The sequence below is a fragment of the Pleurodeles waltl genome, chromosome 11, assembly GCF_031143425.1.
Source record: "Pleurodeles waltl isolate 20211129_DDA chromosome 11, aPleWal1.hap1.20221129, whole genome shotgun sequence".
Taxonomy (NCBI): Eukaryota; Metazoa; Chordata; class Amphibia; order Caudata; family Salamandridae; genus Pleurodeles; species Pleurodeles waltl.
The window spans coordinates 69443495-70596927 of NC_090450.1; the positions used below are offsets into that span (position 1 = coordinate 69443495).

At 43.8% G+C, this 1153433-nt stretch overlaps 1 protein-coding gene across 3 annotated transcripts; it reads right to left on the minus strand.

Moving 5' to 3' along the window:
• Positions 1–34139: 34139 nt before the first annotated feature.
• Positions 34140–781018, minus strand: PEX5L (peroxisomal biogenesis factor 5 like). Of its 3 annotated transcripts, XM_069213089.1 has the most exons (15): positions 780558–781018; positions 413576–413680; positions 343756–343884; positions 290320–290431; positions 229572–229781; positions 216831–216954; positions 181942–182038; positions 103402–103497; positions 73559–73675; positions 65713–65856; positions 61905–61975; positions 52902–53099; positions 48274–48439; positions 45169–45326; positions 34140–36383 (listed from the first exon to the last, which is right to left on the minus strand). In XM_069213089.1, the coding sequence occupies exons 3-15, from the start codon at positions 343762–343764 to the stop codon at positions 36179–36181; spliced, it is 1707 nt and encodes a 568-aa protein (XP_069069190.1). In that variant the 5' UTR covers positions 343765–343884; positions 413576–413680; positions 780558–781018; the 3' UTR covers positions 34140–36178. The 3 variants fall into 3 exon arrangements, with proteins under 3 accessions (XP_069069190.1, XP_069069189.1, XP_069069188.1); XM_069213087.1 differs by lacking the exon at positions 343756–343884 and having other exon boundaries at positions 35362–36383; positions 780558–780980; XM_069213088.1 differs by lacking the exons at positions 343756–343884; positions 413576–413680 and having other exon boundaries at positions 35063–36383; positions 780558–781008.
• Positions 781019–1153433: the final 372415 nt, after the last annotated feature.

A 1153433-nucleotide genomic window follows, 5' to 3' on the forward strand; every position in this document is an offset into this window, starting at 1 on the left:
ATGGAAAACCATGTTTCTAATGACCGTAAGAACCTCAGATAGTCTATTTCCATAGGAAGTCTGAATGGAAGTCTGCACGGATGGCTAGGTATCTACTGCCCATCTTATTTGTCTTAAAACAAGGTAAGTGCATCAGGTTGTTTCTTATTGGGCATAGTCTAGGAATAGTAGGAGATGGTTTGGTATCCAATATGGTCCTTTAGACTAGGTAGAATAAGCTGGGGAGACATGCCTGATCTGCTCTGATGAAGGTGTGCAAGTGTCTGCTTTCTGCACATCTGCCATTCAGAAACACAGGAAGATGTAGTCTGGGATGTGTAAACTAGAAAAGACAATTTTTATATAACGCAGTGTGATAAAAGAAAGCAATGAAGAAGAGGTCTTGAGCGAGTAAGTTCTAAAAATCACGATTTTGCATATTCGAGCCTTAAGTTCCACTGATAACATGGAGTTCTTAAGGACTCCCAGACTTTTGCCTGAGGATGACAGAGTGCATAGTAGTGCAATTACCAATCGAATCATGACGAAATATTGAGTGTCAGATGTTATATCAAATATATAGGCGTACGTAAATCCAAGTTGAAGGATACAATGCGAGTACATTGGTCAAGGGCATTCGCCCAGTGTAATTTGCCTGAAGCCAACATACATTTTTTTAGGTCAACTGTTTATTTTGACATAGTGCCCCTGGGCTCTCCCCCTGGCTGATACTTCCTTTTATCTCCTTTCCCTTGCTTAGTACTCAATGAAGCTGACTGGTCTTCGTGTGAAGTCTCTTAGAGGTTGCAGTTTCACCCCAGTAAGATTCTCTGCAGAACTGATAGTTGGGTACCCTTCACCATCAACCTGTGATGGAGCTGGGTGGTGAGAGATGAGTGGTTGATCACAGTCATCCGTTTTACCTTAACTGACCTACAAATCCTTCAGCACAGCAAAGGGGGGCTGTGCCAACTTTACTAAAAGTTGAATTTGTTTGATTTAAGGTTTAAGGGGGTAACCAATCTCTCTTCCCCCTTTTACTCAGAGTCGTAAGCCGGAATCCTGATCTTCCTCTATATATTAATAATTGATCCTCTTGCATGGCACAGCCTTATCCTTTATCTCTATATGGACTGTCAGAGGCCAGCTTCTCTGCGACAGAGGTTTAGAGTCAAGGGGAAAGCAGGATTCAAGTTGTTAGTCCTTTTCTCATAGGCAGGGAGATTCTGACAGCAGCAGTCTTCTGTTTGACATCTAGAGGTCTTCCCCTATCTGGGAGACTGCAGCCTATTTTATAGTAGCAGTGGTTCAGATAAACTCTGAGATGAGCTAGCTCAAGTTACCGTGCTGTCCCCTTCTGACTTTTCATTACTTCCTCTGTCATGTAGCCAAAACAAATCCAGAAAGCCGTATTCACAAATGGTGCCTGAGAGTCTCAAGCCTTCTTTGTCTCTCCTCATCTGCCTCCTGTAGTGACTACATACACCAGAATATGAAGGCCAGAGGTAGAAACAGGGAAAGGGACATGGGATAAAAGAGAAAACAGATACTTAGGACTCGAACACTCTTCCTCATCAATTCTCTCGTCAAGGAGGTTTGCAGGCTGTAGTGGGTCCCTGCAAGATAAAGAAATACGATATTTCAGATATCTTGAGTATCTTGTCATAAAGGGTATACTTTAGCAATGTCTTTGTATAATCAAATCTCTGTACTTCGATATGAGGGAATTTCTGAAAATTAAACATAAATACAAGTACACTAATACTTCCCTCTATTCTTTGAACAGCTATGCCAAGCTTCATCACACATCTTTTATATGTGGAGGCTGAGTTGATGTTCAGTTGTTGTCCTTCTATACACCTGTAAACTGCAAAGTAAAAAAAAATCATTAACAAATGAGTTTCCAAGCAAGAAAAGCCAACACTCCAAACTTGCTTTTAACAAAGGTGTATTTCATATCCAGCATCGGCTGTTCTGTATCGGCTGACACGTTTCAACCGTTGCGGTCTTATTCTTAGCCCAAATTTTAACAAAAGCCCCATCGCCATTAGAAACTATATTATGCAGTTTAATAAACATAAAGAAAATACTACCCACATTCATCTTACGAAACAAAACATGTTTGTTTTTTCTACATTGTCCAATTTTTAACCAGATCACTGCCCATAATTTCCCAATACTCTCAGGGAGATGGAATCCGAACACATAGTCAGATTAAAGAGCAGACATCCGTGGGGATTGAATCAGTACAAAGCTTTTTGTACATGTGGGCTAAGAAATTGGATAGGCTGAGTTTTGATGAGATTTATCAAAGGATGGTGGCCATTTGAATATGTTTAATGTAATTTGGGTTCTTTCATTTGATGTTTTGGTTTTGTAAATTATCTTTTTGTATTGTTATGCGCACTTCCCTTTAGGAATTGTCTTTGTATTGTTGTATGAGGAAGATTATAATAGCAGAAATATATTTTTTACATGTAGGAATTAACCTTACAACAAGCAGCCACTTGGCAAGATGTAATTCATGTTAAGAGTTTTAAATTATTCTTCTGTATGAATATTGTATAAGTATTGTGAAATTATAGGCGGTGATCTGGATAAATATTGGATAATGTAGAAAAAACAAACATTTTGTTTCATAAGAGGAATGTGGGTAGTATTTTCTTTATGTTTATTAAACCGCATAATATAGTTTCTAATGGCAATAGGGCTTTTGTTAAAATTTGGGCTACGAATAAGTCCACAACGGTTGAAACACGTCAGCTGATACAGAACAGCCGATGATGGACATGAAATAAATCTATGTTAAAAGCAAGTTTGGAGTACCGGCTTTTTTTGCTTGGAAACTCGCAGAAGGTGGTTTTATATATATTAATATATATATATATGTTCGATGGCATGTGTAGCTGCAGATACACATGCTGTGCACATCCCGCCATCTGGTGTTGGGCTCGGAGTGTTACAAGTTGTTTTTCTTCGAAGAAGTCTTTTTTCGAGTCACGAGACAAGGGACTCCTCCTATTTCGACTCCATTGCGCATGGGCATCGACTCCATCTTAGATTGGTTTTTTTCCGCCATCGGGTTCGGACGTGTTCCTTTTCGCTCCTTGTTTCGGGTTGGAAAGTCAGTTAGAATCTCGGAAAAATCGTCGGTATTGTTTGCGTTCGGTATCGGGTTAGTTACAACAGATCGACACCGAATTAAGAAGAGCTCCGGTGACCCTTCGGGGTTTTCTTCCATCCCCGTCGGGGCCTGGTCAGCCCGGCCACGTGTCTCTTCAAGGCTGATGGAACGGACCCCATTCCGCTTCTGTCCAAAATGCCATAACAAGTATCCATATACAGATCAACATCTGGTCTGTAACTTGTGTTTGTCACCAGAACACAAGGAGGATACTTGTGAGGCCTGTCGAGCGTTTCGGTCCAGGAAGACACTCAGGGACCGAAGAGCAAGAAGACTACAAATGGTGTCGGCGCCGACAGGACAAGAGCGTTTCGAGGAGGAGGAAGAAACATTCTCCACCCAGGAGTCGGACTCTGAGGAGATCGATCCTGAGGAAACGCCGAAAACCGTGAGTAATACGTCGAAACCAAGAACTCACGAGAAAAGCGCTAAAGCCCAGTGGACGCCACCGCCAACAGCCCATGGCTTAACCCGAAAAGTAGGTGACCGTTCATCGGCACCGAAAAAGGGCGAGCTGGTGTCGAAGTCATCCGACTCCGGTCGAGATACCGGCACACAGCAATCTTGGGCCCGAGATAGTGGCTCAGAGAAGATTCGGCACCGAGACAGCGGCACCGAAACGGGTCGGCACCGAGAGAGCACGACGCCGAAAGTAAAAAAAGGTTTCGTCGGAGCCGAAAAAAGCAGCCGAAAAGGTTTCGGTACCGAAATATCCGGCCTCGGAACCGAAAACAAGTTCCTACACTGAGGAACAAGGACTGTCCACACAAATGAAGACACATAGATTTGGACAGGAATTACAGGCAATAGAGCCAGATCACACACAAAGACGGCTCTTTATTCAAAAAGATACAGGGAAGATCAGCACTCTTCCTCCAGTCAAAATAAAACGCAAGCTTGCCTTCCAAGACAAAGACAAACAGCCACACGCAAAGGTGGCTAAACAAGTAACACCGCCACCATCCCCACATCACTCTCCGCAACCATCACCGGTAGCCACTCCACCAATGATGCAATCCCCAACTCATACAGGAATGAGTCAAGATGACCCTGACGCATGGGACCTTTATGACGCACCAGTGTCAGATAATAGTCCAGAATGCTATCCAGCTAAACCATCACCACCAGAGGATAGTACAGGCTACGCACAGGTGGTGTCAAGAGCAGCTGCATTTCATAATGTCAGCCTTCATTCAGAGCCCATTGAAGACGACTTTCTTTTTAATACACTGTCGTCCACACACAGCCAATATCAGAGTCTTCCTATGCTACCCGGAATGCTAAAACACTCCAAACAAGTGTTTGAGGAGCCTGTTAAAGGGAGAGCCATTACTCCAAGAGTAGATAAAAAATATAAACCGCCACCAACAGACCCAGTGTACATTACACAACAGCTAACACCAGACTCTGTTGTAGTGGGAGCAGCGCACAAAAGAGCCAACTCTCATACTTCAGGAGATGCACCACCTCCAGATAAAGAAAGTCGAAAATTCGATGCTGCAGGCAAAAGGGTGGCGGCACAGGCAGCAAACCAGTGGCGTATTGCAAATTCGCAAGCTTTGCTAGCCAGATATGATAGGGCCCATTGGGATGAGATGCAACACCTTATTGAACATTTACCCAAGGAGTTCCAAAAAAGAGCGCAGCAAGTAGTAGAAGAAGGACAGGGTATCTCCAATAATCAGATACGGTCAGCAATGGATGCTGCAGACACAGCTGCTAGAACTGTCAACACAGCTGTAACAATAAGGAGAAATGCATGGCTGCGTACATCAGGATTTAAACCAGAGATACAGCAAGCTGAGCTGAATATGCCATTCGACGGACAGCAGTTGTTTGGGCCGGAGGTGGACACTGCGATCGAAAAACTTAAGAAAGACACTGACACGGCCAAAGCCATGGGCGCACTCTACTCCCCACAGAGCAGAGGCACATTTCGAAAGACACAATTTCGAGGGGGGTTTCGAGGGCAAACCACAGAAGCCACAACCTCACAAACAAAGCCCACTTACCAGAGCCAGTATCAGCGGGGAGGTTTTCGGGGACAATATAGAGGGGGACAATTTCAAAGGAAAAGAGGAAAGTTCCAAAGTCCCAAAACTCCTCCAAACAAGCAGTGACTTCAAGGTCACAAATCCCCAACACATAACACCTGTGGGGGGGAGACTAACCAAGTTTTACAAACATTGGGAGGAAATAACAACAGACACTTGGGTCTTAGCAATTATCCAGCATGGTTATTGCATAGAATTTCTCAAATTCCCTCCAAACATCCCACCGAAAACACACAATATGTCAAAACAACATATAGATCTTCTAGGACTAGAAGTTCAGGCATTGCTACAAAAAGAAGCAATAGAGTTAGTACCACAACAACAAATAAACACAGGAGTTTACTCCCTGTACTTTCTGATACCCAAAAAAGACAAGAGTCTGAGACCTATACTAGATCTCAGAACATTAAATACCTACATCAAATCAGATCACTTTCACATGGTTACATTACAAGACATAATCCCACTGCTCAAACAACAAGACTACATGACAACACTAGACCTAAAGGATGCATATTTCCATATACCAATACATCCTTCACACAGAAAGTACCTAAGGTTTGTAGTCCAAGGGATACATTACCAATTCAAAGTGTTGCCATTCAGAATAACAACTGCACCAAGAGTTTTTACAAAATGCCTAGCAGTAGTAGCTGCACATATCAGAAGGCAGCAAATACATGTGTTCCCGTACCTAGACGATTGGTTAATCAAAACCAACACGCTAAGACGGTGTTCACAACACACAAAATATGTCATAGAAATCCTCCACAAACTAGGTTTCTCAATCAATTACACAAAGTCACACCTTCTGCCGTGTCAAACACAGCAATACTTAGGAGCAACAATCAACACAGCAAAAGGGATTGCCACTCCAAGTCCACAAAGAGTTCACACATTTCACAATGTGATACAGACCATGTATCCAAATCAAAAGATACAAGTCAAACTGGTGATGAAACTACTAGGCATGATGTCTTCATGCATAGCCATTGTCCCAAACGCAAGGTTGCACATGCGGCCCTTACAACAGTGCCTAGCATCACAATGGTCACAAGCACAGGGTCAGCTTCTAGATCTGGTGTTGATAGACCGCCAAACATACATCTCGCTTCAATGGTGGAACAGTATAAATTTAAACCAAGGGCGGCCTTTCCAAGACCCAGTGCCACAATACGTAATAACAACAGATGCTTCCATGATAGGGTGGGGAGCACACCTCAATCAACACAGCATCCAAGGACAATGGGACATACAGCAAAAACAGTTTCACATAAATCACTTAGAACTGTTAGCTGTATTTCTAGCGCTCAAAGCATTTCAACCCATAATAAGACACAAACACATTCTTGTCAAAACAGACAACATGACAACAATGTATTACCTAAACAAACAGGGAGGCACACACTTGACACAGTTGTGTCTCCTAACACAGAAAATATGGCATTGGGCGATTCACAACCACATTCGCCTAATAGCACAATTTATTCCAGGAATTCAGAACCAGTTAGCAGACAATCTCTCTCGGGATCACCAGCAGATCCACGAATGGGAGATTCACCCCCAAATACTAAACACTTACTTCCAAATGTGGGGAACACCACAAATAGATCTATTTGCAACAAAAGAAAACTCAAAATGCCAAAACTTCGCATCCAGGTACCCACAAGATCAGTCTCAGGGCAATGCGTTATGGATGAGCTGGTCAGGGATATTTGCTTACGCTTTTCCCCCTCTCCCACTCCTTCCATATCTAGTAAACAAATTGAGTCAAAACAAACTCAAACTCATACTAATAGCACCGACATGGGCAAGACAACCTTGGTACACAACACTACTAGACCTCTCAGTAGTACCTCATGTCAAACTACCAAACAGACCAGATCTGTTAACACAACACAAACAACAGATCAGACATCCAAATCCAGCATCGCTGAATCTAGCAATTTGGCTCCTGAAATCCTAGAATTCGGACACTTAGACCTCACACAAGAATGTTTGGAGGTCATAAGACAAGCTAGGAAATCTACCACTAGACACTGCTATGCAAATAAGTGGAAAAGATTTGTTTATTACTGCCATAATAATCAAATTCAACCCTTACACGCATCTGCCAAAGATATAGTAGGATACTTACTACAATTGCAAAAGTCAAAGCTAGCTTTCTCTTCAATAAAGATACATCTGACCACAATTTCAGCCTACCTGCAAATTACGCACTCAACTTCATTATTTAGGATACCAGTCATAAAAGCATTTATGGAAGGCCTAAAGAGAATTATACCACCACGAACACCACCAGTTCCTTCATGGAACCTCAACATTGTCTTAACACGACTCATGGGTCCACCTTTTGAGCCCATGCACTCTTGTGAAATGCAATATTTAACATGGAAAGTTGCATTTTTGATTGCCATCACATCTCTAAGAAGAGTGAGTGAAATTCAAGCATTTACCATACAAGAACCATTTATTCAAATACACAAGCATAAAGTAGTTCTACGGACAAATCTAAATTTTTTACCAAAAGTGATCTCACGTTCCACTTGAATCAGACGGTAGAATTACCAGTGTTCTTCCCACAGCCAGATTCTGTAGCTGAAAGAGCACTGCATACATTAGACATCAAAAGAGCACTAATGTACTATATTGACAGAACAAAACTAATTCGAAAAACAAAACAACTATTTATTGCTTTCCAAAAACCTCATACAGGGAATCCAATTTCTAAACAAGGCATTGCTAGATGGATAGTTAAGTGTATTCAAACCTGCTATCTTAAAGCAAAGAGAGAGCTGCCTATTACACCAAAGGCACACTCAACCAGAAAAAAAGGTGCTACCATGGCCTTTCTAGGAAATATTCCAATGAACGAAATATGTAAGGCAGCAACATGGTCTACGCCTCATACATTTACCAAACACTACTGTGTAGATGTGCTAACGGCACAACAAGCCACAGTAGGTCAAGCTGTACTACGAACATTGTTTCAAACAACTTCAACTCCTACAGGCTGAACCACCGCTTTTGGGGAGATAACTGCTTACTAGTCTATGCACAGCATGTGTATCTGCAGCGACACATGCCACCGAACGGAAAATGTCACTTACCGAGTGTACATCTGTTCGTGGCATTAGTCGCTGCAGATTCACATGCGTCCACCCGCCTCCCCGGGAGCCTGTAGCCGTTTAGAAGTTGATCTTGAACATTTGTAAATTTGTAAATATATTACTTTAAACTTCATTATGTACATACGTATTCACTCCATTGCATGGGCACTATTACTAGCATACACAACTCCTACCTCACCCTCTGCGGGGAAAACAATCTAAGATGGAGTCGACGCCCAAGCGCAATGGAGTCGAAATAGGAGGAGTACCTCGGTCTCGTGACTCGAAAAAAGACTTCTTCGAAGAAAAACAACTTGTAACACTCCGAGCCCAACACCAGATGGCGGGATGTGCACAGCATGTGAATCTGCAGCGACTAATGCCACAAACAGATGTACACTGGGTAAGTGACATTTTCCATATATATATATATATATATATATATATATATATATATATATATATATATATATATATATATCATCTTAGAAATCATTTACATGACATGCACACTCAAGAGCAACGTTACATATATATGATTATACATGAGATGCAGTTCAGTCATATATATGTATATGTGTAACATTGCTCTCTTGAGAATTGTCTCACAGGAAATCTTGATTAGTATGCACAAAACTTAATATCCGGAATTCAGGGAATAGTAACAAGTCTTAAGATTTCCAAGAAAATTTCATGTAATTAGAAAAATAAAAACTTGCTTTAATCAATACACAATGATTTGGATGCCCTTGTGTAATCTAAATATCCATAGGAAAAATCCTTTAGGAAGCCGGGGGTCTGGTTAACAGAAATCTTATATCTAAGTAGTGAGGTCCTTGTGCAGCAACGTTGTAGTATGACTGCCTAGCAAAGGACACAGAGAAGTTTTGGAACTGCCTCATAGAGATTTCTAACTGGATGAGGGATAACTCATTGGTACTGAAAAAAGGCAAAACTGAGATGGTGTTCTTTGCCCCTGCCTCATCTTGGATCCAAGAATGGTGCCGGGATTAATTTGTCCTTTTACCTACGTCATTTTTCCAGGCTTGGAACTCAGGGATTTGGATAGACTCTGCCCTTCCTTCAGAGTGCATATTCACATCATGTTCAAAACAGCTTTTATGCTCCTGAAGCTTATCAGGAAAATCATTCCTTTCACCCTGTTCTCTGCAAGAGAGTACAAGCCGTGATCTTGTCAAGGATCGATCATTGTAACTCCCTCTTTGTGGGCCTTCAAAGGTATCTCCTGCACAAACTTCAACTGCTCCAGAATGTGGCAGCGCAAATGGGACCGGGGTCTGAAAGGAGCCTCTCCAATATCTAAGGAACTGGGAATTCTTCATTTGCTCCCTGTTTTGAACAGGTGTCAGTTTTGAAACTCTGCCTACATCACAAAATTATTTATAGATATGACCAGAATTCTTATCTAGGCCTTTTACTGAATTGAGTTACCATCACACAGCCTAAGCTCACAACATGCTTATTGGGTGGCCCTCCCCAAATTTCAGAAGGCAAGAATGGGGGTCGCTCTCTGTCAGTTGTGTGGGCAATACCCTAGAATGCGCTCCCTGTCTGGCCGGCCACTTTAACCAGATCCTTAAATCCTTTAGAATAAACTTCAAGGCCATTCTATTTTCCAATTAAATGGTAAATGTCTGATATCCCTACTAGAAGCCAGTCTCTCCCCTTCCTTACTTGAGGTCTGCTTGAATATGGGTTCTTTTAGGTAGCTCTTTGAAGCTCATATACTATTTTCCATTCAGCACCAGGATGCTTCATTTCCACAGTAGCTGGCTGCACTTTTATAAATTATCAAGTCAGTCAATCAAAAGCATGAGGAAATTATCCCCAATTGTTCAAGATGGCTGCTTTCTTTCTGGACACGGAAGAGTTCATGACCAATCAGAATAGTAGCTCATTGCTAGTGTACTGGTGCACAGCTCATCTTTCTACTGCATCCAGCCTATCCATACAAAATGATAGATTTAGGTACATATCTCTGTACTGGTGGTGAATGTTTGACATTGTTCAGCATTCCATCCATCACTTGTTATTTTTGCATTTGTCACCCTAAGTGGGAAGGGAATACCCAGACGTGGGTCTCTTGCTCCCCTTGCCACTGGAGTCAAGCTAGCCTGGCTGATGAAGAGTGATACACTGAAACCGGTCCCAGGATGCTTGTTTCCATTCCACGGAGGCCCTGGGTTGGCAGTGAGAGCTGGATTGTTCCCATGGGGAGCAGGGTCAAAACTGATTTGCATATAGCTGGGTTCAAACTGGAAATGCATGGGTAGCAAATAAAGTGATAGATTTATGCCCAGATCTCTGTACTCGGGTGAATGTTTGACATTGTTCATCATTCCGTCCTTCACTTGTTCTTTTTGCCTCCCAGCACAAGCCCTCCTAAACGATCACCAGCCTTTATGGGATATGGGAGAGGCCCTTTTTGCTGAAAGGCACTCAGGACAAGCAAGTTAAAAATATGGAATCCCATTTGTGAACTACCGTAAGCATGAAGCAGTATCCGACAGGCCCTTCTTGACTTGTCACTGTGGGATCTGAGCATGGAAAACAGACCATTCTCCTCTTCATCTGTGACTGATACCCACTCTGTCCTCTTCCCCTTTCTTTCCCACCAGGGTCCTCATCTTGGCAGCAGAGCTTTCACCATAGCTGCATTTCAGGGATATGGGGAAGGCTACTTACACTCAAGGACAGGGGAGCCAAGGCTTCCTAAACTAGTCAGATTGCTGTGTGCTCATTAAGCAGAACTTAACAGCCTTAAAAAATAAAATTTCTGACTTTGGTACCTAAGGCCTAAGTTGCACAAATATCCTATTTAATACGTATTTTCAACTTTGTCGATTGGAAGCTGCCATGAGCGTATCCCTTTGATTGCGGTTCATAAAAAACAGTAGAAGAATTGGTAGATCCCACGTTTGATCACATAGCGCCTGGGCAATGCAGCAAGCCTCGGGGTACAATTTATGGCAAGCTTATCTAATATTACACAAGACACGCTAGCCCTGCAGGGCGACGGAGCTGACTGCCAGCCTTCTGGTGATATTTTTAAAATTCCACATAAGAGTGGTATAAACCCACTCGACACATTCATCATTTAAGTCACTTGGGCACCTTCTCTGCAGTTTGACTGCGGGCTTGCCTACCTTGAAATCTAAAAAGGTCAATTTGTTTTTCCACTTACACACCGTGCCTTAGGGAGGGGCACGCGCACTGCCAGTTGTTTAGCGCCCCAGGTGCCCAGAGGTCTGTAAGTGACAGCAATCCAGTCCACAAAAACGAAACAAATCAGGGATATTGCAAGAAAATTGCAGACTCCTACAAGCATCCTTTCTGCTTTTCTGTGATAAGGTAAAACTGTTCCTTCCTTTAAGACAATGTTGACAAGTCGGGGACAAAACACAACGTGCTCACATCTTTTATAGTCAAAGGGTCTCAGAAACAAGTACAGTTTTTATTCTGTAGCCTTAGTGAATGCACGGCCGTTTGTCAAAAAGATGAGTTTAATAATTCTTCTAGAAATGCCCTCTTTTGGCGTTTTCTCGATGACTAACTATCACAATGCGTTTTCCTTGTATTCTTGTCTCCTGGGAGAGAGAACACAGTGGTTGGTGGGCAGTGCTTAATTTGAGCCAGTAGTTTCCGGTGGGAGATCCCTGCACTCATTTTTGAGGACTGCACTTATTTTCGTGCATCAGACATATGCAAGAGCAAGAGAGAGGAAACACAACAAAAGGACAGAGGAAGGGAAAGAAGCGAAAACAATCACCATGGGAGAAAACAGGGACCGGCAAGAGTGAAATAAAGGGGGTGGGGGGGGGGGGTGGGGGGAAGGGGGCTGCAGGCTTCTGAGCAGAGCCCTCGGCACCGGCACTCTTTCTTTCACAAATAAAGCACTGCTGGTAGGTTACACCAGAGCGTGTAGAAGGAGAAATACGCCCACAGCCACTTTAATGTTGAAATTGTCCTCTTGTGCAAAACTGCAAAGTTAGCAAGACAGGTTTAGAGAGTAATATGAACCTCCACTGCGGGCTACCATGGGGCGTAGTCACAACCTGCACTTTGTTGGATATTTAGTAATACTACAATAGTACTACTTATGTACCATAAAAGGCTATTCCCAAACCTATATGCAGAGACCGCCCCGCCCCTATTTTTCCTATACGGAGTTCTCATCCCCCATTGAGAAGCCAAAAGGTTTCCAGAGCAGTTGTAAATGTACTCAAGCGCCAGCCTAGAGTATGTCGAGCACCACATATGGCCAACCACTGGAACTGCGAGACCCTTCCAAAGAACACGATGGAGGCAGAGACTTGCAATAAAAGCCCTTAGGAAATAATGTTAAAATTAGCTAACTGATTTTGACTTTAAAAAATATATATATTTCCCTTTTATTTAATGTTAAAAATATAAATCTAATTATTTTAATATACTTTTAATAAATGTTTAAAACGTCAAAATACATTGAACTGAAGGTTTCTGCTCTAAAAAAGTAATGTTAAAATTAATTTTGTATATATATATATTGTTCACCAAAAGGACTCGAATTACCGAGGCTCAAAACGTGGCGGTCCGACCATGGCTTCGAGAAATGCCATAAAAATGCAAAGAAAATCTTGTGATGACAAGAAAGGTCAGGACACTTCCAGTATAATTAAAGCTTTTTACTCCTTACAACGAAATTCCTCCCAACGCGTTTCAGCCGTAGCCTTGTTCACAGATGGGGGAGCTTGGCAGATTAGCATACAAATACCTACACTCAACAAAACTGAAAACAGACAAACACAGCACATATATAGAATATCTTGAATAGCATGGCAGCCATACTAGGCTAGTCTTTTTATACATAATATAACTTACATATTGTATTGAAATTCCTTCTCTTACTATTTGTTTGGCCTATATAGCAATACATTATTAGTATCCTCAAAATATTCAACATAGTATTATTATTAAAATACATATACCAAATAAATATCCTATTTTTTTCTCCGATAGTTATATCTTAAATGCTGTGTTAATATATCCAGTGCACATACTTCATAACCCCAAAAATTAATTAAGCAAAAAACCCTACAGGTGGAAAAATCACTACTAGTACCAACAAAAGCAAATACGTGCAAAAATATATAGAAAGCTAAAAAAAAAAAAAAAAAAAATATATGTTACATAACTGTCATCTTTTACCCAGAAAAACACTAATTAGCCTAGATGACTACACATCTCCTCGCTGGAGTTAAGCCCTCCAGGCGAGAGTGTCATGAACCTGATAATATATTTAGATTCCAAAATCCGTAAGTTTTTTTGTCGATTGCCACCTCTTATACTGCTTTTAACATGATCACATACCAGATAGCTCAATAATTTATCGTTGCCTTGATGTACCTCTTGAAAGTGCCTCGCTACCGGGTAATTGCAATCATTATTACGAATGGCTCTCATATGTGCAAGAACTCTTTTCTTTGCTTTGTGGATAGTACTGCCCACATATATCTTATCACAAGGACATCTTAAACAATACACACAATATTCGGTATTGCAATTGAAAAAACCCGTGATACGATGTTTGTTTTGCCCATCACCCCAACTGACCTCCGTACAGTTGACACTATTTCTACAAGCTTTGCAACGTTGGCAACAGTAAAAACCCTGTACGGGGACCCCAATCTGATTGGTGGTGTCAGAACTCATTATCATATTGTGACTTAGGTCATCACGTATTGACCTACCTCTTCGAAATGTAATAGAAGGAGAATCCAGCAATGCACTTTTCAAATGGGAATCTGTTTGCAAAATATGCCAACTTTTCCTCAAAATTTGTCTTAGTTTGAAAGCTTGATTTGAATAGGTGGTAATGAATCTTATTTGTTGCTGATCGTCCTTTGCTGTATTTGAAGAATACAGCAAGTCCGATCTTTCTTTAGAATCCACCTTATCGGCTGCAGTCCTAATCATTTTATCACTGTACCCTCTTTCCAAGAGTCTTTGGCACATTACATTACACTCTTGTTGATAACTTTCCTTAGTGCTACAAATTCTTTTAGCCCGTAACAATTCCCCATATGGGATACTCCTAATGAGATCAGATGGATGGGCGCTACCTGCATTCAGTAAGCTATTCCCTGCTGTTGTTTTTCTATATAATTTAGTTACCACATGGTCATTGTCAATACTTATTTCTACATCTAAAAATTGAATAGCGGTCTTACTATACTGTGCACTTAACTGTATATTAAACTCATTCAAATTTAACAGCGTTACAAACTCCCTAGCTGATTTTTCATCTCCCTTCCATATCACAAAGATATCATCAATATAGCGGCACCAAAGTACCACCTTGTCTTCAAAATCTTTTTGATCTTGGGATACCTGCTCCTCCCACCATCCCATGAATAAATTCGCATAGCTGGGAGCAAAGCAAGTACCCATTGCTGTCCCTTGTACTTGTTTATATATCGTATTGTCAAACAAGAAAAAGTTGTTAGAGAGACAGTACCAAATCATGTCACAAATCATCTCAGTGTGTTTGAAATATGAGATAGAGCGGGCTCTCATGTAATGTTTCACAGCCTTGAGGCCCAAATCATGTTGAATACTAGTATACAGACTGGTGACATCCATAGTTACTAATAGGAAGTCATTATCCCAATGCAGGCCGTCCATCAATTTCAAGAAATGAGTAGTATCCTTGACATAAGAGGGCAGACATTCCACAAAAGGTCGTAGGAAATAATCAATATATCTTGAAGTATTCTCCAGTAATGAGGACATCGCGGACACAATTGGTCTACCAGGGGGGTTGGCACAGTCTTTATGTAACTTGGGCAATAAATATAAGACAGGTATTTTGGGATGATCACACTTAAGAAAATGATATTCTTCCCATTCAAGTAACCCTGCCTCTCTCCATTCTATCAACATATCATGATATCTCATAATGGACCCTTTAAAATATATATATTGTTAAATAATTCTTAATACATACTGAATAAAATTATTTATTATGTATTTATAACTTAATTTTCATACACTTAAACATTTTTTTCATTTGTTCTTGGTTTAAAAGAAATATAAAATTTATTAACATTAATATTGAACCGTTTAATCATTTGACTAAATTATTTTGTAGTTTAATAACATTTTTTTTACCATTTCCAATCATTTGTAATAGAAAGCTCTGCACCCCGGCGAGGGAGTCCTTTCCTATGTGGGAAAAGCTACTAGTAGTGACTTTATACACGTGTATGTGTCCCACACCTGGTTTCGGAGGGTGGGGAATGTAAGTCTACACTTTGTAGTAACTTTACACTCAGAAATGGTAATTAGCAGAAAGTAGTAAAATTGCTACAAAGTGCAAAAGTAAATTTATATATGAGTACATCTACATGAGTAAGTTTACCTTTGTGAATATGGTCCTACGTATACATTTATTTGTAGATCATACTTAGGCCATTTAACTACATTGTGATTGGCTGTACAGATAGCACTGGTTTAAGAGAGAGGAAATTATTGCAAGAAAAGCAGCACATTAGCTGTTTAAGGAGGCAATTGTGGGCATCTTGAACAAGTGTCATTGTGGACAGAGGGGCCCACATCCTAAACAAACACTGACAATGCCAATAGGTCTGACTTAACTGTGCTGCATCTTGCACTCACACAGGCAAACCTCTCACCCCACATTCACACAGGCAGGCATGACACCCAACACTCACACAGGTACACCTCTCATCCTACATTTACAAAGACACAACTCTCACTGTGCACTTATGGAAACACACTCTTCCTCTTGCACTCATGAAGAAACACCTCTCCCTTTTACTCATGCAAGCACACCTCTCCCACTGCACTCATATGGACACAGCTATTCACATGAGAACATCGCTCACACTGCACTTGCGCAGGCAGACCACTCAACATTCTGCACGTCACTCACACAACTGCCAGTCTGCCTGTGGATGCAGGTTGAGCAGGTGCCTGCATGAGCTAAGGCTGAGGATTGTCAGTGTGACTGCAGGGTGTGTGTGTACCTGTGTGAGTAGTGTGTGAGTCACTAGCACACAACGACCACCCCAGGCCTGTGTCCCCCTTCTAAACAAACACCTCCTACTCCCACAGTCTTATAGCAGCACAAAATATTCCCAGGAAGCGATACTTCCTAGCTCAAGGCCAGGCAGGCAGAGGTCTCTAAATATGGTGGTCAGCCACCATGGTAGAGGAACGTTTGACCCATGCAGCCAGCCAGGACAGCAGCAGCACACTAAACCCCAAATAATCCCATTTGCTTTGGATTTATCCTACCGGGGTTAAACACTACATTAACATTTGCTCTTAGCAAATAACCTAATCTGTTGTTTTAAAAGACTTAGCCAACATCAGAGAGGGTAGAAGCGTGAATAAAAAGAGGGCAGAGGGACAGGGATTTTAAAGACAGAAAAGGCAATGATGTGAAAAACCGAAAGGGACAGAGTAGATTAAAAAATGTGAGAAGAGGCTTGGAAAGTCAGGAAGGACTAGCACCAAAAGCAGTGGTTGGTACGTAGAGTGCACTGAGAGTCTGAAGTAATGGGCTAGGTCAGTGGTTCCCAACCTGTGGTCCAGGGTCGCCTGGGGGTCCGCGAAGCCTCCACAGGAGGTCCGCGACTGCTTGGAAAATTAAATAATATTAACAGATTAGGTCCCCAGCTTTCAGTAATGACTCAGTAGGGGGTCCCCGGATTCCAATAATGATTCAGTGGGGGTCCCCGGGTTCCAGTAATGACAAAGTGGGGGCCCACAGAAGTCAAAAGGTTGGGAACCACTGGGCTAGGTGATGCCCTCCTAGAAAATACTTTGAGTACCAGTTCTCAATGTTTTGGGATAACCATTTTTATGGATTTTATAATGCTTCTACAAATGATAATTTAGTGAATCAATAGCAAAATCTCATGGTGGGAATTTGTGTTTACACAGGGAGGCTGCCATAGTGGTCACCTACACATTGTTGAAACTAACGCAATGCAGCTGTGCTGTGTAAAATATTGTTGCATATATCTCTTTTTTCGGAAATTGAGGACCTCTAAATGAGTAACTGCAGAATAAGTTTTGCTGCCCCGGTGTACAGTAACCATCACCTGCCGCACTGTAATTGTATAATCTTCAAATAAGTTTTAAATTTCTATTTATTGAGAATTTGTATTTATTTTATTTTTCTACTTTGAAAATATTCAATTGCTTTTAAATTGTATATGTTTTATTTGTTGGCCTTTGTGTCTTTATTTAAAAATTTTAATTTGGAAAAAAATATATAATTTTTAAAAATTAAATTTAAAATGTGTTTTATTTTTTGGGTTTTTACGTAATGTGTTTATGAAATATACTCATACTTTTAAGAAATTGGGTCAGTTTGGAGTGCAAGCAGTAAATCTGAACTTCTGCCAAGGGATGTTCGCGCGTTTTACATTTAATGTGTCATGAGCGAATAAGCATGTTTTAATCTGGAAAATAAATGTTGTGGGATTTGAAAAATAGTTAAATGACATTAGAATTCATTATTGTTCGTATTTTCACATGCAAGGGTTTGGTATGTTCAATGTACAATATGGCATACACGGTAGGCTTTGCATACAGTCAATGGGAGATGGGATTATGGGCAATTAAGGCTGTGTAGCTGATTAAAAAGGTACTACTAAATGTAACCTTCTCAAAGGCTTGATGGCCGCAGGCCAGGAGCTGGACATAAATTTCATTCTTAAACCCCCATACTTTACGCTAACCACAAGGCACCAGCAATCTTCTGCCTAACCTTCCCAGGTGTGCATGTGTGAAGGCAAGGGAGAGCTGTGCATGTGTTACTTTATGAATAACAGTGTGCCCCAGTGAATGCAGGCGGAGGGCTGGGTCTCTGCGAAAACATTATGAATGGTCTTTCTTGACTTCAAAGTTAGATGTCTGCTTGTGTGAATGCAGGATGCGTTGTATGCTTCTATGAATACAGGATTAACTGATATACCAGTTTAAGTGTAGGTCAAGTGATCTGCTTGCAGGGTTTGTTGGTGAGAGCTGTGCCTGTGTGAGTACAGGGTTGAATGGTGTTGCTGTGTGAATACAGGTTAGATAGTCTGCATGTATGAGTTTAGAGAGAGAGAGGTGTTTTGTCTGAGTACAGGACGAGTTGTGTGTCTCTGTAAGTGCAGTGTGAATGGTGTTAAGACGTTCAATGATATCATTGATGATGAGTGATGACATCTCAAATTACGTCATTGATGAGATCACTGATCACGCCATCTAACCGACTGATGTTTAAATTATTCTATAAACTTGTACAGCATTTCAGATATGAAAGCGAGCAGTAAATGGTGCAGATTCATTCAAACATGAATTACACTTCAGAAACACAAGCCCCTTAGGTGAACCGAACTCCTACAACCTTTGCCCTTTACTGAACTTTGAGGCTAGCTGACCTCTTGTGGGCAATCAACCAGACACAGGCGTGCAAACCCCTGCTGCACAAGGTAAGCGACTCTTCTTGGAAAACCCACTCCCTACAGATACCCAAGTTCCATTAGGTGTACAGGAACCTTCTATGCACAGTCTTTGTCTTTGCCCTGTAACAAACCCATTGCGGATAGCTGACCTTTGATGGGCAATGAACCAGATGTGAGTAGTACATGAACCCAGCCTGAATTAGAAGAAGGGGGAAGATGGCTGTGTGGTCCTCCCTCCCAGTCCTTTTCGGCCCAAGGGACCACCACCTCCCCCGGGCATGGTCCTGCAAAACGAAGGAAGGGGCCTCATTGCTCCCTCCTGGAGCCATCAACGGCCCTGGGGACCGACAGCCCCAGGACCGGCTCCCTATATCCCGAAGTACCCACTGTCAGAACATAGTTCTTCGTTTCGTGAGAGATCAATGTTGGCTCCCTCTGGAGGTGGGGAACTGGCAGGGACCATGGGGCATTAAGACTCCCACTGTGGTCTCCAACACTTCACACTTGGTACCCTGGGTGGGGCCAAGGCACCCAGGAACAAGTGACTGGGCCCTGGGGGATGGGGTTCCTGGGGCCAAAATAAATCCTGGGGAAGGGGGTCGTATGGGCTCCTGCCCTTGAACCAATTGGTTGGGCCCAAAGGATGGGTGCATGGCTGAATTATCCCTGGGAAGGGAGTGCCATGTGGCCATCCTCTAGGGCCAATTTCAGCCCTGGCGACCACCACCTCTCCAGGGCAGGCCCTCAAAAACAAAGGAGGGGGGCCTCATTGCCTCCTCCTGGAGCTATCAATGGCCCTGGGGACTGCCACACCCAGGGCAAGCTCCCTATGTCCTGAGGTACCCACTGTTGGGACATAGTTACTTGTTGTTGCTTGGCAGGAGCCGTGACAGCAAACAGTAAGTCCACTCCCAGTGGGTGGAGCAGGAAAACTACTCCTGCTGCTGTGAGTGGACTTTTCATCTGCTTTCCTACCTGCAGGCAAGTGAGCAGGAAAACAGATGAAAGAATTGCTCCTGTACGCAGGGAGCAGCATATTTTGCTGATCCCTTCGTGAGAGAGCAATGCTGGCTCCCTCTGAAGGCGGGGAGCTGGCAGGGACTGTGGGGGCCTTAAGGCTTCCCATGCGGTCTACAACACTGCACACTTAGTACCCTGGCTGGGGGGGTACCCAGGAACAAGTGGCTGGGCCCTAGGGGATGGGGTACCTGAGGCCAAAATCATCCTGGAGAGTGGGGCCGCATGGAACCCTCCACTTGAACCAATTGGCTGGCCATATAGGATGGGGTCCCTGGGGCCAAAATCGACATAGGGAGGCGCCATCTGACCCTAATCCAATTGAACTAATTGGCCGGGCCCCAGGGGTTGAGGTCTCTATGGCCAAAATAGCTCTGGGGAGGAGGGGTGATCCTGGCTGGTGGGTACCTGGGGCCTTAACTGGCCCGGGGGGCTGCATGCCGGGTTGCTTGCACATGGGTGGGTGAGTACCCGTTTAGTTTGGCCGAAGGTTGTGCAAGGCATGGGGGTGGGTGCCTGCGGGCAACTCCTGCCATGCACGGCTGAAGGCTGTGTGTTGCATGCGGTTGGGTGCCTATGGGGGATGGGCCCAAGGCTGAAAGCTGTGCATAGTGCAGGTTTGAGTGCCTACAGGGGGTGGGTGGGTGCAGGGCCTGGCCTCAGGCTGGGCCCTGCGGCCAACTCCCGCTGCATAAGCCTTTAGGCTGTGCCTGGCACAGGATTGGGTGTCTACTGGGGGTTGGGCGCAGGATCTGGCTGCAGGCCAGGCCCTGTGGCCAACCTCCCCAGGCATGTCTGAAGACCATGTGTCGCATGGGGTTTGATACCTAAGTGGGGGTTGGGTGCAGGCCCTGCGTCCAACCCTTTCCATGCACTGCCAAAGGCTGTGTACGCTGAGCATAGGATTAACATAAAGTAATAAAACATTACTTAACGTTAAAAAAACATTGAAATTTACTGAAAAAATTGTTACATGGATGGTATAGTTAGGAATTTTTTTTTTAAACTTTAAATTCACTTAAAAAAAAAAAGCTTAGGGGGATGTTATAGTTAGGTTCACATTTTAAGCACACAAAACCATAGAAATGCAACAGTTATAGTTATCTCAAGAAACTATAACTTGTGCCCTAAGTTAAGTATTACTCTCGCCCTTGCCATACACTGCTACTTACTACACATATTACATCAGTATTAACATCTTGTATGACATTCTTCATAATATAACTGCAACATTTGCAATCAAATTAGTGATGTTAAAACTGCATGTCTGGGGCGATAGTCATAGTTACCTTGGGGTATGAGTTATAGTTTGTTGAGATACCTGTAACTATAACTGTTGAATTTCTATTGTTTTATGAGCATAAAATGTGAACCTAGCTGTAACGTCCCTCTAACCTTTGGTTTTTAGTGAATTTGTAAGGTTTTTTTTTTATTTGTGTTTCCCATCTGTAACATCTCTGAAACATTTATTTTTTTAGTGAAAAAAATATATTTTATATATCTCTCTATCTAGATCTCTCTCTCTCTCTCTCTCTATATATATATATATATATATATACACACACACACACACACACACAGATATATATATAATGAATGAACCTCAACCAATGTTATTTTTACATGATGCTAATACTGATGGTATAGGTGCGTAATTATTTTAAATTCCTGTTTAACCCTGTAAAATCTATTTGCATAATTGTTTTACTTAATTTTCAGTGACTCTGGGGAGCCCCAGCAGTCGACATTCATAAATAAATAAATAAAATGAAAACAATAATATTAGGGAACCTTTTTATGCTAAGTTGCGAAGCTATGAGCTGCACAAGCAGCACACAATGTTGGTTACAGCTGCATATTGCTGGAGGGGTTCAATCAACTGCTTGAAAAAATAAATAAAGAAGCCACACGTGCTAGAAAGGTTAATCTTAATAGTGTTGCTTAGGAGGCGTAACACTAAAATGATTTTTTTTTAACACTATGGTGATGAAGTGCTCTTATTTACGATAACACATTTTATGGTCCAATGATTCTCCCCAGCAGGCAACAGTGATGGATGCTAATGCTTACAGCCATCTTTAATATTGGCAGTTCTTATGAGCATCTTGCCATTCCATCATTGTTTAGCTTGTCTGTTTTTCCCATTGTTGGACTTTTTTGCTTATGCAGGGTCATCCCCAATCTTTTTGCCTCCTGCCTCCTATTTTTTTCTGATCTGTTGCTGTTGATTTTTTAACTCTGAGCACTTTACCACTGCTAACCAGTGCTAAAGTGCATATGCTCTCTGTGTAAATTGTATGTGATTGGTTTATCCATGATTGGCATATTTGATTTACTAGTAAGTCCCTAGTAAAGTGCACTAGAGGTGCCAGGGCCTGTAAATCAAATGCTACTAGTGGGCCAGCAGCACTGGCTGTGCCACCCACATAAGTAGCTCTGTAATCATGTCTCAGACCTGCCACTGCAGTGTCTGTGTGTGCAGTTTTAACTGTAAATTCGACTTGGCAAGTGTGCCCACTTTCCAGGCATAAACCTTCCCTTTCTTACATGTCAGACACCCCTAAGGTAGGCCCTAGGTAGCCCCAAGGGCAGGGTGCAGTGTATGGTTAAGGTAGGACATATAGTAATGTGGTTTATATGTCCTAACAGTGAAATATTGCTAAATTCGTTTTTCACTGTTGCAAGGCCTGTCCCTCTCATAGGTTAACATGGGGGCTACCTTTAAATCTGATTAAAGTGTAGATTACCTTTGGGAGTGGATGGACATGAGGAGTTTTGGGTCTCTGAGCTCACAAATTAAAAATACATCTTTTAGTAAAGTTGATTTTAAGATTGTGTGTTTGAAAATGCCACTTTTAGAAAGTGGGCATTTTCTTGCTTATACCATTTCTGTGACTCTGCCTGTTTGTGGATTCCCTGTCTGGGTCAGTTTGACAGTTGGGCTGGTTGCACCTCACACTAGACAGTGACACAAAGGGAGCTGGGGTGTTGCCTGCATATCCTGATGAGCCATCTGTGCTAGGAGGGAAGGGAGGAGTGGTCACTCACACCTGAAAGGGCTGTGCCTGCCCTGACACAATTAAGTCTCCAACCCCCTGGTGAGTGTCTGGGGCCTGGCCTGGGCAAGGCAGAATTTAACATTCAAAAGAGACTTTACTTTGAAGTAGGCCTACTTTAAAGGAGAAATTGGGTATAAGAAGGGCACCCAAAACCACAGACTTTAGAAACACTTCTGGAACCAAGAGGAACCTCTGCCTGGAGAAGAGCTGAATAGCTGAGGAAGAAGAGCTGCCCTGCCTGTGACTGTGCTTTGTGGAGCTATCTTGTAGTTGCTGCTTCTATCAGAGTAAGAGGGCAAAGACTGGACTTTGTGTGCCTTCCATCTTGAGAGGAAATCTCCAAGGGCTTGATCTAGAGCTTGCCTCCTGTTGTTTGAAGTCTCAGGGACAGCAAAGACTTCTCTCTGCCAGCACCTGGAGTCTCTGGAGAGACTCCTACTCTGGCCTGTGGTGCCCATCCAGTTCCTGGGACCCTGAAAGGAGAAGCTGGCAGCCTAAAGACAAGGAAATCCACGGACAGAGCGCTGTGCGGGGAAAACATTGACGCGACTCCGATCTGCGGCTGAAAAAACGACGCACTGCCGGCACCGCAGCTGAGAAACGACGCTCGCAGGAAACGCGACCGAAGAATCGACACACGGAGCAGGAGAAACGACGCGCAGCATCGCTGACGGAGGCTGGGAGATCACAACCTGTGCTGTGGGGTTTTCGTATCATCGTGTGGCTGGATTTCCGACTCACACTCGCCCGTGCAGGGTTATTTTTGACACACATCCGCCCTTGCGGGGTTATTTTTGACGCACACCAGGTACAATTTCACGGTAGCAGCGCTAGTGTGTGTTTAAAACTACTTAAAGACTCTTTTTGCATTTTTATTGATAACTTCACTTGTGTATGGTGGATTTTTGTCGTTTTGGTCTTGTTTTGTTTAAATAAATATTTCCTATTTTCCTAAACCTGTGTTGTGTCATTTTGTAGTGTTTTCATTGAGTTACTGTGTGTGTTGGTACAAATACTTTACACCTAGCGCTCTGAAGTTAAGCCTACTGCTCTGCCAAGCTACCAAGGGGGTAAGCAGGGGTTAGCTGAGGGTGATTCTCTTTTACCCTGACTAGAGTGAGGGTCCTTGCTTGAACAGGGGGTAACCTGACTGTCAACAAAAGACCCCATTTCTAACACCCATTAACACTACTGACTCATAACTTTCTGTGCTTTTTAAGTTCAAGTTAGTCTAATTTTAGCTGTTCAATCTCTGCCACTTATAAAACTATTGCTTCATTAAGGTCTTTATTATTTTGCTGGGCCCTTATGTATTCTGTATCACTTATATTATTCTTGTGAAGGGATCCTTTTGCGCAGAGACACATTTCCTGTTGTACAGTCCATTTAGAAAAGGTCTTTAAAAGACTTGGGGCTCATTTGTATTCAGTATGCTCCCCATTCATATAATTTTCCATCATTCCCTGCAAAAGGGGATGATATTTTCAAACCAGTGGCCATCGATTTGGGGGAAGAGTTTACTTTGTGTGGTCACACATAGTCCCCATTCTTTCTTCTAACTACCTCCCCAGCAGCCCCATGACTTTCAGGGAGATTTTGGTTCATTTTAATTACGTTAACATTACTGCGGCCACTTGACTGCCACTTTCGTGCTTGAGAGATTACTTGTTATTGGTATGTATTGGAATTGTGAGTTTTAAAGGCAGAGTCACAGAAATGGTTTAAGCAAGAAAATGCTTACTTTCTAAAAGTGGCATTTTCAAACACACAATCTTAAAATCAACTTTACTAAAAGATGTATTTTTAAATTGTGATCTCAGAGACCCCCAACTCCACATGTCTATCCGCTCTCAAAGGGAATCTACACTTTAATCATATTTAAAGATAGCCCTCAAGTTAACCTATGAGAGGGACAGGCCGTGCACCAGTGAAAAACGAATTTAGCAGTATTTCACTGTCAGACCATAAAAAATCACATTACTATATGCCCTACCCTAACCATTCATTGCACCCTGCCTTTTGGGCTACCTAGGGCCTACCTTAGGGGTGCCTTACATGTAAGAAAAGGGAAGGTTTAGGCCTGGCAAGAGGGTACACTTGCCAAGTCGAATTTAGAGTTTAAAACTGCACACACAGACATTGCGGTGGCAGGTCTGAGCCATGATTAAAGAGTTACTAATGTGGGTGACACAACCAGTGCTGCAGGCCCACTAGTAGCATTTGATTTACAGGCCCTGGGCACCTCTAGTGCACTGTACTAGGGACTTACGAGTAAATCAAATATGCCAATCATGGATGAACCAATTACATACACATTTTGTATAGGAGCACTTGCACTTTAGCACTGGTTAGCAGTGGTAAAGTGGCCAGAGTAACAAAAACAGCAAAAACAGAGTCCAGCACACATCAACAACCTGGGAAACAGAGGCAAAAAGTTAAGGGAGACCACGCCAAGGATAAAAAGTCTAACAGAGCACATCAGTGACCTCAATGAGGTAGAATGGCGTGGGGGTTCATATGTGACAGCTCATCAAGACATTATAAAACAGCCAAAGCAAACAAACAGATGTTGAGTGCTTTACGGCCAGCTGTTGGTCACTGTATTTGATATGTTTTAAGTAAATGTTCTCAGAGCATGTCTTTTGCACTGATATTTGCTATAAGTTTGAATGACAACTAGTGGATAATATTTTGTTTTTCTGAATTGATTTACAATAAAAATCCTTATAAAGTCCTTTTTCGGAAAAATATTATTTTTTTAAATACAATACTGTTTTTTAAAATAATATAAATCCGTTTTCCTTACATGATTCTCTAGTTTGAAATCTGCGGGTGTGGGTGCATAGAAAAATAATCGCCCCCTAAATGTAAAAATGACTAACGTTAATTGGTTGTCGAGCTCATAATTACCCAAAGGGTATGCTGGAGCTACGCAAAAAATGATCTTCTGCATACCAAAGAAAGTAGTACAAGACCCAAATTATTAAAGAAATAGGTCAGATTTCAATGCTTTGCAAAATGTGAGCAAATCCAGCTCAAGTTGAAGGGTAGAAGGCAATTATTTCCAAAGTCCTGCGGAGTAACTGCGGAGAAAGACTTACCCCACAGGCACGCTCTGCAAAACCTTGGACTTGTCATCAGGCCAACAGATGATGAACGAAGAGTTTTAGCCAAAGTGTACTTTTTGAAAAGATGAATCAGAAATGTATGCACCCTGAGTTCTGAGTACAGAGCTTTGTGAGCCATACAAAGGGCTTTGACTGGCATCTCTTCTTGATAGGAAGCTAGTGAAGCTGTCCAAGAAGGGTAGAATGGGCAGCCGATGACTAGCTCACTTCACCACCAATAAGTTCCCTAAATACGCTCATGAATTAGTTGCCCATCTCTTCTGTGTTAGCTGCCTGGCATCCCGATGCAACAAATAATACAATAAAACTGAGAGGCAACGTCTTACAATCAGTATATCATCAGTACAATACAGTATTTTGTGAAGGGAATTGAAGAAACAATAAAACATTGATATATAGGAGCATCAGTTCGGGACGTCTGGAGCCCTATTGTTTTGAGCTATGGAAGCAATTTATGTTAGTCTTATGTAATTGATTGTAAGATGTTGCCTCTCTGTTTTGTTATACTGTCTAAGAAGGGGGGACACTGCCAAATTTCCTCTTACCAAGAATCAGTCTCACTGCTGCATTCTGTATGAGTTGTATCTTTTAAATCAGATACTCAGGAAGCCCAATGTATAAGTCATTGTGGCAGTCCAGTCTACTTGGCACCAGAGTTTGAACCAACAGTTGGCTGGAATCTTGAGTAATAAGCTAAATGATGTTCCTAAGTTGTATCAAGAGTAGAAAGCAAGTCAACATCAACACATTGATCCGCGGCATATTGATCAACCCATGAATTCAGTAGCATCTCCATCAATAGAGAGAAATGGACTCTTGTTCTTCTTGTTGGTTTTCCTGTACATTTTTCCTCTTCAACTATATTTTACTGGTTTCATTTTCCCTTCCTTCACTAGTCCCTCAGTACACAGGAGATTTGGAAACTGCACCGTGATTGCTTCTTTGCTGTTCAGTTATTGAAACTCATTGGTTTCTCATACAGGGAACCATTCATATAGTTTCCTCTTCTTCCGAAATACTGGTCTTGCACTTTTCTCCTACATGCATCTACCAGGCTCTTTCAGACTTACATATGAGTCAGGATTAATTATTTTCCATTCTTTTCCTGTAAATATTGTTCAGAAAAAAAGAGGCCCAGCCATAGTAGTCACATGGGTGGGTAGACCTGTAGGTGGCTGAGTATGAGCTGTGCTTTGGTGAATTGTGGATTGGTGGTGTTGTAATTGGCTTCATATGAGTGGGTTCTTGGTGGCATGTGACTGTGAGTGAATTGTGTTGCAAATACTTGAAGTCTGTGCTGTCGTCAGTGGATTGAAATAGTGTTTTTTGTGTTGCTGCACATATGTGACATCATAAGTGCCACCTCTTGGGGGTGCTACGAGTGGTTTACAGTGAGTGACATCAAAGGTCTACATGGAGGCAAGAGTAGCTGTTCTTTAGTGATGGTCTGTACATGGCTGTGGTTGGGTGGTGTTGTGGCCAGGTGATCAGTGACTATGGACAAGTAATAGTTCCACCATCTAACAATTCACAAAATTACCCCAAAATGACATTGGATCTTAAACAGCATTGTTGTGAAATCACAACAGTTAGTGCACATGCAAAATTATGAGACAAATAAAATAAATGCCATGATATGGTGTAGGAGTACTACATGTAAAAAACTATTTATTTTCGTAATCATGTTTCAGCATTTAAACCATGCATTCAGCATATTTACATTCAAAGTAGAATTCATGCTTTGGGTTTACATTTTGTGCTTATGCACAGTACTAACTCATGCAATATTTTGTTGAGTGCATACCTGAGGTTATATTTATAGAAAAAGCAACCATTTTACAAACCATTTCCTTTGCCTAGCTAAAAAAAAACCTTTAAAAAATATATAGTTATTGGTCCAAATCTCCATTCGAGTTTTTTTTGGACGTGGAAATACCCTGCATCATGGCTTCCTAGACATTTTTTAGTAATGTGAACTCACTTTTTTCTCAGCAATTCGTGGTCTTGGCCCTCAAGGAGAGAAATTTGCAATGTGCACACATTTAATAACCAACTTTAACATGAAAGACCGAAGAAAACAATGGAATTATTTATAATTGGAAGCAACACCTATGGTACATATTGAATTTACGAACGTAAGTAACGCTGACACACAAATATATTTTTTATTCTGGCAAGTGAAAAAGGGATTTTCAATGGTGAAAACCTCTAATACATCTGCCAATCCAGATCTTGAGCTGGCACTTTTTCGTAAACAACAACGATGGAATATGTGCCTGTTCAGGGTTTTACCTATGGGCAAGACATGTGTTATGTTATGTTATGTTATCATAGCTTATATAGCGCTTAAAACTGCCTGAAGGCCTCGTAGCGCTCGGAGTGAAACGCAGAATCGCAATAGTACACAACAATCCCTAATTCAAGCTCTGAATAGCCAGGTCTTTATGGCTTTCCATGTAAATCTAGAAGTGACCAAAACATCATTAGAATATTGTTTAGGTCTCATGTGAAATAGTGTGCTTGTAAATGAAGGTGCACAGAACTGCAAATTATACCATTCTACAAATGCACAGCCCAGGGTCGTCAGAGATAGCCTAATTTGGTGATCTGAGTTGCTGCCCAGAGATCTGTCTTTAATTTGCAGTACATGGGTTTTAATATATAAGGGTGAAACCAGCCTGTCATCCTTCTGTGGTCAATAAAATTAGTAAAAATGATTGTATTGTCTTGCATAAGCTCAGATGTACAAATCTGTCAAACTTCCGATTGCAGGTCAGCAGGTTTTGTGAATTCACATTTATTTTCGTGGGAAGGCAGTAACATGTGTAATTTTATGTAGTGTACAATTGTTTTCACGGCAGCAAAATACTCATCCCACTGGAAAGTTCTTTCATCTACACTTCCACCAATTTTTAAAGTATTTCCACTTGGTAAACTGATTAAGGGGCCGATTTAAGAGTCCCTTGGCCCATCTAACTGCACATTAGCATACTTTTTTTTTTTGATAATGTGGCGTTAGATGGCTAAAAACACCACAACATATGCGTTACAACATGAATATGCCATGCATAATGTATGGAGAGGGGGTGTTCCCCCGTCTAATAGATTTATTTGCGTCGTTTTTTTCTGGCTCTTTTAACGCTTGCTCAGAGTAGGCGTTAAAGGGAGGCGCACCATTATTCATAATGGGCCTCAATGGGCTTTGCAGGATTAGCGTCAACATTTTGTACCCTAATCCTGCAAAGCTCCAAACTAGCGTCAAAAATGTTGATGCTTGTTCATAACTACAACCTTGGTGCACCATATCATAGATACGATGCACACATGGTGGCGTCGGGGGCAAGAAAAGTGGCGCTGCACCCGGTGCAGTGCCACTTTTCTTAAATCTGGCCCTTAGTTTTTACGCCTCGTGAGGGCATATCGGTACAAATGTACAAAGATATTAGGTCCAAAAATAGACTATCACTCTTGATCACTTATTTTTGTTTTTTTAATGCACACATATATACGTATCCCTTGCAGTGCACAAATATGCACCATTTACTGCACTTTCCTTTGTAGATGTGTAATTGTGGACAGTTTGTAAATTATTAATTTATATGTATGCCTTGATTGGGGGTAGTTTTGTACATTATTAAGCTGCTTGCGGATTTAGGGCGCAGTAAGTGAAATGTTTGAAGTGTCCTTTGAATTATGGAAATTACATCATTTGTGTCTAATGATTTTGAAGGAACCACTTTTGTTTATATGTTTTTAGTTATACAAGCGGCGAGCATGGCAATTACACTTTTGGTTTTAGCTTATTGGATTTGAACTAATTTATTTTCGTGCTCACTATTTAACAGTCATCAGATAGTAAGTAACATGTCTTCCTTGTCTAATAAAAACATGCTTTAAATTTGCGCTTCATAGCATAATTCTGTTTCTAAACACTTTAAAAATAGACGCTATTATTACCAAATTTAATGGAAGACAATTTATCAACCTCTGAAGAATGACAAGCTGAGTTTCTCTGCCTGAATCATGGCAGCTGTGCGGAGGCTGGTGTATACATTAACCTCTGTCACTGCAATTTTCATCGGGTAAATGTTGTCAGGTCAAATGTAACAAAATGTAGCTGGAGGTAAAAGGGCTGGTAATTGCCGAGCATTCAGAGTTTGGTGCTGCAAACAACAAAATCTGCATTTTATTCCCTAAAGTACATAAAAGGTGATAATGATTGCACTTGAAAAAAATTCCAAACTCCTCGGTGTGCGATTTATGCGATAATTACCATATTCCCTATCTGGCCACTTGAATGACAGTATTAATCAACAGGCGATACTCGGAATGGCCACGCGAGGGCAGACTTGATTCTCCGACTTGTTAGCAAGTTTGGGAGTTTGGGACACAGTAGAATGGCGCCGCCTCCTTACTTCTGACTTATAACTGCAATTGACGCAGTGCAAGTACCTGTAATGGTGATCAGTGGGCTACTATAACCAAAGTAGTTTATTGATAAAGCTGTTCTGTGAATTACGATAGACAGTTTTGGGGACTTAGGCTCATATTTATACTTTTTTAGCGCCGCATTTGCACCCCTTTTTAACACAAAATCAGTGCAAACTTAATTGTATTTTGTAAGATTGCTACACTTTTGCGTCAAAAAATGACGCAAATGTGGTGCTAAAAAGTATAACTATGGGCCTTAGGGACTTATCGAAACAAAACTTTCAATGCAGCACCTGAATTTTTTGCAGGCAATTATTACAACGAACGTGGCCCTAAGGCAATAAAGCACTTTACAACAGAACCAGATTATGTTTTCCTCTTTATGCACATGGAGGGTACTTGATTTGACTTGGGCCACAGAATGTTGAGCTGTCAATTATGTTTAAGAGTCTATATTCATTTCAAATGATGTGGTGCCACGCAGCAGTACCAGTATAAGCTGAGTAGGTTGACACAATTACTTATCATGAGGGGAATGTGCTCTGTGGGCTCTACATTGTGTTAGTTTGACAAGGTATTGTGGCACAAGCCTGCTAATAAATGGCATCTAAAGAGCACTTGGTTGCCCTTAAGATCTTTGCTATCTGGGGCGGCTCCTCCTTTAGGGTGGAGGAGCATTGCCCCCCCCGCCAGCAGCAGCTGGCAAACCTTTACAAGAAAACGATACTAAACTGTGGGCCTGATTTATGAAAAGTTAGGACTGCCTTTACGTCATTTTTTGACATAAAAGTGGTGCAAACTTAGAAATTATAATTATATTTTGTAAGTTTGCACCAATTTTGCGTAACAAAATGACCTAAAGGCGGCGCTTACTTTTCATTTATTGGGCCTTGTTTTTATCATCACTTTCTTGTAAAGGGGCGGGCCACGGGGGTGACGAGCAGTGAGGTGGAGTGCACTGCACTCCCCCCCTCAGTGTGCATGTATGTTTGGCCTGCCGACTCGGGCTGGCCATACACACATGCGCAGTGTGTACTCTTAAGCCTGGCATTGTGTTGCCGGGCTGGAGAGAGCAGGCACAGCCTCCCAGTCTGCCTGGGAGTGCCCTGGCTGGGCGCTCCCAATCAAACCTAAAGCTGCTCTGAGGAGTGTCAGGGTTGGCTGCAGGGCAGGCTGGGAGCCTGTGGCTGCCTTCAGCAGAGAAGACGGAGGAGCGGGGGAGGCTGCGTGCAGGTAAGTGTTTTTAAAAAAATGCAATTAATTTAATGTTTATTCCCATCCGCGCGCCACCCCACCACTTCTGCGCGCAGTAGAAATGTTTTAGGGGGAATGCCCGAGGCGCTAAATCAACCAGAGGTAGGAGTAGACAACACCCCTTTCATGGAAGTGATCCAGAGAGCAAGAGTTTGGGGGTTCTCCCATTCCTATCAAAGAGTGATCTTGGGGAACGCTTAGGGTACGTCCATGTCACAAGAGGATCTGCCATTAGTATCACGTCAGGGCTGTGCATGCAGCACTGGATAGTGAGGTCTCGTCATCGCTTTTTATTGGATGATCAAGCACACGACATTCCAGAGGTAGGTCTGATGTGCATGTTTTAGACGGTGCCTTTTCATTGGGAGATGCGATGGAGAGCACAGTACTCTTGTTAGAGTCAGCAACTGTGGTCAGCCTAGCAGTACCAGTGAATACCAAGAGATTATGCTGTGTGAAAATAGCGTGAATGACTTAAATCACAGTTAAGGAAATTATAGTACAATGAGAAGGAGAAGATCCCTCCCAATGCATCAGGGAAGAGCATGAAAAAGGGTTTACGTTATGCACTACCGGGCGTTAATAAACTGAAGCACATAGAAGTAGGCTAAACCTCAAAGTGGCGCTATTTATTGGAACCCTCCTCTCAAAACATGACCCCCAGGATCTCAGGTCCTAGGAGGGTGGAGGCGAGAGAAGAGGTGAGTTGTCAATCTATTTTAAATTAGATAAATTAATAGACTGGCTGCTAGTGGAGAAACAAATACCTGCTAATTGTTGAATGCACTCAGTAATATTAGGCGCTACTAGCCACAAGAAGATAGTTACTGAGAACGACAATTTCCAGATTAGGGGGAGAGGTGGAGGAAATAATTTTAAAAGTAAATATCATGGCATTAAAGGGGACTAGTCTGGATTGGAGGCAGTTTAGGGGTTTAAGAGCAGAGGGAAAACATCAAATTCCGGTTACAATATTTTGTTTTTGCTAATTTGATTGAGTTGTATTGGAAAACAGCTGCTGCTCATGTGTGCCGTCTAGCTGTGGGGGCGCCAGGAGTAATAGAACAAGGGCGCCACCGTGGGGCCAGCTGAGAAAATGCAGCCCTCAGCTTCTGCTCTCACAGCGTAACTCCTCTGGTACATGCTGATAAAAAGAATCTATTAAAATACGAACTGTTGACATGTTTGCTCCAGGTTATAGTAAAAGGGTAAAAACAGTAACTGGTCCATTCCCTCTGAAAGTACAGTTAAATAAGGTAAATTAACAGACAGATTTGCTAATAGCCAGAATCCTCAATGCAGAAGTCCTGCAAATTATATGATGCTAACCTGACCTTGAAGTGGTCCAGGAGATAGGGCTGGATGAGCTCGGAATGGGTGAGCTAAGGAGGAAAACATCAGGAATGTTCTCATCTGTTTATTTTAATTGAAATAAGCCCGTTTGTGCAGCTCTCGTGGGAAGCTCGAGTGACAGACCAGCTCGGATGTAAGCTGTACGCTTCCTGCCCCCGCCCCCGGAAGCGCCTGCCTCACTCATTTCAGCGCTCATGCTGGCCATAATTCACTACGTTGCACCAGAACCTGCCAAAGAAAATCGGGTCTTTTCCAAGCTGGTCCCAAACAGCGAATTAACCAATCTAGCCAAAGTCAGCTGGAAGAGGGCGAGTAAGGAGCCTTGCCAACAAGATGCACAGCCGATCTCGCCAGCCCCGAACCTAGATCGAATCAGTAGCTTTGAATAAAAGTCAGAGAACAGAAAAATGCGAAAATGTTCGAGAAAATCTACAGGCCCGCTTTTTCCTAATGTTCACCCATAGTCGGCCACATCTATCAGAGCTTGCATGCATTCTGAGCTGCTGTAAGCGGCCCTGCACATGTGCTTTAAATGTAATGCACCACTCCGGGAGGTTTCATTTTTGCTTCTTCAGTAAAATATGAATTCTAAACCTCTAAACCTTAAATATATTGTTTTCGACTTGATTTCTTATTAAATGGTGGTTTTTCGTCATGAGAACATTCTTTAACAGCTAGGGCCTGGTTCAAAAAGAGGTGTTGTGACTTACTCCTGCAGTACCCTGGCCTACTCCTGAATTCCAGGAGTAATCCAGAAGTAGGTCAGGAATGCTCGCAGCTGACGCATGCATTTCAGGAGTAAGCCTTGAGTAGATCACTGACAGAATACCAGTAACAAAAATAATGTGTGAACAGAATATCGTGTCAAAAATATTGAGGTCCAACATTTCGAAACGGTAAGCGCAAAGAGGTAAGTATAGAGTTACAATTCTTAACTCCATGTCTACAAACCTACAAGATAGATATATATTGTCAAGGTACATATAGGTGGAATTATATATAGTAAAACTTTAAAAACTTCCCTTCACAGTACTTTTGCCCTTGATATTCTTGACACAATATTTTTCCCATACAATATTATTTTTTCTAATATTTTGTCTAATCACCCCATGAGTACTTCGAGACTAAGTCATGCATCCTTATAGGAAAATGCTTTGAATCAGACTCATGCACCTTACTCACGTTAGGAGTACAGGGCATCTATTCACAGATCTCTCCTAAGTTCTACGTACGTGTAGTAACAGCCTGTCCAGGTGTGCTTTATGGTCTTTGATTTTTGGTACAGTTTTTCCTGCATTGCCATGGAAAAAAACAAAACTATATAGACATGAATCTGAAGGCAACACCACTGTGTCCGTGGAGTAGCAAGGGTGTCACACATCTTAAAACAAGTAGAGACCCCCGACCCCATCGTGCAATGTTGATAGCTTCCAACGACCTTGGGTGCTGCTGCCACTGTACCTGCTGCAGTAAGGACAGCCACTCCTCTGAATTACATGACTCAGGACAACATGGGATCTCTGCATTGACCTTATCATGCATAGAAACAGGAGCCACTTTGAAATGCTCGAGCGTGCTCTCAAGATGGTGTCGTACAGTTGCTGTCTACAAAAAAGTTCTTTGTGACCATTCAAACAAATGTATTCATCTTTCAATTTGTGCCAAGGGATTGATTGGTCCTCTGGTGAAACCCAAAGCTGAGGATGCTGGGTTCTGCTACATCCTTGACGAAGCCAGAGCCTGCAGGCAGTGGGACCCTGGAGCAGTAGCAGAGAGCATGGACAAGTGTTATTTTCCTTAGGAGAACAACAGAGGTACATCTAGCTATTACAAGAGAACCTGTGGCGAGATGTTAGAGCTAGGAGAGAACAACAGGAGTGTTCTCTTCCCCTCTTTCATGTGCAAATCTCAGCTTGAGTAGATTTATGCATGCTTATGGTCAGACATATAATTTATTTGTGAATAGGCCCCAAACGTCCTATTTTAAAGCACTGAGCATGCCTATTTTTAACTGTAATGCAAAACCTTTGTCAAGCCCCCAACATGAAGGGCGAAAGGTGTGCTACCTTTGTTCATACCGGCCACAGGTCCCATGTATGGTAGTTTCGGCAATACCCATAAGGCAAGAGCCCGGCAGAGCAGCAAGTGACCCCCTTCACCATTAATCTTCAAAGTTTGGTCCCATTTTTACAGTGGCTCCTTTACATTTTTTTCATTTTCCTGACATCCTCGTACATTTCAAAATGTTACAAATTAAAGAGGAACATTAATAGAGCTATACAAGTGCTAAAAAAATCGATTTTTTTTTCAAATAACTATCTTGCATTAAAAAAAAAAAACAGCATTCCCTATTTTACCCGTCACAATATGAAAAGCTACCATCTCAGGCCAAGAAGCAATATTTGGTCCATGATGCCAACAAGGCTAAATTCTTCACCCACACATTCCTACCTAAAAAGCATTGCATAAATGAGGGGTTTCTAAAGTGCATATTTACAGTCCCATCAACCATGAGTATATACAGCAGAAAGGCTAGTGCAATTTCCTGCCTTCATATGCAAAAACTAGTGTTTAAAAAGAAAACTTTTTTTTGGACAATGGTAAAGTTCAAGGCATGTCCTTTTTTATAATAAGAGTCCTTGATCATAAATATCTTATAAAGTGACCCTGGAGTATATTTACGTGCATGTGTTGCCTGAGTTCAGATGTTTAAAGAGCGGCTCTGTACGAGTTGGTGTAGAAGGAACGTCAAAGGAAGGTCTGTTCCAATTTTGGAGAGAGTACTTCTTTGCAGTGTGTTCCTTGAGGTGCTACTGAATCTACTGAGTCTTTCTTCTATGTCTCCCATGGGATCGCTGACAATATATCACAATGAATAAACATGCCATGGAATGAACCTTTGGATCACACATCTTTGTCTTGTCGAGTCTAGCTGATGTCCAGTTTTGCCTGAATATTTAGCTTGACCTTCAACGTCATTATTTTGTGCTTTTCGATCAATTAAAAAAAACGTGTCATCCAGAGCAGAGATATCCATTTTTCTGCTATATAATTTAAATTGCTGCGTGTAAAAAAATAGTCCGGCATTTTCAAAGCAATTTTATATTCAGTTTTCTTTTTTCCCCTCAAGGATCCAGGTTGAAGGCTCTTAATAACAGGTCCAAATCCCCCACATTGGCCGCTTGAAAAAGTTCTGGCTGGTCCATCATCGAGAGGGCGATCCTAAGGGCCGCCCATATGTTGCCTGAAATTGCGGGATGTGGGACTTGTTGCTGAATTCTGCTCTTTCTCTGTAAGCTGAGAGCCGTGAGGAAATTGCTTGCAGCCTCCCTGAAAGAAATATAACATAAAACGGTTGATTTAGACCTGGTGCTTTGCCTCATAGAGCCCAGACTACACCAATAGGTTTAGGAAAAATCTTTGGATAGGACATAACTTTTACAAGAAACATAGCAAATTCACAAAATACTGCATCAAAATAGTTAAGTATACAGTGAGGTGCCACCAATAAATCTACTTGAAGTAGTGCTTTTTCAAGAACCAGGTGTCCATTTTAGGTCCATGTCCATGAGCTCCATGTAAATTCATTGCACATAACTTTATGTTACAGGATTATCTTAAAAATGTAACATGGATCCTGCTGACCGACCAGAACTATGTAGGACACCCCTGTTGGCTAAATCGTTTCAGGAGAGGAACCCAGCTTCTTTTATGCAGCAGAGGAAGACTGAAAAACAATGCATTTAGCTCTTCGTAGGGTATGCGAATGGCTTCAAGATTTTCAGTTTTGTCATCCCAATGCCCGGTTAGTGTCTGCAGCTTCTATTAGTAAGTTGGCATAAGCACACAGATGATGTCCTACCATACTTCAATGCTATGGTTATAAATATGTTTGTTTACACTCTAACTCATAATACACAATAATTATTTGCCTTTTTTAAGATGCTACCTCTAGGACATGGTCATTTCAGAGCGCTGTGCAGGTGATAGCTGGTGCAGTAGGCATGTACGAAGGTACTTTAGTTCTGGGCTTGCATTGTTAGGTTTTAAGATCAGTCGGGTAATGTGCCACATGCGGAAGATGGATTTTTACTATTTATTTTGAGACCTTCCCGCAAATACAACATTTATTAAGGCACCCCAGCTCCCCTTTTCACTTAAGCCATTATAGGTCCAGTTTCTTTCCAGTTATCCAGGAGACTTTAGGGCTATCCGTGTCTTTCTTATTGGTTATGTGCTGCGCCCTGGTTGCGTAGAGGGAGATTCGTGCTTCTCGTCCTACCACCTGTGGCAGTGGTGGGGATATCATGTGTTTTCTCAAGATGAAAGTTGTTTGGTGGGTGTAATTCTTTGTTTTGGAAGCCAATTCATTTTCCCATGCTATAGTGGTACTTCAGTTACTTTTAAATTTGATGAAACCTGCTGTATGTACTTTTTTGTTCCAGGAGCCATTGCATTTCCCCTCATTATAATGGCAGTTCAGCTGCCTCTAAACTGGATCCAACCCAGTCCATCATGGTCTCTTCTAGGCCTTCCTGTTCTAGTCAGGTGTTTTATATGAACAGGCTTGCAGCCATGACTTGTCACACATTGTTTTAAAACACTTCTGGTTTGCGCCTGTTAATTACCGGGTTATTTGCTGCTGGGTGCTCGTCTTGTTCCCCTCTTTTGGACTCTTGTTCTGTTTCTAAATAGCAGAAAACCTAGCTCCAGGGCTTAATTTGTGCTTTTTGTTTCCGGTGCTGAGAACCAGCACTTATTTTTGAGAGCCAGCGCTTATTCTTTTGCCTCAAGCATTTACTGCGCGCAAAAGACACATATGGGAAAGACGGGGGAATGGAAAAACAAAAAAGCGTCACAAAGGGTTAAAGCAGAAAGCTGTAAGAGTGAGCTGAAGGGGCACAGAGTGGCTGTAAATGGATTGAAGAGGCCCGATATGGCTTCAGGATTACGCCGCCTCAGAAGTTTCGCGTTCCCACATTTAATTGCAACAACTGCGTTTTTAAGAGGAGGGCTTTGGGCACCAGCATGTTTTTATTTACAAATGAAACACTTCCTAGCTCCAATCCAGCTGCTTCAGACCAGCAGTGAGGAGCTTGGTTAATAGATCACTAGTCCACAGCTCTAGACCAGAACTTAGAAGCCTGAGGCTACAACTACTAATTTAACATTTGTTGCCAATATTTAAAGGCTTGAAGACCGCAATTCTGTTGGGTAATTCCAGTCAGTGCTGACAAGTCTTAAAATTCTGCTGTGCCTCGGTGCATCCCAGTGGTATTTTAATGACCCATCACTCAGACTATGATAACTAGTCCAATGTAATGGCTGTCCAATAGGCTACCACTCAAAAGTTTTGTTTTTGCTTTGAGGCTTTTTTCTTTCTAATGTTTCCAGAAGCTACTTTCTATGTGGAATCCTTACGTAATTCATGTTTCTGCATGGGTTTAAGTAGGTCATTAATTTATACTTATATTTTTATTTAATATATTTTTCTCCAAATATAATTTCAATTTTTCAATACTTATATATTTATATACTTTTTTAAACTATCTGTGTATATAAGTATGTTGTGCATATGTGTCTGTTTAGTATTTTAAGGGGTGAGCCTCCCAAAACACCCTTTTTTATAAATACATTCTTTTGTTTTGGTCGGCTAATTATTTCTTTTTCATTTTTGGGGTGGGGAAAACCCCCTAACTTTTTATGCATGTGTACGTGCACACACACATATGCACAATATATTTGTAATGTGTATACAGTAGTGCCTTAAAATATATGTATTTAGCAAAATATTGCCTTATGCCTATTTCCAAAAATATATATGCATACATTTTCAAATTAATTAGCTTTAAAATGTACCTTACATTGGGTTGGCTGTGTGGCTAACTATGATGTCATCATGCTTCAGGAAACCTGGTCGGAGGGGCTGTCTGTGTGGGATGGGTATGACAGATATGCAATTCCAGCTGTGCAGTCTCTTGGTGGTCGCTCGAAAGGTGGCCTGGTTACCCTAATTCGCCTCTCAAAGATAGTGGATGCCTTTCAAATTAACTGTAACCATCAAGGTATATTGCTGGTATGGGTACTCTTCTCTAATCATTTTAATATATTATTGGTCAACTTTTATAATGCTGTGTGGGATGTGGGGTGCCAAATTGGGGCCTTGTTCTCTGTTCTCCAGGTTATGAAACATAGAATGGAGAAGGTGGGATTGGAATTTCGTGGCATCATCTCTGGTGACTTTAATGCCAAGTTGGGCAGGTTTAGCACTGTGGTTAATCCCTTCATCCGTGACTGCGAGGACTACTCAGCGCATGGTCTGCAGGACTCTAGAGTCAGGGTTCTATTAAAAGAACTCAGGAAGATGGGCCTCTTAAATTTTTATGATATTGAAGCAGTAGGCACCCACCAACTTCCAACCTATGTGGGAAGAGGGTCTGGATCCACCATTGATTACAAATTTGTGTCTCCTCCTATGAGAGACCTGGTGATTGGGGGCAAAGTTTTAGGCGAGTGCTTTAGCGATCATAATCCCCTTATACTGTCCTTTAAACTCCCTGGGGCCTTACGTTTACTAGGACGAGGTAGGCCTGTAGCGGTGGTGACAAAGGACCAGGGTAGGAGGCTTGGGTGGAAGCAAGTTGACTCTCAAAAAGTTGTAGGAAGGGCTGTGGGGGACAACTTACATCTATTTATGGAAATACTCCTGACAGAAGTGCCAAATCCCACGACTGTTATAGATGCAATAACAGTAGTAAATGCAGCAGTCAGAGACTGCCTCTTTTCAGTATGCAGCCACCCTAGTAAACGCAAATATGGCTGGTACGACAAAGCCTGCTCTGATGCAAGGGCAAATTTAAAGATGGCTACCAAGATTCACCCTAGAGATTGGGTTCTCGTAAAAGAAGCTAGAGTAAGGTATAAAAGGGCCCTGAGGGATAGTAAGCTAAAATATAAAGATAAAGCCTGGGAAGAGTTAGAGCGTGCTACAGCTTTGAAGGACCCTGGCCTGTTTTGGAAGGTGGTAAATAGAGGTTCCTTTGAAACAGAAACCTCTGAGGGCCTTGGCTGTAATATCGCCCCGGAGGCCTGGGTAACTCATTTCTGTAGAATATTTGAGGGTACCCCCCTAAGAAATATTCGGGAGAGCGTGTATGATGTGGCTCCTAACCTAGCAATCAGGTTTTCACTACAGGAGGTTATTGATGCGATACAGAGTAACGCACGTAATAAAGCTCTGGGCCCGGACTCGATCCCTATGGACCTGTATAAAGCTAACCCTCAGTTATGGGCACCCATTCTCCTAAATGTCCTCAATGCAGCCGTCACTGTGGGCATTCCTGCCTCTTGGAGACTGGCATGTATAGTCCCAGTGTTTAAAAAGGGTGATCGTAATGATCCTAAGTCTTATCGCCCTATATCACTCCTGGACTCCTCTGCGAAGATTCTGGGACGCATTATCCTAGGCCCCCTGGAGGCCTGGATGATAGGAAATAATATTTTTAGGAGGCTTGGGTGGAAGCAAGTTGACTCTCAAAAAGTTGTAGGAAGGGCTGTGGGGGACAACTTACATCTATTTATGGAAATACTCCTGACAGAAGTGCCAAATCCCACGACTGTTATATATGCAATAACAGTAGTAAATGCAGCAGTCAGAGACTGCCTCTTTTCAGTATGCAGCCACCCTAGTAAACGCAAATGTGGCTGGTACGACAAAGCCTGCTCTGATGCAAGGGCAAATTTAAAGATGGCTACCAAGATTCACCCTAGAGATTGGGTTCTCGTAAAAGAAGCTAGAGTAAGGTATAAAAGGGCCCTGAGGGATAGTAAGCTAAAATATAAAGATAAAGCCTGGGAAGAGTTAGAGCGTGCTACAGCTTTGAAGGACCCTGGCCTGTTTTGGAAGGTGGTAAATAGAGGTTCCTTTGAAACAGAAACCTCTGAGGGCCTTGGCTGTAATATCGCCCCGGAGGCCTGGGTAACTCATTTCTGTAGAATATTTGAGGGTACCCCCCTAAGAAATATTCGGGAGAGCGTGTATGATGTGGCTCCTAACCTAGCAATCAGGTTTTCACTACAGGAGGTTATTGATGCGATACAGAGTAACGCACGTAATAAAGCTCTGGGCCCGGACTCGATCCCTATGGACCTGTATAAAGCTAACCCTCAGTTATGGGCACCCATTCTCCTAAATGTCCTCAATGCAGCCGTCACTGTGGGCATTCCTGCCTCTTGGAGACTGGCATGTATAGTCCCAGTGTTTAAAAAGGGTGATCGTAATGATCCTAAGTCTTATCGCCCTATATCACTCCTGGACTCCTCTGCGAAGATTCTGGGACGCATTATCCTAGGCCCCCTGGAGGCCTGGATGATAGGAAATAATATTTTTAGTCGGGAACAGTATGACTTCAGGGAAGGCCTCGGCACGCAAGAACAAGGTCTCAATTTACTGATGATAATCAGTAAATACACGCAGGCCAGGAAAGGTACCCTTTATCTTGCATTTATGGACCTTAGCTGTGCTTTTGATAAAGTGAACCGGTCTTTATTATGGAAGAGGCTAATTCAGTTAGGGTTGGATCCTAATATTGTAGAGCTTCTCCGATATCTCCATTCAGGGACAGTTGCAAATGTGAGGGTGGGCCCTAATGGGGAATGTTCCGAGGCTTTTAAGCTCTCAAGGGGTGTGCGCCAGGGTTGTGTTTTGGCCCCTACCTTGTTCCTCTGTATACAAATGGACTGTCCGATTTTCTGATGGAACACTGTAGGGATGTCCCCAAGGTGAAGGGTATTGATATCCCTGTGCTGACGTATGCGGATGACGCGGTCCTCATGGCCCGCACGATGAATGTCTCCGAGAATTAGTTAGAGCTTATGTTATCTTTATGTCAGCTCTGGGACTGGAGGTCAATTTTAAGAAATCGCATTTTATGGTTTGTGGTAAACCTATGAGTAGGGTGGGGGAGCTAAGGGTGGAGGATCAAGTTATTAGCAGAGTCCATGAGTTCCCATACTTAGGGATCATTTTTGATGAGAAAGGATCTTGGAAACCCTGTATTGCTAGAAGGATTGTGCTTTTTCATGCTACAGTTGGTGCAACCTTTGCGGCTAGGGTAGGTAGTAAACCTATCAAACCCCTGCTTGAAATCTATAGGCGGAAATGCCTACCTGTCCTCCTGTATGGTTCGGCACTTTGGGGGTTTAGGGATACCCGAGCCCTTATGGTGGACGATAATCGTTTTTGTAGAAGGCTTCTGGGTGTTGGACAAAATATTCCTGGTTTTTGCCTTCACCTGGAACTCGAGCTTGAGTATGTACAGGACACTACCCAGCTGGCTCCCCTTCTGTTATGGATCTCAGTTTAGAGTAACAAACATGCCACTCTTAATAGGGATATTCTAAGGGAGTGTCTAGCCTGCGACAATGTAAAGCATATTCCCTGGCTGTCTCACATAAGGAAGATGGCACATGACCTGGGGCGGCCTGAATTGTTTGACTATCCCGAGGACCTGACTAGCTACGATAAGAAATGGGTTAAGGATAACTTTCTGAGAATCCAGGAGACCAAGAGGGAGGGGGAGGTTCTAGGGAAAAAATCGATCAGGGATTTTATTATGCTAAAGATGTGGGTGGGTCCTGAGCGATATCTTTTAGAAGTTAAGGATGTGAGGGAAAGGTCTCTCATAATCGCTTGGGGATCATTAGAAGTAATTTGTGCTTCCCCTTAGGTCAGTATGGGGAAAAATGTATTAGACCCTGCCCCTGTGATGGGGTGTCCCATCAGACCTTGATCCATTTTACACTGTTTTGTGTCTTTTATGCACCATTTAGAACTCGATTTCTATTACCGCTCCTAAGGCCCAAGGGTTTCGTGCAATACCGTCCTGCTTTTATGTGGCTGCAAATGGCCTCAGATGTATAGGTATGGAAGGGCCTGGGATCATTCCTGAAGGGAGCTACTACTTGGCGCAAAAATTTCGAATTTTTAGAGTGATTTCTTTTATTCTTTTTCTGTTTTTATGAATGAGGTTTTTACTTTTTCTTTTTTTATCTTTATATATATGTATATGTTTTTATGATGGGTGTTTTTTACCATATATGGTTTTTATTGGTATTTTTATAATGTATTGGTGATTATTTGTTGTAATGGATTAATTTTTCTTCAAACCGAATAAAGATTCTTCTTCTTCTACCTTACATTAGTTCATTGTATTATGTCAGTATTATACAAACATTAACTTTGCTTTAATATAAACTTTTCTACTGTTACAATTAGTTAACATTACTTTTCTAACTATCTTCAAAATTAATTTTAAATTAATCACGTTTTTACCATTTTACTATTACATGATTTATTATTAATTTCTGTGCAATTTCAATTATTTATCAATCAAAAACATTTAATTGATTCATCTCTACATATAACTAAACATATCTAAATATGTTGTTTAAACTTTACCTTTTGTATCCTTTGCACATTCAAACATGGTTTTTTTTTCTTGTTAAAATAAATTATTTTGATTGCGCGAGGAAGATGGCTATGGAATTATCCTTTGAATGCTTGGTGCTGCTGCATCACAGAGTTGTGAAGTAATGACGAGGGGGAGCATACCTAAATATATATGTGTATTGGAATATAATATAATATAATATAATATAATATAATATAATATAATATAATATAAATTGAATGTAAAAGACTTCTGATATAAAGGTAAGAAAACTTCCCACGTGATACAATGACTCCTGATGTAATGACGCCAAAGTGCTGGTAGCATGCACCTTTATTTAGAGTTTGACGCATGCTGGCCAGGACTTCATATGCTTATGAACTCACACTAAAGAGGTGAGCAGGACAACCAGCAAATTTTGGCGGATGAGCTCTAACTCTAAATCAGGGCTTAAGTATTTTTAGAGGTATAGCTGATTGGGGCTATGTACTGGACTGTCCAGAGAATGGTTAAACAGGTTAAGTATTAATTACATGTATTAGTCTTTTGGAAGAATTGGTATAGCGTTGCAGATTATTGTGAAAACTTCTCCAGAGTTGTAGAGCTTGGTACGGGAATGGCTAATTCTTTGGGCTGTTTTTTTCCTTTGAGGGATTTCCAGTAATAAGCATATCCTTTCTGAGAATAGTTTGGAGTAGGTGGTGTAAAAGTCCCCTAAATTTGTCCATATCTTTTGGAGGTAAAGGGGAAAATAACACCCTTGTGGGATAAAAAGGGGAAAAAATACAAATGTGAACAATTTGCAGCAGTAAATGTAGGGCAACAATAAAATCTACACTCCTTGAACATTTCCAGGCCGACTTCTGAGGATGGGTGTTAAACCCCAAAAATATAAAAATACACAAATTGCATGGATGTTCCTAATAAGTAGATCTCCAGTTTTCGCTGTTTTTTGGGTCCTAAACTACTGATTATAAAAAAAAGAAATTGAGGGCCATATTTACCAACACAACGCAATGCAGCAAGTCCCCTTGCTGTGCTGCATGAAAGGGCAGGAATACACTGTATTTAACATTGTGCGGCACATTCCTGTCCTTTGCCAGCACTGGCGCACTTTTGTTTGCCTCGTGCCAATGGTGCAAGGGTGCCTGCGTTGTAGGCAGTATTGTTTTTGTGCAGGAAAACAGTGTGTGCTGCGGAAGGAGGAAAAAAGGGGCGAAAACACATATTTCTCCTTGCTATGAGTCTCCTGGGGATGCATTCCAGAGTCTACCACTAATGATAACCCTTGGAATGCGCCAATATTCATGGAGCAGGGTAATGCAAGGCAGTGATTCATGCTGCCTTGCATTACTCCAGATTTAGCAAGTCATGCAGGCAACTCTAAGTGGCCTTGGTGACTTAATAAATCTCACTTAAGTTTTGCATTGCCCTTTCCCCTGTTGCGTGGCGCAAGGGCGACACAAAACCTTAATAAATCTGTCCCTGAATCTGAAGAATGAGTGCAATTCACTACTTTGCTCATCTGCATCCTTAACTGGTACTAAAGTCGAAAAGGGTCTAGAGATGGTGTAAACCACAGAGAGTGGCACACTGTAAACATACACCCAATCTGAAAGCATGCTGCAAGGCTTAATTCTCGTGCTAACTTGACTAATTCCCACCTGTAAGCTCCAAGGTTGACGCAGCTGATCCCTAAATTGTATCTGGAGCGGATGAAGCCGGGCTGTATCTCCAGGGCTCTCGTGTAGGCTTCTACAGCTTCTTCACTCCGATCTCCATTGGCTAAGGTAGCACCAAGGCGATTCCATAAAGAGTAGTCCTGAGTTTAAAATAAAAAAGGTATTTTAATTTAAAAGAAAGCAGGAATTTATTGAGCAATAACCAGAGATGTGTTATCTTGGACCGCGATCTTAGGTCTATTGAAAAGGTTTTGTAATATTTACTTGAAAACATCTATTCACGTACCTCCACTATCCTGGTTCTTATGCCAATGCAAAAGTGCTTACTTCTTTACATCGGTTTCGTTTACTACACCAGGTCATAAATCAACATGCAAGCAGTCATTCCATAGTTTTATTAATCACATATCATTGTTTCCAAAGTTTGCATTCAGTTAAAAAATGTGTAATCTCATTCCCAAGAATTTAGGACCCAGTTCACCAAAGACTAACTCAACACAAGTAGAGTAGATGGAGTCAGCATATAGGACCTAGCCATAAACTCCCAGGCTCATACTTATGCGCATTTGGAACAGGGCAGCGCAGCAGGTCACCTTGCTGAGCTGCTCTGTGTCAAAAGGAAAGGGCAGGAACGTAACGTATTTATGGCACACGGCCCATTCCTGTCTTTTCCCCTAAGCTTGCACCATTTCGGCAGCCTAGCGCCAACACAGGCACCCTTGCACCATGGTGCAAGGGTGCCTGGGTTTCATGCAGGATTGTTTTCGTAAAGAAACAGCACCTTCTGCACAAAACAACCCTGGGAGGCGGTTTCCTCTATCTATGTGTGCTGCAGAATTCAGCACACATAGAAAGAGGAAAAACGGTGAGAAATAAAGATATTTCTCCACGTTGCGCCTTCGGTGGGGGTAAGGTTTCGACACATCCCCATGCTTACCGGGTCTTGTAAATCTTGGGATGCATCAAAATCCATGGGTGTTGCATGGGAACAACCACCACAATGCCCATAGAACAACTCCCTAACACAGAGTAAGGCAACGCAACCATTTGGGCTCCCTTGCCTCACTCCATATCTTTGAGGCCATTCAAAGACCTGCAAAGTGGCATGGCGCGGCCTCACAGATATGATTTAAAGGTTTGTGCTACAGTTGCCTCACAAAAAGTGATGCAAAGGTGGTTCAAGGGGCTCGTAAAGACGCCCTACAGTCTTTGCCAATAGAAAGTGAAGTACACAATGAGCAAACAACACATCCGCTAACAAATGACACAATTTTCACCAAAAGTAATAGGCAACTAAAGCCATTGTTTACTCCAACCCGCAAGAAGAAAGTTAACCCCGCAATCAAGCAATTATCCAACTGGGACAACCATACATAGATACAAAGTCTAAAATGCCGAAGGAACATCTCCTAAAAGCTCTCCCACAACGGGTATTGCAAAGAAACTGTCACAATTCAGAAAAGGCCGGATTTAGAGCTTGGCAGACAGCGACACCAACACTACCATGCTGGAGTGCTCTGACCAGCTGCTCTACGCAGAGTCAGGTGACACATTGTGCTTTTGACAGCAGTGCCCCACTGAATCGCAGGTGGAAATCCTACACCAAGGGTTTGATGGAGTTGGGCCCGTCCCTGTATGTGCATTAGTTCGTCCGCCTTATTTAGAGCAGATGGTCTGATATACGTTTTTTTAGTTTGGTGGTCCTGAAAAAAACAAAAATCAAAATGACTAGAAATGACCTCTGTCACAGACACAGAAATTTCCTAGGATGCCAAGGCCAATATTTTTTTTCTTTTTCAAAAACAAACTCCTGCTTTGAAAAGCAAAGAAGTTTGCTGCGAAGCTCCCTGAAACATGGCATCCGCTCAGCAAACATTCAGTGGTAGTGACACCTCTGAAAACACACCGATCTCCAGGTGACCGGCATGGTGGGTGTAGTCCAGCCAGGGTGCTGGCATTACCTTCACCGTCTCGATGGATGGTGGACAGCCCATCATACTTTAAATGAGACCCAAAGCACCTGCTAACAATACATATTATATTCTGAGCACAGCTAAACCAGAAATTACAGCTAGCACACAGTACAAGGGTAAGAGCTCTCTTGACAGAGGATAGAATATATGCGGGCAAGAACTGTCACTGGAGCTGTCTGCCACATCACGATTAAATTCCAAACTACAGGACTGTGTCCAACTGGGGGCACTCATAGGCTCTAACCAGAAATGCAGATCAGACACCACCAACAACTCACATTCCTATGAAGCCACAAGCCATGACCACAATAATGAGACAGGTGTGTGAATTATGGTACTACGCAACTTGGTCCCTACAGAGATTTTACATAGGAAATTCACCTCTCAGAACCATCTTTCTGGGAACATCATAAGGTACATGACATGCACATTCAAGTCCAACACAGAAGATGTGACAAGCACAGGGAGACTTTAATTACATCAGTGGTTTCACAGTTGGTAAATGGGCACAGATTGCAAACACATTTCTGTCACAAAGCCACAAAGGCAAATGAGAGACTAGCCTTATCATCGATTTGGTAAGCAATCCCAACCTATGCCTTATTGAATACTTAATATGCTTTCTTTATTACTGGCATGGTGTGCCCTTCCAGCATGCTTACAGAGGCTGTAGAAGACTACAAAGACCCATATACTGCAAGTGTATCCTCAGAACTGAGCCTATATCTGTCCCTCCCTCCCTCCCTCCCACACACAGACACACACATGCACACACAGTGCCCCTGTTGCTCTAGAAAGCACATTGAGGTCACTTGGAGGTCACTGAGCAGCAGATGCCTATTAAAATCCTAGGTATATTATGCTACAGAAAAAAATGCTTTTAATTGGCTCATTGGATGAGAGCCACCCACAGCGCACATAAAAGATGATGGTTATTTCATGCAGCCCTGTAAACAACCTTAAAAATATGTCATAGAACATGTTCCACTTTTAGGTTACACAAACCAGTTCATTTGATATTATTTGAAAGGTAGGGGTCAGCATTGACAGCTGGCATGACAATTGGACCTTAACTATCAAGAAGAGTTTTAGAGCCAGGCAGGTTGCTCCTTACCTCAGGCCGGACCGTTAAGGCAGCATTGAAGGCATCCACTGCTCGATCGAACTCCCCGCTGAGATGGAAAAGCACCCCAAGTCCTGTCTGCAAGTCGGGGTCTATCAGCTCACCGTTCTGGTGGGCCGCCTCCAAGTACAGGTCCCTGACCTCCTCGAGGGATGCACTGCAACCAAGAGATATAGCAGTGGTTATTGGGCTATTGAGGAGGAAGCCATGATGTCCTGACAATGTGGACCTGTCCTGTTATGTGGTTCTATACTGTGCGCATTCCCCAATTTCTGGTCTTATTGGCACTTCATGCTACGCAGTGTGGGTCGTTGGTTGTGGATTTGCCCACAGAAAGCCTCCACAACCAGTCCTAGCCCCAGGAAGAGTGTGTAATGTGATTTGGGAGGAGGGAGGTTTACCTACAGCCCCAGAGATTTTATTGGAGTGAATGGATCATGCAACCTAGCAGTTCAACCCATGTGTGAGTAATGTATGTGTTCTGTGTTGTCCTTACATGGTACATCGGAGTGGTTTAAGTCTTACGACCTCCTCCTGACCAGGGTAACCTTAGGTGGCATTGTTTGCTATGGTTCTTTGCAGGGTCTCCAATGAATGGCATAACTATTGCCCTCACATTTTTTTCAATTAAACCTGTATTTTTCAATTTTATCAATTGCAACATAGACGTTATTTGAGTATGATTTTCGTCACATGGTAGGCAAAACATGAGAAAGCGCACACTCAAACATCCATCAATCACTCGTAGCATCAGGTTCCCAATGGGGTGCAGGTCACTGTCCCACACTCGAGACATGTTCCATTCGCTGGGCTTGTGGGAGGTCCACTCCCCCTCTGGGTCAGTGACATCGTCCACAGTGTTATCAGAGCTGCTGCTAGCTTCTGTTGCTATGGTGGCATCAGGGTCTAAAAGTTTATCACATAGGCCTCGCCAGATCATGAGTTCCTCATCTACTTTTTTATTTACTGTCATCTGTCTTACTGAGCTTCAAATATGCCTCCTTTGCTAGTGTCTGCTCCTCTACGTCTCTATGCCAGTGCTCTATCTTAGGAGCCCACTGACCCATCCAAGTGATGGAGGCCAAGCGCCTTGCCAGCCCCAGTGCTAATTGCAGAACTTTATACGTAATTCTGTGATCTTTTGTTCTTTTTGTATTACCCAGCAAGTAGCACTGGGGCCTGTGTTCTATTCTTAGGTGTGTAGCCCATTTTAATTCATCCACCACCTGATTCCAGTAACTCCGCACCGGTCGGCAATCCCAGGCCAAGTGTAGGAAACACACCCATCCAACACCACAATGCGGGCAGTTGTCCGGTCGGGCCGGTGTCATGTGCTGAAGGTCTCTGGGAGTTAAATATAATCTGTGCAGGATATTATAATGCACCAACTTGAAGCGGGCATTTGAAGAGACTGTCCGAGTAAGTTTACAAACATGTACCCAGTCCCCCATTTTCCAGTGGAGTTTTTAGGTCGGCCTCCCAGGCTGCACATGCCCGCGGTTGCCTTCCCTGCATGCTGTAAGTACGCAGCATAGTAATACAGATCCAGTCATGGCATCTCCAGTCTGCCCTCATTATATTGTCTAGTCAGCGTAGCCAGGGCCACCCAACAATACCCTAGTGCTGTGTCTTATTTTTGAAAAATGGTCAATCAGGTTCCCTGACATGGTGGGAATGTAGGGGATATTAATCTTTTTCCCTGCCTGTGACTGCCATACCTTGCATGCAGAGTAAGACTGGCCTGTAGGGCAATCTAGCAGTGCCTGAAGGACTGGCCTGACAGGTCAGTGTCTGGGCCAATTTGTTTTGGCTGTTTGAGTTCCTGTTTTATGGTTTTGTGTGCCTGTTTTTACTCTGCTATTACCACAACAACAGCCTACACAAAGCACAAATGCTTGCAGTCTCCCATACCTTGAAAACTGACATACAGCTTGCCTTTATGAGTTTAAAACTGTCCTGATTTGCACATGTAGGCCATTTTTTAGCTATCTGATTTGATAATGGGGGCCACTTTGGTGCTTGGGTCTATTTTCTGTCCTAGTCCGACCCTCCGTGCATGAAGAAGCAGTTTCAAAACAAATGATGCATATAGAGTCAAAAGGACAGGCCTTTGAAAGCCCTGGAAGCCAACTCTTTTTGTCGACTGGCTTTCCACAAAAGAGTTTCTGACAGTGGGGTCAGCTGAGGCGCCACCATCAGAAACACAAGTGGTGAGTCATTGGGACTGACAGGGTGGCAGAGGGGACACCCGCTTATTGAGTTCCTCCAAAGGTATTTATTTCAGAAAAGACCCTTGAATAATAAAATCACAATTTACCCTCTTACTTTTGATAAACATAAGAAAATTAATAGTAGAGAAAAGGTTGGTTTGAGGGCCACCTCCTATTAGTGTTGTTTAAAGCATGGGGCACTTTCAAGCACAGATGGCCACTTATGGAATGTATTTCTGTGTGCATGTGAGTGTGTGCCTGTGTGTTGGTAGTTCGAATATGTGTGTTCACTGCACAAATGGTGTGAATGTGTGTGGTAATAGCTCTGTGTAAATGAATTTGTGTTTGTAAAAACGTTGTGCAAGTGCGGTGAGTGTGAATAGTGAAAGTATTGGTGGTGGTGTTCTAATGGTGAGTGTGAAACAATCTACTGATACATGTTATGAATGTTGTGTTTCAATGCTTTAATGTCAGTTTTGTGTTTTAGATAGTGCAAGGATGTGGCATGTTAGATGAGATAAGAGGAGAAGCAGGCTTGGTGTTGTCAATGTGCGGTCAGATCTTCAGTTTTTTTATGTTTTTTTGATGTATTGCACTTGTGTGCACAGTGTAGGACAGTCAAGCAGAGGGATGATGCAGGACTTGATTGTTTTGTAGAGTATTCTGCTTCTATTTGCAGCTTCATTTATGGTTTTTGCACAGTACATTTGCTTTGGTTGATTTGATCAATTGTCTGTGTGTTTCACTGTGGGACCTTCAGAAGCTAGATAGTCAAGAATTCTTTCTTCTATTATATTTCCTGTTTCGGGTGGCATGTTTGTTGTTGGCAAGTTCTTTGAAGTGCCTGGATGCTGAAGGTTTCTGTCTGCACTTGCATGTTTTAGATAGTGCATTGTTTTTCTAGAAAAGTGTTTTAGTCATTTAAAAAGGTATTGAAGTTGGACATTGAGCTGACATGGTGAGGGATGAGTTCAAGATTTAAATTGTCAATGGAGAATGACCTGTGGAAGGATCTAAAAGTTTGATGTTCTCTTTTGGGTTAACATTGATTTTTTCATTTGTTGGTTGACGCTGAATAGTGAGATAGCGATGGCAAGGTGCTTAGTCCAGTCCAGTCCAGTCCAGGGGTTATGGGTGGTTTGCACTAGACTCTTGATGATGTTGAGAAGTTGAGGAAGTAGCCTTTGGAGTGGGTTGGTGATTGATGTGTTGACGATGAGGTGGTGACACTTGTAGTCTAATCATGAATACTGATTTTTATATATAAAACAAAAAGAGAAAAAATAATCCTCCAGATTTGGGGAGTAAAAATGTAGGTTCAGTAGAGCCACATTGTTGCAAGATTTTCTAGATAACGACTGGCTATGTAATGTAGAATCACTATGTTAGATTATCTATATGTAAATGATGCTTACTTTGAGCCTGCGGTTGCAGGAGAGGTCCACCGGGAATTATTTCTGGGGACCTACACAGACTTTTCGTTATCAGAGTTTGACATAGAGTAAGTGAGAGAACAACACAGAAGAAGGAGGAAGGGAAAGGTGGAAAAACAGTGACAAAGGGAGAAAGCAGGGGTGAAAAGCAACTCACAAGAGTGAAGTAAAGGGACATGGAGTATAAAATGATAGAAAGAGGCATGATTTGGAATCAAGACTACTCCGCCTTTGTGTTTGCACCCTGACATTTGTCAGCACTGGTTGAGTGGTTCTGAGAAATATATTGGGCATCAGCACTTATTATTTTACAAATTAAACACTTAATGTAAATGTGTCATATATGGATATATTGAAACTCTGAGATGGATATAGCCATCCTAGACATATCGTGGACAGCCCATCTTTAGTAGATAGTGCTTAATGCCTGTGATTCGGATTGGATGCTCCATTATGATGCTTGACAAGGTGTTAACCAATGCCATTGCACGTATCGTATCTACCTGCTAATTAGAAGCTACAATCACACAATATTAAATCTTTAATACCACAATTTCCAGAAATACATTTTAGAAAAAGTCTATGGTTGAAGCATGGTTGTCCTTTTCCCAAGTTAGAGACTTCTTCCGCGTTTTGAGGTAAATGAGTGGAAATTGCTGCACCCGGGATGTACTGGTGTGGCGATTACCACCTATTGCTAATATTGCAGGTCAGAATAACAGATACCATGCGGTATCAGTGTTTTGTGGCACGATTACCACACGTTTTGTATATTTTTCAACCATTTTTTCCCTAGACAATTTTGCAAGGTTGTTCCTCATCAAATTTGTGTGTCTTTGATAACTACCACAAAACTCAAATTGGGATGTCTTGACTACTTGGAATTAAAGATTTGGTGTGTCTTCGTGACAGAGGCAGCATGTGCAATTCTAATTCCCAATATCTACCGTTTGAGACACAGTGGTTCCTAATGTACCTGGCAACTAAACTTTTGGAGATTTTCCTGGTCAGTGCGGGGGATCTGCTTTTGGTCTTCATTAGATGTTTGTATCGTGAGTTTTGTTTTATCCAGTTTTTCAGCGCATCGCAGGCTTCTTGTTGCTGGCCCGTGTTCGTGTAGCTTACAGCCAATGACATCAGGGCTTTTAAGTTGTGCGGCTGTAGCTCAAGGCATCTGAACAGAAGACAAAACACACTTGTTACAGTTATTCAACAACAAGCATTTCCTTTGCAAATTAGAACAATAAAGCACTACTAAAAGAAAGAAAACAAAAAGTCCATGAAGTTGTATTTATTTGTTGATAAATTAAATAAATTCCTTTATCTCCATTCTCAGTGTTCCTCATCTTGGACGTGAGACCTCAACAAAATGGGGAAATTTAGGGGCATATATATACTCTGTTTGTGGCGGATTTGCGTCATTTATTTTGACGCAAGTTCAGAGCAAACTTAACTCCATATTTATACTTTGGCGCTGGACCCGTCCAGCACCAAATTTATGGAGTTTGAGTAATTTTTCGTATGTGAAAACCTACCTTGCGCTGATGATATGCAAGGTAGGCGTTCCCGTGCAAAAAATGACTTTAAGGCATGTGCGCCTTAATTATACTCCCACGTCATTTTGACGCACAGGAGGAGGCGGGCCTTAAAAAACGGCACAGCCTATTTGCGCCGGTTTTTAACGCCTCGATCAGGGCAGGCATTAAGGGACCTGTGAGCTCATTTTCATGGTCTCCGACCATGGAAGCAGTCCACAGGTGCCCTTCCCTGATCCCAGGGACACCCCCCGGCCACCCTCACCCACCCCTGGAGGACACCCATGGATGGGGGGACCAATCCCAGGTAAGTAGAGGTAAGTATATTTATTTATTTTTTTAAAGTGTCATAGGGGGGGTCTAACTTGGGCCCCCCTACATGACACTGTGCCCAATGGCCATGCCCAGGGGACAGGAGTCCCCTGGGCATGGCCATTGGTTAGGGGGGCATGACTCCTGTCTTTGCTAAGACAGGAGTCATTTCAACGGGGGTTATGCGTCAAAAAATGGCGCAAGTCAGGTTAGAGCCATGATTTTTGACTCTAACCTGACTTGCACCATTCTTTGTCGCACAACCCCCATTCTTCCCTACGCCTGCGCTGCCCGGTTAGAGTCATTTATTTCTGACTCTAACCAGGCCGCAGCGCCGGCTAACATAATTCCATAAATAAGGCGCCCGGCTGGCACGTTGGAATGGTGTTAGCTGGCGGTAAACTTTTTGACGCAAACAAGCGCTGGCGCTGGTTTGCGTCAAAAAGTGTAAATATGGGCCTTAGTTTGGTGTGTTCAACTTTGGCAGTGTATGTGTGTGTGTGTGGTGGTGGGGGGGGGGCTTAACTCAGATGGCACCGATGGTGGGGAAAGTATTCACCGGATATATATATACTAACATTTGGACCAACGGACTTGCAAAAAAATATGTTTCATTTGTCAGTATACAGTATACACAAATACACAAATACAGTATACACAAATTCTGAATTTGCCCTGGGATGCAAATGGCAGTGCAAAACTTTGCAGTGCAATCCCTGCAATCTGGACATATTGGTGAAGGATTGCACTAGCACCTGTTCAGATAACGATTCAAACGTTGAATATCTTACGATGATATTGAAGTAAATCTCATCTAATAGGCCACACATTTCTGGTACTGTTGGTAACCTTTCTAAGTTAAACAATTATGAATTGGGAATCTCACACCATTGGACACAACACCTGGGCCCTGATGCAGGTAGCGTGACCCAGATTCATGTTAGACTTACATCTGGGAAAAAGTTAAATTTTATGCATTCATAGCTGACACTTGGTTCACAAAGCATTGAAACATGTATGTACACACTCATGCATTCCCACATCCATGTAGGTTGATTCAGCTGTGAGTGCCGCACTACGTGTGCGGATGTGCAACAAGCTGCACAAATCACGTGGGAGTTGTTGGGATGGGCGACATTTCAACCAATCAAAAAGCAAAAGTGAAATTTCACAAATGTCCTACCCCTATGTAACAAACTGTAGGCAGCATTAGCAAAAGCATAAGAATTCTTAGCAAATTGCATACAAGTACATGAGTAGTTTATGACAGGCGTATTCTGCCTATGTGTAAGCCAGAAATGTCTGTAAAATAACCAAATACTCATGTTTGTAACAATAGGTGTAAAATATGTAGGTAGGAATTTACAAATGTTTAATGAATCATGGTATACATTCTTGATTAAATATTTGCATAAAACAGATGTGGGGCATTCTAGAATATCCCTACAGCTCTGCTGCATATTAACATTCAATAGTGGTTGTATACTCACTGTTATCACCTTAGTAAATATATCAGTGGATGTTTACCTCTTTATGCTAAGAGAATCCAGGTAAAAGTCATTTAACCGGCTGGAGCATCTTGCCTGAGCGTGTACATAGAGTCAAGGTGTGTTGAAAGTCTTTGCTGACTCCGTGAGGAGCTGTACCTACGTTTTGGGGTTTATTTCTTCCCTTAGAGCACAAAACGACATGGCTATTAATCCTAATTAATGAAATTATGAATTTAAAAAAGAAACAGATGGCATTAGTTGCCTCTGATTAGGTAAATGCTTCACAGGTGTTCTAGGAGCGCTACAGAATTAATCAGATTTCGGGTTTAGATTGAAAGTGACATGATGGCGAGCATGCTTATATTTAGAGATATTTATTGAGTAGCAACATGTTAGTCAAGACTTCATGAAACAGCTGAAAACATTAGAGGCTTGATTCACGAATATAAACTTACACGTTTGTGTAAGTTTACTCTTGTCCGGTATTCACAAAACTGCAATTTAATAGTAATTTTACAACAGCGGAAACTCCGCAGTCATGGTAGAGAAAAATGCATGCAAAAATATAAAAAGATAGGTCAATTTCATCACAAATGGGAAAAACATGACCATGATGGCTTTGATAAATGGTGGCCCCCTTGCCAATCATTTTTCTGAGTGTCAGCAGGGGGGGCTCCTCCGCCTTGGCGGAGGAGCGTTGCCCCATCCGCCAGCAGCAGCAGCTGCAAAACCTTTACAGCAAACTCATAGTAAACTATGTTTATTATGGTTTTCTTGTAAAAGGGGAGAGGCCAAGGGGAGTGACAGGGACAGAGGGGGAGTGCACAGCACTTCTATCAGGGCCACCCAAACGCACATGCGCATTAGGCTGTGTTGCCGGGTTGGAGACAGCAATCAGAGCGCCCACCTAGGGCGCTCCGTCCAATCCTAACGCTGCTTTCATTACCCCCAGACCACTCACCCTCAGACCCCCCCTCCATTATTTCTCACCATCTACAAAGCTATTTTTTTCTGCCCTGCGCTATCCATAGCACTCCTCATTCCCTCACTCCCTCTGTGCACCCCCTGCTGTAGCTCATCTTTTAGTGTTAACCTTCGATCCCTACTGCATAGTGGCTCCTCTACCATGTACAGCGCTCCGTTACTTTCCAGCTAGGATTTCTCTACATAAATCCATGCAAACATTTTGCAATCCTTCCCCCAGACCATCATGAACACCACTAAGATCATCCAGTTGAACACCCCAGGGTCCTCCCTCAGCGCTCACAGAGCTGGCCATAAACTTACATCTGCGGAAAATCCACTAGTATTGCAGCTTGGCTCCAGCCTTGAGTTCCGCCTGCTGTAGTAAAGCTTCCCAGACCTTGGTTTTGTGAATTAGGACCTGCCATTCCGCACCTATGATAAACTTATGTGCACATAGAAGTGTGTGACTTAGTCCTACATTGTTTTAAAGGATGGGAATGTTCAAGCACCACTTGAGAATTCCTCCATTGAGTTTTGTACTGGTTTCCTCTGTGCTTCAGAGACATTTTACCAATGAGAATTTACCAACGCCTGACCTTTCTGTAAAGTGAGGTTGGGCAGCGCCCTTACAGTGCCACCTTCTGGTGCCGCCATACTACGGCAAGAGGCCCAGAATTATGTGATCTGAAGCGCTACATCAGGCAAATTTCTGCATTTCTATTTTGCCCTGAGCATGGTAGGAGTGGCTTATAGACCATCTTGGAGTGAAGGGCTGGTTTGACAGGAAAATGTGTGGGACTCTTTTTGGGTATTTGGGACCTGTTAATAGTCTGCTGCACAGGTTTAACAGATGGTTTTGCCACAAAGATTGACCTCTGAGAACAGAAATGCATGCACCTTGCAAAACACCTCAATCAGTCAATCAATCACTTGTAAAGCACGCTACTTACCCGTTAGGGTCTCAAGGCACTGGGGGGGGGGTTGCTACTGCTCGAATAACCAGGTCTTGAGTCGTTTCCTGAAGGTCAAGAGGTCCTGGGTCAGTCGTAGGTCGACGGGGAGGGAGTTCCAGGTTTTGGCGGCGAGGTGTGAAAAGGATCTTCCACCGGCTGTGGTACGATGGATGCGGGGAACGGTGGCAAGGGAGAGGTTGGCGGAGCGAAGTTGGCGGATGGGCATGTGGAAGCTGAGTCGCTCGTTGAGGTAGGCAGGGCCTGAGTTGTGGAGAGCTTTGTGGGCGTGGATGAGGAGTTTGAAGGTGATCTTCTTGTTGACGGGGAGCCAGTGTAGGTCTCTGAGGTGGGCTGAGATGTGTTTGTGTCGTGGGATGTTGAGGATGAGGCGTGCAGAGGCATTCTGAATACGTTGCAGTTTGTTCTGGAGCTTGGCCGTTGTTCCCATGTAGAGGGAGTTGCCATAGTCCAGTCTGCTTCTGACGAGGGTGTGGGTGACCATTCTTCTGGTTTCAATGGGGATCCATCTGAAGGTCTTGAGAAGCGTGCAGAGGGTGTTGAAACAGGAAGATGAGACGGCGTTGACTTGCTGGGTCATGGTGAGCGATGAGTCTAGGATGAAACCAAGGTTGCGTGCGTGGGTGGTGGGAGTTGGTGAGGTTCCTAGGTTGGCCAGCCACTAGGAGTCGTCCCATGTGGAACGGTTAGAGCCGAGGATGAGGACCTCCACTGCGTGTTTTTACAAGTTCAAAGCTGACTGTCCCAATTTGACGAACGTGGGTCCCTTTTCACCTGCCTGATTTGCTCATGAGGGCCGCATGTATTGCGATGCTCGTGTCTATTCTTTGCAAACCTTCTCCATGTTCACGCCCGTCTGCCTCAGTCCCACTGGAACCACATTAACATTTTAACTCCGACACCTGCCATTTGGAATATGAAATATTGCACTTGTTTTCACGGCCTGATCTTTTTCTGTGGGTCTGAAGAACGCTCAGCTTTATCATTTTGAAATATTAAGTTTACATAATTTCCGCCATTAACATAATTACCATTTGATTAGCTAATTCAAACAGGGTTGTTAAGAATTGAATGAATTTAATCACACATCAAATAGTTTTTTTTCAGAATTTTATCAATAAAGGCAGAAAGGCATATCCTTTTAACTGTTTCTGCCTTTGCATCCTCCTGTTAAACATTTGGCTGGCTGGGCCCATAAATGCAAAGTAGCATCTGGAAGCAAGCTGACACCCTGAGCAATACTTGCTGTACTATAAATATTACATTAAGTGCAATGCAGTTCCATTTTGATACCGTGTAATGGTTTAAATATTGACATGCTCTGGCTCAAAACATTTGCTTTGGTGCAGTCAAGAAATATTTTGTCGAGGAATTTATCTGTGGAAAAATGCCAGGGACATACTTTGATGTAATTTAGATACAGAGGGACTGAAACGTTTGCTCCACATGCACCTCTTTATTTGTTGCTGGGCTAGCTGATGTGGTAACAGGATGAGTTTGGATCCCTCATGTTTTATTCCATTTGCAGTTTTCCATGGCAGCATGTACTGTTGCAAAATAGCAAAATAAAAAATAGTTTGCTTTCATTTTCTCAAATCAAAAAAGGGAGAGCAAGCTGAAGAACATACATAAATACTTAAAATTTCGGGGGCAACTAGGATGTAAAATCCCTTGCCATATTTGATAACAGCCTCCCGTATATCTTAGAATAGAAGCTGCTTTTGAGTCATCCGTTACCGACATTGCCTCACTTAAGCCAAGGCTTTTGTTCTGTGTATTTTAATCATTCCCTCACGACTTTAAAGGACAACTGTCATGCTCATGTGATCTCGTGGTGTTAAAAAACGAGTGCAGCATCAACCCTCCACAGTGCCACGGTGTGACTTCCTAAATAATGGTAAATTATGTTTTGAGGATGATAGACAGGTTTAGTGTCCCCATGCTTGTCTACCCAAGCACAGAGTTAGCATTGGGCCTGCTGACCATGCCATCAACAGTTGTAAAACTTACCATGTATTGAAATAATGAGAGAATCATATATGCCACTTCCATTTCATTGCTAGTAGTTAAGACCACATTTTCATAGGAAAAGCATTTGACAAACCTTCTCAAAACTTTACAAAAAAAGGTCCTTCCTGGAAAGTTTTGGGGTGATCCCTCATGTGAAGACCAAGAAAAACGGGTTCTAATACGCATTTTTCGCAAACAATTTTCCAAAGGAAAATTGAGCAGCGATACTGCAGAAAGCTCGATCTTGGTCCAGAAAATCTGCTTTTTGTGATTTGGTGTAAATCCGTTCAGTAGTTTTTATGAAATTAAGATACAAAATATTTGCATATTTCACGCTATAGATCCTTTATGGTGGATCCACGGATCTTGCCTCACTCTGAGTGATTGACTGTGACTAACGCCGATGGATCCAGAGAGCCATGAGGCTGAAGGCAGGATGCTATTGACTGCAGCAATCTAAAGAAATTTTGCACCTGCCATCTTAGGACTTGGGGACTCATTGGCCAAGACATAGAATGTTTTTAACAATACCATAAAAGGGGGCATGGTAGGGGTACCCTTACCCTTGGCTCTCTAGGGATTGGAGGTGCCAGACAGACCCACTTAAGTTCTAACCAATTTTTTTTAAATTGCCATTTCATTGATGAGTGATCCATTGTAGCAGTCACTACAGCCACATTGGAGAATTTTAGTGGATCTGCGGGCCTGGGGCACTGAAAAAAATAATAAATGGGGTTGTGCGCTCCCTACAATGCACAGGGATTGAAGTCTTGCTTTACATTAAAAAAATAGAAATTCACTGATAAAACTGATAAAAACAATGACTACAGTGACATTATAGTTAGGATTTATAATAATATCTAAATTTCATTTTTTTTAAACCTTAGAAACTTTATAAAAAATAATTGGTTCAAAGGATGTTATAGTTAGGTGAAAACGTCAATTAAAATGTGCCATTTTAAACAAACAAGACCAGTGAAATTCACTAGTTTTTGTTATCTCGAGTAACTATCATGCATATCATAAAGTAACTATAGCTTGTACCCTCGCCATGGACTCCTAATTACCTAAAATGTTTGATGACATCATTGATAACATCACAGCAACATCTGAAATTACATTATTAATGATTACACTGACTGTGCATGGTGAGGGCGCAAGTTGTAGACACTTTAGGTTAAGAGTGAGTAGTTATGTAATTTTTGTATTACAAGTACATTCTGAAATCTGAGCTCACCTTTACCATTAAAACATTTTCTAACCACTTATAGGGAAACTGAGAAACCTTTTATAGACCGTGTCCTCACTTAACAGCACATGACCAACATTGGTTTGTCTGCTTGTAACCAATCCTCTCTGTTGAACGGTGACAACTCAGGGTCATTTACGTGTGGTTGTGGTGTCATTATGGGAGGACAACTTGATTTAATTTTGTTAACAGTGGCCCTTTTTTGCATTCTTAAAACCTGAAACAACACAACACAGTATCCTACTAGAAGAATTAAGCATGGTGAAGAAGAGGGATTTCTCATAGTACATTTCAGACGAGATGAGGATAGTATGTTATCTGTAAGTGATGCTTTACGTGGTATAATGGCAGGGTTGAATGTTGGACTAACCTATAGCACGTTCTCTGTCGCTGCATTCCTAGCATTATCCTCACCATAGAAACACAGAAATACTCACACGTTGAATAAGATTTACCGTAATCATCTTACCAAGGCATTGATACAATGGTGATGGTTCCTGCTCTGATGATACCCAAACTCAACAGGCCTTATTTGATGTCATTCCCACACCTCGCCACCTTCACCTTCATACCCCTCCTCCAATGTAAAATTTACTGACTCTCCACAATAGCATTTCCCTGATAACAAAGTACAAATATTTTCTAGGTTCTCCTAAATTTCTCCTGATTTATTATTTTTTCTATCTTATTTTACAAAAATGTCTTCAACATGTGACAGGACCATGCATTTCTAGTTTAGGGATTAAAGAAGCTGAAGTATCCATTCAATCTTCAACGTACAATTTCCATGATGTAAAATTCACACTAAACAGGAGGGAAAAACCTAAAACTCTCTGAATTCTCTCCAGTATTAGCTGTGGCTGTCTACCCCCAAAGTCTAGACTAACCCATAAAGAGCCTGTAGGTAGAGTCGCATTTAAGATGGAAGCTCATGTCTTTTGACATGTCCAAGCCTACCATTAAAGGTTTTGAAGATCTGATTGGTCCACGCATTTTTGCATGACAAAATAAATTCTCATAGGCATTTCCAGGGGTTCACTTAAGAAAAAAAGAGGAACTTTATTGCTCCCTAAATCTTAGTGGTCAGACAGATTTTTCCAAATGCATAGGATATGAAGAGTACATTGACTCGGAACCAAATTATTTGTCTCTGAAAATGCATGTTTGGTATTCAGTGAGGTCTCCAGAAGAATATCTCAGAATGCTTTATGTAGTTTTAATTGAGTTTGGTTATTTTACAAGTGGTTTATTACTACTCCTAGCAATGGCATCATCATTTGTCAGATATGCAGTTTTTAGCAAGACACTGAATTTCAACACAGTAACTGAGTTTACTGAGATAAGAGGATGAAAGCCCAATGCTCCCTAGTGAGAAACACATCTCCATGAAGCACCTCAATGACAAACAATAACAGACTTACTCCATAGGCACTTAGCTTCAATTACCTCTGGAGGGACACAATGGCTGCCTGCTCGTTTTCATTTTCTGCTTGTGTTGTACCAAGATACAGCCAGGCCTGAATAATGATGACAATAATAACAAAAGACATAGAAATGTATTATACTGGTTATTTTTGCAAAGTGTACTTATTTGGACATTGTAATAAAATTGTTGGAAAATAACATCATGAAATCCTATTTCATCTCTCCCTTCCACGAATGTGGGCAATGCCAGGAGAGCATTCTCTGAACTAAGAATGTGAACTAGATAATTTCCAAGAGGCTGGTCCCCAGAGAAGGTTCTAAAAACATCACCTTTAGACTTGTTGGGAAAGACGACTTCTTTCCGGGATTAGAATAAATACATTTTTTCCAGCATGTCCAAGGAATCATTTAGGAGATGATTTATTAGAATCTTGATATACTTAAGTCAAAGTGACTTTTAGGTTTACGTTATCACCTACATGTCAACGAAGTCCTTTGGTTACTTTGTGCTACATGAACACACAAACTAATTGTACTTCTTGGACCTTCTGACAGTGAGAACACTAGCTAGGCTTATTGTGTCTGGCCTTGATGAAGACTATGCTATCACCTTGGTGGTACTAGAAATGGCCCCAAGGAACTGAGTGGCCATTATCTGAGTCGAGCACCGCCTGCAGCGTCACTACGATGATAAAGATAGTCACATCGCCTTTTCACCTCATGATCAGACTACATTTCTGCATCCAGCCTCTTTGTGGTGATGGCAGCAGGACAGTGGTTGACTTCAGTGTGCCTCCCCCCATGTCCCAGTGAAGATTGGACCTTCTCTGTTATGCTGACACTAGGAAGACTTTTCAAGACGCAGTGACACATGATGGTGATATTGATGTTACAGCGGATGTTGGTGGTATCTTACTGCTGAATGTGTTATTCCATAACCTTGACAGATCCACCAGCATTGCCACCAGTACCATCGAGGTGGTAGCGCCATTATCAGTCTGGACACTAGAAAGTAAGTGGTACCCTTTTTACAAACAGAAATTAACATATTTCTAATAGAACTGTCAAAAATGAATGCACAATTTAACTTCAAAACCAATTATTTTCAAGATTGTGGATTACAGAAAAGTACCGAAGACCAGGCGACCTAAAAGCATATAACTTCTGATTTGTGTTTAAAGCAAATAGCTAAATGTTGCCAAACAATAAGGTGATACAATGCTTCAAAAGGAATACATGGGCAGAAGATAAAACTTAAGATTTAAGCATAGGAGACATCCCAAGTGCCACCTCACCAGGAAGATGGAATTTCTTCCAAAGAGTTAATCTTCTCTCTTCTTAGTTCACTGTAGCTCTCTTTTATTGCCAAGGACATTACGCAGGCCTCTGCAGGCCCTAGGGCGCAGGGGACCCAATCCTGCAAGGACCATCAACCTTTCAAGGAGACCCCATTCAGTCCAAGATCAATGAATATCAGTGGGCTATTGAAAACTCAGGGTCCCTCATCACATTTTGCATGTTGACTCCAACATTTTGTGTTACACCATTGGTTATTATAGTACAAGCTCTGCTGTTATTGGTAAAATTCTTTGAGTAGTATGGCTAGATTTCCCATACATTTTACCTCTGTCTTTATCAACACTATTATCCACTGCTTAATGCAGCGTGACATATTTTGCTAAAATATGTTCTAGATTAGTGTGTGCTACAAAATCCAAAATGGTATATCTGAGTCTCACCGAGATTTCTTTCTCAATTAAAACTGCTCTAAAACTATCCATCCTGGCTCTTGCCAGGATTGAAGAAAAGGCTTGCATCTTCCTGGCACATCAGCTTCCCCTATTTACAAAGTTATCTTCACAGTTTTATTGTTGGCAAACTGCTGGGCACACAAGGAGCTCTGCAGCACGTGATTGTAAACCCCTAAGTTATTTTTAAGCACAGCGCCACACTGAGGTCATTACCCAGTGCGGCTGCACCTGCCGCACCGCCCTAAAGCCGGCCATGGCCCGATTATACATAACTGCTCAGATTCACAAAGACGTAGTTTCAAAGACAGGGATTTGCTCTTAAAAGATTATGCCTACATTTGGAGCTGGGAATCCCAAGTCTACTCAAGGACATATACAAAAGTCGTAGATTTACTTGAGTACTCAGAACAGAAGAACTTGAATTCAGGTTTCCTATAAGATGGAAAATTCTGCATTCGTAAACCTGCTGCAAACATAATACCTTAAACGTTATGCAACTTTTTTCCTTCTCAGTGGGGGCTTTTCCCCATGCAACCCCCTCCCGCCCCATTGCCGACTCATGCTAACTCTTGCCTTGATGAACTGCCAGCAATATGTGAGTTCAGGATTATTCATGTTTATTAGCAGATAGTCCTACTAAATAATGCAAACAAACCAATGCATCTTTGTTAGATTTGCGAATAAGGGAAACAGACAATCTAGTGAAGTTTCCTTATGAGCAAATGTATTTTTTTTTTAAATCTGTTTATTAGTTTTTTAACAACGCTCACATTTCGCTGAGTATATCTCCACATTATTGCGACATTTTATCATTACATTTAACATATCAATGTGATTCACTTATTGTGTCAGTGGATCATTCAATGTGTAATCTGCTGACAAATAAAGCAGCGAATTGTAAAAAGAAAAGAGAAAAAGAAAGAAATAAAACAATTAAGAGAAAACCCACTGTGGAACTTAATAACAGATAACGCCATGTATTAGTTGTCTTGTTTGTGTGTGATATCTATTTATATTCAGTATTAGTGGGGAGTGAGCACATGTATTCTAAGCACAAGAAATTCCATTAACCTTGATTGTGTGATTAGGAAGTTATTTGCACAAAGTGAAATTTTGAGCACCTAGGTTTAAATGAGATGCGCATGTTTTGCATGGGGTCCAACGTTTGTTTTAGAATTCAGCAAGTGTTAGCAGATTAAAAAGTCTTTCAGTGCTGACTTGTGGGGTCTTTTATCCCATTGTCCCAGTCTACCGTGCACAATTCTGGCTCCTGAGCCACATGTAAACATGTGAAGCCTAAAACAAAGTAGGTGTTTTTTAAATTATTCTGCACATTTTGAATTGCTAAATAGTGCAGAAATCGCAGAGTTTTGAGTCTGTGAACTGGGGGATATTTCGTTTGTGATTTGGAAATCCCAATAGGGACTGCTGTTTTTATGAGAAATTGATTTGCTGGTAAACGTTTTGAAACAATTGTTTTTTTCTTATTAAAGAATTGCCTTTTGTTTTTCTAACAAATCAATTTAGTGTTGCCGTTTTTCAAGGGAAGTTTGTCGGGAATTAAATAAAGGTGACTCGCAGTTTATGGCCAAGATACTTTTGAGCCAGAATTGACAATTCACTTTAGGCAAATTAAATTCACTCACCACAGCTAGTTTCGCACCTTTTATTGTAAAGCGTCATTTTTGCATTTCTCCCTAACATAAATCAATATATTGCATCCGAATGGTCTGGGGCATTTTTTACTCATTATGCATTAGTTGTATTTGTATGCTTTCAGTATTAGTCATGTGTTGCTTGAATAAGTTCTGAATCTGACTTTAAGAAAGCTGATTTACCTTAATAAGTTCTGAATCTGACATGGATGTTGCATTTCCCTAGTTTTGATAGAAGATTCCTGTTTCATTTCTTTTATTTCACAATCACTGCTTGCTTCATTGTGCAGCCTGCACAATGATTTAGCACCATCAGGGTTTGAAAATCCTATTTGTATGTATCTATATTTCTAAAATATTATCTATCATACATGTATTAAATTTATATTCATCTGAAGTCAATCCTCAGAGAAGGAAACATACCTCAGCGTCACAAGGGTCTTGCAGAATGGCGGCTTCCAAGTACAGCACCGTGACTGGCAAGTCCCCTTCTCTCAGCTTCTTCATCCCTTCAGCAAAAGCCCCAGGACAGTCTCTGAAGGGGTTCTCTATGTGAAATGAGTAGCCCTGAATCACAAAAATAAGGAACAGTTGGATAAGAACTGATTAAAAGTGAACATGACTTACCCTAAACTCCATTGTTGGGTAGATTTGGGTTTTCATCACGTACGTGCCTTTTTAGGGTTGAGCCTGCGAGTGCACAGGCTTGAGCATGCGTCTCGCATGCGAGTCACTCTTAATTCAGTAAAGGGCTTGGAGCCCGCCTGCCGCTTACCATTTGTTGGTGTGCGTGGCAGCCTCGTAATTCGTCAAGGCATGTCTGGAATCATTTCCGTTCCTCTGTGTGGAGCAGGGATCAAGCACTAATTGATTTCAACTTAATTAGTGCCCGTCCGCTGCTTCAGACGTGATCGAGGTACTATTTTGTTCTAACTTCCAGTGCCCCACAAACAGAAGGCTTGTGACCGGCAAAATAGTGCCCAGCAGGACCAATAAAATTGCAAAGTTTTAATTTTTAAAGCTATCCTTATTTTATTAAGTTGTCTTTTCTGAGTTTCTTCTCATGTTTTTTTTTGGTTTTGCTCATGGGCGTTATTGTCAAAAGATTACTTTTAACTTGTTAATATGCGGGACTTATTGCATTGCAAATGCTTGTTTTCTAAAGCAAGCCCACAATGCACATTTCTGAACATTATTATTTAGACCGGGGGTTTCCAAAGTATTGTCAGGAGAGTTGGATCCATGCCAGGCTTTCAGTACATCCATATAATCTATATGTACTAAAAATTTATCTAAATGGAATATTTTAAATAGATGGTGGTTGTCCTGAATTCTTGCAGTGACCTGGCCCTCCTTGACCTTAACTGGTGAAGGAGGGCCAAGCCCATGTTCTAGACCCAAGCTTAGACAAATCTTCATTGTGAGCCACTGCATGTGCTGCATCTACTGTTCTAGTTTCTAGTGTGGTTTCAGCCATCTGTTTTGTGAGCTGAAAGGACAACCATTTGCGAAGATTTACAGAAGTATAGCAGCTAAGCATCAATGTTCCACTAACTCCATACCTCTGGTGGCCTTAGAGCATAGTAAACTTAGATCTTGATTTTTAAAGTTTTTCATGGTTTAAAAAAGAAGGGACAGAGGGGCCTGATTTACAAAGGACATGGTCTTAGCTTAAGAGACCGCAACAACCAGGTGCCCTTTTCCTTGGAGATTTCTATCATAAACAAATGTTTACAGCCAAAATGACTCTTTTTAACCTGACAGGAATCCACAATAGGATCACAATAGAGAATGCATTTACTTGCCACAAGTGTGGCGGAATCAACAGTGGTAAATCCCACTCAAGGCGTGGGCAGTGACCAGTCGAAGCCACACTTCACTCTGGAAGTTTGGGATAACACACAAAAGTACATTTCTGAGCACTCCCTAACTCCGCTCCAACCCCTTTCCACTCTGGAAATGGTCAGTGATTTACTCCAGCCGAGGGCAAAGTAAAGTCCCTTCCAGGATGGGAAGAATAGTGGATCATCCTCGGGTCTGGTAGGGATGCAGTGGAATTGCCTTCTCCAAGAATGAAAATAAGTGCATTTGCTCAGGAAGTTCCCACACCGAACTTCCCTGCTTCCCCTGGTGCTGAGTTCCCTGCTATGAAGAACCCAGCACAGGGAGAATGGAAGCCTAATTTACATTCCCAGAACAATACCTGGAAACCTGAGCTTGGCACAACTTTCCAGATGTAAGTTGCACTTTGTGAATAGGAAAAACATAATAAAGAAGAGACACAAATCACCACCTATAGGTTTGTACATTTATAGTAACAGGCCACATATTTTCTTGCTTAAGACTGTCTGGCAATGATACTAAAGGATATTGAATTACACATTAAGGGGCATATTTATACTCAGTTTGCACCGAATTAGTGTCATTTTTTTTAACTCTAATTCGGTGCAAAACTAACTCCATATTTATACTTTGGTGATATACCCCTCTAGCACCACATTTATGGAGTTAAAGTCATTTTTTGGAAGTAGAGACCTACCTTGCCTTAATGAGATGCAAGGTAGGCGTTCCTGTGCAAAAAATGACTCTATGGCCTTAACGCCATATTTAGGGGCATAGTTATACTCTGCGGCATATTTATACTCTGTTTGCACCAAATTAGCGTAATCTTTTTTACTCTAATTCGGTGCAAATCTAACTCCTTATTTATACTTTTTGCTGCAAAACTGCACTAACTCAGTTTTGCATCAAAAAGTTTAGCACCGGCTTGCACCATTTCTGTGCACCAGCCAGGCACCATATTTATGGAATGGTGCGAGCCGGTGCAAATGGTAGACTAGAGTTAAAAAAAATGACTTTAGTCGGGTGGGGCTGGCAATATAGAAGAAGAGGGTTTAGCACCAAAAAATGGCTTTAGGCAGGTTAGAGTAAAAAAAAATTTCACTAACCAGATTAGCGTCATTTTATGGTGATAACCTACTATGCCACATGACTCCCACCTTAGAAAAGGCAGGAGTCATGCCCACCACCCCAATGGCCAGCACAGAAGACAGGGGTCCCCTGGGCATGGCCATTGCACCCTGTGCCATGTATGGGGGCCCAATGCAGGGCCCCCCATGGCACTTTCAAAAATAAAATGCAATCTTACCTGTACTTACCTGGAATGGGGTCCCCCATCCTCGCAGTCCCTCTAATGTGGGTGGGGGTGCCCCTGGGGCCTGGGGAGGGCAACTGTGGGCTTATTCCATGTTGTTCCACCATGGAAAAAGGCCCACAGGTCCCCTAACGCCTGCCCTGACCCAGGTCTTAAAAAATGGGGCAAAGCAAGCTTTGCCCCATTTTTTGACCCCTCCTCCCTCTCTTGCACCATTTTTGCATGGGAGTATAAATATGGCGTTAAGGCCATAGAGTCATTTTTTGCACGGGAACGCCTTCCTTGCATCTCATTAAGGCAAGGTAGGTTTCCACTTCCAAAAAATGACTTTAACTCCATAAATTTGGCGCTAGACGGGTCTAGCACCAAAGTATAAATATGGAGTTAGTTTTGCACTGAATTAGAGTAAACAAAAAAATGACTCTAATTCAGTGCAAACATAGTATAAATATGCCCCTTAGCGTCAAAAAATGATGCTAATCTGGTCAGAATCATTTATTTTGACTCAAACCTGCCTAACGTACAAAAAATTTAAGCTAGCCTACCCTTTGCACCGGCATGCACCATTCCATAAATATGGTGCCCAGCTGGTGCTAAAAAATGGTGCAAGCCGGTGCAAAACTTTTTGGTGCAAAACTGCATTAGTGCAGTTTTGCACCAAAAAGTATAAATAAGGCCCTAAATGTTCACAAATGGAGGCCCCTAAAATGTGAAAGCTCAAGTTGCCGGCAGGTCCACCAGCCAAATAGGGCCACAAGAAAGCTTGAACAACCCCAGATAAAGCCATGTCCTCTGGCACGTTTATCTGCTCGCAAAGACTATTTAGAATGAAAGATATGTGAAAAGTGACTTTTTGATGTTTAATGAACTATTGGATAATAATAAAATAAATCAAATGACACTTGAAATTGTAGCTTTAATTGTCAGATATCCGTAATCACAGAAAACCTCCCTCCACAACCGGTATTCTTACTGCAACAGAGAATATCAAAACAGTGGAGCGAGGGTTTTGAAACACTGCACCAGGAGATATTGGAAAAGTTTCTTCTGAATTCTTTTCCATGCATCATCCCTCCCTTGGCCCTTCTATTTTTACACATTTCGTGCCAGACAATGACATCCAGCTCTGCTGAGTCTGAGAAATCGGAGGGGGCAGAAGCCAGGAGGACAGAGAAGTAAAGGCAAAGGTTAGTGAGAGAGGGGGTTAATAGAAGAGAGTTAACGATAGAGAAGAAGTAGGGAGACATATAAGATAGGGCAGACAAAAGAAACAAAGAGAAAGGTGGGGTAAAGATTCATAGATGTAGAAAGGGAAGGGTATGTACGGAAAGAGAGATAGAGAGGTAAACAACAGGGTAGGTAAAGACAGTAGATAGAGAGAAAGGTAGAGATAAATAGGTGAAGAGTAGAAATAGTGAAGAGAGGTAGAGAGAGACGATATGAATTAGACAGATGCGAGTTAGCTAAAGAGAGGCAATGTTTATACAGTGGTAGAGAAAGGGTGAGTGACTGGTATGAGCCGAGAGGTGTGACACACAGACATATAAAGACATGGGGCCTGATTCAAAAAGGTAAGTTTACATATGTGATTTATTCCCTGGAACTATGCTTAAATCTACACATTTTTGCTATTCACCATTTCCAAGTGTAGACGTTCACCTAAGTGTAGACTTACATGTCTCTGCCCCCCACACCACCCAGTGCAAGGATGCCATTTAGGGTCATCAGGTGTCACAGCTGTGACCCGTAGCTTGCCCACTGTGACTCCTAGCACTGAATTGGCAAACCCTGGTTTCAGAGGTGGCAAAATCAGTGCGTAGAACATAGAGCTCATTCTTATAGTTGTCAGGGCTCTGCTCTCCTTACTTCCTGCCTATTTTTAGGGGCGAGCGCAAAGCGCTCCGTCACTCTTCTAATCTCTCTTTAGGGGGATATTAACCACGCCCATGTTATGTCAGTCACTTTCATTGGTTCGTGGGCTTGCCTTTTAAAATCCACTTGTTTTCATTTGTGAAAGGTATGCTTACCTCATGCCTTTTCCAGTGTTTAGCCCTCCTCGAGAGCACTGGTTAAGTACTGGAAACATAGGAGGGTCCATGTTTTCCATATGGTTTCTGGACTACTTTTTCTCTTTTTTTCTCAGCACAATCTTACGCGAGTGAATGTGCGTGTGACTGCATAGCTGTGAATGAATGCGTGAGAATGAATCAGAATGAGTGACAATACGTGAGTGAAGTGCGAGTAAGAATGAGTGCAAGTGAACATGAGTGAATGAGTATGAGTGAGTGAATATGAGTGTAAGAAGGTGGTGGCAGCTTCTGAGTCGGTTGTTGGCCCTGGCATACTGACGGTAAATGGTGTGTTATACTGAAGGCAATTCTTAGCATGACAGGCACATGTGACAAAGTACTGGCATGGATATAAAAAAGTTAATTCTTTGCATTATAGACATCTGTGGAAAAATATTGGTACTGACAGAGAAGAAATGATTCTTGACATATTGATGTACAGGGACAATTGTTGGTGCTGGCATACATAGGGAAACTCTTGGCATGGGGGCACCTACAGCAAAATGTTGGTAGCATATTTTAGGTTATTCTTGTCTAAAGGAAGCATAACTGTGTCATCTGAGAGGGGGCAACCAAGACAAAATACTGGTACTGACATACAAAATAATTTTTGACTAAAGGGTAACCCATGATATATAAACAGTATTAATGACAACTGGCATTACTTAATTGTTTATATGTATGGCACGCGTACCACATTTTGAAAAAAATAGGGTCAACTCCTTGATTTGCCCCGTGGAATACTGAATATTTAATGAACAGTCTTTCAGAGTTTTTCTTCATTTTAGCAAATATGTGAACATTGTGCTTTAAAATTTACGGTGGTCCAATTTTTTCAAAACCCCCAAGAAGAGGTTTGACTCACTTGCTTCGCTCATTCACTACTATTCAGAGCAGGTGTTCAAGCCTCAACTTTCGCAGATCATGTCGGTACATTAACATAGGTGGAATCTAAAGCAGACGTTTGTCTGTCCGGTATTGTTATATTACTGATGTAGATGTTACATCACTTCACCAAGGTTAAGGTCACATGAAATCACTTCCTGAGAAGATTTGGGGTCATCTGATGTCACTTTCTATGATGTCATTAAGATCACAGGATGTGTGATATCCTTGGCATTTTGCTGAATTGACTTTTATGGACAAACTATCATTCAATTAATAATATGTTCACAGTGAAAAGGTTCTATTCCAAGTGTTTTCTAGAAGTTATGACCAACACCGAGGGGAAGATTTAAGAAAAGTGGTGCTGCACCTAGTACAGCCACCATGTGTGTGCCGTATTTAAAATGTGGCGAAATGCGATGCAGGGTAGGGGACAATAGCGTCAGAATTTCTGACACTTGATGAACAGTTCAGGGTTAGCGCCAACATTTTGGCTCTAACACGGAACAGTACATAGGGGCCCACTGAAAACAATGGCATGCCCCCTTTTAACGCCGGCTCTGAGCAGGCATTAAAAATGCCGAAACAAGTGACACAAAGAAATCTTCAAGATTTCTTTGTGCCATTTTTTGGCCCCCTAACGGAGGAACACCATCCTTGCATACTTTATGCCTGGCGCAGGCATAATGTGGTGCAAGGGGTTACAAAGTGGCGCAATGCATTCATTGCGCCACTTTGTAAATCTGGCGTTGTGATTTTGGCCTCGTTGGGCCACATTAACATAAAAAAAACCTAAAAAAACGCTAATTTAGCACAAGGAGGCGACAGGGGCTCTTAAATTTGCCCCTAAATCCCTTAGCAAATTTGTTAATCTGTACAATTGCCTGTAACCTAATACCTGTCAACAGTCTTTAACACAGTGTAATAACAATCCTTAAAGGTGTTTAGGTTTTAATAGATGATTTTCTCAATAAATAAATCAATCCTTCTCCCTTTACGTACCTTTCAAATATAAATAGATGAGACCTATGGCATCGGGCATAACTTTCCAAATTAAATCAATAAAGTCTCTAGCCGTTGTCATTGGCCTGTCTTCATAACCCAGTAAGGGCCTGATTTAGAACTCAGTGGACGGGTTACTCCATCACAACAGTGACGAATATCCCATCCGCCAAAATCTAAATCCCATTATATCCAATGGGATTCAGATTTCGGCGGATGGGATATCTGTCACCGTTGTGACCGAGTAACTCGAACGCTAAATTCTAAACCGGGCCCTAGTCCTTACTTTATTGAGCATAAATTGGCAACCATCAGGCATGGAGCCACAAAATCACAGATGTGTGCAAAATGACAGGTAGCAAAACCAGGAACAGTCCTTTTCGGGAGGGCTAATAAGGATTATCACATTGCAAACCTTCAAACCAAGTATTTGTCAACACCAAATTCCTTGCCTCATACGGGCGCGTGTGACATTTCACATAACAAAATACCCGTCTACAGCCTTTAGTGCAATGAGATGACCATTCACCCTTAGGGGTCTATGTGTTTTAATATATGTTTTTCAAATTAAATATGTAAGCCCTTCAGCCTTTGTCATAACTTTTCATAATGCACACATCAGGCCCATAGCCTCGATCTAAGGCTTGTCACCATAATCAGCGCAGGCCTGCTGTACCGACCATGTCTTTTCCCACAAAGCAACAAAGAGCAAAACAAGAAATCTTTTTGAGTGAGACAACACGTTGCCTATCCAAGCAAATGCTCTACTCAGGATAATCAACAGGTGGGCAGTGCCAAAACCACGCTCTCGGTAGTGCTTCTGAACACTATTTTTCTGCTGATCACCTAGGGGCTAAGTTTGACTTAGGCCTCTTAAAGCCAGACCTAAAATCGCTGCACTTTCCGGCAGTTCTCTCTCAGCTTGAGCAAAGGCACAACTCCTCGGGTGTATTGCTGGTGGGTTGTCGGTAACCACAGATGTATTTTAAGAAAGCACAAGTTATACAAAACAGCACTGTTGCAAAACACATAAAAGAGTGCTGACGCACACAAATTTAATGCTACTATAGAAGAAATAAAAAAATAGCGTTCGGAGGATGTCAAGTGCCTGTGCCCGGGACACATATCATTGCTAGTGTCATCCATATTTTTCCATTACCGTGTCTCCTGGCCCACCGGTGATCTGATTTGCTGCTTCTTGACTGTCTGAAATCCAGTTTCTTCTCGCCATCTCTTCCCACTCGGCTTCCATCTTGTCCCAAAACTCTGTGTCTGACTAGAAAAAGAAAACAGTATTTTAGAATGCAGTTTCCCAAAAATCTTTTTTTTCTAAACAAATGTTATATTTTTCTCTTGCCTTCGATATTGCCAAAGGCAAATAGGTCAAAGGTTGAAAAGAAAGTGAAGGTACACAACAGGAGCTCAGTTTTATTCATTCCTCATATGCTGCTTTGTGCACGGTCACTTCAAGCACGATCCACCAGGGCTGGGTGTTATCAAACGCATCTATGCGCTAGCAATCCGGGTCCTATGATTTAAAAGGTGATCAGTCATTCTATGGATGTGCAGAGTGTTATGAGCTGAGTACCAGCGAGATTCCAGCGCTCCAAATGGGCATATTTCCCTATTCACTCGCACACAAATGGCAATAAATAGCATACTATGAGATGAGGGTGTGCATGTATGCTTTATGCCGTGATGTTTTGTCGTGCTAGGTTGAAATAAACAGAGACTGACAATAAATGCCAGGTTACAAAGGGTTAAACATGCATACATTGAGATAAAATCACACTTGACTACCGAAGTATTTTTCCTTTATCAAGCTACTGTAACATGCAGTTTTTTCTCACATAATTTACACTGGACTGCCCTAAAACAGTGGAATTTGATCTTTGCACTGTGGTAATCGTGTCAGGGGTGTTGCTGATAGTTCACTTGCTCCAAATGAGAGATTTTTTTTTTGGGCCAATTTATTTTTAATGAAATAGCAATAGATGTTTGGGAGCTTCTACTATACACATTGCAGAACAATAAAAACCTGTATTTCGCAGAGAACTCTGAAGTACAGAAAATTAGAGTACTGCTGCTACCTTAGACATCAACAGGAGCAAATTTAGTCTTATATTATTTGATCGGTGCTTCAATACATGCTTATAGCGTTTGTTATTTGAACCAGTTTTCTTTTTTTAGGAAATTGCAAAAAATGTGTTTTCTAACTAAGGTTACTATTAAAAACAACACCAAGAACTTCATAACACGAGGCCTCCTAATTCTAACGGGGATAGAAACAGATGTTACCCATCGAATGAATAGATCCACTTTTATTTCAGACCTTTTTACTTTCACAAAGAAATCTCCGTGTGAAAATATGTGGGAAAATGAGGAATTACGTGGAAAATGGGACAAGGGAAACATTTTTTCGCCTGGTAATTCCTCATTTTTAGGGGGACCTTCAGGCTCCTACTGTAAGGGCCCAGATTTTCCTACCTCCTGGTATCAGTAACTTCAAGGGAGGGACAACATCAGGCGTTATCTGGGCCAGTTGGAGTGAACGTCTTTGTTCTTTATAGTGCTTGGCCACCTCCAAATAACTCCACCCCTTCTAAATAAAAATCTGCTTGGTTTTCCAAACATCTTTACCACAGTTTTTGATGTATTTACAGTTAGATAATTGTTCCCCCGATATATGGTGAACTCTTTAAGCTGCCTTTGTAAGCCAATCAGAGTCTAGCACCAGAAGATTGTCTGCATATAGGAGGGCACCTGGATCACATCCTGTTTTTCTTATGATGGAAACCTTTTTGCACATTAGTATCGGGCAAATCAGGTGGAAATGTGGCTAACTATCATGGGTGAAGGCTCAGCCATTGTTTAGGCCACTAGAGGTCTCAATTTCCTTTGCTTTGCTGTCCTGCCATCCACGATTACCGCTGTCCATTCACCAGTCTGCAATATTTATGACAGATATCTGGCCTCCCTAGAAATGCCCAGAGTCTATATCATTTAATTCTTCAACAACTCATTACGACTCAAAGAAGCTGGTGCTGCCTATGAGGCTGAATGCCAACAATTTTAATAATAGACTGACTGAGAAATTTAACAACTTAAAGATCGCACTTCTAGGTCTAGAATTCTTTTCCAAGAATGAAACACTAAAAAGTAGACTAATTTGCAAAGCCGGCTGCACGAGTATTAGCTTTGTATGTGAGGAACTCTCATCCAGGTAAAATATAAATAGAAAACCACATGAGAGATGCTGAGCTTTAGACGTCATTGTGGTTCTGATAACGTCCTTGATAAAAAAATGAAAAAAAAAATGACTGGACCTCAAAGCAGGTTTATTGCCAGGAGCTACTTTGTTGAGTATTTCAAACAACTATCAGGCTAAACTCATGAGTAGCTATCCCCCCCGTGATCAAAGAAATTAACAATCAACATAAAAAATGTAAGTTTGTGAGATTGGTCACTTCGAGGTCCACACAAAGCAGCCACTGATGTGGCAAATTGAAAAGACACTGGCGTTTTTGATGCACATCCTCATTCCTTCCCTCCTTGCACTACATCCGCTTGCAATGCATCTTAAGGATAAAGTAAATAAAATATCTTATTGGTGGATGTTATTTATTAAAAAAGAGATAACAATGACAAATTAAAACAAGCATTGAGAAAGCCAGTAGACCTGGCTTCAATATGATGTGCACACAAACTGTATTATCTCAGTAAAGCAAAGTCTGTAGGCTTTGCCCACACTTGGTTGTTGTAAGAAACTGTGTATGAGTGTGGGAGTACAAAGCACATAAGTGTACATCTGTATGTGAATCAGGCACAATTAAAAAAGCTTGGTGCAGTGAAATAAAACAAACCAAAAACGATTGCTTCTGGTGTACGACGCAAGCATGAAATCAAAAATACCATGTGGGGTATTCAGAGTATTTTTGAAATTTAAAATATTTTAATGAATCAATCAGGTTGGCGCTGAACTCAGATTGTATCTAATCCTCTACATTGGTACCACCCAGGAGCACAGAATAAGCGTTTCTCGAACTATACCCTCTGGGGAAACAGAAAGTAGGGAGACGACAGGAGAAACCGGTGGCACAGTAAGGCTTCACGTGCCAGTAAGGTCTCACAGGAGCATAACCAAGCTGAGAAGTGGAGCCAGCAAGTCAGTGACTTTGGTAAAACAGACAATATGAATGCCAAAGGTAAAGATGAATACAATGTGATGTATTTCTGTACTCCTCTGATGTTTGTGAATGTCTGGTCCCCCCTAGGAGTGTACTCCAGCAGCCACTCTCCTGGTCTCTGCGCTCTTTATTTGGATCTATAGTAGGGATATCTGCTCCATCCACAGTGAGGATTCAGTTTTCCATGCATAGAGTAGATGCCATCCAGAGTTTCCTGACATAGCTAAAATGCAAGTTTCATGCCTGTTAATTAAATTACTTTCTTGTAACAGCTGCTAACTATCCCTCCTTTGGAAAACATAAAAAGGCACCTCCCACTTTTTTCAGACAACTCTTTCTAAAAACCGGGGCATGAGCTAAATTTCCTGAAATCTGCCGGGACTTCTGGTGGAAAACCTGTGCCGGCAAATCCGGGACAACTGGTCACCCTAGACAGAGGGAGTGCTTCACCCACTTGTCCTTAGCTAAGCAACAACAAATATGTTAAGTTTATTATGCAGACATAGATATTATATCTATGAGGACAACAAACAACATTTTGTTTCACTATTCAGATGTCTTTTTGCCATTTCATTTGGGAAGATTCATTTTGATATCTGACAACTGTAGTTGAACTGCTCATTGGTGTCTCCTGACTTTTGATGAATTGATGCACAGTATTTCCTTTAACTCCACTGCACTGAATTCACATAGATTGAATTCGATCGAGTTTTCATAATAGACCATTGAGCTACACATGAATATTATATAATTTCATTTTAAATGTCTGCACTAGCCTTTGTAAAAACAGAAGACAACGCTTCCCCTTTCTGCTGCTGGCGTCTATCTGGTTTATCAAGAATCTGGGCCATCAGACCCGAACAAGAGCTGGCTGAACTGGAGCAGATGCACCAATGTCACCACCCCATGGACCACAGTCTTGGCACGCAGGCCATGTATTGTGAATGACTGGAGCTCAGTCAGTTGCTGTAACACACAGCACATGCTCAGATGTGCAGTGCCTGCAGGGTGGAGCTAGCGGTCCTGCGTAGATCCCATTGTGATAGACTGTCCCACTATGAATACCCTGCAGTGCTCCACTGCCTTTTGGCTATGTTTGTGCAATAACAATACCACATTCATGAAGGGCTGCCTCCTGGCTGGCGTGCAGCCAACATGTCCTGTGGTTCAAGCACATGACAAATGCTGTCAGTTCAGCTTTGCTGATTGCATGACAAATCCTGCACCTCATGGTGATAACGACATGTTCCCCAAATCCATTAGTCTAAGATGAGATGTATAGTGTAATAATGATATCCATAGTCGAAGTGCTCTGTTGTCTTTATTTAAATCCAGGATAAATATCTCATCCACAGGAAAAACAGCCCACAGCTCTCCTCACATCATCTTCCTCCTATTCTCAGTCTTAACCATCTCCCACTAGAATCTCCATCACCACATTCCATGTAACAAGGAGCATTCCATGAAAAGAGATGGATTGGTTACATAAACTGCAGATGGAAATACCACACACCTTTCCCCCAAAGAAAACAAAAGAGAAATAGGAAGTAAACATCATAAACTATATACATTGAACATAAGAATAAACTATCCCTTAAGATGTGATTAAAAAACTATAAAAAAAGATTCAGAAAAAACACATTGAAAAATCAGACATTTTTCCTCTTCGAGATCACAATGCGATTGAGATTCCATATGCGGCCATCATTAACTTTTACAGCATTTCTGAACAATTTCATTACACTAAACGGACCCCAAAATTTGCTTTCGCTCTTACCCAAAACAGGTCTTTTAACCAAAACTTCATCACCAACATTCACTTTCACATCACATACATGTTTCGTTCTGTCAAAGTACTCCTTTCTTTTTTCCACTGAATTTTTCTCACACATCCTATCATACTCTCCATGAGACCAAGAAACAGCTTTATCCTTACCCCCGGTGACCCAACCAGGAACAAGCATAGTATTGGGTTTCCTTCCCCTGAATAACTCAAAAAGAACAGATCCTGTAGTAAAATGTGGAGTAAAGCGATAAGCTATCAAGAATTTTCTCAAGCCTTCCTTCCAACATCTCCCTGCAGCTACCTCCAACTTCACACACTCCTTCACGCACCTATTAAACCTTTCAACAATACCATTCCCTTCAGGATGATACAATGAGCACAATTTGTGCTTTATCCCCAATTTCTTCAGATAACATTCCATTTCCTTGGACACAAATTGTGGACCATTATCAGTTAGGATGGCATTGGGAAAACCCTCTCGAGCAAAAACTTCTTCCAGAAGATTGATTATTCTTTTGGTTTCAACACTATTAACTATACCAATTTTCCACCCATCTGGAAAATTGATCAATCAAAACCAAAATATAACTGCTCCCACCTTTACCATAAATAGGTCCAACAATATCCATAGCCACAACATCCCATGGCCTGTTCGACAAACCCCTGATACTCATTGAAGGTACTCTCGTTTTGTAGATTTTATCGCTATTGCAACAGTCAGGGCAGTCTCTAATTACTCTTTCAATACATAAATCCATCCCAGGCCACCAATAGTTCATACGAATCCTAGCTTTAGTTTTACTTATGCCCTGATGACCACTATGACCAAGTTGAATGATCTTCTCAACTAATGTATTAGGTACCACTAATCTCCCCCCACGAAACAATAGATCATCTGAAACTGACAATTCATCCCTTATCTTCCAGAATGTTTTTAAAATATTAGAACTCCTTAAATCTTCAAAGTCCCATTTGTCTTTGAGGAAATTACATACCCTTTGCAAAATGGAATCATTCGCAACTGCACGTACCCAGTCATCATGGCCAATAATCCCTTCCGTTACACTACACACACTGAAATTGTTTTCCTGGTTATCACACAAGTCTTCCTCTGAAACAGATGCAAGTCTGGACAAGCAGTCAGCTGTATTATTATAAGCTCCAGGAACATAAAACATTTGAAAATTGAAATCTTGAAGATTAACCACCCACCTACTTATCCTGGAAGAAATTTGGTCAAGACCTTTTTTCATGAAAACTTCAATTAAAGGTTTGTGGTCAGTATAAACATGGAAGAGACTTCCCCATACAAAATTTTTGAATTTGTTTATAGCCCCAAAAACACCTAACGCTTCTTTCTCAATTGTAGAATAATTCACTTCAGACCCTTTTAAAGTTCGCGAACAATACACAACAGGTTTCCAATCCTGTCCTTCTCCTTTCTGTAAGAGTACACCCCCTAAACCTCTTGTGCTAGCATCTGTCATGATCACACTCAACTCATTAGGATTGAATGATTTCAAACAACCCCCACTAGACAGTTGATTTTTCGCAATTGTAAACTCGTTTTCACACAAATCATTCCATACATATTCAACGCCCTTTTTGAGTAATCTTTGCATATTTTCAGTTTTTATAGCTAAGTTAGGCAGAAACGTTCCATGAAACTCAACCATACCAAAGAAAGCCTGCAATTCTTCTTTGTTCTTTGGCGAGTGTAGTTTTAAAATACTTTCTATTAAGTCTTGTTTCGGGTACAGACCAGTAGAAGTAATTCTGTGTCCCAAATATTCTATTTCCTCCTTACCAAAATGACATTTACTGAGCTTTAACGTGAGACCATGACTCTTTAGGATACTTAACACTCTCCTAACCCTTTCTTCATGTTCTTCTCTAGTTCGTCCATATACCAGAATGTCATCTTGAAAATATTTCACACCTTTCTCAGAACTAAATAGATCATGCATTAATCGCTGAAACACCGATGCAGCTGATACCAGCCCAAACGGCATCCTTATATATCTAAACGTTCCAAAAGGTGTGATAAACGTAGTGAGATCCCTTGAATCTACATGAAGCATCACTTGATGATAGGCTGAAGCTAAGTCTAACGTACTAAAATACTTGGCACCATGCAAAAGAGTTACCATTTCTGTGATATTAGGAAGTGGAAATAGATCACTCACAACAGCCTTGTTAAGATTCCTTATGTCGACACACAGTCTAACGTCCCCCGAGGGCTTACGTGTGACCACAATGGGAGAAACCCATTCTGAAGCCTCAACAGGTTCAATGATCCCATTCTGACACAAATTATTCAACTCTTTTTCGACATCATCCCTCACAGAAATCGGTATTGGCCGTACCTTACAAGCCACAGGAATTGCACCATCTTTGAGTTTGATGTGATGTACATATTTGGTGAGACACCCTAGAGTGTCACTAAACACATCCCTGAATTCATGCACAAAGTTTGGTATACTTTCCTTATTAACGTCTGTAGATATTTCACACACACCACAAATATTCTTAACAAAGTCTTTTTTGAGCAAAACAGGTGTAGAGTTATTAGGATCTAAGATGACCTCGAGTTCTCTTTGATGAGGCCAGCTTAAGACGCTGTCCCCTTTTACTGGAACATAGATCTTGGCACTAATGGAGCTTGACTTGAAGATAATTTCAGATTCAAAGTATCCCCTTAGCTCTATGGTTTGACCACCATAACCCCCTGAGATTACATCAGGATCTTCCAATTTTATATTGTGACTCAAATACTTATCAAATATCTCATTTGACATCAAGGTTAACCATGCTCCAGAATCAAAGAGAACTTCACACTTAATACCACACATTGTTACAGTGTCTCTCGGATAATTCTTCTTTTTTCCTTGCTCATCAACCATCAATATGCAGTCCTGTATCATTTTGACTGCAGAATCCTTCTGTGACCTACAGCATTTGGCAAAGTGCCCACGTTTTCCGCATACTTTGCAGATAGCATTAATAGCAGGACACTTTTTGAAAGATGCGAAAGGCCCAAAATTTCCACACCGAAAGCACTTGGTATCCTTGAATTTAGGTCTTTGAATTTGTGTTCGTTTTGTGTCATCATTTCCTCCTTCGGCTTCTAATGCATGACTTTCCTGTTTCTCATTTTTAGGAAATATCTTATTAACTGGAGGAAATTTGTTTTTTTCCAATTCCCCCACACATGCTAAGGTATGTTCCACACTTTTGGCAATTGTCACAACTTCTTGAAGAGATGGATCATCCTTACTCCGAAGCTCTTGCCTAATTTTGTCACTTGAGCACTTAAGCATAAATTGATCTCTTATACGTTCTTCAAGCGTTAATCCAAATTTGCATGTAGCCGCCAATTTCCTTAAGGTAGTAATGTACTCTTCAATAGATTCATTTTGGGCTTGTTCCCGCATACCAAAGTGATATCGCTCTAAAATCGTGCTAATCTTAGGAAGATAGTGTAAATCTAGTTTCTTTATACAAAGTTCAAATTCATTTAAATCCGTGCCATTATCTTCCGGCTCAGATAAAGTTTAAAAAATCTCCAGTCCTTCACATCCTAAACAATACATGAGAAGGGAAACTTTCCTTTCATTTGATAATGATGAACCACATACTCTTGTATAGTGCAAAAACGACTTTTTCCATTTTGACCATATAATAGGCGCTTCGCCAGGTACAGTAAAAAAAAACGGAGGAGGAGGTATATTTTGCATTATAGTGGTTTTGTAGAGAGAAAATAAAATAAAATTAATGTTCTTACTTATATATATAATGTTATAGTGATTTCCTTATATACTTCCTTTGAGTTACTATGGAATATTTTGTAGAATATCACACTCATTAGTAAAGTTCAAACATGAAGATCATTTTCTACAGACAGTTCATCTTGTAATGTGTGAAGAAAGCTTCAAGCTGGGCTGAAGCCAGAACAGCACTGGTGAGATCGGTGAGTTATTTTCCTGCTGCTGCGTCGAGTACGTGCTTTAAATATCCAATATCTTGTATTCAGAAATTAACGCGCTCACGGTAAATAACAGTGACACGCGTTAAAACTAAAGAAAGGGGAGCGCGTGGCCTTTAATCTGTTCCTCGAGCCGAAACAACGTGAAATAGAACATGCAGCAAAATAAACACGCAGCGCCTGGGTGCGGAACGCCCAAGCTTACTTCAAATCAGGCAAGAAGTGTGATGGAGCGTGATAGCGCTCGCGGCAGGCATCCAGCATTTCAAATATAAACAAAACACAGAGGAGTTGCACGCGCTTGGCAGAATTAAAGAAAAGTGTTTTCCTTGTTTAAAACACGTAATAGATCCAACCTTAGACTCAAAAGTGCTTTACAACACCATTCAGGTAAAACTTCCCCACAAGAAGTCAGTAGATTAATTGGATCTCATAGTCTCTTAAAGTCTATTTTTTCTCCCTCCTCTTTTCCTTAATATATTTTCTCTTTAGTATAAAGATAGATCCAAAAGATGAGAGAAAAAGAAAAAACTGGAAGAACTCACCAAAAGTAATTTCTGAAAATAGTAAGATAGGATCCAACTGTCAAATCAAAATCCAACGATCCTGCAGCTGTGTTGAGATATCCTATTAAGCACATCATCCCATCCTCGTCGCCAGTGTAATAATGATATCCATAGTCGAAGTGCTCTGTTGTCTTTATTTAAATCCAGGATAAATATCTCATCCACAGGAAAAACAGCCCACAGCTCTCCTCACATCATCTTCCTCCTATTCTCAGTCTTAACCATCTCCCACTAGAATCTCCATCACCACATTCCATGTAACAAGGAGCATTCCATGAAAAGAGATGGATTGGTTACATAAACTGCAGATGGAAATACCACAGATAGCACTTGGTTGGGGCTACCCATGGTATACCCCATCCGTGCCCATCATCTCCTCTCTGACATACCCTGAAACTCTCGGCCTCTGTGTTTTTATTGCATTTTCACTCAGCATTGAAGAATTTCTATTCTGACACAGCCTGTGTACCATCTGCATCCTTTGTCAAGTTGCTCTCTCTCTTTCACTCACTGTCTACCATTTATGTTACCCCACAATTGTTTCTCTTTCCATTTTTGCTATGAGTTCCTCCCCGTTCAATGTCGTAAAGGAACTCTCCAACCCCAGCTCCAACGCCAACGACATCCCGCCATCCCAAGACCTCTGCGACTCCCTAGCCTCCTACTTCCACCTCATGATTGCAGACATCCACAACAGTTTCAGCACCCAGACCCCCCGGCAACCAGCAACACCACAGATTCACTTCTGACCAACCTCCTGCTCTCCTGGACCCTCATCAATGACAACTACACCATCGAAATCATAAACACATCCACTCTGACTCTCCATCCGACCCCTGCCCTCACCACATCCTCATCAAAGCATGCTCCGTCATCGCACCCAAACTACGGAAGATCATCAACAGCTCCTTCGAGTCCGCCACCTTCCCGGAGAGCTGGAAACACGCCGAGATCAACGCCCTCATCAACAAACCCAAGGCGGACCCAAAAGACCTCAAGAACTTCCGGCCTATCTCCCTGCTCCCCTTCCCGGCAAAAGTCATCGAGAAGGCCGTCAACAGACAAATAACCCGCTTTCTAGAGGAGAACTGCACCCTGGACCCTTCCCAATCCAGATTCGGCAGCAACCACAGCACCGAAACCGCCCTCGTCACCACCACCAACGACATCAGAACCATACTGGACAGCGGCAAAACTGCGGCCCTCACCCTCCTGGACCTCTCGCCGCGTTCAACACCGTCTGCCACACCCTACACTCACGCCTCAGCAATGCTGGAATCCGCGACAGAGCCCTGGACTGGGTCACCTCCTTTCTCACCGGCAGAACCCACAGAGACTGCCTCCCCCCATTCTGCTCGGAGGCCACCAAACTCAACTGCGGCGTACTCCAGGGTTCGTCCCTTAGCCCAATCCTCTTCAATGTGTATATGGCTCCGCTCGCCAACATCGCCCAATCCCACAACCTCAACATCATCTTATACGCCGACAACACCCAGTTGATCCTCTCCCTCACCGAGGATTCCGCCAAGACCTACCTCCAAGAAGGTATGAAGGCCGTCACCGAATGAATGAAGAGCAGCTACCTCAAACTCAATTCCGACAAGACGGAAGTCCTCATCTTCAGCTCCACCCCCTCCGCATGGGATGACTCCTGGTGGCCTGCCACTCTCGGAACCGCTCCGACTCCCACCGACCACACATGCAACCTAGGATTCATCTTGGACCACTCACTATCAATGACCCAGCAAGTCAACGCCATCTCCTCCTCCTGCTTCAACACCCTCCGCATGCTCTGAAAGATCTACAAATGGATACCCACCAAAACCAGAAGAACAGTCACCCAAGCCCTTGTAAGCAGCAAGCTGGACTACGGCAATGCCCTCTATGCAGGAACCACGGCCAAACTCCAGAGGAGGCTGCAATGCATCCAGAACGCCTCTGCACGCCTCATTCTGGACATCCCCCGCCACTGCCACATCACAGACCACCTAAAAAACCTGCACTGGCTCCCAGCCAACAAGAAAATCACCTTCAAACTCCTCACCCACGCTCACAAAGCACTGCACAAAACCGAACCAGAATACCTCAACAGACGACTCTCCTTCTACACCCCGACCCGGCATCGCCGCTCTGCCGACCTCACCCTCCCAACCGTCCCACGCATCCGCAGAACTACAACCAGCTGTAGATCATTCTTGCACCTCGCCGCCAAAACGTAGAACACTCTTCCCACCCACCTGCGCCAGACCAAAAACCTCCCTCCCTTCAGGAAACTTCTCAAGACCTGGCTGTTCAAGGAGTAGCAGCACCTCCCCCTGCCTTCTACCCCCTCCCCTCCTCAGCGCCTTGAGACCCTCACGGGTGAGTAGTGCGCTTTACAAATCCATGATTGACTGATTGATTCCGCACCCTTGTCTGTAATCCTTCATGACCTAAATTCCTCCACCTCCCTCTACTTGTTTGTATCTTTTCTGACACGTATACTGACAGATTCCATCGCTTGTTTCTCTAACTTTATGCCACAAATATACTTGAATTTCTATCATTCCATCTATTGTCCATGTTCAACTTCCTTTCACATTGACATGGACAAAAAGAGAGGTGCGTGTTAGGTGAGTACAAAATGCACTACACAAAGATAATTTTGAAAGGCATGCTGGAATTAAGACAACTTTCAGTGACAGCATCTAATAATTTTGGAGTTAAGACAGAATCAACTAAAGCTATGTATAAAAATCAGTCAGGCTTAACTAAGAGGCAATGTGTAAAGTATTTATTCAGGACACATATTTTAATAAAGTGAAAACACAACCCAAGAAAAAACCCCAAAACACCGAAATGACAAAAAAACAAACAAACACTAGAACCAGAGTTATGATTTTTAAAGATTAAGGTTCAAAATAGTGCCTAAAAGATCAAACAGTCAACCACGGACATCTAATCAGGTGACACCGGTTCCAAGTCGAAGGATAAGGACGACCACGATGGAGCACAGTTTGGATACAAAAAGTGGATTGGGCCCGGTCAGCGGGGCAAAACTGCAGGAGGTGTTTGAGGAGGGAGTGTCATATTTGTCTACCATTAGGTCAAAACCATGTTGAAGATTTCTATGTTCGGACTTAGTCACTGAAATGGAAGTCAACAAACTCCAGTGGGACGAAGCAGAGGGCTGTAGCTGAAGACAGTTCCACGAAGTCGGTAACCGTTGGCAAAGGACTCCTGAAATGTACTTGCTACTGCCAAGAAGAATGTAGCAGGACAAGCAGCAAAGGCCATCCTAAAGGTGGTACACCTTGGGCAGATAGGCCAGCAGCTTGGTCCTGGTATCCTCCTGGTTCTCAGAGCACTCTTTGGCCAAAAGTTGTCCTCAATTTTGGAAATTGGCCCTCTACAGCACATTTTGCACCACAGACAAAGATCCAGGACTGGTGATACACCTCTCGGGTGTTCAGGACTCCCTCAGGCTGGGTCCAGGTGTGGGTTCAAGATGGTAAGAGCCTGTTATGCCCCTGTGGCTCTGAACACAAGGCCAGCAAACTAGCCCTTGGAGTCATTTCTGGTAGTCCTGGGTGCAAATGCAGATGCAGAGCTCAACCGTAGGGCTGCCCTCTGAGGGTTCAAGGAAGGCTCTAGGCAGCAACACAGTTCTTCTAGATATATCAGCAATCTGGCAGAGTGCACTGCAGGTCACAGCAGCAGGCAGTCCTCTGAGAGTTATTCTGCAGTTCCAGCAGTAGTGAACTGAAGAGTGGGGCTGAAGGTCCAATTTTTATACCCTGGTGCCCTTCTTCTGGAAGTGAAGAAACGCTTTTAGGAAAGTCCTTTGAAGTGCATGGAATTTCCTGATTCCCATGCATTGGTTCCAAGCTGTTTCATTGACACTACAGGGTCGTTAATCCCTTTGTGTGAAAACAGTGGAAGGCTGTTCAAGTGTAAGTGGGGCTGTGCTCAGCTCTGCTCCCATCCTTCCAGCAGATGGTCATTCAGGCATACATAACCCCTCTATTGTGTGACTGTCTGGGCAGAATCCACTAGGTCTGTCAGTTACACCCAGTCATGTGACCAAGGCCAAGCTACAGACACAAAAGGGCTGACTCTAAGGGCAGGAAAATGCTCACTTTCTAAAAGTACCATTTTCAAAATTGTAATGCAAACTCTGACTTCACAATTAAAAGAGGTTTTATCAATTCAATGTCATAGGTACCGAACATGATTCATCTCTCAATTAGGAATTACAGCTTATTAAATGTAATAAGGAATCCCCAATGTTATCCTATAAGAGGGGTAGGGTTCCCAGTAGTGAAAAACAAAAGTGGGAGATTTTCACAAGGACATGTAAAACTTAAAAGTACATGCCCAACCTTTTAATTACACCTCATCCCTATGGGCTATCTAGGACCTTCGTTAAGGGTGACATATATGTAAGAAAAGAGCTTGGCAAGGGGTTTAAATGCCAAATCGACATGACAATGCAAAACTGCATTCAGGATGCAATGCCAGGCCTTGGATATATTTTATAGGGCTACTTAGGTCTGTGGCATAATAAGTGCTGCAGGCCCACTGGTAGAATTTACTTTTATAGGACCTGGGTTTATGGTATACTACTCTACAAGGGACTTTCAAGTAAACCAATATGCCAATTAGGTATATACCAATCAAACCCTGTTTAGAGGAGTGAGCACAAACACTATAGCACTTGTTAGCGGTGGTAAAGTGCACAGCATCCTAAGGCCCACAAAAGCAAATATTTAGCAAAAATTGGAGGTAAGTAGGCACTGCGGGGGCTGCGGGGGCCTTTGTTACACCACCACTGAAATGAACCACACAAGGAGTACTAAGAGGCCAAAAAACACGAGACCCACCTATCTCCTGCAACAGCTCTAATAACATTTCAGATATTCAATTTAGCAGCAGCCAACCACTGGTTTAGCAAGGACTCAAAGGTCCAACAGGTTTGTTCTATGTGCTTTTGTAGTAGGTGACACTCTGTACCAGGCACTATTTGTGAACAACCAACACTTTCACAGCAAGTCATTTCTGGGGGTATTTACTGAGCATTTTCAAGCTGCTTCTACCGCCCTATGTTTGGACATGAGGGACATGGTAATTAGTGTGTCTTTTTGCCCACTAGTTTCACACTCTGGTCTTAGGATGGGTGGTTTTAAACTGCCTGCACTGCAACGCTCATGCGGTTGTGTTGGACCTGTCAGCCTCAGGGTAGTCCCCCCCCCAACTTTTTGCCTTCTTCCTCCACTTTTTATGACGCAATTCTTACTAGTATTAGAACTCTGGCCACTTCATCACTGTCAAACAGTGCAAACATGCTTATGCTCTCTCCTCTATATACGGTGATATTAGCTCAGTCCTCAGTTGGCATATTTATTTTACCTATAAGTCCCTAGTAAAGTGTACTACATGTGCCCAGGGCCTGCAGACTAAATGGTGCTAATAGGCTTGCAGCAATGATTGTGAGTAGCCCTTTTAAATATGTCCTTGGCCTGCCACTGTAGAGCCTGTGATTGCAATTTAAACTGCCATTTCCACCTGGCAAAATAAACTTTTGCCAGGCCCAAACCTTCCTTTTGAATACATATATGTCACCCCTACGGTAGGGCCTGGGTAGCCTAGGGGGCAGGATGCAATGTATTTTGAAGGGTAGGACATGTACTTTTAGTTTTTCATGTCCTGGTAGTGAAAAATTCTTGCATTTGTTTTTCACGACTATAAGGCCTACCTCTCCCCTAAGCAAACATTGGAGTTGCGTTATTACATTTTATCAGTGTAATTTCCGAAAGGGAATAGATAACTCCTTTTGTATTGCAATTCTGAAAATGCCACTTTTAGAAAGCTGACATTTTCCTGCCTTAGCCATTTGGTGCCTTAAGCCTGTCTGCGGTCACATGACTGGGTGTAGGTGGCAGTTGGGCTTTGTGTATTCCTTCTAGACAGCCACACACATTGGGAGATTAGGTGTGACTTGATGTACCATCACTAGTAGGATCGGAAGGAGGGCTGGACACAGTCTCACTTACACCTAAATAGGCTGTGTCCTGTCTCCACAGAAAAAGCCTAACAGCCCTGCATTGTCATTACAGCCAATTTGAAGAGCAGGAAAGGGAGGCAGAGAATGCCTTGCATTTCAAAGCCACTTTCTAGGAGCTACCCCCACCTTCCAGAGCCAGAGCACCAGGAAATAAAAGATAGACCTCAGACACCACCATTTCAATACACTTCTGACCTGTGGATACTCTGTCAGGAAGGAGTGCTGTGCTGCTGAAGGACTGCTATTCTGCTGGACTTCACTTTGTTGGACCCCTGCTTTGCTGTGCTGACCTACTTCCTGCTGCCTCATGCCTGGGAGAGAAGGACTAGGCCTGCATCTCTTGAACCCAGAACCCAAAGTGTCTCCAAGTGCTAATTGGTTGTCCTCTTGATCTGAAGCCTCATGGACATAAAATGCTTCCAATAACCTTGCAGCTGGATCTGGACTCTGCCATCTGTGAGTCTATCCAGTCAAGTGGTGTCACCCTAGCCCTAGACCCTTGGAAGTGGGCCTAAGGTGCTCTGCCAGCCTGTGGATCTAGTGGAACTGACACATCTTCTCTGCTGTGTGGTGCCAACCTAAGCAGAATTGACGCATATCCGCCACTGCAAGGATTGGACCTGTCGGAAAGACTTGCATTGCCGCAGCAACCCACATTGCCTTTGACCACTGCTGCACGGCCCTTACCCGGCGCAGGCCCTTGGATCTCTCATGGTTGACAGCCTTGATGATGACATCAGACTCCCCATCCCAGCAATGCAGCTCTTCGGAACGGACGCATCAACCCCACTGAGCGTTGCATCTCTAACACCAGACTCTGCATTACAAGCTCCGTCAATCAGGATCTCCAATGTCAATGTAACAGGACCTTGCGCTGCAGCTTCGCCGCATCTCAGAACCGACACATCTCTACAACTGCATTACACATCTTCGATGCGGATCCTTGCAACCCTCGGCAAAGCAGGATGAAAGGTACTTTTGTTCAGTGGGCCTTACTGGGTCCTGTAGCTGGCACATGCTCCATCTTGCGCGGCCTGAGCTTGAGACTTGGTCCCCGTCGGCAGAACCAAATATCCACAATTGCCACTTTACACCTTTTGAAGCTATTTTACAGAAAATCCTTAAAATTTGGTATCTCCGGTTCTACTTAATGGATTTGTGTCGTTTTTGAGCTTGTTTTATTTATTAAAACTAACTCTATCTTTCTAACTCTGTTGTGATATCAATTTCACTGTATTACTGTTTGATGTGTTGCACAAAAACGTTACACTTTGCCTCTAAGTTAAGCCTGACTGCTCTGTGCCGAGCTACCAGAGGGTTGAGTACAGGTCGATTTGGGATTGGTTATACCTTACCCTGACATGGATTGTGGTGGCTGCTTGACCACGGTTCATACTCCAGTCAACCAACAACCAATTTATTACAAGTTGGATCAGTGATGGACAACACATTCTGCAGCGGTGGCTACTTAAGGTGCAAACAATCTTTCCACTTGGGAGTAGTTGACTGTACAGACATAGTATGTGAATCACTAACAGAATGAAGACCAGTCAATTCTACAGTAAACCACGAAACACATCCATGCCTTCCTACTTTTAGCCACAAATAATATATTATTACTGAGCCTTTTTGGCTCTTTAGCAGCATCTGTTTAATTAAGATATGACTGGTTCCACAAGTTAGCGGACAAATCGCAATTATGAGCTTTATGATAACCTGCTGATACTTACCACACCTTGTGGATTTTGGTCAGGATGCACCACAATACGGATGACATTCACCAAAACCTCATAATTGAGGGGCGTTAGGAGCGCAGAGTGGATTGCACTACAGGTAGGATTTTGAACTTTCACTAACAAATGAGGGATTACCGGAATTGTCAGGAGCCTTATTCTTTCCCGGAGTTTCAACCGGAGCTTTTGGTTGCTTTCAGCAGCAGCCAGATTCCTGAAACTTGGAAATGTGTAATTCTGAAGGGACCGGTAATTCCCCTACCCGACCCCACCGAAAACTCGTAATAAGGGGCAAGATGCTTATAGCCCTGGGTGAGCTGGTTTAATAAGTGTTTGGCAACACAGGTTTGGGCTTTTAGCTCCACCCTTATCAGACTACATCACACTAAACACACCTAGTTTCAATCTCCCGACAGCAACGTAGTGACCCCTGAATGTTGATTTTCGGTGAAATAAACAACAAGCAACATGTAGTATTCAAGCTTCGTAATGTATGAATAAAAGAAATCTCAGAAGATTCTGAAAACAGGCACACTCACCTAACAACTTATCAGCACTGCCTGTCGCTCAACCTACATGCCTTGATGATAATAACTGCAAGGGTAACATAGGGCCAGTGCTTAATTTGTAAACAAAAGTGTGCCAGTGCCCAAAGCTCTCCCCTGAAACACGCGGCTGCTGCCTTTAAGTGTGCGAGCTCAGAATACAGAGGCAGTGTAAAGCTGGAGCCATCTCGGGCCTCTTTAATCTATTTGCAAAATACTGACGTACATGGTTTTAACCTCTTAGCTGCTGGGCCTTTCCCCCCTTCCCCAGTGCTGAGCCCTTTTTTGGCTATTTGGGGTAGTTCGTGCTTAGGCCTTCATAACTTTTTGTCCACATAAGCTATCCACGCCAAATTTGCGTCCTTTTTTTCCAACATCCTAGGGATTCTAATGGTACCCAGAGTTTGTGGTTTCCCCTGGAGGAGACCAAGAAAATAGCCAAAATACAGTGAAAATTTCGTTTTTTCCAAAAAAATTGGGAAAAAGGGCTGCCGAAGAAGGCTTGTGTTTTTTTCCCTGAAAATGCCATCAACAAAGGGTTTCTGGTGCTGAAATCACTATCTTCCCACCTTTCAGGAACGGGCAGACTTGAATCAGAAAACCACATTTTTCAACACAAATTTGGCATTTTACTGGGACATACCCCATTTTACTATTTTTGGTGCTTTCAGCCTCCTTCCAGTTAGTGACAGGAATGGGTGTGAAACCAATGCTGGATCCCGGAAGGCTAAACATTTCTGAAAACTAGACAAAATTCTGAATTCAGCAAGGGGTCATTTGTGTAGATCCTACAAGGTTATCCTACAGAAAATAACAGCTGAAATAAAAAAAATATTGAAATTGAGCTGAAAACAACAGCCATTTTTCTTAATGTTTTACTCTGTAACTTTTTCCTGCGATGTCAGATTTCTGAAAGCAATATACCGTTTTGTCTGCTGGACTCTTCTGGTTGTGGGGATATAAAGGGCTTGTAGGTTCATCAAGAACCCTAGGTACCCAGAGCCAATAAATGAGCTGCACCCTGCAGTTGGTTTTCATTCTATACTGGGTATACAGCAATTCATTTGCTGAAATATGAAGAGTGAAAAATAGGTATCAAGAAAACCTTTGCATTTCCAAAATGGGCTCAAGATAAGGTTCTGAGGAGCAGTGGTTATTTGCACTTCTCTGAATTCCGGGGTGCCCATACTAGCATGTGAATTGCAGGGCATTTCTCAAATAGACGTCTTTTTTACACACTCTCTTATATTTGGAAGGAAAAAATGTAGAGAAAGATAAGGGGCAACACTTGTTTTTTTATTCTATGTTCCCCCAAGTCTCCCGATAAAAATTATACCTCACTTGTGTGGGTAGGCCTAGCACCCGCGACAGGAAATGCCTCAAAACACAACGTGGACACATCCCATTTTTTTGACAGAAAACAGAGCTGTTTTTTGCAAAGTGCCTAGCTGTGGATTTTGGCCTTTAGCTCAGCCGGCACCTAGGGAAACCTACCAACCCTATGCATTTTTGAAAACTAGAGACCTAGGGGAATCCACGATGGGGTGACTTGTGGGGCTCTGACCAGGTTCTGTTACCCAGAATCCTTTGCAAACCTCAAAACGTGGCTAAAAAAACAGGTTTTCCTCACATTTCAGTGACAGAAAGTTCTGGAATCTGAGAGGAGCCACAAATTCCCTTCCACCCAGAGTTCCCCCAAGTCTCCCGATAAAAATGATACCTCACTTGTGTGGGTAGGCCTAGCGCCCGCGACAGGAAATGCCCCAAAACACAGCGTGGACACATCCCATTTTTTGACAGAAAACACAGCTGTTTTTTGCAAAGTGCCTGCCTGTACATTTTGGCCTCTAGCTCAGTCGGCACCTAGGGAAACCTACCAAAACTGTGCATTTTTTAAAACTAGAGACCTAGGGGAATTTAAGATGGGGTGACTTGTGGGGCTCTGACCAGGTTCTGTTACCCATAATCCTTTGCAAACCTCAAAAAGTGGCTAAAAAAACAAGTTTTCCTCACATTTCGGTGACAGAAAGTTCTGGAATCTGAGAGGAGCCACAAATTTCCTTCCACCCAGCTTTCCCCCAAGTCTCCCGATAAAAATGATACCTCACTTGTGTGGGTAGGCCTGGTGCCCGCGACAGGAATAGATCACACAACGGTTAATGTTGGTCCTTACATGAGGCAGCTGTTGACCCTGGGGTGATCCATTCCTGACGCAGGCACTAGGTGTAGGTACTCAAGTGGGGTAGTGTTTTTATCAGGACAGGTGAGGAGTCACTGGGTGGTAGGAATGTTGTGGATCCCAGCATATTCCTGTAGTTTGTGTGACAGAAATGCAAGAAAAATAGAGTTTTTATTCAACATTTCAGCTTTGCAAGGTATTCTGGGTAAGAAAACTTTGGGGAATCCACACAAGTCACACCTCTGTGGACTCCCCAGAATGTCTAGTTTCCAGAAATGTTTGGGTTTAGTGTGTTTCTCTATATGGCCGCCGAACCCAGGACCAAAAACACTGGTGCCTGCCTTACAAAACCAGTTTGTTTTGCCATAGATAATTTTGATGTCTCCACAATACGATTTGGGTGGTGGAATTTGGGGCTGAACTAAATTGGGGAGCTCCCAAGAGAGCACTCTCTCTCTCTCTCTGTCTGCTTGCCGCCGCATTCACCTGCTCTCTGGGTTGGGCTAACCCACTATTACCCAGTTGCACAAACAGCTTGCGAAGGGACAGCAGGACTGTCCTCATCACCTCCCTCATAATGTACTGGAAGAGGAGTTATCGAATGGGACTCCTCCGACTGAAAAATCACTCCCAGAGTCTGCGCCATTGTCCTATCCCTCAGATGCTGTCTCAGTATCTGATGTCTCAGTCTCTGATCCTATGTCAGAACTATCCTCTATAACCCGAGTGCCGGCAGCAGTCATCCATCAAGATGCCATCTCTGCTATTGGCTAAACTGTTGCTCTAAAACACTAGCCTACGTAGACAGTCACAAAATCGATGGTGTGTGTGAGATAAGTGCAACAGTAGAGGCCACCTTACCTGCTCTTCTTCCCTCAATCAGCACGTTCTTTCAAGACACTCAAAAAACACCTTGTCACATACCATTCGTCACAGTCTTTAGCACCTCCTGCGCCCAGTCCAACAATCATTATTGGTGCTCCCACTCCCTCCTCCTCGGATTCCCTCATTACCACCCAGCAAAAGTGCCCTTCATCTCTCCATAGCCGCCCTCCACCCCGCACATACATTTCATTGTTATTATAGCGCAGGTAATGGCTGACTTTACTAATGTACCCAGCTATTTACATAAAATACACATTTGCTCTTTGCAGTAGGCATATAAACCTTCTGCGCTTCTTTATGGCACTAAAACTGCCACTAGACAAGTCTGACCCTTTTCCCCCCAGGGAAACCACACACATATTGACAAAAGTGATATATATATGACAGCCAACCACCTGAAACTCAACTCAACCAAAACCGAAATAATCCTCTTTGGCCCACACAAAAACACCTGGGACCCGTCATGGTGGCCCACCACGCTAGGCCCTGTACCCACCCCCGCCAACCACGCACGCAACCTCGGCATCATCCTAGACTCCTCACTCTCGATGACCCAACAAATCAACGCTCTCACCTCCTCATGCTTCAACACACTCCGTATACTGAAAAAAACATTCAAATGGATCCCCACAGAGACCAGAAAAACTGTCACTCACGCACTCATCAGCAGCAGACTTGATTACGGAAACGCCCTCTACGCCGGCACCACTCTAAAACTCAAGCGCAAACTACACGCATCCAGAACTCAGCAGCACGACTCATCCTCGACCTCCCCCGACACGAACACATCTCTCCACACCTCAAATCCCTCCACTGGCTCCCCATTGACAAAAGGATCACCTTCAAGATCCTCATCCTCACACACAAATCACTCCACAACACAGGCCCTGCCTACCTCACCGAGAGTCACCTTCCACACCCCCACACGAAACCTCCGCTCAGCTGACCTCTCTCTCGCCTCTGTCCCCCGCATCAATCACACCACCACCGGGGGCAGATCCTTCTCCTACCTTGCACCCAAAACCTGGAACGCCCTCCCAACCCACCTTCGCAAGACCCAAAACCTACTTCTTTTCAGGAAGGGCCTCAAAACCTGGCTTTTCGAACAGTGAACCTTCCAGCCCCTTTCCCTCCCCCCCCCCACCCCCCAGCGCCTTGAGACCCTCACGGGTGAGTAGCGCGCTTTATAAATCTTTGATTGATTGATTGATATATAGATCTATCTCTATATATATATATCTATCTACATAGATATATCTATAGATATATCCATGTACATAGATATATCTACATAGATATATCTATATATATAGATCAATATATAGATCAATTTTTTTTAGTTGTTGTATGGTTTCCTTGGGGGAAACCCTACAACATCTAAAAAAAATATTGCCCCCACAGGGGGTCGCCATGCCCACGGGCGACCCCCTGTCCTTTTATTTATTTATTTTTTTATTTTAATTTTTGAAAAAAAAAAAATTCCCGGGGGTGGGGTGCGATCGGGGGAGAGGTGGGGCCGGCCCGTTTTCCGAGGGGGCCGACCCCCCCAAGTGAAATCCCTGGCGTCTAGTGGTGTTTCCTTGCACAGCTGCGATCGGGGGCCAGGAAACACTTTCACAAGGCCTCGTAAGAAAGGGGAGACTCTCCCTTTTCTTACGAGGCTGCTTCCTGCTTCGATAGGGAAAACAACTTTGTAACGTCACAAAGGGGCGGGGGGAGACACAGAAGCTTCCGTGTCTCCCGGGGCTAGGAAAAAAAAAATAATAATCCTCGGGTGCGACGCACCCGAGGATTTATTAACACCCTCCCTGGTGTCGGCCACTGGTCGTGACCCGCACCAGGGAGGTAGTGCGGGCGTCGGCCAGTGGCCGTCGCCCGCATTGAAGGGGTTAATCCTCACACCAACGAATGTGTATACACTCACCACCTCCACACAACACTTCCTAAACTTTGTTGTGATATTAAACATGAGTAAAATGTTCAGCATTTTCTGTAAGGTGTAATCATTACAGGACCTGCTAGAAAACCGCAACTTTATTACAAACTGTGTTAAACCCAACCATATGGCCCCACCTGCCTCTCTTTAAATTGAGTGTCTCTGTGATGTTGGTGGCACTAAATGCATGTAGTCCTACCTAGACATGATCATGGCTCTCGTAGAGTCATTCTATCTGGGGTCCCTAATAAAAATGTATTTTTAAGTAGAAGCTCTTAACAACGACAAGTTAACTAATAATTCCTGGACAAAGAAAACTCAAATGGTCTTCTACTGGAGTTGTTAAGCGGGAATCATCTAGAACATCAGGCAACAAAAACAGACTCAGGTATGAAACTGCAAAACTGAGCAAGAGAATTCCAGGTTTTCTCAACCCATAAGAGCTCTAAAACTTCTCTTATTCAGTAAAAGATTTCTGATATTCCCTTATTAATTAAAAGTTTTCTGCTAGTCAGTCATGGGTGGATCGTGGATCTGCTGCACCCCTCTCTGTTCTTTCCCCAGATGGTCAATCAAATGGGTTATACAACATATGTTGGGATTAAATCAGCATATATTTGGTAACCTGGTCCATGTGCCTTGACCACAGCAGGTAAGGGAGCTAATTTAAATTGAAGAGGAACAAGGAAAAAGATGATCCTGGAATGACTCGATATGTCACGTTTGACTTGCTAACCGCCTCTTCAGTTCCAGACACTGTGCAATACTCTCTAGGACAGTCTCAAATCCCACAGTGTTGAAAGTTGCTGAGATATCTGATAATAACAGGACTTACCCTGATCTCAGGCAAATTGTTTTACTTCTCTAACAGATATCAGTTTATGGACCAGACAAACACAAGACTGTCATCCAGGACTTCTTGAGCTGTTTATACATGAGGAGGTCAAGTATTACACTTTGGAGAATGCCTTCCATTTTGGGAAATTCCTATTGAATGGCCCATTCCCTATTTACAAATCTAACCTTATAATTTTATTGTTATTCAATATATTTTTTACATTTATTTATACAAACAGTATTTTGGGATGTATGTGTTTTATTTATAAATGGTTTACTGTATTCTCCCTACTGCTTCAAACACCTTGTGCTTACATTTTAGCTGAACTTTGTGGATATTATGGAAGCCTATTTTATTTTATTTTTTTAAGCATTTGATATGGCATAGACTATGCTGCATTAAAGACAGCAGGAGTATCTCTACATGAGATGATGCACATAGTACTTTATGAAACATGGTGCCCGATTGAGACCGGATTACAAAATTCAAGAATTTTATTATATAAAGGGGTTCACAACCTGTATTACAGTAAATGTAATGCAACATACTATATTGTTTTTCATTACATAGTTACATTTACCATATGCACACATTTCGCAATATATTAAACTAAATATACAGGATTTCCAAAATGTTTCTCCCTGTCCCCAGTCATTTTCAATGTCTATGATCAAACTCCTGCAATTCTCATCCATCTGTGAGACCTTATATTTCTTAATCAATCAATCAATCAATCAATCAATTCAATTTATTAAGCACGCTACTCACCCGGTAGGGTCTCAAGGCGCTTGGGGGGGGGGAGGGGGGTTACTGCTCAAAAAGCCAGGTTTTGAGGTGCTTCCTGAAAGTTAGGAGGTCTTGGGTCTGGCGTAGGTTGGTGGGGAGGGAGTTCCAGGTCTTGGCGGCGAAGTGGGAGAAGGATCTGCCGCCGGAGGTGGTGAGTTGGATGCAGGGGACTGTTGCGAGGGCGAGGTCGGCAGAACGGAGCTGTCGAGTTGGGTTGTGGAAGTTGATTTGTTCGTTGAGGTAGGCCGGTCCGGTGTTGTGTAGAACTTCGTGAGTGTGGATTAGGATTTTGAAGATGATCCTTTTGTTGATTGGCAGCCAATGTAGGGATCTGAGGTTGGCAGAGATGTGTTAGTGGCGAGAGAGGTTGAGGATGAGTCGTGCGGCTGCGTTCTGGATGCGCTGGAGTTTTCTCTGAAGTTTGGCTGTGGTCCCTACATAGAGGGTGTTGCTGTAGTCCAATCTGCTGCTTATGAGGGCGTGGGTGACTGTTCTTGTTTCTAGGGGAATCCATTTGAAAGTCTTGCGTAGCATGCAGAGAGTGTTGAAGCAGGAGGATGATATGGCATTGATTTGCTGAGTCATGGAGAGAGAGGCGTCCAGTATGATGCCGAGGTTGCATGCGTGGGTGGTCGGTTTTGTGGGAGGTCCTAGGATGGTGGGCCACCATGAGTCGTTCCATGCTGTCTTGTTGGGACCGAAGATGATGATCTCATTTTTTTCTGAGTTTAATTTGAGGTGGCTTGCTGTCATCCAGGCACACTCAAATCTTGTTCCTCTTGGATCAGTCTGTAGTGACCTCTTCCTCACAGTTCAGAAGCTATCTCCAGTCCAGGAATGAATGGATGAGTGACAATTTCCTAAATGTGATACAAAAAGACAGATACACTAACGATGAGTGGCACTGAAAGGCTCTGGTACGCTTTGATCTGACCGTTTTTTTGCACCCCACCCTGTTAATATCACCTTTCAAAAAAGTTGAATTGTAGATCAGTTAAAGATATGCCTCTAGTTGTCCAGATTAGTTTGGCACCCTCTGACTATTTTTCCAGGTGAGTCTATTCAAAAAGAACCTTCTATTTATATAACTTGAAATTATCATGGAAATACCCTCATGTAGGTCGCCTGGCAGCATAGATCAACAAGCTACAATCAACCAGGAACTTGCCTATCTGCCTGATGCATGGCTTTAAGAAATGTGATCCTGGTTCTCAAACACAGTGCGAACATCACTAGTTGCCATTTCTGCAGTACACCCAAACTAAGGGGCAGAATTTTAGCCCCTAGTATCTTCCTGAATCACATTAGCATATATATTTTTTTACACGAATGTGACGTTACGAAGGCTCTTTTGCTGTGCCGTATTTACAAAGTGGTCAATGCTCGCATTGTGCCACTTTGCACCCCCTTGCGCAACATTATGGGTGTGCCAGGCATGTATGCAAGGGTGCATTTGAGCGCTAGGAGGCCCGCAAAGATTTCACTGTGTCATTTTTTGCATCATTTTTAACGCCTGCAACACCCATAGAAACCTGTGGGCCACCTTGCACTTTGCTGCACTAGCGTAAACCTTTTTGATGCTAGTGCAGCAAAGCGACACAATAGCGCAAAATAATCCTAACGCTATTCTCCTAATGACCGCCATGGAGTGCCATATTATAAATATCCCATGGTGTCTTTAAGTGGGGCAAGGGCGACGCAAGAAAACTGGCCCATCAGCACTGATGCATCAGTTTCTTGTAAATATGCCCCCAGGTTCTCTGTTTAAAATAAGTGACTCAATCTGTGGCAAAAACTGGCGGGATTCATAGTGATCGTGTACGCTGAATGAGTGTGAGTCTGATTTATCCTGAAGCACAGTTGTCATAAACAACAGCTCCTCGGCAGAAATAGACGCCTTAATCTATTGACAGTACCAAGTGGCCCCCGGACAGAGTCAGTTCAGGCCTAGATTACTAAGAGCTGGCTTTCGGTTGACAAAAGATGGGTCATTTAGTAGAGCACATGTGATCTGTCCTATGTAACAGGTCTGAGTCCTTGTCGGAGGTAAACAATACAGAATTCTAAACAGCAGACAGCTGGGAGGAATAATGAAAGTAGATTAATTATTGTACTAAAGGGCAACACATAAGTTATTAGAAAGGTTTAAAGGTATTACTTTTCGTTCTGAGAATATACACACTCTAGAAATAAAGGGTGTATGCTAATATCTTTACTTGATACTCTTGTTAAAACATTCTTCAGTGGCCTATGTCTATATTATGTTCTTGCATTCAGCAGCCAATCGGGAGTAAAGGAGTCCTCTCAAGTGTTTCCTAATTATATTTCAACACTAGATATATCTAGAACAAATAATAGTGATGCAATCTCGAATAATATTGCACATCAACTTGAGTAAATGAAACACCTGATGCAGAGAGAGGTTTTGAAATCCCCTTCAAAGTGATAGATTTCTCTGATTGGCTTCTTATATAAAACATTCTTTAGAAATCAGCCTGCTGACTTCTAATACGCCATCCCTCTGCCAATTTAATGTGAAGACGTGATTTTCCTATTTATTTGTAACACAATTCCACATAGCTGTTATCACAATTTGAAGTTGATGTGTTCACCCTTTTTAGAAATAAAAACTGAATTAGCTTTAGGCATCTCTCGTAAATTCCCTTTTGTGTAAAATTGAAAGCCTTGATTGTGTCGAGTCGTCTGAGTGTGCTTGAAGTGCTGGAGAGGCATTCATGATGATCAGCTTTGATCAGTTGCTAAGAGTGAGATGGCCTAGTGGGCTGAATCCTGCATCTTTATCAATGTCTGAAACACTTCAAACATCTGATTTAATTATTTACTTGCAGTGTTATACCGCGCAAACCCATCCGGAAAAGGGCACCTGATTAACAAAAACACAGCAACAACAATAAAATAAACCAATAACAAAGTAAACTGATGACAACTCAATATACATGAAAGAAAGGTGTTAGCAGTTAAAAGTGATTTGTAACAGAGATCCAATGAGAGGAAACCGATTTCTGAATGAATAATCATGGAGTCAAGCTGTGTGGCAAACGAATGCAGACCCTGGGGTTATGCACTATATGTGCTCACATGTTAATCAGAAATACCCTTAGCTCTCTCTTGAAAAGGAGAAAGGGGAACACTTGGTGTACATTCCTGGTAGTGGGGCACACACTATGAAAGAGTAAGAGAGGAATGTTTGTTTTTTAAAGCAAGAAGTTTTGAGGCAACCTTTACCACAAAGAGAATATTCCCCATCTGAAATAATCAGAGTAGGGGCACGTATTTTGGGGAGCTAAGGTGTGTGGTTTTGTAGATGAACAAAACTGTATTAAGAATGCATATATCCTCAACTAGGAGACAGTTTCTCAAATGCAATGTAGGAGCAGCAAGGCCATAATGGCAGGTTCTACAGACCTATCTTTCTTCTGTATGTATTGCATATTGTAGGTGACTAGACTGGTTAAGGGAGTCCAGCCGGGATCAAATTTCTATAATTCAACCTTGATAGTACAACTGACTTGAAGTCAAATTCATTGGTGAGATGGTTTAGTTTTTTTATGTAGTGTTTCTAGTATATGAAGAGCATGTCAATAAAGAGAAAGAAAATATCTCAGAGATGCAACCTTCTCTGAAACCAAAGTAATGTCCACAAAGGAGAATAAGTATTTTTGACGTATATGGATAAACAGCTGTCAATATTTTTTGCAGAGAAAGAGTGACTGTAATAGGTCGAAAAATATTAAGTCACTAGGATCAGAGGTTGCCCCATGGGCAATGGTAGTAGGTGAGCCTCGAGTGACTACCTGTGGCTGAGATTAATTCAAGCATTCCATCCATCACTGATTTGTATATTAATTGTGGCACCCTATGTGGTACGGGTATGCCCAGATGTGGGTACACTGTGCCACTGGCGCCAAGTAGTAACTGGCTGATGAGCCCATAACTAGGGCAAATCTGGTCCTGGATTACTTGTGTTCTGGTTCAGAGATTACCTGGCTTGGAAGTTCGGGCTGAAATTGTTCTGATTTGAAATACACATAGCTAAGCAGAGTATGCCTTAGACAGCTGCACTGGTATGTAGTAATCCCAAGTAGCTGAAGTGAGCTCAACCACCCTCCTCAGTTCCACTGCTCACAAAACTATCCTTTAACAAATAAATAAATCCACATGGAGGGAACACAAACATTCATGTATCCATAGGTTATGATTAATTTGGTGTTCCTTTCAAGATCCATTACAAGATGGGAGCCATAGTGTTTGAGCAGGGTCAAGACTGATTTGCACACAGCTGGGTCCAAACTTAGGTTGCATGGTGTGCGAAATAACTATGGATTGGGATAGGGCCCTGAGTGCGTACCAGTGGCTGAGATTACTTTAAACATTTCAACTATCACTGTTTCGTATACTAATTGTGACACCCTAAGTGGGATGTGTATGCCCAGACGTGCGTCCCATGCACACTGTGCCACTTGAACCAAGCTATACCTGGCTGATGGGTCCATAACTAGGGTGAAACTGGTCCTACCAAGCTGGACTGTTCCGTTTGGAGCAGGGTCAAGACTGAGTTGCATTTTCTAGGTCCAAACTGATGTGGCATGGTGTGCAAAATAACAATGGATTGTGTTGCGGTCTGAGTGATTATTAGTGGCATGGATTAATTCAAAAATTCCCTGCTTCATTGTTTTGTATATTAATAGAAAAAATGGCTTTAGTTTTCAGTATGAAGAGATGACAGGACAAAATCAATGCAGGCATGATTGTGTTGAATGGTAAGTATGAGATAGGTTTGGGAGGTGCCTGCAGTTTCCTTTCCAATATGTTGCATTTTTGCCTTAGAGGAATTTAGATGGTGGCATGTGCATTCTTCAGCTGCAATAGAGTGTTTTATTGTCTTAGGGCAGATTCATGCCTGATGGATCTATGAGACAGTTTTTTGGGGGAAAAGATTTGCTTTAATACCCTCTGATTTAAACAAATTAGCTTAATCTGAGTGGAGGTTTTCTTTTTATGTTTTCTAGCTTCCTTTAGGTTAAAGAGATAGAGTGGCACATCAGATGGATATTTTGAGACTTTTCTCTGTGATGTCAATATTTTTTGTACCTTGAAATGACAAATCACCATGACCGATTCTTATTTTGTCAATTTGATTACAAAGGGGGTTTGGTGCATAGATTTAAAGTGATACTGATCTAAATCATTACCTCCTACAGAATATTCAATAGACAATGAAGAGTGTGGTCATGTGGTCCATTGGTAGTTCCATAAATAACATACCATATCTGGGTTGAGAAATTACTTTAGCTCTAAGTGAGGGCGAATCATATTGTAACAAGTGCTCTTAAACCTACAGTAGCTTCACAATGATTGTGTGAGATCCAGACACCACCGCAGTGCACTAAAACACAATGCTTGAAATCACTATAATTAGGTATACATTGCATCTGGAATAGTAATTTTTAACACTGATAAAATCTGGTAAATAAAATGATTGGATGTTTGCAGCATTATTAAGAGACAATACCTCAACTGCCGCCTTTGCTCTTTCAAATTCTTCTTCCAGCGAATGATTCCTGGAAAGATGCGCACTGCCCATTCGGTGTTCTCTGGTCAATCGAGCCTGACAGAAATTAGAACAAATAGAGAAGGTTATGAAATTGAGGACAAGAATGTCTAATTCACTTTGATTCTCAAAAGATCATTTTGCAAATGTGTTTCACAAGGCATAAAGGCTCATTTTAGGGTTCATTGCTAGTGTCCTCTCCCTGCCTCCCCCCTGGAACATTTAATACAATGGGCATTTGTAATACTGGAGAGGGCAATTACTGCTGATCATAGAATATTGGAGAATAACATGGTGAAATCAGTGCTTGCTCACTTTCTGTGACATATTTTACCTGGCCATTTCCAAATGCTCAGATACCAAGCTTCAGACTGATGATGTTTCTGCCCAACTTGTGATCCCTAATAAATTCTGTAAATCTCTCTACCAGTCGGTTGGAAAATCAAGGGCCACTTATATTAGACCCCTTAGTGTCTGAGTAAGGGGTGAATTTCACATTAAAACCTTTCATTAGTTAGTTGGTCATTCTCTCTTGCAGAAAGTTAAATCATTGCTCTGAGTAGTTTGTTCAGTATCTTCAGCTCTGTAGCCTTTGATAAGTCTAGCCATTAGATTCTTGGCGCTTGGCAGGTGATTCAATTGCTCTTCCATCAAGCTGGTGTACAGAGTATTTGGCGTTGTCTTCTTTGAATTGAATTTTCCTGCTGCTGCTTTTTGCCTAATGACGTGAATGGATCTTGAAGCATTCTGTGGCTATAGGAGAATATGTTATGGTACATGCCTTTAAAGGAAATTATGTGTTTGATAAAATGTGACAATGTCCACTGCGTTTGCCTATTTGGCATGAGAAGCAAAACACTAAATATAAAAGAGTTTGCTCTGATGGTCAGGCTAGTAGTCATGGTATTAGTGTCTGGAACAAGCTCCCAAACCCTGCATGGTGAAGAAGATCATTGTTAAATGTCTTTATAAGCATGATATGCAGGAGCACCGAAAGCAAAATAGAAAGCCATACAAGCAGGACATCCTGATTAAATTGGTTTACAAGTATAACTGTAATCCTCAATTCATAAAATTATCAGAATGACATAGAGGAATGTGGTTGTAAATGCACTTCATAGTGTGCACTTTAAAAAAAAAAGTAATTTTATAAAGAACAGTTGCAAATGTATACAATCTGGTATGCTGTGAAATGGCAGACACAGGATAAACAAAGGCCACTCAAAAAGGAATTTACAACAGCATTAGGAGGCAGGAACAGATAAACCTGGAATATGCCCTATGCTCACATCGAAAATGGAGAGCGGGTAGAAATCGGCCAATTACATCAACTCTAAACACAAAGGCAACACTAAAGTAATAATAAAGTAAAAACAAAAACCATGCCACTGAAGGAAACTAACATGTGCGGGTATGCTCTTAGTTAAAGAGTTGCTCAAGTGAAGTTAGCCAGTGGCTGAAGTGTGCGGACCCATTGCTCCATACTGTGTGAAGTGGTGAGTGGAAGCAAAACCTGAACAAAACGACAAAGGACCAGAGGATGAAGAGAGGTGGCTGAAAGCCCCTTGAAGTAAGTATATGCCACGCACAATTTTAGTCAAATCAAAAGCTCTTGGCTAAACATGGTCAAACTAAGCCTATTTCACTTTCATTCCAAAGCAAACTTTGTTATTTTCAGCCGTCCTGATGCAGATGCGGCAAACTTCAATCGAAAAAGGGCTTGTGTTTAGGAGTGTGGCTAATGTTGGGAAAATTGGCTTATTAGCTGTTCGAAGCAGGCGGCAGTGGCATACAAACATCCATTAGTGCAGCATCTGTCTTCATTGCTAATTCATGGTGTGTGGTGTCTGCGGTACAAGCTGGCCCTGCACAAAGGTACATCTCTCTGCTAGCTATTGGCAGGAACACGAAGGCACGCTAATGCAGATGGATGGCATTGTGGATGCTGGTCCGCTGTCTGGGGCATGCGCAGTGCGCTCTACCTGTGGGCCAGATGCTTACTGGCATCAGCCTCCTCACGGCCCCTCTAATGTACTAATTCCGTAGTCATTTTTTGGGAATGAAGAGAAAAGATGCTGCTGGAAGCTGACTAGATGTCAATTCTCTACATTTTTAAACTTCATTAAATCAAATTATTATAATATGTTAAAGTAAACCCTGTTACAGTGAGGTCTGAGCTAAACAAATAGCTCAGGCCTCGGTAGAATAAATAAGATTAACTAAATGAATGGTTTGACAATTAGCTAGAGACAAACTCTTGCATGTCCAGAAGCACTACCCCTGGCAATGCAAATTCGCTGTTCCATCTGCCAGGATCCACCATTTGTATTTACTTATTCGTAAACAATGTTTGTTGAGATAAAATATGTAATTTCTCAATTCTGTTGCAATGTACTTTATGGCAGAGCCATTCGTGGAGGGTGAAATAGTAGAACAATGTAGCTGTGTCTAAAGTGGCTTATTGGAAGTGTATAGAAATTAGAATTAAACTTTTTAGCGTGTTTGCTGATGCCTCCTAGCTTATATTTCTTGGCAGCTGTAAACATGGCTCTTCATGGGAAAGTGAGGCAATTTGTGGTGGGCCTCCATATAATTTCATCTACTTTTCATCTCGATAGGTTAGGGGGTCATTCTAGGCGGTTACCTTAAAGTTCAAGGTCATTGCTAGTGGTGGTTCCAAGACTTATTGAGTTTAGTTATGATCCATATTCATATTTCAATGATGGAAGTACATAGTTCGTCAATGAGTAATGGGTCCCACCTGACGGTTGCCCCATTTACCCCGAAGGACGTAACGAACGCCTATGCAGTTCTTCAGGAATGAGGTACCCCCAACTCTTCAGTGGTGACCAAACCAAAGAATTTCTATGAGATATGTGATATTCAGGAGCTCTTCATCATATTCTTGGGGGGAGGGGGGCATTATTTTGCATTATGCCAGTGCCTGTATACCCACAGTTGTAAACCCAGTTGGTGCTACTGTCTGTCACGGGCTGGGTGGTAATGTTGGCCACTTTATCATGCTGAAGTCCTCAACGCGGTCCACCCCATTACACTGCCTCCAATTAAATCCAATGTGGGATTCTGTTGTGATTGCAGTAAGGAAAAACAACCCAAAGGTAGACCGACATTTGTTGAGACCCACCAGAGAGCATGTGAAGGGAGGCCTCCAACAAACAACATCAAAAGGGCCATCACCCACTCCCTCCACTGAGCCGAGACATTTCCTCTAAGTGACCAGAGGACCATCAGGTGGATGTGGCTGGGGTGGTAAAAACACTGCACCACACACCCTCTACTACTGCCTACAGTGAGCGGGACAGATTTCCTTGTGTAATCTCTTATTGCTTGGGCTTTCATGCTGGGCATTATTATCTTAAGTAGCTAGTGGAAATGTGGCAACATTCCACCCCCGTGGAAAGATCCATTGCTTGTGTCAAAGCGTCCAGAACTTGATTATAACACTGCATGTATTGGCACTGCATGTATTGGCAGGCACAGTGATACCCCCAAAGTTCTGGTGTTGCCATTAAAAGGGGATTGGATTAACTTAAATCCCCTTCTTTCAGTGATCCAGCAGAAGGAAGGACAAGCAGGACAGCAGGAGCAGTGGCACCGGTGCCCAGAACATTGAGCGACTCTCCACACCCCATTTATAGCCGCTTTTTACTCCCACAGCGAATGGCGGGAGAACCATTTCCTTTGTCTGCATCAGGGACCACAGCACCCTTTCTGTGCCAGTGGGCAAACCTTTAAACAATACATTTTCTGGAAGCAGATTTGAAGCACTAGGAACAGATGGGGATTGGAGATACTGCAAGAACAGCTGCCTTTTCTCAATAGCAGGTTTCCCCTTGCTGCTGGCATAACAAAGGATGCTCATAGTGCTTGTATTGTGCCTGTGGTTGCAGGCAGTGGGCACCAGCAATCACACTTTAGGGGTGGGGCTTATTTTCCCTCATCAGGGACCCAGAAGAAGAAGAGAAAGAAATACAGAAAAGGAGAAAGAAGCAAGACAGAGGAAGGAAAATAGCAAAAAGGTAGGAATCGGGGATGAAAACGTATGTGCAGTAATGACATGAAGAGACATAAATGTAAGACTGGTGGAAGAAAGAGGCAAGAGGTAGAATCAAAGCCAAGCAGCATTGGTACTTGGCAACATTGGCTTTTTGCAGGACAAGCAAAGGGTGCCTACAGAAAACTTGGGACCCCTCCACTTCCATTTTTCTTTTAATAAATTAGGCACTGGAATACTGATTTTCCATGGGCCGGAATCACAACTGGTTCTCTAAAGCAAAAGGGGGTAAAAACCAAAAACGTACCATCATAGGAAGGCTGAGGCCCTTGTCTTGATGGCCACCTTATAATGCACTGAGCGGGCGGGACCATCCACAGTTCTGCAACTGCCCGAGAGGAGTTGTGGATCGCCTTTTTACGGTGATGCTATTTCTTCTGCTTTGCGGCACAGGTCACTTGTGGTAAATTGGAATTTTCTGGCCTGGGGTCTGTTTTCAGGCCACAGGATCAATTATTCCATTGCAATGACAAATGCTTACCTGTTGGCAGGTCCATTGGTTTGCACATTTATGGGTTTACCACAGTTGCCACATAATCCAATACACGCAGCAAAGTTTGTTTTCAGATTTCAATCAAATAAAGTTGTTTGTAGCTCAAATAGATGAAAAGTTACTAAAAATTGCCAAACGTAGTGCTCTGCAGTATGTCTATATTCACGCATTTGAATGGTACTAGTGAGCCGTAACTTTTGCCCAAACTTTATTAATGTGTTTTACAATGGCAACATAATACTGGAATAGAATGTGCTGCGTTATGCTGCATAATGTGACTCTTCTTGCCACATAATTTCTTCAACACTGCTTCTGGTCTTGCATTACCACCTAATTCAAGTGACCCTGCTTATGGGCGGTAATGTGCAGCACATGTGTGATTTAATACATAGCACAGGGAAAGGGATGGAAATGTTTATCGACAGAGGATTGTACGACGAAACAACGAATTAAAAAACAACTACTGCCTTAACAACGAGGTCGGAACACCGACCTCGTTGCTACTACTAATGATTTTACCACAAATGCCTTAACAACGATATTTCGTTGTAAAGGCATTCCTGATAAAATCATTAGCAATAGGCACCATTCACCCTACATCCCTTACCCCACCCCCCCAACCCCACCCCAAAACCTAAAACCCCCTGACCCCCCACCCACTCCCCAAAACCAAAAACGCCCCACCCCCCCAACCCCACGCTAAAACCTAAAACCCCCTGACCCCCACCCACTCCCCAAAACCAAAAACGCCCCACCCCCCCAACCCCACACTAAAACCTAAAACCCCCTGACCCCCCACCCACTCCCCAAAACCAAAAACGCCCCACCCCCCCAACCCCACACCAAAACCTAAAACCCCCTGACCCCCCACCTCCCCCCAAAACCTAAACCCACCACTTACCTTCGCCAACTCCCTTCTTTGTACCTTAACCACGCATGTTCGTTGTTCAGAACATACGTAGTTAAGGCACAAAAAAACGGAGTCGTGGTTAAAAAAAGCGTTGTTGCGCTTTCGTTAACCACTACTTTCGGAAAAAAAAAGTAGTAAAAAAGGATGTTTCCCTCGACAGAGTGGCTCTTCCAGAGATAAAGTATGGCATCTGTGCTGTAGTAGAGGATGGAGCAGCCTAGGGTTCACAGTTGTAACTAGGCTGCCCCCTCTATGTGTTCGCACCTACTCAAAATACATCCCGGGTGTAAAAGACGCTTACCCAACTGGTATGCTACATGTCCCCCTGAATAGCCAGAACCAGTACCAAACTCCACTCTGCGATGAAAACCAGCATTTGGAGGGCATCTGGCCTGCCAGCAATGCCACAAGCCCATGCACATGGCAGATTGTGTCCTACACAAATGCCATTAAGACAAGAGTCCAAGAATAGCAGCGTAAGGAGGCTGCTGTGTGCCTGAGAGGAAGACATGCCATGGGCCTTACAGTTCTCTAACACCCTGATAAGATGATGGCTCCAGGACCTGTTCTCTGTGTTTAATTATTTTTTATACCATGCACGTTCTACTTCAGTGTTTCCGCGTGGTTCTATTTCTAGACATCCCCCTCCACACCCCTCCAACTCTTCATCTGAAAAGGAGAGTAAAATTACCCTTCAGGATCTCCAGAGCTTAATTTGTGCAGGTGGTTGCATGGTGCAGGTGGTGGCACCTGTACTTATTTTCCCTAATCAGATATTGACCCAGCGCCAGACCGGGAAAGGCAGAAATGGAGAAAGAGAATCATAGGAAATCAGTGACAACCAGAGAAAAGAACCCGCAAGAGTGGAATTAGAAAAAGGCATGAGGTTCAATAATTAGCACAGAGACCAGGTGTTCCGCAGTCGGAGGGTTTCCAAAGAAAAACATTGCACCTCTTGCACTTTTTATTTATTTATTTACAAATTAAGCACTGAGTTCTACACAAACTACGGTCCCAAACGGCAGTGGAGATTTGGATGAAGTTGAAAAACAAAACACAGAAATAAACTGTTTTAGCCTAAGCCAGCCAGTCAGTACTACTTCGGTCCTCTCTTTTTCTGTTGGTCACAGAAGGTCACACTACAGATGCGCAGTCTAGCCAGACCTAAAAGCGGTCTTCATTTGATTGCTTTGTCGACTGTTATTTATGTTTGCCTGAGAAAGGTGAACACCCTGCCCACAACCAATTCTAAGAGAGAAAAATGATATAGTCGTAACCTACAAAATGAAAAGGGATGTTAACTACATTTAGCCTTTACAGAGACCAAACTCTTAAGTGTATTTTGTAAAAATAAGGAGTCAGCTTTGGATTATTAGTACTTGTCACTTTATAATTGTGATTTGTCTGACAAGCATTTCTTATTTTCAATTCCTAAGACAGCTTAAGACATCCCTCCAAGGTCACCCCTTACACCTCATTCAAATAACTAAGTCTGTAAAGGGGAAGAAGTGTTTATTTATAGATTTTCTGATCCAGCAGAAATTTCAACATCTTCAGTGCACATTTATGCAAGTGGAGGGCCTACCTGTCAGAGGTGTTCTCATGGGAAGAAAAAGGAAATAGGCACTCAGCAGGGAGCTCCTGAAACCAGCAGTGCACAAAGCTAGTGCATGAGATCCCTCCCCAAGTAAATTTACTGGTATTTACATTAATATGTTCAGAACATAGAAATATGTGGGAAAAGGTTATTTCTACAGTCAAACAATATTTTTATTATATTAAAGCTATAAATTACCAATTTGTCAAAATGTATTCATTAAATGAAACAACAATTTGTTCCAGAGGTGTAACAAGTTCATTTTTTTTTTACCGCCCCACTAAGGTTTTGTTTTTTAGAAATGGCTGAGCTATCGAGAGTGGCTTATTCCTACCAGTAATGGAGATTGCCTCCTCATCCCCTTCTCACTCCAGTGTTTTTGAGGTGTGTTCACCTCACCACAGAGACATCCTGCTGGAAAAACCGAATGCTCTCCAGGAAAACTACCCACTTGTAGATGCCCCTTCCCTTCTGTGGAGAAGTCATGATGCAGACGATGCTCCTAAAAAAAAAAACCGGCTTGACTGTCTGTATCACTGTGACTGGTCCCCAGCCTTGAGTGACCCCGGAAGTTTTATGACTAAACATGAAACTAATGATGACTTGACTGTCTGTATCACTGGGACAGGTTCCCAGCCTGAGTGACCCCGGAAGTTTTATGACTAAACATGAAACTAATTATGAAACGAGTGCCATAGACCCTAATTCAAGCAAGTAAAGTGGGCCTGCTATCTCCTGGTTGGTATTAAAAAATAGCTATAGTTGGGGTGCACTGAATTCCGTGTATCCCTGGGCGCGATGCCACTGTACCTGATTATTACGCCCCTAAGTAAAACCTGAGCCTGAATTAAGTTGACCAGCGTTGCTGGGTGTGATTACCTTTCATCATTGTCACGGAGATTCTTAGGTACTAACAGTGCCTGGTCCCTAATTTAGGAACATTGCACAATACCTCTTGCTCCAGTTAGAGATTATCAGCCTTGGGGAAATATATTTTACATAATCTAATTTCACATGGTGGGCAGTGAGTACACATATAGCTAATGTGAATGGCAATTGGGGGTTTGGGCTGAGTGGAAGGGCCCTCGCCTACCCACATCTTTGCATGTACACTACATGGCAAGATTCTGAACCATTCAAAGGAAAGCTTGGCAGGGTAATGTATTGATTTAGAGTGAAAATTGATCAAAACATCAAACAGTACAGTAGACCTCCCCTGCACCTTCGTGGGTTCCTCCACAGCATCGGAGCCTCCATGAGGACAACCTGGGATTGGTACACAAAGACAGTCCACAAACTGGAAATAAGGTGCAAGGAATCCACGAGAAGTCTTGAGAAAACCCAGCAGGTTGTCTTTGAAAGCAAATGATGGAGGCAATTTATTTTTTATCTTGCAGTATGTGGACGTGAATTTCAACTAAATTCTGTGAATTGCAGTTCCACTTACTACTGAAGAACAAGCATTTGCAATGCAACAGGTCTTGCGTTTGCTCATGTTAGAGCTGATCGCGTTGTAAACTCCTAACCCGACTTTTCATCTATCGGCAAAAGTGCTTTTATGTACGTAACCCGAAAAAGTGAAATTAACTGTGTAAAGCGCTGGACTTCTGCCAAGCGAAATCGCGCTAGGAAAATAGAGAAAAAGTAGTCCACGATCCGACAGAAAACAGCGAGCCTCGCATGTTTTCTGTACTTGGTCGCTGCGCTCGAGGAGGGCTAACCACCGGAAAAGGCATGACGTGTGCATGCCTTCCACTAATGAAAGCAAGCAAATTTTACTACTAAAAGAAAAAAGGGAGCACACTGCCTCACACTCAAGCAAAAAGTTAGCCCCAATGCATCATGGTAAATGCATGGTCCAGAGATACACAGCACTTGCTGCACCTACTTAGGTGAAAGACTTTTGATCACTTTTTCAACACAAAACGAAGTAACTGCATTTACCATGATGCATTGGGGCTAACTTTTTGCTGGAGTGTGAGGCAGTGTGCTCCCTTTTTTCTTTTTGTCCAATGACTGCTCCCTTGAGCTAACGAGCTGACGAGCTCTGGTGAGGCACCTGTGCGCCAGTGAGTGGTACATAAACCTGAGAAGACTTTTGGCGGCATTTCAAGCAACCCCACAGACTTGGCTGCTCTCTGCTGATGACGGGCTAAACCTAGAAACACGTGTCCAGAGATACACAGCACTTGCTGCACCTACTTAGGTGAAAGACTTTTGATCACTTTTTCAACACAAAACGAAGTAACTGCATTTACCATGATGCATTGGGGCTAACTTTTTGCTGGAGTGTGAGGCAGTGTGCTCCCTTTTTTCTTTTTGTCCAATGACTGCTCCCTTGAGCTAATGAGCTGACGAGCTCTGGTGAGGCACCTGTGCGCCAGTGAGTGGTACATAAACCTGAGAAGACTTTTGGCGGCATTTCAAGCAACCCCACAGACTTGGCTACTCTCTGCTGTTGACGGGCTAAACCTAGAAACACGTGTCCAGAGATACACAGCACTTGCTGCACCTACTTAGGTGAAAGACTTTTGATCACTTTTTCAACACAAAACGAAGTAACTGCATTTACCATGATGCATTGGGGCTAACTTTTTGCTGGAGTGTGAGGCAGTGTGCTCCCTTTTTTCTTTTTGTCCAATGACTGCTCCCTTGAGCTAACGAGCTGACGAGCTCTGGTGAGGCACCTGTGCGCCAGTGAGTGGTACATAAACCTGAGAAGACTTTTGGCGGCATTTCAAGCAACCCCACAGACTTGGCTGCTCTCTGCTGATGACGGGCTAAACCTAGAAACACGTGTCCAGAGATACACAGCACTTGCTGCACCTACTTAGGTGAAAGACTTTTGATCACTTTTTCAACACAAAACGAAGTAACTGCATTTACCATGATGCATTGGGGCTAACTTTTTGCTGGAGTGTGAGGCAGTGTGCTCCCTTTTTTCTTTTTGTCCAATGACTGCTCCCTTGAGCTAACGAGCTGACGAGCTCTGGTGAGGCACCTGTGCGCCAGTGAGTGGTACATAAACCTGAGAAGACTTTTGGCGGCATTTCAAGCAACCCCACAGACTTGGCTGCTCTCTGCTGATGACGGGCTAAACCTAGAAACACGTGTCCAGAGATACACAGCACTTGCTGCACCTACTTAGGTGAAAGACTTTTGATCACTTTTTCAACACAAAACGAAGTAACTGCATTTACCATGATGCATTGGGGCTAACTTTTTGCTGGAGTGTGAGGCAGTGTGCTCCCTTTTTTCTTTTTGTCCAATGACTGCTCCCTTGAGCTAACGAGCTGACGAGCTCTGGTGAGGCACCTGTGCGCCAGTGAGTGGTACATAAACCTGAGAAGACTTTTGGCGGCATTTCAAGCAACCCCACAGACTTGGCTGCTCTCTGCTGATGACGGGCTAAACCTAGAAACATGTGTCCAGAGATACACAGCACTTGCTGCACCTACTTAGGTGAAAGACTTTTGATCACTTTTTCAACACAAAACGAAGTAACTGCATTTACCATGATGCATTGGGGCTAACATTTTGCTGGAGTGTGAGGCAGTGTGCTCCCTTTTTTCTTTTTGTCCAAATTTTACTACTAGGCAAGCCCACGAACCAATGAAACACACTGACGTGACGTCGACAGGGCTCCGAGCCCTTTTCTAATAACTAAAGCGTCTCGCTGCGATACACAGGCGCGAGCGCATGCAACGCAGTATCAACCCTAAAAAAGGCTCATGCACTGGCAACATACCACTTTGGGCATTTTATGAGTACTTAGTGCGGTTCTCGCTTGTGAAAACGACGCTCAGTAAGAACCACAAAGACAATGCAATGTGTTCAGTTGGTCGCCAGTTTGGGCCATCTCGGGTTTCTTTGGAACCTTGTTTCACCAAGGAGGACCACAATTATTGCCTGAACTGCAAAATCTCCAGGTTTGTTTGCAGCCTACTGAATGTGTTCTTTTTTATAATTAAATTTACCCCAACAGATGAATTTAACAAATAGTGGATTTTACCTGGGTTGCATTCTGAGGGATAGAGTTGCCCGTCCCTAGGTCTGGCTTAGCTTCAGCCTCCCTTTCATCTGTGTACTCACCTCACCTTGAGAGCATCAGTAGAGGCCTCTGCCATAATAACCTGCTATACCTCAAGGGTCCTTAAGTGCCATTGGCCCAATCTTCTTGGGCCAGTATACATTTGAAGAAAGTCAGACGAAAAGATTCTGAAAATACATATTTCCGCTTTGAGAGATTTTGAATACCATCTGTTAATACCATCATGGCATGAAATGATGCAAGCTTCCAAATCCAGGACTTGTATGAAACCTGTCCTAAGTACCAGAGCCTTCTGGTATGTTTCCATTTTAAGTTAGCAAAATATGCTTTTGTGAGAGATTGCAGCTTGAATCCTCCTGCTCAAAGCATAGGTGGTCAGATGTCTCGTTGCTTCAAGTATGCCACCAAGATAAGAGAAGGGAGAATTCATGATGCCATAATATGGTAGTTCTTGCGGAGGGTGCCCTCCTAGGATATCTTGTACCTTTCAATACATTGGATTAAGGGACTACAGTTAAGGGCTGCATGAGGCCCTTGACCTTCAGAGGGTTGATAGTTTCTGTCTATGCAAATGTAGTCATTTGACTGAAGTAGAATGGAGGCCACTGTAATGAATACAAGATTTGTTTTACTCCTCAGGTAACGATGGACAATTCAGCTGTCTGATCAGAGGAGATGAAGGGACAGGGTTCAGCTCGCTCTTGATTGCTGATCACTCTGGCTTTCGGGGTTAGTTCTTGGAGGTTTGGAGTCCACCCACATATGGTGTGGCTTCATTAAGAATCTTGTGGTGCACTGCTTTGATTTTAGTATGTCTGACAATGTTCTGCAAAAGAGACTTTCCTTTAGGTCTGAATAATTTTGATTACTCCTAAAAATTCATTAGAATTAGGACAAGACCAGAAAGACTTTAGAAGCAATATGCAACATCGCAAATGCAGTGATGCTGAGTATAGCTTCCCTATTTAGCCACCAGAAAAGTTAGGAAGATCAGGAGGATGAGGAGTGTGAGATAAAAACCATATACTACAGGAGATAGAGGGAGGTCTTTCTTTATGGAGTTTGCCCAAGGCATTACAGTTCTATATCTAGGCTTATGTTTCATACTGATTATGGGCTGTGACATACATCTGATTCAGGATATCACACTTCTCTTCTTCTAAGACCAGACGTAGAGGAAGAATCTAGGTTTAAACCCACTGAATATCTAGGTCACTCTGTTACGCCGGTCAGCTTACTTACTAATCTGATTTGAGTAGCCAGTACTGACTGCAGTCATTGACCTTCACATTGAGCACGAGAGGTAAAATTATTATTTTTCTGGGTTTTGATTCAGATATGATCCAGGTAAGAACCAGTCATGAACTATTAGTTATTTTACCATTAAGAGCAGGTTGGAAGAATTTGTTTCTAAGGCATCTGCAAAGTAACTAAATATGATGCCCATGCAACACCAATGGCTGGCTGTCAACTTGAGTGAGAGTTATATTTTATTATGAAGTATTTTTGCGTGCTCTGTCATATAGCATGCATGGGATCCAGGAGATGGAAAATAAACAGCAGAAAAAAATCATCCTCAGAGCTCCTGCGGAACAAGCCTGTTAATGGACCACAAAGATTCTCCCTTAAATTTGGATTATGATAAAAGCTTTTTAAATTCCTTGAAGTGAAACGAAACAGAATCCCATGCAATGCGATAATTGAGTCTAGGAAAAATGGAGAATACTTAAGTAGATGTAATAAACAGCCTTCAAAATACAAAGGATATGTAAATCTTGATATATAGAAGCATTCAAAAGGACAGGTAGACAATATTTCCTGCTTTTATTCCAAAGTAATTCAAACTGCATATTTTAAATTACTAACTTTCTACCTTTAGAGGATTATCTTGTATAAAATACAACACTTACACAACATCCAGATATTCTTAGTGGGTCATAATCCCACGATTCTCTGTGGATGGACGTAGGCATGTGACATTTTGGAGACAGTGCATGCATGACTCCTTATTCATAATTCCTACCGTTTCAGAGAGGAAGAAGTCCTGGATTTTTGTGGTAAGAAGGTAAGCAATTTGGGCGATTTGGTTTGATTAGTTGTCAATATGACAAATCCTAAAGTATTGACAAATGACTGTGGTTATTTACATCTGTTTGGGTACATTCCTTGATGCTAGGCACTGCACTTTCACAATATTTTCAAAGGGTACTGAATATAGAACACTGCACTTCCACAATGTTTTCAATGGGTGCGGAATACAGAACTCCCTGATTCGCTCCCTTCATCTGGTCTTCTGGTGTTTTTCTTTATTGAAAAGATATTTATAAAATGAGAATGTATATACACAAGGTAAGTAAAAATGGATTAGTTATCAGTAAAAGGGTGCAAGAATGAACAATGTAGATTTTTTTTTAACACGTGAATCTGAAAACCCGTGGGGTGAAGTTCTCAAGGGCACAGCAAACTCTAAACAGCACTGTTTAAATTCCAAACTGATATTGGCCTACTGTATGTAAAATGCAGGGAATTGTCTAGACATTTCAAATAACACTTGGGACCTCGTTCATAAACTGCATTTTGTCATGTGTAAAGTATGACTACAGTAGTATTACTCACATATTACAAATGTAGTTCACAAACCTGTGGGTAGAGACCTCCACCTCTCCTATCTTTTCTGTGGAGATATCTCCGCCAAAGTGATGGAGATCTCCACACATTTACGTGTATGTTTCATAGTAAATGTTGGCGGGACCAGAAGGAGTGGTTTGAAATGGGGAAAACCTACTACAAAATGGGAGGGGTTTAAGAAATTTAAGAAGGGGTTTAGAGAGGGATGTGCTAATATAACACACACGCACACACAAGAGTAAGACCTTTGCTATTCAGAAACTACATTTTTAAAGTTACTACCACCTTAAAACAGTTAAACCCAGTGTTGGAAAATGGGTTATTGGTAGGGCAGGTAGGTAACTACACCTAGCAACAAGCCACAAACCTCCACATAAGTACAGTTAGGTCTCAGTAAATTAATCCCAGCTCTACCCTTGGTAGCTTGGCATCGAGCGTCAAGGCTTAACTTAGGAGACAAAGTGTAAAGCATTCAAATATCACAAAACAGTAATTAAATAAAACACAGGAAACAGTTTAAAAATCCAAAACCAATTTATAAAAATAGCTTATATTTTTATCTTTAAAATGACACAAAAATGATTAAAATCGGTTCAGGGGAACCGGAGATATGAATTTTTAAAGTATTATTATTTTCTAGCGCTTAGAAACAAAAAGCGCCAATCGGGTCATCTGGTTGCACCAGGACCGGGTCAAAGTCAAACTTTCAGGCCGACCGCGATGGAGCCCTGCTCGGCTACAAGTCGCGGGAGGCCTCGGTTAAAAAGTTACCTTCTGACTTAGTCTCTTTTTTGATGTTTTTCTTCCCCGGGACGAACCTGCCAGTTGAATCCGACCTCCTGGAGCCCTTGTCCGGATACGCGAAGTCGGTTTCCTCGGTGGTGATTTTTACCTTCGGACTTAGTGGTTTTTTCGAGATGAAAATCCTTCGACCGGGGTAAACCTGGATCTTGATCCGACGTCCGTGGAGCCCTTCTCGGATACGATGGCTGGGAGGTCCCGGTCAACTTTTTACCTTCGGACTTAGTCTCTTTTTTGGATGTTTTTCTTTACCGGGACGAACCACGAAGTCAGGCCGGGTCGCGGTTGAGGCAAGCCGGCTAGAATTTCCGCGTCGGGTCGGTCACTTTATGGAGCTTTTTAAAAAAAATTCTCCAATCTTTTCCAAACTTCTGGGGCTTCACCCAGATGTTCTTTTAAGGTTCTTTTGGGGTCCACAGCTCACCCCAAGGGTCCAGAAGTTCTGTGATGGTCCTTGGGAAGTGCGGACTTCAACTCCCAGAATGCACCTGGCGCAAACTCCTTTTTGGCCACTGGACAGTGGTCAGCTGGTCACTTTTTCAGGAGTTGGTGCAGGGGACTCTGGATAGCAATTTTTCACCTGTAGCAAACAGGGAGTCCCTCCTTGAACCAGTTGAAGCCAGGCAAAGTCCTTCTTGTGGTGAAGCCCAAGTGTGCAGCTGGTGCAGTCTTTCTGAGTGCAGGGTCCAGGTGCAGGCCAGGGGTCCAGCAGGGCAGTCCTTCTTCTTCTTTAGTTCCTTTCTTGTTGAATTCTGGAGGGGATCTGAGGCGTGGGTGCAGGTCTGCCAGTTTTATCCTTGCTCCTGGGTGAAAAGCAGGGGGGCCCTGGTTCTCCAATCAGGGACAGGGTCGTCCCCCTGTGATGACCACTTCCTGGGAAGTGTGGCAAAAATCCATCCCAGAAGGCAACAGTCTCTAAAAATCCAAAATGGATGAATCTGATTTTTGGAGGAGAGATCTGGCTGAGCCCACCCACTGGTGTGGCTAAAAATCATAAACACACCCCTCTCCTGCCCTCTCCTAATCTAATCAAGGGGGCACCTAGCTGTCTGGGGTTGCAGGATGTGGGGGTGTTGCTGGGTGCTCCAGATGTCCTTCTCTGCCTTTGAAGACCAGTTTGGCAGCCCTCCCTCTTCCTGCCTCACCATCTGCTGAGGGGAGATTCTCTCCCCCAAGCACATTCCTTTGTGTGAAGCCAGGCCACTTCACACCTCATTAAAGTAGCCTGGCAGAAGCTGCTGCAGGCTGGCCAATCAGAGCACAGCAGCAAAAACAATGCAGAGCTGAAATTGGCAACTTTTTAGGTAAAGTCTAAACTTTTTACCTGAACTGGTTATATTAAATCCAACAACTGGAAGTTGTGGGATTTATTATAACAATCAATTTGATACCAAATTCTTGGTATGTAACATTTAAGGAGACTCTAAAATTTAAAATAAAGTCTGCCCATTCTAGCCTATGAAGGCCATTTACTTCAATGAGGGAAAAACGAATTTGGCTGGTTTTACCTCACCAGGGCTTATAAATCTTTTTTTATAAAGTCCCTGCTTATAGTTACATGGCACCCAGCCCTAGGGGCACATAGGGCACACCTTAGGGGTGACTTATATGTAAAAATAAGGTAGTTTAAGACTTTGGAAGTACCTTTAATTCCAAAGTCGAATTTGCATATAACTTTAATTTAAAAGCAGCCAGCAAGGCAGGCTTGCTTTTAAAATGACACTGGGCACCTCAGCAATGCACCTAGGTGTGCACCACCTATGCTGTGGTCCCTAAACCTACATGCCCTACCATATACTAGGGACTTATAGGTAGGTTAACTTAGCCAATTATAATTAGCCTAATTTGCATATCCATTTTACACAGAGCACTGGCCCTGGGACTGGTAAGCAGTACCCAGGGCACAGCCAAGAGTCAGTAACCACCAGTACCTATCCAGAAAGAGTGGGGGTGATCAGGCAAAAAAAAGGACTTTCCTACACTGCCCTCCCCAGATGAAAGGTGATGGGTACTAACCTACACCCTGGTAGTCATCATCAGCTAAGTGGAAAAACCTGGAAAGGCCATCTGCATTGGCATGAGCAGTCCCAGGTCTGTGCTCCACTGTGAAGTCCATCCCCTGTAGGGAAATGGACCACCTTAACAGTTTTGGGTTCTCCCCCCTCATCTGCATCAACCATCTGAGAGGTCTGTGGTCAGTTTGTACACGGAAGTGAGTGCCAAACAAGTAAGGCCTCAACTTCTTCAGGGACCAAACCACAGCAAAGGCCTCCCTCTCAATGGCACTCCATTTTTTCTCTCTGGGGAGTAGTCGCCTGCTGATGAAGGCAACTGGGTGATCATGGCCCTCTTCATGAACTTGTGCTAACACTGCCCCAATCCCTTCCTCTGAAGCATCTGTTTGCACTACAAACTCCTTGCAATAGTCAGGGGCCAGTAACACTGGTGCTGAACACATAGCCTGTTTTAGGGTGTCAAAAGCTTTCTGACACTCTGGGGTCCAAATGACCTTCTTGGGTTGTTTCTTGGAGGTAAGCTCAGTCAGAGCGGCCACTATGGTCCCAAAATTCTGAACAAACCTCCTGTAATACCCAGTCAGGCCAAGAAAGGCCCTGACCTGAGTCTGGGTTTTTGGAGCCTCCCAATCCAGGATAGTCTGGATCTTGGGCTGGAGAGGTTGTACATGGCCTCCACCAACAAGGTGGCCCAGGTACACAACATAACTTTGCCCTATCTGGCACTTGCTTGCCTTGATAGTCAGGCCTGCTTGAAGCAGGGCCTGAAGCACTTCCTTCAGGTGGACCAGGTGGTCCCTCCAGGTGGAACTAAATACAGCTATATCATCTAGATAAGCTGCACTAAAAGATTCCAACCCAGACAGGACTCTATTCACCAACCGTTGGAAGGTGGCAGGAACATTTTTCATCCCGAAGGGCATCACCTTGAACTGAAAGTGGCCCTCTGGTGTGGAAAATGCTGACCTCTCCTTAGCTCTTGGACTTAAGGCAATCTGCCAATATCCTGAGGTCAGATCAAATGTGCTCAGGAATTCGGCAGCCCCCAACCTGTCAATGAGCTCATCAGCTCTAGGTATGGGGTGAGCATCAGTCCTAGTGACTGCATTTAGACCTCTGTAGTCCACACAGAATCTTAATTCTTTCTTCCCACCTTGGGGATTAGCTTTGGGCACCAGTACCACTGGACTGGACCAAGGACTATCAGAGGGCTCAATTACCTTCAGGTCCAACATCTTAGCCACTTCAGCTTTGATGTTGGCCTTGACCTGGTCAGACAGCCTGTACAGCTTGTTCTTGACAGGCAAGCTGTCACCAGTGTCAACATCATGGACACACCAATTGGTGAGTCCAGGGGTCAGGGAGAACAGACTAGCAAACTGTCCCAAGACTTGCTTACAGTCTTGTTGTTGCTGATCTGTCAATTTGGGAGAGAGTACCACTCCCTCCACTGACCCATCTTTTGCCTTTGAGGACAGGAGGTCTGGCAGAGGTTCACCCTCCTCCTCCTTCCCTTCATCAGTGACCATCAGCATGGTCATGTCTGCCCTGTCCTGGTGGGGTTTCATCCTGTTTACATGTAGGATCCTGTGAGGATTCCTGGGGGTGCCAAGGTCCACCAAGTAGGTGACCTCACCTTTTTTCTCTAGGATTGGATAGGGCCCAGTCCATTTGGCCTGTAGTGCCCTAGGAGCCATGGGCTCCAAAACCCACACCAGCTGTCCTGGGTGATACTCAGGCATGGTAGCCTTTTGATCATGCCAGAGCTTCATGAGCTCCTGACTGGCCTCCAGGTTTCTGCTTGCCTTCTTCATATACTCAGCCATGCGAGACCGCAGGCCTAGTACATAATCCAGCACATTCTCCTTGGATTCCTTGAGAGGCTTTTCCCAAGACTCTCTCACCAAGCACAATGGGCCTCTTACAGGGTGCCCAAACAGTAACTCAAAGGGGCTGAATCCAACCCCCTTCTGTGGCACCTCCCTGTAGGCAAACAGCAGGCATGGGAGGAGGACATCCCATCTCCTCCTGAGTTTGTCAGACAAACCCATGATCATGCCCTTCAGGGTCTTATTGAATCTTTCCACCAGACCATTGGTCTGTGGATGGTAGGGTGTGCTGAACTTATAAGTAACACCACACTCCTCCCACATGGCTTTCAGATAGGCTGACATAAAGTTTGTGCCCCTATCTGAGACCACCTCCTTTGGGAATCCCAATCTGGTGAACACACCAAGTAGGGCCCTAGCCACTGTGGGAGCAGTGACTGTCCGGAGGGGTATTGCCTCAGGGTACCTGGTGGCATGGTCCACTACCACCACAATGTACCTGTTACCTGAAGCAGTTGGTGGGTCTAGGGGACCAACAATGTCAATCCCCACCCTCTCAAAGGGAGTCCCAACCACTGGCAGTGGAATCAAGGGAGCCTTTGGCTTGCCCCCTGTCTTGCCACTGGCTTGACAGGTGACACAGGAGCTGCAAAACTGCCTGACTTTTTCTGACATTTTGGGCCAATAAAAATGGTTGACCAGCCTGCTCCAGGTCTTGGTCTGTCCCAAATGACCAGCTAAGGGGATATCATGGCTTAAGGTAAGGAGGAATTCTCTATACTTTTGGGGGACCACTACTCTCCTAGTAGCCCCTTCTTTAAGGGCCCTTGCCTCAGTGTAGAGAACTCCATCCTCCCAGTAAACCTTGTGGGTACCACTGGTATCCCCTTGTTCTTGCCTGGCAGCAGTCTGCCTCAGGCCCTCAAGAGTGGGACACTCTCTTTGTCCCTGGCACAAATCTTCTCTGGTGGGCCCACCTGCCCCTTGCAGTTCTGCCAAGTCAGGCAGAGTTTGCAGGGAAGGTGTCCCTCCCTCAGAGTTCAGATCCTCCCCCTCAGGGTTGGATTCTTCCTGACCCTCTGTACTTGTTGGGGCTGGCAAGCCAGACCCAGTGCCTTTTCTCTTTTTCTTGGAGGCTTGGCCCATTGTTCCAGGGTCCAAGTGTCCAGCATTCCCCTGTTGTGCCGCCTGTGACCTGGTCACAGCACACACCCATTCAGGGAGGTCCAGCATCTGTGCATGGACCCTTCTTTCCACTTCTGACCACTCAGATGCTTCAAGATCATTCCCCAGTAGACACTCTACTGGGAGGGCAGGAGCTACAGCTACTTTTTTAGGGCCAGTCACACCTCCCCATTCCAGACTCACCATAGCCATGGGATGGAGTTGGGTTCTGGTATCTGCATAAGTCACCTGGTGGAAGACACCAGGTAAGACCTGCTCTGGAGAAACCAGCTTTTCTGCGACCATTGTCACACTGGCTCCTGTATCTCTCAGAGCTTCCACTTCAGTCCCATTGACTTTAGGCCTCTGCCTATACCTCTCCATGATGGGAGGTAAGGTGGCCATAGTTGCAATGTCCACCCCACCCACGGATACTAGGGTGACCTCAGTGTACCCTGATTCCACCCCTGGGCCAACTTCCACCCCCAACCCTACACTAGCAATCCCCTGGGATTGCCCACCAGTGGGGGGCTTCTTGGTGCAGATAGCATCTCCTCTTTTATGTCCTGGCTGATGACAGTCAAAACACTTGCCGGCCTTAGCAAGCTCCTGAAACTTTCCTGTTTTAGCAGGATCATAATTCTTTCCCTGATACCCTTTCCCTTTAAAAGTGAATTGGCTCGGGGTTCCCCCTCCCTGAGAAGTTTTTGGGGACTCTTGTGAGGACTCTTTGGGTTTTTTGTCATCTTTCCCCTGGTTCTTCCCCTGAGAAGAACCATGTCCTCCCTTTTTCTGATCACCCCCTGGGGGTTTCTGGTTAACCCTAGTTCTTAACCAGTCATCTGCTGCCTCCCCCAGCTCTCTGGGGTTGGTCAACCTAGAGTCTACTAGATACTGCCGGAGCCTCTCTTGGACACAATTAGTTAGAAGATGCTCCCTCATAATCAAATTGTACAGCCCCTCAAAGGTACTTACCCTGTTGCCCTGTATCCAGCCCTCCAGTGCTTTTACTGAAATGTCCACAAAGTCCACCCAGGACTGGGTGCTTGTCTTTTGGGTGTCCCTAAACTTAAGCCTATACTGCTCTGGGGTTAGACCAAACTTTTTAGTCAAGCAACTCTTCATACTGGGGTATGAGTCTGCATCCTCCCCACTCATGGTTAGGAGCCTATCCCTCCCAGAGTTGGGAACTAACTCCCAAAGGAGTGAACCCCAGTACTGAGGCTTGACTTTCCTCATCTGGAGGGCCCTCTCAAAGGCCCCCAGCCACTTATCTATGTCATCCCCCTCTACATAGGCAGGAACCACCCCTTTGGGTAATCTGGGGGCAAAACCCCCACCCAGGGACACCTCAGTTTCTTTCTCGCTGCCTCCATCTTTTTTTTCTTTGCTTGCCCACTTTTTCTTTTCTAGGGCCAGCTTCTCTGCTTCCAAAGCTATGTATGCTAGCTGGGCCTCCAGCTCTCTTTCTCTGATGGATGGGTTCTCTCCTCCTGAAAGGACCCCCTTCCCACCACTAGCTTTGGGTATGCCCCTAGTGACTGTATTTACTGAGGACCGTTCCTCCTCTTCCTCACTTAGGCTCGGATGCCTTCCCTCCCCTGAGTGGTTAGAGTTAGCATCTTCCCCTTTTTCTTCCTCCTCTGGAGCTTCCTCTGTCTCTACCTCTTGGGCCTCAGCCCATGCTGTCAGGGATTTAATCAGGATTTCCTTCCTGAGATTAGTGGTTGCAGGCAACCCTCTTTCAATACAGAACCCCCTAAGCTGGACTACTGTCAGTGTAGGTAGGCTAGCCAGATCAAGCTCCATGGTTCCCTAGTTTTGTGTCAACAAAAACTTTTTGCAAAAATTGGAAACAAGAATTTAGAAAAATTACAAAAATTCAATAATTGAAATTAATCCAAATTAAAAATTAAAAACTATTTTTGCACTAGGACAATTTAAAGGATTTTTAATTTGTTTTACTTAAAACTGTAACGTGATATTGAACACAAGTACAGGATCCCGTCGCTGCTTCCAATTATGTTGGAAAATGGGTTATTGGTAGGGCAGGTAGGTACCTACACCTAGCAACAAGCCACAAACCTCCACATAAGTACAGTTAGGTCTCAGTAAATTAATCCCAGCTCTACCCTTGGTAGCTTGGCATCGAGCGTCAAGGCTTAACTTAGGAGACAAAGTGTAAAGCATTCAAATATCACAAAACAGTAATTAAATAAAACACAGGAAACAGTTTAAAAATCCAAAACCAATTTATAAAAATAGCTTATATTTTAACTTTAAAATGACACAAAAACGATTAAAATCGGTTCAGGGGAACCGGAGATATGAATTTTTTAAGTATTATTATTTTCTAGCGCTTAGAAACAAAAAGCGCCAATCGGGTCATCTGGTTGCACCAGGACCGGGGCAAGTCAAACTTTCAGGCCGACCGCGATGGAGCCCTGCTCGGCTACAAGTCGCGGGAGGCCTCGGTTAAAAAGTTACCTTCTGACTTAGTCTCTTTTTTGATGTTTTTCTTCCCCGGGACGAACCTGCCAGTTGAATCCGACCTCCTGGAGCCCTTGTCCGGATACGCGAAGTCGGTTTCCTCGGTGGTGATTTTTACCTTCGGACTTAGTCGTTTTTTCGAGATGAAAATCCTTCGACCGGGGTAAACCTGGATCTTGATCCGACGTCCGTGGAGCCCTTCTCGGATACGATGGCTGGGAGGTCCCGGTCAACTTTTTACCTTCGGACTTAGTCTCTTTTTTGGATGTTTTTCTTTACCGGGACGAACCACGAAGTCAGGCCGGGTCGCGGTTGAGGCAAGCCGGCTAGAATTTCCGCATCGGGTCGGTCACTTTATGGAGCTTTTTTTAAAAAATTCTCCAATCTTTTCCAAACTTCTGGGGCTTCACCCAGATGTTCTTTTAAGGTTCTTTTGGGGTCCACAGCTCACCCCAAGGGTCCAGAAGTTCTGTGATGGTCCTTGGGAAGTACGGACTTCAACTCCCAGAATGCACCTGGCGCAAACTCCTTTTTGGCCACTGGACAGTGGTCATCTGGTCACTTTTTTCAGGAGTTGGTGCAGGGGACTCTGGATAGCAATTTTTCACCTGTAGCAAACAGGGAGTCCCTCCTTGAACCAGTTGAAGCCAGGCAAAGTCCTTCTTGTGGTGAAGCCCAAGTGTGCAGCTGGTGCAGTCTTTCTGAGTGCAGGGTCCAGGTGCAGGCCAGGGGTCCAGCAGGGCAGTCCTTCTTCTTCTTTAGTTCCTTTCTTGTTGAATTCTGGAGGGGATCTGAGGCGTGGGTGCAGGTCTGCCAGTTTTATCCTTGCTCCTGGGTGAAAAGCAGGGGGGCCCTGGTTCTCCAATCAGGGACAGGGTCGTCCCCCTGTGATGACCACTTCCTGGGAAGTGTGGCAAAAATCCATCCCAGAAGGCAACAGTCTCTAAAAATCCAAAATGGATGAATCTGATTTTTGGAGGAGAGATCTGGCTGAGCCCACCCACTGGTGTGGCTAAAAATCATAAACACACCCCTCTCCTGCCCTCTCCTAATCTAATCAAGGGGGCACCTAGCTGTCTGGGGTTGCAGGATGTGGGGGTGTTGCTGGGTGTTCCAGATGTCCTTCTCTGCCTTTGAAGACCAGTTTGGCAGCCCTCCCTCTTCCTGCCTCACCATCTGCTGAGGGGAGATTCTCTCCCCCAAGCACATTCCTTTGTGTGAAGCCAGGCCACTTCACACCTCATTAAAGTAGCCTGGCAGAAGCTGCTGCAGGCTGGCCAATCAGAGCACAGCAGCAAAAACAATGCAGAGCTGAAATTGGCAACTTTTTAGGTAAAGTCTAAACTTTTTACCTGAACTGGTTATATTAAATCCAACAACTGGAAGTTGTGGGATTTATTATAACAATCAATTTGATACCAAATTCTTGGTATGTAACATTTAAGGAGACTTTAAAATTTAAAATAAAGTCTGCCCATTCTAGCCTATGAAGGCCATTTACTTCAATGAGGGAAAAACGAATTTGGCTGTTTTTACCTCACCAGGGCTTATAAATCTATTTTTATAAAGTCCCTGCTTATAGTTACATGGCACCCAGCCCTAGGGGCACATAGGGCACACCTTAGGGGTGACTTATATGTAAAAATAAGGTAGTTTAAGACTTTGGAAGTACCTTTAATTCCAAAGTCGAATTTGCATATAACTTTAATTTAAAAGCAGCCAGCAAGGCAGGCTTGCTTTTAAAATGACACTGGGCACCTCAGCAATGCACCTAGGTGTGCACCACCTATGCTGTGGTCCCTAAACCTACATGCCCTACCATATACTAGGGACTTATAGGTAGGTTAACTTAGCCAATTATAATTAGCCTAATTTGCATATTCATTTTACACAGAGCACTGGCCCTGGGACTGGTAAGCAGTACCCAGGGCACAGCCAAGAGTCAGTAACCACCAGTACCTATCCAGAAAGAGTGGGGGTGATCAGGCAAAAAAAAGGACTTTCCTACACCCAGCTTAAGTGTTCATCCTGCCCAGCTATGGAGTAAGTCCAGCTTCACACATGGGCAATCACTGGTACAGCAGCACATTCCCATAGAAGATAATTGAGGCAGGGAATTCAAATAACACTCCATTGGAACAAATGCTAAATGAATTAAATTAGCTTGGATGGGAAAGCAGTCCTCTGATTCGTTTCCATCCCAATAAAAGCTATAAATTGATTTTGGAGTGCCAGCATTCTCTAGCCAGTGGTTTTAGCTGTCTTGATTGTCCCAATCTCACATGCCACGGGTCAGGGCCAGCTGCTCCCTGTAATGCTCATTCACATGTCAACCAGTCGATTCTGGGAAGGGGTCCAGGGAGATCCCCATTATTAGTTCCAGTGCACCACTAGGGGGGAGTGTATCCTGTATAGAGTGTGTCTGTCTACGGCAAAGGTTGGGAAAGGGATGGAGGAATGGGCACTACACAACCCTCTGCACTTTCTGCACAAGAGAGGTGGCACTGCAACTTCATCACTTCCTCTTGGAGAATGGCGTCAAACCCGTCAATGATGACACCTGTGCTCATTTTAAGTGTGCAACATCTTACCTATAGAGGGTGCATTGAGGTGAATAGGTCTCAGGCACTAGTTGTCCTTAGTTTTGGGTTTCCAGCGATGCAGGGCTCAAGCAAGGGTGATGTCCTCAGTGGGTGCAGTGCTGTTTTTTTGTAGAAATAATGATATAATTCAGGATTACAGTAGATTTCTTGGGCCAGGCTTTCGGCACTCATGTAGAGTGTTGTTCCCTGCACCCCTGGAAAACATATTTGTTACTATTTATTTGTACTAGGATAGTGCATGTTAGTTGTTTTGTAGTTGGATGGATTTAGGGGATGTTAATTAATGGGTATATCCAGGTTAATAACAATGTCAGGTGTACAATTACTGGGTTTGTGGCAGTTTGTAAGATTGTTTGGGGGAGGAAATAAGTACAGTTTTACACCAGTGGTTCCCAACCTGTGGTCCAGGGACCCCTGGGGGTCCACAAAGCCTTCTCAGGAGTTCCGCGACTGCTTAGAAAATTAAAAAATATTAACAGATTAGGTTCCCAGCTTTCAGTAATGACTCATTGGGAGGTCCCGGAATCCAATAATGATTCAGCGGGGGTCCTCGAGTTCCAGTAATGATATAGTGTGGGTCCACAGAAGTCAAAATGTTGGGAACCACTGTTTTACACTATTGGTACACAACAGCGTTCTTGAAGAACATCCCATTTAAAGTTGCTTTAAAAGGTTTTTCATGTTTTTTAACAAAGGGAAATGTGTTGGATTTTTTTACTTCCAACAATTGTTTCATATTTTTCTCTTTTTTCAGTTTACCCATTCTTTTTAATTCTTTTTTCGAGTTTTGGAGATATTGATGAATGTGATATGAAACTTTACATTTTTTTAACCTTTTTTGGCAATATATATTTTTGCAGTTTTGGCAGACATATCATTTGCAATATCTGCTGCCGAAGAAGAATGACTTGTTTGATTGTTTACTGTGAATATGTGTATTTTTTGCTTTTCTAGTGGAATAAGGTTGGTAGCTTTCTTATATAATGTGTTAATCTGTGTGTTTAAGGGTGTATTATTTACTTTGTAATAAAATATGTTTTGCATATGTCTTTCATACTATATGGTAATTTATGTTATATTTTAGATGATTGTGAAAAAACTTGATATTTATGTCTTTCTAATGTGCAACTTTTATATTATATATTATAGTTATGTATGATTGTATGAGCTATATAATGTTATAAACAGTGCATTATTTGTGAAAGGTTTTGCTAGTTGATTTGTTAGTAGTTGATGTAGTAGACAGTTTTGACGCAGCGCATGTATCAGTGTTCTGGATGTAGGAATTGGATTGTTATAGCTTATTGTTGGTTTTTATAGTTTAGGTTATGTTAGGGTGCAGGATAATGAGTCTAAGTAATCTGGAGCTTAGATCTTTTCAAATAGCTGTACTTTTTTATTTAGCATGCAATGCATGTTTTTAGTTTGTTTGGATACTTTAGGTACTTTAGGGCAGGGTAAATGGGTGAGGAATTGATTTCCTTTAAGTTCCAGATAGCCATGTTTTTTTTTAAACTTTCAACTATTTGGGAAAGGGTAGGCTGGTGTCTCCCTAGGATTTGCTGAAAAAGTTGTGCCTCCATTCTGTTACATTATTTGTTTTGGCTTCTTTGTTTAGTGTACTTACTATGTTGTTCCACACCATGATGTGGAAACTGGGTTGATGTTTGTGACCCAAATAGTGCATGAGGCTAACCGAAAGGCCTTCCAAGTAGTCTAGAAAAGGAGCAAATGTGTCTTAAATTTCTTTGTAGCAGGCAGACTCTATTGTTTTTTTGTAGTGTTTAAAAACTACTGTGGGAGGCAAAAACCTGGAGGGAGAAACTTTTTTAACTCAAATGAAAATTTGCTGTTTGTAGCTTATCCCCACTTAGTTTCGGTTTTGTAAGATTCCATAAATAACTTGATTGAAATGAAAGTAACAGCTTGGAATGTGTATTAAATTCAAGTTTTTAATGTGTTATTATCATAGCATATCCAATATATATTATTATTTTTAAATACGCACATTTATTGTGTTTTTGCTATAGTAGTGAAATCAATGCTTGGTAGGGTGAGGCTTGTTCGTCTGAAAGAAAGGGTAAAGGCTAAGGGAATATTGTAATTGTGATACTGTCTGAATATATTGTAGAATTGACTAAGGCAAGTGTTAACACTTAAAATTCCTATGAATTAGCCAAGTTGCTGATTGAGTTAATGTTAATGTTGTATTTGGAGTACTGACAATCATTAATATTTTCTCACTGACTGTTGCTACCACAGAGCATGAACACTTCATTTCCATGGGTACTTGTGATGTTTGAGCAATTAGTTGACCCTGGAGTTTGGTGACTTAGAGCCTCATTACGAGTCTGGTGGTCCAAAAACCCACGGGGAGGAGACCGCCGCAAAACAGGCTGGCTCCTCTCCAGCCCCATTACAATGTTTCCACAGGGCTGACAGGCAGAAACCTCCGAAATCAGAGGTTTCCGTGAGTCAGCCCAGTGGAATTTGTGCAGCGGCATTGGCCTCAGCTCCTCAGGGAGCCGAGGCCAATGCTGTCGCACAGATAGTGTGCATTCCAAGGGTGCTGGTCACGGGGGCCCCATCACTGCCCACAATGTGGTAGTGGGAAGTGCAGGGTCCCCCCTGTGTCCGCCAGCACTGGCTTTCCACCAGCCTTTCCATGGCAGGGTCCCCGCCACGGAAAGGCTGGCAGAAAGTGAAGTCATGATCAGCATAATGGTGCTGCTTTAAGCACCGCCATGATGAGCATGACTTTGTCCGCGGCCTACCGGTCGGGATCTCTGATCATGACGGTTGAGGCCCACTCAAGACCACCAAGGTTGTAATGTGGAGGTCGGGACCACCTGACGTGCAGAGGTCCTACCGTCACCGTAGGTTTGCCAGTCCTTGGACTGCCAAACTCATAATGAGGCCATAGTTTTTTATTATTGTGCTAGCACATCCCGGTGCTGTTGCGACTGCAAGTTTCAGGCTGTGTACTCTGGCAGTTATTTCTATTTCAGATATTGAATGTAGATGGTGGTACTTGCAGATGTTTTCAGTGCCTCATCAATTATGTAGCACGTCCATAGCAACTAGTGGAATAATATTTATTGTACTTTGATATGTTTGTTCAATCCTAATTTTTTCTTTAGAATAGTTGTATTCCATAAAAGTCAATACAAATTTTCTCTTTTGTGGTATTTGTTGGTTCAGATGACGTCGTGAGATCGCTAAATGACATACATTTAAATAAAATAGCCTTATTGGTATAGTCTGATATTTTTGGAGATTTTACCATTCATGATGTTTACGTACTTAGATTAGAAAATATGCTTAACATTCGCTAGTTGTGGATCATAAAAACTTCAGTTTTCCGCAAAGGTTTAAAGATGTCTTCTATTGTTGTATAATCAATCTCATATATATTCAACTGATATGCCTCTTGTCAGAGTAGACCAAATGCATCATAATATAAACATATTAACTATATCTGCTTGCTATGACATTTCTAGAACATTCTATATTTTAATGTTAAACAAATAAATGTGCACTTATTTCAGTTTGATTTGTTGTGCTTCTGTCATGCAGTGATATTCTCCTCTCCTAATTGTCAGGTTTGGCAGTTTGTTATGTTTGACACTAGCTTTGTTTATTTGTGGCATCTTTTATTAATACCCCTCAATAGTGAATTGAGGTTTTCAATTTGGCAGTTGTTGCAGTTTTGAATGTGATTGGTTCAGCAATTATTTTTGATTGTTTTGCCTTTGTTTTTATAGGTAGATATTACTGTTTAAATATTATGGGCCTGATGTAGAGCGCAGCCGACAGGCTACTCCGTCACAACGGTGACGGATATCCCGTCCCCCAAAATCCAAATCCCGTTCTATCCTCTAGGATTTAGATTCTGGCGGACGGGATATCTTTCACCGTTGTGATGGAGTAACCCGTCCACTGAGTTCTAAATCAGGCCCTATGTTTTTAAATTGGCAGTTGTAAATTGGTTACATGCATATTAATTTATTTGGATAATGCATTTTTTTTTTTTATGTTTTCTCAATATTTACAATGTTGATATTGTGTCTCACCCCAATAGGTTTTTTTTGTGTGTGGTTCTCATCCACTGCAGACAGGTAATATAAGGACACACTTTATTTTAAATGCCTAATGAAGTTTACTTGTAAAATACCAGAACTTTGTAAGTTAAAAATAAGCACATTCTGGATTTGATCCCATTAAAGCTTGATTGCATCAAATAGGATTAAATTAGAAAATGGCGCATCAGGTAATGATCAAGAAGTGCTTTTACAAATACGCTTGTGCCATATATTGGATTTCAAGCTGTCAAATGATTTTTTTCAGTGGCTGCTCAGCAACCTCTTGCTGTTTAATTTATTGACTATTTGTACTTTAACTCAACTTTATCACAACGTTTTCCATCTGTTTTGCTGTATGGAAATCTTCTCAGCAGTGAACCTTAGTGTTTATTATGTGCAGAGACCCAGGGAGAGCATGCAGATCAAGAGAGGAGAGAATTAAGTTTGGATGACACAGGGCAGGAAGGTAACACTTATATCAGTTGTTTGTCAGTGGGAATTGAGTTTTTAGGATTGTGTAGATTAGGTAGACGGAAAGCATTTATTGACTGATTTATGATCTTTTGTACAGCTCAATAAATGTTGGACGCAGTGCTTAATTTGAGCTGGTGGTTGCAGGTGGGGTCAATTAGCGCTCATGTTTGGGGACCAGCAGTTATGGTTCCTTATCCAACTTTGACCCAGAGCAAGTGAGAGAGAGAGAGAGAAAAAAAAACAAAAGGGGGAAATAAGAAAGAAGAAAGAGAGAGAGAGACAGAAAAACAACCTGAAAGAGTGAGGGAAAGGGGCTCAAGGAGTCTGATAGTGGATGAAAGACGCTTGAGGTAGAATCAAGACAATGCAGCTTTGGTTCCTGTCACTTAGACATTCTATAGCACCAGCCAAAAGCTTCTAAGCTAGTCTTTGGGCCCCACACTTATTCTTTTACAAATTAAAGACTGGTACTACAGAGCATGCTGAATAAAGTTCATGGGCAGGTAGAGTTTTAACAAGACACGATTTCTACATCTTGTAGTCATTACTAATGTTGATAAACACTGACTATCTCCACTTAATTCCAGGATCACTGAACATTATTTTCCAGTTACACAATTATAACACCTATGTGAAAGGCAAAGCTTTCTTTTTTTATCTTTCAAAAGGCACATTAAAATGCATGTAAACAATTTATCAAATTGTCAAATTACAGGGATGTAATTGACAAAACTAAACTCTATATCACTTTTTAAAAGACAATTAAGCAATGACAGGGCATTGTTTGACTGGGTCTGCACACTTGCACAGAGGTATAATGGCACAGTCTATCAAGAAAGTCAACGATCTATACAACCCAAGCCCCAGACGTCAGCACAGCGACACCTGGTCTTTTTGTTATTTTTTTCATTTATTGCAAGCAGGAACACTCACCTTAGGACAAAATTGTTCAATCTGTTTATCTCATACATATGCCTCCAGTGTCATTTTGAGAAAGGTCTTCTCAGGGTTTAATTCTTTCTCTCACACCTTGAGTGTCTTCTGCAGTAGATAATACACATATTACCAGTAAAATCACTTCCTCTAGTCAAGTGGAGGAGGCATGACTTATTGAATGTTATTGAGCCTTCTCCTTTACACCCCTCAAATTTGAGTGTCTTTTTTCTAAATGGTTCCCTTAATCTGACTTTCAGATCTCCGCATAGATAGGTGATGGTATTGTCAAGAATGTGAGATTACAACTAGCTGCTAACATATGTTATGCTTGCAGTTTGGAAATTCCTTCCTCCAAATTAATAACTGTGGTTTGTTTGCAGCCTTGTAAGTCTTTTATGTGTTTTACATTCCCACATATACATATGATCTACATACTACGACGTTCAAGGAATTATTCATGCTAGGCTTCACTTTGGTGAGTTGGGCTTTTGAACTATAATTTCTAAGGTTTTACATCCCTAATAGTAAATTTATTATGGATTAATGGCCCAATTTAATTCTTGGTGGTAAGGATACTCCGTTACAACAGCGATACTGAATCCTCACCACCAAGAATGCGTCCACCACCGCATTTAGATGCAGATGGAACTTTGGGTTAATCACGGTGGAGGCTACACTGTCTCCATTGTGATTAATCCACTCTGATGACCCTGGGAGCAAGTGCCATCGGAGAAATGAGTAGATTTCCACCACCCACTTTGGTTGGGCAGACATGCTGTCACTTTCTACTGTTCCTTACCTCCAGGTGAAACCTGACGGTAAGGAACAGTAAAAATATTTTCATGCTCCGCCCGCCATGGGAGAAGCCTCCTTTGGTGAGGGGAGCATTACTTTTTTCTTTACAAATAGAAAATACAGTTTCTGGATTATCTTTTTGAGAAGAAAATAATATTACTGATTGTTACAGGGCTGCGTCCTTCCGATGCAACCCTGTAACAATCAGTAAAATGCATTGACAAGATCCACCGTGATTGCGGTTCCTGACAATGCCTTCATAAATGACTGCCTTGTAGGCAGTCGTTTATAAATTTGGCAGGAAGAGTAGTCTCTGCCAGGTGGATGTAAAGTCTTCTGCCAGGCCAATGGTGACTACTATGTCCGCGATTAATTAAACAGAGCCCTAAGTCAGGGCTATGCATGCACACACTCTTCCTTGCATAGTGAGAGATGTGACTTACGTTGGAATCATCCTCAATGGATATCGGCCACTGTTTTCTATTTCCTCTGTGACTGGCATGTTGTTTTCTTGTTTAAAATGGGAAATAAGAATGTGTCTACAAAATGGGATGTTAATAAATCAGAATAATATCTACAATTGCTTGGAAGCAGTTTATCCTCTGCCTGATATCTTTGCTACCTGCAGGTGTTTCCTTATGTCAACTGGCCCTCAGGCAGCAAAAAATGAATGTTTCCTAGTGTGCACTCATCAGTTCGATGTCTCTGGACTGTCCACTGCAATTTGTCCATACTACCTCTCTTGTGCTCTAGCATCAAAACCTTCAGGAATTGCTGCTCGGGAACTAGAAGTAATTCTGTCTCATTTGCAATGTTGCAGGAGACCCAATTAGATATAGTCTTAGGTACTGGGAGGAAGTACTAGTTGTAGGTCTTTGGTGTGCAGTTTTGGCATCCCTATGGTACAAAGGCTTGAAAAGTTAGGAATTAAGTTTGGCTTGCTCAGTGTTTATGAGTTTTGATATCAGTCTTTTCAGCATGTTTATATAGTAAAATAGTTATGATCTCAAGCTATTCTGTGTGGTATAAATGAGTTATTTATAAAGATAGCCCCTGGGAGATGCCTGAAGGTGGACACCAGCTGGGCCCAGGTCAAATCAGGAAAGAGCAGTGCTTAACTTGAGCTGGTGGTTGCCGTTGGGGGGCCTCCAGACTCTCAGTTTTGGGGACTGATACTTATTTCCCCATTTCAGACATTTTCTGAGCGCAAGACAGGGAAAACACACACAAAGTGGAAATTCAGAGGAAGAGAAAGATGGAAAAACGTCACAAAGCGAGAAAGAAGGAACCAATATAGCCTTAGAACCCGCCGTAGCGGGCTCTACCGGCTATTAAAGGCCCGCTCCCGCGTTAAATGCCCGAGCCGAAGGCTATTAGAACATTCTGCCACTCAGGGCAGAATGTTCTATTTAAAAAAACAAATTGCTCACGGAGCCCGAGGGAATTAAAATCCCCTCGGGCTCAGTGAGGCTTTGTTCACAGCTGCTGCTGTGAACAAAGCGAACATTGGAATGTTGGCGCTGCGGGCTTTTACCGGCCAGTAAAAGCCCGCAGCACTCCATTGTTTTCAATGGAGCTGCCAACTTCCAATGTTCTAATAAGAGGGAGATGACAGACAAGAAGTGTCTGGCACTGATTAAAAGACACCTGGGGTGGATTCACGGCTACGCAGCCTTGCTATCTGGTGCTCTATGATTTATTAGCTCCAGCTGCTCGCTTCTGAGCACAGACACTTAAGCCCATATGTATACTTTTTTTGCGCCGCATTTGCGTAATTTTCTGACGCAAAAGCGGCACAACCTTACAAAACATAGGGCCTGATTTATACTTTTTCAGTGCTGCATTGGTATCATTTTTTGATGCAAAAGCGGCGCAAATTAACAAAATTCAATTCTATTTTGTACGTTTGTGCCACTTTATCGTCAAAAAATTATGCAAATGCGGCACTAAAAAAGTATAAATCAGGCCCATAATTCTATTTTCTAAGTTTCCGCTGCTTTTGCACCAAAAAATGGCACAAAGGCGGTGCAAAAAAAGTATAAGTATGGACCATATTCTATTATACATTAAGCACTGGGCTAGAGGTGGCAGGTTGCAGCTAGTCTCTCACTCTCTCTCTGTAGCTGTCTCTATCTATCACCCTATCTCTGTCTTTCGTTTTGCCTTTCTCTCTCTCTCCATCTCTTACTCACTCAACACATCTCCATTCTGTCCATGCCCATTACCTCTCTGTTTATCTATGTCTGTACTGCTCTCCTGTTTCTCTGATTCACTCCATCCCTCTCCATTGTCCTTTCATCACCCCTACCTTGTTTGCTGTTACTGGTTTGGTGGTAATGTAATACATGATCACATCATGTAATGCTCCATCATATTCCATACCAAGAGAATACCAGTATTTGTAATTCAAGAAACAGGGCTCTAAATGTGTACGTATTCTATGGGCATTAATTCGAAATTAATTGAATATTTTCACAAAGAAAAAATAGGCAAGAATTACTGGCAATAGGAGAAAAGCAGATTGTAATTTCATTTTAGTTTTCTTCTTTTTGCACAATAATGTTGAAGTTCATGATTTAGCAAAGGAACTTAAAATGTATGACTGTCAGAGAGGTACCGAATTGGGAAAAGCATATTTCCGTTTGTGCCTAAGCATGCTGACCGCCTTCCTGTGCACAGCCATTCCTAATGTAAAAGCTGGCCCTGGGCCGGTTGGCGGCGGTACTAACCTTTTCTAATGTTTCCAGGAATAACACCGAACAATTCTGCTAAATAACTAATTACCTGGATCCTGAATAATAGGCAGTGAGAAACGGGTCTAATTTCTGCATCTGCACAAAAGCAGAGGGACTCGTTTTCGCCTACAATTAGTGGGAGGTAAGATAAATTTAGCATCTCTTTGCACACAACAAGCGTAAACGTAGCTTGGCCAAGCGTGCATGCCTGGGAGCCACTGCCCTACGGTTACAAAGTAGGCGAAGAGCAAGTCAATGCTTTAAAGAATAGGGGGCATATTTAAGAGCCCCTAGCGCCTCCTTGTGCCACATTAGCCTCATTTTTTTACACTAATGTGGCCCAAATAGGCCAAAATCGCTGCACCATATTTCCAAAGTGGCGCAGTGCATGCATTGCTCCACTTTATAACCCCTTGCACCACATTAGGCCTGCGCCAGGCATAATGTATGCAAGGGTGGGCGTTCCCCCGTTATGGGGGGCCGAAAAAATGGATATCTCTTTGCATCATTTTTATCAGCATTTTTAACGCCTGCTCAGAGCAGGTGTTAAAATGAGGCTCCCATTGTTTTCAATGGGCCTCTGGATGCTTTGCATGATTAGCGTCATACTTTTTTACCCTAATCCTACAAAGCGCCAAACTAGTGTCAAAACGTTTGATGCTAGATCCCTAACTACTGTCATGGTGCATGGTATGTTAGATACGGCGCTCACATGGTGGCGTTTGCGGGGCGCTAAGGGGGCAAGGAAAGTGTCGCTGCACTAGCTGTAGCACCACTTTTCTTAAATCTGCCCCTAGGTCCTTTGCCAGTGCTTCATTTGTATAAAAAAATACAAATATGTAAGTATGGGGGCTAATCATAGCTTCTTAAAAAGTACTGAGCAAAGCTTGAAAAATCTGTTTATCTATGCATCAGGTTATGAAAACTTTATACTGAAGAACATAGGAGCTAGAATACTTAAAGATGCTGTTCATGAGGAACAGATACAAAAATTGGATAAAGGTCTCAAGTGCTGCAATAGTGACTTTTGCACCCAACGTCCTCATGAAGCCCACAACTACATAGCTACAGATCATTGAGGATATAGGTATATCTTCGAATTTCAACCCGCTATTACCCAGAAGATACTTCCAAGTTTTCTGTGGCTCTGTATCAGAATACTGAGCACAAAAATATTGTGCTACAAAAATAGTGTAGCCAGAATATCAACTACCAAAATCTTGTGCAGGAAACTATGCCAACTTACCACTTCCCAAACCTTATAAAGCCCTAGGGCCCCCATCCCCAAGTCCTGTTTTTTAAGGGAAAGGGCCAAATTTTTACAAAAGAAGCACGGGCTCTCACTCTTAATTTATAACCCTCGCTGGGTATGCCGGGCCTGGGGTATGATGCTTTTTATTTTTTGGGGCTGGGAGTGCTTGTGCCCCCCTTCCTGAGCCATTTTTGTCAGAAGGGCATCCCATCCCCCAAGTCCTTAAATATTGTTTAGGGGGAGTGGGCCATGTAACCTCTCTCCCCAGGTGGTTTTTGACCACAGGGACCCCATCCCCTGGGCCCAAGTGGTATTTGGCCCCAGGGACTCCATCTCCTGGGGACCAAAGTCTATTTCATGGGCAGGGGTGCCCTGTGCCTTTAAAAGGCCCTGGGCACCTTATCTCCTAGGGCCATTACCATCAAAATGGAGGAGGTCTGCACAACCCCCTCCCTGAGCCTTCTATGGCCCTGGGGACCTCATCCCCTGGGGCTGGCTCACTAGCTGTGTCCCAGGGAGCCCATACCCGGAACACAGCAGTTTCTGTACCTGCACAGATGCGGGAGTGAAACTTGTGTTTTCTCCTGCTTAGTGGGAGCATTTTTAAACTCCTGCCAAATGGGAGTAAACACAAGTCTGCTGTCAGCTGGTGTAAACTTTTAAAACAAACCTGCCGGCTGAGAACAGAGTTTTGAACTGTTTCCCTTCCTGCACTGATGCGGGCAGGGAAACAGATCAAGATATTGCTCCTGCCTGGACGGAGCATCATAGATAGCTGCAACTGAAGGGGGGGAGCCATGCTGGCTCCAACAGCATGCAGGGAACTGGCTGGGGCTGAGGAGTCCCAAAGAGTGTATGGTGGGTGCTCTAGGTGGGCACTCTGGAAACCCACCTTTAATTGTTGTGGGCCCCGGGGGATGGGTTCCCCGGGGCCAAATACTGCTCAGGGAAGGGAGTCGCATGCCCCCTCTCTTTAAAATACATAGGTCCTGAAGGCTGGGGTCCCCAGGGCCATGATAGGATTAGGGAGGCGGCTGTGCAGCCCCTGTCCCCTTCAAAATAAATAAGGTCTTAGCGGTAAGTGGTCCAGGGCCTAATAAGGCTTGAGGACGGGGACCATTTGTCTGGTTTTCACCCTGGTTTCCACCTCAGACTAGAAGTAGGTTGAAAGCACAAAATTAGGAAAAATGGGACACTCTGTTATAAAATGCCAAAACTGTGGCAAAAATTGTTTTTGGATTCAGTGCTGCGGGTTCCTGATAGCCAGGAAGATGATGACTTTAGCACAAAAAACCTTTCATTAATGTAATTTGTAGGGGAAAAGCCAGCAACTTCTTTGTGGAGAAAATTTAAAATAATTTTTTGCAAAATACCTCAAATGTAGCTATACGTTACCTACTTTCTTATTACCCTCTTGGAGAATTCACAGGATGTTGGAAAAAAGGACAGAAATTTGGTGTGGATAGCTTAGGTTGAAAAAAGTTTTGGAGGCCTACGTGCAAACTAAATCAAATAGGCAAAAAAGGGCTTAGCATTTTATGAGGAAAAGGAAAACCAGTGAAGGAGTTAAGGTAAAAAAGTAAGTGATAACCAAACACTGTTTTGAACAGTTTTTAAGGTTTATTTAAAAAAATATATTTTTATTGAGCATTTTCGATTTTACATCTTACATATTACAGCCATATCATGTGTATCATCACATACAGCTCAGAGAGAATAACAGCCAGGTAATTACGTTGTGCCAAGCAGGCCATTACTGTTGATATGATCATAAGGAAAATGTCCATGTGACTAGCAAAGGATGATTGCATACAGGCAGTTGTGACAGAATTCAGACTAAGATGGCCATACTAAAGCCATAAGGAGATTTAGCTTAGTTCATCAGGGAGGGAGGGAAAGCAAACATATAATGTTTGAACAAGCCTGCAACGCCCCAGTTTGAAAATAAGTGTCTATCCACAATGCAACACTAACTTGAATAGTTAATGTGTTGGGGGGAGGAAGTACACAGTTTGGCGCACTCGATACACTTTGTGAGAGTCGGGTAAAGGGGGAGCTCTCAGCCACCAAAGGATTCAATGCTCCTTAGGAGGGTTCGTCTGTGCTTAACAGCGTAAATTTGGATTCAGCCAAGATAGTGTCCCAGTTGGTCGAGAGAGTCTATTTGCCCAGACCTCGAATATCCTCTCTGTGTAGGGCAACACATTCAACCTGGGCCCATGGACTGTTCCCAGGCAGTGATTGTAGGTGGAATAGGTGGTTTCCACTTATGAGTGATAAGACGTTTGGCTGATAAGAGACCTAAGTCAATGAAACCAGTGGTGACCTTGTTCTTACTGGTCTGGTTTTGCATGCACACCTCAAATGTATGGAGCGAGGCCATTCCTGTGCAATTCGTCAGGTGTGTAGTGACGCCTCACCAGTACTGGTGAAGTGACGGGCAGGCCCAGAGCCTGTATAGGATATCAGCACCAGGCAAGCAACAGCGAGGGCAGGCTTTGTCCTTGTGATGGAAGTAGCGGTTTATCTTGTTACGAGTGAGGTATGCTCTGTGCAGTATATAGTATGGAATAAATGGGCGTTGCGCAGGATGAGGGCAGGGTATTCCAGTTTAACTTCCCATTCCTTATCTGTACAGGGATGGCCCAGCTCGGTCTCTCAGTGATGATGTAAGCGGCTAAGTGGTGTCACTGCACATTTTCATAGAGTATCAGCAAGCCAGCACGTCAAGTGTCATCCCGTAACGTGGAGATATTGGACAGTGCGGAGCATCTGACTTTCCTGCTGCCCGCCCCAGTGCCCTCCCAGCACCCTAATATGAGAGTTCTAAAGTAGGGAGTGGCCAGGAGGAAGTCCGTCCTCCTTAATCAGAATCACAAGGGAAATGAGGGCACCATTACGATATACATCTCTCAGTTTATATAGTCATACCTTGTGCCTAGTGTGCCTCTAAGAGGTCAGCAGGTCTGTGATAGATGTGAATGACCAGCTAGCAAAAAATTACAGGCTGCCATGTCAAGCAAATAGCATTAGGGCAAAAAGCAGGATCAGGTGTAATGTCAGTGAGTGGAAAAATACATTGTTTTGCCCAATTAACCTTGAGTCTTGAACGTTCTGCAAACTTGTTGAGTGTCAGTGCTATGTCGGCTGGGATATTGTGTATAACTCTAAGGTAAAGGAGCAGGTCATCTGAGTACAGTGCAGACCGTTGCGCAGTGAAATCCTCCAGTTCTGCCCTCATGTGCAAAAAGCAAGTGCTAGCAGTTCTATGGCCAGAGAAAAGAGCAATGGGGGCAGTGGGCAAACCTTGGCCAGTGCCTCTGTGAATCAAAATGGGATCATAGATGAGATTACCCATTTTCACCGTGACTACCAGCTGGGTATAAAGAAGTTTAACGAGCTGATTGAATCAAGTCTCCAGACCATTTTGCGGAAGCATCTGGAACAGAAAGGTTCACTCCAATGAATCAAAAGCTTTTTCCTTATCCAGTACGAGGCAGCCCACTCTGGCCAGGAATGTGAGACGTGCTCCAGGATTCGGACAAATCTGCACAAATTGAGGGGACTGCGGGCCGGGACAAACCTGTTCTGATTCGGGTGTACCAATGTTGGGACCAAGGGTGCCAAAGGATCAGCAAGGATCTTAGCAAGTATTTTGTAGTCTGTGTTAAGTAGTGCCGTTGGCCTGTAAGACCCCACTGCAATGGGATCCCTGTCAAGCTTTGGGAGGTAGAGAAGTAGTGCCTCATGGAGCGTGGCCTGCAGGCATGCAGCTAGCAGGGCTTCATCATATAATATCTTCAGGTGAGGGGAACAGTTGTCAAGGTTTAATAAGATGCTGATCCCATTAATGTCTAGAGCAGCGGTTCCCAACCTTTTCACTTCTGTGGACCACCATTTTATCAATACTGGAGCCCGGGGACCCCCACTGAATCATTATTGGAACCGGGTGACCCCCACTGAGTCAATACTGATAGCTGGGACCTAATATTATTACATTTTTTAAGCTGCCGCGGACCCCCTGACGAGGCTTCGCGGACCCCCAGTGGTCCCCGGCCCACAGGTTGGGAAACACTGGTCTAGAGAATCACTACATTTCATAGGCTGCTCAATACCAGTAAATATAAAGCAGAATATCTACTCATTATGGGTTGATTTCACAGATATGTTTCATATTCTGCTTGTTAATCCTACAGATGTTATGCCTATGCGTACCTTGTTGAATACCTTTCTTGTATGAAAAGCTTATAGTAAAATGTTGTATGCGTTGACATATCCATTGGATGATGTGATCAGAGATCTGATCAGTGTTGCCATAAATGATACATTTGAGATATCATCTGTGATGTCATCTATGATTTCACGTAACATGTCATGAATGATGTAATATGTATGATCATAAGCATTGCATGGCGGGAGTGCAAATTACATTTAGCTCAGTAAACTATACCTTGTGAATTTCAGTGTTCTTCGGTATTGTAATGTTAGTCTTTTATGTTGTTCCACTACTTAACACATAATTTATATCTTTTTCAGTGAATTACTTGGGTTTTTAAATGTAAGCTAAAATCCTATTATCACCACAGGAGTCAATCTGCATACATTTACTGATGTGTTCTAGTCTCTTAAATAGCAGTTGTTAACGTGGTTTACATGTATGCAATTGTGAAATACTGTGTTAATTATGAACGTTTAGTTCATTTTGACCTGTTTAATATGTATGATAACACGCACTATTATGATAAAACTTTGTAGATTCATTTATCAACCCTGCAGTGAATAATTATATTTATTGCACTTAAATGATCATTTGTTGCAGTGGCTATCTTTAGCACAACATATCTCTCAATGAGCAAGAAGTGAAAGCATTAGTCATTGTTTTAGTGATTAATTTTTTAAAAGACAGGATTTAGCCTAAAACTAATCAAAACATGCAAGTAGCTGTAACTTTTCTAAAGGTCTTAAGTGATTGATCGTCACAGTGCCCGTCTGTAAAGCAGCAAAAGCTTCAAAAAGGAATCTTTGATAAATTAAGGAAGGGATGAAAGTGCATTGATAGTCACACAATATATAGCATACAATTTACTGTACAGTCTCTAGTATAAGAAGATGTTGTAGTGGATGTATATTTTACAGCAAGTGGAAAATGGGCTACTGGGCACCTTTAGCACAGAGTACCAGAGCTTTAAACACAATAAATATGGAAAAGACCTGACTTGTTTTTCTTGTACCTATAACACCAGTGCATACCTGAGGACAAATTAAGAAAGGAGACGGAAGAGCACAAAATGCAAACTTCAACAAAGTACTTGTCAACAACAGAAATAAACACCTTAGTTGAGATGATGAACTAACCACCCACCATTCAAATGTGTAAAAATGAATACCTACATCATGCACAGTACACTCTGAGGGAAATTTAGTCATACCATGATAACCTGTGGCAGCTTATTTACAACGGCAAGGTTGTTTTTCTGCAGCACTCCTTTGTGTAACCCTACATACCTTTGTGAATTAGCACCAAGACATCTAACACTAGATTTCAATGAGAAGATTCAGGTAATATTTGCATACAATTAGTTCAAAGAGAAAGGACTTTGTTCTTTTTTAGTGATTGTGATTTGGACATGTCGAGCTCAATTGACAAAATGCATGTAAGATCCAAAAAGAGTACGACTGCTTTCTGCACTCAAATGCTTTTGTGAACTGGACCCAAGATCAGGAGAGCAACATCCACACCAGACAACCACCCATTATGTACATGAGTCCTAAATAGATTCAGTGCTTGATGCTCTTTCTTACACAGAAAGCAAGGAAATATACTAAGGATCATGACTTCCTCAACAAACTTAGCGACAGCTAATATTTGTGTCTGGTTTACTGTTGAATAGAATGGGTCTAAGATAGTATATAACGCCTTTGGTTTATATGCACTCCAGAGGAATGTATTTAAAAAACTGCAACTTTTTTGTTCATGTTGCCTTAGGCTACGGCTCTGTTAATTTTGATGCTGTTGCAGATGATCTAAACAGCAGAGAACCCAGTCAAGTGTGCAGTCAATTTCATAATTAAAACACGGTCATCCAGATTTGACAATGTATAAACCACTGAGAACCATATTTTGCCCATAGACAGCATGGATTCAGGTAAACTAAAGCTATGCGTACACCAATTGAAATAAACTGCACAAAAGAATATGCATCTATTTTTTATTTAATCATCCAGATATTCTGAGCCCCATTGTCATCAAAATCTGTGAAGTATAGGTGAATATTCCAGGGTATCTCAAAGATTTTAGAGGACAATACTAATTAATATATAAATCAGCATTAGTCAACTGACTGTGAAATATAGAAGCCAAACTATATTTATTTACTAATTAATTAATTTATTTTTTGTACAAGTTTGTAAAGTGTGATCTTGGCCCAAGGGCAACAGAGAACTTAACAAGGCAGAATCTTTAACAAATATTCTTGGTATTTGAATGGTTGTTACATCAGGCAATAATAACATACAGCTTTGCAGTGTGACAAAAGGAAACTGAGGGATACCCACCAAAACTGGGATGAAAGAACCAATCAATGGAGGGGATGCTGGCCAATGGGAGGGGTTGGAATCTTCAGCAGAAGAGGGAGGTATTATCATCAATGGGTAGTGTGGGTGGGCAGTAAGAAAGGAGATAGTGGAGGTCGTACTGCAGAACAAGAATCACACACATAAAGGAGGGGTTGAGAATGATCTCAAACACAACCAAAGTGGCTTTGATACTTTAGGCTTTTGAGGTCCTTTTTGAAGGTTATCAGACAGGGCATTGTATGAAGTGCTAGTGGAAACAAACCCAGAGTCTGGTAGCCAGTGCTTAGTCTGAAAAAAGAATGAGGACTGGTGCCCAAAGCTTTGGTTGGGACCCTGTGGCCAGCACAATTAAATGCCAGCATGCCGAATTCCAAAGCTGTATAGTCCTAAATCCAAATCATGCCTCTTTCATCTACTACTAGACAAACCATGCCCCTTTATATCCCTCGTGCAGGTCCCTTCTGACACATTTTTAATCTTTTTCTTCCACCTTCTTTCCCCTCTCTATGTTTTCCCCAATCTTACTCTCAGGAAATATCAGAAGAAGATAAATAAGTTTAGGCTTCCAAAAATGAGTGCTGGTGGGCCCTACCGGCAACCACGGCTTAAATTAAGCACTGTTGGTAGCGCTGCCTGGGAAATATTGCTACAGGTAATGTTCTTTTTTTTATTGTAGATGGCTCCTTGAGAATAGATTCAACTTTGTGCAGCCTTTGTGGACTACCGGAGAGCTTCAGTTTCTTAGTTAAGTAGCTAGGGCTAGAAGTGTGAAAGAACTTTTGCACTGCATTAAACTTACGTTTTGTGACCACATTTACTTTTGTGAATAGGCCCTACATGTCTACATAGTGCTTTAAGTTTACAACTGAAATTCAAGCTTTCCTCTCATTTATCCTGATAAGAGGAGTGCGGACTAAATTATCCATTCTCAGAGATCAGAGTTTTAAGGATACAGACTTGCACAGGAATTGAGGTCAGGTAAATGAGATAGATGTTTACATGCTGCATGAGCTATGAACAAGACCATTCAATATACTAGTGGGTTTGAGAGGTTTGTTTGTCATTAATGAAATGGATTTGGACCAACTAACCTACACCTTACTTGAGTGGTCTGGTGAGGAGAGTAATCCTATAATGACAGAGGAATCCAAAAAGGTAATGTAAAACATCAACAGTCCAAACATCGCAATTTTGCCTAAACAGAAATGTAATTGTGCCTTTAGGAACTAGTTTCACACAGCTAGACACCACCAGTACTCAAGTGGGCATAGTCCACGGTATAATTGCTTGTTAGGCACAGTGTCACAGCAGTGGTTGGTATAAAGATGTGGGTTTCTGAAGACCTGTAACATTGAAAAGGGAATCTTGGGACATTCTCAAATATTTACAAATACAGTTATCACATGTCTCAGACAAACTAATGTGCATCTAAATTGAAAACCGTGAGAGTGGCAGTGAGAACAAGGTCCAGATTTAGTAACAAAATACTAGTTGAGATTTACAAAGCCATGCAAGAGTTGACTTGCGACGCCTTGCATGGCTTTGTAATGAACTAGAGCAATGCAGCTTTAATATATGTATTATAGGGCCCAATAAACTAAGTGGCATTCTGCAAAAGTGGCTGCAAATTATGCACCAGTGTGTTGCAACCTGCCTCTAATGTTACAATGTGTCCTGCTTACTAACAGATCATTTCACAAAATCTCCAGTCACAGGGGTCACAGAATTATCCACCTAATGAATGATAATTAGTCAGGTCCCTATTTGTGACTGCCTGTGATTCGCTACAAACACTGGGATGGTGGCCTGCCAAACGTCTCAAATTATTGTATCTGTATCTGCTTTTCTAAAGAAGAAATTATTTTTTTAAGTAGCCTATGACCCCTCCTGCCCCCTCGCCCCCCCCCATGTTAAGCCCTTTTTTGGCTATTTGGGGGAATTCACTCTTAGACCCCAATAACTTTTTGTCCACATAAGGTATCCACGACAAATTTGTGTCCCTTTTTTCCAACAGTCTGGGGATTCGAAAGCTACAGAGGGTTTGTGGCTTCCAGAGAGTCCTGAAAAAATGGATAAAATATAGGTACATTTTAAATTTTTGGGGGAAAATGGCAAAATATCCTGCAGAAGAAAGTGTCACTTTTTTCCCTGCAAATGACATCAACAAAGTGTTTGCTGTGCTAAAATCACCATCTTTCCAGCTTTCAACAACAGGCAGACTTGAATCAGAAAAACACATTTTTGACACTGGATGGGCATCTTACAAGGACGTAGTTCACTTTTCCTATTTTTTGTGCTTTCAACCTTCTTCCAATTAATGGCAGAAATGGGTGTGAAACCAATTGTGGATCCCAGAAAGCTATACATTTCTGAAGAGCAGACAAAATTCTGAAAACTTGCTTGTGTGGGTAGGCCTGATGCACGAGACAGGAAACAGCCCAAAACACAACACGGATACACCAAACTTTTCCACACTCCCGAGGCTATTTTTACAAAAAATCAAATCCCTCTAGTGTAAACAGAAGAGGGATTTGGTGCTCATGTGATGAGGACGGGTTGTTTCCATCCTCAGCATACGAGCGTCAGTGGTCATGATGGAAATATTCTATCATGCGCACCGAAGGGGTTAAGGGAAATGCTGCTGCTTTTTAGAAAAATATATTTTCCATCTGGGAACACAAATATGGAGAAGCAGTCCCCTGGACTACTGCCTGCAACCCCCGAGATTGTATGACAGGATTCATAAAGTTGGAGGTGTCCCACAAGTACACCTTCCAATTTGCTCCTGGGTTAACACCTTCTTTGAATATTGGTGACTGGTGGTTTTCACCTGCAATTGCGGTCACAGCCCCTTGATATACATCACTGTGACGCATCACTAGGAGTTAGGAGGGAACACCCCTTTTGTGTCCACTCTTAATTACAATTTGGAACGGATCACAACCCCATTTTGCGAGTCTCCCAAAATATGTTTAGACATTGTACTTAATTTAACACTTCTGCATTCGCAAACCCTGTGATTTTGCTGAAGTGTTTAGTACATTGATCTCATAGTTTCCTATATGAATTTCCTAAATAGTTAGAATATATGCTCCTATGTGCACACAACGTTGTTATATTGCGTAAATTATGATATTCTTAATGCTTAACCCTATGCTTACTGATTCGAGCCTCAAGTTTTGCAAGTCCTAGTAGGCTTTCTTTAATTTGGATCTTTTAATTAAACATATATTCCACAATACAGAAACACATAACCAACTGCTGACAAAATACACAGGAAGAGGGAGGGAATACACATAGAAAGAAAAATGTTGCTGGGCCCTTTCTTATGTAAGAGATTCTGAAGCATCCGTCTATATTATGCTATCCTATCATGGAGGTACACATATGTTCAAGTTCTTCTTTCTGCTATTCTATCCAGCTGTTCCGATTGATCATCTGAGATTCTGAAAGGTCAGCAAAGAGCACATTTTTTCTCAAAGGTTGTTATGATATTCGATTTATTTGCAGAGATGTTCTCACACTTGTAAGTAAAGGTCAGCGTTTGGACCCAAGACATATCATTCACTTTTATGCTCTCTTTGAGCTAGAATATATCAACCTTTGAAACAAAATATAAAATAAAAGTCCTCATTTTAATTTGAATTCTTCCATAGGCTGACATAGTATTTCAGATTATATAGATTGAGTTTGCACAGTAGAATGAATGATGAATGAATGATTACATTTAAAGCAGACACTACTCCCGAGGTAGCGAGCCTCGGGAAAGCTTGCCACTGCCTTTGACAAATCTAGACACTTCCTTCTTTACGCGCAAGACACCACAGCCAATACACCATCTGACAAAACCTCAAGCTTTTGCAGGAGGAAGCAAGGACTTTTGTTTTAGTTTAAAACGATTACGCCTTTTGAGGTATTTGCCATATATCTCGAATATTGGGATGTACCGATTTTTCAGACCTAAAAAAGGATCATCTTATTCATGATAAAGGTAGTTTTTCTTGCAATAGGAGAAGGTGGTTGGGTTATGAGCATCACAGAACTACCATATTTCTTGACAATAAATGATAAATAATGTAATTAATTAGGGGATTCATCAAATTCTTGCCCTTATGGACCATTCTACAATCTCTATTTTCCAATGAAATTACAATATGATTTGGGTAATTTCTACAAGTTGCTGTTCAAGTGCTGTTCTTCATTTGCATCGGTGGGTACCGTAGTCACATCTGGCACTAATTTCAGGGGTCAGAACTTTTGTTTCCCCTGTGCCACCCCCATATGGCTGCTGCTTGTCCCCCGTGCACTCATTCCCAGGTTCAGGTGTCCATAGTGATGCAGTGATGTGATTGCGGCATGGTCCACTCCTACCATTAGTTAAAGCTTGCGAGTTGTGCCTCTGGCCATACTCTTGTACAGAGTGGCTTTGGCTTTTGCAGTGCTTGTTCAATATGTGCCCAGCATGTCTTCCACCGTTTTCGCACCACTGTTCTCTGCTGATACTACCTGTCCAGCTGCCTCTTAGCTGAGCTGCTGTGTCACTCACAATGAGGCAGGCCCTTCCCCTGGCTCTAGAGGGCTCAAGAGTCATGGGCTGGACCACCAGTTTGTAGGGCTTCTGAAATTGGGTCAATCAGCAGTAAGACAAGTAAGCAAAAGCTCAGGAGTCAGAAGTTAGACCAGATACCAAAAGCTAGGCAGCCAATCAGAGGCAGGCCAGATGGTTATAAGTTCAGCAGAAAGCAGAGCTACAGATGAAGGAGCTAAAGCACTTCAGTAAGAAATTAGAAGACCACAGTGAGAGCTTAAGGATTAAACAACATGAACCAACATTATCTGAAGATGCACCAAACTCATGACCAAGGGTTTATATACCTTCAACATTTTAGAAAGATAGCTCTAACTCGCTAGAACTTTTATTGTGCGCTATGTTTAAGTTGTGAAGTAAAACAAAAGCCTTATTATTTTATCTCTAAATATGTGCTGATTAATAAATAAAAAGGAAAAAATAGAGTGCAATGGTTGCAAAAAGAACTAGTGATAAATCAAGCCTGAACTGACCTGGACTTCATGGACTGTGTGAGGTGACTGACCTTAACTCAGCTGTCAATATTGTGTTTTCAGTAGTCTGCCCTAGCAATATTGTTGACTTGATATTCAGAGGGTACACCAAAGTAAATACATGGATTATGGAACAACTTTAGATATTACAAATCTGGCACTGCAGAAAGTTAACTATCAATAGGGCAGTAGGCATAGTGTCACTCAGCCTCCGTAGAATGAAGAACCACTGCACCCCAATTTTGGATGTATTTTTCTTGCCAACCAGGGAGGAGGATGAGATAGTTCTTTGCTTATATGAGGGCCCATATGAACATAAAACTAATGCTACGGGAAATTCAGACCTGCTGAGACCTAAATGCAAGTTGACACAAATAGTTCTTGTTGCAAAAGAGATATTCTGGACATTTCCTTGTTCCTCTCCTTATGAATCACTACACTCTGGGAGGGCTTTAAACTCTATGGTTCCCACTTACAATCCATTTGAGCCCTTAGCTACCCTGGATGACCTGGATTGATGCTATTATAACATGTCCTCTATTGCAGGTGCAAGGGATATGAAAGTAACATATCATCAGGGCAAATAATTGGTTGGGGTGGAGGGTTTTCAGTTTAAAAACCTAAAATCACTAATATAAATCTGGCTAAGGAGAGGGACTAGAAAAAAAATAGAGAGTGAATTAAGGGTTCATCAGAGATTCCTGCCAAGCCCCCCTTGCTTTTGCCATAAGCTGCCAAGAAATTAACAGTTTTTGTTTGGAGCCTGGCAAGCTAAATTGCGAGTGCTGGGTAAATGTTGTGGATTGTTTTGATGTGTGTATTTTCCAAGACATATTGTCAATTGAACTGGTTCACAGGGTGGGATTTAATAACATTAGTATTGAAGCAATCTGCTCTCCAAAGGGATGGCTAGTGGGGGCCCTTATAGTATGGGTAATGTTAACCTATAGTGCACTATAAAAAGACTAGATGTTAGCTCCAGAGATATCTTGTCAGCTGAATTATTAGATTTGCAGAGGCTAAAGTCAGCACTTGTTCTTAACGTTTATAATAGATTCCCTTCACACAATCAGGAATCACCCAAAATAATGGTTTTGGATGACTTGCTGGACAGATTTAAGGGCCATGGTCTTCTCTTGGTGGCAGAAGACTTTAACACCACTTATGAACCCTCAGAATTGCTGACCATGGCCTCAGAGGAGGAAGATAGGGAGTGAGGGATCCCTGAGTTGGATGGTGCTACCCCGGGCAGAAAAACTAAAGTTGCTTTTCAGACAGCCCTAGTAACACTTAAACATGTGTTGTGAGCCTGTAACGGGCGTTCCAAATCAGACAAACAGCTTAAACACACATTTAATAGGGTTCATTGCCATTCACAAACTGATCACAATTTATACGATTAGATTAGATTCACCATCTTGGAGATATGCGCCTGACATGGTAATTTTTGAAAAATTAGATAGTGATCATAATGCTTTGGCAGTAGATCATGATTTGGATTATTGTCAACCTGACCCTGGAATTACCCCACAACAGTAACAGCATATTCTCTAATTACATCTAATAACAGAAAGAGGAACAAATGGCCTATGATTGAGAGCAGCAAAGATGCCAAGACTAGTTTCTATGGGAATGTGAAAAACGCTCTTATTGAATTAAAGGGCTCCGGGGGTGATAAACAGCAGATTGTAACCATTTATTGTAATTGATTGGGAAATATCAAGCCCTTTTTACAACATAGTAAAGGGCAATGTTTAACGTTCAAATAAAAACTAATGGTACAATGATTCTTGTAAGGTTGCTAGAAGTGAATTGATGGAATCGCTGAAATCTGGGTGCAGCACAGCGGTGGCTTATAAAAGAAAGCTTTATGCAAAAGCTCAAAGTGTGGCTAGGAGGGATTGGGAGGAAATTAAATGGGCAGAATTACTCCAAGTGGCTAAAAATAGGGATGAGAAATTGTTCTGGCATCTTGTGGCAAATTACCTTTTGCAAGTTATCATAAAGCTCCACCACATGAATTATTCAGAAATAAGAAGGGGCCAGAATGGTGAGCTTACTGACCAAGTAAAAGTGGACTGGGTGAGGCAAGTGGGTGTACTAGCTCCTACTCTATTCACCTTGTATATTAATAGGTTTATCGAGTCCTTGATAGATTGTAATGGAGATTGACCTAAGATTGCCGGCAGCCTTGTAGCATTACTTTTGTTTGCAGACTATACCTTATTGGTTTCAAGAACTCCGGTGGGACTTCAGAATCTTTTGAATAGATTCTCTACAGCATGCAAAGATCTAGGGTTATAGATAAACATTAATAAAGCAACGTTTAATGCATTTAATCCCCATAAATCGTTTAATGGCAAGGTAAAGTTCAATGGAGTCCACTTAGAGCAAGTCAAAGAATTTGACTATCTAGGGGTAAGGCTTGCCTGCTCATTAGCTTGGACTTCGCAGCTTACCAAATGTCAGTATTCATTTCAGCTTATTAAGAAGAATGAAAGTGTGCAGGTGTAGACCACTCAGTCCCATCATTGAAATATACCAGGCCAAAGGGGTTAGTGCAGCACTCTACGGAGTGTTATGGGTCATAAACAACGCTGGGGGTCTAGAAAAAGCTGAGAATGTTTTTTTTAGATTAGTTGTGGGCCTGCTCCAGAAGACACCTCAAACCCCTTTGCGTCTGGACCTTGACTTACGTAATATTGCTCATTTTGCAGCATTCTGACCACTGGCATACTGGTAAAAGGAAAAGTCATTGTCCGAAAACTTGGAGCTTAATCATAGAGTTAGCATCCCCTGGATCTGGGTGATTTCTGGACTAATCCACAAAGTATTAACAAAAAATCCATGCTGCTCCTCAAAGAAAGTTATTGGGCCTATACACATAATTCATGGCTGCATAAGGGCAGCATGGTGAATTTGGCAAATAGGTTTCTGGGTTTTAATGACACTTTGCAATATGTTGATTTTATGAGTATGATTGAACTCCCCCCATGCTAAATCCTTGTATCTTAAATTCAGATACCGCATTCTGCTGCTAAATTGTTTCTGTAGTGATTGGAATGGGTCAAATATTTCTCCATTATGTTCACTTTGCCTAGATACACAAGAAACTGAAGAGCATTTCTTATTTTTCTGTCCCTATTATATAGAGATCAAGAGGTCTTGGCTGCTACCAAGCTGCCCAGCACTTGCATCAACACAATTGAGGTTCACCTTGCGAATCCTCCAAACTGATACTAGAGATTGGTTGATTTTTGCTCCATCTAGATATTTGATAAAAGGAGAGTTAGAGGCAGGTTGTGTCTGCCTATACAAGTTACATTTTAATATATTGCTATAACGGATGCACCTAGTGAATGGTGGGTTGTGTGCATAAATTAATTGTTGTAAACTCCACCTTAGTATTTGATGTACTTGTTTAAAGTTATTTATGAAATATACAATCCTATGGCACGGCACCCATCTGATCAAATTTGTTTTATGTATATTGAAGGGAGGCTTAATATTAATATTATGACATGGTTTTTTATTACAGTTTTTATATTTTATTTTATTAATTTTTTACTAGGAATGTATTTTCTATGTGTATATGCTTTTATGTTTTTTTTAAAGCTGAATAAAGAATTTTACTGCTATGACTGAGTTTGACTATGGACGCATGAGAAGGGTTCAATATGTCATAATTCAATGAGGGGCCTGTAAGGTGGTGATAAATCAACCATGGTCTCTTGCCTAACTTATCAAAGGGTTATATCTAGGTGTTAGGTATAACACACAAAAAGGTGATGGGAGGAATGCCTGCAAATAACCTAAACGACTGGCAATTTGGTAGCTCTGGGTAGCATTCAAATGCATAATTTTTGCACATTTGGGAACAGTCCATGCCAAACTGCCTGGTGAGGCTCTCTCCAGTAAGGAACTCACGCAACCCCAAACTGGTTTCTGCCTCATTAGGCCTCATCAGTGAGGTATAGCTTAGATCCTGTGGAACAGCAAACAAGAGGCCAACATATTGGTATATTCTTGGTCACTGAGGGCATCACATCAAACACACCAATCATGATGGGAAAAATGCTGGCAAATAGTCTATATCACTAGTAACCACTCTAACTAACATTTCCACCCATTGTTCTTGCCCACTGTGACATTCTGGACAGAAACCCATCTTATGCAAATCAGTACTGACTCTGATTCTCTTGGGAACACTTCATCCTGACCTGGAGTTCAGGGATGAGCCCCTTCCAGAAGAGAACACAAGCAGGCCCTAGCATGGTTTGAGCCTCATCTGTGATGTACAGTTTGGATCCTGTGGCACAATGAGAAAGGGACCCACGTCTGGTCATCACCCTTCTTCAATTATGGTATTACATCAAAAACCCAAAAGATGATGGGAAGAACTGTTAAAACAGTTTAAACCATTTGCAATAACTCTGGATAGCATTCCAACTGACCTTTTTTCCCTCCACTGTGCCACTCTTGACAGAGGCCTGCGTTATGTAAATTAATACTGACCCCTCTCCTCATGGGAACACTCCATCCCAAAATGCCAGATGAGGCCTTAACCACAAGTGAGTACAAGTATCCCTAGACCAGTGTCAGCCTTGTTAGGCCTCATATGTGAGGTATATCTTGAACCATGTGGCTCAGCAGGCAAGGGACCCTCTTCTGGGGATACACTTGGCAACTTTTGAAATTACATCAAACACAGAAACGGTAACAGAAGGAATACTTGCAGATAGTCTAAACCACTGGCAATAGCTCTACATCCAACCTGCCAATCCATTAATTTTTGCCCACTGTGGCACTCTAGACAAAGTCCCACCTTATGCAGTGAGATATAGCTTGGCTCTAGTGGCACACTGTGCAAGGGACCTACATCTAGGCATACCCATGGCCATTTAGGGTGTTACATCAAACACACCAAAGGATGGTGGAGGAATGCTGGCACATGATCTAAATAATAGATAATTGTTTTGGGTAGCATTCCTCCCATAATTTTTCTCCAGCTATATCACTTTAGACAGAAGCCTGCTTCATGCTCATCAATACAGAACCTGCCTCTCATGGGAACAATCTATCCTGAATTACGAAACAAGGCACCATCCAGAAGGAACCTCAACAAACCCCAGACCACTTTCAGCCTTGTAAGTCCTCAACACAGGGGTATAGCTTGCATCATATGGCATGGCATGCTAGGGACCCACATATGGGCATACACTTGGTTTTCTAGTGCATTACATCAAATATAGAATAAAGTGGACGTACATACTTATACATCATAGGCTTGAAATGGCACTTGTGATCATAATGTTATCATTTAGAAGTGGCGTTATTCCTTGCTACCCAAACAGGGTAGTCTTTTCTATTCACAATACATCAGTAATTAAAAAGAATAATCAGTCTAATTGCATATGTCAAGACCAGTCTTGTGGACTGCTTCTCCCTTTAAAAATCCTAATGTGCATTATCTATTTCATGGACATATTCAACTACAGAATAGGTTTCAATGGAACTAATGTGTTTTAGGGATTCCTGTGAGTTGTGCATTCTCATTGTCAATTACAGAGATAACGAGTAATTGTACTACAATTTTAAAGTCTGGATCAGGAATTTAATATTTTAACATTTCTGAGTAGTTTGAGATAGTATTGAGCACATTTTGCAGATGTATTTATATGGAATTGCAGGTTCAGATTTCTGTCAAGCATTATCCCAAGTTAATTGGCCCAGTCAATGATTTTGGTATGTTGTTAAGGACATTGAGAGATTCTGGCCATTCTTGTAACGATGATAAACTGTGAAGTGGACAGTTAAGGAGGAATTCATCTTTAATGGATTCAGCTTTAAGTGGTTGAATGATGCTGTTAGAAATGGGGTCTTTGGTTGGCAGTCAGGTTACCCCCTGTCCAAGCAAGGTCCCTCACTCTAGTCAGGGCAAAGGAGAAACACACCTGGTTAACCCCCACTCACCTCGTTGGTAGCTTGGTACGAGCAGGCAGGCTTAACTCAGAAGAAATGTGTAAAGTATTTATACCAACACACACAGTAAGACAGTGAAAACACTACAAAATGGACACCATACTAGTTTAGAACAATAGGTATTATTTATCTAAACCAAACAAGACCAAAATGACAAAAAGCCAAGATACACAAGTTAAAATATGAATTTCCAAAAGAATAAGAGTCTTACTTCATGGAAAACAATGGAAACATGATTTTGCTCAAAGCACCTGGTTAGCATAAAAAATAAAGCCGCACGGGTGAGCGTGCATTCGAAAAGGGCAGCGATGCGTTGATTCATTCCTCGCAAGGGAAGCCGTGAGTAGTTTCGTCTCCAGTCAGGTCAGCGATGCATCGTTTTTCTCCCTCGCAAGAAAGCGATGCATCGATTTGCGGACGGGGCACCTCTGATCTGCACAGAGTTTGGTTGATTTTGACGCCCAGGGATGATGTGTGGAAAATACAGTTGCACAGTGTTAAAAAAAACATGCTGCGTGGGGTTTGCATCGTTATCAGCAGCTGCAAGCGGGTGTTGCGCATCGTTTCTCCAGCCGCGATGCGTTGATTTCCCAACCGCGATGCAGGAGGAGCATCAATTTAAGCCGTGAGTATGGCAGCGAGTCGTTTATCAGCCGCGTTGCAGATGGTACATCAAAAATTTCTCTGCACGCCATTTTGTGTGTGGATTTTCAGCTCTTGTCTACCAACTTCACCTTTCAAGTGCCAGGGACTGGATAGGGCACCACTTGGCAGGGCAGGAGTCTCAGCAGAGAGTTACGATGTTTCGCAGAAGAAGTCTTTGATGGCCCTGAGACTTCAAAACAGGAGGCAAGCTCAGTTCAAGCCCTTGGAGATTCTTCACAAGCAGGAATATACCACATAATCCAGTCTTTGTCCCCTTTCACAGGCAGAAGCAGCAACTGCAGGATAGCCCAACAAAGCACAGTCACAGGCAAGGGCAGCATTTCTCCTCAGCTCTTCAGCTCTTTTCCTTAGCAGATGTACCTCTTGGTTCCAGAAGTGATCTGATTTTCAGGGGGATTAGGTCCAATACTTATACCCCTATCTGCTTTTGAACTAGGCACACTTCAAAGGAAAGTCTCTGTTGATCACAAGATCCCACCTTGCCCAGGTAAGGCCCCAGACACATACCAGGGGGTTGGAGACTGCATTGTGAGAGGGCAGGCACAGCCCACTCAGGTGTAAGTGGCCACTCCTCCTTCCACTCTAGCACAGATAGCACATCAGGATATGCAGGCTACACCCCAGCTCCCTTTGTCTCACTGTCTAGAGGGGATTCACAAACAGCCCAACTGTCAAACTGACCCAGACAGGGAATCCACAAACAGACAGAGTTACAGAATGGTTTAAGCAAGAAAATGCCTACTTTCTAAAAGTGGCATTTTCAAACTAACAATTTAAAAACCCACTTCAGTAAGAGATGTATTTTAAAATTGTGAGTTCAGAGACACCAAACTCCGTATTTCTATCTGCTGTCAAAGGGAATCTGCACTTTAAAGTTATTTAAAGGCAGCCCCACATGTTGACCTATGAGCGAGATATGCCTAGTAACAGTGGACTGAATTTAGCAGTATTTCACTGTTAGGACATGTAACACACTTCAGTACTTGTCCCACCTTTAACATACACTGCACCCTGCCCATGGGGTTACCAAGGGCGTTCCGTAGCGGTGTCTTAAATGTATAAAAATTAAAGGTTTAGGCCTACTAATTGGGTACACTTGCCAAGTGGAATTGGCAGGTTAAAACTGCATACACAGACACTGCAGTGGCAGGTCTGAGACATGTTTACAGGGCTACTCATGTGGGTGGCACAACCAGTGCTGCAGGCCCATGAATAGCGTTTGCTTTACAGGCCCTGGGCACCTCTAATGCTCCTTACTAGGGACTTACCAGTAAATCAAATAAACAATCAAGGATAAACCAATCACCAATGCAATTTACACAGAGAGCATATGCACTTTAGCACTGGTTAGCAGTGGTAAAGTGCCCAGAGTCCTAAAGCCAACAAAAACAGGTCAGACAAATTGGGAGGAAGGAGGCAAAACGTTTAGGGATGACCCTGCAAATTGGGCCATTTCCAACAATAGCCATACTTGAACAGCTTTAAGGGTTTGCCAAGGAGTTTGTCTTCTTTTGAGGAAACTCTCAGGTGTTGCTGAGTATTATCAGTATACAGGTGGTAGGAAAGGCTGAATTGATTTGGAACAGACGCTGGATGTTTCATGTACACACTGAAAAGGGGAGAAGATACTACTGCATCTGGTGAGACCCCTTGCAAGATTAGGGCTAAATTAGATAGTGATCTATTTGGTTTGATTTGTTGAGAGTGGTTGTCCAAGTAAGAACAGAGCCAGTTAAGGAATGTTTCACTCATCACCATTCTTTCTTTGAAAGTGTTGAACAGAATATTATGATTTACTGAGTCAAAGGCCACTGATAATTTAAGGAGTACAGAAGGCAAGTGTCTTGGAGAGGAGAATATGGTCCCATTCTGTAGCATTGCTGTTTAAGTGCTACAACCCAATCTAAATCTAGATTGAAAATTGTCTAATAGGCTCTGGTCTTCTACAAACGATTTCAACTGCGATATGACACTGCTTTATAGAATTGCAGGTAGACACGAGAGATTGTTGACAGGGCAGAACTTACTCAGGTTGTCTGGGTCGACATCAGGTTTTCAAACCATGGGGTAATCTGACCTGACCTCTCTTTAGACTGTATGGGACTTCCCATTGGCCCAGTGAAGATATAATCCAGCAATAATTGTGTTTGCATCGGTAGGTGTAGATCTTCATGTTCATACTTTGGCCGTGAGACTTCAAAAACTTAAATGACAATTCTATAGAAACCTCTCCTACTTCAAAGGGGGCACCTTGTATACCACTCATCAGTTTGATTTCTGGACCTTTGAATGCGCTCTCAGAAGACTGCCAGCTGGCGTGGCCTGCTGTATACTTAAGAGGACTGCTTTGCTGCACCTGGGAGGACTGCTGTGCTGCCTGAATCCTCAGAGGTGAGTCCTCTTCCACTACTGAACCCAGGACTACCAGTGTGACTTCAAGGGCAAGATTGCTGGCCTCTCGATCAGGGCCTCAGGGACAGAAAAGGCTCCAACCATCTTGAACATACACCTCTACCCAGCCTGAATGAGTCCTAACCCCTGGATAGAAATTGGGTTTCTGGGTGCCAGGCACCTTGAGCAAACTGGAACTACAATCATAGTCAGGGTAAGTAACAAACACACCCTAAATTAACCTGTGCTCTCCCTCTGGTAGCTTGACACAGAGCAGTGAGGCTTAACTTAAGAAGGAATGTGTAGAGTATTTAGCAGCACTTAAAAGAGTAAAACAGTGAAAACACTACACAAATAGATACCCACCTGATTAGAAAAATAGAACTTAGTTTAATAAATAAAACAAGACCAAGAGAACAAACATCTTATAAGCAGAACTTGGGTTACGGATTTTTAAAGAATAAACTGTAGAAAAGTGCTTAGAAGCAAAAAGTGGAAAACGGGTTATCTGGTTGCACCAGAGTGGGACAAAGTCAAAAGTTGGATGGAGCACGGGCCAAATCCGGGTACCCATTGGACCCGCTAAACCAAAGTACCTTAAATCCTAGTGCAGGAGAGTTGCAATGATTCCGAACCATGCCATTGAGGAGATGCAATGATTTTCCCCACACATTTGATTAAATGTGTCAAGGTTTCCCACACAGCAGTGGCGATGCGTCAGAGACAAAATGCAATTAATTTCTAATGCATGTGCTGGAGGCTTCAACATCGAGGCAATGCGCTGGTTCTGATGAGCACAATGACTGTGATGCAACGATTTGTCGTCGAAGCTGTTACAGATGGGGAAGCAGGAGCCTTGCACTGAAGGAAATGCAGCAGTACTGTTTCTGAAAGTGATCCGCCAGTTTTATCCACGTAATGGAGGAGGTGCGCCAGTTCTGTTCATGCAACGGCAGAGATGCGGCGGTTCTTCTGGAGCAGTACCTTAAGATCCACATCCAAAAGCCCAAGACTGGGGTAGAACCAATTGGCAGGTCAGGCTCACAGCCAGCACAGTCCAGTTGCAGTGTTGGACTGGTTGGAAGTCTATTATGATCATGGGACCTCAGATCAGGAGACCAGTTAGCTGGCCCTTAGAGTCACTCTGGGTTCTGTGATGGGGAAATTCACGTCCAGTCCTTCTCACTCAGGTAAGGAGGGCTGCAGTTCTTCCTGAGCAGCAGTATAGCAGAGCAGCAGTCCTTGATCAGCACAGCAGTCCTTCTTCCTGTCAGGGTAGCCACACTCATCCTGAAGTCTACTGATGTGGTAGGGTCTGAGGTTCATTTCTTAAACCCAGTGGTGCCTCAAAGAAGTCTTTGAAGTGCAAAGAGGTCCTCCCTTACTGCCTTGGCTCCAGACTCACCCTGGGGGGGGGGCGGGTAAGCGACCCTTTGTGTGTGGACAGGACACAGCCAATTCAGGTGAAAGTGTGAGGCTGTGGCCATCTCCTCCCTCCCATCCTGTCAGAATGGCCCATCAGGGCCCATCTAGTCACACCTAAGCTCCCATTGTGTACGGCTGTCTAGAGGGAATACACATAGCCCGATTGATACCCACCTCAGACAAGTGGTCAGAGACAGGCTGCAGGTACACAGGACTAAGAGCAGAAAAATGTCAACATTATAAAAGTGTGATTTTCAAAACTGCAACAATAAATTCGACTATACCATTAAAGAGGATTTATCATTACAATTCCATATGTAGTAAACATAACAGATCTACCTCCACCCAATCAGGACCTGCAGCTTAATATATGTAATAGGGAATCCCCAATGTTATCCTTTGAGAGGGGTGGGCCTCTAAGTAGTGAAAAACACATTTGGGAATTTTTCACTACCAGGACATGTAAAACTAAAAGGCACATGTCCTACCTTTTACGTACATAGTACCCTGCCCGATGGGCTACCTATGGCCTAACTTAGGGGTAACTTGATTAAGGCTTTCCAAAGGTTTTTGAATGCCTCCCTGGCAGGTTTGATGCTTTTGTGCCCAATTTTAGATATCTGTTCTGAGTGTAACATCTTGCCACCAAGTCAGTGCTGAGAAGTGTTGGATAATGGGTTACTGGTAAGGGCAGGTAAGTACCTACACTTAGCAATATGCCACTAACCTCCACTTAGGTCCAGTTATGTCTCAGTAAATTAAACCCAGCAACAACCCTTGGTAGCTTGGCAACGAGCGACAAGGCTTAACTTTGGAGACAAAGCGTAAAGCATTCAAATATCAAAAAATAGTAATTAAATAAAACACAGGAAACAGTTTAAAAATATAAAAATATTTTATAAAAATAGGAAATATATTTAGCTTTAAAATGACACCAAAACGGATAAAATCTGATAAGGGGAACCGGAGATATGAATTTTTAAAGAATTAATGCTTTCTGGCACATAGAAACAAAAAGCGCCAATCGGATCATCTGGTCGCACCTCGACCGGAGCAAAGTCAAAGTTTAAGGCCGACTGCGATGGAGCCCGGCTCGGCTACAGCCCGCAGGAGGCCTCGGTCAAAAGTTTACATTAGGACTTAGTCGTTTTTCTGAAGAATTTCTTTATTGGGATGAACCTGCCAGTCCAATCCGACCTCCTGGAACTCTTCCTCAGATCTGTGTCGCAGGAGCCTTTGGTGGAGATTTTTACCTTCGGACTTAGTTGTTTTTTCGAGGTGAAAATCCTTCGACAGGGACAAAGTTGAATCTGGATCCGACGTCCCTGGAGCACTCTTCGGATACACTGCCTGGGAGGTCCCTGTCAATTTCCTGCGTTCGGACATAGGGCATGATTACAACTTTGGAGGAGGGTGTTAATCCGTCCCAAATGTGCCGGATATCCTGCCCACCGTATTACGAGTTCCATAGGATATAATGGACTCGTAATACGGCGGGTGGTATATCCGTCACATTTGGGACGGATTAACACCCTCCTCCAAAGTTGTAATCAGGCCCTTAGTCACTTTTTTGGAGATTTTCTTCACCGGGACAAACCTGCAAGTCAGGCTGGGTAGCGGTTGAGGCTAGTCCGCTAGAGTTGCGGCAGCAGGTCGGTCTCTCTATGGTTCTTAAGTCAGTGTAGAGAAGCTTAACTCATCCAAAGAAACTAGAAACAAAACCTATCTTCTCCATGACTGCCAAGAGATTCTCCTATTCCCTCATATCAACAGCGTGCTTGATGTCTAAGTATGCCAAGGCATACTCATCTTTCGAGAAAGATAGGGATGTCAGCACATGTGTAGATGACAAAGGTTTTGAGTGGAGCTATTCCATGGGATAAAGCTTGATTGATCCACATAGATCAATGAGCTAATCACCGAGGACATTCTCATTGCCAGGGACTTACTAAGGATTTTCAAATCCAAACTAAGCATTCACTTAGGCTGATATTATGTCAATTGGATTGCATTTTTATCTGCTTTAGGGATCAGAATTATTAAAGTCTTTAAAGGTAGGGTGGAAGCTTTCACAGTCTTTTAGCTTCCTCAAACACACACAATAGTTTTTCTGCTATAAACTCAAGTGAGACCTGATAAAGGTCAACAGGGATACCATCAGTTCATGGCGTTTTCTGTTTTTGCATGGAGAGAGAACTTCTTTGAGCTCTTTGCTAAAGGTGACCTCAAATTGAGCTTGCTGCTCATTTGAGAGCTTTGGCATAGTCATCCTTGATAAATATTCTTGTACATCCCTCCTGGGTACCATATTTGTTTGTTTATAAAATGGGGTCTTTGGTTGGCAGTCAGGTTACCCACTGTCCAAGCAAGGACCCTCACTCTAGTCAGGGTAAAAGAGAATCACCCTCAGCTAACCCCCGCTCACCCCCTTGGTAGCATGGCACGAGCAGGCAGGCTTAGCTTCAGAGTGCTGGGTGTAAAGTATTTGTACCAACACACACAGTAACTTAATGAAAACACTACAAAATGACACAACACATGTTTAGAAAAATAGAAAATATTTATCTAAACAAAACAAGACCAAAACGGCAAAAATCCACAATACACGAGTCCGGTTATCAATTAAATACCAAAAAGAGTCTTCATGTAATTTTGAACACAACGCTAACACTGTTAGCGTGGAAATGTACCTGGGTGTGTCAAAAATAACGCTGTATGAGCGAGTGTGTGTCAAAAAGGGCTTGCGATGCATCGATATCGCTCACGAGTGAGACCGTGCGTCATTTCTCCTTCAGTCAAGTCGGAGTGCGTAGTTTCTTCTCTCCGCAGGAGATCGATGCGTCAATTCGAACCGCACTCTCGGGCCCGGACGTCGCTTTTACATGCCCAGCGATGTTTGCGTCAGAAATCCTGCCGCACGATGATCCCAAAACCACGCAGCACAGGTTGCGATCTCACCAGCCTCCGTCAGCGATGCTGCACATCGTTTCACCTGCCCCGTGCGTCACTCTTTCAGTCATGCTGCAGACGAGCATCGATTTTCAGCCGCAAAGCCGGCAGCGTGAACATTTTTCAGCAGCGGATTGTAGTTGAGTCGATCTTTTCCCCGCACCACGGTCGGTGTGTGGATTTCTCACTCTTGGCCTGCCAGCTTCTCCTTTTAGGGTCCCAGGAACTGGATGGGCACCACTTGGCAGAGTAGGAGTCTCAGCAGAGGCTCCAGGTGCTGGCAGAGAGAAGTCTTTGCTGTCCCTGAGACTTCAAACAACAGGAGGCAAGCTCTAATTCAAGCACTTGGAGAGTTCTTCACAAGAAGAAAGGCACACAAAGTCCAGTCTTTGTCCTCTTGAACAGGCAGAAGCAGCATCTGCAGGAAAGCTCCACAAAGCGCAGTCATAGGCAGGGCAGCTCTTCTTCCTCAGCTCTTCAGTTCTTCTCCAGGCAGAGGTTCCTCTTGGTTTCTATAAGTGTTCTAAAGTCTGTGGTTTTGGGTGCCCTTTTAAACCCATTTTGCCCTTTGAAGTAGGCTTACCTCAAAGAATAGTCGCTCTTGTTTGTGAAATCCTGCCATGACCAGGCCAGGCCCCAGACACACACTCTGGGTTAGAGACTGCATTGTGTGAGGCAGGCACAGCCCTTTCAGGTGTGAGTGACTACTCCTCCACTCCCTCCTAGCATAGATGGCCCACCAGGAAATGCAGACTACACCCCAGCTCCCTTTGTGTCACTGTCTAGTGAGCTGTGTAACACGCCCAACTGTCAAGCTGACCCAGACAGGGAATCCACAAACAGGCAGAGTCACAGAAATGGTTAAAGCAAGAAAATGCTCACTTTCTAAAAGTGGCACTTTCAAACACATTGGGGGTCATTACAACATTGGCGGTAAATGCCGCTTACGGCCGGCAGAAGACTGCCAACACACAGCCGCGGCCACGGAATTCCGCCACAGCTATTATGACCCACAGCTCGGAATCCACCAAAATTTAGATACCCACACAAGTCAGCCACACCAAAGGTCAGTGATAAACTGGCGATAACAAAACCTCCACCGTCACGCCAACAGGAATACGCCCACACTATCACGAATCCACGCGGCGGTCTTTCAACCGCAGTATTCCATTGGTGGTATACACCGCCGTGCTCAAAATACACACACTCTTACAAAACACATCCACATTGGACAAATCGAAAAACCCACACCTGATACACATACACACACCACTCCCACACACTCAATACAATATAAAACACACACCCACATCACCCACAAACCCAAACGACAAAAATTAAGAAAGAACGCCAGAGAGAGACACCACCATCTACAAACTAGCATCCACAGGCACTCAACACCATCACTCACACAACGTCCACGCACCTCACACAACACACCCCTAAATATCATCCCACACATCACAACACACACCACCCCACACATCACCCACACCACCCCATGGCACCGCAAAGACACCCCAGGTTTTCTGAGGAGGAGCTCAGGGTCATGGTGGAGGAAATCATTCGGGTAGAGCCACAGCTATTCGGATCACAGGTGCAACACACCACCATAGCTAGGAAGATGGAGCTATGGAGCAGAATCGTGGACAGGGTCAACGCTGTGGGCCAGCACCCAAGAACACGGGATGACATTAGGAAGAGGTGGAACGACCTACAGGGGAAGGTGCGTTCCGTGGTCTCAAGACACCAGATTGCAGTTCGGAGGACTGGCGGCGGACCCCAACCTCCTCCGCCACAACTAACAACATGGGAGGAGCAAGTCTTGGCTATACTGCATCCTGAGGGCCTCGCAGGAGTAGCCGGAGGAATGGACTCTGGTAATTCAAATCTTAACTACTTCATTCCCCCCCCTACCTGCATGCTATCACATACCTCCACCCTCACCCCATCACTCCAACTCCTTACACATGTCCCACTATAACAAACCACACATCCCAAACCCAAGCCCTGCATGCAACACCCAAGCATGGCCACTGCACATACCCATACACCCCCTAAACCATTATCACACAAGGTCCCACACAAGAATGCAAGCACTGGGGTACAGGGTCACCCACCCATTGCACACCATGGCACATACAGATGCAATAATCATGCCTGCAGGACCCCTACCCAACGTCACCAGACAGGAGGGTCCAGACATGTCCACTCCACCCACAGAAGAGGCCCACAGTGATGACAGCAGATCTGTTCATCTGGATCTAGATGACCAGCCCGGCCCATCTGGGACCTCGGGACAGTCGGTTCCGCTCACACTAGCACATGCCACTACAGAGCTTCCCCCATCTGGAAACACCAGCACAGCACCTACCCAGCGGGCCCATACCTCTGTCCCCAGGACACGTCAAGCAGCAGTGTGTCCACCACTACAGGGAACCCAGGCTAACTCACCACCCCAACAACACCAAGGACCTGGGGGCAGTGGTAGTGAGCACACGGTTCAGGGGACAGAGTCCCAGGAACACAGGGAACTGGGAGGGCTGCTGTGCGACAAGAGGAGGACAGGCCCAGGGAACCCACTCCCCACGTGGCCCTCTCCAACATCATGGGAGCCTACCACCATTCCCAGGAGACGATGGCAACAGTACTGGCCAAGTTTCAGGAGACCCAGCGGCTGCAGGAGGAACAGTATTTGCGGTTCAGGGAGAAACTAAAATCCATCAACACCACCCTGGGTACCATTGTAGGGGTGCTGAAGGAACTCATCAACACCAGGAGGGACACTGTGGCACAACAAGGGGCCCCTGACACTAGCCTGGACGATGAACTGCCCACCACCTCCGCCGGCGCTAGTGGACAGGAGGCACCGCCACAGGACCACAACACCAGCACCCCACCCCCTGCAGATGGAGAACCACCCCGCAAACGGTCCCTGAGATCCAGGACAAAGACAGAGAACAGTGCCAAGGCCCCCGCCAAGAAATGAGACCACCCTGAATGTCATCCTTCTGTCCCACTTTGTCACCCTGTCCATACTCAAACTCCCCTAGCTCCACTCCCTATGCCCCTTTGGACAATGCACCTGTGAGACTAATAGACTGGACTCTGCCATGGACATTCCTCCACCATCACCCTTGACCAATTTACAATCCCCTCCACTATTCTGCACTTAAATAAACACCCTTAAATCACAAAACAATCTGGAGTCAGTCTGTACTTTCGAAAATGTGTATTTTCAATAACTGTGGAAAATGCCATATCCAATGTATTGTCAACATACCTATGTCACACAGCTCTAGTCCATGCAGAAACAAAGCAGATGTCACACAGTGGGACCCACATCTGTGAAATTGAAAGGGAAAGTGACAGATCAGGGTCCATACAATGGGCGAAAGTGACAGACAGATGAGAGGTAGAAGAATTAAATCAGATGTAGGAGGCAGTGTTGTGTTCTTACCCGTGTCTCACTGGAAGTATTGATGAATCACCGTGTTCCTGTTGTCTATGTCCTCTTCTTCTGCTTCCTTGTCTTCACTGTCCACAGGCTCCACTGCTTCCACAACACCTCCTTCTGGACCATCCTCCTGCAGAAAAGGAACCTGTCGTCGCAAAGCCAAGTTGTGAAGCATACAGCAGGCCACGATGATCTGGCACACCTTCTTTGGTGAGTAGAATAGGCAACCACCTGTCATATGGAGGCACCTGAACCTCACCTTCAGGAGGCCGAAGGTCCTTTCTATAATCTTCCTAGTTCGCCCATGGGCCTCATTGTAGCGTTCCTCTACCCTTGTCCTGGGATTCCTCACTGGGGTCAGTAGCTATGACAGGTTGGGGTAGCCAGAGTCACCTGAAAATGTTGACGGACAACTGTTAGACACACACTAACCCTTAGAGACATCCCCAGACACAGACACCTAGGGCCATATGTACAAAAGCTTTTTCCCATAGACACAGAATGGTTAAAATCCTTTGGTACATCTGGCCCATAGTCACACTGTATTGGGTCCATGTCCTCACCTAACAGCCACACACGGTGCCTCTGGAGTTGCCCCATCACATAAGGGATGCTGCTATTCCGCAGAATGTAAGCGTCATGCACTGAGCCAGGAAACTTGGCGTTCACATGGGAGATGTACTGGTCGGCCAAACATACCAGCTGCACATTCATAGAATGGGATCTCTTCCGGTTTCTGCACACCTGTTCACTCCTGCGGCGGGGGGACCAATGCCACATGTGTCCCATCAATGGCACCTATGATGTCGGGGATATGTCCCAGGGCATAGAAGTCACCTTTCACTGTAGGCAAATCCTCCACCTGAGGGAACACGATGTAGCTGCGCATGTGTTTCAGCAGGGCATACAACACTCTGGACAACACGTTGGAGAACATAGGCTGGGACATCCCTGATGCAATGGCCAATGTTGTTTGAAAACACCCACTTGCCAGGAAATGGAGTACTGACAGGACCTGCACTAGAGGGGGGAATTATGTGGGATGGCGGATAGCTGACATCAGGTCTGGCTCCAACAGGGCACACAGTTCCAGGATTGTGGTACGATCAAGTCTGTATGTGACAATTAGATGTTGCTCCTCCATTGTCGACGGGTCCACCAGCGGTCTGTACACCGGAGGATGCCGCCATCTCCTCACCTGCCCCAGCGGACATGCTCTATGGAGGAGAACAGCGAGCAGATAGTCAACCAACACTGAGGTACGTAAACACAACTTTATTCCATAAGTTTTGTAAATCGATATATGCCTGTATTAGTGTTTATGCAAGGCCTAGATATGTGTGACGCAGTCAAAATTAATGCCATGTGGCCCCCTGAAATGGCGGCTGCCTGACCTGTAAGGTGGGTCAAGGGGATATGATGTAACTGCGCTGCCGTTGTACACCGTCGTAGTAGGCAGTCGAAGACCGCGGCGCAATCCTGCATTGGTTAACATTGGACCCTATGGGTTCCAGGAACCAATGACGATGTATGCCGGCGTTGAGGGTACGCACCGCCGCGGACGTCACCGCCATTTTCTCTCTGTTCACTCACTTGATACCTGATCTTCTACAGGAGAGGACCTACACTGCAAGTGCTGCTGTGACCTCAGTCTGGAAGTGACAATGGCTCTTGTGTCTGGGGAAAGGGCCCCTGCCTTCAGCATGGAGGAGTTGGACGAACTAGTGGATGGGGTCCTCCCCCAGTACACGCTACTCTACGGTCCTCCAGACAAATAGGTAAGTACACTGTGAGCATGCCGAATGGGCAATGCCTGTGTGGAGTGGTGTGGATGAAAGATAGGGGGGGGGAGAATGAGGCGTGCATGAAACGACGATGAGTGCATGTGCATCATGGCAAGGGTAGGGATGTGGGCCAATGACTGTGACGGTGCGGACGGTTATATCTTCTCCTTTTCCCCTGTACTATTTGTGTAGGTCAGCGCCCACCAGAAGAAGGATATTTGGCGTGCCATCGGCAAGGAAGTTCGGATCCTGGGGATCCACCATAGACGGAGCACCCACTGCCGTAAAAGATGGGAGGACATTCGCCGCCGGGGCAAGAAGACGGTGGAGGCCCAGCTGGGGGTGGCTTCCCAACGTGGGAGGGGTGCCCGTCGCACCATGACCCCCCTGATGTTCCGGGTCCTGGCGGTGGTGTATCCGGAGTTGGATGGGTGCTTGAGGGCATCACAGCAGCCACAAGGGGGTGAGTACACTCTCATTCTGCTGATTCAGCGCGCATTGTAGGTGTCTGGGTGGGGGAGGTGGGCTGTGGGTTCCCCTAGGCCAGGGCGAGTTTAGTAGGCAAGGTCCCTTCTTAAGGCAGGCCATGTGGCACCCCACCCCACCTGTGTTCAGAGGCAACTACACCTAGTCAGGCTCCTGTGACTTCCATGTGTGTAGCAATCGGGCATAGGCCTTGTACCCCATGTCCCTGTGATTAATTAGGGAACTCAAAGTGCACGGCGTAGTGCAGGGGGCTTCTGTGTCTGTAGTGTCTGCCAACGGTAGCGGTATTGCATGCAATGAACATGTCTTTCTTCTGTCTTCCCCCCCTTTTTGTGGTCTCCCTGTTCTTGTGTGCATTATCATCATCAGGCGGAGGAGCAGTGGCACCGAAGGAGGAGGGAGCTGCATCCCACATGGCCCTGGAAGGCGACACAACGGAGTCAGAAGCCACCAGTGGGACGGAGGGTGAGGGGAGCTCCACGGTGGGGACAGGAGCTGAAACCAGAGACACAGACTCCTCCTCTGATGGGAGCTCCCTTGGGGTGGCGGGCCCCTCTGTGCCCCCGCATCTACAGGTACAGCCGCCACCCACCTACCAGCACTGCCCCCCAGCGGCCCCTCAGCGTGTGCCCCGTGGCCACTCACCCAGGAGGGTGGGCATCTCCTTCGCCCCAGACACCTCAGCCCCTGCCCCTGTCAGCCCTGCTGCCCTCAGTGAGGAGGCCATTGACCTCCTCAGGTCCCTCACTGTTGGCCAGTCTACCATTTTGAATGCCATCCAGGGTGTAGAGAGGCAGTTGCAACAGACGACTGCATACTTGGAGGGCATTCATTCTGGTCAGGCAGCCCAACAGCGAGCTTTTCAGACTCTGGCCTCAGCACTGATGGCAGCCATTGTCCCTGTGTCTAGCCTCCCCCTCCAACTTCCTCCACCCAGACCCAAACACCTGTACCTCAGCCTATCCCAAGCACACCATCAGACCAGCATGCACACACCTCAACACACAAGGGAAGCTCAGGCAAACATAAGCACCACACATCCCACAGGCACTCACGCAAGCATCGTACCCATGCAGACATACCAACATCGACTGCCTCCACTGTGTCCCCCTCCTCCATGTCTCCCTCCTCTCTCCCAGTCTCGTCTCCACTCACACCTGCATGCACTACATCTTCAGCCACTACCTCCATCACCAGCACACTCACCACCACACCCCGCTCACTTGCACTCACCACCCCCACTACCATTCACACATCCCCTGTGTCCTCTCCCAGTGTGTCTGTGAACCCACCCCCCAAGGTACACAAACACAGCCACACAACCACCCAACAGCCATCCACCTCACGACAGCCTCCAGCCCATGCATCTTCACCCAAAGTCAGAAAACATACACCTCCTACAACCACTACCTCTTCCTCCACTCCCAAACCCCCTCCATCTACCCATCCCAGTGTGTCCCAAAAACTTTTCCTGTCCAACCTTGACCTCTTGCCCTCACCTCCCCCACCCCTTCAGTCCCCTAGGGCCCGCCTTTCCAGGTCCCAACCCAGCACCTCAGCCACAACATCTGCGGGAACAGTGGTGCCAGTAGTAACCGGCTTCTGGAGTGCGCCAGGCAGCAGGGTAGCCAGTGTGCCAAGGAGCCAGACCACGGACAGTCCCCCACCTCAAAAGCACAAAAAGTTGGCCACTGCCTGGCAGGAGAGAGGCAAAACATCTACCACAGAAGCCTTTCCCATGAGTACAGTTGGGAGTGGGAAGACAACTGCGCCACCATCCAAGGTGGGGAAGGGGTACAAAAAAACAGGCAAGTCGCCGAACACCTGCACGGCGGACAAGACAAGCACTACTGAACAGGACACCACCGCCACCAGCACCGCTGCCACCAGCACCGCTGCCAAGGACGCCGCTGCCACCAGCACCGCTGAACAGGACACCGCCGCCACCAGCACCGCTGCCAAGGACACCGCCGCCACCAGCACCGCTGAACAGGACACCGCCGTCACCAACCCCGCTGAACAGGACACCGCCGCCACAAGCACCACTGCCAAGGACACCGCCGCCATCAGCACCGCTGCCAAGGACATCGCCGCCACCAGTACCGCTGAACAGGACACCACTGCCACCAGCCCCGCTGAACAGGACAACGCCACCACAAGCACTGCTGCCAAGGACCCCGCCGTCACCTGCCCCGCTGAACAGGACACCGCAGCCACCAGCACCGCAGGCCAATGAGCGCCAAAAGCTCCGATGCTAAGGAGGCTGCCACGAGCAGGATGAAGCACTCTGGGCACCAAGCCCCCTCCAGAACCAATGGAGATTGACATCCACTACCTCAGTCCTTGACAGGATGAAGCACTCAGGGCACCAAGCCCCCTCCAGAACCAGTGGAGAACAGCATCCACTACCCCAGTCCTTGGCAGGATAAAGCACTCTGGGCACCAAGCCCCCTCCAGAACAAGTGGAGATTGACATCCACTACCTATGTCCTTGGCAGGATGAAGCACTCTGGGCACAAAGCCCCCTCCAGAACCAGTGGAGACTGTTATCCACTTGAGAGACTGTGGCTTTGCACTCCCCAGGATGCAGCAGTGGGCAAACCACCCACTGTAAAGATTTGTGAGACTGTGGCTTTGTACTCCCCAGGATGCAGCAGTGGGCAAACCACCCACTGGAGAGACTTGTGAGACTGTGGCTTTGCACTCCTCAGGATACATCAATGGGCATGGAGCCCCCTCGTGGATCTGGCGTCGTGCACTCATCCGGCTGAGGTGCCCCTCCTTCCCTTCCCCCTGAGGTGCCTGTTGTATTTCTATCTGATGCCCCTGCATTGTTCTCTCTGTTTTGGTCGGGTATTGAGTGTGGGCCTCGCCAATGCATTTTGGGCCCAGTGGTCCACGGACTTTAATGGTGGAATACCTTGGACTTGTATTCTTGGTGTATATATTTGTTTATAGTGTAAATATATATATATTTTTGATTACTGTATTTTAATAGATTACAAACGTTCAACTCATTTCCTTTTGTCTTTGCATTCTTCCAGGGGGGTGGGGGGTTGTAAATGTAATGCATCAACATGTACTTGTGTGTGTGTTGTAGTGGGTGAGGGAGGGGGTGGGAGTGTTGCGTGTCACTCTTTTTTCCCTCCCCCCTCCCCTGTGTCGTAGGTGCAGTACTCACTGTGGTCTTCGCCGCCGTCTTTGATGTTCCTGGTAGAGGAGCAGGAAGACAAAGGCTTGGAGTATCTGGAGCTCGGGTTCCATGGCGTCCTGATTCCTCGTGGGGTGTGCAGAGGTGAGCGTTTTCCCTTCCAAGTCCTGTTTCCGCCGTGTTTTTGTTCGCGGTGAATCCACCCCGGAAAAGGTGGCAGATTGGACTGTTGTAATACAGTGGGCGGAACCTTGTCTTCCGCCTTTCTGTTGGTGGTTACCACTTCGGTGTTTGTTTGTACCGCTGTGGCGGTCGGAGTGTTAAAGTGGCTGTCTATGTTGGGGTTTCCGCCACGGTCGTAATTCCAGTTTTTTTTACTGCCGGCCTGTTGTCGGTTTTATCGCCGCTTTAACACCGACCACCAGGGTTGTAAGGACCACCATAATCTTAAAATCAGCTTTATTAAAAGATGTATTTTTAATTTGTGAGCTCAGAGACCCCAAACTCCACATGTCTATCCGCTCCCAAAGTGAATCTACACTTTAATCATATTTAATGGTAGCCCCCATGTTAACCTATGAGAGGGACAGGCCTTGCGACAGTGAAAAACACATTTAGCAGTATTTCACTGTTAGGACATATAGAACACATTACTATATGTCTTACCTTAACCATACACTGCACCCTGCCCTTGGGGCTACCTAGGGCCTACCTTAGGGGTGTCTTACATGTAAAAAATTGAATGTTTAGGCCTGGCAAGTGGGTACACTTGACAAGTCGAATTGGCAGTTTAAAACTGCACACACAGACACTGCAGTGGCAGGTCTGAGACATGACTACAGGGCTACTAATGTGGGTGGCACAACCAAGGCTGCAGGCCCACTAGTCGCATTTGATTTACAGGCCCTAGGCACCTCTAGTGCACTTGACTAGGGACTTACTAGTAAATCAAATATGCCAATCATGGATAAACCAATCAACAATACATATTTTGTATAGGAGCACTTGCACTTTAGCACTGGTTAGCAGTAATAAAGTGCCCAGAGTAACAAAAACAGCAAAAACAGAATCCAGCACACATCAGCAATGTGGGGAACAGAGGCAAAACGTTAAGGGAGACCACACCAAAGATGAAAAGTCTAACACTGCCAAATGTCCGCTGCATGCTTCCTTTATCGTTTGCTGAGAAACAATTCTCATCTCATTTTCCCCTTGCATTCTCTTTTTTTTTTCAACAACTACTCTATCATGCAGCTCAATTTAGCACCATGACCGAACAACTTTTGTTGATACTGGGTACTGGTGTATTTTTCCAGCGCAGTTGTCTTTTAACGTGCCCCATGGCCTTTTAATGTTGAATTAGTAAAGGAAATTTGCTTTTCTTTTCAATGGTAACAATTTCCTCAGTCTACACGTCTCTCTAGACATAAGGGAAAAAACTTACATGGGCAAGCTTAAGAAATGGCCACTTTCCAATGGTCTACTCTTTCTCTTCCAGACACAGATATCTTCTTCTGTATCAAGTACTATCTTTTCTCTCCCATTTCAGGAGGTACGATACATGAGACAAACAGGACGACTTGAACATGACCCTGACCAATTTGTTCTTGTAGGTTGGCAAGAGTTTCCTTCAGCCCTTGAAGCAGCTAACCAGTTCCACGGATATAAGATAAAGCTATTCAGTACTCCTCACACTCCCTTACCATGAAAGCCTTCTTGTCTTGTTTAATTCCACGCAGCTCATTCCGTGACAAAGTCCTCACATCAATTTTTAAAGATGAACTCAGCTGTGATTGGTGAGAACAGTGTTACACAGTTTGTATCACAAAGAAGAGGTATTTTACTGCAAATGTTCTTCTACAGTTCTTTACAGTAAACCAAACAAAAAGGGCAGGCATATGTACACATAATATACCATCGATCTGTTCCCACACCAGCTAGACTGGCCAACCCAAGCCTTGAAGGGATCAAAGAAAGTTCATACACCTTGAAGAAACATATGCTAAGAAAACAAGTCCTTTTGGCAGGGATATGTTGCTCAGGCGATAAAGGCCTTGTTGAAGTCCACTGTAGTTCAACCCTTTGGAGCAAGGCAGTTGGCCAAAATATTACAAGAATTGTTAGGTGTAAGGTGGAATAAATTGGTGTGAGACACAGGGGGTTGTACCAAGGAAAGAGAATTAGCCTTTTCGATAATACTGCTTAAAATTCAGGCATACAATGTGAAAAACTGTAAAGCGTTTATAAAGAGTGTGTAGGTAATCACAATCCCATGTTCCTATCCATTTTGTCATGCATAAGTATCTACCTTTGTGAATTTGCAGTTTGTGTCATTTTCCTAGCAAAGGTTTTAAAAATGTCATGCTGTGCACAAAATGTTTGTTTAATCTCAAGTTATCAGTTATAAATGTAGGTGGCGGGAAATCTCCTTCAAGGTTACATCTCAGACTTGTACAGCTGTTTAGACTTGTGTGCACATTTACACCCAATTTACCACAGAGAAGAATGTAGCAATTTATTAAAAAACGCTTTACATTTTCTTCTAAACGCGGACCTGAGATCTGACCTTCGCACAGCTGCATGAAACATTGGTGTTACTTAATAGTCGACTTAACAGAGTCCAAAGATGGATTTCCTAAGAAGAGCAAGATAGAAGAGACAATTTGTGAGCACTAAATGTTAATAGAAATAGCTGATAAAGTTACTTTATTTGTTAACTAGGCCTACAAGCAGTATAATTATTGCTGCTGCAGTCACTCAGACCAGAAATACACGAAGATCATCCAATGTATTATTTCACCCTCCTCCCTCCCTTCAGATGAAAGCAAATGGTCTCCGTCTTGCAGTATTGTAGTTTTATAATCAACCTCTTCCCTTAGTGCCATGTATACAGTTGACGTATCAAGAGTTCCACTGGGAACACATCCCGGAAACATTAGCTAACCTTGGGATATTTTGCTACCACCACTGGCGGTCTAGGTGAACATGATTAATGCTTTTTCCCAATTCCCTACTGCCACAAGGACTACCCATCAATATCAAAGATGGAAGTCAAAGTGTTCCCAGCTAACCATGGTTCTGAGTATTAGGTCAATGAAGAACACTTGGCCTCATTGAGTTTTCAAGTAGCTAAATTGAGCAGTCAATGCCTAATCCAAAGGAGGTGTCACGAAGGCTGCTAATGTGCACAATATAAATAAGTTATCTTCATTGAAATAATGATGGAGTGTCCCACCAGAAATGAAACCCTCAGATATACAAATGTGTGTTTAGCAAAAACAGTAACCAAACAATCCAAATGGACACCCCTGGTGCCCCATAAATATGTTCAGGATCACTGATTACAAATGCCGTGCAGTTCATAATGCAACAGATACCAGAGGATAGCAATGTCTCCAGCTCTCAGCTCTGTCAGGAAACCCTGTGCCTTTCAGAAAGTCCCCGGGCACATAAGAAGTATAGAGGAGAGGAGAGGTGAAGGTGAAGTGGGAATTAGTCCTGTCCATTTCATTTATAAATAGGCAGCAGAGAACTTACGATCAACTTACTATCATCTTTCATTCTGAAAATGGTGCTAAGGGTCATCTATGGAAACCACTGAAGGCACATGCACAAAAGGTGACTGCAATGAGTTTTCCATCCACAATTCTCCTGATGTTCAGTGATTATTGCAGACGCAATCCATCACATGCTTGCCTCCATTTATGAAAACAGATAATTATAAATGGCACTATTTACATGAGGTCACTCAGGGCTCTCAGAAGGGTGCAGATGGGGTGTGAAGCAGGCATGGCTGGATGGCCCAAGCCCCCTCTCTTTTCAGGGCCCTGCCCTGCCACTGCTGAATGTGGCTTTATGCAAGCCTATGGTCACTGGATTGAATTTATGCAGGAAGACCAGCCTTCTCAGCCCTGGGTGCAGCTACCAAAACCTCAAAAGCTAAAGATTCGACCAAGGACCAGGCCATCATGGTCGAGCAAGGCAGTCCCTCAAGACCACCAGAAGAGGACACCAATATAGAGTCTCCAATTACTTAGGGTACACTAAATGTAACCTTTTGATTACTAGATTTGCAGATTGGTGGACCTTTGGGATTTGCAGCCCAAAAAAAAAGAAAATATGCATGACATCTTCAGGCACAAAGGAAAAAGCTACCCAAAATATTGTGAGGTTTAATTTTTGCAGCATGCTGTAACAGATTGTCTGTCCTCCTTTCTGCCTGTAGAGCCGTGTTGCTCAATGATTATTTAACAGCTGTCGGTGCTATGCAGTCAAGAATTTGCTACTTTTATGAAATAAACGTTGTGTCGTCAGAGTTACCTTTAAAATAAGATCCTTCCTGGGCGAAAGTATATGCTTTGCAGTTCATGGTAAATTAAAATTACCTTTAAAAGCTAATATGAAACAACTGTGATTGCTAAAAATGTCTTCAGGGTTAGTTCACAACAGGAGGCAGAATGTGCCAGCTCACATTATTTTTATTTGCTTTTATCAGACTTGCTCATACAGGTCTCAGGCTAGGATTCTGACAGTGAAAATTGCATTTTGTCTCTAATCAAATTAAATGTTCTGTCTAATGCAAAACGTATTACTTACCATGCTATGTTGCTGCCTGATTATCTGACTAGAAGCTGCATCACAAATGGTGGAAGATTTATTGTCAGCGTTACAGGGCGCCTTATGGTCTAGGTTGCTAAGTGAGGTGTAAACAATTTCACAGGGAATGCACCATCCGGATTGTGTATGAGCTGCTTTCTATTAGTATTACAGAATCACAGGTCAGAGCCATCATGGTGATAGGGTGGGAGGGATTTAGGAGGACAAGTGGTTGGGTTGTTATGCCGCAGGCCCTATTCCCTCTTTCCTTTGGCAAAATCTTCTAAATTCACCCTCATTTATCTCTCCTTTAACTCATCCCAAACCTCATTTTACTACTATGATCTCCCCAACCCCTTTCTACAGACTCTTCCCTTCTCCACCTCTCCTTTACTCATCCCAAACCTCATCTTGCTACTAAGATCTCCAAATTAACACTTCTGGATTCTTTCCTCCTCTATAGCTCCATTATTCTATTCAGTCCAATTAACAGACTCATGGCCTCCGCTCAAATTAAATCATACGTCCCTATATTAATACTAATACTGTACTCATATAGCTTTATATTAGTCCACCACTAATCCTTTTGGGTTCCGGAGTAGCGTACTACTCGCCGTCAGCACTATATAAATACAATTATAATTACAATTTATAGATTTTCCATTATAAGTAAGCCTTCCATCATAATTAATAATGAAGCAGAATAAATGGCCATGCCACTAGATGGTGCCAGATTCCACAGTGTCTCTTTCCATGAACCACATGTTTTTAACACTTAGTAACACTCAGGTGCTGCTTATTGGTGAAAGCATCCAGCGGGGCCTCCCTTAAGCTTTGGCCCCTGGACCCATAGAAACCTCCGACAAGCCTGTCACTCTTGCAAACTATTGTTATGCTCTTAATTTGCCGGTTTTACATTTATTGTACTAAACGGTCAGTTGTATTACCGACTGTTAGACCTGACAGTCTTAGGGTGGTCATCCCCCAACTTTTTGGCTGCCTCCTGACACATTTTTTGCTGGTTTTAGGACTCTGTGCACTTTACCACTGCTAACCGGTGCTAAAGGGCATATGCCCTTTCCCTTAAACATGGTAACATTGGTTCATTCCCAAATGGCATATCTGATTTACTTGTAAGTCCCTAGTAAAGTGCAATGCATTTGCCCGGGGCATGTAAATTAAATGCTACCAGTGGGCCTGCAGCGGTGCTTGTGCCACCCACATAAGTAGCCCCTTAACCATGTCTCATGCCTGTCTCTGCAGTGCCTGTGTGTGCAGTTTCACTGCCACTTCGACTTGTCATTTAAAAGAACTTGCCAAGCCTTAAACTCCCCTTTGTCTACATAGAAGTCACCCCTAAAGTAGGCCCTAGGTAACCCATAGGGCAGGGTGCTATGTAGGTAAAAGGCAGGACATATACCTGTGTGTTGTATATGTCCTTGTAGTGGAAAACTCCTAAATTTGTTTTCCACTCCTGTGAGGGCTGCTCCTTTCATAGGTTAGCATTAAGGGCTACCCTCATATACTGTTTAATTGGGGCATTCTGATCAGAAAGGGGTAACCAGGTCATATTTAGTATGGCCAGAATGGTAATAGAAAATCCTGCCGACTGGTGAGGTTGGATTTTATATTACTATTTTAGAAATGCCACTTTTAGAAAGTGAGCATTTCTCTGCACTTTAAATCCATCTGTGCCTTGCAGCCTGTCTCCAATCAACGTCTGGGCTGGTTGACAGCTTCCTTGTGCATTTCACCCACGCAACCACAAACACAGGACACTCAGTCACACCTGCACTCATCTGCATACTGAATGGCTCTTCCTGGGCTGCCCTCACACAATGGACTGCCAAATCCCCTACTGGGATCCTGGCATGCAGACCTGTACTGAAAAAGGAACTGGTGCACTTCAAAACCACTCTTTGAAGCCTTCTCCACTTCAAAGGCATCTTTGGGTATATAAACAGGGTCTCTGACACTTCTGGACCTGAACCTGCAACCTGTCAAGAGGAACTGCCTGGCTGCCCAAAGAACTCATCTGGCCTGCTTTACTACTGCCCTGCTGTTGCCCTGCTGCCCTCTGACTTTGCTGAGAAGTGCTCTGCAAGGGCTTGGATTGAGTTGGCTTCCTGTTTTCTGAGGTCTCAGGTCCAAAAAGACTTCACCTGTTCAGGAAAATCTTTGTTCCCAGAAAATCGATGCAGAGCCTGCCGGAAACGACGCACAGCCGTTCTTCGACAGAGAAATCACTACACAGCCGGACCAAAGCGACACATCCCGAATTCCCGAGTGAAGACTCGATGTAGACCCTGCCTTGCGAAGGGAAATCAAATGCACAGCCCTACCATATCGGTGCACAGCCAAACCGGAACGACGCAGCTGATCCCCCGAGTGGAAAATCGATGCAGCGCCTGTCGTGGGACAGAAAATTCAATGCCTCGCTCTACCAGATCGACTCATCACCGGTGACTTCTTCCAACATGCCCAGGATTTCCCCGCATCGCCCCTGGGTGCCAAAAAGGTCCCGCATCGCAGTGAGGAACCAGGACTGCGCGCTGAGAAATGACACAAAGCCCTTGCAGCGTGGAAAGAAATGATGCATCGTCTGTGCCGTGACAGAAAATCCGACACACACCTTATTTTTCCACGGATCTCCTCCTTTGCGGTCTCCGTGCATGTTTTTTTTTACACAAACAACTGTTTGTGTAATTAAGAGACAACTGTTGAATTCTAAGATTTAGGCCTCTTTTTGATCTTGCAAAAGTGATACCTCAACTTGTGCTTATTGAATCGTTTTGACATTATTTTAACTAGATAAATATCATATATTTTTCTAAACCTGTATAGTGTATTTTTGTGGTGGTTTCACTGTGTTACTGTATGATTTATTGCACAAATACTTTACACATTGCCTTCTAAGTTCAGCCAGACTGCTCAGTACCAAGCTAACAGAGGTTGGGCACAGGATAATTTGGATTGTGTGTGACTTACCCTGACTACTATTTGGACAAGGTTGTATACCTCTGCCAACTACAGACCCCATTTCTAACACCAACCGATAACTTGAATGAGCTGGTACTGCAACTTTAAATCACAGGACAAAATCTGAGAGTGCAAATGCAATTTGTGATCAACTATCAGTACGGGGTTAACGTTGCTAGGTGTTCCAAATGACACTACAATCTTGTAAAAACACCCTTGTCATTTAAATTTTCTGAAAACCAAAGAACATACTGTAGACATGAGTTGAGTTAGGATTATTTTGAGATATGTTTGTCTGATTCGGAGTACAGTTGTCTTCTCAACTTATGGAGCGTATATTTTAGTAATGCTTTTAGTGACCCAGATGTCAGCGGAAGGTGACAAATTAGGTCTCATATTTGACAGCCAAATGTAGAAAGCTGCACTGACACCTACTTTAAATTTGCTCGTGTTTTCATTTGTTTGTGGTCACAATTGTGCCTTCCTTATTAAACAATATGAAATAAAAACGGTGCTAATGTATATTGTGACTCTAGACTAATTGCTAGTATTAAAACAAATGTTATATTATAATGTTTAATGTGTGATTTATGAGTTTAAAGATATGTGCAAATGAAAAGAATTCACTTTTCTGTTATACCTAATGTGATGCATTAAAGTTTTACAATTTATAATGAAATGTTCTACTTGTTCTGATGGTACATTATTAATGATGAGTTTACAAGTTTGCATATTACGTGAGTTTTATTGACAAGTATTTTAATGCATTCTATATTTTCTGTGTTAGCATAACTTAGGCCTGCAGAGCTCGTATTTTGCAGTCATGTAAAAATGATGAATCATTGTTCTTTATAACATTGACTTTTTCTTTAGGTTCTGTTCTCACTGAAGGTTTTGCAAGTAGCAATAGGTTCTTTGTTCAATTGCATAGAGACTTTTAGTTTAGTGACTTTGGAGAGGAACTCCCAGGCCTGTGGATTTAAGTGAAATAATCTGTTTCAATTAGTATATGGACTCACACGGAGTTGAGACGATCCCATAATAAACCCTGGGAATAAAATGAACTGTTGCAAAGGAATACAATTGTTTCAAGTGCCTGGATTCACACAGAAAGAGGAGATCATCTCAGGCTAGACATGGGAACTAAGGGACTAATGCGGCCTAAAATTTTATTGACATTTTGATTGGATGATGCCTCTTTTGTGTGACATGATGCCAATAAATTGGCAAATCAATTTGATTTATGTGTTTTATATTAGGGATGGACTTTGAAAGTTTAATTCCGTTCTCTCTGCACCTTTCCTGGTGACACTCTTGACTGGCTTTGCTGCAGATCCTGATGCAATGCTGATGAATAAAGTCTGAATGCTGTCCTATGGAAAGGTATATATCTCTGGTGATTGTCATTTCCCTTGACATGTTCTCTTTTCTAGAATAGAATCGATAATGTTGACACTCATTCTCTTTATTTTTTTAGCTAGTATTCTGTAGTCCGAGGTATATTATTTTTCAATTCTTTTTATCTTTTTTTTGCATTTTGGATGTGTGTGTCCCCTCACATGCATTCCCTAATTTGGTTAGTTGTAGGGACAACCTATGTCCAGCCCTAAATTAGCATACTGCTTAATTGAACTTGAAAAATGTTGATACAGTCTCACCTGAGGTATGTTCTGTACCACAGATAATTTAATTAATGGTATGTCTGCTTCTTCTTGAATGCCTATTTGTGTTAATGCTAACTTGTTTGAATTTGTTTCGCTGCTCTGGGCAACTCATGGTGATAATATGTCTTTATAATTTGATTTTGCGTGCTGTCTACGTGACACTAACTTTGTGGTTGTAAAATAAGCTTTGAGCTTTATTCCTGATTGGAGTTTTCCTTCCGTGGCCACATTGGTCATGGTGTCTAAATTGTGTGGGTTGTATTGATGTAAGTTTGTTGATGGTTCACCACACTTCTTTCTGGATCAAAAGGTCCTTTGATCTCAGTGAAGCAAATGACTCCTGCAAAGGATGAAAATGCACTTGCACACCTAAATGTTACACATCAAAAATAGCTTTCATTTACCTTAGATGCAGGCACTAATTCTAACTCTGGGGCCGGTTCAGTTTCAAAGGCACTCTTGCAACTAGTTAGTTCAGACTGCAACTTATTCCCTGAAGACCTGTAAAAAGGGGAATGAGACATTCATTATTTGATGTAGAAAGGCTGAGATTATAATGTGCTTTAAGTACCAATTAATAATTTGACACTTTTATTCCACAGACACTGAAAATACTACAGCCTAAGATATGGATTAGTCAGAGTGACTGCTTCTGGCTTGCTTTTAATCATTGACAATTCTCTTATGAGCAAAGCCTGTTCCCCATTCTATGTGTTCTGTAACAGATGCATAAATCATGTTTAGGTTTTATTGAAAATATAATTTAAGGCCAGATGTATTCAGCAAATGCTCTGATTCAGTGTTTGTGATCTCCCAATCGCATTTAGGAGTCAGAAAAGTTTTTTTCTGAATCCTGCAATGGAACTGTTAATGGATACCGATCTGGTACTTGGAAGGGGCATGTTTTTGGCTTCCCTTCCAAATACAGAATCAGTCTTCTATGTTACCATGTTTTGTGACTGAAATCTAGTTCCAAAACAATTACTGTTACCAAGGCCTCAAAGACAGGTGGCACTCCATCCTCTTGGGACCCCCTTCCCTTTTGTGAATGTAAACAATTATTTGATGAAGAGTATGCAGTGGTCCAGGGCAACACTTAACAAACTTTCAATTTTTTTTTTCTTTATTTAAAATCAAAAACAGACATGGTGCTGTGCTGGGTCCAACAGTCCATCATCCCTGTGACAGCCTACACCCGTAGTGAGTCACAGCTTGCGACCTACCTCATTAATATTCATGAGGTAGTTTGGATTGTCACCCACTGCCATTCAGCGTTGTAAGAACTAAACTATTAGCTTAAAAATCTTTACTGGTCACAAAAATCCGGGTCACAATTTGTGACCAGTATTTTGCAACCAGGTTTTTGTACATCTCACCTTAAGTCTATTTTACTAAATATTCCTTGTGTCATCTCATCTAACTTAGGGCATGATGCATGACATTTCTATTCACAACAAGTGGTGGCAAAGTGTGCCAATGTTTTGCAAATGGAAAGAAATTTTGTGAACCTACCTATGTACTAGTAGGTCAGTTCACAAAATTCAGAATCATGGTGGGACCTAGACTATATTAACTCACCAATATTCAAACGGGAGGTTGCAAATTGTGACTCACTATAATTGGATGCCATCACAAACATGGGGGCCTAATGAGGCCAGCAAACCACCTTGTGTGTGATTACATTTTAAATAAATTTACTTTTTTTTAAATCCAATGCGGAAACGGAGCTGCACTTATAAAGAAACATCTTTAGTTTTTTTGCAAATTGGCAGTGGTTCCATAGAATTTCCCCAACAACCCTTTTTTTTACATGCACAAATGTGAAAGGGTCCCAGGGGACATTCTTGCCAGTTGTGAATGGGTTACCACCTCCTTTGAGATGTCTGTAACTTTTCAATACTTAGCTGGATTTCTGTGCGAAATTTCAATGCTTGTAACTGGATTTTGGTTGCAAAACATTGATACATTACTTAAAAAATTGCTATTTGGGTGCAATGGCCTAAACATATCAGTTTCACCACAGCAATCGGTAATGGGTTTCTTAATCTATTTTATGATTTGGTAACCTGTTACTGAATCGCAAAACGGGTTTAATACATAACACAAAGCTGTTTTGTGATTATGAATCCTGTGATCTCGTGAATCACGTCCTTTGTAAATGCAAAATATCTTGGTACATCAGGCCCTAAAGAAGGATTTTGTACAAATAAATCTGCAGGCTAATTGACAATCATTAGGGAAAGAAAACACGTTTGGCAAGTGTATATTACTGTTCTACGTAACTGTGTATTCATTAGAAATATAAAGTTGAAGAAGCAGTATGTATCATGTACGCAGTAAGGTTTGTGTCACACTATCTATGTACTTGTGAACACTCACGCCTATACTGGTGTCCAGTATCTATCATTTTAGCAGCAGCCTATCCATGGCAACCAATATACTGTGAGCCTAATTCATAAACAATTCCATAAATCAAAACCCATAGTCCTTCATTGCGAGCGGCTTCGTCAGTTGAGATACAGCACATATAGCAATTATAAGTTTCATTATAAATATCTTGAGGTCAATTCTACTGATGTTTATCAGGGGAAAATGCCCTTTACATACCGAAATATGTAGATTTCAATTTGGTAAGCACCAAAATCCACATATTATTTCCCAAAAATTCATGATTGTATGGTAATTATCAAATTAACAAATTCTGACACAGAGAAGTTGTATTTCATGAGGCGCAACAAATATCACATCTATCACTGGGCTGCTCGTAATTTGGACCACAGTATGCAGATTTATGGACATTCTGCTTATGCAGGAGTTTTTCTGTGACAGTCATAGATTTTCAGGAGCACTATTAGAAAGGTTTGTGCATTCCTAATTATATTTATGTGTAGGTAGTGATGAAGCAGAAAATGAAGGTTTTGATTTATTAACGCGTAAACGTAATGTGAAATAATCATGTGTGACTTTAACCGAACTAATAAAGATTGTACGGGGACAAAATGTGCCCTCAGAGTAGTTTGCCAACATTTATAAGCGTGCTTTATATAACGTGGTGTATTAGAATTGCACTAATCCGACATAATCATAAACGTGTGCTACGATTTGCTTGCTTGAAATGTTTTAGCTTAGCATTACTTTAGCGGAGGCTTTGGCCTAGTTGCCAGGTCTCACGGTTTAGATGCTCGTATTTTTCCAATGTGCTATTAAACGTGTATTTTGCTTGAAGCTGTACTTTTCCACAGAAACCGTTCACATGCTTATCTTAAGGTTTCGTGCCAGCCTGGCATATTTTCTCTTTACTCCAAGGTCGATTTGCAGGTGCGGACAATGGAGGCTCTGAAAGTGAGCTAATTGGTAGACAATGTTGCAACTTGCGTACCCATCTCCAAGGATAATGTATGCTTAAGTAAAAGCTTGAGAACTGTCGTTTTTGATTGGACAATTTGAAGCTAACCTATGAACCCTCCAATGGAGACCCTACTGGATTCGAACTGTTGTCTATAAAACCCCGGTGCACGAGGAGAAATTAGGCCATTACCAGCTCGATACCCGCCATTTTGTTGACTTCGTAGCTATTATGGCCCACTTTGCTGCGACGCCATTTTGAGAGACTTGGATGCTTTCTCTAATCGAGAGAAAGAGACTTTAAATGATTCTGGCCCTAGAGACTTTAACTTTGATTTGTCCCTTTGCATGAAGTAATAGTTTTACCTTGCCGCCGTGAGGCAATTGCCCCGTCCACCCCTACCCCTTTGCCCCGTCCCATGCCGATCGAAAAGGTACCCATGCTGACCGAAGAACGGTACCTGTGAGACGAAGACTTCCTTGTATGCTGATCGTAATTGGTAAATATGAAAGGAAATTGTACAATTGCATTGTGTTTCTTTTAGGTAACCAACTGCTGATTTTGATAAGAGCCCTAGTTAGGAGTTTTCTAAATTAATGTTGCTAAATTGTTTTTGCATGAAGTCCCACATGCCGATGCTAATTTGAGGTTAGACGAGGATTCCATATGTTGACGATGCAATTTGAGATCTTGTTATGCTGACTAAATGTATGCGATTAGTTCATTACAGATTATCGTATTAGTGATTTGCATTGCCATTATCGAATGTCTTGTGATTCAAATGCTTCATAGATTGCACCTGTTTCGCCGCTATGGACAGCTATTAATGTTCATTTACGTTTATCATTTGGTGTTGAGACACATTTACATTGTGCTAGCTTTGTTAATATAGGGAAATAAAATTCACTAACTTTGAATAAACTGGTGTGGTTATTCCTGACTGAAAGGTCAGGGTTCGCCGAAATGTATTCTGGATTAATTGTTAAGTGTTATGTTGATCAGGGCATTGCTTATGTTCGTTATTGATTATTGATTTAATGAAATTGATTGATTAAGAGTACAGAGAGTTCCCACTTAGTCAAAAGATTCATCGGCCTAAAGAGCGTCCGAATACAGGTAAAATTACTAGTACGGACCGCTCTATCAGTAGTTATGCATACCTAAGGGTACACAATATACCATTGTGTGTTCGTGAAATTCAGGGGTGTAGATGTCAATGGTGCAGTGGTAACAGGGCCCAGAGGCCTGAGGGGGCACACTGAACCTTGACTGTTGCTGCACTTAATGCCCGCAGTTGCGTCAATTTCCCTGCTTGCACTAGGACCCATGGCACCCTTTCTATGACATTGGTGCAACTGCACTTTTTTCTCCAGTACTGAAATTTCTTAATCCACACTCCAAACAATTCTGGTAGTACTTTATTCTTGTTTTTATCATTCACACCCCGAAATGGATTTACACTTGTCTTTGACAGGAGGCAATCTCTGTTTGTTTCCAGAGTGGTAATGTATTGTTGAGAGTGTCCTAACTGTTAAGGTTACCCACAATAGAACTTCCAACTCTGTGAACACTTCCTTGGATACAACCTGCTGCCTTGCCCTGCTGAAGGATATTGTATTCTAGAAAAAAGACAAATGGCATGATGTGAATAATAGCGGGAAGGGTACTCCATCACAACAACGACAGAGTACCCTTTATACCAACTTGAAGGTCCGCCTGCCTCGTTTAGTGTTGCTGACCTTCAGTGTATAAGCAGCAGGGACCCCCTGCTTTGGGATTTTCTTTTTGAAAAAAAAAAAAACATTACATTTGATATATAGCTCCATCATGTTGATAGAGTCATCCATCAAACTTACAAAGCATTTACAGGAACCCCTGTGGTAGCGGTTTTTGATGATAAAAGTGAAGTCCACATCGGCAGCGGACATCTCTAAATATGATGGGTGGAGCACCCTTGCCATGGGGGGGAGTAAAGTACTCTACCAAGGTAACAGTACTTATTCCGTCTGCCTAAATTTAAATCACTCTCTATGTCCATGTTCCAAGGTAAATCCTCCAGGGCAAAACCTGGTCGGTGTTTATGACCTAGGGTTGATTGCGGTCTGCCTCAAGTCATGCCTAGGTCCCGGTCTAATGAGGCCATTGACTACCGTTGGTGATTCGTTCTTTTGGTGTTATTTTTACTTAAAACTTTAAAAATTCATATCTCTGTTTCAATTATTGAATTTTTATTATTCTGGTGAAAACTCATTAATTAAAATTTACTCTGTTTTCCTAATTTGGCCTGGCATTTTTATTGCTTGGCATTTTGATTTACTACTGTATGGTACTGCATAAATACTTTTCACATTGCCTTAAGTTAAGCCTGTCTGTGTCATAGCTACCAGGGTGTTCAGCTCATGGTAATTTGGTAGCACTGCGGGTTTACCCCGATGAGGGTTGGGATTATTTATTGATTAGGGCCCACCCGAAAATTAATCTAGTATCTTAAACTTTTGAAATAATTATTAAACCAACTCGAGGATGCATTGCTGTGTTTAAAAGGTTTTCCACAACTGCAAGAAACATCAATTCTGTCTTACTGCAAGAACACCCCAGAAGGGATGCGTTTGTCATTCCATGCGCGGCAGGAGGCATTTCGTAGACTTCTGTATAGGACAATGAGCTGTACAAAATAAGGGAAGATAAAATACATTAGCAGAGAAAGACTAAATGAAAAAGGTGGAAGAGGGTAGAATATGTGGTGAAAATGTGGGTGAGAGTAGGACAAACTATCTAACAATTGTCAACACTTACTGTGACTGTACAGTTATAGTCACAAGTGCATTTTTAGACTTTCCTGATTTATTTTTCAGTGTTTATTTGTTTAGTTGTTACCTGGAGATGATGACAAGGTGTGGGCTGCATTCAGTATAACTACTAACTTTAGGATATTTATCACTTGAAAAGGCAGCTCAGAGGATTGTAAACCTGTTCTCCCACAGGAAAATGTAAGCTATCATTGTGTTTACTCAGCGTGTACTTTTTACAAACTCAATAAAACTGAGTTGTGACCACTGGTTACAAAATAATGGGACGCCAAATTAGAAAATCTGTTATAACTAAATGTAAGGAGCTTTCCTATTGGAAGAACAAATGATCAGAGTTATAAACCTATGATTTGTGTGGCTCAAACTTAATGCACATTTAGTGGCAGGTGAGATTAATGCTCTTCCTTCAAAATTCTAATGACTTCTCTTTGAGCTGGCAAAGAAGATCAGCAGAATAATGCTGTGTAGCTGTCAAAGGTTAACATTTTCACACTGCCCACTCTGCATTCCACCTATCCAAGATTATGTTTCGAGAACTGTTGTCGTGGGTAATGATAACATGTGTATGGGTCTCTCGAGGTGCTTCATGGCATGTGCTAAAAATTCTCCACTACTATTTTGGCACTGTGATGAGAGCCTGTAAGAGCCGATAATGTGTGGCAATTGTAAAAATTTACTTAAGAGACACCACCAGGTCTCATTAGTACATTTGTCTTAGCCCAGTGTGACTCAAATAGCAGGTTGAAAAGGTTTTAGTTCTCTGACAATCTACACTAAACCCAGGGGACTAAATTCAGAATTGTCTACTGTGGCAGACCTAAACTCACAAGCAAGGCCTAGTTAGGCAACAGACACAATGACAAGTTTTTTGTGTGAATACTTAAAATCATTACACAATTATGGAACTACAGAATATCATACTGGAGGAAAACACAATATCGTTTAGGATCCTTAAAAAACTGTAATGTCCTGGAATATAGGGGAATCACTAATCCATGGAAGGGGAAACAGATGTTATCCTATCTGACTAGATAGAATGTAGGGGATGCCTTCCTACAGGAGACGCACCTGTCCCCTATAAGCGAACCCCCTTTCCCTAAGACCTGGGGCCCACATCGCTAGTTTTCATGTTACACTTCCTACTCCAGGGGCACATGCATTCCAATACGGAGATATGTCCCCTTCACGTTCCACTCATGCCACTCCGACCCTGATGCCCGATATTTCCTTGTATGGAGCGTTTTGGCAGATCGGCACTTCCTACTATTAAATATCTATGCCCCTAACGTGGACGATCCTGTCTTTTTCCAGGGACTGGCTGCTCATCTGGAACGATTTGAAGCGACTCATCTGACAATAGGGGCCGGTGAATTCAATATGCTATATTGCCTGTAACTAGACTCCACTAGTGTCTAGCCCAGTGATAAGCCCCGGGCTCGAGCCATTCTCCAGAACTTCATCGATACCTATGCACTGCGCGATGCCTGGCAATCCAGACAACCTAACATCTCAGGTGTTATATTTTACTCGGCCCCTCATTTGGTATGGACTAGGTTAGATTGCTGATTCCTTTCGATCAAAGCTTATCTATGGGTCACACACATAACTGTCCCCCCCACCGCCCCCCCCCCCCCCCGGATTCTGTCGGATCATTGTCCTGTTCTTTTCCAGCTGCGGATTCCTTCCGGTTGCAACGAGAGCGCTCCTGGAGGTTTCACTGGGGAGCCCTTCAAGGCTTATATTAGCAGAGAATGCATTTCCAAACACATTGGTATCTTACGGGATATGAGGGCCCAACTCCAGCGTATTGAGTCCAGCTTACGAAATGTTGATGATGCTGCGCTCTGGACAGGGGACCCTCAACTGCATTGCCGCTCTGTATTGCTAACGGAGTTTCGAGACTTTACAGATGGGAAGCTAGCTTATCTGGGTAAAAGTGCCCAGGCTTGTAGGTATCCTAATCATCTCTACGGTTACATCACTGAGCTGAGAGCAGCAGATGGGGAGGGAATCTTAGGCAGCGAGGGTGTCAAGGCGGAACTCTTACAATTCTACAAAGATCTGTATGCCCCTCAGGTGCCAGATGACATGTCTGCGATAGGTGCATATTTTGACGAAGTGGCCATGGTATGGCTCTCAGAGAGTCAGCGTGAGTTCCTCAAGGAACCGATTACGCTTGATGAGGTAATAGTAGCTGTAGATGCCAACGATCGTTCTAAGGCCCCTGGTCTTGATGGCCTGACTGGAGCCCTTTACAAAGCTTTCAAGGCCCAACTTGCCCCTCATGTATTAACGATCTATAATGAATCTCACGCTGCGGTGGGTCGTCATCACACTGCTGCTGAAGCCTGGTAAAGATCCTACGTAATATACCTCCTAGTGTCCCCTCTCCTTGTTGACCTTGATAAAAAAATACTAGCTAAAATACTCACTAGTAGGCTGTCCCTCCTGTTGGAGCAGATCATCACTCCAGCTCAGTCAGGTCTTGTCCCACATCGTTCGACTTCCCTCAACCTCCGCACCACCTTTGCAGTGTTAAATTGGATATCCCCTAACATTCCTGCAGAGGTTGCCCTTTTGGATGCTGAGAAGGCCTTCAACTCCCTGGAGTGGCACTTCCTTAGGGTGGTCCTGGGTCGACTTGGGATTCCTCCAACATTCATATATTTAATCATGTTAATATATACCAACTCCGTGGCTCGTATACGAGTCAATGGATCATTCACAGACAGTTATCTTATAATGCTGGGTACCAGACAGGGCTGCCCCCTGTTCCCCTAAATTTCATTATAGCAGTGGACCCTTTGGTCTGCCATCTACAAGACGTCCATTCCCACAGGGGACTCCAGCTTGCACATGGCTCCCTCTTTCTCTCTTTATATGCAGACGACATCCTATTTGTAATCCCACAGCTAACCTCACCCAATTCAGGCAGGAAATTGCTTGCTATGGCAACCTTTCACGACAACAGATTAACTACTCCAAGTCTAAACTTTTCGCCTTGACAAATGTTACGCAACTAGTTCCGGCAGAATTCCCTTTCCGGTGGGTCATGGGAGACACCAAATATTTAGGCATCTACTTACACAGAGATAGAGACCAAATACAACTTAATTATGGTCCGGCTATGGTCCAACTAGAGACGTAGATGTCACGATGGATAACACTTCCTTTGTCAATGGCGGGACGGGTGGCCATGATAAAAATGGTAGTCTTTCCGTGTTTCCTTTATCTCTTTTTGAATATCCCTATCCTCTTGACGCTTGGATTCTTACGTACATTGTGTGGTCATCTTCTGCGCCTTATCTGGGCTGGGGGTAGACTGCTGGTTTGTTGGGACAACCTGGTGCTTCCGTATGGTACGTGGGGAGGGGGGTTTAGGGGTTTCAGATTTCCACCTTTACTATTTGGTAGCTCAGTGTCAGTACTCCTTCCGTTGGTACTACCCGGATGCTGGTGTTCCATATCTCAAACCTGAGAGGGATCAGCTGGATGGGCTCTCCCATTCTCAAATTCTTCCAAATGGTATTCCACCGGACCCATGTGACATACAAACCGTTTCCACGACGTGCTGGGCGTGGCATCAGCTGCTAAGAACGCTGGGTGGTGGACCCCTCTACTCTTCCACTATTCCCCTTCATACTAATCCCTGGTTTCCTTTCACATGTGAGATACTGGTGCAGTGTACGCTCCATCGCTATAACCTCTCCAGAGTGGGAGATCTATTTCCGGATGGCCAAGTTTTCCACCCTCCTGGGGACCTGAGGGTACAAAGTGTCACCCATATGAACCTTTTCATATTTAAGAGATGACATACTATCCTTTGTTCCCGTACTACCCACATACCCGTTGGCCTGGAGCACTTCCTCCCACTGGTGCATGTAATTTTGGATGTGGAGGGGAATAGTTTAGTTTCCAGGCTGTACCAATTATGTCTCGCTATGAGGCATGACACCACGACCCGAGTGCGGGAGGCATGGGCTGAGGTGCTGGGTTCCCCCAATACTCATAGAATTTGGTCCTACTGCCGTTCATAAATATGAGGTATTTCGACCAATTACCAACATAATTTGCGGCATTTTAAATTTCTCCACTGTTGCTACTTATCCCCTGTGGCTACAGGGAGGTTTGACCCAGACAGGACGGATTATTGTCCCAAGTGCAACCTACCAGGACCTGACTTTACACATTCCTCCTGGACCTGCCTGGTGATTTTTCGCTATTGAAAGGCCGTTTACACACATATCTCCTCCATAATGCATATAAGCCAGAAGCCTAGCCCCCTCCATGCACTTTTGGGGTACACCAGGGACTTCCCTCGGTCAACGCACCGACTGGTGTCTATGGCTTTCCTGTAGGCTGAGCGGGAGGTCGTGCTGCACTGGGGGGTCCCTAGAGCACCGACACCTGCGGACTGGCTTAAGTGCATGACTTTTGTGATAAAGTCAGTAAAGATTACACACTCCACTTCCCAACCCAATGATATATGGCAACCCTTCCAGAATAATCTTACCATTAATGATCAGGATTCTTCAGACTAGAGTGTATCCCGCATTCCTCCCCTACATAATCTAATTTATTTCAATTTACACTTCTATTCCAACTATGGACATGTACGCATACTAGTTACTTTTGCTTTTCATTTTGACATGGTGATGATGAGACGTGGTGGTTCTGGGAACCTTACGAGCTGCGGGGTGTGACGTATACCAATTGATGATTGTTTATTGTATGTTATCATCTAAAAATCAATACAAATAAATTAAAGAAAAAGCCTTAAAAAAGCGATAGCCCGTGCATATTCATAATAAAGTGCTAGCAGCAATAAAATCATTGCAAGATTTTTAAAATAAACGAAATACCATACTAAAGGAAAATACATTGTCATTTAAAATGCTGGTTTAAAAGCGTGTAAATGCTAATGCATGTGCATATTAAAGTGCTGCTGGTAATAAAAATATGTGATGGTGGCGTCTATGAAAGCAACTCAAAGTTGCTGAAGGCATGGTAACATCAAATATACAACTGGAGAATAAGCTCAAAATTATATTCACCAAGTTGTGAGCTGTTACATTCAAATACAAAATACAGAATCTGCAGGGACCCAACTTGCAGGAAAATAAAAATATTTAACGCAAAAATGCAAGCCACTTTGTCACAGCCCCATAGTACGTGCTGGAAGTGGGCGGGTTACAGCCAGGGTGTGGCCTTTCCTAGCCGTTAGCATACAGCGGGCATGCGTTATGAATTTCCCGAACTTGGCCACGTCAGTCACTGATTGCAAAAATAGCCTCTTTGGCCGAGCGGATGCCCTGTTGTAAGAAAATAGGCATAAGTAAGATTTGACGGGTGTGTAACAGCGCCGGGCTCAGAGGAGTATGTGTGTGGGAGATTCCCTTCCTACTGAGTCAGTCGGCAGTGGGTTATAGTTTCAAAGGTTCTCCAAGTTAGACTCAGTTTTTAATTGGAAGCAGCACTAATCTTGCTGATAAAATTTGGCTTAGAGAGCTTTTTCCCACTGCCTGGTGGAGGTGAAGTTTTCTGAGTTGTACAGTTATGGTGCCGTTAGTGACTCGTGTATGGCCTTGGCTAAAAGGGCTCGCATGTCCAATTCTCGTGAGCGGTGGTGCATTTGTTTTTACTGCAGATTTACTATTTGCATAGCTAGTCGTGTTGTGTCTCAGTTCTCCACCGCTAGTTGCAGGTTTTCCTTGGCTGCAGTAAGGTTCTAGACCAGGGGTTGTCAACGCTTGAGAAGATTGTTTAATTAGAGCCTTCATAGTGTTGTGGGCGTGGCCATTGTATGGAAGAAGTATTTTCCCAGGGCTGCTATATTTTCAAGTTTTTGCTGAACAAGGCCGAATTCCACCCTGCTCAATGTATTCTTTATATAAGAGGGGAGGTGGAATAATTCATTATAGGCCGTGGACTGGATCTTTTCTAGTTTGATTGCACGCATACCTGGGAACCTTGCTGGGCGTAGTTAATTGCTGGGAGCAATTCGGCACAAACCACCCTCTGCATAGCACTGGACGTTGGACTGCTGAGGGTTGTATTTAATTTGCACAAGGCTACGGGCCATTCTAGCTTTGCTTTACATTTTTTGAAGGTGCACCAGGTTTTGCATTGTCGGTTTACCAGTTTCGCATAGCCATGGTCCCAGATAGTTATAATGTTGTGCGCTCTCTAGCCTCTGTGGCCCCAGCCATCATCTAGTGGATCTCTTCTTTGGATATTTCCCGAAGATCACTACTTTTGTTTTACTCCCATTAGCCACAAGGTCATTCCTGATGTTGTACATGTTGGGGCATGAGGGCTTTTTGCAGGCTAATTTTTGTGTCATCTGACAGCACAAAGTCATCTGCATAATGCTTAAGTTGGATTCTCCTGTCACCGATTCTTGGAGAGAGTAGGGCAGCACCAAATAAGGCCGAGCCCAAATCCGCAGTGTAGAGGTTGGGTAACAGTGGGGCCGGCACACAGCCCTGTTTCAACCCACAGTCTGTGTAGATATTACCAGTGGCTGTGTTCCCCCCGTGTATTTCACTCATACCCAAGTCCTGGAGTAAAGGACCATAGTAGCTAGCAGCAGTTTAGGACAGATGTTCCACCTCACCAACTTCTGCTGTAAAATGTTCCAGATGACTTAGTTGAAAGTGGCAGAGTAGTTGATGAAACAGGTGAACACAAGGAGAGATGAGTAAGTTACTGCTTGATGGGCAAAGTATGAAAGGACGACAATGTTAGCCAGAGTTCACCCTCCTGCGTGGAACCTGTTTGGTAAAATGGAAGTAAACCCTCCGAGCAGGCCCAGTATGCAAGCTCCTGGAGCAGAATGCTGGCATAGATTTTTCCCTTGATGTCCAGGAAAACTATTAGCCGATGGTTTCTTGGGTCAGTGTTGCAGCTCTTCTTGAAGATGGGCTGAAGAAGGGATCCCCTCCATGACTGCAGGACATCTTCAAGGAGCCTTCATTTGGCACACAGCGATGCCAATGTCGAGGCCCAAAACTGTGTTTCTTCTCTGAATCGTGACCCATGAAAGACATCAGGACCCAGTGCACCATTCTTTGTGATCTTTAAAACTTTATAAATCACGGATTTGCTTGACGATGGATGTTCCCTGCATGATACTTTCATCTCTGCATTGGTTGCTCCCACATCCCTCTTAACAACTGGGTTGGTAGGGGAAGGTTTGTCCTGGCACTCACAATAAAGGGATTTGACATGTGCAATCCATTCCCCTGCTTGGATGGAGTTCCCTGTGCTTCTAACCCTGTGGCATATGACATTGAGGTATTGCCAAAATTGCTGCTGTGTATTCGCGGCTACCAGGTGGAAGATTTTGATCCACTTGGCCTACTGTGCTTTCCTCCTATACTCTCTTTCCAGATGTTTATGTTTTCTGACTGCTGACTTTTGCTGCTTCTTTGAATGTACGGTATTTAATTTCCTGTGCACTCTTAATTGCTGTGTGGTTTTCTTAATCTCCATTACTGGGCCTAGCGTGTGAGTGCTGTTTTGTATTGCTGTATTTAGAGGTTTCCCTTGTAGAAGTGTGCACAGGTAAGAAGACAGCACTGACTAGTATACGTGATTGCTGGCTTTTGGAGCTTGGAAGGCCACCCACTTCAACCTGATTTCCATCTTTCAAACTTCTCTTTGGACACAGATGTCCATTTAATCCTTCGTGTGAGTTTGTAATGTTCCTCACCATTAGTACTTCCTAGCGGGCATAGGCGGTGGTGAGTTCTTGCTGATTCATCTGGTCCGACCAGTAAGGCGGCACGGCTGCTGTCATTTCATTGGATTACCTTGTAGGTGGTGATACATTTGCTTAAGTCCTGACTCAAGAAGATGTAGTCAATGGTGGATTGGTTGTTGAAGGATGGGGGGATATGTAACCCACGGGTTGTTTGTTATAACTATTGCCTGAGCTGATTGGAGGTTACAGAACTGCAGGAAAGTATTAAATCTCTCTGGTTCGCTAGTCCTCTTGAGGCATGCGTCGTCCTCCCCCAAATGATGCATGTTAAAGTCCCCGAATGAGATGATTTCTGAGCCAGGGTGCTGGGTTATTACATTTTCCACGAGACGGATCAGCTGGTGCAATTTATCTGAGGTGCCTGTGCCATGGGTGTTGAAGTAAATGTTGATTATTATTATGGTCAAATGGCCGGCTAGGCCCGTGAGGCCTTTTAAGATGCTTGCTTGAAACATTCCCAAGGCGCTGCTTGGATCCAAGTATGTCAAGTTTACTGAATGTTTGATATAGGTTGAGATTCCGCTTGAATCCCTCCCAAACAGCGGTGCTTTTTTGCAGGCTTATAAAATTCGGTGTTGCTTGATAACAGCGTTGGAGCTAATGCCAATGTCTCCTGTAAACAGATAATATGTGTTTTATGAAGAACTGCAAGCACAGCCTCCCTCCAAAGAATTTCTGTGATTCTGACCACGTTCCACATCACAATAGTAATGGTGTTGATTTGATATGCCGTGCTCTGAACGTTCTTGCTTGTTGTGCTTGGTATAAACTGAGTTCTTTGGGTCGTCAGGCTTGTGCCGACCCAATCCCGGTAGGCAGCATCTTCGTATGAAGGGGCGCACTATTATGGGCGGTCATTACTTGCCGAGCCACTTTCTGGCCGTTTGATCTGCACTGAATGTTAAGGTTCTTGTAACCACTTAGGGCCTTATACCCTTTTGTCCCCTTTAAGAAGCTCTTCTTAGCGCTGGTTTTGGATGGTACCTTTAAGATGTGTGGATATTTTTCTTCGTCTGTTATCTGCGCTTGGAGTCCCAATTCTGCAAACTGGGCTTTTCAACTGTGCACAATTGTGTTGTGTTAGTGTCTCGCCATGTTATAATGGTTGATTCTCTACCAGAGTCCGGGGTGATAAAGTAAAACTGTACCCGGATTATATCCTTGCTGGTTATCGCTGACAATGTTGTAACAGTGTTAAGATGTCTGTTCTGTTAACAATGTCCATATTGCCTCTGGCAGTGTGAATATTGTTTTCTGGGTGAGACCCCCTCCTACAATACTGAGGCTTGATATTAAGGGTGCATCCCATTGGGCCCTTGTTCGAGATGGGCGAGTTGAGGATGCCCCTAGTGGTTCCACATCAACTCGGGGGCCCTAGTGTTCGAATTAATGGAGGAGTTTCTGATCTTTGCACAGATTCCCTTGTACCAGGTGAATTGCAGTTGTATGTCCTCTTTGTGGTGTCTCCGGCATCGCGGTCTCGCCTATTTTCATCTGCCCCCCCCGTATTATCTACTCTACTGATTTTTGATGCAGTAGAGTTTATTTGTTCTGCGACCTGCTTATTTGCAGGAATTGCCAGGGTATACTGTTCAGGTGTGGCCCTGGGGGCATGCTCAAAGGACAGTTCAAGGTTGGCCCAATACCTCCACCCTGCTTTCAGTGAGTTGCCTAAAGGCAGGTAACCCAGCCTTGGGTGGCAGATCTGGACATCCTGGTCATGTGCAGCACCCAGCCTGACCAGCCTTGGGGGTCCGGAAGTTTCCCCGGTAGTCCCTGAGTGGCTGCAAGCAAGGCCCGGGCATCCTGTGGGTAGGTTAGCTAGTTTGTTGATGCATGGGTAGAACTTACAACATCTTCCCCTGGGACAGACTCTCCCTGGGGAAGAGGTAGTCAGTGCTCATCCTGAGCAGTCGCTGAGTGGGTCCGCTTGTTTACTAGCATGATAGCCATGATTGCTTCCTTCGGCTGAGCTAGATGTCATATTCCTGTTTGAAATATTGGAAATAGTGGTAGAACTGGACCAGCAATAATTGGTAGATGAACTGCTTTTATAACATTGTCATTGTCTTTGCGGTACCCCCAAACGGGTAGTCAGTGTAACCATTCTCATTGTTTACCTTTTGTCATGCTTTTTTGTGCAAGCTGGTGGCCACAATCTTGCGGGGACCTGCCATCTCCATGACCTGTTGCCAATAATTTAGGGATTTTGTTTGACAGCTCCTTGTCTTTTGACTTACAGGTCAATCAACTCATTAACATCTGTTTCTGGATGATCAAAATCCATCAGACAATTTTACCCTTCCTCCCCAAGGATCTCAGGACTTCTGTTGTACTGGTTCCAGTTATGTCCAAACTTGACTACTGTAATGCCTTACTGTTGAATGTTAATCAAGGCTCCTTCATAAGCTGCAACTCATTCAGAACACTGAAGCTCGCCTAATGCGAGATCTCCCTAGGATGGCTTCTGCAAGTGAGAGCCTCAGGCACCTGCACTGGCTGCCCTTAGGGAAGCATATTTCCTTTAAAACTCTCACTTATAAGGCTTTACATCCCCAGAGCTCCAGATATTTTTGTTCCACTTTAAGGTGGTATACGCCAGCCACCATTTAAGACCAGCCGGCCTTCACCTGCCTGTGGTTCCCCGCTGCAGGAAATCTAAGTGGGAATACAAGGCTTTTTCCGTTGTGGCTGGCAAGTTGTGGAATAATCTTGCGCTACATATCAGGAAATTAGAAGCCTTCCTGCCATTCCGGAAACAGCTTAAAACCTGGCTTTTTGCCCTGTAATCTGCCGCAGTTTTTGCTGTGTGGCTGTTTTGCACTTTTACTGCATTCTTTTGCTTCTCTCTCTGGCAGCACTTCGATGCTATGGCCGGAATGCACTTTATAAATAAATACAAATACAAATGCTTCTGGCATTTCCTTAGGTGTTTCTTCACTCTCCGAGTGAGGATTCTTTGTTGAAGGGAGATCCCCCACCTTGTCGCTGCCTCGTGCTATGCTGTCTGGGTAGGATACCACTTTGCTGTTTGGTGCTACTTTATTTGCATTGGGGGTTGTGCATGGTTTATCGGCAAGGCTGTGCGGAGCTAATTGAACCAGTGATAGTTCCTTATTGTCTGTTTGTACTGATTTGTGAACTTTTGGACGAGTAACAAAGGCAATGGAGATGGCAAGGTCACAGAAATGCCCAGGACACCACTCCCGCACCTGAGTGCCAGCACAGGCCGGAATGAGCAGGGCCAGGTGAGCCTCTAGGTCCAACCGGGCCGATCCTCAGAGCAGTGAAGGTAACAATAAATATCAAGATGTGGGGATTTTGGCCTCCTTTAAGAAGACGAACAAAGGCACAAACCTTGTGGGAGATGCCGAGCAGCCTAGATCTCAGGCCCTTTCCTCACAGTCTACACAGTCGGCCTCAAGGAAACCCAAGGAAGGAGGGCACTCCAGGTGAAGGAAAATGTCCAGCTCCTGCTCAAAACTAGGAGACCTCGGTGGAACAATCTCAGTCATCAAATCATTAACATTTCTAAAGCGCGCTACTCACCCGTGCGGGTCTCGCTAGTCATGGAGCTATTATCCACTTCACTAGACCTCCACTCATCGCCTCAGATGAGGAAGGATGTAAGCAACGTACCCATGTGTCTCCCAAATCCCTTAGCTTCTCGCAGGGTCCTAACTACTGCGCAAGTCCATTATATGCCCCCGGTGCATGAAGGAGGCAGCACTCCAGGAGGATGTGGTATCCTCGGAAGACCTTGAAGCAAGAGAGGTCAATCAAACACTAGGTTACCCCCAGGTAGGGAACAAATCTGGAATGGAAACGCCACCCTAGTCGGAGACAAACAATTTGCCTTTCTGCCATTTGAACTTTCTGGAGGGTATGCACTGGATACCCTCCTTAGGTCCATCAACACCTTCCTGATGGCAGCCAGAAATGCTCTTGCGTGGCAATCACAAACATTTGAAATAAAGTTGGAAACGCTTCAAGTAATTGCCGTGGACATGGCTAACATGGCCAAGAAAATTGTCATAATTAATGGAGCAAACAAAAGAGCAAAGCAATCCTCAGACTGGCTGTGCCCCAACACTGTGGATGAATCAGCTTTGCTACCATAGTTAGGCAACAGGTGTGCATGTTGGTCGGTGTCTCTTTATGAATGCCCAGCTCCAGCAGTTCAGAGAAAGCCACTTTCCGTCATGTATTGCTTATTTGATTCTCTACACTGCTTATTTTGTTGTTAACATTACATTGGTTGCATTAAGCAGGCAGTGGGTTGGTTAGTTAGCAGGGATGTCTGTTGGATGCAAGGGTAAAATAGTAATTACGGCAATTACTTGAAGCATTGTGTCCCAGCTCTGCTTTCACCATCACCCTGGTTTGTGAAATGATGTTTGTGGCTAAATGCGACCTAATATACTGGTCAACCATGGCTGCCTGTCACCCAGGGAGACGGTATCCTTGTCTCCTCTCAAGGGGGGGCACAATCAAACTGCAAAACTCCCATTCTGTGAAAAGTTTGATCGCTTGGCCAATGTGTATTATTCATGTGCATCTTGCTTGCCATGCCCTGTTACCATGAAAATTGATTTGCTAATGAGAAGAACTGTGGTAGAAAATGAGGTACAATCAAGAGTGCTGCAATTATGTGCCACTGCCTTAATGGATGGTACTGCTAGTATAATGTAAATCCAATTATACTAAATTATAACAGGGTACTGCTGTACATTCCGGGGTGAGTTTACTAACACAGCCTTAGAGCCCGCCATAGCGGGCAATACCGGCCATTAAAGGCACGCTCCAGTGTTAAAGCGGAAGGTGAGGGCCTTTATTAAGGGAGCCGGACTTCAATTGCCGGTATAGCCAAGTTACGATGGGCTATAAGGCTATTAGAACATTCTGCCACTAGAGGGAAAAATGTTCTAATAAATAAAACAAAGTTCTCAAGGAGGTCCATAAGGTCTTTGTTCACAGCTGTTGCTGTAAACAAAGAACATTGGAATGTTGACGCTCCGGGCTTTTACCAGCCAGTAAAAGCCCAGAGCACTCGATTGTCTCCAATGCAGTTCCCAACATTCCAATGTTCTAATTTTACAAGGTTTCTGAAATCTTCGAAGAACTATTAATAAGGAAAAATCGTAACCAAAAGCTGACAATATCAGGCGTGATGTGGGCAGGTGTAGAGGTCTTTCCACAGAGCAGAAGGGTTGTACCTGCAACATTTATTGATCCCTAAATGACATGCCCTCAAAATAGATGTCACAATTAATTTTCACAACAACGTATAGGTTTATCTGGGTGCTCTGTTTATGTCATAGTGAATTGCAAGTTGCTCTATTTCACCTGAAAAGGTCCATTTAGGAAAAATAAAACCAATTCATTGCATAAATTAATCAGTTCACAACTTCATTAATGACAAAAACATACTTGATTCTTGAAAAAAATAATTGATTCTTGAAATAATACATTCATTTTTGGAAGAACAAAAATTATATTTAAAAATCAAACTAATCGATTGCAATAAGTGTTGTGGTACAAGACTATTGTCAGAATATCGCCTGATATATTGTGTCATAGATGTCATCTACCAATGATGCACCAAATGAGGAATTGTAAGGGAATCGGACCGAGGATATGACCAGGAATGAATAATTGCACTGTAATCCAGGAGATTCTCAGTTTTCAATCTGGAGATGCGGCAAATTACGCATGCCTGGAGTTAATAGGATTTCCAGGTATTGTTAACACTGGACTAACACCCCTGAATTTATAGTGACATATGGGACACATTATGGGGGATGGGGGAGTTAAAAGATCAACAAACTAGGAAGAAACATTGGGAAGAGAAATAGTGTAGGAAATACAACACAGATGTAGTCAACGATGCAATGAAAAAAGGAAACTTCCTTGAGAAACTGAAGATGGAGAGGGTGATGAGGGGAATTAGTGAAATATGAGCACAAGTGTAAATCCACTCCCATAGGTGCTGTTAGGTTTGCCAAAGTTATACTCTAAGGGACAGGTTTATTAACCCTTCACACAACGCAGTGTAGCAACGCAGCTTGCTGTGCGGCTTTCTGACAAGGGGAGAGAGCAGGATTGCACCTTATCTACTAAAATATGGCAATCAGGCATCCTTGCGCCATTGCAGGCACCCTAGCACAACAGTGAAAGGATCCCTGTGTTACAAGAAGAATTCTCCTTGTGTGGGAACTGATACCTTCCTGCACAAAAACAATCTTTCGAGGCATTTTCCTCTTTCTATGTGGGTTTCTAGCATTATGTGTTACGGATGTGACACAAAATTGCCGCAACCATGTCGTAAAATGCTAGTGAGGCTGGCCCTAAATTGAAGGAACTTGTGCAGTCCACTGTTTTAGCGAGGGTGCATGGGCCCCACAGCAAGCAGCAAAACTGGCCCCAGGTCAGCAGGTAAGCAGTGAATTACAGCCACAATTTCTGTGCAGAGGGCCACTGAAATATATTTATGGAAACGTCTAATAGATTGCACATTGAAGCAGTGTGTAAGTACAAACAGAAGTACCCCCGTGGAATAGAGTATATGTTAGTTATGTAACAATGATGTACAGAACTTGGGTCACATTGTTGTAAGTGTTCGGAGCTTGTGCAATATTTTTGAATGCGTGTGTAATTACACTGAAAGGGTGTAATGGATGTGATATTTGGGTCCAATATTATCACCAGCTAATTAATGCTCAGAGGATGGAGAATTCTTTTGCTTAAGATATGATTTTTGAGATGTCATATTTTTGGACTAAATCAGTAGAGTTTCGCAAATCAAATTGCAGAGGACCCCTCCTTCCTGGGGGGCCTGTACTACTGCATCATTGATAGCTATTCCAGAATGCTGGGTCAGTGTCTTCAAAACAGCCACTGTTTTTCATGGACTTCATTTTATCATCTGTAAAAACAGAAACAGCTGCAGAAATATGTGAGAACACCTGCAGGGATAAATCACGCAAAGTACAGAAAGTACATATTTTGAAAAATGCTAAAAGCTCTGGCCTGCCATGAGGAATACAGAGTGAAAGCGCTCAACCATATTTTCTCATGAACCGCATCATTTAACAATCTTATTTTGATGATTTGTAAAACACAAGTCAAACCTATCTGCTTCAGTGGTTAGGGATTCTTAATATAAAACAAAAAACATATGAGGACTTCTGCAACCATAATACACGGTACAAATGGTGCCTGGAAAAGAGCGTCCTCATTTCAAAATTACTGGATTATATTTATTTTTTCTATAAATAAGGAAACTAACTTCATCGCTATTAGGGCCCTCTCTGCAGGATCACCGCCAAACTTTTTGCCATCACCCTGCCTGTTTTCTGAACCAGTTTTGGTGGTTTTTAGGACTCTGCACCCTTAAAACTGTTAACTATTGCTAAAGTGCTTGTGCTCACTCCTTTAGACATGGTATTGATGTAGCACAAACTTTAGTATGGTCCCTCATGTCACAATGATGATCTATACATGGCAGGTAATACATTAGGTTAACCAAAGTACTAATAGTTTGACTGTAAAGAGAGCACTGAGAAGTCATACTACAGTCCATTCACTCTAGACTAACTGATCAAAACTCCTGTGGTAAAGAGATTCACTTTCACGTTTGGTGAATTAATCCGTTACTATGATATATTTTAGAGTATAAACTGATAGTCTGCATTAAAACGATATTAGTTTTCTGAAGAAAAGTGTTTTAAATTTGTATACAAAAATGGAGAAGTGTAGTACTGCCTCATATTGACAGAAATGTATTAGCAGAGCTACTTCGTTTTGAATTTATTATAACAATAAATGCCAATGAAAGTTCTTTGATGTTGAATTTATCGTTTGCGTATTAGACATGTTTTATTTGAATGTATTAATGTACTGTTTTAATTCACTTGCATTACCCTAAGTAAGGCCTGTAAGGCCCTGTATTCGTGAATGTGTAGAAAATGTCATTATCTTCTAACTTGAACTTTTCTTCCAGATTTTGTTCTCATGAGAATGCTAGCTTGGTAATACATGTACATTGTTTTACACATAGTTTGCCTGGGAAGTTGTCCTTAAGGAAGGAACATTTAGGACTGTGGACTGACAAAATATACAATTGTTGCAAACCTGGATGGAAGAGTACAGATAGACATTGTTTTCATGACAAACCTGAGAAATCTTGCCCTATAAATGTTAAAATAGCGTTCCCCAACTGGACTTAAAACGGATGCCGATTCTGCATTACCCCTTTCAGAATCCTTTCTGCCATCCTGCACTGCTTGCTAAACCCCTTGGACTCTTGAGAGGTACATTTCTCCGTTCCCTTGTCCTTTTTTTAAATGCCTTACTGAGACTTAGAGATCTTTCCCTTAACCCAAAGAAGAAGACTCTTGATAGAGCTTCTGAAATGCTGACACCTTCCCTTTTTACTTCCCTTTTGCCTGCTCTAGTTAGTGCAAAAAGAACAAGTGATGGACGGAATGCTGAACAATGTCAAACTGGGGGTGAGTGTTTGAAAAGTTTAAACACTCCGTCCATCATTTTATTTTGTGATATTGCTTTATGCTCCTGTTGCCCGAGATTATTTTATCCAAATAGTTTTTTGCCCTTTTCGTTCTTTTTGTCTTTTGCCCGCATGTATTCCGCCCAGCTCATGTTAATCCATGATTGATTAATATTTAGTTTTTCCCTTGCCTAAATTAGCGAAAGCTAGATGGTTTAATTTGCCTCAATGCTTATTAAAACTGAGAGAGATAATTCTACTGATATTCTGTATTGTATTTGTAGAGTGCCTAGTTCACATAAGGTTAGTTCACCTGAATTTATTTAGTCACATTGGTCAACTGTTGGTGATACTGTATTTTTCTAACTTGGTCTTGAGAACTGTCTACATGACACTGAGTTTAAGTTTGTGATAAAACCCCTTAGTTTTTTTCCTGACTGGAGTTTTCCTTGTATGGCCACATTAGTCGTACTGTGAATTGAATTGGTTTGTATTGAAATTTGATGATTTGTTTTCCACACCCTTATGATGGGCCCAAAGATCCATTGACGTTGTCACAAACTGATTCCTGCGCAGGAAGAAATGCACCAGCAGGCCTGGTAGCAGATGGATGTTTTGACCCAGGAGAGGTGGACACATCTAGTAGTAGTTTGAATAGGATTGGTTCCATGCCATTGCCCAGTCCAAATTTTACCCACCCCGAGTTCTGTCTCATGTTTTGTTCCGAAGACTGATGAAGTTTCAGCGTCGTTCCTGCGAGAGACGGATGTGTGAATATTAATAGGGCTTTGCACTTGCATTGCTTTTGGCCTGAAGATTGTGGAAAGGTGTGATGTTGTGAAGTGTTTTGCAGAGTCTTTATACTTGTGTGAATGTCGTGCTTGTTGCTAAAAAAAAATGTCTGCAGTTGTTGCTGTTGTTGTTGACGGATACATAGGGGCCTAAGATCCTGGGATAACGCACAAGGTAAATTTGTTTGCAGTGAGGTGCTTGTCATGAGACGTCACTGACTTGAATGAGTTAGGGTTTAGTTAGTATTAAGTGAATCTTGAGTGCACATGGAGGATTAGTATCAACCGGAGTGAGGGCTGTGTAATTGTGAAAGCTATTGTCAGAAAGTGTATCTCCATACTGCTTTGAAGTGTTTGAGTTCCTATCCTGTAGTATGCAAACAGGTTGTTGGTCTTTGCTTGCAATATTATGCATTAGGTGTGTGTGAGCAATTGGGTGAGAGACAATTGTGAATGCATTGCTGCAAAGAGCAGGTGTAATATCATTGTGTGTTGTGCTGGTATAGTTGGTTGGTGTGAAGCTGTGCTGCTATTGGTGGACAGTGCTGCGTTGTTATTGGTTGAAATCATTGAGAGAAAAGGACTGTCGGATTGAAGTTACTCCCTGATTCAAATGAAAAGTTATTGTGATTTATAGAATTTGACTGAAAATTAAGTTCTTTCAAGTGTTAGAAAGTGCATTGAAAGGAGATGTATTTATTCCAGGTAGAGAGGGTATAGAAACCACGCCCAAAGGAACACTATGTTATTGTGTAGCATCCGAAAAAGGTTTTCATGCATGTGTGTGGATTGTACAGTGGTGCAAGATTACTAAGAAAGAAGGTGCATTAGCATTTTCCCATTATGGGATTTTTAATCTAGGGATTCTAGATAATCTGAGGCGAAGGCTTTACGAGATGAAACTGCTTCAGAAACCTGCACTATTTAAAGGCCTTAACGTTTGGGAACACATAGCAAGACAGAAACTGAAAGCCAAGTACGAAATTAGAGTGCAGAATGCCTTAAAGAGAGTTGCCGAGGCAAGACGGGATAAAGAGCAGAAAGCTTGGAGATCAGACATAAATGAAGGAGCTAGATTGTATCCAGCTATTTTTAGTGAAGATGGAGAAAGCACTAAAGACAAGACTAAGAGAAAGACAGGAAAAGCAGAGCAACAACAGATGATAAAAAGATGGTGACATATTAGAGTGATTCAGATGATGAGTTTATAAACAGGATTTTGTTAACTCGTCCACCTCTGTACCATTCAGTTGAGGTAAGCGCAAGAAGTGATCAGCACAAAATGTAAGCCCAAATGTGCCTACTGCTCCAGTCACACAAACCCCGAATCAGATAGCACCTGGTATGCCTGCTAGTTCAGTGACACAAATTCCTGAAGTAAATCAACCAGTTCAGAGCTTTAACACCGTTCAGCCTGTACCGAGTCCTATTGTGAATTAGATTGTACCAAATTCTAATGTGAACCATATAGTGCAAGCACCTTATGTTAATCCACCTGTGCCAAACTTTATTCCGAATCAACCTGCGCAACTGTTCATTCCAGGTCAGTCAATATCAAATGTTTTGTCAACCCAAACCAGCACTGTCTTAACAGGACAGAGTGTGGGAATGACAATGCCCCAGAATCAGACAAATCATGTTGGTCCAGTTGCGTTAACAGTTCCTGTAACTAAGGTCCAGTTTTTCCATTGTAAGCTTCAGGTAAGTATGGAAGCAATGCACATTCATTAAACGGTTGATGCCAGGAGAGGTTTTAAAAATCCTCCAGTGCAATGCATCGGAGGATTTTTTTTCCCAGGAGACGTGGACGAACTTCTGCATCTCCCCCATCCGTCTGTAACGTGGCACGCTGACGTCACCGTTTTCCACATCGGAGGTTCAGAGGAGCAGGCAAGCTTCCTCTCTCCACTCGGGGGGGAAAAAAAGGCCAAAACGGCTCCTCTTTCCATGCCTTCCTGGCACTGTTTTCTGGCCATGGATCACAGCGCGGCTGCAATCCATGGCCCTGAAATGGCCCTAGGCACCAGGGATCTCGTTTGGGGGTTCGGCCCCAGTGTAAATGGGCCGCCACCCACTCCCGCCCTCCATGGGGGCATTTTTAAAAATATATATATTTTTTTTTTTCTAGAGATAGATTCTCTCTATATAGAAATAAATCTGTCTTTTGTCTAGTGGCAGTTTTGATGCCATAAAGTAGCACAGATGGTTTATATGCCTGCAGCAAAGGATAGATATCTATTTTGCTGAGTGGATTAGTAAAGCCAGGTGTCACCTGCGCTTTAAAACAAATGAAATGTATGTGCGAGGGGGGCTATGGAGAGATGAGTGGCACTTTTGCTGGGTGGTAGTGAGGGAATTAGAGTAGGAGGTCATGGGAGGGGAAGCACCAAAAATGACTGTCTCACTGGGTACTACCAGCACTAAAGCCTGTGATGATGGGTATGAGGTAAGGTGAAGTAATTGTGTGTCTTTTTTGCTTATTTCAGTGTCTTCAGAGAATCTGCTGATTCAGAGAAGAAGCGAAGGAAAGGTGACTTGACATTTACTGTTGCACACATCACACAAACACACACCATGAGCAATTTTGTGACACTATCTGGCTTCTATGTAGGCTAGTGTTTTAGAGGGAAACTTTAGCCATTAGCAGAGATTGCGTCTCGTTGGATGACTGCTGCTGAAGTCGTAACTTGGGTTATGGTGGACAGCTCGGAGACTGCAGATACTGAGACAGCATCTGAGGGAGAGGACAATAGGGCAGAATCTGGGAGTCATTTTTCAGTTGGCGTCCCATCCGATGACACCTCTTCCAGTGATTCTGAGGGAGACGATGAGAACAGTTGTGCTGTCTCTTCTCAAGCACAGTCTGTGCAGCGGGACAACAGTGGGTTAGTTTAATCCAGAGAGCAGGTGCACGTGGTGGCAAGTGCATAGAGAGTGCTCTCCTGGCAGCCCTCCTGATTAGTTCAGCCTCAAATTCAACCTTTTACTTGTGATGCTGGATGTAAAGTTGATACAGCCAACTTTTTGCAAGTCGGCTACGTCCATCTCTTTTTGGATGTTGACTTCCTTCATCAAATTGTGCAGCAAACAAATTTGATTGCAGAACAATTTCTGAGGGAGTCTGAAGGCACTCTAGGGCCCCGTCCTAGGGCACACCAGTGGACTCCCAATTCGCTGACAGAGTTGAAGATATTTTTGGGTTTTACGCTCACAATAGGGCTAATGCAGAAACTCACCTTGCAGTCTTACTAGATGACTGGCACGGTTTGGGTAACCTCCATCTTCGCACTGTACATGAGCAGAGATTTATTTTGTTATTGCAGCACATGCCGCATTTCAATGACAATTCTGCTGCATTGCCCCGGGACCATCCAGACCATGACAAGTTGTTCAAAATTCGGCTTGTTGTGGAACATTTGTCTGCAAGTTGCCAGAGATCTATACTTCTGGAAAGAATATAGAAGTTGATGAGTCTGCTGTTCATACAGTGCATTGCGAGCAAAAGACCTCGCTGTATAATCAAGCTGCACATGCAGTGTGAGAGCTCTTCTGGCTATCTGTACAGCTTGAGAGTGCATACAAGGAAGGGCTCAATCCCAAAAACCCTGTAGGTTGCCCTCCTGCGTTAGGGGACACAGGTAGGATTGTATGGGAACTTGTCCAGCCATTCTTTCACAAAGGTTATACCCTTTATGTGGACAATTTCAATACAGGAATAGAGCTTGTCAATGAGCTCTACAAAGCTGGCACTGTAGCCTGCAGTACAGTTCATTGTAACCGCAAAGGATTGCCGCAGAAGCTTGTTTGCAAGAAGCTCCAGAAACCCCAGAGTACTGTGTTGCATTCCAACAAACTGCTCGCAGTCAAGTTCTTGGATAGGCGTGATGTATACGTGCTCACTACAATTCATAATGAGAGCATTTCCCTATCACGGTGTGGGGTCAGATGGCTGAAGTCCACAAGCCCACCTGTATACTCGATTACATTACAATAAGTACATGGATGGAGTGGACAAGAATGACCAGGTTCTTCAACCATACAATGCGTGTCGTAAAACTTGCACTTGGTACAAGAAACTGTTTACCCACCTGATCGAGATGGCAACATACAATGCTTATGTTGTTTATCATCAGACAACCACAGGAAGGCTCATGACTTTCCTTGACTTCTAGTTGTCTGCAATTGAAAGCCTCACTGCTGTTACAGAAGCAGTAGCCTCCACCTCATATGTCTGGGAGATTGACTGAGGTGGAGCTGCCGTTGGGTAAACCTTTCAGTGGCTGTGCATGGATACTAAACACCCTTGGGCCACTGCTTTGTTAGGCAAGCAGCCACAGAATTTTACTTCATCTATTTCAGGAAATCATGGACTTCCTTATGGCCTGTTTGACACCTATACCCACCGTCAGAATGTGGTAGGTGCCCTGTTCGATTAACATGCTTTATAGTCCCCACATTACGTATACTAGTGGAAAGAGCATAGGCCACATTGTCACGGAGTACCCTGTGTGGCACAATGTTAAAGGCATGACTGAATTTTGAAGTGCTTGGTAGGGAGCTTATGTATGCTACACAAGGGCCACCATGATTGCCAACGAGAACCAGAGTAAGTGTAATAAGTCAAATAAATGTCCTGTCAGACATATTCACCAACATTTCCACTTGTTTGAAAGTGTGAAAACTCAATTTGTAGCTTCACTTTCAAAGCAAAAGTAGAAGTGTTGGTGAATGAGCCCCATAAGATATTTGTTTGAATTTTTACTTTAGAGACCTTAGGATGTATTCACCAGCAAGTCTACCTTAGTTTCAACGGTAGATATGCTCGCTCAGTTTGAGGAATAGACCTCCCAAGGCATACTCGGACATCCCCAACTTGTATCCACAGACTGGAAAGAGTTAGATTTAGCACAGTAAGTGTGCTGATGGAACTTGAAAGACATGTTTTCTTGGGCTTGAAGTAGCTAATGGCGGAAGGTATTAGTATAGGTTCACCTAGCAATTATATAGGATTAGACAGTTCTTTGAGGACAGAAACATGAACAGGTAAGAAAAGCTTATGGTAGGTGTGCTTTCACAGGGATATTGCACAGGTAGAAGGCATATAGTAAAGATAGTACAGATGCACATCATCTACACCTATGGATTCAAACCCATTGGTGCCACCCCAGCATTGAAGGACAACGACACGTATAGGTCAATGTTTGACCTACTTGCCATGTTCATCCTCCATCAGAACTTAGTTGATGTTCAATTTGCTGTATGATAATTGCATTACAGTCACAGCACTGCACATAATATTGTCTGGGACATATGTTATGTTCTCATGGACTACCCTGTGTGCCAAACACTACCCTTTTTCACAGTCTATGGCTTTCTCTTTAGGGAACATCAGAAAAAGTCCCCATCATGTCTGCCTTAGTTTCAAAGGTAGATATGCTCACTCAGTTCGAGGAATAGGCCTCCCATAGCATACTCAAACACTCCCTACTTGCATCCACAAACTGGAAGGAGTTGGGTTTAGCACAGTGAGTGCACTAAAGGCACATGTAAAACATGTCTTCCTGAGTCTCAGTTGGCTGTCATGGGAGTCATTAGTAAAGGTTCCTTACGCATGCCTTCCACTAAATCTCCAGAGAAAAACGTTGCCACACGTGTGGTGGGCAAGTGACTGCGACAGGGAAGTGCCCAAAACAGATTGTGGAGACATCAAAATTACCTACCACAAAACAGCCTGGTTTTGTAAGACAGTCAACTGTGTATTTGGCCTGGGCTCTTCAGCCATATAGGGAAACCTACAAAACCCAGACATTTCTGAAAACTAGACACCCTGGGGCAGTCCATGGAAGTGAGGCATGTTTGGATACCGCAGCGTTTTCTTACCCAGAATACCCTGCAAAGGTGAAACATTGATTGTCCTTCCGAAATGTGCAGGGATCCACAAAACTCCTCCACCCAGTGTTTCCCCACTTGTCCTGATCAAAACACAACCCCACTTGTGTGCCTGTGCCTAGTGCCTGCATCAGGAATGAATCACTCCAGGGTCAACCGTAGCCCTCATGCAATCCTTTTTTTTTGCGGGCACTAGGCTTACCCACACAAGTGAGGTACCATTTTTATCAGGAGACTTGGGGAACACAGAATTGAAGAACAAGTGTAATTGCCAATTGTCTTTTTCTACATTTTTGCCTTCCAAATGTAAGACAGTGTGTAAGAAAGAAGTCATTTTGAGAAATGCCCTGTAATTCGCATGCTAGTATGGAGACCCCGGAATTCAGAGATGTGCAAATAACCACTGTTTATAAACTCCTTATTTTGGGCCCATTTTGGAAATACATAGATTTACTTGGTACTTATTTTTCACTCTTTATATTTTACCAAATGAATTGCTCTATAGCCGATATACAATGAAAACCTATTGCAAGGTGAAGCTCATTTATTTTCTCCGAGTGGCTTGAGTTTTTGATCAAACCCACAAGACCTATATGTACCCGCAACCACAAGGGTCCAGCAAATAAAGCAGTATATTGTTTTGAAAAATCTATCATAGTTGAAAAAGGTTATAGAAGAAAACGTAGTCGAAAAGTGCAGTTTTTTTCAACTCAATTTCAATATTTTTTCATTTCAAGTGTTACTTTCTGTAGGAAAATCTTGAAGGTTAAAGGATCTACATAAATGACCCCTTGCTGAATTCAGAATGTTGTCTACTTTCCAGAACTGTTTGGCTGTCTGGGATTCACCATTGGGTTCCCACCTATTTCTTTCACTAACTGGAAGGAGGATGAAAGCGAAAGCACAAAAAATAGTACAAATGGGGTATGTCCCAGTAAAATGCCAAAGCGGTGTTGCATATTTTGGTTTTCTGATTCAAGTCTGCCTGTTATTGAAAGCTGGGAGGATGGTGAATTGAGCACCACAAATCCTTTGTTGGTGCCATTTGCAGGAAAAAACAGATGCTTTCTTCTGCAGCACTTTTTTCCAATTTTTCCCAAAAAAACACATTTTAGCTGTATTTTGGCAAATTTCTTGGTTTCCTCAAGTAGAGCCCGCAAACTCTATTTACCTTTACAATCCCCAGAATGTTGGAAAAGAAGGCCGCAAATTTGGCGTGTATGGCTTATGTGGACAAAACATTATGGGGGCCTAAGCGCGAACTACCCCAAATTGCCAAAAAAGGGCTGAGCATTGGGTGGGGGAAGGGCCCAGCAGCTAAGGGGTTAAGAACAGAAGTAACACAGAATAATCATGTTAGTTTACAGCACAACAATTGATTGATTGGTTGAATAATTTGAGTCAGATATAACAAACTGTGATGTGAGAACAAAAAAAGACCCCAGAGAGAGCTAGATCACTGAATGACCAAGATTTAAATTGGAATTAAACGAATTTACATTAGGAAGGTTAGACACAGCAATTGGAAACCTACACAGAAGACAAACTGCGGTACATGTGCAAAGGCATTACTCAACGTGCGGGACAGGCTTATGAAAGATTAGCTGAAGTAGCTGAGAAATATGATATGGATTTGGAAAAATCTAAGCCCTCAAAAAGAAGTTACAGGTTGAGGTTTAGTACAAAAGATATCATCAACATGAGGTATCCTGGAATGAAAGTGCACATTAAGGAATTAATTACATGTGTTCAGAAATGGTGAGTTATAGAGAACTGGAAAGGTAGATGCACACAGAAAAGAGATCAGAAGAAAGCAAATCTAGATGTTCGTCTGGTACGAGCAAATCAAGTTGAGGCCAATGTAAAAATGCTGCCCGTGAGAGAAAGTCCAGGGGGAGGTTATGTTCAAGTACCATGGAATAGGAGTGATATTTTGTCATTCACAAATGATTACCCGAGGTTGATAGAGAAACCAGTGGAATGGTACAAGCAGACAGAAAGGTTTGTGAAACTATCAAAGTGCCTGTGGGAGGACTAGAAAATGTGGTTTGACATTGTTGTTCCGAATGATTTGTGGACTGAATGTAAAGTTAATTTTGATTGGCCAGACCGTGAACCCCAGAGAGACCCAGTAACGGTTGCACCATCTGAAAAAGTGATGAAAAGGGATTGCAAGGTAATTGAGTTCTTAAAAAACAAAGTGTCGCCAAAAGACATTGATTATCAAGATGATACAGGAATCGAAGGAGGCAATTCAAGCCTATTATGAGAGATTGCAGCAGGCTTTTAAATGTTTCAGTGGTACTAAAACAATAGAAGCTAAAGATATGGGTCATTTTGTGTTCAGATTTGTGCAAGGCCTGAAGCCAGATATAAGTGAGAGGACTCAGCAGCATCTGATTTGTTGGCAGAACAAACCAATTGATTAAGTCCTGCAGTATGCAAAATACTGCAGTGATGAATTGGTATTGAAGCATGAAGAGTTGAAGGAAAAAGTTATGGTCATGAAGCTAAAAGCTGCACAGAACGCTAGTCAAAGCCCACAGATGATGGTGAAGACTAGTGGTATGCAAGGAGTACAACAGCAAGGAATGAATGCCATAGCCTAGAGGTAAAGGATGATGTGTTCAGGAAGATCAGACAGGTGTTGTTGACGTCCAGGCTTTGAAGAGAACTAATCTGTGTCACGCATGTGGAAATTTGGGCCATTGTGGAAGGGAGTGTCCCCTAATTAATGTGAATAATCAAGTGCAGAATAATGGAGTTGCTCAAGTACCAGGCAATAATCAGGTTCAAATTGAGAGAGTTCAAAGACCCTGAATGCAGAATCTAAATGTGTCCCCAAGGACAGCAGATTCAGAACCTGCAAGCCCCGATGACTCAACAACAAGTGGTTGTTCCCCAAAAGAATCTAAATCAAATTTCAAATGCAAATGTAACTCAGTTGCCATCACAGTTTCCCCAAATGGAACTTAGTGATGAGGAATTTTCAGAAATTCTTCAGGTATATAGTGCAGATGATGAGGATTGCATGCTATTTGCATCCTTAGGAGTATATTAACGTGGTCCCTATGTAAATGCTGATGTAATGGGTCACCATGTTTCATTCCTGCTTGACATTGGGGCTACATGCTCCACTTTCAAGACAGCAGAAGTACTGGATTTGCTCCTTTCAAGAAAAAAGAATTCATGATGTAGGAGCCACTAATAATCAACTGACCAACCCTGTAACAGAATCTGTCCTTGTAAAAATAGGTTCATTTGAAGATGAGCACCAATTTCTGGTCTGTCCTGTAAGCTTGTTTGGATGCAACCTATTATGTAAATTAAATTGTTCTATCAGTTGCACACCCCGAGGAATTGCAAGACAGACAAATGATGACAATGTGCTCTGTGCAATTGTGAAGCAGTACCCGTGTCACATTGTAACCGATGCTGACATATAAAAATGTTCCCGAATATTTAGAGTCCCAGTGACACCTGCAGTTTTGAATGTTTAAATTTTTCAGGAACAGGGATAGGACTCACTAAAGGAGTTGAGACTGCAAAAATAACAGTGAAACCAAATGCAGTGTACCCAAAAACTCCATCATATACCATGACACCCGAGACAAGTGCTGGAATAACACCCCTGATAAACTGTCTGGTTGAACAAGGTATCCTGAAGGAGATAATGGGAAGTCCACATAACTCTCCTATTCGAGGACTGTAGAAGCCCAATGGAAAGTACCGCATAGTCCAGGACCTGAGAAAGAGTACGAGATTGTTGTCCCATGTTATCCCGTGGTACCAAATCCTGCACTGATTTTATTCCAAATTTCATACGAAGCAGAATGGTTCACCGTGATGGTCCTTTGTCAACCATTTTTCTCCATACCATTGCATGAGGAAAGCCAATTCCTCTTCACTTTCAGATTTGGCAGTCGTGTTTTGGCATATTGCTGAGTTCCACAAGGGTATACAGAGAGTTCTTTCATTTTTAACTAGATCTTGAAAAATAATTTGGAGTTACTTATAATGCCCTAGCACTCAATCTTAGTCTATTACAATATTGACCTATTTGTACCAGAAAATACTCAAGAATCATGCAGGAGAGACACAATTGCTCTCTTGAATCATTTAGGAGAAAATAGACATAAATGTTCCCCAGCAAAATTACAGTATTGCAAGAAAGAAGTCCTGTATTTAGGTCACCACATTGAGAAAGGTGTGCAAAGGTGTCACAAAAAAGAGTCTGATCCGGTATCATTGGATGACAACTGTATACATGCCTTCACAGAGGTGGGAGAAAGCCTATGCTGTGCCCCATCCCTGGGAATGCCTGATTATAACAAATGATTTTCTTTATTTTGCTATGAGAATGAAGGATGTGCTCTCTCTCTTTTGACTCAGTTGTATGGAAATGAAAACGAGCCTGTTGCCTATTTTTCTGTCACACTTGATCCTGTGACCTCTGCGCAGCCTGGTTGTTGAAAGGCAGTTGCAGCTTTGAACATCGGTATTGATCAGGACAAAGGGATTATTATGGACCACCCTCTGAAGGTGTTTATACCCCACTCCGGGAAATATTGTTAGCCTGAACAAAAACAAAGTATCTCAACACTGCACGTTTGATCCATTATGAGCAGGTAATTCTCACCATGTTAAATGTCAGCCTTAAGAGCTGTACCATCCTGAATCCTGCTACTCTTTTGCCTAACCCTATTGAAGATGCTAATCAATATATGGATGATACTGAGCATGACAGTCTCAATGTTACTGAATTGTGCACCAAGACCTGCCATTCAAGTGACTATGTCATGTTTGTTGATGGCTCCTGTTTAAGAGATAAAAGTGGTAAGCTGTTAGTTGTGCATTTTGCAGAATCTCAGGTGGGATTGATGCTTCCTGGCTTTGAGAAGTCCTCTCTGCCCAAGTAGCTGAATTAGTTTCTCTTAGTACAGCAGGCTGTGTTTCTGAACAGCTGAAAGTGGCAAGTTTCACTGATAGTCAGTAAGACTTTGCTGTTGTTCATGATTTTGGACAATTGTGGGCCCAGAAATGATTCATGACTTTCTCTGGATTACCTATTCGCAATGGCGACAACATGTATAATTTGTTGAATGCATTACAGTTGCCTGCAAAAATTGCTGTAGTCAACTGTGCTGCTCATAACAAATTGACTGATTATGTAACTTTGGGAAATACGTAGGTAGATGAAGTGGCAAGATATTGTGGCCTAAGCTGCATTAATGGAGAGTGGAACAATAATATAAATGATGAAACAAGTCAAAATTTCCTGTTAACTGCTGTTGTTACATGGGAGGAAGTTTAAAGGTTGCAGAAAAAAGTGACAGAAGAAGACCTGCAAAGCTGGGTCAGAGCAAGATGTGTTAAAATAAATGAGGATGATATTTGGGTTTCAGCTGATGGCAGAGCTGTGCTGCTAAATAGCTTGTTGTCACCCATGGCTAGACACTAACATGGACAGTCGTATGTCGGCCGAAATTCAATGATTAGGACCTTCAGACAGACATTTGATAGCAGAAGCTGACAAATGTTACACGGCAGCAGATGCAAGTAGGGAAATGCACAGTAGTTACACTGAGTCACCTAGGAAGATCAAGAGGACCGTTCAACAGGATGCAGTTGGAGTTTATAGCGTTACCAGTATGTAATGGACTGAGGTATGTTTTGGTCATTTTGTGCATTTTCTCTCGTTGGGTTAAAACTTACCTCGCCAGGAGAAATGACAGGCTGATAGTAGTGTGGCTGGTTTATGGTAAGATGGGGGAGAAACATTAAAAAAATGTATGAATAATATGAGAAAACTCAAAATAATGAACCCGGGCAAACTAATAGAGGGAATAGTTCTTTCTTACACCCATTGATTAAGGAGTGAGATGAGGAATATAGGTGAAGTGATAATGCTCTTGAGAATTTAATGTCAACAAAGCTGGAAGGCGTGCAAGAATTAGGAGTGAGTTCAGTTGTTTTCATTCCTTTACTTAAATTGACAGCCTGTCCTTCTTACATAGTTGGTAGTTTAAAAAAAAATACATTTTGATGTTGAATACATTATAAGGAATACCCTTTGAAGAGGTATGAACCCTCAGAGGAGAATAGTGTCTGCTTTATAGAGTGGTGCAATGAATCTACAAACTCTGATTCCTACTTCATGTCATAATATTAGACCTGGTTTACCATAAAAGTTCTTTTGAGGCTGCATTTGATGATGATTTTCGTTCCAGTGCTCGGTGCCCGTCACTGCCTTTTTCTCCACGGAACTTGACTTCTTCCCATTTCTCGAGCTGCTTCTGGATATGCGCTGAAAAGAGAACATATGATTGAATTAGATTGCTAAAATATGGTTAATATTCAATCAAATATTACTGACGGACCAACAAAGCCCAGTCTAATCAGGATCTTATCTGTCCTGTGTTAAATAAATCATTGAAGAAAATTAAAGACCCCTTTATTGTGACTTACTCAAATAGAGTATTTCAAAGCACATTAGTCGTTACCATTGTTAAATGATCAGAATATATAAGCACACATTTATAGAGGGGTTTGAAGGTCTGTCCCGAAGATCTTCTGGATGAAAATGGTGTCAACTAACACATTATAAATTACTTTAAAATTGTATGGTTCTTATTAGGCCCATTTCATATACATTATCTACACTTGAACATTTGAAGAACTTTAAAAAAACAAACTGTATTATATTTTTATTCAACAAAATACAAACAATGAAGCCAAATAATAAACAACATTAGCATGTGTGGCACTCAGAGTACAAGAAGTCAGAGAGAAAAATGGAACATCTAGAATAAACTAAGGAGAGAAAAAGAAAAAAAAACAATATAGAGGGCCAGGGAAACAGTAGAGACAAGAGATAATAAGAGCTGGGCACAGAACTTCAAGGCATCACAAGTCAAATCAGACGTTTGCCTTCTGCAGAATCAAGTGATTAGCAAGTGTTCAGTTTGCTGTTACACCATCATCAGAACAATCCAGTGTCAAGAGGTGGTCACATAAAAGCTGCCATATATCTTTGGCTCTAGAGATGTCCAGTTGCAGAAAGGAATAAAGTTCAGATGTAGTGTCACAGGCGGACAGATCTTTCAGCCAGGCAGGCACCGAAGGGGGGGTGTCAGCACCCCAGTAGAGCGAGATCTAATGTTTGGCCAGGAGTAGTGCAATGGCTATAAAACATCATAGTCCTAATGGCAGCGCCTTGAGATATCCCAACAAAGCCATTAAGGGATCTGGAGCAAGAGGTTGTTCAAGCATGAGAGACTGAGTAGAATAGATGTCCCCCCAATAAGATGCTATCACACCACAACTCGATGATAAATAGAGAAGTTGGCCTATTCATCCTGGCATTAAGGGCAACAGTGGGATCTGGTAGGATTGAGTTTGGCCAGAACCTGAGGGGTAGTATAGGCCCTATTGAGATGCTTATAATGTAACAATATATGACGGTGGTTACCAGAAAAAATTTAGTCTGCGTGCAACAGTAACACAAAGTTTTTTTTCAGAATAGATACCCGAGTCACGTTCCCAGGCAGCCCTCGCCCTCTCCATGACAGTGGGCCTCAGTTGTAAGGAAGCATCATACAATTTGGAGATGATGTGGCAGCTATCTGGGGAAGAAATCACCAGTGTAAGAGGAGGGAAATCTTTGGGTTCCGCTGGATAGGAAGGCAATGCTGCACAAAATATAATATGTAAGCAATGGAATATGAACCCCTCCATGAGTGTTGAGTGACCACCCTCGGCCATGGTGGAACTGGGTTTAAGTACACCATTTATGAACATATTACCAGTGACCCGCAAACCATCAGTGCGAAGGGAGCGTTGCGTCAGGTGCTCTAGAGTAGGTAGGAGCCATGGGTTATTTATAAGCGGAATATGTGGGGAATTGAGGGTGTCAACACTCAGGTAGCACAGGAGTTTAAACTAGGTGCAACTATTAATTGCAAGAGTCTGTATTATAGTGGAGTTGCGGAAGGCCCTGTGGCAGGATAGTGGACAATGAGAGATGTGGTATTTGTGCTCTTTCAGGTTTTAATAATGGCAGTAGAGCATCCGGGTGGACTCAATGGTAAGCATAATGAGCCTGGGCCATGGGATAATAGAGCTAGAGGTCTGGGACTCCAAAGCCACCTCACTCATATGGAAGTGTAAGGTGTTCCCAGAGGATACAAGGCCGACGCCTAGCCCATATAAGTTGTAGGAGCAGCCCTCAGTGTGTTGAAAAAACTATCAGTTAGGGCAGCAGGAATATTTAAAAACAGATAACAGAAGTGTGGCAGTACAACCATTTTTATGATGGCTATGTGCCCAGTCCCACCCAATGGGAGTATGACCCATCGCTCCACTTGCATCTCAAGCTTGTCATAGTTGCAAAAGTACCTCAGTGCAACCTCTATGGATATAATTGCCCAAGTATTTGGTGGTTTCCGAGCACCATTGTTAATATGTAATCGGAAAAAAATGCCAAACCACTGTACCTCCTGAACAAGAGGGAGTAAATTGATGGAGGGGTCATTCAAAAACAGTAATATATCATCTGCATAAAGGGAGGCTAACAGTGTCCCATAGGGGAATCCAAGGCCCCTCTTAAGATGTCTCTCCTGCAAATGGCCAGCAGTGGGTCCATCGAAATTATAAATAGGAGGGGAGAGAGCGGACAGCCCTGTCGTGTGCCGTGCAATAAAGGAAACGGTTCTGAAATCAAAGGCAGGCCGATGGATCCTTGTACAATACTCGGCTCAGATTACCAAAGCTACTGGACATACCCAATTTTGCTAGAGTGGTGTGAAGGAAGGACTGTTCGAGGGAACCACATGCCTTTTCAGCATCCAGCAGGGTGAATGCTGCTGGGACCGTAGAGGAAACCTGGCTGGTCACAGCAAAAAGAATATGGAGATTAATGGAGGCAGCATTGTGTGGCACAAAGGCATGTTGCATGGGGAGAGTATGCGGACCATTAATAAAGAAAGGCAGGTGGCTAATACTTTGGCCACAATTTTTGTATCATGATTTATGAGCGACAATGGCCTATATAAACTGCATAAATAAAGGGGTTTAGCTGGTTTGAGCAGCACCATGATCATGGCTTGCCGTAGTGTGGGAGGAAGTGTACCTTGTTCGAGAGACTCAGGGCCTCATTACGACTTCGGCATGCAGTGCTGGCAGTATGCTGGCTACCTATTAGGAGTTTTTTTTACTGGGCCAGTCGATTAAAACAGCATTTCCGCCCGCTGGCCCAGCGATAACTAATCACAACCAATGTTGCGGTGCGTTGGATGCAACAGCACTTGTCGCGCATTTCACTGCCCATGTTAAGTTCATGGGCAGTGCAGGGGCCCCCATGCTTGTGGCGCTGCCCTGGCGGAATGCGACTGCTGAGACCACCAGACTTTCGACAGGCGGCAACTGGGGTTCGACCGCTCTGTCTGCGGTGGTTCGACCGCCATCTTAAGTGTTGCAGTCTTGAGACCGCCACACTCGTAATGAGGGCATCAGTGTACACCTCTAACTGATGGGGAACCAGAATCCTTATGTAAGCTTAATAAAAGTCTTCCAAGAACGCATTAAGTTTTTGCGCCACTTAAGGCATCTATGGCCTGCGATATTTCATCACAGTTAATGGAAGGAGCCAGAAATTGTTGATGACCAGACTCAAGCCATACCATGATTATTACAGACAGATAATTGGCCATTGCTGCCTCATCAGTGCCTGAGCCTGATGTGTAACGAGATTTGTGGTAAGCTGTAAAGTCCACTCGGATGGTAGCTTCATTAGTAGTGTTGGTGCTATCAGGGCAATGTAAGCGAGTCACATACGTGGAATGGTATGTATAGCTAGGTTGTGAAACGTGCGGTGGAAGTGTGCAATATTATTAAGTCATAACAACGCACCATGTGACATGTACAAGTGATCAATATGGGTCCACACATTGTGTGGGGCCGAGCAGAAAGTATAATCCTACTTGTGTGGGTTTTTATAAAGCCACACATCTGTTAAGTGGAAAGTGTTAAGAAGTTAATGTGTGCAGGGAGTGCTGCTTAACGACCACAGACGAGCCTGTGGGATTAAGCTCAGGTTGACAGGTGATATTGAAATCGCCTCCCAGCATGATGTAGTCACCTGACATTGGCTAATTTGTACAGACAGAGCAGTGAAAAACTCAGGGGAGTCAGTGTTTGATGCATACATGTTAAGAGGTAGTGCAGTGGTAGTGCAGTCCGGCCTACCAAATCACTCCATACCAACAAGTATTGGCCCTCTGGGTCTGAGCTATTTCCTACCACTCGGAAGGGGACACTACTATGTATTAAAAGACCCCTAAGAGTAGGAGCTGTATTGGGAGAAATAGCGGTGAAAGCTCCTGGAGGAAGCATGAGTACACTCTGGTCTGGGAGACAGGTGTGTCTCCCGAAGTAATGCCAACTGCACCCTGTGATGACTTAGGTAGGTGAGGACCCGCTTCCACTTTCTTGGATTATTCGGGCCTCTGATGTTCCATGTCATGCAAGAGAGTTCAAATATTGAATTTCTATTGGTAGGTGCAGTCATAATGTCAAGGGGGCATCGCAATATGGAGATGGTAGATTAAAGCTCTTGTGTGTCATACACCATAATAAATTAATGGCTTCAGCAAACAAAAAAACAGTATTACCAACATCCTCCCCTCACACTCCAGCAATAACAAATGCTGGAGCACCCAAAATACCCCAGAATAAATCAAGAGAACAAACATAGTAGTATACACCTCAGGGGGTGTGGGGGCGGGGGTGACAATACCCAGAGGAGCAAGGCCCCAGTAAACAGTGAAGGTATAAGCAATAAAGATCACCAAGTGTTAGAAATGGGGTTTTTGGTTGGCAGTCAGGTTACCCTCTGTCCAAGCAAAAGCCCTCACTCTAGTCAGGGTAAGTCACACACTATCCAAGATTATCCTGTGCCCACCCTCTGGTAGCTTGGCACGAGCAGTCAGGCTTAACTTAGAAGGCAATGTGTAAAGTATTTGTGCAATAAATCATACAATACCACCATATAGCACCACAAAAATACACCACACAGTGTTTAGAAAAATATATAATATTTATCAGGATAATTGTAGGTCAAAAAGAATAAAGTTGCAATGGAAAATTGTAGAAATATCACAGGGAAGTGATATAAAGTGTCTTAAGTCTTTAGAATGTAACAAAAAGTCTCTTTCAAGCACAAGTACCTGGTTAGGAGTGGAAAAATCTCCTCGGAGGGCCACAAGAGAAGAGGTGCGTGGAAAAAGGGTGTGTGCGTCGATTTCTCTCCAGCACACACGGACTTGCGTCGTTATTTTCCAAGCGGGGAAGTCGGGCGTCGTTTTCCGGCGCGTGGACAGTCTCTTTCTGTGGATCGCGGGGATTACCAGATGTCCCGGGTCTGGGCGTGGATTCTCCTGCTTGTTCTCCGGCTGTGCGTCGATCTGCGGGGCTGCGCGTCGAATTTACGAACTCACGGCAGGCGTCGCGTCGATTTCTCCTCTAGACTTCAATCTGCGGGGCTGCGCGTTGAAATTACGATCACACGGCAGGCGTCGCGTCGATTTCTCCTCTAGAGGTCGGGCGGCGTTGTCCTTGCGAGGCCGTGCGTCGGATCTTCGATCGTCCCAAGAGCGTCGCGTCGATCAGCGTCGGTGTGCGGCATTTTTCTCGCCGCGAAACAAGCTGTGCGTCGAATTTTTCGGCGCACGGAGCGTCCAAGTAAAAGAGAGAAGTCTTTTTGGTCCTGAGACTTCAGGGAACAGGAGGCAAGCTCTATCCAAGCCCTTGGAGAGCACTTTCACAGCCAGACAAGAGTTCAGCAAGGCAGCAGGGCAACAGCAAGGCAGCAGTCCTTTGTAGAAAGCAGACAGGTGAGTCCTTTGAGCAGCCAGGCAGTTCTTCTTGGAAGGATGTAGTTTCTGGTTCAGGGTTCTTCTCCAGCAAGTGTCTGATGAGGTAGGGCAGAGGCCCTGTTTTATACCCAAATGTGCCTTTGAAGTGGGGGAGACTTCAAAGAGTGGCTAAGAAGTGCACCAGGTCCCCTTTCAGTTTACTCCTGTCTGCCAGGGTCCCAGTAGGGGGTGTGGCAGTCCTTTGTGTGAGAGCAGGCCCTCCACCCTCCCAGCCCAGGAAGACCCATTCAAAATGCAGATGTATGCAAGTGAGGCTGAGTACCCTGTGTTTGGGGTGTGTCTGAGTGAATGCACAAGGAGCTGTCAACCAAGCCCAGCCAGACGTGGATTGTAAGGCACAGAAGGATTTAAGTGCAAAGAAATGCTCACTTTCTAAAAGTGGCATTTCTAGAATAGTAATATTAAATCTGACTTCACCAGTCAGTAGGACTTTGTATTACCATTCTGGCATACTAAATATGACCTCCCTGCTCCTTTCAGATCAGCAGCTGCCACTTCAACAGTGTATGAGGGCAGCCCTAATGTTAGCCTATGAAGGGAGCAGGCCTCTCAGTAGTGTGAAAACGAATTTAGGAGTTTTACACTACCAGGACATATAACTACACAGGTACATGTCCTGCCTTTTACCTACACAGCACCCTGCCCTAGGGGTTACCTAGGGCACACCTTAAGGGTGACTTATATGTAGAAAAAGGGGAGTTCTAGGCTTGGCAAGTACTTTTAAATGCCAAGTCGAGGTGGCAGTGAAACTGCACACACAGGCCTTGCAATGGCAGGCCTGAGACAAGGAAAAAGGGGCTACTTAAGTGGGTGGCACAACCAGTGCTGCAGGCCCACTAGTAGCATTTAATTTACCAGCCCTATGCACATAAGGTGCACCTTACTAGGGACTTATAAGTAAATTAATAGTCCAATCAGGTATGATTCCAGGTTACCATGTTTTAAGGGAGAGAGCATATGCACTTTAGCACTGGTTAGCAGTGGTAAAGTGCGAAGAGTCTATAAACCAGCAAAAACAGTGTCCAAAAAATATGGAGGGAGGCAGGCAAAAAGTTAGGGGTGACTACCCTAAGGCTGTCAGGTCTAACACCAAGCAATTGTATCAATTTGAAAGAAGGCCGGTATGCAGGGGCCAGTTAACCCACTTGGGTTGAGAATAAAGAACGCAATTGAAGTCAACATGATGGAAAGCAATTCATGAGCGTGAGTTACAAAGAATCCGCTATGTCATGTGAGTACCCTGGGAGTTAGATGCCACGTCCGCAGAGGTATCAATGAAGGGACCAGCGTCAGGAGAGGAGCTTACTAAATGGTACGGCATCTACAGGGCTACAGGGGTACTGAAAACATAGTGCCAACCATACAGCTCTTCACGGAGTCTCGCTGAATAAAGCATCCCATATTTGAGCCCTTGCTTTTGGCATAAAAAAAAGTTACGATGGGCCACCTGCACCATTGGAGCGTAGTCTGGAAAGAAGGAAACTGTGGCGCCTTGATATTACAGTGGGCCTTTGTCTCAGGCCAGGCATACTCCTGGCAATGTTTGCGATTATGGAAATATTGGAAATACGAAGGTGGCAGCAGAGTTCTTCTTCTGTATTTTAGACTTTCTTTGTGAATAGGCCCCCAATCTCTGTTAGCCATTATGTTTGGAATATTGTGTCATACAAAGCACTGCTTAACACATTTGTTCTTGTGGGATAACTTCCTCCACTCTACCTTAATACTCCGCTAAGGAGAGTCACACTTCCTACCTATGTTAGCTCACATGGTGTCTTCTGGCTTTTGTCCAGTCGGTATTGTTCAGCCTCTCTGAGTCTGTCTCCAAAGAAGACAGGACAGCCTTATCTGTACTGTATTGTCACTCACCTCATTGAGTCTCAGAAGAGTAGGCCGGTGATCATACAGCAGTATAAGGGAAGCAGTTGGGTAGTTGGGTAGAGTGAAAGTAATTTTCCAGAGAGTTACACAACCAAATGAGGATGAGCTAAAACATTTGTCTCGATTCTAGACAAACTGTAGTTTGTTTTCCATTCCTGTGAATCAGCGTAATGTCTTACATCACCTGTGTCCCCCCCTGAGCCCCATCCATGTTCTTGTTAGTACACAGGCGGTTGTACTCATTCTGATTCTCAGTTCCATAAGTTTCTGCTGCTTAATCTTTGTTCCTCTCAGGACCATGAAAGACTGTCCAACAAAGATCATGCAGCATCCCTTGTTATACAGAACAACTCTGTTCTCCTCAGCCACTATGACGGGAGCCAACCACCTGCCCTATATTGATGCTTTAGCGTGCCCTTCTCATTATCTCTCCTAAAATGCCATCTCATAGATTAAGGATGTTTTGATATTAAAACACAGGACCAGCTTTAAATTTTCACTTGTATTTTACTGTGTGGCACCAAGATACTGTCCTTCCTTAACTTGGAAGTGGGAGTACCAGCACGTCTTGGCAGGGTGTAATCATTTTAATAAGAGTGTATTAGCACTTCATTGCAGAAAACGAAGGTGTGGTATAGTGAGAGCCCAATACACAGTGGTAAACTCACACTGTAGTCTTAAGTTTACTACTTTTGGGTATTCACAAATATAAAGTCAGTTGTAATGTTAAGGGGGTGGTGTCTGCACTCGAACGGAGCTCCACCAGAGCCTCTGCCCCGGACAGTTACTACTTATAACATTACCTTTGTGAATACCCAAAAACTGGTAAACTTAGACTAAAGTCTATCTTTACCTTTGTGAACTGGGTTCTGAGTATCCACAAATCTATATTTCCTCCTTAAGCACTCTGTAAATAAAATGAGCTGGATGACAATTTTGGAGAGTTAATGTAAGTAATTTTATTTTCATCATAAGTAGGATGAGTTTCTCTTAATATCTGGCAGCTGTAAGTGTAAATTATACACCACAAAGTGACCCATATCCTCTGAGTGATGTAGATGACGACCAGTCCTCGTTTGTCAGCTAACAGCACAAAGCATGCTGGGACCGGTGGGCAATCGTTAAAGTGGCAAAACTAAAACTACAAGTCTTGGCCTGCTTCAAGCTGTTGCATGAAAATGTAGGTCTAGAGTGATCACCTCTCCACATGGGGCAAGTTGACAACTCGGTCACCATGCTAAATAAGGAAAAATTGTATTCTTGATTCAATTTTTATAGAAGGATGGTTTATAAACAATCCACGACCACAGAGCTTCCACACTGCAAGATGAATCTGTAGATTACACCAAGATATATCAATATGTGTTTCAAACCTTAGGTTCATTGTCCATCTGAAAAGGTTTATAGTGGGAAACAAGATGTTTACAAACCTCTAAAACAGTTATAATATACAGAACATCAAAATGTGAGTGTACTTAGAATATCGCCACAGTAACAGGTCTGGTGGTTAGCCAACACTGCTATAACTAAAAGTTTCATCATATTTTGGGATTTAGGGAGCTCCATGGAAGACATATTTTGGGGGACCGGTACAGAACAAATTTGAATTTCAGTACCCATTCTCTATTAAATCATTTCCTTATGATACCAAACAAACTAAATTGTATGTGGACCTTTAACAGGGCACACAAAACAGCTGCAATATGTCTAGCCCAGGGCCCCAGCAATCCTTAATATGACACTGGGTAGAGAGACAGTCAGAGGTAGTGAGATAGAGATGTGTAGAAAGACAAATAGAAGAGACAGAAGTTCGAAAGAAAGCTCATTTTCTGAGGGGTACTTTGGAAGGTGGGAACCCTAGGAAACTGCCCACTTTTCCAATGCCTTGAAATGTCCCTAATAACAAACTGTAACTGCCCTAAACACCTGCTTCTGGTCTGAAATGTCATCTGGCCAATTTAGAAAGAACAATGTTTGTTTGTGGATTACTCATGCAGCCTCTCTCCCAAGCATTCCCCATGGATAATCTTCTATTTTCATTTCTCATCCTTCATCCACATCACAGTCTCTATCTAATCCTACCTACTGCACTTTCTCTGATTACGTAAACAAGAACAGTGCAGTAGGCTTTAAAGGTACCTGCGCCAATAAGTAGATTGGAAGTAATGGTTCTCAAATGACTCATTTAGAAGCACACATTCATTCAATTTTAGTAATATATATTACAATGCAAGAACTGCTGTAAGAAGAGCTAACCACTGAATAAGATTTTAATCAACAACAAATATTTATGAAGACAAGTGTGGTGCTCGATCTTCATGACCAGAACACTGAGGGAGAATGCCTGAGTACTTGTGCCAGCCATCAGATGTAATTCATGGCCAGGGTAGGGGAAGGCTCTTTACACAATGCCTGTCAGTCAAAGGAGGGCTATAAAGTCACCCAAATGAAGGAAGAACTCTCAATTGGTCCTCTGGCAGAACACCTGTCACTGTCCAGGGCCAATTGCTTACACTTTAGTAAACAAAAAGGGACACATAAGTACTAATACATTTTCACATACATACAGATAGGCAAAACCCCTTTGATACATACACCCTGCCAAAGGTTCTAAATTTTCAACTAAGCAGTTCTGTGGTTGGTAAATGGAGTACAACAAAGTTGGAGGAGAAAAGGGAAAATAAAGGAAGGGCATAGCGATGGGCATGCAAATGAAAGCACACCCACAAAAGTATAAAACACACTGAATGGGCTCTTGTGATTGTTTACTAGACTCAAATTGTTAAATATTTCATACAAAGTCACATTATTACAACAAGCAGAATTGCTTTATCAAGAATGGGCTTCCTTTTTGTACAAGATATAAATGTGTTTCACTGATGTGAGGGTTCAAATTTAGCTTCCTCCGGGCAAAAAAGAATCTTGATTTTAATGGGGCTTGCTCTTCTTCACAATTAGGTATATCTAAAAATCATTACTTCCTCACATTTTTTCCATTCTCATAATGCTTCATTAATTACCGTTTCTTGAGGCTATATTCCTGACTAATATAAGGTATGGGTATGGTAGCCCACTGTAAGCTGAGTCCCCTACATGTCTTGTTTTGAAACAAATGTTGGTCTTTGTTGTACAAAAAAATAAGCAGATTGTGCCACCGATATCAATCGGTAATCATAATACCCAAGCTTTGAAAGCCTTGGTGACCACCAAAAGGAGACTTCACAACGTGGAAGGTGATCACGAAGGTGGGCATGGACAGTCTTAGCCCACCAAAACATTCTTGGGTGGGCTTGACATTGACTGCTTGCAGGGATTAACACCCATTTTATGCTCTACCAAACTGATGAAACGAATGGACTATCCCCACTTATGTGATGGTTGTAGCATCAAGATTTCAGCCTCAAATTTTCACAATCAGTCTACTCAAGTTGAGGAGCTGAGAACTGAGACTACTACAATTCTACATTTTAAAAAAATCTTAAGCACAAACAACTATGCAGGATATTAAATACATTACAAACAAGCTTGCTTGCTGTAATTCCACAACCTCAGGGACATGCTCCACTAAATGTTTGAAATAATTAATTGATTCAAAATCTTTAGTTTTTAGTACATTTTTGTACATTTTGCAGTACATTTAATGCCTGACATATATTTGTATTCTTTTCTAACTGGACTTCCTAATCCAATGTGGGCATAAGAAATGATGTAGATGAAAGGAGAGATACCTAATTACAAGGCAAATAAATATCAGTGTGTTCATCAAAATTAAGTGATCTCCAAAAGGAGATTTCAAAATCGACTGATGACCGTATGTGAGAGAGTTGCAGGAAGATAGCCTGGAAGACATTAATTCAAAGGTAAAAAAACTGTTTTTGTGCAAAGCTGAAACATGTATATAGACTAAGGGCAACATGAGAAGCAGAGAAATCTAAACAAGATTTAATTTTAATGGTACTATTTTCCAATTGTATGTGAGCCAAATATTATTTCAATTTGTGTTGGAAGTTCAAAATAGAGTTCAGCAGTGGAGATTCTTTCAACATAAAGACAGCATGGTAGAGGAAATTCCACCTGTGGCTGGATTTACTCCCTCCTGTGAGAAATTAGAGGGTTTTTCCTTATCGTCCAATTCCACATCGGCCCAAAAGATCTTAGTCTGAGACAAAGGAATTAGGGCCATTGTATCTCACTGAGTAAAAGCTGTAAGCCAACTCAAGGAAGTGTACATCAATTCATGTATTTAGGCTGAGATCAATGGCAGTAAACTAATACATCACCACCGGAGGGAGCAGGCACTGTAAGTACACATTTAAGTTGGAAATAGTGTTATTATTTCTTACCTCTAAGCTTCTAGACAGTTTAATATTCTATCTTTTGGAGTGGATACCATGCAGTCAAATATTTCTCTGACAATGAGTTGGTACTTTGTTAAGATAACGTATCTAGCCCCACCTTAAGAGTCTTGAATGCAGTACGATAGAAAAGCAGCAGTAAGACATTGACCACTCACCTTTAACAGGTCTTTGCATACACCAGGGACCTTTTCATGACTTTTACAATAAGGTCTTACCCATGTAGTTGAATGTGGCCTGTTGATTAGACGCCCAGTGTAGGTTGGGCAAGACCAAGAAGGTAGATGAAGAAGATGGCTGACCAACCCGCATTTCATTATGTTTAGGCACATGAAAGAGGTTAAATGTTGTGTGAGACAGGGGGTTGCTAAGAAGGGAGACAAAATACTGGGTATGTTTGATAGGTTTTTGTGAACTTCATAACAGAGGTGAGGGAGAGTTAGTAGGGCAGCATGCTCTTTTAGCATTAAGACGTTTGATCGAGACAAATGACACCTTTTTAAATAATGCCTGGGTCCCTTGATTCTGTACACCACATATGAACTGTAGTTCATGAGACAATTTAAGTGAGGATGACATACACTATCAATGTCTAGGACACTTGACAAGTGGTGGTGTGTCACAGTTATATACATGTTTCTACTACATGCAGTTTATAATATAAGTCACAAACATGCTCTTTAGATTGCACAAATAATTCAATGTGTCAAGAAGCCACCAAACAACAACTTGTTAAACACAACTCAAGCCCTTACCCAAATCTAAGGATGACTTTTCTTGAACTCTGGCAGACTTCCCAGTTTTCTCAGCGTCTACTTTGATGAGATCTACGCTGTCGTTTTTTTTCCTAAGAGATGTTCCTTTGGAGCTTTCTCCTCTAGATGGTGTTTCTAACTTCTTCGATTTGTTTTGGGTAAGTATGACAGGTTCGCTTAAATCCAGAAGATCCAGTCCTGGGGAAATGACTGTCAGGGGCAGAAAAAGCCAGAACATTTAAATCAACCAATAAATAAACCACAATAACTTTCAACTTCACACAGGAAAACAGTACCAGTTTCTAGGATAAGCAATAAGTAATTCAGAAAAACATCTGAAATTTACTGTGGACCAATCACTTTTCGGTGGGCAACAGGTCAACATTTTTGGTAAAATAAAAATATTTTGACTCAACCTTTTACGCTTCATTGCCTGCTTAATATCTTTATTCAGTACCCTATCTGCAAAATGAAATAGAAATTTAAGCACAGTACAAGCAACATTTGCTATTTCACAATGCAAGTCACACCCTAGACTGGTCCTGTAATGGACAGACATCCATTTATTAAAACGAATGTGAAAAGAAAAAGTTAGATTGTACATTTGAATCAGAATACTTGTGGAAAGATATGCAAATGTATTCAAACATTAGTAGATAACAATAATTTTGAAGGAAAATCCATAAACTATAGTCTTTATATAATCACATTTGTCAACAGCTACCAATGCTAATTATAAAGTACAATTGTATGGGCAAACTAGCACCACTCTTCCTTGTGTAAATGCTGACTAGAAAGGTGCTAAGGTACATAGTTGGTGGATGAGCCTAAATGCACGCTTCCTCTTTCCCCATTTTTATATATGCGCAAGTATGATTACACTTTCTGAGACAATATTTTTACTGACTACATTTTTGGTTGACCCTTCAAGATATCTGCACACAGTTCACAAAAAGTTCAATTAAACAACTCTGAAGGTTTGGTGCAAATTGGTAAAGGAAAATAAAGCTGTAGGGCTGAGGAATTTCAATAAAAGTGTTTTCCATTCAACTCTCCGCACAAGTCGATTGGGAAGTGAGAAAATGATAACTGCTGAAAACAACTTCACCAAATTGGGTTTGCCCTCACACCTCACTGCAATCTGCTCTCTTTTTGAGGCGTGGCGAAGTTGTGTTCATTATATAAAGTAACCTGAAATGATGTCTGAACAGACTATCTGTTGTGTACAGGTATATTGATGTCAGGACCCGCTCCCACTCTATCTGTGTTATGCCACAGTCAGTCACATGGCTTGTGAGACAGTCGGAATGAGGACCAGAGCGGGCTCACCATCCCTGCCTTAGACCACTATGCAGTTTACAACATTTTTGGGCCCACCACAGAGGTATGTTTAAACTTTATTCTGCCTTTTTGGAACACTGGCAGCCATTTTGGATCTGAGCATGGCCCCACAATAAAAGGGACCGCACCCTGCTTCACTTGGCAGTGTATCTGGGTGTAGCTCCACAATAACAGGAGCCTTTAACCTGCTTCAACTGGCAGTTATTGAGTCTCCATCTAACAAAGCAGCAGCACTCATCAAGAGAAGAGTCATAAGAGCTAAGGCGATTAAGGTAAACCTCGCTTATGGAATAAGATCTTAGTAAAAAACAAAAAACTCAGAAGACAAAGACTTAGTGAGGTTTTCTTAAAGGCCGACAAACACTTTGAACTTCCCTTGAAAAATGTAAAGTACATTGTTTAAGGCAGTGACGGATATTGCATGAGCTGTGAACCTGAGATTTCAATTGTGAAATCTTAGGAAGCCAAAGACTTTATTTGAAAGCAGGAAGGATCTTTTTTTGGGAACCCCGCCCCACCCCCATACTTTGTGCCAATTTACCTTCTGATTTTATCCAAGGCAGCTGCAGCAAGCTAAGGACTGCAAGTGGTTGCATTCTGCTCCTGCGTTTTCAGAGGCCCTGACAACTGATCGCATACCAGAAGCATGACAGCAGCGTAAATCTTTCATTCCCTTCATAACTTTGACACTCTTTACACTCACCAGCATCATCTTCAACACCTTGATATTTGACACAATTGGGACATATTTAACAATCTAAAGCCCAACAACACCTCTCAGTGAACATTATGGTTCTGCTCTGTTAAATGCACTGATGCCCCTTCCTTATTAACTTCATCAAAAAATAGATGATGGATGGATAGCTTGAATTAATCTCAATGAATGAACAAAATATTACACCTTATACCATCGATGAAAGAACCACAGGTTAATTAATTATTTTGTACCTATGCTTAACATTCTCTAGTTGTGAGTATTTGATTGTGCTTCTTTCTGATCTGTCCTCACACCTCTGTGCTTGCAATCATGTCCTGACAGGCAAGCGCACCCAATGCGTGGATGTCTAATGATGCTACACATCACTTTATTCAGTAGCATATTACTTCTTCTTATTTTCACAACAAACATTGAAATTAAAATGCATAACAACATAACAAATTATATATCAAACAACATAACTGAAAGCACAAACAAACAACATAATGCAGTATTGGCAATTTTCTATCAACATAGATAGGTGTCCAACATGAATAGACATATATTTTCCAATATAACCCTATTGTTAAACCTCCTGAGACTCTGCCTGAGCGGGACGGGACCATCGGTAAACTAAAACACATAAAACCTTCAGAGTTATTGGATTAGTCGCAGGTATCAGGCATTAATTGAATACAGTTGCCAGTCAGGGTGTAGAGTCTTGGAGCGATGGTCACCAATATTCCAGCTTAATATCTTTATCTCTGAGTTTTTGGTGATAAAGGTCGGGGAAGCAGAGTGTGTATCAGAGCACTCCAGCATTAACACGCATTCCGTTGTTGCGCGGCACTCAAGCATACCAATTGTGGAGTTGTGCCTACAGAATCCTGCTCCACAGGGGCTATGGCCGCAGCTGTCGTAACATATTCCAGATTCAGTGGACTTGGAGTTGTGAAATGTTTTAGATACAGACAGTGCGCCCCTTCAAATCAAATCAAATCAAATCATAAACATTTATAAAGCGCGCTACTCACCCGTGAGGGTCTCAAGGCGCTAGGGGGATGGGGTTACTGCTGCTCGAAGAGCCAGGTCTTGAGTTGCCTCCGGAATGCGAGGTGGTCCTGGGTGGTCCTGAGGTTGGTGGGGAGGGAATTCCATGTCTTGGCCGCCAGGTAGGAGAAGGATTTCCCACCTGCCGTGGTGCGGCGGATGCGAGGGACGGCGGCGAGTGCGAGGTTGGTGGAGCGAAGTTGACGGGTGGGCGTGTAGAAGCTGAGGCGACGGTTGAGGTATTCAGGTCCCTTGTTGTGGAGGGCTTTGTGTGCGTGGGTGAGGAGCCGAAAGGTGATCCTTTTGTTGACAGGAAGCCAGTGCAGGTGTCTCAGGTGGGCGGAGATGTGGCTGTTGCGGGGTATGTCGAGGACGAGGCGGGCGGAGGCGTTTTGAATTCGCTGCAGACGTTTCTGGAGTTTAGCGGTGGTTCCTGCGTATAGGGTGTTGCCGTAGTCCAGGCGGCTCGTGACGAGGGTGTGGGTCACGGTCTTTCTTGCAGAGAACCTGCGCATAGCTTGCCAGTCAACTTCACCACAGTCTGCTAAGACTGCATATCCATTGCTGCATGCGAGGCCCTGAAATGACTGTGGCCACCGGTGAGGTAGGGAATGGCATCATACTTGTTGTGGCATCTTGTAGAAATGGCCCAAGCATAGCTAAACAATATTAGTCCCATCCAGTATCCCGGTGCCCAACAGCTTGCCCACTCTATATGGATGCCTGAAGTTGATGACGAGGCATACCCCAGGTAAATTATTACAGGAGGGACAAATCCACCCTCCGTTACATTAAAATCTCATGATTATTTGCAGCATTAAAATGCCTGTGCACGGCCAGCCAGTGAACAACCTCATTGTGTACATCTTCCCACGCCTCAAACTGGTTGTGTTTCAGGGGCGGCACACCCGCCAATACCAAAACATAGGGGCAGGCCTCGGAGGGGGGGGGTTAATTTCAAAATCAAGGAGCTGGGGTTAGTGACCATAAGTCTGCCTTCTCTACATGATGTAACCGTGCACTTCTGGCTGCCAGCTGTGGGGGGTGAGGAATTGTCACCAGCAGCCCCCACACTGTTACAGATGTTGGGATCACCTGGTGCATGGTTTATCAAACCGGGCTGTGTAGTGAGCAGGTGATTCAGTGGTCACTTGGTCCTGAGCAAGGTTTACGGTCACACGCCCCTGGAGCTTATTACACAAAACGGATTTGGCTGTATCCATAATGCGGTTTGATCCAGTATTAGATGTAATATGGGACTTAAACTTGGTCACTAAGTGTGTTTCAATTGCGGCATGGCGTTCCTTTAATGGACTTAGCTGCTCTTTAAGGATTGCTGAAAATCTAATAAACATCTCCTCGATGTTAACATTACCTGAACGAGTTGGACTTATCCCCTTTCCAGTTGCAATTCATTTATGTTATTATGCATTTTAATTTCAATGTTTGTTGAGCAAATAAGAAGTAATTTGCTGCTGCATAAAGTGAAGTGTGGCATCATTAGACATTCACACATTTGGATCTGCATGCATGTCAAGTCATAATTACAGGCCTAGAGGTGTGAGGAAAGATCAGAAAGAAGTGCAATCAAATACGCAAGACTACAGAACGTTAAGCACAGGTACAAAATAATTAACTAATCTGTGATGCTTTCATCCATGGTATAAGGGGTAATATTTTGTTTATTCATTATCTGAGGAGCCCATCCCTTAGTTCCTTAATTGGATCACTCCCCATTTGGGATAGACTTGAATTAATCTCAGTCACTGGCAATTGCTCGGGCTACATTCCACTCGTTCAGGTTTTGCCCATCATACTCACTCCAAACAGATCCCCCACCTTGTGCAAATCAGTACTGATTCTGCTCCTCATGGAAGCAGCCCATCTCGAACTGGTGGACCAGTTTCAGTTTATTCGCGCCTCTTCAGGAGGGTGCAGCTTTAATCGTATAGCACTGTGAGCATGGGCATATCTGTCGCACTTAGAGTGCAAACTACAAGAACAAGGTGATGGATGGATGGAATGCTTGAATTCATATCAGCCACTGGGCTCAGCCATGTTCCCTTCTTGCAGCATAAAAAGAGCTTTGCTTTCAGAGAAGATTGACACACAGCATAATGAAGAGTTTTAAATCAAAAGTAACCCTATGCCATTATTTAAAAACTACTTCAGATTTCTTACATTTAATTCGTGAATATTTAATTTCCTGGACACATAGTTTAACTTTTTTAATATTCAACCAGAAGGTCATTAACTTTCTTATAATGATACAGTTTTCACAAATGTCTTTGAATTCTTATAAGAGCTTGATTAAAAAAAATAGCTGTAACTTTGAAATAGTTAAGTAAGAGGCAGAATTGGTATGTTTGAAAATAGTTTGCCAGTTTCACTGAATCTCGTATCTCAGGGTTAAGCAATGGATAGAATACTCCTCAAGGTAAATCTGTACAGCTGTGGAATTCTATCTGAAATATAACTAAATATGCTCTACTAATTTTCACCCATTTTAATACCATCAAAGTGTAGACTCAATTCTCCAGTTTTTAAATTTGAACCAAGGAATGTTAAAGTCCACCAAATCACACGTCAATAGGACAACAGATTTATGTGGACCAAACAATAATCCCTGTGCCCAGGAGAAGCCTTCATTTGTGTTTGTCTATCATCACTAAAATAACCGTCACATATGTATCATAAAAGTGTAACTGGTGTGACTACTATATTTATCAACATGAAACCATTGCAAACCTTATTTTCAAAAGTTTCCATCTCTTTTCATTGTTGTATAATTCAGTCAAATATTTTGATTTTGCAAACACTTTTAGAAAGTGGACTGCCACTTTGTGATGACATATTTTTCATGCACTTAGGCATTCTCGCATTACTAATTGCAAAATGATCTCATGTCGTCTTATCAACAGGAGCTTTACATATTATTGAGATCTGAATAAAGTCTTCGGTTGTAAAAAATAGTCTCTGCCCCAAGGATCGAGCCTGTGTTGTGATTCAACCAGAAAAGTTCCATGATACTTTGGGTGCTTGTCAGCTTTAATGAACATTTCTTAATAAGCTAAAATAATTAACTTGAAAGCACATTTTCAAAATATACCAATTATATCAACCATAATGACAAAATGGTTTACCTACCCTGTGAAGAAACTATGGGCCTAAGTTATGTGTGACACCTTCAGACATTCCTGGCTTGATAGTCCACAAAGCTTTCCCTGCTGGGGCCTGTAGAGCCATCCGGACAATGACAACAAAACTACAAGTTACTGGAACCAAGTATTGGCATGGTACCAGATAATCGCTTTCAGGACCAGGGTGGGACTGGGATAGAAAATAGGCACAGGCACCAAAATAAAAGTGGCCCCATTAGTGAATTAAACAGCTAAAAAAGTGGCCCAGGTTCGCAAATTGGGCACTTAGGAAAGTGTAAACAAATGATGAGTAAGTGTTTTGCAAGCCATGGAAGACTGGATGGGAGTAAGCTTGCTATTGGCATTGGTTGTTTTAATATCAGAGCATTCAATAGCAAAATCCGACCCACCAAGACCATAAAACAGGCCCACAAACAGCCAAAACACCGGCCCACACACTGACCTGTCACACCAGCCCATCAGGCACTGCCTGCAGTCTGACCCTGATCAGGATGTGTGTCACACAAATATTTTGTTTTAAATATCGACACAAAATTTATTTCAGATGATATTGCTGTATAAGGTATTCTGACACACAACCAGGAGGGCTGAGTGAATGCCAGGGAAAGAGACCTGGCTGCCATTCGTCAGTATAGAGTGCAAGAATCTCCTTAAAAGTTAACTACACTTGATTCGACTAGAATTGTGTTAAAATGCATGTAATTTGCTTTTTCACAACTATGAGAAAAGTAGGGAAAATTCCACAAACTTCAGCACAATTATACAAAATGCTATATTTTAGCATGATGACACAGTGAAGACGCATTTCACGAAAAAAAATACAGCGAAAAACACAATTGGAGTAAACAACAAACGCTTGTGTTTTTGTTGGTCATTTAGTTCTCTCACTCCTGCGCTATGAACGGCAGGGAAATTACGCAACTGGCATAATGGCATAATATTGGGAATTCTGCATAACAAGCACAACATCAATCGCACACAATTACGCTGGTGTCATTTAAATTTCACTCAGGGAAAGGTTAGGCCTGAAAATAGCTGCAGTGAACAGCATGGAAGGAAGAGAAGTGGCATGACACAAATTTGTATAGATTTGTATCCAGTTGCAGCTCGCTTCGCTCAAAAGAGCGGGGAGTGGGTACGGCGTGTGGGAGCGTAGTAGGGGGTGGGAGAGGGTCTAGAAATTAATTTTAAAAAAGCAAAACAAAACGTACCTTGCTCCTCTCCGCTCTTCTCCTTTGTCTGGCTGCAGGCACAGGCTCCCAGCCTGCCCTGTGGCCAGTCCTGACGATGCTCAAAGCAGCATCAGGATTGGCTGGGAGCGCCCAGCCAGGGCACTTCCTGGCAGACTGGGAACCTGTGCAGGCTCTCTCCAGTCCAGCAACACAGTGCCGGGCTGGAGTTAGCCTACTGAGCATGTGTGTTTGGCTAGCCCGAGACAGCCGGCCAAACATACTTGTGCACTGAGGGGAGTACACAGTGCACTCTCCTCAGTGCTCGTCATCCCCATAGCCCCGCCCCTTTCACAAAGAAGGGATACTAAACATAGTTTAGTATCTCTTCTTTGTGAAAGTTTTTGCAGCTTCTGCTGCTGGTGGGATGGCGATGCACCTCTGCCCTAACGGAGGAGCTGCCCCTGTTTGTATCACATTTTATTTATTTATTTATTTAACAACCTCTTCAATACACTGGGGAACTTTTTAAAAAAAAGGAAGTTACATGGGGCTACATGTACTAAGAAGCAGTTGTAAAATACTGGTTTCAAACTGTGACTAGTGCTTTTGCAACCAGTATGGTAATTAAATTACTTATTTCTAGTAGGTTGCAATAAGACCTACCTTATAAATATTAACCAGAATTTCAATTTATGGTTTGTACATAACAAAAAGCATTTTTGCAATCGCAAATGGCCCGAATGTGCTAATCGGGCTCTTTGCAAACACAAAAATGCTTCGTACATCTGGCCCAATATTCCTTGTAAATATATCATAGCAAAATGTGGGTAGCTCTTCCTTTATTTTATCTTTGTGGACTTATTATTGTTTTCCCCTATCTGCCTTCAGGCTCAGTAGGCGAAGTGATTTGCTCAGGCACTTGCATGATTTAGGGGGTCATTCTGACCCTGGCGGCCGGTGGCCGCCAGGGCCACCGACCACGGGAGCACCGCCAACAGGCTGGCGGTGCTCCCACGAGCATTCTGACCGCGGCGGTTCAGCCGCGGTCAGAAGCGGCAAGTCGGCGGGCTCCCGCCGACTTACCGCTGCTCGTGGGAATTCTTCATGGCGGCGGAGCGGATTCTGACAGCCCCTACCGCCATCCTGTTCATGGCGGGAAACCCGCCATGAACAGGATGGCGGTAGGGGGTGCCGCGGGGCCCCTGGGGGCCCCTGCCGTGCCCATGCCAATGGCATGGGCACGGCAGGGGCCCCCGTAAGAGGGCCCCACAAAGTATTTCAGTGTCTGCCATGCAGACACTGAAATACGCGACGGGTGCAAACTGCACCCGTCGCACCCCTGCAACTACGCCGGCTCAATTCTGAGCCGGCGTCCTCGTTGCAGGGGCATTTCCTCTGGGCCGGCGGGCGCTCTTTTGGAGAGCGCCCGCCGGCCCAGAGGAAATGTTAGAATGGCCGCCGCGGTCTTGTGACCGCGGTGCGGTCATTTGGCGGCGGAACCTTGGCGGACGGCCTCCGCCGTCCGCCAAGGTTAAAATCAGGCCCTTAATCACCATCCCACACATCATTAAACTAAACGGCCCATCATTACAGTTACGGAAACCTCCTTGTCTGCAGATGTATGTACTAATTGCAGTACTAAATATCTCGGCTTACATCTACCAAGGCATTTGACTTAACTTAACTCTTTGGAGTTTTCTATTATAAAGCGTGACAAAATAATCATGCAATACTTTTTTATATTTTTTGTTGATTTCCGTAGTTTTTTAAAATCATGTTTTCTTTGTAATGCAAACTAACATTAATGTAGTGGATCACGTTCCACCAGTGTGAAGTTAATGCATCTATTGAACATCCTTTGTGTTTGCAGCTAAGACAGATGTGTCACTCAATATAAAAACTCTAAAACTACCAACTAATATTTGTCTCAACTCAGAAAATATTTTTCTGATTGGGTGAATGCTATGTTTATTCTTTTTAAAACCATAATGGTTAAAGGTTGGAATATTTGTTTTGTGGGAAAACTGCTTGTTGTATAATTTATAAGATATTTCTGAAATTCTATCTATTTATTGAATGTGTTATTGACAAACAACAATGCAAGAGTTATTGAATAGACAAGAAGATCCTGAAACTCTTGGTATAACAAAGACAGGAGGTGTATGGCAAAGTTCCCTATCTTTTGCTGACAGTTGATATCAACCCTGCTCCAAGCAGTGATCTCTAGAGAACTGGGGGAGAGTTCAGGTCCTTTGTATACTTCAACCACTGTTGCTGCCAGCCACTCTTTGGAATGCCTCAGAGATCTAGGCTGTATTGCAGACATTTTCCCGTTGAGATGCTGACCGCCTAACAATATCTATTGACCAGTAAGTTTGCCTTGATTGTAGTTCACAAGATATCTCTGATAAAAAGATACATGTTTTGTTTATGTTGTGTTTTATTCTTGGTTTGTGATATATTATTTACTTATCTGTATTTTGGCATGGTTTGTTTTTTTGGATCCCTATTTTTTAATTCTTTTTTTTTTACAGCATACGTTGTCAGGTTTTATAAAAGTATTTGACCATCTTGTTACATTTCTGGAAAGCGATTTGCTCAAAGAACTACAGATATCCAAAAGCAAATAAATTATAAAAACAAAAATTCTAGATTAAGTCAGGATTGCTTCTGAAATATGTAGCGTCCTTCCCAGCCTGGGTACCTGCCAGTGACTACGCCACACTCAGAGCTAAATATTACACATCTTTATTTTTCTGCATATAACTTCTAACTCAAGGTTCTAAAAGAAGATTTAATTGCATTCCGCTCTAACAACTATGTCTCTCTTCTATGGAGCCAAAAGGGTTCCCTCATAAAACTCTCAAGGCACTAAAAAATATGCAGGAGTTTATAAACTATTTTATGAACTAAACTAGTATCCATGAGGCAAGTCAAATGTTGTGATGTTTTGCACTGGTGCATAAATACGATACAATTGAGTTTTGTACCATCTTCCTCCTTGAATCTTAAGAAATAATTTGCAATAGGCCAAAAACATAACATACTGATTTTACACCACTGTTTCTGACTTAGAAACGGTACGAGTAGTTGTGTTCTCCTTTTCAACAAGGAAATAAATAGGAAGAAGTTAGAGACAAGTCCAATGTATGCCATTTACTATTGCCTAAGGACTAACAACAGGGCATTACTTTGGTCCAAGTAATATTATTGGTTATTCATTGATCATTTTTATTTCTTAAAAAAAACATAAATTGGCCAGATATTCTTTTTTTTTTTAAAACGTGTATCAGTATTGAATTTCTTGTTTATGATTGACCAATTGACAATCGTTGGGATTAAGAGAACAGACATACTCATGTTGCATGTGCACATGCAGCAAACACATACATTTTCTCTAAAAAGTACAGATGAACAGAGCTCCGGAGCTCTTATTTTTAAAATTACTTTAATGACACCAAACGCAAGTAGGTACTCAGGGAAGCTGCCAGGTGAAATCACTTCAGAGCAGGGCTTTAAATTGAAACATAATAGTGCTAGGACTCAGTATCCAGAGTGCCTGTTTGCTTCTGAAATGTTCTGCGTCCCTCCCATTAAATATATAGAAGTTGAAGTTCAGATATTCTCTCTTTTGAAAAGTGCAGGTACCCAGTACTGGACAGCACCTGCCCATTTAAAGTACTGCTTCTGGGTGTAAAGCAGAAGCCAAAGTGGCCAATGGGATTTCTGAGCTTCACAATTGTGCCGGGAGTGAAGAGGTGGCCTCAGGGGGATGTGGAAGACAAATACATTTTTGTGTGCCACTTTGAGAAAAGAATCTCAGGCTTGAAATGTGAAAGTAGTTTTTAGACTTTTCCTGAACAACAATTCAAAAGTGATTTTGCTGTCTTTAAACATACACACACACTTACCGGAGGTTTACTTAATTTAAACTTGGATTTCTTCAGCAAGTGAAGGTGAATTAATTCAGATCTGGTTGTGGAATTCCCTCTAGGCAACCAAAGACTAGTGGGACAGATTACGACTAGTCAATTGCGAAGCTGCAGTACTGAATGTCCAGATGTGCCGATGTAGTATGTGGACAGATTGTCCCCACAAAATATCGATAAATGGGGCTAGAAATGTTTGAGAGTTTTGCTTCCAATTACTGTTTCAGCTCGAGAAGGTACTGCAGCGGCTGATGGGGCTTCGTGCCTTGGAGAGGTGGTTCATTAAACTAGAGGATGATGTTGAAATTCCTGATACCTGGCCAGCAGTTACTGGGGTGCTTGTGATTGGCTGATTGTGCAGAAGCAGGTTAGTCATGATGTGGTACTTGTGCAGCTGGATGGGAGTGCACTTGGCAGGGGACCCAAGTGCATAAACACCAGTAAGCCATCAGACACAGTGCAAAAACTCTACCATTCTACCTTAGTGATCTGAGAAGATGGTGGACGATTAATTGTGGGAATCCCATGTCACCAACCAGAGCACAGTGAGTAGTGTTGGTAAAGTAAACTGAAAGGAATAAAATGAAGACCACTGACAGAAGAATAATAGGTAGTATTCATGGAAAGGGCCTTTTTTAATCACAAATATGTAATTCTTAGCTTTTTACATTTTAAAGGCCAGGAAATGGCCTAACTTAGAGTTGGGAGGGCGGGTTAATACATAACAAACATGACGAATATCCTGTCTGCTGTGCTACATAACAGATAAGGGGCTACACATATGAAAGAATTGATTTGCGACTCACAAATTGAGAGTCAGAGCGACTCGCAATTTGCAAGTCGCAAAACCTTATGTTAACAGTGTCAATGACTCTGTTTGAGATTCGCAAGGGTTTCTCAAATGCCCTACCTCATGAATATTCATGAGGTAGGTCGATATTTGTTTCCCCCTTGGGAATGGCCGTCCTCTCAGGGATGGTGGCCTGCTGGAGACAGCAGACCACCATGTCTGTGACTAATTTTCAATAAGGCAGTTTTTCTTTTAAATGCAGCCCGTTTTCCTTAAAGAAAACGAAATGCATTTCAAAAACAAAAAATGAAATGTTTTTGTTTCATTTTTTCAGAGCATTCACAAAGGGGAAGTGGTCCCATGGGGACCTCTTCCCATTTGCGGATGGGTGAGCACCAGTGTGACACTGGTGCTAACTGTGATTGTTTTGCGACCGCATTCGTGGTCACAAAACAATCATACATTTGACTGCGACTCGCAATTAGGAAGAGAACACCCCTTCCCAATAGCGACTCGCAATCCCTTTTTGAGATTCGGTGAATAGTTTACTGAATTGCAAATGGGTTTGAACATACCAAAGTGCACTTTGCACGTTGCAAGCGGACCGATTCGCTGTTTGGGATGTGCAAAATGCTACGTACATGTGGCCCAAAGTACCCTCCTGTCTTATATTATAAGGAAAATGCAAGTCACCAAGGAGTTTCATAACCATGTAGGTAAATGAGCCTGGACGCCAAGTTCTTTTATAAGGTTAAGGTACACTGATGGAACTTGCAATATCCTTATCATGTACACCAGAGAGTACTTCAGGTGTGAAATTCCGAGGTGACTTGCAATACCCTTATCATGTACGCCGAGGTACTATATCCCCTATAGTACACGGTCACCCCATCACCTTTCCCACAAACTACTTCAAACCTTGGTGTGTAGATCTTTCATATGAAAGAGTGAGCATGTTTGTAAACGTGAAGCATAAAATTAGGCCTCCAGTGCAAAATACCTGTTAGATATCCATTGCAAACGGATATTAGAAACAGTTCAATACAAGTGTCTTTTTTTTTTTAACTGCAGTAGTTCGAAATGTATAGAAACATGCAGAAAGATTCTAGTTTTTCTCTATCCAAGGAGTGCAAAAATAAACACATTCTGTATACGTGCCATTGTAAGATATTAAAACAGAGTAGAAGAAAAAAAAGCAGAGTTCCGTTTTCATTACTTTAAACCGCTACTTCAATCATACTCCGTGACCTGACCTGCCTTTCACGTCAGCTGCTGGCTCTGGGCAGCAGGCAGTAGTGGAGTTCTGCAGTCTTTTCTTTGTAATCGGTGTCTGGGTGTGCCACAGGCCACGGATTATAAAGAAATTAGAGTCTGCCATTTACACAGGGATTACAGAATCCCATGTATTATAAGTGCATTATGTCTAATGGCATTGGAATAAGGCGTATGGGATATCCGTAATGTTTGTGATGGAGCAACCCATCTGCCGAATTCTAAATCAAGCCCTAAGTCTCAGTGTGTAAAAAGGCATTCTTTAAAACACAATCAGTGGCTCCCTTTCCTTATATCTGTCTCTCTGTCTGCCTTTTTCCCCCTACATCACCCTCACCTATCTCTGCGCTAGAATTTTGGCAACATTAATAGCATTAAGATTTCCTTGAAAATATGAAAAAGTGCTTAAGGCAAACCACCTTATTCTGCAGCCAATCTTACATAGAATAGATATTAAACAGAAAGTACTGAGGCTTATTTTTTTTTATTTTATATTTTGCAAAATAAAAGCATTTAGAAAATATTCCCTTTCCTTCATTTCACATGGATATGAAACCACTATATAGAGGAAATATTCTATTATCTTCTGTGTGTCACGATGGATATGTGGAGTGATGTGATGTGGTGAACTTATTTTTGCGATGGAATATTTCTATTTGGACAAGAGTCCTAATTTCAAAGCATTTGTGAGCATGTACAGTGGTGGCAATGAAGGTCACGCCTAAAACATGACATGCTAAGTAAACTAAATCACTACAAGTTTGCAAGACATAAGTGTCTGTCCAGTGCAGATTTTAGCCATCGTACTTCAGACATTTTCGTGAGGCCAGGCTCAAAAACGACATTCCAAGAGGACCAAGAGGAAATACAGTAAGTTACGTTTCTGGCACCATCTAATAGAAGGACCCTGTTAACCGCCACTTCAGTAATCAGTGGGGAAAGTTTACTTCAAAATCTATCAATAAACTTGGCTGAATGAGCACATGGCTCCTATAAGGCATGGACATGGGAAATAACGCCCCTTGTGCCCCCTGCCCTTCTGATGGACCTTGTACCCCATGGATTGCATGACCTTTGATGTAGCAGAAATGTTATTATATTTTAAATTGATTATAGGACTTGGTAAATTGCATAAATGTTGTGTTTTGTTCTGCCTCTGTTAGCCTAAGGCCTGATTTAGAGTTTGATGGAGGGTGTTACTCCTTCACAAACTTGATAGATATGCTGTCCGCCTTATTGCGATTCCCTAGTAGGCTATGGAGATCGTAATACGGCAGATGGGACATCTGTCAGATTTGTGACGAAGTGACCCATCTACTAAACTCTAACTCTGGCAATAAGGCCCCGTTTCCTGACTGTGCAAAAAATGTTTAGTCATTCTTGTTAACATGATCATTCTTAAAGTTTTCGTTCCCATGAAAGAATTTTAGTTTGGACATTGACATTCTATTGTTTTACCCATAGTCAGCCTGAGAAAGCAGCCTTGAATATGAAACATGGAGAGCACTACAGAACTGGATGATAACAATGTTTCAAACCCATACAGATGAGCAAAGATGGATGTCGTTCTTACCTTGGTAATGGGAATCTTCATCGCTGTTACATGTGAATGTTAACTGACACCGCTGATTGGAGGATGAAATCTGCAGATCGATGTCATACTGCTAATGGATGAATCAATGATTACTATGAACTGAATTGGACAGCACTTGTTTTTACCGCTCCAGGTTAGCTTGTTAATATTATGTATCACCATTCTTGAATGTTTAGTCTTTCTGATGTTACTTATTTTGAACTACTTTAGGAGCTTCAGACATCTTATTGTAAATCTGTATCTTTACAGTCTTGTTTTGAGATTTATCTACATTACTCTGAGCCTTAACCTGTAAAAACACCTTGGACTATATTCCTGCCTGGAGTTTTCCTTGCAAGGCCAAATGGGTCATCCTGTACATTTTTGATTGTTGATTGACCTGTTAGTGCCTAATATTTCTTCCCCTTATGCTGGTTAAGAAGACCCATTGACCTCATTGAGAGCATTACCAGAAGGTAAAATGCTCATGCACCTTTGTTTATTTATTTTGATTTCAAAGTGAGACGACCAAATTAGTTTATAAGACCAGGACACCCTATGAAGTGTTGTTCAAGTTTAGCCTAGAAAGACAACAAAAGGTGGTCCCGCATTTTTTATTACCTACATGACCATTAAATATGTGGTGGCCAGATGTATGCAAGTGTTTCAGTGACATTTTGTGATAGTAATTTGAGATTGTTGGGGGTGGGCACTATTTTATTACGTGGGATTTAAGGTGTTGTGTGTCCACTATAGTGAGATTAGGATGGGCGTGCCTATTTTTGATCAACTTTAAAGTGGTTTCACAACTTTGGAATTTAATAGGAAAGTAATGCAGATGTCATTTCCGGCGATAACACTTATGTTTACATCACTTCCGTTGATGCCGCTCTCTTTGACGCTATACAACACAGAATTTTAATTTATTTCACACTTGTCCCCTGCTTCCTGGTAATACCATGGATATGTAGAAAAGGCTGCACACTTTCAGATGAAAGGACTATGAATCATAGTTGCTGCTTTCTAGGAATCTTTTATGCCTGTGGTGTCACATTTTTCAAAGAGATGCTGCAGCCCAGTCTTCTTCAATAGACAAACCTGCTGACTGTATCAAACCATGGCTCTTCGCTGGAACACTGTGAAATACACATTTAATATGAATGAGCAACCTCTGCCCTGGATTCCGAGAAGTCATATTTTGTAGGGTTTGCTCCAGTGACTATATCTAAAGATTCAAAGCTAGTGCTCAATAAAGGATGAAAATGTCCCTTAAATTTGAACACACTTAGACGACAGAGAGAACGTAGCAACCTCTGTCTACTACTTCCGCAATACAACATTTGGCTGCATTAAGTTTTATTTTTTTATGAAGAGATGGAAACAACTATGGATTCTTTTCAATATCATGGGTTCCTTAGTAGCATACGTTAAAAGAAGAATCGAAGGGGCATATTTACAAGAAAGTGGCGCATCATAGATTATGTGCTACTTTTCTTGCGCCCCCCTACCGGCCCCTAACAACACCATGGTTGCGCCGTATTTACAATAAGGCACACCATAGCGGTCGTTAGCACAATAGCATCAAAAGTTTTGACGTTATTGTGGTGCTTTGCTACTGTAGGATAAAAAATGTTAACAACAGTGCAGCAAAACACAGGAAGGCCCATTGAATATAATGGGTGGGTCATTTTAACACCTGCTCTGAGCCGGCGTTAAAAATGATGGAAAAAATGGCACAGTAAAATGCAGGCATAATGTGACACAAGGGGTTGCAAAGTGGTGCAATGCAAGCATTGCGCCACTTTGTAAATATGGCCCGGCAGAAAAGCCACCTTAGTGATGCCTCAGCGTAAAAAAAATGGTGCAACGGCGGTGCCAAGGTGTCGCAAGGGGCTTGTAAATATGCCACAAAGTATTTTACAGTCGTGCACGGAGACATCCCAAGAACGTTAAATTGATAAGAACCTAGAACTGTAGACACATTTGCCAAGCACAGCTGTCAATTTACCAAAACGCCAGAGGTAGGGGAAGTGACATCACACGCCATTTAATCTTTACTTTGACACACATATTCACACACTCTCTCCCACATAAACAGTCTCTCACCTGCAAGCACGCATAAAACATACCTTTGCAAGCATTTTTACTTAGATTAGGTGCCAGGCAGTGTCACATTCCAGCTAATTGTACTGCATTTTGTATTACGCTAATAGTGAATAATTGTATTCACTATTTTGCCACCTCTTAGGCTGGAGGTCGCAAAGGCAGTGCCAGGGGTCGCCACGGGCAAGCCAGGGGTCACAAACTACTTCAAATACCTTTTAATTCATAGTAAACAGCACTATCACACTTGATGGTGACTGAGGCAGGAAATGCAAAACATCCTTGGAATGTCTGCAAACTCGGCTGAAATCTCTTATGCCAATTTTAAATGTTCCGATCATATCCTCTCTACGATAAATCCGGAAAGAATCAGGGAAACATGCTAAAACACCACGGCCCAGATTGTCGAAGGGATGTGCGGGTGCACTTGCGCTCAACTTGAGGTCCTTCTTAATGGTAAGTGAATCAACACAATTCTTTGTGTATCTTTGTGTCTCGCGAGCGCCTATGAGAAGTGTTAGTAAATTACTCCTTACCTATACTTGGTACATCCGAAGTAGTGGAGCTCAGTTCAAACCTGTAGTCGCAATAAAATAGAACCTTCATGTGCATTGATGCTGCGTGGCTGAGGGTGTAAAGGAAGGCAGCTCCCAGAATGCAGCTGAGATGTCCATGCCCTGTTTTCTACATATAAATTAGACTTGCTTCTTGAAACTGTGTCTTCACAGTTGTTTCCTCGGTCTGGCTCGGGATGTAATCCGATTTGGATGGTAATTCCCCATTTCTCAGACTGCAATATGGAATAACACTTTATAATTTTTGATTCCTGCGATATTGATATTTCCAGGTGCAGACCTCTGATGTGGTATTCTCGGCCTCTAGGAATGAAAGCCCTAGGGCCGGATTACGAGTTTGTCGTTATCTTCTGGCGTTTACACATAAATTGGAATTACCAGTTGGTATGCCCGATACTTATCAGATGCATTAAATACCTCAGCCATCATTATATTTCAGCAGGTCAAACTTACTGAAATTTAACAGCAGAAAAGCATAGAGTATTTTTTGGTAACACTCAAATTTCTTTGTGTTAAATACCAAAATCTACGTTATTCCCCACCATTTCGTAATAAGTGTTATTTATAGCAGGCAATGAATAATGTGTCCCTTGGTATCTTCATTTATCATTACGATAAATAACATCTAGTTTCGTAATCATGTAGTAAATCTGAAACTTGAAAGATCTCAGGGCAAGCAGTGACGTCATTACTTATCGACTTTGTCAAGTCTTAGGTTGTTTATTAGTTGCTTTTGTCATTGCAGAGTTGTTGGCAGGCCATAGATTGTGAAATTGTGCACCTTAATTACTCGTAGCAAGGCATGACCATGGCGACCTGGGAGAGGATAACATACCACTCCTTAACTATAGCCTATATCCACTTAAATACATATAGCACGTGGATTATGTACTACATAGACGAGAAGGAGCTATTGGCTGCTTTCCACCAGAAAGGTAAGACCCGCAGAACCTGAGTCACTAAAATGTCCCCAAACTTCTCCACCCTCCATTTGTCTGGATGGCTCATTTAAACTTAGGCCGCCAGGTCTCCCGACAATCACAATTGGATCTCCACCCTCCTGCAAGAGATCACTATGCCTTCAATTAATCCAATGATGACGTGGTAACTCTATTGAATCCAGCACTAGAGGGACAAAAAACTTGACTCAACATTCGACTCCACAGTACTTTTCCAACTAATTCAGGAATAGATCAACTAGAATCTTAAACAAAAATGTATAACCAAGCCCTCAATGTTTCACTGCACAAACAGAAAGGCAAGTACCACAGTGATTCAAGGAGACCTTTTATCAGCTTCAAAAGCTGTAGTTCAAAGAAGGAAAAAAATAGAATCAAAATTTAGAATTTTTTTATAGAAACACAGATTTAGTCGTCGACAGAAAGCACTTAAATGTTTAACATAGAACAATGATATATAACAAGAAAAATTATGAATTCCAAAAATCAAGCATCCTAAAATGTGTGCGAATATGTTTTTCAACACAGCAAAAAATAATTTGATCCATTCTCAGACTAGTACCACCCCGCTCACTGAAAATATTTCAAAGCCATTGTTGCCTTTAAAAAATAATCAAAACTAACCGCCAAAAGAGACAAACAAAAACGGTAGCGCTCAGACAAAGCAGCACAGAATTTTCACATTTTGAGTGCTTTGGTAAGGCTGCCGGAGTAACGCCATTGGGGTAGATGTAGTCCTTGTGTCTTTCTTTGTGTTTTTACTGAATTTATATTTGGCAGTAGAATACTGAAATGTAATTACGTTCATACCTTTTAAGAGTTACAGAAACTTTGGATTGTTGAAAGCTCCACTGAAGACAAGGGAGGAGCAAAGAGACAATAATGGCGGGTGCAGACCTTCTGCTGCAACATTCCAATGTTTGTCTTATTGTCTTATTGTTCATCCCTTTTCGATTTAGAACATTCTACCCTCTAACAGTTCTAATAATTTAGAGCCCTTCTCTATCAGGCTATATCAATTGTTAAATGTCTTCACCTTTGTTATAGACTCCTGGCTGTGGCTCAGGCCTATAAATCGTGTTCAGTGTATAGACGTCTTCCATGGGTTACAATGCTAAAGAAAGTTGTATTTTTCACTGAGGTACGTTAGTCATTATACCCTCACAAAAATTGGTATTGATGCTACTGGCCCTGGAAGATGTAGACCAACAGACAGTGTTTCATTTATAATATTTAAATAGGCACCATGCCCGAACTTTCTACCCATATGCTACTGCCTACCACCACTGCTGCCAATCCCCATGGCCTCCAGTGAACTCCCTTGTAAGATGTGTGGTTTGGGAAGCTGAAGAAGGGAGTTTGAATGGCTCCTGAATTTTTAGATCTTGGTTTGGGAACTTGAATCTTATGCCTTACACTGGCACCACAGATTAAACCCATACTCATCTATATACATGTCCTCTACCTCCACTCTCTGATTCATCCCAAACCTCATTCTACTATTATGATATTCCTAAGACTCTTTCTTTCTCTATCCCTCCTTGACTCACCTAAACCTCATTCTACTACTATGATATCCAAAATAACACTTCCTAGACTCCTTCCTCCTGTGTCCTCCTTTGAGTCATCCCAAACCTCATTTTACTACTATGATCTACCTAATAATCCTTTCTAGACTCTTCCCTCCTCTATCCCTCCTTTGACTCATCCCAAACCTCATCTTATTAATATGATCTCCAAAATAAAACTATCTAGACTGCCCTCTATCCCTCTTTCATCCTAGTCAATCAAACTAAGAGTCACATATCCACAGCTTAAATTAGCAACCCGTAGTTCCCTAAAGAAATCCATTACTAATCTTTTAGGGTCCAGAGTAGTGTGCTACTCGCCAAAAAGCACTTCAATGCCTCTTCAAGGGTAGTAGCATTGTATAAATACAATTACAGTTTATTTTTATCAGGGACACCATATTTTCAGTTGTGTTAGCTCAGATAAAATGAACCAATACTATACTCCAAGGATGAACTAGATAAAAGAAGGTGACTCCATGAATGGGAAATGGTGTCCCTGTGGTTAACTGCTGAACTTGATGGACAAGCCAACTGAGCAAAATCATGCACTTGTAATTGAGGCTTTTGTTGTTCGGTTTCTAGCAATATTTGAATCAGTAGCCCTCATATCAAGGAGCAAATCAATGCACTTCAATTAACATACAATCAGACATCCAGCTAAAGCAACACACTCTAGAGAACCATTGGCAAAGTTCTGGCTTAGCCATGGCAGTCTCCACCTTCTCATGTGATAGAGGACATTCTCTGACTCCAGAACCCACAATGCAGTCTCACTGTCTCTCCCAGCAGGGGCACAGAACCCATACATGCATGCCATCCCTCACTTTTAGATCTTTTATGGGAGGCACAGTGGTGGTCCCTGGATATGGCCCCAGAGTTGTAGTACATATGGGTGTATTTGGCCTTGTGACTGTGCAGCCATCCATGCATGCTGAAGGCCTGGTTCCTATTTGTAATCATGTCTTGGAATGCAATGGCCATAGGATACACATGCAAAGCACACAGCCTCTGGGAAATTCTAAGCTTTGACTCTCATCTCTTAAGACACTAATGATCATAATTTGGTTTGGGTGCATCCCTAGTGCAAATTGCACCTCCAGTAAATATGAATTTCCAGGGTCTGGTATGTATTGTGTACGAAATCTGCTGTATTTTCCCATTTTTGACACACGAAATGGGAGATAATGTGTGTTAGAAATTGGGTTTTTGGTTGGCAGTCAGGTTACCCTCTGTCCAAGCAAGAACCCTCACTCTAGTCAGGGTAAGTCACACACAATCCAAAATTATCCTGTGTCCACCCTCTGGTAGCTTGGCACGAGCAGTCAGGCGTAACTTAGAAGGCAATGTGTAAAGTATTTGTGCAATAAATCATACAATAACACCATATAGCACCACAAAAATACACCACACAGTGTTTAGAAAAATATATAATATTTATCTGGATAATTGCAGGTCAAAACGAATAAAGATGCAATGTGAAATTGTAGAGATATCACTGAAAAGTGATATAAGGTGTCTTAAGTCTTTAAAAAGCAAACAAAGTCTCTTTCAAGCACAAAGTACCTGGTTTAAAGTGGAAAATCTCCTCAAAGGGCCGCAGAAGAAGAGATACGTGGAAAAATGGTGTGTGCGTCGATTTCTCCCCTGCACACATGGACTTGCGTCGTTATTTTTCACGCGGGGAAGTCATGCGTCGTTTTCCGGCGCGTGGACAGTCTCTTTCTGTGGGTCGCGGGATTACCAGATGTCCCGGGGTCTGTGCGTGGATTCTCCTGCTTGTTTTCCGTCTGCGCGTTGTTCTGCGGGGCTGTGCGTCGAAGTGTCTCTCTCACGGCAGGCGTCGCGTCGATTTCCCCTCTGGAAGTCGGGCGGCGTTGTCCTTGCGAGTCCGTGCGTCGAAGTTCCGTTCGTCCCAAAGGTGTCGCGTCGATCAGTGTCGGTGTGCGGTGTTTTTCTCGCCGCGGAGCAAGCTGTGCATCAAAATCTTCGGCGCACGAAGAGTCCAAATGAAAAAGAGAAGTCTTTTTGGTCCTGAGACTTCAGGGAACAGGAGGCAAGCTCTATCCAAGCCCTTGGAGAGCACTTTTACAGCCAGACAAGAGTTCAGCAAGGCAGCAGGGCAACAGCAAGGCAGCAGTCCTTTGTAGAAAGCAGTCAGGTGAGTCCTTTAGGCAGCCAGGCAGTTCTTCTTGGCAGGATGCTGGTTCTGGTTCAGGTTTCTTCTCCAGCAAGTGTCTGATGAGGTAGGGCAGAGGCCCTGTTTTATACCCAAATGTGCCTAGATCAGCAGCTACCACTTCAATACTGTATGAGGGCAGCCCCAATGTTAGCCTATGAAGGGAGCAGGCCTCACAGTAGTGCAAAACGAATTTAGGAGTTTTACATTACCAGGACATGTAAACTACACAGGTAGATGTCCTGCCTTTCACCCACACAGCACTCTGCTCTAGGGGTTACCTAGGGCACACATTAGGGGTGATTTATATGTGGAGAAAGGGGAGGTTTAGGCTTGGCAAGTACTTTTACATGTCAAGTTGAGGTGACAGTGAAACTGCACACACAGGCCTTGCAATGGCAGGCCTGAGACAAGGTAAAGGGGCTACTTGAGTGGGTGGCACAACCAGGGCTGCAGGCCCACTAGTAGCATTTAATCTACAGGCCCTAGGCACATATAGTACACATTACTAGGGACTTATAAGTAAATTAAATAGTCCAACCAGGTATGATCCAAGGTTACCATGTTTAAAGGGAGAGAGCATATGCACTTTAGCACTGGTTAGCAGTGATAAAGTGCGCAGAGTCTAAAAGCCAGCAAAAACAGTGTCCAAAAAGTGGAGGGAGGCAGGCAAAAAGTTAGGGGTGACCACCCTAGGGCTGTCAGGTCTAATACTGTGCCAATAGGTTCATATTACATATGGTGAACTGGGTTGCAACAGCCATATGTGCCTGCTTTATGCACCCCTGGTATTAAAGAATGGGCCACATTCGCTTATGCTGCCTCTTCTCTGCACCAAATTGCACCAGCACGCAGGTAGGGTCAGCAATATCCTGAAGGGACATTCCCTCATTTGCACAGTGAGGTGGCCGCACACAAATGAGGGAAACATTGTGCCTCTGGATCCATGCCACATTATGGATATTGGAGTACAGGCAAAGGGACTGTTAGAAGGTGCACCGACTGTGCCACAAAGGCTGGTGCACAGTCACTATGCCCTCTGTGGGAGCATCTCTGGAGGGCAGGAACAAGGGTGCCATGCAAATGCTCACCGAACCCAACTGCATAAGGGTCTTTGTCCCCCTTTCCAAAGCAGGCTGCCAACAATTTGAAAAGCAGACTAGCTGCTTCAGATGGTATGTCTTTCACTAATGAACTGCCACCATGGAAGCACAAATTCATAGCTCCCCTGGGGGCAACACATTGTCAGTAATAGCATCCACTCTCCCTGTTTTTGCCCAGTGCACTTTGTTAAAAATGTACTGCGTTGATAACGGGCAGGGTGCCCACACTATATAATGGATCCTTGGCCCATATTACCATAAGGGAACACTCTACCTGTTTGCGCTCCGAAGCAGCTTAAAACTGGTGCACTGGGATGAAACAGGGAAAGTGCAACCTGTTATGGTGAATGCGATGCCCTCAGGGCAGCCGCAAATTCGCACTGCCTTTGGGGTAGTGTATTCAAGTGTAATACGGAGCGACTGCTTCAAAGCCGCTCCATGTATCAGAGTGAATTCGGCATGCTGCCTGCTCGTTCAAGAGAGGAAAGAGAACCCCTTGCAGGCTAGTGCAATGAGTGACTGCAACCGCCTGCAGGGTGGTTGTTTTGGGTGGTCCATGGGGCCCCCTTCCTCCCCCCAGACGACTGCCTTTAGGAGGAGCACTAAACATTTGACACATTTTTGTGGCGCTCTTTCAGTGCCCCTCCTAAAGGCATGTTTGCCTCTGTCCCCACATCGGTATTACGGCTTTGACGCAGAGGCAAAATATTTCCTTCATTTGCATGTGGCCACACCCCCATGCAAATGATAGACCGCCATCCCAAGATAGCGCTGTCGAAACATGTATGCAGCGCTATCAGTATTACAGAAGGAGACGTACAAGCGTCTGCAGCCCCATCTGTAATACCATTGTGCCCCCGGGGCTAACAAAGCAGGTGCACACGCCCTTTGAGCCCATTGGGCAAAATGTCCAATATGGCCCCTGGTGTGTGCACTTTACACTTGGGTTGGAATAGTGCCTGGGATCGAGTATGGGTCTCAGCCACTTTATAAATAATATCATACACGAAAACGTTCTGTTTATTTAACTCTCTAGTGATAAACCGCGTCATATAGTCATTAATTTGATTAAGCATCATACTGGCACTGTACAAGGATTATGGGCGCTGTTAGACTTTTCATCCTTGGCGTGGTCTCCCTTAACTTTTTGCCTCTGTTCCCCAGGTTGTTGATGTGTGCTGGACTCTGATTTTGCTGTTTTTTTATTACTCTGGGCACTTTACCACTGCTAACCAGTGCTAAAGTGCAAGTGCTCCTGTTTAAAATGTGTACGTAATTGGTTCTCCATGATTGGCATATTTGTTTTGTTTTACTGTTAAGTCCCTAGTAAAGTGCACTAGAGGTGCCCAGGGCCTGTAAATCAAATGGTACTAGTGGGCCTGCAGCACTGGTTGTGACACCCACACAAGTAACCCTGTAATCATGTATCAGACCTGTCACTGCAGTGTCTGTGTGTGTATTGTTACAATGTAAATTTGACTTGGCAAGTGTACCCACTTGCCAGGCCTAAACCTTCCCTTTTCTTACATGTAAGGCACCCCTAAGGTAGGCCCTAGGTAGCCCCAAGGGCAGGGTGCAGTGTATGGATAAGGTAGGACATATAGTAATGTGGTTTATATGTCCTGACAGTGAAATACGGCCAACTTTGTTTTTCATTGTTGCAAGGCCTGTCTCTCTCATAGGATAATATGGGGGCTACCTTTAAATATGATTAAAGTGTAGATTCCCCTAGAGAGTAGATGGACATGTGGAGTTTGGGGTCCCTGAACTCACAATTTAAAAATACATCTTTTAGTAAAGTTGATTTTAAGATTGTGCGTTTGAAAATGCCACTTTTAGAAAGTGAGCATTGTCTTGCTTAAACCATTCTGTGACTCTGCCTGTTTGTGGATTCCCTGTCTGGGTCAGTTTGACAGTTGGGTTGTTTTTCACCTCGCACTAGACAGTGACACAAAGGGAGCTGGGGTGTAACCTGCATTTCCTGATTAGCCATCTCTGCTAGGAGGGAGGGGTGGAGTGGTCACTCTCATCTGAAAGGACTGTGCCTGCCTCTGACAATGCAGACTCCAACCCCCTGGTGTGTGTCTGGGGCCTTCCCTGGGCAAGGCAGGATTTCACAAGTAGGTGTGAGTCCCCTTTGAAGAAAGGTGACTTCAAAGACTAAAATGGGTATAAGAAGGGCACCCAAATCTACAGACTTTAGAAACACTTCTGGAACCAAGAGGAACCTCTGCCTGAAGAAGAGCTGACAGCTGAGGAAGAAGTGCTGCCCTGCCTGTGACTGTGCTTTGTGGAGCTTTCCTGCAGTGCTGCGTCTGCCAGAGTAAGAGGGCAAAGACTGGACTTTGTGTGCCTTCCACCTTGTGAAGAAATCTCCAAGGGCTTGAGTAAGAGCTTGCCTCCTGTTGTTGGAAGTCTCAGGGACAGCAAAGACTTCTCTCTGCCAGCACCTGGAGTCTCTGGAGAGACTCCTGCTCCGACAAGTGGTGCCCTATCCCGTCACTGGGCACTTGAAAGGAAAGCTGGTGGAAATCCAAGGAAATCGACTTCGGACGACTCCGGACCGACGCCGCTGCTGTATCCGGTAACGCCGCCTGCACCCGACGCCGTGACCTTCGCTGGAACGCGACGCTCTTCGCAGGCCCGACACCGCTGCAGCCCCGCTGAAGTCCGCGACTCCGTGGAAGTCGCCGCACCACGTCGTGACCGACGCCGCTCGAAGTGCACGGATTCAACGTTTCGCACAGACACCGCGATCCCGACTTCGCGCATCGGCTTGTTTTCACTCTTCACCAAAGGTACTGTACTTGGGGGTCTACACGACTCCGTGTCCGGTGCCGGCTTGTTGGGAACGACTCCGTCACAACGCCGTGTTAACATCTCATCAAAGCATTTTTGTTTCTAAGCGCTATTTTTGAGTTTAATCTCTAAAAATTCATAACTTGACTTGTGTATGTCGGATTTTTGTCATTTTGGTCTTGTTTTGTTTAGATAAATATTTCCTATTTTTCTAAACTGGTGTTGTGTCATTTTGTAGTGTTTTTCATTAAGTTACTGTGTGTGTTGGTACAAATGCTTTACACCTAGCACTCTGAAGTTAAGCCTACTGCTCTGCCAAGCTACCAAGGGGGTAAGCAGGGGTTAGCTGAGGGTGATTCTCTTTTACCCTGACTAGAGTGAGGGTCCTTGCTTGAACAGGGGGTAACCTGACTGTCAACCAAAGACCCCATTTCTAACAGGCGCCAAAAGAGTGCTCCCTTCCTCACCTACACATGTTCCAGGTTTGTAACTCTCATTTGCGATGAGACACTTTTTGCTGAGCCCTGATGGAGGCGCCACTAGCAAGCTGCCTTACCGCCCTTTAACGACAGGGTGGCCTTGCCAACACAGAAGCCCTCCACAGACACAGAACCTCGATTTTCGGTGGCATTAAACCTCTAAAAAGAACAGCTTAAATATTTTTTTACATTAATATAACTAATTTCATCATTATTATCCAACCCTGGCGCCAAATAAACTAAATTAATCTGCAATAAATTGTTTTAGGTCCCCATTATTTTATTTTTGACACTTGCACGTTTTGACCCTCAACTGGCACATTCTCGCTGATCTGTTTCGCTTGGGCAACCCGAAGTGTTTTCCTGTGCAGTTAAAATAATACTGCTCTACTTATGTTCAATAATAACATAAGCTCTGCTACTTTCCATAGATATCACTTTTTAGGCTCTCCTTGAAGTCTCAAATTTACAAGCGTGATGCCACGGGGAAAGAGGTGGAGTCAGACATCATGACTTTATAAATAACCCAAGCACTTTCACACGTCTCTCCTTGCCTTTATCCACGTCTTACACCTGAGTTAGACGTGCCTCGAAGCCCGCAGCAATGGAAATCACGCATATCAAATGAATGCAGTAATTTTATGTGCTGGGCTACCACTTCAAGGTGGCATTGCAATTAATAATATTGCATGCGAAATTTGTGGGTTTGGTCATGCTACGTTAGACAATGTGAAAAAACACACACATGAACACAAGATATATTATAAACAGTCTTTTAATTTAAAGAATTTCCCTAAAATGTAATTTCCCCTTAAAGTGAGTGGTAATTACCCCTCTTTCAGCTCTGTGATCTACTAGTATTCAGACATGCACATTAAGCAACACGACTCACAACACCCAACATGATTTACACTCCAGTGCAGTCCTGAAAAACAGATGCTATAACAACCGATGTGCATTCACCCAAGGGAGTGACGTAAGACAGTGCAAATCACATATGCTTACCGGGGAAAGACAACATTATTACCTTACTAACCACCTCCCATATGCAGAAGAAAATTGTTATCAGTCCTCATAGAAATGCCCTCAGCTATGCTGGACACAACAACACGCAGGCTGCCACAACACATCTTTGTGCTGCATTAATAACTGTTCTAAAGTAGAATGCCTTGTAGAGGAGAACAATGACCAGTGACCACGAGCCATACTCTAAAGTTGGAGGTTAAGGGTCAGCGGATGTCTACCGTCTTGATTGCTCTGATCCATATGACACACGCTGACATCTTCACCTTGCACCAGTGGACCACAGATTCATTAGTGCCGTTATTGCATTAGCCTTTGTTAGCCAACATCTCAACATAAATACCCAACATCCCTTTCACTGCTGATAAAATTATTAGGAGTTTAACATCTCCATGGAAATGATTAGTTGCAACAATAACCTGCCATGGGCTGTCCTGAAACACTTTTTTCCCAACTTTCTCCCGCTAGTTCATGAATTTAGCATTTGTGAAAACAAAAAAATCATTATATTCCTCCTTGACCTATAGGCAGGCATTGCGGTGAAAAGAACTGTGTTTGCATTTGTTAACTCCACCAATGTGGTGAGCATTATGGATTGCACCTAGCTCTCACTGTTACTTCAAAAGACCTGTGAGCTAAAGTCCAGGAAATGGAAAATGCAATACAGGGCACGTATTTACGCATCAACACACCACCTTCGAAGGACTAGGCCCACCGAGGGTTAGGAGGCAAAATGTAGACCTTGCTCTAAATGGCTTACCAAATTTTGGCCTAGGACATAGTTCTCGTCTAGCCTGCCCAAGTGTCATGTTATCTCTTTATCTACCTCATCATCCTGGGCCCTAAACTCTTAGTATAACAATCTCAACTTTGTTGATGTCTCGGTCCTTCTATTTTGGTTTGATGGCTAGTAGGAAATAATGAGTATTCCTGTAATAAAGTGGCTATGAATCTTCAAACATTTTTACATCAGCCGTGATTGGTGTGGTTGTATGGAGATAGTATTTTATGCATGGAGTCGGCTTAATTTCTAGGTATCGATCAACAATGCAATGTGGTATGTGACAATAGTCTGAATGCATGGCCTGGTGTTACATTCTTTACTACCTGTAAAAACATTTGGTCAAACTATTTTGGAAACATCCTAAAATGTCTGCTCCTCAAGAATTAGATCATCTGCCCATCTGTTGTAAATAATTGGGACTCTTGCAAAACTGCGGTGAGAGCATTTATTATTTCATTTATTGCTAAACAGAAAGCTTCTACCCATGCTGATGTACTAAAAGCTTCAGAGCCCCCTTAGCCTACAAGTAAGTCCTCTTACATGTTATTTAAAGTAGTGAATGCAAACATTCAGCTGAATACTATTGCTACACATAATGTTCGCAGTGTCTTATTACAAGTTAAAATGCTATAGTGGGCAAGATAAAGCCAGTAAGATGTTGGCAAATTATCTAAAATTGAAAAAAGGAATACAGGTTAATAAGCAGCATGTTGGATGAAATCACTAGTTCTGTAATTGTATGTAATAAAGTTTTCTCCAATGTTTTGAATTTTGTTAGAAACTCTTATATTCTGATGATACAAATCATTCTCAACAATCTTTTGATCAATATTTTGATCAATATTTCAAGACATTCCTAACTATGAGGCTAAGGACCTGAGCTTTGCAAAATCGGAGAAGGGCATTTCACTAGAAGAAATTAGGAAGACTCCTTTATCCTTAAAACATTCCAAGCCTCTGGTGGACATTAAAATTGTATCTCAGTTTTTGAACCTCCTCTCTCCTACCTAATAAAGCTTCTTAACTATTTTGCATCTGATTCATTTTGCAAAGATATTGCTTAGTTGGTTTAGAGACATAAATTCCTGCATTATTCAAACCTGAAGAGTGTGCCTTTGTTTAAGGTTGACTAGCATCCAACACTACTGGGATGCTTTCAAATGTTGTACTCAAGTAATGAACTCTAATTTCAAATTAAAGGCAGTTATACTACGGTACTATTCCAGTTACACTTATCATTATACCAGAACTGCCTTAAAATTGAAACATGAGTACATCAGTGCTATCAGGATAACCTTTTTCGAAAAAACAAAATGAGCGATTTACCGGACTACTCAAACTGATAAATAGGCCCTGATGAATCGATTTTCATTGTGAAACACATGTTGCTGATCTGTGCTTTGACAATACATTTATTAGAAATACATTTTTCTTTTTGTCCCTCGCGATTCTTTCTGTGTATGTAATGGAGAATAAGATTTGCAAGTTTTGCAGGCCATTTATTTATAGGAAAAATATGAACTAATCTAAAACATCTAAAGCTGCAAGCATAACACAAACTATATTTTTCATTTATAACAGACATTTATGAACTCGATTAGAAAAAATAAAATAAAGTATGGTAATCACTTACGCTGGTCTACAGAAGGAATTGTATTTGGAGTTCAATGACCTAATAAAGGAATTCAGGCCCTTATTATGAACATGGCAGTCCATTCCGCGCTGCCGGCGGTAAAAACCACCAACAGAGGAGCAGGCTGGAGTGCCAAATAATGAACCAAACGAAAGACAGGCATCCTTAAAACCACCCAACACCAGCAGAGGAGGGCAGACGACGACGGCAGAGTCCGACCACAGGCTGACGGAAAGGCCCAACCTGCCCATCAAATAATGAACCACCACTCCGCCGCAAGTTCCGTGGCGGGAACCACCGCCACGCAAAGCCAGGCGGAAATGAACCAAATATAAGGAAACACTCACTGGAGGCCCACACAACACGCTCAAGCAGACATGGATAGAGAGCTGCAGATCATGCCAGCCCTGCTCCTTGCCATATACCTCCACGACTGAGACCGCCGACGAAGACGACAACGGCAAGTACCGCAGTCTACGAAACAAGGGAGGAAAGGGAACAGTTACATATCCACCCACCCCACCCACCCTGCTACGCCCCCCCAACCCTTCACAGCAGCACAAGTCATACACCCCACAACAAGAGGTACTTACCCAACTCAAGGCTAATCTAACCTGTCCATAGTACATACAAATGCCCCACACCCGTAAACAGTGAAACAAAAGACCAGGGTTTAATAGCGTGCTGCCAAAACACAGGCAACACAGAAATCTTTAATGCGAAGCTCACAGATCCAAACAGTCCAAACAGGGCCAATGGCCAGTCTGTATGGCTACAATTGCCATGGGCCGCAACGGACCCAACCTGACATATGGGCATCCAGGCACCTCACGGAACGGGTCAGGGGGTGGTGGAGGTGGGGATTTCCGAGGGGGGTGGGCCTTGGACTTTCGTTTGGAAGGTGGAGGGGGGTGGGCTTGTCCTTTGAAAGGGGTTGGGGAGTGTTTGGATCGGGTGGAGCCAGATGGACTCGGCTCAGTCCGGGCCTTTTTTTTAACTGGGGAAGGGGCACGGGAATGTGAAGGGCGGACAGGGGTGGGCTGTGATGTGGAAGGAGTGGAAAGGGCAAGGAGGTGAGCACGCTTGGGGACAAGGCGGTTTGGGCCAGTGGGTTGGAAGAGGTCAGCACTGGAGAGGAAAAGTTTCTTCAGAGCAATTGGGGTGGTCCTGGATGAGGGCGTGGGAGTGGAGCAGAGGCAGTGGATGTATGTGGTGTAGGGGTGCGTGTAGTGGGTGCAGGTGACTGGACAATATGCTGTGGTGGATGTCTGATGGGTGGGTGTCTTGGTTTGTTTGTGTGTTTTTGGAGGAGGGGGTGGACACAGTGGGAGAAGACAGACAGCTAGTGTGGATGTATGTTGTGTGGGTGTCTGCAAGTCTGGTGTGTCAACTACAGTAGTTGTGGTGAGGGCAGGTGTGATGCATGGGGTGCATGTATGGATGTCTGCTATTGTGGTGAGTGCAGTAAGAGGAGCAGCAACAGTGAGTGAAGGTGCAGTGCATGAGGGTGTGGATGTAGAGTCGACAGACAGGGAGGCGGAAGAGGTGGGCACACTGGGGTTAGTGGATGTTGTTGTGTGTGCATGTGTCTGTTGGCTGTGTAAATGCTTGTGGTGAGAGGTGTGGTGCTTGTGTTTAGAAGTGTGCTTCTTTCGTGTTGATGTGCTTGACTGCATGTCTGAATGTGTGCCTTGGATGGGTGAAGGGAGTGGGGTGCTGGAAGGAGTAGAGGAGGTTGGAGGGGGGACGGAATGGCCAGGGAAACTGGCTGCCGTCCAAGAGGAGGCCAGAGCCTGAAAAGATCTCTGTAGGGCAGACACGGCACTGTGAATGCCATCCAGATAGGCATTTGTCTACTGCACCTCTGATGCTAGCCCCTGGATGGCAGTGACGATGGTTGTCTGCCCTACAGAGATGGTTCTCAGGGGGTCAATAGCCTACTCTGTGAGGGCAGCAGGGCTGACTGGGGCAGGGGAGGAGGTGCCTGGGGCGAAGGAGACGCCCACCTTTCTGGGTGAGCGGGCATGGGCACCTCTGTGGGCAGCAGAAGGGAGGGCAGTGATGGAATGGGGGGTGGCGGAAGATGTCACGGTAGTGGTGTGGCCATTAGGGTCCGTCACCACCGGGGAGCCCCCATCGGAGGAGGTCTCGGAGTCACTACCTCCTGTGGTAGTTGCCTCCTCCATGGAACTCCCCTCGCCCTCTCACCCGCTGGTCCCCTGGGGGTCCGTTGTCTCTGCCTTCGAGGATCCGTGGACCGCTGTTTCCCCACTTGCCGGTACCTCAGCTCCCTCGCCAGATGTTGATGCTGTACCAAACCAACACAAGAGAACAGGGATGGGGAGACAAAACATGAGAGACACTTGTAAATAGCTGAATGGAGGTACATAGTGGCCAGACATACACCCACCCAGAAGACACCCCCAACAGGCAGCACCGTTCACTATGCCCATGGCCATGCCCCTGACTAATGACCAGAACCCTGCCCTACACCCATCCCCTGGACTACCTAAGGAGGCGACGTGTGGGAGACCTCACAAAGACACCCCTACACCCTTTGGGGACCATAAAGTAGATGGACACCAGTCGAAGTCCCTGCCTCTAAGCATCATGAACCCTAATGCACACCCAAACATTCTTCCAGACTGAAGTTTGTGAAATGAGTACTCACCGCCTAGTGACTGCTGTGCAGCCTTCAAGCGCCCATCCAGGTCTGGGTATGCCACCGCCAGGATCCGTTGCATGAGGGGGTCAGTGCCCGACGGGCACCCCTTCCACGTTGGGAGGACTTCCCCAGCTGGGCTTCACTGATCTAACGCGCCCAGCACCGCAGGTCCTCCCACCTCTTTCTGCAGTGGGTGCTCTGCCGGTTGTAGACCCCCAGGGTCCACACCTCCTTGGTGATGGCATGCCAAAGTGCCCTCTTCTGGTGGGCGCTGACCTACAGGGTGACACAGAAATGGAACATAGAGTTCAGGCACTTGCACGATAGGTACAGCTGGCTATTCGCCCACTATGGGATGGACAGTACTGTCAGACATACTGGACATACGCATGCAGCATGCCATGCACCATGGCCCATACAGGCTCTGAGGTGCACACATATGTCCAATCAACAACATCCATTACACACAAACAGTGCCCCCCAAACCCAGACTCACCTGTACCTCTAGTCGTCCGTACAGTTTTGCGTACAGGGGCAGGACCCCGTCCACTAGCCTCTCCAGTTCCTCCTGTGTAAAGGCTGGTGCCCTTTCCCCTGCAACACGAGGCACATCCATAGCCAGAGGCAGACCACAGCAGTACACACAGTGGAGTACCTGTCGGCACGAGATCAAGGAGTCAAGTGAATAATCCATGAAGAACTTGCATACGTTCCGCGGTGGTGTGCACCGTCACCGCCGGCGGCGATCATGATATGCCAGGATTCCCCATTGGCATCCATGTTAGCCAATGAGGGTGCGAACGGCGGTAAACACTGCCTTACGCTGCGACGTCAACCGCTAGCGGTATGAGGTCACTTACACAACGAAAGGGCATAATTACAGTGGGCAGACATTTTGGCAGGAACTACGCATCTATAAATTAAACCTTTCACAATGCAGGCCCTTCTAGCCACATGAGGCACCTAAGCCTCTGTCCATTCCGTATTCTACCACACCTGAAATACTCTGTTCCCTCTTTGTGATGTACATGTAGATCCATCAGGAAGGAGTTAATGTAGAGTCACTACAATGAACTATGCAGTGCACAAATGATGACAAGTGTGCCTATGTATGTGTCTTCGCCACACCTTTTTGAAACCCCTCGTAGGTACCGACCCTTGTGGCGAGGAAGGGCACCATCGGTGTACAGACCACTTGTGGATATGAGGACCATGGTGGAGCATCAGATCATAATCAATTACCGACCCACATGTGCAACAATTCAGGAACTTTGTGCTTTACTGGATCCTGCACTAACTCTGGGAAATCATAATCAGAATGCCATCCCTACTGAAGTGCAGGTGCTCTCCGCACTCCATTTCCTGGCCACGGGCTCATTTCAAGTGACAGTGGGCATGGGTGCTGGATTTTCACAGCCAATGTTCAGCACGGTACTGACAAGATTTCTGGATGCACTTGTACGACACCTCCAGTCCTATGTGAGGCTTCCCCAAACTGACCTCCCTGCCATCAAGTCTGAATTCTATGCCTTTGCCAACATACCCCATGTTATAGGTGCCATCAATGGCACCCACATACCGATCATCACCCCAAGAGTGAGTAAACAGGTGTACGGAAACAGAAAGAACTTTCACTCCCTGAACATCCAATTGGTATGCACTGCAGACCAGTACTTTTCACATGTGAATGACATGTTCCCAGGTTCAGTCCATGATTACTTTGTGCTGAGGAACAGTAGTGTGCCACAGACTATGGAACAACTACAAGAGGACAGAGGGTGGATCATAGATAAGTGTGCCTGTCACTAACTGACACATAGCAGACAGCCAGGCTGTCTGACTAAGGGGCATAACAATGACGACTCTGTATTGCACTTTTTTCTAGGTGATTCTGGCTATCAAACTTGCATTGGCTCCTGACACCAGTGAGGAATCCCAGGACGGATGCAGAGAGGAATTACAATGAGGTCCATTGACATACTAGGAGGGTGAGAGAGCGAACTATAGGTCTCCTGAAGGCTAGATTTCGTTGTCTACATATCTCTGGGGGTTCCCTGGCCTACGGGCCTGATAAGGTGTGTAGAATAGTGGTGGTCTGCTGCATGCTGCACAACGTGGCAGTGAGACATTCTATCCCCCTCTTGGAGGTGGAGGGTGCTGTATGTCCTGACCAGCTACCTCAGAGAGGGGAGGAGAGTGATGGTGATGATGAGGAAGATGTCAATTCCAGGAACCAACTGATACAACTCTACTTCCAGTAACTGTGTGGGACTTGGGCCTGACATTGGGGTTTGCGACAAATACTGTCAGTGTGCTCAGCCATATAGGTGGGGTTGGTAATGATAGGTGAAACATGTTCCACTTCTGCATGGTACAGATTGAAATTTTATGCATTTACTCATTGCCACCATTTAGGCACACAGGACTCCCTTAATGCACAGATTTGTCAATAAATAATTTTGAGGGGATGGATTTGCTCAGAGTAGGGAATCTTGTTATTAGCTTTGAAGTAGTCTCTTCTTAGTAAGAAAAACAGGCCCGGGTCCTGTGAGTGTTCTAAAACCAGGAAAAAAATATTCTCTTAAAAAATTGGAAATCCACGCTGTTAGACCTGGCATCCTTGGCGTAGTCTCCCCTGCTGTTTTTGCCTTTTCTTCCTCTGTTTTGACTATGTTCTGAACTCTGCTTTTGCTGGTTTTGTTACTCTGGGCACTTTACCACTGCTGTCCAGTGCTGAATTGCAAGTACTCCCTGTGTAAATTGAATATGTAATTGGCTTTTCCATGATTGGCATATTTGGTTTACTAGTAATACCCTAGTAAAGTGCACTAGAGGTGCACAAGGCCTATAAATCAAATGCTACTGATTGTGCCACCCACATAAGTAGCCCCGTAAATATGTCTCAGACCTGCCACTGCAGTGTCTGTGTGTGCAATCTTCCACTGCCAATTTTGATCTGACAAATGTACCCACTTGCCAGGCCCAAACCTTCCCTTTTTATACATGTAAGGCACCCTGTCGCAGGTCGAACAGTATAAAGACCACTGAGACGTATTTTAGGTGACGATAAGTGGTTTATTTTCCTTATGATAGGGGGGGTGGTTTTGGAGTAGTATACACAAAGTCACAAGTTTTATCGTCTTTCTTAGTCACTTGTTCTTCCTTTGTATTGCTTCCCAGGTTCGTGATGGTATATCCTTGTTTCTTGTTTTACAGGTAACCCAGCTGTCGTACTCGCTCATCGGAGTCCAGGATGGTGCCGGAAATAGAAGGGAGAACGCCAAGGTAAGTATTGGGTTTCAGTAATAGGCTTTTCCTATACTCTTACTTTTGGACTGGGAGGTGGTATACACAAAAGGAGGGGGTTGGTGCCAGTGGGGAGGTGGTTCAGGGACTAGTGCGCACACTTCTATTATTAGTGTAGAAATAAGTGACACCGGTGAGTTACTTATAGTGCCCTTCCTTTTACCTCCCTCTCCAACCCTCCTTTATGACCCCTCCCCAGTCCCTTCTCCCCTATTTCCCTTCTTTCTGTCCCAAAAGGACCGTACCTTGTTAAGCCACGACCCTCCAGGGTCGTGGCTGGATTGGTAGTGTTCCTCCTGCTGGTGTCCTGCTTCCAGGTTCAGGAGCTCTTCTCTTCCCTCTCTGTCTGTCAATTCCTCGTCTGCTTCTTTCCTGGTGTCCTTCTCCTCCTCGCGCTGCTCTCTCCTTGGTCTCTCTGCGTCTTGTTTTCTCTCCTCTCGCCTTTCTTTTACCGCGTTGTTCCTCTCCCTCCACTCCCCCGCGTCTCCTGTTTTCACCTTTTTAACCCGGGAAACACACGTCGTTTCCCGGGCAACGGTACCTTGTCGGCCGTGTTCCGGCCGCGTCTCCCCGGCAACGGGAAGACGCGGAAATGACGTATCGGCTTCGGCCGATACGTCAGTTCCCGTGTCCGTAGCCGGGCGATCCCGGCTACACACCCCTAAGGTAGACCCTAGGTAGCACCATGGGCAGGGTGCAGAGTATGTTGAGACATATACTGATGTGTTTTACATGTCCTAACAGTGAAATACTGCTAAATGCGGGGTTCACTGTTGCAAGGCCTGTCTCCCTCATAGGTTAACATGGGGTCTGCCTTTAAATAATTTTTTAGTGCACTTTTCCTTTGGGGGCAGATAGAGTTCTGGAGTTTGGGGTCTCTGAACTCCCAATTTAAAAATACATATTTTGGTAAAGTTGGTTTTTAAATTGTCTGGTTGAAATCCCACTTTTAGAAAGTAGGCATTTTCTTACTAAAGCCATTATGTGACTCTGCCTGCTTATGTATTCCCTGTCTGGGTCAGACTGACAGTTGGGATATTTGTGAATCTCCACTAGACAGTGACACAAAGGGAGCTGGGGTGTAGCCTGAATATCCTGATGAGCCGTATGGGCTAGAGTGGAGGGAGGAGTGGTCGCTTACAGCTGAATGGGCTGTGCCTGCCCTCACACAATGCAGTCTCCAACCCCCTGGTGTGTGTCTGGGGCCAGGCCTGGGCAAGGCGGGATCTTGTGAACAACAGAGACTTTCCTTTGAAGTTTGCCTACTTCAAAGGCCGAATGGGGTATTGTAGTGGACCCAAAACACCATATTTTCAGATTACTTCTGGAACCAAGAGGAACCTCCGTCAAGGCGATGAGCTAAAGAGCTGAGGAGAAGTGCTGCCCCTGCCTTTGACTGTGCTTTGTTGGGCTATCCTGCAGTTGATTCTTCTGCCTGTGAAAGGGGACAAAGACTAGGCTTTGTGGTAAATTCCTGCTTGAGAAGTTTCTCCAAGGGCTTGGACCAAGCTTGCCTCCTGTTTTGAAGTCTCAGGGCCATCAAAGACTTCCTCTGTCAGCACCTGGACTCTCTACTGAGACTCCTGCCCTGGCAAGTGGTGCCCTATCCAGTCCCTGGGCCCTTGGAGGTGAAGCTGCTACAACAAGGACTGAAATCGACGCACAGGAAGTCGTGTGGGAAAGATTTCAGCTGAAATCAACGCACCACCTGTATGGAGGTTGGGAAATAGACGCCTCACCTGCATCACGGCTGGAGAAATGACGCAACACCCACTTGTGGCTGCTGAAAACGACTCAAACCCCATGCAGCTGGGTTTTCCATCACCTTGCAGCCAGATTTCACACACATCAACGCTGGGCATCAAAACCATAGTGAACTCGCTCCGTTTCGAGGTGCCCCATCCAGAAATCAATGCATCACTCTCTTGCTGGAGAGAAAATCAACGCATCGCATACCCTACTGGAGACGAAACAATGCCTGGCCTCACTGGCGAGAAAGGAATCAACGCATCGCTGACTTTTCCGACACATGCTCGCCAGTGCAGCTTTATTTTTTACGCAAACCAGGTACTTTGTGTAACAACAACGTTTCCATTGTTTTCAATATAGTAAGACTATTTTTATTTAAAAAATTCATATGTTGACTTGTGTATGTTGGGTTTTTGTTGTTTTGGTCTTGTTTTATTTAAATATATATTGCCTATATTTCTAAACTGGTGTGGTGTCCGTTTGGTAGTGTTTTCACTGTATTACTGTGTGTGTTGGTATAAATACTTTACACATTACCTTTGAGATAAGCCTGACTGCATGAGGCAAGGTACCAAGGGGTGAGCAGAAGTCGTCTTAGAAGTGTAACTGTCTCATCCTTACTAGAGTGAGTGTCCCTGCTTGGACAGAGTGCACACTGACTGCCAAACAGAGACCCAATTTCTAATACAAGCCAAGGGTAGTTTCCAAGCAGAATTTGTCATCATCTTGCATTTAGGGAGTTAGTATGATTTCATCTTATTTTGGATGAAGTTGTAGAGAATATACCACAACCAGTCTCAGTCTCCAAGCAATTCCTTTAAAATGAAGAATCAGGATAGATTTCTATAAACAGAAAGAAAAAATCGTCTTTAAAGAAATTCACTGAAGCCTAACTATTTCTAATTTCCATGACATTCCAGTTGGCTCAACATAGACTTTTCGAATGTTCAAGCTTGTTTGTCAATGATTAATAGCCTTAAATCTGTTCCCTAAGGGATCCCACACCCAAGTTGGCAGGTGATTAAGAATAATCCGGTGAGATTTATATTTGGACTGGTAAAGTCATATCGCAGGGTAAATGGTGTGTCTGTCGAACAGATAGCTGGAGTAAGGTGACTATGTACTCATACGACTAATGTATTTTATGCTAGATGTTTTTGGCATTTCCTAGTGCAAGCCTGGTAACCTGATACAATATCAGACCAGTTCCCCTGCAAGTTGAACTGGAGTTGAAAGGAAAACTACTTTGATCAAAGCATTTGTGGCTCAGGACTGGTCAGTAGTCTTCAAATATAAGTGGCAGTAAAAAAAAGAGGTCTAAAAGTACAAATAAAACTGGGTGAACGGCTATGCAGAGGGAGTTTTTCATGTGAGCTGTTCTAATTTTACAGAAATAAGAAAATGGGAAAAGCCTTATTTAGGGTAAATAAAATATAAAGCGTTATTGATACCTTTATTTAACTTAAATATGATTTAGGGTTTTATTAAGATGTAATTTGAACTTTTTAGTAGTTGGTCTAAATATTTAAAATTGTTGAAATGTTTTTTATAGTTTTGGAATGGCAATACTAAAGGCACGAGTTCGCTTTTGCAGGTGTTTGGCAGGTGATGTCAAGGTGGTCTTTTTTTGTGTGTAGGTCAGTGGACCTTTGGGTAAAATGATTAACTCACCAGCAAGGGAGTGGAATTCCTAGTGCGAAGTACCTTGCTTTACAGGAAGTCCAGTTTAAGGAAAGCAATGTCTTTTGAGTAGGATTATTACACTCGAAAAATAAATAGTATAATGCGTATGTTTAAGTAGAAGTGTTTGTTGCAGACTGTAAGATATGTGTATGATGAAATAGTGTTATGGTCCTGTAGTAAGGTATGCAAGGGTGATTGAATATACAGTCAATACAAATTTAAGTTAGAAAGACAGAATTTGACATTGTTTGGGAGGGACAGCTTAATATGTTCACATTTCATCAGTGTCCACCAAAAGTATGTGGTAGACATTGAAAAGTATATGGAAGGCTATACACATGAACGCAATCAAACAATATATGTAAGTCAACATTAGAATAACATTCTCTACAACCCAGAACATTGCTTCATTCACACTGACTCACTTGGAATCTTGATTGCATTACGGTGTTGTTTTCTTTTGGCAAGCATTAGCACATATGCATCAATTATTTAAGATAATGCAATACTCAGCAGAAAATCATATACATGAATAATCGATGTTGACCGGGGTTAAATGAAAATTGATTTCTTAATTGTAAGCTCATAAAAAGCCTATTTTTTCATTGATGTTTTTATTGCATTTGAAAAGTATTTAATGTCAAAGTAATATCTTTCCAGGGTTGTGGTCTTCTATCAGGTAATGCATATACATTTGATAGCGTATGATCTTTTTAAACAAAGTTTAATGGAAACAGAATGCAATTACAAAGCTGAATGAGCAAAGATGCAAAACTATGCAGCGTATTCTATTAGCTATTGCTAGTTATGTATGCAACACTGCACTCTTTCCCAAAAGTGTACAGGTGGAAGGGCAAATCAAATGCAGCTATGAGTTAATAGAAGCTAGCATCTAAGTGTAGTAGGTGTTCTGAAATAATGGTAATAATTTATTTTTATACAACTTTTCTTACAGCAATTGTATCTCCATGAATAGCATATGTTACACTGATTGGATCATCATATTTTGATTTTACGTACAGGCACTTTTGAAAATGTGTTTGCAGGTATTTGGCCCAGTGGAAAAATTAGCTATCTAGCTACTGCTGCTGCTGCTGCTGCTGCTGCTGAGGAGGAGGCGGCAGGTACAATGACATGACTAAATGTACTCCTGGAATCATAAAGAGAGCGTCGGGGAATAGCGATGTGCACAGAGGGAAGACTCATATTTACCTCTCTAGAGCTGCCAGATGACACTGCAGTAAAAGGAGTTGCATTGGAAGAAAATACATCATACACATCAGAAATATAGGGGGTTATTCTAACTTTGGAGGAGTGTTAATCCGTCCCAAAAGTGACGGTAAAGTGACGGATATACCACCAGCCGTATTACGAGTTCCATAGGATATAATGGACTCGTAATACGGCTGGTGGTAAATCCGTCACTTTTCCGTCACTTTTGGGATGGATTAACACCTCCTCCAAAGTTAGAATAACCCCCATAGTCTGTCTGGAGAGATAGATGGAAGATAGATGTACTGGAACTGCCCAGGAACAGGCTGTCAATTGTGAACTAAAACTGCACCACAAGGGGATGCTTTCAGGATGCTGATAGACAAGAGCATAGTCTCAGGTTGTTTCTTGAATGACAGGAACAAGAGGCTAGAAGCAGAAATCATTAAGAAGTAAGGCAGTGACAGAGAAAGCTTGTCTTCTCTTTTTTCTCTTTTTAGGTCTCCAGTAAAAAACAAAGCTTGAGTAGTTTTTAACGTCTGTGGGGTGAGGGCAGCCACAGAAGGTGTGATTGTTAGCTAGGATGTTATTTTTAAGGGTCAGCCCACCCTCAAGGGCAGACAAACCCTGCCCCCCACTCTTTTCCGATCTGAAGAGTGTCTGTCAATCTGAGCAAAGGTCAGCCTGGCATACAGGGCCTGATTACAACTTTGGAGGAGGTGTTAATCCGTCCCAAAAGTGACGGTAAAGTGACGGATATACCACCAGCCGTATTACGAGTCCATTAAATCCTATGGAATTCGTAATACGGCTGGTGGTAAATCCGTCACATTTGGGACGTATTAACACCTCCTCCAAAGTTGTAATCAGGCCCACAGTCTTCTTATCCAGGTCAGGCAGCAAGGCACTGTACTTGTGCTAAATGTGCAGGTATGTGGCTGCTTGAGCTGAACTTTGCCAGGCTGACGATGTCACAGCCGACCAAAGGACCACCAAGCATTTTTCCAGGCTGAAGAAGCATGATCTCTTCAGCCCAGAAAAATGTTTGATAGTCCTCCGCCTCATGTTGAGAGTGAGAATAACTGATAGCCTTCAACCTTGGTGCATCAGTTTTAAGCCTTGACGTGCCCAGGGCCAAGTGTGTATCAGAGACGCTGTCTCAATGGCTTCATCCCATTCTGTGATGAGTAAGGGCCATTTGCCTCCTCTCATTCGTTGACCCATAAGAAGGTCATCCATGAGAGAAGGCGGCAGTCCCAATCTTCAGGGACCATCCACCTTAGATCAGCACTGCAGCCTGGTGATTGGTATTTTTTTGTTGGTTCCTGTACTTTTGTTTGTAGGACTGTATGTGCATTTGTTAGGATGTGCTGTGAATGGGTGTGTGTGCATGTGTGCATGAGTAGGTGCTTGTGAAAGATGGGTGAATTCATGCACATGTGTGAATGCATGGGTGTTAGTGTGCATATGCATTTTGGATCGCCCACCCCTCTGCTTGAAATACCAAGCGCTACAGCTGCTTTTGTTGATGTGGGTAGACTTTTATGTGATGCACTGAGACGTAAACTTAATGCAAACCAGAAACTGGAAGCCAGTTGAAATCCCTAATTGTGGGTAAGAGGGCACCAACAGACCAATGAGTATAGTGCTTCTCCCATCAATGGATGATAGGGACATGAGCTGGTTGAGTGGAGCCGAAAATGTGCATTGTGATGAAGGATCTGATAACTGCACATGAGGGACTTTTGGTGCCACAGTGCCTGGGACCTTTTTGATGAGCTATATCATGGAGGAGCGTGAGTTGATATAGAATCCCTGTGACTTAGCACTCATGGTGAGAATGGGGAGAATCATGCCAATGCTTAGCCTTCACATTTACTCTCGTAATAGAATCACTCTTTTCTCGTGTAACAAGTCTGGTTGCCAAAGACCACTATGTATATGGGGTCAGTAAAACAATATCAGATCAATATATGTTGACAACGTATTATATGTCACTTACTCAGCCCTGCATACATTATCCAAACTAGGATAATATGTTTAACAATACAGTCTTAAGTTCAGGTAGGCCTCATTTAAGCTCTTTAAGGTCACTTATGTTTCTGAGGAGTCAGATTCATCCATGCTGGTTATCTGGAATCCAACTGGCCTCATATATTTATGTATGTAAATTAAAAGCACATGGGATGACATTTTCATACATACTCAATTAGTCTCTTTGGAGAATAGAATGTTCAGAAAAAATAATTTTAATATGGTAGTTCTTCTATAATTTCTCCATGAGTTTCAAAGCATTCCATTGGTTTTCCCCAAGATTTGGTTTGCCTTCCTAAAGAATGCACCTGTTAAAGAGAACTGGCAACGAGCAGTGATTGAACCCTATGTCTTTAACACTGACATGGGATCCTGGTGGTGAGAAATTGGGCTATTAGCTGTAAAGGATGTGAGTACTTTACAAGTGATACATTCTTAACCATGTGTCTACTGGGAACCAAGAACTCTGTTGTAGCACTAGACTTTCTCAGGGTGGCAAAGCAGAGGAGCCCAAGCCTAGTTTGGTATGTAGGGGAGGTAGTGTGGGCTAGTGCCCTAGGCTTTAGGCACAGAACAAACAACACCAAATAAATCATTGTCCAGTTTGTTAATATACAGGACTGACTGCTTTGCATTAGTTTATAAATAAGTACAAGTAGACAAACAGAAATACCTAGGGAGACACCCTCCTAACAGTTGACATACTTAGTGAGCATGTAATCCAAAAAACCCACAATAACGGTACCAATAGTAGAAACACAAAAATGGCTGTTGTTATGAAAAGGCAGACCTATGGACTTTGTTGTGGTGCCACGTCATTAACAAAAACAGAAATATGCCCAAGAAAACTATTGGAAAACCATTAGAATCAATATGGATGATATTATCCTAAAATGCTCATCATTAAAGACTGCCATGATGCACTTTTTCAATAAAGCCTTTCAATGACTTACATTGCAATATGTAATGCTTGACTATTACATTTGTGATTTGTCAATAAATTCCTTTCCATGAACTTGATTAAACCATATAACATTCCATTGTCTGTGTCAAAACCACTGTCCATTTAATTTAATGCGTGCAACAGTCTTTTCACCTTTGTTTACCACGCTGTCATTGCAACTTTAGGCCAACCAGCAGGAGTCCTCACATTCCAGAGCCTATCGTCAAACGCCAAGCTCCAGAAGAGCTTCAAAAATAAAGAACATGCACATAGCCCTGGGAGACTTGGGTCGATATTGGGGAAACTTTGGTGGGGACTGCTACATGTTTGGCAGCCCCCCAACACTTCACAAACCTGATGGTGGCTTCCCTACGCTCTCTGGGGCACCACAAGCAACAACAAAAGTAAGGGTGAGCCCTTACTTAGTTATGCAGCTGCTAGTCTTTATAAGGTGATCATTTTGACCTGAGTTTAGACCTTTAAATTACATCCTTTTATTTTCACCAATTGTCCTCAGGCTGCCTCCGTGACTTTATTCTATATGATCTGAGAGCCACTGTCCATCTGTGGAGCACGTGGGTCCTAGAAGACGTTGGGACGCACAGGGAGCCCACTCCCATGCGGACCTACCAGCTACGCACCTAGTCAACACTAATCGTTGCCAATGCCGGGGTCAGTATCTGAATTCTCCTGCCACATCCATGCAGGTGGGCCATGATGGTGGTGTCCACCATGCTCTGCCCTGACATGGGGAGCAGGGGAAGGCACACGGCAGTGCTTCCAGGGTCTAGTCTTCCTGGGAACAAAATTCTGTTGGATTTTGGTGGTGTTCTATTTGTTCTGTCTTCAGACCCTGGGGGAATGGGAGTCCTCGGGGCAATACTAGTAAGGGCGCTGCTGCACCCTGATTTTCCTGGCCTTTCTTTTTCTTGGCTCCTGAAACATCTGGAATGGTTGGGGATTGGGTGGCAATTTCACTTTGCGTGAACCTCAGTGCCCTAGCTCTCTCTAGGGTATCTAGAAATCCCAGATGAGTGATATGTGCTCTGTTTCCTGCCCCACCCCTTCAAAGGGGTGGCAACCTTCACAGGCCCCTTTCTCTGGCCCCGTTCAGTGATTTTCACACTCCTGGTTTGTCACGCTGCAGCCCGCCACAGCCCGAGCGAAACGACCGGCTCGGGGCGCCGCTGGAGCCGCAGTTTATTCACTCAGCCAGGGGGCATGCCGCACCCCTTCTTACTGTTATTCTCTCGCATGAGGCCCCAGATTTGGCCTCGGCGAGTTCAGGGCGTGGCACGCCCTCGACATTAGGAGTGGGCACCCCCCCAAACCCTCACTTACCTGGTGATGCATGTTCTTTCCTTCTTTTTTCTTCTTTCTTCTTTTCTTCTTTCTTTTCTTTTTACACATAGCAGCCATGTTCTTCTTTATCCCAGTATGCCTTTCCTCTACCCTGCATGCATTAGGATCCTTTTCCAAAATGGTGCCTTCCTCTGTATTTTCCTATGGTCTTTCCCAATCCAACATGGTTGTGTTTTTCCTTCCTGTCTGTCACTTCCTGTTTTAGGTTATATAAGGAGTGAGATTCTTGCTCTCCTTGTGCTGCAACACTTCTTTTGACGGTGATCACACTCTGATTGTTTTCCTCCAGCCTTTTTCTTCGCCTGTTCCAGTTTCTTCCAGTACTTGTTTTCTTAGAAGACTTACCTTTTTGTGCTTATTTTCTGTTCCAGGGAGTTCCAGTCATAGAGGTTTTTCCCGTTGTTTTTTTTTTTACCTCTGGGACTCCTTCTGGAGGGCACGGACTGCCTTTTGATGTCCAATTGTCAGCAGCACTGTGGCTACCAGAAAGAGCTGCCCTTATCTTGGTGAAGGCAGAACCTACAAGGATCAAGACCACTCTGCAGTTCCAGATGGCCTGAGTAATAAGCGACAAGTAATCCGTGACATGGTTGGGTAATACACAAGGTGACAAGCATTAACTACCAGTAGTATTTTCTTCAGATGTCTTAGCCTCTAAATTGTAATTTTCTTCTGTGAGCTTGCTCTCACAACTCTCCCTCTGATGAAACTGCCCTCGTGATGTTTTGCTCCTGATGTTGGACCTGTCCTCTGACTGGGCTGTAGTCATGTCTTCATCCAGTGACTTCCTCGGCAGCCCCCCCTGCAGTCCTCCAGCAGAAAAACCTCTCTGCTGCACTCCACCAGCCCCAGGGCTTTGTCCATCTTGCAGCGTCCCTGTCTGTCAGCAGCAGAGCCAGTGACCACCGCCTGATGGAGGTTACCCACCTGCACCACCAGACCATAGACGATTGAGGGAAACCTTCCAAGCACCCTCTAAGGGCATTAGCAGCATTGGCCCTGGGGAAACACTCCTATCCCTGGGGTCCAAAAAGTCCTCAGGTCCATCCTTGCAGTAAAGTCATGTGGTTTCTTCTTCCAGCTGGGCACTCCTCTGGCGCCTCTCTCCCATGACCAAAAATATCTTAACAGTCTCTCCCTTGTGCAGAGGTTTTCAAGGGAGGGTCATCGTTCTAGAAGGTAGGCACCTCAACCACAGGCTTCATACACAACGTTTACGGACATTCAAACATGGTGACGGGAAGCTGTCTTTCGGACAATAACTCCTACCCCTGCCTTCAACTGCCACGACTGCCTGATCCCTTTCCTCCAAAACTTCAATGGGGAAACCCTCCTGTGACTGGCTTTTGCGGTCTGACTGTCCTCCTTTGTTTTGTAGGAGTGACCCTTCTCAGGCCAGGTGCGGTATGAAAGGTAATTAGAACCTGCAGATTCAGTCCCCACCACTTCCTTTCCCAGGAACATTCCCAACCACTGTCGAATTGCTCTATTGTGTGGGGTGGCCTTTGGCCATCTAGCTGGTCAGCAGAGTAACTAACTTGGCCTAGTAGAGGGTCAAAGGCCTGGAATCTAATATTAAGCTCAGCCAGAGACTTCTAATCATTATTAAATTAAGCCTGACCCTTGGCAAAGTCATAGTATAGATGCCATAGCAATATTTGTAGTTGTGATCTTCGCACTTGTTTAATTAATGCAGTGACACCGATGTAGAGACCCATCAATGGAGTGCCTTCGAATGAAGCACGGGTCTGCCATACACATGTTACATGGAGAATTAGGGCACAAGTTCTGGATAGTCTGTTTTTTGGTCTGTCTTACCCTCATCTTCGACTGAACGAAGACTTCTTTATTATTGTGCCTATGCACAGTGTTCAGGTCACATTTGCTAGAAGTACCGTACCTCATTGTCTGTTTCTCTTGGTTTCAGTAGAGAGATCTACCTCACCTATCCTTGGCTCCTGCACCTTCCTTATGTAAGCTGCACGGAGCGTTGGTGGGTCTAGTAATGTGGATGTGGAGTCTAGGATCCACGGAGAAGGTGTTGCCTCTGTTGCACGTTTGGTGGTAGGAGCCATGAGTCTTTCTGAAGATCTCAAAGTCTGCCTTCAATACATATAGTGGTTACCTGTGCAGGTGTCAGTGATGCAGACCTGGGCTTGTGACACCTTCCTGCACAACACAGACTTCTGATGCTGCCATAGTGTGGGATGCCTGGCTACTTTATGCAGAAACAGTTGTGGGATATATCTTGACACAGGTTGCACATGACAGTTGAGGACTGATGTTCTGATATAACTATGTTGTGTAGCATGAAGAAGATTGAAGCACTTGATGTGGATACAATGGATTTCCTGATGCAGTGAGTTTTATCAATTCTGGTGTATTCCACTGCCTCACTAAATTGTGCATTATGCCCTAATGGTATAGAAGCACTATTGTGTTTTCTCTAGTCCTTAGTGCTTTGGATATGGCAGAGAGCCATCACTGTGTCTTCAAGGTAGGTGTAGCTGTTGTCAGCTGCAGGGAAGTCATGAGTCGGAGTTGTGTGCAGAGGAGCTACATTGTCTATGCAATTGTGTAGTAGGGCCAGTTGCTTTGCATTCAGTATGAATATTATATGGCATCCAGGATGGCTTCAGATGGTCAAGAACGAGGGGCCCATTTTTAGTGTTTGTTAACATGTATTTGTGCTTCACATGCCACCTATATATTGTGATTGGTAGATCTTTTGTGTTTGTAGTAGATACATTTGAATTTGTGACCTTTGACGGTGATGTGTGTGTGTGTGTGTAATCCTGGCTGCAATGTCAAGGAGGCAGTCACTTGGTGGTCCCTATCTGTTTGTTGCATGTGCAGTCTTGAGAGGAGGGTGGAGGGAAGGTGACACCTTGTACCACATGAGATCTATCTGTGAACTACCATTCTGCCTTGAAGTGGGGTTGTTTTGTCTCCGGTGTCCCTTGGTGGAAACTCATGGCATAAAATCACAGGACACATAATAGTTTCATCTCTGCTGACTTGGCATGTCGAGTACCTTTAGGAAGGTAAGGAAATATTTGACAGAGAACATCGAGGATGCTCTTGGTGAGTTTGAATCTCTGTAGACATTCCTGACTGATGAAGTCTCAGAGTACTGGCATCTATATAGACTCACACCTTAATATCTTGCAGAGGTATGTCTGCTTTGTGTAGTTGCATGTTTATGAGATGCAGATTTTTATCTTTGCCATAATCCTTCAACCTCTTTGTGAAAGCATTTGTATGAGATTGTTTACGGTGCATTTGAATGCAAGTAGGTTCATGTGAGTCAGAGCATTGAAGGCTGACTGGTGTGATAATTCATGGCTGTTAACTTAGTGGGTGCAACTAACTTGACTTGTTGACTCCTGTGCGTGGTCGATCTGCCATAAAAATATATTTGCACGTTTATCAATTTTTCATTGTCAATCACTTTTAGGTTGTCTAAGATAGATTCATTGTGTTTGTAAAATGTGCTTTTTATTGCACTTTAAATCTTTGAGGAATGGTAACGGAAATCAAGTATTTTTTAGGCATCCTGGGTGCTTGATTGCTGTTTCTAACGTCCTAGATGTGTGCAGTCGGAGAAATATTTCATGCTCTTTTTTGAGTATGTGAAAACTATATACTTGACAAAATGTGCGATGATTACTTAATGTGATGTTATGTTTCTCTGTATAAACATGATATTGCGACTTTGGGGTCTTCTCACAAAGGTATTTTGGAGTATGTAATGTAGTGTACCTGTAGTACCTTTTTGCGTACTCTCACATGCTTTTGTGTCTTGGCCACAAAACATATAGGATGGGAATAAAATTGAAATATTTATGGACTATACATATATATAATAATCAGTTCAAACAGAAGGGACTGTGCCCTCTTTGCACTTTTACTAATGGGGGTTAGACATTTACATTATAGTTTCAACCCTCACCTACCAAAAAGACTACCTGTTGTGCAAAACATTTTCCTATGACCCACAATTTTCTATATAGGTCCCCACCCCAAAGAGGTTTGAGGCTACTGTTTGGTAGTTAGTAGTGCTTTACACATACCCTAAATAAAACAATTTTCATTTGGCATTTGACGTCTTTCGCAAATTGAAATAGGTGAATTTTTCCATGGAAATCGTAATGTGGGAATCCATTTCGTTCCATGCCATGAACCAATCTAGAGCGGGGTATCTTTTGTCTGTTTTACTGGTGTAAATGCTGACACGTTAGGTTCACCAAAATACTGGAATACCAAATACTTGGTGCCTGGGTGGGAGGAGTGAAATGGTCTACTATCTGGAGGTAAAACAGGACTTGGTTATGTTGCTACACCTAGCAGGACATTTATGTTCTATTTCACCTACACCTATGAGGCATAACCCTTAGTCAATGATAAAATAACTGCACATATTGTCCAAGGTAGGTTCACAATCCATTCTTCTTTTGTTCAATCTGACTGGCAATCATTTCATGGAAAGAGCTTTCTTCGAATGATATGTGCTAGGTGCACTTGAACTGTATCTCAAAGTAATTCTTAGAAAAAGCCGTAGGGCACAATTAGGGAGCAGTGTCAACTGTAAACAATTGTTTTCATTTCCAGACTTAACTTACACATATCAGATATATTCAAATACCATGCATATTACACTTAATTAAATTAAATAGCCTATTTTTCACTGGATAATTAATTAAGGTGAAGCAAAAAAAAAAGATTTATTTCAAGGTATGGAAAATGAATGACACCCATGTCTTTCCATGGCCAACTTGTGTCACTTGTTACCACATCCGGTGTACGGGTGTTCCCTGCCAATCTCCAGGTTTACAAAGAGAGACAACTGATTTAAATACTGGTGAAAAGGTTGCACCGTCACAATGATGACAGATATTCAGTCTGCTGAAATCAAAATCCCAGAGGAAATAATGTGATTTAGATTTTGATGGACTGGATAGCAGTCACCGTGGTGACGCTTTAACTTGTCCACTGAGATCCAATAGAGGTTCTACGAACCTGATTAAGATGTTGGTGGAGTGGACTACTCCATCACAAATGTGACGGATATCTCCTCTGCCTTATTGCGATCCCATGATATCCTACAGAGATTGTAAGATGGCGGACAGGATATCCGTCACATCTGTGGTGGCGTATCCCATCAGCCGAGATGTGAATCAGGCCCTAAGCTTGAGTTTGGCAAATCATGTTAATACCTCTCAGGCAATGAACATGGATGGAGGAGATTAAGAACTCACATAATGGTAAACAATTTTGTAAACCAGCCTCTCTCATGGACATAGCATGGGAAATCTGGTGTTCAAAACAATTAAAGAAATGACACTGCTTGCTTTTCAAAACTATTTTATTATAACTATTCATTAAAAATATGATGTTCTATTTGGCTGTCTCATCTGTTGTCAAAACCGCTCATTTGAATGATCTGAAAACATGTACAATGTCCGTCAGATGTGGTTTAAAATGATGTTGTGGCTTATTTTTCTTGGCCTCTGGGCACTCACTGCAGTGACAGGACAACAGTAGGAGCTTGCTGAAATGTGCTGATGATCGGTTTTCAAGCAGGCAAGAAGGTCTCCTGTTATTTATCTCTCCTAGATTATGAGATTATGAAGAACCTAAAGGTTGTTCCTGCTTTTAGTATTTATTAAGAGTTTTTATTATTTATTTTTATATATGTCTTTCTTGTTTTTCTTTTTTTTATGCACTGATGTATGGTTGATTGTACTCTAATGGTCTAAATATTGACTGAATAAAGAGAATTGAATTGAATTGAATTTACTAGACAACTGCACCATTTTAGCTCCACTTCTCAGATGCTGCTGGCATAGGCTGATGCCAAGCGGGTGCACTGAGTTTCAATCTAGACATGACTTTATAATCCAGAAGAAAATATAGCGGTATTTTTCTGACAGGAAACTGTGAGTAAAGTTATTAAGGACGGACAGTCAGAAAAGATGGCAAAGGCAAGGAGCTTGATTTGCCCAAGGACCGACACATGAGTTATGGGGGGGCACAAAAAGAGATGGGCTTTTTTGTCCAGTATTTGGTTGAATATAACATGCTGATAGTGCTTTTTCAACTGCAAATTAAAATCCAAATGAATCGAATAATATTCCACAATCCTGGACTCAGTCACGTGCACCAGCTTTGTATGGTCTTTCTCTCTTTTCAGTTATCTGTTTATGAGCCCAGAAAATATATGTCTTCATTGTAAAACGGGTGCAAATGAAGAACATCGGGCACAAAGAGATTTTGGGCAGTGTTACGCCTTGTGTCAATTACAGGTAAAACACACATTGAAATTTGAACCAGTATTTTGTGTGTCCAAATTCAGCCCAGTTACTACCTGAATGAATTACTATGAATAAGAAAGTTTGTAGAGAGCGATAAAGGGGCTGATTACGAGTTTGGCAGTTGGAAAAACCCGACCGCCAAACTCCCGATGAGGAGACTGCCATGGTGCTGGCAGGCACCCCACCAGCCCCATTGCAAGTTTTCCACTGGGCAGACCAGCAGAAACCAAGGTTTCCACTGGTCAGCCCAGTGGAAAACATGCTGCAGCATTGGACTTGGCTCCATGTCCAATGCCATCACCCAGGAGGCCCCCCATCACCCTCAGAATGTGCAATGTCTGCAAGGCAGACAGTGCACATTCCGACAGTACTGGGGAGGGGGCCCTGCACTGCCCAAAACAATGTTGTGGACAGTGCAGGGGCCCCCTTGTGGCCCCCAGTACTTGTTCCCTGACAACCTTTTCATGGCCGTTAAACCACCATGAAAAGGCTGTCGGAGAACATGGTTATAATCAGCAGGGCGGCACTGACTTCAGCGCGGTCGCGGCTGATTGAAACCACGACCACCGTCATCCGATCGCGATCAAAGATCCTGGCGGAGATAGTGGTCTCTTGGCGGTCCAACTGCCAGGTTCGTAATGTGATGGTCAGACCGCCACAGCCACGGCGGTCCAATCTCTACCCCGAGTCTGTCAGTCTTCCGAACGCCAGATTCGTAACAAGGCCCATAGTGTTATACATTGGTTATTTACTGGTTGCACAGATGTCACCGCACCTTATTGCCCACTACACAGGCAAATTAGCAAACGAGGTACCACAATGACTCAAAACAGTGCAGTAATAGTATTGACCTGGGTGGATTTTGCGCTACATTTATCCCCAGCAGCCAGAATGAGGATAATTGTGAGATTTGTCGTAGGACAATTGTTGTGCATGCTCCCAAATTATGAACCAGCCCACTTACTCATTATAGCCTAAAGCCCAGGATCACTTATTGGAAATGTTGTTTGCTTTCTTTTTATACAAATAACTGTATGACAATATGTTGGTTATGTTTCATGTAATACCATACCATCCTTTCATCTCATATATTCATATAATAATTTTTACTATTTTTGTTTAGATTTTGAGGTTTTGTATATAAAGATTTTACTCTCACAATACATTACTAATCACAGGTTCATTTCTCACGATGGCCTGTGAAACAATACAAATGTAGTGTCTTTAGCGCTCCACGACAGAGAGACATACATTTCAGCAGCCTGGGAGCTTTTTTCCTGTAAGGACACAGATTATTAACAAGCAGTGTTCTTATAGAAGGAGCATAGGCTTGCGGCACTCTGCTTACACCAAGGAGGTACGCATCGATGTATTGTATGATGTATTGCAGCCCTTCAGATGCAAAACCTTTGCTAAACCATAATAGTAAAGACTGAGAAAGAAGAAGTATTTTATTGAATAGTATTGACTTTTTTAATAAAATATTCTTTCAGTAAAAGTTTACACTCCACAATTCTTGTTATATTTGCTGATATATTTTTGCATATATTCTTTGCCTTTAAGCAAAGCCTGATAATATTCTAGTCAAGATTTCCCATTTATGCTTACCTATGGGAAAGGGTGAAGAGGAAAAGGACACCACATGTCTGTTTTCCCCACTCCAGATGGTAAGCTGATGTGACCATACTATAGAGGACTAAAGGATATCTACTGGGTGTGATCTGGATTGCCACAATGTATTGTTAGTTACTGTCCGCCCCCTAAAAAACAACACCCTAGTGGTGGTTTTAGCACATCTTGATGTTCATAGTCACAGGCAGATAATAATCTTTTACTAAAACCATTCTCAACCGTTTCCAGCCCACTGATGGCTAACAGCCCACAGCCCTGCCACATAGGAAGCAATTGCACAACATTTGCCTGTATAAACAGCGAGTAGGTCCCTACTGGGCTTCTTACCTGGTCTATTGTCAAAGTTAAGGACAGCTGCAGCAGCTTTGCAGACTTTCAGTGGGCCCCAGATAAGGTGCTTATCAAAGGGGATATCGAGGTAGGAAAACGAAGGTAGAGTTCTAACTTTTTTGTTGTTCACTACAAGACCGCACATTCCTTCTTCCTAATACCTACACCAAGGGCCATAACATGAGTTTCGGCCTGGTTAACACTCAGGTCCAAACTCAGCATAAAACTACAGAATCGGTCCAGCAAACGCTGCCGACCATTGGCCATCCTCGCTATTAGAACAATGTCATTGGCATAAATCAGAGCGTAGTACCTTCGATCTCCTATATGGGGGCAATTCGAACAAGCCTCTAAAAGCTGTGGTTCAAGGCCATTAACATATAGTGAACAAAATGAACCGGGCCAAGACACAGCCCTGACGTACTATCCTGGCATGAGTAAAACTAACAGTTGTCTCCCCTCCGGACAGAATCTTACACTGGCAGGAACTTTGTTATGGAGTTCCCTTAAGAAATTAACAATGTTATGGTCCACCCCCATACCTAGCATAATGCTCCACAATTTTGACCTATTAACAGAGTCAAAAGCAGAGGTCAGTCCCATAAATGCCAGATAAGGGGTAACCTTTTTGGCCACTGTGTAGTTGCTCATTACGAGATACAGATGTAAAGGCTGCTCTACTGTTCCCTGGCCCGAATGGAAACTAAATTGGAGCTCTGAGAGCACATTGTGTTCACTAGCCCACGTCTGTAGACGTTCCAGCATATTTTTTGCATTAATTTAGCAGTTGAGTTGATAAGTAACATGGGGCAATAGCAACTCAGGTCTAGTTGGGAGCCTTTTTAAAAATAGGAGCTATGATGGCATGTGTAGGAGGCTGGACTGGCTTGTAGTGAGTACCAAGGGGTACTTGCACCTTGCACCAGGCCCAGTTATCCCTTATTAGTGTATAGGGTGTCTAGCAGCTTAGGCTGATAGATAATGGTAGCTTAGCAGAGCAGCTTAGGCTGAACTAGGAGACGTGTGAAGCTACTACAGTACCACTTAGTGTCATATGCACAATATCATAAGAAAACACAATACACAGTTATACTAAAAATAAAGGTACTTTATTTTTATGACAATATGCCAAAGTATCTTAGAGTGTACCCTCAGTGAGAGGATAGGAAATATACACAAGATATATATACACAATAGCAAAAATATGCAGTATAGTCTTAGAAAACAGTGCAAACAATGTATAGTTACAATAGGATGCAATGGGGACACATAGGGATAGGGGCAACACAAACCATATACTCCAAAAGTGGAATGCGAACCACGAATGGACCCCAAACCTATGTGACCTTGTAGAGGGTCGCTGGGACTATTAGAAAATAGTGAGAGTTAGAAAAATAACCCTCCCCAAGACCCTGAAAAGTGAGTGCAAAGTGCACTAAAGTTCCCCTAAGGACAAAGAAGTCGTGTTAGAGGAATAATGCAGGAAAGACACAAACCAACAATGCAACAATGATAGATTTCCAATCTAGGGTACCTGTGGAACAAGGGGACCAAGTCCAAAAGTCACAAGCAAGTCGGAGATGGGCTTATGCCCAGGAAATGCCAGCTGTGGATGCAAAGAAGCTTCTACTGGACAGAAGAAGCTGAGGTTTCTGCAGGAACGAAAAGGGCTAGTGACTTCCCCTTTGGTGGACAGATCCCTCTCGCCGTGGAGAGTCGTGCAGAAGTATTTTCCCGCCGAAAGAACGCCAACAAACCCTGCTAGCTGCAAATCGTGCGGTAAGCGTTTTTGGATGCTGCTGTGGCCCAGGAGGGACCAGGAGGTCGCAAATTGGACCAGGAGGTAGAGGGGACATCGAGCAAGACAAGGAGCCCTCTTAGAAGCAGGTAGCACCCGGAGAAGTGCCAGAAACAGGCACTATGAGGATGCGTGAAATGGTGCTCACCCGAAGTTACACAAAGGAGTCCCACGTCGCCGGAGACCAACTTAGAAAGTCATGCAATGCAGGTTAGAGTGCCGTGGACCCAGGCTTGGCTGTGCACGAAGGATTTCTGCCGGAAGTGCACAGGGGCCGGAGTAGCTGCAAAAGTCGCGGTTCCCAGCAATGCAGTCTAGCGAGGTGAGGCAAGGACTTACCTCCACCAAACTTGGACTGAAGAGTCACTGGACTGTGGGAGCCACTTGGACAGAGTTGCTGGATTCGGGGGACCTCACTCGTCGTGCTGAGAGGAGACCCAAGGGACCGGTAATGCAGCTTTTTGGTGCCTGCGGTTGCAGGGGGAAGATTCCGTCGACCCACGGGAGATTTCTTCGGAGCTTCTAGTGCAGAGAGGAGGCAGACTACCCCCACAGCATGCACCACCAGGAAAACAGTCGAGAAGGCGGCAGGATCAGCGTTACAGAGTTGCAGTAGTCGTCTTTGCTACTTTGTTGCAGTGTTGCAGGCTTCCAGCGCGGTCAGCAGTCGATTCCTTGGCAGAAGGTGAAGAGAGAGATGCAGAGGAACTCGGATGAGCTCTTGCATTCGTTATCTAAAGTTTCCCCAGAGACAGAGACCCTAAATAGCCAGAAAAGAGGGTTTGGCTACTTAGGAGAGAGGATAGGCTAGCAACACCTGAAAGAGCCTATCACAAGGAGTCTCTGACGTCACCTGGTGGCACTGGCCACTCAGAGCAGTCCAGTGTGCCAGCAGCACCTCTGTTTCCAAGATGGCAGAGGTCTGGAGCACACTGGAGGAGCTCTGGACACCTCCCAGGGGAGGTGCTGGTCAGGGGAGTGGTCACTCCCCTTTCCTTTGTCCAGTTTCTCGCCAGAGCAGGGCTAAGGGGTCCCCTGAACCGGTGTAGACTGGCTTATGCAGAATTGGGCACATCTGTGCCCAAGAAAGCATTTCCAGAGGCTGGGGGAGGCTACTCCTCCCCTGCCTTCACACCATTTTCCAAAGGGAGAGGGTGTAACACCCTCTCTCAGAGGAAGTTCTTTGTTCTGCCATCCTGGGCCAGGCCTGGCTGGACCCCAGGAGGGCAGATGCCTGTCTGAGGGGTTGGCAGCAGCAGCAGCTGCAGTGAAACCCCAGGAAGGGCAGTTTGGCAGCACCAGGGTCTGTGCTACAGACCACTGGGATCATGGGATTGTGCCAACTATGCCAGGATGGTATAGAGGGGGCAATTCCATGATCATAGACATGTTACATGGCCATATTCGGAGTTACCATTGTGAAGCTACAAATAGGTAGTGACCTATATGTAGTGCACGCGTGTAATGGTGTCCCCGCACTCACAAAGTCCGGGGAATTGGCCCTGAACAATGTGGGGGCACCTTGGCTAGTGCCAGGGTGCCCTCACACTAAGTAACTTTGCACCTAACCTTTACCAGGTAAAGGTTAGACATATAGGTGACTTATAAGTTACTTAAGTGCAGTGTAAAATGGCTGTGAAATAACGTGGACGTTATTTCACTCAGGCTGCAGTGGCAGGCCTGCGTAAGAATTGTCAGAGCTCCCTATGGGTGGCAAAAGAAATGCTGCAGCCCATAGGGATCTCCTGGAACCCCAATACCCTGGGTACCTCAGTACCATATACTAGGGAATTATAAGGGTGTTCCAGTAAGCCAATGTAAATTGGTAAAATTGGTCACTAGCCTGTTAGTGACAATTTAGAAAGAAATGAGAGAGCATAACCACTGAGGTTCTGATTAGCAGAGCCTCAGTGAGACAGTTAGTCACTACACAGGTAACACATTCAGGCACACTTATGAGCACTGGGTCCCTGGTGAACAGGGTCCCAGTGACACATACAACTAAAACAACATATATACAGTGAAAAATGGGGGTAGCATGCCAGGCAAGATGGTACTTTCCTACAGCATGTGACAGGGTGTTCGGTGGGCCTGTTAAGAGCATTGGTCATACGTGAGGCCCACAACAAGATATTGGCCTTATACAGGGAGTGCAGAATTATTAGGCAAATGAGTATTTTGACCACATCATCCTCTTTATGCATGTTGTCTTACTCCAAGCTGTATAGGCTCGAAAGCCTACTACCAATTAAGAATATTAGGTGATTTGCATCTCTGTAATGAGAAGGGGTGTGGTCTAATGACATCAACACCCTATATCAGGTGTGCATAATTATTAGGCAACTTCCTTTCCTTTGGCAAAATGGGTCAAAAGAAGGACTTGACAGGCTCAGAAAAGTCAAAAATAGTGAGATATCTTGCAGAGGGATGCAGCACTCTTAAAATTGCAAAGCTTCTGAAGCGTGATCATCGAACAATCAAGCGTTTCATTCAAAATAGTCAACAGGGTCGCAAGAAGCGTGTGGAAAAACCAAGGCGCAAAATAACTGCCCATGAACTGAGAAAAGTCAAGCGTGCAGCTACCACGATGCCACTTGCCACCAGTTTGGCCATTTTTCAGAGCTGCAACATCACTGGAGTGAAACATGATTTTTATGCAGGACAATGCTCCATCACACGCGTCCAAGTACTCCACAGCGTGGCTGGCAAGAAAGGGTATAAAAGAAGGAAATCTAATGACATGGCCTCCTTGTTCACCTGATCTGAACCCCATTGAGAACCTGTGGTCCATCATCAAATGTGAGATTTACAAGGAGGGAAAACAGTACACCTCTCTGAACAGTGTCTGGGAGGCTGTGGTTGCTGCTGCACGCAATGTTGATGGTGAACAGATCAAAACACTGACAGAATCCATGGATGGCAGGCTTTTGAGTGTCCTTGCAAAGAAAGGTGGCTATATTGGTCACTGATTTGTTTTTGTTTTGTTTTTGAATGTCAGAAATGTATATTTGTGAATGTTGAGATGTTATATTGGTTTCACTGGTAATAATAAATAATTGAAATGGGTATTTATTTATTTTTTGTTACGTTGCCTAATAATTATGCACAGTAATAGTCACCTGCACACACAGATATCCCCCTAACATAGCTAAAACTAAAAACAAACTAAAAACTACTTCCAAAAATATTCAGCTTTGATATTAATGAGTTTTTTGGGTTCATTGAGAACATGGTTGTTGTTCAATAATAAAATTAATCCTCAAAAATACAACTTGCCTAATAATTCTGCACTCCCTGTACAGGTCGGAGGGGATCTGTTTTGGGGCAGGGGCTTTCCCAGTTGAACAGCTGGATACTGCTAGTATGACCTCCATCAACTTGACATCCAAGTTGGTAGAGGAAACAGGTAGAGATCAGGATGGCGTGGGGGAGCCTGACAGCAATTGGGGTAGGCCGGCGACAGCCTTGCCATCGGGGGAAATATCCCTGGTATCCGGGTCAGTAAAGAGGGTCGTGCAATGGGCATTCCAGGCTCCAGGTGGAATTACTGTGTCAACAGTGGAATCCTTGTTTTGCTCAAAGTAGTAGCAATTTACCACTTTGCTATCTTTGACCTCACTGGCCCGCAGTAGGGTAGGCTACGCTTCCTCCTTTATAATGTACTTCCAAACTCTTAGGGTATTTCTGTACCAGGCCTTGCAGCTCCTCACTGTTTCTTGATCCCTGTTTTTTTTAAGGCCAGCCAGCATTGTGCATCTTTATACAGTTTGCATCAAACCAATTGACTGGATTTATTCAACCAGGTTTAAATGTGACCCAGAGCAATTTCACGCTGTGGTACAGATCCTGCCAAAGATATTAAGTAGCTCTAACCTGCCGCCTGTTCATACTTGTCATTTAGATATATCAAAAAATCATGGAGTCAGGATTGCAGCGGGTTTGATAAAAAGGAAGCATTATTTACCTTGGACCAGCTCTTAATCACCCCTTCATTCTTGTAGAATGACAAAGGGAGGGGATTACTCACAATGTGCAACACAGCATAAAAGGAAGAATGGATAGAAAGAACCAGGAGCCTATGATCGCTAAGGGGTGAGCCAGCAGGAGTGTAGTTCAAGGCCCAATCCCTCAGAGACTGTGAGAAGTGAATTAAATGAATATGACAAAAGTGGGGGAGGTCACCGGTTCTGAAGTCAGTGAATCAAAGACAAAAACTAGTTTGTATTTCACCAGGACTAAATTAAATTAATCCACAAGCTGACAATGGACAAACTGTGTGATTGGGTCTCCACCACCATCCACCCACCCACAGATGTTAACTGAGGACAACTGGCAAAGTCCTTCATTAAAATCCACCAAAAGTACCACCACATAGCTCCCTATAATGCTGCTAATGCATTTATCACTATCCTTAAGCAGTGACCTGGCCAATTGCACCTTTGTTATATCAAAGACATTGTAGTAAATGTGTATTAGTTACATTTGCATTGTTATGCACTGCAGGAGGATAAGCTGGTAATACATACAGCCGAGGCTCAACCATGTAACCTGGGCAGGGAATGTTAGAGGGATAAAGGTGATAAGACCCTCCTTAGTCCTGCCCATGGTGCCGGGAATAGCTGGTGTAAAATAAGTGGCATATCCATCCATAAAAACAAGGTCAGTGAGCCATGTCTCTTGCAAGAAAATAACCACATAGTGTCAAACAGTCATTTTCCAGTCATTGAAAAGTATTACAACACTGATGTCTTTAAATGTACTTAAGCAAGGATCAGATGTACCAAACTTCCATTTGCAAAACTTAGCAGTAAATTATGTATCAACTTTGTGCGAGTGGAAAATAATTTTGAGAATCAACCTGTGTATTTATAGGTTGGCTCACAAAATACCAAATCAGAGTGGTATGTAGTCTGATCTACCTTCTTAATATTTAAAAGGTATGTCACAAATTGAGACTGACTTCGATTGGACTGGATAATAGGCCTGGTGGCCTCCTTAGGTAAGTAGCCAGCTACGTCCTTGATCACACTTAAATAAAGGAAATATTTTGTAACACGTTTTTCTTATAGGAAATGGACTGTATTTAAAAATAAAAGGTTTTTTTTTTATAAGTTTGTTTGAGAGTGGGCATTGGTCACTTGGACAACTGTCTAGTTCTCCAAAATGTTTTTTTTACATTTGCAAAGTGGAAGGGGCCCCTTTTGTGAATGCCTTACTACAAAACTTGTAAGTAACTTTTCAATATTTCAATTTTCAAGCTATATTAATTGAAATGTTCCCTTCCCACATCTGGGACACCTTATAGAAAGAGGGATTCGAGTGTCTGTTTCACAATAGGAGGAGCCCTTATCTATTTGTCTTTTGATTACTCGTGAAAAATGAATTGTGTCAAAGGCATTTCATATATGTAATGGGTAAGACTATTCCCCACAAACCAAATCCTCTCCTTCAGCAGTACAGTACTTTTGAAAACACCATTGTATCACTAGTTATTTTTTCATAAGGCAATATAAAAAATGACTTTAATTACCTGCTGTATTTGATGTCACTGGCCTGGCTGGTGCTTCTGATTTCGTTTCACAAAGAAAGTCATCAATGGAGGGGCTTAGGAGGGGTCTGCTCTCTTGTTGCTCATTAACCAGCTGGAAACAGAAAGACAGACAAGTCAGCCGAGAGGAGACACTAAGAAGCATCACACAGACAGAAATATTGCCATGCTACTATTTGTCTATATAGGGCCTGTAGTGCTACCGCTGGTCGTTAGTGGGTACTGCGCAGACTCCAGAGTGTAAAGCGGCGGTCCCCCGGGGGTCCAAGAAGCCTACTCTGTGGGTCTGCGACTCTTAGAAAATGAAATACTAATAGATTAAAGCGTACATAAACGAAGAGGCAAAATGTGCAATTGAAAATGTTAATATGTTCTATGTTGAAACTGGCGACTGAAAAGTTAGCTAGTATCCTCAGGTTGGTTTGTGGGAGCAATGCAAGCGCATCAAACAGAATATAGTAAGGGCGATGAGTGGCCTCAATTGAATTTAGAAAAGTTCTAACCTTCTTAATTAAATTTAGTTTTTTTTATATTTGTGAGTTCAACAAAAATATTTCATAGCTTGATTGAAGAATGTGTGTTTCTGTATTGTTTGTGTATTATTTTGCTTTTCAAATCAGTAAAAATGCTCAGGTCGAGGTCCTAGTGTAGCTCTGACAGACACCATTGTGGATTCTTACTGAACATCCTCAGTATTTCCATTAAAGTAGATAAGACTTCGTAACCTCTTAAAACAAGCAATGCATTGGGCGTGGTGTTGGGCGTTGTGTAGGCTACATCATCAATGTGTTGGGTGGAAAAAAGACTTACAGTTTAGCATCACTGCAAATAATAGGCACTCTTTTTATCATCGTTAGAATGAAATGCTGAGTTGACTCTAAAGGGATTTTATAAGCAATGGACCAGAGTGGAAAGTTGCACAGAGCTCAAAATTGTATGGAGAAGAATGTAACATAGAGTGGGAAAGTTCAAAATATTACATGGAGGGGGTATGCGTTCGAGTGTAATACTGCAAGGAGTGGGATGTTCCATAGAGAGCAATGATCAGTGAGTGGAATACTGCATTGAGAGGAATGTTAGACAGAAAGGAATGATCAATGAGTGGAATACTGCATTGAGAGGAATGTTAAACAGAAAGGAATGATCAATGAGTGGAATGCTGCATTGAGAGGAATGTTACAAAGAAAGGAATGATATGTGGAGTGGAATACTGCATTGATATGAATATTACACAGAAAGGAATGATCAGTAATGTGGAATACTGCATTGAAAGGAATGATCCACAGAGAGGAATGTTCTGTAGTGTGGAATACTGCATTGAGGAGAATTTGACAAAGAGAGGAATGTTCGAAGGAGTGTACTACTACATTGTTACATGGAGAGAAACATTCAATGGCGTGGAACACTGAATGGCGTTGAATGCTAAAGAGAGTTGAGTATTACGTCTAGGTAGAGGCTCTCTGCTGAAGAATAGCTGTAGAAAAAAAACAGTCAAGTTAGAGCGTGTATTACAATGCACTGTCTCCCGACAACATGTAGATGCTTGCCACATGGGTGCGGCGGAGGGGAGACAGGCAGTGAGGTGTTGTGGTGAATCCAAGGCTTGGGCATCACAGAGAGGGTCAAAGTTGGAACAAACTTCTTGTGTCAGGAAGACGTGATGGCTTTCATTGCAACAACAGGAAGTGGCAAATAGAACTAACAAATGAACACTTTGCAGTACTGGTGGAAGCACACTACACGTAGCAATAACTTTGATCTACACTCTACCAGCACTTATTTTTGACTCTCTAGCTTATTTCTTGTGAGGTGGGGCTGACCAGACTCGGGGACAGATGTACAAAGTTTCCAGTTTTGGCTTGCTTAATTGTGAATCTCTGCAATTCGCAATTAGTAAATCGCAATCTGCGATGTACCAATGTGTCTCAGACACATTTAGCGATTCACAGTGGATTGCAAATGGACCTGTCTCATCAATATTCATGAGGCAAGTCGCAATGTTTGACCTATTGTGAATGGTTACAATCACAGGGATGGTGGCCTGCTGGGGTCAGCTGACCACTATATCTATGATTACTTTTTAAATAAAGCAACAGACTTTTTTTCTTAAATGCAGCCCGTTTTCCTTGAAGGCATATGGGATGTGTTTCCAAAAAAAAACCTGAAAAGTTTTATTTTTCAAATGAAAACTGTTTAAACAATAAATTATGTTTTTATGTAGAGTGCCAATTAGACAATCGATAGGTTCTAGTATGGCCTATATAAAGAGGAAAAAATGAATTAAATGTCATTATTTGCTTAGTTTGATCCCGTACACGTTTACAATACATTTGAAACTGAAACTGAAAGGTGAAAGGGACGTAATACAGGACCCAGAAGCCAATACAGTACAAAAGGGCTCCAACCCTCCACGGGACCCCCATTCAGCACAAGGCCAATGAATACCTCTGAGATATGGGAGACCCAGGAGCCCTTTATCACATTCTGCAGGAGGTGGGTGCATCATTTGCTATACATAACTGAAGACTCATTGCCACAGTTTTTCTGGTTGATCAATACTTGTCTTAAGGCACATACAATTGCTGTATTTATTTATTGATAACACGAGTGTAGCTGCTCACTGACTATGCCTCCCACAGGAAAGATCTCATAGCACCCTGCAACCAAGGCAGCAGAGTTATTATTTTTATTTGAATGACATGGATGCTTTGCAATCATCCACGGATTTTCTTAGGTCACACAGGTCACCTTCAATTACGCATAGAACGGCCACTAAACCCTAGCAATGCTATGACTTTGTGGGGCAGATGGCAGAGAGATCCAATGTAGCAAGTCCCGGGAGTTATAACCAGTTTATTACTTTATTCTTCTCTGTGAGTGCCCTACTTAACAGGGTCTGACCTATTGCAGATCCTTTCTAAATTAAACATCTGGCTCATCACAATGGCCATGGCACCGTGCATCACGTGATCAAGTGCTTCAACTTTCATCACTGGATGTCCGATGTGGTCGGCTGACACAGGTACAGAGCAACTTGGTTTGGTCACAACCCGTAAAATCCTTTCTTGGATACCGATGTTTTGTTTACAGTTTTATGCAGCGTGAACTTAGCCCGAGGACATTAGAGCGCTTTACATGACAACCTGTTAATATTACAGAAGGTGGAATTCATTCCTAGTGACATCGAGATTAAGCCATTGGCCCAGAATCACAGGATGCTGAGCCGTCGCGATGAGCCCAAACCTGCCTTTTTCCAAACCATTTGCAGAGTGAAAACTGCGCTCTACTGACCAGCCAAACCCGCTCCACCGTCACACCAGAGAAACTGGTGGATTGTGGTAGCTCCTTAGTAAAATGTGATGCAGAGGGGACGACATGGGATGCACAACCCACTGGGATGGGCAGTTTACGCTTTGTGGCTGAATTAGCTTCTGCCTTCACCTTGTTATCACCCCAAACTGAAGCAGGCAGATCGGCAAACCCCTAGCTAAGGCATACATAACTCAAGGAAACCAGCTTCCTGAATAACACAGGAGTAAGCAGGCATTACTTCCGGAATTTAATGAGTAAGATAAAATCTGGCCGGTAAATAACACACATCTACTGCCTGCAAGCTGGGAAAGGGGGATAACATTTACAATTAGCATGTTGTAATGAGGTCCACTGGAATTATGAGGAAGTGTTGGGTAAATTATGCATCTAGAAGAGGCAAATTATGCGGTGTAATGCGGCACATTTTGTAATTGTATTACTTTAGGAGTTTGTCGTTTTTACACGTGCTACGACTGTCTGGGCAATATTGTGACTTTACTAGCATCATCTTAAAACCAAAATACAGCAAGAAGCAAAAGAAAGGTGAAAGGTGAACCTTTGTGAAGATATCCCACTTTGTGGCAACACAGGTAGACACAGTTTTAGTAACTTTTGATCTGCATGAACTAGACACATTTGTGTTGCAATCTACTGATTATGCAGCAGATGATAGATTATCTGGAAACTTCTGCAAATCCATTATTAGGCAGATAATACTCTGGCCACAAAATCACATAATTCCACTGTCCTAGATTGTAGGGCTTGGGCCTCTCTCAGGATTACAACCAAACGTTTTGCTTTCACCTCTCCTGTTTTGTTGAATTCGTTTTTGTTGTCCTTAGGACTCTGCTCACTTTATCATAGCTAACCAGTTCTACAGTACTCGTGTTCTCTCCTTTAAACATTGTAAAACCAGCTTACACCCAATTGCCACATTTAATTTGCTTATAGGACCCTAGAAAGGTGGTACTATGTGTACCTAGTACCTGTAAATGAAATGCTTCTAGTGGGCCTGCAGCACTTATTGTGCTACCCATTTAAGTAGCCATCTTAAACATGTCTCATACCTGCCATTATAGCCTGTATGTAGTATTACACTACTTAGACTACTTGGCAAAATAAACCCTTTGCCAGGCCTAAAACTCAGCTTTTATTACGTATAAGTCATCCCGAAGTAATGAGCTAGACAGCCCATAGAGCAGGGTGCTTATTTTCTAAAAAATTGGACATGTACTTTTAAGTTTTAAATGTCCTGGTAGTGAAAAACACTCAAATTCGTTTTTCAGTACTCTGAGGCTCATCTCTTCCATAGGATACATTTTGGTTACCTTATTACATTTAATAACTGAATACTTTTGTTGGGAAGCAGGTAGGAATGTCATGATTGGTGTCTTCAGGATTGTAATTTAAAATGCTCTTTAATGGTAAAGTCGGATTTTTATGTCACAATTCTGAAAAATTGCACTTTTGGGAAGTTGGCTTTTTTATCCTAACTGGTGCCTGCAGCCTGCTTCCTAGGGCCCATGACTAGGTGTTGTTGGCAGTTGCCCTTTACTGTATATCTGCCTCAAAGGAATACACAGAGGGACTGGGTATTAGCAGGATTGGTCATCCAATCAGGATGGGGTGAAGCTGTGCACATCCCTGCTTGCACTTCAAAGACCCTGCCTCAGCTCACACACACAGAGCTTCCCACTAGCCTATTGTGCCTGCAGACAGACTTGGACCATCACAAGGAGGCATGAAATACCAGACACATCTGTAGGGGAAAACTCTAGAGGTTTCATCCACTTAAAAGCTGGCATCAGGTATAAAAATAGTACCCTCAGACTCCTTCTGGAGTACAGTCCTGCACCTGTGGACACTACAACATCAGGACTGCCCACCTGAGCTGCTGCACTGGAGCTGGCTTGGCCTGTAATTGGACCTGCTTGAGGCCTGCCCTGCTGTCTGGGAAGGAAGACTGGTCCTGCCCCCTTCATCCCATGCTGAAGTGACTCTTGACTAGCTTCAGATAGAACTCCTCCTGGCCTAACAGAAAATAACACCAAATGTAGCACGAAGCAACATGAAGTCCCGCAAAGCCTAGCCACACAACTGCAAGCATCATTGAAACCGACGGTGAGTGATGCAAAGCCTCGCAAGACCTCGCCACACAGCTTCCAACCTCACCAGGATTGATGCCGAGCCACGCAATGCCCCACTATGCCTCACTGCACAGTGCAATGGAACCAGTGCTCTTTCTGAACTACCATCGAGGAAGGCTGCAGGAACTGATCAAATTCCACTTTAATTCTATAAGACCTTTGGTACGTTTCTTCTTCCGTTTTTGCTTTAGCTTTTCCTATGTATACAACAGGGTCAGAGGCCTCTGGAGTCTTGATTGGTTGCCAACATTGTTGTTTTCTTGAAGAAAGGGAAGGCTCATTCTGATCTGGGATCCTAGGATCCATAACTTCAATAAACAGTGACTCAGAGACCTATTCCAAAATGTTGGCTTCTAGACTGTGCCAATATTATTGCCAAATTAGTGTCTGCTAATCAACTTTATTCCAGACAGGGACACTACTGATCACATTATCCAGGCTATTGTGCTTTTTGATGAAGCTGAGGTTGCAAACGAGCCCATGGCTATGGCCCTGTTCGATGCAGAAAAGGCATTCAACAGGGTCAATTGGCAATATCTCTGGAAGGTCATGGGCTAGTTTGGGTTAGGGACACGCTACATTAAGGCAGTACAGGCTATTTATCATAAGTCAATGGCCTGGCTACAGATGATGGGGGATAGTATGGACCTATACAGAATGCCCTTGCTCTCCCTTCTCTTTGCATTATACATTGATCCCTTTATCAGCAATCTGGAGACTAATCAATCAACACCTCTGGTATATTGCCTTGGGTGGGATATGACAATTCTAGCATACGATGGGGCAGTTGGGACACTGACCCAGATTCAGCCATGCTGGCAATAGAGATGGCAGCCGCTAAATTCAGGAAGTTCTCAGGGTATTTGTTAAATAGCAATAGGACACATATTTTTGTGAACTTCCAAACCAATACTCAAGATGCTCTGGTAGTTGAACATGCGGTGTATATAGGCACCTGAGTCGGTGCTAATGTTGATCAGATAGTCAAGCTGAATCTTGCTCCGATAGTTGGGAAGGTTAAACAAGATTTTGAGAAATTGAATAATCTACAGCTATCTATCATAGGCTGCTGAAATTTGATTAAAATGTTATTTTGCTGAAGGTTTTGTATGTCTTCCGGGCTACCCCAAAAGAATTTGAGAACTCTTGCTTTAAAATGATGGAGGCTATTATCTCCACATTCACATGGTCGTATGGTAAAACGAGGAGGGCGATAAAATGTTTGCTGTTACCCAGGTAACAGGGTGGCTTGGCACTTCCGAATTTAAAGTTATATCAGCTTGTTGCTGCACTCCAATAGATGGGACCAATTATCGATAACAGACGTGAATGGCAAGGACTCCAATAGCACACACCAGATGTCTATCATCTTTTAATCAGACCAGAGGCTAAAGGCTGCCTTTTAAGGTTTATGGAGACCAATTACTACAAGAAGGTCTGCTTTAAAGTACTTGGTGCTGTCTTTCAGAACTGTTTAGCGTGGCAGAAGAAAGCCAGCCCTGCAGACGTGATTGGTATACTCCAGTATATATGAACCCGCTGCTAACCAATAATTTTAATGATGCCTGCCTAGAAAGGTGGTGGGGACAGGGAATGTTGAAACTAGGACATTTTTATCAAGCCTCCAGCCTGGCATCATTTGACGAACTTCACAAGAGGTTTGAATTGAATCGCTGAGATTTTTTAAAATATCTACAAATTTGTGATTTTTTTCATAGGAAATTTGGCAAGGCAGCTGGGTTCTCGAAAAACGTGCTCCTGGAATTGCTGCAAGGGCCACAGGAATTCCCTGTTAGCCTCATATATCAAATTTTCAATTAGGCCTGACGTCCTTGAGAAACACAGTAATGGCAGGGGAGACTGGACTCTGGGAATTTCTATTTTACAAGTCCCTAGAGCTTAGTCGTATTATACTGTGTTCCTCAGGATTGCAGGCACAGCACTATAAATCATCTTTTGGCTTACATTTTACCCCTGGCAGGATCACCAAGTGGGGTGCTACAGTGGGGATATGCTACCTACAGTGCCTAGCTAGGGAAGCGAATTCAATACATATGTTCTCTACTTGCCCCAAGCTGGATAAGTTCAAGTCAGACGTATCCAAACTTTGGGGGGATATCTTAAACACTGATTTGGTCTTTACCCCTCAAATTATGCTTTTGAGGGAATCGGAGGCAACAAGTGCCACTGGCGGTGAGTTTTTAATATTTATTGCTATGGCGGTGTTACATATCTGTGTGGCTGTTGCCTGGCTTGATTCCCAATCCCCATCTTTCCATCAATGGCAAGGGTGTTTTTTTTCAGTATTTATTTTTGAAGGTTGCACTTTATGAGCACAAGGGGAAGAAGATTTGGGGACCACTTCTAGATTGGGTGGGTTGCCAAGCTGGAGAATTTTTGTCTTTCTGGAGGTCCCCATCTAGATCTTCCAGGTTTTGATCAGACTACTGGTTGTCCAGCAATCACCCCGAGCACTTTTTGGCATGCTAATCACTTTTATTATCATTTATCATCTGCACTTTAAGTTTCGAAGAGGGGGGAATCAATAGATGGCAGTTTTGGGTTGGAATCTTTACTTGAAAGTGAATGTTTCCGGATGGAGATCTCTTACTACTGCCAGGTCCTGAATTTAACTTTTATATCAAGATGTGAATACTTGTGGAATTTTATATCCAAGAATGGATTAATTTAGCCCAACTGCTCAGAAGATTTTTTCTAGCACTTTAGCAATCATGCAGCCGTAGGTCACTGTTATTTTATATACCTTAGCCATGCAATAATGATTTACTCATTTTACTTTGTTGAATGAACTGTTAGAAGTTGACTGGAAAATAACTTAACAATGTAATGACATTTCAAGTATATTTGGATCTCACCCTGACTGCTTTTTTGTGTTTTGTTATCCCCTTGTACCATCTATTTAATCTTCATGTATCTATTTGATGTGCCATATCCAAAAAGTATTAATAAAAAGCATTTAAATAACAAAAGGAACTGATGCAGAGTGATACACTGACTTGCAAAGCCTTGCCTCATAGCTTTATCAGAACCTATGTCAGATTAAGAGAAACCTTGCAAAGCAATGCCATGCAGACTGCACACCAAGGACATAAGATAAATTCCTCAGCAGGTCAATTTTGGTCTGGTGCGTGGTTGGCCTTTACTTTATTCTGATCCAGCACAACCAGATACCTTTAGTTAGCACTTTGCAGCATAACCATCAGACAGCCTGCCCATTTGTCTGGGAATCAGAGGGTACTATCCTTAAAGAAGAAAACACCTAGGGCCTCTTTACGAGGTTGGCGGTCTTCAGACTGTCGTCCTTGCGGTGGTGGTCAGGACAGCCACTGCTGTTGTGGTCCGACCATCACATACAGACCTGGAGGTTAGACCGCATGGGTTCCACCAGTAACTGTGGCATTGGTGATCACGACAGCCTGACGGTGGCGGGGATTGTAATCTGACAGGGCAGAGTCACATGCAGCACTGCCCTGCGGATTACGACCCCATTCTCCACCAGCCTTTTCATGGTGGTTTCACCGCCATGAACAGGCTGGTGGGGAACAGGTGCTGGGGTCCACAGGGGGGTCCCTGCATTGACCATGCCCTGAGCATAGGCAGTGCAGGGGTCCCACTGCCAAGCACCCTCGCAATGTTCACTGTCTGCCCTGCAGAGAGTGAACATTGCGAGGGTGTTTGTACATCCTGCGGGCTGCAGCATTGCCGCTGGCTTGATTACGAGCCGGAGACAATGCTACAGCCTATTTCCTGCTAGGCCGGTAGGCGGAAACAGAGGTTTCAGTCCACCGGCGTAGCGGGAGACTGCTAATAGGTCCGGCGGGATGGTCTCCACTATGGCAGCGGCTACCCTGTTCGGATTTTGGCAGACCGGCTTTCCCATCCACCAAACTCATAATGAGAGGCTTAGTGTCTAGTTTAGGTTGGAGGAGTACCAGATAGTTGTTATTATCCACACTCATATTGACGGCCAGACTAACACACTCTGGACAGTCTGACTGCCCAATTACGACTGAAGCAGGCAGACCTGCCTAAAAACCGCCATACCCGCCAGGATCACAGATCCTGATGTCGCCAGCCATGACCTTGGCACAAAAAGGCTGGTGGTAAGCCAGTGCCGGGGGCCACAGGGGGACATGGCACTCTTGGAATGCGTACTTTCTGGGTGCTGTAGTGTAATGGAGCCGAGGCCAATATCCTAGCATGGTCAGCCTGGCGGGAACGCATATTGCAATGTTCCTGTCGGACATACCTTATCGGGAATATTGTAATACGCACAGGGGATGCCACCACTATCGTGGTGGAGTCCTCCCCATGGCTTTGACGGTCTTGTGGTGGGATCACCAAAGTCATAATCAGGCCCAGAGTGGTGTGTGCATTTTTTGTTTGAGTGCATGTCACAATTCCTGCTGAAATCAGACTGACATCTCACAATATCTGACTGAAAGCACCTGTACCCGACTATAAGAAAATAGATTTATTAGGGGGTGTAACACCCCAAACATCCCCGCTGAAGCTACGGCTCTGAGAGGAGGGGCACCAGTGCAGTCAATTCAGACACTAACTCAGGAAAACAAAAGAATGAGATTCAAGGTGAAATACAAGTTGGAGTTGATTTGGGAGGTGAGAGTAGAACGTAAATATGAAGTTGTGTATCCAAAGGACAGTGGGAGAAAATGTGATACGTTTCATACATAACTGCATCATTTATGTCATTCCTATCTATGGAAAATTAAGGGTTTTTTAATTTGTGTCTGCCACCCAATATTAATGGGTGTAAACGCTTACTGATCTCTCTTGTTGTTGGTCTCACAATTGTGTAGTCCTTCCTAATACTTTCCGATTTATAATTCAATAAGGAACCTCGATTTGCACCACAGATCAGTGCACAAATGACATAAGTAGTGACCAACTGGTGTACAGATTAGCTTTGGCACTCACCTCCTGGTGGGAATGCTAATTCTGCATTAGTTACTCAGTGGAAAATTGTACAGCACCAGTACAGTGAATTTTTCCTCCTTTCTAAGAAGCCTCCATAGTATGTCAAAGATGAAAGGACATACAACTGCTGAACAGTCTCATTGTTCTACAGGAACTAAAAAATAATGCAAACATATTCTGGTATGTTAATTAGATCTTTATTAGTAGATAACGTCAGATACAGACAATTAAAGGTGGTGCACAGTGTTCAATATATAATTCATATTTACCGTGATTAAAGATGCTGCTTACATCAGATCAAAAAGAATACCAGGAAAGTGGTTTGCCTCTTTCCTGCTGTTTTGCTGCTTATTTGCAAAGAAGCTTTAGATGGCTAAATATAAGCACACATCCAATTGTGGCATTTCCTGTTGATCAGTTTGAGATGCTGTGAATCATTAATTCTGAAATGGAGGATCCAGGCACACAAAAAGTGCTGCAGGTAGATGAAATAAATAATTTATGCTGTTAATTGTGGAACACGGAGCCCTGGACATAACATCTTGAATAGAACACTATGTTTTTGTGATCATTCTATGTTTTGATTATGTTAATTGCTTTTTCTTCTTAACAAGTCAAATTACTACATGAAACGTGGGACTAAAGGGGGTTCTTACAATTATTAACACTCCCTTTATCCTAGATCAAGGCACTGGCAGGTGTCATTCAAAGTTTCAATCTGAATGAGCTTCTCAATGGTATACTATGGGGCTTATTTCCAATTTGCACTTCATAGTAAGAGAAGTATTCCTACAGCACTACTCCTCATGTGCCACAAAATATTGTTCACTAACCTAAGTACAGAGGCTTTCACCACGCCTATCTTTTATATGTGGCAGTCTCCAAATAAAAGTGTGGAGATCACCATACACGTAGGCCCACGTTTTTGTAGTAAGAATCATGAAGAGATACAGCAAAATGGGGATTATTTACACCTAAATAGGAAGTATTTAGGGAAGGGTAGGGAAGTGGTTAACAGAGGGTCATTGAAACACAAATACACACTTACAAATGGGTAAGGCTATTGCTGTTCACAAACCAAACATCTAAGGTAGCTACAGCCATAAAGGTATTACATTTATTCCAGTTCAGCCCTGGAGTAAGACCAGAATTACAGTTGAGGTACTGCAATTCATTCCCATAAAAAGTAATCGAGGCAGGGATGCAGAAAAGACACCCCATAGGACATAATATAAACTAATTAAAATCTATCTATCTATCTATCTATCTATCTATCTATCTATCTATCTATCTATCTATCTATCTATCTATCTATCTATCTATCTATCTATCTATCTATCTATCTATCTATCTATACATGCATACATACCTATATATAATATAGTTTTAAGTATCAACAAGAATTGGAAAAGCCAATAGTTCGCACCTTTAAGACCTAATACCTATACCAATTTTTTTTCACGTATACAGCATGGCAAAAGACAGTTTCACAATGACCTGGCCACTGTGTCATTTTGTAGGCACGCACATGCGTTCAGCACCCATATGCCTACTTACAAAAGGCCACATGCTTTTTTTAATTCGCTGAAACCAAGATGTAAAATAAAGTAGTCCTCTTTAAAAATATTGTACAAAAGTGCTTTAAAACAAGTTAAAAATAATAGTGGGGAGCACATTGGAGTCTGTGGGAATGGGTATGAAGCAACATTGTGGTCAGGGGCATGACGCAAAACAGTAGGCGGGGAAGAAGCAGCATTGCAGGGGGAGGAGCAACATTACGAAGAGAATATGGGCAAAAGAGAGCAATGTGAAGCATAGGCATGGAAGCACACAGGCGAGAGAGAACGACAAGAGTGTGGACAGGGATGAGAAGCACATAGGTGAGAGAGAGCAATGCAGATGGTGTGAGAAAAGCACACAATGATGACAGTTGGGGAAACACAAGCATTCTCATGGAGTGCTTAAACGGAAAGAAAATAAGTAGTTTACTAAAAGCAAGCAGAGGAAGCATAGAAGCCAGGCAATCAAAGAGATGGTAAAGAGGCTATGCTCCATGGGAGGGACAGACACAAGATGAATAGAATGCAATAAAGAAACCCATCCAATAAAAAGCAAGCAAACCAGAGTGATGGATGGGTAAACCAATGGTAAGGAATGGGTGAGTTGCAAACCCCTGTATGTTCTCGGTAAGCCCACAATTTGTCTTTTGTCTTAGCTACGTTCAACCAAAAATCTATATCTAACTATAAATCATTTTATATTAGTATACCATTTCAAAATAAACATATATAAAATGTATATTTAAATTAAACTTTAAAAATTGTGTTAAACAGTAAAATTATTAAATAAAAATAAAAATTGTACAGCTGTTAGGATTATTAGAAACTATTTTAAAAAAATAGTATGTATAAATAATTAAACATTTTTGAAAAAAATGAATATATGATATCAATTTAAGTTAATGTGCAAGAATATTTAATTTTATAGGTTCTATGTTTCCAAGGAGGCCCCGGGGGGACCGCTGAAGAATGAGGTCACCCCCCGGGAGATTTGGGGAAGTGGTATAGTCCACGGGTGCCATTGGGCGCTTTTTGGGCTATGTGGCGGCAGGTATTTAATCCTGCCATTTTAGATGTCGGCACCATTTTGTTTGGAGCGACACGGTGGCCGGTTGGTAGGGGATTTTTGTCAGTGTAGGTAGTCGGATAGCGTGAGGTAGTTTAGCAGTTATATATAAAAAAAATATATATATAAAAAAAAAAAAGAAAGAAGGAAGACGTAGAGGAGGGAAGCGGTGAAAGTTAACGGAGTCCATTAGAAGAACTTAGGCGGGTGTTTGTGACGCACCTGATCGTTCCGGACCATGGCAGAGAGGAAGCTGCAGGAGGCGTCTGGATATCCTGAAGGAGGGCGTGGAGGACCCGTCGCGCCCACCGCGACGGGCCTCCGGCGGCGTGGCGGCAGCAGTGATTGCCTGCTCCTCATCGCGGGCTTCCGACGACAGGCAGGCGGTAAGGAGGAGGGGCGGAGGGAGGTACAGGGGCAGGGCTGGAGGCGCGGTTATGCGGGGCCACTGGAGGGCCTTGGCGCTTCAGAGGGCCGCCCCCCTTGTGTCCCCGTGGCTGCGCGGGGCTTGTTTTCGTGCCCGGGGGACTCCCCCGGGGTGCACGCCTGCACCAGGAAGCTGTGCTGTTATCAGCTGGGGCCAGGGTGCATGGAGGCCGCGATTGTCGGTGGCCCGCGCGCCCTCAGCCCGGGCCCCTCCCCCGGGGAGAATGAGGGGAGCTACACGGAGCCGCGTGGTTGCGGCTTCGTGCCACTGTAAAAAAAAGGGCGGATCAGCCCGTAGTGCAGGTGTCACGGGTCGGGGGGCCCGGGGCCCCTAGGCAAGCTGGGGCCCCGGCAGGCCAGGAAGAGGAGGGGTTTTCAGGACTGTTGGGTACAGGGAGGCAGGCCCACGTGGGTGGAGGTCAGGCTTGGGGGGGGATAGAGAGTCATCAGGCATGTCAGCAGGGGCTGACGAGGCAAGGGGGGCTGAGGGGCCTGCGAGTTGGGAGTGGAGTGATGGTGAGGAAGGGGAAGCCTGGGGGGTAGACAAGGATGGAATTACCTTGCATGTGCTCCCTCCTCGCCGCACCTATGCATGGGCGGGATACCAGGAGAGTTTTAGTGACGGGGGAGGTCAGGGGATTAGAGGAGGACACAGTAGAGGAGGGTGAGGAAGGGGAGGTTGAGCTATTAGGGGATTGGGAGGTTTGGGAAGGGGCGGGGAGCTCCTGGCAAGTAGCATTTACCGGCACTCCAGGATTTTTGTGGCAGGGTGATGATCGGCTGCGTCAGGACCTGGCGGGTCAGGGGTGGCCGAGGACCCCAGGAAGAAGTGATGGTGGGGCCCAGCGCGGCCGGCCGGAGGACGCCTAGAGAAGTTGCGTACGCCGGGATAGCGACCAAGGGGGTTTCCGCAGGGGGCGGAGTAGGTTCTGCGCCTCCGTCCCAGTTTCTCTGCGAGAGCGACAACCTGGTAAGGCCTTTACAGGATCTGCGCGGCGGTCAGTGGACTCGGCTCAGGTGCAGGCAAGGGTTTTTGGGGACGCCCTGTCTGCAGTGGAGGAAGGGTTTGACGGAATAGAGGAACTGGATTATGATGAGGACAGTCTAGAAGAAGGGGAGCTGCGGGAGGACGAGGAGGGTGCATGGTGGAGCGCTGGGGGGTGTCTAACGCTGTTGTTCAGTCATTTCAGGCCCCAGGACAGGACCGCAGACAGCAAGTTCCACTACGGAGGAGGACACTGGAGCGGCCTCAAGTGTTGAAGGCAGGTAAGAGGTGCAGTGCGGTGCACACGGGGGCTGTTTCGGTGGCGGTGGAAGCGAAGGTAGGCGATGTTCTGGAGCGGCTGTATAAAGAGGTCTACGTCACGGATGTCGGGTTCGGGCCCGATCAGGTTGAGGGGGACAAGGTAGACAAAGGGACACAGCAGGACAAAGGGATATCTTTGGCGGTGGGGGGCGTGAAGGAGGAGAAGGCGGCGGAGTTGGGGACGGGCAAGTCCGATGTCGGGGAAGACAAGGCCAAAAAGTTGACTTACAAGGGGACGGCGAAACCTTTGGGGGGCCCACTTAATGTTGACCACTAAGGAAAAGATTTGGAAGGGGGAATATGTAGAGATGCTAAAATTGCTGCATCGGCAAATCAGGGCAAAAGAGGGTTCGAAGGAGGAGGAGAACGAGCTTGCCAAGCGGCCTAAGGTGCAGGTCACTATCAAGAATTGGACGGCTGCGTTCTTAATATATGCCAGTGTATATTGTGAGCGCTTTCCTGAAAGGGCTGTGGCACTCTTTAAGTATATGGACTTCATTCGGAAGGCGTACCTTAATTACGGTGGCTACGTCTGGGTACAGTATGACGAGGAATTTCAGGCAAGAATGGTGGCCGATGAGGAGGTTAAGTGGGGTGAGACTGACACGGATCTTTGGCCGCATACTATGGGGCCCGCAAAATTTGGTAAGACGGTGTTTACGGCCAGCGGCTTACCTATTACCTACCGGCCCTTTTGAGAGCGCCCCACTCAGGGTGGGGCAAGCAATGCAGCAAAGGGAGGGTCCGCAACAGGGAGCAGTCCCGCCAAGACAGGCGCATGTTGGGACTACAACAAGGGTCTGTGCACCCGTGAATACTGTAAATTTTGACACGAATGCTCTCGTTGCACGGGACGACACGCGATCTTGCATTGTAATGCCCCAGCAACGCAAGGGGTTGCCGGTGCTGGGCAGGGTCAGCAGCCGGGGGGGAAGCAACCTGGGGAATCAGCATTCCGGGCGTTACAAGGGAGGACAGGGGCCTTTGGGAAAAGGCTCGTACACCGGTTAGATTCGACAGATTAGACCTGTGGTTGCGCACGTACGGTGACAGGGACGCGGCTACACTTTTGTCCCACGGCTTCGTGGAGGGTTTTTCCTTGGGCTACGAAGGGTCACGGGTTCGTCGGTGGGCAGAGAATTTACGATCGGTGACTGGGAAAGAGGACATTGTGCGGGACAAGCTGCGAAAGGAAATAGAAGAGGGTCGCATGGCAGGGCCGTTCAGGGACTGGCCGATGGAGAATCTCATGGTTTCCCCATTGGGGTTGTGCCTAAGAAGGAGCCGGAACAGTAAAGTCTTATACACCATTTGTCCTGGCCGGAGGGGTCCTCGATTAACGATTTCATTCTGTTGGAACTGCGAAGGTGTCCTATGCGTCGGTTGACGTGGCCATTGACTTGGTGCAGATTTTCGGACAAGGGGCCTTGATGGCCAAGACTGATGTTAAGTCGGCTTTTAGACTGCTGCCTGAGCATCCCAGCGATTTCAAATTGTTGGGTATTCAGTTTGGAGGCCACTGGTATGTGGACAGGGCGCTTCCCATAGGCTGTTCCATTTCATGTGCTTTGTTTGAGTGCTTCAGCACGTTTCTACAGTGGGTCTTTGCCACAGCAACAGAACATACTGCTGTGACGCATTACTTGGATGATTTCTTTTTTGTGGGGCTGCCAGAGTCAGACCTATGTGCGTTCGTTCTGCGGCGATTTCAAGATCTTATGGGGGACCTGGGTGTGCCCCTGGCCCCCGAGAAAACGGTTGGGCCCTGTGCGGCACTGACTTTTCTGGGCATTGAGTTGGATACTAACACAATGGTGGCGAGGTTGCCCCTTGAGAAGAAGGCGGTCCTGGTGAGGACGCTTGCGGAGATCTTGAGGAGACGTAAGGTGGCGGTGAGGGACATTCAGGTGTTACTTGGTCATCTCAATTTTGCGTGTTGGGTCGTATGGGCCGGACTGACTTTTTGTCGCCGACTGGGTATGGCCCTGGCGGGCAAGCAGCTACCACACCATCATGTGCGGCTGCGTGCAGGGGTCAAAGAGGACTTGAGGATGTGGGGCATGTTTCTGGAGCGGTTCAATGGCATTCCTTTGCGGACATGGCAGGTCGTGGACTGGGACGTTCAAATTTTCTCAGATGCGGCCGGCAGGTCAGGGTTTGGCGTTTACTGCGAGGATAAGTATTGTGCAGAGTCGTGGCCGGCGGCATGGGCCCAGGGTGGGCGGAGTATTGCTTTTCTTGAATTGTTCCCCCTCATCATTGCGGGCTGCATCGGGGGCCACCTCTTGGAGCACCGGAGGGTCCTTTTCCGTGTGGACAATTTAGCAGTGGTGCATTTAGTTAATAGACAGTCTGCGAGGGAACTGCAGGTGTTGTGGTTACTACGAGTTTTTGTGCTTCACTGTCTACGTCGTGATATTCATTTTACTGCTCAACACGTGCCGGGAGTGAGCAATGACATTGCGGATGCTTTGTCTCGTTCACAGTGGGAGAGATTCCATGGGCTGCTTGCGGGCGAAGACTTGTGCAGGATGCGGATCCCGGAGGTTTTGTGGTCGGCAGGAGAGACAGAATGCTTCAACTGCTGTTGAACTCATTGGCGCCATCCACTCAGCAGGCGTATATGCGGGCGTGGAGGGAATTCACGCTTTCAGGAGTCTGTCATAGGGACGACGAGCACGATAGAGTGGACGATGTGGTACGTTTTATCATGGAGTTGGTGGAGAGACGACAGTCCAGGGTTAACATCTCCGGAAAATTGGCAGGCATTGCATTTATGGGCAAACTGTTATGGGGTTACTCCCCATCGGCAGGTGAGTTGGGACAGCGTATTCTGGATGGTTGAGAAAGAGAGGACGGGAGACAAGGGTCGAAGAGACAACCGTTGACGCTGGTTTTACTGAAAGAAGTGACGCAGGTTCTGGGGAGCATTTGCTATGATGGGTTTGAATGCCTACTCTTTAGGACTTTGATGACCTGGATGTTTTTTGGAGCTTTCAGGGTGTCGGAGCTCCTGGGAACACGGGGACACAGGGAGGTGACGTGGGACGACGTGGCTTTTGGACGTGGTCATTTGGTTGTGCGAATCGGGAGCTCTAAAACAGACCAACAAGGTTTTGGGGCGCGGGTGGTTTTGGTGTCTTACCCGGACTGCTCCGTGTGTCCTTTTCACTGGGCGCGTGAGCTGAGACGGACATCTTGGGAAAAAGGGCAAGGGGTTTTTAGGCATCGGTCAGGGGAGCGGGTGTCACCCCACCAGTTATTGGGTGTGTTACGGTCAGGTTTACGGCGCATTGGCCAGAACGAGTTGCAGTTCGGTACTCATTCTTTTCGGATCGGGATGGCGACGGAAGCAGGGTGTAGGGGTTGGGCAGACAGTCGGATAATGGCTTTGGGGAGATGGAAGTCGGACGCTTATAGGCGTTACATGCAAAAAGGGAGGCCAGGTTTGCCTGTTTTGTAGAGTGACATGGTTTTCCTTTTATTACAGGTTCTGTGCCGGGCCCGGAGGTACAGTTTCGGCATGTATGGGTCGTTGGACACTCATTTGTGAAGTGGGCGCAATGTCAAGCTCGGGCTACAGCAACAGGGGACAACTTAGGGCTGGACAGAGACAGATATAGGGTGAGGTGGTCAGGGAAAGGGGGGATGCAGTGGAGACAGTTGTTGTGGACTTTGAGGGACTTGAAGGGCCAGGGGTTTTGTCAAGATGTTCTGCTCCTGCATTTAGGGGACAATGACTTGGTGCAGTGGACTGGGCTAGACATCAACAAGGATATGAAGGGTGACTTATTGGAGATAAAAAGATTTTGGCATGGGTGCCATCTGGTATGGACAGCGTTTGTACCCCGCAGGGTTTGGAGGGGGGCACGGAAACCAGGAGCTATAGAGAAAGCAAGGAGGAAACTAAACAAGGAGGTGAAAGCTTTTTGCGTCAGCCAGGGTGTCACATGCTTGGAGCACGGCGACCTGAGGTTTGAGGACAAAGAGTTTTTTAGGGATGATGGGGTGCACTTGTCCTTCATGGGCAGGGAGCTATACCTGCTGCAGTTGAAGGAAACTTTGAAGGCTCTCTTTCGTGAGGTTTAGGCGGTAGGATCAGAGACGGATGGGGGGGGCAGGAAAAGGCGAGAGTGCGCCTTTTTCTGGTGGCGGTGATTGGGCCAGATCACAGGAATATGACAACAGGGAAGGAAGGAAGGGCTGACAACATACTTGCAGGTGGAAAAGGGAGTTGTAGACAGCAGGACAATTAGGACAGATAGTTGGACTTTAGGAGACTAGTAATGTAGACGTTTGGATTATGACAAGGGGAGTTACAGTCGGAATGTTAATAGGACATGCGGTTCAAAGTAAGGGGAGGGGGTGGGAGGGGTAGGGGTAGGGGTGGGGGGAGAGAGGTAGTAGGAAAATTGATGTCTAGTGAGGCTTTAGTTTTGTGAGGAGGAAGGCCTAGGGTATAAGTGAATGTGAGTGCACCTGTTTCCAATAAAGCGGCCTTTTACACACAATAGAACCAAACAAAATGTACTAGCGGAGCACAACATATTTTTTTTTTCTTTCTTTCTTTCTTTTTTCTAAAGGATTGATAATCAAAAAGTCAAAAAGTCAAATATGACTATATAATTAGTAAATTGTGATAGACTGTCCACAATCCATATACATTCATATATTATTAACCTCAAGCAATGTAGGTTCTCATAATTTTATATAATGAAAATATGTATTTCAAAAATTGGTGACAATAATAAATAACATACAACACTAAACCCCTACGGTAGACAACCAATCAACATAAAAGACATAATGTAAAAAGATACAATAAAAGTCCATAATCTAACACAGAAATAAACTATGAGTCAAAGGACCGGATGATATTTTGTCGAATCCACATGTAACATCAGCCGACACGTGTTTCGTCCACACATTGGACTTCTTCAAGGCTGATAAATCATAATTCAAAAATATTACATTAATAATTTAAAAATACAAAATCTGAAAAACAACTCCAAAGACTAAAGAAAGGATCACAGTTAGTCAACCTGCACCAAAAGTGTGTTGGAAATAGAAAAAGTGCCATGGAGAACCTACATCCCAAATTAGTCTTTGAGATTAATAAAATGATATAGTAAGCATGAGTGATAGGGATGAAATTTGATATGAATGTGAAGGTGAGTCACTATTTTTAAGTATAAAAGAGAGACCTATGTAACCCCCAAAAAGAGTTTTGAAGGGAAAGTACCTTAATCTCTCCATTTACCACTTGTATCTCCAAATGATATTCAAATCTCTAAATGACAGAGAAACAGGGAAAGAGATCCAATCATCAACTGTCAAAATGTAGACCATATGTGTTACCTATATTAAAAATCCAGTACCCCACTAACCTTGGTATTTACACACAACAAGCCTGTGAGGTGTCCTTCTTCCCCAAGGAGGTCCCGGGGGGGACCGCCGAAGATTGAGGTCTCCCCCCTGGGAGGTTTGGGGAAGTGGCATAGTCCACGGGCACCGTTGGGTGCTTCTTGGGCTATGTGGCGGCAGGTATTTAATCCTGTTGGAAAGAGGTGCACGGGGGCATGTTTAATGTAATCTGTCGCTGAGGAACAGGTGCAAGCGGGGATTGGGCCAGATCGCAGGAATATGACAACAGTGAAGGACGGCAGGGCCAACAACATACTTGGAGGTGGAAAAGGGAGTGGAAGACAGCAGGACAATTAGGACAGATAGTTGGACTTCAGGAGACTAGTAACGTGGACGTTTGGATTATGACAAGGAGAGTTACAGTTGGAATGTTAATAGGACATGCGGTTCAAAGTAAGGGGAAGGGGGTGGGAGGGGTAGGGGTGGGGGGAGAGAGGTAGTAGGAAAATTAATGTCTAGTGAGGCTTTAGTTTTGTGAGGCAGAAGGCCTGGGGTATAAGTGAATGTGAATGCACCTGTTTCCAATAAAGCGGCCTTTTACACACAACAAGCCTGTGAGGTGTCCTTCTTCCCCAATAAATACTTAAGATTATTTTACATTCATATGGTACATTGAAATACTTATAATAATTGTTTCAAAATGTAATATACTTTTTACATTTTCCCTATGCTTTCCCATAGTGAGACGTCTGTCACCATGGCGGTTGTCCCTGCCCATGTCTGAATAGTTACAAGAAGTAACTTTATACTTGTAAATTTAAGTGTAGGAGGCTTCACCAGGGGGTGGAGAGGAGTAATTTTGCACTTGCAAATGGCGAATAGCAAAAAAGTTAAAAGCTACCACTAGTTGCAGTAGTAAATATACACATGAGTAAATCTACACATTTATATTTACTTTTGTTAATAGTGCCCTACAAGTTTGGGTGAAAAGCAAGTTCAGTAAGTATTTAATATTTTTGTTCATTAAAATCTGTTTTGTGACCCTCTTTTGGAAAACTAAGAGAGTGACATTATTTTGCAAGTAGCTACCTTTAAGATTCTCATTTTCAAATGCAATTGATTAGAATTTCAAACATCACTTCTTTTTGACATTCCGAAGCAACTGATCTGTGACCTCTAGCACACCTGTACACTTCCTTTCTACTCCCCCAGGTATTATTCAAATCAAATTTCAGCATATTTCATAAGTAATACATACATAAACACACCCAAACACCATCAGTTACACATACACACACACATATAATAATTTCACTCTGTATGTTTCAGTCTCTGATTCTCCATAACATTTCTGAATCCACCATCATAGTGGTCAGAGGAAAAAGACAGATGCAATGATTGAGGCTAATTCAACGTGGAAAACTGTTGAACCATGATGATAATCTATTGCTCATTGCTGTAGTAACTAGGACAGTAGATTATCAGAATCTGTGTGGTTTCGTACAGAAGAATAACAACTAGGAAAAGCCATAGCTTTCCTCTGAGACAGAATAACTGTTGGCTGTTTCAACACGACAGTGAACCATTTAAGAGAAGTAAAGAGAAGCATTCTAGGTGTAATAGAAATTCGGATATATAATGTATATTTATTAATTAATTGATTTATTTATTTGAGAGGCTTTAGGTGGCACCAGATATGCCAGGGTTCCAGACTGTGATTGTATAAATGGCCACATGTAACCAGAGGACTCGGAGAAGGAGTGATGAGAACAGATGAGGGAAGGGTAGATTGGTATTAGTAGGACTAGCACAGGCATAGTCACACAGCATAATGAAATAATTAAGTAGATAATGAAACAAAGATGGGCAAAGAAACAATTTTAGGAGATAAACAGAACAATACATTGAGTATGGGAAAGTTTTATGTCTTTGATACTAGCTACAATATATGGCTTTACATGTAGGGGGCTCGTTACAGTTAAATTGATAAGGGATAATTTCTTGATGGTCTCTGTATTCTGATTTCTCTAAGTAACGATACACATGATCATTTATATCTAACTTTTCAATGGCTAAATATAGTACACATTATTTATCGACTTTCTGAAATCCAATGTCGATTCATGTTTGCTTTATTCCCTGAGAACATGGCAAAGATCAGGTTCAGAAATGGGAAAAGGTAGATCAAAAGAGAAATGCCACTGTAAAGGATTTAGTGGAGATCAGAACATGTGATACTTAGATCTTCATTATGAATGACATTTTGGCAGGCTTGAGGGGCCACACCATATTCTAGTGATTATGACTTTTCTCTCCAGAACTGGGGATCTCACCTGGATCCGGACACATTAGATTCTTTACTATGTGTTTTTCTGCAATTCACGAAAGGAAACTGCTACCATTTTCTCCCTGCAATGAGCAGGTGTACACTATCAGTGAAGAGCATCTGGAGATGGGAGGCTGTATTGAGGGGGCAGGTGTCCGTGTCCAGGGGCTTTACTGTTTGCTCCTCAGACTGGTGCAGGGATGGGTGGTGTCCAAGCTGTGTTTCTGTCCACAGCTGCTGCCTCTTCAACATTATAAAGTCTCTGGTGTCTTTCTGATCTCGACCAAATCTCATAAATCCCAAATTCTGACATAGGTTTGTAGGAAACTTCACTGGTTGCCAATGAACCTGAAATTATTGGTCTGCACTAAATGGATCTTTAAACACAGCTGGTCTGTGTGGTAGAGCCATCCAGTAACCATTCAGCAGGAGGTCAGTCTTTGATCTTGTAGTCACTCATTTAGGCCCTGTGGATATCTTGCTTCTTCAGTTTTTATAGGAATGGGTTTGGCTGGGTTTTAACACTTCTTAGCTCATGGTATAGTGGTCACTCATTAGATATTAATGCAGTTCTTGAGAACTCTGGAAGCAGTGGAGTCTTTGTCTCTGAGCTGAGGATTTGTTTTGGCCCATGCAGTAATGTAGTGCAGTACTTTGGCTTGGAGATTGTTACTTACTGCCCTGTATTGTACTTTAATTGGGCATTTAGAGGATTTCTTCTTATGAAATATGACATTGAAGAAACAACTGTCTACTGCTTATTGTTGCTTCAAAGATTTTAGGAAGTTGGGATCTCTGGTCACCCTCCCACCATATCGCACAGTTGTTTCTGAGGTTACAACTCTCAATAATTACTCTGGGTTGTTACTAAAGTCGCACCTAGAGTACACAGGGGTTGTAATTTGTCCTTTTTGCTTTGTCTGGGGCTGTACCACCATCAGCAGCAACTCTTCATTCTTGAATGTTCATATGGCAGACTATGGTTTCCTGCCAGGTCAGAACTTACACTGAGCATTACCTGTCTATTGGGGGTTCAAGAAATGTGAGTCTCAAGTGTTCCAGGTAAATGTTGGGACGATGGATTAGGCTAATGATCACTTTGAATTATGTACTGTAAAAGAAAGAGCTTACAGGTGACTTTGAGTATCCATCTATGTTTTCTGCCTGATGCTCAGATCACACACCTTGCGGACATCTGGTGGGGTTGCAGTGTAGTCTTTGCTTCTACTCTCATTACCCTGTATAGATTGAGGTTGGACATATGAGGGAAAAATAATTTGGGCAACAAGTTTCTGTCTCCATTTAAAAGGTCCGAATTTCTGACCGTCTTCACCACTCACCAGTGTGTTGCATTATAGAAGTGTGATGTGTCCTTTATGTGTTGGGTGTAAGCTGGTACTTGTTGGCTGAGTCTACTCTTTGATAGGAAAATAACAGGCTGAGGAGTTAATTAATCCCATTACTCTGATTCTCTCTTACCCATGTCCTTACCTCCAGGTAATCCCATTATTCCTATTCTCTGTTCATCTACTTGGTTTAAAACTCATAGGTACAACATCCCTGCACTGGGGGCGCTCTGCAGCTCCATTGGCAGTGAACAAAAGTCAGCTATTAAGTCTTCCCTTTATTGGCCACCCTACCTAACTTTTGTTGGCCTATGAGATGCTTGTCTTGGAAGGTAGAACCACATCAGAATTGTAAGTACTGTGATAAAGTTAGTTAATTACAAAATAAATCAAGCTTTAAACGGGCCGGTGCTCTCAAGTACTTCAGGCATGGATGTCTTTACTTTGAAAGAGAGAGTACCAACATTTTGGGTGGGGTTGCAATACTTATAATGAGAGAACCTTCCTCAGCAGAAAATAGGTACTTTGTAAAGTGGTTAATTTGTAAATAAAAATGTGCCGGTGCTCAAAGCTCTCCTCTAAAACTCGTGGCTGCTGCAATTAAATGTTCAACCACAGAAAACTCAGGCACCTTAATCCTAAAGCCATCTTGGGCTTCTTTAATTCAGTTACAGCCACTCCCTGCCCCTTCAGCTCCCTCTTGCTGATTTCTACTTTTTCCTTTTGTGACTCTTTCTCGTTTCACTCTTCCTCCGTCTTTCCCATATGTGTCTTTTGCTGGCAGAAAAATAATTGCCAGCCCTCAAAAATAATTGCTGGTGCCCCCACACCAGAAACACCGGCTCAAATTAAGCCCTGACTTTGAGACAGTGACTTCCGGCGCTCTTGTATTTTTTTCTTTCAGGCACTGCTAGGAAGCAATCATAGCAGTAAATACCAGAGCAAGCCAAAAAAAAACACGTGTCAGTCACGTGGTGGTGGGGGGGGGGGGGGGGGCACGGTAAAGTACATTTAAAACACATCATTTTATGGTAGACGAGGGCCAATCGCCCATCTAATCCTGCATAATCCAAAAATAGTTTGAAAATCCACGTGTATTCATATTTCATGCCGATAAGTGCATTGTAAAGAGCTTTTTAGAGAGATTACTAAAGCAAATTAATACAATTAAAGGCAAAACGCCTCACTGCCTGCTAAACCTTCTTATCTCCTTGCAGCAATATATCACAATATTACAAACTCTCTAGAAAAATACTTCTAGTGGATTATAATTGTGTGCGCTCACCGGTGGGCTAATGCTTTAAACATGCAAAGAAGGGTAATTAAAATGTTACAGTTCATCCAATTTTCTTAAACTCTCTCCCTCAGTAGAACATGCACAGAAAAATCAAAAGGTTTGCCCTTAATTAGAGAAGGGAAGATACGAAACGGCATTTTTTTTAGATTTACATTAAAAGAGAAACTTAATCTTAAACCGTCCATATACTTTTCTCACTTAGATACCTTAATCTACTGTTTGGAAAGTTGAAATTGTACTCCACAATCAGTGCTTGATTTGTAAATAAAAACGTGCCGGTGCCCAAACCCTCCTCTTAAACACGCGGCTGCTGCAATTAAATGTAGCACAGAATACTGAGGAAGCGTAATCCTGAAGCCATTTCTGGCCTCTTTAATCCATTTACAGTCACTCCCTGCCCCTTCAGCTCACTATGGCAGCTTTCTACTTTCTCCCTTTGTGCCGCTTTTTCGTTTTTCTCTTCCTCTGTCTTTCCCATATGTGCCTTTTGCTCGCAGTAAATGCTTGAACCAGAAGTATAAGCGCCGGCCCTCAAAAATAAGTGCCGGTACTCAGCACCGGAGAAAATATGCACAAATTAAGCACTGCCCACAACTCTTCATAATACCCAGTGAACTTGAAAACAGCCGGTTAGTAGAGATTTCGTTCATTTCGGAGGGCGTTAACCACAAAGGACCTCATTATTATATGAGGTGTGATGTTTATTGCACCTGATAAAATCAGATTCTGCCAAGTCGGAATTTATCAGCGCATTAAAAATTACCCAGTTATGAGCTTTTGGAAAATAACATGGGTTTCTGTAATTGCAAAACAAAAATTTGAGTCGTCCAGTAAATAGTGGGTATTTGACCAGTAGGTATCAGCAGTTTTACCCCACTGTATTCATCCCAATACTCATATTTGCAATATCTGATGTAGAAGCGGTAACCACACATATCGCAGTTAGGCGGGAAGCTTGTAATGAGCGCCACCATGTAACTGAAGGAAGTAGTAGACGAAAACTGACTGCTAAATGCTGCAGGGGAATACTTCTTCGAGTACGCCTGCGCAATAATTACAATAACATGCTTTACTGTTAGTTTTGATATTGAAAATAAGCTTTGATTCCTACAACTGTATACCCATATCAAAATGTTTACATTTCACAGCAGCAATTTACAAAATTCGTGTAAATGAAATAATAATAAATTAGTTGTTTGTAAAACTCTTTTTAAACTTCACCACGTTAAAGGACATTCTATTTGTACAGCCCCTTCAAATACATTTCTGGACATCTTTCTCATACACGCCCGAGTACCCTGTTCATCTACCTGGCGGTCCCCCCACCCTATTTAGATTAGGGTAGACAGTAAGTATTCCATCGGTGAAGCCCCCATTTTGCTCCATCGATGGAATACTTTATAAATGGGCTGATGGAGGAAATACCTGGCAATAAGGGACGGGAAAAAACAACGACACCCTGAAACTCCCATGGTCTGGGGGCATTAGTTTATTGTTTTTCAAAAACAAACTCGCAGTTAGGGAGTTTGTTTCAGAAGAAACAATAACTCTTACTTTTCATAAATTGACAGGAAATGTAGTGAGTGGTCCTCAGGGCTGGCAGACAATTCTAAATCTGATGAGCAGAGGTCCCTCTGGATGGCAGAGGTAATGTCCTCTGCCATCTAGACAGAACACCCTCTGCCTGCCAAACTCTAAATCAGGCCCAAAGCACCTGAAGGCACATTTGCTAATATTAGATGCATCCAGAGCGGTAACCAAAGATGCTGTGCTGCATTTCACAAGGAGAGAGCAGAACACCACTGTTAGAAATGGGGTCTGTGGTTGACAGTCAGGTTACCCCCTGTTCAAGCAAGGACCCTCACTCTAGTCAGGGTACAAGAGAATCACCCTCAGCTAACCCCTGCTTACCCCCTTGGTAGCTTGGCAGAGCAGTAGGCTTAACTTCAGAGTGCTAGGTGTAAAGTATTTGTACCAACACACACAGCAACTTAATGAAAACACTACAAAATTACACAACAAAGGTTTAGAAAAATAGGAAATATTTATCTATACAAAACGAGAGCAAAATGACAAAAAATCACCATACACAAGTCAAGTTATGAATTTTTAAAGATTAAATCCAAAAATAGCGCTTAGAAACACAAAATGCTTCGATGAGGTGTTAACACGGCGTCGTGACGGAGTCGATTCCAACAATCCGACACCAGCAGCGCCGGCCACGGAGTCATGTAGACCCCCAGGTACCGTACCTTGGTGAAGAATGGAAACAAGTCAATGCGGGAAGTCGGGGATTGCGGCGTCTGTGAGAAACATTGAATCCACGCACTTCAAGTGGCGTCAGTCATGGCGTGGTGCGGTGACTTTCACGGAGTCGCGGACTTCGGCGGGGCTGCAGCGGTGTCGTGCCTGTGAAGGTTGGCACGTTCCAGCAAAGATCACAGAGTCGGGTGCAGCGGCATCACTGGATTCAACAGTGGCGTTGGTCCAGAGTCGTCCAAAGTCGATTTCCTTGAGTTTTCACCAGCTTTTCCTTTCATGGGCCCAGGGACTGCATAGGGCACCACTTGTCAGGGCAGGAGTCTCAGCAGAGAGTCCAGGTGCTGGTAAGGGAAGTCTTTGATGGCCCTGAGACTTCAGAACAGGGGGCAAGCTCAGTTCAAGCCCTTGGAGAGTCCTTCTCAAGCAGGAATATACCACAAAGTCCAGTCTATATCCCCTTGCACAGGCAGAAGCAGCACCTGCAGGATAGCTCCACAAAGCAGTCATAGGCGGGGCAGCACTTCTCCTCAGCTCTTCAGCTCTTCTCCAGGCAGAGGTTCCTCTTGATGTCCAGAAGTGATCTAAAATCTGTGGTTTTGGGTGCCCTTCTTATACCCAATTCTTCCTTTGAAGTAGGCCTACTTCAAAGTAAGGTCTCTTTTGAATGTAAAATCCTGCCTTGGCCAGGCCCCAGACACTCACCAGGGGGTCGGAGACTGCATTGTGTGAGGACAGGCTCAGCCCTTTCAGGTGTAAGTGACCAGTCCTCCCCTCCCTCCTAGCACAGATGGCTGATCAGGATATGCAGGCTACACCCCAGCTACCTTTGTGTCACTGTCTAGTGTGAAGTGCAACCAGCCCAACTATCACACTGACCCAGACAGGGAATACACAAACAGGCAGAGTCACAGAAATGGCATAAGCAAGAAAATGATCACTTTCTAAAAGTGGCATTTTCAAACACACAATCTTAAAATAAACTTTACTAAAAGATGCATTTTTAAATTGTGAGCTCAGAGACCGAAAACTTCACATGTCCATCCGCTCCCAAAGGGAATCTACACTTTAATCAGATTTAAAGGTAGCCTCCATGTTAACCTATGTGAGGGACAGGCCTTGCAACAGTGAAAAACAAATTTAGCAATATTTCACTGTCAGGACACATAAAACACATTACTATATGTTCCACCTTAACCATACACTGCACCCTGCCCTTGGGGCTACCTAGGGCCTACCTTAGGGGTGTCTGAATCTAAGAAAAGAGAAGGTATGGGCCTGGCAAGTGGGTACAGTCGAATTTACAGTTAAAACTGCACACACAGACACTGCAGTGGCAGGTCTGAGACATGATTACAGAGCTACTTATGTGGGTGGCACAATCAGTGCTTCAGGCCCACTAGTAGCATTTGATTTCCAGGCCCTGGCACCTCTAGTGCACTTTACTAGGGACTTACTAGTAAATCAAATATGCCAATCATGGATAAACCAATTACATAAATCAGAGAGCATATGCACTTTAGCACTGGTTAGCAGTGGTAAAGTGCTCAGAGTTCAAAAGCCAACAGCAACAGGTCAGAAAAAATAGGAGGCAGGAGGCAAAAAGATTGGGGATGACCCTGCATAAGCAAAAAAAGTCCAACAACCGCCGTATCTAATAAATACAAAATATTACTCTAGCACTAAGGGCCCGATTATGAGTTTGGCGGTCCATGGACGGCCATGGAGGTGGCGGCAGTCTGACCGTGTTCAGGGTGGCGTTCTGACCACTGTATTACGATGTAGGTGGTTGCATAGACGAAAAAATGCTGCTGTCCTGCCAACACCGCCAGCCAACCACTGCGCTGGCAGGTGGAGAACAGCAGCTTCCACAGGATGGTCTGGACAAGGGGACCGCCATCCAGATTACGATGTGCTCTACCATCAAGCTGACTGTGGCAGGGAGACCGCCGGCCTGGAGATGGTGGAATCGAAGGAAATGGGGTGCTAGCTCCCCCATTCCCTTCTTTCCCATTCAATCTCTGATTTGGGCCCCTTTGTCCAGGGCCCCCATCACAGCAGCAACTTCACCCTAAGAAAAAGAACAAACCACAGTTTGGGACACTTTGCATTTTCCTGCCATTGGCTGGACTGGGCATATATGGTCCAGTCACCAGCAATGGCATAGTACATGTACAGGGTATTTTTACACATGTCTCATGCATATGTGTACCTTTTTTTCGAAGTGTACACATTTGCATCAGAAAAATTGTGGAAATATACCTTTTGTGGCTGACCACACCTCCTGCCGGTCCACCACCATCTGGGGCACTGTAGGTGGGCCATCGGTAACAACGTAAAACGGCAGCCTGGAGACTGTCGACTCAGAGGTCTTTTTGGGACCGCCGCCGTGGTGGTCTGGCGGTACAACTGCCAAACTCGCAATCAGGCCCTAAGCCTATTTTTCATGCAATGGCTTGCACGATTTGTTTAAGAAGAACATTTGATCACATCTCCCCAGTGTTGAAGAAAATACATTGGTTTCACAAGGCTATAATAGAGTTTAAAATACGAGTGTCTAGGGCACAGCGGTAAAAATCTTTTACAGTACCCACCCCAAATTAATGGATAATGTAGGTGATCAGCTGTCCTGAAAGATGGGATACCTTTAGCCCATACACATGACTAAGTTGCAGTATTACAGGGCAAATTCATAAAGGCTCCTGGGTTTGTTAAGTATAAAAAGTCCAATCCTTTATTTAAAATGCAATCTTTTGAATTCTTTAAGTAGCCCCCAAATAACCTTATAGACATACAGCCAACACGTGTTTCACCCCCTAGTGGCCAAGCAAACCTGGTACTTTTTCAAGGTGAATGTATAATAATGTTCTATGCCAAAATTCTAATGAAGCAAAAGCTCATAACAAACAATCTACATAGGGTCCTGGTGGGGATGTCGAGTCCCTTAAGTCAATCCATTACAGTTCAGGAAAATGTGAAGTTCATAGTGCCATGTAGGGCATAATACAGTTATTCTTTGGACTTCTGATGGACCGAAAAGGAAAAGGGGGTATGTATAAGAGCAAGATTGCTATGTAACCTCTAAATCCATCCAGGCATGCAGCAGCAAAATTAGTCCTATACGGTCTTGTAGTCTCAGACGTCCCTCGCCGGCAAACTAGTCTGACTCAAGTAAAGGATCTTTCTCTCTTTTCAGGTATCTGTTTATGAGCCCGGAAAATATATGTCTTCATTGCAAAACTGGCACAAATGAGGAAAATCAGGCACAAAGAGATTTCACGCCCATTGGCGTATCGAAACTTGAGGGGGCTCCACTGCAAAGTACATGGAGGGGTACCCAGCCTTCTTGAATCATTGTGAACTAAGTTGTCGCATCTCAGCCCTGCAGCTAAGATTCCTTTCCGAAGGACTTTGGATGAGGAAGAGATGTGGCCTTACCTTAGAGATTCAGACCTCAACACTGGGGAACTGGTTTGAATCTCTGCCTTGGTCTGACATCCTGTGGTTTTGGGAAAATCACAAAGGGTCTGATTTACAGTTTGGTGGGCTTATTCAGGGTGGTGGGGGACACTTTATCTGCCACCCTGACAGACCGGTCAATTTAAGAGATCACTGCCACCCCACTGGCGAGGTGTGTACCGTCAAAGAAAAATGGAGTTTGTTTTTTAAAAAAACAAATAACTATCAAAACTCACACCCAGGGATATTTTTCCCTGGGTGTGGGGGTCATTATTCACATTTTCCTGTTCTTGACTGGCAGATTTTCCCTGGTGGTAACAGACAGAAAAAAAAACCATCAGAAAATCTGCTCTAAATGGGGTTGGGGGCCTGAAGGCTTTACTGCCTAATACACTGGGCTGTTACAGTAAGTTTTCTGACAGCAGAGCTAGTGGCGCACTGCTGCCAGAAGACTGGCAATCCATGCGCCGCATAATTGAGTGGGCAGATTGAAAGAAGTGATAATTCAGCTTTTGGCATATCATGCACATGATAGTCTCTTTGGTATTAGAACATTGGAATACTGGGGGCTCCATTGAAAACAATGGAGTGCTGCGGGCTTTTACTGGCTGGTAAAAGCCCGCAGCGCCAACATTCCAATGTTCGCTTTGTTCACAGCAACAGCTGTGAACAAAGCCTCACGGAGCCCGAGGGGATTTAAATCCCCTCGGGCTCCGTGAACATTTTTTTTTTTTAAAAGAACATTCTGCCCTGTGTGGCAGAATGTTCTAATAGCCTTATAACCCGCCGTAGCAGGCTCTACTGGCTATTAAAGTCCCTCTCCCTTGTTAAATGCCCCCGTCTTCGGCTCGTGCATTTAACGCGGGGAGCGGGCCTTTAATAGCCGGTAGAGCCCGCTACGGCGGGTTCTAAGGCTATAGTACTGCCACTGAACAGTTTATTCAGCCACTTACTTGGGTGAAGCATTTTGCAGATCTTTAATCCATAATTCTGATACTATCTCAATCCTCGCCAATTTGTGACAATAATTAGAAACTCTGACTCCCACTTCAGACCCTAGCGTTTTTTCATTGCCAGATACTAGAAACGTGATAGAGTCTTTGCATGAAGGACCTATATTATTCCGAGCTCATGTCTAGTTTCCTTACATAAATCTGTTATTCAAATGAATTATGTCTAGAGATAGTGTCCCTGATTCATGGCGGAGACTAATTTAGCAATGCACAAGTCATCAGTGATGTCATTTTAGTTGTCATCAATGATGTTATCAGTGATGCCACAGAACATGTCATGAGTGTTGTAATATATGAGGTCGTAAGCAGTGCCTGGTGAAAGAGTACATTTTAGTTAATTCAGTTAACTATAACTGGTGACTTTTAGGGTTTTTAAGTTTAAAATGTTATGCTTCGACTGACATTTTTAGCTAACTACAACATTGTTTTATGCTTTGTTTTTTCAGTGAATTTCTGAGGTTATTTTAATGCAAAGTAACATATTATTACCATGCCTAATTATAATGTCACTTTAACATTTGTTTTTTTCAGTGAATTTCTATGTAAAGTAAGATTTTATTGCCATATCTAACTATGCAACCCCTCACCACTAACAGCCTTGGTCATACCAGGTGATGGATTGGGTGCAGAGCCAGGCCTTCATAATGTAAGGAGGTGTCATTTTAAATGAGGCAAACCTACTGGCTTTGGCAAAGAGTCAGAACGTCAATGTATAAAAGGTGAGTGTATTGGATTTGTAGGATCACCACATCAACATATTAAAGGCAAAGCTATTGGCTTTGTCAAAAGGTCACCACATAAATGAATCAACCATACGTTATATTTTACCAACAAGACCAAAGAAATCAATAACCGTTATCCAATACATTCAGGAATACACATTGCACTGATGAATAATAGCAATTGTCGCTAAACATTTTAAATCAAGCACTTTTCAACCAAAACAACCATAAACATATTGTGATGTTGAAAAATAGCTATTTTCACTAAACATTTTAAATTAAGCACTTTTACAAATGATGGAAAGCTCCTCTGGGGCCACGTATTTAATGACCCGGAAGACTTAGTGAGCTCACTTCCCGGGGAAGGCTGATGTACTCCCTGAAGCATACCAGAACTTTTAAATAAATGGTTGGTGGTCCCCTGACCCTCTTTTGGGCACCATGACAAATTAAAAATACAAAAACAAAAGCCCTCAAAGGGCATTACAGGGCACTCTTTTTTGGAGTAGTGAAAATGTTATGTTGACAATCTGCACAGCCTCAATCCACATTTTGTTAATTTATTTTATTCATGAGTGGACTGGTTCTGTTATTGGGCCATGGTGAGGAGTAGGTTTTTGGCGGGAGTGTCGCTTTGAGTGATGTGTGACGATAAGCACATTCCCCTCCCGGAGGACCTGTGATGCAATTAGCATAAACACTGAAGATTTGCCCAGCAGAGCATTGACACTGATAGGTAGTATTTAATTTGATTTAATTGGTATATATCACCTTACCACAATAAATAGTAAGAGTACTTCTACTAGTGGTAGGCGCACTAGTAGTGATACTAGGGAGATCGCTTTGGTCCTGAAGAGGAGTTTAGGGGTGAACTCCGAAACATGTAGACCACTAAGGAGGACTGGTACATAATATTACCACCATTCTGACACTCCTTTTTTATCATACCACCCCTGTGAGACATATTAAACTAGTAATATCATCCAGAGGGGGGTATTTTTAACTTACCAAGACCCCACCACTTCTATCCTTTTCTAGCTTCCACACCGCTGGTACCAACAGTGCTCCCACGTATTCCATTGGTCGCAGCACGCCTCGTTCTGCAGCAGAACGGGAAGAAACCCAATGTGAAGCATGCCACCAAGGGGTAACCCTGGTGGGTGAGGGTTTTTCTAACAAAAAAACTTTTTTTCTGTGGAAGTTTTCCACTTCTGGGTTGGGTCTCTACATACGTTTACTGTACTGGTTCTAGCCGGGGTACCCACAGCTCACAATATTGTTGGGGGACACTTAGGGTGGCACAGGGCCCCCAAGATGCAGCTGGTGCTCTTTTTTGGAGCTCTAAAAATGTTATGTTGTCAATATGCACGGCCTCACATCACCTGTTTTTTTTGTTTATTTTTTTCATTGATGCCCCGGTTCCACCCAGGGCACCCTCACCTCACAATATTGCTGGGAGGCCCAAGACCCCCCCATGACTCCGCCAGCTACACAGCCAGCACCCATCCGCAGGTGCCAGTGTGGGAGCTAGTAATACTTTTTAAATAAAAATTCTTGGTGAGGGCCTCATTCCCACCAGAGGCACCCACAACTTAACCTCTTGTTGGGGATTGAGGAGGGCGGGGATCTTGTGGCCTGCCGATTCCTAGCCAGCACACATGCTCAAGTGATGGTGGGAACCAGTCACTGTGAATGTGCTCCCAACTGGTGGGACTTGTCTTACTTTCTGCTCCTGCGGCAAGAGCAATACAATGTGGTAGATTTGTCCTCCCGCCCAAAGGGAGCCTTTCGGCTCCTGCCCAAAGTGGTAGCAATCCAGCATTTAGTGTCCTGGGGATAGGGTCCCTGGGCCAATACCTGGCTCAGGAAGGGATCCACACACATCCCCTCTCCAATATATATTATTTGAAAAAAATAAATTTTGGGCAGGCAACAGGGGATGAGGTCCCCAGGGCTAATACCTAGCTCGAATTGGGTGCGTGGGGGTCATGCAGTGCCCTCACCATATTCATAATATATAAAAAAGAAAATGCACAAACTTCTGGGCCCTGGCCTACCCCTGGAGGATTTTAATGAAAACTGGCAGACCCACCTTTTTTTTCCAAAATGTTCCCACAATACCATGAAATGAAATATTATTTTAATTTTGACCTCTCCGCACAAGGACTAGAGATTCTGGGTATCCCTACCCACCTCCCTATATGTTATTTACTTTTTTATCCTAAAATGTTCTCACAACATCTCTGTTAATGTTGAGACCAGCTAAACAGATATTAACTTTATATCTGCCAATCCTGGAGGACTCCCTGGGGGTCAGATATCTATACATTTGGGCCCGTATTTATACTTTTTTTAGCGCCGCATTTGCGCCGCTTTTTGACGCAAAACGGCGCAAACCTACAAAATACAATGGCATTTTGCAAGTTTGCGCCGTTTTTGCGTAAAAAAACTACGCAAATGCGGCGCAAAAAAAGTATAAATACGGGCCTTGATCTCTCAAAAACTAATGAACACATTTAGACTGCATTAGAAAAAGCATGCTTTCTGAGTAAAGATGTAGCTTTCTGTCAATTTTATTTGTAATTTTGTTTAGCCACTTTGGCTGTAGTGCTGTCAAACTTTCATATGTAAATTGCATGGGGAAATTGGGTTTTGGGATCCACCCTTTTCCTCAGCCTCGGTTTGAGGGATCACCCTAAAACTTTCTAGGAAGGAGCTGAGGTGCATATTTTTTTTAAAGTTTTGTGAAGATTTGTCAAACAACGCCAACATTATCAGCTGAAAGCAAAACATTTTTCATATGAAAAGTCTAAGCTAACTATAACGACAAAGTGGTGACCACCTTGTGCATAAATATTTACAAAAACTTCAGCAGCCAGGACTCATTTGCAAAGCTGGACACTTCTTCCATCCAGAATTAGGAAAGGGTTGAACCTGTCTGACAACTGATTCAGTTCTGGTCTTGGAAATAGTCATTCCCACGTGGTTGTGGGTGAATTATCATGACCCTCACCACTAGCTAAATACTGAACTTCAACGTGCCTTGCTTAGCACCTTTACTTTTTATTCCTGTAAGGACCTCCCAATTGCCTATATTACGATTTAGTAGGTTGCTGTACTCTCTTCTAAATATTATATTATTGTTCAATATGTTCATTGTTGCACGTACGTAAACTTGTGAGCATATTAGCATTATTAATATATCTTAGTTTTTATGTTTTTTTACCGCCAAAAAACTGAAAGAAGTTTACAATTTGTTTATATGAACATCAACACACGTTCCCAATACCTCTATTAAAGAGGACTGAAAATGAAAATAGACTGGGCACTGTACAGATGTTGCATTACATTGAGGCCAGCCTCTTTCCTTGCAGTGGAAGGAACGCTCAAATCCCTTGCACCACAAAGGATGCTTTTGCAAAAAGTCACTATCTAGCCACCTCATGAATATTAATGAGGCAGAATTCAGAAAAGTGCTAATACCGGGATGGAGTGAAGAGCAGACCTCCATCTCAGCCTTTTCAGTGCATCCACATTGTGACCCCTGTCCTGTTAGGGGTGAAGGTTCCCAATGACGCAAGAGGTGGCCCATTGTCAATGTGTGACCTTGGGAAGGACATGCAGTTGACATGCCTGGGGTCTGCAGCCTCTAGAAGCAGAAAACGAGTTGTCTAATTTTGACAGCTCGCATTTTGACGATGGATATTGCCTGCTCTAGGGATGAGCTCATCTTTACATGTTTTGTTACTGAAAAAAATTATTGCAATTGGATGTGCAATGACTTGTATTGGTTGCTTTCCAATGATTCGTAATGTCCATTATAAATCGCAATGCGCATTTATCCACTGAAAACAGTGACTTTAAAATTGCAAAGCCAGTTGCACTTGCTTTACAAATGCAAATGTTGTTTTTGCACCAGGATTATGATGTTGTAAATGAAAGTGCTACTTCCTACTTCTCTAATGGAATTACATTAAGTGGGCAAGTCTGAACACTTTTACTTTGCCCACTTCCTTCTGTGAGTAGAACGGGGTTACTTGAGGTTACGATGGAGCGCTTTCTTCATCTGATTTATTTCTCAGGCACCCCTGGATCCCACTTCAGAGTTAATAGCTTTCCAAAGAACTGCAACATGTTTCAATCCCGAGACGGTTTTGAAATATTAATGAATTAAATCGTTAAGACTCCATCTCAGACTTTCAAGGAGCTGTTTATTTCAACTCCTCGGCCTAATAAAATATTGCATTCACTTTTCTATTTTATCACCAGTGCACTATAAATAAATTGATATTTTTGCATTCATTAACTGTCAATGCGGTTTTAATATCTTCCGATAGGATCACACTGATTGGTAATTTCATCACATTCACTTTACAACGGTAATTGGACATTTTTCATTTTCGCTTTTTGGTTTCAAGCTTCAATTTCCCAAGATGATGAACATAAATTCAATGGTAATTTATTCAAATATATCTGACAGCGGAATCGTTTTTAAAAGTAACCTTTCTTTTTGCAATGCAAAAAGTATCACTCTTTCTTGTAATCTATTAGCAGATGGGAAAGAGAATCTTGTACGCACTGGGCTTCATGCCTTAGGAGCTGCAGATCACGTGCTTCACACTGCCACACCCAACATGGCCCCTGCTATGTCATGCATGGGCATGGTGCACGCTCCACACTAATGATGCTCGCCAATGAAGGAACTATTAGAAATGGAGTCATGTTCTCCTCTCTCTCCAGGATCCCTAAGGTGACCAGACGTTTGGTACCCTTTTGTAGCTGTTTAGGTTAAACATTATCTTATCCATTTCAAATTATTTTGCCTCAACTATAAATCCTTACATTTCAACAAACCTGCTTACTTAGCCAAGCTTCTTGCCATGTCGGGAGGAAGGCAAAGAAGGGAACCTTCTGGAACACTTCGCTCCTTCAAATGAGAGGTAAACCCACCATATCCCACATTCAAGAAACATCTAATAGTAATCTCTTGCATGTTCTCATATTATATTATGTTATATTATGTTTATTTGTAGAGCATACCACTAACCCAGGAGGGCATTTTGGCGCTGAAAACAAGGAGAGATGTGCCGAGCCAGGGCCGAGACTAGGTGAAAAGCCATGTCTTCAGTTTCCTGTCAAATTCAAGAACTGAGGATGTGGCTCTGATGTGCAGGGATAGGTCAGTCCAGGTTTTGGTTCTGCATCTGCGGGGAATGTGTGTGAGGATGAGTCCAACTGAATAGAGGTGTTAGGTAGGCATGTGGAAGTTAATTTGACTTTTGAGGTAGCTGGAGCTGGTGTTGTGGCAAGGTTGTGTATAGGCACGTGAAGAGTTTGAAGAGTGGGTTTTTGTAGATTGGGGAGCAACTGGGGGACTTTGAAGTGCAGAGTGATGTGGTTGAGGGGATTAAATCTGAGTCTGACAGTGAAATTCTGCATGGCCCAGATTCTTCTGGTCAGTTGCATATTCATTGGCATAGTCCAACTTTATGGTGATGAGGGTCTGGGTGACGGTTCTGCAGGTGTTAAAGGCAGTGGCGTAGCGTGGGTTGTCAGCACCCGGGGCAAGGCAAGTAACTTGCGCCCCCTAACCCGGGGCAAGGCAAGTAATTTGCACCCCCTAACCCGTGGATTTTAGCACTCGAGTCTCTTCCAAGATGTTGCGCCCGCTGCGTCCGGCCCCCCCTGCAACCCCCACGCTACGCCACTGGTTAAAGGGAAGCTAACATTTTCTGGAGAATCTTGATCAAGTGAAAACAGGAGGGGGAATTAATCAAGGCCTCCACAGTTCATAAAGATTTTGCAAAGTATTCACCCCATGTTGACTTTTTATTGTTCTCCCCAATCTGCTCCTCCCCTGTTACTTCAAATTTAAGGCTCAGTGCTGTACTGACTGTTGTGATTTAATCCAAAAATTTCATATGTAGTGGTGTAAGATAATAAAAGGTGCGCTACATAAAATAAATAAACATATAAATAACCTCCTTCATTAAATTCTCCACCCCAGCTATTAGCTGGTCAGACTATTGTTTGTCATTGATGGTCAATGCTGTACTGTTTCTTGCACTGTACAAGTGACAAATGAACTTCTGTCATCGAGAAGTGAAAGGTCTCAAGACTTATTCAAACTTATATTTAGCTTTAACTAATTTCCTTTAATTCAACAGATTTTTGATGTTCATCATCAAAGCTAGGTGTGTAAAAAAGTGGCTTGAGTTTATCCCCCTAGATTCAAGTCGTTTTCTCTTTGGCCTGCAACGAGAGGTGAACTGATGAACAAAAGCACGTCATGTACAGTTTAAGCTTTATCTGTTGTTTTCCTCTCTCATTCAATGTTTAGTTCATTTAGTGTCATGTCATCTATAACCATTTTACAAAGCATAACTGAGTGAATTTTTGCAAAACAACTTATTACTGCACATCATGGCAAACACTGACCAGGAGCTATTCGTTTCAATATGTGTGTGATGTGGATACACCTTGGACCCTGAGATTCTTCCTCAAGACTTTCAGATCACTTCAACTCTGCCAACTCAATCCCTTTTGCAAGTCTGATAGAAGCTGATGACCCATCTGTTGGAAAGAGTATTATTAGAAGGGGTATGTACCCACCTACCACTAGCAATAGGGCCGCCAACCCAATATTAGGTCCAATCAAGGTCTCAAAACATTAGCCCCTGACTCAACCCCTTGGCAACGAGCAGGCAGGCTTAACTAAGGAGGCACGTATGTAAAGCATGTAAATACACCAATACAGTAAATAAGTAAAACACAACACACAATAAAAATCCCATGAATTTATAAAAATAGGAAATATTTTTATCTTTAAAATTACACCAAAAAGACAAATCCAATATAGGCAACCGGAGATATGAATGTTTAAAAATTAAATAAGAAATGTGTTTTATAGTGCTTAGAATCAATAGCGCCAAAGGGGGCATATGGTCGTGCTAGTCTAGGAACAAGTCACAATTTGAGGCAGACCGTGATGGAGCCTAGGTTGGATACACTGAGCAGGATGCCTCAGTAAAAAATGTTACCTTCGCACTTAGAAACGTTTCTGGAACTTTTCTCTCATGACGTTGTGCGGTACTCTCCAGCAAGCTGATTTTGATGCAACGTCATCGTATTGCTTTCCGTGAGGCCCCAGTCAAATCCTGGACGTTTGGAGCGCCAGAGCTTTTAGAGGGACGAACCTGAAATTCACGCAGGTAGTTGGCTTGACTCACGACGTCGGGTCCGTCAACTTATTGAGCTTTTTCCCAAAGTTGCTCCAAAGTTCTCCAAAGTTTTGGAACTTCCTATTGAGGGTTCAAAGGGTTCCAAACACAAATACAAGGGTCTAGAAGCTCTGGGATGGTCCTTGGAAATTGGGACCACAATTCCTACAATGCACATGGCCAAATCCTTAAAAGTCCACTGGAAACACACCAGTGTGGTAGTTGGTGCAGGTAAGATCTGTTAACCTCAACTTTCAGGAAGACCACTCCTTAGTCCTTTTTGGGGCAAGGCAAAATCCTTAGGGCTGTGGTTCCAGTGTGAAACAGGCACAGTACTTCAGAGTGCAGTCCTTTGGGTTGCAGACCATGGTTCCAGCAGGGCAGTCGTTCTTAATCATGTTATTTCAGGAAGCAGATCTGAGTTGCAATGCAGATCTCTGATATTTATTCAGTCATGTTGGGGGACAAGTCGGGGGGCACCCCTGTCCAATGAGATGCAGGGTGCCACCCAAAAGCATGACAACTTCTTTCACAGTTCACATTTTCTTGTCCCACAAAGCTTTACTTTAAAATCCAAGATGGACAATTGTTCTCCAGATGAGCAAGACCTGGCTAAAACAATCTACCGGTGTGGCTTGTTTTTATTAACACTTCCCTCCAGACCATCTTCAAGTTCCTTTCCTAGGCCTTCTATCGGTCTGTGGGGTACAGGATGAGAAGGAAGGCCTGGTTGGCACTCAATTCTGTCCTGTTCTCTTTGAAGCCCAGGTTGATCTACCCAGACCCCTTCCTGGCCTCTGCAGCTGCACAACTCATCAAAACAGTTTGGTTAACCCTGTGAGGCTGACCAATCAGGAGATGTCACTAGCAGGCTGGATTTTGGCTTACAGAAAAGAAAGTCCTATAACTTCCTTTCTGTGTTGGTTATGATAAAGTCAACAGTGGGAAGTTGTTGGATTTATCATTACCAATCTTTTGAGTCCTTTCATGAAACATTTAGCTTCTTCCTATCAATATTTATGCTTATATGAATTATTCCAATATTAGCCTATTAAGCTACGTATCTACAATGGGAAAAAAGGAAATGGGCAGTTTTTCCCTCACCAGGACATATAAAACATCTTGTATAATGTCCCTGATTACAGTTACATGGCACTCACCCTGTGGCACCTAGGGGAGACCTTAGTGGTGACTTTTTATGTAGGAATAAGGTAGATTGACACTTTGGGAGTACTTTTAATTCCAAAGTTGAATTTACACACAATTTACTTTGTGAAGACAGCCTGCAAAGCAGGGCTGCCTGTAAAAATGACATCAGGCAACACAGCAGTGCACACTACAAAGCAGGAGATCTAATGGGCCTCTAAACATCCCTGCCCTATTACATACTAGGGACTCACAGGGCTCTGTCATTGCCAATTTTAATGGTACCTCACTACCATATACCTTTTGATCAGAGCACTAGCCCTGGGCCTGGTTAGTAGAACCCAGGGCACAGTCAGGGTCAGTTACCAACAGTGTCAGTCAGAACAATAGGGGTGAATGTGCAAAAAAGATGACTTTCTCACATCTCTTCCCAGAACTCTCTTCAATCTCTGACTATTAATCTACCCAACTCCTCCAGATGTGAATCCGTGCTTTTGGGCTACTATCAGGGGAGGTGCCCAGTTAATTATTACCATTCTCATTCCCATGCCGCCATCAAATTTCCAGTCCTTGCTCTTCTCCCCTTTACCACACATGCTTTACTTGAACTCTCAAATGCATAAACCACTCTTTTACAGTGCTCTGTTGCTTTGTAGCTAGATTTAAACTCTATAAATCACAACAGATTTAGAGAAAGGTAATCAGTATTCAATGCAGGACTTTAACCTTTTCAATGTACTTCAGGATGCCTGCTGTGCACCTAAATGCCTTCCTTCATCTAATGCCTGTGTTGCCTCATTTTTGTCCAAAACAAGTAACTGAATGATGTTCCTTGTGAGGATAGGTGTCCATCACATAGGAATTCCAGAGCATGTAATTTTTAGTATTTGATTTTTCTTTCCCTTGCCATGATGACTCCTCTAAGGGCCACATGTGCGAAGGATTTTGCACGTCGCAAACGGCGAATCGGGCCGTTTGCGACGTGCAAAATGCAATTTGGGATGTACGGACCCATTTTTGCGATTCGGTAAACTATTTACCGAATCGCAAAAAGGATTTGCGAGTCGCAATTATGAAGGGGTGTTCCCTTCCTAATTGCGAGTCGCAGTCCCATGTATGATTGTTTTGTGAGCGCGAATGCGGTCGCAAAACAATCGCAGTTAGCACCAGTTTCAAACTGGTGCTAACGCATTCACAAACGGGATGGGGTCCCCATGGCAGCTTATGGACAACTGCCTGCTCCGAAAAAATGAAAAGAAAACTTTTTTTTTTTTTTTTTTAAATGCATCTCGTTTTCCTTTAAGGAAAAAGGGCTGCATTTAAAAAAAAAAAAACTGCTTTATTTAAAATCAGTCACAGACATGGTGGTCTGCTGTCTCCAGCAGGCCACCATCCCTGTGAGGGCGGCCATTCCCAATGGGGCCGCAAATTGCGTCCTACCTCATGATTATTGATGAGGTAGGTCATTTGCGACCCCCTTGCGAATTGCAAACAGCGTCATTGACACTGTTGAACATAAGGTTTTGTGAGTCGCAAAACCTATATTTCGTACATGTCGCCCTAAATTCCTTATAAATATCTTGTACTTCACTGTATTAAAATTTGAAAAGTTCTTCATAGCCCTGCCGAGATTGTGATGCACTCCGATTTGCATCAGTACCTGGGCACCCTTTCAGAGTATAGGGCTGGAAGGTGTTTGGCACAGTATGCCCTATAGCAGTACCTGGGCACCATTTCAGAGTATAGGGTTGGAAGGTGTTTGGCACAGTATGCCCTATAGCAGTACCTGGGCACCCTTTCGGAGTATAAGGCTGGAAGGTGTTTGGCACAGTATGCCCTATAGCAGTACTTGGGCACCCTTTCAGAGTACAGGATTGGAAGGTGTTTGGCACAGTATGCCCTATATCAGTACCTGGGCACCCTTTCGGAGTATAAGGCTGGAAGGTGTTTGGCACAGTATGCCCTATAGCAGTACCTGGGCACCCTTTCAGAGTATAAGGCTGGAAGGTGTTTGGCACAGTATGCCCTATATCAGTACCTGGGCACCCTTTCGGAGTATAAGGCTGGAAGGTGTTTGGCACAGTATGCCCTATAGCAGTACCTGGGCACCCTTTCAGAGTATAAGGCTGGAAGGTGTTTGGCACAGTATGCCCTATAGCAGTACCTGGGCACCCTTTCAGAGTATAAGGCTGGAAGGTGTTTGGCACAGTATGCCCTATAGCAGGTGCATGAGAGTAAGAGACGTGCTCCAGACATGAAGCAGCACGCATCTAAGTGCTTAAGTATGTGCAGCGTTGAGCAAAGATGCAGCCATGGAAACAAAATTACAAGATTTATTTGTTTTCTCAATCTTTCCCTTATAATGAGTGGAAATATATCTGTTTACATCTGTCTGGAACTGGAGGTGGTTTTCAGATCTTATTTGAGCAGGCTTTCGGTTCCAAAGTTTGGCTGACTTGACAGAGAAGGATTCTCCAATAGTTTGTGAATTTGGAAAGGAGGAAAGACAGTAAGGGGGCAAGCCTTGCACTCAAAGGCCTGGTTTGATAATACACATCAAGTAAATTCCCCAAAATGCCAGGGGTAGCGGCGTTGGCATTGCACGCCCATCACACAACCTTTGTCCTTAAATCTTACTCTCAGACACGTGCTTACACACACACACACACACACACACGTAAACACCCACCCACCTGCAAGCACACACAATACATTTAAAAGCATTTTTGTAAAATATGAGCTGCCACTGTGCTGCTGGTCCTGACTGCCATCTCTGAGGCCAGGGGTCGCAAAGGTAGTGGTAGGGGTCGCAAGGGCCAGCCACAGGTCGCAGCTGCGACCCCCTGGCACTCCCTGAATGACGTCCATGCGGAGGTCAGGCAGAAAGCACACTACGAGAATGCCGAGGGGCTATAGTCAGCATCAAATGAGGTTTTCAATTTTTAGTGGAAAAGCGTCCTCATGTAAAAAAAAAAAATGCTCTAAAACGTAGCTCTAAAAGATGGATTTGCATTTTGTTTAATTATGAACAATTTTGCATAATATTCCCAGAACTTCATGCACTCCCTCCAAATCTAATTGAGGGAATCTCGCACATCCCTGATGGGAGATCCCTCTTTGTAGGTAGATGTTCTCATGTTAGCCTTTTTGTTTCAAGATCTTTAGACGCTGCTCTCTGTAAGTGATGACCCATTTTTCCTAATGTCAACATCTGGTTTCATATCAGATTTCCTCTCTAACAGGGCATTTTTCACCTACATGTCAGTACCTATTTTTAGACAGCTGTAGAGAAGAAATTAAACTCTGTAGACATTCATCGCTGCCCTTCCATTTTTTGAGGGATATGCCAAGGTGTTCTTATTCTAAGATATGCCAAAAACTCTTTAGTACAGGTACAGGTACAGGTACAGGTGCCTGTCCTTCAGATTATCTGTTATCAGGATAGAACTTCTGAGCAGTGCATTGGAATTTCTGATACTGGGTCTACAATCTACTTTTATTAAGAATGGTAAAGTGGACTGCAGTCATCAAAAGGGAAAGAACTGGTGATAAAGTTTTCTGTCAGGGGTTGGCTTGGAGCATGCCTGTTTCTATCTGCTTTTCATGCTTTGCATTTTCCAGATAGATCTTTGCAGCCTTTTCTCACATTGCTTTTGTTGTGCTGTAAAACACGGCAGACACTGTTCCAGTGCTGTCTGGCGATTTAAGGATGGCAGTAACAAAGACCTCGAAGCAGTCTGCAGAGATTGCTGCTGCACAATTTTGTATGTTATCCTCAGTGCTTTAAATGGGCCGGTACTGTCCGGTACTGAGTACCGGCACTTTTTTATTTTGAGAGGGTGAGTACCGGCACATCTCAGGAAAAACGTAATACTTTTAATTGGAGAGTACCGGCACTTCTCGGAAACAAGCAGGTACTCTGGCACAGAGTACCGGCACTTTATTTTTTCCATTTCAAGCACTGGTTATCCTTACTTAGTATAAACTTGATGGAAACCTGCATGATGTTTTGAACGTGTCAAGCTACCTTTCCAAACCTAATTTTATTCCATATCTCCATTTCAATATTGTAGGTACTCCCAATACTACTGTGGGCATTTTCTGAGCGTAGTGTGACCCATATAGGTCCAGGAGGCTCAGAACCACGCCAGATTTGTAGTGTAGCCACATAGGATAATTTGCATACATACCATTAATTTAAATGGAACTAATTTACATATTCATTGGTCAACATGAATATCTGGTCAGGATCCGATCCTCATGGGATCTAGGTTGAACACCCTTGCTGTACCTCTATCCATTGGTATAGGGTTCTTAATATTATGATTTCTTTCCCCTTTTTTCTTCCATGTTCACTCTATTACCTTCCATCGTTTATTCACTGCTCCTTTTTCTGCTTTTTTCTCATAGCTGTAGAGTTGTTTTCTTAAATTAACCGCTTTAAAATCTCTTGTTACCTCGGTTCACTGTATGCATTTAAATGTAATTACTTTGGAAACGTTTGTTATTCCTACCTGAGAATTGTCAAACCACATTATGTACACAAGCCACTCCCTAATATTATGTACACACAGTGTAATAAGCAATTGCTTTACCCATGGCTTTCCTTGTTAGAGTTATTTTAGTAGTCACAGTTTAGAATTTTCTAAATGTTTATTTTCTTTAATTTCTTTCCATTGTATTTTAGTGATCCCATTTTACTTGTTTGCCTTCGAAGCAATGTATGACAAAATATGATATAGTTTAAATCCATAATTGAATCAAATTAAAAGAACATTCACCTTTCTCTCTCATCAATAGTTATTCTGCAGTACTTTTATTTATCCCATAATCATTTATGTCTCATAGTTGTATTTTTTCAAGAGTTTTATTTTTGACCACATATTGCATTGTATTTGCCTCTACAAACTGGAATGTTTTTTGCTCTTGAAAACCTCAATCTGCAGGAGCATTTGATTATTCAGTTATACATACTTCACAATTCCTCCTTTCATGGTATACCTCATGAATATTGTTAGGTCAGATTATCAAGGACAACATATTGAAAAAAATATTAACAGGTAAATAATTCTAGACTTTCTGTAACTAACTGAACATATATGTACCAACATGATACATAGATCTTAAAGGTAAGTTGATTTGGAGTTAGGAATAGTAAATCTATACATTCCTATATTGTCTGACCTTATGATATTTAGCCTCTCAATCTTCTGTCCTTGATATTGTTGTACCACAATATTATTGGTGTTGATATTCAGTGTAATTTTCCTGTATTCCACAAGCTGCTTGATTCGTTTAGTATTCATTCATTAAGTGAGGGACTGCATTATGTCATTAATATGATGCATTTCACCGTGCAATGTGCTGGAGCCTTTTCCCAGTTCGGATAGATCCTCATTCTTGTTGCTCACGTTCAACTGATTTGTGCATTATGCTCCCGATTTTCCTTGCGAGTTTGTAAACCTTTCCTCTTTTACTGAATTCAAAGATTTAACTGGACATGCAAAAACAGGTGTTTTCTTAATAGAATAAATATTCTTATCCACCGCTACTGAGCCAAAACACTGTACTACCTAGCCTATTTTCTTGTACCCACACACAAAAAGCCACATTAGAAATTCCACAAAACAAGTGTGAGAAGATAACATTAATCTGCAAAATGTAAAACTGATGCACTTTGTGAAGTTGCTGACTTGATCTACTTCACACACTTTCAGCAGTACCTTTTCGTACATAACTTTTTGGGGGAGAATTTTCAAGCTGAATTAGTTTTTGCAGGGATTTTTCCTTATCGACCTTAACTTGTCTTTTTAAAGAACTTTACAAAAAAGTTCGGGTTTGACAACGTTGTCTCTTCCTGGTGTGCATACCTTGAGTATTGATCCACTTCTCTGTGCTACTATGCACAAAAACACAATACTATTCACACCACATGTGATCCAAACACTCGAGTTGAGGGCTTGAACAGCACAACTGGCCAATATCACACTCCACAGAAAGAAACGTATTTAACCACAAGAAAGAAAGAAAGGCAGACATCATACAATAAAGTTAAAAAAAGGTCATCAAAATAGAAATCTTTTCAACGCTTTCTGGATAGTCAGCACCTCTTACTTATTTCTGGATCTAAGTGGATTCTTACCGCACAGTCTTTGGTGAAGCACTTAACTCCTGACTTCCACTGCTCCACCTAAGACATGCATTGAGTTCAGTTAACAGTTAAGAGAAGCAGAATGAAAAATTGAAGTGTGTGGCAAGATAAATATGCCCCTAAAAGTAAACAGTTAAGAACCATAGTCAGGGTTTTAAACCTTACTCTGATAGTTTTATGACCTCTTATGATCACATCTGAAACAAAACTATACTACCCTAACCCAAAAATTAGCAAAACAACTGGATATGAGTCTTTTAGTAGTTGTTTTTGAGATTATTGTAAAATCCCATTATGTGGGTTGAATGGTGGATTGTGTTTGAGATTATAAAAAGTACATTAAGTGGGGGTGTTTGTGGATTGAGAAATGATACAATAAGCAGGGAGATGTCAGGGTTTGCCCAAAGTCACGTGATAATCAGCGAGGAGCGAACACTGGCATTGGTGCCCAGGTCTCCTGGTACAAAAGATGGCAGCATTACCATTGGATCACGCATCACTTCTAAGTCTAACTCTTGTGTGAGGTGTTGCAGCACATCAGCAACATTTGCACTTTTGTGGCAAGTATTTCTCTTTTGAAAACTCCATTTTATTAAAGCAGTTTCAGCAAAGTCTACCTGTGAAGACAATATCTCAACATATATATTAAAATAGAGGGTCCTATTGATTCAGTAAGCTCTGGTACATGAGATGAAATCTTTTCCCCTAAACCGAACAGTATAAGAGGGATTCATATTGTAATACAATGTTGACAAGCTTTTACCTTTCTTTTCTAGATGGCTAGCAAGGTAATGCAGAGAAGTCAAGTACAGAAGCATTGCGTCTTCCACTTCCCTCTAGAGACAGCCTATCATCTGACATTATGACGCACGTTCTGCTACTGCGGCAGAAACAGTAAAGGGCTCAGAAAAGAAAAGTTGAACCACAAATCTCTTTTTTCCCTGGTTTTTATATTTTGTGCAAATAAATTCAAGAGCTGTTGAGAGATTGGAGGTCCCAAATACTAACAATTCGCGAACCAACATTTTTAGTATATTTGTAGCATTCTGCTGATGAGATGTTCGCTTACAGTAAAAAAAAATCCAAACCACAAATCAATGGTGTTAGAGAAACAAAAGGAAGACGAATGTTTTCTATTTTTGTCTCTACACCAGAACACAGTCTCTGCCTGAAGATCAATAGCATTCAAAGCTTGTAGGGTGCCCTAGAAAAGAGCGCTACATTAAGCCGCACAATCCTAAGTTTTATTTCTAGAAGTGCATGTTTTCAGGTGCAGAACCCCACAAGGTATTGTGCGACAGTCTGCATAAATGTGGAGCAGGTTCAAGACAAGAAGAGTCAAAGAATGCTACATTTTCTGGTGATAGTACTAACCTAAAAAACATAAACTATAAAACATACAAATGCTTGCTTCCTCACTGTTCTCCTCATACTGAAAGTTTTTACAAAGTAAGATGTTTTATCAGATAATGAGTGGCACAGAAGAACAGTCTTGTGGTTATTAGATATAAAAAATTCCCATCTTTTGTCCTAGTAATTAATTACAATGAGACTCAGATAGGTCAAATGCACAATGTTGCATCTTTATTTAGTTGCATTTGAGATATTTTGCATTTTAAATTGGAACAGTGGCAGGCACACTTATAACAACCCAGGGTTTTATAGCATCATACATTGGTAAAATAAATTTGTTGTTTTAGATGACTTCTAATAGGGCACCCGTTTCCCAAAATTTCTAAAATCCCACAAATAAAATCTTCAAATAGTTTTTCTAAACAATCTAATAGTAGGTTGTTGAAAGTTAATAGCTATATTAATCTTGAAGGTGTTCTACGTCATTCTGCATGTGCTAGAGCACCATCAATCATAAACTATAGGCCATTGGAAATCACAAGGATTATCACCATACAGCGGCACGAGGTTGCAGGCCAAGTACCTTTTAAGGTTTGAGCCGCTAAGGTGCCTTACAAAATCTTTGTATGTATGGTTGGGGCTACTTTGTTCCTTATGATACATATGCCTTAAACATAACCTGCTTTATTTACCACCACTACCGCTATAGCTGCCAAGTGAGCCATGTTACGTTGAACACACTCAGCCAGATATTTCTTTTTAGCCTATAACACTTTGCCTGGTATGCCTTTTTATACTTTAGTCCTTTAAACTTCAAGCCCCAGAATGCAACCCACAGTTGGCCATCAATCGAGAACTGGCTAACGGCGTCACCTTTGCCATAGGTCTTTTGGCTGCTATAGAACAGAAGGATTTTAAGAAATTAAAAACTCTTACTTGGCCAGAATACTAAGCATGTTTCTCTGGTTGGAACACATGAAACAATACATATTTGAAAATAAAAATAAAATATATCTATGGGAAAGGATCCTGAATTTTCAGAGAGTTGCCATACTAAACTTTTAATTGCACCTTTCATAGTGGTAGCGCTGTCCATGCCGACAGGTGGAATTACAGCCAGGGCACAAGAAGCAGGTATAGGCCCTCCCCTTAGAAAATGTGTGGAAAGTGGTGTGCAAATACCAAAGAACAGTCTCTGTATACACCAAGACGTAGGAGTTTGCATTTTTTTCCATGCATTTTTTCCATGTTTTTAGAGTCCAGAAAGACTGGTGAAGGAATATACCTCAGAACAACGCATGCTGGAACAATGCATGCCTGAACAACGAGGTCGGAACAACGACCTCCTTGTGACCACTAATGCCCTTACCATGAATGGTTTAACAACGATTTTTCGTTGTAAAGGCATTCGGCATTAGTGAACGGCATGCATGGTTCCAGCATGCGTCCCCCCTGGCCCCCCCACCCCTAAAAACTACCGCAACGCCCCACCCCTAAAACCACCCCAAACCCCACCCCTAAAATTACTGCAACCCCTCACCCAGCCCCTAAAACCTAAAACCACCCCAACCCTCCACCCCTAAAACCTAAACCACCCCACCCCAAATACTAAAAATACCCCGACCCACCACCCCTGCCCCTAAAACGAAAAATACCCTGACCCTCCACCCCACAAACCTAAACCACCCCAACCCCCACACCCAAATACTAAAAATGCCCCGACCCCCACCCCAACTAATAACTTGACTTGTGTATGTTGGATGTTTGTCGTTTTGTTCTTGTTTTGTTTAGATAAATATTTTCTACTTTTCTAAACCTGTGATGTGTCATTTTGTAGTGTTTTAATTGAGTTACTGTGTGTAGTGGTACAAATACTTTACACCTAGCACTCTGGAGTTAAGCCTGCCTGCTCGTGCCAAGCTACCAAAGGGGTGAGTGGGGGTTAACTGAGGGTGATTCTCCTTTACCCTTACTAGAGTGAGGGTCCTTGCTTGGACAGGGGGTAACCTGACTGCCAACCAAAGACCCCATTTCTAACAGACACCATAAAACACTCTCCTTCATGGACCACAAACCTTTGCATTGTCCACACAATACACACAAGCCAGGACGCTTTTTTCCCACAGAGTCCTATATTAGGCACCCCTTTTTTCATCAGGCCATAGAATACCCTGTATACACTTTAGTCCATTCACAGCCTTTTGCACTTCCCCTGTTTTGTAAGTCACTGTCACCCTTTCTATTTTTTCCCCACCATGTTACATTCCAAAAATCCCTGTTTTTCTGAAGATGAGTTGAGAGTCATGGTGGATGAAATCATAAGAGTAGAGCCACAACGGTTTGCACCACAAGTCCAACATACTCCTCTCAAAAGTAAAATGGAAATGTGGGACAGGATAGTTGACAGACTGCTCCGGTGCGTGCTGCAGCCCACTTATGGGCTGCACAGCTCAGACTGTCTGTGCGTGCGCTGTGCAGCCTATACTGGGCTGTAGTGTGCACCGGGTGAGTTCCGCTCCGCTGGCGGGGCTAGCTGAGTTTTGAGTTCCAAAAACTCCATTATCTCCGCCAGCGGAGCAGAGCTCCGCACACACCCCTACAAAATTTCCCTGGCTGTAATCTCTCAAATAGAGTGTACTTATTTGGGAGGATACCATTGATGGAGGGTGTGTATTAGAGGCACGGAGTGAACTACAGCTCTCAGTTGTCCCTATTTCTGTAACTCAAACTACCAGACAAGTGTATCTCAGGCCAAATAAACCTCTGTCTTAACTTACAAATGAAGTTTACTGATCTGGGGGGATATCATCTGTCCAGTGTGTGAAGTACAGGGAGTGACCAGACTACACCTCACAATAGGCCCTGTGTCTGTGACTCAAACTACCAGAAGAGTGTACCTCAGGCCACAGACACCTGTGTCCTAACTTACAAATGAGGTTTACTCAATTGGGGGATACCATCTGTCCAGTGTGTGAAGAACAAGGAGTGACCAGACTGCTACTCCCAGGCGGCCCTGTTACTGTCACTCCAACCACCAGTCCAGTGTTCTCATCTCCAAATTATGGTAACTCGAAATGAAGTGCACCCACATGGGAGGACTACATTTGTCAAGTGTGGGAAGTACAGGGAGTGAATTACAGAGAAGGCCAGGAGGCACTGTTTCTGTAACTAGAAACCCAAGCCCAGTGGTGACTTGCCAAAATACCCCTGTTTGATATATTTCAATTGAAGCTCACTCACCTGGGAGGATAACATATGTCAAGTGTTTGGGAGTATAGGGACTGCCCTGACTGCAACTCCCAGCAGGCCATGTAATTGCTACTCCAAACACTGGACCAGTAGTCACTTTCCCACATACATTTGTCTGGAAACTCCCAAATGAAGTATACTCACCTGGGAGGAAAATATGCGTATAGTGTGTGTAGTACAGGGAGTGAGCACACTCAACTCCCAGGACACACTGTCCTTCAAACTACTAACACCAGACCAGTGGTCACTTGTCAAAATACTCTTGCTTTCTAACTCTTATTTGAAGTTTACTCACCTGGGAGGGACCAAGATACATGTCATGCTCAACTCAGAGATGTCTCTGGCTACCTAACTCCATCTTGACATGCTAACCCAAGATGAAACTAATGAGGACAGGAAGGACAGCTTACCCAGTGTGCAAAACAAATGATTCCCAAGGCCTCAAGATGCATCACCATAATCGGAGTATCAGTAGACAAATTCACACTGCACTGACCACATGATCACTCTAGTCACATATACAAAAACTCCTGACTGCCAGCTTAACAATCAACTAGGCCACAAAATGACCAAAGTCATATCCTGAATAGCCACTGTTTTGCCTGCACTGGTGGCAAGATGGAATTCTCAGGCTATCCTCCCAAGTGCCAATGAGCTACACATTTCAGCAGCTGCTTGTGCAAAAAAATGCTGTCATGCACCACAAATGTAATGTCAATACAACCAATACCATGGGTACTAGCCACATTTGGATTGAATGCAATGTCACTTTGTACAAGGTCTCCTCTCACTGTGACACTAAACTGTTGGAGGTAGATGTCACAATACAACCTGTAACATTGTACACTTCACACCAATAGGTCAAGCTACCACTGGACACACAGAGGCCACAGAGGAGACTGCTACTACCCCTGTGGATGAAGTCCTCAGTGAAGAAGACACTCCTGGACCACTGGACGTAGAGGTCAGTTCTGGCCTATCTGACAAACCTGGCCAGACGGCAATAGTGATTCTCACTGTGCCCAAATCAACAGCTCCCAGCCCAGGTGCCTTAACATTACAGGCAACCATTCGCACCCCAACCTGTGTAACGAGCACAGTGTCCACCATCTCGTGCCCACAGTCTTGGATCCTGAGTTGCGGTGTAACACTTCTGACAATGAGGGTCCAGGAACAAGTTGGAGAGGGCATCCTGTTGTAACGGCCCAGACCCGTGGAGGTGCTGTGTGTGGGATGTATGCTGTGGTCCAGCGGGGTGAGGCCACTGTGGCACGTCTTGGAGGTCTATTAGAAGACCCAAGGCATGATGGTCCAGGTATTGACTGAACTCTGGGATATCAAGCAGCTACTGAGGGACAGCCATAGGGACATTGCGGAGCAATGGGAGGTCCACAATACCAACATGGCCTCCCCATCAGGGATATTGAGGGACATCAACACCATCCTGGACAGGGCTATTCAACAACATTCCACCACTTCCTTTGGCACAGCAACACCAGGCACAGCAACATTGGTGCCAGCCACTGGAAGGGAGACCTTGCCAGGGTAACAACAAGACCCAGACACCCCTGTCTCTGTAGCAGCTGACCCCTCCCTCCGCACAAGAGGAGATATCCTACAAAGAATCCAGGAGGTGCAGATGGCAAGACACCCACCACTGCCTGCAAGTGACCTCTTTCTAAGATACCTCATTTGTGTACCACACATATACTCTGATGACTTTTCCTGAACCACCTACCTGTTCCATTGGGAGGAGTACTCTGGACTTTGGACTCTCAATGGTGTGGAATCTAATCAGCTGCTTCCATCCGCCATGACTCACCCCTTCACTTTACTTTTATGTTCTTGTCTGTCCACAATGTTTGTCCTGCAACAGCAATGTAATAAAGTCACCCATGTGAACCATATGATGAGGACACAAGCTACTTTTGCAAGGACTGATATGTCACAGGTACACAGTGTCCTGCTCAGGATTATAATGTCTGCTTACATAAAAACATTTATTCCAGTGTACCCCAAATAGGCTGTTCATATGTCTGGATTTTTAGAAACAAAAGTGTGTAAATCATACCGAGTCACAGTACATATCCCAAGGTACAGTCCCCCAGACCAAGGAGGAAAGTGATTTTCCAGACACTGACCAATACAATAGGAGAACATGGAAGTGGATGATGTCCCCAGCTTGAGACTTATCAAATACCACACCAAAGTTGTCCAACACTTCATATTTCAAGATACAGTCAAATGGCAGTACAACAGCCCCTGATCACAGACCCATCATGATCCAGTTACCATGCATCTGGTGGTACAACGCACACGTATGTCAGTGTTGTAACACAGGCACTGTAGCCTGCAATAATGAAACACATCCACAGCTACATACCGGTCATGCAAAAAGTGTTTAGTCAATGCGAAGGTTAACTAACTTGTATGCAATCTATGACTACATATTTCATTCCCGCATGATGACACATGATGCAATTGGCCCATCACAGCACACAAACAAGCCCAATGGGCACTTCTAAGCATCCACCATGACACTGGGCAAGCTATCTTGACAGAGGTCTCAAACACCCAAACTCAGTGACCTACATTACCTGGATCAATCAATTTCCACTTTGTATGTCAGAACAGCAGCACATACCTGCCAATGTCACAACACTGAAATGCCCACATGAGGATGTCATGATGAAGGTACCTGTACAAAGACAGAACAAGGAGTATTGGCTTGGAAATCATACCCATGACACAATTCAAATTGAAAGCAACTGGAAAACCGCTCACATTGTAGGGAAACAATCACAAACAAGGCAACATCATCAAGGTGGGGATGTGTCAAGAGCAAACATATCAAGGAGTCTTTGGCTGAATATTGCAGAGTGTCAGCTCCCTATCTGAATCTAACACAGAGAACTCCACACATTCTCACAAATACAGTTAATTGTACAGTCACAATCATATCATCACATGACATACTTGCACTCAGGAAAAGTAGCTGTTGATGAGATCTTCCCGCAACTCTGTTCCTTCCTCTTCACTACTGTCATCCTCACTTGGCACTTCAGGATCCTTACTCAGTGGCACTGCAGGCTCCTGCACCTCTGGGATGTATCGGATGTTCCTGTGCACGGCAAGGTTGTGGAGCATGCAGTATGTCACAGTGATCTGACACACTTTCCAGAGTGAGTAGAGGAGGGCTTCACCTGTCTGACCAATTCACCGAAATCTGGCCTGCCGGAGCCTATAAGCCCGCTCCACTACCTGCCTTGTTCTTACACAGTCCTTATTGGAGCAGACTTCCCCTGGCGTAGTTGGATTGCTTAGTGGCGTCAACAACCAAGGGTGGTTTGGATATGCAGAGTCTCCGGTCAAGAAATGGGACATATTTGTAATGAGTCCCACAATCCATGATTGTAGCACCTGGCATTGCACACACACATTCACTACAGATACCAACCAGCCAGGCCCTCTCTGGGTACAGTTGGAGCATTAGCTGGGTTATTGTGAAGTTCTGCATAATAAATAAATCATGGACTGAACCTGGATAACGGGAACAGACATATGAAATGTAGAGGTCTGCTAAACAGACAACTTGTATGTTGTATGCTGATGGAATGGATGTTCCTTCTGTTCCAATAGACTTTTTCAGTGGCCTTCGGTGTCACCAATCAAACATGTGTCTCACTACTGGCCGCCACCACATGTGGGAGGTGGGCAAAACCATAAAAGTCAGCCTTCACATTAGCTAAATCCTCATATCGGGGAAAACTGGATATAGGTGTCAAGGTGTCTCAATATTGCTGAGAGGACATCCCTCAACAACAGACTGAACATAGGCTGGGACATCCCAGCAGATAGGGCCACTGTACGTTGGAAGGACCCTGTGGCAAGGAAGTGCAACACTGACATGACGTGCAATGAGTGGTATGCTTGTTGGATAACTAATAGCTAGCATCAGATCTGACATCAACTGATGACAAGTCCACAAATGTTTGCCTATCCAGGTGTTAGTACATAATTATGTGGCATTGTTCCATGGCCTGCAGGTCTGACAGTGGATTGTAGACTGGAGGCTGTCGCATCCTCCCTCTCCCAGGGACCTATGTGTGAGAAGACATGATTTGTGACATTGTTCAGTGTGTCCACTGCAACATAATTGATGCGTTCCAAGATTATCATGAGATATATTATTTCTGACTGTATAGACATGGCACCCAGTACCCATCCCAGATGGCAACTACACAATGGTCACATGTGACCCACATGTTTTCCCACATATGTCCACAGTAAGGTATTGGACCAAACTCGATATTGTGCTACATAATTGCCTGCCTTCCCTAGTTGAAAAAATGACTGTCTGCAGTGGTGGACTATACAACCCTGTTGAATGCCATCTGTGCCCTGCAATATGCTAGAATGTTGAATGAGTAGCAGGACTACTGGACAATACAAAATCAGGATGTTTGTGAGGTAACATTACATGTACTTAGGGTGTGATGCAGTTCATAAAGTTCAGTACAGCATTTCAGGGCTCTAAAATGGCAGATGTCTGACCTACTCCACTAGACATTAGAAACTGCCCGCAACCGCTGGCGGAAGTCGGCATGGCAGTAGGCGGTTGCAACTGCGACAGAAACAGCCATAGGCTAACGTTGTTGCCAGTGGCAGTCACGGCCAATGGCTGTGTACGTGGTGGACGTGACCGCCATGTTTTGCAGATTCATTCACTTGACTCTTGACATTGCTTCCAGCAACACCTCAACAACCCGAGCTTCTATATGCCGCCGCTGGGAGCAATCATGCCACATCCTGCAGTTGATAGGGCCCATGCCTTCTTTACAGAGAAACTGGAGTGGCTAGTTTCTGAGGTTCTACCACCGTATGGACAGCTCTATGGCTCACCAGAGAAGCAGGTAAGAATCCCACAGGCACACTTTATACTGTTTCACATTTTCCTTTCCCTCCGCACAGGCTACAATGTTTCCTGTGTGCCAGTTAGTCTTCTTGTGTGCCTGTTGTTGCGGTCTATGTAGCACCAATGGGATATACATGGTGCAGGTATTGGTGGGCAGTCCCATATGTTAAGTTCAGTCACATTGTGTAGTGTGAGCTAATATGGGGTCATGGATCCTCCTTGTGTTGTATGAACATGACTAGGTTAGGATTCTTTACTGCCATCCACCAACATCTTTTTCCGCACAAAGTTTGTAAATGTTAGCCTGCATGTATGTGCATGACAGCAGGAGCTGTGTATGCATCTGGTAGCAGTCATCACAGAATCATGTTAGCAATATGTATGTCGCCACACAAAATGTTGTATGGAAAGCGTGTAATGACTCACTTTGCCCTTCAGCTACACACACACAGCACATGCAAAATTGCCAATGGACATATGATGTAGAGTCATGCACCTAAGTAATAGAACTGTAATGTCATGTATGTTATGTCAGCTCAGCCTGCAGAGACCAGGACCTGTCAGTTGTATCTCTCAGTATGGGACCTAGTCCAGGTTGTGTGAGAGTCACTATGGCTATCCAACTGTGGCACTGTGCTCACTCCCTGTAGACCTGCAGATACTGGCATGTGGCCAGTTTGGAGCTCTAGGGGTAAAAAGTGCCCTGAATGCCTCAGTACATTGCCTAGGTTAGGGATGGGTACTGGGTTACATCCCAGAAGTTGTTCCTATGTGCATCAGGGTCAGGTTTGTTCAATGGGAGTTGCCTGTAGGGACTGTGTGCAAGGAGTCACTCTCACAGAGTGTAGATGTGTTTTTCCATTCAGCCCTAAACAGTTTAGCCAACTGAAGCCACAAAGGTGTGTAGTGTTTATATAAGGCTCACATCACAGTACATGTTGCTGGAGCATTGGCTACAATCAGTAAGCTTGATTAGTCAGTGTAGGCCCTGGGCAGGCTACTGGATTAGTCAGCAGATGCAAATACATATGTATGTACTCATGACCCTGGGCTTGTGTATCTCACACTTGTGGAGTGTTCAGAAATAGAACTGTTCTAACTTGGTGTTTCTGACATGTATGTGACTGAACCTTTTGGGACAAAATCGTATGATTGTAATCCCTTGATTTGTGTTTTTCATCTATGCAGGTCAACACCCATCAGAAAAACGAGCTATAGAGAGCCATCGCTCAGAAAGTGCGGACTCTGTGGGGCCACAGCAGGCAGAACACACACTGTCAGGAGAAGTGGAGGGAGCTGAGACGCTAGGCGCGGGAGATCGCCGAGGCCCAGCTGGGGATGTCCTCTCAATGGGGCCTGCCTGTTGGACCATGAACTCCCTAATGACCCATATTCTGGTGGTGGCCTACCCAAACCCTGATAGGCATTTGAGGCCAGCACAGCAGCCACAAAGGGGGTGAGTACAGGGCATATTCCTGCCCGTCAGATTGCAAAGTGAGTGTGTTAGGTCCTGACATTTCCCCACTGACAACTAGGGATGAACCATGTGCAACACAGTGGATAAGTGATTGTTTGTGTAAACATGTCATATGTTGTATACTGATGTGCCTGGCCTATTGGCCCAGTGACCTAGTACACAACTGTGTACAATCAACAAACAATTTGCTCTCCAGAGACACCATGTGGCTGTCTGCAGTGCTCAATCAGGTACTCAATTAGGTAGATCAATGTTGTTGTACTGGGTGTAATATCTATGCAACAGACCACCACTCCTCAGTGTTACAGGCCAAAGGTAAGGAGGTATTGGATCACTGCCCTCAGCCATGTATCTGGTTATGTGAGTACTGTGGCATCTACAACCCAGAGGCTAGTTGTCTCCTGGGTGTTGTTGCCTCACTGCTGTCTTTAATGTGAAAATGGCCATCATACAAGTGACCGTGCTTACATTTTTCTTTTTGTGCAGCTACAGCTCAAAACTTTCCCATGGTAACTGGTGAATGTCCATTGACATGTTTATATGCCATGACTGTTGCCAACATTCCTTGTGCCTACATGTCTGCATGTGTCCCTTTCTCAATAGTAAAACGTTTGTAAGCTTCTGTGTCATGCATGGTCTACCTTTATTGATGGGGTGATGTCTGTATTCTCGCACATGTATGTACATGGCAACCTGTGTGTGGAATAAGACATTCATGATAGGGGTAGATTTCATGCAGTGCCACCTACAGGAGTGTGCCACCAATGTTTATTGGCTCGCCCATGCCCTCATGCATCATAGCATGTCATATGGCATGTACAACCACAGTAGTAGCAGTGAAGGACCTGACAGGTAGGCCTAGAGCTTTTAGCCACAATGTGCATTTCTATGCCATTGATGTAGATTCATGAAGCAAAATGCTTTGCATGTGTGTAATGGGTAAGGTTTATAACCTGACTGTTGGCATGCTTCATGGATTGACTTGCAGTGATGTTCGAAACACGTGTTTGGGTACACACATTCATCAACAGACATCTGTGTTTGCATGACCCAAGTGGACACAATGGTGTAGCCTTCAACTGGGCAACATTTTGCTGTGCTTCAACAAGTACTTGCAAAACTATGGGACTCCCCAACACCCAAGGGACTAATGGCATCTATTGATGCAATCAGAGTATGTCATTGTAAGGGGTGCCAGGCATCAGTGGTGATTTCCCTGGGGCTTGCTGATTTATTGTGTTGTTGATATTGCACATGATGTCTACAGTGTCCATTCTCATGCTAAATGTGTGGCGTATCTGAGTAACATTAGTACTGCCTACATGACTCCATTGGGACATATATCCCTTGGTGTAGTGTGCATGGTGGAACTGCTTCCAGTGTGACATGACTAATTTCATGTCATTTTCTCCAGGCTGTTTTACTTTTGCCAGCAACATGGCATGATTTTGCAGCATCATTTAGTACTGTTGGGTCAATATACATCGGACAAAAAGATATGTGCATGTCCTTGTGTGGGATCTGTGGGTATGCAGTTGGCATTGGCCTACTATTGTGTGGCAATAAGTAACTGAGGTATTTTCCACGGAACAAAGCAGTGAGGGTGATGAGGTATCCTACTAGTTCAACGGTTATTATGACTGCATTACTTCAGACATGCAATTGTGGCTGTCTGAGATCCTGATTTTGTGTGGGCAACTGTTAACAGTTCAGATGGCATGCATACATATGGTATGGCACGTGTATGGGCCACTTTGATGGAGTTTGTTGCTGGGGCCTACTTGACTTCATGGTAATATTTTGTAATCAGAGCTGTTGAGCAGGTGTGATCATGGACATGTGATGACCCTGTTTCTCTTTGTATTTGCAGCATCAGCACCGGGAAGTGAAGGAGACAGAGCACAGCCACGTGGCGGAAGCATCTGGCCACGGCACCTTGGGCCAAGACACAAAGGCCACAGAGGGACCCAGTGGCCCAGAGGGTGAGGGGAGTGCCACAGAGGAGACCAAAACATGTTCATCATTGGATTCTTCCTCCAGTGGACACACGTTAGTGGTGGCAGTCCCATCTGGGTATACCCCCTACCATCTTTGCCCACCACCCCCAATTCTATCACCGCCCACCCTGTTCCTCCCCACCCAGTTAGCTGTGCCCGCTCACCCAAGAGGGTGGGTGTCTCCTTTGCCACAGGCACCTCTGCCCCAGCCTCTGTTACCCCTACTGCCCTCAGTGAGGAGGCTATTGACCTCCTGAGACGTATCTCTGTGGGTCAGACAGCCATTGTGAATGTCATCCAGGGATTGGCAATCCAGCTCCAGCAAACAAGTGCATTCCTGGAAGGCATTCATTCATGGTGCAATGTCTGGCCTACAGAGATTTTTTTAGGCTCTGGCCTCCACATCAACGGCATTCAGTCACCCACCACATTCCGTCCCCCTTAACTTCCCTCTTCCCATGCCAAATCCCCCATTCCCCTACCTACTCCAAGCACACACACCCACCTCAACACACAAAAGAAGCACACACAGACACAAGCGCCCCAAAACACATCAGTACGCAGGCAAACAACATACACCCACAGACACAACATCAGTCACCACTTCCCTAGACACCCCCACTACCCTCACCGTGTCACACATGACATCAAACATACCCACAGACACCACCCCCAACAGACACACACACACACAAATGTACACCACATCCACCATACCCTCAGACACCACCCGAACAGACACACACATCCACCACCCAGGACCTCCACATCCCAGCCCGCAAGACACACAAATGCACACACTCACCCATGCAATAGACACCAACCAAACACAAGCATACCTCCCACATGCACACACCCACGACATCCACACCAACACAGCATACAACCACTCCCTAGACCTCCAAATCCCCACCCCTTCTGCTGACTGTCACTGTGTCCCTAAGAAAGATTTTATGTTTGACCTTGACCTTTCCCCTGTTCCCTCCATCCCCGTCCCAAACCCAGGAGGACCCAACCCACCTCCCAACTCCTTCCTTACACTTCCAAGTCCTCCCCATCACACCTCGTGCCCCTTGCAAGGACTCATACCCCGCTCCCCAAGAAGAAGCCTAGCCCTCAAAAGAAGCAGTCGATCCCTCCCTAACTCACCCCTTCCAAATCCAACACCCGCAAGGATGATCCCTGAGGTGCCCCTTCCTGTGGAGGTTCCCTGGCAGTTAGGGGTCAAGTGAGGGCACAATGATGTGCCTGTGCACCTAACTATGGACTGGCCAAATTTTTAAGTTAATAAACCCAAACAGTTTTTGGGTATACATTTGTCCTGAAACTCCTTTTCTACCTTTATGTTGTTCATGAATGACTTTTGTCTGCAAACAATTGTGTGTGTTTCAGCCTGCTTGCTGATCAATTTGCTGTTGTTTGCAGTATCTGACTTTGTGGGCGGTGCTGGTGTCACCCAAGACAAGGGTATATATTGACTGTATAGATATGTGGGTGTAAATGCAATGGTGGTGTCATGGTATTGTGTACTGTTTGGTATGGAAAGTATTTCATCTTGTGTTATCCAATGCAAGCATGTATGGTGTTTAGCTTGTCTCCTAATATGGATTGTAGATTCATCTAATTTGTGTTTGCTTGAGTTTTGTTTGTGCAGACATGGAGTGTGTTGAATTGTGCTACCTTTGTTTGCATTTGCCTATGCCTATGCATGTGTCTCTTTAGCTGGGTGTACCTTGCAGCTACTTCATGTATAAGTATGTCCCATGCAGTCAGAGTTGTATGTGCTTTGTTGACTTGCACTTCCACATTGTTCAATTAGGCATGTCATTTGGGTCTAGTGTTGTTTGTCCCTAAAATACATGTTGGGCCGGTTGCAGGGCAAATGTTGTTTAGGGGGCATGTGCAAAGTGATATGTGTCCTAGTGCAGCCTCCTTCCCTGAGTGTTCCTGATGCTCCCATCCCTATTTTGCATGTGTTGTTTGCATAGTAATCTTTGTATGTTTGTCTCTCAGTCTATTGTGCATCCCATCATTCTTCCTTTGTGTTGCAATGTGGGTGATGTGTGTATGTCCATTGCAGGGCTGTTTACTAGGAGTGGTGTTTGTGTCCCATGCAAAATCCATACATACGTGTTGAATGTCACGACAGTCCATGGCATGTGTGCAATGTGAGTGTGTGAGTTGTATTTGTAGATGTGAAGTTGATGTGTTTTTGGGACTGTGTTAGACAATGTTGTGTACACTTCACTGTTCCTGTGCCTGAGGTGAGCAGACGTGTGTTTCTATGCAGTGTTGCGGTGCAGTGTGACAGGCCTGCCCAAAAGGGGCGTTTCGTGACTGTGACCTTCTTTGTGTCTGTTTCCGACTGTGTACACAATGAGATGTATACTTGTTGCCCGTACTGTGACCCCCACATGATGTGGCTGACGGCGCAACAATCTTTTGTTTTGCTGTCACAGGTAGGTGTGTGTACTGATGGTTCATTGAGTCCACGGAAGTGTGGATTTTGAGCACCTTCGAGGATCATCATCAGCAGCAGGACATGTGTGATGGGCTTCCATTGTGGCACCAGATATTTAACGCTTCCTGCATGTGAGTGCCTCCCTTTAAAGTCCCCGTTTCTGCCTGCTGAGACATGGTGGTTGGACTGCCACAGTCATATTAGCGATGTGCAACCTCATAATGGGGGTCATTCCAACCTTGGCGGTAAAAGCCGATTACCGCTGTCAGAAGACCGCCAACATACCGCCGCGGCCGCGGTAAACCGCCACGGTCATTCTGACCCACAATAGGCAAACCGCCAAAATACAGACATCCACAAAAGTCCGCCACACAAAAGGCAAGCGAGAAACTGGCGATGACCAAACCTCCACCGTCACGCCAACAGAAATACGCCTACACTATCACGACACACGAATCCACGCGGCGGTCTTTCAACCGCGGTATTCCATTGGCGGTACACACCGCCGCGCTCAATATACACACACACCTACAAAACCCAGCCACATTGGACAATTACAAATACACACACCTGATACACATACACACACCACTCCCACACACCCAATACAATTTAAAACACACACCCACAAATCCCCACTGCTACAGAATCGGGACCACGTACTGAGAAAAAGCGAACTGAGCACCCAGACGTGCATTTTACTTTCACCCAGCAATATTTCCACGCACTTCACACAACACACCAATACACATCACCACACAATCCACCCCACACATCATCCACACCACCCCATGGCACCGCAAAGACACGCCAGGTTCTCCGAGGATGAACTCAGGGTCATGGTGGAGGAAATTGTAAGGGTAGAGCCACAGCTCTTCGGGACACAGGTGCAGCACACCACCATTGCCAGGAAGATGGAGCTATGGAGCAGAATAGTCGATAGGGTCAACGCTGTGGGACAGCACCCAAGAAATAGGGACGACATCAGGAAGCGGTGGAACGACCTATGGGGGAAGGTGAGTTCAATGGTATCCAGGCACAACATCGCGGTGCAGCGGACTGGCGGCGGACCCCCACCTCCTCCCCCAGAATTTACAACATGGGAGGAGCAACTCTTGGCGATCCTGCATCCTGAGGGCCTCGCAGGAGTATCTGGAGGAATGGACTCTGGTAATCACTACTTCATCCCCCCACCCCACCAGCATACCAACTCATACCCCCACCCTCACCCTCACCCCCATCACATCCTGCTCCTTGCAAATGTCTCACCATCACAGCCCACCCATCCCAACACCAATCCCTGCATGCGACCACAAAGCATGGACACCCATCAACAAAGCATGCCCACTGCACATACCCATCCCCCACCAAATCACCGTCACAAAAGCCCCCACATGGGAATGCCAGCACTGGGGTACAAGGGCACCCACCCATTACACGCTATGGCACACACAAATGCAATAACCATACTTTTATACCCCTGCAGGACCCGAACGCCACGTCACCGCGCAGGAGGGTCCACAAATGTCCACTCCACCCCCAGAAGAGGCCCACAGTGAGGACAGCACCTCTGTCGACCTGGATCTAGATGACCAGCCCGGCCCATCGGGGACCTCGGGACAGTCGGTTCCCCTCACACAGCCACAGCCCATAGCAGACCTTCCCCCCTCTGGGAACACCAGCACAGCACCCACCCAGCGGGCCCATCCCTCAGTCCCCAGGACACGTCAATCAGCGGTGTGTCCACCACTACAGGGCACCCAGGTTAACCCGCCACCCAAACAACAACAGGGACCTGGGGGCAGTGGTAGTGGGCACACGGTCCAGGGGACAGAGGCCCAGGGAAACAGGGGAACTGGGAGGGCTGCTGTGCGACAGGGGGGGACAGGCCCAGGGAACCCACTCTCCACGAGGCCCTCTCCTCCATCATGGGAGCCTACCACCACTCCCAGGAGACGATGGCGACGGTCCTGGCCAGGTTTCAGGAGATCCAGCTTCTGCAGGAGGAACAGTATTTGGGGTTCAGGGAGGAACTACGAAACATCAGTTCCGCCCTGGCCACCATTGTAGGGGCTCTGAATCAGGTAGTCACCACATTGCGGGACACTGTGGCAGGACAAAGGGCCCCTGACACTAGCATGGACCAAGAACTGCCTACCACCTCTGCCGGCGCTAGTGGACAGGAGGCCCCGCCACAGGACCAACAGGCTACCAGCACCCCACCCCCTGCAGAAGGAGAACCACCCCGCAAGCGGGCCCTGAGATCCAGGAAGAAGACAGAGTAAGATGCCAAGACCCCCGCCAGGAAAGGATACCTCCCTGAATGTCATCCCACTGTAAACCCTGTCCATTCTTATACTGCCCATGCTCCACTTTCCACAGGCATTTGGACAATGCACCTGTGATACTAATAGTCTGGACTCTGCCATGGACAATCCTCCACCATCACCCCTCACCGATTTGCAATCACCCACCAATATAGAGCACTGAAATAAACACAGTTATTGCACAAAACAATCAGGAGTCTGGCTGTGATTTTGTACTAATGTATTAGACATAACCGTCCCAAAATGCATATTTACATTGTGATGCCAACATACCACTGTCACACAGCTGTAGTCCATGGGGAAACAAAGCAGATGTCACGCAGTATGGTCCACATCTCTGAAATTGGAAGGGAAAGTCACAACTCAGTTACCATACACTGGGGGAAAAGGACAGACAGTAGAGAGGTAGTAGGGGTTAAGTATATGTAATATGCCGGGTTGGAATCTTACCTGTGTGTCATTGAAAATACTGCTGTATTACTGTGTTCCTGTTGTCTATGTCGTCCTCTTCGGCTTCCTCGTCTTCACTCTCCACAGGCTCCACAGCTGCTGCAACACCACCATCTGGACCATCCTCCTGCAGAAAAGGCACCTGGCCTCGCAAAGCCAGGTTGTGAAGCATACAGCAGGCCACGATGATCTGGCACACCTTCTTTGGTGAGTACAATAGTAATCCACCTGTCATATGGAGGCACCTGAACCTGGCCTTCAGGAGACCGAAGGTCCGCTCAATCACCCTCCTAGTTCTCCCATGGGCCTCATTGTACCGTTCCTCTGCCCTTGTCCTGGGATTCCTCACTGGGGTCAGTAGCCATGACAGGTTGGGGTAACCAGAGTCACCAATTAGCCACACACGGTGCCTCTGGAGTTGACCCATCACGTAAGGTATGCTGCTATTCCGCATGATGTACGCATCATGCACTGAGCCAGGGAACTTGGCATTAACATGGGAGATGTACTGGTCTGCCAAACAGACCATCTGTACATTCATCGAATGATAACTCTTTCTGTGTCTGTACACTTGTTCACTCCTTCTGGGGGGTACTAAAGCCACATGGGTCCCATCAATGGCACCTATGATGTTGGGGATATGTCCAAGGGCATAGAAATCACCTTTCACTGTAGGCAAATCCCCCACCTCAGGGAAAACAATGTAGCTCTGCATGTGTTTCAGAAGGGCAGACAACACTCTGGACAACACCTTGGAAAACATAGGCTGAGACATCCCTGATGATATGGCCACTGTTGTTTGAAATGACCCACTTGCAAAGAAATGGAGTACTGACAGCACCTGCACTAGAGGTGGGATCCCTGTGGGTTGGCGGATGGGTGACATCAGGTCTGGCTCCAGCTGGGCACACAGTTCATGAATAGTGGCTCGGTCAAGCCTGTATGTCAGTATGACATGTCTTTCCTCCATTGTCGACAGGTCTACCAGCGGTCTGTACACGGGAAGATTCCTCCATCTCGTTGCATGTCCCAGCGGACGGTGCCTATGAAGGACAACAACGAGCACAGAGTCAATCAACCCACAGGTACGTAACCACAGCTTGCACATAACATGATTCCCAATGCATTGAATGGTTTGTATGAGTGTTGATGCAAGGCCTAGGTATGTGTGATGCAGTTAAAAGTAAGCCATGTGGGCCCTTGAAATGGCAGCTGCCTGACCTGTGAAGTGTGACAATGGGATGTGAGGTAAATGCGCTGGCGTGGCACACCGTGGCGGTAGGCGGTCGAAGACCGCGGTGCAAAACAGCATTGGTTAACATTAAACCCTATGGGTCTCAGGAGCCAATGACAATGTGCGCCGGCGGTCGCGGTACGCACCACTGGGATACGCACCGCCGTGGGCGTGACCGCCATTTTCTATCTGCCTAATCACTTGATACCTGATCTTCGACAGGAGAGGACCTACACTGCAAGTGTTGCTGTGACCTCGGTCTGGAAGAGACAATGGCTCATGCGACTGGGGAAAGGGCCTCTGCCTTCACTGCTCAGGAATTGGAGTACTCGTGGATGGGGTCCTCCCCCAGTATGCGCTACTCTACGGTCCTCCAGACCAACAGGTAAGTACCCTGGGACCATGCTTTGGGGGCAATGGCTGTGTTGAGTCAGGTGGATGAAAGATGGTGGGGAGGGGAGCGAATGAGGCATGCATCAAACGACAGATGACAGGATGTGCCACATGGCAAGGGTAGGGATGGGGGGCCACTCACATTGAGGGTGCAGAAGGGGATGACTCTTTTTCTCCCCCTGTACATTTCACATAGGTCAGCGCCCACCAGAAGATCGACATTTTGCGTGCCATCGCCAAGGATGTCCGGGCCCTGGGGGTCCACCACAGACGGGGCACCCACTGCCGAAAGAGATGGGAGGACATCCGACGCTGGAGCAGGAAGACGGCGGAGGCTCAGCTGGGGATGGCCTCCCAACGTGGGAGGGGTGCCAGTCGGACTTTGACCCCCCTGATGTCCCGGATCCTGGTGGTGGCCTACCCCGATTTGGATGGGCGCGTGAGGACTTCACAGCAGACACAAGGGGGTGAGTACACTCTCATTCTGGTGACTTTGCGCGCAGTGGAGGTGGTTGGGTGGGGGAGGAGGGCTGTGGGTATCCCTAGGCCAGGGCGATTTCTGTAGGCTAGGCCCCTCCGTAAGGCATGGCCCTGTGCCCCCGCCCCCCACCTCTGTAGGGTGCCCAGTACAGCTATTCATGGCCCTGTGTCATCTATGTGTGCAGATGTCGTCCATAGGCTTGTAGGCCATGTCCCACGGATTGAGTAGTGGACCCCAAGTGCGCGGCGTAGTGCAGGGGGCTTCTGTGTCTGTCCTGTCCGCCAACGGTGTCGCCAATGCATGCACTCAACATGTCTTTATTTTCTCCCCCCCCTTTTTTGTGGTCTTCCTGTTCATGTGTGCATTAGCATCATCAGGCGGAGGAGAAGTGGCATCGGAGCACGAGGGAGCTGCATCCCACATGGCCCTGGAGGGCCATGCAACGGATTCAGAATACACCAGTGGGACGGAGGGCGAGGGGAGCTCCACAGCGGGGACTCGGGCAGACATAAGTGACATGGACTCGTCCTCTGAAGGGAGCTCCCTTGTGGTGGCGGCAACATCCGTGCCCCACGCAACAACAGGTACAGCCGCCACCCAGCTCACCAGCACCGCCCTCCCAGCAGCCCCTCAGCGTTTGCCCCGTGCCCGCTCACCCAGGAAGGTGGGCATCTCCTTCGCCCCAGGCACCTCAGGCCCTGCCCCAGTCACCCCTGCTGCCCTCAGTGAGATCATTGACCTCCTGAGGACGCTCACTGTTGGGCAGTCTACCATTTTGAATGCCATCCAGGGTGTCGAAAGAGAGGTGCACCAGAGTAATGCATACCTGGAGGGCATTCATTCTGGTCAGGCTGCCCTTCAGCGATCGTTCAACACTCTGGCCTCAGCACTGATGGCAGCAATTGTCCCTGTCTCTAGCCTCCCCCCTCCAACTTCCTCCACCCATACCCTATCACCTGTACCTCTGCCTATCCCAGACACACCATCAGACCAGCCTGCACACACCTCAACACCCAAGGGAAGCTCAGGCAGACATAAGCACCACACATCACACAGGCATTCACACAAGCAACATCCACATACAGACATACCAACACCCACTGCCTCCACTGTGTCCCCCTCCTCCTCGTCTCCCTCCTCCCTCCCTGTCATGTCTCCACTCACACCTGCATGCACAACATCTTCAGCCACTACGTCCATCACCAGCACACACACCAGAACCCCCCGCACACGTGCAGTCACCACCCCCACTACCATTTACATGTCCCCTGTGTCCTCTCCCAGTGTGTCTGTCACCCCTACTTCCAAGATACACAAACGCAGGCAGCCACCCACCCAACAGCCATCCACCTCACGACAGCCTCCAGCCCAAGCACCTGCACCCAAAGACACCAAACTTAAGACTCCTACAACCACAACCTCTTCCTCCACTCCCTTACCCACTACACCTACCCGTCCCACTGGTCCTAAATTGCTATTCCTGTCCAAACTTAACCTCTTTCCTATAACACCCCCACCCCGTCCATCTCATAGGACTCCAGTCAGCACCTCAGCCACCACAAAACCGGGCCCTGTGATGACAGTCTGCCATGGACTGTGGAGTCCCCCACCCTCAAGGGCAGCCAGTTCAGTACAGAGCCAAGGCACGGGCAGCCCACCCCCGGAGAAACACCCGAAGATAGTCAGCGGCCGGCGCGAGAGGGTGAAAACACCAGGCACTAAAATCCCTACCAAGGCTCCGGCACGAAGTGTGGAGACAGGTGGCACACCGCCCAAGGTGGGGAAGGGCCACAGGCGAACAGGGAAGGCTGGGAAGGGCAGCACGCCCGAGGAGAGCGCCATCAGCCCAGCTGGCCAGGAGGGCCCCGCCAGACCCATCCCAGGTGGGCAGGAGGACACCAACAGGCCCGGTACTGCAGACCAGGAAGGCCCGACAGCCACCCGACAGATGAGCAGGAAGGCCCCGCCAGCCACAGGACAGGTGGCAAATGACCTGCACGCCATGGCCTGATCCGCTGAACTGGGCCCTTCATCCCAAGCACCGCTGAACTGGGCACCGCCGTCTCAAGCACCGCTGAACTGGGCAAGCACCGCCATGGCAAAGCACCACTGAACAGTCCAGAACCGCCATGGCAAAGCACCGCTGAACAGTCCAGAACCGCCATGGCAAAGCACCGCTGAACTGGGCCCTTCATCTCAAGCACCGCTGAACTGGGCACCGCCGTCTCAAGCACCGCTGCACTGGGCCCTTCATCTCAAGCACCGCTGCACTGGGCCCTTCATCTCAAGCACCGCTGAACTGGGCACCGCCGTCTCAAGCACCGCTGAACTGGGCCCTTCATCTCAAGCACCGCTGAACTGGGCACCGCCGTCTCAAGCACCGCTGCACTGGGCCCTTCATCACAAGCACCGCTGCACTGGGCCCTTCATCTCAAGCACCGCTGAACTGGGCACCCCCGTCTCAAGCACCGCTGAACTGGGCACCGCCGTCTCAAGCACCGCTGAACTGGGCCCTTCATCTCAAGCACCGCTGAACTGGGCACCGCCGTCTCAAGCACCGCTGAACTGGGCCCTTCATCTCAAGCACCGCTGCACTGGGCCCTTCATCTCAAGCACCGCTGAACTGGGCACCCCCGTCTCAAGCACCGCTGAACTGGGCACCGCCGTCTCAAGCACCGCTGAACTGGGCCCTTCATCTCAAGCACCGCTGAACTGGGCACCGCCGTCTCAAGCACCGCTGCACTGGGCCCTTCATCTCAAGCACCGCTGAACTGGGCCCTTCATCTCAAGCACCGCTGAACTGGGCACCGCCGTCTCAAGCACCGCTGGCCCATTAGCGGCAGGGGCAGGCCCGCATCTGTGTCGGGCAGGGCTGCACGAGCACTCTGGGTATCAGTCCCCCTCCAGAACCAGTGGAGACATTCATCCACTTGAGAGACTGTGGCTTTGCACTCCCCAGGATGGCACAGTGGGCAAGCCACCCACTGTAGAGACTTGAGAGACTGTGGCTTTGCACTCCCCAGGATGGCACAGTGGGCAAGCCAACCACTGTAGAGACTTGAGAGACTGTGGCTTTGCACTCCCCAGGATGGCACAGTGGGCATCCCACCCACTGTAGAGACTTGAGAGACTGTGGCTTTGCACTCCCTAGGATGGCACAGTGGGCAACCCACCCACTGTAGAGACTTGAGAGACTGTGGCTTTGCACTCCCCAAATTGAACAGTGGCCATGTAGGCCCCTCGTGGATCTGGCGTCGTGCACACATCTGGCTGAGATGCCCCCCCTTCCCTTCCCCCTGAGGTGCCTGTAGTTTTCCTATCTGATGCCCCTGCAGTGTTCTCTCCGTTGGAGTCAGGTATCCTGTGTGGGCTTTGCCCATGTGATTTGGGCCCAGTGGTCCACAGACAATGCCTGCTACAATGCTCGGACTTGTACATACAGTATATAAGTGTTTTTGATGTGTAGATATATATATATATATATATATAATTCAGCCAGTAATACAATATATTCCAATGTTTAGAATCATTTCCTTTTGTCTTTGCATTCTTCCGGGAGGTTTGGGGGGGTAACTGTGATGTATTACTGTGCATTGATGTGTGTGTTATAGTGGGTGAGGGTGGGGGTGGGTGTGTCGCATATGTGTGTCCCCGTAATATTTTCTCCCCCCCCCTCCCCTGTGTCGTAGGTGCAGTACTCACCGTTGTCTTCTGCGCCGGCGTTCGTGCTCCTGGTAGAGGAGCAGGAAGACAATCGCTGGGAGGATGTGGAGTTCGGGTTCCATGCTGTCCAGATTCCTCGTGGGGTGTATGGAGGTGAGCGTTTTCCGTTTGAAATGGCTGTTTCTGCCATGTTTTTATCGGCGGGGCTACCGCCCCGGAAAAGGTGGCGGATTGGTGTGTTGTGATAGGGTGGGCGGTACATTGACTCCCGCCGCGCTGTTTTTTTGTGCCGCCGTAGCGGGCGGTGTGGTAATGTGGCGGTCTTTGTTGGCGGTTTCCGCCAGGGTCCGAATTCCATTTTTTTACCCGCCAGCCTGTTTGCGGTTTGGCCGCTGGTTTAACACCGACCGCCAAGGTTGGAATGACCCCCAATGTGTCCAGCGAAAACACTGTCTCCGCTGGCCTGTTTGTGCTGCCTTAGGACTGCGGCGGTCTGTGCTGCCAGGTGGTGCCTATGGTACCACGGTTGTCTTTGCTCCATAGGCCCGCATGACTCGTAATAAGGTGGTCTGACTGCCAAGCCGATGGTGGTTGGGCTGCCAATGCAGCCATGGTGGTCCACGGACCACCAAACTCGTAATGAGGCCCTGTGTGTTTTGTCAATGGTTTTTCTGGGAGTGAGTTGTGGTAATGTGCTGCTCCGTTATTTTGGTTACTTACTTCTCATCCATAGTTGTTGGCAACTTTGTTCTTTTTGTAGAGCTTCTATGAATGTGTATAGCGTAGGTTGGGTTCTCCCTAGTGTAGATTGGAAAGCACTGTAACACCCTTTATTGGGTTTAGCTTTTTTGAGCAATGGTGCTGTTGAAGACATATCACAATGGTTTTTGGAATTTAGGTTGGTGTCTGTGTGCAGAGGGGTGCAGTCTGCCAGTCTAAGTGCCTTCAAAGTAGTCCATTAGTGGATTTAGGGCCACATGTAATAAGGTAATCATTTGCTATTACCAAATAGTGAATCTTAGTTATTAGTTATTGGGTAATTGCGAACACCAATGTACAAATGTGTCTTTGACACATTTTGCAATTCCGAGTGGGTCTCAAATGGACTACCTCATAAATATTTATGAGGTCGGCTTCTGTTTGCGACTCATTGGGAGCCACTGAAAACAAAGGGATGGTGACCTGCTTTGATGTCTGTGATTGCTTTTAGGTAAAGCAATTTTTTTAAATGCAGCCCATTTTGCTTAAAAGAAAATGGCATGCGCTTTCAAAAAAATGAAAGGTTTCCTTTTATTTTTAAGGGTAGGAAGTAGTCTGTGAGACCTCTGCCTGCTCTTAAAAATGTTTTTACAAACATTCTGGAAAAGGAAGGGGTTCCTTGGGGAAGCCTTCTCATTTGCGAATGAGTTACCACCAACTTTGAGTCAGTGGCAACGTGCGAATGTTTTGCGACCGCATTTTGGTCACAAAACATTCATTCATACATACCACTGCGATTTGGTATTAGGAAGGGCTGTTCTCAACACGCTCCTAATACCGAATAGCAAACCCAAACTGTGATTCAGTAGCAGGTTACTGAATCGCTATTTTGGCATGGTGCATGTAAAAAGTGCATTATTTTTTTTCTCAAAGGAGCCAATTCTGTGAATCGCCCTATTTGGGAGCTAAAATTAGCCTTGTTTTGCACATCCTACACTTAGTGCTGACCGTTGAAGGTGTCACCAAATGCTTTGGTTAAAATGGTAGTAGTAACAGCCTTGTATGGCAGTGTGTGGATATAGTTTATGTGCTGTTTGTATCATGGCCTTTTCAAAGTGATTATTATTTTATTTTGGGAGTAGATATTTATTTTAATTACATTTTGATTTGGTTTAGTAGTTCGTAGTAAGTGCTACTTTGTTTATTAGGTAGCTAGGCATATATGGCTGGTACATTAGTGTTTTGATATTTACCATGTATGGTTTATATCTGAGTAAATATTTTGGGAAACATGTTGAATGTCCCATACATTATCCATGTTTGACATTGGCTTAGTTTTAATAAGTTATCTGTTACATCAAATATAATAATGCATTTCCTATTGTTAAGGCTGTCAAATAGAGGAAGGGTTCTTCATTTCATGTGGTGGTTCAGTGTACAGGAAATGGGATATCTTGGTATCTTCTAGGGGCAGGAGGAGTATCACTGGTGGCATTTTTAGTTTGTGCTATTAAACATTTCAAAGTGGAAATAGCTGGTTGCTGGCCTCTGATGTGTACTGGTACTTTAGAGAGTTTGGGGGTCATTCTGACCCTGGCGGTAATTACCGCCATGGCGGAGGTCGGCGGTAGCACCGCCAACAGGCTGGCGGTGCACCGCTGGGCATTCTGACCGCAGCGGTTCAGCCGCGGCCAGAAACGGAAAGTCGGCGGTGTCCCGCCGACTTTCCGCTGCCCTTGAGAATCCTCCATGGCGGGGGAGATGGGGATTCTGACACCCCCTACCGCCATCCAGTTCCTGGCGGTTCTCCCGCCGGGAACAGGATGGCGGTAGGGGGTGCCGCGGGGCCCCTGGGGGCCCCTGCAGTGCCCATGCCAATGGCATGGGCACTGCAGGGGCCCCCGTAAGAGGGCCCCAAAAAGAATTTCAGTGTCTGCCTAGCAGACACTGAAATTCGCGACGGGTGCAACTGCACCCGTCGCACCTTCCACACCGCCGGCTCAATTCTGAGCCGGCGTCCTCGTGGGAAGGGTGTTTCCCGCTGGGCTGGGGGGTGGACTTTTGGCGGTCGCCCGCCAGCCCAGTGGGAAAGCCAGAATGACCGCCGCGGTCTTTCGGCAGGAACCGCGTGGCGGGCGGCGACCGCCGTCCGCCGCGGTCAGAATTACCCCCTTTATCTTTTAGTATTTTATTAGTGGGCTCTTAGAAACTAGTACTTGCCTCTCTTGAATCTCGTAGTACATGCCTTACTTAAATTTCTGTGGCATTTATTGGGTGGTTGTGTTCACTCACATTAATAACAAAATCATTCTTTGCAGTCAACATCATCCTTTGTAGTAGCATTAGAGTAATGTTTTGTAGAGCACCCTCTGTGCGACGGCATGGAGCCGAGGAAAATGTCGCCACACGGTTTCCACTAGGCTGTCCGGCGGAAACCTCAGTTTTCTGAGGTTTCCGTCAGTCAGCCCAGTGGAAACCTTGTAATGGGCCAGGGGGGAGACCACCAGCTCAGCTGTGGTCTCCTCTCCACGGGGCTGGCCAGCCTTGTAATTTTTAAGTAAGTTTATTTAAATGTTATAGTTACTTTAGAAGGTAGTTACATGTATTCTTCCACTTTTGTTTTCTGAAGCAAATATGGCAGATCATTGAGACAATATCATAATAAACAATATTCTTGACAAAAATATTGTGTCAAAAATACTTTCTATCACATTATTGTGCTCCTCTACTTATAAAGGTAAGTAGAAAAATAATGGAAAAAAAATATTGTTGAAATTAATATTGTGTTTTTTTTATTATAAATAAAGTTTATAGTAGATGTTAAATATGTAAATATGTAAATTTGATACAATGTAAAATAATACTTTCCACTGATAATTAATACTAAATATATACTTATAGATACACACATATATAGTAACAATTATTAAAAATAGTTATTTTACCTAGTTTTTTAAATTTTACATTAATACTATATATATGTATATATATATATATATATATATATATATATATATATATATGTATATATATTACATTATATCACCCTTTTAATAAATATTTTTGTTAATTATGTTACACTATATCTATATATCTACATCTATATATTACCTAGTTGTGGTCGCCACTAGGTAGTTATAGTTAGGACCTTTTTTTATAGACGGAGCATTTTTTGTTTTGCTAGTAACTTTGGCGCCATTTGATGAATCTTCTTGAAATTCTCAAAACGTATACTTTGGTCAGTTCAGCTGCTGGCTTGAAAGTTTCAGGGTGATCCGAAAACAGGGGCTGAAATAAAGGGGGGGTCCCAAAACACGTTTTCCCCATTCTGTGTCCATGGGGATTTCCCATTTTTTAGACATGGCTACAGCCTGAACCGCTGAACAGAATTACACCAAATTTGGCAGGAAGCTAGATCTTAGTCCACAGTTTGTGCTTTTTGTGATTTGGTGTAAATCCGTTCAGTAGTTTCTGAGATATTAAAGTTTTAAAAAAATATAGATATCTTGCGCTGCAGATTTGGATTCACGGATGTGGATTCGCAGATTTAGGGGAAAAGCAAGGTCCTGATTGGCTGGCCGCAACCTGACAGAAAAGTTGCGGCTGCCATTTTGTTTGTTGCATTGGCTTGGGGGTGGGTAAAGAAGAGTGAAAAAACACGATACAGGATACAGGATATGACCCCATAGGACACCAAGAGGGGTCCCTTACTCGTGGGCAAAAATTTACCAATAATTTTTTTCCATCTGATTTGCAGATCCGTAGATCTACATATCCTGGATTCGCAGATCCACTTGTGGATCTGCAAATACAGAGAACAAAAATTGAAAAACAAATACCCACTGCAGCCAACCTTTGATCTAGCGTAAAAAATGTTGATGCTAGTGCAGCAAAGTGGAAGGAGGCTCATTGACTTCAATGGGTGCGTCCTTTTAAAGCCTGCTTTGAGTAGGTGTTAAAAATTATGCCAAAAATGGTGCAATTAAATCTCGTAGATTCTCAATAGAAATGCATGGAGATCTTCTACTGAAACATTGGACTATGATATTTTCATCATGATGCCACAACCTGAACATTAACCACACTGTTACTTTCTTTCTTTATATTTCTATCCCATTTGAATAAAGGTACTGATATTTTTTATGACCTAATCTCATCCTCTATGACCAAGATGAAAATTATATTTTCTATATAATCTATTTATTATTCTGTTAGTGTGTGCTCTAACTAGTAGAACCATTTGTATTTGTTTTGTATCTATGTTGATGTATGTGGTTAGAGTACAGCTACAAAATAGCAGAGTGCTGTACCATAGTATGGGTGATGCAAGAACCAGAAAATTTGAGAGGTCGGGTTAAGTTGACAGGTGGATGTGTACATAAAAGGAAGGTGGGAACGGTGGGGAATATGGAAGGTAGCCTGTGAGAAGAACTGCATCAAGCGGTGCTCCTTGCAGAAGAGCGTAAAGTTGGGGTAGAGGAGTTCAAAATTTCCAACCATCTTATCTTTCCATTGATCGCCAGTAACTTGCCAGATTCAATATACCTTATTAACGATTCAATAAGCAGTCCATATATGAGTTTCAGCCTTTCTAAGAGAAAGGCTTATTTGAAATGAGCCCACTGAAAGTCTCATGCTTTAAAGAAATCACTCTGGTATGAAACAGTTAATAAAAAATCCAGCAATAGTGGTACATCAAACTTTAGGTCCGGATAGATTCAATCTCACGGTAATACAGAACTTTAAATTTGGGAAAATAACACAAAATTACATTTTTAATTCACCAGGGAACAGCAGGGTTATCAAGTGCACTGCATTCAAATCCTGATTTAGCTTATCAGAGAGAAATGTCGATCTATTGGCTTAATTATGATTTCGGCAGGTGGACCGCCAGAACTCCAATACAGCAGTGGAGAGGAGGCCGCCAAGCTGGCAGCCTCCCCACTGCTATATTATGATGTTTCCGTCAGGCTGACCGGCATAAATAATGCAAAAGCATTGGCCTCCGTTCTCAGAGAGAACCAGGGCCAATGCCGTGGCACACAGCACACTTGGAATACACACTATTTGCTGTGGCAGACAGTGCACATATTAAGTGTGCTGACAGGGGGGGCCCTGCACTGCCCACAACATGGTCGTGGACTGTACAGGGGCCCACCTATGGCCCCAACTCTGCCTTTCCACTAGCCTATTCATGGCGGGGACCTCGCCATGAAAAGGCTGCAGGGACATCATCCCCGCATGGATTCCTTTTTCACCAAAATGAAATTTGTGATCAGCAAGGCGGTGCTGAACTCGGCACCGCCATTGCTGACCATGACTTTCACCATGCCAACCCGTAGGGATCTCTGATCCTGGCAGTGGCGGTGGTGTTGTGGTGGTCCAACTCCCAGCATCGTAATCTGGCGGGCGGACTGCCAGTGATTTGCCAGTCAGACCACCACAGGAGGTATGGTAGTTCTATGGACTTCTGTACTCGTAATCAGGCCCGATGTGTCAACCAAGACAGTACGACTCAAGGGTATTTTGCAGGACATAGTGCCTCAATGATGACCTGAGTATACAGGCCCAGATTTACAAACACTTTGCATCACACTTGTGTTACTTTTTTAATGGAGATCTGATGAAAAGTGTTAGTTTGGTATTTACAATCTAATGAAAATCACAATTTGGGTTGCATGGTGGAACCCCGCATGCCGGAACCACGCATGCCTTCACAACGCGGTGGGAACAACGACTGCATTGTTTCCACACATGCCTTTATCACACATGTCTAGTCAAAGGCATGTGTGGAAATGGCATGCAAAACGGCATGCGTGGTTCTGTCATACCAGCCCCCACCTGCTCTGTGGCCCAAAACTACCACCACCCCTAATACCTAAACTAGCCCAACCCCCACCTGCCCTAAAAAAAAAACTATCCCAACAGCCCCACCCTCACCCCTAAAAAAAAAGTACCCGACCCCCCACCCGCCCTAAGCCCTAGGCAAGTTTTAAAAATCCTGACTCCCTCACCCCTAAAAATAAACTACACCGAACCCCCCACCCACCCTGAGCCCTAAAACTTTGGCCCGAATAAGTAAACTACGCCGAGCTCCCCACCCACCCTAAGCCCTAAAAAAAAAAAACTAATAAACTATTCTGACCCCTCCACCCCAGCTCCTAAGAACTAAATTACCCCGAACCCCCACCCACCCTGAGCTGTAAAAAAAAAAAATACCCAACCCCCAATCCTAAAAACTAAACCTAAGGTACCCCGACACCCACCACCCACACTAAGCCCTAAATTCGCCCCACCACTAAAAACTACCCACCACCCCTGCCCCAACCCCACTTACCTCACTGCGTCCTCTCACGATCCTTCTTCATCTTCTCTCCTCACTCCCTTCCTTAAACCTTCGCCCACCCCTTTAAAGATAAACTACCCAGCACCAAACCCTAAATAAAAACAAATACCCAAACCCCCACCCCTTAAACAAAAATTGCCTGCCCCCAAGCCCCTCACTCACCCCAATCACGTAATACACCCCCCACTCCTGCCCCACTCACCTCACTGTGTTACTCCCGCCCCAGCCCAACCACCCCACCCTAATTCCTTAAAAAATACCCAAACCTCCCACCCACGACCCTTGAAAAAAATAGTACGGCCCCAGACGCCCACCCGCCCTAATCCTTTAATCCACCTCCACCCCTGCCCCAGCCCAACTCACCTCACCGCATCACTCCCACCCCTAGCCCAACCCCCACCCTAATTCCTTAAAGAAAATACCCAAACCCCCCACTACCACTACTTAAAAAAATAGCCCACCCCCCACCTACCCCAATACCTTAATACACCCCCCACCCCTGCCCCAGCCCCACTTACCTCACCGTGTCACTCCTGCTCAAGCCCAACACCCAACCTTAATTCCAAAAAAATACCCAAACCCCACCCCACAAAACAAATATAGCAAGCCCCAGGCCACTCACCGACCACCAATCCCTTAATCCATCCCTGCCCCAGCCCCACTCACATCACCGCATCACTCCCGCCTCTAGCCCAGCCCCCTAATTCCTTAAACAAAAAAAAAACAAAAAACACCCTGCCCGTTAAAAAAATATCCCTCCCACAGGCACCCAGCACCCGAATCTATTAATCCACTCCCCACCACTGCCCCAGGTGCAATTGCCTCACCGCATCCTCTCCCGAACAAAGCATGCCTGTTCCTGTGCCTTAACAACGCAAATGCGCAGTTCAGCACATGCTTGGTTAAGGCACAGAAACAGCCATGCGTTGTCGAGCAAGCCTGGTTATGCTGGTGTGGGGAAACGTCCGCGTTGTTTACAACACGTGCTTGAGGTTGTTTCCCCACAATTTGCATTGGAATGGAACCTAAGGAACATAAGGCTGAGCAATGCGCTTCCTTGCATTACTTTGCATCAAGGAGGTGTTCATGGGTGGTGCATGGGTTTTCCCTTGTATCCACCCATGGATTTTAAATGCAAATCCGTCGCTACAAAGACATGTAGACATGGGTGTTCACATAAATCCTGTGCTTTCCTGAGGCTGTGGTGATAACGAGAAATATTTTTTTTGCAGTTTTATATAGTGTGGACTTGACCAAAAAGCATTCAAACACTTTCATGAGCAGTGGTTCATATATATATATATTTGGTCACAGGGAGATTCAGGGGGTCGTTACGACCTTGGCGGGCGGCATCAGCCGCCCGTCAAGATCTGACCGCCGTGCGGCTGCCAATGCGGCCGCACCCCTGCCACGGCCATTTGGAGATCCCCGCTGGCCGGCGGGCGTAAACCTGGTTTCCGCCCGCCGGCCCAGCGGGGATCACGGCCGCAACATAGGAGCCGGCTCCAAATGGAGCCGGCGGTGTTGCGGCCGTGCGACGGGTGCAGTTGCACCCGTCGCGCTTTTCACTGTCTGCATAGTAGACAGTGAAAAGCTGCATGGGGCCGTGTCAGGGGGCCCCTGCACTGCCCATGCCAGCGGCATGGGCAGTGCAGGGGCCCCCAGGGGCCCCACGACTCCCCGTTCCGCCAGCCTTTTCCTGGCGGTGCAAACCACCAGAAAAAGGCTGGCGGTTGGGGACTCGTAATCCCCTAGGCAGCACTGCCCTTGCGGATTATCACCGCCGGGGCAAAAGTGCCGGAATACTGCCGGCCCCGGCGGTGCGACCGCGGCAGAATCCGCCTGGAAGCACCGCCAGCCTGTTGGCGGTGCTTCCGTCATTTTAGCCCTGGCGGTCTCGTACCGCCAGGGTCAAAATGACCCCCTAAGTGATTTGCACAGGATGTTGGGCCAACAGTGAAACTCGAACCTGGCTCCCCAGTTCCAATGGCCGTAACACACATCCTCATTTGTTACTCTTTGCCTGTGTGCTGCATTCTGTAGCACGCATACAAGGAGAACATTTTCTGTCAGGATAAATGCTGCTGAAGACCACTTCCTGCACAAAATGTATGCTGCCCACAATGCAAGCATTCTTGCACTGTAGAACATGTTTGCACACATGACACTGTTCTGCACTCTCCCATTCATGCATCGCAGCACAGCAACTTTACTTGCTGCATTGCATTGTGTGATTTATTTGTAAATCTGATCCATGATGTGCACTAAACGTTATGCTCTGATTTGACCAAGTCTTGGCTCAGATTAGTGAATTCAGAAAGGCAGACACCTATCGAGACAAGCCACAGGGCGCTTGATTACTCACTGTCTCCCTTGGCAAATTAAGACTCCACATTGTTCTGTGACAGAACATTCAATTTTTTTCTGGCAGGCAGCCAAGTCATGCATTTGACATCTTGTCGTCAAGGAAACCTATTTACTGGCCTTAGGAGAATAGACTTCGAGATATTATGTGTACTGTACTAAAAATAAAAAAAAATTAGGCAATTAAATCACCGTCAGAAAGAACAAATTACATCAGATAATTGGTCTGTAACTAAATATGCGCCAGCGGTAATTATTACATTTACTTTAGACCATCTATAGACACAGTTGTTGTTTTATTCTTATGTGCTGCCATAAACAATTCTGTACAGAAGCCAGATTATATGTAGGGTTGTGGTAATATTCGCTGGTGTAGTTGATGGTAAATCATTGTATGTATTCGATTGTACTAATGCCCAACAAGGAATAGTTAGTCTCCCTTATGTGGAACTTAAATTGGTGTAATGGTGAATGTCCACCTATATATTTCCTTCAGATGTGAAGAGAAGAAGAGAGTGTGAGGTATGCATTGTAAGCAAAAGTCTAAGGGTCTTACATGGATTTTGGCAGGTTAGATATTTTGTCACATATTTGGCAGAATACCCGTCCTCCAAATTAAAAGTGTATTATTGCTTCTAGCACTTGTATTATAGGTATCGGATTTCTGGCTAGTTTTGATGGAGTAATCAGTCTGCCAAACTTTTAATAAACCTTCGAGATTTTTTACATCCCATGCGAGGCATGAGATGAGCATGTTGGACCTACAGGAAAGAGATAGTAGAGGTTTGGCTGATGAGGCTGTGGCATGCAGATCTTTCTGAAAACAGATTTAATGACACAGGAGACTTAGGGCCTGATTACGAGTTTATAAAATTAGCACTTGTATAGCGCACTACGAGTTTGGCGGGCTGACTGTCGGCCCGCCAGACCCATGGGGAGGGGACCACCGTAAAGCTGGAGCCCCAGCCCTATTACACGCACCTACACATGAGGAGGTTTCCGTAAGTCAATCCGGTGGAAACAGTGCAGCTGCATTGGCCTCGGCTCCTGAGGGAACTGTCTGCCATAGCAGACAGTGCGCATTCAAAGGGTGCTGGGCAAGGGGGCCCTGCACTGCCCAGAACATGGGGCACACAACATGCCCCCAGCTTTGCTTTTCCGCCAAACCTTTGCCATGAAAAGCCTGGTGAAAAGGAAAGTCAGGATCAGTACAGCGACTTTGAGCGCCGCAAACCCATCGGGATCTGTGATCCTGGCTGGGGCTGCGGTCTGCTGGCGGTCCGACCAGTAGGGTCTTAATCTAGCAGTTGGACCGCCAGGAGTGCGGTGATCTGACCGCCACCTTGAGTTTGGTGGTCTCATGACCATCAATCTCATAAGGAGGCAATTACTGTGTTTTTTTAATGTTTCTGTGGCTGCTGCTTCACTCCCAGACGCCCAACAGTTAATAAAACGCTTGTTGGTGCTCCTGCCCCTTCTTGGCGTGCCACCAAGATCCAAAATTATTATTAAAATGCCGGCGCTGGGCATTATGGGGTGCTCCTTGCACAGAGCTGTGAATAATAAATGAGCAGCTTCTGTTGGTCATTCATTATTCTTTCCATATTATTTTTTGTGTTCCCCACTTCATTACCAGATGTTGGGGGCCGTGTGATGAGCACCAAGGCCTCAAACAGCCCTACCAGCTCCCCAGCCAGAAACCATACTGGGTGCTAGCATGAGGCAGCAATTTTATAAAAGTGTGTGCCCCCGCGCCCACCCAGGGTACCCAAAACATATGTTAACATTGGGCCTGCCTAGGGCACCAGCGGCTCCCCAGCCAGCTTGTGAGTCTGCATTTTTATTTAAAAGTGGGTTCCCTAGTGCCCACTCGGGCACCCACTCATTTCCCAAAATTAGGGGCTGCGGTGGGAGTCCCAGGGCCCACACAGCCTCAACTATCTCCCCAGTAAGCACCATTGTGCTGCTAATGGGAGCAGGCTCTATTTCTTTGCTCTCACATAGACAGAAGCAACATTTTTCTCTGTTTCTGCCTGAGAAACAAAGTTGTGTTCCCTGCCTGGGAGAGGGCTGGCAGAGGATAATGATTATATTCCCTGCACTCTCCTGGGCTTGAAACCCCAGTGTCAGGTAGGATGAGGTCCCCAAGACACTGCACCAGTATTGATCCCTGGGGATGTAGTCTTTGGTTCCATAGCTCAGGGAGGTGGGCCCGACGCCCACCTTCCGAAACAAATCACTGGCCTCATGTAATGAGGCCCCCAGTCCTAAAAAGACTAAAAAGGTTTTTAAACCCAAATGGGTCCCTCTCGGATCCCCCCTATCAGGCCTATGTGGCAAGGTATCCCTACCTTGCCCCCTGGATGTTTTTAATTTTTTCTTTAGCCCAGGGGACTGAGTCATTGAGCCCTAAAATGGCTGCTGCTACATCTTTCTTCATATGGTGGCAGCCAATCAGATCATATCTTTTGATCTGTTAGATCCGCAGATCCTCTTTGGCATGAAATATACTAATATTTTGAACCCAGACTTCTCAAAAACTACTGAACGGATTTACAGCAATTGACAAAATGCCCACTTTCTGGACCATGATCTAGTTTTCTGGCAAATTTGGTGTGATTCCGTTCAGCATTTTTGCGGTATCACGTCCCACGCCACCACCATACATTGCCATGGGCATCTTACTTTAACGTTAAAAAACCCTGGAGATTCACTGAATAAAAACAAAGGTTACAGTGACATTATAGTTAAGAAATAGAACACCAAACCCTTAAAAATTCAATAAAAAAACAAATGTTACAGGGAGGTCATAGTTAGGTTCCGATTTTACACACACAAAACCATAGAAATTCAGCTGAGGTATTTCAAGTAACTATAACTGGTGCCCCCACCACCCACAGTTTTCTCATAAATAATTTTCCTGCAAATATTACAGTGATATGATCAATGATGTCATAGAAGATGCCCTAATTAGCATTTATAGTTTCTTGAAAAAAGTATAAGTTAACTGCTGAATTTTTATTCTTTTGTGTTTGTAAAGTCTGATAACGTTCCTGTAGCCTTTGTTTTTTAGTGAAAAAAAAAAAATATATATATATATATATTTATATATATATATATACATACATATATGCATATATTCTGCCTATGTGAGTGAAATTAGATTGAAGACTACTTTCAAAAACGGGATCCTGATTAGACAGATCCGACCCTTGACGCAGGAGATCTTTTTTTGGCTGCAATGTCCTTTAAACAATTGTTGTGGCTGGGTTTCACATGACATAAAAAGTTGCAACCTTCAAACTCAGACCGTGTCCAAATTACATCCCACGAATGTGAACACGTTGCACCCTAGTTCCCTCTAACCTGCACACCCGAATGTGTGCTCCCACTTAGGTTTCTGTCCGTGCAGAAACCTACAATCGGTGCGCACCTCAAGGGTTTCCTCTGCATCAGTGCTTAATTTGTGCTTGTTGTTTCCGGTGCTGAGCACCTGCACTTATTTTTAGGGCCGGGGCTTTCTTCGGCCTTAAGCAGTTGCTGCGAGGAAAAGACACATATGGGAAAGACGGATGAAGGGAAAAATAAAAAAGCGTCACAAAGGGAGAAAGTAAAGGGAGAAAGTAAACAGCTGCAAGAGTGAGCTGAAGGGGCAGGGAGTAACTTTCTATGGATTGAAGAGGCCCGAGATGGCTTCAGGATTACGCCGCCTCAGTATTCCATGTTCCCACATTTAATTGCAGCAGTTGCGTGTTTAAGAGGAGAGCTTAGGGCACCAGCACCTTTTTATTTACAAATTAAGCACTGCTCTGCATTCGTAAAATACTTAGGAGCATATTTATACTCTGTTTGCGCCGGAATTGCGTCATTTTTTTTACGCAATTCCGACGCAAAACTAACTCCATATTTATACTTTGGCGTTAGACGCGTCTAGCGCCAAAGTCAATGGAGTTTGCGTAATTTTTTTGCGTGGACACCTACTTTGCGTTAATGATATGCAAGGTAGGCATTCCCGTCTAAAAAAATTACTCCGAGGCATGTGCGCCGTATTTACACTCCCGGGCAAAATTCACGCCCGGGAGTGGGCGGGTCAAAAAAAATGACGTACGGCCGCTTTTGCGCCGTTTTTTAGCGCCTGGTCAGGGCAGGCGTTAAGGGACCTGTGGGCTCGGAAGGAGCCCAGAGGTGCCCTCCCATGCCCCCAGGGACCCCCCCTGTCACCCTTGCCCACCCCAGGAGGACGCCTAAGGATGGAGGGACCCATCCCAGGGACATTAAGGATAGTTCAGGTAAGTGTTTTTTTTAAAAACAAATTGTGGCATAGGGGGGCCTGATTTGTGCCCCCCTACATGCCACTATGCCCAATGACCATGCCCAGGGGACAGAAGTCCCCTGGGCATGGCCATTGGGCAAAGGGGCATGACTCCTGTCTTTGCTAAGACAGGAGTCATTTCTATGGGGGTTGGGAGTCGAAAAAAATGGCGCAAATCGGGTTGAGGTGAAAAATTTGCCTCAGCCTGACTTGCCCCATTTTTTGGCGCCCAAGCTCCATATGCCCCTGCGCTGCCTGGTGTACGTCGTTTTTTTTCACGCACACCAGGCAGCGCCGGCGGCTAACGCCGGCTAACGTCATTGAATAAATACGGCGCCCGCATGGCGCTTCAGAATGGCGTTAGCCGGCGCTAATTTTTTTGACGCAAAACTGCGTTAGCGCAGTTTTGCGTCAAAAAGTATAAATATGGCCCTTAATTGGAGCCTTTGAAATGACGCAGTGGGGTTGAAGCTGCCCTCCTAAATGTATTTCTAAAGATGTGTTTTTGTATTTATGAATGTTAACCCAGGAAATGTAAACACCTGCTGTGAAGGGCAATCTTGAAGCAGCAGAGAACAGCCCAAAAGCGTTCACGACAGCCAAGAGTCCAATTTGCTACATACTCAGGGCACTCGAATTATGCAGCAGGGGAAGCGTCAAATTATGTGACAAGGTTGATTAAATTATGCGGCTAGGAAAAGCAAATTATGCGTCAAAATGCTGCGCTTTTTTAAATTGTATATCAACATTTTGAAATGCTTACCCATGGTGATACATGGCTCATATTTCACCTCATTAGTACCAGTTTCACAATCAAATAAAGAAACAGGCAACAGAAAGCTGATCAGTGAGCCGTTGCTTAGGGCCTTCTATTGCACATGTAACACTTGTTACTACATTATTACTAACTTTTAATCTGTTTGAGCTAGGCACCACTTTGTTTTGGTTAAAATCACAGATTAAACTGCAGATGATGGATTATGTGGCAAATACATTCATTTGCGAGACCACATCTGCAGCATCTCATAATTCCTTCTCGTACCTCCCCTAAATCCCAGAGAAGAAATGGGGGAAGTGGGGTAGTTTCCAGACATGAACATGCTTTGCAATTTGGGGCACAATCACCGTTCAGACATTAGCCATCAATGACATCCCAGAGGCTGAAGATTTATAACTGAATGAGAGCCATTAGTTTTGGACCGTGATTGTTTAAACACTCACCATCTGACAGGGCTGAGCATTTTCTCTGTTGAACTTGTCTCATTTTAAATGGCGACATGGAGAAACATTGTACAGCAGGTGCAGTTGTGCCAGGGCCCAGGACCGCTGAGTACTCTTTGGTGGCTTGCATGGTCAAATGTGGTTCAAAACACCTTTGATTTTCACTATTGCAGATATTCATACTTAAGACCACAAAGAAACCTGTGAAATTAATCCTCACAGCGTTACACTTAAATAAATGTCTTATCAGTGTCTTCTATCCAAAGTAAGGGACAGGTTTTACACTACAGACTGAGTGCAGACTTAAGGATACTACTTGAAAATACCCTTTGTGAATTCCCAAAGTAGTAAACTTAGATGTTAGACCAAACGTCTAAGTTTACCTTTGTTAATCGGGTCCAAAATCTTTTTTTGTTAACATCTGTGAATTATGCTGCAGATGATGGATTATGTGGCAAGTGTGCCACATCCATAAATATGTGGAAAAGATCACAGCTGTAAAATCATATAACTCCAGTATCCCAGTTTATAATCTGCAAATGCTTAGATAAACTGCAAATACCAGAATCCTTTGTTGTGGTGTTGAAAATTTTAAATGAAGTTGACAACTCGGCAAGAGAATTAACATATGCATTTAATAACGTGTTTTGTACATAATTGTAATCTCATAAGCATATACATGATGGTTGGCAGCTTTTGCACACTGTACTGGGTATGGTATGATGTCATTCTCAAAACAATATGCCCGATTGGTTCACTTGGAAATTGTATATCCGATGTCAGAGGATTGATATGTTTATTAAAATAAGTTACAACAAAGGCAGTAGGCTGGGCTTGTTTGTTATGAAAACAATGTGTTAAAGCCAATAGGACTATAATGGGGGATTGTTATAATACTGTGCTATAGCCTGTAGACAGGCATTTACTTTCATGGACTCTCACAGATTACTGCAGTAGGCAAGGGTTTCGGTGCTGGTGACTCACTCGAACAAACTGTGGAGATAGAATATTTGCACTATGATAATCCTTGTTAGTTTTTTTAGTGGGAGATTTTATTTTCTAGGCAACTGTCATTTTTTTATAGATTTGTAATTGCCTGCCTCGATTATGGTGGCAAACCAATGGGAAAAGCTATAGGTCTGCTTGGCTCATTGGGAAAAGTTATCTCAGATGCCATAGGGCTGATCTATCACTGGTGAAAAGTTATGACACATGGAGTATACCTGATTTATTTATTATGAAACACACTAGTTAAAGCCAATACTCCTATAAGCGTGGATTGTTATTACACCGTTAAATCCCACAGAGGCATATTGGCACGTGATATCTCACAGATTACATTTTTAGGTGAGGATTTTGGAGTTTATTACTCCTTTGACAAAACCTTAGGAGTATAAGATTTGCACTGCAATAATTCTTCTTAGAATCACTTCAGAAGGCTGACAGACATAGTACTTTTAAAAACAAATATTTGTGTGTGTGCCTTGTGTTACTCTGCCCTGGGAAGGCATTCCATGGGCCAAGTGTGGGCGTCGGTGTTGGTGTTCCTTGGGCAGAGTGTGGGTGATGCACACGGACCTATATCTATCTATCTATCTATCTATCTATCTATCTATCTATCTATCTATCTATCTATCTATCTATCTATCTATCTATAGGTCAGTGTGCATTCGAAAATTCTAATGCAAAAAATATCTAATAGCCATGAGCTGGGAAAAGACGCACAGTGATCATTACTAGTTGGAAATGGACCTTAAAGCAGAGTAGTGGAAACCATCCTGCAATTTGGGCACAGCGACCTGGATTCTGAGGTGCCGGAACTATAGTTCAAGGTTGCAGTGCTACCAGAACATGTGCAAAAACCTTTGGACAAAGAAATAATTTTACTCTTACAGGACCTGTGAATTCCACCAAAGTTACCTAAAATAAGGGGTGTGTTGGATTCTTTGTATTTTTTCTGCACTGATGTTTTTAACATACAGTTCAAGGATATGGCATATATAATGCATCTAATTTTGTGAAGTCAATTTCAGCTATAACTTCAAGGCTTATCTCCTGAAGATCTTTGACATCAGAAAAATGTCTAAGTCTGAATTGTCAGAAGGAAGAGACCTGACCATCCGAGGGTTGGTCACAAAGGGAACAGCATTTGATATTTTGTCACCTTTATTGGCATTTCTTAGCAGTGAACATGGAACACTTTTGTTCAGTGCTTTTCTATGGGTTGTTTTTGTTTTTATTATATTTGATCCTTATATTTTTGACTTGGTTTGGAACTTTCAAGTTTCTTAATTGTTAACAATATTATTTTAATGTTGTCAAAGAAATAGAATATACATTTTATCTGTGAAAGACCTTGCTGTTTGTACCAAACTACAAAGGGTTTAGTAGTCCACCACAAATTAGTGGGTCAGATTGTTTGGACCTAGTGGGAGCTCAGTCACAGTTCACTTCAAAACTGCCTCTCTCTATGCCAACTTAACACTCAAATTCATCACCAATATGTGCAGTATAGCACCCACCAAAGTGTTTGTTTCCAACTTCTCCCCATAAGAACCAGATTTTTCCAGCATGAACCAGCAATAAACACAGGGAGCACTCTGTAACCTCATGGGAACTGGGGTAGTAAAGAAATCACCTAAAATATGGTGTTAACTTGGGTGATTACTCATAGGAGAACAAAGCTGGTAAGTTGTATGTTATTGTATAATATATAATCGTTAAAGACACCATTGCTTGTTCAAAGTATGCCATGAAACATAACATGTTTATGGATTTGTACATTTTGGAGTTCATGTCTGTTTTTTGGGGCAGCGTCAGCTAGAAGACCTAAATAATTACTGTTGTTTTGTTTATATTGAAAGAGTCTACATTAGAACAGTTCTTGCATTCTTTTTGCAAGCACAACCCCTAAAGTTAAATTGTATCTATTGCTGCTAGATTTATTCTTTAGATTTCGTATGTGCTCCTATATTATGTATCCTGAAATAAAGGAGTTACTCAATATAAATAATTTCCACCTTGTGTTTTGTTAACATGGAAGCTTCTATTAGTAGAATGCCTATTGTGGACGGCACCCCTTGTTTAAGACCTTCCTGTAGTCGTAAAAATGCCGTCTTTAAAGAATTTTACCATTTGTTAGTGCTATATCTGCACAAAGCCAATTAACTAAAATGTATAAAAATATACATATTATCATTTTGTAAACTATTGCATTCAGGGGAGTTGCGCAGTCAGTGAGATTTGGGGACTGAATCTTAAATTTCCCAACTAAAAAGGTTGTCGACCGCAGGGTGGTGGGGTGAGATGATCAAGGCTCTGGATGGGTTACTACCATGTGGAACAGGGTCACTACTATTTTGAATTGAATTAGGTGGACCCCTGTCTAGAGTGGTACGGTTGGCAAAAAACAATGAGTTGGAATGCTACCCTCAGAAAATGCCACTGGTTAATCTATTTGCAAGCATTTATCTCACGACCTTTTGGGTGTTTGATTGCTAGTAGTATGTTTGGAAGCCAGAGAACTGCACAGCTTTCCAAGCCTACTACTCTGATGTTTGTGAATTCTAAAAAGTAGTAAATTTGCTCCCAATCAAGAAGTACTCCTATGGGTACAAATGTACAAATTTTTTTGGTAAACCAGTCACCATATGTGTTTAAGTTTACACTACAGAAAATTAACAAGTTAAAAGCTCTTAGTGAAATGAGAACGGCCAGAAAATCCAACACAGGCATAGCAGACCCGATTCAGGGCCCTCTGACGCAACTACCAAGCCACAAATAAATTTGGGGAATGTCACATCCCACAACTAAGAAGCTATGCCCCTGCCCATCCCACCTGGTTCTGGTCATTCTCCCTGGGCTACTTCCCGTACAACACAGCAGCTTGGACTTCCTGCCGTGGGATTGGTTGTATGATGGAACAACGCATGCCATTACCACGCATGCTTTTACAACGCAATGTTTACCACAAACTGACATCACCACGCATTGCCATTACGAAGCATGTCTTTACAACAAATTTTCAAAGTAAAGCCATAAATGCTAAAGGCATATGTGTGGTAAAAATTTTACAGGTAAGTATAAACCCCATATGTGTGTGTGTGTGTATATGTGTGTATGTGGATCTATCAACTGCCAGAACTGATCTATACAATTTTTCTAGGAAACTCAAATTGAAAAAGTTTTATACACAAAAAATTCAGAGAGAAGAAAAGATCAAACCCCAAGAGATCTTTGCCTTGAATACATCTGATCTAGGGCCATTGAGAATCCTTTCGGCTCTTGTACAAGAATCAGAGAGAAGCTCCGAGGAACTGAACTATAAAGACTTATCTGATTTTGAGCTGTGTCAGACATTAGAATTACCAACGGATGCAACCACTTCCAGTCAATGCTGACTTAAATCACCATTTTGCCCTCAGCTCCCGGCTGGTAATAAAGTAGATCTATTTCAAGAGGTAATGACAGATGGACTAGCAAAGATGGCTCTGGAATCATCAAAACAATATGGACACATGAATATGACACAAGGAGATTGGACAGCATTAAGAGACTCGAAAGAAGACAACACAATTGTTATCAAACCATCAGACAAAGGGGGAACATTGTGGTGATGGTTTATACGGATTACATTAAAGAAGCTAGGAGACAACTGGAAGACAGTGAGAACTATAGTAAATTGGAAAGTAATTCCATGGAGATATACAGTGTAGATTACAATCAGAAGTTACAAGTATGGCTGGATAAGGGATTATTAGAAGACGAAGAATATAGATACCTCAGAACTGAACATTCTGGAAATGCTGCAATATTGTTTGACCCACAACATCTTCACATTTGATGGGAAGTATTATTTACAAAAACGAGGAATGCCATGGGGACTTCCTTTGCACCAACATATGCGAATCTCACAATGGGATTGTGGGAGTCAGAAACAGCATGCAAGACACAAATCAAGAAACAGAACATGTAATCTTATGGGTACAATATATTGATGACCTCTTTCTCAAGTGCAATTCATAGCTTCTCTCTGTAACAATCCTCAGCATCTAAAATTTACCTTTGAGATCAGCAGTACGGAGATCAATTTTCTAGATATTGGGGTTTATATCAAAGATGAAAAAGTTTGTACAAGAATGCACAGAAAACCAACTGGTGTAAATAGTTTATTACACACAAACAGTAGACATCCTAAAGCTCTCAAATGGAGTGTTCAATATGGTGAGTTTCTAAGAGTGAAACGTAATTGCTCAGAAGATGTGGAACTGAAAACCCAAATGGATGACATGTATGGGAGGTTCTCCCTCAGAGGGTATCCCAGATCAGTTCTAGCTGATGCTATGGAAGGGGCAATGAAACACAAAAGGGATGAACTCTTGATACCGAAGCAAGGAAATAACAAGGAGGGATCAGGAAATAATGACGTGAGATACATCATGCGTTTTGATGCAGCTAGCCAAAATATGAAGAAATTGCTAGAAGTGGATCTAATTGGCTAATGCATAAACAAAAAGGCTTCTGGAAATGCGCAAAATGCAAAGCATGTATGTTTGGAAAAAACACAATGTTTAAAGTAATTGATGGTAGAGTGATGCAAATTATGGAAAGAATAAGCTGCGATACCCCATATGTGATTTATGTATTAGAGTGCATCTGTGGCAAAATATATGTAGGTAGTACAGTGAACAAACTGAAACTTAGCATATTACAGCATCTCAGAGCAATTATCAACAAGGACCCAAAATACCCAATGGCCAAACATATTTGGGAACAACAACATCAGGGTGATCATAGAGGACTAAAATATTATGGCATCCAACATATAAAGCCCAGTGCCAGAGGAGGATGTCGTGAACTGATGTTGTGAAGAATAGAATCCAAATAGATTATCCTAGATGGGACTGAGGTGCCATGGGCCCTGAATGCGGATGCAGAATTACATAGACACTTATAAAAGACACATGAATGTGTGGATCAGTCATCTTAGACCAGTTAACATTTCTTTTACCAGAAATCAAGGATAGTTCTTAAGAACACATGATGCACGCTTTGAAATGCGAATATAGGATTACATAGACATTTATAAAGGACTTCTAATATGTGTTTATTAAATAAGGGAGAGTTCTTAAGAATATATGATGCACCTGCACTTTACAAATGCGAATGTAGAATTACATAGCCATTTATAAAGGATATTTAACATGTGTGGATCAAATTAGTTTTTCAGCAAAATACATGTTATGCAGTTGCACTATATAATATAGGAACAGTACTTCAGTTGAATGAAGGACAGTTTTCAAAAATATTTGATGCATACAAATATTTGATGTATTTGCATTTTATATTAATATTAGTTACCCTTTCTCTCTACGGGCACTTTATGAACATAAGAGGCCCCTTGCACTTTTGGTAACCACTTGGAGACTTTACAGAAGAATGTGACAAATGTATATTGGTAGGATTGCTTCTTATAATTATTTTTCCATGATCAACTAGAATAATATGTTCCTGATGAATTTTGAAGGGTTAGAAAGTACTGAATATGGGTTGAATTAGAATAGGAGTAGGTACTTTACTAGTATAGAGATTCTTATTCAGCTATGTTGATGGTCAATTGAAGTTCAGATACATGAGTCAACTGAAGAGGCTGATGATGGGGGTAAGAATATTAAATTGGAACATATTTGGAATATATTTGATATGCTGTTGCATACCTTGTTGTTAAAAAGTGAGTTCAAAGTGCTTTATCTTTATCTTTTTAGTCTAAACTATTGAAACTAGGTGTCAAATATGTACATGCACTAATGGCTATGATTGTTTCAAATATTCTCACCGCCATCATAGAGAAAGAGAGGGGAAAAAATTGAAGGGCATTCACACAGTTGAGTAGTTAGCGATCGAACAGTAACTAGATTTTAATTGGTAGAAGGGGGTGGTGACATGGTTTAAATACACTCTGGCTATGTGTAACTCTATGGCCAGCAGAAGACTCAGGCTTAAACGCGTCATTTGTCTTGGACTTGCACTCAGCACAGTATACTTTATGCATTAAAATAAATGGAATTGTTTGGGTTCTGTTTTGGTGGTGCCGTTGTCATTTTTATGAGTGAATCTAGGGAAGACTGGGATGTGACCGTGGAATGACTATTGAGCAAATATATATATATTTACATATAAACATATATTGTTAAAAAAAGACTAATACGACAGTCAGTTCAGCTGCTGTCTTGAAAGTTTCGGGGTGATTCATCAAGCGGGGGCTGAAAAAAGGGGCAGTCTTAAAACACGTTTTCCCAATGCATTTTCCCATAGGGATTTTGAACGCAACTACAGCCCAAACCGCTGGATGTAATTACACCAAATTTGGCAGAAAGATAACTCTTGGTACAGAAAGCGTGCTTTTTGTGATTTGATGTGAATCTGTTCAGTATTTTGTAAGATATTAAGGGAAAAAGAAATATAGAGAAATAGGGACGCAGATCCTCGGAGGATCCATTCACGGTGGATTTGCAGATTCATGCACTACTGCAAGAAACTGATTGGCTGGCCGCAACCTGAGAGGAAAGTTGCGGCTGCCATTTTGTTTCATTGGGAAATGGTCCTCGGGGTTGAAATGTGGACTTCAATTTTTATGAAGGGGTCAGGGTAAAGGTTCCCTCACCCCATGGGCTTGATTTAGGTGTACCAAATAGTGAATAAGGGCCAGAACTTGTCTACATTATTTTTTAGGGTTTCCGAGAACTGCGGATCCACCCTCGGGGCTCAGCATGGCCCCGGTGTAAATCCGTGGGTGGGTCCACAGATTTTGAAAAACATAAAAAAAACATATATGTACCCTCATAACCACGCAGCGACCCATGCAGACATTCTCACACCCACCTACACACCCAGTCAGACACTCACACATCTACTCACACCCACACAGACACTCTGACATGTAGTCACAGACCTAGACAGAGAGTCTGATTTCCACTCGCACACCCACACAGACACTCTCACACCCACTCACCCAACCAGACAGACACTCTCACACTCACGCCTGGCCGCAACTGAGAGACAAGTTGCGGCCACCATTTTGTTGAAATAGTCCCTGGGGCTGAGATGTGGGCCTCAATGCTGATGAAGGGGTCAGGGTAGACGTTCCCTGACCCTATGGGTTTGATTTAGAAAATAGTGAAAAATGGGCAGAAAATGTTTAAACACATTTTTTTATGGTTTCTGAGATCCACAGATCCACCCATGGGGCTGAGGCCCAGGTGTAAATCTGCGGGTGGATCCGTGGATTTCAGAAAACATCAGAAAAAACTATATATACTCATACACCCACTCAGACACCCATACAGATGTGCTCACACCCACTCTCACACCCAGACAGACATTCTCACACCCACTCGCACACCGAGACACTCTCACTCTCATACCCAGACACTCTAATACTATCACACCCGCTCTTACACTCACATCTACTCTCACACCTAGACAAACACACTTACACCCACTCTCAGACACTCTCACACCCACTGTCACACCAGGGCACACACTTTCACACCCAGGCACATACTCTCACACCCACAGTCACCCCGAGGCACACACTCTCACATCCAGGCAGACACTCTCACACCCACTCCCTTACCTAGACACTCTCACAACCATATGCAGGCACATCCAGGTACACACTCCCACCCATCCAGGCACACACTCCCACCCAAACAGACACTCTCACACCTACTCTCACTCCCAGACAGACACTCTCACACCCATACAGGAACTCTAATTCCCACTCTAACACCAAGATACTCTCACACAGAAACTCTCATATCCACTCTCACACCCAGACAGACTCTCATACACACTCTCACATCCAGGCACACACTATCACACCCAGGCACACACTCTCAAATCCACCGTCACTCCCAGGTGCAAACTCTGACACCTGCTCTCACACCCAGACAGACACTTTCACACCCAGACAGACATTCTAATTCCCACTGTCACACCCAGACACTCTCACACTCAGACAGAAACTCTCCTACCCACTCTCACACCCAGACAGACACTCTCACACCCACCATCACACCCAGGCTCACACTGTCACACCCAGGCACACACTCTCACATCCACTGTCACGCACAGATGCAAACTCTGACACCCACTCTCACACCCAGAGAGACACTCTCATACCCACTCTCACACACAGACACTCTCACACCCACTGTCCCACCCAGCCATTCTCATACCCGCTCTTACACCCAAACAGACACTCTCACACCCAGAGACACCCTCATTACCAGACAGACATTCTAACACCCACTCTCCCACCCAGACAGACACTCTCACACCATCTCTCACACCTAGACACTCTCACACCCACTCTCACACTCATTTCTACATTGGTATACCCAGGCACACACTAACTAATATAACAAAGACAGCCAGGGACACACACTTCTGCACCCAGGCACACACTGAAGCATACACTGTCACACCCAGGCACGCACTAATGTATTAATTGAGAGACCCAGACAGACACTGATGCACACTGTAACACATCCAGAAACACACTGATGCAGTGACACAGCCAGGCACACTCTGATGCATTCACTAAGACACGCAGGGATACACTCATACATAAATCAACACACCCAAGCACACACTGCTGAGACCCGAAGAGACACACAGATATACAGACACACCTAGCCACACAGTGATGCATACCCTGATACACCCACGCACACACTCATTCATACACTGAGACACCTAGAGACACACTCATAAATACACTAACACACCCAGGTAAACACTGATGCATACACCGACACACCCGCTCACACAGTTATACACCATTAATATAATAAAGGAAATAAAGGACCAAACACAGCTAAAGCTGGGGTTGTTCTAAAAATAATACTTTTTTAACTGTTTTTTTAATTAAAAATACCCCAAAACCAAGTAAACAACAGTTACAAAACAACCAGAATTAAATCCAACATGTTTTGTAACTGAAAACTAGAGTCAACAAATTTGGATGCTAAAACCCCCCAAAAATTAACAGGGATGATTGTTCACTGCATCCAATTATTCTGTCACAGATGTGGTATTTTAGCCAACTGGCATGGGGCACCACAAATAGTGGATAGTCATGTGCCCCAAATTAGGACAAACAGCTGACACTGCTATTGTAGCTGAGGTGGAAGGTGCTGGCAGATTTGCTCCTCATAAGGAAGGAAGAGAACTTGTTTCTCGCGGACCATTCTTTGATATGATTTTTTTTTATAGTCTTCAGATGTTTCTACATCGAGGCTGTCCCATTGCTGTATTTCATGTTTGTTCCATGAGACAGTTCTTTCCACAGATGGTGCACTTGACTATCTTGGCTGTCACTTTCTTTTTGCCAGAAGGATTGACGAAGAACTTAATACCTCACTTTCTTTTTAGGGAGGTGGTGCATCCTGTTCTTCCTCCTCCTCCTCTTCCACAACAACAGGATCTTCTCGCTCCATAGATGGTGTTGCGGCAGTCCTTTGGACCAACCAGCAATTCACAGCAGGTGGAAAGTCCCAAAACACAAGCTGCTCCCTCACTGTCCAACAAGAAATAGCAGGTGTTCAGTGGAGTATCATTGCAAAAAAGGTATGGTCCCAATTTGCAAATGAAATGAGCTGGTTTTGTTGTGTCATTGTGAGAATCCACAGATTCTTTCGCAGATCTGTGGATCTGCATAATAGACAAATCATGAGTGTACTGCTTTAAAAAATATATAAACACATATATCTATATCTATCTATCTATCTATCTATCTATCTATCTATCTATCTATCTATCTATCTATCTATCTATCTATCTATCTATCTATACATACACTCACTGATATAGGTGTACACTGACCTCGTACAAAACATTATTGCATTGTGTACATATAAATTCGCGGTTTCGGATCCGTGGATCCATTCCAACCACAGAGTGTAGCCTGTCCATGTTTTCAGTACTGCGGAGAAACCAAGGACCAAAAAAAAACATACATTTGCTAACATTATATTTTTATGCACACTGTTTGTTTTATACTCATTGTTTTATACCATTATTTTTTGTTTCCATTCTCCTTGCTTTTCCCTATTTGTCACTGCATTCACCTTTCTTTTCAACCAAAATTTTGTGTACTCACTCATTACTTTGCCATTGATTTCAACACTTCCTACCTGCTTTTTCTTCAATATTGTGTATTCCCTCTCCTTTCTTACCCTTCATTTTCTACTGCTTTTACATTTGATTTCCTCTCTTTTTCTAGTCCCTTCTCCATGCATGTTGCCTTGCATTTACTGTTTACTAACAGCTTGGGTGTACTAATTTCTTGGAGACTACTCCTTGCTTTTTTCTCATAATGTGTACTTTGAAACATACGGGGATACATACCTGTGGCCATCCCCACCACTGCATTTAAAAAAACCATAGAAATTCACTATAAAAAACATGGGTTACAGGGATGTTAAAGATAGAAAATAGAATTTTAAAAACCCCATAACCTAAAAACCCAAACCCACCCTAAACCCTAAAATTCCAATGCCACCCTAAAACCATACTCACCCTAAACCTTAAAATACCCTTGTCACTCTAAAACCTACTTGCACCCTAAACCCTAAAAATACCTTTGCCCACAAAAACACATGCCTACCCGTAATCCTAAAAATACCATTGCCACCCTGAAACCTATACCCACCCTAACCGGAAAAAGTATCTTACCACCCTAAAACCCATACCCACCCTAAACCCTTAAAATACCCTTGGCACCCAAAAACCCATATCCACCCTAAACCCTAAAAATACCCTTGGCACCCTAAAGCCCATACCCACCCTAAACCCTAAAAATACCCTTGGCACCCAAAAACCCATATCCACCCTAAACCCTAAAAATACCCTTGGCACCCTAAAACCCATACCCACCCTAAAACCTGAAAATTCCCCTCCCACTCTAAACCCCATACCCACCCTGAACCGTAAAATTCCTTTGCCACACAAAAACCCCTAACCACTCTAAACTTTGAAAATACCTAAAAATATTGTACAAACATCTATCTAAAGAAATGTATTGTAAAGGCATGCGTAGTAAAGGCAAAGTTGCTGTAAAATCCCACGTTGTAATGGCATGCGTTGTAACTGTCTGCGCAGTACTGACCGCGTTGGCTATTTCCCCCGGGATCACTTATTTTAAATTTATTTTCACTACATGCACTCTTACTTGTCTCAGCTACAAGAAGCCTTGATGGTAGAGTTGGCAAATCAGGGCATGTAGGCAGTGCTGCATGTTTCTTATCCTTGCATTTTACAAATCATTTTATGAAGTGAATGTCGGCCTGTGTACTAAACCCGAGCCACAAATAAAGGTGCGCATCCTGGCAAACTTATAGGACAAGCTGAGCCAGAGCTGAGCCAAATGTCCGGTTTGGCTCTAAACCAAGCCACAAAAACGTTTGCATGTATATCATGCAACAAACATAATGTAAACATATGATTCAATTTCTTCAACATTCCAAAAAGCCTATTTCTTTAACATTTGGAAGTTTCACCCTAGTACCTCAGATAATATATGGGCATAGACAGACATTAAACACAATAGTTTTTAAATGTGAACTCATAAACATTTATGAATCACCCCCACCAACAACGTCATTAGTGAACTTAGAGGCAAATTTGAAGTCATGTATACCCTTAACGTGGCCTACATTCTTAATACAGAGGAAGCAAGATTACAAACCATTACATCAAAGGTAAGAAGTCCTCACATTCTGAACTCATGCATTTAAAATTGCTCTCATAGGTGATAGTAAACAAAAAGGAGTATCTGTGAAATAACGTGTGCTTAGAATCACACCATTTGGACAAGCAGGGAAGCTTGTATTGATTCCAGGTGATCTGGTTTCACAGTTTGAAATTCAGCCACCAGATGTAGTTCTCTGTACCTCTCTTTTTCCTGTTTTTCTTCAGAAGTCTCTGTTACGTCTTTTATTCTTGAACCAAGAAAATAAACAAGCATTTGCAATGCAGTGGGTCTCGCATCTGCTCGAGTTAGAGCTATTAGCTTTGTAAACTCCTTACCCGACTTTTCTTGCCACATAAATTAAAAATTAAAAGTTAAACAGTTTCACGTAAGGGATCCGATTCACAGTGCCATGGCCTCCATGGGCATCAGAGTGGAGAGACACACAAAAAGGAAAAAAAGTTCGCTTGCAGTAAAACTAATCGGCAAAAGTGCAATTAGCCATGTAGCAGGGCAGATGGCCAAGGCGGTAACTAAACCTCCCCAAGGAGGGACAAAGGTAAACCATTTACCAATGTCATCAAAGGATTTTTTGAAGGGCAAGCCCACGAACCAGTGGTAGTGATGGGCGTGAGGTGGGCGTTGTTAAAAGCCCAGATACACACCAACACCTCGGAAAAGCAGCGCTTGCACGCTGAAATGCTCGACCTAAAAATGGACCCAGCAGACCTCACACAGGGCCACCAGACCCAACTACCAAGCCGAGAATTCATTTTTGCGGGGATTACAAGGTGTCACATCACAAACACCCCCTGATCGCAATTTATTTTGGATGTTTCAAAGCACTCCGGTTTGGAGTTCATGATGACTGAACATGTGTTAAGTGTCACATAGCTTCTCTTGAAAGCCATAACTTTTCTTTGGTGTAGTCCCTCTGGGTAAGTTGAAATGACAGGGGCGAGAGGTGGGAGGGCAGTGGCAGTACTGTAGTGACAGAGTAATAAAGTCACTTTCTAAATGTCTTGCTGCAATTCCAATTGAGTGGTGTGCAAATGATTATTACGTATACTAAATCTTACTTGATTCCCGATAATTCACTTAACTGTAGTTTTCATAGTTTTCAACTTTTCCTACGTTTACACCCTGGCCATTTAGTGTAACTCGTGCTGAAAATTGATGTGCCATTTTCATGAGATATAACTTAAAAAATGTTGTTCTTGCAACTTTGGAACTGGATGGATGTTGTCAATCTGTTTTTTCTTGAAAAAAAGTGAAAGAGGTGCAACATTCATGATTTTAACAAGAAAATCTATGTACAGAAAACTTCAGGAAGTAAGGGTAATAATCACTCTGTCCACAGAAATGACGGAATGTTTGAGAGAAAAAAAATCCTTGTTACTTTGCACTCTCCTATACCCAATGCCGTGCTTAAAAGGAATACTCTATTTTTCATGAACTAGCTCGGTGTATGACAGTATATTATAAAACTGAGAATACCGAACTTCACAAAAGCAACAAAACACTTTCGATGAGTGTTTTCATATGCAAATAAATCTATTTTAATTGAAAGAAGTATGTATTTCCCATCTGCCCTCACTCTGGAAACTAGTCATGTTTTATTTTGGAGAAACTGGACTACTTTGAGAGGTAGAGTCATTTTGTAATAATATGCGCTAGAATGCAAATTCAGAATTAATTGGCGGCAGCATCCAAACAGATCAATCAGAACAAGGACACATAATACACAGAGCACAGGGATGTTGATCACATTGAACAGCGTGTGCATCAACAAGGGTTTCTTCATCAGCCGACACGTTTCCATGATTCTTAATATTTTGAGCGCGCATAAAAGGATTAAGCCTTCAGCTATGCTTCCTTAGATAAACATGGCAACAACTGCTGTCTCCAAGTCCCTAATTAAGTGGATTTCTCCAGAGTAGGAATAATTAAGATTTACTTCAACATTAACCCACTGTCTGACGGAAAAGTTGCCTTTCTTTGCATCTGCTGCATTTGTTTTCAAAAATCAAATTAAACTAGCACCAGATTAAAATGTAGCATCCCCGCTGTGCTACTCTTCAGGTTGGTGGTACCTGGCAGGTTGTAGAAGACAGTGGTCATGGCTTACCTTTACCTGAACATTAATCATCAAGGATGGTACACAGATTATGCATTGAAATGATAAGCGTTAAAATACATGTTTCACAAAATGAGGAACTAAAAATATCAAATCATAATGACCTCATTACATTAGACCTTCATTTAATTATGGAGCATAGCTAATGCAATAATGTTGAAATGACATTTGTCTTCTATTAGTATTTACTTTTATACACACAGACCCTCCCTCTCGATCTTATTCAATCCTAGTTGTAATGGGAGGTGGGGGATGCCCATTTCCCTGAGACTTTATTTTCCTTGACTTTTATATATTAACGCAATTCTAAAATACATTTATTTTGTATTAAGTATTAATCTCCGTACTCTTCACTTCTAATTGTTATGTATGCATTCTACATTTCTGACTCAGTTAGCTTACCATTACCTATATATACTTGTTGAATGCCTTGTCTTCCCAGTACTTAAGTTGTGGAAAGAAAGCATGGCACAATCTATTTCATTTCCATAAAATTCAAATATATTTTGGTGCTTATGGCCCCACATCATGCGTCAGCTAGAGCGGTGTCCCTGAGGAGGGTGGTGTAATGTCCCGGTTGGTTACAACTAGCTCACAATGGTGCCAGGTAAAGTATCACACCTAAGAAATTTAATTTGTGTTAATCTGGAATTAAAACTGAAATAATTTGCAAAGTACAATATCCTAAGGATTGTGGGTATTCAGATATCTCATTCTCAGTCCTGCTTACCCTGCCTACTCTATTCAAACGGAGTCTAGGATGATATTGGAATATGTACCCCTTAGGCATTACCGTGTCTTTTGTTCAAAATAAATAGGGTATACAAGAATGAATTAGTATAATTGTCACTGAAGCTCTAACTGCATTAACTTGGACCCCTTTCTGTCTCAAAATGACCTGTGCCGAGAAGGCAAAGCATTAGACTGTCTGTGCACGCGTGTCTGGCATTATGCCATAAAATCTAATCCATAACATATTAAATTGTGTTACCCTAAAATACGACATTACATACCAATGGAATTACGAGGTTAGGTATTCATAGAAGAGGACCATCTCTAGTTGTTAAAACAGGTGAACTGCCCTATGGTGTTTTTAAAAATACGTAGGATGGAGGTCAACTATATGAATAACAACAAGTTCACTTATCTCATTGAACAGGATATAACTATTAAACATCAGAATGAAACAGGCTGCAAGCACCTCAGGGCTATAAAGGATCATCCCAAAACATGGGCATTAGTTTAGTTCCCATTCTCTCTGAGGGTCCCTTGGAGATCCAGGTTGTCATTAGCACTATTCAACATTGATCTGGCCTTCCTATTCGAAATTCTGCACAATATCCCAGTTTATGGCTAGTCCCATGCTATTCACACACAAATAACTGTTGGTGCGTCTTCATCTGACATTGTCCATGATTTTCTAAAATATGTGGAAATATCACTTAGCAAACATATAGCAGTCCTATCAAAAAACCTCTTTGATCTGATTGTGTTGAATAACATGGCATGCCCCCAGTTTGCTGACAGCATTATATAAATTCCAGGTCCATTTTGGGTTGTTATCCTCAGTTCTTTTTGATTTTGGGCTTTGTATATCTGGCATCTGGATTAAGGACCAGCTGGAGCATCCTTCTCCTGCAGGTTCTCTGCCCTAATCATGAACTTGTTTTGTGTGGAAGTTACCATTTGTAGCACGTTGGTAAATCTGCTGTATGTTTAGCACTATTCTGCAAAGTGAACATTTGGGACATAATTTTGAATGAGGTATATTGCTTCACTCACATCTATGAAAATTGATCATATGCGCTGATACACCCATGTTTTCTGCCGCTGGATCATGTGTAAAAGAATTGGGAAGTCATTTTCCATGTTTCACACTGTCAGCCATATGTATGTGGAAGCGTTTCCATGCTCGACAAAGTTCAAATCTGAAATGTAAGCCTATAGGAGATGTTTTCCCCGCTACTAAAAAGGTAGTTAAAAGTAAATATTCTTCCGCAGACCGCAGATGTTTGTGGTTTTAAAGACTGGCCTTAACCCTATTCTAAAAGGCTTAGGTAGTCAAATAGTACCAATTTCATATTTACAGCATATATGCGTACATGTATGAGAAAAATCAATGCAAGAAATGAATATTGTTTATTTATACTCCATGTCCATATTTTATAAATTGTCAAATTGTCTGCCTTGAATGTAATCAGTGGTAGCATAATGACATGTCCTCTTTCATTGGCAGGAAACAGTCTTTGCCACACAATGCTCTTACCATGCGGCCTTCACCACACAGTCTTTACCACACATGCCTTTACCACACATGGTAGGATTATTTAAGGTAAAGTCCCTCCCTACACCCTCGTAACATCAACCTATAAACAAAGGCCATATAATTCCATTTGGTTTTTATTGCGCTAGCAAAGGGTGCAAAGGTGCTGCCACTGTGAGGGATGGTGTATGTTTGTTGATCCTTAGGAGGCTGGAGGAAGTAGTCCTTGAGCCAAGTTTGGATAGAACTGCAAAGAAGCAGTGCCTTTCTTTACTGCTATGGAAATTGCTGTTGTAGTAAATCACTTCATGGCGCAGAAACTGATTCACACTGTTGTACAAGTTAGGTGCAGAAGCTGCAAGAACACTTGTTGGGTTCCCATAGGAGTTGCTGCCAATCACATATTTAGTCTGCTATGAGAAAAAAAAAGAAACTGCTACATGGCGCTCTTAGGGAGAAAGCTGCCTGGAACAGTGCAAGAGAAGGAGAATGCAAGTCGCCTACTGGAAATGTGACCTCCTGCCCGATAAATTACTGTTCCAAGATTTTTTCCTCAGTTTATCATGAATTTCTAGAGCTCAAAAGATCTACAATAGCTAAGGAAGACAGTTCCTTCTTACCCAGATTGACAAAGGAGGCCAGATTCTGTGTAGGGGAGCTTGTCTGCTGTGAACGTCTGCCCTCAGCTAAATAGTGCAGAAGGCGCTGGAAGTTGGGGAACTGCATCAGTCTGGAACAGAACCAGCGGACCAGCAGCAGATGGATATTTATTCAGCCAGCTCTTATGAAACTAAACCCCTATGTATGGGGGAGGAAGAAGGTCATACAGGGTGTTTATGCTGTTGCAGTAGAAATCCATAGCTTAGTTGCAAATGTTAAGTTTGTTGTGCACTTGACTGGAAGATGGGAGGAGCCTTTAGAACATTTTAACTGGTGGTCTGGTATCCAAGAAGACTTTTCTGATGATTTTGGGACTTTTAAAGCATCGACGAAGCATTTAAAGCGCATTTTCTATAATGTTGAACTCAGAAATTGTCCTTCTCTTGATGATCAGAACAAGTGACAAAAATACAAAACCTTGGTGGTTTGCTGGTGACTTTTGAAAGTGTGGGCGTGAGGGTAATAACTTGCTCAAATTACAATGGGCAACTGAAGCAAGTGAGGCTGACTCCTTCTCAGAGGATTTGGGGGAGTCTCCCCAAGTAAAGCTTGAAATAAATGAGCATTTTAAAGCACAATTTCCCCATGAATTTGTTCAAAAGCCATAGGATTTACAAGAGCAGTTATTAAATATTTAAGTACATTTAAGATGTGCCAAACCAATGTAACCTGGCACTCACAAGGACTTGACCGGATGTTTCTCAAAGCATACTATGGGCATACCAATAAGTCAAAATTACCTTCATGGGACCAGAAACAATGTTTAGTCAAGGGTTCCCGCCATATGCTATGGGTGACCCTTTACAGCAAAAGTTGCATAGAATATTCAAGTGCCAACATGTTGGCATTTATGCCTTTCACATACCAGGGATGGCCCTTATTTTAAGCACTATCGCTAGTATGTCAGAGCCAGCACTTTGTCATGGTGGCCTCCCTCCAAAGTGTAATGGTTGTCCTCCCATGTGTGAAGAACTACCAACAATGTGCCAGCACCATCAATTTGCCACAGGTTGTCCGTATTCCAAGAATTGCTTTCAGTTTGTCAATGCCAGCATTTTGCCCTGGGAATCCCATATGCCAAGTATCACCTCTTGTATGCCAGTACCAAATTGTACCTGTAGTATGCTGGTACTAACCATTACTTTTGTATGGTAGTGTAATGTATTGACTGTAGTATGCCAGTCCCAAGTATTATCTCTAGCATGCCAGGGCCAAGTATAATTTCTAGTATGCCAGTGACAGTATTTATTTCACATGTGCTGTTATCCTCAGAATTACTTCCACTATGATGGGACCATCATTTTGCAATGGGTGTCTTGGTAAACCACAACAAATGCAGACTTGCACTCCTCACTTACATTCACTTACACTCACACTGTCACTTATTCACCCTCACTTTCACTCACTCGCCTTCACATTCAACTGCACTCACTTTACTCTCATTCATTCTCACTAAGCCTAATTCATTCACATAGACCAACTTTCATTCACACTTGCACTCACTTTTACTCTCAGGCACGCGTACTTCACCTGACTGGAACTCACTTTAACTCACTCATTCTCACACAATGTCTCTAATTGTCACTCGCTTAATGTTACTTAATCTCACTCTCTATAGCTACTAATTTTCACTTGTTCATTTTCACTCTCTTACTGCACTCACTCCTTCTCACTCTCACTTGCAAACACTCACTTATTCTCAATCACTTTCTCTTGCACTCCTTTAATTCTCAAACACTCATTCATTCTCATTCACTCTGACTCATCAGATTCACTTAGACTGTCAGTAACTCATTCTCACTCACTTTGACTTGTGCTCACTTTTAATTATCAACAATCATTCTCACTCACTGTGCCACCTGCACTCACTCTTACTCTCTCACTCATTTGCACTCAAACCTACTAGTTCTCTCTCATTCACAATCACCCAGACGCACTCACACTCACTCACTGCCAATCACTCTCTCTATCTCTCACTTCTTCAGACATACGAGCACATATGCATGCTGTCTCTTACAAACCCACACACTCATCCACATGTGTGCACACAACATTTAAAAGTATTTTGTTTACTTACTTTGCTGCTTGCATAGGTCCTGCTTAGTCACCACACAGCTCCTTCCAGCTTCAACCAGCACTGGAGCATGAAACTGAAAACTCGAGCCTACACAGCCACAGGTACCAGGTTTCAGTCACACCCCATCCTTTAGCGTGCAGCCCCTGGCACTGCAGGGCTTAAGCCTACAATCCCTGGGGCTACCTTTAGCAGTGATGTTTCAGCATGATATGGGGATGCATTGAGGAGTACTAGGCTCCTGAGTCCAGAACAAGTTGGGAATTTACCTACCTGGACAATCTCTCTGGTGCAGATGCCTTCATGGGCCAGCACTGTAATCAGAGAATGTCACAGGCTGGTGCTGAACCCAAAGGTCAGCATTTGTTTTATACCAACAATGACTAATAGAGCAATATTCATAGTTGGCATCAAACAAATGGGACAGAAAATGAGTGACCGTGAAGCACACAGGAGGAGCCTCTACTGCTGCTCTGTCCTTTTATCGTAGAGATTGAGGCTTCTGCAGGGTCCCAAAAATGAAATATCTAACCTTGTGGAGTCTGTTCAACTAGGGTTTCCATCTCTGTCCGACTAAAAGCGTTCAGTGTCCAACAATTCTAAATATGAAGGTGACATTCTTGACCGTGATAGACGACCAGTACCGCTCAGGCCTCCCCACCACCAGCCTGCCTCAAACGGGGCCTTATTCCCTGTTCCCATTTACTTTTGACCAAGGTGAATCAACAGTTCGTGCTTCACACTGCTCCACTGAGGGAGCTACAGATGATAGATGGGACTCACTCTGTCACAGCCCATTGACTTACATTGACTTCCCAAAAATTCGAAAGTCATGGATTTTTCTTAATGACTCGTAATCCCTACACCTAGTTTTCTTTATTTTGATGTCATTTTAATCCTTGCACTCTTAAAGGTTAACTAATTTGCCTTTGGAACTATGTAGTTTTCATTTCCCAAAGACAATTCTGCTTTGTCTTGTTGCACGAATATCACCAGCAATATCCTTGGAGAAAGGCTCTGCTGCTTTAGTTAAAGATGCACTGCGAGGCAGGGTTTTCTCGCACAAACCAGTCTGCCTAATAGGAATCACGTTTTTGGGGGTTTGTGGGACCCCAGCCACATCCCATATCAGGCCTGCAACCTCTCCTGGTACCCAGTCTATTTTCACAATCCAAGCCCAGATTTAAGAGGGCCTAGCATCATTCTAAAGATACATTAGCGTCATTTTTATCACTCTACTTTGGCATTAGATAACCAAAAACGCTGTATCATATTTACAAAGTGCTGCAATGCATGCATTGTGCCATTTTGTAACCCTTTGCACTACATTATGCCTGCGCCAGGTGTTCTCCGTTAAGGGGGCTGAATAAATGGCACAAACGTCATTGTTTTCAGCACTTTTAACGCTTGCCCTGAGCAGGCGTTAAAAGGAGGCTCCCGTATACAATACGCCCTCAAGGAGGGGAGGGAACAAACTTTCACCCCATCAACCAAGCAAAACTCATTACAATATCAAACAAAAAACACACAGCCTGGCCATATAAGTCCCATGCCAAATAAAAATAACTTGACTATGTTAGTAAATATCTTTCTTACATTGCCCCTCATTTCGATGAAAAATTATTGGAGGAGGAAAGGGAGGATTCACTAACGTGTGTTGCTAAGTCTGTTGGTTAAGTGGGTTTAGGTAATGGTAACTGTAATATGTTGGTATTAACTGTAATGTGTTTGTATATGTATGCAATGTCTATCTGTGACGGATAGAAGGAAGGCCACCGAGGCATGAATGGTGATACCAGAACTTACTATGAGGGCTGTTGAGCGCTTATCTGGTCTTACATTGTGGTTCTCTGGAACAGGTAGGCTATGCAGCATGTCAGGGTGCATAGTGTTGAGGACACTCCCCTGTGGAGGCACAGAGAGAGATGGGGCCTAGGTCCACCTCTAGGAGGAGCCTTTGACACATATCCTGGAGAAGTGTTCCTTCACCTGCTGCTCATGCTCCCACTTTTTCTTGAGGTTTTTTAACGTGTGCCTCTACCACCAGTGCATAGACATAGTCAGCTAACTCCTGCCATGTGCCCACATTCTCCATTTCACTGAGCATGTCTGGAGGCAGACTGTGTAGTTCCTCCTCACTGAAACTGAAGTTCCTCTTTTGGATGGAGCAGTCTCCATTGTAAAATTTCTAGGTGTTGTGTTTTTTTTCCTGTTAGTTGAATAGTCCAAGGTGTAGGAGGGGAAAGCTAACGGTGTGTGCTGAATTTATGTTTGGAGTGTTTTTGTGTGTGAGGTGTTTCTGAGGGGTTTTGTCTATGAAGTTTGCCTAGTTCCTTCAATTCAGAGTTCTCTGCAACAGTGGCGCTTGGAGAGAACTCCACCAACAAGTGTATAGAAGAAATATGACCATTGTAGGAGGTTCCATCACTTAATGTAATGTGGTGGGGACTTGTAAGTCCTACTACTAAGTGGAAATTTCCAGCACATTGGGAAATATCATCATCTCTTCACCGAGAGTTCACTTTAGGAGTTGATCCCCAAGACTCCAATATCCAAACAAACATTTAAAGAAACTTCTCACAATTTGCATCAACTTCGTTCCCACATCACTGAAACTCATAAATTTGCTACTAAAGAACTAAAGAGGCATTTTGGATAGTAAGGTCGAACACGATCTGTCTGAAAGGTCTAAATAAACGTTAACACTCAACTGAATTTCTGTAGTCTTAGCTTCTTAGGTACTGCAATGGATATCAACAACAGACTCATCATAATACATTAACGGAAATAAAAGTGTTTGGGGTAAGAACAGGATTTGAATTAACTATTGAGCTCATGAGCCATTGAACCAAAGATCTGAGTGCCAAAGAGGGACTATTTCATTCCATGACTTTCACATGATTTGCTTGACTTATAATCATTTATGGCTCTGAATAAAATGGTTTCCTGGGGAGAGCCCTGAGGTGAGAACGTTTCTGTAACTACAGGAAAATGTAAAATAATGCAATTCACAGTGAAAACGAATAATTGCTTTGAATTGATAAAAAACAACCTTTTCTAGAATAATAATATACACATTTAGTAAAAAAGGACTGTTTTGATTATTGGCAAACAATATTTGTTCTGTGCAGGGACTACTGGGTATTGACATTAGCATTTTACTGATTCATTTGCCTCTGTCTGAAAGTCCACACACAGCCATAAGAGCACACTATAAATCATTTTAATATTTTATTAGGGCACAGATGAGTTTTATGAATATTTGAAGTGTATAACCAATGCCAGACCTGAATATTAACAAGCAGGTCTTGCATCTTGAACGTGGCCACAATTCTTATATAAAAAGTAAAATAATAGACACTCATCTTGAACTGCTAGCTAAGGTATTACTCCCTCCTTGTCCTGCCAAGAACCTGACTGCTCATGTAATAATACTCAGAGGCCACAAGAATCCCTCGTTGCTTTTCAGAATATCATTGACAAAAATATTGTCTGACAAAAATAAGGTGGGTGTGATTCATAAACTGCATTTTTTATTTGTAAAGTAGTACTGCTCACAACAAAATGCACTTGTCAGACAAGACCCCATACAACAAAAAACAAGTTCACAAGTATGACCAAAGTCGTTAAATGGATGAAAACAAACTGTCTCAAGCTGTACACCGACAGGACCAGAAGTAGTGATCTTCAGCAAGAACACCTTGCCATGGGACTCCAATTGACAGGCAGCTGAACTTTAACTCACACCCACATGGAGCATCCATGTCAGGAACCTCAAACACACAATTGACAGCAAACTGGACACAACCACACAAGTTAATGCCTTTGGTGCATCCTGCTTTCACACCCTTAAGAAGCCAAGGAAGATCTTCAAAAGTCTCTCAAACAACACCAGAAAAATGTCACTCACACCCTAGTACCAGCAAGTTGTGCTATGGGAACACTCTCTATGCCACGATCACCAAGCTAGTCACAAAAGACTACAAACCTTCTAGAACTTGGCATCGAAGCTCATCTTCAACCTCCCACATAAAACTCACATCTCACACTGGCTCCAAACTCACAAACACACTCATTTTAAACTTCTGACACACACAAACACACACACTGAAGGCATGATACAACTTGGGCCCCACTTACCTGAACAGTCTCACCTTCTTCCACCACCTACCCAAACACCTCTGCTTTGCAGGTCCCCTACTCACACATATCCCACACATATACAAAACCAGATCAGGAGGAAAAAGGTTCTTTCACATCACTCCTAAAACATAGAATGACATCACACTTCACACTAAAACCTCATAATTTCTTCTTGAGTTCCCCAAGAATCTCAAGACGTAGCTTTTCAATTATTCAACTTACCCTAGGCAATACTAAGCATCCAAACTTGCAGAGAGTCAGGATTCCCCTGTGGGGGATACTGTGATTTATAAATACACAACATGACATGGCATGACACGCCACAGTTCAGGAGATTTTCATCTATGTGTGAAAAGTTACTAGTAAGTTTACACTCATATTTCAGTTGTATATGTCTCCACCCGAGCTGAGGAGGTTGAGACATGTAAGTTTATGCTAAGACATAAATTTAGACTTGGAAATTTTGAATAGCACAAAAATGTACCTTTACACATGTGTAAAGTCATGAGTAATTTCATATTTGCGAATAGTAGACCTCAATGTCCCTTAATATTATTCTAAAAAAATCATCCCATTGGTGTGGATTTTCCATAAGTAACTGTGATGGGATGGTATTTGAAAGATGTAGCCAAATCATCAACATACAGAAACTCAAAGTTAAATCAAGATAAATATACTATATGGTGACTTGCTTCTGATGGGTTAATAAAGACAAAGGAGGCATGTTTAAGGTTAAGATTATTCTACATCCCTATTTTATGAATAATGAACTCTTGGAAGAACTCCCGAGCTGAATTAGAGTTTGGAGGACAGTTTATAATCCAGTAGCCCTGACGGAGTATCCTCCATCTGAATCTAGAGCTGTCCACTGACCCAGCGAACATTTCTCACATTGGCAGGAATCTCAGTGATGGCGGTTCCTATCAATGTATTTAAGCTTTGACAGACGGCTCCCTCAACATGACTGTACCCTCTGTCAAACTTGTAACCATTTTTTATTTTCATATACAAAATAATGACACCAACAATATGGAAGTTGTCAAAATCCAAGTGTGGATTAAAGGGAATAGCCAATGTACCTCCCATGGAATGCCTCCTTGATGCAGAGCAATGCCAGGCACCGGATTGCACTGCATTTCATGACTTTTTGTTACAAGCTAATGCAAATTGAGATTTATGCTACATTGTAAATACCAACCCACCACTTCACGTCAGGTCTGTGTAAATGCAATTCTGGTGCAACGTGTTTGTAAATTTGGGCCTACAGCTTTCCCTTTGGCACATGAAGGGGCTGCAGGTTCCAAACTTACCATTCCATGCAGTAGCCAAAATTTCTGAGGCAGCCTGTGTCCGCAGGCCCAGTAAATTCTGGGCACAGTATGGTACACCCAAGACTCCAGAGGATGCAAATGGACTAGTCGAGGACTCTATAAGGCCCAGTCACCACGCAATACTTGGCCCCTCTAAGTAGAAGCCTATCAGCCAGCAACTAAATATACCAGTCAAGTTATGACCATTTCATTTGACTTTTTTTCATGGTCATCTCCGGTTGTTTCCCTTATGTGTAAGAAAAAACTGAAAAAGTGAAGATTTTGTCAAATGTTAGGTGCCTAAGGAGGTTGTGAGCATGCCCATGTGAGTATTTGCATTGTATTGACTCTGACAAAAGAGGCATCATAAGACTCTCCAGTACATTCAAGTTGCCCTATGGAGGGATGGAACTCTGCTTCAGCTGGTTGTTCCACTAATTTAGACCCAGTGCTATGGTTAACTAGTGACACCAGCAGACCTTAGGAAGGCCTTCTTTTTAAAGTGTAATTGCAATGGTTATGATGATAGACTAGTGCTTTGCCTAATTAATTTACTAAGACAGAAGCTGAAAGTTCCACTTCAGAGAGTGAGTTGTGCTCTTTGCTCTCACCATGATATTCATTTAATGGAGCCCTCATTTACACATAGAAATTAAGCGGGAGGATCTACCAGTGTCTTCCGAACGGCAAGGACATAAACTACCCACAGTTAAATCTCTGCTCTCTGGCAGGGCTTTCAGATTTGAGAGATATGCTCCTGGGGTTTTTCTCCTAGGCCAGGTCTACCTCTGGACTGATGCCCTGATCCTCAAACAGGCTTTCCACTGCTACTGCTCAACCCACCACCTGGAAACCAGTAGGGAACTGATATACAACACTGTAGAACAATGTTTGTAGTATTTGTGCTTTACAAAATCCAAGCTTTGTGAAAAAAAAGTAATGTTGCAATGTGCTAAAGTAACACTTGTAAAATTCCTTTTGACACTCAATAATTGTAATGTAAGGAAAGCTTGAAAGGAATTTCACCCTCCTTTGTGGGATTCACAGTAAAATGTAGCAATGGTTTGGGTTGGAGTGTCAAACTATTGAAAAAGTACTGACTCCCATATTGAGTTTGTAACTGGTTCATAAAGGTAAGCTGTCCCCATGCCATCAAATCGGGTGGCCTCATGTGGAGACGGTAGTGGTCAAGGGGACCACCACATGCTCCCACCAGAGTCTTCCCCAGCCCAAAAATATTTCTTTAAAGCAGCACATCTGACATTAAGGAATACTGGCTGCTTTAAAGGATAAAGGTCCATAGTCTCTTGCAGTCATTTGTAGCCAGTCCCTGGGGATTGCAAATAAAGACTTGCCTAATTTATACTCGTTAGGAAGGTTGTTCTGTGACTGGAACAGTTTGTGATGCGACCTATTAGTGCATAGGTGGCATTGCAAATTGTATCCCTATTCCCTGAACAATTTGCACAGTCGGATTTGCAAACTGCAATGCGTTCTTCAGGCTCTCTATTGTGAAAACATGTCTGCCGGTCCAAGGACCTCCCAGTCTTCCTTTGGCTGCTGCTCAGAGAAATTAACAACTGGTTGGCTATGAAAACCCAGAGATGAGGAATTTTGTCAAGAAGATTTTCTAACTTCCTGTTATGATCCAGATATGTTTTTTGCGATCATGGTGGTATGCCAGTTGAATTTTAGAAATTAGAATCTACTTTCTCTGTAATCATTCCAAAGTTATTGGGAAAATGCTAGCGTTTTGAACACTGTGGTTATTACTTTAATCCAACCTTCAAGCTTATAGACAATTTTAACATTGTAGCATCATGCGGTTTTGCACCACTCGCCCTGTCCCAACCACTGCTCCTATTGCTCAGGGGGTTGAGCTGATTACTAATCCTCTGTCGCTGAAGGCAATCTCAAGTGAGGGACCATACTGGCACTCCATCAGGTGACAGGCCTATCTCACTGCACATTCCTCTACTGTAAAAGGAACAAAATACTCACTTCACCTTTATTATGAATAAAGTTCCCATCTAAAGTGTTCTACTGCTACATACAAGGCAATATTTGTTTTTTGCTATTCAAACGAATCCTTTTTTTTCTAGTAGGTAGAATAAGACCTGGTTGTTCTTTGTATTTCACTGCTAAGACTGTTTATTCAAATATTCTCTGTCATAGTAAAGAATATAGGATATGTTTATTTCTAGTAGAAGAAGGGAGACCTTTGCACACAATTTGTTCCTACTGTCTTATCCTTTCTCCTGCTCTGTAATCTTTTCTTCCATACAATAGAACAGATCTACCGAAACAATGAAGTATGAGGACCATCTTTCCAACCACGACTGGAGGCATCTTTATACAGCCCTTTGCGCCTATTACACAAACATAGTCCACTTATCCCACAGTGTGTTAGTCACCCGCACAGTGGATGGCTACAAAGGGAGTTCTGATATCTTTTTGCCCTGTGACCATTTTTCACTGGATACACTTACCAGAAAACACATAGGTGAAATTCCAGCCCTTAGAGTGTTTAAATTTATGATGACTACTTGGTCAAAAAGAATAGTGTTATGTAACAAATTCCACAACAGGATCGTAACCCGATGCTATTTAAGCAAATTTATTTCAATTAGGTCTGTATGATTATAACAACCTCTTTTTAAAAACTCATAATAAAATTAATATTGCTTTCTTATAAAAAGCATGAAGATCTTTGTATTATTTGCTTAATTTAACCTTTGGCACAAACATATGGTGCCAAAGAATTCCTAAATTATCTTTCCCTACTCCCTACTCCCTATACCATGTACTCTTGTCAGTGAGATCATCTTGTTTATTACCGCCCCTACTGGAGCTCTGTCTACAATAGCAAAATGTGTAATGCCTAATAATCGAGTTTCACCAAACAAACATTAAATAACATGCACAAAGCTCAAGCCAAGGTTCTTATTGATGAATTATACATATAAAACTGCAAACAGATATAAAGAAAGATTGCATCAGCGTAGCTTGAGAGTGCCACAGGTAATGAAACCTGATATTCTATTACGTATCTTTAGCCATATTCTTCAAAAGACAGGGGAAAGGAAATTAAAATTTGTGTATATGCCACTCAGGGGCGGGTTTTTTTAAGGGCATGGGTGCTTTGCCCCCTATATTTCTTGCCTCTTTCAGCTTTTTAAATTATTCATAAATGCTATCTGCAGTAAGTGTTGATTGCTCAGCATAGCATCTGACCCTCTATCTGCACTTACTGCGCACGCGCAATGTCGCAGGTTTTTCAGGGCTTGCCTGATTTAAGCCCTTGATTCTGTGGCTTGAAGGAGCGTAGGCCACTCCTCTCCACTGGCGAACACCACCCTCTCTGACTGATTGTACTTGGGCGCTTCAGACTGAAGCCTGTGCTTCCCAAAACAGTGTGTCAGTCAGCAAGGGTTCCACCTTTTCTAACTCGTCCCAGCACGGGAGGATCAGCAAGCCTGACTGATCCCACCCCACTCTGTGAAGCGTTGGACATGGGATTACAGGACTGGAGGAGGTGCATGTGACAGGCGTCATCAGAGACACCAGGTCACATGCAGTAAAGAGCCACAGTGCGCACCTTTCAGTTTTATAGAAACATGCACGCTGTAGATGCTGCCATATTGGGTTATTTCATAAAGTACTGTCTGTGAGATTGCCCCACTAATGTCAGCACAGAGCAGTCGCTCTGATGCTGAGGCACGTGTGCCTCTCTATCAAGTTACATCTCCTTCCTCTAGACCATCCCCATGAAGTGTCGCTGTTCTCACGCCTCACCAGACATCGCACAGGACTGTCAAGAGAATGTGCTAAAGATAAGGTGAATACTTTCGGCCCTTAGGCAGGGTGGTTTGGCAATGTCCAATTTCTCTTTTTCAGCAGCTCCCGGTGGCTCTCTCGGGGCCAATGCAACTTCTGTGTGTCTTTCTCTAGGTAAGGAAATTGTTATCCTTTTTTTTTTGTTTTGATTCCTTTTCTTCACAACCTCTCTTCTGCCTTGCCACTGCAAGGGCTCCAATTAGAAGTGGCTAGCCTACAAATCAACAGGGAAAGCGAAGGTACTTATTTGGCTCTTACAGTCAGCGCAAATCATACAATAAACATGCCAACTAACAATTAACTCTAGTCTAGCAACATGGTTAATGAGCTGCTCGGTGGTCAATGTTTTGATGAGACTGATAAGATGCCCTCAAAACTCAAAATGTGTATTTCTTTAAAACTGAAAGCTTTTCGCCCTAGTATATCAGATTATATCTCTATTGAGAAATGTTATTTAAAAGTGAGAGATTTTAGATGGGAAGGGAGACATATTCCACCCTGACCCAGGTGAGCAAGCTGTCGTGAACACAAGTATTTCTTTGTGCTCTACTATGTTATATTGAACACGGACTCGGTGAAAGAATGTATTTGCTTAGGATCACACACTTTGATCTAGCAGGCTAACCAGGATTGATCCCAGATTTTCCAGTTTCATTCTGTGTAGTACACCCACTAGAGTGCATCTCTCTCCGACATTTAAGATTAGTGCTTTTCCTCAACGGTTAAAGGATGTGATTGGAGCGTGGGGTGACAAGCAGATATTTTATTGTTGGCAATGTTAAATAGCAGCACAGACCTTCCTTAAGGCCATAAGAGTGCTTCGTAACAGATGCAGGCTATGTTGCATGAAGTTTTTCTGGAACAAAGGCTTGACCTGATTCACATAATGCTAAAATGCTAAAGTGAGCCCAGGATTTGAACCTGGGTTCCCATGTTATATGGTCAATCACCTCCTGTGAGAGCTCATCTGGTTTTGGGTTGGAAGGTCTAAAATGACTTCTAACTGAGCCAAAGCCAGCCCTCTGACTCGTGCCTGGCTCCAGCTTTCAGTTACTCACCCTTCTCCAACTCCAATCGCTTCCTTTCTGACAATCTCATACTTTCTTATGGAGCCTGCTTTTATGTGCCTCAATGAATAAAACTTTTTTTAAAATTTCCATTGTGCTGAACAATTAGACTAGGACTGTCATCTGGAGGATGATGTGTTGTGAGTTTGTTACCAATGAGAGAGACGGATCAGGGGTGTTGAACCCAGTGTTTATTTTCTCTGGAAAGAATTCTTATGCATTCTGTTTCATATCATGCTTTACACTTCATGTGATATTGTGTATATATGGCCCTGTATACTCCAAGGCCCATATTTATACTTTTTTAGCGCTGCATTTGTGTAATTTTTTGACGCAAACTTGCAAAATACAATTGTATTTTTTAAGTTTGCGCCGTTTTTGCATCAAAAAGCGGCGCAAATGCGGCACAAAAAAAGTATAAATATGGGCCCAAGTATTTAATTTCATCAGATTTGTTTCTCTGGCTTTGACTTTCATCCAGCACACAAGTCTTTTATGCTGCGTACTGCAGGGTACAATTGAGAGCGTTATAGTTAGAGCTGGAAGCCATGGGGATGCCTCACAATGCCTGTCGCTATCATAAAGGGTTCAGACTAGTTGCTCTTCCAGTACTTGCACACTGTACTGGAGCAACAGAACGGCAGTCCTTTTTCCCTCAGAGGTATGGTTGAGGCGAGCGTGTTGACAAGTGTTAATGTAAAAGACACGCAGTCCCAGTCCAACTGCTCACCCTCCCAGGGAAGATTTATTTATAGACGCAATATGCTTAATGCACGGTTTTGTGGTAAATGTTTTGATGAGACTGTCGTAATTGTGCGAACATTTCAACCAACCATATAATCCAGGGTCACACTTATTTTCAAAATAGTAAATAAAGAAAAGTTGTTTAAAAAACCAGCCCAAGAAGTTCCAGAGCACACTCACTCAGATTTCAAACAAATTAGAGCGTGAACACAAGGGCTGAACGTGTTGCTTAGTGTGCTTCATCCACTTGCCTGTCACATGTTTATATACTAGTGAGGCTACCTTATTCCTCGATTAGGAGTGCCTGGAGGAGGGACTAATTAACACACCAGAAAACCGATACGCCTGGGTAGAGAATTTAAAGTATGTGATAAATTTCACTCATTGCTAATTTGATCCATCTGAGGTTGGGGGCAGCTTGCAGGGTTGGTCTTACGCCCCACCAACTTTAAAAATCGCCAGCCACCGCTGGTGCCACTAATACAAATACTTTCATGCAGAGGGCCTGACTTGGAGCTTGGCGGAGGGGATTACTCCATCAAAATAGGACGGATATCCTGCTGGCTGTATTACAATACCATTATAGCCTATAGAACTTGTAATACAGCGGACAGGATATCAGTCACATTTGTGATGGAGTAACCCCTCCGCCAAGATCTAAATCAGTCCCTTAACTTTTAAAGTATGACAAAATATGATTTGAAACCTAGGGGTCACATCAAAAGTAGCCCAGTAATGCAGATCCATCCGGTAACGGGAGTTACCAAACAAATGGGAAGTACAAGATTAACGGGGACACCGTGACTCTTGATAATTTCTCCACATGCATTTGGCCTGGAAAAATTAGACAAATTATATGGTGGTGAGAGATTAGATATTATAATGCCCGTTCCCACAGTTATGCATGATTCCCAGAATCAGAACTTGTAATCAGGAGGAATACACGCACCTTCAAATTATCAATCCCTGAAGAATCGGTTGTTGCTGAGTACGGGAAGTTTTAGCCTTTGGAATTCCTAAACTGGCAGATACCCATCTTTTTCACTTTGATGTCTCCTAAGTCCCTACCTCACCTAAAAATCACATTACTGCTTTGCTATTAGGATTGCTGGCAGAATTGAAAAGCAGATATCAGAAGAGTCCCACTCCCCCTTCTACAGACTTCCACTTTTTTGTTGTGAAAATCATTTACATTTTAGACTTGGAAATATTCAGGCTTTCAAAATAATGGAAAAACTTCCAAAATAACAGTGAAGGAATTTAATGGCGTCTTCTCCAAAACGTTTACTCCAACTTTCGAATGGAAAAACAGTAAAAAAAATCAAAATATATGTAATCCTTATACCATCAGAGCAGACTGACTTGTCAGCTGTTTACAAAGCACAAGATGTGTGATTTGGATATATGAAAACAAAACCTTGCATGAATTATGCTATAATGTATTGTATAGTTGTATGTAAATAAACATTTATTGATTGAATATCAAACGATCATTTTTCTTTTTCAGTAATTCAGTGTTGTTAGTGAAGGGCAGGCCCCCCAAAAAACATATTCCCCCTATTCCTTCCACCTCTCAATTACTCTTCTTTTCTAAAGACCCTTCCCACTTGTCTACTCAACCACTGGCATTTCTCAGGGTATTTCCATTTTTGCGTTTGTTGTTCCTTTTCCAGAATTGTGGGTGAGCGCATGAGTGTTTTGATGTTTGCATGTGCAGGTGTGATAAAATGTGGAACTAGATGTCAGGATAATTTACACTTTGTGGGAAGCAATTGAATCAATATTAGAGTTTGAAGAGGATATGTAGCATTTTACATCAATAACAAAAGAAAATGTTTACTTTCTAGGTTTGTGAATTTCCTCTCTGTGTACCCTAGTTCATTTTGCAAGGGGTCCCCAGGCATGCCTCCATCAATTCTGCAGCTGAGAGTCAACCCAACCTTGAGAGCAGCTGCTGACAAGAAGCAGAGGAAGGAATGCAAACTCTGGTCGATTGTCAAAGAGGAGGATTGCAAAATGAACAAGGAGCTGGTAATTTATGAATCCATTCGGTCTTTAATGAGATCTGCGGGTCTAAAAAGGAAGCCGGTCAATGGTAGTGCCAACAGTTTGCCGAGTGGTAATCGGTCATGTAAGAAACAGAAGGGCTGTGAAAGTACATGAGTGATGTGAACACTGACACCTAAAGAAAATAAACTACAAGCAATGCATGCGTTTAGCGCAAGGACTGCATGGGAACAGGAAGAAAATATCTGAACCCTTCTGATTGCTGTAAGTTGTTTTGCATATGATCGCCTGAAATGGTGACACAATAAAAAAAAACTTAGGTCTAGTTTAAGAAATTATCATGCCCCAGACTCTGGTTAGTGGTACATACAGGACTGAATGCGGAATCGTGCAAAACTTAATTGAAATCAGAAGTTGTGTGTGACTTGCCTAAAAATGTACAAGCGCAATGTGGAAAAACATAATGCAGCATGTGCAACCTCCTGTACAATTTTTGGAGCTCCCTGTGGTGTGAGTGGTTTTTGGTCACTGAGAAAACAGAAGCTTAGAGCCAAATTTACCAAATATTCCTGCAACGCAGTGAGCCAGCTTGTTGTGCTGCACTGCGCGATAGGGAAAGGGAAGGAATGCACCATATTTAACATTGTATGACACATCCCTGTCCTTTCGCAGAACTGGCACACTTTTGGCTGCCTAGCACGAAAACAGGCACCCTTGTATCATGGTGCAAGGATGCCCATGTCGTAGGCATGAATGATTTTTCTTCCTGCACAAAAGCAATCCTCAGAGGCATTTTCCTCATGCTATGTGTGCTGCAGAAAGAGGGAAAAACGAGGAAAAATAAACATATTTCTCCTTGTTACTCCTCTCCTTGAGATGCGTAGGATTTATTGCAATCCTAGGTCTACTATCAAGGAAAAATCTGGGGATGTGCCAAAATACATGGGTGGATGCATGGGAACACTCATGTAATGGCTCCCTGGGGCAGAGTAAGGCAAGGCAGTGATTTAAACTGCCTTGCGTTACTTCCCATTTATGAAGCCATGCAAGGCCATGCTTGATAAATCTCACTTAGGTTTTGCGTCGCTCTTGTGCCACGTTGCAAGGCACAAGGGCAACACAAAGCCTTAATAAATCTGGCCATCAATGTTTACTTCAAACCATTTGAGACAGTGGTATATTACATAAAGGGGAAACAGTACATGTGCACAAGTACACCAGCTGTATAATCTTTAAAGATGTGCTTTTTATAGACGATGAGGAGGTTCTAGCTGTATGTTATGTGTCATATACAAAGAAAACTAGATAAATCTGAGAAATGATTTTGTATATTGTACATTACAAGCAAGGTTTCCCTGGGCACTAGCAATGTTGGCTGTTGCCTGAATAATGACTAAATTAGCATTGGCGAGGGATAAGATTATGTTACGATTTTCCAGTTATGTCCTTGATAGATTTAACATGGAAGGACCTTCCACAGATGCACTCAGATCTCCTACAGCTGAGAGTTTTAAACGTTACAAATGGTGTAAATTATGGACTGCAGTCTGAACAACTTTACTTGCTTGCTGAATAGGGATCTTATCTTGATGGTATGTTGGGGCAGTAACATATTTGCAACTTTAAGTAGGGTACAAACATTTAACCGTAGCCATGGTTTCAAAAGGAGGGTAGTGCTGGAATCATAATCTATTTTTCTCATTGGTCCGTAAGTCAAATGTCAAAAAGTCAAACAGGAGCTGGTTGAATGTAGGCAGTCCTTTTGCTGACAGTTCTAAAATAAGGGTATTGCCATTGGTCTGACTTAAATTGACTGTGTCCCCAAAATGTATTGCCCTTAAGCACAGTAGTATTTTTTTTTAAGACAGGCTGAGGTTTCCAGGCCTTGTGTGGTAGCTCTCTGAAAAAGTCAGGAGGGTTTTTGCATCTCTGATGGACATCAGCTGTAGCTTCAGAATATTTTCTTTGTGTTTTGAGGGCAGGCAGGATTGGGTCTTGGTGCTTGTCATAAAGCCTCAACCCCTCAAAATGGCCCTGCCCACTTCATTTCTCTCTCACATGGTGACAAATGTTGTCTTCATGTGATATAAAATGGTTGTGCATGACACACTGAGGTCATACAAAATAACACCAAAGTTTGTAAATAGTTGTATTTCGTTTTAGTGATTGGCAGATGTTCTTGCTAAGATCCTGTTTCATAGTTGCTTAGGAGTCTGTCAAAGTGAATGATTGAAAGATGTGGCTTAACCCACTGACTACACTCGACCAGATAAATTTAATTGTATATAATGAATGGTAGGGAAGTAGATTAATGATGGGATCAAAGTAAATACTGAAGCATGATACAACGTCTTAAATACATTCTAGCTAATTAGATGGTTGGGGCGGCAGTCGTGCCCATGGATGGTGAAACACTTCCTTTGGATAGGATTGCTTTGTATTATGGTATAAGGAGTATTAAAATGGGGTTTAGAGAACAATGAAGATCAACACTTGTAGATAAATCTGGAAAGTTGGAATGACTGCTGAAAGGAAAAGAGCAGCATGTTTTGAAATGTCAAGTATCACCTTTGTGGATGTTTCTGCACAAAATGTAATTATACATAATGCAAATCAGGGTTAGGTGTAGGAAGAGTGTATTTTCCTTGTGACTTCTTTGTATGTATAAGATTACAACAGTTCTGGGGTATTACATTTACATCACTTTTTTGTCATGTGAATTCTCTTGTATGCTTGTTGAGGTCTGTGAGTCCACGCTTATCTGTGTTTGAAAGAGAGAGAGATAATGAGAGGGCATATTACTGTGCTTTATGATCCTAGCAGAATGTGAGTGAGCACAAGTCTATTTAGCATATGAGTGTTATAAAATATAAAATTAGTGTTCAAAGAAGTTGGGCCCATATTTATACTTTTTTTGCACCACATTTGCGTTATTTTTTTTACACAAAAGCGGTGCAAACGTATAAAATACAATTATATTTTGTAAGTTTGCGCTGCTTTTGCGTCAAAAAATAACGGAAAAGCGGCGCAAAAAATTATAAATATGGGTCTTGGTGTCCAGAAGGATGTGAATGGGGATTGTTATTATGCTGTTTCATTAAGGGTAATAGCTATTGCCATCTACTTCTGTGGATTTATTTTCTCCCTTCTATCTCTTTGAGTTTCATCTATAGCCAAAACATGACAGTTGCAGAAACTATCAGTTTTCTGCTCACTTTGTCTTCATGGTCCTGCTATGGCTTTATTGTCATCATAGGTAACTTCTTCTTCGATTCCCCGCTATAGTCCCTTACCTTGTAAACACTGGGGGAAAAAATGAAGGAGCATCAGATGAAGTGCAATAGCTGGAGCTACATGGGCTATGGAGGTGCAAGTGGCAAAATGTGATAAATAATATACTTTGAATGTACTTTTTGTAGGTTATCTAAGAGGTAGTTAAAGATGCACAGAGCATAGGTTACATGTCAATTTTACAATGTTCACATATTAGTCCCTTAAGGGCTGCCTTGTGTATTAATTAACAGCTAACAGTCATGATGGAGCGGAGAAAATAAAGCCAGATATAACAAGATTCAAATAGTTTGCCAGCTGTTGTGATCTTATGAAAAAACATAATATACTTACATACCCAAGAGAAACCAATAGTTTTGAGAACTAACTTCCTTACAAATTACTTTTCTTACACATTTCTTTCATTTCCACATTTGTAAATGTAAATTGCATCATTGAATCAGCTTACTTGTAGGAGTAAACAAGATGAAATACTAGAAATGATGTATCTGAAATAATGTGTCACAATGTTGTTGGTTTAATGATAGTGAAATGTGTATAACTAAAGTAAAAATATAGATTCACACAAACACACAAATGTACAGTAATAGAGATGCTTGACATGTATCACTACAAAGACTGCACTTGGAAACTGACATATGCATTCTGTGTTTTCTGGAAAACTGTTCGTTCATTAACTTGAAAATGTATGCAATTTATTTTTTTGCAAGTAAGCAAACCGTGCAGTCCTTATATGTTAACAAAGTTTTGAAACTGAAATGCTTAAACAATTATCACTGCTCTTAGTAGTCTGAATTTGTTCATTTTGTCAGTTCTGTAATGATGCTGTGGAAATGACATGGCTTTCGCTCAGATCACACAACATTGCTTGTGATTCTCCAACAGATTGACATATGCCAGCTTCCTAGAGTCCTCCTAACATTCAGCCCACCTGTGATGTCATAGTAAGGAGGGGCTTCCCTTCAGCAGACTCCTTTCTTGGTAGCTCCTTCATCACCATGGCAACAGCTTTATCTGCCACCCTAGAGCCTTTCCCCTACAACAGTGAAATCAACAATGGTTTGCGTCAGGAAATTTGCCTTTTTCACCTGTTTTTAATATGCAGTCTTTGTTTTTAGAAGCACTATTTCATGTTATCATTCCCTCATTGAGTGATTCTGTGACCACTTTAGATGTTTTGAAATTATGATAGATGAAAGAAATGATTGATTTTAACCAATAGTATACAATTCTGATCTAACACCAGAAATGTGGACCCCTTGGTCCTCATAACTGCACTGAATATTCAATGGTTTTATTTGTTGCACTTTTTTGTTATTTTTTTCTACGTAGCATTGCATGTATATTTGTCATGGTTCCCTGCTTTTGGTTCTGATGTTCTACTTTGGGCTGTTATATCTGGTATTGCTATTTCACACCCATGTCTACTTTGATGAGAGCCTTAAACTACACAAAATGATAAAATCTTGTGAGTGAAGTTGTATTTAGCAATATTTTGATAACTGAACATTTTAAAGGAACTCTAATCAGCATTGGAAGAGTGCTCTTAATGAGGGAGTGATGTAAAACGGCCTGTGGTCATAAAAATAGAAAGATCTTTTTGCTTCTCACCTAACAGACATATAACACACTTTAATATAATCTCTCTTTTCCTACCTGTGCTGGCTTATGTGTTATAAAGTTTATCAACTTTTTCAGTTTACATAAAATTTAATTTCAGAAAAAGTAAGGATTACATGGGCAAATTAGGGGCAAACTACACTATGACAGAAAAAAATATAGATAACATTTGCAATTTGCTAAGTTGAAATGCTGTGTATTTTGCCCACATTTTCCCGAGTTGAAAATGTTTTATGGGAAACATTTTTGATGGGGAATTAAATATTTTATCAGAGAATCTTTCCACAAAAACAGTTTCCAAAAATAATTACCCAACAAAAGTAGATGTTGCTGGTATTTTCTGCCAATAAAACCTTCTCTTAGCAGATATTTTACCATTCTCTTTTTAGAAACGTTTGGAACGTCATAACCTTGACAGTGGTAGCAAAGTTTAATCAAATGATTATGAAGTTGCTGTAGATGAAATTTCTCAACTGTGCTCTCTCGATACTTTAAAAATGATGTGCTAGATTTCTGGGGGCTAGGTTACAATAAGATGGGCTGCTTTAAACTGCACATGTGCCCACCACAATAGATATAAAGGTATAAAATAACTTAGGTATATAATAGTTATAAAACGCACAATAACTATGTACAAAAAGTTAATCTCAATCACAAAATAAAAGAACAACATAAAAACAAGTTATGTTTTTACTGTGTGAGCTCATATGCTTATGATATAATATGAACACTTAAGTATTGCACACTCAACATACCTTTAGGCATAAAAAGTGAGTAAACACAAAGGGATGTCAAGCATTGACAGAGTACAGTGAATGCAAATGATGGTCTATTTCAACATCGATTCAAGTGTCACATCAAGGTTTTTGATTTGTAAAACAGATACAGTTAGTGTTTCACAGATTTTATTTTTAAATTAGGTTTTTCTAAATGACTGCTAGGTGTCCTTATTATGAGTCTGGCTGTCCCACCACGGATCACCAAACTCACAGGGAGAACGCCACCACCATAGTGGTGACATTCCCACTGAGCATATTACATTGTTCCAATCGGGCTCACCGGAAGGAACATTATATTACACGTTTCTATCAGGCCTACCGTTGGGAAAAGTGTTAGGGTATTGGCCTCGTTTCCCTTAAGGGAGACGAGGCCAATATCCGGTCACTTCAGCACCCCTGGAATGCACAATGTCTGCAAAGCAGACAGTGCGCATTCCGAGGGTGCTGAGCAGGGGGCCCCAGAACTTCCTTTCCGCCAGCCTTTTCATGGTGGGCTTTCCACCGTTAAAGGCTGGCAGAAAAAGGGCATGTGATCAGTGGGCAGCGCTGAATTCAGCGTCGCCATTGCTGGTTGCAAGCCTGACTGTTGTCAAGCCATCGGGAACCATGTTCCCGCTGGGGACAGCAGTCCTTTGGCGGTCCACCCGCCAAAGTCGGTTTTTGGCAGTCAGACCACCAAAGCTGCGGTGTTCCAACCCCCTCTTTGAGTTTGGCATTCTCAAGACTACAAAACTTGTAATAAGGCCCTAAGTTACTACAATTGGTGTACCTCTGTGAATTTGCTTTGTGTTTATGAGATGTTATCAAGCACCTCAAGCTCAATGCTTCTGTTTTGACCTAGCACATGATATTTATAGAACACCAGCCTAGCGTGCAAAATAACTTGTACAATTAATGGGAAACATGATTCGAGGATTCTGATGCAAAAGGAAAAGAGACTTTACTTTTTTATTGACTAACCAAATGCTTAATCACTCAATTCAATTGTTGTATTAATACATAGGAAGACCTTTATCTGGCTCCTCTAAAATTATTTCAACTAATTTCCTATTCCTTTTAAACTTGCACCTAAAGCAAAGATGTTTTGATTCTGGCAATTAGAATTGAAAAAGTATTCCAAACATCCCATTTTGTTTTGAAGTCTAGAAGACATGGTTACAAGATTAAGTAAAAATTGCGAAAGAAAAAATGGGCTAATTCAAATTTCTTCTAATTGAACGCCTGCTGTTTGCCTGTTTAGGGAACAATCCCCAAATATATATTTGCTGAACAAATTTTAATCAGGATGATAACATGATTGATGTGTGATTTACAATTACAGTTCACCAGCCATTCTTCACTTGAAAATCAAGTTGTCCCTCTTCCTAGTTGGAAATCATGTTCATTATAACTGGTGAAGTATAAGAAAAATCATGCATCAACTATATAATTTTGTAAAACATAAACTTAAAAAAGCAAAACAACTGTATAAGAGCATTGTAAAAATATAAAGTAGAAAGGAAACACACTAAATAGTTACTAAATAGTATACAGCAACAGTTTTAAATGTTATACCTGCTTTTCAAAATGCAATTTGTTGCAAAAATGCATTATTATTTTGTGTAAAAGTTAAACAATGTATAGTTATACTGCATTTGCCAAACAATGTGATCATGTACTAGACAATACACGTGTCTCTCACTTTCTAAGATCCCTAATTTATAGTAAAGAATTATTGAACCTTCAGATTAAAATGTGCTGATAGAATGCTTAAAACACACAGAGATGTTATTACAAGCTCTGAAGTAAATTACTGATTGTCTTTCATTAACCATCAATACAAATTGATGGAGTTGCAAAACTGGTACTCAACAAATAATTTGAAACATTTTAACTGAAAATCATTCAGCTTGAAACTATTAGTTACAAATACATTTAGTATGATATTATCTAGTTTTGAAAAAAGTTTTAATTATTACCGCAATTGCCATTAAGGCTAGTTGTCTCTAGCATACCTGTTACTTATGATTGAAACTGAGTAGTAAATATGCTCATCTCTGGCAATGGCAAAACAATGAATGAGCAAGGTAAGGGTTAAAGACAAATTAAGGCTCCTAAAAGATGAGCTTTAAAACTATTTTTAAAACTTTTAAAAATTAAATGTTTTCAAAAGATGCATAACACTTACATAGGTAACAATTTTGAACTAAGTATTTTTGATTAAATGTTTAAAATTAAAGTTTTCGTTTTATTCATCAAGATTGTAGAAAATGTAGTGATGGAGTGAAATAGTTGGCAAACCCAAAGTGTGTGTTTTTGTACTGATTTGATGTATGTAGTTCTACTAATTGCCTTCCAACATTTCAGGCTGTTTTCTTACTATTTAGGAAGACAACAGTACTAAGAGAATAATACAGTGGAAGAGCATTTGGATCATAAATTTCAATATGGTAAGTACAACACACATTTTGCCTGTTGTATAGCACTGCTGCAAAACTCTGGCTCACACTCAAAAAGAAGATACCCAGGAGGAGATAAGGAATAGCAGAGTTTATTGCTACCCTCATAGTGATGCCCCTAAATAACTGATTTTCTTTAAGGCCACACCTCATCAGTTATACAGTATAACAAACAAATATCAGACTGGTTTCGCTTTCATGTGACTAGCATGTCAATACCTCAGTTAGATTTTAAATGCAAACAATCCTAATACCCATCAGGATTGGCCCTCCGGGATCATTCAAAAGCACCCATATGCTGCAACATTTACTACAACATCTATACAAACATTAGTGTGCTAATACACGTCGTATTCAATACATGTATATCAATAAACTCATTGCAGGCAGGTGACATGATTTCGGCTCAAATGTATCAGGCTTGCTTTTTTGCATATTTTATCAAGACAAACAAATAAGGCAACTCCACAATACACAAATATGAAGTAATATATTTATCCATTAATAGTTCTAAAACTAGCGAAAGGAAGTTGGAAAAAGTGATTTATAACATTAGGCAGAGTAATGACAATTTCAGGCTACTCCATTCGTCAAAGACAGGCATGCTGTTTACAAAGCTAAGTAGTTATCCCAGTTTCAGTAAATTCTAAAACAGACCATAGAGGAACTTAAAAAAACGAGAAAGTGGGGATGAGTCACATATGAAAAGATATTTATTGGGTAGTATCTAAGATCCTTAATAACAACAAATACAATATTTTCCTGAAAAGCAACAGTTATTTTCAACGTCTGCTGTTTTATGTTAAAAAAGGTATACACATTTGCCCATCTATGACACCACACGAAATGCAATGATATAATATGGCTACAAGTTATTTAAAAGCATGTGTTGCATATGGTCTAAAGCACCATAATCAGGACGATGGGCACTTCTTTGTTGTAGAACACCAGGGTAATGGGGAACTTAAGGGTGGATTCAGTTTGCACTTCAGTTACCTACTACAATGTGTGTCAGCTCCCTGGGATGTGGGACTCAGCTGGCACTACATCATGGCTTGCAGCTCTATGTGGTTGTCCAGCACTGCTTTGTTATTTTACCACTATGGCCCAGCCACCCATGTAATAGAGGGTGATTGTTGTTTAAACCTGTGCAGGGGAATTGGTGGAGTGGTGGCATGCTATAGACTTGTCTGGAGGAAGAAACCTTGCATAGATGTAAGTGAGAGCTCCTTTTTACCTCTGAAGGAATTTTCTTAAGGTGAGACTGTATATCCTTTACCTTATAACCTGTCTTTTCCTGTTCTCACTATGTACTATTTTGGCACTTCCCAGTACTTTAATCTAAATGGTAATGCTAGAGCATGAACAAGTATATATATTTAATTTGAAGTATTTTAACATGTGAAGAACTATCACAATGCAACACATTTTCGGAAACATCAATATTATGAAAGAGTGTTACCTTGTAACCATTGCTACATCTAAAGTGTTTATACTACATGGTGTTATTTATTGAAACAATGTTAATGATATCTTTGCTTCTTCTTTTAATGAATGATGGTTGACATGGTTTTAATGCAAGCAAGTCTGTTTGTGAATTCTCTTCTATTTATCCCATTAACCATAAAATACCACATACTGCTGGAGCATGTCTATTCAACAATTTCCTTCAGAGACCTAACGTTGTACCACCAGGCTAGTGCAAAAATTACAATATTGCTGACAGTATGGGAGAGCATAGTGCTATTATTAGTAATATAGGAATTTACCAACCCTATGTATTACTACTGTAATGTTGGTACTATGACTGAATTCTTCCGTACTTTCCACCAGGCCATATTTGTGGGATGATTATTGACTAGAGTCTAACTATGTTACGAATGTTATAGAAAAGTCCTGACTCAGGTTAGTAATATATAGACCTTTACAATGGTGGCCGTTAATGCCTCATTACCATCTTACCTTTTCACTTTTCATAAAGTTCCACTAAAGATGAACACTGTGCGCTATTTGATAAAATCTCATAGCAAAACTTTTTTCGAGAGCATCGTCTGTAACACAGTACCATCTACATGGTTACCTGAGATGCAAAAACTGGCTTGCTCGAAAGCCTGAATTGCAAACACAACTGTTTCGATTCTATTTAACATGTGCAGGATCTCCATAAGATACTGTGTACTATGGATAAGCGACGTTACTATATTAGGAGGTGTGAGCAAATAATTAATTCATATTTAGATTAATAATGTTGCTTTTTCCATAATGCTTGTTGTTGCACATATTTTTTGTTTAATAGTGCTGAATATATAAACCACATTTACCATTGGACAACTCAATTTCAGCACAGGGTCTGAGTAAGCCCTGCAGCACCATGATGCATGTGACCAACATTACAGAGTAACATCAGTATCAAACACCAAACACATTGAGCTATCTTGCAGACATGTGAAGATAGTGTTTACATGAAGTGCTGCTTTCATCTGTGTATGCCTGAAGCAAAACCACAGTTATGGTGTTGCTGACTTAAAGCCGCTCAGTAAAATGATATAGTGGCAGCATTATAATGCGAAATTTTACCCTTGTATATATTATTTGCATGTTTTGGATATGAGGATATACAACTTTTCATGGCATTTTCTACAAAAGGTTTCCAGTGTACCATGAAATTAATGGCAGCAGACAGATTGTTTCTATTTCACTTGGGTTCCTATGACAGAAACAGGGTCTCCTACTGTCAAGGTCAGTACACTTTGGATTGTACAAATTATACGCCTTTTGTGCATCACTCAGCTTCCTCTTGCCACTGGCTCATAAATTCATTTTTTTGAGTTGTACATAGGTACTGGATAGGAAAACAAGGGGCACAAAGTTACTCAAAGATAACAAGTAAGTACATGTAATATTTAAATAAAGCATGGTGTAAAATGATAACTGGGCCCACTCTGGTAGATTAATTTGCAGTTTATCCAGTTGCTCTCCACTATGTACATCAGATATTAGACAGGCTCCACCTGGAGCAAAAGGGTGAATCGCTACCCACTCCACTCACCAACAAACAGCATGAGAACCTACAGCACACCATCAGATACCCCAGGATTCTGTGAGCTCGGTTGGCAAATTTAGGACCCAAAAAAACGCAAACTTTCCAGCCAGAAACTTGAGCATTTATGGCATTTTTGCAGTAGTCAGAAATGTGCCTGTGAAAATACTGCAAGCCCTGTGCTCTGTCACTGCTGGAAATTGTACTTTGCCACAATCTGTAACCTTTCAGACTTGCAATTGGAGTATGTCTGATGCCACAGAGAGCAACTTTCAAAATTAAACCTCTGCTCTCCCTAGCACAGGGGTGCACAGGGCAGCAAAGATTGGGGTGACAACGAAGCGAGGGACAGAAGAGTCATAGGATGGTAAGAGGTACAGATGAGTCATACAAGGAGTGGGGCAGAGTAGAACAGGGGAGGGGAGAAAGATAGGAATCACTGGTCAGCAGGGGAGTGTGGGACAGAGGAGTAATGAGGGGGTGATGGGTGATAGGAGTAGAGGGCAATGGAGGAAGGTGGGCCAAGGGATGAAGAGGAGTGACAAAGAGCAGCGGAGGGCTTGAGTGAGGGTCGAAGGCCTGAAGAGTCCACAGATGTCACACTGCCAAGTGTGAGGCTGGCCACAGTCTCATTGCACAAGAGGGGGCTCTGTGCATTTATAAGGCAGTTAAAAGAGGAAGTAAACACCCCTGCTGTCTGCTTGCCTATTATTCACACTCCTTTTACTGCCTCAGTGGCAGCACAGAGAGAGTAAAAGGGGATGCTGCCTATTTAAAAAAAAAACTCATATTTGTCCTGTACAATGTGGAGAAAAGTTCACAAAAAAGTATGGGAACATAACACATCTTCTCATCAAAAAAATTGCTGTCATGCTAAGTTGGAACAACAACTTACATTTCATAACTTTATGAAATCTTACTTAGCTTATGCTCTTTGCCTAACTTCACCTGTGAAATTATATATTTACACACTCGTAGTAGAAACACAATAAATAGACCAGCATTCCAAGAGTGATATAAATTATTGAAATTGTTCATAAATGGATTTGGGAAGTTATTCAGCACTCCATCAATGATATATCAATGTGAAATGAAATGCTGAACAACAAGATTTGAGATCATTGGAAACAACATGACACATTAAAAATGTGTTGAATGTAGCCCACCACTTCACAGGGTTTATATTGTGTCATCCACTCAATAAAACTCCCAGCAATTGTAAGCAAAGTAATGCTGGTGAATACTGGTGAGTAAAGATATATTTACATCGAGACCTTATGAAGAGCTCAATTTTGGAAGTCTTTACTTCTCAGGCATTACATTCCAAGTAAATGTTACTATATATAATAATAATAAAGCAAGCATTACCAAGCCAATAGGTTTTGTCTTCCGATGGTCTTACCCAAACTTTCAGCTTTGCAAATGCTTTTTTAACAGCCTCAGCAAAAAGAAAAACAAAATTGCAGCAGTGTGATGATGTACACATGCACACATCGCCACATAAAGGTGTCATTACACAGCAACTTTTAAACTTTTAATTAAGTGTTTCAAGATGGTAGAAGGCATTTTTGGACCAATAAATGGAAAAAAATGTATGAAAATGCATCTAAAAGAAAGGTGTTGCCCAGTCGCAAATTGCACGTCGGGCTCTTCAAATAAAATCAATTAAAAACACAAAATTTCAATAGCGAGCACTGTGGTAGCCATTGAAAAACAAGTGGGAGAAAAACGTGTCAGTACTTCTGGATGGCTGGAGCAACAGGGAGTAGGAGCGAAGCAATGGTGGAACTGGTGCAGGGGTTAAAAAAAATATATATAATAAAGTACAACAAAGTCAGACATCTAGGAGCAGTGGAAACAATGGACGAGTTTCAGGGGAGGGATAGAACAATCCAGAAAACACGTCGGGCAGGATTTGAGGGAGATAACAACACACACGGGATAGTGCAAGAAAACACATGGACTCCCACAGAGTGCAGACAGAAACAGAAAAAAAGTACTTCCATGAATGTGAATAGCGGAAGGATATCAGTCATCCAATCAAAAGGATAGTTAGGAGTCTCTGTTGCAGGAGAAAGACAAGCTCCAGAAGAGTAAAGAAAGTGGTCAAACAAGAATACCACACATCAAACTTGACAATGGTATAAATAGCAAATTATATTCTTTCTTTCATGCTGATTGTTTGTTATAAACAAATGTATTTAGCTAGAACCAGAACATAAAGGGTAAATCATTGCAGTCAGAAAAAAGTCTAAATACACAGATTTTGTGAGAAAGGAGCCAATTAGCAGGCTATCTAAAGTAATTTTATGATGGAATTTGCAAGGTAATAAGCATTCATTTCTCACACTCTATCCCTGTATCCACCCTTTCCCACTCTACATTAAACAGAATTAAATTTGTGTAGGTCTCCAGAATACCAAACTACATGAAAAGGGCATTTGAATCACCACAAACCTCAATGTTATGAGTGCTCACCTGCTTTTGCCGGAGGACACTCATAAGTGCTTACAAACCTTCCCTATACTCAAATATCTGAATGCTGGCATTCTAGAATTTTGACAGACAGAAGTACCTTTTCCGAGGATAATAGTAATAATTTGTACACATTTTAATAGTGGTGTGCATATACCTTTGTGACCAGTCCCTCTGCTATATATACGTTCCCCTCCACATTCCCAGTGTCATATCCATTTAACACTTAATTTTTACTTAAATGTTTGATGAAATCTGAGTGTATCACTGCTCAGAATGGATTTTGAAAACCAGGGACTACAAACATCTGCATTCACAGATAGAACTCCTGACTGATGGAAATCTGCTGACAGTGACTTTTCCTCATGCGGAGGTTTAAAGGTAGGACACGAAGGGTGAAATTTTAGGTGTGTCTAAAATGAATGGGTGTAAAAAATGGGTGACTTCATATTTCATATGTATGGCAAAGGGGTCTCCACCAGGAAACATATTTTTCTCATGGACAAAAAAGATAAAAAATGTAACGTACTAATGCAAATTTCTGCTGAGAACATTTTATAAAGGAGTGCTCCTGAAATCAACAACTTCTGAAAAATTCTATATTTTTTCATATGATTTTTTTTCCTGAACTATAACAAAATCAGCACTTTTTTCCCCAAATGACATTGTTGAGCAAAAAAAATAATTCCTAGTTTTAAATGTCTTGTCCATTCCTAAACTCCACAGTCCTTCCCCGGCTATTGTCAAGCGACACTCGCCACATGTCATGGAGCACCTCTCTTGGTGACCATAGAAAAACTGGCATGGTCTAAGTGATGAGGACACCCAGCCATGCACAGAGTGTTGATTCCAGTGATGTGTTGTTTGGCTGTGTGATAAGCACACCATCTTTCAATAAAACTGCACTAATGGTGGTGTGAGCAGGGTGGCGTAGGGATTGTGAGCCGGGATTATTCACGGTGGAACGCAGTTAAGATCCTTTCAATTGTACATGCCCTGCTGTATTGGAGCAATTGAAAGTTGGAGCGGGGTGGCAGTATAAATCGGATCTGGGAAAACTCACCCTACCACACGTTATAGTCCCTTCTGTGATCCGCAGTACAAAGAGAATTGGCAAAGAGAACATAATAGAGTGGATGTTTTGGGTACCTATGGTTGGGAGTTACTGGCAACTGAAATAGGAGGGGAACCACCGGGTTGGAGAACAAAGTGGATTACTCTGCTGAGTACGTGGTAAGTGCTCCCACCTGTAATTGTTTATTCATCTATTTTCTTATTTTGACATTCAGTGGCGGTGTCCCTTTTTGATGACAAGCAGTAGCGGAGTGGGTTAAATGGGAGACAGCAGTGCTTTAGCACCCACATTTGAAACCTGCATGACATTGTAGCTAGAGTAATTATCCCAGGAGCAGAGATGGCTTTCTCTTTAGAGGCTCAACGTTAGGAAAAATCCAGTGAGCTGTTCTTTACCCAGTTGGGAGGTGTAAAGATACCAGTTTTATATGACACATTGGAAAATCTTCATAAAAAGGAGCTCTCCAAGTGGTGGGAGATTGAATCTCTCCAGTGGTATATCGAGGTTGAGAGAGTACCCAAGGTTTTGAGGATCCATATGGTGCCAACATATGAGGATCCCAACTGGAGATGTTGGAGGAATGGGTGGAGAACTCCAAAGAAAGTTCCCTAAACATGATGAGGATTCTAATAAAATATGCATTGAAGAACAGGACTAAGATTTTGGAGGAAATTGGCAGAATCACCTTGGAATTGCTGACCCTAATATCCCAGGATGTCTTTGACAAATTTATGAGTAATTTGGAGAAGTAACTCTTGAAACTTGAAAAGGAAATTACTAATAAAAAGCAAATGCAATTTATTTGTGAATTCAAAGATTGCCAACCAGGAGGGATTTTGACCTTCCATCCGAAATATGATCACATGTACACTGGAGAATCTATAGGTCAAATACCTCTGGTTGAAGGGTATAAAGAATTGTTGAGAAGGGAGCCTGATGAAAGTGATGCTTCAGACAGCAACCTTTCTGATGTATCAGACACCACTTTAGCGAGAGGTTTAATAACTGACAAAGCTGCAAATAGGTCCAAGTTTTTAGAGCAGTTTCAACTTTTAAACCAGGGGGGGACAGAACAAAGGATGGAGTCATCTTTTCAGAGAGGCATAGGGAGAGGCTTAAGAGGAAGAGAAATCGCAAAGCAAAAAACAGAAGCTGTAAGAGAGGAGCATAGGCCAGTGGGAGTGACAACAAGGGCCCTGAAGACAACACAATGAATGTGGTAAATCTCTCTAGCAGGCATCTGTCAGATGAAGAACAGAAACAGAAACGTTTATCTCTAGGCCTTTCATTTTGCCCGACTAGTGGTTTTGATTACACTCAAACTAGGATAGATTTATTTAAATTTGTGAGAAAACTTAAACTTAAAAAATTGTATCATACTAAATTGACATATCAGGAACAGATGACCAGCAGTCCTGAACTTAGTAATTTGTGCATTTCGGATGTAGACATTTTACATACACGAACAACCCTATATGATGATTTGGATGCACATGAGGACCCATTCTTGAATTTGGATGTTTTGGCCATTGACGTAGATAAATCTTGCCCTAGTCCATTCAGACCCAAATCTACTTTTCTACCAGCAATACACTGTGACGCAATAGAGGTACTTGCAAAGTATGTGATTAAACAACTAAAAAAGATTAGATACAAGCCAAACAAAATTAGAAATAAAAATCTATCTGGAGCCCAATTAGTGGCATTAGAGAGTTTGAAGAAAGACACCAGCATTGTGATACAAGAGTCAGATAAAGGGGGTAATGTGGTTATCCTTGATAAAAATCATTATCTGGCTGAAGGGGAGAGGCAGTTAGGGGATTCTAAAAGTTATGTGAAATCCAATAGAGAGGATGTGAAGCTAGTCAATGAAAGATATTATGAGTTCTTATTGGAGTGGAAAGAAAGAGGTTTGGAGCGGGGGTGGAATATCTATTTCTGAAATGTGACCATCTGAAAATTCCAGTATTGTATCTCTTGCTGAAATTGCACAAAGACAAAATGAATCCTCCTGGCTGACCTATAGTGTCTGCAATGGGCTCATTGTTAAAAAAAACCCACTGAATACATAGATCATGACCTTCGATCGTTTGTAGGTACATCACCATTGTATGTGAGATACCACACATTTCCTGAAGATTGTTGAGGGTAGACAATGGGAAGAAGATTATCTGCTGTTGACACTTGATGTCACAAGTTTGTATACATGTATACAACATGAGCTAGGTTTGAAAGCAGTCAAACACTATTTGAAAGCAAGATCCATCTCATTATTGTTCCATATTGAGATGTTATGTGACATGATTGGTTATTGTCTCAGGAACAAATTCTTTCTCTTTGACAATCAGGTCTATAGACAGCTTCAGGGGAGGGCGATTTTGTTCATGGGCTGATGGGAGGAGCAGATGTCCATCGAAGTCACTGACTTTTAGGAAAGACTTGTTTTGTGGTGTCACTATATTGACAACATTTTTGTGATTTGGAGGGGGGATGAGGTATCAGCTAAGAATTTTGTGTCTACTTTTAATCAGAATGATTACAATTTACATTTTGTTGCACATCATAGCAAATAAGGTATTGAATTTTTAGATGTTGAGGTTGTGGTCAGTAATGATTCCTTGATCCCCAGGATGTACAGGAAACAGACGGCCTGAAACAGCCCACTGAATGCTCAAAGTGCACATCCTTCGAGTTTGATAAAGAGCATGCCTTATAGAGAATTGTTGCGAGCTAGACGGATTTGTACTACCATGGAAGACTATCTACAAGAGAGTAAGATTATGTGTGAGATATTCAAGGAGAGGGAATATGGTAATGATGTTATTCTTCAGGCAAGCAGAAGGTTGACAGAATCCCCAGATAGCGTGTATTCCATAAAGTCAATACCTGTCAGGAGCAATCTGAGACAGGGAGGTTTATTAGATCTTACTCCAATCAGTCTTACAATGTAAGGGAAATTCTTGATAAGAGCTGGCATATTTTGTAGACTGACCCAGGGTTAACTAAGTACATCCATGAAACACCACAGATTACATTTAGGAAAAGCAAAACCCTAAGAGATGATCTTAGCCACAATATGGTAACACACAATGATGAAGTTGTTAAGATCAATACTCGACTGGTGGGTTTTTATTGTTGTATGCAATGTAGAGCTTGCAAGAACAGTGCAAATTGAAGTAAGTTGAAAGTGAGTAATGGTAAAAAAGAATAAATTATTAGAGACCATTATGACTGCAATGCTGACTTTTGTGTGTATTGTTTGATATGCCTATGTAAGAAGATCTATTTTAGCAGTACAGTTCATCATGCCAAGGAGAGGGTGCTGAAACATAAGAGGGCAATTCGATATCATGACCAAAATTATCCTGTAGCGAGACATTTCCATAAATGTCATTATAGCAATGAGAATCTTTTATAGTTTGTAGTGATTGATCAGGTCAAGCTAAATAGATGTGGAAGTGACAGAGAACATATTTTGAGAGTTTTGGAGTCAAAATATGTCGTGAATTTTGACACACTTGCCCCCTCTGGGTTACATTCAAGTGGAGAAATGAGTGTCCATTTGGGATAGACAGCTGTATTGTAATTTATGAATGAGGAGCCTTTATGTTAACATGTTTTTAGGTATTAATGTGTTGATTTTATTGACACATTCCAAAGTTTAGGGTTTCTTTCAATTTTGTTTTGTTTTTCATGTGCTCACAGGTGGTGATATTATGGGAACCGGTGATAGCATGCAGGCCTGAACTGATCTAATACGCTTGACCTTTATTCACGTAACAGATCAGCTGCTTCATTTCTCTTGGATATGTGAATTTACAATTTATGCCCACTTGGGCTAGATTGTTGATATTTTGAGAGCATGTCCCCACATGGGTAGGATTTTAGTTTATCCTGCTATGCATTTAAATTTTGGTCTTTCATTTTAGCGTTGGAGCATGTGTTTGTATACAGTTTGGACCATGCTCTACATCATCGGCACTCAGAGTATTTCACACAATGTTGGGCAATATCACCAATTTATTATATATTGTAATCAATAATTGGAAGGCTTTCCTAAGGTATTGCTGTGAAAAATATGCGGCATAAGCCCAGCAATTTTAACAATTTGTTTGTTTGTTTACAGTTTGGATATCACTTTTGGGTACAGGATTGAAACATTATTATTACAGGTATTCACTTTCAAGCACTTGTTGGAGTCATGCTTGGGGATAGAACAGTTCACTACAAATGTCAATATCAACATTTAAAAATGGCAGCCGCCTTTCAGTTCCTTTAACATATATTTTGTTTTTTGTGCTTTGTCAATGTTTGTTAATATTTGAGAATGTGTCTGCTATGCCCACTTCAACCATGATCAAGGCTACGGCTGAAACGCACTGGAGGGGAAGCTTTCTTTCTGAGTAAAACAATCTGCAGTAATTTTAAGGTGTCCAGGTTTTCCTTGCATGAGAGGAGTATTGTTTGGATGTTTGGGCTACTGGTACCCTGCCTGGACCACCACACCACAACCTCTGCCCTCCGGGCTGTCTTTGTTTTTTATATATATTTATATACATATAGTCGAGCACTTTAGTCTTACTCAAAGAGGCTTACTAGAGAAGATTACATAGAGTTGAAACAAATTTAATATGACAGAGTAATCACCACTTTCAAGGTTCTGTTTAGTTACAGCCATATCAGTAAAATATATTTTGTTTATATCTTCATATAATCCTGCCATAGCTTCATGGATGTTCTTTGGGTGACATAAACTTGTAGACTTGTAGGCTTATAGAGGTGGGATAGCACCAAAGGCGGGAACCCAGTGGGAATTGGAAACTTTCAAATCTCCTGAACATGACTAGTTGCAGTCAGGTTTTTCCAAAGGCGGGGCACCCACCGATAAAGAGTGTTCACTGGGCATTATTTCATCTTCAAGGAATCGAACAACTTTGGTTTATGGTTAGACGGACACCGGAATTGTTATACTGTTGAATTGTAATAATTTAGCAACTGCAAGTTGTAGTGGGATGGCTCAAACATGCTCCAGTTCAGCAAAGCCAGATCCATACAAGGGAAGGCCCTCCTAGTATCATGTGAGCAGGGGGGAGTTCCTAGTGATTCTTTTCAAATGGAACCACAGGTACCCCAGTAAGCAGTAAGGTTCCAGTATTCTGGCAAGGTCACAGTTCGGTACGCCCCCAGAGAATGGGCCCAGGCCCAAATTGCTAGATGATAGGAGAGTTAGACATGGATGGGCACTAAGGAAAACATCGCAAGGGAGAAGGCTTCCTAAACAGATGCTGCTTTCAATGGGCTGGAGTTCTCAGCCGTCTCTCGATAAAGACAGTTCCTTTAGTTTGTGTTTGGGTCCAGGTAACCAGCCCTGCAGATCCTTGTTGATCGTGGGCGCTCACAGTAATTCAGCTTATAAAACAACACTAAAACTAGCCTTTCGTTCTGTCCTTCTTGTTCAGCATCAGACTTCTCAATTTTGAAGCACTGACATTAGTCTTGGTATCATCTTTTGCTAGTAGGCTAGGGATGTGTGAAATTACAACACATTTTCCACACAGCCTTCACCACTCACGAGCATTAAGCATACATACCTCTACCACTTATTCCTTGCCTTGACCACAATTAAGTTAAGTTAAGTTAATTAAGTTAAATGTATGAAAAGAAAGTAAAACCCTTAGTTGCACCCGTGCACACACACATACATACATACATATATAAATGTATATATGTGTGTGTACATATATATATATATATATATAATAATAATAGTAATATATTCACTAAACACACAAAGTTTATAGTAATGTTATAGTTAAGTGAAAATAACAGTGACAACATACCATTTTAAATACAAGAAATACTGGCATTCATCAGAGGAGCTGGCCATTTCCTAATTTGTGGGTGTGAGCTGTTGGACCCCTCTCCATTATGTTTTATTCAGCCCCTGGGGATATGGCCCTTCAGGCCTATTGAGGATCGGGGAGGAGGCTGCATTCCCTTAATTGTCCTTAAAAACTGATTATATTGGTATGAGTCAAATATCACTGCAGCTATGAGGGAGGGTGGAGAAGGAGAGGAGAGAAGGTGTATTAGGGCAGAGGCAAAGAGGTTAGTGAGTCAAATGGACAAAGGATAAAAGCAATGAAAGTAACTAACTAGATGTGAGAGAGTGTGGAAAGTGGGAAGGGTTGGACTTGAGAAGGAACATGCAAGACACTGAAGCAAGAAGAGAGTGAGAACATAGGAAGGAAGCGGGTAATATAAATGTAAAGAAATGAGAGAGGTGTTAAGAAAAGATAGAAATAATGTGTTGTGGGGCAAGCAAACCTCCTGTACTGCCACCATTCTGCAAACAGGTATCCCAACTCTAAAATAGTGCTAATGAAAAACAAGGCCTTCAAACATTAGTTTTCAAGGAAGTCAACGTAGGTTGGGTGTTACCAGCTACTTCAGGTATAGGCCTCCTGGCTGCTTCTAGAGCTTCATTCCAAAATATGCTCATATTTTCACATTTTGGCGCATCTCTCTTTTCCCATTCCATGCACTGCTTCAACATTCTCTCTTTAAAGGAGCTGTTGATAGTGCTCATTCTATACTGCTGGAATCCATCCAACAGTTTTAATAAGTACAATGTATTTGTAAACAACTGAAACATAACTGAGCATTGCTGAGGAGAGTGACAACAGGGTACATTTTGTTTGACTCAATGGAGCACTGTATTATAAATTTAATAATTACTCCTAGAAGAAACTGTCCATCCACTACAGATTGGGAGAGATAAGGAGCCTACTATAGTCAAGGGGTTTGTGGAGATTCTTTGTCTTTGGAGAAATGCATTGATAAATAAAGGCTTTAGCCCTGATTTAGATATCAGAAGATGGAATACTCTGTCACAAATTGATGGAGATCCTATCTGCCATATAACGATTTCCATAGGATATAATGGGATTGTAATATGGTGAACGTGATATCCAACCAATATCTAAATCAGTAATTCAGGCTAATTCAAATAAGAGTGCCTTTATAAGCTTATGAAAGTAAGAAAGTTTGCAATGGGGGGGGGGGTTAAAGAGGAGCTAAGACTGAGGAAGAACTTCCGCCTAACAAAGCTTAGTGGAAACATGGGATAACTGTGAAAACTGTGAAATTATAACGGATCTTGCGAAGGAACGGTGGACCGGACTCATCAATAGCGTTGTTAAACAGAGAAGGAGTATTTTAAATACATGCTTACATTAGTTCCCAAAAAAAAGAAGAATCCTCCGTGCACATGTACATTAGGGTGGGGATTTTAGCTTGCCACAGCTTTTGTTTTCAATTTAATTTAATTAATGTATTTCTTTTTATTCACATACACACCTCCCTCCCAAAACCTCACTTCGTTTTCGCCAATGTGTTGGTGAACTACTAATCTTCAATCCCCCATAGCCCCATTTATATATATTTTAATACTTGCTTATGAGGTCATGTCCCATGTGATGTAGTGACTCCTGTCATAAATGGACCAAAACATACCTACAATGTAATGGCTCCTGATATAGTGCCTGCGATGTAATGACTCCTCGTGTAGTGCTTGTGGTGTTATAAAGACATCATGGTTTGTTAATTTCCCTCATCGTAGTGGTTGTTATTCACATTTCTTCAGATCTGCAATTTGGTTAATTACATGCCCAGAGTGCCAAGAAGCCAGTACTTGTTAATTTGTGTAATTTACACTGAAAATTAATTGGCTGGATCACTAATTCCCCACTGCAAGCATGAGAGCATATCCCATTGGCAGCCAATGATGTCATTCTAACAGTGTGTGTGCCTTCCCTTGTCTGTCTATGTGAGCACCATCAAGAGGACGTATCAATGTCTCAAGCATAGAATAAAAAATAAAAGAATCACTGAAGACCCTCTTCAGTGGAGAGCAACCCTACTGAGCAATGTTTTACATCAACTGAAGATTAAAACAAATACAAACAATCAAATAATAAAGTTCATGCAGGTCCAAACGCGAATCATAAATGTTTAAAGAATAGAACAGAATACAAAACTGCAATTTCACATCTACGCATCAAAATATATCATAGAATTCAAGCTTAAAATAGTAAATCACAATTAAAAATAGAAATAAACATAGATGTAAATAGGTGAGAAGAGTTTTGAATCAAATATTGACCACTAAATAATTACAATAATTTTAGCCTAACTGGGTTGTGGCTGGTTCTGAAATGTGAGTTCTCTAAAGCCAGCCCCCGCCCACTTGTCTGTGACCCTCATTGAAGATTATCCATCATACTTTACAGTAGTTATGCCAGCCTCTAGTCAGTTACACACAATCAAAGGAGTCATCCAGTGCATCATTTGTTAGACCTTCTCTGTCCTTGGTGCCTTTTATTAAACAGGCTTTTGCAATGCAATAGGTCTCGCATATTTAGAACAAGTTAATTGTCATCTTTTGACGACAGAGCCCACGAGCAAAAACAAAAGAAAACATGAGTGGCAACTGAGAAAAGACGAACTGGCGAAATAAAATAAAGTTAGCTTTAAAAAATAAAAGACTTTGCAATTTAGCTTGTCCTACTGGGTGCATTTTTGCCAGTCACAAGCCTTCTATTTGCGGGGCACTAGAGGTTAAAAAGAACAAATAGTACCTCGATCACGTCTGGAGCAGCGGATGGGCACTAATTAAGTTGAACCAATTAGTGCTTGATCCCTGCTCCTCACAGAGAAGTGGAAATAATGACAGGCATGCCTTGATGAATTATGAGGCTGTAAAGAAGAGTGCCACGCAAACCAACAAATGGTGAGCGACAGGCAGGCTCCAAGCCCTTCACTGTACACAACAGAGTCTTGCAAGCAAGACGCATGCGTTAGCGCATGCACTTGCAGGCTCGACCCTAACAATTAAGCATTCTCATGCTGGCTGGTAAAAAAGAAACACTACTCACCTTCGTTTTCCTTCAGAAATCTGTCTATAGCGCACCATACTTTTTAGCAAGAACTACCACCGAGACAAATTAATTCAGTGCTTACAGTACTCATGAATGTCATTGAAGACAGCCCAACTTCCTCCGGCTAGGCTGGAAGCAATTAAAGAAAATTAGCCAGATGCAAGAAAATATATAATTAAGGGAAAAATGCGTGTGAGGGTGGGAGTTTAAATGAAAAATACACGTACTTTACCAGCGTACAGTAATTATATCCTACATTAGGCATAAATTTATAAAGCCAACGCAGGGTAAATTACCAACATCTGCATTGCCATCTGGTCCTTTGATGGTTCCTCAAGAACTCTGCCTCCTTGAAATGTAATTCATCATTTCTGCTCCATTGCTACCAATAGAAGGCAAAGGGGACATTCAGAGATACACACAGGTACCATGAACAGAAAAATTACCTGGTGTGATTGCATTATGACCCGCTGTTTAGTACCTCCATCTAGAGTAAAACTCTTCCTAAAATGTCGGTGTATAATGTTGAACAGTAAGCAAAGATACATTTATACCTAGAAAGTACTGCAAGGGAAGCGAGTTCCTACACTTTAATTTAAAACAAAAAAAATGCCACTCGTGACATCAAATAACCAGAGCGTAGCTATCAATGCACACCATCTTGCTCTTATTTTCACTTCCCCAGATAACTTGTGAAGCTTAGAACATCTACCTTTATATACCAGCTGTTGGACAAACCTACTTCATCCTTTGTGCTGTGTTGGTTCTTTCCCCCTAGGGCTGACACACTGTCCCTGCTATACTTTACTGTGAGTCCACATGGAAGGCAGCCTCCTCACTCCTAGGTGACCACAAGTCAATCGGATCAATGCAGCCAGGTTAAACAATGGATGTTGCCAGTGGTCAAACACAAACCTTTTCCGTTGTGGCTCACCTTACTCGAGTAACTAGCCATTATCTTTTGAACCACCCACAGATTTGAAAACTCTACTGACAATCAACTGAGAGAACCTGTTAGCATGCTTTAGAAATTTAGCTAAATAAATATATATTCTGGTCATATCAAAGAGCAAAACGGGTAGGTACAAATTTTATGATGTTAGGGTCATAGTTACGAATTGGTTTGTGTCGCTCTTACACCACGCAACATGGTGCAAGAGCGACGCAAACCTTACATGTGATTTATGAAGCCACGCAATGCCACTTTACGGGCCCCTGAGTGGCTCCATAAATCTGGAGTAAGGCAATGCAGCACAAATAGTTGTGCAGACTTACCCTGCCCTGGGAAAGCGTTCCATGGGCTTTTTGTGGGTGTTCTCACGCAACTCCTATGGTTTTTGAGGCATTCCCAGATTTACCAGAACTGGCAGACCTAGGAATGCACCAAAAATGATAAGCCTTTTAGGGTGCGGCATAATGAAGAAAAATGTGTTTATTTCTCCCCATACTTCCTCTTTCTATGTGTTCTGCAATCAGCAGCACACATAGAAAGAGGAATATGCCTCTCTGGATTGTTTTTGTGCCCCTTCCTGAACAGAAACAATCCTCCATGCAAGGCAGGCACCATACCCGTGTTTGCGCTAGGCTGCAAAAGGGACACCAGCACAGCGGAAAAGGCAAAAATGTGCCCTTTCCCAATGATGCAGTGTTGTGCAGCAAGGTGACTTGCACTGCATCAACTTCTGATAAATAGGCCCCTTACTGTGGAAGGAGCACTACGTCACAATATCTTATCAGATGCCATCTGGCAAAACAATAGCCTTTGTTTCATACAACTCTAAAGTCTGTGCGTTTCATAGCTTTTTCTCAAAGTTTCCCATCTCCTTCACATGGGAGCTGTGCTTCATACAGTAGTTTGCTTGTTTGTCCTGATGTCTCTGATTCAGAGTCCCAAAGGTCCAGTTAGTAGATCAGAATTAAATAAGCCACTTATATGGTTTTGCAGTTGTAGCTTTTATGACTTCTTACACTGCATGTTCTCCTTGTCCATTTAGGTGCAATCCACACCTTCTAATCAGCATCTTAAACATAGTGGTGTTCTCTCCCAATTCCCACCCTGACAATGCATTACTCTTGTTCTTCAAAGAAATCCATTTGCAAGTGTGTCCACTGTGGTAAAGTACCTGCAAATTGTTTCTGGCTATCCACAAATTACGTAGCGTTTCCTCTCTTTTACAAGTGAACTTACACAGGAAAACTGACAAACCTACTCCTAACACTAAGGACCTCATTAAGAGTCTGGCGGTTGCATGACTGCCAGACTCGCAATGGGGGTCACACCGCCAACAATATGAGGGTGGTGGAGCGGCCACGGTCAGACCACTGACCCCGCCAGGCTGCTGCAAGCCTGCAGCCTGGCAAAACCTGCAGCCTGGCGGTCCCGGTGGTTTTCATCCTCTAGGGCAGAGCTGCTTGCAGCGTCACCGTGGGGATTAGGAGTCCCCATCCACCAGCCTTTCCATGGCGGTTTACACTGCCATGAAAAGGCTAGTGGAATGGGGGCATCAGGGGCACCTGCACTGCCCATGCACTTGGCATGGGCAGTGCAGGGGCCCCCATGCAGACCCTGTTGCACATTCCATTGCCCAAATTATGGGCAGTGGAACGTGCAACGGGTTCTCCTGCACCCACCGCACTGCCACATTGGCGCCGGCTCTATTAGGAGCCACAGTCAATGTTAATGCCCTGGTCACCGCAAGGCTGGCGGGCAGAAACACTGTTTCCGCCGGCCGGCCCTGTGTTGAAGTCCTGTTAGGGCCGGCGGGGTTCAGGCTGCACACGCAGTCTGAAGGTGGGAAACGTTTGGCAGTTGGCCTGTGCCATCCGCCAAACTCTTAATGAGGTCCTAAATTTGTGAAAGCAGGTGTGTTCCTCTATGTGGCAACATTTCTGCATTTGCAAATATTCTGATAATCTTGGTTCTGTAAATCAGAATTGGGAAATGCTGTGAGCAAAGTAAAGATTTGGTGCACTGAAGATGAACTTTGTAGTTTTGCTCATGAATGTTAGAGATCTATTTCAAAGGTAGGAGTAAACCTTCAGGAGTAGCTGCAGGGCTTTTAAAACTCAACCTTTCTGAATCAGGCCTTCACATAAATCCTTAAACCAGTAAAACACTTTCCGAAAGATCTTGTGCAAATGTTTTAGTTTATGGCTTAACTTTTATTTTTTGCAGTAGTATTTCCAATTTGAGGATTACCTACAAACGTCCATGCTGACATCTTCCCATCAAGGCGGAAGGTAATGTCACAGAGCCAGTCACGGTTCTGATTTTCACAAACGTATTAATTTTTAACAACAAAAAATGCACAATTACCAAGAACAATACAATATTTGTTAATATTAAAACTATTTGAAATGGGGTTGGGATCGGACGGAGAACGTGGCGCTGCTAATGAGTAGCAGTACGCTAGGGAGATTACCTGGGCTCTACGGCAGCTCTACGGCAGCGTGGAGAGTGGTAGATGGGGGCAGAGAGGAGGGCGCTGTGCCGAAGTGCTTCGCTGCAGTAGGGGACGTGGCCGGAAGCTCCTGGAGGTCCCAGACTGATGGGCTGGCGTCAAGCAGCTCTGGAGCTGCGCAAATTGCAGAGTGTGACAGCGCGACCCTGCGAGGGAACGGGGGCAGAGCCAGCACAAGCGTGCAGGTCAGCGCGCTGAGGAGGTCGCCCTGGATGTGGTGTACATCTTGAGGAGGCCAGAGCCCAACAAAAGCACGGTGAGGCCTCGTGGAGGGGGAAGGTGAAAGGTTACCCCAGAAGGAAAGGGGGAGAGCGGACTGAGAAGATAGGAGGGTACGGTGATTGGGGTCCAGAGCCTTAATTGGAGCGGCCTAAGGGTGGCCTAGGGAAAGGCTCTACTCACTCAATTCAGGGCGGCCAGGAAAAAACAGAGCCCCTTCACTAAAGTTCAACCTACAACTACTCCCTCGTTGAGGTCTTACTTTAAGGTGAGGCTGGAGGGTAAGGAGCTTCCCTACAATTTAATGGCAAGTGGATGTTACCTTTCTTTGATTAATTCGGATAAAAAGGCAAAAAAAGATTCTTGGAGTGATGGAACCGGGGAGTAGCTTGCTGAGGCCCCAGGGCATTGATGGGGGCCCTGGGGAGCAGGGTGTGAAGACTCCCTTAGATCTGAGTAGGGAAGAGGTCCCCTCTTCTAGAATATCTGTTTTAGAGGCGCCTGTGCAATTAACCCATGAACCTGGGGCAGAAATAGCCTATAACATAGCCCACCCCTGTCCCCAACTGGATCTAATGTTATGTGTTCTTTCTAACGATATTAGAAAGGGCTTTGCAACTTCTGAGCTGATTCAAGGAAAGATAAGAGAGGCCTGCGATGTGTTACAAAAGAAGTTTGATCTCTTAGCAGTAAGAGCTCAGGCCCTTGAAGAATCTGTCGAAGCAATTAAAGAAGAGTTGAAGATATGCAAAGCAGAAATTCAAGTATTGAAAGGCAACGAGCAAGGTTTACAAAATAATCTGGAGTTGCTGGAGAACAGTGTGCCAGAAGCTGTAGAGGGATCAGACCACAAATCATATATAGTGGAGCTTATTAATTCTGCAGTTTCATTGGACGAAAGTGAAGAAATGATAGCAAGTAATATTCGGAGGATCCATAGGGACCCCTTTAGGAAAAAACCCAACAGTTCAAGACCCTGAAAAATCTTAGTTAATTTTTATCTACTTATGTGTTAAAGGAAAAAATATGAGCAAAGACATTGAAATTAAAATCGATTCAAGGAGAAAATTTCACTTTAGAGATTAGGTCAGATCTCTCTAGCGTTACCTTAGTGAAACAGTGGGACTTGGGTAGGCGATTGGATGAATTTAAGAAGTTAGGAGCGGTAGCGAAACTCAATTTTCCAGCCACACTTAGAATAATGTATAATAACAGGATGCATAGTGTAACACCCCAAAGCTGCTGACGAGCTGCTAGAGGACATCAAGGTCACAAAAGGAGAGGAAGGTAGGGATTAGATGTTTGAAGGTTTTGAAATGGCCGTAGAGCCCAGGGCCCACCCTAAATCTGGATTTACACCAGTCTATACTATAGGGGGGGGGTTCTCCATGGGGTGGGATTGGGAGATGGATAGGTCGGGGGGGTCATGATGGTGGTGGTAGGGGTGCACAAGGGGGGTAGTATAGAGATAAAATACTCATTCACCATAGTCAAGACGATTGTAAGTGGAGAGAAGGGGTAGCTCTGGAGGGTGCCGGGGGAAAGAGCTCTACTATCAAAATTTTGTCATGGAATGTTAATGGTTTGAGAACCAGGGGGAGGTGTGATAGAATATTGCAGTATTTGAAAGATTCCCCAGGGCGGATTCTGATTCTACAAGAAACATATTTAACTAAGATCGAGTATTTAGAGTTGTTTAGGACCCAGAATTTGGTTCAGCAGTGTGTGTGTACTGATCATAACTTCAATACCAAGGGAGTTGCTATTTTGCTTAAAAAGCAGGCCAATTGAGAGATATTAGAAAAGGTGTTAGATACGGCAGGCAGGTGGGTCATAGCCAAGTTGCAGCTTAGTGATAGGAGGATAGCATTGGTTGGTTTTATGGCTAGAATTGTGACAATACAGAGCCCCTCAGAAAGATGTTTCTTTATCTATTGGATTTTTCAGAACCAATTATTATGGCGGGAGATTTTAATATGGTTCTAGATGACAAATTAGATAGATTAATTAAGTGTAGGTCTGCGGGTTAGCCTAAGTCCTTACGATTCTTAAGAGAGATGATGAGCGAACTTGGGTTATATGATATTTGGAGGTTGAAAGTTGGGTTGAGGACCTTTCCCACTAGGATGCATTAACCTTCCCTAGTCATATACAAGCCAAACAAAATGTCTTTACATGACCAATCAAAAGAGAGCACAACTTTCTCTTCCCAACATTGCTTACAAAGCATTGCCCCATACAAGTGTGAATCATCTTGAAATTGTGTTTTATCAGATATGATGTTGTAGGTATGAGAGTGTGAATTTTCTAACACGGTTATTAATGATTTTGGTATACTAACTATATAGTGAATTGACATGTAAAAATGGGTGACTTTTGAAAATGGTTGCCACAGTTCATTTCTGTTTCTAACTGAGCAAAATTCCAACTAAATGTTGTAGTTATTTTCCATAATTCAATGCTTATATAAAAGTGTACTTGATGGTTTAATAGATGTGTCCACAGCTACCCCTAGTGGGTTGCTGCATTATGTCTTACAAGGCCATGTTTAACTGAATTCTTTAATAAGTTGAATGTTCTATTGTTTAAGAATGTTACTAATAGGTGGTTTCTTCCTCGAGGATGGAAGTGAAAGTAGCAAGTAAGAAAGTTTCTTCCTGAGAAGAGAAGTTTAGATGAGATGAAACAATGGAGCTACAGACGAGACGGAAGAGGAAAAGTTACTGTTGAGAATATGTCCTGGTTAATGTGACGTTGTTGTATTTTAGGTTATCAATTAGAATTATTATTGGCTGAAACATAACCACCCAATGAACTGACCAATAATGAGCTTTTTGAAGATTAGTATACCAACCTTTAGTCAGATGTTAGACTAGAGAGACTTCAGGATAGAGACCTGTGAATTTGTTGACAGAGTTCCTGCTGATGGTCCGAGTCCTAGTAGCAGTGTGGGTTTAGCTGTGTTAAGGTTGATTCTTCTGAAGACTTACCTGATAGTGTCCCATTGCTAAAGTAGTCTGCATGTTGTTATCGTTGGTGTAAGGTATACGATTGTATGTTATATGTGTCTCTTTTGCTTTGCCGGTACCATCTGCAACGTAAAATTTGATTGCTGCATATTAATGATTTTTTTTAAATTAACCCGAGTTAGAGAGATTTTCCTAAATTTGTGTTTCTAAATTCTTTAACATGAAGCCGAACATGTTGATGCTAATTTGTGGTTAGTGAGGGTAATACTACTGAATGCTCAAGATTTATATTGACACTTTGAATGTTTGTACTAATGCATACATTGCTGTTATTACTGATGCTAATCTGTGTTATTATTTTGGAGATTATTTGCTTGACTGTTTTAATTAAACTCAGATATATTAGACTTTCTAATCAACCACTATTAATTCTATTCGCTTATCATTTGTGTTTGAGAGCTATTTTCTTGACATTAGTATTGTTAATCTAGGGAAAACAATTTTATAATTCTTTTTCATAAACTGGTGTGGTCATTGTTTGAGGTTCAAGATTTTTTATTATATTGATTATTGTTGATGATTACATTCCTCATTGATGACATCCCCTCAATCCTATGTCGCTTCGATCCATTGACCTCTTGCACAGAATCCACTATTCGGTATAAGTAGTAGCTAGGATATCGTGGAGCTGTAGCATAGGTGAAAACTCACTTCCACACTTGGCTGAGAAGCGCTTTACAATTGGCTGGATCTGTAATACCAGACTCAACACACCTGCTGGATTTGAATACCTAAATTGCAGTGGAACAATACCTGAAGACAATACATCTCAGCTACATCCTCAGACAGCGGAACAAGATGTCTTCCAAATGAGACCCACTCCTGTCCTCTTTCAATTCAGTGACAAGTCCACCTGCTCAAGGAATTCTTGTAACATTGGTATAAAAACACAAGACTCCATTGAGCTTTGTCAATGTCTGCCTTCTTCTCTCATGGAACTGTCTCCTGTTTCAGAATCATCCACATTTATCTAACTTGTCTGTGATGTCATGTTTGGTCCCACCTGAACAGTGGCCCGCTGCCTCTCAAAGCCTTATCCACGTTATTATATATCGCTCCCAAAATAACTAAATAAATAAACTAATCATTAGGATTACAGACCTATTTTTTAGGAAGGTATCAACCATAGAAGATGAGAGGTTTGACTCTGAGAACATCGGGCCCAATTCTCGAAACACCTTATATTAATGGGTGAAGATTAACACCACGTTCTGAATTTACTTTTACTTTTTTCAGCTCACAAATATTTCCAGAAGAACACCTGGAAAGCTGTGCCAGGTGGATCACCCCCAGCAAACCTTGGGGGGGGGGGGGCAATGGAAGTTATTTCCCTCCCATTCTGGAAAGATGGTGATGCCCATCATTTCGGGGTTGGAAAAAATTGGACTTCAGTTTGTGAATAACACAAATAAATGTTGATGTGTGTTCACAACCATATCGCCTTAATACATCTCCCTCCCACATCTTAGGTTAGGTTAGTGTTTTTGTTTAACACAACTTTCACCAAGGAAAGGGTATCATGGATCTTAAAGAAACCAAGCTGCAACCAACGTTCAGTAACATTATAAAGTGATAGGAAAAGGCAAGAAAGTCTTCACTGATTGTTAAAGACAAGATTGAAACAGCCATGTTTTAAATAAATTCCTAAAGTCCTGAAGATTAGACCCTTAATGAAGATGGAGGGGTGACAACTTCCATATGGAACCTGCCCAATGGAGAAATCTCTTCACTAGGATTTACTATCTGAACACGTGGAGGTAAAATCTAAGTTAGCAAATCTTTTTACTGTCTGCTAGGAAACTGTTTGTCAATTCCTCAAAGGTTCAAATTTGTTTTTTTCAGCCGTAAACTCAAGTCTACAGGCAATACCTTTGTGATTTGGGCCCAGAGTGTTTTATAAACACGCCTTCTAGACGGACATAACTATCAATTGCGCGTCAGGTACAACGGCACAAGAGCCCCAGAGTCTGACCGATGAAGTAACAAAGGCCCCCTCAGACCCTTTGATGTGGAAGGTAAGGAAGACTGGGGGGGCAAGCCCCAGGAGATCGCCTCAGCACAGAATACTGTGCACAGGCAGCAGGCCCCTTCCTGAGTCATGGGGTTGGAGGTTCCCTCCAGGTACTTTGCAGAGGGGCCCCCTCAAGTTTCATTACGCCACTGAGTCTGACAACGTTGCCTACTGCCACAGTCCAAAGTAATTCTATATTTAACTCCACATCCAGTTACACTGAACTTAAAATGTGATGTAATCCTTGCACTGTAGTGGTTGAAATTGTATTTCTCATGTGATACATGGCATGCGGTATAGTGCTACTGTACCACGTGTAATCATCCCACTACTGCCTGTCTAGATTAAAACATAATATCTATGAAGATGAGGCGATACTTTTTATATACCTCATTCTTTTATCTTTGGTCCATGCACTTGTCTATTGTAAGGCTTGCAGCTCGGTTCAGTAACTTGGGTTGAGGGCCTTTAACAACCGGTACAGCCCACAGCATCGGGCTGCAAGTGTATAATAGTTAAACGGCTCATATCACAAAGCAAGTAATCAAAGGGGTTCACTAACTTACTAACAGTTTAAAATTACATTTCACCCCATTTGTTTTCTGGCAGAAGTATTGATTTGCTTTTAAAGATGAAGAAAAAGTAAACTCTGAATCTGCCAGTCATAGATGTATGTGCAGAAAACAGATATTGAAGGAAACTTTACACTTTGCAGTACTGATAGTAAAACTAAATACAGCCAGTAAACTCAAAATGGAACTGAGCTTCATGTGGAAAGGTGAAAAACAGTTCACATGAAGCACACCTGCCAGGTTAGTATTATCTGACTACTTCAGAGAAGCGCATGGAAGCGACTAGAAGCACTGTAAGGTTGAGATGAAATAAAGGTTAAGACATAAACTCTGAAGAGGAGAAGATACAGTAGAAACATCCCTTTATAGAGTCACGGGTTTTGCAGACAGAATAAATTGACAGACAGCATCATTGGTCAGTGGTGGTGAGCATACTCATTGCATCTGGATCAAAACTGGAAGTTGTCGCAGAACCTCAGCTGATCCTCTCTCAGACATGCAGGAGAACACCTTGGAGATGAATACTTGCAGGGTTGACATTTGTGATTTTTTTGTACATAATGACCTGTGATGGATTTACCACTTCCTAATTTAATGATACTTAACTTGTTGACTTGAGAAAGATGAAAGGCGGAGTTGTGGTGCTGAGATTGCAACTAGTTACCTACAGTTCACATCCCGACGGCAGCAGTCAAGGAAAATCCATCTTTTGCCATGCTCAGCCTTTTTTCTGATCTCGACGCCTGGAGTTTTGATAACAGCCACGGGGACATGAGCTAAATTTGGAAGAATTGTCATTTCAACTCCAAATTATCACCCGAAAAAATAACTGTGAAGGATCTCTCCATACATGCAGTAGATGTAATCGATGTTGAACTGAAGGGTATATTTGTCCCACCTGCCTCTAAATTATGTTTATCCAAACGCTTCCACCGCTGAACATATTAACTGAAATATACAATTTATATGAATGTAAATTAAAAACGTTTGATTGAAAAATAACATTGTCGTGTGTAGGTAACCTTGGAACTGTTGCTTCAACAGCTGTAAGTATGCTTTTGGTTATGAACAGTTTTCTATTACCTCAAATTTATTTGAGGATATTGGTTAAGAGGAATGGATCACTACAATGTCATATCCTTTCTTGATGCTCAGATGCTAATTGCAGGCATGGCATACTAACAGGAAATCGAATGTTTTACATTGATCTACAAAAATATCGACTCCAGAATATTGATTACCACTTTATCATCAAAGTAAGTTTAGACAGGCAAGAGCAGATTTACTATTTCTAATGCCACTTCCATGCACCTTGATGATGTCAAGGTACATTATTCTGGAGTTAAAAATAGTAAATCTATATTTGTATATAGAGTGATTGTCAATATTCCAGAATTATTTTTTTTTCATAGACTACTGTGCAATATAAGCACTGATCAGAAGGCTTTGTTACCCCTGAAGTGGGGTTAAGTCTCGATTTGTGTATAGATTTCAGTCCCATGCAGCAACGTCAGTGTAACAATGCACTCACCCTCATTTTCTCCACGGTCCCAAATACTGAATCTGTTTTATTTATATTACAAGACTCACTTATTGTGTTTACGTGTACTGTGAATATTGTTCCGCATTTTTCAGTCAAATGTTGATTTTTTGCACCTTACCAGTTATTGGTCCCAAATTAGTGACATAATCTCAGCCGTCCTTGGTACCTCAATGCAACTGACCCCAAAGGCTGTGCTACTGGGCATCATGGATAACTTTGGGGAGTCACGCAGCACAGACCTAGGGTGGGGCTGGTGGCCCTGTTGGCTAAAAGAGACATTTTGCAATCCTGGAAACAACCTAACCCACCATGGTTGCAGTGTTGGCGTGCTGGCATAGACTGGTGTGCTAAACAGGGGAAACAGATCTATATAGCCCGGGGTTGTCCTAAGAAATTATTGAAATGCTGGGACTATTATGGATTATCCTCAATGTTGGATGTTTTACATTCTATCATGACTTGATTTGCAGGGGGCTGGCCGGGTGGAAACGGGAATGTGTTTAGCCCGAACATGAGGAGGTATATTTCTTTGTTCAGATTTTCTATGTTCTATGTCTGTTAAAACCCAATAAAGTTTTGTTTATGAAAAAAGTTTTTATTTTTTTCCTTGTGATGTCAATGCACAATCAGCGCACTCTGTGATATAGCATTGTGCATATATGCATTACAATTAAATTTTTAAATGACCTAGCAGTCTTGAGTTTGACATATCCTATATGTTTTGGCACAAATATCTCCTTTTCTTTTTCTTCCAAAGGCCTGCTCCTGAAATAAGAGTGTCTTCGAGAACAAAACGGTGTTGTGAGTACAGTTTGCCTGTCATTTGGATATTGAAACAGAGCACGCACAGGTGTCACCCAGCAAACACCGGTGTGGGTATCAGAGAAAACTGAAACCTAAGCCCACAATACAGTGATTCAAGCAATGTTCACAGATGTCTGACAGGTGGGAGCGGATGATGTATTTTTCAGCTCCCCTGAGATGCATCTTCTGCAAGGTTTTGCTTGTGTTTGCTGAACTTCAAAATCATTTTTCTCACATCAGCATTTTGCGTAAACGAATTCCCTTCATATCTGGATGCTTAAGGCCTTTTGCGAGAGGAGTTCAAGCATGGCACACCATCTTTTTCATCGAAACTCATTATAACTTAGAAATGTCGGGTTCTTTTTACATAGTTAGATGGTGAAGCATGTTTAAGTGATAGTACATTCGGGGATGGATTATGTAAAATGTCCAGGTGGCGCTAATACATTTGAAGATCACACATACTCAAATGAAAGTCCTGAAAGGCCATACTAATGCCAAAACAGTGCTAAAGAAAACTTGTTAATGTAATATAATTTAAAGATCAATGTTCTTTCGTGACTGCAAAACACAATTGTTTGTATATGTCTTCAAGGAAAAAATAGGTTAAGTTTGAACACTTGGTATGAAACAGAAATGTGAGTACTCCTAATGAATCAAATCAAATCAAATCATTAACATTTATAAAGCGTGCTACTCACCCGTGCGGGTCTCAAGGCGCTAGGGGAAAGGGGGGGTTACTGCTGCTCGAATAGCCAGGTTTCTAGGAGTCTCCGGAAAGCGGAGTGGTCCTGGGTGGTCCTGAGGCTGGTGGGGAGGGAGTTCCAGGTCTTGGCCGCCAGGAAGGAGAAAGATCTCCCACCCGGCGTGGAGCGGCAGATGCAAGGGACGGCAGCGAGTGCGAGACCAGAGGAACGGAGGAGGCGGGTGGGGACGTAGAAGCTGAGGCGTCGGTTGAGGTATTCCGGTCCCTTGTTGTGGAGGGCTTTGTGTGCGTGGGTGAGAAGTCGAAAGGTGATCCTTTTGCTGACTGGGAGCCAATGCAGGTGTCTCAGGTGTGCGGAGATGTGGCTGTTGCGGGGTACGTCGAGGATGAGGCGTGCCGATGCGTTTTGAATGCATTGCAGGCGATTTTGGAGTTTGGCTATGGTCCTGGCGTAGAGGGTGTTGCCGTAGTCCAGGCGGCTCGTGACGAGGGCGTGGGTCACGATTTTTCTAGTGTCGGCGGGGATCCAGCGGAAGATCTTGCGGAGCATGCGGAGGGTGAGGAAGCAGACGGAGGACACGGCGTTGACTTGCTTGGTCATGGTGAGAAGAGGGTCCAAGATGACGCCGAGGTTGCGGGCGTGGTCTGTGGGGGTCGGTGCGGTGCCGAGGGCCGTAGGCCACCAGGAGTCGTCCCAGGCGGACGGGGTGTTGCCGAGGATGAGGACTTCCGTTTTTTCAGAGTTCAGCTTTAGGCGGCTGAGCCTCATCCAATCTGCGACGTCCTTCATGCCTTCTTGTAGGTTGGTCTTGGCGCTGGCGGGGTCCTTGGTGAGGGAGAGTATAAGTTGGGTGTCGTCGGCGTAGGCGGTGATGATGATGTCGTGCTTGCAAACGATGTTGGCGAGGGGGCTCATGTAGACATTGAAGAGTGTCGGGCTGAGCGATGAGCCTTGAGGTATGCCGCAGATTATCTCGGTGGGTTCTGAGCGAAACTGAGGGAGGTAAACTCTTTGGGAACGGTTTGAGAGGAAGGAGGCGATCCAGTCCAGGGCCTGGCCTTGGATCCCGGTGGAGCGGAGGCGGGATTTAGGGTGCGGTGACAGACGGTGTCGAAGGCAGCCGAGAGGTCGAGGAGAATGAGGGCGACTGTTTCACCGTTGTCCATCAGGGTTCTGATGTCGTCAGTGACTGAGATGAGGGCGATTTCCGTGCTGTGGTTGGTTCGGAATCCGGTTTGTGAAGGGTGGAGCAGGTTGTTGTTTTCCAGGAAAGTGGTCAGCTGTCTATTACCTTGGCTGGGAAAGGCAGAAGAGAGATGGGGTGGAAGTTTTTCAGGTCGCTCGGGTCAGCCGTAGGTTTCTTTAGTAGGGCGTTGACTTCGGCGTGTTTCCAGCATTCGGGGAAGGTAGCAGAAGAAAAAGAAGAGTTGATGACGGTCTGGAGGTGCGGGGCGATGATGTCTTCGGCTTTGTTAAAGATGAAGTGAGGGCAGGGGTCCGAAGGGGTGCCAGAGTGGATAGAGTTCATGATGGATTTGGTTTCTTCAGTGTTGATGTGGGTCCAGTTGTTGAGGGTAATGGCCGGGGGTGCGGGTTCGGTGGTGTTATGTTGGGTCTGGTGTCTGAAGCTGTTGTGGAGGTCGCTGATCTTGCGATGGAAGAAAGTGGCGAGGGATTCACACAAATCCTGTGAGGGTGTGACAGCGTTGGCGTTGGAGAACTCCTTGACGATGCTGAAGAGTTCTTTGCTGTTGTGGCTGTTTTTGTCCAGTCTGTCGGTGAAAAAGGTCTTTTTAGCAGCGCGGATCAGGCGGTGGTGTTCGCGGGTAGCGTTCTTGAGGGCGGTCGTGTTGTCAGCGGTGTGGTCCTTGCGCCAGGCCTTCTCGAGGGCGCGACAAGTTTTCTTTGATTCTTTGAGGTATAGTGAATGCGGTATAGTCAATGTATTTTTAAGTATTTTAGGAAACTGTAGCTAATATGCGTGTTAAATGGATTTACACAATTTAATAATGAGTCAATCCCTAATGTTTCCCCTTTGAATACAAGAAAACATCTTCAGCACTGCACTATGTGAAAGCTAGTGCAGCATTCAGCATTTTGCATTAGCAGTTGTGGGGGGGTATTATTTTAGATTTGTACTTAATGCAGGCTTTGATGCATGAGATGCAATGATATTTTGTCAGTAAATATTACTTATCGTATTTGGTAATATTTGTATTAATTTCTATTGATTATGTTGTTCTTAAATCTGTATAAACTACAAAATTGATATCAATTACATCACTTTGAAGCAAACTCTTATTAGAAGAAATCCGCAATACTGGTTAGTATTCATAAGAATCAAAGCATCAGCTTCCGAGCAGTGCAAAGAGGGAGCTTCCTATTTGCCTGGATTTAGTGGATTCACCAGTTTTGTACAGTTTGCATTAACTTTGTGACTTCAATTCACATGTTAGTGTTTGATACTAAGCCTTATCAGCCATATAGGAAGCCATTTCTCTGTAGATACTTTTATATAACAATCTACCCTGAAGGTGCCCAAAGTGAACTGTTTACTCTGTTATAAGTAAATACATTTTTTGAAAAAAAATCAGTTTGTTTCAGACAACCGAGGAGAACTTAAGGGCGTCTGTTTTGACTATTGTCTGAGGTCCACCCAGAGGCCATATAAAAAGTGAATGCAACCATTCCCTGCAATGCTTCATGTGAGGTGGTGATGAAGGTGGGCTTCCTGAGGGATTTGTGTTATACACAGGCGCGGCCCATCCTTTAGGGCGGAGGGGCAACACCCCCCACCTTTTGCCTCTCATGAAGAGTGCCTGTGAGGCTGAACAAAGATCAGCCTGACAGACACTCTTTATGTTCAGGTCAGGCACCCAGGAGAGACATGCACGATTTTCACAGACTCCTGGCTGCCTGAGCTGAATTTTGATGGGCTGAAGAGGTCACACTCCTGGGCTTAAGGTTTAAGCCCTGAAACGCCCACCTCATCACAGAGTAGGGTGGGATCAGCAGTCTCACTGACCCAACCCCACCCTGTGACGAAGTTGGGACTGCTGCCTTCCCTCACTGGCTGACCGAGGGTCAGCCAGCGAGGGAAGGCAGCAGTCCCAACCCTCCTGGGACCTCCGAGGATGAAGGTAAGTGTGTGTGTGTGATCTTTTTAAATGAATGTTTGGTGCGTGCGTGTATGTTTGAATGTTGATGAGTGTTGTTAATGGATGTGCGTGTGTGCGTGCGTGTGTGTGAAAGAATGCCCGCTATCCCTTCCTCCTAAAACTGCCGGCCGCCACTGGTTATACACCCGGGAATGTCTCACGCAGACATTCTGTGACAGTGCTCCAACCAGGCAGTCCTTTTCAGGAGAAGCCATGACTTTCTAAAGGTTTGTTTTCCTTAAGGTAGGTGACTGTGGTTCTTTGATCTTGCTATAGTGCTTGAGTCACTGGAGGAGGGGCAATGCCCTCCATACGGTGCTCCATAAGAAGTGCCTCTAGGATGAACAAATTAGTTTTGAACAAGATAGATAAAGGAAGGTATCAGTAAGACTTGATTAAGAAGCCAACGATGCCCAATGCATGTATTCCTGAATACCCAACAGGCACAATCATGGATTTATTGTGTCAAAGACAAGAAAGAGACATACAGAGTTCTACAGAGGAAGCAGAAATGGAGTCACCAACATTAGCACCATGGAATGAGAGAAAGGAAGTGGGCAATGGGTAGAAATTGGAGGTGTTTGGCTTCTGTTGGCAAAAGGGGCACACTGAAAATGTATCCACTCAGTATTACCAAGCAGTCACGTCAAAGAGACAAATGGATGGAGGCATGTGCTATCGATGCGCATTTACAGAAGCACATCACAAACACAGATAACCACAAATGGCTTCAAACAATGTATATCACTGATCCATTGCTAACCTCTACACTACCTGCATAAAGTAGCGGGTCACTACCTGATTTCTATATACCTATTACAAAGCTGACTGCTACATTACATCTTGAAATATATGCTATTCATTTATTTTTCTTATATTCTGACATTCATAAACTAAGTCTGATATTATTCAATGGTTTGGGAGCGTAAGAGATCTAAAATGCTACTGCACTAATCGAATGGGTGACCTTTTTCACTCACACTGAAGACTGCAATGAGTATGAACCTTTCAATAGTGGTTTGTCTCTATTGACTGAGAGACTACAGAATCCATTGCATGATAATCTTGCTGGGTGGAGTATGACTTCAGAAGGGCAAATAACATGAAATTGAAATATTAAAAGATGAACACAGGCAGTGTGTGTCTTTACAGGTAATTTTCAGTGGAATTTTTCAGTTTAGATTGGAATTGTCATTGAGCATCCGAACAAATTGATGCCTGTTGAAAAGCCTGACTCATGCAACACAGCATTCCATGAATTTAGAGCACATTTATTGCATTTCTAAATTTATTAATCTAGGCTCGCAGCGTGATAGAAATAGCTCTGCTTTGCACAAGCCCTAAGAATGAAAGTGCAAGTCACATGTTTTCAAAAAAGTGATTTTTCAAATCTCCTTGAACAAAACCGAATGTTGTATTTCTACATTTACAGTGGATCTCATTGTAATTTAATTAGACAGTCGTTAATGCGTTTGTAAAACAAAACTAAAATGCTGATAAAATATTGTAATGCCATTATTAAATGTTAGGGTTTAAAATCAGAGACCTACTCGACAATGCAACATTTTATGTTCCTTCGTGGGTTTCTTTCCTTAATTCTGCATAGGGAGCCCTTTCCAGGGCTATGCATAGCTTTCCGAAACCTAGAGGTACGATTATCAACCAGCAATGGCATAACATATGGAAGTAAAGATCTGTGTGCTGTTTGTGTGCAAGGTGTTTTTTGGTGCCCACAATGATTCGTTCCACACAGGTTTTACCCAACAGCTCTTGCCCTTGCTTTCGCACAGTGGATCTCCTTATCTTAGCTTTACCATCCTCAGTTCTTGGGCGGTCTTTTGGAATTTATTTTAATTCCATTTAAACTCCAGAGACACCTCAAGTGTATCCCGATGGGGATGTGTTTTCATCAGAATTATTTTATTTAAGCCCCTAAGGAGACCAAGTGGAGGTTAGTTGAGGCATTATGCCACGGTGCCAACTCCCCCTTTCTTCGCTTCAGACAGACATCTGTTGAGCTCTTCTGCCAAGGTGCCAAACGTCAACTATTTTCCAAGATCACCCTTAAAAGACATGTTGTAGTATCTTGTAAGGATAGAGCACTTTTTCAATTACACTTTGATTTCCACTCACTATACTGTTCACTGCACTATTTGCACTCTATATCTAAATGTATTTAGAGTATGTAAATTGAATATACCTCTTTGACTCAATTCCAATGATTTAGTCTCTTAATCATGTATTGAGCTCATATCACGTACTTATTGGGACCCATGCTGTGGCTTATATATTGAATTAAGTAGATTGTAGCCACAAATCATACTTCAGGAGCCATTGTCTTAGATATCGTACATACCCTGGTATCCTGTTTGCTTTATGATGCTAGCCCCGGTGGAGGCCAGTGAAGGTTCCCGGGAATGGCAGAAACAGTGGGAAAGAGAGAGGGGTTGGGAATGGAAGTGGGGGAGACAAAGAAAGGAAGACTGGGAATGGAGACTGGGAATGGAGACGAGCCGGGGAAGCCGACTGGAGATTGCGATAGGGGCCAAAGAGCAGCCCTGCAAACAGGAGCAAGACAGGGGAAAGAGCTGTGATGTGAGAGAGGCCTGGCAGGAAAGAGAACCCACAGTGAAGTGGGAAAGAGACCATGCTGAAAGAGTGGGGAAGTGACAACAATAGGCGGCCATGATATGGTCAGCTCGCACTCTCGAGCTGAAAAAATGATATAAAAATTCAGTTCCAATGGACGCTGAGTGTTCTGTAGAAAATACAATGCTTCGATAACGTAAGAAATTAATTTGCTGAAGATAGAATATACCATTTAAATAGTTCCTCATTCATCCCAATGAAGACAGAATGCAGCAAAACAGCAAATGCAAAAATGGTAAAATTAAAATATTTGTGTGGGCTTATCCCAGATGTGACTGTCAATACCTCAAGCCTGTGACTGGAGAATCCTAAAACAAATCCTGTGGATGAACGAGACAGACCGAAAGCTCACTATGTGATTCTATTACGTTTTTTTTTTTTAATGTTTGACTTATGCCAAGACTGAAACGTAGCACAGAGCACACTTCTTATGCACAAGAGTCTTTGTCGAATTTCTCTTGTCTTGGTTAACCACACAATTAGGTTTTAGATATTGGACATTTTCGTAAAGAACTTATATGTTTCTAAAAAGTATAAAAGCACCATGAATGCTTAAGGTTATAGAGCAGCATCTATTTGAGTAGAGTTTCTTTAGGGCTTGTTTTACATGGACAAAATTGGCGGGTTTATACAGAAAGTCATAACACCGTGGGTGCTAATGCGCGTGGCTTCATTTTTCCTAGATGAAACACGACAGTGGACATCTACATAAGAGGCAGGGTTAAGATGGTGCTCATTTAGTTATGGTCTGAGGTCTGAAATGAAGTTTTCATACATGGATACAAAATTCTCAAAACGAAGAGACTTCAGTGGAAAGATGAACTATATTTTCATCGGCAGGTAGCAGTACTACCTTTGCTGCTGCTTCCGGGCCAAGACGAAAATCAACCCCGTCATGCCGGAAACAGAGGTAAGTAACAGTAAGACCGGTCACTATTGGAATTGTCCATGTACATTGCCACTGGACTTGTGCATGTTTCAAAAATACTTACAAGCCATAGTGCAATGATAAAGCACCCTCAGAAGATATTTTGTCTCATTGTGTCGTTCACATTTTCTGCTGTATATTTTAGCTCAACATTAGGGACCAGGGGCCATATTACATGACGTCCTGAGTGTGCAATGGGCGGTTGTGGATGCTTTATTCCCTGGGGTACCTTTAGACTTTTATATATAAACTACTCTTTCACTCATAACTTCTACAGATAATCATGTGACCCAGGCCATTTGAGAGGCAAAATGGCAAAAACAAATTCCTTCCAGGTGTAGCATGATTAGTGTTCAACCTACCCCCTTGAGGGGGGTACAGGGGTTGCGGGGGAGGGGTAAATAAAGAAAAAATATGTGTTAGTCTTGTGGCAGAGGCGCTGAAGTTCTGTTCTAAGGTACCATCACCGCTATCTTATACAAATAAGGATGGATAACCGCCAACCCCTGCTCTTCAAATTGTCCCTGCACCCTGATTTTGTGGTCTAGTCAGAAAACATGTTTTTGGAGAGTGAACATGAATCACTAAGGTGTTGGTGAGTGATTGATAGGGACAGTAATAAAGATGATGGGATAATGAATGTGAGATAATGCTTTGAAGCTTGAATTTGCAGTCACAAAAAAGGGGATTTACAAAAGCATACATATATCTGTGTTTCCGCTATGGTGCTAGTTAGCATGGGTTGTGGGATATAAAAGAATACCTGAAGGCTTACAACAAGGTCAGGTACGAGTGTATTTTATTAATGTAATATTTGTTCTAAATCGGAAGTACTGTGAGTAATTATGCATAGTGGTTCTGTGTCCACATAGTTAAGCCCCATTCTGAGGTGTCTAACTCATCATAGATAAAATGTCATGTGGTGACGCTGGCCAGTAAAGATAAATCCGGCTACTGGGAGTCTCTAAGTGGAATTCCGCCTAACTTATAATCAGGGCTTAATTGGGTGAACGGTGCACCACTGATTTTTTAGAACATGTTCTTCATTCACCAAATGATAAACCAAGCCTGAAACATTACAAATACATCCTTATCAGGCCTCTGGCAAGTCAGATTTAATCGGGAGGAAGGCCTAATCACCCGTTCTGGCCAGTTAACTAATAAAAGGTGTTCTGTTCTGTTCATTCACAAAGTGAATGAGTAATAAAGATGCCTTTAAATCTTGTTTTTAACTTGTCATATTTGCCTGGCATTCATGAACAGAGTTCAAAGGTCAGTTTTTCTTCCTACATTGTGAAGTTAGAGGATTTTGTAAAGTGAACTATCTGAGATGTTATGCAAAGCATGTGAAAGGAAAGGCTGTAAGATGTCGAGCGTTTTTCTAACACAGCACTGAAATAGCTAATAAGTGAGCTATGCAAACATTTCAAAATGTATTTCAGTAGTTATGAAGACACATTTTTGTAATTCTGTGTGGTGAAAAAAAGATTATAGGATGAAAACAAATCAGAACACTTTACTTGGTGAGGTGTAAACATTTAATATTTTTTCTGAAACCAAATTTCCAAAATTGTTTATGCACTATACAGTTTTATCAGTAAAGCTGCATGTTAGTGGGAAAGTTTCTGGCTATTTCAGTGGAAAATGTGCTGCCTATAAATGACAGTGCACTACTACATCATGTTTCAGTAAAAATATTTATTAACTCTTAGTTTTTAAACAAGAGTTGGGAAATATTCCTGCCCCTTCCCTGATGGTAATGCAAATATTAGTGAACTAAGACGTAAGCCAGGGGTCATGCATGCCCAAAATATATGGGCTCTATTCTGATTATACATGGAGCAAATATTTAATCTAGTAAAAAAAAGAGTTTTTTTGTATTGCAGAAATAGTGAACTTGCATATTTGAAGGTGTTCTCATATGTGATAACGAATAAAAAGGTGGCGCCATTAAACAAAATATTTGCATAGGATCACACAAATTGAGACCAGTTTAAGGTCAAGTACATTACAGTTAGGTTGAGTAGATTATTTAAGTGACTAGACCTGCAGGTCTAGTAAACTTTTTATGATGTTTTGAGGCCTGCTTTTATTGCAATAATGAAGCAAACCTGGCATTCCAAAAAGAATAATCTTTTAAACTATTGATAGAACATGGAATTTTCTGCTATTGAAAATAATATGCAATATAATTCTTGAAGTTTTCTTTGACTTCATAAAAGCAATGTGAAACAAGTCTCCAATCACAGTTCTAGAAATAGCCATTGCTTAAAGCTTTGAGGCAAACTCAATTATTTCAATTGTAATTAAGCCACACAAGCATTGTGCTTAACTGGAAATCTACATTCAAAGAAGAAAGTCCTTTTAATGCACTCTCTGCTCAGCATTTCTATTAAAGTCACAGACTGCTCTATAAGCAGTCAGGATGGGCACCGGTTCATCCATTTCACTTCATCACTATCCCACATATTTAAAGTATTTCAATGATACCCGAAAGTACAGTTAAATATTCCCTTAAAGTGGTCTAAATGTTTCTGCATTTGATAATCAGATAGTATAAAAGCTCGTGAAAAATAACACAAGGATGTTGACTTATTAGTTTAACTTGCGTTTAGCCAATTTAAGCAGACCAATTAAAAACGTGTTTGCAATAACAGAAAATGTATGGGTACTATTCAAAAGGTACTAAGACTTTCACTTCCATTAATACCTAATTTAAAGGCACATACATTTTTTCGTCGGTTATCTTTCTGATTGAGATAACATATTGCACACTATTTTAGTTACTATCTGAGTGGACGTACATGAATTGATCTAGAAAGTAGGCGATGGGAATGATGCATACTTAGGAAGATATGTAGAGTAAATGGAATTGCTTTGTCTTGGATAATTATGCAAGCTCCATCTTGTGAGTAGTTTACAGCAGCAAGGGGTTAAATGATTTCCAATAGCTTCAGTCAATCAGAGATGAGCTTTCAAGGTGACCTTTAAGCTGAAGCAGGGGGTTACCCTCACCTTGGCTGTCTCAACCTGCCTTGCCATCCCTGTGACACCAAGTAGGAAAGCCTAAAGGATAGATGACAGCCACCTGGAAACTTGTTTCTTGGCCAGGATATGGGCTGGGACAGTGACAGAAATGGTGTGTTCAATGAGAGAAAGCCCGAAACAGATTTCCTATCCTACAAAATCATTAGCAAAGTCCCCTGGGTTAATTGGGTCTCTGGCTCCTAGATTTTTATTATGTAGTTGTAGGCAAACACAAACTCTTGGACCCTTGGAGGCCAACTGGGATGTTTGCTCATTGATATGTGGAAGACGTATTGTACACGTCTTCCACAGAAAGCCATTATCGTGAACATGGGATTCAAACTCTAGTTTTCTTTGCTCTGATGTCAGCAGGGAAAAATTGTTTTTGTATGACAATGTTCTGGTGCCTGTTCTCTAGTATATGATAATCTGCCAACTCCCACAGGTATTCAGAAGTCTAAGGAAGGTGCTGGAATGGCAGTTTGCAGACCACCATCTCCCTTGCCTTCCTCTAGTCTTTGCAGACGCAAGTGAGACCAGGGGAATGTCAACTCCTGTCACCCTGTGTGAGCGTGTGACCTCCTAATATTAGGCTGAGGTGACACGTAATAGGCCAGTGACATCTGTCACCTTCAGAGGTCGACTCAAATTTTTTGACTCAGATAGGAGTAATGAGATCATCAATCAATCAATCAGGAATTTGTAAAGCACACTACTCACCCGTGAGGGTCTCAAGGTGCTAAGTAGGGGGCGAGGCAGAAGGGGGGGGTGCTGCCACTGCTCGAACACCCAGGTCTTGGAAGTTTCCTGAAGGTAAGGAGGTCTTTGGTGTGGCGCAGGTGGGTGGGAAGAGTGTTCCACGTTTTGGCGGTGTGGTGCGAGAATGATCTACCACCGGTTGTAGTTCTGCAGGACGCGTGGGACTGTTGCGAGGGCGAGGTCGGCAGAGCAGAGATGTCGGTTCGGGGTGTATTAGGAGAGCCGTCTTTTGAGGTATTCTGGTCCAGTGTTGTGCAGTGCTTTGTGAGCGTGGGTGAGGAGTTTGAATGTGATTCTCTTGTTGACGGGAGCCAGTGAAGGCTTCTCAGGTGGTCTGTGATGTGGCAGTGGCGGGGGATGAGGCGTGCGGAGGCGTTCTGGATGTGTTGCAGCCTCTTCTGGAGTTTGGCCGTGGTTCTTGAGTAGAGGGCATTGCCATAGTCCAGTTTGCTGCTTATGAGGGCTTGGGTGACTGTTCTTCTGGTTTCAGTGGATATCCATTTGTAGATCTTTCGGAGCATGCGGAGGGTGTTGAAGCTGGAGGAGGAGATGCTCCAATATGAGAACCAATACAATCAAAATATACAGTAATGAGTCAGTACTTTATACACACCATGACCTATGTGGTCATGAATCAACACATCAATTTAGTAAAGTTTAAACATTTATTGCCCTTAAATTGACAATGCTAAGGTCACATAAATGATGTGCAAAACCAAATGATAGCACTATAGAAACAACACAGGCTGTCCAAAGGTGTGAAGAATTTCAATCTTGTAAGTGCAATTACCATTAAACACTGAAAGGAAAAGCCTGCAAAAGAAAAAACAAATGCACATTGGTTATACCTCTCCTAAATGAGACAGCAGCTTGCAGAGCCTTCATCAGCTGAGCACAGGAACAGCAGATCTTCAGAGATCAGCATCAGGAACATGAAAAGGGAAAACAGTTCAGTAATGTTGGGCCTGATGCAACTGAACTCAATGGTGATTATGAGGTTGATGGAGGGAGGGTGGCAGGACACCATGTATATATTTTTTTAATATCTGAGAGGTTGAGAGACTTACAGAGAGTGATATGGAAGGAGTGGTCAGATCGACAGGCATTTGCTTTTTTTTAAAGTAGTGATATTCTTGTAGTACCAAGGGGGATGGGAGAGTTTGGCAGGTTGTCACGTATTTTTTGTGCCTCTGGTTAAAGGAGGAAAGGGTACAAATAAGGGTGTCTAGGGAGAGTGGAAAGATTACCATTTTTTAAAATTAAAAATGTATGCAGAAGAGGGTGGGAAAACGGCTAGAGCATGGTCAGAGTGGGGTGCAGCACGCAAGGTAAACACTCAATGTATTTTACTGCAGGGGAAGGGACATGAGAGAGATGAGATCATGTTGAGCATTGCCCTCTGATGACTTGTCTATCCTGTTGCAGTTGACCCAGCTGGTAACAGGAAGAGAATTGAGGGCTACACACAAAACATAAAGAAGTACCGTGGGTAGCTATCACTAAAATATTAGTTTCCACCTTTGGTTGCTATCATTGTCTATCAGATGTCACTTGGACCCACCAGGACAAAATAATCCTGTTGTTGACATCTAGTCATCTATACTTGTGTATGACATACCAGGATCATAGGCATTTTACCCATAACACTGAAATGGAACTAGACCTGATATGAAGGTAATTGATTCAGAAATTTAGATTGCTTACATTTTGGATTCATAGTTTCTTTTAACTGTATAGAGGGCACTGCCTGTCAGATGATCTTGGCCTCATGTTATCACTAAATGAAGCTGGGGGTTATAGGAATCAAATGAAAAGATTTCACCGTAAATCTCATCCAGTACACTAGGTGAAAAATATCTTAATTACTGGCTGCCTCACATCTGTAATTCTATGAGTTGTAGATGGCTTCCAATGAAAGATACTTTTGTGAGCTGATTTTTAATTCTTCATTCTACACTGGTATGACAGATGTCAGTTGAAAATCAAACATATTCATCAAAGAAGCAGTAGGATGTGGGATCACGGCGTCACATTCCTACTCACAAGCTCACCTTCTTACTGCTGGTTTGTACTGACTCTCAGGAGTCAGCAGATACCTGCCATGCTCGGTGGCAGCTGAAAGCTGATACCATGTAGATTTCCTGTTCTCTACTCTAAAGGAAGAGCAGCAGACTCTGGGAGTGACGAAGGATAAAGGCAAGAATGTGTACAAGTGTGTTAAGATGTTAGATAATACATAGTACAGACATATATAGGAAGGTTAAAAGAAGAGGGAATGTCTGAGGCAAGGGAGTAGCCAGAAAAATAAAATACGCCCCCAGTTAGACACCTATATAGCAATATATGCACAAGTAAAGTGAATGATTACAACTCTTCCTACGAACTGCCATGAGAATTGTACCCCTGGAGGAAATTTGCAGACATTGGTGCAAAATTACAAATAGTACAAGAAGATTTTAAAGGAATTTGGCCAAATACTACACATTAACCAGTACTGGTGTATGTTTCTTATTCATCCTTTCTACCATTTTCTTTCCTTTTATGCTTCTTTACTTCCTTCTTTCTGTCATCTTTCCTTTGTTTGTATGCCTATTTCATTCTTTCTTTACATCTATTTCTTTCTGTCTATTCTTCTCTCATTCCATCTGACCATTTTTCTATCTTTGCATCCTTCTTCATATCTCTTTATCCTTATAATGTTGTCCTTCTTCTCTTTGCATCTTTTCTTTCTGTGTGTTTCATTAATTCTGTTTTCTCTTCTTTCCTTCAGTCGCCCATCCTTTTGTCTCACATTTCTTCTTTAGTTCAATATACTTTTCTGTTTTCCTTATTTGTCTCCTTTTATTTTTCTTATTTATTTTGTTGTTCTTTCCACCCATTAATTCTTTCTTTTCTGTCTTTTGCCTCCTTTTCTTCCTTTACATCTTTTTCCTTATTTCCTGTTTCCATTTATAACCTCTTTCCTTCATTCTTCTCTTTCCTTACTTCTTTCATTATTTGCATTTTACTTTCTTTACCTTATGCTGTCTCATTTCATTTGCCTCTATCTTATTTTTTCTGTGCCATTGTAATATTGTATATTTCTCTCTGCCATCATTTCTCCTAACTTTCGTTTACCTGCGAGCCCAAGATAAAAGTTAAGAAGGGACATAAAACAATTGAATCTGCGCCTGTAGCACCCAGTCGAAGCGGGTATAGCGGGTGGTTAACTACGCCTATTGTCTGAGGTAAATGGTAGAGAGGGCTAAGACACCACTTTATATATATGGGATTGAAGGGAATTATTTAAAAAGCTTTTAAGGAGGTGGGCAGGGGCAGCACAGTTACCTTTATGCTTTTTTTTAGATTATTTAGTGGGAGTGAGAAAAAGCTGGATGAGGCATCGAATAGGTCTCCATCACTCGCCTACCCTACCACAGCTAGTTTGTTGGGTTATCTTGGAGGGGAGGGGAATCATTATTGGAGCATACACAGAACACTTTTGTACAAGATATCAACAAATAAAGTGTTTTACCCTTTTGGGTTTCCGGGTGACACGACAAACAAATCAAGCCTTACTCTTTCTGATGAAAAGTAAGCATTATAGGTTCCTTCTACCCCATTAACAGCCCAGGCCCACTTTATGTAGCCCACTTCCAAGCCACTATTGGCCCTCATCTGCTTCATTGTATCTTTAGTTGTGCTCCCAACATTCCATTCTTCTAATATCACTTAACAACCCCATAGTGTTGTTGAAACCCGCACATGTGCACTTCTGTGTACAAAGATACTTTATGGCATCATCCATACGTGAAGAAGATGTTGTGGTCCATATTACTCAATGTGCAGTGTACTCAGATAGCATAGATATTTCTGCCAGCATTTTTTTTCCTCTGGTTTTACTGGATTCCCGGAGAACACCACACACTTCCTAGAAGCATTACATTTATCCTGAATTACACAGCTTTATTAACTCAGTCACAGGTCACAGTTATTTTTAACTCCCCCAAACAAAACAGACAGGGCATGTACACATACACACATTAATCCACAGTGACGACTAAACCAGTTAGGACTGCTAAACCCAATCTGGATTAAGTGCATTCTGAGGGGATTTGGAATCTCCCATTTGTTGTAAAGCATTTTAAAATGTCATGCCATTGCTGGATTAAATATTGAATTTATGCCAAGGATAAGTATTGATAACAGCAAAACCAGCAAGTTTTAGGGCAACCATTCACTGCTGCTATGAATGAGACCATTAATGACCCGGGGTTTAGACAGAATATTGGAAGCACAAATATTGTGGGACAAAATATTGGTCAAGAATATTGAGGACAAAAATATTGTGAAGGTAAGTTTCTATAGGTGAGCAAAGTTTTACCGCATATAACTCCACGTACCTATGCCTTGACAACATATATTGTCAAGGTATTCAGATGTGGAATTAAAGAATAGAAAATTAATGCTCACCTATTTGCACTCGCCATCTCAATATTTTGGTCCTCTATAGTTTTTGCACAATATTATGTCCACACAATATTTCAGTTACCGATATTCTGTCAGTGATCCTAATGTTCCTAAACATCAAATTGCCTCTTACAGGGCACTAATACACTGTGGTCTGAGCTTCGTTTCTATTGCATCTGTGCCTCCTCCCCTAAAACAAAAGGGCAAACATAGCTCTTTAATGCACAAAATGTCCCTTCAATTCACACAGCAATACTGCATGCATTACACTGACAGTGTTGTCCAAGGAAAAATGCCCCTTTGGCCTGTATACCTATAAGAGGGTTTTCCAGGAAGAAGTCCAGATTTACGAAATAAAGTGGCAACCCGTGATGGTACACAAACTTCTCTGTGATTCGCTGGGCCTAGTAGGGACTGGGTGTATCCATGGAGTAATATCTCAACAGGGAATAGTTGATTTCATCGGTATTGGTGGTAACGAGTGCAGAGTTATCCCTAAAGTGAGTAAAAACAACCAATTGGACTCTATTTGCAGAACTTGAGCGTTCCAATGGCAGCGTTTATCCGGGTTGAGGACAGTGCTTAATTTGTTGAATACCAATGCTGCGGAGTCAGACTTCCACCTTGTGCCTCTTTAATCCACCACCAGGCAGCCTTCCTCCTCACCACACTCTTGCGGGTTCTTTTTCATCTCTGCTTTCTCCCTTCGTGATGGTGTTTCTGTCTTTCTCTTCCCCTTTGTTTTCCCCTTGTATGTTTTTGTCTCTCTTTCTCTAGGTCGAAGTCTGATGAGGAAAAATAAGTGCAGTCCCCAAAAATGAATGCACCGGGCCCCCTGTGCAACCACCTGGGCAAATAAAGCACTGACTGAAGAACAGCCAGAGCCAATGTACCAGTGCAATGACAAGACCACGCAACAGGCAGACTTCCGTGGCTCGGATAGCCACAGTATGTTGCTCAGCACAATTGCAACATGTGGTTCAATCAGTGGGACTAACAGGAGAAGAGGTGGTTCGACCCTGGGAGGTTATTCCCTTGCTGACATTGTACATCGGCAACTGGACACGTGGTAAGCTGCCCTCATGGCGCAGGGACTTAACACCAGCAAATGTGCATAATGACGTTTGTGGTGGGGGGCTGACACAGGGAGAAGACCTTCCTGGATATGCCTGGAACAGCTTTGAAGAACTGCAGTTTTAGTTAATGCTATAGAAAAATATATATATATATATAATGACATAAATATACAATAAATAAATAAAATAACAAATGATAGGGAATTCAACGAGGTAGACCCTTAATTATGCCCATTTATGCATTATAACGGGCACCATGTGGTGTGGGACTACTCACTGTAGTACCTTGTCGTAAACTGATAACAGACGATTACTGACATTAAATATAGACATCTGTCAGGATGCCAAGCACAGATATATGCTAAATGATAGGCAGATTTACAAAGTGTCTCTTATGACTAACTGCAAGGAGCTATACGTGATCAGCATCCTTTGGGAGCTTCCTGTGAGGTGCAATACAGAAGAAAAATGTTGCACAAGTGCCTTCGTCCAATGCTTCTCTGTGATACTTTTGTCAGTGACACACAGTGGCATGAAAGGGAAGGAGGATGTGCGATCAGAGATAAGCCCAGACTTGCATTACAAAAGCTGGCCCAGCATAAGGACATGCATCAAGCGTGGGATGTAAATACTATTTTTTCACACCTACAGCTGTGCACCGAGGTAAGGGTGTATGATAACAGAAGTATGCACTTATAAAAGCGCGTGCACCTCAAGGCCTTTCCACAACCCAGTTTGTGCTTTGCATGTGCATGATCCGGAGTCCGCCCTTTAATGCTGTACCCTTAAACTAGAACAAGTACAATAATTTCAATATTACACAGGGCCCATTGAATCACATGTCTAATCACCTCGTCCTGGGCGCCTTATTTATAGTGCTAAAGCTTCCTAACTCCACTAACACTACAACGAACTAAAAATCCCATAATCAGAGCTAATCTGCATAGAGCAAGCTCAGTAATGTTCGCACCGCAGAAATGCTCAAATTAAATAAATAAAAGATCCTCGAGCCTGCAAGACAGGCATTCTGCTCCATGCACAGTACACATACATCAAGTGATATTTATGATATGATTTTATTTGGCCGAAGCTACTGTCCCAGCGGTGCACAACGCACTTCTGGGGAGGGAGAGGGAGAGGGAGAAGAGAGAGAGAGAGAGAGAGACAGAGAGAGAGAGACAGAGAGAGAGAGAGAGACGCAGTCACGGAGAGGGACACTGACAGAGACTGATGATGCCTCCTGCATAGAGAGACACAAAAAGGGACACTGACAGAGAGACTGATGATAACTCCTGCATTAAGAGAAGCGAAGAGGAGCTGTTGCGGAGTCGCGGAGAGTGACACTGACAGAGACAGATGATGCCTCCTGCATAGAGAGACACAGAGAGGGGCTGGGGCAGAGTCACGGAGAGGGTCACTAACAGAGACTGATGATGCCTCCTGCACAGAGAGACAGGAAGAGGGGCTGGGGCAGAGTCAAGGAGAGGGACACTGACAGAGACTGATGATGCCTCCTGCACAGAGAGACAGGAAGAGGGGCTGGGGCAGAGTCAAGGAGAGGGACACTGACAGAGACTGATGATGCCTCCTGCACAGAGAGACAGGAAGAGGGGCTGGGGCAGAGTCACGGAGACGGTCACTAACAGAGACTGATGATGCCTCCTGCACAGAGAGACACAGAGAGGGGCTGGGGCGGAGTCACGGAGAGGGACACTGACAGAGACTGATGATGCCTCCTGCACAGAGAGACAGGAAGATGGGCTAGGGCAGAGTCACGGAGAGGGACACTGAGAGAGACTGATGATGTCTCCTGCACAGAGAGACAGGAAGAGGTGCTGCAGCGGAGTCACGGGGAGGGACACTGAGAGAGACTGATGATCCCTCATGCATAGAGAGACAGGGAGGGGGGCTGGGGCGGAGTCACGGGGAGGGACACTGACAGAGACTGATGATCCCTCATGCACAGAGAGACATGAACAGGGGCCAGGCAGAGTCACGGAGAGTGACACTGAGAGAGACTTATGATGCCTCCTGCAAAGAGAGACAGGAAGAGGTACTGGGGTGAAGTCACGGGGAGAGACACTGACAGAGACTGATGATGCCTCCTGCACAGAGAGACAGGAAGAGGTACTGGGATGAAGTCACGGGGAGAGACACTGACAGAGACTGATGATGCCTCCTTCACAGAGAGACAGGAAGAGGTACTGCGGCGGAGTCACGGGGAGGGACACTGAGAGAGACTGATGATGCCTCCTGTACAGAGAAACAGGAATAGGGGCTGTGGGGGGAGTCACGTAGAGGGACACTGAATGACAGACTGACGATAACTCTTGCAAAGCGAGACGAGCAGAGGGGCTGGAGCAGAGTCAAGGAGAGGGACACTGTCAGAGACTGATGATGCCTCCTGCACAGAGAGACACACAGAGGGGCTGGGCCGGAGTCACGGGGAGGGACACTGACAGAGACTGATGATGCCTCCTGCACAGAGAGAAACAGAGAGGGGCTGGGCCGGAGTCACGGGGAGGGACACTGAGAGAGACTGATGATGCCTCCTGTACAAAGAGACAGGAAGAGGGGCTGGGGCAGAGTCATGGAGAGGGAGACTGACAGAGACTGATGATGCCTCCTGCATAGAGAGACACAGAGAGGGGCTGGGGCAGAGTCACGGAGAGGGACACTGACAGAGACTGATGATGCCTCCTGCATAGAGAGACACAGAGAGGGGCTGGGGCAGAGTCAAGGAGAGGGTCACTAACAGAGACTGATGATGCCTCCTTCACAGAGAGACACGAAGAGGGACACTGACAGAGAGACTGATGATAACTCCTGCATTGAGAGACAGGAAGAGGGGTTGGGGCAGAGTCACAGAGAGGAATACTGAAAGAGGGAGAGAGAGACTGATGATGCCTCCTGCAAAGAGAGACGCGCAAAAGGGCTGGGGCAGAGTCAAGAAGAGGGACACTGACAGAGATTGATGATGCCTCCTGCATAGCGAGACACAGAGAGGGGCTGGGGCAGAGTCACGGAGAGGGACACTGACAGAGACTGATGATGCCTCCTGCATGGAGAGACACAGAGAGGGGCTGGGGCGAAGTCACGGAGAGGGACACTGACATAGACTGATGAAGCCTCCTGCATAGAGAGTCAGGAAGAGGTGCTGGGGCAGAGTCACGGAGAGGGACACTGAGAGAGAGAGACTGATGATGACTCCTGCAAAGAGAGATGTGCCGAGGGGCTGGAGCAGAGCCACAGAGAGGGACACTAACAGAGAGACTGATGATGACTCTTGCAAAGAGAGATGTGCAGAGGGGCTGGAGCAGAGCCACAGAGAGGGACACTAACAGAGAGACTGATGATGACTCTTGTAAAGAGAGATGTGCCGAGGGGCTGGAGCAAAGCCACAGAGAGGGACACTAACAGAGAGACTGATGATGACTCCTGCAAAGAGAGATGTCCCGAGGGGCTGGAGCAGAGTCACAGAGATGAGAACTGACAGAGAGACTGATGATGCCTCCTGCATAGAGAGACACAGAGCGGGGCTGGGGCAGAGTTACGGAGAGGGACAGTAACAGAGACTGATGATTCCTGCTGCACAGAGAGACAGGAAGAGGGGCTGGGGCAGAGTCACGTAGAGGGGCACTAACAGAGACCGATGATGCCTCCTGCACAGAGAGACAGGAAGAGGTGCTGGGGCAGAGTCAAAGAGAGGGACACTGACAGAGACTGATGATGCCTCCTGCATAGAGAGTCAGGAAGAGGTGCTGGGGCAGAGTCACGGGGAGGGACACTGAGAGAGAGAGACTGATGATGACTCCTGCAAAGAGAGACATGCAGAGGGGCTGGAGCAGAGCCACAGAGAGGGACACTAACAGAGAGACTGATGATGACTCTTGCAAAGAGAGATGCGCAGAGGGGCTGGAGCAGAGTCACAGAGAGGAGAACTGACAGAGAGACTGATGATGCCTCCTGCACAGAGAGACAGGAAGAGGGGCGGAGGCGGAATCACAGAGAGGGACACTGACAGAGACTGCTGATGCCTCCTGCATAGAGAGACACAGAGCGGGGCTGGGGCAGCGTTACGGAGAGGGACACTAACAGAGACTGATGATGCCTCCTGCACAGAGAGACAGGAAGAGGGGCTGGGGCAGAGTCACGGAGAGGGGCACTAACAGAGACTGATGATGCCTCCTGCACAGAGAGACAGGAAGAGGTGCTGGGGGAGAGTCAAAGAGAGGGGCACTGACAGAGACTGATGATGCCTCCTGCATAGAGAGTCAGGAAGAGGTGCTGGGGCAGAGTCACGGAGAGGGACACTGAGAGAGAGAGACTGATGATGACTCCTGCAAAGAGAGACATGCAGAGGGGCTGGAGCAGAGCCACAGAGAGGGACACTAACAGAGAGACTGATGATGACTCTTGCAAAGAGAGATGCGCAGAGGGGCTGGAGCAGAGTCACAGAGAGGAGAACTGACAGAGAGACTGATGATGCCTCCTGCACAGAGAGACAGGAAGAGGGGCGGAGGCGGAATCACAGAGAGGGACACTGACAGAGACTGATGATGCCTCCTGCATAGAGAGACACAGAGCGGGGCTGGGGCAGCGTTACGGAGAGGGACACTAACAGAGACTGATGATGCCTCCTGCACAGAGAGACAGGAAGAGGGGCTGGGGCAGAGTCACATAGAGGGGCACTAACAGAGACTGATGACGGCAGAGGCAAATATTGAGACTTACATGTAGTAGTAGCAGACAGAAGCAGTCAGAGGCAGATAGTAACGTGTATGTAGATAGATACGTTCATAGATTGATTCCGGAAGATGCACATATAGGTAGTGATGGATAGAGGCAGAGATAGATAGATAGATAGATAGAGGGATGTACAGAGGAAGACAGAGTCGTAGACATAGATTGATCAATGTAGACGGAGAGAGACAGAGGGTGCGGGTAAGATAAATAGAGATAGAAAACGATAGATTAATAGATGTAAATAGAAAGACAGATGGTTAGAAGGACAATAAAAAGATAGGTTCAGTTCAATTTCGCTTTCTTTCTCTCTGTTTTTTGTGTGCCACTATCACTCCATCTCTTTCTGTCCCTTCTTATCTGCTTGAGTCTATCTCTGCCTCTCTCTTTCTTTCTGACTCTATCTTTACCTGCTTGTTACTCTCTCACTCTGCCTTTCCCTGTCTCTATCCCCCATCATTCCACGTCTTCCTCTTCAGTCTCTTTCTCTCTCTCTGTCTCTCTTTCAATGTCCCCATGTCTTTATACGTATATGACCCTCTATCTTTCATGCGTCTGTGTGTGTCCCTGTCTCTCTCTCCCGATCTTTCGCTGCCTCCCTAGCTCATTCTCTGCCTCCCTAGATCTTTCTCTGCCTCCCTGAACCTGTCTAGCTCTGTTGTTCCAAATCTTTCTTTCTATATGTCTCTCTTTTACTTCTTTGAACTTCTCTCCTATTCACTTCCCCATCTTTTGATCTCTCCATGTCTTTATCTCTCTTTTTTTATTTTTCTCTACCTCACTCTCTCCCAGGATTTCTCTGTCTTTCTAGGTCTGTCACTGTCTTTCTTTCACTTTCCTTCTGTGTGTTCCATCTGCAGTGCTTAATTTGTTTATAAAAAGGTGCCAGTGCTCAAAGCTCTCCTCTGAAGCATGCATTTGCTGCAATTAAATGTGCGAACTCGGGATACCTAGGCAGAGTAACCCTGAAGACATCTCAGGCCTCTTTCATCTATTTACAGACACACCCTGCCCCTCCAGCTCACTCTCGCAGCTTTCTGCTTTCTAACTTTATGACTTTTTTTCGCTTTTCTCTTCCTCCGTCTTTCTGATATGTGTCTTTTGCTACAAGAGCTCACAGCGAATGCGTGAGGCAGAAGAATAAGCCCCGGCCCGCAAAAATAAATGCCGGTGCTCAGCACCGGAAACAACGAGCACAAATTAAGCACTGCCTCTCTATCTCTGTGTCTCTCTGATGCTCTTTCTCTCTACCTCTCCCTCCCAATGTTGTACCATTTTGATGCATTCTCAGGTTTACTATTCTTAGTAAATATGGGATTGCCCCAAAATCCATGGATAGATGCATAGGACTGCCCAGACTGCACCCATGGAACACCTCCCCAACGCACAGTATCGCAAGGTGGCGACTTGCACTGCCTTGCGTTACTTTAGATTTACTCAACTATGCAGAACCGCACAAGGTGGCTTTGCGTGGCTTAGTAATTCTGACTTAAGGGCCTGTGCCGCCTTGCATGACACAAGGGAGTTCCTAGTAATGTTGGGTTTTAATTAACGTAATTACATGTATACACAAATGTATATATATTTGTTGTCTATAGTTTGCAGTTATTGTGGGATTTCGGTGTAAGATGGAAGTTAGTATGTTCTGGTTCTTTTCAACATTTGACCTTGTGTAATAGCCCCAAAAAAGCAATAATTTTGATCAAAATTCTTTCATTCTGCTAAAAAATTGATATCCATTGAAGCAACATAGTAACTTTAAATCTATATTTGAAACTAATATGGACAAGTGGGGCCAAAGCCCATAAGTTCATGGATTTTAAACGGGGAACAATTCTAAGCAAATAGCTCGACAGATGACATCCAGTCCACCTGACTCACTCTAACATATTTTGTTTATTTATGATAAGACTTTCTGTAAATTACAATGAGTAAGTAATATCTGCGTCATGATGCATTTTGTGTAAATATTCGAAATCCTGCATTTGCCATGTTAAAAGTATTTATGACACAGTAAAATATTCATTTCAGAGCCATTTGCAGTCTATCCGGCGAAGCCTTTTAGGGGTTCTCTGTGTGACTGCCTGTTCATACAAATGCAAGCGATTGTTGGCTAATTAGTGTGAGAAGTTCGGCTCTAAGCAGATAAAGTACATGACCCTGGTCTAGGGTGGCTCGGGCTTTGGATGCGCAAACCTCTGTGACTACTGGTCAAATACTGTATATTAGGATTACACTTATTTAATTCTCGATTTTGTGAATGGTCCAGAGTTTCTGCATACACAAAGAGTGCACACAAGAAAACATATTGCCATGTATTCCATTTTGTAAGATGTGCAACAGCTTGCGATCCCCTGCACTGACACAAAGCTTGCCACGGAGTGGGTTTCTACTGGGCCACCAGGGTGTCCTACAGGAGTCACACCAGACCATTAAGTAAAGCTGGAGTACATGTATCCTGGACATAAATTAACATTTCTACTATTCCTTTTTAAAAGTAATCTCCTCCAATCTTCTTTACTTGAGCCTCTATTCCTTGACTGATTTTAGAATGTATGTGCCTTGTAATATTTGCGATGATTCTTCAACTAGCAGGAGAACTGGGAGGTGAAACTAGAAGAGGGAGACAATTAAAAACATCCTTAAAAAGATACGTTATTTCGTTTTACCTTGTTTCTACAAATGTGTTAGTTCTATGAAACAAATACGGTTACACATTGGTTGCCTACAGACCATCTTATGAAATGTTACCCCTTTGGATTAAATGTTTAAATTCACAATGGTAGAATGAGGGATGCAATGTTAATAAAAGATCACAAGCAAGTTCACATTGCATTGAAACTCACACATATCAGACAAATGTGTTGATGTTATACAGTATTTTGTAATTTTAAGAGGTTATTTAATGTTAATTCCAAATTTAGCAGCAAACACCAAACCTCCACAATGTTCTTCAGGTAAATTTCAGCAGGTTAAACCTGCTGAAATTTGTTAGGGGAAAAATGTAGTTAAATATTGGACCATGTGGATTTTGATGCTGTATGCACCAAAATCCAAAAATTAAGTCCCATTTTTAGTGTAGAACTTGGAAAAGGCAATAATTGTTGTACACAAATCCAAAACAACTCTGTGTCTGATGTTCTCCAGTGTGAAACTTATTGCATCCAATAGATGGCGCTCATAATGAGGACACCTCCACTGGGTGGTAGGCCACTCAACATGTGCCTCAAATTGCCACGGCATTACATTCATATTCTACAAAGGTAATTACTGCACCACCCTGCAGTCGAAGGCCTACCATTCTGATCTAGAGGAGTCTATGCTTATTGATTCCTACGAGACTTCCCTCAACATTTGTCTCTTCGCTTCTCACATTCAAGATCAGTAAATCAGAATCCGCTGGGACGGGCCAGTCTGCTATTGCTAGAAATAATCATTAAAATGGGCAATGCAGACCTATAATGGCATCCCACAGAACTTAGTTCAGGGTTCCTGTATGAGCCTGCAAAAATGATGGGAGAGGAGGAGAAACTGAAAATTGGGCAGATGAGAGCAATTACACACAAAGCTATTAAAAAAGGAGTGGATAATGAAAAAGGTATGTTAGGCAACTGATGATCCTAATCAAAAGACAGATTAGATATCTGTCAATCAAAAGTGTTTCTCCATTAAAACAGGCTCATTTTTCCAGCCCTTCTAGTGATTTATACAGTGTTAGTTACACAAATGTTGCGGTTTAGATCCAAGAATACGACTGATAACTTGCCAAGAGGGGATAAATGAAACCCTAGTTCTATCCCTCACAATACCCCGAATTTAACCATAAATCTGTCAGCTTTACCCTAAACTTAAGTACTGACTCAATCCATACTGTAGATATGTAGATCTAACATTATCTCTCACCCTAAACCTATCTCCATTTTTACCCTAACTTTGACCTATACACTGAATATGTTGTTGTCACCCTCAGCGTAAACATAACCAACACTGTAAACCTAAACTTATCCCTAACCCTAATCCTATTACTAAAGCTAACGTTCACTATAATCCTGTACCCAAATCTTAACTAACCTTTTACACTGACCTTAATTGTAATTCCAACTCAATAGCCTCACCTTTTTCAAACGTATTTCCCATTCATTTTGCTTCCTTTCAAACCATTTTAGAACTACATGTAGGATAAACCAAACCAAAAAATAACAAGGCACTGAAACATCTGCAGCATGTGTCATCAGAAAATATCTTATGAAATGTCTCACCTCACTCAAACTCTCTCAGGGCACGGAAAGAAGACCCTCTCTTTTTCAGCATTAAAGGGACCTGGTCCAACATTTCCATGGGACCCAGTAGGACTTAGGGGGCAGGAAGGAGTGATACAAATTATTACAAAGGCCCCAAAATTGACTTTTTTCTGTCCATGGGTAGCTCAGCAGGAGGCAAAATGGAGCGCTGAAACTCTTGGCACCTTTCCAGCATTAGGTGCGCAAACTACACAAACTAGATATTGGTGGAAACAATAGCCAATCACATGCAGAATCATCTCATGCAGGCAGCCATTGAGAGAGCGAGGAGGGACACTCATAATCCCATTCAATCCTCATACTGTCGCAATAACCCTTTCCAAGACAGACTGTATAGACATGCAAACAAAATACATGCCTAGTAATTCACACACTGCTGCACTAGCCATAAGCCTACCAGTGTCACACTCATACATTAACTGTCTCCACATTACCTTATCTTTAAAACGTCCAACAACCTTTTTGCATTAACTGAAGGGGCAGTTTTCTAAAACATTCTAAAGTCATACTTAAATTACCAATGCATTGCTGTAAATCACAAATCTGTTTTTTGCAATGCATCATCAGATGTTAGAGGACATTTTCATCTTGTGCAAATGTGTTCAAATAAACCAGAACCCACTTAACCAAAATAAAATGATTTTTAATAGGACAGTTCTAGGGATGATTTTATTTTACATTGACTGAATTCATTGTTTAGAGAATTTACAAGCACTTAACTGATAGTTCCCTGAGCGTATCAGACATACCTTCCTGTGATGATCCCTGTCTCTGATAAAGATAAATGTGTGAACTATGTACTACTATCCAAAAATGATGGTCTGTCCTATTTATCCTGCAAATACCACTAAGCTGATGCAAACATTGGCTCCTGCACAGCCACCACATGCCAATATTAGAGAAAGAGATGCAAGATCTTGCAATACTAAAGATGCTGCTGCACTTTGTGTGCCAGTACAACAGGGCTACTGGAGGATTTAAATTGCATTAAATAGGTGGATCCTTGACTTCCCAACAAAGCTAGGCAATATTTGTTTTGCACGTTTTGTTTTTGTTGTCAAGACTTCTTAGTACTGCAATGCTAGTTTTTCGCCTGATAAACCCTTTTTGAATCTCGATTTTCTAAAGATAGCATGCAACTTTTGGGGGAAATACCACTCAAACCGCAGGGCTAGTTCATGGTTTCTGGTAATAATGCATTACATTAAAACAGAATAAAACACTTGAAGCACGTCAGCAACCTGTGCCAGCCCATTCCACCATCAGACAGCAATTAGCAACATAGGGGTCCTATGTATTCGCTGCGTGCAGGGCTCCTTCCTTACCTAGTGGTCCGATGTGGTTCAGCAGAATTCAGGTGTGTGGGAATAAACTAGATGAATCGCCCATTTATAAATCTTGAATGAATCTCCACCTGCCAAAGCCATCATTCCTTTGTCAATGCCCTTTCCACAGATTATGTGCATGGCCAGTCAGCATAAGCACAGCAGCCATTGCACAAATGAAGCACAACAGCCACAAATGCTTTCTGACAATGTAGTTGTCTAGGTCGTACGCAGGGTGCCAATTTGGTGGAAGGCAATTTCGTGTGGTTTCATAATGCCAAGTGTTAGAAATGGGGTTTCTGGTTGGCTATGGTATGCACCTAAGCCAGGCAGAACCCACCCAGTCTAATCAGGGCAAGGGAGTTACACGTCCAAGATAACCCCTGCTCACCCCCTTGGTAGCTTGGCAAGAGCAGTCAGGCCTATCCCAGAGGCAATGTGTAAAGCGTTTGCACAACACACACAACACACATGACACACTATCCCCACCACAAAGGAAACACAACATCAAGTTATATAAAAATAAACTGTACTGTACACATTATTAGACCAAACACAACATGTCTGCTACTCAAACAGTTGTCAGAACGTTACACAATACTGTTGATCTGCAGAAATCAGCAGTAATCACACATAACACACAGGTTACTGATTATTCTGCAACATAAGCAGCAGTCAAGAACACATTACTATGAAATGCACCACACATGCCCATACCAGGAACATTAGAAAACATATGGCAGAAAACATGATCAGGAACATTAGAAAACATATGGCAGAAAACATATCCCCCACCAATGCATGAGTCATAGTAAAACACACATCTTACATGCCAAAATATTATCACTGGAATTATGCATAACATGGAACATTCGCATAAGTCCATATCCTCATCAGCATATTTCTAAAGGTGCCACAAACCTGCAACAGGATGGGCAAAATGGGGACTACTGTTCCTCACCTGGGGAGCTCCTCTGCTCTGCTTTCAGCACCTGTGGCGAGGTAGGGTTAATTTTGGCAGTACCGGGGACTTCCATCGAGGATCACCACCCCATCCTGCTTGTATGCTGTGGAAACGAAAAAGGTAGGGGGGCCCAGTGCTGACAGGGGACCTCCGATGAAGTCTTTGTCCCGCCCGTGAGCCACAACAACAGTCAAAAATGGGGCGGGCAGCGAGCTTCTGTCGCTAGCCACCTCTCCCAAAGGTGTGTCGTGACTTGGGGAGGGTACCCTCACTGCGCCAGTCCACGTGGCGACCTCTCGGGATCCCCTCCCAAGCTGGATACAACTTAGAAGCGGCCTCCTGCCTCCGACCGTCGCCGCCACTAGAGTTGGTGATGCGTTCCTCCCTGTTCCTGCTGTTCCTGCGGGATAAGAGCCCCCTGGGGCTTCGCAGAACCACAGCCATGCTCCTGGCCAGCTGAGACTTCAGTGGGCGTGTCCCCCACATGGGGAGAGGCACGCTCCCTATTCGATCCGGGCTACAGCAGTGATCCTCACAAAAGGTAGTCCCTGCCCGTGCCCCGTGGGCACTCCTCACAGCAGCCCAGCCACATTGTGCTCCCTTTGTCCGTCTTCTCCTTGTGCCCCAGGGGCACGCTGAACCGCATGCTCTCTCCACGTACTCTGGTTTCAGCAATGCCTAGGTCACGGCGGTGATCAAGGGACTCTAGCCAAGCGTCTACAAAGTGCAGATGGCAAGTGAACAAAGCACTTTCAAACTGCTAGACTTCCCCAGAGGAAGTGCTCCTCATGCGCTTCAATAATAAGGGAAAGCGCTCACGAGGCGCTATGCATGCCCAGCAAGAACAGCACAGGCAGCGCTCCCAATGCGCTATTAACAATTGCAGGGGGAAAGAGGCCACAGCACCCAGACCCAGAGGGACACCAAAGATGGAGCACAGGGTGGCAGAGCCCAGCAATGGGCCAGCACAAAGGGGATGCAGACAGTGCCAGTTTCTCCAAGTGACCTAGCAGGTCACAGGTCAGCACAGCAGCAGCAGTCCAAGGTGGGTCCTGGTGAATCCCTCCAGCAGCATCATGTGTCCAATTCCAAGTATGTTTCAGTGCACCAAAGTGTTCCCACGGTGTTCCAAATTGTGGGGGAAAATCCCCTGTACTTATACTCAGTTTTGCAAAGGGTTAACAACGAAGGGGAGAGGAGGTTCCAACTAGTTACAACTGGTTCTGGGAGTGCCCCCTCTTTCCTCCAGCACAGGCTTCAAACATCAGTTGGGGGTAAACAAGCCCTTTGTGTGAGGCCAGGGCGCAGCCTTTACAGATGCATGTGTGCACCGCCTCCCCATTCTCTTAGCCCCGGAAGACCATTCAAAATGCAGATGCACCTCTGTGACACCTCTACCCTCCCTGGGTACATGCTGTCTGAAAAGTATGCACAAAGCCCAACTGTCACTTTGCCCAGACGTGGATTGGAGTCAAGCTGCAAAACACCAATGTCATAAGCACAGAGAAATGTTCACTTTCTAGAAGTGGCATTTCTGTAATGATAATAAAAAATCCACCTACACCATTAAGCAGCATTTCTCACTACCATTACAAACATACTAAACACGCCGATTCTACCCCTCATAAATCAGACATAACCCCCTACATATAAGGCAGGACATTTCCAGTGCAATCCTATGAGGAGGCAGCACTCACAGCAGAGAGAAACCAAATAAGCTGTATGTCACTATAAGGACAGGCCACGGTACTAGGCACATGTCCTGCCTTCTACATACATGGCACCCTGCCCATAGGGCTAGCTAGAGCCTACCTTAGGCGTGGCTTACATGTAGTAAAAGGGGAGTTCTGGGCCTGGCAAGCAAATTTAGATGCCACCTCGCTGTGGCAAAAAACTGCACACGGAGGCCCTGCACTAGAAGGCCTGAGACAGGTTTGTATTACAAAGTCCAATCCAGCCTTCTTTACTTTGAATTCAGACTTTATTGCTTCTTCTCCACTCTGTGCCTTCCTTCACCTCCTTCATCACCTTCTCTCACCGGTCCAACATTCTATCATGCACTCTAGTTCCCAACCACCTACAGATCATTCCATCTTTAATCTCCCAGTAGGGGAAGGCGGATCATACCATTATGAACTAAATCTTATCAATACCTAATACATTTTGATGTCAATGATATTAATAACCTAATAACCATATTTATCTAAATACTATATCTTCATGAAACTAAATACATATAATTTGGTAAATATAACATTTAATTAAAATATAACACATCTTCCCCTCACAATAAAATAACCAAACTAGAAGGAGAAGAATTTCCTTTAAACGGAGTCAATTAAATCTAAATTGTGATAGTTCCAGGAATTTGAATATAGGATAGTTCCAGGAAGCCAGAAGTGTTTCATGTGACTGCTGGATTATCTTACATAATCCTTACTCCATGCAGGAGGCTTGGTCACTCGACTACTGGGAGATCTCTGTACGTTATCCCGGATCTTTACCTGCGATGGTTCCCTCCAAGTTGGAACTTTGTCTGTAACCTTATCAGTGATTGGTACATATCTTGCAACTCTGTCCATGCTCCAGCACTGTCCATTTTCTAAAATAACAACATTCTTCTTTACTTTTGAAATACAATATGGTCCCATGAATTTGGATTCTCTCAACCCCTTTCTCGAGTAACCTGCTGGTTTCCTGATCATCACTTCATCTCCCACCCTCCAGCATTGTTTTTTAACACCGAATTTGGCATTATACCTTTCTCTATACTTTTCCTGGTACATCGCTACTTTTGTTTTAGCCCCTGGAGAAGTATTTTTGCATTGTCTTCCCCCCCCAACCACGAGGGAAAGAATTTGGTACATGGTACTCTGCCTCGCAATGCTGAGAAAGGTGATATTTTCGTTATAGAGTTGGGAGTGGTGTGGTAGGCCCATAACATTTCTCTAATGGCATTCTCAATATTCAATTTGTTAATACTTGCTAACTGGATACACTCCTTTATCATTCTATTAGCTCGTTCTGCTAAGCCATTGGCTCTGGGACAATATAAGGCTGTGGTGTAATGTTTTACCCCAATAGAATCCAAAAACTGTTTCATTGGGCTTGAAGTTAATTGGACCCCATTATCCGTTATCAGAATTTCTGGAATTCCTTCTATGCTAAACACATTTTTTAAGAAATTGATGACTGATTCAGTAGTAATTATGTTGACTAATTTGGTTGTGATCCAGTGCGATTGATAGTCTATAAGAACAATCACAAATTTCGTAGGCAGACCAGTATAATTAAGGGGCCCAATGATGTCCAACACTAATTTAGTCCATGGCTTGCCAGGAACCTGTACTGGGGAAATGGGTGACTTGCGTATGATCTTGGACTTGTCACTTAGAGCACAAAAGGAGCATTCCTTAACTTCATTCTCAATTGTGGAATCCATATTGGGGAACCAAAATCTTTCTCTTACTCAGGCCTTCGTAAGACTTCTCCCAAGATGACCCTCGTGAGCAAGTTTTATTATTTTTTGTCTGAGATTCTGAGGAGGTATTATTTTGTCATTCCTGAGAATAAAGTTGTCTTTTTCATTAATTTCCAACCTTACCTCCCAATAGTCTTTGATGATGTCCTCTAAGTCTTTTCTCATTTTAGGCCAACCCTCTCTCGCCTTCACCCTCAAAAGAGTTAAAGAATCATCTTGTTGATATGCAGATTTCCACTCCTCATCACTAATGGATGGTAAGTCAACCGCTAAAATAGGGTATTCTGTGGTGTCAAAATTTTCAATACAGTCCATTGGGCTTCTCGAGAGAAAATCAGCTGCACAGTTCTTATACCCTGGAAGATATTCTACAGTAAAACAGAAGTTTTCTAAGGCTAGGACCCATCTAGCTATCCGGGGTGTGCTACTATTAAACCCCTTAGTAGAAAACACATATACTAATGGCTTATGGTCAGTGCGTAGTATGAATTGAGTGCCCCACAGTAAAAATTTAAAATGTTTCACAGCCCAGAAACATGCGAGAGCTTCCCTTTCGATTACCAAATAATTAGCCTCAGCCTTGCTCAAAGTCCTTGATGCAAACGCAACTATTCTTTCCTCCCCATCAATAATTTGCGATAAGGTGGCACCCAGACCTAACTTGCTGGCATCGGTTGTAAGGAAAGTTTTCCTACGGTGGTCAAAATTGCATAAATATGGGGCATTCACAATGGCTGATTTGAAATTCTTAAACGCCTCGTCCTGGACTTCCTTCCAATCATAAGGAGCTTTGTTTTTTAACAGTTCCCTAAGACTCGCAGAGACCTTTGAGAAATTTTTTACATATTTTGCCATAAACTCGGCAAGACCGAGGAAAGATTTTAGCTCATCTTTGTTTTTGGGTGCACTGGCATTCACTACTGCATCAACAAGAGAAACTTTGGGTTTAAAGCCATCTTTTGATATAACATGCCCTAAGTATTCTACCAAATTTACCTTTAGCCTACACTTTTCTTTCTTTAGTGTGAGTCCTGCTGCTTTCAATTTTCCTAGGACAATCCTAAGTGTTTTGTCATGCTCCATTTCAGTTGCTCCATAAATAAGTACATCGTCTTGGAAGTACAGAGTATTGGACACATTGCCCAGAATGTTTTGCATAATTTTTTGGAAAACTGCTGCAGCTGATGCCAGCCCGAAAGGCATTCTATTGAACATGTAGGATCCAAATGGAGTGGTGAATGCTGTAAGACATTTAGATTCCGGGTGCAGTTCAACTTGATGGTATGCACTCGAGAGATCTAACACAGAAAAGTATGAAGCTTCCCCCATAGTGCTCAGTATTTCATGTATTCTTGGAAGAGGATGCCTCTCAACCCAGATATTTTTGTTTAGGTCTCTTAGATCCACGCAAATTCTAATTTCATTTTTGTTATTTTTCTTGGCTACCACAATGGGGGCCAACCATTCGGAGCATTCGATGGGTTGAATAATTCCTTGTGACTTTAGCTTCTCTAATTCTTCTTTGACTAATTGCTTTAGCAGGTGTGGAATAGGTCTGGTTTTATGCACAATGGGCTTATTTTTCGGCTTGAGTTTGATTTTATGCTGGAAGTTTTTGAGTAATCCTAATCGCTCACAAAAAATATCAGGGAACTCTTGAACGAAAGCTTCTCCCAAATTAGAATTATCAATACACAGAACTTGTTCAGAATTATTAGGATCTAATGTTATCCCCAGTTCTTTTTGATGTTGCCAACCTAATAGATTGGAACCTTCCTCTACCACATATACCTTCCCAACCGTGGATCTATCTTTAAAGGAAATGATACTTTTAAACATGCCTTTCAAGATTATTGGATCTCTGTTGTAACCCTTTGGGCTTATATCTGGACTCTGTAGTTCAATTATACCATTCTTTTGAATTTTGTGAAAGTTCCTTGCATCTATTATGATGAACGGAGAACACGAGTCAGCGTACATTCTTATGTTCTCTTTATCAATTGCGATTGTACATACAGGGTATTGGATGTTGATTTTATCTTCACTGTTCACCTGTAATATGATTTTTTTTATTAATTGCTGTGGTTCTTCAGATTTTTTGTTGTCCCCATTCTTGGAACTGTCTCTACATACCCTTGCAAAGTGACCTTTTCGATTGCATCTCCTGCAAATCGCCGATCTGGCTTGGCAGGATGTGGAATTTGCAAGATGATTGCTGCTGCCACAGCGATAGCAAGAGAAATTTGTTTTGTTACTATTATACCTTTGGGTTTGTTTCTCGTTACCCTTAACTTTCAAAATCTTCTCCTCTTTCACTTCCTCCACTATTTCATTTACCTGTGTTTCAGGGGAAGTGGAATTAATTTCCTGCAGACAAATAGCCGTATGTTCAATTGATTTGGCTAATTCAACTGCTTCTACCAACCCTGGTTGCTTCTGCAGAAGCTTTTCTTGTATTTTAGTGTTGTTAGTACAACGAACTAACTGATCCCTAATTAGAGAATCATTTAATTCTCCGAACTCGCATAACATACTCAATCCTCTTAAAGCCGCAATATAGTTTATTACACTCTCCTGCTTGCTTTGACATCGGAACATTTTTTTATGTCTTTCTAAAACTACATTGATTCTATCACCAAATTGTTTTTCTAGTTTTGAGTATGCAGTGACATACTCGTCCTGGGCTTGTCCCTCAGGAAAGATTGGATCAGGGAGGGATTCATATATTTTCCTCCCATGAGTTCCTAAATTATGAAGCAAAATATGTTGCTTCCTAATGGGATTGAATTTATCCCCTCCAATTGCAATTAAGTAAGACTCAAAAAATTTGAACCAATCTTTCCAAGGTACATTAGGTTCGCCCATCTCATTCAAAAATGGAACTGGTTGTGACATTCCCGCTGCTGCCATTTTATAAGGTTATTAACAAGTCACAGAACAGATAAGTAGTAAGTTCCTAATAATACTGTATATGGTAACAATAAATCGATAAGTAGAAAAATGTCATTAATTCATGTCCCTTGAGGAATCAAAACAGTGTAAAGTCATTAACATTAGCTTTTGCCCTTATAATAACAGAGGCGGATGGAACTGGAGACCAATTCAACCCTCTGATATTTTATTAGCAGCTGTGCCTGTCAGCGTTTGGAAATGATAATCCCAATTATGCGAGAAACGTTAGATATTTTGGTGATAAGCTGTGCCTGTCAGCGTAATTGCTTAACAGGCGAATTTAGAGGAAATCTGAAGAATTTTATTGTAGATTCCACAATAATTGCAGTCACTGTGTATGTTGAACTTAGTTTGACCTTCACGTTGATAGAAATGTTGCTTGCGAGTGGGTTTTAGCACTTGTGGAATTTTAGTCAAGCATGAAGTAAATAGAACACTCTCCGTACGAATCTGCTCATCATAGTTGAACTTAAACGAACTTTGAGAAAATATACGAAGGTTCATAAAAATGCCGTCTGCCTTTGCTCGCTGAACCTCAACTCGATGTGAAAACAGAACCTCACTCGAGAAACGCTGCGGTACAGTCAAAACAAACAGAACCCTGTGTTCACGCTTCAATTACCATTTCCAAACTGCTCGTTAATATTGATCTTAAATCGCCCTCTGAGTAATGTAAACACTCGAAAGCTTTCCGAAATACCGTTTGCTTTCAATTCGATGTGAAAGAAAGAATATTACTTCGGAAACGCTGCGATACGGCTTCAGTTGAATTCCTGTCAAAATAAATAGAATCCTTCGTTCGCGCTAGACACTCCGCGCCAATTTTAGTCAGAGGTGCTTAACTCCGATATGACTGACAGAACCTCACTTGAGAACGCTGCGGTGCGGCTTAAATATTGAATTGCGGTGCGGCTTAAACATAGAATTCCTGTCCAAATAAAACGACTCACTGTTCGCGCTTGGCTTACTTCGATTCAAATGCCATTCATTGTTTGCTTTTGTCCGCTGATATAATTTCACTTGAGAAACCTTGCAGTGCGGTTTATACTTTGAATTCCTGTCAAAATAAACAGGACTCTTCGTTCATGTCAGGCACACGTGCCAAATCCTAGTCAGAGGTGATTCATATAAGGACACAGGATAGGTGGGGTGTCACCAACCTGAAAAAAGGGGTGGAGAAGAATGTGCCCCCTTACGCACTCCTCGTCGCCAGTATTACAAAGTCCAATCCAGCCTTCTTTACTTTGAATTCAGACTTTATTGCTTCTTCTCCACTCTGTGCCTTCCTTCACCTCCTTCATCACCTTCTCTCACCGGTCCAACATTCTATCATGCACTCTAGTTCCCAACCACCTACAGATCATTCCATCTTTAATCTCCCAGTAGGGGAAGGCGGATCATACCATTATGAACTAAATCTTATCAATACCTAATACATTTTGATGTCAATGATATTAATAACCTAATAACCATATTTATCTAAATACTATATCTTCATGAAACTAAATACATATAATTTGGTAAATATAACATTGAATTAAAATATAACAGTTTGAAAGGCTACTTCTGTGGGTGCCGCAGGCAGCACTGCAGGTTCACTAGTAGCATTTAATTTACAGACCCAGGGTATGAGGATACTACTGTGTTAGGGACTTACATGTAACTTAAATGTGCCAATTAGGTAGAAGCCAATCATACCAAATTTAAAAGAGAGAGCCCCTGCACTTTAGCACTGATCAGCAGTGATAAAGTGCTCAGAGTCCTAGAGCCTACAGCAAGAGGTCAGAAAAAATAGGAGGAAGGAGGCAAAAAGTCTGGGCATGAACCCGCAAAAAGGGCCTGGTCCAACAACAAGGAAGTCACTATTTATGCTTCCTCTGAGCGGAGGAGAATCCAGGAGTTTGGGGGCACAGGTGAGAACATTCCATTTACATACGCCACTTCGGGGTAGGTTGTAAGGAGGTGGAGGATCAGGTATTTAACCTCTGAGCCGATTGCCTCTTTCTCTTCAGGTGGACACTTTGTGGACACAGTGACATAGTTTGTGAGGAGCAGCTGAAATGGTGAGGTGCTCTGGTTCCCTTTTTATGTGAGCTTAAGCTAGGTTCCCTATGTAGTGGGATCTGCATCCCAACCAAGAGAACAGTCCGTTTTACACTAGCTGTCCTGAATCCTGGCAGCTTTTTCTCTCTTAATGACCAGGAGCCTTTTCGCCCAGCATTACTTTCCCTGCTGCCTTGTGCTTCAAAGCATACAGCCTTCTTCACCAGCTGCTGTCACCATCTATTCAGAAGCACTGAGAGCAAGCACAATTCCTCTCCAAGGCTCCTGCCATCATCTCTCGCACTGAAGGGTTGGAAACCCCTGATTCCAACAACTAAGGAACTCTCCACCTATCCCTTTGTCCTTGCTGCCTTAACCATACTACCTAATGAAAGCCTGCATGTGCCCACTGGTGTACGTGCTTGCCCCTCAGCTGGGGCTGTGCCACCAGCGCAGTTGCTTGCATCATGAGTGGGCTTCTGGAGTCCTTGTCTAGGCGCTTTAGGAGACAATTCATGCATCTTAGATAAGCCTTTATCCGTCTGTGCCAGTCCTTCTGCCTATGCTCTTTGCACAGATTCTGCACACAGCTATTAAGGGTGTGCACAGCAACAGTTGCACCCATGAAGCAAGATTTCTTCATAAATGCTCTCTGTGAATCTGTTCATCTGCAAAATGTGTCTTTTTTCCCATGAAGGATGAAAAAAAATTATATGAACCATGCTTTAACATTTAAAAGCCTGACTTACAAAGGTAAATATATACATACATAGATGCACTGTAAGGCAGGCCACTTTTTGTATAATTTGCATACATCTTTATGCTGTTTCACTTCATATTGATGTGTCAGTTTAAAGTACCACAACATACTGTGCTCTGTAATACTTTACCTGGGTTCAGAAACCTTTAACATGTTTGTAGTAATATGGTTGTTGACCAGATGCTCACCAAGAGTAAGGGAAATAACATACCATAAATGGTTATGCTAATAATGCAACAATATATCATCAAATAATGATATGACGTTCCTAAGTTATTATCAACATACATATAATAATTAAAATCTGTCTACAGAACTTTTCTAATTGTGAAGAAAAGGGGACGCACTTTAAGGGAGGAAGAAGGTGCGCCATTAGCGTCTACAATTTAATGGTAGATTTTATGATTTTAAATTTAAAAATGCCAAGATTACATTTTCTAAGGGCCTGATTTAGTTCTTGGCGGAGGGGAATACTCTGTCACAAATGTGATGGATATCCATCCGCTGTATTACAGATCCCTTTATATTCTATGTATATCTTAATGCAGCAGACTGGATATCCGTCACATTTGGTCAGATTATTCCATCCACGAGAGCTAAACCAGGCCCTAAATAATTACCCATATGTTGTGATTATATGTAATGCAGGATAATTTTATTCAAGAACATATTTAGAGATATAAATTTGTTAAAGAAGTTCAGGAACTTTTTAAAGGTCATATTGTCTCGGATTAGTCTAGATGTTTGGTCAGGAATGCATAATGAGGGATTTGAGTATGTGAAGTAGCACTGCAGGAAACTACAGGAATAATAACCACATGCTAGTTCTCTGATATTTTAATATAACCATAGCAACATTTTGAAGGAACACACTTCCTTTGGTCTGACTTGACACTGTACCTAACTGCAAACCACCGTTTTTGTTTTTTACCAAATCTTTAAAATAAACCCAGAAGAAGCTAACCCTCTCACCTCTCACTTCCTACTATTAGGTGTATCATCCCTCACTCGAGGAAGTATCCCATTGCAATGATTGCGGGACTATTTTACATTTGAAAATTACAATTAATGGTCATTCTATTTGTCACATTTGGTTTTTCTACCTTCTTTTTAGTAAACAATCTTTTTTTCTACTTTTTGCAAGTACTGGCAAAGCCATAATGTGGGGCTTTAATGATATAAATTGGGTTTGTGCATTAAATACTTGCAGACAGTTCTTGTGAGACAATTTTTGTAACATACGTTTGCACATTAAAGCCAGGACTATTCACTTTGCCAATGCTTGTTCCAATTTGAGCTCAGGACGCATTAGTAAACGCATAAATGTGCTGAATTTGATTCTGACACTCTCTCCTCTACTCATTTCTGTCCCTTTCTTCCAAGGCTCTACTCTTGTTTTATAGAGTCCTTTACACTGTACTGATGCCCTCATTAGCATTTCCATCCCTCTATCTTCAGCCGGAGTCAAATCCCGCGGCCGCCTGCTCGGTGCTGTAGAGTCAAGGAAGAACGCGTCGCTGCATTTCAAATCATAGCCACCCTGCAGCTGTGGAGGTTAAACTGCACGACAGCTACTGCCACAGTTATTAAACTTCAACGGCTCACGCAGCGTCCAGAGGCCTTGCCGCCAGTATTTAGCGTGTACGTGCTGAACGCACAGCCCGAGCCAATCAGAGAGTGAAGTTTGTTTAGTCTTGGTGTCTGCAACAAATCAACCGGCGCCTTGGAAAGGTGGATCTGCCCATACCAGAGCCAGATTATGAGGCCTGGAGCAATTTCTATGTTTATGGATAAACCCACTAGTCGGAACTAGAATATAGCATGGTTTATTTACCAGCAATTCCATTTCCATTGCTTATTACATTTAATCTTTTTAAAGCAATGTGTGCAACGAGAACAGGAGCTCCCTTTCAGTAGTGTTCTGTTAGGCAGCTAGTGGCTCGCAGACCTGCCAACTCATACGGTGCCACCCTGCGACACACAATAAAACCTGCTAATTCACACCATGCCACCCTGTGACACACGATAAGACCTGTCAACTCACACGGTGCCAGCGTGTGACACACGACATTGGCTTTCCTAGTACGGTCTCCTGTTACGGAGTCAGTATTACACAGTGGCAGGGAAAACAATCTGACAAACCTAGTAAGCAGTAGTTTTCAGCTCGTTTTCGGAGGCATTTAACTGCTGATATCCATTATTGGGTGTGAAAACACCCAGGATATCGGCAGCAGCCTCATAAAGCTTTTTTTTTTAGGAGGGAGTTTGGGGCAGGGGTGGGGTCCTTCGCGGCATGAGGCCACGCTCCCTCAAAGGCTCCACCACCTCCTCACGCTGTGAAGTTTTTGGTGAAGTTGGCAGGTCTGAGGCTGAATTCACTTTTTTTAATATAATGATTTTTAATGGAGTACCAGACCATGCATTATATGAACTTTGAGAAATAGTCAGTCAATAATTTTAAATGAGCAGGGACACAGCTGCTATCCATACAGAAAGTATAGCTGGAAACTGAAATATATTTAGAAAGTGTATTTAACGCCTGGCTTACGGCTTAGAACTAAACATCCATGCTAAAATACAAGGCCAGGTGGCTGTCAAGGTAGGAAATATGCAACTCTTGTGACAGTGAACTTTTCTTTCTAGACTCAGTAAACAATTATTAACTCTCCCACCAACCTCTCACGCAGTTTCCAATCTTCAATTACATCAACTATAACAAAATAGAGAAATAACGAATGATAAATCCTGTCTCCTCCAAAGCATCTCTCGAAGTGTGAACTGTGGTACTACAAGTTCTATACAAACCACTGCAGGAGTACAAATAACAAGGGGAGGCGTGTCTGGTAGGAGGATAACAAGCAAACAAACAATCTTCTGCCACCCCATAGATTCTAGGAAAATTATCCACAGGCTAAAAGGCTTAAAATATCTACATCCATGGTCAAACAGCATTATAGTCTATACCCAGACCCAAACGTCTTGATACGACCATACCCAGAGTCAAACGGCTCGATACATTCTTAACCAGAGCTTAATGGCTTGATACATCCTTACCAAGAGACAAATGGCTTGATACGTCCTAATAAGAGCCAAACAGCTTGATATATTCATACCCAGAGGCAAACAGCTTGATGCATCCCTAGCCAGAGAGCCAAACGGCTTGATACGTCCTTACCATGAGACAAATAGCTTGATATGGCCTTACAAAGAGCCAAACAGCTTGATACGTCCTTACCATGAGACAAATAGCTTGCTATGGCCTTACCGAGAGACAAACAGCTTGATACGGACATACCCAGAGTCAAACAATCTAATGCATACCTAACCAGAGGCAAACGGCTTGATATGTCCTTACTGTTAGAAATTGGGTTTTTGGTTGGCAGTCAGGTTACCCCCTGTCCAAGCAAAAACCCTCACTCTAGTCAGGGTAAGTCACACACAATCCAAGATTATCCTGTGCCCACCCTCTGGTAACTTGGCACGAGCAGTCAGGCTTAACTTAGAAGGCAATGTGTAAAGTATTTGTGCAATAAATCATACAATACCACCATATAGCACCACAAAAATACACCACACAGTGTTTAGAAAAATATATAATATTTATCAGGATAACTGTAGGTCAAAACGAATAAAGTTGCAATGTGAATTTGTAGAGATATCACTGAAAAGTGATATAAAGTGTCTTACGTCTTTAAAAAGCAAACAAAGTCTCTTTCAAGCACAAAGTACCTGGTTTGGAGTGGAAAATCTCCTCAAAGGGCCACAGAAGAAGAGATACCTGGAAAAATGGTGTGTGCGTCGATTTCTCCCCAGCACACACGGACTTGCGTAGTTATTTTTCACGCGGGGAAGTCGTGTGTCGTTTTCCGGCGCGCGGACAGTCTTTTTCTGTGGATCGCGGGGATTACCAGATGTCCCGGGTCTGTGCGTGGATTCTCCTGCTTGTTTTCCGGCCGCGCGTCGAAGTTTCGCTCTCACGCCAGGCGTCGCGTCGATTTCTCCTCTGGAGGTCGGGCGGCGTTGTCCTTGCGAGGCCGTGCGTCGAAGTTCCGGTCATCCCGAAGGCGTTGCGTCGATCAGAGTCGGTGTGTAGCGTTTTTCTCGCTGTGGAACAAGCTGTACGTCGAACATTTCGGCGCACGAAGCGTCCAAGTGGAAAAGAGAAGTCTTTTTGGTCCTGAGACTTCAGGGAACAGGAGGCAAGCTCTATCCAAGCCCTTGGAGAGCACTTTCACAGCCAGACAAGAGATCAGCAAGGCAGCAGGCCAACAGCAAGGCAGCAGTCCTTAGTAGAAAGCAGACAGGTGAGTCCTTTGAGCAAATACACAAAAGGAGAGCACTGGGAGTGTTGCTAGCCCACACCGCCTCCCTAAAGAAATCTATATAATCACTAAAGGTGTGGGGTAGTAGGGAACCGAAAGTAAGACTGGGTCAGTCTTAAATCGGTGTTGGTTAGGTGGCTTTGGATCCTAACGCGGGGGAATCATTGTTGGAGAATATCCAGACAGGGGGGGTGCTGTGTAGTCCCACAGGGGAAGGGGGAGTCTCCCTTACGGACTAGGTGGTCTCACACACATAATAGTGTCATGCTTCATCATATGACCACCTAGCCCCACCCAAGCAAGATGATACTGCTTGGGCGGACTCAACCTCTTGGTTAAAAGAACCGGAGGGAGTACTGAAATTAAACTTACTGGATAGTTACTTAGATCCAGCTGAGGTGAGTAATAAAATTACCAAGCATGTCACTGATAGTTGCTGCTAATTTTAATATAGGTGCATGCTGGTAAGACTAAAAGCAAGGGGAAAAGGCTCGTTGGAGAGTAATGTCTCCTGGAGTCTAAAATAAAAAATGGATGACCAACATGTTTCTGCCCTCACTAGGTGCTGGTAGGTCAGGGGCATTCGTCAGGGTCGGAGCACACGCAATAAGTGGGGTGCTCAAAGTGGATAATGAATGGCCTACCTGAACGGGTAGTTCACGGTGGGGTAGGTCAAGGGGTAGGGGGCGATTTGCCTCTGGTCTGGCTAATGCCGGGGAGGGGTTTTCCCTTTTAGTCACACTCACTCCAAAGGGAATACCATGGGGGGTACCTACATGCCGGAGCCAGGCAGGCAGTTCTTCTTGGCAGGATGTAGTTTCTGGTTCAGGTTTCTTCTCCAGCAAGTGTCTGATGAGGTAGAGCAGAGGCCCTGTTTTATACCCAAATGTGCCTTTGAAGTGGGGGAGACTTCAAGGAGTGGCTAAGAAGTGCACCAGGTCCCCTTTCAGTTCAATCCTGTCTGCCAGGGTCCCAGTAGAGGGTGTGGTAGTCCTTTGTGTGAGAGCAGGCCCTCCATCCTTCCAGCTCAGGAAGACCCATTCAAAATGCAGATGTATGCAAGTGAGGCTGAGTACCCTGTGTTTGGGGTGTGTCTGAGTGAATGCACAAGGAGCTGTCAAAAAAGCCCAGCCAGACGTGGATTGTAAGGCACAGAAAGATTTAAGTGCAAAGAAATGCTCACTTTCTAAAAGTGGCATTTCTAGAATAGTAATATTAAATCCAACTTCACCAGTCAGCAGGATTTGGTATTACCATTCTGGCCATACTAAATATGACCTTCCTACTCCTTTCAGATCAGCAGCTACCACTCCAATACTGTATGAGGGCAGCCCCAATGTTACCCTAAGAAGGGAGCAGGCCTCACAGTAGTGCAAAAACGAATTTAGGAGTTTTACACTACCAGGACATGTAAACTACACAGGTACATGTCCTGCCTTTCACCCACACAGCACCCTGCTCTAAGGGTTACCTAGGGCACACATTAGAGGTGACTTATATGTGGAGAAAGGGGAGGTTTAGGCTTAGCAAGTACTTTTAAATGCCAAGTCGAGGTGACAGTGAAACTGCACCCACAGGCCTTGCAATGGCAGGCCTGAGACAAGGTAAAGGGGCTACTTAAGTGGGTGGCACAACCAGTGCTGCAGTCCCACTAGTAGCATTAAATCTACAGGCCCTAGGCCAGTGGCGTAGCGTGGGGGGTGCAGGGGGGGCCGGCCGCACCGGGCGCAACATCTGGTGGGGGGTGCGCTCGCACTCGCGAGTGCTAAAATCCACGGGTTAGGGGGCGCAAATTACTTGCCTTGCCCCGGGTGCTGACAACCCACGCTACGCCACTGCCCTAGGCACATCTAGTGCACATTACTAGGAACTTATAAGTAAATTAAATAGTCCAACCAGGTATGATCCAAGGTTACCATGTTTAAAGGGAGAGAGCATATGCACTTTAGCACTGGTTAGCAGTGATAAAGTGCGCAGAGTCTAAAAACCAGCACAAACAGTGTCCAAAAAGTGGAGGGAGGCAGGCAAAAAGTTAGGGGTGACCACCCTATGGCTGTCAGGTCTAACACTTACCAAGAAACAAACAGCTTGATACGTCCTTAGCGAGAGCCAAGCGGCTTGGTACGTCCATACCCAGCGTAAATTCACTTTCAACAGCTTTCCAGCAGAGAATTGTGGGTGAAGACTACAAGTGCTGCATCACTCTTAGAGTGTGATTGCCAACACAGGGCCTGCAATTCAAACATCATGTGATTTTAGCTCATTTATTTCATGTCTTTGATGTTGCTTTCATGTGGTTAATACCAACTCATGAATTATTTTCTGAGGGAAACTTGTCTCTTGTACCAGGCCACCAAGCGTGAGCCCAGGATTCTTTGAAGAAACATGCTTTTAGATTTGCACCTAAGATTTTTTAATTTTGTGAAGCCACGGCTGATATCAGGTCCGAGACCTCTCTTCCCCCTATTTATCAATTGTTTCCAACCAGACAGTTACATAAAAGTGCACGTGCTTTTCTCAGTAAGCTTTATGCAGTTTTATCAAAACTTAGCAAGCTTTGCTATGGTCACAAAAGTTGTAAGGATCAAAAAAATGTAATTACAGCAATTAAAATCCTGCTAAAGTAAGTTTTGAGAGAAATACTAAGCACAAATCCACTAGTCCGGAGGTAATCCTGATTTGGCTTTGCAAGTTTTGCGGTAACCATGCACTCCCTTTATTTTTCCCTAGCCACATTGCCTAGAAAAAGCCGGTTACGTTTGCGTTGAAAAATGGCTCAGAACGTGGGAATATTTTTCAGGAATTGGTGCGGAACAGTCACTGCCTCTCGAAAAGTTTAAAAATGGTAATGTCCAAGTAATTCTGCACCAAAGAATTACTGCACCCTGCCGTATTGGTAATGCCGGGTGTGGAATTAACGATGTTGGAAAGCTACATCACTAACAGTCAGGGTTTAAGCAAGAAAATGTTCTCCCCAAAAGGCCTTTTTGGGCAGGTTTTGCCCGTGGCCGAAGTTTTGCATGAGGTAAGAAGATAAGAATTTAATTGAGAACGTTGCCAACATTCTAAAATGTATTACCTGCTTATGCATGTTGCGTTGTTTTATTTATTTCACGTGACTGATTCTTCTGGCCTGATTTGGAACTTCCCATTAGTGTGAACATTAGAAGTAAGTCAAAGTGTCATGAACAATACGCCTGCATTGCTAAAAATAGCCCAACAATCTTTAATGTCAGAAATGTGCACTAATCGTGCTATCACACTCCTGGCGTGGCTGATCTGCATATTTTGAGATTTGTGCTAATTCCAGAATGTTTAATAAAAAGTTTATGACAGGTTACACCCTGCTAAGGGATGATGGTACCTGAGGGCAAAAAATGCAGTACTGGAGGTTATTCATGCTTTAGTTTCACTCAACATCAAATTCTGAGGTACAAATGTGAGGTAATTACCACGGGAATTATCACAGGGCCCCAATGACCTCATGGAAGTGCCCTCATCACAGCAGCATTACCTCTACCCTCAGAGTTACTGATAGCTGTGATACGTAAACTCCAGGGGTGCACTTAACATGGGATTCCCGGTGGAGCCCTTAGGTTCCTGTGATAAATGAGGAATTACCTGGAGAATTGGTAATCCTACACACAATTGCCCAAGTAATTCATCATTTCTCCTTGGTTTTCCTGCCGGTGATTTCACCTGCTTGGGGCAAGTGAAATCATGTGGAACCAACCTCAAGGTCAGCGGAAAATCCACAGATCTTGTAGATGCGATCAGACAGGTAAGAAGAGTTACCAGTCCCGTCAGTATGAAAGGGGAACCCATAGAGAGAACTTAATTAGAACCCATTTCATCGTTCTAGTATGCAAAAGATGGAAATAGGAAAGTCATCACAATCCATACAAAACTTTACCTTCCCGGGTCATAATAATTTTAACTTCATAATGTTACTGTTTGGTCCATCCGTCCGTTCACCCACCCATCCATCCATCCATCCATCTATCTATCTATCTATCTATCTATCTATCTATCTATCTATCTATCTATCTATCTATCTATCTATCTATCTATCTATCTATCTATCTATCTATCTATCTATCTATCTATCTATCTATCTGTCTATCTATCTATCTATCTATCTGTCTATCTGTCTATCTATCTGTCTACCTATCTATCTATCTATCTATCTATCTATCTATCTATCTATCTATCTATCTGCCTTCTATCTATCTATCTATCTATCTATCTATCTATCTATCTATCTATCTGCCTTCTATCTATCTTTCTATCCATAGATTGCTAGGAATATACAGATTGCTAGAATTGCAAGAAAATAGTGTGCAGACAATGAGTTGTGGCATAGACACAATTAGTGTTACAATTTGAGGTAGATAGGTTGATGGGGATGCTTTATGAGAGACTGTCAGATGATTTCTCGACATCAACGACTGAATATACCCAATGTGCACTTCAACACTATTCTTACCGCATTGTTTGACTCAGTGTTAACTCTGTTGGAATTAGATCCCCGTGCAGGAATCAAACTCATTTTAAGATTATGAACTGCTAATCCCTTTAACAACCAGAACACTAAATATTGCCCCCACCGCTCAGTCTTTGGGGAAAAAAGTGTTTCAGAATCAATATATCATTAAAGTGGCCAATGGGTGACTTGCAGCTCTACAAAAGATTGTACAACAACATTTCTATTGTGAAACTTAATTAGTTTGTTCTTTTCAGGAAAAATTCTCTTTAAAGGTCTACTTTGTGCAAACAGCTCTCCCTGTGGTGTGTTTCCGGTGTGAAGAAGGCGCCATTGTTCAGCAGCCGCCACCCACGGGAAGCAGGCGCGAGCAGGTGCTTGAATCCAGGTCAATTTAGGAAGAGAGAAGCAAGAGGTTTACATGTGGGGCAGTGTGTTCCCATCTCACCGTGCTTCAGAGAGCATCCCGGGGGACCACTGAGAGGGCTCATCAATTCTCCCTGCATTACATTTCTCGCAAGTGCCCCCATTGTTCACGGAAGGAGGGGACAGGCGCGTTTTCTACCTGCTGGGCTTGTTTTTATTTCAGCTAGGTCTCTCTCCACCTGGCTGTGCGAGTTTGATGCTTGTTAGGATTTAGGGGCGCTTCTCTAGTGATAAAAGTTTGTGACCGTAAAAAAATTCGACGCAAGAAAAAGTAAACTCATTTCTGCAGGTGAATATTTATACCTGCATTAGAACCACGTGGCTGAGCTGGCTACCCTGGTGCTCAGGATTCTAAAGCTCCGAGGATTGCAAACCATTCCTTAATTCTCTGCACCCCCAATCTGACTGGGTTTTTATCAGTATGAAATAATCATCTCAGAATTCAAATGTCAAGTTTTTATATGGCACTTGGTACCAGTCATTGATCTGATCAATTCTCCACTTTCCGAGACGATAGGAATCTGAGGTCTAGTGAAATCTGTCCAAGACCACACAATTTGGTCTGTGGTGAAATCAGGATTAGAACATTGGTGTGCTAAACTGTAAAGCTTTTCTATGGTGAATTTCCCATTATTCTTGAATCTGCAAAACTTCCTGCATGTGATTTTTCACATAAAATTCGGGAGTTTCGTGTTCCTTTTGAGTTGGCTGGAGAGAAAAAATAGATTATTAACATCAATCGTTTTACAAAGTCACTAGGCGAATGCCTATAAAGTTAACCCCCACGAAATTGAATTTTGATTTTCAGTGCCATAGTGGGTATCAGTAAGTGTTGCCGGTTTATGTGAAAAAAGCCATGTCAGAGAAAGACATAGAAAAAGAGGGAAACAAAAAAACGAGTCGATCAGAAATCAGGATCTAATCCAGGCCTTGGTACCACAATTAAAGCTTTAAACTACTTCTAACTAAAAGAACAAGTGCTTCTTAGTTCTAACCCCCTGTACTAAAAATGGTCATTTGCTCTTTGCACACCAAAGATTAAAGCGTCTCTTGACAGATATGGTGGTACATCAGCCTCACAATGATGAAAGGCTGAGCCAGTCTAGCTGGAATTGACATCTTTGTCCCACAGTTTGTACACAGTGCTTAATTTGTGCTTGTTGTTTCCCGGTGCGGGGCTCCAGCACTTATTTTTGAGGGCCGGTGCTTATTCTTCTGCCCCAAGCATTTGCTGTGAGCAAAAGACACATATGGGAAAGTTGGAGGAAGAGAAAAACGAAAAAGCGTCACAAAGGGAGAATCAGAAAGCTGCAAGAGTGAGCTGAAGGGGCAGGGAGTGGCTGTAAATGGATTGAAGAGGCCCGAGATGGCTGCAGGGTTACGCTATCTCAGTATTCTGTGCTCACACACTTAATTGCAGCAGCCGCGTGGTTAAGAGGAGGGCTTTGAGCACTAGCACGTTTTTATTTATAAATTAAGCACTGTTTGTACACTGGAAATTGAGCACAGTGACCATCTCACCAGGATGCCTGTTTGGTCCTTTCGCGTACAGGCACAGTAAACTCTCCTGACAAATACAAAAATACCAGTCATCCTTCTTACCAGGTAAAACACCTATTGCAGAGGCATAGAAGATGAAAAGCACACAAAAGGGCTTTAATATCCATGTCTGCTATCAAAGCATCAGCAGTCAATTTGCTTCAAATTTGAACCACTCCTGCTCGCTCTTCCTCAGAGCCCTGTTCCAACGGAGCGTGAATGAGCCAAGAGCAGAGAAAATTCATTTTTATGCTAAAGCCGACGCTTACTACATATGGATCAGCTCTCCTCATTTTTCGCTATTTGCATAATGCGTGTAATTCCCATAGAAAATGTCGCGCATAGGGTAAAAAAAAGTTTCTTTCTGCTTTTGAAAACTTGATTTTGTGGCTACTTTCAAATGATATGACTGGTGGTTAAACTCATGCAGGTAGGTTCTGCCAGCTTTAAATTTCTACAAAATCAACTGGGCTAGGAATGAGGTTCGTCCTGTCAAAAAGTGCACTTATTTGCATGGCATGTTTGCAAAAGATTTAAAATTACCCTTTGCAGTGTCATTATTTGTTCTTAACCGTGAATGGAATTGGGAAGCAGGAAATGAAGTATACGTAGAAGCTAAGTTTACTTGCTGGAGAAAAGGGGAAGCCCAAGGATTGGTGTAATGGCTCAAACTTGAAAATGTGTTGATCAGGACTTTTTTTTATTTCAAATGCTTAATTGAACTCTAAACAGAAAGATCATAGAGTCTAAGGGCCTCACTACGACTTTGGCGGTCACACTATGGAGCTGCCAAGGGTAGGACGCACTCCATGCCAGAGGCGTCCCTCCGCCCCAGTCGTATTACAATATTCCCACCGGGCTGACTGGCGGTAACAATGCTACAGTATTGGCTTCGGCTCCCTGATTGGAGCTGTGGCCAATACCATAGAACACCAGCACCATTGGAATGTGAACCGTCTGCATGGCGGTACTGAGTGCAGCGCTGCCGTGGGCATGTAAAAACGACGCAAGGCCTACCTGGACCCAAAAGTGCGGTTCTAATTGACGCATCGAGAAGAAACTATGAACGCCGACTCGACTGAAGGAGAAACGACGCACGGTCTCGCTCGTGAGTGATATTGACGCATCGCAAGCCCTTTTTGATGCAAACTCGCCGGTGCAAGGTTATTTTTGATGCACCCAGGTACAATACCACGCTAACAGCGTTAGCGTTGTTTTTAAAATTACATGACAAGACTTTTTGTTGATAACTTGACTTGCTTACTGTGGATTTTTGTCATTTTAGTCTTGTTTTGTTTAGATAAATATTTTATTTTTTTCTAAACCTGTGTTGTGTAATTTTTTTAGTTTTTTCATTAAGTTACTGTGTGTGTTGGTACAAATACTTTACAACTAGCACTCTGAAGTTAAGCCTGCCTGCTCGTGCCAAGCTACCAAGGGGGTGGGCGGGGTTAGCTGAGGGTGATTCTATTTTACCCTGACTAGAGTGAGGGTCCTTGCTTGGACAGGGGTTAACCTGACTGCCAACCAAAGACCCAATTTCTAACACAGAGCAAAAAAAAGGGGGGGAGATAGAGAGATCGCAGCATTTGATATGTCAGCATATGTTTGTGGCATACAGTAATAGGTGCTCATGTCAAAATGTTGGAGGTTGTCGCTATTTCTGGGAGAATTGATGTTTGTTATCACAACCAAAGTGTCAAAAATCTCAGAGGCATATTTCTGGCATGCGTTAGCCACCCCGCCTAGCGCCATCATGTGTTCCCCGTATTTATTATACGGTGCACTATGTTGGTAGTTAGGGAACTAGCTTCAGAATTGTTGATGCTAGCTCGGCGCTTTGCAGGATTAGCATTAAACATTTTGATGCTAATCCTGCAAAGCACCCAGAATCCCATTGAAAGCAATGAGAGCATCCTTTCAACGCCTGCTCGGAGCAGGCGTTAAAAGTGCCGAATAAAATGGTGCAAAGAAATCGCTTCGATTTCTTTGCGCCATTTGTTTCGGCCCCCCTAACAGGGTAGCGCCACCTTTGCATACATTATGCCTGGCACAGGCACAATGTAGCGCAGAGTGTTATAAAGTGGTGCAATGCATGCATTGCACCACTTTGTAAATATGGCATGTGCATTATTGGCCATATAACACCACATAAGCGTAAAAAAATGATTCTAAAGTGTTGGTAGAATGGTGCTGTCCCTCTTAAATCTGGGCCCTAGTTCATGGATTATTTTTGCAATGGTAAGTAAAAAAATCGTCTAATAGTAGATTTGATACGCTCAGACGTGGCAGAGAATCCATCCAAAAAACTTCCATCATTGTCATAAAAAGGTCCACATGTACCCAGGTATCCTATTTTTTCTAAGTATGATTGGATCTTAGTCCACATGAGAGAAACAAAAGTACGTGCCTACAACATATGATACATGTATTTAGATACATGGAAAATTCTATCATACATCCCCTGTGTGTTACTGTGAGCAGAGTTAGAGGTCCTCGTCTGTTGCTCGGGCTATACCTCTGGTTCGGGGCCTTTAACAATTGATATAGTCCATGGCAAAAAGCTATAAGGTTATATTTGTTTTCTGAAATGATCTGTTCTACCTGTCTTGAGTGTGAGACTTGAAGACAGTCTCAGAGGGAATACTGTGGGCCAGATTCACAAAGGTAAACTTACATGTTTGGTCCAAATGTACACCAAATGTCAAAGTTTATGACTTCAGGAATTCTCAAAATGCATTTACAAGTACTATCTTTAGGTCTGCACTCGGCCGGAGATCTTCCCAGAGTGCAAACCTAAAGATAGTACTTGTAAATGCCCATTGTGAATTCTCAAAGTCGTAAACTTAGACATTCGGTCTAAGTTTAGAGCAAACGTCTAAGGTTACCTTTGTGAATTGGGCCCAGGTGTTTTAAATAATTAGCCACAGAGTAGATTAAAAAGTTGTCTCAGCAAACAACTGGGTGCCAAATAAAAAAAGTAGTAGGATTCATACAGTAATTGGCATCATTGTAAGATGTTTACTTTTTAGCCTTCCGTATAAACTCTGTGATAGATTAGATCGCCAAATCTATTGACCTAAGAAACTCATTAGATAGTTTTATTTGGAGAATGGACAACCGAATAGTCGCTATATGAATAATCATAGTTATAATTATTTTTCATCCTAGCACCATGCTGTGAATTTTGGTGACCAGGATTCAAACATCTTCTTATTTTCGGTCAAAGTTTCGGTATTTGGTCATAGCGAAACCAGATACCTAAACCTTTGGTATGCTTGGTGGCCACTTGAGTCTAAATGCCTGAAGAATGAATGAGTTATAGATTAATAATAATAATATTTCCATCTTGTCTATGTTCTGGGAGTTTCTACCCACTTTGACATATGTTTCCATGGTTTGAAATATTCCGCAGGTAGGTGTGTTTGAGAAGAAAAGATGAAAACATACCTCCGCTATGTAAATATTTGGTCTGAACAGTATCCCTTTGATTTTGGTGTTATTCATGAAAACTATACAACTCTATTGATAGCAAAAAAAGTAACTGTGACAACCTCAGTGTGTTCCCTGTTGGGAAGGAAGATGATTACTAATCCTTACTCTAGCAGTGAAGAATATATACAGTGCAAGGATCCTTTAGGAAAATGTCTATTGATGTAGCACAGACCAAAGAAAATGCCAACATATCTAATCAAAGGCCTTCCCTGTGCTCAAACCCAGCACAACGGCTCAAGAATTGAGTTCTGTAGCCCATGTGTTTTTTTTAAATATGGGAAAGAGTTGTGTATTGTCACCTGTAAATCTGCTTTTCATTAATCCCTTCTGAGATGGGTTGATCAATGTTAACTAGTTCCAATCTAATTGTCAGGATGTTTGCATATACTTTTGCAATCCATACCTGGAAGTGAGATAGATATATACATTTTGGTAAAAAGAGAAATTAATTCCAAAGTGAAAGGTATCAGTTATCCATTTTCATCAAGATGAAGTACTTCTCCCCACATTTTTTATTTCAAGGTAATATTCCGGGACCTCCTCCTATCAGATGTTGATGGGAGAACACTCTTCACCTAATGGGATTCTGGACACCACTGTAGTGCCAGTTATAACTGTCTTCAAACAGCTGCCCACCTCTGAAAAGCTCAGCAGACCTTTGAGCACACTGTGGACTCTGGGCAAAATGCACTGGCTCTTCTTACAGTCCTGCATCTTATTCAAGATCAAGCAAAACATCTACTAGACTAGCATACCAAAGTACCCAGAATATTCAACTCCCAAACTCACCACAAACAAAAACTGTAAATCTGCCAATGCAAGCAATTATTTGGGTTTACTTTCTACCTTAACTAAATATGCTAATAGGCTTGTTAACAGTACTTAATTTGTAACAGAATGAGTGCCAGTGTCCGAACCTCTGCTTAGAAACCTGCGGCTGGCTCAATTAAATGTGAGGAGTGAAATCGTGGTGGTACTTTGGGCTTTAAATGGAAATATAGAAGTGCAGATACTCACTCTAGAAGATGGGTACTCACAAACATTTTCAAAGGGGCCAAAAAGTTTGGTTGGTAGTGTGACCAAGGGCTTCACTGGTGCCAGTGTGTTGGGGGTTGGGTGCAGTAGCGCAGGTGTAGGGGAAGTGAAGCATATATATCATGCCACTGAATTGAATTGCACAACGTGGATCCAGAAAACCTGGAATCAATCCTGGCTTCCCCACCTGATCAAATTGTACTATCCTAGGCAATTGTTTTATTTCACTTTCCCTTCTTTTTATTCATTATCAAATATGAGCACCTCAACATACATGACTTCAGATTGTGCCCTGTTGGACACCTTCTCTTTTGTTTAATTCAATAAACTATAATGTTGTTCATGTATAATAACCCCGGCCACCCAAAGGGTGCACATACCAACTGACTTGCTTCACCCCCGCTTCCTCCCATCCACCCTCCCTCCCCCCGGATGCACCAGCATATGGTCACGTCTGCAGGACTAGGAGTGGCATCTCTGCCACAGCTACCTTCCGGTCTGCACTTTGGGGGCTCTCCCTTTTGTGTAGACGGAGAAGTCGCAGGTATCTAGGGCAGATCAGTTCTCCAAATTCCCCAGAGAGTGAGGTCAAGAAGAGGTGCCACTGCCCCCAATAGAATTTCCCCTGTGATGTGAGGGAGAGAGTGAGCTCTTCCATCCCCAGTATCGACCATACCCTGTGTAACTATCCCAGCTGTGTAGGGATCTGAGGTGTTTCCCAGTGAGTCAGTAGGTTTTGAAGTGCTGCCCTCAGGGCTATTCCGATTGGTCGGCCTTGTAGAGACTTTAGCAGGAATGTCAGAGGGTTGGGGAGGCCTAATATAATGTAAGCCGGGAATCACCGCAGTTAGGTTTTCATGTGGTGATCGATCTCATTTAAGATTCCCTTTCAATATCAAGTCAGCTTTGGGCAGTCCCACAGGATATGAGTCAGAGTGCCAAGATCACCGCAACCCTTCCAACAGAGGGGTGAGCGGTCCACTTGATGGAGCCGGGCCGGGGAGAGTAACCAACAGGTAGCTATCTTCAGTGCAGTCTCTGTGCCGGTTGGGCAGCATGCTGTGCGGTGTGCCCTATTGTAGATAGCATCCAATTCCCCCGGTGTCATGGATCTTCACAACTCTGTCTCCTAACGTGCCTTACCCGGGATTTTAGGAGTCTGGACTGGCCGCTGTAGCAGATAATCGAGCTCCGAAATGGTGTGTTTGTCTGTCGTCTTTGTCAGCAGCCATCTTTCGTATTTGTGGGGGGTCTACATACCTTCTTCCTGATTGAGGGGTGCGTTACCCAGTGACGGATCTGAAGATAAAGCATTCTCTCTGTCTCTGGGGGTGAGTGGGTCCTTCTAAAGTGTTTGAAAGACAATGTTCCCTCTGCGTCAAACAAATGTCCAATGGAGCAGCATGAGGGGGATGTCCAAGAGCAGTAGGCAGCGTGGTCCAAGCTCGGTGTTAAATCCGGGTTCCCCATGATAGGTGCCAGGGGAGGGAAAGGAGGTTAAGTTGCTTGATCGAGCTGTTTGATCCCGGATCCTCGTAGTAGCTTGGTGACTGGTGATGAGTACAGGCCCCATGGCGTATGGCGGCGCAGTAGAAATGGGATCTTCCAAAGGGAGGTGCCCGCAATTGTGCGGTCCAAAAACAGCCAACGCTTGTCTGAGTCTGGTCTGGACCACTCCACCCGGTACCTAAAATGCATTGCCTTGTAGTTTTGTTGGACATTTGGGACTCCCAGGCTCCCTGTGTGCAGGGGTTGATAAGCCAGGAGGCGAGCCACTCTGGGTTTTGCACCCCCCATACGCAGTGGTTGATTTCACCCTGCGTTGCCTGGAGGGAACCGGGGGGGCGCTCGGAAGGCAGCGCCTGGAATAAAATTAGTGCCCTGGGGAGGACCGACATTTTTATGGCAGCTATTCTGCCAATCAATGAGCTGGGATGGTGCCTTTATTTGGTTAGGTCTGCCTTGACCCCGCTCAGGAGAAGCTGGTAATTCTTTGTAGCTGATTCTGATACCTAGCTATCTGAATTCTCAGGTATGTGATGGAATCCTTCTGCCACTGGAAGGGATATTGATGTGCTAGTATGTTCACCAGCTCCCTTGGGAGCGTGAGACTGAGTGCCGGGGACTTTGGGAAGTGTATCCGGAAACCCGACACTGTTCCAAAAGCCTCCACCTCTCCCAGGAAAGCCGGGAAGGCCTTTAACAGATGGTTGAGTGTCACCACCACATCGAGAGCACAATGGTATATTCTTCTCTGGCAAAAACAACACCCTCAGCACAAAGGGCTCCATATATAGAGCAAAAAGCAGGGGGGCCCACCGAAAAGGGAGTGGATATCACCCCATTGACTCTAACTGAGGCTTTCGGTTGGCTATATGCAATTACAATCCAAGCTTGGAACCGGGGCCCCAGGCCGAAGTGCTCCAACGTTGTGTGGAGGTGAGGCCAGTGAACTCAGTGGAACACCTTCTTAGAATCTATGCTGATCAGCATTAGTTTCCTCCCTGCTCTCTGAGCCTTGACCAGTGTGTGTAATATCAGTTTATGGGGATGAAACCTGCCTGGTCGGGGTCTACCAATCCAGGCATCCGCGGTATCAGGCGAACGGCAAGGATACCCTTAAGCAACTTGAAGTCTATGTTTAGTAATGAGATGGGTCCATAGGACCTGCACTCAATGGAGTCCTTCTCAGGCTTAGGCATTACCACAATGGATGCATCCAGCATGGATGGTGGCATTTCCCCCGGGCCTGTGATATTGTTAAAAACTTGAGTTAAGTTAAGATCTGTGCCAAGCTGGTACAGAATGTTTTGTAGAAGGAGCTGGGGAAACCATCTGGTCCCGGGGATTTTGAGGCTTCCAATCGAGCTATTGCCGAAATTACCTCCTCCAACCTAATGGGGGGTTCGAGCGGGGCTGCCTCTAAGGGCGTCAGTTTAGTCGTGTAAGCCTATTTGAGATATTGCTGTGAGGTGCACAAGTCAGTCTGTTGGGGAAAGTAAAGAGCCTGATAAAAGTTACAGAAGGCCAAGGCAATCTGAGTGTCACTCGTTAGCTCTGATCCCTCAGAGTTCCTTATTACCCTGCTGCATCAGTTGCTGCACACGTAAAAGAATGACGGATTCGGAGAGCTGCGTATTCCGCCCTATCCAAGTCGAGCCCCGTAAGTTAGGTCCTAGCTGTACTGAGTTGTCATGAAACTCTCAGGCCCCCAGTCCTCTTGGGTATCCTCTCAAGTTCTGTCACCTGATGCTGTAGTTGTGCCCTTTTCCCATGTCTGAGTTTGTTATCCAACGCCGATATTGCGATAAATTCCCCTATTATTACCACCTTCAGCGTGTCCCACAATAGAGAGATCGGTGTATCAGCTGTGTCATTAAATTCTAGAAATGTAGAAATAGCTTTGGTTATCTGGGCGACCACCTCCGGTCTCATCAGGGGGGTGGTTCTCAATCACCAAGGGCGGGGACCTTCGGCCCAGATGGGGATGTTGAGCGTGAGGGAAACCACTGCATGTTGCGATAACACTAAGGGCTCAAAGTCTATGTCTCCCAGGATCTGTTGGATTTCTTTAGAACCCAGAAAAAGGTCAATGCGACTGTAGTTCTTATGCACGTGGGAGTAAAAGGTGTAGTCTCTAGTGGTAGGGTTCCTGCCCCTCCAGAGGTCCCTCATCCACGGTTCATACAGCCACCCCAGTCCCCTCGCAGATAAAGCCCTGGCCCCCCAATGTCTGGAAGCTGATCTGTCCCATTTCTTGTTTAGAACTGTGTTAAAGTCACCCCCTATGAGCACCTGTCTGTCATGTGTGATCATGACCTCTGCAAGTGCATTGTGAATGAACCCTTCCTGTCCCTCGTTGGGGGCGTATTTAGATGCTAAAACCACTAAGATTCTTTTTTATGACTGTATTCAATGCGTCCGGTATCAAAATGAGCACCTGAACTAAGAAAATATTGGCACGTACAGCGTAAAAGAGACATTTTACTAATTCCAGCATCAGCTGAGTAGCACCGATGATTTTTGAGAAACCATTGACAGGGCATTGTTGAGATAGGCAAACAATACTTTTAACACTTTCAGATACTATTGTAGAAGATACCTCGAGGGAGAAATATTATTTATGAAACTGAAATTGAGGCCTCGTACTTACCTTAATTTTTACTGAAGGAAAGTGACAGCTTATTCACAAGTTATAATACATTTATTTTTAGAAGGTATCTAAAGTCATAATTTAATTTAGTGAATATTTTTGGGTTCATAGGTTCTATGGGTACTACAGTGTCTATATTTGATATTTCATCCAATAGTATATATTAAAAAAAAGTCCATCTGTCACACTTCGCGACGACAAGTAGTTTATATTTAGTGAAGACACTATAGTATGTTGCATTTATTCCAATTAATGGCTATTGATAGTTATGATAAACAGTTCTGAGGAGCTTCCTTTCCTTGGTATCACAGCCTACAATAATTCCTGTCTACTTGGGAAACTAGGAAAGCGATACAGACTGTGCTATATCCTTGCCTAGGTACAGGGGCCAAAGGTAAAGGGTGGTTAGATAAAGCCAAGCCTCCATCTGATTGATGGAAAATGGGAAATGCTATGCAGAGGGTAACAAGGCTTCTCTGTGTGCTTCCAAGATATTAGATGATTCCCGGCTATCTTTCGACTGAATCAAAATCTTCAGCAGTTTAGGAAGCATGAAAAGCTACTGTTTCAGACAATGTCTGCACAAACCTCTTTGATCTCATAGAATGATGTTCTTTTGGACTCTTTTAACTTCTAGTGCTGAGTCTAAAAAATACAATTACATAAAATAGCTTGTAGCACAGGTATAGAAAACTATTATACAGGAGTTAACTTCCAAGTTTTTTAAATCCAGGAGCCTATAATGAATGTCCAAGAAATTATCAAAGATGGTCCGGTCCCAAACACCAGAAAGAACATCCTGGGGTATCCCCCTAGACTCCTCAGTTTTTAATTTATTCCTAACCTTCCTTTCCTTATGACACACCTAGAGCAGAACCAGCTACTCAGTGTCTCCCAATCTGGCTCTGCAGCAATCAAAGTCACAGAACTGCCCTGATTGCAGCTACTGATGGCATTCTAATCCTCATCAACAGAGGAGAAACAGCAGCTCCGATTCTTCTTGACCTCTAGGCAGCCATCTATACTGTATCCCACCACATGCGGCTCAAAAGACTCCACCACATCGGCATCCAAGGGAATGCGCTCAAATGGATCACTTCCTTCCTCAACGGAAGAACCCAGAGGATCCACCTCCCACCTTTCACTTCCAAACCCAAGGAGATCACCTGCAGTGCCCCCAAGGGCTCATCCCCAAGCTCTTCAATGCACATATGACCCAGCTGGACAACACAATCAAATCCCATGGTCTCAACATAATTCTCTATGCAGATGACACTCAACAGAGAAGATGGAAGAACTGATCGTTGGCTACATGAGCAACACATGAAATGACCCCTGGTGGCCATCAGAGCTAGGACCGTAACTCACTCCCTCTGACCATGCCAGAAACCTAGGAATCATCATTGACAACAAGCTCACCATGAAATCAAAGATCAATGCAGTCTCCTCCGCCTGCTGCCTCACACTGCACATGCTACGTAAGATCTTAAAGTGGCTACCCCTACACACAAGATGCACCATGACACAGGTCCTCATCACCAGCTGACTGGACTACGGCAACACCATCTATGAAGGAATCGCCGCACATCTCCTGCAAAGACTTCAGACCATGCAGAATGCAGCAGCCAGACTCATCCTCAGCCTTCCCCGAAGGTTCTACATCACAGCCCCCGCAGGCAACTACACTGACTCCAAGTAAAGAAGAGATGTGTATTCAAGCTGCTAATCCACGTTCACATGGCTCTACACAACCGAAGACCCGCCTACATTAGCCGCTGCCTGAACTTCCACACCAACAGCTGAGAAGACTATGCTCTGTCTCCCTTTCTCCTGCCTATACTCCCCTCCTCTACCAAAAAAGAGGTGGAGGACGCTTCTTCCCCAATCGCAGCAAAGACCTAGAACAGTCTCCCCACACACCCCCTGACCATCACCTCACTTCCGGAAGTCCGAACGGCGGTCAAGACCTGGCTGTTCCAATAAGCCTCCAGGACCTGCAAGTGCCTAGATACCCTATCAAGTGATTATCCGCACTTTATAAATCCTGATGGATTGATTTCCCACAACCTACCACTGAACCCTAAAATTACCCTTACCTCCCTTTACCACTACCCACTCTGTAACCTTAAAATTACTCTTACCTCCCTTTTCCACTATCCACTTCTAAATCCTAAAGTGAATCTTACCTCTCTTTTCCACTGCCCAACCCTAAACTCTAAAATTAGCATTACCCCCCTTTAACACTGCCCACCACTAAACCTTAACATTTCCCATACCTCCCTTTACCACTGCCCAACCCCAACCCATAAACTTATGCTTAACTCCCTTTACCAACTCCCACCCATCATCCCTAAAATTACCCTTACCTCCCTTTATCACTAGCCACACCTAAACCCTAAAATTACCCTTACCTCCCTTTATCACTAGCCACACCTAAACCCTAAAATTATCCTTACCTTCCTTTAGCACTGCCCACCTCTAAGCCCTTAAATTACTCTTATCTACCTTCACCACTGCCCACCCAGTAACACCAAAATTTCTCTTACCTTCCTTTACCACTACTTAAACCCTTTTTTTATAACAGCATAATAGTTAAATAATTAAAATAAATAGTTATCTGTGTGATAAATGGAATGTGCGGTAAAGGGACCAATACTTACCTGCATGGTACTTACCTGCATGGTAAAGGTTGCATGTTCAAGGCACTGTGTGGTAAAGACTTTGTTGTAATAGCTGTTTTCCCCAAAAGATAGCTTCAAATTATATCCCGTTTTGAAAGCCTATGTATCCCAGTGCTAAATAGTGTTACCTGAGTCTCTACACAAATGTTAGTAAAAAAAGTGCTCTTGTATGTAACAAAGCCCATCTCCTTCTAAAACATGTCTTGCATCTTGTAATCTTGGTCAATTCAAATATCTTTATTCAATAAAATCCCTAACCCTGAGCTTTGGTATCTCAGACTTTACTTTTTACAGATTCCAGAGGGCTCGGTTTTAAAATTGCTCAATAAATAATAACAAATATAAAATATTAATAATAAATATTTCTGTAGATACTTTAATATTTACTACATCCAGTTAAGATTTTACAAGCTTGCAAGCAGTAGTCTCCCATACCCCGCCCATCCTCCCCCTCGCAACCCCCCCCCCCCCCCCCCCGGTCTGTGGAAAAACTATTGAAGGGACAGGAAAATAACTAGACAAAAGACATCATAAACAGTGCGCACTTGGAAAGCAGTAACATTCCAATGAAAAGTTCCACCACAAATCCCTGGTAAACCAAATAAATGCAATCACAAAAGTGTGTTTCCTAAAAACAACTTAGGAAGAAACAACTAAAATAAATGTGCGCTCAAAACACCTAAAGCTGATAAACAGTTTTCAGGCCCAGAGTTTTAATTGCTAGCATCTGTGGAAGGATAAAATGTCCCTACAGATACCTAACTAGGGCACAAAGCCCTGCTAGTGCTGCCTGTACATGATCTACAAACAACAGCTGTGCATAAATGACCTCCCCAGGTGGAAAGAGAAGCATATGTGTATTTGGGCAATGGTTTATGTTAACACCTACCATGAATGCAAATATAAAGTTTAAGCTTATCTACATATCTCTAGGGAATGAGTGGAGATTTGTTTTTAGCCAGGCAGGGAAATAGTGTTGTAAATACCTTTTTTTTTAAACTCTGAATCTTTTATTATAGACATGTAATGTTTGTTCATGGGAAGAAAATAAGTAGAAGAAAGTGGTAAAGAGTTTTAATGGGGAAGATAACATTTTATGATGTAGGGTGCAGGAAACAGAGAGAGAAGATAGTGATAAATAAATAGAGCTCTCAGTTGTATAGTTTTTATTTAAAATAAAATTCCATCTGTCAGTATGTATATTTATTTTTTGCTTATTTTATCCATTAATCAATATTAGTTATAAATGTGAAAAAATGAATCTGCAGCTTCACATTTTTGTTATCAATAAAACTGCACGTGCAGTTGGACACCTAAAAGGTTTTACCACATTAAGTAGTCCATAGCTGACACATCAACAAATGCTTGTGAAACATTAGCATTGTAGTACATATATGTGTGCCGATCAGCAGTTTTAAGCTTCGTTAGTAAACCTCGTTACATGTTCTACATTCCCAATTTGTCAGTCTGTTCTGCTATTGGTCTGTAGTCGTGACTGCCAGTACTGAGAATTCTGTAAAAAACAGAAGGCAAATTTTCAAATTTGTCTGTATTTGACAATAAATACAGACATGTAAACCAATGTTTTCCCGTCGGTATTTATCAGTGAAAGTCAGTTTAAACGGAAAAGTGAAAGCCTTATACACGGAAATGGCTTCAGTTTTGGGTGGTTTCTGCTAGCATGAAAGGAACGCTCTCTGGGTTAAGGAGTGCACTCAGTGATGTCCTGAGTGACAGGGTGGAATTATTATCACCAGGGCCAGATTGGCCATGTTCCTGGCAGATATTTCCTTGCAGGGCTGTAACCATTTGAGGCCGCTTTTGAAGACCCAGGGTCGCTACTGACACCTCTGTCACTTTCTCCAACATCCCAAGGTTAATTGCAGCAGGCACAGAGGGGACTTGAAGGGCATGAGAGAGAGATTAGAGAGAAGAGATTCGAATAGAGAATGGATGAATGGAGCAAGAGACAGAGAGAGAAAGGTGGAAGGTAGCAGAGCTGGTTTAAATATGTTTGCCAGGGCTACTTTTAGTCCCCAGCCCTGGCTATCACAAATTCCTTTGACATGTACCCCCAAAATTGAAGTACATTTTCAGTACCCACATAGCAAATGATGCTGATTTATCAACATGGCAAGAGTTTCCGTGCAAAACAGTCATGAGTTGCCTAACATTCTTATGAGGGGGGTGAGACCTGAAAATTGATTGTGAACTAGCATGCCTAAATTGGATGTCTGAGCCAGACACCAGGGCTTCTAGAGCACCACTCAGAAACAGATTGTATCTCTTGGAATTCGAGTCCTTCAAATCTCTTTATTCAATAAAACTTCCACTAGTGAGTCTTGAAGTCATTGTGTTTTTGATGATGGTGTCATTGTGGCTCTGCCATTAAAGAGGCCACATTTCCCCACCATTTGGGTAGAGCAATGCAGTTGCTGGAAGAGGGGGACGTCTGATGTTTTTGGAGGAAGCCCGATCACTAATCACCTGTAAATGAGACCCTATAACTCTGAAAATAAAAAAGAAACAAAAAATAATGCATTAAGCAAAATAATATTACTGTGGTTTATAACAGGGCACAGATTGTTGTGGTCCTTTAGCATTAGGTTGCCTAATAGTTATGCTACTAATTTTTGAACCATGATTCTCCATTATGTTCCTGTTGTTGTACTTGGGTAACTTTTTCATTGTTAAAAGAGAGCTTGGAATCTTTAGGCGACTTTGTGTCCCAAACCTGCCCCTCCAGATAATATCCAAGGAATTATTAGTTTTTTTAAGCAGCACCCGGGATACATTTTACACACAAATATCAAGGCCAGTCAGTAGTTCTGTAGAATTGTTTTTAAAGTAAAAACTATATTTTCTGTTATATTTGTTAAGCATGACACATGTCCAGGTAAATATGCATTTCCGTTTTTAGCTCAATCATTTTTTTAAATATACATTACTGTTGGCATAGTTTACTCCAAGAATACTCGAGAATGTTTTTTCAGCAGAGCGTTTTGGAGCGAATTTTGTTGTTGTTGTAGAAATCAGTTCGAATAGTGTAGTGTAATTTATACAACATAAATGTGCGCTGTGAATCTCCGCATAAGTCGCTTGCTTTGCAGATTGGTGTCTTGATTCACTAAAGAAGCCGATGCATAGTACATAGCCCGGAAGTGTGGATTCTTGATGAATGTACATGTAAGAAGGCCCACTAGTCAGAGCATCCCTCCACTCCTGAAGCAGGAACTCCGGGTAACTGGTTTTAAAACGTGCATCATCAGAATCTCTGAGCATTCAGTATATTTATTTTTGTATTAACTAGTCGGATATCGTGGAGAATTGTGTGGCCACAAGGTTAGAATCCTATGAGGACCAAAGACCTCTCTATTCTTCTGAGCTGGGTAAATGACTAACATGAAATCGGGTAATAGTTGGACCTGTCAGTTGTATTGGTACAAAAATGACAAAACTCTAGTAGCAAGTGTTCCTCAAAATCAAATTACTATTGAGTGACTTGGGTTTACAATTACTCCATGCGTAACTCAAGCTACTACAAAGGTTACATAGTATGACTCCTCCTCATGTACACCACAAGGTTTAGGTTCCACCGTTCTAAAAGCATCAGAAACAATGCGAGTGTTGAGTACAGAAGTAAATAGCGAGTAAACCATGTCTTTGATATGTGCAGGTGACCCTCCAGTTTTTTTAATCGTTACTATTACTTGCACTTTGTATAGCACACCTCTACCACCAGTGTGGTCTGGCAGGGCTATACCCTTGCCCAAATAGTTGCAGGCGGTGAGCTTTATCTGAGTGGCTGCTTACATGGCCTACCTGCCTACTCTGGGATTGGTTACATAATAGGGCTTCAATGCATGAGTGGCAAAGTGTGTGAGTACCAAGTGGTATCTTCCACTTTTTAAGCAGGAGTGTGAAACATTTGCAAAGTTCTTGAGCTTGCACCTTCGCAAATTCATTTTGTTAAATTTCAGCAGTTTTATGAACCTCTAAGCTGGTGAAGTTACAAAAATCAGTTCCTATGTTGTACACCACCATAGTTGCGCAGAGCCTTCAGCAACACGCTCAGGGCCTGATCTAGAGTTTGGCGAATGGGTTTACTCCATCACAAACGTGACGGATATCCCGTCCACTGTATTACAATCCCATTATATCATATGGGAATCGCAATATGGCAGTCGGGATATCCGTCACATTTGTGATGGAGCAACCTGTCCACCAAACTCTAAAATAGCCCCTCAGTGGCTGCTTACCACTGCTAGTGCTCTAGATCATACCTCTCATGTCCCACGCTCTGGGCTTCAGGCAGAGGCAACAGATGACATAGTTTACAAGCAAGCTTGTTTTGGAGCCAAATATTAGCCAAAATTGAATGCAGGCCCTCTTGATGCTTCCTCCATTTTTGTGAGTGCCCCAGGGAAAGTGACCCCATAGTTTCTGGCATACAGTGGAGGTCTGGTCACTTAAGCTGACTCATTAACTTTGAACAAGGCAAGCTGAGGAGCCATTACAAATCGATAAAGGAATGTTGTTGAAGGAAAGTGATGTTCCGTAAAGCAAATGGTACGGGGTATAATGCCCTCCGCCACCCTACCTTATGACAGTTCCAATGGGAAGACGTATCTGTTGGACCTGGAACTTTTTACAGGGTCATCCCCAAACTTTTTGCCTCCTTCCTCCTATTGTCCTGACCTGATGTTGTTGGCTTTTGAACTCTGGGCACTTTACCACTGCTAACCAGTGCTAAAGTGCATATGCTCTCTGTGTAAATTGTACTGTTGATTGGTTTATCCATGATTGGCTATTTGATTTACTTGTAAGACCCTAGTAGAGTGCACTATATGTGCCCAGGGCCAGTAGATTAAATGCTACTAGTGGGCCTGCAGCACTGGTTGAGCCACCCACTTTAGTAGCCCCTTTACCTTGTCTCACGCTTGCCATTGCAAGGACTGTGTGTGCAGTTTCACTGCCACTTCGACTTGGCATTTAAAAGTACTTGCCAAGCCTAAAACTCCCCTTTTTCTACATATAAGTCACCCCTAATGTGTGCCCTAGGTAACCCCTAGAGCAGGGTGCTGTGTGGGTAAAAGGCAGGACATGTACCTGTTTAGTTTACATGTCCTGGTAGTGTAAAACTCCTAAATTCGTTTTTACACTACTGCGAGGCCTGCTCCCTTCATAGGCTACCATTGGGGCTGCCCTCATACATTGTTGAAGTGGTAGCTGCTGATCTGAAAGGAGTAGGAAGGTCATATTTAGTATGGCCAGAATGGTAATACAAAATCCTGCTTACTGGTGAAGTTGGATTTAATATTACTATTTTAGAAATGCTACTTTTAGAAAGTGAGCATTTCTCTGCACTTAAATCTTTCTGTGCCTTACAATCCACGTCTGGCTGGGTTTAGTTGACAGCTCCTTGTGCATTCACTCAGACACACCCCAGACACAGGGTACTCAGCCTCACTTGCATACATCTGCATTTTGAATGGGTCTTCCTGGGCTGGGAGGGTGGAGGGCCTGCTCTGACACAAAGGACTGCCACTTTGGGGGTGATTCCAACCTTGGCTGGCGGCTACCGCCGCCCGCCAGGCGGGAACCGCCAAGCGGCCGCCATGCGGCCGCAATAACGTGGCCCCCATTCCAACATTCCTCCTGGGGCGGCGGGAATGAGGCCGCAACACAGGAGCCGGCTCCTAATGGAGCCGGCGGTGTTGCGGCCGTGCGACGGGTGCAGTTGCACCCGTCGCGCTTTTCACTGTCTGCCATGCAGACAGTGAAAAGCAGCCCGGTGCCCTGTTAGGGGGCCCCTGCACTGCCCATGCCAGTGGCATGGGCAGTGCAGGGGGCCCCAGGGCACCCCTTACCGCCAGCCTCTTCCTGGCAGTGTAAACCGCCAGAAACAGGCTGGCGGTAAGGGGTTCATAATCCCCAGGGCAGCGCTGCTTGCAGCGCTGCCCTGGCGGATTATCACCGGCGGGGGAAAATCGGCGGGAAACTGCCGGCCCCGACGGTGCGACCGCGGCTTTACCGCCGCGGTCAGAATAGGGAATGAAGCACCCCCAGCCTGTTGGCGGTGCTTCCGTCATTCTTGCCCTGGCGGTCCAAGACCGCCAGGGTCAGAATGACCCCCTTTATTTGCTTTTTAAAGACTTAAGACACTTTATATCACTTCCCAGTGATATCTTTACATTTTCATATTGCATGTTTATCGTTTTGACCTGCAAATACCCAGATAAATATTATATATTTTTCTAAACACTGTGTGGTGTATTTTTGTAGTGCTATATTGTGTTATTGTATGATTTATTGCACAAATACTTTACACATTGCCTTCTAAGTTAAGCCTGACTGCTCAGTACCAAGCTACCAGAGGGTGGGCACAGGATAATTGGATTGTGTGTGACTTACCCTGACTAGAGTGAGGGTCCTTGCTTGGACAGTGGGTAACCTGACTGCCAACCAAAGACCCCATTTCTAACAGTGTCTATTTCGCCTCCCCACTGTACCTAGGGCTAGGTGAATCCCAGGTGGTAGCAGGAAAAAAACAATTCCCTGGTGACCAATGCCCCATCCTTTATAGCAGGAGATTCGGCTCCAGGAAACAGGGCTGGAAAGGAGAAACTATGGCTCAGTGGGCCTAATATTTCACTTTGTTTATGACAATGTTTAGGTAGCAATGAAGGAAGATGAGAGAGGCATGGACTTCATTTATGGTTCACCAGGGGTCACAGCTGCAACCCCTGGCTTGCTCACTGCTACCCTTGTCACCTTTGAGACCCCTGGCCTAAGAGGTGGTTAAAATCAGTGCCAACAATTCAGGGGTGGCTTCAACTTTCTTGTTTACAGCTCATTTTTTATTATGCTAACAGGGAATAAATGGATATTATTCACTATTAGTTTAATAAAAACTGAAGCATCAGATAAGTAAAAAAAAGTTTTTAAATGTGTGTTGTGATGGTACTTGCGGAGGAGAATGTGTTTGTGTGAGAGAGGCGTTTATGTGCAAGCTTGTGAGTATGTGAGCATGTGTGTGAATGAAAATGGCTTGTCAGTGGTAGGAGTGGCAATACATTAGATTAAATGTTAGTAGGTGAGTATGAGTGATTCACCGTGAGTAAGAATTATGGGGTGATCATAAGAGTGAGTGCAAGTGAGTGTGAGTGAGGAGCTGCGAGTTAGTCAGTGTAAGAATGAGTGACTGTGTGAGTGTACATTTGAGTGCAAAAGAGAGAGAGAATGAATAAGAGCAAGTGGGTGGCAATGGTTGAGTGAGTTAGAGAATGTAAATTAGCACAAGTGGGAATTTGGTATGCTTGTGAGGCTGCTTTTGGCCTTTACAAAATGCTGGTGTTGGCATACTGAGGGCAGGTATAACAGACAGGGACCTAGCACACTAGGGCTTGATATATAGGACATCCAGGTCAAACGTATGCTGGAGACATACTAGAGGTAATTCCTGGTATAGGACACAAGGCAAAATGCTTGTGCTAGCACCCTGGAGGTGATTCATGGCATAAAGAATGACAGCTGCGGCCCATAGGAGGGGGACAAACATGACAAAATGCTGGCTCTATCATTCTAGAGGTAAAACTTGACATAAGGTTCACCCATGATATATAGGTTTCATTCCAGGACTGGCATATTAAGGTAAAAGTTGGCATAAGGGGGCACTCATGGCTTATCGGGGGCGCCCATGGCAAAATACTGGCCCAGCAGAATGGATGATATTTTTTGGCATATGGGGGCATCATGGCAACTTTTGAGAAAAAAGGGAGTCAATTCCTGGGGTGCATCAGGTTTCATTGGCTTAACACCATGAAAGCAGTGACAAATTTATTTGCTTTTAAATGAACTGTTTGACCCATTTTTTTCAATTTTTTCTTGTAGGGATACCTCCTTACCCCCAAACCCATTCTGAAGAACTCTGTTTCATTCACTTTGCTCATTACAATTTAGTGCAAGGATTGTATTATATACATCCCATCTGCTGCCAAAGGTTATGTCAGCACCCTAATATTGGTGAATTCAAAAGAGACATTTGTGTTGTATTTTTATAATAATGACACAGATATAATGTAACTTCAGTGATGTCATCCATCGTCACATCACTTCCTGGGAAGATTCAGGGTCAAAGGTCATATGATGTCAATCCCTTTAAGCCAATAAGATCAAAGGGTGTGTGATGTCACTTCCGCTACCATTTTGGTGAATCGATCGCCCTGGGGAAAGGACCAGCACACCTTCCTCTCAAAGTATTAGAGCATGTGGGCAGCACAAACTAGACGACTGGGTTCACAATGCGGGGGCCCACCCATATTTCACTGCCACATGCATCAAACTGACGACTGGGTTTACAGTGCAGGGGACCACCCACATTTCACTGCCACATGCATCACGCTAAACGACTGGGTTCACAGTGCGGGGGACCACCCATATTTCCCTGCCACATGCATCTAACTGACGACTGGGTTTAAAGTGCAGGGGATCACCCACATTTCACTGCCACATGCATCACACTAAACAACTGGGTTCACAGTGCGGGGGACCACCCGTATTTCACTGCCACATGCATCTAACTGACGACTGGGTTCACAGTGCGGGGGATCACCCACATTTCACTGCCACATGCATCCCACTGACGACTGGGTTCACAGTGCGGGGGACCACCCACATTTCACTGCCACATGCATCACACTAAACGACTGGGTTCACAATGCATGGGACCACCCACATTGCATGGGACCACCCACATTCCACTGCCACATGCATCACACTGACGACCGGGTTCACAGTGCGGGGGACCACCCACATTTCAATGCCAAATGCATCACACTGACGACTGGGTTCACAGTGCGGGGGACCACCCACATTTCACTGCCACATGCATCACATTAAGTGCATAATAAAAATGCCCAACTCGAGTTCCTAACATCATCGTGTATGCAAAAGAGAAACATGGACAATTACCATCCACCCCAGAATAAACAAGGGAGAAAACTTCAGGGAGAGGCATTGACACAATCTGCATCCCATTTATATTGGTCTGCAGATAGCACTAAATGTGATTGAGCAATTAGGAGGTTTCCATTAGGAAACATCAAGAGTCAGCTGCTGCGGGTGCACGCCGACTGTTTGCGGGGGCTTAGCAATCATCATCCGGAGAATTAAAGCGCTAAAAATGAATTATCTGGCTTAGGCTCGAGGTTCCTCGCAGTGAGACAGCAGTAAAGCTGACTATACACGGATAACAACTGGAGACGGGAATGTGCTTCGGCTGCAGATTCCTTTCAGACGCGCACAGGCTCCAGTAAACTCAACATAATATCTATACCGTTCCCAATGGAAATATATTAACACTCTGAGAAGTTCTTATCCATTCAGAAAAGGGTTTAATCATCCACCAACGTGAATGGTTTAAAAAAGCCAAACCTCATCAACCTGCCATTTTTTAAATCTCTGATTATTTTTGTTGAGATTGCATTTAAAAATATATATATAGGAGTATATAATAACATTATGTGTTGTTTTATTTTGATGGTTTAAAATTGATCAGTAAATTGGTGCATTGACTACATAAAGACTCTTTTGAGATATTTTAGAACTGGAAAATGTCATTGCGAGCTAGACAGTTTATCAGCTGTTCGAATTTCGGACCAGAAGTCAGCATTAACTTTTGAGCTCGTGAAGCCACGGTACCTGCTTCCAGTAATGCCATTTTTTTGGCAAAACTGCCTCTCACAATATGATCGAGAGTGGGTAGAGTGAACACGGTAACTCACTGAATTGTTAGAGGGGTGCTAGCAAAATTCGGCACGTTGTTGCCATTGGAAGGTCACCTGGTTTGCGACCAATGGATGGTTAATTATGTTTGCAGACAGTCTAGAAAAGATACTGGAAAAGCCCTTGATACTCAGAGCTCCAACAGCAGAAACCAGACATGGTAGACATTTTTGTGGAGCCTGTGTTAAAAACCTTGTGGAGCTCACATGTGAGTGTCTGTCACCCTCTAGTGGTTCAAGCCACGGTATCCGCCTTAAATAAACAGGACGGGCTTGCTTGAAAGTCTATAAATAGATTTTTTAGCACAGGGGAAGACCCTGAAGAAGGGGGGGGAGGGGGGGGGCATGGTAAATATTGCCCACCCCCACTCCCCAATCTCTCAATCGTTAATAAAGGGACTTGAAATATTCGCCTGCACAAAATCTGTGAAGGGAGCTTGGATACTCTCACACAGGTGAATGTAGTTTTCAAATGCCCCTCAATGGTGTATTATGCCCTCACAGAAGGGTGGGTAAACCTTCACAGAGTGGTGGTTAAAACCTCTACTCTGTAACAGTGCACTGAATAACACTGAGGCCAAATAAATCTGTGCACTCCTGAGTGGGGAGTGGTTAACAGTATCTCACAAGTGCTTTGTTTTAACTTAAGGAAATGCACAGACATCCTTCATCTGATCATGGAGAGACATGAGCTAAGGGGGAATCTGAGTTGACCCTGACTCCACACTGATCCGATGAGAATCTGTGTAGCATCTCCATACTTACAGAGATGGAAAACAAAACAAAGAAAAATACCCTGCAAGGGTACTCTGCAAGGGAAGGCCAACAAATTTCTGTCTAATCAAGAAAGCTCTCATGTAACAAAAAACATGGTCCAAGTTCCAGGGATATGGGGCATCAGTTGTAAGAGCAGCGACAAGTACATAGTGTTGAAGACTGCTTGATGTTCTATAAGCACTTGGTCCAAACCCCATCACCACTAATTTCCATTTTAGAATCATGCCATCATCATTTCAATCCTCACGGCTTGTCTGTAGCCAACTTGGAAAGGGTCTTAAATGCAGTGCCAGACACAGCTTGCATGAGTGCCATGTCTACCAAGTCTAATACTTTGTAAGTGATGGAAACAGGTGGACAAATCAATTGGCTAAGTGGATAGCTGTTTGGCAAAGGATGTTGCATGTGTTAGTTTCAAATTTTGAGGAATTAGAATGAGACTTGGAGAATTATTCATCATTCTAGGAATGTGGTGGACATCAGTGTGTAAAAATCCCATAAATATTCTGCCGAACAGCAAGACAGTAGAATCCAGGACAGCCACTAGTGGGAACAAAGTTTGTGAAAATCCGCCAGAAGCTGAAATTGAGAAAACAAAAGCTTCATCAGTCTGGGACATAAAACACATGGAGATGGGGTGGCGGGGGAGGATATTACATCTTCTTCGTTATCACCACACATCCTCTCAGACTCACAGGTGAAACAATGGGATAAATCCACGCACAAGGAGATTTAATCATTTAGTAGTGCAGATGCTTAGCGTACAATTAATCTAGCTGGAATTAATTTACATAGTGACAGCATATCTGGAAAATCTAGCAGAGTTCCAGCCCTGTTGAACCTGCAATTCACAACCTGCACTAAGACCCTGAAGTGTTTTTGGAAGAGTAGTAGCTGAAGAAATCCAATTTATTAAAGTATTGTGAGTTGCCTTCAAGACTGCTATCCTGTATGCTGAGTCAACAAGCATGACTGTCATTTCTTTGGACAACTCTCCGCCGGAGAGCACTATTTATCGGGGGGAAATGCAATTTATTAAAGTATTTTGTGTTGCCTTCAAGACTTCTATCTTGTGTGGTAAGAGTCAACAAGCATGGCTGGCACTTTGTTGGTGAACTCTCCGCTGGAGAGCACCATTTATCTTGGGTCTGCTTAAGATAGCGTGACTCTCAAAGAGTGGAAATCTTGTAGACATCCCTTAGGTGACTACACCTGGACTACTCTTTGCTACCCCTGGCACTGTTTTCATCGCACCTAATTTCATGGGAAATTAAGGTATTGACAAAAACAGATAATTGAAAGGAGTCCAATAGCCCTGTTTACTTTCAGCAGTTTTTACTTGTTGTCCTTCATTTAGCCCCCACCTAGCAGTAAAGAGGATGCTGGTGAGTCAAGGTTCGTGGTCAATCTCATTGACATCCACTTTTCTTCATACCAATATTAACATTAAGTGGACAGTCTGTTCTAGAGTGTACCAACTAAAAGATGTCTACAAAAATAAAATTAATCATTCAAAGGTTAAAATATTTGAAGAAACACAAGGTCTAAATTAGAAATGGCCTAAAAAATGGCCAGATGTTCTTCACCAGCAGAGTTACCTATACCGGAAGTACCATTAACTCTGGGGCTGAGGAAAATCCAGCCCATTAAGAGTTTAATCCTGAGCACTAAGAAACGAGGAACTACTGCGGATTTCAGATATTCTGGGTCAGATTCCCCTGTAATTTCTCTTTTTTTCTGGACTTTCACACAGAGATTTCATATGTTTTCAACTGCTGAAATCTCCATGCAGAAGTATAAATGTATAATTCTAATGAAGCTAGTAACTGCTACTACCAGTCTGTTACTATCCAATTGGAATCAAGAGGCCATTTGTAGTGGGGACCTTGGAGGATGATTTAGAATTTAGCAGAGGTGGGACGTCTACCAACAAGTGTGACCATCCATACAGTCCAGGATATTGTAATCTACGAGTAGCTTGTGCCCCTGATGCTGGCCCAATGCGTGGGGAGGGGCAGAAGGGGTAAGGCAGGATGAATAAGGCTCAATCAGGAAAGTGAGTAACTGTTTAAGAGCTGGAGGGCTTTGGGCCTGGATGTTGTGAAGCAAAATTTCCCGCAACAGGCACTGGCATTGCTTTGTAGATAATTTGTCGTCCATGTCTGAGTGACATTGAGTTTGATAGGGGTGTAGATGGTTAGAAGTTGAATGTTGGAGGACTTGGCATGTGCATGATATGAGACCTCGGGATCCATTAAAGGCCCGAACTAGGGCCTCAAAGGCCATCATTCCACAGGTAGCCGCCTGCATGTTATCTGGGAGAAGTGACGGAGTTGAAAATATTGGAGCAAGGCTGAATCAGGAAGTTTGAACTCTCGTCGGCATTGCTCTCAGGTTTTGAAGACCTCATCCTCGAATAAGTCAAGAAGAGTAGAACACTCTCCTTCACGTCAATCGTAAAACGAGTTAGGTTGCAGCACAGGAAAGAAGTTGGGGTTTCATGCTAGCAGTGTATTGGGAGAGGGGAAGATGGTGAGACCCCATTCATATTGCAAGTTTTTCCCATATGGCCAAGACCATCTTTGTAGGGGTGGCCAGGCAGACACTCCTAGGTCTCGCAAACCTTCGGAGCCATGCTAGGTCCCAGAGTGGGCGACAGGCCACAGCTTGGTCCATGTATAGCCAGTGTTCACATAAAGTAGAGGTGGGCTTCCCAATAATACTCAAGAAGATTGGGGCATCCCAGTCTTCCCCGTAACGAGGAAGCATCAGTATGGCATTGGAAATGCGGGCTGTTCCTCCCCCCCTCCAGATAAAGGATCAGATGTCTTGTTGGAGGTGCAGAATTTCGTCTTGAGGGATAGGAGTTTTGAGGCATTGGAAAAGATATAGGGGGTCATTATGACCACGGCGGTGAGTGGAAATGTGGCAGTAGGACCACCAACAGGCCGGTGGTAATACAGCCACATCATGAGAATGGCGGGTTGGCTGCAGCCAACCCACCACTTCTCCACTCATACTGCCATGGTTTGCGTGGCGTTAGCAATGCCGTGAAAACCATGGCGGTAGGCCCTACTGGTGACAGGGAGTTCCTTCCATGTCACCGGTAGGCGGTCACCACCCCCCCACAAGACACCTGACACCCCCACCCCCTCCATCCAAACTCCCTCTGTCCCCCTCCTATCCTCACACACCCCCACCCTCTCCAATCCTCACTCTCCCTCCACCCCACATACAAGCACACACCTGCAGGCTCGCACCACACCTACACACAATCACCCTAACTGGCATACACGCATTCATATATACACTGGTATACACACATTCATACACGCATACTTCCAGACATGCTCACATACATTCTTACACGATCACACTGACATGCAGACATGCACTCACATCACCATTACTACCCGAATTCACTCACACACATACAACCACGCAAACAACACAACACACACAGACGCATTCACACACACACTCACACATTCTTGCACACACTCAGACACACACACACAACACCCCACACCGCCCTCCCCTGTCGGAAGCCCGACTTACCTTTATCGAGGAGGTCTTCCATCATGGAACGCGAAGAGGCGCTGCTACCGCCAGCAACGCCCCACCAGCAGTAAATCACCAGGCCGTATCACAGGTCATGATATGGCTGGCGGTGTTCAACTGGTGTGGCGGTGCTGGTGGTAGCAGCGCCAGCTTACCACAGTCCACCAGTATGATCACTGCGGGATTTCCGCCCTTCTTGTGGCAGAAGTCCAGCAGAGATCATAATATGGCGATAGGATGGTAGCCGCGGTGACGGTGTTCTGGCGGCCGTCACTTCAAAGGTTTTTATTGCCGTTGTTATAATGAGGGCCATAATATCTTTGGCAGAAGAGACATACTAACTGCGTTGAGGTGTCCCAGCCAGGATATCTGAAGGCGCCTCCCTTTGCGCAGCTCCTCAAGTGGGGATTTCTGACAGATCGACCAGTTGATGCCTGACCAGGTCGAGAGCATGGGTGTAAGATGTAGGCCGAGGTATTGGATAAGGCCATTGGCCCACTGAGATGGTGTGAGTGATTGAATAGATGGTGAGTCTGTCTGGGGAATAGTTAAGTTTAGGGCCTGAGACTTGGCCAGGTTGATCTTAAAGCCTGAGACTTTTTCAAAGGCTTGGAGTATGCGGACCAACAATGGTAGCGATCTGCTCGGCTGTCTAAGTATCAACAGGAGGGCATTGGAAAATAGGGCATTCTTATGGGGGTGCCCACCAAAAGGAAGACACATCATAGCTCCCGATTGCTGTGTGGCAGCCACCAGCTGTTCCCCCAGTTGGGCGAAAGAAGTGCTGCGAGGGGGCAACCCTGCCTGGTGTCTCTGGACAGGTGGATAGTTGTGGATAAGCCTCCTGGACTCGAATTCTCACAGTAGGGGAGGCATAGGGGTCTGTAATACTTTCGATCATCTTCGGACCCAGGCATATTTTTGAAACACGGCCTGGAGGAAGGGCCAACTCGAGTGAGAGAAGGCTAGCGTGGATGGAATGTCGATGTGATTTCTCCACTAGGGTGGCCATGCAGCAAATATTATCCACCTCTTGCCTATTATGGATGAAGTCGACCTGATCTGGATCAATAATGCCAGGGTGGTAGGGTTCCAATCTGCTAGCTAAGATTTTCATGTAAAGTTTAGCATCCCTGTTTAAGAGTGCTATAGGGTGGTATGAGGTGCAGAGAGTCGAATCCTTTACCGGTTTGGGTATTAGAGAGATCTCCATCTCTGACATAGTGGGGGGCTGCCCCAATGTGGGGGTGAAAGAGTTGTATAAGGCCAACAAGTGGTCTTGAAGTTGTGGAAGAAATTTACCAAAAAAGGCTTCTGGCAGGCTTTCGGGTCCCGGTGTCTTACCTAGTGGGAGGCCTTTCATGGCCTTCCTGAGCTCTTCCAAAGGTATAGGGAAGCAGGACTACCTGTGCGAGGTCCAGGGAGTCTGATCAATAGCCTGTCAGATATTGTGCAATGGCCTCAGAAGTACCCTCTTCATTGGGGTATATGGCTTGCTAATTATCATTAAAGGCTTGCCTTTTTGCTGAGTCTGTAGTAGGATAGTCGCCCGGCGTAGGTTGTGGACCCGTGATGTGGGCGCGAGCATGATTTTGTCTTAGTTTGCATACTAAGAGGGCCCCTACCTTATTGTTCCCTTCATAATATCTTTGTTTAAGCACCAGGAGAATTTGTTCGGCCTTGATTGTGCAGGTGGATCAGAGTTGACCCCTGTTGGACTTTTTGCGTTACGCAGGGTCATCCCCAGTCTTCTTGCCTCCTTCCTCCTGGTTTTTCTGACCTCTCGCTGTTGGCTCTAGGACTCTGAGCACTTTATCACTGCTGACCAGTACTAAAGTGCAGGTGCTCTCCCATCTAAAGTTGGTATGATTGGCTTATACCTAATTGGCATATTTAATTTACCTATAAGTCCCTTGTGCAGTGGTATCTCTATACCCAGGGCCTGTAAATTAAATACTACTAGTGGGCCTGCAGCGCTGCTTGCGCCACCCACTGAAGTAGACTTTCAAACCTGTCTCAGGCCTGCTAGCGCAGGGCCTGTGTGCGCAGTTTTCTGCCACATGGATCTGGGATCTAAACTTACTTGCCAGGCCCAGAACTCCCCTTTTACTAAATGTAAGTCACCCCTAAGGTACACCCTAGCTAGCCCTATGGGCAGGGTGCCATGTATGTAGAAAGGCAGGACATGTGCCATATTGTATGGCCTGTCCTGGTAGTGACAAACTGCGTAACTTGGTGTCTCACTGCTGTGAGTGCTGCCTTCTCATAGGATTGGATTAGAAATGCCTGCCTTATGTGTAAAGGGTATTGTCTGATTTATGAGGGGTAGCGTAGGCATGTTTGGTATGGTTGTGATGGTGATAATAAATACTGCTTACTGGTGTGGGTGTATTGTTTATTACTATCACAGAAATGCCACTTCTAGAAAGTGCGCATTTATTTGTGCTTATGACTCTGGGGTTTTGCAGCTTGACTCCAATCCACATCTGGACAGAGTGACAGTTGGGGCTTTGTGCATACTTTTCAGACAGCCTGTACACAGGGAGGGTGGAGGTGTCACAGAGATGCATCTGCATACTGAATAGTCTTAATGGGCTGAGAGAAGGGAGAGGGGGGGCACACCTACATTTGTAAAGGCTGTGCCCTGGCCTCACACAATAGGGACGTTAACCCCCCACTGATGTTTGGAGCCTGTGCTGAAAGGAGAGTGGGGGCACTCCCAGAACCAGTTGTAACTGGCTGGAACCTCCTCTCCCTACCATTGTAAAACACTGTAAGAACTGACTATAAGTACAGGGGAAATTTCCCCACAATTTGAAGACTCTTTGAACATCATGGAACTGGACACAGAAATGCTGGAAGGACTTACCAGGGACCGCCATGGACTTCTGTTGATGTGCTGACCTGTGACCTGCTTGGTCACTATAAAGGACTTGCCACTTGCTGCCTTTCCCTTGTGCTGGCATGTTGCTAGGGCCCACCACCTGTGGGCCTTTTCCGGATCCTTGACTCCCCAGGGGCAGGGTGCTGTGGCCTCTGACCCCTGCAGTGACTCTAAAGCATGAGAGGTGCTTCGCCTTGTTAGAAAACTAAGCGCTTTGGAAAGCGCTCCTCAGGGGATTCCCTTAGCGCTGGGACGCGTTTTCCCCTTCCTGGGGCTTCGTGCTGCTGACCGGGTATTCAATTTCTTTATTTGTGGTGAAAAAAAATCACCGCCGCAGCCGGGCCCGTGAATCCCTGAAGCGCGTTGGAGCGCACTGCACTTTCAGCCTCAGGGCTTGCCCATAGACAGAGGAGCTGGCGCGCTCCTCCTCGTGCCCCCGGGGCACCCGAAGTATCTTTGTTATTTGTTTTCAACTCGGAGCACAAGTGCTCCTGTTGTGCCCCCGGGGAGAAGCGCGCTCCATGGAGCGCCCCCGGGGCACTGGCAGGCACCGACTTTGGTGCCTGCCTCTTCTTCGACGGCCGGACTGGCCACACCGACAACTGGACGCCGGGCGGGGGGGAAGGAAACCTCATCAGAGGTTCGCTCCAGCCGCAACGAGGCCGTCCTGCTGTTTCTGGGGCCGCTGGTGAGGCGGGAGCCTTACCAGAGGCCCCCTGTGCCGCTGGTCCTCTGCGTGGCCCTTGTGTGGGCCAGCTTGAATCTTTTTGGTTCCCCTCTTTGTGGAGGGCCAGTCCAGGCCCGGGGGGGCCCTACAAGGTTTGCGGGTCCCAGGAGGGGCCCGCACTCGAATCGGAGGGGGTGCGTGGCAACCCCCTCCTCCCTAAAAGTATTGGGCGACCTTGGCCCCCCTCGTGAGGGCTGGTGGAGGCCCAGGGGGGCCCCCAGTGATCGCAGGCCCCAGGAGGGGCCCGTCAGTAGTGCAGAGGGTGTGCGTGCTGCCCCCTCTTACCCAGGATTGTAAGGAGGCCCTCCCGTTTCGCAGAGGAGCACCAGGAGCCCCTTTCTTCTTTATCTTCTAGGCACTGAAGGTGCCTTTATCATCAACCAGGTACTCCTAAGTGACAATATATAGAACCTAAGATCTTACTATAGACTTTGCACATTTATATATTGCCTACCTGTCTTTTGATGGTGTTTTTTTATACATATGTATGCAAATGTTCCTTTTATGGGCATGACTTGCTAATATGTTTCCCTAACTTGCCATATGTTTTCTAATGTTCCTACTATGGGCGTTTTATGATATTCTTATGACAAGTGTTCTAATGTGATAACGTGTTTCCTGACTACTGCTTATGCTGCAGAATACTGAGTAACCTGTGTGTTATGTGTGACTACTGCTAATTTGCAGAGTAACCAATGGGTAACGTTCTGACAACTGCTAAGGTAGCAGGATAGTACTGATATGTGATGTTTGGTCTAATAATTGCGTTGTGTACAATACAGTATATTTTCATATAATCTGGTGTTGTGTTTCCTTTGTGGTGGGGATATTGCGTCACATGTGTGTGTGTGTTGTGCAAACGCTTTGAACATTGCCTCCGGGTTAAGCCTGACTGCTCGTGCCAAGCTACCAAGGGGGTGAGCATGGGTTATCTTGGACGTGTAACTCCCTTGCCCTGACTAGAGTGGGTACGTTCTGCCTGGCTGAGGTGCATACCCTAGCCAACCAGAAACCCCATTTCTAACAACCCCTTAGAAGGTCTATTTGCCATCTAATTCGTGTGGAGGGATTAGTGTGGGCCTGACGTTCCATGTCCTTGATTTCTGTGGTCAGACCATTCTCCACCAGGTAAGCCTCTCCTCTGAACATGATTGAAATGGAAGTGATCTCACCCCTAATGGTGGCATTGAATCCATCACAAAGTGCATCTGCCAAGACGTCTGATTGGGCATTCAAATCAAAATAGTTAGCTATGCAGTGCAAATCATCTCAATGTCTACCAGGGTCTCTTAATGTGGATGGAAGGAAGCATCACTTTGATTAAGGCGAGGGACCTGCTCCAAGTAAGTTCCACATGGGCATAATCAGAGGTTGAGATGTCAGAAATGAGGAGGACGAGGTTGAGAGTGCCTGTAGCAGGGTATGTGTGAGAACAAAGTCGTTGATGCATGAATATGACTGATAGACATATGAAAAGAACGAAAAGTCCATCGTGGCTGGGTTATGCTCCCTCCAGGAGTCTACCAATCCCATATCTATGATGTCACACTGTGAACATTGCGCCCATGCCTTGGAAAGCAGCAGAACTGCAATATAAAGTAGGGTCCCAAGCCATGCTAAAGTTCCCTCCCAAGACGATGTCACCCTTCTCTTGGGCCAAGTGTTCCCTGAGCAAGGATCGGGAAAGGCGTCTTGAGCTAGAAGGATTTCTTCTTTCTCGACATAGAAATCTACGGAGGTGAGGATTTCGGGGGTAAATCAGCACATTGCGACGGGCATGCGACCCTGTGGGCCCTATTGAGCATGGAGGGTCAAGTGTCGAGGTCCTGATGGATGGGGTGCAAAAGGTCAGCCACAAAGGACAAGATGTCTGGACCCTCAATTCTCTTCGGGACTCCTCTGGTGCGAATGTTGTTGTTGCGATTGTGGTTTTCCAGATCTTCATGTTTCAGGTGGATGTGCAATTGCTGCTCTTCGAGGGTGGCCACTCAATGCAACAGCACCTCCAGGTCCTCCGTCCGCTTGTCCAGGGTCTACTCCATATTATTCACTCTATCCCTCGGATCATCAATATCTTGTTTAACTTCCTGAATGCATGATTTCAATTTAATCTTAAGGGAGCCTATTTTGGCGTGCAGTTCTTTGTCCATATATGTCTGGGTAAGCGGAGCTGTGGGTACGAGTCCTGAGGGCCTATCCTCTGTCTACAGAGGTGAGTCCATGGCCTGCTGTTGTGACTTTTGCCAGAGGGACATAAGGTGCGTGTCTTTAGTCAATGCTTCTGTTGGCGCCTTGGGGGGTTTACGGCTTGGCATGGCCTAAACACCAATCATCCAATGGGCAGTCCTGAGGCCCATATATGAGTGGTGGTCACCCTGCCAGGGGACACCAGTTGAGGGCAGTCACAGGTGTTCCGGGTGTACAGTGCAATTGTTGGGATAGCCGGGGCCCATCATTTCCAGGGCCACCCCTGTTGATGCGGCAATTCAGGTCCGAAGCATGTGCAAGTAGAAAGGAGATAATGCAAGCCATTGTTGGGCGCTGCACAGTGAAGGCCAGTGGTTGATGAGTGGGCAGGTGCAAGGACCCCAGGTGCCACACAGAGAGGGTAGCATCTCTGTAGCTAGGTGGGGGTTAGGTCCCCCAATTCCCACTGACCAGCTTCCCCCAGAGTCCTGCAGAAGGCCCGGCACCAGGCCCCAGCAATCAACACGTGAGCCCCACATGATAGGTCGAAGTGAGTGGATGCTTCAGGTGGGAAGGTGGGCAAGGCCTCAGCCATGTTCTCCTCTAGGCTAGTGGGGAACGTGGCACAAGTTCCAGGGTCCAGGGCCAGTCTACAGGGTCCCCAGCAATGGATTGGATGTATGGCGAGGTGCTTCAGCAGTCCTAGGGGGAAGGGAGAGGGCTCTAGCCGCTGCAAATTGCAGTCTTTGCAGGCCGAATTGTACAGACTCACCGCAGTGCGCTCTCGTGCTCTAGGTCTCCGCTGTGCCCCGGTCCCCCGGGGTGGCCTTTGTGCTGGGCAGGATAGCAGGAGGTCACCCCACTCCCCCACTTCAATGCACCACAGGCTCGGTGAAAGTCTCCCTGGGCCGGCCGTGTCTCGCCACGCCCAGTTCCAGCAGGTCTTCAGGAGCTTGTGGTCACCACATATAGACGGCACCCCACCCTGCCAGTCTGGTCACGATCCCTGGGCAGAAGGTGGCCAGATGTTGGAGCCCTCCCGACATGCCCTGGGCTTCTTGGGTGTGGCTTGCTGTGTGTTCCCAGGAGTCTTACCAGTCTCGGAGTGGAGTCTCCATTAGCGGTGAGGTGCAGTCTCTGTGAGCCTCCGTCTGTGTGATTCTTGTGGTTGAGGGCCCCATTGGGCCACGGACCTCCAAGGCGTCCACCGCACAGTGCCCACAGTAGTCAGCGGGTACCACAGGAAGAGTGGGAGATCACCCCATCCCGAGCTGTGATCCCCGCAGGCCTGAAACTGTTTCATCGATCTGGCTTTATTTCACCCTGTCTGTCTCAACCAGGCCTTCCGGGAACAGCGGCCTCTGCAAAATGGAGGCTTCCCACCTCGCTGCTCTGAACTCAGTCACATGGCAGGGGAAGGCAGACACCAGAACTCTGCAATGGTGCCCACGATTCCGTTGATGTTGATCGGGCACCCGGGATGGCGATAGGTTCTCTGACACTGGCTAATTGGGCACGTTTGGGCCTAAGGGGTTTGGAGCTCTCCCGGAGCACGTCTTACTCCATGCTCCATCAGGCCATGCCCCCCTTCCTCCACATTTTGTCAGCTATCCCACTCCACCACAGTTTAAATAACTCATTAGTCAAAAATAAGTCTTTAACAAAGAGATAGGCTCTTAGCATGTGGCTTTATTTTAATAATGCATGTGTTTTTACAAATTGTTTGTAACACTTTTGATGAGGTTTTATGCTCTTAAGCAAGGTTTGCAGTTAAACGCTGACTTGAACGGCATTTTTTTCGGATATGTGTACATACCAGTCTTAATCAAGAATGGCAATTAGGGGTAGCAGTGGTGGCAGCTGCCAACCCTGGCTTGTGCCTTAATACATTGTGCACTATCCTGCGACCCTTGATTTCGGTGATGATGAATACAGCAACCGAAACCAAAAGTAAAAAGGGATCTTAATGCCCTATTTACTCTCTGGAGTTGCCAGTTGTTTATCCTACCCAATTACAAGCAAATACTGGGCTTCTAAGGTGCTACGCATAGCACATGGTATCAACCCTGTGAATATTCTGGAGGGGTGATGTATGTGTGATGTCACTTCTGCTTCCCCTGGCATTATGGTAAAAGAAGTCCACTGTTTTTAATATCTGATCTAAGTATTAAAGCAGTGTGGAGAGGGGTTGAGGAGATGCACAGGCTCAATAAGATGTGGCAGTTTTAATCACAATAAAATGTCAATAGTGGTCCAGTTTTCAATGGTAAATAATCCACGCATCTCTGAACCAACTTGAAATTAAACCTATTCCACGTCAGACAGAGGATTTTACCTGAACTGGTTCACGTTTCCATGCCAATTTAAGGAGTGATTGCTCGACCCAGTTTATGCATTACCACTCCACGGACTATGCATGAGTATACTTTGCATTGTAATCAGGCCCCAGAAGGCTACATAATTAAAATACAATCTAGAAGCAGCAATTCGCAAGACTTCTGTTTAAAGATCCAGAACCCTAAACGCAGCAGATGTTTGAAGGGACAGAATGATGAGCAATGAGAAACAAAAATCAATTTGCGGTCCAAGCACAAAACTTGTTCAGTCATCCTAGACCATAGGAAAATACAATTTACCCTAGGTTCCCTTTACATTCAACTAATCGCGGGTCTCATCCCCATGTTAAAAACCAAATATCTTACTCTCATTGGATCTGGCTGTGGCCGACACTCAAAGCTGGTGCGACTGGGGCAGTCGCACCATGCGCAGACCTTAAGGGGGGAACGTTAGCAGTTGGGCAGGGGCCATTTTTAGAAATAATGCTGGTTTAAAAAGCGTCCATTTCAGAGTTCATTGTGTGTGGACAGGTTTCAGGCGACAATAAAAATGTCAAGATAACTCTGGTGATCGAGGTTCCTACAGGAGAAAGGTGGATTTTTTTTCTAGTGGCAGCTTTCACTCTTAATAAAGTAGCGCAGAGAGTTATGCCCACTGAAAGGAGCATGTACAACACAAATCACCAAATCACCAAACAGCATAACTCAGTGGGTTCCTGCTTGTGTCACAGAGATCATTTTGTTACTTGCAGTTCTTAAGTTACAATCCTAATATAGCGCTGTGAGCTACGAGTTGTCATCAAAGAGTTGCATGCAAACTTCATGGTATCAGTTAGAACGATATGTTTTTCCCCTCAGTTCTTCATGGCCCTAATGTTGCTAAACAGGGTTCATTTGGGTAGAAGTACATTTTTATGAGTAAAGCCAACCCCAGCCACTGTGGTACATTTTAAATCCAGAGTTTGTGCTTCTCCAGGCCAAACACTCTTAAAATATACAGCCTACTAGTATCAGTTATGTGCGACTCATATGCAATCCTCATTGTGTTAAGTAACATTTCCTATTAGTCTGAATTACCTGTGTATGATTCATTGGCTTTGTATAATGTGTGTGTGAAGTAAAGTGCTCTGACTCGGTACACTGGTATAAGTAGCGCTATAAAGCAAATGAAATGCATGCGAGAGAGGAGGGGCTGTGGAGAGATGAGGGACACTGGTGGAGCATGGTATTGAGGGAATTCGTGAGGCACCAACAAGAGGGTGGTAATGGGCCCAACCAGTGCTAAAGCCGGCCCTGCCAGCACCCAACAGCACTTCGAGAAAGAGAGTATTTTGAATCTGTGCTATTTAACGCCTCCCTAAGTGTCATTTTCATATAACAAAGCAATGCTTTGCTTGACCTCGTCCACTGTGTCACATTAAAAAAATCTCCATGTACGCTAATTGGGTCTCTTGGTGGTACCTGCTTTTTGACTCTGGTCATGTTCCTTTTCAGGAAGCAGAAATCTGGGAGACGCAGGTGTTATGTGGCATCTCATGGGACTCAGAGCTTACCTTAATGGTTCTATGCAAATGCACGCCTGTGGATCTGTGTCAAATGTCATACCCTATATACTTCGAGGTTCTGATAATGTATAGAATCAAGGCAGCTCATGAGTCGTTTCAATGACTATAGAAACTTCTTAGAAAAGCCTTCATAATTGCAGTACTGTGCAGACGTTTCACCACAATTACCGTCTTTATTGAACTGGACTGTTTTTTTTTTACAAACTCAATGTTATTTTGTAGTGGGAACATACCTACGAGGTAATAGCAAATGATTTACAGTTTGGCCCTGATTAATAAAACATTACATTTGTTTCATGCTGAAATGAGACTTGTGCTTTGGAAAAATTCTAACTGATACATGCAATTTATATGAAATTTGCACACGCACACACACACTCACAGACACACACGCACACACACTATACACCCACACACAGGAAGACACCTCTCTCTCTGCACCAGGCATAATGTATGCAAAGGGGGCGTTCCCACGTTAGGAGGCCCTAAAAAATGGTGCAGTGAAATTTACAAGATTTCACTGCGCCATTGTTTCTGTCATCTTAAACGCGTAAAAATGCCACACCTATTTAAATTATTGGGCCTCCTTGCACTTTGCTACACTAGCGTAAAATTTTTTGACGCTAGTGTAGAAAAGCGCCACAATAATTTTGACGCTATTGTTCTAATTGCCGCAATGGTGCGCCGCATCTTAAATACGGCACACACATGGTGGCGTTAGGGTAGCGCAGGGGGGCACAAGTAGAGTGGTGCTCCATTGGATGCAGCACCACTTTTTAAAAATTCGGCCCAAGTGCCATGCAAATGTTGGCAACAATACATTCTATCGGCTGGCCCCTACTTGACAGGTTTCCTTCCTATCACAATCAGCTATTTAGTAATCATTGATGCCTCGATCCTAATCATATGACTTTCAGATATGCGTCCTTGTTAACAATTGTAGTAACCTCTGTGACACAGACGTTTGTGCAAAGTATGTAAAAATCCTGGACATTCATACATGAGCCCAAAGACTTCAAAAGCACTTTTTGTATCTGCAATACCTGTTCTTTGTTTCGATGTTTACACGTCATGCGCAGAAACAAAATACGACCCTTGTTATATTTTTCAAGCTCAAGCAAGAGCCCAAGGTATGAGTCTTTCAAACCACCAACATAAGTGCAGATGTTCTTACTCTTGAAGTGTAAAAACAAGTGAAGGTACTAATTTCACCTTTGGTTAAGCAACTTCACCCATAAGAAACTTAGGGCCAGGTGTAGCACACAGTTTGCACGTCCTGTTTGCGACATGCAAACTGCACTTGGCAATGCACAAAACCCCTGTTGCGATTCGGTAACCTGGTTACTGAATCGCAAAACGGGTTTGCGAGTCGCAATTAGGAAGGGGAGTCCCCTTCCTAATTGCGAGTCGCAGTGCAATGCCAGGTTGCTTTGTGTCGCAAAACAATTGCAGTTAGCACCCATTTCAAATGGGTGCTAACCCATTCGCAAAAGGGAAGGGGTCCCCTAGGGACCCCTTCCCCTTTGTGAATGGCATAAAAAAATTTTTTTCAGAGCAGGCAGTGGTCCTATGGATCACTGCCTGCTCTCAAGAAATGAAATGAAAACGTTTCATTTTTTAGTTTTGTAATGCAGCTCGTTTTCCTTTTCAAGTCGCAAATTGGAATATACCTATATCTGGCCCTAACAAACTCGTTTTTCAAAAGGTAAGGCAAGAAGGGGCAGATTTGCTAGAAAGTGGCGCATCGGGCCTGATGCGCCACTTTTCTTGCGTTCCCCTACCTCCACCTAATGACAGCATTGTTGTGCTGTATTTCTAATACGGCTCACCATGGCTGTCGTTAGCACAATAGCATCAAAATATTTGATGCTATTGTGGTGCTTTTCTGCTCTGGCGTTAAAAATGTTGACACTAGTGTAACAAAGCACAGGGAGGACCATAGGTTACTATGGGTGTGTCATTTTAACACCTGCCTTGGGCAGTCATTAAAAATTATGGCTAAAAGGTTGCAGTGAAATTTTGTAAATTTCACTGTGCCGTTTGTTTGGGCCTCCCTGCGTCAGAACGCCCCCCCTTGCATACATTATGCCTGATGCAGGCTTTATGTGGCGGAAGGAGTCGCAAAGTGGCGCAATGCAATTAAGCTGGCATAAGGGGCTTGTAAATATGCCCCTAATTTAGCAATGTACTGAGATGTCAATTAAAAGAAAACGAAGAAGAGTTTTAGGTGCTCAGAAAAGAAAAACGCATACATCTAAGTAACCATTGTTTCGCTTCATTTCCACAATCAAAAAAGTGAACGAAATTCAGTAATTTCTATTAAACATGTTTTAGATTAGACTTGACTGTGCTCATGTTGCATACGTCACTGGAAATGTGTCAATTTTTCTTGCCACACTGGAACTGAGTTTTTCTCATGCACAGAGTGATTCATGAAACCTGATATTTTTAAATAAATTATCCTCTATAAAAAGGCTAGTAGAAGTAAACACGATGTGGTGTTCAAGCCATAACAATATGAAGTTACCACAACTGTGGTTCAGATTGAATACCCCCCACTCTTTGCTGCCATTCGATAGTGGCTGCTGCCTTAGGGCAGGTGTGCCTGTGCACCACAATTACACGAGCTGAGCCTGTGTGTTAGCTTTACAATCATGTCTCAGTCCTTTTCTGATGCGTGTGAGTGGGAATGCACTGCCATTTGTTGGGTGGTAACAGAGCAGGCGTGTGTGAAGTCAAGTATTCAGATAGACACCATTGAGCAGGACCAGAGTTTTGCCAATGCTTGATTGTTGTATTTCTTCGTCCCAAGCACTGGCAACCTACCTCAGACAATGACAATCAATCAGTACCTAGAATCCGAGGAAATTTTGAAAGTGGGGCATGACGGGATCTGTGCCCCAAAGATGACCTTTTGACCACTCGACTACCGAGACCCATAAGCCCCGTTTGTGTTCTCTTCTAGCCTTTTCACTGTATTTCTCAAAGAATTATATGCAGGTGCTGGCATGGTTCAGATTCTGAGATGCTGTGAGCCTCAGGGCTCTGGCAGACCCTCACCACCATCCCATGTGGACCACCACCAACACAAACCCAAGCAAAAGGGAGGCGCTCCAGGCGTGATGAACAGAAGAAAAGGCTTCCAGCTTGACCTGCCATAAGCACATACTTAAATGTGAGTGAGAAATCTAGAAGGGAGGCAGTGGTTGGTATTGTGTGTATGTTTCTGCATTTGTGCAGGTGTGCCTCCACATGTATGCTTATTCATGAGATTGCCGCTACATTTGTCTGGACTTTTATTTTATCTATCTCTATGTAAATGTTTGCAGCTGCCTGTGTATGTTCCTGTGTGGATCTGTCTAAATAGTTACAGGTACCTATATGAGTGCTTTCTTATTGTACCCATGCACTACATTATCAAACCATTACAACAAAGAACATATGCAACTAAATCAAGCTAGACCTAATGGCCTTGCCAATGTTTGTTGTTATTTATGCTGCCTTAAATGGGTGCACTTTGTTCTGCTGCTTTACATCAGTAACATATTTTATATAATTGGCCACTTTTTTTTTTTTACATCGACATAAACTACCAAATTAGAAGAACCAACGAAGGTACAAAAACAGAACTCTAGGTGCACACTGAAATGAGACAAAACACCATGACAGTATAACATTAAACACTGTACGGGGAAAGACAGCAGAGTAGACCACTGCATTTCATCCATTTTTCCAAGCCATGGTTCAAAATCTACACCATTCTTGCCTTCGTCTAGATATATTTATAAAATCTAAACAAAAATAGCATAAACCAATAAAATTGATTCATACGACTCGAAAAAGTGTGATACAATATTTACTTATACAAATCTGTAACTAGGGAAACCTCTTGACGCCATGTCAAGGTTTAGATTAGGTCATTCTACAACGGATGAGTCCTGAACTCATTGCCACTTCAAAATAAAAGATATACTTTAAGGCAAAATGTTTGCTTTCTTGTTTTATTTCTGCTCTTCTTGGAGAAGTTTAGAAGTGGCACAGGCTTGGTCTTCTGCACATTGCTATCTGCATAAACGCTTTGAGGCCTTCAAAAATATTGGCTGCAAATAAGGCATTTTGATGGACCTGACATCAAATCAAATTTAGTTATTTGGACGTTTACAAAGGTCTGCAAGAGGTAGCGGAAGTGACATTGCATGCTCATCACGTGCCCTTTGTCTTTAAATTTCACTCTCCCACATGCGCTTACACACAACACACACACACACGCACACACACACATACCTGGATAACGGCCTTTACTACGCAGCCTTAACAACACAGACCATAACCACGCAAACGTTACCATGCTTGCCTGAACCACACATGTGCCTGAACCATGCAAATGCGTGGTTAAGGCATCATGCATATGCGGGGTTCAGGCACACTGCGGAAACAGCCTGAAGAGGAATGTGGTGGCTGGGTAAGTGAGACTGGGGTGGGTGGTGGGCGTTTAGGACAGGGCAGAGTAGGTTTTAGGGCCCCCATAAATAAGCCCCAGGTGTTTTGGGAATAGGCCGTGGCTTAGTTATGCCTTCAGGCTGGGATCCACAGCATTCCTCCATTTGAGACCCAGGACACCCAGGCATGTGGGACTTGCTTTTGAAGGTAGTTAGTTTTTTTTTACTACTATACCATCTAGGTGCAGCACACTATATCAAATATAATCCTGGGATTGAATGGGAGCCAACGGATGCTCTTAGGGCTAGTTTCATGTGGTCATATTTTCCAAGCAATGGTTTACAATCTGCACCATTCTTGCCTTCGTCTAGGATATATTTATAACATCTAAACAAAAGTAGCATAAACCAATAAAACTGATTCATACGACTCGATAAAGTGTGATCCAATATTTACTTGTTATACAAATCTGTAACTAGGGAAACCTCTTGACGCCTTGTCAAGGTTTAGATTAGGTCATTCTACAACGGATGAGTCCTGAGCTCATTGCCACTTCAAAATAAAATATGTAGTTTAAGGCAAAATGTTTGCTTTCTTGTTTTATTTCTGCTCTTCTTGGAGAAGTTTAGAAGTAGCACAGGCTGGGTCTTCTGCACATTGCTATCTGCATAAACGCTTTGAGGCCTTTAAAAATATTGGCTGCAAATAAGGCATTTTGATGGACCTGACATCACATCAAATGTAGTTATTTTGGAAGTTTACAAAGGTCTGCAAGAGGTAGCGGAAGTGACATCGCATGCTCTTCAAGTGCCCTTTGTCTTTAAATTTCACTCTCCCACACATGCCTACACCCACACACTCACCCATACATACACACACACACACACATACACACACACACACACACACACCTGGGAGAAGGCTTTTACTACGTGGCCGTACCAACGCAGACCGTAACCACGCAAACGTTACCACGCTTGCCTGAACCACGCATGTGCCTGAATCATGCAAATGCGTGGTTAAGGCACCATGCATATGCGGGGTTCAGGCACACAGCGGGAACAGACTAAAGGGGAATGTAGCGGCTGGGTAAGTGGGGCTGTGGTGGGCGTTTAGGACAGGGCAGAGTAGGTTTTAGGGCCCCCATAAATAAGACCCAGGTGTTTTGGGAATAGGCCGTGCCTTAGTTATGCCTTCAGGCTGGGATCCACAGCATTCCTCCATTTGAGACCCAGGACACCCAGGCATGTGGGACTTGCTTTTGAAGGTAGTTAGTTTTTTTTTTTACTACTATACCTTCTGGGTGCAGCACACTATTTCAAATATAATCCTGGGATTGAATAGGAGCCAACGGATGCTCTTAGGGCTAGTTTCATGTGGTCATATTTTGGGAGGTTGTGGAAGGACTTAGAGTGATTTTATTAGTTGTATAAATAAATATTTTATATAAAAAGTCGTTTCATATTTCTTTTTAAAGAATAAATACCTTAATGCATTTTCCAATACTTTTACACAGGGAGATCACAGTGGTGAAGAGCTCCACCTATATTTGAAAAGTATGATTAGTAGTTTACACTAGTAAATTCAGTCTTAGATCTCTCCATCCCTGACCGAAGGGGTAGAGACATTCATGTTTACACTCAGGTGTAAATCTACACTCTGAAACAGTGGGTAGCTCAAAAGTGTAGATTTGCACCTTGGTAGAGGAGTTCATTTACATTGGAGTACATTCATACATACATTTACACCTGTGAATAGGCCCATTGACTCCTTCCATACACACCTTCTTGTGTCTTGAGATAATTTTCTTGTGTACTATTGAGGGTAAACAATTTTGGGCGCTCCAGAGCTGGAGGACGCTTTTTCTCTTACTTAGGTCTTGATCTTTGGAACAACGTCCTGGTTGAAGTTGCCAGTCACCCAACATCTTAACATCTAAGGCAAAAAAAACACTGAAGACTTTCTATTTTCTTTATTCAGTACATTTTTGTGTCTGCTGATGTCTCAAGCTTCCTGTTATTTCAATAGCTCTGGAACACCCTCAGGCAACTGTTTGCGTGCTACACGTGTGCTATTCATTCATGGAGGAGTGAGCGAGTGAGTGAATGAATTATATGCTTCTAAAGAACACTTATGGCTAGACAAGTTGTCCTCTAATTAAGGTAAGGTAAAAAATAAATCAGAATGGTGCAGGGGGTTTTGTGGAGTAGCTGAACGAAATTTTGAGATGTTTTTGACAGAGGAAGGAGTATGGATTGCAAGAAGCAGGACATGTTGTAACTTGTGAGCAAGGAAAATGCCTTGTTCAGTTGCGAATTGTGAGGCCCACATTCTGAGTCCCACTGGGAAACCGGCTCGTCAAACTAAAGCCTTCCCTAAATTTCAGGGATACGCGTGGTTTCAATCTTACAGACCGCTAAAACTGCACACTATTCTGCTTTTGTGCTTTTTCAGGCAGTATCTGGGGGAACTTCAGCAGTAAAACACCCCAGGTCTGGTGCAATTTGTGCTCAGTGAGTCAAATGGTAATATGAAATAAGGTGAACTAATCTGATTAGTTCCCAATGTTTTGACTTTTGTGGACCCCCACTTTATCATTACGGGAACCCGGGGACTCTCACTGAATCATTATTGGAATCCAGTGGCCCCCCACTGAGTCATTACTTAGAGCTGGGGACCTGTTAGGAATATTTAATTTTCTAAGTAGTCGCAGACCCCCTGGGGAGGCTTCGCGGACCCCCAGGTGTCCCCGGACCCCAGGTTACGAACCATTGCCTTAGATCGAAGTATAATTTGTGTCGAACTCAGCATCTGCTATCAGGGGCAAACCTCATTGTCAGTGAATTTCCGAATCTATGGTGTTACTCAGAACGAGCTCATTTAAAAGGTCAGAATTTCATGAGTGGACTCTTACAGATAGCTTTAAAATGTGTATTGTCCTTTGTCGTATTCAATTCTATTTTAGCCACACTGCACCATGCCCTTGAAAAGGCCTGCTTCACTTGACTGCAAAGGGGCTGCCAACATTTGCGATTTCAGAGCCCTTGGTAAGCAGTCATTAATCCTACTGTCTGCCGGCTCAGCAGTGCATAATAGTCACAATCTCCCTTTTATGTAAAAATGTAATTCTGCAAAAAAATGTAAAATTACTTTAAACGCCGAACATAGAAGACAATGACACCGTAATGGCCTCTAACAACTTGGATTTATTTTTTTCCATTAACCAGGACCGACCAACAGCGCACACAGAATACAATTTATCAATGGCAGCCTTTAAGTGGGGTTACTTTTGAGTCTGAGAAAATGCCAATGAGCAAAAATACACACAACATAACGGGAGTTCAACATCCAATTACGAGTCATATTGAATCTGAGTAGCTCTCATATTGTTCTCATAAAGTGTAAAAAAAAGGCCCCATACAACATTACTCTGACTTTCACATCTTTGGCTAACGTGTTTATTTTTTCTAGCTGGTTTCTATTTTTGTATTTGTATTTTTATTTCAAAACCCACTGTGTAATTTTCTATTCCTGCTGATACAGTAGTTGTTCAATACACCCTCCATCTCTATTCGCAGGATGTCAAGATAAACTCTGCTCAGGCATCCTATATATGTGATAAAGGGCCTATGGTACTAGGCCTATTGTATGTTTTAAACACTAAGAATCGGTAATCTAGAGGATTTGCAATCAATAAAAAGCTTTTATACATGTACTAAATGCGTCTTACCAATCTGCATTGTAGAATGCATTTAGAAATGGTCCCTGGTTTGGGTGTTAGGGGTCCCATACAAATACCCAACAGCTTACCCTATGTACTGATGATTTGTGACCGTAAATCTGGTAAAAAGCCATTGATAAATTACAGCCTCCCAAATTAAGAGAACTGCCCAATCTCAAATTCTTTTTAAAAAATGTATACTTTATTCCCCAAATCATTTCCTTTAAGGGAATCCTTCTGCTTATTTTTTTAATTTAATTTTTGAAATGCAGAGAAAGCATGGATGGCTGCTGTCCATTAACTGAGAGGTAATATACTGTATAAAGTATTTGTGCAACACTTAAAACAGAAAGGCAATGAAAACACCACACAAAAAGATCCCACACCATGTTCGAAAAATAGGGCTTAATTTAATAAATAAAACAAGGCCAACACGACAAAAATCAAATTAGTAGAACTAGAGTTATGAATTTTGAAAGAATAAACTGTAAAATGGTACCTAAAAACATAAAGCGCCAACCGCTGCTATCTTGTCATGCTGGATTGGGTCAAAGACAAAAGTTTAGGTCAAGCGCGAGGGGGAGAGGGTCAGATACAGTCCCAGATTAGTCCAGATGAAGTTTTACCTTCTCAAGTTTTGTGTCAAGAGTCCTGTTCACATTGGAGAGGATTGTGAGGAGCAAGGAGAGCATTGCAGGTGGTAGTCGGTGTGGTGCGAAGAGCAGTCCTGGAGTCGTGGACAGGCAGGCTGGGGCATTGATTTGGTGATCCCCGCAAGATGTTGCTGCTGTGTGAAGAGACGGGCTGGCGACACCACATGCTGGATTTTGGGTGCGAGCGGCGCAGTCTTGGTGTGAATGGGCCACTTCACGGTCGTGAAGAGCCCAAAAGCTTGATTTAAGAACCACACCAATGGGCCAGGACCTAAGGAGCACCCACTTGGGGGTCAGGAACTCACTGCATCTGGGTCCAGGAGCTGGTTGGGGGGCCTTTTATGTCTCTCAAATCCTGCGGCCAACAGACTATCCCTTTGAGTCACTCTGTGGTAATTGGTTCAAGATGAAGTTGCAGGTCCAGTTGTTCTTACCCAGGGAAGAGGTTAGCAGGCAGCAGGTCAGCATAGCTGGCAATTCTTTTAGAGCACGGAGCGACTCAGCAGAATCACAGTCCCTGTAGCAGCACAACAGTCCTTCTTTCTGGCAGAGTATCGACAGGTCCAGAAGTGTACTGAAGAGTTGGTGTCTGAGGTGCTTCTTGTATACACAGTTGTGACTTTTAAGTGGGGAAGAAGCTTCTAGAGGCATGATTTTGAAGTGCACAGATGCCCAGCCTTTCTGGCCCTGGCTCCAGACTAACTACAAAGGGAATGCAGCCCTTTGTGTGGAAGTAGGACACGCCTATTCAAGTGTAAGTAGGGCTGCGCACAGCTCCTCCTTCTCATCCTGCCAGTGATGCCCCATCAAGTCACACCTAGCCCATTGTAAGTGGCTGTCTAGGAAAATACACAAAGCCCAACTGTCACCCACACCCAGTCATGTGACCAAAGGCAGGCTACTGACACTCAGGGTCATATGTACGAAGCATATTGGCCATCACAAACAGTTCGATTTGAAAAATCAGGCCATTTGCAACACCAAAAAGTATTTTCCAAATTTACAAACAACTAAACTGCGATTCTCCAGAATCACAATTTGGGTGAAGAAATTGCATTTGGACGGGCGTGTTTATAGCGACCCTTCAAAATAGCTATTTCCAGTGTAATGTATCAAGGTTTTACGACCAAACTGTGATCGCAAAACCTTGCTATTTTACCACAGACTCAAAGTTTATGGTAAGGCATCCGCAATTTGGAAGGCGTCCCCAAAATTTATTAAGAGCAGGCAATGGTCCCACGGACCACTGCCTATTCTTAAAAAATGAAACTTAATTGTTTTCTTTTTAAACACATCCTGTTTTCCTCTAAGGAAAACAGGCTGCATTTAAATAAATATATTGCTTTATTTAAAAGCAATTACAGACATGATGCCCTGCTACAGCAGCAGACCACGTCCCTGTGATGGCAGAGATTCCTAATGGGTTGTAAATTGTGACTTATCTCATTAATATTCTCGAGGTAGGTCGATTTGCGACCCACAAGGTATCGCAAATATGAAACAACATTTTTCATACATAAGGAATAGCAATTTCCACATAGCAATTCAGATAAAATCACCATTTGGAAATCACTATTCCTTCTTTTTATACATCCTGCCCCTAATAACTAAGACAAAAAAATGCCCACTTTTTAAAAGTGGCATTTTAAGAATTACAATTTGAAATCTGACTTCATCATAAGTTAGGATTTTAAAATGTGATTCCAGAGACACCAAACATAAACTGCTTTTCTCTTCCCATTTGGAAATTACACTTATACAATGTAATAAGTCAACTACAATGTAATCCTATGGTAGAGATAAACCTTGAAGTAGTTGAAAGCAAATTTAAGAGTTTTTCACTACCAGAACAAGTAAAACTTAAAAGTATATTTCCAACTTTTAAAATACATTGTACCCTACCCACTGGGCTGTCCAAGGCCTACCTAGGGGTGATGTATGTGTATTTAAAAAGGAAGGTGTGGGCCTGACAAAAGGTTTATTTAGGAAGGTCGAAATGGCAGTTTAAACTGCACACACCAGCCGCAGACCCACTAGTAGCATTTAATTTACAGGCCCTGCGCGCAGGCAGTGCACTTTAGTATGGGACTTAGAAAGTAAGATAAATATGCTTATTGGATATAAGCCAATCTAACATGTTTTAAGGAGAGAGCAAAGGCACTCTAGCACTGGTTAGCAGTGCATAATTCACAGAGTCCTAAGGCCAGCAAAAAGGAATTCAGCAAAAAATAGGAGGAGGAAGGCAAAGGTCTGGGGTTGACCCTGCAGAAAGGACCAAGTCCAACACCAAGCATTGTCATATCCAATTGATATGCAGTGACGTTTAGATCTTGGAAATCTAATAAAGCTGTTTCAGGTCACATATTATTCCAGATACTTTGCAAACTATGCCTTTTGTGCAGGATGTGAGCACATTAACCCACTCTGAAAGCAATATACATTCTTGATAGACTTCTCTTTTGTGCATTTACATAATTGTTCTTATTTCCGAACTAATTGTAGCATGAGCTAATTACATGTCTCATACTGTAATGAAGGACTTTTTGATAATACCAAGATGGTCAACTCTGATCTGTATATATTACAAGGGCCTTCCTTAGAGTTAACCATGTACTAGGTGACACAACATGATGTGATGTAACCCAACAGAATGCATTGTTTTCTGATAACATATTTGTAGCATATCCCTCTGTAAGTCCAATGTTATTCCTTTCAGACAAGTCCAGGAGCACTATGTAAAAGACCACATGAGGTATGCTTCCGCATCTCTCTTTTTATATTGTGCAAAATACTTACTGTTACCTCCTTCTTTCTTAGAGTGTTTATTTATTTACAATCTGCCCTTGCAAGTTTTAACCCAAAGGACACCATTAGATAAACAAACATTTTAGGTTGTGTGAATTATAACTCAAAACTTGTTTAATACTATCTACATTTCTTACCTTTTCTGGTATATCGCTATGACTATCCAGGTACTGCAACATGGCATGTACGTTAGCTTCTTACTTGGCTACACTTTCATGTGATTTTCAGAAGATGTTTTTGAGTTTCAACTTTCAACTTCACATGTAGCACTGTTTCAGAGCCACTATGAGCCCATTGAGTTTGCAGTGTGAAAACAGCACGCTTGCCTGACTTCATTGTGAATGTTACACAGTATTATTATGCCACACAAATGTTGCACATGTATATTCTGATATTTGGTTTCTTTGTCCTTTTGTTTGTGCTTTTTTTCATCTTTCACACAAAGCCCTGAGCAAGCCTCAGGCAAGCTAGCCACTGGAGAGCGAAACACGTCTTAGCTGAGGCTCTACAATACGGTGTGAATTTAACACAAGATGCCTACTGTGTTCAAAAGAAAGCCTACTTATTATTCTACCAAACAAGAATAATGCTGTTATTTCAATTGAAAACATATCAACATAACAACCTGGCAAACCTGTATCTAAACTGTGGCATCAAAAACATTGTAGTTAGACAGATCTAATAAACAGGTGTATCTGTTGAATGCTGTGAATGTTCTTTCTTTACAGCTGCTGCTATAGCTTTAATCTAAATAGAATCACATACAGTGAAAAAAAGAAACATGGTGTTCTTTGTCGAGCTAGTGTTACATGAACCAAAATCAACCAACACATGTTTTGCATCCATAATGTGATTTTTCAAAGCTGGAAATATAATCATACACCAACTGTAATGTTGTGTCATCAGTAAAAATCACATTTTTAATATACAGTCACCCTTTTAAATTTAATAAAATTCTGTCTTCTCTACTTCTATTCAGAAGTTTAACATAATTGTAATTACTTTTTGAATTCATTATCAAATCCTATCCCCCTTAGGAGCCTTTAGAATCAAACTCAAGCACTTATCTTCCTTCAAAGTCTTTTGGTCCAATCTACACCCCTTATTCTATTTTTTTAAATCATTTTGAATACCTGGTAACCCGTTGTAGGTCCTATTGAAAACATCATATACTGTAAATAATTCCAAAAAATGTGTGAGTTTAAATTTCTTAGTCATCTCTAGCGTCTTTATTATGTCTACCTTTCATGTTAAAAATATGTGTGTGTTTTTGTGTGTGTCTGTATATATATATATATATATATATATATATATATATATATATATATAACCTTAGCCAAAAAAACTATTCAACTAAGGAATGACAGCACCAGCTTCTAAACACGGCATAGACCAAGCAAGTTTTCCATCTTTTCGTTACTGTGGTTAGACCATTAAAAATGCTGATTATTTAATGTTAGTGGTTAATAACAGCAGCAAGCATTGTATTCTGGGTTCTGACAGTATGCACATAATTGTGCTTCAAAAAGGTGTTCTGTGGCAAAAACTGACTTCTTTCACATACACCTCTAATATTACACCTACGACCAGTCATAGAGTTCTGAATATAAAGCATCTCTAGAAATAGAAAAAAACTCCTATAGGCTATAAAGGTATACTCATCTGTGAAAGATGAGAAGCACAGAGTTAGCACACATCTTTAACATCCAGTCAAAAACCAGACAAAATCCCCTGGAGGGAAGGACAGTTGTCAATGACCTGTGAAGGCTGCCTGACTGTTATCTCTTGTCTCTCGCTGCAATGTGTTTCTATTGAGGAATATGATAAACGTGTACTGTGCTGCAGGGAAGAGCTGCTGTGCTTGAAGTGCATAGGGTTGTGACACAAAGGAGAACAGCATCTTTTTCTGTGACAGGTATGTAAAGGATGAAGGAGGTATCTCAAAAGAGGAAGAGCAGACGACTGAACAAAATTGTGAATTCTCACATGCATTAAATTCTGCTCTCTACTATTTTCACACAGACTTTACAAATAACATTTCATAAACATTTCTCAAAAATCATATAAAACATCTGACCTTGAATTAGCATACATATTAACGATGGAAAGTCTGAAACTAGTAGGCATTGCTGACACATGGCTCTTGCAAAAAATATTAGGAGGAAAAGTCATTTACTTCATAACAAGGAGCCAGTATTAAAAACATAAAATTATACTGGATAGAGTTCCCCATTGTATATTGTAAGGAGATTGCAAGATAGCGGGGAGCATTAAGGCCAAATGGAGGACAAAAGTTGATTTATTTTTCAAAGTCATAACACTCCAAGGCAACTTGGAACATTATATATATAATAAAGCATGGATTATATTGTCCTTCCAATATATTGTTACACTAACACTCTTTCCCTAACCCTGGTTGAAATACATGATCTGTTGTGCCTTTGTGTGAAAGAGATTCTGTGTTTGCAAAGACGAAGAAAAAATGTGGATAGCAACGGTGGAAAAAAATGTTGATTTGAATGTGACATCACGAATGGCTGAAAGGATGGCTTATCGCTTGAGCATGAAATAGTAGTACTCTGAAACTGCTTAAACAAAGTTCATCAAACAAAGGAAAGGCTGGCAGTCCTTGCAGAGTCTTGCCGCTGTGTGGAGTGAGGCTTTCTGTGTGTGGAGCAAACACTATAGAACAGCATCCTAACATCAAACTACATTTCCCAGTGGACCATAAAGTATAATAATTTCAGATGCAGCAGCCGTCTTAAATATCTGGGTTTAACTTTTCTAAGGGCCCACACCATCTTTCCTAGGCAATCGTGAAACAAAGTTGCTGTAGACAGACCTGGGTTTGTCACCATTATTACTTGTTACTTACAAAAGGAGTGTGTGGACAATGTGTATATACTCTAGAGTCCTCAAGAGCATCACAGTGAAGTAGTGTTGCACTTTGCCCGCAATATCTTTTTCAGTAGATCAGATTGGAGATGCAGTGGTATCCACAAAGTAGGATGTCCAGGCAGCTTACCACCCAGTAAGTAAATTTGGGTTGTTTGAATATTAGGTCATACCTTTCGCTGTCGGTAATACTCTTACAGCATCTGTCATTGAAGAAGTATTTATAGATTTTGCGCATGTGCTCTGTTTTGTCTGAAACTTTGAAAACAGCAAATACAGTGGAGCGGTACTCCAGATCTGCCTGTGCTGAGTGCATTTCAGGTATAGAATGTCTGTCAGCCCTTGCAGACTGTCAGCACTGTCTGGACTGTGGCAACATGTAGAGAACATACTACAGGACAGCGCCCTGACATCGAACCACATTTCCTATTTTGCCATGGACTCTCACATAGTTTGTAGATACAACAACTATCTTGGAAATCTGCATGTAACTTCCCTTATGGATCACACAATCTTTACTAGGCAATCATGTCACAATGCTGCTGTCAGGACCTTATTAACAGATTTTCCTTTGCTAAAACTGTTGCTTCCTATGGAGTTATTAGATGAACCTTTGAACTATTTCAAACAAATTAGCATTTCTAAATGTTATTTGATTGTAACTTTGCACATGAGGTTTGTGTTGTGATGCAACAGGAAGGATTCTTAGGTCAGGATTAAGTTGATCAAATGCTTCCCTTACATAGTGTGCCACGCCCTACAAGAGGCGGCGTGCTATTGACAGGCTATAATCCCTGCATCAAGCTCCAAAGCAAGCCATCCCTCAACAGCAAAGAAAGCACTCGCAATGGGATGGTTACACTGTGGATGCTTCTCTTGAGAAAAGCAGATATGGCACACTTCAATTTAGAGTATTTTTCACAGACATTGTCATTTTAATTTTTCATTTATGGTAAAAGCAACTCACCATCATGAGTGTAAAAATACTAAAATAGTAAGAAAACGATCTTTTAAAATAACAACTTCAATCACCTCATTCTTTTGTCTTTCTCTAATTGTTAAGCCATATATACGTGTTTATTATATTTTTAAAAAGTTTCATATAAATGCAGTTAATCATATTAATCCAGCACATGCACTTCTGATTGGTATATACATTCCAGTATCAAAAAAATCATACTTTAGCCTAACTGGACGTACTTTGTTAATAACTATGCCACAATTATCAGTTGCCATGTGCTTTCATCACAAAGGGAATTCATACAAGTTTCTTAATTTTTAGTTCAAAAGCTTATCTACTCTTGTCTCATTTATAAATAACTTTGCTCACTGTTTCTACCATATTCATTAGGTTGCAACCCAAATCTTCATCATCAAGAAACATTTGAGACAACCAATCAAATAATCTTCTGCTTTGTGGCATCTATCACTACAACATAGTAGCATATTGTGGGAGGAATCAACAGTCGAAGCACTAACGAAGCTGGTCACAAATTGGCATAATAGAGAAAAAGCTTTCCCCCACTTTCTTATATGAGACCTTTTTAACTTTCTATATAAAAGGGTCAGAGGTATTATCACAAGAAAACTGATGTGACTCTTTAGAGCTGTTCGAAATAAAGGAAATGAAACAAGGGAGAATAAGGAAGAATATAATGGAGGATAGAAAAAGCAGAAGGATGACAGAGGCAGCAGGGCTGTATAACTGGCTGATAGTATTAGAAATTGAGAAAGTATAAGATATTGAGAAACTGCATAGAATTAAATTAATCATATGAATAATACAAGATTATATGGATGAAGGAAAAATCCTGAGGGATTTGCGTATCTCATCAATCATGTTTGACAACCTCAACTCAAACATTTTAGAGGAATGCTCCCTAAATTTGTCAGGATGTTAACAAGGATAATAAGGATTCTTATAAAACATGAATGAGAAGAATGTGGAATGACTGAGAAATAAATTGAACAGTTACAACTAACAACTGCTGAAGAAAGTTACAAAAGTGCAAGATCTGTTCAGATTATGAAAGTGAATATTCAGGAAAAATATTTCAGAAGAAAGCAGAAACAAGTGCCACCTCTATCAAAGTCAACTAATTTGCTGTGATTTTACTCAGGGACTTTTCTTTCTCGCTGTCTAAGTGTTGTGGAACAACCCAACTGTATTAAATTATTGGAGTAGAGTACATGTGTCATTTTATTATTAAACGTGAATAGTGATGCTACAAAGTGATTGTCTTATAAGTAATAAAGACAGGTTATATAGTTATCACAGACTTCATGCTTTTCAGAAGATTCCAAACGCTCCCCCCAACAAGGCAGAACAGCAGGTGTTCCACATTCACTTACATTCTAGAAGATTTCTGGGTCTCCAACAAGATGTCACATTGACTTCTTATCCTAGACTAATACATATTTTAGACAGTCTAGTTTATCGAAACTTTCAGTTGTCACCTACCACAACCAGACAGGGTTCAGAGGTTGATGTAACATTTCTCATGGAAGTACCGGCAGTACAATCTGAGGTAAATCCTGGCACTCTGCTTCGTTTGGTAGAAGAGAGAAAAAAACTTCTGCTAACTCGTACAATCTATACCAACCTTGAATGGATGAAAGGTAGAGTTGACCCTCTCTCTTTGCACTATAAACCTGGGGCCCATGGAATTCGCTGTAGCAGGCGTGTCAATGCCCCTTTTACCAGCTTACAAGATGGCAATCAAATTCTCTTTTTAAATCTACCAGATGTAGTGAAAAAGGAGAAAAGTTGGAAGGTTCTTGCACTACTCTCAGTTATTTGCTGTGTGAGGCTATGCTGACTCTGGATTCTCTCTGATAGATGGTTTGCCATGCAGGGTTTTTCTACAACTCAAAACACTATAATGGCTTTTTGTCTACAGATCGCTTCCCTCTGCGTTTTCTACTATTGATTTTTAACTTATCTCATTAGCAATTAGCTTAAATCTCTCCATGCAACATTCAGTGTTAAATGAAGGCCAACAATGCTCAGCAAAACCTACGATGCAAGTTTCTTGGTCTAAACCATTTTCTAAATCACTTGGGAAACACATCAGTGCGGCAAAGCTTTTGAAGTGAATCTGAAGAAAGATGGAGGAGAAAGGTGATATGGAAGTACTCTTTTTGTCAAAAGGGATTAGCACTTTTTGGTTTATCATCATTAAAATGTTCCTGGTTTTATTTTACAGGAAGACAAAACTCCTTATTTTTGTTTTTGATCATTGAAAAATTGGAAAAGTACAAGTTAGAAAATTAACAACTTATAGTTGTATCACAAACACCTCTGAGGATCACGCATAGCATATAACGCATAGATATGGGTTTAAATGGATTCAATCCTGAGATGTGTTTGAGACTCCTTGTGTGTGGAGCAAGTTCATATTTATATTTGCTTGTGGTGCTGTACATAGCAACAAGGCAGACATAAAAGTGTCAGATGTTAGGGTTACATGCATGCAAGGGTACAGTGTGGATATTGAGACACCATTATGCATCCAATTTTAAATATCACGAAACAGCAGATGTCAAAAATCGAAAATCATATACAAACCCTGTTCAAAGCTGTTTTTTGAACTAATATCAACCTAATTGTTGATGTCTTAAGTCGGATTTTTTGCATCAAAGCCTTGAGAAAGCCCTGGGCAGCTGCCATATTGGGAGAAACGTGAACTGACTGCTCCACCCCATTTGAAAGTATTCTATAAAGCATGTAAAGGGAATACTTCACTTATGAACCAGGGTGTTTTGCTCTAATTCTTACTTTCCCTAGTGTCTCTATAGGATCAAAGGCCCATCCAGTCCATTAGCAAACAAATACGTACAATGAAGTTTTCTAATTAATCAGGAAGAATGCAGCATTAAGTAGGAAAAGCAGCATTCATATCAGCCTTGTGCATTGAACTTTGCATCACAGTCAACCTCCGTTGCCTCTGTCATAGTACAATCCTGAGGTGTGGTCCCACTATCGTTCTCTGTTTTCAAAAACTCTGGACAAAATTTTAATTACGCTTCCCAAATTTAAGAAATACCTATGATCAATGGAGGACATGCTCCTGGAAGGTGCCTTTTGGTAGGGGAAGTTGTGCTTTTTCCACAATATTTCCTACTGTGTTGCCATGCTGCCAGAGGAGATACAGTGCCTTTGCAAAGGCAAGATGGAACTGACAGGACCAAGCTCCCTTTAATTAACTTACAGCCTCCACTGCCCAGTCATGTGCTGCAAGATAGCCAGAGCTTACCTAGGTGGCCTATGTCAAGCCATAGTGATTTTGACACTGGGATTCCTTTATGGTGTGGAAACAATCACATGTTCTTACTCTGACATATGTTTGGGTGTCTGGGAACGAAGCTCCATAGGCCATTGTCAGCTTTTTTTTTTTATTTCACCTCTTGGCATGGAGTGTCATTTCTTGGAATTTCATCTTGAGCTTTGTCACTTTCTGATTGTGTTCTGCATGAGCACAAATCTATTGCGGATAATATTCCATGGGGCTTTCTAGGGCGTTCTCTGTTATTGGACAGAATGGCATTGCATTTTGACATGAGGCCCAATCCTCTGTGCAAGGAGGCCATTTTGTCTTTGGTGAAGTAAAGCATCTCGCTACCTGTCTTGCAGACTTCTAGATGCAGTCATTTGGTGGTCACTGCTTGTTGAGATGATGGTCTTCCTTTTGGCGGCCATGGCCACCCCTTAGATCTCCAACTAGTTTAGCGCATAGCGTCGCACTTGCATTATCTGTGAATCTACTGGAGGGAAGTGCTCAAAGATGAAGGTCCTTGGACCCCTGGGGCAGCTGCCGGCCTCTCAGATCAATGTTTGTTGATAAGGGGTGTTTGCTCCAATATCTGGCATTACCTCTACAAGTTGGATTGCAGTATGGGCTGCTTTGGCTTAGGCTGGTTAGTGGTCCACAGTTCACTTACGTTGAGTGAAGGGGGAATGAGACAGGAGAAACTTGACATAAAAAGGGGAAAAAAACTAGTGGAGCCTACCACACATGCTAGTACCCCCAAAAGAAGCATTGTAAAAGTTGAACTCTAATGTAACATGGGGGTGAGGCATGGCTCAGGAGAATAGAGAGGTGTCCAGTTCATTCACCCTGTTCAATCACGTTGGACCCAACAAGGACTGCGGATGGCCCCGGAACCCACCTTGAGAGCAACATAAATAATGGGGTTAAGCAAAGGTAGAGTAGCAGACCCAACTGCAAGGAGGGGCAATGAATGTGGCATCAGGAGACCTGCCAGGGCAAGTCAGAGGGCAGCACTGCACATAATAGTGGCCATATTTGTGCTGGTGTGCTTGGTCATTCAATTGTTTGATACACAAGGGGACAACACAAAGATTAGCAGTGCGCACTAAGTTCATCCAGTGTCCAAGAAAGGAAGATGGGAAGTGTTCAAATGATGTTGTCTGCTGTTCGAGGAGTCACCAGAAGGAGAGTCTTGGATCCCTGGCAAGAGTCGTCAGAGGGGAGGATGCCATCCTCAAATGTAAAAATGTGTGGCCCTTCTCATGATTCCTATGCTGGGGCTCAGGTTAGCTGTAGCCTGCAAGGCTCACATGCGATCCTCAATAATCTGCTCAAGCTCAGGGGAGTTAGCAGAGGAAGTGCAGGAAATGGTCTCATTTCAGGACTAGGGAGGGCCGAGCCCATTACAACACTGGTTCTTCATTAGGTGTCCTTAGGGTCCATGAAGAATGTGGCGGTCCCATTTGACATTACCTTAAGGGGGGGAGGGGCAACAACAGGAGCGAATATTGAACTCCCAACTGACAGACACATCATTAACCTCCAGGAAGGAGAAGCACTGGCGTTGAACAGCAGAGGTGTAGTCCACAAACAACATGATGACTGCCTGAATGCATGGAGGAGAGCATCACGATCCCGCACATGTATTATGTATTAGCTCACGGTGCATTCACTGCTTGTGCGAGTGGCCCTTATGAATAGTAACTCACTATTTGCAGGTTTCAGTCTATGCCTCACTAGACTAGTAATGACGGAAAGCTGGTTGACAGTGGTCAGATTGAAGAGCACTTGCGCTTCAACCCCTGGTGCATTCATGCTTCAGCCACTGGAGGCGTGCTTGGGCATCCAGTGGCTGAAGCACGGGTTTGTTATTTTTAGTGGTGCCACATGCAATCCAGAGGTAAGTGTGGCGATTAGCAGGTGCCTGATTGTTGCTCTGAGAACATACATTTTGTTTTCTGGTTAGTTGACTGTGTGACAATGTGTGTTGTGTGAACTGAATGTTTTCTGGACTAGTCTGTCTCATATGGGTTCCAGTGTTTTGCAGACCATAGTTGTCCACGGGGAGGTTTGACTTGGGCCTGGGTGGTTTACTTTGTGTCAGTGCGGCGGTGATGGTGGGGCATTCTACGGGTGTTATTTCTGTTGGTGCACAGTGCCCCTTGAGGTTCCTACTTTTAGTAGTACTTTATAGAGAGGATGTGGTAATATTTGTGGTTAGTGGACCTTTTATGCAAAGGTCATAAAGGATGTGTTGTTTGGCAATTTACTCCGATAGATGTTTCATAAATTCATACTTGCTTGGACTTTGTTGTGTTCGTGCGAACACTCATAATAAGTTTATAAATCGTCGTTGATTCGCTTTTGATTCTGGATTCGTGCTTGATCTTGGCAAATTCCTGATGGTTTCAGGCATAAACTTTCTCCCTTGATAATTTTTAGTACTTCAGATTTCAATAGGCTGAGGCTTTAATGCATCCCCCTGAATTCGTGTTAAAGGGCCCCTACAGAGCCACTAAAGACCAGTAAACACGACGACCTTACATCGAACAGCAAAAAAATCGATAACAATTTCACTACAGAATAAGTATGAAATGTTCATGAATAGCTGCTATGTATAAACAATTTACATGATGCATTGTATAGGTCATCGCCAAACCTTTACATCTTAACAACAGCTGTAAATCAGTAGAGGAGATATGGACGCCCATAACAATGTCAAGCTCGCCTGGGCTATGCTGCACGCTGCAGTAAATCTTTTTAACCACAGCATAACCTCGAGAACGGTTCTACAATAAACCAAAGGTTAACAAAACACCTGTCTCCTTATGTTTCCAGCCTCTAAAAATAAAGTGAAGAAATTCTAGAAGGATCTGACTTATGGCTGCCAGCTGGGATCTGATCATGTTTCTGCCAGCAATGCTCTGTCAGTTTCAAGGTTTTTAATTTATGTTGCAGTGAAAGAACGCACACAATGCACCATGAACCGAAGAGGCAGAAGACTACAAGATTGGTTAAATTCTGATAAATTATATCTGAATTGTTGTGCCTTGAACATATAAAGATGATTGATTTTGAATTAAGTCGGTCCAGGGAGCAATACAATCATAGGCAAGCCATTATTCGAAAGAGTTGTGTAGTGTTCCCTGTACTGTGTCAAATTCTCGAGTTGCTGATCTTTATTCAAATCGATTTATTTTATATATTTGCTATGTTGCAGACCCAGCACCGAGGAGCAGCAGAACATTTTATAGGGAACTTTTGGAATGGAGAAGGAGCAACTAAGCTAGAACAGAATGATATGTGAGATGAGGTCATTGGTGATCAGCAAACTGGGGTGCTAGGTGCAATTATAACTGCCACTACTGTCAATTTTAAGAATATTAGGCCTGATTCAGACTCTATTTGCAAAGCCAGTGGTCCTCCCACTCTCCTTAGAGTCAGGCAGAGTACCAAGATTGATGGAGTTAAGGTTTTTAGTATAGGTGCATCAGACTGTTTACACTATTTAGATTGGACCATCTGTTGCACTCTTATTTCATTTTGGGACTGCAAAGTATGGCTGCCCCTCAGCAAAGTTCTAGTGCTTTCAGAGGTGCCGGCCTGGTGGAGGAACCTCTGAAGGCACAGAGATCTCAGCAGGGCCAGTGGAGATCTCTAAATATAGTGACTGGAGGTCCAGCCAGGGTGGTAAAGGTAATTACCTCCGCCAGCCTGGTGGATCGCGGGAGGACTGCCGTCCTCTAAATGAGGGCCAGTATCTCTCAAAAGATATCAACTAACGTGTGGAAATCCAAATCTAATATGTATTCACTCACAGGAAAATACTCAGGCAGAAGCAGCTCACATACTACATTTCATCTAATGATCAGCCCTTTATATATGCAGGAAAGTACCTCTTTTCTGTGGCGGTATACCTATAGTAAACAGAATGCCATTTGGGTGTTGGTTGTCAGGACTACTGTTTGGTGAACTAATGCAACAACTACAAGCAACTGGTTTGATCCCATAGCCAAAGATTTAAACCCTGGAAAGTCCATTCAATATTCCATCCTCCTCTTTCATCCTCCAGAAGTCAATAAAATAAGCATCTTTGTGTTGGGCAATGATACATATCTTTTATCTGTCAGTATCACCAGGAAACCCCTTCTGGGTTATCACTGAGAGGTCCCTTTGGGGCTTAACCTGTCATCCATATATATGCCTATCATCTTACTAAACACAAAGCAATTGCTAATGGATATTTGCTGCACACAACATGTTCCCACTAAAACCGTGACTGATACCACCAATTATTTTCACACTTTATTTTGATTTTCTGAAGGCGGATATGCAAATTGCACAGACCTTTGGAGCTATTAGACCATGAAGATAATTAAAATATATTAATTACACACGAGCAGGACACTTGCAGAAATAAGAGAAATTATAGGAGTGTGATACTGAGATATTCAAACAGATGGCCTTTTAATAAGGCAGAGAAATGCAAGATGGTCTAGCACCAGCTTTCAGTGGGAATTTAAAACTCAACAAAACAGGAAGATAAATGGTTCTACCACACTAGTGCAATTTACCACAAGCCCTGATTCACCTGACGTACCTGAACTCAGAAGTGACGTTGGTAAGAAGTGACAACCTGGAACCCTTTAACAGCCAACGAAATGAAAGATAGCCCACCATTAGAATCTTGGGAAAAAAACCATTCCAATCCTGTTCCTGCATGCCATTGAAAAGCTCTGGCCTGCTGGCTTTCCAATCCTTTGGAGATGCATCCCTTTGGATTCTTACCAGCTAGGCTTCCAGCCAGGGCAGAGGATCTAGACTATACCAGTCAAGAATCGTGTTCAATGACTTGAGACTAAAGGAGTCATTTGGAGTTTGGCAAATGTCCCATACACCCTATGTGTGTATACATGGACACACATTATACATTGAGTGGACAGAGCATCGACAATTTTCAGCAGCTGCCTTGCACCCACCAAAGTATGGACCTTGACCATTAAATTGGCATATTTTAATACGTCTTTCTGCCACTGTTTATACAGTAAACCAAGCTAGTAGTTCATAGGTTGGTGGTGGTGGGACTTTGAGACCTGCCTTGTGTTGCTTTCCTCTTTTATACGGATGAGGTCAGGTTGTTGTGTTGCTCTGGTATCCTCATCCTTTTCCCATTCAATGTAATATTTACATTGCATTATATTATTAGGAGCCATTATCTGATCATTTAGTGTGAGCTCAGTTTCCTTTCTTGATAGTACAAGCACATTCTGCGTTTTGATCACCCCCCATCCGAGCTTCAACAGATTTTGAAGAACCCGCACCGTCCTGCTTTTTCACAGTCCCGGCATGGGTGAGTAACAATTTGCTGAGGCTAAATGCCAACAAGACAGAGGTGCCAACCCTAGGCCAGGATTGGACATGGGTGCCTGGTTTCTGGCATATGGAGGTGGTATGACTACCCGTTTAGTTCCTAGTGTTAAGAATATAGGATTCTATTTGGATATGTTATTATCAATGGGGCCGAAGAGAGCAGAGTGACCTCCCACTGTTTTCACCAAATAAGCTCTTTGAAAAAGCTCTTGATCAGTTATTCTTACTCTTATACGGAAAGTAAGTAAACCTATCATTTTTATTTTGTACAAAGTTATGATTGTTTAATACAAGCTTCTGCTATAAGGAAATATGATAATATCAGCCCATTGGTTCTCATGGCTCAAGGCTCGATGAATATGTTATGCTACGTGTATGTGTGTATTATAAATGTAGCTACCATCATGTTTTATGTTCAACATCCATCATCTGTATGTTTGTATGTAGTTGCTATTTCTGAAGCACGAACCGAGCCAAAATACATTCATCCATTTATTCCCATCAACTTCTCTATGTATAACACTCAAAACTATTACTGTTTTTTTATATTGAGAAATATTATTGTTATGTTCAGAATTTGTTGTTGAAATGCTTTGATGTGCGCCGATGGATTAATAAAAGGAATAAATAAATTAGGATCAGTATAGCTAAATGCCACCAGGTTTTGATATATCCCCTCATCTCTCTCTAAGCACCCAGTGGCCACTCTTCACAAGCCTCTCAGTCCAGCAGAACAGATTGACTCCACAGGTCAATATAGCAGCAGGGAAAGGGAGTTGAATCTTTTCAGATTTTCACGATAACCTTATGAATTCTTCCTACAGTACTGTCAGTCACTGTATCAAATGACTAACAAAAAACATTAACTTTTTAGACATTTTAATCTGCTAGCAGGTCAGGAAGGCTTCTCTGATGAGCAGATTTTAATATTTATACTGTCTGAGAACATGTCAGAGTATAAATGCTTTTTCGCACCAAAGTCCCTAACGCTCTGGTACATCCTGTACAGGTTTAAAAAGGCCAAGGTGGCGAAATCTACACAGCGACACCAACTAGCAACTCAACTTCTTTTCTGTCAAATAATGAATAAATGCAAGTGCCCAGACCCTCATTTCATTCACTATATGCCTTTTTCTGAGCTATTTGGCATAACACCGGCCTGGCCAACAGAAACACCATAGCACTGCGTGGAGAACATTTCTATTGCATGAGGTACGCCTCTAAAAATATATGTAAAGAATGGTGGGTCCAGTATTTGCAGAATCCAGGTTCTTAATAAGCTGATGAGGAGTAATTGTAACATCTAACTGTGGTAGTGCACTGTGCAGATGATTTTAACATTAAACAGTGCTTGATTTGAACCGGTAGTTGCTGGTGTGCGGCGCGGGCACTTATTTTTGGAGACTGGCCCTTATTTTTCTGCAAACGAGAGCAAGATATGGAAAAACCTACAAAGCAGAGAGACAGAGAAGGCGAAAGTTGGAAAAAACATCTTAAAGGCAGGCAATAGGAGCCTGAAAGAGTGAGGTAATGGGTCAGTGAGTGTTGGGTAGAAGTGTAAAGAGTCCTGTGATGAATTCAGGACGACACAGCCTTGTATTCAGTGCACAGACATGTAGTTGTACTGGCCGCAGGTTTCAGAGCAGAGCTTCAAGCACCAGCACTCACTCCATTACAAATTAAGCACTGGCATTACACATTCTTACAGTGGGCGGTGTACTTTCTACAAAGTGATAGATCCAGAATTACATCACAGGTGCTTAAATACCTGTTGTTCCTCGATTGTTCCACCTCCCCAGGGTCATTCTGCCAGAAGATAAGGAATCTCTGATACTGTATAGAAAATCAGAGTGTTAAGCAATGGGAGAGCGTGTCACAATCTTTATGTTACCTGGGAGCTCCTGCAAGTATCTGCTTCCCAAAACATAAACTGGTTCTCGAGGATTCCCTGGCTCATCTTTTGGTAGCTTAGCTTACACTACAGGCTTTCCTCTGAGAACTGCACGTGGGATATGTGTAACAAAAACCCAAACCCAAAATACAGCCAAGTAAAGGTTTTAGAATTTTCTAACGAAGATATTTACAGAAAGTTAAAATGCCAAAAATGGGATAAAAATATAGGTACCAAAAGCTATAGAAAACACAAAAACGATTCCATTAAAAACAGCATGAAAGCAAAAACCATGAGGTGTGATAGGCAGGGACCTATTCACCCTTTCTGATTGCCAAGGGCTGGTAAGAAAAGCCTGTTGATTGGCCGGCCTGTGACGTTAAACTTCATGTAAAAACTTTTAGGGAGGAAAAAGTGCCGAGATGGAAACTTCATTATCACATCTATTATGCGTAGTCATCTTGTCTCATTTCTCCAGCGATTACATTTGTCTAATTCCTAACTTTAACAAAAAGTCTAAAAACGCTGGTTTCTTGGTTCAAAAACTAACAAATCTACAGAATGGAATCCTCAGACCCCATGTCAGCTAAAAGCAGCTCCTTAAAACTTAAAATGAAGTCCTCAGAAAAGTGACTAGTTCCAATTCGTCCTTTGGACTTCTCATCTGCATCACCGCTTCCTTTGTCCACAGGACAGATAAAGGATGCAGGCAGGAAAAATGTCTATTTATAAGTGGCCCACTAGGTTTCTTATAGTCAGGAAAAAGCTTCTATGTTCGAGGACTACTACACTCTCCAGCCACAGAGGAGACGTTTCACTGGAACACACAGACTTTCCTGGCAGGACACGGACAGCATCATTCTTCAGTGTGAGGAAAAGACCAGCACCAATAGCTTTCAGGACCCAAAGATTTAGGACAGAGGTGGAATCAGCGCCATCCACAGTCCACTTTCAGACAGGCAGGAGTTCTTCCGGGCCACAAACAATGGTGTAGTGTTTTTCATGTGGCTCTAGGCAGCCCCACTGGAAAGTATGCTGGTAGGACATTTTTAAAAGGTAAATCCACTCGGTATAGGGTGATAACCCTCAATGAATAAGGACTAAAGAAATCATGGTTCCCGCACCCATATTACAAAAGTGTAACCCAGTTACTTTGCTAAACTTAGGGCTCCAGGTGAAATGTTTCTCACACTTTGTGTCAGTGCAGAAACCCAAATTTGTCTCCCTATGACTTGATTGTGCTGAGCTCTTCCATTCCCAAACACTACCATTCCCTAAGCTGACACATTCACTCACAGTAAGCATCAAAGAAAATCTTCAGATTCAACCTTCTGTCCTATCCAGCAATTTTGGTGAGTCTCGATACAGAAGCGTTTTTCTGATCCCCTCCCAAAGGGGAAGAGCTCTTACAAGAGCATTTTCCAGCCGCAGCCCATCCACTGGGGCAGAAGGGCCACACACCCCCACCCTTTGCCCCCCAAGAAGAGTGTCTGACAGGCTGAGCAAAGGTTAGCCTGACAGACACTCTTCATCTTCAGGTCAAGCAGCCAGGAGCTAGACATGTGCGATTACCCAGGCTCCCGGCTGCCTGAGCTGAACTTTTCTGGGCTGAAGAGGTGACATCTCCTATGGGCGTGAACTCTTCAGCTCAGCAAAGGTGCCTCAAAGCCCCCCCCCTTGGAGACGAGGGGAAGCGTCACCCATTGACTCTGACCTGGGCGCTTCAGGTTTAAACCCTGAAGCACCCAGGACAAGTGTCAATCAGTGACACCTCGTCACAGTGTGAGGTGGGGTCAGAAGTCTCACTGACCCCATCACACTCTGTGACAAAGTTGGGACTGCTGCCTTCCCTCATGGCTGACCTCAAACGCTCCTGGGACCTCCGAGGCAGAGCTGAATGTAAGTGTGCGTGTTTTTTAAAATGAATGTTCGGTGCGCGCATGTTTGCAATATTTGATAATGAGTGCTGTGAATGGATGTGTGTGTGTAGGTGCGCGGGCGCGTGTGTGTGAATGAATGAGTGTGAGTGTGCATGTGTGTCCTGCCCCTCTCCCTCCTAAATTTACCAGCCGCCACTGACATTTGCAGGTTTCTGTGATCTTGAATGTCTGGTGGTTGTTCCCCCCTCTACTACCTGACTATTGTGGCCTTTTTTGTCAGCGTCGATTTTTGTCAGCTGTGGTGTGAGTTATGTGAATGACTGGAGCTCAATCAGTAACATGAATGCACTGATGTAGCAGAAATGTCAGTACTGTTCCTCCTGTCACAATGATCATCTATACGTGGCAATTTATGCTTTATGTTAATCATATCACTAATAGTTTAGCTGTCTAGTGGTGCACTGAAAAGCCATAATGATGCTCATTCACTCTAGGGCAATAATAAGATGTATGTGCTAATTCCATTTTTAAAATACTAATTCATCATGAAGAAAACTAATAGTGTGCACTAAACTGACCACAGATTTTACATAAGACATATTTTTGAAATGATGTGCAAATGTAGAGAATGCAGCAATATGCTGTAGCTATTTAAATGTTAATAGAATCTTTTTCAATTAAAATCCATTATAACATGAACAAGTTTAGTAGTTAATTGAGCTATGGTTCAGAATGGTAATTGTGTATTAAATGCATAAATGAATGTGATGTTTTAAATGTATTGCATTAGCCTAAGTGTTGTCTGCAAGGCCCTGGTTAATGACTGCAGAAAATTTTCAGTTGTTCTTGCAAACGTGAACCTTTCTTTCAGATTTCATTCTCATGAGAAAGCTAGCTTGGTAATTGATGCTCTGTTATCTTACCCATAAAGAGTTTGTGAATTTGTCTTTGAAACATTCAGAGCTGCGGACTGGAAACACACAGAAAAGAGTCAAAGTCACATGGATGAGACCCAGTGGAATATTTCTACCTGGTCATGTTGCAGTCTATGCCGCCTGATCAATTTGTATTGGATGTTACATCTTCTACGTCACGTAGAGTAATGGATTGGCGAATCATCTTGCCCTATGAACGTTATCACACTGTTCCCCAATTGAACTTTGGTCAGATTCAGATTTTCCCCACTCTTCCCTGCTTGCTGAACCTCTTTTGGTTCTGAGAGGTATTGTCCTCTCTACGCCTTGCCCCTTTGAAATGTTTTGCTGAGGTAGAGATTTCCCCCACCCAGAGAAGAAGACTCTTGACTGAGTTTCTGAAATGCTGATGCTTTCTTTTTAAGCTACTTTTTGCTCACCTTAGTTAATAACCTATTACCCCAGATCCCATTTTTTCAAAATCTTTTTGTCCTTTCTGTACTTTTTGTTTGCATGTTTTCAGCCCAGCACATGTTAATCCTTGATTGGTTAATCCGTAGGTTCTTCCCTTCCCTGAATTAGTTAAATTTATATCACTTTTAAATTGCCTTAATGCTTGTCAGAACTGAACAGCACCTGTTTTATGTGAATCAGTTGATTCTTCTGATGTTCTGCATTGTTTTTGTTGAATGTTTAGTTCTGGTAATATTAGCTCGTTTGAATCTCTTTCATCGCCTAGGTCAACCCTTGGTGATTCAGTGTCTTTATAACTTTGTCTTGAGAATTGTTTACATGACCTTGAGTCTGAGCTTGCAATAAAGCCCTGGAACTTTATTTCAGACTGGAGTTTTCCACATATGGCCACATTGCTCATACTGTTGATTTGAATATGACTTGCTGTGAAATATAATGACTTTTCCCAACACCCTTATGCTGGGTCCAAAGACGAACTGACCTCGTCCAGCATTATTTCCTGCAAAGTAAGAAAGGCTCCAGCAGTGTCTTGTTAAGAACTGCAGCTGAGCTTAGGCAGACACTATCTGATATTCCCAGAATGTTTGAGAACTGTAGGTAAAACAATCTAACAGCATCACTAATATTTTCACACAGAAATTATGCAACAGGGTACATTAATATTCAAAAAGAATGCTGCATTTTAAGATGTAAGAGAGACAAGTTTGTCCTTCATTTCCATAGTCCTTATCTACACTTCGGCCAAAACTGACTTATCAAATTAGCCAGAATGACAACTTTTAAACAGCGAAGAGGAGGTTGAGACCTGATCACGAATGGGGAATAACAGTGAAATATAGACTTCCCCAAATAGGTAACAGACCAAATCTTTAATGAATAAAGAGTTGGAATGAGAAATAAAAAACAATACAGCTAAGTAGAGGAAACCAAACCTTGCATAATGCACATGCTACAGTGTAAGCATATAGGGCATGCCTATTCAAAATCACAGGGGTAGCTATGTGAATAGAACACTCTTAGGAGCCCCACCCCCATGGGCCACCTTAATCTTCACTCACTACCAGCCCATGTCAAAATTGAACAACGAGGACCATTAAATTAAACCATAGCAACATGGCTTTAGTGTGAAGAAATTATTGCACTGATGCTGGAAGTAGTGGTGCTGAGGGTGCTGCAGCACCCCCAGAATATCAAATTAACCATGCTGGAGTTCAGAAGGTGAATGGGTAATAAAAAGACTTTAAATTTAGTTTTTATCTTGTGACATCTGCTGTGCGTTCAAAGACAGAAGTCAGATGTCAGGCTACGTCTTCTAACAGATTGCAGGTTATTCTTTTAACATGTAGATTGGTGTTTACTTTTCTTTCTTTGACTGCAAAGTTAGAGGATTCAAAGTTGGATGATTTTGTAAAGTAAGCTATATAATAATCCTGCTGGAGTACAGGAAGTGTGATAGGAAGGGCTGTAAATTGTTATTTTTTGTAGCACACAACAACATTAAAATACTGTAAATTAAGTCCACATATTTCAAAATATGTCAGTAGTTAGGAAAGCACAAATGAAGCACAGTATTTGTTATTCTGAAGTGTGATGGGAACAGCCATTGATCGAAAGAAATAAATACACTTTACTTGGTGATGTGCAAATGATAAATATTTGCTTAAACCCTATTTCCACACATTCTTTGTGCGCTATATAGTTTTTTCAATAAAACTACATGTAGGTGCAATTTTAGTGGGCATTTCAAAGAAAAAAGAGCTATCTGTAAATGACACACAATGATGTAGTAGTGTATTTGTGACATTGTGCTTCTAAATGTACAATTGGCTAAATACTACACCCGTACCACTCTCCTGCTGAATGGGTGTTGGTCATTTGCCACAGTTGTTCTTTTTGTGACTTGGATTTTGTGCAGTCCCTATGACTCCAGTGTTGTAACATTGCTAGCAGCATCCCTACTCCAAAAGTTGTTCCAGAATCACTGGATGTTCGTGGGAGCAGAGGTTCCTCAATATGATTGGGAGGACCACTACCTCTGTTGACCCTGTGAAATTTAAGGCTCCAAGGGCCAGATGTAGGTAAGTATGATTTTGCGAGTTGCAATTTGTGAGTCCCAGCGACTCGCAAATTGCAACTCGCAAAACCAAATGCAGAAAGGTGTCTGAGACACCTTCTGCGACTCGCTATGGGGTCGCAAAGACCCACTTCATAAATATTTATGAGGTGGGTCGCAGTTTGCGACCCCATAGCGAGTCTAGGCATTCACAGGGATGGTGGCCTGCTGGAAACAGCAGACCTCCATGTCCGTGACTGCTTTTCAATAAAGCAGTTTTTTTTTTCTCTTTGCAGCCCGTTTTCCTTAAAGGAAAACTAGCTGCAAATAGAAAAAATACCGAAACCTTTTTGTTTCGGTTTTTTTCAGAGTAGGCAGTGGTTCATAGGACTACTGCCTGCTCTGAAAAAATATATTTTTTTGCATTCACAAAGTTTGCAAATGAGTTACCATCCACTTCAAGTGGTGCGAATCGCAAATAGGAAGAGAACACCCCTTCCTATTTGCGAGTCGGAAACACATTTTGGGAGTCGGTACCGACTCGCTAAATGTGTTTCTGCATCGCGTGAGTCCTTTTGCGCCTCGCAAACAGGGTTTTTCGCTGTTTGCGAGGCGCAAAAGGCTACCTACATCTGGCCCTTAGTTGGGTTAATAACCTTTGAAGATGGAGGCTATTCCTTGGACTTTACGTGACATATGTACATCATCTGTTAATTACATTTCCACTATGCAGTCATATTCAGCACTCCAAACACTCCAAACATCGTGTTCAGAGCCCTTTACTTCATGATTTTCTTTTTTCGTATATCACTTTACAAACATGGCACTATCTGGGTATTTTGTTTTTCTTTTTATCTAACCAGATAGTTTTTTTCCATCTCCCGCTCTTCAACAATATCCCTGGAGCTTTCCTTACAAGAATGGTCACAGTGCACAGACAGGAAGGTGCACAGTTGTCAAAACCAATGCAAAGTAATTATAAGTGATACCAAATGGCTCCATGGTTGACAGCCAAGTCTCCCAAGAGATATCATTAACACTTAGTGAGAGAGTGTTTATTGTCAAGATAAATGTTAGATTGCTTTTCACGCTTACAACGGTTAGCAGCTTGTACTGTCGCTACCGGTGCACTAAATGTAGGTCCCGAAATGCACATGTTACTCAGAAAGCAATAAAGACACAATGACCTTTGAAGTATTTTTTCAGATCTGATAACTAGCCCACTATTGTTCCCCCTGATTCTGTCTCACTACATCCTTAAACCTGTTCCTATCACAAATGAGTGGAAGCCACTTTTCTCTTTACAGTGAGATCTTCTTTCCTTTCTTCTCTCTTCCTTCACCCTCTTTCCTCCATGCCAGCCCCTCTCACTCTTTTTTACACTTGCAATTTCATTCTCTCTTAATCCCGGGTGCAATTTTATTTATTTATTTCATTCCTGTTGTTAGAAATGGGGTCTTTGGTAGGCAGTCAGGTTACCCCCTGTCCAAGCAAGGACCCTCACTCTAGTCAGGGTAAAGCAGCATCACACTCAGTTAATCCCCGGTCACCCCCTTGTTAGCTTGGCAAGAGCCGGCAGGCTTAACTTCAGAAGCAATGTGTAAAGTATTTGTAACAACACAACCAGTAATACAGTGAAAACACTACAAAATGGACACCACACTGGTTTGGAAAAATAGGTAATACTCTAAATCAAAAAAGACCGAAACAACAAAGATCCAACATACACATGTCAAGATATGAATTTTTAAAAGAATAAAAGTCTTAATCCTTAGAAAACAGTGAGAATGCTGTTGCTATACAAAGTGCCTGGTTAGCATAAAAAATAAAGCCGCACAGGTGAGCGTGCTTCGTGAAAGTCAGCGATGCGTTGATTCCTTACTCGCATGTGAGGCCGTGCATCGTTTCCTTCTCTGGTCGGGTCGGCAATGCGTTGTTTTTCTCCCTCGCAAGAGAGCGATGCGTCGATTTCCGGACGGGGCACCTTGGATCCGCGCAGAGTCGGGTTGACTTGGACGCCCAGGGATGATGCATGGAAAATCTGGTCGCTCGGTATAAAAAAACTGTGCTGCGTGGGGTTTGCGTCGTTATCAGCTATCGTAAACAGGTGTTTTGCACGTCGTTTCTGCAGCCACGAGTCATCAATCACCCAGTCGCGATGCAGGTGGAGCGTCGATTTCAGCCGCGAAGCTGGCAGCGCGTCTTTTATCAGCCAGGTTTCAGAAGGTGCATTGTAAATTTCCCCACATGGCGGTCTGTGCGTGTATTTTCAGTTCTTGTCTATCAAGTTCACCTTTCAAGGGCCCAGGGACTGGATAGGGCACCACTTGGCAGGGCAGGAGTCTCAGCAGAGAGTGCAGGTGCTGGCAGGGGAAGTCTTTGATGCCCCTGAGACTTCAACAACAGGAGCCAAGCTCCGTTCAAGCCCTTGGAGATTATTCTCAAGCAGGAATACACAACAAAGTCCAGTCTTTGTCCCCTTTCACAGGCAGACACAGCAACTGCAGGATAGCCCAACAAAGCACAGTCACAGGCAGGGGCAGCACTTATTCTCAGCTCTTCAGCTCTTCTCCTTGGCAGAGGTTCCTCTTGATTCCAGAAGTGATCTAATTTTCAGGGGTTTGGGGTCCACTACTTAAACCCCTTTCTTCCTTTGAAGTAGTCAAATTCAGAGGAAAGTCTCTTTTGTTAACCTGTAAGAGAGATAGGCCTTGCAACAGTGAAAAACGAATTTGGCAGTATTTCACTGTTAGGACATATAAAACACATTAGCATATGTCCTACCTTAAACATACACTTGCACCCTGCCCAAAGGGTACCCAGGGCCTATCTGAGGGGTGCCTTACAGGTATGAAAAGGAAAGGTGTTGTCCTGGGAAGTGGAAAACACTTGCTAAGTTGAATTGGCAGTTTAAAACTGCACACACAGACACTGCAGTGGCAGGTCTGAGCCATGTTTACAGGGCTACTCATCTGGGTGGCACAACCAGTGCTGCAGGCCCACTAGTAGCCTTTGACTTACAGGCCCTGGAAACCTCTAGTGCACTTAACTAGGGACTTACTAGTAAATCAAATATGCCAATCAGGGATAAGCCAATTACCAAGACAATTTACACAGAGAGCATATGCACTTTAGCGCTGCTTGTCAATTTATCTGCACTTTTCCTTGCTGTGCTCACTGTGCTCCATTTCTCTCTAACTCTTTAGACTTTCCATCTCTCTAGGGGCCCAGAATATGTTTCTTTGCAGGTTTCCAAATATATTCTTTCTTAAGTTCATATATATCTTCCTATTCTAATATATACTCACCAGATCTCTGTTCTTCTTACTAGCTCCTATCGGGATCTACCTCCTTCTCTTTTTGCTTCCTCCTGCTATCATTGTTGACTGCCTCTTGTACCCAATCCTGAATCGTATCTGAGACCTCACACCCTTTGAACAGCATTCTGTTGTAATCCATCTAGGATTGAGCTGTACAAGTACCATTATGAATACCTATATAAATACCTTCCTTTGATATTGAAGCTTCTCCTCAGTGGAACTGCCTCCCTTTGAATAGTTGATTATCTCCCAATCTTTCAGTTTTGCACTTACACCTAAGATACTACCTACTTCCTTCCTCTAGACAGAGTCTGCACACTTGGCTACTTTCTAGGTATGTTTGCATATGTTCATTTTACTTACATATTTGTTTTTTTTTCTTCCGAATTGTATTTCAAAGTGCTTTGGATTAAGAAGTTATAAACATGACATAATAATGAAGAAGTAAGTGATACCCTCAGAACATGTCTAATATACTTTAACAGTGGGAAAATGAGATGGAAGTGAAGATCTTTCTAGACTACATTGTACCCATAAGTATTGTTATATGTTTGCCAGCCCTTTGTATAAATAAATATATATTTTGTGAAAATCCTGTGAGTGCTGCTTAGTTAAAAAAAGTTTCAAGTTGGTGTGAAAATAAATTAAGGGATAGGTCCTTCCCTCGCGCAGGCACCGACATTAAGAAAGCGCGCCTGAATTGGACCTTTTGGGACGAATATATGTATATATATATATATATATATATTTATATATATATATTAAAAAAGCATTACAAAAAATATGTGTGTATAAATATATATATATATATATATATATATGGAAATTAGCCCAAATATGAAATTAACTGACTATTAAGGTATTCAACAGCACATGCTACTAACACCTATTTTGCTGGAAATGGAAAAGCTTTGCTCTTAGAACCCATACATTTGGGGTCAAGGTGTCGTAACAAAAGCAGAGAGAAGTCACAAGGCACAGTCACGAAAAGCAGTTTGACAGCCAATGTATACATTTTTTTTTTTAACTCTACCACAAAGAAATTGTTAACAGAAACGTGACAGTAAAAGTTTCGGACTTAATCGGTTGCAAAGGTTGCATTTTATAATACTTTATGGAGTTCAGACAGCAGCTGCAGAGTAATTCTCAACGACTAATAATAATAGTGGGGTAACCCTGGTGGTTAATGCACTTGCTGGAGACATCTGTGTTTTGTACAGTCACAGTTGTGACATATAAAGTAGCATAAATGGTTAATGTGTCTCCTGCAAAGCACATCCTGTAACATAACAGACTACAGATTTTTGTTTCATGTAGATAGATAAGTGGGTTACTGCTTTTGGCACAAAGATCCTTTCATTATTTGCAGTTCAAAAATTGTAATCCTCCTAATAATCCACTGTGTGGTGTGAACAGGCATCAAGTACCTGCATACAAACTGATATACCACCAGCCGTATTACGAGTCCATTATATCCTATGGAACTTGTAATATGGCTGGTGGTATATCTGTCACATTTGGGACGGATTAACACCTCCTCCAAAGTTGTAATAACCCCCATTGCCTCAAAATCATAGGTTCTCTAAAGTGCTAGTGAAGTGAAAAGAAGCTGTGAGCCTTATCTTCCTCTCCATTGCATTACTGTCTAGGTGTTAGGCTCCAGATAACCCCCAGACCTTATGTACTGGAGCAAAAGGAGGACCAATGGCCCTTTCATTTTGGCATTTGTTTTAGGGCCACCTGGATTCTAAAACAAGAACCCCCCACGTTGCCTGTATATTGAAGCTCTGAACAGAATGCAGAGATTGTGTGTGTGTGGCTGAACTGTGTCCCATCCCGGTGTTGGCAAATTACACCATTACAAATTAATCATAACCATATTTCACTAGGACCAGTCGTATCACTGATCCAGCTCCATGATAGATGCCTTATCAGGGATCCGGTTGGATCCCACTTCATTCCAACACTGATCCAATGATGAATCAATTTGAATCTGTAGAGCAAATATGAGTTGTGGTTGCAGTGTAGTGAGGTAGAACTTCCTACCCATCGTCGGCTGCATTGTGTTTGCATATTTTTGCAAATTCAACAAATTGCTAACACCCTATAAAGGCATTTCGGGACAACTTGTTTGCTGATATAGTGAGATTCATTTCTTAACAACTGTTTTTGGGAACATATTGTATTTTTGATTTCTGAGATACTGTAACAGCAAAGGTGACAATATGTTTTAGGAAATTGAACAGGATGGGTTCGGTTGGGCAGCTGAATACATGGCTGGGATTCTGAATTACAGAGTAAGCCAGACTAGATATGTTAATTGATGCTTCAATAAGCTGTGCATCTGCAGTCCTAGGGAGACACTAACTTTTGTAACACGTGATACATATATTCTGTATGGAGAATCGTTTGTTTCCCTTAATATCATTGACTGTCAAAGATCACTTTACGAGACAACAAATTCCATTTGCACCGGGTTCTCTTTAAATCCAACCCTATGGCTTACCGATTTTAATATATATGGCTGGGATTTCCTTGCTTATATTTGGGCGTTGTTGGTCCTGTCCCTTTTGAGTTGAATGGCTGTAGTTCATATAACAAGCCAATTACTGTGCTGCTGCTCAATGCAGTTTTAAAGATTTGCCCTTTGCATCTAACTAACCATCTTAATTAAACCGAAAACTATTCCCTGGGGTATCACAATTTCCTTACCCATAAACCTGAGTAATATAGATATTTTTATAAATTATGCCTATTTTCAAGAGTATGACCTTTAGCTTATTCTTAGAGGATTTTAAAATGCTTTATTAGTTAAGCACGTCTATATTAATGACTGAAATTATGTCATTAAAATGCTAAAATTACTGTGCTCATTCATCAAGCTTGGATAAAATCAAGGAGAAGAATGGGCTGCTGGGGATGGGACGGTATTTTGAGAAAGAAAAGAAAGGATTCACAAAGCACTAAAATACAAAGATTAAAAGCTATGGCTAGATTATGCAGTTTTTAGGGATTTGCACAAGATTAAAAGAGTAAACCTATGACATTTCTAGATTTCAAAGAGTAGCTTAATGTATAACCTGTGCTCATGCATACTTTCTACAAATGTGGAACAATCTGCATGTGTAAATGTGATGCTAATGTGAGAAAGCAAAGGAGATGGGATGACATGTGCCCAACAGCCAGAGTGGCTGACCGGGGCACCAGGTTTGAGACCCGGCCTCAGCTCAACATCCTGCGATTCTAGGCAAATCATTTAATCTGCCATTGCCTAAAATATTGTGTAATGGAATCAAGTGCTCATGCAAAGTGCTTTAAATCCTTTGGGACGATTTCATGCTAAATAAACCAGCAAACAATGATGTGCGTTTGGGTATATAACTTCTTTTTAACCAGAGGGAAAACATGTTTTCCCCACAGAGAAATTCCTTCTGCTACACACCCAATGTCTTCCACACTTCCCACCTATAACTGCACTTACCTATACCTTTGACAGAAGCAAATCTTCTCGTGTCTAGAATTGAAAACTATCTTGTAAAGAGGTGCCGATTTACTTTGCAGGGCATCTCACTAAGAAATAACAACAATACCATCCTAAACCGAAACATATGATTGTAGTATCTCTGATACATGCACTTTTCATTATGTGGCAATTTAAAAAAATCAAATCTATCATCCTGCAGTTCAGGCCAGATATCTGTACAATGTGATATGTTAAAAGTGTAGATGGCTCTAATAAGCACAGACATAGGGATGTAATATAAGTTTATGTTTTTATTTTTAATCTTAATTAAGTGATAGATATTTTTATTTCTAATGAAATAAACAATGTGCCTAACCACGTTGAGACATTCTTTTTTTGTCCTTCTATAACTTTCACTGTTCTTTTTTACCTCTTCTCTTATCTTCTAACCGGATCTTTGCAATCTCAAAGCCTCAACCCTTACACTCCTCATAGGTTAAGACCCTGTCTCTTGTGCTCTCCAGCTTAGTAGGAACTTTCTTACTATTATATCCATTAACATGGAGATGTATTATGTTTTAGCTTCTATTACGCTGGCATTATCTCGAATTGCTCTACTGAACTACTAATACATTATACCTGCCTATCCCCAGTAGTACTAACCACTATTACTAATCTTTTCCAACAGGTGTCAAACAGCTCCTCTCTGGCCCCCATATGCTGCAGTTACTCATTTTCTCCTTCTCTCCTCTAGCAAAATCTCCCTTGTGCAGTTTCTCACAGATGCATGGTTATTACGACCATCGTGGACACCACTCAACCCCCACCAAATACACGCCTGACAAGTCTGCATTAAAGCTAATAGCATTTAACTCCCTTTATACCAAAGCGATTTCAGGGGACTCACTCAATCACCAGACATTATTCCACATGCAGCAATCTCCTCATGGTGACAGAAGACCAGGTTAGCTAGCACATCACCACACTGCAAGATGCAACATCAAACATATTTAATTTAATGAGATGTTTTATATGGCTCTGGTTGTCTACTTATGATAACTTCAGACCACTGGCACACCGACAATCAGAAAAGTAAGAAACCAACAAGGAACAAAATATAAGTAGGTCGTAAGAGTGCAACAAGGGGAGGTGAAATCAAGAATCTGTCAATGGCCTGGAGGAAAGACTTCAGTCTCTTTAATCTTTAATTGAAATGAGTATCCAGAAACAAAAGTAATTTGGTTCTGCATGGACTAGTGATCTAGAGGGAACAAAAGTTTAGAAACTCTGCTTCTATACAATCGCGGTTGGTTTCTGCTGATTGAAGGACATAAGTGATCAGATTAAAGGATGCTGCTGGAAGATTCCTGATGCGGCTGAAATGGTCTGGCATGATGCTGGTTCAGACACATCATAGTGTAAATAGTTTGTCATTGTGGCATATCTACTATGTTATCTGGACGACCTCCATAAGCCACACTGCAATAGACTTGTCCCAGCAGACAAGACAAAACTGATTGGCATTTACCCAACTGACGAGTCCCAATCAGGGAGAAACCAGTCTTGGGTTGCTGGTGTTCAAGTTCAGGGAGAACCTGGCCTGCCAGTTTCGGCCTGGCTCCTTCTATTGGATCAGGGTCAAAACTGATATGCGTATGGCTGTGTCCAAACTGAGGTGGCCTGATGAGCAAAAGACAGATGGGTTAGAATGCTCCCCAAAGTGATTACTAACAGTTAGACAAATTGCAAGCTTTTCTCCTATCAACTTTTGTATTTTTGACATATTGCTTTAAGTGGCAAAGACATGTCCAGATGTGAGTCCTGTGCTCACTGTGCCACTGGATTCATGCTACACCTGAATCACGACCCCCGATCTGGGCCAAACTGGTCTTGGGCTGCTTGGGTCTGATCCAGGGAGGACCTGGCCTGGCAGATAGTGCTGGACTGCTCCTCTTGAATTGGGGTCAACACAAATTGGCAAATGGCTCGGTTTAAACTGAGGTGGCATGGTGGGCAAAAAACAATGGGTTGGGATGCTACTCCTGCCAATTGCCAGCAATGAAAAGCGAAGGGAGGAATGCTTGCAATTTGTCTAAATTGCAAGCATTCCTCCCATTACTTTTTGTGTGTTTGAAGTGAGGGATTACTCTTAACTATGGCGAGTTGCAAAAAAGTCACCCAGCCACAGCCTTCATTAGAGGGTCAAATGACTGATCCTTAATTACTAAGTGATGGCAGGAGAAGACTCTAGAGAGGAGGGCCAGTTGTAGACCAATCTATGACAGAGAAAAGCACAAAATATGCTAGTATCTGGTTGTAACCATAAAATGTGATTTAAGCAATCACAGGTCTCTACTAACCATGCTATCTATGCATGGAGCAATACTGAAAGTAACTAACTAGTTCTCATCACCATAACCATAATCGGGCCACTTAATGTGTCTGCCAACACTCTGTCCACTGTTGATAGCCTGTACCATGTCATTTCATCAATGTTCTTCTTTTAAAGTATCATTCATTAAGGCCATTTTATCTATACCAATGTAGTAAAATCTTTATGAGAATAATTTAGAACTAGGTTTTTGTGCAAGGAAAGCCTAGCAAACTATTCATGACCCAAATCAGTATAAACTTTTATTCAAGCCCACTTTACTTCGGTTGTATTTCCCTCATACATATTTATCTTTTTTGTAATACGCTAAACCCCTTCAGTGATTATGATTTTCTTTTCCAAATCGCTGAATGGGTTTAGTAAGGATTACCGATTTAGAATTGGAAGGTGTATGTTTGGGGCGTCCCTCCCACTTTCTGAATGCAACTAGAATTTTGGGTGCAAACCATTGGCCATTTACTGACCCCCGAGCTGGAGTGGTAAGTGATTTTTAAAAGGGCAGGAGTCCCCTTGAGAGCACATATCGTTTGGGATTCATGGTGGCAGGTTTAGGGAATGTAGATAGTGCTTCAGGGGACAATTTACCTGCACTCACTGAAGTTATTCAATTTTTTTTTAAGCAGCCACATTTTCTTTAATAAACTCGATCTACTTTTTTTAAAACAAAAAAAACAATTTTGAAATAAATGTTAATTAGGCACGTTGTTCTGCGCCCCCTTCTATTCCTTACTTTGCAAGCCAACCTATGCAAGCCAACCTGTTTCTATTAGGTTTGTTTGCAACACAGAATACTGACCAGAAAAATGTGGGGCCTGCTTTGTGCCCACTTTTTGCGACCAAATGTCTCTTCCAAGAAATGAAGCGATGCACAGATATTTCCTTCGTCTCTAAAACCACGTGTCTTTCGGTATTTTTAAATAGAATCTCGGCGCGTGACCCTGCCTTCTGATCCTTAGAGCAAGCCGTGTCTCCTCTCTCCCCGTTCAGCTGGTGAAATGACTGAAAAAATGACCACAGCGATAAATCAAAGCGAGGCCGGAAAGGCTTTGAAGAGAGTAGGTCTAAATTTCTTCCAGTGATGCGTGATCTGCAAGGAATTACTGTTTCGAGACACAAGGACAAGCGAAGTGTAAAGTAACAAACTGCTTGTTATTTCATCCCAGGGCCTGTTTTATAGACAAACGCTGCACGCTGACCACCGTAGACTCACAACCTTTGCCTGCAGTGGTCAACAGGACGAAATGATACTTTGATAAATTCTATTCACAAGTGCACAATGAATGGACTTGCTATGCAAATCTCAGTCCTCTGGCTCGATGAAGTGTGACAGCACTCATTCCTTTTACCTTGCAACCCTGGGTGGTAATAGCAGCAATTGAAAAAAACACAGTGCCGCCAGATGCAATATTTATCAAGGTGCACAATAACCGCACCAGTGTAGAAACCTTGGAATGAGGGATACAGCAAGAATGTAGGCGTTCTCCACTGTTCTGGGGTGCTTCACATCCCCTCAATGGTTGCCCTGGTGATGTCATGTGTATGGTGCCATATAGCCGCCATCTTGTATCTCAGTATTCTTGATCACTTGCTTCAGCACCAAACATAAACAGCAGAGACTGTGATTATTACTTATTTACAACAGCCTCACATATGGGCGGTGAGTTATCCTGTTGAATTAAAACATGTTGATTTATGCACTGATAGTGGACCTCTCCTCACCTTGAATGACAACTCCTGTTAAAACTCAGAGAGGGAAGTGTAATGGTAATAATGGGAAGAACTCCTGGGTGTTTAAATATGTAGGACTTTAATTTATGCCTACCAGCTTGGTTTGTAGTTCACTGTAGCTCATAATTGTCTACCAGGGTTGGGGGACTTAATTTAAGCTTTTGACAGATATGACTGACAAACACTGAAAAGAAGGGTTGCACTAGTGACAAAAGCAATATAAAGAGATTATTGGGTCAAACAGGGGTGGCCACTCCACTATGGCGGAGAAGTGTCGCCCGCTGCTTCAAGGCAGCAGAAAAATAAAATGATAATACAATGGTTGTATTACCATTTTATTTTTCTCTTCCTCCTCGTAGGGGAGGGTGGGGCGGGGCAGTCCTCGTCAGCAAGGGGAGAGGAGTAGTGTGCACTCTAAATCCCTAATTACGACTTTGGCAGCAAGAAAAGGCCGTCCGTCGAAGTCCCACGGTCAGGTTACCACCAGTGCAGCCCCCTTCCGGCAGCCCTATTACAAGTTTCCCGCTGGGTCGGCAGGCAGAAACAGATTTTTCGCCCACTGTCCAGCGGGAAACAGCCCACAACATTGATGCCAGCTCATAATAGGCCATGGGGCCCCCTGTATCCCGTTTCCGCCAGCCTTTACATGGGGTGCTACTGCCATGTAAACGCTGGCAGAGAAGGGTCTTGTAATCCCCAGTGATGCCTTAGGACCACCAGCACCCCTAGCCCCTCTAGTGGAGGACAAGTGGTGGTGCTGGCAGTCCGAACATGGTGCAATCGCCACAGTTGTAATGTGGCTGGTGGCCCGCCACACTGGCGGCCATCTGACTGCCTCTGCGGCCCCGGCGGTCTTAAGAATGACACGGTCGTAATGGGGCCCTAAGTGTGCATGTCAGTTTGGCTGGCCGTCCAAGGCCGGCCAAACCGACATGCACACTTAGAACATTTCATCTGGGCTGTATTGCACAGCCCAGGTGAAGGACGAGTGCAGACTCCCAGGCTCCAACTGAGCAGCATTTCAGGCCGCTCAGACCAATATAGGCACTTCTTTCATGATGGGTAACAGGATAAGAGAAGTGTCTGTATTGGTTGAGGAGAGAAGACGCAGACAAGCACCGAGGCAGCGTGGAACCCAGAGGCGGCATGCAGAAGATAAGTGGTTTTTTTTAAATGTTTTTTTTTAACTATTCCCACCCCCTCCCATGCAAATCCCTCCCCACTCCCCTTGCGCGTTATTACAAGCAGCCGCCACTGGCCTCAAAGGGAAACTGAAAAAATCAATAATTATAAATATGTAATTATTTTTTATACATTCTCTGAAATCACTGTGCGTTCTTTCTGTTTTAGAGATGGGAACTGTGTCTTACCCTTTTTATGAACAGAAGGTTAATAACCTTGAGTGATAAATTAAGTGCTGAAACTAATTCAGTTTATTCCATAGAGAGCATAGTGCTGCCTAAAAGATATATTTTGTTTTGAATCATGCTCCAGAATAGGTTGAATAAAATATTTTAATCTATTGGGTGATTGGGTGTTCTTTTTAGGAAGCTGTTCAATTAATTACAGGTGATATATAATAATTAGTAAGTGCTACGTGAGAGATATTAAGATGTGCTGAGTCCTCACCAGCACATACTATATGAGATTATGAGCATTATGTACAATGTACGCCTCACTCTCTCATTGTCCTGGCAATAAGATAATGGAGGATTTCAAGAAAACACAATTTTGCACTGCTCCAAATCCTAGAAGAATGTTCTAGATATCGAATATAGCCCATCATAGGAACCCCTGGATTGGGGATGATGGTCAAAGTGGTTTATAGAGATATACATAGCATGTGAGTGTTGTTTTGTACTCATTGCAGTAGTACATATGTTTTTCTGGAATCTACTTTCAACTGATACTCAGGGAAGGTATTCATCTATCCCTGTTCCCCATGACATTCAGCTACTGATGTGTGTACTTTGGAAGTAACTGAGAAAACATAATTCAACCAAATTGTTTTCATTGATGAGAGCGAAGGCTAGGTATCCAAGAATTATTTACATTTTCACTTCAAGGACTATGTGTCCAAGTGACATCCAGTATTTATTGGGGTTGTGCAAAATTCATATAATTTGCTTTGGCATAATTACTCAAACTTTCGGCAAAATTACACTTAATCAATTGAAATGTAAATCTGTAATTTTGTGTTATATTTTAGTGCGTAATATGTCCTTCTACCAGTTTCTGCCTTGAAGACGCCTTTTAACTAAAGTACTACGAAACAGCAGCAGTTCGTGTTCTGCTGTTTGCCTGCATAAATGTTTACCAAGAATGGTTTGTAATTATGCAAAGTGATATCTTGGCATAATTTTTGAATTATAGCCTAACATGTCTATTACGATATACCCCAAATGATACAAATTAAGCCAGTGCAATTTAAGTTTTTCCCAGGCCTAGTGTTTATGTAGCAGGGGCTTCCCATTGACTAATCCGTCCAGGAGCTGAAAATTTAACAATAACAGTGGTTCCTAGAGAAAATGATTAGAATCACGCAATGATTTCATGAAATGCATATATCAACCAAAGGCGCATAATGGCAACAATGACAATCACCATGAAATTGCCAAAACAATTATTTAATATATCATTCAACAGAATTAGGCCCTCATCCTGACCTTGGCGGGCGGCGGAGGCCGCCCGCCAAAGTCCCGCCGTCAGGTTACCGTTCCGCGGTCGAAAGACCGCGGCGGTAATTCTGACATTCCCGCTGGGCTGGCGGGCGGCCGCCTTCAGGCCGCCCGCCAGCCCAGCGGGAAAGAGGCTTCCACGATGAAGCCGGCTCGGAATCGAGCCAGCGGAGTGGAAGCTGTGCGACGGGTGCAGTTGCACCAGTCGCGTATTTCACTGTCTGCGCAGCAGACAGTGAAATACATTTAGGGGCCCTCTTACGGGGGCCCCTGCAGTGCCCATGCCAGTGGCATGGGCACTGCAGGGGCCCCCAGGGCCCCGCGACCCCCCCTACCGCCATCCGGTTCCCGGCGGGCGGACCACCGGGAACTGGATGGCGGTAGGGGGGGTCGGAATCCCCTCGGCGGCGCAGCAAGCTGCGCCGCCTTGGAGGATTCCAAGGGGCAGCGGAAAACCGGCGGGAGACCGCCGGTTTTCCTGCACTGACCGCGGCCAAAGCACCGCGGTCAGAATGCCCTGCGGGGCACCGCCGGTCTGTCGGCGGTGCTCCCGCCGACCCTGGCCCCGGCTAGTTCTCAGTGCTCAAATGATCGCACAGTGAAATATAACACATACTAGCTGAAAGTGTGTATAAAATTGGCATGAGACAATATAAAATCTATAGTAATGATATGAATATGCAGTAAGTATTCCATTTTGAATGAAAGGCTAAACAAATGAGGGACCAAGATCCAAGGTCTTTGATGACATTTCAACCTGAAATGATTATCAGTGCATCATCAAGGCTAAAATAATTTGGAGAATTCACCATCTTTGAATATAGAATGTTCCATTTCGCAGAGATAATGTTTTGTATGGCCAAGTAAAAGAGAAAATTATTATACTTACTAGTTCAATTTAAGGAGATCCAGATCTATCTGAAAACCAATATAAATGGAGAACTATGTGATTCAGATTTCCTGCCAGTGAGTAATTTAGAGGCCCATCACCAGTCATACACAGAGACAACTACTGAGGTTATCAATTTCACCTGGGAAAGCAAATTAGTAATGTTTGAAATGTTGACACACCAAGAGAAATTAATACAAGATGCCAAATCAAAAACTGACTAGATTTCTGGAAAACACAATGTTATGTGGAAAAGCAGGGGGTATTTATCATTACCTGTTGCAATCAAGGGGGCCAGTTAGAGCACCAGTCAATGTAGTTTGATGTATCCCACGTGGTAAACCTTATGCATTGATAAGTACTACAACCAAAAGACTCTAAAAGTAAGGAAATGCTGTTGCCAGCTGGCAACCATTAGGAAAGATCCACCAAGAATGCAAAGGGGCCATGCTTATTCTTCATATAACTTGGGGTCGGTGGTAGAGGCACCACAATGCCCGATGGAGGAAGGCGGTTAGAGAGGCAAGGGAAGAATGCACTCTTGGATGGGGCACCAGAATTAAAAAATATCTGCCCTCTAATCATATGATCGGAACTAACTTTCAGGAGAAATTATTTTTTTAAAAGGGGAATTGTAAATTTGAAGTACAGTATTGTTTATAAAAATAATGTTAATAATTTTACAAAACGGACTGACAAAGAAATCAAAAGAAAGACTAATCAATGGAGAGAAATTACAATTCTCCAATTAATAATGGGGGTAATCAATCAAATTGGCAATAATAATGGTAATAATAATTAATTATTTCATTAACTAAGCAAACTAACATTACCGTTGCAACAGATGACACCTGTATCTGTGATATTGTAGTATATGATGCAGTCATGAATAATAACTCAGGGGATAGGTCAGCAAATGAACAGCAGAAATCCAAAGAAAGTCTATGAAAAAATTATACTCATTCATTTTTCCATTATATTTAGTACTTTCTCAACTGTGTTGCATCAGAGTATCCAGTGACAACCAGCTATGCTTAATAATAACATAGATAACAAAATAATAGTTGATTGTCTCCACCCTGGGTTTGTGGTCACTATATGACTTCATGTCTTGCCACATGATCTCATTTTCTGAATGGTTCTTTTTACAACATGTGTAATCAAGAGGGTTGACATGACTTTACAGTCAATTCAGCTGCGATGTTGGCATCATCTTGTCTAAATTTTCGTTCTAGGTACAATAATTTGCATGCCACCATAGAGCATATTAAACATTTTACATAGTACAATTAGGTACATTTCTCAGAGTATACCTTGTCTCCTTACGTAGAAAAGTCCTTTGTGTTATCAGTGAATGGACATATAACACAGTTGCCACAATGATGGTGGCCCATCAACTTGTCAAGGCCCCACAAATGTGTTATGTTTATGTTTTAATGATGATTCCCTTTGAGGGTGTTGGCAAGGTGCAGATAATCATACATATTTTTTCCTTTTGTGTATGAGACCAAAGCAAGTTTATTGGTTGTGCATATTGATTGAATAGGTGGCCAAATATTATTGATCTGTCGGCAAAAGATGGTTAAACTTATAATCTTTTCTGGGGTATTTTTTCTTTTGGGTACAGTAGACAATCTCAAGACGAACATCACACCATGTGTAAGGCTTGTTTGGCCGTTTTTCAGGTATAGCCTGTCCAAATGTTTTTATTCTAGATTTCCAATTCCCTGAAGCTATCCTGACTCCATTTGGAACTGAAACTGATAAGAAGAAATTGTCAATAAGGGAGGCCATCTTGAAGGGTTTCTGGATAGAAAGTAAAATATTGGAGATGTGTATTGCATGTTATAGGTTTTCTATATAAACTGGTCCCTAAACTGCAGGAATGGTAGTCATATCCAAAAAGTCAATGTAGAAGTGAAGTTTAGATCAGCAGTCAGAGAGTTTAACAAAAGAAAAAATGTGTCATTTCACTTTCACTACCACCCTAAATCATAAAGGTACCATCAATTATTCTTTTCCACAAAGACATATGCTCATAGTGTGGATTATTGTCGTTTTAAAACATGAATTTAGTTTCAAAATTATCAGCAAAAAGAATAGCAAAGTTAGGGGGAAATCGAATTCCCATCAAGGTTCCTTTTGTTACGTAGGTAAAATTTACAATCAAATTCAAAATTATTTTTTGATGCCAGATCCAAAACATATGTAAAACAGATAGTGGGGGCTCTGATGAATGAGAGGTTATTGTATAGCGTACGGCTACTCCATAGAGTTTTGTAGAGCATTTATTAAGTCAATGATTACTTTGATTCCTAGATCCTGGGAAATGTTGGTAGATAAAGTTCTACATCAAAACATATCAAAAGATAAGACTCAGGATCAAAGAATACCCTCTATTTTGTTTATGAAGTCACACCTATACAGTATATAACTGGTAGTTGTCGATACATAGCATTTAATGAAGGCATGAATACATTTGCCAAAACGTTCAATCACTAATCGATGGCCAGAAACAGTAGGGCGACTGAATGGATTTTGCAGATTTGAATGTATTTTGGGAAGTGTATACAACGCAGTCAGAAAAAAATATTCCTGATTACTGAAATTGCCCATATAATATAATTCAGGAGAAAAAACAGGGATTAATCGCTTTAGATAACAACGATTATTATTGTTATTGTTAAACCTGCAGACAAAGGTGGGGAAGTTACATACAGAGCATACATGCATACAAAGACAGCACAAGAATGCTGACCACCATTAGCAACTACGGTCCGACCATTTGTAGGTAATTGTTAGAAATTGTGTCTCTAGTTGGTAGTGGTTTACACACTGTCCAAGTAAGGTCCCTCCCTCTAGTCAGGCTAAGGGAGTCACACAGCTAAGATAACCCCTGCTCACCCCTTGGTAGCTTGGCATGAGCAATCAGGCTCATCTCTGAGGCAATGTGCAAAGTATTTGTACACACACACACACACACACAGAGAGTAACATCGTGAAAACACCACAAAAGAACTCCACACCAGTTTAGACAAATATCCGATATTTATCTGAGTAAAGCAAGACCAAAACAACAACAATCCAACATACACTAGTAAAGATATGAATTTTCAAAGATTAAATCTTAGTAAAGCGCTTAGAAACACAATAGCTCCAACTTGGGCTATCAGAGCATCTTGACGGAGTCGTTCTCCAACAGTCTGACACCCCTCACGAAGGAGTGCGGGCCGGTCATGGAGTTGCACGGCCCCCAGGTATAGTACCCTGGAAAACGATGAGGAAACAAAGATGTTGTACAGAGTCGTGGAGGTGAGGTGTCACTGGAGCCACTGTCGCATTGATTCCTTACTGCTACCGGGGAGGTGAGGTGTCGGTCCCTTACTGCTGGGCAGGGGATGTGAGGCATTGGTTTCTTTTGGTTGCAGGGGAGGTAATGCTGCGTCGGTGGCGAGGTGCCAGTTCCTTATGACCCAGTGGGGTCAATGAGTTCAGCAGGACAAGATGCGAGGTGTCAAATTTGCAGTGTCACGATCACATCACGGGTCACAGGTTCTCTGGTGGAGTTGGAGTTGGGTGTCACGGGCGTAGGTGATACAGCACTCATGACTCACGTTGTGGCAGGACTTTGAAGGTGATGCCGTGGCGTCGAGCCTGCAGCGTTGGTCACAGTCATTACACTCAGCTGGGACCAACGGCTCCGGTGCAGGCAGCGGTGCAGTGTCAGACAGCGGCACCGGTTCTGAAGTCGCTCTGGAGTCAATGTGCTTGGTTTCTTCTTGGTTGCACCAGAACACACTCACAAGGGTCCAGGAACCTGATTTGGCACCACTTGGCAAGTCAGATCTGTCAGCAAGAGAGTCCGGGCGCTGGCAGATGAAGTCTATGATGTCCCTGAGGTTTCTTAACAGGAGGCAAGCTGATTCCATGTCCTTGGAGAACCTTTGGAAGCAGGATGCAGAAAGCAAAGTCCAGTCCTTTCACTTCCAGGACTGAAGAAGCAAGCAGTAGGCCAGTACAGCAAAGCAACAGGCAGAGTGGCAGTCCCTCCTACACCATCCAGCTCTTTTTCCTGGCAGAATGTCCTCAGTCCAAAAGGATTCTAACTTTGTGGGATCAGAGGTCCAGTACTTATACCCCTTCCTGTCTTTGAAGTAGGCAAACTTCAAAGAGAAGTCTGTAGTGCACAAGACCCTGCCTTTCCTGCCCTGGCCCAGTCACAAACCAAGGAGTTGGGTACTGCTTTGTGCAAGGACAGGCACTGCCCCAATTGAGGTGCAGGTGTCAGCTCCCCTCACCATTCTAGCTCAGGAAGACCCATCAGGGTTTGCAGGGCACACCTCAGCTCCCTTTGTGTGACTATGTAGAGTGAATTCACAAACAGCCCAACTGTCATGCTGCCCCGGACGGATATTCCACAGCCAAGCAGAGGCACAGAATGGTTAAACAATAAAATTCCAATTTTCTAAAAGTGGCATTTTCAAACTTACAAATTCAAAACCAACTTTGCCAAAAGATGTATTTTTACATTGTAAGTTCAGAGACCCCAACTCCATATCTCTGTCTGCTCCTCATGGGAAATTACACTTAAGGCAATCCCCATGCTACCCTATGGGAGAGATAGGCCTTTCAATAGTGAAAACCTAATTTGGCAGTATTTCACTATCAGGACATGTAAAATACACCAGTACATGTCCTACTTTTTAAATACACTGCACTCTGTCCAGGGGGCTTCCTTGGGCTTACCTTGCATGTTAATTACATGTAGTGAAAGGGAAGGTTTGGGTCTGGCAAGTGGGTGGATTTGCCAGGTTGAATTGGCAGTTTAAAACTGCACACACAGACACTGCAATGGCAGTTCTGAGACAAGTTTACAGGGCTACTCATGTGGGTGGCGCAATCAGTGCTGCAGGCCCACTAGTAGCATTTGATTTAAAGGCCCTGGGCACACATGGTGCACTTTATAAGGGAATTACTGGTAAATCAACTATGCCAATCATGAATAAACCAATCACCCATATAATTTTAAACAGAGAGCACTTGCAATTTAGCACTGGTCAGCAGTGGTAAAGTGCCCAGAGTCCTAGCACCAGCAAAAACGAAATTCAGTACAGGATAAAAAAACAGGAGGTCAGAAGAAACAATACAGGGCAAACTACGCCAAGATCTGACAGGTCTAACTGTAATGAAAATAACCCCTATCACTTCAATTAAACAAAAGAAGAGGGCTATTTAAGTGATGTTGTCAACAGGTAATACCATAATAGATTCATAAAAAACAATGTTCCCTTAGGAGAAATTCTTCAGTAGATAAACAAATTATTCATAGTGACATAATTAGGCGTCACTATGTCAGTAGTGGTTTTCTTCTTTCTGGCTTTTCTTTATCGTAGAACTGTGTTGGTTGGTTGGTTACTACTAATTTTTATATTTTTATATTCGTCTGGATGAAGACCCCACCTATTACTCTTTTGGGTCAAAATGGAATTTAATTGGGGGGCATGAGAAGTGCTTGCCCATCCCTGGATTTAAGTACAATCTGGTGTGCAGGCACTATGGCTGCTATAGTGTTATGCTGCCTGCACTAGAACAGCTGCGGCCCCCCCTTAAAATTACACCCCCCTGAAAAAATGTTTGCCGGCGCCCATGAATCTTGGTGTTTCATATAATTCATAATCACAAGCCACACACTATGTTCACCATGCACTTGAATTATGTACAGCCCAAAGTCAAAGCTGTGTACTTCCACGCGTCTAGTAACAACATCTAATAAACATAGTTCATAGCTGTAGTGCAGTGTTCACCATATCTCAGATGTACACACCTTGCACCACCATACATGCTCTTTACAACATATGCGTACTCAACACAAACTGCAGCAGAAGGCTTTAGGGGATGTTTTAGTGTATGTGAAAGGTACAGAGAACACCTGGCTGTACACTTGGTGAATACACATATGTATTGTGCATCATCATTCACACGTGCCCTCCTTCTTACAGTTTCAAAAGTATTGCTCTTGACATGGGAGAAACTCTAGATACTAGGAGTTACAGCTCAATGATTAGCTTGACCTGATGGTTGTAGGGTGTGAGTAGTACAAAACTCTAGGGGAACTACCAAGAGCAAGATGGAGAAAATGAAAGAAAAAGGGAGGAAGCAAAATATAGGAAAAGAGTAAGAAAAGCTGGGATGAAAACCAACTTGCAAAAGTGAGATAAAGAGGAACTTCAGATTGGTGGAAAGAAGATGCACGAGGTAGCATTAAGGCAGGTATTTTGCAATCCTGTTATTTAGCAACCCTGGAATTCGTCAGGGCTGGCCTTGGGGTTTGGAGAAAAACCCTGCAACCTTGCACAAATTGAATATGACATCTATAATGTTTTTATTGACAGTGTGCTGTGATGTGAGATATGACACCACAGGTGATGTGATCAGTAGTGTCATTTGCGACCTCATGTGTGAGGTAAGGATTCAAGCTTTGGGGTGTTTATGATTGAATGGATCATCTCAATTGTCAAATGTTTGTGAATGTTTGACATTGTCCCTTCCACTAAAGTTGATTCCAACTTTAATTCATAAGTAATTTAGTCTCCAACTTTTTATGAAATAATAGGTATGTATGGTCTATGAAACTCACCCCAAGCTACTAATATTATTAGTCTTGTAACAGTGACCACATCAGACAAGATGACGTTAGTGGCCACCTCAGCAGTGACCACATCAGTGATCATCATGCACGGTTGCCAGCAGCACAGTAAAGAGACAGTCTGTGTGTGGAATGCCTCTGAATGGATAATAAATAACAGCCATAGATGCAACGCCCCTGGCGTCAGGTAATAAAATGAGTGATAGGTTTCCCCAACACCTCACTATTTATCACTCAAATACCAGGTCTATATATAGTTTGAAAATGCTACCATTTTTCTCCAAACATCACGTCCTGAATTCTGAAAATACACACACTTTAGTGTTGAATACATGATTTCAATCTTGGTATACATATATTAATTCAACCAATCAAAAGCTTCTAATGTAGCAGGTTCTGATGCACACGGGCAGTGGCATACCGAAATTTGAGGGGGCCCCACTGCAAAGTACATGGAGGGTGCCCTCCCCTCCTTCCAGACCTCGTCAGGAGCTCTCAGGTCAGGGGGTCGCCACCCGTGCAGAGTGCCAGTTGTGCTGAGGGGACCCCCTGGAGCTTGAGGGCACTCCGCACTGAGGGGGCTGCAGGGGCTAATATTACAACACTGCACACAGGAGAGCTACTTACAGGAAGCTGAAGAGCTACCAGCATCTCAGGAGCTACTTGTTGGAGATGCCTGCTCAATATTACCATAGGCTGGTTGGTATAGTCCACCCAATACCCATTCGGAATATTTTCAATAAACAAATGTCTGCAGATTTCATATCAATTTCTCTATCACAGATAGTCACTCTTAAGTTATTGTATAGGCCTCGGAGTGCTGAAAGTTACAAAGGCACACAGGACTTTATAGACCGGCACATGAAAAGTCCAATATTTTATTAGAAAAGATGTCAGCGTTCACACTGGGACATGTATTCAGAAAATGCTGACATCAGATGGTGGAAGGTTGTTTAAAAAATAAGCTATCAATTAATATTTTTGAGTCCTTATCTTTCATTGGCACCAGCCACGATGTAATATCTCGTTCCCTTTTACGTTTCTCAAATATTTACATATATATATTTTTTTAAAACGAACCTAAATTCCGCAGGAGTGTGCAACAATTATAAACCCAATTTATGGCCTATAGTTTGTTGAAACACAAAACTTTTCTTCACCATTATTTTCTGTCCAAAAAATAAAAAGCGAGGTCAAGATCAGACACTGCAGAGGAGACAGTTCTGTATTTTTGTCGAAGGTATAGGTTTAAAGGTTCTGTAGCTGAATTAAGAACAGTTTGGAGAGAGGACGGGGTTAGTGCAGCTGCGTCAATTCAATATCTCGCTTGGCTGACCTCTTTTCTCGTCGAAGAAGCAAAGAGTTTCCATTTCATCTGTGATCTCTTTGCCAAGGGGTTGCACAAACAGTCCACCTGCGTCCCAGAATAGCTGCAGGAGTCCCCTGCTTCAAGGGAAGGTGCCGCGCGCGGCAGTCACAGAGGCAGTAAACGCCTTCGGAAAAAGTAATGGTTTCCCCGATGAATACATCATCCGCCATCAATAAACGTTCGTTTAAATTCAGCTTCAAACTCATTTTTCCCTACTGGCCTTTCCTAACTGATTCCATCCCCCTCCTCCGCACTTCTTCCAAAGATAGGCTGTGCTTTACACCCCAGGCCTCCGCACTTCAAATGAACCCCGATATTTTCACTGAAATATTCACCCGTGCCCATGACAAATTATCGTACCCCAGCAGCAAACACTAAAAAGGCTGAGAATGTGTAACTGCGAATTCCAAAGATTCAGAGCTCGAGGGCCACAGTATAGATGGGGCGCACCATCCCACTCTGGACCAACGCGCATCCTTAAATGTGCGCCTGGGTGCAGACTGGGACAGTGCAATGAGGAGGGGGCCGAGGGGAAGCGCTGAGAGCGATGCCCGCACTGCCGTGTGACTGGAAACCATAATCACACCACAAAGGGGAAATTATTTCACCCATTATTATTTCTCTCGGCTTCGGCCTGCTCCGGCTCCTGTCGTGGATTCGGTTCAGTTTCCCCTTCAGCGACGAGGACGAGAAGGCCACGGGCGCGAAGCTCTTCCCACTGACGCCTGCTCCTGCCATGTGGTATCACCAGAGACGGGTCCGCCACTGGGGGGGGTCAGTGGACGTAGTGGGTGTCTGGACCTCTCTCGCAGAATTTGAGCCCCAAGGATCAGTAGGAGTTCCGGTGTCTGGACCCGTTCTACAGAGTCTGGGGCCCACAGCCCGAGGGTCAGTGAGAGTCTGTGGCGAGGGGGTCCCTCCGGCGAGTGTGGGTCCCTTCAACCACGACCATGGGTTAAACGAGAGTCCCTCAGAGTCCGGTCAGTGGAAGTCTGGGAGGGTGAACACAACACGGGGACCATGGTGCCTGACCCCAAAATGGCGGCGGAACGACGGCGACGGACTCCGGGCTGGGGGCTCCTGAACACGCCGACAGTCATAGAGACGCGCTGAAAACAGAGGCTGCCTGTCTCTCCTTGCTGGTGATTTAAAGCCCAGGACTGGAAACTTAATATTACCTTTTAGAGTCACGTTTTTCGAACATTTATTCAGTGGGTTGTGTGCACTTCAAAGACTCGAGTTACATCACTTGACGGAGGCAGACATATCCCTCTGAATGTAATGCACAAAAGGAATAATTCATACTGCAAAGTACTCAGCCTCGACATCATTTATATTTCCAATACCGGAATTGACTTCTATTTTGAGGGACTAAAGTCATCAATTATTTTTCTCTTGCCTGAGACATCAAGGTCACATCATTCTTCTATACTTCCCTGAAGAAGTTGTCTGGACTATATACGGTACTGCACGGACCACGCTGGTTGCTTTTTATGCAACTCCAGTAGAAATTGAAGATAAAGGACTATAAGAAATGTTAAATGACTGAATAAGTTCTTTTTGTTCTAGTCCGCTGCTCTTTATATAATTTAAGCTGGAGACAAGGGTGGGAACAGCTGCACAATAAGAGCAGATAAATCCTCTCCCAACGGGTGAATCCTCCTCTAGACTCTTAGGGCATTTGGAGGTAGTTCTGTCTGAGTTAGGAGTGAGATGCACTCCTTGCACCATTTCTTCACAGCTGTGCAGCACTTAGTGCCAGTTGCAACGTTTAGGTTTGCGCAAGTACGCACGCTGGTCTTTCGCTGCATTGGCAGCAGCCCCGACATTCTGGAAACAGGGCATTTGAGCCCCTTTGAGTTGGCCAGTTGACCAGGCGGTCCTGGTGGTTTGTAGGGCGCCAGGCCCCATTGTGTATTTGTGGTGCTAGGTAATGTATTTCTTGTAGTTTGATTTTCAGACCCTGTTCTGGCTACCTCTAAATTGTGTTTTATGATTTTGAGGTTGTCTTGCATACTTTGGGTTATGCTAGTGAAATTATGTTCCACCCTGTGCTTTTTGCCCATAATGTTGGTGATACTTAGGAGGTAAGTGTCTAATATTAGACTGTTGAGATTTTGGGCGTACAATGCGTTTGATACCTATTGTGATGCTGTGCTTTATATAGTTTATATCTCAGGACGATAAGTACAGTGATTTTCCTCTTACACCACTCCATCTTCAGTCCTATCTTGTTGAATCAGCCCTGTTCTGAAGTAACAACCTATCCCTTATCGCCTCACTTTCCTGTCTCCACAATAACTCAGGTTCCTTCCCCCGACGTCTGGATTACGTGCCCCCTTCTTGCCCTCATACTTCTCCCCACCACCACCGTCCTAGTAACACCCTTCCCTTATCCCCACCATCCTCCTCCTCCACAATTTCCCAAAATGGCCACCGCTCAAATTAAGTCTGGAATTAATTGCTACAAAATCATCTACCCTTCTAACCTGACTAAAGCTGCAGCAAAACGTTTTAAGCATAACACCATTGAATGTTTCCCCGATTCCCTTTTTGTCGATCAGTTTTACAATGGTCGGTATGGGGGGCTCAAAAACGATCTAATTTTTTTCACGCACGACATACCCTTTTGGTCTACCAGCTTTTACAATTCCTTTAACGTCACCTCCTCCTCCTCTATCCCTCATGGGAAACAGCTAAAAATGTCCCCCTCTGCGGGTTTTAACAGCTCCCTCACTATCTCACTCTATAACAACGGTACTGTTATGATCCAAGCCAAAGACACCTGTCTCTCGCTCTTTGACCGCCTCTTCCCTTCCCTACTCCCCTCCCCTGCGACCGGGCTATCCCTTGACTCTCCATCTAGCTCCACCAATTACTCCCTTTCTCCTCCCTTGACCCCCCCACTCTCCAATAGGCTGCACCCTGGGGAGGCACAGGTCGACCCTCTTCTCTCCCCTCGGACCTCCCCTCCCATTCTTCCCCCCTCACAGTATGCCCCTCCCCTCTTCACTTCAGCCTTACCTCTAGCTAACACGCTCCTCGTTAATTCTGCACCGTCCCGGCACTCCATTCTCATCTCCTCCCCCCTATCCCTTCCGGCCACCCCCCTCCTTAGACCACCTCTCCTCCAACCCTCTCCCCTTGTCTATGTTCCCTATGTTCCCCTCGTTCCCTCCTCCTCTCTGCTTTTCTGCCCACTCCTCCCCTCACTATGTACCCCGATTTCCCCACAAATACATTCCATCTCTCTCCCTCCCCACTCTTCTCCAGCAATGCTGTGCTACCCCCCTTTCCTCCCCTGGTAACCCCTTCCCTCCCTCGGACCGAGCAGAATCACTTCCTTTCTTCAACTTCCCTTTCTCCCAATCCCCCCCACTCTGCCTGATACCCGCTCCCTCACAGCCACCTCACTTAGCTACCAGGACCTATCCAACCCCCTCCCCTCCCTTCCTTCCAAACCTCCCTAATCCCTATGACTCCTCACTCTCCTCCCCTCTCCTACCGCCCCACCGCCCCACTCCTCTACTATCGCCCCCTAATTTTGCCCTTAATTCCTATCCTTCTTGCAACGCCGACAACGACAACTCTCCTCTCACCCCTGGCGCACCATCTCCTGCTCTCATCCAAAACCTTTCCCCACCTCTGAACCCTATACCCCTACTCCCCTCCCGTTCCCCCACCTCTCCCTCCCGTACACTGCCTAGTGCACCCCCTCCTGTTTCCATCGAGCCACCCAACATGCTGTGCTCTTCCTTACTCTCTCTGGAAAATAAGCTAGGCTCTCTAATCTCCGCCATCTCCCAACTTGAAGCTACCATTTTAGTTTTAAGCTCCAAGATCTCGACTTTTCCACACACCTCAATTCCTTTGGCAAACACTCACCCTTCCACGAGATGCACCTCACCCACACACCCCATTATAGCTAAGCATAGCCTGTCGTCTGCAATTCCACACAAGCACTTGAACGCCACCCTTCCTTCACTTCCACTTCCCAGTAACCCTGTTATCTACACTATTCCGACCATCTCCTCTGTCAGAACCACTCGCCCACCTAAACCCTCCCGAGCGCCCTCATATAAGAACAATATCCCTATCACCCCTCATAGCCCAAGTGCCCCCGTCACCAAAACAGTTGCGTCAGAGCTGCGCTGTTTGCTCCACAACTGCAGATCTGCAATAAAACACAAACTTGAAATCTCTGATACCATCAACTTGCACAATATTGACATGCTCTTCCTCACAGAGACCTGGTTCAACGATACCTCTCACTCTATGTTTGATCTCCTTGTACCCACAGGCTATTCTATACTTAGAAATGACAGAATTGACAAAGTTGGGGGAGGTGTTGCAGTCATCTTTAGAAACTCCCTTCAACTTAAGGCTCTTCCTAACAGCTCCTTCCACACTTTTGAATGCCTATCTCTTGAGCTTCAATTGCACCACCGCTCACCTCTCAGATTCCATGCTATTTACCACCCGCCTGGTAGCAGCCCTTCGTTTATGGAGGAACTCACGGACTGCATCAGCGACCAATACACTCAAAGTGACAATCAGATCTTCGTGGGTGACTTCAATGTCCACTGGGGCTCGCCTCAAGACACCTATGCGAATTCGCTGGCCACCTTCCTCTCTGCAAACGATCTTATCCAACACTGCACAGAAACAACAACCTCTAAAGGCTCAATCCTGGACCTTGTTATTTCTAAAGCAGGCTTGCTGACTATCGCTACCCCTATTCATGTAGACTGGTCGGACCACCTCCTCATCCCATTCTCTCTTCACCTATCACACTCTATAACTCTTGGCCAGCCTAAGAGGGCTACTTCCTGGTTCCGTGACACTAAAAATATTGACCTCAGTACCCTCTGTGATTCTGCTTTGCTATCACTTCCAAGGCTAGACCCGGACCTAGATGTTAACGAACTCACCTCCCAATGCCTCACAGTCCTTGCAGTCGAAATCAATAATGTCGCTCCTCTCCAAAGCAAAAAGAAAAGGCCCACTCCCTCAGCACCTTGGTTCAACAAATCCCTCTATGAAGAAAGGAAGTTCCTAAGAGCCCTTGAGAAACAATGGAGACAAGCGCCCTCCACTGAAAATTTAGCCACGCTTCGTTCAGCAAGACCCAAGTACCACAAGCTCATCTTCCTTGGAAAAGCGTCACACTACAAATCCCTCCTTGACTCAGCCAAAAATAGACCCAAAAAACTATTCGACCTCATCAAGAACCCAAACAGCTCTCCCCCTACCTCCAAATTGGAAGATTCCACAAAGAAAGCAGCGGAAATCGCTGTATTCTTTGACGAAAAGGTAAAATCCCTTGTAGATCAGCTCATTGATCCTACCCCTATAGAGGAGCGCAAATCCTTAACCATTTGGCAAAACTTTGACCCCATCTCTGACGATGCTCTCCTTAAATGCATCCTCGATACAAAGCCCTCTAACCACTCTCTCGACCCCATCCCTAGTGCCATTGCCATTGACTTCTATACTAACTCTCTTTCCTATTGGACCACTCTGGTCAACCTCTCCCTCAGTCAAGGCTCCCTTCCTGTTTCCTTCAAAACTGGGCAGGTCAACCCTCTGCTTAAAAAACCCACCGCTGATGCAAACGACCTCAACAACTACCGTCCCATCACTAACCTACCCTTTCTTGCGAAAATCACAGAAAAATGTGTAGCGAAACAACTCTCTCGCCATATCAAGGAAAATGATCTTCTTGACAATTTCCAGTCCGGCTTCATTCAAAACTGCAGCACTGAAACAGCCCTGCTGCTAGTGATTGATGACGCGCTGCAGATACTCGATTCAGGGGAGTCTTGTCTTCTAATTCTTCTTGACCTTTCTGCAGCCTTTGACACTGTCAATCACAACACTCTCCTTAACACTCTTCAACAGAGAATGGGCATGGAGGGCACTGTGCTCAAATGGTTTGCCTCCTTCCTCTCTGATAGATCCCAAATGATCAAAATAGCGAACAGTCTTTCAGCTCCTGTAGCGGTCAGTCAAGGTGTTCCTCAAGGCTCCATACTTGCACCCACACTGTTCAATCTCTATTTAGAACCGTTGGGAAATCTCCTGAGTAAATCCGGGATCCACTATCATCTATATGCGGATGACACTCAGATTTACCTTAAGGTGGCCTGCAATCACGATCTCTCCTTCCTTAGCTCTACTCTCGACTCCATTCAAAACTGGATGTTAACTCATCAACTGATCCTGAATCCCTCCAAAACAGAATTCCTCCTCCTCTCCTCCTCACTTTCTCATCCCCCAGTGCAATCATGGATGGATCAGATCAATCTAATGAACAATAAGCCCATCATTGTCGAGAGCGCAAAATCCCTTGGTGTCATACTCGACAAAAAACTCAATCTACTCTCCCACATCGACTCCATTGCAAAGTCTGCTCGACACCAACTGCGCCTTCTTTGGGGGATTTGTCGCTTCTTCCCGGAGCACGACCTTAAAACCCTGGTCCAATCGCTGGTTCTCTCCAGATTGGACTACTGCAACTCTCTTCTTACTGGCCTTCCCAAATCCCACCTTTCCCCCCTGAAGTCTATTCTCCATTCAGCAGCTCGTTTCATATATGGGGCCAAAAGAAGCGACCACATTACACCCATTTTATCCACCCTCCGTTGGCTTCCCATAGAGGCAAGATCTATCTACAAAACTGCATGTATCACCCACAAAGCCTTGCACTCCTCCTCCCCTCGCTACCTGGTGAATAAACTGAAACTCTCTGGGGGCTCCAGACCATCACGTAATGCAGAAAAGTTATTGCTTGAACCTCCCATTTTCAAGAAGGAAAGATCGATGGCCCAATCCTTTTCAGGCAACGCGGTGAGAATCTGGAACTCACTTCCGCCTCAGCTTCGGACCACCACCTCTTCCCAGGCCTTCAAAACTGACCTCAAAGCTCTCCTCCTTCAAAGACACTTCCAAATTTAATTCAAGCCCTCTTTTTTCTGAAGGAAGTCCTTCCATTATAGGAAATTCTGTTCTCCATGCCTATAGAAGTGCCTTCCCAGAGTGTTTTTGTGTTTTGAGTGTCTGCCATTTAGTGCAGTATTATACCTCTACCTATATTTTGTACTCTTTTGTATCATGCACACGGCACCTTTCCTTTTACAACGTATCATTTGCTACCTCTTATATGTTGTTTGCTTTTGACACATGCACAACGGCCACCACTGCCTCATGTAACGTAACTATTGTTTTAGTGTTTTGAATGTCTACCATTTATTGCATTTTTTTTTTTTTTTTTTTTTCCTCTACTCGAAATGAAGCATTTGCACCAGGGATAATTTAAAGATAAACAGCTTGAGCACTTTGATGACATCCGGGAGGTAAATTTGTTTCCACAGCTTTTAAAATGCAAATACTGTCTTTCTTGAAGACACAGTGTATTTGCCTCATTTTTGTCACACAAACAGTAAAATCTGTACCAAACAGTTTGCTCTTTTTTGTTTTGAGAAGTGTTTTTATAGGTTGTTATTTCTTTTGTGAAGTCTCTAATATTTCCTTTTGGACCTGTCCCTTTCTTCAGGGTCATCCTCAGACTTTTTGCCTTCCCTTCCATTTTTAGCCGAAGGCGTTTTTGTTGGCTTTAAGACTCTGGGCACTTTACCACCGCTAACCAATGCTAAAGTGTACATGTTCTCTGCTGAAAAAATGTAACATTGGCTTCTCCACAATTGGCATATTTATTTTACTTGTGAGTACTTGGTAAAGTGCAGTACATGTGCCCAGGGCCTGTAAATTAAGTGCTAATAGTGGGGTTGCAAGACTGATTGTGCCACACACTGCAGTAGTCCTTCAAAACATGACTCAGTCCTGCCCCTGCAGAGCCTGTGTGTGCAGTTTTAAACTGCCATGTCGACCAGGCAAGTAAACCCTCCTGCCAGGCCCAAACATTCTATTTTAATACATGTAAGTCACCCCTAATTTAGGACGTGGACAGCCCCAAGAGCGGATGCAGTGTATTTAACAGGTTGGACATGTTAATTTATGTTTTGCATTCCCAGATAGTGAAAAACATTTAAATTAATTTTTCACTACTGCAAGGCCTATCTCTCTCATAGGTTAACATTGGGATTGCCTTATTACATTTTATAAGTGGAATTTCCAATTGGGCGGAGATTGGACCCCCAAGTTTGGTGTCTCTGGAATCACAATTTAAAATCACAACTTATGGTGAAGTTGGATTTTAAATTGTAATTCTGAAAATGACACTTTTAGAAAGTTGGCATTTTCTTACTTAAAATCTTTTAGGGCCAGATGTACAACCATTTCAGTTTGCAACTCGTATTGTGCGAATTTTAGAGACTCACAATTTGCGAGTCTCAAGAGGAAATATCGTAATGTGTCTCAGACACATTTAGTGATTTTCAAAATGTCACAATTGACCTGCGCCATCAATTTTTCATGAGGCACGTCGCAATTTGCAGCCCTTAGGGAATGGGGAGCAACACAGGAATGGTGGTCTGCTGGGGACAGCAGACCACCATGTCTGTCTCTGCTTTTAAATAAAACATATTTTTTTATATGCAGCCCGTTTTCTTTAAAGGAAAACAGGATGCGTTTAGTTTCTTTTTCATTTAAAATTTTCATATATTTTTGCTACCATTCACAAAGGGGAAGGGGTGCTCTGGGGATCCCTCACCTTTTGTGACTGGCTTACCACCTACTTGAAGTAGGCGGTAAACTGTGGTTGTTTTGGTACTGCATTCTGGGCCAAAACAATCGTACATCCCTCTGCAACTTGCCATTAGGAAGGGACGCCCTTCCTAATAGCGACTCGCAAACCACATTTTATGACCCGGTAAAGTGTTACAAACATGCAATATAGGGTTTGTACATGCCAGAGGCGACTTTAGTGGTTGCAAATGAGCTGAATCTCCATTTGAGACCGCTAAAAACTGTTGTACATCTGGCCTCTAGTGCCTTCTACCTATCTATGAATACAAGCCTGGGTGGGTGACAGCTGGGATCTTGTGCATTCCCTCCAGACAGCTGCACACAAAGGGAGCTTAGGTATGGCTGAGTGGCCATCAGGATGGGAGGCAGGAGCTGAAACTTACACCTAAATGGGGAGTTTCCTGAACCCACACAAAGGGCTGAATAACCCTTGTAGTGTGTCTAGAGCCAGGGCAGGAAGGGCAAGCACTTCAAAGGCTTCTCTTTGAAGTCTCCCCCACTTCAAAGGTGCCACTGGATAAACAAACTGAGGAACTGGGGTGTAGCCTGCATATCGTGATAGGAGGGGAGGAGTGGTCACTCACACTTGAAAAGGCTGAGCCTGCCCTCACACAATGCAGTCTCCATCCTCATGGTGTGTGTCTGGGGCCTGGCCTGGGCAAGGCAGGATTTCACAAACAAGAGAGACTTTCCTTTGAAGTAGGCCTACCTCAAAGGCAGAAAGGGGTATAAGAAGAGCACCCCAAACCCTTGAAAATTAGAGCACTTCTGGAATCAAGAGCAGCTGAAGAGCTGGGGAGAAGTGCTGCCCTGCCTGTGACTGTGCTTTGCGGAGCTATCCTGCAGATGCTGCTTCTGTCTGTCAAAGGGGACAAACACTGGACTTTGTTGTGCATTTCAGCATGTGAAGAATCTTCAAGGCCTTGAACTGAGCTTGCATCCTGTTGTTGAAGTCTCAGGGCCATGAAAGACTTCCCCTGCCAGCACCTGGACCCTCTGCTGAGACTCCTGCCCTGTCAACTGGTGCCCTATCCAGTTCCTGGGCCCTTGCAAGGTGAAGCTGGCAGACAAAGACTGAAAATCCACGCACAGCTCTCCGTGCGGGAAATTTTCAGTGCACCTTCCGTGACGCGGCTGATAAATGACACGCTGCTGGCTTCGTGGCTGAACTTAACGCTCCACCTTCATCGTGGCTGGAAGATCGGTGCAAGGCATCAGGAGAAACGACGCACAACATCCGCTAATGGAGGCTGATAACGACGCAAACCCCACGCAGCACGGTTTTGTGATACCATGTGACCAGATTTTCAATGCAACATCACTGGGCGCAGAAAAACAATGCAAAGCCTGCCCGGACCCGAGGTGCCTGTCCGGATCGACGCATCTCTCTCTTGCAGGCGAGAAGAAATTACGCACGCCGACCGGAGGAGGAACAACGCACGGTCTCGCTTGCAAGTGGGACATCGACGCATCGCTGGCCTTTTCCAACACACACTCTCCTGTGTGGTGTTATTTTGATGCTACCTAGATAGTTTTGTATGCTAACAATGTTCTCACTGGTTACTAAAGGATTTCAGACTCTTATTCTTTGAAAATACATAACTTGACTTGTGTTTGTTAGATTTTTGTTGTTTTTTCTTGTTTTGTTTAGATAAATATTCATTATTTTTTAAAACCTGTGTTGTGTCATTTTATAGTGTTTTCACTGAATTACTGTGTGTGTTGGTAAAATACTTTACACATTGCTTCCAAAGTTAAGCCTGCCTGCTCGTGCCAAGCTACCAAGGGGGTGAGCGGGGTTTAACTGAGGGTGATTCTCCTTTACCTTGACTAGAATGAGGGTCCTTGCTTGGACAGGGGGCAACCTGACTGCCAACCAAAGACCCCATTTTTAACAGTGAGACTGATTGCATTGCAATTGTTTGTTACATAGGGCCCCTTTGCTATACGATAGCCAGCCCCACACAGATTCTGCTAAAGTTCAAGGAGTGGATTAATAAAGATTGACAGACATTCCTGGCAGCCTTGCGTGCCCACAGCATCAGGGTAAGCCCAGATAGGAAGGAGTTGTACAGAAACTAATAGGGTATTCCAAATGTACACAGCACATGAGTTCCTACATAAAAGGAGAATCAAAAAATGTTGACGGATTTGCTCGCAATAGCAACAGATAAATGTCTTCTCCCATGCTGAGAAGCTGAAGTGCAATGAATGAAAAGAAGATGTTAAATGTTTCCATTAGGGGGCCAAGTAAGTATTACCATATCCAAAATTGCCAACGCTGTGTGATGCAGTAATTCCTGGGTCTTGTATAATTGCACCATTACACGTTTTTACTCTCCGAATGATGGATAACCCTGGATTTTGCTGTTTCCATTCCAATTTCCACATTCTTTCTTCATTTTGGGCGGTATCTCCTGCTCATGTTTTTCCAAGTTTTTCTGGTGAAAAGTGAAAGAGGAAAATATCCATTCAGTGGATTTTCTAGTTTGCCTCTTAATCTCGCTTTGGGTGAAAATCTGTTAAATACCTGAATTAGAATGAAAATGTGATTCTTAATGCGTGCCTAAGTGCCTTATTTAGGATTTTGCAGACAGGATACTCTGTCCCAAGCGTGACAGATGTCCCATGAGCTTTATTACTAGTGTGTTAGAACCTATCGCGACTGTCATACAGCAGGCAGACTACTGCCAACTTTTGATGAAGTATCCTGCCCGCCAAACTCTAAATGTGGCTGTCAGTGTCTGTGAATGTCGCAAGGTCCTGGCACACAGGGCTTTTTAGGGCACTGAGCCTTTATATCTCTTAAGCAGACCTACTCACTATCGTCCTCCGAGGGCCGTCACTCAACTGACGCAGGGCTGTTCTTTATCCCAAAAATTAAGCACAAGAAGTAGGAGGGGCTCTTCCTTTTCCATTTTGGCAACCTATACCGGGAAATGCCTTACTTTGTAGCTCCATAAGATCAGAAACCTTGCTTTTTGGGCTAGCTTACTGAGTGTATTCTTTTGTTCTGGTGTTTGTTTGGAGCATTGTGCAGGCCCACTCTTGCAGCGCTGGGACACTCTTTTGGAGTAGTTGTGCACTTTACAAATTTGTTGGTTGATTGATTGATTGATTGATTGAAGGAAAGTTCACCTTTATGGAATACCATAATAAAACTCTTTAATTAAAGCTTATAAAATCTGCAGTGCTTTATTTCACGTCCGAGGCTGCTTTGTAACATCTGAAACCAAGCATTATTTCTATCTATAGGTATTTCAGTTATCAGAACTTAAATACAATACATTATCATAGGCAGCTTACTTGTGAATGTATTGCTGTACACTACGTGTCCTTTCAAATTACATTAGTTTGTACTTTTAGGTACACAAACGACTCAGAGCCCAAAATGAATGGCGGCTATGGTCTACCAATAACCACTTAGGACCCAGACAATTAGTTCCTTCAAAAATAGACCCTGATCGATCAGCAAATTAAAATCATTTTTTTATGATAACGAGAGAGTATTAAATAAACAGATATATCAACCAGTCCCCTTGGCACTACATGCACTAATTGTACAAATTTGCACAACTTGGAGTGCTTTGCAAATATGAAAGAAAACAGCAGTTCTTCACTGAATTAAAACTGCTGACTCGATTCAGTATAACTCAGCTGTATCTTTACAGTTATTGCTTCTTGCACACTACGAAACTGTGCGGAGTAATATACAACTTAGTATTTCCAATAACTTATTCCTGTTCAAAGAACGTACTTTCAACCAATTCTAAACCAAACTAAATGTAAGAAAACATAAAAGAAATGACAGGTTGGTGTGAATTCCAAGCCAATAATTAAATATCATTGGGCCTCAAGTAGGAAAAACTTATGCAGTTACAATATCTGCAACTGACAAAATCAAAGGGCTTGAGACAGCAAAAGCACTTTTGCCAATGTTCCGATTAGCAAAAGGGATTCTTACAGATTGCAGTTAGGAGGGGATAAGAAAGGGGCAGCCCTTCCTAACTAATTCCTGCTCTTGTGGCCCATCTTCCACATTGGGACTCGTGCTGGGTGGCCGTGGAGGAAACAGAGAGAGTTCCACAAAACCCCTGCACATTCTCCCAGTGTGTTCCTTGCAGGCAACCATTTTTAAAGCAGGATGTGATCCTTTACGGGGCTCTGCCAGGAACGGAGGTTTGCTGTCCGTAGCAGGCCTCCATTATAGCTGTACAGCCCCCCACAGTGGGCTATACCGGCCATTAAAGGCCAGCTCCAGTGTTAAAGGCCCAAGTCAAAGGTGAGGTTCTTTAACGAGTGAGTGAGACTTTAATGCCGGTCTAGCCCAGCTATGGAGAGCTATAAGACATTTAGAACACTCTGCCACTAGAGGGCAGAATGCTCTAATACAGTGGTTCCCAACCTTTTGACTTCTGTAGACCCCCGCATTATCATTACTGGAACCCGGGGACCCCCACTGAATCATTATTGTAATCCAGGGGCCTCCTACTGAGTCATTACTGAAAGCTAGGGACCTAATCTGTTAATATTATATCATTTTCTAAGCAGTCGCGGACCCCCCGAGGAGGCTTCGTGGACCCACAGGGGTCCCCGGACTATGGGTTGGGAACCACTGCTCTAATAAATAAAACAAAGGCCTCACAGAGTCCAAGGGGATTGAAATCCCCTCCTGCTCCCTGAGGCTTTTGTTCACAGCAATATCTGTGAACGAAAACCTTGGAATTTAGGAGCTCAGGGCTTCCATTGGCCAATAGAAGCCCGGAGCACTTCATTGGTTTCAGCATTACAAAGTTCTAATAATCTGCAAGTAGCTATTCACTGAGGGATGCAAACTGTAATATGCCTCATTCATATTCACAAGGGAGGGGCTTTTGTGACCCTGTGTAAATATCCATTTTATGAGACAACTCAGTACATCAGTTGCATCGCAAAATGCTGGACAGGCTGCAAAAGCTCGGAATGCAATTTGCACTTCTATTTCCAACATGACCGAACATATATCAGGCTCATTGTTCTGATAGCGTTATAATGTGCTGTCCCCTGGTCTCCCGTTCTATAGTGCCACAAAAACCACTATATGCCACTCCAGGTATGTAATTTGTACAAACCCTTCATTTATTTCATATGTACACATATTTGCCCAATCACATTCAACATATCCTGGCTCTATTAGGTACACATCTTGCCTCTGCATGATGATTTTAAAGCACCTTGGACCAGTTATGCATCTTTATTTCCTATTAATTAAAGAAGCATGTGTTTTAGCCTGTCACTGTGCTGTTTCTGCCAGCACCAACAGGGCATGTCAGTCCAGCTCCTGCGAAGCATATCCAATGGGAAATCGCATGGGAGGTCTGTTCTCAGAGAAAGCAAGCCATCCGTGTAGCCCTGAATCTTTGGCACGCCCTGCCTTAAGTAAAATCTAACTGGGGCAGAGATCAACAACATCACACATGTGGACATATTACATTCAAGCATCAAGTCATTTCCCTAAACGTGATGTCTGCTACAAAGTAGCTAATGTTTAGTTTGGTTCCATATCTGACAGGCATAGAGAAGACTGTCACTGAACCCTTGAGCAATTGCTGTTTTTTTGCATTTTAGACCAAATAATTTTGCAGTATGATTGTGGTAGCATGGAGGATGCTACATCCTTAATGGATGTGAATATTTAAACCCTGAATAAAGCTCAGGGAACTGTGCCCTAAAGCATAGAAAAATCTCACAAAGTCATTTATATAAAATAGATCTTCACACAGTAATAATTACATGAAAATGAAAAATATGACAGCAGCAATTGAAAACAATACCTGGAATTGCAGGTGCTCTAGTCTCATTTTTCTGCTATGTCTAGTGTGAAGTACAGTGCTAAACGTCAAAGAACTCTACTGTAGGGGATGAGGCAAAAAAACGATGGGAAGCAAAATGGTACTGTCTTGCTATGAATTTGTAGTGAGCGAGCACATTAGCCAAAAAATGAACCCCTGGTGGTAAACAAGTTCTAATAAGGGTAATAGGAACTTGCATGCCAATACTGGGTGCAAATGAGTGAACCCTCTCTTTTCAATCCACACTCACTCTGCAGGTGGCACCCATATAGTATGGCATAATAGTTTTCATGATCCCTTTAATAGTAACTGTGGTCACGGCAGGACAAACTGCACAAATTACTCTTAGTGCAAAAGCTGTAGTTAGGATATATGGGGGAAAGTGGCCTCTGATGCACATTACAGGAATATTGACAGTCACTGAGGAGTTCACTGGCCATATAGAGGAATTAGGCCAAAGGCTGAGTTCCCTTCTCAGGTGATTGAACTCGGAGATGACTTGAAATATCCTTTTAATGTATGGTAGAGGGTGTTTTATTCTTTAAAATGAATGGTCACACCATCACTCTTCCCACAAACAACTTAAATGCTCAGTGTCTTGCCCTTTCACCTGCATTGCAGACCTGAACAACAAAAGTAGAATCTGTGCTGTGAAAATAAACAAAACAAAAAGCAGTTACTATTTTTTGTAAAAAGAAATTCAAATGAGTTTAATGCAAATTAAATTAAAAACGATGTGTCGCAGATTGTATAGATACATTCAGAGATTGTGTGCCTTATTACAAGTTCGGCGGATGGTTTAGGCCGTCCACCGAACTTCCGACGGGGAGGTTGCAGCCATAGTGGCTACTTCCTCGCCGGGCCCATTTAGAGTTTCCCGAGAGGTCAGCTCAGAGGTTTCCGCGCGCTGGCCTAACGGGAAACAGCCTACAGCAATGTCTCCAGCTCGTAATCGAGCCGGCGGCAATGCTGTAGAATGCAGGGTGCATCTTAATGTGGCCGGCCGGGAGGTAGTGAGTATGGTGGCAACGTCCCTGCCGAAGTTCGGCGGACGGTATAAATCATCCGCCAAACTCATAATCAGCCCGAAAATGTTTAAATTAGTGCCTCATATATTCTATTTCTGATTCTATTTCTGTTTTTTGTGAAATGGGCAATGACCGCATATCCTAGAATCTGCATTCACAGAGTATAGGTAAACAGAAAATAATCATGTCAGGTGCCTATATTTTCCATTTTTTGGCCTGGACTCAAATTGCTAAGCAAAACGTCTCTGCCATCAGTACTGTAGATAAAGTGCAATCAGCGAGGTGCCCTTTAAAGTGCCAGGAAGTCAGGAGCTCAAGCTCCAGCAAAGCTGTTTTCTACATCACGTTATTACAAGTTAATCATTTACCTTAAAGGATCTGAAGAATATACAAACTACATAGTAGGCAAAGCCCTAAATAAACATTCTAACCAAATCATTATTTTTTTATTTCAGTTAGAATATTTTGTTTCAGTTTCAATACGTGTTTCTCTATTATGAAATTAAATAGGTGCTAGTTATTTAAAAAAAACGTGTAGTGATTTCATTTTACAAAGGAGCCTTCAATGCCTGTTTAAAACCTGATCTCTAATTTCCTTATTACATTCAAATTGTGTCACCTCTAGCTAGCTGTAATAGGAAAATGACGTAGCTGCTCAATTGTGCTGTGTTATTACAGTTGAGGTGTGACAAAGTAGTAGCTGCTGCCAGTTACCAAGGTGAAAAGCATGTCAGAGAGTATATTTACAGCTACATTTCAAACAATTGTAAATAAGAACAGGTGCTGGCTTCTTCGGATTTGTTTTTTTTAAAGTGTTCCACAGAAGCAAGATATTTATGATGTTATTTTTTTCGACCTATACTACAGAAAATATAGAATCCCTGCATGTTTCTACACATTGTGAATTACAGCATTTTTAAAGCTCACTTACATTAAATTTATTTTAATATTTTATGCAACAAATTACTAACATTTTTGTGTGTTTAAATTCCCACTGTAAAATCTTCTTATATTCTTCAAGTCTGCAAACATACAATCTATTTAATATGAAAACCAAAACACCAAGGGGCAGATTTAAGAGTCCCTTGCGTCATACATCGCCTCATTATTAATTTTTTGACACTAATGTGGTGATATTATGGCAAAAACGCAGTGCCATTTTTACAAAGTGGTGCAATGCATGCAGAACCCAGAAATCTGCATTAGTTTGCTCAACTGCAAACTACAATATTGGTAGATCATGATTTTAACTCAATTTACAGCAGCTCAGTCATTTTTAATTTTAAAAAAAGCTAGTGTTAAATATTTCTACGTTGATGGGTCACTGCGTCAAGACAATGAAGGCAGCATTTTGATTATTAATGTATAGTTATTAAAACTTTAATTAACATAATCCTAACTACAATTTTATCTCTAATCCTCAATTATGTGAAATTAAATTGAATGTGTTAAAATCACCATTATTTAGTTAAACCCAAGAGTCACCCTAATCTAAACTTAAGTCAAAATGTAAATTTAAGACTTATTAATTTAAATTATTTTTAATTATATTTAAATAAAGTGTGTATCCCTACCCTGACTTTAGCAGTTACATTATTGCTTCATGAATTTAAAGTAAATGTTATTATTATCAAGCAAAATATTATTTATGCCAAACCCTAGAATTGAACCTAAACTGAAATAACTCTAACTTATTATTATTATTTATTTAGCTCTATCTTGACTGTAAATATAACACACATCTTTAGTTCACTGACATGTATATCAATTAAATTAAATAATTTTCCTTTTAAAAAACATCATACTGATCCTCAGCCTACACATTAAGTATGGTAAAGTAAGTCAAACCACATTAAAAGTATTTTTCTTATAGCAATTACACTATCGTTAACATCAATGTATTTATGTATTCATTTATATTTAAACAAATTAAAGTTTACAATAAATCGTAACACATGTTCTAACACTAACACCAACATTAACCCTTGCACTATCACTAAATTAATTTAAATTAAAGTAAATAACTTTATATTAAATACAAGTATTATTTGACTCCTAACAGTAGAAGTGACTCTAACTTTAAGTTACATATTACATACTTATTTTAAAATTAGTATTTTAAATTGTTAATTGATTTAGTTAAATATTTAGTTTTTAATTTTCCATGAATGTCCAATCACAACCCTAAATTAATTGAAATTGAAATAACATGAAATATATTTCATGTTTTCAAAATTTAATCCTGATAATACACTTAAACCTTAATTTATTTAAATTATATTTAAGGAATTCAAAATCAAATTAAATAATTGTCCATAGCCTAACGTTAACACTCGTGCTTAGTAGATTTAAATGAAAGTAAATTATATTTGTTGGTCTAACACTTTTACTGAATCTAACCCTAAATTACTTAAACTGCATGTAATTTAATACTCACATTTAACCAAATGCTAGCCCTTAACTTAATTAATTTTCTACAAAAAAATATACCCTTAACTTGTCACTAAAGCTACCCATAACTTTACACTTTGATTCATTTTACTTAGGTTAAATACTTTTCATTATCTAAATTTAAATAATTTAATTTAATACCGTACACCTAACTCTTAATAAAGTGAAGTCTTACTACTAAACTAACTCTAAACCTAAATTAGTTTAAACTGCATCTATATTAATAAAATAATTATCCATAATTTAATCCAGACACTAACTATAAACCAAACAGTAACCCTTAATTATTTTAAAATAAGCTAAATATTTACACTGAACCTAAATTTAACACCTACTCTAACCTCTCATTAAAGTAAATGTAAATAAATGAAATTACATATGTATGCTTTACAATTTTTCATTTAATTAAAAAACATTGTACAATTTTGACCCTTTACCTTAACTAAAGGAATTACCTCAAAATAAATGTTGTTATATGCATTTGTAATACATCTGCTAGTGATCCCTTGTGTCGTAATGTAGTAGCATCTAGGTAACTGTCCATAGAGGTAGTACCATAATGGTAGTGGGGTTATGCTGCTAGGATTGTTGAGACCCTTTGATGGAGTGCCATTAACGTAGTGCAGGAATACAACTAATCTGTGCTATAGTCAGGCCATGTTCACGAAGGCAAATTCGGATATAAACACAGTTTTATCAAATGTACTTGTTTTACGCTTTCCAGGAATTCCTGGCACATCAGAACTCATTAATGGAGGCAAATATCTTCGCCTCAAGCACACCTTGAGTTCAAGGAGTGAGAGATCAAGTGCAATGTTAATGAGTGAAAGCTTGTGATACTGAAGGGTTTGTGTGTGTGTGCTGATCATAATGCATCCAACACTACTAAATAGGCTTGTATAACACTACATGACCGTATTTATGGTACTTTTTGCTGCTGATCATTTATTTTCATATCACCCTGTGATTCCACCAGGTTGCTATGTGTTTGACAGTAGAGAAAAGCTGTAATAGGGGTGATGTTGCCTCCTCAGGCACCTGAGCATGGTGCTACTGCACCTGCTGCACCACTGATAGTTATGTGCCTGGATGATGATGATGATGTACATAATGATTATGGCCTTGGATAATGACCAGATACATATCCATGAGCTCAGTTTTATCTGGATCAGAATGACAAAATGAAATAGCAAGCAAATGAAATAAAAACAAGAATAGCATTTATGGTATTAGCATTTACCATCAAAATATGATCAGCTTCTGTTGAAAGCTTGCTGTTCTACGTAATACAGTTGGTCTCGGAGGCACACATATTACTGATAAGCACCTTTGATTTGATGCTCCAGTCAGTAAGGGATAAAGTCTTCAATTCAGTCTCAGGCAATGGTTCTTAACCTTTTGACTTCTGTGAACCAATCCCTAATATCATTACCGGAGCCCAGGAACCATCACTGAGTCACTATTTGAATCTGGTGAACCATACTGAGTCACTACTGGAAGCCAAGGACCCCGGACTAAGCATTTATGATGATTTGAACCATAAAAACTATACACAAAAAAATACAGAAACAAATAAATACACAAATGATGACATATTTTGTTTAATTCAGACACAAATATAAAAGAAAAGTCAGGAAGTTTGAAGCTTTTGTAAATTCAATTGAGGCCACTCATTGTCCATATACCACTGTGTCTTTGATGCACTTGCTCATCTCACACAAATGAATCCAAGAATACTAATTTAATTTTTAAACATCAATTTAAAAATCCTTCCCCTTTATGGAATGTTTTAAAATGTTCAATTGTATATTTTGCTTCTTTAGTTATAAATTCTTTTTTAATCTGTTAATAATATATAATTTTCTAAGCCATTGCAGAACCCCTGAAAACTAGGTTAAGAACTATGGTCTAGAGTTTAACCATGCCTTTCAAGGGCTTGATTTGTGTTATGAAAAGTTCTCTATTTTAAAGTCTATTGCAATTTCCCAGTAGTAATCTTTGATTGTTTTAAAAAAGAATGTCCAGCCATAGAATTATGGGTTTACATATATGTTTTTCTTCCTGTACTGAGATTTGTAATCACTGGCAAAAGTAATTTGTGTTTTTTATCTAGCAGTTTTCATACCAGCACGAGCTGGAAGGCATTGTCACCAAGAATCTCACTCCTATGACCCTGTCTCACTGAAAGAACAGAGCATCTCCTGTTCATTTGAAAGCAGATTAGGCAGTTCTTAATTTGTAAAAGAAAGCATGCAGGTGCTAAAATCTCTGCTCAGAAGACTGCAACAGGTACTGTTAAATATCAGTACACCGAATGCGTGGTCTTGAATTCTCCTTATGCCTCTTTAATCCACAACCAAACACTACCTGCCCTTTTAACTCATTCTTTCAGGGTCCTGCTTTCTCCCTTGGTGACGGGTTCTCCGTCTCCCTCTTCCTGCTTCTTCCCTATTTGTTTTTTTTTTCTCTCTTGCTCCTGGTCAGTATGTGATGGGGAAAAAAAGTTATTGTTCTCAAAAATGGGGTGAAACAGCTCTAATAATGCGGTCAATGCAACAATATGCATTGGCCGCGCTGCCGTTTCCATGTATATGCGTTTACTAGACATGCGTTTATCACGCATATGCGTGGTAGCGGTAGAGAGAGCAGTAAGGCTGAAGGAAGCAAGCAGGAAGGAGCAGCAACTAGAGGAGAGAGGTAAGTGGGGCGTGGGTTGAGGAGGGAGGGTTGTGGTAGTTTTCAGGATAGGGTGGGGGATCGGGTAGGTTTTAGGACAGGGCAGGGTAGGTTTTAGGGTTTAGAGTGGGGCGGTGGGATGGGGTCGTTTTTAGGACAGAGTGGGGTAGGTTTTAGGAGAGGGTAGGTTATAGGGATTTTAGCGGGGTTGGGTCATTTTTAGGACAGAACGGGGTAGGTTTTAGGACAGGGGAAGGGTAGGTTTTAGGGTTTTGAGTGAAGGCGGGGGTCAGGGAAGTTTTTAGGACAGGGTGGGGTAGGTTTTAGGACAGGGTAGGTTTTAGGGTTTAGAGCGGGGTAGGTAGTTTTTAGGACAGAGCAGGGTAGGTTTTAGGACAGGGCAGGGTAGGTTTTAGGGATTAGGGTGGGGCAGGGGGTCATGGTAGTTTTTGGGACAGGACAGTGTAGGTTTTGTTTAGGGGGTTGGGTAGATTTTAGGACAGGGCGGGGTAGGTTTTAGGACAGGAGTAGGGTAGGTTTTAGGGTGAAGGGGGGTTGGGGTTAGTTTTTAGGACAGGCAGGGGTCGGGGTAGTTTTTAGGACAAGGTGGGGTAGGTTTTAGGATTTAGGGTCGGGCAGGGGGGATGGGGTAGGTTTTAGGACAAGGTGGGGTAGGTTTTAGGACAGGGTAGGTTTTCTGGTTTAGAGCGGGTCGGGTATTTGTTAGGACAGAGCGGGGTAGGTTTTAGGGGTTAGGTTGGGCTGGGAGTAGGGTAGTTTTTAGGACAGGACAGTGTAGGTTTTAGGGCAGGGAGTCGGTTAGTTTTTAGGGCAGGATAGAGTAGGTTTTAGGACAAGGTAGGTTTTAGGGTTTAGGGCGGGTGGTCAGGGTAGTTTTTAGGACAGGGCAGGGTAGGATTTAAGACAGGAGTAGGGTAGGTTTTAGGGTGAAGGCAGGAGTCGAGGTAGTTTTTAGGACAGGGTGGGATAGGTTTTAGGACAAGGTAGGTTTTAGGGTTTAGACTGGGGGTCGGGTAGTTTTTAGGACAGAGCGCAGTACGTTTTAGGACAGGGGAAAGGTAGGTTTTATGGTTTAGAGTGAAGGCAGTGGTCAAGGTAGTTTTTAGGAAGGGGTGGGGTAGGTTTTAGGATTTAGGGTGGGGCAGTGGAATGGGGTAGGTTTTAGGACAAGGTGGGGTAGGTGTTAGGACAGGGTAGGTTTTCTGGTTTAGAGCGGGGTTGGGTATTTTTTAGGACAGAGCGGGTAGGTTTTAGGGCACGGTAGGTTTTAGGGGTTAGGGTGGGCTGGGAGTAGGGTAGCTTTTAGGACAGGACAGTGTAGGTTTTAGGGTTTAGGGCACGGTCGGTTAGTTTTTAGGGAAGGACAGAGTAGGTTTTAGGACAAGGTAGGTTTTAGGGTTTAGGGCGGGTGGTCAGGGTAGTTTTTAGGACAGGGCAGGGTAGGATTTAGGACAGGGGAATGGTATGTGTTAGGGTTTAGGGTGAAGGCGGGAGTCAGGGTAGCTTTCAGGAGAGGGTGGGGTAGGTTTTAGGATTCATGGTGGGGCGGGGGACAGAGTTGTTTTTAGGACAGGGGGAGGTAAGTTTTAGGGTTTAGAGCAGGGTTGGGTAGGTTTTTAGGATAGAACGAGGTAGGTTTTAGGACAGAGCAGGGTAGGTTTTAGGGTTTAGGGTGGGGCAAGGGGTAGGGGTAGTTTTTAGGACAGGACAGTGTAGGTTTTAGGGTTTAGGGCAGGGGGTCAGGTAGTTTTTAGGACAGGGTGGGGTAGGTTTTGGGACAGGGCAATGTAGCTTTTAGGGCTTAGGGCGAAGGCAGGGGATGGGTAGTTTTTAGGACAGGGTAGGTTTTAGGGTTCAGAATGGGGGCATGGGTAGTTTTTAGGAAAGGGTGGGGTCGTTTTTAGGAGAGGGTATGTTTTAGGGCTTAGGGTGGGGTGGCGGGGCCGGGTAGTTTTTAGGACAGGGCAGGGTAGGTTTTAGGACAGGGTAGCTTTTAGGATTTGGGGCGTGGGAGGTGTAGTTTTAGGACAGGGCAGGTTAGGTTTTAGGGTTTTGGGCAGGGGGTCGGGTAGTTTTTAGGACAGGACGGGGTAGGTTTTAAGATAGGGAAGATTGTAGGGTTTATGGCAGGGGTTAGGGTTGTTTTTAAGGCAGGGTGGAGTAGGTTTGACATTTCGGGCAAGGGTGGGAGTAGTTTTTAGGACAGAGAAGGTTAGTTTTTAGGCCAGGGTAGGTTTTGCGGTTTAGGGTGGGGGTAGTTTGTAGGACAGGTGGGGTCGTTTTTAGGCCAGAGTAGGTTTTAGAGTTTAGGGCAGGGTGGGGGTCGGGTAGTTTTTAGGAAAGTTTGGGACAGGTTTTAGGACAGGGCAGGGTAGGCCGGGAGTTATGGCTCTGGGCAGGGTTTGGAAGGGGCAGTTTTAAGTGCTTGGGCAGGTAGAGTATAGGGGGTAGGGCGGGGAGAATTTACCATGCATGTTACTTTACCAATCATGCTTTTACTACTAAATTTGGTATAAAAGCATGCCTGGTAAAGGCGTGCGTGATAAAGATGCCTTGTTGTAAAGACAGTGTTGTAAAGGCATGCGTTGTAAATGCATACGTTGTTCCATCATACATCCAAAAATGAGAGCTTGCGGCCCCCACTTTCAACCATGAATATAAATTAAGCACGGGGCTTAGGTACAGAAACGCCTAAACCAGGTCCTCACATCAGGTCCTAGAGAAAGGGTTTTCACAAACGGTCTCTCATGTACCTGAATCTAAAGTTCAGAGTTAAAAACAACAAATCCAATTTTTTTTCTAACACATTTGCAAAAGTTAGATTGGTCTCCAAGACTGTTTGCAAGCTCAGTCTTATGTGCAGAATTCTCAATAACATAATTCTGTGAAAACACCTCTCATGGCTCGTATATATGTGGAACATGTTCCCATCATAAGTAAGTACCCCAACAAACATTAGGGGAGGGCATGTGAGAACATTCCAGGCCAGATTAAACACTTTCTGCATTGATCCTAAACTTGCTGCCTATGTTATAGGGAATTGAGCAACAATGTTTGCACAAGGAACACCACCACAAACACTGATTTCACATTATGTATGTTGTATGTGCATAATAATAAGTGGTAAACATGTAATTTCTGCCCTGTTAAGTGTTTGAAATTGGATTATAAGGAAAAACAAGCATTTGCAATGCAACAGGTCTCGCATTTACATCGAGTTAGAACTATTAGCGTTGTAAACTCCTAACCGGACTTTTCTTGCCACATTAAATGAAAAAGAAAAAACGACCGAGATTGTGCTGTATAAAACAAATCGCGATTGTGCTGCGAAATAAAGAGAAAAAGTAGTCCAGAAGCCATACGGAAAACTTGGAGCTTTGTATGTTTCCAGTAGTTTACTGGTGCTCTTGAGGAGCGCTAAACACCGGAAAAGGCATTTCACGAATGAAAACAGGCGTATTTTAAAAGGCAAGCCCACGAACCAATGAAAGTGACCTACATAACATGGGCGAGGTTTAAATCCCCCTAAAGAGAGATTAAAAGAGGGACGGAGCGCTTTGCGCTCGCCCCTAATCAGTTCTTCCACTTTTAGATCTGGCATTAGCCATGACCTTTTCAATATACTAAAATTATATATACAAAAGACTCACTTATAGGAACTTTCAGCCAGCCCTCTCCATCCATTTTCTGTTGTTGCATCATTCAAATTGATTTACACCCAACGGGGCAGTGTGTCAACCCATTACAGCAATCGGCTAATTTCACTTTGAGTGATGGAATTCTGCCCTGTCACAAGGAGTACATTTGCACACCATGTAGTCATGTAGTTATAATCAGTGCTGTTGACTACTATGGCAATGCATGCTTTTTCAGAATAAAAAAAAAAACTGCTGTTGGCCATTGCTTTCTTAAAATTTTGAGGTGCACAGCTGTGCCCTAAATATAACGTTTAACAAAAACCATGACAAAACAAAACAGGCATTGACAAAACCAAAAGGCTGGTAGCCACCACCAGATCCAGTGGTTTTGACAATGCTTGTTTATTAATTAGGTTATCAGGTAGTAAAACAGTGCAAACCGAGGATGGCCTCTTATAAGTGTTGTTTATTGTCTAAGCCTTCCTTTTATGAGACAGATAAAATGTTTCATAAGTGAAAAAGATGTTTTACATCTGTTTGATAATGATTACACAACCCGGGTTTGTTGTTTATGCCCTCTTGCAAAAAGGTTCCTGTATTACAGACCATTTCTGAAATTTGAACCAGTTCACACAATCAGCACAATTATGCAAATATGGGTTTGTCCACTTTTTGCCCCATAGAAAAGTTTCTTCAATATTGTCCATTATGGGACTGGATTAAGGGCCATGTGTACGAACACATTTTCCCATTGACACAGAATGGGAAAAACCCTTTGCTACATCTGGCCCTAAGAGTGCCCCACATGGCATTCTTCTATTTTCCACACCCTATACAATATAATACCCCGAGGTTTGACATGTGACAGATGAAACTAATAGCACCCGGTATGAGTCTTTCCATTCATAATTGAACCTAGTGACACTTTTGGGGTTTTCTGCCGCAAACTCCACACGTCCCAGTACTTAACAGGCATTTGTCAGCCTTTATCGCATCACTCATAATTCTGACGCCTGTGAGAATAGGTATTTGTGCACAAGGAAACATTTCTGACCAGGTCAGCACTTTACAACTAAAGTCAGTAGGGACAGTGACAATCTCCTCCCCTTCTGCCAAAATTCTGGGTAAGCACTTTCATCACAGACCTTTTCTGCTACTCGGGAAGTTCCTCGCTTGCTTTCAGCGATGTCACTGTTCTCTGGGAATTGTGAACATAAGTTCTGTTCTCCTCTAAACATGACATATGAACCCAATATCGGCCTTGGTGAGAATGAGTTTCAGGCAAAGAAGCTCGTATAATTGCCCCGGGTGCCCAGAGGTGCAGGGTTAGCGCGCTTGAGGATACAATGGGGCCCAGTAGGTTTTAATGAAAACACATTTGCACCCTGCGTGCGCCCATCACACGATCATTAGTGCTTGGAATGGGCTGTTTTTTTCAGGGGCCATGGGTTGCCTGCCATTTAAAGAGACATTGCTGCTACTATGCTGCAGAGGGGAGGAAACGTGTGTGCCTTGCGTCCCTTCAGTTAGCCACAGTGCTCGCTACTTAGACATTCAAGTTTAACTTCCTCATTTATAACAGATTACATAAAACCAGTGCATGTGACTTGAATGAGGAATAATTCTTATATTTATTTCATTTATTACGTTTTTTTATAGCTCCTATTTTCACAATGTCTTCAGTACAGTCCAAAATCAAGTAGTAGGAAAACAACTTGATGGAATAAAATCAGAATAAGTTAGAAAGTTCATTAAAATAGGCCTTTAGCTATCTATAGCCAGGAAGCTTTTTGGACGTTTTGGAAGGGAAAAGAGAGAAAGGGGGTCATGTTGAGGTTGTCGGGCAGAAAAGCCTTCCCGCCAAACTCCCCCGGTGAGGTTGCTGTCAGTGCAGCCGCCTTCCAGCAGGCCCAATTACAAGGTCCCCGCTGGGTCAGCGGGCAGAAACTGTGTTTACACCCGCTGCACCAGCGGGGAACAGCCCACAACATTGACGCCGGCTCATAATTAAGCATGCGGCAATGTTGCGGTGTGTAGTGTGCAACAGCACCCGTCGTGCTTTAGTGCAACAGGACTGTCCATGGGGGCCACTGAAGTGCCCATGCCAAGTGCATGGGCAGTTCAGGGGCCCACAAGGGGCCCCCGGCACCCAGTCTCTGCCTGCTTTTACATGGCGTGCAAAGACAATAAAAGCTGGCAGAGAGGGGGCTCGTAATCCCTAAGGCAGCGCTGAGTGCACCGCTGCCCTGGCAGATTAAGACCGCCATCACCGCCAGCACTGCCAGCACCACCAGCACTACCAGTCCCTCCAGTGGAGGGAAACTGGCAGTGCTGGCAGTCTGACCGTGGCCGAACTGCCACAGTCATAATGTGGCGGTCTGACTGCCACCTCGGCCTGGCCGTCAGAAGAAAGCCAGGGTCGTAATTAGGGCCAAAGAGTTAAAAGCAAAAGAAGAGAGAGGAAGGAAATGATACAAAAACAAAGTATTAGGATAAAGAGCTCGAGACGGAGTATAAAAAGAAACTAAAAACATTACGGAGGGAGGGGTCAAGGAATAAACACATTTGAAAACAAGACAACAAAAATAAAACCTGAAAAGGAAAGGAGGCCAATGAAGTTCCATTTAGAAACGTGTGAGCGGTATGGGAGAAACAGAAAATAAAGAGAGGACTTTTGTATTGCCTGAAACAGAGGTGGGAAAGTACAAGAGTTTGAAACAACAGTTTTTAGGGGAAACTGAAGACATTATTTACTTTTGAGTACACTGTATATATTAAAAGAAAAGACCTAAGAGACAGAGGAAATTACATTTTGTTAGACTCACTGCCAAACTTGTGGTTTCCCCTTCTATCTAGAGTCGGTGGATCGGCCATCTTTGTGTTGGTGGAGCCTCTGCTGGCTCAAACGGCGGAAGCCTTTGAACTGCGGACTGACTAATATTGGGCATCGTCACAGTACCTCAGACCAATAGCACTACATATTTTTCTGGTCTGAGACAGCCAGGGAAAGATTGTCAGTACTGAACAGGAAAATAAAATAATGCCCTGCCCCCCCCCCCCCACCACCACCACCACTCAATGTAGACCACCCTCAATATGTCAAGACCTTTTTTTTTTTTTCCAAAGCAAACTCCTGCTTCAATACCTGCAGAAGAGCTGTCATGGGGGTAGCTGCAGTGAAGGCCAGAGATTTCCACCTGTCTGGTGGAGAACTCTTAAGTATGGCAGTCTGTAGTCCTCCAGGGTATCCCTCCTCTATGCTGGCAGAAGCTAGTACAAGCAGCCATTGTCTAAATGATGGCCTAACTTCAAACAATTAAAAATAAGGAAAGGTATTTCTTCCTCCAGCTCTTCCTGATGTCATTTTCACACAGTGTTTCTGACAGGATTTAGAAGTATTTCACACCACCGGTACACAGAAAAGCATATTTGAGATAAAATGCACCTGTATTTCTTCCACAGAAGCAATTCTTTTTGATCATACATGAATGAATACTGCATGCATGCTGACAAAACCTACCTTAAGGCATGCCATTAGATGTGAAGCAGTGACCTTTGTGCAGGGAATGGCGCTACTGAAGCGCCACAAAAAGTGAGACTCCGGTGGTGATAGGGCCTTGTAAATCTGGCCCTACATGTCTCAGGCGGGCAATGGCCTTTACGAAGTGCTGAATCGCTGCTTCTGGAAGCCCAAACATTAAAAAAGGCGCAAGCTAAAGCGCAATCATTCTGAGGACGTGCCACCAAAACCTCAAGCTCCTTGCTTTCATTCCTCTTCACCACAACTTTGCACAGGACTCAAAAAGAGGACCTTTAACAGCTTCACTTTGAAAGACATCTCCAACCTGTGATCCTCCAGCAATTCTGTTGATGTGGAAGTGTGCAGCACCTGACTAATATTGTTTCTTACACATTCCTTCAGAGCTTGCTTGAAACTTAGGTCTGTCTTCTGATTGTGCCAATGTACCTGAACTGAACAAAGAATACAGATCTCAGTATGTCTTTCCTAGGGGCATTGGTCGATTCTCTATCCTCACCTTATTCCTTCATAGATCTGATAATCTTTTTTTTCCTCATCTCACACCCTACAAAATCGGTTTATCACATCTGATTGTACAGAAATAGTTCCTCCTAGGTCTGTAACTGTATTGAATTTCTCTAAGTTTTACATACTTACAATTTTTACTGAGATTATTCCTCTTACAACTCTAGCTGTTGTGATTTTTTTTTAGCTATTGTACATTTTGATAGCTCAACACATCAGTACAATCAAAATTTCAGTGTTATCTTTTTTATTTTCTTATGTGACACTAGAGATCCGTGTGCAGATTTGCTAACATAGGGAAAGGAAAACACAAAAGTCTGCAAAACGTTGACTATTCAGCTGATTTTCAGCTTCTGTATTTTCTCTTTTTTCGTGACCAGTTGTTACAATTTTAAAATACAAGCTGGCCTTTTAGATTGGTATATTAGTTCCCCTTTTACATGGGTGAAGCTTTGTCATAAATCACAGAAGACAATTTGGACCGAGGGCAGGAATTGTGTTGATGCCCTCATTTCCACATTGAAATAAACTTTGGGTCAGAGGAAGACACTTTCTATTGCTGAGTGTGGGAGAAAGTAGACCCAGCAACTTCTAGATCTGCTGTGAGGACATGCATATTGTGGGTGGAGCATGTACGAAGACTAGAGCATGAACGCTTTGGTCAGTCCACCCAAGACAAACTGTATTGAGATGGATGCTTATTGTCCAACCCTTTATTTATCATCTTTGTCAACGTCCCTCCTCTAACCCTACTTTATCCTGTTCAATCAAACTAACAGACTCACATGTCCATCACTCAGATTAACAATTTATATTTCCTGTACTAATCCACCACTAATCCTATGGGTTTCGGAGGAGCGTGGTACTCGCCTTAAAGTGCTTCCAAGCCTTGTCAGGGGTAGTAAGCGTTATTACAGTTACAGCGTGTAGTATTTCTATTCTGTAGGACCGAAGCACTATTCTGAATTTGACAACTCAATGAGTAAAATGAGTAAGATTTTCTATTTTCCAACAGGTGTCTTCAAGTAGTTGAATGTGGTTGTGTTGATCACCCAGTCACGTGGGAGCATCCTTTAGTGGTGGTCCTCCCTCAGGAAGCACCATAATCTCTGAAGTGCCACTGCAATGGAGGGCTACATCCAAGGCCTCGCGGCTCAGTCATTTCATGGTAACTTCCAAAGTCTGTCCAGGTGCTGGGAGGAGGACCAGCAGTGAAGGGTGATTCATCCTGCTTTTGGATCAACATGCCCCTGAATGTAGGTCCCTTTTAGGTTATCACGATGGGGGTGTACGAAGTTACCAAGTTTTTCTCATGCAAACTTATCATAATTCGCGCAAACACAACTATTACTCATCGGATACCAAGTTTTCCACGCAGAGATTTTAACATGAAAATCTGAGCTTTCGCCTTCTCCCTCCCTTTGCAAAGCTTCGTTTGTACAATAAACTGCTCATGGACCTTTAGCCAGCGCCCCTCAAACACTTGAGGAGCCTGCTGTTCAACCAATGCTTCTACATTTGTATGACAGCGCTCCAAATTTACTGTTTATATATGTATTGTTTTTGCATTTTTTCTTATAAATTGGTTTTAGAGAAAATGAGATACAATACAGAGCTCTATGCTAACGATGCATGACTTCTCCTGAACGATAATCGGAAGCTCTTCCATAAATATTTAATTTTTGGGGCTATTTATGAAGCTCATTGTTCACTCTTGAACATTCTCTTGGCGGTATAGCGAACTGCAGACTTTTTTTTATTGATGGTAACATAAAAACAGACATGTAGATGGGATCTTCCCAAATATAAAATGCCAGAGATGACCTGCATGGGCGGCGGTAAGCTACTCAAGAGAACAGCAGCTTGACTATTAAAGTCTCTCTGTCACCAATGTTTAGTTCTAAATATGGGGACTTCAAGCTGAAGACAAGATTCAGATTTAAGATGGCAGTCTGGTAGCACATGTTGAATGCCGAATTCCCACCATACTCCCTTTGGTATATTTAGGTGCTCGTTACCGGCTGCCCATTGAATTTTGAGGGGCAGATTTAAGAGCCCCTTGTACCATCTAACAACACATTAGGGTCATTTGTTTATGTTAATGTGGCATTAGATGGGCAAAAATGCTGTGCTAGATTTATAAAGTGGTGCAATGCATGCATTGCATCACTTTGTAACCCTCTGCGCTACATCTTGCATGCGCTATGCATAATGTATGCAAAGGGGGTGTTCCCCCGTTAGGGGGGGGCGAACAAATGGTGCAAAGAAATCTAAGCGATTCCATTGCATAATTTTTTTGCCACTTTTATCACCTGCTCAGAGTAGGCGTTAAAAGGAGGCACACCATTATTCATAATGGGCCTCAATGGGCTTTGCCGGATTAGCGTCAACATTTTTTACGTTAATCCTGCAAAGCTCCAAACTAGCGTAAAAAATGTTGATGCTAGTTCCCTAACTACCGTCATTGTGCGCCATATCTTAGATACGAACTCAGATGGTGGCGTTAGGGGGGCGCTAAGAGGCGCATGAAAAGTGGCGCTGCACTGGATGCAGCATCACTTTTCTTAAATCTGGACCTGAGGCTAAAGTGCATTTCGGAATTGTGAGTCTTGCAGGAGAAATACCCTCTCCTGGATGCATTTTGGCAGGTAAAACCAACCGCTAGTAAGAACCAAAATCTGCTCATTATTTCCCATTATCTGAAAAAACCTGTAATTGGATAGTCAGAGGCGGATTTTATCAGGTGTGATAAATAGCTCTCCAGTTAGCAGTCCACTCGTACTGAGGGCCTTGGTACACTGCATGCACAATCCCAGCAGGACTCATTTTCAATGTTTCATTACAAAAAAAAAATACTCTTCGCTTTTTAACAACACTTTAGGAATAAGGAATACACATCCTAAGCAAAAATTATTTGCCTTTTTTTGTCTGCTATTCGGTTTTTCTTGCATTTTACATGACGAGTGTATCTTTGAAAGAGAGGAAACAAAATTTAAAGCAGAGTAGGAAATTGCCAGTGTATGCCTTGCCTCTAAGACACAGTCTGAGGTAATCATTCGCTTTTGATATAAGAGGTTTTGAAGTTTTGTGTAGCATTTGAAAGGGCTCTTTTAAGATCTTTTCTAGTCATCTTGTGCAGAAGAAAGGCATCCTGAAGAGAAAATACCATACCTTTTCTAGTGTCAGAACTAATCATACTCATTGAAACCTGAGCTAGAGTAACAAAGGGCATTTTCTTTCACAGTTGCCTCTGTGAGTTCAAGATCCCTGAGGCGACGTGCCAGTCAGTGTGTGCGAGGCAGGAGATAGCGTGTTTCAAATTTTATTGTTTAAAAACGTTAGCAGCGGCGGTTCCTCGTAGGAGCGGAGGAGCGTCGCCCCCCACACTGCTGCACAGAAAGCGTAAAAAAAGATGGTAATAAAACGATTTTATTACCATTTTATTTTTGACTCTTTCGGTCAGCAAACGGAGTGCAAGGGCAGGGCGGGGCTAGTATGTTTCTGCTGTCAATGATTGGCAGCAGTGAGGAACGGCCACTTCAGTTTGACGTGCGCATGTTTGTTTGGCTGGCTACCTTGCTAATGCCAAACGGACAAGGCTACCTTGCTAATGCCAAACCGACATGCACAATTAAAACTATTCCAACGACAGCTGGGTTTGGAGGGCAGGCAGAGGCCTACAGTGCTTTTTGGATCGCTGAGGCAACCTGCTCCAGCCAATCAAGACACTTCACTCATGCTGCTTAACAGTATGATAGCAGCGTCTTGATTAGCTAAAGGAAATGGCTTTGACACCTAGCGCTCAGATAGGAGTCTGCTCTGAAGCCAGTCAACAGCGAGGACGTGCAGCTAAAGATACTACCGGCAGTATAAGGTAAGTTTAACTTTAATAAAAATATTTAGTGTTTGTTTTACACCCCTCTAGTTCAATATTTCACCAGCTGCCACTGAAAGTGAGGGGGGTTCAAACGAACATCTTTCAAGCTGAGAAAGGCAAAACCATGCAGAAAGATGATGAGTGACTGATGAGGTGGTGAGAGGCCGCATCACTGAGTTAGTCAGTCAGTGTATGTTGTCAAAGTCCATGTTTCTCACTCACTCTGAATGACCAGAAGATGTCCATACCCTTTAAAAAACACCTTTCTCCCCTCTCTGAGTTAATAACCAAAAAGTGGACAGAAAGCTGCCATCATTAACAGACATGGTGTTCCAGGCTATGACACCTCAACAATGGCTTTTCGCCCCTGTCTCAACCCGTTGGGGTGTGCTAAATTTCAGACATTGTTTTCGCACAATTCTGTGAAATTTCAGCAAAATTATGCATAATCATGCAAAATGAAAATCTGTGGTTTTGCGACATTTTAGCGCAAAACATGTTCTTGTGAATATTTTTGGGGCAAGAATGCATTTAAACAAAAGCACCGCAAACTACAGCTGCCAGCTTTCTTCTGTTCCCATGCAATCACAGTCAATTTTTACTGAGAATGGCATGCAATTAATCAAAGTGGTGTAATGGCATAATTTCTGGAATTTTACATAACTAGTATAACATAAAATTCCGGAATCACGCATATTACGCAGGTGTAATTTAAATTTCATCCAGGCCTATTAGTAGGTCATATTTCAATGCCCCATGCCACAATCTTACCTCACCCGTTTCCCATGCAATCACATACTGTACCACTGTTCTACACCTGTGCGGCATTTCCCTTCTGGCCGACTCAGGTAAATATCCATGATTGCCACCATCAAAATAAAAAGCTAGACGCCTTTCATCCCAGTGCACTTTTCCAATTTCTATGGTGACTGCTTACTTGACTGATACATCCTGGCCTCCATCTGCCATTCCTTGTCTAAGTCTGCTTTTGTGGACATGTTGATGATATGAGTTCCTTACATTTACCATTGTTTACTGCCCCTTTTATAACAGGGGACTCCTCTATTTTTTTAGTTATCCAACACTTTCAAGCTATGAATACTCACAACCTTGGCATTCCCTTCTGTGTGACTCCCTATCCCACTCTACCCACCCAGGAGAAGATGATGGAAGAATTACGAGAAGAATGGTCTGAACACTCCGTGTTGTAAATACAATATCATCTTTTTATTTAATCCAATATTAAAAAATGTGACCTGCTAAACATAAAAATCGATACTCTTTAGAAGAGGGAAGTGATAATTTTTGTACTTTATAGGGGTATGCACATCTTCTGATAACTGAATTGTTCCAAGACACAGCAGGGAATTCATCAAGGTCTTTTGACCAAATTAGTTGTGTTACTAAATTAAAAAAAGAATGCAAATGTTTTTGCACCATTTTTAAATTGTTTATCATGTGAGGCCCCATCAAGCAGGGTCTATATTATCAAATCATTGATGCCTGAACTTTCATACCTACCTGCCATTTGCACTGCAGGGAATGGGGATTGGTAACAAAGGAAGGTCTGAATTCATGTGCATGCCACCTTCATGAAAGCATACACAGGGGCCAAACTGTCACCAATGGGACACGGCAAATGTCTGCCTTCCGTGATGGTAAAACGTTATACTTTTAGGACCCTAATCGTGATCCAGAACAAAGGATAGTTGAAATTCCCAACTGGAATTCACAAATTGGGAAATGCAAAACCTTTCACACTTACGGGCCTATGGGCCTACAGGCCCATAGGGATGAATGGAGTTCCATTCTCTAATTGCGATTTGGTAATAGCGATTGCACATTTTAAGAAACCGCTATTACTGAATCCCAAATTTCATACATTCCATTTTGTATTTCTTAAATAGCGATTACTTAAAATTTGCTATTTAAGAAATGCAAAATGGATCTTTGATACATCTGGCCCCATATGTCCAACTCTACCTTTTAGAAATGAATTTACAACCTTAAATGCCACTACGTCTCACACACAAGCACATCATGGTCCAGAATCCACCCTCAGCCTTGCCTGTCTGGATAAACAGTTAGTCTTCACATCCTCTTCGATGAGCTGCAAACCCTGATCAGCAGAATGATGACTTGCTTTGCCAGAACATTTCATCTTAGACCTGTCTAATCTTAGGCAACGATTCCCATTCATACCTGGAGCCCCTGTCCTATGGCATCTTCAGCTTCTCCATCAGGCTGCATGCATGCTCATGGTCGTGTCCATTAATAACAACCATCGCTCTGGCTGATAAAATCTCTTTTATTAGAGATAGCTTTAATTTACAAGATGCAAGCAATACAGGTCCCCTTAAAACTCCATCTCCCTTAACTGTGCCACTCTTCACACACAAGCACGTTCCATCCATCCATCATCATATTCAAGGGCCTCGTCATTCATCCAGGCATAGCATGCTCTCCATCCACAACACAGTACAGTCAGTAAAGCAAGAGGAAGTGACAGGAAATGAGGCATAATGTTTGAGATCTTTTTTACTGCATTATCTGCACGGATGGAACTTGAAAGTCCAGCTCGAGTGTAACGTGTTCATATCCATCCCTGACCAGAGCTGAGTGAGTATGTCAGTCTGAACACAAACGTGGCTTGTCTGTGCTCCGTTCGGATCACTGACTGAATATCAGACACATGAATATTGCATGGACATAACATTGTGTCAAAAAATATCAAGGATGAAAATATTGAGACGGTAGGTGCAAATAGCTCAGTAAAGATTTAGTATCCTTAACTCCACAGCTACATACCTTGAAGATATGTAGTGTCAATGTACATATATGTGGAGTTATACATAGTAAGTAATGATAGTTTTGTCTAGAAACCCTTGTTCCTCCTGCTAATTGTTGAAGCACCGTGTGTGAGCCCCTGTGCAGCCTGTGTCTGTGTACATGTGATAGTTGATGTTGTACCCAGGTCGCTTTTAGACACACACACACACAAACACACACACACACATCCACACACAAACACCTACACACACATACACAAATACACACATGCACACAAACATAAACACACACCCATATGTACATACACACACAACCATATTCGAGCACACATACATTCATACTTGCAAACACCCACACACAAGCACACACACACACAGAAACACATAGTCACACATATATTCACAACTGCACACATAAATACACCCACTGTGGAGAAGGCACTAAGATGAGCGGTCGCTTACAATAAAGCAAAATGATGAAACAGGTATAAACCTAGGATTCAAGGTTCTTTTGAGTGAAGTACAAATAACACTTTGAAAAGCCTTGTTTTACTGCCGCAAAGAGTTTTGTTTGTTAATGCACATCATCTAACCATGCTTCTTGCCACTCAGACGGGCGGGATGAGTTGTGAGGTCCTCAGCTACGGTGGTGAAGTGACATCTTTTGGTAAAAGCTCAGGTCCTGCCTTTGAGTGCAGGCTGATGATTTATGAGCCACCTTGAACTATACAATGATATATTTTAATTTGTATTATACAGCTGCAGTGAGCCATAAATCATCCACTGCTATGTATATAAATAGTCTTCAACTCTCCAAGCACCAGATGTCCCATCTTAGGAAATGTCAACTAGAACACAAAGGCCAGTCCAGGACACATTGTGCGCTTTAATGGGAACAACACATATTTTCATTACTCCGAATTATAATTAGATATTTGTAAAGTGAAGCATAACATGGTGACATCTGCACTCTGCAATAGCTGTTTTGGTAGATTGAGGCCAATGTGTTCTTGAATCCTGTGGCATGTGAGGGGCATTATTGACGAAACTTGCTCTGATAATGTGTGTAGTGCACACCTGGCATAGCTTACCAGCCGCTCATTCAGTAGCACCTGAAAGCACTTGGCGCTAGTTTTTGGAAAGACTGTGATCATCTGCAAAGGTTCCAGAATGACTTAATGCAGTTTCTTCAAATCTTTGACAAACAACACCATACTTAAATTCGCAAGTGAATCTATATTGATATCATTTTTATTTTGTTTAAAGCAGACAAAGTGTCACCGTATGTAAAGGTCTCCTGGTGAAGTTTTCATCTCATTCTGATCCCTAAGAAACATATGAATCATAATACAGTATCTCAGCACTAACATCAGTGGCAACTGGATTATTTAAATATTTCAACTAAAACCAACAAGAGAAGCAATCCTTGCTACCAACTAGGCATCAACCTTACTCATCATTCACAATTTGTATGGTCATATCAATGTTCCATAAAAATGCACTGAAGGAAAATGCTATTGAAATTGTCATTCAGATATACTGCAAATGTGACTGTTTCGGCTCATTCTTAAAACTGGAGTCTTCTCCAAGACTCTTAACAGTCCTTTCATTTTTACACTAGAAAACAGTTATTGTATCAGACTAGCAAATCCTGGGTGACATGAGACGCAAGAAGACAAATGTTATACAAATATAACCTAACACCAAGCTATAAACGTTTTTTTCGGAGGAATGTGTTTGTAAGAGTCATTCAGAAGAATCTCACTATGTAGCAAGTTCCACTGAAAATAATGCAACCACTTTGCGGCGTGTACTTTTTCTAACGGTGTGCCTTATCGGATGCCACTTTTCAGTTAATACTCAGTGACAAGAGGAGAGGAACTTCTGGGAATCCCAGGAAACTTTCTGACATGCCCATTAATCATTTCTCAGTTGTCTGCAAATATGGACATATGCTGGCTTCTTTGTGGTACAGAGTGAGTTAACGTTTGCTAGCAGGCCTGTATCATTAAAAGAGAGCTATGATACTCCCTTAAAACCCTCAACATTACATTGAAGTAGAACCTGAATGTTATGTAGGGATATGCATTTTGTTTGTTTGTGTTTGTGAACACAATTTTATCCTTTTAAATGAACCAACTACAGATATATCTTTAAGTAAAGCAAACGCAAAGCAGCAGAATAACAGCCACAAATGCCCTCCCTGACTAAACTAGGTCACCCATATACAAAAAGAAATACCTAGCGATTTCTCACTAGGTTGCGGTGTTTATAAAGGGTTTACAGCTTCCTGTACAGCATGACCAGCTGTGAAGCTAAGTGATCAGTTACCCCGATAAATGTGTACACACAATTGACATCCATTTGAATTCTTGATCTGCTGCCTGTTATCCCACCAAGAAGGCTGATAACTTGTATCTTTTAGTGTCTTTGTGCATTTACTGAGGTTCATATAGTTCACTTCCATTTAAGGGGACTCTGCACTCTATCCTTCTTGGCCAGAATGATTGCATATCATTAGACCAACATAATGTATCAAGGTTTATAGATGTGGAGTGATAAATACGGCTCAAGAAACACAGATTAAGTTGCAATAATCGAATGATATTGCTCTTTTTTTCTGATTCCAAACAAAGATTATAACAAGCGTAAACATTTAGGGGGTCAATACGACCGTGGCAGTCATTGAAATAGTGGCGGTAGTACCGCCAACAGGCTGGCAGGACATACCGCCACTACTATGACATTGGCAGTTTTGCCAAAGCCAAGCCGCCAAGTTAACACACCGACAGCCACGGCGGTAACGACCGCCGGGCAGGAGACTGCAGTCTCCAGCCTGACGGCCGTCACTATGCCACCCATGGCATTTTGACCCCGCCCACCACTGTGGTTTCTGTACCACCAGGAAAACCATGGCAGTAGGCACTATCAGTCCCAGGCAATTCTTTCCCTGGCACTGATAGGGGTCTCCTGATAGGGGTCTCCCCCGGCCCCCTCCCCAGAGTTTTTCCCCACCCTCCCCTTCCCCCTCCCGACCCCCCTGACATATACACACATACATGCACATACATACACACCCATACACACACTCATTCCCACATTCACACATGCATGCATACATTCATACACACATACAGCAAGACTCACTAACATACACCCAGGCACACACCCAATCACACGAAACAACATGCACGTACAAACACACCCATTCATGCACACACGCTTTACACCCGCTGGCCCGCATTCAAACACACTCACAAACACCCCTAACCATGCACACAACACCACCCACCACCCTCTCCTGTCAGAGATCCCAACTTACCTGCTTGCAGGGTGTCCTTCGGCAGGAGACTGGACGAGGCCCTGATGCCAGCAGCAGCGTCCGCCAGCAAAACACCACCAGGCCGTATCATGGGTCATGATACAGTTGGCGGCGTTTTGCAGTGTCAACTTACTGCCGTCGGCCACAAATTGCGGCTACGGTCATAATTCGGTGGACGGTCGGTAGCCATGGCAATGGTTTGTTGGTGGCCGTCGCCGTGGCGGTAGGCGGCTTTGTCGCCAATCTTATAATGAGGGCCTAATGCCTAATTCTCCATCATGTGTTCATTTTCACAGGTGTATTGTTCCTGCTAAAGTGTTGGTTGTTGGTAGTTACCAAGAAGCTATGTCTGGAGTAAACCCATATAGCATCACAGCATTACCTTGCCACTTATTAAGCATGGGGGGAGGAGAGGGTAAATATGGTCTGGCAGTGCTTACTTTGTAAAAAAGAATTGCCAAGGCCCTCATAAGGTGCCACTGCAGCTTCCATCACCCATAGTCCCTACCAGCCCTGTCAATGTCAGTACCAGCACAACTCCTCATCATCACACTCTTACAAGGTTGACAAATGAGAGTACTACAGGCCCCCAAAGCTATAAGAATGTTGCTGATGTTTTAATACTTTGCTGAACGGGATGCGAGTTTATACAAAAATGTGCATACCACAAAGTAAAGTACAAAGACATTATTCTGTGTCTAGGTGGGGATGACAAGTTCTGAACAGGCTATACCATGGAGTAACACAGAGCAAAATATAATTAACAATCACTTGATACAAGGTTGGTGCCAGAGGCACTGAACATTCCTAAAATTTGTTAACTAATAAATAAAAACGAATTCTATATCACTATGCTATTTAGCAATGGCATTATTGTTCACTGCTAATTGCTATTTCGCACTATATTTAAATACATTTCAAAATGTGTACATATGAAACACAAAAACATTGTCACTAGTTCAGAGCTAACAATGCATTTCCACCAGTAACTCCTCTGTACTAAACAATATGCACTGGAAATTGTAATAATTATTCGTAATTACAGGGCTAAAGAAACTCAAAATAATTACAGTATCATTTTATCAGAATGTACTGTTTCTTTAAATTGTTGAATTTCCTTAAAATGCATTAGAAATTTTCTTTAGCTTCTTTGGCGAGTGATTTATATTGTAAAATACTCTCTTGGCCCCCGAATTGAACAATATTTTGTAAAAGTATCATTTTGCTTTGAAAAAAAGTGAATTTGTTGTAGGAAATGCCAAAACCTGATTTACAGAATGAGGATTTGGGGATTTTTCATTACTGTACATTCGATTATGCCTTGGAAATATTGTAATGCATTGTGTATTTTCTACAGAGGTAGAAATAACGTTTTGGGAGGGGGCATTGGTGCTCCAAGGGGTGGAGGTAGGAGATGCCATTATCAATTACATGAGCAGCCGCAATGTAGTAGTATGTGTCATTTGGCAGCTCTCCTGACTTGCCTAGCTGGCACTGATGTGAGTTTTGAAATAGGTTTCGAAAAACAGACACAGAAGCAGAAGAGTTTTACCCATCTGTAACTATGGGCCACATGTGAGAAAAGTGACACTGCATCATATGTAGCACCACTTTTCCTGCGTTCCTGAGCAACCCCCTAACGCCACCATGTGTGCGCATATTTAGCATACAGAGCACCATGGCGGTAGTTAGGGGAGCAGCGTCAAAACTTTTGACGCTAGTTTGGATCTTTGCAGGATTAGCGTCCAAAAGTTTGACGCTAATCCTGAAAAGCACCTAGAGGCCCATTGAAAACAATTGGAGCCTCATCACCTGCTCTGTGCAGGCATTAAAAATGACAAAAAAAATGGCACAAAAAAAACTTTTAGCTTTCTTTACTCCATTTTTTCTGCCCCCGCCTTGCATACATTTTGCCTGGCGCAGGCATTATGTGGCGCAAGGGGACACAAAGTGACGCAATGCATGCATTGCCCCACTTTGTAAATATGGTGATTGGAAAAGGCCACTTTAGCGCCGCCTTAGTGTAAAAAAAATGACGCAATGGCGGCTCTAAGGTGGTGCTAGGGGCTCTTAAATATATCCCGGTTTGTTACAAGTTGGGAAAAATGAAGAATACATAATATGTGCAGAAACTGTATTTTTTCGTATCATGTTGTCCATTATGCTGTTATTTGGTAGGACAAATTCCTTGTGGTATTACTTTGAGTAAATTAAATGGGAAAAAATCATGGGACCGATCAAAGGTATACGTGGAACCTATGGTGTGAAACTGGGTGCAGAAAGTGTGACCGTCTGGTGCTAAAGTCAGCAGAACACTCAGGCTGAGACATTTGTATAAACGTGCATGCATTATCCTGGTATATTCCTGAAATCCAGCTCTTTGAATATGTGAACAAATCCTAGAGAGATGTCTTTCATTTGAATCTTTCTGCATTTTGTTTGCATATTGTTTGCATCAGGGCCATAGCAGTGGGGCATCATCACGAGATACAGCAAAGGAAACATGAGGACTCTGAGAAAGCAAACTTTCTACATATAATGAAGATGATGAGTGGATGGATGAATGGGGCTGGGGGAAAGAATACACAGGGGTCAATTCACACAAAAAATCAGCCACGCACACCGCGAGATGTACTCCTCCGCACGTTACTGTAAGGCTTTTGGTAATTTCCAAACATTTCGAGCAATATGTCTGGAAAGTGCCAACATTCACTACTATTGGGAATGCCATGTGACCTCTGCTGTTTCCCAACAGGAGTTGTATGCAAGGTAAAACTCCACATTCTGGATGTTGAGCACAATTTGCAAATTCACTTTTTTTTTTCCTTCCCCGTGCCCTAAGGTAACTAGAACTCGGGCCCCAGCCATGCACAATTTTCTCATCAATAATTTAAACTCAAAGGCTGCAGTGATATTATCAACAAATTCATAAAAGATGCCAGGAGTGATGTAATGTGTGGGGTAATTAAAAGTGGATGACAAGGGGACGATGCTGTGAGTTTGCATTACCTTAGTGCACAATCATAGTTACTTGAGATAACAAACTGCAACTGCTGAATTTCTATGGCGTTGTGTGTGTGAAATCTGAACACAACTATAATGTCCCTGTAACCTCTGCTTTTTCAGTGAATTTCTACTGTTTTTTAAATGTTATTTCTTAGCTATACATCCTTGTAACATCTGGGTTTTTCAGTGATTTTCATTTTTTTAAAGCTATTTCCTCACTATAATGTACCCGCAACTTTAGTTTTTTAGTGAACTTCACAGTTTTTAAAATGTAATTGTACTGAGATCTGACCCATAATTTCACTTTACTAATAAACATTTTCACAAGTTTATAAATACATTGCATTCACACATTCATTCTAATTATATATTTAAAAATTAAAAAATTTGAAATGAAGGTAAGGTAAGTTATGTAGTCTTTCTATAAACGCAATGCACCAAGTCTCTCTTTTCTTATAATTCACTTTATGGATCAGCGGATCTGTCGTGAATCCTCAGATATATAAGGGGTTTGCCAGATATACTGCACACATTCAGTACTAAAATTACAATGCATTTAATACAAACATATGGTATTAGGATTTCTATTCATGTATCACTGCCTGTGTGTGGGTGTGTGAGTAGCTGTGTGAGTAACTGTGTGGGTGTGTGAGTGGACAGAGGGGTGTATCCACAGTGGATCTGCGGTAAATCCGAATCTCTAGATATACATACATCTTTTTTCTTTAATAGCTCCGAAGCTACTGAACCAATATGCACCAAATTACAAAAAAAAGATCTTTCTGGAACGAGGGGTCTCCAACCGTTTCTGTAATAAGAGTTACTTATGTTCAGTAAAACTCATCTTGAGCTACTATTAGTATTATTAGGGCTGTAATATTGCCCACGGGACGCTATACATTAGTGGTTGGAAGCATAATTATGGCTGTACCATCATGTGTCACAGAAATTACATCACCATAGAATGGACAATACATATATTGTGTGCCTTAATGTTACTAACGCAAAGTGGAACATCTAAATCGTATTACTGAAGGTGCATTCACAAAGAAAAACAGTAGTTCATATATGTGTGTGTTCTAATGTTTGAATTTAATATTCTGATTTGTAGTCCACATGCATATCAATACTTGTGTCTTTTAACTATGGTATTATGGTGTAACTGCATATAATCACACCTCATTTAAAATTCTTGTTCCATTTATAATTGTAAGATGCACCTATAATCATGCATTTTGAATGTGCATTAATGCCTTATGAAGTTGGTATAACCAAGGGCCTAAACTGTTTGACTCCTTGTGTCTAACCTTCAAAGTGGAATTTTGCTGATGTTGCAATATTTTCCTTTGCAGGTGCCTCTGTGCCAGTCTGCAGTTAATGCAATGCATGTTGTGTGTGTTTGAGATAGGGAGGTACACAAGGATACTTTGGGGACGATAAAGGAATGCTAACAAATCGAGAAGAAAAGACTCTTGTTTGTGTACCAGACACCAAGAGACACTCAAGGATATCCTGATGTTGAGTTTGTGGGATGTGAAGTTCGATGGGAGTTGCCAACTTTAACTGTGCAAGAAAGATGGAAAACTACTGGCCTCAATGGTGTATGATTCTTGAAGGTTCTGTTTACCTAGTGGGACAAGAGCAGATTCTTTTTGTCCTTGGGTAACAGCAGATCAGTTTGAGACTTGCAATCTCTATTCTTTGTTCCTTTGTGTGGCTTTATGCTATACACAGGGGTGGCTCCTCCGCTAGGCAGAGGAGTGTTGTCCCCTCACCAGCAGCAGCAGCAGCAGCTGCAAACCTTTTACTACAAAACGATAATAAACTATGTTTATTATCATTTTGTGGTCAAAGGGGTGGGGCCACGGGCTGTGACAAGCACTGAGGAGGAATGCAAGGCACTTCCCCTCAGTGCACATGTTTGTTTGGCTGGCCGTCTCATCCGGCCAAACACACATGCACACTGTGCTCTCTCCAGCCTGGCACTGTGTTGCCGGTCTGGAGAGAGCAGCCACAGGCTCCCAGTCTGCCTGGGAGTGCTCTGGTTTGGAGTTTGCAGCCAATCCTGACTCTGTCCTGAGCAGCATTCAGGATTGGCCGCAGGGCAGGCTGGGAGCCTGTGCCTACAGCCTGCGGCAGAGGAGCGGTGTAATACATAACAGCCAGAGCCATCAGTGCTGCTGGTACCAAGGTAATACGCTTAGTAGTGTCTCCACTAGACTGCATGATTTATACCTCAAACCTCAACTTTGAAAATATTTTGGAAATTCAACCATTTTTCTTTTTTTTTTTATTCCGGGTTATGAGTACTGAACAAATACTAATTTTCATCTCAAACACACACTTTTTAGTATTGTTATTATATATGTTAATTCAACCAAACAAAAACTAATTTAGTATGTTTTGCTACACACAGGAGAGCTACTGTCAGGTAGCTAGAGAGCTGCCAGTAGCTTACGAGCTACTCATTGGAGATGCCTGTTCTGGACCAAGATCTACTTTTCTGGCAAATTTGGTGTAATTCCATTCAGTGGTTCGAGCTGTAGTCATGTCTAAAATCCCTATGGGAAACTGTATTGGGAAAATGCATTTTGGGACGTTTTGACGGCCTCCCTCCATTTTATGATCCTGTTTTCTGCTAGTTTTAGGACTCTGCGCATTATACCACTGCTGACCAGTGCTAAAGTGCTAAAGTGCTTGTGCTCTCTACCCTAAACGTGGTAACATTGGCTCCTACCCAATTGCCATATTTAATTTACCTATAAGTCCCTAGTAAAGTGCACAATATGTGCCCAGGACCTGGAAATTAAATGCAAGGACAGGGCAGCACTGATTGTGCCATCCACATAAGTAGCCCTTAACCATTTCCTAGACCTGACATTGTTGTATGTGTAGTTTTACTGCCAGCTCAACTTGCCATTTAAAACCCTTTGTCAAGCCTTAAACTCCACTTTTATTACATATAAGTCACCCATTAGGTAGGCCCTATGTGACCCATGGTGCAGGGTGCAGTGTATATAAAAGGCAAGACATGTACTTTTAAGTTTTCCATGTCTTGGTAGTGAAAAACTCCCAAAGTAATTTTTCAATATTGTGAAGCCTGCTCCTCTATAGGCCAGCATTGGGAATTCCTTAAAAGTACTTTAAAGCTGTAATTCCTGTTCAGTAAGGAGTTTCATATCTTGGAATGGTAATGATAAAACCTCTTTACTGGTAAAGTCAGATTTAACATTACTATTTTAGAAATGCCACTTTTAGAAAGTTGGCATTTCTCTGCTCTTACTGCTCTATGTGCCTTACAGTCTGTCTCCAATCCACGACGGGTCTGTGCTGGGTGACAGCTGCCCTTGTGCATTCCTTCTTGACAGCCATGAACACAGGACACTCAACTGCATCTGCATTCATCTGCATACTGATGGGACTCCCAGGGCAGGAAGGGAAGAGGGGCTCTCACTTTCACTTCAAAGAGTAGTGGGGTGACCCCACACAACTGACTGATAACCCCTCACAGATCTCCTGGCAGACAGGAATGGGCTGGACGGGGAACTGGTGCACCTCAAAACCACGCTTTGAATTCTCCCCCACTTCAAAGACACATTTAGGTGTAAGTACCAGGTCTCTGACCCCATCAAACCAGACACTTCTGGACCTGTAACTGAACCTCTGGTAGAAGAGCTCCTGTGTTGCACAAAGGACTCAACTAGACTGCTTTTCTGCTTGGACTGTTCTTCTGCTTGTTGCTCTGCTGCTTCCTGGAAGAACTCTGCCTTCGTCAAGAGTGATCTCCAATGGCTTATCCCCTGTTCTCCTTCAGTCTCAGGAACACCAAAGAAAGCAACATGCCCAATAACCTATAATCACTGTCTATTTGGCTCCGCCACTTTCACATTAGTAGTACGCAACAGCGTTTCCACCATTTTCCAGCTGATGGACAGTGTGTTTTCTCTACTATTGCACTTTGAAAAAACAATCTGAAATCATTGATAGAGGTGAATGCATCAGGGATTTTTTGGAGCACAATCTATTCTATAGTGACGGTCCAAGATGATTGGGCCTGTTCTTGTCGTCTGGTCTGAGGGCGGAGTCAACGGTTCTCACCTTTAATTGCTGCTGAGTACAAAAAGGCACCATATCACCTACAAGCTATGTCTGTTTAGCCTCACCCCTTCCACATTAGTAGCAAGCAACAGTGCTGCCTCTGGATGGTTTGGCCACAGGGCCTTACTGTAGGCCAGGCCGTGTGGCCAACCCCTCTGCTGTGCATGGCCAAGGTCCATCCACAGTGTAGGGTTGGGTGTCTAAGGGTGGTTGGCTGCAGGGCCAGGCTGCAGGCCGTGCACAGGGGGAGGGTTATCTTTATATGTGGTAAAAAATATTACTTTATGTTGAAAAAAACCTAGGATAAAACAAAGGTTGGAGTAATGTTATGGTTAGGTGTGATAAAAAGATCAGTTTTTGTTTTAAAATGTCTTAGAAACTCAATGAAGAAACTCCAGGTCAAAGTAACATATATAGTCATGTAAATATGTCGGTGACAACATTAACATCATGAACTAAAAACAACAGAAATTCACCAGTTATAGTTAGCAGAGGTCACCATAACCTGCGCCCGCCGTGCACTGTTTATGACCTCAAATGTTACATCACTCATGATATGTCCTATGACATCATTTATGACATCACTGATGACATCTCAAATGACATAATTGATGACATCACAGAAATACACCAAATTATAAGGAAGCAAGATCGTGGTCCAGAAAGTATGTTTTTGTGATTTGGTGTAAATTTGTTAAGTAGTTTTTGAGAAATTAAGGTTAAAATTATTTGTATATCTGAACTTCAAAAACAAGAGAGTTCTGATTTGCTGAGTGGGCTTTTTTTTCTCATGGAAGGGAGCACTCTGAATAGCTGGCCACACAGTCACAAAAATATTGTGGAGGCCTTTGCAAGACTTGGTTCAGTTATAACTTTTGTGCCATTTGAAGATGGTCTGGGAGGGAAAGGGGGCAACATTTTAGTATTTTTAATGGTGATTTCCATAGGAACATTTGCTCCACTTTACCTAATTAAATTACTGCGAGCTTGTTGGAAAACTAAAAAGTAACTCACAGGTATGTTTATCCTTGAATTAGTGTAAACCCTTTTAATGATTAGTGTTACAAAGAAGTGTCAGGTTAGCATCTAGGTGTTAATTATGGAGAATTATAGAGGAATTGTGACAATTTGGTGATTTATGTTGATTCACATACTCATATCTTCTGAGGATAGTACATTTGATAAATGAACACAATACTTTGGAAGATGGAGAATATTTACCTCGACCAAGTCGACCAACCAATCAGATTGTTCAACTTCTCGAATCAGAGGATTCGAGAAGTTGGACAATCTGATTGGTTGGTCGTAACGGAAACATTTTTGTTACAGTGGCTATTAGATGCCAGATGCTACATACCGTGTCTTTAAAAAAGTGACTGAGAAGGTACAGGGTGCTTGAGAGAGCATACCCTGACCCTATAGAGGATATGGGTGTCAGATGGACCAGTACTGCAAACAAAAGTAAATATTGGTCTCCAATTTTCTGGCAGCTTTCATGCATCCAATTTCAGGTCCATGAACTCACGAGACTATTGGTAGATCCACACATTTTTTGAAAATGTTGATTTTTTTGGAGGAAATATTGAAAAAGTTATACCACCAAACAGTATAGTCAATGCAAATATGCATAGCAAAGACCATGCAGACTGCTTATTTTGGATCCTAAAGTGGAGCTTGTACAGGGTCTGTCCAAAGGTGGGGTCGGCAGGCTGCAGGTTGTCAGGAAGCTGAAAGCCAAACTTGGCTTAACTGTCCGAAGAGGGCTGAGAACAGGGTTGGTTTACAGTTCAGGCCCTTCAGCCATCCCGTGCTCTGCAAGATCAAAAACTGCACATAGGGATTGTTGGAAGACCTTGGAAAGTTGACTGAAGGCCTGGCTTTTGAAAAAAAAATATGGTTACAATCACCATGACTTAAACACCTATCATGAAAACCACAAATACCCCACTAAATGCGCTGCTATGACCTCACAATATTTGTACCAATAAATACAAGGTATGAAGAACCTAACATCATTAAATAAAAATATTTCTCCAACTACAACCTTTTTATTGTATCCATAGTGACATTATCTGTAACGTAAGTGCTAAAGTGATATATAATTTCACCAGTGATGCCATCAATCTAATATGTGATGTTATCTCTCACATTAACTGTGCCGTCATGAGCAGTGCATTTAGTGCTTGAGTTATCACTTTCATAGCAGGGGATAGGGATTGTGTCCTTAACTGGCCTATACTAGGGATTTTTAGGCTTTATTTCATAATCTTAAATGCATTTTAACCGTACTTGTTGATGAAATTTCATTTTTGTAAATCGTATCGTAATGTCCTATTAGCAGAAAAAAATACACCTTCCCTTTGCCAAAGTTTTGTCTGCAGATATATCTATGGTCCGCAAAGACATAATTTCATATTTCCAAATGTGATTTCTGATCAAAGTAAAGTATGAAATATGTTCTCTGATCTCGTTCAAATGATCAATCAACAATGAACTTCAAGCATGTGCTGCAGCTTCAAAGCGAGATACGTTTTATGCAAATTAGCTTTCAGCTGCACACAAAGATTAAGGGGGTCATTCCCGCCGAAAGACCGCTCCGCGGTCAAAAGACCGCGGCGGTCATTCTGGCTTTCCCACTGGGCCGGCGGGCGACCGCCGAAAGTCCGCCCGCCAGCCCAGCGGGAAACACCCTTCCCACGAGGACGCCGGCTCAGAATGGAGCCGGCGGAGTGGGAAGGTGCGACGGGTGCAGTTGCACCCGTCGCGAATTTCAGTGCCTGCAAAGCAGACACTGAAATTCTTCGTGGGGCCCTCTTACGGGGGCCCCTGCAGTGCCCATGCCATTGGCATTCCCTACCGCCCATGCCATTGGCACCCCCTACCGCCATCCTGTTCCTGGCGGGAGAACCGCCAGGAACCGGATGGCGGTAGGGGGTGTCAGAATCCCCATGGCGGCGGAGCGCGCTCCGCCGCCATGGAGGATTCTCAAGGGCAGCGGTACACCGCCGACTTTGCGTTTCTGGCCGCGGCTGAACCGCCGCGGTCAGAATGCCCTGCGGTGCACCGCCAGCCTGTTGGCGGTGCTACCGCCGACCTCCGCCATGGCGGTAATTACCGCCAGGGTCAGAATGACCCCCTAAGTCTCTTTGATTAATGTTTTCTGCCATAAAAACATAATGGCATACGCCCCAAGACATCACTGCACTGCTATCTAATATAAACATTGAAATCAGTGTGTTCCATTCAAGGTTCACAAACATAGTGCCATGGCTTCAAAGTAGCCTTGATTGATGCTACAATACTATCCATGTGTTTTTTTATTTTTGTTATCACTACAGAAGTTATAACGGGTTACATCCGGAAGGAATAAGTAATGGTTTGAGTCATTATCAATATTAGGGCTCCAAGGTATAGTATTTACTTTTTTGACATTTCCGTATGTGTTTACTTACGCATGTTTATTTTTTGTTAATTATAACTGTATATATCCATATTTTTGTGCTTAGTGTAAAAGATGCAATATGTATATTTCCACCTTAATTTAACCAAATGTTTACTAGTGACAATATCCGAGTTTTAGACATTTACAGCACAATGCAGTGATCTGAAATCATTTGCAATGCAGAACAGCTTAAACAGCTGTACTGCTGCACATATTTAGGCTTTAGTAGGGAATCATTTTCCTTCTTTTATATCCCATGCCTGTCAATCTGTAATGCTATTGACCTTAGGCACATGATTGACAGTAGTGGGAATTGTTGAGCAGAAAACCTATTTTCTGTATTATAAAATAATTACAGACAGGAAAATAGAATGTTTTCTGTTTGTATTTATCTGTAAAAATCAGTAAAAACTGAAAACTCAGCGCCTTAATCATGATCAATTTTTGATCTGACTTTAGGCCGGTTTTGCTGATACCTATAATCCTAACTCTCAACTATGTAAATATAATCTGGCTTTATTATCATCCACGATAGGAGCCTCATTAAAATTTGCTGCAAAACCCATGTGGAGCACAAACTAGTCCACATCTTAGAAAGATCTTCAAATTGCACGTGTTAAATACTGTATTCACAGTATCGGCATTTAAAAGGTGCGCAATTTGTGCATCAAATTATGCTCTGCGACTGTAATGGCTGATTACAATTTCGACGCTACAGGTGGGGTCCAAACTCCACACCTATAACAGGGGTACTGTGTGGAAAAACTCCGCCCGCACTGTGCAATTATGAGTTAACTCCCTCGGAATGGGATATACCAATGAAGGCAAATTAATTTTTCTAGATCCAATAATGCATTATCCCATTTACCACCTAATCTGAGCACGTGCCAAACGGAAGTGAGGTGTCAATGCAGCTGGGGAAAGGATGGGCAAGGACAGGAGGTTGCTGAAAGTGTTAGGGATGCTCCCAGGTTTCCGATGGACCATTGGCTTTCATTGCAGTGCTGGATGGGGTTGGCGGGAGTCATATCAGTCCGGGGCCTCAAGCTCTGGCCCACGGCTGTGCACTCAGCCCAGGTGCACACTTGCATCCCTCACTGCTCTAGGTGGCACAGGGAGTGGGCAATGGCAGGGGGCCAGGAGGAAATCTGGGATGTAGGCAGAGTTGCTGCATGCCTCTGGCCTCTTCCTCTGGGCAGCGCACCTGCTACTTTTGAGAGGTGGATGTAAGTGACAAGATTCAGAAGCTTGGCTAAGGGGCGGAGCCAGGCTGTGCCTCTGCTTGCAGCTCCTGCCTGCGCTAGACTCATCCAGCAGGTAGTACCAGATGCAGATTCGCATCAAAAACACGCCCTCCTGGAGATACCACTCCGCCTCACTTGTATTAAGGGTCATACATAGACTCTTATTCGAAAGTGAGGCCACACTTTATTATTCCAGACCTAAGCTTTGGGGCCTGATTCAAAAATAATGTTCTCTGTGACTCTTGGCTAACTCTTTACTTACTCTTTAATTTCCTGGAGTAGGTCACAACCACTCATGGAAGTATGTTCTATGAATAGGCACTCATGTCTGTAATGTTGACATGGTTTTGATGCCTACAATGCACTTTTCATTCATACTGTTTCTTTGTGCATACCTGTTGATGTGTATTCTGTTATGATGTGGCTCGCGGCTAGATGTGTGATCGTTGCCGCGAGCCTAGAATGTTAGCGATGATTCTTCCCTCTGGCAGTTGCTTGCTGACAGGGGAAGAAGACACCGCATTAGAGGAGAGCTCGTCAATAAAGCTTACCTGCTATACAGCAACGCTGCCTCTCGCCTTCTTTACATTTTTGGCGACGAGATGTCAGCAAGCAGGTCGCTTTCCTCTTGGCGCGGATGCCGCGAATGTCGCGAACATCGTTTTGCCGTGGGATCGCAGACGCGGCATAACGAAAGGGCGTAATTACCAGCTCCTGGAGTTTTATGTCTTTCCAGCGGTAGTTCCGCTCCTGGAATCCATCGCCAGCCAATATATTTACAGTTTGCAGTCCGACTTAGATTTGGAGATACGACTGCATCGGCCTCGGTCACGTGAGTGTTGCTGATCTGCTGTCATGACAACGTCGCGATGACATCACAGACGTTCTAGTAAACTGGTGGCGGCCATCTTTGAGAGTTGGGAAAACATTCTGTCAATTAGATGTTGCCCATGACGAACTGCTTCTTGTGGTGGCGGCCATCTTAGGGAGTTGGGAAAACTCCCCTTAAAATAGATTCTGGCCACGACGAACTGCTCACCATTGCATGTTCAAGTGTCTTCTACGGTGATAGGCACACCTGTAACCTGCTGTTTGCTACATTGTTTTTATCCTGACAAATACCTGGAGGAACACTAATTTTTGTTTTTTGGGGGTTTCTCCTGAGCATACCTTCATACCAAATTTGTGTTTTATTAGAAACTGAGCACAGATTCACACAATGGATATGTCAGCCACAGCTGTACACTCTCCACCTCTATTCTTGGTGCAACCTGGGAATCCGCCGATATTTTGGGAGGAGGGGATAGACATATTCGATAATTATCTTGAAGCCTTAGATGGGTTAGGATTCTCGTCCAGTAGAAAAAAAGCTATCTTACTTAGTTCCCTAGGCAATGAAGGTCAGCATGTCTTTAAGTACTTGCCTAAAGCTGTTGATCAGTCTGGTCAACCCATAGATGATGTGTTTTTGGAAGCAAGGCGGAGACTAGAATTAAGGTTTGCCAAGACTGAGAATGTAGTAATGCAAAGATTTAAGTTTTACACACAACCTCAAAGGGATGGTGAATCTGTGGACGAATTTGTCACTCGATTAAGAGAGCTTTCTGTCAAATGCAGATTTGGGCCAATGACAGAGGAGTTGATTCGGGACCAGCTCATAGTACAGTGTAGGAGCAAGAAAATGCAGGAAAGATTGTGGGCAGCGAAGGACCCCAAGCTGAAGGATGCTATAGAAATTGCAAAGGTGGTCGAGGAGTCAGAGTTTTGTATGAAACAAATGGAGAGGAGAGAAGTTAAGGCTTACGAAGAGGTATCTTCTGTTCAGGGTGATGTAGCTGTGACGAGTAAATCGTCCTGGGAAAGGCTTAGTGGATCTAAAAATGGGAAGTGCAACAAGTGTGGGAGCAAGTATCATACTTCTGAGTCCAAGAATTGCTTTGCCCTAGGGAAAGAGTGCCGTAGGTGCGGGCGCAAAGGGCATTTTGCGAGGATGTGTAGGGAAAAAGAGCATTCAAAGGGGAAGGTGGCCATGGTTGGTGATGCTTCAGGCGATGTGTCCGTAGGTGACAAGTTCGGAAGGGTGTTGTGTGTTTCTGGGTTGGACGAGGTAGGGGTGAGAGCAGAAAGGATGCAGAGACCAAAGGCAGAATTTACTGTCAAGAATGTGTCTGTAGAACTAATGGTGGATTCCGGCTCCTTATATACAATAGTTCCTAAGGATTTATTTCTCCAAATGTGGCCTTCAACAAGACTATTGCCAAAGGACATCAATCCTGGCGGGTATCAGGGTGAACAGATAGACATCATAGGTTATATGCTCACTGAAATAGGGTTCAAGGGGAGAAAGGTCTTAGGCAAAGTGTATGTGGCAGAGTCTGGTCCGCCTATTTTGGGTTGGCAACACCAGTACGATCTTCGCATAGTCATCAATCCGTGTGCCCCTAGTCAGGTAGCTGCAATCAAAGATGTTTCTCTTGCTGGTATATTGAATGGGGCTAAAGGGGTATTCAGAGAGGAGATGGGAGAGTTGAGAGGCTATGTTCACGAGATTAGGTTGAAGCCCGGTGCTGTTCCTGTGCAGCACAAGGTTAGAAAGGTTCCAGTCTCGGTAAGAGAGGGTGTAAAGTAGCTCTTGAATGAAATGCTAGACAGTGGGGTAATTGAACCAGTGGAGGCCTCAGCATGGTTGTCGCCTGTAGTGATTTCTAAAAAGAGAGATGGCAAGTTGAGGTTCTGTGTAGATTTGAGAGGGTTAAACCAGAATATTGTTACAGACAATTTTCCTTTGCCAAACATTAATGAATTGGTTCTACTAATGAAGGATGCTAAATACTTTTCAAAATTGGATTTGAAGCACGCATACCATCAGATTAGACTTCATCCTGGTTCTAAGGGCCTCACTGCTTTCATCACCATGGAGGGCACATTTCAGTTCACTCGGATGCCGTTAGGACTGGCGTCTGCCGCTAGTGTTTTCCAAAGGATGATGAACCAAATTTTCAGAGGGTTGGACAATATCCTGTTCTTCCAAGATAACATTCTAGTGTTTGGTGAAACTATTGATAGTCATAATATAACTCTGAAGATGCTACTCGACAGATTGTTGCAATCTGGTTTGACTTTGCGCCGTGAAAAATGTCAATTCTTGATGACAGAGGTGGAGTATCTTGGTCACTCACTGTCGCAAGATGGTGTAAAGCCGAAGAAAGACCTGTTGGAGGCAATTAGGTCAGCTCCAGCTCCTAAAGACAAGGACCAATTGCGATCCTTTTTGGGATTGGTTGAGTACTATTCCAAATTTGTCAAGAACTTCGCTAGCAAGACAGAATGCCTAAAAGTACTTTTGCACAAAGGAGCTAGTTTTGTCTGGGGAGGAGAGCAATGCCAATGTTTTCAGTTGATTAAGGATGATGTATGCAACGCTGGCATTCTAGTGCCTTTCGACACAAAGAGAAGAACAATAATCACGGTGGATGCAAGCGCTGTGGGCATTGGGGCCGTCTTATCTCAAATGCATGGGTCTGTAGAGAAGACGGTTGCCTTTGCTTCTCGGACTTTATCTTCTGCTGAGAGACATTATGCTGTTATTGAGCGTGAAACTCTGGCTGCGGCATGGGGAGTGGAGTATTTTCGCACATATATATGGGGTAGTATCATCACATTGCGTTCTGATCATAAACCATTGCTAAAGATTTTGTCACCAGGTGGGACTGGTAAAGGGTCAGCGAGACTGGCTAGGTTGGCTTCCCGTTTGCAAGAATTTAATTACAAGATTGAGTACATTCCTGGTTGGAAAAATGTGCAAGCGGACTGTCTTTCTCGTCTGGCTCTTGAGTGGCAGACAATAGATGGAGATAATGTTTTAGAGCATGAACAAGAGGGAGCTGTTGCGTCTGTGGGTGAGGTTGTGCATTGGTGTAAGGGAGCAGTGAAAGAAACTGATTGGGATTTGGCTATGAAAGCAGATGAAGTTTTGTTGCGGGTCATTGATTTAATAAGGAAAGGTGTGAGGAGAGACAGTACTCTCCCGGCATCTGTACGGCCTTTTAATTTGGTGGTGGATGAGCTTTCTGAAGTTGATGGAAGAATGATTCTGCGGGGTGAAAGGGTTGTTCCGCCTGTGGGGGTGCGCAAACGCTTGTTTGATATTGCACATGAGGGTCATCTTGGCCAAACGATTACCAAGAGAAGGTTGAGAATGGAATTTTGGTGGCCCGGTATGGATGATGATGTGGTGAGATGGGTAGAGAGATGTTCTGAGTGCATTCAGAGTGAGAAACGGTTGAGAGTGGGAGAACAGTCGGTTAGTGGTAACATAAATGACCCTGGCAAACCTTGGCATAGTGTTTGCCTGGACTTTATCGGACCTTTGTCCGGCATCGGCAGGGGAAGGAATTTTGCCTTGGTTATGGTGGATGTGTACCCCAAATGGCTTATCGTCAAGTTTATGGGAGAGGTTACAACATCTGCTACCATAAGTGTACTGAGAGAAATTTTCGCTGAGGAGGGATCTCCATCGGTGTTGATTACCGATAATGGTACACAGTTAACGTCTGTGGAGATGAAAGGGTTTTTAGACCTGTGTGGCATAAGGCACGCTCATACAGCATTATACAATCCTCGTGCTAATGGTATTGTGGAACGAGCTAATCGCATGATTAAGGGTGGTCTGCAATTGGCTGTGGTCAATGATTTAGATGCTGGTTCGGTGATCTCAGAATTGGTGTGGGGATATCGAACCACAGAAAACACAACGTCGGGCAGAGTACCGTTTGTTGATATGAGAGGTAGGAAACCTGTCAGCAAACTCAGACCTGCATGGATGGAGAGATTGTTGGGAGGTGGTGGCGCATTCAATGGAGACACAGCCAATGAGACAGGGGATGACAATGCGAGAATTAAACCAGGTGATTGGGTAAAAATCAAATCTGGTAGAGTGAGACAGGGGTTTAGCAAATTCTTAGGTCCGTTTAGAGTTCATCAAGTTCACAAGTGGCATGTCTTGCTTGATAATGGCCAACGTTGGAATTTCAGGCGTGTCGCAAAATTTTCTTCTGCATTGGATGTTGGATGTGCAAGGAGGGGTGATGATTGTAGTGGTTATATGTTGATGAAAGATGAAGATGTGAATGGTCCTAGTGGTGGCGAGAGGAAACAGTTTGGTTGTGAAAGTGGTGATGCTGCGGTTGGGAGGGGTGAGGTGATTATTGATGCTCCTAATACCTGTTCAGATTCCATGGGAGCCTCTACTTGTGTTCCAAGTATTGTGTCACCTAGATCTGTTGGGTTTCCTAGGACTACTAGATGTAGGAGACCTCCAGGGTTCTTGAATGACTATGTAACATAAAGCTTATTGCTAGGGTATTGACTCGGTGTATAGATTTTCTTTTGTTTTTACCTTGTTGTCTCTTATTTTGTTAAAGTTCTTTCCTGTTATTTATTTGTGGTTCTTTTTGTGGGTGTTAACGGTGGGGGATGTGTTATGATGTGGCTCGCGGCTAGATGTGTGATCGTTGCCGCGAGCCTAGAATGTTAGCGATGATTCTTCCCTCTGGCAGTTGCTTGCTGACAGGGGAAGAAGACACCGCGTTAGAGGAGAGCTCGGTCAATAAAGCTTACCTGCTGTACAGCAACGCTGCCTCTCACCTTCTTTACATATTTGGCGACGAGATGTCAGCAAGCAGGCCGCTTTCCTCTTGACGCGGATGCCGCGAATGTCGCGAACATCGTTTTGCCGTGGGATCGCAGACGCAGCATAACGATTATTAGCAGGTTTGATTCTGTATATCGCTTAATTTACTCACAATGTACCTCACAGCACTATTTGTTTTCTCACAAAGTACCACACACACCTAGATTGTATTCTGATGCTTACTTGCGTATAATAATATGTTTGTATCTTTTAAACTATATAGGCCTCTGTATTTTATGATGGCCCCTAATATACAACGCTCTTAAGCCCACGGAGGCCAACCTTTCAAAAATATACTGTCTGAAAAATGTGGTAAATTCCAGACATGCTTAAGGAAAAATACTTCATTAAATATGCCAAAAATTGTAGTTTTAAATATCTTCTACAGCTAACTGCTTGCAGTCATGTTTCCACCTCTACTTTTCAGTTTCTATCCTTTCCTATTCTGAAGCCAATTACTAAGAATTCCTTTTTTAATTGTAATTATGCAAAATACTTCTTAGTAGCTCAGACTGTGAGTTTTGTAGAAATCAGTGATCAATGACAAACTTATACAGCAGCAGTTTTTTAAATGTCTTTTTATGTGGTGCTATCTCTGTACCAGCAGGCTTCTCAGAGCTGTACAATTTGAACACATATAGTGATTTAGTAACACAGTGTGCGCAATTTAAAATAAAAAGAACATGATTTTATAGATGGAGGCTTATTTACTTGGTCCTCCCTGCATGGTCATCTCTAAACATTTTGCCTTCGCTCTCCTGTTTTCTGACTTTTAGGGCTCTGTGCACTTTGCCACTGCTAACTAGTGCTAAGGTACTTGTGCTCTGTCCCTTAAACATGGTAAAACTGACTTACACCCAATAGGCACATTTATTTACTTGTAAGCCCCTAGTAAATTGGTAGTACATGTACCCAGGGCCTGTAAATTAAATAATACTATTGTGCCTGTGGCATTGATTCCCCCCTTCAAGTACCCCTTTATTTAAAACTGTCTCAGGTCTGCCACTACAGTCTGTGTGTGCTGCTTTAAACTGTCATTTCAACCTGGCAAAATAAATCTTTTTCCATGGCTAAACCTTACTTTTTAATACATATAGTCACCCCTAAGGTAGGCCCTCAACAGCAAGGAGTACAAGGTGCAGTATATTAAAAAGAATTAACATGTATTTTTCAACTTGCAAATGTCCTGGTAGTGAAAAACTCTTAATTTTGTTTTTTTAATACTGCAAGGCATAACTCTTCCATAGAGTAATATTGAGTTACCTTATTACATTTAATAAGTGACTACTTTCAATTGGGAACAGGTAGGAAAGTAGAGTTCGGCCTCTGAAGACGTTTGATTTAAAACACTATATAGTGGTAAAGTGGGATTTTAAGTCAAAATTCTGAAAATTCCACTTTTAGAAAGTTGGGATTTTTTCGTCCCAACCATTTGGTGCCTGCAGCTAGTATCCTGAGTCACATGACTGTGTAAAGCTGGCAGCTGCCCTTTGTGTATTGCGCCCAGTGAGACAAAAGAAGTGTTGGCAAGATGGGCTGCCTCTGTCAGGATGAGGTGGAAGAGCTTTCAACTACCACACTTGCACATCGCAAACATTCTGCCTTAGCACACTCACAAAGAGCTTCACTTTGATCTTTTGTGCCTGAGACAAGCCAGGTCTGGGGCAGGGAGGAAGGAAATTCCAGACATCTCGGTAGGAGGAGGGCTCTAGAAGCTTCTCTTAATTCAAAGTGGGCACCGGGTATAAATATTGGGGTCTCATCTCACTTAAGTACCTGTGGACTCTGCCAGGTAGAAGGGCTGCTCAGATATGAAGTATGCCCTGCTGTCCTGCTTGCTGACCAAAAACTGCTTTGCTGGCCAAGGCCTGCTGTTGCTGCACTAGGACTCTTCTACTGCTGTGAGCTACCTAGAAAGTCCAGCCTGCCTGTGTGGACCCAGGACTCCAAAAAATCTCTAAGGGTCAGTTGGGTGGGCCCCTGCTCAAAGCTACAGGACATAACAGGCTTCTTTGATGTTGGCACAACTCTTAGCATCTCAACGCGGGCCGGGATCATCTCCACCCCATGTGAAGCAGCTTGTCCGCAATGCATCTTATTGCAGGTTCTCACAATCCCTGGTGGCTTCTTCAGTTTTGATGCACCCTCAAGCCGACTCCAGATGCATCGCAACGCAAGCCTCCACCAGCCGGTCAGCTTCCTCGATGCTGACAAAGGATCTTGCATCACAAGCCTTGTCAAAGCTCATGGACTACACCGCTGCACTACACATCTTGATGACAGACCTCACATCGCAGCTTCTCATTGATAGTTCATCGACTTTGGCACATGCAGCTCAATGCAAGCACTTCACATCCCCACACCAAGGCTACAAGAAACTTTTAGCTAACTGAACTCAGTCCTGTATCCAGACCTTGCTCTTTCGGAGTCACCCTGAACTTGTGGGTTGCACCTTGCCTGTCGCGACCAGATTACAGCTGTTTAAGCTTTTAACTTCTTTGCCCTTGATTTCCACAAAACCTTTAACAATGCATATATCAAGTTGTACTAAAGGGATTTTTGTTGTTTTGGAGTCAAATAATTTATCACATTTTAGTCTATCTTTCTAAATTGGTATGGGATTTTTCTGGTGCTGTGTTTTTCGTTAAGTGTGACTGCTTTTCTGCCAAGCTACCACAGGGGTAAACACAAGTTAATTTGAGGTTTGATTATGTTAAACCTGACTACTATTGTGGTTGCTGCTTAGGTACGATTTCACTCCCCATTTCAACCAGTATACCAATTTCTTACAAGGCTGAGCTTCGCATATTCACAAAAAATCAGTGTGGGCATGGATGAAATAGTGTTGTTTAGGGTAAAGATGGGAGGAATTAAATTGTTTATTGATGGGCATCAATTAGGGCCTATCGTAAATAAAGAAGAGAACTTTGTAAACACAAAATAATCCTCTTAGTCAAACAACACAAAATCAAGTTGGTTGGCATACATAGAGTGCACTGTACTTGTTTTGCAAAGTGAAAACTCCTCAGAGGATTACAGTGCTGTAATCTTTCAAGAGAAAGGAAGCAGAATTGGTTCAATTGTGGTATTAGGAGACAGTGATACAGGTAGTACCATCAAATCACTACAAAAAGAAAAGATAAGGTGCAACTTGATTTCACTGTAGTGTCCTTTTGGGGATCAACATAGTGAGCAGTAGTACTCAAACAAAGTAACACAGAGTGTCTCATAGGAGTGTACCTTCACTGCTATCAAACTCTTTGTAGATGTTTTTTAAACTTGGAGCTTCTGAGGCCATTGTCTGTTCATGGTATGCTTGGTGCTGGGACAGGTGCTTGAGTGCTCTACCATTGGAACTGTTCTGCAACATGTAAAGTCAGAAACACCCCAAAAGTTTAGCTACTCTGAAAAAATGTAATTAAAGCAAAGTGTTATGATGTTAAGAGATTGCCTTCTTCAAAATGGAACTACACTGAATATTTAAATGAAATTGTATCATTGAAAATTGAGCAATATATTTTAAATTAAAACTAAAAGAAAAACAGAGAGCTATGGAGCTGCACTGAATGCAAACACCTGCGATATCGTCTATGGTCACTGCATAACTGTTAATAGTATCTACGAAGATCTGGTTCTGTGAATCTGCAACAGTCACAGATTCCCAGCAGCAATTCTGGAATCCTTTACAGATTCATTTTTACTCCAATGTGCAACTATTTATGCATGTGTACATTTAGCAACCGTCCTTCAGTGCATATGTAAATGTGACAGACAAGTCCATTTGCACTATCAACCTTTTATATAATTCTTCTAGAGTAAACCCTGTTTCCCCAAGTAAATCTTTCTTCCTTCTCACTCACCTCATCTTGGGTTGTCTCCCCACCCTGCCCCTCCCCCGTTTAATTTATTTTTATTTAATTGTTTTAATTAAATGCAAACCTTGCCAAAATGGCTGCTGCTGTACTGTGAATCAATGCAACTAAAAGTTACAAAACCATGCAAAAGTATATTAAAAAGCACCCATAAAAATACAAAAGGATCAAGATAAATGCCACCAATTACTAAACCATGACACAGATTTTACAGAAATATCAGAAAACAGCTACCAAACACTGAGCCAAATCGTATGTATGAACAGAAATGAGGACGATATAAGTTATAAACAGATGGTAAAAAATAAACTTTTCAGTTTCTCCTAAAACACTATTGCATGTGGGAAGGGTCATGCTTGGGTGGAGGAAGGCCCCATACAAAAGGCCTGTAACACAAAAAAACAAAGGGGAGACCTGAGTAGACTCTACAAATCTCCATGTGCAGAAGGTCTTTGTGCTGAGTGGCAGGAGAACCAGAGTTAGCCACTAGTCTAGCAGCCGGGGAGGCAGATTAATCACAACTAAGGATCTTTTCACAACTCCCGACCCACACTTACACCACAGGTCCTTGCACTGAGTAAAGCCGGGAGCTGCAACACATTTTCGCCACCAGCAAATAATATTGCTCAGATCCATCCGGGATCCACGGATTCTGAAATAGACAACTGGAGAAAAATATCCCTTGGCCAATTATATTTTAATGTACATAGATTTTATCATCTTAGAACCCTCAGCAGTTCCACATTTATGTATTATTTTACGTGCTTCAATACATAAAAAGATTAACCCTTTAAGCCCACAAGTACTTTTTTTGTGACAGAAGTATCACAAAAACTAACACAAAAATGGCATTGGAAAAACCAATAGGTCAGGCTGCTTTATAAGTGAAAGAGCTTTGGTATTCATTGGCAACTTTGCGTGGTTGTGTGAATGGGCAAGTGAGCGGGCGAAAGTAAGAATATGTCAATGGTTGCATTGAATGAGTGACTGCATGAGAGCACAGGTAAATGAAAGAGTGTATGGATGGAAGAATGATTGAATGGGTGAGTGCATTAACAGATGTGTATGAAGACAGCAGTGGTGATGTTATAAAAATGAGAACAATTACCAATTTTATACCAATATTATTACGGGTAATACAAACATTATAGCAGGGCTGGTGTACTTTGTCATTTTATATTACAGTGTACTGCATAGCACTGCCTGGTGTTGCACTGTACAGTACTTTGCTATGAATGCTATTACACAGTATAGGTGCATAGCACTGTATAGTACTAAATAGTACAGAATTTTCAATTGTTTATACTATTGCATTTATGGCGTCACTGCATCGGATAATACTGTGTTGTATAGTACTGTTGTAGTGGATAGTATTTTTGCATTGCTCTCTAATGTCATACTGTACTACTTTGAATAGCATTGCTCTATGCCATGGTCTGTACTGTACTGTGTGATTATAGAGCTGCTCTCCTTCTACACCCGACCCCACAGCTTCGCTCCGCTGACCTCGCCCTCGTCACCAACCCACGCATCCACAGAATGACAGCCGGTGGCAGATCGTTCTCCCACCTCGCCACCAAGACGTGGAACACTCTTCCTATGCACCTGCGACAGCACAGGACCTACTAACCTTCAGGAGGCACCTCAAGACATGGCTGTTCGAGCAGTAGCAGCACCCCCCTCAGCGCCTTGAGACCCTCACGGGTGAGTGGTGCTCTTTAAAAATGCTTTGATTGATTGATTGCTCCAGGTAGTAGCAGGTAAGAGTAGGGAAGGTGGTTACCTGCAGCAGTGTCAGATGAAGGCAGCATGTGCTGCTGGCTTTAGAGGGGGCTCGGACTGAGCAGGACCAGGAAGCACGTACAGCTAAGCAGTAGGCGCACCTTGGGAGACCACGCCCACCAGAATGGCTGCTTCTGACCCCTCCACATGCAAGTGAGCCTAATCAGTGTTAAATCAGTGATTGGTAGTTGTAGCAAATAAAAGTTCACTTCAAAAGGCAACCAAAATGCAATACTGAAAAGGAAAATACATGTTCACAAACTATTTGCTACTTCAAAGACTATAATCCATTGCAATTGATTGAGAATAACATTTGAGATAACAAGGGCCTCATTACGAGTTTGGTGGAGGGGATTAATCCATCCAAAACAATACGGATATCCCGCCCGCTGTATTACAAGTTCCATAGGATATAATGGAACTTACAATATGGTGGATGGGATAGCCATCACGTTTGCGATGGAGTAATCCCCTCCACCATACTCGTAATGAGTCCCTTAGTTCAGTGCTGCTAGGATTGTGGATGTGCAAATATGCCAAGCCTTGCTCACCTGTTACCTGACCCTGGTATCGCTCACCCTGATGAATAGTGGCATCACAGCCAGATTGTGGTGCACAGTATAATATAATATTGGGACATTACTATTGTAAAGTGCAAGAGCAGACATTACCTGTCAGTACAATGTGGCCTCTATAAGTGCCAGTCCAATACAGCAGTGCTGTGCATAATAGTTATAGTATAGCACAATTGGTCACATTCTCATTGTGGCTATGGGTAAGCATGCCATACCACAGCCAAATACCCTTGCTGCAACCCTTTGACGGCTAATAGAGATGAGGCTTTGGAAAACCAGGCATGCAGCCCCTTCTGTTTCTTGAATGTGCAGGCCAGTGCTGCATAGGAGTAGGTAAGACATTGGTCAGTGCTAGGGGTGGGCAAGCCACTGAAAGCTCAAGTTAGGCTCAAGCATGAAGCCTGCCTCTGCCTCAGCTAGATATCGTGTTGTAACCTCGAGCCCGTTACTACCCAAACTTTCATGTGACTTTCTCCATGAGGTGGCTTTACGTCCAAAGCGGCTGACTTTGGACCTGGCGAACCAGCGTAGAGTCAAGAAGTTGGCTTAACATTCTGTGATTCTGAGCAGCTCACTTCATCTCCCAGTGTCAATAACCAATCATATGAACTTGTGTAATTTAACTGGTGGTCATGTACAGTGCTTTGCTTTCAAGCCGAGTTTGTGCTATATTTAAAAAACGAACTAGGAGGTAAAAACAAAGCCTTAACATAAGGAAAGGCAAATAGATACCCCATCTACTGGCTGATTTGTAGAAAGTGAAACCGGAAATCTTGGATAAATCACTCCATCCCTGCTTAAACTATGTGATCTTATGCAAGTATTTTATTTCAACAAAACACTTTCTTCATTATTGTGTATGAAAACTGTTGGACCTGGCCCTTTATGCAGGGGTCATCCCAAATGTTTATGCCTCCTTCCTCCTATTTTTTCTGACAAGTTTTTGTTGGCTTTTGGTCTCTTGGCACTTTACCACTGCTAACCAGTGCTAAAGTGCATATGATCTCTGCGAAAATTGTATTGGTGATTGGTTTATCCATGATTGGCATATTTGATTCCCTAGTAATTCCCTAGTAAAGTGCAGTAGAGGTACCCAGAGCCTGTAAATCAAATGCTACTAGTGGGCCTGCAGCACTGGTTGTGCCACCCACATTAGTAGTCGTGTAAACATGGCTCAAACTGCCACTGCAGAGTCTGTGTGAGCAGTCACGCACTGCCAATTCGACCTGGCAAGTGTACCCACTTGCCAGGCCCAAACCTTCACTTTTTATACATGTAAGGCACCCCTAAGGTAGGCCCTAGGTAGCTACATGGTCAGGGTGCAATGTATGCTAAAGTTGGGTTATGTACTGATGTGTTTTACATGTCCTAACAGTGAAATATTGTTTTTCACTGTTGCAAGTCATATCTCTCTCATAGGTTAACATGGGAGCTGCCTTTAAATAACTTTAATATGCAGATTACCTTTGAGAGCAGATAGAAATACGGAGTTTGGGGTCTCTCAATTCACAATTTAAAAATACATCTTTTAATGAAGTGGGTTTTTAGATTGTTAGTTTGAAAATGCCACTTTTAGAAAGTAGGCATTTTCTGGCTTAAACCATTCTGTGACTCTGTCTGTTTGTGGATTCCCTGTCTGGGTCAGTTTGACAGTTGGGCTGTTTGTGAATGCCCTCTAGACAGTGAGACAAATGGAGCTGGGGTGTAGCCTGCATAGCCCGATGGGCCATCTGTGTTAGAGTGGAGGAAGGAGTGGTCACTTACACCTGAATGGGCTGTGCCTTCCCTCTCACAATGCAGTCTCCAACACCCTGGTGTGTGTCTGGGGCCTGACCTGGGCAAAGCAGTATCTGGTGAACAACAGAGGCTTTCCTTTGAAATAGGGCTACTTCAAAGGCAGAAAGGGGTATAAGTATTGGACCCAAACCCCTGAAAATTAGATCACTTCTGGAACCAAAAGGAACGTGCTTCACAGCTAAAATCGAGACTCAACATGCATCGTGACTGTGAGATTGGCACATCGCTTGCGGCTGTTGATAACGACACAAACCCCATGCAGCATGGTTTTCTAACAACATGCAACAGGATTTTCCACGCATCGTCCCTGGGGGTCACAGTCAACCCGACTCTGCGTGGATCTGATGTGCCCCGTCCAGAAATCAACGCATTACCCTCTTACGAGAGAGGAAAACGACGCATCGCTGACCCGCCCTGAGAAGAAATGGCGCATGAGCTCCCTTGCGAGGAAGGAATCGACACATCGCTACCTTTTCCGACTTATGTTCGCCGGTGCGGCTTTATTTTTTTATGCTAACCAGGTAATTTGTTTAAAATCATTGTTCCCATTGTTTTCTGTGTTTTAAGACTCCTTTCTTTTGAAAATTCATATTTTAACTTGTCTGTGTTGTATTTATGTTGTTTTGGTCTTGTTTAATTTAGATAAATATTGCCTATTTTTCTAAACTGGTGTGGTGTCCATTTTGTAGTGTTTTCACTGTATTACTGTGTGTGGTGGTACAAATACTTTACACAGTGCTTCTGAGTTAAGCCTGCCTGCTCCTGCCTGCTCATGTCAAGCTACCAAGGGAGTAAGTGGGGGTTAACCAGGTGTGTTTCTCCTTTGCCCTGACTAGAGTGAGGGTCTTTGCTTGGACAGGGGGTAACCTACTGCCAACCAAAGACCCCATTTCTAACAAAAATTCTTTCAAATATGAAAATTTGGACTATCACTTGTTCAAAACTATCACTTTTAATAAGTACTTGTCAGTGCAGTGCTACAATCTGCCCTATTACTATCAGAGCTTCCAGATGCTAAATAAATAGATTTCTTGAATTTTGAAGAGACTTTATCATAATTTATGTGATGTCTGCTGTATGATTTACATAGCAAATATTTTCAGGGCTCAGCTAGTGCATGAACTCGAGCCAGGCCCTTCGCTCTGGCTCAGATCTCCCTGTTAATTTGTTGCCTTGCCCACCTCCAGTCAGCGCTCTAGTCTTTAGCCATTGGCTACAATACAGCTGATGATGTACGGGACAGGGCAGGGTCCAATTATGCTAACACAGCCATGCCTGGAATGAAGCAGTGTTGCAAATACAGCCTGGATGCTGAGTACCAGAGACTGCCTCTAATGGCTTTCAGTGTTGAGTACCATAGAGGCTGCTTGAAAGTTCTCTTAATTATACCAGGCTGGTGCTGTTTTCGCACCACCAGCACCAGATACAACAGTTTCTTGAAAGATTTATTTGCCTAGAATTTCCTGCAGATGAACTCTATTACCAGTTGGTGCTCCTTTGGTATATAAACAGAGAAACTGCCCACACGCAGTCTGCCCCACACCACAAACAATGGACGGCTGTGATGTGGGCAGTCCTAAAAAGTGAGTGACACTGACAGCAAAGCCAGGTTGAAGGATACTGATCTAAAGTAGGCTTTCTTGGGAACTATCCAAACTCTGAAACACTTCAAAGACTTAAGCGTGCTGGCTATATATTTTATATATTACTCTTACTAAGTGTGGCATCAGCTAAAGATTTCTCTGAGCGAGACCTGAAAGGGATCTATTCTGACGAAAGATCTACTGTCATGCCAAGTTCCATGTATGAACTGTTTTTCCTATACTAAATGACAAAAATTCAAGTACAAAATTCTTCCTTTGGATCGCTCAAGAAAACATTGCCCTTCCTTTGCCCAGTTTTCACGAAATAGAAAATGGAGTACCACAGTCACAGGCACAAATTGACTGGTAAATTCTATGCAGACTTATCAAATTCCGAAAACTTAAATCCCAAAAATAATGAAGTATTTCCTAAATAAAGCACAAGTAAGATCACCTTATTTGCAGAATAGCTATCATCGACACTTCAACATGAATTCACATAGGCATCCACACACATGCTCACAGGCATGTATACACACACACACACACACACACACACACACCCCTACACAAATGTATTCGAACAATTAATTACAAATCAGGAAACGTATATTTCCTATGTCGTAATCATCTCAACCAATAATCGTGTTCTATTCTTTGCCTGTGTTTTAGTTCCAGATGTTTGCTGATGCACCTCCCCCCAGTCTGTACTGATATCAGATGGCAAATCGATATCAATTGCCTCTCGTTGCAATAATAACATTTTACTTGAAAGCCTATAAATAACATAAGCAATTTTCGCGGTTTAGCTGATAGTTTCCCGAGGTCACTCCAAATTGCGACTGAACTCTGGAGTAACATATGATCCAAGACTGGCCCTGATTAGCCAATTTCTGGAATGAAATAACCATCTTTTCTCAGATGGAGAATTCACTGCCCAAATGATGATCTTGGACCTGCCCTTTAGCTGTAATCTGTTTTGGGATTGGCAGTATCATATGTTTTTGTGCCTTAGAAACTGTTTACCTCATAAGCAAAAGGTAATAGGAGGCGGTAGCTCCTACTTCCAGGCAATGGCTAACGCGATGAGGTGGAAATACGCTATTACCGGAGAACAGGTTTAATGGATACAGTGGAGGAAGTGTGGAGTGTCTATTTATCCAAAATGATGAACTATTTCTAGCAATCTCATTGACTCATGGGATGGGTCTTATTTTTTAATACCGAATGCCTGATACAGAAATAATATGTTTCATAAAAAAAATATTTGTGTTTATTTCTCTTGGGCCTTTTAGTCATTTTTGAGGTCCCAAGGACCTAAAATAGTGTAATCAGAGATTGTCTTCTTATATTGTATTTTGTTGTTTGTGCTTGTCTAGTGTTTTTCTCTAATAATTTTAATACGTAACCAGTGACTAATGACTAAGAAAAAAGAAATCGCGGTTCAGGTAGAGTACTACACTAAAATCAGCAAGAACAATTTAATTTTAGAACTAGAGCTTATTTTAATTTTTAGCACAGACACTGTATATTTTTAAATTTGCAAACTTTGTGAACTAACATTTCCACCTGCCTCCATTTTTACTTAATTTCCTAATTTCATAGTCTAAACACACAAGGAGGCTGAGTCAAGCGATGGAAGCCAGCTTGTTTCTTTAATGGTTCAGAAAAGATTTTAATGTGGAGATGCTTTGTAAAGTAATCCACGGCCCTCAACAATAACGTATTTTTATAAATAGGTTTATTGGAGTCAACCACCTTGTTGCCACTGCCTCTAACAAATTAACAGGGGCGTATCTGGGTCAGTATATTTGTTGGGGGAGGGTTGTTAGTTTCAGATTCCCGACAACCACGCTGGCACATGATGTTAAAATACATTATACGACAAGCAAGGCGCACAAGAGGGGCGTAAGAGGCAGCGGAAAGGAAGTGGAAGCGGTACTGGTCGGGGTACTAAGTGAGAGAAAGCACTTTTTTTGTGAAATGACCAACATTTTCGAAGTCTTTCCAAACAGAGAGAGGGAGAGAGTGTGTCTGCGTTTTTGTCTGCGTGTAACAATTCCTGGTGAAATCCGACACTGCACCTTACCCGACTGAAAGATCCTGCACCCAACTATTTATCACAAAATACATTCATTAGGTGGGTGCAGCACCCCACATCCTCCTCTGCCCCCTCCCCCCCCAAGCTACGCCAGTGCAAATTAATTTATAGTTCCTAGGTCACTGCAGTGCTCAGTCAAATAATATCCAAACATTGCTTAAGGAATAAACAATTACGTTGAATCCTGCAAATACACCAACCTATAAAGTGAATGGAAGTGAATAGGTATTGAAACCTACTGGTTTCCTAAATACTAGTGAGTCAAAAGCGCTCTAAGCAATGGGAAACAGCCTCCTTCCGAGTCGTTCAGTGAAATAAATGCAATATTACAGCATTTGGTCCTGCAAACACCCCAGGCAACTTTTCTCATGTACCCATTACTACATCATTAGCAGGAGTTAGCGATAATGGCACAAATACGTCATTGCGACAATTTCCACTGATTTCCAATCATACTTTGTATTTTGTAATTTGCATGGATGCATTTCACGAGGATTTCCCAGGTGAAACGTGTTTACAGATAACCTTGAAGGTGCAGGTTTCCCTCCAAAACTTGTAATGCTGATTTGGCCACAAACTTCCACCTACAGCTCAACTGAGAATTTCACCAAACTAAAGTTTTTGTCAACAGAAGTTTTGCAGCTGCAATAATACCAAGAGTTTGCTGGTGACTTCATTGTAACTCCAGAATAGTACCTATTTTTAGGGGTAAATAGCCATCAATTTGCTTTGTGTAGAAACTGCCCATTACTTCTCAGAAAAACCTGTCAGGTGTGGGTAGAAGCTACTGGAAGGCGCAGACTGACTTTGTTCGCTGTTTTTATTAGGGTACTAAGTTAACAGCTTGGCCGTTAGAAAATCAGGCTTGATGTTCCTTGTTCTTAAATAATTCTGAAAGATATCATTAAGCAGTGGCGGCTTTCTGGATTTTCCTGTAAATGCTATTACCACCTCATCTCCTTGCTCATCCTATTCCATACTTCAGGAAAGAGTACATCTCCAAAGATGGCAATGGTGTCACTATGTCAAAGCATAAACAAAAGAAAGAAAGGACTATCCTCTCACATAGGGACCTCCCCCTCTAGTAGAGACACAGATACTGGAGCCCTGTTCCTGTTTCTGATTTGGCTTTCCCAGTCAATCCAAGCCTGAGAAATATGTGTCTCGATATTCACCTTAGGCTTTTATATGTTATTCAAGAGGAGTAGATGATCAGGATAGGACCTCCCTGCATTGTTCTACTGAAAGCAAGTTAGAGGGCCTATATAAGTTCAATCAATCAATCAATCAATCAGTGCTTGTAAAGCGCAACTACTCTCCCGTTAGGATCTCGAGGCACGGGGGGGAGTGTAGCATTACCGGTGAGGTGGTTCTTAAAAAAGCCTTGTCTTCAGTTCCTTCGTGAAGCTGAGGAGGGAGGTGGGTTGTCTGATTTGGAGAGGAAGGGCGTTCCCCTCTACATATAAGTTGGCAATCTATTCTTCCTTCTTTTCTTAAAGCTATGTAAAGAGGGTGCCTATTTTAGGAGATGAACTGACTGCATGGAGTGAGTACATGTAAAGATTAAGGGGGTCATTCTGACTCCCGCCGTCCGCGGTAACCGCGGTGCCGGCGGGAGCCGCCAGAATACCGCTGCGCGGTCAGAGGACCGCCGCGGTTATTCTGTGTTTCCCGCTGGGCGGGCGGGCGACCGCCAGAAGGCCGCCCGCCCGCCCAGCGGGAAACCCCTTTCCACGAGGATGCCGGCTCCGAATGGAGCCGGCGGAGTGGAAAAGGTGCGACGGGTGCAGTTGCACCCGTCGCGAATTTCAGTGTCTGCTATGCAGACACTGAAATTCCCAGTGGGGCCCTGTTATGGGGGCCCCTGCAGTCCCCATGCCATTGGCATGGGCCCCCAGGGGCCCCACGACACCCCATACCGCCATCCTGCTCCTGGCGGCCAAAACCGCCAGGAACAGGATGGCGGTCGGAATCCCCATGGCGGCGCAGCTTGGAGGATTCCCATGGGCAGCGGAAAAACGGCGGTACACCGCCGGTTTTCCGTGTCTGACCGCGGCTGTACCGCCGCGGTCAGAATGCCCAAGGGAGCACCGCCAGCCTGTTGGCGGTGCTCCCGCTGTCCCCGGCCCTGGCGGTCAAGGACCGCCAGGGTCGGAATCAGCCCCTAAGTGATGTTTGGGGCTGTTTCTGCTCATGACTATTCTGTAGAGATGCTTGCTCATGAACTATCCTACATTAGAGTAGACTTGAGCATAATTGAGTATGTGAGAGACACAAGGCGATTGAACCCTGCAGAACACGCTCTACTATGGATATGACTATATCAATTGTGTTTATTATTTAAGAATGACATTTGCATGGTGCAAACATAGTCACGTGGACAATGGAGCGCTTCACACGTAACAAGGAATACAACCTATTAGATCAGCCGCATTGCAGGGTTATGGACCTGGCGAAGAACAACAGTGTTTTATTAACAACTGGTTGGCTCAAATATACATCTTAAACATTTTAAACAAGTTCATGGAACTCATATGTTCTCCACTGTGCTATCTTACAAATTAATTGCTATGTCTTTGCGTAAAGTATGGGAGTTTGGTTACTGACTATGGCTAGTGGGTAAGCCTTCTGTTGGGTAGTAAAACACTAGTAAAAAGTGACTATATCAAGCAATCCTCCTCCTCCAGGATGCAATTGTAAAAAAGCTGAACGCACCATTTTCTTCTATGCCCTGCTATTTCCTGCTGGTGTTTCTCATGGGTCCTGAGCAAAAACATATTTACCCAGCAGTGAACCATTATATTATCCTAATCCTGAGGAAGTTTTCACCCCCAGGTAGATTTGTTGCAGGTGAAATCTGTTCTGCACCCACCTCCAAAGACCAACAGATCAGAAAAAATATCCTCTAACATTCAAACAATAATTTACACACCAAATGCAATGCTTATGATCTCTCAATATTTATAGCACTAAATAACAACACCTATAAATACAACATCAAAACAGATACTCAGACCAATAGAGAATACTATATTCATAGTGGTACAGCATTCCATTCGGTGTAAGAGGTATGGTTTACATGGCTGTGGTTTCAGGTTATGAATTGCAGAACTAACCATAGCTTGTGAATTTAAATGCTTTTTAGGTTTCACATCGTACCGTGATTTCACTTTACCTGTGTTTTGGGTGCATTTCTGACTGTTTTTCCACATTGGGAAGGTATTAAAACCAATCCTAACCAAAACCTCATTTTAACTATAGTAAATTGTACATGTTTACCAAAGAGAATATAAACACTTTTTATCTAAAGAAAACATTGTATATAATTTACCCCAAGTCATCTGCTTATCAATAGCATCATGTAATATTATGGCACACAGGTGTGCCATTTTGTGATGAATGCATACAATTGAAGAATGTTTATCAAATGTCAATAATATTTAACTGAATTCAGGGACACTGGAAATACATTATCAAATGTGATTGTTTATAAAAGAATACTAAATGTAATGAGCACGGGCACAGCTTGGTAAGTAGGATTGGCGGGGTGTGACTTTCAGATCACGCTGGCATATATTGTTAAAATACAATATATAACAAGCAGGGCACTTGAGAAGGACCTAAGGGGCAGTGGAAAGGCAGCGGAATGCGGATTGGTAGGGTACTATGTAAGATAATGATGCACCACTTTTTCTGCACCCCGCGCTTACCGGCACCTAACAACACCATGGTTGCGCCATATTTATAATACGGCACATCATGGCGATTGTTAGCACAATAGCATCAAACTTTTTGATGCTATTGTGGCGCTTTGCTACACTAGTGTCAAAAATGTTTATGCTAGTGTGGCAAAGTTCATGGAGGCCCTATGGAGTTCAAGGAGGTTTCTATGGGTGCGTAATTTTAACGCCTGCTCTGAGCAGGCGTTAAAAATTACATCAAAAATTGTACTGTGAAATCTGTTAAATTTCACTGTGCCAATTTTGCGGGCCTCCTAGCGCTGTCATGCCCCCGTGCATACATTATGCCTGGCGCAGGCATAATGTGGCGCAAGGGGTTACAAAGTGGCGCAATAGAATCATTGCTGCACTTTGTATATATGGCACAGGGAAAAGGCAACCTTAGCGTAAAAAAAGTACGCTATGGCGGCTCTAAGGTGGTGTAAGGGGCTTTTATATATGCCCAAAATTTTGTAAAATAACCATCATTTTTTTAAAGACTTTCAGAACAGAGGGAGAGAATGTGTGTGCGTTTTTCTTTGTGTAAATATAAAAAATCACTGGTGAATTCCGAGAGACACCACCCTACACTCGATTGAAAGCACTAGTACCAACAATTTATCAGAAAATAGTTTTATTTGGGGGTGTAACACCAAGCAACCCCCCGAGGCTACGCCCCTGGTAATGAGAGTCAAACTTAATCAGCATTTACTGAGTTCACAGTTATGAGCTTTATTTTAGAGCATATCTAAGCCCAAATCTATCAACGAAGATGCTGTTGATCTTGACTTGCTCATGCCATGGACAAGATTAGCGCTCGTGGCTGAGCTTCAGTGGTGTCTGTCGTTGCTTTGCTGCGCTCTTGTTCTCACATGCTCGGGCTTATTTTATTTTTTTCAACACTTGTGCCTGTTTTTAGTTGCAGGAACCAAGGCTCTACAGCACGTTTACCATTGATTGTGCTTATGTGCGTTTCAATGCTTTATTAAAACATATGTTTATTTCATAATACATATTTCTCTCTTGCTACTGCAAGTAGTTGACAACATAATAGCTATGCAAAGGGCAGGTAAACACTATACGAATGCAAGCTCTCCATAGGCTTTTGTGAAAATGTCATTAATTTCACACAATGTAGATTTTTTCATTGGAAAAATGTAATGTTTCTTTTGTTGTGAATGATCATTTTGCTAGAAATTACTTTCAGGCGACTGTGGGTAAACGGAAGCAATTTTGTAACTATTGAAGCTATTACAAAGAATGGAAATGCGGCAATTTTTGTTATAATGCTCCTGTCAATAAAGAATATGATTCCACTGCACTGTACAGTTCAAGAGAATACACCACTGTTGTGCTTCTGCTTGTGGCAATATTAATTTGTGTTCCAAACACCTTGTGGTATTTTCATGAAAGATAGTTAATTTCATTGTAGTGCAACATTGCATAAATTATTAGGAGTCAGTGGATAGTCTTATATTTTCACAAAACATTCCAGGCAAAGAGAATTTTGATGGGTTTTCTGGCTAATCTAAATGCATCCTAATCACACAAATAAACTTGAATGTGTCTGTCAGGTCCAATATTAAGAAGGACCAATCTGCATTTCAACCTTGTGTACCAAATCAGAACAAGTCAAACATGAGAAGGAACCACCTCGGATTGCCATACCTCACCTCCCTTGGTGAGGTGATTGCCTACTTCACCTCATTCAACATATTGTTCCAAATCTACTCCAAATTATGAACAATCATTCACCACTATGGTCATCGATAAACTGCCAAGTTCTCTAAAACCTTAATTATTGACCTATCTTCACTCATCGATCCCCTGATCAACATCTCAAATAACCATATGCTCATGGAGGGTTTCACTCGCTGAAACCCTCATAATCAGCAAGCCCACATGTTTTTTTACCACAGCAGCCACTCACTTGTATCTTTAATGGCCACACTCATGGAAAAAAACACAAGCTGGATGCTAGCAAACCTTTCAGTTGACTACCCTCACGAATGGTTCAGCACACATTGCAAAATAATGGTCAAATTCACTTTCGGATGTGGTTCTATGGCTTGAAGTTCCATACAGAAATATTGTCTGACAAATATTGTGTCCTAAATAAAGGCTAAGAAAATAGTGTCCCATTGAGTGTGGATTTTTTTATCACTAACACAAGTAGGGCAACATTTTTGTAAATTATATTTAGGACACAATATTAATATCAGACGGAAATCTGGCAACAACAGTATGATACTACGCTGTGGAAACACCATCCCCCAACAATTCCCACAAAGTAGGTCTTACCTTTATGCACTCCATAGTTTCACCGCTTCATAAAAAGCAAGCTCATACCTACAATAAAGCAATCACCCCCACCCGAAATTACAAGATACCCCGGTTTACAGGTTAGCAAACATATAATGAAGTATAATCTACTCCAACCAAATTGTTCCTCTTCACAATAGCACTTTTAGAAACCCATAAACTGTGACACCAAATGGTTCCCAACAGAGGTGGCCCTTATAAAAGAAAGAAATGGAGAACACTTGAGATCCTTTACATCCACAATTCACACTCTATGAGAAATACTAAATACCCCTTCTCATTCACCATTTCTGAAGAAGTTCTGAAAACAATCTCTGCCTTTGAAAACAGTATGAACCAAAATTCCCCCTCAGATTCGGACTGACCAAATCTGGTATTTCATTAATAATTTCAGGGGTAAAACAATCATGTAAAGACCGGTTATAAGTGTATTAAGGCATGTCCTAATAACCGCAATTGACAATGGTATTCTGTTGTTCCTCCCAATTAGATCACATTCACCTCTTGTCCTTTCTTGCCCTGCTCCACTTCTCTGGCTTCACTGCTTTTCTCCTTCTGACTACACCCTATCGCATTCTATCCATCAATACAAGTTTTGAGGTAGTGACGAGATGGGTGGAATCCTCTGTTTCTTCCAAAATCAGGAGTACACGTGTTGCATTAATAACTCGTGCGGTAACATCCCATGCCCTAATCACAAGTAAAACTTGATGAACTGTGCTTGGGTACAAAACATTAGAATGAGGAGAAAGTACATGGGAATTGCTGCCCAGGAACCGATTTCTAGAGTTATTCCACGTCCAAGCACCAGAACTCAAGCTGATTAATCAGTGCCATAACTGGGCACAACCGTGTAAGACATAAACCCACATTATTGGTAATAGTGGGAGTGACATTGTCTCACAGTTTTATTTCTGGACAGCTTGTAACAAGGGTCTTATTGGTGGCTTTACTGAAAGATTATGGGGGTCATTACAACCCTGGCGGACGGTGTTAAAGGTGCGGAAACAGTTCCTGCAATGGGAAAACGCTCACCTGAACACATCTCACGAGGAAGGAGGACTCCATGGATCCGGAATTACAAATCCTACCGGCCCTTGTATTCCTACTCATCTACGAAGAGCAACGCCGGCGCCGGCGAAGACAACGGTGAGTACTGCACCTACGACATAGGGGAGGGGGGAGGCAAAAGTCAGGGGGACACACACGAAACTCCCCCACCCCCACCCTCACCCACTACAACACACACACCAATGCATTCACAAACATCACAGTAACAACCCACAACCCCCCCCCCGGAAGAATGCAAACACAAAACGAAATCAGTTCAAACATTGTAATGTTTCAATATACATGTCTCAAATATATATACAGAAATATGATAAAATCATTCAAAAGTATATACATTACGAGAAGTAGTGCAGATATGCACATATCAATGTCCGTGCACCACTAGTCCAAAAATGCATGGGCGAGGCCCATACAAGATGCCTGTCCACAAACGGAGAGAACACTGCCGGGGCATCAGAGAGAAATACAACAGGCACCTCAGGGGGAAGGGAAGGGGGGGCACCTCAGCCGGATGAGTGCAAAGCCAGATCCACGACGGGGCTCCATGCCCATTGATGTATCCTGGGGAGTGCAAAGCCACAGTCTCACAAGTCTCTACAGTGGGTGGTTTGCCCACTGTACCATCCTGGGGAGCGCAAGCCACAGTCTCACAAGTCTCTACAGTGGGTGGTTTGCCCACTGTACCATCCTGGGGAGTGCAAAGCCACAGTCTCACAAGTCTCTACAGTGGGCGGTTTGCCCACTGTACCATCCTGGGGAGTGCAAAGCCACAGTCTCTAAAGTATATAACAGCCACCACTGGTTCTGGAGGGGGACTGGTGCCCAGACTGGATTAGTCTCCCCGTGACAGTTCCTGTCCCGTCACTGTCCCAGCTGCACATGGGATAACAATGCTTGATGTGGCGGTCTTTTCCTTCTCCAGCGGTGCATGCCCTGTTCAGCGGTGCTTTGCCTTGGCGGTCTCTGGACTGTTCAGCGGTGCTTTGCCATGGCGGTCTCTGGACTGTTCAGCGGTGCTTAGCCATGGCGGTTCTGGACTGTTCAGCGGTGCTTAGCCATGGCGGTCTCTGGACTGTTCAGCGGTGCTTTGCCATGGCGGTCTCTGGACTGTTCAGCGGTGCTTAGCCATGGCGGTTCTGGACTGTTCAGCGGTGCTTTGCTATAGCGTTTCTGGACTGTTCAGCGGTGCTTTGCCATGGCGGTCTCTGGACTGTTCAGCGGTGCTTTGCCATGGCGGTCTCTGGACTATTCAGCGGTGCTTAGCCATGGCGGTTCTGGACTGTTCAGCGGTGCTTTGCCATGGCGGTCTCTGGACTGTTCAGCGGTGCTTAGCCATGGTGGTTCTGGACTGTTCAGCGGTGCTTAGCCATGGCGGGCTCTGGACTGGGCATTGGTGTGTGGCATGACGTTCTCTGGACTGGACATTGGTGTGTGGCATGACATTCTCTGGACTGGACATTGGTGTGTGGCATGACGGTCCCTCATTGCCCAGCGGAGTTGTGGCTGCCGGGGCCCTCCTGGGCACTGACTCCGGCGGTGGTCTCCTGACCAGTGACGATACTTGGGCCCTCCTGGGCAATGACTCTGGCGGTGGTCTCCTGACCAGTGACGATACTTGGGCCCTCCTGGGCACTGACTCCGGGGGTGGTCTCCTGACCTGTGACGATACTTGGGCCCTTCTGGGCACTGACTCCGGGGGTGGTCTCCTGACCTGTGACGATACTTGGGCCCTCCTGGGCAATGACTCCGGCGGTGGCGGTGGTCTCCTGACCAGTGACGATACTTGGGCCCTCCTGGGCAATGACTCCGGCGATGGCGGTGGTCTCCGGACCAGTGACGACGGTGCTGGTGGTGGCGTCCCGGCCGCCGGGAAGGATGCCGCCCTTCTCCGCCGTCATGCTCACACCAGGCTGTGCAGACTTCTTCTGGCCCTTCCCCACCTTTGGAGGAGTCACATCTGACTCTGCTATCCCCCTGGGACCCCTGTGAGTTGTTTTGCCTCCAGGAGTCTTCACACGGTCCCGTTGGCCACTTTCCAATTTCAGAGCCTTTACAGGGGGTGGACTGGCAGTGCCTTGGCTCCGTGTCACACTGCCTGCCCTGGTGGCCGGTGCACTCCACACACCTTGAACACGCACCACTGGTAGAGGAGTCTTTTTGGCTGAGGTGCTACGACGGGACTGATGAAGTGGAGGGGGAGGTGGGGGTAAAAAGGTCAACTTTACAGAGGGACAGTTTCTGAGGAACACTGGGATGGGTAGCTGGAGGGGGTCGGGGAGTGGAGGAAGAGGAGGTGGTTGTAGGAGGTGTCACTTTAGGTGTTTTGGGTGCAGGTGCAGGTACTGGAGGCTGTTGTGAGGTGGATGGCTGTTGGGTGGGTGTGTGCCTGCGTTTGTGGACTTTGGGAGGGGGCGTCACAGACACACTGGGAGAGGACACAGGGGACGTGTAAATGGGAGTGGAGGTGGTGAGTGCAGGTGAGCGGGGTGTGGTGCTGGGTGTTCTGGTGCGAGTCCTGGTTCCTGTAGATGTAGTGCATGCAGGTGAGAGTGTAGAAGAGACTGGGAGGGAGGAGGGAGACGACGAGGAGGGGGACACAGTGGAGGCAGTGGATGTTGCTGTGTCTGCATGTGGGTGATGCTTGTGTGTGTGCCTGTGGGTTGTGTGGTGCCTATGTTTGCCTGAGCTACTTTTGTGTGTTGAGGTGTGTGCATGCTGGTCTGATGGTGTGCTTGGGATAGGCTGGGGTACAGGAGATTGGGTCTGGGTGGAGGAGGTTGGAGGGGGGAGGCTAGAAACAGGGACAATGGCTGCCATCAGTGCTGAGGCCAGAGATTGCAGGGTTCGCTGAAGGACAGCCTGACCAGAATGAATGCCCTCCAGGAATGCATTACCGTGTTGCAACTCCCTTTCTACACCCTGGATGGCATTCACAATGGTAGACTGCCCAACAGTGAGGGACCTGAGGAGGTCAATGGCCTCCTCACTGAGGGCAGCAGGGGTGACTGGGGCAGGGCCTGAGGTGCCTGGGGCGAAGGTGATGCCCACCCTCCTGGGTGAGCGGGCACGGGGCCAACGCTGAGGGGCTGCTGGGAGGGCGGTGCTGGTAGAGGACGTGGCGGCTGTACCTGTAGAAGTGGGTCGCACAGATGGTGCCACCACCACAAGGGAGCTCCCATCGGCGGATGAGTCCGTGTCGCTGGTTGGTGATCCGGTGGCCGACGTGAAGCTCCCCTCCGTCCCACTGGTGCATTCTGAGTCCATGGTTTGGCCCTCCATGGCCATGTGGGATGCAGCTCCCTCGTGCTCCGGTGCCACTGTACCTCCACCTGATGATGCTGATGCACAAAAGAACAGGGAGACCACAAAAGGGGGGGGGGGAGACAGAAGAAAGAAAGGTTGAGTGCATGGCATACCGCTACCGTTGGCGGACAATATAGACACAGCAGCCCCCTGCACTACGCCGTGCTCCTGGCCTCTACAGATGCAATTTCTGGGATCTGGCCTACATGGCTATGGTGGACTTCTGCACACATGGATGCCACAGGGGCATGTATACCTGTACTTGGCACTCTACTGCGGTGGGGTAGAGTGCCACATGGCCTGCATTACGGAGGGGCCTAGCCTACGTATTTCTGCCTGGCCTAGGTACACCCACAGGCCTCCTCCCCCACCCAGACCCCTCCACTGCACGCAAAGTCTGCAGAATGAGAGTGTACTCACCCCCTTGTGTCTGCTGTGATGCCCTAAAGCGTCCATCCAACTCAGGGTAGGCCACCGCCAGGATCAGCAACATCAGGGGGGTCATGGTGCGACGGGCACCCCTCCCACATTGGGAGGCCATCCCCAGCTGAGCCTCCGCTGTCTTCTTGCTCCAGCGGCGAATGTCCTCCCATCTTTTCCGGCAGTGGGTGCCCCGTCTCTGGTGGACCCCCAGGGTCCGGACGTCCTTGGCGATGGCACACCAAATGTCCTTCTTCTGGTGGGCGCTGACCTCCATGACATGCACAAGGGAAGAAGAGAAGTCATTACCAACTGCACCGTCGTTGTGAGTGTCCCCCCTCCCTACCCTAGCCATGTGGCACATTCATTCACATGCATTAATGTTCCCTGAACTCTGCCCCCTTCCCTCTTACAACCAGCCCTCTCCACCCAGGCCTAGCCCATACAACGTGCTACCTGTGTACTAACCTGTTGGTCTGGAGGACCGTAGAGTAGCGTGTACTGGGGGAGGACCTCGTCTACTAGTTTCTCCAACTCCTGAGCAGTGAAGGCAGGGGCCCTTTCCCCAGACGCAGCAGCCATCGTCGCTTCCAGACCGAGGTCACAGCAGCACGTGCAGTGTAGGTCCTCTCCTGTCGAAGATCAGGTATCTAGTGATTGAACAGATAGAAAATGGCGGTGACGTCCGCGGCGGTGCGTATCATCACCGGCGGCGCACTTGTTCATTGGCTCCTGGAACCCATAGGGTCCAATGTTAACCAATGCAGCATTGCGCCGCGGTCTACGACCGCCTACCGCGATGGTGTGCAACGGCAACGCAGTTACCCCACAATCCCATTGTCCCAGTTTAAAGGTCAGGCAGCTGCCATTTCAGGGGCCCACATGGCTTCATTTACTTATGCGTCACACGTAGCTAGGCCTACACTCAACACACATACAGGAAGGGTTTTGTGTTTGGTGTCGTGTTCTGTGTAACTGTGGGAACATACCTGGTAAATAGTTGACTCTGTGGTCGCTGTTGTCCTTCCTAGGCACCGTCATTTGGGACAATTGAGAAGATGGCGGAATCCTCCGGTGTACCGACCGCTGGTGGACCTGTTGACAATGGAGGAGCGACATTTAATCGTCACCTACAGGTTTGACCGTGCCACTATCCAGGAACTATGTACCCAGTTGGAGCCAGACCTGATTTCACCAATCCGCCATCCCACTGGAATCCCCCCTGACGTGCAGGTGCTGTCAGTGCTCCATTTCCTTGCAAGTGGCTCTTTTCAGACAACAGTAGCCATGGCATCAGGGATGTCCCAGCCTATGTTTTCCAACGTGTTGTCCAGAGTGTTGTCTGCCCTGCTGAAACACGTAAGGAGATACATCATTTTCCCTGAGGTGGAAGATTTGGCTACAGTGAAAGGTGACTTCTATGCCCTTGGACATATTCCCAACATCATAGGTGCTATTGATGGCACCCATGTAGCTCTGGTCCCCCCCCCACAGGAGTGAACAGGTGTACAGGAACCAGAAGAGTTATCATTCCATGAATGTACAGATGGTATGTTTGGCAGACCAGTACATCTCCCAGGTAAATGCTATGTTCCCTGGCTCAGTGCATGACGCCTACATCCTGCGGAATAGCAGCATCCCTGATATGATGGGTCAACTCCAGAGGCACCGTGTGTGGCTATTAGGGGACTCTGGTTACCCCAACCTGTCCTGGCTAGTGACCCCAGTGAGGAATCCCAGGACCAGGGCAGAGGAACGCTACAATGAGGCCCATGGGTGGACTAGGAGGGTGATCGAACGCACCTTCGGCCTCCTGAAGGCCAGGTTCAGGTGCCTCCATATGACAGGTGGTTCCCTATTCTACTCACCGAAGAAGGTGTGCCAGATCATCATCGCCTGCTCGATGCTTCACAATCTTGCTTTGCGACGCCAGGTGCCTTTTCTGCAGGAAGATGGTCCAGATGACGGTGTTGTGGCAGCTGTGGAGCCTGTGGACAGTGATGAGGAGGAAGCTGAGGAAGAAGACAACGACAACAGGGAGTCAGTCATACAGCAATATTTCCAGTGACATACAGGTGAGAACATTTTAATTTTTACCATTACATTCACTGTCACACGTCTTCCTCTATCCAGTGTGTAATTTCATAGGATTATTTGGTAACTGAGTTGTTCCTTTACATTACGGTTTCACAGGTGTGCTTACCAACGTGTGTCATCTGCATGCATCCTTCAAGGACTTGTGATGTGTGACATAGGTATGTTGCCTTTACAACTAGAAACGCATTTTGACACTGACATTGATAATACAATATACCAAATCATAGACTGACTCAACATTGTTTTGTGGTTCAAGGGTGTTTATTGAAGTGCTCAAAATTGGAGGGGGGTTGTAAAATGGTGATGGGTGATGGTGGAGGAATGTCCATGGCAGAGTCCAGTCTATTAGTCTCACAGGTGCACTGACCATATGGGCAAAGGAAGTGGAGCTGGGGCAGTTAAAGTATGGACAGGATAACAAAGTGGGACAGTGGGAGGACAACCAGGGTGGTCTCATTTCCTGGCGGGGGTCTTGCCATCTTGCTCTGTTATGTACCTGGATCTCAGGGACCGCTTGCATGGTGGTTGTCCGCCTGCAGGGGGTGGGGTGCTGGTGTGGTGGTCCTGTGGTGGGGCGTCCTGTCCACTAGCGCCGGCGGAGGTGGTGGGCAGTTCATCGTCCATGCTAGTGTCAGGGGCCCCTTGGAGTACCACGGTGTCCCACAAGGTCTGCTGTATGTCCTTCAGCACCCCTACGATGGTGCCCAAGGCGAAGCTGATGGTCCTGAGCTCCTCCCTGAACCCCAAATACTGTTCCTCCTGCAGGCGCTGGGTCTCCTGAAACTTGACCAGGACCGTCGCCATCGTCTCCTGGGAGTGGTGGTATGCTCCCATGATGGAGGAGAGGGCTTCGTGGAGAGTGGGTTCCCTTGGCCTGTCCACCCCCTGTCGCACAGCAGCCCTCCCAGTTCCCCTGTGTTCCTGTGCCTCCGTCCCCTGGACCGTGTGCCCACTACCACTGCCCCCAGGTCCCTGTTGTGGTTGTGGTGGTGGGTTATCCTGGGTTCCCTGTAGTGGTGGACACACAGCTGATTGACCTGTCCTGGGTACGGAGGTTTGGGCCCGCTGGGTGGGTGCTGTGCTGGTGTTACCAGAGGGTGGAAAGTCAGTGTTGGGCTGTGCCTGTGCGATGGGAACCGACTGTCCCAAGGCCCACAATGGTCCGGGCTGGTCATCAGGATCCAGTAGGGCAGAGCTGCTATTGTCACTGTGGGCCTCTTCTGTGGGTGGAGTTGTCTGGATCCTCCGTGGTGGTGACGGTCCTTCGTGATTCTGCAGGGGCAGAAGAGCATGATTATTGCATGTGTGTGTGTCATGGTGTGCAATGGGTGGGTGAGCGTGTACCCCAGTGCAAGCATTTCTGTGTGGGGGCTTGTGTGATGATGGTTAGGGGTTGTTATGGGTATGTGCAGTGAGCATGCTTTAGTGATGGGTGTCCATGCTTAGTTGTGTCATGCAGGGCTTGGTGTTGGGATGTGTGGTTTGTGTTCTTAGTACATTAGTGAGGAGTTTGGGTGATAGGGGAGGGTGTGAGGGTGGGGGTGTGTGATAGCATGCAGGTAGGGTGGGGGATATGATAGTTACGAATTGACTTACCCGTGTCTATTCCTCCACCGACTCCTCCGAGGCCCTCTGGATGCATGATGGTCAAGACTTGCTCCTCCCATGTTGTTAGTTGTGGGGGAGGAGGTGGGGGTCCGCCGCCAGTCTGCTGAACCGCGATGTTGTGCCTGGAGACCGCTGAACGCTCCTTCCCCCGTAGGTTGTTCCACCTCTTCCTGATGTCCTCCCGATTTCTTGGATGCTGTCCCACAGCGTTGACCCTGTCCACGATTCTTCGCCATAGCTCCATCTTCCTGGTTATGGATGTGTGCTGCACCTGTGAGCTAAATAGCTGTGGCTCTACCCGTAGGATTTCCTCCACCATGACCCTGAGCTCCTCCTCGGAAAAGCGGGGGTGTCTTTGGCGTGACATGGGATGGTGTGTGTGATGTGTGGGGCGGTGTGAGTGTTGATGTGTGTGGTGATGTGTAGTGGTGTGTGGTGTTTTGTGCGTGGATGTTGTGTGGGTGATGGTGTTGTGTGCCTCTGTGTGGTGGGATTGTCTATTCTGTGCTGTCTCTCTGGCCTTCGTGAATAAATTGTGGTCGTAGGGGTTTGTGGGTGATGTGGGTTTGTGTTTTATATAGTGTTGGGTGTGTGGGAGTGGTGTTTGTATGTGTATCAGGTGTGTGTATTTGGAATTGTCCAATGTGGCGGTGTTTTGGAAATGTGTGTGTATTTTTAACGCGGCTGTGAGTACCGCCAATGGAATACCGCGGTTGAAAGACCGCCGCGTGGATTCGTGGGTCGTAATAGCATGGGCGTGTTTCTGTTGGCGTGGAGGTGGAGGTTTTGTTTTCACCAGTTTATCACTGACCTTTGGTGTGGCGGACTTGTGTGGGTTTCTGAATTTCGGTGGGTTCCGAGATGTGGGTCATAATAGCTGTGGCGGAATTCCGCGGCGGTGTATTGGCGGTCTTCTGCACGGCGGTAAGCGGCTTTTACCGCCAATGTTGTAATGACCCCCTATGTCTTTTTTAATTAACTCATTAAATAAATAACCACACACGTGTTTAATGTTTAAACATTTATAGACTGAAGGAGAAATTGATTTTATGAAGACAAGGGCCCTCCCTGTGAATTAACTAACCTTGACGTTCTTTGAAGTGATAGTATGAAGTGAATATCATATTTTAGTTACAAAATGTGTGTGTTGCCCACAACTCGAGCCACAACAATTATCGAGGGCACAGTAGATCTGGGATTAACTTGGAACTGAGATTAAAGTCACAAAATACACCTTTGCCCAAAAAAGCCAAAGATTACAGTGCTTCTCCTATTGTTTACCACTTCACCAGTGACATTTAGGAGGTCTTACATGCATTGTAGTAATTTTAGTTAAACATTCTTTTAATTACAAATTTAGCTATCGCTCATATTATTACTTATTTTTTGTCAGTTACAAGGACATTAGGCTGATTAAGTGTACGGCAAAGGAACAAGTTTCCTAGCTGAGTTTGTGGGTGTTATATAAAGTCACTTCCTTTTGACCAGTACTGTACAAGATACACTTTATTGCTTCACATTAAACAATATTTGATGACATTTCTGCCTTTAGATAATTCTCCGTTTCATGCACGAGAAAAGAACTAATAATCAGGCAATGGCACCAGAATACATTATTAATATCAGTTAAAGAACACAAAAAACACACTTTTCATACAAAGGTACTCAAAAATATAGATGTTTCAACCATTACTTTGCAATAAATTTGGGACTGGAAAATGGCAAGATAGTGATTGAGATATTTACTCAAAACATCTTCCAACACTGACACAATGTTTAAAGAAAACTTATGAAAACAAATTATTAAAATTAAGTTGCTTGGTCTGACTGACCGAAATACTAAGATTCCACCCAGTAATAAATATCGGAAAATTTGGCAATGGTGTTGATGAAGCAGTGCTCCTATTATCACTGCATGATGGTCAGGGTTCATGTTTGCACAGGGAAAAGCATTGTTTAGTTTTCATAGTCATCAATTTGCAGCACCTAAATTTGCATTAGGTTTGCCTGGGAACTGGCGGCCCGATGCCTGATAGGATACGTGTTAATGGAAGGATCCAGCCATGGATTTATCAACTGGAATTTTTGTAGGGATCGCAATGAGACTGATATATTCAAAAAGCAATGGTAACATATATTTGAGAATACCATTTACAGATGAATATCTGTGAATTGCCTGCTGGGAAATTTGATAAGGTGAAAAGCAACACTCAGCGAATGGAATAAAATTATGAAGGAGAAAATGATTATTTGTGTCAGCATACACCGCCTTCACAGCGGAGAATTTCTTTTGGGGGAGGGGGGGCAGGTGTAATGTTAAAAGTATTGCATGAGATTAGAAAAACGGCAATAACAAAGCCAGGGCAGGTCAATAGCTTGCATAGGTGGACAACCGAGATGCTGGAGAGGAAGAATGAGTTGAGAAGTGCTACTTGTGTAGTGACGATGGACTGTAAACCAGCATAATTGGGCGTGGAAACAAGAACAATCTGGAACTAAATGAAGTAAGAAGAGATGCCCTTAACTTGAACCATTATGGAGAACACTCAATATAGAATCTCCAATGTGATAAGTGGTAAATGACTTGTCATTGGTAAGAATGAGACTCAGTAGCTATGAGTGAGAGGTCAGTGATTGGGATGTGTGGAAAATCTGCCTTTTCTGCATGGTCTCTCTTGATTTTTCTACTTTTCTGGGCTAGACAATCCGTCACTGTGAGTGCCAGGTCGGCCTGACTGGGCAGGGATGACTCAAGTGAGCTCAGGAGAAGAATGGGATCTGTGAGCATCCTTTTTGACATCGTGTCAGATCTTGCTTGACTTGTAGGCTGGGTTCACTGACACCACTTAGGGGCACTTGAAAGGAAGGAAGCAGGATGCTAGGATAGGTCTTGAGTGTCCACTGTCTGGTTGCTGGAAATCCCTGCTTTTGTGATGCCAGATGTCTATCGCTGGGCTTATTAGGGGTACATTAGCTGCTCCAATTGGGTTTTAGTGCAAGAGGACACTAAGATTACCATAGTACACTTCACACACACACACACACACACACACACACATACACACCCAGCCACCCAAACCCGTGGCTAAAGATGTTTGACATCTTGAAAATGCCCAGAGTGGGTAGGGTTAGCCCTGGTAAATTTTACCTCATTGGTTAGGGTATTCCAAAGAGTCCCTCTCACCTACTAGTTCATGCCAGGAGTTAATATGGCACCACCAGGGTCCTACTTCTCAACCCTTTCTAAACCCAAGGAAGAACAGAAGAGGACTGGACTTGCTGGCTGTAAACTGAGAGGAGACTAGAAGGATTGGACCAGTACTCAGACCATAGAAGTAGATTCCAAGGATCAGAAGGCTGACCTTCTGTTCAAGGTACAGGGATACAACATGCTGTAAGGGGCCTTTACTCAGCTGATACTAGGCAACTTGACCTGGACTGTACTCGTTGTTGGTCTTTACTTGAGACCCTGTAAATCACTAAGGGGGTCATTCTGACCCCGGCCGGCGGCGGAAGCCGCCGACCTGGCTGGAACCGCCAGAATACCGCTGCGCGGTCAAATGACCGCCGCGGGTATTCTGGGTTTCTTGCTGGGCTGGCGGGCGACCGCCAGAAGGCCACCCGCCAGCCCAGCGGGAAACACCCTTCCATGAGGATGCCGGCTCCGAATGGAGCCGGCGGAGTGGAAGGGGTGCGACGGGTGCAGTTGCACCCGTCGCGATTTTCAGTGTCTGCATGGCAGACACTGAAAATCTTGGTGGGGCCCTGTTACGGGGGCCCCTGCAGTGCCCATGCCATTGGCATGGGCACTGCAGGGGCCCCCAGGGGCCCCACGACACCCCATACCGCCATCCTGTGCCTGGCGGCCAAAACCGCCAGGAACAGGATGGCGGTATGGGGGTCGGAATCCCCATGGCGGCGCAGCAAGCTGCGCCGCCATGGAGGATTCCCCAGGGCAGCGGAAAACCGGCGGTACACCGCCGGTTTTCCGTTTCTGACCTGAATGCCCAAGGGAGCACCGCCAGCCTGTTGGCGGTGCTCCCGCGGTCGTTGGCCCTGGCGGATTTTACCGCCGGGGTCAGAATGACCCCCTAAGTGTCTCCCTGAAGTTTGGGGGGGGGGCACTTTAGCAGTGTACGCCTATGGTGAATTGGGACTTAAATGACTAAACTAGATGGTAAAAACTTGGTCCAGGAGGAAGTTGGTTGGTGTATCTGATTCATTGCGGCCAATCTCAAGTTGTGTCTAGGTTTCGGTCTATCACGATTTTTCACTATCAGTGGCACCTTGTACTTCTTGGGAGGATTCCTACTTAAACATTTAAAAAATCATATCTCTGCTTTTCTTTTTCATATTTTTGTCATATTAGTGTCATTTTGTTTATTTAATGTTATTCAATTTTTCTTATTCAGTTTGAGATTTTTATTGTTTAGCATTTTGACTTTACTGCTATTTTGGTACTGCGTACAAATTGTAAACATTGCACTAAATTAGTTCTATCTACTCAGAGTCATAGCTATCAGGGGAGTGAGCTCAAGTTAATGTAGTGATTTTGTGGAGTCTCAAACAGATAGCACATGCTCAGCATCGCAGATGGCAGTAGCGGGCCTCTAGATAAACACCAAGTGTGCAAATATAGGTTTCTACATAAAATCATAGGCTCAATACGTTCCTATTTAAGTGTGAAATGTGGCTATATAAACTGCCTGATCCATTGGTAGGTATTATAAATTTCCAACCAAAGATGTCACAGTCTTCACCTTAGGTAAGTTCCTGTCGAGGCATATAAAAAGTGACATTTAAAAAATCACAATCCATTGCAACACATTATCTGATTTTTTTGTTGTACTTTTTCATCCTGGCTATCCATTTTTATTGCAGATTTTTTACAGCAGGTTGGGGGTCTTCCTTTGGAATTATTTTCTTTCATCTGTTTTTTTGTTTAGCATATTTTGCAACTGTTGTCCATTTTGTAGTTTGGATCACCTCCCTAGCGGATCTTCTAATTGTGGACCTGTATCTGGCGCTGCTCTTTTCACCTTCCTGATTGCAAGGGGAGTTTGATGCCTTGCTGATTTCACCAACTCACTCTACATCTTCAAAAAGAAATACATTGATTGCTAAAAAGCTATTTCTTCTTTATAAGTGTTTCCTCCGAGCTGTAGCTATCTTAAAGAGATCGCTGTCATTTCCCATGTACAATATATTGTGCAGGGTGCCACCATGTGTACTTAAAAGAATAGTCAAAACCTCAGGCAATCTTAGTGGGCTCTTGACAGACTTACTCTGCAGCCAGTCCTTGACACAGGTGTGCCACGAATTTAAAATGAAAGCCTTGCGGGTCTCCTAGGTCTTACAAAATGGTGTCTGTAATTCTTACAGGTTTATGGCAACAGAATATTGTAACAAATTATCATCAGTCCAATGAAAATCTACCCACAGTGGGATGATATTTATTTACCCAATATCTTTGTAAGATGATACTTTTGCTAATGATACACAGCTGTCACAAGTGGTACATTATGCCAGGGACTTCCCACATTAATGACTTGGAAACGAGAAATACAGAGTGGAAGGGGTATATCTCTTGGTGCAATACCTCTGAGAGGATTATATTGTCTGAAAGGCAAACCCTTGACAGCTATTCAATAACTTGAGTATAACACCTATAATTCACAAATAGATGATTCACTTTGCACTGTGCACTATGTAAACACAATGGGCCTGATTACAACTTTGGAGGAGGTGTTAATCCGTCCCAAATGTGACGGATATACCACCAGCCGTATTACGAGTTCCATAGGATATAATGGACTCGTAATACGGCTGGTGGTATATCCGTCACTTTACCTTCACTTTTGGGACGGATTAACACCTCCTCCAAAGTTGTAATCAGTCCCTCTTTCTCTGGTAAACATGCATTCCCTAGCACAGTGACCTGGAGCTCTATATACTCTGAAAAATAATCCTCATGGAGCTATTTAGTGAAGTGGCATCCTGGAGGCTAAACCTTTCTCTTGGTATTGACATTGTAATTTACTATGGCAGACTACATATGAAGTGCATAATTTGTGCTGTGGAACTTCATTTCTGACAAGACATTCTTTCATTTTTGCTGTGCCTCCCAGTTTGTAGAGTCAAGGTGTGTTTGATTTGGACTTATGCAGAATACATAGGGGGTTATTCTAACTTTGGAGGAGGTGTTAATCCGTCCCAAAAGTGACGGAAAAGTGACGGATTTACCACCAGCCGTATTACGAGTCCATTATATCCTATGGAACTCGTAATACGGCTGGTGGTATATCTGTCACTTTACCGTCACTTTTGGGACGGATTAACACTCCTCCAAAGTTAGAATAAGCCCCTTAGTTTTTTAAGTTGTAATGCAATCTTGAAATATTGAATGGATTCCATCACCCACCTCCACAGTTTACTCTAAAACTTACCATGTTAATCTAAAACACTTTAGACAGTTATTCCAGAAAATGTGTCATTTTGCCCAATTTGTTCAAATAAATGGCTGGAAGCCCCCATCTGCTTCCTGCGACCCTTGATGGTGATTGATTCAGGCAATCACTGTCCTCTTTATACACGATTATGAAGAGCTGATGTGTGATGAAGGTGAAAAGGGGACAGAAAGGTGAAGAGAATGGACCTCAAATACAATAAAGCAAATAAGAAAACAAAGGTACAGAACATTAGTCAATGAGGTCCGTGAGACTCTACTTAGTTGTTGTGCATAGTTAAAAATAAACAAAAGCAAGCACGATTCCTTCAGTAAACTTCAAAGTGCGCTTCTACCTTTTAGTAGACTGTTCTAATATAGATATTATAGAGAACAAAGGGCCAGATGTATCAAGCGATTTTGCATTCGCAAACGGTGCGAATCGCACAATTCGGCCGTTTGCGAATGCAAAAATGCCTTTCAGAATGTATGAAAGGCATTCGCAGTGCAATTTTAAGGAATCGCTAAAATAGCGATTCCTTAAAATTGCGACCCCATTTAGAGAATCGCAAATTGCGATTCTCTAAATAGGAAATCGCAAATAAGGAATCCTTATTTGCGATTTCTTAAGCACATGTATCAAGCTTTTCCTAAATGCAAATTGGGCATTTAGGAAATGCAATTACCACCAACAAAAGTTTGGTGGTAACCATGTGCAAATTTAAAAAATGCATTTTAAATGCATTTTTAAAATTGACATGTAGCGCACATATGCCCCTAAGGCATGTGTGTGCTTCACATGTCCGTAAAAATATTTTTGGGGTGCAGCAGACGGGGCCTTAAGCCCCCAGCACCATGGGATTTGCATTTTCTAAATTGCGAATTCCTAACTGGAATTCGCAATTTAGGAAATGCAAAAACATTCGCAACAGGCCCATAGGTGCAAATGGGGTCGAATTCTCTATTTGCGATTCGGTAATAGCATTTGCGAATTTTAAGAAATCGCTATTACCGAATCGCAAAATTCATGCATACCATTTTGCATTTCTTAAATAGCGATTTCTTAAAATTCGCTATTTAAGAAATGCAATTTCGTTTTTTGATGCATCTGGCCCAAAGTTTACCTAATTTAACAATTTAGGATAATTAATCAATTCATTTTCCAGTTCTGACTACCAAACAGGATTATCTTCTCAAGACAATAAGCAAATATACTTTTTTTTTAGATAAAATGAGTATTAATATTAAGAATAATTAGCCACTGTTCTGTAACAAAATCACAGTGAAATCTAATTTCCATTTCCCTCCAGCACTGCTTTTCAAATGAATTAATTGACATATGTCTAGCTGAGGAGGATTTGGCACTGACATGTAGCAAGGGTTGGCATTTTACCTCTCAGAATACCAAGGAGGTAGACAGGTTTGAGACGGTTGTCACTGCCTTGACAGGATGCTAAAAAATAAATGTGATTGACTAAGATGTAATCCGTTGATTCTATTTTAAGTCTTAATATCTATGCACATCCTGCTGCTTTGTCTTGCTTAATGAGCATCTAATGCAAGGGTAATTTGTTACATACTCGTATTTAATTTTCTTTAAGGGCATAAATCACCAATTGACTCACCTCGCTTTGTGCTGTTATCTTCATTACCCACACACCCTCTCTTACTTACATATGTAAATTATTAAAACTACAACATTTTCATATATAAACATATATGCATTTGTATTTTTACATATGCATATTATACATAATATATGCACGCACACACACACACACACGAGATTTTTGACCATTTAAAGAAAAAAACTTAGTATTCAGCAGTTTCAAAGATACAACTACACATTTCTGGCCATCCAAACCACAAATAATATGTTTTACAGCTACTGCCTCACTGCTACCATAATGGCAACAAGATGGCTCAGCGAGCTCAATGCTTGCTGCTAGCCTCTCTGTATGTGCAGGCCACAGCCTAGAATATTATACCTTAATGAACTAGGGGCCATTAAATTAGGCAATAGTAATACCTACTAGTTACTTTGCTTGGAAACAGATGCCAGATAGGAAGCTTTGTATGAAAATCAGTTATAGCACACAGAAGCCTGCAATCACCACATAAAAGCTTGTCTCTAGCTGCCTTATTTTAGTTGGCTTTCAGAGTTTCTACTTACCTGGAATAACAAAATGGTGTAGCTGCTTAAGTGTAGTATGCTATTACAGTTGAGTAGTGACATCATAATGCCCTCTGCGAAAAGCCAGCACCTTAGGTGAAAGAGAGGTCTCAGGGCATAATTACAGCACCAGTTTAAATAACTGAAAGCGAGAACACAGTTTCCTAATTGTGATCTGTTTTTGCTAAAATGAACAGCAGGAAGGTCATTTTGATTGCAACATATTATTATTTCTGGAGTCTCTGGGCCATTACAAGAAACATCTGCTCTTTCTGCATGTTTCTATGCATTCCCAACAACGGCATTTTATTTTGATTTACAATAAAATATATGAATGTGATTTTCCAATAGACTGCTGACTGCTTTTTGATCTGTTTTAGTTTCTATCATAGGTTTCCCTTTTTCCTTCTTGTCTGGACCATACTACTTTTTCATATGAAATAGCAGGCCACCAAGGATTTAAGTGGCTTGTGGAAAGGGTGATGATGCGAATAAGTATTATAAGGACTCAAATACACCATCCTGTAGATTGAAAGGCCATTGCATGTTACCTTGGAGTTCCATCCCCTTATAAAGAGACCTGCCTTGGGCTGTATTTCTCTATATGATAACAAAACTCCTCTGTTGCTCACAATATCCTTATAATGTACAGCAAGTGGTACTTTATCCCAGATGTTATCATTTCCAATGCCACCTCAACTTAGGTCTATTCATCTTCCTAGTTATAACTCACTTAAAAGGCCACGTCTCCCAAATGGTCTCATGTGTGAAACGTAGTTGTAGAAGGAAGGAAGAAAATAAAGTTTTAAACAACAGCCATTTAAATCACTGCTAAAAGTTATTGGGCTCTGTTCAAGGCCTCTCTTCTCTTATATCCATGAACGTTTTATACCTTTGGGGATAGTGGTGATCCTACATTACACAGCAAGAAATGCCTTTTAATTGTAGATCTCCCTGGCAGGGTCTTCCTCTCCAACATGTCTTGCTCAGATTCCTACTGGTAATGCCTAACTCATGAGTCCTCAATCATATCAGACTCTAAGGGGCAGATTTAAGAGCCCTTAGCGCCTCCTTGCGCCATGTTAGCATTATTTATTTTGATGTTAATCTCGCCCAACAAGGCCAAAATCTCCACCCCAAATTTACAAAGTGGCGTAATGCATGCATTGTAAAACTTTGCAACCCTTTGCGCTACATTACAGCTCTGCCAGGCATAATGTATGCAAAGTGGCGTTCCCCCATTACAGGGGCGGAAAAAGTGGTGCAAAGAAATCTGAGAGATTTCTTAGTGTCATTTTTTCGGCACTTTTAATGCCTGCTCAGAGAAGGCAAAAGGAGGTGCACCATTGTTTACAATGAACCTCAATGGGCTTTGCAGGATTAGCGTCAACATTTTTTACATTAATCCTGCAAAGCTCCGAACTAGCGTGAAAAATGTTGACGCTAGTTCCCCTAGCTACGGCCATGGTGCAGCATATCTTAGATACAGCGCACAGATGGTGGCATTAGGGGGCACTAAGTGGTACTGCAGTAGGTGCAGACTGCAGCACCACTTTTCTTAAATCTGGCCCAGAATACCTTCACTCCATTGACTAGTAGTGCAGACCATCAAAACTGATTTTCTTTCTTTTATATTTTTTCTGTTATCTAGGGTATTCGACATACATTTCAAAGGTTAAATAGTGCTATTAAAAGAACTTGTTAGGATTTGACAACCATATTTAGGAGTAAAGTCTGTGTTTGTTGCTCAACGTTTTATTCTTTCGGTTGTAGCAAACCAAGCAATCACTATAGTTAGAACTACACTGGTAATATAGGTGACATACTCAAGGGTTGTGACTGTGCTTTATGCCAGTGATTCTTCACCTATTGACTTCTGTGGACCCCCACTTAATAGGAATCTTTCCTGAACGTTGACACAAGTTCAATCACATGTCATAGGCCATCCTCAGCCTGATTAATGGGTACTGTTCAACCTGGGATCCCCTAACTTTTTACCTTCAGACCTCCTGTTTTTGCTGACTTCATTTTTGCTGGCCTTAGGATTCTGAGCACTTTATCGCTGCTAATCAAAGGTAAGGTGTTGTGCTCTTTCCCTAAAGCATAGCAACAAGGGCTTGGCCCCAATTTGCATATTTAATTTACTTATAATCAATCAATCAATCAATCAAGAATTTGTAAAGCGCACTCCTCACCCGTGAGGGTCTCATGGCACTGAGGTGGGGGTGGGGGGATTCTGCTGCTACTGCTCAATCAGCCAGGTCTTGAGAAGTTTCCTGAAGGTAAGGAGATCTTTGGTCTGACGCAGGTGGGTGAGAAGAGTGTTCCACGTCTTGGCGGCGAGGTGCGAGAATGATCTGACGTCGGTTGTAGTTCCTAGTGGGTAAATTAAATGGTACTAGAGGGCCTCCAGCACTGATTGTGCCACCCTCCTAATGGCCCTTTAAACGTGTCTCAGGCCTGCCACTGCAGCGCTTGTGTGTGCTGTTTTAAACTGCTGTGTCAACCTGGCAAAGTAAACCTTTTGTGAGGCCAAAACCTTCTTTTTTAATACATATGTCACCCCTAAGGTAGGCCTTAAATAACCCGAGGCCAGGGTGCAATGTATTTAAAAAGTTGGACATGTACTTTTAAGTTTGACATGTCCTTGCCGTGGAAAAAGAAAATTGTCACTACTGCAAGGCCTATCTCTTCTGTAAGTTAACATTGAGATAAGCCTATTACATTTTATAAGTGTAACTCACAATCTGGAAGAGATAGACTTTTTGAGTTTGGTGTCTATGGAATCACAATTTAAAATCACAACATATGCTAAAGTCTGATTTTAAATTGCAATTCTAAAGATGCAACTTTTAGAAAGTTGGCATTTTCTTACTTTAATCATTTAGGGCCATATTTAAGAGAAAATGACGGTGTGCATCCCTGCGGCAAATTTGGAGCATCGTACACCATCATTTTAAAGAATGCAGGGATGGGCAGTATTTACTAGAATATGGTGCACCTCTATGTTTCCCCCCTGCACCGGCGCAAAATATGTTGCCGTGCGCCAACGCAGCCACCCTTGGACTATAGTGCAAGGAAGGCTGCATTGAGTAGGAGATTGTTTTTGTGCAAGAAGGAACACTTTCCTGCCTAAAAATATTCTTAAATTTTAACTTGCTCTTTCAATATGTGCTGCAGAATGCAGCACACATAGAAGGAGGAAAAAAGTATTTCTCTTAGTAGCACCATGCTAACGTCACCCCTGGGGTGGCATAAGATTTTGGCGCTGTATCAGGTTTCTGAAAACTCATAAATCTGAGGCAGCATCAAAATGCAATGGGTGTTGCAAAACCCATTCAACGCCCCTTACACGCAAAGTGCTCCATGTGAAGGGGCCGTATTTACAAGGTGGAGTTAAGCTACAAAAAATGGCTTAATGCCACCTTGTAAATACGGTGCAGTGCATAGCGCCACCGAAGCATCACCAAAAGTGACGCTCCATTGGTGCTAGGGGCTTTTAAATATACCCCTTAGTGCCTACTGTCTGACTCTGATCACGTCTGGGGTGGGTTGACAGCTGGGCCTTGTGTATTCCTCTAAGACAGCCACACACCATGAGAGCTTAGGTATGATCTGATGGGCCATCCTTGGCAGGATGGGAGTGAGGGGCTGGGCCCAGCCGCACTTACACCTGTATAGGCTGTATCATGTCCTGCACCTGGACTCTACCATCTGTGGGTTTATCCTGCCAAGTGGTGCCACCACAGTCCTGGGCCCTTGGAAGTAGACCTAAGGTGTTTGCTTCAGCAAAACAGGTGCATCCTTTGTTCATGGGCAGAACCGATGCATTGCTGATGTTGCATTGGCAGAATTGATTCATCGCTTTTGGATCTTACACTGCAGTTATTTCTTCGGTGCTAGGTCCCCATATTCCTATGGACAACAGCCTAGACAATGACAAACCACATTGCAATCTTTATGCCCATCAGAATCAACACTTTGCCTCAACATCGACGCAGCCAGAGCTCGCACCCGAACTCCACCCCACCTTGGCACTGACGCATCACCACTACTGTGTGGGGAACTTCCTTACATCTCCTCGACTGCGTGGGGAAAATCAGCACATCTCCTCAACAGCATGGTTCGGAGCCAGTGCAGTACTCCACAACTAGGATTTAAGGTACTTTGGTTCAGCTGACCCAATGGGGTCCCTGTAGCTGGCCCGCTGTCCATTGCGGTCGACCTGAACTGGTGACTTTGTCCTAGTCCAGCGCAACCAGATATCCCCCTTTTGGTGTTTTTGGCTTCTAAGCCCTTTTTACACTTTATTCTTAAAAAATTCATAAGTCAAGTTCTGCTTATTGGATTTTTGTCGTTTTGGTCTTGTATTTGTTGAATAAACTTTTATTTTTCTAAGCTGGTGTAGGATCATTTTTGTGTGGTGTTTTCATTGTTTTACTGTTTGAAGCGTTGTATCAATACTTTACAATTTGCCTACAAGTTAAGCCTGACTGCTCTGTGGCAAGCTACCAGAGGTAAGCACGGGTTAATTTGGGGTTTGCTTGTGCCTTACTGTGACAAGAAGTGTGCTTGACCATGGTTCACTCCCCAGTCAACCAACAATCCAACTTTATATACACATCAGGGGGCATATTTACAAGAAATGGGTGCATCAGTCCTGATGCGCCACTTTTCTTGCGTCGCCCCTGCCCCACCTAACGACACCATGGTTGCACCATATTTACAATACAGCGAACCATGGCAGTCGTTAGGACAATAGCGTCAAAATGTTTGATGCTTTTAAGGTGCTCTGCTGCACTACTATCCAAAAATGTTGACGCTACAGCAGCAAAGCACAGGGAGGCCCTTTGATTAAAATGGGTGCATCATTTTAACGCCTGTTCTCAGCAGGTGTTAAAAGTGACGGAAAATGGTGCAGTAAAATATTGTAAATTTCAATCTACCATTTTTTTGGGCCTCCCTGCGTCGAACCCCCCCTGCATACAATATTCTAGTGCAAGGTTTTACAAAGTGGCACAAGGCAAGCTTTGCACCTCTTTGCAAGTAAAGCCTCCTCAGTGTAAAAAACATGGTGCTAGGGCTGTGCAAAGTGGCCAAGGGGCTGCTAAATATGCCCCCAGGTTTGTAAGTGCTGCAAACTGAGATAGCTAGTAGTTATGTATATATACTCCAAAATGTTGACTGGCACAGTTCACACTCACCCAGGATGGTCATTTATGCTCCACTGAGAACACCATTAGGAACACCTGGTAGTGTTTCTCACATTTTTTCATCGTCTCATTGACTGTCAAGCCCCTACTTACTTCCATTTTAAAAGTTAGCTTCCTAAAGACTTTAATTAATAAAAGGGAACTAAGTATATTTTTGCTGCTTTTTTCAACTTAGGCCCTGATTACGAGTTGCTTCTAGACGCCAATTAATCCAGTAATGGTAGTCCTTCCCAGAGGCCACCTGCTGCTCAAAGCAGTTGAAATTTGTCGGTGGAAAAAGAGACCAGAAATGAGGAATAACTAGGAACTGTAAATTGGACTGCTTGATTATTCCTCATTTCTAATGGTCCACTAAGTTTCAGCTCGAAATGGTGAGTTGTTCCAACTCGCAGAGCTACCGTACATGGTACCAGAGCTTTTGGTCCAATGACTGGGCTCTCCATAACTAGACCCTTAATATTTTACATTTCTAGTTTTGTTTATTTATTATAGTTCCTTTCTCACAAATATTGCTTTGAACTTCAATTTCGATATCTTGTGTCATTCAATGCCTCTTAAAGCTGTACCTTCACTTCACCAACTCTCCTTGGAGTATGTATTGCCCTTGCCCTATACTATTGAAAAGGTGAGTCAAGAGTGCTTCAAGGAGGTTAGCCTCGATCTAGGTTCTTGTGCTATGTGGTCTTTCACTAGGTGTGCCATCCTATCCGGCCAGCTAGTTTCTGGTGAAAGTAAGAGGTCTGGCTGTGCTTGAAAAGCAGACCACTTTCTAGTCACGGCACAACTGATGCCACACTTTGGAGTTCATCAGCAAATACTTCATGTAGTACTAATACATATGTGATTAGTCACTGTTTGGATGACACTTTCCAGTTTCTTGTATCAAACAGCTATGAAGCTGCAATTCAATTTCATTGACCTCCCTGGACCAGAGCACATTATAGCACCCATGTTGATAATACTCATAAGTACCGGAGTAATGAAAACAATCAAGGAAGAGGAACAGTGATAACAGATAAAACTGCGAAGGTTAGATGATGGTAAAAGGCATCGTGAGACATGAAATGATTAAATGTTCTTAAATGGGAAAGGGGCTAAACATGGAAGTGACCTAGAAGAAGAGGAAATCTGAACGCTCCATAAGAGATGATGGTTTTGATTGCAAAGAGTGGGTTGCAGTCCTCCAGACCCAAGAATACTAATCTTTACAGCATTTTCAGTTTTTGTTTACAAACATGAAACACTGCTTTATGAATTTTACAGCATTTTACTAAGAAAAGCGTGCTCTGAAGTGTCACTTATGAATATTGTTTGCATGAAAACTGACCAGCTTTCTTATGATCTTGGACTTGCTAGTAGATATTCATCTAATCATACCTGGCACAAGAGTTTATTTTGCTATTCTTAGGGCAACGGTTTTAAATTATTTAGTGCATTACAAGAGTGGATTTTATGCATCACCACATCAAGCTCAGTCTCTACATGCAAACTGTACTACTCTGCAAAGTTTGGGGAACACAAAGTTTCTTGAGTTCACAAAACAGGTCTAATTGGGCTTTTTGCACTTTGGGGAAGGTTGATGTGCATGGGATACTAAAGCCATGAACTGCTACATGTTTAAGCAAAGTTCTGGAGAAGACGTGAAATGTAAAAACAATAGCTAATATTTACATTGGAGGCGTGCCACAAGTAGACGTATGCAACAGATAATGGTAGGTGGGACACAACCTGCGAGTTATGATTTTTACTTTTGTTTGGTTGCAGACCCAAGCAGGGGAGATCACTTTTAAGGTCTTGGTAACACAATCTATGGGATCCCTTGTTAGCAAGACTTATTAATATTTTGGCTGACTGGTTGCCCCATCACAACAGCGATGGATATTCTGTCTGCTGAAATAGAAATCCCACTATTTCCTATGGGATTTATATTTTGATAGACAGGATATCCATCACCATTGTAACGGAGGTACACATCCTCCGAAATCTAAATCAGGCCCTTAATAATTTTGGTTGCCTCTGCTGTTGCCTCCCACTAAGCATGAGTACTGTAGCTGCCTCCCTTTCATTGTCTCTGATCTTTGAGCTTGTACAGACTGATGCCATGCTTCTACAGTTCAAAAACTAGAAATTGTTCCACCCACTTGAATAGCCATACATAGACCTGATAATAATAAATGTCAGAGTGGTGTATTTAGGACTAAAGGTATAGCTACGGTTTTGTGCAAACTGCGAAATGAACAGACAAAATGCTGAAACATGGTTAACTCTTCTGAACAAAGGTCTGAATGTACCTTGAGAAAAGGTGTATCATGCATGAAATGGTGTGCTTATTGTGTCAGTGATCCTTCCTTGTATTACAACTTTCAGCATCACTTGGACACAGAGCAATTTTCCAGTGTCACATCTTCTGTTAGCCTCTCTATTGGCTTCGTATTCTGACACCCTTGCTATTGCAACTAGGCTTAAAGTTTTATTAATAAATATTGTTTTGACGAACACCTCATTCCTTGTATAGCTGTAGGAATTTACCGACAACAGTGTAATGAATGTTGCTTTTACAGATTCATCTTGCACACTGTGGGCTTAATTTAGGGTCATGTGGTAATGGAAATGCTTCAATTTCTGGGTGAAGTGCTGAATGTCGTGGAGAATCAACTGTCGAAATTTCCTCCACCGTAATGTACGGACAAAATTTCCCAAGTGGTTATTCCTCGATTTTACAGTTCCACCAGACATTAACAACTTCTTCAGCCACAGCAGGGTGTGGCCAGGCCAGCCAACATGGCAGACATAAACCTCTAAGGCTCTGCTCGCTCACTTGCACATCGGCAACCATCCTGGTCTGAGCTCTCTCTAGCTGACTGTAGGGGGCTTCATCCAACACCAGCAACCCTCACCCGACCCCGCTGCGGCCTCCTGGGCACCACTGCTACTCCTGGGACCCCACGGTTGAGCTGTGATGCAGTCCTAACTCTGGGCCTAGCATGCTTGTGGTCTGCCAGGCACTCCTTTCCAGCGGCTTTTCCTACTTGCACTCCATGCTGTGACCATCCCTTCGGTCCCTCAACATGGCGTTTGACCCCTGGAGAAGTCATGCTCATTGGCCCCTCCAGCTCTGGGAATGCCGCAGACTTCACCCCAAGGAGCCCGGAGGCCTCATGTGAGCTGCAGCATCCCTCCGCTGCACAGTACCTGCATCCTAATGCCTCACCTCCTCTGCGGCCTCCTGCTATCCTGTGGCCCTCCACCCTGCACCTCTTCTCCCTCCTGCATCAGTGCTCTCATCGGTGCGCAAGAGGGAGGAGCCCTTGAGTCAACCACCTGCCTTCTATCCTCAGGACGACATCATGTGCTGGCTAACCTGACTGCCAGCCCAGAGGAACATACTGGACTTCACCTTACCAGGCCAGGAGGCCTTTGGTGGGTTGCTGTGGCACTCTACTCTACAGGGCCCATCTCCTATTAACTTGTCTCTTTGGCGGCCTGCTGATGGCCTGTGGCCCTACATCCTGCACTCTTCTTCCCCACCTCACATCAGTGCTCACATTAGTGTGCACGAGGGGGGCCTCTCGAATCAGCCATCTGCTTCAATTTACGAGGGCGTCGCCTGAACCTTGTGCACCTAACACACCTCTTCTCTCCCCTCGCTTCGGCGCTCAGATCGGAACGTGCGAGGGAGGATCCTTTCAGGCCGTAGTGCACATTGGCACAACTCCACCCAGGGGGCCCCTCTAGACTGGCCCCCGTCTCCCATATACTCTTGCTGAGGGGAGTAAGGGGGGGGCCCTCTCCTGACCCACTGCTGGCTGGGGGGGGTTCCTCCTCCCACTTTGACATCTCTGTTAAGACACATGATGGAGGCCTACCCAGTGCAGTATACAGTTGAAGAGGACCTCCTCACACGGCAGACCACCCCCTTGCTACTTTCTATTTAGTCATTTGCCTCTCTGCTACTGGTTGCTGCCACTCTACCACTTTGGTGCCACCATGGAGGCATGTGGTTGAATTGGAAATCTCACTTCCACAAGAAAGGCCCTTCACCCAGGAGACGTGTTGTGCATGAGCAGGCGTGACCTAGACATTCGACTTGGCACCTGAAGTGCCTGTTGATTCTGGGAGCCTCATCCTCGCAGTTGTCTCTGCCCTGCGGTGCTAGACACATACCATCTTGTTCTCCTTTCTGTAAACCACTGCTCTATCTGCTTCCCCCGGACATGCTTCCTCACACATCCGACCTTGTGGAAAAGATCTGCCAGTAACTGCTGCAGTCAGACTCTGCTGCCTAATACACTCAGTTAAGTGCACCACCTTTGGTGACCTTGGCCCTAGCTCACATTTGTATGCTCTGGTCTCTCTCCTACGCACTCACTGCTTTAACCCTACTACACCACTTACCATAGGCAGACTCTGCTCAACCACCACGGCACCATCATCGGCGACCATGCTTCCATGTACTGCAATCCCTGAACACTGCAGGGGACCCACCCAGGTGATATCCACATCAGGCAAGTTGGACCAGGTTCTGTCTTCCATCGAGTACGCACATGTTTCTGTAGAGACCCGCTTAGGTACTCTGGTCACCAAGCTCAGTTTTCTCCGCAATGACCATCGCAAACTCTCTGATAAGGTGTTCGATGTGGGAAACAACTGGCAAACTTTCACCTTATTGCCATGGACAATCAACAAACCATCAGGGACCACCAAAAGAAGGTATATTGTCTGGAAGACAGGGCAGAAGACCTCAAAGGCCGATCACAACATAGTAACCTCTGAATACTGGGCTTACCAGAATGGTTCAAGGTCCAGGACCCCATATAATATCTTGAAAATTGGTTTACATCCTTCACACCCACATTGGAATTCACACCTTTCTTCCCACCAGAGAGCTCACACCCGGCTCAACCCATTCTGGCAAAGCATTTCATTTTAAAGACCGGGACGCCCTATGTAGTCTGGGCGTACTGCTGTTGCAGTAACCTCCCCCTATACCTTATACATTCTTCCCAGTTCTAGCTGACCCTTTGTTTCATTATACTACCACTTTCCTGAGGCTATAGCACACCACAAGCACACAATTTTAACACTCTGGGGAGGCTGGGTCATTGCAAAATCTGGCACTGCGAGTTCCCTTCTCTCTCCCACCCCCTGTTTCCTCATGCTGAGTATGCGAAACATGCACACGGCCTGTAAGTGCTGCCTAGTGTAGTGCTGCATATAATGCCAACATCCCCAAATAGTCTGCTTACAGGAAATATGAACAACGAAAGGAGAGATGGAGCACCTTTACAAACGCTGGATGGGCTTTCTTTATGTGACCATCTATTCAGCATAAGGCCGTGGTTTTAATCTGGATTAGGCCTGGTGTCTCTTTCCAGGTGCTTGAAACCACTATAGACACAGATGGCACTACGTCTTCCTAGAGAGCCGCTTGTATGGTCGTCTCCCCCTCCTTAGGAGCATGTACTCCCCCAACTCTGAATAAGGACATTTTTGAAATACTCTATCCACTTTGTTGGTTCACAAAACTGCACTTCCTTGGCTCCTCCACGGGGACTATAATTGGCTCTTGATCTCCTTGACAGGTCGCACCCTCCCATCCGTGCTCCAGGCTTTGCGCATAAACAGCGTGACTGCATAAGTGGGCACAACAATAGTTTCTAATTGATGCTTGGTGGTCCTCTAATCCTACTAGTAAATTCTACTCATTTTACTCCATACCACATAAACTGTATGTCTGCCTTGATTGCTTCTTATGCTCTGGACCACTCTGACTACCTTGTCCGTGTGATCTCTGATAATGATGCTCACTTCATAGACCTACACTGGGAAACCCCTAGACCACCTATTCCTACTTGGCGGCTCCAACGTGACAGTCTCAATGACCCAGTGTTTAAGGGAAAGAACAAAGCACCCATGTCCTTTGTAGAAAACCGGAACTGCCTCCACAAGATTGGCCAAATGGAATGCCTTTAAAGTGGTTATGCAAGCCCTTTGTCTACAACAAGTCATAGGCGTTCATAAAACACTGGACAGAGACATAATAGATGCTGAGAAACATCTCACCGCTATAAGTAATGTGTCAGACTACGATCCCACAAAACTCCCACAACTCGAAGCTGCAAAAATGTCCAACACAACACTTTTGGAGCACCTTTGTTGCTTCAATTTCACAGCCTACATGGCTAAAGTCTAAAGGGAAGGGGACGAGACAGACTAACTTCTCACCTGGCTTACGCAACAGGAACATACGACAGGCCCAATCATGGAATTGAACACCCCTCCAGCACATAAATTTGCACACAGGAAGACATATTACAACTCTTTAACTCCTACTTTTTGATGCTATATCAGGCACAGTCTGACTCTTTCGAGGAATACACTCACACATTCCTTGCTGACATTACAATACCCCTCATCCTCTCCTCTACTAAGCTCACCCTTGACACCACAATAACAACAGTCAACATCACACAGGTGACGAGGGATAAAAATCAGAGACTTGATGGCCTACCTCTCAAATATTATGCTACCTTTAGCTGCCTCCTGGCTCCTGGACTGACAGCCCTATAAGAAGCTCTACTGAACATGGGAAATCTTCCTTAAACGCTTTGTGAATCACTCCTGGTGTCGATACCTAAACTTGGTCAGACTCAAACATAACCATCCTTGTATCACCCCATTGCAATCTTAGGATCTGACTATAAAGTTCTGGGGAAAGTATTGGCTATGCCAGGGTCCTGCCAGACATTATACACATCAGTCAAAATGGATCACAAGGTATCCTTGTACGCGGATGACCTTTACCTAAAGGACATCACATCAGACCTTTTCCCAGTAAACATACACTAGGGATGTTCGCTAGAGCTGTCCGACCTTGAGTAAACTGGAGCAAGTCAGCCATACACTCACTCCACCCCAACCAATTTCCACACTCCATATGGCTTAGTGACACTCCCCTTCGCTGACAGGGTGCTGCTACTCACTACCTAGGGATCCGTCTTTACCATACCATAGTGGACATCTTCGCTGGGAACCTTAAAGCTTCTTGATGGGTCGCAAATGCAGTTTTGGCAATCACTACCACTCACTCAAATTGGTAAAATAGCATTTATGAAAATGATTATACTCTTGCATGCATTACTACTTCTCTAATCTTCCTTTAGTTCGACAGAGCTCCTTTTTTGCAGCTCTTAACTCCTTGCTGGGCATGCTCATTTAGGGGAGTGGACTGTGTCATGTAGCTCTCCCAAAATTTCAGCCTCCCATCGACCAAGGGGGATTAGGTGCCCCGTCCTTCGAGGCGTATTACCTTGTGGCACAGCTTCAATGACTCTCACGTTGGATGACGGGAAGGTATATGGGAGAGACCTGTGATACTCATGGTATTTTATCCACCGGCTCTTGCTTCCAGGCCCAAAATCCTCATCTTCACGTGCCATTCAGGTGGCTGTCGCCCGTATGTGCATGACACCAGTACAACATAAAGCACTGAATTAACTGACCCATTCTCCAAAACTCCCACTAGTAAGCCTCCCCAAATTCCCTGGTTTCTTTACACTTCAATATCTAGCCTGTTGTGCAGGATTCTCCATCCACACGTATATATTTTTCATAATTGTCAACTTCTCACATTTGACCAACTCATGACAGATTACAATCTCAGTCCGGGGCAATTTGTGTTACACCATTGGCTTACACATACCTACCGTACCCTCTGGAACATCACGGGACCGGAGCCCGCAACCCACCCTGTACTGCACACTTTACTTACAATCGTCTCCAGCTGCCATCTCATTGCCAGATATATAAAGCCATCAACAAACTCACAATGCTTCCTTTAGATGCGCTCCAACAGAAGTAGGAGGAGGATTTGGGCATACTTTACATGACAAGGAGTGGCCTATAGCTTTAGGGTTCCCTCAACAGGTGTCATGCAACTCGTGTTAAAAAAACCTTCAGCTCTTTATGGTCCACTGAGTCTACCTCATCTCTACCCAAATAAATTTCTTTTTTCCTGAAGTGGGTGCATGTTGTCCATGTAGCTACATCCAAGATGTGTCCATGTGGACCTGACACATATGCTCTGGTCCTGCCCCGCACTACACCATGACTGGGAAAACGTGTATGCCACTTTGCGACAGGTCACAGAACTACTAGTCATTGATACTCACGAGCCATGCTCCCTTGGTATTTTTATACGGCACAAGCTGCATAAATCCTGTCCCCGTTTTGCCTCACTAGCTCCTCTTCTTGTCAAACGCACACTTACCCTGCATTGACACTCCTCGGCAGTCCCCACTTTGGCTGCTTGTTATGGGACATTCCATAAATGGGGACAGCAGAGGAGGATGTCCTTCAATATGAGCATCCCAACTCCTCACACTGGGCTACCCTTCTTTCACAGTTCCTATAGCACACTGGGAATGACAACCTCCCCTCTTGACATATTCTTGTTAATACGTCCCCTCACCTCTGTCTCCGTGGTACTTCCCCATCCTCACCAGCTCCCAGTGAAGCTTCTACTCTTTTCTCCGCCACTAGCCCATGACCATGTGACACGTCTTTGTGCCTCATACCTTATCCGACAGCATTTGCCATACTCACCCCACCTTGCTCCCCACCTTCTATCTTATCCTAGTTTCTTATTCTGTCCCTAGTTCACACAGCCATGCCAACTCACTTTTAATCATCCTTTGTTGTATGCGCTCCATGCAGCCCTCTTCATGGTGTACGTTTCTATTTGCCATACATGATGTTTTCTCATTCATGCCTTTCACCTGCAAGACCTGTATGAATAGCCATGCATACATATGTGCTTTAATGTTGTCGGCTGAAATTATTTTCATACTTATAAAACCCCATGAAATTATCTTTAAAAAAAGAAATTCTTCAGCCACAGATACTGTATGGTGAAGAGAATTTCAAGCCTGGATTCTCCTCCAGATAAGACACTCTCTGATTCTTAATTTATGAAATCACTGAACTCTTACAGAATGAAACTATTCTTTACCGCCTTCCAACCATTATCCTTCCCTTCTTGTTAAGCTTTGCACAATGGTTATGCATTCTTCTGAAATTTCTATTGTGACTCGTTTTTTGTCCTTTATGCTGGCATTCTGATGCTTAGGCGATGTCCATCTTATAAAAATACTCGCTACCTGAAATAACAAATATTGATGTTAAGAGGCAATGAGCTAAAGTAGAAAACTAAATACATGGAGGGTCGACTCTTGCGCCCTCATTATGGTTTGCCGGGATGGGGCGGGGTATTTACAGCACATGGTAAAGACCATTATCTCGTGCTGAAGTATTCACACCTTCTAGCCTGAGTTTTTAAAAGGAAAATAGAGCCCAATATGTGGAACCGATTTTCACATTTTTTGCCTTTTGAGGACTTTTCTGCTCCTAACACAACCATGCTAATAGTCTTGCTCCTTACCACTACTTACTTCAGTTCAACAGACAAGGGATGGCTACCACAAAACATGCATTTATGTAGCCCACTACACTCCAGCGATTCTCTGACAGTGCCATGTGACACATTAATGGCTTAAAAGTAATGGTCATAAGTGAAATTTGCACTGAGGTGCAGCATGGGGAGTAAAAAGGGTGGTGGTTGTGTGGTAACAAGGGGGAAGGAGCCTCAAGCAAGAAATGATTGGCTGCTTGAGAGAAGGAAAGAGTTTAGGAGCTAGGAACAGTGACTACAAGGAGAAGGATGAAGACCCCAGCGGTAAATCACATTAAAAAAAGTAGATGTGCAAGGTGAAGACAGAAGAGAAATGGGGACAAGAGACCTCAAAATAATAGATTAGGAAAGCGATGGTGGCTTTTGTGGGAAAAGAGAAAGGAGGACAGTGCATGAGAACCATGAGGCATAAACTGACAGAGAGAAAACAAGGATGGGACCAAAAAAACAGGATTATAAAGAGCTATCAATGAAGAGTTGAGGAAAGGAATTGTGAAATTTTGGAAGCTTTAATAAGTGTAAAAACCGGTAACCGAGAAGAATGATTTGGCACCCCCCAGCACCTAAAGCTGTTCTCAATAATTAACAAAATCTCACACAACTCCCTAAATGAAGAACAGACTTGGTCCTCAGGCGGAAAAAAGGCTTAGTCAAACTTTCCAGTATTAAAACCATAAACTCTGCAGTTTTCCCGGAGTTACAGCTGTTGTCTTAATCCAGTGGGGACGTTCTCCATGTTGTGAGCACACGAGGGACATCATCGTTTTGGGCCGCCTTATGCTTTCCCGTCCTGAGCAACGCCGTATGCCTTGGTTTTGCATAGCACGGACTTGGCTCATCTAAACATTGCTAAGCCTTCCTTTGATATGACAAATGCCAGGGGTGGCTCTTTTCATTTGTCCACCAACAGTGAGGGCCTAACCTTTCTGTAAGTTAACATTGTTTTCCTATTCACAAACATGGACATCAATTCACCAAAATGCCAGGGGTAGCGGAAGTGACATCATGTGCCACTCGATCTTTACTCTTTACTCTGACTCACACACACGCAGTGGCGGTTGGTGAAGTTTGAGAGTGGTGGGGCTGGGCTTGTCCCGGGGTGGGGGGAGGAAGAGGTTCACATTGTGGGGGTGGAGAGCATGGCAATTTTTGGGATGCTAGTCACCATTTCCTGTGCAAATCTTATTTAACATAAATGAGATTAAATAGTGCAGCGTGTTGGCCCATGCTTACACTATATTATAGACACTCATGCAAAATACACTGAATAAAATGAGCAAATTTATCATGTATTCACACTTTACTGTATAGGAAATGTACACATAAACTAGGCACCTAATGCATATGCACAGTATGCCACACAGACTGTACAAACCATATACATTATAAGGCACGTCATCAAAATACTGTGCATTGATAATATGCACACATTATTTTGTACCCATGCTAAACTCACCTGCAGATATACAGTATATAGCTTGTTTTTGTGCATGTGGACTAAATAAAACAATATTATGAGCACTAATAGCATTGCCACAACATATACACAAAAAAACCCTCTACAAGCTAATACTGCACGCAATAGTGAACATTTAAAGCATGCATGTCGACTGTTGAGCATTTAGAAAATGCAGCAAGCAGACCTTTTTATTTTAACACGCACATACAACTTATGTCCACAAACTAGTGTGCGGCTCTGCCCACGCAGAAAGCGCACATCCATCCAAGAAGGCGGTGGCAGGATACTGACGTACCCCCGGAGAAAACTAAAGTAAACTATTTTTAAAGTCAAAGAACATCAACTACACAAATCAAAGCCTTTATAGAAGCCTCACGAATATCCAATCATTCCCACCTCGAAGAAAAAAATGCATGTTTTCTTTTCAATCAGATATTACTGCAACATCGCAATCAGAGAGATTGAAAACAAAATAGGACAAATACTATTTCACAATAAAATAAAATAAAAAAATAAAATCCCAAACTTGGCCCACCCATTTGCATGTTATCCAATGCACACTGATCGGACTCTGAAGAGCACAGCTTTCAAGCCCAAGCTTTAAGGGTATTAACACATACTGGCTGCAAGCTACACAAAAATAGATAAGTGACATTAACACCTGACCTCTTAAAATAATGGCTATTGAAATATATATTAAACACTTTACTAGAAAATTGATGAAAATTCCTGCCTGTGTGACATAGCTATGAGTTCTCAAGAAAACCACTACAACTACAGCAAGGGGCCTGAATTTCAGCAGAGAGGCCCTGTATTGAAGGGGCATGGAGTGTTGACCACAACATTCTGGTGGGTAGTATGTGAAAAGCTGGAGTCAGTGGTTAGCAGCTGGCACAGGCAGGCAGTGAAAAGCTGAAACTGGCGGCTATTATAAGGAACTCATACAAATATTAAGAACTTTATGCCACACCTGCTCTAAGGCTATTCCACATTTTTCAGCTAGACTGTAAAGCCAGAAGGGATTGTGGTGCGTATGTTTACAGTGATATAACACTTCTATGTGGAAAATTTTTCAAATATATGTGCCGTCTCTAGCCTCCCATTTTAACTCCACGCCGATAAGAGAGCGCTGCAGTGCAATGAATTATTCTACCTTGTCCAAATTATTTATCCAAGTGATTGCAATTATTTATTTATGTCATTGGTCTCAGGCTCAGTGACCTTAGAGTTCAACATAGGAGCTCCTTGAATGTCTCTGAAACCCCACATAAATAGTTCAATAAAAATAGCCGCTGTCTTCCAAAATTCCTGAAACAGCACAAAGGAGGTAATTATTTTCCAAGCAAGGAAAAGGGCATTCATTTTAACAGGCCCTTCAATAAATGCAAGTATCCAAATGGGCCAACTGAGTTAATGGATGAGAACAAGCATGTGTACTGACTGAGGCAGGACAGCTCCAAATGGCATGTCAATGATCTTCCCAAAGAGTGTTTCAAAGTTGGTGACGGAGATGAGGACCATGAAGCAGTGGCTGAGAGGAGATTTGAATAGTGCTGTAGAAGAGATTCCGCAGGGCTCAGAGTCTAAGGTCTGTGCTGCTATGAATATCCACTCAAACTGATGACAGCAAGGAACTATGGGGTATGGCATTAGTTTTGGTGCTGCCACAGATTTACAAGTACTTGTAAATCTGGAGCAGCGTCAAAAGCAATGGGTGTTGCTGGGGAATGCCCACAGCAACAGCCATTGCACACCCTCTAGACAAAACTCCCATCTCTCTCCCTGGTAGGAACATTAATCACAAGAGATATCTTGACATTTTAATTGTTTCCTGAAGGCTGAACGCACAAGGAACTTTTCAGCAGGTGCTTTAAAGTCGCAAGTTTTGGAAGTTATTGCTAAACACAGTATCCCCCTGATGTCAGCGCCCCCCAATCCAGGTCAGCACCCAGTGCTGCCGCACCGCCCTAATGCCGGCCCTGTGAGTACCCTACCCCGGGGAACCTAATTAAAAGCCTATGAGTAAAATACATTCAGATATACCATTTTCTAGTCATGTTTGGTATTTAAATTAATTCGGGAAACCTTACCTGTTTTTCCATAGGGTCAGAAAGGGGATGGTTGTACGGTCAAAGCTGTCAGAAGAATTTGGCACTTTTGCCATAAGAATTTGGATGTGACAGTTATATTGTGGGGAACCCTGAAATATCTTCTATTTCCATTGTAGTCCAAAGTTGACATTGGACTACACATCGAGCCTCTACCCCTGAACATTTCAGTCTGATGTGTATTTTGAAATTAGCAGCAGTGGCTTGTACTCTTTGAAAGTGGTGGGACGAGTGAAGTGCCACCACTTCGCAAGAGAAACAAAATAAAACACCCCATCCATCCAAAACTCCAAAGTAAACCACCCCTTTCTCCAAAAGCCCAAATAACACTAACTATAAAAAAACACAATACTACACTTACAGTGCTACACACTTACATACATTACACACATGCATTACACACATGCACTACAGATTTTTAAAAAGGCACATACCCACGGGCTGCGCCTTCTCCTCCATATTCTTCTGCTCTCCGATAGAGAAAGAGCTCCCTTAATCAATCCAGATGCTGCTCTTATGCTATTAACCTGCATGAGAGAAGCGCCTGGATTGGATGGAGCATCCTGGCTGGATGCTTGGTCTCCGTTCAGCTGTCTCAAGATAGCTGAGTGGAGAGCTTTAAAGTGCGCATGTCGCTTTGGCCGGCGCATAGCAGCCGGCCAAAGTGGCATGCACAATTTGGAGCATCCAGTCCAGGCACTGCTCCAGTCCTCTGCTGCCCGAAGCAGAGACAGTCCTATGCTGCAGGCAGCAGAGGACACGCCCAGCATGACTCTGGGCTGATGCACTGTGCAGAAAAAATAAAATGGAAATTAAATCTTTTCATTGCCATTCTATTTTTTCCTGCGCTGCTCGCAGAGGGCCAGGGGATGACGCTCCCCTGCCCTTCGAGAAGAAACCACCGCTGGATATTAGTGATTCCAGGGCCCCATTTATCCCCAGTTTTTAATTCTGGTCCAGCCTATCAAGGGATCATTGTTACTGAAGCATGCACGCCATGCAACAAGAGCGTGGACCATCCGCACAGGCGTGGTTAGACCTCACCATGCAAAGAAAACATCTTACAGGCAGGCCTGTGTAAGTACCTCTAATGTTTCACTGGATGGCAGAGTGTTTTCAATTTGGCACCAACCCATTTTATTTCCACATTATTGTGGGCTGCTTAACACTGATCAGCGGATGGGGGCTAGTGAAGAATCAGCCTTCCTTTGCAATATTACGTGATTACTTTAGTGGGTGAGTCCTTCTCCACCCCCACCCCCCATATATGTTATCCTATAGCGTATTATGTGCACTGCAGTGGTTAGCATGGTTTTAAATCACATACAGTATATCATGTTAATTGTACTGTCTGTTTTTACACCAACACTAAGATGGTGTCTGGAGAGAATCTGTCTCCCTGGCCACACAACATGTTTGCACTAATGGATGAATCCATCACTGCCCCCTAAACATGTTAATGGGCAGTTTCAACATATACCTTGTTTGGCATGTTTTTCGGTCACAACGGTGCACACACTTGGCTCCTTCCCCTGCAGGAGTTTTAATGGGTTTGCACGCCCTTTGGGGACTTCTGGCCCAAGGTTCACTATATCAGCTCTGTGGCTGGATCAAGGGAAAAGCCAGAAAATTGAAACACCACGCTGTTGGACCTGGCTTTTTGACAGGGACATCCCCAAACTTTTTGCCTCCTTCCTCCTATTTTTTCTGACCTGTTGTTGTTGGCTTTTGACCTCTGGGCACTTTACCACTGCTAACCAGTGCTAAAGTGCATATGCTCTCTGGGTAAATTGTACTACTGATTGGTTTATCCATGATTGACTACATGTGCCTAGGGCAGGTAGATTAAATGCTACTAGTGGGCCTGCAGCACTGGTTGTGCCACCCACCTCAGTAGCCCCTTAACCCTGTCTCAGGCCTGCCATTGCAAGGCCTGTGTGTGCAGTTTCACTGCCACTTCGACTTGGCATTTAAAGGTACTTGCCAAGCCTAGAACTCCCCTTTTACTACATATAAGTCTTCCCTAATGTGTGCCCTAGGTAACCCCTAGAGCAGGGTGCTGTGTAGGTAAAAGGCAGGACATGTACCTGTGTAGTTATATGTCCTGGTAGTGTAAAACTCCTAAATTCGTTTTTACACTACTGTGAGGCCTGCTCCTTTCATAGGCTAACATTGGGGCTGCCCTCATACACTGTTGAAGTGGCAGCTGCTGATCTGAAAGGAGCAGGAGGGTCATAGTTAGTATGGCCAGAATGGTAATACAAGGTCCTGCTGACTGGTGAAGTCGGATTTAATATTACTATTCTAGAAATGCCACTTTTAGAAAGTGAGCATTTCTTTGCACTAAAATCTTGTTGTGCCCTTCAATCCACGTCTGGCTAGGTTTAGTTGACAGCTCCTTGTGCATTCACTCAGACACACCCCAAACACAGGGTACTCAGCCTCACTTGCATACATCTGCATTTTGAATGGGTCTTCCTGGGCTGGGAGGGTGGAGGGCCTGCCCTCACACAAAGGACTGCCACACCCCCTACTGGGACTCTGGCAGACAGGATTGAACTGAAAGGGGGCTTGGTGCATTTCTTAGAGACTCTTTGAAGTCACCCCCACTTCAAAGGCACAACTTAGTATAAAACAGGGCCTCTGCCCTACCTCATCAGACACTTGCTGGAGAAGAAACCTGAACCAGAAACTACATCCTGTCAAGAAGAACTGCCTGGTTGCTCAAAGGACTCACCTGTCTGCTTTCTACAAAGGACTGCTGCCTTGCTGTTGCCCTGCTGCCTTGCTGAACTCTTGTCTGGCTGTGAAAGTGCTCTCCAAGGGCTTGGATAGAGCTTGCCTCCTGTTCCTTGAAGTCTCAGGACCAAAAAGACTTCTCTCTTTTACTTGGACGATCCGTGCGCCGAAAATTTCGACGCACAGCTTGTTTCCACCAGAAACCAGGTACTCTGTGTTTGAAAGAGACTCTGTTTACTTTCTAAAGACTTAAGACGCTTTATATCACTTTTCAGTGATATCTTTACAAATTCATATTGCAACTTTGATCGTTTTGACCTGAAGATACCCAGATAAATATTATATATTTTTCTAAACACTGTGTGGTGTATTTTTGTGGTGTTATGCTATGGTGTTGTATGATTTATTGCACAAATGCTTTACACATTGCCTTCTAAGTTAAGCCTGACTGCTCGTGCCAAGCTACCGGAGGGTGAGCACAGGCTGATTTTGGATTGTGTGTGACTTACCCTGACTAGAGTGAGGGTTCTTGTTTGGACAGAGGGCAACCTGACTGCCAACCAAAAACCCAATTTCTAACACACGCACTCCGAACAAAAGCTGTTACTATATGGCACCAAAGGAACAAAGCAAGTCATCACAACCCTTCCCAAAAGAGCGCTCCTGTTTCAATTGTATCCATTCACCCTTTCCTCCTTCCATTCGCCTGCTGATAACCACCATTTCATTCTGTCATTCATTCATTCTTTCATCCATCATTCAGTCTTTCACCATTCTGTTCATCCACCAATACATTTCCAGTCTATCCATTCATCTCAATATGTAGCCATCAAACCTATCCATCCACCCACCTATCATTCATCCATCCTTGCACACATCCATCTTTTCAGTCACTCACTCATTCATCCATCCACCCTTTCATCAATCCATCGACCCTACCTTTCACTCATCCATCCATTATTTCCCTCATCCATCTATCCACCCTTTAATCCATTTATCAATCCACATTCCCTTTCACTCATCCATCCATACTTTCACTCAGCCATCCATCATTTTATCTCTCATAATCTTTCCATCCATCCATCCCTCATCCACCTATCCATCCACCTTTCACTCTCCCATCAATTCACTTTAATCCATCTATCTACCCTCCCTTTCACTTATCTATCCATTTTTTCACTCATCCACCCATCCAGCCTTTAATCTATGCATCAACCCACTTTCACTCATCAATTCATTCTTCTACTCATCCATCCTTTCACTCATCCATCCATCATCCTTTCTCTCCTTAGCCACCCACCCTTTCATTCATGCATCCATTCTTTCACTCATCCATCCATCATCCTTTCTCTCATCATCCATCCATCCACCCTTTCATCAATACATCTATCCTCCCTTTCACTCATTCATCCATTCTTTCTCTTGTCCATCCATTATCCTTTCGCTCATCATCCATCCATCTACCCTTTCAATCATGCATCCAACCACCTGTACACCCTACCTTCCACACATTTATCCATCCACCCTTTCATCCATCCATCCATCCTCCCTTTCACTCATTCATCCATTCGTTTACTCACCCATCCTTACATCCTTCCCTTCATTCATTCAACCACCTACCCATCCATCCTTTCACTCACTCATCCATCCACCCTTTAACTAACATATTCATCCTTCCTTTCAATCACTCACCTTTGTCTGCCAAGTTGCAGACAGAAGATGCCCATCAAGAACTTCGACTCCACTGTAGTTACCAAAGTTGCGGGTTCATAACCACCCCACATCCATCCTTTCACTCATCTGTGCATTCCTTCGTTCATCCATCTATCCACACTTTCACTCCATCCATCCATACCATCAATCAACCATCCATACCTTCTCTCATCATCCATCCACCCTTTCATTCATCCATCAATACAGGGAGTGCAGAATTATTAGGCAAGTTGTATTTTTGAGGATTAATTTAATTATTGAACAACAACCATGTTCTCAATGAACCCAAAAAACTCATTAATATCAAAGCTGAATATTTTGGAAGTAGTTTTTAGTTTGTTTTTAGTTTTAGCTATGTTAGGGGGATATCTGTGTGTGCAGGTGACTATTACTGTGCATAATTATTAGGCAACTTAACAAAAAACAAATATATACCCATTTCAATTATTTATTATTACCAGTGAAACCAATATAACATCTCAACATTCACAAATATACATTTCTGACATTCAAAAACAAAACAAAAACAAATCAGTGACCAATATAGCCACCTTTCTTTGCAAGGACACTCAAAAGCCTGCCATCCATGGATTCTGTCAGTGTTTTGATCTGTTCACCATCAACATTGCGTGCAGCAGCAACCACAGCTTCCCAGACACTGTTCAGAGAGGTGTACTGTTTTCTCTCCTTGTAAATCTCACATTTGATGATGGACCACAGGTTCTCAATGGGGTTCAGATCAGGTGAACAAGGAGGCCATGTCATTAGATTTCCTTCTTTTATACCCTTTCTTGCCAGCCACACTGTGGAGTACTTGGATGCGTGTGATGGAGCATTGTCCTGCATGATAATCATGTTTTTCTTGAAGGATGCAGACTTCTTCCTGTACCACTGCTTGAAGAAGGTGTCTTCCAGGAACTGGCAGTAGGACTGGGAGTTGAGCTTGACTCCATCCTCAACCCGAAAAGGCCCCACAAGCTCATCTTTGATGATACCAGCCCAAACCAGTACTCCACCTCCACCTTGCTGGCGTCTGAGTCGGACTGGAGCTCTCTGCCCTTTACCAATCCAGCCACGGGCCCATCCATCTGGCCCATCAAGACTCACTTTCATTTCAACAGTCCATAAAACCTTAGAAAAATCAGTCTTGAGATATTTCTTGGCCCAGTCTTGACGTTTCAGCTTGTGTGTCTTGTTCAGTGGTGGTCGTCTTTCAGCCTTTCTTACCTTGGCCATGTCTCTGAGTATTGCACACCTTGTGCTTTTGGGCACTCCAGTGATGTTGCAGCTCTGAAATATGGCCAAACTGGTGGCAAGTGGCATCGTGGCAGCTGCACGCTTGACTTTTCTCAGTTCATGGGCAGTTATTTTGCACCTTGGTTTTTCCACACGCTTCTTGCGACCCTGTTGACTATTTTGACTGAAAACGCTTGATTGTTCGATGATCACGCTTCAGAAGCTTTGCAATTTTAAGAGTGCTGCATCCCTCTGCAAGATATCTCACTATTTCTGATTTTTCTGAGCCTGTCAAGTCCTTCTTTTGACCCATTTTGCCAAAGGAAAGGAAGTTGCCTAATAATTATGCACACCTGATATAGGGTGTTGATGTTATTAGACCACACCCCTTCTCATTACAGAGATGCACATCACCTAATATGCTTAATTGGTAGTAGGCTTTCGAGCCTATACAGCTTGGAGTAAGACAACATGCATAAAGAGGATGATGTGGTCAAAATACTCATTTGCCTAATAATTCTGCACTCCCTGTACTTTCTCTCATCATCCATCCATCCTTTCACTCATACACCCATCCATACATTTACCCTTTCACCCTCTCTTTCATTCATCCATCCATTTTTTCACGCATTCATCCATCCACCATTTTATCCAACCATCCACCCATCCACCCTTTCTTTCACTCATCCATCCTTTCTTTACTCACCAATCCATTCTTTTACTCACCCATCAATCCACCCTTTCATTCATACATCCATCCATCCTCCCTTTCACTCACACATCCATCCATCTGACTTTTCACTCAACCATCCATACTTTCAATCCCTCAAGCATCCATAATTTCTCTCATCATCTATCCACACTTTCACTCATCCATCCTCCTACCCTTTCACCCTCTCTTTCATTCATTCATCCATCATTCATTCTTGAACTTAATCATCCATCCGCCCTTTTACCCATCCATCCATCCTCTCGTTCACTCATCCATCCATTCTTTTACTCATCCATCTTACATGCATCCTTTCACTTTTACCCACCAACTGTTTTACTCACCCATCTATCCACCCTTTCACCCATACATACATCCCCCCCTTTCACTCACACATCCATCCATCAGCCATCCATCCATTCACTCACTCATACACCCATTCACCCTTTCACGTTATTTATGACCCCAGCTGACATTTTTGTTGCCCCACCTGGTGACATGGAGGGAATCTTCAAGCCAGGCGAGTCGGGACTCAGGGATGCTGACTAATTCAAATAAACACACGCACATGCAATGCGCAACACCTTGCTCTTTGCTTCACTGTCCCCACGAGTCTGCTTGCTGGCAGTAAATCTAAGGCATACCGGAGCTCAAAAGGCATCCAGCATGAACTGCAGCGTCGGAAGCAGCACCTCGAGTCTGCGCAGTGTGTCTTCAAAAGTCCAGCTCACACACTGCGCACACTCTATTTCGTGGCTTCCTGCTTGTAGTCTCTTCCTCATCCTTTACCAACTCGTCACAGGGTCTGGTACCACCCCACCCTATGACGAGTTGGAAAAGGGTGTGGTGACAATGGTCTCCTCTCACTGATTGACGTGGAGGCCGAGAGCTGCAGGGCTTGAATCTGAAACGCCCAGGGCTAACTCTACCTCCACGTCATCAGGGGTTGGAGACTGAACCTTGATGCAGTGTCTTTGCCGAGTTGATGACCTCACAGGCTTCAGGGCTGTGAGATTGTCAGCTCAGCAAAATTCTCTGGACTTTGTGCCTGCCCAGGAAAGCGTCACTCCACTGTCATCACTGCAACGAGTACGGTCAGTTCGTAGTGTAGAGCAGCCTCAAAGATAATTCAACATGTAAATACACTGTGTTCACAAGTTGTTTTTACGAAGCAGTTTCAGCTTTGCTTCGATGCATTATTTTTCACTGAGAATGTAAAGGGGGCGGAGCCCCGATGCCCTTGAAGAGAAACCGCCACTGCACACACGCTTACACCTACACACGCATTCATGCATTCTCGCTCACATAGCCACACTCTCACCTGCAAGCCTGCATACCACATACATTTGAAAGCATTTTTACTTACCTTAGCTGCTAGACAGAGCCATATTCCAGCGAATTGTACTCCGTTTTTATTACACAAACAGTAAATAATATTATTCACTATTTGTGTAATAAAAAAATTGACAGAAAGTAGACCCCCAAACTATGTCCATTAGGTCAAGCTACCCCTGTGTTCCGGGCACTGATTTTGCCACCGTTGAGGTCAGGGATTGCAAAGGCAGTGCCAGTGGTTGGAAGGGGCAAGCCAGGGGTCGCAGCGGCGACCACTGGCGACCTCTAAATGACATCCATGTTCACAAAGGTATTTTATGAGTAGTATCTTTACAACTGCGGAGAATCTGCACTAGTGGCAGGAACTCCACATATAAAAAGATAGGCCTTTCCTATTGTTTTTATGTGTGGAGTCCCTGCCACAAGTGCAGAGATTCTGCAGTCGTAAAGATAGTACTCATAAAATACCTTTGTGAATAGGAAAAAACGTAAACTTACACAAAGGTGTTAGTTTATGTTTGAGAATCAGGCCCTTACAGTATATCCACTTTCTAACTGCACAACCAAACAGGGATACAAAACAGTGATGAATGGAATGCTTGAATTAATCTCAGCCACTGGCGATCACTCGTGCCTCATCCCAATCCATTGTTATTTTGCACACCATACCACCTCAGTATGGACCATCTATATGCAAATCAGCCTTGACCCTGCTCCATTCGGAACAGTCCAGTCCAAAATGCAAGCCAGGTATTCCATGAATTGAAACACAATCAACCCAGGACACGTTTCACCCTAGTTATGGGTTCATCAGCCAGGTACAGCTTGGTTCTAGTGACACAGTGTACACAGGTCCCACGTCCAACCATACCCATTCTACTTAGGGTGACACAACAGGCATATTTAACAGCTAAAAATGATTTATTGATTTAAGTGGGCCAGGTATGCCCAAAAGTGGGTCCCGGGTTCACTGTGCCAATGGAACCAAGCTACACCTGACTATAGAGCCCTAACTAAGGAGAAACTGGTCCTAGGTTCCTTGCGTTCCAGTTCAGGAAGGACCTGCCATGGCAGTTCTGGCTAGACTGTTCCCATAAGGAGCAGGGTCAAGTCTGATATACATATGGCTGTGTCCATACTGAGGTGGCATGGTGGGTGAAAAACAATGGATTGGGGGTGCAGCCACGAGAGATTGCCAGTGGCAGAGATTAATTCAATTCATTCCATCCATCACCTTGTTTTTTGCAACCAAATAGGGAGGCATGTATTTAGACAGCCTAACGATAACCTCTATTAAAAAACGCAGCTATGTGATACTATAATCCTTAGGAGGTCTCTGTTCATTTTCAGATTTGTTGAACAGAGGGTTTTTTGGCGACCACCTTTACCTTAACGTGCACGCTAATTTATTCTACATTGATGTGTGCACTATCTTTGAAGTTCCTTACCTGATTGATGGCTGCATTCGAAGCTTCTAGTTGTTTATTCCAGTGAGTTGACATATATTTATTCTGTTCCATTTTGAATACTGTATGTGCTACTGCTTCAAGAAAATCTTCATTGCAATTTTTTTTTAATCCCAGAGGTCATTCCTGGCGAATGTTTGAAAGATGGTCGTAAAGTGAATAGCTTGAGGTGTGTTGTTTGCCTTCTCTGCTCTTGTTTTAGTCCAGAAGTGATTTCTCGCATCTACGCGTTCTCTCGTGTGTGACAGCTTTCAACGGTTTTTACTTCGTTTTTAAGGAATATTGATTCTTCAACTGCAAAATACACAGGACAATCCCAAAAAAATATTTGGACTCTAGCAGGGATAGTTTTGGAAGTAAAGGTTTTTTCTAAAAGGCCCATTATGTTTTTAAACAAAGAAAAACTAAACAGTGCATTTTAGTTTAAATGTATGCTATCCAGTTTTGTTAGTTTTTTCATTGGAGCACAGTAGATCTATGACGAATTTTCAGTCCCTGAATATTGTGAGGTAATAGATACATTTCATCTTGATTTTATTCTTTTGTAGCATGTTGTTGGTATTTGAACCTGTGGCACATAAATGTCGAAAAGTAATTGAAATAATTGAGATATAGCATACAATAAATTAAATAAAGATGCTAAGATCTGGGCTAAGTTTTGGAAAATGAGCATGAGGCATTTTGTGCCAGGCACAGCCGTTGCTGGAATCATTCTATTGCAAAACTCAAGTATGTGGCATCATGTTCTGTGCAGCGATCAGATCCAGTCCAAAACACACTGCAGGGGTGTGTGTGTGATCCAATCAGAATCTACCTCTGTCATTACTTTGACACTGTTTGAAAGGCACACCCCATCCTTGTGTGAAAGCAAGATGCAAACAAAGGGACTCTTCATCCACTGCTGTGATGTCAACCAGGTAAGATCTGCTTCCCATATGTTCTGCCGTATCACCTAGGTTTTCTAAGACCCAAGTATGATGGCGGAATGGAGGATGGTGGTCTCACTTGCCTACTTCCACCCAGTGCTTAATTTGTAAACAAAAACGTGCTGGTGCCCAAAGCTCTCATTTGAAACACGCGACTGATGCATTTAAATGTGCAAGCACGGAATACTGAGGCAGCGTAATCCTAAAGACATCTCGGGCCTCTTTAATCCATTTACAGCCACCCTCTGCCCCCTCAGCTCAAGCTTACAGCATTCTGATTGCTCCCCTTGAGACGCTTTTTTGCTTTTCTCTTCCTCCGCCATTCCCAAGTGTTTCTTTTGCTCGCAGTGAATGCTTATGCAGAAATCTAAGTACAGGCCCTCAAAAATAAGTGTCGGTGCACCTCACCGGAAAACACCAGTTCAAATTAAGCACTGCTTCCACCTCTCCGGTGTCTCAGAGGGATGGCAGGACACTGATGAATTGTGCCTGCACCAACCGCCATCTCCCCTGTCAGCACGGTTCTCTGCAGCCCTGTGCACAGAGCAAAAGTACATTTGTGCTCATAAGTGGCTCCCACAGAGTCACTATCAGCACGGTGGCAGCACACTGCTCTCAGTGTGAGCCAGGAGTGCTACTTTGGGCCGTGAGGGGCTGGTACTGCACAAAGGGTAAGGGGGAAGGTGGCAAGGGGCCTGGTTATTTTTTCAATTTGGTCGGTGCAGTTTTTCTGAGGGTGGTGGGGTGGGTAGTAGAGGGCCAACTATTTCTTTTAAATTGAAGGATGGGCAGAATTATGTCTAGGGCAGTTGAGAAGGGTAGGAGGAGGCCAATTTAAAAAAAATACCTTTTGCACATATTATATATGATTCCCACATTACTCCTCTGCCCCAGCGTACAAGTTCGAAGCAGGAGCAGATGGTTTTGGTAGGTCACACACAACAAATTATAGATGTCCCCATTATTCATTGTTACCCATATATAATTCTATGTGTAGAGAACTAGGTGGAGTGGGCTCTGGGACATCTTAAGGATGTTGAGGGCCCTGGGCCAAACACATTTTGGGGGCCTCTGCTCAAAATAGCTTTGAATTTATGATCCAAATTTGGGGAGAAGGGGCCCCTATAGACCCTCCTTCAGAAAGCGCAGATACAGCCCTGGCATCTCTGGGATCAACCTCTTTTAAGTATTGCCCTCCCCCATGAAGTGAAGGAGAAGAAGGAGGCTTCTTCTATTGGATGAGGCTTTCCCCCTCAAACTTGATGCGTGGAGCCTGACTGAGGTTGAGGGCCTCTGATTTTGGGGGGGGGGGCACCCATCTCCTACTGAACTGTGGCAAAAACAATAGAGCGCGCTAGCAGAGGAGAGGGGTAAGAGTGACTCTTCCCCCTGGGTCCCCCTTGTCTTGGTTGGAGTTTCGTGCTGAAACCCCTTGATGCAAGTTCTTGGCCTTCCCTACTAAAGGCCTCATATTTAAAACTGGCAACCTCCAGATCTTTAATAGTGGAGAATTTGGCCAGATGTCCTAAAATACGCATAGGCAGTTCCTGACCCCCTGATTGATTGTGGGGCAGTGAGCATAGACCACAGCCACAGTATATGGGAAGAGGGGGGTGATCTGTTGCGGCTCCTCATCGGAAATCTGCTGCTTCTGAGGAGGTCCCAATCCAGAGATCGCCTCCACCTCAACTGAGTACAGCTACCCTATCCGGAAAGGAGGTGGTGGGGTGCTCATTCCAGTTGTCGGGAGAAGTGATTAAACATTGCACTGATGGGGAAGACGTCCAAAAGGAGGGTCCAAGATACCAGGATCAGACTTGCGGCTAGGCAGCTGCTGGAGAGGAAGGTACAACCCAAGGATCCTCACTGTTTCAGGGGATAACATACCCCACGCTGCAAGACATTCTCCAGGCCATCACTGCCTCTAGAGAGGCTCTTGAAACTAAGATAGATGCCCTGTTGGCATATTTAGGCCTCTTGAAAGACAACACCAGGAAGCTAAAAGAGAGAGTCACAGCAACGGAGCGCCTAGTTGCAGACACCCCTCTAGAACCAACGTGGATGCAGGAACACCTCACCACCCTGGAAGCTAAACTACGGACCCTTGAGACAAGAGCGGAAAACAGCGAAAGTAGATCACATAGCAATAACATCTGTGTTTTTGAACTCCCACAGCGGGTCCAGGGTGCAAATATGGTGACCTTCCTTGAGAACTGGCTACGGAACGAAGTAGCACCAGAGGGCCTCTCCTCCTATGCCCTTGAACGTGCTCATAGAGTGCCCTCCCAGCCAGTGCCGCCTGGCGCCCCACCTCGACCAGTGGTTGCCGGACTATTGTACTATGCGGATAGAGCCCACATTGTTACACTGGCCAGAACAAAAGGGGATCTCAAAATAGACAACAGAAAAATAATGATCTTCCCCAACTTTACAAAAGAGGTTCAGAAACAACACTCATACTTCCTGGAATCCAAGAGGTGGCGCAGAGCCTGCAGTCTGCAGCAAGCAAAGTTGTTTTCGACCAGGCTGAGAGTGTTCACGCCTGAAGGAGTACGATTTTTCCAGTCCCCTCGAGAAGTGTGAGACTGGCTAGATACCCATCCACACGTCTGACTGAGCGACCACCAAAATAAACGAGGAACTCAATGCCAAAAACGATGACGACTCAGGAGAATGCCCAGACTGCAGTTTTCACCTGCTGAGGAGATGCAAAGAGAGCAGAGGCGGGCGTTTGCAGCAGCGGCGGCACTGCTTGGAGAAGATGGCGGTCTGGCACCCTCTCCAGATTCGGGAACTGCGGAGGACTTAGCTGTCACATCTGACTCTGGCTAGAGATCTCTGGTGGCCCCCTACCTACAATAACCCCAAGAACAACTGACTACCTCATTTAGTTGCTACGAAGGCCCGAACTGTCTATACAATGGAGTCCCACTGATTCCACATGGGGCACAATGGTCTGATGTTGCCAACTCTAATGCAGTAAGTCCCTTAGGGCCCCGTTACTGTTATTAAAAATGGGGGAACCTCGACATTGGCATCAGGCACCGGCCACTACCCCATCCAACTGTACCAGACAATGTACAATTGGATGGGGGTACCACTGCAATTGTTCAGTAGTTTGTTGAATATTTGGATGAGTGGAGCTGGGCTGCTTGTCCTGGAGAGTGGGAGTTGGGAAGTTCATGTTCCTGTTCTAGTTACAGAGGGACACAATCCATGCAAAGACTTCACCGTGCCACTTGCATCCTTTGAGGGAAAGGGCCACCTGCTTTTATGGAGGACCATCCTAACGAGTGATTTAGATATACAACTCAACCATGTCAAAGGGCTACTTCCCTGACTTATGTATAGTAATTACATGGAATGTCAGGGGGATGAACTCAATGACACAGTGACACAAAGTTTTTTGCCACCTGGTTAGATGAGGTGTTCAGATAACACTTCTCCAAGACACCCACCTAGATGCTGAGGAAGGTCAAGCATTAAATTGTAGGTGGAGAGGCCAAGTAATCTACACAAAATATTTTTCATATGCTAGGGAGGTCTTCATTTGGATAAAGCCTAGTGTCGCATTCCAACACACTTTATCCCTAATCGACCCTGCAGGGTGCTATGTGGTTATAGTGGGGAAATTGGATGGCCGAGAGGTCACAGAAGGGAATATGGCCCGAATACCGACCAAGAGGCCTTCTTGGCCACCCTTTCCAACCACCTTGCCCCCTACTTAACGGGCCGAATATACTGGGAGGAGACTTTAATTGTGTTTCAAATCCCTCCATTGACAGATCACACCCTCCCATCCATGATTCATTGGTATATCGTAGCACCAAGGCCTTTGCAGCCTGGCAGTTAGACTGGGGTTTATAATTGACTTGTGGAGGACCCGCCACCCCGGAGCTCACAACTGTTCATTCTTCCCCCACTGTATGAGCCTCATGTCTGCTTGGACACCTTTCAGTGCTCGCCAGATATCCATGCAATGATATCCAGCTCTGAATATTTAACTAGAACTCTATGGGACCACATCGTCCTACTATTAAGCCTACACTGGGGTTGACCATGAGCTCCCATCCCCAAATGGAAGCTTAAATCAAAAGCATTAGAAGACCAACTGTTCCGAGGTGCCATTTACAATGCCATAACAGCTTGTTTTGAGACTAACACAGGGTCAACCTTATCCCAGGTAACAGACTGGGAGGCATCTAAAGTGTTGGTCAGATGCTGCTGTATATCAGCAACTGCTGGAGTACACTGCATGTTGCTGTGGGAGGTAGAGGAGGTGGAGAGTGATGGAACAAAGGAGGCCCAGTAACCCAGACCTTCAGCCTGAACTCTTGGAGGCCAAAGAAAAATTAGCGGAACCAGTGGAAAGATTATGTTGCTTTGACTATAAAAACTACTTGACCAGAGCATTTGGGGACACTGGGTCTCGCCTGGCATGGTTAGCAAACCTAGCTAAGAGAGAATCTGTCTTAGTGGAGCTTAAAGCCGCTCCAAATCGCATGATCTAACAACAATTTGACATTAATCAGGATTTTTTCTTCTATTATTCTCACTTATACCACACCTCCACCACAGTCACGATCCTGGAAATCCATGAGTTCTTGTCAAGGGTGGAGATAACAACAATCCCACCTCTGGATGCCAAAGTCCTAGTCTGGGAAGATATTACACTCCCAGAGATCCGGGCTGCTGTTAATAATATGGCCCGTAACAAAACAATGGGGATGGAAGGCATCACTACTGGGTTTTACGCAACCTATCTCCAGGACTTAACCCCTCTGGTAGTAACCCTCTATAAGGCGGCTGAAGACCAGGGGTTGTTACCACCATCCACCCAAGAAGCACTCATTCCCCTACTAAAACCCAGAAAATTGTCCACAGATATTACTGCATATCACCTGCTGTCCATGTTGAATATGACTATAAAATCCTCAGCAAAATTCTAGCTACCTGACTTCTCTGGCATATGCATCGCCTTGTCCATCACGACCAAGCAGGGTTTATACCTAGCTGAAATATGACTAAAAACATTTGAAGATTACTCTCGATTTTCGGGCTACCACGGATAATAAAGGGCAAGTAGCAATTCTCATTGTAGACACAGAAAAAGCCTTTGATAGCCTGGAATGGGCTTACCTATACAAAGGGCTACGTAAATTTTGGTTAGGCGAGGGCTTAATAACTTGGACACAGTTGCTCTATACAGCACTGAGGGCTAGAGTCCTCATGGGTAGAACCATTTTTGAGACGACCTATGAAGTGGGGTGGGGGACCTGGCAGGGTTGTCCATTGTCACCCCTCCTTTTTGCTCTTGCCATGGAGCTGCTGGCATGTCATGCTCATGGAGGGGAGGCCTTTGAGGGGCTCTATGTCAGAGGACATTAGCAATACATTGCGTTGTATGCAGACGATCTCCTGATACTCCCTAAAAATGATGACTAAGCCCTAAGAGGGGCACATACCTTACTAGAGTGCTTTGGCTCACTTACTGGGCTTTGAGTGAACTGGCAAAAAATCCTGCCTCTTCCCCGAATCAGCTGCTTGCCCAATCCCTGGTGACCTTGGCAACCTGCAATGGGAATAACAGTGCTTACCGTATTTGGGTGTGCATGTGTACCACGACCCACTAGACATACTGGAGGATAATGTGAAATGGTCCATATGGGGTCTCTGCAGCAGTATGAATTTTTGAAAGTCGCTTCCCCTGTCAGTGGCTGGGGGGGGTCCTCTACTTCTTTATCACATTACAATTGTGGATTCCGGGAGCAAATTTTCAAAGAACTAAACTCCCTCATCAGGAGCTTCCTGTTGGGCTCCAGTTAGAGGATGGGGCCCTTGTCCACACTTCAGAGGCCAGTAGCGGATGGAGGAATGGCCATCCCAGACTTTGAGTCCTATTACCTTGCAGGCCAACAACATAGGCTGACCCAATGGATAGCGATACGGACCAACCCTGGCAGGGAGATGGGTCCCTTTACAATGGATGCACAGGTTCTGATTAAGACACTGCTCCGGATACCCCCATCCTGCTGTTGACAACACCACGGAGCTCAGAGTTTTACGCTGTTTCTGGCTCCTGTACCCCCCAAAAAACAGTTGCTTTATTCCTAACTCCCTAGACATACTGTTGCTATTTCTGACAGAACTACCCCACAGCAGCGATTGGAGGGGCTGTCCAACTGCATGGAGGCAGGTGGCGAAGACCATGGGAGCCCTGTATGAGGTGAAGACCCTTCTGCCCTTTAAAAATTTCTGCTTGAATTATGACCTAACCCAGGGTCAGATCCTTTCATACAGAGCGGTCACAAATGCAATCCGTAAACATTGGGAACAGGTACAAACTGAACCGCTTCAGTCAAGTGTCTGTCAATATCTTACGGTAGTAACGGGCACGTTTAAGGAAGTTACCTGCCTCTACAGGAGATTGAGTGTAAATATAATGCTTCCCCTAACTGGCCTTAAGCAAAAGTGGGAGGAAGACCTGGAGACCCCATCACTGATGAGGCATGGGAACACATCCTTGAGTATATTCCTAAGGTAATGAGAAATGCCAAATTGAAGCTTATTAACTCCTCCATAGGGTGAACCCCGATATTGGGAAAACTACATCACAATTTTAGGGTTACAGAGGCCAAATGCCCGAGATGCAGAGAGGGTGCAGCTGAATTTCCCCACATACTTTGGAGTATATCTGACGGAATATTGGCAAGCAGGTACTTCTACGATAGCTTAGGTAGTATAAAGAGACATTCCTTGCACACCTGGGCACTGACTATTACGTTGGTTCCCTCACACGGCCAAAACGAGCCAGTGCCAGGACTTAGCTCTCCTTTTGGCTAAACGTGAAATCACTAGGAATTGGAAAGCAGCAAGGGGCCCCAAAGGTACAACCTGAAGGCAAGAACTGACTAAGTGGGCCAGCTACAAGTGCCTAGTATTCTTCTGGGAAGCTAAAGGGGCCCAGGGCTATCTCGAGGGAGTAGAGCCATGGGATGCCCTGATCCAAGCCCTGGAGAATATGGCCCCCGATCCTCTTGGGGATAGACCCCCTCTGTAGTAGATGGGCCTAGGGAGGTGTTCCCTGACTACGAGAAATAGTCTTCCCATTTCACAATATCGCAATACACAGAGGGATGCAACCAACCACATATATATTATTTTACAAAAAACATCTTATTGGAGTTCCCCCTCTCACTACTAGACAAAGGACAAGCACCAAGTATATCAAGAGTTATGGGGGGCAAATGGCTTTAGGGTTGTAGAGTCTAACTCTACACACTATGAATAACAATGCTGGGCAAGTTTATTGTCCTGCAACTTGTTGGACTTAACACTTGCATCACTGTGCACTGTTTGTGCTTTTTGTATAATGAGGGTGTACTGTTCGATACTAAGTGACCCAGCAGGCCCTGAAATGACGTATTTCGATGAACTCAGAGGGCAGCTCTCACCATGTTCAAATATTTGTTTATGCAAAGTTCAATACAATGTACTTAAAAAAAAAGAATTCGGCCAGGTCACTGACAGTGCACTGGCACACTTGTCCAAATCCTTAATGTGTTTACATGTAATATTCAGGGACAGTGATGTGTGTATTTAATATTGTAACATAGCAGCAGATCACATATTACTGCAAATAATCTCTGTGACACCCTCCCATTTCATATATGTGAGGTTTTGCTTCGATCTAAAAGAAAAAAAAATTATGGAGGTGGCGTGAAACATCTGCAATAGACTGTCGCACATCACGCACATAAAAAATACTTTTACGAAAGCCATATTTAAAACAAGCTGTCTAAGAATTATTGAAGGTGATCAGGACAAGACTCTCTGCAGATCATAGCTAACTCTATCAAGGGGGACCCTGAAAGGCTGAGGCCCTGGGTCAGAGCCCACTGTTCCCATGTCTAAAACATCTCTGGGCAGGCTTAATGAGTACTAAACGTAAACAGCAGTCACACCATAAATTGATGAATAAAAAACACCCAGGAATTTCAATTAGAAGTCAAAGCCACTATTGAAGATAAGGAAGAATGTGGAAGAAGGTTTGGGAAACGTAAGGAAGGCTGGAAAGCATTTGGACATTTGTATCAAGGATAGTTCCGAATCAAGGTAAAAAAAGAATCCTAGAGTAAAAATGCAGGACTAATGAAAATGGAAAAGAAAACATTGAGAGTTGAAGATATCAGCCATAGAATACATTTTAATATATGTTGATGTTGATAGTGCGAAAACAAAGTTGGGAGAGGAGATAAAGGGAGAAAACTGATTGACGCCCGTGCTGTGCAGAAGGGTAGAGAGGACAATTTGTGCCTGAGAAAGACTTGATGAAAGGGAGTCGGGAAAGAACGGGCGTGTTTCAATTCAACATGATGTGAAAGTGCAGACAGAGCCAGCAGGTTTGCAAAAGTACAGATACTAGTCACACAGAGCAGGATGCAGGATGGTGATAGGAGATGAAGCCTCAGACAGCCAGCCGAACACTAATGGAAGTGATAAAGGAAACAGAATGATACCAGATGATAAAAAAATAGAAGCAGCAGTAAGATGCTCTTTATAAATCTTGGCCTAAAAGCTTAGATAGACAAGCATCTGTGTTTAAAACGCAAGTTCAGCGACACACTATTTCATCCTCACGCGAACATAGCACCTATGATGTGGCATAGAAAAGCAGATACCCTGCTTCATTCTCATAGATGCCTTTCCATCGCCTTCTCTGGACCAACCCGGAATAGATCAAGGGGCGGCTCCTCAATAAGGGTAGAGGAGTGTCACCCCCCGCGGGGCAGAAGCTGCAAACCTTTCAGAACAAAAGGATAATAAACTATGTTTATTATCCTTTAGTTCTGAAAGTGGCGGGGCCAAGGGGGTGACGTGCACTGAGGGAGAGTGCTGAGAGCGCATGTGTGTTTGGCCGGCCCAACACACATGCGCAGTAGGCTGTCTCCAGCCCAGCAACACAGTTGCCGAGCTGGAGAGAGCCTGCACAGGCTTCCAGTCTGCCTGGGAGTGCCCTGGCTTGGCTCTCCCAATCAATCCTGACACTGCTTTGAGCAGCGTAAGGATTGGCGCAGGGCAGGCTGTGAGCCTGTGCCTGCAGCAGAAGGTAGCAGAGATGGAGGAGTGGCGCGGCCTGCATTCAGGTAAGTTTTTATTATTATTTTTTTTAATAATTTTTATGTATCCCCCTGCTCCTACCCCATCTCCCCTTCCCCTCCCTGTCGCAACGGACCCGCCCCGCCCCTTTTAAGAACTGCAAACCACGACTGATTAGCTCATGTGGAAGGCACTGGCAAAATCAACAAAATGCAGCCTCGATTTGAAAAAAAAAGAGGAATGTTCGCCCGATGCTGTAAAATAAATAACGCCTATTAATGTAACCTGAATGAACTTGGACTTGGAGCAAGCATATTTCCACTAGTATGCGTTGTACTTGTATAACTCAGGCAGATTTTGTTGATATTTTAGGGAGACATCGACTTGTGAAATCAAAATTAGCTCATTGCATTACAACCTGCTGGCTCTTATTGTATCTAATGAAAAAGGGAAGTAACCCAGAGGAAATTTAATATAATTAATTTTTGCAGTGGAGGTCTAAGCATTAGAAGGAATGTAAAAATAGATTTAGAAGTCTAATGACAGAGTAGTAATGTCCAAAGGAAGAGTCCAGTTTTTGGTGATGCAAAGGAATTGAAAAGTGAATTATAAAAAGCAATAGAAATGTAATTACAAGACGAGGAGAATTATATTATGTAATGTGTGTGTGATGAATGCATACATCAATCCAGAACGGCAAGAAAACATGCACGAAGAGTTCAGTGTGCAAAGGGATGTATAAATCAGTATCTAAGCATGGAGAATATTCAGGAAATAGGAAAACATGTTGTTACTTAGAGAAAAGCAAGACCATGTAAAGGACATAATGGCACACGTTATCGGTCCGAGGACCGGGTATGTGTTTAAGAGGTAACAGCCCTCACAGGTCAGTAGATGACCTAAATAGACTAACAAATGAAGATGGGGTCTAGGATAATACAAGAAATGTACATTGAACTGTACCCCACTATGGAAATCATAATTCACCAAAATGCCAGAGGTAGCAAAGTGACATCACATGCCCTTTGACCTGTGTCGGCATTGTAGTTAGTGACATCTCACAACATCACCCCTGTTAGCATCACAGGAAGTGATGTCATGTGACTTGTGATCCTGATGAGATCACAGGGGATAGTAAAATAACAAAAAAGTGATTGAAGAAACACACATCTGTTTTTATGCTTACTCATATCTCAACAGGTCTGCGATGATATCAGAGATAAAGTAATCTCATTCCCTGGAGCAGCCATCCTTTGCCAGATGGCTAACCTCTTCTCCAGAATTACAGGCCCGTGCCAAATTACTGCACACAATCCCTGTGAAAAAGAATTGTGGCTGAAGGCACAAAGAACAGGGACAGCTTTGGCTGTAATAGGTCAGGCTTCAATCATACTCAGACGTCCGCTAGTAGTGCTCGGGGGATTCTCCCCTAAGGAAATGTTGAAAGAAAATTGGTCACATCTCACACAAATTGTCTCAAAAGCCAGTGGTGTGCACAATTAATGTAGCCTGACGCTACTCAGGAATTGACCTCTTTTTTTCAATATGTTCAGTGGTTACCCATGTTTGTCAATGGCTAGATCCTACATGAAATGGGTGTACCCTCTTATGCCAAGAACTGCACACGGTATGCAGAGAATTACATACAACATGCTTGTGACAGAATTGTAAGGTTCATTCTAACATTTGCTCACATGCTCTCTCACACTCTATCTCTCGATTTTTCTCAAAAACACAGACATGCTGGGAATTAGAAAATGTGATAACATTTTGAAATGTTTACTTACAAAGACTCCCTATTTTAGTATTGCCGGATCCATGAAGCTGGTTTGTTCCTAGTTGATTTGATACATTGTGTCCAGTGCTGTCTCAAATGTCTACACTGCAGTGAAGCTTCCATGCACTGTGGGCCTGAAAGGTGGGTTACTTAGTCACCCGGCAAATTGTAACAGTTTTAGGTCCACTGTTTACAATCTCAGTAATCTAAACCACGCTGCTCCTCTTTTAAAAAGAGAAGTGTGCTCAGGAAATGGATTTCTCTTCTCCTGGTGCATTTTGGTCACTACAGAGGCCAGAGGTTGCAAGAACAATGCCAGGGGCCACAAGGGAGTGCCCAGGGTCGCCACTGTGATCTCTAGCGACTCCTAAATTACGTCCATGTAACCCATATGTAAATTTACTTTGTTTGCATAAATTTACTTTGTTTGCATAAACAGGCTCATTTAACGCGAAATACACACTGGAAACAAACGCAGGCATGTGGCTAGGCTCTGGCCAATGACAAAATCTGTTTTTAGAAATTGACAGCAACAGAGTGTAGTCTGATGATTTGTGAAAGAGTATTTTTAAAAGTTAAGTTCCGGTTTTATCTGACTTAGGGCCTGATTAAGAGTTTGGTGGAAGTGTTTCTCCATCACAAACGTGATGGATATCCCGCCCGCCCAATTACATGTTCCATAGGCTATTAATACAGCGGATGGGATATATGACACATTTGTGACGGAGTAACTCCCTCCACCAAATTCCAAATCAGGACCTTAGTTATGTAATATCAGGATGTAAATAAAAAAAATCAGTGAAAAAACTAAAAATATTTCACATAGTATTGTTGTACTATTGCAGGATTCCTATCGCCCTGCCTAAGAAACGAGTAGACCTAAAGACAAGGAAGTCCCTCTCATCTGGAGGTGGATTAGCCTCTACAAGGGTGACTATAGCATGCACAGGGGCAGGTACAGACTTCAGCAGACCATTGCCACATGGACAGATAGAACTCAAACTGTGAGCAGGAGTTGACAGTTCCCAAACATACAAATACTAAATTGGCTGAACAATTCTGAGAGCAAGTTATCTTACAATTACATTAACTTCATAGCAGGAGCAAGAAACTGGCATTCACACATTCTTCTATTTTATCAAGAAACCCTCCCTACCTGATTGACATCACAAAATCAAAGCCCTTAAGCTCTTTAATGCTATAACAGACTAGAACACAAATTTCAAGAGAATGAAGCGCTGGTTAGAAACCAGACTTCAAAGTTAAGTAAGGTGTGTTGCCCTCTGGCAGTGTGAGTATTTCTGAAGCGAACAATGGGCAATTTCTGTACAAGTGAATAATACTTTATCCTCCCTCTCTACAGTCTTATAGCAATTTGACTTCTTGGGTCAGAAACTGTAATGATAACTTGCAAAGTGGCATTTTTCGTGGTTACCATCAGTTTTTCATTTTCTAGGACTCTCCTGCTGGTAATCTTGAACTTTTTCACTGGGACACTGTTACCCAGTGCCCAGTGTATGTGTTCTGATCCCTACAACGTGTTGAATATAGCTTAAAACCTGATTGGTGCATTTAAATGTCCTATTCGGCTAGATTATATGGTGTAGAAATGCACCCATAGCTAGCAAAGTTAAATACCACTTGTGAACTGCAGCACCTATTGTGCCATCCACTACAGTGGAAGGGAAATCATGGCTTCAGGCCTACCCTGTGTAGCATGAACATAGCTGCTTGAATCCTTCTGCACAGACCTGTCAAAAGTACCCTGACAGTTAGGAAAACCTGATTTTAAACATTAAATAATAACTTCTAAGTGCACCTTACTACCCACAAGGTTAGGTGCATAACATTTAAGAGTTGAACACGTGTAACATTAGTAATAACATGTTCCTGCAGTGTCTAGACCCAAGACAACATTGTCACTGATCAGGCATGTCGCTGACACATAGAAAAAGTAAAGGTTAGATACCTTAATCTGTAATTTTGGATCTTTACCAGGTATAGACTCCATTCAAAGACTTATTTTTCTATTTAGTAAAAATAAAATCTAATGGTAAAGTTAGATTGTTATTACTTATCTGGGAAATATAACTCTTAGAAAACCACCTTTGCCTTGTCTGAGGCTAATGGAGGGTAATTTGCATTAGCACCATAGCAACAGCCCAGTCTAATACTTGGTGTGCTTGATGTGTAAACGAGGTGTGCAATTCCTTCCCGGAACAACACAATAGGTTGACCTGAATGGGCAGAGATGACTCTTCTGTAGAAATGCAGAGTAGGGACTGCATGAATCCTTTTGACACCACAGAGTCTAATACGGCCTGATGGATTAGTTTGGTCTACATGTAACAGGTTGGCACACTTAAATGCGAGAAAACAGGAAACCAGAACAATTCTTGTGTATCCCCTGTCTGGCTGCTGTAGGACCCTGCCTTTGTCCTGTCAGACTTCTGTCTTCTAATTTGTTATGAGTACAGGACCTGCTTCAATTTGGATTTTTTGTGTTGGATGTGGACAGGCACTGGGATTTTTCATAGTGCACTACCCTACACAACTATAACCATCAGAGCCCAAGTTTACAGTGGCTGAAGACCTGTGCCAACTTGCAATGGTGCAACAACGGTATTTTGGCTCTGTTTATACTTAGGCAAACAGGAACCATTGAAAAATTGGTAGGTTTGCCCATAGGAACTTTTATCCCATTGGTCAGGGCATTCCCAGGAGTCATCCCATCCACTAGCAGGTGCCAGGCATAAATGTGGTATCCCCAGTTACCCTCTTCAGAACACTTTCTGGACTTGCAAAAGAACAAATAAGGACTGAACCTGCTGTATGTGGCCTGTGAGGAACTCTGAATGTGTGAACATGCTCCCCATTGTACCCAGGGCAAAGAAGTAGACTCCAAGGGTCAGTTGGCTGACCTCCTGTGTGGTCAAGGTGGAATAAAAAGCTGCAAGAGGCTTTTTACAATTTTACAATTATCAGCTGACCAGTGGCAACTGTAGTTTGGACTGGATTTTACTGGTAGTCTCTGCCTGACACCATAAGAGTCTCTACGTGTCTTCCCCTGAGATCCTTGAGTGACTTAGAAGTGTACTCCTGAGGATGGTCGGACATTAGGAAAAAATTGGGAAACTCTTGAAAATGCTTTCTCCAGAGTTCCAGAGCCAAAGGGACTTACTGCGAAAAGTACCCAACTGGCAGTTCCATGGTGTCACACTGAATTTCGGATTCATTCACCTGAAAGGCTCCTCCATCTCAGAAAAATGACAAAGTTCCTTTCCATTTTGGGACATAGGAACCTTTTCAAGCAATAACCCCAAAAGCTCCAGAGCCCTAGCAGGACCAACATGCAGCAGCTATCTCACAAGCAGTTCCTCAGTGGCAGCTACAATTTAAAAGTTGCCCTTCTGGGAGACAACTTTTTCTTTAAAACAAAATGATAAAGTCCCTTTTGGGATTAGGAGTTTGAAACCTTTTCAACTTTTTGGATTTCCAAACTTTTACAGGGACCAATCCAGTTTGTGTATTCAACCAGGGCTCCATCACGGTTGACCTGAAATCATGCCTAGGTTCAGGTCTACTGATTCTATAGACTATCATTAGTGCATTGTGCTTTTTGATGCTATTTTCACTTGAATCATTAAAAAATTAATATCTCCAGATCACCCAAATTTCATTTTTGTTGTTTTGGTCTTATTTTACGCATAATATTTTACTCTATATCTTAAAATTGGTTAAGGAATTTAAATTTTAATGCATTTAGTGTGATTTGTTTTCTTCTGTGTTTGATATAATTAAATACTTTACACATTTATTTGATATATGCCTGACTACATAATATCAAGTTACCGGGGCTTGAGCTCAGGTTAGGGGGCTGCCTTATTCTTTGAGGTGGATGCTTGACCACCCCAAATAATAAGAACTTCCCTTCATTAAGTTGATACTGAAGTCAAGCCGTAAGTAAACTCACATTAAATAGATAGACATTGATGTTTACTATCATCTGCACACTCATGAAAAGTAACTGGTTCCTCTTCACCTTGTACTCACAAACTGTCTACTAGGCATGAGTGAATTAAATCCTACAGTGAAGCCAATTTAAGTTGTGAACATAATCCTTAGAGAGGTCGGTGAAATTTTCTGAATTCATCTGACTTTGATAAACATGAAGTTTTGGCACACGAACCTGGTGTTAGCCATAATTCTCTGCTGCAGGAGGACCTATAGGCTTGACTTTGTGCAGCCGGTATGTAGGCTGTTTTATTGCACAAACTCCTGCTCTCGTAGATACAAAGTTGTTGAAAGTGGGGGCAGGGGATTGTGGTGGGATGGGGAATGCTGTGCGGGCAAGGAGTACAAGTGCTGCTGGGAAAGCTGTGACTCTTGAAATGGAGCGTTGTAGCGGGCAGGAACAGCCCAGCATAGATTATGAGGAGGTGGTAACAATGGGATTTAGGAGTAAGGGGTTGTGACCTCAGAATGCTGAATGGCTGCCAAGAAACACCAGCCCACCACCTGTCTTTCACAAAAGCCGAAATGTTGTCCATCATTTGCAAAGAGATATTAAAGCATCTCTTTAATTTGTTTGTGAGCTTTTCGAATTATAAAGTTTGCAAAGTTTAAAAAAAACAAAATTATGAGACGGGAAACTTCACTACATTATACATTCTTTTTGACTATCAGTGTGTGTAGATAACATTTCGAACCATCTGCTATCATCTACTGCTTCTGATCCTCTAGTCACAGTCAACTGAATACTGGATCTCTAGAGTTTATGGCTTAAAATCAACATTTACTTAGCTGAACTCCCGACAGTTTCTCTCCAAACACATTGCCTGCGTCTATGCCTCAGGTCCACAAGCACTCATTCAGTTCATAACAATTTAACAACTTGGCCATTACCATATCCTTAGAGGTCTTTAACACTTCATTTCTCAGCATTCAAGTATATTTTGATTGTATTATTTTAAGTGCTTTGCTAGAATTCTGATCTTTCCAGCATGTTTTTTTTATTTCTTGGTCTCGCTGTTACATTAGTTTTGTCAAATGACCTGTCACTGCACGTGAGGTTAAAATCGGATGTTCTAGTTTCCAAAACAGGTTCTATGACCTCATGCATATAGGGTGTGAATTTGCTAGAAAATCTATCACTCATTGAAAACACCAATCTCTGTTCCCTGCGCTGCTCTAGCATGCTTCCAGGGGGTCATTTAGTTATCCAGCCCCACTAATGTGATTGATCTACTGGCCCAATAGAAGCGGACTGTAGTGTGTTGGACCAGGTCACACATGGCAGAAAAAGTGGTGAAGATTCATCTCGGTCAGTCCACCAAGCAAAGTGAGCAGGTTATCTGAAATGTTCTTTTTAAAGGGGATCTTCCAAGTGAAAAAAAGCCACTGCCCCACCCCCCACCAACCATCAACCTGCTCAACCTCCCAGGCAAGCTTTTTGCAATTCTTCAATTTCATGGAGCGACTAAACTCACCTTTTATTGTATTGTATTGAGCATTTATAAAGCGCATTCCGGCCCTAGGGCATCGAAGCGCTAACTGGGTGAGGCAAAAAGAAGCTAAGCCAAAGAACTCCCAAACTTATTGAGGAAACAGCCAGGTCTTGACCAGTTTCCTAAAAGTTAAATGACTATGTTCTTGCCTTATAATCAAAGGTAAAGAGTTCCAAATTTTAGCAGCTGCAATAGTAAATGCTCTACCTTTTAGTCTGCCAGTGAATAAAACAGTTCACAAATACAGGACTTAAGACACAACACGTACACAATAAGTATATAACATGCAGTAATAGGTGTTTTGTGAACATTTGCATCTCTGGCATTACCCTTTTGAGCACCTAAAACACCACCATGCAAAGCTGAGATGATATTTAATAACTGTAAAGAAGGGACAGTCAGTGGTTCTTTTCTTAACCCGCCTCTACTTTACAGCTATAAATTAGGAATTTTAACTACTCTAGACCATTGGAAAATATGCCTGTTAAAGGTAGGTGGCCACCTTCATTTTCCTGTATAGATAACAGGGTGATTCTATAAAACCCATCACTGCACTTACTCAATTAGTCAGGAAAGGCAAGCACATTAGCTTGCTTTCATGCTTTGCGTTGTTGGTTCAGAGTTTGAGCAGACCAAGCTAGAATCCTGTAAAAGATTTGTATGAATACAGAAGAATGCCATATGGCTGCAGTGAAACTGAATTGCCCAGTGATGCTATCCACCATAGGATGCTCTGTCACCGAAGGGATTGGGCCTGTGTGCTTGTTCGTGATCATTGTTAACAGGTTCAAGATGGAGTGCTGTGCACCTGCCGGTGTAGTAAATGTACTCCTTCTTGATCCAGCTATTATTCATTAAAATTAAGAATCAAAGTCGTGGAAGGAAGCAGAGTTCACGGGCAACACGAAAAATGTTGTCATGTTTCCCCAAGTTCTGATGCAACATTATGAGCTATGTGTATTGGTTGAAGCGAGAAAGGATTTACGAAGAAGATGACCCTTAATTTATTTAAGCATCTAGACTTGACAGAAATTTCATGTTGCTCAGGGTACGTTTTCTTTGTTAAAGTAGTCGACCATTTTATTTCTGCTGCTTTACAGGCTGACTTCAGTGAAGGTCATTTTGCTGCTCTATAGTGAATACAGGGGTGAGGTGCATGGGGATAGATATCTGGCAACATGAAAGCGAGGACAAAGATAGACATTGTCTGAATTGAATTGTTGGAAACTGAGAGCCTAAGTTGTTTCTGATTTATGGTTGTGTAAAGGATTTTACTACCATGGCATGGCATGCCTAAAGAACACATATGCCAATAGACCTTCTTGGCACGTGGACCAAGATTCTGGCATGACATCCCTCTGTACCGCAAACTTGCTCCTTTGTTGACCCCTTTGCTGCCAGGCCTTTTCCTCCCTCTGGTGCCAGGCCTTTTTTTAGCTATTTGAGGCAGTTCACGCTTAGGCCCTCATAACTTTTTGTCCACATAAGATACCCATGACAAATTTGTGTCTTTTTTTTCCGACATCCTAGGGATTCTAGCGGTCCCCAGAGTTTGGGGTTCCCCTGGAGGAGACCAAGAAATTAGCCAAAATACAGCTAAAATTTCGTTTTTTTTTTTAAAAAAAGGGGAAAAGGGCTGCAGAAGAAAGCTTGTAGTTTTTTCCTCGAAAATGGCATCAACAAACGGTTTGTGGTGCTAAAATCGCCATCTTCCCAGCTTTCAGGAACAGGCAGACTTGACAACCACATTTTTCAACACAATTTTGGCATTTTACTGGGACATACTTCATTTTAACAATTTTTTGTGCTTTCAGCCTCCTTACAGTTGGTGACAGAAATGGGTGTGAAACCAATGCTGGATCCCGCACGGCTAAACATTTCTGAAAAGTAGACAAAATGATGAATTCAGCAAGGTTTTCCTACAGAAAGTAACAGCTAAAATAAAACAAATATTAAAATTGAGGTGAAAAAAGAGCCATTTTTGTCCACATTTTCTTCTATGACTTTTTCCTGCTAGGGCTGAAAGTAATATACTGTTGTGTCTGCTGGGCACTTCTGGTTGCGGGGATAGATAAGGCTTGTAGCTTCATCAAGAAACGTAGGTACTCAGAGCCAATAAAGGGACTGCACCTTGCAATGGGTTTCCATTGTATACCAGGTATACAACAATTCATTTGGTGAAATGTAAAGAGTGAAAAATAGTATCAAGGAAACCTTTGTGTTTCCAAACTGGGCACAAGATAAGGTGTAGAGAAACAGTGGTTATTTGCACATCTCTGAATTCCGGGGTCCCCCTACTAGCATGTGAATTACAGGGCATTTCTCAAATAGACATCTTCTTTCCCACTGTCTTACATTTGGAAGGAAAAAATGTAGAGAAAGACAAGGGGCAATAACACTTGTTCTTTTATTCTGTGTTCCCCCAAGTGTCCCGATAAAAATGGTACCTCACTTGTGTGGGTAGGCCCAATGCCCACGACAGGAAACGCAACATGGACACTTCACATTTTTACATTGAAATTTGAGGTGCTTTTTGGAAAGTGCCTATGCTGTGGATTTTGCCCTCTGGCTCAGCCAACACTGAGGGAAACCTTTCAAACCTGTGCATTTTTCAAAAATAGACACCTAGGGGAATCCAACATGTTACACAGAATCCTTCAAAAACCTCACAATTTGGCAAAAAAACTACTTTTTCCCCACATTTCGGTGATAGAAATCTGGAATCTGAGAGGAGCCTCAAGTTTCCTTTCACCCAGCATTCCCCCAAGTCTCCTGGTAAAAATTGTACCTCACTTGTGTTGGTAGGCCTAGTGCTCGTGACAGGAAACAACACAAAACGCAACATGGACACATCAAATATTTACACTGACAAGTGACTTGTTTTTTGGAAAGTGCCTAGCTGTGGATTTTGGTCTCTAGATCAGTCAGCACCTAGGAAAACCTATCAAACCTGTGCATTTTTGAAAAGTAGACACCTAGGGGAACCCAGGATGGGGTGACGTGTGGTGCTCTCACCAGGTTCTGTTACCCAGAATCCTTAGCAAACCTCAAAATATGGCAAAAAAACATTTTTTCCTCACATTTCCGTGATGCAAAGCTCTGGAATCGGAGAGGAGCAACAAACTTCCTTCCACACATCATTCCCCCACATCTCCGGTTAAAAATGGTACCTCACTTGTGTGGGTAGGCCTAGTGCCTGTGACAGGGAAGAGCCAAAAACATGTCAAAATTGAGGGGGTACCAAAGCGGGTCCAAAAGAGAAGTTAGAAAAAAAAAGTTTTTAAGCCCCAAAACACTACGTGGGCACATCCAAATTATCAAATACAAAACTACCTGTTTTTGTTGGGGGAGGGGCACCTGTGTTTTTGGTCTGGGCTCAGCAGTCATTTGGGGGAAACCTACCAAACCCAGACACTTCTGAAAACTAGACACCCGAGGGAGTCCAGGGAGGTGTGACTTGCGTGCATCCCGCAGTGTTTTCCTACCCAGAATCCTCAGCAAACCTCAAATGTAGCTAAAAAATCACATTTTCCCCACATTTCTGTGTGGTATCACTGTACCGGCACAAATTTCCTACCACCCAACGTTCATCCACCGATTAAAAATGATACTCTCACTTGTGTAGGTGGGCCAAGTGGTTATGACAGGGAAGTGCCAAAAACATGTTGAAATTGAGGGGGAACCAAAGAGGGTCCAAAAGGGCAGTTTGGAAAAAAAAGTTTTTAAGCTGACATGTGGGGCATCATTTTTATCGGTATAGATGCAGCACTGCTGGTTGGTAGGAATTTTGTGGATTTCCTGCAGATTCCGGAAGGTTCTATCACAAAAATTTAGGAAAAAGTATGATTTCAAGTAAAGTTGGAGGTTTGCAGGGAATTGTGGGTGAGTAAATGGTGCGGGCGCATGTGAAGCACACCACCCTGAACTCACCCAGATGATTTGTTTGCAGATGTGTCTAGGTCTTGTAGAATTTTCTAGATGGCAGCGTCCCAAAGTCCAAAAACTGCAGCCCTCACCATTCCAAATGGAACAATTTTGAGAGTTGGACAAGCTCTCATGGCCCAAATGTGAAACCAAAACCCAAAATAATCAAATGTCCTCTTGCTTGCCATTGGGATAATATCTTTTAGTGTGCGGGGAGAGATGAAAGACTGTTACACCATTCAGCTGGGGTGGGGGTATAGCCATGCCCATACTGGTTGGTAGCCACCACCCAACTATTTTTTTTATTTTTAAATTCCCTGGCATCTAGTAGGCTTTCTGCACCCCCACTGGGGAGTGAATCAGGGGTAATTGCCCCATCTGCCCAACGGTGGGCAGAACAACTTTGTCCACATTTATTTGGAATGGGGGTATGGCCATAGCCCATCCTCTCTTTTTGAAACAAATTCTTCCCTGATGACTGGTGGGCTTTCTGCCTCCCTTGTGGGCAGATGGGTCTTACAAAAATAGGCCAATCTGCCCCCCAAGGGGGGCAAAAATGGACAACAATAATGTGCCCTCATGGGGAGCGACCCTTGCCCAAGGGGCTTCCCCCCAAACAAAACACATACACACCAATCCCTGGTGCCTAAGTGGTTTCTGCCTAAGTGGAGGCAGGTTGGCCTGATAAAAATAGGCCGATCTGCCCCCAGGGTGGGCAGAAATGGCCTAAAATAAAATTGCCACCCAGGGGAACAAACCTAGCCTAAGGGGTCGCTCCCCAACTGTAAAAAAAATGTTTTAAAAAATCCCTGGTGCCTAGTGGTTTCTGCCCCCCTTGGCCTAATTAAAATAGTCCGATCTACCCCCGAGGGGGGCAGAAATGGCGTAAAATAAATTAGCACCCCTGGGGAGTGACCCTTGCCTAAGGGGTCACTCCCCTTGCGTGAAAGTAGCCCAAAAAAAATCCCTGGTGTCTAGTGGTTCCTGTCCCCCTTGGGGGCAGATAGGCCTAATTAAAATAGTCCGATCTACCTCCGAGGAGGGGCAGAAAATGGCCTAAAAAAAAATTGCCCCCTAGGGGAGCAACCCTTGACTAAGGGGTCCCTCGCCATCTGTAACAAAATAAAAATAATAAAATCCCGGGTGCCTAGTGGTTTCTGCCCCCCTTGGGGGCAGATCGGCCTAATTAAAATAGGCTGATCTGCCCACGGGGGGCTGAAATGGCCTAAAATAAATTTGCCCCCCGGGGGTCGCTCCCCTTGCATGAAACTGACATACAAAAAAAATCCCTGGTGTCTAGTGGTTTCTGCCCCCCTTGGGGGTAGATTGACCTAAGAAAAATAGTCTGATAAGCCCCCAAGGGGGGCAAAATGGCCTAAAACAATTTGCGCCCCCCCCCCATGGAAGTGACCCTTGCCTAAGGGGTCGCTCCCCACTGCAATTAAGTAAAAAAAAAAAAATACCCTGGTGTCTTGTGGCTTCTGCCCCCTCCCTGGGGATCAGATTGGCCTAATTAAAGTAGGCCTAATGTAAAAATGTACCCCCTGCGGAGCGACCCTTGCCCAAGGGGTCCTCCCCTCATGACAAATATTTTTTTTAAAACATTAAAACATCTGTGGTGTCTAGTGGGCATTTCTGCAGCTCGGTCGCTTTACGATCGGGCTGCAGAAGTGCTCAGACAGACATCAAAGGAAAGAAATGGCATTTTCCTTTGATGCCTGTCTGCCCGCCCCACCCCCTAATCTGAAGAGAAATGCAAGCATTTCTCTTCCGATTGCGCTGGAAGCTGAGCTTTCAGCGCAGTGGGGGTGGCCTCTGATGAGGTGAGCGCGCGATCGCGGGCTAACGTCATATGACGTCCCGGGGGGGAGGGTCAGGGGTGGAAGGGGAAGCGGTTCCACTTCCATCCCTGCCCATGGTGTAGGACGTAAAGGTTACGTCCTCGGCACCCGAGCAGTCCGGCTGAGGACGTAACCGTTACATCCAAGGCACACAAGGGGTTAATGCAGTTCTTACCATCTTAGGCTGGTCGACCTTCTCCAATTTCTTACCATTATTGCTGTGGTCTATCTCTACTTGTATGTAGCTATTGATCTGACTTTGGATTGTAAATATATCCTAATGTTTCTCTGTTCTCGAAAGTTGGCCACTTATTGTCTTTCTATGTAAAAGTACTCTTTTGCATGTTGGCATAAAATTCAACAGTCGTATAGGTGGTGCCGCTTACCTACCTCCTTTATCTAAGGCTAGCAAAATTGTTCAGCCTTGATGCGATGAAGGCCATGAGTTCAAATTCTTTCAAGGCAGGCGCCACCCTACATCCTTGTGAGGACGGTAAATGGCGTGCCAAAGTTTTGAATGAAAGTAACATCTCTTATTTAAAATAAATTGGCAAAAGGGACTATTTTTAGGTCTGGTAAAAGACAATACAATCTACTGAAATGATATGAATAAAAGAAACCCATTTCTGCTCGATAGGAGATAAGTAATGCAAGGGGTTTTTCATTAGACCGGAGGGGGATATTAGGGTTCCTCCATCCCTAGGAAGTTTGAACAGACACCCAGTGAACCATTAACTAGAAGATTCTAAAAAACCCTGACAGATGAATTAATACCTGAGCTGACCTAACACGTCTTAGCACTCACAGCAGTATGAGAAGCAGAGCAGGGAAGGGAATGCAAGGGATTGCTCATGCTAGGGGGAGGCCCTGGGTCAATGGTGGTGGACAACACCCCCAAAAACACCCACTACTGCCGCTTGACAGAACTGGACATCAAAGTGTCAATAGCTCATATGCTAAGTTGAGGACTGCCATAACCTACTACCTCGTACAAAAGGGAGATCCTCTGCTGGTCAGATGCATGTCAGTGGCAAAATATAAATTTAAATTATCTTAATTCATAAGCTTAAATCATCTTCATGGATAGGATTGTCACCTGGTCGATGCTGAATTGGTCTGAACAGTATTTTTAGGTGAAGGTCAATAAAAATGTAATGCCAATCGGTGAATCCGGTATTATTTTCTGCTTTGAAATATAAACTCAAATCTCCAAATTAATGATGAGATCGATTCAAAAAGCTTTTGAGAGCTACTTAAATTATTTCTTTATAGAAGCCACAACCACTTGTAATTGTGGATATTTTCTTCTAGTAAATGTTTACCTCACTCCTGCCAAAGAAGCATAGGATGCCATTGCAAATAAAGTGATTATCTTCATAAATTGACAAAAAAGTCCACTTTCCTATTGTTCTTACAAGCAATTTTACTAATTTCTTATTTGGGATCAAAGATGATGAGGTTGATATAGCTACCTATAGCAATTAATGGGGCATTCCCCTCTCTCTGTGTTACAATTACATAAATACTTCCAGGGATATGGCTGTGCACCTAAAATCTCTATTATTATCCATTTTCAGTGAGATCAGGGTGAGTGTTGCTTGCTAGATCAGTCCCAGAAACCACATTCCAAAAAGCTTTAAAGCAATTTCTCTCGCATATGTGAAGACGTTTCCAATTTTAATAGCACATAACCTAAACAGTAGTTTCATACATTTCTTTTCCTGTTATTGGGCTATTGTCGAGAGATGTCAAGTTGAGAAATGTATTTAAGACACAAATGGTCAAATTGTAAAGACTTGCTCTTAACACATTCACCGGGGATTATTGGAGGAATAGCATTTAGAGTAACTCGATGATCTATGACCAATGAGCCACTCACTCTCTCAAGTGAGGACACTGTTTGACACTTGATCCCAAGCTAGAAGCTAATCACCAAAGTTAACTTCAAAAAAGGACTTTTCGATATTAATTGACCAGTGTACGATTTTTATCAAGATTGGCGTGAATCAGCTTAACAGAGACATTCTTAGGGATGTCACAGATAGCACCAGTCACATGTCTACCTATCGCAGGCTATTTAGTCCAGGAGAAAGCAACATGTTAGTGGAAATTGTCCTGTCAAACCTGTGGAAGATTTATAATCACAGGTTTGCTAAGCAACCATCCATAAACTCAAGTATAATCCAAGACAGAACAAGAACTGGAGGGAGATGTCTGGTTGAAATGAGCAGCTTGTCACTACCCTGGGGCTAAAAACATTTATTTTAGGGATGGGACATGAGGCCCCCCCTCCCTGAGCCCAGATGCGCCCAGGGACCCCATCACCTGGGGCCAAAGTGTAAATATATTGGAGGAGGCATGTGACCCCCCAGTCCCCTATCCTTAAGAGGTCCTGGGGACCACAGGACCTAAACTCAATATAAGTAGGTGCCCGTGCCCACCCAGGCCATCCACAAAACATAATGTTGGGGACTGAGGGGATCCCCAGGACCACTGTGGCCCCAGTCTGTGGGAGCATCTGCTTCTGCTTGCTCCCGCTGGGTGGGAGCAATCAGAGATATCCTACCTGTAGGAGTGTGAACAGGAAACAGAAGTGCGCTCCCTACCGGGTGTGAGAACACCTCTTTCCCAGCCACGGTCATGGGGGCTAAGAAAACTACTGTGTCTTGGGGGTGAGCTCCCCTGGTACACAGTTTAAGTTCTGGTCTCAGGGATGTGGTCCCTGGGGCCTTGTAAGTCTCAGGGTCGGAGGGCAGCATATACCCTCCCCGTGCTTATTGTTTGGCACCTTGGGATAGGTTTCCCAGGGCTCATTTGGACTGGGGGCATGCCCCCTCACCTAAAAACAAAGTGTTTGGCACCTGGGGAAGGGGAATTCGGGGCCACTACAGACTCAGGGAGGGAAGCTACGCACCCCATCCCCTTTTCTTAAAGTTGACCCCATAGGAGTGGGTACCTGGAGGCCAAAATAGGCACAGAAAATGGGGGCTTCCATTCAAGCCCCCTCCCCAGATAATTTCAAACAATGGCAGACAGACATTTTATTTTTGCCATACGAAGGTACCATGAAGATTCATCAAATGGTACTAAAGTTATTAGCAAAACAAAAAAGGCATGCCCTATGGAAACACTGAGCTAACTATAACTGCCTTGTGGCTACGGTGTGTGTGTGTGTGTATATTCATTCATAATCTGGCCCAAAACAAATAATGTTTCAAGTGGGCTGACCAAAAAGTTGCTTTTGTGTATCATTTTGTTCTTCTTTACATGAATATGACAGCAGCTAAACCTATCTCCGGCCAGACCTAGAAATGCTTTTCTGTAAGAGAAGAGCAGTGTCAGGGCTGATGCACACTCCTGATTTATAGCAGGACTGGGTGGTTGGGAGCTGGAGCAGGTTGATTCGGTGAACCCAATCCAATAGTGTACTGTACATCTGCGTGGGATGCCATTAGAGAGCTCCCTCCCGCTTTGATTTAGAAGACTGGCACAAAGACCTTGAACAGTAATTAAGCTGTGACCCCACATCTAGTGAACCTCCCCACTGGAATTGCAGCCGAGACGTTACAGAGAGATACGTCTGTGGTCAACCAGGCAGAAACGACTGACGACCTAAGTATACGGCGATATGCATTGATGTGACTAATTCTCGACTGTCATAGTGTTATTTCTGATATAGGTAATATAATTAAAGATAAGGTAGGATACATGATGGACACCGCGTGAAAGATAATCCTTATGTGGGGTGATGACTTAGTCTTAGTGAAATTCAATTTCATTTTTTGTCTTTAGTTCGAGGTGTTAAGAATGTTGCTGCCATGAATGTCGGCTCATGAGAATTGCTGTAGTAGAGGAAGTGACATCATGCATCCTTTAACCTTTAATAGAATTCCAGGGTCATCCATTGCAGCACCAGGAGAGCCTTTAACAACCCCTTTTATGGTGTCTTGCTACAGGAAAGGTAAAGAGGGGAAACAGCAGAAAGTAAACAAGGCTCTGAGGGCCACATGTATTAAGCTTTTTTCTCATCGCAAACGGCCTGATTTGCAGAATCAGGCTGTTTGCAATAAGAAAAAAGCATTAGGCAATGCATAAACCCAATTTTGCTATTCGGTAATCTCTTTAGCGAATCGCACATAGGGTTTGCGAGTCGCAATTAGGAAGGGGCGTCCCCTTCCTAATTGCGAGTCGCAGTGCGATGTAGGTTTTTGTTGTGATCCTGAATGCGGTCACAAAACAATCACAGTTAGCACCAATTTCAAATTGGTGCTAACCCATTCACAGAACCTCTTCCCCTTTGTGAATGGATGCAAAAATATTTTTTCAGAGCAGGCAGTGGTCCCACAGACCACTGCCTGCTCTGAAAAAATGAAAAGAAATCTTTTCATAAATGCATCCGGTGTTCCTTTAAGGAAAACGGGATGCATTGGAAAAAAAAAAACCACTGATTTATTTAAAAGCAGTCACAGACGTGGTGGTCTGATTTTCCCAGCAGGCCACCCTCCCTGTGAGGGAGGCCATTCCCAATGGGTTCAAAAATTGCGACCTAACTCATGAATATTTGTAAGGTATGTCATTTGCGACCCCACTGGGAATCACAAACAGTGGCACTGACACTGTTGTACAAGCAACGTGGGAGTAGAAATTGTCCTGTCAAACCTGTGGAAGATTGATAATCACAGGTTTGCTCAGCAACCATCCATAAACCGAAGTGTAATGCAAGACAGAACAAGAACTGGAGGGAGATGTTTGGTTAAAATGAGCAGCTTGTCTCTACCCTGGGGCTAAAAATATCTATTTTAGGGATGGGATATGAGGTCGCCTCTCCCTGTGCCTAGCCTTAAGAGGCCCTGGGGACCACAGGACTTAACTCAATATAAACAGGTGCCCATGCCCACCCAGGGCACCCACAAAACATAATGTCGGGGGCCGAGAGGATTCCCAGGACCACCATGGCCCCAGTCTTTGGGAGCAGTTGCTTCTGCCTTCTCCCGCTGGGTGGGAGCAATCAGAGATATCCTGCCTGCAAGAGTGTGAGCAGGGAAACAGAGGTGCACTCCTCCTGCATTTCTAAAGCTCCATCCCGGGTGGGAAAATACTTGTTTCCCAGCCACAGTCCTGTGTGCTTAGAAAACTACTGTGTGGGGTGGGCTCCCCTGGGACACAGTTTAAGTTCCGGTCTCAGGGATGTGGTCCCTGGGGCCTTGTAAGGCTCGGGACGGAGGGCAGTATACACCCTCCCCCTTGCTTATTGTTTGCCACCTTGGGATGGGGTTCCCAGGGCTCATTTGACTGGGGGTGTGCCCCCTTACCTAAAAACAAAGTGTTTGGTCCCTGGGGACGGGGAATTTGGGGCCACTACAGACTCAGGGAGGGAGGCTGAGCACACCCTCCCCTTTATTTAAAGTTGGCCCCAGAGGAGTGGGTCCCTGGAGTCCAAAATAGGCACAGGAAATAGGGGCTCCCATTCAAGCCCCCCCAGATAATTTAAAAAGATGGCATGCAGCCGTTTTCTTTTATGCCATACAAAGGTTCCATGAAGATTCAACAAATGGCACCAAAGTTATTAGCAAAACAAAAAAGGCATTCCCTACGGAAACACTGAGCTAACTATAACTGCCTTGCGGCTATGATGTGTGTGTGTGTATATTCATTCATAATCTGGCCCAAAGCAAATAATGTTTCAAGTGGACTGGCCAGAAAGTTGCTTTTGTATATCATTTGATCTTCTTTACATGTATATGACAGCAGCTAAACCTGTTTCTAGCCAGACCTAGAAATACTTCTCTATAAGAGAAGAGCAGTGTCAAAGCTGATGCACACTCCTGATTTATAGCAGGACTGGGTGGTTGGGAACTGGAGCAGGTTGAATCGGTGAACCCAATCCAATAGTGTACTGTACATCTCAGTGGGATGCCATTAGAGAGCTCCCTCCCGCTTTGAATTAGAGGACTTGCGCAAAGACCTTGAACAGTAATTAAGCTGTGACCCCACATCTAGTGAACCTCCCCACTTGAATAGCAGCCGAGACGTTACAGAGAAATGCTTCTGTGGTCAACCAGGCAGAAATGACTGACGGCCTAAGAATACAGCGATATGCATTGATGTGACTAATTCCCCACTGTCATCGTGTCATTTCTGATATAGGTAATATAATTAAAGATAAGGTAGGATACATGATGGACACCGCGTGAAAGATAATCCTTCTGTGGGGTGACAACTTAGTCAAAATGAAATTCAATTTAATTTCTTGTCTTTAATTCGAGGTTCTAAGAATGTTGCTGCCATCAATCTCGATTCATGAGAATTGTTGTGGTAGAGGAAGTGACATCATGCATTCTCTGACCTTTGATAGCATTCCAGGGTCATCCATTGCAGCATCAGGAGAGCCTTTAACAACCCCTTTTATGGTGTCTTGCTACAGGAAAGGTAAAGAGGGGAAAGGGCAGAAAGTAAACAAGGCTATGAGGGCCACATGTACAAAGCTTTTTTTCCATCGCAAACGGCCTGATTTGCAGAATCAGGCCGTTTGCAACGAGAAAAAAGCATTAGGTGATGCACAAACCCAATTTGGCTATTCGGTAATATCTTGACTGAAGCGTAAATAGAGTTTGCGAGCCGCAATTAGGAAGGGACATTCCATTCCTAATTGCGAGTTCAGTGCGATGTATGATTTTTTTGCGACCGTGAATGCGGTCACTAAACAATCGCAGTTAGAACCAATTTCAAATTGGTGCTAACCCATGCGCAAATGGGAAGGGGTCCCCACAGGACCTCTTCCCCTTTATGAATGGATGCAAAAATATTTTTTCAGAAAAGGCAGTAGTCCAACGATCCACTGCCTTTTCTGAAAAAATTAAAAGACAATTTTTCAGTTTTTGTTTTTATATGCATCCTGTGTTCCTTTAAGGAAAACAGGATGGATTAAAAAAAAAACACTGCTTTATTTAAAAGCAGTCACAGACATGGTGGCCATTCCCATTGGGGTTGCAAATTGCGAACTACCTCATGAATATTTCTGAGGTAAATCATTTCCGACCACATTGGGAATCGCAAACAGTGTCATTGACACTGTTGTACGTCAGGTTTTGCGACTCACAAATTGCGAGTTGCAAAACCTGATATTTGTACATGTTGTCCTTAGAGTGTTGTTTAATTCATTCAATGGCACCACCTTCAAGACCCCTGAAACCAGAGGCATCGATGGTAGAATTAGGGGTACCACAGCTCAAGTCAGGGATAGCAGCTGTCACCCCTGGCTGCTCTTAATTAGTGTCATTGTTACAGCCAATTTTGGACAAAGCCAGAAACAAAAACACATGAGCCAATAACAAACAATGTTAGGGTGAATTTAAGAATATTTAATGTGTTAGAGCCCAGCAACTAGTTGCTTCACACCTTGCATAAACAAGAAAGGTGGAATCCACTTTATCTACTTTCTTTCCAAGTGCCAGAAACAAACACACATGTGCACACACCCACACACACCATCATTTCTTTGTGAGTGCCTTAAGGTGCCATATTTTTGGGTACAAAGCCCTATCAGAATATAGGTCCTTGCATCAAAACCAGTAGGTGGCAGCATGTGAACACGTAAGCACCAGTCATGGGACACCCCGTTGACGCAAAGTGGCGCAACGTAGCTCATAGTGCCATTTGTGATACTTATAGGCAGCTTTCCAGCACAATTTATGTTTTGTGCTCTAAAGCAAATAACAATTCAATACTCCGGTCCTAATTACGACCCAGGCGGTCTTGAGACGGCCAGGGTTGCGGTGGCAGTCGGACTGCCACCAATGTGGCAGTCCGACCTACACATTATGACTGTGGCGAATGCGCCACTGTTGGACCGCTGGTGCCGCTGCGTTACCTCCGACCGATGGCCTGGCCGTGCCGGTGGTCTCAATCCGCCAGGGCAGCGCTGCAAGGATTATGACCCTTCTCTCCCCAGGCGTTTACATGGCATATGCAAATTACAGGATTTGCAACTGCTAAATTGCTTTTTACTATGCACTGAACTCATTGTGTGATGTAGTAAATGGATAGCAAACCATAAAATGGATTTAGAAATGCATAACGAATCACGATGTGCAAAGGATGTGTTTACGGCATCCCTTCCAAATTATGATTGGCAATGCAATGTATCAATGGTTTGCGATTACAATTTTAGTTGCAAACCACTGAAGAGCCACAGACTCCTCAAAGGAGGTGTTACCCATTTACAAAGAGGAAAGGTGACCCCGCTTCCCGTTTCTAAATATTTACAAAATGTGTTGGGGAGTATCCAGCAGTCCAGGAGATTACTGCCAGCACTCAAAAACAGTTTCAGATAAAATGATTTATTTTCTTTGAAAGCAATCCTTTAAGTGAAATGGGCTGCATTTAAAAAAAAAATCTTTATTTAAATGTGAATCCAGAAAAGGTGGTCAGCTGACCACAGCACACCACTATCCCAGTGATGGCATCCAATTGGAGTAAGTCAGAATTTGTGACCTACCTCATTATTATTAACAAGATAGTTCAGATTTCGACCCATACTGAATGGCAGCTGTACAATCCCCCTTAATGATACTAAATATTTATTGGATTTGCAAAACGATGGTACGCAATTTGCAAGAATTTTATTGGAATCAAATGTTAGTACATCCGGCCCTTTATCCTTGCACATTCCACTGATGCCTACAATGAATATATCTCTACCATTTTTTAAAAACTAAATATTTCCATGAACTAATGCAATGTTTAAAGTGTGGAACAAAATAATTTGTTACTGCCTAAAGTTTATGCCTTAACTCAAGTGGTATTTCAGACTTTAACTTTGACTGTAAGATTTAGAGACTTATGCTTGCAACATTTATAATCTGTGGACTACTTTTGTCTACAAAATAAAGCTCCATAATTTAAACCATTGTCATGCAAGTATGTAAGTGTTATTTATATATAGCACAAACCTAGCCAAACGCACCAGAGCTTGTAATGCATCAAAGGCACGTTTGTTGATGTCTCTTAGCCCTGTCTTGCATTAGATTTTTTAATCGATCACTCTAACAGAAAAGAATCAATCATCCAACACTTGTGTGCCCTTAACAGGAGCACACAAAACTCTGTTGCAGAACTCTGATTCTGTTGAAAAGATGCCTATTAGGTCGTGTGATGGACAAGCAATTTAACGATTTGTTGTGAAATTACAGTCCCCTGACAGTGGTGTGATGGAGGGTGGACACTGTAAGGTATATTTTGTGATGGTGGGTGGTGTTAGCCGTTTATGAGAGCCAGGCATGAGTCGTGTGGTACTGTTTTGATTGCCTGCGGGACCATATGTGAATTTCAGTGAAATTCCTTGACGACGTTTTCAGTAACAGGATAGGGCTATATCAAACTGGCACAGGCAACGTGCCTTGCAAATTAACAAATCACTAAATCTAAAACCGTTTGCTGAGACTTTAGTAAGGGTGATTATCTTCCTATGGCTATAAACCACAAAACCTATGGAAAGATGCCAAAACAGTGGAAAGATCTCTGGGAGCTGGCCAATTGTACGTCAGGATGCACTGTATATCTCTGGCCTAGGGTGAGAAAGTCTGGTAGGAGGAGAAGATATATTAACACCTTATGTGATTTTCTAGCAACTGCACATGACTGATGAAACACAACAATAAAAGCATCTGTTGCACTGATTTTGTTTTCTCATTTGATTACTTTACATAAATTAAACAACTCAGTGTATTGCATAATTACTTTGCCAGTGGCAATAAAATGCATATGGTGGATTAATGCAGTGACAGCTCATGTGACGCGGCAAGCTGTACGCTGGGAACGGTCTGCATTTCTGCTCCTTGATAGTGATGCAGTCTTGGCTGTGCTGTTGTCTACGCGTAGCGCCTGTCCCTAAGCATTGTGGACAGGGCGGAGCTTCAATTAAGATCACGTGTGACGTGCGGTGTGGTCTGCCCCGCGAATGTGACGAGCAGTTTCTCCCATGCTTCGCAAGAGCTGTGATTGAGGCCACAGATATTTATGTATAGCCGGGCGCCTCCATTAACCAGTCTACAAAGGATCTTCAAAACAATATCCCCATGGAGGGAGCACTGCAGAGGGTGCATGTTTTGGAATGAGTAAAGACCTAATGATAATGAGAGAATGCCCTACATGTAGGAGCAGTGAACCTATTCAATGGGTGTATCTGTATTACTAAGAGTGTTGTCTCTATAGGCCGCTTCCTTATAACATAGGTCTGCAATGTGCAAAAACTAGCCATTGCGAACTTGGTGCAGTGTGTGCCCTTGAAGGCTGAGTAAGAGTTGCAGGCCACAGTGTCAACCATGTATAAGTGACAATACAGTCTAGTTTAGTTTAGATTAGTTTAGTTTAGTTTAGTTTATCTGTCTTATATAGCGCCTAGCTACCAGAAGGCCTCCCAGCGCTAGTGCAGACAATGCAGGCAACTGGTCGCCCCTGAACTAAGTCCTAAACAGCCAGGTTTTCAAGGACTTTTTGTGGTAAAGTTGGCGCAGTTCCTTACAGTCTGTAATTTCCACTGAATGAAAGACTGAGTAATGAGAAGCAGGAATGTAGCACGCTTGTCTCAATACACTTGTTTAAGGATCGTTCACTTCATCTTAGTTGACCATCACTCATGACCTGCTGTGCCTAAGGCTTAAGCCCTTGTGTTTGCTAAAGCCACAGAAGCCAACAAAAACTATCACACGGGACAGTAGATTAAAATGCCTCATAATCATTCATAAAACCAACATCAATTTGTGTTATTTTTCAATTGACTCAAGCACTGGGGCGAGTGAAATTGGCGTAATTTGTTTTGTTTAGTTATGTGCAATTTCAGAAAAATATGTGAAATGACAGGGAAATATGTGAAATGCAAAACCAGCATTTGGCACTATATTTTAGCTTGAAGTACAGCCTTGATTCTTTTTTTGGACGTGAGGCTTCATTCCATGCTATAAAACTACCACAAAATACCACAAGCGCCACAAACAGCAGCTACTGTTGTGGTCATATGGGTTGGCCCTGTGCACCCGTGCTATTTTTTTTTTTTTACACAAATAACAAGTAATTATGCAACCTGGCACAACAATGTAGTTTCAGTAACTTAACGAAAGAAGCATAGTGCAAAATTGCCAGAATTAATAAAATCATGCATGAGTAACAGAAATGTTGCCAGGGCCCATCCACCGCTTCCTTTTAGGGTCAAAAGATCACGAGTGGCCAAGCAAGTGTTCTAGGAAGAGCATCTGTGGAATTATATTGGTTCTTGCTAGAGCAGTGTCCACCTGACATTGAACAGAGCACTGCACACACTGTAAACATTATCATGACTAGACACAGCAGCAAAAGAGCTGTTTTTGCAGTAGATACATCTGGCGATTCCTTTTGCAAAAGGGATGTGTTACAAATTCATGTATACAATGCTGTACGCAGAGTTCTAAAAAGGTTTTTCTGATACATTGCTCAACCACTGTGAGCATCTTATATGTTTTCACCTCTGTCAGTAGGACAATCAGATATAAATAGATCCATGCTTCTGAAATTAACAGATAGGGTTAGTTGACTTAATTCCCTGTGCACACTGTTCGCAATGCAATCAGTTCACAGAAATATAACTCTGTGTCATAGCCTGCTGCTGAGGGATATAACACTTGTTAAAAACCCCAACACAAGACAAAGGCCAATCAGCCATCAAGGGCCTATAACAAGAGTGAGGGCTTTAACAAGGGTTAAAGCCCGTGGCAGATGGCTATAAGTCTAATAACACATTCCATCCGTGGGGAGTAGAATGTTCTAAATTTAAAAGGGAGAACCTGGATGGAAGGAGACTTACTAACGCCAAGGAAAACACCGAAACAACAAAGGCATTACCCACAGAGACTACTCACACGTATCCTCAGCCCTAACAACACACGGGAGAGAGACCGCCAGTGACCACAGTAATAATTAAATTAACCCATCCTACTTTTGCGTCATGGCCAGTGCTTAATTTGTAAATAAAGAGGTGCCGGTGCTCAAAGCCCTTCTCTTAAACACGAGGCTGCTGTAATTAAATCTACTAGCACTGAATACTGAGGCAGCGTAATCCTGAAACCATCTCGGGCCTCTTCAATCCATTTACGGCCACCCCTGCCCCTTCAACTCATCCTGCAACTTTCTACTTTCTCCCTTTATGACGCTTTTCAGTTTTTCCTTCTTCCGTCTTTCCCATATGTGCCTTTTGCTCGCAGCAAATGCTTGAGGCATAAGAATAAAATAAATGCCGGTGCTCCGCACCGGAAACAACAAGCGCAAATTATGCACTGGTCAAGGCACAGAATGTAAGTCCGAAGAAGATGCACAGCAAATGCCCAATTTATGTCCCATTCAGGAATGTCAGGTACCCAGAGAGAGACATCCCTCTCCCTTGTGTATGTCAGTTTACCTGGCATTGCCGGAAGAGTGGCCTCCTGAGAGAGAAGCAGGCCCTGCCTTGGCACTTGGGGCAATGAACTCAGGGTCCAGAAATCACACTAAACTCTCAGGTAATTCATTCTTGGTCCATGTTGTAATGCTCAATTTGCACTTATATAATTTGTGTAGAACAAAAGCAGGTCTCTTACATATTTGCAGAAACAACTTTATCAATTTCCTCACCTAGGCAAAGTACGTATTTCCCTAGATCAGTGACATGTTTCACAGTGCCTGGCTGTGCTCATAATTCATGAAGTGGGGTTTCCACAGTCATTATTGAAGCATCCACTTGGAACCACATTGGATAATTCAGCTTCCTCTTACCCTGCCACCCTCCTCATGAGTCTGACATTTCACTACTGATAGGATTAGGGATGGGTGAAATATTTTACCTGAATTAGGAAAGGGTGAAATTCTCCATTTACAGAATTCTGCCTGAGGCACGGAGTGAAAGTCTCCATCCACCATTTATATGTCAGTCCTTCGTGCCGTTTGCTTCGCCATAACTTCTTGAACTAAGGAGTCAATCTAGAATGGCGGAAGGAACCGGGGGCATCGTGCTCAGAAGCCACTTAGAATTGCTTAAACATGTCCACTGGTTAGTGAGAGGCAGCCAATCAGAAATGAGTTCTATGTTTGCATAATTCTGATTAATTGCCACGCAGCGAATCAAAGTGGCCTGGGATACGAGCACTCTCTTGGACTGCTTTAAGCAAAGTGTTTTTGTGTATGAGAACTTGGAATCACAGTGTGATACATTTCTAGGGTGGATTTTTTCCCTATAATCTTTCTCAACATCTTTATGTTTTTATAGTTGCAGATCCCAACTATGCCGGATCTTGCCAGTGATCCAAATTCAGAATTAGCAACCCACCTTTAGGCATGATATGCCTCCCACACATTCTTTGCAACAGCATTAACAAATGTAACATTGTCAACCTGCAACTTTAACATTTAAAAATCTGATTGGATCTTTTTATCGGCTGGCTTGTTTTGTTTTTATGTATAACGTACTTGTACTGAGCAACAATTTTCACATTAAAATAATACAACCACTGTAGGCCAATCTGGTTATTGAGTCTACAGCAGAAACATTACACATCGGTTACCACACTCACAAAACTTTGCTTTGTGCAAGGCAAACAATACACAATGGACTAACTTGCTGCTGCTCCGTTGCTGTGTGGCACTTTGTTTTGTTGTACAAGGGTCTGTATTAAGAATACATTAGAAATTCTGCCAGTGCCATAGTAACAACAAAACACGTCAGCACGGCCCTCGTTGAGCAGTTCATGGTCGAGTCTAAAGATGCCACAACATGTAACAAAGCAGACAATTCTGTTGGAAGACTGTTAATGAATCAAGGGGATACCGGAAGTGGTCCTGACAGGAACCTACTTCCCAGAGGGCATGTCCCCTCTGGAGGCCACCCTTCTGCTCAGCCCTGTGTAATTCAGTAGTCAGTCTATTTAACGAGAAGCCCTGAACTCCAATAAAGTGGGTTTGACATGTCAGAATCCAGGTTCCTTAGCAGAACAGGCTGTGTGACAGGCGGGCTGAAGCTTTGAGGTTTGAGCATGACATGCACAAAGGATGGCCTGTCAGCGGTGCTTTGATGAGAACTCCTAATTGCCAAACATGTTCAAAGAAAAGATCTAAAAATAAGCTGGAAATAAGTGAATTAATGTGACCTGTAAAACAACTGAGACTTTAATGTGGCTTGAGGAGGCAGAAAGACATACAGGTAGTGAATTAGGTTAAGACATAAATGACACTGAAAGGGGGTCATGAGGGCACAGATATTGCTTGGCATGGAATTCCAGAAAAGGGAAGAAAACTTCCCTTAACCCTTAGCAACCTGCAAGAATTCTCTCTCTCTTTCGCACTTTGGGGATGCTCTTTGGGGGGGGTGATTTACATAAAAAATAAAAAAAACGACCTGTGCAATGACCTGTCAATGTTGTTGGCCACGTGGCAAGGAGAAAGATTTGATGCTGTTCCAAATTTTTGACAACATACTGGAATACAGCATGGCTCGAACCAATGCTTTTGCACTGCACAAGACAAAAATAGCAGGGAGGCATAAGCGTGGCTTGAAGCAGATGTACTGAGGTGAAGTCCGTGGCTCCAGAGTTAATTCTCAACACATGTGACGTCACCTATTGCCACTCCTGGGAGTCGTGGCAGCAATGTCACCGTCAGCAGCCCTACTACACTAGCTACCAGTCTGACCTCCCTGTATACTTTGTCAGTCATTAAGAAAGCCTTGCCTGTGGAAGATTCCCATGATTCCAGTGTGCCCACCACTCTATGAACTACCTGCTCTCCCTGTAAACCTGGGCTCAACAATGGAAAAAGGCTCCAAGGAAGGATGGCAGGAGCATACCCCTGATGTCATTAGTCTATGCTGTGCCACACCAATAAACTGGTCTCAACCATAAAAAAAGGCCCTAGGTGATGGGACCTGCGACATGACCTATGAATCTTTCCACCCACAATTCTTCCATGAAAATGGAGCAGAAAATAAAAATGTCCTTAGAAAAGGCACATCACCTGTCCTGACGGATGTATGAAGGAATAACGCATGCGCCAACCACGCATGCCTGAACAACCCAGTCGGAACAACGACCGCATTGTTTCCACGAATGCCTTTACAATGATTTTTCATTGTAGTGGCATGCCTAGTAAAGCCATGTGTTGAACGGCATGCGTGGTTTTCGCATGCCACCCCTCACCCACACTATAAGCACAACTCCCCTGAACCCCCACCTGCCCTAAAAACACAATTACACCAACCCCCGACCCACAAAATAAAACTACTCTGACCTCACCTGCCCCAAAAATAAAACTACCCTGACCCTCCCTCCCACCCCAAAAATAAAACTACCCAACCCCCCACTCACCCCTAAAAACTACCCCAATAACCCCACCCACCCTGAGCCCTAAAAGCTACCTAAAGCCCCCACCCACCATAAAAACACAACAACCTGGAACCTCCCACCCGCCCTAAAAAATAAAACAACCCAACCCCCACTCGCCCCAAAAATCAAACTCCCCAACCCCCACCCCTCTAAAAACAAGCGACCCCCACCACCCTAAAAACAACCGGACCCCACCACCAAAAATAAATCTACCCCACCCCTAAAAAACAAATTACCCCAACCCCCCACCCCGCCCCTAAAAACCTGACCCCCCACCCACCCTAAGTACAAAATGACCCCAACCCCCACCCTAAAAACCCACCCCCCACCTGGCCTAAAAAACAAAATTACCCTGACCCCCTACCCCACCCTAAAAACAATAGTACCCCAACCCCCCACCCCACCCTAAAAACAATAGTACCCCAACCACCACCCCACCATAAAAACAAAGCTACCCCGACCGTCCATCCCTAAGAACTACCCACAATCCTCTCCCAGCCCCACTTACCTGACCACGTCGTACCCCAATCCCCCACCCTGCCCCTAAAAACTAAATTAGCCCCACTCCCTACCCCACCCCTTAAAACCTGACCCCCCACCCACCCTAAATACAAAATTACCCCAACCCCCCACCCCTGTCCCTAAAAACCTGCCCCCACCTGCCCTAAATACAAAATTACTCCGACCCCCCACTCTGCCCTAAAAACTAAATTACCCTCACTCCCCACCCCACCCTAAAAGCAAAACTACCCTAAAAACTACCCCCGTCCCCACTTACCTGACCATGCCCTCTCACAATACTGACTCCCTTTTTCTCTGCCTTAGCCATGCATGTGCATTGTTCAGCACATGCGTGGTTAAGGCAGAGAAAGAGGAAGTTGTTGTTCCAGTAAGCGTGGTGACGGCATCGCTGTAAATGCGTCTCGTTGCATTTGCGGCGTTACAAGGTACTCATCCTAAAAGACTCACAGAAAAGCAATTTTCTTTTGAAAGTGGGTATGGGGGGACATCACGGCGGTGTGGGTGAGGGTGGAAGCAAAATGGGAGTTGAAGGGTGGAAGCAACTGAGGTTGGTAAGGGTGGAGCGGAAATCAACATGGAGAGGAGAAAGCAACAATAGGAGCCCAGATGTGGGACAGAAGCAACATGGGGAGAATAGGCAGACCAACATAAAGGATGTGTATGGGATGGAATGAAAATGGAGAGCATGGTAGGGAAGGTCCATGGGCTGCCCTGGCTGTAAATGTACACAAAAATTGTAAGTGAACGTAATTTTACAGAAGAAAAATGAAGAGACTCATTAAGGCTGTGAGTCAACTGTGCTCAGCCCATACTCATACACTCAGGCCCACATTATGACACTGGCGGTAAAAAACACCTAACGCTGCGGTGACGGCCGCCAAAAGACCATCATCGCAGCTACCATCCATCCTTCAGATTATGACCACAGTTGGACTTCTGCCACAAGAAGGGTGGATATCAGGCCAGGGCCATACCGGCAGATGGTGGTAAGATGCTGCTGCGACCACCAGCACCGCCACGCGAGTAGACCGCCGCCAGCCCTATCATGACCTGTGATACAGCCTGGCGGTGTTCTGCTGGTGTCTATTAATGGCCCTTCACTTACAGTCTTAACCAGACACTACTAACAGCTACCAAAATTCAACAGCCTCCACAGTGCATAGCATACCCTTTGAGGGACATTTGCTTCCACCACAGGCAGGTGCACTATGTCATATATGGCTGGTGAGCCAGTGGCAGTTCATCCTATTCTAGGAATAGCCCCTGGAAATATTTAAGACATGTCAGTGAGTAGGGATTTTGTCCTTTCAGCATATCTTGTCAAATACTGCCTAGACAATTATTCCGGTGCTAAAGCTAAGTTTCACCAGGTAGTGCTATAAAACAATTTGCTAAACGGGTAGTGTGCCTTCCGTTATCCAGTAATTTCGATACAGCTAGGCACACGTGAAAGATGGCTGATTTATTACATATATTCAGGGCCACTGGAATTATGCGATGTGTGGCTGCTGCGATTTTTGCATAGTTATAGATTTGCTGCATATGCCACATAATCCATCATCTGCCACAAAATCTGCATAGTTTAACAATAAAAATATTTTGTTTCTAGCTCAAATGGTTCAAAAGTTACAAACAATTCCATAACACTTGTTTCCGCGCAATGAAAGGCCCTTTGCAAAACCAGACTTGTCACCTTTCTGTGGCTTATTACAATATTTGAGTGTTAAACTGGTACTAATGAGGTACAAGCAATGCCCAGAGAGGATTACCAAGTTTAAAAATGTTAAAATAATGAAGTAATACTTTTACAAAATGTGCTGCGTTTTGCCACATTATTTGACTTTTCTTGTTGCATAACTTACACAACCATGGCACATAATTTGACCCTATCCTATTGCATAACTCCAGTGACCCTACTTACATTTTGCACGTATTGTGGAAATCAGGATGCAATTTGTAGGGGACAGTTTAAAATACTAGCAGCATCTCGCCTTTCATCCACCACACACTGAAACATTATGAGAAGCAATGGCCTGTATGAGATTACCACATGCTCTACACTAACCTAAGAAGCTCCATGACAGGAGCAGTAAAACTTCATCTGATAAAATAAATGTCACGCAACTATTCTGATGTTTACTGACGTGCCACAACACCGTGTGGCAGTCTTTGGCTGGCGACAGAGTCTGCGTGCAAGGTGCTGTGCTTTCATTTAAAACCGTAGAGGCGGCTTCAGGGAATCTAATGCGAGTGACTAACAGCTTAAAATGCTTATTTCTGTATAAGAATCATGTTCTTTAAAAATGAAAGAACCCACAAATAAAGTATAAAGTAATATCTTTACTGATACCATTTCTTTCAAACGGAGAACCGTCAGGAGGAGATAAAAGAACTACGATTTTAACTGAGAGCTCACAGTTCTTATGTGAATCCTCATGTACCCTTAACTTGGTCAGAGGAGTCGCCACTCTCTGGCCTTCATCTGCTAACCTTGTTATCTGATCTCCAGCAGTGAGCAGGATCGCTCTAAAAGTTAAAGTACATGATTGTAAAAAAGGGCTTTAAAGCAGCCAGCGCAAACACTATGGAGAGAGCAGCAGGCAGGGGGAGTGGTAGGGTGAAAGAAATGGTACCTCAATCACAGAGGGAACAGCAGACGGGCACTGACTAACTAGAATCAATCTGTGCTTGGTCCGTGCTCCGCAGCAATGATTGGAAATGATGCTGAGGCTGCACTGGTCACTTAAGGAACCAACAAATGGTAAAGCAATGGGCGGGCTCCAAGCCCTTATTGTATACAACAGTGTCTTGCAAGCGAGACGCATGAGCTAGTGCATGCACTTGCAGGTTCGACCCCAAAAACAGGTCTGCTCAGTGTCCCAGCAAGGAAAAATAGTACCTGATAATGGACTCTGCCTTTTAATACGCTGCCCAGCCTGACAAGCAGGTTAAGCCTCCTTTAACAAGCCATGACTAAAAGGAGAGCCAAGAAGCTGTAAATTAGTGTCTGTACACATGTCTACTTCAGAATATCAAGGAGAACAATTTCTCACTACAGTATAATTAAACTGATATGATGAGGGAGGCCATGTATGGGTAGAGGCCTACCATGTACTCCACCTTCGTGCGGCTTTAAAGACACAAGCAATAAAGTAGCTGACATTGATAAAGTGGGACACCAAAGCCACTGAATTAGTGTGCAATGGAGCAACAGTGGCATTTCTGCATTGCTGCAGAGTGTCTCATTGATGGGGACCCACAGTGTAAGCCTTAGCCAGAGACTTCCAAGCCAACTTGAAACAGTGTGTGATTGCATAACGTTAGGTTGGCAGCTAACAACATATTTTCATAAAAATGCTTAATTGTACGAATTTTAGACATTTACTGCATTTTTGGTTATTCACAAAACTCAATATGGACCTGCAAGAAAATCTACAATTGTCCTTCGTTACCATATCTATTCCTTATCCGCCGTGAGTACTTTCGTGGGTTGTTCTCCTACTTGACAATTTTAATGCACATGGTGGCAGTGGCAGCTGGTAAAGTGGTGGGGCACAAAATCGGAAGATATCATTGTGTCTGATGTCTCAGGACAGTTTTTTTTAAATCAGTGCTGAACCTACTACTAGTTTGTGAAGTTGGACCTCAGCGATCCAATGAGCCTTTACTTGCCTGTTTCAGTGTAAGCTGCGCTGCCCTTGAATGGTCTATCCCATGGCATGTAGATTAAACCATAAAATCAGGAGAAATGCATTTGCAATGCATAGGTCAGGCTCACTGGAATGATGCAATTTTACAGCAGCTGTTTTTTCCCCGCATAATTATGGATTTGCCACATAAGCCATGTAACTCATCCCCTGTCGCATAATCTATAGTTTTTAACAAAAACAAATTTGCAAAAGTTGACTGGCCACCTTTCTTTATTTGGGTGTTGAGCTGGTACTAATGGTGGTGAACCCAATGCCCGGACAGTTTTAAAATGCCAAAATAATGAAGTAATAATACTATCATGAAATGTGTTGTGTTATCCGGATATTTACCAAGAAGCAAGAGAGGGGAATACACACAAAAAGGAAAGAAGGAGGAAGAGAACATCCTGCCTGCAGCCTTTTCCCATAGTCACGATTCTACCAGGGACCCCTCCATCGCAATAGCGTCGCCCTACTGGCTGAGACCCAGCAGCTGAAAAATAAAACAATATTTTGTTTTATTTTTTCAGTTGCTGGCTCAGTTGAGCCAGATTGTGAAGGGAGGAGTTGGGCTGGTCCATGGAAGGTGGGAGGAGGGGGAGTGGAGTCAGTGCACTAAGTGTGCATGCTAGTTTGGCCGGCCGTCTTAGGCCAGTCAAACTGGCATGCACACTTAGATTTCTCCAACCCAGCTGTGATTCACAGCCAGGTTGGAGAAACAGCACAGACTCAGTATCTGAGTGGCAGACCAAGCCACTCAGACCACTCCTGGCACTGCTCTCATGCTAGGTATAGCATGAAAGAAGTGCCAGGATTGCGTGGGGAGCCTGTGCTGGACCTAGGGAATGCTGGGACACCATCAGAAGAGGAGTGTGAGGCAGCCAGCGGGAAAGATACGTTTAAAAAATATTATTACTATTTTTCATTGTTTTTATTGTTATTTATTGTCCTCCCCGCCCACTCACCCCTGCCCTTTATATTTGCTGCAGCCTCTGATGGATTCTACAACATAATAACCACTCACACGAGGCACAGCTCATACTAATATATGCACCTGCAAGGCACCAGGCAGAAGTCTTCTAGGGATCTCATTAGACATTGAAAGCCAAGTAAGACATTAATAAATCATGAACTAAAAAACGAAATAAATAAATAAACAGGAACATTATATTTCCATTCACAAAATTTTTAAGTAAGGAAGTGAATGTATCCCAGGCTTCGCTGATATTCTATTTAATATTAGATGCCTTTCATTTACAGAAATCCCTGTATTTGCACAATGCTAAGTTTTTTAAAAGGAACTATGGCTGAACCTTTACCAATAGCCTAATTAACTCTAATGTTATCCGCAGTTATCAAGATTTCCGTGAAACCACATAATGGTACAAATTTCCAGGGCACTACTGTGCAAAGCCTTATGTCTGCTAAAACATTGGCCGAATACACTTTGTTCAATGTCTGCTGCTTAAGAAATAGTAAATAGTCGATTCAGGTTTTTCACCAGCCAGGGCCTGGACCATGTTACATAACGTTTTGCACCAGAACAAATCAATACCAATGAGTGGTACATTGTCACCATTGTCGTGGAACATGATAAAGGCCTGGAAGGAGGAAGGGCGTGGGATTGTACAACAGCGATAGCTGGACCCATGCAGGTTGAGTGCATCCCTTATTCCATCATGCCAAATTAATTTGTGTCAATTTTCCACCAATGCAGCAAACTTTACACATTGACCCCTGATGTATCCAGGGTACTTATCAAGGTAATGGTGCAGTCTAAGAGGGCTACCTACATCTGTTTCTCTACCAGCCACCTACCGATAATCTAGGGCCTTCCAAATTTATTTTACTTCTTCAATGGAGGGTTCATGGTGCACGCGGGCCTAGGACAAGAACCCCACTGTTCAGCCTGACACAATACTAGACAAAATAAAGGCATAACTCTGTGTACACAAGTATTTGGTGGATTTGGGGTTGCACTTTGGAAGCTCACATACCAGACATTGCTTATGCCTTCTTGCACAGCTCTTGACACACATCAAAAAAACTCTTTGAAAATTCGTACAAACCCTTGACTTTGCCGAACTATGCTTGCAAGCGTGGCAGAAAGGGGGTTCTCCCCTTCAAAGAAAGAATAAATCCACCCTAACCTCTTCACCCACATTATCGATATGTTGCTCATGGTGTGTGCAATTTTACACGCATGTATCCGGATTACACGAACACACTGCATGTGTGAAATCAAATTGGTTAACTCACAGTTCCCCTGCCTGACAATTGAAATAACGTAATTTGCACAGACTGATCTGTGAAAAAACAACATTTTGCAGAGATCTATGGGTCCTTATGGTCGTGCAAATATTGAAGAAAATGCACCAGCGCACTTAAGCATTTGTGGATTCTGAACAGACTTGCAGCGAATATTCTTTCCATCTATAACTGTTATACAAAACAATAATTCACGTTGATTCGCTCTGCCTGGTTTATTAAATTATCTAAACAAGCTACAGTAATACATTTTAAATGACACCTGAAGTGAAATCATGTGCTCTCTCCCCTCCCTTAGAAAAAACCTATTAACAGTTTTCTCAATTCTGATTTCAGAACATCTGTTACTTAGCGATGCCTTGTGTAAATGTAATTTATTTTCAGTTCCCTCCGCTGGGGAGTGTGGCTCTCGCCGGGACTTTTCCTGCACGGGTTTCTTGTGGCATATGTGATTAGAACAAACCAATTGTAATCAGGAATCGTGTTCTCTGATATGATGCCCTTAAACCTGTCTGTCGCCCATATCAATAGCAGCCAACTGGCCAATAGCTGTAACTTGTCAAGGGGCCTATATGTTCACTAAGGATTGCCAAAGCCAATAGTTACAGTTTTTATTGTACATGCACACAAATGTCCACAAGACAGAGGCACACATGCACACATGCAGACAGTGCAAGAGAGTTGATGGCTTCCAAGCACAAACCAAGCGCCACAAATCCGAGTGCATATGCACACAGGCAACACACATGCACACGTCTGCCTGCACATGCATGGAGCACACATGCAGACACCCATGCACACGTGAACAAGGAAGCCGGAGAGGGAGACAAAATAGATGCAGGTATTCATATACACAGACAACATGCAGGAGCACAACTCACAAACACACATGCACACATGAAAGCTGGCATGTCACTCACATGGCGTGTGACTCTTTCTGCCAATCCAGGGTTTGTGGCCAAACTGTTTTTTTTGCTAACAGTAGTAATATCCCAAAATGCCCTGTCTATGATGTCACAAATGCTACACATCATTTGGCTATCATGCATGCATGCTCAGAGATCAACAGAACGCTCGGAAGAAAATAAAATATTCATTTGGTCTTTAGATGTGAATATCTGATCTTTGCTGCTTTCAAAGGAATACATGAGTTTTTTTTTAATTTGGCAAAAAATAGTTGACACTGTTTTCAGTTCTCCCGTTCTACTGAGCTCTCAAATGTTTGCATTACTCTGTTTGTCTACAGGTCACAGCAGAAGATCGGTTTTATGCAGTAAATCTCTGTAATGTGACAAAGGGGAGTTCTTGTTCCTGATTAGGAACTGTTGTGCATGAATCGTGAACAAAGGCTGCCACAGCTTCAGGTGTTTTATAAAATTAAAAGTAGGTTTCGATCTATACGAGCCCCAGTGAAACTGACAGATGGCACAGTATCTTGGTGAGCAACATAAGCTAATTTACTGAGGTCTGGCTCCTATATCCCTCTCTCAAGATGTAAACTGTAAAACTGGGAACTCTACACAGAATGCTATGGTCCTTGTTCATTATTATATCTTTAAAATATCTGGAATGAGTGAATGTCACAAAAAACAAAATACAAAAAGTGAAAGTGAAATGATAACAAATAGAGCTTCGACAATGCCGGGTAGATGTTTGCTGCTATAGTACACAACTCATAAGCATTATTTGCCACAGTGGGCAGTAGTCCCTGATATAGGACAATATGCCACAGATATGTCTGCTAAACTACTTTGCATGATAGCTTTGTTTGGTTTATTGTTTTTTAAATATATTTTATGGTTAATGGTCTCAACAGTGAACCATGTTATCCTGCCTGATGGCTATCTTCTTGGCATTCATCTTTTTTTATCAGACTCTTGTTTAACTGTGCAAAAATATATTTTTGGGCATTTGAGGACTTCGAAACTATGATAACATCTCCAAGACTTGTGCCAGGAGGCCGCCTATACGGTTGTAAAAAACATTATCTTAATAAGTCCTCGCAAGGCAATACAACCAAATACACAAAACATCAACAGACTGGAAACCCAGTTGTCTAAACAGAACAAGAGTTCTTAAACTATGCATCCAATATCTGGTATAGCAGTCTTCCCTGGATCAAACCCACCTCCACTTCAGAAAGGAGCTGAGAAACAATTCTCTTACCTACCATCTGCAGCCAACTGCTGCCTCTTATATGTGTCCCAGTGTGCATATAGACATATAAAACTCAACATGACATCATATAACACTCCTCTGCTCCAAGCAACACTTTCACAGCTGCTCATATTTTTTTAAGCTGCTCTTATGATATCACCATTTCAATACATTTCTTACAAAGGCTTCGAGAAACAGAGATATTTCTTAGAGATGAAATTATTGACCTGTTCTTATCAGCATTCTTTCTCCAGGCTATTGCATCTGAAACACTTCATTAAATAAAATAGTCCATGCACATCACGAAGTATAAAAGTGTGTTTTCAGTGTTATTATTGAGCGAGATTTAACTCCAGATACTTGACTCATGAAGACATAAGGCTTTGCTATCAGTACGGGAAAGCAGCAAGTCCCTGGTGGCAGGTTACATATAAACATACCCAAGATTCTGACCTAATCCCCACACTCTCAAGTTCCATCTTGTGAAGTCTTCTAGACTGGGCTCAGTGCCTATTATTCTGACCTAATCACCCACTCAGGTTCTACTCTTTTATTTACTAGCTCTAATCTATATAGTTTAGCTTGGAGATTCGCCTGTTTAGCACTAGAAGGAAAGTTTAACCACCAAGTCATTACTTAAATCTGGAAGAAAATGAATAAATAACAGGGAAGCTATTTCTTTTCGACTTAATATTTATTTTATTTTGGTTTTTTTTTACAAAAGAGATACATTTAGTAGAAACAGGGTACATAACAATAAACTTACTTGACTGCCACATATAACCTTTAAGATTGATGTAAATTATTTTTAGACTTGCAAACACAAATCAGGGAACATAAATGCTATATATATACATATATGTATTTTTTCATTAATTTATTTCTGTCTGTGTTTTTATATTGCGCACTCCACCAGAAGCTATTAGCATGCTGTACAAAGAACAGCAAAGGAAATGACAGCGTCACTTCCAATTAAAGCGATACAAATCGTATATAATTCTATGAAATATCAAAACTTTCAAAACAGGTGCGGATGATACAAGTTTAAAGAAGGAGAAGTTAAGCTAAATAAGAAAAGCTGAAGTGGGGGTGAAGTAAAGTGAAGTGAAACTAGAACTGAGGCGCACTAGTGGAATGAGAGCAAGTGAAAGACTGAACTCGTTTTCTGGGTTTTTCTAAAAGACCAGGAGGCACTTGGAGCGTCTCATAGATAACAATCTTTCAGTTATTATAGAATTACTTGAGTCTCACCTTGGAACAGGTTTTAACTGCTAAATGGGACTATTACTTAGGAGGACTTGCAGTAATGCAGACTTTCCCAAGAGTTTCATAGTAGATAGATAGGACCAGTACTGTGGCACTCATTATAAGTTTGGCGGGCAGCCGCCCGCCAAACTCTTTGGGTCGAAACCGCCACTCCGCTTTTCCTCCCGCTGGCCCAGCAGGAAACAGGCCACATATTGACAGCACCCGCCACGCTTTTCACTGCCTGTAACTGCGGCAGTGAAAAGCGCGGCTGGGCTGTCCATGGGGGCCCTTGCACTGTCCGTGGCAAGTGCATGGGCAGTGCAGGCTGTAGATCCACCATGCACAAGCCGGCAGAGAAGGGACTCGTAATCCCCAGGGCAGTTCTGCTTGCTGCGCTGCCCTGGCAGATCAAGACCGCCGGCACCACCAGGCTGTTGACAGGCGGCAATCTTGCAGTGCCGGTGGTCGGACCTTGGCAGCTCTGACAGGGTCATAATGTGGAGGCCGGACCGTTGCTTTGGCGGCGATCCAAATGCCATCGCGAGTATGGCAGTCCCAGGACTACCAGACTCGTAATGAGGAGCTGAATCTATGCAGTATGCAATGAAGCAAAGCAGAAATGAAATGGAATGAGTTTTAATTGGTTTCTATAGTAATGTCTTTAAAATAATAGCAGTGGTCATTTACCCCCATGGCATCACAGGAAGTGATCATACAATCTTAATCAAATTAGTATTACTACAGAGGTTGCACAGCAGCCTACATAAGCCGCAAGCAGCATCCTACAGTAGACATTACTAATCCTAAATTATGTTTCTGGCGTTAGGTTCAGTGAATGACACAAATATTATTTTAAAAAAAAATTAATTAGAAGAATATAGTGTGAAAAATAATGTCAATTCTAAAATATCGAGGAACATAATGTAAAAGGTAGGAATATCTTTTTTATGTATATTTTAGAGTTTTTTCAAAATATTGTTCTATATAATATTGCTAACTTTAATATGATTGTATTAAATACAATTTTGTAATGATGTTATCTTCATTAGTTATTCAAATTGTCAATATTACCATTATTATAAAAATATTGAATTTGTTCTTATATTTTTTAGAAAAATATATGAATATATAGCCATATAGATATATGTTTGAGTGTATAGTTTATATTACTATTTAGAAGTATTGTTTCTTAATTATATTAATAATTTACATAAGCTACATATAATGGAATATACAAATATTTCAGATTGTTTACTTTTTTGACAATATAAAGTTTCACAATATTTCTGCCTTAATATTTTGGTATTTTACATATAAATTATGTTAACTCTATATTTTTGTAGACAATACTTTTGTCACTGTATTTTGGAAGCAAAATATTGTCGGTCTCGATGTTCTGTCTAGAATCCACTGTTGTAACCAGGCCAGCTCTTACTGTCACAGTTATCAATCTAATGAGAACTAGTCTGCCATTTATCAATGGAGGGCTGTTCTAAAACAAATAATTTTTATTCTGTGTAATTGTTAATCACTGCAGGCATGAAACATGTTGCACCAAAAATCCTCCAGTAATTCATTTTTACCTCTCTGTAACTTTATGTTATGTATAGCCCCCAGAATCTACCTTTCCTGCCTTACTTCCTCCTCCTACAGCTGTACTTTCTGCTTACAGTCAAAGCAGACAAGCAGAGCTGCACTGACAGGCTCTCAGAGAGTCCTGTCAACCTGACCTGGAAGGCTTTTACATCACAGCAGTGGGTATCCAGTTTTGTTATCAATTGTTGCTACATTATAGCAGTGCATTATGAGCTTCTGAAACCGAAATCAATGATAGAGGCTCTCTATGAGAGACATTCATAACACAGTGATTTATGAGAGGGCAGGTACCTAGATAGGTTTAAAGGAATTTAGTTTGGCATCATTTCAAAAATACCAGGGATAGTAGATTCAGAGTAAATGGACACTCTTGTAAGAGGGCACTTTGTCAAGCAGGGTGGAGATTCGACCAGGGATATACCCTTTAAAGAACTAGTTACAATAATGAGGCTTTGCCTTTCCTCAATTTTCTTCGGCCCCAAATCGGAGACATGATTTATTGTCTGGGCATTAACAGCAAAACACGGTGATGTCACATTGGCCTCAAAGAGAACATAATATTTTGCAGTATAGAATTATCTCTCTGTTTGCAGAAGGGCACCTTCTAAATCCACATCAGATTTGTAATAGATGGTGGTCATTTTCCGAGCACGTATCACTTATTGTCAACATTATTTATAAAGCGGTATCCATGTACTCTGTAACAGAGTACTGACATCTGATATTCAGTATGTCACAGGCAAGGCAGACCATGAATCAATTAGAATTATGAGGCCATGCTGACGCGTTTGGCGGTGTGCATGTCAGAAAGAGGGGAAGAAGGTGATAGAGGGGGACAGGATGAAACAAAAACAGTAGAATGGAGAGAGGGGTGAAGCAGTGACTGAAAGCAAGAGAGTGAGGGACAGTTAACAGTGGCAGAAGAGGGAAGGAGATGCAGTAAGAAAGTGAGAGAAGGCTGGAGGAGAGAATGAGAAAGAGACACAGGTTGGAGACAAAGATTGGAAGGGAGGAGTAGGACGTTGAGATTATGAGAGGTCAAGAGACAAATAGAGATGAGAGAGGGTGAGAGAGAAGAGGGGCATGAGGGAGAGAGGGACTGAGTGTGTGTGAGAGAGAGCATTAGAGAAAAAGCGAGAGAAGAGGGAGGGAGGGACTGGGTGCGTGAGAGAGAGAGAGCTTTAGAGAAAGAGAGAGAAAAGGGAGACAGGGACGAGAGATGATGAGAGGAAAAGAGTGGGAGGGATGAATAGAAATTGAAAGGGAGAGAAGCAGAGTAGGGAGAGAGAAGAGGAGGGAAAAGAGGCAATGGAAGAGAGTGAGCAGGGGGGGTGGGGCAGAAATTAACTCCTTCGCTGCCAGGCCTTTTCCCCTCAGGTGCCAAGCCTTTTTTGGCTATTTGGGGCATTTGGGGCAGTTCGCGCTTAGGCCCTCATAACTTTTTGTCCACATAAGCTACCCACACCAAATTTGAATCCTTTTTTTCCAACATCCTAGGGATTCTAGAGGTACCCAGACTTTGTGGGTTCCCCTGAAGGAGAACAAGAAATTAGCCAAAATACAGCAAAAAGTTTGTTTTTTTAAAACAAATGGGAAAAAGGGCTGCAGAAGGCGGCTCGTGGTGTTTTCCCTGAAAATGGCATCAACAAAGGGTTTGCAGTGCTAAAATCACCATCTACCCAGCTTTCAGGAACAGGCAGACTTGAATCAGAAAACCCTATTTTTCAACACAATTTTGGCATTTTACTGGGACAAACCCCATTTTTATATTTTTTTGTGCTTTCAGCCTTCTTCCACTTAGTGACAGAAATGGGTGTGAAACCAATGCTGGATCCCAGGAAGCTAAACATTTCTGAAAAGTAGACAAACTTCTGAATTTAGCAAGGGATCATTTGTGTAGATCCTACAAGGGTTTCCTACAGAAAATAACAGCTGAAATAAAAAAATATTGAAATTGAGGTGAAAAAAACAACAATTTTTCTCAATGTTTTACTCTGTAACTTTTAGCAATATACCGTTACATCTGCTGGACTCTTCTGGTTGCAGGGGTATATAGGGCTTGCAGGTTCATCAAGAACCCTAGGTACCCAGAGCCAATAAATGAGCGGCACCTTGCAATGGGTTTTCATTCTATACCGGGTATACAGCAATTTATTTGCTGAAATATAAAGAGTGAAAAGTAGGTATCAAGAAAACCTTTGTATTTCCAAAATGGGCACAAGAAAAGGTGTTCAGAAGCAAAGGTTATTTGCACATCTCTGAATTCCGAGGTGCCCATACTAGCACGTGAATTACAGGGCATTTCTCAATTACATGTTTTTTTTACACACTGTCTTACATTTGGAAGGAAAAAATGAAGAGAAAGACGAGGGGCAATAACACTTGTTTTGCTATTCTGTGTTCCCCCAAGTCTCCCGATAAAAATCGTACCTCACTTGTGTGGGTAGGCCTGATGCTCGCGACAGGAAATGCAACATGGACACATCACATTTTTACATTGATATCTGATGTGTTTTTTGCAAACTGCCTAGCTGTAGATTTTGGCCTCTAGCTCAGCCGGCACCTAGGGAAACCTAGCAAACCTGCACATTTTTTAAAACTAGACACCTAGGGGAATCCAATATGGGATGACTTGTAGGGCTCTGACCAGGTTCTGTTACCCAGAATCCTTTGCAAATCTCCTAATTTGGCCCAAAAAATACTTTTTCCTCTCATTTCGGTGACAGAAAGTTCTGGAATCTGAAAGGAGACACAAATTTCCTTCCACCCAGTGTTCCCCCAAGTCTCCCGATAAAAAGGATACCTCACTTGTGTGGGTAGGCCTAGTGTCCGCGACGGGAAATGTCCCAAAACACAACATGGACACATCAATTTTTCCCAAAGAAAACAGGGGTGTTTTTTGCAAAGTGCCTACCTGTGGATTTTGGCCTCTAGCTCAGCCGGCACCTAGGGAAACCAACCAAACCTGCGCATTTTTGAAAACTAGACACCTAGGGGAATCCACAATGGGGTGACTTGTGGGGCCCTGACCAGGTTCTGTTACCCAGAATCCGTTGCAAACCTCAAAATATGGCCAAAGAACACTTTTTCCTCTCATTTCGGTGACAGAAAGTTCTGGAATATAAGAGGAGCCACAAATTTCCTTCCACTCAGCATTTCCCCAAGACTCCCGATAAAAATGATACCTCACTTGTGTGGGTAGGCCTAGTGCCCGTGCCAGGAAATGCCCCAAAACACAACGTGGACACAACACATTTTCCCAAAGAAAACAGCAGTCTTTTTTGCAAAGTGCCTACCTGTGGATTTTGGCCTTTAACTCAGCCGGCACCTAGGGAAACCTACCAAACCTGCACATTTATTTAAACTAGACACCTAGGGGAATCCAAGATGTGGTGACTTGTGGGGCTCTCACCAGGTTCTGTTACCCAGAATCCTTTGCAAACCTCAAAATTTGGCTAAAAAAACACTTTCTCCTCACATTTCGGTGACAGAAGGTTCTAGAATCTGAGAGGAGCCACAAATTTCCTTCCACTCAGCGTTCCCCCAAGTCTCCCGATAAAAATGATGCCTTACTTGTGTGGGTAGGCCTAGTGCCCGTGACAGGAAATGCCCCAAAACACTATCTGGACACATCAAAATTATCAAATACAAAACTACCTGTTTTTTGGGGGGGGTGGGGGGGCAACCTGCGTTTTTGGTCCTGGGCTCAGCAGCCATCTAGGGGAAACCTACTGAACCCAGACATTTCTGAAAACTAGACACCCGAGGGAGACCAGGGAGGTGTGACTTGCCCCAATGATTTCTTACCCGGAATCCTCAGCAAACCTAAAATTTAGCTAAAAATCACTTTTTTCCCACATTTCTATGTGGGATCACCACACTGGGACTAATTTCCTACCACCCAACGTTCCCCTCAGTCTCCCAGTAAACATTATACCACACTTATGTAGGTGGGCCAAGTGCCTGTGACAGGGAAGAGCCAAAAACATGTCGAAATTGAGGGGGAACCAACGTGGGTACAAAAGGGCAGTTTGAAAAAAAACATTTTTAGGCTGACAAGTGCAGCAGAATTTTTATCGGTATAGATGGGACAATGTTGGGTGGTAGGAATTTTGTGGATTCCTGCAGATTCCGGAAGGTTCCATCACAAAAATGTGGGAAAAATGTGTGATTTTCAGCAAAGTTGGAGGTTTGCAGGGCATTGTGGGTAAGAAAATGGTGCTGGGTGCATGTGAAGCACACCACCCTGGAATCAACCAGATGTTTAGTTTTCAGATGCGTCTGGGTCTTGTGGATTTTTCTACATGGCAGCGTCCCAAAGTCAAAAAAGTGCAGCCCTCCCCATTCCAAGTGGGACGATTTTGAGAGTTACCAAGCTCTCATGGCCCAAATGTAAAACCAAAACCCAAAATAATCAAATTTCTTCTTGCTTGCCATGGGATAAGATGTTTTAGTGTGCATGGGGAGAGCTGAAAAACTGTTACCCCCTTCGGTTGGGGGGGGCCATAACCAGGCCCATACTGGTTGGTAGCCACCACCCCACTATTTATTTATTTTTTAATTCCATGCCATCTATTAGACTTTCTGCCCCCCTGGGGTGTGGATCAGGGGTAATTGCCCCATATGCCCACTGGTGGGCAGAACAACTGTGGCCCCATTTATTTGGGGTGGGGGTATGGACGTACCCCACCCTCTTATTTTGAAAAAAAAATCTTCCCTGGTGGGCTTTCTGCTCCCCTTGGGGGCAGATGGGTCTTCCAAAAATAAGCCGACCTGCCCCCAAGGGGGGGCAGATATGGCCAATAGTAATGTGCCCCCATGGTGAGCGACCCTTGCCCTAGGGGCAGCCCCCCAAACAAAACACACAGAAACACACACACCAATCCATGGTGTCTAATGATTTTTGCACTCCTTGGGGCAGATTGGCCTAACAAAAATAGGCTGATCTGCCCCCAACGGGGGCAGAAATGGCCTGGAAACAACTTGGCCCCCCAGGGAGCGATCCTTGCTGAAGGGGTCGTTCCCTAAACATAAAAGAAAAAAGAAATCCCTGGTGTCTAGGGGTTTTCTGCCCCCCCCCCCGGGGGCAGATCAGCCTAATTATATTAGGCCGATCTGCCCCCAGGCGGGGCAGAAATGGCCTAAAAATGATTTGCCCCCTTGGGGAGCGGGCCTTACCCAAGGGGCCACTCCCCTTATACATAAGTATATGATAAAAAAAAATCCCTGGAGTCTAGTGGTTTCTGCCCCCGGGGGGCAGAAATGGCCTAGAACCAATTTGGCCCCCCAGACAGCGACCCTTGCTGAAGGGGTCTCTCCCTAAACATAAAAGAAAAGAAAAAAACCTGGTGTCTAGGGGGTTTTCTGCCCCCCGTGGAACAGATCGGCGTAATTATATTAGGCCGATCTGCCCCCGGGGGGGCGGAAATGGCCTAAAAATGATTTGTCCTCCTGGGAAGCGGCCCTTGCCCAAGGGGCCTCTCCCCTTATGTTCATTTTTAAAAAACAAAAAAAATCCCTGGTGTCTATTGGTTTCTGCCCCCCTCGGGCAGTTCGGCCTAATTATATAGGCCGATCTGCCTCCGGGGGGGGGGGCAGAAATGGCCTAGAAACAATTTGGCCCCTGAGGGAGCGACCCTTGCTGAAGTGGTCGCTCCATAAACATAAAAGAAAAAAACAAAAAAAAAATCCCTGGTGTCTAGGGGGTTTTAAGCCCCCTCTGGGGGCAGAAATGGGCTAAAACTTATTTGCCCCCCTGGGGAGGGGCCCTTGCCCAAGGGGCCGCTCCCCTTATGTGCATTTAAAAAAAAAAATCCCTGGTGTCTAGTAGGCATTTCTGCTGCCTGATTGCGATGCTTGCAGAGACATGAAAGGAAAGGAAAGGCCTTTCCTTGATGGGAGGTGACCTCTGATGATGTCAATGGGGGGTCAGGGAGGGTCGGGGTGGAAGGGGATTCCCCTTCCACCCCTGACCTGGGGGTGTGGGGGGACGGCCTGAGAAGTGCAGCCACGGACGTAACCATTACGTCCGTGTCGCCAAAGGGGTTAAAGGCAAGGAGTGCTAAGAAAGTTAAAGGGGGGAGAGAAACAAATAGTAAGAGGTGACGGGTGAAAGAGAGGGATAGAAGGAGAAAGAAATATATGGAGCGACAGGGAGTGAGTGTGAGAGAATGACTTGGCAGCATCCTTTTCAATCATCGCTTGCACACAAAGCATTTTCAAACTCATGACTGAAAGGAGTAGTCAACTGACAAAGACAGTACAGAATGCAAATTTATATCAAACTCATTGGGAAACAGATCATCTGTACATGTCTAGACTGCATAGAAGTTTTGGGATTATGTATGAGCATCAAAGGTGAGGACACACATATTAAAGATTTAATACTGAGCTGCTTAAATATAGGCTCCAAAATGGTGACTTATTTCGATACAGTACGTAGACTTTGAGTTAAAATAGTAAATATAAACTTTCTTTTATAATCAACTTGATAATGCAGTTCTAATCGATTTTCAGACATCAATAAATATGTGTGGGTCAATGTTATTGATCTCGATAGTTTGACAACCATCAGCAAACACAAAAGGTAGAGGGAATTTTGATCAAGTTAAGAAGTACTTTTGAGACAAAATGTAGGTAGGTAGGCAGTGATAGCCAATCACAAATCTATATAGATATTAAAAACAGGTTAGGTCAGACGATAACACTATCTTCTACTGCTTACGTACAGTAAAATACTTAAGTAATCTTAACTATATCTTATAGGTAATGTGAATCCTAATGTTATAAAACTTCTGTTTAAGTTAGTAAAAACATTAGCAATTTGCACATTTTTTCACAAGGGGGTTGTGATTAACATAGAACTGTGCCTCCATGAATAGGTTTGACTATAAATGAGGTATTAATCATGGTAGCAAAATTTAGCCCAAAAAGATGTCTAATGTTCTCCAAGAAAGATGAGACATCTCTCTTTATAGACCGAAGATGCGATATGTTTACTTTGCACCAATATATAATTGAACAAGTTCCAGTTCAATGTTAAGGCAAATACTAGGCTGCCACATTGGGCACCAACGCATCGATTTTCCAAGAAGAACCCAATATGGCCTCACTTAGAGTAAATAAAAGTCACAGAGAAACTAAAATCTCTACCATGCCCCGAGATCCTTGAGAGTAAGGGTATGAAGTCAAAAGTATGTTTCACGGTCACCTGAATTATAGACACAGATTAAGTAGTGCTAATCTATTGATGGAACTAGTATACAGTTGCCTTCAACGAATCAAAGATAAAGGGAATTCCCGTTTATTTGGTTTCCTGAAGCCTCAGTAGGTGGTATAAATACCAACAGCATTCAAGTACTGTGCAACATAAAAAAAGGAATATCCAGAGCAGTAGTGAACAAGGTTCGACTGGCCTATCGGGCAATCAGACAGTGTCCGATGGGCTGGTCTCACATATCAGTGTGTGGGCCGGTTTTTTAACAGTTTGTTGGCCTGTTTTATGGCCAGATGGACTGGTTTTTACTGTTGATTATCCTGATATTGCCACAAACATTGCCTCCAAAAAACACAGATGTGTGCAGTCTACCCTACATTGCAAAACACTCCTACAGTGTGTCTCTTCAAGTTCAAAACTGGCCTGATTTCAAACATGGGCCACTTTTTCAGCTATCTGGTTTGCTATTGGGGACCACTTTATTTTGGTGCCCAGGTCTATTTTTGTCCCAGTCCTACACTGGTAGTAAATGCCACTCCTCAGGTTACTGCAGGTGATAAAATTACCTCCAGCAAAAACTGCTTTACACTGACAATAATTTTGTAACTTTTATTCCGATTAAGAAGTAAGATTTTACCTAGAATGGAAGTAATCAACATTTACACAAAGATCCACTTTGACATGGGCTTCCAAGGTGTTAAAACAAGGAGTAGATGATGCTACCTGAATTGCAGGTTAAAAATGATGAAGAACTTAAACAGGAATTTATTTTTTGCCACGTTACACTTGCAAGTGGCTTTGCAATTTACACACCATTGCTGTCTGACATTAACTTGTTACTTACATCAATATTTGTGCAGCAGAATTTGACTTGCATGGCACTGTTTTCCGGTGGTGGCATATTACAGACAACAGTTGTTGTCACTACTTGTTTTACACTAGTGGTAATAGCACAAAGCAATATAACTTTTGCATTACTCCTGAGGTTGGTGCCTGTCAGTGAGGTGCAGCAGTAATTTACCACTACCAGCACATCTTCCTTAAGGACCACGCACAGTTCAAGTGAAAGGTGCATCATGAGAACACACCGGTCCACAGAACACATCTGCTCATGCTCAAAAATGCACTGCGGGGTATTTTTGCATGAAAGTGCCCCCAGTACAAAACATGCATTCGATAAACAGGGCCAGGGGTGTGGCAGGCCCACGTCTCGAAGCTACATATGCACAGGTACACCAGTCACAGCTCGCGGGTCTTTCAGGGGGCGGGGCAGCGCAAGGGGAATCAGGGGGAGTGGCCGGGAAAAATATTAATAAAATAAAAGAAATTTAAAAAATAAACTTACCTGCATGCCGTAGTCCGCCGCTGCTCTTCCATCTCCTCAGCAGGCTGCAGGCACAGGCTCCCAGCCTGCCCTGTGGCCAACCCTGACGCTGCTCAGAGCAGTGTTAGGATTGGTTGGGAGCACCCAGCCAGGGCGCTCCCAGGCAGACTGGAAACCTGTTCCAGCACTCTCCAGCCAGGCAGCACAGTGCTGGGCTGGAGAGAGTCTACTGCGCATGTGTGTTTGGCCGGCCCGAGACAGCAGGCCAAACATAAATGCGCACTGAGGGGAGTGCACAGTGCACTCCCCTAGTCCCTGTCATCCCCAATGCCCGCCCCTTTAACAATGAAAGGATAATAAACCTAGTTTATTATCCTTTCATTGTTAAAGAATTTGCAGCTGGCGGGGGGGTGAGGAGACGCTGAGGTGCACAGCACATTCTCAGTCTCTAGGCCTGCTGGGCAAAGGACTGGTGCAAAGCAAAGCCAGAAACTGGCAGATAAGAGGAATGCAAACTACCAGCATTGTAAATCCCTGTACTCAACTGTGCAATTAACTGTGGAGTCAAATACTCAATTTCAACTGCTAATTTAGGAGCAACTGTAATTCAATGTGTTGACCAGGGCCACGCAGGTCAGTGGCACGCCAATGAGTGACACTGATCGAGGGGCGTGAACCTGGGACATCAGCAGGCCTCTTTCACTCTTCCTGCAAGTCTGGTCTGCACGGGGCGGGGAAGGGGCCCCATCTATGAATACACGCCCTGAGCTTGCGGGTTAGCTTCCTCTTCAACCCGTCAGCACCAGGATGCTCAGAAAAAGCCAAAGCATTTTGAAGAGGGCAATTGTCAGATCCGGCTTAAAATGTGAACAGCCATCATTCTAGCTAGTCAGTGTCGCAAGGCTTTCTTAGATATGTGCATTTTAATGTATTTCAGGTTTACCTGAAGTATAACTTCATGTTTAAGATGGAGGAATTGTTCACTACTGACTCACTTATTCTGATTTAAATAGAATGCTAGTTTAAGTTATGTACCTAAATATTAAATCGCCTATTTCCCTTTTTATGCACTAAATTAACAATATGAAAGTATTTTGCTGTTCAGATGTTGTTAACCATTTTTGGAAAACCACAACCTTTTCCTCATGCTTGGAATGAACATGGTCTACTCACATCTGTTAACAACCTTTATTTGTTCCCCATAAAACAGCCAGATGGTTAGCAATTAACATTGACGTTTCCATCAATTTTTTTCAATGAGAAATAAATTGAGAATTCACAACAGATCACCTCGCCATTGTGTGCATCAACATGAGTGCCTTTAGGCCTGCCCTGGTGGGGAGACGTCTCAATTTATTGGCCTTTGAAAAAGACATTTAAAACCAATAAATTACAACCCCTGGCCATGCAGGTAGAGAGCCTGGCGAGGCGGCTGTTCCAATACAAGCGACATGTCAATTACATTTATTTTCAGTTGATAATGTGAAATATGGAACCGAATTTTGAAATGGATCACTGAATAGAGTATAAGATGAAAATCGTACTTTACTTTCAAGTAACATGACAGCATAGCTGAGGAGTATGCACATCAGAATTCTCAAAAAACTAAAATCTAGAGCCATAAAGCATTTTTGCGGTTGGAAATGGCCCGATTGGGAGATTCGGTCAGTTTCCGACTCCAAAAATGCTTTTCATATGTACAAAGCACAAACTGCATTTCGGTAACATGTTACTAAATCTCAATTTGTGTTTAGCGATTTGGTATTCAGAAAGGGCGTGTTTAGGGAATCCCTTCAAAATGCGGAATAACAGTGGTTTGTATGAATGCTTTGCCACCAAATTACAGTCGCAAAACATTATTTTTCTGACAAAGACCTCAAAGGAAGTGGCAGCTATTCACAAACAGGAAGTGGTCCCCAAAGGACCCCCTCCCCTTTGTGAATACTGAAACCAATATTTTTTAGGAGCAGGCAGTGTGGTGGGATCACTGCCTACTCATAAGAAAAATAAACATAAACATTTAATTTCATGTTTAAACATATCACTTTTTCTTTTAATGAAAATGGGATGCTTTTAAAAAAAGGATATTGCTTTATTTAAAACCAATCACAGACATGGTGGTCTGCTGACCGCAGCAGGCCACCATCCCTGTGGTGGCTGCGATTTCCAATGGGTAGCAAACTGTGACCTACCTCATCATTATTCTTGAGGTAGGTTGGTTTATGACCCACTAGGAATCACTAATTAAAATGGATGTTTTCATACATTAGGAGATCACAATCACTATATTTTGCACATATAGCCCCTAGCTCGTTACAAAAAAAGTAAATTTTAAGTAGAGTTTTATTCTCCTACCTTGAAGAGAATACCTGCCCCTGACATATTCTTCATTACTGGTTTGTGTCCCATGCAGGCGCGGCTCCTCCGCTATGGTGGAGGAGTATTGCCCCCCACCCCTGGCCAGCAGCAGCAGCTGCAAACCTTTTACTACAAAACGATAATAAACTACACTTATTATCGATTTTGGAGTAAAAGGGGCAGGGTAATGGCCTATGACAAGGAGAGAGGGGGAGTGCTCAGCACTCCCTCCCAGTGCGCATGTATGTTTGGCCAGCCGTCTTGGTCCGGCCAAACATACATGCGCACTGAGCTCTCTCCAGCCCGGCACTCTGTTGTCAGGCTGGAGAGAGCAGGCACAGGCTCCCAGTCTGCCTGGGAGCACCTTGGCTGGGCTCTCCGGCCAATCCGAATGCTGCTGTCAGCAGCATTCGGATTGGCTACAGGGCAGGATGGAAGTCTGTGCCTGCAGATGCAGCAGAGGAGCAGCGCGGTTGCAGCGGCAGCTTCGATGCAGGTTAGTGTTTTTCTTTTCTTTTTGTTTTTTAATTAATCCCCCCTCCCCTCTCCGCAAGTGCCTCCCCACCCCTACAAAGTGCTGCAAGCCGCTCCTGGTCCCATGAGACATCAGTTTGCAGCCCTCTGTACTAATTTGGCAGTAAATGGGAAAATGCACTGACATCGAATTTACAGTTAATAGCCAGACAGACCTGGAAGTTTTTTTTTAACACAAATGTTGGTACATAAAATGTGGAAGCATCTGTGCATGGGAACTCTCAGTGCTTAACTTGTAAAGAAGCACTAGGACTCTCGTCAGGTCGCAATGGCAGCTTTTGCTATCAGTTACCCCTGCCAGGTCTGCCAATGACACAACTACTATTAGAATGGCTTGGGCAGTAGGTAGAAGTCATTTTTTTGGCATATTGAATTAATAAACACCCGTGTTTTGTTTAAGCCCGTGGTTGCAGGTGGGGCCCACTCGCACTTATTGTAGAGCCTGATTTATTTTATCTCTTTGACCCTGAGCAAGAGAGAGAAAAACACACAGGGGGAAAGAAGGTGGAAGAGAAAAATTGAAAAACTGTCACAAAGGGAGAAAGCAGGAACCTGGAAGAGTGAGGTAAAGGGACAATGAGTGTCTGGTGGTGGATAAAAGAGTCATATGTGGAAGCAAGTCTATGGAGCTTGGTATTCGGCACCCTAACCTTCAATAGCACCAACCGCAGACGTCTGGGCAACCTTTGGGTAACGGCATTAAGCACTACGCGTTACCATTTTACCTTTTTCAGCAGGCAAAATAAGAACCGAAGCATTTATTAGGCAGCTGGGGACAAGTGATAGTGCAATCATGAGTTAGGAATAAAATACCCCATAGTCCACTTAAACAAATTATGAAACGTCACCTCAGAGTTCTGAGACATTACACAAGAACTTGGTCTTTGTCTCTGGCCACAAAACTCCTTTCTATTCTGTAATATCCCTATGAGGTACAGGAGGGGCAATTCACCCCATGTATTAAGGGTCCAAGACAAAAAAACATGAAATAATAGCATGCAGATAGCATGCTTTAGGTGATGCTTACTGAGAAGGGGAAGACTGCCCTGTTTTATTGTGTGAACTCTTCCTGTAGGGACAAACATGTGATATCCTCTGCAGTGCAGGAAGCCTGTGTTGCTTCCATTAATAACTTGCCCTTTCCAAAAGTCCAAGACGGTGCCCCAGTGGGTCTCTTGAAGACATCTTTAGATATTACTGAATCAATCCCCAGCGCAGATGTTCACAGTACTGTAATTTAAGGTTGATTCACAAAATACTTTTATTCAGCGCTGTTGCAGGCTTTGGCCCTAAACAGAGCATGTTGTGCATTACACCATTTTATTATGAAACGGGGTTTGTGACACTTTGTATAACAACAATATTTCTATATATTTCTGACTGTTTAAGCAGGTGCACTGCAGCAGACAAACAGGAACACAAGGCTCTTGACAATGACTCATTATAATGTTACAGTAAAACAACACAGCAACGACAGTAGGACAACAGCGATAAAGCCATGGCCTGTGAACCAACACAACAGAAAATAATTGATATATGTATATTTGCTTATTGGTGTTTTTGTACAGACTCAAAAAGGCCTCAGAGCACGCACCGACCTACAACAAAACACAGCACGCCAACAGAACAACATGCCAACACAGCACTCCAAAACTAAAGCAACACAGCACAACAGGAAAGGAACATCTCGCAAAAACAACACAACAAAATACACCAACACAAGAAACACAACAAAATTTCACAACAAAAAATGTGAATGTGTTTGGATTTTATTGCAGTGCTAAGTTATGCTGCTGGGGTAGTTAATTGGTGCTGTTTTGAGCTGTGCTGTTGTTTGGGGGGTGTAATTGTGCAGTAGTTATGTTTTGTTGTGTTTAGTTGCTCTATATTAGCGTATTGTGTTGATTTATTTTGTTTTATACAGTTGTGTTTCCAGAGTGCACTGATGGGATGTGTTGTTGTGTTTTGGTATGCTGTAGATGTGTTGTTCTTGTAGTGCACTGCTTGTTTGTTGTGAGTTCTGTTTTGTTTGTTGTGGTGAATCTTGTTTTGTTGTGTTAATATTTTATGTTGCACTATTATTGTGTTGTAAGATATTGCTGTTTTATGTGGTTGTATTTTTGTTTAATTGTTTGTGTGGCATCTTCGCTGTATTAGTGTTTTCTTTTGTTGTGCTATTTAGCTTCTTTTTCACACTTCAACACATATTCCTGCATTTACACCCCAAAACGGTTCATTTCATTACAGTTCGATTTCTAATCAAACAACTACCACTGTCAAGGATGTTAAAATACAGCTTCCTCTGATCTACAACTTTACATGATGCCAGTCAGGTTATAATGAGGCCACAGATCATGCTTTAAAAGGACACTTCCTGTGCTTTATTTAAATGACCCTGTCTGAACAGGTGGTCAGGTCCGCGGAGCCGATGTTACTCGGTAGTAGGTGTCCTGTCTATCTCATTCTGAGAAGTAACGCTAATGCAGGATAAACGCCCTTGGCAGGGGGCAATGGTGGCTCAACCGCTAAATTGGAGTCACTCCCACTGCATGCAGCAAAAGGAAAAATAAAATCATGATAACGCTATGTTATTATAATTTTATTTTTCCTGGGTGTGATGGGGCTGGGCCGGAGGGGGCCAGAGGAGGGCTGGAGGGGGAGTTTTATGAGCACAATAAGTGAGCATGTCTGTTTGGCCGGCCGGACGTGTTTTATGGATTACTAGTGATTAATTGGGACGACATTAGTACCAGTTAAATTTTTATTGTTTTGATTAATGTGCAAGGTAACTGTTCTTGAGCCGCCCTGCTCACACATAGTGTAAGATAGAAAAAGCTATGCCCAATGTCGTGGCAAATGCTTATTGCAATATCTACAAAATCAATAAAGGGCAACACTAAAGCCAACTACAATGTACTGACGACCTTATTTGTACAGAAAAAATGCAAAATCTCTGACAGCACAGAGCACCAGAGATCATGAGAACTGCAGCCCCAGTATCTTCTTCACTTCACTTTCTGCATACCAGATGAAACTGAGCGAAGGTATCAAGGAAGCTCCATGTGAAAACGTAGTTTTAAAAACAGGCTGCAAAAAGACACAGGCTCAAACCTATCAACTACCAAAATATTGAACCTACTTAAACATCTGACTACAAAAATTCTATCTATTCAAACTACCCGACTTTCAGTATGTTGAAGGACTGGGTCAATTTACTATTCTAGCTCCAGTCCTGGTAAATTAGGGGGCAAGGGTTTCAGAGTGCATTTTGATGCATATCACAGTTGTTGTTAGGAGATATTTAGATATGGCGGTTATTTTGTGAGTCTGTCTTTCTGCATTCATACTTTGGCAGCCTTAACATAGAATATACCATTGCAACTTGTTAGCCAGAATAATTTAAGAATGACTGGATCCAATCTAGGGCAGTGTGTCCAACCCCTAGCACAAGTCTGAGATGACAAGTTGTAGTCTGGGAACTTTAATTTTACTGGCTGTGCAGAGACCCAGTTGAATTAGTACTGCTGAGGGATCTTCAGAAACACATTTGAGCATATAAGCCTTTCTCATGAACAATGTCAATCCTAGATGAGAAAGAAATAGAGACAGTAGAACTAAAAACCACAGCATGAATGCATAAGGGTTCGTGTTACTTCATCATGAAAGTATAGTAATGCAATACATGCACTTTTTATGCAAAAAATGATTATGCTCCAGGATAAAATGTAACTTAATATTATTATCCATATTTTTCATTTTGCACAGCTAAGATCTCTAGCAAAGAAGCATCTTGAAAAATGATAGCGATACAGCTCTTCAAATTTTAATAACTGTTTCTAAAATTAGTACAGGATTGTGAAAAGCAAAGCCTGAAATTTGAGGTGCTGCTTCAGGGAAAATCTGCAAAATTATCCCATGATTCATGAGCGTGATGAACAGAAGAATAAAGAAACGGCGGACTGTTACAATATTTAATCTAGTTAAAATTAGACACAATCAGTCTTTGTAGGCACGTTTGCAAGCAACTTTATAAATCATATCATGCCCATAATATGTACTCTTCGAGAGAAGTATATGTAACACTATCGGACCAAGAGAATGGAATCATATGACCATTGTATACAACTGGTCATAGTCTACCAACTTAAATGATATATGTTGGCTTCAAAGGTCTCTTACCCCAGCGCACTCACATACTGAGATCCAGAGACAACAGCTCTTCAATTCTCTTGCTCTTCTCCTTTTACACCAATGGTTTTTGTTAAAATTGACATCCCTGGCCTTGTATTCTCACGCATTTTTGCCTTCTCTCTCTTACTTAGCTGAACTCATTTTTGCTAGCACTAGGAATCAGCACTTAACCCCTGCTAAACAGGCATTAGAACTCTGTGCACTTTAACCAGTGCTAAAGCAATTGCACTCTCTCCTGAAAACATGGTGCATTTGGCATACAGTCAACTTACTTGCAAGTCCCTATTAAATGGTTATACCTGTACCCACCACCTCTAAATTAAATGCTATTAGTGGGCAGCACCCACTGTAAAACATGTTTTAAGCCTGCCACTGCAGCCTGTAGTGTAGTTATAAACTGCCATTTAAACCAAGCAAAATAAACCTTCTGCCAGGCTGAAACCTTTCTTTTCAATACTTGTAACTCATCCCAAAGTTAGACTCTAAAAGCTCATAGGGCAGGATGCTTGGTAGTTCAAAACTAGGACATGTGTGTATAAGTTTTTTTCATGTCCTTACAGTGAAAAGCTCCTAAACTTGAGTTTCACTGTTGAAGGCTATCTTTTCCATAGACTAATACTGGTTTACCTTATTACATTTGAAAAGCAGATAGAGAAATGATGTTTACATTCAAATGGATAGTAATTTTAAATCCTCTTTAATGGTGAAATTGGTATTTTTCTGCTTAAACCAAATGTGCCTTTCTGCCAATTTCCTGAGTCACATGACTGTGAATGGCTCCACTCTTGTGGGTTGTGTGTGATGTTCCAGACAGTGAGACAAAGGAAGGCTAGGTGTGAGAGGAGAGGGGCTTCTTGGCAGAATAGCTGGGAATGAGATTTACCATGCCCAGGATAAATTTCAAAGGGCCCTGCCTGCAGCACACACAAAGGAACCTGGCACCCGGCCTGCCTTTGCCATTGTCACCCTAGACAGTTTGGAGAAAGGACAAGGGGAAGGGGGAGAACCGACCAGAACCGGTTTTGGGGGTAGGCCAAGCATTTCCCCCACATGAAGGTTATCATCAGTTATAAAAGTGGGACTTTCAGAAACTCTCATTGGAACACTCCTGGACCTTTGGAAGTCAGAAGGACTGCCCTGTTAACTGAAGAAGAGGGACTGCCGCACTGACTGAAGAAGGATTGGACATGCTTGTCTTTAACCCAGGCTACCCAGAGTGACTCCAAGGGTCAGTTGGATGCCCTTCTGTGTGAGCTACAGGAAAACACCCCAGCTTCCAGAGGCTTCCCTGCAACTGTGCAGCTGACCTGCACCTACAGGACCAGCCTGGACCTGTGCGAGCCCTGCAGCTCACCTCCGCTGGAGCGAGTCCTGCTCGCAAAGAGGTGCCTCCCAGGTCCTGGACCTTTGGCTTCCAACAATGAGAACTCCTCCTGAAAAAAAGGTGAAGTTACAGTTTGGGCTCCTCGTGACCTTGACGTGACCTCTTTGCACTAAGAATTAATTACCCACACTGATCACTGATGCAAAACACCAGTGGGATCTGCTCTTATCACCAATAGTGATCATCCACGATGAATGTCAATGCAAGACCTGCACTTTGCGCCAATCTATCCACTCCTTGTTTCATGAACTCCTCCTCCTTGCAACTCCTGCCAACGTGAACACCACCCTTCACTTTTCAGTGGGACTAACTTGGTACCTGTATATGAACCCTGCTCCATTGCAGTTGGCCTTAACTTGTGACTTTCCCCTGGTTAAATGCGATCAGGTAACCACCAAAGGTACTTTGTGCGTTTTGGTGGTATTTTTACCTAAAACTTTAACATGTTATATCTACGGGTCTAGTAACAGGATTTTTGTAACTTTGGAGTTGTTTTATTACTTAAATTTTACTACATTTTTCTAAATTGGCTTTGGGTTTTTCCTGTTTTGTGTTTTTATTTTATTACTGTTTGTGTGCCTCATAAACACTTTACACATTGCCTATAAATTAAGCCTGAATGCTTTTGCCGTGATACCAAAGGGATAAGCACAAATTAATTTAGTGACTTTTGTGGTTCACCCTGATAAGGTTTATGTTTATTATTTGAGTGAAGCTTCCACTAACCTGAACTAATAACCCAATTTCTAAAAGTTTTTATTGAAGGAATCCTTTATAGAATATCCTGAGAGTGCATTTGATAAGAAAGCCCTCCTTGAAAAAATCTGACTCATTTTATTTTAAAAAGTGTTTTTTTTTACATTGTTGGCATCAGGGAGTGGTAGGGTTGCTTGTCATATTACCGTCCCTCAAAATACCCACATAAACATATACCATAACCATGATATCAAAGCCTGCACATCATCAAGGCAAGTGTAGATTTAGTGTCACAATATATGTGTAGATCCAAATTTGTGTATAAACAGATTTTATTTGGTTTAGTACACATACATGGCCAGGTGGCCCATATCAAGTAATGAGCTTTGGACCTCAAGTGTGTGAGGGAATAAAACACATATAACAAAAGAAAAAAAAGAACAAGCAACCTGCACAGACCCATCAGCCCACTACCCGCTGAACCCCACTAATAATCTGCACCTCTGTCAGTGATTAATTCCTTGTAGTTGGGGTCCCACCCATCCTCCAAACTATATCCCTGGAGGTTCTCAACAGATCTGCTACTAGAGGATAGAAAGTTGTACTAAATAAAACAAAGGCCTCATGGAGCCCAAGGGGATTGGAATCGACTCTCTCTCCGCGAGGCCTTTGTTCACAGCAACTTCTATGAACAAAAACATTGGAATGTTGACACTCTGTGCTTCTGCTGGCCATTAGAAGCCCGGAGCGCTCCCTTGATTTCAATGGAACTCCCAACATTCCATTGTTCTAATAAGTAATAAAAATATTTCGTGAGTTGGACACAACTATTCACAGAAAACATAATGAATTGGTCTGTAATTTTCATACTGTACACTGAAGAAAGCAAAGGAATCTGAGAAGACTACTTTGCCAATAGATGTTGGAACTGTCATAGATTTACACAAAACTCTACCAGGTTTGATATATCTGCAGTGAAACTAACACACACTATAATCCATCAAATCTTTAGGCAAACAATATTAATTTCCACCAGAGTTATAGTTAGGATTCCTAATTCAATGTATCTTCAAATCAAGCCATATAGTCAGGTAAAATTACACATGTGAGGCATTTCTGGAGATCAGATTGGATTTGATTTTTGGTGGCCTAGAAAACTCAGCTCTAACATATCTCACTCAAGACACTCGCTGACATAAAGTGATGTCGTGATCCACGAGTGGACTCCAAATTAAAAGTATTATGGGGCAGCTCTGCCACGGGAACTGTCATCTAAACAAGTTTTCGGGGCAGAGATGGAAACAACAAGCCATTATTCATCACAACTCAAACAAGTCTGGTTGGAATAAGAGGCAGAGATATTACTGTCCATGGAGGAGTGTGGTACAAGTCTATGACAATGCCAACAGATGTTCCCATCATTTGGCAACATCAGGAATGGTTTAGCAATGGACCATATCACTACGACAAAACACAAATTGGAAAAGCCAATAGGTTTTACCTTGGCATAACTGCGTTTTTTTAAATGTTGTTTTATTTTATTTTTGCAATCATATAACGCGGGCGTTACACAAGAGTAATAAAATGTAAAAACATCAGTGGAAAGGTGGCATGCACACGTTTGCAAAAGAAAATGTAAAGAAAAAGGTCCCCTTCACAACTATAAATAAGAACAATGCATGAAATGATAGGAGAATTGAAAGCAGAGATTGGATGACAACCCCTGGCACTGAAGTGAAGCACTTTTTAAGTCGCTGTGCACACGTGCACAAGCAAAATTCCATTTTCTCACCCTGAAAACAGGCAATGTCTGAAGTAGGCTGAGCATTGCCTCATGCTGTACACTGTAGTGTAGAGAACCAAAATGGGATTGAAGCTTTACCAGATAGTGGATGAAGTAGACTGATTGACAGCCACTTTGTATACATATACCTATGTACTATTAATATTTTGGTAAACATGAGGCATGGGAGACCTCCTCTTCCCAGACCTAATAAGCACCTCGATAATGAGTTGATTACTTTAGATGACATGTAAACAAAAGGTCATGTTGTAACAATGCATACACTCGCCATGGGCCTGTCTCTCTATTCCTACAAACAACCACACATCAATTTAGAACAAAGACTGAATGAGAGAATAAAAGCGAGTTTGTGAAAGAGAAATTTTGAACAACAGAATGCAGTGCAGTGATAGGCTGTAGGCACTTCCGAGGGAGGGGAAAGCATGTTTAAATTAGTAAAAATGAATGATGGCTGGGGAGAGGAAGGGCTGCTAACTAGTAGGCGAAATGCTCAGATAGCACAATAAAAGAGAGACAACTAAGGGGAAGAGAGGAAGCCATAAAGAAAAAAGGTAACTAAGTTGAGATGGTCAAATCAGAAGTGAGACAGGAGAAAGAGGCAGAACCCATATATCTTTGGGAAGTCGAGTAGAGGTCGATGGGCTGAGGAAACAGACAGGAGCAACCATCTTGACAGTCCCTGGGATGCAGATGAATGACCTAGTGCGTCTGCCAAGGTGTGATCTAATGCCTTGTCAGGCGGGTTTCTTGTCTGAGGGTTGTGATAAAATACATATAGTTGCAACCTTCTCCATAAACATCTCCTCGACCAATAGCAGCAGGAATCCCTGCTTTACAGTTAAACTCACCTGTCGTGTTCAGTACCGGGGAATATCTGAGAATTTACTAATCTATCTAGAGAGGAGACTTCTAGAAACGTTGACTTTTATGTTATTTGATTGTATGTCAGTAATCATGTCTTTTGATCAATAGTCTATAAATTGCAAGTTAATAATTTGTGGTTTTCTTTTTGTTCTAATAATTGCTCGTAGACCATAACATCACGTGCCGTCCCACAAAAATTCTATGTGGTGATATGATATTAAAACACTGTTAATATGCACATACTCCAGGAACGAAGGGTTTGAAATGGAGTGGGGGCAGTGCTTAATTTGAGTTGGTAATTGCGGGTGAGGCCTACCGGCACCCATTTTTATGGGTGAGCACAAAGTGCTCCGTCCATTCTGTAATCTCTCTTTGGGCTTCAAACTACGCCCATGCCACGTCAGTCACTTACATTGGTTCGTGGCCTTGCCTTTTAAAATCCGCTTGCTTTCATTTGTGAAAGGCATGCATACGTCATGTCTTTTCCGGTGTTTAGCCCACCTACACAGCACCGGTAAAGTACCAAAAACATACGAGGCTCGATGTTTTCAGCCTGGAGTCTGGACTACTTTATCTGTTTATTTTCCACGCAGCGCGATCGTGCTGCATTGTACATAGCGCGATCGTGCTGCGTTTTTTTTTTTTGCTTTTCAACGCTAATAGCTCTAGCTCGAACAAATGCGAGACCCGTTGGATTGAAAATGATTGTTAGGGAATGCAACTTACTTTTCTGCATCGTGAGAGAGAAAAACACAAACCAGAAAGACAGAAGTAGAGAAAGAATGAAAAACCGTCGCAAAAGCAAAAGCAGGAACTTGCAAGTGTGTGACAAAGGGGCAGGGAGCGTCTGGTAGGGGATTAAAGAGGCATGAGAAGGATTCAAGGCTATGCAGTCTTGGTATTCGGCACGCTGGCATTTATTAGCTCCAGCCGCGGGCTTCTGAGCAGAGCTTTGAGACCCGGCACACGTTATTGTACAAATTAAGAACTGGGTGGGGGGGCGGGGCTTTACATAGGATGCGTGGCAAACGACAGTGCATGTCTCTCTTGAATCTACTTAGGCCACACAGTAGTAACTGGTGCAAAACCAACCACAGCAAATAACATTTGTGATGGGAACCGTGGAGTTTTTGCACATGATTTCTACCTTTGGGCAAAGACATGGGGAAAAACATGCATAAGCAGCATTTGTGCTTACTTCACGTGCATTACCGCTACAGCACTCGTTTACACGGGAAATTACCAGCAGGTAAAAATCGGTGGCACTTGTATGTGCAAACACCAAAACCAGCACAATTACCTGTGCACACTACATGCGTGTAATGCACACAAACCATGCTAGCGCCTGTTTGGTGCTTGTTATTCCCACTCAGGGTAATAACAGGGCAAACTCAACAAGAGAGCACCTGGGGCCGTATCACAGATACATTGCATTTTCCTTGTTTGCGCCAGGTGCACCTTTTAAAGGGTGCGCCCTGTGCAAACAAGGAAAATGTGCTATATGTGGATGAATGTGCTGCCCCCCCCCCCCACGATAACTGCAAATTCACGCTGCCCTGGGGACAGCGCATTCATGTGAAAAACAGAGCAGCTGCTTTGAAATTGCTCAGTATTTTACTTTTAGGGGGGAATAGAGATTCCATTGCAGGACTGCACCCGCCCGGCAAGGGGATGTCTGGGGGACCATGGGACCCTCTTTCCCCCCTCCAAAGGGCTGACATCAGAGGGTGCACTGACAGTGTGCCACCTTTTATGTGGCGCGCTCTCAGTGCGTTTTCTGACTGCTTCTGCGCTTGCATGTATGATACAGCATGGTACAGAGGCAAAGGGATACTCTCATTTGCATGGGGCCACAACCACATACAAAAGAGGGAACGCCCACTGATGATAACACTGGCGCTTTATGTGCAGAAGCGCCATAAGTATTAAAGAAGGGGAGGCACAAGTGTCTGGAGACCCTTCTGTAATACCAAAGTGCCTCAGGGGCGTGCTATGCGTGCCCAAACGCCCACTGGGCAGTGGGACACTTCTAATACCGCCCCAGGTAGGAAGTAACTAGGACAAGAATGAGCACAATATACATTCAGCTCCTAATTTGGCACGTGAGCTAAACTTTTGCACACATTTAACTACAAGTGCCCGGTTCCAGCTAAGTGCAACTGCATTCACTACATTTTGCACACCAATGCTGCAGCAGACATTGTCAGAGGTGAACGTGCACTATGGTGAAGGGCAGATATTTAGTATTTATACACAGACCTCAAGAAACACGTTATGGGATGCTCTAGTGTAGCTCAGTACAGGTAAAAAATGTTTTAGATATTACTTTGTTTTTCCTCTGTTTGTCATTAGTGTTCCACTTTCTTGCCATCTGGATCACCTTACAATGAATGCCATGATTAATTCATCTGCTATTTACGATGAGGCGCCTGACGGTCATGGTCCTCTGCCTGCACAAACGTGTGTTTTATTCATTATATTTTTCAATTTGCACTTCATTTGTTATAGAGCTGCAAAAATGTTGAAATAGTCCATCTGTTACTTTGCACTTCATTTGTGCACACCAAGAGAACCGAAATGATTCTTTCTCTTCTGTGTGTTCTTTGCTGCATTGCATTATTTGCATTATTATATTTCAGGGAGAGCAACTTAGTGCTTAGGTGATTGTACTACTGAATATTGACTCACAAGGGTTTGTGGAAATCAAAGATTGCACCCACCCTTGAGGAGATCCTCATTCCATGTTAAAGGTCAAATGCTCCCCTGAACACCATGACAAAGCAATGGTAGACAAGGGGATACTATGAGTGTCGGGTATGTGTCAGAGGTCCAGTCCTTATACGCAGTTGTGCCTTTGAAGTGGGAAAACATCAACAAGATGCCTTTGAAGTGCACAGAGTCCCTGCCCTTCCTGCTCTGGTTCCATACATATTACAGAGGAGTACATAGTCATTTGAGTGTGAACAGGACACAGCATATTCAGGTGGGAGGCTGTGTCAAGCTCCTCCCACCCATCCTGCACTGGATAACCCATCAGGACACAAAGTGTGCAGGCATGCACCCAAAACAACGTGCATTTGGCCAGTGGTACAGGGTGCTGTGAATGTAATATGGTGCTTCACACTGCACATGGGTTGGCACTAAGGAAATCTCACTGCCCCTGCCAGGGAGACAGAAAACCCTTGGTTTCTGACAGATTGGGACCAATAGGTCTGGCACTTCCCACTCTTACTCCTTTCGTAGTTTGAACATAGAGAGCGGGACATACCGTTCTGAGCTCGATTAGCCTGTTCACTTCACTTCTTTACTGGAATTTAACTGACTTACATTGATGGACTGGCTGTGCTTCCCACATAGCGTAAATCCTTCCTTGCTTATTCTACATAAATGCACACTTTATAGAGTTATAATCCTATAAAGGATTTAAGACAATGTTACTATTTTTCAGGAAATTATTCTTGACTGTCTATTATTCTTGACTATTATAATCCAGGACGCGCTATATTATTTGATCACGATTCGTGCTCCCTTGATTCTCTTCTCACTTCATTTTTTGCAAACATGAAATCCACTCTCTTGTTGATTTCACGTCACTCAAATATAACCCCGCCCACTGGAAAAACATCCAAGCCAAATGGCATCATTGTGGAGTTTGCTACTACAGGAAATACTGTGCAAAATAAATGCACAATTAGCACTAAATTGATAATAAAAACCCTTGCATTTAGCGAAGAGTAACTTTCTAATGGAAGAGGCTCTGATCTATTAGCTTTCACAGTTGCAATGGTAGGTACATCTTTTCGAGCACACGGAGAATCTGAAAACTACCTAAGGTATAGGTACAAGAAGGTGAATTATGTCATATTATTTTTTTTTGCAAAGGAGTGATAAATACTTTTAAGAGATGCAGCATTATGTAATCAATAAAAGGTAAGCTACTTCATCCAAACAACGTGAGGACTTTAGACGTTCCAAGGTATACATCCTTATTAAATCTGTCTTCATGGTGACTATACCTGTCATCCTGTAATATCAAGAGTATTAACTAGTCAATGCCAAGAAATATGTGCTTTATCACACTTTGGGCCAGATGTAGGAGAAAGGGAAATTGTGACTCGCAAATTGCAACTCACAATTTGCTATGCAGGACGGTGTCTCAGACACCTTCTGCGACTCGCAATGGGGTCGCAAAGACCCACCTCATTAATATTAATGAGGTGGGTCGCAGTTTGCGACCCCATTGCGAGTATGGGCACTCACGGGGATGGTGGCCTGCCGGAGACAGCAGACCACCATGTCCGTGACTGCTTTTTAATAAAGCAGTTTTTTTTTCTATCTGCAGCCCGTTTTCCTTAAAGGAAAACGAACTGCACTTAAAAAAAAAAAAACGAAACCTTTTGTTTCGGTATTTTTCAGATCAGGCAGTGGTCCATAGGACCACTACCTGCTCTGAAAAATTGTTTTTGTGATCATTCACAAAGGGGAAGGGGTCCCATGGGGACCCCTTTCCGTTTGCGAATGAGTTACCATCCACTCCAAGTGGATGGTAACTGCAAGTTAATTTGCGACCGCTTTCGCGGTCGCAAATGAACTTGCATAGCGTTGCGAGTCGCAAATAGGAAGGGAACACCCTTTCCTATTTGCGAGTCGGAAACGCATTTTGCGAGTCGGATCCGACTCGCAAAATGCATTTCTGCATCGCGGAGAGGCTTTTGTGCCTCGCAAACGGCGTTTTTCGCCGTTCGCGAGTCGCAAAACCCTTCCTACATCCGGCCCTTTGTCCTGTACTGCCCCTCAGGTCCTCTTGGCATAAACAAATCCCCTTTGAGTTTCAGTTAGTGTTTTGGAATGATTTCCCTGTGGGTTTATATTTACAAAGTGCCACACGCTTCTTAGATATATGCAAGTGCTTGCAAAAGTAGACCTGAGTATTGATACTAGGTTGTTTCAACACTGTAGAACTGGACTCAAGGGTAGAAGCATGGGCTGGCTGTGAGGAGGAGAGGGAGAGACAGAAGAGGTGGAGAAAACAGACTTTTCTCAAAACCTAATGTAGAATCCCAGATTATCCAGAGTAAGGGATGTCATTAGGCAAAAGATAAAGGCTGGCACTCATTCAAGGCCTTAAAAGTGATGTGGAGTGCAAGTTATTATTAATATAGAACAGTTTACACTCTCCAACAGGATCACTTAAAGGAAGCACCACCATCTCCTTAGTTGTTTGTGTTTTAAAACTCGATTCCGTGCAATACCCTCCCAAGATGTGCTAGTCCCACTTTTCTCTAACGTTCTTCCAATAAGATTAAAAATGACAAGCAACAATGTAGGCTTTAGGTAGGACTGGCAAACCATACGTTTCCAGAATCTGGTGTCGGTCTACCGATCATAATTTTGGACAGGTGGTCCCACTAGCACAGGGTAAATCAGGTTTGGAAGGAGTATTTCTGCTTTGATAGTATCCCGCTCTTTGACAAAGCTTGGTTGACTTGTGTGATGTGATAGAAATCACCTGACTGCTGTAATATTTTGCCTATTGGGGTCCTCTGGGTGTCAGTGCTACTTTGCAGCTCCTGAGAACATTAATGACAAGGAAACCCAATGCATCCAATGGAATCAATCATCATGCACTCGCACCTAGGGTGTAACATTCTCTCAGAATGATTTACAGTGCACTATTGAACATAGAACTGCCTGTAAGACACTTTAGTTCTCTCCAACAAAAATTAATAACTCTTTGAATAGGACCTGAAGGTCCCTTTCTTAGAACCACTGGTAGTACATTTGTTGGCTGGGTGTCTGGCTTTGGTAGGGGAAGCAGTGGATTGGCTAAACCTGAAACCTTTACTTTTTTTGTGCCTTGTAGATTAAACAGAGAGATTGAATGTTGGAGTACTACCAGAATACTGAGTTTTAATACTGTAGTACAAAATATCTCATCCAGAATATTGACCACCAAAATATCGTGAAAGAAGCTATATACAGACAAGTATAGGTTTACAAAACTGAACTCCACATATATGTACCTATGTGAAATAAATAGTTTCAAGGTACATGTATGTGAAGTTAAGAACAATAAATCTAGGTTTACCTAGGTATGCTTCTCTTAAGAATATTTTGGAAGACAATTTGCTGTCTATGTCTTTTTGCAGCATAGGTTTGTGCTTTGTATTCTGGCATATAACCTTCATGCTATGTATGGCTCTGGTATAGAGCCACTATCATGTAAATCAATTTCTGAATCTCATAATCCACTGCTATGACACAGCAGCAGTTGATATCAAAACTCTTTATCTAGTGTTATAGTATTATAAAGGCCTTCCAGGCCAGGTGACGGGGCTTTTTGAGAGCCTGTTAGCACAGCTCTGCTCATCTGCTTTGAATGGAAGCAAGAAGCACAGCTGGTGGAGGGGAAGGAAGGTGAGGCGGGTGGTGTGGTTGGTTAAGGGTGGCAGGTAAGGTATTTTATTTTCCCATTTGGGCCAGGGAGGAGACACCATTTAATGTATAGCTCCACCATTAACGCTCTGCTCAGTTAAAAGCACAACTTAATGTGGACCAAGGCTTCAGAGGGGTATGTGGGCAACCCCCAATAATTGATTATATTCAGTTAAAAAGCAGGGGCAGTTTATTTTGAAGGACGATACAAGACATAAAATTAGGGATATGGGCAAAAAGTAAATTACGGATATGTTTTTCAACGTGTAGGCAATGAGATGAACTTCGCTCTCATTGTCTATTTAATGTCACTAAGAACCCCTTGGTGAAAAACATCCAGATAATTCACTGTTACTCGCATATAATTCTATATGTTGAATCACGGATTAAGAAGAAGCCATGGGACAGCTATCATAAATGAGGGGATGTGACCAGCGAATCTTGGCCTGTAATGTATGTAATTTCTGACTGATAGAAATATAGTGTGGACTGTGTTTGATACAAACAGAGTTGCAACCTGACCGGTTTTCTGCCGGCACCACCGTTTTTTTATGTCCCGGCTAGTACACAAAAGAGCAGAATCACCTAAAGCCGCAATTTGCAGCCTTTATCTATACATACTTCAAACAGCAAATCACTTTTAAATGTGTTCTACAGTTCCGATAATGACTCGACTGATAATTGAAATAAATGGAGAAAAGTCATGTTGCAAATCAATACACACGATTTTTCCCTATTTAGTATCATGTTAGTGTCTTTGCAGACTGTTAAAACAATAACAAATAGGCAGTAATTTTCTCTTGGAAAGGTGACAACCCTAGATACACGGGGTAGATGGAAAGGATTACCTCTTGGTGAGATTTGCACCCAAGAGCCTTCCTTTAGACACTTTTGATTTGCTAAATTATCCACTGTAATGTTAAAGGTTTATTGTGGACAGACATTTGAATGTTATATGCGTTCCTTTATTTTGAAATACCTAGATGTTTTTAACTATTAATGTTAATGCTAAGAACAAAAACTGATTCCCCTTAGATGGCCAAGTTTGATGCTCACCATGGTGTGTGCTCAAGACTACCCATCAATGAAGCACAGAGATGATGTACTCACATGAACAGGTGAATCACACGTTTGCATATATAGATTGCTGATATGTTATTCTGTACTAACATGTTTGTCTGGGAACATTAATGGAAGGTATACATGTGTGTTCCAGAATGAACCTCAAAATTGTGCTTGGATTGTCTTTTTTGTTGATGTGCACTGAGGCACGAGACAGACTATGATCCCACAGGATTTTGCTTCTCGAAAAGTAGATACTTTCAACCATGGGGTGAACAAGCTTCAGTACTTGAGTGATGAATAGTAGTGGTAAAGGAAGGTGCTGAAAACAGTGGGTCAGAGGTCACGTGAAAGTGCCTGTATGTGTAGGTGCGCATGTTCATGAGAACTTGCGTGGTGGTTGTATGTAAATAAGCTGCTGTATGTAAGCGGGGGTTGTATATTTATGTGTGAACAAAGTTTGTGTGTCAGCTTGGGTGCAAGGTTGGGTATACAATTTATAAATATATAGGTTGGCAGTATAGATACGATAGACAGGGACAGACAGATCGATTGACAAGGTTTCATGGATGTATGGGTGGATGTATAATGTGTAGAGGATGGATGCATATACAGACATCCAGATGATTGGACAAGAAGCCAGACTGATAGATAGATAGATAGATAGATAGATAGATAGATAGATAGATAGATAGATAGATAGATAGATAGATAGATAGATAGATAGATAGAAGCACATGCTATGGATAGCATGAAAGCCAAAGTAGTAATTTCGCTAGGAAAGAATTGTTTCGAATTTGGATGTGAAAAGCTACCTTTGTCAATAACCAGCATACATATATCATAACATACATAAAACATAAATCGGAACATTTGTCCAGCCCATTAATGGTTTATTGTACTTAATGTTTGCCCTAAGGAAGTATCCTTACATTGCGTGTGATTTAATTTAATAAAACCTTTCACTATTAGAAGTTTCGGGATGTATAGCTGAGTTAGAAAGGGGAGTTAACTAAGGCAATGTGTGCTCTGTTTTCAGAGACTCACGGATGGTGAACTTTGGCACTTTGCACCCAGTACTTAATTTAGTAAATGTTGAAGTGGTAAGGGCAGGGATGTGCCTGGTGCTGCCAATCACCACACCTCGTTCCTCCCGGCACAGAGAGAAGCATCAGTTCTAGATGATGCGTCGAAGGCACAAGTGATAGCATTTACTCCGCATTACCGGAGAAGCAGGCCTCGTGCCACTGTGCAGCGGCGACAAAGATATCTTCTAACATAAAAGAAGGAAGACTGGGCCTCAGTAGATTGCTGCTTTCTGGCTATTCACAAAATAGGAGTGCAAATTTATCACAAAAGTGTAATTTACACTCGAATATTGAAAACAGTCAAAATGTAGTATACTTACTCAAAACTGTAAATTACTCAAAAGTGCATGTTGCTCGAAAGTGTATTACCACCAGGTCCTTCATTTTCGTGGAGATATCCGAGTTACACTTTTGTAGCAAATTTACACTCGAATTTTGTGTATAGCTAAAAAGTATTAAACTTATTCAAAAGTGTAAATTCCTCAAAAGTGCAAGATACCCTTATGAATCAAGCCACTGTGTGTAGGTATTTCCCATCAAGGCATAATAATCACTTCCGGTGCAAAGAGGGAGACGGTTAAAGAACACAGTAGACAATGTATTTCATTTAATGTTTCACTATACAGCCAGCCTGCCGGAAAGTCCAATCCATTTACTGTGTTTGCACGTTGGAAGATTGGATCACATGGTGATGCCCATGTCATGCAGAACGACTTTGGGCAAACTTTGAAGTGCGCATCGAGTCCGTTACTTCTCCCGTACGGAGTGCTATAAGGGGCGCCAAGAAGGCAGCCAGTGATGACAGATTCAGTATAACACCATTCAAAACCCAGAATGCGTCTGCACCGCCTCTTCACCGTGCCCTGCCACCCACAGCGCAGAGGCGGCTGGAGTTTCCACGGGCACCCGGTGCCAAGGAGGCTGGGGCCGAGGTGACGCGGTCCGGGAAGAGGCTGCGCTTCGCCCAGGGGCCGAACCTGCGCCGCCGAGTCCGCAATCGATAACCTCGTGAGACAGGAGTCCTGTTTTATTTCTGTAATTCACGTGTGCGCTTTTAATAGCCTTTGAACACCCGCCCAGTCTGCAGTGGTGAATACCAGGAAGGTAGTGCAGGGCGCAGAATATTACTCGGCTGCAAAAAAAAAAACTTCAGCAAATCACTGTCCTCTAACAAACGCACCCATCGTTCTGAATAGGAAAAAAATCAACAGAGACCGAAAGCTCCTGGTGGGCCCGGGAGGCGCGCAATACATTTGTCCTTCAGCTGACATACAGGCAGAGTTAGGGGTGGCCACCTATGTGCACAGCGGTTGCTCACAGGGGCAGATCCGGAGATTACCAATTAACCACCAAAACCAATGGGTGATGGAGTTTAAATACAGCAGTCACCTCGGGATTCCCCTTGACCTTGCCCGCGACTATTGTCTTACCCATTCACCTTTTACCTTTAACCTCAAGCAGAGGGCTGCTCATGACCCTTCCTTCACCAGGCCATGCTCTAATACAATTATAATGTCCCCTGAGCACAGATCAAACGCATTAAAGACGCCCGAAAGTTTTAAAAAGCACATTAGCGGAGAAGCTGAACTTCCTTTGGACGAGATGTCCATTGAAGCTAGAACCGTAAAGCACAACATGCCCTGCTGTTTTTGACACACGGGTGAGGGTCGCGGGGCAGCCTGGCAGGGGCAGTACAGGGCTCTGCCTTACCTGGATGTGTCCCTGGTACATCCTGCTCTGCAGGGTGGGCAGGCTGCTGCTGATGCTGCTGGGATGCCCTCTTCCCACTCTCCCGAGAGGGCAGGGATGCTCTTCTGGTCACTTGGCTGAGTGTGAACCGGGTCTCAGGTGGAGGGAGGCGGCTGCCTGGGTAGGATGGATGCGCCTGAGGGAGTCCTGCTGCTGGATGCAGGTTGCCCTGCTGCTGTGGCTTGTTCTGCCGCTTGGACGTGCCCGGGGCTGCTGTCCGCCCTCGCTGGTGCTGAACTTGGCGCAGCCTTCCTCGGCCGGAACGGGGGCGGTGGCGGGGCTCCCTGGGACTCCGGCACCCTGACGCCGCTCCTGACCCCGCTCTCCGCTTCGCCGGCTAACTCTTGCCCGGGCTTTGCTTGGCTCCTTCATTTCTTTCGGTCTGAAGGAGGCTCCTCCCTGGCCGCGCCTCCCCTGCCTGTGCGCGCCCCCGACAGGACTGCCAGAGCTATGGCTGTAAGGGCGCGCTCCCGCCCAGAGGAAGAAGCGAGGGGAGAAGCGCGCGCACGCTGCCCTTGGTAGCTCGAGGCGCTGAGCTATGCCCAAGGACCAGACGGGATGGAGAAGGGGGACCCCTTTCTATTCACAAGGAAGGGTGGAGCGCGCCCACGCTGCCTTGGGCTCCCTCAGCGCGTGACCGAGCATGTTCCTCTTGTCAAGAGTTTCACATTCACATATCTTGGAAACATCGGATGCTCTTGGGCCTGGGCTCCGTTTCTAGTCACCTAATAGCAATTAACCCCTTCTCGCAAAGCGGCATAATTCCCAAATCCATGTTCACCGACTTTTTATGTGCAGTCAGCCTTGCAGTCTACATTTTACTATACAAATGCAGTTTTTAAAACGATACTGTTTCAACGTGAACATCAAACCCGAGAGGAAAACCTTGTTGGTTGCCTTTACATCTTAAAGTGATTACATGTATAACATCAATTGTAAGTTTTTTATTTGTGTCTTGTGATACCTGTAGTTCAGTTGAGTTCATAAGATGGAAAATCAAAACACACATTCCGCAACTAAATGGGGTAAAGGAGTTGGATAATGTGATCAATTATATTGTTGGGAAGAAGGTTCTGGGATTAAATTAAAGTTCCTGGTACCAGTGACGTTTGGAGAGACTGATTTCAGATTCTGCACAGAGTCAACTGGAATTGTACACTTTAGTGGCATCCCTCAAAGTGATTTTTAGGAGGGGCACAAAAAGGGCAACAGATTAAAGTGGTGGAGCCACCTACAAAATGCAATTATGAAGAACTTGGGCATGTTTATAAAAAATACATAAACATATTACTCAGTGGCGTTCACCACTTGAAGTTATAGATAGGACCAAGTTACCATATGCGTGGATTTTTTGGTTTGCTAATAACTTTAGCTAAGTGTGATGAATAGTCACAAAACCTTCTAAAAACTTTCATCCACCAGGTCCTTCCTTGAAAGTTTTGGGGTGATCTCCAAAGTGGGGGTCAAGAGAAAAGAGAGGACCCAAAAGGCAATTTTTCTAAGGAATTTAGACACTGCAATAGCCAAAATGTCTGAACAGAATTGCACTAAATTTGGCAGAAAACTGTATCTCTAGCCAGAAAGTGTGCTGATGACAACACTTTTGTTTGTAGGCGACCAGGCCAATCCTACAACAAGTCGCAAATGTCGGCCAAACCCTCCCGGCTTACGAGCAGTACCTCAACAAAAACCCAAATAGTAAAAGGTGATTTCTGGCAGCCTTTACGCATAGACTCTAGAATGCGACATCGCAGGGGAGTCGTGGAGGAACAGAGATTACCCTTATCTCACGTTAGCAATACGTGTCTGTTACACACAGGCAATGAAGAAGATGCTTAAAAGCTTTCAATATATTTATTGAAATGACTGCAATCTATGGTAAAATGCATGAGCTGCAATGATTATGATAATGAACAGTCCAAGAAGCATAATTGTGAAGATGAAGGTCGTGAATACAAAGACCCCTACCATCTTGCAATAAACATGTGATGTAAAAACCCTAGCATGAAGAACCTAATCCCTAACTGTTAGAAATGGGGTCTTTGGTTGGCAGTCAGGTTACCCCCTGTCCAAGCAAGGACCCTCACTCTAGTCAGGGTAAAAGAGAATCACCCTCAGCTAACCCCTGCTTATCCTCTTGGTAGCTTGGCACGAGCAGTAGGCTTAACTTCAGAGTGCTAGGTGTAAAGTATTTGTACCAACACACACAGTAACTTAATGAAAACACTACAAAATGACACAACGTAGGTTTAGAAAAATAGAAAGTATTTATCTAAACAAAACAAGACCAAAACAACAAAAATCGACAATACACAAGTCAAGTTCTCAATTAAAAAGCAAAAAGAGTCTTTACGTAGTTTAAAACACACATTAACACTGTTAGCGTGAAAATGTACCTTGGGTGCGTCAAAAATAACCCGTCACGGGCGAGCGTGTGTCAAAAAGGGCTTGCGATGCGTCGATTTCACTCACGAGTGAGACCTTGCGTCGTTTCTCCTTTCGTCGGGTCCGGCGCGTAGTTTCTTCTCTCTGCAGGACAGCGATGTGTCGATCCGGTCAGCACTCTCGGGTCCGGGAAGGCCTTGCATTGTTTTTACACACCCAGTGGTGTTTGTGTCGGAAATCCAGCCACACGATGATCCGAAAACCACGCAGTGCAGGTTGTGATCTCACCAGCCTCCATCAGCGATGGTGCGTGTCGTTTCTCCAGCTGTGTGCGTCGATTCTTTGGTCGCGTTGCAGGTGAGCATCGATTTTCAGCCGCGAAACCGTCAGTGCGTCTATTTTTCAGCCGCAGATCGGAGCCGCGTCGATCTTTCCCCCGCACGTCGTTCTGTGCGTGGATTTCTTCCTCTTAGACTGTCAGCTTCTCCTTACAGGGTCCCAGGAACTGGATGGGCACCACAGGGAAGAGTAGGAGTCTCTCCAGAGACTCCAGGTGCTGGCAGAGAGAAGTCTTTGCTGTCCCTGAGACTTTAAACAACAGGAGGCAAGCTCTAAATCAAGCCCTTGGAGATCTTCACAAGATGGAAGGCGCACAAAGTCCAGTCTTTGCCCTCTTACTCTGGCAGAAGCTGCAACTGCAGGATAGCTCCACAAAGCACAGTCACAGACAGGGCAGCTCTTTTTTCTCAGCTCTTCTCCAGGCAGAGGTTCCTCTTGTTTCCAGAAGTGTTCTAAAGTCTGTGTTTAGGGGTGCCCTTCTTATACCCATTTCTCCTTTGAAGTAGGCCTACTTCAAAGCAAAGTCTCTCTTGAATGCGAAATCCTGCCTTGCCCAGGCCAGGCCCCAGACACTCACCAGGGGGTTGGAGACTGCATTGTGTGAGGGCAGGCACAGCTCTTTCAGGTGTGAGAGACCACTCCTCCCCTCCCAGCAAAGATGGCTCATCAGGAAATGCAGACTATACCCCAGCTCCCTTTGTGTCACTGTCTAGTGTGCGGTGCAACCAGCCCAACTGTCAAACTGACCCAGACAGGTAATCCACAAACAGGCAGAGTCACAGAAATGGTATAAGCAAGAATATGCTCACTTTCTAAAAGTGGCATTTTCAAACACACAATTTTAAAATCAACTTCACCAAAAGATGTATTTTTAAATTGCGAGCTCCGAGACCCCAAACTCCTCATGTCCATCCGCTCCCAAACGGAATCTACACTTTAATCAGATTTAAAGGTAGCCCCCATGTTAACCTATGAGAGGGACAGGCCTTGCAACAGTGAAAAACGAATTTAGTAATATTTCACTGTTAGGACATACAAAACACATTACTATATGTCCTACCTTAACCATACACTGCACCCTGCCCTTGGGGATACCTAGGGCCTACCTTAGGGGTGTCTGACATGTAAGAAAAGGAAAGGCTTAGGCCTGGCAAGTGGGTACAATTGCCAAGTCGAATTTACAGTTAATACTGCACACACAGACACTGCAGTGGCAGGTCGGAGACACGATTATAGAGCTACTTATGTGGGTGGCACAACCAGTGCTTTAGGCCCACTACTGCCATTTGATTTACAGGCCTTGGGCACCTCTAGTGCACAGTAGTAGGGACTTACTAATAAATCAAATATGCCAATCAAGGATACGCCAATTACATACACATTTTGTAAAGGAGCACTTGCACTTTAGCACTGGTTAGCAGTGGTAAAGTGCCCAGAGTAACAAAAACTGCAGAATCAGAGTCCAGCACACATCAACAACCTGGGAAACAGGGGCAAAAAGTTAAGGGAGACCACGCCAAGGATGAGAAGTCTAGCACTAACCTAATGCGAGATAGGTGTGATAAACCTAATCTATTAGTATCAGGTCCGTGATAAGCACCCCAACCCTTGTTACCTCGGAATGAGGTCTCTAGATCAGACTCTGTGGTGACACGAAGGCTGGGTCTGCATCAAGGAGACGTGCAGCATAGATGGCATCGATGTCATCTTGTAGGAATTCCTCTGGTAACGTTATCTGTGTGAGGTGTATTTATAAAGACCATGTAGGACCCCTGACCCAGGTATGTTCCAAAACAATAGATATGGAGGGATACTTGTGGGGGCAATTATGTAAACAATCCCCGACAAGTGTACATTATGTTCCTGTCACCCATAAGTGAGAAGGGGACATGATGTGCCTACCTTTGTACATCACTTGATTATGCTGCTGATAGTGACGCCTTCACTGAGAGGCACCACTGATAACACAAATCAGAACATGTCTCTAACTAAAAACAAAGGCAGCCATCTTAAAAGAAATAATGAAATAAATAGGCTAAGAGAGCAGGCCAAGTAGGTTAAAAGTCACTAGTTGACGGGGGCACAGGCCTGCAAGTCAAAAGGCTAAGCTAAACTTTTGAGTCCCATTAAAACTAAATAGGATCCACTATAATAGTTTAAAAAACCCCACTGCAGTTTCCTTGCCTTCAGCAATTTTCAGGCAACAATAAAAATGTCAAAATAACTTTGGAGATTAATGTTCTGCCTGGAGAGACTTCAGAGTTTTTTCTAGTGGAGGTTTTAAGGCAGTGCAGGGGGTTAATATGCCTGTTGTACCATGCATATCACAAAGTGCATATAACACAAATGGGTCAGTGGGTTACTGCTTTTGTCAGAGAGGTCCTTCTGTTACTTACAGTTTGTATGTTAAAATCCTAAAATAGAACAGTAAGCTGTTAACTGTCATCAAAGAACTGCATGCATTTCTCAAGGTATAGGTTAGAGTGTTATTTTTTTCCCAGTCTTTCATTATCCTAATGTTGCACAAAGGGTTCATTTGGCTATATATCAATTCTTATTACTAAAAAGAACCCCCAACCATGGTGTTACATTTTAAATTCTGAGTTTGTGCTTCTCCAGAATAAGCACTCCTAAACTATACAGACTACCAGTATGGATGACATGCGACTCCCACATCTTTTAGTGCTCTGTCTTCTGTAACATTTCTTATACACTGATTTACACACCTATGATTGACTGTCTCTGTGTAATGTGTGTGTGTGTAAAGAGCTCTGCCACCCTACACTGAAATGCGTGGCACTACAAAATGAATTAAATGCATCTGAGAGAGAGTGGTCAGGGATACTTGAGGGGAACTGTTAAAGGTTGTTAGTGAAGGAGTCCGTGGTGAAGGTGGTCACTGAGTGGTGCCAACAAACATTGTCGCACAGGGTGCTGCCAGCGCTAAGGCCGGCCCTGTGAAAATGTGTAGATGTCTCGATGGTTGGTTTCAAAGGAAGCTCACAGGAGTCCCACATCACACTACTTCTAAAAATAGGGTGATGTGAATGGCCAAGGGGGCTTTTTCCCATTGTCTGTTTTGCTCACACAGAAGCGAGAAGCTCTCATGAGTCTCAAAGGAGCGTGCCCTTTTATTGGCAGGCTACAGCATGTAGAGAAATGTTTCAGCCACCATTACAGTGCCTAAGGACTTGGTCCCCTTGAAATGAAAATGAAAAAAAATGAAGTATAAGGTGTCTGGGTAGGGGTACCATCACCTCATAGGCCTTGTGGGAGAGTCCCAGAGGCCACCCTGGGTCAAATATCTTGTTTTTTACAGTACCAAATTCTCATGGGACTCTTGCAGGAGCAAGCGTGGATGCCTGTGCTTCAGACAGAGTCTAGATGGTGCACAGGGCATTCTGGTTCATGTGAGAGCCCCGCCAGATCTTTTAAAACAAAAAAAGGGGGTGTTGGTGCTTCTGGTCAAAAGGCTGCATATGGGTGGTTGGGTGCCAGGGCTTGGCAACAGGCCAGGCTCTACGGCCAACCCACTCCACATATGACTGAAGGCCATGTTGGTTGACTGCCATGTGAAGCTGGGTGCAGGGCCTGGAATGCAGCCAACCTGATGCTACACACAGTCAAACACTGTGATTGGCGAGGAAGTGGCAACTCACAGGGAGTATGGGCACAGGGAGTGGCCTGGGCCAGTTTCTGCCAACCACCCAAGTTGCACATGACAGTATATGGCCACATGTGGAGGATGGGTGCAGGGCCTGGCAGCAGGCCATGCATGGCCGGGGATAGGCTTAGTTACATATGGTAATGAAATTTACTTTACATTAAAACTACAAATTCACCATAAAAAAGCAAAGGTTAAAGTGATGTTATTGTTAGATATGGTAATACTATCTTACTTTGCTTTATAGAAAACCTTAAAATTCACTGACAAAACCAAATGTTAAGTGATGTTATATTCCAATCAAACTGTCACTTTAAATGTAACATTTTAAACTAAATGTAACATTTTAACTGAAGTGACTGTAACTTACGCTCTCGCCATGCACTGCTAATGATCTCACATAGTACACCACTCATGACATGTTCTATAACATCATTAATAACATCACTGATCGACTCTCCGCTTAGTCTGAGGCATTTGTGGGCAAGTTCGAACTTTCTACCATATGTTGTGGACCTGTCTCATTATCAGACTCTTCTGGGAGAGTGTAACCGGGGTCGTGATAAGGGTTCTCAGGCAGGAAGTCCCCTTAGACCCTAAACTCCTCCTTTTAAATATAAGTGTGAGGAGAGCTGGCAGAAAAACCTGAGGTTGTGGCTCGCAACAGCAGCAATAGTAACTAAGCGCAACATAGCAAGAGCATGGGGGAGCGAGGATGTCTCCCAGAGTTGGAGAGTGAAAGTGCGACCTAGACTGGTGTTGAGGAGTGGAGAGAGTGGTTTATCCGAGTAGGGGTGCCCCAAGAAATGGGACAAGATATGGGGCTGCTGGAGGGCATATAAGAAAGATGACTTGGAGGGAGATGGAACTGGAGGTAGTTAAGAGGCTAGCAGGGACACAGCACCCCCTAGACTCTTCACTGTTCTTATTACCAAAGATGATGCTATATGTTTATTCTATACACTAACCTGTTATTAAAAGCCTCTGCTGGAGAACAGAGAGATGCTATACAAATCACTGTCATTTGTCTATTTTGAGCAACAATTGTTTTGTGAGGACTAATTAAAAGATTTTTTTTTAAATATCTATTTCAGAAATGCCACTTCTAGAAAGTGCTCCTACAGCGCTCTGTGCCTACAGACTGTTTCAAATACATGCCTGGGGTGGGTGATAGCTACACTTTGTGCGTTCCCTCTTTGACAGCCACAAACACAGGAAGGTTAGGTGTGTCTGAGCCCTCATCTGCATTCTGATGGCTCTTCCTAGGCAGGAATGGAGGAGGGGCTGAAACTTACACCTGAATAGGGAGTGTCTGTCCTCACACAAAAGGGCTGATCAGCCCCTACTGACCGGAGTCAGGGCTAAGAAGAAAGGACCTCTGTGCACTACTTCAGAGACTCTTCTTTTAAGTCACCCCTACTTTAAAGGCATTTTTGGGTATAAGTAATGGGACTCTGATCCTACCAAGACAGTACACTACTGGACCTGTGAAGAACTCTGCCAGGAGTAAAGCTTGCTGTGCTACAAGAAGTGTCGGAGGTCAGGGGATCACTCCCACCAGCCTAGAGATTGCCTAACAGACAGCTACAAGGACCTGGCAGAATGCTGGGTTGAGCGAAGTCCCAGAGGTTCAGAGCTGTGTGGTGTCCTGAGTGTCATCAGTGAGGGGATACAGTCACCATGGTGCGGAACAAGAGGCAAACACCTTCGCAAACCAATAAAATGGACAAATATGCAGTCCTCAAATCAGCCACAGAGGTCACGGCAGGAGGTGAGGGAGTGGGAGGCCAGAGAGAGGAGCAGAGCTCCAAGGCAGAACATAATTTGGGCCAATTATAGCTGCCATCCAACACCTAAAAGGATCTTTAGAACCAAAATTAGGCACAGTAACGATGGATGTTACTGTCCTCTGAGCAGACCTTTAAAAGGTCACTGAAAAGGTCACAACAGCAGAGACAGATATTACCCATTTGCAATTTACATTCAAACGACTGGAGAGCCAGGTGAAGTTCCTCACAATGGAGTACAAGAGTGTGGCAGCTCGACTTGAAGACCAGGAGGGGAGAGCTACGAGGAATAATATCAGAGTGGTGGAGGTTCCGGAGGGAGTTGAGGGGCAGAACATGAAACTTTTCCTAGATGATCTCATCACCAAACTGTTTCACCTCAAGCGACTGTCTAATTTCTTCCCCCTAGAGAACCGGACATAGGGCACCTGTCCCTCCGCCATGGCAGGGGACCTCTCTCAGGGTTATCATTGCAAGAGTCTTCACCTTTCTTAACAGGGATGTGACCCTGCAGGAGGGCAGGTCACGTGGCAATCTTCAGTTTGAAATTTCTGTCATCTTATTCTTCTCAGGTATTACGCTGCAGGTACAGTGCCAGAGGCACAGCTTTCAAGAGGTTAAGAAGGCGCTGGGGGAGGGGGCACTTAGGTACATCATGTTATACCTGGTGCACCTGAGAGTGATTTTGGAGGGCAAGACATGGCACTTCAGATCGCCAGAGGAGGCATGGGAGTGATTGGACAGATAGCGCTCCCCGAGCCACAGAACTAAGCCTGACGAGAGAGTGGGGTGTCGTAATACCAGGAAAGAAGGCAAAACATCGAGTGGCAGTGACACTGGTCAGAACTCAGAACAATCAACACCACCATAACTCAATGGTTCCTTCAATGGTTAATGATTTGAGGTTTACTAGGGTCTAGTCATTGGGGCACTTCTTCCAACAACGGGTGAAACAGAAGGGGCAGAGACCCTGGCCCGAGTGTAAAGTCGAACCGGGAGGTGGCCCAGCCAGTAATGGGAGGGTGTTATTTTCTAGGGGTGGGAAGGGGCAGGACAAAATGCACTACAACAGTATGGGCCAGGTAAGTGATGAAAATTTGATTGGTAAGTTGGGGATTCAATGCTACAGTTTATTTTATGTTGGGTGGCGGGCTCATTGAGGGGGTGCTATCCCACCCACGAGAATCATGGTATCCTTTTGGGCAACAGGCACTCCACAGGTTGGGGGTGTGGGCAGTTCAAAGCCTGCTTTGCAGGGCAGCAAGGTGGTGGGAGTTCATTTGTAGAGAACTATTGGTTTTTGCTTATTTGTTTACTACAATTTTCTATTGATTAGATGCAGTGCATTCGATTTAGTGTTTGGGATGGTATGGGAGGGGCTAGATGGGATGAAAGGGGTAGACTGTCTGGCAAGTATGAGACCTTCCTTTGCCTCCTACATTATTGAATGGCTGCAGCATTGGATTAATCCCTGAATGTGTTGTCTTCCCCATCATGGTGTCCATGGCTGTGTCTTTGCAGAGGCATTTGAACAACCACCCCATTACTTGTGACCACAGGGCTCTAGAATGATGTAATCCCACACTTATTTAGAAAAAAAGAGAATATTTTAATAAATAAAAAGAAGATCAAAACATCATGCATCCAATTAGTAGAACCAGAGGTATGTAACTTTAAATTTGGGATGACCCCAATGGGGCACGGATCAGATGCAGTGACCAGGTTAGTCGTGCTGAAAGAGTTATCTTCTCAGTCCAGCACCAAGAGTTGCATTCTCAGGGAGAGTGTAGTGGGTGTCCATTGAAGTAGTACAAAGAATTGGCTGGCCATCACGGGTGGTCGTTGTTGTAGTGTGAGGATCCTTTTAGCATTACTGAGGCTCTGAGCTGAACCTTCGCTTTGGTGGTCACTACTGGGGGTTGATGATGTAGCACAAAGCATTGGTTCACCCAAACTCTGTTTGGTGATGGGTACAGGCTGCAAGGTTTTGGCACCAACAGGCCTGTTTGCGAAGAGCCTAAAAACTTCAGGGGAGCTAAGTTGAGCCACACCAAGGTTCCAGGGCCCGGGGGACACTACTTGGGGGTCAGCAACTCACTCTAGCAGAGACCGGTAGGGCTCAGGCAGCTCCAGCTGCAGATCCAAGCAGCAGGTCAGCTGAGCAGTTGCAGGAAGACTGTGGAACTTGCTAAATGTTTGTAACTCAGGACAGGAGTCCAGCTTGCTGGCCCTTGGAACAACTTCAGCCTTGGATGAAGAGTGGAGATCCAATATTACTTCACAGCAACCAGCGCAGCAGGCAGCAAAGCAACAGTGTAGCAGAGCAGCAGAGTAGCTGACCTTCTGTCAGCAGTCCTTCTTCCATGGTATTCTTAGGTTCAGTAGTAAACTGAAGAGTTGGTGTGCGAAGTACAATATTTACACTTGGTGCCTCCTTTGAAGTGGGAGAAGCTTCTAGAGGTTCCCTTTGAAGTGCACAGGTTGCCTTCCTTCCCTGCCACAAGGTTAACTGCAGGAGAGATGCAGCCTTTTGTGTGGAGCAGGACTCCGCCTATTCAAGTATAAGTAGGGTTGCACCAAGCTCTGCCCTTCCATGCTGCCAGTGATAGCCCACCCAGGCACATGAAAGCTCTCTATTGGGTGTAGCTGTCTAGGAGGAATACACAAAGCCTAGCTGTCAACTACACCCAGGCATCTGACCCAAAGTAATGGCTGCAGGCACTAAATGGATAAGGCAAGACAAAGCCAACTTTCTAAAAGTGGCATTTTGACAATTATGAGCAAAAATCTGATTTTACCACAAGAGATGATTTTTTCCTTACAATTCCAAATACGAACGGTCCACCTATTACCATTTGGAAGTTACAGCTTATTAAATGTAACATGGTAACTCCAGTACTACCCTACGGGAGAGGTAGGCCTTGAAGTATTCAAAAACACAAATTTAAGAGTTTAAAAAAAAAACAGGACATGTAAAACTTAAAAGTATACGTCCTACTTTTTAAATACATTGCACCCGGCTCATTGAGCTGTGGAGGGCCTAACCTGGTGGTGACAAATATGTATTACAATGGAAGGTTTCTGCCTGGAAAAAGGATTATTTGCAGGTAGAAATGTGAGTTTAAAACTGTACACACAGGCTGCAATGGCAGGGCTGAGACAGGTTTAAAGGGCTTCTTAAGTGGGTGGCACAATGAGCGCTGCAGGCTCACTAACAGCATTTAATTTACAGGCCCAGGGTACACTTAGTATCACTTTACGAGGGACTTACAAGTAAATTAAATGTTCCAATTGGCTGTAAGTCAGTTCTACCATGTTTAAAGGAGAGAGAGCACAAGCATCTTAGTACTGGTTAGCAGTGGTAAAGTGCACAGAATCCTAAGGCCAGTAAAAACAAATTCAGCAAACAATAGTGGGGGATAAAGGTAAAACCTTTGAGGGTGACCCTGCAGAGACGGCCAGGTTTAACAATGCCTGTATGGTTTTTATGTAATGCATTCAGACTTATCACATTTCAAGGTACAGTCATTAAACAAGATTGCACACAACCACACATAAAACATATCAGACATATTGGCTTTTTAAGCATGGTTACTGAATTCTTTAGAGGTGCAGATGAGGAATTAAAAAGGGAGATGATGAGGTAGCAAATAGGTAAGCAAACTGGTTCTCCATATACCGTAATGCCCGGCCAGACCATAGATATGACCATTTATATTGTGTTAAAAAGGTACTTCCCCTTACAAATATTTGTTAGAGCAAAATTTTGGGTCAGGTGGGCAGGGGTATCAAAACACCTGTCCAGAAAAAGGAGAATCAGAATTCATAGCTACCCATGTGAAAAGTGTAAGATTTGGAAGTGCATGAGGTTTATCTGTCACCTCAACACAGTTCCTTATCCTATCTACTTTGTTGTGAAAGTATAGTAGTATTAAGACACACATTTTGCAAAGGATTAGCAAAGGATCAGCAGCAGAGTGGAAATTAATTATTGCAAAACGTTTTTGTACAGTATTAAAGAATTCTAAAGATGGATTTCATAACAAACTGTTATTATCTCGCCGATGAGCACATTTGCTGTTCATAAGGGCTTATGACAACGTTTGTGGCTTTTCAAATCATTAGCCAAGTGTTTCATGGTGGTTCTTTGTTCTTTTCTCCTGAATGTTGAACATAATCCTATCACTCCTTCCACTTATGAAGCATTTCTTCAATGTGCTACTCAGTGCATTGGAAGTATTAGAAGGGGCCAATATGCATTCTGCTCATTAGTGGTTGTGGTGGTACTTGAAAGTATCCTTCATCCTTCCCACTTGACATTGTCACATGCAGCTGGATAATATTCAATGTCAAGAACACATCACCATCTCAAGGTAGATGGTAAATCTTTTCGTAAGGTCTCCTGTTCATCTGGGGGGGGTTATTCACAACGGTAATTCGTGTACTTTTACCTTTTTTTTTGCAATACACAAAACAATTTCATGAGCAGTATCTTTACGCCTTGCTTGTTTATGTGTAATGTCTATGACATGAGTGTGGAGTCTCTACAGTCGAAAAGATACTACTCAAAAAATTCCTTTGTGAATTACAAAAAATTTAAAAACTTACGCAAAAGTGGAAGTTTACTTATTGAATCAGGCCTTCGGTGTCCTCTAGTTACTCCTTCATTACTCCACCATTACCAGCATGTTTCTGATTAAACAGAACCCAAACTCAAATGACCTTCTGCCGCATCATTGTGAGGACAGAGTGTGGACGATTAGGATCCAATTGCACACCAAAGGACTCCTCAATGTCTAAAATGTTTTAGCATATTTATGTCAGTGCCATCTATGGAAGCATTTGAGCAGGAACATCATTACGCCTGATTCCTCCTGGCTATTAATGCAGACTGTTTGACAGAGTCAAAGCTGTGGCAGCTTTAGAAGCATCCACAACAGGCTGTCATCCAGAGATGTTTTCTTCTAAACATGTGTATTGTTTTCTTCATGTGTGCAGTGAAGACATAGGTCCTAAGTCACAAACTGCACTTTGTACCACATTTTGTCACTGCACATGTCAGTATAGATTTTATTAGTAAATGTGGGAGGGGCATGAGGAGTGGTTGGGAAAATGGACAGGTTTACTACTAAAGAGGATGGATAAGGGAGGATTGAGGAGTTTAGGTAGGGTCACAGAGGATTTTAGGGAGGATTTTCACCCATCCACGGCAGATAAGCCAATTGCATTATTATGGGGGTTTCTCTAAAGAAAATAATTTATTTTCTTTATAATGACCCTCACCCACTCTAGTAGTGGCATGCTTCATCCTCAGGTCCACCCAACCCCCTAAAAGTCAGAATGGGCTCTACTGAAATTTCGGGAGGACTTGAAGATACCCTAACCAGGGTCTAAAATTTATAAATACCTGACTATTCACTATTCACCAAGATGTCCTTTTATTGATAGTGATAGTGGTCATGCTGAAAATAATATTAAGAATCAGAATAAACTAAGATTTTATGGTCCTGAGATCCTCACTTCAAATCGTTGACATGTTTCACCCTTATTACCTGGCTTATAAGTTCCTGGGCTTTCATCAGGATGTATGACAAATACTAGTTCCGGTCTGTAGATTAAAACATGAGTGTATGATCATGCATGGAAAATCATATCATACAGGGAGCAGAATAATTCACCTGAGGAAAGTCAGCAATGTCGTGGTTCCGTTCCTGTCAGCTTACATGCGAGCCATATGGAAGGAGCGTGAGGTGACCTATAAGTTCACCACCCCTTGGCACTCTCAAATCAAAGGTCTTGTGGAAAGGTTCAACAAGACTCTAAAAGGCATGATTTGAGGCTCTGTGGAAAAGCTGGAATATCCTCTTACCATGCCTGTTATTTAATTACCGGGAGGTCTCCCAGAAGGGAGTAAGATTTAACCCCTTCGAGCTTCTATTCAGTCACCTGGTTCTGGGGACCTCTGAGTTTGGGCAAGGAGGGCTGGAAGCAGTCCCCAAGAGGATGCCCAGGGGTGTAATAGGCTACATGCTGGCATTCGTGACCTAGACGGATGCCCATCGAATCCCGTGGCCAGATGCGTGGATTGATAGGTTGGGTGCGGCCCAGTGATTAAATACCTTTGACCTCACCTCCAGGTATTAGCAGATTGCCCTTACTTAGGGAACCAACAAGAAAATGGCATTCTCCACTCTGGATGAGCATTATAAATTTGCCTTGGATCAAGAATGCCCCTGCCACATTCCAGAGGCTGCTGAACCAGGTCCTTGCCAGTATGGAGGTCTTTTCAGCTGCTCATCTAGATGACATAGCTGTCTTCAGCTCAGAGGAGTCTGTTGCACTATAAACTCCAGGGAATAGTCATCCACCTGAAGCACTGGGCCAGTGCACATGGCCTTCTTACGAGTCTCAAACGCAACTTGGCAGGCCTCATCCAGATCACATTCCGGGCTGCTTCGTGGAGGTCAGCTCTGACAAGCGGGTTCACAATAGCAGCTATGTGGATCATCTTTGGCACCTTCAGGATGTTCCCCAGGCCCTGAAGCAAGAGGGCTTCACTATTAAGGCAAGTAAGTGCCAGATTAGCAAGGATCAATAGTGCACCTGGGGTACCGGGTGGGCCGTGGAATGATGCAGCCCCTCCAGGCTAAGATTGAGGTTATCCTAGCCTGGGAGCCCACTAAGACCCAGATGGGCGGTAGAGCCTTCCTAGGTCTTACCGGTCACTACCGGAGGTTCAATAAGGGTTACGGTACTAACTGGGGAAAGGTTGAAGCAATCTTTAGCTCCTGGTGGGGCAGAATAGCTGAAGCTGGTTGGGGGGTGAGAGGTGGTTTGGGACCCAGGGTGCTCTCAAACACAGTGACCTCCACAGGATAAATATCAGGGCACCGCATTAGGGTGCCGGCAGTGAGTGCGTACAAGTGAGTGTGTGCACGTGCAATCTGATACCTGTGGCACCGCATAGCAGGACGCACACTGGATGTGCTAGAGTTAGTGTGCGTGAATGTGAAGGCAATACTGTGATGCTGCTGTTCATGTTTATCCTGTCAGGAAGTTCTTACAGTTGGCATTACTTCTTACTAGTGCGGCCTCGTCCGCAGTGCTACGCAAAAGTGTTGTTATCCTTGTATGCAGATTTTGCTGATACCGTTGGGAGCCGGGGTACACTCACAATGAATGTGCTACTCTGATTGTGCAGATTTCTAGGGTGGGTCTGGTGCTGACAACGTTTGGCACCTTATGTGGGAGCGTGTAGGGGGAGGTACAGTTTTCCTCATGCGAACATACTGTATTAGTGTTTAACACAGTTGGGCCTTATATAGTGGCTTCCATTGCAAATTGGGGGCATAGGCCCAGAGTTACATTATACCAGTACTGTGTTTACAAGGTGTGTGTTTTATACATACACTGTGTGTGAAGTCTCCTTTGTGCCACGCAGGGTTGTGGCAAGGAAGTGTTGTGTCTTTGCTTTACACATTGCGTCTATGATAAGCCTAACTGCTCTGTGCCAAGCTACCCAAGGGTGAGCACAGGTTATAAGTAAGTGTAGTCACCCTCCCTTGACGGAAGTTGTGGGTTCTGTCTGGCTACGGACTTGCCTCAACCAAACAGAATGTGCCACCTCCAACAGTAACCCTTAGACCAGGCCCAAAAAGGCCCTTGTAACCTCCATCCCAGTCAACCTTAACTGTTTGATTTTGACCATGTCTTGCTCAACCAGATAATAATTTTTTATACCATTTTTTCATTTAACATTAGAAAATTCATAAAATTAATTCTACCTTTTGTATTTCTGTTGTTTGGGGTCATTTTACTCTATTTTTCTAAATTATTATGACATTTCTCTTGCGTTGTGTTTTCACTTTATTACTGTTTGAGTGCCACATAAATACTTTATACATTGCCTCTAAATTAAGCCTGAGTGTTTTTGTGTCAGTTAGTAGAGTGTGAAGCACATATTTATTCAGTGACTTTTGTGGTTCATCCTGAAAAGGTTTCTGATTATTATTTGAAGTGGGTTCTCACCCCTTGAACCAATACTCAAATTTATTGTCAGAGTGTTTTGCAGAAGGCATTATGGCGGTCATTCTGACCGCGGCAGGCGGCGGTCGCCGCCGCCATGCGGTTACCGCCGAATGACCGCCCGCGGTCAAAAGACCGCGCCGGCCATTCCAACTTTCCCGCTGGGCCGGCGGGCGACCGCCAAAAGGCCGCCCACTGGCCCAGCGGGAAAGCCCCTGCAACGAGGAAGCCGGCACCGAATGGAGCCGGCGGAGTTGCAGGGGTGCGACGGGTGCAGTGGCACCTGTCGCAATTTTCACTGTCTGCTAAGCAGACAGTGAAAATCCTAATGGGGCCCTGTGAGGGGGCCCCACGACACCCGTTCCCGCCATCCTGGTTCTGGCGGTGAAGACCGCCAGAAACAGGCTGGCGGGAAGGGGGTCGGAATCCCCATGGCGGCGCTGCAAGCAGCGCCGCCATGGAGGATTCCCTGGGCCAGGGGAAAACCGGCGGGAAACCGCCGGTTCCCCTTTTCTGACCGCGGCTTTACCGCCGCGGTCAGAATAGCCCAGGAAGCACCGCCAGCCTGTTGGCGGTGCTTCCGCTGCCCTTCGCCCTGGCAGTCATGGAAAGCCAGGGTCGGAATGACCCCCTATGACTCCTCAGAGAACACACCACACCACCAATATTACCCCTTTGGACATTTGCCTCTATTTGGTGGATCTGTACATTTTGAATTATCAGTGGCTTCCTTTTCAGCGCACTCTTCCTAGTCCAGTCACGCCTTGCAGCACCTGGGGTTCATACTGGGAACATAGCAGACCTGGACCAATTGATCTTGAGTATTGACATACAGCCACCCCCTATTTATTGCTGTACTAAGGAGGTGATGAATGGAATGTTTAAATTGATCTGAGCTGCTGTCAATTCCTCTGGCGGCATTTCGGTCCAGTGTTTTTATTCCCCATGTCACTGTAGATAAAGGTCTACCTTATGCAAATCAGGGCAGACTGTATTCCTCATTGTTAAAAAGGGGGTCTTTGGTTGGCAGTCAGGTTACCCCCTGTCCAAGCAAGGACCCTCACTCTAGTCAGGGTAAAAGAGAATCACCCTCAGCTAACCCCTGTTTACCCCCTTGGTAGCTTGGCACGAGTGGTAGGCTCAACTTCAGAGTGTTAGGTGTAAAGTATTTGTACCAACACACACGGTAACTTAATGAAACACTACAAAATGACACAACACAGGTTTAGAAAAATAGAAAATATTCATCTAAACAAAACAAGACCAAAATTACAAAAATCCACAATCCACAACTCAAGTTATCAATTAAAAAGCAAAAACCCACACTAACACTGTTAGTGTGAATATGTACCTTGGGTGCGTCAAAAATAACCCAGCACGGGCGAGCGTGCTTCAAAAAGGGCTTGTGATGCGTCGATTTCACTCACAAGCGAGACCTTGGGTCGTTTCTCCGTTAGTCAGGTCGTGTGTGTTGTTTCTTCTCTCTGCACTTGAGCGATGCGTTGATCCGGTCAGCACTCTCAGGTCCGGGCAGGCCTTGCATTGTTTTTATGCCCAGCGATGTCTGTGTCGGAAACCCAGCCGCACGATGATCCAAAAACTATGCAGTGTGGGTTGCGATCTCCCAGCCTAGTGTCAGCGATGCTGTGCGTAGTTTCTCCAGCTCCGTGCGTCGATTCTTCGGTCGCCTTACAGGCGAGCATCGATTTTCAGCCACGATTCCAGCAGCGCGTCGATTTTTCAGCTGCAGATCGGAGTTGCGTCGATCTTTTCCCCGCATGGCACTCGGGCATGGATTTCTTCCTCTTAGGCTGCCAGCTTCTCCTTTCAGGGTCCCAGGAACTGGATGGGCACTACAGGGTAAAGTAGGAGTCTCTCCAGACGCCAGGTGCTGGCAGAGAGAAGTCTTTGCTGTCCCTGAGACTTCAAACAACAGGAGGCAAGCTCTAAATCAAGTCCTTGGAGATCTTCACAAGATGGAAGGCAACACAAAGTCCAGTCTTTTTCCTCTTACTCTGGCAGAAGCAGCAACTGCAAGATACCTCCACAAAGCACAGTCACAGGCAGGGCAGCTCTTCTTCCTCAGCTCTTCAGCTCTTCTCCACGCAGAGGTTCCTCTTGGTTTCCAGAAGTGTTCTAAAGTCTGTGGTTTTGGGTGCCCTTCTTATACCCAATTTCTCCTTTGAAGTAGGCCTATTTTAAAAGCAAAGTCTCTCTTGAATGTGAAATCCTGCCTTGCCCAAGGCCAGGCCCCAGACACTCATCAGGGGGTTTGAGACTGCATTGTGTGAGGGCAGACACACCCTTTCAGGCGTGAGTGACCACTCCTCTCCTCCCTCCAAGCACAGATGGCTCATCAGGATATGCAGGCTGCACCCCAGCTCCCTTTGTGTCCCTGTCTAGTGTGAGGTGTAACCAGTCCAACTGTCAAACTGACCCCGACAGAGAATCCACAAACAGGCAGAGTCACAGAAATGGTATAAGCAAGAAAATGCTAACTTTCTAAAAGTGGCATTTCCAAACACAATCTTAAAATCAACTTTACTAAAAAATGTATTCTCAAATTGTGAGCTCAGAGACCCCAAACTCCACACGTCTATCCCCTCCCAAAGGGAATCTACACTTTAATCAGATTTAAAGGTAGCCCCCATGTTAACCTATGAGAGGGACAGGCCTTGCAACAGTGAAAAATGAATTTAGCAATATTTCACTGTCAAGACATACAAAACACATTACTATGGGGGTCATTCTGACCCTGGCGGTCCATGACCGCCATGGCGGAGGGCGGCGGAAGCACCGCCAACAGGCTGGCGGTGCTTCCTGGGCGATTCTGACCGCGGCGGTAAAGCCGCGGTCAGAAAAGGGGAGCCGGCGGTTTCCCGCCGGTTTCCCGCCGGTTTCCCGCTGGCCCAGGGAATCCGCCATGGCGGCGCTGCTTGCAGCACCGCCATGGGGATTCCGACCGCCTTCCCGCCAGCCTGTTTCTGGCGGTGTCCACCGCCAGAACCAGGATGGCGGGAACGGGTGCCGTGGTGCCCCTGCACTGCCCATGCCACTGGCCCTAACAGGGCCCCACAAAGATTTTCACTGTCTGCTTTGCAGACAGTGAAAATCGCGACGGGTGCCACCGCCTATATGTCCTACCTTAACCATACACTGCACCCTGCCCTTGGGGCTACCTAGGACCTACCTTAGGGGTGTCTGACATGTAAGAAAAGGGAAGGTTTAGGCCTGGCAAGTGGGTACACTTGCCAAGTCGAATTTACATTTAAAACTGCACACACAGACACTCCAATGGCAGGCCTGAGACATGATTACAGAGCTACTTATGTGGGTGGCACAACCAGTACTGCAGGCCTACTAGTAGCATTTGATTCACAGGCCCTGGCACCTCTAGTGCACTTTACTTGGGACCTACTTATAAATCAGATATGCCAATCATGGATAAGCCAATTACATACACATTTTGTAAAGGAGCACTTGCACTTTAGCACCGGTTAGCAGTGGTAAAGTGCCCAGAGTAAAAAAAACAGCAAAATCAGAGTCCATCACACATCAACAACCTGGGAAACAGAGGCAAAAAGTTAAGGGTGACCCCGCCAAGGATGAAAAGTCTAGCACTCATGGAACCAGTCAGTCCTGAACTGTCAGGCAAGGCCCCGGCTATAAGGGACCACAAGCGACGTCAGACTTGTTTCACCCTTCCTGGAGGCACATCAGTAGGGTATAATGTGAGTCCTATGGCACAGTAAACTTGGCCGAATTCCAATACATCATTTTTTGCCCACTCTAAACAAAGGCCTGCCTTATGGATATCAGTACGGACCCTATTCCTCAAATCAACAGTCTCTCTGGCACTGCCAAGTGAGGCCCCCTCCAGAAGAGACCATGGGCAACCCTAGACCATCTGCACTCTATTTGGTGTGCATTAGTAGGGTGTAGCTTGTGTCCTTGGCACAGTGTACACAAGATCCACATCTTGACATACCAATCACACTTAGGTCATCAACAGCAAAAACAACAACAAGGTGGTGCTTGGAATGCTTGAATTAACCTCAGTCACTGGTAATCGCTCAGGCTGCCTTCCACTCCATGTTTTGCACCCAACAGGCCACTCTAGACAAAAGCCTGCCTTATGTAGATCAGTACAGACCCTGATCATTGTGGTAGCAGTCTGCCCCAAACTTCCAGGCAGGCCCCTCCTTAAGGGACTACAAGCAACTCCATACTGGGTTCCCAACCTGGAGCTTGTCAGTACGGTGTAGCTTGAGTCCTATGGTGCAGTGTGCACAGGACCCACGTTTGGGCATTCATACCTCTGGCACTTAGGGCACCAACTGCAACAACAAAATGTTGATGGATGGCATGCTTCAATTAATCTCAGCCATTGGCAGTCACTTGGGCTTCATTCCAGTCCATCAATTTTTGCCCACCAGGCCACTCTGAACAAAGGCACACTTGTGGTCCCATCAAGCATTCCAGCCATCATTTGAGCGATTGCCAGTGGCTGGCATTAATTTAAGCATTCCATTCATCACTTTGTTGCTGGCTTTGCAGTAAATTCTTTATTGTGGAAATAACTCTTCCCTTTCACAGTGTGGCATCCTGTAAGTACATCAATATATCATCAGCTTATACACAGATGTTGTAGATCATCCCTGAGATTGTTACATCCAGATTTCCCCCCAGTGACCATAATGCTTTTGCTAGAGATTTTATGAACAACACTAATCAGTTGGGGTAGCAACCATATCTGGTTTCTCTTTTTATTTGAACTGGCCATATATCACTGTCTTGCATCAAGCCATCAGTAGGGTGTACAACATCCTGGTACATCCTAGCAAAATCCTATCTAAGCCTACCTTCCCTTGTGCCTCAAAAAGATACCACCAAGGTACTGTGTTGCAGGCCTCTTGAGGTCCACTAAAAGGATTATTCTGTTATGGGCTCCATATGTCATTGATTCAATCATATCAAATAGCAGCCTAGTTTAAGGGAATGTACTATTTCCCAGCACAAACCCACTTTGATCTGAGTAGACCAGCTGAGCAGAAAGCACATTGAGGAGGCAGCTCGCTCTGTATTTTGTAACTGATATTTAGCATTTGACATCATAAGGGGTCTTACACTGTTCTGTCCAATGTTATCTGGCCAGAGAGAGACTATTCATTTTTCCCTGGTCTCATTTTATGATAGGCTCCCTCAAAACAGCTGCAATAATTTTGGTGCCAACCAATCAATGTAGGATGCAATTAAATTATCTACCACCATACTTGAAAGTACTCCCCTAATTGCCTGGATCATAATTGGTTCATCTGTTCTTTCCCTTTGCTCAGGGTACAGTCATGCCAGATCAACTGTGTCTTGGTAGTGAGACATGTATCTACCATGTCAGCTCCCCTTGACCTGCGTAGAGTTCTGCTCAGTACTATTAGAACTCCTGATTTAATTCAGTATCTATATGAGATGGCCCATATCGTCTAGTAGTTCTCTCATTGGAACACCCCATTAGCTTAAGTTTAAAGAAGCAGGCTAAGGTCCTTTGTTGTATGTTTCCTGTCTCATTTATCCTGGTCATGTAGCTGTTGAATTAGTAACAGCATAATCACTCTAACAGTTGGGTATGAGGCTCCTGGTCTGAGGAGAGATCATGGTTCATTGGTGCCGATGAAACTGTTTGCTACAGAATATGTAGCCGGTTCTTCCATTTGTTTTCCGCACCCAGTACAGCTACCTAATGCAGTGTCCTCTCATTACCACTGTGAATGTATCCCTTTAGCTAGGTTATCAGAGGCAGTCCCTTCATTGTCCTGGAAAAAATTATCATTTTCTTCCCCTGAAGGTCTACTGGCTGGAGACTCTAGTTAGTTCTAGCTGCTCTTTATCAACCCAGCTTGTAGCTTGTCCTAGACTCCATATGTGTTACCAAGTTACCAAAGAAGAAGACCTGCCTGGAAATCTAAACCAAAGTAAATGCCACTGGAGTCACAGACTGCTCTATTGATGAAATACAAAAGATGTGGTATGACCTCAGGTCACGGACAAAGGAAAAGGTGGCTCAGCAACTCACTGAATCCCGGGGAATTACAGGCAGCCCCCCAACAGTACCACCACCCACTGCACCAGAAACCATGGTGGAGACCACACTGGAGCCAGAGGCTGTTGTGGGTATTGAAAACATCATCAGTTCTGCACGAGGAACATCACAAAGTAACTGTACAATATTTACTTTTGTCACAACTCAGATTCAACAGCTATGTCTAAATCCAAATGGCCCAGCAACATGCATCAGACGTTTGTTTCCCTAATGTAAAGCATGTTATCATGACAGTGCATTATGGGTCAGCTTAGGAGTCATCTGTACCTATATTGGGGCAGACATCATATAGGTAAATAAAATGTATCTCATTTGTCCCACTGATCCCCCTGAGGTACATAGTGAGGGCACAAATGTGGAGGGAGTGGATGATGCTAGCATGGCAACAGAAGAACCCATACCTATAGATAGCCACCAGAGCACCACACACCACTGTAGTACTGTGTCACTGTCACCAGAGTCTGCAGCAATGGAAGATGATGATGTCCCTCTGCCACCAAATCCAATTCCACAGTCAACGGTGAGCCAACACCAGCATCTGCCAGTGCGTGAGCGCAGGAGGCATCATGAGGCATGTGATGCTGTAGAAGCTGAAGGCATCCCTGCTCCAAAGTCAATGCCTGCAAAACAAGCATTTAAAAATAATTAACAAGAATTTGCGGAACATGCGGCAGAACATGTCTGTTGGCTGGAACAACACTGGGACACAATTCACAACACTGAACACCAAGGTAATGAGTCTGACCTATGCCATAGAGGATTGAGGGCTAACAGTGCCCTTCAGAGGCATCGGGCTGCAGTTTTGCAGCTAGAATGGGCTCGGTAAGTTGTTCGGTAGGTAGATTGGCCACTTCTACTACTAGCCTCTCCAGGAGAAGCATCACATTGCAGGTTTAAATTGGACACTTCAGTGGTGATGTTTCCAGAGACCTAGGACAGATCACGCCTGCCGCAGAATTGCTACAGACAGCAGAGATTGCAAGAGGCACAATAGATGCCCCTCAGGATATTGAGGAGAATTCTAGTGTGAGCAGTGTGCTAGCCACTGATCCCCATGCCTTGCACCACAGCAGCAGCCATAGCGCTGCTGGAGATCAAGCAGGGACAGGACATGTTGGACGTAGCCACAAAAAGCAGTAATGCACGTTTATCTGTAATTTTGCAGTTTCACATGGCTATTATTTGTTTGCAGATGTAACCAACACTATTTCTTATTGTACTTACTACTTGGGAATCATACAGTTCAGAATGACACGTCAAAAAGAGTAGTCTGTCATTAAAGGTTGCTTTAGTTACAAAAAGTGTGTCTGCTTGCACCAATTCAGTGAACAAAAATGTACCCATAACTTACCTTGCAAAGTAATGTCTTGCTATGTGACCCTGTGTTCTGCTCTGCTTCAGACTGAGAGGAAATTAAATGAAAGGAATGCAAAGAATGCAGCACTCTTAGTCTGAGTAATGAATTTATTAAGGCACTTCCCAAGTTTTATGAACGGAAAGAATAATGTGAGCTTTTATTTCAAATGCAGCAACGTACGTGCAATTCTAAAACTAATCATAGCTGTAGAATAATGATGATCACAGAAACAAAGAAAATGCAATACTTCTACAATGAATATAATATACATACAGTGACTATGTATTCATGCATGCACACTGCAAAACAAAAAATAAGAAAATGCATCACCGTGGGGCTTGATACGGACTTCATCCCTTTGCCTGCCAACTTCAGGTCATTGGACCCTGAACAACCAAAACAGAAGGGATACTAAACCGCAATGTGATTTATTTTGTGGGCAAGGCGTCCTCTCCCAGATAAGTTCCTTCTTCCTCCAGTTTTCAAGCTTCCCCCACCTTATCTACTTTAAACAAACATAAGAGGAAGGTTCTAGAAACCCAACTCCCATCGAGTAAGTTGTTGTTCCAATGCTGGCCTTATCAGGTCAGTGTTGAAACAACACACTAGCCATTGGCCAGATCCCAAGGTGTACTTCCAAGACTGAGCTGTACCCTGCTCTACCATAACATTCTCAGCCTTATCTTTACTACTCCTCCATGTTATGTTCCCGTCCTTGGTGAGAAAAGAGCAAAAAACACATTAACAAGCTGAGTGCTGAAACAGACCTGAGTCACCAATGTGACAGTGTTTGAAGTTAAGCACAAAATGAAGTCAGTGGTCAAGATGGATCCAGTGGTTAAATACAGATAGTATTAGACTCCACCCTTTGACCAGTGACTCTCATAACATACTGGTCTAAAATTATCCCTTTTTGGTGTAACTGTTGTGAGCAAATTAGATATGCATTTTACACAGCAGCATAGCATTATTATAACACACATGACTACAAGTATCCCACCTAAAATATTGCGTAATTGCCCAAAATCGGGCAACCAATCGAACAACCAATCCCACCACCATTTGTCTACATCCTGTTGTACTCCATTCACCAATTCATGTAAAGTGTCAGTATGGGACTGAATGGATTTAGAGTGGTGTCACAGATTAAAACAACAACACAAACTTTCTAATTCTGAGCAATGATGAGCGTGCTTCAACAGGAAATAATCAATAGCAGCCTGGTCCTGCAATACAGCTTTTCTAGTACCTCGTATGTCTAGTAATAACTCGGCTAAAGCAATGGAAGTATGTTAATGTTCTTCACCATTAAATATGCTAATTTGTTAATAATTGGAGTATTATAAACAGCTATTCCTGGAACTCCTATAATAGAAAGACTTAAGCTCATGTATTCTGATTTAGATAAGAATTTCAGAATCGCAATCTTCGATGAAAGGGAAACATCATGAGTCCTAATCATGTAACTTTTGCAGGCATGGGTATGGCCACTAGACAGGTGGAAATAATATCCACCACACTTGTCATGGGAGCCATACAAAAATCTAACCGGCTGAGTACGACTTCTGCCAGGTGTGTCCAAATATTTTCGGTCAAGTGCGGTAAAGGTGTCGATCTGCATGGTCGATCAATCATTTCGGAGCTGAGGGCTGTCTTTACTCCTGACCCCACAGGGACATGTCCGAAGGGAGACCATGTAGCACAGCTAGCACACAGACACCTCGTAGTATGATCTGTAAAAGAAACACGTATGATCATGCTCACAAATAACCTTTGTAACCTGGTATATGCTCCCAGTGCTCTTTCCCGGGTTTCATGATTAATAGAATGTTGTCTTTGACCTTGGCTATGATTTCTGCTGGTTCTGGAGGATGATTTGGGGATTCTACCCTCACCTTAGCACCAGGGTTTTTGTCAGTTGAACCAAAACCTCCCTCCCCACGCACTGTGAGAAAGACTGGGGCAGTCCCCTTTTTCACTATTCCTTCATACACTGTGATGATCACTGCTTGTGTAATTCTGTCTCTAGACTGTATTATCAAGTCAGTGTCTCTGCTATTGAAAGAATAGTTTTGATTTCTCCTTGGTAGCCTGCATTCAACACTCCCCGAAAGACCAGAATACCTTTGAGTGGCAACCCAGATTGGGGAGCTATCAATCCGAAATGCTCTGAAGGAACCTATATTCCAACACCTGTTTCAAAGGGTGCCCTGTCTCTTAGTTTCAGTGTGTAAGTTCTTAAGGCACGTAGATCAAGACCTACAGATTCTGCTGTGTCTCAGTAAGGAGCTAAGGGTCCTGGTTTTACTCCCCAATGCATGACGGTGTTGGTGGCTACATGTGGTTGTATCTGTAATGCTGAGGTTAACATCCTCATCAGGGGAGTCTCTGGATTTGTCATTGGGCTGTTGTTCAGAATTTGGAGAGCTTCATTTAAATACTCTCTCCAGTTTTTCAAAGTTCCATCTGATAGTTCTCGTAATTGGGTTTTCAGCAGTTCATTCTCTTAATCAGTCCTGCAGCTTGTGGATAATGTTTGCGGGATAGCTCTCTGTTGTGTGTGTTGACAAGTAGGACATTGCATGATCACAGTTTTATCAAGTATATGGGAATGAGCATCCCTCCAATCTCTGTCATTTGTATGTGGCTTTCTCCCCCAGATGTCCACATTTTTGGTGTGCCCATTTAGCCATCTCCACCAAGTCAGAATCCTGTGTTGCCACTTCTGCCTCTGAGATTTTGGCTTTGTTGTCTGCATGGGAATTGAACCTAGAGTCAGTAGAACTGTGGGCATCTACATGATACACAGTAGTGGTATTTTGCTCTAGCATTTGCCAAATTTCTTGCCACAACTCTTTGCCCCACACCTCCTTCAAATGTATGTGCCAGTGCAAGTTATGTGCATGTCATGTGGGAAGCCTGGTGGCCAACCCATTGGCAGTAGACCAAGAATCGGTGTAAATGTGACAAATCCAGATTATTATTGTTTCAGTGCCTGATACACGGCGTACAATTCTGCAGATTGACAACTCTTCCCTTCTCCAGCAGTGGTTAACAACCTCTTGGTGATTGGGTTATAAGACACTGCCTTCCAATGTCTATTAGCCCCACATACTAAGCTGAACCATCAGTGAACCATACATGCATCCTATCCTCAGGGTACAAGGATTAAAATGGCTAACCCCATTTCACTGGCGACTCTTTTATTTGCAGTACCTCCTGCACCCTCTCCTCATCCTTCACAGGGACTTGTGATACCTGCTCATGTAGAGTGGCTGTCCCTGCTGGTCTCACTCAGGCCCTATCCTTTATGTACCATTTCCAACATATGATACTAGCTTTTTGCGCATGTCCTATGCTGTGAGTTTTAGGGGAACTCATCACCCACTGCATTATTGGAATCTCAGGCCTCAGAATCACATTATGACTAGGTTCTTTTGCTTGGTTTCCACTAGAGCCCAATAACAAGCAAGTAACTCTTTCTCAAAAGGAGTATATTGCTTTCCAGTATCAGGTATCTTCCCTGATTTTGCCACATGCTCCAGTTTGCATATTGCCCCTGAACTGGTACATGCAACTCCATGTCTCCTTCCTGTACTGACCATAAGTCTAAAGCCCGTTGTATCACCTCCTTTGTCAAGTCAAACGCACACTGCTGCTGTTCACCCCATTCAAACTCATGTTTCTTTTGTGTCACTTTGTACAAAGGGGCCAAAATCTGACTCAATCGAGGGATATGCTGTGTCCAAAAAACAAACAATGCAATGAATCGCTGTGTCTACTGCTTAGTGCGGGAATTGGCAAATTCTAAGATCTTTTGTTTTGTAACACCTCTCTATGTCTCCGATTCCACTGGATTCCTAGAAACTTCACATTTTGAGAGGGTTCCTCTGTCTTGTCTGAAATAATCATCCACCCTTTACTCTGTAAGAGTTCCACAACTCGCTCCAACTGAGTCTGCACCTGTTCTTGTGCCTCTCCTTGAATCATCACATCATCAATGTAATGGGTCAATTGCACCCTTGGAATGACAGATACTTCATCCAGGTGCTCTGCCACCAGCCCATGAAAGATGGTGGGGCTATGTATATACACCATAGGCAAAGTTAAAATCTTACATTGTCTGCCACAATGTGAGAAGCTGACTTGCTCTTGACACTCAGAGGCCAATGGTATAGAAATGAAAGCATTAGCAATATCAGTGGTGCATACCAGGTCCCTTTATGTTTCTGTACTCTTTCAATAAAACTGATGGTGTCAGGAACTGCGGCGGTCAAAGGAGGTATATGTTTATTCAGCTTGTGGTAATCATCCGTCATTCTATAGCACCCATCAGATTGACGAATGGGCCACAGAGGATTGTTCCATTCATTGGTGGTTGGAGCTATCACACCAGCTTCAATCAATTCATGTATAGTTTTACTTATTTCCTCCTGCCCTCCTGTAATGCGGTATTGCTTTAAGTGAATTACCTTGGTTGCTAGGGGCACCTTCAATGGGGGTATCTTCAGATGTCCCACCCTCATGGCTGCCACTGAAATGCATCTCTTTGATTCAAATTGATAACAACCATCATCTAAGTACAAATTCATACCCTTTAGAATGTCAATTGCCAGTATATAGTCCACAGGGGGCACAATCAAAACTGCATATTTTCTTTTTGGTGTTCTTCCTATTTTCATCTGAACAGTAGTCTGCACGGCAGGGGTTTGTTTTTCACCTACCCTGCGGTGGTGTAGTGCTGACCAGTAAATGTTTTTGGATTTCCATAAATTAAAGAGGCCTTCGCTCCGGTGTCAACTAATGCTTGGACCCTTTGAACATTTTTGGGCTTCCAGTGTCTTTCTGAATCAACATGAGGTTTGTTATCTTTATGGGCCCACCTCTCTACCAGAGCTTGGCCTGTATCCTAATCTGATTTAAACATGTCAACTTTTGCCCAAGTGAGGTCTGGATATATGCTTGCATATCTACTGGCAGATTCCTCTCCTTCCCTGTTCTCAGTGAGTAACCACTCACTGTCCAAGTATTCCTCCCCTTTTCCTAATGAAGAAACATTTTTCTCTGTCTCTTTTCTGTCCTCCTGCATCTGTGGGGGACTCTGAGTCACATGTTTATTATCTTGCTTGTTACCTCTTCTGCTGCCTTGTTTACGGTCTAACCCTCTCTTATGGTACATCTTCCACAAGCTTTTGGTATCCATCCCATCAATCTGCTCCTTGTTGACACCATCCTTCAGTAATGGCATAAACATGTCTCTCCTAGATACTCTGTTCTTATCCGTTCGACCCTGAGATCTTGAGGTTCTCTCAGGTTTATTCCAATCACCCAACTCTTCCAACTCGTGAACTGCCTCCAGCACATCTTTCAGTACCTCCACTGTCTGATTAATTAGGAGAGTCATTATCACTTCCTTGTAAGCTGGAGGAGCAAGGTGAATGATTTTATTTTGAAATTGTTAAGGGAGCATCTAACAAATTGTGAGCTCCATCCAAAAAATAGCAGTCTTGATACTTCGTCTTTAATTCTATGCATAGCACTCGCAACGTGTACCAAGGCTTATCATTTGGCAGCCAATGTGATTAAGTACGATATTTTTGGCTACATCCTGTAACTGACAATTGCAACAAATTAGTTGCTCCATGATTCCCATAACTTCTAAATTGTTCTTGTATTATGGAGTCAGAGCAAAGAGTGTAAAATGTCTTTGAATCTCCCTCATCTAGTGCCAATCCAGAGGCACCCATGTCAAACAACCTCGCCATTCACGTACCCAATGTTTCCCCAGATTTCTGTTTGAATCTGTCTATAATATCATTGACTTCTTGCTGAGTGTAATCTTCTAGGGAGTACGTTTGAATTCCTCCCGGATTCTGTGGAGTGGCCTGGAATTTACGTCTAAATATTAAATGTGGCAAACCACTTTTGGCTCATCTATCTCAGACTGGCCCCACCTTTTTTAACCTCTTCATCGCTGGAATGTGAAAAATCCGTACTCTCTCAAATATTCACATCCAATTTTTCGGGGTCCCAATCTAATCCTGAGTTAGCAATGGCTAAATAAACATTCTTTTGATTAATTTTACCCCTACATTTTCGATATCTGTTTTGAGCGACTTTAACAGCTGCTTTTTTGGTAGTAGACTGAAAAGTATCAGTCTTATCTTACAATAATTTATTCTGCCAAGACAGCATGTTTACATTATTTCTGGCGTCAACTAGCTGCCTCTCTAATTGCTGGATTTCATGTTCCGGCTGCTTAGATTTGTCTTTCATTTGTCTGTAAGCAGATAATAAAATCCACCTTCTGCCAAAAATAGATACATCAACCTCGTTCAAGAGGTACTTTTTGTAAACATGATAAAACATTATTTGGCTCATTAAAACAATCGTCCCAGCTCCCACGCAAACCAACCCTCAAACCCCATTCTTTAGCAAGAACATCATAAGATGCTTTAATTCACCCTGGAATCTTACATGAGAATGTGACTTCTTGCCAAACATTTTACACTTTTAAACCGTACACTTTTTCAACCTCTCCCCCCTTGTACTGCCGAACTACGTCAATTTGTTCTGCGCTGCTTCAGACTGAAAGGAAAGGAAATTAAAGGAATATATATATATATATATATATATATATATATATATATATATATATATATATATATGTATAGTGACTACGTAATCATGCATGCACACCGCAAAGCAAAAAACTAAGAATTAAAAATGTAGCACCATGGGGCTTGACATTGACTGTACCTGCCAACTTCAGGTCGTGAAACCCTGAACAACCAAAACAGAAGAGAGATTAAACCTCAATGGGATTTATTTTCTGGGCCAGGCATCCCCTGCCAGAAGAGTTCCTTCTTCCTCCAGTTGTCAAGCCTCACCTACCTTATATACTTTAGACAACTGTAAGAGGAAGATTCTAGAAACTCCCCTCCCATCGAGTAAGTTGTTGTTCGAACACTGGCCATATCAGATCAGTGTTGAAAGAACAAGCTAGAGCAGTGGTTCCCAACCTGTGGTCCGGGGACCCCTGGGGGTCCGCAAAGCCTCCTCAGGGGGTCCGCAACTGCTTAGAAAATTGAAGAATGTTAACGGAAAAGGCCCCCAGCTTTCAGTAATGACTCAGAGGGGGGTCCCCTGATTTCAATAAAGATTCAGTGGGGGTCCCCAGGCTCCAGTAATGATAAAGTGGGGTCCACAGAAGTCAAAAGGTTGGGAACCACTGCGCTAGAGACTGGCCAGATCCCAAGGTGTACTTCCAAGACTGAGCTGTACCCTGCTCTACCATAATATTCTCAGCCTGATACATCCTTATCTTTACTACTCCTCCATGTTATGGTCTGGTCCTTGGTGAGAAAAGAGCAAAAAACACATTAACAATCTGTGTGTGGAAAAATACTTGCATCACCAGTGTGACGGTGTTTGAATCTAATCTAAGCTAAGCACAAAATGGAGTCAGTGGTCAAGATGGAGCCGGTGGCTAAATACAGATAGCATTACACCCCGTTGGTGTATTCTCTCCACTGCTGTGATCCAGTCCCCAGACTGTAGTAGTGATACTTCTGGCTTATCGACTTCAGCATTTGTCCTCCAAATTGAGGTGTAGCCCGTGCCTGGTCTCTATGTTGTGTGGGATGGCATAGATTGCCACAGTTTTGCAGGAAACATCTGGGGCATTCTGGAGTGCACCTCCACTTTTGTGAAGGCACCAGAATCTTGATTTAAGCATGCCCAAGGTATGTTCAATTGCAGCTCTAGTGCAGCAAGGGGCAATGTTATATTGCCTCTCACTGTGGTCTGCGGGTACTAAGTATTGGGTCATAATCCAAGGTTGTAATGCATTAGCACTGTCTCAGAGGATAACAAATGTGAGGATGGCAGTACCTACTCTTACACAGACACATATATGTCCTTTATGTTAAGGCATCACATTACCTAGTAAATAGTCACAATCCAACTCCCCACGTTCTAGTCCTTGGTGTACTCCACTGCGCCTGAAGATGTATGCATCATGGGTGCCCCTTGGGTATTTGGCTACTCTATCTGTGATGACATTATGGGCATCACATACCATCTGGATATGATCAGATATGCAGGGAACAACAGTGCATATTTCACTTTATGTTCTTGTAGTTTCCACTTCACCTCAAGCTTCCACCCACCATAATGACCGCTGGTGCTCTACTGCCAGAGCGTAGTCCTGAAAGATCATCATTTGTGCATTACAAATTGTGTAGTGGTGAGCATTCTATGCTCTTTTTAATATCATGTCTCTGTCTCCATATTTCAAAAATCTGGCCATCACTGGTCAAGATTTGCATAGGGAATGGGGGCCTCTTAGCAATCTGTGTGCTCTCCCCATGCCAAAGAGGACTGAGAGTCTGTCTCCAGCTGTGTCCTGGCTCTTCCTTCCAGGAAGCGAAATCACTTTGTGAGCTCCTTCATATACTCCTTCATTTGTCTGGACTAAGGGAACAACTCATTGAGAATCGCCTGAACCTGCTTCACTCATTGCACCAGCTGCCATTAATTATCATATAATATACCAGGTCAACAATGTATCGATTTCTTGTTCAAAGGCCTTTCTAGGGGTCGTGATGATGGAGACGATCAGGTCTAGTTTATCATCTGACTGAGTGTTTACCAAGGCTGTTTCACTCGCTGACATCCTAACAGCATACACAGGAAGTTTGTCATCCGACCGGATGCAGGCTCCATGCACTCATCCTGAGGCTTCATGTTTTTTTGGTTTCCCCTCAGCGGTGACTCCAACCACAGCAAAAGGGACCTAAGTAATTCTGCCCTAACTGTTGGTGTTGAAGCACAGTGGCACTAAATCAGCATTCCCACAATTGTCCAGTCTTAAAAGGTGTTATTTAGCATTGTGAATCCACTTCTTGCCACTGGCCACTGGTGCCCTGCAGCTGTCTATTATACCATTAATGAACTGCCACCAGTATTTAGTCCAGTCCTGCCTCCAGAGTAGTGGGGAACCCATTACATTCAAAGTACAAAATACAGACTTCATCCATTTCTCCATTTCCCGTCAATGTATTTCTTCAGTCTCCAGAGGTCCTTGCCCGAGAAGGATCACGTCAAGTCTTCCTCTATGAAAAAAGAAGCCTTCGTGGCTTACTCACCAATGGCACATCAGGACTCCGCTACTTGGGCATTATGAACGGCCTGCACATTGCAAAACACAGTGCCACTTCTTCAATATGCCAAGAGCCCTCAGCATTTCCCCTCCACTGTCTTTGTTGTCAACTTGCAGACACTATCCAGCTGGTCTCAGTGGGACTATCTTTATCAGGAGCTGCCACATGTGTGCTCCAGGCCTCACCACCATCGTGCTAGATCCTGTGGTGCAGCATGGTCTCCCGTGCACTATGGTTTCATAACTTCTTCCAATCCCAAATCTCATTCAGAGCATTTCCAACAGACAGGAACAGATTAGGGCAGTTGGCCATGCCGTTTCTGCTCCCACAGTAGGTACGATGACGGTGATGTGGGTAGCAGGGATTACCGTAATTAAGCATCCTATGCCATGTGTCAGCCATGCTCCCCAACTACCATACTGAGATAACTCAGTAGCAACAGATGTGCAGCTTACTCCAGAGTTTTTTTGCAGAGATGAATGCAAGTAACATCAAAATCTTAGTGAATGGTGTAAAAATGATTTGTTTTTGTGCCAGTGTTCATATGGCGTCTCATCACAAAGCAAACTGTCAGCCACTGAATTAAGGTCAGATGGAAATCTGCCCAATTTATACGTACTAACAACGGTCTCTGTAGGATCAACAATCAATGCTGCATATTCATGGGGGGAAGGGCATGAATTACATTTACCTAACTTGTATCATTAAAATGTGTTCACCCATAGGTACAAATATTGCAACCTGTGAGGTGATAAATAAATGAATTCTTGGGCATGATGTGCATCACAAGTACTCATAGCAATGTGTTCAATAGAGGACCTTTTAAGAGAGTCAGTTTCAGCAAAGATGTGTTTGGATTTTGCAACTAATCTTATAGTGGAGAGGGTTTGTGAAGACATTGTTGAATTGATATCTTACCTTGAATATCACTTATATGGGCCTGATTTATAGCTTAGCAGACAAGATACTGTCACAAGCATGAGGGAATGCACTTGTACTGAGGTGGGAACAATATCTATCACGTTTGTGATGAAGTAGTTTATCTGCCAAACTCTAAACCAGATTTTATAGCCCTGATTTATGCTTTGGAGAACAGAGTACAGTCTTTCAGGGTGGCTGAGGACATTACATCTGCCACTCTGATGGACTGTCTTCTCCAAATCTAGGGATGCCACTTGCCCATAGGTCACCTCTGTACAATGAAAGCAACCATCATCAATGTGGTTCCCGTCAAGGTACAAAAGGTTTGGTGGAAATTTTCTGTCCGTAAAACTTGGCAGTGACAAAATAAAATAGGACACTGAGCTGTCCACCCTAATTTGGGTGAGTATTGAAATGCTCTTCCTCTAAAGTCCCCTACTCTGTGTTCCATCAGAGAAAGTGTGCCATCCGTAGAACTAGCGGAACTGTACCGACAAAAAGGTTACAGTCTGGCCATTTCTAAATGAGGTGGGTGGGTTAAGAATTTTTATCTTAGTTTCGGTAATTGTTAATTAAGCTTTATACAAGGAGTGTCGTTCAGCTCCACCAGGTTTCTTCTATTTTTTAATGATATTTTTATTGGCATGTCTCACACATATGCAGTGAGAATGTAATGAATGAACGTATAAAGAGTTAAAGGTACTTTTACAATTGTATGAAGGTATCCTAAAAAGATGCAGTTTCTTCTACTGCCGGAACAGGTTTTTTAAAGTATATGCTTAATTGTGAATGTAGCGCTTGTTGAAAGTGTCAGATTGCCAGCTTTTGAGTATGAATTCTTCCAATCAGCTACAAAGCATGTACAACCTAGGCAAAAGCAGTAGACCATTACTCCCACTGCCTTAATGTGGGTTAACCTTCCTCTGCCAATTAACTGCTTAAAGGTTCAAAGGTACTTCATTTGGTATGCCCTTGCAGTTACTGTCTTCTCTGTACAAATACATTTCCAATTAGTGTCTCACTTGAAAGTAATTTTAGTCATGCGGCATTCAGGCCAGAGGGAACTTACGTCAACAATCTCAATTTCAGGAAAGATTCAAAGGCCCAGATTTACCAAGGCGTTGCACTGATATTAGCGTGACGCAAAGCCTAGTGAAGCAGTGCAAACTGATGCATCCTACTTACTACCCAAAGGCAAAACTGTTTTGAGCCAGAATGGCACACTTTTCAAGTGCAAAAAACACTTTGCATCAAGGGGTCGTTACTGGAGGGGCTCAGCTCAGACATCTAGCCCAGTTTTTTAAAGAAAATGACAGAGCGCAATGCTACTCCAAAATTGGCAGCTCCGCACTCCGTCATTTTCACCACGCAGGGATGCGCCATATTTAATAGAATAAGGTGCACCCCTGTGTCTCCCAGCGTCAGTGCTAAATCTGCAGCCACTCTTGTGCCGTGGTGCAAGGATGGCTGCATTGAGAAGGATATTGTTTTTGTGCAGGAATGGACACCTTCATACACAAAAAAATCTTAAATGGCGATTTGTTCTTTCTTTGTGTGCTGCAGAATGAGGAGAAATAAAACAATTTGTCCTTGTAGCGCTGTGCTAATTCCACACCTTGGGTGGTGTTAGATTTTGGTGCTGCCTCAGGTTTACGAAAACTCGTAAATCTGAGGCAAAGTGAAAATGCAAAGGGTGATGCTGAGGCACGCCCACTCAACACCCATTGCACCGCCCCTTCCACGCGCAAAGGGCTGCGTGTGAAGGGGCCATATTTACAGGGTGGTGTTAAGCCACAAAAAGTGACTTAAAGTAGTCTTGTAAATACGCGCAGTGCTCATTGCCACCGGAGCGTCACAAAAAGTAGGGGCTCTTAAATATGCCCCCGAGAGCGTTTGAGGCAAAGCCCAATTTACTAGAATAGCATGATTGGGATTTGCTTTATAAGCCACCACCTACTTGAATAAGACATAAATAGATATAATTGTGTTTATTCCTTGAAAAAATCAATGTCTAGCATGTAGCGCAAAGCAAAAACATCTTACGCCACTTCCAAGAACATCACAGACTTGAACAAGGTTTGAATGTAGTGGCATTTAGTGTGCTTAAAGTGGTGTTATTGTGAAATTACAAACAGAACATAAAGGGAATGGCAAACATTTAATTAAGAAACAGCATACGATGTTGAGTATTGACTACAGGCAAACGTCAATTGGTGTTGAAATTCATCAAAGACCTTACAGATCTTATTGAAGTGCTCATTGCAGGGGCTAAATAAATGTAACCGGGAAAAAAATGTTAAATGTTGATTATTTATGGGGAATGCATACTTTTGGCGCAGCCTTAGAGTGGAGGGGATTTGCTACTGAAGTGTGGCAAATAAATTTGAAAAAATGGTATTGGCTGCCATCCGGATTCATTTTTACTCAAAGCATATCAACAACGCAATACATGGTGCTACAGTAAAGTGTAAAATAAATAAAAAATACAATATTGATGAGCTCCAAACTTGATGTAATTGCATTATAGAATATTGTTGGGAGACGTCAGATTTCCATTGACAAACTCACAGATAAAAGCGTCTTGCCCATAAATTCTGACATTATTTCGAAATTTTTGTTTGTATTTCTGAAAAAAGAAGTGGGGGCGTTTTCCATTGAGAACTCCTGTCTGTGCCTTGATGTGAGGCGGGGTGCGTTTTATGCTCATGTGATGGAAATGCGCATAACTCAGGTTTATTGCGCGCATTCACTGGCTAAAGTTACATTTATAACACAACATAACCCACTCAACAAAAAGGGCGGATGTCCCTTGCCAAGCTCATCTCCAACTGCGACTCTCACACACACTGTGGAACCCCCACACACCCTACAATCCGCAGAACTGGACAGTGACATCAGAGCAGAGATGCACAAGGCTTGGGACAGCAGGGGGCAGAAACGTTGGTGGGGAACGGTCCAAGGTCAACTGAAGGAAAGCTTTAGCTGTTGCTGAAACTGCAATACATGTACAACAAAAGGCTTCATCGGAGAGTTGCACTGACGTGATCACTGGTGTGGTCTTGTTGACTAGCAAATGCTATGTCAGATAGCCTGTCCTATTGAGAGGCTTCACCCTAATAGGCTCCAAGACATGGAGTCTGCTTGAGAGCAGAGTGCAGTAGACAGGTTGTATTACGCCCCTGGGAGGTCAAATCAAGTACATAATCGCTATTCCCAACACCACATCTACTTGCCAAGACTTACTTTGTGATGCAATGGTTAGGTCAACAATATATCCGATTTGATTTTTTTAGTCATTTGATGGAACATCTGAGATAAAGGGATGGCACAGGCACCGCTAACAACAGTGAAAGGCCCACAATTTAACAGAATTGATGGGAACCATGAAGCTTTTGATGGCAAAATGGCATCTACTTGTCAGATAGCATCACTGATGAAAATGAGCTCCCGAGGTTAGGTCGTGTGATTGCTGCTGTATTTAGTGGCTGGGTCTACAGCACTAATTAGTGGTAAATCATTAAATAAATTGTCACTGGCTAGATGAACAACAGATGTGGGTCAAGAACTTGCAGTCCATTATGCATATGGTTTCTTACTTCTTCAGAAAGTGTTGAATTGGTAAGAATCAATGAAGCCAGCTGCAGCTGGGAAAGGGGACACAGTAGACATGGGTTCTGAACCATCCGTCCATTCCTACTTCCCTAACGCAGAACCAATAAAGCAGTGCATCCACCACCCCTAGACATAATGCGTCTCCAGCTGCAGCCATATAGAGCTTTGTCAAAGCTCAGGTCCACCACGGAATGACACACACCTCAGCCTCCTTACATATACTGGACCCATGGAGCGATGCACCAGTGCGCTTCATCCTAAGCCCTGCGAACGACTGCATGTGCACCTCCAAACTGAACACAGCAGAGCCCTGCCAATTCACCTCTATCCTAATCCTGAAGGCCCCTGCCAATGTACCTCCAGCATGATGGCCTGTAAAATATGCTGATGAACTTCCAGCCCAAGCCCAATGGAGCTCTCGCAATGCACATCAATATTAAGCTCCATAGAGTTCTGAAGATGCACTACCATCCTGCATCGTCCAGAGTTCTGATAATACCTTTTTACCCTGAGCCTCTTCAAATTTCTTCACCAAATGCCTGCTATCTAACGTCAGTCAAGGGATCACCCCGGGAGAGCAGACTTAGAGATCATCCTGTATGCCTCACTTCTGAACCTCAACAGAATGCTCTTCCTCGTCTCTGGACCACGTCATACATCTTCTACTGCACCACGATCCTGTGTCTGACAGTCCCCCAATAGGGCATCTCTCATTGAAGTCCCATGGAGCTGTGTCAAAGCAAGTCCATTCTCAGCCCCCTCACAGTTTTGCCCTTATACCACCAGAATAAACATATCACAGACTATTCCTGTTCCTTATATCTCACTCCTCTGCCTGCCTGCCTCTTACCCGCGGTGCTTACTTTTCCACTTTAGAACCTGCTCCTTTTCTCCTTTCACTTGAACCTGGTGCCAGCCCCTGAACCTTCTTCCTGCCTTTCATTGACTTATTCAGACCAGCATTTACATGGCCCCCGCCTCTCAAAACCTGCATGGCTGCCCAAGCCCGCTCGCCTAGGCCTGTGCACGCTCCCTTCATTCAGGGTCGGACTGGGACAGAACTTGGCTCGGGCACCAAAATAAAAGAGGCTCCCATTAGCAAATTAGATAGCTAAAAAAGTGGCCTATGTTTTCAAATTGTGGCAGTTTTGAACTTGTAAAGACACGCTGTATAGGTGCCTTGCTGGGTACGCAAACTGCATGCCTTTGTGCTTGCTGCAATCAATGTTTGTGATAAGATCAGGAAAATTAAGAGTAACAACCAGCCTGTGGCGTAACAAAACTGGAATGGGCCCCCCTGCAGATAACATGGAGGGGGCCCCCCTCCGGACTCACACAGGCAGGTGCTGTGCTGAGGGGCCCACTCCTGACTCACACAGACAGCTGCTGAGGAGGCCCCCCCCCTAGAGCCCAGGGGTCCCCCGCAGCCCAGAGGCCTTTGTTACGGCCCTGCAACCAACCCACTAGCCCCTAAAACAGGTCCTCCAACAGTTCAAACACTGACCCACACACTGAACAGTCGGACCCGCACTTCAGGTGTTGTCTGCTTGCCCTATAGGCCAGTCTCACCCTGCCTTCTTAACACTTCCCCTTTCCTTGCAAGACTGTCCCTTCTTACTTAAATGCACCCGACTGCTTCATTTAGCTGCCACCCTTGAAGCTCATTTTCCCTATTCACTTCCTACCTCAGCCTGCAGTTAGCCTCTGTTCCTTTACTGTCTCTGCCTGGTCAATGCCCCTCACCAGATCTCTACCTGCGCCACCTTCTGGGCGTATCTGTTCTCTGCCTCTTCATCATCCTGTCCATTATAGCCCAGGGCACCACCCTCTTCCTCTTCCAGTCCAAAAAGCTGATGAAAAGCTGAAATGAAGCAAAATAAACAGCAATGAAAAGTCGCAGCTGAATGACCTAAAAGTAGTGGGTGAGCATCATGGACAATAGTCATTTACGCCACCTAAACGTCTAAGGGCATTGGAGCTCACCGTATAAAACTAATATTTCGTGGCATTTAACAAAAAGAGAAATTTATGTGCTCAAAGACAGAGATGGTAGGGCAGACACATAAGCACACTGATGGAGATATGGTTATGAGAATGACACATGAATTCATCAAATCAGCCACCAATACACTGCCATGCATGTATCCGTCCAACCATCCAAGCAACCATAAAATCAAATTTAAGAATGAATATACTGTCACATATTGTCATAGATTAATACATAGAGCCTCTCAAATATGTATTCATACATCCATTTTCATAGTCATATTCATTCATTCATTCATCCATACATCATCGCACTTTTAAGCATCGGCCCATTCTTCCATGTGAAGCTCCTTTCTCACTAACATGTATGAGTGGTTGGTGGTCACCTGTAGCTGTAGAAGATGCTGAAGAGTAACCCACACATACAGGTTTGCTCTTGCTGGTCATGAAACTGGATAAATAATACAGACTATTGACACATGCATCCACTCTGTCTAGGTAAGTCATAAGCAGGGGGCATAAATAGACTCCTGAAACCATGCTCTATTCCTTATTTGTAGGGCTCAGGTTTTAATGGGAGAACGTTTACAGAATATGAGCTGTTGTCTTGCTTGTACAGTTGCCTTTGGAAATATAGATGTTGCAGAGCAAAGGAATGAACCAGACGGTCACAATGACAATCTAGTTGGAGCATCACACAAATAGCTGAAATCAAATTATAGAGAAAATGGGCGATCGACAATCATTTTTAGAGAAGATGTGGCTTGTTGAAATTCTACTTTTTGAAAGGAATGAACACAAACCTTTAAGTATTTTAGGACATCCCATTTCTACATTGGGCAAACTTTGAACAAGTGCCCTCCCTGAGCATGTGGGAGAATGAAAAACGGACCTGGGACCAAATGATATATTTTCTGGAAATATTAATGGTTGACGTTTTACTACGAATTGAAACAGGCTTTGTAATTATGTGCAGTCTCATTTAACTGAGCTCGATGCTATTTTAAATATTCAGACAAGTGGCCTTGTTTACAAAGGTAATGATGAGTACTTCAAAATGGCGTGCACCAGCAGTGAACACCATTACGAGGTCCCCAGATGAAGAGGCATTATTTCTGCACCTTCAAAGTTAACCATACACGGGTCTTATTAATTTGGTTGCATAATTAATGGGGGTTCCAGTTAAACCCTGAGTAATTAGAAATGTGTAACTAGAGGAAGACTGATCTAAGTCTTTGGGTAGACCTACTTGTTTATAGTAGTGGGATAATCCAACCAATCGAGGATTCCAGCATTAGACCAGTACACACTCCGGTGCTTGTGATTTCACCTGGACGACACAGCACCACTCTCTGCTATTCTTGGTGAACCAGGCAAATCATTTGGATCACCACAGCCATAAGCTCTTTAAAAATCTAAGGGCCTGATTACAACTTTGGAGGAGGTGTTAATCCGTCCCAAAAGTAACGGTAAAGTGACGGATATACCACCAGCCGTATTACGAGTCCATTGTATCCTATGGAACTCGTAATACGGCTGGTGGTATATTCGTCACATTTGGGATGGATTAACACCTCCTCCAAAGTTGTAATCAGGACCTTAATGTGTTAATTCAAATGTAGATCTTGGAATAACCTTTGAGATACTCTAAAAGTTAATTTTTCACTGAATATCCAGACTTCGCCAATTTCATCTTCAATTGTCCTCATACTCTCTGGATCCTTGTTAGCACATCTCCCAGACAACTTTTCCTTCTTTAGTCCATACCAAGAGTGAAGTAATCCAAGCTCTCTTAATATTGATTGAAGACACTAGTAAAGAAGACAGAGCAGCAGTTCCTTATGTGCCATGAAGCCTTTGGAGCCACAAATAAAAGATGCAACTTGTTTATTAAAGCAGTGGTCGGAGGAAGGGAAGAGGGATGACAGCACATATAAGTCACTCCAGGCCTGAAGCTGATGCCATTCTAACTGATCCCCTGCCACGTGTGATGACATTGGTAGGTTGGACAAAATTTAAATCCTCCACTGTATTCTTCAGTCTTTGGTCAAGGAATCCCCATACAGGCCTTCCCAGATGTTGATGGCCTTCGCCTGCAGATTTACTATGAGGTTATAAAAATCTGACGTATTAGCCAGGTGGTCTTTACATTAATTCAATGACCATAGACACATTAGGCCCCTGTAAAACAGATTTTCTAAAGAGTTACAATAACAGTGGTGAATTGTGACAATAGTAATCACAAAAATAGTTAGCCTTCCCTCTTCATGTCCACTCAGTAATGCTGGAGAAGAGTACCTCATGGTCCAACAAAAGGTCAATATTGACATAACCCTTAATGCTGCCAATAAGGCCTTGGCGATACTCTTCTATCCTTATCATGCCTGTTCCCCCCACCTGATGCAGGAGGTAAAGATTATCTGCTATCACATCCACAAACTTTCCTCTAAACCACAGCTCTGCTCTGATACAACTGATACAACTGTCTCTTCTCAACCCCTCCAGCTTACTTATAGCCTTCAGGCCACTACCAAGGTCTTGCAGTGCATAAATTTTAGGTCCCAAAGAGCAAACCGTACATCGACCAGGAGGAGCGTTGAAATGGTTGACAGACAGGGCCCCATCTTCCAGAAGGAACTACAACTTTGGATCTACTCCAGCACTCAGTGACTTATCTACTTGATCGCCTACTAGGTCTTCTGGGAGACTGTTCAGTGGTGACCAACCAAACACCACCCCTCCCCTTTACATTTACTCTTCAGCTCCACCTGGGTAGGACCCTTTCTTGACACCAGTAAGTTCCACTTCATCCAACATGTCCAGGAGGGGTGGATGGAAAGGGAAGGTGGGGTGGATTGGAGCAAAATCCTTGATAATCCACTGGAGTATTCACAAAGACAAGTCTAAGACGTAAAGCTTAAAATACAAATGCAGGCTTTGCCCATATCAAATATACAATTCTTAAAATAGCAAAATCATTTCAACAAGTGAGGCTAATACTCATGATAATTAAGGGTAGCAAACAAAAACAAGACGTAAAAGGAATACTAAACCCTGGATGAGAAATAGGTTTTAATACTATGAATAATACATATCTCACTGTATTAAACCCTTTGATAAAAACACAACTGTGAGTAGTTGGGAGATAGTAATATTGAGATGTTTGCCAAGAGGCAAAGTAATTGACAAATACTGTGGTACACAAATACCTTATAATACAACACAACATATTATTGGACAAACAATAGCCACATACACTACTGCACTCATATGCATATTACAAACCCCACCGGGCAGAGTAATACACAGTAAAATGTCAAATAAACACAAACATCTACAAAAGTGATCATAATTGCAGGACCCATCTGTCATCTGCATGAATGGGTCCTTGTTTATCTTGCTATGCATAGCATTCCATTGTCTGTCTGCAATGGGACAGGCAGTATTCAGCTGAAAATTAATTTACATTTTTATTACACTATTCTCAATGAAAAAAAATAATAATTCTGTGCACCCTCTGGAGAACATGCACACCATCACATAAAGCTGTCCACATCAGAACAATTGCACAGCACTTATCAAATAAATCAATACTGCATGAGTATTGGTCATTGAGGGACAAGATTCTAGTACCACCGTGCATATCTTGGTCAATACACATCAATTACAAACAGCACAAACACACATAAATGTAAAGATAGCACTTAGTGTAGAAGGCTATGCATGGCAAAGAAGCGCGCTACCACATGCACAAACTGGCCATCTCAGGAAGTTCCTGTTTCATACAGGGTACCATTTCCCCCTAAAACAACCATTCTGGGGAAGTGCTCCCACAATCCGGGCATCCATCCCTGCCTCCTGTTTTTGGATCTATCACTTATATACAATAACTTAAACGTTCTGTTATTCCAGCAGCTCTTCCAATCATGATCGAATTCTAATACTAAGGTGACCTCACCCTAAGTCCTTCCTATCTGTTGGGCCAACTTCTGATTTTTGATTATTAGCTTTTCCCTCTGTTGGGCATGTTCTAGGTGTTGCTTGGCCTTGTTTTACATTACAAATTTACAATATAAGGTTGCCCATTACTGAAATTAAGTGAAAGGGATAATTAGCACTTTATTCATTGATCGAAAGGCTGATTTTACGAAGTACTCTATCGTTTTTAACTATTTCTGTTTCATTGAAAAGTATAAGCAGATGATGTGATCTTTTTTATTAACTATACACATAATAAATCTACTTATTTACTAATAATATGTGGTGTCAAGTGTGGTGATGTAAGTCCTCTGTCACCAAACGGTCTGGTTCACGCTACACACGACTGAAAATAAATTTGTTACTGATGACCAGCACAGAAGTCTGTTAAAGTTATTGATTTTTTAAGATCTCCTGGAGATCTTGTTATGAACATGAACTGGCACTTGTATGGTAAATGCATGTCTTTGTGTCCATTCGGGGGGTTGTCTGTGCGACTTCCCAAGAGATCTAAACCATACAGGCCAAAATGCTAACTCCATTCCTCAATGATCTGTATTTTGCACATACAGCAGGTCACCCTCAGAAACACAGCCAGTTCTAATGCATTGTTGTGGGCATGAAACATGGGCATAGCCGTTCAGCCATTTTAAAGCTAAAGCAGTTAAACACTGGCATCTGCTGCATATGTTTAGGAGCATCATGAGATAACTCCCTCAATATTTACAACTTAAAATCTATTCGTGATTTTTGTTGAGGGAGAGCCTTTTATGTAGCAATTAATCTATATCACAACAGAGACATTCCATGTTACCCAACACATTTCATTGCCACTCATGTGTGTGTGCCATGTGTGTGTGTGTGTGTATTTTTGTGTGTGCGCATGTGTGTGTGTGTGTGAGCCATGCCTGTTATCTGGTTTATGGTTAACAATCATGCAAATGTGCCTTATATTCACGTACTGCTAACACCCATTTTGTTGCAGATGTTACCACTCCATGAAGGGTGCTGCCATACCACCTATTTTCTTGCTGTCATTACTAATCCATGATAATGCTGTCATTCCACCTATATGATCTCTGCTGAGCTTTCCTTTCAGAGTGAGGGGGATTTGCCACTGGTTGTGCAAGATGCAATTGTTATCTTTCTCCATTGTGTCAATACTACTGAGTTGTACACACTATAAGTTAGTAGACTGTTGAGTCACTTTACACAGCCTATACGGGTCTATTGTGATATGGCAAATGACTGGTATCTATATAACATGGACAGTTTTGATGTTTGACCACGTTAGCTTCTATAGTTTGGAATCCACTCTGCTCCAGGCATGACAATCTGGGGCCACTTCCTAAACTATCTAAGGAAGAAACCTTGAAATTACCATGGAGTCCAAGTTCACAATGAATTCTCAAGTGGACAAATTAGCAGGATCAAGCTTCATCACAATGAAAACTCGGCAACGCATCTTCCCCCATCTCAGATTTCTACACATTGTGCTGGGCTACTCTCTCTCTTGTACTATCTAAACTGGATTACGCCAATGGCCTCTACCATGGATCATCTCTATCTACTATGAAAAAATGACAACACTTTCAGAACTCTACTGCCAGACTACTCCTACATGTAAAGCCACTAGCACACATCTCCCCTGACTTCAGGGCCCAACAGTGGTTACCAGTCGCCAGAGATTCACCTTCAAGCTGGTTTGTATCACCGATAAAGCAATACATGGAACAGAACCGCTTTTAATCATGAATACCATCACAAAATATATTAAAAAAAGAAACATCTGCTCAAGATTGGCACCTCGGCTCAAATCATCACCATACAAGAAAAAGAAAATAAGTGGTACATCTTTCTCAGTTCAAGCAGTCAAACTATGGAATTCATTACCCACAAATATAAGATCCACAGATACCTATCTTATCTTCAGAAGACTACTCAAGAGTTCGCTCTTTCCTACACAACCACCATACTCAAACAGCAATGGACTGCATATCCCTGTGTATGTAAACATGTTATAATTTGATTAAGTGTATCTAGATATGTGTATTTCTTTGACAAATATGTATAGTAACTATTTTATCTTAAAATATAAACATACTCTTTAGGCCTGTTTAACAAATCTATGCTTTACTTCAATTAAATGTATATATCAATGTATTTGCATATGTAGGTGTATATATGTGTATATATTATGTATATGTGTATTGAGCGCGCCAGAAGCAGGACCAGTTTGTTTTCTCATATATATATATATATCTGTATATATATATATATATATATATATATATATATATATATATATATATATATATATATATATATATATATATTATTCCACACTTGACATATTTATAGGTCATTACATAGTTTCTATATAACTTGCTTGATTAGATGCTTATGAGTCTCTGCTTTTATTTATCTATCACAATAGGTAAATATTATCTCACCTTTTCATCTACAAAATTTCACTATTGAAATATTGAGGAAATATAAAATACTGTTATAAAAGTACACAAATGAATTAACTTTAAATACTGTAACTCTTAAAAGTCTGTGTTTATACCATACAACTTTAAATATCAATATATTATTTCCCTTACACATTTATTCCCTTGATTATGTAATCATGTGGCTATATATTTACTACTATAATCTGACTATACAAGAGAAATAAATACATTTTACTCTCTTGAAAGCTTTACTCTGTCTGACCATCACCCTATACCTCTATGAATCTATCCTGTGTCTCCACTCTCTGACTCATCCCAAACCCATTGTATTACTATGATCTCATTTGACTCATTGCAAAACTCAATTTAACCACTATGATCTCACTAATCGCTTTCCTCAGACTGTTCCACCCTACAACTCTCCTTTACTCACACCAAACCTCATCTTACCACTATAATCTCCCAATTAATACTTCTCCCCTCCTCTATCCCTCCATTATTATATTCAAATCAACTAACAGGCTCACATGTCCTCTGCTCAAATTAACTCATACCCCCCTATACTAATACTAATACTGTACTCATATTTACCTATAATAATCCACCACTAATCCTTTTGGGTTCCGGAGTAGCGTACTACTCGCCAAAAAGCACTTTGACTCCTTGTCAGGGGTAGTAAGTGTTATATAAATACAATCACAATATATTTAGCAGCTTTGTATACTGCAGAATTGTCTGGCTCACATCTCCGCCTAGAAATATTTTCCCATCTCTGCTTGTCATGGGTGCTAGAGAATGCACCAGTCTAATCTTTGTGTATGTTGGTTTGTGTGCAGGGTGGATAGACCCAGTACATGACTGTACTGCGTGGGTGGTATTTTAATTTGTTATTGCCAGTGCCCTTATCACAGAAACAGACTTATGCCTGTTAGTTTAATTATTCAGAGATAAAAGCAATCAGAGTTTTTTAAAAAAAAATGTGAACAGTGAATTGCTCCTGGCTAGGCGATAGAACACCATTGGACGCATAAGGTCTTTTTTAATTGCTGTCAGTGGTATTTCAATAAATAATATCATGTTCAGACTTTTTTACACTAACAAATTAAACTTTAGCAGACATTAATCTGTTTAGGTAAGAGGATCAACAGAGCTGACAAATTCAGATACCGTCAGCACAAATCTGGCACCTTGTTATGTTATGTAACTTTACTTATGTTTATTTAGTTTACTCACCGAGGTGCTGTCTGGAAACAGAACAGGGTAAAGCTCCGAAAAAATCAAGGCGCATGCCTTCTCCTCCATGATCTCACCAGCATCTTCTGGCCTGAGTATAGCTGCTGTTTCCGCATTCCAACCGATGTGCAGTATGAAAGATATTCTAGATTATGCTGCCTTTTCCTACCATTTGTCATTCTCACATTTTTTGCTGCTCTAATAGAAATACTGACCCATTGTTATTCGGTCAACTCGGTTTGGAGTTCCATATCTTCCTGTTTGAAAATGAGCTTTCTGCATTGCCAGTCTATCGACCCAAATTACAAAGTAGGGCATCAAGCCCTTTTCCAACAGTATCTATTTCTCCAAATCCTTAATAAACCTCGTAACCCATTTTCATATGCCTGCCTGGAAGACCAAATGCCAAACATAGGCATTTTTCAATTGCACTGATTCTGGGAGTCTGAAATCTTTCTTGATATTTCATTTTTTAAACATATCTCTAATCTTTGTGCATCTAATCTAGCCCTCAAGTCTAAAAGCCAATGTCTTGATCAGGATGAAGAACCTGGACCGCTTGAATATAGAATATAACTCTGCGACACTGAGAACCCCCAGTTTGAGCATTAGCTGCTTGTTTGTCTCTTATGTTCTCGTAAGATCCTGTGGTGATAGGCAGTGGAAGCTTGGAAGTCAGACAGTATCTTAGTCAATAATGTAATTTTGCTAGCTGATGTCCAACCAAACCATAAACAAGCTATTGTGTGTATCCTGTGTAATTCACATTGTTCCTAACCTAGGAGGAGGAGAAGTCAAGTTGGGTAGTGTTATTAATCATGGGAGCCAATTGGATCCCAAAGTAAATAATGGCCTCCGATTTGCAGCATAATGGGAATTCTCTGCTCAGAACGAACTCCAATTATTTAGAGGAGATCAGGTGAGGTCTTCCAATTACAAATTTATTTTGAAGTTCACTACCTGCCTGAATCTGTCAAGCTAGGCTATCAGTGGAAGGAGTGTGTATTGTATATCTGTCAAGGATGGAAGGACATCATACACAGATACTTTGCCAATTTGAATTTGTCTCAACCCTATGGGGATACTTCATTGTCTGATTTCCCCTACTATGGACCATAAGAGGCTAACTATAAATCACAAAGCAATGTGTGAAAGGTGGCACGTCTGGATTATCCCTCTGGTAATTGGAAAAGGTCTTAACTGGATCCCATTAACTTTCAATCTAGCTATCATGGTCTTGTAGCTTCCCTTTATCCCTGTAGGAAAGTTTTCGCCCGGACCAATTACTATTAAAGTTGCCTCTTAAAACTGTCAATACACAAAGTCAAGAGTTTTTCAGCATCTAAAGAGACTGGCCTTCGAGAGGCTTACCCAACTTTGTCTAAAATGTGTGAGACCCTTTTGTGATGTTGCTCCCATGCCTGACTTTCTTATTAACCATGGTGCCCGTAAAGAATTTTCTTTCCAGCTTTAGGAGGGATGACTGATGGCAGGGACCAGAATCTTCAGGTTCCTTGCCCAGCTTCAGGACTATCCTGATATCAGCCTTGCAAATAGATTGGGTGATTGTCACACTAAGAAAAGCATTCAAGACTACAGATAATTTCAATGCCAGGAGTCCCCCAAAAGGCCTTGTGAAGGACAGCCAAGAAGGCAAGTAAGCATCGAGTCCTGGGCCTTTATTGCACTTTAATTTAGCAATGGCTTTCAGTACCTTGTCCAACGTCCCAAGAGCCACTAAGGCTTTCCGTTGGGCCAGATAAATCTAGGACTCCTCTGTAAAGGGCTTGGCATCCTACAACTGTTGACTCCCTGGTGTAGGGCTATTTGTAATATTCCCTAAACCGTTGGACTATTTCCTGGTCTTGTATCACCTGTCTACTCAGCATCCTGAGGCACACCATTCGTGACCCGACCAATTGTGGTCTGAGTTTACAGGCCCAGGGCCTGTTCACCTGCTTTTAATACTGCCAGGTGTGACATAAGCTTTTGTCTCACTGCACTCATTCTGTTCAGCTAGGCCCCCTTTGCGATAAAAAGAGCCACCATTAAAGCAGCTCCTATCGTACTAGGGTTTATCCCTTCTGTCTTTTTTCTCAACTAAGAAATTTTAGAGTTCCTGACACACCACACATTTTGTTACTGTTTCTTATAAGAGAACTGTGTTCCATCACCAGTGCCTACTTTTATACCCAGGAGTGTCCCCCACTAGTGTCAAATGGGTTGTGCTACAGACGTTTCTTAAACAGAACTAGATAGTGAATGTCTAATCAACAAGTGGTTTAACTGGCCATAGATTTTATGTACTGCTGAAAAAATGCATAGTCTAGTTAGCCTTGATGGACTTCCCTCTAAATATCCACCAAATTCAAGCAGTGTTATCAGTATTCCATGGGCTATGTCAATGTTCCTCGCCTATCACTTCCCGCCTACGTCCCAACTCTAAACCTGTCCATTACTAAATCAGGGTGTTTCTTATAAACCGAATCCCTATTGCCTCTTGCAATAAGTCTTGGATATGGTCGTTCAAGAACCTGACCAGTCCTGTGGTTGGCACATATAGTGATATTACACCAAGCCTTTGTAAGCCTAAATCTATGGTGAATACTGTATGCCTCCTTCTAGAGTCAGTCATTACTTTTGATAGCTTGTGCTCATACGTGTTCCTTTTTTGTTTTGAATGAACAAATTATCATCTCAGAAAGCAACAGGTTTACATTCTACTTCCGTCCTTTCTGAGCAAGTGTCTGCTGCAGAAGGCAAGAAGTTTGGGCTGTGGTGGGTTGATAACTGTTGCCTTTCTAGGCCTATCTGAGAACTAAACTAATGTGGCCTTAGTTCCGGTGCACTTTTCATCGCTTCAAAGACTGTCACCTCCTTCAGAGTGTGAACTGCTTTTGCGTGATTTTTGCCAGTTTCTTTAGGCGACTGCTGCTTCTCGCTTGCTAGCATCACTGTCAAGTGCATATTTGAAGGGGCGACTGGTTTAATCCCTAAATCAATAAATGGTTTCTTGAGTGAGTCAGTGCAAATGAGTGATTCATTAAGCCAGCACTTAATTAGAATTTGTGAGATTCCTCAGTTGACAATTCTCCTGAATATTTGGTATTAGTGAAAAAATAATGCAAATCTCATTGACAAATAAATCCATCAGTCGTTTGAATTCAAGGCGATGGAACCAGCCCTGCCATATCGTGAAATCAAACTGAATCGATTAAAAACAAGAATACTTGAACTATGCAATCTGGTGGCTGTGGCAGTTTTCGCATAATTATGAATCTAACATCAAATGCAGTGGAATTTGCAGATTTTAACAAAATAAATTAGTTTCAAGCTCTAAGGGTTCAAAACTTACTGAAAATGCAACAACACATGTTGCAGTACAATGAAAGGCCTTTCGCAAAGGTTGACTGGTCACATTTCTGTTGCTTACTACTATTGTCCGGTGTTAAACTGGTACTAATGATGTGAAATCTATGCCCAGACAATGTTAAGAAGTGTAAAAGTACCAAATAATTAAATAATACTATCACAAAATGTGCCGCATTAAACCGCATAATTTGCCTTTTCTTGATGCACAAGTTGGTCCTATTCTGCCACATGATTCTAGTGGCCCTAATTATGACCAGGCATTGCATAAGCTCTTGTGTAGAGGTAAAGGGCAAAGCCTTTATAGGGCACCACTTTGGTTTCTGACCCAAAAAGCATCTCATAATTAATAATATGTGTCTGTAGCTGAAAGAAACAAAATATTTGGCACCACCTAGTGGTGTTGCTGTGTTAGGTGCACCATGAAGGAACAGGTCAAGCCTGCATTTTTATTATTTTGAATCATGATTAAACATAAGCGGGCGGCTCCAAGTGTGGGGCCCAGTGTAAAGAGCCCATCCTCCACCCTCCAGTGATGGCTATGTTTATAAGCAACGTTACAGGTCAGCACATCTGAAAATTATTGACATTACATTTATTGATCACTTCTATCTTAGACAGGCTTTGCATCATTAACATACAATGCACATGTAAGCAGCTGTTGAAGGAATGAAGATCAGTTCTGAGTTAACAGAGGATATAAAATAGCAAAAATATTGCAGAATGATAAATGCATAAAGAAAATGTATGGTGTGCTTCCATCGACTTTAAGTCAATGATTTTATGCTACGGCCTTATAATCTTGAAAGAGCGTAGTCGGCTGTGTCGTTATGCCTTCTAAATATGAACGTGAAAGAATGGTCACAAATTGGTGGTCACATTCTGCATAACATAAAGAAATGCTTTCATTTAAATGGTGAACTACGATGGATACAAATAAAGTGCATAGTTGAATATAACGTTTTATGTAAGCTATAAGTATTAAAATTTAAATGTATGAAATATACTATATTTTAGAAGTATTATTTCATATAATAATTGTGTAGTTCAACTATAAGTAACAGAATTGATTTATATTCATGTTTTCATTAACTTGGCTGGAGTGAAGTCCACATATACTTCTTTTGGTTAACCTTCAACATGGAGTTTGCTTTTGGACTGTTTTCTTTCCAAGCTGCAGGTGTTGGGTTCCAAAACAAAGGTAATAAGGAGTCATTTGTGTGTGAGAGATAAGAAAGTCTGATATGAGCAGTGCAAAGATGAGAGGAGTATCTTGGAAGTTGGCAGCCATAACTCATTTGAAATCACTGAGAGCAGAAGTGCACAAAGGCAAGGCGTGCAAGGCTTCTGAAGTTAGGAAAATAATTAATATTGTTGTTCTGTGTTGCTCTGTGGTACCAAATCCAGCTGTAACATTATTTCAGATTCCATGTGAGGCTGAGCGGTTCACTGTAATTGATTTGTGCCAATTCTTCTTTTCAATACTGCTGCATGATAATAGCCAGTTCCTTTTTGCATTCCGTCTCAGAAACACGGTGGCATGTCCCACATGGGTTTACTGAACAACCATTGATCTTTAATCAGATTCTAAAGAAACATTTGGAGTCCTTGGTCATACCTTGTAATTCAGTACTGTTCCAGTATATCAACGACCTTTTGGTAGAGTCAAATTCTCCAGAAGCTTGTAAACAAGATACCATTGCCTTACTAAACCAACTGGCTGAGAATGGACATGAAGTATCCCCAGGAAAGTTGCAATATTGTCAAAAACAAGTCCAATATCTTGGACACCAAATTGAGAAAGTGGTGAGAAAGGTGTCACAAGAGAGGATTACAGCAACACTGAAAATGGACCCACCAACCACATAGAAATCAGGATGTTTCTGGGAATGGTGGTCTACTGTGGACAGTGAATACCCAACTTTTCCCCAGTGTCTTGATGTCACTCAACTATGTACCAGATTGAGACCAGACATCTGAGATGAACCATTACCTGAATCTGATTATGTGCTTCATGTTGATTGTTCATGCTTAAGAGACAATGACAGAGGTTTGAGAGCAGCTTATGCTGTTTGTATGTTGTCTGGAGTTGTTGAAGCTTCTTGGCTTCAAGGAATATTTTCTGCTCAAGTACCTGAATTGATTGCCCTTACTAGAGCATGCTATGTCTCTGATCAATTGAGAGTGACATTTTTTACCAATAGTCAATATGGCGTTCATGACTTTAGACAGTTGTGGTCTCAGTGAGGCTTCACAATGTCCTCCGGATCTCCAATCTGGAACAACATACAAGTAAAAAACCTCCTTGACCACTACAATTTTCCGAACAAGTCGCAGTGGTCAAGTGCCCTGTATGTTGTTGTGGAGATGATCATGTGACTTTGGACAGTAGGTATGCCTACAAGGTTGCTAGATACTTTACTCACATTGTCGGTAACTTTAATGATGAATTCAGAAAAGAGGGAATATATGAGACTAACTTTAACCTCTCGTTGACAACAGCTGATACTTGGGATGAAGTGAAAAGGGTCCAAGAGGAAATGGCTGAAGAGGAACATCAGGGTTGGGTCAGGGCAGGTTGTGTTAAAAGAGAGAATGACATTTGGATTTCAACGGATGGAAGACTAGTGTTGCCAAATAGCCTGTTACCTCCGGTGGCTAAGCATTTTGATGGCCCTGCTCATATTGATAGGGGTTCTATGGTAAGGTTGTTCAGACAGACATGGTGCAATCCGAAATTCAGGTTGATGGTTAAGGCGTTGTGTCATCAATGTGTTGTGTGTCATCAGAACAATGTTGGGAACAGGAATGCAGTTACAGTGAGTCACATGGGAAGGTCAGAAGTACATTTTAACAGGATACAGATGGATTTCATTAAGATGCCTTTGTGCAACGGACTGAGGTATGTTTTGGTTATTGTGTGTATTTCTTCACACTGGGTCAAGGTGTACCCAAATAGATGAAATTACTGTCCTACTGTAGCCAAATTATCGTTGAGGGAACTCATACTCAGGTTTGGCTTTCCAACCTCTTTGGAATAAGATCGAGGAACTCATTTCAACAATGAGGTTCTAAAATTGTTATGTGCAGCATTGGAAATGGAGCAGAGATTGCATTGCAGTTATAGACCTGAGGCTTCGGATCTTGTTGAGCAAGTGAATGGCACGTTGAAGTCGAGATTGGCATAGGTGTGTGCCTCAACATCTTTAAAATGGTCTGATGCTTTACCCCTTGTGTTAAAGAGTCTACCGAGTATACCTGATTTGAAAGCCTGAACTATCCTGCCACGAAGTCCTGATGGGGAGGGCTGTTTGACTGCCAGCCCTGCAAATACACTTGTGAACATAACGTATGATATTGTCCTAGACTATTGCAAAGGACTAGCTGATGTGGTATATTCTGTGTCTTGTCAGTGTGGTTGACTACAGCTTCTCCAGTACAGGAATAGTGCCATGACCTTAATACAGGCAATTGGGTTTTGGTGAAGAAATACTTCAGGAAGGCATGTCTGGAACCTCGGTGGCATGGAATTAAACAAGTGATCCTAGTGACCATGACAGCGGTGAAGTGTGGAGGTCTTCCCAATTCGACTTACGCTTCCCAAACTCACAGATTTGAGTGTCCTCTTGATACGACAGCTCCTGTACCAGAAGAACCTGTGGTGCAAGGAAGACAACCAGAATAGGTTAGCCAAGCTGTTGAGGACCAAACAGAGCCAGAAGTAGCACCAGATCAAGTTAGAGCACTAGGTCAAGTTGGAGATGGTCTTGAGCAAGTAATGGCTGATTCTGAAGCTGAAACAGTAGGGTCTTGTTCTGTGCTGAGTGAATCAGGCTTAGAATCAGACACCAGAGAAGGAACAAGTGCTAGAAGTAAACAAGTAGAAACTGAAGCCCTTGGTCCAGAAGACTAGAATGAGGAAAAGTGAGTCTGCCTAACGAGCGTGTGCGACCAGTGGTTGCTGAGGAAACAGAGACCTGAGCAGAAGCAAAGACGAAGGTGTGGCATTGAGAAAGTCAAAAAGAACAAGAGTGCCTAGTCATAGGTATTCTTCACCTAAGTGGACCTACTTTGCAAATGACGCAGATCAAGAAATCTGGGAGTACTGGAGTCAACATACAGGTTCGGCTGAAAATCAATGAATTGAACATTGTGATCAAACTGTACCGTGGGCTTTCAATATTATCTATGATTTCAGTTTGAATGCACATTAGAGATATTACATTGATTGGGATTGAGAGTTTGGAAGATTTCCCAGGTCACAGTAAAAGAAAGAGGGTTTTCACTTAGAAGAACATGGTGTAAGGCTATGGAAATCTCACAAAGATGTTATTTTGTTGAGAAAAGGACTATTTGAAAATTTGAACTTTCCTTTTGCTGTTTACTGCTGAATCAACAAAGAAATATCTGCTGCTGCCATATTTACTTTATAACAGGTCTGAATCTAAATTCGGAATGGAGTCAAATCAGAGGAATAGATTAAGATACATAATAGGTGCTTTATTATTCATTTCATTTGTAATACTATTAATATTGCTAGAAGGAGTGTTTTCCCGCACCGGATATTTAGAAGGAGGGATATCTTCTAGTGTTTCCCTGCAAGCTATTAATCCTCAACATAATAATAATTATATGTTCAATGAGAACGTATTACCATTAGATGAATCTAGAGGAGATTATTCAGCTCTAAGCGATTCCACTGCGCCATTTTTATCGGATATTTTTAACATCTGCATAACGTGAACAAGAGCTTTCATTTGAATGGTGCACAGCAATGGATACTACTAAACTATGTAAACTATATGTAATTATCATTTGAAGTTATGTTATGTATAAGGTTTTAGAAGTATTATTTTATGTAATAAATTTGTAGTTCAACTATAAGTAACAAAATTTATTTAAACCTGAAAGTATATTCATCTTTTCATTAACCTGGCGGGAATGAAGGCCAGATATATTTTTTAGTTAACCTTCAACATGAAGCTTGCTTTTGAAATGTTTTCTTTCCAAGCTGCAGATGTTGGGTTCCGAAACAAAGTTAATAAGGAGTCCACTGTACGCAAGAGTTAAGAAAGCCTGTGATGAGCAGTGCAAGGATGAGAGGAGTATCTTGGAAGTTGGCAGCTGTAACTCCTTTGAAATCACTGAGAGCCAGAGTGCACCAAGGTCTGAAGTGCGCGGCTTCTGAAGTTGTAGATTCTGATTAAATAAATTGGAGGTTTTGTTTTTCAAACAACAAGCTTTGAAGTGTAATGCCATTACCCTTGAAGAGATAAAGACTTACAAATATAGGCCCTCATTTCGACCTCGGCGGTCTTTTTTAAAGACCGCTGAGGTACCGCCGTGCTGAAGACCGCCAGTGCAGGCGGTTTTCCGTGCAGCGTATTATGACTGCTTGCAGCCTTCCGTCCTTTTTTGGATGGAGAGCTGCCAGCAGCCTTACTGCCGGTCGGCAGCGAAGTGGAGGCTGCTCCACCTCCACTGCGACGTCATCAGTACACCGCCCACCGAATTACGTCCCAGGATTCGGCGTGGCGATGTTCTGGTGACGGGGTGCTGGCGGCAGAGCAGCCCCCATGGATCCCGTTCCCTCATGGAGGATCACCGGAACAGGTAAGGTGATCGTCCGTTAGGGTAGGGGGTGGGGAGGTTTTGTGTGCTGTGTGCGTGCATGGGGGTGTGAGTGTCTAGCGGGGTGTGTGAGTGCGTGTATGCAAGCGGGGGTGTTGTGTGTTTGGAATTGTGTGCTTGTCTGTATGTATGTCTGTGAGTATGTGCGCATGTATGACTGTGTGTGTCTGTTGGAATGTTTGTTAGTATGTGTGCGGGTATGTGTGGTGGCAGTGTCTGTGTTCATGACGGGGGGTGTGACGATGTTGGACGGGGGTCCTGCCATCATAGCGGTATGCAGGGTCCTGATACCGCCGGCGGTCTGGTGACGGCCGCCGGGCTGGAGACTGAAGTCTCCAGCCCGGCGGTCATCACCACCCTGGCGGTCGGAGTAGAGAAGTGGCGGTTGTCCATGGCGGTAACACGCCATGGACATAATTAAAAAAAAATTCCTCCGGCCTGTTGGCGGTTATACCGCCACTTCTCTACCGACCGCCAGGGTCATAATGAGGGCCATAGTGTGGTTGGTAAAGGACTCATACCCTTTCTGCCCATTGCTCAGAGAAGACCTTTCTGAGGTTCAGACCTGATACTTTCTATGGGGCCTTATGCCACCACACCTCTCTTGAACAGAATCTTCCACTGAAATTTTGCTAGATAACCTTTCATAGATAGTCTTTTTGTATTAGGAAAGTTAAGGAATTAGATTAAGTGGCTAGGCAGGAGAACCTAGTTTTGGAATCTAGACATTAAGTACTTTTCTTGATTTTCTGCATTGTTCCTGTTGAAGCCTTGGTTTTTTAAATGTTGCTTCTATTTAATATTGTACGACGTCTTAATGCTCCATTGGTGATTTTGTATCTTTATACTATGGCTGTGAGACTCACCTATATAACGTTGGCTTTGAGTATGCAATAAAGCCCATTGAAACTTCAATTGGACTCTGAGGTTTGAATTGCACTGTAATTGAATTGAATGATTGGGTGAAATTATCTCTTCAAAGAAGAAAAGACTCATCGGACCCAGAAGATAAAGATAGGGCTCCAGGCTCTATCAGTCTCCTGAGTGAGTATCTATGACACTACGCATATCACATTGGTACAATTTTTATGTCTCATGGCTAGTCAAATCCTTCAACTGGCAGGATGAAATGCCATAAAAACATCAACCAGTTGGGGTATAGTATGGGTGCGATCTTATGACATGTTGTCGTTTAAAAGGGAAGTAACACATTTTCAATTGCTGTTTACAAATGTGCTGCATAAAATCACATGCTGTTCAATTTATTTGCAGTGAATAGAGTCATGGTAATGTGAATATGTGTGCATTAACTATTGATAGCAAATTAACAATAACAGCTGAGTGATTTCCTTCCGGGCGAAGTAACTGTGATGTCCCAGTTATGCTTTCTGTATATTATTATTTTTTCTGTAACAGAATTTGCTTCTCATGATCATTTAACAAGGTGAACCTAGGCACACAGCACTGCAGAAAAAGTGTAATGTGAATTAAAGTGCAAATTGAACCCCATGTATTTCTATATTGAGCTGGACAAAACACATACTGACAGAAGTGAAAATGCACATGCTTTGGACTGTAATTTAATAAAAGTGTGCTCTAGGAATTGACTTAACAAATACAGATAGGTTGCAATAACATGGAAGAGGCACTATTGAGGTAGGAAAAGAGGTTTCATGATTTCTATAGAACATTTTGCATCCATATTTATAGTTGCCAAGTTTCCCATGTCCACGTGTGATGCACTACTCCGGTCTGGGTTTTTTCCTTTGAATTCTTTAAAAAAAAACCTAGGCTGGAGCAGTACTTCATGAATGGACCTGTATAATATAAACGTGTAGGCTATAAAGTGCTCATTGTGAGCGCCCCTGGAAAATGACACTGTAAAATTGTATGTAGAGTTACCCATACTGTGTGATTCAGTTTTTGCTGTGTATGCGGTTAATCCACATTATGAAATTTTCTCTAGGCCAGTAATGGAGCATTTACCGGTCATGCTCTAATTCGAGGCCGACAAACATTGTGAACCATACATAGGGTTCAAATAGGGAGTTAGGTAACAATCAGTCAATACTAATTTAAACAGTGTAACCAGTTTCTTTACATACTAAGGTCCACATTTATACCTTTTTAGCACCACATTTGTGCAATTTTTTGATGAAAAAGCAGCACAAACTTCCAAAACACAATTGTATTTTGTAAGTTTGCACCGATTTTGTGTCAAAAAATTACACAAATACGGCGCTAAAAAAGTATAAATATGGGCCTAAAAACCAAAGTCGGAAAAAAGTTAAACTGAACACTCAATAATGCAAGCGAATTAGCATATGGGCAACAAGAAACTCAGTAATAGCAATGAATACATGAAGAATGAGTATGTCACTTTCTGAAGGACATAAGGACAAGGGGTAAAAAGCAAATGTAGAACAACAATAATCTAGAAAAATGTCATTAGGGACAAAAAGAAGATAACTAAGAAGGTAAAAAGAGTATAGAAAGTGAAGGTGTCAGCATATCAGCAGCTCGGTCAAGAGTCTTCTTAGAGAAAACAGAGTTAGCCAAACCCACACTCAGCATAGCATGAGGAATGGGAAAGTCAGAGGTCTTTACCTCTCAAAGTCCAAGGGAATCTGCTCTAATCAATTAGTGAATGTGCTAGGTAAGTCGCAAATCAGTCTGGAAACGCTTTTCTCGATCACTCCACATCAGATTTAATCTTCTCTCGTATCACAGTGTAACTCTGCAACATTACTGTGCACTTCCAAGACAGTCCTGGGAAAGGTGCTGTCCTTGGTCTCCTGTACAGCGATTGCAACATGCATGAATAGAGGCATTCACTTCTCCTTTCGATCTCTCCATTTACCTTTCCAAAGTTGCTTTCTCATACTCTCTGTGAAAAAGACAATAGCACATCTATTCCAAAACTAACAAATTCTCTGTATGAAATAACTGTAATAAAATGACACATTACCACAAAATGGAAAACAGTTACTCATGTTAGAATAATTCAGGCTTAGTTAAGCTAACCCAGGAAAAAAAAATCAATGGCACATTTAATTCAGGAAAATCAAATCAAACTATAAAGTCAGTTATACTTTCTCAGTTTAAACTTCATGTTACAGTTAATGTAAAACAAAATTAATTGTTAGCACACGTAATTGAATATAATGAAGGACTACATTTTTCAATGATAACAACATTTAGTGCACATGTAAAATAAACCGTTATTGTTTTAGAGGCAAACACTCTCCAATAATGTGAGGATGGTTGCATACCTATAATAAATGATTACATTTCAAGTAATAAGGTTCTACCACACAGTACATTTCATTTACATCTATCACTATACTGAAGACACTCCATTAGGAATGTCAAGTGCATCACTTTACATTTAGGGTCTCATTTACAAAAAAGTGGTGCAGCGCACCACACTGCGTCATTTCAGAAACACACGGAGGTGCCGTATTTACTACTATACAGCACACCCCTGTGTTTTCCCTAGCTCTGGAGCTAAACTTAGCTGCCCAGCTAGCCTCCAATTCTAAATATCTACCCTGAAGCCCAGATGCAAAGTGTTACTTCTTTTCCAACCAACTACACAACTACAAAAATCAGCTTTAAATATAATGTACACCACTAACATCACAAGGTCACGAAGACCAGGTGATCACCACCCTCTCCCGGAACCCACCTATCGACACCACCGACACTGACACAGCAGCCCGCAACCTCAGGCAATGGATCGACGACTGTGCCAACACTTTCGCCCCGATCAAGAAACCTTCTAACAGACGCACTGACAGAAAGGCCTTCTGGTTCACCGCCGACCTCCAAGAATCCAAACAAACATGCCGAAGACTCGAGAAAAAATGGTGCAAAGAACAGACAATGGACAACCACACAGCCTTCAAGAACGCCATCCGCAGACACCACCAACTCATCCAAACCGCCAAGAGAACCACCTTCAAAGAACGCATAGACAACAGTGCAAACAGCTATAAGGAGTGCTTCAACATTGTGAAGGAACTTTATAACCCCGGCTCCAACGTCAACAACATACCGCCATCACAAGACCTCTGCAACTCCCTAGCCACCTTCTTCTACCGCAAGATCACAGACATCCATGACAGCTTTAATACCCAGACCCCTCGTCAATCACAGACTCACTGTCCCCAAGCCACACCAGCATTCCTGTTCTCCTGGACCCACGTCAACGACGATGACATCATCAAAATCATGAACACCATCCACTCTGGCTCACCATCCAACCTCTGCCCTCACCACATCTTCAACAAAGCGATCTCTGTCATCGCACCCCAACTCTGGAAGATCATCAACAGTTCCTTCGAGACCGCCACTTTCCCAGAGAGCTGGAAACACGCCCATATTAACGCCCTCCTCAAGAAACCGAAGGCAGACCCAAAGGACCTCAAGAACTTCCGGTCCATCACCCTGCTCTGCTTCCCGGCTAAAGTCATCGAGAAAATTGTCAACAAACAACTGGCCCGCTTCCTCGAGGAGAACAACACTCTGGACCCATCACAATCTGGATTCCGCAGCAACCACAGCACTGAAACTACCCTCATCACCTCCACCGACTATATCAGGACCATACTTTACAAAGGCGAAACCACGGCCCTCATCCTCCTGGACCTCCCGGCCGCCTTGGACACCGTCTGCCACCACACCCTATGCACACGCCTCAACGATGTAGGGATCCGTGACAGAGCCCTGGACTGGATCACCTCCTTCCTCATCAGCAGAACCCAGAGAGTCCACCTCCCCCAGTCTGCTCTGAAGCCACCAAGATCATCTGCGGCCTACCCCAGGGATTGTTCCTCAACCCGACCCTCTTTAATGTTTACATGGCTCCGCTCGCAAACCTCGTCCGATCTCACAACCTCAACATCGTCTCATACGCCGATGACACCCAGCTGATCCTCTCCCTCACCAAGGACCCTGCCACCGCCAAAACCAACCTCCATGAAGGAATGAATGCCATCGCCGAATGGATAAAGAACAGCTGCCTGAAACTGAATTATGACAAAAATGCGGTCCTCATCCTCGGCTCCCCCCCCTCCACCTGCAACGACTCCTGGTGGCCTGCCACCCTGGCAAACGCACGATACCCACCAACCACGCACACAACCTGGGATTCATCCTGGACTCATCGCTATCAATGACCCAGCAAGTCAACACCGTCTCTTCCTCCTGCTTCAACACCGCCCACATGCTTCGGAAGATCTACAAATGGATCCTCAACGGAACCAGAAGGGCGGTCACCAAAGCCCTTGTAAGCAGCAGACTGGACTACGGCAACCCCCTCTACACACCTAATCCTGGACAACCCCATCACAGCCACCTGACAGACCTGCACTGGCTCCCCGTCAACAAGAGAATCATGTTCAAACTCCTCACCCACACTCACAAGGCACTGCACAAAACCGAACTGAATACCTCAACAGATGGCTCTTCTTCTACACCCTGACCCGACAGCTTCGCTCCACTGACCTTGCCCTCGCCACCATCCCACAGAAAGACCGCAGGTGGCAGATCGTTCTCCCACCTCGCCGCCAAGATGTGGAACACTCTTTCTATCCACCTGCGACAGACACAGTACCTACTAATCTTCAGGAGACACCTCAAGACTTGGCTGTTCGAGCAGTAGCATCACCCCCAAGCACCTTGAGACCCTCACGGGTGAGTAGTGTGCTTTACAAATGCTTTGATTGATTGATTGAACGTCCAATTCACCTCTGAGTTCAAACAACTAATGATCATAGCATTACTGCCTACTAATGAAGTAGTGTACACTATTATTTACTACAGGATTCCCCATTTTCTGAAACGTACTACAAGATTCTTCACTTTATAAAATTAATAAAGGTAAACTCATCCCTTTTCTTTACTACTTTGAAGATACCTGGGTTTGACACCCTACTGGGTCCTGTCACAGGTGCCTAACCAGCTCCCACATATAGTGATGGAAAGCCTTGAGATTACCCTTTAAAAAGAAGCTAAAACTAACTAACAATAGCTCCTTCAAAACTTCACTAGTCATACACCATGCTGTCCTTCACCATTTTATGGAGATACTGCAAAAGGAATATACCTATCAAGACCTCAGACAGAAACAATCACTCGCCCAAACTTAAAGTCCTAAAATTTCTAAACAAACCAGACAACTGCACAATTTTATCTCCAATGAAGTACAATAATTTGAAAATTTCCAAGGCAATTATTAGCCCACTCAGTAATCTAACCTGCGTCAACACACCAATAAATAATCACCCACCACTTAAAAGCAAAGCAATGACCCATTAGTTGAAATATGACATCAAATAAGAAATTCAAATTGATTTCTCTAGCATAATTCTGTGTTGTTATAAACACTAACAGCACCAGGTACACCAAACCACAATATATCTACTACCATATATAAACTGAAATACCTAAATTATTTAACAATTATAAGAAGCATAATGTCATACTAATATAATGCATTTAACATCAAGTTTAAATATTAAATACAATATACCATACATAAACTTTGTGTATACACGTTAGCATTACAGCATTACACATGCAACATTAAATATATTCACAACTAACCCCTTTTATTTAACCCTAACAACATTCCAAACAAATAACTGAAAAAAACAGTTTTGTAGCTTGGGAAAACGTCAATATTCAGAGCACATATCTCAAAATAAAATTATCCAAAAAAATAACAACTGTCCAAAATATTTCTTCCAATTAAAAGGTTCCATATCAAATCAATTGAATGCCTTGAAGTGCCCTCAAAATAAGTATTAAATAAATAGGTTTATAAAGAAGAAAAAGAGACAATGATGAAAAATAGCTGGAGATGAAAAAGATGCAATCCATTGTTCTTTAAAAAAAATTAAAAAAAATACTGAAAGCAACTCCCACTCAAAAAAAGGAAAGTTTTCAATGACTGCCAAGAAATATCAAATATATTCCCATTCTCATACCAAAAAACTTAAAAAAACATACATTTGTCAAATAAACCCCCTGGTCATTACTAAACACCTACATTAGCATCAATATATTAATGAACTACTAATCACACAAGCCTCTATTAGGTCTACACTAATAAAGTAAACATGCACAAACAAAATAACAGCAAACGACTACACTCACCCCATCCCATTCGTAGTAGAAAATTATAAAGTTTAGGTTTCTTTACATACTCCTAAAAGCCAGGAACATGCACCTGCCATCTATAATGTGTACTAGACATTTACAAGGAAAAAAGACTGCACAATGAATTTTACATAAAGATAAAATGCCTGTGTAATTGAAATAAAAAGATAGACTGCAATTACATTGGAGTTAATAGAAAAATAAAACATATTTTTGTACACAAAAATGATGTACAAATGTGACAATAATTTGTATAAACACTGTTTCCTTTTTAATTGTATTTTAAATATTTACAAAATGTGTTAATCTGAAAAATATTGTGTGTAAAAATGCCTTCTCTTTCATTTTCTATTATTGAAACTATTAATTCTGAAATATTTGTTTATTATTTTATAAACCTAACTATTTACATAGTACGAAGAAGTAACTATGTTCTTCATCTATAACTACTGTTTTTTTTATTTCTAATTATTCTTATTACTACATATCTAATAACTGTCATATCTATGCACAGAAAATTATATTTTATATTTATTGATAATAAATGGTAGTTCATATAAAACATTACTACTGTTTTTTTTTGTTTTTTTGTCCTCATTTCGCCACCCATGCTTTGGTTAAGAGGAAAAAGGCAAAAGCCGAGGCACTTATGGTATGAATCCAGGTGTGCGGTCCACAGCATTGCTGGGCCGCCCCACCTGTTCAATATTTTGCTCTTTTCCCAGTCAACTGCCATCGACCAATTCTTACTATTTTCTTCGAGACCTGGTCATAACCAAAGCAGCACCCAAAAAGGCGAGGGGAGTTCTAATCATTGGACTTAAATTCCAGGAGGAGGAGACCAAACAAAGAAACCGCAAAGCATGAGTTATATGACTGAGACTACTCCACATATGTAAGCTACTGATAAACATTTTGCCAATCCACCCCAAAATTATCTCTTCTAGTAAAAGGACCGCATTGTTCCAATTTATACAATCGATTCACTGATGCTTGCCAATCTTTAACAAGGGGGGGCAATGGATCCACCCATTTACGACATATTTCCCGTCTAGCCAAAAGCATTAATACAAACAACAAGTGCTCCTGTTGTACTGATAATTTCTGGTGGTCTATGCCCGGGTCACAAACCCCAAACACCACCATAAGAAGGTTTATTCTTAAATTTACATCAAAAATGACATTCAGAGTATTTCCTAAATCTTTCCAATACTTTGTCAATATTGAACATTGCCAAAACATGTGAACATCATCTGCGTTGTCTTCCCCACACCGCGGAAATTTTTCTTGAATTTCCCAATAGCTGTTAATCTAGCAGGTGTCCAATAAACCCTATGTAGTATAAACAAATGGTTTTTCTTCAACCCCGCGGATTTAGTAGTAAACCATAATTCTGAAAAATACTTCTACCACAAAGCTGTAACTTCAAGGGTTGGAAAGATCCTTCCCCATTTTGACAAAGGGAGGGAGGGGGCGTCGTCTACTGAATCCAACAGGGCATGATACCAAAAGGCTACTTCTTTTTGAATATTTATCTGGTTTAATTTCCCTTCCCATGAGCTCCTCCCAAGTTCTCCTGCTCGTCGAGAATTAACCCAACTAGATAACTGAAGATACTTGAATTTAGAAGTTGTCCCTCTAGTACACTCCTGAAATGCAGACCAAGTTAACAAATCAGAACCTTCTATAATCTGACCCCATCTTACCATCCCGCTAGTTCTCAAGGGAATTGATAGTTTATCGATAAGACATTCAGGAGTACCGGGAGAGTCCCAGATAGGAGCGGAACTACAATAGTAAGGAATCCCTAGCACTTTCCGAAGATGAATCCAAACATTACAAGCCTGTCTGGGAAGCTTCAAACGCACCTTCTTGAAGTATTTTGGGTGACCAAATTTATATAAAAAATAATCCGCTCCTTCCTCAAGATGTGCCGTCAGAGCTCTCCAGACCAATGAATCCTCTGACTTCTTATTCAATAACATTCTGGTGTTTTTTAGTTGAAAGGCCAGATAATATCTAAAAAAATCAGGGGATGCAATACCCCCCCACTCTTTCTTTCTACTCATCTTTTTCCAAGAAATCCTCACTCACTTGGAAGCCCAAACAAACGAGGATAGATCTCCCTGTAGTTTTTTAAACCAGCTCCCCTTAAACTCTAGCGGGATTGTGTTAAATAAAAAAGTAAACTTTGGAAGAATACACATCTTCAAAATATTAGATCTTCCGATTATAGAAAGTGGAAGAGCAGCCCACGCTTTTAACAGTTTTTTAGTTTCTCTATAGGTTATGTCAAAATTTAACTTAGCTACCTCATTTAGATCATTTGTAAACCGAATTCCTAGATATTTGATCTCTTGTTTACCTGAGGGAGAAACATAGGCCAAATTCCAACACATAATTTCCGTTTTTTCTGGATATATACTATAACCTGAAAATCTACCAAATTGCTCCATCAATGTCTTGACAATAGGTAAAGTAGTCTTCACATCACAGGTATATAGCATAAGGTCATCCGCGTACAACGCTACTTTCTTTTCCCAATCCCCAATCCGAAACGGGGAATGTCCTTACAAACCCGTAATAAAATTGCCAAAGGTTCAATATATAGATTAAAAAGCAAGGGAGATAAAGGACACCCCTGTCGCGTACCCCGAAAAATCCTAAATTCCTGTGATAACTGACCATTAACCAAGATTCTCACCGAAGGGCATTTATACAATTCCCTAACAGTCCTGATAAAAGGAGTTCCCAATCCCACTTTTTCCAACACGACCCCCAAGAAGGACCAGTTAACACGATCAAAAGCTTTTGCTGCATCAAAAGTCAAAATCGCTAATGGAGCCTTTTTTTGTTCTGCTAGATCTACTGCAGCAAATAATTCGTGAGTTAACTCGTAGAGTTGTCTACCCTTCATAAATCCCTTTTGATCCAAGTGAATCAAATTACCCATAACTTTCCCCAGTCTACTAGATAAGATCCCTGTATACAGTTTGTAATCTGAATTCAACAAGGAAATCGGTCTGTATGATGAACAAAACATTGAATCCTTACCAGGTTTTAATAATAAACAAATTATAGCTTCTCTCCAGGAATTAGGTATCTGTGCCCCTTCTACAAGCATGGAGTTGAATAATTCCAATAAAGTCGGAATAAATTCCTCCCCAGTACCTTGTATAACTCATTAGGTAAGTTATCTGGGCCAACTGCTTTCCCTTTCTTCAAAGCTTTTATGGCATCAGCAAGCTCAGCCCCACTTATCTCCGAGTTCAATACCAGCTTTGCTGATTCATCCAAATCTGGAAGATGCACTTTCTCCAAAAATATTCTAATCGACTCCTCTGAGTTTACCAAACTTTCTGAGTACATTTCTTGAAAAAAGGATACAAATGCCCCCTCAATCTCATCTTGCTCCACACAAATCTGGTTCGTAAGATTTGATTTAACCGATAAAATATGCCTTTTAGAGACATCTGACTTAACCTTCCAAGCTAACAGTTTACTACAACCTTCTCCATATTCAAAATGTGCATATTGGCTACTTTCCCATTTTAACCTATTACGCTTCTCCAAAAAGAATCTAGGTCAACCCGAACCTTATCCTCTTGGCGTATCAACTCCTCAAGTAATTCTTCCTTCCCTTCTCTTCGTGCTTTGTGAGTTAAAACTTGAAAAGTATTTAAAGATGATTCCATGCCCTCCAACTGTTTCCTTTCTTCGCGACGCTTGTATATTGCCAGGCTCACAAGCCTCCCTCTGATATAAGCCTTGTAAGCGTCCCAGACATACCCTAAATTTGCTGTCCCTCGATTATAATAGAAAAATTCTCTTGTGTCTTTCTTTAACACTTCTACAGTCGAATCATTTAAGAGTAAAGAGCAATTGATTGTACTCCTAATACTCTTACTTACGACCCTGATATCCAAACGTAGTTTTACAGCTGAGTGGTCCGAAAGGTGTGCTGGATTGTGAGCTACTTTTATCACCTCTGAACATAAACTCTTATGTAATAAAAAAAAATCTATTCTGGATCTATGTCCATATTTTTTATTGTGGAATGTGTATCTATCTCCTTCACACCCTTTCCAGTGCCATATGTCTATCAATCCTATCGCATGGCTTGCTTCACCTGAACCCTTGTTTTGGGTGAATTAACTGTCCTCCGGGGGGTTGATTTATCAAGAACGGGATCTAACAATATATTAAAATCCCCACCTAGTACCACTGGGTACCTAGCTAACAGTAAAATGTTAAATAGTTCTTGAAATGGCGTCGGGTCATCTAAATTTGGACCGTAGTAACCTGCAACTGTTACCCAGTAGCCACTAACACACACTTCTACCACTACCCATCTACCCTTGGAGTCTGCTTGGACCTCTCTTATCTTAAACCTTATAGACTTTTTAAACAAAACTGCCACACCTTTAATCGCGCTAGATTGGAAAGAACATACATTAAATGAGACCCAATTCAGTTGTTTAAGGCAACTCTCCCACACCTCTCATTGAAGATGAGTTTCTTGCAGTGTAATAATATCCTTCTCAGCCAATCTTAAATATTCAAAAATCTTCCTCCTCCTATGTAGCACCCTTAGGCCATTAACATTCCAAGAGAGAAATTTTAATCGTAAATTACCATATTTAGTCATACCCAGAAGGAGAGAAAAAAAAGACTTGCATATAAAACCTCCCCCCTCCTATCTAAGCAAGTTATAAGGACTTTCCTATTTTTATCATTTTCTAACCACCTAACCCAAACCCAACCCCTACACCCAGTGCCACCCTCACCCTCCACCAACACCGACACATACCCAAACCCCCCCCCCCCCAAGGGAACCCTCCCTATTTCTCCTAGGATAGCCATCCTGTTATCCCTTGTTTGAACTCTCCGTCGGACGGGAATTCCCCAGATCTCACTAAGACGCCTTAATCTGTTCTATGAAAGCACTAACCTCTCCCGGATCTCTTATATTATACATTTTGTTTTTCCACATAATACGTAAAGCAGCCGGAAATCTCAATTGAATCGTAGCCCCAAGAGAGCGGAGCTCCCGCATAAAATTTCCCAGTTCCCACTGCCTGTCCAATGTTACTTTAGAGACATCCGATCTTATACGGAAGGACCAGTCTCCCTTGGAGAAGGCTCCAACCTTAAGGGCTTCAGACAGGATTCTCTCTTTAGTTGTATATGTACTGAAATTTATCAAAATCCTCCTGGGGTTTTTCCTTCCGGGGTTCTTCTTGAACGGATCCCGATGAACTCTTTGGATATCTTCCTCTAAATTAAGCATTGCTATATTTGGAATAGCCTCCTTGATTTGAGCGATCACGTAGGTTTTGATATCCTCCCCTTCCAATCTCTCAGGAACTCCCAAAAGCCTTATGTTGTTTCTCCTCATGTTATTTTCCAATGATTCAAGCTTATCCTGCAACATCTTTTCTCCGCGTTTTAACTGAGAAATATCCTTAGATTGTACTAACAACCTCTCCTCCTGAGCCTCCACCACAGCCTCCAGTTTACCCAACCGGTCCGATAACAAGTTAATTTTGCTTTCCAAAACTTCACAGGCTTCCCGGATTCTGGCTTGATTATTTTCTGAGATCTCAAATTTCTCTCTAATCTCTTTAGTAAGGGAAATTGACAAAGCCTGTACATCTGTACTATGAGTCACTAAACCACCAGGGTGGATACCCTCTGTTTCCGTTTCTGACAAGGTTACTGAACCGGAAGAATCCCCCCTCTGTCCTTCTAACTCCTTAACTGCTTGATCTGACATATTTTTATCCAAACTCGTGGCTTGTTTTAATGCTCTCAAATCGCCTAAAATGGGTTGAGCATTTGCCATAACCTGCGGGGGGAAGGTTGTGTTCCGGAAATACCTTGTGATCAATGACTCACCCTTTCGCAGAGGTTCCCTTCGGACTTCCTCTAGGGGGAGTTGGGGCAGTTCCAATTGTGACGCTGTATGTTCAATCCCCCTTAATAAACCATCACCACAAGTCTCTAGTCCTGTACTTGCGATAGCTGCTACTACAGTCTCTGGTAGCTGGGGATTGATACTCACCCTCCGGGGGCCAGGTTTACCTCTCTTCACACCCACCAAGTCATTTACCTCTGCCCGGACTCCCCTGGGGCGACCCTTGACTGGCCACATACACCGTGAAACTCCAACGTTGTTCCGTTCTCCTCTTGTCAAACTTCCATTTATATTCCTCTTAGTTGAAAACCCCGGAGTCTCTGGCAAGCCTCCACGAAGAGAACAGCGAGAGGTGTAGGATCTCCCACGTGGCACACCCCTCACCGCCTCTGCCCATATATTGGAAACCAATATTTGCTTCCAGCCACCACCTCCCCTCCTTTCGCTGGAGCACGTAACTCCCTTCTTCTTTCCGCCGTTTTTTCTTAGTGACCCAACCTGGGCCGGGAAGACAGTACACAAAAAAAAAACCTGCCACAACTATTTCTTTAAATCCTTGTACGTGCCAATATATTCCAAAAAGAACCTTTTTAAGTACTCCAAGAGTACATATGCGCACTTAGAAGCCCGGGACAATGCCGCAATCCAAATCAACAGACCTCTTGCATGCCTTTAGGAGAAACGAGGACGCAGAGTTTGAGAGGGATAACATATGCCTGTATCCTATAGTTGGTGTTTACTAAATTGCTCCAAATATAAACCCCCATCTCTCAAAAAGGGGGAATAAACGGTTGAATATCACTCTCCGCTCTCTCATTAACCCTATGATATGGTCCTTATGACAGACATAGTTAATAGAAAAAAATATAATAAAAAATACATCGAGTTATTTGCTCTCAATGTAATAGATATAATATGAGCAAAAAACGAAGTTTAAGTATCTTGAGTCAGCCCCAGTTCAAAAAAAAGAAATATAGAACAAAAAAAAGGAAGAAACAAAAGAAAAAAAAAAACCTACTCCCCCGTGCACAGCTCACACAGCTTACACCGCGGGAGCAGAAACAAACCTTCCCCGTGAGGAAAAGCCACTCCGTTCCAAGCCGCACGACGAGGGAAAAAGGACACCTACAATTCTAGTCCTGCTCCACGTTGTTTTCCATGAATGGAGCACTTGGCCGAAATCTGTCCCCGTGTCTCCTTATTTCCCAAAATCTGCCGCTGCAAAGAAGCAGCAGCAAACAAGCAGATTCACGAGCGTCGGCCTGAGAGCTCAGCGCTCCAGGCACAACGCAATGCGGCGTTACGCTTTCCGACGTCTCCGTCCGACAAAGAGCTCTCGGCTCAGTCCGTTAGCTGGCCGCCATGTTCCCCGATACACGTCCTAGCCCAGTCATTACTACTGTTTGTTACTAAAAATATTGTTTTAAATTATATTACAACTATGACAGGTTTATTAACAATTAAGAGTATCTTACTTAAATTTAAATTGGTACTCATTATTTTAAGATGTATTAATTTTTAGTTTTAAGAGTTGGAGAGTATTAATCATTGAAATGTATGATATGTTTGATGAATTATTAAGTTTCTTTCCAAAATATGTATTTTAAAAATAGTAATACAACAAATAATAAATTATAATATAGCACCTCCTTTTTTAACAACATAACTGGAATGTTAGGAATTATGTTCAACTAATTCACTTACCTATCTAAAATCAAAGAAATATTTTCTCAATTAATAAAGGTAAAGAGTTTGCAATTGTATCTAAACAGCTCACAAACATTGGGGAAAGAGAACATATCTGGATGATCTTGTATTCTATTTCAACTACAAACCCATAAACATTGTGAAAATACATTTATTGGCAGGGTCGCATTTACTATTCTATCTCAAAACTAATAACTGACAAAGTATATATATATATATTGGGGGAGCTTGGATTTACACTTCTCTTTTAAATCCCTCAAGCATTGGGAAAAGTGTACATTTTGAGGCGGTCAGGTTTACTATTCTAACACTAGTCTCGCTGACACTGAGAAAAGTGCACACATTGGGAGAGGTCAGATCTATTATTACAACATCAATCGGACTATCTCTGGGGACAATACATACATGACGGGGAAGGTTCAGATTTACTCTTTGAACCCCAAATCAACAAACACTGGGGAAAAACATACATTAGGAGCAGTTCAGATTTACTATTCTCTAAACCTCAAATATGGGGAAAAGTGCATATTTGGGCAAGTTATACTCATCATTCTCCCATCTCATTTACTTTGGGGTACATTTATTCAAGCTCAGATTTACTATTCCAACTCAAATCCTACTAGCATTGGAGAAAGTGACTAAATTGGGATTTAGATTTACTAGTCTTTCTTGAAACCTAAAATCTATGGGGTAAGTACATAAGTAAGTGTGGAGTAGAGTCTCAATTACTATTCTAACTCCAAACCCTCAAACAATGGAAAACTGTCATATATTAATAAAAGCCACATTTACTAGTCTTACTCCAAGGATGAAGGGGTTTCAACTTTACTTTTCAAACTCCACGAAAATGGAGAAGTGCAGATTCACCATTCTCACTCCAGCCACACAAACACTGGACAAAGTGCATATATTGGATGTCTAATTTACTATTTTAACTTAATTACATTAATTTTAGGGAATGTTCATACCAGGGGGAAGGGTCATATTAATTATTTTAACTGCGTATACACAAACATTGGGGAAAAGTGCATAATTTGTGGGCCTATGCATATTATTCTTATCCAATTCATCAAGTAGTGGGGAAAATGCCTGTATTAATTATACTTTTCTAACTCCAAACCAAAAAGGGGCATAACAAGCTCCACAGACCTTGAACCCTGCAGCCGGCTGGAGTGAGTTTTAACCTTCCAAGTGGTACCCCAAGACCTGGACCCTTGGTTGCTGTGTTAGAGGTGCTTGCTCCATCACAGTGTGCTTCATCATTTGACTTTGGCCCAGTCTCACATGAACAGATAACTGTGGTTGGTACTTTGATCTTGTATGTGATATTTTTCACTTAAAACTTTTGAAATTTCATAACTCATGTTCTACAGATTTGGCTTAATCCGTTTTGGTGGAATCTTATCCATTAACATTTATTCTATTTTTCTAAATAACTTTGGTATTTTTTTGTGTTTTTACTTTATTAATGTTTGTGTGCTACATAAACACTTTATACATTGGCTCGAAGTAAAGCTTCACTGCGTTTGTGCACTTTATTACAGAAAGATCAGAAAGTTGTTTAACAACACGTGCACATTGTCAAATTCTATTACATCAATTTTTTTCACTCGAAGAGCTTGTAGGGAGAGAAGATGCGTTGTGGTATGAGATGGAAGGTGGACGTAGATGTCAGAAAAACATTAGAACAAGAGTTGAGTATAAAAATGTGGCACAACTAAATAATGTTAATAAACACACTTCTATATATGACATGAAACTCATTTTAGCTGTAAAAATATTAATTTGGTGTTTGCATATTCAATCCACCAAAAACATGATTATTCATTATCATTATTTGTTCACGAAATATAAACCCAAAAAAATGCTACCACACAAGAAGGGAATGGGAATGAGTGTTATACAGATCCCTGCCTGTGCCACTTACAAACGGCCTGCTAATATTTGTAGTTCAACTCCTGTACCAGGTCATATGATGCCAAATTGTAGATTTACAGTGCTTCCCTTGAAAAGGAAAGATCCAAAAAGTAATGAAGCATTTTTGTACTTGGGAAAATTATGATCATAACTAGTACTAAAACAGTTTAAATGTTATTATTATGTGTAAGACTGCACTTTGTGGGTTTTTAATATATTTTCATCATGTTTTCTTGTTTAGCACAAGCATTTTTGAGTGTCACCAAACAGACTGTAATTCAATTGCCCCCACAACAGGCAATAGGCTCTCACCCCCATCCTGGCGGTGCAAATTGTTAATTGTGAAGCTTAAAATGTTTGACTGTGCAAACTATTCAGATGTACCTCCTTTGGGATGACTGACATTACAGACTTGTTTCATCTTTTTGGATAGTTAGCACACAGGGTCTTATTACGATGTAACTGGTAAATTGGTCAGTAATGAGAATGACCAGCCTAATCAAGATTACAAATTTAATCGTGTCTCTGCTGACATGTTGTGTTTCACCCAAAGAAAAACATGCTAAAAGCAGGGTAAAATGAGGACTCATATGTGGAATCAGGACCATAATTATTGATTCCAACAGTTATTACATTTTTCATAGGAGCCCCTCGGGGCTCACTTGTTATCCCTGATAAATCTGCCTCCATCCATGAGTTACCATGCCCCTAATATCAGTACCTCAGTGGGTGGAGTTACTTAGGGTGATGTTGTGGACCTCTAACAAGGCCATAACAGGCCTTTTAGACCAATGATGCTCTAGATCCATGTTCTAGCTTTTAATTCTACATATGGACCTTTTAGGATGCTAGAGTGGTAAAGAAGAGTTAAAATCACACCTTTTGATTCAATTACCAGTGTCACCTAATTGGTCACACATTAACTCCAGGAGTTGGATGATAAAGTTAAAACGTTTATTAGAAATATAGAGCCAAATTGATATAAATGAATCTCATAAACATGCTGTGTAAGTACAGAATCATCAAAGGTAAAGTAAAGCATCAAATTAAGTTAAACTGTATAAGCTTAAGGCATATGAGAATTTCAGTTGAGCCAATACAAAAGATAAGAAATAAGATTAGATGATTGGTACACAAGTAGCGATCATCTTGCCTAATCATTGGAGAAATTAGTTTAATCAAAAATACCCTGAACTAATCCAAAGTAAATCCTAATTGATTCTCAGGAAATAAGAAAGTGTCAGCATAGCAGAAACCTCAGTAGAGTTTCTGATAGAGAGGTGATGCCTAGAATAAAGCCACACAAAGGAATAATGATAGAGAGGTTTGCGATCCTCCAAGTCTCAAGGGAATCTCCTCTCGTTTAACTAGATGTATACCAATTAAACCCATGGAACCTTCAAGACATCCACTTCATCAAGATGATTAGTTTTCTATCACCTTTGCACAGTGAAATTTGGTAACTCCCCTCAAGCCTTTCATCCCACGATTCGAACATTAGAATGACCTTGAGCAGTCCCCAGTACACAAACAAGAGACTTTTCCTCTCAGATCAATAGCCCTCCCTGCCCTTGCCAAAGTATCCTCCCATATCCTGCTGTCTTCAACACACAATATGCCTTTCATTAACTATAGGCTCACATAGACACACCTGCAAAGGAAAAACATTGCACTGCAAGCAAAACTCCACGTTGAAGGGTAGACACTAGAAACCAAATAATTGAGGCCTTTGGTTATGCTAACTTAATAAGACATTAAATGCACACTTGAAATACATGATTATAAGTGCATCTTACAAATATAAATTAATACATGACTTATAAATGAGAACGTGATTACATGCAGTTACATCATAAGAACAAAATCAGAATACATGCATGAGTACTACAATTCACCATGTTAAAATCAAACATTAGAATACATGTATGAACCTATAATTGTCTACCATGAATACACCTTCAATAGTAGGATATAGATGTTCCACTTCACATTAATAACATTTAGACATAAGATATATGTATTGTCGATCACATGATTAGGTCACTTCTGTAACACATGATGGTGCAACCAAAATTCTGCGTCACCAAGACCCAGGTGCGGAGCCCTCAGATTAGTTGGTTAGCAGAACCCTTCTCATCTGCCCCTACCCCCAGTGCCATATTCATATATTCCACCTGCCTGGCTGTGATCTCGGCCCATACACTGGATCTTCTGGTCATGTGAATGCACTGTAGGCACAGATGCGTACTAAGCAGGTGCCCTTTTCTTTCCCTCATTGTCATTCTGTTTTTTTTACTCAATCTCCTAAACTGGGAGTTTACTTGGGAGAAACATAACATCAACAGCCATGATGAGGAGGAAGTTTTCTCTCTTCACGTTATGGCCATTATTTGTTTCTCCTGGTTGCACCCACTGTGATTTGCTCGTCATGTGGTGTGTGGGTCACCAATTAAGGATTTCTGATACTGAAGCAAGCTGAGGATCTGCTGTAAAAAACACTGTGGTTCTCCCACCTCTGAACAACTATTTTGCCAAGGCAGTTATAACAATCCATGGTAAAGCTCCCATTCTGCCAACCTCCAAATGAGGCATATACACTCTTCATTATGAAGCACCAGAATAATGTCATCAGAATATCATCTGACATAAATATCAGTCCACAATATAGTTTACAAAAATATTGCTTTTATTGAAGGTAATAATAGAATACGTTTGGTTTCTTAGTTCTTTTCTCTGTTTTGCTCATTTTTGACAGTTGTTAATTTGTAAATGAATAAGTGAAAGTACCCTAAGATTTGCTCAGGTGTCCAAGGCAGGCACTAGTGAATGCTATCATGTTAAATACCAAGATTTCAGAGTCTTCACCACCAGACACTCACTGCTACTTTATCTTACTCTTACAAGTTTCTATTTTCTCCTTTTGTTACGTGTTTTCCAGATTTCTGTGCCTTCCAATTTCCCTCTTGTTTGTTTCTCTCTCTCTAACTCTGGATCAAAGTCTGATGAGGAAAAATAAGTGCTCTTCTCCAAAAAGGAGTGCTATTGTGCCCCATCTGCAACCATCACCTCAGAGTAAGCACTAATGCAGTGCCAAGAAACTGAGGTGCTGTGCGCTTTATAAATTAACAATGCAAAGAGAAATACTAAATCTACATTAGGATGGAAGATATTTTTATAAACAATATTAAGGATACAATACTTAAGTCCAATGATATTTCTTAACTTAAGGCCTCATTTAAGAGGCCCTTTCCCCACCAGAGCATCACTTTTAACAATGCTCCAGTGACGCTGTGCCCTTTTCCATACGAAAATTGCTTGCGGCACTGAGCCGCACCATTTCCTAGTAAATGAGGCCATCAGTACTCTACACAACAGTATTAGGTATGTAATTACTAGGTTCCACATTTTACTAAACTGTTTGGGTCTTGTTAAGGGTTTTACTATAATGGCCTTTTGAGTGCTAGTATGTACCCCACTTAAGTTGTGTCCTTTTCTTGCCAAATGTTTAATACCTATGCCCCATAACACCCCCTTAACCAAATAGGATCAGCTTTAACAATACCTTTGAACTGGTCCTAAAAGGGTTAGCATTGCTGCATTCTCCCCCTCACTGGAAAACCACAATTACAGAGATAAACTCACCCTACCAGGCTTTTTGCAAGATAGATGGTCCTAGTTCTATAGCACCCTTGAAGACTATGGGCCTGAATCACAAATGTAAACTTAGACCAAAAGTCTAAGGGGCATATTTACAAGCCCCTAGTGCCACCTTGCTCCGCCCTAGCGTCATTATTTTGATGCTGAGGCGGTGTTAAGGAGGCCTTCTCCCACGCCATATTTATAAAGTGGTGCAATGATTGCATTACGACACTTTGTAAACCCTTGCACCACATTATGCCTGCGTCAGGAGTAATATATGCAAGGAGGGCATTATGGTGCAGGGAGGCATGAAAAAATGGTGCAGTGAAATTTACATTTCATTGTACCATTTTTTCCATCATTTTTAAAGCCTGCTCAGAGCAGGTGTTAAAATGACACACCCATTTTAATCAATGGGCCTCCCTGTGCTTTGCTGCACAAGCATCAACATTTTTGACACTAGTGCAGCAAAGCACCAAAATGTTGACACTATTGCCTTAATGATCGCCATGGAGTGCCATATTGTAAATGAGGCGCAACCATGAAGTCGGTAGGTGGGGTAAGGGTGCTAGCGCTCTCACAGAGTTTTTCTTCCCACTTTGGTTTCAGAAATCACAAACATGCTGGTGAGACACCTTCACTATTCTCACCAATAGAGGTCGACTAGATCTTTGGACTTGGTGAAGAATGTAGTGGTCAGATTCATTCAATCACAAATTAATTACATTATACCATAAACAACTATAGACATCATGAACAATTTAACACTAAGTCAAACTCCAAACTAATTGACGTTTCAAAGCTTTATTAGAATCCCCAAATCGTGTAACGTATATGGTGCGCAAAACTAAGTTATAAACATGCATGAAAACCGCTGGCTGACCGAAATGTCTGAAAAGATTTAACCTACTAAATATAAATACTGTTAAATACTATAAAAGAATAATATACAGATTAGTAACAGCACAGTATGCACACTACTATCAGATTTCAAAGCAGATGATGGTGACATCAGTAAATCATTAAAATACAGTTTTAACATTCAGGTTTCAGAGCTGGGTCATTCCTACCACTAACACGAATTTAGACTTGCATGTGTGGGAAAGTGATAACACATGCCGGCAAAAGCAAAAGAAGACACAAAAATAATTTGGAAAAATCATCTGACTAGGGCAACTCCTATAAAACACGCTGGTGCAATTGCCTAAGCTGAAAAGGAAACAAGAAACCACATTTAGTTCTTCCTCTCCCCATGGAACAGTAAACAGCAATACTTAATCTGCTAGAACGGTCACTTTCTTCCGACGTAAGTTGACAGCAGCATCAGTACAGTGCAAAACACGGGCTGCACATAGGACAGATCAGCAGTTCAGAATTAGTTGGACATATTAGTACTGAACAGCTAAACGAATGGGGCATTTAAGAGTATAACTTTAGTCTTCAAAGATAGCTAAAGATGTAGAGGGTGTAAAAGGAGTAGAGAGCAGCTGGACATCATCAGCGCATCAAGACTGGCTCTAGCTGAGTTCTAAATGGACTGGAGTAGGAAATCGAATAACCTGAAGTTTCAAAGTCTCTCCCTAATTAGAAATAACCACAATCCTATTGATTGGTCCATCACGTGGGCTCATTTCAGGTGTCTGACTCAGGGGGCGATTATGAGTTTGACAGACGGTAAAGCTGTCTGTCAAACTCCCAACAGGGTGGCCGCCGTCTTCGTGGCGATCACCTCACCGGACCTATTATGAGTTTCCTGCTAGACCGACAGATGGAAACCTCGGTTTCTGCCTGCCAGCCTAGCGGGAAACGGGCCACAGCATTGTCTCTGGCTCGTAATCAAGCCAGCAGCAATGCTGTAGCCTGCAGCATGCACCAGCACCCTGTCTGCAAAGCAGACAGTGAACATTGCAAGGGTGCTGGACAGGGGGACCTCTGCACTTCCCATGCCAAGTACATGGGCACTGCAGGGACCTCCCTGTGGCCCCCTGCACCTGTTCTTTGCCAGCCTTTTCAAGGTGGTGAAACCACCATAAAAAAAGGCTGGTGGAAAACAAGGTCGTAAGAAGCGCTTCCCTAGCGGATTATGATCTCCACCACATTAATCCTTTGGGATCACCGATCCTGGTGGAGATGATGGAATCCTGGCGGTCTGACCGCCAGGGTTCTCATGTGGCAGTTGGACTGCCACAGCAGTGGCAAGCCTCGGAATGATGCCCTCAGTGTTCAATGGTCATCGATGGCAGCATCAAGTTTGCAACTATTCCGTGTTTTCTCAGCAAAAGTGCATTGTCATTTCAATGATTTGACACAGTTCCAACAAAATATTACATTATCTAATTGTTCGTTACTTCAAGTCCTTTCTCATGATACACAAAATAAACTAACACAATTCACATGAGAATCATGAGTATCCTGTCTTGTTCAATGGCTAGACCAAATATTGCTACATAATTAATACTAAAACATGTTCTTCACCTCCAATACAATGGGACATCCATATCACCTCAACAACCTAGGGAAGGTATTCAGGTCAGGAAACAGAATAAACAAATTTTCCTCTACTGCTGCAAAATTAATCTTTCAGGCCTAGTCGAGCCAAGAAAGCCTTAATAAACATTAATACAATTTATATATTAATAAAACGTATTGCGCACTTTACAATTAAAATCAAATATTCAAAGCAAATTTTCTAATGGCAAACATTCTTTACGACATGTTAGAGCAATTTTAAACATCCATTTATTTCTCTGCACACATGTAACTCATGTTAATAAAATCCATTTAAATCAACATAAGTACAATTAATTCAAATTCATTTAATACTTTCATTCTAATATTCACCTTGATAAAACACCCTTTATGTTACTTCACATTACTACTTCATTTCTCATAAATGCAAAATATATTTTCATGTTAGAACATAATGTTTAAAATGAATGGCAGACACATGGTTCACCATAATTCAAACGTCCACATTTTACATTTCCACGTTATTTTCTATGTTGGGTCTTTTACATGTATGCTAACTAGCCACCATATGCTAACTTCTATGCCACTAATATGTTAATAAAATTTGATCTCTCTCTCGTCTCTCAACAGGACGATTCACCACTTTCTTGTAAATATGTGTCTATATTTGCAACTTTCGGTAACTGGGTGCCGAGATATCGCAGCAAGTGCAGATTGCTCTTAACTTTCCTTGGTGAATACCGAAAAGTCATACAATTAGACTTTTGGACTTAACTCAGAACAAAATGCTAACTTTACCTTTGTGAATCAGGTCCTCTGTGTTTAAATCATTCAGAATGGTGACCTGTGACCTAACTGCAGCAGGTTCGGCAGCTGGGTCCCCCTCAGGCCCACCACTGATAACTACGCCCCATTGTGACACCTTTAGGACACAAGCAGCCATGATGGAAATGTTTCTAGAAAGCGACAGATGCTAATTCCATCATTTTCTTTGAAATAAAGTGAACAAAATGCTCAAATCGGTATTGCAGACAAATATACCACCTTCTTGATGCCTTTTCATGTCCTCCCATTATATCCATGAATTCTGTTTAACGGTTAAGATATGCAAATGTTTCTTTTTTTCACCATCTGTCAAACTTTTTAACAAACTCATCCGCAAAATGAGCACATTTCCATTTAGTCGTTTTCACTTGTACATGTAGAAAGAAGTAATTTGAGAACTGGCTCGCTATGAATGTAAATGATGTCATTTTATGTTTTCTTTGTTTGAACTTTCCAATGCGATTTGAAAAACCCCATCTGTTTTGCAATTGCAGTTGCAAATCAGTCAAAAATGATAAGCAGGCCTTTCAGTACCGCGGTGTGGTTGCTCAGTACGGGGCAGTTTAGGTGCATGTAATTGAGAGTGAGATTATTTTCCTGCAGTGCATGTGGGAAACTGAATCCCAACTAGTCGCTCCCAATTGTGTATATCAGTGGCTCCCAACCTTTTGACTTCTGTGGACCCCCACTTTATCATCACTAGAACCAAGGGACCCCTATTGAATCATTATTGGAATCTGAGGACCCCCTCTGAGTCAATACGGGGGACCTACTATGTTAATATTATTTAATTTTCTAAGCAGTTGCGGACCCCCTGTGGAGGGATGTGGACCCCAAGGGTTCCCAGGACCACAGGTTGGGAACCACTGGTGCATATAAAAGAACAGAAGCCCAGGAAAACTATGGATCCTTGTGGAGGCTGGTCAATGTTTGATTGGTTCCTGTATGGATTGCAGAAAGGCATTGTCAATGCACAAATGGAAAGCTTTACATGAATGTGATGTTTAACTGTATGGTGTTCGGTCCTGATAGATTAGGTCTCTCTCACATGTGCACACACACGCACACACAGACACTGTTTGTCTCTCTCCATATTTATGTTTCAGTCTCTTAACACCGCCACCACCTACAAGTGACAAATGGCACACTGGCTAGTCATTCATGTCACGGTCACACTTAAGTCTCAACTGATACTCTGAACTCACGGCATGCATTGTAGTAGAAAGCCAAGCTTACCTTTCTATATTCCATTACACGCTCATCCGTCTTCCTGTTCCAGTCCTAACTCAATGAGCCCTGCTCCACAAAAGCTTCTTACCTAGCTAATCAAAAAAGTTCCTTCAAGATGAGCACTATTTCCCAGAATGCTGAAAAGAAGGGACCATAAATTACACTTCCTGTGCTTTTCTTTCTGAAAAACAAAGCTGTTACCTAGCAAGTCTAAAGCTAAGTAGCAGTGTTTTGTCTTACCCTTATTTTACGGTTTAACTTGCTTTCTTTCCTTAATTGAGACATGCTGCAGCAGTCTCTTAGTGTAGTATGGTTGTTCCACCCTGCAGAGGAGACAGACCAAGCCAATGCTATTTAGCTGGGGCACACACTTCTTCCATTATCATACTGGTATTCTGGAGATCAGGTGTAAGGAATTAGGTTATTGGTTGAGTGGGGCGGAAGCCTCACTCGGACTACAACCACAATCTTTGTCAGGAGGAACCACAAAAGTCATTAAATTAACCTGTGCTTAACTGTTTGGTAGATTGGCACAAAGGCAGTCAGTCTTAACTTACTTAGAGGCAAAGCATTTTATGCAGCACAGAAACATTAAGAAAGTGAAAAACTACATAGAAAAAAATCCCAAACCAAATTTGAAAAATAAGTACATGTTATGAAATAAAATGATACTAAAATGAATTCAATCCAATCAGTAGAACCAGAGTTATGATTTGTAAACATTTTCAGTGAAATCTAGTGCCTAAAAGTTCAAAATGTGTCAACCACCGGTATCTGGTCACTTGAGAGAGAGAGAGTCAGAGTCAAAAGTTAAAGCCAACAACAATGGAACTCAGGCTGGATGCAAGGGGCAGCTGAACTTCAGACTTAGAAACATTCCTTGTAAAGTGTTGGAGAAGGCATAGTCCTCAGCAGAGCAAGGCAACAGGTGGTGTCCGAGGAGGAGACATCGGGGGTCATTCTGACCTTGGCGGTCGGTGATAAAGCGGCGGCCAACCCGCCAACAGGCTGGCGGTTCCAAAAATGGAATTCTGACCCTGGCGGGAACCGCCAACACAGCCCGCCACATTACCACTCCGACCGCCACGGCGGGACAGAAAAACAGCGCGGCGGTCACCGCCAACAGGCAGGCGGCAGACACCCTATCACAACTCACCAATCCGCCACCTCATCCGGGGCGGGAGCCCCGCCGATAAAAACACGGCGGAAACAGACTACGAACGGGAAAACGCTCACCTCTATACACTCCACGAGGACGGAGGACAGCATGGAGCCCGAATTACACATCCTACCCGCTCTCGTCTACCTGCTCATCTACCACGAGTACGAACTCCGGCGCAGACGACAACGGTGAGTACCGCACCTACGACACAGGGGAGGGGGGGAGGAGGAAGGGTTACGGGCACACACATACGCATCACACCCACCCCCCAACTATCTACACACCAATGCAGAGCACCAAGTCAAAGTTACCCCACCCAAACCCCCCGGACTAACGAAAAGATTAGATTCAAGTGAGAAACAACATTTATGTACAAAATAGGTTCATTGAAGACATGGCAAAATAGGAAAATGATGCAAAAATTATCTAATGTAAACATTGCGTGACCGAGAAATAGAGGCAGAAAGTCCCGCACAGTCACAGAAATTGCAAATGTCCGTGGGCCGAAGTGTATCAACACATGGGCAAAGCCCACACAGGAGACCTGAGTCCGTTGGAGAGAACACTGCAGGGGCATCACATGAAAAAACTACAGGCACCTCAGGGGGAAGGGAAGGGGGGGCACCACAGCCACATGAGTCCACGACGCCAGATCCAAGAAGGGGCCACCATGCCCACCGTCCAATCCTGGGTAGTGCAAAGCCACAGTCTCTCAAGTCTCTACAGTGGGTGGCTTGCCCACTGTCATATCCTGGGGAGTGCAAAGTCACAGTCCATCAAGTGGATAACAGTCTCCACAGGCAATGGAGGAGGCAGGGTGGGCCGAGTGCAGCATGAACATTAGCACGACACAGAACCGGCACAGTCATTGGCCCAGCGGTGCATGAGACGGCGGGGCCCAGCGGAGCGGTGCTTGAGACGGCGGGGCCCAGCGGAGCGGTGCTTGAGACGGCGGGGCCCAGCGGAGCGGTGCTTGACAGGAAGGGCCCAGCGGAGCGGTGCTTGAGACGGCGGGGCCCAGCGGAGCGGTGCTTGACAGGAAGGGCCAGCGGAGCGGTGCTTGACAGGAAGGGCCCAGCGGAGCGGTGCTTGAGACGGCGGGGCCCAGCGGAGCGGTGCTTGACAGGAAGGGCCCAGCGGAGCGGTGCTCGAGACGGCGGGGCCCAGCGGAGCGGTGCCTGAGATGAAGGGCCCAGCGGAGCGGTGCTTGACAGGAAGGGCCCAGCGGAGCGGTGCTTGAGACGGCGGGGCCCAGCGGAGCGGTGCTTGACAGGAAGGGCCCAGCGGAGCGGTGCTTGACAGGAAGGGCCCAGCGGAGCGGTGCTTGACAGGAAGGGCCCAGCGGAGCGGTGCTTGACAGGAAGGGCCCAGCGGAGCGGTGCTTGACAGGAAGGGCCCAGCGGAGCGGTGCTTGAGACGGCGGGGCCCAGCGGAGCGGTGCTTGACAGGAAGGGCCCAGCGGAGCGGTGCTTGACAGGAAGGGCCCAGCGGAGCGGTGCTTGAGACGGCGGGGCCCAGCGGAGCGGTGCTTGACAGGAAGGGCCCAGCGGAGCGGTGCTTGAGACGGCGGGGCCCAGCGGAGCGGTGCCTGAGATGAAGGGCCCAGCGGAGCGGTGCTTGACAGGAAGGGCCCAGCGGAGCGGTGCTTGAGACGGCGGGGCCCAGCGGAGCGGTGCTTGACAGGAAGGGCCCAGCGGAGCGGTGCTTGACAGGAAGGGCCCAGCGGAGCGGTGCTTGACAGGAAGGGCCCAGCGGAGCGGTGCTTGAGACGGCGGGGCCCAGCGGAGCGGTGCCTGAGATGAAGGGCCCAGCGGAGCGGTGCTTGACAGGAAGGGCCCAGCGGAGCGGTGCTTGAGATGGCGGGGCCCAGCGGAGCGGTGCTTGACAGGAAGGGCCCAGCGGAGCGGTGCTTGACAGGAAGGGCCCAGCGGAGCGGTGCTTGACAGGAAGGGCCCAGCGGAGCGGTGCTTGAGACGGCGGGGCCCAGCGGAGCGGTGCTTGACAGGAAGGGCCCAGCGGAGCGGTGCTTGAGACGGCGGGGCCCAGCGGAGCGGTGCTTGACACGAAGGGCCCAGCGGAGCGGTGCTTGACAGGAAGGGCCCAGCGGAGCGGTGCTTGAGACGGCGGGGCCCAGCGGAGCGGTGCTTGACAGGAAGGGCCCAGCGGAGCGGTGCTTGATGGGAAGGGCCCAGCGGAGCGGTGCTTGAGACGGCGGGGCCCAGCGGAGCGGGGCCTGTCTTGGCGGGGCCCTCTTCAGCGGTGCCTTCCTGCACGGCGGGGCCCTCTTCAGCGGTGCCTTTCTGGACGGCGGGGCCCTCTTCAGCAGTGCCTTCCTGCACGGCGGGGCCCTCTTCAGCGGTGCCTTTCTGGACGGCGGGGCCCTCTTCAGCAGTGCCTTCCTGTACGGCGGGCCCCCTTCAGCGGTGCCTTTCTGGACGGCGGGGCCCTCTTCAGCAGTGCCTTCCTGCACGGCGGGGCCCTCTTCAGCGGTGTTTGTCCTGTAATTCCAGGGAGTCTGACCTGGGCAGGACTCCCTGCTCAGTCGCCCTCCGACCGTGCAGTTGCTGGACCCTTCGGTGACGGTGTCCTGGGCCCTTGGGTGTCCTCCCTCACACCCGGGATGGGGCTTGTGGGGCCCTCCTGGTCCGCGCTCCTGCTGCCTGACTTCTCCGCCCTGCTGCCCTTGCCCTCCTTCGCTGTGGCTCTCTGGGCCTTGCCTCCCCTGGATGTTGTGGCAGGTGAAGTGTCCGAACTTTGGTCCTTGGGGGCAGCCGTGGCACTCCTCCCGCGGCGGCCCCTCACTTTCCGGGTCCTCTTTCCAGGGGGGGGGCTGGCTGTCCCCTTGCTGCAGACCGATGTCTCACTGCTGGCAAAGGGGGGACTCCAAAATCCATGGACTACGCTGACACGTGAACCCGGGCTGGTGGTGGCTGAGGTGCTCTTGGGACTCTTAGCAGATGGAGGGGGTGGGTCAGGTGAGGGAAAGAGGTCAAGATTGGAGAGGTAACACTTTTTAGGACCAAGGTAAAAGGTAGGTGTAGTGGTTATGGGAGTGGAGGAAGAGGAGGTGGTTGTAGGAGAGTCAGGTGTGCTGTCCTTGGGTGAAGGTGCATGGACTGGAGGCTGTCGTGAGGTGGTTGGCTGTTGGGTGGGTGGCTGCCTGCGTTTGTGTGTCTTGGAAGAGGGGGTGACAGACACAGTGGGAGAGGACACAGGGGACGTGTAAACGGCAGTGGGGGTGGTGACTGCACGTGTGCGGACTGTACTGGAGGGTGTGCTGGTGATGGGTGTACTGGCTGTTGGTGGTGTGCATGCAGGTGTGAGTGGCGACGTCACAGGGAGGGAGGAGGGAGACGAGGAGGTGGGGGACACAGAGGTGGTAGTGGCTGTTGGCATGTCTGCATCTGGGTGTTGCTTGGGTGAATGTTTGTGTGATCTGTGGTACTTATGTCTGGAAGAGCTGCCCTTGGGTGTTGAGGTGTGTGCAGGCTGGTCTGATGGTGTGGATGGGATAGGCAGAGGAACAGGAGACAGAGACAGGGTGGAGGCAGTTAGTAGAAGGAGGCTGGAAACAGGGACAATGGCTGCCGTCAGTGCTGAGGCTAGAGAATTGAACGATCGTTGATGGGCAGACTGACCCGAATGAATGCCCTCCAGGTATGCATTGCTACGATGCACCTCCGTCTCTACCCCCTGGATGGCATTCAAAAGGGTAGTCTGCCCAACAATGATGGTCCTCAGGAGGTCAATGACCTCCTCACTGAGGGCAGCAGGGGTAACAGTGGCAGGGCCTGAGGTGCCTGGGGCGAAGGAGACGCCCGCCTTCTTGGGCGAGCGGGCACGGAGCGTAGGCTGAGGGGCTGCTGGGAGGGTGGAGCTGGTGCGCTGGGTGGCGGCTGTACCTGTAGAGGCGGGGGGCACGGATGTTGCCACCAACGCTAGGGAGCTCCCTTCCGAGGACGTGTCGGTGTCGCTGGTTTCACCACGGCTCCCCGTTGTGAAGCTCCCCTCGCCCTCCGTATCACTGGTGGCCTCGGTGTCTGTGCCATGGCCCACCGGGGCCTTGTGAGTCGCAGCTCCCTCGTGCTCCGGTGCCAAGTCTCCTCCGCCTGATGATGCTGAAGCACACATGCACAAGAAGATAAAGAAAAAGGGTGGGGGGAGACATAATAAAAGGTTGAGTACATGCATTGTCAACACCGTTGGCAGAGAGGACAGACACAGGAGCCTCATGCACTAAGCCGCGCAATCGGGGTACACTACTGAGTACTTGTGACTGGGCCAACAGGTCTAGGGACAACAAACGCGCACATGGGTGATGCAGGACCATGGCTAGCTGTACCTGGCACCGTACAGAGGTTGGGGGCGGGGGCACAGGGCCATGCCTAAAGGAGGGGACTACACTACAGAAAGCGCCCTGGCCTAATGTCACCCACAGCCCTCCTCCCCCACCCAGACGCCTCCACTGCGTGTAAAGATAGCTGAATGTGCTGGTACTCACCCCCTTGTGTCTGCTGTGATGTCGTCACGCGCCCATCCAAATCGGGGTAGGCCACCGCCAGGATCCGGGACATCAGGGGGGTCAGGGTACGACTGGCACCCCTCCTAGGTTGGGAGGCCATCCCCAGCAGTGACTTCCTGGTCCCGCGGCGGATGTCCTCCCACCTCTTGCGGCAGTGGGTGCCCCGTCTGTTGTGGACCCCCAGGTTCCGGACTTCCTTGGCGATGGCACGCCAAATGTCGATCTTCTGATGGGCGCTGACCTATTTGACATGTACAGGGTGGAAATTGAAATATCATCAATTTTCCGCATGATAGATGCGATTGGCCCCCCCTCCCCAACCTTGCCATGTGGCACATGCTCTCATCTGTCGTGCCTTGCACTCCTCATTCGCTCCCCACCCCACCATCTTACATCCACCATACACAACCCAGGCATAGCCCATTCAACGTGCACACAGTGTACTTACCTGTTGGTCTGGAGGACCGTAGAGTTGCGCATACTGGGGCAGGACCCCATCCACAAGTTTCTCCAACTCTTCTGTCGTGAAGGCAGGGGCCCTTTCCCCAGTCGCAGCAGCCATTGTATCTCCTTGACCGAGGTCACAGCAGCACTTGCAGTATAGGTCCTCTCCTGTGGATGATCAGGTCTCGAGTGATTAATCAGATAGAAAATGGCGGTCACGCCCGCGGCGGCGCGTACCGCCGCGGTGCGTTCCGCGACCGCCGGCGCAGCTAGTCATTAGCCCGTGAAACCCATAGGGTTCGATGTTAACCAATGCGGCTTTGCGCCGCGGTCTTCGACCACAGTGGCCATGTCATCAGGGATGTCTCAGCCTATGTTTTCTAAGATTTTGTCCAGAGTGTTGTCTGCCCTGACGAAATACAGAAATACATGCGGAGCTACATAATTTTCCCTGAGGAGGGTGATTTGGCCACTGTGAAGGCTGACTTCTATGCCCTTGGACATATCCCCAACATCATTGGTGCCATTGATGGGACCCATGTGGCCTTAGTACCCCCAAAAGACGATGAGCAGGTGTACAGAAACAGGAAAAGTTACCATTCTATGAATGTCCAGGTGGTCTGTTTGGCTGACCAGTACATCTCCCATGTAAATGCCAAGTTCCCTGGGTCAGTGCATGACGCGTATGTTATGCGAAATAGCAGCATCCCCTATGTGATGGAACAGCTACAGAGACACCTTGTGTGGCTAATTGGTGACTCTGGTTACCCCAACCTGCCGTGGCTACTGACCCCAGTGAGGAATCCCCGGACCAGGGCAGAGGAACGGTACAATGAGGCACATGGGTGATCTAGGAGGATCATAGAAAGGAACTTCGGGGTCTTGAAGGCCAGGTTTAGGTGCCTGCATATGACAGGGGGATCCCTCATGTACTCACCAAAGAAGGTGTGCCAGATCATCGTGGCCTGCTGTATGCTTCACAACCTGGCTTTGCGACGCCAGCTGCCTTTTCTGCAGGAGGATGGTCCAGATGGTGGTGTTGTAGCAGCTGTGGAGCCTGTGGAGAGTGAAGAGGAGGAAGACGACGGGGACGACACGGACAACAGGGACACGGTCATACAACAGTATTTTCAGTAGCACCCAGGTAAGAATCCCCCACGTCATTTTACATTTACTTCTGGCCTCCTGCATCTCTACTTTCTGTGTTTCCCCCCAGTTCCTTTCAACTGAATTGTGACTTTCCCTTGGCTTTTCAGAGCTGTATGACCCACTGCGTGACTTCTGGTTTGTTCTGCCATGGAGTAAAGCAAATTGACATTGGTATGTTGTCATCACAAAGTAACTGCACATTTTTGACCCGTTATGCATAATACATTTGTTAAGAATACAAGCAGACTCCTGAGTGTTTTATGTGCAATAAGTGATTTATTTAAAGTGCTACATATAGGTCCATGATAGTAAAACGGTGATGGGTGGGGGTGGAGTGATGTCCATGGCAGAGTCCAGTTCTCGGTCGCACAGGTGCATTGTCCATATGCCTGTGGAAGGATGGAGCAGGGGCAGTTCAAGGTTGGACAGGGTGACGATGTGGGACAGTGGAATGACATCCGGGGGGGATCTTAGGCTGGCGGGGGTCTTGGCATCCTACTCTGTCTTCCTTTGTGATCTCAGGCTCCTCTTGCGGGGTGGTTGATCTTCAGCAGGAGGTGGGGTTCTGGTGGCCCGTCGTTGTGTGGGGGCCTCCTGTCCACTAGCGCCGGCGGAGGTGGTAGGCTGTTCCTGGTCCGGGCTGGTGACAGGGGCCCTTTGGGGTGCCACATGGTCCCGCAATGTGGTGACTATTAGGTTCAGGGCCTGGACGATGTTCCTGAGCTCCTCTCTGTACCCCATGTACCGTTCCTCCTGCTGTGCCTGGATCTCCTGGAACCTGGCCATTACCGTCGCCATCGTCTCCTGGGAGCGGTGGTATGCTCCCATGATGTTGGTGAGGGCCTCTTGGAGAGTCGGTTCCCTGGGCCTGTCCTCCCCCCCCTGTCGCACTGCAGCCCTCCCAGTTGCCCTGTTTCCCCGGGCCTCTGTCCCCTGGACGGTGTGCCCACTACCACTGCCCCAAGGTCCCTGTTGTTGTTGGGGTGTTGGGTCAGCCTGGGTGCCCTGTAGTGGCGGACACACTGCTGATTGACCTGTCCTGGAGACAGAGGCATGGGCCCGCTGGGTGGGAGCGGTGCTGATATTCCCAGAGGGGGTTAGGTCTGCTGTGGCCTGTGTCTGTGTGTGGGGAACCGACTGTCCAGAGGTCCCCGATGGTCCGGGCTGGTCATCAGGTTCCAGGTCGACAGAGCTGCTGTCCTCACTGCGGGCCTGTTCTGGGGGTGGGATGGACATATCTGGACCCTCCTGGCCGGTGTGTTGGCGTTCAGGCCCTGCAGGGGTGAAAGAGTATGGTTATTGCTTCTGTGTGTTCCATGGTGTGCGATTTGTGGGTGCCCTTGTCCCCCAGTGCTGGCATCCCCTTGTGGCAGGAGTTGTGAGGGTGGTTTGTGGGGGGGATGGGTTTGTGCAGTGGTCATGCATAGGTGATGGGTGTCCATGGTTTGTGTTGGCATTCAGGGTTTGGTTTTGGGTTGGGTGGGTTGTGCTGGTGAGACATTGGCAGGGAGGCTGTGTGCTGGGGGGTTGGGGGTGAGGGTGGGGGTGTGGGTTGGCATGCTGGTGGTTGGGGGGGGGAGTAGTTGAGACTAGACTTACCAGAGTCCATTCCTCCGCCTACTCCAGCGAGGCCCGCAGGATGCAGGATGTTGAAGACCTCTTGCTCCCATGCTGTGAATTCGGGAGGGGTGGGTGGTGGTCCGCCGCCAGTTCTCTGCACAGCGATGTTGTGTCTGGAGACCATCGACCGTACCTTCCCCCGTAGGTCGTTCCAGCGCTTTCTGATGTCTTTCTGGTTTCTGGGATGCTGTCCCACAGCGTTGACCCTGTCGACAATCCTCTGCCATAGCTCCGCCTTCCTGGCTATTGTGGTGTGTTGCACCTGTGTGCCGAAGAGCTGGGGCTCTACCCTTATGATTTCCACCACCATGACCCGGAGTTCTTGGTCAGAAAACCGGGGGTGTCTTTGGGGTGCCATGGGGTGGTGTGGATGAGGTGTGGGGTGGTGTTTGCGGTGATGTGAGTGGTGGTGTGTGGTGATGTGTGCGTAGATGTGGTGTGGTTGATGATGTTGGGTTCCTGTGTGTGTTGGGGTTTTCGATTGCTGGTCTCTCTCTCTCTCTCTCTCTCTCGCTCTCTCTCGCCTTCTCTCCGATTTCCAACTAGTGGGGGTTTGTGGGTGATGTGGGTGTGTGTTTTATATTTGCTTGGATGTGTGGGGGTGGTGTTTGTATGTGTATCAGGTGTGTGTATTTCAAATTGTCCAATGTGGCTGGGTTTTGGAGCCTGGGTGTGTATTTTGACCGCGGCGGTGTGTACCGCCAATGGAATACCGCGGCTGAAAGACCGCCGCGTGGATTGGTGGGTCGTAATGGCATGGGCGTGTTTGTGTTGGCGTGGCGGTGGAGGTTTGGTCATCTCCAGTTTATCGCTGCCCGCTGATGAGGCGGCCTTCCGTGGATGTCGGGTTTTTGGCGGCTTGGCAGTTGTTGGTCAGAATGACCGTGGCGGGTTTCCGCGGCCGCGGCGGTAGAATGGCGGTCTTCTGACCGGCGGTAGGAGCCTTTTACCGCCGAGGTCAGAATGACCCCCATCGTTTTTTGGGAGCCGCTGGAAGAGGTTGCTGTTAAGATTTTTACCTTTGACTTTGAGGAATTTTTTGGAAGCTGGATTCTTCCACTGGGATGAAGCTGCCGGCTTCCAAGAGAGCTCCATAATGCTGGATACCAAAATTAAGAGGTCCAGCTGAAAAGGATTTGCTGCTGTGGAGAAGAGCAAAACAGGAGCTACTGCAAAGTCAGATCAACCAGCGATATACCTTGGCAGGTAGGTCTAGGTCTTCTGTCCATTCTCCATGAAGATTTACTTGAAACATTTTCTAAGACCCAGCTTTTAGGGTTAGGCAGCAGCAGTGCCACAAACAGCAATGTCATGGTTACCGAACCAGTAGAGCACCACTTAGATCTCAATCCAGCAGAAGCCACCAGCAGGGTTCAAGAACTCAGGAGCTTGTTATGTCCCAGTAGGTCACACTGGAGACCAGCCAAGTAGCCCTTGAAGTCACCCTGGTGGTACTGGTTTCAAGAAGCATGTCTAGTTGTCCTTCAAGAAGGAAGGCACTCATTCAAAAAGTAAGGAAGCCCTTCAAGCAACAAGGCAGTCCTTCATGCAGCAAGGCAGACCTTCTGGCAGCAACGGAGTCCTTCTGACTCTCCCACAGGTCTAGGAGTGTGCTGAGCAGTGGTTCTGAGGGTTCGATATTTATACCTGTCATCCCCCTTTGCATGTGGGAGGACACCCAGTCCTAGCCCTACATTTGATTCTGAAAAATTATTTATTTCACCTGTCCAGACTCCAAAGTGTCTAGGGTGACAAAGGTCTGGTACTAGATTCCTTTGTGTGTGCTGAAGCAAGCTTAGTGAAGTGTAAGCGTACAGGGCACAGCTCCACCTGCAGCCTTCCTGGCAGGATGCCCCCTTCTTCCCACACCTAGTCCTCTTTGGGTCACTGTCTGGGAGGGATACACATACACCAACAGCAGCACCATTGATAGTCATGTGACCCAGGGCACTGGCAGAAGGTACACATGGCTAAGACAAGAAAATGCCAACTTTCTAAAAGTTTTATTTTCAGAATAGCAACTCAAAATTAAATTTTACCTTTGAAGAGGATTTTAAATTACAATAAATTTGAGTCCAAAGAGTGAATCTCTACCTGTTCCTAATCCTAAATTAGTACATATTAAATGTGATCTCTAAGTTCTCACAATCTAACGTTAGCACTTATTAAATGTAATAAGGTAAGCCCTTGCTAACCAATGGGAGAGATAGGCCTTGCAGTAGTGAAAAACACACTACCAGGGCATGTAAAACTTAACCCACATGTCCTTCTCTTTAAACAGCATGCACTTTGCCCCTCGGGATTTTAGGACCTACCTCAGGGACAATACATACAATAAGTATTAAAAGAAAGGTTTAGGCCCGGCAATTTTTTTTATTTGTCTGGGTCGTAATGGCAGTTTAAAACTGCACTACAGGCGACAATGGCAGGCCTAAGACTTGTTTTGAAGTGCTACTTTAGTGGGTAGCACAGGGAGTGCTACAGGCACACTAGTAGCATTTAATTTACAGGCCCAAGGTGCATGTAGTAACCTATACTAAGGGTCTTAAAAGTAAATTAAATGTACCAGTCAGGTGTAGGCTAATTTTAACATACATAACGATGAGAGCACAACCCCTTTAGCACTTTCTAGCAGTGGGGAAGTGCACAGAGTCCTAATGCCAACAAAAACAAATTCAGAAAACAAGACAGGTGAAGGCAAAAAGTTTGGGAGAATACTACGCTAGGGATGTCAGTTCTAACACTGGCTTTCAGGAATGCAAACAGATTTATAATCCTCCCATTGCTAGTTTGTGCACAGTGCTCTGGGGACCATGCTTGACTCTAATATGGTGGTTCGCACAAGAGTCCAGGAGCGGAGGTATCTTTTTTCCTTAGAAACAAGTTGGAGTCAGGAAGTGCAGTCTTCCAATTCAGTCTGGTACCGCTTTTCACTCTGGAGATTCTGAGTACTTCTGATAAGACCCCTTCTCTCTCAACCTTTCAGCATAAGATTAATGAGGCAGTGGTAGGTGCTTATTTAGTAAGGGAGGAAGCTATTCCTCAACCATTCAAAGTGACCAGACTAGAACAGCAGGAGGTGCAGCCCAGTGACCCTTATGATGAGGATAGACACACTGATCTACTTTGCTTTGTCAGGGACAATTTGAGATTCCCTATTCATGGAAGAGGACAGTGACAAGGATCTTTTCACCAAATACCAAAGTCCTCACCCAGAATCTCTCCCATTGCATGGTGTGGTACTCAGAATACTGTCACATCAATGGAAGGCCATTGGCCAGGCTGTTTTTGCTCCATTCCTTTCTAAATGTTACCCTTTGAAAGGTTTTTCTGAAGAGTTCCCACCTTCTGTTCTCTCCTCTCAAGGCACGTTGGTTTCTGAGGATGCTTTGCCATCAGACGAGGTGGATAAAAAAGTGGCAGAAGACCTTCTGCTGCTGCTAAGTTCTCAGTTAGAGCAAATGACTACACCACGTGGTCCATATTCTCCAAAAAGACTTTCAGTCTTTGTCACAACTCATGAATGAACGGTCAGAAACATTGGTTCTCTTGTCCATGATGGAACTCCAAGTTTGTGTCCTGTTGGATGTGTCTTTCGACAATTTATGTGCCTTGGTGGCAGCTTCTGGTGCATCCCTTGCAGCTCAATGCCATATTTGGATGCATGCCTGTAATAAGGACACTTGTCAAAAATCTGTATTAATAATGTTGCCCTTTGAATTTTCTAAATTTTCGTCACCAGTTGGAGGAAATGATGGAAAGTTCAGTTGAGAATAGGAAGTTGATAGCTCCAGTTCACCAACCTTCGAAAGGCAGAGGGTTTGGCAATCGGAAGGCCTTCAGTCCACCCCAATCCACAACTAATAGTCTCCATCCACATCACTCCTGCTCCCTCTAAGGCATAACTGTCATCCCTTGCAGTGGGGACTGTTACTTCAGACAGAAGTGGCTTTCAGTGGCAGATGCTTGAGTCACTCAGAATGTGTCAGAAGGATATCTCATCTACTTTTCCACACTGCCAGTAACAACTTCCAGGCACACCACTCTGCCAAAAGACTCATTAAAGTAGACTGTTCTGTTTTCAGGGATTCAGCTACTTCTGGAGAAGTTAGCAACATCCACAATCCCCCCACAGGAAAACGGTCATGATTTTTATTAAATTTGTTTTTTTAGTTCAGAAGACAATGGGGGACTTTTGCCCTGTTTTAGACCTCAAAGGGGTGTTTCTTCACAATCTTCAGAAGCCTTTCAAAATAGTGACATTGTAGACCATCCTTCAGCTGCTCAACCAAGGGGATTTTTTTGCCATTGCTGGACATGATGGATACATATCTCTACATTCCCATCCATGATAGGCATAGCTCTACCCCAGCCATCCTAGTAGAATAGCCCCTGCTGCCCACACATTGTGATGGAAACAAAAAATTATCAGTTCAAGGCCCTTCCATTTGACCTTTCAGCAGCACCAAGAGCTTTTACAAAGCGTTTGGCCCCATTGGAAGGTATTCTACATTCAAAAGGTGTTCAAGTTTATTCCTGCCTTGATGACTGGCTAATTGCTTCTCCTTCTTTATCTATGTGGTGGAGCATGTTTGACAGGTCTGTGGTCTTCTGACAGAGTTTGGCTTCTTGATAAATTACAAGAAAACCTATCTTCAACCCATTCAGCCTTTGAAGTTCAGCAAAGCATTCCTCATGATGGACCTAAGGGAGGTATTTTTTACACAGGAAAGACAGTCCAAACTTGTGTGACATATATCCTTTCTGTTGGCGAGGTAACAGTACTGGGTGAAGTCAGGGGAAGAGGGTGTCAACTTTGCAACCCTCCCACGGGCTCTTTTTCATTTGTACCCTCTGGTGCACCATCTACTTTACCACTGGAGTACGGTTGAAACTTTGATTCCAAAGTCACCAGAAGTCAACCTAGCATTTCAATGGTTGCATTTTTCATCAAATCTGTCCCGGGGGCAAAGGTTGATTTCTCCACCAGTAACAAATTCTGACAACAGTTGGCCGTGACATTGGTTGGGGTGTAGTCCAGGAAGATTAGAAAGCTCAGGGCAAATGGGCAATTTAATAAAGCACCCAGTCCTCAAAAAGGAGAGAACAAGGTGCAGATTGAAGGCTCTGCTTTGGTTTGCTCCCCTTCTGCAAGATCAGGCAGTATGCTTGCAGACGGACAATCAGACCATGACAGCTCACATTAACCACAATGGGGGAATGCAGACCACTCTTTTTCTCCTTTCCCAGAAGATAGACCTTTGGTCGGAGAGGAGTTTCTGCTCTCTTTCAGCAGTTCATCTCTCAGGGAGGGTGACTAGGGGGCATATTTATACTCTGTTTGCGCCGAATTTGCGTCGTTTTTTTTTACGCAAATTCGACGCAAAACTAACTCCATATTTATACTTTGGCGTTAGACGCGTCTAGCGCCAAAGTTCATGGAGTTAGCGTCATTTTTTTTGCGTGAACACCTTCCTTGCGTTAATGATATGCAAGGTAGGCGTTCCCGTCTTAAAAAATGACTGCGATGCATATGCGTCGTATTTATACTCCCGGCAAAAATGACGCCCGGGAGTGGGCGGGACTAAAAAACCTGCATTTGCGCCGGATTTTAGCGCCTGGGTCAGGGCAGGCGTTAAGGGACCTGTGGGCTCAGAATGAGCCCAGAGGTGCCCTCCCAAGCCCCCAGGGACACCCCCTGCCACCCTTGCCCACCCCAGGAGGACACCCAAGGCTGGAGGGACCCATCCCAGGGAAGAAAAGGTAAGTTGTGGTAAGTATTTTTTTTTTTTTTTTTTTGTGGCATAGGGGGCCCTGATTTGTGCCCCCCTACATGCCACTATGCCCAATGACCATGCCCATGGGACAGAAGTCCCCTGGGCATGGCCATTGGGCAAAGGGGCATGACTCCTGTCTTTGCTAAGACAGGAGTCATGTTAATGGCGTCTGGGCGCCAAAAACAAATGGCGCAAATCGGGTTAATACGTTTTTTTTGCCTCAGCCTGACTTGCCCCATTTTTGGACGCCCAAACGCCATTTTTCCCTACGCCGGCGCTGCCTGGTGTACGTGGTTTTTTTTCACGCACACCAGGCAGCGCCGGTCGGCTAACGCCGGCTAACGCCATTCAATAAATACGGCGCCCGCATGGCGCTTCAGAATGGCGTTAGCCGGCGCTAATTTTTTTGGCGCAAAACTGCGTTAGCGCAGTTTTGCTTCAAAAAGTATAAATATGGCCCTAGGTCTGCAGACTCCCTGAGCAGGATATTTCCCTAACCACTGTCTCTGTGCTTCTCATTCAGTCTCTTCCATCACATTCTCTTCAGGTTGGCTCGAATATAAATAAACCTGTTTGCTACAGATGAAAATGCTTTGTTCTTGAAATTCTGCAGCTTGATGCCAACCAAGATGGCTCAGGCTATAGATGCTCTGGCTAATCCGTGGCACAGGGGTCTTCTGTATAGATTTCCCCCTTTTCCCAAGATTCCCAGAGTCCTCAGGAAGATCCAGGAGGCTATTGCTGTAGTCCTAGTTCTTCAAGGTTGGTCCAGGAGACCTTGGTTTCTTCTCCTAGTCAAGATGGAGCAGTGCCCTTATTGGCAGTTTCCCACCCACCTGTCGCCACTAAGGGTTCATCTTTTCAGAATAGAATATTTAATGTGCCTGAGGCTGGAGGTCTGAAACTTGAAAGGTTGAGTTTTGATGGTCCAGGGTTGTTCCCTCAAGGTAGTTCTAAGCATCTGACTGTCAAGGAAGCTTTCCACCGATAAATCATAAAAATTGTCCTGGTGCATGTGTAAGGCTTTTTCTCTACTTTTTGTGAACCTATTAAGTGCCTTGACTTCTTAAGAGATGGGTTAATCTTGGGCTTAGTGGTTTCAACTCTTAGAGCCCAGTAGGCACAGATTCAGGTTTTCAGAGGTCCAGGTATGGTTTTGGTTGTTCTGCTGGCTTCATGCCATCTGAGAAGTCTTTCCTTCAAAGAAGAAATGTTGTTTCTTCAAGGGCTTGTCTATCACTCAACAGTTCCATCCTGGGACCTTCCTGTAGCGCTCCAGTCATTAATCAATTCTCCGTTTGAGCCATTACAATCTGCACATTTTAGGTGTTTAAGATCATGGCAGCAGAACATATAGCTCCTGAAAATCTGTGCAGCCAAAAATGTTGAGAACCGGAAGTAAAGAAATAAACTGTATGTTAGAGATCAAAGTAAATATTTTCAGGATGTACAAAAATAGTCAGTCTGTTAGGCATCTACTAGAGAGATCTATTTGTGAAAATGTTGATCACGGATAACACACCTTCTGCAATACTGGATGGCCTCCTAATGTAGAAAGCAGGCTATCAGAACCCCGTAGCTGCAGTGACCATCCCTCCCTGGACATCTGAACATTGTTCCCATTAGGGGAGGGGGGGAAAAAGCTGGGGACACTTCAGGACGGGAAGAGGAAGCAAGAGGAGTAGCGGCTTCTGCTCCTTCTATGGAAATAAAGAATCACTGGTTGCACTCAGAGGTTCTGCCTCTGTGTGGTTCCGCCCCAACCCTTCTGCCACACACGAACACCACAGACCTTTTAGTGCTTGCAGCAGCTGAACTGTCATATTTGGATTCCATGCTGCTAGTTGCAGGTTACAGGTAGCTGTAGAGTTGTCTCACCACAACACCAGTCTATTTTTTCCATCCGGAAACTTGTAGTTTTACCTCTATAATGGCACAACAAAACTACAAGTACCAGAAAGGAAGAGGAAGCAGCACTGGACAAGCCATTACCACTTGACAAGGTCAGGCAACTAGAGAACTCTGGTTATGCACAGACATGGGTCACGGCAACAATATAATGAATTGAACACGTCATACCTGAACTGAAACAGAAGAACCGACTATGAAAATGTTGACTGAAGAAGGAAAAATGAAATCATTACTTACGAAATTCAGCCTTATTTAGAGTTTAGCTGATAGGATTCTCTTTCAAAACATGGCAGGTATACCGGCCACTGCATTAAAAGTGCCATAGGTTATAATGCAGTTTTATAACGGCAGACGTGACACCTGCTATTTTCATGATAGAATGCCCCTCCCGCAAAACTATAAATAAGACCCCTTGTTTATATTCAGAATGAGGGAAGTCATGGGGAATATTTTAAAGCAGTGAACTATAAACAAGATGCATTTTCAACATCAACAAAGCTGATGTATGGATTCTATTATATTCCATTCATCTCTCTGTGTGGGTAGGTACCAAGTGGTCCGTGTCATGGGTGACAACATCACCCAATTCTTGCTTTTGGGCAACGAAGTGTAGCTATAGAAAAAGGCCCCTTTTCACATCGTCAACCCACTTTTTGCTAGATTTTACTGCTGGTTTTTGGACTCTGCAAAAAAGAACACTTCTGTCCTTACCCAGTGCATGTGCTCCAACTCCTAAAACAGGTTTAACTTGTCTGTACCATTAAAACTAGCATATTTCACTTACCTATGAATACCTAGTATATTGTACCACATGTACCTAGGGCCTGTAAGTTAAAAGTCACTAGTGGACTGCAGCACCCAATGGGCCACGACTAGAGTGACAGTACAAAACATGACTGCATGCCACCACTGTAGGCTGTCTGCAATTTTAAAACTGCAAATTAGATCTCCCAAAAAAAGTCCTTTGGCAGGCCTACACTCTCTCTTTTTAAATAATAATCATTACCCCTAAGTATGCCTTGAGTGCCCGTAAGGCAGGGTGCATGATACATTAAAGAAAGACATGTAAAAGTTTAATTTTAAACATGTCCTTATAAAGATAGGCCCCTAAAAGCTATTTTCAGTGTAGCAGGGTTAACTGTTCCATAGGAAAGCATTGGGATACACTCTTAAAGTTCATAAAGTTATCTCAGACTAAGAACCAGATAAAAAGATAATTCTTGGACTTTTGAAAGATTTATTACAAAGCTGATTCATTTGTAAAGCCAGATTTGTACTAAATATTTTACCAAGATACTTTTAAAAAGTTATCTTTTACCTGCAGAAAGCCACTAGAAGCCCATATGCCATAGCTTCCTACTGTCCCTCAGAAGCTGAGTAGCTCTTTGAGGAGATGTGAATTTGCTTCCAGAGCTGAGATAAAAGCCTTTGGTGTGGGGAGATGTTCTGTTCATATGACAGGATGACCACCTGGGCATTGCCGAGGAACATGATTAACTTCAAAGAGTCCACTGTGTCACAGGCATATGTAGCTAAAACATGGCCTGCCCTATCTTATATCCCTTTTGCAAGCCAGGCACCAATACCAGTGGGAGGGGAGCAAACTCAGAACTGGTTTCGAGGGAACACAGAGGGCAGGTTGCTCATTTCCCTGGCCACATCTCTAGTGGAGGCACAGGAGCATTGCACAGCCAAAGAAAGGTTATGCAGTGCTGGATTTAGGTAGAGTGTGGCACTATGGGAATGCTTGCAGCAGGGTGCATGGAAATTGCTGCAGAAGTGGGTGTGATTACCCCAGGAACTATTCCATTATTAGTTAGGGAGGGCCTAGGAGACGCCTCCAGGCCCACCGACAGGCAAGTGCCAAGCATAAACCTGGCACTGCCTGGGAGCCCTCCTTCAGCCACTACTGGGCCCTTGGAAGACTGAAAAAGGACTGCACCTGCTTTTGAGACCTGTGAGGAGAACCCTAAAGCTCGACCTGCTTCTATTTGTACCCAAGACAAAGACATAGACTCCACGGGTAAATTGGCTAACCTTCTCTTAAGCTACACGGACAGAAAAGCTGCAAGACCCCACTTTCCTGAAAGAGTCCAGCTGACCAGTTTCAACTGGGCCTATTAAAGACCCTGCCAGTGGCTTCTGTTGGAGTGAGTCCTGACCCTCAAGAGCTGTTCCTGTGGTCCTATAACACTCAGCTGGTGTCAGAGTGCACTCCTCCTGCTTAGCCCTAAAACCTGGGACATAAAAAATGTTTTAAAGATTTTATGCTTAGAGAACTGACAGAAGACTGGGACCAATCTGCGAAGCTGACCTGCCAAGGGTGCATCACCGGTTGGCTTGGCTTCTGGTCCAGTTACAAAGCTGCAGATTTGTTTCAGCTGCCTCATCGCTGACCGGCATCCAATGACGTCAAACCCTCTACATCTACAGCTTGCAGCTTTGCCTTGATGGAGTAATCCAACTTCTAGAAAAGCGTCTAAGCCCAAAGGTAGAAAGCTTCAATGGGCATAACTCAGACGGGCAACCGATCAATGAATTACTGAGCACAAAATCTGGACATTTTCTGCTTGGAACTTTTCCTACCTTCTTCGATAGCTTCACCGAGACCTCGTCCTTCGTCAACTCGCATTAACTACCCAGTCTTCAGATCCTGCTAGGTGCCTGTCTGCTACCTTACCTTGCTAAAAACTCTATCTTCTCCGAACATTTTTAATCCTGAAGGTAATCTTTTTCGGGACCAACTTTGACCTCATATCCAACAAGCTCTCCATTGCAGTCGGCCTCTAACCTTAGCCTTGTCCCAGTTTAGCGCAACAAGTTGCCTGTGGTTTGCACGTTGTACTTTTTGATGCTAGATTCAATTGCAACTCTAAAAATTCAAATATCTGGATCCCCTTGTTGGATTCTTGTTGTTTTTATATAATTTGGTTCAATAAAATATTCATTTGTTTTTTAAATTGGAATGGGTCTTTTATTGTGTTGTGTTTTCGACTTTTCAACTGTTTTGGAACTTTAAGTGCACTACACATTTCCTTAAGTTAAGTGTCTCTTCTCTGTGCCAGCTACCAGGGGATGAGCTCAAGTTTACACACTTGAAACCTTTATTGATCCTAACTAGAACAGTGCATTCATTACTTAGGGTGGACTGTTGTCCACCCCAACTAACAATCCACTTTCTCGCAGTTACATTCTAGAACCTGCAATACTGCTTTTACCATTATAAGTATAGTTTTCAAAATAACAGAATGCCAAAAGGTGTCGGCCAAATACTTATGACTGGCAGAAGTTGTCACTCATAACATGTGGTCTCCTGTATCTGTATAGTTGTGCATGAATACATGTGCGGGATGTGTGTTTTTCTGTATGTCTCTCACTATGACTTTTGAAACTGGGTACCAGTACAAAATAGGCAGAAAAGTAACTTCTTTGTCTTCCAAAATTAAAGAAACGAGCAGCTAATCTGATACTAATATTTTGTCTTTGCATTCTGGCACACCTAATCCCTTACATGTAATGATTACAACAGAGGTGGCTGCCACAAAACTTGTGGGGGAGGTGGTTTGGGGGCAGGGCATGGGATACGGAGGGGGGAAAATAAATAAAAAAAAAAAAATAATAATAAACTTACCTATCCCATTGCTGCCGGCCACCTCGCGCTCCTCTTCTGATGGTGTCCCAGCAGTCGCACGGACCCCAGCACAGGCTCCCCATCCAATCCAGGCCCTGCTCTCATGCTAAACGTATCATGTAAACAGCACCAGGATTGGTGTGAGTGGCTTGATCTGCCGCTCCGACACTGCATGGGAGTCTGTGCAGTTTCTCCAATTCGGCTGTGCAGCACAACCGGATTGGAGAAACCTAAGTGTGCATGTCAGTTTGGCCAGCCTGAGACGCCCGGCCAAACTAACATGCGCACTTAGGTGCACTTCACTTCCCCCTCCCCTCTACCCTCTCCTTTGGCCCAGCCCTCCCCTCCCTGCACATGCTGGCTGAGCCAGCAGCTGAAAAAAACCAATAATAAACTATTGTTATATTTTTCTGCACCTGGCTCTGAGCCGGGGGGCGACGGTCCTTTGTCATTGCGAAGAAGCCTCCCCTGGATTACAGATAATGCAAATAACAGGATGCAAAGGAGAAACTCAGGACTAGGTCGACTGACCACTCTCACAACACCCTGGGTTTGTTTGTCCACTACACATTGACAAGTGCTGCCTGTTGTACATGACCCTGAGAGCCTTTTACAATAATCTGTAGCCACAACTGTGCCCCTTGTGCCCCCAGAATGAACATATCCCTGGATCTTTGATCTGTGCCTCAATCACCCAGTGTTCCAGTAAAACACAACATATTTTTTCTGAAATTATTGCCTTTAATAGATATGATTTTTCATTCAGTCAGTTGTGTTTTTTCGTTTCAGAAAATGAAGCGCTTCCAGAGTTTTCCCATTGTTAATGGTATTTCAATATTTGCCATAAACAAATAGTTAAAACAGAAACAGAAAATTAGTTAAAACCGTTTATCTAAAGGAGGTTTGGCAGTCCAAGCTATATTTTATGTGAAAAGATTTTATGAACGTACCTGCCTGTAAAATGTATACTGCACGCAATAGGTTTCCAAACACTGGACTAATTCGCTGTAAACTTCTATTGCTCATAGTGTGTGAAACATTTAAACTTGTTGCTCTAGCAGTACCTAAGACTAATGAGAACATTTTTAAGGTCACAGTGCTGTGGCACCCCTTACAGTAAACTGCACCTGACAGCTCTAGGACAATGGAAATGGGTCAGAGAACTGAAAAAGTCATATTTAAGAAGGCAAACAGAAAATATTGTTTTTAAGATATCCTATAATTAAATGGTTTCCAACTAACATTTTCAAGTGCTAAGTTGTGGCGAAATTACTTAGGGCCATATTTATACTTTTTGACGCAAAACTGCGCTAACGCAGTTTTGCGTCAAAAAAATTAGCGCCGGCTAACGCCATTCTGAAGCGCCATGCGGGCGCCGTATTTAATCAATGACGTTAGCCGGCGTTAGCCGCCGGCGCTGCCTGGTGTGCGTGGAAAAAAACGACGTACACCAGGCAGCGTCGGCGTAGGGGGATATGGGGCTTGGGCGTCAAGAAATGGGGCAAGTCAGGTTGAGGCAATTTTTTCGCCTCAACCAGATTTGCGCCATTTTTGCCGACTCCCAACCCCCATAGAAATGACTCCTGTCTTAGCAAAGACAGGAGTCATGCCCCCTTGCCCAATGGCCATGCCCAGGGGACTTATGTCCCCTGGGCATGGTCATTGGGCATAGTGGCATCTAGGGGGGCACAAATCAGGCCCCCCTATGCCACAAAAAAAAAAAAAAAAACACTTACCTGAACTTACCTTAATGTCCCTGGGATGGGTCCCTCCAGCCTTGGGTGTCCTCCTGGGGTGGGCAAGGGTGACAGGGGGTGTCCCTGGGGGCATGGGAGGGCACCTCTGGGCTCCTTCAGAGCCCACAGGTCCCTTAACGCCTGCCTTTTGCAGGCGCTAAAAAACGGCGCAAAAGCGGCCGTACGTCATTTTTTTTGACCCACCCACTCCCGGGCGTGAATTTTGCCCGGGAGTATAAATCCGACGCACATGCCTCGGAGTCGATTTTTCATTAACGCAAAGTAGGTGTCGACGCTAAAAAATTACGCAAACTCCATGAACTTTGGCGCTAGACGCGTCTAACGCCAAAGTATAAATATGGAGTTAGTTTTGCGTCGAAATTGCGTAAAAAAAAACGACGCAATTCCGGCGCAAACGGAGTATAAATATGCCCCATAGTGTCAAATGGAAAGAACAGATCTTGGGAACTCAGTGTCACCTTCGTAGTCCTCGTCCTTTCTCCCCTGTTCTCTGCCCTGTGTATGAATGAAGGGCACGAAATGATGATTGGCTCTGACGTGAGTCACACAGCATCCAAAAACACGTGGGTTGAGCTCACAGTGTGCAGAGGGTCGGCATTAGGGCAGCGCCACCGGTGCGGCCCCATTGTGCGCTGACCAGGAGGGGGCGCTATTTTGAGCACTAACTTATGATTTAGGAGCACTTGCTGCAGAGTTCCTTATGCGTCCAGCTTTCATGCAGCAATAAAAATGTCAAGATAACTCTTGGGATGAATGTTCCTGCTAGATAGACAGATTAGATTTTTGTCTAGAGGCAGCTTTGACTCGGCATAAAGTAGCGCAGAGGGTTAATATCCCTGCAGAAAAGAACAGATCTGTGTTTTATGTAGACAGCTGAGTGGATTAGTAAAACCAGCCTTCACAACAAATGAAATGTGTGTGATGGAGGGGCTATGGAGAGATGAGGGGCACTTTTGTCTGGTGGTAGTGAGGGGAGGTCGGGGTGGGTGCCAAAATACATTGTGCCCCAGGCGCCACCATCGCTAAAGAAGCCCTGAGTGTACACACAAGATGTTTAATGATACCAGCTTGTTGAGAGGACTCGGGGGTCACAGAGCTTCCCTCTGCCTCACTATTATTCTATTGTTTTGCTTCCTGGAATTGCAGGGCGCAATCAGAACCTTTGTTTCCTCCAGAGGAAGTGAGGTTTCCATGCTTACCTATTTCAATCAGATCCACGTCATAGTGATTATGCAAATATGAGGTGCATAGTCTTTTTTTTAAATTCAATAACGGTACATCTTAATGCAAACGGCAGAAAATACCCAGCCTTGGCTGATCGTTTCACCATTCCCCTAAAACCTACAGCGTTCGAAATCGGCGCACAGAGGACTTTCGCAGGGCGAAGGATCTGCGAAGGGTTTCACAAATCAGTGGGATCCTCCTCGTGAAATTCCGTGAAATTCCGTGAAATGTCAAGGCTTTGCTGTTTGGGGCAAGGTTTGTGCTCATTACCGGGTTTTGTGGCGTTTCACTAACTATCTACGAAACTTTCACACACCACCACAAAACTCTGGACCGTTGGCAATTTTTATGCTAATTGCTAGTTTTTGGCACAGTTTTTCTTCTGCTTGCTTGTGAAAATACAATTCATAGCTGTGTTGCTACCGCATTCGCAAAACAAAAACATCCCTTTAGTTGTCATACAGGAAGCTGGTGTGCTTTTATTCTGCTTATTAACGTGAACTTTGAATTATTTTTATGCTATGATTTTTCACGTAGGTGTGGGACAGAAGCTCATTCTGTATCAATGCATCTAATACCAAGATTTACCGCCTCATTTTAAGGCCCATATTTAAAAAATATTACAGTGTAAGTTTGCGCCGCTTTTGCGTAAAAAAATGACGCAAATGCGGTGCTAAAAAAAGGATAAATATGGGCCTAAGGCCGGCGCTGGTTTGCCTAATTTTTTTTTACCGCCGGCTAACGCCATTCCTGCATGCCAGGCGGGCGCCTTAATTAAGGATTGATGTTAGCTGGCACTGCGGGCAGGTCAGAGTGAAAAAAAATGACTCAAAACAGGCGGTGCCAGCGTAGGGGAAAATGGGGGTTGTGCGTCAAAAGATGGTGCATATCAGGTTAGAGTAAAAAATCATGGTTCAAACCGGACTTGCGCCATTTTTTGATGCACAACACCCATTGAAATGACTCCTGTTTTGGCAAAGACAGGAGTCATGCCCCCTTGCCCAATGGCCATGCCCAGGGGACTTCTGTTCCCTGGGCATGGCCATTGGGCACAGTTGCATGTAGGGGGGCCCAAGTTAGGCCTCCCATGCCACTTTAAAGAAATACAAAAATTATACTTACCTCAACTTACCTGTACTTACCTGGGATGGGTCCCCCCATCCATGGGTGTCCTCCAGGGGAGGGCAAAGGAGGCCGGGGGTGTTCCTGGGGGCAGGGAAGGGCACCTCTGGACTGCTTCCATGGTCAGAGACCATGGAAGTGAGACCACAGGTCCCTTAACGCCTTCCCTTAACCAGGTGTTAAAAAACAGCGCAGTGTTTTAAGGCCCGACCTCTCCTGTGCGTCAAAATGACGCGTGAGTGTAAATAAGGCAGACAGGCCTTAAAGTCATTTTTTGGACGGGAACGCCTACCTTGCATGTCTTTAACGCAAGGCGGTTTCCGGCATTCAGAAAATGACGCAAACAGAGGGATTTTGTAGTTCTCGGGGTCGGGCGTCATAGTATAAATATAGTGTTAGGTTTGGGCCGAATGTGCGTGAAAAATTTTGACGCACATTAGAAGCAAGCAGAGTATAACTATGATCCTAAGTGTGGTAACCTCGCCTCCAAAACTCCATTGTTTCAGACAAATTTAAGGATATTCGCCCTTTGACATGTTTTTCCACAGAAATGACTCTGACATGCATGGGGGGAGACGCTTAAGGAAAATAAACATGGTGGAAGTCCCATCAGGATGCTGCGCCATGACTTACCTGCTATTACGAATGCCCTGGAAATGGCCCCACATTTTGAAGATTCAAGTCCAGGACCCACAAAACAAATATCAAACAATGGTAAAATGTGCCTGGGAGCAAAAATACTCGGAATGTGTGGAAAACAAGCAGAAATTGTCCGGAATGCCCATTTCCACGGCTATTCCCCATTTCCCCCATTGCATGGATGAAACGCGTAATGTTAAAATATTACACACTGTGGTGTTACCCGCACATATGGCTAATACTAAGTGCTATATTCACTCATCATGTTTCCAATCGACTTGTAATGAGGCGTGTCTGTGAGTTTGTATTACTAATGTTCAAAAGTGGACTCGAAACCCTAAAGTACTTCTGCTTCTCTGCCCAGAGATGCCGAATGCGTAATAACAGCACAGAAGAAATTATTTAAAATTAATCGTACGTCTAACAAATAGAGGCAATCAGCCTGCCCTCCACACCTTTCATCCTTGAACTTTGTTAATGGAAAAATAATGCTAGCTCCAAGAATTACTTTGTCAGAACAATTTGTAACAAGGTGCTCCAGGAAGAAAAGAAGATTGCCATGTCTGCCAGGAACAGATGCTCTCATTTGCGCAATTAAAGGATTTCTAAATTACAGTGGCCTTTTCAAACCTTCCTGTTTCCCCAGTCGCTTTGATACGTCCATTGTTACCAGTGCAACACATTCGGAGACTTTTTAATGGAAAAAGAACCGAAGAACTGCCTCCCAGGCTTATATGGGGTCACAGAACAATTGTTAATGGCTTATATCACAAGAACATTGCACTGAGCAAGGAAAAGTAGAAATTCATTTTCCCTATTCGTGTTACTTGCGTAGCATGGAATGGACCAAATTATATTGCACCCGAGCAAAAAACACAAGGAGCAAAAGGACTTCATGACAAAGTACATTTTCCGCACTTCATATGATTCATGGTGTATGCTGCACAAAACCTGCTTCCATGTTTGATTTAATAAACTATAACGTGGTTCATGTATGATAGGAACCCAGGCCACCCATAAAGTGCACATACCAAGTGACTATGGGCCACATGTAGCAAAGTCCGAGATTGCGACTCGAAAATTGCGAGTCGGTGCGACTCGCAATTTCTGAGTCGCAATCTCGGATGCAGAACGGTGTCTCAGACACCGTCTGCGACTCGCTATGGGGTCGCAAAGACCCACCTCATCAATATTAATGAGGTGGGTCGCATATTGCGACCCCATAGCGAGTCCCTGCACTCACAGGGATGGTGGCCTGCTGAAGTCAGCAGACCTCCATGTCTGTGACGGCTTTTTAAATAAAGCAGTTTTTTTTTTTTCATTTTGCAGCCCGTTTTCCTTAAAGGAAAACGAGTTGCAAAATGAAAAAAATACCGAAGCCATTTGGTTTCGTTTTTTCAGTGTAGGCAGTCCTCTGAAAAAACATTCTGGGCAACATTCACAAAGGGGAATGGGTCCCATGGGGGCCCCTTCTCTTTTACGAATGAGTTACCACCAGTGTGACACTGGTGGTAACTGCGAGTTGCTTTGCGACCGCATTCGCGGTCACAAAGCAATTCTGAATTGCGATGCGAGTCACAAATAGGAAGGGAACACCCCTACCGTACCGACTCGCAATTTGTGAATGTGCATCGCGTTAGGCCGTTTGCATGGCGCAAACTGCGATTTTCGCAGTTTGTACCATGCAAACGGATACCTACATCTGGCCCTTACCTCTTTGATTTACTATTGGTGGTGTTCTCGGTGTAAGGGGAAGAATTAATGTTTCCAAATTTATGTTTGAAAACTATCACTTTTAAATTAATACATCTCAATGCACTGATAAAATAAATTGTACTAAGGCGAAAAGGTTCTGCATGTTAACTAAATAATTGTAAATATTAGCAACTGTTGTCTATATTGTATAGCTATCAGTGTCATTAGATTCTTTTTGGATGTAATTACGAGTGAGGACTCTCTAACGTTGATAAAATTGTAAATAACTTTCATCGCACAGTAACAATTAGATATTTAATCAAATGTCGCCATACAGTATGTTATTTGAAATATAATTGTTGTTTGATTGTAAATGTTCACTGACATAATCATGTGATGAATATAAAGCGTAAACAAACATGGCGTCCAACAGGCTGACGAAGGCGGGGATGCTGAAACGCGTTCCTGTGGATTTTGCTAAATAAACTAAACTACATTTTAACTCACCTTGGAGTGCTGACCCTCTTTACAGATGAAGGAGGAGAGTGTTAATATATTTATATATATATACAGTATATGTATATATATATATATATATATATATATATATATATATATAGCTAGATAGATATAGATAGATAGATATAGATAGATAGACATATATGTATTTTAAAAGAAGTATTTAAGCCCTCACATCGGAGTTGAAGACTCAGACCTCAGCCTCGCTGTGGCAGTCTTACCGCTGCATACCTGGCAGTAAAGTCTGCCGCATTACAAGTTGCCTGGTCCACCGGGACGGTCCCACTGACGCGGCCAGCAATTAGCACCTCCAGCCCGGCGACAGGCCTCACACTGTCGGCCGTATTACATGGCTGCAGACCGCCGGGCTTTCCGTGGTGGTCATCCTGCCAAGAAAACCCTGAAGGATACGCACCTGGCAACAAGAATCCTCATTCCTGGCACCGGCACACACATGCACACATGTCCCCACACCTCCATGCACCCTCCTCACCTGTCCATACACTTACAAACACCCACACCGACCATACACATCCATCCAGACATCGCCACCAGCTCTCACACTGACACAAAAATACCCCAACTCACACATATGCAACTCCCTCCGCAAACATTCACACCCCTCCTACTCCCCCTGCACTGCATACATACACTCACCCGCTCTCCCCGTCCACTTACACAAACACATGCACAAGCACACACGCACCCACAAACACCCCCCACCTCCCCACCCAGAAAACACTCACCCCATCCACATACAATTGGTCACACACACATGCACCGCCATCCGCAATCATTCATACCCCCATTCCTTCCACACGTGCATACATTCACACACTCCCCCTCCGCATACGCACACTTGCACACCCCTATTATCCGCATACTTACACACATGCACCCCCACTCACTTGCTCACAAACACACACTCTGACACCCACATTCTCACACACACATACACACACTCAGACACCCACATTAGCACACATACACGCACACACCTACACCTTACCTTTTCCAGTGACCTGGTCATCCGGGAGGGGATGAGTCCTCGCAGTTTTGCACTGCCAGCAAGACTCCACCAAGCCGTATTACGGCTCGTAATACGGCTCGTAATACGGCGGGCAGAGTCTTGCTGCCGTGGCGGTGCTAGCGATGCAATTGCATCTTTGGACTCAGACTTCCGCCCATAAGTGGGCGGAAGTACTCTAATTACTCCTAATATGGCGGTCAGCAGACTAAGACTAAGACACCTAGGGGACTGAATTCTGACGAAGAGCTTTTTGTTCATTTAATTGATTCATAGTGCAAAAAAAAGTTTGAAATTAACATGACTTGGGATGAGCTGTTAATTTTAATGACAATTACTTATAAGAAAGATATGATAATAAGTGCAAGTGAATACGTAAAATGAAAAATAGAAAGATATATTAACAATTTTGCGTTAAATGAATTAAATATATTTGTTAAGGATGATATGAATCAGATATAATTATATAATGTTATTTAGGATCATCAGAATTCCATAACTAAAGAATATTATTAATAAATTTATAGTACCAAACTTCTAAACTATAGAAAATATTCACTTTTGTTTATTTGCTAATTCCATATGAAAGTATATAGTAAAGTTGTCCAGCATTAAGCTTTTCTCATTTGAAATTTATATTTTCATTTAATCTAGTTTAATGAATTTACAAAAGTAGGGAACGATACATATGTTATTTAATCTTGTCATGATAATTTAGATTGAAACATGAGCCTCAGACTATGATTATTTTACATAAATGTTTGTATATCTTTAGCACATAAGTTTATTTTAGTTTGAACTCAGGACTGCTCTATCCAGAATGCCTCATTATTGGCTTTCTGGATCAATCGTATAAAAGTAAAAAGAGTAAAGGGACTCACTACAGTGAACAAGAATCTAGACGACTTGAAATGCGTTGGTGGCTGTGTAACTTAATAAAAGACTGATAACTGGACTATGTGGAGTGGTGTGAATTTCCTTTAGATTAATAATTATTTAAGTGGATGGTCTCTGCCGTCACAAGCACCAGCAGACGAGTGCGCCACTTAAACAACAGACTGTTTTCGTCTTTGAAACATATATATTTATATGTATACATATATATATATACATATATATTTATATAGTCACTGAAAAAATAAAGGTTACAGGGACGTTATAGTTATGAGGTGGCATTTTAAAAAACAGTGAATTCACTGGAAAAACAAAGGTTACAAGGGTGTTATAGTTAGGCTCACATTTTACACAGATAAAACCATACAAATTCAGCAGTCATAAATACCCAAGCTATAGTTACAGCTATTTCAAGTAGCTATAACTTGCACCCTAAGGTACTTATAACCCTCACCATAAGGTAACTATAACTTACACCCTCGCCATACACTGCTAATTACCCCACAAATGACAGCTCTCATGTCATCTTTGATAACATCATTGATAATGTCAGTGTAACATCTGCAGTAAAATAATTGATCAGATAACTGTGCATGGCGTGGACACTAGTTATAGTTACCTTAGAGCGCTAGTTTTAGTTACTGTAACTATAACAGGTGAATTTCTATGGTTTTGTACGTTTAAAATATGAGCCTAACTACTACATCTCTGTAACCTTTGTTTTTTAATTGCATTGCTATGTGTTTTTTTAATTCTATTTCCTAACTATAACCTCTTTGTAACCTTTGTTTTTTTCAGTGAATATATATATATAAATTTAAAGAAACTGGCAGGGAAATTATAGTTAAGCTCACATTTCAAACATATAAAGCCATAAAAATGTAGCAGTTATAATTAGAATCATTTCAAGTAACTATAACTCTTGCCATAAAGTAACTATAACTTAGGCCCCTCCCATGCACAGTTTCCTCATCATTATTTTTATTGCAAATGTTGCACTGATAATGATGCCATAGAAGATGTCGTGACTGATGTAATATAAAATAAGGGGTAATCAGCAGTGCATGGCGAGGGTGCACTTTTCATTACCTTAGGACTCAAGTTATAGGTACTTTAAATGCCTGTAACTATATCTGCTGATTTTCCATGGTTTTGTATGTTTGAAATATGAGCTTAACTATAATGAACTGTAACCTTTGGTTTTTAAGTGAATTTCTATTATCTATTTTAAATTCTATTCCCTTAATATAACGTCCCTGTAGCCTTTGTTTTTTTTAGTGAGTTTCTTTTTTTTTTAAGGTTAAGTAATTGCAATTAATTTATGTTAATCCAACCATCACCATGCATAGCCTTTGGCCATGCACGGTTGGAGTTGGCTGTAGGGCCTGGCCCTGCAGCCATCTCCCTTTAAGCATCCATCCCTGTGCGTGGCAGAGTTTGATCGTAGAGCCTGGCCTCTGGCCAGGCCCTGTACCTACACCCTATTGCCACCACCTGTACACAGTACAAACACCTTCACTGAGGGATACAGATAACCTTTCAAGGTGGAACTGCAGAGAAAAAAAACCTTGCTTTGCCTTGGCCATGTGCAAGACGTTAGGATGATTTGTTCTTTACAGAAGTAAGTGTTTCTTTGTTTGTTGAAGATACAATCTTATTTCTCTACATCAAAAAAACACATTTCCAAAATCAGCAGTAAACATGGTCAGGGGTCCTTCTAGTAAGCTGTCCATCACCCTGGGAAAAGGGTGGGAAGAGGCTGCGTACCACAAATTGATACAGGACAAGGCTTCTAGGGCATTTCACATGCTGTAGTATCACTACATAAGATATTGCACTAGAAACAGCAAGGTTGCAAACACCTCTATTGAGGATTACAGATAACTTTTCAGGGTGGAAGTGTAGCAAAAACACACTTGCTTTGCCTTGGCCATGCACTCGGGGAACTACGGGGGGACCCTCAAGGCCCCTGCTGTACCAGCTGGCTTCCTGCCTCCTGTGGAAGCTGGGATTGTTCATGCATACATGGAGGTGCTAAATATGCAGCTCTCTGCGTGCGGGGGAACTCTTTCATCAGATCAAATCCCAGAAAGTGAGAGCAGTATGACAGCTCCTACTTGTGAAGTTACTTTGCTCTTGCTTGGAAGGAGCTGTCAGAGCACCTGCCAAGCGAAAGCAAACAGCTATCTCCTGAGAGTGGGCAACTCAGGAGATAGCAGGAGCTGGCCCTGTGGGGTGGAGGTCCCCAGGCCATTATCGTGTTCAGGTGGGGGTCAGCGCGGCCCCCTTCCTTTCTTTTGCATGGGTTGGCCCCAGGGATGTGGTGGTCCATGCAGGGGTATATGGCCCAAGAGGGGGTAGCACAGCCCCTCATCTTGTTTTAAAAATTGCATTTGGCCCCGGGAAGGTGGTGGTCCCTGAGGCTGTAGAGTCCACATGGACCCCCTCCTTAGTGAATAATTTAGGCTTGGGGAGGTGGTGGTCCCTGGGCCACATGAAAGCTCCAGGAGGAGGGGTTCTGTGTGACCCCCTCCTTTTAAAAAAAAAGCCCCAGGTAGATGGTGGTCCCCAGGCGGGGGGGGGGGGGCTGAGCAGCCACCCAAGTAATTTGTGTATATGTGGTCCCGTGGAGGTGGTGGTGCCTGAGGCATTTGAAAGCCCTTGGAGGGGGTCCTGTGTGGCTCTTCCAGTTTTTATAAAATGTTCATGGCCCCGGGATCTGGTCCACCTGGGGCTAAATTGTGAACAAGCGCATGAATTTAGAATTTTTGGCTGACTGCCTCCTTTTTTTGGGACTCAGATGATGCTGAGTGCCAAAATGGCTGCCAACACTTCCTAGTTGAAGTGCTAATAGCCAATCGGATATTAGCACAAGGACTGTTGGATCAGTGGAGCCTCCACATCTCTAGATATCTATATTTATTTTTCTTTTAATATCTGTACAACTACTGAATGGATTTACGCCAAACCACTAAAAGCACGCGTTCTGGACCTAAAGATAACTTTCTGCCAAATTTGGTGTAAATCTATCCAGCGGTTCAGGAACGCTCCGCAGCCCTGGGAAACACCACTTGCCTGGGGAAATAATTATTCTTGGTGCAGGGTGACCGTGCAGCCCCCTCACAGCCCTGGGGACCACCACCTACCTAGGGCTATACTTATTATGTATGCAGGGGGCCACATGGTTCCACTGCAGCCCTGAGGACCACCAATGCCCCGGGGCCATAGTCATTGTTTGTGCAGGGGGCCATACTGCCCCGCACAACCCCGGGGACAACAACCTCCCTGGGCCTATACTCATTATGTGTGTAGGGGGCCATGCGCCTCCCCCCACAGCTCCAGGGATTGCTACCTCCAGAGGGGAAAGAGTCAGTTGTGTACTTGTGTAGCCCCCACCCTCCCACAGACCCAGGGACCACCACCTCTCCAGGGCAAAATCAAGTTGGAGGGGCACCCCCTCGAGGAACCATAGATGGCCCTGGGGACTGCCACCTCTAACAGCTGGTTCCTGCTTTGTCCCGGGGTACCCACCCCCGGGACATAGCTCTTTGTTTTTGTTTTGCTGTTGCTTGGCAAAAGCAAACACATTCCTCTTTGTGCAAGTGAGAGCTGTCAAACAGCTCCTGCTTGGAGAAAGCAGAGTCTTAATCTGTTTCCCTGCACGCAAATATGCGGGCAGGGAAACCGATGAAAATATTATTTCCATAAGCAGGGAGCTGCTATTTCAAGCAGCTCCCTGCTTACAGGAGCAATGCTGACTCCCGCAGAAGTCGGGAGCTGACTAGAACTGCAGGGTCTTAGAGGCTTCCCCCATGGTCCCTAAAAAAAAAATACAAATCCTACTATCTGATGGTGACATGTCTCTTCATTTAGTAGTCTTTTGACTTTTGATGGAACATTGAGGTGTTGCCTCTAAACATCTTTGGTTTCAATGTCATAGTTGTATTTGGACAGTGCACAGTTTGGAGACTTGTGGCCTACTGGTTAAGGGTTCAGACTCTCATACTGAAGACTGTGGACTCCTGTGTCATTTGTCATTTTTGTTTCTTAATTTTTTCCAACTTCAAATATTTAACGTACTTACCGAAAGGTGAGCTCACTCTTCTTACTTGACACATACATTTTTCTTTTCTATTTCCCCAAATGTATCTCATTCTGACCACAGCATCAGAGTTAAGGGGTCAGGTTGTCCATACCCTAGCCCTTTTAGTTTTTTTTTTCATCTTTTGTTCTTAGACTCAGCTGAAGCTGACTCCCAAGATGGCTGCCAACACTTCCTGGTTGAAGTTTTGGCAACCAATCAGATCTCTACATTTTCCTGCACAAGATTGTTATTATTTGTGAATGTGTCCTGCCTCTGGATATCTATATTTACTTTTCTCTTAATATTTCAAAAAGTACTGAATTAATTTAATGCAAATAACAAAAAGCACTTTTTTTTTTACCAAGAGCTACCTTTGTGTCAAAGTTGGTGTAATTCTGTCCAGCAGTTCGGGCTCTAGTTGTGTCTAAAATTCCTATGGGAATTATAATGGGAAAAACATACTTTTTGACCCCCCTCCACTCATCCCCCACTTGATAGATCACCCCGAAACTTCTCATGTACAACAAGACTCTCAGGAACACTTTTTGTTGGAAAATGTTTTGAAGATTCCTCAAACTGCACCAAAGATATGGGCAAGTCAAAAAAAGCGTTTTCAATGGAAACATGGTCCAAACTATAACTACCTATTCGTGACCGCCGGGAAGTTAAGATAGATAGATAGATAGATAGATAGATAGATAGATAGATAGATAGATAGATAGATAGATAGATAGATAGATAGATAGATAGATAGATAGACACTCTCTCCTTTGAGTACCTTAAATTCTTAAATTTATTATGTGAACACCAGTCTTCAGAAAGTGCAAAAGTACAATTAACAAATCATTATCATGACTGACGCCTCTCGGCTACACTCCTTCAAATGGACCTCACAAACAATTACAGTGGACGCCATTTTATCATTTTGTCTTTCTTCTGTTTTCATTACTTCCCGAGCACTAGACTTGTAAACATAGGTTACATTTTCGGCTTAGTTTGTCATCCAATTTCTTACCAATAGACATAGCACATACTTAATGAGCACAAATATATTTCTCATTCGCAATATGATCAAATATCAGCACATTTGTTCCTTCAATTCCATCTCTGAAAAAACATGTGAACTAATTTTTCCTTTGTTTTCCGCCACTCTCATCTACATTCCAGCGATTTCTACTATTCCCAAGAGACAATGGGGGTCATTACAACATTGACGCGGCCGCGGAATTCCGCCACGGTCATTATGACCCACAGCTCAGAATCCGCCAAAATTTAGACACCCACACAAGTCCACCACACCAAAGGTCAGTGATAAACTGGCGAAAACAAAACCTCCACCGTCACGCCAACAGGAATACGCCCATACTATCACGACCCATGAATCCACGCGGCGGTCTTTCAACAGCGGTATTCGATTGGCGGTACACACCGCTGCGCTCAAAATACACACACTCTTACAAAACACTACCACATTGGACAAATCGAAATACACACACCTGATACACATACACACACCACTCCCACACACCCAATACAATATAAAACACACACCCACATCACCCACAAACCTTTACGACCACAATTGCGACTGAAGGCCAGAGAGAGACACTACAATCTACAACCAAGCATCCACAGGCACACAATACCATCACCCACATAACATCCACGCACCTGACACAACACACCACTAATTATCACCCCACATATCACAACACACACCACCCCACACATCACCCACACCACCCCATGGCACGGCAAAGACACCCCAGGTTCTCTGAGGAGGAGCTCAGGGTCATGGTGGAGGAAATCATCCGGGTAGAGCCACAGCTATTCGGATCACAGGTGCAGCACATCTCCATAGCTAGGAAGATGGAGCTATAGCGAAGAATAGTGGACAGAGTCAACGCAGTGGGACAGCACCCAAGAAATAGGGATGACATCAGGAGAGGTGGAACGACCTACGGGGGAAGGTGTGTTCCGTGGTCACAAGACACCACATCGCGGTTCAGAGGACTGGCGGCGGACCCCCACCTCCTCCCCCACAACTAACAACTTGGGAGGAGCAAGTCTTGGCTATTCTGCATCCTGAGGGCCTCGAAGGAGTAGCTGGAGCTATGGACTCTGGTAAGTCAAACCTTAACCACTATATCCCCCACCCTACCTGCATGCCATCACATACCCCCACCCTCGCCCTCACCCCCATCACTCCTACTCCTCACAAATGTCCCAATATCACAAACCACACATCCCAACACCAAGCCCTGCATGCAACAACAAAGCATGGACACCCATCACCAATGCATGGCCACTGCACATACCCATACACCCCCCTAAACCATCATCACACAAGGTCCCACACAGGAATGCAAGCACTGGGGTCCACGGTCACCCACCCATTGCACACCATGGTACACCCAGTTGCAATAATCATGCTTTTACACCCCTGCAGGACCCCTACCCAACATCACCGCACAGGAGGGTCCACACATGTCCACACCACCAACAGAAGAGGCACACAGTGATGACAGCAGCTCTGTCCAACTGGATCTAGATGACCAGCCCAGCCCATCTGGGACCTCGGGCCCATCGTTCCCCTCACACTGGCATAGGCCACTACACAGCTTGCCCCCTCTGGAAACACCATCACAGCACCCACCCAGCGGGCCCATACCTCTGTCCCCAGGACACGTGAATCAGCAGTGTGTCCCCCACTACAGGGAACCCAGGCTTACCCACCACCCCAACAACAACAGGGACCTGGGGTCAATGGCAGTGGGTACACCGTTCAGGGGACAGAGGCCCAGGAACACAGGGGAACTGTGAGGGCTGCTGTGCGACATGGGGAGGACAGGCCCAGGGAACCCACTCTCCATGAGGCCCTCTCCAACATCATGGGAGCCTACCATCATTCCCAGGAGACGATGGCAACGGTACTGGCCAAGTTTCAGGAGACCCAGCGGCTGCAGGAGGAACAGTATTTGGGCTTCAGGGAGGAACTCAGATCCATCAATTTCACCCTGGGCACCATCGTAGGGGTGCTGAAGGAAGTCCTCAACACCAGGAGGGACACTGTGGCACAACAAGAGGCCCCTGACACTAGCCTGGACGATGAACTGCCCACCACCTCCGCCGGCGCTAGTGGACAGGAGGCACCGCCACAGGACCACCACACCAGCACCCCACACCCTGCAGAGGGAGAACCACCCAGCAAACAGTCCTGAGATCCAGGACAAAGACAGAGAACGATGCTAAGACCCCCGCCAAGAAATGAGACCACCCTGAATGTCATCCTTTTGTCCCACCTTGTCACCCTGTCCATCCTCAAATTGCCCCAGCTCCACTTCCTATGCCCCTTTGGACAATGCACCTGTGAAACTAATAGACTGTACTCTGCCATGGACATTCCTCCACCATCACCCCTCACCATTTTACAACCCAATCCAATATTGAGCACTTAAATAAACACCCTTAAAGCACAAAACAATCTGGAGTCTGTCTGTGATTTCGAAATAGTGTATTAGCAATTACAGTGGCAAAATGCTTTTAAATGTAATGTCAACATACCTATGTCACATAGCTCTAGTCCATGAGGAAACAAAGCAGTTGTCACACAGTGGGACCCACATCTGTGAAATCGTAAGGGAAAGTGACAACTCAGTGACCATACACTTGGTGAAAAGGACAGACAGTAGAGAGGTAGTAGTGTTAAAGTACATGTAGTAGGCATGTTTGTATTCTTACCTGTGTCTCACTGGATGTATTGCAGGATCACAGAGTTCCTGTTGTCGATGTCCTCTTCTTCTGCTTCCTCGTCTTTGCTGTCCACAGGCTCCACAGCTGCCACAACACCTCCATCTGCACCATCCTCCTGCAGAAAAGGCACCTGTCTTCGCAAAGCTAAGTTGTGAAGCATACAGCAGGCCACGATGATCTGGCACACCTTCTTTGGTGAGTAGAATAGGGAACCACCTGTCATATGGAGGCCCCGGAACCTGGCCTTCAGGAGGCCGAAGGTCCACTCTATAATCCTCCTAGTTCGCCCATGGGCCTCATTGTAGTGTTCCTCTACACTTGTCCTGGGATTCCTCACTGGGGTCAGTAGCCATGACAGAATGGGGTAGCCAGATTCACCTGCAAATGGCAAGGGACACTGTTAGACACACACTAACCTGTAGGGATATCCCCAGACCGAGACAACTATTCCCACTGATTTGGTTCCAGGTGCTCACCTATTAGCCACACACAGTGCCTCTGGAGTTGCCCCATCACATAAGGGATGCTGCTATTCCGCAGGACGTAAGCGTCATGCACTGAGCCAGGGAATTTTGCATTAACATGGGAGATGTACTGGTCTGCCAAACACACCATCTGCACATTCATCGAATGGTAAGTCTTCCGGTTTCTGTACACCTGTTCACTCCTGCGGGGGGAACAAGGCCACATGTGTCCCATCAATGGCACCTATGATGTTGGGGATATGTCCCAGGGCATAGAAGTCACCTTTCACTGTAGGCAAATCCTTCACCTGAGGGAAAACGATGTAGCTCTGCATGTGTTTTAGCAGGGCAGACAACACGTTGGAAAACATTGGCTGGGACATCCCTGATGCTATGGCCACTGTAGTTTGAAAAGACCCACTTGCAAGGAAATGGAGTACTGACAGCACCTGCACTTGAGGGGGGATTCCTGTGGGATGGTGGATAGCTGACATCAGGTCTGGCTAGAACTGGGCACACAGTTCCAGGATTGTGGCACGATCAATCTGTAGGAGATGATGACATGTCTTTCCTCCATTGTCGACAGGTCCACCCGCGGTCTGTACACCAATGGATGCCGCCATCTCCTCACATGTCCCAGCAGACGGTACCTATGAAGGACAACAGCGAGCACAGAGTCAACTAACTCTGAGGTACGTAAACACAGCTTACTCATAAAACCATTCATAACCCGAATTTTGCCTGTATGAGTGCAACTCTGCATTGGTTAACATTGGACCCTATGGGTCCCAGGAGCCAATGACGATGTACGCCGTTGGTGACGGTACGCACCGCCGCGGACGTGAACGCCATTTTCTCTCTGTGTAATCACTCGATACCTGATCTTCGACAGGAGAGGACCTACACTGCAAGTGCTGCTGTGACCTCAGTCTGGAAGAGACAATGGCTTGTGCGTCTGGGGAAAGGGACCCTGCCTTCAGCACGGAGGAGTTGGAGAAACTCGTGGATGGGGTCCTCCCCCAGTACACACTACTCTACGGTCCTCCAGACAAACAGGTAAGTGCACTGGGAGCATGCTTTATGTGCAATGCCTGTGTGGAGTGGTGTGGATGAAGATGGGTGGGGGGGAATGATGCTTGCATGAAACGACAGTGAGTGCATGTGCCACATGACAAGGATAGGGATGCGGGCCAATGACTGTGACGGTTCAGTTGGTAATAACTTCTCTTTTTCCCCTGTACAATTCATGTAGGTCAGCGCCCACCAGAAGAAGGATATTTGGCGTGCCATCACCACGGACGTCCGGACCCTGGGGGTCTATCACAGACGGAGCATCCACTGCCGGAAAAGATGGGAGGACATTCGCCGCTGGAGCAAGAAGACGGCGGAGGCCCAGCTGGGGATGGCCTCCCAACGTGGCAGGGGTGCCCGTCGCACCATGACCCCCCTGATGTTCAGGATCCTGGTGGTGGTGTACCCGGAGTTGGATGGGTGCTTGAGGGCATCACAGCAGCAACAAGGGGGTGAGTACACTCTCATTCTGCTGATTCAGCGTGCAGTGGAGGTGTCTGGGTGGGGGAGGTGGGCTGTGGGTTTCCCTAGGCCAGGGCGAGTGTGCTAGTTAAGTCCCCTTTTTCAGGCAGACCCCGTAGCACCCCACCCCACCTGGGTACAGTGGCAATTACACCTAGTCAGGCTCCTGTGACATCCATGTGTGCAGATATCGGCCATAGCCTTGTAGGCCATGTCCCAGGGATTGAATAGTGAACCCCAAGTGTGCGGCGTAGTGCAGGGGGCTTCTGTGTCTGTCGTGTCCGCCAACGATAGCGGTAATGCATGCACTCAACATGTCTTTCTTCTGTCTTCCTCCCCCTTTTTGTGGTCTCCCTGTAAATGTGTGCATTAGCATCATCAGGCGGAAGAGCAGTGGCAGCGGAGCAGGAGGGAGCTGCATCCCACATGGGCCTGGAGGGTGACACTACGGAGTCTGATTTCACCAGTGGGACGGAGGGCGAGGGGAGCTCCACGGCGGGGACAGGAGCTGACACCAGTGATACGGACTTGTCCTCTGATTGGAGCTCCCCTCCAGCACCACCCTCCCAGCAGCCCCTCAGCCTTTGCCCCGTGCCCGCTCACCCAGGAGGGTGGGCATCTCCTTCGGCCCAGGCACCTCAGCCCCTGCCCCAGTCACCCCTGCTGCCCTCAGTGAGGAAGCCATTGACCTCCTCAGGTCCCTCACTGTTGGGCAGTCTACCATTTTAAATGCCATCCAGGGTGTAGAGAGAGACAGTTGCAACAAACCAATGCATTCCTGGAGGGCATTCGTTCTGGTCAGGCAGCCCTTCAGCAAGGTTTTCAGACTCTGGCCTCTGCACTGATGGCAGCCATTGTCCCTGTCTCTAGCCTCCCCCTCCAACTTCCTCCACCCAGACCCAATCCCCTGTACCTCAGCCTACCCCAAGCAAACCATCAGACCAGCATGCACACACGTCAACACACAAGGGAAGCTCTGGCAAACATAAGCACCACACATCCCACAGGCACTCACGCAAGCATCACACACATGCAGACATAGCAACATCCACTGCCTCCACTATGTCCCCCTCCTCCTCGTCTCCCTCCTCCCTCCCAGTCTTGTCTCCACTCACACCTGCAAGCACTACATCTACAGCCAGTACTTCTATCACCAGCACACCCACCACCACACCCCGCTCACGTGCAGTCACCACACCCACTACCATTCACACATCCCCTGTGTCCTCTCCCAGTGTGTCTGTGACGCCACCCCCCAAGGTACACAAACGCAGGCACACACCCACCCAACAGCCATCCACCTCACGACAGCCTCCAGCGCATGCACCTTCACCCAAAGTCATCAAACGTACACTTCCTACAACCACAACCTCTTCCCCCACTCCCAAACCCCCTCCATCTACCCGTCCCAGTGCTCCTAAAAAACTTTTCCTGGTCACCCTTGACCTCTTTCCCTCACCTCCCCCACCCCGTCAGTCTCCTAGGGCCCGACTCTCAAGGTCCCACCCTAGCACCTCAGCCACAATATCGGCGGGACCAGTGGTGCCACTAGTCACCGGATTCTGGAGTGCACCAGGCAGCAGGGCAGCCAGTGTGGCAAGGAGCCACAGCACGGACAGTCCCCCACCTGTCAAGCATCAAAAGTTGGGCAGTGCCCGGCGGGAGTGGGGGAAGACACCAGCCACCAAACCCGCTCCCAGGGGCACAGGTGGGAGTGTGGAGTCAGTTGCAACACCTTCCAAGGTGGGGAAGGGGCACAAGAAACCCGGCAAGTCTGGGAAGATCAGCACGGCGGAGAAGGCCGCCATCAGCCCGCTGCCTAGGAGGTGACCGCCAGCAGCCCCGCTGGCCCAGACAGGACTGCCAGCATCAGCCCCACTGCCCAGGAGGCGACCGCTAGCAGCACCGCTGGCCCAGACAGGACCGCTAGCATCAGCCCCGCTGCCCAGGATGTGACCGCCAGCAGCCCCGCTGTCCAGGAGGCGACCGCCAGCAGCCCCGCTGGCCCAGACAGGACCGCCAGCATCAGACCCGCTGGCCCAGACAGGACCGCCCAGCATCAGCCTTGCTGCCCAGGAGGCGACCGCCAGCAGCCCCGCTGGCCCAGACAGGACCGCCAGCATCAGCCCGCTGCCCAGGAGGCAACCGCCAGCAGCCCCGCTGGCCCAGACAAGACCGCCAGCATCAGCCCCGCTGCCCAGGAGGCGACCGCCAGCAGCCCCGCTGTCCAGGAGGCGACCGCCAGCAGCCCCGCTGGCCCAGACAGGACTGCCAGCATCAGCCCCGCTGGGCCAGACAGGACTGCCAGCATCAGCCCCACTGCCCAGGAGGCGACCGCCAGCAGCCCCGCTGGCCCAGATAGGACCGCCAGCAGCTGAAGCGCTGCCAAGGACACCGCCACCACAATCACCGCTGCCAAGGACACCGCCGCCACAAGCACCACTACCAAAGACACCACCGCCACAAGCACCGCTGCCAAAGACACCGCCGCCACAAGCACCGCAGGTCCATGAGCGCCAAAAGCACTGACGCTACTGAGGCCGCCACGACCAGGAAGAAGCACTCTGGGCACCAAGCCCCCTCCAGAACCAGTGGAGAGATACATCCACTACCTCTGTCTTTGGCAGGATGAAGCACTCTGGGCACCAAGCCCCCTCCAGAACCAGTGGAGATTTACATCCACTTCCTCAGTCCTTGTCAGGATGAAGCACTCTGGGCACCAAGCCCCCTCCAGAACCAGTGGAGAGATACATCCACTACCTCAGTCCTTGGCAGGATGAAGCACTCTGGGCACCAAGCCCCCCCCGAACCAGTGGAGAGATACATCCACTACCTCGGTCCTTGGCAGGATGAAGCACTCTGGGCACCAAGCCCCCTCCAGAACCAATGGAGATTTACATCCACTACCTCGGTCCTTGGCAGGATGAAGCACTCTGGGCACCAATGCCCCTCCAGAACCAGTGGAGAGATACATCCACTACCTCGGTCCTTGGCAGGATGAAGCACTCTAGGCACAAAGCCCCCTCCAGAACCAGTGGAGAGATACATCCACTACCTCAGTCCTTGGCAGGATGAAGCACTCTGGGCACCAAGCCCCCTCCAGAACCAATGGAGATTTACATCCACTACCTCGGTCCTTGGCAGCACTCTGGGCACCAAGCCCCCTCTAGAACCAGTGGAGATTTACATCCACTACCTCGGTCCTTGGCAGGATGAAGCACTCTGGGCACCAAGCCCCCTCCAGAACCAGTGGAGAGATACATCCACTACCTCAGTCCTTGGCAGGATGAAGCACTCTGGGCACCAAGCCCTCTCCAGAACCAGTGGAGATTTACATCCACTACCTCAGCCCTTGGCAGGATGAGGCACTCTGGGCACCAAGCCCCCTCCAAAACCAGTGGAGAGATACACACACTACCTCAGTCCTTGGCAGGATGAAGCACTCTGGGCACCAAGCCCCCTCCAGAAACCAGTGGAGAATGTTATCCACTTGTGAGACTGTGGCTTTACACTTCCCAGGATTGAAGAGTGGGCAACCCACCCACTGCAGAGACTTATGAGACTATGGCTTTGCACTCCCCAGGATATAGCAGTGGGCAACCCACCCACTGTAGAGACTTGTGAGACTGTGGCTTTGCACTCCCCAGGATTGAACAGTGGGCATGGGGCCCCCTCGTGGATTTGGCATTGTGCGCTCAACCGGCTGAGGGGCCCCCCCTTTCCCTTCCCCCTGAGGTGCCTGTTTTATTTCTATCTGATGCCCCTGCAGTGTTCTCTCCGTCATGTTCGGGTATCTTGTGTGGGCCTCACCCATGCAGTGTGGGCCCAGTGGTCACGGACTTTAAGGGTGGAATACCTTGGACTAATATTCATGGTGCATATATTTGTAAATATTGTATGTATATTATTAGACTACTGAATTTTAATATATTCCAATCGTTCATCTCATTTCCTTTTGTCTTTGCATTCTTCCAGGGGGGTTAGGGGGTGTAACTGTAATGTATCATGCTGTATTAGTGTGTGTGTTGTCGTGGCTGAGGTTGGGTGTGGGTGTGTTGAGTGTTGCGTGTGTGTGTCACTGTTTTTTCCCTCCCCTGTGTCATAGGTGCAGTACTCACAGTGGTCTTTGCCGTCGGCGTTCGTGCTCCTGGTAGAGGAGCAGGAAGATAAAGGCTGTCAGAATTTGGAGCTACGGGTCCATGGCGTCCTGGTTCCTCGTGGGGTGTGCAGAGGTGAGCGTTTTCCCTTGGAAGTCCTGTTTCCACTGTGTTTTTGTTCACAGTGAAGCCGTTCCGGAAAAGGTGGCAGATTGGTAGGTTGTGATACTGTGGGCGGTACATTGTCTCCCGCCTATCTGTTGGCGGTGACCGCCGCGCTGTTTGTTTGTACCGCCGTGGCGGTCGGAGTGTTAAAGTGGCTGTCTTTGCTGGTGGTTTCCGCCACAGTCGTAATTCCCTTTTTTTTCCCGCTGGCCTGTTGTCGGTCTTACTGCCGCTTTAACACCGACCGCCAGGGTTGTAATGACCACCAATATGCAGCTCATCTTACAATATGATCAACTCCTTCATTCTGGGCATCGTGTATATTGTCTGTTTCGATATTCCTATTTAGGGATACACTATTAGATGTTTTCCAGTTCACTCTTAATTTTAACATGATCATACATGATTCATATAATTAAATATTGTTTTATCTGAGATACATCATAAATATATATGCATTTAGTGGCCCTCTGTATATGTCTGCCAACATTATTTAACGTGGAGTACAATATTTCATATTGGTGAAATACATTTCAATTACCACGAATGATGTTCTAGATCCCAAAAACATAATATACATAAATGAATGCCCACAGTCCGCTGTCACATTGATGTTCAAATAAATACAATATTCATTTCTGCTCTTCTCATAATAAACTGTGTGATATTTATAGCCTCATTTTTCTCAACAGTCATGGGCCCCCCTCATTGGTTGGACCCTCAATACGTGATATTCTTAAAGTGCACATACATATATTAAAACCAGTAGAGACATATCCTAAGTTAGTATAAAAATATATGTGTTTCATTTTTGCAGTACTGTTGAGAAAGGGCTTAAGTTGTAAAAATGTTGACCCCCAACTCCTTTACATGAAATTCTCTTTTTCAGAGTACGAACATATGTATAATGTTTCTAACTCAAACGCGGAAGATGTATGCATATGACTTGCCTAATTATAACCTTGGATCCAAAGTGCAAGTGCATAACATGTATATGTAAACCACCAATTAATGAGGACCGGAAAAGTGCAAATTAATATGTTCACACCTACAATACCTTGGTTAGAAGTATTTACGATAATTATATGACAACCTCATTCTAATTTCATTAAATGATTCTTACTCCTTAAAATGCATGACATGAACATATCACGTCCCTTATAAGTCATCATTTTGAAGTGCAAAGGTGCAGATATTGAGATACATTCTCCTAATGCTACATGCTAATTTCAAGATTTCCTTTGCATATAAAGACATATTAGTCATCTGTAGATGAGAGGAAAAGAAATGTGTAGCCAGTTCACATATATTTCAAAGTGCTTTATGCTGGTGCTTTTAGTTCTACTGAGGTCCCCTATCCATATGGAAAAGTATACATCATCCATCTAATGAAATAAGTGCTATGTGCTACCATCATATCTATTAAAATAATACCATCAATGTGGACAGAGAAAACTACATCTAATATCTGTGAAAAGAGAGACTTCCAGCAAATCAATATTCAGTCTAGCATTCCATTATAAAGGAACATATCCTAATGTCAATATCAATCGCGATTCTTGCTTTTGTAGCTCTTTTTCTCTGTTGCCTCTTCTTAGGTGGGGTCTGACATGCTTGATTCCGTAGGTTTTAAGAGTTGCAAGTGAGCGTTCGTGATATTGCTCAAAATGACAAGCGATGGCGTAGTTCCTGTCACATTTCGTAATCGCCCTCATGTGATGAAGGATTCTAAGTTTCAATTTATTAATTGTACACCCTGCATATAGCTTGTCACCCCTGCATTTCAATATCTGTATTACGTAGTTTGTGTTGCAGGTAATCCTGACATGGATGGTGATTTTGTTTGACATTAAGGGTCTGATAAGTTTTGTAGTTCAGCCCATATCGACATGCCTCACAAGAACTGCATTTGGAAAAAAAACCTAGTATTGCTCAACAGCCAATTTATCTCTCCTCTTCCAGAGTCAAATGAACTGGATGGAACTAAATCTCCAAATGATTTGGCCTTTTTAGATGTTGTCTGTGGGCCCATGCATACAATGTATTTCAAATGCTCATCTTTGTTCAGAACATGCAAGTTGTTTTGTACTATTCTCTCAATGCTAGAATGTGCCATGTTGTATTCCAAGAACACTCTTTTCACCTTTTGATCTTTTTTGTTCAGGGTGTTGCCCTGTGAGTATAACACTTGTTCTCTTGTTTTCTCACTAGTTTTCCTTGCATCCTCTAAATTTTTCATGTGGTGACCCCTCTCACTAAACCGCCTGATCATATTGCACATGTCCTTTTCAAATTGATCATCTATCGAGCATATCCATCTGGCCCTTAATATCTGACTATAAGGAACGTTCCATTTCAGAGCTGCTGGATGACTATTTGCATGGAACAAAGAATTGGTAGCAGTTGGCTTCCTGTGTGTCTGCATTGTTAGTTGATTATTAACCACCTCTAACTCTGCATCCAGAAAGTCACAATGAGACCTGCTGTATATATTTGTTAGTTGCAAATTGAGCTCATTAGAGTTATGTTTTGCTATAAAACAGTCTAGTTCCATCTCATCTCCTTTCCATATGATAAACAGATCTATAAATCATAACCACAGCACGACTTTCTGAGTGAACATTTCATTATCCACGACCCAAGCTAGCTCCTTTTCCCACCATCTCATGAACAGGTTTGCATAGGTGGGGGCGAAGGAGGTGCCCATTGCCATGCCTTGTGACTGCATATAGTATTTGTTATCAAATATAAAAGCATTATAATATATGTCAACCATGGTGCTCTAGCAATGTTATCTGAGGCAAAAGAATTCAAAAATATTGCTTTGGTTACGTGGGCTTCTGACTTCCTCAAAGCTCCTAACCATGTTAGAAGGGGTGTAATTTAAAATACTCTTCAACAAAGCCCAACCCACCCCCAGCATGACACCAGCAAGTGGTTGTGGGTTGTGGGACTACCAGGAGCCTTTGAATGAATCTATTCTCAATTTTTTGTAGGGGGCTGACATCTGTACACCCCCAAACGCCATCGCCAGAAGTGCAAACTGACAAACATTTGCTTTTATTTATGTGAACTATTTCCTTCACTGGTTTATGCCCAATCTCCTAGCAGAATGGGAGACAGTATCAATAGATCTTTGAAATTGGAGTGATCTAATTTTCAACAAAAATCTCCACTTAAAAGTTACATCCAGCTGGATAACTAGATAGGTAAAATGTTGAACTTTGGTCACCTATATACCCAAGATTGTAAATAACCAGGATTTAGAGAATCTGGAACAACATTTCTAATAAAAGATTTGGAAATATTTGTTTTCAGGCCTAATTCAGACATAAAAGAGTTAAAATCATCCAGCCCATTGGCCATTCTAATTAAGAGGACCACATCATCCACTTACAAGAGGACCGGGACAAGGTGGGAGTCTATTTTAACCAATCTCTACCTTTCTTGCACTGGAAATCTTCCAGACCATTCAAATAAAGTGAAAAAAGGAATTGTGCTAAAATGAAGCCTTGACGTACCCCCAACAGAAGCATTATTTTTGGCAATGCATCCTTCTGTAATAGATGGAAATTTAGGCAAACGTGTGCCAATGTAACTGGGGAGCAATAGTCTTCCATGATATCCTAAAGCTTGGACCATTGCATGGAATCAAAGTCACAGGTAAGTTCCATAAATGCTAGAGGCATAGTTTCTCTCTTACGTCTGACATATTTTTGTGTGATAAAGTAGAGGTTAAGGCTCTGATCCACCATGCTAACTCAAGAGCCAAGCCCTAACTGTGCATCTGACAAATCCTTATTCTTGTGTGCCCAATCTTCAAGTTTCGACAATCCACCCTTCTGAAGCTTTTAAATGCGCTGTCCAACAAGGAGATAGGGTGATAACAGCTGGGCTGGGCCCTTCCCCCCTTTTTGAATATGGAGAGAACTATTGCTTCCTGTCTTGATGGAACCAATGAGACTACTATAGCAGTTTTTTCAACATTTGTAACACTAGGGGCCCAAAAAAAGGGATACCCTTTAAATAAATCCACTGGAATGCTATCCAGGCCTGGTGCTTTTCTTGAAAGACTGTTTTCAATAGCCAATTTGACATTGTTAATGACTCAAGAGGGCATCAGCCTCATGATCACAAGTAGGTGCCTCACTGGTGGTTGGATCTCGGATTCTGACGATAGATAGATAGATAGATAGATAGATAGATAGATAGATAGATAGATAGATAGATAGATAGATAGATAGATAGATAGATAGATGACTCAAGAAAAAACAAAATACTTCATAATAAAATATAACAAAGCTTTGAAAGTGCCTGAAAGAGTGATTTAAGCCAAACATTACTCTTTGAAAAGTGGTGGCTTATTCTTCTAGGAAGGAATATGGATTTGTATAAGCCTGTCCTTCTCTAGCCCACCCCTGACAGCTACAAATAATAAAATTAGCAATTTGATCTCCTCATTATTATGCACCTGGCAACACACCTGATGAAAAGATACCGATCTTGCACAAAACATAAGAATGCTGTCACATTCAGGCTCCCCAGTAGGCCGTTAATCCTAGGGAATTTTAATATTTGGCCTGATATTGTGTCCATTGCTTACACTTAGGGCATTATATAGGACAATGATGAGCTGAACCATGAAATTGGCCACTCCAATATTGTGCAGTGCACCGACCTACTCACTCAATCAATATTTTCAATGACCTCATGTTACTTTTCAAAAACATTAGGTCCACTATGATATACATTTTGACAGCAGACACCTCATTCTACAAACCCCAGGTCGGAAACAAGAAACATGTTCACCCAGGTTCAGGACACTGTCAAGATTTTATCATTCTTAAAAAAATCATCCCTAACTTTGGAAAATGAGTCATCTATAATATGACAGTAGTGAGTCTTATCATTTTCACAATGGCTTCCACCATTTTCAGCCACATTAACACCTCTTTCCCCACTGGGTCAGGTCTCTTAATGATGCTTGTACATGCAATAATCTGGCTACATCTCAAAATCCCAACAGTAGACTCTAACATCTAGTGAAGCTGCAGGCCAAGTCCTCCCTTCTCATGCACTACAGAGGCATTCAAAACTGTGGTAAACTGTCCAATCAACCAGATAGCTTGAGACAAATCACTGATTAAGTGACTTTCCGCGTGGATTCTGCTAAAAACCCAGGGCACAATCACACTTGTAAACATCCCACTGAGGATCTACCCATCTGCTACGACAAAGAGCAAGCATTAGATCTAAACACTGCTGAAGCTCCCTGCAGCTTTCAACACCATCTAGTGGAAGGCATTGCTCAACCAACTGGCACCATTCAGCATGGGAGGGGTCATATCAATCTTGGTTCAATTTAATGTTAACCATTTTATCCCATCACGTAAAATTGCACCTTCCTTCAGCTATGCAGCTCTCAATGAATCTTCAGTGTATACATGACACTGCTGGCTGATCTTTAAATCAATTGATTGTGGATTCATGTAAAGCCCTTCCTTATAATCAATTAATGGAAAGGTCAATACCATTATCCCATATGGCTGAGAAACCTCAATATTGTAGAGCTCCTATCAACTGACCGAACTGAAGCACAATAATTGATCCAAGATACTAGAGTGGAAACAGGGCTATGCTGATGGATACTGAATTCCTCTACTCAAGGTGTATGCTCTAATTGTGTTTGTTTTGTAAATCTGCAAAATTCTGAATGTAACAAGTTCTTCAAAATAAGTTCTAAGTGGTAATGCTAAGCAATTAAGAAGAAATATAGATTTGCCAATTTCTCTCCCCCCCCCCGGGTCTACTAACACAAGTAGCAAAAAATCAATCCTGTTGCAGAGCCTTAGGGCCCTCAAGGTGTATTTAGTTAAATGAAATTAACTCCAGGGATATAATAAGAGGTAATTCAAATATGACACATTCCTTATTACACATGGATTGGTGTGGGGATTTGGGTGACCCATATATGATGTGGCTGTGGGGGGCTTATTGTGCAGTAGATCCACAAATACCATCCTGGGCCATGTCAGACATGTTAACATAACCTATAGGTCAACCCTGATTAGCTGTGGCTGTAAGTAGTAAGGCTTAGCAAAGGAACAATGTGTAAAGCATTTAACAGCACCAAACACGGAAATAAGAAAGCAACAACACACGAAAGAAAGACACCAATTTATAAAAATAGATGATGTTTTTTAGACACCTTGATTAACAAAATCCGCCTGAGGGTTCCGGAGATACAGATTTAAAAAATATTATTACTTTTAAATGCAACCACAAACAAACACTGGTCAACAAAAGCTTTGGACACTTTTGAAAAGTTTGAGACAGTAAGTTCAACTACTCCGGCCTTGGTTGGGAGACCAAATCCAGCAGGACAGAGGTCTATGGGCCAGCGTGGACACTTTGGACAGTTACCTGGCCACCAGATCCTTTTTAAAGCAAAATCCAGACTTTACAGAGCAACAGCAATAGACGACAAAGGGGTGGTCCTGATCCTAAGAGATGCAGGTTTAAGATGCTCAAAGGTTGCTTTGGTTGTGGTGCCATCAACAGGGTTGTCCTTGTGGGTGCTCCTCGGGCTCACACACTTGAGTGGCCATCCTGGGAGAGGAGGTGTCATCTTTCTTCATGGCAAGTGCCTTTGTTCCTTTCCTGGGGAGTGGTTCACAGGTATCCCAGGTGGTCAGAAACCTGTCTCTGTGCTAGAGCTTTTGTGAGGCCACGGAGCTAGCTGGAGTACAGAGTGGCTTATCTAAGTTGCTTACCTTTCATAGTGGTATTAAATTCAACCAGGGCATCAGGTCAGGTTTAATTCCGTAATTAATTTCATAACTTACATGACCCATTTTGTTAGTCCCATTCAGGAGTAGTCAGGTTGGAATGCCAATCACTATCCTGTGTTAGCTAGTGTGGGTCCTAACTTTATTCACAGCTAAACAGCAATTTGCAAGTGTTGCTGTTAATACATATCAAAAAAAGATATGCCTTACCTAACAAAATATAGCTCCCTGCCATAGGGCTCTGTAAGTCTCCCTTAGGGGAGACTTAAATAGTGTGTTAAGGAATATGGTGGCTTTGCCATTTGAGTGAATGGCAACATCAAACCAGCAGTGAAACACTGTCCTTCCTATCTTCAGTGGCAGGCTGGGGACCATTTTGTACCTTGTCACACACAGGGTGGCACAAATAGTGCTGCAGCCCTGCATGGACAATCTGCCTTATACGCCCTGGGTACCATACACTAGGGCCTTAGATGCAAGTGAATCCTTGCCATTTGGGTGTATCCAATTCGACATGCAATTTAAATAGGGTCAGAACACTGCCACTGAGGTCTTATCGGCAGGGCTCAGTACACTCTCAGAGTCGAAAAACCAGCAGCATCACTCCAAAATGTTGTGTGAACATGAAAAAAAGGCCTTTCTTTACAATTAGGTACTAATATTTCTTGGCACACAGAAGGCTCAATGACAGCACTGATGACCCATATGGAATCTATTTGTTTTAGGAACTGTACTCGGTAATAGATCCTTGTAACATTTGATTTATTGTTTAAAAAAATTGTATAGTTTTAAGATCCGTATTATTACAAATTAACTGCTTTTCATGTTTATCTGAAATAGAATTGACAATTAAAAGAAAATTTGGAGATGTGACAGTTGTCTTAGGTAGTTATATGTGTGCATTGAAATAGTTGTTATAAAACTATATTTAGTGTGTTATTTAAAAGGAGTCAATATTTTAAGAACTTTGTGCAAAAACAACAACACTTTAGGCGGCTTATATAGTCTTGTTATTTTTTCAAACAAGTTGCTTAGTAACACCTGGTCCATTAAACTAAATTAAAACCAGTCATTAAGTTGGCTAATATTTTGAAAGCCCACACCATTGGATGCAACAATGGACGTCATTCACGGGGTCGCTAAGGGTCACAGTGCGACCCCTGGGTTGCACCTTGCGACCCCTAACACTGCCTTCACAACCCCTGGTCTCAGAGGTGGCAAGTTGGATGCCAGGAACACAGTGACAGTTTTTCCTTGTGGATCTCGGTTGCAGCTCCACTCTCCATGTTTTCTGTCCAATTTTCATGACAGTAATAGTGAATAATATTATAGAACATAATATAATTATTATTCAAAATGACTGTAATATAGTATGTATTAAAATTAGCTGGAATAAAGCCCTCCCTGGCACCTAAGGTAAGTAAAAAATGCTTTTAAATATACCCTGTGTGCATGCCTGCAGGTAAGAGCGTGTTTAAGTGAGTGTGTGCATGTTTGAGCATGCATGTGTGTGTGAGTGAAAGTAAAGGTTAAAAGGTATGTGATGTCACTTCCGCTACCCCTGACATTTTGGTGAGTTGACGTTCATGGATACCACGTGTCCAGATAATGCCTCCTGCCACAGGAAGAATCTGAGGTAAAGTGTCAAGCAGTACAAAGCTCTTCTGGGAAATATGTAGAGTCAATGACTAAACCTCAACAGCCAGAAAAATTTAGCATGGATTATTGATCCCATGGTCTCACCTACCTCTTTCTTCAAGTGGCTTAGTTTTCAAGGGAATACCCCTAAAGCTAGTGCATAAAATATATAACTTAATCATGTTCTGTAACAGCATTCGTTTCTTTGATACTCAAGCAAATGCAACCTTTAATAGTGTCTTTTAACAACTATAATAACTTCAATAAACCCTCTTCTCGTGCGGCTCTACCACAAAATCACTGTAGTGCTCTAAATAGTTCTCTTTAGGCTGGACATTTGCAACACCTTTTTTAAATATGTCTGCCAAAAAAGGATTTCTTCAAGCTCTTTATAATAAAAAATCAAGATGTCTGGCTTATATTTTACCTGACATACAAGACTGCATAGACCTGCTTTGAGGACTTTAACAAAATTTAAGGCTATGTGTCTCATTCACGAGTCAGCCCTCAGCCGTACCCTTAGCTACCAATAAAAGTTATCACAATCCCATCAGAAACCAAGGACCCTGGGTTAACCTTATATAAATCCATCCTTTTAAAACAGAGGGCCAGATTCAAGGCCCTGGTGCCTTCTTGTGCCACACTAGCGTCATTTGCATGCACTGCACCACTTTGTGAGCCCTTGCGCCACATTATGCCTGCGTCAGGCATAATGTAGGCAAGGGGGGGCGTTCCAGCGTTAGGAGGCCTGCAAAAATGTACAGATTTACCCATTTTAATCACTGGTCCTCCTTGCACTTTGCGGCACTAGCGTCAACATTTTTGATGCTAGTGCAGCACACCAGCACAATAGCGTAAACATTTTTGACAGTATTGGCCTAACGTGCTCCATGGTGCGCCGTATTCTAAACACGGCGCACACGTAGTGTTGTTAGGTGGGACAGGGGCGACTCTGCACTGATGCGCCAGTTTGTTGTAAATATGCCACAGAGTCCGCAAACTGTGTCTCACAAAATATGGCAACAGAATCCTGTCAGTGCTAGCTAACTTCCAGCTGTGGGTATAAGATATGACAAACTCCGAAATATTTCAGTTACCTCAGAGCTGATTGCAGATCCAGGAATCAATGTCTGCTTTTTAACCCAAATGTTTAATCCAGTTGTGAGAGCCATGTCGCTTTCATTTAGCAGTAGCAGTATATATGGCTCTCCACCGACATATTGTGGTTCAAGCCAAAGTTCCACTTCCTCAGGAGTATATCTCGGAGTAGGCCTTAAATCTCGGTGACAGTAAGGTAAAAGTCCAGTCTGAGTTTGTTGATGTCTGGATCCGTAATTCATGTCCGTATTTTCAACACAGAACAAACCTAATCTAGTATGAAAGAGACCACATCAGCCGCTATGCTCTGCAGAGAAACAGGGACATTTTCTTCAAGTGTAACTGTTCCATTTATAAATCTCATCAGTAAGCGTAATTTAAAATTAACTGTCTTTTACGATTTCTAATACTTCAAGATCTGACGCCAGATGAGATCTGAGAACCTTCTGAAGAGATGAGGCTGAGGGGTAATTGTTCCATTAAGGCTACACTTTCTGAGAGCTGCGTTCCTGCTGCAATAGTTATTTAAAGATGTCGGAATAATTCTCTCCCGTTTGTTAATGACAAGGCCACTAACATGTCTAATATCACCAGCTGTGTCCAGAACCTGGATCTGCCACGATGTAATTCCCCCCGCAGGACATTTTGTTTTAAACTAGGAAGCAGGTGGTTCTTCCAGTGGTGCAAGGGTGACCACAGGCTGAAAAACAAAACCCAGGAAACTCCATAGACATAGATGTAGGACTAAGAGTATGCATGGACTGTGCAGCACAGAGTGGCATTATTTGCAGTTCTTACCAATATTGAAAACATACCGCAATGGGGCACTAAGGATAATAAAACACAATATTTACAAGAAGAAAAATCTTTGTAAACTAAATTTCTTTTTGTTAAAGGGTGCTAATTATTTTTGTAGTGTATCTTCAGGCGACCTCGTCTGAAAACCGGCACATGGGCTAATTAAAATGAGATTTGACAGGTAGATGGTGAAAATGGGACTGTCCCGACAAATTCAGGATCCCTGAGCACTTTAACTGAGGCCAACTTCAGTATCTTCCCAGGCCAGCAATAGCCCCTGACATGCCTGTGATATATTGCCAAAGATATAGGATAAAACATTTTTAATCGTATGGGCTACAAAAGTGATTGAAAACACATATTGAGATTGAGGGGGAGAATTTGTGGTATTTGTTCTCCAAAACACTCACTCAGTTGGAGGAAATTAATGGATTGAACACATTTACATGTAGTAGTAAGGTGCTCTCTTCTCAGAACTAGAGCTCAACTTTTCAACATCATCTTCAGAAAACAGGTAAAGGCAGATTTTTTCTACCTGCTCCTAGAGTAACTTGAAGCCACACTTCTTCTGTATAGGGATATATGACTTCAAGATTTTGTTCATATTGAGTGGCTTCTTATTTTACATGGCTAAATGTTCAACTTTTCAGCTCATGTACATTACAGCGATTTTCAACTCATGGTTCTTACCCTCTGATGGGTGGACACGCCTATTGTATGTAATATTCTCAGTTAGATGAAAACTGCCTAAACACCCATATAAGAATGTTAAGCAAAATAAAATAACCATGAAAACAATTGGCAATAGAGGCTTTGTTTATGCTGTAACTACATTAAGGATCTATAACATTACACAGTGTCACCTTGAATGTGGCGGTATCTGCAAGTAATTACTTTCTGGTTTAAATATATAGAAAGAGTAATGAAAGATTGAGGTACCTGGTGGACAGAGACAGAGAATTTCAAACTTAAATGAGGATTGCTGGTTGGAGAGTCATATGGAGAAGAGGCATTAGGTCTTGTGTGCAATTCAAATAGTCAGTGTACAATAGTGTAAGATGGTGAAGTGTCACAAGGGATCGAACAGCCACACTCACCAAACTGGGGGCAAAGAACAGTTTGGTGCTGCCCTCTCCATTCAGTTGGGATGCTGTAACCACTCTGTGCTGTCAAGAACCCCCCACACTCCCACCCCACCCATCAGACTGAACTATGTTTCTAGTTACAACCAAAGACTCAATCTTTAAATGTCCACTTTGTCCAGGTCCAGACACAATATCTGAGAATTCTGCAAGATCAAGTTCATGAAATATTGCTAATTGGTGCATTTAAAAGTTTAGAGATAAAATAAAACCATCCCCTATCCCACTAAATCACTGACTGCCCATGTTTATTCTTGAACCAAAGCAGTGAAGACAAGTAGTAATCAGGTTGAACAGAGTAGTGGGACGCTTGTGTTAGCTATCCCCCAAAAGAGTACCGGAGTTTATTGACAACTCCTCAAAGGTAATCACCAAATGGCTCAGTTAACACAGCTCATGTAGAAAGTAGCTACTCAGTGAGTCTTCCATCAGCACCTGGGATATATATTAGCCAAGCTATTACTACAAGGGACAACTTTGTAAAATCAAAACCCTCCTTTGGCGTTTAAGTTGTGGCTCAAAGACAAAGAAATTAAACATCAATAGAAAAGAAAGAGCCAAAACAACAAAACGCGGCAATTTAAAGAAAATTTAGAAAATGTTCTGAGAAATTTGTTTAAAGAAAGTGTTCTGGAGGCCAACGTTCTCTTGAAGTTTCTTCCTGGCAGTGGCCTGCCTTTGGAGTCTTTACTAATTAGTTTTACACCAACACAGTCACACATCCCAAAAAACCTAATTTAGAGGTGGGCGGTAATGGAACATACTGAAACTAGAGAAAGTGCATACATATTTCCATACAAATGTTTTGTTCTTTGTTTTAAATGTTTAAATTTAGGCAAACTAATTTCTTGCCTACCCTAGAACTGAATTAAGATACTGTTCTTACTCCATCCTACATATTTGGGGTTAAATGCATTATAACAGATTTAGGTACATATCACCGTCTGTATAGTTAATTATGATAAGCATGTTGATAATGGAAGTTTTATAATCTATCTTTTTGCAAAACTTTATTGTTTTTCATGTTAACTACTTTTGCCAACAGGTGAGATGTTTTGTGAGTGGTGCACATCTAATGCAGTCAACATATTGCTGGCTTTTGAGGGGAAGGCTCTAGGAGTGAAGGATACAATTGTGCATCAACAGATTATTTTTCTACAATGTGAGTGATTACTAGGGTATTTTTATTTGTATAATTGTGTAAAAGTGCTTCTTAGTACATCATCTCATCACTTTTAAGTGTATAGTGCATAGGTATTTTCTATTTCAGATTCTCAGTCACAGGTTACAGCACTTTTTTGATTGGGCACATTATTTATGCATCACATTTTTTCAACAAGTGCACACACTTTTTTTGCTCTGATTAAAGGGCTGCAACAGGCAAACACATTCAGTTAGCAATCAGAGGAAAGTTGACACCGCTGAAACTCTAATGTACTTTATAGTCTAATGGCCCAATTTTCAGCAAGGAAATCTGACCTGAGCGACTACTCAATCAGTATTGCATTCAAAATAAATGCGTTCTTAACCTAATGAATGAAATGCAAGGTAAGGTCTCTGTATTGAGAAACTACTTTCACAGTTTTAGAACTCTTAAGAAATTTGGTGTTCAGATGCTTTCCATTTGCCGAAAAATATCTATTATTTTTCGTTTTTTATTATTATTTATTTGGGATTAATTATTAGCTTTGATACACTGTTCCATGCCAGGACCTCTTTCTGGCTGCTTGCGGGAATTGAAAATTGGGCACAAACAGTGTTTGTGTCTGATTTAGGATTTCGAGGGCTATAGTAATTTTCATTCAATCACAGTTTTTCTCTGCAAACAATCTCTAGGCTCCACCTCGATAATGTCGTGCAGGCTAAAAAGTTCGAAGTACCTGGATCCAGAATGGAGAGTAATCGGAGAAAATCACAAAGTATGGTAAAAGTATATCCATCGGCTGTTTTACCTCCCAGAAAATACCCCGGAAAGGGAATGATGCCCTAATTTAAAAGTTAGGGGGTCATTACAACCCTGGCGGACGGTGGTCAAGCGGCGGTAATACCGCAAACAGGCCGGCGGAAAAAAAAGGGAATTATGACCGTGGCGGAAACCGCCAACATAGACAGCCACTTTAACACTCCGACCGCCACGGCGGTACAGACAAGCAGCGCGGCGGTCACTGCCAACAGACAGGCGGAAGACAAAGTACCGCCCACAGTATTACAACAGACCAATCCGCCACCTTTTCCGGGGCAGATTCACCGTGGATAAAAACACGGCGGAAACAGCCATTTCAATGGGAAAACGCTCACCTTAACACACTCCACGAGGAAGGAGGGCACCATGGATCCGGAACTCCGAATACTCCCTGCGATAGTGTTCCTGCTCCTCTACGAACATCAGCAACGCCGGCGCCGAAGACAACGGTGAGTACTGCACCTACGACATAGGGGAGGGGGGAGGCAAAAGTCACGGACACACACACGCAACACCCCCACCCCCACCTGACCCTCGCACACTACAACACACACACCAATGCATTTCCAAACATCACAGTAACAACCCCCAACCCCCCGGAAGAATGCAAAGACAAAAGGAAATGAGTGCAACCATTGTAATGTATCAAAATATAGGGGGTCATTCTAACCCTGGCGGTCCAAGACCGCCAGGGCTAAAATGACGGGGGCACCGCCAACAGGCTGGCGGTGCCCCGCTGGGCATTCTGTCCGCAGCGGTTTGACCGCGGTCAGAAGTGGAAAACCGGCGGTCTCCCGCCGGTTTTCCGCTGCCCATTTGAATCCTCCATGGCGGCGCAGCTCGCTGCGCCGCCATGGGGATTCTGACAGCCCATACCGCCATCCTGTTCCTGGCGGTTCGCCCGCCAGGAACAGGATGGCGGTATGGGTTGTCGTGGGGCCCCACAAAGAATTTCACTGTCTGCATTGCAGACAGTGAAATTCGCGACGGTGCCTCTGCACCCGTCGCACCTTCCCACTCCGCCGGCTCCATTCGGAGCCGGCGTCCTCGTGGGAAGGTAGTTTTGCACTGGACTGGCGGGCGGCCTTTTGGCGTTCGCCCGCCAGCCCAGTGCAAAACCCAGAATACCCTCAGCGGTCTTCCGACCGCGGAGGGGTATTTTGGAGGGGGAAGTCTGGCGGGCGGCCTCCGCCGCCTGCCATACTTAGAATCACCCCCATAGTAAGCTAATATATACAGAAATATATACACATTCCAAAAATATACATCACGATTAGTAGTGCAGGTATGCACCATTCAATGTCCGTGGACCACTGGGCCCAAAATGCATGGGCGAGGCCCACACAAGATACCTGTCCAGAAACGGAGAGAACACTGCAGGGGCATCAGATAGAAATACAACAGGCACCTCAGGGGGAAGAGAAGGGGGGGCACCTCAGCCGGATGACAGCACCACGCCAGATCCACGACGGGGCTCCATGCCCATTGATGTATCCTGGGGAGTGCAAAGCCACAGTCTCTCAAGTCTCTACAGTGGGTGGTTTGCCCACTGTACCATCCTGGGGAGTGCAAAGCCACAGTCTCTCAAGTCTCTACAATGGGTGGTTTGCCCACTGTACCATCCTGGGGAGTGCAAAGCCACAGTCTCTCAAGTGGATAACAGTCTCCACCGGTTCTGGAGGGGGACTGGTGCCCAGAGTGCTTCATCCTGTGCAGGACAGATGGAGTGGATGCTGTTCTCCAACTTCTGGTGCTTCATAGGGGGGGGACTGGCTGTGCTTTGGCTCTGTGTCACACTGGCTGCCCTGGTGCCCGGTGCACTCCACATACCTCTAACAGGCACCACTGGTACCGTAAATTGTTTGGCTGAGGTGCTACTACGGGACCTATGAATTGGAGGGGGGGGTGATGGGAAAGAGGTCAATGTTGCTCAGGAAAAGTTTCTGATGAACACTGGGATGGGTAGCTGGAGGGGGTCTGGGAGTAGAGGAAGAGGAGGTGGTTGTAAGAGGTGTAACTTTTGATGATTTGGGTGCAGGTGCATGTTCTGGAGGCTGTCGTGAGGTGGATGGATGTTGGGTGTGTGTGTGTGCCTGCGTTTGTGTACTTTGGGAGGGGGCGTCACAGACACACTGGGAGAGGACACAGGGGACGTGTAAATGGTAGTGGGGGTGGTGAGTGCAGGTGAGCGTGGTGTGGTGCTGGGTGTTCTGGTGCGCGTCCTAGTGGCTGTAGTGGTAGTGCATGCAGGTGAGAGTGTAGACGACACTGGGAGGGAGACGACGACGAGGGGGACACAGTGGAGGCAGTGGATGTTGCTGTGTCTGTATGTGGGTGATGCTTGTGTGAGTGCCTGTGGGATGTGTGGTGCCTATGTTTGCCTGAGCTGCCCTTGTGTGTTGAGGTGTGTGCAGGCTGGTCTGTAGGTGTGCTTGGGATAGGCTGAGGTAGAGGGGATTGGGTCTGGGTGGAGGAAGTTGGAGGGGGGAGGCTAGACACAGGGACAATGGCTGCCATCAGTGCTGAGGCCAGAGATTGCAGGGTTCGATGATGGGCTGCCTGACCAGAATGAATGCCCTCCAGGAATGCATTAGTGTATTGCAACTCCCTTTCTACACCCTGGATGGCATTCACAATGGTAGACTGCCCAACAGTGAGTGACCTGAGGAGGTCAATGGCCTCCTCACTGAGGGCAGCAGGGGTGACAGGGGCAGGGGCTGAGGTGCCTGGGGCGAAGGTGATGCCCACCCTCCTGGGTGAGCGGGCACAGGGCGAAGGCTGAGGGGCTGCTGGGAGGGCGGTGCTGGTAGGAAGGGTGGCGGCTGTACCTGTAAAAGTGGGGGGCACAGATGGTGCCGCCACCACAAGGGAGCTCCCATCGGAGGACGAGTCCGGGTCGCTGGTTGCTGATCCGGTGACCGCCGTGAAGCTCCCCTCGCCCTCCGTCCCACTGGTGTATTCGGAGTCCGTGGTGTGGCCCTCCATGGCCATGTGGGATGCAGCCACCTGGTGCTCCGGTGCCACTGTACCTCCGCCTGATGATGCTGATGCACAAAAGAACGGGGAGAGCACAAAAAGGGGTTGGGAAACAGAAGAAAACAGGTTGAGTGCATGGCTTACCGCTACCGTTGGCGGACAATACAGACACAGCAGCCCCCTGCACTGCGCCGCGCTCTTGGGCTCTACAGATGCAGTTCCTGGGATATGGCCTACATGGCTATGGTGGACATCTGCACACATAGAAGACCCAGAGGCATGTATACCTGTACTTTGCACTCTACAGAGGTGGGGTGGAGTGGCACATAGCCTGCATTACGGAGGGGCCTAGCCTACAGAACTCGCCCTGGCCTAGGGAAACCCACAGCCCTCCTCCCCCACCCAGACCCCTCCACTGCACGCAAAGTCAGCAGAATGAGAGTGTACTCACCCCCTTGTGTCTGCTGTGATGCCCTCATGCGCCCATCCAACTCCGGGTAGGCCACCGCCAGGATCCAGAACATCAGGGGGGTCATGGTGCGACGGGCACCCCTCCCACGTTGGGAGGCCATCCCCAGCTGAGTCTCCGCCGTCTTCTTGCTCCAGCGGCGAATGTCCTCCCATCTTTTACGGCAGTGGGTGCTCCGTCTCTGGTGGACCCCCAGGGTCCGGACGTCCTTGGCGATGGCACGCCAAATATCCTTCTTCTGGTGGGCGCTGACCTACATGACATGTACAGGGGAAGAAGAGAAGTCATTAACAACTGCACCGTCGAAGTGAGTGGCCCACATCCCTGCCCTTGCCATGTTGCACATGCATTCACACTCCTTCATGCTCGCAGTACTCAGCCCCCTTCCTTCTTACATCCAGCCCTCTCCACACAGGCATAGCCCATACAACTTGCACCCTATGTACTCACCTGTTGGTCTGGAGAACCGTAGAGTAGCGTGTACTGGGGGAGGACCCCGTCCACGAGCTTCTCCAACTCCTGTGCAGTGAAGGCAGGGGCCCTTTCCCCAGACGCACGAGCCATTGTCTCTTCCAGACCGAGGTCACAGCAGCACTTGCAGTGTAGGTCCTCTGCTGTCGAAGATCAGGTATCGAGTGATTGAACAGATAGAAAATGGCGGTCACGTCCGCGGTGGTGACGTCCGCGGCGGTGCGTATCATCACCGCCGGCGCACTGCGTCATTGGCTCCTGGGACCCATAGGGTCCAATGTTAACCAATGCAGCATTGCGCAGCGGTCTACGACCGCCTACCGCGACGGTGTACAACGCCAGCACAGTTACCTCACATCCCATTGTCCCACTTTAGAGGTCAGGCAGCCACCATTTCAGGGGCCCACATGGCTTCATTTTCAACTGCGTCACACATACCTAGGCCTGGACTCAACACACATACAGACAACTTTTTGGAGTTTGTTTCGTGTTCTGTGTAGATGTGGGTACATACCTCTGAATTGCTTGACTCTGTGGTCGCTGTTGTCCTTCCTAGGCACCGTCAGCTGGGACATGTGAGGAGATGGCGGAATACTTCGGTGTACCGACCGCTGGTGGACCTGTTGACAATGGAGGAGCAACATTTAATCATCACCTACAGGTTTGACCGTGCCACAATCCAGGAACTGTGTGCCCAGTTGGAGCCTGACCTGATGTCAGCAATCCGCCATCCCACAGGAATCCCCCCTCAAGTGCAGGTGCTATCAGTGCTCCATTTCCTAGCAAGTGGGTCATTTCAAACAACAGTGGCCATGGCATCAGGGATGTCCCAGGCTATGTTTTCCAACGTGTTGTCCAGAGTGTTGTCTGCCCTGCTGAAACACATGAGGAGCTACATCGTTTTCCCTCAGGTGGAGGATTTGGCTACAGTTAAAGGTGACTTCTATGCCCTGGGACATATCCCTAACATCATAGGTGCCATTGATGGGACCCATGTAGCTCTGGTCCCCCCCCACAGGAGTGAACAGGTGTACAGGAACCGGAAGAGTTATCATTCGATGAATGTACAGATGGTATGTTTGGCAGACCAGTACATCTCGCAGGTAAATGCTATGTTCCCTGGCTCAGTGCATGACGCCTACATCCTGTGGAATAGCAGCATCCCTTATGTGATGGGTCAACTCCAGAGGCATCGGGTGTGGCTATTAGGGGACTCTGGTTACCCCAACCTGTCATGGCTATTGACCCCAGTGAGGAATCCCAGGACCAGGGCAGAGGAACGCTACAATGAGGCCCATGGGTGGACTAGGAGGGTGATCGAACGCACCTTTGGCCTCCTGAAGGCCAGGTTCAGGTGCCACCATATGACAGGTGGTTCCCTATTCTACTCACCAAGGAAGGTGTGCCAGATCATCATCGCCTGCTCTATGCTTCACAATCTTGCTTTGCGACGCCAGGTGCCTTTTCTGCAGGAGGATGGTCCAGTTGACGGTGTTGTAGCAGCTGTGGAGCCTGTGGACAGTGATGAAGAGGAAGCAGAGGAAGAAGACATTGACAACAGGGACTCAGTCATACAGCAATATTTCCAGTGACACACAGGTGAGAACACTTTCTTTACTAATACATTTACTTTCACACTTCTACCTCTGTCCTGTCTGTCAATTTCAAGCAGTATTTGGTAACTGAGTTGTACATTTCCATTACGGTTTCACAGGTGTGGTTACCAACGTGTGTCATCTGCTTGCATCCTTCATGGACTTGTGATGTGTGACATAGGTATGTTGACATTACTATTGAGAACGGATTTTGTCATTGTCATAGCTAATACACTTTTTCAAAATCACAGACTGACTCCAGATTGTTTTGTGCTTCAAGGGTGTTTATTGAAGTGCTAATTATTGGAGGTGGTGGTGAAATGGTGATGGGTGATGGTGGAGGAATGTCCATGGCAGAGTCCAGTCAATTAGTCTCACAGGTGCACTGCCCATATGGACATAGGAAGTGGAGCTGGGGCAGTTCCAATATGGACAGGATTACAAAGTGGGACAGTGGGATGACAATCAGGGTGGTCTCATTTTTTGGTGGGGTTCTTGCCATCGTGCTCTGTCCTGTTCCTGGATCTCAGGGACCGCTTGCAGGGTGGTTCTCCGTCTGCAGGGGGTGGGGTGCTGGTGTGGTGGTCCTGTGGCAGGGAGTCCTGTCCACTAGCGCCGGCGGAGGTGGTGGGCAGTTCATCGTCCATGCTAGTGTCAGGGGCCCCTTGTAGTGCCACGGTGTCCCTCATGGTGTTCTGTATGTCCTTCAGCACCCCTACGATGGTGCCCAGGGCGGAGCTGATGGTTCTGAGTTCCTCCCTGAACCCCAAATACTGTTCGTCCTGCATGCGCTGGGTCTCCTGAAACTTGGCCAGGACCGTAGCCATCGTCTCCTGGGAGTGGTGGTATGCTCCCATGATGGAGGAGAGGGCCTCGTGGAGAGTGGGTTCCCTTGGCCTGTCCGCCCCCTGTCGCACAGCAGCCCTCCCAGTTCCCCTGTGTCCCTGTGCCCCCGTCCCCTGGACCGTGTGCCCACTGCCACTGCCCCCAGGTCCCTGTTGTTGTTGGGGTGGTGGGTTATCCTGGGTTCCCTGTAGTGGTGGACACACAGCTGATTGACGTGTCCTGGGGACGGAGGTATGGGCCCGCTGGGTGGGTGCTGTACTGGTGTTTCCAGAGGGTGGAAGGTCAGTGTTGGGCTGTGCCTGTGCGAGGGGAACCGACTGTCCCGAGGCCCACGATGGTCCGGGCTGGTCATCTGGATCCAGTTGGCCAGAGCTGCTATCATCACTGTGGGCCTCTTCTGTGGGTGGGGTAGAGATGTCTGGACCCTCCTGTCTGGTGACGTTAGGTAGTGATCCTGCAGGGGTATAAAAGCATGATTATTGCATGTGTGTGTGTCATGGTGTGCAATGGGTGGGTGAGCGTGTACCCCAGTGCTAGCATTCCTGTGTGGGGGCTTGTGTGATGATGGTTAGGGGTTGTTATGGGTATGTGCAGTGGGCATGCTTTAGTGATGGGTGTCCATGCTTTGTTGTGTCATGAAGGGCTTGGTGTTGGGATGTGTGGTTTGTGTTATTAGTACATTAATGAGGAGTTGGAGTGATAGGGGAGGGGGTGAGGGTGGGAGTATGTGATAGCATGCAGGTAGGGTGGGGGATATGATAGTTAAGATTTGACTTACCAGTGTCCATTCCTCCACCGACTCCTCTGAGGCCTTCAGGATGCATAATGGTCAAGACCTGCTCCTTCCATGTTGTTAGTTGTGGGGGAGGAGGTGGGGGTCCGCCGCCAGTCCTCTGAACCACCAGGTGGTGTCTTGAGACCACGGAACGCACCTTACCCCGTAGGTCGTTACACCTCTTCCTGATGTCTTCCCGATTTCTTGGGTGCTGTCCCACTGCGTTGACCCTGTCCACGATTCTTCGCCATAGCTCCATCTTCCTAGCTATAGGGGTGTGCTGCACCTGTGATCCAAATAGCTGTGGCTCTACCCATACGATTTCCTCCACCATGACCTTGAGCTCCTCTTCCGAAAACCTGGGATGTCTTTGGCGTGCCATTGGTTGGTGTAGGTGATGTGTGGGGTGGTGTATGTGGTGATGAGTGTGGTGATGTGTAGTGGTGTGGGGTGTTTTGTGCGTGGATGTTGTGTGGGTGATGGTGTTGTGTGCCTGTGGATGCAAGTATTGTTGATGGTGGTGTCTCTCTCTGGCCTTCTCTCAGTAATTGTGGTCGTAGTGGTTTGTGGGTGATGTGGGTGTGTGTTTTTATATTGTGTTGGGTGTGTGGGAGTGGTGTTTGTATGTGTATCAGGTGTGTGTATTTTGAATTGTCCAATGTGGCGGAGTTTTGGAGATGTGTGTGTATTTTGAGCGCGGTGGTGTGTACCGCCAATGGAATACCGCTGTTGAAAGACCGCCGCGTGGATTCGTGGGTCGTAATAGCATGGGCGTGTTTCTGTTGGCATGACGGTGGAGGATTTGTTTTCGTCAGTTTATCACTGACCTTTGGTGTGGCGGACTTGTGTGGGTGTCTCAATTTCGGCGGATTCCGTGATGTGTGTCATAATAGCTTTGGCGGAATTCCGCGGCCGCAGCGGTGTATTGGTGGTCTTCTGCACGTCGATAAGCGGCTTTTACCGCCGATGTTGTAATGACCCCCTTAGAGTCCTCAATAGAAACCCAATGCCAACTCAGCAGTCCTAGAATTAAATTCACATTAATATTCAGAAGTGTTATTGTGTGCTTGGTCAACTTTACAATATAGTAACAACGACCAAAAGTTATACAGATCACGTGATTTAAAAGTACAGTTCACCAAAAAGAGCAATCATTGGAAAAGTAAGTGGGGGGCTAGGATTAATGTGCTAATGCATGCAGCACAAGCACATTAAAGCCTGTAATGGTGGATCCCTGGCCTCCACTACAGTCCTGTTTTTTCTTTCTATATCAGACCACTCTTTTGAAGCCAAGGGAGCCTTCAACATAGACAACCTTTCATTTCTAGGAAACTTAAAAAAGATGTTTCTGCAACTGCTGTAACAAGACGCAACCAGGAGCGAAGAGCAGGTGGGGAATGTAAGTGGGTGACTAGTGGGTGGAACAGGAAGCACAAAGGGGAAGAGGGAGGGGCTGAAAGGAAGAAGGAGCCAGGGAACAAGGAGCTCAAAGTGGGAATTGTGAGAACAGGGAGGTAGTAATGAGAGGGGGTGGAGGGTGAAGGGCAACTCAGGGGAAATGGGCTGTGTGAATGAGGACCACTGATGGGAAGGAGGTGGGAGTGGGGGCCAGTATAAGCACACGGATATCTCTAAACGAGTGAAGGTGACAATGGGTTGAGGAAGAAGGTCCAGCACAAAACTCCACCTCTTAACCCTGGAGCTTTATGAGGCTCTCTGCTGTAGGCCCCAGGGTAAATGTTGAACGAAAACACAATGTAGTCTGGGCTGCAGTCTCAGTACCACTGGCCAGTTTGTGCACACACACTCTGCCAGCATAAATGCACTGCTGAAATTAGTGAAAACTGGCCAACTTTAAAAAGTAAGGCCTAATATACAGAAAAAAAGTTTCTAAAATACAGTCTCTAGTATGGATGGATCTCTTTGTGGATGCATATAAGAAAGGTACAAATATTGATAAAAACAATATAGTGATCACTAAAAATAACGCACAACCATCAATGAACAAAATTGCCAAGGAGAAGCTGTCTCCTGAAATCTGTTCACAAACACAGAACTCTGACAGAATAATGTTTAAGCTCTGGGCATATTGTTTTAGAGAAGCATTTTTATTTTCATCTCTATTGCAAACAATACAACCAGTTGCTTTGTCAAAATACACAATCTGTACATGAAAGTTCTCCTCGCCCACGCCCCAACTGTGGAGGGAGGTTAAGTAGGCCAACTGAATAAATTTAAAATGTATAAGCCGGGCCTTCACCGAAATCACCAGTGTGCAGGGAGTCATTCATGCATCCCTCCAATCGGCTTTGTCCAAGGCCTCCAACAACCCTCCTTCCCCCCCCACTTCTCCCACGGTGAACCCACCAAGTCTGGGAAGTGCCACCAGGGTTTTGTAAATCTGGGAGGCACCACCTTTTCTCACTTAGCCCAGGAGCAGGAGGCCCTTGAGGGTACTATATTGTGGTATATCCTCCAGATCTCCTTAGTATTCCAGGAGTGCATGTCGAAGTTGTAGATAGAGATAAAACTGTGAAGTGGGGATAAGGAAGTCCGCACAAAAGGCCCTGAAAGAATCTAAGGTGATTGTTCTCCCAAACATCTCTTAGGTGAGAAATCTCTATGCAGTTCTACCCCCGGAAGCCTTCCAAAGATGCTACCTGTGCCAGCCAGTGGCCCTCCCACAAGGGACTCTAGGCAATATTAAATCAAAAAGGTTAAGTTTGGTACAGACTTGGGGTGAGATCAGTTGGTTAGTTAACTCTGGCCTCTCATATTTTCTGTGATCTGAAGGATACACAATTGAATTCTGTCAAAGACAACTCAGCCTTCTTTCCTTTCAAGGTGCCATTAAATAGGGTAATTGTGATAACTTCTATATACAGAAATTAGAAGGAGCAAAGTTATAAAGTACTATATATAAAAAGTTTTTTAAACAGATAATGCCAATATCATGTATAAATATAATCCCTGTAATCACAACAGATTGACTGTATTTATCACAAACAGGCCTGAGAATAAAGTCAGGTCACTGTACGGTGAGGGAAGAAACATAGGAAGAGCTAGGTTTGACGAGCTTGTAGGAAATTGAACCACAAAAGGCCCTTTAAAATTACAGATGGCACCTGAATACCTGTGGGGAAAACTTCTGCACCTGCATCTTTAGGGGTTCCAACAAAAAAATCTACTGTGGTTGATTCCTTGTAAATTTCTGTGCACATGAAAAGGAAACATAAAGAGTAAAGAAGTCTAAGTATTTACATTTTCTTTCTGCGGCTTCCCTTCTGTCTTATCATCAAAGTCAATCCATAAGTCCTGTTTGTAAAGATGTATCTAGGTCAGTCTGATGAAGGTGAAATACCACACTCGATGTTGGAACAGTATGAGGGACGATATAGTTAGGTTCTGAATTTACTCACACAAAACCAGAGAAATTCAGCAGTTATAGTTAAAGTTATTTTAAGTAACTATAACTTGCGGCCCAAGATCACTGTTGGACTTATTTGCTTATGCAGGGTCATCCCCAATCTTTTTGCCTCCTGCCTCCTATTTTTTCTGACCTGTTGCTGTTGGCTTTTGAACTCTGAGCACTTTACCACTGCTAACCAGTGCTAAAGTGCATATGATCTCCGTGTAAATTGTATGTAATTGGCTTATCCATGATTGCCATATTTGATTTACTAGTAAGTCCCCTGTAAAAGGGAACTAGAGGTGACAGGGCCTGTAAATCAAATGCTACTAGTGGGCCTGCAGCACTGGTTGTGCCACCCACACGAGTAGCTCTGTAATCATTTCTCAGACCTGCCACTGCAGTGTCTGTGTGTGCAGTTTTAACTGTAAATTTGACTTGGCAAGTGTACCCACTTGCCAGGCCTAAACCTTCCCTTTTCTTACATGTAAGGCACCCCTAAGGTAGGCCCTAGGTAGCCCCAAAGGCAAGGTACAGGGTATGGTTAAGGTAGGACATACAGTAATGTGTTTTATATTTCCTGACAGTGAAATATTGCTAAATTCGTTTTTCACTGTTGCAAGGCCTGTCCCTCTCATAGGTTAACATGGGGGCTTCCTTTAAATCTGATTAAAGTGTAGATTCCCTTTGGGAGCGGATGGACATGTGGAGTTTGGGGTCTCTGAGCTCACAATTTAAAAATACATTTTTTATTAAAGTTGATTTTAAGAATGTGTGTTTGAAAATGCCACTTTTAGAAAGTGAGCATTTTCTTGCTTATACCATTTCTGTGACTCTGCCTGTTTGTGGATTCCCTGTCTGGGTCAGTTTGACAGTTGGGCTGGTTGCACCTCACACTAAACAGTGACACAAAGGGAGCTGGGGTGTCGCCTGCATATCCTGATGAGCTATCTGTGCTAGGAGGGAGGGGAGGAGTGGTCACTCACACCTGAAAGGGCTGTGCCTGCCCTCACACAATGCAGTCTCCAACCCCTTGGTGAGTGTCTGGGGCCTGGCCTGGGCAAGGCAGGATTTCACATTCAAAAGACACTGTACTTTGAAGTAGGCCTACTTCAAAGGAGAAATTGGGTATAAGAAGGGCACCCAAAACCACAGACTTTTAGAAACACTTCTGGAACCAAGAGGAACCTCTGCCTGGAGAAGAGCTGAATAGCTGAGGAAGAAGAGCTGCCCTGCCTGTGACTGTGCTTTGTGGAGCTATCCTGCAGTTGCTGTTTCTGCCAGAGTAGGAGGGCAAAGACTGGACTTTGTGTGCCTTCCATCTTGAGAAGAAATCTCCAAGGGCTTGGTCTAGAGCTTGCCTCCTGTTGTTTGAAGTCTCAGGGACAGCAAAGACTTCTCTCTGCCAGCACCCGGAGTCTCTGGAGAGACTCCTACTCTGCCCTGTGGTGCCCATCCAGTTCCTGGGACCCTGAAAGGAGAAGCTGGCATCCTACAGACAAGGAAATCCACGTACAGAGCGCAACTCCAATCTGCGGCTGAAAAAACGACGCGCCGCCGGCTCCGCAGCTGAGAAACGACGCTCGCAGGAAACGCGACCGAAGAATCGACGCAGGGAGCAGGAGAAACGACGTGCAGCTTCGCTGACAGAGGCTGGGAGATCACAACCTGCGCTGCGGGGTTTTCGGATCATCGTGTGGCTGGATTTCCGACTCACGTACCGCCGTGCGGGGTTATTTTTGACGCATGCTCGCCCGTGCAGGGTTATTTTTGATGCGCACCAGGTACATTTTCACGCTAACAGCGCTAGTGTGTGTTTAAAACTACTTAAAGACTCTTTATGATTTTTAATTGATAACTTGACTTGTGTATTGTGGATTTTTGTCGTTTTGGTCTTGTTTTGTTTAGATAAATATTTCCTATTTTTCTAAACTGGTGTTGTGTCATTTTGTAGTGTTTTCATTAAGTTACTGTGTCTGTTGGTACAAATACTTTCCACCTAGCACTCTGAAGTTAAGCTTACTGCTCTGCCAAGCTAGCAAGGGGGTAAGCAGGGGTTAGCTGAGGGTGATTCTCTTTTACCCTGACTAGAGTGAGGGTCCTTGCTTGAACAGGGGGCAACCTGACTGTCAACCAAAGACCCCATTTCTAACAATAACTATAACTCTTTGCCTCGCCATGCACTGCTAATTACCACAGATATCACAGCACTCAGGACAACTTTTATAAAATCAATAGAAATATCAATGAAACATTAGAAGTCAAATTATTGATGGAAAAACTGTGCATGGTGGAGACGCGAGTTATAGTTACCTTAGGCCATGAGTTATAGTTGCTTGATGTAGGAAAGTACCCTCTTTCTTGGCATGGTTACCCCCTTTTTCTGCCTGATGTCAGTGTGCTTGGCTGTGCTCACTGGGATCCTGCTAATCAGGACCTCAGTGATTATGCTCTCTCTCCCAAAAGTCTGTATTTCATCCACAATTGGCATACTGGTGCCCCCTTATAAGTCCCTAATATATGGTAACTAGGTACCCAGGGCATTGGGGTTCCAGGGGGTCCCTACGGGCTACAGCATATATTTTGCCACCCATAGGGAGCCCATGCAAAGATTTCGGCAGGACTGTCATTGCAGCCTACGTGAAAAGGTGCAAGCACCCTTTTATGGCCATTTTTCACTACACCAGGTCACTTATAAGTCACCCCTACGGTAGGCCCCAGACGGCAGGGTGCAAAGTACCTGTTGTGAGGGCACCCTTGCACTAGCAGAGGTGCCTCCATGAACTCCAGGACCATTTTCCCAGTCTTTGTAAGTGCGGGGACACCATTGTAGGCGTGTACTGGACATAGGTCACTACCTATGTCCAGCTGCATAATGGTAACTCCAAACATAGGCATGTTTGGTATCAAACATGTTGGAATCATACCCCAAGGCATTTGCAAGCATTGGTTGTAGGATTCCATGCACTCTGGGGCTCCTTGGAGGACCCCCAGTATTGCCATTTCAGCCTTGTAGCTGTATTGATGGTTAGTGATCACGCAGGAATCGGTCGTCAGGTATATCAGTGGTATTTATTAGATATTAATTGGAATTTATGCTCTTGTGGTTAGTGTTTTCTCCTCTTTGTTTCGTCTGGATCTTGTTTGATGATATTATACAGGGTCTTGCTTCTCAATCTTCTCCTTGTTTCCCTTCGTCTCATAGGTTTCCCGGGAAGCGCATGCGAAGAGAAACAGAGAGAAAACGGTAAGTGATTTTTTTAATTCACTCATTTTGTATCTATCCCTTTTCTATCCCCTCCTGACTTTCCTTCTTCTGCTTCTTTCTTTTCTTTTCCTGGTGTCTTTTCGTTTCCTTTCCTATGTTTTTCTTGGACTGCGGTGTTTTCTTCTTTTCTTCCCCTTTCTACCAATGATTCTGCTTCAGTCTTTCCTGTCTTTCCTTTCTCTAATCTCTTTTCTACTTCTGGGCTCTGTCTTCTAAGGATGGGCTTTCTCTCTTTCCTCTTGTGATCTTGTCACTTCTCTTCTTCAAATATAGACTCTCTCTTATGTGATGCCTGGTTCTTACTTTTTGTACAATTAAGTGCTCTTTTCCGTGCGCGGTGCCTTGGTGCTCCTATTATACAAGTTAGTGCTCTTTTCTTACCCAACCGCACCTTTCCCAGTGCAGTTCTCATGTCCCCGTTAGTCCTCCCCCCTCCCGTCCTCCCGACCCTCAGGGCAGTTTCCCCACACACCTGGAATAGCCACGCTTCTCCAGAAGCGTGGCGGGATCCAGCGCTCCGTCTTCCCGGGCTACCGCGGTGCTGGGGCCTCCGTCTGCCACTATGTTGATCACTTCCCGTCGGTTGGGAAGGAACCGCTCTCCTGCCATCCAAGTTCTCTTGACTCGCTGGGTCTCCTCGTTCTCCGTCCTTTCGCCGTCTCGTCCTCCTCTTGTGCTGTCTTCCTCTCTGTCTTCCATTCCTGGCGCAGACCCTTTTGACCCGCTTTCTTCCCGCGCCGGTGTCGAAGCCTGCCATTCATTGGAAGGGACGCCTGGATGTTCCAGAGCAGCCCGGCAGCGTCAACACAAGTCCGGCTCATGTGCGGGCGGGATACAGCCAGCCCGTCACAAGCCTTCTGAGGGTTTACAGGTAGCCCAAGCTGCTGACACCTCTCAGACAGGTTTCTGCCCTCCTGTTGCTTGAGAAGCTCAAGCCCAGGAAGGCAGAGCAAAGGATTTCCTTTGGGAGAGGGGTGTTACACCCTCTTCCTTAAGAAATAGGTGTTACAGGCTGGGAAGGGGTAGCTTCCCCAAGCCACTGGCAATGATTTGAAGGGCACATTTGGTGGCCTCTTTGCATAATCCAGTCTACACTGGTTCAGGACCCCTAGTCCCTGCTCTGGTGCGAAACTGGCTGGACAAAGGAAAGGGGTGTGTCCATCACCACCCCAGGGGTGGTGCTCAGAGCTCCTCCAGAGGGTCCCTGTGTTTTGCCATCTTGGATTCAAGGTTGGCAGGGAACTCTGGGAGCATCTGAGTGGCCAGTGTCAGGAGGTGACATCAGAGCCCTCTCCTGCCAGGTGCTTACCTAGTTAGGTGACGAATCCCCCTTTCAGGTCTATTTAGGGTCTCTCCTTTGGGTGGTTCCTGAGTTTCGGATTGCAAGACTCCAGCAGGAATCCTCTGCACTCTCCGCCTTGACTTCTCACTGAAGAAACTGCCTCTGGACTCTTCAGGACCCTACAAGCTGCATCAGAAGAAAGAAAGAATCTCCCTTGAGGTGATGGAGTCACTCCCCTGCTTCTGCAGGCACCAACTGCAACGATGTCTGGCTGCGTGGATCCTCTCTCCTACTGAGCTGCATGGATCCTGCATCACAGGTGGTGGACTGAAGTGGTCCTGACAGTCCTCTCTTCCAGATGTCCAACTTTGGTGGCGGTAAGACCTTGCCTCCCCAAGCAAGACAGTACCCCCGTGCACCGCATCTGTTGCACCTGTCAAGGCTTGGTAGCATCCTTCCTCCAAGATCTTCATGCACCTTGAAGTTCCGGCCCCCAGCACTGTATCCTGTGATGCACAGCTTTCTGAGTAGTTCTCCGGTGGCGTGTGAGCCTTTGTCACAGTGCTGCATCAGCCTCTTATGCAACTTTCATGGTCCTGTCCTGTGGAATGCCTGTGTGCACTGCCTGGTCTTTTGTGGACTCTCTGAGTCTCTGAGGGCCCTCTATGACTCCTCCCCCTGGGTAGAGTCCACCTGGTCCTTCCTGGTTCCCTGCACCGTCATTTTCTGCTAACCGAGTACTTTGCGTGGCCCAAGGCTTGTTGGTGGACTCCGAATACGCAAACCCGACTGCAATCCTCCATCCGGTGTGGGACATCACCTGCACCCTCCAGGAACCCGACTCTGCCTTCTTGGGTGCAGTGCTGACACTTCTTCCTCACCGGTGGTTCACTTCTTGCACCTTCCTCCTGGTGGGTTGGGGCTCCTGCCCTTCCTGGGCTGTTCTGTGCTTCTTGGACTGGGTCCCCTCTTTCCACAGGTCCTCTGGTCCAGGAATCCACTGTTGGTGTATTGCAGTCTCTTCTGAGTTTTGCAATATTCTTCTGTTCTTCCTTGTGTGTGTTCTAGGAAACTTACTGTGATTTACTTCTGTTTTCCTGGTTGCTGGGATGGGTTGTGGTACTTACCTTTGGTCTTTTCTAGTACTCCAAGCTCCCCTCTACACACTACACTTGCCTAGGTGGAGGACTGACTTTTGCATTCCACTTTCTTAGTATATGGTTTGTGTTCCCCCAGGTTAATTTCTAACCATTGTGATGTTCACTAATTGCACTGTTTTCTAACTGTTCACATGCCTATTTCTGCATACTAGTGTATATAATTTGTGAATTACTCACCTCCTAAGCAAGTATAGCCTCTAGGGTATTTTTGGTATTTGTGTCACCAAAGTAAAGTATGAATGTGAGTACTGTGTGACTACAGTGGCATTGCATGAGCTTTGCATGTCTCCTAGATAAGCCTTGGCTGCTCATCCACAGCTACCTCTAGATAGCCTGGCTTCTATACATTGACTATGCTACACTAATAAGGGATGACTGGACCTTATATAAGGTGTAAGTACCATAGGTACCCATTACACACCAGGCCAGCCTCATACACTTGAAATAACTCTAACTATAACTGCTGAATTTCTCTGGTTTTGTGTGAGTAAATTTAGAACTTAACTATAATGTCCCTGTAATCTTTGTTTTTTAAGTTTTTTAAGTTAATTTCTTAGGTTTTTTTATTCTATTTCCTGACTATAGTGTTCCTGTCACCTTTTTCAGTGAATTTCTATGGGTTTTTTTAATGTAAAGTAATTGTCATTACTATACATTAATCCAACCACTGCTGCGCATGACCAACCCACAGGGCCTGGCCTGTGGCCAGTACCTGCGGCCAGTCCCACTAACCGTCCAACCCCAAGCAACGCACTGCCTTTGGCCATGTACAGCAGGAGTTGTCTGCAGGCCCTGTCTCTCTTGGTGTGAGAATAGGTGTGAGAGGGTGTCTCTGGGTGTGAGAGTGCCTGTGAGAGTGTTTGTCTGGGTGTGAGAGTGAGTGTGAGAGTGTCTGATTGAGCACCAATAGATGACAAATGCCTTCACCTCCACAAAGGATTTCAGATAATTTTTCAATATGCAATCGCCTTGTAAGTACACATGCTTTGCCTTTGCCAACCAGAAGTTAGGATCATTTGTCCTTTCCAGAAGTGGAGCTTCAACTGGGACACCTGCTACATTTATATTTGTAAGTGCTTCCAGTTGAGGTTTTATTTATGTGACATGAGCATCATGGCCAGAACAGAAGCTCACCTGCATGTTTATCGAACAAGCATTCACAGTTTGGCACGAAATGTCTATAGAACTGGAGCACTTTCAACTGGTTAGGTAGTAAGGGCTACCTTGTTGGGTAAATGTCATTTGTGGGGCTAGGAGGGCTGCGTGCCCCCCCCCCCTCTCCTGACCAATTTTGGCCCAGGTGGACCCCATCCACCGGGGCCCACTATAATTCCATGGGGGGTTCGCCCCCCTCCCATAGCCATTTTTGGCCCCGATGAGACCATCCCTTGGGGCACACCCTTTTATTATTTTTTTCAGGGGGAATGGGGGCCACGAGGCCCCACTCCCCCGGTCGATTTTGGTCCCAGGGAGCCCATCCCCTGAGGCCAGGCCATCTGTCCTGGGTGTCCCGCAGGGCACCGAGTGTACGTTGGCGACCACAGGGAGAGCCTCAAGGCACCCACGGTCCCAGCTGGGTTCCCTCCTCCTGTGGGAGCCGCCATTACTGTCACAGACACAGAGCTGCTAAACATGCAGCTCCCTGCCTGTTAGAGCAATTGTTTCCTCAGTTTTCTTGCTAGAAACTGAGAGTTTGCTCTGACTTGGCGTGCACCCCGGAACATAGCAGGCACCGGCCCGGGTGGGTGCCTGTCCCCAGGAACATCTATGGCTCCTTAAGGGGGGCCCTATGGCCTCCCACCAACATTGCATTTGCCCCAGGGAGGCAGTGGTACCTGGGTCCAGGGCAGCAACGGATCTCTGCATTCTTTCATTTTTGCATGGGGAGGTGACGGTCCCTAGGGTTGCCGGGGGGCATGGTAGCCCCACGAATGTAATTAAATATTTGCATCAGGGAGCTGCCAATCCCTAGGGCAGAGAGGGGGCTGCAAAGCTCAGCCACATGTAATTCAGTGTTTGCCCCTCCTCCCCATATAATCAAAACACTTTCGGGGAGGTGGTGGTTGCCGGGATGCAGGGGGCCAAGTGGCCCCCGCATACTATTAGGCTAAAGCACTAGGGAGGTGGTGGTCCCCGGGACATGAATAAGCCCAGGAGGAGAGCCCCATGCACCTCCCCCTTCTTTATTTTTGACATGCCCACGGGACCTTGCCCACCCTGGGGCTTTAATGAAAAAAGAGAGGGAGACTGCACTTGCTTTTTGTTTTTAAACGTTTGCAGCAAATTTGCAATGTTGTCGTGATTTTGTGGCAAAAATGCTATTTAAAAAATGCTTTTTTGACCTGGCGGGTCCCTCTGGGACCCGAGCAAGAGAGCAAAGGGGTCAGAGTATCCATACCCTGGCTCCTTTTCTTTTTTTTCCAGTTTTTTTAGGGGCTCGGTTGAGGCATAGTCCCAAGATGGCTGCTAACACTTCTTGTTTGAAGTATTGGCAATCAATCAGAGCTCTGCATTTCCCCGCACGAGCTTGCCATTATTTGCAAAGTCATAGTGACCAGAGATATACAAATTTGAATTTCCTTAAATTTCCTTAAGCTACCTTTCTGCCAAATTTTGTGTAATTCCTTTCAGCGGTTCGGGCTGTAGTCGTGTTCCAAACTCCAATGGGATTTAACATGGGAAAGCACATTTTTTGACCCACACTTTTTCTCGGCCCCTGATTGACTGATCACCCCAAAACTTTCCATGCACAACAAGAATCACCAACACACCTTTTTTTCAAAAATTTCGTGAAGATTTGTCAAACTGTGCACCACAGATATAGACAAGTAAAAATATGCTTTTGCTATGGAAGCAAGGTCCTAACTTTAACTACCCACTGGTGACCACCAAGTAGGTAATATATATATATATATATATATATATATATATATATATATATATAGCCAGCAGGTAGTTATAGTTAGGACCTAATTTCCATAGGAAAAGCTTTTTTTGATTTGCTTATAAATTTGCTGCCATTTGATGAATCTTCACAATATTTCCTAAAAAAAAGTGCCCTACTTTCTGTAGTTCTGCATTGAAAGATTTGGGGTGATCCGTCAAGGAGGGGCTGACAAAAAGGAAGGGTAAAAAAATGGGCGTTTCCCATGTTATTTACCATAGAGACTTTAGGCATGACTACAACCCGAACCGCAGAACAGATTTACATCAGATTTGGCAGAAAGCTAGATCTTGGTCCAGAAAGATATCTTTTTCGTGATTTGGTGCAAATCCATCCAGTAGTTTTTGAAATATTAAAGGAATAAGAAATTTGTGAAACTAGGGATGTGGATCCATTTGCGGAGGATCCGCGGATCCGATGGAAAAACAAGGCAACCTTAGAGGACAGTTGCAGCCACCATTTGTTTTTCATATCTGGCCAGGGGAGGTAAAACACTACAAAACTAACATAAGGGGTCAGGATACAGTTATCCTGACCCCACAGGAGAGATGGAGCGGTCCTGAAAGATCCATCATTGGCAAATTGCCCAATTTTTTGTTTTTTTGGGCCGATATGTGGATCTGCAGATACACTGCGGCACCCAGCATGGCCCTGTGTAAACTCACAAAAGATCTGCAGATCTAAACAACAATGGAACAAAAATCTACAACACACAGAAAACTGCTGTACTCGGGTAAAGGCTGTGCGCGGCACTGGGATTGGGTGCATGCGGGTGGTTGGTCGCAGGTCCAGCCCTTAGGAAAACCCCTGTAGTGCACGAAATTCAGCATGTATAGTTATATTTATAGTTACACTTGTCTGAAGAAACTATAACTAGTGCCATTAACTAACTTTAGGCCATGAGTTATAGTTTCTTAACATAAGTATAAATATAACTTAATTGCTGAATTTCTATGGTTTTGTACATATGCCTTGCTGGGATTTAGCTTCTCCGGGATGAGATTGTCACTTTATGTCCATTCTTATGATATATAGCCCAGTAACAGGGCCTAGAATAATCACCATTATTATCCCATACATCTTCATAGTTTATAGACATTATTTTGAGACACGGTTTCCCTACACTACTTACCACTGTGTCAACAATGGGCCAACTGGTTTGTACTTGGGAGCCAACTCTTCGACTTGAATGGTGTCTGTCTATGTCTGTTCCTTACCAACTGGGACGAAAATGGTCTTTTTTGTAAAAGAACAACAAATTAGGCCCACCTTACGGTATGTGTTCAACACATTACACATTTTCAGCGCCATATTAAATGATCAAGGGGGTCATTACGACCTTGGCGGGAGGCTACCGCCGCCCGCCAGGCGGTAACCGCTGTGCGGCCGCCGATGCGGCCGCACTCGCGCGGCCCCCATTATGACATTCCCGCTGGCCCAGCGGGGATGAGGCCGCAACATAGGAGCCGGCTCCTAATGGAGCCGGCGGTGTTGCGGCCGTGCGACGGGTGCAGTTGCACCCGTCGCGCTTTTCACTGTCTGCATAGCAGACAGTGAAAAGCTGGCCGGGGCCCTGTTAGGGGGCCCATGCACTGCCCATGCCAGTGGCATGGGCAGTGCAGGGGCCCCCAGGGGCCCCAGGACACCCCTTACCGCCAGCCTCTTCCTGGCAGTGCAAACCGGCAGAAACAGGCTGGCGGTAGGGATGTCATAATCCCCAGGGCAGCGCTGCTTGCAGCGCTGCCCTGGCGGATTATCACTGCCGGGGCTAAAATGGCAGGAAACCGCCGGCCCCGGCGGTGCGATGAGGGCCTCCGTACCGCCAGCCTGTTGGAGGTACGGACGCTACATTACTGCTGGCGGTCTCCGACCGCCAGGGTCGTAATGACCACCTATGTGCCTGTTGGCTTGCACCATGCCTCATCCAGGAGGCTTAAGAATGACACTGCCATTCTGTGCCAGTACCCTTGAGAATTTTTGCTTAAATTCCTAAGGAGGCAGAGGCACCTCAGCTGTGATCCCGCATCCCTACACCAATGTATTGATCACAGGTGTGCTCCAGTGTGTCTGTTTAAAATGTGAAGGATAGCTCTGCTGTGTGCAGACAATTGTTTGTAATGATTCCTCATCTCAAGCTGCTGCTATTGATGTTCTTTGTGCCACACTGTGGTTCGTACAGCTTTAAGTGAAGACCAAGAGTGTCACCTGCCTCTGAGCAAGGATGAGGCATTTGTGATCACAGTAAGCTGAAAAGGATCGCGAGGTTGATACTGAGCTAGAAATCTCACATTTGTTGAGTGTGGAGAAGTCTCATCCCAGAGAGCTGTTCACATTTACACTCGAGAAGAAGACTTATGAATGAGGAACAGCTCATAGTGAGGATCACCACACCAGTGAGAGTACTATGAAAAGAGTGAACAATGCAATGACCTGCAGGGAAATCAAAGGGAAATTATTAAAATAAACTCACAAGCCATTGCTCTTTTCCCGGAAGAGTAGCAAAATATATTACACACAGGCTCACCGTAGAGTTTCCCTCCCAAACTTTATTGAGGAACCAAACAAAAGTCCAACCTGTAAAAGAAACAATAACAAAGCACCACAATCAGTCTCTCGGCCTCGAAAAGGCAGACTGCAGAATTGCAGTGGACATGGTGCAGCTGGGAGCATCCGGACACCTCCGCACGAGTCCATAATTTAACCAGGTACAGCTGGGCACGAACACAGTGTGGATGAAGTCCAGATACTTCAGTTGCGGCGACGAGTGGGATCTGCAACCCCACGTGGTTGCAGACATGAACCTACGACGGAGCAATGGGTGAAGAGAAGAGGTGCCCAATTGTGCCGGGCGGTCGCCCCTTTTAATTTTAATTCGGGGTGCCCTCGCACAACCATGAAAATATGCCCAGGGCCGCCCCCACCCCGAAAAATGCCACCAAGACAAAGGAAGGCTGCCGCGGCCAAAATACGAAACTGAAAGTGCACCGGTGCAAACATGCACTGAAAACTGAAATACCAGAGTGCACACATGCACCGAAAACAGTGAATAGCATGGTGCAGACACGCGCCCCCACCTCCCAGGAATGAATACAGAAAAGAGGTGCTCACACGCACCTACAGTAAAGGAAAAAAAAAACAGTACCCGGAGCCCCCAACCCCCTCACTAAAATTCGTGCCATCTGCACGCCTCTTCAAACGAGGCTGTGCAGTTCGAAAAGAAAAAAAGTGGACAGAAGAAGAAAAAGAGAGAAATAAAATAAATAAAATTGCAGTTACCTGCAGCCCCCACCAGCATGAGGAGCCCTCCCGGCAGCATGCCCTCCTCACCGGCATCTGTTCAAACAAAGGAGGCCGGTAACAGGAAAGACCGTCTTGAAGCTAGGAAAAAAAGTGCACTACTGGCATCCAGTGGCCAGAGTTGGTATTGCACCCTATTTCTGTTTTAAAGATAAAGCAAGCTTGGATGAAGGAAAGTTTACAGCAGCACCTTCAGAAAGTGACTGCTCCAAACCAAGAGTGCGCCCGTGGACAGAATTGGCGCAGAAGACGGAAACGGCGAAGAAGAAGGAAGCGACGCTGTAAAAGGGAAGGAGAAGACTGCAGCTGCCCTAGCCAAGCTGCAACAGTGAGAAACGGACGCCAGTGCCACGTGAGATACGAAGAGAGCGCGCATGGTCTGCGCAGCCCCTGGCGGTCGTCCGCCGCCACCGACGAAAGAACGCCACATGCCCCAGCAGTGATGGTCATCACCACAGGACAAGAAAGGGACATGCCAGGCGTTGCCACAGGACGCCCAGAAAACAAAAGAGACTGACACGTGCACAGCGTGCACAGAGAGCTGCGCCCAAGAAGGTGATGACATGGGTAAAGTCCGTGAAGATGGAGAGAGTACCCGAGAGCGTGACGTAACGCACGGGACAAGAGGCCATGTCAGCTGGCCGCACAGCGACGGAAGATGGCCACTGTTGGCCAATCAGTGAGCAGGTCATCTGAACTGACCGACCCTGCCAGAGCAGATGGCAGGAGTGAGCGCCGTAACAGCGCAGCCTCGAGGCGCAAGAGCGGCGCCCTCGAATGAAGAGAAGGAGGAAGAGAGTGGGGACCCTCCTGCCAGAGAGAGGTCCACCAAGAGGATCCGGGAACGGACCAGACCGGGAGAGGTCTGCCTGAAGAGCAGATCATGTGCTACCCTCAGGACTCAGCCCGTGAGAGGCTGCGATCGAGCAAGATGCACCAGAGGAGGTGCAGTGATAGGTCCATGTGACGCAGCATGCGACCTGTGGCACAACGCCACATCGAGGACGAAGAGGAAGATGCACCAGCGAAGGTGCAGTGATAGGTCCGTGTGAAGCAGCATGTGACCCGTGGCACAACGCCACATCGAGGACGAAGAGGAAGATGCACCAGCGAGGTGCAGTGCAAGGTCCATGTGCCGCAACATGTGACCTGTGGCACGATGCCACAGCAAGGAGAAGAGAGAGTGGCACGATGCCAACAAGAAATGAGGAGAGGAGTGTGATAGACCGGTCACACCACAGATAAACTCCATCGCAGGTGTGAAAGTGGAAGGAAGTAGAGTGACACAACTGAGGACTCGTGCGAGCAGATGAGGAGGTACCCATCAGTACAAGACAGTCACCGGGGTGAGCAGAAGTCACTGAAGACAGCGATGTGGGTGGTCCCCCACGCTTCCCAGTACGACCGACCTGTCACCTGTCACCGGCTGCTTGGCTGCGATGGCATCCCGGACGCCGACTGCACAGGCCACACAAGACCCGCCGTGGCCCCTATGTCCATCAAGTGGTCCTTCCGCTGAAGAAGCAGCCGCCGCCACCTGTTTGATCTGCAACAGGATGAAAAAAAAACATCATCATCATGATGTGGTGCATCGCCCAATCATCGAAGGAGGAGCACAGCACCACCTGAGTGGAGACAGTCAGCAACAAGAACCGATGCTGACAAGGCATGTCTGGCAACGTAGAAACTTATCATCTGAACACTTGCCATGAGCACTGTGAACCAGACGCCTGCCGGTGAGAGCAGACCAGATCATTTGGACCATCCACCCTTGGGGTTGCACAAGACTAGGACGTGGCCCTGTTAAGAGTTCAGAGAGACTCCTTTGGCGTGGCCGACGTTGGCCCGCACAGCCCAGGCAGTCCCGCCGCAATCCAGGGACAAGGGCCTCCAACAAATTCCTGTGAGAGCGGAATATCGCTGAGAGAATGCATCTGAGACAGCTCCACGTCAGGCATCCGGAAGCACGGAGGTCTCATATCGAGATACTGGTCACCTGAAGACTTTGCACTATGGCCAGAGCACCTGAATCCGGATGGCTCGAGCAAGCGGACCCTGCATCAACAACCTTTGTGGCTCCATGCAAGACTAGGATGTGGTCCTGTAGGCTGTTCCTCTGAGACGTCTTTGCTGGGCCTGAGATAGGCAAGCACAGTCCACACAGTTCCGTGGAAGCCCGTGAAAGGGCCTCGAGGAGACTCCTGCTTGATGGAGATCTGGCACGAGAGGGAAGACTGCCGCTTCTCTGCCGCTGGACTCCCAGGCCGTCACGTCATCTGCAGTCTTAGGAGGTAGACAATCTCCAGAGTCAGAATGCCGTCCAGAACTGTGTACAGTGGACTCCCCACTGCTCCAGATGCACCCGCATCAGAAACTGTAAATAGACTTTGACCACATGAGCCCAGGCAGGACCCGATCAACAATATCCAGCGAACTGTGAGGTCGTGGACAAGCAACTGAAGTATCTGGACTTCATCCACACAGTGTTCGTGCCCAGCTGTACCTGGTTAAATTATGGACTCGTGCGGAGGTGTCCGGGTGCTCCCAGCTGCACCATGTCCACTGCAATTCTGCAGTCTGCCTTTTAGAGGCCGAGAGACTGATTGTGGTGCTTTGTTATTGTTTCTTTTACAGGTTGGACTTTTGTTTGGTTCCTCAATAAAGTTTGGGAGGGATGTAGAGTCCAGCTGGACTCATTCTAGTCTTTCTGCCAGCCACTCTGCTGAGGGCTGGTCTTACAGATGTAACCCACACCCACCCAACACAGGCGTCACCAGTCAGGTGACCCTGCCAATAAAAGAGGCCAGGCGCACGTGCCTGAGGCCAGTTCAGTACCACCCTACCACCGTGTCTGCGTCCCTTCCTTTACTAGCATGAGGGCCTAGGGCCTCACATTACACTCAACACAGTGGAGAGACATCAATATCATTTGAATCAGCAAGTAGCAAGCATTGTAGGACGTCATCAATAAGTGACGTAGGATATCACTGGTGCAGGTAATAGGACATTTTGGAAAGCAAAAGAAAAGGCCATGCAGTTATGACAAGGGCCGAAGCTAATTTGCATATGGTTGTTCAGTGTTTTAGATGCACACTGAGCAAAAAACGATGAACTGGAATGTGGTCCACAGCTCAGATTCTTTTTCGAAATTATATCGTAAAATTATACCTTTTTATTTGCAATATTAAGTTGTTCCTAAGGTATTTTGCAGGTTTAAATCAAGAACAACTCGCGGGTGTTTACTTAAGCCACTCCTGACGCCTAGCCTGAAAGAGAATCTTTTTTTCCAAAACCAGAGTACAGTACAAAGGAAGGTTTATTTGCAGGACAAAACTCAGTGCATTATCAATTCAATTCCCGTCTGACTGTGTATATTTAAACTTTCCCAATGAGGGGATAGCAGAGTTTGAAGTCTACCCTTCAATCCTGGCTCAATCTCTGCCCTTTCTGAATGCTACATGAAAAGAGAGTGTGTTTCTATTTTGTCAAGGGCCCAGAGCCGCTCAATGCCAGAGATGATTTTATCTTTTAGTTAAAACTCAAAATTGCTTTTCAAAGACAATCAAAGTCCCTCAGTGAAGAGGGTGCAACAATATATATTTATTAAATACAATTGCTGTGGAAGACTGCAGCAGGTAAAAATGGGTGCATTTTCATATTTGCGATGCTGATAAATGGTAGAGAAGTAAGCACAATATTTTGGTGATTTAAAAAAGGTGTGTGGGTTACTAGTTGAGTAATACTGCAGACGTTTTCCGAGGTATTATGAACTTTAGAGTCAAAAGCATTAAACTTCGTGTCCAAAATGACGGCTGTGCCAGTCGCATAACTGAGAGCTCCGTAGGATTGCCTAAATAATCTTGGCTATACAGTCATAAACTCCTTCAATAAAGTGACTGGAGGAGGGCTGAAGAGTTCATCCACAGCACTATTCTGGGGGGGCACTGACAGCGGTGCACTGATCAGCGGTGAGCACCCCAAGACATCATCAACAAGGAGAGGTGTGGTCTCTGAAAGGGCAAGAACAAAGTTCCAGGTGCTGCCCCTTTCCTTCACAAAGGACGGGCCACACAGCGGCTGTGGAAACCCAACCAAGACGCATACCTGGATCACTGAGGAAGAGCCTGAGGCCGGCTTCCCAAAACCGACTCAGAGTAACTCCACAGACGTTTGGGCGAGACTGGATCAGGGGCGCAGGTGCAACTTTTGTTATTACAAAAGCCTAGTCCAACCGCACATTCACCATCTGGAAACTCAGAGTCCTGCTGGAAGACAGGGCGATGGAGGACATCATGTTGGGCAGCCTCTCTGGAGTGTTCATGGTATCTGCGAGTAATGGAAGGGACACATGGAGTTAATGTAAGTCCTGAGAATGTCCTGCTAACGGTGACCAGCTGATGAAATGGGCTGCGGTGCTCCTTCTCATCAAAGACTAAGGCAACACCCTGAAGGCAGCAAAAGCTTGGGGCCCTCCTAGTGACACAGGGCTTGGGATAAACGGAGAGGGGTTGATTGAATGGTGGAGGCCCATAATTCCACATTGTGGCGATCAACACACCTGATGTGGGAATACTGTTTTAACGGACAAGGGCAATGTCTGTGCTGCTCCTTGGTAGGCCTGGGGATAAGAGCGAATCCTAAATTCCAGTACCTGGACCATGGGTGCAGAGTGCTCTACGAAAAACCTACAGTGGACCCTGGTGAACTGATTGAGTGAATCTGGAAAAGAGTAGCAAAGGAGGGGGTCTCATTTCAAAGGCTGGGATGAACTTGATAGCTACCCAGAATGATGTAAAGGTGGGCATTACATAGCAGCCTTTCAGAAAACCCTACTTCCACTACTTTATCATCTACATTGACGGAACACTCCTTTCATACACGGTACAAACAAATGGGAATACAATGGGAGACAAAGTGACAACTGTCATGAGGTTAATCAATGACCCAGCCTCAACATTGACGACAGCCTTTGTGGAGTGGATGCTCAATGACCACACTGAGTAATTTGCAGAACTCCTGACTGTGCTGTGCAAATGTTTTCTTTTTTAACACAAATGTTGTTGCATTTTCATGTACAGACACATGGCACCAGGTTGCAAGCAAAGGTACAGTGTATACATCAGGCAGCAAAATGATATTCAGCATAGACAATCAACTCCCCCCTCCCTACCCCAAACCTGTCAGTGTCTCATTTGCAAGTATGTACTCACATGGTACTACAGGGTGAATGTATCTATGTGATGACCGGAGCAGTGGATCCCAGTAATCCATCTAGAATTGGCCTTTGTGGGAGAAAATATCATATGTTATAAATCCTTCAGCTATGCGTTATCACAGATCATAATTGGGTTCAGTAGGGGTATTACTGTTCAGGAAAAGGTTGCAGCATTATGCCATTGAATGCCGTACAGAAGAAAGATGTGTGTAGTCTGCCCCTATCAAGACAAGTCATCAAGTGTTTCCTGAGCTTTGAAAGCTTCAAGGAGTGCATCCCACTTCAGTGCGCAACTTAAAAACATCCCTAGGTCCCAAATTAAATACGTTGATGATTGATGTTGGAATTCTCAGAGAAAATCTCATAAAACTCAAAAAAGAGTGAACACCAGTGAATCAACACTAGCCTCATTACACCCATCAGTGAACACAATACAAACACAATTTAAAGCATTGCAAGAAGAGGACCACCTGTTGTGAAATAGGGTGGATGAAGCGTAGGGTGAGTCCTGGGGGAATAATATCAGAGTTAAAAGGCTGTCAGAGATGGGAGAAGGCTAAAGCATGGACTTATACCTAGAGCACTGGCTGAGAGATTTGGTGTTGGGGAGTAAGCCACAACTTGTTTCTCAGTGGGACATGCACATAGGGTCCCTGGCAGACCACTTCCTCCGGGACTGCCCCCAGGACCAGTGGTGGCAAGATTATTCAACTTAAGTGACAGAAATAATATCCTTCACATCAACAGAGCTAAATGCCCATGGATTGTGCGAACAGCACAGTTGGGGTATTCCTGGATTACACAGTGAATGTTCAAAGACAGCATGAATCCTTCTACTCTGAGAAACCATGGCTCAGCCTCTTAAACATCAAATATGCACTTCTGTACCCAGCAAAACTTAAAGTGTTTGGTGAGGTTCAGGCCTTAATTTTCCTTTCTCCAAGGGAGGAGTGGAATTGGATGGAAACAAAAGGTGAGACAGTCTCTCAGACCTCTGCAGAAGAAGGAGACAAATGGGTGAAAAAAAGAATAGATGTCACTCTGACAGGAAACTCTGTGGCAAACCTACAAAAGAACAAACTTCCAATGAAAGAGCACAGATCATAGATGAGATTAAAAAGACTAGGGCCACATGAACAGACACTCGATATTCCGACTCAGAAACACTGAAGTCTCATGAATCGGCCATGCTAGAGGGGGTTCCAAAGGAGCAAAGGGATTTGTTAGAAATGAGGTCTTTGGTTGGCAGTCAAGTTACCCCCTGTCCAAGCAAGGACCGTCTCTCTACTCAGGGTAAAGGAGAATCACACTCAGTTAACCCCCGCTCACCCCCTTGGTAGCTTGGCACAAGCATGTAGGCTTAACTTCAGGGACCAGGTGTAAAGTATTTGTACCAGCAAACACAGCTATATAGTAACAACACCACAAAATGACTCAACACAGGTTTAGAAAAATAGCCAATATTTATCTAAACAAAACAAGACCAAAATGACAAATATCCGACATACACAACTTAAAGTTGTGAATTTTTAAAGATTAAACTAAAAAATAACACTTAGAAACACAAAATGCTTCGATGGGGTGATAACACGGCGTTGTGGGTATGGTGTCACGTAGACCCCCACGCACAGTACCTTAGAAAAATGTGAAAACAAGCTGGTGCTCAAAGTGGGGTATCGTGGCGCCGCAGGATCCGAGGTGCGTCAGTTCTGGTGCTGCAGGGCGAAGGAGCTGAGGCGTCACAAAGAGGCTTTGGGTCCTTGCTGCAGAGTGATGGAGGTGAGGCGGCGTCAGTACGAAGCATTAAATATGTCCACTTCGGGCAGAGTCGATCACTGGTGGTCACGACGTGGTGTGGGGACTTTCACGTAGTTGTGAACTTCGGCAGGGCTGCAGCGGTGTCGGGCTGCGAGGGTCATTGCACTCCAGCGAGGACCATGGAGTCAGTTGTAAATGGCGTCACAGGATTCGGCAGCGCCATCGGTCCGGAGTCGTCTGAAGTCGCTTTTCTAGGATTTTCACCAGCTTCTCCTTTAAAGTGCCCAGGGACTGGATGGGGCACCATTTGGCAGGGTAGGAGTCTCAGCAGAGAGTCCAGGTGCTGGTAGAGGAAGTCTTTGATGTCCCTGAGACTTCCGAATAGGGGGCAAGCTCAGTCAAAGCCCTTGGAGATTCTTCTCAAGCAGGAATATACCACAAATTCCAGTCTTTGTCCCCTTTCACAGGCAGAAGCAGCAACTGCACGATAGCCCAACAAAGCACAGGCAGGGGCAGCACTTCTCCTCAGCTCTTCTCCTTGGCAGAGGTACCTCTTGATTCCAGAAGTGATCTAACTTTCTTCCTTTGAAGTAGGCCTACTTCAAAGGAAAGTCTCTTTTGTTTGTGAGACCCTGCCTTGCCCAGGCCAGGCCCTAGACACACTCCAGGGGGTTGGAGACTGCATTGTGTGAGGGCAGGCACAGCTCTTCTCCTTGGCAGGGGTTCTTCTTGATTCCAGAAGTGATCTAACTTTCTTCCTTTGAAGTAGGCCTACTTCAAAGGAAAGTCTCTTTTGTTTGTGAGATCCTGCCTTGCCCAGGCCAGGCCCCAGACACACTCCAGGGGGTTGGAGACTGCATTGTGTGAGGGCAGGCACAGCGCTTTCAGGGGTGAGTGACCACTCCTCCCCTCCCTCCCAGCACAGATGGCTCATCAGGATAAACAGGCTACACCCCAGCTCCTTTTGTGTCACTATCTAGAGAGAGGTGCAAACAGCCCAACTCTAAAACTGACCCAGACAGGAAATCCACAAACAGGCAGAGTCACAGAATGGTTTAAGCAACAAAAATGCCTACTTTCTACACGTGGCATTTTTAAACACACAATCTAAAAACCAACTTCACTAAAAGATGTATTTTTCAAGTGTGAGCTCAGGGACCCTAAACTCCATATGTCTATCTGCCCACAAAGGGAATCTGCACTTCAATAATATTTAAAGGCAGCCCCCATGTTAATCGAATTTGGCAGTATTCCACTGTTGGGACATGTGAAACACATAAGTACATATCCCACTTTTTACATACACTGTGCCTTGCCCATAGGGCTACCTAAGGTCTACCTTAGGGGTGCCTTACATAAAAGAAAAGGGAAAGTTTAGGCCTGGCAAGTGGGTAAACTTGCCAAGTCAAATTGATACTTTAAAACTGCACACACAGACACTAGAGGGCCAGGTCAGAGCCATGTTTACAAGGCTACTAATGTGGGTCGCACAATCAGTGCTGCAGGCCCACTAGTAGCATTTGATTTACAGGCCCTGGGCACCTCTAGTGCACTGTACTAGGGACTTAACAATAAATCAAATATGCCAATCACGGATAAACCAATTACATACACATTTTGTATAGGAGCACTTGCACTTTACCACTGGATGGCAGCGGTAAAGTGGCCAGAGTAGTAAAAACAGCAAAAACAGGTCCAGCACACATCAACAACCTGGGGAACAGAGGCACAAAGGAAGGGGAGACCATGCCAAGGATGCCAAGTCTAACAGGATGGCTCGCAGATTACTCGATGTAGGCTGATCTACCAATGTGACTATAGACATATCATATCCTTTGACTTGTTCACAAGCACTGGCAGACTGTTTTTTCACGAACTTCAGTTAACCAGGGTAGTCACACCGGGACTTACATGACCGGAAAGGGGTGTTTACTATGAGAAAGATGTGAGACCACTTCTCATTAGAATGCATACTTGATTGAATGCTATGGAAATCCTCCACGGTTAAGATTAAATGAGAGTTGTTTGCCAAATCATTATGGGCAATGGTTGCCGTGATTGGATAACATCATGGTCTGGCAGGGAAGATGTTGGGGTTTGTTACTGTTGCTTGTTTTTATGTTTGATTAGCATGTACAGGGATACACATAGTTATCTTATATGTTCTGCCTACTATGCCTCATGATGAATAAACTGTGGTGTAAATACTATGGACACAATCAAGACAATGTGGACTTGACCGTACCGTAAAGAAGGTGAAAGCTGCATAGGCATACCGAGTGATTACAAGTAATGAAACAACATCATGCACATTTTGCATGCCTCCAGGAGATGCACTTGACAGCTGGGAAACTATAGGAATTTCATAAAAGGTGGTGTGAAACAATATAGAGCACCACATATTCAGGGTATGCTATGTGTGTCTTGATATGGGTAGCCGCAAGAGTTCCGTACACTGTGCTCTACTTGCGGATAGGCTTGCAGATAGACCCAAAGGGTTGATAATATGGTAGTGGAGGGTACATTAGATGGATACCCCTTAATACTGGTAGCAATATTTGCACCCAACACTCGGCCGTCCCCTTTTCCCACATATCTGTCACTGGGACTACTACACTACGCACCATCTGCAATGGTGTGGTGCAGAGATTTTCACAGTGTCGTGAACCTACTATGTGACAGATGTGCACCGCTGAGTGGACCCACTATGTGACAGATGTGCACCGCTGATTATTGAGGCCAGGTTTTTGAGTCTTCCCACCACTTACAACAATGGGTACACAATCTACAATTGGTGGATTTTTGGAGAGTAAAGTATTGCAACACAAGGGAGTACTCACATTACTCTGCACTCCATGCACTACATACTAGAATAGGTTTAGCATGTTGCACTGAGGGGATAGCACATAAATTCACTCAAGAGTAACATGTGGGGCACTAACTATCAGACCACAACCTGTTGATGGTCATCGTCTCATGGGGAGAACCACACCTAAAGATACCCACATGGCGCCTACCAACAGTGGCATTAGGAGAGATAACATTTAGCATGCAAATAGGCAAACCTATTGATTGCTACTCAACGGAAATGAGGGGTTGACTGTGGATGAGGTGTTAGAATGGGATGCAGTAAGTGCTGAGAGGGATGTGCAAGAAAACAATGTACGGAATGAAGAAAATCCAAGGGAAGGGATCCTGGGATCAGAAGGCCATACAAAGGTTATAGAATATGTCAGCATGGGTAACTAGGGACCACAGCACACACTAGTAGAGCTTAAAAAGGAATACAGGGGCAGTCTTAATAGACTGTTAAACATTGACTATAAGAAATATATAAAATGTCAGCATGACATGGGTGATAAAGCAGGTAGCTTATTGGCTGGGCTGCTGAAAGCAAAGACTCCCCACATCCCTATTGGAGTGAGTTTAGTGGTTAGCTCTCAAGCTGAGATTAATGGGGTGTTTGAGCCCTACTAGAGACACCTGTAGAAAGACATAACAGAGGTTGATCAATGTATGACTTCAGAATACCTGGAATGGGTAGAGATCCCTACTATATACCAATTACGGAAGCATGAATTGGAGGCTCCAGTGACCATCAAGGAGAATAAATTAATGTTCCAACAGATTACAAAGAGCATAGCCCTCAGCAAAGATTGCTTTCTTGTCATGTTTCACAAACCATCTCAAACTCAACTGGCTCCACATCTACTGAAGGTATATCAGATGGCTAAAGAAAGAGGTATGCCTTCTGACTGTATGAGGAAGGCATTGATAGTGGTGCTCCTGAAGCCAGGACAGGACCCAAATGGATGTGGTTTCATATCGTCTATTATCATTTCTAAACCTTGGCTACATGGTTTTAGGGTGCTTGCTAATAGGTTGACCTTGATTCTACCAACAGTGGTGCATCTGGACTAGAATGGATTTATTTTGGGTAGTAACACATTTTTCAACCTGCGAAGCATATTTCAGATCACAGACTGAGCAATGCAATGTTGGGTGGTAGCCATTGAAAAGGCCTTTGAACCCTAGGCTGGTCATATCTACAGACTGGGTTGGGCAAATTCCAAATGACACCTGAGCTCCTCAAGTGGATAGGATTATTGTATGCATATCAGGGTGCAACAGTACACATGGGTGGGATTATCTCAGACCCGCTTTCAGTGGAAATGGGCACCAGACAATGATGTACCCTTTCTCCTATCTTATTTACTCTAGCTATGGGGCCACTGGCATATCTGCTACGGGCATGGAGCCTGCGGGGGGGTGATCTCACTGACAGAGAGCCCCAAATAATATCGCTCTATGCAGATAATGCATTGATATTCTTTAGAGCGGACCCTAGAGTGTTTCCAGTGGTAATAAACCTGTTCAATGATTCTGATCAAATATACGGTCTCAGGGTTTTTTGAGACAAGTAATATTTATTCTCACTGCTCCATTTGTCTGAACCACCGCAGCAAGAACTGCTTACTGTACAACTGCAATTGAAACACAACACTATTAAATACCTAAGTGTACTCTTTATCATACTGAAAGTGTTCTAATAGTTGGCAACCTGTGGCAGGTGCTGATCTTGGTCCGACGGTGTATCCCCTTTTGGATCGAGGTACTGCTGCCCCCAGCGGGAACTGTCGCAATCTCAAAATTGATGGTGCTCCCTAGACTCCTTTATTACTTTGAGGCTGTACAGATAATACTTAATGATTCACATCCATTGCTCCCACAGTCTCAAATTGAGGCTTTCTGACTTCTTAGGACATTTGAGCACTGATGTGCCTGATCCTCCGAAATGCTACTTGGAATATAGCAGTGAGGTTTATATGTCAGGCAGACAAACGATTCTGCGTCAGCCCAACTGGAATTTTCCTTGACAAGCCTTCTGGCCGGCCCTATAGGCCAGTAAGCCTCCGCAGTAAAGATAGTCAGAGGAGGTGGCCACATGCAACCTGAATCAGGGCTCTCTATTGGAAGCTGAGTTAATGAGAAAATTGGTTCAGAGAATGCACAAAGGTATTTACGAGTATGAGAAGTAATGCTCCAGGTATGCTACATCTTGTACTCTTGTATGCAATTCACAAAAGGGCAAGTCTAGATTTATACAGTGACGGCCTGCTGCATGTAAACAATGTGACAGATGGCCGGACATGTGGATGAGCCTGAACTTGAAGACGGCTTGCCAGCCTCCTGGACCAGGACCTCCTACCTCACGGGCTTTCAGTTTCAAATTGTTCACGCATACAAACACTGAAACACACATAAGCAAACATCCAGACACACTCATACAGTGTAAACCAGCCACAATTCATAGAAAATACACCCACATTTTCCTTCAGTAGTACTGTAACCCAAATTTGCTCATACCTAGTCTAGATAAGCCTTGGAGTAAGTCACACACACCAGGTCACTCACAAGTACTACAAGGGAATCACACCAAAACCAATTGAGGCAGGGAATAACACTACCAGTTCCTAAACCTCTTTAATTTTGTGGTAAATACTCCCCATTATCCTACCACTCCCCATGGCCCGTCCCACTAAAACATACACCTACATGTGCTGAGATGTTCGCCACACAGAAAACATAGGAGAGGCGAAGGTCTTTGCGCATAAGTTTGTGAAATGTGTTTAATAGTACATGAGCACTAGTATAGCAATTATACTTTATTTAGTACAAAATGCAGGGGCAGATTTACAACGATTTTATGATGAGGTTATGTCGCTTTTGTGGCGCAGCCCTGACGCAAAATCTTTCTATTATTTATTAAGCCCTTCAAAGTCTGTTTTTGTGGCTTCACATAATTTAGTAAATACAAAGTAATGTAAGGCAGCACATTACACTGACTTGTGTTACCGTGCAAGGAAGGTATTTCATGGGCAGAGCAAGGACATTCCAATGCAATAACACATGTATTCTGGGCAATCCCAGATATGCAAGGACTTCTTAACCTGGGAATGTGTCTAGAAGCTATGTTTCCCTGAAGCAGGTATAACGAGGAGAAATATCCCCATTTCTACTTGCTACTTCCGCTTTGGGTTGTTTTTGTGCAGGAAGTATCCTTCTTGCACAAAAACAATCCTGCCTGTAATGCAGACACCCTTGCACCATGGTGCAAAGTGGCCTGCGTTGGCTCGAGCAGCAGATAGTGTGCCAGCTATGGAAAAGACAGACATTTTCAATATCTTGATGCATTTCTGCTTTCTCCCTACCATGCAATCTATCAATTAATCAATCAGTGCTTGTAGGGTGCAACTACTCACCCATTAGGGTCTCAAAGCGCTGGGGGGGGAGTAGCGTATACCGGTGAGGTGGTTATTAGAAAAGCCATGTCTTCAGTTCGTTCTTGAAACTGAGGAAGGAGTTGGTTTGTCTGATGTGGAGAGGAAGAGTGTTCCAGACAGTGGCAGCGAGGTAGGAAAGGGAGAGTCCTCCTGTTCTGGTTTTCCTGATGTGGGGCACTTCTGCGATAGAGAGCTGGGCTGAGCATAGGGCCCTGTAGGGTACGTGTAGATTGAGTCGCTGGTTCAGGTATGCTGGTCCGGTGCTGTGGAGGGCTTTGTGTGCATGGGTGAGGATCTTGAAGGTGATTCTTTTTTCTACGGGACGCCAGTGCAGTGTACGCAGTTGTTGCGAGATGTGGCATTGTTGGGGTAGGTCAAGGATCAGTCTGGCGGCGGCGTTCTGGATGTTTTGTAGCTTGCAGGTGAGTTTCTTGTTGATTCCAGCATAGAGTGCACTGCCGTAGTCCAGTCTGCTAGTGATCAGGGTGTGTGTGACAGTCTTTCTATGTCCAAGGGGGATATACTTGAAGGACTTGCATAGGAGGCGGAGGGTGCGGAAGCAGGTGGAGTTGACTGAGTTGATTTGCTGGTTCATGCTGAGGTTGGAGTCCAGGATGATTCCGAGGTTGCGGGCTTGGCTGGTTGGGGTGGGCGGGTTTCCGAGGGTGGGTGGCCACCAGGAGTTGTTCCACGTGTTGGGTTAAGTGCCCATGATGAGTACTTCTGTCTAGTTAGTGTTGAGTTGGAGGCAGCTGTTTCTCATCCAGTTGACGACTGCTTCCATGCCTTCGTGGAAGTTGTGTCTGGCTTTGTCAGGTTCGTTGGAGAGGGAGAGGATGAGTTGAGTGTCGTAGGCATAGGAGATGATGTTGATTCCTTAGCTTCTGACGAAGGTGGCAAGCGGGGCCATGTAGATGTTAAACAACGTGGGGCTGAGGGAGGATCCCTGGGGCACTCACCAGGTGGTGGGTGTGGGGTCTGCGAGGAAGGGGACGAGTCTTACTCGTTGAGTTCTGCCGGTGAGGAAGGATCGGATCCAGTCGAGGGCCTTGCCTCTGATGCCGGCTTCGTGGAGTCTTCTTATCAGGGTGTGATGAGAGACTGTGTCGAAAGCCACTGAGAGGTCTAGTAGGATGAATGCCGCCAACTCTCCCTTGTCCAGCAGGGAGTGGATGTCGTCTGTTGCGGCTCAGCAACTGTGCTTGCTGCCTGCGCTGTGTGACAAATTAGTGCTTGCTACCTGCGCTGTGTGAACAATTAGTAAATATGCCCTGCAGCTTATTTATTGGACCTAAAGTGCGCATGTTTTCAACTTGCTACGTTTGCATGTGTTTGCATGTTATCTAGCTTAATGACATCTAATATAAATCTCAGGTTTTTAATATAAAATACATGGATTTTATTTTGGTTCTTCCCAACACAGACTTCATCATTCCTTCAGTCTGTTCTGCAAAATGCATCTTGTCCCACACTTTCATGAAGAAGATACATTGCATAAAGTTTAACAAGGAATGATTAGGGTTAATCTAACACCAGCTAAAGTTTGTTTCTACTTTGAATATCCTTAACTCTATTAAATTGTATTTTACTACATCCTCATGAGTTGTGCTTACATTGTTTATGTTAGTTTAGATTGGACCTTTTCTCCCCACCGCTTCTCAAGAGATACTTTGCTCAGTTTACAGCAGACAAGGGTCACTTAAAGTGGAAATTTTTCTCTCTTTGTGGCCATAATAAATTCCTGTTTTGACGGTGTTGCATCAAACATCGCTTAAAATTAAACTTGCTTCATTCAAATGTCAGGAATAGCGGAAGTGACGTTATGCACCCTTTTATCCTCGATGACATCGCAAGGTCCATTTATTACATCCTTTGCCCCTCAACAGCCTTCTATTTGCTGCTGAGGGATTAGGTGAGAAGCAAGTAGTGGGAACAACAGAAAGGAAGCATACCTCCTATGGTCCTGTTTACTTTATTGGCTCTGTCTTCATGACCCCTGAGTCCAGGGATAGCAAAGGCAGTGCCAGGGAACCAAAGAGGAACACCAGACAACTGCTGCCTCCTCCCACCCCTAATTGGAGTCCATATCTCTTTCAAGATTCATATTATAATTGCAGAATAAATAGAAGCCATCAAATCTTGCACTTAAAGACTTCGCCTACAAGGTATAGAAATGATAATGTATTTTCTTCCAGCAGGAAATTTCGTATTTTTAAAACTGTAGGAAATGCATCTGGATTAGATTGGGAAAGCACTCAACAGAAATTCTAGTTTTATATCAAATACCTAAGAAAAGAGACAGTAATCAATGTGGACACATAAAGATGAACTTAAGTATTCTATTCAGTTGCTTTCTTGTCAAGAGTGGCCAAAATGATTGGGTGGCAATGGGCAGCGTTTGTCTCTGCACAGGTTTGCAAAAAACAATTTTAACAAACATTTGGCAATGCCAAAAGTTCATATTATATTAGTCATTTTGGAAATTATCTCAGTGTCCATCTAAGGGTTACACTCTTGGAAGATTTGCGAGCTAAATATAAGAAATTGAGATAATGTACAAATGATGAGGCCCTACGTGATAAATGTGAAAATAACCAATGTAAATCAGTATGCCAGCTCTAAAATTCTAGGTTTTCTTCCCTGGCTGAGCAAGACTTTAAAATTGGTCCATTAGCCCTAATTCCAGGATAAGGGGCATACCTGGCAAAATTCCAAAATTCCAGCCAGACTGCAATGGGTCTCATATTCCACTCAGAAAACATTCTGGCTGGAAAATAAGATTAGTTTGATGGACAACCCGTTGGTTATGGAAAGGGTTTTACATGAAAATTTATAAATAAAATGGAAATTGACCATTTGCCCTGATGTTCAAATACTTCTCGTGTAAGCAGATGCCAGAAACAGGGCACTCACAGATTATGATGAGCATATTTGAGGATTTCACTTCAAATTAAACACTGACCATATGGATGAGGTTAATCAAAGGGCATTTGAGAAATATGTGAGAAGCAATTGAACACTCTTTGGGAACCAAAAGCCAACACTGCAAAACCAACAAAGGTTTCAGTGCAGAATGTGACGACAAAGCCCTAAATTGTGAAGACAGAGCCCTAAATTTGGATGCACTAATCTTAGACAGGGACATCCTAAAATTATCTGTTGGTAGAAAAACAAATCATAAAATAAAAGTATACAGAGATGCTAAAAATAATTTAAGCTCTTCAGACGAGGGATTATAGTGCTTCTTTCCAGAGGTAAGACACAGATGCATTGTAAAGAGATACCCCGTTTCCCTACATATATTCAGGTTAAAGGACATGTAATACATTTTGTTGGGTATGACATTAATGAACCATCATGAAAGATTTTCGCATTGTCCGGATCTTCTTAGATTATATTATGTTATTTGTTTGCATTTAATGGAAAAGTATCATTAACTTGAATGGATCAATGTTACGCGAATGCATTGTTGATCTTATTTTGCATCAATTGAAATATTCGTCTTAGCAACATGATTAACGTTGTTCGAACGTTGGGGTTAACTACAAGGTTTATGAACTACGCTCCAAGATGGCAACCTCATTTAAACGGCAGTAATAAGTTGTTTTGTCCACTTTCGATGTTAATGTTTGTTCACTGATTGGTATTTGTATGGTATAGTACATTTTCTAAAATTTAGATATGGGCTCTCACTGGTTGTAAAAATAAAACACAGAATCTCTCTCTCTATATATAAATATATATATGTATTTTTAAGGTCTCCAATGAAGGCAAAGCACACTCTACTTGAAGTCAAACGTGGGTGTTTTTATTTATAAACATGCTCACGCATGGGTGGCTATGTCCCTATACCATACAAATACCAATCAGTTGTAGTTAGAGTTATTTCAAGTAACTATAACTTGCACCCTAAGGTAACTATATCTCATGCCCCTCCATGCACAGTTTTTTCTTCATTAATTTGACTGTTCCTGTTTCATTTATATTTTTAAGGACGTTATAGAAGTTGTCATGAGTGCTGTAATATCTGGGGTAATTAGCAATGCATGGTGAGGGCACGAGTTCTAGTTACCCGTGGGTGCGAGTCAAGATTCTAGGATTAAATTCTGGGTAACTTTATGTACTCTCCCGCACATGGCTCTTTAACTGATCGTTTTATTGATATTAAGTGCACTCTGACCTTTGAATAATTTATGGGTCGGATACAACCACCATTAGCAAGATCTGTGTTTGTAAAATTTAAATGTGGCTCTTACTGGTTAATTGGTCTTAGCTAAATCTAGATTGTTGGTAAAGACTCCTGAACTCTTGATGGATATATTTTTGAATGTATTATAAATCATCTAAATGTACAAATTAGGTCTTAATGATTATAACTAGGGATATTTAATATATGTTGGAACCTAGATAGGTGCTGTCAATTTTGTATTGCTACAGGAAATCGCTTCTGCATTTTTAAATTATATTTTACATTGTTTTTGTATTTATTTCCCCTTTGCTTTTGATTGTGTTTTATGATCATATAGAGCTCAAATAAACTACTATTTGTGTATATATGTATGTTTTATTCACTGAAAAAAACAAAGGCTAAAGTAACGATAATATTAAAGTTTTGAACTAAAATAAGCACAGAAGTTCACCAGTTATAGTTAGCGGAGGTAACTCTAACTTGTACCCACGCCAAGCACTGCTCATGACTTCACATATTATGTCATTCATGACATGTTCTATGACATCATATATGACTTAACAAATGACATAATTGATGATGTTACTGATGATATCAAGCAAGCTTCTTTTGTAGACATTACTCTATAAACAAATTTGGCATTAGGGACCACATTCCCCAGGGCCTAATATATTTATAAGAGGAGGGGGACAAGCAGCCCCCCATCCCCAAGCCATTGTCAGCGCTGGGGACCCATCCCCCGTTCACCCTATTTAAATATTATGGGTAAGGTTCAAGCCCCGCCCCGCCCTGAGCCACATTCAGCCACAAGGACCTATCTCCTGGGGCCCAAAGTAGTCAGAAGGGGAGGGGTGCCACACAGCCCACCACCCCAAGCTGTTGTCGGCCCCTGGACCCCAAACCCTGGGACTCAATTCAAGTATTATGGTGAGGTATGCGCACTAACCCACTACCTGATCCATATTTGGTGCAAAGGATATCATCCCCTGGGGCCCAAAGTATTTCTTACGAGGAGGGAGAGCTGTGCGCTCCCCCCTCACACAGCCTTGAAAAGGCCCTGGGAATTCCACGCCCCCACTGCTGCTACTAAAAAGGAAGGGGGGGCCAACAGGGTCCTCTCCCTGAGCCACCTAAAGCCCCAGGGAGCCCACCTCTGAAGCAATATTCCCTAGGGGAAGGTGTGCTTACGGCCACATTTTTCATGGTGGTGACGGGCAGTGGCAATGTGTCTGCCCACTCTAATTAGGGTGGACACATAGCCAAACCTATGATGGCCCTGATTCCATTGGGCTATTGAAGGTTTGTGTAGGAGGTGGGGACAGAGGAGTCTCTGCCGTCTTCACACTTAAGGGCCACCTGAATCTAATTGAGGTGTTCGGGCCTTCAGGTTATCAGTAAGGGTACTCTGTCACCCTTGCATTGGAGTACCCTTTCCACCAACATATAAATCAGGTCCAGTGTCTTCAATTAATTCAATTGTCTGGATATCCAACCTGTAGCCATAGGAATGCATGTTGTACACTTACGCTGGCTGGGAAAGATGTACTTGCCCTCCATTGTGTTGCCATCCTAAACCAGAGGTGTTGAAAATGGATCCTACTTTGCTTCTTAATTAATATTCTAAGCCATAGTTGGTTAAACATACACTCCGAAATTTGCTGAATCTACTTACAAGGTTTGTGCCTAGACATTATTTAAAATTTCCAACCCCTGAGCTGATCAGTCCTTGCTGAAGTGGTGGTCTAACAGTATCCAAGCACTGCACAGACTGTTCTCTATTGTTCTCCAACTGTTGACCTAATATAAAACGATGTTCACATGCAAATAATGTTGATTCTATCTAGAGTCTTGCATCCTCAAATTGCATGCTATCTCGAAAAGTATCCTCCATATTCTTAAAATCCAGCTAGAACAACTGATCTTTTCATAAAATCTTTGATAGTCCCTTCTCATTCTTCCTTTCAAATGCCCCTCTTCTCCCTTTCCCGCCGTCTGCATGCCTTTTCTCTTTGGGCACAACCTTTTCTATGTCACCTGCATGTTTGCCTCAACCTCTATTAATGTATTTCTGAAACTTGCACACAGCTCATTTAAAAAATCACAATTTCTCCTTTTTTGAAAGCCACACCCCTGCAACCCCACTGTATCTAATCACCTCTAGCTCATCCATTAATCCCACAAGCAATCTGCAGAAACTCACAATCCTCCCTCACACCCGCCCCCACTAATGAGAACATCTAACTCCTCTAAATTAAAGCTACCACAAATATGCTGGAGTGAGTTCATGGAATGGTTTGCTTGACCTCAAAAGACTAATCCCAATAACACCAGACTAACCAGTAACCTTGAGTTCCTGGGCAGCGTGCCTCCCGGCATAAAGCGCTTCAATGCCTCATCAGGTATGGTAAGCACAATATAAATGCAATCCCGATTTAATGCATACAACAAACAGTACTAGTGTTGGCAAAGATGCAGTCTTCATCACCTGAACAATGAGGCTAATTATTTCAGTAACAAACACATTATCAGACAGATGCCCACTCGTCTAGACACAGGAAATCAAGCAGAGAAAAACAGAAACCATTCTTTAGTAACCTGAAGCATCTAGGCTAATTAATTGGATTCGCATACTCGGTAAAAAAGGACTTCTACATGATTTGCAATCAAAAAGAACTCAAGGCTGAACACTTGGTATTTATCAGAAGCCCTACAAACCTATTGACCACCCACCCGACTCACTGACCTGTTTGGACCATTCTAAACTTTCTAGTGCATGAAACAGTTTACTATTTTTAAGTCAAGTGTTAGCCCAGACCGTTTACTTTAACTAAAATTATCTAGATGATAAACGTATTGAAGTATGCCTTTTAAACTTAAAAGGTATGACCTTTTAAATAGGAAGGGCCAGTGTTAGAACCCCTCTCTGATGGACTTCTCTGCTTTTTTCTTCTGTTTCAAAATATCTGATTGAGCATGAGCCAGTTAGTAAAGGTCTGACAAACTTATTTATGAGCACCACATGTAATGAAAAGGTGCAAAGGAGCATATTGTTGAGGTTGTCTAAGAGGGTATCCTACAGATAGGAAGGATGACACACTTCCTCTAAATTAAAAATAGCTAAAGCCTAATTACATACATGTCAGACTTATTCTTCACCTGATGAATAACCTCAGACATTCCCAATTGCACAATGACGCACAAACAACTTTACATTATGGGACTGGGGAGAGCTATCAAAAATTCCCAAATTCCCAACTTTACAACAAGGTGCTGGTAAGCAATCTTTCATACCGGGCCATAGAAGTTTATTAATTTTTGAAGGTATCAAAGATCGATACTGCTTGTGGCCACTTACTTAGTATAATGGGCTGGCATGTTGAGCTTCCTTACTTACTGGGCTCATCAATACCCAGAGTGAGGGGCCACTAAGGAGCATCCCAATCTGGGTCATTTAATATGTGATAACAATTTGGGGATTGAGTCTTATTTCTGCCATTGGAAATTGATTCATATGTATGCCTATGTGCAATCATGCAACTAGACTAAAGTTTTCAACAAAAAGCCATACAGTTAAAGTCTAAAAAAACTAAATTCAAGTGAATTTAACTTTTGAATTTAGCATCTATTGAGCTTTAGTTTTGTAGCCAATATAGAGTCCGCTTCGAACTTAACGTCCCCTTACATTTCGTTTTTTTCAATAAATATAGCATGGATAGTTTTAAATGTAGATCAAACCCTCTATGATAATTAGGAGATACTCATTTTAGGTCAGACCAGACAGCACAGCTGCCTGCATCTTCATTTCTTTCCAAATCATTATAGCTAGAGTGAGTTTTCGCTCTACCCAGTAGACTCATACTATTGGTTACCTGGTGTATCATTCTGCCTCTTCTGAGAGCCTGAAAGCAGAAAACAACGTGAGTGAGATAAAGGAGTAGAGAGTGTGTGGTGGTGGATTTACACTACCAGACTTGGTGTTCAGTGCGCTGATGTTTAATTACACGGCTGTGGGCTTTCGAGCAAGGCTTTGTGCACGGGCCCTCATTATTTTACAAGTTAAGCATTGGATGAACACATTTGTAAGGAATTACAATTATAACTATGATAATTAAACACAAATGAGTGAAAATATGTCCATTACCCCTACAAGCAGTTATTGTTATCACTATGCTGCACTTTCATGCACTTTGGTGCTTCTGGATTTCACAGGACAGACTACACCTCCTGATATTCCTGATCATAGTATCACCTCTGACTTTGCTGCCTAACTCGAGGGCAGTGGATCTTCACCTGTGGTCCAGGGAGCCCTTTGGTGTCTGCGGAGCCTACTTAGGGGGTCCGCGGCTGCTTAGGAAATAAAATATTTACAGATTAATAAAGTGTATAGAAATAAAAGCAAAATGTGCAAATGAAAATTTTAAACAGTTCTGTAAATGTGAAGGTATTTGAAATTAGGGGCTAAAAATTAAGTTAGTATCCTAAGACTGACTTGTGGGAGAGGTGCAAATACATCAAACGGAATATAGTATGGAAAATGAATGGTCTAAATTGAATTTAGAAAAGCCCCAACCTTCCTTCTAGAATTAAAAGTGTTTATATTTGTTTGCAAATTAAATCAAATATGTCATCGTTTGTGTACTGGTATGGTGAAAGTTGGTTTCTGCATTTTTTTGTTATAGCTTTATGGTTCAAATCTTCGGTCATATAAAATAAAATTCTTAGGCAGGGACCCCTAGATTCCAGTGATGGCTCAGTTGGGGTTCACAGATTAAAATTATTCAGCGGGAGCCCCCAATTCCCAAATAATGATTAAATAGGGGCCCAAAGAAGTCAAAAGGTTAAGAACCACTGCTCCAGCGGGCACTTCCTGAGTCCTTCAGGATAGGAAATTTGCAATATTTGTATACACATACTAATTCAGCTTCACCTGATGGGAAGACCATGTGTTTCCCCTTTATAACATGTGTTTTGTGCATAAATAACTCCAGGTATTAACTGGTGAATTTGTGTAGGAAAGTACCCTGGGTATGTGCACAATTTGCACTGGATGCTGCATGTCAAATCAAGCTTGAACATCATTTGTATCAGATTTCCATTCTCAGTGGGAGTCAGAAAGATTTAAGGAACCGGTGGGTTAGGCCTGCCGGTGGTGTGGTTGATCCAGCCAACTATAGCATTCCGAATTGTGTATTACTTCCTTAGTCCATCTTCATCCCTGTCAGTGGTTAGTTTGTTAAAAGTAAGTACCAGGGCCCAATTTATTGGACAGGAGTCTACTAGGTCACACACCACCCACTGCCTCTGCTATGTTTCTCAAATGTAATTTCTTGTGCCACTACTACCATCACACAGATAGAAGTGTAACATTTTGGACTATTCCTGGCCATCCACAGCCTCAAGGATGGACAAGACCTATTAGTTCATTAGGGTTGTTAAGTATATGGAATTGTGAAACACTTTGCTGATCTTAAAAAAAGACAGACAGTGCCAGTGTCGTAATTGGGTGCCAGAGTTTATAAACAGGTATTGGTCACGAACACCTGCAAACACTGGCACAAATTAACCACTGGTCCCGGCCATTACTGAAAGACACGTGTCTACATTCTTGAAGCACTACACAGCATAGCTAATTTCAAAACAAACATCCTTCCAGTCCATTTTTAGTGGCTTTTTTTAGCCACTCTTTTCCTTTTGGTTTCCTGATGGTCTTCATAGTTTGGGGTGTTAGACCCTTAGTTGCTTGGGCTTCCTATTGTACTTCCTGCAAGGATAGAGTGTGGGGTATGAGGCCATATCCTTGGTAACTCTGTTGCTCTTGTGTTCTATGCTGGACTTGAGGCCTGTGATTTACAACCTGACCGCTCTGGTTTAAACTTAGCCCGGATGGGCTTGGAGCTTGTGGACTGGGCCTTGACAGTTTTGGCTTTCATTTGTATTCCTTCTAGATTTATGACTTTTAGGTTAGGCCATGACCATTCTGGCATCTTCTTCTTCCCTTGACGGTTGCAGAACCTGTAAAGTCTTGACTACCCTGTCCTTCTTCGGTACACCTTGCTGGACTTGTAGTTTATTGTATCAAGCCATGGCCACTTATCTTTCTAGGGGGCACTGCTGGGCTTGTTGCTCCCTTCTACGCTTGTCGCTTAAGGTGTTAAGTATTGTCTCTAGTTTTCTTGATTCCCAAAGGTTGTATCTCAAGCATCTTTCTGGGTCTCCCTTCTTTAGTTTTTTACTTTTTCATTACAGCTGTAGACTTTTCCTTATGTTCCAAGATGTATGTGGTGATTGTGTGTTCTGTCCTAGACTGGTGCCCCTTGTGCCAGCTACTTCGACAGTCTCCTTCCCCTTGCTTCGTTGAGGCCTTTCTCTTTACAACTTTACAATGAGCCACTGGGGTTTCTGGATCTGCTGTCCTTCACCTGTAAGGGCCATGCCACCTTATTCTGTGGGCTTCTAGACTAAGTGTCCCATGGTGTTAACTGCTACATTCTTCATTTTGGAGGGGGCTGTGTAGTGACTCTTTCAAGTTGCATTTTATGCTACTCTTCATACTTACTTGAATAGCTATTCTGCTCTTCCTCCACACTAGAGTTCGAATGAGAAGGCTATAGGGATGGGATTGGTCCTGTTGTCTGATCTTGCCTTCTGGCTAGCTGTCTCTTTGTGGGGCAGATAGGTGGCTTGGCTAGCTTGTTCATGAAACACTTACTTAGTGTGTTTTTTGCTTTTCTGGCCATGGTCTATCATTGAGCTATGAGAAGAATCCCTTGACATGGCTTTATTGTCTTGTCTAGTGCTCTCTTTTTTGACTATCATTGGTCTCCTGTTTCAACGTGACTTTGTCCTTCGTCCCATTGACAGGTCTTTTGCTTGACTATGGTGCAATTCTGAGTCAACTGTGTCTGGCTGGGTTTGGTCATGCTTTACCACTGGTTTTGTTTGATTTTCTGGCGGCACTCTTCAGATTGAATGGGACTTGTTTCTCTGTTTGGTCCAGTGGTCTGGCCACTACTTAATTTCCAATGAAAGAGACCACCCTTTTGGGGGGTCATTCTTCCTTGGGCACAAGTTGTTCTGTACTTTTTTCTGGATCTAATCTTGGATTTGGTCGTTGTCTCCCTATGTGTCTCTGTCTAAGCACAAGAGTGTTGGGTTTGTAGGTCTGCAGTGTTTCTTTTGGTCATTATTTGTTACTTAGTCATTCAGGTGTCTTCAACTCTTGTTTTTTCTTTCATTGCCTTTGAGGACACTGTGTTCTGTCTTATTGGGCATCTTATGTTGCTTGGAGGTGGTTTTTGCTCGGTAGAGACCAGGTCATGATTTTACTGCTAGACATATCCTTTAAAGACTGGAATGATGATGGATTGAGAAAATAATGCCCAGATTTCTTACTGGTAATTTTCATTAGTCTGATTACCTTTTCTTATCTCAGTATCCCTCCCATGCTCCGATCCTGGACCTGGGGTGCGTGAGGATTACAAGAAAGTGAAAAGAAGGGCCATCCAGGAGGGGCCCAAAGGTAGGGGAAGGAGGCCTGTTTTGAGTTTTAGCTAGGTCACAATATGCCACGGAAAAGCTAGACACATCCCATTGAGTAAGTACCGGGACCAGGAGCAGTAATCAGAGTAATGAAGATTACAAGTAAGTAATGAAAGTTCAGGAAGGGTATTGTAAACTCACACATCTTTGAAATCTTCCATTTGTGCAAACAGAATAATTCATGCAACAAGTTAATTAGCTTTAAAAATAAAAGTTTTGACGGTAATTAAATTCCACATATTCAGAGGAGAACATGAAGATAGGTCCTGATTGCAGAATGAAAATAGCAAGGCGCCAGCTAAACCTTTCACAATAACACATATTTCAACAGCAAATGAGTTATAATTGGGTACTAGGGCATCTCAATGAGCTCTGATGATAATATCTTTTGATGAGACTGGAGGCTTGATGCAAGCACCCTCTGTTCTCCCTCATTGTGGGTAGGCTCGCAAACATGCTCACTGGTCTTCAGCATGTCTCTTAAAACAAACTGCGAACAGGCACTGCCTGCCTCTTCTGTGTGATTGTATTCAACTGCAAATAACAGATGTGCGTGTTGTTATTGAGAAAAGAACGCGGCCACAGATTCCTACTTGAATGAAAAATGCGGGAGGTAAGAACTAGGTCAGCCAACTATGTCTGCTATCAACTGGCAGGATGAGAGATGCCTGACGTTTTTATCAGGTAAATTTTACAGCAAGTGATTGCAGTGACTTTACTCACATGATGGATGAATCAAAGTGCTATTGCCTAAACTGGCATTTTTACCGGAGTAACGTTTGTGAAAGTCCCAAGTATGATTTTATTTTGTCCTGAAATAATATACATAAAGTCGAAAACTTCCAGCATTCATAAAAGCAGCAACCAGCTTTGATACTATTCATTCTCTGTTGGGGCTAAATAGATCCGATATACTCCTTCATGCATATGTGTAATCGAAATATGCTGTCACCAGAAAATTATATGACCTTCGGGACAGGCATTGTCATTCAAATAAGGGCGCAGATCTATTGGCTTTGCTAATGTCTTTTGTTCTTCCAGATGGCCATTATGCATGTGAACGTATGGAGGATGTATATCTTCGAATGTTTTTTTTTTTTGAAGCTTTATGAAAAATCATTTCAACATGGTCACCATTCTTGCCAAGACATGAGAATGCATGTCAGTGATCATGGAATACTTTTACAAAGCTTAAAGTAAGCATATGAAGATATGCACTATGTCTTGCATGCATGGGTGGCCATCTTGGAATGCTATTCTTTTCAAATGTTAGCAAAAAAAGCATTTCAAGATGGCCGTTCATCAATGCGCCCGCAAGCGCATGAGTGCTCATACATGGTGGCCATTTTGGAATTCTTTTTTCAGTTTAAAGCTAGCACTGGGGCCACAGGTCAGAACTGAAGTTTATTGTGCAAGCTCTATGATTTCCCTTGGTAGCTGAGACATGGTTGCCACAGATCAGGATTGAGGTGGATGATAAGATATTTTTTGCTCTTTTGCTGATCAGCAGTGGTGTTATAAGTCTGGGCGAACTGGTAGATCTGTGTCTGTTTCCAAACACAGACAGGGTGCTGAGTGCTGCAGATCAGGTTTGGGTTGCATTAGTAGAGTTGAAGATAGCCTTTGTGGGAACTACCGCTACGTTTTCAGCCCAGGACTGAGGAGCATTGATTTCGATGAGTACCCAGGGCTCTGAGAGTTGCACTTCAATGCTGCAGTGTTACAGTCTCAATCATAGAGGGTGCAGGTTAGGAGTGAAATAATCTGTATTTTGTTAAAATTCAAGCAGCACTGGAGAAGCTTCAACTGGGTTTTCTATACTGGATCAGAAGAGAGGACCATAAAGCAAGCACCTTTAACACGTAGTCCTTCATTGTTGGTAAACAGGAGTCATTCCTCCTTTGCAGGAGTGAGATGAGTATGTAAATGGGGTTGAAGGTGAGTAATCTATTTTGGGGCGATGGCCAACACGCGGAAATGGGTGGAATAAAACAAAAATAAATAAAATATATATATTTTAAAACTTACCTGTTCCTCACCACCGCACTCCAGGCACAGGCTCCTAGTCTGCCCTGCGGCCAATCATGATGCTGCTCAGAACAGAGTTATGATTTCCTGGAGCGCCCTGACTGGGAGCTCCAATGGAGACTAGGAGCATGGTCCTGCTCTTTCCAACCCGACAACACAGTACCGGGTTGGAGAAAGCCCTGTGCACATGTGTGTTTGTCGGCCCAAGGCAGCCAGCCAAACAAACATGCACACTGAGGGGAGTGCTCTGTGCACTCCCCTCCGTGCTTGTCAAACCCATGGCCCGCCCCTTTAAAAATAAAACAATAATAAACATCGATTATCGTAATTTTATTTTTAAAGGTTTGTAGCTCCTGCCGCTGGTGGGAGGTGACGCTACTCAGCCATAGCAGAGGAGCCGCCCCTGATTTACATGAAATAGACAGGCCTTTTTCAGTCCTTTTCTGCTTCAGCAGTTTAATATGTACAACAAATGACTTTTATTTAGCAACGAGGAACTGGAATAAATACTTAATACCATGTTTTATGAACAAAATTACCCATAAAAGGAGATAGATATATTTATCTATATATTAGTAGGCTTTTGTAAACATGTACATTCTAACTTCAGTGCACAAGTTTTTAGATACGACCCTTTAACTACAGGGAAAGGAGACAAGATGGCTTACCATTCCTTGTGATGGATGTACAAACTCACAAAACTGCAGTTCGGAAACTAATAAATGGCAATTTACAAATCACAAATTAATATGTGCTGTGTGCCTTCTTCACCAAATAGTAAGTGTTCACTAGTGTAAAATGCTGAGTTCCAACTTGCAATTTGGCATGCATCACACATTGCAAATCAAGAGACGAAAAACTGGAAATGTGGCAATGGTAGTAAACGATGATGTCACAGACCCAGGACAGGAAGTGAGCCAGAAGCATTGTAACAGATCCCTGGAGAAGAGAATACCTTGAAAAACAGCGGATTTCAGCCACGCAAGTCTCCAGGATGGTAAACCTGGGACCTCGGTAGGTGGCGGGTTCTAAAAGCAAACATAAATTGAGTGACCAGGAACTGGATGGAAACCTGGTGCAGAATGTGTGGCAGAGAATGGAAAGTCTCACTTACCGTCTCAAATGCTACACAAATAGACACAAAGGTATATTGAACTCATAACCGAAGTAAGGAGCATGGAGGAGATCTGGAAACGTTGGTAGGACCTTAAGTCTGAGGCCAAGGGGAGAATTTTGACCCAGAGGCAGGAATAAAACACAGGAGAGCCAGCACTGAGACACCATTATCACCAATGGAACAATTGATTGAGTCCCTGTTCCTACAAAGAGGTGGTGAATGGAATATCACCAACAGATATGGTTGCTCTAATATCAAGTACTTCAGACAAGCGTATTGTAAAATGTATTTACTTGACATGTGAAACTTTATAAGCTTGTCGGTAATATGTAATGATGATAATTTTCTGAATGGTGAAAAAAGCTTAATCTACAATCGTTGTTGTGTGTTACATATGTATCATGCAATGCACCATGGTTAATATGGCCCTTGTAACTTGATGATTTCCTTTTCAAGCAACTATAACTTCTAATGCATACCTAAAAGGAAAAAGAGAGGCCATCATGAATAGGCAGTCCACATGTGACAAGTGTTAACTGTTACCTGTAAACCTACACAATGCTGCATCATAATCATAACTCTATAATAAACTGAAAATACACATGCTGCCTGCCCTGACAGAGCCACCAACCCTGACAACCTAGGCCCAGGCCTGTAGCAGGTGGTTTATAAATTAATCCAGCAGCAGAGGAAGCCATTTTTCAACCTATGCCTCAAGGCCTGCAACTACCCTTACAGTGTCAGCTACTAGTCACTCACCACAACAAAAGTCAGGAGACAGGCCTCAGCCATTATGCAGACAGTGCAGGCCCTCTAGTCAAGGTGTCCATTGGATATTAAAGAAGACCCCTTTAAACACTCCTATCTTTGAAGAAATCTATGCTCATGCTTCAAGGGAAACACAATAGGGCCATTTGTGAGCTCAGTACGAGTGTAGGGATCACAGTAAAGCCCTGTCTGAAGGAGATACATTCATCAGATCAGGTATGTCCGAACTAACTACAGCGGTGGGAGACTGCTCCATGTCACTGCTGCTGACTTAGATATGAACAGACGTAGGCAAAGATGCGCTTAAAAGGCCTTCAGACTAAAGGCAGCTCCCTGCGAAGGCTGGAATCTCCCACAGCAGATATGCAAGTTGAACTGGTCCATCACAGTGGTGATCTAGCTAGAAGCCTTCCACGAATCATCGATACACCTGAGGGAATGCAAAAAGCTAATGCAACCAACATCTCTAACACAGCATCAGTGGAGAGGGAAGAGGCCAAGGGTTAAAGTGTTCGTAGTGTGACTGCTGAGTCAGGTACCACAAACAGTCGGAGACGCCACCGAGTAAAGACAGGGCAGCATAACTCAGCACCCAACAGATAACTCTTAGTGGAGCGATGCACAAAATATAATTAAAAATAGAGCTTACAATTGATACTGCTTGCTCATGTTTAAAAACATAGCCGGCTTTTTTTAGTCGGTTGGGAACCAGATTGCATTCACGTTTGCTTTAATCCCAATTTAATATGAACACATATTAAAAAACACAAAATAACGTATTTCTACATTTATGTTTCTGCCTCATATACCCACTAAATAATTATTTGCTCCATCAATTCTGAAGGCTCATCCTTCTGCAGTTCTTGCTGCGTTTTGTTCTTGGAGTGACGTTGGGACGTTCACACCAATAACCATTGTCACCACCACCATCATCATCATCTGATTTTTAAATTAAATTGACAGTCCTTTCCTTATTGCTATGTTGTGCAAGATAGCACAAGTGGCCAGTATGTCCCAAAATGTCTCTGGGTTGTATTGTGGTACGCTACTACTCTCAGGATCTGCCTTCCAATCGTATAATTGCCTTTGCAGCTTCACCACAGGTCTTCTTAAATCCTGGATTATGCCTTGTGCCTCTTGGTATGTGTGGATTAAGATACATAGTCAAGATCCATGAATTTAAGGCATTAGCACTGTCTCCTAGAATAGGTACGATAGTATAAAAAAACTTGACTTTAAAGGAGGTTCTTTGTTTCTTTTAAAATGGTTCCTATTTAGGAAACTCATCAAATAATCACCCAGTTCTCCTTTTGATAATCCGTCGTACAGAGCACAACATGGGAACACATAGGAGATGTGTGTGCCACCTTGGGAAGATGCTAGTTGATGTGTTATAGTGCATTTGTAGTTGAACACCACCTCGGTGATCACTGACCGTTGATTGTTCCTATTTCTTTATAAAACGTTACTTCACTCCTGGAGGGACATATTTTACAAACCACATATTCTGTAACATTTGGAAATTGTAATACAGCATACCATTCTATCTTTCTATCCTACAATTCACCCTATTCGGGAAAGTGTGATTATTCGTGACAGTGTGCCATCAAGGATTTTTTTGTAATATTCTGGAGAGGGCACTCTTTGAAAGTCCACCTGCAACAACCACAATGTCCTGGTAACTTCCTGAAGTAATTTTGGCAACAAAGCACCTGAATGTGTGTAGGTATTGCCTGGCCGTATTGTGAGATTGCCTTTCTAGTATGGGAAGTGATTCATCTCTGGGGTCAAGCATGATGACTAATTAATATGTACTTTTCTCCCCTTATCCTCTGCATCCTCCTTGTAAACATTTTACATTTCAGAAATCTTTGTGGATAGTACTTGTGAACCATTATTTAGTAAATACTGATTCGAAATAGCAATTTTCATGTAACAAAATAACGATTTCTATTTCATTTCATTGGTGTGAAATATTAGTGAGAAAGGGGCTGTTCCCATGAACAGCATGATCAATACAGATTAGGTGGAGTTTGCGGAGTTCGGCTACCCGGAACTCCGCAACGTGCAGAAAAAAACTCCAGCACGCTATGCAGAGTTCCGCGAGCAGCAGAGTGAGGTAAATTGCTCTGCTTGTGCTGATTTTTAATGCCAGGAGTTTGTCGCTGCGCTGTGAAATCAGGGCAAGCGGCACAATGCGCAGTGCAAGCGAGTGCTGCTTCTTTTTGGCATTCAAGTAGATGTTCTACTCGAACGGAAGCTTCCTCACCGCGAGCAGCAAGTTTCTCAATGTGAGCAGTAGCGACATGCTGTGGCCACTCGCAATGAGAAATCTCGCTGGGAGGTGGCCTAGTATTTAATTTTTCTTGCTCACCACCAAACTGCTGGTGAGAGCAAGAGTGAGGACAAACTCCACTCCGGGTCACTCTGCGAGTTTTTGGGAACTCTGTGCTCCACAAGGAGCACAGAGTTGGTAAAAGTCTGCAAACTCAACTAGTGGAGTGGAATTCATCACCCACCCCTAATACTGATTTGTAAAGATTAGGCCTCTGTCTAGACTGGCACAGTGGTCAGAAATTAATGGATTTGAATGCTGCACAGGGTGATTGCCAGTGATTTAGGCTATTGGTAAGCGTTCCTCTCCTCAACTTTTGTGTGTTTGATGTATTGTCCAAGGTGGTCATGGATATGCCCAGGCCAAGGTCCCTTGTTCGCTGTGCCACAGGTTCCAAGTTATATCTAATTGTTGAGGACTATAAAATCCTAAACTGGTCTTGGTTTGCATGTGTTTCCTTCTGTAAGGGATTTCACCTGCCAGTTTCGGATGGAATGTTCCCATGACACACAGGGTCAGTACTAATTGCCTAAGGGAGGCATCTGTATAGAGTGGCACAGTAGATAAACAGTGGGTTGGAATGCCACAGAGAGTGATTGTCATTGAATTAGACTATTTGCAAGCACTTATTCGAACTTTTTGTGTTCGACATTAGTGAATGCCTGTTTTTCAAGGTTTCTTACATCGGAATGTACTGATTTCATCTTCGTAAACCAGTTTGGTGGGGTAAGGTTGCACATCATTTACTTCTGAATTAGCTCCACTAATAATGCATGGCACTTTAGCAGCTGACCTTCATTCTTCAGGCAACATTGACTAGTACGTTTGTATGGAAACATCCATAACAACCCTCTGGCAATCAAAAAAACTGAAGGTTCACAAGAATAGATGCCAACTCACCTTTAACTATCACTTTTGAGGTTAAATACAAAATATGCATAAACATGACTGAGCTACAGGTATGAAAATATAGCATGGTCCAGAAAGAGGTTAGGAGGGAAACTAGCATTTGTCTAATTCTATACAAGTGTCAATAACACTGGCTCCCAGCCATTTCAATATATGCGAACACAAAGGCCCATATTTATACTTTTTTAGCGCCGCATTTGCGATGCTTTTTGATGCAAAAACGGCGCAAACTCACAAAATACAATTGCATTTTGCAAGTTCGCGGCGTTTTTGCATCAAAAAATTATGCAAATGCGGTGCTAAAAAAGTATAAATATGGACCAAAGTATTTTCAGAGCAGATGTGACTACATCATAATAAACAACAGTGGACAGTAAAAAGTTGAAAATGCAGAGATGTTTATTTAAACCTAACAAAATATTGGGAACATGCTTCAAGATGTGGAGGCAAAACTTGGAGTGCATGTTTAAACTTACATAATCACTCATTTCCTGGAACACTTATGAAACCAGACCACCCACTTCTATAAGAGCAAATTTAGGTGAGGAAAAAATATAAGCGCGTTAGGCGAGAGCACAAAATGCAAAGAAAAAAAACCTGCAAGCACAAACCACGAAAAATAAGGATGGGGAGGTGCACTACAGCACCTGGGGGCCAGAGGGACTACCTGTCCCAGGAGACACTCACCCAGGAGGCGGGCCGTAAGAATTTTCCCATGCTGTTGGACTTATAGCACTTAGGGGGTCATTCTGACCCCGGCCGGCGGCGGAAGCCGCCGGCCTGGCTGGGACCGCCAGAATATCGCTCCACGGTCAAAAGACCGCCGCAGGTATTCTGGGTTTCCCGCTGGGCTGGCGGGCGACCGCCAGAAGGCCGCCCGCCAGCCCAGCGGGAAACACCCTTCCATGAGGATGCCGGCTCCGAATGGAGCCGGCGGAGTGGAAGGGGTGCGACGGGTGCAGTTGCACCCGTCGCGATTTTCAGTATCTGCATGGCAGACACTGAAAATCTTTGTGGGGCACTGTTACGGGGGCCCCTGCAGTGCCCATGCCATTGGCATGGGCACTGCAGGGGCCCCCAGGGGCCCCACGACACCCCATACCGCCATTCTGTTCCCGGCGGCCAAAACCGCCAGGAACAGGATGGCGGTATGGGGGTCGGAATCCCCAGGGCAGCGGGAAATCGGCGGTACACCGCCGGTTTTCCGTTTCTGACCGCGGCTGTACCGCAGCGGTCAGAATGCCCATGGGAGCACCGCCAGCCTGTTGGCGGTGCTCCCGCGGTCGTTGGCCCTGGCGGATTTTACCGCCAGGGTCAGAATGACCCCCTTAGTCTTCTCCCACAGCATGGGATGTGCAGGACAGCACCTGGGGGAGAGGGACTACCTGTCCCACAAGACACTCGCCCAGGAGGAGGGGCCACCAAAACTTTCCCACGCCTCTGCACTTTTAGCGCTTGGTCTTCTCCCACAGCATGGGATATATGCAGGACAGCACCTGGGGGCAGAGGGACTACCTGTCCCAGTAGACAGTTGCCCTGGAGGAGGGGCGGCTAGAACTTTCCCACGCCAATGTTCTTATAGTGCTTGGTCTTCCCCTGCGGTGCGGGACACGCATAGGCTACACCCAGACAAAGGCCAGACCAAGGGTAGACACGTCCTGTGCCTGTCAGTGCCCAGAGGCTCTTTGCTCCAGGTACAAGCTTCCTTTTTTGGTCTACTGTACTCCTTTGAAGCAGGAAGCCAGCACTCTTTTTCGTCTGTTGTATCAGTTTTGTTCACCCCTAAACATTGCCATTTAATGATAGGGAAGCGCAAGGCCCTAAGCGGTCTATGGGTGAGGTTGCCCAGTCAAAAACTCCCAAATCTTAAAACTATCATCAACTAGGGCCTCAAACTGCATTTCCTATTAAATTGACACATTAATCAAGGCGGTTGAAACCATACTAGAGGGTAAGGACAAGGGGAAACCTGATGGAAAGAAAAGGGGAAAGGCCCCGGACATGTTTAAACCAAAACCGAGGCAAAGAAAATCCATGAGTAAGAAAACATCTGATACCCCCAATTATGTGGCGCCAGTGCCAGGCTTCTGCCCAAGCTCCTTGTCAAACAAGAAGCTCCCACACCCCCACATAGAAGTGGTATGTTCCAGTCGTTTTGCAGTCTTACAAGACTCTCAACCATTTATGGCTTCTTCACACATTAACTTAGAACCTTCTTCATCAGAACCTGTGATAGAAGACATTACCTCATTAAAAGAAGCTATGGGCTTAATTTGGGATCTTAGAAAGAAGGTTGCCTCCTCAACGGGAAAATTATTAGACATTGTAAAAACTCTAGTTCATTGAGGCCCTAAATCTACTAAATCGAGGTCCAGAGCATATTATCACTATGACTTCCAATCCCAATCTTGATGATGCCAAAGAGATAAAGGGCCAAAACCAGCGTGCTCGTAATAAAACTAGACCCCTGGCTGACATCAGGCCAGGATTTGCAAAAAATGAAATAGTAAGCCTCCCACAATGGCCATTGAATAGCATTTGTCAATTGGCACAAACCCAATGTCACCCAGGCCTTCCCAGTCAAACATGTCCTTCACATTGGCAGAATAATTCTTACCAACAAGGAGGTCACACAATTTACATGACCAAAGTCCCAAAATTGCCCTCTCACTCAAAGGAAGACAGAGAATCGTTAAAAAACAAAGTCCACCCATGGATCAGGTATGTGAGAGGTTGCCAGTCAATTGTTTACTCTGATAGCCTAACTGTCAAACGGCTTACAAGGTTGGCTGGTCCTTGGGACTCAATTAAAGACATTTAATTTCCCCTGATTTAGTAAATGACCTGATATCCCTGAATGCTCGCACCTCACTCACAAATAGTTAACCAATCTGCTTTAAGATGAACGGGCCCCCCTCTGAAACATCTATTGCTGAGGGGGCAGGCAGTCTTGGAAAGGTGGGATCTCGGATCACAGAAGATCTAATTTGTGGAACTCGCAGTATTAGTGACCAGGAAAGTGGCTTGTCTGAGCAAGATTGACTGTTAGATTCCTCTGCTGTTTCCTAATTTATGCACCCTTGTGCCTTGGAAAAAAGTGACCCAACCAGGCCCTAACCAGGAACAGCAGCCACTCCCTACAATTGAAAGAAGAATAGACACTGACTAAGTTCTACCAACAGATCCTTAGCAGCCATCCCCGTTAAATTATGGACTCCACATTCCATGGAACATCGCTGGGTGACCACCTCTCATTTCCTGGAAGATTCCGGAGATAAGGGCAAAAATTGGATTACGAGGATTGTGGATTGTATATTGACAACTTTGACTTGTGTTTATTTCAGGAGACGTGGGCTATCAGCCATGTTAACAGGCAGAATATCACAACATATAGCGCTGAGGCTAGTCCATCCACTGGAGTTCGGCCTTCCGGGGGGGCTCATCATCTGGTCTAAAATATCACGGGGATGTGACATAAGGAAAATCGAAATTGACTCACATGATCCATTAGCTCTTGGAATATCCCCAAAGAGTGGACCCCATACTTGGTGATATATATTTATAATAGATCTACTCCTTTTTCCCAATCCTCGCACACTTTACGAATGCTAAATGCTACTTTGGCAGATTTGGTTCTCACACATCATGTGATTAATACTGGCGATTTGAATACATGTTTCGAAACCTACACACCTTTCCTGGATCTTATTAAGGAAGAAGTTGTTTCCAGGGGGATTACCCTACCTTAGTACCATGCCTAAACCACCTAAAATGAGTGTAGCGGCCCTGAAGATTATAGATGTAATGGTCTCATATGGTTTAAGGTCTGGAAATAGGCGTTGTCCATCCGATCGTTGTGCGAATCCTACCTTTGTTGGGGGAATTATAAGTTATATTGACTTTGTGTTACTGGATTTAAGAATTTGGCACAAGGTTTCAGACATGGCAGATATTAACTGCCATGAAAGTGATATTTTCCCAATCTTGTTGCTTCGGGATAAGATGTCCTGTAAAGGGAGAGAAGTCTTAGATATGCAAGACTCTTCAAACCCGGTGGTGATTAGTAACAACAAGGGTTCCGTGAAATGGGAGGCCTTTTCTAAATCTAAGGAATTGTTGTCCAAATTATACTTATTTATCTCCAAAGAACTACATGTTTTTACACATCACGATCTGTCCCCAGAGGAAATAGTGAAAGCCCATGATCATTTTTATTCTAGATTGGGTGACCTATTTGTGAAAAACTGTAAGGGGAAAAGAGGCCGTTAGCCTGCAAGATCAAATAAGTGGTTCAATGAAGCATGCAAATTTGTGAAAATAGTTCTTATCAAAGCCTTAAAGTGTAAAGAAAGAACATGAATTGCTATCGCTGGGTGTGAGTATGTCAGTACCATCAGGTCCAAAAATACCAAGTGGGAAGAGGGATTTTGGGACACTTTGCTAGCAGCAGTTAGGGGGAAAGATAATATGTGCTTTTTGGCAGTTAATTACCCACAGTGGGTGAAGTTATCCATTGCGACCAGACTGTCATATACCCCCGAAAGCATGGTATGCGCATTTCCTGCATCTATATGATGAGGAAAACTTCACTAGTGCAGTGATAGAACAGGTGTCAGTTCCCAACCATGAGCATTGGGATGTAGGGCAAAGAGCATTCTCTCATAAAGAAACTATAGCAGTCATCCAGGCCCAGAAACCTGGCAAAGACCCCGGTTTAGATAAACTGCCCATAGATCTTTACCAAAGCAAACCCCAGATTTGGGGCCCCTATACAAATAAACTGTCTAATGCTCTGCTTGCAGAAGTCCCGATTCCGAGCTCTTGGAAAGGAGCTGCAATAATCCTGATTTACAAAAAGGGAGATGGATCCAGTCTGGGAAATTACAGACTGGTCAATCTGATCCATAACATCCAGAATGTATTTAGTGTGCAAATACTAACTAGATTATGACAATGGATAACCAACTCTAAGGTGCTATCCTATCTGCAGGCGCGGTTTAGACAAAATATCAGCGCTGTGGAACAAATTATATGCTTCTTTTCCATTAAATAGAGGACTGTTGATACTGACAGGGGGAGTTATTTGTTGCTTTCCTGGATCTTCCATCAATGTTTGATCTTGTCTCAGGGACCAGATTATGGGAGGTCTTGACTAGGATTGATGTACCAAGGGGTTTGCTGACCCTAACAGAAAAGTTGTACTCCAATAAATATGCGAGAGTCAGGTTGGGTACCGCAGGTAAATTGACACACAAAATCCTGAAATGAAGTGTATCAGGGCTGCCTTTTTGCTCCCGCGCTCTTTCTTCGGTACATTAATGCATGCATCCCATATCTTGTTAATTTTGAAAATGATTCCACCAAGATTAAGGTCATTAAAACACACAGTTTACTTTTTGCGGATGACATCTTGCTGTTATCTAAAAGTCCTGTAGGTCGAGCCATCCTTTTAGAGAAGTTCGCTCTTTTTTGCGAAGACCATGGTTTAGACATTAATAACAGCAAAACGAAATACATGGTGTTTGGTCACCATACGAAGAAAATAGGAAGAAGCATATCCTTAAATGGTGAGGTGTTAGAGAGCGATCTCTGAGTTTTATTATCTGGGTATCAGACTAGAAGAATCCCATTACTGGGTAGCCCAGCTGCAGAAAAGCATGTCATTAAAACAAAGCTGGGTCCTGCATAAGATTCACCAATAGGGCATTCACCTACCCTATCTCACCTCCTACGGAGATGTACAAGGTTTAAGCATGTGGGGCCACCCTATATAGAGCAGATATTTGGGGTTATTGTAACCTGGATTCCTTGGAGAAAGCCGAAAATGTAATCTTCAAGACTTTCTTAAACCCCCCCCCCCCCCCAATGTGTGCCAACATTACCCATCCTCATGGACTTAAAGTTGAGATCCATTTTGGATATAATGGCATTAAGGCTTATCCAGTACTGCATAAGACTGTGCTCAATTGAGGACCTAAAGCCATATAGGGAATGGGCCTGAGGCTGCTGGATGTCCTCCTGGCTTACCTATGTAATAAGCTGGCTATTCATGCTAGGTCTGGAGAATGTTTGGCTACACCCTTCGGATCTCCCATGCGATGCACTTGAAAAGCTAAAATTGTTGTACTGGAAATTCCTCTTGGGAGAGAAAATCTCAAGACTTATCCTTGGAGCCTGGCAGATTGTTTTTTATCCTGTGTTCGTCTGAGTTTTATTTTGTGTCTAGATATGGCGTCTAAACCTTTTGCCCGTATACTTTAGGTCAAACTCAGATTGGGGATTTTACCATTAGCACCTTTTACCGGCTCATGGAAAAACAAGCCTAAAATACGTCGAACTATTCCCTGATGGGCTGCGATGCAGTGGAGGCCCTCCAATATGTATTATTTTTCTGCACAGCCTTGAAAAGGCAACAATCCCGCTACATCTATCCTCTTTGCAAACTCATGGACCTCAGGGATCGTCATCCAGCCCTGTGGGTATGCAAAACTTACACCAGTGGCCCGGTTGTGTTTTCATTTGTCTAATATTTACGAGCAATATGGCATACCAGGTCAAAGATTCTTACTTAGAGACTAAAGATCACTGTACCCAGCGGAGTTTACGCATCCCTTTACATATCACCTTAGAAACTGACCCTGTTTTTAAATGTTTAATATTTAAAAGTCAAAAAAATGTTTTATGTATATTTTGTTTTATGTGAATATATGTTTGACGCCTTCTATGGCCTTGTGTGAGCAGAAATAAAAGAATAATGAGTGAATAATAAAGGCCAAATGGGAAGAACTCCTTTCACGGGGTTCTTCTGCACACAACTTTGTGATCTGTGCTTCTTACTGTGCCACGGCAGTGTGTACACACGTGGCCAGGGGACGGAAGGTGCGATGGAAATGGAATGGGATGGAAATCACTTCAGTGCAGCCATGTTTTAATATTTAGTTCAATTTCAAGTCTAATTCTATTAATGAAGGAAAACATGCATTCCTTGGTATGTTGTTTCCTGATATGTAAACCGAAACTTTAAATGGGTTCTGTGTGGAAGATGTAGAACCTGATTTTTCCATTTAGTTTAACAAACAGCATTCATAACACATTCTATTCTGTTTTTGCTTTTTAAATACTATTTCCTAGATTCCATGTACACATCAAAAAGTAATATCTTTCAGACACTTTCTTTATTAAATTAAATAAATACTAACAGAATTAGCTGTTTCAGACAATAACTATTAATTTTTTGAAGGGTTCTGAAAGGTTCTTTGACGTGTACTTTTCTTTCATTCTAATTTTGGGTTTTCAGTGCTCAGAAGCTATGGGTTCCCGACCTTTGGTCAGATTGCGATGACAGTTCAATTAATCACAACAGTTTCAAAATAGATAGATCTCTCAAGCTCAGTGTTGATTGTGGCCCGAGTGCAGACATTTCTTTTATTCATAATAAAAAAAATGGAACCTAGCTGTTTAATTAAGATAAGCAGCTTGTGTGAATGGCATAGTGTTAGCAACCTCCTTCTCTATCGCTGCTAGACCATAGGCCTCCCAACATAGTGCCTGGTATAAACATTGCACGTTCAAGCCACTTCAAACTGCTTAACCAGGTATGTTCAAACAACTTGTAAGTCATTCAGACATGAATGCTGATTGAACACTAGAAATGTATAGCGCTTGATAATGACTGATTTCTCAAGTTAACACAAATTTCCTCATGTTCAGCATGACTTAAGAGTTTTAAAAATATACATTAACACATTAGAAACAATGTTTATTTTACAATGTTGGCAGTTACTGACTAGGTAGCACAAAGGAGCCTGAAATATAAATGGAGGCGTAAATATCTGATTTTCATGCATCGTTTCATGTGTGATCCACATACACCACATATGTAGGCGTCATTCAACTTTTTGCCTGCAAGCGAGTCCAATTATATATGAACCAGGCAAAGACTTTGAAGTGGTGCTACATCGTTGAAAGGAGGGCTTTAGTGAAGTAGCCTCAATTAAGTTGTTAATTATTGAGTTTCTAGAGTGAAAAAACTCTAACACCTGTTAGAATGCACCTTAGATGTGAGCTGAAAAAGAGATGAACGTAGGGGGCATCTGGCAGTAGATAGTAAGACTCCCTTTATTAGAAGAAACAGAATCTTCCTCTCTAAATGTAAAGGAACAGGCCCATGAATATATTTACAGAGGGCAAATGTCAATGGTCCTTAGTATGACTGTCCACTCACAACCAAAATAAACTTTTTCTCACTTCTGAACTTACACGAGCAGTCCATACACCCCTGCATTGTGTGACACCTGCTACATTTTATGTAATTGCCAAATACAGGGAGTTGGCATGGTCAAGTATTGAATTTACTGCTACCCCAACTACTAGGACTGCCATGGAGACAGTGCATGGGTAAAAGTACTGGCCATCTGTGCAGATGTTCACATTCCTATCATTTCTACTTAGTCTTAAGGGTGCCAATGTTTTTTTTTATAATTTTGATCTAAATTTGGGCAGGGGGCTAATCCTAAATCACTATCCAAATTGCAGATTTGGTCTTATCCTTGGTGTGCATAAGATTGCAGACTGCTCAATAAATCTACCCCCAATTAATTTAGGGGTTATCATCTACAGCTCATTTACAAAGGTCTTAGCTATCTCCAGCAATATGTCATTTTTGGAGTGCATTAGCTACTTCCAGAAGTGGTGTCTGCTAGCACTCCAAAGTAAATTGCAACTGGTGACTAAGGCAAACTGGCCCATTTGTGATTATTTTCTTCTTTATGAATGATGAAGAATGCAAACATTATGGTCTTTGATTTAGAGCAAATATTGTGACAATGTGTCAACTACAGTGGATCTGTAGGATTACCCTTAGCTGATTGAAAGATCTATGTATTATGAAATGATGAGAGCAATATGAAAGGAGGCTACTGATCACAGTGAGACAGCAAGGATAGCACAATTCCCATTTTCATTCCTCCTCCATCTCCCTCAACTCCAGTCCTCTCTTAGGAGAACGCACATGTATCTCACTAGAAAAGGCCCAGGACATTATAGTTGCCTGTGTCATGTGGGCTCCAGTCTCCAAAGTATATTATGGTAGGAGGGTAAGTCTGCCCTTACCCGAAATGTACTTAGGAATGAAACTCCAAACCCAAGGCCTAAACGTTCCTTTTTAATACATATTAGCCACCACTAGGGTATGCCCTGGACATTGCAGAGTGTAGTGTATTTAAAAAGTTGAACATGTAATTTTTAAGTTTTAAAAGATCTGATAGTGAAAAACTCTTACCCTTTTCAATACAGCAGGGTCTACCTTTCCCATGGGATAACATTGAAGTTTCCTTATTATATTTAATAAGCTGTAGGTTTCATACAGGAACAGGTAACTTATTCATGTTCAGTGTCTTTGGAATTGTGATAAAAAATCCTAACTTGCAGTGAAGTTGGATTTTAAATTACAATATTGAAAATGCAACTTTTCGAAAGTTGGCATTTTTCTATTTTAGCCATTTGGTGCCTGCAACCTGCCTCTGGGTCACATGATGGGTCATAGTGACAGTTGAGCTATGGTATTCCTCAAAGACAGCCACACACAAAAGGAAGCTTCGATGTGCCAGAATGGGAGGGAGCATCTGGGCACAGACCCACGCACACTTGAATAGGTTGTCTCCTGCCTCATTACAAAGTGGTGCATACCCCCTGTCGTTAGCCTGGAGCCAGGAAACGGAAGGCAGGGCACCTGTGTACTTCAAAGGCATGCCTTTACAAGTGTCTCCCGCCTCAAAGGTAGAGCTGGGTATAAATATTGGACCTCAGACGCCAACTATTCACTATACTTCTGGACTTGTGATACTCTGCAAGGAAGAAGGACTGCTGTGCTGTTGTGCTGACGTGTTGCTGGTTCCCCTCTTGTCTGGATGAGAAGGACTGAACCTGCATCTGTTTTACCCAGGACCCCACAGTGACTCCAAGGGCATGTTGGCTGGCCTCCTAACTTGAGTCTAAGGGACAGAAGGCTCCAACAACCTTGACCCCAGCAACCAGATACTGCCATCTGTGACTCTACCCTGCCAAGTGGAGCTATCCTAGTCCTGGACCATTAGAAGTGGCCCTAAGGTTCTGTGCCAGCCTCTGTGGATCCAGCAGAACCAATGCGTGGTGCCTCTGTGCGTGGAGCAACTCTGAGCAGAAACAATACATCACTGTGCAGCATGGATCTCCACCATCGCAAAGACCTGCATCGCAGCCTGCAGCCTCATTGCCACATTGCCTTTGCCACTGCAGGGTGCATCCTTGGAGGAGGCCCTAACATCCCTTGTCGACTGGAGCCTCGTCGACACCAGACTCCGCATCACAGCCTCACAGCTCCTCGAACCAACTCATCACCTTAAGTGTGTGAAGCATCCTTGATGGCGGACTTTGCATTGCAAGCCCTCATCAACTGTATCCTCAATGATAGCACAGGATCTCACATCTCAGCCTTGCTGCATCTCGGAACTGCTGCATCACTTTGGCTACACAATGCATCTTTTGCATCACTTCGCAAGCCAAGATTTAAGGTACTTTGTTCAGCGGGCCTATCAGCGTCCCTGTAGCCAGCCTGTGCTCATTACAGTTTGCCTAAACATGTGACTTTGTACTGGGCCGGCGCAACCAGAATTTCACAGTTGGCTCTTTGTGGTTTTAGGCACTATTTTTATTGTAATCTTAAAACTGCATATCTCCAGTCTACTGGTTGGATTTTTGTCATTTAGGTCTCATGTGATTTATTAAAAATAAATATAGTTTTCTAAGTGGGTGCAGGAGGCTTTTTGTGTGGTATTTTTCACTTTATTATTGTTTGAAGTGCTGCACAAATACTTGACATGGTGCCTCCAGATAAAGCCTGACTGCTCTGTGCCAAGCTACCAAATTACCAGGTTAATTTAGTGTTGGCTTGTGCCTCACCTCACAAGGTTTGTGGTTCCTGCCTAATCAGGGCTTACATTCTAGTCAATTCTTACACTAGAACTAAACCTTCCTTTTTAATACCTATATGTCAGCCCTATGGTAGGCCCTAAAGGCTCATATGGAAGGGTGCATTGTATTTAGAAAGTAAGACATGTACTTAGGTTTTACATGCCGTGACAGTTAAAAACTCCTAATCTTGTTTTTTTCACTGTAGCAAGGCTATCTGCCATTCCAAACAGTGTAGTATCTCCAGGGGGTTGACAGGTCCTTGCTGAAGCATTTTCATTCTCAAGTTTATGCTTTAAACAAGGTCAATAAATCATGTCACTCAGCATGAGGGTGTGGAGACATACAGCATTAAACTTCATTACAAATCAAATGAAAGTGACAGTATGACCAATGTGGCCACACAAGGAAAACTCCAATCTGTAATAAAGTCCAAGGGATTGTGTGACAGATTAAGGCTCAAAGTAATGTAAATAATTCTCAAAACAAGACTGTGAAAGTACAGAATCCTTATAGGCTGGTGAAACCTCCTAAAGAAGCTCAAACAAACTAACATAAAAATTAAGCACTCAATTAATGCTACACATAACAGCAATAAGAAAATCTTCAAACAACTAAACAAATGCTGTCAAATTCGGTTAATCATTAGGAATTTAAATTCTATAATTTAGTAACCAGGGCAAGGGATATCCGTATGAATTAGCCAGTCCATGTTAACTTGTGCTGGGTTCAACACATATGGGCAAATAGGCAAAAAGCACAAGGGGACAAACATAATTTTGAAAAAAAAAGAAATCTAGGGTAAGAAGTGACTAACGAAGGTTGGCAAAAAATAAGTGGAAAGGGGAGGCTAGAGCATTTCAGAAGTTCAATCAAGAGTCTTCTTCTCAGGGTCAAGGGAAACAAATCTTGAAGTCTCATCAAAGCATTTCAAAGGGGCAAATGGTAGAGAGGACTGTACCGCTCATAGTGCAAGGGAATCAGCAAGCAGAGAAGAGTGGAAAATCTGCCTAAAGGGAAGGTGAGGAGAAAGCTGCAAATCCAGCTGAGGAACGATATATGAAACTTCATAATACAAGATGATTCGTCCAACCATCACTCCAACTGACACAGGTGGTGTAATAATCCAATGAAAGCCAGGCTTGGGACATTGAGCTAATACATCGAAGAAGATTCTCATTACTAACGTGAAGAGCATTCAGCTTTGATCATCCGTGCGAGTTGAAGCATTTTTATACATAGTCCATTCCACAGTTGCTGAATGTACTGGGCTCAGGGTTAGTTTCTCAGGCTCACAATGAATAAAACAATAGAACATTTATCACCAAGCTAGCATTCTCATGAGAATAAAGTCTGAAAGAAAAGTTCATGTTAGCAAGAATGACTCAACATTTTCTGCACAGTCAGAAAACAGGGCCTTGCAGGCCTCAGTTAGGCTAAGCAAAGTGAATTAAAACTGCACATTCAATTATGCAAAATAAGTACATATAACATTTAGAATTATGTATTCAATGTTAATAAGCTTTGTCAGTGGTCATGTTACCATAGATTTAAAACAGTACTGTTTTCATGAAATCATTATTGATTTAGTGCACACTATTAATTAACAACATGAAGAACAAAATAGAAAATAATTGATTTGTTAAACATAAAGTTTTAAGGCTATACCACAACACATTAGTCTAGTGACCTACAGTGAATACCCATTAATATGGCTTTCAGTGCACCACAACAACAACACTATTAGCACTTTGATTAACAAAATACATAGAATGTCAAATATAGATGATCAATGTGGCATCAGGGGCAGTATTAAAACTTCTGCTTTATCAACCTTAAGGAAAGCATCAGATTGGAATGAACAAATTCACTCATCCTGTACCTCTGGCACATTTAAGGAAGGGGAGATACACCCCCCCCCCCTTCAGTCCAAACTAGTGATATCAGTCAAACAATCCTTCTGGAACTCCAGTGAGACTAGAATTAAACTCCCCAAATGAAATCCTGACCTAACAAACAAAGAGGGCCTTCTGCCTCAAGACCAAATTAGCAGCGTTAGCTAACAATCTAGTGGCTATCTGGGGTAGCTCAATCGCCTGAAAAGAGTACAATGGAAGGCCTGGAATCCTAAGCCAAGTAAAGACCAAAAGCCAAAGAACATGTGTCCCGCAAACTAATCTGTACACCGCACTTCTAAAAATCATTCACTTTTAACTTGCTGCTTCAAAACTGTCTTTTGAACAAGTACTTGTTTTGTACAAGCACTTTTTAGATCACAGTTTCCAGGTGGGGCATGCTTGCAAGTCCTGACTTTATCGGTTATGCCCCTGCATGGCATTAGACTCAAAATGCAAATGTATTCCAGGCAATCTAACTTTGTTTCAAAGCATCTTCTTTTATTGTTTTCAAGGCTGTTTGTGAAAGGTTTTTGCAATTTGCACAGCAGACTTCAAAGGGAGAGAAGACCGGGACACTAGATATGGGCTAGTCCTTTTCTTCATATGCTCTCTGTCCGGGACCGGTCCCCATCGCCAGTTGAAAAGACTTTTTATTTAGGATCTTATAAAGCTTTTTCAATGCACATTTATTGTAATGCATTTATATCCCTTGTATGAGGTACATTATAATGATTTTAATTAATCGAACAATTAGGATTTAGAATCTCTGCCATAGACTAACATTGGATTACCTAATTACACTTATTAAGGGATAACATCAGTTTAGGAACAGGTAGAGAAATACTTCCTCTACTCATTAGAATTGTCATTTAAAATCCTTTTTGGTTGTCAAGCCAGATTTTAAGTTAGTATTCTGAAAATGACACTTTTAGAATGCTTGCATTTTCTAGCTAAACTGAATGTCTTTCTGCCAGTGTTACAGGGTCACATGACTGTGAATGGCTCTCGTGTGGTGTGGTGTGTATTCCTTCCAGACAATGGGAAAGAATGGCTTTCGGTGTGGGGCACAGTATTCCTGTGCCCAACAGGATGGCCTGAAGGTTTTACTCAGTAGTTTCTGAACTTCAAATGGCAGCATAATGGCTGTGCCCACCATTCTTCCTGATCTCCAAGGCTGCCTGTCCTACCACTGAAAAATGCATATCACACATAGAACTGCCTGGCTTTGCCCCCAAAGACAGATTGGAACCAGACCTGGAAAAGTAGGGAAGTTAGACAAAGGCGGCATCCCCTGCCAACAGGCTGTTACTAGGTGTGAGAATAGGACCCACCGAACCTCTCATGAAAACACTCCTGGACTTGTGGAAGATTCAAAGGAAGGTCTGCCCTGCTCGCCTTGAAATCAGGATCCCTAGAAATGACTCTAAGGATCATTTAGCTGACCTCCTGTTTGAGCTACAGGAACATGAGAAATTTCCAAAGGCCTGCCCTGCATCTGCCCAGCTGAACAGCACCACCTAGACCTCCCTGAATCCTGTTGTTGGCCTCTGTTGGAGTGGATCCTAATCCCCAAGAGGTTCCCCCAGGTCATGGCTGGCATCAGAGTGTACTCATCCTGCTTCAAAAATGAGCTATAGGTGAAAATCTGGAAGTTTTGGGCTGTTCGTGACTACAAGTTGGCTCCTCACATGAGCAACAATCGCCGTGTCTCTCACCACTGTGAAGTTCTGATGACTACCTGCTCTTCGTGACAAATAGGGACCACCCATATGTCCTGCAAGCTCCAGGGATTCCTGCTCCTTGTGCCAATAACAACCTTTGCGAGGCACCCACCAACATGAAGTTCCAGCTCAGTGTCATCGTGAGGACTTGGATTTTTGGGAAGACAAACTTATTACCAGGCCAAATCTGATCCCTGTGTCTGACCTGGGCTCAATCAAGGTCAGTCTTAACTTGTGTCTTTAACCCCAATAAGCATGACCAAATAACCCCAATTGGTGTTTTGTGCTTTTTGGTACTATTTTCACCTGAAAATATAAAAGTTTATAACTTAGGTTCCACTGATAGAAATTTGTAGTTTTGGTGGTATTTTATTTATAAAAATGTACTCTATTCTTCTATATTGGTTTGGGATTTGTTTGTGTTTTCATTTTAATACTGTTTGAGTGCTGCATATATACTTTGCACATTGTCTCCAAATTTCACCTGATTGCTTTTGTGCCAAGCCACCAGAGGGTTAAGTGTAAGAATTATTTAGTGTCCTTTGTGCTTCACCCTGACAAAGATTATTGCTTCTCCCAACCAATATCTAAATTGCTTACACATTTCATGTATTTGTATGTAATTTAAAAAATTGCATAATTACACAAAAGGAAATGGTGAGAATTATGGATACCATTAAAATTCTATCATCACTAAGGAGAAAAAGCTCTGTAATGTTAAGGAATAGAAATGGTCAAAAGAGCATAGTTTGGTGATTTTGGGATCTTTTGGTCAAGGAAGAGTACTGTTTGAATATTTGAATTTACTGCCACCCAATCTGATAATATGATTAAACAATCAATATGTTTTTCCCACTATCAATCAAGTTATATTTATGTTTATAAACTGCATATGTATTTCTACCATTGGTATATGACATCTTTGAGTTTACATATTAATGGAAAGAAAAGTAATACATTTCTGGCCTATAAGAACTAGTTTATTTCCTTGCTTCTTATTTTTTGTGGAGGAGCTTCTTACGAGTTCCTGGTAAAATGAGGCTGTAATACCACACCATGTATTAACGATAATTAGGAGTACATTAATTACAGGGTTCTACATTACCACATCATGTGTTTTCCTCTTAGAATGAGGCATAACATACAGAATCCCTAATCCTACTTGAATATGCTGTGGCCAAAATTCTGCCTAAACCAGTATTATGGCTTATAAGAGGATCACCAACAGAATATTGTAAACAGAAATATCGTGTAGACATAATATCATGTCAAAAATATAGAGTACCAAAATATCAAGAAGGTAAGTGCAAATAGGTAAGCAGAGATTTACTATTCCACATCTATGTATGCTGAATATTTATATATATATATATATATATATATATATATATATATATATATATATATATATATATATATATATATATATATATATATATGTAAAACGTACTGGCAGTTGCCAGTAGGTAGTTATAGTTAGGACTATAATTCCATAGGAAAAGGATTTTTGACATGCCTATTTCTTTGACACAGTTTGACCGATCTTCACAAAAGTTTCACAAAAAAGTGTACCGATAGTTCCTTTTGTGCATGAAACTATCGGGGTGATATGTCATGCGGGGGCTTAGATAAAAGAAGGGTAAAAAAAAAGGGTGTTTCCCATGTTAATTCCCATAGGAGTTTAGAACACGACTACATCCCGTACTGTTGGACAGAATTACACCAAATTTGGCAAAAAAATAGATTTTGTTTTGCAGGTTGTGCTTTTTTGTTACTTGGTGTAAATCCATTCAGTAGTTTGTGAGATATTAAAGGAAATCCAAATTTATATATCTATTGTCGCAGAGAATAACAAGCTCCTGCAGGGAAATGTAGAGCTCTGATTGGCTGCCAACATTTCAACCAGGAAGTGTTGGCAGCCATCTTAGGACTCAGCTTAAGCCGAGTCCCACAAAATAAACAGAAAAAAAAGAAAAGGGGGAAGAGCAGGAATACCCTGACCCCCAAGCATTGGTCTTGGGGTCCCAAAGGGACACTGCCAGGACAAAAAAACTATTACAAAAAAAAAAAATCGCAAATTTGTGACAGAGGGATGAGTAAGGGATTTGGTGAGCGATGAGGTGAGTTGCTTGTTCGTGATTTTGTTCCATTTCCTGTGGGGGGGTCCTGGAGGTGTGGTGTGGCTGCTGGGAGCGGTGATTGTGAAGTGTATGCAGCAGTGGTCGGTCCAGTCTGGGGTGGAGATGGTCTCGATGGTGATCCAGTCACTTGAGGTGAAGATGGGGTCCAGTGTGTGTCCTGCGATGTGTGTGGGTGTGGAGACCAGCTGTCTTAGGCTGAGAGTGACGAGGATGTCGAGTCGAGCAGTGGTGTTTGGGTCACTGCAGTCCTTGAGGTGGAAGTTCAGGTTGGCGAGGAGGAGGTAGTCGACTGAAGCCAGAGTCTGGGGGGTAGCCATGTCTACGACTTCGTCTATGAAAGGTGGGTGGGGCCGGTTGGCCTCTACACCAGGGTGCCGCGGATGGAGGAGTTATAGTTGGAGTGGACCAGGAAGTGAAGGTGTTCCATGGTGACTTGTGTATGATGGCGAGTCCTCCACCTGGGCGGGAGGGCCAGTCCCTCCTTAGGATGCTGTAACCATCGGGAATGGCGATGTCTGGACCCGAGGTGGGGTTGATCGAGGTCTCTGTGAGGAAGGCGATGTCCGGTCGGGTGGGGTCGATCAGGTCCCAGAGTTTGGTGGCGTGTTTGTGGAGGGAGCGGATGTTCAGGAGCAGGTAGTTGATGAAGTTGTGGAGGTTGTTAGTATCTTTGTGTGGGGAGAGTACCTTCAGTTTGTTGAGGTTGGTGCTGAAGTTACAGTTCCTGCAGGTGAAAGGTCAGTGGGTGTCCTTGGGGGAGATGGTGCAGCAGTTGTTGAGACGTCCGGTTTTGAGGTGGAGAAGGGTCTCGGAGTCGTAATGGAGGCTGTCCATGGGGTGGTTTAACAGAGATCCAGGGTTCCTGGCGCTGGGTGCTGTCAAGGCGCGGACGGGTGCAGAAGAGCTTGCCTTTGGCGCACCTTCGGCATGCCAACGGTGCATCCACTACGCACACCCGCTATGCGGCCATGCTGCATCTGCCATTAGGAAGGGGAGGGGGAAGTGAGAAGCAATCAGCAGGAAGGCAGGAGGGAGTAGAAGGTGCTTCACAGGGGGAGGGGGAGTCAGAGGAAGAGGGAAGAAAGGAAAAAGCACTAGGGAAAAACGAGGGATGATAGAAGAAAAAGGCAGAAAAGGCAAGAGTGAAAGAGCGACAAGAAAAGAAAAGGAAAATACTTACTTGTGATGGCCACTAGACCACCAGGGATGAGGCCCAGGGACAAGCCTGTGGGTGGAGGACGGCCTTGAACTGAGATTCAGGAGACTCTTAGTTCGTCCCAGGCAAGAGGCAGAGGCAGCAGCAGCCAGAGGAGCTGGGGAGGGCAGCAGACGCTGACCAGGAGTTCTCACTGGACAGGGACAAAGTCCAGAGTTCAGGCCACCCATGAGGTAACACTGTCACACTTACTTTCAGAAGTGTTTCTTGATTCAGGAAGTGGTCCACAGCACCAGCCAATGGTTCAGAGGTTCTGGCTTGACTCTTGGGGTCCAGGACTACAGCTCCCACAATGCACCTCTTCAATTTATGGAGTTGCTCCAAACATCTCCAAACTTCTGGATCTTCTTCCAGAGGTTCCTTTTGGGTCCACAACTCGATCCAAGGTTCCAGAAGCTCTGAGTTGCTCCTTGGGAGTTGGGACTACAGTTCCCAGAATGCACCTCGTCAGAATTCTCAAATGGCCACTGGACACTGGTCAGCTGGGCTCTGCTTGCAGGACTTGATGCAGGGGACTCTGGGTAGCTCCTTTGTACCTGTAGCAAACAGGGAGTCCCTTCTTTAAACAGTAGAAGACAGGTGTGCAGCTGGTGCAGTCCTTCAGAGTGCAGTGTCCAGAGGCAGGTCAGGGCTGCAGCAGGCAGGCTCCTTCCCCCTTTGATAACCACTTCCTGGGGAGTGTGGCAAAAATCAGTCCCAGGGATAAACATTCCTCAAAAATCCAAAATGGCTGAAATTGATTTTTGGAGGTAAGATCTGTCTGAGCCCACCCACTGGTGTGCCTAAAAATCCTAAACACACCCCTCTCCTGCCCTTTCCTAATCTAATCAAGAGGGCACCTAATTGTCTGGGGTTGCAGGATGTGAGGGAGGTGCTGGGCTGCTCCAGATGTCCTTCCCTGTCTTTGAAGACCAGTTTGGCTGCCCTCCCCCCCTTCCTGCTTCCCCATCTGCTGAGACAGATCTCCTCCCCCAGGCACATCCTTTGTGTTCAGTACAGGCCACTTCACACCTCATCAAGGCCAGGCTGCCAGAAGTTGGCCAATCAGAGAAGGGCAATACAGAGCTGAAGTTGCCAACTTTCAGGTAGAGTTTTAAAACTCTTTACCTGAACTAGTTTTAATAAATCCAACAATTGTAAGTTGTGGGATTTATTATATCAATTAATTCGATACCAAACTCAAGGTATCTAACACTTAAAGGGACTTTAGAATTAAAATAAAGTCTCCCCATTTTAGCCTATGGAGGCCATTCACAACAGTGAGGGAAAACGAATTTGACTATTTTACCTAACCAGGGCTTATAAAACAATGTTTATAAGGTCCCTGCTTATAGTTACATGGCACCCAACCCTAGGGGCATATAGGGCACACCTTAAGGGCGACTTATATGTAAAAATAGGGTAGTTTAAGACTTTGGAAGTACTTTTCATTTCAAAGTCAAATGTGCATTTAACTTTGATTTAAAAGCAGCCTGCAAGGTAGGCCTGCCTTCAAAATAACCCTGGGCACCTCAGCAGTGCACCTATGGGTACACTACCTATGCTGGGGTCCCTAAACCTATATGCCCTACCATATACTAGGGACATATAGGTAGGTTGACATATCCAATTAGAATTAGCCTAATTTACATACTCATTTTACAAAGAGCACAAGCCCAGGGACTGGTTAGCAGTACCCAGGGCACCATCAGAGTAAGGAAAACACCAGCAAAAAGTGAAAAATGGGAGCCAAAAGTTAGGGGGCCTCTGCAATCAGCCCTGTTTTCTCACACACACACACACACACACATTTATTACCCAGTGGCGTTTGCACTAGGTAGTTATTGTTAAGACCTAGTTTCCAAAGAGAGGCGTTTTTGCATTACTAATAACTTTGGTGACGTTTGATGGTCACTAAATTTTCCAAGAAAATATAATGCTCACTTCAGTGTCTGTCTGGAAAGTTTTGGGGTGATCCGTCAAGTGTGGGCCAAAAAATGGGGGGGGCCAAAACGCCTTTTGCCCATGCATTTTTCCATAGAGATTTTGAATAGGAATAGCACCCAAACCACTGGTCGGAATTACACTATATTTGCCAGAAAGGTAGCTTCTGGTCTAGAAAGGGACCTTTTTTATTTGCTATAAATCCATTCTGTAGTTTTTGAGAAATTAAAGAAAAAACTTAGCTCTGGTGCTGGGGTCCCAGAGGGGCCCCCCCCCCCTCACCCCCCAGAGCAAAATAGCATTTAAAAAAACAAAAATGGGCGAGAGACGCAGCGTCTCTGCAGATCCACAGAAAATGCAAAAAAGAACAAGAGCAGGCTCCCGGGCTTGTTTCAGTTAAACCCCCGTGTGGGCCAGATCCCGGGGACATTTAAATTTTGAATACGGCCCCAGGGACCACCACCTCCCTGGGGCTTTACACTAACTAAATGTGGGTGGAGCGCCCAGCCCATCACAGCCCTGGGGACCGCCACCTCCCCGAGGCTTTACACTAAATCGATGTGGGGTGGGCACCCGTCCCCCCCCCCTGAGCCCTGGGGACCACCACAACCCCAGGGCTTTACACTAAATTGATGGAGGGGGCCACCCAGCCCCCCTGCAGCCCCCTGGGCCACCACATCACACAGCTTCAAAGTAAAAGAATGTGGGGGTCAGCCCCCCTCTGCAGCCCTGTGGACCGCCACCCCCCGGAGCTCTGCTCAAATACAATGCAGGGGCCACATGGTCCCCCCGCAGCCCCAGGGACCACGACCCCCCATGGGTACAAAATGTCAACAAATGCAGGGGGGTGTGTCCCCCCGCAGCCCAGGGGACCACCACCTCCCCTGGGCACAATTTAAAGAATGAGGGGGTCAATTAAGAACCCTCAGGGACCACTACCTATCTGGGGCTAATTAGGTCAGAGGGGGGCCATGTGATCCCCCCCCCCCCCACGTGGAGCCAGTGATGGCCCCGGGGACTGCCACCACCCAGAGCCGGCTCCTGCTGTGTCCGGGGTGCCCTCCTCTCCCTCAGGACATAGCTGTTTGCTCAGACTTGGTGGGAGCTTTGACAGCTCCTGCTAAGTCAGAGCAAACACTTCTGCAAGTGAGAGCTGTCAAACAGTTCTCACTTGAAGAAAGTGAAGTTTTCAGCTGGTTCCCTGCACACATATTTGCATGCAGGAAAACAGATGAAAACATTTCTCCCGCAAGTATGGAGCTCTTATTTAAAGCAGCTCCTTGCTTTTGGGAGCAATGTCAGATCTCATAGGAGGTGTGAAGCCGGTTTAGACTGTGTGGGCCTTGAGGCTCCCCCGCGGTCCTGTCACTCTCTCTCTCTCTCACTCTCTTCCATCCCATTATGGGATGGAAGAGTGAGAGATTGTCATTGCAAAGATCTCTCCATACAATGACTTCACAGAGCCAGACTAGTAAGATGTTTGGTATGAATGTTATAGTTATGTTTGGAGACAGAGTGAAACAGTGTCACTTCTGGCCTAATGTTCAAGGTCTTGTGCTGTCACTCAGTAGGCTGTAGGTTCAAGTCCTAGTATTGCTTGGCAGTGCGTTTGTTTATTTACTAGTGTCTTTACAGTTAAACCTTTCTAGTGATGGAACATTTATGTTTCTTTCCAGTCACATGCATAAGTTGACTGTCATAGGTATGTCTGGAAGCATCATCATATGAAGTCACATGTAGGTTAAGGTCACAGACCCTCACACTTAAAGTTGAGGATTGTACTTCAGGTGTGCCTGTGGACATTTTCATTCTTTATTTCTTTTAAACTTCAAAAATGAAAGGTTTGTACTGAACGGTAATCTCATTCATTTTAAATGACAAATACACTTTTCTTTTTAATTTTTCTTAAAATATATCATTCTACGTATATCATTCATCAAAGCCTAAAAACTGCTCTCCATCTCTCTCCCTCTTTCTCTCCCTCTCAAGTTCTCTCTGTCAATCTATTTCTCTTAATTTCTATCCCTCTCTCTCATTTTCTGTGTGTTTCTCTCTTTCTTTCTTCCATCCCATAATGGAATGGAAACGAGAGCGAGAGATTGTTATTGCAATGATCTCTTCTTACAATGACTTCAAAGAGTCAGACGAGCAAGATGTTTGAGACGAATGTTATAGTTACATAAGGATGCAGGGCATAACAGAGTCACTTCTGGCCTAATGGTCAAGGTCTTGGGCTGTCACTCAGTAGGCTTAAGGTTCACATCCTTGTATTGCTTGGCAGTGTGGCTTTTTATTTTCTAATGTTTTCACTTTTAAACATTCCTAGTAATGGAAAATTGAAGTCTTTTCCCTCAAAATCTGTGGGTTGAATGTCATAGCTATATCTGGACAGTATACAGTAAGGAGTCACCTCTGGTTTAGTGATTAAGGTCTCGGACATACACATGCAGGATTAAGGGTTCTAGTCTGGGTGAGTCTGTGGTCATTTGCTGGTTTTGGTTTCTTTTCAACTATAAATATGTAAGTTACACACTGAAAGGCGATCTCACTCTTTTTAATTGACAAAAATATTTTTCTTTTCAATTTGTCTGGAAATATCTCATTCTAAGTATATCATTCATCAAAGCCACAATTGCTCTCAATCTCTCTCTCTCTCTCTCTCTCTCTCTCTCTCTCTCTCTCTCTCTCTCTCTCTCTCAATCTCTCTTTCTGTCTCTCTCTGTCAGGGTTGGGTGGTTAGGGGTGTTGGCAGCAGGGAAAGGCCCTGTGGCCGGAGGCTCAATTAACATATAGTAATTAAAATTACTATACATCAAAAAAATAGAAACTCACTGAAAAAACACAAAGATTGCAGGGACATTACAGTTAGGCTCAAATTTTAAATGTAGCAAACCATAGAAATCCATCTGTTATAGTTAGTTATTGCAAGTAACTATAACATGTGCCCTCTGGTAACTATAACTCACGCCCTCGCCATGTACTGATATTTATCCCACAAATCATTTCACTCATGACATCTTTGATAACATCATTGATAATATCAATGTAATATTTGCAGTAAAATTTCTGACGAAAAAATTGTGAATAGTGTGGGCGAAGGTTGTAGTTACCTTAGAACACGAGGTATAGTTACTTGAGATATCTCTAACTATAACAGGTGAATTTCTGCAGGTTGGTACGTTTAAAATGTGAGGCTAACTATAACGTCTCTGTAACCTTTAGGGCCATATTTATACTTTTTGACGCAAAACTGCGCTAACGCAGTTTTGCGTCAAAAAAATTAGCGCCGGCTAACGCCATTCTGAAGCACCATGCGGGCACCGTATTTAATCAATGACGTTAGCCGGCGTTAGCCGCCGGCGCTGCCTGGTGTGCGTGGAAAAAAACGACGTACACCAGGCAGCGCCGGCGTAGGGGGATATGGGGCTTGGGCGTCAAAAAATGGGGCAAGTCAGGTTGAGGCAAATTTTTCGCCTCAACCCGATTTGCGCAATTTTTTTCGACTCCCAACCCCCATAGAAATGACTCCTGTCTTAGCAAAGACAGGAGTCATGCCCCCTTGCCCAATGACCATGCCCAGGGGACAGAAGTGATGGCTGATTTGTGCCATGTAGGGGGGCACAAATCAGGCCCCCCTATGCCACAAAAAAAAAATGACTTACCTGAACTTACCTTAATGTCCCTGGGATGGGTCCCTCCAGCCTTGGGTGTCCTCCTGGGGTGGGCAAGGGTGACAGGGGGTGTCCCTGGGGGCATGGGAGGGCACCTCTGGGCTCCTTCAGAGCCCACAGGTCCCTTAACGCCTGCCTTTTCCAGGCGCTAAAAAACGGCGCAAAAGCGGCCGTATGTCATTTTTTTTTACCCGCCCACTCCCGGGCGTGAATTTTGCCCGGGAGTGTAAATACGGCGCACATGCCTCGGAGTCAATTTTTTAGACGTGAACGCCTACCTTGCATATCATTAACGCAAAGTAGGTGTCCACGCTAAAAAATGACGCAAACTTTATGGACTTTGGCGCCAGACGCGTCTAACGCCAAAGTATAAATATGGAGTTAGTTTTGCGTCGGAATTGCGTAAAAAAAAACGACGCAATTCCGGTGCAAACGGAGTATAAATATGCCCCTTAATGTTTTAAGTCAATATATATATATATTTTCAAGGTCAATGTATGTGAAGTTATATGTAGTAAAACTTTGCTTACCTATAGAAACTTGACCTTCACAATATTTATGTACTTGACATTCTCACACCATATTTTGGCTCATGATATTTCTGTTTTCAGTATTCTGTCTAAATACCTTTGTAAGGCTGCACCTCCTAAATACACAGATGCTGTGTTTATCAAAGGTGGTATTACCCGACTATTCTGCACATTTAAAAATATGTAACAGTGGAGTCTAACTTATATAGTGGATTTTTCTTCTCAACGGTGTCGCGTAGTTTTACGTGGTGAAGCAGGTTTTGGATAAAATCACAATGAGTGGTACTTCTTGGCATCGCTGTTTGGGTGCACATTTTGGGAGATCACATTATGAGGTCCCAAATCTTCTATTATTGCTCTGTTTTTAACTTTTACTTGTGCATTCAGCTATGCTGTCCCGTTCTATGCAGACCGTTTCTCTGCAAACTGAAATTCCTGGTTTTTTTGCTACTGAAATTAGGGCAAGTAATACATTTTTGAACGCCAAGAACAATAATATTTGATGTGTAGATAAGCAGTAACAGACAGCTCCCACATTTCAGCACATCAATAAAGCAGTATTTCAGCAATGACAAAGAGACAGTGTGTTTCACACCAGAAAGTAATCGCACAGATCTGCAGCACAGCTTCGATCGATAGTGCTGTTGTCAGAAAACCATTACTTTAAGTCCTGAAAAGGGTTGATGTGAGGTGACATAACTTCTCAATCTGATGCCTCAGTGCTATCAGGCTGTTAAAAGTGATATCAGTTGTTCTCTCCGGAAAACCTAGGCAGAGGGGAATGAGCCTGTCAATATCCATTCTCTGCATTTCTACCTCGGTGCATTCACACCAACGCGAGAAGGTTCATGATCTGCAGAAGTTAATCAAGTGCCAGTTCATCGACTGATAACTTATCACTAATTCCCAAAGTGATCTTATGTATTATGCAGCATAGATTAATGTACTTAGAACAGCTGATTAGTAAAAGGTGCGTAATGGAAATGAAATCATTAATCTGAACCACAATTAAATCAATCTGTGTTCATTGAGATAGAAACATTTATTGAACACATATTATACAATATTTTAAGACGCTGGGCACACATTCCAAATCTTAAAAAATATTAATTCGATGCTACAACTTTCTTTTCTTTCCTACACATCATTTGCCTCACACGTTTAGTCATAAAAGGATCAAAAGGTGGTGCTCCTCGGATCAAACGCTTCTGGCACCGATATATCAAATTTCTGCAATTCATCTTTTCTTCTTAAAACTATATACAAGGTATCTCTCACACCAAAGGGGCTTAACCAGATCTGCATCCTCGTCCGGCCACAATAGGAACAGTCCAGACCCAGCTGCTAACTCACAGGAACACAAGCAATCCGTAGTAAGATGCAGTCATGAGTGAGTTGCAGCTTGAAACTCTAGGGTCTGGCGAGGTAAAGGACCCAAGGTTAAAATACAACACTTAGGACCAGATGTACAAAGCTTTTTTGTGCGCAAACGGCCTGATTGGCAGAATAGGGCAGTTCGCGCACAGCAAAAAAGCATCGTCTAATGTACAAACCTAAATTTGCGACTCGGTTATCTATCTACCGAATTGCAAAATGGGTTTGCGACTCGCTATTAGGAAGACGCTTGCCAAGGGCACCCCTTTCTAGTAGTGACTCACAGTGGTATGTAAGATTGTTTTGTGACCATGAATGCGGTCACCAAACAATCGCAGTCACCACCATTTTCGAACTGGTGGTACCCCAATTGCAAATGTGACGGGGTCCCATATGCGACCCCTTCGCCTTTCCGAATGCATGTGAAAACATTTTTTAAGAGCAGGCAGTGGTCCCACAGACCACTGCCTACTCTTAAGAAATGAAACAGAAATGTTTCATTTTTTTCTTTTTAAACGCATCCCATTTTCCTTTAAGGAAAACAGGCTGCGTTAAAAAAAAAAGATAGCTTTATTTAAAAGCAATCACAGACATGGTTGCCTGCTGACCCCAGCAGGCCACCATCCCTGTGATTTTTTAAATTCCCAGTGGGTTGCAGATTGAGACCTACCTCATTAGCATTATTGAGGTAGATCTATTTGTGACCCACTGGGAATCGCAAAGGAAACTCAGTGGAGTTTTGTGCATTTGGAATTGTGATTTCCAAATTGCGATTCACATGGAATCACAATTAGGCAACTGCAAATCCAAATGTTTGGGCATGTGGCCCAATGTAACTCATGTATACTAACTTAGACAACAACAAAGTGTTTGATGCAAATGCTAGATTTAATTTAGATCACTGGTAATTTCTCTGAGCACATTCCATACCTTTGTTATAGCTTATCTGTGCCATCACGGAAGGGAGAATTTGTATGCAAATTTTGTAAGAGCAACACATAATAAACAATATTACACTATCTAAAAGTTTCTTAAAATGCACATTATTCTATGTGTCCTAACCTTAGCTCCATGGACATATAGGAGTGTATTCCTAACACTGCGAGATCTTTGGAAGGCATCCGAGTTTAAGATCTTAAAATGTAATACTGCTTTAAATAAAAAAGAAATAATCACACTAATCCACATCGCCTGGAAGTAGAGTTTTGAACATCAATCAGTACCTTGTTCCCGATTCCGAAAGCCTTTCCCACACTGGAGCTTAAATAATATATGCAAAGTGTTCACCTTTTACAAGGAAATTCACAATCTGTATTCACAAAATCATACTATGAAGAATCTAGGGCCAGATGTAGCAAAGGTTTTTACCCATTCTGTGTCTATGGGAAAAAGTGTTTGTACATATGGCCCCTAGTCTCTGCACAGTCGATTTGTTTATTCAAAGATTCCACCAATGTGGCGGAATTTCTGCATTTCGAAGCTATGGAAATTATTTTTTAAGAGCTCCATGGGCGCCTACGCAGCTCCGTGCAATTTTGCTTGAATAATGATATGAAAATCAATGCACTGCTTTCAGTGACTTCGCATTGCTTTGCTGCTACATGAAAAATCTAAGTAAACAACGAGCCTCCTTTGTTTCGGGTCACAGGTCTGACTTTATCAGTGTCATCTTACCTATTAATTTAGGGGAGCACCCACAAAAAGTTTTCAGAGACAGCACAAACCTTTCTCAGGTAGTTTCCTACCTTGGAAATGCTCACATATTTAATCCTGTCAAGAGCAGGAGTAGGTGTATTTCTACCTTGAGATTGGCAGGGAAAACCCATGTATCAAAATGGGGTCTTGGAGATGGGATTATTCTACACTGGGTAAAATAACTTGAGTAGAAATTAAATTGAAAGAATGTCTATAACGTATTTCTCCATGCATGTACCCACGCCTGCACACACAGACACACACACATGCACACACATGTGTGCACACACACACACACACACGCCCCCCCCCACTTCCATGGGTCCTTGACTGGAGGAGTACCGCTTGGAGAGGCATGACTCACTCAAGTCGGGTCCAGGCGCAGGTTTAATATGGGTAGTGCCTTTTCTGTCCCTGAGGCTCTGATCTGGAGGCCAGCCAACTAGTCTGATCTATCGGTCCTAGGTGCAAGCAGAAAAGCAGTTATCAAACAGCAGGGCAGTCCTTCGAGGGCACAAGTAAGGCTTCAGACATTAGGACAGTCCTCTTGGTGCAGTAAGGCAGTACTCTGAAGTACACAGCAGGCCACAGACAACAGGACATTCCTCTGAGAGTCCTTGTGCAGGTCCAGAAGTGAACTGAAGAGTGAGTCTGAGGGTCCACTTTTTATTCCTAGTGCCCACTTTGAAGTGGAAGAAACCGCTGGAGACTTCCCGTTAAGGTAGTGTGTGGAAGTTTCTCCCACCCTGTCCTGGTCCTAGCCTGTCTGTAGACATAAACGGCTGCTGTGAAGTCCTTTGTGTGTGAGCTGAGACAGTGTCTCTGAAATGCATGTGTGACAAGTGACACCTCCGCCTACCTCATCGTCAGGATGGCCCATCCTGCCAACATCCAGACCCTCGATTGTGTGGCTCTCTGGGAGGAATACACAAAGACCAACAGCTAACTAAAATATGAATGTGACCCAGGAACAGGCAGCATGCACCACATAGAGCAAGAAGAAACCAACTTTACTTTCTAAATGTGGCATTTTCGGAATTTTGACTTAAAACCTGACTTTACCATTGAAGAGGATTTTAAGTTACACTTCCTCATACACTAAACATAAATATTTGTCTTGATAACCCTGTCCCTAATGAGTGGATACCTCATCCTATCCCCTTTCGCTAGGACTAAAAGGGCATCCCTACCCTCAATGGGAATTTGTCTCCAATGACTAGCTCCTCAATCCTCCTCAGGGACCTTGTCCATCTCTAAGGCAGACTCATAGAACTCAACCCACTTATCTATATCATCATTATGTGGACTTTCCTGTCTCCATTGAACACTGCGGTCACTGCTACCATTACTGCTGAACTCTAATGCTTGATTGAGCTTTAGGTGGGGCTCCTTTTGACTCACTTCATGAGCCCACAACACCGTCTTTTCTGCAAAGGTCCTTTCTTCCCCCACCTTCTGGTATGACATGGCTCTTTCTGCCTCCTCTTTTCTCTCTTGTGCAAGCAGTCTGGCTAACTGCAGCTTCAGATCCATCTCAGCCTGTCTGCCCTTAAACACTTCAGGAGACAGGTTGTGAGAGGATACACTGCTTCCAGCAGAGGATCTAGCAGGGGACCCCCATCTCTGTGGCCCTCCTGTCTTATCAGGAGCCATTGCCAAGTAACTTCACTCCTCCTCAGCATCCTTCTCAAGGCCATCACCCTCGTGGTCCTCTGTGGAATGTTTCTACCAGCATGCTACCTCAAAAGCATGCAGGGCTTCCCAGAAGTCCTGCTTAGTGGGCCCTTTCTTCACGGTCAGCACCTTCTCGCTGAACTGCTTCAGCTCCCTCATATTGTTGTATGATAGGCAGTTGGAAATGATTTCCATTATGACAAAGTATCACAGGTACAACCACAAAAAGTCCCAAGTGCAGAAAGGTGTGTCAAGAATTACATTTGGAAAAATGAACATTTGAGAGAAAAAAGAACATAAAAAAGGAGTCGAATCTGGTATCAAATTATTTATAGTGGAATTTTAGGGTTACACAAAATCACTGAATGCACTGCTCAAAGACAAGTACTGAATCCAGCCACAAGGCTGAGTTGTTGTTTAGGGGTGCGCCCTTCTCAAGCAACAGCCGCATCTTTGTCAGTGTGAATCATGAAAGTGACTGATTCAACCTTTCCTTATCCTCTGGCAGCTTAGGACAAAAACAGTCAAGCTGAACTTAGAGGTAATGTGTAAAGTATTTATGCAGCATACAACAAGTGACACTGAAAACACAACACAAGGGAAATTCCTCACCAATTTAGGAAAACAGAACAAAATTGAATAAATTCTTTGAGACCAAAACAACAAAAATCCAATCAATAGAAATGGAAACGTAATTGTAAACATTTAGATAAAACTAGCGCAAAAAGGTATAAAGTGCCAGCTGAGGATATCTGGTCAAGCGGAACCGGGACAAAGTCATATGTTCAGGCCGACCATGAGTGAGGGCTGTACATTATGTCCTTGGTGCATGGTCTCTGGAGTGTTGCTTTGCGTGGCTTTGTACCGGATTTGAGGGAACCTTCAGTTGGGCTGGCACAGCACTTTTAACACCACCTCCAAAGGTTCAGTCCTGGAGAGGCACCACTTGGAGTGTTAGTGTTGGATGACTCCACTTCCTTTCTGATCTTTCTGCACTATTTAAAATGCTGGATCATGTTGGGCTACTGGACGCCATAGAGTCTCAAATGGCCTTGGGTCATGATGTTAAGATATCTAAATATGTATCTCTATAGTATGTAGAAACGTGTTAAGGCATGGGCAAAGTGGACAGCATACCTCCCAAGCAGCCCCTGGTAAAGTGAACTTTCATTCTTCTTCACATGTAAGCATTTCTCCATCTCCACTTTTATCATATTATTCAATTTTGTTCAGCATTGTGGTGCTTCAATTAACAGAAAATGGGTAATACAATGTAAAGTTGTTCCAAACAGGGGGTCCTTAAAATGTGTCTTTCCTAGGGCCCCCAAATCCTTAAGATGACACTGATGGTATGCTGTTTTGCTGAGGGTGTAACGAATAGCACTGGAAAATGGCACAGATGATGTCATCAGTTTTTCCCAGCATTCCCAACATGTCGTCTGTGAAGATTATCAGAAAGCATTCTGGAATCCAAGACTTGTAGTCAGGAGAGCCTGTTAGCAGCAAGTGTCCGGGACACCCACTTCTTCCCCACCAGATCAACTCTCACTTAAAAGAGAGATCTACAAGGGGTACAGCCCTAGAGAGCCCCTGGAGTTCTGGGATGTGAGAAGAGGCAGTCTGAATCTGATCTAGTAGCCGATCACCGGCCATGTATCCAGGGACTGTGTGGTGCTTACAAACCCAAGCTGGACTCAACTATAACAGATCTGGCCTGATACACAGCACATCATGGGAGGCTAAAACATAGTGTTGTTTATGTTATAAGCACCAAAGAGAAGTTATGATTGGGGGCGGAGTTTGCCCAACCAAGATGGCGGCTGCCTAGTGCCAGAGCTCCGAGCCCGCCCACTCATAATCCTGATATTCCCTGGCTGTTGGGGGGCCCCCATGACATCATAAGAAGAAGGGGCCCACCTACCTGAGGTGCTCTGGGGGACGGGGTCCCGAGGGGTGCCGGGTTCTGGTGCTGGCTTCGCCAGACGGACGTGCGTCTCGGCCAATCGGAGGGGCGTGGCCTGGCACTGCCTGCAGTGCTGGCCGTTAGCCTAAAGAGCGGCCGACGGCAGAGAGGAGCCTGTGGTGCGGGCATGCACCCGAGTGACCGGCTGCCGGTTGACTGCTGAGGTGGTGCTTGGAGGCATGCTACGGTGCACTGAGTGTTGCTGGTGCGGCGGTGGCAGTGCGGCCCGGCCCGGATTCCCTAGAGGCGATGCCGAGGATCTTGGTTGCTGGCCCCCCTCCCTTCTGGGCTGGCCGCGAGACTCGTGGAGACCTGAGACCCGGGCCTGTGGTTGTGAGGTGAGAGGGCCGCGGGGACGTCACGGAGGGCCCCCGGCCTACTTGTTCCTCTGGGAGGTGAGGCATTGGAGAGAGGGTCACCAGAGAGAAGCGGATGATGGGGTGTGCTCTCTGCCCCAGCCTTCTCTGCATGAGCTGCTAGTGCTGGCCTAGGGGTGCCTGACATGGGGCCCAGCGCTGGAGTGGGCCCCACACCTCCCCCAACTTGGAAGACTGATCTGCCTGACAGGGGGTCCCTGTATCTGAGAGACTGTGGAAGCGCAGGATTGACCCTCTTATGCTGGGCCAGACGGGGGGACTCTCTCGCCATGTGAAGAGGCCTACGGGACAGATAGCTACTAGTAGCCTGCGTTGAGTGGTCAATCCACCCCGCTGGTCACTGGACGTGGGGCGGACGGCTGTGGGTCTCGGCTGCTTCGGATCAATGCTGGCTATGGAGAAACTCAGACCCAAATTGCAGGGGGCACCCCAGATGACTCTTGCGCCCACCCGACAGCTGGCTAACAATGATGATGGGGAGAGCTCGACGCCTACCACTATGCAGGACACCCTGAACAAGATACTTGGGGCGTTGAGGATACCAAACTAACTCTGAGCCAGGAGATCGGAAAGGTCTCCGCCGAACTAAGCCACTTACGAACAGATCATCACAAACTGGTTGATAGAGTGAAAGCTACTGAAACAACCTTGGAGGAGTTACAGCCCGCACACCGGGCCCTTTGGGTCCAGTTTACCCACCTCTCAGAGCAGGTTCAGGAACTAGAGCGCCTTGCTGATGATGCGGAGGGCCGCAGTCAGCGCAATAATATCCGAATTGTTGGAATGCTGGAGGGCGTTGAGGGCCTTGAAGCGATGGCCTACCTGGAGATCTGGTTGCGCACACTTATAGGCGAGAGACCCCTCAGACCATTCTTTGCACTGGAAAGAGCACCCAGAGTCCAGACTCGCAGGCCAGAGCCAGGGAGGCCGCCCCGACCAATAGTGGCAAAACTTCTGAACTATCGAGACCGTGATCTTCTGTTGCGGTAAGCTTGCAAGGCGGGCCCATTCCAGGTAGAAGGTGGGCGTGCCACCTTATTTCCAGACTTCACAATGGTGGTCCAATCTCGGCGAGCCACCTTCCTGGGAGTGAAACGGGCCCTGCGGGAGGAGGGACTGCGGTACTCTTTGCTGTTCCCATTAAAACTGAAGATTATCTTAGATGGCACTACCTACTTTTTTCAGGAACCTGATGAAGCATGGGCGTGGCACGAGTCATGCAGTGAAGGTACAATGGTCACCAAACATGTGGAATGCAAACCAACTCAACGACGTGGTGAGAGAAGACACTCCAGAGATTCCACGGGTGGCCAATAGGTGACAGAGCCCACAAACCAGCAGGCTCACCATGGGAAAAGGGCAGTGCTCCAGGCGGCGTCATCCCTGATGGAGGCGAGAGGTTTGGACAACGGCCAAAGGTCAGGCCTGAGACTTTGGACAGGGAAGACTCCTCTGATGTAGACTCAGCAGCTAGTGTGATGGAGGAGCTCCCTCAAGTGACACTTCAGACGTCGGATAACATTGTCTGAATCCATGGGGCCTACCCACTTTCAGCCCTGTTGGTCTCATCAACCTGCGATGCAGGCAGGCTGAAGCACGGGCAGTTTGCTCTTACGCTCCTGAGGCCGGCCCCCGGATCAACCACCGGATAATCCAGTTGGATGATGATACAACATGTTTATATAATGGTTACTATGGTTTGGGTGGTCAGCAGTTGCTTGTCTGCTCGTGGGGTGGGGAGTTGGGGTTGTTTGTATTGCTTGTTTTAGCCTGTGGTCACTTAGGAATCTGTGATGTGCTATTGCAGTGTTCTGTGGGGAACTGCGAAGGGGGGAGGTACATGTTCCCTTATAATTCTTTTAGATGGTATGGCAGCGATGCACCCTTTTTCTAAAATAATGGCCTGGAATGTCCGGGGCATGAGTTCGATTACAAAGCGACACAAGATACTTTCATATATAAAACGTACAGGGATACAAATTGCCATGTTTCAGGAATCTCACCTCACCCAGGTGGAAACAGACCGCCTTTGAAGGCATTGGCGAGGACAATTGTTTGCAACTTTATACTCAGCGTACGCAAGGGGAGGGGCAATATGGGTAAGAGCGGGTGTACCCTTTGAGGCCACTACCATTGACGTAGATAAGGAGGGCCGTTAATTTTTAGTAGAGGGGCAACTTTATGGTAGGCCGCTTGTCCTGGGTAGTGTCACGCCCCTCATCAGGACCAACTCCAGTTTCTGCACTCATTATCTATATGGCTAGCACGCTTTACTAACATTCCATTTCTACTTGGAGGAGACTTTAATGGAGTGTTAGACCCCAACCGAGACAGTTCAACTGCACCACTTCAAGGGGCGGCAACTATTAGAGTGGCAAAGTGCATGTTGAACATATCTCCTGGCCCCTTCAGAACCCTCTTGGTAGAGACTACTCATATTATTCACAGCTCTATCGCGTGCACACCAGAATAGACAGAATCCTCTGTTCGGCCTCCCTTAGTTGTACCGTTACACATTTAGAATACTTGGGCCGTACTATATCTGATCTTAGCCCGCTGTTGATCCACCTGACCACGATGGAGACTCGCCAACCTATCCCGACTTGGCGCTTGCACCCTGCAGCATTGGAGGATGATGTATATTGCACAGCGCTACTCCTTAGGTTGACGGAATACTTGACGCTGAACCCAGGGTCGACGTCCAGTAGAGGCATCGAATGTGAGGCCTTAAAAGTGGTAGTGCGGGGTCATTGCCTTGGACAGATTGTGGGTATCAGACGAGACCTTGAGCGGGACATTTCGCGCTTAGAAGAGGAATTACACAGACTTGATAATGACCTCAATGGCACCCCAGAAACACAGGGAACACTACTGGAGCTCAGGGAGAAATATCAGACAGCATTAGAACATCTTAGGTATCACGACTACAAGACTCATATGGCCAAAGTGCATGAGGAAGAGGGAAAGGTGGGGAGACTACTGGCATGGTTGGTCCGCCCAGAGGCTGGAGGGACACGGATTACTCGCCTGATGACCAGCGAGGGTGACACTATCTACGCACCTACCCAGATCAGTGCTGAGTTCACGGCTTATTATAAATCCTTGTACTGTCCCTTCCGAGTGGACTCATCCGACAAGAGGGAAAGCTTCTTGTCCGCACTGCCTCAGAAAGTCCTTGCTGATGTGGATAGAGAGGTGCTGGGCACGCGAATAACAGTGTGGGAGATCAAGGCAGCCATTAAAACTTTGGCAATGGGTAAGACCCCGGGTGCTGATGGCTTGCCCTCAGAGTTCTATAAACTGGGCTGTGATGTCTGGCTCCAAGGCTGTTGGAGATATATACCGAAGCCTACGATATCATTTTGTTGCCGGCCACGACCAGGGAGGCCATAGTGATCCCTTTGCCCAAACTAAGCATGCTGATAGGAGGGTTACCAATTTCACGCCCCTGTTCATGCATTACACTGATTTTAAAAACCTCAGTAAGGCACTTTCCACGAGATTGCTACCCCATATGACTAACCTCATGAATGAGGACCAGAATGGGTTCAATCCAGCCCTTAACAGCTCCAATAACCTCAGTAGGCTGTACTTCCCGCTTTACAGTGATTTTCATCCTCCTGATCTGACAGCAATGATTGTGTCGGTGGATCTTGAAAAGCCTTTGACACGGTGAGCTGGGAATTTCTTGAGGCTACTATGTCAAGAATGGGTTTGGGCGAAGCCTGGGGTGATTGGATTAGGTTCCTTTACACGAATCCTACTGCGCGCGTCATGACAGGACGGACAATTTCCTGTAGCTATGACATACACAGAGGAACCCGACAGGGGTGTCCTTTATCCCAATTATTATTCTCCATCGCCATAGAACCACTGGCTGCGAGACTCCGGGATAAGGCACGAGAGTGGGGAATATGTCAATGTGTACAATTTCACATAATCTCCCTATACACAGATGACCTCCTTATCTATCTTAACAATGGTCCAGCAACACTGCCCCAGGTGTTCCAACTGCTGGATGAGTTTGGTGTCTGTTCTGGCCTTCGATTATATAAAAGAAAGGCTTGTATCTTCCCTGTGATTCGTGGAACTGGTCATCCGTCTTCGTGCCCTGAAGAAGTGTCTTGGGCTCCAAATACCTTCCTCTATCTGGGCATCCAGATTTATCATGAACTGCAGGATCTTAGGGAGGGAAATTTGGGAAAAGCAATTCGGGCACTGCGGTCCAGCGTCGCCTTCTGGTGCTCCCTCTGCTTGCCTATTATGGCACGCGTATCTCTCATTAAGATAGCAATGCTTCCCAGGCTTCTGTATTATTTTACTAACCTGCCCATTACCCTGCCGGCCTCTTGGTTTCGTCCACTAGACATGTTACTTAGGGAATTGCTTTGGGATGGCGGTTGGCAGCAAGTGTCCCTGGCCACTCTACGCCTACCTCCGGACGCTGGAGAGCTTGGAGGACCTGACTTTGAGTTTTATTTTCTAGCGGCCCAGCTACAATGGCCTGCACGGTGGCTCAGTGGGGTGGGGCTTACGGAACTGACAGTAGATGGGGGCAACTCAGTGGTAGCGGACTGGTGGCTGGGCTACTTGTGCTGTAAACACGAGGCACTAGGTGGGGAATATTACTGAAGCAAGCCCTGGCCAACTGGCAGAGAGTTCTCAGGAGAACAAACACAAAAGTACCCTATGCACCAGACATACCATTAGTAGGGATGCCCCATGGAGACCCACTCTCTTGCTTCACAAAAAGACAACTTGACAGTTGGACGGCTGCATACTTACATACACTAGGCGCACTGTATAGTCATGGAATGCTGATCCCGTTTGAGGATCTTGTGGACCAGACTGGCTTGCCTCATGGGCCGTTTCTGACATATGAGGCGATGGTAGGGGCTATTTGGGATCTCTGGAGAGAGGTAGAGGGTGAACCACCCACATACAAGGTCTTACAAACTATGCTGTCTATTGGTGAGGGTTCACACTTGGTCTCCTGGCTCTATAAGATGCTATTGGCAATGGTACATAACCCGCTAGATGCTCTTTGGGCTAAGTGGGAGGTGGACTTGAATAGGCCCCTCACCGACGCAAATTGGAGCAGAGTTCTGGCACATGCACCCTCGGCTCTCCCGAAACACCTGACTAACACATATACAATATAACTACACTCATTGGGCTTACCTTACCCCACATCGGCTGAAGCTCATATATGGGGGAAGTGAGATAGGTTGTCCATGGTGCCGTTTACCAGAAGCGGGACTCGGTCATTTGACATGGGGATGCCCACAGCTGCAAGAATTTTGGGAAGGGGTCATACAAAAAATTAACCATGTCCTGCATAGACGTCGATGGACCACGACAGAGACATGTCTCCTGGGGTTATTTGCCAAGCCATGCCCCCAAAAAATAGGTAACAGGTTTGCTGACCTGGCCCTGCTGCTGGCTAAGCGTAGACTGTTGATGGCATGGAAACATGATAAGGGACCTAGCCTACAGGCTTGGACACGAGATATAACAAGATGAGGTAGGGCGAAGGAGAGAGCTCTGAGAAGGGAGGAAAGCAAGGGGATGAGGTGCCAGCAGCTAACCCCGCTGTGGACGGAGGTCATTGATAGCTGGGAAAACATTGCTGCAGGAGTAGAATCAGACTCAGGAAGTGATACAGGAAGCACTACAACAAGTTAATAAAAGTGGTGTATGGGACGGGCGCCCCTGGGACAATTTCAGGGCCTCAAAAAGATTGACGCATGAACAAATTGCTGCCTCCCCTACACACCCACTCACTCAGGGAACTGTCCTCACGGACCAACTGAAAGATACTGCAATAAAGGTGCTATACATCCTTGATGTTGTAAACAGCTTGTTTGCACATATACATGGACCACGGGCAAATTCTCAGTTTCCTATATTGTTGGTTCAGCCTTTAGTTTTTTTTTACATCTCAACTAGTGAAGTTGATTGGTAATCCTTAGATGCCATGTATATTTACCTATTGGAAAACTGTACACTGGCTATACACGACATGTTTACTTATATCTTCTCTCCCCCCAACCATGGTCACTAATAAGTTTTATTGAACAATTGACTAATACTTATACCCTAACATAGAAATGATACTCTTTAACGACAATGCAAACGTACCAGGTAATGCATAAGGTTCAACAAAAACTGTAAGCTTTAACTGTGTTGCCTGTACAAATGCTAAGATTTGCGTTACGAACAGAACAATGTATTTTGTTATGCCTGCTTAAGCTTAAGCTGAAATGCCAATAAAATAAAAGTGTTTAAAAGAAGGCACTAATGGTTCATAATGCCGATTTGTCAATCTGATGAACTTATTAGTTATCTCTTTTAATAATATAGCAAGGGAATCGGAGTCCTGACAGGCCTCAGCACATAGGATCCTACGGCAGGAGCCATGGGAGGTGGGGAGGATTCTGGTGGGGTGGTGCAGTCAGGGATACCTGCTGCAGCATCCTTCTTCTGTCTGGAGTGTATGGTACAGAGATCACTGCACTCAGAGGATCAGTACACCTGCTGTCCAAGCACTGTCCCTTTCTCTTTCAAGTCTGATGGTTCCAAGGAATGGCGAAGGCAAATGTACTTTGTTTTCCCTTGAAAATCACTCAAACAGCTGAACAGCTTGGCAAGAACCGTCTTAGGGGAAACATCTCTATAACCATTGGCTTAAGTGATACCACAATACATTTCCATTAAGATCTATTAAAAATGTAACTCACAAATAACTGAAACAAATATACTACTTTTAGCCATTAACAATAATAACTTATAAGTGCCTACATAAAAGAAGCCATATTTCCTTGAGTGGCACCCTTTTCTACTACACAATTCAATGACATCCGTTTTGATCATCAGATGGTGAAAAGTCTGCATCATTCCTGAAAGAGTTTTTCCCTGTGGGGCATTACCTATAGCACTATCTTAAAGACCTATATCATGGCTATTGACCTTGCTGAGTTTTGTGGACAGTCCAACTTAAACAAAATTTGGGTGTAGTAGATGTTCCTTTACTCAGGGAAGTGTCAATATGGTCCCTGTGGCCCAAGCTCGCATCATCTGGATTATTTATGTCAGATTCTTCACCCAAGCGAAAGAAGACAAGATGGGACTAAATGTATGTATGTATGTGTAGGTATCTGTAGATCACGAACGGAGCATTGAACATGGTCTGTGGGCCAGGGATAGAATTCAAGCCCATTCATAGTATGTTTTAGGAAGAAGATTTTTTAACATTTTGGTAAGGTAACGTGCCCCAAAATTGTGGACCACTTTCAGGGAGGCAGCAGGGTTCCCCCAAATTCCTCCTCATCCCCAACCATGTTATTCACTGCTGCCCACAGCCATCTATATGCAGTTCTTCCTTTAGTCTGTGGCTACCCTTCTTTCAGAAGACTTCATAATACTAAACCGCTATTTGGGGCCCTAGGCGGAAGATGGCGGGAGGAATTTCCATGGACAACCTCCCACCACGCATATGTTTTTCAGACATCCCAGATCTGCCAATTACAGTCATATGCTGGTGGGAGAACTCTCCTATTGGATGACATGTGTTAGACACGCCCACCATCGGGCAGCATTTTTAATTATAACTTGCTGGCATATCTGATGTCATCATAAAGTAAAAGTGGGTTTTATTCAGTAAATTCATAGGCAAAGATGTACCTGAAACACCAACAAAATTGAGCACAGAACAATTTGCCTTATCCAGCGACGCCCTTCTTGCAAACCCCTCTTTTTGTCAAAAGTTGCACTCCTCAAAGGAGCACTTCCTACCGATGCATAGAAAAACACTCGTGAAAGATGTTTATCCAGAACACCCCCTTCCGAATATTTTAAAAGGCAAACAAAAAATAACATACCTTGTATTTTCCGGTAAACATATTTTAATCCAGCATTGCTTACTCATGTGTTATTCATGTTCATTGCTAGTGAGTTCTAATTGAGTTCTAAATTTATGTGAGAGATTGGGTGATGTCTTTGCAAGATGAAACAGTTGCATTTCGCCTTTGAAAATTCAGTATTTTCCCTCTCACTGTCAGGATGACTGGGTGTAAATTATATGGCCACGCGGCAGTATTTAATGAACAGTTTATCGCCAAGCATGATGAAATGGAGAACTTTGCCTTTGTTTCACGGGAATTGCTTCGTTATAATTGCAATACGAGAGACAATTCATTTATTTTCATGTCTCGACTGGCAAAAATTAGGAATGCTTGAATTTATTTTTGAGTTGAAATGATATACTACTTTTAGCATATAACTTCACAAGTATAAAAATAGCAGCTTGCAGGTGGTAATTAAAAAAAAAACTGAGACTAACGTCATTTTTTTAAAAGAATGAATCAGCATAAACCGTGCAAAGAATATACATTTTAGACAAGTGCCGAAGCTGATCGTGGAGGGACGCCAAGCATTTAAACATTCTGTAATATAACAAGCAAGATATGTGACTCAAAGAAATGTGAACATTCCCATGATTAGGAGGCATGGTGGCTGCTGGAGAGTCAAGGTGACCTCAGACACATATATTCTGCTGGACATGGTGTGCGTTCTGTGGAGCCTGGGGCTCTTCAGGTGGATTTAGGGGACAGCGCCTTGAAAAGGTCCATAAGCATGCAATGAATTGTGATTGCTGCAGAGTGGTTATCTACTGCCTTGTTATATTTTAGGTTGGTGGCTGTTACACATAACATGTTATACCATTTGTGTAGTTTATGTATGGTGTTAAACAATTTGCATGAACTGTAACAGTACTTTATGGTATTACATATTCTGCTGTAATAGGTAGCATGCTTGAAGTTTTGCTTGCATTGTATACAATGAGGCAATGACTGTGTTGTCAAATTGTAATTATGGGTACTGGGGTGTTCAATGTTGCATTTCTTATTGGTTGTTGTCAAAAGGGTCTCATCAGGCATTGTGCTTGCTTTTGCCACTGAGGTGAGTATCTGTCATTTTCCTTTAGAGAAGAATTTTAAAACAGTTTCTTTACGCAGGTTTAAATCCACAAATTTGAACGCTGTCGCAAAAATCCTACCTGCTATATTCCTTCGAAACTGTTTCCCTCATTTATTCGAATGCACCTCTGATTACCTTATGTGCATGTTCTATAAATAAACTACTCTTAAACCTCAAACCTCTCTTTTGCTTCGCACATACCCCCTCTAATGATTACATCTAAGTCACTAATGTACCAAAAATAAACTAATGCATGGAATGCATTCCTCTAGCAAGACTCACTCCAGTAACTAAGGGACTGACCACTTTCTTTAGACTCACAGGTCACGTGCTACTTGCTGTAAAGCGCATCAGCCCCCCCCCCACATCTTAGGTATTAAGCAAAATTCAAGTGCAATTTCAAAGCAGCTCACTTCTATTCAATGAGTGATGATGCTTAACAAGAAAACGTGAGAAGCTGAGTATACCGTTTATATTTTTTAATCATCTTTTTGCTCGGGATATTCAATAGCACTATGTGCCAAGAATAAGATTATTTACTCAGTTCAAACACTGATGACCTGATTCTCATGTTCATGGACATGATTAGTCCGTTTGGAAAGCAAAATCAAAATACCTCGTTGAAGAGAGCAACCATAAGTTGGCAAAAGTCTGCCTGGCTTCCTCTCTTTTCTCCCACCATTTCCAGGCTGTGGAGGAATGTGGTTTTCCATTACAGTTCTTTAATGGGAAAAACATGTAGGGGACCTTAGATAAGTGGGACATGGCTAGAGTTGGCACCCTATTTAGGGAGGGCAGTGTGATGCCATTTGTAATAGCATCTCCTCTGTCCAGGGTTACCACATCAATATACATCAGTTGAGTCCTTCAATGGCCCTCTCATATTGGGAGAGAATCCCAGCTGGTGGGGAACATTAGGTATTATTTCATGTCGGCCCCCACTTTGAAGGCCTATCTGAGGAAAAATATAAGTGACAACACCCCCTCCATGCCAGCATGGCTTAATGGATGTGCCACCACTACTTTTTGTCCCCAAACGTGAGTACAAGCATTGCTTTGGTAGCCATTTCAGGGGAAAAATGTCTGCCAAAGGGTACGAAATGACCCTCAATGTGTTCAATTTACAGGCCAGGCAGTGTCCATCCACTTCCATCAACATAAACCTTTAATAACATGCACTGGGCAAATCACTCTGGAGGTGCAAAGTCCCCAAAGGTTAAGACAGGCATTCACTTCATTGCTTCCTATGAAACCAATGGCTAACAAAAAAAAAATTCAAATTAGCCCTGCCCACCTACAACTCTTCCCAAAACATTGCAAGCGAACTGCTGTAGAAATTCAAGCAACAGGACATACACCATATACCACGTTCAGGGCTCAAATCAATGAAGAAGCCAGAAATTGCAGAATCTTCATGACCCTCCATTAGAGAAGACCACCCTTAACACCCTTGATTAAGACCGGTGCTCAGCCCAGATTTTGTACAGACCTACCTTTAGCATACAATATGATAGGTCATAGCATCCTCCTTTAACTAATAAATAAACAAATAGGGCCCTGATTTATTCAAAAGTGGTGCAGCGCTGTGCTGCTCTAAAAATAGCAGTGCCATGCTGCACCACTTTTGAAACGCAGGGATGCGCCATATTTATAGGAATATGACACACCCCTGTGTTTCCCCCTCTGCAGGCACTGAATTAAGATGCCTGAGCTAACGAAGGCATCCTTACACCATAGTGCAAAAGTGTCTGCGTTGAAGGGATAGATTGTTTATGTGCCTGAAGGTGCCCCTTCCTGCACATAAACAATCTATAATGGTGATTTGGCACTTCTATGTGTGCTGCAAAATGCCAAAGTGTCATTTTGGAATGATTGTTTATGTGCGGGAAAGGACACATTTCTGCACATAAACAATCATTCATGGCATTTTGCTCTTTCTATGTGTGTTGCAGATTGCAGCACATTTGGAAAAGGCAAAAAAGGAGAAAAAATAAAAGCATTCCTCCTTGTTTTGTTTGTTAGTTCTTGGCACTGACACAGATTTACACTTTCTCGTAAATCTGGGGCAGTGTCAAAAGCAATGGGTGTTGAGGTGGGACTGCGTCAAAAGGGCCTATATTTACAAGGAGGTGTAACACCACAAAAAGTGTGTAAATATGGGCAGTGGTTAGCGCCACCGTATTGTCTAGAAAAGTGATGCTTTGGTGGAGCTAGGGGCTCTTAAATCTGCCCCTTAGTGTTTAAAATTTCTATGCAATTCTTTTAAAAATCAAGTTCACTTAATTAATTGAATTAACTAAGTTGATCCTTGGTATCCAGATGTATCAATTAAGTTCAAAGAAGCCTAGAGAGGAATACATTGTCCCTTTTGACAATGGGGTGCACGAGGAAGTGCAAGTCTGTAACTTCTAATAGGTGTCACTCACCTTCCCCAGAATGAGGATCATAATGTGCTATGCAGTGCATGTGATGTCAAATAAACTCCAAATGTAAATACATTAAAACCAAATGTACGTTAGCCTTTCACAAATACACACAGACTAACATTCTGCATCCCATGATCCTTTACTGAAAATTACAAGTGAGATGTGCAAGAGTTGGAGTCCCAAGGAGGAAAACTAGGGAATCCATTCCACTCAGATATTCAAGAGTAAATTCAAACCTCAGGCATGAACACCAGGTAATAGCAACCTCTTTGCCTAAAGGTTTCAGATTGTGGGACTACCTCTAATCTCTGAGTTCTTCGATATCTTACTGAAAATAAGATGGTGGCTGCCTCCTGCACAGACCCAACCACAGGTCTTTGACCTTAAAGTCCTAACCCCACAGTACTACCCACTTTCTGTTCTCTGACTGTCATCCACTAAAACTATATTGTTACAAGGGTCTAGGCCATTTCTATTTGAGAGATAGGGGGCATGCTCGCTACAGAGGCACCTGAAACCGCCAGCCTCAGAAATAACCTACTTTAGTCTTGTCCTGCTCTTTGGCTGCTCCTGGGCTCTGCCAGCCCCCAAAGGTGGAGACACTTCCCAGAGGGAGCATGCTTGAATGGCTTACTAGCGGTTTCCCCTAATTCAGCTGCACAGCTTCAACCTTCCTTAATCATACCAAAACTTTTCAGGCAAACACCATACACAACCATCCACTTAAAAGGCAATACATGCTTCCTCTATGTGGATTGATAGCTATGCTCTGTTTATGTTCTGCCTATGCATCACATTAACCTGATTTCTATTGGTAGGGTACACTCACTCTTGGTGGTTTGTACAGTACTATATAAAGACATGAGCAATGAAGAAAAAAGAGGCAAAGTTTGATGTTCTATTAAATATTTTCTTTGAACATGAAGTAGGATTAAGGATGTAAGGGTGTGAAAAAGTAGAAGTACATATGGAAATTAATTATTTCCCTGAGCACTCCTGGGGAGTGAGTGTAATGCCCCAAAAATCTGCCCGCTCTACAGATTGTATCAACCATGAACAGATACAAACTTTTAAAATAATGCTTGGACATTAGCTCCTTTGTAATTAGATTGATCATTTACTGAATGCATTGCAGAAGTTTACAGAAAATGAAAACCTAAATGGGAGCAAACGTTCTTGGGGTCATGCTACATGCTGATCCAACCATGATTTCCCACTTGGTATGTTAGTCAAATTTCAAGTTTTTCGACTTGAATTATTGAGATATATTCTACCCTACTTACCTAGGTAATCATGTTCTGTGTTTATGTAATATTGGAAGTGCCGTAGCCTGTCTATAAAACACTAATGTGTTTGACTACTGTCTTAGTTTTTAGTACTGTCAGTACAGAATAGGGGAGTGATCAAGCCCTGTGAAAAACATTGTGTATCCTGGTGGAGAGATAAGTAATTTCCTTATTTCATTGGTTCCCGCTGTTTTAAGTGGTGCAAACACCTTCCATCCTGCTGGAAGATTCATGTTACCACCACACTTGACCACCTCTTAGATGAAGGGTCACCAAGCTGGAGGTGATAGAGAAGCAACAAATGTGCACCAGAGTATGAAGGATTTTAAAAAGCCCAAGAGGGATTGAGGGGTCAAATCTCCATCCTTTAGCTTTGTTGTTAGAATGCAAAGGAGGTTGGTTTTTTATCTGCTCTTAGATTGTGGTATTTGCTACTCTTTTAAATCGATGCTGAAGTTTCTGTACAATTCTGAAGCTGCAGAAAATCTGACTTTAAATTTTCTCTGAATTGTTAATTGACTGATTTTCACAAGGGTGATTTTTACTGTTGTTTATAATAATCTTTATGTTCTGCTTTCATATTGTTTCACATAGAGTGCTGTATTATTGGGAATGCTCATGGCTGTAGCTGAGTCCTTCATAACAAAGCATTGTTCAATGTGTCCTGCATGAACAAACTAAAAATAAACGTGATACTATATAATATTAGAAAAGTGCAAAGGCTTCTCTCCTAAAGGGTAAACATAAGTGTCAAAGCCCCTACAGCTGCTTTGATCGGTGCCCCTGCCACTAAAATAATTCTGTTAAAATGTGAGGGGATGTTAAGTTACTAGTGGACAGGTCTTAATGCTTCAAATGCAGATAATTGCAGATTGCAGGTGACATCTATGCAATGTTGTTAGTTAGTACGGTGAGACTATGCACTTAGGAATCAGTCAAACCAACCCAATCCAACCCAAAAGACGGGGGCCAGCCTTAAAGGGGTAGGATGTAGTTTGATTTTTCTTGACTGGCAGGGCTTGGCATATTTTCTTTTTCCAGTGCAAATAAAGGCAGATTGTGGGTCATATGTTCACAATAGGAAGGATCGGCAGGGGAAATGAATTGCTTAGGATTCAGCAAGGCTAGCCTGAGATATTGCGGACGGCCTTAATGTGGTAGGGAGTAGTTTGATTTTTCTGACTGGTGTACCTTTATCCTTTAATGACGATAAAGGCAGGTTGCCAGTAATATCTTCAAAACGTGCAGGGTCAGCAGGATATAGCCAATTGTCCAGATATCAGTGAGGCTAGCACGAAGCGATGTGAACAGCATAGCGTGGTGTAATGTTTCCTTACAATGTGTCCATATGGACCAAGAGCAGAGTTCATGGATGAACAAGGCAGGCAAAGAAACAGCTCTCTCAGGTCAGATCGGATCTGCGGTGTTGGAAAATGCCCGTCTCTGAACTGTCACCCAAAACATTTTGTCTTCCTTCTTCTCTTATTCTCCCCCAGTTTTTGATGGCTTTAGGACTCTGGGCACATCATCATTGCTAATCAGTGCTAAAGTGATTGTGCTCTCTCCCTAAACCATGGTAACATTGACTAATACCCAATAGGCATATTTAATTTACTTGGAGTCCCTAGTAAGGTGCTCTACATGTGCCCAGGGCCTATAAATTAAATGCTACTAGTGGGTCTGCAGCACTGATGGTGCCACCCATAGAAGTAGTCCTTTAGCCATGTCTCAGGCCTGCCATTGCAGGGCCTGGGAGTGCACTTTACTGACACTTCAATTTGGCATTTAATAGTGCTTGCCAAACCATAAGCCCCCCTTTCATAACATATAAATCATCCCTAAGGTAGGTCCTAGGTAGCTCATAGAGACGGGTGATATGTAAGTGAAAGACAAGACATGTACTTGTAAGTTTTACATGTCCTGGTAATTAAAAACTCCCAACTTTGTTTTTCATTATTGTGAAGCTTGCTGCTCTTCTAGGTTAGCTTTGGAAATTCCTTTATATACTTTTAAGTGGGAAATTCTGATTTGAAAGGAGTGGCATTGTCATGTTTGATATGGTTGGAATGGTAGTGAGAAATCCTGCTTATTGGTGAAGTTGAATTTAACATTTCTATTTTAGCAATGCCACTTTTAGAAAGTAGGCATTTCTCTGCTCTTACTGTTCTCTGTGCCTTACAGTCTAACTCCAGTCCACGTCTAGTCTGTACTGGTTGACAGCTCTCCTTGTGCATTCCACCCTTACAGACATAAACACAGAACACTCAGCTGCATCTGCATTCATCTGCATACTGATGCATCTTCCTGGGAAGGAAGGGTGAAGGAGCCTTCACTTAAATTTCAAAGGGTAGTGGCTTGACCCACACGAAGAACGGATAGCCCCCCACAGATTTCCTGGCAGACAGGGCTGGGTTGAAAGGGGATCTGGTGCACTTCAAAACCACTCTATGAAGTCTCTTCCACTTCAAAGGCACATTTGGGTGTGTATATATGCTGGGTGTTTGACCCCCTAAAAATCGGACACTTTTGGACCTACAAATGGACTCTGTCAGAAGGACTGCAGTGCTGCCCAAAGGACTCAACTGGACTGCTTTTCTGGAAGGACTGCTGTTCTGCTTGTGCCCTGCTGCATGCTGCTCCCTGACTTTGCTGGAATTAATTTGCCATCCCCCCACAAGTGATTTCCAAGGGCTTGCCCATTGCCTCCTGTTAAGAAGTCTCAGGACCATTAAGGACTTCACCTAAAAGAAAAAATCCATGTCTGAACATGCTGCGCCAGAAAAAAGTGACGCAACGCCACTCTTGCAGCCGAGAAGTCGATACAACTCCTGTAGAATCGATGCAGCACCTGTCTCGCGTTTCAAACATTGGTACAGAACCCACAAAATAGACCCAGCGCCTGTTTCACTGCGGTTCCATCACCACAGCGTGTCTGCATTTTCCATGCATTGTCTGTGGGCGCCAATTCTTCATTGACCCCACACCATAGTGAGGAACCGAGGCCGTGTGTCCCGAAATTGACACATCACGTATCCTGCGAGGAAAGAATGGATGCATCACCTCCCCTGCCAAGTCGGAACCGACTTATCATCTCACCGGTGTGGGAAGAATTAACGCATCACCTCCTCTGCACAGTAATGAATCAACTCATCGCCTTGCCCACATCGTCTTTATTTTTGACGCAGCTCAGGTACTTTGGGCTTAAAAGATAACATCCATTAATTCCTATAGATTAAGGCCTGCTTAAACTTCTAAAAGAGTGATATATTGACCTGTGTATATTGGACCTTTGTCGTTAGGGTTTTGTTTTAGTCAGATAAATATTATCTAGTTTTCTAAACTGGTGTGGAGTACTTTTTGTAGTGTTTTTATTGTGTTACTGAATGAGTTATTGCACACATACTTTACACATTGCTTTCTAAGTTAAGCCTGCCTGCTCTGTGCCAAGCTACTGGAGGGTGAGCACAGGATAATTTAAGTTGTGATGTGACTTACCCTGACTAGGACAGTGGTCTGTACTTGGATAGGGTGCATACCTTTGCCAACTAGAGACCAAATTTCTAGCATGCAGGAACCAGCAGACTAGAACAGATAATCACACCTGTTCAGTATTACTGTTTCAGTTCAAAGACCTCTTTCTAATGGTGAGGGCAAGGTTAATGGTGGGAAGGGGTGAGGGGGGTGGAGGAGAGTAGGAAGAGACCAGAGATCCAGAGGAAGGTTAACTTGTGGAGACATATAAACATTGTTTTCCACAAGGCTCACAAGCCAAAGAAGACTGGACAAACTGAAAACTACCACATCAGTGCCATGCTTCTGTCACTGCTGAAATAATGGAAGTAGGGTAAGTTTCCTTTCACCATATTGTATTGTATTCACCCTTAAATGTCATTCACTACTAACACTAAAAGGAAAAGTTGTTTTGGGAGAATCTTCTAGGTCAAGGGGATGCTTCCTTATGTGAACTAGAAAGGACCGGGATCCATGAGACCTAAGAAAAGTATTGGGCTTGCATGGTGAACTGAGGACATCAAAGTAACAAGAAGCAGCCCGATTTACTATTGTAGTGCCAGGGAATCAACTTACCAAGTTCTTTGTCTATCACCCTTACATGGGCAGGGTGAAATTCTGGTAAGGTTCTGAGCCACAACCCGACTAAAGCTCACCTAACTGGTGCTTGTCCACCTTTAGGAGCTTTTGGGACCTTGAGTGGGGCTTGAGGAGGTGAACTACTGCTCCAAATTTTGGCTTCCTGCGGCCTACCAGGAGAAGGTGGAATCTGGGCATTTTACATTTTGTGTGAGTCCTGCTCAGTTTGCCAAGCTTTTTTTTTAAATCAGTTTTTACCCATTTCCAACATTTTAAGATGTTCAATAATCTGCATTCTCATATATCAGGCATCGTGTTCGCTGCACCCGTCATGAGTATTACAGGTATTAAGTGTGTAGATGCATCTCAGCAATGGTCTCAGAATCTCAGTAATGATAACAATTGAATAAGCACATAACCAACAATTGAATCACTCAAGCCAATTCAATCCACCCCCCACCACCACAATTGGACCATATTCTCTTTCCAGCATTCCGCACTGATGACGTCCCACTCAACCGCACCTCTGGTATGCAACCATGGAGCATTCTAGGCTATCCAAGTATTGTTGGGTTACGGGGTATTTGACTGGGTGACTGTGGCTCAGAGGTCTCCCTCTCCTGCCCAAAAAGTCTGCCACAAGATCATAGGATGCATTTCATCAGCAGTAGGAAGTATTTCTGCCTTTAAATAAATAAATACAAATACAAATGCTGCATTGCTACTGTTTACGTCACCATTTTCCATTCTTTCCCTTTTTGGCATCCTTTTACTCATTCAACACCGTCGCTGCATGGCGCTTGGTGCACTATGGATGACTCGGTCCTCTTTGATAACTCCCCATTTAAGGGGCACAGCCACACTCCATCCAGCCGTCCTTGTGGCTGCACTGGTTATTTATTTTTAGAATTATAATTTGCATGCCTCATTTATCCTTTCATGTCACACCACCGTGCACTCCATTCCATAACAAGATAACCGCACTTTGGTGGTCATCACTTCTCACTTTCCACATAGGTTCAAAACAAGGAAAACACTCTTCTAACCACTCTCCCTACAGGGTATAGCCTCCTATGCGTGTGGGTAAGCACTTCGATGGAATTAAGCGCTCTACACTTTCTACCGGTCATTATAATGATTGTCAGTACAGCAGCCTGTTTCTAGGATGTCAGTAAGGGATGGGCTAGGGTAGCAGCTACTAACACTGGCTTGACCCTTCCTATCTCTAGCATCGCCCTGGTAACCCCTGGCCTCAAGGGTTCCTACGGCAACCAGAACAGAGATAAACAGGGCATTGAGCGACAACATGTTTGCCTCGTTACCCTTCCCCTTGACCCTCAGCAGCAAGTCCGAGATTGTTGAACATAGTAAGGCAAGGGACCATCTCTTTGACGTCACTGGGGGTCAAAGGGCTCGGGATGTCACTTCCATTATCGTAGCACGTTGGTGAATGAACGTCAATGTGTTTTTTTGTGATATAAGTGGATCTGGAACTTGGAAGTGTGCTTTATCAAATACAATGAACATAAATGTGATAAAATTACCAAAGTGTGCTGTAGCCTAAGTGCCATGAATGACGACTCTTCCCTATATTCCAGTCTCCCAGGGGTTTGGTCAGAGGCTAACAGTGCAGCTTCGCAAAATTGTTAAGGGCCTGATTTAAATATAACATTAACAGACAAGCAGGCATGAAATATTAAAATGAAGAAAATGAATCCCATCTGCCAGTTTCCTGATGAAAATAGCCCTGGCCTGCAAGCACAAACATCAAATGCTAGCTCCTGCAGGGCTTACAGTTTTAATTAAGTGAATTTGACAGATGGGCAGATCAATGGAAAGATTTCATTTAGGAACATGATGGAATTATAGATTTAATTCCAGCCCTTTTAAGCAAAATATTACAAAATGCAGATGCATTAGAGTTATTGCTGGCAACACTTCATGATTTCCTAATTAATGGCAATTACCATTTCATCCGCCCATCATTGTGTTATAGTATTAGAAGGGTATATTTGGCTACACTACAAATGCTCAATAGCCTCAAGGATCGGAGAATGGCTGACGTTTTTGACCTCCAAAGCTGCGTTTTACTAAAACGAAAAAGGGAACGTTGTTGTATCTTCTTTGAGGTTGGGGTATGTAGGGACAAGGTCCTTCAACCCAAGAACTAAACAATCTGCAAGTTCACTGTGCACCAGATGAATACCGATACTACAAGCTGCAGTATTTATTGGGTGTGCAATGACTACATCATTCTGAGTTTTGGAGTGTAGAATGGGGAATAACGTGGTTATATGGTGTCCTTCCCAGTTCTTAATTTGTAAAAAAAAAAATTAAGTGCCAGGGCCCTCCCCAGGAGGCCACTACAGTTTGCTTTTCCTTTCGCCCCTGACAGCTCTGCCAATGACAGTACTAACACAACTGCTAACCATCTCACTCCAAGTGTGACAATTCAGACTATTCCAGGACCTCAAAGCTATAAGAATGGCTTGGGAGACAGGTGTTACTCACTTTTAATGTATATTAAATTAATAAACAACAAGTGTTGAACTCATCTCAAAGTTAGGAAAATAGTGCCACTATGTGACCAACTGTCATAAGAGTCTTGACAATGAAGTGCGGGTGATGGGCACAGGAAACCACTGGCTCAAATTAAGTATTGGTGCTTCCCCAGGTTAAGTTCCCAAAGCCAGACGGAGCGTTGTTTTGGTGCAAATCATTGAGTTTAAAATGTGCAGTATTAGAACTAGTGTTGCAGTCAGGGGCAAACAAGAGTGAGTTATTTCACGCTGCTGGATTCTACCTTTGACATTGAGGATTAGTTCATTGATGTTCATTGATGTTTTCACACATTCTTTAAAGACGTCATGGTGAAAGTCCAGTACTGAGTCAAGCATATTTCTGACCTAAAAATAGGGAGATATTCTAGAAGGTAAGAATATTGCTTATCCTGTATATAATATTGTTTTTTAAAATACCGTTGTGTAAAATATCGTTTACTTTCATATAGTGGTATTAAATATTGTTTTTTTACTTAAGTAAATGTCTATATATATTGGTTATCATATTATTTTAGGAATTAGTACTAATATAATAAGTGTTTTATATTTTTTAGAATAGTCTGTAGGTTTTAAAGTATAATTCACTTTTTTACATTCAGTTAGTAATTTATAATATAGTAGTGAGTTGTTATGTTTGTAGTGGAATAGAATTGGAAGTTATTTAAATGAAACCTTTTTGTTTTTTACTTTTAATTAATTTTATGATAAAATAAATAATTAATTGGTAATTAATTATGGAAACTATTTACTTGTTTAATTGTTATTTGAATCATTTATGTGTATTTTGTGACCGTAATGCGTAATTTATTTAACTTAATTTTTCTATAGTTTTATAGTTCTATAGTTTTTCTATAGTTTTAGTATAGTTTACAAATTATAATTTAACAGTGGGTTGTTATGTCTGTAGCAGAATAGTTTGAGAAGTATTTTAAATGATGATTCATTGTTTTTCCTTGTAATTCTTTTCTTTTAATTATACATTTAATTGATAATTATAAGTATTTATTTGTTTATTTGTTATTTTTATTACGTCAGTGTATTTTGTGATTTGTAATGTGTACTTTACACTGCTAGATCAATGGGTCAGAACTAGTGTCAAGCTTTTCTTCCGAAGAAGCCACTTGCAAAGGACTGACAAACAGGGAAATTAACCTACCTTGCCACACAGGGAAACAGCCCAGCTCTTACAAACTGAATAATTGATTTCCTACTATTGCACCTTTATAATTATATTTAGCTATCTTTGCACCACATGCACTGTGAGCCTTATCTGTGAGGTCTTGCTCAAGGCCATGGTTACTCTACATTTGGGGTCTCACAATCACAATACTTGTGAACTCCAAAGGGATATCCAAGCTCCTCACTTCAGGTAGATAACTCTCTTGAGATAGCTAGGATGATCAGTGACAACCTATGCATTCAGTGGAGAGTGTTAGTGTTAAACCTGTCAGCCTTATTGTGGTCTTCCCTCAAGCGTTTTGCCTGGTTGCCACCAATTTTGATGAATTTGGTTTTTTGGCCTTAGGACTCTGTGCACTTTACCATTGCTAACCAGTCCTAAATGGGTTGTGCTCACTCTGCTAAACATGGTTTGTTTAACCCTTGCCCAATTGCAATATTTATTTTGCTTATACGTCCCTAGTTAAGTGCATTACATGTGCCCAGGGCCATTAAATTAAATGCTGCCAGTGGTCCTGTAGCACTCATTGTGCCACCCACTTAAGCAGCCCTTTAAACATGTCTCATGCTTGACACTGCAGGGGCCTTTGTGGACAGTTTAAACTGCCATATCAACTTGGCATTTAGAACCCCTTGCCAAATCTTAAATGCCCCTTTTATTACATAGCCCCTAAGGTAGGCCCTAGGTATCCCAAAGAGCAGGGTGCTTCGTAATTCAAAGTGCTATTCAGTTTTACATGTTCTGGTGGAGAAAGACTCCCACATTTGTTTTTCACTACTGTGGAGCCTATTCCTCTCATTGGATAAAATTGGGGATTCCTCATTACAGTTAATAGGCTGCAATCGCTGATTGAGAGGGGGTAGATCTCTCTTCTTTAGTACCTATGGAACTGTAATGATAAATCCTCTGTAATGGCAAAGTCCAATTTATTGTTACAATTTTGAGAGTGTCATTTTTAGAAAGTTTGCATTTTTCTTCTCTTAGCCCTGTGTGCCTGCAGTCTGTCTCTGATCACTTGCCTGGGGTGGTGACAGCAGGTTTTTGCATATTCCAACTACACAGACACACACAATGGAAGCTTAGGTGTGACTTGATGGGCCCTGATGGGCCACCCTGACAGGATGGGAGGGGAAGAGCTGGGCATAGCCTCACACTTACACCTGAATATGCTGTGCTCTGTCCCCACAAAAAGGGCTGCATACCCTCCACCCCTGTAGTGAGTGTGGAGTCAGGGCTAGAAAGGAGGACCTCTGTGCACTTCAAAGACTTCTTTGAAGTCTCCCCCACTTCAAAGTCACCACTGGATATAAAAACTAGACCTCAGACCCTACCACTTCAGTACAGTTCTGGACCTGCGGATACCGGGCCAGAAAGAATGACTGCTGTACTGCTATAAGGACTGCCACTCTTCTGGACTGCTGCTCTGGAAGATCTGCTTCCTCTCTGTGCTGACCTGCTGTCTGCTGCCCTCCTTGCCTGTGTGAGAAGTACTGGACCTGCAAGTCAACAACCCAGAACCCAGAGTGACTCCAAGGGCCAGCTGACTGGTCTCCTGATTTGAAGTGTCAGGGGCTGTGAGCCTGACATGCCAAGAGGTGTCATGCCAGTCCTGGGCCCTTGGAGGTCCATCTTTAGGTAATGCTACAGCAGAATACTTAATCTCCGAAGCAGTGTAAACAGAACTTGTGCATCTCTGCAGCTGCGTGGATAACACGGGTGCATCGCATTCAGGATCAGCATTGCAGTATTTTCCACTATGCATGGTCTCTGCATCTCTGTCAACGACAACCTTGATAACAACTTGAAACTCTGCATCGTAGTCACTGCATGCGTCATGATCAGTACATCTCCTCAACATTGACACAGCCGGCACCTGCACCCAAACTCCATTGCATCTCTGCTCCAACACATCGTTACCACTGTGTGGGAAACTTTGATGCCTCTCCTCGACCGTGTGAGTAAAAACGGCGCATTGCCTCATCTGCATGGTTCAAACTAGCGCAATGCTCCTGCCCTAGCATTTAAGGTACTTTGGTTCAGTGGCCCTAATTGGGTCCCTGCAGCTGGCCCACACTCCTTCATGGTCAGCCTGAACTTTTTACTTTGTCCCAGTCCAACGTGACCAGATAGCCCTGGTTGGCACTTTTTGCTTTCAAGCTCTTTTCTATCGTTTATTCATAACTCAAGTTCTACTTATTAGATTTTTTTCATTTTGTTCTTGTTTTATTTATTAAATGTAGTTCTGTTTTTCCAAACCAGGTGTGGTATCTTTTTGTGTGGTGTTTTCACTTTTTTACTGTTTGAAGTGTTGCACAAATACTTTACACATTTGACTCTAAAGTTAAGCCAAGCTACCAGAGGATGAGCACAGGTTCATTTAGGGTGTGTTAGTTACTTACCCCGACTAGACTTGTGGTACTTGCTTGATCAGGGTGCATACCTCTATCAACCAGAAACCCCATTTCCTACAGTTAGAAACTCAGGTTCAGAAACCTCTTAAGAACATTTAAATCAATGTCCAGATAGAGCTTTAGGAGAAGCAGTAACAGCATTGAACAGATAATGACATAGTTCAATTAAAAGAAGGCACACATAACTGTTTTTAGGGCCAGGATATTATCCTAAATATTTTTATAATTTGTTAGTGCAAGACATTAGATTTCTGTAGGGAATGCTATCTAAGGGGGTGTGCTTCAAATCAACTCAGGCAGCTGCTTATGGGCTTGGTGCCCTACTTCGTAGCAGGAGCAAAAATATCACAAAAGTGTGTCTGAATTTAGGGAATAGAAACAAATGCAGTGACATTGTACCCAACACTGATTTATGGCTATCACTGAGCAACTGGAGGGTGAAACAAAAGGTGTCACCCATATGAGTGGGAGAAGGCATCAATAAAAGATGCTCACTGCACCACTGGATTTAAGCTAGCCTAACTGATGAAGGGTGATACCCTGAAACCGGTCCTAGGATGCTTATTTCTGGTCCAGGGAGGACCTGGTCTGGCAGTTTGGGCTGGACTGTTCCCATGAGGAACAGGGTCAAGACTGATTTGCATATGGCTGGTTCCAAACTGGGGTGGCGTAATTAGCAAAAAAAACAATGGATTAAACCCATATCTTTGTGTCTGGGGGTGAATGTTTGCATTGTTCAGCATTCCGTTCATCATCTGTTCTTTTTGCGTTTGTCACTCCAAGTGGGAAGGGTATGCCCAGAAATGGGTCCGGTGCTCACTGCGCCACTGGATTCAAGCTAGCCTAGATGATGAAGGGTGATATCCTGAAATTGGTCTTAGGATGCTTGTTTCCGGTCCAGTGAGGACCTGGCTTGGCAGTTTGGACTGGGCTGTTCCCATGAGGAATAGGGTCAAGACTGATTTGCATATGGCTGGGTCCAAACTGGGGTGGCGGGGTGAGCAAAAAAACTATGGATTAAACCCAGATCTTTGTGACTGGGGGTGAATGTTTGCATTGTTCAGCATTCCGTCCATCATCCGTTCTTTTTGTATCAATAAAAGGTGTCACCATAAAAAAAAATGTGGAGACCAAAAACCCAGCACCCAAACAGCGAGGGCACCATCTATCTCATGCTCCTACTGCTTCCAGTGATATTCTGGCGACCTGAAGTTTTGTCATCAGTGTCTGCTTAGAAATACAGAAAACAATGAACAAAAGTCAAGGGACAATTTAATGACCCAACAAGTCATTATGTTTGTCAGGATGATGAACGTAGTGGATCTGCTCTCTCTCTATTGAGTCTAAAAATGACTTTGCTTTAAGGGCTTGTGTCTTGAGATGTGCTGGTGACTGTCACGTCTCATGGTGGGGGTACACGTGACTAGAAACAGACACAACCATTCCTGGTGGCACCAGGAACTGGTGGGTTTTATGGCTCGGATTCATTGTGGCATCAACCACAAACAACCATAAAGGCCAGAAATACAGTTGTGGGCCACCACCTCCAGCTGGCAAAAACAGGACCTACACTGGGAGCAAGACGTGCAGCTTCCTTCTGTAACCTATGGGGCTGAAGAAGGGAAGATACAGATGTGCTGTCCTTCAATGCACATTATGGGTTGGAGAAGGTACAGGTTCAACTTGACATAAATGACAGAAATGTAACAGTTCCATAATGCAAATGCTCTTCTTCTTTCCTTCTAGTAGTATAGGGTGACCTTGTGGCTCTTGGGCAAGCTAAGTTCATCAAGCTGTCCTTAGAAAGGTCTTACAAAAAAATGGGCATTTTGCAGGTTTTTCCCAGTGATTAGGTCATTCCTTCTAGCAGATGCTGTCCACCTCTTTAGCAGGCAAGCAGGTACTCCATTTTTTCCCAGCTCACAGCAGCACATGGCCCCACCAGAGTCTGCAGACTTAAGGCAAGGCCCTTTTCAGTATTCTATGATATGTATTTACCAAGGTGTTCGAAAGTGCTTAAATATCACCTACTCAGAGCTCTAGAAATACAGAGTTGACTTATCTAATGAGGAAATAATGATGTAGCTCAGTAATGAGAGTGAGAAGGGAGAAGCACAGACACTGTGGTTACAGGCCAGTCACAAATTGTATTGTGGAATATAAGGGACCAGAATGAGTTCCATAACATCTGTATCATACATACTCCTGGCCATGGCCCCAGCTGGAACGGCAATATTCTCAGGTCTTTCCACTTCATCCACTGCTCCCCACAGGTCCATCCTTTATGCTGCAACCTGTTTAGTCACTAGAGCCAAGACATCACATAATATCACTGCCATGCTAATAGATCTAAACTGGCTTATCTGGAAGCTAGTATTAAATTCATAATTGCCTGCATAAACTACACCGCTCTGTATGCTGGCCTCCTTTCCAATATATAAGACACGCTGCCCACTAAGGAGGAAGACCTGCTTATTACTGAAGATACTCTCAGCCAAGAAGCCTAAACCATGAACCCAGTGTTTCATGCTTGGCTCTCAGGTGGTGGAACATCATTCCAGTAGACATCAGGTTGAACCTCAGCCTTCTGCCATTCAGAAGACACACTTTTCTAGATTCCATCTCTCAGGCTAACTAGCCATTCGTCCTCATTCTTGTATCATCCAATATTTCAGACACACTGTCACTGTTACTATTATTAATCTGGTGATTATAAAGCACTTCTCTGCTCCTGTGGCTAGTAGTGTGCTATATAAAATTCAACAATTAAATAATGAAAGTCTTGATTTAGATATTGGCGGAGGGGTTACTACGTCACAACAGTGACGGATATCCCATCTGCTGAAATCTAAATCCCATTATATCCAATGGAATTCAGATTTCAGCTAATGGGATATCCATCACCGTTGTGCTAGAGTAACACCTCTGCCAATAACAAAATCTGGCCCTAAATTATGAAAAATAACTGCAGCATGACCAATCTTGCATCATTTACGAGACCTCTCCTACTCTTGCTGAACAGCAAATGTCTGCCTCTACAACACCAGCAAAGCGACGCCAACTATAATAAGGCAGGAGGTAAAATATATGCTGCACACATCAGGACCCCAAATCTGTTAGTCTTCATAGGTTTAACACCACTCTTTGTGTGGACCTGGACACAAGCCTAGAAACCTTTACATTTATGTTGTTTTGCATAAAAGGCAGCTTGTGGGTTGGTGATCGGACAGAGGGATGTTGTGGATTATGGAGAGTGGCAAGATAAATACAGGTAGATAAAATGACCTAAATACCATTAAATAGGTATAATCTAATATGTTTAGTTTAGTTAGTTGTTTTTATATGGCGCATAGCTATCCAACCGGGCCTCCCAATGCTTAATGCAACAACCACTACTGTTTCCCTGGTGATCTTGTAGGTTCTGCCGTAACCTTAAAAAAGGTGAGTTTTTAAAAGTTTCCTAAAACATACTTCAGATTCCTTACTTCTGAGGGTGAGAGGAAGGCTATTCCACAGTTTAGGCACCAAGGTAGCAAATGAGTGGCCGCTATGTGGACTAGGGATAACAAATAAGAAGGATGTTGTTTGATAGGGGATAAAGTGGGATGTAGTAACAGAGTTCTGTGGGGTAGGAAAGGAGATAGGTTGATTCTGTGAGTGGTAGCAAATGTGGTGTGTGAGTGTAATGTTTGCTATTTGTGATCTGTGACCTTGTTGAATTAAACTATATGTGTTCTAAACACATCACTGTGATGTTTTCTTCATTGTTGTATCAAGCGTTTGCAGGATGCAAATATACTGTTGAGAAGGCTTCTTATCTTTGGTAGCGCATGTTTCGGTCCAATATCCACTATAACAGTTGGTTAACTGGTCATCACTCTTGAGCTGTCCTGAAGTGGTATCCATAGATGAAACAAATGTCGGCTACGTGACAAATGAAGGCGAGTTAGATAAGCACACACCCCTGAAACATGCAAACATCTGATCCTGGATTCTAACATTCCATCTGCAGGTTCTATAATCACATGTCCTCTGATATGTGCAAGACTGTAGTGCCTTTCAGATGACATTTTGGGCATCTGAACTAGACTGAGGTGGTATTGAGTAAGCAATCGCCATGTGGACAATAAAGACATGTACTACACCTAATAACTTCAACAAGTGGGACCAGTATAATAATTTGTGTTGGTATTTCCCTTCAAACCCTGCTGAACCAGGGTAATGTAAGGTCAGGACTTTGCACCAAGCCATAAAATATGAGGCAAAGAAGCGCCTTGTGCGTGTACCTGACCAGGGTGACAGTGCACCTGATGGAACAATGAGCATGAACATCACCAGGATTGAGCTGAGGGTGGACGCAGACAATAATTGGCCTGTTTTATGGGGGTATAGTTCAAATGAGAAACAAACCCAATAGACATTAAAGGACGAGTGGCTTATGCCTGTAGTTACAGACTGTATGTGAAGTATTTATTTCCAACCGGATTTTGGTAGGTTGTTCATCTGGGCACACAAACAGTCATGGGTGTGTACAAAGGAGAGAGACTGGACCTGTCTGTCAGTGCATTCAGGTGATATTTTGCTGTGTCTTGGTGGAAGCCGTTATCAGGCTATAAATGCTGCAAGGGGGTATGTGAGCATGGTACGTCAGCTGGCTGATGTGTCTGCTGCTGTGGCGTTTACTGTGGTGGTCAATGATGACTTATTCTGGGGTTCTTCTCTCCCTGGTATTGATGATGTGCATTGTCCAATAGTGAATTGTTCAACATTTGATGTTGAAGGTCTAGTAAGCACTACTGTGACACATTAGAAGGCTACAGTGTCCTTACCTACATACTCCACCATGAATACAAAGCCTGGTACTTCATTAATGTAATGTTGGTGTCTGTCTTTGGGGTTTGGTGCTATCACAAGGGGCTGCCAGATTACAACGTATGGTCTTAACAGTATGATTGTTGTTAGAGAAGTAGAGCACCCGTATGACCTAATGCAATTTTTTACAGAGATTTACAGTTGTCTTTACATCGAATTTATAATACACCTAGCCACCAGATCACCAAACCACGAGACACCTACAACGATACTTCAATTTTGGAAGGGAGATAGTCCGCAGAAGTCATACAGCTCTATGAGGACTAATTACAGTCCTACCTACCAGGCCCCTATATTGTTTGAAAATTGTGATTACATCAACTCTAGTATTGTAGAGAGTTCTTAGTCATAATCGTGTTTAAAACATGGTCATTCTTATCTATTCCTAGTATTTTTTAAACTGATTTATTGGTTTTCATTTGTTATTATTCATATTTTCTTGTGGTAAAAGATTATATTGAAAAAAAGTTGGTTTGCATTTTGTTTGCATCATTTATATGTGCATATTTACACTGCTTACAGACATACATTCACTTTACTGGTAAAAGAAATGTACTTATTTTACTGTTGATAGAAACATATTTACCTAAATAAATAAATAAATCAATAGTTCATACCTTCTATGTGTAAGATATCTGTATTAATTTGTATCTAGACAAATCAGTACACAGTTCATGTTCCCCGGATGAGTCATCTTTTCTTGGGAAAGGTGGGTCTAGGCAGATAGCAGTGATGCTGTGGCTGAATATTTCCTTTGGTACTTTGGACCTCATTTCTAGTGTAGTGGTTGCAGAATTTGTGCTTTAAGCCAGCAGATGTTCCAACCTGCCACACTTAGTTCCACCCACCTTATAGAGAAATAGGGGGCATGTTCAGTTTCAAAAGGTGGAGCCAGCTGGTTGTGCTGCTAGAAACCCCGTTACTAGATCTCATTAGTCAGGGTTTTAGAGACCTATTTGTTTGCATATGAGACCACTTGCAAACTGTGTTCGTAGTAAATGTGAAAAAACACAATTTCTCTCATTCGCTGATAGAACATTTCCATCACAAGGGAGATTATTTTAATTTAGAGAAATGTACTCCCACTATGGGGGCTGTTTCTGTGATCTAAAGTTGTGCCGGTCAGAGGGGACCTACAACATTGCATTTTGTCTCGAGGGATCTCGCCATACTGGTGGGTGAACAAAATGCTAAACCATCAGGACTGAAGACTCAAACTGTTGGACCAATAGAAGTGGGCCCACACAGCAAGGTCATTCCCCTCTGTTGCATTAGTAGACCTTCTGACAAGGGTTAGGGGTGTCATTCAGAGTGTAGCAAAACAGAATTGTCATACTAAATCAGCAAAAGCCTTCTCTGACACACCTGTAGTTCTTCGTCTCATATACAGTTGGGGCAATGCCAGGAGGTAGACCCAGAGGAAGAAAAGGAAGACCTACTAGAGCTCCCATCTTGGTCTACAACCACCACGGACCCTGTAAAACAAGAGCAAGAAAGGGTTACTCCCATCCACCGCATAAAAAAGGTAAAATCCTTTGGTCCTGCCTTATTCCTCTGGCTAAAGTGTCAATATACAAATTAAACAATATCTGAGAGAGCAGATATCCCTGTCTCATACCTCTGGTTATTTTAAAAGAGGAGGTCAGACTCCCATTCACCAGCACCGTAGCTGAAGGGTTCTGGAACATTTGGCCCACCATCCAACAGAAATTATCCCCAAATCCATACTCCTTTAAAATACTAACTAAATACACCCAGTTCACTCTATCAAAAGCTTTTGTGGCATCCAATGTAACAGCTGCTAAAGGGAGACTAAACGTTGCTAAGTCAATAGCCCCTATTAAGTTAGACATTAACTCATGAAGATGCCCACCCTTTGTGAAACCTTTCTGATCCTAATCAAGAAGTTCAGCTACCACCCCATTCATCCTCTCCACCAGCACCTTAGCAAAAATCTTATAACCAGAGTTCAACAACAAGATTGGTCTATATGACTCTCATTTAGACAGGTTTTTACGTGGCCTAAGAACCAAAGTTGTTATTGCATCGTTCCATGATTCTCAAAGTCTCCCCCCTTTATCCTAGATCTCTTCAAACAGAGCTGACATAACTGGCACTATTAGTTCCCCCAATACCTTAAACAATTATATCGGGATACCATCCGGTCCTGCCGCTTAGCCTCCCTTAATTACACTGAGAGCAGCCCTAATCTCTCCAAGAGTAATTGTTTTATTCATAAATTCCTTCTGTTAGGCTTTTATTTTAGGTAATATGTCTATATATTGCCCAGCTTCTTTCCCCTTCCCTAGTTACCACTTTATCTTCCTTATATAACTCTGAGAAAAAACACTTGGATGGCCTTCCTTATATCTTCACTATTTGCCCATCTCCCTCCCATTTGGCTGGAAATCTCTCTAATATTGTTTTTAGTCTGTTCTATCTTAGCTTTCTAAGCTAGCAGTTTCCCCGCACCCTCTCCGCATTCAAAGTGGGCTAATTTGCTGGCTTCCCTCCTTTTTTTAATCACATCTGCAATACTTCCTCCAATTGTGTTTTCAACTGTCTCTTCCTACCTTCCAGTTTATCCAAAGATTCCACCCCATCCTTTTCTAAGTGATCACATTCAGCCAATTCTGCTTCTAACGTGCTCACTTCCATCTTATACTTCCTATTCCTAAAAATAGTAAGGCTTGTAATTTTACCTCTTATACATGCCTTAAGCATGTCCCAAACCACACATATAGGCATATAAGGGAGGAGCCTAATTTATTATTATTTATTTATTTATTTTTATTTATGACTTTATCAGTAAATACAGTCATACAAATAAGACCAACAAAACAATTCACTACATCAAAAACGTACAACGTACAACATTGACGGCTCCTACCACAGAACTGTGGGGGTGATTAGAGCAGCATATCGATCAGAAAGGGAAAATCAGCACAATTATGTATTATTCCGTCAAGGATGATTAATAACTTGATAATGACATCCAAACAAGGAAAGAGGCGAAGGAAAGATGGGGAAGAAAGGGGGGAGGGGGTAAAGCACCCAACAGTTCTCACTACAAAAGGAGCTACCACGTATCCTCTCGGAGGGGGTGAATCTGGTTTCGGAACCTAGTAGGAAACATAGAGCGACATTGTGCCATCTCATGATCGGGACTCCAGATAGGACCGTAGGGGGGGCCCATATATCACGCAGTCAGGAATTTTCAGGCATAAACTCCCAGTATGTCTCTGGTTGTTCCTGGCGAAAGGCAGCATCCTTCAGCCAGTCTCCACAGTGAGGAGCTTGTTGCTTCCCACAGCACATCGCTACTCTACATTTAGCCAGCTGCAATAGAATCCCCACTAATTTCTGGCATTCTGGGGAGATCTCCTTCATATAACCGAAGAGGGCAAGTGTAGGGGAGTGCGGCAGCACAATTCCAACCATCTCACCAATCGCATGCAGCACCACTGTCCAATAGCCCTGCAATACCCCCAAATCGCCATGCCAAATGAATAAAAGTCACCTCAGGAGTACGGCATCTCTGACAGCAATCTGGAGCTCTGACACCCATTCTCCTTAATCGACTTGGCGTATAGTATAAGCGGTGCAAAAAGTTAAAATGTATAAGGCGTAATCTATAGTTGGGGGAGAGTTCTCAAAGTTGCGCGCAACAATATAGCCGCATTTCATCCAAAAGAATCTCCCCGATGTCCGTCTTCCAAGAGATCCTAGCCTTGGAGTCGACGGGGGCCACAGGCGTCTGCATGCTGACATATAGACGTGTAATAAGCCTACGAGGAGACTGTGCTGTATACATAAGCTCCAGAGTTTTGCACACCAGAGGCACTGCAGGAAAGCAGGAGTATGGTGCTGCAACATAGCCCACACCCTGAGATAAAAGAGTTGGTACAACGCGGTGTGTGCGTGTCATCCAGCGCAGTCTCCAAGGAAACAAAGACCCCTCCGGAAACCAAGATCCCCGGGTGACCATATTTTTCTTGTGCAAGCTCTCGCAGAACTGACCATCAACCGACAGCGGCAAGCCAGCAATATCTTGCAATGGCATTGAGGGCGCAAAAGTCTCTGGTGTCCTTGCGCGCTGAAGTAGCACCCTCCAAGCCCGTGCCGTGCATGTCACTGCATTCACACCCCACGGACGAGGCCTGGGGGGGGTCCACTTATCACTTCCGCTAATCTGTCTGGACAGACCAAATCACACTCAGGAGCTAGTTGTGGCAGAGATCGTATCTGGGGTAGCCAGAAATGAGGAAAATGGACCTGTGCTCAATTATAGTACAGTTCTAGATCCGGGGCTGCCAGTTCCCCCCTGCTCGAGTGTGAGGGTCAAAGTTTCCCATGCAATTCTGTGTTGTCTACCTGCCCAGACGAGGGCCACAAGTGTGGACCTGAGTCTTTTCAAGAAGCTGGTCGTAAGAACCAGTGGTATATTAACAAGTAGATATAGAAATTGTGGCAAGATCACCATCTTAGCAATGGCTATAAGACCAGTCAGTGAAAGTGGCAGCGAGCGCCACATTGTCAGCTTATTTTCCAACCACATAATAGCCTTGCCTTAATTGGCTCACCACAGCTCATCGACTTCTCTACTGAGCCAAATTCCCAGATATCGTACTGGGCCCTCTGCCCAACTAAGGGGATATCTAGAGTCATGTTGCGTCATAGCAGTCATCAGAGGGAGCACCACGGATTTAGTCCATTTGATCATGATCCCCGATACCCGGCCAAAGTGGGCTATTTCATCTATTAACATATCAAGATGTAGTTGTGGGTCATGGACGTACAGAACAACATCATCCGCATATATAGATAACAGTATTGGACGCTGCCTGAACACTAAGCCCTATGACTATGGTGTTGTCGCAAATGTGCTGCAAGTGGCTCCATTGCCACGGTGAAAAGCAGTGGCCAGAGAGAGCATCCCTGCCGCGTACCTCTTGCTATCGAAAAAGGATCCGACAGAAGCCGATTTACTCGCAATCCGGCTGTCAGTTCCGTGTACAACAGGCAGATCAATTTTATAAATCTTGGACTCAATCCGACTCTGGCCAGTAAGCCGAACATGTACGACCATGCTAGAGAATCAAAAGCTTTGGTGGCATCCAGAAACACCACGGCAGCTTGTTCACCGGGTTCGACCATTCGAGTGATGGCAAAAAAAGTGCAAAGGTTATATAAGGTAGAGCGACCCAGTATAAAAACAGACTGATCCGGTAGTGCCACAGACGGGAGCAGGGCTGCAGCCGGATGCTGTTAATTGCGCCAGGATCTTATTGTCAATGTTTATTAGCGAGAGTGGTCGATACGAGTCACAGCTACAAGGGTCATTCCCGGGCTTTAAAATAGTAACAATAAGAGCTTCCCGTAGAGAGGTCAGAAGAATGCCACTCTCAAACGCCTCACCACATACCTCAAGGAGGTGTGGCGCTAACATTTCAGCGTATTCTTTATAGAAAGCCGGCGACAGGCCATTCAATCCTGGAGCCTTGTCTCCTGGCAAGCTATGTTTAGCCTGAATTATATCATCAACTGAGTACGCTTGACTTCTACAGTTCCGGAATGGTGTACGCCAGCCGGATTTTTCAGCTCTACAATATAATTCCCAGGCCACAACCTGTGAAGTATTGCAGCCAGTTTTTTACCAGCTCTCTCGCCGTCTCCATATCTCCTTGCTCTAGCTTCTTTCCCTAAGAAACAGACCTCACGAAGTGCCGCTTCCTCATACCAAGATAAAGTTTATCTTATTTCAGCCAGGAAACCGCTGGAACCGTATGTAGTCAACTGGCTCTCCACGTCAGCCAGTCATGACTCTAGGTTCACTAAGTCACGCCTTAATGCCTTCAGCACACCATGTTGTTTGGCAAGACAGATCCCACATATCACTACCTTGAAGGCCTCCCACAAGGTGGCCATCGAGGAAACCGAGCCCTGGTTCACAGAGAAGTATTCCACTATAGCAGCGCGGATCTCCTCCCGAAAGACCCAAATTTCTTAACGCCCCGTGGGGCAACCTTCAGGAAAATGTGCATCGGAGGCCGCCTGGGATCTGCAATACTAGCATAACCAGCGAGTGGTTCGATAAAGTACGAGGCATATGTTTAATTGACCCCGTCCAGAGCTCGACGTCTCTGGTGCAAAGCCATCTATCAATGCGGGACCAGCTGTTATGTATAGAATTAACGCATGTACCTTTCCTCTGCGTTCCACGTTTTAGCTCTCCATAGGTCCACCAGTCCACCCTCAGCCATGATGAGGGACAGAGCCCTCGCGGCTGCAAAATGTTGCGGTCTGGCTCGGCTCTCTCGATCTGCCTCAAACTCAAACACCACATTGAAGTCTCCTCCCCATGGCAGCCACCCAGGACCTAATGAGTTAATCATGCGCCATACTTCCCCGAAGAATTGGGGGTCGTCAACATTGGAACTGTACATAGATACTAGGATACCCGTATCATAACATAGCGGCCCTGTGTGTCCGTGAGCACTTTTTCGGTGCGCCATTGTAAGCCCTTTCTAAGCAGAATTGCTATCCCCGGGAGTAATTTGAATACACCACCACATGACTCTCACCCATCCAGCCAGCTTGCACCCTAGATATTGTGACCTTACTCAAGTGCGCCGCCTGTAGCATACAAATGTCGATGGAATGGCGCTGCATGTAAGCGGAAAGCAGTCTCATCTTACGCCCATCATTCAGCCCCCGAACATTCCATGTAAGACACTTAACTGGAGTTGCAGTTTTCTGAACCATTGCTCTAAGTTACACTGAAGCATTAAACTCCCCACCACCTCGCTTAAAGAAAGCAGCTGCATCAAAGCAGCTGCATCAATGGGATGACAGGAGGGAAGAAAGAGAAGGGCAAAACGTCAAACCATTGAACAATCAGTACATATACCACCCCCACCCAATCAGGCCCCCCAAATGGGCCCCGCCTCCCCACCTCCCCCCACCCATAACCAGATCCCATCTCAAAAACAAAATTAGAATAATAAGGGGCGCTGGCTTGGCCAACAGTTTTACCACCCAGAGTGTGACGGTGGGCGAGAGCAGTCTAGAAGGCTTCTACTCTGCCGTTCAGACATCACCGGAGCGCCATTCATCCTCGCTCACGCAGGTCTCAGGGCGTTATCTGAATTTACAGTAGTCCCCCCTGTAGATCTCATTTCAGTCATTGTCATTTGTGTGATTTTTGTCTTATTCAGGGGTCGGCTTTTTGGGAATACCTTTAGCAAATTTTGCTGCAAGTTTCGGGTCTGAGAAAAAGTGCAATTTCCCATTGTACTGTATACGTAGCTTCGCAGGGTAGATAAGTGAAAAATTGGTCTCTCTGTGGCTCAAGGTGAGTTTAATCGTAAGAAAAGCTCGGCAAGCCACCTGCACCCCAGGGGTGTAGTCCGGGAAGAGGCTAAGTTAATTGTTGTTATAGATGAGAGGGCGGCAGTACTGAGCCAGACATATGACCGTGTCTCTGTCTCTGTACTTGAGTAGACGACTGATGATGGGTCTTGCTGGGGCTCCCGGCGGCAGCCTCAGCCCCAGCGATCTATGTACACGTTCTACCACAGCACAGGGGAGAGTTCTCCAGGGAAGATTGATTTGCGCATCTCCTCAACATAGTCTTCCATGCGTCCCATGGATGTCAATTCAGGAAGACCTAGGATGTGTATGTTGTTACGCCTAGACCTGGCTTTGAGGTCCTCGTGTTTAGAAGGGATCACTTCCAATACCTTTTTCATTTGAAGTAACCGTTCACTCTCTCGGATGAGACACACGGATCCGACACTCTAGCCTCAGCCTGGTCCAAGTGAGCATTATGATCATCCACCCTGTCTTTCATGCGATCCAAGCGATCGGTCAAGTGATCCAGCTTTGTATCTATAGTCGCCAGGCTGTGTTTTAGGTCCATAAAAATGTCTTTAACGGAGGGCAGTTGAAGTTCTTCCTCCGACAATTGCGCTTCCATAACACACCCGGTTTGACTGCTTTTTTTTCTGCCCTCAAAGGTCAGTTTTGTCTGTTTTGGGTCGGATTTCCCCACCGCGTACTGGCGAGGCTCCCTGCAGTGGTCCCACGCTTTCCTCCACTGTCATCACATTGCAAGGCAACTCCAGTCACAGCCCCGCAGGGCCACCAACTGATCCCTCAACCACCAGTCCAATGCTCAGGGCAATGGCCGGCCTGCTCCCACGGGTCAGGATAAGTTTTGATTTAATCACCCAATAAACGGTCCAGTAGGGCGGGTTCACTCACCGCGCTGCCCCGCAGCTGCGCCCACAACCTCCCCGGCCACCGCAGGCCGCCTCCCCGCCGATGTCCGGAGGGCGGGAGGGATCGGCCGCAGCCCCAGTGCTGCACATCATCGCCACTGGCCCTCCGGTCTGCAGGGCACATTTAGCCTTCACCCCGTTGCTTCACTGCATCGCCACGGGCCCGAGCCAGCACTCGTTCCTTCTCCTTAGGCCTCCCTGGGCCGCAAGGCTCAGTCAGCCATTACCTCGATGTATCACTGCACCTCTGCGGGCTCAAGTTGGGATTCGCTCCTCCTTCCTAGGCCTCGCCCAGCTGCAAGGCTCAATTAGCCATCACCCTAATGTTGCACCTCACCACATTGGGCCCGAGTCTGCACCTGTTCCTCCTCCTTTGGGCACCTCAGGCCACAAGGCCCAGTTTGCCATCTATCTCCCCTTTGTTGCTCTTCACTGCCGTGGGCCAGAGCCGGAACCCGCTACTCCTCCTCAGGCCGTACCAGGCCACACGGCTTGGTTCGCTGTCACGGGGCCCGTCTCCTCCTCCATCCTCCGGGCCGGGCCGCAGGTTTCTCTAAGACCAATGGGTGTGGGGGGCAGTAGCAGCATCAGCTGTGCTCCTCACCTTCGTTAGCCGGCGACGAGCGCAGCTTACCTCCTCAAGGGCCCAACAGGCCGTGTCTCGGCCCGAGCCGCAGAGCAAGCCTCTTCGCGCCCGCTGTCCCCCGGCTGGCCTGCTAGGCTCACGGCCCACCTGCAAATTATGTCTGTCGCCTGATCGCCCGCAGATGCAGCGCTCGGGTGTTCCGATCCGTGCAGATAAGTTGCGGAATTATGCTCCCGTGAGCAGAGCCTCAACAAGTGGCGGCCATCTTGCTGGATGGCCAAGCCATGCCCCCCCAAATTAAATTTAAAAACTCTTCTGTCTCAATACGCAATTGTGTCACCACATCATTCTCCAGCAACAGAGATCGATCTAACATCCACCTTTTCATCTCCTTTCTTATAGCAAGTTTTATTGTTAGTACCACCGCCGAGTGGTCTGATAGATGTGCTGACATAACCTATTTTATCAACCCACTCCACCAATCCTTGATCTATCAGGAATTAGTCTATCCTAGAAGCGTGGCCATATTTCTTATTTCTAAATGAGAAAACCTGCTGCCCTGCTGCTCTCACTCTCCAAATATCGCACAGACCAAATTCCCTAATTTTTGTCTTAAGAAAACACTGAGATTTCGGCATGGCTATAAGCCTCACTCTCGATGATCTATCCAAATTATTATCCATAAGCACACTGAAATCCCCTGCCATGATAACCAGGTCATAAAAATCCAAAAGATGGAAAAACATCTTCCTCATTGGATCTAAGCCATCGCAGTTTGGACCATAAAACCCACTACTGTGAATACCGTATTGTATATCTGGAGCTTGACTATGGTCCATGGTCCGTCAGTGTCTGAAACTACATTCAATACTACTGCATTAATCTGTTGCTGAATCACTATAGCCACCCCCCCTAATATTAGAATCATTTTCTATACACACCAAGTATTGGACCCACTTTTGAGCGTTAAACAATTTTGAGCATTCCCTTCCTGTCAAATGTGTCTTCTGCAAAATTATGATATGCGCCAGGAATCCTTCAGGTACTGCAAAATTCTATTTCTTCTTCCTCTGATTCTCAACCCGTTCACATTCCATGTCATAGTTTGCAACAAACTAATATCTCCCCCCTATTTCATATCATTGTTTATCATTTGTTTCCAAGTGATTATACTGTCTATTATGCATGAGGTGAATTCATTTTTTTTCTTTTTCTCCCTAAGGCTTCCCACCCTGTGCTTCCCCTACACTTCGCCCCGTGACACCCCCGCATCCCACCCATGGGGAACCCATCCCTGTCTCCTTATGGGGTGGATGATATGCCCTTTTTATAGAGCATTTCCGGGATAGCTGGCCAGAGGATTGTGAGAGAGTGAACCAAACCTTCTAAGATTTTCCATTCCTAATGGCCTCTAGTAGTTCATCCGCTGTTTTTTGATCCCTCACGTTATACATCTTGTTACTGTGCATCACAAGCAGGAAGGCTGGAAATTTAAGTTGTGCTGTAACACCTAATTTCTTAAAGTCCTCAAGACGTTTCCCCAATTCCCACTGTTTATTAGGAGTGCTTCTGGCAAGATCCGATTTTACTTCAAAGGAGAAGTCCTTCCCTTTGAGTGATTTTTGCTTTAATGCTTTTAACAAAATCTTCTCTCTCAATGCATAGGTCTGGAAATTTACCAAAATCTTACGCAGCTTCTTTTTACCGGGATCTCTCTTGAAGGGATCCCTCTGGATGTCTTCCAACTGCAGTGCACTCTTTATAGGTGAAGCTATATATGTCTTAATATTGTCTCCTTCCATTCCCTCTGGTATATTAAGAATTCTCAAATTATTTCTCCTTGACGCATTCTCCAACCGTTCCAGCTTAACTTGCATTTCTTGCTCATTAACTTTCAACAGTCGCAACTCCTGCCTATTCAACTCTACGTCTTTTTTTCCAGTATTTCACAGGTCTCTCTTATATTGGCTTAGTTTGCTTCAGACACCGAAACCCCCTTTTTAATCTCCTCCGATAATTTTACAATCATTCATTCCATAGGGGAGCTTTTTAGAGTGTGTGCCAATTCCTCCATCATCTTAGCCTGCATTTGATCTTGTACCTTGTTTTCCTTCTGTGCCTCAACCCTGATTATGGGACTCTCTACAAAGGGGATCTCCCCTGTCGATTCCTTTTGAAACTCCAAATTTACAATCTGGGCTGGTTTCTATTTTTTGGCTTTTTCGCCACTTTCCACAGCCACTGTCATCTCCTCCTCATGTACCCCAGTATCCTTATCCAACACCATTTCAGCCTGAGCCTCCATTTCCTTGTATCCCCCAGCCTCCCTTAAGCTGCAAGAATCCCCTAGCATTCCAATTGACCCCACTGAAGGGAGGACTTTAAAAAAGGACCACAGCGAGGGGGTGGCCTTTGGTCTCCCAAGGATAGGGGACTTTGCTTTCCCTTTCTTCCCCAGCTTTGCTCCCAAGTTACTTTTTCCAGACTTGGAGGGAAGAAATACACTGCTCACTTCCTCCTTTTGTTCTAAGAAAACCCCCTCCTTGTGACCTTTCCACCAGGGTATTCTTTTCACATTCTCCTGACAACCTCCTCCAGTCCTCACTCTTACCTTTGGGGCCGCCCTCCACTCCAGTGGCACATACAACCTTTCTCCCCCGAAGGCTTTTCTCTCCTCGCCTCCTTCTGCCTCCTGACAAGCACACTACTTCCAACTCCTGTGCTCGTGGGGTTCGGCCGACATACCCTCCTCTTCTTATCCCAATTCTAGCCATTCCATCAGCTGCGCCTTAGGTCTCCGGCAGCACCCTGCTTGTGCTGACCCCTCCTGCTGCTTCGACCTCCTCGGAGAGGGAAGCGTGCTACGGCCGAACGGCTCCTTCTGAGCTCCAGGACAGCATGGGCCCAGACCTCTGTACCTCCGGAGCTGCCCCCACTCTCCTCCGTGCGACAGGTAAGCCGGCACATCAAAATGCCTCCTCACTCCCCTCCCTCACCCTCTGGCCAGGCCCCTCCACTCACACTCTAGCGACCTGCCTCCTCGTAGGCCACCATGTTCTCTACATGCTGATGATCTGCTGCTGTGTACACAAGTCCTACTTCCAGCCCTTCCAGCAGTTTTTTTATATAGCTGAGGAGTTTGGGAAAGTGTCCGTTTATCAGGTCAATACAGAGAAGACAAAAATAATGGTGTGGAATCAGAGGACGGAGAGCCCACTAATTAAAACCAAAATGAGATACTTAGGTGTTAAGATTATATAAGATATTGAGCAGATACCAGTAGTTAATCTTAAAAAAGTGCGTATGTAATGTAGTAATTTGATAAGAGGCTGGATGCATCTGCCTCTGTTAATTCTAGGTAGAGTGAATCTGGTAAAGACGGTGATTTTGCCTAGGGTTAGTTTTTTATTCAATACAATCCAGTTGCAATTGGATGAGAAGCTGATAGCTAACATCCAACAGGATATTAATTCATTTATATGGGCACAGAAGGGAGCAGGAATTTAATGGAGGAAGTTATGTAGAAGAAGGAAGAAAGGGGGACTTGCCTTGTCAGATCTGCAGTTATGCGGTTGGGCCTTTCAACTTAAAAATGTAAGGATGCAGTTTTCCTCCCCCGATATGACAGATCTGGGATGCATGTTTAAGGCTAGGTTAGGAGAGGTGAAGGGGGCAATAAACCATTCATTGTTTAAATTCAGGGATCCCAAATTCTTCAAAAAAAGCAAACTAAAAGTGTTAAAAGATGCAGCAAAACTATGGTATAGTGTAAGGTGCATAAGCAAGGTAGAATATTATAGTCGCTGGACACCTATTTGGGACTCGCCAGGTATGCCAGAGTGTCTTAAGGACATTTTGGATACTCCAATTAAGAACGCAGAGTTGAAAAATTGGGGTGATTCATTTAAGGAAGGCAGCTTAGTTCCGTAGGAGGAAATTTCGGTAGAGACAGATGGGGAATTGTCAAGATTACAGTATCTCCAATTGAAAGGATGGGCACAGAAGGGGTGTAGGAGTTTTGGTCTGAAGCATCAGTTAGAGGAGAAGAAAATCGGAAGCCTTCCCCCCAAAAAAGTAGTGGCGATTCGGTATTGGGAGATAAAAGACATGGGGGATGGTGATTTTATGCTAGCAGATGATATGTGGGGAAATTACTTCCCAGGATTACAGTTGCAGGATGTGTGGCAGACTTCTATGCGTACCTTGTTTTCTGTGGTCAAACCAGCCACTTACAGAACAAATCACGTGTATTCAATTTATAGGGCATATGTGTCACCCTGTAAGTTGTCAAAAATGGGGAAGGGAAGAGTGGCCAAATGCAGAAAGTGTGGAATGGAAAAGGCCACAGATTTACATATGTTTATGGAATGCCCAGAAATACAATTCTTCTGGGAGGCAGTGATGACAATGATTTCAAATGGTCTGGGAGCTGATATTAAAATATGCCTTCTTTTAGTTATTTTTGGTAGAATGGAGCGTGCTGGAGGGCTAAAAAGCGACATGCAGAAATTGCTGTTCTATGCTATGTTGCTGGCTAGTAGAGAAATTTGTAGGAAATGGGTAGGCAAGGAACCCCCTTCTTATATAGATTGGTTGGATCAACTGGTCTATGTTTTTAGAATAGACACAGCAAGTGGGATCACTAGGGCGAAGAGATTCTGGTTACCGCTTAAAGCTTGGAAGGGAAGACACACGGAAATGGTATAATACCTTGTCCTATGATTACATTCCTTCTTTTTCTCTTGTAGTTGTTTAACCAGTCCGGTATATCAGCCCCCTGTCTCGGGTATGGTGAGAGAGAGGAAGGGCCTCCTGGCTGAGGCAGTAGGTTGTTTGCCAAGAGTGAGAAAAAATCTGGAGCCTAGGGTGAATGAGGACAAAACAAAAGAAAAACAATAGAAAGGGTTACTAAAGGAGAAGACAGGCATGGGATAAGCAAAACACAAAAACAGAGAAAGGACTACTACTTTTCAGGAGGAAGAGGGAGAAACTGAAAGTGAGAACAAACAGGGCTGGAAAGAGAAGGAGAAAGGGGGAGAGCTGGAGGTATGCGGAGAACTGAAAGGAATGTCAACAGTAGTGCCAGCAGGAGAAGAAAAGACACCAACTGAGTTGATTTGCAGAAGAAGACGGGCAGTCCCAGAGGAGCGTGACATACTCAACAGGGCGGCAGTCACAGAGAACAAAGGTGCACGACAGGTAGACCCCCACCGGATTAGCGAATGGACCAAACACACTCCATGAGGAGCATTGCTAACCCAGCACTCCATATGAGTTGGTCCTCATGAGAAGAAGAAAAGGAGACTATTACTTCAAGTAACAGACAACTTCCTAACATTCTGTGTGGTTCTAAGAAAATGAATGCTGGAGAAATACTTTTTGGGAAGAAAAAACAAAAACAGCCATCTCTAACAGACCGAAGAGTTGTACTCCATTACCTCTATAAAGTACTCTAACACATGGGCCCTCATTACAACCCTGGCGGTCTTGGACCGCCAGGGCTGTTTTGACGATTGCACCGCCAACAGGCTGGCGGTGCAACCTTGCGAATTACGACCACGTTGGTTCCGGCGGTTGTAATCCTCCAGGGCAGCGCTGCTTGCAGCCCTGCCCAGGGGATTACGAGTCCCCCTCCTGCCAGCATTTTCATGGCAGTAGGAACCGCCATGAAAAGGCTGGCGGAAAGGGGAGTCGCGGGGCCCCTGGGTGCAGGGGCCCCCTGCACAGCCCCATGAAGCTTTTCACTGTCTGCATAGCAGACAGTGAAAAGCGCGACAGGTGCAACTGCACCCATCACACCGCCGCAACACAGCCGGCTCCATTTGGAGCCGGCTCCTGTGTTAAGGCCGACATCACCGCTGGGCCGTCGGGCGGAAAGTCTGTTTCCACTCGCCCGCCCAGCGGGGATGTTGTAATGGCCAACCGCGGGAGTGCGGCCGTATTGGCGGCGGCACGGCAGTTACAACTTGGTGGGCGGCAGTTGACGCACGCCAATGTTGTAATGAGGTCCATGGTGTCTATTGTAAGATGGAGAACATCCTCCATCAACTACCAGAGGGACAGAGGAAACTAAAATGAGTCTTGGAAAGATTTATGACCATAGCTAAATCAGAATTTGTGGTGTATCGAGAAACCATGGAGGCTCAGGCTGAACAACTCCAAAAGGTCTCAGAGAGCCAGATCCAACTCACTACTGTCCTGGAGGAAAGTAAAGTGCTTGTCCCAGCAGGACTGGGAATATCCTTGCAGATATTACAGGTGGGAGAAGATTCAGAGGCGTTTGTTCTCAATTTTGAAAGGGCTGCTCGAACCAGTTCATTTGCCTGTGGGGAGGTGGCCTCATTATCTAGCTCCACTCCTGCCAGGAGAAGCCCAAGCCATTTATCAGACAGCTAATACAAATGGAAATAACATGTACAGGGAGATAAAAAAAGAATTATACTGGATTGATTAGGAGTTGATGAGAACAGCCATTTGATCCGATTCAGAAAAGAGAGAGGACAACCTAGAGAAACTCCTAGAACACTGTCTTCAAATTAAAGGATGGCACAGACTGGTGACTTAGGCCACAGCAGGCAACTAAAAAAGATATAATGACCAAGATCTAGCTAGGACAATATTTAAAAGCTCTACTGGTATCCACCCAGAGGTGGTTATGTCAACATTACAGGTAGACTCTTGACCAAGTGGTGGAAATGGCCACTACCTATGCTAGAGCTCAATCATAAACTGCTCTCGTCGAAACAGAAAAAAGGAACCCTGTCATTAACCTCTATGCCCTCTGGAAGGAATCTCAAGAAACTAGTGGGAATCCAAGGTAAAACCCCTAAAATATGACCACCAAAAGCAGATCAAAACCCCAAAAATTGGACCACAATGCTGTGAATGAAGAAAATGGTGCCTTATAGCCCAGGTATGTCGAAATATGGAACAGTGAAGAGAAGCCCCTTGGGGCCCAACTATTATGTGAGTCTGCAAATAAATCAAAAGTGAGTGACTGCTTTGTTTGACTCTGGGTGTAAACAGGCAGTAATTAAGGCAGGCCTAGTCTTACCAAATGGATTATTCCAAACAGACAGGTTTGAATCAGATGTGTACATGGGACCCTAAAACCCTATACAGTGGCATATTTGGACGCGCAAGTAGTTGAAGGACAAGCCATTATATTATATAATAATAAAGGTGGGAGAACTTAGGAACATCCCACAAGATATCATACTGGGCACTGATAGCCCACAGTTCCTCATCCTATTAAGGCAAACCCTTCGAGAAAACAACTCTTGAGGCCCATTAATAGTAGAAGAATCATGGACAATGAATCTCAATATCAGGGCTGCCCAGATAAACGATCCCACACGTGGCAGAGGATCAAACAGGAAGAAGGAAAACTAATAAAGGGGTATCCAGCCGTCCAAATAAAAACTGTACTTTGTATAGGCTAGGGAAATAGAACAATACACCCCAACTTCTAGTTCTGAGTCTTTTTCATGAACAAATTTTGTTTATGCCCATTCTCGCCTAATGATGGAGTTCTTTTGACCCAAAATGACTACACAGGCCACATTAACCAATTTCTTCTAGCCCAGAAGTGTACTACAAATAAAGAAATACTGTCAAGAATGTGAAATATGACAATGGATAAAATCATAACAACCCTCAAAAGTTTCATTACAACCAATGCCTGTCATTGGAAGACCCTTTGAACGAGTGGGAATAGATCTGATTGCACTGTTACTGATTCTGTAGGGGGCATAAGTATACAGTGGTAATAGTAGATTATAATACTAAGTGACTGAGGCAGTACCTTTCCAGGAGACCAATACTAAAATTATAGCACAGACATTGATATGAATTTTTTGTAGAATGGGTTTTCTAAAAGGAGCTTCAACAGACCAGGGCACTCCTGTTGTATCCCAGTTGATGAGGCAAATTTGTAAACAATTGAACATACGTCATCTTAGAACCTCTGTCTACTATCCTCAAACTGATGGGTTGATAGAAAGGTATAATGGGATCCTAAAACACACTAAAAAAGTGCTAACAGGGGAATGGAAAAATTGGGATCTATTATTTCCCCAAGCCCTGTTTGTAATTAGAGACCAATTCCAAATTAGCCTGGGTTCTTCCCTGTTTGAGCTGCTCTTCGGACGTAAACCTAGCACTCCACTGAAATTCACCAAAGAGACATGGAAGAAGGATGACACAGGGGTAGATGAAAGTCTGTTAGATTATACCTCCCAGTTGGGAACTCAATTGGGAAAACTTAAGGAAACTGGCTCAAAGAATCTGGAGAAAGCACAACAGACATAGCGATAAGTCTATAATGAGAGGGGCGATACTCAAGGCTACGCCTTCATAGGAAGAAGACATGTGTGTTCCCAGTGGCTGCGGGTAATATCCCACCCTCCACCTGCCCAGCGGATGTTAAGTGGGCACCCAGTACATTCAGATACATTGGCATTCAAATTTACCATGATGAGGTGGATATCAGGGAGGGTAACCTGGGTGAAGTCTTCCGGTCCCTCTGGGCCTGCATAGGTTTTTGGCACTCCCTTAACCTGTATGGTGAGAGCCTTGTTGCCTAAAATGATTATGCTCCCGAGACTCCTATATTTTTTGTTAATCTACCAGTAACTATCCCGGTCAATTGGTTCAGGTCCTTAGATACACTTCTCAGAGAACTGATATGGAACAGTGGGCATCACAGGGTTGCTCTAGCTACTCTCCGCCTCCCCCTGATGGCGGGAGTATTGGGAGTCCCAAATTTTTAACTCTATTACATAGTGATTGAGTTGCAATGGCTGGTGCGTTGGCTGAACAATTATGGGCTAATGGAGCTGGCATGCGACAGTGACGGACAGTACACAGACACGTTGGTGGCCAGATTGTTTCAGCCGCGACTCACAGTCTCTACGGGCCAGGGTTCTCCTGGGTCCGGCCCTCGCAGCCTGGCGTGGAGTGCTTAGGTGATCCGAGATCCCAACCCCCTACGCCCCTGAGATCTACTTGTTGGGGCTCACACTTGGTGTACCCCCCCACTGCTTTACACAGGGACAAATGCTCCCCTGGATTTGCGCGGGGTTGACCTCCGTGGGCGACTGCTATACGCAGGTCATCTTTTGCAGATCTCTTGGAGCGGACTGACCTCCCATGGGGTCAGTTTTTGAGATACGAAGCAATGATTCATGCTAAAAGGGACCTATGGGGGGGCAGAGGAACCCCCCACCCATGCTGCGCTTCAGACAACGCCTAAGATACGTGGAGGATCTCACTTAGTGACATGGTTATACAAGGCACTGAATGGAATGGTGGGTGGGCCACTACATTCCCTGAAGGCTCGTTGGGATGCGCACTTGGGCAGGGAGCTGGCAGAGGTCGAGTGTGAACGGGTGATTGATTATGCATCCTGTGTATATCGGAATACATGCCTTAAATGCATTCAGTTCAATCTCCTACACAGGACGTATCTCACTCCCAATAGACTTCAGACCATGTATGGACCATGTATGGAGGGGAACCCCAGGCCTGCCCTAGGTGCAAAGCCCCAGATGCTGATTTTGGTCAAATGGTTTGGGGATGTACCAATGTAACAGCCTATTGGGCTGCAGTTATTGTGCTCCTTAACCTAACCCTAGATAGGTCACTACCCGTCACTTTAAAAGTCTGCTTGTTGGTTAGAACAGCCTCTAAAAAGGTTGGGAACAGATTTATAGATATGGCTTTGTCACTAGCACGATGCAGGATAGTGATGTCTTGGAAAGCCCCTGAGGGGCCCGCCTACCTACATGGAAATGAGAGGTCACATGCTGGGCACGTGTGGAAGAGCGGGCATTAATGAGAGAGGAATCCAAGGGGCTCAGACATCGACCTATGGCCCACCTCTGGTCTGAAGTAGCAGACAAATGGAAGTCTATTGATCTCACTGACGATGATCATATAGGGGCCAGAACTGAATATTATCTATTAGAGATCTGCCCCTGTAGCTGGGGGTTAACTCCCGGACTGCACCCATTCTCACATCTTGGAGCCTGCACCTACCAGCTTAGCAATGACTGTTGATGAGCTGTTGTCAATGTATGAGCATAGGGACCCTAGCGATCACAAGTTACAGGGACATGGTTATTTAGTTTTTAGAGCTGTAGCTTAGCAATATAGACAATAATCCAATACATGTTTAGACATGGCATGGTTATGTTCTAGAAGGATGACGTCTCCACACTTGAGGACAAGACGCTAGACAAATCCGACCCCTCATGGAGGTCTTGAATATAAATGTTGAATAAAATAGCTATAGACTACCATTGAGATACATATATGTTTGCTTGGAGCAATATATTACGGCCATATTTATACTTTCTTTACTCCGCATTTGCGTCATTTTTTGACACAAATGCAGTGCAAAAAAAGTATAAATATGGGCATATATGTGTTCAAAACTGTCAAAACAAACTGCTGTAAGTACTCACCGCTGTATTAGTATACCAAAGCGAAATGTAATATTAACCGTTAAATCTCTTTAAAATACCAATAAAAATATATTTTAAAAAAAAGCCTATAATGAGAGAAGAAAATGGATGGAGTTGGTGGTAGGTGACAGGGTATTGGTATTGTTTGTCAGGTCAGTTATGTATAGGAAAGACTGGGAAACCCATTTCAAACATCTGAGGACAGTGATCACTGAACTACAACATGCAGGGTTCCATATCAATGCAATGAAATCCAAATTCACATATAACCAAGTGAAGTATTTTGTATATCTAATGGGAGTAGGATTCATTGAATCTCAAACTGAAAAAGTGAAGGTCATCACTCACACTCCATTTTCTATGAACAAACTTGATGTGAGGGTCTTGTTAGGACTTGTAGGCTATTATCGAAGGTTTATTCCACAACATTCCCCAATATCCGCACCTGTTTGTGGTATTGGTGCAGTACTGTCTCAGACAAATGATAATGGGGAAGGAAAACCTATTCTCTTCATTAGCTGAAAACATTTCCCTAGAGAGATTGGCTACCCCATTCTAGAAAAGGAATGTTTAGCTATTAAGTGGGCCATTGAAAAGTTGAGATACTATCTGGAAGGCACACAGTTATCCTCTTCACTGATCATGATCCTCTAATATGGCCCAGTAGACAAAAGAGTACCAATCTTAGTGTGCTTATATGGTTTCTCTCCTTCCAACCCTTCCAATTTTTAAGTTCAACATCACAAAGGAGGGCAACAGGGAAATTTGGATTTCCTTTCCAGATATCCACTTTTCGCCAATCAGGAAAATGATAAGGAGGGGATATGTCAGGAGGTAGACCCAGGAGACCCAGAGCTCCCTTGATGGTCTACAATCACCTTGGACCGTATAAAACAAAAGGAAGAAAGGATTACGAAAACAGGAGACACACAACTGATACACAGAACACAAAAAAACAAAGAAAGGACTACTACTTTTTCAGGCGGAAGAGAGACACTGAAAGTGAGGACGAACAGGGCTGGGAAGAAGAGGTCAAAAGGGAGGAGCTGGATACTTGAGGGGAACTGAATGGAACGTCAACAGTAGAGCTCACAGGATAACAAAAGACACTGACCAAGTTGCTGTGCATAGGGAGACGGGCAGTCCCAGAGGAGTGCAGCGGGCTCGACCAAGCGGAAGCCATAGAGAACGAAGGTGCATAACAGGCAGACCTCCTCGGTGCAACCAACAGACCAGCCACACTCCAGGAGGAGTGTGGGTAGTCCAGGGCTCTGTATGGGCTGGTCCCTACGAGAAGAACAAGAAAAAGGAGACTATTACTTCAAGTAACAGATGACTTTCTAACTTTCTGAGTGGTTATAAGAAAATACTGGAGAAATACGTTTTTTGAAGAATTGCTTGATAGTGAATTTTATTCAAATAAAACAAACCTTTTATAAACCTTCTGTAGAGTTGTACTTCATCACCTTTTTACTTTGTATTTCCTATGGCCCGACTTTAGAAACCCCTTTGTAGGGCCGACAGAACAACAAACCCACAAGGCTGACACAATTTGTCTCCCGGTGATTTTATTTTCTCTTCAGGGCTGATGGGATAAAAAGACTGCTGTGATAAACAGTAGTCAGTCACAAACCAGAATAAAGAAAGTCCCTGATACAAAGAGAGAAAAATCCATGCATGCCAGGAACGTTGCTTTTTTGTTTTAGAGAAGCTGTTTTAGGTTTGTTTCATAGAACTAATCCCCTGATTTGGGAGTCATTAATTATTAGGGTAGTTATGCATAGTGTTAAATGATGCTGTGTTGAGGTACTAGTTTAGTAAACAGAGTTTGACCTGTTCACAAAAACGTGTAACAGCCACTGATGAGATTTGACCTATGCATATTTTTGCAGTGCATAACCCTTTCCAACACTATGCCTGTACCAGATGCAGATTTACAAGCGTACTCCTGGAAAGTGCATGTGACTTTTTCAGGCATATGTCCTTTCCTACAATTCGCAATCAATCACATTACATTTTACTTCAGCTACCCATTTGTGTAGAACCAAAATCATTAGGTTGTTTATGGGTGGTTGTGCTTTCTTCTACATGACTGCTAAACCCGCAATGCCTTGCCACTTAATCTTTAACAATTCCTATTGCTGAGGTTATTTCGAGAACTCTTAAAGAATCACTTGTTTTCCATTAACTAATAATGTTGCACCTTTTGAAGTTCACCACAAAGGTCCCTTGTTCACAGGTATCACTTGCACTCTATAAATTCCTCAATCAAAAGCTAGCACTAATGTGCATGTGAAAGTGTATTTTTCACTATGCAACAAACATTTTCCCTCATGAAAAAATCCTTATACCCGCACACCAAATTTGGGGGTGCTCCATTCCCCTTCCCAACCACAAAAATAGATTGCCTTCAGAGTTGGGCAGTTGACTACTTTCCGAGGCTGTTGGAGAGTTTTGGATGAGTAAGGTCTCCTTTTTTACAAATTGACACGAGCTCTTTGCACATCTCCACAAGAAGACAGGCTTAAACAAAGTCTATTTATGTATTTTTCTAATGGGTCCAACTCTTATAGGCAATCATAAGAGGGCTTAGGCTTCCATGAATTTACCAAACTATCTAACCATTATTTTAAACTATAGGCACAGTTTGGCTGGAGACTTTGTTCCAAGCACTAGGTCCCACCTGCATAGTACTCAAGTTTATGTTGCCTTTACCAGGCATAGTTTATCACACAGTATCCTTTACTACACAGCCTTCACCTTGCAGGTAGTTATATATATTTATATATATATAAATATATGTATACATATATATGTGTGTGTGTCATGAAATGGGTCTGAAGCAGTTCTCGGTGGCGCACTCTTGTTGCTGGTGCAGGTGATGGAGGAGACCAACCTCGTAATACTTGCTATGCAAAGATATTCACGCACTCCACAGGGTCCTGCATATCATATTTATTACAAGCAGTCAGTAACCACTAACGCGTTTCGACTTATTGCAAGTCTTATTCACGGCTAGTAAGTCATTTTGCTATTTTCTTTAAATAGTAAAATTACGTCCTGCTCAAGATGATGCATTCTGGACATCGTAGTTACCAACACAGAAATGACACACAAAATGTCAAAAAAATTAACAAAAAACTACAAATGTACATATATATTGGTATCTGCTATGATGGTCATCGAAGCATATATTCACATATTTTTTGAGAGACCCATAACAATTACCTCATTTTAAATATAGCAAAATGTTTGTGCTTTGTTGTTGACATGGTATGTTACTTGACATTATATGACTGCTGAGTGCTAATTACTGTAAACTAGACTCAACATAAACAAGCGAGATTCATCAACTCGACTATTTACCACTGCAATACTCACTAAGTGCCTATTACTTGTATACTATTGCCTATGTCACACGAATCATCCTGATCCATGGGACGCTGCTCATCATACCTTTTATTTCAAATCTCGCACATAAAACTTCTATGTCATAAGTCTTGTAATGTCTCAAATAATATTCAAATATTCTCAAATTGCCCCTCATTGGCCAATATCTTCTCCTATAAATATACAAAAAGCTCCTCATCAACGTTGAGCCCATAATGGATCTTAGCTCGGAGTCGAACAATGAATTTGCTTTTGAGTTGGCGCAATTTAAATGTCCTATTGCCCCCGTTCATTTCTGTTGACCATGGCCAAACCAAAAAACGTAATACTCCTCCAATCCATGGTATTTTCTCTGTTATTATGTTTGGTCAAAGCATAACTATGATCATGATTCTGTATAGCTCTGGTGTGTTCTAATATTCTCCTTTTCAGTGGGCAGATTGTGCTTCACACATACTGCAAACCACATTCACACCCAATTAAATAAACCACGCACTGACTGTTGCATGTTATTCTTTGTGAAATCTTAATTTCTCTTTCTCTGTAGTCTGTAAAGATTTTCATATGTTTGGCCACTTGACATGCCTTACAGATGTTAAATTTGTAAAAACCAGTTGATTCCTTAGTTAACCAGGTTTTAGTCGACTATGAGGTATAATGGCTTCTTACCAAAAGATCTTTAATTGAACGTGATTTTCTACAAGTGATTTGAGGTCTGATCCCTACAATTGGCATAGTGTCTTGGACACTCCTCAGTATCTTACAGTGTTTTTTTAAACTGTTCACAATTGTCTTGCTTTCCTTGCTATGCATATCAATCGAGGACATCAATTATCCTCTTCTGGAATGTCTGTAGATGTATTTATTAAGGTTTGCTGGCAACATCTGTTTCTCGCTTTTGTGGCACCTAGTTCTATATGTGTTCTAGGGTACCCTTGCCAAAGAAACCTCTGACTCACGTCTGCAAACTGAATTTCCATCTCCTCATCATTTGAACAATTTCTCCTGGTTCCTAAAAATTCACCAAATGGAATACTTTTGAACAATGGTTTGGGATGAAAACTTGTCCCATGTATGATGTACAAGTAAAGGAACGTAGCAATGATTCTTGGGTTCAGGCCTGGGTAAATGAGGTAAGGAATAAAAGAGTTTCAAGGTGGGTTGAGGCAGAGGTAAAGGAAAGGAAAATCATTTAAAGGGTTAAGGGCTATAAAAGGTAGTTAAGGGTCCACCCAAAACTCTAAGAAAAGGGAGGTTTTGGGAGGCTTAAACCCAAATAAGTGGGTAGGTATAGTTAGGTCTACATTTCCATAGGATGAGCATTTATTGGTTTGCTAAGAACATTGGCACGGATTGACAAATCATCATGAAACTTCCAAAAACAGTTTATTCACCTCCCCTCTTTCCTGCAAAGTTTCAGGGTCATTGGTCAAGCGGCAGCTGAGAAAAAAGGAGGGTCCCAAGACCAAATTTTGCCATGCATTTTCCATAGACCTTTTTAGAAAGCGATATCACAAAACCACCAAATTTGGAAGAATGTTCAAACTTAGTCCATAAAGCGTGCTTTTTGTGATCTGGTCTAAACTAATTCAATAGGTTTAGAGAAATTAGGCATCAACATTTTTGTGTATGTGGATGGTTGGGTTCAAGGGACTCTAATGAAAGTCCCTTGAACCCAGTTTAAAAAAATAGGACACTATGGGCCTCATTATGACCCTGGCGGGCGGCGGAGGCCGCCCGCCAGGATCCCGCCCTCCAAATTACCGCGCCGCGGTCAAAAGACCGCGGCGGGTATTACGAGTTTTCCCCTGGGCTGGCGGGTGGTTCCAGTAAAACCGCCCGCCAGCCCAGGGGAAATCGACCTTCCCACGAGGATGCCGGCTCGTAATCGAGCCGGCGGAGTGGGAAGGTGCGACGGGTGCTACTGCACCCGTCGCGTATTTCACTGTCTGCAAGGCAGACAGTGAAATACATTTTGGGGCCCTCTTACGGGGGCCCCTGCCGTGCCCATGCCATTGGCATGGGCACGGCAGGGGCCCCCAGGGGCCCCGCGACCCCCCCCTACCGCCATCCTGTTCATGGCGGCTTTCCCGCCATGAACAGGATGGCGGTAGGGGGGGTCAGAATCCTCATGGCTGCGGAGCGCGCTCCGCAGCCATGGAGGATTCCAAAGAGCAGCGGAAAGTCAGCGGGAGACCGCTGACTTTCCGCTTCTGACCGCGGCTGAACCGCCGCGGTCAGAATGCTCATTGGAGCACCGCCAGCCTGTCGGCGGTGCTCCCGTGGTCGGTGGCCCTGGCGGCCACCGGCCGCCAGGGTCAGAATGACCCTCTATGATTAACCCTGAAAGGCTTTTTTTCCCTTGGGCCAGCTTGCTAGTGCAGCAGTCAGGCTCCTTCCGATTGGCTGCCTCCAACATGAGAAAATATGTTGCCGGCAGGCATGACAGTATGCTGTGGAATGTCTTGAGTTTGTTGAAAAAAATATAAGAGTGCAGTGTAGTGATAACCTGCCCACACAGCCTTTGTGGGAGAGGTCGTCTTGGGCAAAATATTTTTTATTTAAAGCCCCGATCGCAGGGGAGTCCAGCAGGACTCCAACAGTATTGCAGCTTAAAAAATCAAATGCCAGCTGGAGGCTGCTGTGTACAACAAAGGGGAGGAGGCACGTGGCACCCACACTCCTAGCCTCAACAAAGCCCCAGGACCCCTATACACTGGATCCAAATATAAGAATAAGGGAGGGGACACATGTCCCCCCTCTCTGGGCCGTTCACAGCTTCGGCAACACCATTCTCCTGGGCCCTGCACAATTTAAAAGGCAAGTGGGGGACACAGCCTCATCCCTGAGCTTCACTGAGGCACCTGGGATCCCTTTCCCTGGGGCTGATTAAAATTAAAGGGGTGGGGGGTGCAGCCCCTCGCTCCGAGTATGTATAGGCCGCATGGAGCACATGCCCCGCGGCCGCCTCTACTGTTGTGACCTGGGGAGCCCACCCCAGAAAACTATTTTCCTGCCCAGAAAAGCACGGGTTGGGAAACTTGTCTGCTCCCAGCTGGCAGAAGCTTTAAAAATGCTCCCGTTGGGTGGGAGAAGACTTTTGTTTCCCTGTATGTGCCCTTGCAGGCAGGCAGATTGTTCTCAGCTGGAGGGAGCAAGCAGAAACAGCTGCTCTCTCTGGGTGGGATCCAAGCCGGCTGCCAATGCACCAAGGATGGGCTCTAACATAGTTTTCTGTGGGTATCCCTGGTGGTCTGCAAGGCACCTACCTGAGGCCCTAGGGGATGAGGTCCCCGGGGCCACACTCACCGCTCCCCTTAGATTAAAAAAAAAAAGTCAGGGGATGCAGTCCCTGGGGCCCAAAGTGGCTCAGGAAAGAGAGCCTCATACCATCCTTCCTTCAAAAATTAACAAAGGGCCCAGGAATAGGAGTCCAAAGTGGCTCTGGGAGTGGTGGCCCGGGAGATCAGGTATCCAGAGCTGCAAATGCTCAGGAAAGGAGGCTGTGCACCCCACCCCCCAAATATATATATTTTTTTAAAGCATGCCCCAGGTGGGTACCAGGACATGAAATTGAATTATAATCTTTAAAAGATCTCCGGCAAGGAGTCCTCTTGAGAGCCCTGTTAGGCATTGCAGCACCGGTCCAACAAGGAGCTGCCGATCATGAGGCAGGACACCAATCTTGGTGTGTGAGGGCTTTTGCTTCTGATCAACCAGATTCCCCTATTGCCCTTGATCAGTCTACTCCGACGTGTTGCCCTGCTCTCTCTTCCGCTCCTTTCTGTATAGGAACTGCATACCTTTTGTAGACACGTAATACCAATGTAGACTTTGCTCTGTAGCAGTTTATCAAAAACATCACCTACATTTCTTCAGGGTAATTTTACCAGAAATGTAGCAGGCTTAAAATGTTCAAACAATCTTTGCAAAACGTAAATGTCAGAGAGCTTTCAATATTTAAATAGTATGTTTATGCAAATTCATACCTTTTTGGCATAACAAGAATATGTCAACCTGGTTTGCATGACTGATGTTGCAAAACAAGCCTGTTCATCCCGAAATACATTTACATTTTAAAACCACGGAATTGGCTCAAGTATCTAGATTCTGGATCAAGAGAGATTTTCCTTCCTAACCCGACGTTCTTTCTTATGAGAACTAAATCCGAGATAGCTCATTTATCTGACCACTGTGGGACTTTTTTCGCAAAACACATGTTGCTATTATATATTCAATACAAATTGTGACCAAGGCTGTGCACTAAAGAAATATATTAAAATATATTAAACAGACCCATTGACAGGTTTTGTCTGCAACAAAAATATTTTAGAGGCATTTCATAAATAAATAAATAGTACACACAGGGCTATCAATGTATTACATGCATTTAATGATACTTTCCCAGCTTTGAAGCATGTATCCTGTATATTATGCATTTGTACAGCTGCACCCAGACTGCTTCTTCAAGACTGTTAAAAAACTTTCATTTAAGCTGACTTTAGATTATTCAAAGTGTTCAAATACTGAGAAGTGGGTAATGACACATATTACATCATGCAGTTTTAAAACTAAACGTGGAATTTTCCTCCCTCCTTATTTCTTTCATTGTGGATTTCTCTTTTTGTTGCCCAACCTGTGTCTCTCTCTCTCTCCTCACTGTGTTACACACAAGCAGACCCACACATAGACACAAGACGTACATCTACATACTCTCCTGCACTTACATGCAAAGCACAAACACGCACAAACATATACACCCCCACACCGGTATTGTCTCACACATATTGGCTTACCAGGTTCATTGCTCGGTGCTGACATATACACAACTTCCGGATCGCTAGTTTAAACCATGCAGGTACAACATCGTCTCTCATCCCTCTAAAACCGATACATTCACTCAATCAAAGTTAAGGGTAATAACAGCCTTTTAACAGCACTTTGTAACTCTAAACTGTGGGAATTAGCATGATATAAAAACATGATGTTGGTATCACTGCACTTTGGTGTCAAGAGCAGGTTTAGAATTGCGTAGTCAATAAAGTGATCCCTGACATACATTATGTAGATATTAATGGTCACCAAAGAGTTCTGTGACCACAAAGAGCAATGAGGCTAAAGTCCGAGTTCTTTTATAAGATCATGGAACTCCAAGGTATGTTAGAGTGTATATTTTCCTTATAATATATGGTCTTACCATCAACTTTCCCACAAATCACTTAATTCCTTGGTGAATTGCTCTTTATTGTCCAAGAGATAGCAGGTTTGCAAACATTAAATATAGAAGCAGAACACCAAAAAGCTGTTAAATATTAAAATCAATTAAATACAATCAAGATAAAAAAGTGATGATACTCAGAATGTGTAGAAATATTCAGAGATAAACTATTTTTCTATGGTTAGATGAGGCTTGCAAAATAAGAACGTTGCCATAAATAGCTCCTTTCTGCTTATCACTGTTCATCTAGAAAAACAGACCAAAAGAAGGAAAAGCCATGTCTCGCTTTTTTGTTTTTTAAACTGCACCTTTAATTATGCTCTGTGTCCTGCCTTTCACCTAGGATGCTGACTTTCGCAGTTGGCATTGTGATGTTAGAACTCAACTGTATTTTTTTACTGTTGAGCCATTATGTAATTTCTTTATTACAGGTGACTAGGTCTGTCACAAGTTGTCTATTATAAGGAAATTAGAGACTGTTTTAAAATAGGGATTTTAGGATCCCATGTATTATATTGCACTAGTGCCAGTTATATTTAGTGTTACATGTATGACAAGGTTAACATTGTAGTGCACAACCACCCTGTCAGCCGGGCCTTCTGAACAAAGACAAGTAAATCAACTATGTCCCCTAACAATGAAGTCATACAACCTTCACACAGAGCTATGTTCACAGACTGATTCAAAAAGAAAGGGGCAAATCCAGGTTCTAAAGGGGACAATTGAATATATCCTCAAGGGGAAACTGAAGGTATTCGCATACCAAATACAAATGACCAAGGACCCAATTTACAAAAACAGTAGCAAATCAGCATGCCTACGTACAGATGCAGGTTTATTAGGTTTTGATATCCAAAAATATTCCTAGTAAAACGTGTGGGAACTTGTGTGTGGTGAAGGGTTTTGCTCATAGTACTGGGAATTTCATGTGAAATATCCCAGAGCTCCTATTTCCCTTGTGAATAATTTTACATAGCATACATCTACACTCAGGGGAATAGAGCCTGTAAGGAAATAGGCTTTTTAGAGGTTTCCCACCCTCTTTTAGCCCCCAATTGGACTACTAGCTGATGGTTTTTCGACACAGAGTACACTGAGGCCTGCTAACCAGACCTCAGTGCAAGTCTTACAACCCCTTACAAAGCATATGTTGAAGTGGCTATCCCCAATTGGCAAGTAGTGTCTTACTTATTAGTCTCTAGTATATGGTACCCAGGGTACCAAGGGCATGTAAGCAGAGTCACCACACAGGGCTGCAGCCTTGCTTGTGGTATCCTATGTGTGACCAAGTACAAAATGGCTTCAAGCCTGTAAATGCAGACTGGAAGAGCACTGCTAGTTTGACGTTGCTATTTAAACTATTGGCAAAGCCACTGCTTCCCTGAACAATATATGTGAGTTCTCCATAAAGAAATGCATACAGAGCGCAAAGGCAGGGAGCTGTATATTAAGTAAGACATGTATGTATAAATGTGTCTTAGCAGCAAAACTTGTAAAGTTTTTGTTTTGCTGTGGAAAAGTTGATAGCCTTGTTGGCTAAAACTGGGTTACTGGCTGGAACTTCAGTCTGGCTAACTTCCTATTGGGACTTCCCAACTGGGTATTGGAAGGTATCAAATTAATTATAGCATTAAACCCGACCTGATTCCCCGTGTAGAATTTAATGCTACTATTAAAGTAATGCAACTTTTAGAAAGGTGCCATTCTGACTCAGCTGCTCCAGTGGACTCATGCGGGGACTGGCCAACAGACAGCTTTCTGCCTGCCTGGAGAGTAGAATGATCGATTACCAGGCTTCGAAAAACATCCAGCCCACTGCTGTAAAAGGTGTTTCCTACCCTTTCCAGGGAGCCAGTCCAAGTGTTAGCCCAAAAGGCAAGCTTCAAAGGCGGAGCTGCCTGTGATGGGCAAATAGTGATAAAACACCTGAGGGGTCTGCCTTTTATTCAGTTAGACAGGCTGGAGACCGGGACAGAGAGAGAAGACCAGTGCCCAAACTGGGTTTCCCGTGGGCATGTAGCCTACAGGTAGCCACATTTCTAGTGTGGGCTACCAAGTGCCTAACAGCCAAGGAAGGGTGTGGGCATCATAGTGCCCTTTGGGATTGTTAGGTGCTACACATTGGTGGAAAGTCGTCACCAAGAAGGAGGGCACCTGGTAGCTCAATGCTAATACCCACCTTGTCCCATCAGGGCATTTTCCTGGGATAAATATGGCACCCCTGGTACTCTGAACCTCAGATCAACTCGGAACTGGGACGAGTACCAAAGAAAGACTGCCATGCTGCTTCTTAGACTGCACAAAGGAGGCTGCACTGTCTGCTGGAATGTGCCTTCTGCACCTTAGGCTAGTGAAGAATGGACTGTGACTCTGGTTCCTTACTCAGGGAAAGTCATACTCTAGTCCCAGACCAAAACATTGACTCCAAGGGTCAATTGGCTGATGCCTGAAACCAGCTCCAGGAACAAAAGAGCTTAGGTCACCCAACCAGTAAGTCAGTATCCATTTTGGAAGAATCCAGGAGACCGATCCTCAAAGAGAAAAAGTTGCACCTGAGGCAGCCAGACACAGGAGTGTTGTCTGAGTCCAAATTGGTTGCCCAAAAGGGACACTTTCCTCTACAAAAGGGTTTTTGTGTTCAGAAACCAGTAGCGCAGCCTCAGCTGGCCTTCTATTGTCTCAAAGAGCACTTTGTGGGACCCGGACCTCTGTGGCCAAAGTCACCCCACTTGACCTGTAGACCCAGAAATCACCACATAGGCATCCCCATCGAACACACAGCAACCAGAGCATCATTGAGTAACTTTTTATTCTGTATCCCCAGCATCAAGATCACTCCATTAAAGTCTATGACGGTTGTGCTGTAAAGTTTTTGGAACTGGACTGGACAGCACTCTGTTGGCCAGGTAGCTGCCAAATCTACCCTATTGGACCCCCAGACCTCCATCCTGCCAGATTTGTTTGCCTAAGCCGGATGGGAGTAGCCAAACTAGCTTTTGCAAACTTTTGATTGACCAATGCTTGTTTGCAGTTGAAACTAAAAGTGATAAAACCTTTAAAAATCTGTACCTTCAGAACCCCCAGTGCATTTTGCTCATCTTGCACTTTAAAAATTCATAAAAATAAACTCTATTTGTATGAATTTGTGTTATATCTCTCATGTTGCATGAATTTCTTATTTCGTTGTTTGATACTGTTAAATGTTTTACACTAGTTCCTTTGTACAAGCCTTGCTGCTTGAAGCCATAGCTACCACAGACATACCTTATAATTCACCCAAATTCTCACCGAGCCGTAGTCCAAATGCACATTTTTGTTCTTTTTTTCTCTGGTGAAAACATTTTTGTTGTGGTAAATGCTCTTCGCCTGCACCCCTACAAAAAAGACACCCTTCCCAGCGTGGAAGTAAGCTCACTCTAGCCCTCTGGTGGAGTAGAGCTCTGACCATTTCCAGGTTGGAAAAGGGTCAGATATCAGTTTTGGAATGCCTGTAAATAGTTTTTAGGAGCTTCTAAACTTACCCAGCAAACCTCACACGGTTCTGCCCACTTACAGTCTCCCGCATGAGATTTACCTCAATGATGTACGAATTTGTAGTAGTGAAATCCACAATTGTAAAACCATTTGTGCCTCCTAGGATACCCTTTGTGAATTTCTAATGAGAATACTACCATGCTTTTTTGAGCTGAGAATATACAAGAATAACCGAAAATGCCTTCGTAAATTGGATGTCAACAATTAATCCGTGAATTGACATGTGTCATTCATGATTTAATTAATAGGTTTTATTAGCTGCTTTTACTTTATAATGGGTATATTTACTCAACCTCCTAGTAAGAGGTACTCTTTTTTTTTTTTTAATTATTTTATTTAAAATGTCAACGGTCATGAACATTCAGTGAATTTTGCACCAATAATGCCAAACATCAGAACATGTAAGTGAAATCATCCCTAGTATACCCGTGTTCTGAAGTCTCAGGGCCATCAAAGACTTCCCCCAGGGACCTGGACTCTCTGCTGAGACTCCTGCCCTGGCAAGTGGTGCCCTATCCAGTCCCTGGGCCCTTGAAAGGAGAAGCTAGTGAAAACCCAAGAAAACCGACTTCGGACCACTTCGGACCGACGCTGCTGCCATATCGCGTGACGCCACCTGCAACCAACTCCATTGTCCTTGCTGGAGGGTGACTACCCTAGCAGGCCCGACATCGCTGCAGCCCCGCAAAAGACCACAACTCTGTGGAAGTCGCTGCACCACGTCGTGACTGCCGGATATCGACTCCGCCCGAAGTGCGCATATTAAACGCTTTGCACCGATGCTGCCTCACCTCCACGGCTCCTTAGCAACAACCCAACGCCTCTTCGTGATGCCTCCGCTCCTTCGTCCCGCAGCACCGGAACCGACGCCGCCTGGGATCCAGCGACCCCCGACTTCTTGCACCAACTTGTTTCCACACTTTACTAAGGTACTGTACCTGGGAGTCTGTGTGACTTCGTACCCAGCGCCATTGGAGTCGGATGATTGGGAGCGTCTCCATCACAACACTGTGTTATCACCTCATTGAAGCATTTTGTTTTTCTTTTTGAGTTTAATCTTTAAAAATTCACAACTTGACTTGAGTATGTCGGAGTTTTGTCATTTCGGTCTTGTTTTGTTTAGATAAATATTGGCTATTTTTCTAAACCTGTGTTGAGTAATTTTGGGGTGTTTTTACTGTATTACTGTGTGTGTTGGTACAAATACTTTACACCTGGTCTCCGAAGTTAAGCCTACCTGCTTGTGCAAAGCTACCAAGGGGGTGAGCGGATGTTAACTAAGTGTGATTCTCCTTTATCCTGACTAGAGTAAGGGTCCTTGTTTGGACAGTCGGTAATCTGACTGTCAACCAAAGACCCCATTTCTAACAATGGCTTTGTAAATGTCACTTCAGCAGTTGCATTGGCTCATGTCAACTTGCCTGACGCAAGGACAACTCAAGTACATAGTGAATGTGGGCCATGGTTTACTGCATCTAACTAGCCCTAGGAGCCCGGAGAGACACTAACCCATATAACCACAAGCCTTATCTCTCACTCAAAGCTGATCAGAGGACTGCTGCCCAGGATCAACCTACAATTCCACATGATCCCAGGGTTGACGTGCACCTTTTCCACCTAGGGACGACCTCCAAAACTTTTCCTTTTGTGGTAGCCTCTTGCTTCCATCCACCGTGACATTGGGTGCAGGTTCATTGCTACTCTCAGTAGTTTTCCCAGATCCACACTTGGAGTCCTCCAATCAGGCCTGGTTGTGTAGAGGCGCAATACCCAGTAGGCTTTCTCGTTGGATGCAGATTTTTAAGAAAGTAATGTATCGTCCTTGAGTGTGCGCCTTGTGCCTGTCGTCCCAGTCCCCTAATTCCCCTTGAAAGTCAGAACCCTGTCTGTCAACATTTATTACCATGGTCTCTCCTCTCTGGACTTTGAGCCGTTGAACTGTTGTCACTAACACCATTGGGTAACAACATAGTCAACCCTTAAGATTGTTTGGAGTGTTACACCTCCTAATAAATGTATTATTTAATGAATAGTTGGGTACAGGAGCTTCCAGGCAGGTATAGTAAGGTGGCTGTTGGATTTCAGCTGGGATTTTTAAATACTCAGACAAAAAAAAACACACACGCCTTTGTTTTGATGGTCTTAAAACATGGCTAATTTACAAAATACCGTGTTTTCAGTACTGCCGCACAATCCACACTTCTTTCCTCTTCTACTGGCCTTTAACCCTCCTCATGTGCTACGTCTGATATAATAATTAACATTATATGCCAGCATGAGTGTTGGAACATTTGGAGCTCACAACCCCCCCCACCCGGTCTTATGACCAAGCTACGCCTTTGGATGTTGCCTTACACTAAAATCATTAAATTATACAGCCAACAAGCAAAAAGTATTTTATAAAAGCTGTCATTGCATTAGAAGATTGTGAAATACACAGGGCCAGATGTAGCAAGGGTTTTGCGAGTCACAAACGGCGAAAAACGCCGTTTGCGACTCGCAAAAGCCACTTTGCTATGTTGAAATGCATTTTGCAAGTCGGATCCGACTCGCAAAATGCATTTCCGAATCGCAAATAGGAAAGGGTGTTCCCTTCCTATTTGCGATTCGCAATGGTATGCAATTCCATTTGTGACCGCGTATGCGGTCGCAAATGGAGTCGCAGTTACCATCCACTTGAAGGGGATGGTAACCCATTCGCAAACGGGAAGGGGTCCCCATGGGACCCCTTCCCCTTTGTGAATGGACCCCAAAACATTTTTTCAGGGCAGGGAGTGGTCCAAGGCACCACTCCCTGCCCTGAAAAAACCGAAACAAAAGGTTTCGAATTTTTTGAAATGCAGCTCGTTTTCCCTTAGGGAAAACTGGCTACATTTAAAAAAAAAAAAAAAACTGCTTTATTTAAAAGCAGGTCGCTAACATGGAGGCCTGCTGACTACAGCAGGCCTCCATGTTAGCGAGTGCCTATACTCGCAATGGGGTCGCAAACTGCGACCCACCTCATAAATATTTATGAGGTGGGTCTTTGCGACCCCATTGCGAGTTGCAGAAGGTGTCTGAGACACCTTTCTGCATAGCAAATTGCGACTTGCAATTTGCGAGTCGCACGGACTCGCAAATTGCAAGTCGCAATTTGCTTTCTTCCTGCATCTGGCCCACAGCCTCTTCATGGCTCCATATACAATGTTTGGCGTATCATGTTAACTTTCGAATCTATGGCAAATGCACAGAAACTCATTCTACTCTCAAAAAACATATTCATTGCTTTTAAAAGCTCTAGAGCTTGGCGGGCGGGGAACTCCATCACAAACGTGCCGCATGTCCTGTCTGCTGCACTACTTGCGCATTATAGCCCATGGCACTTGTAATAGGGACAGGATTTCCACCATACTTTGATAGAGTATTTCATCCACCAAACTCTAAATAAGGCTCTTATACTACAGTGGCATATCACAGTGGTTTCCATGATGTTTACCAGCAAAGAAACTTTTTCTGAAACCAGTACTCCAAGACCTAGATAGCCAGAAAGGAAAGGAAACCTAATTGAATTCATAAAATCACAAAGGGTGATTCAAACTAAGCAGAAAAAGTTGTGATTGTTACCTAGACTGTTGATTAAAAATCAGTTTTTGACTCCATATTATCAGTAATAATCAGCAAAATATGCACTATCAAATATGCACATCTGTTTCACTCAATTTCAATTTCATATATGCCTCTTCCATCAATGCATAAGTATGCAGTGGGTATGCAGATAGTTTCCTGGCGGGTTCAGCTAAGAAATATGTTAATGGTCCAATTAAAACAGACACTCTCCTGCAGTGAACCATGTTTGCATCCACACACTATTCGCCTTTCTACATACTTTTTTTGACATAATGAGCATTTATTTTGAATGCTTTTCGGTGTTCTGTAGAAGGATGCAGGAAAACAAAATATAATTGAAACCAAAGATGCAAGTTTAAATTACTTTTGGAATATATAAAGGGCAAAACTTCCATTTTTTAAAGGTTGAACATTGGATCATTGTTCGAGAACTAAAGTTCAGTTTGTTCTTGCAACAAATTGCCAATTTTACTATAACACTTTTGAAGAACCGTGTATTTGTGCGCAGAATACTAGACAATTGTAGTGCTGAAAAATGCAAGCAGAAGGCTCAGCATGAGGCTTCGAGCAACAAATATATATTGAATGTCACATTTGAATACAATTGTACTGCTTTGGGTGATATTTGAAATACAGACACAAAAGGGGAATTAGGCGTGTAACTGGGTCGCCACTAATAAATGACATTAACTTTCCTTACAGTTAGGTCCACAATGGCATCAATAATTTAACAATAACGTACAAAATGATTTCGGGGTATATTCATGAGAGGCTTGCGCCGCCGGGCTGCCACTATTTTTGCCGCTCTGGCAGCACAGGCCTCTCAACCATATCTATGACATCCCGCAAAGCCACTTTGCGTGGCTTTGAATGGACTGGCAGACATGGAGTAAGACAAAGCAGTGCAAGTTGCTGCGTCGCCTGACCCTGCACCAGGGAGGTGTTACATGGGTGTTTCGGTGGGTTTTTCCCATGCAGCACCCATGGATTTTGACAGTGCCCCAGATTTACTTAATCACATACACCTGAGACTGACTATGAAATGTATTTCTTCTCACCAATTAATTCGAACTGGAATTTGAAGGCAGGCAAACCTTTTAATGGCACTGTGCCCTCATCATGACAAAAATAGAAGGATTGTGATCTATTGTTATAGGGAGCAATGGGCTGGCAGGAACAAAAAACAGTCCTCTGAATAGATAAAGATATCACGGTTTTTGTGCCTGAGGGAGACCATACACCACAGTGTCACACATCAGCAGTTTTGAACCCACTCTATGGAGGTGCGCTGCAGACTGAAGCAGACAATAGTATGCCACCTAAAGTGTGGCTGAAATGTAGTGCTCCTCCCCCAGGATTTCTTTGCGGCTGCACTTTTCTTATCGGTATCCTGCAAAGTGGTCAAAGAAATTGCCATAGTTTTGGGGATACTTCCCTGTGCAAATGTGGGAATGCTCCCTTTGGAATGCAGAGTCACTGCACAAGTGCATTCCCCATTCGAGAAGGGGCCAAATACCCCCAAGAAGAGCCTTCTAATATTCCAGTGTACACAACCTTTGGTTCAAATGACCCAGAATGGTCTTGCCACATGGGGTGTTGTTTGTTAGCCTGTTTCTCAGCTTGAAACCTGACTACAATACAGAAACATGGGCAGTCGGTTTCTTTACATGCATCCCTTGTAAACATCTACCAGAATCCACCATGGCTGTTTCTTTCACTGTATCAGGTGTTTAGCCGTTAGCACAATTTTCTGTTGAGCCAGAAAGCTTGATATATCAATATTCACTTTAGTACTAACTCTAAGGAACCTATGACGTTGCATAATCACAATGTCAGTGTTTAATTTTGCGAAATGCCAGGTTATCTGCTTGAGCAGTCATTATGATAACTTGAAGACATTTGGACCGGCCTTCCTTCATTACCCGTTACCATCCCAACACTTGTAGGGATGAGGACGTATGATTACATTGTTATTTTAGAACAAAGGTTCCCAACCTGTGATCCAAAGATTAAATGTTATTTAATAGAAACTTAAACAACATTAACAGATTAATAAAGTGTATATAAAGTGGCTAAATGTACAGTTGAAATTTTTAAAAGGTACTGTAAGTGTCAAGGAATTTGAAATTGGAGGCTAAAAATGAAATATGTATCATCAGATTGATTCGTGGGAGCAGTGCAGATGCATCAAGCAGTATATGGTATGAACGATGTGTGGCTTCAATTGAATTTAGAAAAGCTCAGACCTGCCTATTAAAATTATTTTTTGTTGTTGGTATTATTCATATTTGTTCGCAAATTAAATAAAATGTGTTATCATTTGTGTATGTGTTTGATGGAATGCTTGTTTCTGTATTTACTGTGTATTGTTTTGCGTTTCAGATGATCGACAATGTTTAGGGCGGGATTCCCGGCTTCCGTAAATGACTCAGTGGGTGGTCCCCAGATTTCAATAATGATTCAGTGGAGGTGTTTAGAAGAGCTTTTTAGAACGCATGTCTTTGAGGTAAAAAGCTATAAATCCACCAATATGTTTCATGACAGTAAAGAAAACAAAGTAATGTGCAACTACAATTAGATAATGATAGTGAGTATCTCTGGCAGGCTACAACTGTCTCTAGTCTGACCAAAAATAGAAGATGTGGCCTAACGAAAGCACTGGGCACCACTAGCCACATGAAAAGAGGTAATGGGAAAAAGCCCTGCTCTCAGCACAACCTCCAAGACAGTCACTTGATATAAACAGATGGACAGCACCTTCCACCTCACTGGATTCTCTCGTGCTAGACATTTCCCCGCTTCTGCCACTATGGATGAGACAGATCTTCTACAAGGATTTTTGGAACCAACCGCAAAATTATATTTTTATGTTTGGATGCTCTCTCTTCCCTAATATCAAAGCCATTTCTGAGATCATTTGTTTCAATCTGACACCCTCATCTGTCAATGTTGTAAGGCAACGAACACGTGGGATGCTCCTGGCTACAAGTACATCGTCATTGGTGCAAAACCAAAGCTGTGACTTGCATTGCCCTTTAGGCTTGGCCATTGATTATTAAGTGCATGCCCTGTTTAGCCTTTTAGAGGACATCCTACACAGTGGAAGCAGAACATTTTGAGTGGCATCGCCATTGCTAGACTACTCTTGGCTGGGTCTAGGACAGCAATAGCATGGCCACTCTGTTAGGATGGTAGTGTGTGTTCTGGCTGCATCATGTAGACAGCAGATTAAACAAGTCAGTAAGATCATCAGCTTTGCTGCCCCGCACTGCACCGTTCAGTGCCTTGCTGGTGAAATCAAGAAAATCCACCCAAGACTGGTTCTGCACCATATGGCTAACTCTGAACCTAAAGCAGCCTTTCTAAGGGGTGAGTCCAAACTTGGTGACAATGATGGTTCTCACTGGGATGTACTTAATCTAGTCCCCCACCTCTAGTGTAAGCAAGGTATCCCTCCCCACTGGAGGTGTGTGTTTTCAGAGGGATGCCCCCAAACTTTGTCTGGGACCTTTTTCTGGGACCACTCTTAAAGGCCACCTCATAGGCAGAAAACCACCTGTCTATGTCATCCCCTACCAGATATTCAGGCACCATATTGTTAGGTATATGAACTTTATTGTCCCCCTGAGATACTGTGGGAATGCTGCCACCATTGTTGCTGGACTCTGCTTGCTTAGTTCTTATGCCCAGCTCTCTGAGGCTCTTTTCATGAGCCATTTCCTTCTCCTCTGCTTCAGACTTGAACCTGGCAATCTGCAGCCTGATCTCCCTCTCTGCTTCCTGTCTGCCAGCTCCTCTGGCCTTGTGAAGACACAATCTCCACTCTTGCAGGGACTTCCAATTCAGGAGACGTCATTTCCCTCTCCTGAGTGCTGCATCTCAGGTCTTACATCTATACCCTGCTCCTTCATATCACCCTCCTCATTCCCATCCTCTACTGTTGGCAGTACTTGGTGAGTCTCTACCCAGGCCCTCAAAGCCTTCCGGAGTTCCTGTTTCTGGGTAATCCTCTTGACTGGAACCTCCTTACAGAACTCTTTGAGCTCAGCCTCAGGGTAGACCTTCATGTTGGACAGATCAAACTTAATTTCAGCAGGTGTGGTCACAGGCACAAGCAGTCAGGTGGAATAGAATGGATTTGGAAAAAGCAAAAGAGCAAATCAAGGAGAATTTAAAAAATCACATTGGAATCAGGTTATTTGTCAGGGATTTTAAGTGTAACACATAATCACTGTATAGTACTGCAGTAACAGAAGTCCTAATCTCACTGCTGCCACCAATGTTGGAAATTCAGTTCCTGGTCGAGGGGGTGGACACACACAATTTCTGTAAGGGTGAAGTCACAAGCAAGCCCCATATTAACCTGTGCTCAACCCTTTGGTAGCTTGGACCAAAGGCAGTCAGGCTTAACTTAGAGGCAATCTGTCATGTATTTATGCAGCACTTCAACCATTAATAATGTAAAATCACAACACAAGGAAAATCCCAGATCAATTTAGAAAAACTATAGCAAAAATGTATAAATTATTTGAGACAAAAAATACATCAATCCAAACAGTAGAACCAGAGATATGCAGTTTCAAAGATTTAAGTAAAAATGGTACCTAGAAGCACAAAGCGCCAACTGTAGTCATCTTATCACCTCGGACCTGAGCAAAGTCACATGTTCAGTCTGAATGCAATGGAGTGGATACCAGAACCAAATTAGGCCTCCTGAACAAAGTACCTTACATCATGGTTGCAAGCATTGCTAGAGCAGCAGTTCCAAGGAGCTGCGGGCTGTGATGCAGAGTCTTGCATTGTCATAGAGGATGCCGTCAACGAGGGGCTTGCAATGCAAAGGTCTGCATCAAGGATGCATTATCCAGTAGCGGTTCTGAGGAAGCTGCAGGCTGCGATGCAAGGACCTTGAGTGGAGATGCGTTGTACTGTTGAGGTTCCAAAGCAGCTATCAGGAGATGCACCACACTGTATTGCTTCTGTTCAGAGGGCCACAGCTGGGGTGGCAGAGTACCTTCATGTCCACTTCCACGAGTCCAAGAATGGGGTGGCATCACTTAGGGGACAAGACTCACAGCAGCTAGAGTCCAAGTGCCTGGTTCAAAATAGTTGGAGCCTTTTATGTACCTGAGGCTCTCATTAGTAGGCCAACCAACTAGCCCTTGAATCCACTCTGGTGGTCCTGGGACCAACATGCAGGTCCAGTTCATCTTTCGCAGGCAGCAGGCAACAGAGTAGGTGTCCTTCTTGCAGAGCAGCACAGTAGTCCTGAGTCTTCCACAGGTCCAGAGGTGTACTGAAGAGTTGGGTCTGAGGGACCAGTATTTAAATGGTGCCCACTTTGAAGTGGAATGTTCTAGAGAACTCCCTTTCAAGTTTTTGAAGTTTCCTGCCTCCACTTCCCTGGCTTCAAGCCATCTGTTGAACAATGCAGTAATGACAAGTCCTTTGTGTGAAGGCTAGGCACAGCCTATTTAGTTGAATCTGCCACCCTGTCATTAGATGGCTCATCTAGGCACACCTATCCCTCTATGATGGAGCAGTGTGAGAGGAATAAACAAAGTCGAACTGCCAACTACACCCATCATGTGACCCAGAACCAGGCTGCAGGCACCAAATAGGTCAGGAAAATGCCACCTTTCTAAGTGGCATTTTCAAAACTGTAACTTAAAGTCTGACCTCACCAGAGGATTTTTAATTACAAACTTGAAATGTTTACATGTTTGCAATCAAATGTTAGAACTTATTAAATGTAATAAGGCAACACAATGTTTTCCTATGGGAGAGGGAGGCTTTGCAGCAGTGAAAAATGAATGTAAGAGTGTTTTTACTATCCGGACATGTAAAAGTTCAAAATACATGTCCAACTTTTTAAATCCGCAGCACCCTGCCTTATGGACTGTTTAGAGCCCACCCCAGGGGTGACCTAGTTGTATTAAAAAAAGAAGGATTAGGCCTTGCAAAAGGTTTAGTTTGCCAGGTCAAAATAGCAGTTTAAAACATCAGACAAAGTCTGCAAAGGCAGGCCTGGGACATGTTTAAAAGGCCTTCTTAGGTGGGTGGCACAATCAGTTCTGCAGGCATATTTGTTGCATTTAATACAAAGGCCCTGGATCCATGTAGTATCACTTTACTAGGGACTTGCCAGTAAATTAAGTGTGCCAACTGGGTATAAGCCAATTTCACTATGTGTAAAGGAGAGAGCACATGCACTTTAGCACTGGTTAGCAGTGGTGTAGTGCACAGAGTCCTGAGGCAAAACAAAAAAAAGATCAGCAAATGTGTAGGAGTGAGACACAATGTTTGATGAAGACCACTCTAAGACTGACAGGTCTAACAAACACCAAAAAGCAAGATGTGGAATTCTCATGCCAAACAGGCATGAGTAGTCCACCACATCTGGACCTGTGGAATGGGCAGTGGACAGTCACTGGCTGGATTCTGAGCTTTCCTGAAGTTGATGTTGAGTGGATCTGTAGTGAGACAGTTTCAGTTTCCCATATAATATATTGTTAAAATGCCTACAGTGGGCATGATGTAGTTGAGCAAATGATTGTGTTACAGTCCCTTGTTCAACTAACTTCCATGCCATGCATCTCAGCATCCAGCAACAGTGAAGGCACCCAGTGCCCTGGAATGATAAAATGCCTTTGTCACTTCTCTGGCTTAGCACAGGTAGCACTTTGCTAATACAATGCTTACAGATTGAGGAACAACTGACATTTGAAGTGAGCACACTTAGAGTGCTGTTGGTGTTGTAGATGTGTTCCATAAACAGGAGAAGCTCTCTTTAAGAAGCTCTCCATAAACAGGAGACGCTCTACTTAATTTGCATAATTTATGTGCAATATAGTTTGCATGTGTTTGGTTTGACCTATAATGGGTGGCCCCTTGTGTCTGGGAAAGGGGCTGGTGCTTTGAGCACCTCTAATGGAAGTAAACCTATGTGGCAGGAGCTACCTTTACTTATTCTAGGTTGACTAGTACGGAACAATGGTTCCTAGCCGTGTAAATAATTATATACTACCAAATATTGAAATGAAGTATTCCATACCAGAAATAATGACCATCAAACTATGACAATCGCCATCAATAATCTTCTTCATGCTTATTCGTATCATGGTGTTCCAATACATTCACTCTAAGTCTTTTTTCTAGAATATGATTCCTTATGTTGCCTTTTAAGGAAAGCTTCATATTACAGTGTCCTTTAGTACAGACCCAAGTACTTGTTCTGGTACCAATGGCATTGGAAGTATCCCTCCACCCTGCCAAGTCCCCTCCCACAGACGCACTATATTGTTTGCCTTGCACTCCACTTTCCGATAAGATCTAACTTTACCTATGGACGTTTTTACACACGTTACATTATCAATTGTATCTAAAGCTACAATATATTTTAATTTTCTTTGACATTGGCAGGTAACAATTTTCAGTTATCTCCTGGCCGTAATGCTGGCAACTTTATAATTTTTTTTATTAATAATTTTCCATTAAAGCCTACACAAACGGCCTATGCTGCTCAAATCCTTGGTGCAGATGTTATTTTAATTAGCATTCCTTCCCCACCACCGGCCCCTCTTCATTGAGTTGTGCCATCTTTAAAGCAATTTTTAGGGGAATTATCCTGTTGCATTAAGGGACACCCATCAATTTTCTGGGAACAAATGCGTTTCACTATTTGACTCGCTTCATACAGGTGAATCCTGGACTCGCTCGGGACACTTAACAGCTTCTGCAATTTCAAGCACGACGCATACATACATTATTCCCTGATGGATTACACGTTGGCTTTATGTTTAAAAGAACACCCTGCGTCAAATGCTCTTTTAATCTTTGATGGAATGCAGCTCCAACTCTGATTAAGGCTATGGCGGAGTGCTATGTGGAGAGCTCTCTTCCAAAGACAGCATGCTCACTCCAAGAGAATCAAGGGCACGGCCACATAAATATCCTTCTCATTTGTTTGGAAAACTAAAGCCTTTAATCTTGAGGTTTACTGAGGCTGAAAACTGCACGGTTCGAGGTTGTTTTTTTTTAAGGATTATGGTTTAATCTTAAAGAACTTTTCCTTCTCACGTCGAATTGACAGCCGGTGCGGAAACATTGTCGCAACAGTGTTCGAGGTTTATGTAGGCCGGGTTTTTGGATAAGGTGTTCTGCACTCTGATCTTATAGCGTGTGTGCGTACAGCAGAAGGGGAAGGAAAAATAAAGTGATAACAATGAATCATTAATAACTAACCATTTTTATAATTTTATTTTTCAGCTGAGCCAGATTAGGGCGGGGTGGGAGGGGGCTGGTGGGAGGAGTGGTTCATGCACCATAAGTGCGCATGTCTGTTTGGCGGGCTGTATTTGGCTAGCCAAACAGACATGCGCACTTTGCATTTCTTCTCCCGGCTGTATTGCACAGCCGGGAGGAAAAAGTGCACAGGCTCCCACTCCCTGCGTGAGCTCCAAAGCAGGATACTCACACCAATCACAACGCTGCTGTCATGCTGGTGACAACAGCGTTGTGCTTGGCTGAGGGGACTCTGAGAGACTGTGCACTTCCCAGATGAGTTCGGAGGAGACAACACCGTCTCCGTAGGAAACAGGTAAGTGTTTTTTTTTCATTCTTTTATTTATTTATTTATTTTTTAATCCCCCACCTCACCCCCGCCTCGCCACCACCGTTCAGTGGCCGCTGACACTGCATCTGGTGTGATGTTTAACAAGAAATGTGGCTGTTAATGTCCATATCCATTCAGGGGGTTGCTTTCACTGCTTTTAACTAAATAAGTTTTGGTGGATCGTATTTATTTATTCATCTTACTTATTAGGCATTCGGACACCAAACAGGGTTCTTGGCACTGATCTAACAGAAGACGACTGAAAATAGATGAGCACAAATTTACCTCAATACAACTGCATTTAGACAACAACAACAACCACTCTAGGCCATCTAAATGATCACTACCACTTCAACAACGACCCTTCAGACCACTGTAACAAATTTTTTAGACATAGCCTTTAGCTATATGCCACTCAACCACACAACACTAGAGCCCACCACTCCAGTGGCACCTCGTTGCCCACAATCTGTACTACACCCTATGCACAATACACTCCCGTTCAGACACCCATACAATATAGCTAATAAAATTTAAATTCCTGTAAAACCATATATGTGACTTCACCAACCAGTCAACATAGTCCAATGTAGCACTTCCTGTGTAATACTAAGTATCAACACCCAGCTGTGGCCATTTCTAGACAAACCTCAATGAGACTACTACCTGGGGCCACCTTTCATACCCTCCTTTGGGGAATCTGGCCCCCATTGACCAGCAGGTCCTCTCCAAGATGCAGTATTTGGGATTCTGCTTCCAGGAAGATAGCCTTTACCTGGAATTCCTGGTCTGAACCGAGTCTTAAACAAAATCATCACATGTTGCTCTAAAGTGACTGCAAAGCAACATGTTTTATTGCCACACAAAACTCCTTAAATACGTGAACAAGTAAAGAAAAAGTAACACACATGCTTACTGCTCAATAAATAAATATGAAGAGAGGGACGGCTCGTCAACAGATTTAGAGAAGACAGGAGGAAAAGATAAACAAACTGGTCTGCTTCCCTTCCACTGCCCACTCAGGCAGTGGTAGAACAGCAAAGCAGTGCATAGGCATGCAAAGACCTTGGGATGATCAACGCCTTTCAGTTTACTCCAATCTTGATTGTCCAGTTTGTGTGTGTACATAAGGGAACCACGAAGGCAGGTAGTTACGGTTGAATACAAACTTTCCCAAGGTCCAGGTAAGCATGAACCGAGTCTTTCAGATCTGGTCTTCTGTTTTCATTGGCTGACCACTCAGGTGGTCAGGCAATGGGAGTAATTTGTGTGGTCGGGGAAGAACACAGCACAAAAGGCAGTCGCATCCCTGACTTTGCTGCTAGCATTCTCCTTCCTCTATTCAAATGCTCCCTGGCCTCTTTCTCCTTGGCTTCTCTTTCCCCACCCTCTGTGGCCCGAGTTTCTGTTTCCTGGTCTCTCTCTTCCCAACTGCTTCACACAGCCATTGGCTCATCTGTGTCAGTGCTCGGCCTCAACGCCACAGGACTAATTTTGTTGCAGTCCTCAGATCCACACGCAACCTCTGACCTGCTGTTGCTATTTCTACCTGCACTGGAGGGTGACATGTACCACTACCAAGAGGAAACTAGTATTCATCACTGCTGCCTGGAAGGTAAGTGAGGAAGGGGGAAGAGTCTGGGAGTTGAGAGTTCCATGTGTAAGTGAGCGTGTGAGTTTTTGAGTGAGCATGATTCACATGACAGTGGGAATGAGTGTTGTGTGTGCATCATGGCCGCTCTTGGTAGTGAAGGCTTCGACTGCACCTTGTTCAACTTTGATGATGTTTTGAATCTTTAATTCTAATTCAAGTACGACATCAACAGATGCTCCACAGTACTGATTTTCTGTACAGAGCCTCCAGCATATCACAATTTTGCGATTCATGAAACAACTGCCAAATCAGCTAAAGAGTGCAAAGGTCACAATACTTAACAAATTGGCTGCAAAAAAACAAGAAAAAAGGCTGGTGGTAGTGAAAGCAAAAAGTTCCACACGCGAACGGGGATTTGTTTGCATCAGTTGGTGGTTGGCTCAACACAAAACCGAAATAATCCGTTTCACTGCCACTCTCGCACCATCCGGTTGTTTATATTTACAGCATGTTGTGGTTCAGCCGTGACTAGAAGCCAAAGTGTTGCAGTGCAGTTGGCCCCTGCAGAGTCACAAGGTCGACACAGAGACCTGTGCATTATTTGGGGTCTTTTAAATGTTGTCCTCAGAACATCGGCAAATGAAAGTGTTGAGGTTCTCGGTTCTGAAGAGGAATTGGTCAGTTGTGGAAGAAAGGGGCAGCCGAGGCAAGGAAAGCGGACTGGACAAGTTTCCAGTCTTTGATTCGATCCTGTGCATTTATTGGTGCTATTTCTTTCTAGTTTGTTTTATTTCAGTTTTATTCATGATGGTCATCTGGAGTTCAAGCACAGGGTTGTGTGCTCCTGAGGGTAGTGCAACCTCACCCTCTTCTCCTGCAGGGAGGGCTGGGAGAAGAGCAGTAGATGCTGGGAGTGTGTGAGTGTGCATTTGACATCTGCTCATTCGTTGAGAAGCGCGAGGAGTGCAGTGAATGCCTGCAAGGAGAGATCTGATTGGTACTGGGAGCTGCTACGGGTAAGTGAGTGAGGGATGTAGGTTCTTCTGCAGGGAGTATTGTGAGGCTGCACAGAATTACTTCAGTGAGAAGTGTGAGGGGTGCAGGGAATGCCTCTAGTGGGGGCTCTGAGGAGTGCCTCACTCCCTTCCTGCAGGGAAGGGAGTGAGGATTACAGGAGGCTATTGCAGGGAGGTGAGTGAGAGTTGCAGGAAGCTCCTTCCCGAAGGAGTGAGGGGGTGCAGAGAGCAGTGTCTGGGAGGCAACCGAGGGATCTTCAGGGAGGAGAGGGAGCTTCTTCAGGGAGGAGAGTGAGGGGTGTAGAAATCTCCTTCTGGGAGTGCTGAGAGGGGGTGCAAGGAGATCCTGTACAGAGTGTTTTGAGGGTGCACTGAGTCTATGCAGGGTGGAGAGCAGTGCTTAATTTGTGCTTGTTGTTTCCGGTGCTGAGCACCTGCACATATTTTTGAGGGCTGTGACTTGTTCTTCTGCCTCAAGCATTTGCCGCAAGCAAAAGACACATATGGGAAAGACGAAAGAAGGGAAAAACGAAAAAGCGTCACAAAGGTAGAAAGTAGAGAGCTGCTAGAGTGAGCTGAAGGGGCAGGGAGTGGCTTTACATGGATTGAAGAGGCCCGAGATGGCTTCAGGATTACGCTTCTTCAGTATTCCGTACTCGCACATTTAATTGCAGCAGCCGCGTGTTTAAGAAGAGGGCTTTGGGCACCAGCACGTTTTTGTTTACAAATTAATCCCTCGAGGAGAATGATGGGTGAGGTGATCTGCGACAGAGTGGAAAATGAGGGGGCACGGTGAGCACCTGTAGGGAGCATTTTGAGGGTGCAGCAAAGTCCCTTTAGGGAGCATTGTGAGGATGCAGCGATTTTACGCAGGGAAAAGTGTGAAGGGTGCAGTGAGTTACTAGATGGAAGACATTGAGGGTTCCCGAAATGCAAGCAACAAAACACAATAAGAACAAAACTCTGACCATCATGCATGGCACTAAAACTTTACCCGCAGACACACTCTCTTTAGTCCATAGTGCTACCATGGAGTAGCGTGCTACATGTCGGGAAATGCGTTTCAGCAGCTCAGCAGTGGTATAAAGCAATAAATAGATGCAACTTCAGTACAATGTAACAGCAATTAATCCATGTCAATAAGTGTTGTTTCTGTATTATTTCTCTATTCTTAACTAAATCTTCACATGGTTTCCAGCTTTACGTTTGCTTATTCTGTGAAAGTGCTCCTCGAAGTAAGTCTGCACTTGGAGCTAATAGGCTTGCATTGAGAGAGAGAGAAGAAGTCCAGAAAGCTGCTTCAATGTGTTTTATGTTGTGTTTGCTTCTTTACTATAACATTTTTCGTTATGGTTATATATCTCTGACTACCGCCACCTGATGCACACCACCTGGAGAAGCGAGATAAAAGTGAATTTAGGAAACTGTGGAGGTTTGCATGAAGGTCATGGTGCTGGCCTAATGCTTGCCACCACTGATTAGATGATGGAGGCTAGAGATACAATCAGGTGTTTTAGTACCAAGTGATTTGAGGAGTTGAGCTCTTGCTACTTACTTTTTAGTGTGACTAGGAGGTTGAGTTAGAATCCTGGCAGTATCAATTCAGGTTTTCCGTTCTGCATGCCTTAGGTGTCTCCCTAAGCCTTTGTTTGGCATGGGCAGTGCAGGGGCCCCCAGGCACAGCCCCGTCATGCATTCCACTACCCGAATTACGGGCAGTGGAATGCGCAACAGGTGCTGCTAGACCCGCCGCACCGCTACATTGCCACCGGCTCGATTACGAGCCAGCAGAAATGTTAAGGCCCTGTTCACCGCAGAGGCGGCCGGTGGAAACGCTGTTTCAGCCCGCCGGCCCTGCAGTGGTTTCCAAATAGGGATGGCGGTGTTTGGACCTCACAGGCGGTCTCTCGGTGGTTTGAGTTTGCAGAGGTGTCTGCTGCCCACCAAACTCATAATGAGGGCCTTAATCTTGCTCTCCAAAACTCTGGAGTCCATCAGAAATAAACTCCAAGATCTGAGTAGGAGAGAATGATCTAATGATACTTGCGCCTCCAGTTTTTCAAAATTTAGATAGATATTAATTAGAAATATTAACTATTAATTAGAACCAACATGTTGCTGTTCTGGTGGAAACAAAATCATAAATACAGCGAGAAGCTGCATAATCTTCAGGCCATGGACCGCATAACATTAAGGGTCTTTTGTCTCATGCTTAAAGCCCCAAATTACCATCCAGAAAATACTTCCAGGATTCAAGTATCCCACTGAGAGCAACAATTAATTTTCCAAAGTTCTGTTTGTTGACTTCAGTCACAGAAACTCGCAGAATTCTGAGCATGCAATGAGCTCCACATAGAGTGACCTTCTCACAGTCAGGTAAAGAGGACATGGTTTTTCTGAACAATCTGACCATGTTCAAAACATCCTGCTGCACAGCAGCCATCTCTGAAAAGACAAAATGACAGGGGGTCTCCTCTAGCTGATGCTCCACTCACTGCCCAGTCATCAATACTCAGGTACTTCTGTGACTCTTGTAGGTGACAGGGTAACTAACAAGTTGAGCAGAATGTATCTAGAAGCAAACTCTGTCATTACTCCTTTCAAGGAAGTACTGTTAGTGTAATGAACAATCAGGAATGAAGCTCGGAAGAGTGTAGCACTAGAATGGTCACATCATTTTTTGGCACTTTAAAGGGAAATAGGAGAGATATGACGCATTGTCGATTACGAGAAGAATGCATATTGCTATGCCGAGTCGGCTTTGTGTAAAAATGGATCAGACCTTATTGCTGCGATATTGATGAAGCATTGGAATACTTTCAAGGATACTTGGTATATTGTCTTTAAGATGTTCATGAATATTGAAGACCACCCTAAAATTTGTCAGGCCTTTGATAATTGCATTGCGGTGGAGTAAACATATTGCTCTATGGATTTGTCCCAGGTGATTATCTCATTCTGAGAGTTGCTTTTTGTTGTAAGAATGGGGCAGATGCACATTTTTTTATTTCATATATTTCTTGGTGGGTATTGTGTGCTGATGTAAAATTCTGAGTTTAGGGTCTAGCGCAAAACGCTCCGTCCCTGGTGTAATCTTTCTGTGGGCTTTTAACCACACCTATCAGTTTGGTTGGTTCGTTGGCTTGCCTTTTAAAGTTCACTTGATTTCATATGTCATGCCTTTTCCGGTGTTTAGCCTATCTCGAGCGCACCGGCCAACTACTGAAAACATACAAGGCTCCATGTTTCTGGTATGGTTTCTGGACTACTTTTTCTTTTTAATTTGTAGGCGGTGCGATCTCGCTGGGCAATAGTCGAGCACTTTGCAGGACATGGACCCCGTGCACTTTTGCTTGTTACATGGATAATTGCACTTTTGTCGGTTACATGGATAATTGCATTTTTGCTGATAGGTTTCACTGAGAGCAAACTTCTGTTTCCTTTTGTGTGTCTGCTGCGCTCATGGTGGCCATCGGCTCGTTTATGTAAACTGTTTTACATTTCAGTTTATGTGGCAAGAAAAGTCCGGTTAGTTATGTGAAACTGTTTTACTTTTCATTTTCAGTTTATGTGGCAAGAAAACTCTGGTTAGGAGTTTACAACGCTAATAGCTTTAACTTGAGCAAACATAACACACATTGCATTGCAAATGCTTGTTTGTACACTGAATTGGTGCATATTTGTAGGGAACCATGATGTAATCAAAACCGGAAGGGCTGTCTTTTTGAGGAGAGAGTTCTAGAGAACAGTGACAGACAGACCCGACTCCACCTATTAGAAGACATATGGCAATTTACCTGAGTGTTCACAGATAACTTGAAAACTGAAGACTTCAAGTTAAACGTCCTCCTTTCACAGTGGAAAATATTGGCCTCGGACAATCTGTGCCCTGTAATTGCCACCAGTATTTTAATTGCTAACAGCAAAAATGATTGCCAGGCTTCCTGCTGGAATGTCTTGGGATTCAAGCCCTTCTATAAATTGTTCTCTGGTCACTGTTTCAATAGCTCTAATTTTCATGTGCCCCATGGTTTTTCATAAAAGTCCCATTTTATATGTTGGCAGAGGGGAACTCCATTTCAACAGAGTCAACGCTACACCAACAGAGTGGTCTGTCTGACTTAAATGCAGGCGGACCATAGTTTCGGCTACAATGGTGACTACTCCATCTTTGCCATAGTCAAACTTCTCCCATAGCCTAATGCAGTTAGGACCATCAGAGAATTGTCTATATGCCCATTCGCCCAATTAGGATAACAACATAAAGCCATTTTCTTTTGTCCATCACTGCTTGGAAAACCCTGGCAGTAATGGACATTAAAAAACAAAAAGTGCCCCCTCCCGATAGGAGATGACTCCCATGGCAAGAAGGGCATTATGTTTTATATTTCAAAATGAAAATCTTGTGTTGGGATTTTATTTTTGAAAATAAATAAGAAACCACTTTGTGCAAGGCTCTCTCATGTTGATGGATCCCTGCACCAAACTGTGAAAAGCACTACAAGGCACCGCTGTTACGGCAGTTCCTGTTAATGCTTTAAAAATTACCCCAGGCTCAGAGGTAATTTCTAAATTCTGCTGTCCTGATCTCACACAGGGCAACAGAACGATATACTCTGTTGCCCTGGCAGAGAACGAGCCCCCACCAATATATAAATTGGGCCCACAGAGTAGGAAATAGGTTCGTATTGAAGAAGTGTATGCATTTCTATATTTCTTTATCACAAACCTCTGTTATTTTTTGTGAATACTGTGTTTCGTGACATAAGCATGTGAGTCGGCACATGACAATCATACCTTTGCATCCTTTAAAAAAGATGGAAGGAAAAAAGTATCAACAACTTCCAATTTCAAAGTTGTGAGTAAAATGGTCTTAAAGAGAACTATTGAGAAATGGCCTATTTTCAGCACCAACTAGCACTTGTGAGGAAATGCTACCAGTTTGTGTGGACAAGAGCGAGTAAGGAAAAAAGGCGAAATCTCTCTGAAATGCAATAATACAATCACTGCCATCTATGCAAGACTTCATGTGCATGTCCCTAGAGCAGTCCCTAATTTGAGTTGGTGGTTTCCAGTGCTTATCACTGGCACTTAATTGCCAACAGCGGCACTTATGACTGTGTGCTACATGGTGGGTTGCCTGTCTAATTTACAGATGAGCACAACAACAGTTGTTTATTAATTCAATATACATTAAAATTGCTAATACCTGCCGCCCAAGGCATTCTTATAAGTTTGAGTGGCTGGAATAGTCTGCATTGAAACACTCGTAGGCGTGTGATGGTTACTAGTTGTTTTGGTACTGTCATTGGCAGAGCTGGAAGGAGTCAAGGTAGTGCAAGTTCCCATAGGCTCCTGAAGAGGCCACTCTTTTTTTTTTTTTAACAAATTAAGTACTGCCCTAGAGTAGTTCAGATGAGCTGTCCCCTGCTTATGCACCTACTAGCGGTTTTCCATGTACACAGAATATGTGCATGGTGGGCAATGTATGATAGCATTAAATTTAGAATATGGTCCAACTGAAAAAAAAAAATAGAAAATTGATTGTTCAGTAGAGAAAATTGCCTATAAATGCACTTTGGTCTGGGGTCAGATTTGCAGAATTACCAATTGAACGGTTACAAGCTATGTTTCAGTGCCACCTTTCCATGGTATTAAAGTAACTCAGATAAAAGAGGCAGTTGTGATGGCACACACTCCCTAACCAATATATGACAGTGCTTCTATCCTTGTCTGACAAGCATTTCCAATTTATTTGCAAATCATGACTTTTTCTTCCCATTTGGAGTTTCCTGAACCTCAATTAAGCACTAATGGCTTCAGAGCTTTGACAATTATTTAATTTTAATGTGAAAGTATGTGCTGATGGGTATCTAAAAATAAAGGTTGAATAGCCTCTGAATTTTTTAAATGTTATAATGGAATGAAAAATATGTATTCTGCAACAACTCCATTATGGGCAGACATGGAGACAAGTAGAATAAATATTTTAACATCTGTTCAAGGTCTCCGATGACAGTCATGATTAGGGAAAAAGAACTTGGAAATAGCACAGATTGTGCCTGTGCCCTGGTATGCGTGTACACAGCTAAATTGATATGCTGGTAAGAGCAGATTCACATATTTTCCCGGAATTAATAGTTGGAGTAACTTTACCCAACTAAGACCATACTAAATCATAGAAGCATGGATAATGACATGCTTGTGCACACGGCAGCGGCTGGGCACTTCTAGGCCGCACGAATAAACTTTGATTAATTACCTGTTTGTCGCTATTCACGTTTACTCCAAAGATATAAATGTGACCTTCCTGTCCCTCTGATCTATTCTAATTGTAATAAAATGTGCAACGAAAGCAATTCTATCAGTAACCTCAGGATAAGTTTGCATCTGTCCCGGTCTGCAGAAGATGCTCACTCACCTTTCTGATAATAGAACCTCTGCATCAGCACAAATTATTCACATATCCCGAGGCACTGAAATAATAAGTGCCTCCCATCTCTGAGCCCTGTGTTGCCTCCACGGCACCGAGCAAATGAGAAAGATTAGGGGAAATTCAAACTTTTTTGCAGTGTCGTTTGGTGATCTGAAAAGCAGCGCTTAGTTTTTAATCATCCCCTCTGTCATGGTCTTTCCAAGAATCCTGAAAGATGTTTGTCTCTGTTCATCATCACCATTAATTGGGTCCGCCATTTTGCTTGTGTGAGTCACAGGAACGTTGTATCAAAGTGGAGACTTCCATTGATATAGAAATGACGAAGTGATTTAAAATGGCAGAGTAAGCGTCTTTGAGCAAAAAGCAACATGACAATATAGTAAACTAAGGTCTTGTTGGCATGTATTTTGTGTTTACAACTGTTGCCAAAGCTTTTTGAATTTGAAGCTGATGGGCCAGCTGTGCATAGATATTTTGGTTCCTCCGGTGGTCTTGCATACTGACAAGCACTCTGCTGCCATTTCCACCCCTCTGCGGTGTTCCCCAGCAGAATGTAGATCTCGAAGCTTTGTAAAGTCAGGGACCCTGTGGGCGAATTTGTGTGACCGTTTCCGCTGCAGTGCAACCTTAACTAGGTGACCCTGGCACAGGCCAGAGTAGTATGTCTGTGCCAGCCTCAGCACAGGCGTGAATCCTGACACTTCCCACTTCCGCCGAGGAGAGCCCAGCATTTTGAAAGCAAGGTCCCAACTTTCAGTGGAGAATGACCGGCCTCTCTTTAAAGGGTGGGAAAGCATACCTTTGCATGTGGGTGTATTGCCTTTAATACACCTGACCACAGAGTAGTCACAAGCATAGTCTCTCTCTCTCTCTCTTTCTCTCTCTCTCTCCCTCTCCCTCTCTCTCTCGCTCTCTCTCCACCCCCTCCCCCCGTGCCCTCCTCCCTAGAGAGACTTTTGGGGGCATACTGATTGTGCACCAACTCCAAGTGAGGTACAGTCAGTGAGCCTCCCTATAACTTTTTTGTCTCTGCATCCGCATCTGTAATACACCACAGGGTCAAGGAAAATAGATCCCTCGTTTGCATGTAGACTCGTCCCAGTGGTATTAGGGAATAACCCATTGTGATCACAGAAGCATGAAATGCGGGTGGGTGCAATCAATAGTAAGGAAGGGGCTTCAGAAACATCTGCACCCACCTCTATAACACCAAAGTGCCCCAGGTGCACAAGAATTGGGTTGAAATGCCAGTTGTTCCTCACTGAGGACTTTTATGTAACATGCTGTAAAATTATGTTGATATCATCTGCATGCTTACAAAAAGCTTTTGTCTAGTATGCAAATAATGGTGGCAAAAAAAGTTTTGTGTTGAATGCTTAAGTTAAGTGCTACATTCCACTTTAGCCTTTTTTAGCTAATCTCTCCCTTTGCAGACAGCGACCACCCGTACACACATCAGTGTTGGCCCTACTCAAAAAAGGGGCACCGTGCCGAAGCTGCTAGTTCGACTCCCCTTCGAATGTGAGCTGAAACAAGTCCAGCCTTTTGGGCCACATTTGTGAGTTGCAGCTTGATTGCTATGGCAGAGAGATCTTTACACAACTGTCTGTCCATGACCATCTTACTGGTTATATTGAAGAACAAGACTAAAGACTAAGGGAAAGATTAACAAACGTTTTGCCCTAGGTTAGTGTCACAAAAGTGACGCTAACTAGCACAAAATGTTTTTTCTTAATTTACTTTCCAGTGCAAAACTTGTTTTGCGCTGGAAAGTACCCTAAAAGTAATGCAAAGCAGCGTGAAGCACTGCTATGCATTACGTAGCACCCAGGGGCGTTACATGGGTGGTACTTGGGCATTCTGATGCAACCACTCATGCCTTTTGATGCAAAACCCTATCTATAATCAATGGTACACAGGGTTTATGAGCGAAAAGTTAACGCCATTTGAAAGCAGGCATTGAAGGAGAAATGCGTTGTGCAGAACGTGTACAAAGTAGGACAATTTTAAAGTGTGTCTAGGCACAGTATTTTGCACTGGAAGGGTACCCTTTCTGTACAAAACCTATGCTAGACAAACACACACGCTTGCACTATGGCGCAAAGGTGTGTGCGAGGCCCATGGCAGCTGAATTCAGCACCAGTGCTAGGGAGAGGGGAGGAGAGTGCCATATCTTTGTATATATGATGCTCACTTGCTCCCTCCCATGTCATGCAACACGGCACAATATTTTTTGCTGCTGCCCTGCGTTCTGTGTCCTTTCTGTAAATCTAGACCTAATTTCTTTAAAAAACGTGGAACTTTAAGAGCAATTGCACATCATTTTAATGTGTAGCGAAGGATGTTTGTTACACGTGGTCACACATATACTCCTCTCCCTAAAAAGCCTACATCCTTGGTGTGCATCTCTTTTACATGAAACATGTAGTATGGGTGCTTCTCTGTCAAATATATGGGAAATCTGTAGTGCAGAAACAAACACACTTAGTTGAAGCAGGTACTTTGTAGCACAAACATATCACAAACAGTTGAATGGGAGCCACTATATAAAAACATCTGTAGTTCAATGAGTGTTCTATAAGCACATAGATTTATTCTTTGCAATAATGAACTCTAGCAGTGAAGTAGGTAAACAGCCTGCCATAAATACCTCGTTTCTGCCAATTACTGTTAATCATCATCAAAGTTTATTTCGGACGATTCCATAAAACTTGACGTTCAATACAATATGTTAATTTAAAACGATCAATCCATCAATATGAGTAAACAGTGCACAAAACATTTAAAACATAGTAGAAAAAAAAGTAATTCCAACTAAAGGCACGTATCAATTAACGTTTTCATAAAAATGCTTTAATAAAATGCTCGCTGTCTTCCTTCTCCTCCCTACTGCATGAAAGTAGCTGCCGAGACCTCATGCTATGTGTGGGCGGAGTCTGTCCTTAAAGTGCGATAGCCTAGCGCCTAGAGCAATACATATTGATCGAAGCCACTTCCGCCTGGATCCGGCATAAGCTGGGCAGAAGAACCATAGGTGTTCTACATCTTCAAACCTGAAACTACAAAAAAGGCAACTGCGTGGTTTCAATAACTTGGAGTCCCAGTTAGAAGTATACTAGTTAACCAGCAGGGCACCCACCCTATTTTTGGTGAGCAGCATACGTGCTAAAGGAGGTACGTATGCATCCATGTAAGGCATATATTTAGGGATGGGTTTAAAAGACCGAAACTCTTCTACTAGTCCTCCCACGTTGGCATTTAGCTGGTACCACTCAACAACCCATCCCCAGTACTTTTCTTTCACCAATGACTTAGTGCTGTTATTTACTTGGAGCATATCTGTCCAGTATGAGTTTATGTCTAGTAGCTCCAGTCGGAGCTTAATATGCTGGAGCCAGGGGATTGAGGAGCTGTTACTTATGCCCATTACCTCCTCCAGTGCCAATCTGTACGTGATCGATTCTGGGGTGGACCATATCGTGGTCCAGAAAAGTAGAGGCTTCAACCTTGCCAGATCACCAGTTCTTTTTAATCTGGTGTAAAAAAAAGATGGGAACTGATGGGGTTTGACAAAACTGTTCACTTTGGATGTTAAGCCGGTCAGATTCCCAACACCCACACCTCAGCTCCGCACAAAACAAAAAAGCCAACTGCACTTTGGCCCTATATATCTCAATAACTGGTGAAACTGATTTCCAGGTGGTTGCCTTATAGTGCTTATCAACTGATGAAGCACTGTGCAAGAGGATAAGTTCAGACTTCTGAATATGTGCCTTCCATTTTCCGATTTGTCAATCCTTACTCCAAGGTAGTCATAATTGTCTACCATTTGGAGTCTTACTACTGTCATGCAAATCCCCTCCCCCCTAAAAGATATGTGTGGTTTCAGAGTCATTATTTTTATCTTATCAGAATTTACTTCAAGCCCTCAGGAGTTGCAAGAGTCTGCAAAGCTGTTTAGGAGATTCTGCATTCCAGAAGGTGTTTGAGAGAGTAGTACAGTATCGTCTGCAAAAAGCAATGCCGGGAACGGCAACCACCCTAATTTAGAACAGTCATGCACACAAGTTAATAGGGAGTTTGCTACATCATGTCTGTAAAACGAAAACAGGGTGGGAGCCCACACACAACAACTTTGGCGAACGTCACAAGCTATTGCTATACAGGGTGTCAGTTCGTCCTCTGCCCCCATCTTACTTGGGAAAAGTTCCCTGCATGTAACCTAATAAGGACGTCTAGTAGAGTTGAGTCAACCCGCATTGTCTTCAGAGAAAGCCACAATTTATTTCTGGGGACCAGGTCAAAAGCCACCTGAGGTCAACAAAGGCCACGTATAAATGGTCTGAAAGGAGTACTAGATATTTCCACATTATAAGGTTTAAACGGAAGACCTGGTCAATTGTAAACATTTTAGAGCGGAACTCTGCTTGGAAAGGAGTCAATATGTCATGGTTTTCCTTCCAGTCTTGCAAATGATCTAAAATTTGACAACAAAAAACTTTCTGCAGGCTGTCAATTTTGCTAATTGGCCTATAATTATTAGTGAGTGCTCTGTCCCCCTTTTTATACATGGGCATCATGTCATGAGGTGGGTATATCACTACCTCTTAGGATAATATTGGAGACTGGATTTATATACAGAGCACTGACCTCTGGTTCTGACCAATAAAGGTCCCCAGGGGCCTTGTCTGGGAGCAGGGACTGGATGGTCCTGTGTGTATCTTCGCTTGGGCCCAGGTAGCATCTTCTATTTCGGCCAAACTTGATGCCGAACATTGAGGAGCAGCCTACATTTCGCTGAAATGATCGACCCACTGTTGGGGCTGCATGGCTTACTCTATAGGGCTTGAAGCTGATAAGTCTCCATTCACAAAAATATGCCAGAATGATATATAATGTTTCTTTTTTTAAGCTTCTATATAAGGGCCATCCAAATAGCATCAATCCATCCCTGCCTCTTTTTGGCCATGGCTAGTTTGTAATTTGCCAGAGAATGTTTAACGTGAGCACGATTACCCTGATTAGCAACCCCTTGGCTTTGTGACACTCACCTGTGTACCAAGAGGGTTGATGATTGGTTGGCCTTCTTCGTACAAAAATCATATAGTGCCCTAAACATGTCATTATGGAGCTTGCCTAACGGGATCTCATCGCACGGATAGTTATGAAATGGATCAAGGGCATGACTGAAAGCAGCATATATTTGATTTAAGATGTTAACGCTGAGGCTTATTTTAGCCCATTTGACAACTTTGCTATTATTAGAGATAGAAATGGATGCTTTTGAAAAGGGGGCAGAGTTGGTGTTTGCTGCAAACAGGTTAATCCTCAGTGTCAGTTTCAGAGTGTTGTGATTGCTATCGGTTCTGGGGATAACTCCCAAATCTACAACGTAGTCCCACAAGTAGATGTCCAGGATGTTATAATCTATTCGGCTCTGGCTGTTCCCTCTTTTATATGTGGGGGCCAGTAGTCGATCGGACAGGAATCTGCCATTGCAGGTGCAAAGGCCAAACGTCAAGGTAAGAGGCAGAACCCAGAAGGCAGATGTCGACCAGTTTCTGAGTGGACTTCCTCCACCCCCTGTATGCCCCTTGCCTCATCCTCTCCTGCGGTAATTGATGTGAGACCATCTAGTGGTTCATAAGTAGTATTAAAATCACCTGCGAGTATGATAGGACATTTTTCAGGGCGATCAGAATGGTGATGGAATAATAATTTTAATGTAGGTGAATCGATACTCCTTGTGGTTGAGCCAATATATATATATATATACATTATACACACTTACCCTCTGTCTATTCGGCCCACAAATACTCAGCCCTAAAATGTCATTATTATCTAGCTTAATGTTTTTTGTGGTGGTATTAGGCATATTTTTAACCCATACCAGTAGCCTGCATGATGGGCAGCCCACTCTAGAAGGTACTGCTTCGAAGCTCAAATTAGTATAGACCTGGTGAAATTTTTTTTTCCCGTGCCCAGGTCTCTTGGGGCCAGAGGTATCAAAGTCCTGGTTTGCATTTCCTAAATAGCGAATTTTAAGAATTTGCTATTTAAGAAACGCAAAATGGGATGTGTGAAAATTGCGAGCCGGTAATAGCGATTTCTTAAAATTCGCAATCGCTATTACCGAATCGCAATTAGGGTATGGGACTCCATGCATCCCTATGGGCCTATAGAATTTCAGTTAGGAATTCGCAAATTAGGTAATGCAAACCCCAGAGTGCTGGGGGCTTTAAGGCCCCCTTTGATGCACCCCAAAAAAATATTTGCGAACATGTAAAGCGCACACATGCCTTAGGGGCATGTGTGCGCTACATGTCTTTTTAAAAAATGCATTCATAATGCATTTTTAAAATTTGCAGATGCTTACCACCAAATTGGATTTGGTGGTAATTGCATTTCCTAAATGCCCAATTTGCATTTAGGAAATGCTTGATACATGTGCTTTGGAAATCGCAAATAGGTATTCCCTATATACGATTTCCTATTTAGAGAATCGCAACTTGCGATTCTCTAAATGGAGGCGCAGTTTCTGGGAATCGCTATTTTAGCGATTCCTTGAAATTGCCTTGTGAATGCCTTTCATACATCCTGAAAGGCATTTTTGCATTCGCAAACCGTCGAATTTTACGATTGGCACCACTTACTAATGCAAAATTGTTTGAGACATCTGGCCCTTGGAATAAGATAATGTCAAAGAAGCTGATAAAAGCACAACACTCAGGATCTGTGACTTCCCCCCTTAAGCCTGATATATTTCACGATAATACTTTGGAAGGTCCACTGCTTCCTGTGTCAAGCGTTTGGTACATTTGTGGGAATGACGCGGGGACTCAGATTTTCAGTGCCCCTCTCAGAAACAATAATAGTAGTAAAGAGGGCTACACAGTTCAAATCTGGGGGGATGTTGACTACCACCAGGAGCTTCTATTATACTCTCTGTGTACAAGTCTGTAAAAGGAACATTTGTTAAATTTCTCATCAGGGGTACTTTGGACAGTTTGCTAGAACGGGGCAGGCTTTCCAGACCTAATAGGCTAATCGTGAGTGGTTGTGCGGGCAGTCAGTCATACGCAGGGATGACAACTCCATGTCCCTCATGGATATTATAGTCCAGTGAACGCACACATATGATCCAATTTTCCCTTTGTGCCTAAGCCCTTAAGGGGCGCGATGTAGGAGGACGACGATTAATGGTTGAATGGTTGCCTGGGTTACTCTTGAATTAGATCTTGCAGCCAGGGGGTGGATATGAGCTGGCTTCAAGAGCCAGTAGGCCATTAACAAGAGGTGTGTCCCACAATGTACCTCTATTGTGTCACAAGTGTCACCCAAATCATAGGGACGCTGAGCACACACTGGCCCTCATTCCAACCCAGGGCGGAGGGCAGCGGAAGCACCGCCAACAGGCTGGCGATGCTACCAGGGGTATTCTGACCGCGGCGGTAAAGCCGCAGTCAGAAAAGGGGAACCGGCGGTTTCCCGCCGGTTTTCCCCTGGCCCAGGGAATCCTCCATGGTGGCGCTGCTTGCAGCGCCGCCATGGGGATTCCGACTCCCTTCCCGCCAGCCTGTTTCTGGCGGTTTCCACCGCCAGAACCAGGATGGCGGGAACGGGTGTCGTGGGGCCCCTGGGGGCCCCTGCACTGCCCATGCCACTGGCATGGGCAGTGCAGGGGCTCCCTAACAGGGCCCCATACAGATTTTCACTGTCTGCTTTGCAGACAGTGAAAATCGCGACGGGTGCCACTGCACCCGTCGCACCCCTGCAACTCCGCCGGCTCCATTCGGAGCCGGCTTCCTCGTTGCAGGGGCTTTCCCGCTGGGCCGGTGGGCGGCCTTTTGGCGGTCGCCCGCCGGCCCAGCGGGAAAGCCAGAATGGCCGCCGCGGTCTTTTAACCGCGGAGCGGCCAAATGGGGGTAACCGCATGGCGGGCAGCTACCGCCGCCCGCCGCGGTCAGAATGACCGCCACAGTGTCTACACATTCCAATCCGATGTACCATTTTATTCATCAGGGAGGTGTTCTCCTTGTAATTAGGTTTAACCCATGGTGCGTTGGTCATATAAACCAAGTGTCTCCAACGAGTAGCTCGTAAGCTACTAGTAGCCCTCAAGCTACCAATAAATAGCTCTCCTGTGTGCAGCCCAGCCTACGAAAACTGAAAAGTGTATATTCAAAACAAAAATGTAAACTTGTCTGATGTGATCAGTATTACAATTCTAATATTCATATCTCTGGGTGATTTTCATTGAGCATAAGTACTTTTTACTACAGAAAAGTTGGAGGCCCCTGAATAAGCTTCGTCTGTTGTATCCCTGGGAATGTAGAACCTTACGATGTTCACATGGCGATGATTAGCCAGATTTCTGCCATATCTGGCGTAATTGACAGCGCCAATGCCCTGGATATTACTAGGTGGGACATACTGAATAGAGTATTCCCATGAGCTTGACTGAGGGAAAGGAGGCCTGTGAGGTTGTTCCAATGCATGTGAAGTGGCATGTGTCTGTGTGGTTTCCGACCCAGCTCAGCCGCCGCAAAACCCTATGTTTTATTCCAGGGTCGGGCATGCAATCAGGTTGACGAGATTTTGTAACAAAGAGTTTTTGCTGGTGATTATGAGGAGAAGATTTCCCCCACTGACTCAGCATGAGGCTGGAAGTCCTGGCTGCCATGGCGAGGCTCCTAAGCACCAGTTACCAGCTTAGATAATTCTCTCTTGAGCTCCATGTTCAAAGCATAAGGATCAGATACCATTTGAGTATTCGCCTGGAGCACGATTTTTCAAATCGCTGACCTCCCTTCTTAAGCTATCAATGACCATAGCTGTGCTCTCGAAGCAACTAGTTAAAACTTGCGGGTCTGTAGTTGATAGCGGCCTCTGATTAAGCTCCATAGTGCTTAATGGGGCAAAGCGGTTTGTACGCGGGACAGCAGGCATGCAAACAGCTTCGTTAGCTGTTGTATCCCATGATGGCAATTGTTTGCTGCTGGGAGAGGGCTGTGTTGTTATCGAATTAACTTGGAGACTGGTCCCTGGCTGCTCCCCAACATGCAGACTTGCAGGGGGAATTAACGTGATCACTGATCTTTGCCTCCTTAGAAAGCAAGTGATTTGGGGGGTTTTCATTTTTACATCTATGCCCAGCTCGCTCACAGTCCTTGATTAGCATGTCCTCCACCTCCTCAATTAAATTATCAATGTCCTCAAGAGTACAATTTTCATCTGCATGCTTTTTTGCTGATTTAGATGTAGATTCTGAGACCCCTAGGGGGTCCCCATGGTAAATGGTCAAAGTACTCAGAGTTAAAGGTGGTCCACCTCTCTACAGGGTTGGCTGTCCCGGGGCTAAGAGCCAAGTAGGGTGACGTTGCCCTGCCACTGACGGGCAAGGGACGGGCAAGGGACGGGCCTGCCCTTGGCCCAGATTCGCCTGGGCAAGGCCTTTGCATGTCTTGTGCAGTGGGGGTGAACCTGTGCTTTGTAGAGCCTGGGCAAAGCACAACTGTGGCAGGTTGTGATCTGAGGCAGGTAGTCCCCTGCTTGACTCCTTCTCACTCCTCCTTCTGGACTCCGGCCCAGCGGGGATGCTGCCTGCGCTTTGTAGCACCTGGACAAGGCACAGCTGCAGAGCATTGTGAGGCTCCTCCCAGCCCCTGTGATGATCTGAGACAGTCCCCTGCTTGACTCTTTCTCACTAAACCTTAAGGATTCCCTTCCCTGGAAAAATAGTTCAGATTAGTTGATAGCTTAGTTCTTCATTTCAATGTTTAAAAAGTAGTCATGATTTAGCACCATGGACATCCTTTCACATGCATGCTGGCACTGGCAGCAGGCATAACGATGTCAAAACACCATTGTAATATCTAAGTACAATAGAGTGGATACCTCATTTTCCTATTACTAGTTATGTTATCACGAACCTACAATAAGATAACAAGGGAAATGTTTTCTACTAATAGTACAGACTTCCATGTATTATTACATCAATGGCTCTTCGTGACTGGCAACAAATGCAACCCGAATCCGAATCATATGTCTGAATGACAAAAGTATGACAACATAAAAGTACACTCGTTCAACACTTCCTTTCCAATAAATCATAGTCAAACATAATTGTGTAATGGATATGCGAGACCACCCTGAAAACATAGCTTGCACAACCTTGCCTTCATGTCCTTTTGAGTGGTAGCAGCATCATACCTCCATAAATCACTTTAAGGTGGTTTATTAACGTGCTTCAGTGTTTGCACTGCACAAGGCTCATGACTTTCATTCGATCAATTTCTTTGTCCACATTAATGGTCACTTGATACTATTCATGAATAATTATAAACATCTAGCATCCTCACCTTACTGCCATCGGCCTATCTGATATTATTGAAGCTTTTCACCCAAATTCAATAATATAGGCTTTAGTTTGATTTTTTGTTTGTTTGATTGCAAAGAATATTGGATCAGGAAGTTTAGCCCCCTTACAGGTCTTGCCATGGTTAAATCAAAAACCACAATACAAACCATGTACAGTAATGCTACTACCTATGGAAGAAAACAGCATGTAGCCTCAAAAACAATGTGGAGGGCCTTCCAAATCTGCTAAAATAGCACAAGAGCCAAACATTGCCCTGCTTCACATACTTTTATAGTAAATATTTGCAAGTTTTGGTCATCCACGCCCAGGTTCCCTGATGTGAAGCCTGCAATGTGCATGAGGTCATTGCTCCACGGCTTTTGGCTTTTTGCGATTAGTCTGTGTGTCCACTAAGTCTAAGGTGGTAGAAGAGGGATCAGTAAGTTGAGCATATCTAACATTACTAAGGAACTCATTGATATCGAAAACTAAAAATCATTGAAATAGAATATTACCTCCTTAAAGTTAAGAACTAAAAGGAGGGGGGTGTGGTCTGGCCATGTTGGAAAATGGCTGCCTAGCCGAGCCGATCAGATCGACGGAGGGCCCCGGCAGGGGGGTGCCCTGGCCTTGTGTGCCCCCCCCTGGAAGACTTGCCAGGAGCTTGTGAGGGGCCGAGGTCTCCGCAGAGCCCCTTAGATCGGGTCGCTTGAAATTCAATAATATAGGCTTTGGTTTGATTTGTTGTTTGTTTGATTGCAAAGAATATTGGATCAGGAAGTTTAGTCCCCTTACAGGTCTTGCCATGACCACAATACAAGCCACATACAGTAATGCTACTACATATGAAAGAAAACAGCATGTAGCCTCAAAAACAATGTGGAGGGCCTTCCAAATCTGCTAAAATAGCACAAGAGCCAAACATTGCCCTGCTTCACATACTTTTATAGTAAATATTTGCATGTTTTGGTCATCCACGCCCAGGTTCCCTGATGTGAAGCCTGCAATGTGCATGAGGTCATTGCTCCACGGCTTTTTCGATTAGTCTATGTGTCCACTAGGTCTAAGGTGGTGGAAGAGGGATCAGTAAGTTGAGCATATCTAACATTACTAAGGAACTCATTGATATCGAAAATTAAAAATCATTAAAATAGAATATTACCTCCTTAAAGTTAAGAACTAAAAGGAGGGGGGGTGTGGTCTGGCCATGTTGGAAAATGGCTGCCTAGCCGAGCCGATCCGATCGACGGAGGGCCCCGGGCAGGAGGGTGCCCTGGCCTTGTGTGCCCCCCCTGGAAGACTTGCCAGGAGCTCGTGAGGGGCAGAGGTCTCCGCAGAGCCCCTTAGATCGAGCCGCAAGCGACCCGATCCAGCCTCCCGCGGTCCTGACGACAGCCAAGGCCTACGCCCGACCGCATAGCCAAGGCCTCGCATTAACTCCCTGGGCCAGCGGGCCGCGGACGGAGACACGGTGAGGCGGTGGGGAAGAAACGGCCTTGACCGCTCCGGCCATGATCATACCGAGTGGCTGCCGCAGGGGGGCCGAGCTTGAGGCCCCACTCTGATACTTTGCCTGAACCCTGGATGCCCCCCACTGCCGTGTCCTCAATCCTTCGGGGGGACGTACGGAAAGGGACGGCACCCCCTGCCCCATCTGAGACGGGAGAAGCACAGAGTTGAGCCGAGGGGCTGAGGGTGAAAGCAAGGCTATGTTGCCTCACTTGCGGAGCAATTTACGCGGGGTACTGCCAACTGGAGACGCCATCGCTGGGACCTCCACTGAGTACCCCACATAAGGGGTCCAAACTGAGTGCACTTCTGGATTACAGGACACCTACCCTGGGGAGATCATTTGAGACCTAATGCACTGCATACTATAGGGGCCTACGACTTCCCCTGCCTGGATAACATAATTCTGCCCCCTCACCCCCCTCCCTCCTTCCCTCCTCTCTACCACTGAGTACTCTTTCAAATTGCGCCAGGAGGGGACCTTGTCTGGCCTCTGCATGACACCACCAGGTCACCACCGCTGCAAGAGAAGGGAGCTGTGGGCATAGCAAGACAGCTATCGGCGCGTCTCTATCCTGTGGAGAGGAGATGCTCAGCACTCTGGGCACTGGGCGCTGTCCCGCTGCCCTCCTCATCCTACTTCTCTGTCCGAGGCCTGGGCACGTCTGTCACCACATTTGGGAGTGTAGACCAAGACCTGGATGAGCCTGTGGTGACCAAGGCAGTGACCCCTTGACACTGCATGGTGTGTCCACCCACTGATCGCACAGCCTACTATTGAGGAGATCACACCTCACCTGCAGCCCCCCCCAGTGCCCACAAACCGGTGATGCCAGGGGGAAGATCATCAAATAAACACCTGGGTAAGCCAGCAAGACAATTGCTCTTCTTGGAAGTTCTGAGACAGACCAGAGCCCCATCCCCGGCACCCAAAGAGCACCCAACCAACTAGTCTCGCACCATGGCGGATACCTCGCAGAGAGCAAATATGGACCGTATTCTGCAAGAGATCTCGGCGGTGGGCCCCAGGCTCGAAGGGATGGATAGCATGATGACCTCCCTAACAGAGAGTACAAAGTCAATGCGTCTGGACATCGCAGGCTTCCAGTCGAGAGTGACTACACTGGAGCAGCGAGTGACGACAGTCGAGACGCTAGCCGTGCTCGCCTCGGATAGAGACCAGGAGCTCTTGTAACTCCGCAGTAAGGTCCTCGATCTAGAAGACAGGAGTCATAGAGACAATGTCCGCTTTCTCGGCTACCCGGAAGAAATAGAGGGTGCGGACGTGCAGTCCTTTCTAAAGAATACTTTACCTCAACTCACTGGCCTCACCTTTGACTCCCCCTGGAGTTTCAGATAGCACACAGACTGGGCCCCAAACGTCGAGAGGGGACCAACCACCCACGGCCTATCATTACTTGCTTCTTGTGACATACGGAGGCTCGACAGCTTTTACAAAAAAGTGCGCATGCAGGGTCCATTCCGTATGAATGACCTCCAGATACGGTTGACGGCTGATTTCTCCAAAGAGACTAGTGAGCGCAGAAAAGCGTTTCTAGCCCTGCGTCCCCGTCTGGGACAGCTGGAGATCAAGTTTGGTCTCTTCGAACCGGCAAGGATGTGGATCACAAAGAATAATGTATCCAAGGACTTCTACAACCCAATTGACCTGAGCCTTTACCTCAACAGCTTCTCAGACTGTCCTATGGACACGGCCAGCTGGCTCCCATCCCAGGCCCTGATCACGACGGCCTTGAATTCACAAGCAATTGAATCTGCTCTCGAACGACCGGGTCACGACCCCTCAGAGACTTTAAACAGAGGCAGAGACCTCGAAAGACCCTCTAAGAACCACGACGACAGGGGTCACGTTTTGCATGCAGTGGCAAAGTACACTCAGGTGACAGACAGAGACAAGTCCCGCTCTCCTCTAAAGCCTTCTCTGAGAGTGAGAGAACTGGATGTATAACCTGCAGGTTGCTGAAGGTGACGCCGTCATTCTCCAAGCACCAAACTTACCTGTACCGAAATTACAGCCACGACAACTGCCAGATGAGTGCTGAGTACTGTCCTTCCATTGTGCTCTGTTGTCTCTCTTCATCCTGTTCTGAGCCTGGGATATGTCTCCACTGGGTTACAACCTAGCCCCTGGTACCACTTTGATGTTCTACTCTTTGTCTCTCCTCATAGCCATCTCATTCTGAATCCAGGCCAGCTTTGTGCCCTCCTTCCACGCAGCTCCTCGCATGGAGAGAACGGTTGATTGTTCTAAGCCCTCAGCGATTGTTAGATGCTCCCCCCACCAGTGTTACTCTTATGGCCTATAAAATAATTTTTCCCTCCTCCCACGCCTGCACCAAATCGCTGTACAAGACACGACTGATCCCCTTTTTCTCCATCTCCACGCCTCCTCTCCCTCTTTCCCCGTACTTTAACGCAGATGTTGCGCACTGCAAGAGGGTTGCATTGTAATAGCGGGCAACGGGATTATGGCCCGACCCTATGAGTCACCCTCCCCTCCTGAGAGCCATTTCCCATCCTCCCGCCTCCTCCCCCTCTGCATGGACCCTCTGATGCGGCGCCCTCCCTTGCCGCTCTCCTATGTAAGTCCTCTCCTCCCCCTCCCTTTGACCGGCGCCTCGCCCTTTTCCCCTCTCTTCCCCTGCAGAAACTCCTTGACTCCTTCATCACCGCGCACTTGCATCGACCCCCCACCCCACCTTCCCCCCGCCGCCCTCACGACACTGGCAAACTCCTGCCCGTTTACTTGTACTTCTTCTCTGGTATCACCATGGTGAATCCTGCTGTAAGATATTGTTGTTGAGGATGGAGAGATGATACAAGGGGGCTCCGATGTATTTGTTATCCCACGGTCGCCTACCCTTCCTGGTTGTGGGGCCCGCTGGTCGGGATGGGGGGTTTTCAGTCTGGGCTTAGACCCACAGACTTCAGTCACCCAAGAGCAGAGCTTTAGTGCTCTGCTAAAGCTCCCTTTCTCCTTTCTCCCCCTTCTACCCTTTTCTTTTCTTCTCCTTTTCCTTACATGCTTCTTGCTACTACTAGTTTGTGCCACCATTTGCAAACCCCCCTCCTCACAGCTCTTTGTTCCTACTCTCTCCGCTCCTCTTTCCTATCGTTATCTGTTTCTATCCCTTCCCTCTTCCTTGGTCAACCTATCTCTATTTTCTCTCTTGATTGGCCTACCTCGGTATCCTCTCCATCCTGCGCTTTCCACCCGCTGAGACTATACCCCCACCTCCCCATCTTCCACCCTTCCCACCCCCTCCTCCTGTTTTTTGTCCTTGTCTTCCGTCTCGCCTGCCTTCTTGCGATAATGCACGTACCCACCTTCTCTTCCCCCCATAGATCACCTATTTTCGCTCTTAACCCTCTACCTGCCCTTGAATTACCCCTTACCTTTTCTGCACAGGTCTGTTACTTTCTACGGATACTCAGGCGCAATCCACACTGTAGTTCTCACATGGCAGGCTCTCTCCCAAATACATCTACCCCTATACGGATCATATCCTGTAACGTCGATGGCCTGACCCATTTTGTTAAACGTAAAATAATCCTTTCATACCTCCAATCGAAGCGAGAAGATATTGCTCTGCTTCAAGAGACCCACCTAGATAGGGCGGAATCGGCTAAATTGCACCGGGACTGGGTAGGAACAGCGTTATACAGCTGTAGCCCCTCTTCCGGGGAGAGAGACGAGGGTACACCACGAAAATGTGACGTCGCCATACTAGTGCGGAAAACCATCCCCTAATCGGTTTCCAAAATATGGATAGACACGGAGGGTCGCTATGTGTTCGCTACCTCAAGTTTGGAGATTCCTCCCTCTGTGTGGGATCCGTATATGCTCCCACGAGTTTCAAGCGTCTGTTCTTCCTGCGACTCAATCGCCTGCTGTCAGAGATAGGGGCCACCAGATATGTCATAGGAGGTGATTGGAACCTGGCCAGGGATGCAGTGTTAGACAGGTCAGGCCCCTTCAATGTGGCCAACAACGGGGATAGGGCCTTTAGTCTGACGTGATGCAGGACAACGGTCTGGTGGACTACTGGAGAATGGCATACCCGGCTGATAAAGAATACACTTTCCTGTCGCCGGTCCACGGTACTCAGTCCCGGCTGGACTATTTCCTCATCTCGCATGGCCTTGCGGCACAGGTTACGGATGCCTGGATACTGGAGGGTGGTCTATCGGACCATTCCCCAGTGCAAATTGCAGGCCAGATGGGCCTGTCGTCTCCCAGTTGCAAACCATGGAGATTGGCAGTCCACTGATATCGCTCCCCACAGGGCAAGGAACGATTACGAGAAAATATGTCCACATACATCCAGAACAATCAGGGCTCTTCTACTCTCAGAGAGTCCTGTGGGCAGCGGCCAAGGCAACTATACAAGGGCAGATGATGAGAGGCGCTGCACTGGCAAACAAGGGCAGGAAAGCAAAACCAAGCAAGCCTGGAGGAATCGGTACGTCAGCTGACGCGGCAATACACAGACCACCTGTCGTTCCCTGTGCGCAGATGTTTGGAATCCATCCGCATGGCGCTCAACGACTTGCACACCACGCGGGCCGAATACGCACTTCAGCGCATACAGGGACACTACGAGCAGGGGTAGAAAGTGGGGAGACTGCTTGTGGCTCAACTCCGTCAGAGAACAGCAGCCATAGCCATACCAGTGCTGAAAGCCCACTCCGGAACGACGCTTACACGTCTGCAGGACATAGTTAACGAGTTTGCATCTTACTACAGCCATCTCTATACCCGAGTCGACAACTACAGCCGAACACATTGAGACCTTCTTAAATGGCATAGCGGTAACCTGCCGCTCCGCAGAAGGGCGCGCCCTACTAGAAGGAGACATTAGCCGACTGGAGATATCACAATTCACCTCTGACCTTTCCTACCACAAATCGCCTGGTGAAGACGGCTTCCCAGCGGAATTTTATAAATGGGCGGGGGATGAAGCACTTGATGTCCTACATGGAGGTCTGGATGAAGCCTGTCGGACGGACTCCCTAGGCGTGATCTCTAACACAGCCACAATTGCAGTCATACCAAAACCTGAACGTGATCCCTTACTTTGCAGTAGCTATCGGCCAATCTCCCTCTTAAACTGAGACATTAAGATTCTAGCCAGCGTACTAGCGAACCGCCTATGTAAAGGTATACCCTCACTTATCCACCAGTCCCAGGTAGGATTTGTGCCAGGCCGCACCTCCTGAAACCACTTGCGTACCCTTTGCCACACTGTGTGGACATCTAGAAATGTGCCGGAAGCCGCCCTAGCCTTATCCTTAGATGCAGAAAAGGCATTCGACCGCATTGAATGCCATACTTATTTGCAACCTTGAAAAGGTTCGGCCTCGGGGACCAGTTCATCAGCAAAGTCCGCCTCCTACATGATCACCCCACAGCACGGGTTAATTGTGGGGGCTTTCTCTCAGACCCCTTCCCCATTCGCAGGGGGACCCACCAGGGCTGCCTCCTCTCACCTCTTTTATTCTTATTGGCTATGGAACCGCTTGCAGCTACTATCCGCACTTCCCCCTTGATAACGGGACTCACTTTGCCAGATGGTGTCTCAAAAATTTGCCTTTATGCCGCTGACATCCTACTCACAGTAGCGGACCTCGAGCGCTCCCTCCCTGCGCTGCTGAAAACCATCAAGACTTTTGCTCCTATCTCTGGTTATCGAGTGAACTGGTGGAAGAGCGAGGCCCTCCCCCTCTCACAGATGACGACGAAGGCCGACATACGCGTGTATCCATTCTGATGGACGCTGAAACACCTTAAATATCTAGGAACACTGGTCAATAGAGGACTGGAACATATGGTGACGGAGAATCTTACCCCTCTGATTACACGAATGAGGCTGGACTTTGACAAATGGTCTCATCTAGGCCTCTCCATCTGGGGCCGAGTGCAGGCGGTGAGGATGGTTACAGTACCGCGATTTACTTATGCCCTCGGCCTCCTACCTCTCCAGGGGCCTCTCCCATTACTCCAATCTGTGGATGCAGCGATTAGAACCTTTGTATGGGGCTCCATGCATCCATGCCTTGCCCATACCAAACTTATGGCACGTCGTTCCTACGGGGGTACGGGCCTCCCTTCGGTGGAATACTACGCCCTAGCCTTACATCTGTCGCCCTTGGCTACACTAATATCAGACGTAATGGAACTGCCTCAGTGGGTAGCAACCGAGAAAGCTCTGCTTTCTCATAACGGAGGCCTAGATAGTCTTTATTGCGGTAGCTCATACTCCTTTACATCTATAAATCCGATACTGAGGGTGACACGAGTGGCGTGGAGAAGGGCCCACCTCCTGCTTGGAGTTCACCCTTCTCTGAATACCCAAGCACCCTGGTGGAACAACGATGGCCTGCGGATAGGGGGGAGGGCCTTCACCTGGCCGTCCTGGAGGGAGGCTGGCATCCTCCATCTTGGCCAGATCCTGCAGGATGGGGCAATCAGGACCTTTGCCTCGCTACAGGAGAGTTTTGGTCTTCACCCGCAACAAGAATGGCGGTTTCTACAACTTCAACACTGCCTGCAACATAATGCAGGCATTGGCCAACAAGGATCTCAATCTTCACCTGGGATGCTCTACCTCAGAACGTGGGGAAAGCACAAATGTGTTATGGCAGGTCTTTATGAGGTTCTCACGCGACATAAGTTCTCGCAACCCCTTCTAGAAAATCTCCGTTTACAATGGCAAACCCGCCTGCAGAGATCCTTTGACGCAGAAGACTGGGTGAACTTACTGGAAGCACTGGACAGAGGCGTCCGCAAGGTTTGCTTGAAATTCTGCCTCTTTAAGATTATCCATGACTGGTACTGTACCCCGCTGAGACTACATAGAGCAGGACTCCTCCCGCATGCGACGTGCTGGCGCTGCCCGGATTTTCACTGTGATTTACTTCACATTTTGGTCGACTGCTCGTCGGTCCACCCTTTATTGGAGGCCGTTAGCCTCAGCCTTTCCACCTCAATTCTGCTCCCAGCACGGCTTCCTCCCTCTCTTATCATCTTACACGATCTGGATACCCATCCGGCACTATCGCGCCCTTCCCAGAGACTGCTGCATACTGCACTCGCCACGGCAAAGATATGTATCCTTCGTCATTGGCGTTCGTGGAACCCCCCACACCGGGTGAATGGATAACAGCAATGACCCAGAGAGCAGCATGCGAAAAGATCATTTATAACCTCCAAGATCAGGCTGCCTTGTTCAACAGAATATGGGCCCCGTTTCTTGCTGTCCCTCTGTCAACGTAACATTGTCCCCAAATAATGATCCCCACCCTGCTTTTCCTTATCGTTTGACTTATAAACGGTATTGCCCATGGTCTAGTACTCACACTCACCTACTTCACCTCCCTCTGTCCCCTTCACTACCTCGATTCTCCCACTTACGCATACACTTTCACGCCACTACCCATTGCGCTCCCCCTTCAGTCATTCTCTATGTTTCTCCCCTCCATACCTTAGCCCCCTTCCCTCCTCCCCCTCTCCCTTTCCAACAAATACTCTGTCCCCCCTTCCCATTTTCCATTATTTCTTCCTCATCCAGCCCCTCCCCATTTCATATTTCGTATTTCATCTTCTGTATGCACCTCCTTGTTCTTGTATGACCGCTTCCCTTCTTTTCTTTTCGTTTCTTTTCTTTTCGTTTCTTTTCTTTTCTCTTCTTTCTTTCTTTTCTTCTCTTCTCTTCTCTTCACTCCTCTTTCTTCTTGCTATTCCATGACCATTCATTCTAGACTTCCTATTGACATGCTCCCCTCTTCTCCCTCCCCCCGCACTCTCCCCCCATACTCTTCAACATTCACCCTCTTTCTCCCCGGTAAACCGCCTAGCCGTACAATTGCCTGGATGACACGTTCTATATTGCACACTCAGTTAGAATCTGGTAACTGCCATATGGTGTGAACTTAAAAACATGTGCAGATCTGTATGGATCATTAGCTGACCAACTGTGCACTTCACACGATGAATTTGAAAAGATATGAAGCATCTGTAAAGGAAATGCTACCAGGTGGTGATTACAAGGAAGCTCATACTCGCAAAGGTATCAGAAAGAAGCTACCCAATGATGGAGATGCTGCACCAGAAGTATATCTGAATGCCAGAGATGCACTTTGTATTGCCACCTTTTACATAATTGTTGACAAACTTGAAAAGGGGATGAGAAGAAGAGAAGAGATATACAAAGAAATAACAGAGAGATTTTCCTTTTTCAAGTGATGTGCCACATATGTCACTTCATCATCTACTGAAATCGAAAGGTATTCTCAGTGTTGTCAAAAAAGTAAATGATGCTTACACAGAAGACTTGAACACTAATTCCTGGGCTGAGCTTCGGCAGCTTCACTCATATGTGCATCATGAGTTCAGTGCAACAAAAAATGTGAAAACAAGATTCAGTCATGCTGAACTTTATGAAATAATTGTAGAGGAAAATAATGAGTGTGCCTTTCCAAATGTAGACATTTGCTTTCGTATATTTTTACCATTATGGTCACAAATTGTTCAGCTCAGCAATCATTTTCTCAGTTGAAGTATATTACAAATCCCAGCTGAACAGCTATGCAACAAGGCAGGCTGAATGCCTTATCTCTACTAAATGTAGAAGCATATGTGTTATGTAAGATTAGCTTTGAGGATCTGATCAAAGACTTTGCAATTAGAAAAAGTAGGAGAAAACTTTTCAAATATAAATAAAGTGGAAGTATACAAAAGTAAACATTATTTTCCATCTTACTGTAAGTTTTGTTTCATTTTGAAAAATAAAATTATATATTATGATTTATTATTGTTTATATTTTGAATTAGATATATATGCGGACAACAAAATCTTTTAAGTGCTATGGGCCCCTAAACGTCTCAATCTGGCCATGTTCCTAAGTATGATTTGATAAACATCTTTCTTGCTCTGCTCACAAACATTCATTAACTCTCTTCTGACTTTAATACGTCTTTCAGATGCTAATGACACTTCAGCTCTTGACAGGCATTTGACACACATCAAGAGAAAGCAGTTGTTGACAGGCAGGTTTTTTTGCTGAATGCACCAGGCCTGTTGCCTCAGCATTTCCTGTGCCACCTACTGTTTTTGGATTACATTTTTTGCAGAGTATTAATATACCCCCTGCTTTTCACCTTGTCAGTCATCTCGTGATTGCACAGTTATTATGAACATGAAAATTTAGCGCAATAGGTACGGAGCACGTTTGACTACACCGCCTACAGGCAAGTCCTACATTCAAGCTGTGCTGCATCAAGAACTCTTAGCATGAGAGAATGCTTTGGATACCTTACAATTGGTCTCAAAATAATCCAGAGAAATAAAATAAAAAGATACACTATTTCTGTGTCCAACATTTGTCATATCTTGGTATCATGCAGGTTTCTATGAAGAGACAGTCAGGATACGGTTAACCAGCAGTCAAAAGGGTGCTCCACATCGGCATTTTAATTTATAAATTAAGTAGGACTTCAGTATCACATGCACCAAAAACTGTGCCATTTAAGAAGCAAACTGGGGTGACTGGTGCTAATAGGTGACAAGTGCCACGATTCACTCCCTTGAGGTCTCATGCCTACTACTAGGGGTCCTATCTCTGGGACTTTTCATTGTTTATCTAAGGTTTCCAATCTTCTGCTGTATCTTTATACTGTTTTACAGCTTCTGGGTAAATATTATGATTTATCTCTTCTCCCAGTTCCATGCTGGGTTCTGGTACAGTCTATATTATTTACCAGTAATGCCTCTTATTCCTAGTGTTAGACTTTTCATCCCTGGCGTGGTCTCCCTTAAATTTTTGCCTCTGTTTCTCAGGTTGTTGATGTGTGCTGGACTCTGTTTTTGTTACTCTGGGCACTTTACCACTGCTAACCATTGCTAAAGTGCAAGTGCTCCTATACAAAATTTGTATGTACTTGGCTTATCCGTGATTGGCATATTTGATTTACTAGTAAGTCCCAAGTAAAGTGCACTAGAGGTGCCCAGGGCCTATAAATCAAATGCTACTAGTGGGTCTCAGCACTGGTTGTGCAACCCACATCAGTAACTCTGTAATCATGTCTCAGAACTGCCATTGCAGTGTCTGTGTGTGCAGTTTTTAACTGTAAATTCGACTTGGCAAGTGCACTCACTTGCCAGGCCTAAACCTTCCTTTTTCTTTCATGTAAGACACCCCTAAGGTAGGCCCTAGTTAGCCCCAAGGGCAGGGTGCAGTGTATGGTTAAGGTAAGATATATAGGGCCTCATTACGACCATGGCAGCCGGCAGTAGATTGGCCGTAACACCACCAACAGGCTGGCGGTGTGCCGCCAGTGTATTATGCCCGTAGCGCATTAGCCACGGCCATACCGCCAGCCCATGCAACTGACCGCCAGGCGGTCATAATCCCAAACCGCCGGCCTGTTCATGGCAGTAAACACCACTATGGAAAGGCAGACGGTAAGGGGGACTTGGGGTGCCCCTAGTGGCCCTTGCACTGCCCATGCACTTGGCATGGGCAGTGCAGGGGCCCCCAGGCACAGTCCCACCGCGCATTTCACTGCCAAATGCAAGACAGGTGCTGCTGCACCTGCTGCACGTCAACATTGCCGCACGCTCTATTATGAGCCGGCTGCAATGTTAATGTGACTTTTCCGCTGGGCCTGCAGATGGAAACGCCTTTTCCGTCCACTGGCCCAGTGGAAAAGTCATAATAGGGAGCCACAAATACCACCAGCACTGGCGGTATAGAGGCCCCCGCAGCTCCGGCGGTCTTTTTGTAAGCCTACCGAATTTGTAATGAGTGCCATAGTAATATGTTTTATATATCCTGACAGTGAAATACTGCTATATTTGTTTTCCACTTTTGCAAGGCCTGTCCCTCTCATAGGTTAACATGGGGGCTACCTTTAAATATGACTGAAGTGTAGATTCCCTTTGGGAGCGGATAGATATGCAGAGTTTGGGGGTCTCTGAGCTCCCAATTTAAAAATACATCTTTTAGTAAAGTTGATTTTAAGATTGTGTGTTTGAAAATGCCACTTTTAGAAAGTGAGCATTTTCTTGCTTGAACCATTTCTGTGACTCTGTCTGTTTGTGGATTCCCTGTCTGGGTCAGTTTCACAGTTGGGCTGGTTGCGACTCTCACTAGAAAGTGACACAAAGGGAGCTGGGGTGTTGTCTGCATTTCCTGATGAGCTATCTGTGCTAGGAGGGAGGGGAAGAGTGATCACTCAGACCTGAAAGGGCTGTGCCTGCCCTCACACAATGCCGTCTCCAACCCCTGGAGTGTGTCTGGGGCCTGGCGTGCACAAAGCAGGATTTCACAAACAAGAGAGACTTTCCTTTGAAGTAGACCTACTTCAAAGGGCAAAATTTGTATAAGAAGGGCACCCAAAACCACAGACTTTAGAACACTTCTGGAAACCAAGAGGAACCTCTGCCTGGAGAAGTGCAGAAGAGCTGCCCTGCCTGTGACAGTGCTTTGTGGAGTCCTCCTGCAGTTGTTGCTTCTGCCTGCGCTAGAGGACAAAGACTGGATTTTGTGTTGCCTTCCTTCTTGTGAAGAACTCTCCAAGAGCTTGATTTGTAGTTTTACCTCCTGTTGTTTGAAGTCTCAGGGACAGCAAAGACTTCTCTCTGCCAGCACCTGGAGTCTCTGCTGAGACCCCTACTGTGCCAAGAGGTGCCCATCCAGTTCCAGGGACCCTGAAAGGAGAAGCTGGCAGTCCAAGAGTGGGAAATCCACGAACCGACAGCCATGCAGGGAAAAGAAAGATGTAACTCTGATCTGTGGCTGAAAAATCGCCGCACCACCGGCTTCGCGGCTGAAAATCGACACTCGCCTGCAATGCGACCGACAGATCGATGCATGCAGCTGGAGAAATGACATGCAGCATCGCTGATGGGGGCTGGTGAGATCGCAATCCGCGCTGCATGGTTTTCGGATCATTGTGTGGCTGGATTTCTGATGCAAACACCGGTGGGTGTGCAAAAATGATGCAAGGCCTGCCCAGACCTGAGAGTGCTGACCAGACCGACGCATCGCTCTCCTGCAGAGAGAAGAAACAACGCACGCCGACCCGACTAAAGGAGAAATGACGCAAGGTCTCGCTCGTGAGTGAAATTGACGCATCGCAAGCCCTTTTTCACGCACATTCGCCCATGCGGGTTATTTTTGATTCAGCCAAGGTACATTTTCATGCTAACAACGTTGTGCTTAAAATTACAGGAAGACTCTTTTTGCATTTTTATTGATAACTTGACTTGTGTATTGTGGATTTTTGTCATTTTGGTCTTGTCGTGTTTAGATAAATATTCTCTATTTTTCTAAACTAGTGTTGTGTCATTTTGTAGGGTTTTCATTAAGGTATTGTGTGTGTTGGTACAAATACTTTACACCTAGCACTCTGAAGTTAAACCTACTGCTTGTGCCAAGCTACCAAGGGGGTGAGCGGGGGTTAGCTGAGGGTGATTCTCTTTTACCCTGACTGGAGTGAGGGTCCTTGCTTGGACAGGGGGTAACCTGACTGCCATCCAAAAACCCTATTTCTAACACCTAGAATTCCCTGTTCATTGCTTTTTCTGCTCCCCTACATGTCAAAGGTGGCTGGAGGAATAAGGAATAGCTCAATTACATCTGAGGCATGTTTTGTCTGGTAAGCTCTTTTATGCCTTTGATTCCTTCAGTTCACGGTTCGCCACAGTTAGTATCTGTAGCTTCACTTTTGAGTGAAGAAGTAACTGAGAATCTGTATTACTCTGTGGCACTGCCAATTGCTTTCCCTAAAATTACTCTTTTTGTTATTGTTGTTATATGTAAATCTTACACAATCTAGGTATTAGTTATTCTGAATGTTGAATTGTCTCTTGAGTGCATATTATGTCTCAGCTTTGACTTTCTTGTTTCCTTGTGAAAAGCTTCCCACCTTGGATCTCTTTTCTCTGCCCACTGCCGGTATGATCTTGGGGAGCTCTGTTACCAATGTTCTCTTCACTTTGTCTACCCTGCCACCAGTCCTTGCCAGGCCCCTAACAGTGGATGAGGACGCAATTCTCCCTCACTTCCATACACTACTCTCATATTTTCATTAGCAAAAGAGTTCATAACACTACTATCCTGTAATATACTAATACTTTCATCAGAGGAGCCTGATGCAAAAAGAACAGATGATGGACGGAATGTGGAACAAATCGAACATTCACCCCCAGTCACAGATCTGGGTTTGATCCACCAGTTTTTTTTGCTTGCCATGCCTTTCCAGTTTGGACCCAGCCCTATGCAAATCAGTCTTGACCCTGTTCCCCATGGGAACAGTCCAGCCCGAACTGCTAGGCCAGGTTCTCCCTGGACGAGAAACAAGCATCCTGTGACCGGCTTTGGGGTATAACCCCTCTTCAGCCAAGCTAGCTTGAATCTGATGGCATAGGTCGCATGGGACCCACGTCTGGGCATACCCTTCTCACTTAGGGCAATAAATGTAAAAAGAACAGATGATGGACGGAATGCGGATCAAATCAAACATTCACCCCACGTCACACTGTACTGCAGTGGGAAAGTGCATGTGCCCTTCCTACCCATGCCAGGAAGGAGCGCTTACGTGGTTGGTTGAGGTGCTCTACTCAAGAGTGCCTTGTGAAAAGGTACAACACATACCTGGGGCGGGTATGGCCTTGGCCACTAGTGGGACGCTGCACTGAGTGTGCCACCCACTAGTATAGCCTGACCAACCCACCACAATCACCTGACCAACATGTATAAGGCCTGACAGTGCAGGCCTTTGAAGGTACAAATGCGCCTGTGCTCAGGGTGTCATCCCCCCTGCATAGGCCTTACACTACCCCTAGAGCACCCCACGGAGGGTGGAGCAGGTGGCAGGCGGAATGCAGAGCAGGTACACAAGGGAGTTTTATGTCCTGGCAGGTAAGAAACCCCCAAGTGAGTTTTCCCTACCAAGGAGGACGGCTCTCACTGGAGGTTTTGCTGATTCTCTTTGAGTGGCCTTGGGCCCTGGCTACTTTCCCATGCTAAGTGCAGTGTGAAAGTGTGAGCACCCTTCCTACATATGTTAGGAAGTGAAGGTATCCAGTGTGTGTGCAATAGTGGTTAAACACGTACTGAGCCTGCCACTGTAGGTCAATGTATGTGCACTTGCACAATGATTGTTTAATGTACACTGAGCCTGGCACAGCTTACCAATATGTGCACACTTGCACAATGGTGTTTTCATATATATTGAGCCTTGCACAGCTTGCCAGTATGTTCACACTTGCATAATTGTGTTTTCGTATACACTGAGCCTGTCACAGCAAGCCTGTGTGGGTGCACTTCCACCTTTTTTGGTGTTCTGAAACTTGTGTCCAGCCTGCCCTTGCAGGCTTGTGTGTGCACCAGGGCACATATGCCCAGGGAGTAAAAAATGCCTATGTGTGTTTTCACTATCCAGGAGAGATGCTCTGCCTATAGGTTAACATGGGGGAAGGTTACAATTAATCCTAGCTGCAAAAGTGGATTGCAGTGGAGCATACCTTATGATGTTTCTTATCATTGGATTCACAATGACAAACCCCTTCCTATGGTAAAGATGGTTTTGACAATAATACCTTGGAAATGCCACTTCTAGGAAATGGGCATCTCTATGTTCCAAAACTATTTTTGTGTGCCTTTTTAATTCACGTTCATTCCACTGAAGGCTGGCAGAAGCACATCTGTGCATTCCCCAGAGACAGCTATAAAACTTGGGCAACTGGAATGACAGACCTCTGCCATGTGTGGGCCTGGCTGGATAGATTGGAGATAGAGGTTGTGACACTTGGCCTCTTGGAGCCAGATCATGGCCCCACTAAAGATTAAGATCTACATTCCATGGCTCCATGGCAGACAGGACTGAAATTTAGGGGGACATCTGCGGTTCAAAGGGAAACTCTCTGAACCACCCCCAACTTCGAAGACTTACTTCACTATAACTACTGGTACCAAACTTCAGCAACTTAGAGTTGAACTTGCAGGAACATGAGACGGAGACACTGGATCTCTTAGTGCACACTATCAGAGGAATCTTTTGTGCACAATGAGTAATTACTGCCCTAGGAAGGGATGGCAGACCCTTCCTGCATCACGGCTGGACTAGGTTGCTGCTGTGTGGCACTCTGAAGGGTGCTCTCCAAGGCCTTGTTTTTTGCTCCCTCTTCTTTAGTGGAGGTCTTAGGGACATCATAGACCACTTGTGAAGGACCCACATCTTCTATCTGTGTTATCTGGACAGAGATGCCTTCCTAAGTGACTACATCATCTACTGGACATCACCTGGAAGCAGCGGTGTGAGCATGGAACTAAGTATTGTGCCTGTAGACCGGATTTGCCTGTTGCTGAGTCTTCAAAGTTCTGCCCACATTCCAGAAGTGTGGCCCTTCATTGTGGTCCGAGACACGCATAAGCATCTGATTGGTAGAGAACGGATTCACTGGTTGTGGGACCCCGCGTTGCCCAATTTTGCTCAGAATACCACATTTCTCTTGTGAGACACTTGACTGCATGCTCATTATGTGCGGTGTTCGCTGTGTGACCCTCGGAGTTGGGGGCGTACCCAGAGTAGTGCTGCATTCTACCTCGTGCGGCACCACTGAACCTATGTCTCTAGTGTGTGACCAAATTTGGCTGGTGTGGCTCAAGTAATCGCACACCAGATGTTGTGCTCCTTCCAGAGAGGTACAGGATTGGAACTCTTTGTGGGAGTGCCTGGATTTGTCTGTTGCGGCTCATGTGATCTCGTACTATATGTTCTAGAGAGGTACAGGATTGGAACTCTTCATGTGTGTGTTCAGAATTGTCTGGTTCAACTCAAGTCATTGTGCACCAGACATTGTGCCTCATTCAAGAGGGGCGTAGTACTGGTCACTTTATGTGTGTGAATGGAATTGTTTGGTGCGACTCCAGTTATCGCACACCAGATGTTGTTCACCATTCCAGGAAGGCACATAAATTGGTAACTCTTAGTAGGTGATAGGAATTGTCTGGTGCGACTCAAGTCATTGTGCACCAGACGTTGTGCCTCCTTCCTGGGTGGTGCAGATTTGGTAACTCTTCGTGTGCAACACGGATGGTCTGGGGCAACTCAGGGCAATGTGCCTCAGACGATGTGCTCCTTTCAGGGAGATGCAGAATTGGTAACTATTTGTGTATTGGCGTACCTGGCTTGGAGCCATTGTGAACTGTGTGTGTTCCAAAGCAACCCACCGCTGTGCTTTGCATACCGGGCCCTCGCTGGAAGGCATGGTGCGGAAACCGCCAAGGGCCGTGAGCAGCCTAGTATCTGGGGAAAGGGTGCTTTCATCTCCAACTCGAGGGTGGGCAGGGTAGTGAGAACTGGATGGAAGGGAGAGGAAGACTGGGGGCGTGTTATACTATCCTGCCTGATGTCCGTGGCACCTCGTAGTGGTGTGGAGCGAGTACGTGGGAGTGATTGCCTGTGATTTATATGGCGGTGTTGCCGTATATGTTGTTTCTTAGACAGAAGACTATCACTGTTGACATTGGGTTTTACCTGTGCTGCCTAGCCCGCAGAGTGATTTAGAAGTGCTGCGATTCTCTGTACGTACACATTGCTGCTGTTATTGTGGACTGGGGTGCACCCTAGAAGTATGTGATATTGATTTGGGGTAATCACTAGGGTGGATCTTGTGCTGATGTTTTTGCACTGCATGAGCGTGTTGGGAGGGAAAGTATTATTTTTCTCAGGTGTGGATACTGCTAATGTCGTTTTAACACATATGAGCCTGGTACTACTAGTGATATTTCTAAATGTGATTTATGCCATGATTTACATGATGTTCCTTTTGTGTTAACTAATGCGTGTGTTGAATACAAACTTTATTTCCACACACGTGGAAGTCTTATTTGATACACTGTCTATTTGTTGAGTGGTAATGCTGTGCCATTGATTTACACAATGCCCCTGTGATAAGCCTGACCGGTCTGTGCCAGGCTACCCAAGGGTGAGTGCAGGTTATACAGTGAGTGTAATCACCCACCCCTGACCGAATTGGTAGGTTATGCCTGGCTAGGGCCTCACCACTGCCAATAAGAATGTGCCTCCTCGAACAGCAAGGGTGACATGTTCCAGGTTTTTGAGACTGTATACAAGGCAAGCACTATAGTTTTATTCTTGGTGGCCTTTGTTGAGAAAGTAATCAGAAGACCAGTGTAGATGGGGCATGCACTTGCCTTCTGATGGAGCATGCAATTCCTGGTCAATAATGTGCGATATAGACCATCAACTGTCATGCAATCAGGCTGAGCCCTTGATGGAGCTCCAAATTGTTTGCTTAGGTTAGATTAGCTGTATTATTCATGAGTTGTGATTCCAACATACAGACTAGACCTTGATTATGATTCCCCATGCACACATACTGGCATGTGGCTGTGGGAAATCGTTCATGCATTACTCCACGCATTCAATGTAGGGAATATAAGGCATTATGCTTCAGTAATCAAGTATGGAAAAAGCTAAATCCTTTACTGTGGTATACATATGCACATAAACACATTTACAAGCAACCATCATTAATGAAAAAAGCAAAAGGTAAGGTGTGGGCTGACTTGGGCTCCAATAGTTTTTAAGTCATTTGCAGATGATAGGTGCAATCTTGACCACTATACTGTGTCTGATACAGTGTACACAACCAGGTGGTATTGGATAAACTAGCATCTAAATGATACACTGTTTGGAGGTTCCCTTTATCTAATACCATAATTTTACCCTTTTGAAAGCGTTGGCCCTACTGTGAAGCCCTCTGTACTCCTGTTCCTTCTCAATGATCAACTAGATTTCAAGGATACAGGAAGCTATTTTCCTTAATAGGAATAGACCGGAAAATGGCACAAAAGTGCACACACCACAGAAAGGGCATTGGTACATACATTTATCTGAATAATAGAGTCATGAATTCTTATGATGTCAACATCAGGGCAGTGCGCACTCTACGGGCAACTAGAATGCAAAAACCCAGCACTTTCCAGATACCGTAATTTATGCATTGTGCTGATATGCTGTTGTTTAACCTTTTGAATTGCAGAGTCTAATCCTGAGAACTTATTTTCAAGGTGCTTATCAATACTGTTCCTTTGCAATGTATTGCTGCAGGCTTTCAGAGTGTGTCAGGGTGTGGTCCCTTTCCAGGGCTTTCTAGAAGCTTTCCCTGCAGCATGCCTGGGTGTGGTTTGTGGTCTGGGCCAAGACTCTATATAAGGGAGCCAGCCCAGCTCCACGTGCTCTCTATTCAGAGGTCCCAGTGCAGAGCAGGAGCAACTTCCTGAGCGCCTGTTCCGGAGGCCTATTTTGATCTTCCAGGCCTTGCCCTTTCACTTTGTCGGTGATTCTTGATCAGGGCGGTAAGACGGACGTCGGGCTGGGCCCCCAATCCCTTTCTCGAAGGCTTTCGAGTTCTTGGGCCTAATTTGCAAGATGAAACACTTTGGTTCTTGTGCGTGTGAATGTGCGCTTGGTGTTTAAAAGGCATTTAGATGCTGAACATTCGAATCGGCAAGACGCGCGATTCATTTCTTGTGCTTCATTTCATGTTATTCATTGTGCGCTACCATTTCCTGGCATTCACATGGTGGCATTCGAATCGGCAAGACGCGCAATTAATTTCTTGTGCTGAATTCATGGTGGGGGAAATCATCCGGGTAGAGCCTCAGCTATTTGGATCACATGTGCAGCAGACGTCCGTTGCTAGGAAGATGGAGCTATGGCGGAGAGTCATGGACAGGGACAAATGCCTTGGGACAGCACCCCAGAACAAGGGATGACATCAGGAAGAGGAGGAACGACCTACGGGAGAAGGTGCGGTCCGTGGTTGTAAGACACCAGGTAGCTGTACAGAGGACTGGTGGTGGACCCCCACCTCCTCCTCCAACAACTAACAACACGGGAGGAGCAAGACTTGGTGATCATGCATCCTGAGGGCCTCGCAGGAGTAGCAGGAGGAATGGACTCTGGTAATTCAAATCTTTACTACTATATCCCCCACCCTACCTGCATGCCATCACAAACTCCTATCCCTACCCTCACCCCAATCACTCCACCACCTCACATATACCTCACTATCAGAACCCACCCATCCCAATACCAAGCCCTGCATGCAACACCAATGCATGGACACCCATCACAGACCTGCATGGACACCCATCACCACAGCATGCACACTTCTGACAATCACTTAGCCAAACCAATAACATCTCACACAACCCAAACGTGCCTTGCTAATAACAACCATAGAGGGAAACATATCCATGCCCAAGATGGCACACGCAGATACAATAACACTGCATTTACATTTTCACAGGACCCCCACTCAACGTCACCGGAGAGGAGGTGCCCCCAACATCCAGTCTGCCCACAGAAGAGGCCCACAGTGATGACAGCAGCTCTGTACGCCTGGATCACGATGACCAACCTGGACCATCAGGGACCTCTGGACAGTCCCAACTCACCACAGAGCCTTCCCACTCAGGAAACACAAGCACAGCACCCATCCCGCAGGCCTATACCTCTGTCCCCAGGACACGTCAATCAGCAGTGTGTCCACCACTACAGGGACCCTAGACAACCCCACAAACCCAAGACAATCAGATACATGGGGTCAGTGGCAGTGGGCACAGAGTTCAGCAGACAGAGGCACAGGACAACAGGGAAGCTGGGAGGACTACTGTGTGACAGGGGAGGATAGGCCCAGGGAACCCACTCTCCAAGAGGCACTTGCAGGGATCCTGGGAGCGTACCACCATTCCCAGGAGACCTTGGGACAGACACTGTACAAGTTGCAGGAGACCCAGCAGCTGCAGGAGGGACAGTACCTGGGGATCAGGGAGGACCTCAAACACATCCACACCATCCTGGTCACCATTGCAGGGGTGCTGGCTGACATGGTCAACACCATGAGGGAGGCAGTGGCACACCAACGGGCCCCTGACACTAGCCACACCGAAGAACAGCCCTCCACCTGCGCCGGTGCTAGTGGACAGGAGGCCCTGCCACAGGACCAACAGGTCGTCAGCACCCCACCCCCTGCAGAAGGAGAACCACCCCGCAAACGGTCCCTGCAATCCGGCAGAAAGTAGAGAACATTGCAAAGACCCCTGCTAGGAAATAAGACTCTCCTGAATGTCACCCTTGTGTCCCACTCTGTCACCCTGTCCACCTTGAACTGACATTGCTCAACTTCCTGTGCCCCCTTGGACAATGCACCTGTGATACAAATAGGCTGGACTCTATCCTGGACATTCCTTCACCATCACCCCAGCCCATTGCACATCCCCCTCTACTTATTAGCACTTCAAAAAACACCCTTGGAACAAATACAAGTATGGAGTCTGTCAAATTATTGAAATATGTATTAGTTTAACAAGCTGTAAACATTGCAATTCATGCGTGCAGTTATATATACATAGCTATGACCTGTAGTGGGCAGCGGTAAACACACCATGAGCCAGAGTGGGGCACAGAGATCTGAAAATAGAGATGCCAAAGGGTACAGTAAGTGGCCATAGACATAGGGAAATCATGCTGCCATGTCCAATGTGTAACATAAAACTGCAATGGAAAGTGAAGTTACAGTGTCTTACCTGTGTGTCACTGGAAATACTGTTGAATGAGTGAACTTCTGTTGTCCACATCTTCTTCCTCTGCCTCCATTTCCTCACTGTCCACAGGCTCCACCGCTGCCACAAGGCTCATCCTCCTGCATAAAAAGGCACCTGGCGTCTCAAGGATAGGTTGTGCAACATGCAACGATGTCAGATGGAGGCACCGGAATCTGGCCTTCAGGAGGACAAAGGTTCTTTCAATTATCCTCCTTCTTCACCCATGTGCCTCATTGTAACGTTCCTCTGCCCCTGTTCTAGCATTCCTCACTGGGGTCAGTAGCCATGAGAGGTTGTGGTAACCAGAGTCACCTGCAAATATCGAGGAATAGCTGTTAGACACACACTCACCCTTAGGGACAGCCCCACACCCATATACCTACATCAACTGGGTGGGAACCATAAGCTCACCTATCAGCCGCACCCGGTGCCTCTGAAGTTGAGACATCACATATGGAATGCTTCTATTCCTCAAGATAAAAGCATCATGCACAGAGCCAGGATACTTGGTATTCACATGGGAGATGTACTGGTCCACCAAACACACCATCTGCACATTCAGAGAGTGAAAGCTTTTTCTATTCCTGAACACTTGTTCATTTTTCCGGGGGTAGGGGGACAAATGCAATATGTGTACCATCAATGGCACAAATGATGTTGGGGATATGTCCCAGGGCATAAAAGTCAGCCTTCACTGTGGCCAAATCCTCCACCTGGGGGAATACGATGTAGCTGCGCATGTGTTTCAGCAGGGCAGACAACAGTCTGGTCAACACATTGGAGAACATTGGCTGAGACATCCCTGATGCCATGGCCACTGTTGCTTGGAAGGAACCACTTTCCAGGAAATGGAGTACTGATAGGACCTGCACTAGAGGGGGGATACCTGTGTGCTGGGGGATAGCAGTAATCAGGTGTTGCTCCCATTGGGCACACAGTTCTTGGATTGTAGCCCTATCAAGTCTGTAGGTAAGGATAATGTGTCTGTCCTCCATTTTTGCCAGGTCCACTGGGGTCTGCACATGGGGGGATGACTCCATCTCCTCAATGCTTGAACTCTAGGGTGGAAAACGGTGAGCAGAGGGATGTATTCACACATATGTGAAAATAAAAATGTAGATCTTCCTTTACAGAAACAGTATGTGAATACAAAAGTCAGTTGATGTGCCAATGTCTGCTGTGACGCAGTTAGGTGCCATGGCCTGTGCTCCCCTGAAATGGCAGCTGCCTGACCTGTGAGGAGAGACAGCTGGAAATTAGGTAATTCTGCTGACGTTGTGCGTCGTTGCGGTCGGTGGTCGACGCCTGTCGTGCAACTTCGCATTGGTCCCTATAGGTTCCAGGAGCCAATGGCGATGTACGCTGGCGGTGACGGTACGCACCGCCGCGGACGTGAGCACCATTTTCTATCTGTTAACTCACTTTCTACCTGACCTTTAACAGGAGAGGACCCACACTGCAAGTGCTGCTGTGACCTGTGTCTGGAAGCGACAATGGCTCAAATGTCTGGTGAAAGGGCCTCCACCTTCACTTCGGAGGGGTTGGAGAGACTGGTGGATGGGGTCCTACCCCAGTATACTTTAGTCTATGGTCCTCCAGACAAACAGGTGAGTACACTGTGAGCATGATGCGTGGGCCATGAATGTATGGATTGCTGTGTGTGTAAGCCTCGTGTAGGGGGGGGCTGAGGGGTCCCGGGCAGCATGTCTGGTGGTCAATGTCTGTGCGTAAGGGGATGGAAGGGATATTGTGGGCCATGAGTGTAAAAGTCCGGATGGTATGAATAATCCCTTTTTTCTATGCGTATATTTTCCTGCAAGTCAGAGCCCATCAGAAAAAGGGTATTTGGCATGCCATCGCCAAGGAGGTGCGGACCCTGGGGGTCTTTGACGGGTGGAGCACCCACTGCCGCAAACGGTGGGAGGACCTGCGCCGCTGGGCAAGGAAGACGGCGGAGGCCCAGCTGGGGCTGGCCTCCCAACGAGGAAGGGGTGCCAGTGGTACCCTGACCCCCCTGATGTTCCGCACCCTGGCGGTGGCCTATGAGGAGTTGGATGGGCGCTTGAAGGCATCACAGCAGCCACAAGGGAGTGAGTACAGTTTCTGAATCATGACTTTGCGTGCATTAAGGCTGTACCTGGGTGGGGGATGTGGGCTGTGGGTGCCCCTAGGCCAGGGCGAACTGGCAGGGTAGGCCCTGTGTTGGGCAGGCTCTGAAGCACTCCAACTCCAATAGTTTTAGTGGACATCTACTACTGGGCAGGGTCCTGTTGGTTTCAGGTGTGCAGCCAATGGCGTTGGGCAATGTACCCCATGGGCTGGTGACTAGCTTTGTAACTGGTAGTGCATGGCCTAGTGCATAGGGCTGACCTCTGTGTGTTGTGTACGCCAACAGTAGTGTTGTTTCTGGCATTGACCAAGTGCATCCTCTGTCTCTCCCCCCTTCTTGTTTTGTCACCCTGTTCTGTGCGTTAGCATCATCTGGTGGAAGAGCAGAGGCACCGGCGACGGAGGGAGCTGCATCCCACATGGGCCTGGAGGCTGAATCCACCGAAGAGGGCACCAGTGGAACGGAGGGCGAGGGGAGCTCCATGATGGAGACAGGAGGGGACACTACAGACAGCGACTCCTCCTCCGATGGAAGCTCCCTGGCGGTGGCAGACACCTCTGTGCCTACCCCAACAACAGGTACAGCCGCCACCCCCGTACCAGCACCACCCTCCCAGTAGTCCTGCAGCATGTTTCCCCTGCCCGTTCACCCAGGAGGGTGGGTATCTCCTTCGTCCCAGGCACCTCAGGCCCTGCCTCAGTCAGCCCTGCTGCCCTCAGTGAGGAGACTATTGACCTCCTGAGATCCCTCACTGTTGGGCAGTCAACCATAGTGAATGCCATCCAGGGTGTCGAAAGGCATTTGCAACAAACAAAAGCATACCTGGAGGGCATTCACTCTGGTGTGGCGGCCCAACAGAGAGCATTTCATGCTCTGGCCTCCACACTGATGGCAGCCATTGTCCCTGTATCCATCCTCCCCCCCCTCCAACTTCCTCTACCCAGTCCCAATACCCTCAACCCCAACCTATCCCAAGCACACCTTCAGACCGGCATTCACCCAAATCAACACACAGAAGTGGCTCAGGTAAACACAATGCACCACACTTCATCTCACAAGCACACACACAAGCACCATCCCTGTGCAGACACACCAACATCCACTGCCTCCACTGTGTCCCCCTCCTCGTTGTCCACCTCCCTCCCAGTAGTGTCTCCACTCACACCTGCATGCTCTACATCCTCATCCACTACCTCCATCACCTGCACGCCTATCACTACACTCCCCTCACTGGCAGTTACCACCCCCACATCCATGCACATGTCCCCTGTGTCCTCTCCCACTGTGTCTGTGACCCCTCCTCCCAAAGAACACAAACACAAGCACACACCCAGCTAACAGCCATCCACCTCACAACAGCATCCAGCTCATGCACCTGCACCCAAACACAACAGACTGATACCTCCTACAAGCACTCCCTCTTCCCCCACTCCCAAACCTTCACCCTCTTCCCACCCCAATGCCCCTAAGAAGCTTTTCCTAGTCTACATTGACCTCTTCTCTACCCCTCCCCCCCCCCGTCCTTCACCTCGGGCTAGGGTGGACAGAACCCAGCCCAGCATCTCAACCACCAAGGCCACGTCTGATGTGGTTTCTGCAGCTCTGACAGGCTCTAAGGAGGCACCTGTCAGCCCAGCCAGTGTGCCACCAACACCAGCCAAGGCCAAGAAGGTTCCACCACCTGGCAAGAGCAAAAAGGGGACAGTATCCAGCAAGGAGAATGAGGCACAACTAGCCAGCAAGGCCAAGGCAAAGACTCCAGCTGACAGAAGCAAGGAGATACCACCATCTGCCAAGGACAGGAAGGGGCACAGAACACCAGCCAGGGCACTTCAGCCGCCTGAGGCTGCAGGGGAAGGGCTGGAGCCTCTCCACACCACTGGCAGCACCGACACCTGCACCGCAGGCAGCACCGCCACCTGCAACGCCGCAGGGAGCACCACTGCCAGCAGCAGCCCCAGTGGACAGCCGTTCGAAGCTGCTGGGGAAGGGCTCGAGCCTCCCCCAACCACTGGCAGCACCTACACCGGCACTGCAACCACTGTACAGCCATCCCTGCCAGCGGATGGACTGTAGTTCTGCCTCCATGGTGTGTCGTGCATCCTGCCCACAGAAACTCGTGTGGGTCTGACACCCAGGTGAGTGACTGTGACCTTGAACTCCCCATGTGCTGCATCACTGTGCACAAAGCCCCTCCAAAACCAGTGGAAGAAGGCATCCACTCACCCTATCTTTGGCAGGATGAAGTACACTGGGCACAAATCCCCCTCCAGAACCAGTGAAAGAAGGCATGCACTCACCCTATCCTTGCCAGGATGAAGCACACTAGGCACAAAGCCCCCTCCAGAACCAGTGGAAGAAGGCATGCACTCAACCTATCCTTGCCAGGATGAAGCACACTGGACACAAAGCCCCCTCCAGAACCAGTGGAAGAAGGCATCCACTCACCCTATCCTTGGCAGGATGAAGCACACAGGGCACAACGCCCCCTCCAGAACCAATGGAAGAAGGCATACACTCACTCTATCCTTGGCAGGATGAAGCACACTGGGCACAAAGCGCCCTCCAGAACCAATGGAAGAAGGCATCCACTCATACTATCCTTGGCAGGATGAAGCACACTGGCCACAATCCCCCTCCAGAACTAGTGGAAGAAGGTATCCACTTGAGAGACTGTGGCTTTTCACTCCCCAGGACTAAGCAGTGGGCAAAGCACCCACTTGAGGGACTGTGGCTTTGCACTCCCCAGGAGCAAGCAGTGGGCAAACCACCCACTTGAGAGATTGTGGCCCTGCACTCCCTAGGACCAAGCAGTGGGCATGTTGCCCCCTTCAGGAGCAGTGGCGTTGTACCATCTTCCGGCTGAGGTGCCCCCCTCTTCCCCGTCCCCCTGAGGTGCCTGTGTGTTTCCGACCTGATGCCCCTGCAGTGTTCTCTCCGTATTGAGGCAGGAGTAAAGTTTGGCTTGGCCTATGTGTTTTGGCCCAGTGGGCCACGGACATTTTGAGTGGGCATTGTCCCACCTTTTGTATATATTGTATATATTGTAAATACTGTTTTTCATTTCTGAATGTTTTTCTAACTATTTCTAATATTACACTAATTTGACTCCATTCCTTTTGTCCTCGCGTTATTCCAGAGGGTTACGGGGTGTATATGTAATGTTGTTGCATGTGTTTGTGTGTATGGTGTTGGGGTAGAGGGCGGGGGTGGGGGTGTTGCGTGTGTGTGTCACTCTCTTTTTCCTCCCCCCTCATCTGTGTGCTAGGTGCAGTACTCACCGTGGTCGTCGTCGCCGGCGTTGGTGCTCCTGGTGCATGAGCAGATACACCAGCAAGGGGAAGGCCTGCAGCTCGTGCTCCATGGCATCCTGGTTCTTCCTTGAGTGTCGAGAGGTGATTCCTTTCCCTTCAGAACACTGTTTCCGCCGTGCTTTTGATGGCGTTGGTACCTCCCTGGAAAAGGTGGCGGATAGGCCTCTTGCAATACAGTGGGCGGAACCTGGTCTTCCGCCTGCTGTTGCCGGTTACCACCACAGTATTTGTTGCTACCGCCATGGCGGTCGGGGAGTTAAAGTGGTTGTCTGTGTTGCGGTTTCCGCCACGGTCATGATTCCATTTTTTTTACCACCGGCTTGTTGGCAGTTTTACCGCCGCTTTAACACCGACCGCCAGGGTTGTAATGAGGGCCTATGTTTTGTTTTGAAATCTTTCTGTCAGGAACTGAAATCCACTTCAGAAAACAATAGAGTTATGAGTGGAATGCTTGAAGTGATTCCTGTCACTAGGAATGACTCTGGGCCGCTTTGAACCCATCATTCCTTTGCCCATCATGCCACCTCAGACAGGAACTATCCAAATGCAAATTAGTCTTTGATCTTCTCCAGTAGGAAGAGTCCAGCCTGAACAACCAGGGCAGGTCCCGTCTGAACGAGGGGCACAACCGACCCCAGACTGGTTCTGGTCTATTTAAGCCCTGTCAGCAGAGTGCAACTTGAATCCTAAGCCATAGTGAGCAAGTGACCCACGTATGGACATCTTATCACATTTAGGGCGTCACACTGAGGATTTGTGTGTTTGATTAAATCCACTTTCAGCATATTTAAGTATTTAAAAGTACAATAGCCAGAAAATATTTGACTTGGTGCTTTTGAAATATTACGAAGGCCAAATGGCTGAGTTCAGGGTAACCCTACATTTGATTCAGCAACTCAGTGGGTAAAGGGAGCACTAGAATGGCTCATAACAGTATGCAAGAACATAAATAAGGAATAATTGTAGTCACGGCTGCTGCCAGGGAGGGGTGGGGAGGATCGGGAAGGGCATCGTGCAGAGCGGGGGGCAGTTAAAAAAATAAATAAATATAACTTACCTGCCCCTCCCAAATCTGCCACTCCCGCCAGCCGTCTCGTCTCATGTGCTTCCCTCCCTAACCATTCACAACAATACACTCATGCTGATATACACAACATGAAAGAAGTGCGGCGATTGGCCTGAGCGGGCAGAAATGCCGCTCAGGGAGGGAGTGGAGCACTGCGCTTGGTCTCCACCTCGCGGTATTTTCCAAGAGTTTCTAAGTGCACATGTCAGTTTGTCTGGCCCTGGACGGCCAGCCACACTGACATGCGCAATTAGAAGCGCGCATACCCCTCCTCCAGCACTTGATATGGAGGAGGCTGGCCCCGTCCCGCCCTACGAAGGTGGATAAATAAAGGGATAATAAAATTCTTTTATTATCCATTTATTTTTCTGATTTTCGTCAGTGGAGCGATGCTTATACACCATAGCGGAGGGGCCACCCCTGAATAACTGTCTGTTCTGTCTGATACACACCTACAAAAGAGTCTTTCAGCATCAGTCACAGTAGTAAGCCTGGTTTAAATTACTGTTTTAACTGACTGGACCATCGGACTAAGAAAGTCACCTTTGAAACACATCAATAGGAGTCAGTTGTGAAGTCATTTGTTTTCCACTTGAAAGTGTGATGTCACACTAAATGCCAAGAATACGAAGTTCCCTTATAAAATCTGGATGCTGTCACGATTTGAAAAAATGTCAAGATCTTAAGATATTAAAACAGGCTTTTGACGCCATGTAAAATAAGGCATCTTTCTTCACATCACATAAAATTGTTTGTTTATTTCACGGTGCCCAATTCCTACTTTATGGGAAAACTGCTCGCTGTTTTTCAGTACCCCTCCCAACTACTTGTTATATCTTCCTATGTGATTATCTGACAAAGCATTGCCTTCGACAGAAGCATCTGAGGCAGCACTTCACTCGGATATATGCCAGGAACAGACACAGCCCGTGTTATTCTTTTCTCTATTTGTGTTTTTTGTATAAAAAAGTGTTTTGTTGGCATGATTCTGCACCTGCATATGGCATACATCTTTGTCTCTGCTGTTCTGTTGTTTCAGTGAATGATAATTTCAAAAGGTCTGAGTGTCAGTCGAGTCTTGTCAAATGTGTCAGTGTTGTCATGGAGAAGGGACTTAGCAGGACACACAGTGTGATTTCAAGTCCATTAGCTGGCACCTCTGCCCAGCAGGAGTTCGTGACCAGCATGTCAGTGTCACTGTCCCGCATATTTGTATCGCTTTTGTTGTCTGTTATTAAAAAATAGAGCACAGTTTTCAGGGTTCATTCTGAATAGTGCAATTTTTATTTGCATATTTTGCTAGAAAAAAACCTACGGTTGGATTTCTTCATCGAATAGTAATTTAAAGACCATCAGTTTACTTGAGTAAAATCCAAAAGGGCAGTTTTATAAGATATTTTACTGGCAATCAATGAATACCCAATTACTTCAGAGGTCAAGCCCTGCTGTTCATAAACTGAAGCAGCAGAATGGAAATGGTAAGCAATTTCATTAGAACATGTGAATTGAAGATGAGACGTCGAGCCCGGGCAGAACTGTTGTCAGATGTGAGATTAGCAATATGGATGAGAATAAGATGTTTTTCTATTACTTTACATCCGAGACAGCGTGCTGTGCACTGGTGTGCGGTGCATAAGGTGTGCAGGCAGCTGGAGGCACCGAGCACTTGTACTCATTTTTGAGGACCGGACTTATTTTTCAGCGTCAGATTTCATCTCAAAATCATCTTTTGACAACATCGCCCATGAGCAAAAACAAAAGAAAATAGTAGCAGAAACTAACAAAAAACGACTTAACAAAATAAAAGAAAGAAAGCTGGGCACGTTTTTACGAGGCAGCACCACACAAACCACCAAATGGTGAGCGATAGGCGGGCTACAAACCCTTTACTGAACGCAGTGTCTCGCATGCGAGACTCATGGGCTAGCTTACACACTCGCAGGCTCGACCCTAAAAAGGAAATCGGGACATAGGGGGTCATTCTGACCCTGGCGGTCCATGACCGCCATGGCGGAGGGCGGTGGAAGCACCGCCAACAGGCTGGTCAGAAAAGGGGAGCTGGCGGTTTCCCGCCGGTTTCCCGCTGGCCCAGGGTATCCGCCATGGCGGCGCTGCTTGCAGCACCGCCATGGGGATTCCGACCGCCTTCCCGCCAGCCGGTTTCTGGCGGTGTCCACCGCCAGAACCAGGATGGCGGGAACGGGTGCCATGGGGCCCCTGGGGGCCCCTGCACTGCCCATGCCACTGGCATGGGCAGTGCAGGGGCCCCCTAACAGGGCCCCACAAAGATTTTCACTATCTGCTTTGCAGACAGTGAAAATCGCGACGGGTGCCACTGCACCCGTCGCACCCCTGCAACTCCGCCGGGTCCATTCCGAGCCGGCTTCATTGTTGAAGGGGCTTTCCCGCTGGGCCGGCCGGCGGTCTTCTGGCGGTCGCCTGCCGGCCCCGCGGGAAAGCCAGAATGGCCGCTGCGGTCTTTTGACCGCGGAGCGGTCTTTCGGCGGGAACCGCTTGGCGGGCGGCGACCGCCGACCGCCGCGGTCAGAATGACCGCCATAGACTTCGACACTCATTTGACTAGTGTAAAAGGCCATTTATTGGGACAGGATTGCTCATTATAAGATAACATCAACATAAACTGGAACTTTAAATGAACAACTTTTCATCCTCATCCTTTGGAACTCCCCTGTCTTTCATTCTCACTTCATTCCCCCACTTTTGCCTCCATTTACCCAGCCTCCTCTTCCACTCCACCACACATCCCCCTTTTCCCTTCATCTCTTGTCTGAATCGGGCATCCCCCAATCTGTCATCCTTCCCCTGCTTCTTTTTCCCTCCTGGAAGGGTGGCTAGGCCCGCATCTGACTCTCCACCCTCCCCCATCTACTGCCTGCACCTAGCAACCCGCCCTAAAACTGGCATACTTCACCCACACTTACCCCACTCACATACTCCTTTTAAATGCACCCCTCTCTTCCTCCATGTAGGGCGGGCGGTTGGCCAACCTCAGCGCGACAGGCTGGCGCAGAAGAGGCTGCTCCCACCCTAGCTCCTCCCTATATACTCTACCCCCTTAGACCCTCCCCGCTTAACCCTTATCCTATCCCTATCATGGCTGTCTCTTTCCGGTCGAATGCTCCCGTGGAGGGACTAGACTGCGTCTTCCCTCCACGGGGCCCTAGAAAGGCAGGATAGGGTGAAAGAAGGAGAAAGAGAATGACATAAAAAGAAACCAATTGAGAAAGCACGATTAAAAAAAACTGCAATTGTGAAATAAAAAAAAAACAGGAAGTTTAGGGAGATGGAAGAAAGATACAGGAGGTGGAATCAAGTACCTAGGCAGACCTCAGGACAGTTCCCAAATGGCCCTGACTGCAGGCTCACTGTGGAACAGTTTAGATGTGTACTGGCTTCAGAAACAGGCTCCATCCATTACCTTAGAAGGCAATGTGTAAAGTATGTGTGCAATAAACCATACAGCAACTCAGTGAAAACACCACACAGGTTTAGAAAAATATTTGATATTTATCTTGTTAAATTAAGGTAAAAACGATAAAAATTCAATAAGCAAAAGTTGAGATATCACTTTTGCAAGATTAAAATGAATTTTAACCTTAGAAATCAACAGTTGTATCTTGTTTGCACAAAGTACCTGGTTTGCGTAAAAATTAACATGCACGGAGACCGCAGAGGAGGAAATGCGTGGAAAAATAGGGTGTGCGTCGGATTTTCTGGTGTGGCACAGGCAACACGTTGTTTCTTTCCACGCTACAAGGGGCTTTGCGTTGATTTCCGGCATGCAGTCTTGGTTCCTCACTGCGATGCAGGGATCTTTTGACGCCCAGGGATGATGCGGGAAAAATCCTGGCCATGCGGGAAGAAGTTACAGGCCCTGCGTCGATCCGGTAGGCGAAAAGTCTAATTTTCTGACACAAGGCAGGCACTGCATCGATTCTTCACTCAGGAAGTCAGGCTGCGTCTCTCTGGCTCAGCTGTGCAGCAATTTCTTGGTCGCATACGAATGTGCATCGTTTCTGGCAGGCTGTGCATCGATGTTCGGCACACAAGGAGTTTCCTGAAGAGATGAAGTCTTTTTGGCCCTAAGACTTCAGAAAACAGGAGGCAAGCTCAATCCAAGCCCTTGGAGAGCACTTCTCAGCAAAGTCAGAGGGCAGCAAGGCAGTAGGGCAACAGCAGGGCAGCAGTCCTTCTCAGTAAAGCAGTCTAGATGAGTCCTTTGGGCAGCCAGGCAGTTCCTCTTGACAGATTGCAGGTTCAGGTCCAGAAATGTCTGAGTTGGTGGGGTCAGGGACCCAGTTTATATACCCAAAAATGCCTTTGAAGTGGGGAGACTTCAAAGACTGGTTTTGAAGTGTGCAAGGTCCCCTTTCAGTACAAGTGTATCTGCCAGGGTCCCAATAGGGGGTTTGGCAGTCCATTGTGTGAGGGCAGGCCACCAGCCTATGAAATGTAAGTGTCAGACCCTCCAACCTTCCAGCCCGGCAAGACCCATTCAGAATGCAAATGAGTGCAGGTGTGACTGAGTATCCAGTGTTTGTGGTTGTCTGGGTGAAATGCACAAGGAAGATGTCAACCAGCCCAGCCCAGACGTTGATTGGAGACAGGCTGTACGGCACAAATGGATTTTAAGTGCAGGGAAATGCTCACTTTCTAAAAGCGGCATTTCTAAATTAGTAATATAAAATCCAACATCACCAATAAGCAGGATTTTCTATTACCATACTGGCCATACTAAGGCCCATATTTATACTTTTTTAGCGCCGCATTTGTGTCATTTTTTGACGCAAATTTACAAACTATCATTGTATTTTGTAAGTTTGTGTCACTTTTACGTCAAAAAATGACGCAAATGAGACGCTAAAAAAGTATAAATATGGGCCTAAATATGACCTGGTTAGTATTTTCTGATAAGAATATACAACGCAAAAGGTATATGAGGGTAGTCTTAATGATATCCTATGAAGGGAGCAGGCCTCACTGTAGTGGAAAACGAATTTAGGAGTTTTCCACAACCAGGACATATAAAACACATATGTACATGTCCTGCATATTACCTACATAGCACTCTGCCCTATGGGTTACCTAGGGCCTACCTTAGGGGTGACTTATATGCAGAAAAAGGCAAGTTTAATGCTTGGCAAGTACTTTTAAATGCCAAGTCGAAGTGGCAGTGAAACTGCACACACAGGCCTTGCAATGGCAGGCCTTAGACATGGTTAAGGGGCTACTTAAGTGGGTAGCACAAGCAGTGCTGCAGGCCCACTAGTAGCATTTAACCTACAGGCCCTGGGCACACATAGTGCACTCTACTAGGGACTTATAAGTAAATTAAATAGTCCAATTGGGTCTGATATAATGTTACTATGTTTAAAGGGAGATAGCATATGCACTTTACCACTGGTTAGCAGTGGTAGAGTCCGCAGGCTTAAAACCAGTAAAAACTGTATCTAAAAAATGAGGGGAGGCAGGCAAAACGTTAAGGGTGACCACCCTAAGGCTGTCAGGTCTAACAAGGGCCCATTCCTGAAATATTCACATAGGAGAACCAGACTTCCAACAGGACAGTGAAAAGTACCAAAAAGAAGCCTAGACTCTGTTCAGCTGTTCCGTGTTGCCCTTTACTTCTTTAAAGACAACTGTAATCTTTTATATAGCTTCTTCTTTTCCATTAAGGGTGCAAACTACACTAAGAAATTAATGAAAGTACAGGTGTACCTCTGAAAGGAAAAGGCTCCAGGCCCATGAGATACTGAGGACGTGATGCTCTTGATACTTTGTGGTAATAATGGCTTCTCAGATCATGAGGTTCATTCTGTCTCTCACTGAATTTCAATCGAAAACTCTTGTCATACAAAATTTGACACCAGTTACAATGGTGACTTGTTTCTTCAGATCTATTGAAGGGAGTTCCTCTTTCTTTGTAACCTCCCTTAGTCATCACAACAGATGCCAGTGTCTTGGGCTGGAGAGCATAGTTTGGTCATCGTCTAATCATGGGGGCTTGTTCAATACCACGCAGTAGGAGGTCCTCGAACTAAAGGGAATTAGAAGATGTCCATATGGCTCTGAGGGCAATCTCTCCCCAGATCTGGCTATGAGGGCTTTCTCTCCCCAGAGCTCAAGCAACAAAGAATAGAACCACCAGAGGTTACCTAACCAAGCAGGAGGGAACAAGATCGGGATCCTTAGTAAAGATTTTGGACAGACTTTTCATAGAGCAGAAAGAAAACTCAAATCTCTTTCAGCAATTCACATTTCAACATAGTGACATACTAATTAACCATCATCAGCTCTTTTTTATCTTGTCGCTCACTCTTCTCCCAAATTGTCAGACGATGAGGATTACCAGTGATCGATCTCTTCACGAGTTAGTCCATTGGGACATATTCTGCTCCTGAACAAGGGAAGATCATGCTTGGGCAGTGGATGCCCTATCCTGTCATTGGCTTCCAGTCCTAGTATTACTTCGCTGCCCCTTTTCTCTCCTTCTGAAATTTATTTTCAGAGTCAGGAGGGAGAGAGTTACAGGACTTCTGATTGCACCCATTAGGGCCCACTCATGTTGGTTTCCTCTCCTGATGTCCTTGATGACAAAGAAAGAACAAGATTCCCCACCAATCCAACTCAATTAGCCTTCCCGTTCCTAGAACAGGAGGGTTCTAATGAGACTCAAATTAGCAGTCTGGAAACTGAGTGGTTGAGAATGACGAGGAGTGGTCATCCTGACAATTTGGTTGCTGATGGCTTACTTCAGATATATGGTTTCCTTCAGTAAATGGTGTGGGTTGAGATAATTGGAGCTTTCCACTGCAGATTCATTCCAGGTTATGTTGTTTTTGCAGGATAGTGTTTTGTTGGGTTTAAGAATCTCCAATCTGAAAATGTAATGGCCTCTATAAAAGCATTTAGAGCTTCCTGGGGTAATCTCCTTGATCCAAATGCTCTGGTTCCTAGGTTCTTTACGGGGTTGTTGGGTTCCTATCCTGACCCTCCACCTCAGTATCCTTCCTGGGATCCCCTTTTAGTCTTGGATGTACTACAATTCCCCCTCTTTGAGCCTCAAGATCAGACAGATCCCAGGACTTTCAGGCTCAAGACTTTCTTCCTAGTTTCCATCACATCAGCTAGGAGGTTGGGTGAGCTAGCAGATCTACCATTCAAGTACCCTTTTTGCAGGACATTTGAAAAAAGGATAATTTTGTGTACCCTGCTTGCCTATTGTCCAAAGGTCATTTCACCGGTTCACCACGATCGGGAAGTTCTACTTCCTTAAAATTTTCGGTTTCTGAGGAGGAGAAACATCTTCACAACTTGGAGATAGGAGCACTTTTTAGAAATGCCGAGACCTTATTTGTTCATTTCAGTCTTGCTCCGAGAGGTTGCAAACTGGCTGCGGCGCCCTTAAGTCGTTGGGTCAGATCACTTGCTATCATGGCTTACAAATCAGGTGGTCATTTTTCAGCAGGCGGTGCTCCAGACAGGTGAACTTGTGGATTGTCCACTTCTTTGGTGGAAATCCGGAGGTCCTCTATGACAGAGATTTGTTTAGCAACAACCTGGGTTTCACCGTCCTCATTCACTAACATTATAGGATTGTTCAGGACATGGATTTGGACATTCTTTTTCAGTTCAAAGGTCTTAACCTCTATGAAGTAATAAATTGTTGTGTTTGTACAATTGGTCTGTATTTATGATTCAGCCTTGTTTTCTGAAGCATACACGTTACAGTTGACCTGACTCTTTTACTCTGCATTTCTCAAACCAGTCTGGAAGGAAAGTGAGGGGGGGCTTATGGGCAATGCTTCAATTAACATAATCGCGTTACTCTGAATCCCATCCCTCGCTTTACCTACATACATCCTTCTCTCGTTCAACTAAGCCAATTGTAACATAAAGATACTAGAGGCTTGGAGCATGCGAGAGGATTGTGGAGGGTGGCCTCTTGTGTTTGTTTTCTGTTGTCATTATTAATTGGCCGCCTAGGAGGCGAGACCGCCTCAAACCAGTTAGCAAGGAAAGCGAATGGTAGAACTCCGAGTAATGCGATTACTGGTAAGTAACTGAAGCCTTTCACTTGGCCACTTACCAGTACCTTTTAAGGGATGCTAAAACCTAAATACCAGGATAAGAAATTGCAAGAATTCATTTAAATTACAAAAAATGTATCTCACTTGGAAATCATCTGGTTTACGTTCCAAGAAATATAATTATGAATTTAAATAGGGCACCTGATTAGCTCTTTAATAATGGAAAAACAATTTTCGTTGAAACCGAGTTCTATTTTTCAGAGAGATGTATATCACAGTTTCAAATTTTCCGACTTCTCAGCCCAGAGCTGTAAGGGGAAATAGATCAAATAAGTTTTGGTCGGCAGTTCTTTTGTCTAATTTATGCACGCTAATTTATTAATATTTATAGTAGCAAAACGGATTGAAAGCAGTGATGGATCAGCGCACTTTAAAACATTCTCATCTCCATGTTGCTTTGAAACAGCATAATACCCAGCCGGCTTCCTCACGTAGAACTGACTTTCATCTTTCAGCATTGTAAAAATAAAAATTATACTCCATCTGACTGACTTCCGAAGGTCCTTCGGCTCACGCCAATGCATGAACGTTATTTAGGGGTCGCCAGCAGTGCTTAATTTGGAAATAAAGAGGTGCCGTTGCCCAAAGCCCTCATCTTAAACACGCGGCTGCTGCAATTAAATGTGCGAACATGGAATACTGAGGCATCGTAATCCTGAAGCCATTTTAGACCTGTCAAATCTATTTAAAGCCACTCCCTGCCCCTTCCGCTCACTCTTGCAGCTTTCTACTTTTATTCATTGTGACGCTTTTTCGTTTTCCTCTTCCTCCATCTTTCCCAAATGTGTCTTTTGCTCGCAGCAAATGCTTGAGGCAGAAGACTAAGGGCCGGCCCTCAAAAATAAGTGCCGGTGCTCAGCACCGGAAACAACAAGCACAAATTAAGCACTGGTCGCCAGGGTTGGCAGCTGCCACCCCTGGCTTGCCCTTTGCGACTCCTGGCACTGCCTTTGCAACCCTTGGTTTCAGAGGTGGCAAATTCCTTGCCTGGAAAACAGTGGCAGCTGTCCTTATGGACGCCAGTTGGCGTTTGTTTTCTGACAATTTTTTATTACACTAATAGTGAATAGTAATATATTACTCACTATTAGTGTAATAAAAACGTGAATATGTCCTTCTATGGCAGCTGAGATACGTAAAAATGCTTTAAAATGTATGTTGTATGCTTGCTTGCCGGTGAGAGTGTGTTTAAGTAAGAGAGTGTGTAAGTGTGAATTTGCGTGTATGTGTAAGTATATGTTGTGAGTGAAAGTGGAGGTCAAAGGGCGTGTGATGTCATTTCCGCTACCCCTGGCATTTTGGTGAATTGACATCCATGCTCCAATGTCGTGCTTCAGGAACTGCTCCTCGCTACTGACCGCCCATGCATTTCCGACTGGCTCTCCCAAACCTGCCACCTATATGCTCAGCTGCCCTGATCCCTTTTGACTGACTGCTCCTCTCCACAGACTGTTCCTTCCACTGAATGTCAAGCTTAATTGACTTCCTACTGCTAGAACTATGCAATGTCTGAGTCGGAGAGGCCTGTTTCACTAAGTGGCCCATTAAGTAGACTGCAGCCACTAAACTGATGCTCTTACTTCACTGACTGACCTTATGCACCTACTGTCCTCGGTTCTAGATCCCCAGACTCCACTCTACAGCCAATCCTGTATCTCAGATTATCAGACCCTCTTCCACGGATTGTCCTCTATCGTTGATGAAGCATGTTCGTTTCCATAGTGCAAATTCTATGTTTAGCTTACTTTTATGGGGTCCTATTATTGGACAACCAACCCAAGGTTTCAGTAGAAAGGTAAAGGAAGGGTGTGGTTTGGCGCCCTGAGAAAAGGTGGCTTAGTTTTGTACCGTCAGATGTCACTCAGTCTAAAGATACTATACAGGGATGAATGGCACAAGACGCACATGAATGTGGGGCTGCTGCTGAGCAGCATTCGCTGCAGGACCGTAAGGGAGAACTCCTTTGGCAGGTAAGAGGAGACAGATGGAAAACATAATTCCTAGGCCGAATCATAAATGGACTCACAGGCGCCTGAGGGAAGCAGCTGAGGCCGACTGATGTCTATATGCAGAGAGTTAGAAAGGATAGTGCCCTGAAAACAGGCAGAGACAAATAATAGCATGCCTCAGGAGACATCAACAAGTGTGTCAGAAACGACAGGCCACCAAGAAACAAGGACCGCTTAGTTGCGGGGAACTTAAGATATATCTCACAAGATTATCCTGCTGAAACTAATAGAAGAAGTGCTTGAATCTGCAATCCAGACTACGAAAAAGGTTATTCGCAAAGAGCCACCTGACCCCACATCAATGTTCATCAATGTTAGTAACAATTAACAGAAAAACTATAAAGTTTGAAGACCCAGTCTTATTGGTGAGTTGGCTTGATTCCCTGCATACATCATCTATGGATACCACCCCTGCGAACAACCACAGCAATCAGAGCAAGACAATAATCAACATTTGTACACATTCTAGAACCAAGATTAAAGAAGTAGACTTGAGAACATCACACGTCACTGGGCATCTGGAGCAAAAAAACAGAAACAAATATTGTCCAAATCCTGGAGGTCATGCCTCAAATATAGTTAATTTTCTGGCTGCCACCTACCTCTGTTTTTATCATTCAGAAGGAAGAGAACAACATGCAAAGATACGTCTGTTAGTATAGCATATATGAAAGATAAGATTGTAAGTACTGCATGTATGAAAGATAAGATTGTAAGTATTGCATGTATGAAAAACTGCGGAGTTGTTCATCTTATTAGAAGGGGATTACCCGTTTGACCACTCACTTACAGGGCTCAAAAGAATTGAATAGAAAACATTAAGGGGGTCATTACAACCGCCGTGCGGCCACCAATGCAGCCGCACTCCCGCGGTGCCCATTATGACATCAGAATTTCCGCCCGCCGGCCCAGCGGGGATCAGGGCCACAACATGGGAGCCGGCTCCAAATGGACAGTGAAAAGCTGCACGGGGCCCTGTCATGGCAGTGCAGGGCCCCCCAGGGGCCTGCGACTCCCCATACCACCAGCCTTTTCCTGGCGGTAGGGAGACTCATAATCCCCTGGGCAGTGCTGCAAGCAGCGCTGCCCTGGCGGATTATCACCGCCGGGGCAAATGTGGCGGGAAACCGCCGGCCCCGGCGGTGCAATCCCCTCTGAAGCACTGCACAGGGTTGTAATGAGGGCCTTAATATGTATAAAATTATTACATTTTGGGGTTCAGTATCTCTAAATCCCTGATAAGACATCGTTTTGTCAATAGGGCCAGAAATGGATGCTAATGCTTGATTGGAGTTCATTAGTTAAATGGTGTAGTTTCAGATGTGCAGTTCGAAGACCATACAATGGTAACATGAGTTGATGTACTTTAACTGATGGTCCCAACACCCTCGTTGATGGGGATAGGCTTCTTGATGGAAGAACAGTGGTCGGGACACCACCCACTGTCAATGGAACCTGCACCACGCCTACTAAAACAGGTATCCTCACAACACCAGGTTGTATATCAGAATATTGAGTAGTCTTTATCAACTGTCAATACTATTGAATATTGTCTACAGCATATTGACTACCAAAATATCCTCAAGGTACATGTATAGACAGAAGTGCATATTTACCATTCTTAAAATCCCATCTACGTTCTTTGATGATGCACAGCTGTATCGATACTGGCATATCCACACATTTCTGACAAAGCAGCTCTATTTTGACTTCCATTGTGTACTTCTGATTTTCAAGTAAAACATGCAACAAGTTCTCATAAAGCAGTTCTCGACTACATAATTAAAAATAAAAAAAAGATATTGCCGACCGATTTGATTTATTTTGTCCATATTTCAATATAAATTGTTACATTATGTTTTGGACAGTGAACAGAATGCCGCCATCTTTAACTGGGTGGAAGTGAAGTGGTTGATCCGGAAGGAAAAGAAAACAATGGTTTAAAAGGCAAAAGTGCAGACCGCTATGTGACCCGGATCCGCAACTGGAGGTGCCCTTGATAACGCGTCCAGCCCTTATAAATTACTTGTACCTGGACACGCTGGAGGTCGGTGAATCTTTTAACCGAGTCGGGCTCTCCTCATCCTAAAATAGCTGAGTCATTCAGATCAATAATCAATAACTATTGTAATCGATAATCAATACTCAATTAATAGATCAATATAGCACATCGGAAATCAATAACAGTTGGTATTTCGGCGCACTATGACCTTTCAGTCATGAATAACCACACCAGTTTATTAAAAGTTAGTGAATTTATTTCCCTATATTAACAAAGCTAGCACGATATATATATGTCTCAAAACCAATTGATATATGTATATGAACATTACTAGCTGTCCATAACGGCAGAAGAAACGCAATCTTCGTAAAATCTGAATAATGATACACTCTGTTATCGCAATGCAAATCACCAATATGACTAACTGTATTTGACTAATTGCATACATTGGTCAGCATGACAAGATTTCAATTTAGCATGGTACATTGAATGAATACCTCGACTAACCTCTAATTAGCATCGGCATGTGGGGCTTCATGCAAAACGAATTTAGTCAACACAAATTTGGAAAACTTCTAGCTAGGACCCTATCAAAATTAGCAGTTGGTACCTAAAAGGAAAAAAAAACACAATGCATAATACATTTATCCTTTCATATTTACCAAATACAATCAGCATTCAAGAAAAGTCTTCGTCCTTCAGGTACCGGTTAATCAGCATGGGACAAGTTTCAAAAGGGCAAAGTTAAGGGCAAGCTTCCTTGCAGCGGCAAGGAGAATGGGGCAAAGTTACTGCATAGGCAAGACGGGGCAAAACAAAGTAAAAGTCTCTAGGGTGAGAATTCTTAAAGTCTCTTTCTCTTGGATAGAGAAAAGGGTATCAGGGTGTCGTCCAAAATGGAGTCTGGCAGCATGCTTCAAACTGGCATCGAGGAAAATGGCTGCCTTCTCTTTGTCCGGTGGGTTTAAGTAAGAAACATTCCAAGTTCTGCAGGGTCTTCCATTGGAGGGTTCATAGGTTGGCTTCAAATTGTCCAGTGAAAAATTGTCTTTTACTAGAACTCATTTATGCATACATTAGCCTTGGAGCCTTGGAACACAAGTTGTATCATGGTTTGCCAATTATTTTACTATCTGTACCTTCATTGTCCGCACCTGCAGTCTGACCTTGTATCAACGGGGATGTAACCGGCCTAGTACGAAACCTTGGAGATAAGTGTATTAGTCATCTCTGCTGGAAAAATACAACTTCAAGCAAGAATATATGTTTCATTAGTTCAAGGAAAAGCCACGCAGTTAGAATTTGAGACCAGGCAACTAGGCCAAAGCCTGTACTAAATTTAAGCTAAGCCAAAACAGTTTCAAACAAGAAATCATGGCATACATTTGCAATTATGACAGATTACTACATTTTCAATACTTCATGATTAATAAAGCTCGTTTACAATGATGGCGAACTACCCCGAGGGCACAATTTCCCTTGTACATTATTTTCTTTACTAAAATCACACCACGATATACGTTTTTATTATGCGATATGTATGAATATATGTTGGACCTTCTTTTTCTGCGTCATCACCCTCCTTACCATAGTTTTAGCATCATTTCCCTAAGACTTTGAAAACACATGGGCCCATATTTATACTTTTTAGCGCCGCATTTGCGTCGTCTTTTGACGCAAAATCGGCGCAAACTTTATTTTGGACGTTTGCGCTGCTTTTGCGTCAATAAATGATGCAAATGCAGCGCTAAAAAAAATATAAGTATGGGCCATGGTTTTTAAAGCCTATCCGTCATGCTTAAAGGCGACTGGTTTTCATTCATTCATTCAACGTAGCATCGCTATGTATAAAAAGTGTAGAAACGATTTTCACACCCCCGGGTGAAATGTCCATCACGCTGGTGTAATTCCGCACATTTCTTGCATTTTGTCTTAAGCTTTTTATACAAAATGCGTGTAATTACACCAATACGACAAGTCACTCCATCCTCCAGGGGAAAAGTCTCTCACTGGAGCATGGAAACAACATGAATGAGAAGAACCCAAGCAGATGCGGATAAAAGTCATGTGCAATTTAGCACTATTGTTTTAGTGCAGAAGGAACCCTCCTGTCCAAAATAGAGGCAAGGACACGTGGTCGTCAAATAATTTTAAGTCATTTTTCCAAAATCTTGTGTTTTTATCTGACGGAAAATTATGTTAATTCGGCATTTCCGTTTTCCTCTCTCGTTCTTTCTCTAAAAATGTATATATATATATATATATATATATATATATATATAGTATATTAATATTGTAAAATGAACAATTTCTCAAATATTGTAATTCAAATGCAATGATATGTTTGAGACTTCTAACATATCCTTGAGCACAACACCAAAATTGTTGAGCAAACTGATGTAACAAATTAACTACTTTCTATTTCTTCCCTATCTAGAGAAAAACATGGGCTGTTTCCCAATTTCTGTATTGTGAACACTTGGAATTTTAGTCAAAAATGAAATGTCATCTAAGTTATCTTTTTTTATGAAAATCTTCTGGTATGAAAAGATGGTGATATATCTATGGGGCACTTGGAAGTCAAATTAGGCTGCTGCATCCTCGGTGTTATTTTGGTAACAATTACTGATGGATTGTGAAGTAGTGACATTTATAGGCTGAAGTCATACATTAAAATGCTCAAGGGTCCTTTGGTCATGTTGTTCCCGCAAGGTGCTACTTTCTCTTCAATTCATCATCAGAATTCCAGGCTGTGGTGATGTCTTGCACCAATTCATCACTGGAGCATTGTCTTACATTGATATATTAGGGTAATGGACTACGCAAACTTAATTATGTGTAAACACGTACAGGAATAATGCAAGGTGGATGGCGTGTGTTAATGATACATCAGTGCACATTTATATCCTTACGTCGACAATTTTAAAATATAAAAACTTTGTCATTGATTACAAAGTAGGAGAGCAAAAATAATAAACACACAAAAAGAAATATACACTGATAAAGGCAGGCACAAGACAGTACGGGACTGGTTGTGAAGTGCATTAAGTGTGCAGCAGTCCCATAGAACACGAGGAGTGTGTACGTCCATTTTAGGCATAATCATTGTTATAAAACTTGTGTTTCAAATTTATAAAGTAATATTGTATCCAATCTCTTATAGCCATTATACATAAAGCCAGAGTTATCACTATTGAGTTGCACCTCTATTGGTTAAATCTTTATACACATAGGGGCTGGTTCACCAAAAAGTAGTACATTTACACTCGTTGATTTACATCTACATCCAAGTTTAGATTTACAACCTTCAGGGATTCTCGAAAATTGCGAGAAACCTGCAGGAAAATTTGCACCTGGTGCAGGTTTCTGTTGGGATTCCTGTAAAGTCATGTGATTTTCCAATCATGATTCCATTCCACCCTGATTATCTCTCCTGGGAAAAATCCGCACGGGGGGAATACGATCCCCATGGCATTGCACGTCTTTTTCAAGTCTTTTTTCTCTTTGTGGGCAAAATATAAATCTTCCCACACAACCCCCAACAAATAGCGGGTGTTCTCACTTGGAAATGGGTTTATGCTGGCATTCTGTTGCTTAAAATCTGACTCAGCTGGAAAGGGAATGTGAGGTCTTTATGAATGCCCACAAACATGGTTGTTGGTAGGCACTTCCAAATTTCCAAGGTAAACTACATCTTGGCACACCCTGCCCTTCATTAGATCTGTGCATGTGGAGAATTCTTCACTTGTGGCAGGGATCTCCACAACCATAAAGGGGTAGGAGAGTACATTTGTTTGTAAACTTACACTTACAACCAAATTGATATTTGTGAATCAGACCCCCAGGCTTTCACAGTAAATCCAGACTGAACCGTTAAAAAGAATTGCTGGTTGAATAAGTGTGTGCATGAGCAATGCACTTCAGATTTTTCTCTTCCATGCACATTTTATTCTGAAAAGCCTGGTGAAATAGGTGGAAGTCAAAGCCTTACATAGTAGGTGTATACAGGAGCTGCTCTCCACCTAAACTAGGGAAGTAACCAGAGTTCTCTGCTTCTTACTTGAATAATTTATGCATCACCGTAAGCCTGAAAGGGTACTGTTTTGACTTAAACTGGGTGCATTCTTGTGCCTGGACAAAGCTAAACTCTACTGAAGAGCTGTAATGACAGCCCATCACATGTCAGGTGTTGCTTTTATTCATTCCAGGCTGGCTTGGATGGTGTAATACCATCCAAAGCTGAAATAATGTGCCTGGAGTGCTAAAAGGCTTTTGCCATTTTATAGCTCAACATCAATGGCACTAGCTAATCCTATGCTTAAAGACTTTGCTGTATAAATGGCAAAAAACGTTGTCCCTTTCTAGCCAGGCATGGTGCTAACCCCATGCTTAAAAAGTTTGCTGGGAAAAAAAACAGATATTTGAGGTGAGCAAATTTAGAGTGCTGCTGGTGATGTAGGATGCCCTCTCTAGAAGATGCTTTCCAACTAAACTTGGGAACAACCCAGAGTTCACTGCCGCTTTTATATATATATATATATATATATATATATATATATATATATACATATATAGTTTCACTTAATATAATGTAACAGACGCCCTTCCATCCAGGCGGGGGCTCGTCAGCGGGCATCGCCACTAAACACCAAAACAATGTTTCACATCGTGACTTCCTTTTCCAGCGAAACAACAAGCCACACCTCCAGCATTTTTAATAAACGCTGACTTGTGTGGCTCATCGTTTCTCTGGAAAAGAAAATCGCGAGGTGAAACATTTGTTGCAATATATATATGTGTGTGTGTGTGTAAATATATATATATGCATATAGATATATATATATATATATATATATATATATATATACATATATATATATATATATATATATATATACCTATGTTCAGTATGCTTATTCTAACAATTCATTATCTCTCTCTCCTTTCTGCACTTGAAACCCTCCATGTGGCCTGCACAGAGCACACCTTCTCGTGTAGGTAAGTTAGCTCTATATAAACGCCAAATACATATGTACAGACATGCATGTAAATAATCCTGTGAATGAAATAATACGAAACTCTCCATGGTACAGTAAAAAAGCAATGCAAGGAGGGTGTGGCCAAGGAACATGGCCGACGGGATGTGCTTCTTGTACGCTTCTGCCTCGTTGAAATCCTTCCGTGATCCTGCGGCTCCCCTGGGCTGGGAGAGCCGATCCCTCGGATCGGGAGGACGGCTAGTGGGTTCCGGCATTCCAGGAACCCATTTCTGGAGACCACCAACACCAAAACGTAGGCGGCGCACGCACAATCCTGCCAGGCTGCGGCTGAGCTTTTTGGGCAGTGTGGCCCTTTATCTGTGCCGGGAGTGTTTTGAGCGGTCATGGGGGGGGGGCTGGAGAGGTGTGGACCCCCCCTAGTATATGAGAAGCTGCTCCCGCGGCCGGTCCGAGAGGTTTGGAGGCCCCGTGGCTGGGGGGAGGCCCATAGGAGGTGGAGGCGCCTTTTGGATTGGGCCCGAGGTGAGAGGCCTGATTTCTGGATCGCCTCTGGAGCTGATCTGTGCTCCGAGCGGCATGCCGTGTTGCTGAGTCTACTGGACTTGGATGCAGGCCTGGGGACGGCATTTCGAGTGGGGAGGTGAGCCGCTGTGTTCCTCTGAGGCCCTGAGGTGTGGGCTGACATTCTGGCCTTCTGGCCTTATGGAACTGAATTGTGGGGTGGCAAGCTTCGTGGAGAGAACGCCTGGAGGCTTCCGCTGATGGCCTGGCTGTCTCCTAGCTCTTCTTGGCCTCCGCCGTTCCTTGGTTACTGCGCTGACTTTGCTGGTGCGTGTTTCCAGCTGTCTTTGATTCTGCTGGTGAGTCTGGCGGCCATCTGATCCTTCTGCCTGGTTGGACACTGTATCCCTAAGGAGTGGAGTATTGCGACAACTGCTTTGGGGGACTCCGTTGTGTGGAAGCTGCGGAAGGTGGTCAGTCGTATTTAGGCCCTGTGTGGAGTAACATGGGGCGTCACAAACGGACGGATGGTTCACAGGGCAATACTATGGAACAGTGTACTACCCCTGTGGCTGCCCCGCGGCGGCCGGCGGAATTGGAGGTGAGTGGAGATCCAGCTGGAGCACCTCTGAGTGCTTGTGAGCCTTCGCGAACAGAGCTACTTGCGGCCATTCAGGGCTCCCGGGTGGCACTGGAGGGCAAAATTGAGACAGTCGCAGTAGAGGTCAATTTGCTGAGAGCAGATCTTTGGAAGATGTCGGACAAGGCGAAGGTGGCGGAGGGTTCCATTGCAGAGCTGCAGTCTGAGGTGGGGACACTGCGGTCACAGGTGGGGCAAACTACATCGACTGTGGGTCGGCTGGCGGAACCAGAGGGAAGGTCCCTGCGGAACAATGTCAGGTTGCTGGGCTTCCCGGAGCGGGCAGAGGGGTCGGCTGTGGAATCCTTTGTGGAGAGCTGGATCAAGGATGTGTTACAGCCGGTGGGACTATCCAGTGGGTTTGTGGTGGAGCGTGCTCTTCGGGCCCTTGTGGCGCCGCGGCGGCCTGTTGCTCCTCCTAGGGCCATTATCGCACGCTTGCTCAATTACAAGTACCGGGACTGCATCCTGCGCACAGCGCGGGAGTCGGATAAGGCGATATACGAGAACTGCAAGATCTCAATTTATCCTGACTACAGCAATAAGGTGCATACATCTTGAAAAGGCTTTATGGAGGTTAAGGCGAAGCTCAGAGCCATGAACATCAGATACATGCTCCTGCATCCGGCCCGTTTGAAGGTGTTGTCGGGGAGCAAATCACACTTTTTTGAGCAACCTGAGGAAGTGTGGCGCTGGCTGGAGATGTGGGACAAGGTGGCCCCTGGCAGACCGGAGGGATCTGGAGGCGCTGCCCGATGGGCATTAGGCTCCGGAAGCCAGACTGGAGATCACATGGTTCAGGTGGGCTGGTGGAATATTGCCACAGGGTGGAGATACAGCGAGATGGAACAATGGGGGTGGTGCCTGGAGAGTCGGATGGGGGCACAGGTTCGGAGCGGATCTTGGAGGCGGGTGGGGATGCCGAGGTGACCTGACTGTTATTCTTGCTGTCTGCTGTCGGTTGGTGGCCCTGGAGAGCTGATGTGGGCCGCTCTTGGTGCTTTAGTCCTTAGGTTCGGGGGGGGGACTGGTTATATATTGATTTGATGCCGGGGGTGGTCACTCCAAAGTTGTGGTAGGCCATTTGTAGCGGTAGGGTGGGGTTTAGGCTGCTGTCCTGGCAGCACTCATGGACTGGACTTACAGTATGGTATATTTTGGTTGTTTTACTGTATTTCCGGGGTGGTTTGGGGGTGGGAGGGTATGTTCATGTTCATGTTTACAGTTTATTCAACAGTGCGGGTGGTGAAGCGGGTATGTAGTTGGTCCTTTGCTGTGTTGTCGTGGGGAGGCTAACGCATGCTGTGTGGTATCCTGTGGGTGGGGGCTTCCATTCTTACTGACATGGGTAGTCTTATTAATATGCTGGCTTGGAATGTCCGGGGCCTGAAAAGTTATACAAAACGCTATAGGGTGCACTCATTCCTTCGTAGGCACAAGGTTCATATTGCATGTCTTCAGGAGACTCATATGACGGCTGAGGAAGCACATAAATTGGCTATGAAGTGGCGGGGAGGATGTTTTCATCCTCCTTTTCTTTCTAAGCATGGGGGTATCTGTGTGGGTGGCTCCCGGGGTTCCCTTTACCCATGTAAACAGTGAGGTGGATGTTGAGGGTTGTTATGTAATGGTGGAGGGCATATTGGATGGCCTTCCCATTGTGATCCTTAATATTTATGCTCCTAACATGAATGATTCTGTCTTCTACTCTAGGATACCCAAGATCTTAGGGGACAGTCTGGATAAGCCCTTGGTTTGGGCAGGGGACTATAATTGTGTGATAAATGGAGGGTTGGATCGTCACCCGCCAAAGTTGGGAACCAAACCCCTAATGGTACAATCTCTCAGGGATGTGATGGTGCACTTGGGTCTCTGGGATGGTTGGAGGGAATGACACCTGGGAGGTAAGGAATACACTTGTCATTCAAGAACACATGATACTTATTCTCGATTGGACAGGTTTCTGTTGGGTGGCATTGATGGTTCGCAGGTTCATGATGTTACTCATCTGGGTCAGTTTTTATCAGATCACATGCCGGTTTGGCTTCAGTTGCGGTGGGGTGAGACTCTTCCCTGTGTGGCTTGAGGTTGGCGTATGCCCACGGACTTGTTGTCTGATCAGGGATGTCGAGAACGAGTAGGCACTGCCATTAAACAGTATCTGGACTTAAATTGGAACACGACTGCGTCTCGCGGTTTGGAATGGGAGGCTATGAAGGCCGTCATCTGTGGGGAATGTATAAGCATGGTGGGAGGGGTGCGCAGACAGTTGGAGCAGGACCTTACGGCACTGGAGGGGGTATTGGGGGAGGTGCAGCGGAAGCCACCTGAGGCGGGAGGATCTCAGGTTGTATAAGGAGGTGAATGCATGTTGGGACACACTAAGTAGAACAACTCTCAAAGGGTATAGGCAGCTGTTGCACCGCAAAGGTGATAAGGCAGGCAAACTCTTAGCGTGGATTCTGAAATGGGAGGTGGAGGCCCCGCCGATTCTGAGCATAAGGAATATTGAGGGCGTGCTCCTCAGAGGGCGTAGGGACATTCTCAAGGAATTGGAGTCCGACTTTCAAAGGGTGTCTGGGGCTGGCGTGGTACCATTGGGATGGGGTGTGGACCAGTTTATGCAGCAGTTGCGATTGCCGAGATGGGACCCTGAGAGCAGGGACGTGCTTGAACTTCTGATCACAGTAGAGGAGGTGGGAGAGGCATTGATGGCTATGGCAAAATCCAAATCTCCTGGTAGTGACGGATTTCCGGTGGTGTTGTACCAGGCTTTTTCCTCCACACTCAGGAAGAGATTGTTGGAGGTGTTTGAGGAAGCGGGGGTGAGGTAAGTTGCCAGACACCATGCATCAAGGTATAGTGTGTTTGTTGCCAAAGCCGAGGGGGATGCTGGGGATCCATCTTCATATCGACCGCTCACCATGTTGAACAGTGATATCAAGGTACTTTGTAAAATTTTGGCTACTCGGCTTAGGGGAGTGATCTGGGGCCTAGTGCATGAAGACCAATGTGGGTTCATACCAGGTCGCAGTACGTCCCTTAACCGACGTCGATTGGCGCATGTCCTGCATGAAACTCAGGGATTTGAGTTGGAAATGGCGTTGGTGTCTCTTGATTTGGAGAAAGCGTTCGACACCATTGAGTGGGAATATTTATTGGAAGTGCTGCGGGGAATGGGTTTTGGATCAGGCTTTCACGCTTGGGTTCGACTATTGTATGCTGCCACGTCAGCATGTGTGCGTGTTGGAGGAGAGATGTCTGCTGATTGGGAGATCGGTAGGGGTACACAACAGGGGTGCCCGCTTTCACCACTCTTATTTGCCCTGGCTGTGGAGACCTTGGCGATTTGGCTTCGTGAGGTATTGGCACATTGGGGGATCCCGGTGGGTCGGGCCGTGCACGTAATTTCTATGTATGCAGATGACGCTTTGATATATGTGTGGGATCCTCCTGTGTCAGTGCCGGAGCTGCTGCAGAGAATGAAGGTATTCGGGCTGTATCTGGTCTTAAGATCAATATGAAAAACTCACTTTTGTTCTTTCTCGGATCTCTGGTTGAAGTTCCTCTGGCTGGGCTCTCTGATCTGGGGTTGCGCTGGGAGGTTGAGTACTTTCGGTACCTGGGTATCTGGGTCGCCAATTCCGTGTATGTGTACAATGAAAACAATGTAGAGTGGGTGGTTGCCGGTTTGGAGTGCTCTGTAGCTTTCTGGAATAAGTTGCCCCTTTCTGTTATGGGTTGGGCAGCAGTCGCAAAGATGGTGTTTTTACGCTGGTGCCTTTATTTGGCACAGAACTCATTGTATCCACTGCCTGCTCGGCTTTTTCAACGCTTGGATAGCCTGTTGATCTCCCTAATATGGGTGGGCAGGCGAAGTAGGGTGGTGCTGTCAGTTCTGCAGAATGACCTGGGGGGGACTGGCAATCCATAACATAAGATATTATTATTTTGCAGCACAGCTACAGTGCGCCGCAAAATGGATGTCAGAGGCGGGCTTTGGCGCATATTCTCATGTCTGGGGGTAGATCTGACCCTGCCGCACCTTATCTGGTGAGAACTACTGCTGGGATCTGTGAGCAGGTGGTTGAACAGGTGCTTAGGCGGGCTCCTTTTGACAGGGAATTAAGGATATGGGACCTGTCTCCGTTTCGGGTTATAGAAAGGACAATGTCAATGGAGGCCTGGTGGTCGGGTGGTTGTGAGGTGGTCGGTGATTTGTACCCTAATGATGAATTTATTTCAATCCCCGAAGCCCAGGAGCTCTTTGAGTTGGGCTCTGGCCAGTTTCTGCAATATGCCAAACTTGAAAGTGTAACCCGCAAAATCTGAGATGGATTCCTGATAGCCCCCAGGGCTTCTTCGGTATTGAACGGTCTTCTTAACTGGGGTGAAGATACGCACTTGATCGCTCGGTTCTATAAGGCCTTACGGGAGGATCGACCGGGGGTAGCTTAGCGTGGGACGTAAGGCATGGGAAGTCGACTTGGGGATGCCTATTGAGGACGATGATTGGGATGTGGCCTTGTCTTTGGTTCGAACAGTCTCCTGCAATCACAGGTTTAAATGTTTGCATTTTTTAGTTTTGTCCACAGAACGTATATTACTCCAAGCAAGCTGAATAAAATAGACCCCAGTTGAGGGGCTTGTTGTCCTCGATGTGGTGAGCTTAATGCTTCATTTCTGCATATGGCTTGGTCTGTAGTGTTGTTTGTGCATTCTGGCAGGAGGTGGTAGAGGCGATATCCGAGGCTAAGGAGATAGAGTTGGAGTTTACTCCTTTGTCTTGTCACCTGGGGTTGATGCGCAGGCCACGGGGCAGAGGGGTGGTCTATAGGTTGGTAGAGTTAGCGTTAGTATTGGCTAATTGTAGAGTACCGATTGGCTGGATGAGTGTGCGGATCCCTGCGACTTCTGATTGGTTGCGAGATTTGCTGGAGTGGGGGGAGGCGGAGGAACAACATATGCGTATGACACGCAGTGATGATAGGGCACTCATTGATGTGGCTGCTTGGGGCGCTCTGCTTGAAAAGTTCACTGAAGAGGGGTATGTAGGCTCTGTAAATAGCAGTGGGACGGTGGGGGATGGGGACACATGATCTCCACCTTCACACTCTTGACGACCAAATGCGGAATTTAGTTACCTTGTTTGGTTATGCTATGAAACGTCTGGTCTCATTGGGATGTAGGATGGGGGCTTTTTGGGATTCAGGGTGAGATCAGGGGTGTGGCTCTGTCTCCCCTGAGGATACAATGCTGTGTTCGCTCTTCGTACATCTTTCTATGTTGGTAAAATACTGCTCTGCTATACCTGCACTGCGTTGAGTTATTATACAAATTTGTAATGTTTTCATTGGAAAATAAAAACAGATTTAAAAAAAAAAAAGCAATGCAAAGTTTTAAAGAAAAACATCACCATAATTAAATTAATTTGATGCACAGTTTAGAAACTGTAAACATTTAACATTTGTACAACAAGCATTTTGAGCATCTGGTGACATTCCATTGTCATTTTTTGCTTTGCTATTCTTTCCCATTAAATTACATTTGGGTATGAAACTCTAAGAATCGAAAAAATCAAAAAAAGTGCCAGTGGCACAACCCGCCATCCCATTCCTTTACATACATTCAATAAAATCCATCAGGAGAATGGACATTTACATAAATTAAATTGTTCCTCAGCAAAAATACAAATCAGCTCATAAACCTTTAAATAGTTCACCTTACAGTTAGCCAATTTATTTCAAATTAGGGTACAGATGTAGCAATCCCTGAGCCTGATTTACTAAATGTTTGTGAGTTGATGACCATTTGCAAATTTGTTAGCGACTACTAAAAAGGATGTGTGCAATACGAAAGACTCTTGAAATTAGTGTTTCTTCAAATTGCACACTGCATGAATTAATATCGATTTCTGAATTTAGCGATAGAAATTACGTAATCGCTAAAAGTGATTTACAAGGCACACCAGAGGCAAGCCCGTCTGCGCCCGTCTGCGCCCGTCTGCGCCTGGCCTGCGTCCAGCACCAGTCCCCCTGGCCCTCGCTGCCCCAACCCCCCTAGGCAGCATTACTCCTCCACTAAACTACACACCCTCAACCCAGGACAGCACCCTGCCTGTGGCCAAGCCAACCCCCAAGCACACAGACTGACCTTTCACATGTCATGCATGCCGTTTCTCCTGCACCCCCACAAACACCAACAACACCAACACCCCCAACTCTAACACGCCACACACCAACTATAACACACCCTACAACAACACTAACACGCCGCACTACCACACTAACACGCTCCACAACAACACTAACATGCTCCACAACAACACTAACACGCTCCACAACAACACTAACACACTCCATAAGAACACCAACACCCACCACAACAACACCAACACACTCCACAACAACACCAACACGCACCACAACAACAACAGCCCCTGCAACCACCTTAACTGCATACTCCTAAACACCCGCTCCGTACACAAGCACACCATCGAGCTCTGGGACCTGATCACAACACACTCCCCTGGCATTACCTTCCTCACGCAAACTTGGATGAACCCCTCATCTGAACCCGACATAGCCATCCCAGAAGGCTACAAAATCTCCTGTAGAGACCGTCTAAACAAACCCAGAGGGGGCATTGCCATCATACATAAAAGCACCATCAAGATCACCACCAACCCCCACAACATCCTAGACAGCGCAGAACACATACACTTCTTAATTCACATTAACGCCAACACCATCCTCAGAGGAACCATCATTTACAGACCACCAGGCCCATCGCTGACACCATCAGCCCCCACGCCCTCACCTCCACAGACTACATCCTCCTTGGTGATATCAACTTTCACCTGGAGAACTCCCACGACCACAACTCAACAACCCTGCTAGCCAACCTCACGAACCTAGGACTCAAACAACTGGTCACATCACCCACTCACTCAGCAGGACACACAGTAGATGCAATTTTCTCCTCCAGCAACCACATAACATTTACACACACCACCGAACTCCACTGGACCGACCACCACTGCGTCCACTTCTCCTTCACGAAACCCCCCACCCACTACCGACAACACACCACACCCTACCGTATGTGGGACAAGATCCCCACAGAACACCTGAACGCCAAGCTCACACAAACTCCCCCCCCCACCAAGGACCCCAACATCGCTGCCCACAACCTCACACAATGGATTACAACCTGCGCAGACTCACTCGCCCCTCTGAAAAGAAACAACACCACCCGCAACATCAAGACCGCCCCCTGGTTCACCACTGAACTCCAAGCCTCCAAGCGTAAATGCCGCGAAACCGAGAAAGCTTGGTGCCAAGAACCCTCCATGATCAACTTCTCCACCCTCAAAACCACCATACGCAAACATCACCAACTCATCCGAACCACCAAAAGGGCTTACTACAAAGAACGCATAGATAGTAACTCACATAACAGCAAGGAACTCTTTACCATCATCAAAGCGCTCACCAAACCCAAATCCTGCAACATCGACCCCACTCACACACAAAACCTTTGCAACTCCCTCCCCAACCACTTTCACCTCAAAATTCTAGACATACACAACAGCTTCACACCGCCTGCACCCACCATTACCACCACTGACACGACCAACAACACCACACCCCCCCCCCACTCCAACCAACTGCACACCTGGGCCCCTACCAACGATGAAGAAACCAAAAAAAACATGACCTCCATCCAGACAGGCTCCCCCACAGACCCCTGCCCCACCACATCTTCAACAAGGCCAGCCCAATCTCCGGTCCCCAGCTCCGCGCCGTATTCAACAGCTCCTTCGACGATGCCACCTTCCCAGACTCCTGGAAGCACGCTGAAGTAACCGCACTCCTCAAAAAACCCAAAGCAGACCCGGATGACACAAACTACAGCCCCATTTCTCTTCTCCCCTTCCACGCCAAGGTCGCTGAGAAGCTAGTGAACGCCCGCCTGTTGCTCTTCCTAAAGGAAAACAATGCACTCAACGCCTCCAAGTCTAGATTTCGCAAGAACCACAGCACTGAGACCGCCCTCATCGCCTGCACTAACGACATCAGAACCAGAGTTGACAAGGGCGAGACCGTCGCACTCATCCTCCTGGACCTCTCTGCAGCCTTCGACACTGTTTGCCACCAAATCCTTCGATCACGCCTTTTCGATGCAGGAATCTGACACAAGGCCCTGGACTGGCTTGCCTCCTTCCTCGCCGAAAGAACCCAGAAAGTTCGCCTCCCTCCCTTCCAGTCCCCAGCAACCAAGATCATCTGCGGGGTCCCCCATGGGTCCTCCCTCAGCCCTACCCTCTTCAACATTTACATGGCCCGCTCCCCAACATCCTCCGCCCTCACAGAATCACCATCAGATCTTATGCAGACGACACCCAGCTCGTCATCTCCCTCACCAGGAGCCCCACCACCGCCAAGACAAACCTCCACGTCGGACTCCTCGACACCGCCAAATGGATGACAGCAAGCCACCTCAAACTCAACTCCAACAAAACCGAAATCATCATCTTAGGCCCCAACAAGACAGTATGGAATGACTCCCGGTGGCCCACCGCCCTAGGACCACCCCCAACACCCATGCACGCAATCTCGGCATCATCTTAGACTCATCTCTCTCCATGGCCCAGCAAATCAACTCTATAACTTCCTCCTGCTTCAACAACCTCCGCATGCTGCGAAAGACCTTCAAATGGATCCCCATAGAAACCAGGAAGACCATCACCCATGCACTCATCAGCAGCAGACTAGACTACGGAAATGCCCTCTACGCTGGTACCACAGTAAAGCTTCAGCAGAAACTCCAGCGGATCCAGAACGCAGCCGCACGTCTCATCCTGAACCTCCCATGCCATGAACACATCTCCGCCCACCTCAGATCTCTTCACTGGCTACCCATCAGCAAAAGGATCACTTTCAAAATCCCACACAAGAGTGAACTTCCACACCCCATTCGTCTCCTCTGCTCTGCTGACCTCAACCTCGCCACAGTCCCCTGCATCCAACGCACCACCTCCGGAGGCAGATCCTTCTCCTACCTTGCCTCCAAGACCTGGAACTCCCTCCCCACCAACCTGCCAAGACCCAGGACCTCCTTACCTTCAGAAAACACCTCAAGACATGGCTTTTTGAACAGTAAATCGGCATCCCCCCCCTGTTTTGTTCCCCCCTCCTGTTTTATTCCCCCCCCCCCCACAGCGCCTTGAGACCCTACCGGGTGAGTAGCGCACTTAATGCATTTTTTTGATTGATTGATTGTGTTTGCTCAAAAAACATAAGTGGGTGTTGTGTTATACCACTTTTTGTTACAAATTGCATGCCACACACACAACATATACCCACTATTGAATGTGCACCCACAACCACCACACAATATTATTTTTTTGAAGTGTCATCACAGGTGTGTACATATTACCTCGATAAGTTTTAAAATGAACACAACTGCATTACACATAAGGATAAATTGTATGAAAGAGCAATGCAAAAATACATGAGGCTACAGCAATGGTCAACACATGATTCCTAGTAAAATATATGTAAAAGTTGCTTACCTTAGATCCCGGCAACAACTGAGTCATTTGGAATCATGGTGAAGTGGAAGCAGCAAAGGATGGACCTGGATGATGGGGTTCGATATGGAAATAGAAGTGAAAGACATTTAAAAAAGGTAAGTTCATACGTCATTTCCTTCAATTCCGCCAACTCAAATTAGGAGGTATAGCCGCCACAGTTGCTCATCGTGATTAGCTCTGCAGTCATCTTGGCTGGAGTCCCGCTGATAGCCGCTTCTGCCTATGACACTGTCAATGCATGTAAAAATTACTGGCGGAGTAGGCAGGACTCTGGCAGTCTTTTATCTATGGACCAGCCAATATCTACATAGAAATGGCAGACCGCCAAATAAGCAGGCGGTGAATCAGTCAAAAGAGTGACACTGGACCATTGCCGCCAATATCTAAATCAGGACCTTAGTCTTTTTCTTGGAGCTTTTCTCTCGTTGATAGGCTTGTCAGAGGTCGTGGGGTTTCCTGAAGCCAAAGTCTGACTCGATGACAGCAGCCTGCTGTAGCTTGGTGGCCTGGTGAAAAGACAGGCTTCAAATTCTCGGTCTCAACAGCCAGGAGGGTCTTGAAGCAGTTGTCAGCAGCTTCCCTCTTGACGTCGAGTTGGGCTACAACTGTAGCTTTTCAGGGGGGCGAACCAGTAAGGTCCATTCGGTCTTTGAGCTGACATCAGCAGCTTGACTCTTGATGTCGAGTTGGTCTCCTCCTGGAGCTTTTCTGCAAAACTCTGCAGAAAGTTTCCAAACTTTTAAATCTTGCAGTTTCCTGGTTACTTTGGGGAAAACAAGCGTACACTAGCTCAGGCCAAGGTTTCAGAGACTCTGAATTGTCTCTTGGGTGCTAGGACTCAGTTTCCCACAATGCACCTGCACAGTCCAGGAAAAGTCCAGTAGGAATAGGTTAGCTAAGGCGATCCTCTCTTTAGCTTCGCAGGTGACCTCTTCTAGCTCTGTTATACCTGTCGCTGATCAGGGAGTCCACTCCTTTTCGTTTGAGTCAGGCACAGGCCTTTCTTTGTGGAGATTTGTGTGTGCAGCAGGTGCATTCTTTTGGAGTGCGAACTTCCAGTGGTGCAGTCCATGGGTCCAGCAAACAGTCCATCTTCTTCTGTTGTTCCAGGCAGTGTTCTGAGGGATCCTGCAGCTCTTTCATATTTATCCTCCATTCTGGGTTGGCAAAAGTGGAGGACACTCCAACCAATAGGGGTAAAGCTACCTCTGTCAAGTACGACCACCTTCCATAGAGTGGCATATTTTTGACCCAGAATGCACTGTTCCCACAAAAATCAAAATGGAGAAAATCTCTCCTTGGTGTGTGTGTGTCGGTGTAACCCAACCCAAATTTGTGGCTAACCCACAGTCCCTCTTCTGATCTAATTAGGGGGCTCCCATCTGCAGGGAATCTAGTAAGTGGGGGTTGGCCTGGGTCCTACGACATCTCTTCTACTGCCTTTGAAGTCCAGCTTATCTCCCCAACCCCCTTACTCTCCCTGGCTTCTCCAGGAAGCAAATCTCCTCCCACTAAATGACTGCATTGTTTCAGCTCCAGGACTCTACACACCTACTCAGGGAGCAGCGTGGCTCAGGCTGTCAAAGGCTGACCAGTCAGAAGATGCTGCCTCAGGTCTGCTTTATGCATCTTCAGGTTAGTACATTTGAAAACTACTTTCTTGTAACAGTTACATTAAATCCAACTTTGGCAAGTTGCTGAATTTAATGTGACCATTAATTTGATACTTTGAATTATATTGATTGTTAGCTCCAATGCAAAGATCGACTTTTTTACATTTAAAAAAGCCTTTCCTATGTTAGCCCAAGGGGCTAGAAGCACCACAATAGTGAAAAGGTCTTTGGCTGTATTTTCCTTACCAGAGCATATAAAACATATCATGGGGGTTATTACAACTTTGGAGGAGGTGTTAATCCGTCCCAAAAGTGACGGTAAAGTGACGGATATCCCACCAGCCATATTACGAGTTCCATAGGATACAATGGACTCGTAAAACGGCTGGTGGTATATCCGTCACTTTACCGTCACTTTTAGGACGGATTAACACCTCCTCCAAAGTTGTAATAACCCCCCATATCTTTACCCTGCTTTTTATAACATTGCACCCTACCCTTGGGGCACCTATGGCAGACTTAGGGGTGACTTATATGTA

Excerpts from the sequence above, each read along its gene's own strand:
- PEX5L (XM_069213087.1), bottom strand. The coding sequence starts at position 780,578 with ATGTACCAGGGACACATCCAG. Across the intron at positions 290,432-413,575 it reads TCCTTACTATGACATCACAG|CTGGTTAATGAGCAACAAGA; the intron begins GTGGGCTGAATG and ends TTCTGTTTCCAG. Across the intron at positions 216,955-229,571 it reads AAAGTCATCCTTAGATTTGG|CGCATATCCAGAAGCAGCTC; the intron begins GTAAGGGCTTGA and ends TTCTCTTTTCAG.